General features: G+C 40.4%; 9 protein-coding genes and 7 non-coding genes across 34 annotated transcripts; 7 read left to right on the forward strand and 9 right to left on the reverse strand.

Moving 5' to 3' along the window:
* Positions 1-681: 681 nt before the first annotated feature.
* On the reverse strand, positions 682-138,669 carry LOC126646893 (uncharacterized). 5 transcript variants are annotated; one of them, XR_007630457.1, is made up of 8 exons: positions 131,101-131,813; positions 128,936-129,097; positions 79,351-79,517; positions 65,297-65,392; positions 49,587-49,716; positions 11,166-11,314; positions 1,874-2,029; positions 682-997 (listed from the first exon to the last, which is right to left on the reverse strand). XR_007630457.1 is itself a non-coding variant. In XM_050328586.1 (7 exons), the coding sequence occupies exons 1-5, from the start codon at positions 134,624-134,626 to the stop codon at positions 7,245-7,247; spliced, it is 666 nt and encodes a 221-aa protein (XP_050184543.1). In that variant the 5' UTR covers positions 134,627-138,669; the 3' UTR covers positions 682-997; positions 1,874-2,029; positions 7,134-7,244. The 5 variants fall into 5 exon arrangements, 1 of the variants encoding a protein (XP_050184543.1); XM_050328586.1 differs by lacking the exons at positions 49,587-49,716; positions 65,297-65,392; positions 131,101-131,813 and adding exons at positions 7,134-7,376; positions 134,561-138,669 and having other exon boundaries at positions 79,361-79,517; XR_007630459.1 differs by lacking the exons at positions 682-997; positions 1,874-2,029; positions 11,166-11,314 and adding an exon at positions 47,470-48,473.
* Positions 57,812-57,917, forward strand: LOC126649601 (U6 spliceosomal RNA). The gene has a single exon (XR_007631084.1). It is a non-coding gene; the product is annotated as a U6 spliceosomal RNA (small nuclear RNA).
* A 10,373-nt stretch (positions 138,670-149,042) lies between the features above and the next one.
* UBE2V2 (ubiquitin conjugating enzyme E2 V2) lies at positions 149,043-176,009 on the reverse strand. 2 transcript variants are annotated; one of them, XM_050328626.1, is made up of 4 exons: positions 175,881-176,009; positions 158,916-159,061; positions 155,516-155,641; positions 149,043-149,908 (listed from the first exon to the last, which is right to left on the reverse strand). In XM_050328626.1, the coding sequence occupies exons 1-4, from the start codon at positions 175,894-175,896 to the stop codon at positions 149,762-149,764; spliced, it is 435 nt and encodes a 144-aa protein (XP_050184583.1). In that variant the 5' UTR covers positions 175,897-176,009; the 3' UTR covers positions 149,043-149,761. The 2 variants fall into 2 exon arrangements, with proteins under 2 accessions (XP_050184583.1, XP_050184592.1); XM_050328635.1 differs by having other exon boundaries at positions 149,761-149,908; positions 155,503-155,641.
* Positions 176,010-177,746: 1,737 nt separating this feature from the next.
* On the reverse strand, positions 177,747-177,819 carry TRNAA-AGC (transfer RNA alanine (anticodon AGC)). Its single transcript has one exon. It is a non-coding gene; the product is annotated as a tRNA-Ala (tRNA).
* A 6,544-nt stretch (positions 177,820-184,363) lies between these two features.
* TRNAA-AGC (transfer RNA alanine (anticodon AGC)) lies at positions 184,364-184,436 on the forward strand. The gene has a single exon. It is a non-coding gene; the product is annotated as a tRNA-Ala (tRNA).
* An 850-nt stretch (positions 184,437-185,286) lies between these two features.
* TRNAA-AGC (transfer RNA alanine (anticodon AGC)) lies at positions 185,287-185,359 on the reverse strand. The gene has a single exon. It is a non-coding gene; the product is annotated as a tRNA-Ala (tRNA).
* A 2,109-nt stretch (positions 185,360-187,468) lies between these two features.
* On the forward strand, positions 187,469-187,541 carry TRNAA-AGC (transfer RNA alanine (anticodon AGC)). Its single transcript has one exon. It is a non-coding gene; the product is annotated as a tRNA-Ala (tRNA).
* Positions 187,542-187,936: 395 nt separating this feature from the next.
* TRNAA-AGC (transfer RNA alanine (anticodon AGC)) lies at positions 187,937-188,009 on the forward strand. Its single transcript has one exon. It is a non-coding gene; the product is annotated as a tRNA-Ala (tRNA).
* A 6,687-nt stretch (positions 188,010-194,696) lies between these two features.
* On the reverse strand, positions 194,697-206,247 carry MCM4 (minichromosome maintenance complex component 4). Its single transcript, XM_050328321.1, has 17 exons — positions 206,177-206,247; positions 205,953-206,053; positions 205,652-205,810; positions 204,754-204,917; positions 204,568-204,666; positions 204,327-204,422; positions 204,149-204,244; positions 203,579-203,717; positions 202,920-203,140; positions 202,260-202,380; positions 200,622-200,881; positions 198,506-198,871; positions 198,198-198,325; positions 196,656-196,863; positions 195,883-196,111; positions 195,631-195,764; positions 194,697-195,273 (listed from the first exon to the last, which is right to left on the reverse strand). The coding sequence occupies exons 2-17, from the start codon at positions 206,020-206,022 to the stop codon at positions 195,181-195,183; spliced, it is 2,583 nt and encodes an 860-aa protein (XP_050184278.1). The 5' UTR covers positions 206,023-206,053; positions 206,177-206,247; the 3' UTR covers positions 194,697-195,180.
* Positions 206,248-207,275: 1,028 nt separating this feature from the next.
* On the forward strand, positions 207,276-291,600 carry PRKDC (protein kinase, DNA-activated, catalytic subunit). Its single transcript, XM_050312341.1, is given in 88 exon segments — positions 207,276-207,416; positions 207,954-208,030; positions 208,137-208,229; positions 209,069-209,143; positions 210,067-210,175; positions 212,070-212,182; positions 212,847-212,946; positions 213,453-213,508; positions 213,600-213,630; positions 214,645-214,802; positions 215,026-215,172; positions 217,268-217,432; positions 218,111-218,279; positions 219,321-219,370; positions 220,401-220,538; positions 220,827-220,976; positions 221,413-221,528; positions 222,077-222,236; positions 223,173-223,259; positions 223,639-223,758; positions 224,151-224,310; positions 224,761-224,867; positions 226,689-226,779; positions 227,793-227,956; positions 228,612-228,764; positions 229,939-230,046; positions 230,786-231,012; positions 231,424-231,518; positions 232,473-232,572; positions 233,530-233,663; positions 234,174-234,428; positions 235,468-235,694; positions 236,315-236,523; positions 236,664-236,796; positions 237,624-237,782; positions 238,087-238,290; positions 239,951-240,136; positions 241,049-241,075; positions 241,077-241,154; positions 242,136-242,303; positions 242,591-242,718; positions 243,714-243,921; positions 244,942-245,120; positions 246,158-246,326; positions 246,872-246,937; positions 247,361-247,433; positions 247,659-247,807; positions 249,013-249,150; positions 249,357-249,476; positions 250,377-250,520; positions 250,739-250,890; positions 251,460-251,591; positions 252,009-252,120; positions 253,540-253,664; positions 253,756-253,905; positions 254,318-254,491; positions 255,386-255,484; positions 256,176-256,386; positions 256,954-257,143; positions 257,493-257,657; positions 257,660-257,707; positions 258,971-259,083; positions 261,284-261,415; positions 261,920-262,099; positions 265,543-265,751; positions 266,215-266,353; positions 266,933-267,121; positions 267,597-267,821; positions 268,444-268,552; positions 269,246-269,357; positions 270,903-271,092; positions 271,801-271,975; positions 272,067-272,257; positions 274,684-274,864; positions 275,375-275,535; positions 276,918-277,129; positions 278,246-278,333; positions 279,057-279,200; positions 282,631-282,835; positions 283,381-283,448; positions 283,708-283,928; positions 284,208-284,300; positions 286,156-286,245; positions 286,719-286,790; positions 286,875-287,076; positions 287,515-287,703; positions 288,285-288,424; positions 289,434-291,600. Coding segments are annotated over 88 exon segments (12,396 nt in total). The 5' UTR covers positions 207,276-207,286; the 3' UTR covers positions 289,639-291,600.
* A 6,248-nt stretch (positions 291,601-297,848) lies between these two features.
* On the forward strand, positions 297,849-299,645 carry CEBPD (CCAAT enhancer binding protein delta). Its single transcript, XM_050325296.1, has one exon. It carries the CDS (start codon positions 298,140-298,142, stop codon positions 299,169-299,171), a length of 1,032 nt encoding a protein of 343 aa, XP_050181253.1. The 5' UTR covers positions 297,849-298,139; the 3' UTR covers positions 299,172-299,645.
* A 1,141-nt stretch (positions 299,646-300,786) lies between these two features.
* On the reverse strand, positions 300,787-499,467 carry SPIDR (scaffold protein involved in DNA repair). 4 transcript variants are annotated; one of them, XM_050312514.1, is made up of 20 exons: positions 499,415-499,467; positions 490,260-490,415; positions 489,147-489,225; positions 487,453-487,641; positions 484,699-484,856; positions 445,409-445,665; positions 435,270-435,370; positions 421,615-421,834; positions 370,011-370,221; positions 367,972-368,222; positions 328,586-328,744; positions 318,998-319,085; positions 316,548-316,691; positions 316,394-316,453; positions 312,857-313,055; positions 311,714-311,866; positions 306,205-306,298; positions 304,586-304,700; positions 304,056-304,109; positions 300,788-301,616 (listed from the first exon to the last, which is right to left on the reverse strand). In XM_050312514.1, the coding sequence occupies exons 1-20, from the start codon at positions 499,427-499,429 to the stop codon at positions 301,482-301,484; spliced, it is 2,838 nt and encodes a 945-aa protein (XP_050168471.1). In that variant the 5' UTR covers positions 499,430-499,467; the 3' UTR covers positions 300,788-301,481. The 4 variants fall into 4 exon arrangements, with proteins under 4 accessions (XP_050168482.1, XP_050168471.1, XP_050168479.1 ...); XM_050312522.1 differs by having other exon boundaries at positions 301,474-302,599; XM_050312525.1 differs by lacking the exon at positions 328,586-328,744 and having other exon boundaries at positions 300,787-301,616.
* Positions 458,550-458,622, reverse strand: TRNAN-AUU (transfer RNA asparagine (anticodon AUU)). Its single transcript has one exon. It is a non-coding gene; the product is annotated as a tRNA-Asn (tRNA).
* Positions 499,468-507,501: 8,034 nt separating the features above from the next.
* Positions 507,502-567,854, forward strand: LOC126636298 (ethanolaminephosphotransferase 1-like). Its single transcript, XM_050308324.1, has 10 exons — positions 507,502-507,558; positions 523,264-523,332; positions 529,307-529,415; positions 531,516-531,590; positions 537,850-538,118; positions 545,927-546,035; positions 555,987-556,035; positions 558,162-558,342; positions 562,221-562,403; positions 563,505-567,854. The coding sequence occupies exons 1-10, from the start codon at positions 507,502-507,504 to the stop codon at positions 563,568-563,570; spliced, it is 1,167 nt and encodes a 388-aa protein (XP_050164281.1). The 3' UTR covers positions 563,571-567,854.
* MAPRE2 (microtubule associated protein RP/EB family member 2) lies at positions 567,778-667,676 on the reverse strand. Of its 3 annotated transcripts, XM_050308349.1 has the most exons (8): positions 667,634-667,676; positions 641,064-641,125; positions 605,654-605,781; positions 593,369-593,514; positions 591,222-591,435; positions 579,660-579,799; positions 575,003-575,161; positions 567,778-569,901 (listed from the first exon to the last, which is right to left on the reverse strand). In XM_050308349.1, the coding sequence occupies exons 3-8, from the start codon at positions 605,772-605,774 to the stop codon at positions 569,830-569,832; spliced, it is 852 nt and encodes a 283-aa protein (XP_050164306.1). In that variant the 5' UTR covers positions 605,775-605,781; positions 641,064-641,125; positions 667,634-667,676; the 3' UTR covers positions 567,778-569,829. The 3 variants fall into 3 exon arrangements, with proteins under 3 accessions (XP_050164306.1, XP_050164295.1, XP_050164316.1); XM_050308338.1 differs by lacking the exons at positions 641,064-641,125; positions 667,634-667,676 and adding an exon at positions 625,581-625,792; XM_050308359.1 differs by lacking the exons at positions 605,654-605,781; positions 641,064-641,125; positions 667,634-667,676 and adding an exon at positions 625,581-625,683.
* A 31,370-nt stretch (positions 667,677-699,046) lies between these two features.
* Positions 699,047-933,061, reverse strand: DTNA (dystrobrevin alpha). 9 transcript variants are annotated; one of them, XM_050330818.1, is made up of 22 exons: positions 932,895-933,060; positions 877,318-877,391; positions 799,062-799,129; positions 793,211-793,291; positions 769,638-769,851; positions 762,098-762,183; positions 760,431-760,585; positions 756,144-756,249; positions 753,055-753,221; positions 750,483-750,607; positions 745,034-745,114; positions 743,093-743,182; positions 729,993-730,080; positions 727,408-727,505; positions 725,921-726,034; positions 722,603-722,699; positions 717,123-717,282; positions 714,268-714,357; positions 713,560-713,728; positions 712,702-712,834; positions 709,402-709,446; positions 699,047-702,593 (listed from the first exon to the last, which is right to left on the reverse strand). In XM_050330818.1, the coding sequence occupies exons 3-21, from the start codon at positions 799,126-799,128 to the stop codon at positions 709,429-709,431; spliced, it is 2,139 nt and encodes a 712-aa protein (XP_050186775.1). In that variant the 5' UTR covers position 799,129; positions 877,318-877,391; positions 932,895-933,060; the 3' UTR covers positions 699,047-702,593; positions 709,402-709,428. The 9 variants fall into 9 exon arrangements, with proteins under 9 accessions (XP_050186775.1, XP_050186783.1, XP_050186791.1 ...); XM_050330826.1 differs by lacking the exon at positions 877,318-877,391 and having other exon boundaries at positions 932,895-933,061; XM_050330834.1 differs by lacking the exons at positions 709,402-709,446; positions 877,318-877,391; positions 932,895-933,060 and adding exons at positions 736,902-736,994; positions 737,638-737,715 and having other exon boundaries at positions 799,062-799,146.
* Between the last annotated feature and the right edge of the window lie 43,974 nt (positions 933,062-977,035).

Here is a 977,035-nt window from a genome sequence, read left to right on the forward strand (position 1 = left end):
TCACTGTAAAAGAGCCAGATTTCAACACAAAGTTTATATCCATAGAAGACCAGACTGAATATAGTCCAGTGTTTGTGAAGTGCTTTGAAGTAGAGAGTGTTGCAGCACTGAAAGTATTGGTATTATTAGCATTGCAATTGAGTGCACGACACAGAAGAAAAGTAGAAACCTCAGAATGAACTGGAAGGAAACACTGGATTCTACAGATCTTTCTCAGAGGTCAGTACATGGCATTTTCCTAAACAGTTTCCTTTAAAAGTGTCTAGTAAAATTCTCTTTCAACCTAAGTACCTTGGCATGTTAATCAGAAACAGATCTTCCTACCAAGTACAGCCATCCTGATGGAAAGCATCCTATCTTTTCCTTTGCATAGCTTTCGTAGAGTTTCATTACTGCTTTCTAAAGATTAACTGAAATACGCTACAGAGAGCTTAAATATTTTTCGAAAACACTGCAAAAGCCCAACCTGGAAGGGAGAAACAATGTTGTCCTCTCAGCCTGCCTATTCTTCCTCTGAAATACAGTATGGCCTCTGTACTTCATTGACCCATGCAAAAGAAAGCCTGGGGTCCAGCACTGCTGGTAAAGATAAGCTCTTCCACTACTTGTGGTTGTCGTGTATTTATTACCACCAGACAAGAGAATGGATGACCATCAAGGAAAAAAAGTCCTCTCCCATGATCTCATTAACTAGTTTATTCTGCCACAGACTCATTCAAAATTCTTTTCAAGTTACATGGACAAGACAGCAGTCAGGAAATGTGTTAGCTGCTACTAAAGAAACTAACATTTGGGTTTGGCTGTTGTTTCACCCCAGTATCCTCAGATCACAGTCCCTGCAGTTCCCCCAAACATCTTGCTCATTAGAAAAGAACGCTCCCTGTAGGGTTCTGGACACCCAGGGACTGATCTTCAACTGGTGCAAACTTTCAGGGCTCCGTTAACCTCAGGCAACCCAAGGTTTTAGGCTTCAGAGGATTTATCAGCAACTCGGCAGCTGTGAGAAGAGCACAGTGTTAGGTCAGAGAAGGAACAGGCCAGCAATTGTGAATCAGTCATTGGCACACTCAGTTCAGCTGAGAATTCCCAACCACAGCCTACAGAAGGGAGTTGTTACATCTTGATTAATTTCAAATCACACTGTCTTCTTTCAGTCTCTACCTTTTTTGGTTATCTCAGTGCACAGCAATGGTCCCAGTGGTTGAGATCTGCACAGTTGTGTTCTTGACTCTGATCTTAATCATGTGGCCCATGATGGAAACAGTGACAAATTACTGCTATCAGTCAACTACAACAAAAGGACAAGCTTGTATAGTTTTCTAAATTTAATCCACTGCACTACAATCTGAATAAAGGCAGTGATATAAAATACACTATTAAATACTTCACTAACATTTAGTAGGTTTAATGGCAGCTAGAAAGAAATTTGAAATACCATAACCAAAGAATTTTCTGAAAACAGTTTCTTCTTCTGTTCCTATCCCATCTGTCAGTCACTAGCAAGCTATTGCTGCTGAGACACAGCACATTAGCACTGCATCACTGCACCTATACAGTTTCTGGAATGGAATCTGGAATGCATACGGTTTCTGTATGAGCAACTGTGATCACATCTATCTGCATGCAATCCTGTCAACACTTCACTTGATGCTCATACAATTATTTTTCAAGAAGTGTCTTAGTCTCTCAGTACTTTGGAAAATGAGATCACTTATTTGTAAATTGAAATCTGGATGTAAATGCCCAACTTTATACAGATAGATTTTAAAGTATTGGCAACAGTGAATAAGTGCATTAATAAGAGCAAAACCAAATATAACCCCCTATTTAAGTATTTGCTATAAATATATATGTATTCTCTATTTAAACTTACCAGTAAAAAATGGTATGTTCCGACGTAACACTTCAACCAATAAACACATTCCTACAGGAAGATTTGACATGCTTTTCCACCATTTATCACAGTCAAACACAACAGCTGCATCTGTTCAGGGCACTTCATATCTCACTTAGCGCTACTTTTCATGGCCTGTGACATAAAAAAGAAGGTACCTAGGCTCACTCTCCTTTCTTAGGAAGATCCACAACATTGCATAAATCAGCATTTCCTTCTTGCAGCACTGCTTTTAAGCATCCATGGGTGACTTCAATAACACAAAATGGTTCTTGACTGCAACAGAACAGGCAAGGGGAGAATTTTTAAAAAAGGAGAAAGATGGACAGACAAGTATTCATCCCTTTCTGTGCCCTCAAAAACCACACAAGCAGCTTGGGCTAGAGAGACTTCGAAAAGGGTATGTTAGTATTTTACCATTCTCTTAAATGAGCTATAACATCCTTATGGATTTTAGCAGGGTCAGGATCTCACTTGCTCTGCTTTTCTTCATGACAGAGAAAGTCTAATGTTTTGATAAATTTTAGTGGGGCTACTTCTTCCTTTTCTGATATTTAGGGCAGCAGAAGATCTGGTGTTGCTAAGAGCCCTTTGATGTGTCTACAGCTTCCACATCCGCTCTGCCTTTGGGGGTCACACTTGTTCACAGCCCCATTACTGAATATCACCTCACAACACGTCTTCCTCTCCTTCCCTACTGCTGGTAACACACAGGAATCCTCTAGAAATGCATCTTGCCTTCTCAGCAGCTCTGCAGGCCTGTGGTGGGTTGGCTCTGCTGATCACCTAGAGATTTTGTTTAGAAGGCTTCTTCATGCTGTTTATGTTGCTGTCAACACCAAAAACCTAACACTGCCCCCTCGTTGTTTACACACCTCCACTCCAGGATATTATAAGCCTCCTCTACCAACACTGCCCAATATGTGAGGGTGCAGCTTCTCTTTTTTATTTTTACAAGGTTTGTTAACCACATTACTATAAGATATTCATTCAGATTTCACCCAAATAGACCTCTTGCTGTCAGCATTTAATTATGCCTGCATTCCTACATAAACAGAGCTTTAGCCAAAATAGAGCTTATTATAGAAGATAAGGTCAGGCACATCCTTACAAGAAAAGGAAGCTTTGGTAGCTTCTGTACTTCTGACAAGAATAAATTTCTAAATGCAAGGGAAAAATGCAGATAATTGAGCACGTTCTGCTGGTGATAATTCACACTCTTCAAAGTAGTACTTTTTATATATCTTTCCTAGGAGGTTTAAGAGTAGATATTTAATATGTGTGTATATAGTATGTTCTTGTAACACTACAAAGCCTTTTCAGACTTCCATTGAAAAATACTGTGCACTTAAGATCACTCTTTTAAAAGACTCACAGCTCAGAAAATATTTCAACCAAGGTTTTCTCCCAAGCTGGGTATCAAATTATTTGACAATCTTCTTCTCAGTTTGGCTCATGTATGTAAACATCTGGAGAAACATTATGTACAAAGTTTAACCACAGATTTTATATCATAAGATAAGCATACATTTTAAATACTCATTTAAATCTTAAAATACTGAAATCTCATAAATTCAAATGTGTCCCTAGTCTTCCAAATATAAATGTCCATTACCCTTTCAGGTAGGTTTAGAAAATAACACAATCCTTCAAACAAAAATACCAGACCCTACTGTATTTAGATTGATGGGAACAGCAGCAAGCCTCATATGATTTTTCCTCACCAACGTGAGTCTTAATTGTCAGGTTTGCTGTCACCTCCAATTTAGATTCCAGTGAAAGGTCATGCAGATCTAATGCATTGGCTCAATTTTTATTGTACTGAGACATTGTGGTTAGCTTCAGATTCCCTGATAGCATTCTCAGTAACCACACTGAGAGGCAGAACTGAAATCACACTGAACAGAGCTATTTCCATGATAGCAGCTTTTGAAGTTAAACTTGTGCAAGTTTATGGATGACAAGAAACTGCATCAGCTACTTCAGCACTTGTTTTGGTCACATTCCATTCAGCTGAACAGAAATTAAATATCAGTTAATTTGCTGCTTCCTAAGAAGTCTATAGAGAACACAATTTGGTGTTCTCAAAATGAGACTTGACATGTTATTTTCTTGTGGCACATCTGTCTCGACAATACAATTTCAGTTTATCCAAAGGTTCCTATGTTTCTGGTAGTTTCAGAAGTAAGAATCAGAATAATTTGGGGTGTGGTAGTTTGAATGGATCACCAAAGTTCTTCTTTCTGAGACGCCAGTAGGAAAGTGGAGCAGAATTTGGCTCACCATATTTTCACTTGTAGACCTCTAGGTACCCTAAAAATGCTTCATGATGAAGATAATAATGAAGCATTTTCAATTAACTTCTTTTATTGCTGATTGCTGCAACAGTACTGTGATGTAATTCACCTGTGCTGTTTGACCTAAAGGGGAATTCGGCAGTTGAAGCTGAGATGTGTTCTCACAGATCTGCCCTATTACCTAACATCACCTACTGCTGCATTAGAGAAGTGTAAAATAATTTACATATAAATATAAAATTAATTTTATGCAAAGCATTCAGAACAAATGTCTTCCACTATATTTTTTTTTTTTTTTAAAGACATTTTATTTGGCTGGAAATGCTTTGATAAACAACAGGTCTCATTGACTGCAACATTGAAATGCTCGAATGAATTCTTAATGTCTTTAGTTGTTTAACTGGATCTTATTACAAAGAAGCTGAAGACACAGAAGCATGATGTTTCTTCCACTGGCACATCTAAGAAATCAGTAGAGGCATGCCAAGAAAATGTTCTGCTTTCAAAACAAGACTCCAAAACTGAACTCGGGGGAAAAAATAAAATGCATTTTGTCATGGTTTCTAGAATTAAACTGCTGCTGTTGATTTGAAATGTATATTTTCATTTCCTCAAAATTACTACACTTTGTTCTGTCCTTTACTTCACTATTTGTAGGATATTGCATCTGTGGCTGGCTGGCAGGTGGCAGAAACTAATTACATTTGACAAAAAAATTAAAAGTCAGGGATCTCTGACTGCACAGACAGTAGAAGGGAAATTCTGCTCTTATAATATATGTGCCATTTCCCCATGAAGTTAAAAATGTGACTTCAAAGATGATGATGCTTACTTACAGCTACCATTGCACAGACCTGCCAATTGCAGAAATCCTTCCACTTTGCTTAGTAACCCCATACTGACTAAGAAGATTGAACTGAGAAAGTTCATCCTAAAAGATTTTTTTCGGGTCCTTCATTTACTATCAATGTCCCCATGTCTGCTGCAGGCTTTAAATCTCACGTGCAGTCCCGAGCCATAGGAACCCAGGCCACATTAAGACAGTAAATCATTATAGATTCCTTCTGCTGTTTGTCTGGCGACTGACCTGCTGTGCTTTGAGCAGCCTCCCAGCTTGCCTGGAGGCTTTCTTTGCTGGAAGAACCTATGTATTATCATCACCCGCAAAACAATGGAGTTGGCTCTACCCGTGCAGGCGTAACCCAGTGCACCAGCGCAGAGGAAAGCCCCACACAGAGCTTGCAGAGCAGCCATTGTGAGGAGTGTAACACAGGGAGGCCCACGGAGCGCTAATGCACGTTAGGGTTGCTGTGCCAGTGCTCCACTCAACAGGCTGCATCTCCTGGCAAAGTGACAGGGTAGTATTAGTGCTGGTCAGAAAGCCAAGCTACTTGCTCAGCTTCCTCATGTAAGAAGGAGAGGAGTAATACAGCAGGGATAGGAAGAGCTTCAAAGCCTGAAAAGGACATGAGAACTTTTTCCACAATAAAAAAAAAAGTTAACAAAAAAATAGAGGTGTTTCTTCCAGCAATGACTTTTCTGAGCACAGTGAAGAAGGTCCCAAAGTTCACTCGCCCATAGATTTCCCTGAATTAGAAATAACATGTAGAAAGTGGGTGTCTTCTTCCCAGAACACACTCCAGAGTGTTTGAGTATGTACCTCATCCTCCCCCACATTTGTTTGTTTTATCCATCTGTTATTGCCCCATATTTGATTATGAATTGAAAGCATTCTCCTGAAGCTGCACTTAGCTTTTTAAACTGAAGTGTTTGAATAAGGCTTGTCACTACAGGAAGGATATAGAGGGCATCACATTCCCCAGCTGCCTCCCATCACCCTTTCCCCCCTCCCTGCACCTCAGGGCCAGCAAGCAGTTTGGATGCAAAAGGGGGAAGCTCTAAGCAGCTGCTGCCTCTTCCCTGTTTCTCCTGCTGAGCAGCCTCCATGCAGGAGAGTGGCTCTGTTGCTTGATTTCAAGTAAGCTGAAGGAGCCTGAGGGCAAACAGAATGGTTCATTGGGCTGTTTAAGCCTACAGTGGCACATTGGTAGAGGATGGATTCCGCCCCCATCCTACACAGCCACAAAGGACAGGCAGACAAATACATGAAAGAGGGGTCATGTGGCTCCCCAGTTCCCCCTGCCCCAGCCACAATGCATGATTAAAGAAATTATCCTAAGTTTTCCCAGACAAATATCCCAAGGAAATGCACACAGTCCTAAAAAATATTTCTTCTAGAAGAGTTTGCAGAAGTAGGATGTTTTGGCAGTACTCTAAAGCTGGGAAGTCCCCCCATTTCAAAGGACTTTCCAAGAAGGGGCATTTGAGGGTGATCTTCACTCCCTCTGCACTGGCTGAACTGACATATGAAATAACCTGTTGAAGTCTTGGGCTATAAAGGAGCTTCCTTGTTCCAGCTAAGTGTCCTCCAGAACAAGCTAAAACTCTTCTGCTTGGCCTAGAGCAGATTTCCCTGCCACTGCCAGAGTGTGACAAAAACCATCAGGCTGCACGGCAGCCAGCAGAGCTGGGAACATCCATATTGCTTGTGCACTGTTCTCAAGGGTGAAGAATATAAATCTTTTAAATGTACAGCCTTTTTCTTAAGAAGTTGTTTGGTTTTTTTCCTGAATTACTCCAATAAGCCATTTGCATTTGATAATTAACTGTTACAGGGGCTGTTTCAGGTAGCAAATTTTCTGCTTTGTTCTTCATAACATGAGGAAATTTCTTTTAAAAACAAGTTTTCAACTTCAAAGCTTTATAACCTGACACGAAACACAGCACACACAAACCACCCATGCTTCACATTTTAGCCATTTGCAGAGCCCAAAAGTGGTGTGGAGCCGGATGACAGTAAGGGGATTGAAAGAGATTTTCCGTGTGGGCTCCTGCTGCAGCCAGATTAGATGAGGGAATTAGAGACAGGGTGTGGTTCCCACCTTGAATGCCTCTGCTGCAGTTCACAGACCTTCACACTGCCTTATTAACATGCACTTCCCTCTCTCCTTCCAAATATGCAAACTGCACCCTCTTCCAGGTCCCTCCTTAGCTTAAGGGTGCTGGCATGTTCTCTGCTGACTTTCTGGAACCCAGGGATTTCCAATTATTTCCACATCCTCCTCCTGTTTCTCTTCTGGCTGTGGTGCCTTTAGGCTGCCTGCTTGACTTCCCACTTCACAGGTCTGCAAGGCAAGGGCAGAAATGCCAAAAATTAAGAGAGCAGAGTAATATTTGAACAAGGCAGAAGGGAAGAGGAACAAATATAAATTGCCTGGGGCCAAATCTGCTTATTCTCTCTATCTTGCCCCTTTCTAAAAAGGCAGCCTTCTTGTCTCCTCAGGTTCTTGTTAAGCTTCCCAGCTATCTTTTATTCAACATCCAGCTCTGTCTCTCAGTTCTTAGGAAGCAATCAGGAGTGTCTTTTTTGCCTTCAGGCACAAAAGGCTGCATCAAGGTGAGGTACAGGCAGCATGCTTTATTAGAGCATGTGGCACCACACAGTGCAGCACATCTGAGAAGTTTTGAACACAGTATTGCAACGTTTGAAATTCTTGCATTAGGTGACATCTTGCCAGACCAAAAGTTCTTCCCAGTCTGATAAGCAATTGTTGCAGAGCCTGCACCTAAGGCCTGTCCATCACTCAAGTTTAGCAGTTCCCTCACCCAGACACCAGCTTGGCCCATTAACACAGCCCTAGCTCACTCCCTTGGCTTTCGTCACACCACACCTTCCAGACTAGAAAGCTGGTGGATATAAGCAGTCTCTTCCAAGCCCTTCCCTGGCCAAGGCTACAAAGGACCTCCACCCTCATGTTTGCTGTGGGTACTACTACAAGCAACCTCCTTCACCATTTTCCCAGGCCAAGTGTTGCATGGAGGGAAGCAGAAGGATGGAAAAGGAGATAGCAAATGGACTTATTGTTCACAAGAAGGGTGGGGGAAACAGAGGGAAAAGATGACCTGAGATGCATGGCTCTTTAAGTTTCCTCCTTCTCCTGTAAGGATGATTTTTGGTGTTCTCACTCTTCCCTGCTCCACTTCCCGACACTAATCCAACTCCTATCCCTAAAAGGAGAGGAAGAACTGTGCCTGGCCTTTGCAGAAGTTTGAATGCTTGTCTTTAGCAAGTCAGTCAGTCAAATCAGCCCTCCACTCTGGCAAAGCTAGGCATCTTATGAAGGCCTCAGGCCAAGTTATCGATAGCACTGTAGGTCTTTATATGCCTATCTGTTAGATTGCCAGAGTAAGACAGAAACCAAGCATTTATCTGGTTAATAACTCCTTTCATTTTCTACATTATTACCATTTCAAAATCTGTATGTATACATTTGTGGGCCCTAACAATAGCATGTTTGTGTGACTCCAGCTGACCAAACAACAGAAGTTATTTATAACTACAGATGACCGGACTCTTCTGTATTTTCATTTATGTAATTTTCCTTAGATCATCCATTGGAAAAGGGTCATACTTTCGTGTTTCTCACACACAGAGGCCCTGTAGGTTAGCACACAGGAGATGAACCTTGGCAGCCTGCACTGCTGGACTGCCTGAAGAGGAATTTACACTGCAGCTGTGTGAACCAAGAACCCTCAGGGGCCGAGGGTTAGATAGATGTTCTCAGTGCCACACCAGGCAGCAGGTGGCTGGAATGGCAGAACTGATGATTCTCAGATATAAAGCTTGGTAAAACTAGTACTCGTTTGTGGGATTTTTTCTTTTGTCAAGGCTCACTGGCATTTCAGAGGAACAGACAATGGCTGAGAAATTCCAAAATGAGTGAGTGGAATATTGAGAAGTGGCATTAAGCAAACAGGATAAATGACTGTAAGGGAAAACCTCTTAATCTTAGGCAGTAAACAGAGCCACAGCATGTCAATCCATGTCAACAGAGCATAATTTCCCATCCACATAAATGTACTGAATTCAAAAACATTTTTAATATTTTTAGATGCTTTTTTCTATACAAGCTTGAATGAGAACAGGCATGGATTTACTTGATGACAGTCAGGACATAGAAGACTACCTCTCTGAGGCTCTCCAACCTACAAACTTTTCACATTATATGGAAGGCTTACAGTAGGTAAAGCACTTTCTGTAGTCCCATCACCATCCAATAATACTATCCAAGGCAAATTAATTCAAACAAACATACTATAACTGAAAAAGACAACTTGCAAAATCCCTTGTTTCTGCCTAATAAGAAGAGCAGTTCTCTACAAGGCTGCTACAAGAAGACTGAAGTTCAGAAGAGACAAGAGACACAAAGGGATTAAATGCTATGTCCAAGGTCTCCTTTGAGGGTTGCACATCAAGATTCAGAGCAACCAGATGGAGACAGCAGCATATTTTACAGTATACGCTGCACGAAATAGGCCTCACAGCTAATCCTAGCAGACACATACCCAGCCAGAGCATATCTACAAAATAAAGCCACAAGATCTTTTACTTAAAATATAGAGTATTAAGGAATTTGGTGATTAAAAATACACAATAAAATTCATTGCTGGCAGTAAACAGGGCAGAAATGAAGTCATTGAGGTTTCATTCCTTTGTGTTAAAGCACCATAGGCCTTCTTATTTGGTCCAGCCCAAATACCAGAGAAAAATATATTGAAAAATCCAAAGAAAAAGCAGAGATCTCTTTGGAGTCCTTAAATATTAACCTGCACTCATGAGACCATGTCCATGCAACTGAATAGCAGTGCAGTTCTCTAGTACAGAAGCTTTTCCTACTTACAGGGAGTTATCTTTTCTATTTGATTTTCTCTTTCGTTTTGGGAAATTTAGGCATTTTCTGAAGAGTTCAGAAAGGGGAAACAGGATGGTATTGGGAATTCTGATATCACAACCATGGAATGCCACACACTTATTAGCCAAGTGTTTCCATCCCTCTGTATACATGACTCTTTCCTCAAGCCAATACTTTTCATAACCTTTTGCCCTTTCGATGACATCATAGCTATTTAGTAATATTTACTCTTTTTTCCCATCTTGTAAAATGTAAAAACCACTGCCTTGCTAGTTCGTGACTGATCCCCACGTAGATCAACCAAACTCAACAAATAGTTCACTGAGTTTGTGTTCCCTGAATTACTTTCTTCCAAGGATATGTTAGTCAATACCCCCTATTCATCATCCAAATGATGAATGAGGAAGAGGAGTACCAGAGCTTTTTTAATCTGATGTCTGGTGCCATTAGTCTTAGGCACCAGTCTCACAACTGAATTTACTGGAAGAGCTTTTATCTTTTGGAAACCAATGCCTTCTGGACTAATAACCGAGAATACATACTTGGCACCATATCCAACACAAGGTTGGAATTAGCAGCCACTATAGCCCTTCTGATCAGCAAATAACTATCAGAGTTTATTACTAAGGGCCTATTCCCAATATTACTGTCTACTAAAACTAGACATTATTGTAACTGCTGTATGGTCCAGGCCAGATAAAGTTCCCTTCCTCATGTCCACCTGCAAGAACCATGAACATTAGCTAAAGTGCCAGTTTGTCAACACGTTAAAGACTTTCTTTGGAGAAGAGCAGGAAAGAAACAACTGCTGTATTTAAAACATAAAGAAGACTGAAGGTGCATTTATCCTAATGCCCAATATAGAATGTATTGTGAATTATTTTTTCTGACATATCTATTAAAACGGATGACTGTCCAGAAGAATTTAATCAATAATCAACTTAGGTGGCTACAGTTTCAACATAAGAAAACTGTGATGCCTACTGACTATTGAAAAATTATCTTGTAGAGAATAGTGAAAATTTAAGAATATAGTTGTATTTCTTTGGATCCTGAAAAGTTTGTACTGAAAGAAAAGCTGATTTGAAATACATGCACCTAATTTTTACCGAGTCCAGAACTGTGTCTGTAATAACATGTGCTTTACAATGTTTATTTTGACAGGAAATTCCAGGGATATAGATCTTCCATACTGAAAATCAGAACAGAAGTACCACAAACCTGCCAAAGTTCCACGTGGTGCTGCATGGGTACCTCAGAAGCTTTGTGCTTTGCATCCTCTCTCCTTAGCATGAGGTCATCTGCAATCTCTGCCTCTGAAAAAGGTCCTTTGTGGCTCCTTCTGCCTCTAGCAAACTCATATAAGGCATCTGAAAAACAAAAGCATAGTGTGTGAATAGAGTACACTGGAGTAGAACTCCTATTGCCTCTCTAGTGCATTGAATTTTCAAAAGTGAAAACTTTCTTAGAAATCTTAAAGACTAGAATAATGTATAGAATGAAGTGTAATACCTGCCCTTAGTCCTCCTTTTAACCTTGAGCAGAAAAAGTAAAGAAACAGCTTGGGAAAGCTTTCTTACAGAAAGAAATGGATTTCTAAAATGTTATAAACTGTCTGGACTTTATGGAATTTCTGGAGTCCTTGGTAACCTTCTCTTGGTGATGAGAGTCCTGTTTATCAGTCCTATCATGGAAGAGTGATCATTGGATAGTGACTGATTATGTAGTAAGATCAATGCAAATGCAATCATTTTCATTAAAAAACTAATAGTAAATAAAGAAATGCTATGTCAAGAAGACTTCTGTACATGTGGAAACACTACAGAGAACATCACCAGTAGCCAGACACCAGGAGGGGCACAGATGAATTACACAAAATTTAACACACATACTTCCCCACCTGCATGGGATCTCAGGTGTTAAAAATGTAATTTTCAATCAGGGTACTGGTACTGCTGTTGGGATTTGAGGTTAGCAGTTCAGCTTTTAAAATTCACCCCAGCTTTCACAGATTTCTTTCCTGGGAAGTGGGAAGGGAAAAACAGAGCTGTGGGGAAGGAAGCTGTACAGAGGCAGGACCTGCATTCTCCTCCAGGATGCTCACATTTTATGACACACTCACTGTCCATGGCATTGCTGCTAGAGACATATCTAAGAAACTTGAAAGAATGCAGCAAGTGTCTGGTAAAATATGCAGGGATTTCTGCAATATTCAGGCCAAGCACTGAATGTTTTCTTCCTGAAACATTGCTGCCCTTTTGTTACTCTGCTTGATAAAAATTGCAGTCATTCTTCTCTGGATGGTCAAAGACACACAGAATCATAAAATGATAGAACCATTTAGGTGGGAAACAACCTTTAAGATCATTGAGTCCAACCATTAACCCAGCACTGCCAAGTCTACCACTAAACCAACAAAGACGGTTTAGGCTGCCCATCACATATGGGAAGCCTTGGGTAGGAAATCTGTCATGCAGGTTTGTGTAGCACCTCTGCCCCAGCTCCAGATGTTGGAGGGGAAGCCATATAAGGCAGAATTACAAACCTCAAAAGTATGCTTGGTCTTGTCTATCCCTCATCCGCCACCAGTACTAACACTGCAGGTCTGTCCAGTGTGGAACTACGAGTTCAAAAGCCTTTCCACTCTCTCTGCTGACTTCTATGCAGCTGCTAAGCTTATGCATGATATGTTTATGTTAAGGGTTTGGTGTAAAAGGGGCTTATTTTGCATAGCTGTCTGAAAATGTCCCATCCCCTCCTTCTCAAAAATGGGCAAAAGACCAAATATTTCTGTAAAGCTTTTCAAGTCCTATAGTCTACAGAAAATGTTAAATCTTCTAAAGCAAAATTGAATATCTGCAGATAAAGTGGGCGTTTTTTCTGGGATAACGTTAAATTGTTAAAAAATGCTGAGTTTAAAAGTTTTCAGATAATTCTTATCTTCAAGCTACGCTAAAAAATAGAAAGGACAATTCTGCACAAATTCTGTACCTTCCTTTAAACATTTGCTTCACACAGGCAGCGTAGTGTAAATTCTTAGTAAAAATAAAGACTAGTAACAGCATTGCACATAGTGATGGGTTTGTAATGTACCTCATATTTATTTTGGTTTCAGACCCATCATGAGTAGAGAAAGAGCTTGCAATTTCTTGATGAAGTAATTTAGTGAATGGGGGGTAAAGAAAGTAATTTAATTACTGGCTCAAATAATTTATGTGACAGCCATGCAGTTCTTTTATCTTCTGTTAGACAATGTGTTCATTTTTTTATGTCTCATGCTTTAACACAGTGTGTCACAGTGCTAAACCCAAGATGTGTGGAAAGCCCAAGGTCTCTGTGACAGAGAATCAGACTGCAAATTAATTAATTCCTCTTCGCTGCTTAAAATCCATACTGGTAGGCACAGCTTTTTCCAACTTTTTTTTTTTTTTTTTTTACCTTGAAATTCGTAATTGTACTTAGATATTTTTCAGTAGGCAATACAGTATTGCAGCAAGCCTTGCTCTAGACGGTACTGAGGGACTCCAGAGACAAGGTGAGGAATGGTGTGAGCAGGGCTCAGCACAATGCTCATGTTGGGCCATTGAAAAGTCTGGTCAAGAGGTCCATATACACAGCTCCGTGAGACCACCCAAAAGGATGCTAGATCACCTTAAGAAAATGCCACAGGATAATCTAAGGCCATAGGTAACTGGAATCTCAATTAGAATCTACCTGTTGATGTAACTGGGTATGTTCATCTCCAGCATCAGTGAATCTGACTTTCTTTAGCTCCAAGGCCTAGAGACCCCACTGCAGAAACAATTAATATCATTTAGATATTTCTGGCCCATTATTACTCTTATTCTGAAGCATACATTGCATACAGGAGCTCTTGTTTTTCAGGTGTTGAAAATCACAGAAGTTGAAAATCAAGGATGAGAAATAATCTAGTGTTATTAGCTCTGTTCAAACACCATATTTATCTTCTAGGCAGGAAAAAATGAAGCATGAGACATTAGTGAACTAAGCCCCATTACCTCTCAGAAAAGATTACATGGGAATTCAAATGTCCTGGTATAATTCACAGATTCCTAAGTTCACAGGAACAGCAGCAAAAAAAGCAAAATTGCTCCATATCCTGTAGAGAGGAAATTAAAGGTATCAGGGAGAGAAGAATGTGCTGTGTGGTGCGAAAATGCTGTTTTGATTCCTGATGCTAAACATCTGCCATATTTTTTGTGGAATCACTTGACTTAGTGAGAGAATAGCATCTTCAGGATTGTGCAAAGTCTATTCCAGACTCAAGCTGTCTGAATTGGCAGCTGTGGGAACACCCACAGGAAGCATGGGACCCTGGAAGAAAAAGTGTAGGAGTACATCCTGTGGGGATAGATAAAAGTCAGAGCCGGGCTATGGGAACCTCTTCAGAACAAACATGCAAATACAGTTTCGCAAGTCAGAGTCCCAACTGTTTGTTTAGGGATTTTTTGGTTATTTGTTGCTTTTATTTGGCTTTCACAGAACAGAAACAGAAAAAGGAACTCAGGAAAAAAAAAGAACTAAAAAGAAAGATGAATGAAATCAAAACCCTAGATGTTTTCTTTATTGCTTGGTGTGAGTTCATGTGCTTCATGCACAGCACCATAGCTTGCTTCTTTTGCCTTATGATGAAGATTGCCATGACATACCTATTTCTGGTCCACCAAGTTTGATAGTCTGTCTCCACAAACAGCCAACAAGAGTAGTGGTAGGGCAGAGACGCCTGTAATTTCTCATTGTCACTGTTTCATGGACAAATGCCTCCTCTCATCCATGTGAAATCTTACAGTTCCCAAGGAAGAGTAATAAAGGGAAAGAATTTTATCCGTTTCTTAATTAGTAAGTGCTCTCAGTCACTAGAATTAAATAGCAATCAGTGTCATGCAAACAGACAGCTTCCCATGAACACCAACAGGTGATCGAGAGACTCCTTGCCAGAAGAACACACACACCCTTGTCCTTCCAGCATTGCAGTGATATGCTCATCTTTCTTCTTACCTTTGTATGCCCTGATGAGTAAAGCTAGATAGACTTGGCTTTATCTTACCTAAAAGGACATTTTCATTTACTATTTGTACACAATATTTTTCTCAGTCTTTCAGCCAACTTTCTGCTGTTTGTACAAATTATATCCTGCAAAATTGATGCCCACGGATTGATTGCACATTGTGTCAATTAGTATTTATTTTTGTTTCTGAACGTTCCTAATTCCTGTACCACTGGGAAGGTTGAAAGGGAGGTTTAAATTGTCTTTCAGCATACTATCTATTTTCCTTATGTGACACTTGCTGTATGTTCTCTTATTCTTTTTCTTTTCTTGCATAAATAATCTTAATCTTTTCAATGTCTTCATACAAGGAGTATGTTCTATGTAGTTCTCTGCTATTCTCACTCCCTGCCTGGAGATTGTTTCTAGTTCTGTGTCTTTTTTTGACATGAGGTTACTAAAACCAAATGAAATAATCAAAATGAAGACATGGTATCTGAGATGCAATATGTAATACTCTCCATGTGATTGTCTATTGTCTATCCACTTCTAATGTGCAGTCTAATAAGTATTTTTTTTTCTATCACATGCCCAGAACAGACATTCCCTGTGCTGTCCATGATGACTCCTAGGCCTTCTTGTTTCCCAGGAGGTTACTACTACATTCAGAACCTATTCATATGAAAAAAAAAAATTAAAGTGTATTTTCATGTCCCTCTGTTGTTAGTTTCTTTAACAAACAAACAAAAAAAAAAAAAAAAAAGAAAGAAAAAGGAAAGAAAGAAACAAATGAACCACCAGCTCAGTAGAAGTTTAAAGAAGTAAACATTTTACAAGTTATCATGCAGTGTGGAGAATTGGTGACCATCTCTCAAAGGCCCTTTTGATTCCCCAAATGCTGATGGGAAATATTCTGGAGGCACAAATAGACTGCAGATGTTGGAGAACACATCTTAGAATTCTGCTGAACATATTACCCTACTGGGAGGCTGTTTTGAGTCTCCAGGGACATTCCTCTGAGAGCCCAGCTGATTGTCTCATATTGAAACAACATGTCCAAGATACATTCCAAGTAAAAGAAAATAGAACAGGGGTACTCTGACCAAATATAAATCAAGGGGCTAAAGGGCAGTTTATCTTCCGTCCTTCTAGCATTTCTTTTCTCCCCCTATGAATACTCCCCCCAGGGAAACAGACCACTGGGTAAATGACTGCCAAACATGATGACTCAGACATTAGGCACTGTCCCCAAGTGCTTCACAGATGGTGTCTGGATGGGAAACCCAGAGCTTTCGGCACCATAAGCCTTGCTACTTTTTTTTTTTTCTCCTTTTTTTTAAGTTCACTGCACCATTACTTCTGATCTCATGTCAAGCCCTTATAGCACTGTTGCCCCCCACAATGAATTCTGATCCTGACCTTATAACAACCAATGTCATTCGCACATAAAAAAGATAGGAGAGAAATCCTAGCAGACCTTGGAGAGTGGGAAAAACAAAGCTAAAATAAACACATTACTTAAAAGATTATCTTGTGTCCAATTGAAAAAACCCAAAAAACTAGCAAAGCGTCTGCTGCAAAAGACAGGCATATGGTGCAGTACAGTGCATTAGAACAATTGCATAATCACAGATACTATGAAAGAAAATGTTCTCTGCACAGCTTTCATTGGTCTGCTTCTTTTTGTGGAATCCTGTTTGTTTCAGTAAAATCCTGTTCCTTTCAGTTTGCTTTATGTTCCCCAAAGCTAGCACATCTTGGGATGCACATCTGGACATGGGCAAGCTTGAAAGCAATGGCATATTTCTGTGCTTCTACAGTACTGTATGTTCACACTAGACACTGGAAAACTTCCCTGTGGGGGAAAAAAAAACCAAACAAAAAACAAAACAAAGAAAACCCACACAACGAAAAACAACACACCAGCTAATTTTCCTCCCATGAAGAGAAGCTCAAGAAATGTACTGTAAAGGCTTGTAGATTATGCACAATGAATCCAGCTATCACAACCCCAAACAAAGCATATCACGAGAAATGTGAAATAGCTCTTCCTCTCTCTATCCCTGTCTCTCACATACACGCACACACACACACAAACCCAGCTGCAAAGGATAAAAGAGGAGGAATTGCACATTGAGAAGAACCAGGTCCAGCAAGTTTTTTTTCTTCCTCTTCTTCCTCTCTTTTTTTTTTTTAAGGTTTACCACCAGTATCATCCATAAGAAACAAAAGAAGAGCTTTTCACTCCAACTGGAGAGTATAAATAACTAGGTATTTTTGTGGGTTTCGTTATGTTTCAAAGGCTATGTAGCAATTCACTGAACTTCTCTGATTTACACAAATTCAGCTGAGTAGTAATTCCATTTAAATCAATGGAATTATCTGAGCATGTGTATAGAAGAAATGAAACTCAGACATTTTGTTTCCAAATTCAAATTAAAAGGTCCCAGAACTGAAAGCAGCAACTCTTAGGTCAGTCGATTTCTCTGTGTTTTAAGAAGGAACCTCTGATAAAAGTTGATAGCACTATGCAGAGCCAATGTCCCTGAGCCTGAGGTTTTACAAACAGCATGAACAGGGCCACAGACACTGATCACCACAGGACTCCTCGCTTGGAGACAATCGCTTCAGAGTCATTACACCAGGAAAGATACACTTCTTAACAGACAGCCATTGGTGAGCAGCTAAGGAACCGACAGTGTAAATCAGCATAAAACTAGCCAGGTTTCCAAAATGTGCCTGGCAGGCAGTTTTCAAACCCTGCCTGGTTTTGGAAGCAACTTTGTCAAAATTGGATCCTCTCCACAAAGTGCTTTGATGTTGATGAATCGGTAAATTCCAACAAAAACTTGTTTAGTCAGAATTTTTCTGACCAGCTCTACTTCCTCCTTCTGCCAAGCCTATTTACTAATTTCTGTGGCTTCAGGCGAATGTTTTCTGCCAGGGCCACCACAACTGCAGAGCCCTGTGCTCAGGCACAGCTGAACACAGGCACTTGCCCACCAGGGTCCTCCCCTTCCATGTCCCTGTGGGAGAGAAGCACCATGCAGCAGCACAGTTCCCAGCCTCCCTCTCCATCCATAGCACAGCTTCATCCAGACCTCTGTAGCTCAAGAGGCTTTGTCATGGGGACTAAAGTACCATCCACTCCCATTTTACACCATCATCACCCCAGAGGAAGTGAAGCACGGAGAAATAACCAGTTTGGGAGTGTCACAGCAGTTTTAGAAATATGGTCTGGCCAATAAGATACCTGGCTTCATATTGAGCCCAGCAGTAGGTAACATCTATTTGCATGTTTACAGCCACAGCAACTGTTGTGAACTCCAGTCCAGCATGGGTGTGGATGAACCTGTGCATAAAATGGGGAGGGAGGCTGGGAGAGAATAAGCCAAGATTATATTAAAGCATTTCTGTCCCAGGCTTGCAAAAACAATGCATTGCACTGAGACGAGGTGTTATTGTCTGCTTTTAAGTGTACCCTCCCTTTCAAGTTTTTCTTTCTTAATAAAGTATCTGAGGTCATGCTATTGTCATCAGAGCTTGACGAGTGCTTAGCAGCTGTCACCGTGGCAGCAGGAGCGTGCCTGATGCCAGTCCCCTTTGTCACGACAGCCACAGCAATGTAAGGAGAAGGGCCTTGCAGGATGCAGGACAATACTGGGAAGGAAAAGGAGGGAATCCTCGACCTTGGGCCAGGGCCTGGTGGCAGACTATTGAACCCTGCGCATCTCAGCAAACCACAAGGAGAAAAATTCTTGGAAGCTGCAAAGGTTGCAAGTGAAAACAAAAGATTCTATCATGTAGGAAATAGAACAAACACAGAGAAATTTGTTTTGTTTTCAGAGATAAAATAAGCAAATAGTTCTCTGCAACAGTCAGGAGCGCTGCACCCCGCCGCATGCAGCACTCACGGAAGGGAGGAGGCCAGAAAGGCTGGAGGGAATCTAGAAGCAGGTAGGAAAGTGCTCTCTCTTTGGAGCTTTCCAAATCTTGTGCTGTGAGCAAGGGACGTCCTCATAAAAAAAAAAAAAAAAAAAAAAAAAAAAAAAAGATGATGCTCTCATGCTCTCCACTAGAATTTAAAACATTAAATCATCTATCCAAACAAAATAAACCACCACTACTGAGTTTGCCAGTTGGGCGATAGGAAAAGACCAGTGCAGGATAACTAGCACCCATTTTCTTTTCTTTCTGTTAAAGAAAGGCTAAAGCTTGCACCCATAAGTGGCTGCAGCAACAGACAGTGAGGATGGTGCTATTGTTTAACTTAATAACTGTTTGTTAACTTAAATAAATGTTTCACAGTTGACGTGTTGGAGCATTTGGTCTGCTTTCTTATTTGTTTTTATATATCAGCAGCAGCCCTGACTCGGAGCTGCTTAGCTATTTCTTTCCTGCTCACTTCTGGTCTGAAGATCCACTCGAGAAATACCAGCAATTTCTAACCCTCACCTAGCAATCAGTGCAGCCTCCTTTGCACTGTGTACTCTGTGCACAACTTTCACGACTTTGTGGGTGTTCCTTTAGGACAGGAAGTGAAGAAATAAATCATATCCCAGTGGAATCACTGGTGTAGCTCTGGACTGGTGGGATGCTACCCAAGCTGCAATTTGGCTGGGAAGCCTAGGCCAGCACCCCTGAATTTTGAAAAATACCTTGGCATTTTGAATGACCGCAAGTGGTCAGAACCTCAGCTTTGTTCCTTATCCAAAAGAGAAATACCTTTTGAAGCAGAAAAACCCCACAGTGGGTGAGCAGGACTCACAGTGCCACCTGCTGAAGCATTAGGGCTGCTCAGAGCCACAGCCAATGTCCCTCCAAGAGGCCAAGGAAGACCTGGCTCCATGGCCATTGCAGTTAGCCTGGTATTAGCACCAGCTCATCCTGCCCAATTTATATGCCAATTCTATGCCCTACGTATAGAAATCTCCCCTTAGAAAAAACAATGCACCTCAGCAGATGAAGAGGGGCGGGGGGGGTGGCACACACAGGGTACTGTGGCACTGTGAGGAGGCAGCAAAGGATTGGGTTTTGTGATCTGAGAAAGATGCTTGCCTTTCAACAAAGCTTTGGGTCACAGCAGTCTCTGTGCCAGCAGCCAGGCTGGTTATTACCCTGAGACAATACAAGTTGTTCTTTTTCTTTCTCAGTAATTTCACAGCTTCCAGCCCCTGCTGGGGTCCTTTGCTCCCGTCCTCCCCACACTCTGGTCTGTGGATACATTGAAAGAAGATGATGGTACAGCTCCCTCAGACTTGAAAAGGGGTGGTTAATTGAAGCAGACTAAGGACACTTCTTCTAACCAGCTCCTTTTGCCTTTTTGCCATTCTCTCTCTTGTCAGTATGGGACCGTAAGTAGCTAACACCTGAAAAATAAAAGCACCTGACAGAGTGCTCCTCCTCTCCTGACAGTGTTGTGTAGTCAGTCACCATCTCCTATGAGCTCGCAGCCAGTAGCAGCAGTAGGACTGACCCGCACATCCCCTGACAGCAGGTGCATTATTCCCCTGAGCTATTTACTCGTAACAACCCTCATGCAGACTGTCCCTCTCTAATGCAATACCACTATCTGAAATGATACAAAGCATCTGAAGAAAGGGAGAATGTCCTTGGTACATTCAACAACAGAGAGGAATGACGCCAGGATGTGAATAAACAGGGCTGGTTTTGTCTAGACTCAGGTATTGTCAGCCTCTCAAGAGAGCATGATAAAACCTCAAAAATGAAGCAGGAAGGTAAACATATAGTATCTTCCCTTTGAGAGTAAGCAAATTGTATGGACAATCTACAGAATGAACTGGTGCAGGGAAAGAGGGTGGTCCAGTTGGTTGGTGACAGAGACAATGTGCTGTCTGAAATGACTGGAGGAACATGAGTGTGGCATGTATTTTTCCAGGCATACTTACAAGCAAAGAAGTTCACATGGTAGTCACGAATCAGCCATCCTTTCTCTTGCACCCTGCTTAACCTTTTTATGCTCACCATCTTTTCCACTTTTTTTTTTTCATATTAATAGTAAAAACTAAAAAGAGAAAAAATTCCAGGTTTTTTTTTCTGCTCATAAACTGTTCTACAACCTTTCTGTAGAGAAGAAACAAAAGGGGGAAGGGACAAGCAAATGTGGCATTGGCTCTGTGACTGTGGTTTTTGTTTCCATAAACCTTAGAGCACAAGAATGCATGAGATATTTACACAAATCTTTCCACAATTCCTGTGGCCTTTGGGAGCATTGCATTTGCATGACTTCACCACTGTGGCTGGTTTGTGCTTTCTCAGCAGCATTGCCTGCAACAAGGAGAAATCGTGGCTATTCCCAGTAGTTCTTCTTCTCCCACCCTCAGATACAGTCACACCAGTGCATGTTTAATACAAGCTGTTTTAATGCAGGAGTTCCTGTCTTGCTTGTTGTCCAGTTTCCCAGGGATGGTACAGGAAGTTTCCCAATTCATCTCATAAATACAAAGAGAGGAAAATGTTATACTTGGAGAAAATGTTGGTCATTTAGATCTTGAGGGAATATCAGGGGTTATGAGATGGAGGAGGATGCTTCTGAAAGGTTACTGAAGTGAGGTAGATATAAGGAAAAATGCAAAACAAAGCTTTTGCATCAAGAACTCACCTTACAGGTGCCTGCCCTGCCTCACAGGATGGTGGGAAGCTGAGTGACACAGACACAGCGTCTCAACTGAATAGGCTACTGAGTAAGAACTTGGCTACTGGGGCTCCGTCCTCTGCTGCCGTTGGGGACTTCCAGCAACCGCTTTGGTCTGTACCTCCTTTTCTCAACCTCATAAAGGGATGTTGCAAAATACTTTGAATCAGTGCACAAAAACTGTTGTATGAGGACCAAGGAATTTTTTCACTGAATGGGAGTATCAGGTCACTCAGCAGACAGGCTGCCAGTGGAGGAAACAAAGCCATGATGTCTACAAGGCAAAGTGGTCTTGTCCATTCTCACTATTGCAGCTGTGGTAGCCCTGGCTTTTCCAGTGTTAGTAAGATGTCTTTTAAAGGGAGGTTGCATCCTGGGTGCTTGTTATGGAGGCTTTGAGGAGCGAGACTAGTAAAGGAGAGCATGTGCCAGAACATGTAAGTCTCAGGTCTGTTGCTGTGGCAGGGCAGCTAGGTTGATTGCAAATGCATTCGAAGCTGTGCTGCATCTCTCTTCCCCACTCTGGCTGAGCCTGAGGGAGATCCAGCCAGATTCATTTGCAGGAGTTTAACACTTGATATCAGAACCAATGTGCAATGACATAAGGCAGAAGCACAACCACAGATGGCTTGTAAAAATTGAGCTTTGTCCCTCACAAGTGAATCCATAATTAAAACTGCAACTCTAGTCCATTGTACTTATCCAGCAAAAGGACTCATTCCCGCTACCCCTTGAGTCAGCAAGTTTCTCTATTTACAGTAATCCTTTACTTTGACTTTCCTTCATTATTAATAAAACAATTCTAAACTCTTTAATGTCAGCCAAATGGTATTTCAACTTATATTTTCCACGGGGAAAAAAGAAAAAAAAGATAGTTGAGTGTTCAGGGGGGAGCACTTAGTTATGTTATAGTTCAGCCTGAGACACTCTGGTGACTCTTTAGAAAGTGTTGAAATTACAGGTTCATGACGTACACAGTGTTGAAACACCGTGTTACTGCAACACTTGGTCCAACACGAACTTGCAATTTCAACACTTCCCAGGTCTTTTGTGAAAACCCCATAACTGACCAGAACAAATGTAAATTCCAAAAAAGTCTAAAGCAATGTGCCATACAATAGCACAGCCTGGAAAACCCATTTAATTTCCAGTGCTGCTACCCTTACACAGGATAATCATTCTCAAAGCATGTTTAATTTTTAAAAAGCCTGTCATCCAGGATTAGCTACTCTCACAGCAAAGCAATGGTCTCAAGGCACAACTGGTCTGATCCAAAATGGTAATATCTGTATTCTTCCTACTTTTTAACTTTTCCCTTGGTGTCAAAAAAATCCATGAGGAAAGTACCTGCCTCAGCCTACACAAAGGATATTCACCAGCAACCTCCAAAATGTGCTGTCCTGGAGCTTAGCAGAGACCATAATAACAAAATGTTAAACACAGGGATAAAACCTTTCCAACCAAAGGGAAGCTGCAATTTCAAAACACAGCAAAATTTGATATTTAAAAATACACTATGGCATTATTTCAAAATACCATTTGTTAAACAAGCAGGAGGCAGGAGAGCAGGCAGGATCATGGCTCACACAGTGCTTGTTTTGAAGATGAGGAGTGTACAGGATTTGTGCTCGACCTCTTCACAGGTTACACTTAGCTCATTCCATTTCACTAACAAAGGAAAAGAATTGTCACTCAGAGGAGACACTGAGAAAAAGCTTTATGCCCCAGCTCCTGTAAACAGCTCAGATCAGGAGACTCCTACACCTGAAGCCATCAGAAATGCAGCCACCTGGAGCGCTTGGCAGGATGGGGATGCTCCAGTTCCTGGCCCTGTAAGCAGACAGGGGACCCTCCATTTGTGTCAGCGCTCAAGGATGGGAAAGGTGTCAAGTAAAAGAAACCCTCAGGCTGAAAGTCCACACAAAAGCCAGGTCTTGCATGGAGGCTAAGTGGGACTGGATGGGATGTGTGCCAGCTGCAGGAGTCCCAGAGGTGTCCCAGCACCAGCACATACCCTCTTGAGCGCTTACGCAAAGCACCCTTCAACAACAAAGATGAAATGAGAGTTTTAACAACACATTTCCTTTTTTATCTGGCTGTGTTTTAAATATTTAATGCTAACTTTAGCACTTGGACACTTAGAAAAGCATGAAACAGAATAAACATGTTGTGTGTATTGAACTGTAAATATATAACCCCCTACATACCAGCTCGGGTTTTTCTACATCAAAGCTGGACTAACAGCAGAAACAGCAGTTTTGGTGTTATATACCACTACACTTCTCATTTATTTTTAGAGAACATAATTTCTTAAGATAGCAGAGAGCTTACTTGGAAAATTATGATAAATTATAATAGTCTCTCTTCTCCGCAACTTCTTACAGAAGCTGCTTTTTTTTTGGACCATTGCAGTGTGCTGCATACTAGGAAGAAGGTACTTACGATAGGATTTATTTGTAGCTGTGAGCCAAAATACATATTGCCTTAGACGAGAGTCAGTATTATCACAAAGATTTATGAAATTGGACCTGGGTGTCAGATTTTAGCTTGGTAAGGTTAGCAGCTGGGATGAATTGGACCAGAAATGTGCTGTGTAACAGGATTTCACTGGAATTCTTGTGGAGAAAAAAAAAATAAAAACGTGGAATATGTCATGCAAACAGTTGACAGTGTAGATGCAACACCAAACATTAAATAAATATATTCCATACGTAACACAGGCACAGAAAAACTTTTCAGGAAAGCGCCTCAGAGCTGCATAGCCTCGCGTCTATAAATCTCCATTAAATCAGTTTGAGTGGGGCGAGTGTTAGAGACAGAGCTGCCAGAAATAGCTCTTTTCCTGCAAGATGTAGAAAAGATTACAGCTGAGATTGAGACGGCGGGGTGGGAAGGGAAAGCAGGGGAGGGGTGGGGGAGAAGAGAGGCAAAGGAGTTGAGCTGGAGGAGGCGGGGGAGCTGTGAAAGGCATCTCATAAAAGTCCCATTTGTTGGAAGGCTGCAGGAAGTGGAGGCAGCTTTGGCACACGTGTCCATGGTGCTAAATTAACTGTTAACACAAATAATCAAAGTGCAAGGCCCATCAAGCCGCTGGCGCCAGCGAAATGAGGGAGCGGCCAGGTCAGCGCTGCCTCTGGAGCGAGCCGGCTAGCAGGTGGAGACCAACCAGGGACCCGACAGGATGGAAGTGCTTACAGAACACACTGACCCACTGACAGAGGAAAAGACTGCTGCACTTCTGCTTTCCAGCTATTGTGTGCAGAGCGTCTTTTGTGTGTATTTTTATTTTGCATCTATATATTATATTTTATGTAATTTTTCCCTATTTTATTAAAAAAAAAAACCAAACCAAACAAACAAAAAGCACCACTAACTTTTTTTCACACTAGTTGAGAGCTTGGACACTCGGGGCTGAGTTGTAGTACAGCTCAGCCTGTCTTTGGCAGCATTGATGGAGGAACAGCTGAACAAGACAAAGGAAGAGTTACCAGGCGGAAAAGGACCGATTGCTCTCCAGCACTACCCTTTGGAAGGAAGAACACTGCACTTCAGAAACAGACACTGAAAAGCAATGTAGGCAGGGGTATTCCTACCTGTTTTGCTCTCTCACACTATTAGAGTGTCCACAGCCCTATTCTGTACTGCAATTACGATGCAGATACTTTGGGAGGTGTCATGGTAAAGCAGCCACCCCAGCAGTGAAACACAGAAACCCATTGCAGCCCACTGTGCAGAGTGGAGGGAGACAGGCTTGTGGTATTCGCTCCCTCTGAGTAAGATTAGACAGAAGCAGAACTGCTCTAACAATCAAATTTGGACATGCTGAAGTTCACTGAAAAGTCTTAAAGGATCTCATTGTACTGGGCTGTGGAAAAAGAAATTGCTCCAACTATCACCTGGCTCCATTCTCAGTGAGATGCTCACTGGAAAGGCCCCCTGAGGAGCAGCTTCCACCACACCAAAATAGCAGGAATTCTGTGCTGAATTCATTGGCTACTTCACTCAGTTTCTTGACACAAGACAGCTGTATACCCACTTTAACTGCCCACTAAAGCCAGGTTTACAATTGCTTTGCATGGCCAAAGCAATCACAGTGCAATGGTGAATCAGGAATGGAATTACCAGGAGCTTTCGCCTCCTTGCCCTGGTACAATACACACAGCTACATACTATAATAAATCACACGTATATCATACACATGTGCTAGGTACATACATATTTACATCACACACTTTGGTTTGGTTTGGCTTTTATTGGATATACAGGTATTCGCTACAGACACAGCTGTGGGCACTTACATTTACCAAAAAAACCCCACTTCAGTTATAAGGTGCTACAATAGAAAGTGTGGGTCATTGCTTCGCATAAAATTTTCTCCAGAAAACAAAACCGAGAAATGAGCACTCATGCTGAATTAAATTACTTGTAAATATAATTATTTATGACATATAATGAATAATATGATACAAAAAGGTATCATTTCATAGAATCATAGAATGGTTTGGGTTGGAGGGATCTTAAAGATCTTGTTCCAACACCCCTGCCATGGACAGGGACGCCTTCCACTAGACTGGGTTGCTCAAAGCCCCATCCAGTTTGGCCTTCAACACTCCCAGGAATGAGGCATACACAACTTCTCTGGGCAGCCTGTGTCTCACCCTCACAGTGAAGAATTTTTTCCTACAATCCCATCTAAACCAATCCTCTTTCAGTTTAAAGCCATTCTCTCTTGTCCTATGGCTTGTGAAAAGTCCCTCTCCGTGGTGGTGCCTCCCAACCCCACCCCACCGACCTCACTATGATCTGAGAAATGCTCATCAGGCCTCGGCCTTGACAACACCTGGTCTGAGCTCCTCCAAGCTTATCAGAAATACTGTCTGTTCCTAGACAGTATTGTGCTGTCTAACAAGTTCCTTACTTTTTTAATGAACAACCCTGGAAACTTTTCTTTGCCTGAATAACGTTTTTAGGTCCTTGTATCTTTAAAGTGTAGGAATGAAAAGTGGGGCCAAGGTGAAAAGCTAATATGACTAAAGCCCACTCTCTTGCAACCCTATAACCAGCAACTCAAAACAAGACCCACTTAGCTCTCCTGGGCCACAGCAGGCTGTGACCAGCAACCTCCCTCTGAGCTGGGATGCCTCTCAGAGTTAGCAACTTCCACATTCGCTATTTCTTGGAGGATCATCACCAACTGATGGATCCTGGGCTGACATCTCACTCCTCCAGACTCAATCCTTTGCCCATTGAGATGAATGCAAAAACCTTCAAAGTGAGTATTTCATGGAACCTGAGGGAAATTTTTCACAGCTACCTTGTGAAGACTCTTTATGTCTGTGTGCATCTGCTATATCAAATATGCTAGGGATACAACTTTTTTAAGTTCTTAAGTACTTTAGATTTATAAGTAAGTTACTTACTATATGTTATAATAAATCATATATGGATCCAAGTTAAATTGTTAAGTGAATAAGTGTTAAGTCAAAGCTGTTAAGTTATAAGTTAAGTGCTATTAAGTGTTACCAAGCCTTTGGGCCATATCCCTCTTTGTCCTTATACCTTCTGTCCTTTAGTCTCACCTACCCGTGCCACAACCACAGCCTCCACATACATGGTCTTAGGTTTATTTCAATCTCGACTAATACTGCTTTTAGAATTTTGTGTGTTTTTTCTCAGTATATTTTAACTGTTTAGTAAGTAGCAGAGTGAAACTTGCCACAAACTCTGTTGGGCTATTGCCTTTATATTAAACCTGCATTTGCTGATACTTTTGCTGGTGACTTTTTGAGCAACCTTAAAACACTTGTTTCACGACACTCTCCAGCTCTCTTGCAAAGCCCCCTTTAGGTACTGAAAGGTTGCAAAAAGGTCTCCCAGGAGCTTTCTCTTCTCCAGACTAATCAACCCCAGTTCTTTCAGCCTTTCCTCACAGGAAAGGGGCTCCAGCCCTCTGATCATCTTCATGTCCCTCCTCTGGACTTGCTCCAACAGGTCCATGTCATTTCAGTGAGGATACACATCTTCAGAGCATCTAAACCTTAATTATGTCTTTAATTCATATCTGAAAGCATCAAATTACTGTGTATCTTTAAAAAACCTCATTATTTTATTTCAGCCAAGAGAGAGAAAAATGCCCAATAAAATATGGTGAAAGTGGATGTATAATAATCTTATCATAGGGCATAGTCATTGCTTTTAGTGAAGAAGTTGCTAATGACTAAAATTAAAAACAAAAATCATCATTAAGTGTGTCAGTAATATTCACACATCTTCTAGAAACGATGTGTTAATGAGGTTTATATCTACAGAAATTATATGTAATCTTCCCTATATTCCATAGGGTCACTTTGACATCTGTCAGATATGAAGTCTCTGGCAAATCCAAAGACATATCACAGTTCAAAGACATATCCCAGTTCTAACAGTATTTTAGGCCAGCACCTTTAATATAGGAGATCAGCTTTAGCTAATGTTGTAAACTTTAACTGAACCATGGCCAGCTGCATGATCTGTATGAAGAATATTCAGGAACATTAGCAGCAGACATCTGATGTGATCCAAGGAACAGGGATAAAGATAATTTGCTCTTAAGTCAGTTAGATTTGTGTAGACTTTTAAGGGACAGGAAAATGTATGATCTCTCAGGAAAAAAATTGGTTAGAGACACTGAAAAACAGACACAGAGAAAGAAACAAAGTGGGAGGAAATAATACTGTCATAGGCCAAAATTACTTATTATTACCCTCTGCCCCTTTCTTGAAAAGGGTTAAACCAACTTTCTTGAAACCTTCCACGTTGACACAGACAGAAACATTCTACAGGGGGAATGATCAAAGTTACAAAAACCTGAGAGGTTAGGTGGTCTCTGTTGTAAGTGGTATGTCAGATTTACCTCTGTGGACATGCTATGGCCCCTTTTAAAGACCCCATTTGTATGTGCATGTTGATGAGTGGGTGGGTGAGTGCATGCATGTGTCAGCAGATGGCAAGTGCTATCACAGCTACCAAATTAATGGAAAAGTTATCATTACTCTGAAAAATGGAACCCAAGTACTTCTAAACTAGGCAGGAAAAAGGTAATTAAAAAATTTAAAGAACAGAGAATCTCTGTTAATTGAATAAGAAATTAAAAGAAAAGCCCATTAGATAAAACATGTATGTTTAAGAGCCTCTTTTCTGACCCTAAGCCAAGTTAGAGAAAGAACGTCATTGTTACAGTCTGATAAAAGCTATTGAAGATACAAAGAAACCAAATCAGAAAAAACGATGTCCGAGACATATAAAGATGAGATAGCTCCAAACACTTCAAGACTGAACAAGAGCTAACTTGGCTCCTGTCCTGCAACTCATAAATCCAGTCAAAATTTGTTATTGGAGTTTTCAGAGTATATTATAGATAGTAGTAGCTGCATAATGTTAGGCATAGCTAGTTGAATGTTTATTCCCTTTCCAGTACACCCATTTGTAAAGACACCACAGCCTTGGGTCTGGTTTTCCTGTGGTCAAACTTTGGGGTAGGACTTTCCACAGCATTTGTCTATGTGTCTCCTGCTGCTTGTGAGACCTGCTTCACTTTGGCCTATTTTCTTCCAAAAAATACTGTGCCATGAGAACACCAGTCCAACAAGATTTTGGGACATAACTGAGTCCAACTCCTGTAAGAAAAGATGCATGGGGGCAAGTAGATTTCCCGTTAAGTGATGCAATGTATATTACTTTGACCCTGCTGCTGATTTACACCAATGTGATATACGAATGACACCCCCCAGCTCCTTTAATGTTTATATTTCTGAATTGTTTGTCCTTTCAGCTGTCAGGAAGGAATTTCTCCTCCCCACTGCTCAAAGGAAAGACAACAAGAACAAGACCCTCACTTATGCATGAGAGAAGGGGAACAAAAATTCTTGTTTCTCTTTACAACAACCTTAGACAAAATAACCCAGGAGATTGCTGTAGATCCAGACTGGGAAGAAAACCAATCACTCCTTAACACATAGGAAAGAATGTCTAGTCTGAAAGAATAAAGGTTAGATAAACGGGGAAAGTGAGCCTGGGTCCATCTGAAAAGCCTTATCCTGGAATTCAGAGGCTTTTTTAATTACTACTATCTAAAAATCAGGAACTCTCCACCAACATTTGTACATGAAAATAATAGAAATTATCATTCAACCATTTTTTCTGCAATTAATAAGACTCAAAATATCCAGAATAGGAAATATCAATGCAGTAAGACATCCAAAACTGTAACAAACAAGGAAGAAAGAAGAGTAAAGGTTTCCCAGGCACAAAGAAGTGGGTGGGAAGGCACAAAGTATTCTGTGCAGATGTATGTTCTTCACACTCCCCATTGTTGATTTAAATAATTCCTATGTACATTTTACAAGATCAGTTCTAAATTCTCAAGAACCCAGAGCTGTAACTGGAGAACACACAATGTAATGTGGCCAATTCATTTGGGAACAATCTGTGATTTGGCCCTTATCTTTACACCAGTAATGAATACCTAGTCTGTGCAAGAAGTCCCATATGACACAACACTGTGTAATGTCCATCACTAATGAAAGTTGTTACATATGGTCACTGGCAACCAGGTTCCTGAAGCACAGGGGTGCATGGAGTGCAGAATTAGCACAATACACTTGCTCAAGAACAAACAAAAAGTAGTTGCTTTTTGCTAATTTTTTTTGTGTTTAATTTCCTTTAGTCATTCTCCAGACAGTATCAATTAATTTTCTTCCTCTACAGGGTAATGCAAGACCAGTGGCCTCCCAAAACCCATGTATGTTGAAATCGGAAGTTCTCATACTACATCCTTCACTCAACTCCTCCAAACAAATGTCAGTTCATACAAATGCAAGGAGATTTCCAGATCTAGTTGCAAGCAGATTTTTTGCCAGCCTCATTCTGACACAGCATCCCACACCGTCGCTAGCTCAGACCCTACAAGCAGTAGTCATGTTAGTACTGTATGACACCAAAGCCAACTGGCCCTGAGTCCTATTCCCCACCTCCCACCCCACAGAGCTATGCTATATCTTTCAGACCCCAAGCCATCTCATCTGTTGGTGTTTCAGGGATGTTTACGCTGCCTTACATTGGAGATACGCACTTTCATGTCCCTGCTCTTTCTTACGGCCATGAATGCCCATGGATGTAAAGCTATTTGGGTATAATCAAATTGTCAGATAATAAATCTGAGAACATGGAGAGGTATGACAGCAAGCCTCTCTCCGTGCAACTCACATCTGTGTGATAATAGAATAAGCATGTATTTCACTTCAGCAAGTTAATATAAAGCTCATTTCTCCAATTTAGTTTTTGCACAGCAAATATGAAGGGATGCCTGCACACCTGTACTGCTCCAGAACTGGAGAAACAGAGCAGTTAGAACCTTTAGCTGATACAGAGAGAAACAAAAGCCAAAGTGAGATACTCAAAAGGCAGCTCCTGTCTCAGCACAGACAGAGATGTATACACTCCAGGGTACACTCACTTAAGTTCTTATTTCCCCCAGGTCCTGCCAGTCTATGAAATGCATTTCCCACCAAAGGCTTGAAAACTGTTTGTATCTGACCCACAGGGAAACACAGCAGAATGTATTTGATAAAGAAAGCTGAATAGTGAACTTGATTGAACTTTGGCTTCTTGTATCTTCAGCAGAAGTCCAAATAAAAAGTGATCTGTGAGAATGGTCACTAAGACGCTGTTTTCTGGAGAGTTGGGTAACACGTCTGTTCTTCTGGGATTTCAGAAAGGCTGACTGAAAACCACCATTTATTTAATTTCTTTCTTCAGAACAGGCAATTCTGTAACTACTGACAGGCAAATCCAAGAACTGCCTGTTTCATAACCTAGGTATCCACCTACACTAACCTAATGTGGTTTGCTGTCTTTGGTTTCCAGGCTGCATGTGATCCTACACTCACACAATAGCCAGTGCTTAATATTGCCCAAATGGCCTTAAATAATCCTTTCATTTTCAGTTGCCATTAATCCATGAAAGAAAAGAAGAAGCTGCCTGAACTAGCACTTTCTCAGTTTGTTCTATCATGAACTGGTTTTTCTCAATGGAATCGTACACAAGCGGTAAATAGAGTTTATGCCAGGAGACAAGGAAACAGGCTTTTTTCTCCTGAGGGCTTTTCCTCTTTCCTCATCGTTTTCTGCATGATATAGCTCCTCTTTTTATTGCCCAGCAGGGAATCCCAGAGGCCAGAGGCAATTTTTCCCTTTGGTCTCAGAGCATTCATGATGGATTCTTGTTTTAAGACGAGGTTATTAGTTGTTTGCTCTTGAGTATTATATCATCACCATTACAGCAAAGCTGGTCTCATTCTAAATTTCGTTTATGCTTTGGCACACACAAGATATCTTGGGTTACACAGCCAACATCCCTTTATGTGCCAAAGTCAATGAAATCCTTTCCACTGGCTCCAATGGTGGCAGATGAAAAGTTTCAAAGGTGCTGAAAAAATGATCTCTTTAGGGCTTAATTCTGTTTCCACTGGTAAAATTCCCTCTGATTTTGACAGGAGTTGCTTTAAGTCCACTGATTTAAACAGCTTTTTAGAAATCATGAAACTATTCAGGTATCATATGAGCTTCTGCTTGATAAGGAATGCTCACATACCGTGTAATCTGTTTATGTTGTACCTTGTTAGTAAAATCTATCACTTAAAAATGTCTTGGATACTATTTATATTTTCAGTACTTATACCATAGTTCATGTAAGTTTCTGTAGAATTAACAAAAGATGTGATATTTAGAAGAGGTCTCCAGTTAGGAACAGTATCTAGTTCAATTCTTAAAGTATCATTGTGCTTCCACATTCTTCATAAATAATGAAACATTGCTAATCCAGATCAGAACTCTCACCAATGAGGGCTTGTACCTATGTATCACCTTATACAGACCTCTTCAGCCCTATTTTTATCTGTTTCACAGTTTGGAAAAGCATAACCTAGCCTCCTCTCAGTACTTAACTTTCTAAGGCTCATCCAGCAAGCAGAGTATTCCTTTGATGCTTTTCCAGTTTTGCAATAACACTGATGTGCAGAAAAAGATCCATTATTCAAACAGACACTGTAGTAGCCGTATGCATGGATTAAGCATTATTTTTATAATTTTCCTTTTTTCAGTAAGTCTTTGCTTAATAAATTAAGACATTTAATCACACATACAGAAAATCAATCTTCCCTATACTTAGGGTCTGGATAGGAGGAGCTCTTCTCTTTGGTGTTTTGTTGTTGTTGTGCCTAAAGGATTATTTTTCCCCATCCCAAAATAGTTTGTGTTATCATGTGCTAACTTCAACAAGTTCAAGAAACTACAACCAGAAAACTCTTAATGTTCAAAGAAGAAAAAAGGCACCTTTTATCTTATCTATTCCACACATACTTTTAATTCTGAGTCTGACATCATTGCTGGCTAAACCTTCATAGCTGCCAGAGAACGAACAAGTTCACTACAGTAATGAGCTTCAAAAAGTAAGCTTTCTGAATCTCTGTTTACAGATGTCAGTATCGAAGAGTTTGAAAATTCAGAGTGTTACCTGATATTTCTCAGAATACTGACTTTAACTTTTCCACTCTCCATTTTTTTTTCATCTCTGTTAGCTCTTGAGATGGAGTGTAAGAACTCCTATACAAACTATCAGATTTAATTTGTAAAGAGTTTCAAAACCAGACACAGTTAAAACCAGCCTAGCTGATTTCAAATTGTTTCAGACTTGCTCTGTATGCTTGATAAAATTAACTAACCCTCCCTTCAGTTCTGATCCCGCCACCACCCTCTGGAACTGGAGATTTCCACATTCCAATACTTTAATTCACAGTTCACAACAGAAGAGAAATTAAAAATGTAACTTTACACAAATATTTCAACAGCTATTTTAAGATGTTCTACACATCTCTAGGCTTGCCACTTGCACCACAGATGATCTAGCTATGCCAATTAATTACCTAGATTACTAAATTTATTAACCACCTAATTTTTGTAGGGAATCAAGTATTGATGCCTGATACTTGGGAATAAGTGTTTCCACAGGGAAAGGGCTTGCAGTACCTTTGACTTTTCTTTTCAAGGTTAGGAGGATTAGGTCATTAAGGGAAATCTGTGTTCTGTTATACATAACAGAGCACTTCCATCTGCTTTCTCTGCTTTTGCACAGTATTCCCGTTCTTACACAGGTAATGCATACTGCAGGAGTCAACAGCCAAATATACCTTGTGTGTTTACATCCTAGAGGATATTTGGCCAAAATTTTTAAAATGCAAGTACCTGTCATTACATTAAAAAAAAAAAAAAAAAAAAAAGTAAATCAGCTTTTGAACACCTACTGAAGTGTTGGGATCATCAGAGGTGCCAGCAAGCAATCACAAGGTTATATCTTACACTCTTCCTAGGGATGTGAGACAACCCCATGCTCTCGTACTGTCTTCTACCAAGGGCTAAGACAAAGCAGAAACGCTGGCACAAAGGCCTGCCAAGGCAGAACTAACAGCAACCTCCAGGGCAATTGGGATAACACCACAGCAGAACAGCAGGTGTTCAGCTTTTCTTCTCCTGCCCCACCACAAAAGCTCAGTTTCTGTCTTCTTTTTTTTTTTTTTCCCTGAGTTAGTCATGCTTTGTCTTGACTTTTTGTTTGTTTGTTTTGAGGAAGAACAAGGCAATAGCCTAGTCAGGGCTTCAAATACTGCCATTATGTGCCACAAGTGGGAAGGATCTGGTTAGCTGGTTGGAGAAGGAGCCGCCTGGGGAGGAGGGGAGATGAGAGAGAATGCAGACAGAAGGAAGAAGCAGGATGGTTGCTTCTGGGCCCCTCTAGGCTATTACACAAGGCCTTCTGCTCTCTCTAAGCACCATGACCTTCTCTGGGTATTAAATAGGGTTGTTTTGTTTTCTTCGAGCAAGGATGATTCTTGCCACGTATTAGATATTAGAATTTCTCTCTAGTGGTTTGCAAGTATTTGATCCCCTAGGGCTTGTGATGCTGGATCCACTAATGATTCACACAATGGCATTAATGTCATTCATGGATGAAACCACATTTCCTTACCCTACAGGGTGAGAGCAAGATGGGAAGACTGTGGCTAACATTAGGAAGGGACTGGGTGGGAAAGAAAAATTGAAGTATTCAGGTCAAAAGACAGTGGGTGGCTAAATAAAAATCCATGCTTTCTGATCATTCTGGAGGTGGGGTGAACAATAGAGATTTCACCCTCAAATGCCTGAGGAACCAGCACTAAAAAAAAAAAAAAAGACAATAAATGACCCCCCAAGTGAGCAATTTAAAACCATTCTCTTTGAAAACAGTTCTTGAAAACGAGTTGGCAGAACAGTTAGATCTCCCCACAGCAATGCATCATGAGATCACGTACAAGGAAACAGCAGAAGTATCAAAGCATGCTTTACTTGAGCATGCCCTTAGTTGCTCTGCTCTCTTTAAGCTGGGCAGCCCAGACTAGTGCCTAATGGCAGAGGCTGCATGAGGAGCCTGCTAAACACTGTCAGCTAAACGGTGGCCTAAATCTTTCTTGCCTTTGAGTGGGAAATGGAGCTCTTAATTTTTAATTATTTAAAATAATCACAGCGGACTGAAAGTAGGAATTTATATTTAATTGTGAATGTGCATGCATAGTTTGGAAGGAATATTTCACACATTCATTTCCAGGGGAGCTTCTACCAATAAATGGTATGAGGAAGGTGAGAAATAACACAGGAATGTAGGCAAAAACAACTTCCAGGAGGACAGAGGGACTGAGCCAGTCAGTTGAGGCTGGCATGCAAAAACACCTCTACCCAAAACTCAAAAAGAAAGTTGAAACAAAACAAAAGGAAAGGCAAAAAAAAAAAAAAGCTCCCTGAAGAAGAAGTGCATCAGAATTATCTGCCGGGGAGAGGCGGGTGGATGCTGAGAGCAGCAGAGCAATCAGCTAAGAAAAACAAGGCAGAGAAATTTCCAGCAGAAAGGCCCGTTCCAAGGCTGGGACAGAGCTAGGTGACTCAGAGGGCCTTCCCAGCTCCAGGGTGGAAGAAGGAGGGAAGATTTCCAGTTCCTCACAAGAGGAGAAGCAGTACTTGGATCAGATATGAACCTAAGAACCAAGGTGCACTTTTTGTAATCTCAAAACATCCAGACTAAGAAAATATACATTGTTCACTGGTTAACAAAACACAATAACTGTCAGAAAAGGGGTTTGCATCTTGATTTGTGGACATAATTTATACACAGGAGAGTCTCAGCTCCAGCTTCAGTTTTGTGGGTGCCAATCCTACCATTTAAGGATTTGATCTCAGAGACAGCTACTCCTCCGAGCCACGCCACTGACGTAATTTCCCAGTGAAGTCCCCACAAATCAGGTGCTGAAATCCCTTTGTGGGATAGTAAAAATGCTGGCACAACTAACTGCCAATGTAAAATTATTTCTGAAAATGAGAGGGACAGGTCAAAGCCCCTTTAAAAAAACAAGTCTTGGTGGCTATGCAGAAAAGGATTATATTATGCTTAGCTAGTGTGTGGGTGTGGAGAACACGGGACAGAGACAGTCTTCCTCATATGCCCTCCCCGCAGCCCTTTGCAAGGCAGAATATATAGGCAACATTTCAACCTCAAATCCACAAACAGATCAGGATACGCTGGAGGAGAGAGAGACAGATTTCTTGTTTTTTAATAAAAGGTAGGATTAGGAAAAGACATAAGTGGGGAAGGTGCAAAACAAGCAGGCAGGCAGTCCTTGCTCAACTTCTCTCTTACATTCATTGCTCTGAAAAGTGGACAAGCTTTAGGAAGAAATAAGACACATGGCTGTGGGTAAAGGGGGGGAGGAATTAGAAACTGTAATTCAATCTAATATTTGAGGCTTGGCAAATGCACCTATGGGATTTCATGAAAACCCCCGAATCTTTTTCATTTCGGAGCAATTAACCAGATCCCAGCATCGCTGGCTCCAGTGAGCCGCTTAGCTCTCTGTTTTATTACCCATTTCCTTTCCCCCTCGCCAGCACTAGCTCCCATCCTCACACTTGGGAAAAAAAAAAAAAAAAAAGACGGGGGGAGGGAAAAACCCCACACACTGTTACAATGCCACAAAGGGGCCACCACAAACAAGTGCCAGCCAGTGCATTTCAGAGCAAACACAGAACACACATAAATGAGGCTCAGATTTGGATTAAAACGCTGTTGTGTTCAGGCATTTATGTGTGGCATAATTAAAAACATCCAGCTGTAATTTAATAGTTCCCACCAAGCACAGACATAAAGTCTAGCAATTTTTTCCCTCTGCATATTTAACCCTTAGAGACAGAAGGAAGAGGAGGCAGGGAGCAGGGGGAGGGAGCAGGAAGCTGGGGAGAGACAGAAGTCTTTTGAACACATTTTTTCCCCCTTCCTTTGTGTTACTCTAGTTTGCTTTTTACCTTCTCTGATCTTTTGCTTGTACAAAGAGAAAACAGATATCTTCTGGATGTCATTGAAACAGGAATCATGTTCAGATAGCATTTCTGTACTTCGAGAGCAGTACGTCTGGGTATGGGATCCTCAGTTTCCAGAGGATCTGTAGTTGGATGCACTGATTCACAGTTTGTGAATATGCCAGATTTTTCAGCCTTAAAAATCAACTACTAAAAAGACAAATTTCACCACCATTACTCACCCTGAGTACAGACTTTCTATTCAGAGCGGCCCTTCTAAATCAAAGGCAGCAGTGACAGGACTAAGTACAGTGTTAGGACAGGAAGGATAAGCCAGCATTTGCAGCACTAGCTAAGCATCTGGGACACCAGGGCGGGTTCAAGTCCCTGCTCTGCCACGTCGCTGATTTTCAGACAGCCATCTCTAGGGGCATATTTAAAAATGTTCAGCTACCTGAGTAAGGGCCCACCTGTAGCACTGGAAACCAGAATGGTTTAAAATTTTTCACTTCTCCCCATATCAGTTGCCTACAGGCAGATTTGGAGAGAGAACATTTGCATCCATCCCAAAGTATGCTACAAAGAGAAACATATTAAGATTGGGATGTGCTGAAATACCACAGCAAGGAAGAAAACTAATAAAGTAAAGAAACTCTGCTTGGGTCTCTATTTCTAAATGCTGCAGTCTTCATTCAGGCAACTGTCCATTACCTTGACTCAGCTGCACAGTGGGACTTTGCTTCAGCAAGGAACACAGAATTCCACCCTTATTCTGGAAGACTGAAAACTAAAGGAAATGCTCTGCATAGGTTCGTAATCATGGGCAATTGTGTCCCAGTTTCCCAACAGTTATGTATGTAACAATTAGCCCGGGACCTTAAATCTATTAGTCACCAGAGACAGAAGATTATTACGCATATAACAAACATAGGATTCTATTGCTGGCTGTTCAGCTCTGTTCAGCTCTACCCTTTACACGCGTTCCTGCCCTAGAGAAGATATCTGCAAAAATGCAGAGAGAGGAAATGAAAAGTACTTCCAGAGCAGTAATGTAAAACAGAGGAAACTGGTATAAAGAAGCCTCTTCTGTCCATATAATTTTGAATTTTAAGATCATTCATAGCTCTCTTCAGCCTTTTTCTGTCACATTCAGGTCAGTGCATACTGGCATGAAAACCTGCAGAAAGTATATGTCCTTCTTGCCATCCTGATGAATAAGAGAAAGCATGCAATCTATCCCCACAGGATTATGAAAACCAGCCACACTGAACTTGTCCCAGTTAGATCAGAAACATGGTCTTGAAAGTCCTCATACCTAACTGTGAATAAGTAATCAAGAAGACTGATGATGTTTACAGAATGGTTCATAATCAGCATATAAAGATCTGTGAAAGACAGCTTTTTAAAATATGTAAAATAATGACTGTGAACAAATTATTATTAGCTCATACATATCTTGTTTTTAGTGTATGCATGCCAATAAAAGATAATACATCAACTTTGTTCTGAAGTATTTGCTCAGATGTACTACCAGGTGAGCAGCTCTGCTGTCAAATACCAAATTCTTCTTAGCAGGGTCAGTTAACCTGGTACAATATGGCACTGAGGGAAATGCATTGCTCCTGGATCCAGAATCATTACTGCTGTCTCTGTACTCCATACCTGCAGTGTCCATATACCCTTACCTCTCTGCATTTCCCCTTCCCAACAATGAAGTCTTCCAGACTGATCTAAGAAATAAATTTAATCTTCTGACAGCCTTCAGCCCTCCAAGGAGACAACTCCTGTAGGTGTCTAAGACAGACAGATGTGTGGGAGGGGGTTAGGTAAATAAGTTCCAAATGAGATCCCACAAACTGTGGCTCAGGACTACTGAAGCGTTGTTTTTGACTGCCACTTTATTACCTCCTTTATTGCCTCTCAAATAGATTGCAGAGAGCATGGCATGCCAAGAGAGAAGAATGAGCCTCCCTGTCCTAGTAAAATCATGGGTTTCTTCCAACTAGAAATCCTAACCCTGATCTCTTTTTATATAAATAAAAGTCAGATCAGGTCTTGCACTGTAGCAATTTCTTACAATGTCATTTTAAAAGTGCTCTGCTACAAACCTCTCTGCAAATGAAAACAATCTGTCTTCCCAAGGCATCCTGCAGAGTGTGTAACTTTTCAGGCAAGGTGGGAGAGGGTGATGTTGAAATGAAGATGGAACAGGGTGACACAGTACACCAGGACTTCATGAGACCTGTTTTCTTCATGCTGACCCTCACTAATGAGAAAAAAGCTCTCTTGTGTCTTAAACATCCTGAAATCACAGACAAAAAAAATTAGCTGATGATGGCTGCCAGCAGTGCTTCTTTTCTGTCCCTGTACCTCCACGCTAAGCAGTGAGTGCTGGGCTTCAGTAGCTCATGTAACATGGACTAATGACACAGAGGCACCCAACCAGCTCAGCAGCAAATCTGCCAAACTGCTGCTTTTGGTGTTCTGCTATAATGATAAAATCCCAAGCACACAGTATAGGGCAATAATGTTTTATGTTGCAAGATACTGCTGTCATAAGGTTTCCCAGGTAAAAAATACTTGAAAGGCACTAAAAGGGGGAGAGTCACAGGATGACCAGTTTTCATGCTTGACTAAGCCAAACTTGATACTGAGGTTCTAGACAGTCCTAGAGGAAAAAGAAATATTTTGCCTTAGTTTTAATAATATGGGCAAACTGAAAAGCTGCTACCTTTTCCCCATAGCTATTTTACTTTTCACCCACCTTCACCATGCACCATCATTTTAATGCAATATATTTAGCCAATGTATAGCACCATAAAGGTGCCAAGAATGTTACAAATAAATATAAATAAATAAATAAATAAAAATTTGGGGGGAAAAAAAGGAAGCCAAAACAAACAAAACAAAAAAAACAGCAATCATATGTTTATACACCTTATGTCACCTGGGCATCACTGTGATGAGAAGCATTTCTATCACGCAAGCTAAACCAGTGAGCCCAGCTGCCCTAATGATGTCAGTACCGGGGCTTCACTGTATAACTCACTCACTGCCCCAGAAATCTCCATCACCACCAAAACACAACCACTGCTGGACTGAAAGTCAATGACTGACTCATGTCTTGCTGCACAGTGGTTACTGTGGCACATAATTATAGTCAAGAACTCTGCAACAAACCACTACACTTAGGAGAAAAGCATAGTGGTGTCTTTAATGCGCACACAGAGCAGATGGGCACTGGGAGTTGGGCCCTGCAAGGTTGACTAAGCACATTGGTAAGGCTGTGAGCCACACCATGAAGCTTCCTGGCACAGTGTGGGCAGAAAGTATGATGGTGAGTGGTGAAGAGCTGAATTCACACTTTGAGTATGGCCCCCTGGCACTGAGAGCCTGTAGGTACAATCGTAATCCATACTCACTTTCCCTTCGCCAAACTGCTTAACAGTATAAATAGGACTCGGGATACAGGGCTTGAAAGAATGAACCATTGTTTTTCATAAGGCCATGTTAAAAAAGAAGAAATAATAATCCCCCTATGCTTTTCTCCTGTGCTTTGCATGCTAGTCAGAATGTACTTTCCTGGGAAATGCATTATAATAACAGGCAATGTTTAGCATCACATTTGAAGTGAGCACATCCCAGTGATTAAAATCCAGGCAACAGAAATAAACACATCAGCAGGACATGCTGCACAGTACTGAATTGGGACTTCTTTGTTTTATGACTTTCTTGAACCTTAAATACTGTGTGAGAAAAACATTGTTCAAACCCAACCATCTGTATTTGGTTTCTTTTGAGTGCATTACAATCATCAGTAAACATTTTAAGCCTAAAATCAGAAAACCTGCTTGTACTTGTGGGAGACTAATTGTGACAGTAAAAGGTGGCTTTGTAGCAATAGAATTGTTATATTTCTTTTTTTAAGTGAATTTATTAGAAATTTGTTGTTTTTAAATGGGGCTACTCCATGTTAAAGTGGCACAGTCCATTATGTTAAGCAGAGAGAGAAACAATTCCCTGCGAACATTTTTCTAGATATCAATATCCCACTTCAAAGTGGGAGGAAAGTTTTAAATTATTGCAATTTTCAAAGCTGAAGACCAGAGGCAAAGAAAAAAAGCCCTGGAGTTCAAGGTCAGCATTTTGCTTTGACAATTTCAAAACATATCTTTTCAATGCAACTTCTTAAATATGCTATTAAGTTTAATTTTCAAAACAAAAATTAATTTTGAATGAGAAAGCCATTCAGTTAGAAACTACCAAAACATTCTGACAGTTCCAAAATTTTATTTCCACCATAGTTTTCAAGTCAAGACATTTGTGAAAGCCAAGCCTTTCCCACAAACAGTCTCAATTTCTGTGAATCAGCATGTTCTGTCTCTGAAGACTTTATTACCACCATGACACAAAGGCTCCCACCTCACAAGACCTCTTCTCCAAGAGCCTGTTACTCTCCACCCTCCTGGGATCTGTCACTGCAGCAAGAGCGCTGGGTTTGGCTTCTGCCTCTCACTGAGAGACGACATCCTGTTGCCAGCTGCAGTTCTCAGCAGAAGCCTTATGTCTGCTGAAGTCTGCTGTCTCTCCAGGCAAATGACAGGAAATAACAGGAAGAACACAGGGTAAGAAAAACACCTGCAAACATTGCCTCATACCTACCTCTTCGATAAAGCTTCAGAACCTTAGAAAGATCACTTGGAGAAGATGACCATGAAGAGGACAAAACAAGCCATTCCACCCACAGCTCCTTGAAATCTCACAGCCTGTACTCACATCTGTACTATTGTACAGATGTACAACAATACCCATCAGGACACGTGGTGGTATCAGAATTATATTTTAATCATCCACACTGAAAAGCACTGAAATGGTCTTGCTCATCATTTGTCCCTCCTCACTGAAAAATGCAACTCTGGCTTCCAAGTCACCCTCTGAGCCTCTCTGGACAAGCCCATAGTCATAAATGTCTGTTAGCCCAGACACATCACCTCAAGTCTCCCCAGCCTTACCCTCAGCACAGACCCCTCGGCAGTCCAGCTTACAGCACCCCAGGGATCTTCTCATTCTCCCAGTTCCCTGTTCCCTATACTAGAGTTAGTAGCTGTTCTCATTGCTCTTGAGCTTTACTCGTGGAAATCTCAGTCCAGGCACAGGAGATGGAAAAAACTGACTTTCTGGATAAGACTTTCTGCTCCGCTCATTAGATGTATTTGGGTGCTGAACTAGCTGGTTTGATGTGTCAGCATCATTCTGCAGTCTTAGTAGGTTAACCAATTGGGGCCATACACAGCAAAAAGCATGCAGGAGATACAGACAATTCCATGCCCAAATAGGATAAAATGAAAACTTGGTTTCTAAACTGTATGCAGAAAGACTGCCCACACCATCCCACTCTTCCTTTCTCTAGCACTGTCAGCATCAGGGGCTTTCTGTGCCTCTTGGATGATTAAAGACATCCAACCTTTGGCCTCATGCCTTATAGCTCCACCCAAGGCATGCTGTAATTCCCTAGAAATGCACTGTTTGTCATGTTTTATTATTTAATTACTGCTCTGGCTTTATTTTTTATGATACGTGTCTGTTTCTTGACTTGCTACATGTGAATTTTTATGCCCTTGAAGGCAAGGCTGTGAGCACAGATGCCTTGCAAACCCCATCGATACCAGAACTGCTGTCCTCAGCACCTGTCCTCTTCTGTTTGCCCACAAAGCATGGTCCTACCAATTAGCACAGCACCAACAGCAAACTTCATCATGTCACATTATATATCCACAGACTCCCAATTATCCTTTACAACACCCTGGTAATTCCTTAAATAAACAGAAGTGACCAACAGAAGCAAATGAGCATTTATTGGAAAAAATTATCAAGTAGGGAGGTATTTTCTTCATAGATTTTTATTCAAAGAAGTGATGTCAGCAGACACCAAAAAGAACGAATGAACAGCACACCAAGGGTATTGATCAGAACAAGAAGAGGGGAAAAAAAGAAGAAAGGTGAGTGACTTGGTCAGTCCTTGCCAGGTCTAGGTGTGAATGTTGTGCTTTTTGGAAGTGTACAGTCCCTAGGATAGAAGACAAGCAAATCAGCTTGATGAGCTTCATTTCTCAGGGGCTGGCCTAGCTCAGTACATGCAGAAATCTGCAATAGTACTGATAGTTGACAAGCTACCCAGCTTGTCGAGAGTGAATAATTATTTCCATGTCTCGATTCTCAAGGTCCTTATTCACATGAATTCCCATGGAAACTAGTTGAGCAAAAGTTTGAGGAATTTCCCCAAAACTAGGAAAATATCATAAGGTTATTTACAGTAAATTGTAAACTATGATTAAAGTTGGATGGTATGCTCTAGAATCACTCTCATTCTTACTAGCCACACTGATCTTACTCCTCTCTTTATTTTTCTTCTAGTTTGAAAATCTGCAAGAAATATAAATCTTACCTTGCTGGTAAATCCTTCCAAATAGGAAACTGCATATTTAGAAGTACATACGGAAGGAGGACTCTTACCTCCTTTCATTTTGCCCTTTCAGAGAAGGGAATTTGCCATTTGGAGCCAGCAAAGTTTTTGTTTCTGGGTCCCAGTTGATCAGTATTTCCCAAAACACAGCACTGCTGCTTGAAAGTTACATGTAGAGTTCAACAATAACAGAATTCTTTTTGTTTTGGCAGAGCTTGTCTCAGTTTGGAAACTCTCTGCCTGAGTTTGATGTCACTTACAGCAGTCAATATGGCCATCCAAAAAAGTAACACTGAGTAAATAAAGTTACTGCAACTTTTGCTAAGGCAACAGACATCATTATGTGTTTTCAAAATTTTTTGTAGCCCAGGGTTAACAAACAAGAGATGTTTCATTATGTCTATATGCATACATGGATATATTGTATATATTTATTTAGTTTAACTGTTGGATACTGTTAAGGATTAAATTTGTGTAACAGTCAGATCTGAAGCACAGGGCAGGCCTATTGTCTTCATCATCTCTGCCAGAGCCTATAGAATCTATGCTGATATTACAGATGTAGTAATAATAATCTAGTCCTTTTGGCTAGCTCAAATCCTTCTGAGTCTGAAATTGCCAAACATCAACCAGAATACTTTTGTGAGTCTGCAGAAAGAGATGCAGAAACAATAACTGACAGGGTGTCTCTCCTATGTTAATTGTTAGCTCAAAGGACTGCCCCAGGACATTGAAAATGCCCATGTTGTTAACTATTTATTGCACAGGAAGGAGAGGGAGACATGACCCTCCCTCTTCAAATACCCAAAAGCATGGGAGTGAGAAAAGAAAGCTAAGATAACCATTAATAAAATTCTGGTTGATATGCATGACATTTGCACAAATTTTCCCCTTACAAGAACACATTACCTCTGTTTTTCACCTTGCATCTTCTTTATCTTTCATCCCTAATAAAAATTAACACTGAAATCCTCTGTCTTTAACAATTTGCACATGAGGCATCATTTGCCACAACTTTATTTTTAGAGTTAGCTTGTAACCTGTAACATAAAACATTATTAAACATCACTTCCTACCATTATATGGAATAAAACCTAGGGATGTTTGCCTCTTCAGTGGGTTATGGAGAACTTTACATGCTAAGAGAGATTGGAATGACTCCATAAGGTTTGTGGGCTGCTTACTAGATCATTTTTGCAACAGCCTGAAGTTTCTTGGTAGTTATGATATGGCATATCAATCATGATTCTGTTTAAGTAGGAGTCTGTGAATCCCACAGCTACAAGGCCTTGCAGAAGCAACTTGCATTGTGACTTTAAAAACCTTGAGGGGAAAACTTTCAGTTTAGACACTGATATTTGTGTCACTCTTTGAGCCTTTTAAACTGTTTTTAAATTGGATTGGCTTCCTATGAAATCAGTCAATATTTAACTATGTAGTAATACTTATTGCATCTATTTACTTGGCCTATTACAAAGAACAGGAAGTCTATCCTGTATTTAACAAAGTCAGGGATGTTTTCTGTTTAGTTGTCTGTCCTCTTTCTATTCATTCCTATAATTTACTCATGTTTTTGACTAGCTGTGAGCTAAAGTTTGCATACACCTGCCTGCAACTATTTCAAGGTGCCTTCCCTGAACAGCAAGAGCTAATGTAGAGTCTTAGCACTGAATAACTTTCCTCCTTCCTTACTGGTTTCCTGTGGTACAACCTAGAAATTCAACAGAAATCATCATCTCCATTTGGACCAGTCTCCTGATCACACAGACTGTAATGTCTGGTTGATTTACAGCTGATATCTTTTAGATATATTGTTTTAAAGACTCGGTTATGGATAGTCTACTATATACCTTAGCAAATTTCCAATAATTACTTACCCTTGTATAACTTATTTGTCAATTTATTCCCAGGTTAAACCTGATCAGCTTTAAATGTCCAATACCTAGATTTTGTAAAACCTCTTTCCCAAAGATCCCTGAAGTATCACCTACTTTTGCTCAGATCCATACTTTGAAAATGGAGATCACGACATTTTTAGTCTTTCTTTTTTTTCCTGCCCAAACCAAGTTATTATGCTCTCCTGCTGCTGCATTGATGAAAAGTGAGAAGCTAAAAGAAACCAGAGCAGAATCAGAGTGGGAGTGAAGATGAACAGTGACGATGCCAATGTTGATTTTCTCTTGCTTCCCTGGAGCAACTAATGTCCCAGTGTCCCATGACGCTGTGAGATGTGGAACACAACCAAACCCTCCAGCCACTTCATGAAGTCCTCTAGGTATCAAAGCCAAAAACAACATCATGGGTGTGTCAGCTTCATTAGCGATGATTAAAAACGATCACACAAATGAAGTGTTTTGCATGGATCAGCAAAAGACTACTCGATGACTTAAATCCAAATCCAAAACATTTTGTTTCACTGTTTGGCTATTAATAATTGCTTACGAGATTCCACAAGCGAAGGTTGCATTTCAAAAATACAAACATTGTTCTTTGCAATGAAATGTAATTTTAGCAAAACACCTGCAAAACAGACATGCTTCTGGATTCAAGGAAACTAGTAAGGAACCCGGCAACTTAATAGAGTATATTCTGGATATAAAACCAAACGCAGGACCTCATTTCCCCCAATCCTACAGAACACGCATTATGTGTACATGTGAACAGGATATCTCCACTCCACATTCTATCAATTGAATAAAGAAGGCACCTTTCATCTGCTGGAGCAACACAAAAGAAAACAAATAGTGGACTTTTTTGACTCTGTCCCAAATACCCTCCTATGCCTCCTTCTTTGGGCTCTGAACAGTGGGCACAGACTCTGCAGTCTCCCTTTACTGCTCTTATCACCATGTGAATAGTCCAATGAGACTTCACTAACACAGCAAATTCAAAAAGCAGTTCTGGAGGACCTGGCTGGTGATTTTGGGGTACAATTTCAGATTGTAACTGTCCAACAGACATGCGCTCAATGTGGCAAAACCAAGAGCTGATTCCAGAAGACCACCTGTCAAAAGTCACTAAGGGTTTTCTCCAAAGTAAGGACTAAATAAGAACTGCATGATCAACCTAAGGTGCAAAAAAAAAAAAAAAGATTAAGAAGAAACTGATGACTATACAATCTGTATATTTGGGGAGAGGGGGGAAGTGAAATAAAAGTAGCAGGAAGTGTTTCAAAGAATAAGCAAAATGACAGAAAGGTACTACAGTAAGCAAAATAAGCTTAAGCATGTTCCCAGTAGCAAAAGTGTGTTTCCTCTTCTATCAGTCATGCTACAGCAACCAACAAAACAAAGCAGATACAATGTAATATAAGATCTGCACTGTTTTATTTCTTTGATTTGTTATTTTTTAAAAAATAGTCATCCCCAAATAAACTCAAATCAAGTCTGCTATTGCTCTTCAGCAGCAGGAGGGCAGCCTGTAGGACTGGGAGCTCTTCAGATGTTATTTCCCTGCAATGCCGGTGGTCTTAGGTTCCTGGCCTTTTTAAACTCTTTGTGCAAACCAGACCAGCATAACAGAGACTGGGAAGAATTAACACCATTGCAATAGTAACAGTCCAGAGCATTATTAGCTACACTTAAGAAATGGATGGTAATTCCAAGTTACATTGAAATATAAAAATATTTCAAGGCAATGTGTAGAATCATTTTAAAGAAAAATCATCAGTCACCATTAGGCATACTGGTGTTTTATAAAACTACAAACTTGATTAAAAAAAATAACATATAAGAACATGAAATTTAGCTAAGAAAAAAAAACATAACGAGGGCTTCTGAAAACCCTCTTTAAGAACAATATCTAATTTACAGAGCACAGAGATGCTCCATTTATCTGTTAACTAGCTACTCGTGAAAGCCTAATTCTGCTTGACTCCTGCATAAATAACTCCCACCAACAATAATGAAAAGCTGCGAGTATATATTGAGAGGACAGTATTGCAAATAAAGTATTGATAAAAATGTTCTGTTTTCTAATAACTTGCCTTGTTCCCTCTACATGCACCAACGTCTTTGAATAAAAGATGAATGAATATTGAAATTATATTTCAAATTCCTGGTATCCTAAACTTTCCTTCTCTGCATTGCACAAGTTTCTGTTTTAGGCAGATGGGATTCTGTTTTTTCTGTTTCAATTCACAAAAACTGCGTATTTCACCAGGTCTTCAGGTCTTAGACAAAGATTTGTTAAAATATCAGTGATTTAATTTTAATTATTCACAAGTATTTCAATGAAATTTCATGTAGGTGATTACTGTTAGACTCTAATAATCTGACATTTATCTCATTTAAGCTGTAGTTCAAAATTAAACACCAGCTCACTAATAATAACCATAATTTACCTCATGCTCATGTTTTCAAAGGCTATTTAGAGGGCATTTCATATGGCCCAAACAGATATGGTTTGATTTTCTCACCTGGTTCGGACAGTATCAGAAACTGATCCACATTTGGGGTTAGACCACTCAGAAATGCACCAGCAAGCCTTCTCAGAATTTTTCTGCTATCCTTATCCTACATAAAGATCCTAAGCATGATATATTATGACTAAAAGCTAGACATTACTGAATTATTTTCTGCCCAACATGCAAAAATAGACGACAGGCTAATAGTTCAGGCACCCTTAAGTCCTCTCTAAATCAATGCCTGTTTTAAACACAGATTTCTGTAGTCAAACCGAGGATCATTTTTTATGTCTGTGGAAAGGTTTTGTCCATCCACTGTAGGGAGAGTACAGACAACTAAGATAAAATAGAAAATAGTGAACTCCCCTGTGTGTGGAAGCTGGGAGAATAAAAATTGCATAATGCCATATCAAATTGCTATCAGCCAGAAAACATTGCTGAAGCTGGATCTGTGTATACTACTTTCTCCAAATAAGGTAATTTCCTCAAAAGGAAGGTTAAGCAGCAAATGCAGAAAGTTGATACAGGAATCCTCCAGTCTTCTGTTACATCATCAGTGCCAGAAAAAGGGCTTCACGACTGTCCTGTCAGGAATATGAATGAACAATATCTGTACAGTCACTAGAAGTGAGACAAGTCACAAAAGTGTCAGCATAGTAAGACAGATTCATTGGAAAGCTTTATTTTCATCATTTTGCTCAAAAGATTCAGGCTTTTGGAAAGTTGTTTAGGTTTTGCTTCTTTTAAACACAAAGAGAAACATTCATCTCTTAGAACTGCCTGTTTCTCTGATAATAAGAAACCACTGATTTCAGGCAACTTCAAATACACTATTTTAGTGATCATCTGCATCTAAGCAGGTATTATCATAGAATTATAGAATATCCTGAGTTGGAAGAGATCCACAGGGATCAAGGAAGTCCAATCCCTGTGCTTGCAGAGGACAACCCCGAGAATCACACCAGGTGCCTGAGAGTGTTGTCTGAATACTTCTTGAGTGCTGGCAGGTTTGGGGCTGTGACCACATTCCTGGGGAGCCCGTTCCAGGACCCAACCACCCCCTGAGAGAAAAACCTTTTCCTAATATCCAACCTAAACCTCCTGACACAGTTTCATGCCATTCCCTTAGGTCCTGTCACTGGTCACCACAGAGAAGAGATCAGTGCCTGCCCCTCTGCTTCTCCTTGTGAGGAAGATGTAGACTGCTGTGAGGTCTCCCCTCAGTCTCGTCTCCTCCAGGCTGAACAGACCAAGCAATCTCAGCTGCTCCTCATGTGGCTACCCCTCAGCGAGGACATTCTCCAATCGTTTTGTATCTTTTCTTATATTATGGCTTTCAAAACTGCACACAATATCCCAGGTGAGGTTGCACCAGTGCAGAGCAAAGCCAGGACAATCACCTCTCTCGACTGGCTGGCGATGCTTTGCCTGATGGCCCTAGGACACAGCTGGCCCTCCTGGCTGCCAGGACTCATATTCAACTTGTTGTTGGCCAGGCCCCCTCGGTCCCTATCCATGGCTCTGCTTTCCAGAATCTCATTGCCCAGACTGTACGTACATTCAGGGTTCACTCGACCCAAGTAAAAAATTCAGCCCTTGTCTTTGTTAAACTTCATACAGCTGATGACTGTGCAGGCCTCTGGGCTAAACCTATTAGAAATTATTATTTAGATACATGTAAATAATGTTACTCTTACCTTGTCCTCCCCAGTGACTGCTCTAATCATTTCTTGGTCAGATGGCTAATACCAGGTTCCAGTCCCCGAAGGGATGGGACCACCTTTTTCAGTTTTTCATTCAGTCAATGTTTACACCACAGAAAATGCTCTAGAAATAAGAATAAAAATTTCATTAAAATCATCTTCCATATTCCTAAACTACCTCATGGGGGAAAATACTAAAAATATTGAAATTCAGCATCAGATAAATGTCATACATTCTTGTTCACATGCAAAGGTTCACTAGCACTCTAAAAAAAATGCATCTGACAGAGGTCCAAAGCACCAGCAGAACCACCACAAAAGATGCCAGTCTGCCAAAGTCCTTGCAGAAGACATGAAAGCAAGAAGCTTCCTGTTCTGCTTTCCATTGTCAAACGTTCTCCTCCTCACTCTTCTAGATACCCGGAGCTTGTTTTTTTTTTCTGGATCACAGCTGGTGAGACGTGGCAGATCTCCCTGAGCTGCCCTGCTCGCTGCAGCTGGGGAGCAGCCCTGCGACTCCTCGGTGGGCTGTTTGAGAGCTCACCCGGGGACTGAGGTCTCCTGGGCAGCTCGTCCCTGCCAGTTCTCCAGACAGGCTGCTAAGGCCAGCAGGGCAGACCACACAGGCTGCTGCAAGCTCTGCCACAGCAAACGTCGCCACTCTTGCAACACACCAGATTCCCATGCCTGGGGAGCTGCTGGTGTAAATAGGCAGTTGCTTTTCATCCTTAGACCCTACCTCAGTGAAACATTTATTACACATAAAGAGGTGCATGCTTAAATACACTGCTATGCTGCAAAGCAACACAGTAAAGATTTGCTCAGTCAAAGATTTTCTTAGAAGTAGGTTAAAGTTTCAAGTTTTTGATTTCTTTTTTTTTTTTTCCTGGAAAGATTAAAACTCAGAAAAGAGTGAAAACACCACAGGATCAAAAATACCCATAAAAATGCTCATAACCAGAATCTTGCAGTAATTATTTCAATACAGATTGAAATACTTCACTGGATATTGGGAATTGGTGCGAATAAGCAGTTGGTCCAGTAAGCTTGTCCACCTAAACTAAGCTTTAATTTGTGAAAAATTTAACCTTTAGGATGAATACTCTAAACAGCCCTGGCTATTTTGCAGCCTCAAAATAACTTAGCTCTTCATCTTTCCCAAGCACTCCTTGAACTCCTCCCTGGTTATTTTGCAGCCTCAAAACAACTGAGCTCTTGATCTGCTCCAAGTGCTCCTTGAACAGCTTGGGTGAGCTGAAGGCAAGTCTCTTACTTGTTCTTTACTCCTGTCAATTATAAAAGGAGACAAAAGTCAAAATACTGATGTTACTTAACAATTTATGGTTTTACGCATCATAGACTTGAAAGTATCTTGTATTTGCTATACGAGCCCTTTCATTCTTATGTATTTGTCTTATCATACACCACACATCATTTTATGCCTACAACTGCACATGGAATCCACAAACATCATAAACCATTACTCTTTGTCTGCAAACTGATGTGTGCCAACTACAGTGTATAAGATAATGAAACACTTCACATATTATTGGCAAAGTATATGAGCTGTTAAGCATGGGACCTCACAGTCTTATAGCCAAACACCTGGCAAAGTTGAAATGAATTCCACAGGTTTGGTAAAAGCTCATTTTTCGTCACTTATTCCATGTCTACTCAGAGGAATTTGGTTGTATAAAAGTCAAATATTTACGGTTCAGTGCCTGGGGAGGAGCATCTTTCCCATCAGCCTCTCCAAATAAAAAGCAATCCAGAAAGCATTGTTTAACATTCTGCCAAAATAAGCCTTCCTTGGAGGTTGAAAAGGTTTGGCAAGAATGGCATCCCACAACCAGCATTTTCTCTCCTGCTTTTGCCCAGTCACTGAACTCAACTTGGATCGCAGAATATAATTGAAAAAGGTCTTTCCAGACGCCTTCTGTTCAAGGGAAGACAGGAAGCTCTGTCATAACCTGTTCATTGCTTCCTCTCTTCAGTCTGAGAAGTTCAGACAGCCTGGATGAGTCACAGAGAACTTCAAGATGACTTCTGAGGTATTCAGCCAAATAAATTCCAAATTTCAAGTCCTGAAGCCTAACCATCTGTATGAGCATCTCTTCAATGCGCCTGTTTCTCTAACTTCAGAATGAACATTCCAAGGCTCCTTCATATATATGGACAGCCTAATCTGCATGATCAAGTGTTTTGAAATTCCCATTTGATTTCAGAAAGCCTGATGAGTGCTAACGTATGTGAAAAGCACTCTTTTTCCAAAACAAACATTTCCAAGTCTATGGTATATTTTTTGCACAGGTATTCTCACTCATAGCCTATTGTCACCCTGAAAGCAACACACATGTCCATGCTGGCAGAAGATAATTATCAGAGATCTCATCTCATCTGCCATTACAGTTGCTTGTAGTGTTGTCCTGGAGATGCTCTTTTCGTAGTTTTATGGTTTTATGGTTCTCAGACATATCCTTGGACAGCATAATGCATCCTGTCAAAACTAATATCACAGTCTCTTAGAGATGGGAGGCTAATGGATAGGAGATGCATAGAAGAACTGAGTGGATCCATAGTGATCCAATGAAGCTCAATGCTCCTGCCTAATCTACTTCAGCTCTGTAGGAGGATAACATCCAGCACGCTCTTGTGGGTTATTTAAAGGCCTACTAAGAGACTGAAAACATAGAGCTGAGAAGGATCCAGTCAAAAAAACAGGACAGTCAAGGAAAGATAAAAGTATTCAGGACCTCTTGCATCTAGAACATTGGTTAAGACATGGGATAATCCAAGTTATTCCCATCTGACAGCTGTTTGGTAGCCTACACAAATTGATGCAGTGGTTTCAGTCAGTTGGCAGACAGATGTTTACAGTGTAGTTTGAAGTATGTGGCAAGCTCAGCAGAGAAGCCAAGCAGTTTTGCTAGGTTAACACACCAGTGATAATGGAAGAAAGCATCCAAGTCTGATACTGCTCACCCCGACTTGCCGTTCATGGGGTCAGTCCAGGTCGCAGCCAAGAAGCTGTGCAGGAAGTGCTTATGCTTCTGCTATCTGCTCTGATTGCAAATACAGGAGCCCAGACAATACAGCATTCCACACAGATGCTAAATTAGCAATCGTAAGCAGTTTTTAAGTAATACAAGCCTCTCATAAAAGAAGCCCCAACAACTACACGTGACAGTTGTTTATATTCTTTTAGGCCCTAAACAATTTTGTCTTGCAAACTGACTCTGAAACATGAATAATCCCAAAATCCCAGTGGCATTGGCCTCCTTGAGAGCCAGTCTTGAAGTGTGGACTAACTGCCCTCAACTTTTTCCCCAATGAATACACACAGTCAGCTGGCTGATACAGCACAGGGCTGTGTTCTTCAAACAATTTTTCTCCCCAAAACCATGCATGCAGTCAATGCATCCGCTCTTCTGAGGAGAATGCTCAGTGAGGGAAAACTGAAACACTCAGGGTTCAAAAGGGCAACACAGGCAATTGCTACTGAAATTCAACATTCAAATTAGTGCCCTATGCCGTTCAAAAGCAGCTTGTTGTTGGTTTGTCTTTAAGAAATATCATTTGAGAATGCACGTAACGAACAGAGCACTTGGTTTCAGTCACTGGCACCTATCCTTTTGTCACCACAAGACGACCCCTGTGCTAGTCGCTCTGCATTCCCTGAAGAAGACTGATGAATCCCAGCCAGTGCCAGGGCTCTGAGTGCTTGCATTTAAGTGGCCTCTCCCAGCCTCACCAGAGGCTGACCCTGACCATGGCCCAGGTGGCCCATTTCACCCAAACCCACTCCCCCATCATCACAAAGATGATGAGGGGTCTGGAGCATCTCTGATGAGGAGAGACTGCAAGAACTGGGCCTGTTCTGTGTACAGAAAGGAAGACTAAGAGGGAATCTCATTAATGCATATAAATATCTCAAAGGCCAAGAGGATGGTACCAGACTCTTTTCAGCGGTGCCCAGCGACAGGACGAGGAGCAATGGCCATAAACTAAAACATAAGAAGTTTCACCTCAACACGAGGAAGAACTTCTTTCCATTGAGGGTGGCAGAGCACTGGAACCGCCTGCCCAGGGGTGTCGTGGAGTCTCCCTCGCTGGCGACACTCATAACCCACCTGGACGCGTTGCCGTGTAACCTGCTCGAGGAGATCCTGCCTTGGCGGGGGCGGGGGGTTGCACTGGATGATCTCCAGAGGTTTCCTCCCAGCTAGCGATTCTGTGAGCGGCGCTGGGAGGCGGCGCCGCCGCAGCCGGGGGGCTCAGGCGGCGGGGCGGGCGCTCCGCGGGCGGCCGGGCCAGGGCCGAGCGGCGCCGCCAAGGCGTTGGGCAGGGCGGCATCTGGCGGCCGCTGCCGGCGCTGCCGCTCCCCTCAGGCTCCTCCGCGCCGGAATCCGCCGTAACACGAAGCGCAACCTCGTCGCTCCCGTCCATTTACCAGCGGCGAACTAAGAGGGTGGGAGCGCTCTGCGCGCGTTCCGGCCCGGGTGCCTTTTCCAAGGCTGTGATCTGAGCGGCGGCCTCGGGTCTGCTGCTGCCTGCCCGCCCGCCCAGCCACAGAACCACAGAGCAGGTCTGGCTGAAAGGGGCCACAACCTCCCTGCTCGAGCAGGATCTGTCCCGGAGCACATTGCACAGGATGGAATCCAGGGGGTTCTTGAATATCTCCAGTGAGGGAGACTCCACGGTCTGTTCCAGTGCTTGGTCACTCACACACTAAAGCTCTTCCTCATATTCAGGTGGAATTTTCCTGTGCATCAGTTTCTGCCCATTGCCTCTTGTCCTGTTGCTTGGCACCACGGAGGAAAGGCTGGCTGCATCTTCTTGGAACACCCCCTTTAGATAGTTATATACATTGATGAGGTAAGTCGCCCCACATACCCTCATGGTGAGCACCCCTGCAACCACCAAATACTACCATTGGCCCCCTTACAGACAGCTCTTCTGCTCCTGGTGAGCCGATCAAGCGTTAGACAGAATCATTTGCTTGTGATGGGAAATTACAGCTGTTTAGCAGCCATGCAGGACACCTCTGAGTCACCAGCCATGCAGTGGCTTCAACAAGAAACGAGGCAGGTGCATAACAGGGCTCGCAGGACAGAGAGCCAGGCCAGGAAGGAGGCGTGGAGCATCTGCCACTGCAGAGGGGGACAGCTACAGAGCACCGGCAGCCACCCATGCTAGGGATCAGAGCAGATGCAGGATCTGAAATCCATGCTTTTCAAGGAGAAACAGCACGTAATGCTTAACAACATCAAGCAGTCATGACACAAGTTTGAAATCTCTTCTGAAGGAACAGCATCTCTACTAATCCATTTCCCATTCTGAACACACCAGGGCAGTGGTTCAAGGATGACTCGGAGGGAAGGCTGCCATTTCCTGACTCACCATCCCCGTTTCCTGTAGCCTGGCCTTTCAAGTCTCCATCCCATCACCAGCTCCTGAAGTAAATCCTCTTATCATGTGAAGTGCAATGAAGTCACAGGCCCCCCCAGACTGTGTCTATCCATTCTCTCCCTCCTTCATGTTTTTGTCTGGAAATTTGTTGCTCATACTGTTAACAAGAACATTTTTCTCACTAAGATCCAAGTAAAATTATTCATAAAAGGAATCAGGTTTGCCAGTAACTCCAAGGACTGTGAGAGCTGATAAAATTATTTTGGTACCTATGGATGCTCTAGTGCTGTGGAAAGGCTTCCTGTTAGGCTTTATTCATAAAAAAAAAGTTGAAAAGTCACCTGATAGCACTCCTTCTGTCAAAAATGCAAGTAGAATGAACACAGAGGTATTCAGTAAAGAAACCTCCCATTAACAACAGTAGATTTGAGATAGGGATGATACTCCCAAAAGTATTCCTCACTATCTCAGTGAGGAATATCACTGAGGAATATCATGTTTTATCTGCCTCCTCCAAAAAAGAGTGGAAGAACAGACCTAAACAAGAACATACACTGAGACATTTCACAGTGATAAAGGTCACAATCTCATAGCTATAATCTTAACCAATTAGCTGTGTCTGTTTTGGTCTGTTCAGGCAAACCTAATTAACAACTTCAAACGGCATTTTGCAAAATACCAGCTCTAATCTTAAAATATATAGATCATCAGGGAAAACTGCACTTTGCCCCTGATCTGCTATGTTTATTTCTACAGAGACCTTTTACACTCAACTTCATTCAAGTGTACCAAAAGTCTAATAAAATAGATGAAATTCACTTAGGTACATCTCACCCCCAGGAGGCTGTGAGCTTGCCTTGGGTAGACTTAAGGAGATGTATTCTGGGCCCATTTTGGCTGTACCTGTGTAGTAATTACAAGTAGAATACACAGGAGAGGCAACCACTCTGACCACACACCTGCAATGCCAGGGAATGGAAATTCAGGTCCCTCTGTTCTGAAAGGAAAAACAGAAGCACTCAAAGCTTTGCAGAAGTCTGGAAAAATTACTTTGTAACAAGGAAAAAGATCAAGGAGAGATCAAAATGGTTCATTTTCTATGCTAATATCCTGGCTCTGAGAGTAAAGCAAGCAAAATATCCTGACTTACTGCAAACAAAAGAATTGTCAAGCAAAACAATCAGTAGCAAGGGTGAAGAGGAGGGGAAGGGAGGGGACTGCAATACAACTGCATTGTAACTAATAGGAACTAAAAAGGTGCTGCATGAGAGACAAACGACAAATGCTTACAATGCCAAAGAGAGAGCCACAAGTGGACTACGAATTGATGGGACATTAAGGCGTCTGGCCTACAGTACCCAAGAATAGTTTTGGCAACCTTGTCCATGCACCTTTTTGAGCAATATCCCAACTTCATGAGATGGTATGTGAGCACCAACCCTGCACAGTCATTTGGACTCAGGAAGGAAAGGCAGACACAGAGGCCAAAATGGCCCTGCAGAGCTCTTTGACCTGGTCTCCATCTATGCCAGTATCTTGCTTTTCAGAGAAAGGGCTTTAAGGTATTCACATGGAGCCATAGGTCTGCTTCTTCTTGAGGTGCTCTCTAAACTCCTCTTCTGGCTTGCAAAGCTGTGTTCACCCCACTGGAGATCTCCCTAGGGGTGCTTGCAACCTTATTTTCCATCCCACACACTGGATGGGCACCATTTTCAACATTTACTGTGGATCTCTTCTTTATTTTCTTTGGTCTTCCAACTCTGTTGCCACCAACGTGCAAACAATTTAAGAAGAATTCTTTCTGGCTGAGGGAAGCAACATAACAAAGCAGGGAATAATAGATACAAAATAAGCTTCTGTGGCTGAGAAGGGTTCCATGTTGGGCAGACATAAAAACAGCAGCAAACAAATACAAAATCAATTAACCCATACCAGAGAAACTACCAGGGACTACATGAGAAACAAGATTCAGAGGTACAAAGCTCAGTTTGTCCTAAGAAAGCCAGAGAGGCTGTTGACAAGTGAGTTTATCATTCTGTGTCCCGCCAACCTCCTATTACAGCATCCAGCAACCATCAGCCCACCCAAGTCCTACTGTCAAAAGAGCTGTATGTTCTCACTGACAAATGTAAAGAGTTGTGGAAAAATATGTCCAAACCCCAAAGCCTCACACACAGCACCTTACAGTTTTTAACTGTTATACAACCACCCTGAGTAATTTCCAAAATCACAGCCAGACCCTAATGAATAACTTTTCATAACAATGTTGTGGATGTTTCTGTTAACATGTTGAGTGCATAATTTTTAATTTCTTCGTTTGGAGTTACTCTGTTCTAATAGACTTTATGTTCCTTTCAGGAGACAGTAGACAACAATGCGGCTGCACTCAGTCAGGGGGCATCTTCTGGAAGGAGGAGGAATTTGTGCTTTTCCAAGAGCACTTGAGCAACTTTTCGGGGAAAAAGTTTCTGGAGTGCAGAACAAATCTGAGAGTGGTGAAATGCCCAAGGAGTAGGAGCCTGCAGCACAAGCAGAAAGAAGAGCTCTGAGAGAGGCAGAGGAGACATACACAACCAAGGGCCCAAGCTGATATAAATACTTCTCTCAGGATGTTGAGAGGGGATTGTGAAGACTTCCTTACAGTGCAGGAAGCCACTGAAAATTGTGGGCTGAGAAAAAGACCAGAACATAAGGACACACTGCTTAATAGTGGGGAAGGCAGAAATGGGTTAAAAGCCTTAAATTTCCATTGTCTCCAAATTTCTTCCTTTAAAACAGTTAATTGTTCTGGCTTATCCTCTAATGAAATCATGTTATTATTGGCAGCATATATGCTAAAATTTGAATGATACAGGGAAGATTATCATGACCCTGCAAAAGGTGGTTTGGGGATAGCGAGAAGGCTCCACAGTACAGTAAAAATATTGACATACTGGAGCAAGTCCAGCAGCAAGCCACCAGACTGGTCAGGGGGCTGGAGCATAGGCACATGAGGAGACGCTTAGAGAGAGAAGTCCATTCAGCTTGGAGAAGAGCAGGCTCAGAAGAGACCTGACTGCTGAAACTACCTGTCCTTACGCTACAGATAAGACAGAGCCAGATTATTCTTGTGTGTGCCCAACAATAGGAAATGGACTTATGACGGAGGATGGGAAGTTCTAATTAGGTATAATAAAAGTGTTTTACCATAAAGGTGGTCAAATACTGGAGTAGGGGATGTGGACTTTCCATCTCTGAAGGTGTACAGGGCTTGACTGGGCATGGCCCTGAGGAATCTGATAAGCTAGACCTCCTCTGAGGAGGGGGTTGGACTAGATGACCTCCAGAGGACCCATCTAATGTAAATTCTTCTGCGATTCTGTGAAACTTGGCTTTCTAGGTTCAAAGACCTGATGTTTTCAGTTATTCTTCACCTTAAAGACAAAGTGCAAGAAAGATCACTGTCAGACATACAACCCACCCAGGCTGATTAAAAAATGTCATGTCACTTTTGTGAACAATGTTTATATTTTATACTCTCGTTGATATATCAGACAAATAATACTTCTTATTTGTATGTTCTACAAGACACTGCTATCTTGGGCACTTGATTCTATCTGTTCTACCTCTGTGCCTTGCTCTCAACCCCAAACCTGCATCAACACTAATCCCTATCCTGTTGCTTACCCCCTAAGGATTAAAAAGGTTTCTATAGGTAGTAGTCTGTATGATTATAGGGTAATGAAGCTCAAGATAGACATAGTTTTATTTTCCTAAGAGGAAATGTATGTCCTCATCTAGTGCTTAGCCTGTCTTTTAAATTGCAAGTGATAGTTACAAAAAGATTAGGTTCCTTACCTACATATACAAACATACACATGTCCATGTCTATACCTACACACCCACACCAGAGATAGCAGTCTTGTTTATTTATTTTTTTTACATCTCCTGCTTTCAGAGAGCCATACCTTCTGCATGTGCAGTGCAGTGACTGAGCAGTGATCCCATCCTTTGCTGTGCTGACCAGCTGTAGCCAGCCTATCTCAGGGAGGATTCCAGGTTGCATTCTCATTGAGAGAAAGCACTTACACGGGACTACAGGGGCAGTCTTCATAGTCCTCCCTGTTGCATGGGTGGCTTTACTCTGTATTCCAGGGACAGCCCTATCACCCTAGAAACACTTCTCTCCTGTGTAGCAAAGCTGACAAAATGCAGGGGGACACAGCTTGTCATGCCTTCCCTTACTGCTAGCTTTTGGGTTTACTTTACAAGTAAGAGATAAATATTGAGAAGAAAAGAAGTCAAGAAGAAGTCTGAAGTTCTTTTAGACCAGCCATTTAGATCATTTTAAATCACTTTCCAGTCCTCAGTAGGCCACTTCATATCCACATCTTAGCTCCACCATAGATAAGAAGGGCATTTATAGCAACACCACAGCAGAAGCTGTGGGACTTCACATCTGCAGAGCTCTTTGCAAACACAAACTGCAAAAAAATATAAATTCTTTTCTGCAACCCCTTCAAAAGAAAATATGTAGAAGCTGGTAATTCCGCACAGTTTCTCTGCTGGCATGGAGTAAGGAGTAGCATCAGTGGCAGAATGTTGAGTCTTTACACAGAATCTATGATCTCAGGCAAGCAAAATTCATTAGTTTAATGAGATACTGCAAGTTAGTATCTCAACCATTTCATTGCTTTGGCCCCTCAGAAGTGTGTTAGGCATTGATTACAATCACATAGTGTAAATTATTCTTGTTTTTTCAGTACCTCAAGTAAGCAGCAGTAACTCCTCATGTGTTTGAACTCTGATGCTGGCATTCCCATGCCGTACCTTGTTAGACATTCAGACAACTGTGCTAATCACATATTTCCTCTTACTTTAATAGGCCTTTCAGGAATGAACAAGCAATGCCTTGTATACTACTATGGTTCCCATCACTTGATGGTCACACTTAATTAAGCACTAGTTTAGTAGAGAGCTGGTTACACTTCATTTCATTAAGTGATTTCATGATCACCAGAGGTACACTGACAGCTCTGTTAGCTGAAGCTCTATGAAAAGCGGCAGCAGAGACAACAGTAACATTTTGCAGCACTTCCTCACCAGTGATTTTCCAGGCACTACTCTTGCAGAGCACAGCTAGTTACATTTCCATTAGCTTTTGGCTTTTTGGCTCAAAGCTATCTCAGACTTGAGGTATGATACACCGTATCATATTACTGCTACCTTTAGCAATGTTGGTCACCAAATCCTTAAAGTCATCATTTTTATATAAAGTAGATACTAAGAATTTCTTCATCTGTCTTCCCTCCTTTAGCTATTTCCATTCATGGTCAGCAAATAAATATGATTAAAGGACAACAGCCCATCTAAAAAATGTATGCAAGAATCAATTGTGAAACAAGAAAATGTTGAAACGTTCTCCAGTATGATAAACCAGGCAGTTTAAAAACACTGGGCAATTAACTCTAAAGTATATAAGTATCACATGACAGGAAAAACATGCGCAATGTTACATAATGAATATTGCAGGATACATGTAAAAGCACACATTAAAGCTGCATGCCACAAAAAACTGCTCACAACACTTTGTGTTCATTCATAGGGATATGTAATGTACAAATGCTTTAATGTTTCTAATGTGAAAGCATTTTTCCTAATTGAATGGGGGGGATTTTGCATGACTATACTTCAAACCTAGATCTGAAGTTCAGTCTGCCTGTGTTTTAAGACATATTTCAGTTTAAGAGGGAAAGAAGTATTAGGAAAACACCTTCAAAAAGGAGAACAAGATGAAAGGGTACAGATGCATAGCAAAAACCAAAAATAATGCCAAAGACTTGATATTTGTTGTGAAGCACTTTGTCACAGACATTTGTGTTCAAAAACTGTGAAAATTGACAAAGGATATCTCATATAAAAATAGCATCTTTCCTCTATCTGGCCTTGAGTTCAAATTGTGTGAAGACACAGGAGAACATTTATGATACACTAAAAGCAGAAAAGAAGAAAAACAAAAATATCTTGTGCTGAAGAGCCATATGATATGACTACTTGTCACTGTCATTCCTTAGAGACCTGTTCATATAAGAGTCATGAGACTGACATACTAATGAAAAGCTTCCTACGTATTTCATCTGTTTTCACTTTTCTATACAAATTATGCTATTATCATTTGTGATGAGATGGGTTTGTCACCAGAGTCCAGAATAGAAGGGAGCCATTTCATTCCTATGTGGAATTCTGTTTCGTGTGTATTCACAAACACACATACATCACATAAAAACAAATTAAAAACCAAGCAAAAAATCCCCTCATCCAGCAATGGAACTAGATAATAATGTGTGGAAAAATGCACCATGCCATCCCCCACAGTTCACAACACAGTTATGAGAAGTTTCATGCGAATTGTGTGAACCTTGGCTTAGAAATTACACTTGTACTAACAGGGGGGAAAAACAACCCCAAACCTGAACTGATTTTTACGACTGGACTGCACAAAATATTGTTCTAAATATTCTTATAACATCTTTCACACATGTACTCTTCACAGTAACTACGGTGAATCCATATCCCTGTTCCAAATTTCAAGGCAGAGTAAATGATATGTCAAGCATTTAAGTGACCTGCTTAAAATTGTTAAACAAGTTAGAGTTATCCTCTAACTGCCCCTAACTATCCTGGCTGCCTCAAGCTCTCATACTATCCAAAGTACACCCCTACTACAGTTTGTACTGAGCCATTCAGTCACAGATACTGTAAGCAAAAAGAAATTACATTACTTAGGTCTTAGAAGGGTGATATTTTGTACACTCAATAAATTAAGGAAAAGGAAATCAGCATTGGGCTTTGAACCAAAAATGCAAATTCATGGCAAGGTTACTCAGATTTGGTTATCAAGAGAAGAGATTCTCACTGTCTTAAGAGGAATCTCTAGGGATTTCTAGATTAGATCTCTTGTTCTGCTAGCACACAAAACCTAATTCCTTCAAGAAAAACTTTGCATTTTTCAAGTAGGTGAAGCATAGCTCAGTGAGTAACAATGACCTTACTAATGTACTAATGAACAAAAGATTACTAACTGTAACACAATCTAAATAAACACCCACCTCCATATCTTTTGAATGGAAGACTTGCAGAGCATTTCTCAGCCCTGCATATGACATATTTTAACTGTGCCTGTCTGATGTACCTTCATATGATTCTTGGCTGCCAGTTGACTGGACACCTCAGTTTTAAAGTGCTGTGCATTCTCCGTGGTACTACAAAAGCAACGTTATTGATAACAAAGACAAGTTCCAAAAGGGAAACCAGAGGAACATCCAACTATAAATCTTTGATTTACAGGAGACTCAGAGTTGCATGATTCAAATACCAGAAATTCACTTTCAGGAATTTGGCAGGTTTTTGGAACCAATAAATTGTTACTAGTTTTCCTTGGTATTCATTATAACAGTAATAGTAGTGGATTCCTTCATACATGTTCGATTTTAATATCCAGATCTGTGGGAATCCCTCTGGTATATAACAGAACAAAATTAAACATCAATTACAAAGTCATAGAAGGAAAACTAAAATATTTTCCTTTTTAATAGGCAGATAGTCAGAGGTTGAAGATTTAGTCTTCACTGAAAGGCTTTGCCAGCTTAACTGCTGTTAATGGCTGTGACATTTTCTCTTTGAGTGGCATAGGCAGAGCATGACAAAAGCATTCTTGACACCCCATCTGATCTTTCCCATCTGATTTTATGTATATCTTCCACAAACTTGATAACTTATTTTGTCTCACAAGCATTTAAATTAATGAGTTTTGTAATCACCAAGATAAACAAATCTGGGCTACAATCCCACAAATTTAGATACTACAGCTTTTAAGCATCTCTTCTCCAGAAAGGATCAACTGCAAAAGCTCTGATTATTTTTTCTGGAAGATGAACATGTCCTCAAAAAGAAGTGACAAAGCCTAAGAATGAATGCATGGCCGTGAGTCTGGGGGCAGCTTATTAGCATTGAGGCTCTGTGGCACCATCTGGAGCCTCAGCCTCTCCTCCAGTGGGAAAGACATCAGGTCCTTCCTGGTGATCACCCTGACCACTCAGTTCTGCAGGTCAACAGTGAGCTGGCACAGCCCCAGGGTGAAAGATGATGTAGCTGCACTGCAGCAAGAAATGAGCTTGGACCGACATTGAAGAATTTTTTATGTATGGCTCCTGTAAGGCAAAGAGAGAAGACAAAAGTACAAGTGCTCCCACTGCCACAGGGGAGGGAAGAGAGGCAGAGGAAGGAGGCTGGGGAGACAGGTAGCAGGCTTGAGGGACGGGAGCCAATAAGAACATGGATTCTTCTCTCCCTGCTCTCCATCCCAAATTATACCGAAAACATCAGGAAATACCATAGTAAAAAAGCACTTTCTGCTTTGGTAAACCACCAGGTTCACTCTGAATAAACTGCTACGACTGGAATGTACCCAAATTTCACAGGCTAGAAAACCAAAATTGAGGTCCACTGATACGGTCCAAGTTTTAACTTGGAAATAGTCAGTGACCCCAATGTTTATTAAGTCTTAAGATTTTTTTTTTTTTAATAGCTGCTATCTCATTACACAGTCATTTATGATATCCTATAATATTTTGCAGTAAATGCTTATAAAAAAATCAATTCACATAGAAACAGGCTGCAAGGACAAAGAGAACAATCATATGGCTCTGAGAAGAAGAGGTACTAAACTCCGGTCACTGAAAACCAGGAGGTTTGTAATGGTTTCTTGATAGAAACAAAGCTAAAGACCATTTTATTGTTAACTAAGCTGATCTGTATAGAGTATATAGTTGTTCAGTAAGTTTTCACTTTTCCCATAATTCCACAGTATCCTTCTTATGACTTGGCCAGTTCTATCAAAGAAGGTGTATTATGCTTCCCAAGTGTATGCTTCCCTAGGCAGAGCAAAATTGAAACAAAGACTTGACAAAATAATATAAATAAATGCAGAGTGTGGAAGGACACATCTCTTCTCCCTCTTTTATCTACAGGACAGACAACGACACTCAAAGGCATAAGGAGGAAAACAAAAGTAAAAAGATTTTGTCTTTCTATACTGCATATAATTTTGCTGTGGAACTCTCTGCCACAGGAAATCATTACACCCAAGAACTTCACAATGGATATTTATGTGGATATCAGAAACAGAGCTTTCATGAGTGATAGAAACAAGTTGTTGAAAGGGATACCTAACTTTGTGCTTCAGGGATCACATCAGGCACTAAAAAGTTAGGTATCTATATGAAACCTAATTGGGTTCCATAAGTTTCTCATAATAAAAAAGTTGTGTGGCCCAATGGCGCAAGCACTGGACTGGGCCTCAGCTGAGCTGGCTTCTACTCCCATGTATAACCTCTTCTTGAACTTCAGAAAACCATATGTCCTCTCCCCACCTCAGGTTTCCCATCCACTAAAAGGAAACTCTTAATCCAAACTAGATAATGGATATTAGGAGCATTATTGGGTTTTGTAACTTCTCTCTCCTTCTAGCTATTCTCAAAGCAAGAGATTTAGACCAGATGGATCTTGAACCCAATCCTATCTTATTTACACAAAAGTAAACAGGAGCAGATTTTATATCTTTTTAAATAAAACCCATCTGAATTAGGCTCCCTGGCCTGGGTTTCTCAGTGTCCCCCCCACTTCAGCTTCAATGACTGGAAATTCACTGAGGCAGAAACTACATTTGTTTTGTTTATAACTTATTTATTTTAGGCCTTATTTAGTATACTAAAATATTATTACTTTTGGACCCAGTATTTTAGTAGTGTATTTAGGAAATAAATGTGGTAATGTCATAGCAGGGACTAAAAAAAAAAAAGCAAAAGGAAAGGGGAAAGAAATTTAGTTTTATTTATAATTTGATGTATAGGCACTGTACTGTAATGGAGTCTAAATCTCAAAAGTGTTGCTTTATATTTGCTTTATAGGACTATAAGAGCCAAATAATGACATTTAAATGATCTATTCCATTAACATTGTATCATTTTGTCAATCTGGAATGTATTTTAATCAAAAGCCCCCTTGAAATGGTCTCCTTTGTTGTATTTTCTTTTTGGCTCATTTTATCAACATCTGTTATGTTTATACAATATGAATTAAAACTTTGGAATGCTGTTTGTACTCAGCTACTTTTGCTGAGAATGTAACATCGGAGGATTGGCAGTGTTTATGTAAATCAGTGCGGCTGACACAGCCATCATAAACAAATGAGAAAATATAACAAACACATTGTGCATGGAGGAAATGTTTGTTTTTAGAGTTGGCTTCAGTCTTACCAGATTGATGAAGAGTTGCTGATACTGGGGATCTGTAGTGAAGCGATTCAGCAGCATGGTTAGGCACGACAGATTGGGCAGCTTCTCCACTGTTATCTGGAACAGGCAAGAAATCATTTCTCTTTCCTTCTGTGCAGCTTACTAGAACCCAGCATTCAAAAGCTTCCCAGTTTGACTCCTAACAAAAAGATTTCTAGCAGAGCTACACTGGCAGAGCTTGTACAAATTTCATAAGTTCTTTCGCCAATAAGGCTTAAATTAGCAATTTAAATTAAAACACTCTTTGGTTACAAAAATATTTTTTTCCCTTACTATAACTGTATCTCTATTAAGACATTGTAAGTTGTATTGGCTTAGGGGTGAGGTTTTTCATGCTGTTAAAATTCACACACCAAGTTGTAATTATATGATCAAATAGTATAGGAAAATGCAGCAAAACTGGTATCAGCCATCAGCTGAGCTTCAACTATTTTCCACAGGAATACCTATTTGTGTCCTGGCACCTCATTGTACATAATTGCCATGCTTCTTCCTAACATTATTATGCCAGCCACATTCCCATGAGCAGACCAAGTTTCAGTAATACATAATGGCTTTCCAGTCTGTATAAATTGCTCAAAACTACATTACTAGTCTTGCCTTAGTAACACATGATTTTCTTCCACCACGCTTAATGTTTACTATTCCTAAAAGTCCTTTGGTCATGTATCAAAGAGAAGAATGCTACATGCTTTTCAAGTTTGAAAGCTTTTATAAACACTCATCATTCAGAGAGGTGTTATCCCCCAGTGAATTAAATATTATAACAATTCTGCTATCCATAGAGAAGTTGAGAAAGAGAAGATTGGAACAGCATATCTGAGCAAGGTAATTCTTCGCCAACAGTCTTGAACAACTTCCAGTCACTGAGTGGCATTACAGTTTATGAGAACTGTCCCTGAAAGGTCTATGGTGATCCTTAAATTGAAATTGTACCTGTAAATTTAAATTTAAGTTTAAATTGCAAATTTAAATTGATCACTTCTTTATCTCAACCACATACATTACATAATTTCTTCATTCATGGAGTACTCATCCTAAATTATCCAAACATGCATGCTTATTAGACAAGGAAAGAACTGAAAGAAAAGAGGTTACCTTCTCATTAGAGAGAGGAGGAGAAGAGGAGAAGGACTCTCTCCTCCTACGGTGTGCAGCATGCACAGCTCTAACCTAAGGTTAGAGAAGATGACTATGTTCATTATAATGGGCAAAATTTAAAGAGAAAGCACACAATGCTTTAGCGTCAGAGAAATGATGGCACCACAAATACTGTGTGTAGCTTTGGGCTCCTGATATGAGAAGGATATCAAACTATTAGAGTGTGTCCAGGGGAGTGCAACCAATGTAGTAAGAGGACAAGATGTAGGAGGAGTGGCTGAGACCGCTTGGTTAGTTCAGCTTGGAAAAGAGATGGCTGAGGGGTGACCCCATCACAGTTTACAACTTCCCCAAGGAGTCAGCAGAGAGGGAGGTGCTGATCTCCTCTGATGACCAGCAATAGGACATGAGGAAGAGGAATGAAGCAGCATCAGAAGAAGTTCAGGTTGGACATTAGGAGAAGGTTCTTCACTGAGAAGATGACTGGCCACTGGAACAGGCTTCCAAGGGAAGTCTTGACGGCTCTTAGCCATATGGTTTAGGTTTAGGTAGTCCTGTGAGGTACAGGGAGTTGGACTTGATAATCCTTTTGGGTCCCTTCCAGCTTGACATATTCTCTGATTCTAAAGTATTAGTGGGTTGACCACATATTTGACTTTCCTACACTTCCATCAGCAATAGCAGCCTCACACAGGTGTTTTCTGATTTAGTTTTGGTTAATTAGGTTAAAAGACATCACCTATCCTATGTGTTCTTCTTGACCTTGATCAACCTGCTTGGCAGGACCAGCTCATGCACTGTCTAGTTTGCACCCAACAAGACAATACCAGTAGTAAGCAAATACAATTGCCTGGATAAAGGTAGATAGACTGTTGTTCCTTCCCTCACCCTCCTTCAGCAAAATCTACATTAAAACAAGATTGCAAAAAATTTATGTCCTATTTTAAATTAACAGTGAAATCTTCTCTCACAATACTGCACTTGAGAGTTCACTAAGACATTTAATGTTATTGCCAACTTAGTCATGTGAAAATTGATATCTTTATCAATTATTATATCATTTCTAACCTTTCTTTAAAGTTCTACCCTTCTGCATTACACATAGAAAGACCTGACAAGAATATACTTTAAATTATCATTTATATCTTAGTATTTCCTTGTTACACTCACACACATACACACACACTCCATCCTTACTATCCACTTCCAGACTTTCAGCTTATATTTGGTGCCTTGGGGACTACCACAAATCTTTTTGGTTTGTAACATACTTAACATCGTGTTAGCCCTATTCTGTGATTACAACTAGGAGCTACTAGTAGAACTTCAAAGTAGAACAGAGCTGTGCAAAACACTGAGGAATGATGTGCCTGAGGAACCCAGAGGAGAGCAGATACATAATCTTCTTAGGGCATCAGAAAAATAAAACTGACATAAAAAGTGGGTTTTGTGACTGGAACGCCAAGTATAACCTTGGAATTAATAAAAAAAAAAAAAAATCTGGATCCAAAAATGTTGATTTCTTCAAACCAAAACTTGTTATAAGAATTTACTAGTTTTAACATAAATGTCTCCTAGGAAAGGTTAGTCTGCTTCAAGGTGCTATTAGCACTCCACAGCAGAGAACTTCCACCAAGGTCTTTTCCAACTTTAATGATTCTATATTTCTAAGACAACATGTCTGCCTGATCCAAAAGATCCTGGGGACAGGGTACATAAGAGCTGGGTTCAAGTCCCTTGTTATGAAATGGCATTGAGTTCTCACACAGGAAGAGGTAACATTAAACTAGTTTCCAATTACATTACTACATTATTACCTTAAACTGCAGCTTCACATTTTGTGTCTGTTATACAGGCCAACTTTTCTCCAAATTAAAAACAAGATATGCTCTGAGAATCTTCCTCTGCATTTTAGTACAGATCTGGAACACACATCTGAAGGAAACAACCCTATAACTTCTACCTCCTGTGATTTAGCATTGTAGACAGTACCCTTTCTCCTGAAATAGTCCGCTGTTTCACTATGTGGTCAAGAAATATGCATTTTGTCAATGCAAACATGGCTTTAGCCTGTCATCTAAGGGTTTCATTGGGATTTTTATAAATAAGTATGTCTGTGGCTGGGATATAGGTATCATCATTTTACAAGTGAAGACCTGACCATGAGTATAACTTGTGGAAAAACATCAGTTCTGAAGGAAATTAGTGGCACAGCCAGAAATACTAGGAGTCTATCACCTGCTCCTACCATTAAAGCACATCCCGTTCACAAGACAAAGAAGAAATTTGGTATCTTTCCTTATTACTGAAACTTTATTTGTCTCAATTTAATATCTGCCTGGCTTTGGCTTTCACGAAATCTCTTTCAGATTACTGAGTGCAACACTGTAGCAGAGCTACCTGCTGAGAAAACTCAACTGAGGAAATACTTTGACCTGGGCTCACATCTTCCCTACAGGGAAAGTCACTGACTTGCTCTGAGCATCTTGCCATGTGTATGCCAACATATGGGCATGTAGCACAGACAATTAATGGACTTGAATGATGAGAACACACTGAAAGGAACAGTTATAGGCATGCTACAACAGGCAAGATCTATTCCCTTCAGGATATATTTGGAAGAGGAAAGGGAGGAAAACACAATATACTCATAATATATTCACTACAGCAGAGGATATAGAGAAGAAATTAATCCAGTCATGCCTTATGAATTATCTTTTGTGCATTACACACTTTGTTCTGCAGGACTCTCTAAAGGTTCACATTTTATGGTCTTTCACAAAAAGGTCTGTAATCATTCTAAGTGAGATATAAACATACAGATGTAAATTCTGCCCCGAGATCACCATGCACAGCTCCAAGAAGTCTATTTCAAGAATGATTGCTGGCCAGGAATACTCTCAAGAATGTAATCCTAACGTGAATATATAGATGGCGAGTGTGAAAGTTATGATCCACCCTGACCCTCAGACAGACTCTATTCTCAGGTCCAAAACACTGTTCAGGTCTGTCTGTAGTCCAGACTTCACCATTTTCCACTTGAACATGATATTGGAATTATGAAAACAGTAACAGTCACCATGAGCTGAAAGAGCAGAAACATTTGCTCATCACCAGTGGTTTGTTGGCTGGTTTTGGCAGCTTGAAATTTGCTCAGTACTGCTGTTAACCCAGCAGGGAGTCACTTAACAGAACTTTGGGAAGTGTGAGAGAAATTTGGCTAGTCAAAGAAAATGCACATGCAAACACAATGAAGGAAATCATTGGAACATTTCTGATAAGAATCCAAGCCTATTAAAAACTGCCATATTCAGGAGAAAAATGAACATACATTATTTCACTTGGACTTCCAGAAGTCATGCTTCAGAGCTTTAACAACATCATTCTTTGATGTTACATACAATATCCTTCCTATCACATCATCAAGCCTTAGAAAGCAGACCAAACATGTTTCTTGCACTATTTTGTGAGGTTTTAACAGGAAGTGCTAGGATTCAGACTTGGACTCTGCAATTGTTCGTTTACTCTTTATTTATTTAAGAAGGAAGAAAACTCTTAAGTAGGGAATCTAATTTCAAAGATACCCTGGCAAGGCATTGCAGTAGTTTCATATACTCTATCTGTTATAAAGCATGTATCGTGAAGATACACCTAATTAAGATAACACATTATTATCCCACTATCCACATGTCAGTTTTGGCATGGAAGTCAGGAATGAAAAGTATCTGACAGCTGATTGTGTCACTCTTCTTGTCAAGATGGCCAATTATCTGAGGAAACTATAAATTCTAAATATTGGGTGAGTGACATAAAAGGAACTGCAACTCCAAAGTAGCTGCAAATGAACAGAAGGAAGATTAAAAGGTGATGTGACCGGCAAAAGCATTCAGAGCAGGACTCTCCTAAATTGAATTGACAAAATAACTACACGATAGGATAGGGAATGGAGGGAGAATTAAAGAACCTGAAGCATCATTTTTAGCTTACTTTAGAAAGCTTTAGGCTTATTTCTCCTGTATTAATCCACCAAAGTTACCTGTATTGTTTTCATTTTTGAGCTAATTATGTCTGATATTTTTGGCTAATATCCAGTTCTGTCATTTCTCTGGCCTCAAATAGTATTGTGCCTTTTAATAAGAGTATTCTGCATTTGGTGAGCTAGAGAGTAGATAAGGACTAGATCATCACATATCAGGAACTGTTTTAAAGCAACCAAGTCTTCATCTTACACAATAAAATGTCAGGGTTACAGGGTTGTTTCAGGTTAGGCAGCCTAAATCATTACTGTTTACTTAATATTTTGTTCCTCAGATGAAGAGGGAGCACTACATGAATTTTTGGCATTTTACCTAGAAGACGATATAAAGGTCATTATCAAGTACTAGACTGAGGTTTTCCAGAGCAAAGATCAAACCCTGTCCATGCCACAGTCTTTCAAAGGACGTTGAAAAAACATTTAATCTCTGTGCCTCAGTTTTCAAATCTACAAAACAGGGGTTTCTTTCACCTCACAGCTATGTTTTGAGGTTACTATTCATTACTTAAGTTGCCAGCTCTCTGGTTTTATGGGCAACATCATTAGTGTGAGTGAGCAGACAGTAAGTCCGCAGCCTTAACATGAAAATGCAAAGGCAGCTGTTAATAAATTGCAAATGCAAACTTAGTTTTCAAATCTACAGAAAGGCTAGACTTGAGAAAAGAATTAAGACTTAAAATCAGATTTGTATTTCCCTATAATCTGGCTTGCAACTAGGCAGCCTTTCAATTTCAGAGGAGCCTACCGCACATTTAAACGACAGGACAAGTATGTGATCAGTCTTTCCATTCACACACCAGTTTTCCCCATGACTATATTTGATTTCGACATTTAACAACACTCTGCACTTGCCTAAAAGCCACCCACATGCTGCAGTGTGGTTGCATACGTTTTTAATTTGGCTTTTTGTGCTCAGCACACAGCCTCTGCAACGCTCCAGTTCTCCCTCCAAAGGGCTGCATCACAAGGTCCTACAGCACCTGCACAATTATTTGTAAGGCCAAACAGGTCTACTTCGTTTAAAAGTATCATATAATGTTGTTTTTTGGAAGAAGCTTTTCGCACTTCAGATGTGAAATAAAACCACTGCCACGGACTCTATAAACCTTCCTCCATCTGTGTTATTCATGAACTGCAGTGCCCCAGGACCCTGACAATACATGGGAGGATCATAACGTCAAGGGCTTTTGTTGAAAGTGCTGGATTCCATTTATTTTAATAGGCAAGATTACTGTATAGTGTATCATTGAAATTAACTAGATCAGCTTTTCAAAAGCAGGAGTCCAGACAGTAAAAACAAACAATGTGCTGACAGACTCTACCCTCTAATGTGAAAATCAACTAATCACAAAGGCACTTCGATATTGCCGTCAGCTCCCTAGTCTGCACACCTAAAAATAGTTTTCGAGTCCCCAGCGTGCTTCCCTTCCCCTTTTTTCTCTTTTGCTGGCTGAGTTCAGATGGAGCCATGAAACCACTGCCAAAGGTATTTCTAGCTTTGATCAGATCTGACTGAATCACCATTGCCCAGAACTTACAACAAAGGCATGGGGAGGAGGAAGGGGAAAAGCTCACCGTGATCCTCTAGTAAGAAACAAAAGTTCATTTTTATCTCCATTTATTGCATGAACTTTGCAGACTTCTGCGTTTGATTGAGTAACTTTGCATTCCTGTGATCTAAACTTAGCAATCTCTCCACAACAGTGCCAGAAGGAAAAGGCTCTCCAAGAATCTTTCAAATCCGTATCAGTTATTTTGAGAGAGCCAGCAGTGAGGCTGTCACAATATTAAGGTAGATATCACTAACCTCAGTAATTAATTTATGAATTAAATTTTCAGGTCTCCATTCATCTTTAACTTTCTTTTCCCTGAGCTGTTGCGCCACATCACTATTGAAGGCAAGTACCTCTCCTCTTGCTAAGGAAAATAAAAGTATTACCTTATTAAACCAGTGTGTGAGAAGTCTCTGCACACATGTGCACACTCACGCTTTAAGAGTAGAGTTTCATTAGTCCCAACTGGGAGTGTAGATTAAAGAAAAATGCCAGAAACCATACCTACAGTCTGACATATCTATGATATGTTGCAATGCTTGATATGTGCTGTGGGAAAGGAGATCTAGATGCTATGCTCAGTTTCACTGCAGTGCTTGGCAGAAAGCACTCCTCACTGCACTGACCAGAGGCGAGTCATACCTAATAAACTGCCATAAAATACACATACACACACCACTTTGAATCATTGATTTTGCTGCTAAAGGATGTTACTGTGTATTACAGCTTTAAGTTTTCAAGTTTGTCATATTTTCTAAACTCTGATCTCTTCAATTTACTTTCAGTTATGTGACATTCCCCCTTAGCAGAGTGAAAGCATGCATTAGCTAAACAATGTGGTTTGGATTTAGCGTTCCCATGCATCATTGTGAAAATGTTTGTCTCAGCAATAGTGTCATTATTGTTACTGGGAACAGCTGCTCCACCATGTCTTCTGATTGCAGAACGCGGAGTATCTCCCTTCCCATACCAATTTACAAGTAGGGAAATCAAAGCAGGACCATCGAGTAGAAGGTTCATGAGCACACTCTGTTCTGTACCTGGCTTCCTCCTACTACAAAGGAAACAGAAAGTGCAGCAGCGCAGCAAGAACAGCAGCAAAATAAATATTGCAAACAGAAATGTCGTTTGGCTCCCTCCTCTGGCAGCTCTTCTGGATCCAGACCAGGGACTAACCTGAGGCAGAAATCCTCGTCTCTCAGGTGCAGCTCTCCAGCAGTTCAGCTCCATAAGACATGACATCCTTGGAGCAAGAATTGGATCAGGGAGTTAGCTGCTGATCAAGCGGATGTTTAATATCTCCCTTGAGTTTCTGAAGTGGAAAGATGTAACCCTCAGCGTTCTTGCCAGTGCTCCCAGCCTCACTGAAGTCAGTTTCCACATCCAGCTCTACGTGAGCAATGGGGTCCCGCTGGGGTAGCTGGGAGCATCCCAGCAGCAATGCTGTGCTCTGCAGGCCCGTGCAGCGTGGCTCAGGCCAGCTGGACATTTTTAATGAAAACTGACAAAACACATTTGTGTGATTACACAGAGGAGCAGGCTTTAACTTACCTTTCAGAACAAGATCTTCAGAAGTAATTAGGTTTTATTTTAAGACGGATAAAATCTGTTTTCCAGGGTATTAAACGTTTTGAAATGTCTTTGGATGGGAAGCCATGTTTTCAGTCAGTAGGCGTTTTTGCAAGTCCAACCTTTAGGAACATTTTATCTACATGAAAACCACACCCTTTGGATATATTCTGTTTCTTGAAAGGATCTTATATTCCCAACTATGTTCTGAAAAGGCAAATTAAGCACTGTGAACACTTCATTTGTATCAAACAAAATTAATTTGAGTAAGGCAATTACATAGTCAATACAGTCTCACGCAGCATATCAATAATCTGCAATCATAGAATCATAGAATGGTTTGGGCTAGAAGGGACCTTAAAGATAATCTAGTTCCAACCCTGGAAACCCTGTCCCATAGGCATGGACATCTTGCATAGACCACATTGCTCAAATCCCCATCCAGCCTGGCCTTGAACACTTCCAGGGATGGGGCATCCACAGCTTCTCTGCACAACATATTCCAACTGTAATAAAACTGTTCAAACAAACATGGTTAACTACAAGGATTTTTGACAACTTTACCTACAATATTTTTATTGAAATGTCTTTTTGGCCCCAAAGTAACAATTTTGATCAAACACAAATGCTGAAGTTTCAATAAACTTGATGGGTGGGAAGAGATGGGGTTTCCTAGGTGAAAAAATACACACAAAAATGCAGGCACAATGCCAAAAATGTCACATCCCATACACAACTAGCATAAACCCAAGTTTTACCCATTTCTGCTTAGACAGTTATAGTCTCTACATTCTGCTTACCATCAGAGATAACTGCAGTTTCTGCATAATTACTTTATCCCAATCAAATTAAGTCAAGAAAAAAAATCCTTAAGCTAAAAGATAGACAAACAGAATGCAGAGTAATGGCTAACAGCTGTGTAGGTAAGAGTAGAGAGGAAAACAGAGGGAATCCAGCCCTCAGCCTTACAACAGGAGAGTTACGTAGAGTACGGATCTGAGGACTCCAGGTGTGAACAAAATGGCTTATTTGTTATGGTAAAATTCCCAAACAGGCTACTCAGTTGTATTTGTCAACCTAGCAGTTCTTCCAGGAAAATTGTCTCACAGCTGTGTTCAAGGCAGAAATTAAGATTGCTGTGCAGCACTCCAGCTTCTGACAGCACCATTTTCTCCTCAAAGGACATGGAGGGGACAGATCCTGGTTTAACAAGGCATCAGCATCCACCTGCTTTTCTTCAATGAATACCAGGAGGATTTAACTGCAGTACAGAAAAGCTGCTCCTTAATTTTCCTTGACAAAAGGGAAGTAAAGGCAAAAAAAAGCCACCAACACCAGTAGGGTGCCTGGGAAGGATATGGTATTCATCAGTCACAAATATGCAGGAAACCTACATAAAATAAGGGATAAATAGCATCTCAGAAAGAAAAGCACCTGGGTAGAGAGCACATTGTCATCCATTACACATGCATGTGGAGGAAAGGGATCCTGGATGAGAGGATGCACATCATGGTAGCAAAGGCATTGCTGCTGACCATGGAGTATCATCGCCCTCCACGTTATATCCCAAACATGTCCATAGCCAGGGAAAAGAAATTCATTATCTACAGACTCTCTCCTCAAATCCTCCATGCCTTCTGGTTTTATTGTGGTTTACATTATAAAATAACCTCTGGCAAAGAAGTTGGAGCAGCAAAACACAAGTGATGATATGTCTAATCTCTTCATCATGTCAAAGAATTACTTCATTGCCCCACAATGGCCCTACACCAATACATTTTAACATATGTGGAAATGAAAATAAAAACAGTTCTTTTTTCAGTTTTGGTCTCACAGAAATTAGGCAGAAGCATAACTCTATCTTTTCCCTCTGGAAGAGGATCTGGAGCTGCAGACTAGGGCAGTCAAGACAAAAGAGAGCCAAGGGACCTCCCAACAACTCCTCAATACACATTTACAGCCTCATGCAGTTTCTCTGGCAGAAACATCCTGGGAAGGAAGGCAGCGGTCCTATCCTCAGGTCGCTCTGAAGAATGAATTCCACCTAGCCAGGAGGGCATGCCATTTCGGGCATGACATTTATAGCTCTCAGTGGGCTCCAGGCTAACACATTCATGAAAGCCCCCCTCCCTTCCTGCAGTCACTGGGAGGCAACAGGGGAGGCATTTCAGCTGCAGTGCAAAAGAATGGCCTGTTTTATTCTGATGTGCAAGTATCATCACTACTGTGGAAGAAATGAAGGGGGTCAGCCAGTCCCTCAACCCTCTGCGCTGATTGACAGTAAGTCAATCATCCCCATCAATGCCGAGCATCAAGTTCACCAGCCACACGTTCCTCATTCTGAGCTCTGTGAGGGTTTCCCAGGCATGTACAGAGCTCTGCCTATGGCAAAGTGTCAAATGTATTACTCTAAGGAGATCTTTGTTTTGGAAACTTGCTTCTTAACTGCAGTTTGCTTCCTCTTTAACAGTTTTAAAGCCAAGGAGTTTTCTTTAGTAGTTGCTTTTGTTTTTAGTTTCTACTGCTTGCTCAGCTGAGGAAGATAACAGCTTCAGATTTAGGTCTCCTATGGAAAAACATGTCTGGTGATCTCATCTTGATCCCCAGTGGGTAACCATCCAGATCACAAAGAGTAGGAGAAAAATCTGATCCCCACTAAGTAGATCTGGAAGATTGGGGGCCGGGGGGGCATGGGTGTTTGTGTTTTCTTCAATAAAATTGGAGTATCTGGGTGTTTGCTACAGGCCGACACTCAGGTGCATTTGTAGGCTTGTGCAAGTTCCAGCCAACATTGCTTGGCCACAGTCCTTGCTTTTGTAAGAACTGACACTGACCTTTTCTCTTCAAAGGGTCAGAATCATTCATTCGTATGTGTTACAAAACATAACAGCACTTTGTCCTTGTATAGCAACTCTCATCACTACAGTTTCCAAGTGTGGGCAGGTACTGAATAACTTTTACATTTGGACCAAATTTACAGTGTTACATCCATGCTTATTTCATGACAAAAAAATGGTACAGAAAAACACATAAATGAGAAACAGTATTATAAAATTATGAGCTGCTGCTGCTGCCTTCATGCAAGCTTGCCAGATTGTTTGCTTCTTTCCCTTCGTTAGCTTGTTGCCCCATTCTTTCTAACCCAGTAACAACATTTTTGCATTAGAGGAAAAAGATGGAAAAAAAGAAAGAAAAAAAACAACACACACACACTTGAGAATCAATGATTACATCCAAAGCAACTCTGAAGAAAAAAATCATGGCAATTATTTTTTGCATCTTCCCCAAGATACCTTTTTAAAATACACCAGTCAAGTCACATATCCTTCACTTTAACATTATTGATGTACAAGATGGGAATGTAATTTATCATTTTTCTGCCTGCACTCATGTCACCTCCATGTAGTTATTTCATTGTATCCCATAGGGTAAGACATTGAGCAGCACCCTTCTCCTTTAAGGAGTTCACAGCATTTGTCTTAAGAGTTACATGCTACAAGATCTGCAATTTTATGAGTAAGACAGAAAACCCAAACTCCTAACTGCTTATGGTTATGAATACATTAATTCCATGACACATCACATTTCTGGAGGTTTGTTTCACATGGCTGCAGAACATTCCCTTCCCAGTGTTGGTGAGAACAGCAGAACAGCAAAGTCACCTGTGGTCCCTGCTGAGTAGAAGGTCCCTCAGAACTCATCATGCAAGTACTCAAGCCACTGAGCACACACTGGGGCAAAAAGAGGTGTTGTCAGAGCACCCCAGAGCAAAATGCTTGCTCCCAGACAACCACTCTGTATGGGTTTCACTGGAGTGAGCAACCGACTAGCCAAAAAAAGCCATTTGCTGCTTCTTTGTAAACAATTTAAAATATTATCTTGGTTTTATTCAAAGCAATCTACCAACAGCTCATTTATGCTGAAAGTGTTAGGGAAACAAACTTCTTCCTTCATCCCTTTTAAGAGGCTCTAACAGAATGTGTCATGAAAGAGCTCTGAGAGATTAAGCAAACCACAAGCCTACCAGAATTGTCAGGGAGCATCAGCTTTTCTCTAAAGGCACCTCTCTTTTGGATATCCTAGTGATCAGCCTTCCGTTCCCCCTTTTTGCTTCCTTCCACACCACTTCACTCTGCATTACAAGGCAAACGACATTTTACATGAGCTCAGCACACTCCTCAGCAGCCTGGGACACTCACTGCAAGGGGGTTTGGTGAATTAATAAGGAAATTATGAGACTGTAAATGGAATTTCAAAGGAACTTTGTATCAGTTGTTAGTGTGCTTTCTAGTTTTATTGCCATGGACAGCTGAGAACTAAAAAAGCACACTAGTTTATGTTCTATAATATCTTCAGATTGGTACACACTGCAGACTATCACTCAGAAATTTTGGGTTTGAGCGCCTTAGCACATTTTGTATTAATTATGTTTATGATAGCATCACTGTGTAAGGGAACAAGTATACAATACTGCACCTATTGATGTCATTACCTCGGCAGGCCACTGCAACCCAAAAAATTCCCACTGTACAATTCTCATTTGCCTTCCTAAAAGGTTTATACAAACTGCTTCACTTGTCACTGAAGCAAGTGCACAATTTTTATTAAATATTCACTCTTATTATTATTAACAGGTAAGTTAGTGTCAACCAGCTGTCAGTAGTTCATCCTTGGAAATTTTTATAAAGCAGGCAAGCAGACAAGTCCTAACCAGATTTGCACTGATGATGCACAGATGGCTTTTTACACCCTCCAGATCAATAGAAGAAAATACTTTTATCCTTGTTTGCTTACAGGTAGGTCCCAAATGACATCCAGTTAAGACATTAAAACAGAAATGGATAAAAAACAAATTGAGTACAGGAAAAGGTGTAAAGTACTAGACATTCAGGATAAAGGACACTATGAAAATTATGAAAAATTATTATATTACGAAAGAAAACTGGTCATGTGTTTTTATTACACATGGCCAGTTTTATTGTTGTTGGCAGCATAATTCATTGGGCTTTTGCTGTGTCAACTCCAATGCAGTAGGAGTTCCATATGCATCTTCTCCTTTCCTCCAGGATGCTCAAGGTGGAAATGAAGTCACTGCCTCTCCCACTCATGACCCTCCACTCAAAGAACAGTCTTAATATACCTTCCTGAAAGGATGAATTCACTCTTGCAGTCATATGAAATACAGTACCATAAATACTTCATTTATCAGGAGATTTTATATGCCTTTTGAGAGTGCCCCATATGGCAAGAATTCCTTCAGTCTAATTCTTGTTTACCCTAGCATGTTACTTCCAGTGACTTTGTTGCTTATCTTGTCTGTGATATGATTTATGTTAACTCATTTCCTGTAAAAGCATACACTAATAAAATGAAAAAAATGTGAAGAAAGAGCAGGCCAGCTTTGAATTGGCATGGGAAATGTCATGAGTAACTGCATTCAAATCCTTTTAAATTACTGTTTCAGTGAACCTTTAAGTCTCTAAAGGGCATTTATCCCTTTTTCTACAGTTCCCATAAGATCACTTCATTGGTGCTGTTTCAATAAACCCCTGATGCACTAGGCAACCTTGTACTGGAAAGGACCTTGGTCCTTTCTTTAAAGGACACCTGCTGTTCATGCTAAAGAAAGTAGGAACAAGTTTCACGTACATCCCAAATAATCTTCACAAACAGATGCTTAAAGAAAAAAAATCTGATAAATAGCCAGAAACATGATATGACATCAATTTGATAGCTTTTTTGCCTTTTATTAGTACCCTGGAGCACCTCTGGGTGTTCTGGCCTGGGACTGCAAACCACTGGGGATCCACCATGGCTTGTACTTGCATGAAGTCAAGCCAAGGAGGCAATGTTCTCCTTCAGGTGAAGGACTCTGACGCCAATCTCCATGATGTCCCTGGCAGAGAACAATTCCAGGTTCAACCTGAAAGGTACAAAGCAGACAGCCAGAAGATTATTTAGTAAACAGGAAATGAGGCGTACTGTACCATGTTAGCGTTTGATGAGTTTATAATGTGTTAGTAAATTACTTCAAGATGGAAATCAATCTCCTTTATTTGCAAATGTAAAAAAAAAAAAAAATGTAATTACCCAATAAAACAGCTTATCAAGCATTGCCTTGCTTTGTGTGAGATATGTGATAAACACTTATCCTGTGCGTGCCTTGGTCATCCTAGACAGGATGTCATAAGACTCATTTGTCAATTTACATGACTTTTCACATTAAAAAAAGATTTTTAATCTGAGCTGAAATCCTCTGGAATTTTGGACAATATCAAATAGTTTAAAGTTAAGTACTTTGGAGAAACTCAGGCTTATGCTTATCATTGCAATAGGCGTCTTTTTGCAGCGGTAGCAGCTAGAAAGACAGCCTTTTCAAAGATAGTTCACAAATTGCATATAGATTTTTCCAGTATTCTTTAACATTTTTCAGGTTCTAGGCAAAGTTTCAGAAAATATGAATGTATAAAATTGAAAAACGTGTACCTGTTATTTCTGACACTGGGTGAAATGAAAAATAAAGATACTTTCTGCAAAATTCAAGAGTAATTTCTATGGAATCCTAGTAGGCCAGAATCTCACAACTGAAATCAATGAACTGCTGTAGTTATAAGCTTGGTTTATAGTTTTCTATTTTCAAAAAAAAGAACACCCAAACATTAATTATTCTGACTATGACCTGGATACACCGTAAGCCCGAATCTCCTGGTCAGACACAGGCTTACACAAACCACAGCACAGACAACTGGAGCATACATTTACCCACATCCTGTTTTACCAATGTACCTTTCATCCCTGTGGTAAAAGTAACTCTTTCCATATGTTGTTAATTTTTGTCCTACCTCCTGACATACACAAGATTGTTTTTTCAAGCGAGTTACTCTGCTGGTTTTGTGATGTGACCACCTGACTAAGAGTAACTGAGCTGAGAAGACAATGCACTTCAGACATGGCACCTACACAGCTGTGAGACAAGTGTCTTCTTCTAAACTGGGATGGATTTCAATGAATCGCTAAAAAGAGCAGTCTTATGTGCATCAAAACACGTCATACCCATCCCCAGTTATATGAAACAGACTGCAGGCAATGAAAATTTGGAACACCATCTTGTTGCAGATCCACGTTTCAGCAGACCAGAACACCAGTTTATGGAAAAATTAGCCTCTCTGAACCACACTTTCCTTCTAGGTTGAAATGAGCAGTAATTTATCTTGCAAATCAAAGTGGTTGAGTGCAGACTTTAGTATCAACTAGTGAAAACAAAACCTAAAAATCCCAGAGAGATGGATTTTTTCATTCTTAATCTCACTGAGTGGTACCACTTAATGAAGTACAAGCAATGGAACTCAGAGGGAACCACAGATGCTGCTCAGGACAAGCTGCTGTCAGAAGTGTGCTGCTTGTTGCGTAAAACACTCCACCAGAGGAATTTTATTCTTCCTAAATGAGTAGATAGATTCCTGTTCATCTCAGCCTCTTTTCCATCTTCATATGCCAGATAAAAATCTGTATTTGCTCGCCTTAACCTTTCTGTAGAAATACTATACACTGTATTACTATGAAAAATACTGTACCTAGCACAGTGGACCCAGTGTGAAAACATGAATAATGATAATAGCTACTTCCTGAGTTACATGAAATATGTGCAGACACCAAATGATTTTTTAATAAGCGTAATGTGAATACTGTTACATTCCAGCAGATTCTTGAGTGTGTTTCTTAGCAGTACATAGGTTCTCAGTTTTTACAACTTCACAGTTTTGCTCTGTTGCATGGAAAGCATGCATTCTTCTACATTATTGCAGAAGCCTGTAAAATATCCTTATGTTGTGTCAAGTCAGCCATTTGTAAAAATTCGAGAGATAGCTCATTATATGCTTCTGTGATCTTGGCTTTGTCTGGGATAATTAAGTGTGTGTATTGTCTACATCCACTATATACCTTACATTATCACCAGTGACCTTCTTCAGAAGGTAAGAACACACTAAAGACTGCCCTGATTCACTGCTCATCATCAGTGACATTTCTTTCAATAAGTCTTTTGTCTGTTGCTGTAAAGAATAACCTTGCTTTTGGAGGGTGGAGGAGAGAAGCCAGCAAAAAAGTTGTTTTAAGAAAGATTGTTACAAGGCCAAGGCATCTTTAAATAGAATTGGCTAAAGAAAACCTTTATCAACATGTTGCTTCTCAGGAAAACACCAAGCCAAACTGGAGTTGTATCTATGAGATCATAAGAATCAAGGATTGTTCAACTCAGAAGGGATCTCAGCAGTTCTCTGGACCAGCCCCCTGATGAAGGTGGACTCAGCTGTGAGCTCAAACCACATGCTTGGGCATTTCTCTACTCAGGTCTTAAAAACCTCCAGGGATCAAGGCTGTGCAACCCCTCTGGGCAGCCCTGTGCCACTACCCCACTCTCCTCATGGTGAAAAGGTATTTCCTCATATCCAGTATGAATTCCCTTGTTTCAGCTTATGCCAGTCGTTTCTTGTCCACCATGCACAGTTGTGAAGATCACAACTCCATCTTCTCAATGATCTCCTGGAGTTGTGGGGGTCAGGGAGTAAGGGGCATGCTGTTAGGTGCCTGCAAAGTCCCCTCATCTCCAGGATAAACAAGCCACAGTTGTGGAGCCTCACAGCAGCAGTGGTCAGCCCTGACTATTCCAGTTTGTCAACATCTGCAATTCTGTTGAAAGTACACCTTATTGTGTCCTGTCATTTATGGAAATGTTAAACAGGCCAGTTCTAGGGATAGACCCTGCAGTGCTCTCCTTCTTAGGCCTCCACCCTCTAAGGCCAACCAGCCCAACACTCATTTTACCATCTTGTTGTTCAGCCTCTAAACTGTACCATCTTCTTTTGGAAACAAGAACACAATGCAAGACAGTATCAAAAGCCTTGCTAGAGTAAAGGGAAATAGTATCCACTGCTCCCTCCTTAACCACAAACCCATACATTTCTGCATAGAAGGCAATCAGGTCAGTCAGGCACAGTTTACCTCTGGTCAATCCATGATAATATAACCACCTTTTCCTTCATGTGCCCAGAAATCTGTTCCAAGAGGACTCACTTCATGATTTTCCCAGTAACTGAAGTGAGATTGACTGACCTGTAGTTCTATAAACTGAACTTTTGGGTTATCTTGAACACAGGTAAAATACTTGTCATTCTGACATCATGAGGGCATCATCCCCAAATCTTCACAGCCTTTCAAAAATGAAAGACAGCAGCCTTGCAAAGGCATTGGCCATCTCTCTCAGCATCCTGAGGCGCCACCTATCTGGTCTCATAGACTTCTATGGCTCAAGTTTTCACAAGTAATCCCTTCACTCAGTCCTTAGCTATTGCTGGTAGTTCTCCTTGAATCTTTGCACTAACTTTGGGGACCTAGGAGTCCTTGTTTGTAGACAGTGAAGCAAACAAAGCATTTAATGTCTTACCTATGGCTGCTGTCACTGAATCTTGTGTCCTCCTCCACCTGCCTTCAGACCCCTAAACCTATTCTGCAGTTGCAGACCTGAGAGTGGAGGAGGAGGAACTATTTTCTTACTGCCAGGACTCACAGGTCCCCAGCCTTCTGCATCACGGTCTCCTAGCACCCCTCCTCCTGTGTAGCTGGGGCTCAAGCTGTTGTTAAAGGCATGCTTAACATATCTTTGTCAGGATCAGCCTTCCCAGAAGCAGCCAAGATCCAACGATGGCACAGGAAACTTGCAGAAGAGCCAGAAGGAGAGTACAAATGGCGAACAGGAGCCTATAAACCATCCCAGGCACCTACACGTGCACTAGCCCACCAGTGTCCGTGCCGACTGCCCAAGCAGTGCTCACAGCTCTCCAGGTGCTGCCCTTGGGGCAATTAGACAGCAAATTTACACCATGCCCAGGCACCAGCCCCTGCAGGTAGGTCCCCAGCATCAGTGGGTCCCTACTCCTACACTACCATGAGCCTGCCCAAATGCCTCCCAAAGACACTTTGTTCAGCTGGTGACTGCTACTGCTGCTGAATGTTTATGTTTATGCAACAAAGGCCTCGGTTTCAAAATGCAGTTTCAAGCAAGGACATTTCATTCACCGTCTTGGAAATGTCTTTTAGTATGGAATAACACAGGGTGCTTACATTTAGATTTTATCAAGTAGATCTTTCTTACATTAATAGATTTACCTCAAGGAGAGACACGGAGCTATAGCCACACTACAGAAATAGGTCTAGCGTAAATTTTTATTTTATAGGGCATGTGAGAACATTTTCTCCCAAAAGATAATTCATTATAGTAGCATAATGTGTTAAAGTATTAAGGTTGTTTCACCAAAGTTATGATATCCAAGTCTCAGGTTCCTTTCAAGACCACATCCATGAGACTGGATATAACATGGAACAGTCTGCCTTATGATCTAAATGAGACAGTCATTTGGTAAGATGCCAATATCCCTGAATGGTAATCTGTCCTGAAATGATTCATGGAAATTTAGTTCAGGCCCTGTTGCTATTAAATCTAGTGGCAGTTTTCCCACTGAAATAAATTGTTAAAGAACTAACCATAACAGATCTAATCGTAACATGGAGGTTTCCTTAGACAACACACAGTACGAGAGAACATTTCTTCAAATAGTTTTACTCTATATTTTATGTAAGTTTCAAATGATTAAAAGAACTTAAAGTGGGTGGGAGAGAAGCATGGTCCTAATTCAAACACGCATGAAGGACCAAGATGCGTGAAAACACAGGCAATGTTGCTTGCTTGGATTTATTCACAGATTTGCCCTCTTCTGGTTTAGGCTGTCACTCCCATCTTTCCCTGTGCACTGAGAATGTTTACCCATGGACTCGCCACAGGTCATCCTGCTTGGGACAGCCCTAGGTTTTATTTGGGCTTCTTGTAAACCACTGTTTTACTACCCTTAATGACCACTGCATCTTGTATAAATAGTTCTCAGGAGGATGTTTTGGGGGTTGCTCAATGCTTGTGGTGTGTTTTTGTCTGAGCACAGTCAGGACTGAACAATTGGGAGGACAGGCTGGTTTGTTAGCTGAGGGGAACATCAGAAGATTGGAGGTCATTAAAATTACTTACCTGTATTATAAACAGTGGCAAATATTAGAGCTACTCATTTCTAGTCTCTACTATTCATTCATTTACTGACACTAAGGCATTCTTCTTTTTTTTTTAGTACACTTCATTTTTCCATAAAAGCTGAAAATATTTATTTCATAATATCTATTCTATTACCAAATGAGTCACACTGCTATGAAGAACTGTTGATGCTACTACATTATAAATACAGCAGATTTTTATTAGCTTTCTTACTCTCTATCATCAATAAAGCTACCTCACTGTGACCAAACTCATAACACTACAGGAAATTTCTTACATTTAAATACAAATTCTTTTTTTTTTCTGGTCTTAGAAAGTCAAAAAAGATTTTTGCATATTTGTCACAGGCCCACCAATTTTCTTTTCAACAACATATTTTGTAAAAAAACTATGAAAAAGCTTATCCAAAAGTTACATGCCGATATTGATACCACTATATAACAGAATAATACACATGTACTGCAGAAATGTTAAACGTGTTCAGATGACTCAATTCAGTAGTTTTGCAAGTGAATTTTGCAGGGGAAAAAAAAATGTTTCTTTTAGTATGTTCATAGAATACCACTGAGATCAGTCAAGGGAAACAGAAAGGTCTATAAGACCTCCTTCCACTGGAAAAGGATACCACTTAAATTAAATTTATTTTAAAATTGATTTGTTCCACTCAGTGCTAACTCCTGAAATAGACACATTTAAACTGATTTAAAGTTAAATTAAACTTATGAAATCACTGTGAATTTGATGTAAGTGCATGCATGCAAGTGATGTGCTTTTGTTCAATTACCTCTATTGAAAATCACTCTTCAGTGGAACTTTGCGTGGCAGACCAGGCCTAGGACTCCTTACTGTCTCTGTGTTAGTTGAACACTGAGTAAGAAACCCTCATGGTTTCTTATGGAGCCAAAAGTTTTGCAGGGTTCAGACTCCCTTCAGTATATCTACAAATATTTACATTGACTGTAAGACAACAAGCTTCCCAGCATTCCCTGGTCCTGGCTCCCTCAATATCCTTAAATAAGAGGACATTTAGCTATTCAGTCTAAAGGCCTTTTGATAGTACAGAACTTACTGGGAAATATGTTGTTTGGGTTAGCTGAATGTTAGCTCTGTCACTTATTTCCCAGAGAGGATTTGAAAGTTATACAAGTTTAGCAACTACTGTACACTAAAGAAAAATGGATTTCCACAAGGTCTCATAATCTGCTGGGAAACTGTCTCTAATGCTTGAAAAATTGCAGAACAAAAAAAAGAAACAAAGGAAACAGATAAGAAAACCTTTGTGTTTTGGAAAAGAGATGGATTGGGGCAAGGAGGGCCAGGAGAAACAGGGAACATGTGGAATGTTTGGCGAGTTTCTGCCAAGAGTTCACTTTTCTGTTCCTTCACCTTTCTGTTCCTTCATTCTTATTAAGTTTTTCCCACCAGATCATCAGTATAAAATACTACTAAGTTAAAAAACCAGCAGCTTCTACCCACTTTATATAGATACAGTTGTTTATTCAAGGACATTTAGCTACAAATAAATTAATTAGGTTGTACATGAGACCTTGGGTAAACAGGTAAAGGATTGTGGTAGTGGATCCACACCCTTGAATTACACAAACAGTAACATAAACACCACAGCCTCAACTCACCACGTGCAAAACCTGCTCTCAGCCCTTACACATGTAGCGACAGCACTGCAAGTCCAACCCAAGGTGCTGCAACATGGCCTTGAAGACTGCCATCCAGAGGGCATGACCTCTAAAAGACTACATTTGGTGGAAATATGAGAGATCTGAAATGGGTCCTCACCTCTGTCGTGGGGATTCTGAACCTTCATCTGGGATCTCCGAGACATAGGGAATGGTTTGCTCCTGGCATCCAGGGGGCCAGGAGCAAATGCCCTCCCACCGAGGTTGCTCAGCTGAATGATCAGGAGAGGAGAATCCCTGCAGGCAATGCCTAACCAGCTCTAGAGAAAGCACATATGAATGTGTATAAATGTACACAGAGAGAAAGAGCCAGCAACGTATTAGCTCTCTCGGTATCTAACAGGCTGACCCTGGAACATACTTATTACAGTTATTACTGTATTAAGAATGGCAATGATTCAGCTATCCTTGTATTTTTCAAATTATTATCTAAGCCTGTATTAATCTTCTGCAAAAACAAGAGGGTTACATCTGCCCTGGCATTACAACCAACCAGAGGCAAAGAAGTAATTTCTCAAAACTACAACAGCACAAGCTATCTAAATTCAAGGAAACATTTCAAACAGACTTCCACGGGAATGGTGAAAAGAGAGGAGAGAGAAGGAAGTAAATTGAGCACTAAAATAAATGTCTTGTGATCTTGCTTATAACCAAACAGGAAAAGGCTTCTTCTCTGGATAGAGCATTGCAGAGCAATTTCCAAGGTAAATTCACAAACTCTTGCAGTTTGAATGCAATGACATAATGAGTTTCTCACAAACCTATGCCAAAAAACCTAATCCAAACTGGGGGAAAAAAAAAAAAAAAAAAAAAAAAGAGAGAGGAAATCTCCTATGAGACAGCTTTTATAAAAGCTTCATTCAGGGCTCCACCCTTATGTACTGTACCAGCCACCTTAGCTTTTCCACTCTCCCTGGTCCAAGAAAGCACTGAGTAGTATATTAAAAATGTCTGGGAATGGAGAGTGACAGCAGTATATGTTTTAAAAATCAGGCACAGATTATCAAATGACCTTTTAATCAAAATCGGGTACAGAGATTTAGGTCTAATAGACTGCAAACCAAGTAAAGTAAAGTAATACAGATAAAAATTTAAACAAAAAAAAAAAAAATTCAGATTCCTCAGTCCCTCCAAGAATCAGGCACTTTCTAGTGGAAAAGGATAGTTATGTTATTAAAACATAAAATTAGATTATAACGTGTTTCCAGTCCAGTAAATAGAAGCTTTTGACACTTTTAACCAGGATTTCAAGCAAAAGCACTTCTCCTGCCAGCTGTACAATCAACTTCATTTGGAAAGACATTTAACTCCTCAGATTTCAGAGTTCCTCCTTCTAAAACAAATCTATCCCTCTTCTTACAGGCCCAGGAATATCTTCTCACAGGCACATTTGGAACCATAATTAATTTTTCATAAAAATACTGTAAGCTACAAATTTTCACAAATATTCATACTTTTAAAAAAAATTTCTTTAATTAACCTGCTTGCTTTCTACACACCATTCATGTGCAGCACATGTTTTTTCCTCAGTTATGACTTACGGCAAGGACCCACCACTGCAAGTGCAGCACGTGTTAAAAACTGAGACTATGAATGCTGGTATTACTTTCTGCTCTTCCAGGCAATAAGTTAGTGTCTCTCTGCACCTGACAGTGTACTTGTAGTGAAATGCAGTCAATATATACACACACATCTGGGAGTGGATTTTGGGGCTGTGTGGCTTGCTCTCTCCTTTCTGCTTTCTCCCCAACACCAGGACTCAGCTTCATCAGGCTTCTTCTGTCTGATGTCACTTTCATCTCCCGTTCACCTACTGTCACAACTCCACATACTGAGTGGCAGCAGCTTATAAAATTATGCTCATCGCTTTATGGCTTTTCATAAAACTACTCCACTCTGTGCCTTTTTTTTTGCCTTACTTTCACTGTGGTTCTGCATACACAGTGTACTGAAGAAAAAATGTCCCTTGTGATTGTGTGAAATAACATTTAACAGCTTCACAAAACTGATACTATTTCTAAAAAGGGATTTTCATTTCTCAAACATGCTGAAATTCATTGAAGTATTTGGTGCCATCTGTTGATTCTTTTAAATAAATGTTTCCATCGTGGCAACCACTATGACAAGCTACCAATATTTATGAGTATGTAGCAACACTCACAGGAACAGAAAAAGTGACATATATGTGAACAGCAAAGAGAATCCACTTCAGCTTAAGGTGAACTTGGAAGGAATACCCAGTGCCAGAATGAGGATGACATCCTTACATGTAGCTCAGGAACACTGAGGTATAACTATTACATCAATGGATGTCTGTATTCCCACATCCAGCAAAGACCCTCAGGGGATTTCAGGCTGCTTAGAGTCAGGCCCACCATTTCTTGAATGAGTTCAAACAGTTGTTCAATGACATCTTCATGAGATCAGCCGCACAGCTGGCTTTCTGGTGAGGTTGGCTGGCTTTAAGTGGAAACTGTCAGTATCCGCCAAATGGTGGCCAGACACCAGAACAGACTTTCTAATTAGTGGAATACCCCATCTGATGGCTGGACGTGATTTCTCTGTGTGCGTATGTGCATGCTCCACCTGTGCACTACCACATCCGAAGGCTGTGGTGATACCCGTACAGGCTGCTTGCCATCCCAGGTGAACCAGAAGGGAGCCAGTCAGTCTCCGTCTCACTGGGCCAGCAGAAGCCATTTCAAGTTTCCCACAGCTGAAAATCACTGTGTGCAGGTTTTACGTAAGGGCCTGTTGGAGCCGGAGTGTCTCGCTTGCTGCCCACCAGTGAGCTGTGAAACACAGGTTATTAGTTCCAGATGCTGCTTCAGCTCCTTTCCTTCTGTGGAAAGTGCGCACAAGTCACTTCTTTTGATTTCACGGGGCGCCCCAGAAATGGAAAACACCACCAAAAGTCACTGTGGATTTATTATTCCTCCCTCAACATCAGGCAGAAAGTCTCGTCCGTGAGCTGAAGGGATCTGTGATGCACTCATTATGGACCTTACAGCTGATTCACGATGGACCTCACAGCAAGAACCAGAACCTCATATTAAGTACCAATCCACTGCCACCGCATGTCCAATGCATGTAACAGGTGTGCCAATCCCATGACAGTCCCATTCACACTCTAACTGGGACCTTACACAGGAAAGAGAAGTGCCTTGTGACAGAAACCAGAGGAACACAACAGCTGCTTAAAAACTCACTATATATCTGATCTACCTGTTCATGTCTCCAAACTTTCACCTTAAGGTTTTGACCAAGTGCACCAAACCTTTCCAACTTGTTATAAATTTGTTTCTCTTAAAAACCTCACTACAGGAAAGTAATTTTTCTTGCCACTTCTGAATTACAACAAAAGCAAATCCTGTAGCTGCATCTATCTGACATTTATGGTACAACACTCACTTGTAAATTCAAACCATTTTCTTCTTACCATGCTGCAATCACAATCAGTACATAATCTTGGTAGAACTCACCATTTTCATTTGGCATATTTGGGGGCAGAGGGAATCCAGCTTTAATTATTCATGAAACAAATGGGGCAATAGAGAAGCTGAGCCTGCAGTTTTCAGACATATCAGAAAATATAATTTCCTAGAGCCTGAAAACATTCCAGTGTAAAACATTTTGGGCTCATGGAAAGGTAATTGTGAAAATATACAGGCCCTGTGTAAACATTAACGTATTTACGAGGTCCTTCAAGGATTTCAATCCGACAGATTGTTGGCTTGTCTTCACTATCCTTGTATTCATGCTTCTATTGTATATACTTGGTAATGAGGACTGCAGTAACTACCAATACATTTCCAAGTGCAGTAGGTCAGCAGTGAGCTATTACTCAGCCTCCAGCCTTTTCTATCAAAGGAGAGTGGTGCTGGCCAGGTCTCCGTGATCCCTCACCTTGGCCAGCTCCACACTTGCCCCTCATCCTGCAACTCCAAACCTGGAGGGCACAGCACCAGCTCCAGCTCTCATCCTGGATATTTTAGGAATGGGATTGGCTAAGTTTGGGAAAGGTTTATTTTAGGTTAGAGGAAAGGTTATATCTGGTGCTATTTACTGTAGCATGGGAAAAGTAATTTGGTTTATTTGTTCAGAGTCTAATCTAAAAATAAACAGGAATGCAACCAGAAACTTGGTCTTCTTTGTATGGTTTCACCAATCTAAATAAATAAAGTAATTTTGATTCATGTAGTACCTTTAAGTAGTAGCTTCATTAGATAGGCAAAATAAGAGCAGGTAAAAAATTGTCTTCTAGGCTTCTCATGAAATTTTGCATTTATATAAGGCATTTTGTTTAAGACATTGACAATTCTTGGCAAGAGACACTGAAAGCCACATGAAGTATATAAGCACTTTTTTCCCTCCTGTAACTGAGAAGATTTAAAAGTTAATTGGTTTGGTCAAAGGAACACAAGGAAATGGGGCAGATCTAAAACCAGAACTCCTCCTGCTTCCCTCCATATAGTCTTCCTCTTCCTGTCTCATCTGAATAGTCATAATAATAAAGATTACCCTGTTTGCACATGACTTTTTTTCCTAAGAGACATTATTCAGATTTGGACACCAAAATCACTTCATACTAAATTTGAAATTTTGGGTGAAATTTAACAGTAGAAAAGTATGAGAAAATAAGTGTCTCTGGTCTCTGAGGATTAAGGCTGAAAAGGCCCATTAGTTCATCTTTGTAGATCATTCAGTGTCACTGAGTCTTGCTTTTCCTCAAAATCATATAAAGAGAGAGAATCAGATCTCCTGAAAACTACAAAGTAAGCTGGCATCAGCCTCCTGCCACGTTGAGATCATGAAGGGAGACAGGCTGGACTGTCCCACAGACAACTGTGGGAGATGCTGCAGGGACAGGAGGGAGCTATAAGTCTTTTCACCCATCCCACATGGGCACCACCAATACCATCAACACTTTAAAAACAAGGCAAGGCTGTGCCACTGCTCTTCCATGTACATAAAGTGGCACCTGGCTCTGCCATAGTATTTTTGTCAGGTGGTTGTTTCCACTGTTTATGGTTCACGCAGCTGCTTCTCTGGTAAAACTCACAATCCAGTATGGGAGAATAGGCAAAAAAAGGGACTAAAAATGGTTCTTTGCCATGTTTTCTTAAACCTGACGTAGAGACAACTTAAAGCCCAAATGTGATTTTAATAAATCTAACCCACATCTCAACACCTTCCCTCCATCTTTCCTGTGGCAGCCAGGGTTTTCTCCAGACAAAGCATAGCCTTGTTAGAGCAGCTCCCTTTTTCCTTTGTGCAGGCAGAACAGGATCCAGCTTCCACCACAAGCACTCTGCAAAAGATGGGCTGGGTGCCCTATGATGCAAAAATATTGCCAAGTCCACCCTCTAATGATGTCTCTTGGGATGAAAGTGCCAAGCAGCCATGAAACACATCAGCTTCTCAAAGAGGCAAGACAGGATGTACCACACGGCGAGCTGTCTTTGAATGATCACTTGTGTCAGCAAGATGAGAAGGGAATCTTTTAGCACAGTAGTTGCTATCCTAGGTCCAAACCAAAAGTACCCTCCCCAAAGCCTGGTGATTTTCAAAATCCAAAGCCTCATCTAAAAAAAAAAAAAAAATCACTAATTACCCCCAAATTTTATTGCAGGCCAAACCAGGACCTTGGAACCCAAATAACCCTCAAACTTGGGTTGGCTCAAATTCTGGATCCAATGTCTGCGGTGTGGGCTAAGGCAAAACTAGAAGGGAGAAAGAAAAAAAAAAATCAGCCTTACTCCATGGATCTTTAATACAGGGCCACCTCTGATGCACTTTAGAAAAATATAATGAGACCACTATAATATATATTCCAGCCAAAATTCTTGGCTCCCAAAACCAGCTTTATATGGTACGCAATACAGAAACACCCAGGAGACGCTATAAGAACTTTGACAAGGCTAATATTAAGCTAGAACAAAACAGAACTACTGGCACCAACTCCACTCAGCTCTTAAGTAAACTTGTCCCATTAAAAAGTAGCCTCTAAGATATTTTCTCTCTGAAGTGTATAGTAGCTTATAAAAAGCAGGAAGGGTTGCCAAGTCATAGATGTGTTCAAGTACTCCTTACCCTCATTAAAGAACATTCCCTGGCAGCCAGCAGCTTTGAGTGTTCCAGAGAACCAGATTTTATAAGGGGGGGTGTTTACAGTGGTGTGCAATGTAACTGGAAATCACAGTCCACTGTAGCAGCCCTGTACTAGATACAGCTGTGTTTGGAGCCTTATCACCCAGAGCACAGAATAAAACAGGCAGGGTGATCAATGAGGTTCCAAAAATATAATGAGTATTAAGAAAACAAATCTCAAGCCTTCCTGCTCCATAGGAAGCAGAGCATCCAGAGATGCCAGTGCCTAAATATAAATTAGGCAGTGAAATACCACTGAGGACCCAGGTCTCACTTCCACCCATTTTGTATATAACAGTATTTACAGAGATGGCTTCAGAGGCAGCATGTACATAATGTAGCTTCATAATGTACCCACTGACTTCTACAGCAGTTAGGAGTTAAATTCCTTTGTGGAGCTCGTCCTTAATGCTGCCCCCACTTTGTTCATCTAACATCTATTTTCACTTCTCCATTCAGTGTCTAACACATCTTATACCTGGGGATGTTATCCAGACATGTAAGAGGAATCAACAAAACTATCATATACAGAAGGTCCTTCCATTCTTAGCTTCAGTGAAGAACTGGGAAAGAGAAGATTCACACTTTCTCTCTTAACAGTACAAGTGCTGAGGACATAAAAACATGTGTTCTCTTGGGTCTCTCATTTTTCCTCTCTGCACTGTTTTCCAAAGACTTTTCCATTTCAGTTGAAAAAGGATCCCAATTTATGTGGCATTTCTATGCCATTTAAGCAAGCTGTTAGTTATCTGAATCTTTCATTCTGCATACACAAATGCAATTTATCACCTGTTTATAAATACATGCTAGCTACCAGTTCCCACACAGTTGACCCCTGTCCTGTTATGATTTGGGGAATCCAGCAACTCACAGTTTATACATTTTGTGATCTTTCAGAATAATACTGAACAAAGAGGATGAAAAACCTGGCACAAACATAACTGTCACCTAATACTTTCCCAGAGCAAACCCTCAACCAAGCTGACAGGACCACAGAAAGGGGACAGTCTGTGCAAAACGACGTCTGGGTATAGGCATTTGAAGATAAAAATACTCCCAAAGTGTAGCAAATAAATGTAACATAAAAACAGCAGAGCCTCATATACACTGTGTGGTCACTCTGAGATAAAAGAAAGACTAAAGTAGCAAACAAGCAGGCTCCCATAGCATCTTATTAGCTGCAGAATCAGTCAGAGAGAAAAAAATGAGAAATCTTGGTTTGCAGGAAAACACACGGAAAGAAAAGTCATTTCAAGGCACCTTTCTGTAGAATTTCTGCTGAAGAACTTCTGTTCAAGTTTCAAGGATGCTCAGAAAAGTGATGAGGAAAGAGAAATAAGGAAACATGTAAAGATACTAATTTTTTTTAACTGTCTTGTTTAATCTGTGTATTTCTCATGTGAGGTAAAGCAACAGGATCTTGGTTTTGGAATTCTTAGAAAGACTGCATGTTAGGCTTCATAATTAATTTGAATTATGACAGTTTTTACTTTAAGAGGCAGACTATAAATCCAGAGTTCCCTTGAGTCGATATTCAGGGTTTGGGATGCCCAATCTATAAGAGATCAAGGGATCAGACCAAATCCCAGAGGTCTGAGATGGCTGAATGGTGAAGCCAAATGTGTTTGAGAGGATAACAAGGTAACAGAGTATCCAAGAAGTACGCTGGAGAGACCAGTGACATAGAATTATAGAAGCATTTGGGCTGGAAGCAACCTTAAAGATCATCTAGTTTCAACCCTTCTGCCATGGGCAGGGACATCTTTCACAAGACCAGGTTGCTGAAAGCTCCATCTGACCTTGCTCGCTTATATCCAACTTAACCTCTCCTCTTTTAATTTAAAACTGTTGCCACTTATCATATCATTACAGGTTCTGATGAAAAGTCTTTCTCCATTTTTTCTATAAGCCCCCTTTAAGTGTTGAAAAGCTGTAATAAGGTCTTCCCAGAGTCTTTTTTTCCAGGTTGAACAACAACTTTTTCTGCATTTTTTCACAGGAGAGGTGCTCCAGCCATCTGATAATTTTTGTGGACCTCCTCTGACCCGCTCAAATAGATCCATGTCTTTCTTGTACTGGGGACCCCAGAGCTGGATCCACTGTGCCAGGTGAGGTCTCTTTTAAGAATAAAGGGAGAGGACCACCTTCCTCAACCTGTTGGTCACACTTCTTTTGGTGCAGTCCTGGATACAACTGGCTTTCTGGGCTGCAAATACACATTGCCAGCTCATACCTAATTTTTTGTCTACCAGTATCCCCAGTTCTGGAGGACTGTTCTTAGTCCATTCATTACCTTGTCTGTAGTGATCCCAGTGATTGCCTCAATGCAGAGGCAAGACCTTGCTGAATTTCATGAGGCTCAAAATGGCCCACTCCTCCAGCTGGTCAAGGTCCCTGTGGATGGCCTCCTTTCCCTCAAGCACATGAATGGCACTACTCCGCTTTGCACCATCCACAAACTTGCTGAGGGTACAATCCCACTTTCAATGTCATTAATAAGGACTCTGAACAGTACCAGTCCCAGTATGGACTCCTGAGAGTCACTACTTGTTACTGATCTCCATCTGGACATTGAGCCATTGTCTGCAACTCTTTGGATGCAGCCAAACAGCTAATTCCTTATCCATCAAACATTCCATCCAACAAACCCTTACCTCTCCAAATTAGTTAAAAGTCCCTTCAATACAGCGACTGTATCAAAGACCTTACAGAAGTCAAAGTAAATGATATCCATAGCTCTTCCCTTGTCCACTAATGCAGTCACTCTATCGTAGATAGAATGAATCAGGTATAATTTACCCTTTGTGAAGCCATATTGGTGTCTAAAATCACTTCCCTTTCTTCCAAATGCCTTGACATAGCTTTTAACAGGACCTGTTCCATGATCTTACTGGGCACAAAGGTGAGGTTGGGTGGTTGGTAGCTGCTGGCGTCTGCCATTTTATCCTGTTTTAAAAATGGGTGTGAAGTTTCCCTTTTTCCAATCACTGAAGACTTTATCTGACTGTCATGATGTTTTAAATATGATGAAGAGCAGCTTATCAACTACATCTGCTACTTCAGATATGTATCAGCCTATTCAGACTATGTCTAAGAGGATTTAGACTAAACCTTGGCAGTCTGTAAAGCATCCAGCTATAAAATCTTTACCAAGTTGTGATACTACGTATTTTCCTTTCGAGTATTGGTATAGTCTGACGAAGTTATCAAGAAACTTTCTTTAATGTGCTTGGAGAGAAAGAATAAAGGAGTGGGAGGAAAACAAAATTATATATATTTATATACACATCACACACACACACACACACACATATATGTATGTATATATGTCGTTCAAGTAAATAGGACCTCACTCTGAACCAGGAAAGCAGTTATAATTCTTTCCATGGGCTTGTCATCTAATTGGAATACCATGGGGAACTTTATGGCTTCTTCCCCTCTGTTTTATCTGCCCTGGTACATATAGAAATCATCCATAACGTCACAGACTGTTTTTATTTCCTCCTACCGTGTTGCTGGCAATTTTTCCTCTCATTATAAATACAGTTAGATTATACCCACCATTCAATGTGCCTGTTAAAAGCATTTAGAAGAAAGGGTGGACAGAGTCAGCAATATTTTCTTCTTCTAAAGGGTCATTTGAATCTAAGAGACTGTCCAGTAGACCTCAATACTGGGAGAAAAGACAGCTGAAGTGTCCTGCTTTGGCTGTGGATATATACTACTCAAATATAAACTTGAAGAGAAAGAGAGTCTTTTGTTCTACTTGTACAGCATATCACACCATGAGGAAGTTGTTCAGGATCCTTTTAGTCCTTTTCCCCCTAAGCTCCAGGTTTCAGAAAACCCATACAGCCTCTGTGAAGAACATGACACAGAAAATTTGCAGATCAGCAACACGAGAGACCTCACCATTTGATCCTGTAATGAACAAAAGATACCACATCCAAGTAGGGAATGCATTTCAGCTTCTGGAGAGAACTGTACGGGGATATGTTGAACAAGTCACTAACCACCTTGGCCACCGTGACAGTCAGCACTTTCAGTAGCAAGGACTGGACATCATTTGTGATCTCTACCTAAGGAGAAAACAGAACAAAGGACTCTCCTTTTTTTTTTCATATACCTGGAGATGAAGGCAATGGTTGCACAGGACTGCATTCTTTCACAAGGGAATGGGAAGTGATTCAGTCCACTGAAAGGGGAAGGGTGGTCCCCCCTCCTTCCCAGGGATAGGTAATCAATCAACGCTTCCAGCAGAGAGTCTTGGCTGGTGCAGTAACAGCTCCCCCTCCCATCCCTATCATCTTAAAGTGATCCCTATCATCTTAAAGTGCAACACTTACACTAAAACTCACATCTGATTCTCATATTTCAGGTGACTTATGATAATTTTGATGTATCAGAGAGGGTAAGCAGAGATGGAGTAGCCAGATTGCTTAAAATAGCTTGGCATTGTGACAAATACTGAAAAATGCTAACAAATCCAAACACTTTTTCTCTTTTGCTGAGGTCAGGAGATATAAAATTGTTTTCCCATACTTCTGCTTCCTGACAGAACAAGCTCCTTGTACAAACACTGTCTTGAAGGATGCCAGAAAAGGGATGAAGCAACTTCCAACAGAAGTCCAGCTCAGGAGATCAAGCAGCAGGAACATGAGTTCCCATGCAGAGCAATGTTTGGCAGTACAAGGCATGGTGCAGGCATTCCTGTCCCTATGGTCACAAGTCCATGAAATGGCACTGGAGCACAGGTTGTAGAAAATAATATGCACAAATGATGGTGTCTCACCTAAAACATCTTTCCTAAGCATACTTGTCCTTTCTCCCTGTGTAGTGAGGGTATAGTCAGATGAGTGGAAAAGTATATAGCATGTTTTAGTACTTTATTCTCCTTGAGCTAATTGTTTTACCTTCCTGGTTGGATACAACCACCACAACTAAGCGGAAAGGTAGACCAAGTTCACCTAACCTACTACTGTAAATGTCTAACAGGTGTGGTAGCAGTGGCTTAACAAAGTACACCAGTACAACTGCCTTTGAACAAGGGATTCAGAGTGAATCCTCCTACACAAAACACAGCAATGTGACTGCAGGTAATGTTGTTTATGCCCAACTCACAATAAAGTCAAACATTTTTCATGGTGAAAATGACTGCACAGAAATATTCTCTTTACAACACCTTACTAAGACTTTTTAGAAAAAAACTGCTGTCTCCTTTCACATCCCACTATTTCCTCTATCATTGCATCCTATTAAAAAGCTACATTCTTTAGCAATTACCCTGGGACTAAATGCAAACTTTCCTCATAAGACTAAGAGGCTTTTGAACAGAATTTTTTCTCCAATTGAGACAAAGTGAATCACAGCACATGGCCATTTAATAGACCTCATTAGTTTGAGATTGTTAAGTACTTCAAGTATCTACATTCAAAGAATGCCAATAAACACATTTCTTCACGATAAGCTGCAGCAAATTTATCCAGACTTACATTTTCACCCTCCTTCTGTCTCTGTTCTGGGTTTGGAAAGATAACACTCAGGATGATTTACAGCATATCCCGACAAGGGACTCACATGGCATAGTTAGCCATGTACCACAGGGTCAGGCAACCGTCCTTTCTGCTTGGACACAGCCAGGGATTTCTAATAGCACCACAGCATTCTTTGAATGTCTCTTTAAACCTAGCATTCAACTGTTTTATTTAAAACAGGAACATGTCAGTTAAAGTAAAAACAGCAACAGTGGGATTTTAGGAATTACTTCATCCTATCTGCTGCAACTCATTCACATAGATGGATACTCCTTTGCTGTGGACTCCTTCTAAGGTTTTTTAAAGTATCTTGCTACAGGGAACTCTTCCAGAATAAAACCAATATTAAAAATTAATATAAAAACACTCTCAAAAGCTATAAAAGCACTCTGAAACTCTAAATATAAAAACTTTTGAAACTTAAAAAACATTGTCTAAAACACACTCTATCTAAAAACACTCTCAAGTGATTGTTTTAACCTATACAAAGTATCTTCAGAACAGCAAAAACCAGCAAGAAACACAGTCTGGCTCTCCAGTCACCTCTTCTTGGTTTTCATCCCATTTTATCCCTTCCTCCTACCCTCGTATCCCCTACGAGGAACAGCCAAGCTGACCTGGCCTAGATCGTCATTCTTTATTGTTGGAAACAGTCAGCAGCATCGTACACCTGCAACTGAGAAACCTTCAGGCTCGTGCTGATTTTCCTCAGCCCTGCAGCCTTCCTGGTCTGCCAGGGTCTGGGGGCAGGATGGCTCCTCTTTACAAGAGCTCACTGAACGCTCAGAGCAAGAGCCTCTGGGTTCAGCACTGGACTTCACTTCCTCCAAGAGTTAATGCCTGTTGAGCAGAAGTGCTGTTTATCTTTGGCAGGCTAGTATGGCTGAGGTCATTTTTAAAAAGACACGTTAAAAGCATTTTGAGCAATATCTTTTGTGTGTAAGTAAATTTAAACCTGGGCCAAAATTGAGCTGGTGGAGTTGGGCTGAACTCTCACTACAGATGGAAACTGGAGAGGCAACTTCTGTGATAGGAAATTTTCTTGGAAATAGGCAATAGTGGAGTGAAAGCATAAAGCAAATCTTCAGATGACACAGAAATCAATTATATATTTGAAGCATAGGCAAGAAAAAGAGATTTCATTTATAAAATTTCAAGAAAACTTTCCATGAAAATTTAACCCATTATGTGATCTTAAAGTGAAGTTGTACACTAACTACAGATCAAGTTATTTATGAAGCCAAGCCTAATGAAAAAAGTCTTATTTAACAATTAACTTGATTTCACATCCAGGTACTTAGACAGCTAGAGAAAATCTTATTTCCTTCTTACAAGGGGTTCTCAAGTCCTCAAGGGAACATTTAGTAGGCATAAAAGTATATCCAAAACTAGAATTAACTCGAGAGATCAAATAAGAAATGCTGGGGAAGGGAATTGCAACACAGAAAGATTCACACACAAAAGATGCAGTCACTCATATATTGAAAAGAAAAAGTATGTTGCTCTTAGTGCTGAAGAAGAAGGAAGAATTCATCGAAACCTGCAGCTAAAACCTCAGGCTACTGATGACAAGGATGATGGCAATTCAGCAGCAAAGTTCTCCTTATGGTATCTTGACAAAAATCAAGAAAGAACAAGTTAATCCAAGAGCTGTGATAGATTCAAGTCATCTTATATAAACATATGGACAGGCATGAACCTACACACACAGACATATATGTGCTCTTCAGAAGGCTTTATTAGTATTCCTTGGTTAGAGAAGGGCCATCTGCTCCCTGCTGGGAGAGACAAACTGCAGAGCCTCGGCACTTGGCTGCAGGAGGAAGTTCATGCTCGGTGAGTGTGGGTGTGAATTTACTGCATATTAGCTACTCTGCACTAACTGCCCATTTGGGTACCCTTGGTGCTCAGAAAGTGAAAAACAGCATACCTCACCTTCAAAAAGGAGCCCACCTAACTCACACAAAACTACTCTTAAAGCTAACCTGCACAAAAGCACTCTTGGTAGGTACTAGAATCATCAACCCAGGGAATTAATGCCAAGTAACTAGCAGGCTGTAAATTTACACTGAAGCTCCCTGCATGCTAATTCTCCCAGCAGACAGGTCCTTGGGAGCCCAGAACAGCAGCCAAGCATGCCCAGCCACAGCCCAGGACTGTCAGGAGTCCATGTGGTCCAGGGCTGCAAGCTTATACAGCCTCTCCTCTAAAAATACCTATCAGTTCAAACCAGTTCCTAAAGAATCTCAGAAAGGAACAAGCTATACAGAGCGTTACAGAGGGAGAAATAAAATATGGGTGACATCAGCAGATAAAGAAGGAGGGGAAGTTAGGGGCAGCCATCAAATGCCTACAACTCTTCAGCCATTAAACGTGATGTTTCATTTATCGATACTCATTCCAAGACTGCATTTTAGGGGCTGCTCTTTAGAATGCAGTTTACTCCCTGTGCATATTGCCAGATTTTTTTTCTGTTGTTGTTGCTTTTGATCCTATGGGTGAGGCAGGCTGTGCCAAAAATGTCTTTGCCTAGGGCACCCGTCTATGCAAAGCCAGCAGCGCTAACAGGCACTGGAAGCACTCGGCGCTGACACTTCGTACATCAGCAGCCTAGTAAATTGTACCTATTTTTTTCAATATTCTCTCTATATACAAAATCTAGAAAAATGCCATTTACACACAGAGAGACCACAATTAATTTATCAGCACAGTTATTCAAGCCTCTTTAAATATCTTCTTTGTCACCAGAGGCACTTTTCAACAACCCCCATGGTCCTGAGTTTCTCAGGCCTCCACGTCATTATAATCTATTAGGCACCTTCATGTTAGCTCTGTTTTATTATATAACACATAATTATGCATTTCATTAACAGCATCACCAGGCACAGTACATCAAAGGGAGAAAGGCAGCTGCTCAGGAAATTTAAAAAGATGCAGTTTACTTAAAGCTCACTGTTAAAAAAACCTCCCCCAATTTCAGTTAAATTTCAACATGTTTCAAAGATTTTACTGCAGCTCAGAGAACAGTGTCCAAACAACCTCATTAGATGCAAGGTTGCTGATACAGTGAGTATTCTGTGAACCCTTCATATTTCCAATAATGTAAAAGAAAATAAATCATCAACCAGCTACATAGTGCAAAATAATTTTCTTTCTTCTACTTTCTTCTTTTCTTGCTACTTGCAGCCTACAATGACAAATGTAGAAGTGAGGGCCTATCAAAATTAGAAAAAAATATTTGTTTTGTAGTCTAAGTAATTTTTCAAGATTTGTTCAAATAGAAGAGCTGTCTGAACAAAGGAATAAACAATGTTCTTCCATCACATAGTATAAAAACCATCACCGTTGGAAGAAGCAAACTCCCCAGAAGAAATAATTTTGTCATTCTTCATGAGGTTACACACACTAAACTGAAAGGCCTGGAATTGAGAAAAAAATTGTGAAAAAACCAAGTAGCTGATGGACAAAGGTTCGAGGCAGAATGTCTGAGAGCAAGTTTAAAAAGGAGGTGGATGGGAAGGGACATGAAATCTTGGTACTAACAGTCAGACCAAATTGTTTTGGAGTTGAGGCTGCAGCTGGCACAATACACCAGCTCTGAGCACAGTTTCCCAGTCTCCATGCCACCAGATTTTGTGGAAGAGTACACACAGCCCCAGGAAAGCACCTTTCATTTCTCTCACATGCAATCAAAACTTCTCTCGTTTGAAATTTTTGCTACTATTGATTAAAGACACCAAGAAAAAATTGTTCGTGGTCAACAGAACATTTCTAAAGGGTGGAGGGCTTGCAGCCAGCAGAAAACTTTTGATCATTCTTTTCCTGGAGCAAATGTGCACAAGGTTACAAGCTAATCACTTGATGTAAAGAATGGAAGGAGACAACAATTCCCTATTCACACCAGTAAAAGAGCTGTTCATGCAGCTTTCTTGAGAACAGGAGTTTATGAAAGTAATGTCTCACAGAATTAAGTTACATGTATTGTCACGGCCATTTCATAACCATGCAGATCTGCATTTCAATTTCTTTAATCTCTGGATTATCATCTGCTGGCCCTCAGCAACCTGTGCGCTGGAACATTTGAGGCACTTTAATTGCCACTTAATAATGTTCTGACAAACTATGAATTGAAATGCCTTTATCATGGTCCACTATTTCCATCTGGAATTATGCCAAAAGAGGCACCTTCTTCACATATCGATCCAGCTGAATACTCCCTTCCTGAACTTGCATTAATCTCTCCCCTTAAAACTAAGTGAAAAATACTCTTTTCCTGTGCACTTCACCTTTAAACAAATTCTTTATAGTCCCAGGACTACATTCATTACCTCAACTCACTTTACTGTGTCTTCTTATCACTCACCACCATCGCCGCTGGAAATTTTTGGAAAAGTGGGATGCTGCAATACAGTAAACATAAATCTCCTAAAAAGGCACGACTGTCATGCTATCCCCAAAAAGTTATGCACTCAAGTTCCCTCACCCTGCTGAAAATGATTATTTCTTCCAGCCCGAGGCACACAAAGCTGTGCATCACACTCTACAAAGGGCGGCACACCCAGCGTAGGTTCACTGTGAGGACATGTGTCCTGCCAAACCCCAGTGCCAGGAGGATTGCACAATTAGTGGGATTCTTCCTCTTCCAGAGCTCTACCCTGTTAACCATTCCAAGCCTTTACAAGGAGTAGGCAGCCTCTAGTACCCTAGAGCTTAATTGCTGCCAAGACAGAGCATGAAAAAAATCTTAGCACATGGCACATACTTTTTAAGCAAAGTAGTTCTAATTAATCACACTCGTGCACTACTTCTTAATTTACCTTAATTCCTAATATTAAGTGAACTTTTGTCCCAGTTTTCTCTTATGTGAATTTAAATATTTTTGTGAATTTTTCTGAAGCCAACCTGTGAGTTTTTCTGAAGCATTATGTTGATGATTTCCTTGTTAGAAGAGAGAACATTTTTTTTTTTAAGTTCCAAGATCTACTACAGCAGCAGGACATTGATTGCCATAGAGAACATAGAAATACCCAGCACAGCTAAGTAATCCCTGGAAACATATCAAATTCCTTTGAGCCTCAGTCCTTGGGAACTTGATGGAAAACGCTATGCAAATGCTTGATTTCTTGTTTTAGTCCCCCAAGGCCTATAAATACACCTGTTTTGACAGGTTGTGGCAATGGATGAAAATGATATCGGAAACAGTATTGGTGATACCAGTGACTCTTGCCAAGATCCCCTGGAAAGATATCTATCAGTGATTTCTTCTGTAATCTGGCTCTTCATCCTACGTATACAGCAGATACAAAACCCTGAAAGGAGGTTTCAAAGCTGTCTAAATCTGTGTTGGGAAGGTAACACTGGTGCGTGTTGTGCCAAGTGAACTTTCTATTAACAAAAAAAGGAGCACTGTGTATGTGTGTTGCTGAATATGCCCAAACGTTCAGCAAGCTCACATATTAAATCTTTTCAAAACAAGCACTGTACTGTATAATAACCCAACCAAGCAACCTCGTACTTTTTTAACGCACAGTATTGAAGAATGCTTTTAAATCAAGATTCATGAGCATTTTTTTAAAGTAAGATAGACAACTGCAGTGAATCCCTGTCATATTTAAGTGATGCTAAAACCAACATCTCCAGAATGACACCATTCTTACGGTCCCAGCTCTTGAGGTCTATAAAAGGCTGGAGAAGAAAGAGTCACTTGAATACAGACAGCTGCAGACTGGACAAGGGATGTACCTGAGGCTATCTGATAAACACTCTATGCCACAGGCTGAGAACTTCATTTCAGCTCTAACTTCAGTAGGAGATTATACCTGAAATAAAAGAACAGAGAACTTACAAAATCTTGCTGTTATCAAAACAAACATAGGTATTCATTCACCGAGCCTCCAGTTTCTTAAAGAAGTGCATTACAAAATCTGAGGTTCTGAAACTGTTCCCCATCCCCTTCTCCATGAGAATAGTTTCACTTATTTCATTTTCCAGACAAGCTACTGCCAAAAAACACACAGTGCTCTTCCCCTAGTTGGAGTAAATTCAACAGAAAATAGTAGGATCTAATGTATTTAACAGTTTGCTGATGATGCATTGTTACTCCAATTATTTTGGGATTAATTTGAATAAGACTAGCATCAGTACAACACTACTCTGTGTCTCTCCTTCTTTGTAAAAAGGTTGCAATCAGGTTCTGAAATAATGTTAAACATATAATTTGAACACACCAGCTCCTTCTGACAGGCAGTGTAAGCAGAGCAAACACTTACCCTGCTAAGTTAGCTTGAAGATTTTGAAAAACTGTTTTGACTAGGGTTTAAACTCTTCATTATAAAAAAACTCAGGCAGCTTAGTAACAGAAAGTTAGGCCCTGTCAAAACAACTTCTGTGAACCATCTCAGGTGTAATCAAAAACGGTAAGTGAGCCCTAAAGTATTTAAGCATGATGGGCTGATGCATTAAACAGCCCAGCACTGGGAAGAACCTGCCAAATTAATTTCCAAATAATTATGCACTTCCTCTGCCTGCTTTGAAGAAAACATGATGTGAAAAATCTTGAATACTACACATTTTCCCCAGCTTCTGCAAAAGATTTTCCTTTCCACACCAAAATCAGATGGAAAAGCAGCCATGTGGCATTCTCTCCTGGGGAGTTAAAATGAAGACTGTGGCCATGGGGAGAATCCACAAGCTAAATTCAGTATTGAGCAGTCCTGCTGGAGTAACAGTATTGAAAGCATTTAATCTTGAACTATTTTTAAGCATCTAAGGAGAGAAGGACCCCATAACACATGCCTTATTAACCATCAGAGCAAAAAATGCTCTCTGATCCAGATCATGTACATATGTACTCATTCTAAAGCAAGGGTCAAAATCTTTTCTCATCTACGCCAATGTATCACAAGAGATGCTGACATGACCTGCCATATATTTTCTGTACTGCATTTTCACACAGCAGCGGCTCTCCTGACAGAGAGAATGCTCCTTATCATTTTCTCTCCATGTTTGCCCCAGGAACCCAATGTCCCTTTCACGCCCTTCCATCTTGAGCAAGTCAGAGGAAGGCACGATCAGTAATCTCCCAAGGTCTGTGTTGCCAAAGTGTGCTGTGAGGATGTATTCATTTTTTACAGCCAGTCCTCTCCCTTGTCTTCATCTGTTCCCTCCCAAGTATTGCATACACTCTGCTAAACAAGTGGGAGAAAGAGAAAAGTATGACTCAAGTCTTCCAAATAAATTATCCTGACCAAGGGTCAGGCTGAGGAACAGGGTGAAATGGGAGCAGTATAACCAGAGTAATCTGAGGTCAACCTTCATATGATCTGAAGTGCCAGACAACTACACTCCAACTATTTCCACAGCCTATGCAACTTCATCCTTTCTAAAGTCAGACACTGCTGTTTCACAAGTTGCACCAGCAACTGCAGAAATCACATGCTGCTGCATAACTCACCAATGAACAACAGCCTGGGTGGCCACTGCCAGTTTGGGGTGTTGGTGAGGTGTTCCTCTAGAGATGCAAGAAAGCAGATCAGGTCTGACACTGCAAGCTTGCCTGAGACGCAGCCACCAGGCACTGAAGGGTTTTTCTGTCATCACTCTTTCACATTTCAAAATGTGAAGAGCCATCATTATGACAGGTTCCTCTGGGTACCATTTTTGCTCCACTTTTCTGCAATGCATCTACTTTTCCACATGCTTTCATTCTTCCCCTCAGTGCCTGCCTCCATTCAGTCTTGTTCATGGGAGCAGCACACCTTTCACCAGTGTTCACCATCACCACCATGTGTGCTCTGGACCCAGTCTTATTCCTCTTCCAAAAAAAACCAGAGGACACGTTGAAACTGAAGCAACAAAACATGTCGTTCTGCCCATGTTAAGCAGAGGAGGGGGCCATGGTCTTCATTAGGGATTTACCTCTCTCAGGTGAGAGGTAAACCTACAGTAGGAGCCTCCTTCCCACCAACAGACTGTGTCCGGCCCAGCAGCTGCTGGGCTGTGTAACCACTTGCTCCTGTTTCAGCAGGGTCCAATAATTAAATGGGGATCTCTGGCCCCAAGCCCCCATTCATTAGAACACCTGGTTACATGGGGTTTTAATTCAAAATGATTATAAAACCTTCAGACTTTGGGGGAAGCGATAGGCTTATTGTGGCAGCTTTCGTCCCAGAGATAAATCATTTTCTCAAAATTTGGAAAAAAACACCACTATTGGCAGCATTAGGAAGGTTTTAAAGTTAAAAATATAACAAGAATAAATGGTTTTCATGACAATGTAACTGAAAAATGTCTTTAATTTGGAAACAAATTAAATTTGGCAAAGAATTAGTACATAAGACATCCCTGCTGCATTTTGTACTTTAAAAAAATTGAAAACAGATAAGATACTGTGAATTAAAAATAACTTCTGCACATTAAATTCCCATGAACTTTCACTAAGGTTTGTGTTACATGTCCCAAACGTACAGTTGTATGTTGTAATACACTAGATCCCTTTATTTATAAAATACCTTTAAAGCTACTGAAAGCTAGAGCCAGAAAAATGACTATATAAAAATGCTATCTTCTCGAATTACAACTTAATTTCCAATGTGTGTATTTAAAACAGAGATGCAGTCTCAGTTTCAATATTTCAGAGGCGTAACTGAACTTTCTAAAAGTTCAATGCCAATTGAATCCATGTTGAATTCAGTTGTGTCTGTTTATTTTACCAAAAAAACCTGGTACCAAAGCTGACACAGCTATATTAGAGAGAGAGATGGATTCTCTTCTAATTTAGGAATTACCTACAGGCTAACCAACCATCCCACACTTGCAGTTCCTTTTTACAGATGATGAATACAGGAATCAGAGGGGACTTGTTCTGACTTTCTTGGGTTGGGTTCACAAGGCTACCATCCAGAAAGAAAAATGGGGTTTCTTTGGCCTTTCCCTGCAAGCATACATTTCTTATGGAACGTTCCACTGACCTGACAAATTGCTTATCATCCCTATAGAGCAGTATCTTTCAGGTTCAAATCCAAGAAACATTCATTTGGGATGCTATATTGTCGTCTCTTGCAAATTTTAAATTTGGATTTGCCTTGGCCTCTCAGATTAAACTACACCTCCCACGATGCACCATGTATTTCCCCCTCCTTCCTCGAACATACCAAGAAAGTTTCTTTACTGTTTCATGGGAAACATTTCATTCCTTAAAGGAAAATGTTAACATGAAACAAAAAAGTTTTATAGCAAAACATTTTAAATATTTTTTCTTTATTTCTGTTTTTCAGATGTTCAGCTTTTTGATGAAACGTCCAAGGTTTTTGTAAAAAAAAATCTGAAGGCCTCATTTTCAGAGGAGAAGCAAACTTTTTGAAATCATTTTAGGTAGTGGTGAGAAAACAAACTCTTGCAGACTACCATGTTTATAGTCACTCTAACCACGAAGGTATTTTATTGTATTTGACCATAAAATCATAACAATCTTATTTGACCATGAGATATTTCATAAGAACAAGAAATTCACGTATTTCAAAACAGCCTGTTCGGCCTGTTCTATGCCAAAAGCATACTCAGCACTCAGAGAAATATTCTCCTCACACCACAGCAAACCATAATCCTCACCAAGGAAAAGATGGCACTTCAGATGGCACTATGAGTCTGGAAGGAAACTGCCTTCTCTTCAAGTAGCCAGATCTAACACCATGTTTTATTCCCCAAAAACAAGACTGGTTTCTTTTAAGACCAGAAGGAACAATTAAATAATTTAACTTGACATCTTGCAAAATATCCTGCTTCCTGTAATTACTCATGCCATAAGACCTGCCCTGAAAAGCTGTCATGGACCAAGATCCAATAGTCTCCATATTCTGAAGCTCACAGTACAACTGTGCAGCAGCTCGAGCCCTGGCACTTTGGGGTCAGCTGCTACTCCATTTGGAAAGAACATCAGGTTCTGATGAACCAGCTTTGTGCCAGCACTCACTTTGTCCACTTCATAATTTACCAAAAAAAAGGTATGACAAACTAGGTGGAAATTATGAATTACAGAAAGACACATCCGGTCTAGTTGGTGTTTTAAAGTCAGATATGTAAGAGGTATTTTTACTGCTTCCTTTACGGAATCACAGAATAGTTTGTGTTGGAAGGGACCTTAAAGACCATCTAGTTCCAACCCTCCCACCATGGGCAGGAAGACCTTCCACTAGACAGGACTGCTCAGCTCCCAATCCAATCTGGCCTTGTCCCTTCTCTTACCAGAGCAAGATCTAAGAAGACAGCAAGCACATGAATAAGTGTCACATAAGGCATAGTTTTCACCTTAAAAACACATAGGCATAGTTTGCACCAGTGAAAACCTTTTGCACCTCTGCCAGCTCTGCCAGAGCACCTCCTGGAGTAACACTCTTTGCAGGCTCTCCCCATTGCCCACACAACAGTCACGGGCACTTATATACCAGAGGGGGACAAACCATTTCATGCTGTGAGCTGCTTTAATCCTTAGTTTCCAGCTCAAGGAGAGGGGAGGAGGGAAAAGCAGGACGTTGAAGCAGCAGAAACAGCCCCCACCCAAATGGATGTGGAGGCTGCTCAAGGCAAAAGGGCACTGTGTTTCACACAGCGAGGAATAATGAGGTCTACCTTCTCAGGGAGACCTTCCCCTGCTAGCAGCCAAGTATAACAGAGGGAGGTAATGGGGGCAGCAGGCAGGCTGGAACCAAGAACTGAAGATACGTCATTCCTGTTCTGACAGAAATGCAAAATACCACAGGAAAAGCATTTCACTGGGCAACCCGGCCTTTCTACTAAAACACTCTCTGCTTCTTAAACAACCAAGACCCAAACACAGCAGCTGCCAATCCAGTCCATGGCTCTCCACCACTAAAGAAGAGGAAGCTGAAGCGAAAAAGAACACTACTCCCAGCATGCTGAAAGGTAGCCATCCAGGCTTTTGCTGGCATCCCACTGGTCAAGAAGAAATCATAGAATTTACACCCATTAACATTTACATTTAATCCAAAACTGATACATATCACAATTTTGTTTCCTAATTAATGTACAATTTATCCATCTTCACCTCTAGATTAGAGCTATCATCTATCAGATCAGGCCTCACTCAAAAGAAATTTGATTTAAATCAGCGACAATTCCTGCCCTCCCTGTTCTTTAGAAGCAACAGAGAAAAGCAATGCCATGAGCAGCCAGGATTGTTTTCACTGTTTGGTCTTCAATCACCAAGAAGGAAAATTCAGAATTTATATTCGTGTCAGCATTTTTGAAAACATCCTTTGTGCTTGCATCATCATTTCTGCAAATGGTTTCAAACGCAGCATCTTGCATCCTACAACCACCAAGCAACACAGCTCTCTTGTGAAAAACTTCCACCGGTGCCAGGCAGATTTAACATCTATTTTAGAAGTCTATTTCTCTAACATCTTGTATCACCATTCTGCTTTTCTTCTAACTTCTCTCTGGTTATCCGGATTGGGTGGTACTCTCATATCACATCTGTAAAACAAGGTGTGTCTGTCATATCTACAGCCCCCATCTAAGGGCCCACAGCTACGCTCTACTGAAACTTCCTGTGAATGGACTTAAGCTTCTTGAGAGTCAGTTTCTCAGAGAAAATGAGAAGGGTAACCCCAGGATTTGCAAGAATACATCCTGCCTATAATTTCAGGTAAGTACATTTCACCTAAAATAGAAGTACTGAAGGAATACACATACAGAGGAGAGGTTAGGATTCAGTTGTTAGTATCTGCTGATACAGCTATTTTATTGCACTTATTCAAGATGACCTGTAATGCTGCTGTGAAGCATGTCTGAAATATACATTACAAGTGAAGTATTCAAATTATGAAAAAAAATGTTCATTTTTGTTTCTTAATGGAATGTGTATAATAAATACACTAGATTTCCTAACTATAGGACAGTTGTCACTTAAAACAGTGTAGTTTATTATATATAGTGCTCTGCCAGCATACCTGTCTTGACATAGGCATTGATGAACAGAAAGCACAAACAAACCTCATGTCTGAGCCTTTAATGCCATCTTAAGAACCAGACGATTTTACATACAGCTTGTCATTTCTGCCATATTGCAGACTCAGACAGACACCAACAAGCAACTTTTCATTACATTCTGAAGCCCCATCAGATGGTCATATTAATTCAGGACCGATATGATGCCCATTAGCACAACCTATTCATTCACAGCCGCCACACCTAACATTAGCTAGAGACTCAGGGACAGACAGATTTAATCCCCTAAGGAGATTTCCCTTTGGTTCATATAATGACATTGCATTTCCCTTTCCAAATCCTAAGGAAAACTCTATTTCTGCTTTAGTCTACATCTGTCAAAAGCCTGATATTGCAATATTTCACACTCAGAGGAGTGTTTTGAGTTTAAACCTTTTCAGAATTAATTGCATTCCTCATGTCCATCAGAAGAGATTTCTTGAAGAAATAATTTAGGCCAATAAACTGATATTCTGCTTTAATTCTGTTTGAACAGAACAGGCAAGAAAGGAGGTGAGAGTCAGGGTTATTTTCTGTCATGTATAAGAGAAAGAAAGACAATTCATGGGACAAAGGATCCAAATTGGTGTAAATCAAGCTTCTTTCAGCTTGCACACAGAGGCATCAACAGTACTGTACAAGAACACTAATACTAGGCTAGCCTAGTGTATATATATATTATGTATATATAACATATAGAACACTAATACTGGGCTGGCTTTCCTCTTAAACATTTGTAAGGCGTTCTTATTGAGAAGCAAAAATAAAAGGAATTATAAAAATGCAGAATTAGCCAGAGAGCAAACACAGTGTAGGAATATGCTATTCCTCTTCCACATCTAGAGCACCCCACGGCCTGCAAGCTCAGAACACATGACACCTAAAAGATGTGGGAGACAGAAAGCTGTGGGAAGGCAAGTCATAAGGCTATTCCTTGTACTTGCCAAGGAAAATGTCACCACATCTACCGTTTGCCACAAAGAGCTGAGGATGAGGGTCAAGTGTCAGCATGGGGGGTAGAAACTGGCAGCCAAGAAAGAAGAGGTGGGCAGATGCCTGTGGGGTCTGCCGTGAGAAAAAAAAAAAAAAAAGCATCTTAGAAACCTGTTCACTACAAATCCCACATTCATAACTGTTTCCAAATGGAAGGTTGTGAAAAGCCAAAGCAAACATTCTCAATTCTTTTTGAACCCATCACACAATATAGGAAAAATATGTGCATTTTATGGTTTGAGGGCACAACCTTTTAATTATGTATTTGCATTGTCATGTCCAAGACCTTTTTTCTCCTCAAAAATTAATATTTCCTCAAGCAATGCAGCTATTTATCTTGGATGAACATGAATTGAAACAGAATCTGCCTCTGCAGAGAGAGGCACAGAAGGGTTAGAACATGACACCTAGGGGAATTCAGAACACACTGCAACGCAATCCTCATCATTTTTCCAGTGCCTTTTCAACTCAATTTCCTCCAGTTCTCTTAACAGTTTCCAGCTATTTTTTTGCATGTGCTGTATGTGCATGACCACAGAGGCACTCATAAACAGAGTACAAGTGCAGGTAACGGGGCAGGTAGGGAGAAACTGAAGCAAATAAAATGCAGGAATTTTCTCTGTAGTAGAGCTGAATGAAAAGCAGTTCTGTCATCCAAGACCAGCAAGTGTTCTGGCACATAATCACCTCTCACTTCTCTGTGATAAAGCTCAGCCTCATGAGCTAAGGAAGATGTCAATCAACTGCTTTTGCCACTAACAACTTATAGGTGTAGAAAGACCGCAAAGTAATGGTTCACAAAGGATATTTAAATTAAAATATATTGAGCCATTGCAAGAAAATTCAGGCCTACTTTGGAGGAGACATTACATTTAGCCATAACTGGGGCTCTCAAAAAACTTACATCTAGTGTTCAAGCATCAGCTTTCCCCCCTTCAAGTCTTACACACTTGAAGGCCAACAGTTGGCCAACAATTCATACAGTAACATCTAAAGGATGCATAACACCAAGGACATAAGCAGAAATACCAGAGTCCATGTTTACTTAATGGATAAGTAAGTGCTAAAGCACCAAGAAGATATTGAAGGAGGACTGTTTCCATAATCAATCTAATTATTATTTCACAATAGAAAAGTTTTTATAAACATACAACACCTTTCAAGATAGAATGTAAAAACACAAACCAACAAAAACCAAACCAAAACCAAAAAAGCAAACAAAACTTCCTAAACAATTTACACAACCTACCACTAACATGGACCCAACTTGGTGTGAGTGCCAATAAACAGCTATTTAATCAAACACTGTGTAACAGTGCACTAGGGGGGAAAACCTGGGCTTAGTCACTCCGTGTGAATTCTGACATCTGCAAAGATTTTAATGAGATCCTTCTGGGCAAAGCCAGGTGGGTAGCCAAGTCTGGGTTTAGTCATGGGTGAAATTTCCACACACACTAATACTCACAGGCCTTGAATGTCCTGCCATGGAAGGATGAAAACTTCCCCCTTGTGACCTCAACTTCACTTCTCTGTTGACTAAGCTGAATTGCAGCTGTGCCTTACAACTCACCATCCCCAGGTGTTGCAATCAAGGAGAGCAAAGAACATCCTCTCTAGGAGTATTATGTGTAAATACTTTAGCTTCCAGAAGTTTGCCTGGAAATTATTGTAGTGCACACTCAAGATGCTCTGTTACAACAGGAGGCTACCAGGAAACAGAAATCTGAAATATGTTCCAAATGAATCTCAAAATTTTGAAATCTATGAGACATAACTTGACCAGAGAGACCTGTGAGGCTTACCATTAGATCGCTTGCCTATGCTACTGTAAGTCCTTCACTTACTCCATTCAGAAACCCATATTCAACCCCAGCGTTAAAAGGTACATTGTACAAGGCCCTCATACCTCACTGAAGTAATTCACAAGGCAAGCAGTGTGATCTACTATTGTTTTCTAATCCAGAAGAAACATCCCTTTTCTTGTTGGTAAACCATTGACGGCATTATCATTTCTGTAACCTCAAAAAATTTAAAAATAGGAGACAGATTTCAGTCAAAGTGTTATTTTCAAACTTACACTTCACAGGTAAAAGTTCCAAGAAAAAAAACTAAAACAAACAAAAAACCCTTTTCAGACAATCTAGAAACATCCAGACCAATAATTTATTTCTCTCTGGTTCAATGTGCGTGGGACAGTGTTTTATTTAGCTGCAGCAGCAAAAGCTCAACTCAACCTTGGCCACAAAAATACCTGAAAACTCAACATACTTACCATTATCACAGTGACAGAGATGGTAAGTCCTGACACACCACTGAAAAAGGAGGCAGCTCCAATGGCAGTAAAGAAACCTGGATGAATCCACGCTCCATATTCGTTGGTTTGAACACCAAAAATGGAAACAAGGATCAATCCCATTATCCTGCCATACAAATATCCTGTGCACCTGCACACAAGAAGAGCAATCCTCTTGACAGTGGTGATGTTTCCTAGAAATGCTTCTAATATTCTGCTGATCCCAGATTAATTTTGTCGACTTCTGTAGCGACTCCTTTCCCACAACCATCCTTAGTATGGCCATTTACTTAGTGCCAGTCAGCTAGCACAAAGCTGCCAGATTTACCATACTTGGAAGGAAAGAGGACAAACAGTGTGTCTATCTTAATGTCCTTCAAAGCCAAATGAGAATTGACCTTATAGCAATAGTCAAAACTATAGGTCACAGATACACACACTGGGCTATTTCAGTTTATAAGGCCATACTTCTAGAGCTCCAGCCTGATATAATTTCTTAAAATTAAGTCTATCTGTACTCCATAAACCTGCAAGTAAATTACAGCCATGTAACAAATGGGTAAAAAGGGTAATAGGTATTAATGATCTGCTCAAAACTAACCAGGAATGAAGCTGTGAAGAGAATCCAGGAGTCCTCAAACCAACCTACACTGAAGAGGTAAACCAAAATGTAGCACAGTTGGGCAGGTAACTGCTGATGTGATACACAAAATTTCATTCTATATGCAAGGAATTAAATATACAGATTCGAGTGTCAGACAATGAACCGGCTTTGTACATTCACTTTCCAGAAATGGTGAATTACTATTATTTATACAATAGCCATACATATATGATTTTTTTTTTTCTGATTGTGCATGGGGGGAATTACCTCAAATGGCGGAGTGCTTGCTTAGCATGCAAATTAGGTAGCAGGATCAATGCCCGCATTCTCCAGTGTCATGTTTGATGTATGTACTGGGGGAAGAGAGGCTGGAATGAGAGGCTGGTAAGCAGTGCCATGGAAAGGGACCTAGGGGTCCTGGTCGATGGCAAGTTGAATGTGAGTCAGCAGTGCCCTGGCAGCCAGGAGGACCAGCCGTGTCAGGGCATCAGGCAAAGCATCATCAGCTGGGTAAGGGAGGTGACTGCCCTGCTCTGCTCTGCACTGGGGTGGCCTCACCTGGAATATTGTGTGCAGTTTTGGGCACCCCAAGATAAAAAAGATATTAAGTCATTAGAGAAGGTCTGAAGGAGGGCAACAAAGATGATGAAGAGCCTTGAGGGGCAGCCGTATGGGGAGCAGCTGAGGTCACTTGGTCTGTTCAGCCTGGAGGAGACTGAGGGGAGACCTCATTGCAGTCTACAACTTCCTCGTGAGGGGAAGAGGAGGGGCAGGCACTGATCTCTTCTCTATGGTGATCAGTGACAGGACCTGAGGGAACAGCCTGAAGTTGTGTCAGGGGAGTTTTAGGTTGGATAGTAGAAAAAGGTTTTTCAGCCAGCAGATGGTTGGACCCTGGAAAAGGCTCACTAGGGAAGTGGGCATGGCACCAAACCTGTCAGAGTTCAAAAAGCATTTGGACAATGCTCTCAGGCACATAGTATGATTCTTGAGGCTGTCCTATGCAGGGCCAGGAGGTGGACTTTGATGATCTTAGTGGGTCTCTTCCAATTCAGGATATTCTGACTCTGTGATTTGAGGAGTATCCTCTTGCACCATTACACAACTTTTTCCCATTTATTCATACAATGGATCTTTTTGATTGATGGATGCCACTCTTATATTGTTTTTAAAACTATATATAGTTCTACAATGGTTATAAAAATTAGATTATCAGTTAAGAAACATGGGTGCTGGCTGATAGACTTGACTATCTATTCAGCCAAGAATCCCATGTTTCAACAAACACTACATATTAAAAATTGACTTAAACAATATTTTGGGGAGGGCAGGAGGTGAATACACAGGAATAGGGCAAAGGCAGAAAACTGTGCACACAGCTAATTCTTTTTAGACTTTTTTTCAGTGTTTGAATTACATTATGAACTCTTCAGCCATGACTCTTTGCTTGCTGAACGTTAAGCCTCTCAGCATTACTGTAAGAACCTTGCTCTAGTCTACAACAGCTTTCTAAAAGCTACAACAAAAGACCCAACTCTAGTTTTCTCAAAATTCTAGGGTGTTGATTTTCAAGATTAAGGTTCAGGCTATTATGTGCATAAGAAACAGATGAAGAGTCTGGATCTGAACCTGTATTTCTACAGTTACAGAGATGGAGCCAGAAGCCGAGGCTCCTTCTGAGTCCCCAAAGGATTCAAATGATCTATACTTGGAAAGTCCACAGTTCTGGCTATGGTCCTTGCACAGCTATTCTCAGATTATATTTCTTCATTCTTTTCCACAATTTTAGCATCTCTTTCCAAGCAAACCATCCTGTTCTACCTATACAGTCTCCTCCAAGTACTCATAACTTTGCTATTGCCAAGCTTTCAACTTACAATCCAGACTGTTGCTACTCAACACAGGCCTTTTGTAGAGGAAGTGCAAACCAGGATGGGTGGAGTTTACAGCATAGGAATAATCAGGCCACTGGCAACGGCAGAACCTGCCATTCAACAGCTAAGGATGAAATAAAATGCCAAAGCAGTGCACAGGGATATGTTTCCAAATTGTTCATGAGTCCCATGTTCAAAAAGATATGTGATCCTTTACTTCCCATTTTCAACTGGAAGTGCAGCAGCTGCAACACAGACGAAGACATGTGCAGAGATACAAAACATTAAAAGGTTCCTTTACAAAAACACAGTTTGTAGTAGTTCTCATTTGCCTAAACTTTATTAAAAAAGCAGAGTTTGCATGACAGCTTGAGTATCTGGGGCACTTCCAGGAAAACAAGGAATACATGTTCTCTCCAGTCTGGTTCTGTGTGATGTTAATCCTGATTTAAATAAAGAGAAACTACAGCCACTTAAGCCAAAGAAAAGCAACAGTACTACTTCAGCAGGGCTCTTTCCCCTTTCCTTTCGCAGGCAGCAACTCAGGATCTTTCCAGCATATTTGGCTCAAATATGGAACTCAGTTCTGATATGTCAGAAGGGAGCACTACATTACTTCAAAGAAAATCTGTGTTATGAGCAAATATACCTTGATATTGCCTCAAGTTATTTCACTTTCTTCCCAGGTATCAATCACTTAACTCCCCTTACCTTGACTGAAGGTTTGTTTAGAATTTCTGACCAATCCATGTGTTTGATGAACAGCTATATTCTGGAATTTCCCTCTTGAGCTGATTTATGCTTAAATATTAAAAACAAACAAAAGAATTATTAAATGGATGAATATAACTTACCTTACCGCCTGTCCAGAATGTGTCTACTAGAAATACATTTTACACAAGAAGCCAGCTTTCCCTTATATTGCTCAATTAAGCTGTTTTGTAACTAATAAATCTAGTTTACTAGATCAGCTTACTAATTATTCTACTAATCTATCTGGTTTATTAATGCTTATATTCCTCTACATAAACTTCCATCGTGCCAAAACCCAAAATTCCCCAAACAAGGAATGACTTTACGCTGCCTAAACCCAGAAAATAGGGTACAAAAATTATTGGCCTTGATCTCTTTGTCCACACAACACTGTAAATCTATAAAACAGGGTTATCTGACAAAAAATGAAGCATTCCTGACAGCAAACACTTTGGTGGGTAATCACAGCATTCCGAGCTGACAGATGCGTTTGCAGTTAGAAAGCTTTGCAGTGGAGAGCACCATGGAGAGAGAGCTGGAAGGACTTAGAGGTCTCCTCTTTCACAGCAAAACAGGCTATACTCAAACCACGCCTAAAAGATGTTTGTGCAACATGTTCTTAAAGCTCTCCTTTGGTAAATACTGGCACCAGTTATTTCAACATTTTGCAACATAGACTGCCGATTATCATGCTGACCACAACCAGCCTTTCTGTACAGCACTACTATTCCTGGACGCTTTCTCAATCTCTGTTATCTGGAACAATTGAACTCTCCAAGCAGGTATGACTTCCTTCTTCCAGTTTGGAAAGCCTCCAGCATGTTTCAGACATCACCACAACCTAAACAGTAACAATATAAATTCTGTTTCTGGAAGAAAGAGCAGGAGATCTGTGGTATTTGACCCACCTGATCCCCACTCAGAACTACAAGGAAAACTTTAAATGCAGCCAACATCTAGTGCTAGAAAATTTCTTCCAGACCCCAGATTGGCAACAAGAGGGACACAAGATACTTCCCAATTTTGTATTAGCTTTTTACATTATTCCAACCACTCAAACAAGAATATATTCCAAATTCATAATTGTCAGTAAAAAAATAAAAACCTGATTACTCTGTCCTGCTTTAGAAGTCATATGACTGTGTAACTCACTTATATCAAAGACTCAAGTTCTATACATATGTCTTTGCTACCAGTAAAGGACTGCACACACAAAAAACAGCACAACTGAGAAGCAATTTGAAGCTTGCAGCAATGCCAAAATAACAGAGAGAGAAACAACAGAAGAAAGGTTGTTTTACAATTAAAGTACAAATGGTTGAGCAAGAAGAACAAAGCACAGAGAATGGAGGTGTAGGACTTGTTTACACGCAGGGTTTTGTACAACTAACTCTTTCTGTTTGAAATCAGTATATTTAGTAGAGACAGATTTCTCCCCAGTGACAACAGGAGGACTGCAGGAATACACGTGCAGTACTGAGACTTGCTGAAGCCCTCTGCTTCTTTACCTCCTTCTCTTGCCTTCCCATGACCTCCTAGTCCTCCTTCTCTGAGGAATCCTAGTGCTACAAAACACTATTGAAAGCACTGTTCAGTATAAATGTATGAGGATAAGTTATGATAGAAGGAAGTGCTGCCACACTGGCATAACCACATACAGACCCACCTGGAGCTGCAGGTCTTTTACTATCAAACTACAGTTTAAAAGCAAAACCATACACTTGATTGAGTTGGATCAGTACAAAAGACAAAATTCAGTATCTTACCACTTTTTTTTTTGTTATACAATTCTTATTGGATCTCTTAAAGTAGCAAGGGAGCTTATTACTCATATGTTTGATCTCAAGAGGATAATGATATTTATCTGCTTCTGGAGCAATGACTATCTCATATTATGCTGAGATGAGCCAAATCTAAATGATCCTAACCAAAGCCTTACAACTGCAATCATAATTCCCTTTTTCAATTCCTAAGAACAGGAGAATAGTGAACAAGCTTCTTTTCCACATTTAGTCTTACCACAAACTTATTAGAAATACCATCACTACTTTCAGCATGTGCATGACTTTACAAAATCCAGAACAATTTGGTGTTGAATTCCTTTTCAGATCTATCAATTTTCAACAGGATATACTCTTTATAACTTGTAGTTCCACCAAATAATAAATTGGCACTGAGACCATTCAGCCTCTAGGCTGCATCAGCATGACTATTTTTGATTCAGAAACAGACAAAAAAAAGCCATGAAATTATCGTGGTTTCAGATGTTTTTCCTTCACTGCAAAAATAGTTTTGTTTTGAAAAATAACATTTTGCAAGCATTTAGTCCTTAAAATAAAAAAGGATGTCAGGGTGAGGAAAAAGGCTCTTCCCACAACAATCCAAACAGGCGTAGACACCAAGTCCTGGTACCAAGTGACAAAGTTTGCTTTTATAAAGAATATGTAAATATACAATCTAGCAAACGATACTGAATCAGGTACTGCAAGTCAAATAACAGGCTAGAATTGGTGGCTAGCATGGGAAAGCAGGTCTGCTTTCTGTATACTTAAATAAGCTGTTCAGAGTCCAGTCACCAATGGCAAGTTATTCAGTATTTACAGTTTGTTTTATCCCCTTGGAAGGAGGAGTTAATAAATTTTCCAAACTTATGAATTTGTAAAACTACAAGTTGGTAGTGACAACTGTGAAATCAAGCTGTCATTTAACCTCAATCTGAGCAATTCTTTTTCTACTTCCTCTGGATTCCTCATGTGTATTTTTCAGGAAAGATACTTGTACTGCAAAACCTGTATCAGATTCAAGGATCTCTTCAACCCTATAACCCACAAAATCCTTAGCCATTCAGTCACATATTCCCTACATGTTTATTAACACAATATTTGCCATTTTAAATCCCCAGATTACAGTTTTCGCTGCAGCCCCCGATGGGTTGCCTATTCATGTTCCTATAGAGAGGACTGACCAATCATGTCCCCCAGCCAATAGCAGCCAACAGGAGCTGAGAATAACAAAGGTTTTTCACCAGCTTCCAGTTCCAGATTTCCAGTTCAAGCACAGCCTGTCTCCTATAGGCTAATAGACCTATCTAAAAGGCCCATACACCTTTAAAAGCAAAACCAGGATTCTAAATTGAAAAAGTGCTTGTGTGATACATGCAGTCACATTTCAGGCTCTTTTCATTTCTTAGTTCCCTTTTGTTTCTTTCTTTCTCTTTTTTTTTTTCCCTTTAATTTGACATGATAGCAAATGCCTCTCACTGGAAAAGTTTAAGTGTGATTAAATTTCAACGATTAAAAGATTAAGTGTGACTTTCATCTCTACACGAATTCATTTTAAATACTCAGCTCTGACGCACCTTTGGATATTTCCCATTCCAAATCCTTGTAACAGCTAACTGGAAGAAACAATTAATATCTGTATTCACATAGATATGCTCATAGTGATCCTCTCCACTTACATTTCTGAGTTGTTTCTCATCTGGTAGCTTCCCACATTCATAACAGGATTGCAAGAAAAGAAATATGGTAAATACACTGTAACAGTTGTCATACATACCTGCAGGCTTTAAAATAAGTAAACAAACTATTGTGAGATGTAAAAACAGACCAAAGGAAAAAAATGCAAAGTGTCTAAACCCACTAATGCCAGCAGTTACCACAAGGAATCTGTCCTTTTGTCTTGCCCATGTATCCAAAAAGATCAGCATTTGCTCATAAGCAATGAGTAAGCCTAGATTCATTCAGCCTAACTTCAGGGACTCAGCTGTCGCAATCGGATAATTGGTCTCCGACTACGTGGCCATCAGAGACCACCGCTACCTCCAGAAGGACTTGCAGCATGTGGAATCCTCTACGAATGGCCAGACTCCCCACCATGCACCACGGCAGGCGGTGGAGACACAGCCAGACAGAGCTCCTTGCAGGCTGCTGGCCCCCGACTGCAACTTGAGCACAGCAAGGGCTCAGGGTCTGCGTGCCTTTCATTAAGGACCTGTTTTTCTGGTTGGTACTTAAAATTATGCTGTGTGTCAGAAACGGTCCACTGTTTCAATTTAAATTCCTCCCTACTTGTGCAGATTTGAAGTCCCTGGTCAGCATGAACAGCTAAACAGTTGTTTCTAACTTGCAAACTTACTACTTCCCTTCTCTCATAAGGAAGATGTTATGAAAGGACTAATATTTAATTAATCAATGTAAAGAAGTTCCTAGACATCCTAGCAACGCTAGACAGCTATAAAGTCTAAAGCTGATTAGATGGTACACAATAGACACACAGACATTGCAATCCAAATGGATGAAGGTACTTTATCAGGTCCTTCTAGTTTTCCACATACCCATTTTGAAGGAAGCATGAATGAAGCCAAAAACATTTTAAATAGAGCACAGCAGAAGGTGTTTTCAGTGGCCGCTTTGCAATTCACCAAAAGCAAAGGGAATTTTTTCAGGAGATGACTGCATTTCAGTGATGCTTATTTTTCAGTGTAACATAGTTCAATATAACATAGTTATATTTCATTAAAAACTATTGTTCATTTATCTTAATTGAGATTAATTTACATTTCTGTATAAATGAAGATATGCCAAAAGTTTTGGGAAAAAAAAAATTAGAAAATATTTCAGAAGACATCTGGAGAAAAATTACTGGAACACACAACCATAGTGGTAATATATTTTCCAAGCACAACGTTTCATGCACTCTGTGGATCACTATAAAACAACTCAGATAGCACATTTGTAGAAACCTTTAAGCTGAGATTCAGTTCTGTGCAGTTGTGATGAATTGTCAGACAATCATATCTCAAGCCTTTGTTTCCCAGTATCTCAAAGATTATAAGCTTATGGGCAGAACACATCTAGATCAGATAGATGAAACTGGGAGAATTTCAGCCTTCACAAAGCTCAGGTCAGGTTTTATTTCTGAAAACTTGACTCCTGGACAGTTCAAACCCAGGTCAATTTTTTGCCAAAGCTTCGAAGTCCAAAGGGAGCTAGAAAGACAGCTAGCCTGGAGCCAGTGCCTACATATTCAAAGCAGTAGCCTATCTTCACAGCTAGACAGAAAAGAAAATAATCCTCTCAAGTATCCTTTTAAAGTTTTGACAGCTTATATATTAAGTATATATGCATATATTCTTAAATTGTTCACCCTGCCCATGGAAACACTGAGCTTTTGGAACAGAAGCATTAGTCAAAGTGATTAAAAAAATAGGAAGAAATTTTTTTTTTTGCCAGATTCTTGGCAAAACATTATCTACATTGTGATTTCCTCACAGAGAGAAAGGTGATGAACTGAGGAGAAGCAAATACAGGCCAAGGGGCAGAAGGGCACTTAGGAAGACAGCTTTGTCTAATCTATGGGCTGAAGATTAGATATTCAATTCCAGTCAAAGGAATGGCACTCCGGGTTATGTTGTGGGTGTGGAAGATACCATGATGGGTTCTTTCCAAGTTTAAATGCAAACTGGTTTATACAAGATTATTTTTGGTTAAAGTCACTGTGACATAGTTTCTTTCACTTGCCTGATTATGTGAGTTTATTAAAAAAAAAAAAAAAGTATGGTTCTCTCTCAGATCGAACAGTTTCTTTCCTGCCTTTTTCTGCCAAGTTATAATAAAATAAGGACTGTGACCTGAGCAGGGTCTTCTAGAGCTAAGAAAAAAGGAAAAACAGTCTGAATAAGAGTTCACGCTACAAAGTTAAGGTTAAAAGGCAGTATTAAAAAAAAAGACAGGATTAAGGCAAAAATATATAAACAGAAGAGCTCTTGTAAGCACTACAACCCTACACAACACATGTTGTTCTCCCAGTTTCAGGTATGATCTGGCAAGGTGCTAATGGCCCCATGAACTTTCAGAGTCAGTAAGACACCACTCTTAAACAACATAAAATAACTCTTAGGACCTGCTTTCTTTATGTCTGACAATAAATCTTTGCTAGCTGATCTTACATTTCGTCCTGTAGTGTCTTCTAACATACTGGCTCTTACTGGCTTCTGTTGATGCATGTTTTGGTTTTCATTCCAAAGAGTAATGAGTGTTTTTTACATGCTTAAGCAGTTTATGCAACATCTTTGTAATGTACCATGAGAAAGCCAAAGCTTTCCCAATACCGGGGGAAATGGCTGTCAAACATAGCACTCCAGCTCCAAATTGTTAAAATAAAAATTGTTACAAACCTGACCTCTTGCAAACAGAGGTCCTTTGGAAACCATAGCTTTTCCACAGGACTAATGGGAGTCACACATGGGACTCTGCTCCTCGTCCTGCTGGTTTGAAAACTGGATTTGGGTTAGGATGTCTCTTTGCAGTGTTCAACAGCACAAAGCCACAAACTCATTGCAAGACCTGGGATTAAAGCTACAGCACAATGTGAGAAGGCTGGTCAGGGAAAGGCTCTCCCTGGAGCTGAGAAATCCCATTTTTCCTACAGACCTTACTCACTCCTTCAAACATGGAAACAAAAATCTTAAAGTTAGCTTCCTCAGGGTGTCTCGCCTCAGCAGATGCTGAGCCAACACGGCTGCCAGCATCCTGCCGCTAAGAGGAGCTGAAATTCAGCTGTCATCAACAGCACAGGCATGCTCCAGCACAGTCCTTTCACCAGGATCTCTCCTCCTTCTTTTCTTCCCACTCAAGGTTAGATTTCACCTCTGATGTGCCAGCAGAGAACCCAACAAGCAGGCTGTTACTCTGAACAAGGAGCAGGACTAGGCAGAGGAGGAGGTAGACTGCCAGAGCACATATAGAACTCTTCCTGACCCTATGTGTGGAGAGGCAAACCAATGGGAAACAGTCTGTGGAGAGTTTGCAAAGACTTAGCCATGCACCTTGACCTATGGTTATTTACACTTTTCGCTCCAACAGTTTCCCCTCTCATATTTAAAATACTAATTGTTTTCTTCCCAGTATAATCCACGCTGTTGATGCAAGTCAAGATGGTTGCCTTTCCCTGAAACTTACATCTTTTTGCTGGCTTGGAGTAGAAGCTGCTGAAGGCATGCCTGGGCTGACAGGAGGAGAGCATCTACATGGCCAACTCATTGGTTTATACAGTCGAGCAGCCCGCTCTCCAGGAGGGAGGGAAAAGAAAGTGTACAACAGTATTTATAGAATACATATGTGCACACATAATGCACACTGGCAAGTCTGCCTTAAAGGGGGCAGAAGAAAGGGGATTCAGTGTGCACCAATTTCCCTAAAGATAGGTCATCTCAAGACTTCAAAGGATCAGAAAACTCCTCAGAAGCACTTCATCAAAAATACTGGAAATAAAGGAAACTTACAACAACCAGGTATTCACTGGAAAAACTTGTAGACAAGCTCAAAGTTGCACAGTTTACTAAAAGTGCAGTAGAAAAATTCTGAAGGTTTCCTTCCTCCAAATTTAATCATAGGATGGTTTGCACTGAAAGGGACCTTCAAGATCATCTAATTCCAATACCCCTGCCATAGGCAGGGACACCTTCCACTAAACAACGTTGCTCAAACCCCATCCAACTTGGCCTTGAACACTTCCAGGGATGGGGAGTCCACAATTTCTCTGGGCAACCTGGCCCAGTGCCCTACCACCTTCACAGTAAAGAATTTCTTCTTTAATGTTTCTTTAGAATGTCTTCTAAACCTATTCTGTTTCAGTTTGAAGCCACTCCCACTGCTCCTGTTACTACATCCTCTTGTAAATGTCCCTCTCCAGGCTTCCTGCAGGTCCTCTTTAGGTACTGGAAAGCTACAAGTTCTCCTCAGAGCCTTCTCTTCTCAAGGCTGAACAATCCCAACTCTCTCAGCCTGTCTTTATAGGACTATTAAGTTCATAATGTTCTTCATAACAAAAAAGTGTAAAACTGAAAAGTATGAAAATTATCAAAATATAGGAACTTTCTGTGTAAGGTCAAACATATGCAGGTATTCTTCCCAAGAATGCCAAGGCAGTGGAAGGATTTAGAAAAAGGTTTATTTCAGACGCGAGGACCATTTCTTAACAATGCTATGCAACTGGCCTCCAGGGAAAAAAGGCAATGCCCTGCCTTCTCCAGGGCTTTTTGTATCTTTTCTATCTCCTCTGCCACCCTCTCTGGCCCAAGCAGGCCTTGTACATGTCTGCAAACATGTTATTTCTGTGCCTACCTGGGGGAGAGAGAGCTTGCTCACGGCTTCTCCCTGTGACTTTCTCTGAAAGGCAGAAGGAAGAAAAATAAAAAAATTCCAACCCATTTGAGAATGCATTTTGCAGTCTTCCTAAGTGAAACCAGTTCTAGTTTTGTGTTAGAAATTCTTCCTGAATTGTGCCTATCCCTATATTTTGTCTATGCCCTTTTCCTTCCAATGGCATGACCCTCCCCAAAGCCATACAACACTAAATGGAAACTCCAAAGCTTAGACGTAAAGTGGCCCCATCGTGTCTTATCAGGACATTTGAGCCTTCCACAGATTGCAAATAAATGGAAAAGCACACCAGCATAACTGCTACATATCACCAAGCTGATGTAGTATCATCAGAGTGAAACAGCAGTGGGAGAGCAAATCTACAGATAAAATAATTCAAGCATGAAAACCAAACTAAAACAAACAAAAAATACCTTCTCCATTCTCATATAACTACCAACATTAAATACATATATGTGTTTTGGAAATCTATATGTTTGCTGTACTTTGTTGCACGTTATCAAGTACCAGCAGGTGAGATTCACTTTTCCATCCAGCAATTTATGACCTACCTTTATTAGACACTGTAAATATTGTAGAATCAAGACAACCATATTATTTACTTACTAGGATAAGCACAGTCTCCAACAGCTTGCTTGTTTTTCCAGGGGATAATTCTGGAATTGAATTAAAGAACTGCATACATAATTTATTAACCTTTATATTTAGGGAAATAAAGAAAGCTCCTAGAAGACCTCCAAACACACCAAGGAGGATGGTCAGAATGAAGGCCAAGATGTTGGTTCTTAAGTAAGTTCTTAACCTGAGTCAAAGAAAGCAGAAAAAATGCCCTGAGCATCCTGCCAGTAACATGAACTATTACACCCTCTCTCACAAAACCTGATACCTCAAAGTAATTTCTACACAGGAAATAAATCTCTCCTTGAGGTTTAGGGAATTCAGCTAATTAATTTCAAGCTGATCTCTTCTTGCACACCTCACAGGAGTGGAAGCAAGCAGGTATACACTGGTGCTGGCACAGATAGCAGAAACCTCTGTGATGTACTTCACTTACCACTAGCACTCAGCACTTCAAGTTACATCCAAATAACATGTCATGATGGCCTTAATGAACACTTCAAAAGACTTTGATGAACCCGAGCTTTGCTGAATGTTCACTTATTAAGTGTCAACTTGCATCCATGTGCATTGAGATAACTTGTAAGTAAATTTATTTAAGTAAAACTGTGGAAATTGACAATGAGCTAGAACAACTTGCAGAACAACAAATCACAAGGACAGAACATAATCTGGCAGCTGTAATAGTAATTGAATTTTCTGCTTGACTCCTCAACAAGCAGGAAGGATGAAAGAAGTATCATGTTTTAATTTTGTCTTCCAGTCAACAAAAAGGGGTCAACAGGTTGGCGGTAATCTATTAAAAGCTGTGAGGATATTATTTCCCTAGCCCAGGCTTAGGGTTACAAGACTTTTTGTTATGATTCGGATCTGGACAAAGTAAGAGATCATAAAATGCATAAAAATCTACATGGCAAGAAGCAGGATGAGCACATGCCAAAGATTGACTGCAAAAAGAACCCTAAAGTGGTATAGTCTTGGGGGTAGGGGATAGGAGAAACTGTCTGAGGAGATAGGAGAAGTCTGCCTTAAATTGCTTCACCTTGAGCTCCTCTTACTGTTCAAACTCTTTTTTCTTCTTCCTTTTCTTTTTCTTGAACCTTAATCTTATTTTTGGTCTTGCTACAGCTAGCCTAGAGTTCAACAAATTCACAAAGTGTCTGTACTAAACACAGGTGATATTTCCTGAGAGGGGAAATGCCAGGGTCAAAACTCACCCAGGCTTCAAGGCGTGGTTCACAGGGTGCTGCAGAAAAGGGGTCTGGAAGAGGGAGAATCCCAGTAGCCATTCCTAGGCACCAGAAGATATCAACACCTGCAGGCTACACTCACAGGGACTACAACAGGACTACAACAATCATATATACAGGTACTCTGAGTACTAAGCAAAACATTAATAATGCTATTTTTAACAATAGCTGCAACAATATCCACATTTTTGCAAAGAATTTAAAGGGATCTAATGTTTAAGGTGTTGAAATTCTGAGAGAAGTAGCCTAATTTGAAGTAGAAAAAAAATCTGTTTTATTTACTGCAGGACCCAAATATCTTGCATTATATTCTTCCTAATTCCAATCCTTCACTAAAACTAAAAATAGACACACATGATTTTATTATTTTTTATTCCCTGCCTCCATTTTTCCAAAGGAAAAGATATACTGCGGTATTTGCTTTAAGGTAATATATGCACATTTCACTGCACGTGTGTGGCAATAAAGGTAAAGTCAAGAGAGCCAGCATGTTCCACATGCTGGGAATGAAAGGTGGCACAGTATAGTTTGTTTTTGTTGTAATATCAACCATAAGCTTTGGCCAGTCATCAAGAAAAAACTGGTATCTACAGAGCACATTTCACCTTTAGAATTAATCCAATGGTCTAAGTAAAAATAAAGTGAAGTTTCCTGAAAATCTCATGCTCTGGAGTACAATAAATTCCCCTTGTAACATTATCCTAGGTAGAATGAAACTTAAAAAAAAACCAAATAGTTTTCTTGAGAAACATAACCCACAAGCTTTCAACTCAAGAGTTTACCTACTGTAAACTGTGTTTGGTTAGTGCCACAAAATATACAAGAAGCAAAATTTCCCCTGAGCCCCATGCCCAAATGTTTCTGGTTATCTGTACCACAATGAGAGCCAAAACCTATCAAACCCTGCCAGAAGTTATGTTGTTAATAATTTTTGCTAACTTTTCCCTCTAAGATAGAAGGAGAGAGAATCCACTGCTCTTTTCAGAAAACATCCTGAACTGAGTGTTAAAAGAGCAATGCTTATTGTAAAACAGCAACTGAAGTGAATCCACTTTCCCCTGGGTGTGCAGCTGTTAATTATACAACACTTTGGCTTCAGCAACAAATCTGGCTTCAGAATGCCTGACCTCTTTCCTGCCCACATTGTCTCACCTTTCTGCCACAAACTTTTATCTTCTTGGTGCATAACTGCAGCTGTTTGGGGGCTACACTATGAGTTGTTCCACAAAAACAATTTGGGCTGAAAACCCATGTTTTCTCTATTTTCCCCTGCTAAACTGGTGGTAAAGCAAATATAGCAGAGAGCATGCACACAGAAAATGTTGACCATTTTCCCAACCAATCTATAGCTACAGTGGAAAATGCCATAATCTTTTTAATTTCTGTGTTGCCAGAGATATACAAGCAAGAAGAAATTCAGAGATAAATGAAAGTGATAGGGGAATTACCGTAGGAAAAATCTACATAATAACAAAAATTAGGATTAGGATTCAGAATACCAGAGTTTATTTCTAGCTCTCTAATTGATCTCCAAGTCAAATACAAAGAAGGATATTTAGGCAACAAGAAAGGAAGATTATGATACTTGCACATCACTATTGAATATTGTTATCTTGCAATAAAATTGAGTGAAAGTCATGATAATAAAAGCAACTACTTTCAGGTGGACATAAGGTAAAATCCAAAGATAAGCTTGTGCCATGCTGGAAGGAATAAAGCAAAGGTAGGTGAGGCTGAAGGTCACCTCCATTTTGCAACCAGGAACAAACACTGATTACAGCTTTTCAAATGTTTAATCTGGAAGCACCAAGGAACAGGGGCACAGTACAGCACTGTCTGCAACATCAGCTGAGAGCTTGAGCCAGCCACAGGAGAGGACAGCCTGTTTAAGAGCTTCTCTGCCTTCTCCTTTACTTCAAAGTATCCCTCCTCTATCCAGCATCAACACAGAAAGTTATCTTAATAACTAACATGATTGGTTAATAAGCAAAGAGTAGATGCTTTGTCTACTTGTTCGCTATAATTTAGAACAAACCAACTCTCTGCTGTATTTAAGTGATCAGCCAGATGTAAAGAGTGAAGACATCCTTATCCACTCATCTGATAACTGTACATATCCCAGCCTTTCCCCTTCTCAGTCCCCCTTCCCTGCTTTTCCCCCAACAACAATGCTGAAAAAGACAAGTTTAAACCCCTGCATCTATTTCCTCCCACACCCACACAATATGTACCCAAAATAGAATTCTTTTCTCTGCTTCAAAAAATCCGAAATGGCCCCTGCAAACAAACCCATAGAGAGAAGAGGACATTACACCCGTGGTGAAGGTGGCCATCAAGCAGCAGAATAAGCCTTGCCAGGCCAGCCTCATGTACCAGAACGAAGCCATTCTTCTCAAGCGAACAAGAGCCCACCAATGGGGGCATGAAATACCGACGTGATGCCTTCTCCTGCAGCAGCCATAGTGAAACTGCGCCTGCAACAGGTAGAAGAGTCAAAATTTGGGTAGCAGAGGTAAAAAAAGAGAAACAACAAACACCATAAGCATAATTTCCTCTCAAAGTTGGGTTTGTTAAACACCCGATGGTTTATTACAAGGTCATTAAACACCATTTGAGGACCACTGCGCCATGATAGTGAGCTAGCTGAACTAGCACCAACCAGCCCAAGGCCAGGAAGACATGCCACTTCACATCCTGCAACAGTGCAAGTCATAGCAGTGAAACACTGCAGTGAAAAAAAAGGTAAGAAAGCTTAGGATTCACTGGAGAATAAGAGTACATCCCTGGAGCCTGCAGGCTCAACATGCTGCCTCAATTTATAAATGTCTGATAAATCCACAGGGAACATTATACCTTGTCTCCCTCCCTGTAAAGATATGGAGCCCACATATGCCCCAAAGAGTAACAAACTTCTGTTGCTGTAAGCAGCACAATGAGCTCAACTGCTGGAGGTCTGCACTATGAGCCACTGCCAGTAAAGAAAACAAGGAGGAAAAGAAGAAAGAGAAAGAGGAAATAATTACATTATTGTAAAAAAGGCACTAGTGAACAATCTTCCTTTATACATTTATATATTTTCCCATACACAACATAATTTGCTTTCCAAAACACCTACTTCATTCTATTAAAACAACATCCTGAATCAGACAAATGTTACACTTTTAATGGAGGACACAGTGTACAAAATGGAGGGATTTAGAAAGAGGAAATAAAATTATGCTTGAATTCTGCCTTAGAAACACAGAATCAAGGCCAGCCATTGCAGGAGTTACTGGAGTGATGCTGATACATCTAATGCACTAATCAATAGTGCTCACAAGCTTGTAAAACCTGTATCCTCTGGATACTTGAGACCTCAGGGGTAATTTGTAGACATGCTGAGGGTTCAGTACTAGCTGCAATCAAGTAAACAAAACACTTGAGCCTACTTTAACACCAAAACATTCTAGAGGAGTGGGAGCATGTCATCCTGGTCTTTGTAAAGAGGTCTCAGACTGAAATTTGTCTCTGCTGCTCACCAACAACCCTCTCTCTGTGAAGGGGACATCCATACAACCTGTCTCTCAGGGATGGTTCCTGACTGCAAGCTAATGCTCCTTTCTAATTATACTGTAACTGGATTCTGCAAAGAAAAACAAACATTTTCTATACATACTTCTCTGACTGCAATTGCTGATTTTTTCCATGAGTAACATTTTGTTTAGCCATCACATAGCAGATTTATTTAAATGACTGATCTTAAAAGGCTAAAGGCAACAGAGATCCCATATCATCCCTTTGGTGCTTTTTGATTTACTTTTAAGCTACAGACAGTTCACAAGTGACTGTTCATTTGAATTCTTTCTATTTCTTCAGGAAATTAACACACAGGAGTCTCTTTTTTTATCTTTACTTTAAAAAATTAAACAGCATTGTATAGGGTTTTGTATGTCAACATGACAATAAATACCATCCAGATGACATAAACTGGCTGCAATTTCTTTTACTGGAAACTAATCTCATTAATTTCAGTAGAACTGTTCACAAGAGAGAGTTTACCAGAATTATCTCACAGACACCCATGAGCAGAGAAGAGCCAGACTAAAAAAGTGTCACAAACAATTTACTCTTTCAAAACTTGTAAAATAAAGCAAGGCCCACCCATGCACACTGTGCAATTCCCATAATCTATTTTTTCCTGGGACAGCACCGTTAATTTAAGGATAAAGTCCATGTGTAAAAATCTTTCATTTTTCTCCCTCCTTATACAACCCAGAAGGCAATGGGAAAAAAAGTCTTCTGTATTAATGTATTAAACAACCTATGAACTTTGTTTTAATTAAGGAACTTTAAAGTTGTTTAATTAATCAACTTTCTTTTAATTAGACTGGGTGGCTTTTTCCCTATTCCAAAATGACAAACAGCAGAAAGGTTTAAAGATTGCAAGTACAGCATGTCTGCGCCCCTTCCAGATGCAATGGGCTCACTGATGACTCACCAGACACTCTGGGGCACCGAAGGCAGGTGGCAGAGTGGTCCCTGCAGAGCCCCACAGCTCTGCCTAACACTTATCAGTTGAATTCCAAAATTTGGTGAAGATCGGGAGGTGGATGCCAAGGGTGTCCAACTGCAGCTGGCTCAGGGCCACAAACCAGGAGAGCACTAAAAGTGATGTCGTACAGCTGAGGGCACTCTTTGGTAAATCATTCATAAATCAGACACAGTTAAAGGCAGAGGAGGACAGAGCCTCAGCTGGCGCGCAGTAGCAGAGCTAGATTGGTTTCAACAGACTTCAACACAGAATATGCTGAGCATGTCTTTTAAATATGCAAAGTCCTGTTGACATAAAGGAGAAAGCTACTAAAGGCTTTCAGATTCATGACTCAGAGACTTAAATGTCTCTTTTGCAAGGGGTATTATGATGATAGTCCCTGAAATGCCTTTGAAGAATGTCTGCCCATGTTAATGCCTGCCCAGATGTGGTGACATGTCAGACTTTAGCCTATCACTTCAATCATCTGTTCCCAGGTTAATGACCACGGCAGCCAGAACAGCCCTAATGCTAACAAAAGATGTGTAATGATTTAAATATTACAGTGTGTTCCCAGGCAGCACTTCAAACTGCATTTAAATGGGGGAAAAAAATCCAAACCCTTAGTGAAATGAAAAATCTATTCATTGTATAATCTTGGAAGACTTTTCTGCAAGACTTAAATTTGAAGCCTTAACAAATCTCTCAGAGGCTTTTAGCAACTCATGTGTGTTTATGTTTAATAAAAATGGTGGAGGGTTCCAACTAAATTAAATTAAACTAGCTCTTAATTCCTATGTTTTGAAAAGGCATCACGTTGATACTGTGATGACTTTATTCACGGAAATATGATTCAGCTCTTTGGCTCATGCATCACTGTTACCAACCTAGCACAAAGGAAAAAAAGAAATCACAGCTGCAGTCTCTGAGCTCCTGGAGACAAATGTCTGAAAGCGAAGAAAACAAAACAAACCAAAAGGGAGAGCTAAGGCTTGGTAAGCATTGTCTAGAAGGTTTGTGGCCACCGCTGACTAACCACGGGCTCCTATTTATGAACATCTGAGTCATCCCCTAGGGTGCTACACCTCTGTGCAAATAAATAAATAAATAAATAAATATAAACCCACTGAGCAACACAAAATGTGAATGGATGGTCAGGAGAATAGCTTTGGTGAGGGTGGTGAAGAGGGAGAGAACAAACCTCAAGGATGAATGCTCTCCAAAACCAAAACGGATCAGAAACAAAACAGCAAAACAGCCAACAAACAACCTACATCCTATTAGCAGAGACCAGTTTTACCATCTCTACTCAAGATATGGTTCCAAATAGGTAATAAAGTGCAGCAGGATTCTCCTCTAAATGATGAACAAAGGAAATTAGGTCACTTTCCAAAACAAAAAGCCCAAAATCTGGCTTGCACTTACCTAGTTTGGTTATACTGCAACATAGCAAATTTTAAGATCTGCCTTACCTACAGAGCTGGAATGGGCAACTCTTCTCTGCCCCCTTACAAGGTCCAGACCACAACAGGGTGATGGGATTCTCTTCCTTTGTGCATAAGAAGAAGGCACAGAAACCATTATCCTTCAAAAAGACTATAAACTCTACTCTTCCCCATATAGAAACCTAGTATTACATTACTGCAGGAACAACAAGCAGCTTCAACCCAACTTCCAATCTGCCACCTGCAGAGCAGCGCCTGGTTCCTGCAGTTGCCCTCAGCTGGAGTTGGTGTCTGCTGTGTTTGCAAGCTGGAAATACAGACCCCAGGCTGTCCATCACTATGTGCCTTGCACAGCCACTTACAGCACTTCTGCAGGTGGCTGTAAAATTATTGCCACCATTGTGTGCAGCCACCTGAGACTGGCTGCAGACTTTGCACAGGTAAAAGCAGTCACACGAGATGTAAAGCAACCAGCAGGCCATAGCTGTGGGGCAGGTGGCTTTTCAGAAACAAAACTGATTGCAGTTGTCCAGATAACTGCTTGCTGAGCATCACAGGGAACTGTGCTAGGGAACCAAGGCACTATTTAAAACACACAGTGAACAAATCTTTTCTTTACTGCATGGCATGAGTAGCTGTGCTAATGCAAAGGGTGTGGGGAAAAGCACGGGTGAAAAGAGCTCTCAGTGCAGAGTATTTTTTAAGCCAGTGCTGCCACCAAGACAGATGTTACAAAGCCATACCCTCAGCCTGATAGCTTTAACATTTGTCTGCTATTTCGTACCTCAAATGGATCATGGGACCTTCTGGCCTGCAGAAGAGCCTGGAGGCCACAGCCAGCACATATGAGACAAATGTCCCTAAAAATGTCTTGATGTTAAAAAGATGTTGAATAGAAGTGCCATTCAAACACCCAATAATTTCTGGCAAGCCAGAATTGTGAACATGCTGGTCAAAAGGACTGCAAAGGAATAAAAAATTTAAAAAAGAAGACAGAAGTAGAATCAACAATTATCAGATGTTGATGTGTTAGATGCATCCATGGACACAGTTTTTCAGCCTAGCCCTCACCTTGCTCTGTTCACAAACAAACTTCCCAGAATTAACAGTCAACATAGGTACACACATACAACTTCTGGCTATGCACAAAAATTCAAGTTCCCCACAGTGTTGCTACACACATATTGAGGGTAAAGAGAGAGGAAAACAACTGACAAGGGCCTCTCTCCCAGACCCAGACCCCTGCCAACCCTCCATGATGCCTGAAGCCAACGAGACTCTTATATTGGCACAGACTGTCTAAGGGGCAGGGTGTACATGTGAACCTGTGTGATTTGTTCAGTCAATTTAGACTTTAGAAAGCTTAAACCTGGGTAGTTACTGTGTGTATAACAGCAAACTCTGTTTTCCTGTTGCTGAATTTCAGGGTAAGTCCAGTAAAATATTCACTTTTCCTCTCACCTATGCTGTTAATTGCCTGTCTATAATTAAATTGAACACAGTAGGATAGTAAATGACAGAAAAGCTCAATGTTTTAGCCTTGCTGCCTCATAAAAGTACTAAACTGAGCTACATGCAATACCCACATAGCACAGCTAAATGAACAATCTAAAACCAACAGGAACTTTTATATGGACTGACGGTCTTTGGCTTAGGCCCCTTCCAAACACTGAGTTTTCCTGAGTTACACCAGCTGCCACTTATATTTATTTTATAAACACCACATGCTAAGTGTAAATTGCATCGCCACCACCGCTGATTTCACCCCAGACACTTTTATACAAGTTACGGGTGGTGGAATCCAGCTTTAGGCTGAAGTCCAAGAAAGACCTTTCCAATGGGGTTGTGTAACTGTTGGGGGGGAGGGGAAGGGGAAGGAGGGGGTGTTAAAAAAAGTAGTGAATCAACCAGTATACAGAAGAGTAAAAGATTCAGTTTATCACAGCGTTATTAATTTGTTGCATAGGAGATCTAACACTCACCAGCACTGAGCCTGAACAGAGAACCACCAAGGCCAACCCTGACCAAAGCACAAACAGCCAGGTCATGTGGATGTTGGGTGGACAAACAGATTACTACATCACCACTCACAGACCAGATCCTGCTTTTCAATCACCTTTTGTTCCACAAATTTCTGCAGGCAGAAGGTGTACGATAGGGAAAAAATCAAAACAAGCAGCACAGGCTCTTTAGAACGATGGGAGTGAGTAAGACTAAGGTGAATCACGACTTTCAGAGTCAAGTAATTTATTTTTCCCAGGATTTCTTGCCCATCTCTAAAAACATTATAAAGGATACATTGTTACTCATCAAGACCTTTCTCAGGTCAAGAGCAGAGTTCAAGGACCTTAAGAACACACACAAGAAAACACTACCACAGAAAGAATTTTGCCTGAGCAGAGGCTTCAAAGTCTTACATCAGTAATAATCTTCATGAATTTGCAGCTGTTATTAGTAGACAGAATATACGTGAGCAAGTTCTCCCCTGCTTTATTTTAGCCAAAAGGATCTCTCTCATACTGGGCATTCTAACATTCAAAAAACATGTCTTGGTCATCCTGGGTTTTCAGCTGGTTGGTTTGTTTGTGCTTGGGGTGACCACAGTGGTGCTGTCTCCAGAAATCCTCAACTCCCACGTACTTCACTGTGAGACACTGTGGGTGCAGGTCAAGCACATCCCTGCATTTCTGAGGTCACAGTGTCGTACCCAGACACTGCAGCCTTCTCAGCAGCATCTGCCATCAAGTGTTTTGTAAATGCACTGCGCAGCACAGCCAAACAGCAAAGCAAAGCGCACAAAATAGAGATTTGCTCATCTGCAGCTGAAGGAGGTATTTAGATGGGAAGATGTTCCAGAGCAGGAATTACATGTTTGTACTTATGTCAGAGCTCAGCTCCTGTCCCTCTGTATTAGCCTAATACAACAGGACAAATTTTATAACACAACAGGACCAACAGTGTGTTTAACAGTGGCTGTGATGCCCTGGAGTCAAACTGTGGTTTCTTTCTATATATTCTTTATTTATACTTTAGTGTGTATATATACACACATACAAATATATACATACAAATGTACACATACACATTTGCATGTGTATTTATCCACTGTTTATATATTTTACAAACATGCACATAGTTTGTATAGGAAAAAAATCAGGGAAATAATATTCCAAGAGCATTATATATGCTTTGCCCATGGAAAACCTAAACTTGTTCATTTCTTGAATATTCCTGCTGATATATTCAGCTTCCATCTGCTCCACAGAATAACCCTTCCCTTGCATTTCTGTGAAGTGATTGAGATCTGTCCTTCAGTAGTTGGCAGTAGTGTTCCATTTTCTTGATTCCACAGAATACTGGAGGACACATCCACATATCCATTGCACTGGAGAGCCCAAAACTGGATCCAGTACTTCGGATTTGGCCTCACCAGTGCTGAAGAGACGGGAAGAAATCACTTCCCTCAACCTGCTGCACTTCCCGCAACCACTCCTAATGCAGACTAGGAGGCTGTTGGTACCACACAGCCTTGTGGTCTATCAAGCACTGCTTCCTTCCAGTTTTGCTTTTGCCTGCAAGTTTGCTGAGGGTGCACCACAACACTGTCCCGTCATGCAGGTCATTGGCGAAAACATCCAACAGTATTTGGCCCCAGTACTGACCTATGGGGCACACCCGTGATGACCAGCCTCCAGACGGACTTTGTGCCACTGAACATAACACTTTGATCCCAGGAGTTCTGCCAGCTAAATCCATCTCACTGTCCACTTATCTAACCCTTACACCATCAGTTTGTCTGTGATGATATTATGGGAGACAGTGATGAAAGCCTTGCTAAAGCTGAAATGAAAACATCCACTGTTCCAGTCCTCTCGTTGTAGAAGGTTGCTATCCATTGTAAATCCATGCAGACTACTCCCAAGCACCTTCTTGTCCTTCATACAACTCCTGCTCCTAACTATGGTGTGTCCTTCCTAAAGACCCTCTATCCAGCTCCTGCAGTGCTACAGAAGTGCCAGCTATCCCAGCCCATCTGTGCAGACAAGGAGCTCATCTGCCATGCTCCAGCCTCAGTGAGAGACTCCCAGCACTGCCCAGAGCCACAAATCTGCAGACCTACACCCTCCTTCAGCAGCTTGCTCTGGGCCGTAGCCTCTGCTGAGGCAGGGGCAATTTCTCTGCTGGCTGCTGGGGACCCCCAGCTGCTCCTTGCCACTGCTGCTGAGCACAAAAGCACTGTCAGCCCAGACCCTGGCCTCCTGCTGCACAAATTGCTGGCTGCATGCTGTGATTGATGGTTATACAGCATCCGCCCAGCACCCATTGACAGGATTCCTGATCCTCCCTGGTCAGGATTCAGCTGGAACAAAAGCTCAAAGCCCCTTTCTCACAAGAAGCATTTTGGTATTTATACCATCTACCAGAGATATCACAAGCCAACTGAAAATTTTACCACCTGCTTCTCTCCACAGGTGAGAAAAGCAAGCAGTCAGGGTCAGTGATGCCTTAACATCTACTCTGGTTTTACCCATTCAGTGATTTTTACTATCACCATGCTAATTATCACAGAGACAATGATATCCATCAAGAACAAATTAATAATTCCACAATATTCTATTACTGAAAATATAGCTGCCCCAGACATAGATAGAAGTAACATATCTGATATCAGGTCCACAGTCACCAAGTATCTTTATGAATCTTAATCCCTTCCCTTGGGTATCAACCATACCTAAAGCAGCACGTGCCTCTTGAGTACAAGGAGAAAGAGGAAGGCCGCAGTATTTTAAAGTCTGCTTTCATCAATCTCATAACAAGAACACCCTCAGATATTATACTGTACTGCAGCCTAAGTTGTAGCAAAGGACTGCAGGGTATCTGATCTCCACATCCACCTAGACTGGCAGCACCTCTGCATAGCTACAACTTCACACTGTTGATTTTCTAATAAACAAACACAGAAAATGTCACTCTGACTTTTTCTTGCTCACCTGCAGGTAATTTTCCACCAGGTTCCATTTCCATTTGATGAGAAAGTCAATTACCTCATGAATCAAAACCCCAGCACCCCCACTGCTGTTCCGATTAGCCCTATCAGGAGCCATCGATCCCACTCTGCTCTAGAAACAGGAAAACACAGTTACCTCAGACCATAGCACAGGACTATTTGCAATGCTACCTCTCACAAACATGCAAGCTCCATTTTTAGAGCACTTTGATTACTAACCCTGACTGCCTGATCAAGAGGCTGTTCTTGCCAATATTTCTTTTACAAGTGTACACTCAACAAAGCTCTACCTTTAGGTGAAAGCCATTTTCATTTGGGTAAGGAACATGGTTGGATTTTTTTGTTTTAATATGTACGTGGCAGTGCAATCTCCTCTCAGATACCGTTTGATGTCATACCAAAATCAATTACATGACTCAGTAATTAAGCATTCTGTAGAGCACTCTGAATACATTTCAAAGTAATCTTGTTTTTAACTGCAAGTAATGCATTGACCACCTATCACGTAAATGTGCAAACCTTTACCTCCAGTTTCTATCTTTCCTAAACTTCCACTTCTAATAAAAATTGTGCACCAATCAGAATGACCGATTTATTTTTAGTATTATCTAGGACAAGAGCAGGCCTACCAAGATTCAAACACTATGGTTCCTGCAGATTATACTAAGAGAAATTTTTTCTTTACAAACCCCTCCCATTAAAATTAAAAAATTAATTACTTTTAAATTTCATTTTTAAAATTAATTGTATTTTTAAAATTAATTGAAATTAACTTCAAGAAAAGTCTCAGTAAGAGAACATTCTCTCAAACTCCTGTAAAGTCTCTTCCTCTTAAGCTGTAAACATTGAGAAGTTAATGATTTAAATTTTTTTTTGCAGATTCAATAATCTGTGAAGAGCAAAGACATAACCACTTACAAAAATGCTTTAAATTTCTTGGGCCCCTTCTACATTCAAAATATTCTCCTGTGTACAGAAACAATAAATAACGTTTTCTTAATTCCTTCTGCTATCAGGCATCTCCCTGCAGTGTCCAAATTACACACAGCTTTCGAGGCAACTTAATAGTATATAATAATCTTAACAATATATTAAAGTAAGTTTACCTATATTTTTTTCATTGTAGTCACTTTTTATTAAGTTTACTGTGTGAAGGCAAATAATCCCAACTCCCATGGGCTATCAGGTGTTCTCTCTCCTTCTTCTTACAGTGATAATATGCTAACCTGTTTCTGCTGATGCTGCAAACTCCCAGAATCCTGAGAATCAATCAAATCAGGCCCATGACCTTTGCTATGAACACCTCCTCGTCACCATTTCCCACGTGCGTCCTGTGGGAAAAAAGTGATGATATTACGGTGGCCTCCAAGAATCTTTGGGATGCCAACAAGAGTTATGTGAGCCCAAGATCACTCTCCTTGAGACTGAGAGAGGGAGGAATGGGAAACCACACGAGGATGGAGTAGTTGTGACGCAGTGATTCACTGCTTTGTGTTTGGCATTGCATGTGCTGTGCATGGACACAGCACCGTCAAAGCAATGAAAACCTGCCTGAGCTGGAGCTCTCTGGTGAAGAAGTCATTCTAAGTACAGACCAACCATTGCAGCAAGATTACTGCACCAGCTTCTTGCTGACTGTTCAGAGGACGGGGACATTTAAGCCACAGGGGCTTTGTCTGTTTCAAAGAGATGGTTACTTGCTGTGCTTTGGGCTGTCCATAGCTCTTGATCCACTAATCTAATCACACAATTAAATAAAACAAAATCTAGACTGCAGCGACATTCAGTTAAACCCTGGATTTTCAGTTTGTTGCATAGGCAGTCTAAAAGTTTATTCTCTAGCACAATTACCTTTGAATGTGCATGTCAAATTTCTTTTTAAATAGACAAACCCCATCTGCTAGACTACCAAATGTACTACAGCTTGGATACTTTACCCAAGGTACTTTGCAAGCTGGCAGTTCAATCAGAGCAGAAAAATACTTGATGAATGTCAAGTATATGCTGTAAAGAAAAATCGGAAACATGCTGCGTGTTTGCCACCTCCAAGGCATGGCTTTGGTTACCAAAGACAGAATAAGAAAGGATTTCTGCTGCTCTCCATTAACTGGCATTTGGATCAACTTTGAAAGGTCTCATCTCAAATAATCATAGAATCACAGAATCATAGAATGGTTTGAGTTGGAAGGTACCTTAAAGATCATCTAGTTCCACTCCCTGTGCAGGGACACCTTCCACTAGACCAGGTTGCTCAGAGCTCCATCCAACCTGGCCTTGAACACTGACATGAACAGGGCAACTTCTGGGCACCTTCTCTGGGCAACCTGTTTCAGTGACTCATCACCCTCACAGGGAGGAATTTTTTCCTAGTATCTGATCTAACCCCACTCTCTTTCAGTTCATTTCCCCTTGTCCAGTCACTCCAAGCCCTTCTAAATATTCTCTCTCCATCTTTCTTGCAGGCAACCTTCAGCTACTGGAAAGGCACAATTAGGTCTCCCCGAAGCTTTCTCTTCTCCAGGCAATGAGGGAACATAAATAGTTCCTGGTTGTCATTTTGTGAGTACTAAATGAAAAGAGGAAATTAAAATCTTTACAGAAGCCACGTGCAAATTACCCAAAACCAAGTCTTTTGGACCTACGGTTTTGCAATGCTGAAAATATCCTTGTGGTCCACCACTCACACTTCTCAAATGTAACAAAACATGTCATGAAGGCAACACTGCCCAGGGCAGGGAAGCACGTCCATGTCAGGATACAGCAATGGCCTAAGTCCAATTTCTTATACCACAACTGATGGGTTTTTGCCAGCTCAATCAGGCATTTCATTCTAGAGATTTCAAAAATACTATGCAAACTGCAGACCTGGTAACAATCAGTCTGAGAAAAAAGAGAAAGAGTTAAGAAGGAATTGGTCTAGGTGGAAACCAAAGACTTTAGAAAAAATTGTTGCTGGAAACTGTGTGAATGGCTATGAGCAACAGTAAATACATTAGACAAGTTAGCGTTACTTTCCTTAGATATAGGGAAATAAATGTATCTTTGCCACCCATTCAGCCATAGTGAAGTTATATGACAACAAATACACATTGTGTGATCAATTAAATCCTTCCAGTCAAAGGTGAACTGAAGAGTACTAGCAGGATTCTGACTGATCTTGTACACTTCTTATGTAAAAAGTGATAACTGCTTCACAAACTGCTTCACATACAAGGTCAGACCTTAGTTTTGGGTTTAAGCACAAAAAATGTTTTCAGATTAGACTGCTAATTTCTGCTTGTACAAAAGTTGGGTTTAACTAGTCCTATTCCAAGTTTAAAATGGAGCAAAAAAAAAAAGCAGAGTCCAAACAAGAAAAGCAGGCAACTGAGCAGTGCTCCTGGTTGAGACCCCACCACTGCTTCATTCAGGGATGCCCAGACTGGCTACCCTGAGGTATTCTTTCTTTATTTCTGGAACACGAGATTTGTATGATGTTATTTTCCAGTTGTGTCAGATCAAACTGTTACGTGTGAATAGATGTGGGTATTACAAAGATTGCAGCACAAACAGAAATACAAAATCCACTGAACAATATGGATGGCGGTAAGGGAGAAACCCTGAAACTAAAGCTACGTTTCTAGAGGAAATGGATGTGGCCAAGTCACACTGTCACAGACAACACAGATATACCTCATTCCATGTCATGATCATCTCTTATTTAAGTAGGATGGCTGTTTTTCCTTAAACAGGAATACCATTCCCATCCATAAGAGCATAACTGAGCATTTGCCTTTGCTGCCCCTCATTGTCAGAAAACTAAAGCTGACAACTCCTCTTCCATCAGACAGGAATCCAACTCAATCTCTGCAGTAGCAGCTCAGCTGTACTGCAAATTCTCACAATCACTCACTCATGCATTCAAATTTTAAAAACAAAAATGGAGTAAGAATGTGTTTTCAAACTTTGACCCCTAATTTTTTTCCCCATGGACTCCTCTATAGTTCACTTAAACCCACCAGTACAGTCACTTATCCAAAATATATTTCACAAACCTCTGAGAAGCAGTGCACAAATGGTCAGGGTCCAAAAGCTAGATGGTGAAAAACAAGGAAAGATTTGAGATTGCTGCATCCCAGAAATGCAGTTGAGACAACTCTACAGAGGACAGACAAGGCCTTACAAATTACATATACACACAGGGCTTCATTCATTATTTTACAATGAAACCTGAAGACATTATCAGAATACTTAGATGAAGAAGGCAAATGAAGACTGGGGTTGTAAAAGAATTCTGTACCAGAAATTCTTCTGCTTAATTGCCCTGTCAGAATATAACCCAAAACCTATACATTTTGGCTGTCACTGTTAAATACACTCCTCTAAAGACACCCACTAACACCTCCTAGTGCAGAACATGAGTTTTCATCTTTCTTTTGTAAAGTATTTTCAATGGTGTATTATCAGTTCTGTAAAGTCTGCAAAAGGATTGTCCTACTTTCTGAAATGTTTTTATCTCCAAACATCACACAAAGATCTTTCTGCTTATTCAAGAGCTTCTGCAACTCAAGTTTAGCCATAGATAAAGACAATCAGATGCAATGACGAAAAAAATACCTTCTCAATACTGGAAGATAAAATGTCATGCAAGGACAGCAGAGTCCAGACTGACCAGTTCCCAGGTTTTCCATTAATTTCTGACTTCTGCAAGGCTTACTACCTTAAGTGTTCTTACCTCACTACAGCCTAACTGGGCACAGCTGCTTTGGGGACAAGGAGGGAAAGGAGGAATACACATTAATCACCACAAAAAACTAGTAGTACACGCTTGTTTGTGTAAATGCTTAAAGGAGTCAAGTTATAAATTGAATTTTACTTAGTTGGGAGTTATGAAATACCAACATGGGGAAAAAAATCATGCTTTCAAGCTGCAAGACCCCATCTGGGAAGCCACAGAGCCACCTGCTCACCTCCCAAGCAGCTGCCACGCAGACCACGGGACTCCTCGCAGAAGGGCAAGGGCAGAATAGGGAGGGTGGCCAAACACCAGCACAGCTCTCTCCTCCTGGGTAAGCCTAAGCAGGCTGAGCTAGACTGCCTCCAGTTAGGATCTGGAAAACAGCTCCCTTGAAACTAGGAAGATGAAGGATTGGACTGCTGCTAGTTGCTGACCTGGATTACAGGCGAGGTGTGTTGTATAGCAGAAATGCAGCTACCACACGATTATCAGCAGCTGGCCATTCCAACATAAAGCTTTGGGCCAGCCCAGCTAACTCCTCTCACAAATAACCAGGAAGAAGGAGCAACACAATTTTATTTGCCTAAATGCTTTGTAAGAGTATGTGCATGCATGCACACACATGTTCTTTATCCCTTAGAAGACCAGGAAGGAATAACCCCAACCAATACTACGAAAATACAAAATAAGAGTTGCTAAGTTACAAGTCAGAGCAAATAAGAACTACCCACCAAACAGCAGTAGAGGTACAGCATGAATACAAAAACATTTGCCACTTGTCTTTAAACAGTACAGACATCAGATTCCAACTATTACACGTAAAAGCACCTACAACAGAACTCTACTTCTTACTAAACTCCTCCTACCTGAGCACAAATTACTGGTCACCCCTGTATCTAGCTAGCTATATAATGTAATTTCAGCTGGGTAGTAGCAAGCATGTAAAAACAGGCAAATACTTAGTTGGCATCTTAGTTTTAAGTAGACAGACAACCATATATTTTTTGAATGGTGTCAGGAGTTGTACATATTTAAATTACATGAATTCCTTCTCTCTCCCCTGCCTTCCTGTCTTCAGCTACAGGCTTGTTAGTGCAGCACATGTGATCTGTCCATCTGTCAAGTAAAACAGTGCACCATTTTTGTTGGCTTCTGTTTTAATACTAGAATCAGACAGATATTACAGGATCATACAATCACAAAAATACAGTAAAGCATTAGAGACTGAGAGTTAATGTTGTTCACACCGCATGAATAACACACCGATTCCAAACAAATCTGAAGGTCAAAGTGAAGAGTATTTTAAATGCCAGAAGAAATAGTTTCCACTCTAAGGAACATGAGCAGTTCAGAATATATTTTTCAACAGACTTGACAAAAGGGTGGTAAAATGAAGAGCTTCCAAAGCAGTACTCTATTCATGGCACCCCACTCTGAAGATCAAAACCATTACACTACTAACTGAGGTGACACTCAAAGACTTCAAATAATGAGTGTTTAATGCACAGTCTGAATGACAGTTCAAGGAAGCAAATAATTATCATAGTCATTGAACAGAGATATAAAGATATCACTAACTAGAAACGTCATGGCTATAAACTTCCATATTAGTTCAGTATTTCAAAGTTACAGCATTTAAGCAGTGAAAGCATAGTACTAACTTAGCATGAGAATTTTGCTATAAATGCACTGACTCATACATATGATGCTGACTGTAAGGAAAGAGATGCTGAAATGTTTTCTGTTAAGGCTGTAACAAATCTAACATATTGACAGATTAGTAGCATCATGCAATACAGTAGATGTAATCTGTAAATCTTCAGACAGAAAAAAAATGTACACATAACAGAAAATGGTTTCAGAAACCACAAACCGAGATGACTATGACCATCTCCATGAATCCTCAAACTGTGATGCTGTGGCAAGGAGTTATTTTAGATTTATCAGAATCAGACAGTCCCAGAGCTCAAAATGCAACACATCACCCAGAGACGAGAAATAATGTTCTCTCACAAAACTGCAATCGAGCAACCAACAAACACTGGAGGAATTTGTCAGCCAGAAGAGGCAGGGGTCAGGGTTGCTGGCAATTTGCCTGATACTGTTACAAAAGCAGAGCTTTCACTATAGACTTTTCTCATTAATAGTATTGACTCTATTAACTGCACACACACAAGTCCAAAACTGCTGATCACCAAACACTTACGATTACTGTGGGAACTAAAAAGCCAGTCATGAGCATCACACACGTCCATGCTTTTGGTTTACACAGGTCCTTATGGGGGCAAGTTTTGCTAAAACCTAAGAGAAACAAAGTCATCTCAACCTGCCGTACTTCACAATGTTTAACAATTGTAAATGCAGGAATATTCTACCTTAAAAAGGTGAGAGACAAACAGAATTGGGTTATGCCCTGTCAGGCTGACTTGAAAGAGTTTCAAATGCTACATCATTTCCCATAAGTCATTCTGTGAAGCTCAACCCTCTCTCCCATATTAACCCAATTTTCACAGTGCTGGAAAGATCTGCGAGAAACACTCTCTTCCGTATCTTCATGACAACTTCACAGCTCTGCTGTTTAAGCTGCTCTCATTCTAATGGAAATAGCTTTTATTTCTGTGACAACTGGAAAAATACAGCATTTTTTTCATGATCTATTCTCAAGTTAGTAAGACGTGTTTAGCAAGTTTATTCTCTTGGTATTTTTTTATCAGTAGAAACCACAGAGGGAAATCAAACCCTTTTCCCCTCCCCTTCTCATTCCTGCATACTTAAAAATAATAATAGGCTATAATAACAGCAATTAAAACAGCCTATGTGTTAAATCAGCATACCTACACATCTATAACAATCACCAGGGAGCAGAGTAGGGACAAGCACAAATCAGCTTATAAAAACCTTCTCTGTAGTATGTCTGCACAGCCATTCCTTCAGTACTTCTGATTTAACAAATACAGAGTTTGGGTTTTTTTAAACCCAAACTCTATAATTTATACATTATAAACCCATGTTTACATTTTGTCCATACTGTAGATATTAAAAGCAGAAGGTTGGGATGCTGCTGTTAAGAAATGGTGAAAAGTCATAATTATTATAGAAAACATTAATTATATCAAGAGATTCAAAGCATTCTTCCATTAAGTTATCCATTTATACAGTTTGGTACTAGTATAAATAATAAGAGGGGGTTTTATATTTATCACTATTTTTAAATGGTAAAGACTGAAAAACTTCACGGAAGTGTTTGAATATAGAAATGCTACTTGAGAGTTCGCATATGATGTGTATTTTATAGAACGGAATTCGCTGTACATTCACTTACAACTTTTCACAAATTGAGCTGAAGGTATACATCCATTTACTAAAAAAAAAAAGCCAACAACGAAATTACAAACCACATTAACACCAAGGTAATGTAAAAACCTGGTATTTTAGCCATTGAACCATACCTATGGTAGTTGAGAACAGCTAGTGAAAGTTCTTTTGGTTTTTTTTAAAGCAGCATGTTAGTTTCATAATTCCAGCATTACAGGCAATACACCCTTCATACTTTAACCCACGATCAGTTGGGTCTGCAACAGAAAAGGTACAGCACATTGTTTCAGGGAATAAGGCCATCACCAGAACAGGGAACAGACAATGCCATCTCCCACACTTGTTTCAACAGAGAGAGTTAACACAAATGGATTAACAAGTTTTAAAGCTTTCTTTTAATTTATTATTAAATAAAGACTACAGACATTCATCATGTTCCTCCAATACCTCCCCACTCAGAAAACTTCCAAGGCTTCACAAAAGAGTTCTGAACACATTATTTAAAACATTTACAAAAACGTACTTTGTCTCACTGCTTCAGATCTATCTGGAATTTTATTCATATAAAAGACTAACAGTAGTTTTAAGTCGCCTTTTTCCAGTACAGTAACACATATTCAGACTTGCTTAGTACCAATTTACTCCTCCTCTAGCAGTTGAGACTAGCCAAACCAGGGCTCAGTATAAAAACAACTAGTAGTCAGACATCCTGCCTGTCTACTAAATGAGCCCTCTGCATCAAAAGATAGCATAAGAGAAGTGTAATAAATATTTTTAGGCCTTGAATTATTGTCCCAGAAGTTACTAAATAGGAAATGTGACTCCACAAACTCACCATATAAGTAACCACGTAAAATACAAATACGTGTCCAAATTACACAGTTATTATTATAGTTGATCAACTGCCACAATATGCACTAAAATTTTCCTTTAGGTAATTCCCTATACAATTAAAAAAACGTTTAGGAGGAATGTGCATTATGTATTTATTTCATAATAGTTGAGGGATTCATTCCTGGCTCTGTCTTGCTGGGTGACAAGTATTCTCAGCTTGCTTTCAGGAAGAGGAGTGCAATCAAGGCTGTTGGTACATTCACACCTTGCAACATTTTCTGTACTTTATTATCCATGAGTAAGGCACATTATTTGTAATGTGGCTATTTCCATAAGCTTGTTCATTGTATCTTAAGGTTTAACAAAGCATGAATCATACCATCTTTGGTTTTTTAATTTTCTCCATAGAAAACATATCCCTCCCTCGAACAACCAAAACATAAGAACTTTGGCAATGCTCCAGAGCACAAAGCTAGTTTAAATCCCAGTCAGTGACCACCAACATGAAAAGAATGATATATTTAGAGCTTTTGCATTTTGTCCCTCACACAACTGGCTTCAAATGGTGCTCTGCTCTGCAAGATGTACAATTATGGGCTTGAGAAGACAAAAAACATACACATTTGGTAACAACAGTAAATTCAAATCTTTCCAAAAGAATGTAACACAATTTAAATTCTCATGAGAGGAAAATTAAAACTCTGACATCTAAATAGGTTACCTGAGAGAAACCACAAGAACACGAGAAAGCAAATTACTAAGTAAAAGTTGATCAGACATGGATACCTGTAAAACAATGTAAATCTTCTGGAGGAGAGTAAGCAGCAGTGCTTCAGAATCATCTTCAGGTAGTGTTAAGAGTTTTGAGGATGCTCTCAACTTTACGCAGTAGTCTTCAAGACCTTTTAAAATTTCATCATTAATTACACTTAGACTTGTTCCAAGTGTGAGCAAAATGGAAAACCAACACACCTAAAATCACTGCAGGAATATTTTTATAGTCATCCTTGTATTACATACTCCAGTGTCAGAGATCAGGTCAACTCCATCCACCATTGTTTTTTCCTTCTGCAAAATGTATCTGCTTGCAGCTGGATATGCAGATTTTCACCAATACAAATGGTTAGACTGCTACTGAATCAACTTGCACCACATACAACCAAGCCAGCAACGAGCCCTTTTTGATGTTCTGTGAATAAGTCAGTCTCTTTAATTATGTTACCAACCATATAATAATCTCCGAGTATTTCTCATTCTCTCAGTAGTTTATGTTCCCAAAAATTCACATCTCAGAACTGTACTGTTCCATTATTTTAATTGATTAAATATAGATTAGCAGTGTTAGTGTAAGCAAAAAGATTTAATGGCATCAATATCATTCAAATGAAATCAAGAAAGAAATATGTTGCAATGCACGTCAGCCAAACGGTCACAACTGATATGTTATATAAATACAGACACGAGGTAGCTGGCAGCTCTAAATCCATCAATCCTGGAAATGCCCAATTTGTCTAAAAAGCATAAACTGACAAATGTTAAATAAACCTTTCCAAAAAAAAAAAAAAAGACAACCTAGTTTATTGCTTTTAAAGGTTCACTGTTTACATCAGAAATAGGCAAAGGCTTATCAAAGAAAGTTAGCTGGCAGTTGATGGCTTTTGATTATATCAATTTTTTCAAAAGAACCAAAAAATAAAACTCTGAACGCAAATTGATGACTCACTCCCAATGATACATATTCTCATCAAAATGAACAAAGGCTTGCATTCTCCAAATTCGGGGGGGGAGGAGGGGGGGACAGAGAAAGAAGGCATAATATCCAAAAGAACAGCATTAACTACTTGCTTATGAGAAATCAGTAACAGAACTAAAACCAATGTTCCCAGCAGACAGAATACATTGAAAAAATAACTGCAGGAGAGGCAGAAAGCATTCTAGGTTTGAGAACAGTGGCATCACAGCATATGAATCATGGAATGCACATGAAAACATGATGATCTGTACCACAGGTGTAGTTTTTAGTAAAGCTTCCTGAAGTTTCTTTCTTGTGTGTTTCAGAAAAGGCAAAAGTAGAACAGACAACAAGAAGAAATGGCAAGAAACATAAAAGAGGAAAAGATGCAAGAAAGCAAGATTCAAGGCAGAAACTGCAAAAGCAAGACAAAGGACCGAGAAGCAGAACAGACTTCAGCAATGTGGCCTGAAAATTGCTTAGAGGTTAAGGAAGCAGAGTGAAAGTTATGCTCATTTCTCAAAAGAATGTGGAGGGGAACTAAAGGGGAGGTTTGTAGGCAAGGGGTTTTTCTTTGTTTTTATTTTTGGTTTGGTTTTGGGGGTTTTTTTTGAAATAACATATATACATACACACACAGAGTGCAAGTTTGTCTAAAGAAGTGTTACTACAGATGACAGAACTTACTCCCCTGCAACAAATGGAATTTCTTGACCTCTCAAGTAAACTAAGCATACAAAAGTGATAAGGACAAAAGGTGTATGTAACAACAGCAGCAATATTATGTTTGGCTTTCCACTACTTCTGCAAGTTACTGTACATATATTACATCACTATTATAGAAATGGCACAGCCTCAGACACTTTCCACATTTTATTTACATTTTAAGACTAACTTTAATCTCAATCACATATCCATACATTTCCTTTGTTTCACTAAAACTTAAATGCATGGTTTATTAGAACAAAGACTGTAAACAAATATTTGTCATGTCCGATACATGTAACACGGGAGCTGCTTAACAGAAATTAATCCCCCCATTTTATAAATACAGGTATCAAAACAATCCTGAACATACTTTGTGACACTACTAGTAGTCGGCACCCACACCCTTGCAAAATTAAAACAAGATGAGCAACGGTATTCACTGTACCTGCTACCTTAAAACAAATTTAATTGCAGCTCTTTTACTAAGCAAGATGGATAAAGCATGCCATTTATATTTTGCCTTCTCCAGAGATTATTTTCAGTAACATATATTATTCCACAGCAATCTGACACTTTCTGTCATGCTTTCATCTTGTAAAACCTGAATTCCAATTTTAGGCTATTTCAGGCTTATGCTTAAATGACAGTGCCTCGATAAGAGAAAAAAAATAATTGTGCTGCCTTTTTCTCCCATAGTGCCTGAAAACATATTGGGCATACATATATTATATATTCTTACAAATGTCCAGGTCATGTATACCAGCTGAAATTCATTAATGTGTGGGTGTTTGCATTGTGAGATTTAATCAAGACATTAACATGAGTAGAAGGTTGTTGTTTTAAGACAGAAGTTTGAGAATCAGCTAAAATTAATTATTGTAAGTTTGTCCCTCTGGAGGTTGTGGAAGCTTCATATTTTCTTTGGACATCATTAGACGTCTTAGCTCTTGAAGTACAACTTTAATGCTATATGAATTTTGCCATTTTGCTAACACTGGTATGCTCCGTGCATCCACCTGGAAAAAGAAGAAAGGAATCTAAGTTATGATGGAATGGAAAATCTCTACGTAAATAACTGTTGTTGATCTAATTGCTCTAAGAAACGTTCTAAGCATTCCCTCATACTTTCTCTGTGGCATAAAGTCCCTTGTTCATACAATATTTTAAGGAAAACAATCACGTACTTACACACAGATACAGATTCTGCAATGAAATCCATGCAGGTGGACCCTTCCATCTGTGTTCCTACTAATATTAGTGAGAAGGGAAAGGAGGGAGGGAGGAGGGACATCAGCAACCTGTTCACAGCAAAACTGGAGCTGCTATCTCATAAAAGTTACGGGGTTTTTTTCAAATTACCCCCAAAAAAGAAACAAGTAATTACCTCCACTATGCTGATACAAGCACCTGGGTGTTCCTCAGTTCTTTAAAAGAACCTGCCACACAAGAGTCTGCAGAATGCTTTCCTAAAGGAACATTTCGCTTGGTTTTTCCTCGCTACAAGTATTGTTAGTGGTTTATTTCACATCGCTATTACATGGTGCTTCTGACACATTTAGAGTCACTACATGTACTAAGAAATGTCTTGAAATACTGAAATAACTGATCCATAACGTCTGGACATTTCTTAGTTCTTTGCATCCTTCTTACAGTAAGTCATCTTACGGAGCTGTGAAGATTACTGTACATCACTTACCAATTTGAATATGAACTGAAAGGAAAGGACATGGGACTTCTCCTATGCGTTTATAAAACCTGTGGGACAATTTACACAATTATATTATAACAGGGAGGTTTCCGTAGGAAAGTCAGCAATTGAAAGTCATCCTGGGAATTGTTCTGGCAGCAGGTTAGGTCCCAGCCCCTGCACAGAGGAACTTAACAACACAGAGGGGTCTACAGCTGTGCAACTGCAAAGCAGGCCCATGGACAGGAATAGGGCTACTGAATTCCACTGGCAGAATAGCATGGGCAGCCCACATAGCTATAGAAGTAAGGGAAACCACTGTTTTGTGATTTAGGCAGCATAAAACCTTAAGAAGTTTCTTATTCCATCTTAATAAGGGCAAGCTGAAAGAAAAAAACACCTGTAATCAGAAATAAGAATGTTAACACAGATGTCTTATTTCTAGATTATTCGAAGTGAGGCTGTCTATTTTCAGAACACTGGAAGAGCTAAACCCTTTTGTAGGAGGAAGCTAAGGCCAAGGTTTAACAATGTGCTGGCCTGGGCAACAATACTAACCCAAGAAACTTCTGCTCCCTCTCACTAGTCCCTTGTTTGTTTAACTGTGCTACTGCCTATCAGCTCAGGTGAACCATGCAAAGTATGGGGAGCTACTTTCTGAACTGAACTGACAGAACCCATCCAGTTTAAAAAAAAAACCACCTTGGAAAGAAGTCCCTAAGTAGGATCCCTGATCTTGTTCACAGCTCCAGTACTAAAAAGCATTTATTTTCACACAAATAATGTTTTGCTCGGAGTCTGGAACCCCTTACAGTTGCCTAATACAGAATATCATGAAACTAGAGTATGAAAGGCAGACAAATTACTAACTAATTATCACAAACATTTAATAAATTAGGAAGAAAAACAGCATCAAAAGAAAAGCACTATTATGCAGAAGCATCAAGCCATTTTAAAATACATGGGTGTATGAGCTAATACAGAAAGGTTTTGAAACTTAACACTGGTGAAACCATCACTGTAATTCCTGTACTATTACTACTTTTTGTAAGGAGTATTTGGTTTAATGTGGTAGATGAGAGTCGAAATAGCTGGAAAGGCAGTTGTTCTGGGACTACAGAAATTCATGTCTATCTTCAGTCTGGCCATTCTGCTTTAACACCATCTTCCTTCTCCTTGCTTCTCTTTAACTTTGCCTTTGTAGGCTCCCTCAGGTCTGTATATGTGCCTCAAGTACTGCACATAGCAGTCAGTCACTACTGCTGTTCAATTAATACAATTCTACATAGACTGGAACATGAGAGCTGAGCACTTCAAGTTCCTCCTGCTTTTCTTTCTTGACTGGGAATTTGTAACAACAAACTCACAGACTGTAAACTCTGCTTTAACATTGTTGTGGTTGTTTTCTGACTAAAGACTGCTGCAACATGACATTTTCGTTGCTATTTATCTCAAGTCTCTTTTCTGCAAGTCACTAACTTCTTTTATAACATCTTGCAGCAGTGAAGATTTTGGCTCAGGTTCTGTTTTCTCTGTTGTAGAATTGCTTTCCAAGTTGGTGCACAATAAACCCACTTCATGAAGAACAAGGAGAAGACATTTAAAAGAGTGACACAAACTGTGTTCAAATCGCACAAACGCATTAGGTAATATTCAAACACATGCCCTGGGACACAGAGGGAGACATTTCAAGGTTAAATAAAAGCTGATAAAGCTGCAAACTGCAGTCTGAAGACTACTTTATTCTGGGTGTAGACCACTGTGAAACCTTAAACAATAGCAGGAGAAGCAATATGTATAATGCATCATTCTTTTCTGAACAGTTGGGAAAAAAAAACAAACTATGTTACACAATGATGCAAAGTATTCAGTGTTTATAATCTTCCAAATATCTTAACTTCAAGTAGCAAATGGTAGCAAATGTCTACAATAAACATACTCAAAGCAATAACTGGGCAGCAGCTTACAGAGTTATAGCTGACAGAGTCCCAAGTGATTTTAAAGGAAACAAGTATTTCCAGCTGTAAATGGTATCTAAAGGGACAGAAGTGACTGCAAGTCCTGCAAGACAGACAGCTGAAGAGCGCTCTCAAAGATGGAAAAATCAGGCAACCTCAAAAGACAATGGAAAATAAACAGCCCATCAAAATGCAACCTGTGTTTTATCAGTATGGGATACATAAGTCTCCAAGAGAAAAGACCCCTACAGCATTATGAATGGTAACTTAGTTTTATAACAGTAATGCCATTAGTACATAAAGGCATTTTGTCCAGCTCTACACAAGTTCTTGGATTAGTTTTTCTGACTTTAGCAATATAATTCTGAATACAAATGCAGCAGCTCCATAGGCAAATCAAGAAAACCACAAAAGATAAGAAAGACAATTTAACAGGGTGCCTCAGAACACCCAGGTTGTCTTTTGAGATTAAATACTCCTGAAATAGTCCTCTCCTTTCCTGCACTAAATTTATCAAACAGTGATCACTGAAGATATGATGTTGATAGAAAAGTTACTTACAAGCAAAACTCCTCTCTCAGAGAATAATCAATCAAAAAGTCAATAAAGTTGGACCTGTCAGTATTAATAAATTAATTACCCACACACACTTTTCATGCAAAGTGTAAAAGGGATTTGTAGGTCAAGAAGGTTGAGAACCATGGCCAACAAGGCAGTATGAAACTACTTTCCTTAGAGCCCCAGTGACTAGCACTTATCCACCCTTCCCCTCGGCCATTCTAACGCAAAAGAAATTATCACCCTCTAACCTCACAGAGGGGGCCTTACTTTTCCTCAAGTGTTAGTTGGCACACATCTCCTGTAAAGCCTACCTCAACAACATTACAAACGTTTTTAGCATGATCTGCTAAGACACACAATTTCAGCTGTCCTTTCTCTCCTGTCTCTGTTCTGCAAGTCACCAACTTCTTTGTGACATCTATAAGCAATGTGATCAAAAGCTGGCCACATGTCAAAAACCAGGGTGCATGCAGAAGCACAGATAGTAGAATATGTCTGATGAAAGCCTGCCATTCATTCAAAGAATGCAGCAAACGACTTGTGATCTATTAAATGAAAGATGACCAGAAAGTGGGAGAACAGCTTGAAAGAAACAAGAAAAAGCTATCAAGAAGCAGTAACATTAACTGTTCCAGAATGCTGAACGCTGTTTATCTTGCAGTTTCTCTAATGAGCACAAAGGCAAAAAAAGGTAAAATCCAAGACACTGGGACAATGGGCACATTAAAGATTATGTAACATATGTGTTTTAGATTCATTACTTATGACAACTTTTCATTAAAAAGTCCTATTTAAATCCATTTTTTAAAAAAAGTTATACATTTGCATAGCAAATCCTTCATATGATACACAAGTTTAGAGAACCATCCAGGAAAAAATGAATGAAGGTTCTGTATAAGGTTTGAACTTAATGAAATCAAATTTTCCTGTAGCGATGACTCAATTTTTACTGCGCTTTTAGAATGATCAGGTGGATCTCCTGCCACAGTATTCACCCTGTCTCTCAGCAAGCTGAGGGAGTGCAGACTTCTCCAGAGAAAAGCTCAAGTCAACTGGCTCAGTAAACATGAGCCTTCAGGCTCTACAAGCCTGAGATCCTGCTTCCCAAAACCAACACCTACACTCTGAGGCAGGTACAGACGAAGAAAGAAGAGCACGCTTCTCTAGCAATTCAGAGTAATACATGTAACTAGGAAGAGGTACAAAACCCACATATTATAAACATACCAAAAGCTCTGCTGCATTCCAAACTGGCGGTTTCTGCTAATGACAACTCAACAAATACATAAACTTGGGCAACAAGCCACAGCTGTGATGAAAGGCATCAGGTGGCAGATAGCAATTTTGATAAGATCTTCAGGTAGAGTAACACTGTTGGCTACTAAAGTACTTTTAGATTATTTCTGAAGTGTTAGTGCACTGGCTTTGGATGACCAACCAGAACACTACCATACCTCAAAAGAACCCTCGAGAACATCTCCCTCCACTACAATCACTTAGAAACCTAACTTTCACATTTCAGTACCATTAATTACAGCAATGCAAGTCCACCTTTCTTTCAGATCTTCCACATTATTTAAAATCCGAAGATGGTCTTTGACTCACCTCTAATGTAACCTTAAACACAATTACTTTGCATTCACTAAACACAAATGTACACACAGACAAGTGTGATATATTATTGGATTTCCTGCTGACATATGCATATACCACTCTAAATGCAAGACAGCTCACATCTCCTTTCATTGAGCAATGGGGTACCTCAGGCTTACTCACAGGATTAAAGCACTTAGTGAATAGTTGAGTAACAAAGTTATTTGAGCTGCTGCCATTGTTCATGTACATGAACTCATCCCATCCTAAGTGCAAACTGATCTTTAAAATGAGAGTGATTACCATCTGTATCAAAAGATATTAAGACTGAAGCTCAGAATCTCCTTGGATCTGAATAGTCAGTATAAAGAAAACAAGAATATAAATATACCAGTTCATTAAAGCTGAGTTAATACACCCAGACTAAGTCTCATCATGAACAACTTCCATTTTTAATTAACGGAAATATCTAAAAAAGTTTGTAAGATTCCTGTTATAATATCCCCTTTTGTAAGAGTATTACAAGGGAAACACACACAGCTTAAACACTAATTGTTTTCCCATTCAAAACTAAAACTTTCATCTTCATTTAAAAGGAAAAACTGTCTCAATACCACAAATAATGTTTGCCTCATTGATAAGCCACTAAGAGCCACAAAGATTTGAAGTAGTAGGCCACCAAAATTCAATTTAAAGCAGTACTTACATTATAAAAATTGAATATGAAAGCTCTGTCCAGCATGCATATTCCTCACCTGAGTTTTTCATAGAAATACTTTATAGTATAAATTAAGAACATGGTTGATCTTACCATTTCAACTTACCATTCCATTGGAATTATTTATTCCATTCATATTAATTTTAGTTACAAATCTAACTGTAGGAGGTGCTTCTGGATATTTAGGTCCACACTCTACTTTCAGACTGTATATTCTGTTTTCATAGTTTGTCTAGAAAGCAAAAAGACAGACTAATGCACTTCAATGAAAGCTAAATATTACTGATTTTTTAAAAAGCAGAGTAAAGGCGAGAGGAATAAAGATCAAGAAATATGAAATGAGTATAAATTTGTTAATACTATGTACCAACTGAAGGTCTTGGATTACTGACTCCACTGTTTTGGTTATATTGATTACTTCATGGTTACATGTAAATTACATTACCTATTGACTATTCCATACACAAGTTTTAACACAATACAATTCTTTCTTTAATTCACATTTCCTCTCATCCTTTCTACCCACCTGCATTCTCAAAACAACATTGGAACAGTACAGTGGTGAGATAAATCAATAATCTTTAGGAAAATTACCAGTTTCTCCTGTAATACAATATCTAACACTGCAAAAAAACTGGAAATGGAGAGAGATTATTAACTCAAGGTATAACCAAGAACAAGACAAAAAAGGATCTGCCAAAGAAACATATTCTGCAAGTAATTAACACTATGGAAAATACATAAGATGCTTGGTTTACTGGAGGATTTATGAACTTTGGACAATAAAGTGACTGCTAGCTTGCAGATGTCATTCCCAAGTGACCAGAGCAGCTAATTCTAAATGCAAGTATATTTTGAGAAAGTCACATTAAAATTAGATATGGCTCTATCTTTTTTAATCTTTTCAAGTAGACCATGCCAACAAGGATCAGTGGCTTTGCTGGTCACTGATGCACAAGCCTCTGTGCTCCAAAAGGAAGACAAAGTCACTTTCTACACCTGCTTTTCCATTGGCACAACAGATACAGCCAACATGAACCAAAAGCAATAACGTGCCTCTGAACTTTCCAGAAGCAGCATCTTTAAGCTGTTCTGCATCGTCCAGCCATCACTCCAAGTAGAAATATCATCCACAAAGCGAAGTTACCAAACGACAGTCCACTCTGTGGTCAATTACAAGGCAGAGTGGAAACAGGTCTACTAAAGCACTGTAATTTTGAGAAGGCACAAAAACTGAGCAGCAAGTGGTTCAGAAAGAAACAAGGCAATACAAAAGGTTTTCTATGATTCTTTCCCATTACTGTGAGGGTGGTGAGACACTGGAACAGGTTACCCAGGGAGGCTGTGGATGCCTCAACCCTGGCAATGTTCAAGGCTGGGCTGGATAAGGCATTTGTGGGATGGGGTGGGCTGGGGATGGGGGGAAGGGAGCTGGGACTAGATGATCTTTAAGGTCCCTTCTAACCCTTAACATTCTAATTCTATGATTAAAAGCCAAAGGCCCAATACAAGTCATCTTGTCCTACTACAGGTAATATAGTTGGTACCACAGCAAGAAAATACAATAACAAATATTCTCATCGTTCACTCAGCTAAAACAATTTACTTCCCCAGAGAGGGGTACTTTTCGTTACAGTGGAAACAGGTCAAAATGTACATATACTGCTCACAACTCCGAAAAATTCCAAGAACAGCACTCATTCTCATTCCCTTATTTGTATCCAGGAGGCTTCTCAATTTTGCTGAGTTTATCAAGTCATTGTTTTACTGCGAGCCAAGCATCCCTTGCCAGCTTCCCAAAAAGCCTAAAGCCCCATTTTCTGGGAGTCAGGAAAACATTTCCTTCAATCCAACACAAATCTTACTCTCCTCCACCCATGCTGATCACCTTTCAAATGAAGTTAAGAAAAAAAAACCTGATAAGCAATTTTTGCACAGCTCTAGAGAAGCCACATGTCAGAAGAACTTCATGCTGTGGACAGTATTAGTAACTTCTGTGTTTTGCCTTACTGCACCATCTACATAACTCAGCCAATTCAAAAACCCACCCATCTTTTACAAACACTGAAACTGGATATGCAATCCTTCTCAGAACGCCACCACTGCCTTAGGAACTGGTCATTCTATCAGCAAGACTGCAAGTCCTTGATATGGCACAAGATATTATTTGCATGTACTCTTTCTCATAAAAAAGATAAAATGACAGAAATACAAATAGACCAGAATTAAAAGCGCATACCAGGCTTAGTTGACTTCTTTTATTATTTTTTTTAAACATATGGGATCCTATATACTCATTCCCTTCAAGGATATGGAGTAGTCTACCTTAGGTTGAATAAGAAACCAGTCACAGGCAGTTCTGGAGGCTTTTTGGAGTCAGAGAGACAATACTTCAGCTAGCTCAAATTTGTGAATTCTTATCCAAATCCATAAGACCACAAAGTTCCTTCAAAATGTATTCAAACACTGATTCCACAGAAGTCAGTACCCAAAGCATACAGTCATTATGCTTATATTTTAAATTTGTCCTCTCCTAAATGCACTCAAATCTTAGGAGCTCACAACAATTATTCAAGTGTTCGTAACAGTCTGCTGCAAGTTGCAACTAACTGACTTCCAAAAGGAGCTTGAATTACACTGAATGTAACTCTGGAACTCTGCAAGACACTGTCTTCACTGAGGCCGAGTTCTGATCTCCCTTCTTGTCACGGAAAGTTGTTTCAACAAGCCCTGCAGCACGGAAGGATACACAAGACAGTAATCTTGTGCTAGCAGTGAAAGACACATGCTAACTAAGGGCTACTTAAATATACTCATTTAGAAGTCTCATTTACACACTGAACTTTTGTATCATATTGTAACTCATGAGAAAGTGTCCACATAAGTCAAGTAAAGGTGTCTCCACTTGCATCTGATGACGTAGATACTCAGATACAAGAGATTATTACTTCTCTTGCAGGTTTTATCAATCTAAATTACATTCTACAGAACTTCAAAGGTCAGAAGGATTTGAGCTTTGTGCATATACTTTAACTATCAGAGGTAATTAAAAGCCACTTAGTCTTTAGGCATGATTCAACTGAAATACTGACACTGTTATACTGAAAGACTATTTGATAAAACTTGTAAAAAGTTGAAAATACATTGCCGGTTTACTACAAAATTGAAACTACCAGGCACATATGATAAACTGTGGAAAGGCAGTTACCTGTTTATTGTATTATCACTGTACACTTCTGTGCAGTAATAGTGGAAATGCAGAATGAATATAGCCCTAACAGTAAAATAAGTCTTAAATCACAAGTGGTTTTTACAGCCAGCTGCAGAAATGGGAAGCTAGACTGAAAACACTGACGTGCCTGGAAGTGAAGAATGCTAACAGGAATATACAGCATTTCTACAATTTCATACACTGAATTTCAACTAATTCCTTTATGGTGTAGAAAAGTAACATTTTCTTTTTGCATTTTGTATTGCCTGCAAACTTAGTAATTCATCACACTTACCCTTGGTGGCCCAATAATCATTCCTGTCCATCTGGTGAGTGTCATATCTTCATCATCTTCAAGGCCCCAGCTTACTGTACCATCACCTACTCCCTTCTGCCCTTCTTCAAGTTCTTCCAACAAGCGAAAATTACGAGGTACTTTAACTGGAGAAAAGGGGAAAATGTAATTCTGCTCACATTAAGGAAAAAGGAAACAATTTCATTACTTTTATATGTTATACACTGGCAATCACTGAATATACTTTTAAAGTCAAACAAATACTGCCTGCATGAGTTCATTTAGCACTCAAGACTGCTTTGAAGCAACTAACTGCTTCACTGGAAGGTAGTTACTACCAATTAATACCAATACAAGCCATAAAAGAGAAAATAAGAGAGCTTTCTTTAGTTTGAGATTGCTTAATTCAGATCTTCTTTCCCAAGCACAGCACCATTTAGAAACAGTGTATTTCAAAATCAATTCACTGTCAGTCAAGTGCTAATCAACTAGAATCCACATAAAATTGATATGACAAATCTACTCAAAAAATAATTAACAAATGCAACATTTAACACATCTTCATAAATGTAAACTGTAAGAGAAAGATTGAAACACTTTCACTTGATTCATTTTTAAAAACCCAACAAAACACTTTAATATCTGAAAACAAATTGAAAATCAAGCCTTTTTTAATCTAGTGATTAATACTGCCAGAGGAAAAAAAATAAGCACAGAAACACTGATTAAGTTGTTAAAGAGAGATAATGACATATTCACAAGAGAATATGAAGATGTACTGCCTTACAAGAGAGAAAACTAATATACTCACTTACCAAACTATAATTATAACTGGATTTTTATTATTATACATGAAAACAGGCAGACACTGATAGGTATTAAACAACTGGACGCTTAATTGCTTTACATCACAGAAGCTAAAATGGTACTTCAGCACTGATGTAGGGAAAAAAGCTAATTAGCACTTGTGCATGCAATCATGGAATGCTTTTACTTTCAAATAAAATACGCACAATGATGTAGTAGCCATACTGTAATACCATAAGACTTCTATTATCTCACAGTTGCTTATAGCTATGTAATCTTTCTTATAGCTACTTACAGCTATAGTTCTTTCCATGATTTTTACTAGAGATCCTTTCTAGCACTGGAAGAATCCAGGTACTCTATAAAACTAAAACTTAAGCCTGGGCACACACAATGTTGTTAGCAAGTTTGAAGATGATGGGGATCAAAGAAAACCGGTTTTCATATCCATTATTCAGTCACTGGGATTTCAGATTCTATATTTCATTTTTCCCTAGTCTGTATTCCAAGCAGTCTCTATGAAAAAATAACTAAGACTATACAACATTATTCATTATTTAGTCAATAAGCAGGGACATGAACCAGGACAGATACACATACCTTTACTTCTTTCCTTTTTTTTTTTTTTTTTTAAGTAACACAGACTAGGGAGAGGCTCCTAAAATTTTCAGAAACTACTGTGTCCAAGTTCTCCAAATTCACAAATGCAGAAAGCATTAAGAGTATATTATCAGGACAGTGTAAGGAAATTAAGTCCTTCATGTATGGCCTCACCTTCCTGCTTTAGTATTACTGCTCATTTGAGTCCATAATGAGCTAGTTCTGCTTGGTAACTGAGCAGAAGATTATACATTTTTGGTTAGTCTTCTAACAGCTTAACAAACCAGCCCAGATCAAGAAGAGATCTGTCAAGTACTAGCATTAAAGTGCAGTCATGGCAGCAAAATCTCAGACAACCCCAATGTAAAAACATATGGAACCTTATTTTTACAGATAACAGCTCACATGGTTATTACCTGCAAGCACTAGCACAGTACATCAAGGAGCAGATCACTTCTCAACACTTTGACACAGATCCTTTCAAAAGCTTCATTTAAATTCATTTGCCCATTCCTCTGGTCCCATCCTGACTTGTGATTAACGTTATGTCTGTACACTTACGTATCTAATTCAGACCAGAGATGAGAACCGAGAATTGTGCTTCTATCACACTATAGCGCACAAAGCTTTTACTTCTGCTCCAGATTCATACATTCTCTACAGTTGAGTCTGACAGCATGATAAACTTCTACTAAACTTCTTGTTTTGCATCGCATGACTGAATAGCTCCTGACTGGTACGTGGAGCCTCAAAAAATACCCACGACAACCCCCACCCCCAAACCCTTGTACTTTAGTATCCAATTATTACCTAAACTTCTCCAATGGCTGCTCAGACTGTAGAACTTCTGATTTACAGTTTAGCTCTTTAAAAAGCACATAAAAGATGGTACCAGACAGTTTATTTCTGATCACCTGCTATCACCTTTCAGTACAGCTGAGATGACCCAACTGCTCATTGCCCAGAGGTTCCATGCCTTCTCCCAGAACTCTGTTGTTCTTGCACTAACCAGACTCTAATTTAGACACTAATTTAGCAAAAAGCTGTTTTTCCTTCAGGCAAAAATCAAATCCAACCAGTTAATCAAGGGAATTGACTCAGGAAGAAAGATCAACAAATACCAGAGCTGACTGTTGTGTCTCCTCAGTGCCATCCTTTGCAATACCACGGGTGAGGGGACGAAGGAGCTTTTTGTGACAAAAAGCCACTGGACTGACTCAGTTGTTCCATAAAATTGTACTCAACACACCAAGCTGCAGGAGATGACACTTACAAGAAAATAAGAACTCCTTATGGCTAACTGACCTGTGTTCATCACATTTTTTCCACTACACTACCTGTGCTCAATGGTTCCCCTAATCGCCCAAGAGGAGAAGGGAAGGACTTGGGAAACCTCCAGAGCACCTCCAGAAAATAATTCAGATCTAACTGAAAAGAGACAAACATCTGAGAACCAAGTGCCAGGCTCCTCAAACTAATATTCTTATCAGTGCTTAAACTAGGTAGTAAAACACTATTCTGAAGTTAAAAATAAGAGTAAAATCACCTAGTGTTAAAAAAACACATCAAAAGAAACCCCAACACACACACATACAAAACCCCATCAACAACAAAACGTACCACCCTAATGAGATTTCAACTCACTAAAAAACTCCCAGAAAAAAGAATCTTAGTTCTCAACTTTAACTGGACCAAAGATACATTCAAAAAGGTTCTCTTTCAGAAAGTTACACAGTCCCACGACATTTAGGTCAATGGTGCATACACAGCTTGCAGTTTTGTCTCTAATCCAGCACTGCATCCAGCACAGCTATTTGCAATGACAGACTAAAGCTCTCCATGTGAAAATACAGATGGGCTCATCCAGATGAGGAAAATAAAAGCAACATGCCCCTAACCTCCCTTCCTTTTATCTGCAAAGCTCACCTCACTATGGATTTTACTGACAAATAACCTCCTGATCCACCTGCCCCCAAATTGTCACAGGAACTATCAAACAACTCTTACCAAATATTCACAAACAGCTGAAGTAAACATATTTCACTTACACAAACAAAACAAACAACATTCACTCATGCTTACATATACCAATGGTTTTTAATGTAAACATTTAATCATGAAACTGGACTACAGAAACTGGTACCCATTAGAACTCCACAGAATTATCAGTTAATGTAATATTTTGGACCAGCAAGAAGAGAATAAAAGCAGAATCAGTAAATAAAGACCTTAATTTAAGCATGAGGGTCTACTTTCATACATATGGAACTACTTCAGACACTACATTCTAAAGCACTAAATTAACAGAAGCAGGAAATACACTATCACAAAAGACAAGTTAGAAAAGAAGTTAGGGCCCTGCTTTTATCCAGAATCCATATAACCTGGGGGGGGAGGGGGGGAACAAAAAAACAAAACAAAACAAAACAAACAAACAAAAAAAAAAACAAACACCAAAACCACTACCAAAACACACACACACACAAAAAGGAATCTTTAGTATCCATTAGCAGGGCCAAGAACTTTCCTGGGAGCAATAAAGATGAATTGCCTGAACAACCTGTTCTTGCTAGTACATCAGGCCACAGTTCCACAGTTGTAAATATCACATCACCCATTAGTACAGAGACTTAATCAGCATCAAGACACAACACACAATCACACCTGCGTCAAATGTGACAGAATACACTGGATATACCAATCACCTTTTTAAGTAATTCACATGAACACACGCCTTCAAATACAGCTGATAGTCCAAGCTCCCCACACATCAATTGATTCCTCGCTATGTAACAGGCAGGAGTGGGATAACCTACACTCTTCTCCCAGGAGCTTATAAAAGGGAACAATAACCCTCATTATTCATAGATTGGGTCAGAGCCTGAAGTGTGAGGTTTTCTGTTATAACCAAACCTATTTTTTTAGAATATCTGTCTATTACAATATCCATACCAACATTCAGTTTATCAAAAATCTCTTAGCTCTTGTGTTCAATCACTCTTGGAAGTTACATCAGTACCAGAACCCTTTTACCATAGTTAAATCAGCATACCCCATACTACCAACACTCCACAACACAGCTATAAAAACAAATCCTAACACAGATCCAAGAGCAAGCTGTATCAGGAAATTATATGTTAACACAGCTAGAATACTGTCAGGGATGCTATTCTTCCTGATTGCGATAGCTATGTCAGGAAAAGACTGCAGTATGAACAATTTTGAATATAAGTTAGCTCTTGCCCACTGACTTCCAGCTAACAGAAATTGAAAACATAAATCTAGCTTGGTAACAAAGAGGAAAACTCTCAAACCCCATTTATCAGCTTCGGGTTGGCTGAAAAGTAAGTATTTCTTAAGGGCAGGGAAAGGGAGGAAGGATGTGAGCCTTGCAAATCCTAAGCCATAATACTTTATCTCCTGGGGCAGGGAGAGGAAGAAAAAAATCACAAAGAGAAACACAGAGAGAATAACAGGTTCCTTTCAGCCTCTGAACGATTCATCTTGCTCTGGACAAAATAAAGCAAGAAAATGGAATACTGTACTAACAGCAACACCACACACTCACAAAAAGAACATAAAACCAAAGCCTTAAATAGGCAATACACAGAAAGAGGAAAGAGGGTCTGGGCATGTGACATACTAACATATTCTATTTTGACTGCAAAAGATACTTCTGTGAAAACAAGTTTTTGGAAGACACCCTTCTCTGAAAAAAAAAAAAAAACCTTTATAAAAAACTTGATCTATATTTTTTATTTCATCAGTTACATCCCATACTCTTTTGCTTAAGTGTTCTGCAAATACACTAAAAAACGCTTCTTACTATCAGAAACCTCCTATTAAGAACTAGTACCAGGTGTCAAGTAATGACATTACAATTATCTGAGGCTGATCACAGTAATCAGACTCCAAAACCCTGAAACATTTCTAGTAACTTGCCTATTAACCAAGCTGGACATGGGAGTTTTGTCTCCAAAAGAACTCCATTGCTGGCATTAGTAGCAGAATGCAGCAATTCAATAATGAACTTTGTTGTTGTCGTTGTTTTAAATCAAGTATGTTACTACACACATAGTAAAGCACTGTTTCCAATAACCAAGACAACATGATTCTTGTTCAAGGTAAATAGACATTTCCAATTGAAAGCAATACATTTTTTTCCATTAACTACCAAAAACATCCATTCAAAACATTGCTGCTGCACCTGGAATCAACCGAACCACATGCACTACTGAATATACAGTGAACTTGCACTGAAAAGGCTGTCTTCATTATACGAGTTTGATACATCTTGATATTTCTGTTAAAATTCTGCTTTCTCAGAATTACAGGTACATCCCACTTCCCTGAACTGCCTTCCAAGAAAGTTTCAATATATTTCAGTAAAATTCAAAGTCATAATCCTGTATATCAGTCGTGTTCATAAAGCTGCGCTTACTGTACACTATTTTTCTCTACTTTCCTTCAGCAAGTGTGTCCCAAGGTAATGAAATTCAAGCAACAGAATATTCTGCATTAATAGTTTTGAGTTTAAATGAGGGAAGTCCCATACTATGTTATCTTAAATACCTTCAGTAAAACAGAGGTATTTAGCAGCAACACATGGTCCATGCACATCCATCAGGATCATGAATAAGGTACTAATCAATTCTAGCATGTATGGATGAAATATCCACATAATGCAAGGTTTTTTTTTTCACAAGAACATTCAGATATCATTGATTTTGACACATAAAACCAAATAGATGCCAACAAAAACAGAAGGACTTTATTAAACCCACTCAGTACAGACAGATGATATAAAAAGAAAAGAGATTACAGAGACCCCTTTGTGCTACCAAAACTGATCGTGGGCAATCCTTCAAAACCAACAGTGATCTTGAATACTTTCTTCTCCATTTTGCTAGTGTTTAAAGTATGCATTACATCAGATCAATTGAACAGTGTCATTAGTGTCTGCAACTGGCAAAGCTGTAAGCAACACCAGTTCAGATCTGCAGAATCATGAAGACTAACCTAGCTATGCTTACGTGTGGAAGTCTCCTAGGAATAGAAGTTCAAGAAGAAAAACAAGTCTGACATAATCAGATAAAAATTCATTTCCATGTAAAAAGAAATTATTCATCCTAAGAGGAAGGAACAAACAAGACAGCTAATGTGAAGAATTAATGAGAGATGAGTAGCAGGTAAGTTTTCACAGCTCAAGTAAACAGATGTACATCAATGAATACTATAAAGCACACAGGCATTTATTCAATGAGTTCAATGTTCATTGTAATTCAGGGCCAGTTTTGCTGCAACACTGAACATTAGAAAACTGCCATCTTGCAAGAATTAAAGAAATCACCTGTACTCAACAGAGCTGGTAGGAACTGAATGAGCTATAGCACTTCTTTGCAGGACTAAAACATATACATACATATATAAAAAACATGACCATGTAGCAGCCCTGTAACTAGTTAACTTCTTTTTCCCTTTATAATATTTGAAATTAAATAAACTGAAAGCACCCAGGCTGAAAGTACTTCAAGGAAGACGTGCGAGTCTGGGAACTAACTTGAAGTCCAAGTATGCATTTCTTCAGTTTTTGGGTTTTGTTTCTAAGAAACATTTCCCAGCATGAGCCAAGAAACAATCACAGTAGTGTGAAAGTTGTAGGCCTTCACCTTAAAACCTAATTTTTGGTTAAAGCTAACCAAAGTAATAATCATTTTTAGAATGATTTTAGAACTGGCAATAATTTATATTTATTTCACTTGAGTGAAATCTTACATTTGTTAGTACTTTCTTAACAGACACAGTTCAGAACTAAAGTTAGTCTGCATGAAAATAACTTTCATAGGAATTTCCTTTCTATTTGAGTCTAGTCACAGCCACAAACATTCTTATGCCTTATATTAAGAAGTCAGCTAATGAGAAATTATGTTAATATAGCATAAGTCTCAGTCATTTACTGCAACCCCACATTCACATTTTGGTGGAGGGGAAAAGGGCTGAAGGGGTATAGGGATATTTATTTCTTTAGGGTACGGCAAAAACACTAGCATTAAAAAAAAAAAAAAAAAACAAACAAAAAACAGTAAAGACAGAACACAGATTTACAGAAGAAATCAGATTTTTTTCACCTTGCTTTCCACTTTATATGTACATTCATAATATTGAGACACTATTAATTATCTACTAGCAATAATAGTTGAAAATTATAAATTCCAAACAGAACCCTTTGGGTTGAGCTGCCAAATACAGAACAGCTCTTCAAAGGAAAACAGAACTTACTTTAACTTGAACGTTTAGGGGCAGGAAGAATACCAACTCTGAATGAAAAGTCCACAAACACAGGCATGGTCCACTCCCTGCCAGCTCCCACTTTCATGGCTGAGCTCACCTCAGAAGCAACTGGTGATATCCAGTTATCTCATTTACCTTTCACATATGCCTTACCAGCTGCACTCACAAAATAAAGAACATAGTATAAAATGATGGATGCCTTACAAGAATGAAGAGATGGTAACAGCAATTTGCTTTACAAATTTAATTCTTAATTAAAAATTACATTTTTAATTTAATGCTTACATTTAATTAAAAAATAAAAAGAAGGGGATTTAGGCACCAGAAAATTGTAATAAATCTTTCAATATATGATCAGCATTAAAGTTTATTTAGTCCCTGGGGGTGGGACGGGAAGAAATTAATTTCTACAGATCCAACCATTAGTAGTTGGGTTGTCATGAACACATACCTGATTTACGAACACATGTTAAAATGGCTTAAACCACAAATCCTGATGCTGGAGTAAGAGATCTCAGCATATCAAAACCACAAAAGCAACATCAGTTTATTCAGTGCATTTTGATTGCTGTTGGTTTCACACTAAGACTGACGAGACCTCAAACTACACTTCTCCAGCAGAGTGATCATTCCAAATGTGCTTAGGAAAAATTGTGCAATTAGAAAAAATGTGTAGGTTTAGGTTTTATTAATTACGGTTTTAAGCGTGAGAAAATATTAGCAAAACAAATAGCTCCATTATCAAGGCATCGACATCTAACTCTTTTATCTCACCCAAGTAACTAGAAGCAAGTGAGCTACATTCTCCTAGTAACACTGAGTTCTACCTATTCTGTCCCATAGTTCATCAGATTATTTACTGACAGCAGCCTTGTTAACAGCACTCTTCCTGTGATGGTCAATGTGCCCCAGGAAAGCACACTGTATCTGTTTAGTTGTTATTCACTTGTAACCATCTTCATGGCCACGCCTCTCTCCCCTCCTTCCCTGCTCCCCCACTGTCACCCCTTTTTCCTGACCTTTCTGAGAAAAGCAGCAGATGGAGATGCAGCTGCCATTAACTACCTGATCCATCAGAGCTGCACTACTCTCTGGCCAGCAACCATGGAGAAGCCAATCTCCCAAAAATTCCAGCAAGTTTTTCCCATTCCCATTTTCCCATCTCTCCTTACCAAGGTTCACGCCTCACTGAAAACCCCCAATCCCCACCTTCTGCAGTCCAACTTCCAAATGCCCTCTTCACTCTCCTGATTTTTTATGTAACAATGCCCTACCCATCCTAAAGTTGTACAAGGTACAACAGCAAATAAGCGTGGGAGTCATCCCTTGCACACCAGCGAGCTGATGCACAGAGTACTTAAGACTGGATATGTGCACACACGGAATATAGCCCAGATCTGAGAGAAACCCCAGTTGAACTCAGTTTTGTTAGCAAGGATGCAACAACTGCTGCTGGCATGGAATGACTAATGGAGCTCATAAAACTTACACTAATGAAGAAGCTCACTCCACTACAGATACAAATATTGTTAGACTACAAAACAGAAGCAATGAGCAAACTCTTACTAAAAAAAGAGAGGGGGGAAAAAACACAATACCAAACCACCTTCAAAAGTTCCACACAACGTGTTTTAAGTAATTAAAATCATAGAATCATAGAATCAGATGGGTTGCAAAAGACCTCTGAGATCATCAAGTCCAACCCTTGATCCACTATCACCACAGTTACTAGACCATGGTAAGTGCCACATCCAGTCTCTTCTTAAACACCTCCAGGGACGGAGAATCCACCAGCTCCCTAGGCAGCCCATTCCAATGCCTGATTATATACATCATCCAAAAAAACTCTGGAAAAAAGTTACCACACCAACAGAAAACTACAGTATATAAGCCATTAAACTGGATTGTAGTCCCCAAAGATAATTGGTATAAATTGCTTAAAAGTAACTTTACATATTTGCAGTAATATTAGTGGCATTCATTTTATGTGGCATCAGTCTATATTATATTTATAGCAAAAAACTTGCACTATAGATAAGACCATTGTTAACTCACACACTGCATGGCCAGTGGTGTCTAACTCTAAGAAAACCTGTACAGGTATTAAACAGTTAAGTCACTAAATAACTAATGAACTGACATCAAGGCTGTTTTGGTGAAGGGTGGAAATGCACAGGCTGACTAAGATTTAAAAATTAACTCTTTAGAGGCAACCACTGAATGAAGCACAGATTAGATATTAAATGGTTCAACTATCTTTCCATACGTTTTAGTGTAAGAAATTATATATTATGAAAACTGACACATTGTGATGCTTAGCAATTTAAGAATTACTATTTCAATTCTGTACAAAACAATGTAAGGCAGGAAGCCAGTACACAGGATTTAAAAAAGATATCTGCCACTTCAAAAACCACCAGCAATATTAACTGTGATTGAGTAGTCTAAGGAATCAAGATTTTATCAGACAAAGGAATCTTTTCAATTTCTATCTTCAGAAGCTAAAAACTAAACCCCAAACTTGTTTAGTACAAATAAATCACACTATTAAAAGCACAAAGCTATCCAATGGTAAAAAAGGTTAAAGGAAATGTAAAACAGCAAATAGGTTCAATTTTTGAAAATCTTAAACCTGGCACCGTGTTGGCAGAGAGGAGAAGGGATTTAAAATACTTTAAAATCTTTCAAAAAAGATATTTTTAAGCTATCTTTTAAAGTACAATGTCAAAAAAACTTTTTTTTTTTCCAGATAAAGGGGCAGAAGGAGTGGAGACTAGAGGAACCCAGCAGAGGTCAGTATCTCATGGAACAGGTTTCCCAGTGTCTGCTTTAATAGTTAAGAATATAATGTGTGACCCAGATAACATGAGTAGCATCAGGGATTTAGTTTAGTAAAGCTGTAAAGCTGTCTAAAACAGGTTACAAGTCATTGACTAGCAAATAGTTGTTTTAAGACTTGCATGAAGGTCCTCTCCAGCATGACTCAGCACCTACCCACAGTCCAAAATATATAGATCTTTTATCTACATAAAACTAATAATGTGATCCATTGCTATTCTTTCAGTTATACACGTAAGCATACACTTAATGCATATAATCAGTAAATGTACCAATCACCACATATTTACTACAAAGAACTGCCACTGAATTATTTTGCTACATTATTTTTGTGAGTCATATTTCATCCTGCTATTTTCTATATGCCGTGGTACTCAAAAGTTCAAATTATTTAGTGTTTATGTGATCACATGTTCCACTTCAGTGAGAAGAAAGAAAATTTACAATTCCTTCTTTGGAGAAGTTATTAGTTATATGAATAAAACTGGACATTTTACTAAGACTACACTGGTATCATAAATAAAGGACATTACTTTTACAAGTACTGGGCAAAATGTTATGATTTATTCAAGCAAATTGCAAATTCACTTAACCACCCAGTTTATAAATAGTTACGAATGCAGTGAAAGGAGGCGATTTTTTCTTTGTGCTGTTTAAATGTCTACTACAACAATTTTTAAAAAGGGAATACTGAGTCTATCTAGACATTGGACAATTTTTTAAATCTAGTTGAAGCGTCTCATCTCTTTGAAATAAAGGATTTAAAACTATGAAGTTATAAGTGTTGAAGGTTTCACTCATTCCAAAATGCTAACCAGAAATAAAGTCATACACTTAAATCATCACACATTCTTGAAAAGGCTGTAAAACAGAAGCTCATGTTATTCAGAAGCAGTCTGACAGCTTCACAGTCAGTAATTCAAAATATTGTTTGAATTATATCTCATTAGCGTATTCCAAACGAAAAACACAAAGAGAAACATTCTTTTGGGCAGAATAACATATAGCAAAACACTTCCACGCACAGCTTCAATCAAGACTACTTTGAATGCTTTCTGCACAGCTCCTTCTTGTCTTTCCATGATCTGAGGATCCCCATGGGATAGCTGAAACAGCAAGGCAACAAAACCTAAGTGACAGGAGTAGCTAAAGCTGATGTAGTACTTTACATTAAGTTTCGGTAAGGATGAAATACAAGCTATAGCAAAAAAAGAGATAATAATAAAAAATAATAGATAAAAGATATAACAGTAGAGATAGAAAAGGAGTAGGTGGAGAGAGAGGAGGAAGGGTCTGTCTACAAAATGAGGCTGAACAGTTTCACAGTACATAGTTAACACTGCCTTTGGAAAAATCTTCCATAAGGCAAAACACAAATGCTAGCAAACATTTATGTAATTCAATTCTACCAGCTACTCACAAGACTTGGAAATCTAATTCTTATACGAGAAGCCTTCTCATGTGTGCTCAGATGTATAGTACCAGACCATCTGCCTCTCCATCAGCCGCTGAAAGGCGTTATCTTCCTGAAACTCTGCGTGTTGTACCTTTATCCAGGCTAAAATTTTCCAGGATTGTACAGAAGAGTTTAGATAATGGGCTTCAATACTGTGTCGGATACCATCCTTGAATTTCAAACAAGCTCTTAAACAAATAAAAGATTACAAAGTAGGCCACCTTTTCATCACAAAAGTAAGGTGCTTTGCCTGTTGAGCATACTCTTACATAGCTACTGTGGCAGAAAGACATAAGTGGGTTTGTATTTAAAGGCAGAGTTATGAAACACCAGGAACAAAGACAGGAAAATGATACAGGCAAAGCTCTGAGAAGAAACGGAGCATCTTGCCTATATATGTCCCAAGGTTGGAAAGATCTGATGGTCTATATATAGTTTAAAAGTCATTTGCAACCTAGACTGTTCTCAACCCAGCTGAAGCACATCAAAATTATTTGTGGCTCGCCAAGATGTTTTTAAGCACGCAGAACAATCACAGTTGCAATTCCTTGTGCATAGGACAGGATGGAAAAATGCTCCACACAGAGTGCTTGCTGCCTCTATTTTACTTCTTTTGTTTTGTCTGATTACTTGCAGCTTCAAGAAGTCCGTGCTTACAGAGCTCACACTGTAAATCCACAGAACAAACTTCGAGGACTGTAAAATTCCAAAAAGCTCTTAAACTGACTTCTTGGACAGGTTCTGAGTAAATGAACAATGTGGTGGAGGCATAAAAGACAAAAGGGAAGGGAATAATAGATCTCTGAAGGTAAAACATACTAGAGAGAAAATAGACAACAATTTCCTCCACAAGGAAAAAAAAGGGGGAGAAAATGAACATTGAACAGTTCAGAGGAAAAGAGTAGACCACCTGTGCAGAGTTTAATACACAAGTTTTCTAGATACAAAGGTTAAATTATACCACATCGCCTGCATGGAAAAAATAGTCTTCAAAACATTGCTTCTACATTCCACTTATCTATACATTCCTTTATTACTCCTCTGAATGGCTCTTAATATGTAGGAGTCTCCAAACAGGGTATAGCGTTCCATCAGTCAATTCCACCAAGCACAGAACAGGCAGACATCAGCTTGATTTGGAATGGAAAATTATGGAATATTTTTCAACTCAGGATTTTAGGGAGGAGGGGGAAGAAAACTTTCAAAACAAAACAAAACCAACAACAACCACAAACCCCTTAATCATTAGGAAAGACACACTCAGTCCTTGCTTCACAATTCAGGGAATTAGACTGAATGCACTCAAGACCACTTCAAACCCTTCAGTTTTAATCTTGGTTTTGCTGTAGTCATGCACACTTAGAACTCCTTGCACCACAACTAAATGTTTGCAAACAGAAGTAAAAAACCAAAGAAAATAAGGCACTGACATTGTGCATTGTGCCATTTCTACTCAGAGAATCAGTCATCTATAAATTCAAAAGGAAATATATTTTTGCATGGGCAACATAAGTTACACAAAGAAACTGATTCATCCTTAATGATAAGAATAACTGGAAATGAGAAGTATGGATTTTACAGAAAAAAATACTTCACTGGGATCTAGTTGTGCACCTTCAAACACATTAAGCACACTTTCAAAAACGATTGCTTGTGACTACATACTAGAAGTAAATCAGGAATCTCACAAGTAATTCACACTGTAGACCAGTTGATTTTTTCTTCCCTGAGTACACAGTTTCAGCAAATCAAGGAGAATTTTCATTAACTCATCCCTATTCCCCCTCCCACAAGCTACTAAAGCTCTTGAAGGGAAAGGAGACAAAAGCTCTAGCAGCCCATAGTTACAGCACAGTATTTTGACACTGCTACCTTAATTCATAGCTTTTAGTGAATTACGGAACTCGAACCTAGGTTTATTTACATCTTCTGCATTGTATTTTCAAAGAGATTAATAGAATGTATCTCCAGCTAACTGATACGAAACTGGCTGATTATATCAACAACAGCTGCTCTTTTCTTTTATAAACTGATCTGTTTTACCAGACCTCCAGCAGTACCCACACAAACAACCTAGATCCAGCTTCAAGCAGAAGGCGTTGCTATAACAGAAGATCAAACTACAGCTTACAAATATCCATTTTCTAGCACGTGCAGTATCTACGTGAAAAATTACTCATTATAGGTGATTTTAGAAAGCAGGTAATATACTTATTCGTCAGCAACATAACACTGATATATACAGTTTCTCTACCACACATTTAAGAACAGCTATTTTCAAACTAAATTATCTGCTGTTAAAGGTACATAACTTTTTAATTTTTAATTTTTACTGTTCAAAGAATGGCGAGCCCTGGAAAGGAATTTCTGGGATAAAACTAAGACAATTGACCTCACTAAAAGTTTTGCTGTTGACTTCCTTGGGGCTAGAATTTCATTCCTGGACTTCATGCAATCAGAACTTCCCCCCCCCTCCCCTGAATAAATAAAAATTAAGTGAACTTTATAGCAAGAGCAGAGTAAAGTCACAGAGCACCTAGAGTTAAATCTTAAGTCTACACCAAAGTTAAGTTTATGGCAAATCATTCCCTTCCCTCCTCCACAGCTTCCTCGCAAGAGCAGTTCTGGGTGAAGCCTTGAAAATCTGAATATCTGAATTTTGGCATACTGTGTGGAAAGAACAAAACAAACATCCCTCCTACCTCTCATATATGAGTATACCAATAAAAAGTCACAGTATTTTCTCCACTAGAATAAGTACTTTGTTTTAGAAGCCCTGACTAATTTTCCTAGCAGTTTTGTTGATAATTTGGTCTGCCCACTTCATTTTACCAAAACAAATTAGTTTAATTTAATTTCTTGAACAATGCGTACATGCAGTACTAGCGCTTTATTGTTCGGAGCAGGCACATGTATAAAGAGTTTCCTACATCTCCCACTTTTTATAAACTTTAAGTGTGGCTGAGTCAAAACCAACCCCAGTAAGTGTACGTAGAAGATTTTAAAATAACACTTTTAAGACTGTGAAGAGCATTTAAAGCAGTAAAACTATCAAAGTTCAGTTCAAAAAATATTTATCCTTATAGAGCTGAAGTACGAAGAAAATAGATTTTTTTCACTATACAAATTTTTAGTAATGGATATTTTACACCAGCCAGACTGAATGGACTGTGATGCCAGATACCAATAATCAATACACATCAACTAAACCAATTTTGCTTCCTAGTGTATTAAAGGAAATTTCAGGCCAGAGCCTGCACATCAGCTGAAGTTTCTAAGCGTTGCTCCATAATAAAACTAGTAACAAAACCCTTTTAAACTTAAGACAGCAGGAAAAAAAGTAAAAAAAAAAAAAAAATTAATAAGATGCAGTAATTCACAGATGAGCAGATACTTAAGTTTCTGTAATATATCCATTCTAGCTCAGTTTATCACAGACAATTATCTATGATTGTGGACTGCTCATTCACAGAGTTGCAAAAGCTACTCCATACCCCAAAGTGATGTTACCTTAATAAATTTCACTTTGGAAATGCCATGTTCCCAAAGTCTTATTATCAAGTGGAGAACACACTCCTACCTCTAAAAAAAAAATAATCTGCCCAAGCTCTCTTCACAGAATCAACAGTAAGGTACCAAGACCAGTTGAAACATACAGATGTTTCTTCTATATTTTCTTATAGTCCCAATCCCTCAGCGATCCAGTGGACCAGCAGAAATAAATTAAGGGTCAACATTCAGCCTAGACTAACCACTGAAGTCAGTTCATTCCTGTGTTGTGAGCTCTGTCAATCCTACTTATAAAGTCTCAGGGGTGACAGCAGAGGAAATAAGGCCCTGAAGACTTCAGGTTTTAGCACTGGGGGAAAGGTCTTGTATTTCAAGCCTCTCATGAAATGAAACTGAAACAGTACAACTGTGCTTCTTAAACTTCTACATTTAGTACTTGAAGCAATATTCTTGTCCCTTTCTTTGCCACCACCTCCCACAATATTCCGCTAAGCAAATGATCAGCACATGGTATCCTGGCTACAGGTATGGGCTTCCTGGGATGACTTCCAGCTCTTTGCCCTTACACTTGCCTGCTAGAGGCCCTTTGGCTCCAATTGCCCTCTAAGGCAAGAGAGCAAGATGCTCCACTTCTCCTTCCCACCATGCTGCAGTCACCACCAAAGTGAAGCACCTTTGCCCCAAAACACAAAGACAGGCCTGACCCCTTTTCTCCTGCATCAACAGGGGAAAGAGACAATGCTTTATTTTAGATACTGCTATACCACAGGTTCTATATTCACCCAATGGTACACTGGGGCAAACCTTTCACACAAATCTTTCTTTCCTACAGCACTTTTACCAATCTACCGACTACCAATCCTCCATGAGCACAGGCACCATCCCGTCCATTCCTGCCTCTCTGCAGGTAAAGTCTTCCCTCCCCCGGCACCTCACGACGTTCATTACACAGCCCGGAGCCCTTTCTCCCACCTCTCGTCCCCCAGGCCGGGCTCTCACAAGGATGTCCCTGCCCTAAGGACGGGAGGGACCGGGACACAAGTGAATTAGGAGGAATTTCTTCACAGATTAAACACTGGAATGGTCTGTCCAGGAAGGTGGTGGAGTCACCGTCCCTGAAGGTGTTTAAGGAAAGGCTGGACGTGGCACTGAGTGCCATGGTCTAGCTGACATGGTGGTGTTCGGTCACAGGTTGGACTCGGTGATCCCAGAGGTCTTTTCCAACCTAACTGATCCTGTGATTCTGCGATAACCTGGCCCGGCGCCCCTACAGCTTTCCTTCTCCCCCGTCAGGAGAAAACTGCTCCCCACTCGGGTCTCTCCCGCCGGACGCAGCTCTTCCTCCCCGCCATCCCGGAGAAAGGAGAGCCGCCCCCTCCCGCTCCCCGGCCCTTGCGGGGGTGCCTCCCCATCGCGACCCCATCGCGGCGCTCCGCCGGGCCCGCCGGCCCCCCCTCACAGACCTGTGGATCCGGCCATCTTGTCCGAGCCCCCCCCAGCGCCGCTCCGGGCCCGCACGGCGCGCGCGTCACTTCCTGCCGGAGCGGCGCCGTCACTTCCCGGCAGGAAGGACGAGCCGCATCCCGGGAGCGCGGGGGCGCGCGCAGAGGGCGGGGCCAGCCGCCGGGACACGGTGCGCGCTCCCGGCCCGACCGGGATCCGCTCCCGCCGGGAGGCCGCATGCCGCCACCTCCCCAGGGTTGTTCTCTCGTTTGCATCGCTCTCGCCACACCCTGCCTATACAGGGTCTCTCTCCAGTCGCCCGCTACGCCTCTTCCTATGCAGACTATTCCACCTGTGGAAGCAAATCCCCGTGGCGGCATCTCTACCCAGCCACCCACACTTCTCCCTCTCAGCCCAGATCCCACGCTCCAGGAAAAAAAAGAAAAAAGAAGTTCGGCACGCAGCGGGGAAGCTTCACTCCCAACTCCCGTTCTTTAGCTTGCTCCTAAACAAGGCACTTAGATTAAGGAGGGTCTTTGGAGAAAAAAAAAAAAAAAAAGCCACAGAAATACTCAGAGGAATATATTGAAGAGGTGGCAATTAGATCTAGTTCCTCAGAATGATGTGAATGATGTGACGGTTTCAAAGGCAGAAATACTCAACATTTAGTAGCATAAAAACTAGTGGAAAATGAATACCAAGAATGTCTAGCCATGAAGCCAAATGTTTCTTCACCTACAGAAGTCAACTACAAGAAAAAGTTCCAAGGGCCCCACAGAAGCCAGCGCCGAGCTCCGCTGCCAGTAGCATCCCACCTGGGAACCACAGCCTGGCTCGGTGTTTGGGTCCCGTAGGCAGATGAGAGAAGGCAGCTCCCCTTGCAGAATGCGGGAGGGGCGGCATCCGAGAGGGCCCTGTCGGCGTTCACAAGGACGGGAGGGAAAGGCTCACCAAAGCTACATGCGGGCAAACACACCTGAGACGGGACACATCCCAAAACCTGTGCCGGGGGTCACTGGAGGGAGGGGACACTGGTGAGGAACTCCCAGGAGGGCTCACAGCCCGAGCACAGGGCTGCTGCCAGCAGCGCTTCTCACAAAAAAAGCCTGTCCCTCGCTAACCAGTGACAGCATCCACCTGCTGTTCTTGGAATCCTGTTTTATAAATACTCCTAGTTCTTTCCTTTACAGTTTATAAGGAGTCAAACTCATTTACAGATTCTTCTGGTAGAGATCAAAAAACAAGGATGCAAAACATTTTTTCCTCCAGCTAACCTGAAACCTCTTCACCAATGAGGACTTGCTCCCATGCCTGTACGCTTATTTTTTCAGGGTTAATACTTCTTTTTTAGGCAATCCTATGCTAACAGTGAACAGCATACCTGTTTCTTCTGACTAAAGGACACAATCTTGATACCAGATGCAAAAGAGCTACAGAATAGTCTAGACCACTCTTTCTAACAAGCAGCTCTACACAACCAAAATAGAACTAAAGTAATGAGTCTTACAGACACGAATACAAAATTTTGTTCAGTATGCACTAAACTATAATATCAAATTTAAAGTCAACTAATGAATGAAATCATTAACCAAAGATTTACGCACCAATCAAAAAACTTCTCATTTACTTTTCTCAATAAATCGGTGATGTCGTTTATTATTACATTAAAATGTCAGTAAGTTTTGTTATTTCATGCAAAGATTGTATTTTTTTCTTCCTGTAGGCAAGAGAACAAAGAGAATTTTGAAATGAAAAAATTAAATATTTAAAACAATGTTAACTTTTTTCTGCATTACAGTTCTTTCAGGTTTCTTTACACCAGTATACAAGAAAAACATTTTGAAGTGTTGCTGTCTGGTTTACGATGTAATCAACACTGAAAACACTGGAGAATGCGGGCATCGATCCCGCTACCTCTCGCATGCTAAGCGAGCGCTCTACCATTTGAGCTAATTCCCCTTCTGAAAAAAAATTTCTTGGGACTAGGAGACACACACTCTAAACTTACCAAAAACCACAGCACAACTACATTTGATTATAAATTTGTTGTTTCTTGCTGAGTCATTCTTTCCACTCACCAAAAACTGACTGCAGCTCACAGCTGGAATCATGGGACACATCTTTCAGCAATTACAGTACCAGAATAATCTTATTCATCCTTTTATAACACAAGTCTTTGTTATTTTGCTGTTTTCATACAAGAAGCTCTCCAAAACACTGAATTACTTAAAAGAAACCAAATGTGTCAATGAAAAAAAAGCCCAACTTTTATTGACTAACTGTTCCAAATTCAACAATAAAACCATAGTCTTTCCAATTTTCAGGGCACAAATGTTTAAAGCCAGGTTCAAGAAACGTTTAATGAATGAAAAAAATATACTCTTGATTGAAACAGTTTTACAGTCAAAGTTTCTACTTATGTGTGTGTGCATATACACACACACATCTTTTATGTAAAAGTACATATAAATATGCACACATACATCCTTTTGGAAGGTGTCTGGCGTCTCTGGGGTGGGAGAGTCTAGTGAAAAGAAAACACATCTGTATTTTCCTTATTTATTACCTTATTTTTCTTACTTATTACCTCACCAAATGCACTTCCCTGTTATTAATACATTACTTTTAACAGCCTTAAAACACTGACTCTTTGAAACACGAACACATTCGTGTTCACACGACTTGCCTGCTATATCGTAGGCAGGGAACATGATGATGTAAGGTCCCCCCAAAACTGTACCCACAGACCCCTAGGGCCTGGCCTGCCCCTCCAAGGAGCAACAGTGCCTTGGCCACAGGGGCTGCGCTCCTTGCTGCCAGGTCTTCTGTCGTCACCCTTGCAGCTCAACTCATGAACCACCCCCAGGGCTTCTTCTCATCACATTTGCTTCCCTGGTTCCTCGGAATAGCACTCTCCCCTTCCACAAAGTCTTGCCCTTCTCATTCTACAATCCCCTGTCACCTGGTCTGTTCTTCCCCCAGCATCGTTGCTTCTGCTTAACAGAATCACACAGAATCAATTAGGGAGGAAAAGACCTCTGAGATCATCAAGTCCAACCTATGACTGAACACTACCATGTCAACTAGACCACAGCAGAGTGCCATGTCCAGTCATTTCTTGAACACCTCCAGGGATGGTGGCTCCACCACTTCACTGAGCTGTCCATTCTAATATTTAACAGCCCTTTCCAGGAAGAAATTCCTCCTGATGTCCAACCTGCACCTCCTCTGGCACAGCATGAGGTTATGTTGTCTCATCGTGTCGCTAGTTGCATGGGAGAAGAGACCAGCCCCCACCTGGCTACAAGCTCCTTTTCTCCAAGCTAAATAACTGCAGCTCCCTCAGCTACTCCTCATATGACTTATCCTCTAGACCCTTCACCAGCTCCACTGCCTTTCTCTGGACACACTCCAGCGCCTCAATGTCCTTCTTGTAGTGAGGGGCCCAAAACTGAACACAGGCCTCGAGGTGCAGCCTCACCAGTGCCAAGTAGAGGGGGACAATTACTTTCTTAGTCCTGCTGGCCACAGCTGTTACTGATTTAAAAAAAAAAAAAAAAGAAGAAAGAAAGAAAGAAAGCACCTGTAACCACTTCTACATACATGTAGTTGGTCAACCCAGGTTGTCTTGAGCTCAACCAAACCCAGGCTGAGCTCCACTTTACATCTTCCCCCTACTTATTTTAACAGCAGAAACATTTCAGGTATCTCTTTGAAACATAAAGTGATGTACCAAGCAAGAGAGCTGGTTCTGTCTCTGATTCTCTGAAGGGTGAGAAGAATTTGCAAACTCCACTGGATATGTCATGGCAGTGTGCCTTTCTGCTCTTTTCTATAAGCTCTATGTGTTCTTGCACATACAGCCAAATTATATAGCACATAATCTACCACATGGTGACTTTCTCACTGTTGCTTGAACATCTTCATTTACAGAGTAGATTGTTCCTGCACTGTGCTGGCACACAGACAATGGTTCTGTGCAAAGTTAAGCTGCATTTCTCATTCCACAGCACAATGGAAGAAGTTACTCATCCATGAAGTTAAAGTTACGCTAAGGGGAAAATCAAGCACGAGTGCAGATGAGATCGCCACCTGATTGGTTTCTAACTAGCCTGGCTTGTTTTTTACATCATCTTACTGGCTTCTGGTGATGCTGAATCATATTATGGACATTAGCCCTGACATGTGATGGATGGCTAGAAGCTACTGGACATGCCAATCCAGTTGTTCCTGGAGGTGGATTCTTTGACAGGTGGCAACACAGAATAGGAATAACTGACAGTAACTTACTGTCTCGTCTCTATCTGGCAGTGTTCACTTGGTGCTTGACAAGCGTCAGCACTAATTTGTTAGTGCCAGCCACAAAAAAATACGAAGGGGAAGAAAGAATAATGGTATTCAGAAAAAAATATAGTTTTCAGTTCTAAGTGCTAGTGAGAGTAAAAATCAAATATAAAGCTGCTGTGGACTTACGGCCAGCTGTCAGTTTAAGCTATACTAAATTTTGTTGTTTGGGTTGGGGTTTTTTAATACTAAAGTAAGTCTTGTCTGAGATTTTTTTTTTTTTTTGGCAGCAGGGCTGTGTAATTGATTGTGTATAGTTTTTCAATATTTGTAGCATGTTTTAAAGATTAAACCCAGCATGAAAATGGTATAGTTGTAACACTGGTGTAGTAAGGAGATATCTTTGCCATGTAAATAATTTCCATTTTCTGTGGCAGCTACTTGAACATGCACAGGCACATCAGCAGGTTTTCTGTTGAAAACACTAGGTGGAAAACTGTGATACAAAATCCAGCTGAAGCAAGGCACTTTTTTTCCCCACCTGATCTTATTTATGCAGTATCAACCACCTGATGCTGCTGCTCATCAGGGCCTAAAAGCACCTGCATAGCGGTTACAAGAGATGTGTCATTGCCAAAACTCCAGAGACTCCAAGGAGCTAAGGAAGAAGGGTGTAAGCTAGAGCACCTTAGCCTACACAGCTTTACCAAGCCTGCTGGCTGGGTAAAGCAAAAGTGGGCTTTCCAGTGTACTAATAAAACTGCTTTTTCTTGTTAGCAGTTAACCTGATGTTAAAGGTTCAGAGACCAAGATTTTTTTACAAGACAGAAATAGCTTTTACAGTTGCAAACAACCCTTATGTTTTATAATCTCCTTAAGAAAAAAAGGGAAGTGACAAAAAAAGGTATTACGTATCAAAATTATTTAGAAGCCATGCTCTCAAGTGTTAGAAACTACGAGGACTGTGGTTGGAAGATGAGAATTAAATTCATATTAATATACATTTTTTTCAATTGTGTTTTCCATCCTCCACCCTCAAAGCAATACCTAAGAAAATGCATGAGCATAAACCAAATTATGAATTTCCATTATGAAAAAAAAAAAACATTTAGGTCCATGTAAAGGCATACACACTTGGCTATTATTCCTGCAACTTACCACCAGCACATTGGGAAAAATCAGGATAAAAATCTTCTCTTTCCAACATTACCTTCTCCAACAGAGATGATACAGAAGGCAGCTCAGGAGGGAACACCACAGCTGGCCACCAGGCAGGTTGGTGGCTTTTCTTTTGAAGACTTACCTGCCATCCCCACAACTGCCTCAAGCAGTATTAGGAGACACAGCTTCGGCATTTCCCTATTCACATGATGACAAACCTCCCAGCACAGCCTGCTCACTGCACCACCTATAAAGAAAAAAAAAAAGAGGGCAGCAGCTGCCCAGGGGGAGTGAGTTGTCACTGGAGTGGGTGGAAACATATGCATCGGCAGAAAGCTCTAGAACAGCACAGGGTGTGCTTGGTGCCTGGGAAGGGCGGAGCAGAGGCCAGGTCTTGAGGGGGCGGGAACGTGGGAACATTCTGGCAGGGAGGCTCTGTTGGGGTTCTCGTCACCCCGAGCGAGTGCACGCTGAGACCACCGAAAGCCAAAGCAGGCAGAGGAGGTTTGTGTGCAGCCTTTTTACTCGGGGCCATTCTGGTCGTGATGGTTGTTCTAGTGGGTCTCATGAAGTCCAGTTTTGCAGTCGTGGGAGTGCTTGTTCGGAGGAGGAGGTGCAGTGGGCAGTGCTGCTTCTCAGCAGAAGGGGTGGTTTCATGAGTTCTTGTGGGGCGCTTGCTGCTCCTGCGCTGCGCTGCCGTGACTCAGGCTCCAGCTCTTGTTCAATTGCTCTCAACATCTGCAACCAGCTAGTCCTACACTTGCATTAGTAAGAATTTAATGGTTGTTGTTTTCTTTCCTTTCTCTTCTGCTACTGCTCATCCAGAGTTCCCTCGGAGTGTAACACTGAGCCTAAGTGAGAAGTGGCAGAATCAAATCAGAGGGTAATGTGGATGGAAGAACTTGTGGAAGTGGGTGCTATCTTAAACTTCGTGTGTTCTTTTGTGAGCTTGGTTGTGATATTGTTGTGCTGTACTCGTGTTTTGAGTACACTGTAAGCATGTATCTTTATCAGTGAATGCAGCTCTTCTACTGACAGGTCTGGTTTCCCTGTTGTAGTTCTAAAATGGCTGTATAGTGGTGTATAAGATCTTATAATTGTTTTACAACATAGGTGTTTTTAAGCCTTAGGTGAGTTTTGTTCAGAATTAATACTAAGACTTTTTTTTTTTTAATGACCAAGAACAAATTAAGAACTTGAGGATTATTGTTGTTTGGTTTTGATGTTTTTGTTGGTTTTGTTTGTTTGGAGTGGTTTTTTTTCAACTGCTTTGAAAGTTATAGCAAAGAGGTACATACTCCTGATGGAGAAAAGTAGTAATTTTTGTCTGCGAGTGATTTTAGAGTACCTAGTTTTGTCAGTCATACTGAGAGCAGAAGGTATTATGGCTAAAACAAGGTAAAATATTGAGTGGAATTTTTAGGAATCAAGTCAACTCACTTACAGCTACAGCTGTAGTGTACTGAAATGTATAGTGCCAAACCATGGCATAACTCTGAGTCACTTCTGAAAGTGGGATTTAGCTACGATGAAAACATTCCAGAGCACCATAATCTCTTAAGTGCTGCATTTCTAGGTTAATGTATGACTAAGCAAAGGAAATGCTGGACATTTTGGAGCCCTGGATTCAAAATCCTACAGGTCATGTGAGACATCCTAGAGTAGAAGTAGCAGTGAGCTTCCTTACTTTGCCAGATGTACTGACTTGTGGGAGTTTGGGTCAGCCAGTTCTTTAAATGTCAGTGGTATTTGTAGAATAATGCCAGCTGTAAGAGCTTAACTGTCTCCTGTAAATTAATTTCAGATGCTTCTTTCCACACTGATTAGGTTTTAATAGGAGAGGGAGGAACATTTTTTCCCAAAGCCATCTCTTTCAATCAGGGTGAGGGAGCATATAGCAAGATACTGGAGTTTTGTTAATGGGAGAGTCAGTACAGGACTTTAGGTCCAGGGCTTTAGGGTTAGCCCAAAGTCTGAAATTTGGTTGTTGTGCAGTCTGAAATCACTTAAGTCACTGGAGAGGAAAGACTTGAAAAATTTTCATGTGTCAGTGTGATTGACGTGTCTTAAAGGATCTTGGGCAAACCAAGAGTTGTTTCTGTAGTTATTGAATTCATTTAATTTCAGGTAGTCTTTTTTTCCAGAAAGGCCAATTATTTAATTTTGCAAGTGTAGTAAAATTTCACAACTTTCTCTTTTTTGCTGAAACCAAACCATTGAACAGAGTTTTCACTGCTCTTTCATTATAGTAAGGATGTATTATTTTTACGTTTTAACTGTGTATTCTTGGTTTTTTATATGTATGTGTGCATGTCTTTCTGGTGATAAAGTCACAATGTAAAAATTCCTGAGAGATGCAAATAAATAATGTGAACTATTTCTTTGTTTCCCAGAGTTCCATTTGCCTGGGTGCTTTTTTTTTTTTTTTTAATCCCCTTTTTATAATATGAGCTCAGACGCTATTGCCACAAGAGAAAGAACTGGAAGAACTCTACCTACTCTGTCATATGTATATTTATATTGTAAAATGTGAAGATGGGTAAAATCATTTAGCTGATTGTCTTCCACCTAGGGATTACAAATAGGGAAAATCTCTTTTGAAAAATACACTATCTAAATATATCCAGATTTCTCTTAGCAGCAGTTATTGTTTGGTGTGAAGGTAAGTCTGCAATTGCCTGGAAACATAGGCAGTATGTTATCCAGATGGCAGCTGTTACTTCAAGGAGTCCAGATTTCACGTGAGGCAAAATTCCCTTTAAGGCTGTCAGAAGCAGTGCGCTTTGAGGAAGTCCTGATTGTTTCTGCGTTTCCCTGGAAGGCTGTGTTCTGTTATTGTCTACCTAGTCATTGCCTCCCTACTTACTAATTGTAATTGCCTTCCCTACTTCAGTAGGGGATTAGAAGGGCTCTGACTGCCCAGCTGTGGTGATTTTAGAGGGAAGGTTTTCTTTGTACTCGAGACAGCGGTTCAAATGTCGGTATGTTTTGTGGCACTGGCCCGTCGGTGCGAAAAGTGAAAGTAGGAATTGTCGATAAAGGGTGTTGGGGCTCACCCGGGGAATTAGCTCAAATGGTAGAGCGCTCGCTTAGCATGCGAGAGGTAGCGGGATCGATGCCCGCATTCTCCAAGTGTTTTTTTCGTCTCTTCCTGCTTTAGGAAAGAGAGGCTTGTAAACTTCTATTTCATCGAAAATTAGGGTGTCTTCTTCCACCACAAAAAAGAAATAAGTGCCTGTTAATGGGCTTTAAAGAATGAAACAGAAATACACTGGCGTTTGACTGTTCCTTCTGATTTTTGGTGATAACATTCACCGTTTATACCATCTTATATTGTGAGGCTGTGTTAGATTTAGATGTATCTTCCTTTAGCAGTTTTGTAAGGATTGGAATGAATCAATTTTAACGAACATATGCACAGTATGAATTAAAGTTATTTACGCTGATCAAAGCTAAGCTTTTTTTTTAAAGTGCAAATTATTTTCTTATCATGATTTGGGGAAGAAATTGAGTAAAACTCTGAGAGACTGAATGTCCCTTGAAACTCGAGTTAGGAAACAAGTGTGCCCTGCTCATCCTAGCTTTAGCGAGGGCAAGGTAGCTGGAGAGAGAGTAATTCTAGGGCGAGCTGATGATTGTAGAGATGATTATAGACATTTCATCTTCTCATGGCCAATTCCACTAACTTTTCGTATCATAAAAACTAATTAGTAATAAGTTCGCAGTAAAACTCACTGTAATCATATGGACAGACGTTGTTGTATTACAGAGCAGCTTTAGTATTAGATCCTTCTGTGGAGGAGTTGTTTTTCAGGGAGCATGCAAGTGTACCCTACTTGTTAATTGATGTTTCTTCTCGAGTTTTATTTGCCTCACGAAATGGTCTGTCTTTTATCACCAGCTATAGATTTTTCTTTCAGGAACCTGAAGAGCGTGCAAGAAAATCTTCGTCTCCCCTTGAGCTGCAGTCGGTCAAAACACTGGAGAATGCGGGCATCGATCCCGCTACCTCTCGCATGCTAAGCGAGCGCTCTACCATTTGAGCTAATTCCCCGTTAATTTTGACTTTTAGGTGGGTTTACTTCTGCTGATCCATAGTTTGTCTCAGTCAGAATTACCTTCTTGAGTCAATCTGCTTGTTTAACACCACTGAGTCGCCACTGTGTTTATGTGGAAAGCCTGATAGCTGAAAAGTCAGAATATTCACTTGACATATGAGAAGCGTTTTCTGCTATGTTACTTTGATAAAACAACTTATTTTCCTGAAGAATTCCTCCTTAGTGTTTGTTCAGGAAGGAGAGAACTATTTTTTTTACATCTCTTACTAGTCTTTTTGTATTTGCACTGTAAATCTAGAAAGTCTACAATTAAAAGTCACTGAAGCATAGTGAGATTTTTCTTCTTGTTTTTCTTTAGTTGCTTTTTCAGTTTTATTCTATAATTAGCTGTACAGAAATGATAAATACAATGGTTTAAAAGTTCATGTTTGTCACAGTTTATGGAAAGAAAGAATTAATATATATATTCCTATGTTACATTCTAGGCATTTCTACCTTTATGTATTGACTTTGATTCTAGTAAAATAGTATTGCATCTTAAATGCATGGGGTTACTGAGAACATTTCAGAAATATAAAAATTAATGTCTAGTCATACTAACTGACTTTTCAGTAAGAAGCATGTGGGTAAAGGTCTATTCCCAGGTTATTAAATCAAAGAATGCTGTCTGGATTTAAAGAACAAAAATGTAGTTTACAGTGAGAGTGGACATACTCTCACTGTAAATGCAGAGGAGTGAGTTCTGCTAGTAAACTAAAATCTGTGCAGTAATGCCACAACACATGTGTTTCTGCTTTTCTCTAATGCATTTAATTTACTGGAGGACAGCATCCAGTCAAAAGAAAATAAATTATGAAACTGAGCATCAGCAAGTTACAACTTATCCAAAGTAAGGCAGTAATTCTAATCTATCACAATTTAGATTCAGGCCGAGAGGTGCAACTAAACCCAAACAGTACCATTGCAGACATTCTTCCTAGAAGTTAAATATTCTCCTGCCTTACTTCAGTCTCTGCACAACAAAAAGTAAAAACTTGCTCTTAACATTTCTTGCGGTGTATTGTTACTGGCTTTATCTACCTCACTTGACTAAACTTGAGGGGGCAAGCAAATAATGCACAAGCAGTTTCAGTCCTTCTCACAGGCACATACGTATCTTAGGCTCACTGATGGCCCACTGTACGCCTGTGGCTGGGATCTCTCCCGTATCATGTTTCACAAGGCTAAGCTCTGTGTACAGTTTTCTTTATCTACCCTGTGCAGTTTGAGTCATTATGAACATGGCAGATCACATCTCCCTGTTCTTCACCGCCACATCTCACTCTGCTGCCACTGAAAAGGCCTAAAGCATTCAGCTCAGAGAAACACTTTATTTAATGCCAAAATCAGATCAGGGCAAGGAAAGACCTCTGCAGTAGTACTATTTTCAGTGATTGGGATGTGCATTTCATGTAATTCACAGCCCATTACTTTGTGATCTTGCATTTGTTGTGATTACTCCTAGGTTTTTATGTAAGATGGTGAGTAAAACCTTCTAATTTCTTAACTTGTTTGGGAGAACTTCTTTACGTACATGTCTGAAAATAACCTTTCTTAATTCTATTTTAAAAATTTTCATAGGGTATTTCAGCTGTGAAGGCTTTGTGTCCACATGCTTTCATTTAACACAGATCACTTCAATGCATCTCCTTCTCAATACTAATGTAAACTGATACAAGCTAATTAAATCAGGTTTGAGTTTTGCTTTCTAGATGGTCTTAGGGAGATATCAGGGCAAATGCAAGTTGTGTGTTATCTTCAAGCTGCTCCGCTGCATTGTCCGCGATGTGACTTCTCTCAACGTGGAAGGATAAATCTAGTGGCTGCAGGGCACAAGTTTGTCGTGCGAGCTTAGCATGGAGTGCCTTGTCACATTGCTCTGCCTTATCACGTTGCTTTTTCTGTCATCTTGGGCAAAAACGTAGGCGAGCTCAAGGGAAAGTGGTGGTTAAGTGCTCTGAATGGCCGCCCTGGGGTCACTGCCCACCGCAAAGAAGCAGAAGTGAAGGAAAGGCAGTTTGTAGCCATTAAGCTCTACAGTGACAAGATAAGTGTGGGGCCCGCAGGGGGAATTAGCTCAAATGGTAGAGCGCTCGCTTAGCATGCGAGAGGTAGCGGGATCGATGCCCGCATTCTCCACTGGTGTTTTTATTCGCGATGGGCGTAAAACCACTTCACCTACGAATATTTTAAAAATAACCCCAACCACTTTTGTAGCGAGAAAACCAAATGTCAGAACGTACTATCTTTCAGGAGTGGCAAGCAAACCCCTTTTTTTTTTTTTTAAATATACACGCCTGGAAAAGATGTCTTTCGTGCTTTGCCTTGTTCCTCACTAGTGGATTTGGAAATGCTAAATGAAACGTTGGAAATTCATTATTTGACGCCTGTTTTTGAATCGAGCGCTGAATGTGTTTTCGTTTGTGAACAGAGGGGCCGCAGCTAGAGAGAAAACTGCATCGTACTCGTGGAACCGCAGTTTCGAATTGGCGCTGAAGATCAGAGCCCTGCGGTCCCGGAGTTTCCCGCGGGGCGGGGAATTAGCTCAAATGGTAGAGCGCTCGCTTAGCATGCGAGAGGTAGCGGGATCGATGCCCGCATTCTCCAGTGTTTTTTTGTTTATAACCCGGGATTATTACACCTACACGTAGAGGTTACCAAACAAAATGAGCACCTAGCCCGGTGAAAGGACAGTTTTGTTTCTAAATGGAGTTTAGAAATCCGTGGTTTCCCTTCTTCACTCCCTTCCGCTGCGTGCTTTACTACCAAAATCAGACTTGTAAAACTCTCTGTATCAACTCTGTTGTGACTGCTGGCTCTTCCTGGAGAGTGTAAATCAAATTTAGCGGGAAGAGAATTCTGCAGTGTAACATTTTCACAGGCTTTATGAAAAACAAGGTGTCGCGGTTTAATCCCAGCCAGCCACCGAGCCCCACGCAGCTGCTCGCTCACTCCACCAGGGGGCTCGGGGCGGGGGGGGGGCGAGAATCGGAAGGGTAAAAGCCAGAAAACTCGTGGGTTGAGATAAAGACGGTTTAATAGGGAAATCAAAATCCTTGCACACAAGCAGAGTAAAACAAGGAATTAATTCACTGTTTCCCATGGAAGGCAGTTCAGCCATCTCCAGGTGAGCAGAGCACTATCATGTGTAACGTTTACTGGGGGAGATGGATGCCATCACACAAAGTGTTCCCTCCCCCCTTCCTCCTGCTTCCCACTTTATATACTGAGCATGATGTCAAATGGTGTGGAATATCTGTTTGGTCGGTTTGGGTCACCTGTTACCATCTGTGTCTCCTCCCAGCCTCCCATGCACCCCCAACTTCCTTGCCAGTGGGGCAGTACAAAAAGCAGAAAAGGCCTTGGCTCTGTGTGAGCACCGCTCAGCAATAACAAAAACATCTATATTGTCAACCCTGTGTTTTCTTATCAACTGTTGTAAGAAGTGTGGACAAAGATAATTTAGACATCTGTCTCAGGAATATCTAATGATGAGTCTTTTCTGAGGTAAGAAAAGATTGATCATCCTTTTAGAATAACCACTGAGTATATTCCAAGATGACTTCAAATAAATGGATAGACTAATTACTTTTTGTCCTCTTCATGAAGTGAAGGCAGGGTACAGTTTGGAATACTTTTTTAGTAACATCCACCTTCAAGTTTTGTTGAAACAGTTATGCAAGGATTCTAACCTGCTTGTTGCACTTAAAATAGACCATATAAAGCTGCTTTGTACAGCTGAGGAAGGTCAACATAGCATTGTACTTTTCTATAAAAAAATCACCAATGCCAGGCACTTGGGAATATTATCCCAGGGGAAATAGCTTACCTATTGGGGTTATTCTTATATATGCAGTTAAAACAGTGTAGAGCTTGCTTAGCTTCCTGATCAGCTTAGAGCTTCTCAGTTATTGAGAGGACATCAAGAACAATAAGGAAGTATTTAGGTGGATTTCTACATCTAGCCCCTGTATTGCTGAAAAGCTGGATCATGCCCTTAACAAAGCTTACTTTGTATTCATTTGTTTATATTGATTTCAGTTTGGATGGAGTGTTTATGTGTCATATAGATTTTGTGAGACTCTCCTAAAAAGGGTCGCAGAGGCAAATACTTTTTAAAAATGGCAGAAACTGTGAGATGCTGGTATGTAGTCTTGCACAGTGGTGGAACTTGAGTGGAACTGTCAACCAAGCAGATGTTGACAGGACTGTTTACAAAGATACTGTAAGGAGATGCTCAGAAAAGGAAAAAAAATCTGTCTATATAATGTTCTTAGAACTTTATTGTTACCAAGTATAAGCTTAATGGCTGTTCTTTGCATTCCAAAAGATTAAGAACTAGCTGGATGATGAAGGTGCCTCTCCTTTCTTCATCTTCCCACCCACACATCCACACATACATGCACAGAAAAGCAGAGGTCACATACTATGTGACTAGAACTGAGATCAGGACATAAATACCAATGCAGGTAGCTGGCCTAACCTTACTATATTATTGGAGCTCAGCTCGCTTGATGGACATTTTGTGCATGGATATGTAGGCTCAATCCTCTCTTAATTCTCTCTGGCTTTAAATTATGGATGTAATAATGTGCAGTTATATTCTGGAATGGTATTTGCATTCTCCTGGTTCGAGTCAGGATCTGATGCTGCTGGAAAAGACTGGTGACTGGAAAAAACTGGCTAAGAACTAGAACCAGGAAGAAAATATTCCCTGGCTTCCAATTCAGTAAGCTTGTGCCAACCATGACTTTGTTGGTGAGTGGTCTGTTGTGGTTACTACTTTTGGAGATTGGGGGAGTAAATTACATTTGAGAACTACAGCATTGGGCACTATGAAAGACTGTTAGAAGGAAAAACAGCTTTTTAGTATCTCTAAGAATTAGAGAGCTGAAGTCAGAAAAAAACTTGCACCGGGACTGTAGTAAAGTGAACTACTTAAAATGGAGGAAGGGTAAAAGCTCCTCTACTTCCTAACATTTCTTTTAGGGGCCATTAGAGATACTCTCTCTGATCTGTCTTCCACATAAGAAAGTTTAGTAGCTTTCATGCATCAAGTTATTTGTATTTTTAAGAGTTTAGATATTATTTGACCTAGTTATCTTCAGTAAACAACGCTACCAAAGACTGCATCACTTTTGCTTCAGAGCCAAGAAAGGTTTTAATTATTAGAGGAAACCTCTAATGTCAAGCATTTGATACTTGGTCAACAGTGGCAAAGATGTCTTACCTAGATGCATAGGAAATCTGATACAAATTGGTCAGTAAGTTGGACCAAGTAAAAGCCTGCTTCATACTTGAAAGAAGTTGGTATGATAATGGTTAAGAAATAGTGTGGGGTTTTTAATCGTGTTTATAAAAGAAACAATTTAAACTGAAGATGTAGCAAGACTTCCAAAACACGTTATACAGGCATTACAGTAGTTCCCTGATGTGATTTCCACTCACAAAATATGGTAATTGGAATTCTATGCTTCATTAGAAAGGGGCCTCAAATTCAGGAAAAGTAGTCCAAACCTACTCCTACCCTATCCAGTTGAAAGGTGGGACATGATCAGGAATCACTGAACAAACCAAGTGAATATTTTCTCTGCAATCAGAATATAGGACACAGAATGCTTTAGGGTTCTACAGAATAATTACACAGCAATTACATTAATATAATTAGTAGGTCTTCTGCTCAGATTTCATGAATTACTATTTTTCATTGTAGCAAATACAATGCTCTTGTTTTCCTTATTAATTTGGAGTCCAAAGATGCCAGTCACCAGGGGGTTCTGGCAGTGCTTATTGCATAGACAAACTGCATTCTCAAAGCCTTACAACCCACAGTTAACTAAGTTTTTTTGGTTTTGAGAATTAAATAATTCAAGCTGGTGTCAGGCTGCCTATAAACGTTGTAAGGTGGCCATGCAAACTTGAGAATTAGATCACAGCTTCCATACTGACTGTCAGTTTACCTCACAGATGAATTCCATGCTTTTTAAGTGATCTTGCTGAGCCAGAAAAAATGCAAAATGCTTATTTTCTTCAGTCCATATTGCTGCATCCAGACAAGTTACAAAGCAAATTGCAGAGCAGCTCTGGTTATAAAATTAGATAAATACAGTGCAAAAGTGGGATAGAATCACTTCCCTGACCAGCTATTTGACATGCAGTCTTTAGTACACTTTCTTCTTCTCCTGTGATTCCTAAAGTCCTAGGACCTTCCAGGAAGATAATACTTCAGTTCCAAAGCGACCACCAAAAATAAGACTGAAGTTTGATGAGGCTGAACACAGTCTTATGGATTACACTATCTCAGTTACAATGTGCATGTGATAACCTTGTCAGGTGTTTATCACTTAGATGATAGTGCCTCACAAAAGTGCCTAACAAAACTAGGGATGAATAGCATTGAGTCACTTTCCAATCAAATCTGTGCTTGCAGGGAAATAAAGTACCAGCTTTGAGACCAACAACAGCAGTAGCAAATTACATTCTTCAGTCTTACCGTCTTGTACTGGTCACTTCAGCTGGCTCTTTTGGAGCCAGCCCAGTTTAATATGTTTATCCATGATCTGGATGAGGGGATCGAGTGCACCCTCAGTCAGTTTGCGGACCACACCAATTGGGCAGGATCTCGTGGAGAGCAGGAAGGCTGTGCAGAGGGATATCTTGACAGGCTGGATCAACAGGCCAAGGCCAATGGGATGAGGTTCAACAAGGCCAAGTGGTGGATCCTTGCACTTGAGTCACAACAACCCCAGGCAACACTATGGGCTGGGGGCAGGGTGGCTGAAAAGCTGCCTAGCAGAAAAGGACCTGCAGGTGCTGGTTGACAGAGGCTGAACATGAGCCAGCAGTGTGCCCAGGTGGCCAAGAAGGCCAGTGGCATCCTGGCCTATATCAGCAATAGTGTGGCTAGCAAGACCAGGGCAGTGATTGTCTCCCTTTACTGGGCACTGGTGAGGCTGCACCTCATTTCCAGTTCTGGGCCCCTCACTACAAGAGGGACATTGAGGTGCTGGAGCGTGTCCAGAGAAGGGCAGTGGAGCTGGAGAAGGGTCTGGAGCACAGATCCTATGAGGAGCAGCTGAGGGAGCTGGGGTTGTTCAGGCTGGAGAAAAGAGGGCTGAGGAGAGACCATATTGCCCTCTACCAGCTGCCTGTAAGGAGGCTGTAGTAAGGTGGGGATCAGCCTCTTCTCCTAGGCAACTAGCAACAGGACAAGAGGAAATGGCCTCAACTTGCGACAGAGGAGCTTCAAGTTGGATATTAGGAAAAATTTCTTCACTGAAAGAGTGGTTAAAGCAGTGGAACAGGCTCCAGGGAACTGGTGGGAATTACCATCCGTGGAATTGTTCAGAAAAACTTCACGATGTGATTTAGTGTGCAGGGTGGTATTAGGTCAAAGGTTAGATGTTACGGTCTTTGAGGTCTTTTCTAACCTTTGTGGCTCTATGATTCTCAAAGTGTCTTACCACAAATAACTTCTACCAGAAGGCTTATAACTGTTTTTAATGCCTTTTGTAGAATGTGTAAGACTTTAATGCCTTTCTTATATGTTGTTTCTCATGTTAAGAGTATCAAGTTTCTGGTAGGAGTGTTTTTCCCTGGTTGCATATTCCAGTCTTTAAATGAGTTGAGGTTTTAAAATAAGCTTAATTATAACTACTAACAGCATAGGGTAAATACAGCAGTAAATTATGATACAGAGTTAACTCTATTGCATAGAGTAAGGACACTCAGCTTAAGTAAATTTCATCTTTGCTTTATGTACATTTCAAATTAGGATATGGATGTTTAAGATCTTGTAATTTTTTTTTTTTCAAGAAAAGATTGTTTACAAACATTTCCATTCCATCTACCTAATTGCAAAGTGACATTTGCAGTCCTTTATTTAAAAAACCCAACTAAACAGAAACCCTCTACAGACTGAAAATAAATAACTCTAGCATAACTAACTACTATATACAGGCTTTAAGAGCCATCTAGTGGAATTATTCTGCAAGTAACCCTGTAAACGCTCAACAGAGCAATTCCTAATGAGCCTTTTACTTAAAAACATAAAAGCAACCAAAACCCAATCAAATAATTAGAATATGGTGAATTAAGAGTCATATTAACTCAAAAGGGAGCTGAAATTTGTTTTACAGACAATACCTCTTTCCATTTTCCATAACACTTGACTGTGGCTACACAATTCAATATGAATTAAAAATTTGCAAGTACATGAACAACCCAATTTCTGTTTTACAGTAACAGTTTCCATATTGACAGACAATTTTAATTTGAGGAATGTTGCTGATGTAGTCATATGCATCATATTTATTTCTCTAAAACACCCTATCAACTTTCTTCAGCTCAAAAGCATATTTAAGGTTAGTTGGTGCTCTTTTGTCTGACAAGAGAAGGCACCAAATAGTTCAGGAGAGTGTTACAGCTTATGAGAGTGGAAAAACAGGAGAGAGAAAGGTTTATGAACTTTAGGGACCAGTGTCAACGAGAAAAGTATGCAAGTGATGTTTTCAAAAAGTAAAAACCTTAGAACTGTATCAATGTCACCTAAAAGGCAGATAGTAACTGTGAAGTAAAGATTTGGTACAATGGGGAAGGAAAGAAGACATCATTAGACTGTTGTTTTCTAAGCAAAATACATAAATAATATAGCAGAGAGGAAAGTAAGATCCTAGAAGGCAAGTGCCACTAGAGAATTTATGATCCTGGAATTTAAGAGAGTTTGGAATTTTATTTCACAGACTTCTTTTGAAGAGAAGTGTCAAGCTACTGGGATCTCAGCTTACCTGCATGAAACTTTTAAGACTTGAATCAGGGAACCTAGACTTCCTCTACAGAAAATCACAACTTGAACTACGTCCTTCCAGTCCATAAACCCCAGGAACATGAGGTGGTAGTGACTTGCATACTGATGTGCAATAGTTGAGAGCATCTGCCCAGGATACAGTGTGGGAAAATTTTCCAGTCATGCTACTGGACCTTGTTCTTTCAGGACTGATCATATGCCATTACACCAAAGGTGCATCTTAATTTATCCAGTCATACTTAAAACTGAAGTAAGGAAATGTGGTTTCAGGTAGAATCTGCCTTTTCTACATTGAGGATACTTCCACAGTACACTGAAGTCAAACAAAACAAACAAAAACCCAAACAAAACCACCAACAAAAAAGGAAAAAAGCAAAGCTCCTATTATGCTCTCACAAAGAACTTCTGAAAAATTTCAGAATTCTACACTGAAAAGTGCTCAGCACATGATATGCTAATTTTTACTTGGAATGAATGCTAAAGAGCCCTTTTAAGTCAAATAACTTTATTTCAGATTACAGCAATACTAATAGTCAAATTGCATTTACTAAAAAGTCACTTTAGAGGAGTTTTTACAATTCAGTTGGAAATACATGAAACATTGTTAAGCACGTTCTAAAAAACCTCATAAAAACACATAGCACTTGACACATTAGTAATTACATTTAGCTAAAATGTAAATAGCATTATTCAGACGAGGATTTCTTAGGTCCTCAGTAATATCTTGTAATGACAGAGGTGCCACTTAATCGCCACTACACTTGTCATAGCAAATGATAGCCCTAATCTTGAAACTCTTGCAGACTGGCAATACAGTAAGGCAAAGTGAAGCCATGACAGTTGGCTGGCAAGGAAAGGCTAAGCCTGTCATAGCAAATGATAGTCCCAATCTCAGAGATCTTGCAGACCTGACACTATCTTAAGTAAGGCGAAGTAGAAGTCGTGACAGCGGCCTTCCACAGATAGGTTAACTCACAGCAGTCTAACAGTCTTTCCAGTCACAGTCAAGAAGTCCTCATCAGCCAAGGCACGAAGTGCTTCTTCAAACATTTCCTTCGTGACAGCCTGGAAGAAAAAGCAAATCAAATAAAGATGGAGGAATACTTCAAAGACAGCAAAAATTCCTTACTTTCTACCAATTTTCTTATATTTTCTTTTCTTAAATTTTTATTTGTTCTTTTTGCGATTTGAAACCTGACTTGGAACCCTGAAGCTGAGTTTGCTAATTCACAAGCCAGAACAAACTGAAGATAATGAGTCAGATTTGCTGTATCTGTAGTAGAACTGGCTTTCTAGTCACGCACACAGAAAAAGTTCATGTTTCCCTTCCCTCCATAATGTGATTTGAGGACAAGAATGTTCTTTTGGAAAAACATGCTTTTAAAAATTAATGAAAATGTAAAAACAAAGCAGGGAACTTACTGTATCAGACTGGGCTCGGAGATCATCGAAAAGCTGTTGGTACTTCAAAGATGGTGATTTACCCTTTGACTGGATAAGCTTCCTTAAGGCTTGAGCCAATTCCTCTTTCCGCTTACGAGCTGTTGCGCTCATTCCTTATAAAAGGAAACAAATTACCTTTCAGTAATCAACTAAGGAGGACAGGTTAAGTTACATGCTAAAAATTACAAAAGCCCAGTAGCAGCCCAGCTTTAAAACTGTGAAAACACAAACCTGTGGTGAGAATGGATATATCCACAATTCCCGTCCTTGGATCAGTAGCAGATTGTTTCAGTGCTTCCCGATGGAGGCGTCTTGCTTCTTCTACATCAATTGTTTCGACTTTCTCTGAAAAGCGCACCTTGGCGTGCGCCTCTGCCAGCCGGATCAGGGACTCAAGCTGTCGAGGATATGCAGAAACCATCCCCCTACCACTACCAATCTTCCTCATGTCCACGTATGCCTGAAAAGGAGACAGCTGTTACTTAGATTCAGTAAATCTTGTAATATTCAATCTTTTTCAGAGTCTGCTTAATCCCCCACCTCTTATATCAGAACATGAACAATTCTGGTAAACCATTCCAAGTCCTGCATTTCTTGCTCGTACACCTTCACAATCCTTCTGCAATGACGGATAACCACATCACATTACTTCTTTCCATTATAAAGCAATTAGGCCATGGTAACGAATGAAGTTTTGAATCACTTTAAGAACTTAGGACTAGTCTTACATAGCAGTACTTGTGTCTGCAATAACATATTTATTTTGTTTCAGTAGAATTTAATGCGTTTTATGTGATGGAACTAAACCAACACCTCTGAAAGCTAAACACGAGAGTGCAGAATGACTTCTGATCCCTTTTTCCTTTTAAACTCCATTGGTTTTCAAAAACTTTTCAGAATTTTACAGAAAAGTTGTATGTAGATAAGAGTATACACACTAGGTAATGTCACCACTTCTGACGAGTCAGGAAAGACTCTAAACATTCTATCAGCAACTCCTTTACCTCAATAAGGGCTTGGCTTGCTTCTTCACTTAATCTGGGATTTACATAACTACGAGCATATGCAATGTAATCCCTCAATATTGCCATATCCATGTATTCCTCCTCCATCTTCTCTTCACTTTGGTAGTACAGTGAAACCAAATGGCGAGCAAGACGTCTGTCATAGGCTTCATCACGTGGATCCAGCATCAAAAAGATCAAGTCAAACCTGAATGGGATAAGTAACCAGCATTAGTGTGCAGACCTTCTTGTCATTTAGGTACTTGGTTTTTAGGGGGGTTGACTTAACAAATACAGGTAGGAGTTACCAGACTCCTAATTCCTACTCTTAAGTGAAAGCTGCTCTATTAAACTGAAAAGAAAATTCTCCTTGAATTCTCAAAATACAGAACAGCACAATGCATTTGCTTTCATCTTATGGACTTGAAATTTTTTAAGTGAGGTACATTCTGCAAAATTCAGATTCCATGTTCTAGGCTGATAGTTTTGTTTTCTTAAAAAGAAACCCACACACCAATAAAGTACCCCTGCCACAAGGAAAAATCCCACACACATAACACATGCACAGAACAAACTTCTACTAAAGAAACTGTCCTGAAAGGCAACAGCAAAGATGGCACATATTAATTATTTTATGCATATAAAACTCCCCAAGTAAATAAATCATGTATAAATAAAAAAGCACTTGTAGTTTAATCCTGAAGAAAATTGTTTATAATTTTGCAAACAATATATTCAACCAGTCTCAACTATAAGCAGACATAAATAATGTATTTTTAGCCAGCCCATCATTTATTTTTGTAAGATTAAATCCAGTAAAAGGTGGAATTGAGATGCTGCTCAAGCCTAGTTTCATCCAGTGCACCTGCACTAAGGTACCACTTGTTACTAAGTGGCTAAATTAAGTAGCTCTTAATTAAAATCTAAGCCATGTGTACTCGGGATATCCAGTGTACCATCAGCGTACTTCAACTTTCCAGTTAGTCTGGGAATTCCTTGTAAGAGAAAACTGCAGCACATTGTTTAAAATTTCTGTCAGCAGACACTAAATGTGGCTCCAACAGCTGTGCCCAAATGACAAGCTAGCACTGCCACCCTCCCAACTAAGTTTACAGAGCAAGATGAAGCAGGCACAGATCTTCACATTCTGCCACCTCTGCTGCAACTGCCCCAATCATCAGTGTTTCACTTTAAAAGTTTTATGAAACTAAGCAAAGCATCCTGAATTTTGTTGAAGTTACCAATACCCGAAGGTTCAGAACAGCTCTTTTCTAGGAGATGATTATGAAACAACAACACAGAATTAAACAGAGATCCTACAGATCTTCTCACATCTGCTGTTCAAGGTCAGCATGCAAAGACTAAAAAGCAGTTCCCTGCTCATATAGAAGCCGTAAGAATAGCATTTAAAATAGGTGTTATAAAAGTTTTCCACTACACTGCAAGCAACAGAGTTGTTCTGTTCTACTGTATTTAATCATTTTCACAAGAGGAAGTAAAACATCTCCTAAAAACGAGACATGCAAGGCAGGAGTTCACTACCTTGACAGCAGCGTATGAGGAAGCTGAATGTTTTCAATAGTAGTCTTTTTCGGATTCCACTGTGATTCTATAGGGTTAGCTGCTGCCAGGATAGATGTACGGGCGTTCAGTTGGCAAATAATTCCAGCCTGTCAAAACAAGAAAACTCTTCTGAAACTAGCTGCATCCAAATGCCACCAAACCCTTTTTCCCCCCAACTTCATGAGATCACCAATGTTATTAGATACGAGTCCTGTAGTAAAAAACTACATTGCAAAAGCCTCTAGGAATACTTCAGTCTGCTATGAAAGATTAAAACAGATATTTACCTTTGCAATGGAGAGTGTCTGTTGTTCCATTACTTCATGCAGAACTGATCTTGTGCTTTCGCTCATTTTATCAAACTCATCAATGCAGCAAATGCCATTGTCACTAAGCACTAGAGCACCTGTCTGAAGAACCAGTTGCCGTGTTTCTGGATCCTTCATCACGTATGCAGTAAGACCAACTGCACTTGAGCCTTTGCCAGAAGTATACTGGCCCCGAGGAACCAGGTTGTACACATACTGGAGCAGCTGTGATTTACTAGTACCAGGATCACCACAGAGAAGAATGTTGATCTCTGCACGAAAATTGCCTCTTCCTGTGTGAGTAAAATCCTTTCTTGATCCCCCAAAAAGCTGAAGCAGGATACCCTATAAAAATCAAAACATCACCTCTTGGATTTGCTCTATTAGCTATTCCACTGTTCAACTGAAACATCTAATAAACTGAAATACTACTAAAATTAACACAACTCAGACATGAAACGAAACACTTGAAACTGGTTTAGGTATCTTTTTTAAAACGGTTCATTCTTTATAGACATCCTCAATTCCAGTTCATTGCAAACATATAGTTAAACTGCTAGGTCCTACAAACTCAGCTTCTAATTGAAGTCTGAAATTAGATTTGTTCCAAATCTGTTCCAAAACTTAGGTAATCAAAAAACCTGACAAGAAATTCTTCTGACAACAGAAAAGGCAGAATAGACTATTGTTTTCCCTAAGGCTATGTTTAATCTAGGACCAAAGTATTATTGACTATTTCAAATTATTAGAAAAGTGCCATTTATCATTTTCAGGCAAACTGCTTTACTGCGTTCATAACGTTAAAGTTCTTTTCTTGCTCATAAAGATGAAGTCTCAGGCCTTTTATTTAATTGGACTTTACCAACACTTCCTCCTTTGTATTTCCTAAAGAAAGCCTATACTTGCACTGTTCGTAAAGAAATTAAAGTAACTACCTTCCACTACTTTGAAAGTACTGGAATTAATAGTATAAACACATGCTTGTAATTTTATAAACCAGAATTATCAAGAAGGATTTGTTTTTTTCCTTTTCAGCTTTACTAGATTAAAAATTCACAATTTCCCAGTACTCTGCATTTTTTTCCCTCTAGCAGGATATATATGCTAGAAAGTCAATGAAAAGAAGCGCTAGTCGGTGACAATGATAGCTGGAAACAGCAAGGAAAACTGTACACTACTTCATATAAAGCCTCTGCCCAACTTCTTACAGCAGAGAAACTTTGTGGAGGCATTGAGGGAGCCTTAGTTCTGTTCTCATTCACTTAGAGCAACTTGCAGCAGTCAGTAAAACATGATCAGTAGTTGTACAGAACCTTCAGGTTGGAACCTGAAGAACCTCCCTTGAGGAAGGGTCCTTAGCTTTCCTCAACTCCACCGGTCACTAGACTTGATGTGCCTTTATTAGTGTGTTGAGAAGGTACAAGAAGTGAAATAATCATTACTGTATCTCCATTCCAGCAGGAAATCATCATATGGTTGTGAATTCAGCTTTCAGAAACCTGTGAACTACAATAATGTATAAATATATAAAAAATCCCAAAGAAATATACTTGAAAAGGATTGATGTCTGACAACACCTTGAGACCTGCTACTGATTGCAGTTTTTGCAATGATGTTGTAGTACCTCAGTTGAACACTTAATTAGAACAGTCTGTTCTTGAATACATCTGTGTAGATGTTTTGATACCCCATAATTCAGAGTCAATCAAATGTCATTTTAAAGCTAGTGTTCTCTTGTGAGCAAGCACTTACTATGTTACAGCTACTTATTCTTCTTTGATCATCAGTAATCCTAATATTCAAGAAATGTCCAAGATGCATCCTGCAATTAAGTTTTCCCCATTCTACGGCCTTCCTACCTTTTGAATATCTTTTTCCTAATTAGCACTCCTTAATATCATGGAAAGAATTAAAATACACTTAGAATCAACTTTATCCTGACAAGACCATAACATTTTAAGACTGCTCAAGATACAGTTTTTTGAATTTTTAAGCTTCAGGGTATTTTTAGAAGGAAGAATAATTACAAATATACTCACAAATTACATTACAAATATACTCACATGTCTTACAAGAGAAACATAAATGTTTTTACCTTTTTGATATCTTCGTGCTCATAGATACTTGGGGCCAATGCTAAAGCAAGTCTCTCATATATGTCTGCTTTTTTAGAAAGCTCTTTGAGAATTTTCACACGTTCCTCTGTGAACATTTTTTGCTCCGTTTCCTCATCAACACCATGCAGGCGTTTTGAATCTGTCTTGCGATAGTGTATGACATCAATGTGAGTCTTATACACGGCTTTTACGCTGCTGACGCGTGGATTAACTCGAATTGGGACCGCCCTGTAGATGCCTAAAACAAATTTTTATCACAGCATTAGATATGGAGAAATAATGATAATCCCAAACCCCAAAAAATTTTACAAGTTCCCTTTTGAAGAGTAAAGCTTTTCAGAACAGCCTAAATACTTCGGTCAGTTTATTTCTCAGTGTAAGTCAAGTAGAAGCCAATGGAACATATTTAAGTCATCTAGACTCTATTTTTGTATTTGTAGGTACATATATGTTTAACATTCCTACCAGAAGTGTTCTCAATAATAAAAACACTTAAGCATCTTTTGAAAGAAAATTAAGGTTTGATGCTTGAAGCCTTTCCCCTGTTTTGAAGTTTTTTTAGCAGCTTTCTAATACATCTTGAGCAGCTAGCAGTACAGCAGTTCTTTTAAAGCAAAGTGGTTATAAAATGTGGTTATGGTATCACAAGACCTACCCTACATTATCACTGTCCTGACTGCAGACACTATTTAAGATACTGCCTCTTCTTCACCAGCAGTTTCAGAATGACTGAACAGTCAAGGTCAGACAAGCTGGAGATTGTCTAATACAACCATGGGCTCAAACTGGACACAACTAGAAAAGGCTGCCAAAGGCTGTGTCCAGTCAGGTTTTGGGTATCTCTAAGGATGGAGATTCCACACAGCCTCTCTGGGCAACCTGTGCCAGGGCTTGATCACACAAACAGTAAAAAAGTTCTCATTTTTAAATGGAATTTACTGTGTTTCACATTGTGTCCTTTGCATGCCACTGGGCATCGCTAAGAAGAGTCTGGCTTTGCCTTCTTGACACTACCACTCCCCCCACAAATCAGGTACTTAAAAACACACTACTAAGACCCCCCTGAGCCTTCTACTCTTCGGGCTGAGCAGTCCCAGCTTTCTCAGCCTTTCCATGCATGACAGAGGCACCTGTTACGATCGCAGCCCTTTGCGGAATTCACTCCTGTATGTTCATGCTTCCTTTGCGCTGTGAGACCTCACAACTGGACCCAGTACTCCCCCAACCTGCTGGCAGTACTCCTAATGCATCCCAGGAGGCTCTTGGCACCACAGCCATGTGGTGTGTCAAGCACTGCTTCCTTCCAATTTTGCACCACAACATTATCCCAATTAGAAAAAGTTTCCAAGATTATCAGCTCCATCACCTTCCCCTCAGGGGTCAAGATGAGGCTGACTGACTTGCAGTTCCCCAGGTCTCCTCCTTACTCTAGGGAGTGACATTAGCTTTTTTCTAGGATCTTAGCCAGTCACCATGACTTCTCAAAGACTGAGTGAGTAGCCTTACAAAAAAGTGTCCAGCTCCCTCAGCAGTTGCAGGTGCATCCCATCAGGTCCCTTTACAGACAGTTATGATCAGTGAAAAAGAAGGATACCAATACTCAAACCAAACTTTACCTGTGACATTAACTCTGTCACCTGGCTGAACTTTGTCAACAAGGTCATTGTGAGCAAACAGCACAACTGTATGTGGGGTCTGCCCAGCTGGCATATCTTCAGGAGACTCCTGCAGTTTGATCTAGCAAAAGAAAAATAAAAACCACCTAAGTTTCAGTTTCAAAAATCCAAAGCTTTTGCACAGAGCAGACAAAAGATTTTTGTATTAGCACAGTCTTTAGTATAATTTTGAATGAGGACCATTGCTCAAGAACAACATATCCCCACCCGAACAGCAAAATTGATTACTGATTAAAAGAGATGATGAAAATGAGAATTCTGCTGATTGCTGGTGTGGCTAAAATACTGTTACATACATCTAGTATGTAACATCTAGTTACTAGAGAGAAATGGACATACTATACATAAAGGAGCTTCCATGTACAAACATTAAGAAGTGTACATACTTCATTTCATCCTTTTAATGCATTTTTCCAAACCAGATCTAAATTGTGATAAAAGTGATTCACTAAGTTGTTCACCTATTTTCATGTTCCAAAACACCTTCCCTTTCCAAAACATGCAGTCTTGAGACACATTATTAATGCTACTGATGATTTTAGGAGGGTGGAGGAAAAAAAATAGAAACTGTTTCATTTAGCCACTACTAAGCCGACATACCATCTGTTTGTCAGAGAACATGGATCGATTGTGAATCAGTGCCATACTGTGCGTTGTGTTACAGTTCTTGCAGACTGATGGTTCAGCAATCCTGCCACGATCGATTTCTACTCTGGTGGTGAAAGCGCAAACCTGGCATTTAAAGAATGCTTCCTGCATCTCAGGAATCAACTGGGAGCTTCTGATGACCATACCACTGATGGTGATGAGTTGATCAATGTCTACAAAATTATAGAGACTCACATCATGACTTCATACTCCTAAAGTTTAAATAACTTTCAAAACTTCATGTTAGATTAATTTTTAGGCAGGAGGTAGACATTCAGTTAGATACTAATATTTTGGTTTAGACAAAACAAAAAGAATCATAAATGTTTAGTACAAATATTCTAATTTACAGGAGTATTTATACAAACAAAAGAATTCTTTGCACTCGCAGAACTAAGAACTTGAGTAGCTGATGACAGGAAAGATTTCCTTTATGAACAGATCATTCTGCATATGGGCTCTAAAGTATTTGCTTCTGGAACAGACATGAACAGAAGACATTGGTCTGGATGGACCTCAAGTACTTTTATATGGTAATTCTAGGCTAGCATTCAGTAAGTATATATAAATCTTTTAAGATCCTTTTCTGTCATGGTAAGCAAAAAGTTTACCTTCAGGGTTTAGACTTCTCATGTTCCTAGTCTTCAAGGCATTATACGGCCTTACTTGAATTTGATGTTCTAGTATTGAATCAGGGTAACGATCAAAAAATATCTCATTGGCAGCCATGTCAAATGTTGGGATAACTTCCTGCATAACATTGTTAAAAACAGGTAAGCTTACAAATTAAAAATAAAAATCACAGAGTGAAGTAATTTTGCATAAAGCATCTTATGTGCTGCTGATCAGCCACAAATTACTAAAAAGTTACGCCATCTGAGCATTTTCCTATGTAACAGAAAACTTGCTGTTCAGATCAGATTTTTTCATTTACTTCAGTATTGCAAGGGGTGGGAGGAAAGTACAATACTCTGGATATTGCAGATCAGCGATTAACTTTCATGCATGAGGCACTCGCCATATCCATGATCAGCTACTAGACATTTTATATTAAGTAAAATAAAGGAGCCACCGAGATGGCACCAAACATACAAAGTACACAATGCCTTTAAACGAACATATTAAACCCCAAAAATATGAAAGGGCCACTTGAAAGCCAGAAAACAAGTGCGCTACTTCACCTGAGGGTAGCAGATCAGTTGCCTGTAGAGATTTTCATCAAATGATCTTAGATGGTCACAGTTTACGTTCAGGAATGGTTCCCCAACCATATTAATCTGCAAGGGAGTTTAGAAATCTTCAGCTCAGCAGCATGCAAGACCGAAAAAGAAAGGTTAGATTTCAGTGCGTTACAAGTACCTCTTGAAGTCGCTGCATATAGCGTGGCTCATTAAGATCCAAGCCAATGTCTTCATCCTCTTTATCTAGTGGATCAATAAAGCGCTGGAGAAATCTCTAAATGTTAGAGGTAACAGGGAGACAGACAGGAAAGGTAAGCAGAATTAGTAGGATAAAGGCTTACTTTGTATCAGATTCAACTAATATTTAAGTCAAACTAGCTTTTCATTTAAAAAAAAGGAAAAGCAGGTTGTTACCCTACCTGGAATTTTTCTTTGCATGAGGCTACATTAACATCGGTTCCCCAAATAACAAGCCTTTGTCCCAGAGATTCCTTGGTTGCTACTATATCCTCAGCCAGCTGCATGGAAACAAATTGAGAAAATGCAAATACGCGTATTTGTTTAAAAAGACATTGTCAGATACAAGCTCTGAGACATGTACCTACCCCATCTGAGTGTAAATCAACTTGTCTGGCTTTACGGGCAGACCCAAGATCTGGCCTCTGCCTAACAGGAGTTCCTCGGACACCACTTCGTGGAGTACCCTCTACCCTGGAGCTGGGTGTGCCATAAGTCAGAGGTGAACTGATATCGAAGTCAAGAGGAATAGCTATAAAAGGAAGTGTTTTGTAACGATTATCAAGACATTTTACACTTAGAGGAGACTAAAATTCAGCCTCTGCATTTGTCTCACCATTCTTTTAACTCTACTGTCATAAAATGAGTGGCATCAATTCCAGTATTTTGTCAAAACAAACAATAAAGATGCTGTAAGTCCATGTAAGAACTTTTCTTTGCATTAACATCTCTTCTCAAAGATCCCAACTGCCAGTAAAGCTTCACTAGAAAACTTTTGAGTAGTACTGCAATTTAAACCTATATTGGTGTTCGAGCATAAAAACATACAGCATTTTAGATGAAACACATTTTTCAGTATTTTGGGGAATGTAAAGCAAATGACACTATTAACAGCTACTGCAATTGAAAACGATCCCATATATAAAAGCAAGTAAAGCTTTTTATGGCTAGCAACCTAATTCTTTCTGCTTTAACAGCTTTATCATTTCTAGAAATACATGAAAGAAAAAAACTAAGGCATAATCGCCGATAAATACTCCCATGATAACTGGAACCTACAATAGCGATCTGCACCCCTGACTGAGTACCTGTAGTGTCCACTATGCTAAAATCAAATGAGAAACTTGAGACCACGCTAATTTTCTCCTCGAGTATTTTCCAGCCAGATCCACTCCGTATACCAGCTGGCCGCAGAGCAGCGCAGGCAGCTCCCGGGCTGCATCACGGCGGCCAGCACAGCCCCAGAGCGACCCCAGCCCGGCGTACCGGAGTGGCGGAACTGCGGGGGGCTGGAGAACAGCGCGTCGGCGGCGCCGGGGCTCTGCACGTCGGCGGCCGGCGACGTGGGCATGGGCTGCAGGTCCCCGGTGGAGGTGGAGTCGTCCGCCCGACGCTTCTGGGAAGGAGGAGAGCGAGCATCTTGCGCTGCAAAGACACAAGCGGACCCGCGGCCGGCGTTACAATGGCCGGGCCGCCGCACCGGGCGCACCGAAGCGGAGGCGCCGGGAAAACACTCCCGGGGAGGGCAGCCCGCTCCCCGCGGCCCCCGACCCCCTCAGCCACTTACGAGTCGGGGGGTTGCTACCTCGGCCGCGCTTGCCGCGGCGGCGGCTGGGGGTGGAGGCCGGCGACGACATGGCGCTGCTGCAGCTCCCGCGGCGGTCCTACCTGCGGGGATTCGGCGAGAAGGATGAGCGCGGCGGGCGCCCCGCCACCGGCCGAGCCCCGATCCCAGACCGGTGGGTTTCCCTCCCTGTCCGGCAGCCCCCCCCGCCCGGCGCCCCCTCCCACCTCTGCGGGCACGGAGACACCGGGACCCTCCGCGCCAAAGCCTGCGGCGCGCGCGCTCTCGCGGGCTTTCTGGCCAATGGCGAGGCGCGATCGCAACAGGAGCACCCAACGGAGGCAGAAAGGGGGGATGCGGACGGGAGAAGGAAAGGAGGAAGGAGATAAACCCTCCGGACCCGCGAGGTGAGAGCCGCGCCCTGCTTGACCTGCAGCAGTAGGGAGAGAAGTATAAGGCAGCGTACTATTTGTGCTACGAGATGGATGCTGCCCTCAGGACTGGCACATCGTCCACCCCCCTCAGTCCAGAGTGGAACTGCCCGTACCAGGCCGAATTTCGCGGCAAAACTAGTGCTGCAGAGAGGCGTGGGGAGGTCGGAGCGGCCCATTCTGAGCAGAGGGGGAGCCACGACTGTATCCAGGGTTACTGTGTCCTGTCGTGGGCTCCTCAGTACGAGAGAGACAGGGAGCTCCTGGAGCGGGTCCAGCGGAGGGCGACTGAGATGGTTAAGGGACTGGAGCATCTCCTGTAATGAGGAAAGGCTGAGGGAGCTCGGTCTCTTCAGCCTTGAGAAGAGAGCTGACAAGAGGGTAGAGCCAGGCCATTCTCGGTGGTCCGAGCAGTAGGATAAGAGGCAGCAGGCAGAAATTGATGCACATGAAGTTCCAGCTGAATATGAGGAGGAACTTGTTTACTGTGTGAGGTGCTGTGCACTGGAACAGATTGCCCAGAGAGGTTGTGGAGTCTCCCTCGCTGGAGATCCTGAACAACTGTTTGGACACAATCCTGTGCCATGTGCTCTGGGATAACCCTACTTAAGCAGAGAGGTTGGACCAGATGACCCACTGCTGTGCCTCCCAGCCTCACCCATTCTGTGGCGTTAAATGTGTGTTTCCGGAGTCCATCCTGCGACAAGAGACACAAAGATGCCCCGAAGCGCCCTTCCCTGACGCCACCCCTCATTCCTCCCGCCCGGAATGCTCCAGCCGAGCGTTCTCCAGCCCCCGCGCTCCGCAGTCCGTGTGTCCCCCTCCCTCTTGGCTGCCTTGGGTGCGCCCGGGGGCGGATCCCCCGCGCCCGCTTCCGCGCCGCGCTGCGGGAGCTGCGGGCTCGGCATGGCCGGGGCTCGGCAGTGCCTGCTCCAGCTGCACGGCTGCCTGCAGCCCGGCGATGCCCTGCACGGCTACAGCCTGCTCCGCAGCCTGGCCGAGACTTGCCTCGCCAGCCTGGACAGCGGCGAGCAGGGTGCGCCCGCGGGCCCGGCCCCTCGGGGGGTGGCGGCGAGGGGGTCTGAGCGGGGCTCGGGGCGGCCGCCCCGGCGCTGGAGTCGGGCGGGGAGTGCTCGGCTTGGGAGGGCTCGGTGGTGCCGGGGACACACGCACCGGGGCGGCCTCGGTGCTTCCGTCCACACTTTGTGTCACTGGTGTGGCGTAGAAGCTGTATTCCGAGGGAGGGACGGTCTCTTGCCCCAGATAACTATTTACCCGAGTAAAGCACTTCGTGCGCGTCCGTCTCTGCCTAAGCTGGCCCCAGGTCGGCTTCCCCTCGGTCCCGAGCAGGGGCAGGCTCAGGAGCGAGGGCACCGGCACCAGCCCTGGCCCCGAGGCCATGGGGAGGACAGTGGCACACACACTGTGTTGTGGTTTTTCCCGTGACAAGCATCAGTCGTGCTCGAGGGTTAAGGCACCTGCAGCCCCTCGGGGATGGGCTGGGTGTTGTGCAGCCGTCCCTGTCCCAGCAGAGGAAACCAGCCGCCTGATGCTTCCTTTGCTTCTTCGGCAGCGCTGCACCTGTCTCTGGTGTTCTCCCAAGAGCATGGCTTGCTTGTCTTTATCCACAGATCCCTCAGCATCGAGGAGGTGAGTTGGTAAACTTTAATTGTTAAAGCAGGGTTGAGGTAGTTCTATGCGAACAACGTATTATAAGCTTTAATTTTTTTTGTTTTGTTTTGTTTTAAACATTCAGTTTCGAGATTGCAGGGAAGAAGCGTTGAAGTTTCTTTGCATCTTCATGGAAAAAGTTGGTGACAAGGTTCATCCTTACGCCTGTAATATTAAGGTAGGTAAAGTTGTTTATCATAAAGGCCTTTGCCAGATGGTTGAAACAATTCTGGTGGGGCTCATGCCATAACAGATTCGTAACTGTCTTTTGCCCCTCCCAGTCAGCCTTGCCCATCTCTACTGCTCTTGTTAGACCTGAAATAACTTGGTTGACATGAAGTGTAATTCATACCCCAGAAAAGTGTGGAATTATTTCTTCAATTATAGACTTAATTTTATTATTAAGTTTTCTTTATAGAACTTAATAGGTACTGAGTCTGAAAATTAGTTATTGACATTGAAAGTAATAGTTATAGGTTTTAATTTATACAAATTAAACTTGTAATTTAAGTGTAATATATTAAATGTTTCTAGAGGTGGTGTTTAGTTTTAAATACCAATTGTTTAAAAATTTCTCCTGCAAAGTTGTTATACAGAAGTTAGTGGTAATTAAAATACCTCTAAAAATGAGGTTCATTGAGTCTAGAGTGCTGAATAGCTCTGTGTTGCTTTGCACAAAAATGCTTGACTGCACCACTGAAGTTTCTGATCTCAAATTAAGCTACTTACTGTAAGAAATAAAGTACATTAGAGGGGGAAAATGTGCTATGTTTGCCTTTCACTTCAATTTTGCTTTTTACTGCCATTTTTTTGCTGGAGTTGGGATTTATTATGTCAGACAGTGCTGCAATGTTGTCAGTCAGGCCACTTTGGGGACTAGATACTGTTTTAGTCTTTTTTAAAAAACCTTAAACTTGTGAGGAACAGACACTTTAGAGAGGTAGGTGAATATCTGTTATCTTTGAATTTCCTTCTTTACTTACAAGTCATTTAATCCTCATTTTCTTTCCTATGTAGCAAACTTGTCTTAGTGTCTATACAAAAGAGAGAGCAGCAAAATGTAAAGTCGCAGCACTGGAACTTCTGATTAAGGTAAAATGCATGTCGTAAACCTCTCGTGTTTCTAGAAAGAAGTAGAAAATCTGTTGTATTACTACAGTTATCCTATATCGTGCAGAAAATCTGTAGCCTGCAGGTGCAAGAAATAGAGATAGTGTGATATATAGATGTTAGAAAGAGATACATCTTAACAACAGATTGTCTTCAGTATTCTCCAGTACGGTGCTTAGGATGTAAGCATGTCATTTCTTCATCTACTAGAGCAAGATATAGTTGTTTTGGGGGCAGTTGCAGATCTCTCAGTTTATCACAGTTATTTAAGGAGAAATTTTGCCATTCAATTGTATTCTTGCTTTAAAATATGTATTATATGTAGTATTATAATATATTAGACACAGTATGTGAAAGGTGTGGAGAAGAAGGACTTTTTTTTTAGAATTTAGTTACTGCATGAGACAGTAATTTTACAATGTACTTCCTTAGAATGCATTAGACCCTTGTTTTGCAAATGCTTTTGCTCCTACTTAGTTTTGTTTATGGGAAAAAAAAAATCCCTTCTGAATTATTCTGATTCAGTTCTGTGAATTTGATTGGCTTTATACCAGCAGGGAGAGAAATACAATATGATAAAAGATACTGCAGACTTGCTAAGTCTGTGCTGTTGTGAGGTGTGTGTGTATATATATATATATGTACACATTATTTGTAAAATTAAAAATTTAGTATTTATGCGTATATAGGAAGGTTGTTTGTTGTTAAAGTAGATTTTGTACCGTTAATCTTTCCTGGCTCAATCACCTTAAATCTCTCTCACTGACTAGCATACTTACATACTTGAGCTGAAGGAACATGTATGAACTGTATTTTTGTTTAGACCAAGTAGTACTGTGTTAATGATATTAATGCTTCTCCTGAGTTTTCTTTTTTTTTTTTTTTTTTTTTTTTTTCTGTCTTAGTTGCTCCAAAGTTTACGATGTTCCTGTCTGATGGAAGAAATGAAGGTTGGGGAGATATTTAATAAATTTTATGGGGAGCTTGGTACAAAAAGTAAAATTGCTGATACAGGTGGGCTTTAGTTTTTCTGTCAGTTTTCCGTGTTTTGTTTACATTCAGTTTTTGTTGGATGATACCCCATGGAAATGCATAATTGTTATTCCCATGGCGTGTGTTTAAAATGTTAAAAAGTAGTAGTAAAACGTGTTCAGGTCTTCTGATCGTGACCATGGAGTTATCTGCTTCTTACCAGACCTGTATGCATATATGACCTAACATGTGAAAGAAATCATATAGTTGCATTCAGTAGTGGCAGTTCATGCTGAATTTAAGCATTTAGGATTCCCAATAAAAAAGTATTTTCATGTCTTACCTGTTATTATTAGTTCCTGAATGTCTAAATCCTGAAAGTAATTCCAGCTTTCTTGTCAGTAACCGACTTAACTTTGCTAGATTCTTAGATCTTATTTTTTTCCCAGGTTCAGTGCTAACCTGGTGTAGCTGAACCTTTGAAGTTACTCTTGTGCCTGGCTTATAAATATACACACACACACACACACACATATATACCCCTGTAACTTTGAGCCTTAAGAGTAGTGCTGGTTCCTCCAGTGGGTGCTCTTAGCAAAAGCAGAGGCTGCCTATTCCTGTAGAAGTTCATGTCAACTCCAGCTCAGTTGCTCAGGGTATTGATCAACAGTCGACTGAACGTGATCCAGCAGGGTGCCCGGGGGGCCAAGAAGGCCAATGGCTCCCTGGCCTGTGTCAGAAACTGTGGGACCAGGGCAGTGATTGTTCCCCTGTATTCAGCACTGGGTGAGGCCACACCTTGAATCCTCTGTTCAGTTTTGGGCACCTTACTCCAAGAAAGTGATTGAGGTGCTGGAGCATGTCCAGAGAAGAGCAATGGAGCTGGAGAAGGGTCTGGAGCACAAGCCTTATAAGAAGCAGCTGAGGGAACTGGGTTTGTTTAGACTGAAGAAAAGGAGGCTCAGGGAGGACCTTATCACACTACAACTACCTGAATGAACGTTTTAGGAAGGTAGGGTTCGGTCTCTTCTCCTAGGCAGCTAGTGGGAAGACAAGAGGAAATGGCCTCGAGTTGCACCAGGGGAGATTTAGATTGGATATTAGGAAAAATTTCTTCACAGAAGGGTTGGTCAGTCATTGGAACAGGCTGCCCTGGGAAGTGGTGGAATCACCATCCCTGGACCTGTTTAAAAGATACGGAGATATGGTGTTTAGAGATATGGTTTAGTGGTGGGCTTGACAGTGCTAGGTTAGTGGTTGGACTTCATGATCTTAGAGGCCCATTCCAACCTAAATATTTGTATGACTCTAAAACTCTTTGTAACCATATTCTAACCTTGGCCAGTTTTGTCCTCAAAGCTGCAGTTTTAGCGTGGTAGTTCCTGCATTGGTCATCCCTAATATGAACTCATCATTTCCTACCTTGCGTAATTATGTTATTTATGATCTTAGGCAGACTACTATGAGCTCTAGTTTGATTGTCTTGTTACAGCTGAAATCTTGGCTTGTCAGGTCTAGCCCTCACAAAGCTTGCTGTGCCTATGTAGAATCCTCCAGTCTGCTTTCAAGCCTAAAAACTTCTGCTTGCTGTTGGCCTTAACCCCCACAGTACTTTAAAGTCACAGCAAAACCTCAAGACCTGCAGGAAACTTGGATTAGTAGCAAATGCTTCCTCAGTGGATATGGCATTTATTAATCAGTTTTCTGAGCTATGTTTAAAACCAGTAAATGTGTTTAACTTATTGATGTGAAAGGAGCATCTCACATTGTAGTGTCTGTGTATGTATATATATGTATGTATAACAACCTGTTTTTCCCCCACAAAAATCTCTAAGCCGTCAGGGATGGTTATCTCATAGTTGCAAGTTACATAGAATTTTGATGGAAATGTCAGAGTAATGATTTCAGTAATTAATAATTATAAATTACTTTCTAGTACTGGAGAAGATTTATGAGCTTTTGGGAGTTCTGGGAGAAATCCAGCCTAGTGACATGATTAACAACTCTGATAAACTATTCCGAGCTTATTTGGGAGAGCTTAAAACACAGGTATGACAGGAATTTCTTTTCAGACTTTTGCATTGCTTTGGGGTTTTTTCCTGTACGTTGTCTGTACATTGAAATACTATTGTAACATATGATATATATACTCTAGTACAGTTTGTGGGGATTTAACTGGACAATCGTACATGCTTTCTCAAGGACTGTTAAAGTTTGTATTCTCTGGTTCTGAGGAGCTTTCAAAGTAAAATTTCAAGTCCATCAGTGACAACAAAATAACCAATTTACTGTGAGAAAAGATGACACGTGGTGATCATTCCTCAAGAAAAGTTAAATTGCCGTGCATTGATAGTTTCAGATTTTTGATAGTTCTCTACTATCTGCAAAGTCCTTGCATGTGAGGTAAATTTCACAGTTCTGCTGAACTTTACTTTCTACTATTCTGCAGTTTTAAGTACTTTTGAGACATTTAGTGTGTATTATCTACATTTTGCTATGATTGGTCTTGGTGGAACATATTACATGCTTTTCAAAGGATTTCTTGTGCTTCCCTCCAAATGATATGGAACTTCTGAGTAGGAGATGTTTCTGTGGAGTTGCGTTTGTAGAGTTGGGTGCTGATAAAGTTATTTTATCTACCCTTCATGGAACTGGGAAGCCTTGGTGTAAATTTATATTAGCCTGGGGATATTTTTTTTTATATTTTTTTCAGATGACATCTGCTACAAGGGGACCCAAGCTACCTGTTGTAGCAGGATGTCTGAGGGGACTGGTTGCGCTCATGTGCAACTTCACCAAATCTGTGGACGAAGGTTTGTTCTTTTTCTGTGTAAGAAAGACAGTTACACATTTTGATACAGTTGTACAGACAGTTATACTTTGAATCACCACACAGCCAAAAAATAGCACCGTTTCTCACTGTAAATACTGAGTGAAAATTTCTGTACTGGTAGATGTTTTATGCACAATACATGGTCCCTGTTCTTGTGGAACATAAATGTTTTCAGTGCTATTTTCTGACCAGATATCGGACAGCCTTGAGAGGCACATTGAAGCTGGAATACAGTTTATATAAAGATGCGTTTCTCTTAAAAGAGACACATTTGTTATAATATGGATATTCAAAAAGTCAATTAATATAGATGTACAGGTTTTTTTCAAATTTAAGAGCATTTCAGGAATGTCTCTTAAAAGGAGTTAAAAAAAAAGAGATCTTTCCAGTATTGCTTCTTCATACCAAGTTTTAGATGAAAATATATTTGTCTTCACTCTACTTGTATGTGAGTAGAGAAATACTAACTATTGGATTGTTTCACAGATCCTCAGACTGCAAAGGAGATTTTTGATTTTGCAGTGAAGGCAATCAACCCACAGGTAAATCTGCCATGTGCTAATTGTTCAGCATAAATGAATTAGCCCTGATGAAGAGCAAATCATATATGATAAACCTTTTCTGATATTACAGGTTGATCAGAAGCGATACGCAGTACCTCTAGGTAAGACTGTAAGTCATTTCAGTTTGTGATGAGGTGGATACATGCAGTGGTGTCTTCTGTCTGGAATTGTTTATTCTTTACTGGCTGTGTTCAGGTGGCTCTAGAATTCAATCTCCTAAGCTGGTCATGGAGGAAAGCCAAGGTACTTTAAGTTGAAATTCAAAGAGTTTAACATGTATTTGGTTAAACTAGGCAAGGTCTAATCAGCTTATAAATAGCACCTTTGCACTTGGTGCCATTTGCCTCTCTGGAGTAATACAAAACTGTGATACGAGAAAGAAATCACAGTAGGAGTAGAAATAAGAGGAACGTAGATAATTAGGAGAAAAAAAGAGACAAGGGATTGGGTTAAAAGAAAAAATAGGAAGTGAAATTTCACTGGAAGAAGGAGAAAAAGAGTGGGGGGAAAAAATTTGGAAGAAGATTAGAAATTGGCCTGTGAAAAGTGAGTGGCTTATTGTTTCCAGAAATTGCAAAAATGTAAGGTTTGAGTACTAGGCCCATGGTAACTGTGAATAGTAAACCTCAATTTAAAGATAGTCTGCCCCCAGCTAATTCATTAAGGATCTTGACATTTCATTTATACTGTATTTGGGGTAGTGAAATTGCCTGTAATCTGAATTCCTTATTTGTCTGCATCACAGTTTGGCAGAGAAGGGAACTTGTGCAAGTGTCCTGAGAACAGAAACCGCATCTTTCTGAATTGTGCAGTCAAGCATTATTATTTATAACGAGTAAAATCCCTTTATTTTCACTCTTAATTACTTCAGAACACAGCTGTACTTTTTGCATAATGGTGTACATTTTAAAAGAGGACTTTGGAGGGTTGTTTTTATGCCTAAAATCTTAATGTTTGGATTCTGCTACTGTAATGGCTAGAGGAACACATTTTATATCCTCCAGTCATGTTGGTTGTAGCTACGTGGAGTCCTGTTGTGGACTTCATAGTCTGGGCTGGTTTTGTAAAGGAGAATGTAAGTCTGTTTTTTAATGAGAATTGTTTTTAAATTACAGCTGGTTTACAGCTGTTCAGCTGGCATTCTGCTCAGTTTGGTGCCTTGCTCCTGGACAACTATGTCTCCCTCTATGAAGTGATGTGTAAATGGTGTGGCCACACGCATCAGGAACTGAAGAAAACCAGTCATTCTGCACTGGATTCATTCCTCAATCAGGTGTTGTAACTTCACTGGGATCACTGAGTCTAAAGCAAAGTAAAATTTCTTTAAGAAGTGGGAATATTTGATACTTGAAAGTTCAACAAATCTGTCTAATAAATAATTATTTTGTTTGAAATACTTTGTGCTACAAACTGAATATCTTGTAAGACTTACTGTACATTTTTGTGACTTTTTTAATATTTCTGGAAATGCTGAAATGTTTGTGTCTGCTTTACAGATTTCTTTAATGGTAGCTAAAGATGCAGAGCTACACAAGGACAAGTTGCAGTTCTTCATGGAGCAGTTCTACGGAATCATCAGAAGAATGGATTCAAGCAGCAAAGAATTGTCCATTGCCATTCGTGGATATGGGCTTTTCGCAGCAGTACGTGCAGAAAAGTTATCCTGATAAAGAAGCTGATTGAATGTATTCAAAGTTAGGATTCATATACATTCATTTCACAATATTACACAGCTCATTTAATAGGGAATGCTGCTGGTTCTGGACAAAGTGTTGAGCTTAATTAATGACACTGTAAAATACCTTGTGGTTGAAAGTTGCTGGAACACCTACTGAATTTAGTGGGACCACTTAGCAGTGAGGGTTATAGTTACTCCTTGTGCACAAGTTCTGAAGTGGAAAAACAGGAGCTTCCTATACAGCTGTCACAAAACTTAAGGATGTGCTTATTTGCTGAGACAATACTTCATTACTCTGTTTGCTTTTAAATGGTAGAATCCAGGCCAGCTTTGCTCTGAAGGTAGTTCAGATGTTTCTTACAGAACAAGAATCTCAGTCAAATGGCCAAAATGCACTGCTGGCTGCAGGACACTAGGAGGCAATTTGTGAAACAACCACAAATTTAAAAAAACAAACAAACAAAACACCCAAACAAAAACCAACAAACAAAACCATGCTTACATACATATGTAGAGGGCAGGTATGTTTGTCAGAGAGCACCGTTAGGAACCAACTTCCAATTTTTGCCAGCAGTCAGTTAAAATGGGAATATAACAATAAAGTCAAAATTTGATGAAAGGATGGTGTCATGTACCTGTGACCTCTGTGCTTGATGGTGGTACCCCAACTTTCATATAACATAGTTCTGGACACTTTTTTTTTCTCTCTCAAAGCAAAAATTATGTTAAATAATCTCAACTATTATTTAGAGAAGGTTAGGAAGTGTGATGAAATAGCTGGTTACTGGCTGAATCCTTTCTCTTTTGCTAGATACAGATTTGCAGAATACATTTGTTTTGTAGAATTTTTCATGTGCTTTGTTCAAACCTAGTCTTCCTCTTCTGTGATATGAGGTAGAAAAGAATTGAGTTCAAGGTATTGTTTCCAGAAAAAATGAAGTATTTCAAATGACTGAGTTGAAAGAATCCTGTTAAAAATACCTACTACTGAACTCAAGAATTTATGTAAAAATAGTCATAGGATAATACTGCATTTTTAACAAATTTAATACTCCAATACCTATAAATCTTTAATATGTTAAGACTCACTAATAGTTGTTAGTGTGTTTAGGTTAAGTCTTGGTCGAGCATCAGATACTGATACAGTTACGAGGAAGCAGAGTCTTGGTGCTGCTGCAAGTAGTGACTGTATTACTAAATTTATGTTCAAGCTTGATTCAGTTTCAAGGCAGAATATTTCTTTTATTATCTAATTACTAAAATAGTCTTGAAGTTCTACAAGTGATAAATGGATAGGCTTAATTTTGTCACCATGTTTTTAGACAGGCTAGATTCAACCTTTAAGCTAACTCCCATATTCTGCCGTTACCTAAATCAGTCCATTCTTTTTCCATGGTAAATTCCCTAGCACAGTTCTTGCATGTAACCTGATTCCTGATTCCTTTCTACAAAGGCTGCTTTTTGACCTAGCTCATGCTATGATTTACAAGTTATTCTGTAGGAATGTGTAAGCTTTATTATATACCCTCTAATATTGTTTGGGATGCTTTCCACTTATCCATTAGTTTAGTTGTCTTTAGTCTCTGTAGAAACCCTATAACAGTGAAAGTTCAGAATTTGGACTACTGGGTTAAATGTTAAATAGTAGTAGCCTGTCAATGATAATTGATTAAGCCACATTAAGGTAAGCCACTTAAGACTTCAGTGCAGCTACTTCAAAATATAAGTATTAGCATTAATAATGCTGAATGTAAGGTATTTACAGCCAAGCTTAGGTTTTTCAGGCTGAATTTGAAATTCAAGTCACTGAGGTTCAAATACTTTCACAGTAAATCGCACCGCATTAGCAAACTATTATTTTAGTTCTTTGCAGGTACAGTGTTTCTCATACATGTAGCAAGTACAAAAAAGTTGATCTATTCAGATGTGTTGAGTTCCTGGAAATATTTGAAATATTGTTCTTACTATGGTTCAGGGAAGACTTGACTGGGTTTTTTAGTGCTACTAAGCATATATTTGCTAAATCAGTATTCTGTTTTATTCTGTTTCCTCTCTCTAAGCCCTGTAAAGCTATACATTCTAAGGATGTGGACCACATGTATGTGGAGCTCCTTCAGCGTTGTAAGCAAATGTACCTCACAGAAGCAGAAACAATAGATGACCATCTGTATCAGCTACCAAGTTTCCTCCAATCCATTGCAAGTGTGATATTCCATATAGATACAGTAAGTGGAGTGTTTAAAGTACCAGTTAATTCCTTTATGCAGTTACAGTTGTATAAGGAGATAATAGCTGTGAGCTTACCTGTGGTAAAAGGTGGTTTTTTATCTGAAATGCAGTGACTTTTAGCCTCTAGGATGTGGGAAGAATATCGGGAGAATACTTTATTGGATTTTATTTGAATAAAGAAAATGCACTGAATATACTAAGTAAAATGCGACAGTGCATTGTAATGAAAACCATGATAACCAAATGTTAATACTTTTTATTTTTTATTTTAGGCTATGTATTTCGACATAGCCAGACCATTTATGCGTTTATACCGCTGCTTTGTTTTGGTGCTGATACTTAGCATGTTCTCTGAGGCTGATGCTTTGGTCCTCCAATGATGTTATGCTGTCTGTTCAGATGAGGGCTTTCTGAATCCTACTGGAGCTGGGAAGTAAAGTTGAGGCATACATACATGCTGTATTCAGATGGTTAAGGATGAACAGATTATACTGCTGATGTTGTTTAATTAAATTGGTACTCTTATTATAAGCTTCTTGTTCTAAGAGCAGGCCATGAGGCAAACTCCTGTACCAAAGTATCTTACTGAAATAATTTAGCATAATTCTTCATGTTCATAATGACTAATAGTCATTGTCTTTGCATGATGGGTGTTGTATTCTTATTTATTATAGGTTCCTGAAGTATACACTCCAGTTCTTGAACATCTAGTTGTGCTACAGATCAACAGCTTTCCACAGTACAGTGAAAAAATGCAGCATGTCTGTTGCAGATCTATCATAAAGGTGTTTTTAGCCCTCTCAGGAAAAGGTCCAGTTCTCTGGAGCTTTATTAGCACTGTAGGTGAGTGTGTGATACTAACTTGATTGGAGTTTTTGGGGAGTTATGGGGATTTTGCATTTGGATTTTTTTTTCCTAAATTGATCAACCAATTCTAAGAGAGATATATGGAATAGCCATTTAGGATCAAAGTGAAGCTTTTCCTGTTCTCTAATGATGGAGGTTTAGCATTCTTATGACGTTATTATTCAATATTTGTTGTTAAATCACTTCAGGAATGCATTTAACAACTGTTCTAGATAACAGAGTGGCTATGATTAAGAGCAGGAGAATGTATTTGTGTGATAAGACTTGCATTCCTGCTCTGGGGATTATGAGAATAAAGGAATTTTGTAGAGGAATGTGCAAAAACCTATTTCAGTTAACCCCACAAAATATTACAAAAAGTAGGGTATGTCATCTCCGTTAGAAACACACTCTTTTCATGCTCTGGAACTTCTGTGTAGTAAAAGTAAAATCCCACATGTGCGACTAGTCGCATACAGTACTGTGACTGTAATACTGAATTGTGTCAGCATTGGTAAGTGACAAGTTACCAGTTCTAGTAGCCTCCAACATGCTGACATTTCTTTGTAATTATATGTAGACAATATTTTTAATTTCTTTCAATTATTCATAATGTATTTTCTCTGTTGCTGTGGCATTTCTGTTGTTTCCCATGGTCTTGATTTGGGAAGTGGTGCACCCAAGCACCACCAATGCCTGTAAGAGTCATTGGGAATTGTTGCCTTTTCAAAAAGGGCATTAGGGGCAGTGCCTTGGTCATCACTGCATTCAGAGACAGGAAAAAGTCAAAGCAGTATTAAGAAAAAGTAGTAACAAGTAAGTTCAAAATTGGTTCTCTGTGAAACATCCTGGAGTTAAGGCTTTGGTTTGGGCTATTCCATCCTTAAAGAAAAAATCTGTGTTCTTTTGCCTCTCCCTTATCCTGACAGAATATAGAAAATAGAAGACTGCTTTATTTCACTGTTAATGTAATGAGTGATATGGATGCTGTGCCTTTTTAAGTCAGTTCAGGCAATTTGGTTTTTTTGTTTGTTTCAGTGCATCAGGGATTAATCAGAATTTTCTCCAAGCCGATCACATTTTCAAAGGTACAATAACTGTTTAAACATATTTATTTTGTCTAGATTCCTGGAGTATACATTCCAGTTCTTGACAGTCTAGCCCAATAAACAGGAGAAGGCCCAAAAAAGCAAAAATAGTACTATCCATTTTGTTACTAGTCCATTCTTGTTATTACTTATTGGCTCAGTTTTTACTAATCAGTCATCCCCACATCTGCTCAGCATAATATGGATGTGCCTCTTGTACTGAATGGGAAAAATGACAGGAAATAGACTTTTGGTTGGTTATGTTGTCTTTGTTGAAGTAGATTGTGATTAAAGTCAGCCAGCTTTCTTCCAGGTTAACAAATTTTGGACATTTAAAAAGTTTTATTGATGGCTTCTATTAAGGGGGACTTTTAAAGCTTTTTAATCCTGTGCAGAAGGATAACTGTAGATTCTCTCAAATACAGAACACTAGAGATTTTTTTTGGAAGGAGATTGTTGTTTTGTGTTCATTTCAGATAGATTAGGTGACAAAGCTAATGTTTCTACCTGCAGCAGTAATTTTAAATTGTGTCTTGACGTGGGTCAGGTAGTTACATAAGCAATTGTGTTGGCGTTTGACTGAGACAGAGTTAATTTTTCCCACTCATAGTGCTGTGCTTGTATTTGCAGCTGGAAACATGTTGATAACACACCAGTGTTTTGGCTACTGCTGAGCAGTGTCCTCACAGCATCAGCACTGTCTCCCAGCTTTCCCCCCTCACCAGTCGGCTGGGGGAACGTAGTCAGGATAGCTGACCCAAACTGACCGAAGGGATATTCCATGCCATATGGCATCTGCTCAGCAGTGAAAGCTAGGAGAAAGGAGGAGGTGGGACCCATTCATTATTAAGATGTTTGTCTTTTGGAGCATGTGCTACCTGTACCAAAGGCCTACAAGTTTTTCCCATCTTATTTTCCCCGTCCCCATCCTACTGAGGAGGGGATGGTAGAATGGCTTGGTGGGCACCTGGCATCCAGCTAAGCTTAAACCACCACAGTGGTGTATCTGAAAAATGTTGTGTCCCTTCAGGATTTTTTTGGAAAAGAAACTTCTGGATCAACGGAATCCTTTGAAGCTGGAGAAGTTGGGACAGGGAGGTGGAAAGTACCAACTTATAAGGACTATCTGTGTCTCTTTAGAAGTCTACTGAGCTGTGACACAATGAAGGTAAAAGCATAGTTAACATGGAAATACAAAAGGAAGCACAATCCTGAGTCTTATTGCTGCTTTTCTAACCTTAGACTTTCTCTAAATGTCATAGTGTAAAAGGACTGTTTTCTTGGGTTTAGTTGGATTTTATGGTTGATAGATGAATTAAACAGGGGTTAATTTATGCTTTCATAGATGAGAATCATCTAAAATTGCATTCTCTAGATCATTCAAGTGTTAGTTTATAAGTTAAAGAAACAATTTTCATTTGTGTTTTGAAATGCAAACTTTTTTCCTCCTGCAAAGGAATGTGTTTTTGAAGATGCAAACTTTCTTACTGAAAATTCACCACTGCAATCCCTGAGTCGCTTGCTGTATGATGAACTTATAAAATCTATTTTGAAGATTATTGAGAAATTGGACCTGACTGTTCAGAAATTGGGTGTTAATGAACAGGTGAGAGCTGAGGACTTGTCCATTAATTGCTGCTGTTGTAGGGGAACCAAAATCACATCCCTTGTTCTGTTTTTATTATGCTAAGATAGCACCTTAGAGTATCCTTGAAGTATCACTCGTACTAGACAAGATGTTTTACTTCGTGTTTCTGAATATTGCATTGCAGTGTTAGGGAATGGAAACATCAAATTCAGTGGAAGCTCACAGAATCTGTTATTTTAGACTTCCTGCTTTGGCATCTACTCTTTTGATTTTTCTCCTCAGAAACAAGCATGCCGTATTACTCCTTTGAATTGATGTGTCAATTAAAAGTCCTTTGTGTCAGACTAGCTAATAGCAGCTAGAAAAAGAGGCAGACTGTTTATGTGGCAAAAAATGGTGTAAATGCTTTCTGTGTTGTTAAATCTGGTGTTCTTGCTTCAATATTTGTTTTCAGGATGAAAATGAAAATGACAGTGCCTTGGTTGGACCTACTTCTGACCCTGCTTCAAATCTTCAGCCAACGAAGCCAACAGACTTTATTGCCTTTCTAAATCTAGTGGAATTCTGCAGGTATTGATATGTTTTTATGTAATTTGGAAGTTACATAAGTGATTTGAAGAAGTTTGAGGTGAGATTTATTTAAGATGCATGTTTCTGAGTTAGTTTTATAGATGATATTTCAAAATGCACAAGATGATTAGCAGGGAGACAGTAAGGGGTTTTCAGTTATCTGGGTCATGCATAAAAACATACTAGTTTAGCAACTCAGGTCTTTCTGAAGAGTCCAGGAGACAAGCATTGGTTGCCTGTGGAGGTCTAGTTGATTTTCCCTAACGATGCTACGGTCTCAATAATGAAATGTGATATGTGAGGATATAAATTCAGTAACAAGATATAATAAGGAAGAAGTAACTTTGCACTCTAAAGCAAAATAAAATTTTCCTGTACCTGCCTCAGAAGGCAGCATGCAATTATTCTCTCACTGTCCTTGGAACTGCTCTGTTTTAGCAGTATTTCCATTGTTTTACCCAGATGAAAGTTTAAAAAAATGTATTTTATTGTTTTCTTTTTTTTTGCTTTTCCCCTTCACCCCTATGTTTTCTGTGCCTCTATTTTAGGGAGATACTTCCAGAGAAACATGCAGAATTCTTTAACCCTTGGATGTATTCATTTGGTTATGAACTTATTATGCATTCAACAAGACTACCTCTTATTAGTGGATTCTACAAGCTGCTTGCTGTTACAATGAAAATTGCCAAGAGGATAAAATACTTTGAGGTGAGATCTCTTTTCCCAGCGGAGGTGTAACTTTGCATTAGTGATTGTGCAGTTCTTTATGTACAGTATTTTATGCACTATGGAAAATTGTTCATTCAAACTGTTACTTCGTTGTTTCTAATGTTTATAGCCTCCTATACCTCTAGTTACAAGCACACAGAAGGTCAAAATTTAGACTAGAAACCCTCTTTGTGAAGAGGCACCATTCCTGTGTAACACTCTTTCCAAAATCCTGAGCTGGGTGAACAGAGATAGGAAGTACCCTTGCAACGCAGGCCATACAAAAGACAACTTCAATATTAGAAACAATCTAACCAGAACAGCAGACACATGTATGGGTTAATTTCTCATCCTCTGGGATATTCTTCTATTCCACGCACTGATTTCCACAGGAAATAAGATGTTCTGTTGGTGGATGCACTATTTGTGGTATGGAAGCTATGTTAAAGTGACGGGGTGTGTACCTGATGTGTGTAGCCCACCACAGAGCCGACAGCTGTTCCTGCCACAGCACCAGCTGAAGCAAATTTGGGAACTCGTTGTACATGCTCTTACTGTGGATGCTGTTGTGAATTGCTGTTTTCTTGTTCCATCATCGTTCTTGCCACCTGAACATCCACTGTTAGGGAAGGATGGGGCTTCTGTAGTTTATTAGATGGGCTGACAAGGAGGAAGTTAAACCATGGAAAAGTTACTTTTCAATGATGTGTCTCTTGCTTATTTGCATTAAGTGCGTTCCGGAAAGTCGACCCTCAGTGCACTGTGTTAATGTTAGTTTCTAACCTTTGAAAGATCAAAGGTGCATTTCACGTTTTCACTGATGCCAGTTTTATATTGGACAGTGATGTATGTATTCTGAGTTGAACTTGTGTTTCATATTTGTGCTGTGTACTACGTGTGTTTTAATACTGTTGATTTGTGGTTTCTGTTTGGTAGGGTGTCAGTCCAATGAGTCTCAGAAAATGTCCTGAAGACCCAGAAAAGAGGTCTTGCTTTGCACTGTTTGTAAAGTTCGGAAAAGAGGTAAGTGATTTTGCTCACTGAGTTTCTTAGTGTGAATATAAACATACATGATTCAATTAAAACTGTATCTTCTGAGAAAGATGCAGAATGATAGAAGTATTCCTGCTCTTTGGGCTGTGCAACTTAGAGGGATTTTAAGGTCTTTTTGTGCCTGTTTTTTGCTTAATGTCAGAAGAGATGTATTGATCACCTGCCTGTTCCTATAAAATTGAGAAATAACTGTATACTTGTGTATTAATTACTTCCTGATAACTGTCTGCAGGTGAATGAGATTCCAGTATTTGGTTTTGACTTGTTTATTTTACATGGGTATTGATACAGCTAAGTTAAGACCTTAAAAGGTTTATGATTGTTCTTAACCTATTTATCTGAATTTTAGGTTTCAGCAAAAATGAAACAGTATAAGGATGAGTTGTTGGCATCCTGTCTTATTTTTTTGCTCTCTTTACCACATGACATCATCATGCTTGATATCAAAGCATATATTCCTGCACTGCAGGTGAGTCAAAGTGATATACAGCTAACACATTTTTTTTTTTAACTAAAATACATGCAAACATTTTGGAGGAAACTTGGTATCCTGTTCAGCTATTAAGATAACTACTAAGCTTTGTACCATCTTCAATGAGATATATTATACAAATGACCTGACTTTTTGGATAAACAAATAAATTGTTGGAATTTGCTTTTGTACTAAGCTGACCCTCTTAGTGCCTGTGTTGCAATATAATACGTATCTCCTGTGCTGATCTTGAGATGTTAGGCAGGCAGAAGTTATTACGAAAGGAGATGTATTATATGCTGAATGTTTTCAAACTTGGGGGCTTTTTACCTTTAAATAATAGTAGTCAATAAAAATGAAAGGCTGATAGTTTTACATTTGACACACAGACTGCCTTTAAGCTGGGCCTTAGCTGTATCCCAATGGCCGATCTGGGACTGGATGCTTTGGAAGACTGGTCAGCTCACATCCCCAGACATATGATGCAACCTTACTACAAGGATGTTCTACCTCTTCTTGATGGTTATTTGAAAAGCTCTACATCTATAGGTACATACGTGCAAAAAAATCAGTAGTCTTAAGGGAGTGGAAAATAATTTTTTATAGTTAATGCCTAAAGAAGTGGATCTGACATACCTTTTGTCTATATTTCATACTTCCTCTGAATGGAACAATACAGCTTCCCTTACACCCCAAAATTTACTTCTTTTTTTAAACTAGGATTTACTTGCTTCTGCTGAACAATCGTTGATTATAGCCACTTTATGTATCACTTCTCTGTGATATGTCCTTTGTGTACATAAATCAGCTTTGTTTTCATTAAGCTTATTAAAATATTATGTTTTCCTTAATAAAGGTTTTAAATGAAAGAATAGTTGTCACATCTTAAAAATAAAAATTGGCAAAATCAGACTGTTGTGGTTTTTAATGAAATTATGAGTAGGTGCATGAGTTGCTGATACAATAAACTGATTGATATGCTCTTTTTTTGTTTATCAGTTGAATCCCAGAATAACTGGGAAGTAAGGAAACTTTCTCGAGCAGCCCAGAAGGGATATAACAAAGTTGTGATACAGCGTATAAGGAAAGCAAAGACATCTTCATTGGTAAGAGTCCTGTTTCTTTTTAGAGTTCAATATTAATTGCTTCCCATTGTTTCTCTTCCTTTCTTGCATGTTGGGTTTGGGTTTTTTTGTGAGGGTTATTTTTACCTTAGATGAGTTTAATAAATCCCATTCTATCAAGGGGTTCAAAAGACTGTAACACCAACACATCTGGAAAGATTCTTATTCTAGGGTGAGAATGGGAATGAAGCAAGGAAAGGGAACTGAAGAAATCCTGTAAGTCAGTATCACTGCCAGACTGATATATTATGGCAACAAAAATTTAGCTCCAACACCCCAAATTAGGTCCCAACTTAGCAGTGGTGCAGTATGCAAATACAATTTTGTGAAATGTGTAAGTTTTTGGCTTTTTTTTTTTTTTAATTGTCTTGTGTGGATAGGTTTATTGTCTTTAGAGGCCAACATATGCATCACTTTGACCAGCGACCAGTAGTTCAAAATTAGGGTAGTTTTATTTTTATATTCCAGTGCACAAGCTAACTTGGAATAAACCTCTTCTTAGGCGTGAAACTATTATTTAGTCCTGTATATAGAATTCTTTCCAACCTAGTGGTGTTCAAACATAGAGCTCCTAGAGCGAGTCCGGTGGAGAGCTAGGAAAGATGATTAGGGGACTGGAGCATTTCTTATGAGGAAAGGCTGAGGGAACTGGGCCTGTTTAACCTGGAGAAATGAAGACTGAGAGGGGACCTCATCAGTATCTATAAGTATCTGAAGGGGAGGTGTCAGGAGGATGGAACCCAGCTCTTCTTGGTGGTTCTGAGCAATAGGACAAGAGGCAATGGGCAGAAACTGATGCACAAGAAGTTCCACCTGAAAATGAGGAAGAATTTCTTTACTGTGTGAGTGACCGAACACCAGAAGAGATTGCCCAGAGAGGTTGTGGGGTGGTCTTCTCTGAAGATAGTCAGAAGTCATCTGGACACAGCTCTGTACCACATGCTCTAGGGACCCTGCTTAAGCAGGAAGGTTGGACTAGATGACCTGCCGTGGTCCCTTCCAACTTTAATCATTCTGTGATTCTGTGAAACAAAATGAGTAAATTTTGCATCCTGTACAGGGTGCTTATACAAAACCGGTTGGCTGAGGGAGCTGCCATAGTTTAGCCTGGATAAAAGGAGGCTTAGGGGGCACATTCTTGAAAAGAGGTTGTAGCAAGGTGGGGGTTGGTCTCCCAGGAAACAAGTGACAGGACAAGAGGAAATGGCCTGAAATTGCACCAGGGGAGGTTTCAATCAGATATTTGGAAAAGGTTGTCAAGCATTGCAACAGGCTGCCCTGGGAAGTGGTAGAATCGCCATCCCTGAAAGCATTCAAAAAGCAAAATGTGGATGTGGCTCTTGGGGACATGGTTTAGTGGTGAACATGGCAGTGCTGGGTTAATGGTTGGTCTCTATGACCTTTACTAACCTTAATGAATCTGTGATTCTATATAGATACAGTATCTAAATCTTGTGTTCTGGAATTCAATGAAAAGAGTCATTTTTGCTTCAATTTGTTTCCACTTTTTAGATTGTTATGTTATTCTATAGGTGTATGTTGTCTGTGGTAATAAAATTTTACTAAAATTTTAACCTTTATTTGAGAAGTTGCAATTGAAAGCCCACAAAATGTGATGAAAATGCTTTCCAGTCTTGCCCTCTTTTGCTTATTAAACCAAAACTGTTCTCTTGTTTGATGCAGTTCTTCTTCTAATCTGTATGTTAACAAGAGCCATAAAACCTTCATTTATTCTGTAAAGTTAGTTACTTTTATATAGAAGTAGCTCTTCTTTCAATAATATTAATCTGTTGAATTTTTTAGGAGGAAAGTCCCTCCTTGGAAGCAGTAAGGACTCGAGTGGCACGCCTTCTTGGATCTTTGGGAGGGCAGATTAACCACAACTTAATTACAGGTGAGTACACTGTCAGTATAAACATTAATATTTATAGACCTCTGCTGTCTCTCTTGAAAGTGGATTGCAGTAAGGTGTCAGCATCGCTTTATGGGAATGCATGAGCTTTTCAGGGATACCTGTTTTTTGTTGCTCTTGTTTAAACAAATTGCTTTTATTCAGTTCTGGGGTTTAGTAGAGCAAAGTATTCACCAACTTACTATGGAATGCAGAAAGTGTGTAGAAAACTACAGTTTAAAGGCAAAAATTACATATGCATCTGAGTATATGGTTTTATTTATTCCCCCACCTTCACCCTCTGACTGCAAAGCCATTTTAATACTTTACCCCAGTTTGTAACTCCTTAGTGCCTGTTTCACCTTTTTTACTACAGTTCTTGCTTTAGTCAGTGCAAAATTTAGGTAGTCTAGAAACTAATGTAGTTGAATAAAAGTTTTGTTCCTTTCTTTTTATGTTTACATTTGTTTTTTCTGCCTTTAGAATCAAATTTCTTTCTGCCACATACTTCTCTGTTACTTACTCATAAATACTGTTGAAAAGTAGCCTTATTCCTTGGAAATTAAATATGAAGTGTGGTCAGGTTGTTAACCACATTAACAAATATGAAAAGGTAGGGAGAGAAGGCAGTAAGTATGCCAGTTTTCCTTGGAAGAGATAGCCAGAGATGTAGTCATGTTCTGTGCAATTGCAGAGTCTGATTGACCTTCAAGAATTTTCTGTAACATTAGAAGACAAAGGTTGGATGTCTTACAGCAGTATTTTAAATCAAGTATGATTTAGTGTCTGCTGGATTTATAATTGTCTCCAAACTTAACCTGTATTGAAACTGGAGACTGCTGCAACTCTCTCCTGAAATGTTTGCTACAGTTTTTACAGTAATTTATACAGCATTAACATTGCATGGCAATCAAACTGAAGTTGAAAGTTTATAGATTTTTTTGACTGAGCCATGTAAATACTCATTCTCTGTGTATGATCTAAAGCTTGTTTTGATCTTTTTTCAAATGCATTAGCTACCTCTGCAGAAGAGATGATGAAGAAATGTGTATCCTGGGACACTGAAAAGCGTCTGAGCTTTGCTGTACCATTTGCAGATATGAAGCCTGTCATCTACTTGGATTTATTTTTGCCTCGTGTGACTGAACTGGCTCTTTCTGCAAGTGACAGACAAACAAAAGTATTGATGTTTTCTCTACAGTTTGTTTTGTGCTAGCTGATAAATATTGCATAAAATAATGTCTTCCTTGTGACTAAAACCCTGTTTTATTTATTCACAGGTAAAAATGTACTTATTTGCTCTTTCATGATGATGTTATTCTAAGTTTAAAAACTGAAGAGCAGTTGCACTAAGCTCTGTCAGCATTGTGCTTTAGGAGTTAGACTTAACATAAAAATGAAAATTTAAACTATTGGATCTTCGTTGTTGTTTGGCCTTCTTCTCATGCCTAGCCTATGAGCTTGTGGGCCCAATCCAGCAGAACACTTAAGGAAATATTTTCTTACTGTACTGGATTGGGATGGTGATATCCAAAGAGGGTCAAGAATGGAAGTATCCTTGAAAACACAATTATGGGTGACTTATCTAGTGATTAGTTTTCTCCAACTGAAATGTGACTGCCCATGACAAGAGACTAAAACGTTAGGAAAAAGGCGAGTTAGAATGTGCATAAATTGATTCCATGGTCATAATCTGTTCCTGAAACAATGACTTAGCATAGGTTGGAGTGATTTCTCAAGTGCACTGTTTCTTGTAACTTACTGTCTTCTGCCCACAATTTTGTCTTGTTTGTGAAAGTAATGGATGCATAACCAAAGGGGTTTTTAAATTTCAGGTTGCAGCATGTGAGCTGCTACACAGCATAGTCACGTATATGTTGGGAAAAGCGACTCAGATGCCAGAAGAACATCAGGGTCCCCCACCTATGTATCATTTACATAAGCGAGTATTTCCAGTATTGCTTCGTCTTGCTTGTGACATAGACCAGGTAAATAGATTTATTTATAAGCATTTTAATACCTTTAAATGTGGGAATTAATTAGTAATTTTATTTAGAAGTTTCCCTGTCAGAAGTTTTCCTAACATGTTGCCTTTTTTTTTCTCAAATATAATGTATTTTTTAAGATGAAATTTTTTTTTAGCTTGGGAGTGGGGTGGAAGACTTTTCAAAGACTTCTGTAATGCAGTGTAGTTCAGAGTAACTCAAAGAAGTGCACAAGTGAGATTCAAGTTTCAAGCTTCATTCAGAGTTTGTGGCAATAGCAATTTTTAGCACCAGGTTTAATTTTCAAAGTTGTTTTTCAGTAAGTTAATTTGAGGTGAGGTTGATTGTTTCAATGTTGAATGAGTGCAATACTGCAATCATGGAAAAACCATTTGAGAGAGAATTTGCAGCTGCCTCTTTGACATCCCAGCATGATGTATTTGATTCAGACATCTGAACTTGGTATTTCTCCTTTGTTGCACAAAAAAGAACAGACACATGGGTTCAGCTTTGAAATTACAAGTGGCTTTTGAGATGCTGTTTGAACCCTGGCATCCAGATCTATTTTTAGACAAAAGGGACTTCATGTTCTGTGTTACCAGTTCAAGTGAGACCTCCTCTTCTGCTGGCATGTGGCTCAACATAAGCCATAGGAAAATAACGTCTGGATTGGTCCAAACTGATGCATACACACTGCATTATAAGCATGTATACATGCATATATAAACATATTTAATATTTTTGCCTTCATGTTGCAGTATAACAGTATTCAGTCAGGTTGATTTACAGGTAAAATTGTTGAAGTCCGGGAAGTCAGAATAATCTATGTGGTAAAGACTGATTTTTAAATATAAATACAAATTAAGAAACAAACTTCCCTGTTTACCCAACTGTGTCTTGGCATATCAATCTATGGCATGCAATGCACTTTGTGTCAGAGGATCTTACTGGAAGTAAGTTGGGAGGTCACTGAGACTAATCAAATAGAAAGCAGGTAACCAGTTTTAACTATCTGGGTTTTTTTAATCCCTGATACAGGAACGTAATATGAAGCATTTTTTTAATTTTATAGACCCTTTTTCAAAGTACTGGTTTTTTATTCTTACATACTTTGAATAGCAAAATAGCATAGAAATGTGTTAATCCTAGAAATGCAGTTGACGTTTGCTCTTTTCAGGTAACAAGACAGTTATATGAGCCTTTAGTCATGCAGCTCATTCACTGGTTTACCAACAACAAAAAATTTGAGAGTCAAGATACAGTGGCATTCCTGGAAGCTATCTTGGTAGGTCATAAGTCTTTCCTCACTTTCTTCTGTGCCATTTTTAACTAGCATCATTTTACTACTGAAGGAACCAGGAACACTTGAACAGATATAATGGCCCCTTAATTGTCTGGAAGAAAGACGACATTTTTTAATGACCATTTGGCATTCTCAAAATACAGCTATATGATCTTTAGAATCGTTACAGGATTAATGAAACACTCTTTATCATCAGTTTATATTAGGAACTCCTGAAGTTCATTCACCACTCATCCCCCTGAATGGATGTTGCTTTTGTTGTGTGCTTAATTTTTCTCTAAGTATCTTTGCTTTCACCAGGTACAAAAGGTTTAAATTTCAAACTAGCTTTTACACTGAACTGAAGTGGTTGGAGGCAAAGTAGGTCAGGAGGTTTTGCAGTGCTCTTTTTAAATGAAAGTTAGTGTTGTCACACCACTTCTAAAGCGGAGGAAACTCCCCAATCAGCAGATGAAGTAGCTTAGACAGGACTCCTAAACCAATAGCTGAGACAGGAGTAGAAATCCTGATCTTTGAGGCCTAATTCAGTGCTATGAGGGCTGGAAATGCTGCCCTTCCCTTGGACAGTAGCAATGTTGGATTTTGCTAATTTCTGGGAAACTGTGAGTGCAGGGTTTTATTTACAAATAATACCATGTAAATAAGCTGCTCTAATACTGCTCTGAGACAATGGAGGGTTTTTTTCATTCTTGCAATGAAATAAATCTTGTGTAATTTTCAGAGTGGCATAGTGGATCCAGTTGACAGCACTTTGAGAGATTTCTGTGGTCAGTGCATACGAGAATTTTTGAAATGGTCTATTAAGCAGACGACACCGAGGCAGCAGGAGAAAAGCCCAGCGAACACCAAGTCTCTCTTTAAACGGTTGTATAGTCTTGCTCTTCACCCCAGCGCTTTCAAGAGACTGGGTGCAGCACTCGCTTTTAACAATATCTACAGAGAATTTAGGTGAGCAAACAGAACTTGAAACAGTAACTAGCTTGGACTAAAAGTTCAGTGAGATAAAAAGAATTATTGTAGAACTCAGTCATCCACTGACACTCATTCTATTAATGCATTTGGTAGCTGTAAAATTGAGTTACTTAACCTAATATTTTTAATTATAATTTTGGGCTTTCTGCCAGTGGGGAACATATAAATCTAAGTTTTTATTACAAGTTTATGGGAAGTTAGATATGTCTTTTCAGGACGGTCAGCAGATGTCACTGCTAGTTTTTAAGCTGGTTTAGATGTACTTTTTTGTGCAAACATTTTGTGCAGTTTATCTCTACAGTATTTAATTTGGTGATTTTTAATTAGAATTTCACAATTAATGCTTCTACTCATGTTTCTTGTTAAATTTTTTCCTGACTTTTAAAGGGAAGAAAATTCTCTGGTGGAGCAGTTTGTGTTTGAAGCCCTGGTTGTTTTTCTGGAAAGTCTGGCCTTAGCCCATACAGATGAGAAATCATTAGGTGAGCTATATTTAATGAACTGTGGAATGAAGAAAAAAGTCATCCTGTTGAATCTTGGGTTAAAAAAGAAAAACGTAAGAAAAGTAGATGTGCTTCCTTTTGCAACAAAGAATTATTTTTCATTACTGGCAGAGAGGTCATTTGATATCTAGTTAGAAACTCTTTGAATCAACTCCTTGCAACATATAATGGTGCAATATTTTGAGCCCAGGAGAAAGAACCTTATCGTATTTATGGTGATTTACAATTTTGTAATAACTCTAAAAATGCTACTAGTCCTTCAGATTTGAGTCCCTGGTTTTGCAGTTACACAGTGTAAACTGTAACTTGATGGGAATCTTAGTCTACTCTTTTGTAACAAACAAAATACTCCAGAAATTGATATGTCTATGTATTTTGTGAAAGATTTCCCCCCTTTTGTAATACCCTTTCGTGATTGCTTTCTCATGACTCTCTGCTACAGTATGCAGATGTGTGAAGAATCTATGACCTCTTATACAGTACTAGCAATTCTTCAATAAATCTCTTTTCTCTTTTTTTTTTTTTTAATACTCTAACTTTCATCAGTTAACAGTAATTAGAACATAAACCCAAGACCTGGTGTAACAGAGCTTTATGTCTTTCAGAGGAATAGTTCAGGTTGAGATAGAAGTGGCCCTAAAAGAAATTCTCATATGGGAAATTTTTAGTTCCTCTAAGCACAATCATGGAAAGTAGAATACATATTTATACCAGAGGCCTCAGGGCTGGCTAAGACCGTGCTGGCCTGTCTGCTATTTCATCGTTTTGCTCTGCGCCCTTGAGTAATTTACTGTAGAAGCACAGAGTAGTGGAGCTGACAGACATTATCCTCTGTGTAGGTCTCTTGCACCGTGTCTATAGTGCCAATATCTTGATTCATTTAACCAGATTACTGGAATTTACTTATAGATGTCAATTCTCTCTTTCTAACAGGTACTGCACAACAATGTTGTGATGCTATTAATCACCTGAAGCGCATCATCAAGCATAAAGCGCCTTCTCTGAACAAGGAAGGGAAACGACGAGTACCACGGTCAGCAATTTGCCTTTTTTTTTTTTTTTAATATTACATTTTAATTAATTATGTCAGTAGTTCCATTAAATGCTTGGGATTCTGAATGAGGAATTCATCCTATGACAGTTGCTGATACAGATCTCCTGGTATGTCTGTTGAACCACTGGTGGGAAAATGCTGGACATAATATAAGAGGATCATGATGGTCATTCTTTATTGCAGCGTGGTGAACTTGCTTTAGTTTAGCAAGGACCGGCAGAAAAGAAAAGCATGTTTCCCTCACAGCAGCGTTTATAATAATATTAGCAATGGTGCTACAAAGCACTTGCAGGAAACTCCTCCAAAGCGTTTCTTACTGCTGTTAAGTGTTGACAGAAGCAGAAAAAGCTGCAACAGGATGATCAGCAATTAAAGATGCAGTAACAAAAACGTGTAAGAAGCAAAAAATGGATCTGGTATGAGGCTGGATGAAGCTCTGAGTCACCTGGTCTGATCACATAGCTGATGCTGCTTTGAGCAGGAGGTTGGACTAGAGACCACCTGAGGTCCTTTTTACACAAATTATCATGTGATCTTAAAAAATTGGCAAGTGGAATCTAGATTTGGGTCACTGGTGTGGTGTTTGGTAGGTTAAGAGGCTGGATAATTAGGGGAATGGAGGAAAAACTGTGCAGGCTTATTTAAACTTTAATCTCCATTTTTGCCTCTCTGAGTTAGAAAGAGAAGGGAAGATACCTGATTCTGCATTTTAAATTGTTTCTCCAAGGACTGTGCTCTGGGGATCCAAAGTAGAGTGAGGAGAAGAGAAAGACATGCTTGTAGAAGAGCTCTTCTTTGTAGTGCAGGTGGCTTGTGGTTAGACAGATAAAAGGACATCTGTGATGCTCATGGAACATTTTGATCTTTTTCAACTGGAAGACTGTGGCTTCTTGGTAGAAGTCAAGAGGATTGTTAATCCCTAATATTTCTTTGCAGAGGATTTCCAGCTGCTCAATCAGTGAGTCTTCTGGACATTGTCATGTGGCTCTTAGTGCAGTGTGGACGACCTCAGACGGAGTGCAGACATAAAGCCATGGAGCTCTTCTATGAATTTGTTCCTCTATTACCAGGTATTTTAAGTCACAGTGCCCTGTTATCTTTGCTTTTTAAATACTGTACGTGCCTTTCCTCTGTGTTTTCTATGCAAGGTATTAATTACAGGAAAAATTATTTTTTAAGTAAATATCTGTTCGTTCAGTGTTGTTAAATGGAAAGTGAGTAGCTGCTTATAGTGCAAGGCAGGTACTGGGAACCTCAGGGTTTGTGGGCATAGAAGGGGGTTTTATATCGGACTTCCTTACAGGCAGGGCAGAGAACTTCCAAGCCCAGGACTGCTCTAGTATCCAGCTAAAAAGGCAGAATTTGCTGGTTGGGGACTAGTGGGAATGTCTTACAAATTGGCCTCTTCCTTAGACGTAGTTTTAGCAATATAACCAAGGCTAAACCAGAACTAATATCTTTTCTGCCAGAAGGCCCAGTTTAAAACACAAAAGTTTGAGCGTGTTAGTCCATTTGCCTCTAGTCCTTTGCTAGTTTGAAATGCATTTTTCCTTGAGAATTTATACTTCTGTTTCTACCAGGAAACAAGTCTCCATCTTCTTGGCTGGCTGATATTCTAAAAACCAGGGATGTTTCTTTCCTCATTAACAAATTTGAAGGAGGTGGCACTGATGGCAGAAGTCCATCTGGGATCCTTTCTCAGCCAACTCTCCGTGGTATGCAGGAACCCTTCAGTTTACAGACTGTCATGCAGTGGATGGATATGTTCTTAGCAGCACTGGATTGCTACAATACATTCTTTGACCTGCGAATGATCAAACCTTATGAAATACTGGGTGAGTGATTATCTGTTGCATTAGGTTCGTTCATATGTGTTACACAGAGCCCATCCAAGATGAGTACTTAACTTGGACTTGAAGTTTTTTTCATAAATGTAGGAAGTTTTCAATGACAGTTGTAGTGGTATGTTTTTTTATGAAGTATGTTTTATTTTAAAAATGTTTCTTTTTAGTCCTAGAAATATGTCTTTGCATTTGTATCTCTGAGTCATCCACTTATCATCAACTTCTTTTACTCTATCCCATCTTCAAAAATTATTTTCTGTAGCTAATTTCCCACTGCTGAGAAGAGCAGTAGTTTTTTTTGATTTTGGTTTGTTTTTTTTTTTTCAAATCCTAGCAAAGCTTTTTACCTGCTGCTTAATAATGTCTGGAGGGAGCTATCAGAAAACAATGAAAGCAGTCACTTTTTCACTTCAAGCTCTGTACATGTTACCTTTCTTTACCAGTTCCTGGTGCATCAAGAGCATCAGGTCCAAAAGCCTTGTATTTGAATTTTGATTGGGTACCTAATAATACCTTGTGTAGCCATTGAGTCTCCCAAAAGGTTTTTCTTTTAATTATTCTTGCAGGTCAGTCTAAACAAAATGGTTTTGATCACTGATAGTACAGTTGCATAGTTACTTTATATATGATAAAGTCTTGTACAAGTTTCAGGTTGTCTGTCAGTGTCATCTCTGTCTTGGTTTAAAATAGTACTGTAAGATCATTGTTGGATGCAGTTAGCAGAGAGCTAAGTCATTTAAAACGAGGGATTTAAATTTTTTTCCATGCTTCTACATTTACTTAAATCATCATCATTAATAAGTGATCGTCATGATCAGTGCTTGTAGTGATCATTAGGTAGAACACTGCTCTTTATTGCCCACAATATTAGTATTTAGGACCGGCATAGGACTTTCAGAAAACACTAGTGTGAGATGCGGTGCCTTTCTCTTTGTTGCCTCAGTCTGACTCTTTTTCTTCCAAGCACAAAACAACATACGTAATAGTTTGGAGCTGCTGTATCATTTCACCTTAGTGTGATTCTTCTTAGGTGTAAATGAAAGTTCCTCGTTCTTGGAAGCTGTGCAGTTCTTCCTTGAAACTATTGCTTTGCATGATATCCACGCAGCAGAGCAGTGCTTTGATTGCGGTTTGAAAGGCAGCACGTTCAGTCCACAGGAGAGAGACATGTACAATTACAGCAAGTGTACCATTATAGTCCGAGTCATGGAGTTTGTCACCACGATCCTGGAACTGTGCCAGCAGGATTTCTGGAAGGTAGGCACTGAAATCTGTAGTGAATACAAGACACAAATTTTACATGTACCTAGATATATGTGTTTTATATGGAGTACTTGCAGTGAATGTTTCCTGTGTGATTACTGATGGCATTAAATGTGTGGAGGTGGTAGCTGCTTGAAAGGCAGATTGTGGCAATTCTTTCTTGAATTGCCTAGCTTTGATGCAGTATAAACCATATGTAACTGTATAAAGTATAGCAATTATGATTCTCTTAGGAAATTTAGACTGCAGAGTTTAGTTATGAGACCGTGATTGTTTCTTATTTGCAGTAAATCTCTAATAGTGTGCACAGAGGTGTACATCAGGATTTGCAGGTGTATAATCAAGACTGAAACAGGCCTACATTGAGTTAAAACATTTTACGTGCAGTTCAATGAGATAGCATAAATCCTATGTCTATTTTTATAGATACCTAATGTTTGTGCATTCTCATAATTGATTGAAAGTCAGACATTTCAAAAGAGAAAGTGAGAATAGTTACTGTTTCATGTTTGATTTCATTTTAGATAGAAGGATTAATGATAAGTTATGAAGAATAAAATAGGCAAATCAATTAATTTTAAAAGGTTTTATTTAATGTGGTTTTTTCCTTTTAGCTACTTGAGAAGAAACTGCTTAATGCAACCTTTATAGAGCTTGTGGTGATGACTGTGTGTGATCCATCACACATAGGCTTTAACACAGCTGATGTGCAAGTCATGAAAAATCTCCCAGATGTCTCAGTAAGACTCTTGAAAGCTTTGATGAAAACTCCCTATAAGGAATCTTTGAAACTGTGCATAAAAAAAAGAATCACATCCCAGAGGTAAGCAGGGACTTTCTGGTAAGCATGAATCCAGAACAAATGCCACTCGCCATGAAAAATGGGAAAGTAAACACTGTTGTCTATGGATGCACATGGATCTCCCTACCAATGTCATGTTATTGCTTTTCTTTTCTCTTTAGCCTTGAGGACCTTTGTTCTGTTGATCTCTTTAATTCAGATGCACGTTTTGATGAAGTTAGGTTTAGTGCTGTCCTTTCTGCCTGCAAGCAACTCCAGAAATCTGGCCTGCTTCATTCTGTTCTTCACAGTCAGGTAATTATTTATCCAGAAAATAATATTGAATATTTGTATACAGGGAAGAGCTTTTCCTGTGTAAAAGGCCAGGATAAAAACAGAGAACAGATCAGATGAAGTTGTTTAAAATTATATCAACAGTGAAGAGCTGGTGTTGAATGGAATACAGAAATAAATGTGTTATGGTTATTCCATAAATCTGAGTTGCAGGTTTGAACAATCTTCATAATAGTTATTCTTTTTCTGGTTGGCTCTAGACCCTGGAAATCAGAATGTAGATTCTAAAACTTACTTTTAGTGAGCTTCAGAGGACTGAGAACTCAAAAACTCAGGATTAACTATCCTACAAAGGAGACATTTTTTTCAACAACTTTTAAACAGAGACCTTTCAAAATGGTAAGGGAAATTAGAAAAGGAGTATTTTCTGACAATAATAAAGAAGCAATATAGTGGATCTGAATTGCAGAAAACAGGATAGAGAGCAGCTGAAGGGTTGGAGCTGTAGGCTATATTATTCAAATTCTTTCTACTAAGTTTCTGATTGTAGTAAATCTGTATTTTACTTTTGGTTGAAGGTAATCAGGTTATGCAACAGCCACAATGGTTGAGAATTTGTGAGCAAGGCTGTATTAAACAAGTAACAAAATACTTAATTTCTGTCAGGTGTTGCCATATATTATGCCATGCATGTATTTATTTATTTATCATGCAACATTTGCATTGCTTTATAAGAAAATTATCTGGAGTTCAGGTGTTTTCATCAGCTATACAGAAGGCCTTATGGCTATTTTTTCAGCTTATATTAAGTGTCACTTGTTTGTTTGTTTGTTTGTTTGTTTCCATAGGATGAAAGGCCTCATTTCTCGGTTGGCTCCAAGCTTCTTTCAGTTGTTTATAAAGGCATTGCACGTGGGGGTGAAAGGATGTCTCTTCCATCATTAGACATTAGTAGTAAGCGATTAGCTGATAAACTCCTGCAGCTGGCCTTTGCTATTGATGACCAGGTAGGATATGGCTCTCCAGTTTTAATACTCAGCATAATTTAATACTCATCAATAGTATTATCACCATGTTTTGGGTAGGTGTTTTATTCATACTCCTACAGAGGATCTTTAACAATTCTCCAGCTTAACTGAGGGACAGTTGTGGATAGCAAACATTTCAGCATTCTGTTAGTGCTTTATGTTGTGCTTTCTGGTAAAATAAAGAAGTTTGGAATGGAAGCTTAAAAAATGTGCTTTTCTAAGAAATATCCAAATGAAATGTAATTTCCTTGAGATAATTTTATCTCTATGCCTTGATTTTCAGTGTGAGGAGCTAGTAAGTCTGCTGTTGAACACAGTAGTGTTATCTGTGCCACTGTCAGGAGCATCCCAGAACCACCTGATCAATTTCTCTCACGGGCAGTATTTCTACAGTCTCTTCTCAGAAACCATCAATCAACAACTGCTGAAAAACCTGGATGTGATCATAGTCCAGCTTATGGAATCATGTGTCAGCAATCCCCAAATGGTATTGGACTTCTTTAAAGGGACGAAATCAAAAGGGAATGTTAGAAATAACACTTTTGTTGTTAAGAGGTGGATGTAACTGAGTGTGTAGTGGGGAAAGAAGTGGCTTGGGTTGAATTTCAGACAACAAATGCATTGGTAGATTTTATTTGGGGTTGGGTTTCTTTGGTTGGGGGGGTTGTTTGTTTTATCTTACTGGTTTTTGTTTTATCTTACTTTATCTTATCTTCATGATCTCTGGCAACCTGACATTATTTAGGCACTCTGTCATCTCAAATCAAACTGAGTGGAAAGTGCTTACCTATTACCTCTCCTGAATCTATGGATTTCAAGATGTCATTGTATAGTACTTCAAATCACACATGTCCTTTCAAAGCAAGGACGCATTCACTGTGCTTAGATTTTCATCGCAGAGTGTTCCCAGAGCATGTGGACTGGATTTGTTCTGAATAAAACTAAACTAGAAAACGAACTCTGACCACTAATGGGCATTTAGTCCGCAGGACAGTAGTAGAAATAGATTGGAGTATTCAAAAGAAAGACATACACACACACACAACCCTCATGACCTGAAACAAATACAGGGGAGTTGTCATGTACTCAGTGTCAGCACCACTTGTTCTGCTGAACAGATTTTCTACTGCTGGTTGACAGTACTTAGTGATGTAGAGCTCACTCTCAGGTCCAGGAAGGAAATATGTTATAATTGAGAAGCCCTTCCTTCAGCGCTTCTGAGGAAGTGTCAAAAAGAAAGACCGAAAATCCGCTTTCCTTTTTGCTTAAAAAGATTCTCAGGAGAGTCACCTTTTTAAAAATAATGGGATCTTTTTTAATCCAAAGCATTATGCTTAAAGGTTTTTACTTCCAAATAACAGTTTAAGTGTCTATGATATATGATACGCTGCTAATTTCCACTGGCTACATGTGGCAATAGTGTGAAAAGTACCCATTAGCTTAATTAAGGTAAATATCCACATTGGGTCAAACATTTTATTGTCTCTGCTGGTTTTGACTACTATTTTTAAAAAATATATTATTGGTTACATTTGATACCTCTTCTTTAGTTTCATGCATTTGTGACATAAGGAAGACGAAAATAATTTATTTTACTCTGCCATCCAAATCTGGTGAAATTGCAAGGTTGATAACATTAATCCAGTTTATAAGTGGTTGCCAGTTATTCAAGAGGAGAATGCAGCATTCAGATTTGAAATAGTCACTAACCATTATTTTTGGAAGAAAAGAGATTTCAAATTTATTGAGTTCATACTTGCTATGCCAGGTTTTATTTTTCTTTTCAAAATGAATGCAAATAAGTTAGCATATGTGCTGTTTCTCAATTTCATACTAAAATTTTCGAGTACTTATCTTTAGAGTTATTCTGGATTATCATTTGTTTCTCCCTATTCACACAGAAGTTGTGGGAAGGAATTGCTGCATTGTACTCTGATTGAAACAGGAGTAAATTAGATAGAAACCTCTTTTTTTAAGAAGAATGTTCTTTTAATTTCTTGCAGAGAGCCTTCTCCTGTATCCTTTTGAGATTTAAATCTAGCATTGCTTTTGATGTTTTTTTTTTAATGATTGACCCTACCAATGAAGTGATCCTATCATCCTTTAATTTGGGATGCAAGAATCCACCTGTTGTTTTTTCGTTCCAGGTTGGTAGCATTTTGAATGGCATGTTAGATCAGAGTTTTAAGGAGCGTGCTGTACGCAAGCAGCAAGGAGCAAAACTGGTGTCAGCTGTACTAAGAAACTGGGAGAAACTGGACAGCTGGTGGGCCAGAGGTTCAGCTCCTGAGAGCAAAATGGCAGTCTTGACCCTGCTGGCAAAAGTTCTGCAGGTATGCATTGCTTTATAAAATCCAGGTAACCTTTCTAATTCTGTAGGATTGTGCCTGCCTTCCAAGAAATGCTGTTTCATTCTAATACTTTGTGTTTTGGGGGGAAAAAAATGGTTGGAGAATATCATAATCTGCAGTTTTTTATTAATGTAGTACAAGATATATATTTGGGCAGGCAGAAATTACTAGATTTTGCTCTTCTCCCCCTCTTTTTTGTTTTTTAAATTTTTCTCATGTCTTAGCTGCCTCTTTTGGAGAATTGGTGCAAGTGCAGAGAGTGAACTTTGAAACTGATCAGCCTCTGATAACATTCTTTGTCATGTCAGCATCCAGAAAGTCGCAGTGGAGGACTTCTACCCATGGCAACAGCGTGCAGAAAGATCTTTATTTTAAAGTTAATTTCACATTAGATTGGGGGTTTGGTCTTGGTTTTTTTCTTTCTCCATTCTGAAAACATAATTATCTGCATATCCTATTGGGTTTTTTCAGGAACTTGTAGAAGTAGCTGTACACAAATATATGAGAATTATTTTTCTTTTTGATAATTAGTTACTTTAAACTTGAATTGTTTTAAAGGTATGTGTTAGGATGCAGAATGTGAACTGTGTTGCTGTGTTATCTGGCAGTGAAGTACCAGTAAGAGATTTGGCTTTGACAGGAAGCTTAATTTTTTTTTAACTGAGAAATATCCAACACTGTGATTTTGTTTGTACTGTGTAGGAGTTTTTAGAATTCTTATTGAGAGTCTTTTTAAAACGAAAATCAGTCTTTATGTGCTTTCTCTTAATTCAGTGTACATTTGGAAATAAACAATTCTTTAGCTCATGGGCTTTTTATTTTTCATTAATACAAATCTCTTTGATTAGTTAAAAAACCCAAAACCTAATTTTTTTATTTCTTCTGTCCTTCCAGATAGACTCTTCGGTTTCTTTCAATACTCGATCATGAAGCATTTACAGCTGTTTTTAATACCTATACCAGTCTACTCACTGATCAGAGTTTAGGCTTAAATCTTAAGGTAAATTACTCACTTCAATAACTTCCCTGCCCTCCCCAGATTAGAATGGTAGTTGTTCATGGAATTCTCTGTTCTTTGGCTTAAATTATAACACAGACACCACTTCTATTTTTTATTCTTCTGTTCAACATCCTAAAACTTGTACATCATCCTTTTTGTCTTTCAGACAGTATTACAGTAGGACAGTATCACAGATACCATGTTTTGGTTTAAAGTGGAGGGTTTTTTCCCCTTGCTCAGATGAAAGGCCTGTAATTTTTAGGAAGAAGTTACGAATTGTTTAGAACTCCAAAGTGTTCATCTGAGAAATGACAGTTAATCAGACTTTTAGTAAGGAGTGGCATTTCCTACAGGTCAAATTATGAACATCTGTCGTTATTTAATGTTCACGTCTGCAAGTATGAGACCCGTACTATTGGATTAGCTGCTATATGTGGCTCGGTCGGGAGAGGGAGATAAAGCACTGCTTACTGAAAGCAGAAGTTATAAAAGATGCTGGAACATAAGGGTTGGCATAGAATATTAAAAAATTTTGTACTTTACGAAGCAGTTTTGCATAGTTGCTTTTCAGCCAGCCTACCTTTAATTAGACAGAGTTTTGTACTTTCCCATACATTCGAAATAGATAAAGTTTGGGATCTTGCTTCAGCTGTGAGGTGCTGCCTTAAATTGGCAACTTGTGTGAGAACGAATGCATGCTTAAAAGAACAATGGGATATTATTCCTAACCATGTCAGCTGTGAGATATTAATTAGCTTTTAAGTCCCACTCAGCAGTGACCAAAACTGTTTTCTAAACCAGTAACCGGAAAGATGAGCAGCTACATAACATATTTTTATCAGTACACCAAGTCATTGAATGGGTAAACACAGCCACTGGTGCTGTTTTGTGGTCCTATTCAGCTGGATTCATAGTTAGGGATTAAATATTTTTTTAAGTGTGAAACAGTTGATTATTTTTTGTTTCTTTTTTCCCCTTCAGGGCCAAGCAGTGATAATTCTCCCGTTCTTCACTAATTTGACAGGAGAAAAACTTAATGACCTTAAGAATGCTCTTGATCAACTTGTAGCTTTCAATTTTCCCATGAGGTCTGATGAATTTCCCAAAGGAACCTTGAAGCACAATAACTATGTAGACTGCACTAAGAAGGTCAGTATTTTTAACGAATACGTAATTAGAAACCAAAGTGAACTACGTCTAGAAACAGCGTTTCACAGGATCTGGAATTAAAGAGAGAGATTCTCAGTCCACATAAGGAAATAAGCTTTTCATTTTCTGAGTTATGTCTTTATCCAGAAGATTAATCTACAGATGCATATTAAATAAACACTTCTGTGCATCTGCTTCTGATCAGTATTAAAAAAATAATTACTTCATTAGATTTATTTGCTTTTATCCAGTGTGGCTCTTTAAGTTATATATTATTTCTTTTTCAGTTGTTAGATGCATTAGAATTGTCTCAGAGTCCGATGTTGTTGCAACTGATGACAGAAATCCTCTGTAGGGACCAGAGACATTTCATGGAGGATTTATTCCAAGCCAGCTTCAAAAAAATTTCCAGAAGGTGAGTTTAGTCTATTGGATTTTGCCTTTGTTCTCATTGAATTTTTGCTGAAGCAAATGTGCTTCCTGTATTTTATTGTCCTTGTAATAGTGCTGATTTACACCAAAAAGTTTTACATAACAGTTTTAATTCAGATTTTGCTTTTGTCTTCACATTTTTAAAATACTTCTGAAGTGTGCAAAAGTGACACCAATTTCCAGGTTACACTTCAGTGCCCGAGCAAATTTGGAAAACTTCTGTAAATTAGCTGGTTCATAATTCAATTGACTGTAGTAATTATGTGTTATACATTTGCTATCACAGTATAACCACATGATCACTTAAGTTGATAGCACTTAAACTGACAGTGAATTACTTTGTTCAGCCTCTTTGGTAATACAACAGCACATTTAATTGAATGTTTCCAGTCTGCCAGATCATAGACGCAAGCATACTCTGTCCACAGAAGAGTCTTTGGTCTGTTCTAAAGTAAACATCTCTATTCCTGATGGGCTGTTAAGTAATGACTGTTTTGGAGCATGTATTTTCCTGGACCTTATGCCCAAATCCAATTTTTGAAATTTTAACCCTAGTAAAATTATTCAGAACAAGAGTTCAGGAACACTCAATAGGCCACTGGACAACCTTGTAACAGTGAATTCTCTTCCTTTTTTCCTTCTTGTTTGCCTACATTCCTCATATGTACCAGATAAATTGTTTGTTTAGGTTGTTCGGTGAAAAGGAGCTGAGAATACTGATGTTTGCTTTGGGATTAAATTATTAAAGATGCACAGAGTTTACCATCTGTTGCAGACTAAGAAGTTGAGGGTTGTGGCTTTTTTGGGTTTTCGTGAGATCTCCACAGTACGTGGTGATTCAAGCTGATCTGGCATGTCTTGTAAGATAACCAAGGGGGGTACGAATGCAGCAGTAAAAAATTTAAATGTCACAAGGATTTGAGACATAAATGAAGTCCGGTAAAAGAGTTTTCATCTTGAGATTTCCATCTTGTTTAGGAGCACCACTGCCAAACAAGTGATGCTGTTGGACACTGTTCACAAAATGTTCCGAAGTGAAGAACTTCTTTCTAATACTACTCGTCAAGCATTTATGGATCGCTCCCTCCTCACTCTCTTGTGGCACTGCAGCTTGGATGCACTGAGAGAATTCCTTGGAAAAATTATAGTACAGGCTATGGATACACTTAATTCCAGGTTTACAAAGGTATGAATTACTTTTTTTTTTTTTTAGGATTAGGGAAGATCTAATAAAATGCAGGTGTTGATACGTATGTTTTGCTTAACTTTCAATGAAACACTAACAGAAAGCATTTGCTTTCCAGTTTTCTGTATCTTGAAACAGAAGTTTGTGCTAATTATATAGATTGATTGTTATTGAGAAACTTCTCTTTGTTCCCCAACACACTGTTCCATTGAAATTAGTGCAGGTTTGCATATCTACTGTGTGTAAAAACTGAAGTTAGAATGTTATCTATATATATCTAAAAGGATCTGAAATTCTGTCAACAGCAAAAACACATTCGAACTTTGAAATATAAAAACTGTATAAAATTGTGGCCTGTTATTACATTGTAGGATAGATATATTCAACCTTCATAATGAAAGCTCTGAAATTAGGTACATTACTTCCAGAGAAATAAACACATCTCTAGTCATTGCAAAGATTCTTCAGCAAGGGATTAGGATCACAGATCTTCCTGTCTCTATTTACTGCCTGTCTTCCAATTTACTAGTGTAGTTACATGCAAAGACCTTGTTGCCAGTGAAGTGTTCATGTTAGTTCTTCCCTCACGTGCTTTGCTGGTACATCTGTTAAAAGCAGGACAAGCAAGATGCTGAAATGATGCAAGTTGAGTTACAGTTAAAACCAAGACTTCTGTAGAGTCATCACCACCGTGGTTGTAAATGCTGGCAGCAAAGTGAGGTGCATAAAGAAATTCATGAATGGCACCCAGTATGGAGCTTATTTTCCTCCACTATCCTTATAATAATTTAGGCCAATTGCAGGTAAGACAGCTCACCTGATGAACAGAGGTCAACACAGTTTTAATAACTGTAGTACACAAAAGCTCAGAATTGGTTGGTTTTTTGTTATCATCAGTTCTCTCTTTTGGAAGGTAGAAGTAAGCTAAGGGCTGTCTAATAGAAACTTCAAGTAACTGTGGAGCTACTTAGAAAGGACAGGATCCAGGAAATCTCTGAGGTTTTACTTCTTTGTTTCTAGTCCAATGAATATGCTTTTGATACACAAGTCACCAAGAAAATGGGGTATTACAAGCTGCTAGAAGTGATGTATGTGCGTCTTTCAAAAGAGGATGTTTACTCCAAGGACTCTACAATTAACCAAGCTTACCGTGGCTCCTTGAGTGTAGAAGGAAATGAACTTACCAAGACACTAATCAAGTAAGATTGTTATTTATTTTATTTACTTTTAACTTTCTAACTAGGTTTTGGCCATACACACTTTTTTAAGTAGACCATGTGAAACAAGAGATTCATTTGTTCAAGGGCAAATGTAATCTGTGATGTAGCTCTTGATTTTAAATTAAATACACAATATTGAATTTGCATTGATGGAAAGATGTCTAGCATGTGTCAACTTCTGCCTCCTGCTTTTGTCCTTTCGTTCCTATTTGCTAAAGTTGTGCATTTATATTACCTTTTCAGTACGATTCTTGGCCTTTAATTTATGTTTTCACAATTTTAGTTTCAGTATACTAACAATTCTATGTGGAGTATGGTTTCTGTATTGCAAAATTGGTATTTATGTGATTGATGAGAAGATGGATTTTCATTTACATTTCATAATACAGCAGCACAGCCAGTAGCTGTAATTTGGCTTAATCACCACTGCAGTGGGGGGCAAAAGAGAAATACTGAATATGTATGCTAATTAGTATTATTTAGTTGGTTTACTATTTGGAGAAATCTGTAAGATATCTGAAATGCTGTTTGTTTTGATTTGATTTGATTTGATTTGATTTTACAACACTATGTCCCATGAGGACTTCAAATAATTTCTTGGCTATGATTTGCAGAGCTATAAATGGCTTTGGGCCAAAGACCTATAAAAATCATGTCTAAACTAGTTTTTATCCTGCTAATCTATAGCATAGTTTAGCATGCACATCCACTCACAGTTTTGTGGCAAGGGACCATGAGAGAAATTTATGTAGGCATCAAAACATATCTCCATCTTATGTGAGCATTATCTGTCATCACATTCCGGAGGACTGTTGTGTAAATACATTCATCTTTGTCGTTGATGAATGGTTGCATTTTAGGGCAGTATAGCTGTGGAGAATTTGAACAAGTCTGAGGTGGCTTAATCTGATACTGCTCTTTTGAAATTCTTTTAGATTCACTGGTCTCTGACTGGGACCCTTCCCACGTGTCTTAAGAGACTTTTGATGGTGTTTTTTGCCTGTTTGTATTTTAAGGTCATGCTATGATGCATTTACAGAAAACATGGCAGGAGAGAGTCAGCTGTTGGAGAAGAGGAGACAGTATCACTGTGCAGCATATAACTGTGCTATTGCTGTCATCAGTTGTGTCTTCACTGAAAGTAAATTTTATCAAGGCTTCCTTTTTACAGAAAAACCAGAAAAGGTGAGGAGCAGTTGTTGCTGTTAGAAGGCTTCCAGAGCATAGAACACAAAGTGATGTTCCCCGATGTCAATAAATCAAAGAATGAAACCTGAATGACATGCAATTATATTAACAAACTACCCAGTGAGGCAATAGAAGGAGTGGTCTTACATCCTTCATGCAGTTTGAATTGCTGATGAAAGTTTTACCACCTGTTTGAATGCGTGAAGTAGTGATACTTACCCTGTTTTCCTTCGAGTCTCAATCAATTTTGTAAAATGTGAGGTTAAAAACCCCTGTTGTCCAAGTTTTCCAGTGCTAGGAATATATTGAATAAGAGATACTCTTTTTACAGAGCACATTCTGTGCTGTGAATTCTTGAGTAGTTGAATAGCAAAATTTTCTTTGAAGTATTTATTGATCTAGAAGAGAAAACATGCCATATTTTCTACATTGTACATTGATCTGTGGGGTTTTTTGTAAGAAGAAATAAAATACAGTCAAAGCAATTGTTACTGTGTGCAGCATTATAATTTTGCTATTTCCTAACATGCTTTGGTTTGCAGAACTTGCTGATTTTTGAAAATTTGATAGACTTGAAGCGTCAGTATACGTTTCCTGTAGAAATTGAGGTGAGTGAAATTTTTGGCCTTTAGTGGTCCTAATTGAAAAAGAGTTATGGTTTTAACAGTGAAGGCCAGGTCAATTCTCACATATGGAGAAAAAGGATAAAAGAATGGACTATTCCTCTAATGTTTTAAAATACATTTTTGTGAGAGAAAGCCTTAATTGAAATTTAGAACATAGCCACTGTGCACATAACTTAAACATACTTTTTAGCATAATTACTCTGGTAATGAACAGCTGTAGGAATAAGTAATTTAGCTGTTGGTCTGCAGCATTAATAATAATAATTTACAACATGGGATTTTTGTTCGTGTTAAATGGTTTTGATAATGTTTTGGCAGTTCTATAAATAAATAACCTATAATTTTTTAAAAAAATTAATTTGAAGAATTAATTAAGTAATTTCAATTTTATTTCTTGCTGTTTAGGTGCCTCTGGAAAGGAAGAAGCGGTACATTGCTATAAGAAAGGAGGCCAGGGATGCAGGGAATAGCGGTCAGGGTATGAAAGTCATTTATGACTATGAAAAAAAAATGCTTTCTTAGCTTTCATACAGTGTTTGTTGCTGTGTTACTGATTGTCTTCTACACAAGTAGGAACAAATAAAAGCAATCAATGTATTTTATCTAAAGATCAGTTCACAGCCACCCTCAAGTTTTAGTGGCCAAAAAAGACTTGTTTCATGTAATTATGCTGATTAATGGTCTGTTGTTTTTTCCTGTCTAGATGAACCCAAGTATTTAGCTTCTTCATCATACATGATGGATAGCAGTTTGAGTGAGGAAATGAGTCAGTTTGATTTTTCAACTGGAGTCCAAGGTTTTTCTTACAGCTCCCAAGATGCTGCAGCTAGCAGCACTCATTTCAGGAGAAAGGTAATTTAGTGACTTATGTGCTGTGAGGAAGAAAATTTTTATGCTTTCTTGTAATTGCATGTATTTATTTATTGGGTTTGAGAAAGAGAAATCTCTAGTCTCTTGTATTTGTTCTACCTGACTGAGAATGGGTTCCTCCAGAAGACGAGGGAGGGGACTTGAGCTATTTTCTGTCAGTCACTTTTCTTTTTGCCTCTCTCCAGTGCCTACAGCTGGAGAAAAGCAATGCCTTACCTTGGGTTTCCAAAGCTGAATAGTGTGAGTGAAGGCCAGCCTGAGTTGTAAAAAGGTGACTTGTGACTGCTCTCAGGCATAGCCACTGACAGTTGTGTTTTGCTGTTAGGCACCCACTTTCCTCATTTCCCTCTTCTTTTGGTCTCTGACAAAGCTGGTTGTATCAATTGCATACAATTAATAATCAAACACTTCATTATTTTTGTTGTAGCACCTTGTATTTAACTGTGGCTCTTGTGAGATACACTAAATGCTGTTCTTCCAAGACTTGGTGTTCCTTCTGCATTCAAAAGATGACTCATCAACAGCAATACTGATAGGATAGACATTTGCTATGAAACATAAAGCTTGTAAAAGTATCATAGATACTGAAGATTTAATCTGTCAAAATAGCTGTTAACGTTGGTAAAGATAAACTGTTCCCATGTTTTGGAACAAGGAGGTGTTTTAGCTGCAGGGAAGTTAAGCAGTCAGAAAGTACACTTCTGTTTTGTGTACTAGTGGTGTAATTTCTAACTAAACAATTTTCTTTTGTGATTTGCTCTGTGTGGCAAAAGAAGGCTGCTGTGGATGCTAGGCAGTGTGAAAAAAACACATCCATAAAAATAAGGCTTTCCCTCTTTGGAATGTATTCTTTGAGCTATGAAATTAAATAATTTCTGTGCGGTTCTGCTTAACTCTTCCTCCTTTCAGCATTTGCCACACCTATTCTGGCAGGTCATAAAGTCGGAGTAGCATGAAGTTGACATCTTTTGGCACAAAAAGTCAAAGATGTGCAGATCTGGAACGAATATTTGGGAGGTGTCTGTTTGAGCAACCCATTTGATGTATTATTCCCCGTTGCACCCACTGAGAGTATAGCCAAATCAGTAAACACAGATAAGATCAGAATGACTAATGGCAGGATTGTCATTTAAAAGGAAATACAGTGTTGATATTATTCATAGTAACACTTTTTTTTTTTTTTACAGGAGCCCACAGAATACATGGTTTTAAATGATGAAATGGAATTGGAAATGGACGAATTCAACCAACATGAATGTATGGCTTCTATGACCACTCTGATTAAACATATGCAGAGGAACCAGATCACACCCAAAGTGGAAGAGGCCAGTATTAACCAAAAAGCTGGCATTTTAACTCTAATAATACTGGGAAAAGGGAGTCATGATTGAATCTCTTAACTTATTCATTCTCTTGTCTATATTATAGTGCAACCTGTGTGGTTTGAACTGGGGGCTTTTTGGCTTGATATGCCTGTTTGTTGCAAAAAAAAAAAGTTATTTGATTTTTGCTCATCTCTTTTAAATATCAGGGGACAGTTCCAGTAGATCTTCCTCTTTGGATGAAATTTCTGCATGGCAAATTAGGAAACCCATCAGTACCATTAAATATTCGCCTCTTCATAGCAAAACTTATTGTTAATACTGAGGATGTGAGTAATTTTTTGGTAATTTTTTTCCTGTTAACGTAAGAGGTTGTAACTGTGTAACTTTTGCAGAGTAAAATACTTCATCAACTGAGACCTTTAGGACATTCAAATTAAGCAGTTTGTCCTAATAAAAGGGAGTACCTTTATAGGCCAAAATTCAAGATAGTGCCAGTATTTTGAATGTAATATTAATACTTTTTCTCCCAAACTCTACTTCTTTTAGTAGAGGGTGTCCAAAATGTGTGTCTTCTGTAAACTACAAGTAATTTATTCGTTGATATAGGCAAGAAGTATTGGCTGATTCTACTTGCCATCTTTGCAGGAGCAAATATAATGTTTTATTAATGGTCGCAAATGAGTCTTATGGAAACACTTTGAGCTAAATGATGTTCTTGTTGCAGAAAGATAATAAGATAGCATAATGTGTCTCTGCTTGAAAAGAAACATTTTCTAACTCACATTCTTGGGTAAAACATTCTCAGTCTATTTCATACAGTGATAACCTCTTTCATACAGTGATTTTAAAGAATACTCTTTCTGTCTGAAATATTCCAAATCCAAGAATTTCATAATTAATTCAAGAAACTTTATACCCATTTAATGCTAGTTTCTTAGTAAAGCTGTCTGAAATGGAAGGGTAGATGAATGGCATTCTCTCTCAAGTCCTTTAGAGACAGGGTTTTTGGTGTGAGAGCCATATTGTCTGGGCCCTAGTAAAATAACTAACTCTCTCTGAATAATTGGTTAAAGGTTTCTAAGCAAAAGTGCGAAATGTAGTTATAGATATTTTTTATTTAATAGTTTTTGTGATTGTTGCTGTGTAGGTTAAGTGAAGCACTGAGAGGTTGGTTTAGCAGTCTTACCTGCAGTGTTTACTGAGTAACAGGTTACTGTTATCCACAGGTATTCCGGCCTTACGCGAAGCAGTGGCTTGGTCCGTTGCTGCAGCTTGTTGTTTCTGGAAATAACGGAGGTGAAGGGATTCATTATATGGTAGTGGAAATAGTAGTTACAATCCTTTCCTGGACAAGCGTAGCCACTCCCAAAGTAAGGAAATGTGAAATTAACTTTTATATTTATTGTGACCATTTGGTAATGAATGAGCGAGTTTGTTACTATGCACTTATAATCATTTTATACATCAGTCCGCTGTTTCTTTTACATATTAACTTCAAACATAACTTGTTTACTTGCTTGCTTTCATAAAACAGTATATGTCTTTGTGTTGGAGTTGCTATGTTTAATTTTGGTGCTATTCTTTGTAGGGGAATGTTAAGGATGAGATTTTAGCTAACAGATTGCTTGAGTTCTTGATGAAGAATGCCTTTCACCAGAAAAGAGCTGTGTTCAGACACAATCTGGAAATCATCAAGACAGTTATAGAGTGTTGGAAGAACTGTCTCTCCATACCTTACAGGTAAGCGTTTGGACAATTGCTTTCTTTTGTCTATATTTAAAAAATAAAAATGAACATTATCAGAGGAGATGAAAATGTAAATTCAGCTGCAATAGTAAACTTTTTGTCCCTAGAGTTGACATTAGAACTTCAGAACCAAACTCTCAGAAGACTGTAAATTAATTTGAAAAACAACAAGGAGAGAGACAGGGAAAACATATAAAGGATTACAGAAGCAGCAACAAAAGCAGGAATAATCTCTGCAAAGATGTTTTATTTAACATTTTGGGTATTATCACTGAATATTGGTGCACTCTTAGTAAGATTTTTGCTGTCTCCCATGCTCCTGAACTTGTTGAGCATTTGTGTGGGCTTACAGTCTCTTTTTAGTTGTTGTGGGACAGGGTTTGGGTGTTTTGTTTAGGGGGTTGGGGTTTTTTTTTGCAAAGACTTCTTCACTGAAGCTAAATATTTACTACTTTCTACCGGTTTGTTAGGTTGTATATGTGTACATATACAATGAGTGATTTATGGTGTGTCTATTTTGGTGTTTTCATCTATATAATTGCTTTTATGTTTGTATCCAACAGTTTATTATTTGAAAAGTTCTCTAGTGGAGACCCTGAGACAAAGGACAATTCAGTGGGAATTCAGCTGCTGGGAATTGTTCTTGCTAACAATTTGCCACCCTTTGACCCGAAGTGTGAAATAGATCGTGTCAGGTGAGAAATGCAGGGTTTTTTTGAATTATTTTGAAAAAAGCTTAGCCAAAGACAGCAAGTTTAATTTATCAGCGTGAAGTATGGGAGCTGGATTGCTTATCATCTTTTGCTGTTGTCTGTCAGATGTAATGCTTTTCTAGCTGCAAATTGCAGACTACATTTATTTTGGAAAATATGTAGAAGAGTCTAAGGTTTTTTTATAGTAGGCCCCAGGGTTGCAATTGTACGGGAATTAACAAAGTCAGGAATTGCCAAAGCAGGGATTTGAGATATTGCAAGTGGAAAATCCATATTGTGCTGTATTCATCTCTTCTAAAAGCAGTCACTGTTCCCCTAGGCAGCTTAGGTGAGTTTTTTGTTTCAGTTTAAATTTGCAGTAGCAGTAATGTCTTACAGCAGGTCTACCTTTTGTGTTAGGTATTTTCAAGCTCTGACCAGCAACATGGGCTTACTAAAGTATAAAGAAGTTTATGCAGCTGCAGCAGAAGTGTTGGGACTTACTCTTCAATACATTGCTGAGAGAGAAAATGTAAGTGAAGTGTGCTGTGTGTTTGACCATTCCTGTCTTAATTTTATGTTCATCTTTTATATCACCACTCATTTCAGCTCCAAACATTTGAAACTCAACAGTCTTTGTCCAACAGATTGAGTTAAAGGTTTAAACTGCTAACTCAAGAGTAAAAAGAATATGAGAGCAGACTAAGTGCAAAGTTTTTGCCTTGCTCTTTTGTAACTGACAGTGATTGATCTCTTTCTGAGGCTTTTGCCAACCAGCAGCACTAGCATGGTTCATTTTAAAGTTGGGGTTTCTTTAAGAGAAAAAAAAGGCAAGTTTTGATGTTTGGAATTACCTTTTGAGTATCTATGTCTGAGGATGTTTAATAACTTGCAAGTTTTGATATAAAATGTAAAGGTTAAACTATATTTCATTTTGAATCCAGTTATTTTAAAGGTAGTGGATAAGGTGAATGCAAACTTGTTACTAATCAAATCCTACAGTACTAGAATTTGTGGGTAGTTCTTGATGATCACAAAAATCATTTTGAGACATATACTAGAAATATTTCTTCGCACAACTTCTGGAATTTGTTGCCAGAAAAGGTTCTAGGGGTAAGTAGGATCAGCAGGTTCAAAGAGAAGTAAGGCAAATTGATGCACAAAAAAATGTCATGAATGGGTTCTAAAAACAACAGACAGCAATGTATGCTCCAGGATCCCTGATCTAAGGACAAATGCATGTTGGGTTGTATGAAAGAAAAGGAGGACAAAACTGCAGCCAGGATCATGTGTTTCCCCTAAGTATCTATCTGCAGCTGCTATTGGAGACAAAATTACCAAGATATTGGCTTGGTGGAGTATTAGTTTGTGATTCTTACTTCTTTCCCCACTAGTCTTACTTCTTTCCCTCCCTAATTCCATTCTGGCCATTCTTTCACAGTTTGCAGAGCATATTTCATTAATATTCAGAAGTCTTCTCTTTCATGGTCTTCCAAGTTCCCTTATAAGCAGTATTTTGAATAAATGAGCAAAAATGGTGCAAATTCTATCCTTATCCACAGCTTGTTTCTTTGACATTGATTAAAGGTTGTTTGTTACTTTTCACCTTTTCACTAAAAGTCTTTTTTTTGTGTTCATTAATTGGACATCTTCTGTACTGAATGAGAAACTGCTTAATATTTATATAAGCACACTAAGCAACTTATATTTTGAAATTAAGACATGGGTTCCAAACCAGTTGAAGGAAGTTCACAAACTATTATTTAAGCAGCAGTCACGTTTCAGTCAGGCAGAGCTGTACAGGAACCATGAAGCACAATAAATATTATGATGAGTCAGATGGATCTTGCCTAGCAAAATGCAGTAGAATCAAACAGTACAGCAGTAGAACTGTGTGTCATTAAGGTGGTTATGAGTTTCATAGGTATCCTTGATTTACTGCCTTTCTCAGGTACTTGAAGATCCAGTTTATGATTGTGTCGTAAGACAATTAAAACAACATCAGAACACCCAACACGATAAGTTTATTCAATGCTTGAATAAAGTTGTTAAGAATTTTCCACCTCTTGCTGACAGGTATGTCACGATTTATGTGGTATGTTGATTATAGATCTAGAGGAACAATAGAAAATAACTTGCTCTTCTTTGTGGGCATGTTTGTGTTAAGGTTTATGAATGCAATATTCTTTTTGATACCCAAACTTCATGGTGTGATGAAAACCTATTGTCTGGAAGTAATAATGTGCCGGGCTGAAGAAGTTCCTGATCTCCACTTGCAGTTAAAGAGTAAAGACTTTATCCAGATCATGAATCATAGGTAAGTGATCATGTGATTACAGTGCATATTCCAAACTTCTTGATAATATTTTCTGCTCTGGCTACAGCATTTTTACATTTGGAAGTATTTACAATTCACATTCACTTTTTGGTCACTGCTCTTTCATTTGAGCTAATATAATCTGGGAGTTAAGTATGAGGTTAGCTCACTGTGAAAACCAAAGAAAAGCCCCTAAGTAGCATTGTGGTGAAACACCACTGGGATGTAAATTTTTGTACTATGAATTTGTTTAGTTGTATTCTTACTCTCAGGTTGAACTCAAAAGTATTTACCTAAAACCCTTTATGCAAAACCAAATATCACTGCTAAAATGTAAGCTGATCTTCTGGTTCTGTGTGTAGGATTGAAGAGAAAAGCAATGTACCTGTTCTTTTTTCCCCTCTCCTTTTAGGGATGATGAAAGACAAAGGGTTTGTTTGGACATAGTGTACAAGATGTTGGCTAAACTAAAACCGCTAGAACTTAAAGAGCTTCTTCCTGGAGTGACAGGGTTCATTTCTCACCCTTCTGTAATATGTCGCCAGCGCATGTATGATATTCTGATGTGGATTTATGATAATTACAGGTGTGTATTCACTGCAGATGTTGTCTTTCAGTGATTTGGCACAGGCAGAGTGAAAGTGTTTGTAACAGTCTTCCAACTTCATGTCCCTCAGTGCAGGATTTTTCCAGTTCTCATTAAAATAGAGCCTGGGATTTGCCTGAGTGGATTTGGCCTTTGGTGGCAATTTTAGCACATCCACTAAGGGATAAATACTTGGACCTGGACTTTAGCCGAGGACTAGGATGTTGTATCACTGCAGCTGATGGCATAAGAGATCTTAGCTTTGATGCTCCCACTTTTTTTCTTGTTGCCAGAATTTGTAACTAGTAAAAATTATACACTAAAGAAATTTACTTGTAGGTAGAAAATGTATTGAGGTACTTTGGCATGATCTCAGTCCCTTCAATCTAGCAGTGTAAAAATGTTCTTTCTGTTTGACCCCTTAGAATAGGGAACGGGCATGTTCTCAGTTTGACCAGCAGGTTGCTGTTGAATCATCTGACTTAGTTGGATTTTATTATGTGCTTTTCCCCAAAATAACTATTTGAATGGACAGTTACTGTGAAGGAAAAGTGCAGGCAATTTTTACTCCAGCATCACTTCAGAAAAGCAAATTCTCTGCCTTTTTTTCAGTTTCAACCTTGCAAACTCAGAATTACTTCTGTTTGGCCTTTATAACAAATACCCAACATATTATTTAGCTTTCTGATTATTTCTTTTATAAGTAGTGGAGATACAAGGAATTTAAGGCAATGAAGACCTCATGTTATGAAAAAAATGCAGTGTTGTCATGCCAAGTTGAGATTTTTATGAGAAGGGCATATTCCTCCTTTTTTCTGCACCATCTTCATCCTCTTATCTTGCTATGGATTGTTTGAGAGAAGTCACTAAGAAATATTTTCCTCCTACCATCAGTGATCCAGAAAGTCAAGCAGATGATGATTCTAAGGAAATACTCAAAGTGGCAAAAGAAATGCTGCTTCAAGGACTAATTGATGAGAATGCTGAACTGCAGTAAGTAAAGTGCTGTGTTAACTCTCTGAAATAACAAATACCTACCTTGCTCTTACTTTGTCTATAGCAGGAGTTGATCCTCAGAGGTTTTCTAAGCATTTCAGTATAGAGTAACAGTGTGAGATAACACTATTTCCTTTTCTTCCAATAAGTTAGTTTATAAAATTGTGTCCCATAGTGTTACACCAAATGTAAGTGAAGCACAGAGCATTTGAACAAACTTCTGAGCCGTAGGGAAGTTGTTTCACTATGTCAAACCTAATTCTGCATTAACGTTCTAGAGTTTTTGAACAAGGAGGACCTTGCTATACACAAACACACAACAATAGATTAAATGTTGGAGGATGCTGGATTTTTAAAATTTCTTTTGGTGAAACAAAAGGTTAAAATGGAATATCTGTGTGCTTATCTACCCACTGCAATTCTCAAGAGGAAAACAATTTGACAGAAATAATTTTTTCAGAGTAAACCTTTGATATCAGGCACAGAGCATAGTAGATAAAAGAGGAATTTGGTGTAACTCAGTGAAAGATCCATGGTATGAAAGTGTTAGTTGAAGGCTTTAAAATCTTATTGTGTTGGTGTTTGTGTTTGCTTGGTTGTTGTTGTTATTTTTAACTTGACTTTTTTAGAAGTGTTGTTTTTTTCTATTTGCAGATAACCAAGAATAACTTTATTCCTTGCCTTACAGATTAATTGTTAGGAATTTTTGGAGTGAGGAGACAAGGTTACCGACAAATACTCTTGATCGCATGCTGTCATTGTTAAATTCTTTATATTCCACCAAGATTGAAACACAGTACTTGAGTCTAATCACAAATTTTCTGCTTGAAATGACTAGCAAGAGCCCAGATTATTCCAGAAAAATATTTGAGCATCCACTGTCTGAATGCAAATTTCAGGTGAGTTGTGATGTTTTGTTCTGTGTGCAGCCATGTGACAAATTCTATTCTTTAATGTAGTTACCACTTGGATGAGAATGGCATAATAAAGGAAATTTTTTAAAGTGCTTTGTACTCCCTAGTTAACAGCTGCAACAGTCATTAGTTATGTGCAGTATCAGAAGTCTGATGATTTTGTTGGGGAAATAATTTTCCTTTCAAAAAAGAAATATTTAATTAAAATAATTATATATACGAAGTATAGCTGATGAGTACTGAAATAGCTAAAAAAGAGGGTAGTGGAGAGAAGCAGCATCAGCTGGAGAAATATTGTGAAGAAACAGGAATGCTAGTACAAGAGGTGTAAATCAGTCCTCAGCTGACCAGTCCGACTTGGTCAGCTTTTTTGCTGACCTTGGGAGAACTTCTGTGTGTTTGCGGTTTTCATTTTTATTGTCAAATTCTGCTCCTGTACCTGGGATGATGTTTTAAATTCTACGCTGTAATTTCTGCTATCCTGACTCAGTGAGCGAATGCCAAAAGCCTCCATCCTTACTACTCTACTTAAAAATCTCTCTTTGCTCGTAGGACTTTGTAATTGATTCCAGCTGGCGCTACCGAAGTACCGTGCTCACACCTATGTTTGTGGGGACTCAGGCTTCTCAGAGTATCCACAGGAATTTATCACAAGAAAGATCCCTTTCTGCTTCTGGGTCAGTCGGCGGTCAAGTGAGGGCTACCCAACGGCAGTATGAATTTACACCTACGCAGCATGCCAGTAAGTCCAGACTGGTGTCTTCTGAAATTTTCTTGTTTGCTGTAGGAATGATTTAGTTCATGTCACGTATGAATTTTTAATGTAAAAGTGTAAATACATTTAATACTGTGTTTTCAAGGACTTCTTTTGTGTGTTATGAGAAAAAAATCACATATTTTTAGTCTCATGCATATTTTATGTTCAGCCTAATGTAAAAGAAATTTGTTTCTTACCTAACAGCTTGAAATCTGTTCTGCACAAAAACACTGGGAATTATATTTTGCGGAGAGAAAAATTACCTGCTTCATAAATAGTTTCACTTAATTTATATGTGAGTATGTTACAGCTTTCTTGCAATTTTTTCTTGTAGGTGGTAGAAGTTCTTTTAATTGGCTAACTGGAAGCAGCATTGACACACTGGCAGAGTATGCAGTTCCTTCATCCTCTGAATCCTTATCTTCATCCATGCTGTTGGTTAGCAAACGGAGTGAAAAATTTAAACAAGGAACCTTTAAAGCAGTGGGGCCGGATTTCGGAAAAAAAGGTTGAGTTTGCCTGGAGTTGAGGTGGACGGCAAAACTAAAGGTTTGTAAGCCTTATCTAAGTGCAATTTCTGTAAACCATTTTTGTCAGTCATTTGGCTGGCAGTCTGTTATCTTTGAGACATTCTCATGGAGATTCATCTTGAGAGATTTTGTTTCCAAACATAATCTATGGCAGAAATCTAGGATTGTGCTAGGAATTGTAAAATTGCATGTTGCTAGATGAAAGAACTAAGAGGATATGAAACCAGCCAGTGTGATCTCTGTATTCCTATCTCTCCCTAAGATGATCGTAGCATGAATGTCAGACAATTCTGTCCCTTCTGTTTTATATTTAATTGCGTATCTCTTTGAAGATGAGATCTCTTTAAATGTATTTTTCCAAACCATTTCAGATATGCTCACGTGATCTGCAACATACTGCAATCTGTCATTATAATTACTTGCTTTTTTTCTGAGAATGCTCCTTCATCCACACAGCCAATAACTGAAAATTTTCAGTAGTGTTTTGGAGTGGCTTAGGCTCCTTCTTCCTGTTTAACCTTTCAGTACTTTGTCATCAAAATTTTGACAGAAAGGATGGGATCAGGAGTTCAGGCAAAGATCTGTAAAGATCAACCTTTTCAACACCTGAGAGGTGTTTCCAGGCAGTTTTGAATGGACCGTGCTGAACTACAGAAATAGAGAGAGCAGTCTACCTTCCAGTCAATTTCTGGTCTTCTACCAGGAAAATACTATTTTTGGTGGTATATTTTTGTTTGCTCACTCTGCTTTCCTCGGAAATGGACTGAAGTGAACAGTCTTTTAAGTGGTCTTTCTCCATGACTGTCCTGAGCAGGAGTTGATCCAGTGTCAGTTCTGTAATCATAACTTTAAAAGTATTGTATTATACTATTGTTACCCAATCTTTGAATATATTTAGCACCTCTTATGTAGGGAGGTACATACTTTATGGAATACAGTGCAAATGCCATACTTGCTTTTGAGAACTTAAAATAAATCTATTGTATGGGGCATATTTGTTCATGAGTTTAATTGCCTCTCCCAGTGCAATAGTTTGACTTTTTTATCTCCTCTACGTGCTTGCAGTGTCTATATAAATGCTTATTACCTCTTCTTCTCAGAGCAATTTAATTTGTTTTCATTTGCTGTCTTGTTGAAAGGCCATACACTGAGTTGCTGGATAGGAAACTTAGGAGACTAGTTGGTAAACTAACAAATACAAAGGTGATGTTTGTTATTATATGGTGCTCTTGCCTTAACTGTGAAGTTTGCTTGAGAAAGGACATGGTCGTATGTTCTCTAGGTATAGAAGAACGAGCTGAAATTCTAAGGCTGCGGAGACGTTTCTTGAAGGACCAAGACAAACTCAGTCTGATTTATGCTAGAAAAAGTCTGGCTGAACAGAAAAGAGAAAAGGTTTGTCAATCCAAATAAGTTTAAAACTTTACGTCTCATTGTTGTCTGCAGTGTCTTGCTTCTTCTCTAGTGGTAACTCTGTGAGGAAAGGGTAGATGTAAGGTACTGGTTTCTACTTCATGAGCTTTAAAAGGTTTGGTTTGGAAATCATGCTACATGCATGCTTAAAGCTAAATGATGTTACTTAGCATGAGTGAGAAAAGAGGTGAATGGTGACACTTCCAGTCTACTCCTTAATGTGCATGAAGTGATTCTACGTGATGGAGTCCCTAACAGCTATGGGAAACCTTTACAGTTGTCTGGAAACTGGGGGCCTTGAAGCTGCAATATGCTGCAGAAATAGTTGGAGATATTATAATAGTTGCAGAAATTATCCAGAGTCTGAACACGAACTCAAAAACGTGGTACAGCTGATGGACTGACCAGAACTGTTTTGAACTTTTAACCTGAAGGAATGTCAGTAATAATCATTTGCTGTGTATTTATCAAGGCCAGAAACTTACTACTTTGTGGGTTTCCTGGTTGTGTTATGTACTTACAATAAATCTAAGTATTTTTAAGCTCTGTAACAGTTTTTCAGAGGTTCCTGTTACTAAAAATAGCATACGTTATTGTCCAAAAATGATAGCAGTTAGACGAAAAGCAAAGGAATCCAGGATAAAGACCTACCAGTTTGAGACACTCTTGTGATTCTTTGCAGATGCAGACAACTGTGTAAACAGAACTTATGTCTGGAGGAACCACACAAACACCTATTTTAGCCAATTTGTGTTTACTTGCAGGCTAAAACTACAGTTTCCTCCCACCACGCAATAGAGGACCTGTAAACGCGTTCTGTATGGCAGTCCAAAATACAGCCAACAAAACCACCTGTGATATTCCACAGTAAAAGACCAGAGGAGACTATGAATGCTCTCAGGATCCCTTAAACTTTTCAAGAGCTTTGTTGCACATAAACACACATGGATCTCTATGGTTTACATTAATACTATATAGGACAAGCCAGGAAAAATTAGATCCTGAGCAAGAGAGGATTTGGAAATAGCTTCAGCAAAGTCCTAATTTCCAAATAGCATATTTCTCTTGAAAGGTTTCTGAAAATCATCCCTTTAAAGTTCTGTAGCAGAAAAATTACCTCAAACAGCAAAATTATGAGGAGTTTACAGAAAAGAAAAAAATCTTCCAAGCTTCCTTCTTTGTGTCTTCCCTTTTACCGATGTTTATATCCACCCATTGCCTACTGATTTAATTGGTAATGGTGGTAGTTAAAAATAAAAACCCAGCCTCTAAACTTACTGATTATTTCCTTATAATGTGCTGTGAAGAAGAAGAAAGCAGGAGGAAGAGATAGGTTTTGTTTGTATTTGGTAGTGGCTCTTGTTCAATTTAAAATTATTCCTTTAAGCCCTAGCAAAAGGCAGGAGAGCTGTTTAAGAACTGCAGTTTGCAACAGTTTTATTACAGTTTGGTTTAGGTTTTACTAGAATCATAGAATTGTTAAGGTTGGAAAAGACCTCTAAGATCATCAAGTCCAACCATTAACTCAGCACCACCGTGTTCACCACTAAACCATGTCATCAAGTGCTACATGCACATCTTTTAAGCACTTCCAATGGTGATGTTTCTACCACTTCCCTGGACAGCTTTTTCCAATGCCTGAGCACCCTTTCAGTGAAAAAATTTTTCGTAACATCTAATACCTCTTCTGGGACAGCTTGTCCTGTTGATTGTCTTGGGAAAAGATACTGACCCCCACCTCGCTACAACCTCCCCTCAGGTAGTTGTAGAGAATGATAAGCCTGAGCCTTCTTTTCTCCAGTCTAAACAATCCCAGCTTCCTCAGCTGTTGCTCGTGAAACCTGTGCTCCAGTCTCTTCACCAGCTCTGTTGTTGTTCATTTGGACACACTCCAGCACCTCAATGTCTTTCTTGGAGTGCAGAGCCCAAAACTGAATTAAATATTAAAAGTTAATGGCTGAAGGAAGTCTATGAACAAGTGTCGTGGTTTGGCATTTTTAACTGACTAAGCTAATTTTGAGTTTAACCTTATTACAGCTTTACAGAAGATGTATTTGTCTATTAAGCATGGCAAAAGTTTATAAAACACTTTAGAGATGCTCTTGCTTATTTTGTCTTGTCTTTATACTGCTCTTTCTAAGTAATATGATTATTATTTGTTAACATGAGCATTGCATTTCAGGAGATGAAATCTGAGCTGAAGATGAAGTATGATGCCCACGTTACTTTGTATAGGAGTTACCGAGTAGGAGACCTTCCTGACATCCAGATTGAATACTGCAGTCTCATTGCCCCTCTGCAGGGCCTTGCCCAGGTCTGTCTGCTATTCAAAGGTCATTTGTGAAGTTTTCTGTTCCTATAGGGAAAATGGCATGTACTTGGGCAACTGCTTCTAATACCAGTTTATTGTTTTGTAGTTGAGCAGTAAGATACACATTTCAAAAGTCTGTTTTGAGGGACTGTTTCTCCTCCCCCTGTGCTCCTGCAGTGATGACAGAAGAGGCCTTCTAGCTTGCCGCAGCTGAGTCAAACACTGAGGACCTGATACATCAGCTCTTGTCCATTGCCTCTGGGTTCCTCTACTTGAGAAACCAGTTGGTGGTGGTCTTTACAGGCATTATTGCAAAGGGCATCTCACTGTACAGCAACAAAACAACCATTTCTCTTCTATTATATGGCTGGACTAACTAGTCCACTCACAAAGACTATCCGTATAGGGATTAGGTATGAGGTGGATCATATCTTTTAATTTTATTTATTAGTCTACTTTTTTCACAGCAAAATTCAGTGACCTTACTGCTTTTGTTGTAATTTACAGAAAGATCCAACATTTGCCAAGCAGCTTTTCAGCAGTTTGTTTAGTGGAATTTTTCATGAAGTAGAAACATCTAAAAATCCTTCTGAGAAAAACACCATTGTCCAGAAGCTGCTGAATGACTTCAATAATTTCCTCAGTACAAGCCTGTCATACTTTCCACCATTCATTGCATGCATCCAGGTAAACTCTACTATATGGCATGAAAGTAACTGAATGTAGTGTCTTTTGAGTATGTGATAAACCCAGTGATGGTGAAGGTCAAGTACTGTCATTGAAGTGTAGACAGAGATGGAAAGAGAATTGTTAACCAGATGGATATTTCAAGTGACACTTGTTAAGGTGAACAAGGTAATTAGTGCCTCTGGACTGATTTTTCAAGGTTTCTACGGAATCTGTAGAGTTTGAGTCACCTTTTAATGTTTTAATTGCATCAGTAACAAGAAGAGATTTGATTTTAAATGAAAGCCATTTCAATTGACATGAGAATTGAGAACAATTGAAAGGGCTGTGTGGGTGTCACATGCTTATCTTCCTGTTTCTAGGAAGTGCTTACTGAGGAATTCTTTGATGTCTTGAGGATATCAGTAGCTGCCAGACTGTTTGTTGTTAGCCTCTCTTGCCTATTTTTTCCAATTAGTACCCTGAAGTAGTTGTCTGGGGATTTTCAGTAAAGAGGGAAGGACTCACTCCCACCAAAGGGTGAGTGGGTGCACCACAGTTGTTTCACTGGAAAAGAAACACAAGCCTTTCTGCTATGAGAATATACTGACCTGGAATAGACTGTGAATTTCATCTTTTAATCCAGTTTTCAGGGAGATAAACTTGTCCAAGCACCTGTTACATACTCATTGTCACTGTATTCAGTGGTTCTTGTCAACTGTGTTGATCTTAAGATTGTGTCTGATTCTTAGCTCTCAAAAGAATCTTTTTTTAAGTGGCAGCTAGTGGCTTATTTTTTGTTATGGAAATTTAAATACTCTGTGACAGTAGATGTCATTCCTAATACAGGACAAACTAGTTTGGAGTAGCTTTGTAAACAGTGACAAACTTTGCGTCTTAGTGCTTGCATTTACACATCTGAAAAAATGTAATTTCTTGTTTACTTTTTTTTCCTGTGCAGCTGCATAGAAGGTCAAATACTATGGGGATTTTTCTGGGCTGTCTTGGTATGTTCCGAGCCAGTGTCTCACAATAGCAATCTGTTAATATTCCCTCTTGACGTCGCGTTTGTTGGTTCTCTGTCTCGATGATCTTACTTGTGTTGAATTATGCTGACTGTTAGACCCTATTAATAACACTTTTGAGTTAGGCTACTTTTTTTCTGAAAACTCACAGAATGAAGACTCAAAAAATAGGTAAGTTAAAATTCATCAAAAATATGAGCAATAAGAGCATCTTATTGCTATCCTCATTGATAACAAAAGAACAGCAACATGAAGGCAAGCCTCAGCCTGTGAATTTGAGTATCCTGCATAACAGTGAGAGGAAGTCTTTTCCCCAGTAGGAAATAGAGTTCATATTGATCAAGAGAGTGAGCTGGAAGAGTGTGAACAAGAGCACAAGAGTGTCAAAGCTGCCATTTGGCTCACACAGACTGTCCTAGTGGCTTGGCCATTTGGAAATACAGCTTCTATGTCCTGTATACCAACACTGTAACGAATGCTGGCTGGTTTTGGAAAAGCTTCTAATTCACTGCTGCTTCCTTCTGGCTGTTTGACTTTTAGTCTTCTACAGGTTCACGTTCCATCAGGAGAATAACTTGGTGGTAAAAAGAGCTGGTTTTGTCTACACATATAATCTTAAAATTGATTATGAAGCTCTGGGATTCACTTTCAGGACAGATTAAGAACCAGCTGAAATACTAAAAGTTAACTCCATGACAAATGTTTATGTAGTCTCCATAAAGATACTTGACCTCTGAAGATCATATAATTGCCTTGTAAATATTTTAGCTGTCAGGCCAGCTTCAATGCCATTCACCCTAATCTTTGAACATGTGGTGCAAGGAAAGACAGAGCATGTTGCATATGGAGCAGGGAGCATTCCATCTGCTTTCAGAAGATAAGTGATCAAATAGCCACCAAAATGTACTAAATAGAAAGACACCTCCTTTGATGTGGGACTGTGTTTGTGAATTTTGAGTTTGGGAGGGTATTCATTCTTTGGACATACCATTATATTTGCACAGTTCTTACACTTCCTCCTGTGCTAAGAGAAAGGGAGTTTGGTTTTACCTTAGCAAAGTTGGTTTTGAGTTTTCAGATTGTGCAGTTGACACTGTGTTCCTGACGTAACCCCTAAAATCTGGCTGTCAAGGGATGTGTGCCTCTACACAGGAGTGTCGTGGGCTTGTGTGCAGCTAATTGAAATTGCCTGAATAGTAGGTGAAATGTATATGCTAACTCCTCTTTGGGATCTGCCTGGTCTGTAACTCAGGAAGCCAGAAGAAGCTATGTCTTTTTCCTTTTTTTTTTTTTTATTGAGTACAAATTTGTTAGTGTGAGAGTCTCAGCTATACAAATTGTGTCAAGAATTTGCTTATGCCAGGTGCCTATTCTGTAGTTTTTGTGGTGGTTGTCATTTATCAAAGAAGTGTAGCCTGGTTATTCTCAGTCTCCTGTTGCAATTTCCAAATACTGTTTTCCTTTCACATAGTATTCTTGAACGTGCTGTGTTGCAAGAATCAAACTTTCATTTTTGTTTTCTAAAACTTGGTTTTGTTTCTTTTAATCAAAGTTATACTCCCTCTCTTCTGTGTTGTGGATTTTTTTCTTCCTGTTTGTTTAAGATACTATTGCAACTTTTCTTTACATTCTTAAGTGGGACAAAAAAAAAGAAAAAGAAAAAAAGCCCAACACTGGCTTTAATAACACACTACTTTCTTGATATTTTATGTGTATTTAGAATAGTGATTTAAGTAATTTAGAAAATCTTCAAGTAAACAAAAATGTTTATCCCTGAAAATGAGGTTAGTCTGTAGCTGGACTAATGTTAAATACAATAAAGATGTGCTAGAAATATTGTCATGTCTTTAAATCAGGCAGGAGCAGATGAGCACAGTACTAGATGAGTCTAACAGGAAACTGTGATATGCTAAAACTGGCTAAGTGTGTGGATAGAAAGCCTCCAGCTCAGAGGAGACTGTGTGGTTAATCCTGCCTTTGGCTTACGGCAGGAACACACCACTGAATAGGTTAAGTGAAACACAGCTGCTGTGTAGCAGGCACAGTCCTGCCAACAAACAGAAGGAAAAATTCAGGCTGTCAGTGTGTCCATCTACTTCTGCCCCACTTTCTTTGTGATTGTGTCCAGAGAGTTTCAGAATCACAGAATATTCTGAGTTGGAAGGGACCCAGAGGGATCATCTAGTCCAACTCTAAAGTGAATGGCCTGTGGTTGTCCCATGTCCTGGAGGCAAAGTATATGGGGTTATTCTGTCCTGTTCTCTGTCCAAAGAGCAACAGCACAGAAGGGACAGATTTTCCAGAGTCAGGAAGTTCTAATGGCTTATTTCCAAAACTTGCACTTTAAGGAAAGGGATACCAAATAATTGATCTGTAGGAGGTAACAATCAGTATAGTTTTACAGCAAATAGACACCTGTTGTTTTGTTTTATTTTACAGGAAATGAGTTACCAGCACAGAGCACTACTAGAACTGGATTCAGCTAATGTGAGCACGAGCTGCCTTGCAAGTTTGCAGCAGCCTGTGGGCATCCTCCTTCTGGAGCATGCCCTGATGGCTCTGTCCCCTGCGGAGGAGCCCCCATCCAAACGGATGCGTGGAAGGACAGAGCTTCCCCCAGATATGATCAGATGGATTGAACTTGCCAAGTAAATTCTTGTTTCTGACAAGTTACTCCCATTCAGATTTGCCTTTTGAAGAACTCTGCCTTTATGGCTTATGTGATTTCCTTTTTAGACTCAGTAACCCAACTTTTTTAGAATTGGATATGCTTTTAATTGCTTTTCAGTTAATTACTATTTTTCTGTGAAAGCAGTTACACTTAACAGCTGTGCACTCTGATGATGCTATCAGACTGCTGAAAAACATCTTGTTCATGGCTTTTCAGCTGCAGGAGTTTCCACAATTCAGATATTAAACCTTAAAGGTGAAATTTATGTAGTTAAGTATATATTTCAGATGCTACATAACAAATTATCTTTTTTTAATTTTCTATTACCAACTATAGTAGTATTACTGCTTATTGAATTACTATTTTTTTTAAAAGCTTCTGTTTGCATTATTATATATCTGTTCAAGTAATTAAAAGATTTCTCTCTTCAATTTCTCTAGACTCTACCGATCTCTTGGGGATTATGATGTTCTTCGTGGCATTTTCAGTGGTAAGATTGGGACTAAGGAAATTACACAGAAAGCGTTGTTGGCAGAAGCAAGGAGTGATTATGCTGAAGCAGCTCGATGTTATGATGAGGTAAAATGACAGCAAGATTCTTTTGTTTCATAAATCTCTCATGACTTAAAACTAACAACCCACAATTAAACATTTTGAGAGGCAACATGTATAGTTTAAAATGTCCATGTGTTTTATGTGGTTGATGGTTCAGTCTGTAAAGACATTGGTAACAGATGAGCAGTCACAGCAGAGCATTAAATGTGGTGCTTTTCTTAATGTTTGTTACAAAGCTGCACATGTGCAATTATCTAGGCAGACAAGTAAAACACCATGGGCAAACTACAACCCCAAGAGAGCAAATTGCATGTGTTCGTGGCATGAGTTATAGTGGGTAAAAAGGAAGGAGGATCTCTAACCTTCTTTTAAAGTGTTTAGTCTTTAAGAAATGCAGGTTTACTAAAGGCATCTACCTGATAATCACTTATATATGAATACTGACAATTGAATTTTCTTCATTTAATGCTTCTGTCGCACTCTGGTAAATGAATAGATATTTTTGTGACAGTGAATTTACAGCTAAGTTCCTGGTGATTTAGAATTGAAACAAGTGCCAGAGTCCTGCTAAGAACCCTTTTTCCCTGCAAATTCATTCTCTAGGCACTCTCTAAAGAAGACTGGCAAGACGGAGAGCCAGCAGAAGCGGAGAAAGACTTCTGGGAGCTTGCATCTCTGGAATGCTATGACCACCTCACAAATTGGAAGGCTCTGGAGTATTGTGCTACTGTTAATATTGACAGTGGAAAACCTCCAGACCTAAGCAAAACATGGAATGATCCATTTTTCCAGGTTTTTAGAAGTCACTTCATTGATACTGCACCATTTTTTATCTCTGCAGGAATGTCAGACAGTATTGAGATTGTGGCTGAAAATCAACTGCATTATTTGGGTTACTCTAGTATGGAAGTTAGCAGAGAGTCTGATGCATGAAAATAATTGAATCAAATACTTTTAATTTTATGTTGAGTCTATGGCTGATCATATAGGACCAGCTTTATGATCACCTTTTTCTTTTTGCAGTCTTTTTGTTGCGTTTTTCGCTTTTATTTGTTCCCTCTTTTGAGTTACCAAATGCTGGTTTCGAAACTAGTAGAGTTTGCTGACAACTTCTTGAGCTATCAGAAAAGGCTGCTGTGATTTGGGAAAACATTTAAGAAAACCATTGAAAATACTTTTATATTTATTTGATCTGCCACTGAGAACATAAAAACTGATCATTTAATATTCCATTCCTGGAAATAAGGACTGTATTTTCACCTTGCAGGAGACATATCTGCCCTATATAATCCGCAGTAAGTTGAAGTTACTGCTCAGTGGGGAAAATGACCAGACTTTGCTAACATTTATTGATGATGCAATGAAGACAGAACAGAAGAAAACCATTATAGAAATGCATTACAGCCAAGAGCTTAGTCTCCTTTACATCCTGCAAGATGATTTTGACAGAGCCAAATATTACATTAGCAATGGCATGCAGATCTTCATGCAGGTAAAAATCTCTTCTATCTCTGGTATGATTCTTCTGTAAAACAATTAAACTGTTGTTGCTATTGCTGCCGCTAGATTACACTCGCAAGAGAAACACTTGCTCAAGTAGAATGACATCTAGGTGCCTCCCATATCATATGACAGAACTTCTTTTGAATTCACTGCTTGCAACGATGAGAGATGAGTGAGCCAGTGGAGTGCATCCTCCCATTTATATTTGTTTTGTCCTGCTGATTTCATCTTTTAGACATTTTTCAGAATAATTGCTTGTGCAGACAATAAAAATTTTATTTCATTCATCTTTTCAGAAGCCTCCTGTCCCCAGAACAAACTTGCAAAGAGAGTACTGCATTGAAAAGTTACAAGTTCCATCCATTACCAAAGTTTAATTATACTGTAGGACCTTGATAAAACCTAGGATAGGAATTGTAGCTGGAATATGCCTCTACACTTGTCCAAAGCAGAGTTGCTCTCTGATTACAGGCTACTAAATTACTTTTAAGAGATTGGGTTCTAAAGCATAATATATAGCAGCATCAGATCAGTAGTTTGTAGAGCACTGAATAGAACCCTGTTGTAAAATTCTGTCTATGAAATCTTTCATTCTCTCCCTTTCTTTGCAGAGCTATTCCAGTATTGATTCTTTGTTATATCAAAGTCGAATGACCAAACTGCAGTCTGTACAAGCTCTGACAGAAATACAGGATTTCATCAATTTTATGACCAAGAGAAGTAAAGATTTTTTTTTTTCTCAAATGATTTTCCTTTCATAGCGTTAAATGATCATGGTTTCCTGAACTTTGAATTTCTGAACTCCTGTTTGAAAAAGGATAAGTCTGGAATGACTTCTTACTGTCTTCTTGACAGGAAGAACTATTACAGTTCTGTAAGATAGGCTTGAAGATAATTCTGTGTTCTATTGCAAAGTTTTATTAGCATAGCTCTTGTGATAAGAGTAGAGTATCTCTTTTAGAAGTGTAAGTAGTAGTTTTAAACTAAATTTATTTTTGTTGGAGTAACTTTTGATAATAACTAGTGTTTAGCAGAGATAAAAGATGGGTGGGGTATATAAGTTATAGATACTGAGGTAGGCATGAAGTACAAATTTATGCACATAAACCAAATTATATATTAAATTTAGTTAACAGTTCCACTATATTCCAGCATGTTCCTTTGTGAAAAGGAACCTACCCAGTGGTAATCTCCAGTGACAGTTGACAGTGATGTCCTTATTGCATCTCCTGTGCTCCAGCAATAAACAAAAGCAGTATGATCACGAAGTAATGTATTTAGTGCAAGCCTAGAAATGCAGGTGGATTGCTTAATTGCAGTTTTCTGGTTTGAACGTTAGACTATGTTTTGTTTAGCCCTTTTTCATGCTGTTTGGCTTTAGATGCATCTGAAGTGTTCTTAATTGATTTCTAGGTAACTTAGCTTCAGAGGCTTCCCTTAAGAGACTTCTCCGAATTTGGACAAGCAGATATCCAGATGCTAAAATGGATCCTATGAACATCTGGGATGATATCATTACAAATCGGTAATACTGCATTCTTGGGCTAGCTTAAGTTCTGTCTGTCTGCTGAGTTCCAAGAAATGTGTTTTCTAATGCTGCTTTTTTTCATGTTAGAGCGGGAGGGGGAGGTGGTCCAGTGTATGACCTTTTGTTTTCCCCACCATTTTAATACCTTTATCAATATAACTGGTAGGGTTTTGTGACTGACTTGTGATTAGGAGCAAAAGGAGGTTGAGAAATGGCTGGGAAATAAACCATATTTTGCTGGGAAACACAGACACTAGTTTAGGCATTTTCTTACATCAGAGACTACATGCACTGTGCAGGCTAACCCACTTTAGCAGCCCTTAAACATACCCACTTGTAATTGAGTAGATTAGCGGCATTTAGCTCAGTGAAACACCACCCAAAAGGCCGGCCTGTTATGAATAAAAATACTTGCCTGCTTAGTAGGCAGTTACAAAATGAGGGAGCGTACAAAATAAGCCCTGTCACTGTCAGTACTTCACCTGTGCTCTAATTGGAGACTTCTGCTGTGCAACTGTTGCTAGAAAGAAAAGTGGCTCTCTGGAGACTTCTTTGGATTAGCTCCAAAGAAGCTGGAATACTTTTTCAAATTTGAAAGTTTTCTGTCCTTGCTGTGGTGTCTGTCTTCATCCTAATTCATTCTTCCAGTGCAAATCTAGATTAGTTTTCCTTTCCTGGGCAACAACTTCTTCAGCACCTCTGATACGTACTGTGCTCTGTTATTTATTTTATTATCTCTTGGTGTCAGGAAAGCCTGGCTACACAAAAGCTTATTGCAGATCAGTATTATACAGAAGAGATGGCATAACTTACGTCTTCACAAAGTCTCAAACATTTATGACATGGAGAGTTGTCAAGGTCTTAAACATTTTATATGCTTTTAGAAAACCTTTATCTCATCTTGAATTAGTAACAAAGGATGTGCCGAGTGCCACTTCAGACTGTAGTGCTGTCCTCTGCTTTGAGTAGCAGTCTACATAATGAGATGTGCTATTAAATTAGATAGGACTAGTTGTGGAATGAAGGGGATTCAGCATTCATTCATGGCAACTCACTTTCAAAAGCTGAGAGTATGATTGCTGGTCTTTTCTTCAACACAGATTTCAATGGTGGCATGTGTTGATGTGATATAAATTTAAATAGCAGGTTGACATAAAATACAGCCTGGCCCTTTCACTAAATAATTGAGACTCCTTTTTGTTTGCACTTCTGCCAAGTTGGAATGCGAGTTATGGCTTGGTGAACTTAGGGATTGTGACTGTGATTTTAAAGGAAGTAACTAACAAAAAATCCCACTTTGTTATGGACATTTTCTAATATTAATCTTGTCAGTTCAAGATCTTAGAATGCTCTCAGGGTCAACCTGTCCCCAGTTACAAGTTTCCAGACTCTGAGAACTGTGTTTAGCCCTTGCCAAAGGTGATCACTATAGCTTGCCATTTTTCCTTAGCTTTTTTTACTGCTAGGCAGATCAACATTTTTGAACATTCATTTCCCTGAATGTATACCAGAGTGACTTGTACCCCTGTTGTCGTTGTGCAGGTGTTTCTTTCTGGACAAACTACAGGAGAAACTTCCCTCTTATCAGGCCAATGATAGTATGGAGGTGGATGAAGAACACAGTGCTGGTGACCAAATGGAAGTGGATCAACAGGATGAAGATATTTACTCAATGATTAAAAGCTGCAAATTTAATATGAAAATGAAGATGATAGAAAGCGCCAGGAAACAGGTGACTGTACTGTCTGATAGCTGAATGCTTCAGCAATGCTGAAGTTCTTTTTTTCAGTTTTCATTAATGCTGTTAGTTAACACTTAGATAAAGTAAAGCTAAGTGACCTTGAAATTTTGATTTGGATCTATCTGTTGAAATGACTGAAACATAGCCTCTCTGATGATGGGCCTGTAGTGTTTCAGGCTTGAGACAAGATGAATAATATTTGAGTCAAGGTCTCTCCTCTTCTGAGTTGCTGCAGAAATCTGCAATCATTGACAAGAGTTTATTTTAAGCAATGTGATATGCAAATATAATATAACACTGTTGCATTGACTCTACACTCTTGAAGGAGTAAGTGAAAAATAACATTTCCTTTAATGTTACTTACAGGAAACTTTTCATCAAAACACAAATATAAGTGATCTTCTTAATGGTGTTATAAACCGAGTTACATTTCCCATATGTGTTTGCACTATAGAGCAGCTGATGCCTGTTCAGTCATGCAGCTGGAATTATTTTTTTCAGTTTGTTAAACCTCTGTTCTTCTCTTTTCAAATTTGTCCACAAATATGTTTTTGAATATAAGACTTGGACAAGCAGTGGACATCCCTTTGTCTTACTATAGCTTCACTTAAATCTTGTCACCCTTTAGTTGGGTTGCGGACAGGTTTTAGTTCCTCTTCAGATATATTGTCTGAAAATTCTATCTTATTCTGAATACAGAACAGCTTTGCAGTTGCCATGAAGCTTCTGAAAGACCTACGCAAGGAAGCCAAAACAAAGGAAGACTGGCTGATGAGGTGGAATTATGCTTATTGCCGCTTCGTGCACAGTAGCAGCCGGAACCTGAGCTCTCCGGAACGTGTCCTCTCAGTGTTAAAAACCATCTCTCTGCTTGGTAACAGCCCTCTCTTTGCTTCACACTGTTTATTATACAAAGCTGCTTCGTTGTCCAGTTAGTTACCAACTTTGTTTCTGAATTCCAACAGAAGATACCGAATCTGACTATCTTAGCAAGAACGTAAGGGCCTTAAGAAACCAGAATCTTCTTCTGGGTACTACCTGCCATATCATGGCCAATGCTCTTATTCAGAGTCCAAGATGTCTTGAGCAAATTGAGAAAGAAAAGGCTGAGAAGATATCACTAATATCAGGAGAAAGTCTTGAGAATCCTGCAAAGGTAAATGAGAGGAGAAAATCTTCTAGCTTTTTCAGTATTGTAATTACTGCTTCAAATTGCTACTTCAGTAGGTAGTGATGGGTATGGGTAGATACAGAGCATGCGAAACCTGTCTGCTATTAGCAGAGATTTGTCCACCAACACCAACTAAAGAAAAAAAGAAAAATAAAAAAGCTGTGGTTGCTGGTTTTTCCTGGTTTTTTGCTCTCCAGGAGTTCTGCACCACCGTAGCCTCTTTAACTGGGAGAGCGTTCTTGTGTTTCTATTCCTCTGTTTTGAGTGGAGGGGGAAGACATAGCAGCTGCATGCACAGTGTCAAGACAAGGCTTGGGATCTTCAAAGAATGCCTTGATTTCAGCTGAACATTGCTGAGCTGCTTCATGTCAGACTGTCTTATTTGATAAAGAGATCTTTATAATACTGATACACTACTTTATTTAAACAATTGTAACGATAGAGAGGAGACGGATTTTTAAGGCAGAGCATATGCAAGTCATCTTTGCCTATTCTGGGGAGGTGTGCATTTGAAGAATACAGTGACTACTGCATCTGAAATCATATATGTTGTCAGTTGTCCCAGATGCTGTGGCATTGACTTCTCGTCTGTCAAATTGATTAAGAATTTGAAGTACCACTGCTGGCTTATTTCTGTTAATTCCTAAAGCCACCACAAAGACCTTTATATATAGAATCAGAATGATTTGGGTTGGAAGGGACCTTAAAGATCATCTAATTCCAATCCCCCTGCCGTGTACAGGAACACTTTTCACTAGACCAGGTTGCTCAGAGCTCTTTCCAGCCTGGTCTTGAACCCCTTCAGGGATGAGGCATCCTCAACTTCTCTGGGCAACCTGTTCCAGTGCCTCACTACCCTCACAGCAAAGAACTTCCTCCTAATCTAAACCTGCTTTCTTTTAGTTTGAAACCATTCCCCCTTGTCCTATCACTATATGCTCTTGTAAAAAGTCCCACTTCGTCTTTCATGTAGGCTCCCTTCAGGGAGTATGAGTCCTGTTAGTATAAAACAAACAAAAAAAATTGTTCTTAATTTGCGTTTTTATGGTTGGTAAAGTAAAGCAGATCAGGTTTAAATTTTTTAATTTAAATTTTCAAGTGTGTAGAAACTTAAGCAAAAGCTTGAGCTTCGTTTATTAGCTAATTATTAAGGGCATTCTTAAGGAAATCTAAAAGATTAGCATAAAAGCTCTTCTGTGTCAGATAAGGAAGATTACAATACTAGGTATTTCTATAAGAAGATTAGCCTTATTTGAGCCTAGTATTAAGCAGTACTCTGACCCTGGAAGTCTCTTTTTGACCAAAATTCAAACTATTTAATTTCAGTTACAGCATTTAGTGTGGTCTGCAGGACCAGGACAGTGATTGTCCCCCTGTTCTTGGCACTGGTGCGGCCACACTTCAAATCCTGTGTTCAGTTTTGGGCCCTGCACTCCAAGAAAGGGACTGAGATGCTAGAGTTTGTCCAGAGAAGGGCAACAGAGCTGGGGAAGGGTGTGGAGCACAGGTCTTACAAGGAGTGGCTGAGGGAGCTGGGGTTGTTTAGCCTGGAGAGAAGGAGGCTCGTTACTTTCTAAAACTACCTGAGAGGATGTACACTGAGGTGGGGGTCGGTCTCTTCTGGCAGCTAACAAGTGAGAAGGCGAAAGGAAATGGCCTCAAAGTTGCCCCAGGGGAGGAGGTTCAGGCTGGATATTAGAAAGGTTTGTTTTTTACTGAAAGAGTGATTAGGCCTTGGAATGAGTTGCCCAGGGAGGTAGCAGAGTCACCATCTCTGGAAGTATTCAAGAAGCATCTGAATGCTTCTTATATGGTGTAGGGGTTGATTATGTTGGTGCTGGGTACATGGTTGAACAGATGATCTTGAAGGTCTCTTCCAACCTTGATTCTGTAACGAATCTTGTCAAGTCCCAAGATTGCATAAGCTACATTAGAAATGTATCATCAATATTATTGTGTTTATAATAGGGAAGAAGACTGAGATTCATAATAGTTTGATACGTGCTTTTTTAACACAAATTCCAAGTGTAGCTGTTAGGCAGATGTTGCAGATATGTCTTAATAAGAAAAACCCAAAGTTTTATTTAGTTCTCTGTTAACTGTTTCCAAAAACACTAATAACATTAACTTTTTTTGCAGTTTAGAAATTCCACTTAACATGTCCAAAGACTAATTCAAATTAAAAGTGTGGTTTATTTATTTCCATTGACGATTGTGAACACTAAAGTTCTGTAATTTACTGCTAGAAATAACATCCTTATTTTTTCCCCATTTTATCAGCTGCTCGAAACATCTCAAAACAGTTATTTTCTCTACTCAAGACTTGCAGTGAAGCTCCAGTTTCAGAGAGAGAGTTTTTTCAGTGCTACTTGCTTATGTGTGTTTTTTTTGCTCTTATGATTGAATTTCAGGTATTGGCGGGTCTGAACAAGAAGGCTTTTCAGTGTTTCAGCTATGCTGTGAGGAAGTCTGAAGAGGAGTTGCAGTCCCACTCCATGGAACACGTAGACGTGGTGGGAGTTATCGATGCGTACATGACACTGATCGGTTTCTGTGACCAGTACCTGCGCAGGGAAGAAGAAGGCTCGCTTGGTTAGTCGGGGTTTTTACTAAGCCTTGTGAGGTGTATTTAGCTGTGATATGGGGGCTTTTGTGACACCCAGGAGATCTCCCCGAGCAACACAGCTTGAATTTAAATGGAACAGTTTGTCCTCCAGTTCAGCAGTGTTTATATTCCTTTTTTCACCTCCGCTACTGCTGCTGCCTTTGGTACTAGTGAATCACTTGTAGTCTCCCTCTCACTGGTGAGAAATATATCCAGCAGATGCTTCCCTTGTTCCTTCCCAGACCACAGCAGCCTTGTATTTAAAGCAGGCAAGATACCAGCAGTGATGCATCTTCCTGATAAAGCTAATCCTTTCAGTCCCCAAGTACATGTGTTGCAGATGTGTGCAGTTCAAACAGATGGGAAGGAGAACAAAGTAAAAATACAAAATAGACTTTAACAAAATACCAAATTGCAAAGATGAATGTTTCAGATGATCAAACACATGGAACAAGTGATGGTGTTTCTGATAATTCTTGTTTAATGTCTCTTGGCAGAAAGTAACACTGTGGATCTGCAGCAATTCCCAGCTATTATGGTGGAGAAAATGATAAAAGCTTTAAAACTGAATTCCAGAGAAGCCAGGCTGAGATTTCCTAGACTGCTACAAATAATTGAAAGATATCCAGCAGAGACATTGGGTCTAGTGACACGAGAGGTTAGTTGCTTCCATTTTTCTGGCAGCAAACGTTGCTATAAATCAAATTTAAAAGGTGGGGGTGTAGGTTGGATGGATAGAGAGGTTAAACTGGTAAGTTTTGCTTCAGGTAAATCAGATAAAATTTATCCCGTCATTGTTCAATGTCTTTTCTCTAACTTCCTGAGTCTAGTTCATATGGACAGAAACTTTTTTCTTAAAAGCTTAACTTTTTATCATTATCCCAATTCCAAATGTTAATTTGAGAGTTGCTGGAGAAAAACTATGGTGTGTTTTGCCTTTTTTTTTTTCCTTCAGAAGAATCTAAATGGGCTGACAAAGATGGTTAGAGTTAGGGTGAGGAATGTGTCTTATTCCTGTAGGCTGAGTTTCTTGCATGCAGAAAGCCAGCAGCTTTTCCAGACTCCTTCCATGTCTCCCACATTTCTCTGTCCTTCACTTCAGAGGTTACTACAGCTTTGTCCTCCTTTGTATTTCCCACTTCCTTTGTTCCTTCCTTCCTTCTACAACCTGTCCCTCCCTTGCTGTTCCATGGCAGGATATCATGAGCCTTCCCTTCTGTCATGGGACAGATAAGCTGAGACCTTCTCCCTTCTCTGTGACTCATGCCTGTTCCTGCCTTGGCCTGCCTGCCTTTTCAAGCCTGTGTCATTGTGCTGGTGCTCACAAAGCAACAGGCCCTGTCAGAGGAAGAACAGAGGAGTTAGTTATCCCAAGGAACTGAGAAAGTGTCAGAAGTGGGTGAGGTGTACAAGGTGTGGCCACAGTTCAGACAGCACCTGACAACTGATCCAGCTGAAAAATCTCACCCAGAAAGGGAGTTCACCAGGCATTTATTTATCCCATCACCTGTCTTTCTGTGAAATAAATACTGGCAATCTGATCTTAAATTCTATTAGAGGTTTTTAAAGTTGAATGAAGGACAAAACTTGTGGTAGGAGCTCCAGTGTTCCCCTTCCTGAACAGGAAGTCTTCAAATGAAGACTTCAGTCCAATGGTGTTTGAGCTGAGTTCCTTCAGATTTTTGAGTTGTTTGTATGGGATGATAAAAAATTATTATATTGCATCCAGACAGAAAAGCCACAAGTTTGAGTGTAAAACCTCATACTTATCAAACAAGCTGCAAATCTTTATAATGGAAAACCTATTAAGCAGCTGTGGTGGTGCTAGTAGTAATAATAATAATAATAATAATAATAATAATAATTAAATCTGTACTTCATTGGGAGATGTTTTGAGCAACCTAGTTGACACTCTCTAATTCCTTTTCATGCGTTTCTCTCTGTCAGGCTGCGCCAAGGATCAGTTTTGTTTGTTTGCTATGTTTGGTATTTTCAAGGAGGACCAAAGTTGAAAGCAAAGTTGTGTCTGTGTTTTTGCAGCTTTCTTCAGTTCCCTGTTGGCAATTCATTGGTTGGATTAGCCAGATGATGGCACTACTTGACAAGGATGAAGCAGTAGCCATACAACATACTGTTGAAGAGATTGCAAATACCTATCCCCAGGCAATCGTCTACCCTTTCATGATCAGCAGTGAAAGTTACTGCTTCAAAGATACTGCAACCGGCTGTAAGAACAAGGAGTTTGTAGAAAGGTGAATTTGCAATTGGAGTAGCTCTTTTGTATGTTTTTTCTTCAGGGGTGCACACCTTATCAAACTCTTTTCTTTAGTGAGCACAAGGGTAGTCACACACACACAAAGTTTTCATTTAAAGGCACAGAGAAATGCAGTACATCAGTTCTATCAGTGTTAGACATACTCAGGTTGGGGGACTGAATACTTTATGAAGTGTTGGGTCCCCCCAGGCTGTGGGAAGTTAGAATCTTTCCAAGATAAAACAGAAAGACCACAGAGGAGCAACCCCTTTCTGCTTGTAATTCTATGGTAGTCAAAATTTTTTGTTCCTTCTTCTGCTCTGCTGAGGTAGAAGAGGAATCTGGTGTATGATTACACTCTTACTATAGTAGACTATAGCAGTAAGTTGGTACCCATCAGAAATGAAGTTTGCTTAGACATTTACAATTTTTCTAATACCAAGAGAAAGCAGCTGTGTTTAAATAGAATAGATGCTTGTTCCAGAGTTCACAGGGAGCAACAAAATGGATGCATGTTATCTTGGGGAATGACAACTCTGGGTTGTGTTCTTCCCTGCTTATTCAGTGTGCGACATGCACCTTCTGCAAGCCCTCCCTTGCCCATTTTGCCATTCAGTAACACCCAAGTTAATCCCCAGGCAAAAGTCAGCTTCCATCACACAGTGCTATAGAACCACTATCAAAATTTTGGTTGCTTTTTTTTTTTTTTTTCCCCCAAATCTCTGATATATTTTCTGAATTTGTTTGCTTAAAATAGAAGATAAAGTCTTGTGCTTCACAGACAGTATCACCCTTCACTAACTGTCACAACAGGATGTGTAGTCTGGTCAATGCCTGTTTCTGTTTTAAGCATGCTTTCCGCTTACCCACCAAATTCCTATTTTCTTAGTAGGATGCTTAATTAAAAAATTGGGAGTTGTGTGGCATGTTCAGTCAACATATAAACAGTCATGCAGCCAAAGAGAGAATTCTGAGAGAGTTATTCCTACCTACACATAAATTATTTTACGAGATTCTTATGTATAGCAGACAGTCTAGATCACTGCTTATCTGCAAGCTAGGTGATGATGGTAGTTCCTGTTGTGTTGTAATGTGTTTTTTTCTTTTTTTAAAGGATCAAGAATAAGTTGGATAGGGGAGGAGTCGTTCAAGATTTTGTTCACTCACTTGAGCAGCTCTCTAATCCTGTAATGGTTTTTAAGGTAAAGTGTATTTTTTTTATTTCTCCCCTTCCCCTTCATTCCTCACCCTCTTTAGAAGGGTTTAGAAGAGCAAGTGCTGGGTGGAGCCTGACACAGTTCAGTTGACACCACAGCCACAGGAAGTGGTTCAACCCAGAATCAACTCATCATGATGATGTTGGGGTGCTGTCAGCAGCTTTCACTGGCGATGGTCTCCCTCCCTTGTGCCAACTGGCTGTTATGCACTACCCCTTTTCAGCTTTCTCCTCTGGGGTCTGGTGCCCTGCCACACAGTCAGTCTTCCTTAATCGTTCTGAAACCATTACAGAATTACCATTTGTGGCCATCTCTGTAATTTTGGACTACTTGTGTTTGATCACTTGTGTTCATATGCCCTTTTCCCGCTCCCTGCTGGGCATTCTTGTGTGTGTTCTGACCCATTTATCCAAAGGATTCTTGTCTTGTGTTTGGTACTCCTGGCCCCCTAGAGGCTTTCTTAGTTGTAGTAGAGGCTATGGTGGTAAACACAATTATCATAATAAAATAAAAGCATTTTATCAAGACGTAGAATGCAAGGGAAGTATTTCCATAGTCTTTGGATTGCTCTTTTGGTTCTCAAAAGAAAGACGCATAGTAACGATGGACTTATTAGTACAGTAACCCCAATGCAATCTGAGTGGCTTGCTGAAGAGCAAGGGTCACTAAAACTCTTCTCAGTAATCATCTGTTTCCTTCTGTTTGCAGGATTGGGTTGAGGATGTCAAAAATGAGTTGGCAAAAGCTCAGAGAAACAAAAAGAAGCTTAAGGAAATGTACGAAGGAATGTACAAGAATTTGGGAAATTTGGAGGCTCCTGGCCTTGGATTGTTGAGGAAAAGGTTTATTCAGGTTTGTGTGATTGATGAGTATTGTTGGCATCATGTCCTTTTTTAGAAGACATTAGAAGGTCAAAAGAGGGAACCAGATCACAGATTTTACTAGAGCTGCGAGACTTGATGAGACTTGATCAAGTCAGGAGTACAGGACTGGGATTTCTTTGCTAGAAGCCACTGACTTTAACATAGTTCAGTTTTCACTTCCGACTGCCCTGCAGGGCTAAATGTTCCCTCTTACTCAGCTTGTGCCTCTTCTGTCCTGCATGCTGCCAGGTTCTTAGGACCTGAGCCTCTCTGATCATCGGTGGGAATCTGGCCTTGTTTTTTGTTCCCTGCTGCCATGGATTTATGAGCACCTTAGGGAGTTTTGCTATATTATGCTACTTAAATTTGCTGCTGATACTAAATTATGTAGGGTAAGTAATACAGAAGAGTTACAACTATGAAGAATTAGGGAAAGGACTTCAAAAAATTGACTTGAGTTCTAAAATAGTGAAAATTAGTGTAGAAAATGAAGTGATACATGTAGCAAAAATCATAATTACTCTGGTTTCATATATAAAAAAATTCTTCAGGTTAGAGCTGACTATTGCAATTCAAGAAGAAAATCTTAATTTGTGATAGTTCTTTGAAAACATCATCTGTAAATACTCAAGGGCAGTCAGGAAAGAAAAGTGGCTGTCATTATTAAGAATAGAGCATTAAACATGGATTTATACATTGGCATGGCAATGACTGACTCTTGCTTCTAGAACACTTTAGTCCTCATCTGCAGTTCTCAGCACAGATACAATAAAATTGGATGAGGCTCAGAGTGGCAAAAATAATCAGAGGTACAGAGTAACCTCCATAGTAACCTCCAAGCAACTTTAGCATTCCACCAACTGGAAAAGACACAGTGATGCCAGATGCAATAAATCTCTTAACATCATTCCCAACACCAGTGGTGCTAGGTTGACTGAGGGTTGAATTTGATGAACTGAAACGTCTTTTCCAACTTTAACGATTCTGTGATTCTATCAGGAGTGCCAAGCCTGAGGTAAATATTCTATGGAAGTGGCAGGTTCAAAACAGTGAGAGGTGTTTCCTCATTCATTACACACTTAAGTGCTGAACTCTAGCTTCAGGGTGTTATGGATGCTTTCATGGGTTCAAATAGCAAGTAGGCAATAGCACAGGAGGGGGAAAATGCTTTGAGAGCTTTTACATACAAATGCACACTTCTGGGTCCAGAAATCCCTGAGCTGCGAATTGCTGGAGGCCAGGAGAGTGATACTCCTGCAGAAGGAGCACCCCAACTGTATGCTTGTACTGTATGTGCACAGCCTCTTGGCCAGGGCTGGGTGGATCCAGCTCTCTCCCCTGTGGCCACTCTTATGTCACATTAGCATTAGATAAACTAACCTGGGTGTCTCTAGGGAGGTTCCTTCCCCATGAGCGGGGAAAGGTGGTGGATGAGAGTAAGGTGGAGCTGGGAGGAGGTGAGGTGATACAGCAGCAGAAAGGGCAATTGGGAGGTTAGGGGCACACTAACCCTCTGAATCTGTTGCTGTTGAGATAAGCTAGGTCTTTGATGATAATGACTTTAAACTTAAAGAATAGGGGAAAAGAATGTGCAGGATGTGCTGCTGTCAGGGGTGGGGGTAGAGAGAGGGGAGCAGCTCTGTGTTGAGCTATCTCCACAGGGTGCAAGCACAGCAAGGGGCCTAGCAGGCATGATCACAAAGGCTGACTTAAACCAAAACAGTCCATGGCTCTTTAAAAAGCTGAAATGTGCAGTATTAGAGGATGCTGCAAGTAGTGGTGTGCTGTGGGAGAAAAGCACAACAGAGGTGCTGGAGAGGGGTAGCAGGGTTGTTGCCCTCTTTTAAAGGGAAGAGAGAGCAGTATTCCCACAGAGAGCAGCTGCAGAAGAGGGTCAGGGTGATGGTGCACAGACTCTGAATTCATTGCTCTCATGATGCATTATTATGAAGAAACAAAGTGTACTATGAGAATAACTATATCATTTTTAGCATCCTTGCTGGGGGAAAAAGATGTTTTCTCTTGACTGACACATAAAATTGCTCTACTGTGTGGAGTATTTCAGGCTCATAATCTTTATGTCTATGAGTTATGTACAATTTCAGTTGTAACTTAAACAATAAGAATCTTGATTTTTTTGATATTAAATTCCAGTTGTTCATAAATTAAACACTGATGATGGATTGTATTAATTAAAATACAGTGCTGAGGCCATTGGCTATTTGCTGCCTTGAATTTTAAAAGAAGTCAAAGAACAGAACAGAGAAAACAATCGAGTGTTCATCTGGAAATAGATTTAGTGATAAAGATGTTGTTGACTGTAGTAGTCTCTTCAGAAGGATGATTTTTTTTGTATTTTCATTTACTTCAGTGGAAGAACTGTGTCCTTCATAGTTTGGGAGAAAAATGATCAGACACTGAAAAAAAACCAAGTGAGCTTACATATCTTTCCAAGCTGTTAATACCAGGTCTAAAAGGGAGCATCTGGTTTTTCTAAACCTTCACTGTGAACACAAGAATTCAGTTAACTACTTGTAGATAATATTTTGTTTATTAAATGGGTCAGTGTGAAATGTCTTTGCACTTTTCCTTTATCAAGATACTTAAAATACTTTAAAATATGGTTCTATGCATTTTATGTCCAAAATTTTTGCAAAGCAGATCAGTAATAATAAATCTGATAGTAAATAAAACATTCAAACATTTCATGGAATGGTTTGGTTTGGAAGGGACCTTAAAGATCATCTAATTCCAAGCCTCCTACCTGCCTTCCAATAGACCAGGTTGCTCAGAGCCCCATCCAGCCTGGCCTTGAACACTTCTAGGGATGGGGCATCCACAACTTCTCTGAACAAACCTGTTCCACCATCTCACCACCCTCACAGTGAAGAGTTTCCTCCTAATATCTAATCTAAACCTACCCTCTTCCAGTTTAAAGCCATTGCCCCTTATCCTGTCATGGCATGCCCTTGTAAAAATTCCCCCTCCAGTTTTCTTGTGGGCCCTCTTTAGGTATTTTATAATAATGTTTCAATAGTTGATCCTAAATTTTTGTAAGTGGTTGAGATATATGTATTAAGTTTAATGAGCAGCATTATTGATTTGGTCCATCAGAATCCAACTGCAGCTAGAAGAGGTAAAAAAGAGATAAGCTTCTAATTTTGACATGATATTACTGAGTTGATAAAATATAGATATTTCTGTTGATGATAGTTGGTGGGTCTACCAAACAGGCAGTGAAAAGGTTCTGTCAAACTAGAAATAACAGAGAAAAAAAAGAACTGGAGTGGAAGGACTATTGATATATTTTTTTGAAGCTCAGATGAAGCTGTGTGTTTGATAAGAAGGTAATGTTCTGATGTTCTTGTGTAGTGTCTAGCACTGTGTAAACAGCACTCCTTTCTATAAATGATTCTTAGGCTTTTGGGAAGGACTTTGACCGTCATTTTGGCAGAGGTGGTTCAGAACTGTTGGATATGAAGACTAGTGACTTTAATACAATTGCAACTTCTCTCCTCTCAAAAATGTACAAAACCCATAAAGAACCTGGAAACCTGAAAGAATGTTCACCGTGGATGAGTGACTTCAAAGCTGAGTTCTTGAGGAATGAATTAGAGGTTCCTGGTACGTTCCCCTTCAGTGTTGATGGTGAACCGTCCCTCACAAGAAAGGGACTCTTGAGCTCTACTCCTTATATTGTCTATAAGGCCCTTCATTCCATCCTTATGCCTTACCTGGCCTTATCTGAAATAACTCAGTTCACTCTCTTAAATCTGTTCTTAAGCTGTAGTCCTGATTGTTAAAATTATATCTAAAATTGTATCTCTTACCTAAGAACTTAGTATTTTTCTAAAGGTCTAACTCCAGAAAATGTGATATATGAATCCAATATATGTTTAAATCTAGTTCAGAAAAGGCTGTGTCCTCTAAAACTATTAAGAGCTGCAATTCTCACAGCTAAATGAGGAAAAAGTGTTAGTTATTCACAGATAAAATCACACTATGTATATGTTGGATTTTTATGCATTTTAAAATATTCATAGTTATCATTACATTTGATAAATTTCATAAAATATTGGTGTGTTCTGTTCTTGTACACACTTTAAAATAGAAATAAAAACAGTCTATGTAATTTTACTCTTAACATTTTTTCTCCACTACCACTGCAGGTCAGTACGATGGAAAAGGGAAACCACTCCCGGAGTACCATGCAAAAATCTCTGGATTCGATGAAAGGGTATGTTTTTAAGACTGAGTCAAAATCCTGTGTGGTATAAATCTGTGTTCGTTTGAAGAATGTGACAATAGCAGGGTCCTTACTTGTGAGTGCATCTTGCAGCACATAAAGGAAGGTATATAAGTGGGCAGTGTTTTTCTAGTAGTAGTTGAGTAACTTATGTCATCTAGGGATGACAGATGTGCTTGATTTCAGTGATGATTCTGTAAAACCGATTCTTCTATCACAAATATTTTGCTTTTTCCTGTCTTTTTCCAAGATAAAAGTAATGGAATCCTTGAGGAGGCCAAAACGTATAACAATCCGAGGCAGCGATGAGCAGGAGTATCCTTTTCTTGTCAAAGGTGGTGAAGACCTGCGGCAAGACCAGCGTATTGAGCAGCTGTTTGATGTAATGAACATTATCCTTTCCCAAAATGCTACATGCAGCCAAAGAAACATGCAGTTAAAAACTTACCAGGTCATCCCCATGACAACAAGGTAGGCCTTTATCTTGAAGGGACAGAAATCCTTGTGTTAACATCTATTAGCCTTGGGATGTTGGAAAGTGAGATCTGTGTGTGCCAGGTTCAGGTTCAGAGTGTTTTCTGTCTTGGCTTAGTTTATTTTTTTTCCTTTTCCTTTTAAACAACGTTGAAATTGCTTTGTCTGGAAACTGGTTTTCAGAATATATTTAAATTGGTAGCTTTTAACCTTCTTTTAGCAGGCACTAGAACATGGTGTTCTTTTAAAGTTCTTCTTTGAATTGTTTTGTTCTAGACTGGGACTCATCAAGTGGCTGGAAAATACTTGTACCTTAAAAGAATTCCTGAAAAATAGCATGTCTAAAGAGGAAGATACCAACTATAACAGGTGATGCTTGGTTTAGCTGTCTGTTCTAATAGAGACCACTAGTGGGTTTTTGGATAACTGACAGTCTTGTGGCAAAATTTTTTTTTTTTTTTTTTTTTTTTTATTTCCTTTTTTTTTTAAATAATGAAATAAAAGCACCTATGAGCAAGGAGGCAGTTTGTACTTCCTGACCCAAATTAGTAATTGGCAACTGTTTGTTTAATGAATGCCATTGTACCTGGCATATCCTCCACCCAACTTGTTTAAACAAGAAGCTTATAATTATAATCATGTATGACGTCACTATCATCACCATTTCCTTATCAGCAGATTGATTTTACAAGCCAAGGATTTTGAGCTCTTGATTTGATCAGGCAGGAAATGGACTTAGGTCAGTGGGGGGCAGGGGAAGGGAGCAGAGACAGAGCTTTTCAGAGCCTGGGTTCAGCAGTGAGTCAGTGGTGGGGGTGTGCAAATTGGCAGCAAATGTACAAAGCACAACTGTAAAAGAGCACTCTCTCTGACTTTATGCAAGTGCTGGGTTTGAATAAATTATGTTGCTTTCTCCTGATCGTAATTGGAGGTTGAATATTTGTAAAATTGATTTAATTCTAGCATTTCAGCCTGTTTCTGTTCTGGAATTTAGAAACGTGGTTTAACTTACGAACGTTGTTCTTGGTTACATAATCTCTGAGTTTGTCAAAGTGTTGTTGTCACTGTTTATTTTTACTAGTTAACGTTTATGGGGCAGGTTGGAGGAACTTCCAGCGTGGAGGTTGGACTCCAAAGAGTCTTTATTTCTGCAGTTATTTGATTTGTGAGCAGTTTAGTTCCTTCATTACTGCTGCCGGGTTCACTTTTGTGAACAGCAGTGGTATTATGTTGAGCTCAGTTCACCAACTGGGAAAGTGGAGAGGACTCACATGGGACCATCTCACAAAGGGAGGACATTTCTAATATGCTAAATGTGGAAGATCAGTGTCTCTCTAAAAATAGGTCATAATTTATAGAAAAAAAGCTTTATTTTATTGTTGTATATAGACTTTAAATGTTTTCCCATGTGTTATTCATTCAAGAGAAATAAGACATTTTATACTGAGCTTTGTTGAAATGACAGCACTTGCAAAGGAAAATCCTGATGAATTTACTGGCAGTATTTTGATTAGGGTAGGGAGAAAAACTTTTTGAAGTTTTGAAATCCTTTTCTTTGTCCCCAAGTGATGGGCTATGCAGTCTATAAACGATAAATACTTCTTAAATGGAAAAAAATCTCTCTATCTCAAAACATGCTTTGGAAGGAAGGGAGGAGACAGGTGCTATATATTCTATAAGCAGTGCTACTAATGAATACTGGCTTCATATGGATTAATACCCTAAGTTCAGGCCCCCATTCCTTCCCCTTGTACACAGTGAGGAGATAAAACTGCCTTCCTGCATTCCATACCATTTTGGATGGACATACAGTAGCATGTACTGTGGTGGGCTACATAATGCCTCTCAAGTGGGTAGGAGACTGTGTTAAAAATATCTTTCCCTCCCTGGAGAAATTATTTTGGGTCTTTCTTCTCAAGGCAGCATCTAATTTTCACAGCCCCTATTGACAAATTAGCACCTTTGAGATGTCTGATCTTCCATCAGATATGACTGAAGTGTGTTCAAAGCTGGGGGAAGGAGATGGATGGATCAGCATACGCACTGACTGCTTAAGCTTCATTTCCGGAGCAAGGCTAAAATTAATGTAGTCTGTAGCTTCCTGACTCTTCCTTTGCATAAAAATCTCACGGGTCAGAGCAGCACACAGCCTCCAGATATTCCAGTACAGAGTGGTAAGATCATCAAGGAATCATCAGTGCTTTTTTTCTTTTTTTCTTCCTAGCAAAAAAGGACCTCGCGCTACCTATTCGGAGTGGCTGTCCAAGATGGGTGGGAAAGCACAAGGCATCTCTCGATACCATGCCATGTACAGGTAGGATTTAAAAGAGGACTGCATGTGAAACAATAGAAGCTAGAGTGTGCACACACACAGAGTTGTAGAAATTCCAGGAAAAAAAAACATCATCTGTGTTATAATATGATGGCTAGATTTGATTTTTGCTCATTCTACTGCTCTGTCTTACTGGAGATCTCTGCAGGAGGAGGTTAGAACTGCCAAAAATCCCACCAGAGTACAGGAATGCTTCCAGCAGCTTGCTCACTTCCTTAAGAAAGTGTCCTGAAGCAGATGCTGCTCCTCAACTTTATTTTCTAGGTGTCTTGTTCCTAATTATGCAGTGAAGTAGGCTGCCTCGGAGCCTGAGCATCTGCTCAAGTTGGACAGAGAAAACCCCTGTGATTCACAGAGAACTTTAGAATATTTGATGATTTCGGTCCCGACTTAACATTTCACATGCAGTGGGCTGTTATTTCAATGGCTGACATAATTCCATCGTTACTTTGCAGTAAGGCAAGCCGTAAAGAAGCAGTTACATCTTTCAGAAGCAGGGAAAGCAGTGTTCCAGAAGACCTGCTGCGGTGAGTGCGCTGTCAGTGACTGCACCTTGTAAAACAGGTGTTGGTGTTTATCTGTGTTCAACAAGCGAGTTCTGTTTCGTTCAGGCGAGCCTTTGTGAAAATGAGCACATCTCCTGAAGCCTTCCTGTCCCTGCGGTCCCATTTTGCCAGCTCCCATGCACTGATGTGCATCAGCCACTGGATACTTGGTATTGGAGACAGACATCTGTCCAACTTCATGATTAACAAGGAGACAGGTGGCATGGTGGGAATAGACTTTGGATATGCATTTGGTGCGGCCACACAGGTATTTGTTTTCTAATTAATTTGTTACAGCTCTTGCATTTATTATATGCATTCACACGTGTATTCTCAGTACTAAATTTGACGCTTTTCAGTTGCCATCATTCTGGTGCAAAATGGTGCAATCTTTACAAGTTATTTCTAGTTAATTGAATAAAATCTCTGTGTCAGATATTCTCAGACAAGCCCAGAGCTGTAGAGTTTCACAGCTGATATAGTGGGATTTTGCATAGTTCAGCCATGTTTTCAGCTGCTATCACCAAATATTCATACTAGAGTTTGGTGTCACAGCTTGGTCCAGTTCTACTGTATTGCACCTTATTTTCAGTTAAGTGACAAAGAGGGTTCCAAAGCTTAAAAGAACAAAATGCTCCTTTCTAATCCTTCTGTTCCAAGGCTTCTTATTTCTTGTTTTGTTTTGACTGTCCTTCCCCTTTGCTAGTTTTTGGGTGTGCCAGAGTTGATGCCTTTTCGCCTGACTCGCCAGTTTGTTAATTTGATGATGCCAGTGAAAGAGTGGGGACTCATTTACAGTGTGATGGTGCATGCCCTAAGGGCTTATCGTTCAGATCCAGATCTCCTCATCAGCACAATGGATGTATTTGTAAAGGAGCCTTCTTTGGACTGGAAGGTGGGGTTTTTCCTCTTTCCTCTTTCTTCATGTGAAAATTCTTAAACTGTACTAAGAATAAAACTGATCAAAAAGGAAGTATTTCTAATATGCACTCACAGTGCTCCTTTTATCTTTCTTTGTTTTTTTAAGTTCTCAGAGAAAATGAACTTAAAAGTATTTTAAATGACAGAATTCTATGTTGATGCACAAAGAATAGTAGCATATGTCTGTGTTATCAGTGTACTGTTTGTTATCTGAATGATAATCCTAAAGAAGTGGGTGTCTGTTGATCGTGTTGTGTCAGTTATGGCAGCAGCATAAATATTTCCAACTGTTTGCATTGAGCTTCTTAAATTTATATCAGCACTGTATATATCAAATTAATAATTACAGAGAAAACTGAAGCTAGTTGCACTTCAGTAACTTCAGTTGTAAATTAAATTTAAGTCATAGGCAAGCTAAATATTATCTCACTACTTTGTCCTCCACTGCATATACTGTTAAGAGTTACTGGCTTGACTTGCTATGATGTGGCAGCTTAAAAGTCTTTTTTAAGTGTATGATTTATGACAAATAGGGCAAATTTGTTTTCTCTTTAGAACTTTGAAGAAAGACAGCTGAAAAAAGGAGGCACGTGGATTAAAGAAATAAACACATCTGAAGTAAACTGGTACCCTTTGCAAAAAGTCAGCTATGTCAGAAGAAAGCTTACAGGTGCCAATCCAGCAATAATCACTTGGTAAGATGCTCTCCTTTTGCTTTAACTGCTCCACTAAGAGTTTTGGCAGGCTCCTGTGTCAGATTTTGTTCCCTTTGGATAGAAGAGTGGCTACGAAAAGAGAAGAGACAGGGCAATATTTCAACAAACCTTCTGTCAGGATCATTTTGGTCCATGTACAAGCTCTCTGAATCACCTTGCCAGCCAAAACACCAGATATCTCCCCACAAGTTTTCTTGCTCCAGCTCAGGCCTCTGAGCAGTTTTACTGCTCCTGGCAAGACACATCTCCCCACCCTGTCAGCCTGCTTAATCTCACACTGCTCAGCCCACTGTTCCTTATTTTTGTCTCCATGGCTTTTAGGCTAGGGGTAATATTTAAATCAATATATGCTTCTGCTGAAGGATTACTTGAAATGGAACCTGAACCAGCTGTAGGGGAGGCGTGGAGGTAAGCTGCTTCCCAAAAACATCACATTCAAATCTCACGGCATTTTCAGGTTATTTATGTCAGTCTAGTAAAGTCTGGCTCAAGCCAGAATGTCTTTAAAGTTCAGTTAAAAGTACAATTAATCCCTTCCATCCTCTTTTAAAAAGACATTTTGGATTAATCAAGGGAAAGACAAAAAAGCAAAGAAAGCAAGCCTGTTTTAAAACCATACAAATATTGAAAAGTGCAAGACTTGGGAGGAGTCCCTTTTGCGGTCAAGGCTGAAATGGAAGAGGCAGCAAAATATTTGTTACAGGCACAAAATCAGGAGGGCAGGTAAGGAGATCAACAGCTTGGATGTGAACTTCTGCATCCTTCTTTCACCTGGAGACCTCTGACAAGATTGACATATTCATGGTAAATACCCGCTTGTAAAAGACACTGAAATCACCAGTCTTTGCTGGCCAAGTCTTCTGCAGCTCTTCAACAGTCTCCACGTCTTGATCTCAATTCAGGCAGCTTTATTTTTCGAGTGCTGTTTTGTATTTAAAAATCCGTCTCAGATTTTTGTGTTCTCAAATTTGTGTGTTCTCAATTTCAGTGACGAACTACGCCTGGGCCACGAGAAGTTACCTTGTTACAAAGATTTTGCAGCTGTGGCTCGTGGTAATGCCAGTCACGATATCAGAGCCAAAGAGCCAGAGGACGGACTTTCAGAGGAGACCCAAGTGAGATGCCTCATCGATCAAGCGACAGACCCCAATATTCTTGGCAGAGTCTGGGAAGGATGGGAACCCTGGATGTGAGGAACTCCTCTCTAAAGCCCAGTCTGCCAAGGGACCTGTATCCTAATACACAGCTGCAACCAGATCAGAATTTTAGGGCCAAAAAGGAAAAAGCCTAACTGCTTTTATCATTGGTTAACTTGATTAATAGAGAATATACATTTTTTGTATTGAAGCTGTATTCAAACAGTTACTTTTTCTTAATTATTTTTCTTGTATGTGGTTCTGTAACAAAGCAAGCTTTATTGTCTTTGTGTTAAAATCTATGTAGAAAGAACTGGAGAGGCTATAGAACTGAAGATTTATTGGAGAGGCACGGAGACCCCTCAGCAGAAAGCACAAGTTCATACCCTGCAAACTTGTGGGCACCCCTGTAGTTATGTAGTGAAAGTCTGTGCTTTTCTTTTACAGAGACCTTGACGACAATCAATTGAAACTACTCTGCAGACACATATTATTTATAATTAAAACTAGAAGATTTTTGTATCAGTAGTATCAGTGAAACACATGGTGAAATTAAAGAGAAAATGGCTTTCAACTCTAAATAACACCTGAAGTATCTGAACAGTATTTTATTACTGGATAATGTATAGATGAGACTGTTCCAGCAGATTTTTTTTTTTTTTTAGCAATTAGAGGTTTATACCCTGTTATCTTTGCCCTTTGGAAGTCTGCACTCCTCATGTTGTGTTAATTCCAAATTATTTGTTTGACCAAAGCCAAAAGCAGTCACTACCACCAAGCAGAGTGTTTGTAAGCTTCTTGCCATAACTGCAGCACAGCACAGGCATGGCTACTGCACTTGGAATTTGCTTATGCCAAAGTGTGGAGGTTGTGCCAGATGTGGTTTTTCCTCTTTGGCAGCCAGTTCTCAGGTATGCTGGGTTTGGCTGGGGTTGAGTTAGTTTTCTTCAGAGCAGCTGGACTGGGGCTATGGTTTGGATTTCTGCTGGAAACCATTGATAACACAGGGATGTTTTATTGTTGCTGAGCAGGGCTCACACAGAGACAAGGCCTCTTCTGCCTCTCACACCCTGAGGAGTGCCAGGGTACACATGGAGTCGGGAAGCACACAGCCAGGATAGGTGACTCCAGCTGGCCCAAGGGATATCACATACCATGCGGTGTCTTGCTCAGCATATAGAGCTGGGGGAAGAAGGAGAAAGGGGGAGATGTTCAGAGTGATGGTGCTTGTCTTCCCAAGTCACTTGTTAGCCTGGCTTTCCTGGGGATGGCTGAACACCACCTGCCTGCCCATGGGAAGTGGTGAATGAGTTGCTTTGCTTATGTGCACAGCTTCTGCTTTACCCAGTAATCTGTCTTTATCTCAAACCATGAGTTTTCTCACTTTTCCAATTCTCACTGCAGGAGGAGTGAGCAGCGTCTGTGTGGGGCTGAGTTGCCAGCCAGGGTTAAACCATGGCATCAGGTAATCTTGGGGGCAAGTACAGTACAGATAGCAAGAGGGCAAGAGAGTTCTCTCAAATACTACTGTTGGTTTTTACCCAGAATTCACTGTAGGATATAGATTCCATTGAGGCTTTTAATAATTATCACAAAAGGTGTAATAAAAGTGAGTCTTTGCCCTTTCACTGCCTACAAGCTTTCCCTGCTGCCTCCATGTTGGTGGAGCAGTTCTGGTTTCGCTGAGGGCCGTGTCTGCTGCTGGCACCAGTCTCAAATGAATCTGTCAGCTGGAGAGCACAGCCTCCTGGATACAGTTCCATGAAAAACTCAGGATGGGGAAGATTGCTGAGGCCTAATGGACAGGGAGAGAGTTCTTCCGTTTCAAGTACTTTACAGCAACAACAACTGCTATTTGTCATCTTCCTTCTTAATAAATATACTCAATTGTTTGTGTCAATAGTATTATAAATCAAGAAATTCAGATTTTTATCAGACTTTATTAACAAAAAGTATTGTTCAGCTGTATTTTTGTAGAGGAAATATATTTAGAAATAAAAATAAACTTTCAGCTGTATACCTCATTTCAAAAGTTAATTTAGGGCACTTCAATCGCAGAAAGCTTCCCCATTTATCCATTTGCAGACATAATAATTAGTGGACAGTAATGTGGGGCTTTTTTTCATAGAAGTGTTTGGTATAGCCTATTTTTATATACACTTTAGTAAGATGTCTTGGTGTATTTTATTCTTTTAATCTCTGCGGTCAATTAAGACAGCAGCCTTATGACTAATGCTTGGTCAGGTGAGGTACTCTGGCTTTCATGCTGTCACTCTAAAATAGAAGAAAGTTTAAAGCACAATAAAATAACAACATGAAAAGGCAAGGGGACATTTAGAAATCAAGTGGCTGGTCATAAGAGGTGTTAAATGGCACTTTTGGCACATACCTTAGATATATACTATGTACTTTGACCCATACCGTAGAGGACAAAGTTTAGGTTTATAGTTTAACGAGGTTCTTCTTGTAGGACTTTTGATATCCTCAGCACCAATAGATGATTGTGCACAGCAGGCCTCCTTCCTTGGTCTTGTGGAAGGGGCTGGAGCTGAAATGCAGCCTGGTTCTTCCAGGGAAGGGGGACTGGAGATGACCCCTGGTGAGTGCCTTCTGCTCCTTTCAGTCCATAGCAAAAGGCCCTACCACTGTGAGACAGGCAGAAGTGACCCTGATGGTGCAAATGGGCTTAGAATGTGTCTATGACAATTTAAATAGTTAAAAGCTCCATCTTGGCCCTAAGTGCAATAGTTAAAAGCCTCAGCTACACCAGTCCTTAATGATGTATTTGTCAAGCTCCCATGTCAGCTGAGGAGCAAAGCACGAAGCTGCTGGGTTTTTATGAGCAGAGACCTATCCTATGTGAAGCAAGTGGAGTTTCCCTAACAGAGCTCTCCCCATGCAGCTGTATGAGCCTGGAAATAACATCCAACACATGTTAAGTGGCAGCTGCCATTCCCAATCCTGACTGAAGAGCGCTGCTCTCAATAAAATGCAGCAGCTAAATGGAAAGGCTGGAGCCAGCCCATGAAGCTGCAAGGAAAGTACTGACGCAATGCAAACCTCAAGTCACTGGCCTCAGTGCTTTATGGGGCGGGTTTATTTGGCTTCCAGAAGAGAACAAGATGATGTGAAGCTCAGAGTCAGAGGCTGCATCAGGTCTCATGCAAAACAAAACTATTCACAAGTACAGGAGAATATTTCCTTCTCAGATTAAATAACCAGATGGATGGGCACTATATCTGGAAATCCACTAGTTGCATCTAAAAAGTTACATAAAACATTAGCACATATTCTCACTAGGTTTTTCTAAGTGTATAGAATGATACTCATGTTTAAGCTAATCCTTACTATCCCTGCCAATCTTACAATTCCCCTCTAAGAATAACTACTGCTGAACCTGGAGGAAAGCTCTGCAGCTGCAGCCTGGAGTCTCCCAGCTGATAAAGAGGTTCCTGCATGCTGCTTCTCATGCTCAGGATTTTCCCTTAGTGCCCACCACTGTCCCCCAGTTTAAATGTTATTTTGAGGTGTCAGTGGCTGAGATGTGATACAGCACCAGCACATGTTTGGGCATGGGAAGGAACCTATGAGCTTTCCACAAAAAACAGTGAATTGGGCTTGTATTCAGTCATGGAATAAGAAATTTCCTATGGATCTTCTGCCTCACACTTAAGGGCTTGGCCAGCTGCCTTCCAAAGTATATATCTACATATAGAGACACTTCTCCCCAAACTTCATGGGGTTTTTTCAAAATCAAGGAATTAAAGTAAGGATTTATTACTGCTGCTTTAAAACCCTTTTTTTCCCTCACAAGTACTGAGGATGAGTGTCTGCTGCATCATTTTATTAACACTGTGCCTCATTTGGAAATGATATGGGCTTTAAAAATTTCATTTTTAAGCTATGCTGCCTGTAAGAAATGGCACTTATGCAGAAAGGTTGCACCTTGGCAGCCACCCAGAGCACTGAATGGTGTTAATGGTCTTGTAGCAAAGCTACCACAGAGCTACTCCTGATGTCACACTAGTAAGTGTCCAGAATACGATGTTTAGAGGGTTTTGCTGCAAAAAATGTTCGGGAAGATTTTAGGGCCACAAAGATGGTCAGAGGGCCAGAGCACCTTTCCCATGAAGTCAGGATGAGAGAGCTGGAGTTGTTTAGCCTGAGGAAGAGTGGGCTCCAGGGAGACCCTATTGCAGCCTCTCAGTTCCTAAAAGGGTCTTACAGGAAAGATGGAGAGGCACTTTTCAGCAGGATCTGTAGTGACAGCACAAGGAGGAATGGATTCAAACTTAGAGTAGATAGGTTTAGATTAGATATGAGAAGACATTCTGCCTCCTCAGATGAGGAAGTGAAACATTGGAACAGGTTGCCCAGAGAAGTTGTGGGTGCCCCATCCCCAGAAGTGTTCAGGGAAGGGTTGGATGGAGCTCTGAGCAACCTGGCCTAGTGGAAGGTGTCCATGGCAGCATCTTGGAACTAGGTGATCTTTAAGGTCCCTTCCAACCCAAACCATTTTGATTCTATGAAGGAGTGGCCATAAGGGGCTGGGAAAGATTTGGTTACAGTTTCCACATATTTTCAGGGTGGGTTTTTTTTGCTTTTTTGATGGGATGAAAAAGCTCAGCAGGCACAGGTGCAGCTGAACAAACCCAGCCTAGGCTTGAAGGGCTTAAACACCCGCAGGGAGTTGAAACACAGAGCTCTGGTTAAAAGAATTAAAAAGAAAAATCCTTTCATTTACCATCAGGTTGTTCAGCTCCTAAGAGTAGAGTGGCCACAGGCTGGATCAATGCAATGATGTACAGTGCAAGTGACAAACAAAATACTGGTATACTTCAGGACAAGGAAGAGGCATGAGTCCCAGCAGAGGTGGGACAAGTGGGCAGGGAGGGTCTGTCCAGCAGTTACTGCACTGGCTGAGGAGAGCCAACACCAACCTCAAGCAGGTACTGCCCCTACCTAGGAGTGTGCTAACAGGTTTTTTGACTCACTCCAAACAACTTGCACCTCCTCATTTGCATGTCCCTTTCCCTGGTCAGCCCCCAAGTGCCATTCCTGGCTTCTAGCTGATGAACAAAATGATCCTTGCACTCCTGCTGCTTCTTGGAGGAGGGATAGAAACACAGCAAACCACCTCTTCTCTTTTTCCCCTCGTTCAGCTCACTCTGCCCATGAATCCCTCAGGAGCTGGTGTCCTGCTGATGCTGCCTCATCCCCATAACCTCAAGAGAAGAAAATGGCTCCATAGGTTTCAAAGGACCAGCCTAATCTTGCCATGCTCCCAGCCCAATTGTCCCAAAAAGTCCTGCTTGTCTGGCTGGTTTGCTAGAGGTGATCATGGTGGAAGGAGGACAGGGAGGATTAAAGGTAGGCTGAGGCATTGCACTGTTTCCCTACCTTCCACAAGTGACCCGTCCCCTATTTATGAGGAAAAACTAGTCAGAAATACTGTGTGATTAAATTGCTGTCCCTGAAGGGTTCAGGATCCTGGTGCTTCTCTGAGATATACAGCCAGCACTCCAGAACAAATTAAAGTTTTGTCTTTTCTCTGCTTCTTAGAGGAAGTTTTCTTGTCCTTTCTCACCAGGTTTAAATACTTTGCTTGGTTTGGAGCAGGAAGAACCCCAAGCAAGATTTAAAGAATTTACTCTGAAATTCAGATGCTCAAATGCTTCTTACTGCTGTTTAAAATCACCGTATCCCAGAGACAAGGCATGATTCAAGGGGTCAGGTACTCAGCAAGACAGACGAGGGAATCAAGAGCTTGTCTATTTCACTGCTCATGAAATTACTTATGCAGATGGGAACAGATTCAGCTGCTGAGATGGCAGACAAATCTACGCCAGGAAAGAGTAGAACATGGACATTATCCTGCCTTCAGCCCAGTGCTTTGGTAAATGACAAGTATCACTTGCTCACGTGCTCCTGGATTCTTCACTGGAGGTGCAGCACCCCACCTAGGGCTTCACACCCTGCATGGCACAAGGGAGAACCCCCTCAAATGTGCTCCTGAAATCACACATCTCAGAACTCAGCAACAAACACAACCAACTCATTTGTCGCCACTTGGTTTTGGGGGACAGGCATTATTGACAGGTCTGACCATAAGCTCTGAACACAACTCCAGGTCCTGAGGACCCTGTAGGAAAAGCCCCTCCATGGTGGGGCTTAGGTGTGACACAAGTGGCTTATTTTGAGGTTTACAGAGGGGTTCCACACCCAGATGTCGCCTTTTACTGAGAGATTTTGAGAACCTAATTGCCATGTGGCAAAGATGCCCAGCAGGGACCGGCTGACCTGGCTGGGAATTGCATCTGTTTTTTTGAGTAATACATGATGGCCATTAAATGAGACTGTTCAGGCTGGCACAGTGGCATGCCAACACAGGCTGATAACTAGCTGCCCTTTGGGGTAAGGACTTCAGTGAGCTGAAAGCATAAGACAGTTCCAGATGCAAACAGTTAAATTAGGTGCTTTCCAAGACAAATAATAATTTCAGGACTAAAGTGGGTGATACGTATCCCTTTCCAGCAATCGATGGACCCTGACACAGAGCAAGAGGAGAGACAGCAGATATCAGACTGCCTCACACTTCTGAACTACCTTCCCAAGCCTCATGCACCTAACCCTTTATACTTCATGCAGAGAAAAAGGGTTCAGGAACATCACATGATGGTCCTAGTCCCCTGCTGGACAGCCAGGTCAGGCCAGGGGCAGGTGCTGCAGAGTCATTGCAACATGAATAGACCCCAGTGCTAGAGGGCAGAAAATAACATGTGGAGTTTTGGCATTTTTTTTTCCACAATGTGAAAAAAAAACCCCAAACCCAACCACTTTTTGTGTCACTGTCAAGATCAGTGGTTAGAGCTTAGTGATCAATGCTCTGGTGAGAAAGGAAATCAAGTTTATTTAAACTTAACATCTCTGTGGGGTGAATGGCAGCACTAGAGTTAAAAAGCAAAGCCTCTCAAAGCGAAACATCACCTGCCAGACACAGCACACTTACCCTGATCCCACAAGCCTTCCCACGAGGAGTTTACATCCAAAGGGAGAACATGTACCCGTCCTGTTCCCAACTACTTATGTTAAAATACACACCCCTGTGATAAACAGCTGCGGTCCTGCAACAGCTGCGGTAGCGGCAGATGGAGCTCTGCCCGGAGAGAGGCAGCAGGCCCGGCATGACCGGCACGTACCCACGATCCCCAGAAAGCCACCTTGGGGTGAGTGGCACCGCACTCTGCAGGGCACAGCTTTATGCCAGCAGCATCAGCTGAGTGCTGGGCTGGGGAGTCAGCGCCCTATCATAAATCTAGAGGGGTCTCCTGGGAATATAAATAAATAAATATTTTTAAAATACATTTTTTTCAGGGTGTTTTATTGCGTGTTTCTTTTATAATTCGGTCAATGGAGCACCTGGGGGTGAAGCCAGGCTTTTAGAAACTGTTAGGTAACTAGAAAACTTGTTCATTTCATATCTTTTAAATTAAACTATTTTCATTTCTCTGATACTTGCCAATTTAATAGTAATAGTTTATGGGATGCAAGGGGGAGACGATGACATGCGTAATTACTCAATGTAAGTTTTTAAAAAGAGGCGTAACTTCACACAGACAGCGTGAAGCAGCTGAAGATGCCTCAGACATCTCATTCCCACCGAAGCGTCCTCAAGAAGTCCAAGCGGCCACCCTCTCACAGAAGGGGGTGGGTTTACATCCTTCTCGGGTGAAGCCTCCCGTGCTACAGAGGGGGTAGCGGAGCCTCGGGAGGGCGCTCGGGTGATACACACAGACACGCGTGGGGCAGGCAACATCTTTCCCGTATCGCTTCATCCGAAGCGCCGCTGGGGAACTGCGTGGGGGGATGAAGCGTGGTGGTGGTGGAGTGGCAGAATGAGCTTTCCCAGCCAGCTTTCCCGCTGGCCCGAGTGGAAAAGGGAAAATTAACGCTCAGCCATGGCAATGGGTGTCCGGTACCAACAGCACTCCCCGGGGACGGGACGGTGCAGGGAGGGCTGCAAGAGCCCGAGAGGCGCCCGCACCGTCCCGTCCCCGTGGTGAGGGCCGCCCCCGACGGCGGCCACCCTCGGCCGGGAGGTGGCAGCTCTCCGCGGCGGCGGCAGCCCTGCCTCCGCGGCCGCGCACCCCACCCGCTCCCGCCCCCGGGTCCCCGGGGGTGCCGGGAATAACTCGTTCCCCGTCAGGGGCAGGAGGCGGGGCCCGCGCCGTATAAGAAGGGACCGAGCGAGCGTTTCGCTCCCAGGTCCTGAGACGCCTTGTCCCATCCCCGCCTCCTACCGCTGCTCACGGCGTGACCCGAGCCCGGATCGGCCCCCTCGGGGAGGCGACGGCGGGGCTGCAGTGGGAACACCAGTGGCACCGAGCAGCAGCAGTGCCAGCGGTGCGAGCAGCAGCGGCGGCAGCAGCAGCAGCAGCAGCCCCGCTCCCACCTGCCCGCGGCAGAGGCTGGAGCTGCGACCGTCGCGGAGCGGCGTTTGTTGCCCGCGGTCCGGAGCCCCCGCGCCGCGGCCGTGCGGTGCCGCGTCCCGCTCGCCGATGAGCGCCGCCGCTCTCTACAGCCTGGACTCCCCGGCATGTTATAAGAGCTGGTGCCTGGAGCCCGCCAACTTCTACGACGCCAAGGTGGGCAGCGGCGGCGGGCCGGGTCCCGCCTGCAAGCCGGGGGCCCGCGGCGGCTGCGGGATGAGCGGCGAGGAAGCCGGGGGCAGCCTGGGGGGCAGCGGCACCAACCTGGCGGAGCTGAGCGCCGCCGCCCCGGCCATGTACGAGGACGAGAGCGCCATCGACTTCAGCTCTTACATTGACTCCATGTCGGCCGTGCCCAACCTGGAGCTCTGCAACGACGAGCTCTTCGCCGACCTCTTCAACAGCAACCACAAGCCCGAGCGGGGCGGGGACTATGGCGAGTATTTGCCGCCGGGCGGCGGCGCCGGCCGCGACCCCGCCAAGGACCTCGGCGCTGCCATGACCACCCTGCTGGGCGCCGAGCCCCGCACCGCCTCCTCCTCCTCCTCCTCCTCTTCTTCCTCCTCCTCCTCCCGCGGCGCTCTGAAGCAGGAGCCGGACTGGAGCGACAGCGACCTCTCCTCCTCGCTGCTGCCCTCGCAAATCGCCACCTGCGCCCAGACCATCATGAACCTGAGCGGGCAGCCCACGCCACCCACCTCCCCCGAGCCGCCGGGCAGCAGCTCCCCCTCCAGCTGCAGCACCCGCTCCCCGGGCCCCGCCGCTGCCGCCGCCGCCGTGCCCGGGCCGGCGCAGGGCGTCCCGCCGCCGGCCGCCGCCGGGGGCAAGGAGCGGGGCAGCAAGAAGTGCGTGGACAGGTTTAGCCCCGAGTACCGGCAGCGCCGGGAGCGCAACAACATCGCCGTGCGCAAGAGCCGCGACAAGGCGAAGCGGCGCAACCAGGAGATGCAGCAGAAGCTGCTGGAGCTCTCGGCCGAGAATGAGAAGCTGCACAAGAAGATCGAGCAGCTCACCAGGGACTTGACCAGCCTCCGGCACTTCTTCAAGCAGCTGCCGAGCGCCTCTTTCCTCCAGCCCGGTTCGGGCACCGACTGCCGGTAACCTGGGGGGAGCGGGACGGAGAGACGGACTCCGGGAGACGGTGGATAAATACCTCAAGAGGGCCGAGCCGAGCCGTGCCGGGCCGTGCCGCGGCGTCCCGGGCCGGGCCGCGCACGGGAGGAGGCGCGGAGCCGCGGCGGGACCTGCCAGCCCCGCGGCCGCGCTCGGAATGTGGCGGCGACGTGGGGCGATGCCTGGGTCTTTCACCACGAAACTTGCGAAAAAGGGAAAAAAAGCTAAATATATTTTTTTTCTTTTGTCCCCTTAAATTATTTTTGTAATGATAGTTTTCGTCTTTTCTACATTTTACTCATACCGATGCAGCTATGGTACATCTGTTAAAATGATTCAAAATCCCATGTATTTTAGACAGTAGGATGGATTTAAAAAAAAAAAAAAAAGACTGAGCATGCTCGACCTTTTATATCGATTTTTACAGCATTTCTAAGAATAAAGAAAAGCATTTTAAATCAACCCTATTCTCGTTTGCTCTGTGTGGTGACGGCAACGGGCTGCGCTGCCCGGGAAGGAGCTGAACACGAGGTGGGGGGGACAAGGCGGGACGGGTCCCAGCAGCTGAGACGGGGAGGTGAGGGAAAGCTGGGGGCGAGGGGCGCCGCGTTATGTCCCAAAGCATCCAGAGAGCGATGCAGGGGTGGGAACAACCGTGAGACTCCTCGGCCGTGGGGGTTGCGAAGTCCGCTCCGGGGAAGCGGCAACGCTGGGCCGGAATGCTGAGTCAGGGGTTGCCGTGGCGCTGAGTGGGACTGAGCAGCAGCACAGAAAGAGGGGCTGCTCTGTGGCCAGGACTCTGCCAGAAACACAGTATTTTATGAAAATAAGGTATACGTGACCACAGGAACACCACTGGTTAAAATTCATGCTGAAAAACCTCCAAGGGGTTTCGATTCCAGGTAAGGCAAGGCTGCACCTACACTAAGGTGCTCTGGAGTTTGGGAACCAGATATAGTGAGTCCCAGAGATGATGTTGCACCCACAGGCTTCATCCTGCTGTAGGCTGTAGAACTGGAGGAGCTGGGCACTTTCACTGGTCCCTGCTAGTGAAAGTGAGAGCGGGCAATGCTGCCTGACTGAGTGAATATACCACGAAAGGTCAGGCAACTTGTCTGAATTTTGGTAGTGCATGAACAAAGATGACAGCATTTGTAGGGCACTGGAAGAAAAATGGCTTGACACAGCAAGTACCTCCAGCTGTCCCAGAGACTGAAATCTTACTGGTTTCAAAGGGGAGCCCCTGGTTTCCCATACACACCTCTACATAGGAATGGACTGAATTCCCCTTTTTCCTTACAGGGAGACAGATAACAAACTGATACTTGAAGGAGGAGGGAAAGGGGGGTTTCAAAAGCTGGGTCATTCCTTTAGTAACCGTGGCATACATAAGCCTGTTCACTATCAGCCTGAGCCGCAGAAATGATTAGTGTGGCAAGTTTGTTGTTCTTTTTCTGCTGGTTAATCCCATACGGGACCTGTGCAAAACCACTCATTCCTCCTCCTCTGAACTGTAAGGGGCTTTTAAATACTGTGAAAGGGGAAAAAAATACAGTCTCTAACTCTTAAATAATTCTTACAATTACGCATACCGAGGAAGATTTTTATATTAATTATCTGAACTGTAATCCATGTCTCCACAGTCTGGGTGAGGATAGTTACATGGCCTACACAGCAGTTTGCTCCTTACCCGTAACAGAAACTGTATAACGAAACACCCACCTTGTGGGAAGCTACAGATAACACAGTACTTCTATGCTTAAAGACCAATTAGCTGTAAAATATTAACTTTATATGTGCTTGACACTTCCAAAATATAAGCTTTATTCAAATCTCTGTCTTTACAACAATTATTGCAAGGTGATAACAACGCAGAATTTGGTCTGGAATCCACTGATAAAACTCAGCTTAAACCAACATTCACTGCCTATAGCAAAGTATTTATTTCAAAAATATCAGTAAAATATTTTCCATTGACACATAATATTTACAGTATTATATTCAAAATAATCACAACCATTAAAAATTCCAGAACAAGGTGTTTCACATACATAAACAGCAAACATACCAAAGAACTGTATTCTTAAATTCTGAACTGATCCGAAAAAGAAGAGTTCAGAAAGTTAAACAGGGTTTTTTATATGGATATTTTCAGTGATAGCACAATGTGCTTCATAAATCACAGTTTTAATAAACTATCTTAATGCTTATCACACTTGCATTATACATTATCTGTGGCACTAGTTAACAGATAACCACATTACAAAGTCCACAGATACTATAATAGCTGACTAGAGTTCACCTCTGTCTTGCTGCAGCTTCCAGAAGAACAATTTCCTCCAGTGCAACACAGTTGGGGTGACTGGTTACAGAGTGGACGTAGCAGTTCAGTAACCCCACCTCCTTTCCCAGCACGCTCTGCACCTCGTAAGTCTGTGCGAATAAAAGCACGGTGAGTAAAACAAACAGTCCTGGACATTCTGTTCTAAACAGCATTCAGCTGGGAAGATGCAGCTTGCAAGATCCTCTTCCAACAGGCAATTTTTTTAAAGGACTCAGAAGGATGCATTAGAACTGATAGAATGAATACACTAATTTTCAATAATTGGATCACACTCCTGTCTCAACTGCTGCTTCCCAACCAGGGTTTAAAAACGAGCTGTTTAAAAACCCAAAACGTTACTGTGACGTTGGGCTCAATTTTGCTGAAGCATAACCTGCACGTGGCTCCCTTTATCTCACTTTCTGACACTCACAGCACTTCCCACGTGCTGGCAATGTGTACATACAATCTATACATTGATTACGTTGGCCAACTGACTCACTAAAGGGAAAAACTCTTTGTTACCCTTTTTACTCTACTCACTCTCCCCCATTTTAACTTTGTGTTGTTCATGCATCTTTTACCACCACCAGCACCTACACAGTCCCTCCTGTTTAATGATCTGACCAGCATTTTACCCACGAGTTGTGCCTGAGCAAATTTGTGGAGACTGTATTCTGCATGGAGGAGAGGGATGCAAGGCTGGGATGGTTTCACTAAGAGGAGACAGCACGTTAACAGAAGAGCTGGTAACAACGATAGTTGATGCCTCACTTGAGAGGGTATCTCAGACGGCAGGTTCACATCCATTTCTTTCCCTAATGGGTCTTGTCTGTGATGAGCCCCTGACCATGCCCCTGCTTTCATCTGGGCTGTGCTTCTGTACAGGTATGTGATACCCATGTCTGTTGCCTGTTCAAGGCATAAACAGTCTTTTTCCTTTTTTTTCCCCCTGGATTATTTTTACCCCAGACCGGTTCTGCAGTCCAGTTCACGGTTGCAGCTGCACAAACAGCTCCACTGGTGTAACAGAAGGGCTGCCACAAAGTAAGGAACAAGCGTCCAGGGCCAGCAACAGCTAAAACCAACCTCCCTGCCAAAAAAGTTGATTACAAAGCTACACCCTTAGAAACTTTAGCAGCACTGGCAAAAAAAATGACACCTCAAGTATTATTTCTTATGATTAATCTTTATCCCTGCATTTCAGCTCAGGGAAGAAAAAAATCTAAGTTGCCAGACTTCTAAATACTGGCATTATGTACACTGAAACATGAAAAAGAGGTTGTTTGAATTCTAATAACTTGAAAAAGAACTATGTTTTGCTAGTCTATAACCAAACCAGGCACATCCTGTAAAACTCAGTAAGACTTAATTGCTATTAAAGGAGCAAACACATTTTGGAAATTTCTTGTATCAATTTGCTTAAATGAAATATACACCCTCCCACATAAGAAAAATAATTTATGATTTCAGAGTAACTTTTCACTTTCAATATTACCCATAAATCCCACTAAAACCATGGAGCATGTAATAGCAAAATGCTGGAAAACTTGTAAGACAGGGAAAGCAAACTGACCCCAATACAAGTCACTCAAGATACTTAACTAGGATGATTAAATAAGACAACGAGCCAACCTTTGCTCCCTTCCACGTGCAAGGGAGAGGGGAGAATCTTAGGATCCTAACTGGACTTAATGACTCTCTAAAGGTGCCGCTCCTTCCCTGCTGACCATCTGGCAGCCAATGCCAGTCAGGCACCTATCCGCGTGCCTCTCTCACCTCTGATAAATCTGGGTCACTGTGCCAAATGTCAGGGTTCTTCTGATATCTCAGATTAAAGGAATAACTACTTCACGATTACATAAACTGTACTTTAGCCCATGGATCCCCGTGGCATATGTGCGTTTCATTCATACCATTATAAAGTAGTATCTTGCACACATTTTGCAATTTCCTCTACTACTTCCACCTGCCAGTACTTGGACTGTATGCCCGCTGTCTTTGGATCCTCAGCCAGAGAACGGAGTACAGCCCAGTGTTGCCCATCGCAGCTCTGAGTGCCCAGACATGGTGTGGTTTGCAGGTAGCTCTGCAGGTCTGCAGCTGACCTAAAGCTGTCCACACAGCCCATCTGCAGCATCCCTCTTCCAAAAGGGAGGGTGCCAGTCTGATCAGAGTCATGAGACATCAGCAGGACATCAGCAGCTGGAAGGTGGCATTGCCAAAGGGCCCAGCCCACCCATAACACAGGCTGGACACGAGAAGGTGCCATCTCCTACTGCTCCTACTGCAGTTCTGAAAGAAACTGCCTGGAAAGTCAGAATTTCTATCACTGGAGGTTTTCAAGACCTTGTCAGCAAAAGTCATGGCCAACTTGCCTCCACATTGGCAATAGCTCAGTGTGGATAGGAGGTTGGACAAAAACCTCCAGGAATTCTTTCCACTTCTATGATATGACTATCTTCCCACCTGATTCATGCCTTCTGTACTCTGCCTCTACAGAAAGTTATGTAGTTTACCTTCCTTTGGTCAGCATTCATTATACCTACCCCATCCTCACTAGTGGAGGACGCCAGGAGAGAAGAGATCGTCCTTTGCAACAGCTGGAATGAGAAAATTCACAGGTTTTGTTCATGACAAAAATCTCGTGCGTGCAAAGACATTCTGTTTGCAGGTTAAAACAGTCACATAGAACAAAGCTTTATCATTTTAATATCAAATGTTTTTGTTTCCCTGGCCAAGAAAACAGAGAAGACAAAAATGATGTTCAGAATGGAAGTCTAAAAATACGCATTCCTTTTAGACTATGGAGACTGAGGTTTCCCAAGGTCCAACCTAATAAAGCCCTTCCTCTGGGCCATAGAACAGTTTGCAAACCTCAGTGTGAACTCAATGATTGTATTATTTAAGCAAGATCTGGAAACTGGGTTCTTAGCCCAATTAAACACAAGTTTAGTATCAGATTAAATTATGGCATAGTCTTACATATTTTGTCTTCTGGCAAAGCTGTTTGTAAAATTGTGGCTTAGAGTAGCTATGTGTCTACATACAATACCCAGAACCTTATTTCATGCCATACCTTTACTTTTACTGTACTCTGAGATCGAGATGGACAACTCAAGAAGACTTCCAGCTGCATTTTCAAAACTGGTGTAATGACAACGTCAGAGCATTGTCTGCAATACAGCAATTCTCTGAAACACACAAATAATGGTGGAAAACCATAGAGAAATGGAAAACCTATCAGCTGTAAATCAAAACAAATAAAAACTCAACTAGTTAATTCTCTGAAAACACTTTGCTGGTAGACTTTCAGTAGAAAAGCCTTGGTAGGAATTCAGTTGATAATAGCAAATAAAGCTCTTCTGCTGGCAGTAACTCTCTTGGAGGACCTAAACTCTTCTGGCAGAAGATCTTCCTTTTATAAGTTCTGGCAATATGGAGGGAGGTTGCTACTTATAGTCACCCAAAAAAGCAAATATTAAATCTCATAACTTGCTAAAAGTTATGGCCAGGAAAATCTGTAGTATACACTTGGCCAAAGTGACTTAATGACTTAGGCCCTCATTCAGCAAACGTTCAACATTTTCAATGCACACTTGAACAAAATTAAGCTCAGCTATAAGTGTTTGTTGGAAGCACTTCTTAAACAAACATTGATACTTCATTCATTCTACAAATGAAGCAAAAATGTCCTTCACAGGTGAGATACATTTTAGTTGAACTACACCACTGTGTGAACATATACACATCTTTATTTTTTCATGACAATACAATATAGGACACCTGTTTTTTATTTTCATCTTTTTTTCCCTCAAGGACAATATGCAACAAAGCATAAGCAGTACATCTTCTCATATTTAGGAAAATATCTATTTCAATAGGATCAAACCGTCCCAACTGCTCCTTATAGTTTTTGTAAGCTTTTCCAGCAGAAAGAACCCCTCCTTTCTTTCTTCTTTTTTTTTCTGTTTTTCCTTCCTTCTTTTTACACTTTGACTACTCTTATCCCACTGAGTTTTTATTCCACCAGGTATCTCAGTCTCTACAAGAAGAAGCTGAGTAGGCAGCTGATGGTTAGGCTTTCCAAAAGCATGCCAGTGTGAGCCAGCTTCAGCATTTCAGGTGGTAACAGGTCCTGTAGGGTCAGCCTTCACATTCAGGACAGCCATGCTGCCAGATTTATTCAATGTCCTTTTTAGAAAGGTGATAAATTTAGTAGGTCTGAAACACAACTCTCTCACACTTGGATAAATCGCAGCAAAGATCGTGGTTCAGTATAAAAATGAGGTGAATTGAGGGTACACAGAGTAACAAGGCAGGGCACACAAACACATGCAGCTTTAAAGTTCCTTTTAAAGGAACTTAAAATCAGACCTGTGGTTTATGTGTATGTTTATTAAAACTAACAATATAATGCAGTGGGCTATGAAATCTTTATAAGCAAGGCTTTAAGACTGATTTTTAAAAAAACTAATAACTGCAAAATCAAACCATTTCATATCTACTTGTATCTTTCTTAATAAATTAATGTAACCTTGCAGGCTTTATCAGTTCATCAGCAATAAAAATACTACGTCTTAGTTCTAGGAAGGAGCAAAGTGCAGGCTGTGCCTGCAGGAATCATTGCATCACCTATTGCTATTATGGCTACATCTACAAAACACCTGGAGTGCTTCGGAGCATGCTGACTCTCACCTGTCCTGGGGACACAGTTCCAACTTTCCATTTCCACATCTGTCGCATGTAGGCCAGGAGAAAGCAGTGCTCTCATTAACTCCAACAACAGTACCTGCAGAACATGGAATTCTTACAAATTGCTAACATTAAGACAGCATACACAGTCTCTCTTGGCTTCACAGCAGGTTTGAGCCTTTCTGACCCGCAGCTTAGGACTTGTCAGAGCAAGAACCAGCTCTTCCAACAATCTCACTCCCTTTCTCCTTGGTCCCTCCAACAAGGGATGAAAGTACAGCACAGCATGTTACATTCTAAAAATACCAGAAGGTAGATAATTGACAATTAACTTTCCAAACAGGCTCAGTTCTTTTGGTTTGGATTTTATTGCTTTTCTGATTTGTTTTCACTTGTTTGCTTTCTTTCTGGTCCTCTGCTGTTTCCTTGGCAATAAACAGCTAAAAAAATCATCAGATCAGATAGATTGATATTGATATTTAAGAAACACAAACCAATGAGAAGTCCCAATCCCTTTTGAAAACAACAATGCAGATTAAATTCCACTAACAATGGAGTTATTCTCCATTTATACTGATTTAAGAGAGATTAGATCTGGCTCAGAGACTTAAGTGTGTGCCTAAGAAGGGAATGCCAAAGATACTTTGGACTAATAAAAAGGGCCTCACTAGTTTTGGCAAGAAAAAATATATTCAGGGTTTTATGAGAAGCCAATAAAGAGTGTATTATATTTTATGCTAACAATATGATGAAATTATGAGAGTTATTTATGGAGAAAAATACATCTAAGTATTCACCTGTAAGAATGAAATTACACTAAAATAAAGCCTCACTAATACAACAGAACTACAAACTAAAAAATCCAGCTCCTGTTGAGCAAGAATCTCACATTCTATACCACATTCAAGAAGAAAGCCTTGTAGACTGTGAAGCATTTACATCGTCGGGACTGTAAAGCAGGCTGTTAATCCCTTACTTTTCTGGTTCTCCTGAAGCAAGGAGGGAGCTACACCTACACAACAAAACTGTAAGATTTTCTTTGTGAATTCAGAGGACAAGGAGTCTGAAGATATGGAAAGTTGCCTCTCAAATACAACATTTACGACCCAATTGCTAAGCATACAATGAAGCAACATGCATTACACTGACAGAATAAGCAATTCTATTTAACCCCTTGGACTCCTACAGAAATAATTTTGATTATTCAGTGTTTGTGAGAAGTTTGGAGTTTCCATCAGCACTTGCTACTACAAGATAGGCTTTCTGCCACAGCATGGGCAAATGTTTATCTTTGAATGACATGAATGCTGAATGGCCAGTCACAAGTGGTGTTCCCCAGGGCTCAGCTGGGGCCAGTCCTGTTTAATATCTTTATCAATGACTTAGATGAGGGGATTGAGTGCACCCTCAGTCAGTTCCCAGACAACACCAAGTTGGGTGGGAGTGTTGATCTGCTGGAGGGCAGGAAGGCTCTGCAGAGGGATCTGGACAGGCTGCATCCATGGGCCAAGGCCAGTGGTATGAGGTTCAACATGCCAAAGTGTCAGGCCGTGCACTTGGGTCACAACAGCCCCAGTCAGTGCTACAGGCTGGGAGTAGAGTGGCTGGAAAGCTGCCCAGTGGAAAAGGACTTTGGGGTGCTGGTCAATAGTGGCTGAACATGAGCCAGCAGTGTGCCCAGGCGGCCAAGAAAGCCAATGGCATCCTGGCCTGCATCAGAAACAGTGTGGCCAGCAGGACCAGAGCAGAGATTGTCCCTCTGTACTGGGCAATGATGGGGCTGCACCTTGAGTACCATGTTCAGTTTTGGGCCCCTCACTACAAGAGGGACATTGAGGTGCTGGAGAGTGTCCAGAGAAGGGCAATGAAGCTGGTGAAGGGAAGCTAGGGTTGTTTTAGCCTGGAGAAAAGGAGGCTCAGGGGGACCTTCTTGCTCTTTACAACTGCCTGAAAGGAGGTTCTTGCCAGGCAGGGGGTCAACCTCTTCTTCCAGGTAACAAGTGACAGGATGAGAGGGAATGGCTGTGCCACAGGAGGTTTAGATTGGCTGTTAGGAAGAATTTCTTCACTGAAAGGGTGGTCAAGCAATGGAACAGCTGCCCAGGGAAGTGATGGAGTCACCACCTCTGGAGATATTTAAAAGACGTGCAGATGTGACACTTGGGGGCACGGTTTAAGTGCTTGATTCGGCAGTAATGGGTTAATGGTTGGACTTGATCTTAAATATCCTTTTCAATCTAAGTGGTTCCATGATTCTATGATTCTTGTTCATCAAAAAGAAAAGCTACTAACTGGTTTGCTGAATATGTTACCTTCTTAATTAAAAAATCATTTTAAAAACAAGTCCCCTTTTCTGACAGATGTGTTTCTAAGTCTTTTTGCTTTCCCCCAACTGTGTGCCATACTGCAACTGCAGGATGCCAATGCACAAGTAATGCAAGTACACTTGAAGAAAATAAATCAGGATCATAGTGATACAAACTGTACAGTGGTTTATTTTGATGACAATGTAGAGTTCCCTTGACAAAACCACCAGAGATCACTGAAGACAGACCAACTCAAACCAGCAACACGCATAATAATCTAGTGACAGTCTTGGGTATCCTGTATGCAAAGTGATTTCTCAAGTTTAAGCTACTGAATTGCTGCACATCTTTGTCAAGACTCACAAACCTTTTGTATATTTTCCCAAGATCCTTCTTTTAAATGGAGATGCACACAGCCAAAATGAGATTTTCACCCATTTGCTATTTTTACGGGTTGTGGCTGACATCATTAAGAAGAGACTGAGAACAGGACAATACCTGACAAAACAGGTCTCTCGTGTGGAATGCAAAGTAACACTCTGGTCGAAACATTCAAAAATCAATGTATTTGGTTTTGAGTGTTTTTTTCCCAATCAGTTACCCAGGTCAATGGAACAGGAAGGGGAAAAGTTCCATCAAAAAGAGAAACCTAGGTATATTAAGAGGAAAACTGAAAAAACCACACCCCTGAGTAAAGACTTAAATATGAAAATATCCAACGTCAAAATTCAATCACTGGTGGTGAGTCATATACTAGGTAAATGTCATTAATCAAATAATATTCCCACATATCATATGTGGTATGGACTAACTAGAATTTGCTCATAAGCATGATTAAGAGGAAAAACAATTTTGTGCAGTATGAACTGCCAACATTTAAGTCAGCCTGACTGCTACTATACAGAAAAAAAAGAGGTTGGAAATTACATTCCGATGCACAGTGATAAGAAAATAAATCTATTAACCCTGAGCTCACAGATGAAAACCACAGATTCATCTTGCAAAGAAGAATAAACTTTTTATTAGAAAACAATCACAGGTTTTTACTCATCTGTTGAAGAGCAACACATTCCATCCCAGAGCTGGTATGACTGGACTTCCCCGAAACAAGGATTTCTGACAAACCCATTGGATCTGCAACATTTGATGGGGGAGGAACCTCTTAAGTTTCATCCAGTCCAGAGTTGTACCAAGTTTCTCAGGGCCCAGATTTAAGCAGGAGCTTGAACTGGAGGAACTTCAGAGGTTCCTTTCAAAGGAACAGGAAAGCACACTCCTTCAAGAAGGGGTAGAGTAAAGCCTGTGCAGCTTCTTTAAGTGTTAGGTGGGAGGATGCCTATGTACAGCACATGTAGGTGACCGAAAGTACAGGAAGTAAAAGGACGCACAAAGGAAAACAGTGAATGAAGTAAGACTACTTCGCATTGAAAGCCAGATTAACAACTCTCTGAGTTAACAGACAGGGACAGTGACTGAATTTTAGAGATGATACATTTTCCTCCATGCATTACCCCCTCAAATGCATAATCTCCCACCAGAAAAGTAGGGTGCTAATGCTAATTAGGGAAACTAATGCTATTAGTTTCACTACTTCATCAGGAAAATGTAGGCACTAACTAATTGAAATCCAAAACAGTGACAATATCTCTTAAATGCTATTAAGTTATTCCAGTTACACATAAAAGTGAGGGTTATTGTCTATATATATTGCAGTAGCATAGGTATAAAGAAGATACTTTATATTCTATGTTGGTATCCAGGTGTGGGAACATAGTGATAACTGCAAAAATTCCAGATTAAACAAGACAAAGTTGTAGGATTAGTTTCTCCTTTTGTCATTCTTCCATCTGTAATACAGAACAAGGAAAGCATGACATCTCCCATGTGTGTAAAGTAAGTATTTGTTTACACAACAGCTCACAAAGGTGTATTTTCTTTGCTCTACTGGAAAAAGAAAGGACAGAGAAATGTTTGCTTTATCCTACTATGCACACTGTCAACAAGAAAAGAGAAGATAGGCACTTATATAAAAACAGCAGAATAGTGACAATTCCTAGCATAACTATCGGAGCTGTTAAAAAAAAAAAAAAAGTGAAAAAGCATTTCATACCCAGTGACAGAAATATCTTTCAGGTACCTATATCAATGCAAGATGTAAATAACAATCAAGGGTTTGAGTGAAGTGCCTCTAGTTGTGATTGGTTTTCATTATGCACTGTTAGAGCTCAACATTTGTACTGCAAGGGACTTGTTCATTAATCACAGAGGTGTTGTGAACTTGTGGCTCTACCATAGCAGAAGGTGTGTTTAGTAAAGGCTTTGCATGGTTTCAAACTGTCTTCTTAGTGCTTATCACATTATAGCTGGAAGAATTAATTTGTAAACCATTATTTGCTTCAATTTTAAAGTTCGTTCATCCAGTGAATACTTAAAGGTCTAAATGTCAAACTGTATCAAGAATTTTCTACAAGGGTTACTGGAATCGTAAGAGTTAAATTAAGAAAGGAAATAGTCTTTAAAAGCCAAGAATTGTTGGGCTTTTAAGGACATTTTCCTATAGGCACTCTACAGCTGGGAGGTTTAAGAAGCTGTCTGGACAAAGCATTAGAAAACACACAGTAGGAAATGTTTCTGCATGATTAGGAAATGTTAGAAAATACATTGAAGAAATATTTCTGCATGGTTTGTGGTAGAACTGAGATATTAGACAAAGCTACTATGATCCAAAGTGGCTGGTGAGCAAATATTGGCCAAGTTACGCCAGATTACTATGGCAAAACAATAAATTGTCCCACTGCAGCAAAGCTTCAAGGAAATCAGTCACTAACCCCTACCATTCAGGATCTGGGGTAACATATCCATCTGCCTAAAAAATATTGGTATACCTCACTGTTGCTAACATCAACAAGGCTGATATGAACAGAAGGCTCCTGAAAGAAGACAGTGAAGGAAGGAATATAATGAAACAGATTGTGCACTAAACATTTATTTTGGGGAATGAGTAAGTGGGAACAGAGCTTGGCCAGCAAAAGGTAAACAAAGCCCACAAAGAAGTATAAAACTGTAAATATCCTAATGACCCACAGCGATGCTGTGCTTTTTTTGTCCCTCCATGCTGTTTGTGCAAGAAATCAATATAAAGACATAAAAGATTAAAGTGAGCACAAATAATTAACCACATTCATTTCAGGAAAGACCATACAAACCTCTTAGAGCACAAATGGAGTTGGCCTGTGTTGTAGAATCCAGCTCATCGAGTCTGACAGGGCCAGTCAGCTCACTGAGGTCAGCACCGGCAGCCGAGCACAAAAGAGGCTTTTGTAATAAGAGAACAGTACGTTCAACACAAATAATCCTACCTGCCAACAAAGACATTTCAACTCAGTACAGTAACAAGGAAAAAGGTGACCATGTTAATTGTCATGGCCAATAAAGACAAGAATCTCTGCCAGCTACTGAACCGATGAATACACTCCATCAGGTTTTCTCAATGACAAAATATTTTGCTTTCAGTGATACACGCATCGTGCTCTTGATACACTTCACAACTCCCAGGTTAAAAAAGAAGCTTTAAAAATTTTAACATGGCAGAAGAGAGTCTGATGCCACCCAGAATGCATTGAACCATGCTCCCTGCAAAGAGGTTACCATCTCTTCCCTAGCAATAAGCTTGGGCACCCCTTGAGATGGTCTTACTTTGTTTCAAATATTACAAAGAGTAGGTGCATTAGGTGCATGCAATGCTTTATTCTCCAAAGCAGAGATTTTTGCTTCAGGACACATCCACTTGCATTGTTTTGTATTTTCAGTTCACTTAAATGTTGGAAGTGACTGAAGGTGTGAGATGTGAACTATCCAAGCAGTCACCACACAGAACATAACTTGAATCTCATAAAAAAGTGACTAAAGATGAAAGTAAAGCGAACCACCATGATTTCATGATCTGTGTGGTGGCGAAGGCTAAGATGGTATAGGAGAGCTTGTAAAATCTGTGTATTCAGGGACACACGAGTTTCTTACTATTTTTGAGTCTTCTGTCAGCTAGCAAATTCAATTGACACCGGCCATCAGATTCAACAGTCACCAGGGAAGACTGACAGTAATGTTAATGGTCATACAACAAGATCACTGAATTTCTCATTTACTTTGGAGCTAAAAATATTTAAAAAACGAAACCTTATAGAGGAAAGCTCTAATTACAACCCCTTTCAAATTCCTCATGCCAAACTTGCGAAGTCTCATCTTCATCTGAGAATGGAAGTCTCTGGAGGTCACCTATTGTGGTGTCAGAGACGGGGATGCTATCTCTGTGTGACTCCAACTGCTTCAAAAACATGAGTAAAACTTACCATTTCCCCACAGTGCATCCTTGAAGAAGACAAGTCGCGAGGCAACACTGAGGGCTTCTGTGATTTCCGTACTGAGAACACATGATGCAGTGACTGCCACAGCAACAACTTTTGGAATCACATGAACCGCATCTTGCAATGTGGAGTCAGTCACAAACAACAAAATCTCTCTTTGATTTACAGGAACACTGTGTTTTGTCTATCATTTAAAAAAAAAAAAAGATATAAAATTGGAATGCAATTGTTAATTTTTTTTAATAGAATGAAAGACTAAACATTCTTATATTTAAATAATTCATAAAACTGACAGAAATTATTACATTTAGGGCTTGTACAGGATAATGAGTGAAAGCTTTACTAGAATTTTTCATTATTCCTTACTTCAGATACAAACATCTCTACTTTAAATTAACTTTCCGAGGTTGACTCTCTTGGTTTTATGAACCATTGCACTTTATCATAATTCACTTGGACTCTACCTGGGATTTGAAAATACGTTTTATAAAAAAGTATGTATTATTTATTTAGATAATATATGAGAGATATATATATATAAAGTTAACTGGATGGTTTTATTAAGGCTTACATAATTTTTGCCTCAAAAAAAAGAAGGAAAGACTATTACTTCTACTAATATTACTATTATATTAGGAATATAATTCCCAGGAATTCCAGTCCTTGGTTAATAGCTATTGTCCAGTCCTTGGCTAATGGCTACTGCAAGTTACAAAGTTGGAGCTTTTTCTTTCAGTTGAATGAATATCTTTAAATATTTCAGTGATGCATGAAGTTAAGGAAGTAGATAACTCATAAGTAAGAGATGTAGGAATCTGCAAAGGCAATGTAAGTTTTCTACCCAAGACAGGTATAAAAATATCATGATATGATTAAGATACATCACAACTAATGATGTCATAAACAAAACTCCCTACATTTCAGCTCAGCCTTTGTATCTGAAAATAATCAACACACACAATCAGGAGTGTTTTTTAAATTTTTCACACTGGGATAATGAACAAGACAGACATTACATACACATCAGTGCTTATTCCTGGATCTCTAACAAAATCAGTTGGGTTACAATTTGATGATTCATGTTTTTATTTTGTTGTTTGGTTGGTTTTTTTAACACAGCTTATAATATATATGTGTGTATGTGAATTTTCCCAAGCTTTAGAAAAATTAATTTAATGACAAAGCATATTTTGCATTTACCAATGCAAGCAACTTGTACATTTTCAGATTCTAATATTTTTAAATAATACTATATTTTAAAGTATTTAAGTAAGATTAAATTACTTCCTTAATTTGAAATGTTTTTGTTGCTCTTTTTAATTAGTCTGCTGATCAAAAATTCATACTTAAAACATATATGCCTTAATGAAATATTTGCTGCCTAGTGCATTGATGCTGTTTCTTTGCCTACTAACTACATACATTTGGGTACCTTCTCAGTGTAGATAGCATTAGGACAGCTTCAAAGAAAGGATTTTTACATCTGTCTCTTGAGAATTAATAACACATTAAAAGCTGTGCTTCAGAAGAATCATTCAAAAAGTAAATAATAATAACAGCAAAAATCACAAGTTAGTATAAAATCATCATCTTGCTATGTGTGACAATTTGTTCTGAACAGAGAGGACACAACAGACAAATAGCAGCAGGATTGAGTTATAAGGAAGGACAGCTCCTTAACCACAGATGGAATATATTTCCTCATATTCCTTCTGAACCAAAGTACGGATTCTGAGTAATAATAAAAGCATATTTCCATTCCCACTTCACACAAATTAAGTAGTATTAATTTAAGTAGTTAATACTGTAGCTACAGAGACTAAATACAAGTTTTTTAAAATACATCTGAATTAGTTCACATAGCAGATTATTTATTAATTATAAATGTGCACAATAAACTGCATAGTCCCTTCTAAATCATAATCCCCTCTAAATCATAGTCTCTTCCTCACTTATTACAACTTGGTGATTTTGCATGTCAAAGGTATGTCCTTTTGGCAAAGGCAACTGCAGGAAACGAGCTGATGTTCGTGGTTCCTCTTCTGGGAGGATTAGGCAAGTAATACACTACCTGTACATTCCTAGAGCAGTTATCCAGAAAGTTAAACATAAGAAGAATATCTTCTATTGCTTTTCCACCATTACTTTCAAAACAATAATTTCACTTATGAAAATTTAGTGCTTACAGTTTGGTAAGTGAATAGTCATTAAAAAAACAGTTCTGAGTAGAAAAAAAAAATCATAGACTACTTTTTCTGTTAGTCAATATTCCATTCTTCAAAATCACATCTGTTCCTGCATGCTTCAACTGTAATTCAGTGATGAAGAGTTTTTACAGAAGAATACTGATGACCCACATTAGCATCTCAGATGTAGACATTCCTGAATACAAAAATGTTTGGCTAGGATGCCTCTAGTCTGCAAGTCTGCAATTTTATTTTATTTTGCACTAGAACAGGTTTCTTGGAAAAAGAAGTTAACACATGTATCTGTCTTTCTGTTAGAACCCTAAAGATCCCATCAAGCTAGCACTAATTTCAAGTTTGCAAATGCTCTGTTACATTCTCGCTCAGCATGCAGAAAACATGATACCCCTCGTCTTTGGAGTTAAAAGTACTCCCTGCCTAAAAATTAAATCATAACTCATTGGCTTCTGAAGCAAAAGGGCAAGACCTAAATTAAATTTATGTCTCACACTGGTGGGAAGCATCTCCAGCTATTTTGCTGGCCGTTCTGGAATTTCTTTGTCTTTGGTTCATATGCTTTGATTCACACTTTGTTTCTTGTGGAGCTGATGGACAATTGCAAATTATTCTCCACCAGAATTCAGTGCTGGCTGTACTAAGGATCCAGTCGCCAGGAAAAAATAAATAAATCAGCAACAAGAAATTCCTTTAACTACTAAGGGAGTTAGCAACATTTTGAAAGAAAATTGTAGCATCATTCAGAAACAAATAAAACATAATTGTAAGCTTTCCGGCACAGTATGGATGGCAGATGTATTTACCTAAGACTTCCTCCCTTTTACTACTTACTGGACCATAAAAACCAAATTTGCCTGAGGGGCTTCATTGGAAGTCAATGAAAATCATCCACACACTTGCATGAAAAGAACAAAACTGTATTTTTATATAACTATCATCTGTTCCATTCTATGCCCCAACATTCAACTGACTGGGAGCAATGCATAGCAAGAATTGCTGTGTACTTAAGGACAGCATTTAGCTATAAATGGAGTTTCAGCTGCAAGCTCCCTTTCCAGGGTGCGAGATTATCTCTGGTAAGATAGCAATTTATTCAGGAGTAATTCACTTTCTCAACTGAGCAGCACTGACACTGGAGATGCAATTCATTTCCCATATTCACAAGCATTTTAGAAGTGGTGATAATTCTGCCCATACAACTCTTGAACTTAATTCCAGAAGGCTTTGGGTTTCCTCCTCAACAAGATGAATGATGGCTTCTTCACATAAACAACATGCTGATTTTATGTTGAATTCATTACTTAAGTGAAAAGATTACCTGCAGCCTTAGATAGAGCACTTGCGCCCCAAAGCTACAACGCTTGTTAGAACCATCGATCTGAAAACAGTACAAAAATAGAGAATGAGACAAACATGATACCAGAAATCCAGTGGTAAAAAGTACTTGTTATCTGATTTGTAAAGCAGATTACCCGAAGAATTTCCTTTAGACCATGAACAGCTGGTGGCTGGTACAAATTAGAAATCTGTTCTTCCTCATCCACTTCCACATGTACTTCACCAGACTGAACAGTAAGAATATAACAGAAGCTGGGAGGAGGAAGATTAGTTGTCATCTATTAAAAAGTAAAGAAAAGAAAAGTGACCTTAAAACAGGCACTTTAATTTGGCCAGTTGAGTTTTTCAATAATAGGCAAAACGAACACAACAACTTATATTTTAAGAGAGATGTGGAAACAAAATTATATGGTTAATAACAAGGACTCTGGTGTAGAAGCTGAGTTAACAAACAAACATTCACAAGTTATAAGTGAAATCAGCTTGTGTGCATCATTCTTTCCATAATCTGACGTTGATCCTCATCACAAAAACAACTCATGATTTGGCACACTTGGCAAACACAGTGACCCTTTCAAGGTGTTTTTTGTTGTTTTGCCTTTTTTTATTATGTGGCAGGAGTGCCTTGATTTTTTTTTATTTTTTTTTTTAATGTCCATAACTTTTCTGAGATTTGGGGACTTTTGCATGTGGGTGGGTTTTTGTGATAGTAAACAGCTGCCGAGCTTTTAAAGCCGCCAAATTAAATCCAGGACAGCACAAGGAGATAATGAAGAACAGGAATGCAAGAGCTGCAAGAACTGCTCTCTTTGTGTTATGCCAGATTTTTCTTTCTCCCTTAAAAAGTACCATGACGTAACAACTTTATCAACCACCACTTAAAGAGGTCTCAAACCAGAAAGACTTGTCAGAAAAGACAATGTTAGAAGATCATTTTTATGGCAAAATACTCTTTCAGCAATATTTGTTGTTAATAAAGCATCTAATTTAATAGAAGAAATATGAATCTACTTAAGACAGCTGCCCACCCATTAAAAAGAATCTGTATAATGAAAAAAGCAAAAAAGCTGATACCCAAACTCTGTTTGCCTCTGACAGCACTAAAGAAGGCATTTGAATGTATATATGGCTCAAAAGAAATCAGTTCCATAGATCTCTTCCCAATAACATTATCATCATGCTGGCGATATTATTTATGTACCTGTATATAAAACTGCTTCCATAAAACTGTGCATAAAGCTATAATGTTTGTATCAAGAAAAATGTGTCTCAGGTGAAAGACATCCACTCAGCCAAAAACATGCAGCATCAGAATGCTAGTTATGATTCTTCGTGGAATGAATTACCATTTCAAACCCACGACAGAAGCGTAAATTACATGGTTATGCAAAGTTTCCTCCATTTTTAGATTGCTAATAAAATAAAAAGAATGAGAGTCAACAACCTTAAACAACATTTAAGAGCTTTGCTCCGTCCGTGGGTATTCCCAATTCTGTTGCCCACACTATTTTAATGTAGAAGACCATTTGTTTCTCTGAGACTTTTAAAACATCTAGATGAAAGTGAGAGTTAAGGAGAGTACAGCTATTTCACTCAGTTTCAGTCTTGATTTTATATATATAACTAAGGTCTGAATTTTTTATTCTTCAGTATAACCCTCTGGGCAGTGTAAAGAACACTCTACACTGGAGATAAAAGATTCTCAGACTTTAGAAATAACCAGTAGTATCTATCTTTAATGCTCCCTGGTTTTGAAACTTGTTTATTTCCAGCTTTCTCCTTTATTTATTTTTTTCTAGAATCTGCATCCCACTTGACTCCCCTATGGTCTAAACCAAATTTTTAATACCACAAACTTCTTCCCCAAAGAACAGCCTATTCAAGACGAACACGCGCTTGGCTACCCAGAAGCTTCTCAAATGATCTCATATTACCAAAATGACACTTGATATGACAGAATTCCTTTTCAAAGACAAAAGCTAATTAAAGGAAAATTAGAGATGTTAATTGAGCTTTGCAAATACATAGTAACACACTTTAAATCCATTTTTATACCTCCCCACCCCGTAAAATCAGAGAAACATTGATTATTTTAGCAATTACTTTTGTTTTCATCCTTCTACTGACCTCACATGAAATAAGTATCAGTTAAGTCATCCTAACTAGAACAAGACCTGCTTCCAGCAGTCAGTCTTCACAGAAGTTAATCTTCGGAAAAGTGATTTCAAACCTAAGACTAAAAAGTCCTTGTAAAGCACGAGTTAGCATCCCTGTATTTCTCAGCTGGCTCCATGCTATCTACTATCTCTTTTCTCCTGCAAGGAGAAGAGAGGAAGAACTTGTCTGGACATCTTACCATTCTAGCTGTAGAGGATTAATAAGGGGTTAGTTGCATCATTTTGGAAAGATGCTGCTGATCCAGAGGGCTTCAGGTTGGCCTGTGAGGTTGTCAGAATCAGCAAAACAAAACTTGGGAGGTAAACACAGGGAAAGAATCTTGATTCCCAAAGTAAACATGATTATACCACCAACAAAAATACTAGTTGTGGGTGAAAAAATTCATACCCATAATAACAAAACTTACCATTTCAGCGTCTTGACTTTGTCCGGGAACTTTTACAGGCACTACTGGAGGCCACAGACTGTCTATCAGACTAAAAAGTCCTAATGCCCTTCAAAGAGACCAGTAAAATCAGGTTTAAAATATTTTCCAGTGTTACACATTATATTAAAAAGATTCATTAGGAAATGTAATTTAAACCATTGCACGATTATGAAAACAATTTAAAATCATATTTGTTTTCTGGAAGCTGGTTTTGATTTGGTCTAATTAAATCTCCATCATTTCTGCTGCAGGGTGGAGAGGGAGGGAAGGGATGTATCACATCCACTGACAAAAAAGTCATATTTAATCCTTTGTCACAAACAACTTGCTACATGATAAAATTCAGGGGAACTGGGGTAAATGGTAGCTTGGGAAGGACACAGACACCAGTATAACTTCTTTTAAAAAATACCTTTAACTATTAAAAAAAAAAGGGTTGTTTCAAAATTTTTCATTTCTTGTTATTTGTTGCCAACAGCTGTTTGTAACTCCTGTCAGGAAAGTCAGTAATTATCAGATATATAGAAACAGGCAAGATTTTGTTATCTTCAGTACATGTGCAGAGGATGATCTCCTTCCTACACAGTTGCTCATTTAGTTATGATTTGTACTTGTTTATTTATTTTGCAAGTTTCACACTTCTGATTTAAAAACAAACACTAAATTAACAGCCTAGCATATCAAGGTAAGATGTAGCAGACTCTTTAGCAAACAAAGCTGTACTCTGCAGCAGTTCAGTGGCTGCCTTGTGAGTTGATGGAGCATCCTTGCTGGACAGGGCAGGAACATCCGAGGGAGAGGCCAGGAAAACAACTGAGGGAGGGGAAATAGCTACAGATAACCAACTTGAACAGGCATGCATTTCTGAGTTAAAGCTCTGAGTTATCTTGTCCCAGTCCTCTGTTCTGTGCAGTTAAAGCACTGAGATCTGGATTTTAACCCCACACTGACCCTATGAACAAGTTGTCTGTTCCTCCAATTAAAAAACCCCCAGTATTTCTGCAGCAGCTTTAACAAATCAAGTCCAAAATTTGCTAGAAGTAGTATTATCTTCTAAACCCAACTGTTTAGAAGGAAACCACATACTCTGGTACAGGCCTGAAGCATGTTGCATTATGCTGCTTCTCTTCAAGGGGTCATGGAAACTTTCATTTTAAAGTTCTGCTTTTAGCTCACTTCTGCTTAAGCTTACTTATTTCTGCATTTCCCTAGTCCTTCTCCAGATCCTGAAATGCTTAGATTTTGGGTGTCTACAGACGCTGAACTTCTTACCACATTTTTTTCATGAAGTGCCATGTATTGTCTGTGATTCAGTGTTAATAGTGATGCCTTTGGACCAGCACTGCAAGAAATTTTATGGATGCAACTCTCAAAGTAGATCTTGTGGAATAAAACTTGTGGTTCACAATTCAGTAGCAAACTGGCAGAGTGAAAAGATGATGTTGCTACCTGTAGTTGCATTCTCCCCACTAATGAACAGACCAGAAACACCAAAATATCCCCTTTTAGAGAAATGAACTTCCTGACTTACACAGCATCAACCCCAAGGCTGTAAAAGGAGAATGCTGAGCTCAAAGACTGTGGTGGGGTTTTTTTGGTTTGTGTTTTGATTTTAACAGTGAGACCATTAAAACACACAAAGCAACATTTCTTAGGTATTAAAGAGATTTTACAGCAAACTGACTACTTCTTGAATCCTTGACCTGGGCAAGATTTTCTGGTTTGTATTGTACAGAAGCATGTCCCCTCTGCAGACACAAGAAGGGTCAATGCCCACAGAAACTAACTCATCTTGCTAACTGGGAGATGAAAGAGGGGAGTTACAAAAAGAGAGCACAACCTTCTGTACAGCTCATGTAAGTGGCCTTCCTCACATAACCTGCAGCACAAGGGCAGAGCACAGATATGAACATACCACAAACTCTGTGCGTGTACAGAGCAACTAAGCTATGTTGTTGCTTGTTCATGTCTCCATACAGACCTTACACTAATGTCTCATCTGTATTTTTAAGTGAAGTTTTCCTTTCTTCTTTAGCTCTCTTCCAACTGTTATCCTTTGCCAGAATATCTAAGATATATGATACATTTTCTCCTACTCCTTGTGTCCTTTCGGAGAAGGCCATCTACTGCTTGAACTAGGAGCACTTAATTATTAGTAAATGACAGAATTTGTTTGCAAGCAGGCAGAGGGTCAATGCTGTGTGAGGAATGTCTCCTGAACATCTTGGCCCCGTTATTTCTTTGACACCAGTCAGGCCAAGGGCAGAGACATTTGCCAACCAAAGGATTTGTAAGTTCCAAATCACATCCTGCTGGGATCCTTGTGTACCAGCTGGGATGTTCTCTCCTGGAGCTGTCACTCCATCAGTTGGTGTCCCTGGTGAGGAGCTCCCCTCTTGCTCCACCCACTAATATGCCTCCAAGAAAGGTAACTCTCTCTTTACACTTATGCACTTGGACTTAGCAGAGGGGGAAATTAGTGGGGGCACTGACAGTGAAGAAATAACAAAGGCATTGTGTCCTCTTCTGTAGAAAATCACTATCCTCATAGAAAGAATAAAAATTAATTCTCTTTTATTGCCAAGCAACACTCAAACCCCATTTCAATCTGACTTGAACAATGGGTGTATTTTATCCAATATGTGTATCCTTCTGCAGCTATAGAGTCAGGAAAAGAGATGAACAGCTGGCTCTGTGCTACAGTGAAGGGACATGGTTAGCTCCCATGTGCACAAAGAGCCTCCCTGGCGACAGAAGACAAAAAAAAAATGTTAAAATTTTGCTCTGTGAGTGTAATTACTAGTTACTGTCTTTAAAAAAAAAATCATTTTAATAACAGAAGGACAGACTTCTAAGAAAGGAAAAGCAGAGTGAGAAGTGAGAAGAAACAGGCTCAAAGATCAAAAAGAAAAAAGAACATATAAAGTATTTAGAATAACTTTTTTTTTTTTTACTTCAGAAACTAGAGCTCTGTTGTAGTACTCTATAACTTTTCTTTGAAAAAAACAACAAAAAAAAAGAATCTGTATCAGGAGAAGGAAAAAAATAATCTATCAGATTCTAAATGACTCATCTCTCAACTTTCCATGCCAGATTTGAACCTATGTTTGGTAAAAAAAATTTTGTCTCATCATAATATGTCTATTGTTTAACACCAAGACAATAAGATCACCAGTAACTCCACAACTCCAGTGCAGTGTTACAGCATAGATTTCCAAAGAAATATGGACTTGGGACAGGCAGGTATGCCTCTCTTCTGTAAACCCACATCTTCAAGCTTTGCTTATATATAATGGGACTTTTATATATGCGTGTGCCTATATACATACAATATGCAAAAAAAAATGTGTAGTGTCTTTAATTATTTTTATTATCCAATGTCTTCAAAAAGCATCTCTCTCAACTTAAACTTTCCTTGCTAAACTTCATCACATCTTTTCTCTGTATCCACAAATGCAAACTGACTGCTCTGACAGCAGTAAGACAATTTTAAAGATTTAATACTGTTCAACAGGTTCAAAACATCACTGAGAATATGCAGAATAGATGTGCGATACTTGCAGAAAGTAATCCTGCCCTATTTAACAAATCACATTAAACTACTCCACAGCAAAATCACTACAAGATAGGAGTGATACTAATAAAATAGCATTTACTTTTCCCTCACTGGGATTCTCACCATATGTGATGACTGTGCTGCTCTGCAGAGAAGTTGCTTTAGTTTGCTCACCTAACCACCTTTCTTCTCAGTCTCACAGCTCAATAGGAGACAGAAGTCACCTTCAGCTTGTAACCTTCCTGGCTTGTTTTGCCCTTCACTGCAGTCAAATGGCATAGACTGGTATGTGCATACATTCATACTCCTATTTGCTCAATGATTTTTGGTAAAAACATACAAATAAAGAGCAAAGCCATTGTAACTATATTTAGACATCCAGTAAACTGACAAACGAGTACTTAGGCTATCAGCACCTCTCTGATCCTGTGGAAATTCCATTCATTTATACCGCAAGATGTACTACAAAAATCAAACAAGTCCAAATTTTAATTTTTCAAAACTGTATTTCACTGACTCTGAATTGACAACTTCCTTCATAACTTAATAAGGAGATTTTGTTTATTTCTGTTAAGTACATGAGGTTTCAGTTACAGTTCTGGTCCAAGAACTTTGTGTGTGCCATATCTGAATCAACTTTTAACATACAGCTTATAGGCTGCGGTATTTTTTGACTTCAATAATCATAACACAGTCTCAGGGGAAAATTATAACAGGGAGAAAATATCAGCAATGTCAAAGAGAGTTAAAGGAAAAGAGGGTCCATAAATAGGAAAAGAAGAAACACTATGTAAGGTTTACAGCAAGGAACAGGAAGATGATAGGATTCTCTTCCAACATCTTCCACAGATTTGCTCTGAAGACTCCAGACTTGGCACTTCTCTGCTTCCTCCTCTCCTACTTCTTACAATTTTATTTTAAAACAAAACAGTTTTCTTTGGCAGTGTCAGTCTCAATTATTAAGAACTCAAAAATAAAGCAATTCCTAGCCCTCTGTGGAAAACTAAGAAGAAATTCCTAAATAATCACCTAGACTGCATAAGCTTCAACTCTCAAGGGACAAGCAATCCAAATAAAAAACTCATACTGTAGGCTACCTCTCCCTTTAACTGACCTACTAAGATCTTGCAGTGCACAAACTATGCAACACCACATTTTCTCAGACTTCAGTAATAAAAGAAACAAAGCCATAAAGTAAAAATCTGAGCCTAGTAAATGAGTATCTCAGTCAAAATACAAACAGGGAGGAAGGGCTGCTGATCTCTTCTCCCTAAAGTTTTGTTTAGATATATGAAATTATTTTGTTAAATAATTTACATTAATAACTCAGTTTTCTATAGTGCATTAGACGCTACATGTACTACATTAAACCACTGAAGTTTATAAAATAAAAATACTTTCGGTTCAACATGGATATGCCTGTGTTATTCTCCAATGTTGGTTACTAAACAGATTAATGACAGAAGCACTGAAGATACAAGTAGAAGTCCATGCTTATTAAAGAATAGAAAGCTCAGGAGATAAAAAAGATAATTTCTGATACATCAGCAGTCATAGAAATTGATTAAAAAGTAATGCAAATATTCAAAACTTCAATATGATTACTGAAATTATGCTTTATATGGAACTCAGCTTTCAACCACAGCAATTACTGAAGTGTTTCAGGACCTCAAAACCTCAGAGACGTGGGTGGCTCTTCTAGATGGCAGTCGTTTTGGAGGAGGGAAAACCAAAGGAAGGAAGTTATGACCTCCTTGCTCTGTGGAGAGCCCTTACTATTACATTTCCTGTCTATGTCTAGCAGTTGAAACACTTGTGTATCAGTTAGCAGTGGTCCTCTCTTCTGAGGGCAAAGCAAAACGAAGAGAAAGTACACAGTGAAGAGTAGAGGGAAAAAAAGGAGAGAAACAGAGGCCAGAAAAGCATGAAACTTAATTAAAAAGAAAAGAAGAAGAAAAAAAAAAAGAATGAAAACCCTCAGGCACAATAGTGACCACTATAGACATAGAGGGAGATTTCACATTTCAGTGTCTAACATTTGAAAGTTTAAAATGACAAACAACAGAAACCAACTGTATTTGAAAATGCAGAAATTTGTCAGAAAAACTTAACACTGGTTGTTTAACTCTATTCAGAGTCTACTTACTTTAGAGGAAAATCCAACAGATAGTACAGCCTGTTATGAATTAAATGTTGGCTCAAATGCCAAAGCCTATGAGTTGATGTACCCTTCTAAATGTTTTAACCTATTCAACTTAAGCATGGATTTTAGTACTATCAATGCAATAACTGCCTCTTTTTTTGAAGCTTATTAAGTGTTTTTTGACTTTAGGGACAAAATTTGTACTGCCACCCTGTGTTCTTCCTCCTCCCTCCCTTTATAAATGGATGTCATCTATCCATTCTGCTGAAACTCTTCATATTTTTAACATACAAGAAAGCCTAAAAGGAAGAAGTAGGTATGTGCTATACAACAACTCAATGCTTGGAAAATCAGGTGAAAAGACACAAATGGTCAAAATCTAAATTATAATTCTGTGTGGAACTCCAGTCAGGGATAAAGACATAAAATTAATAGTTTTTGTCAATAAAGACACATATCCCAGCTCATTGAAATTAACTTCTGGTAGGAAGCAGCAACTATGACAATTTACAGGTTATTTACTCCTGAGGCATTTTAGTGAGTGCTCAGTCCCTGCACCTCATTGCATCCATTTAGTTACTGGTTATACCAGACATACCTGAAACATGCCTGGGATCTATTAAGCTCGGGGGGGTTATAATTTATACTGCATATGGATTCATAACCAACATTCCTGCCTCTAGCTGCACACCATCAAAATTTCACTTCCTCTTTCTGAAAGGGCTGAATTTAGGAGTGACACACGAGGTAATGGGAGGACAAGAGCAAGAACACATGCCTCTAAGGAGCCAGCACCACCAATCAATGAACATTTTTCAGTCTTTTCCCCTTCAAACCACTGTAACTTTTTTATTCTTTTTTTTGCTGATACTAAGCATGCAGTTCAGGGAGTAGTTGCAGGAAAGGCTAAGAGACAAGTATGAATGAGAGAGTTAAGAGAAAAGGTGTCAGGAAACAGATACCAAACCACATAAATTAATTCAGCTGCTACAATACGGTTTCCTACCTTTTCCAACAGCCTCAAGAACAGGGTAGAACTGCTGGAAATTGGACACTGAAAAAGCCATGGCAACTCTGCCATGACTCAGGCATGTCCGTCTGTCTTACAGGATTGCCAGAAACTGGGTTGCAAAAGGAAACATCACTTCCTTTACTGGACTGCAAGGGGAAGGATTTCTTGAAGGGATGGTTTGGGGTAGTATGTTTTATGTGTGGTACGGGACTTTTTCTGGAAACCACCTAAATCAGTGAAAGACCTTCAAACAACCTAGTACAAAACTCTTAAACTTGTTTGAATATGAGTATCCAAAACCAATATTCAACATTAACAGTGTTTCTCTCAAAGAAAGATTACTACAATTTTTTCACAGGGCTGACCTTGATCAAGGCAAGACGTGGTTGTGTAAGTTCTTATCCCACTTTTCTTTTGGAACACAAATGTTTTCTTACTGGAGAAGAAATGGGTTTAGTCTTCAGCACATCTCATTATGGGTCCATTCCAAAGATCAAGTAACGCTTAGAGCCAGGTTTTTGCCTGAATGTAAACTACTCTTTATTACAGGTTTATAGGTTTTTAGTCCTTGAAATGCAACTTCAGCTTAACAACAGTGATTTTCAAATTGCATTCACTGGAATGATGTTAAACATTAGATACTTGATGATGAGGATGGATGATGGCCTGGAAAATTTTCTGAACAATAGCAGTGGTCCATTGATGCAAAATGCTTGAGAACTTCTTGTATCTATTAGCAAATCTCCTCTGTCTCATGGAGGGATGGAGGAAGCACTCTGTCTCTGATTACAATCCATGTGACTGTGGGACAACATGCACATATGGGATCTTATTAGCCATTCCTGGCTTTCTCCAGATCATGTGCTTCAAAGGCACAAGGAAAAAAGTCATTACTTTTCCCTCGTATTTCCTACATTTTATTCCCTTTTATCCATTTTAAAAGCCACTGTCAGACTCCAGGAAACAAAAAGTTTAAAAGTCATCTCCTTCCAAAAAGTAATTGGTGTTCTCAAAAAAAAAAAAAAAAAAAAAAGGCACCAGTCTTTCTTGCAGGGCAGACCACATAGTTCTTATTCACTCATATGCTGCAAGCCAAGGTTGGGCACTCACAGGCACATCCCATCATGTGTTCGGATATACCACTGGCTCTGGAAATCCATTTATCCAGTGGCAATGAATTCTACAGCTTAATTATGCTCCCTGTGAATAAGTACTCCCTCATATTCATTTCAGCTATGGCTTTGCTGTGGTTTCCATCACACCTAGAATGTGTCCCAAACACTTAAAAGTAATAAAAAGTTATAAAGCAGAACTTAGGCTAAAACAATTAAGAAAAAAATAAATCCCTGAACAATTCCTCCACCCACCCATCTTGTACAATGAAATCACGTTTTAACCACTGCACTGTCCCCGAAGCTACACTAACCATTTTCTTTTAATGTTCCCTAGCAGGGTTACCACCAGCACAGCTCCAGCTGAGCCACCAGCATTTTCAGCAGTGTGTCTTCTAATCATCCTCAGAATAGCCAGAAGTAAGTTGCTGCTGCTTTGAAATAGAATTTACATTAGAAAAAGTCTGTCTCTTATTAGCTAGGCAGAGTACTGGAAGCACCAGCAGCCAGTTGTAAAACTTCATTTGTATCCAGAATTCCAAAGCCATTATTTAATTTGTTTGGAAAAAATGTAACTCGGAAAAAAAGCCAACAAAATAATTAAATAAGAAGACGTGTTTGTTATTAAAGGTCCATAAAAATGCAAGTAGGCTTGAAATCCAAAGGATCTGAAAATTAACACTGCAAGTACATAAAAAGAAAAGCATACTGAATAGGGCTGGCTGGAAAACAACAATTCCATTTTGCTAAACATTTCAAGGCTTTGAAATTTGTTTTTGTTCCAATATGAAACAAAAATGAGACTTTCTCAAAGTTTTCATGAAATGAGAATGAGAGAGAGAATATTCACTCCCTCTGGACCTGAAAAAATCTTCCCAACAAAGTTGTCTCCAAAATAGATAATGTTTCCATGAAACATTCTGGTTTTGATGAAACAGCATTTTTCAACAGGAAAAAAAGTGTCAGCAGAAATATCACAGCCATTCTTAATAGCAAAGGCTTATCTAGATCGGAGCCTTGTACGAATAAATTATGTTGAGAACTGAACCAATCTAACTATATTTATATAGGTCCCCATGAGAACACTGTATCACTTTCCCTAGAAAGATACTTGATCTATTTAATTTTTTCTCTTGACTAAAGTTATTTTGTTTTACTCAAAGAATGTAAAAGTAATCACAGAACAAGCAAAATCTGAGAGGTACTGTAAGTCAATTTGTAACTTACCTGAGGGGATTTTTCTATAAACCTGATGACATTCTTATTTCAAAATAGGATTTTTTTTTTTTAAGAAACTTAAACTATGGTTCTAAAGCCATATAGACTTAACAGAATTAATAGTCAGAGAAAGCCTATGCTTGAAACTTCAACACATACTGGGCAGCACTGTAGAAAAACTTATTGCAGTAAACGTTCTGCAATTAAACGGAGGTGGACTAATGTTTTCAAGTCTCTGAATCTACTGAAGAGGAAGAAGACACTCATATTTTATGAAATATTGCATACAGCAAGCCCTTTCTCTGTTAAGGGTGTATTTGTGCGTTATTTGTAGCTTATTTATGCTATTTTGGAGTGCAGTGGGCTCAAGTACAACTGGATGCCCCAGAAGTAGCAATGAGGACATTTAATCGAACAGAGGCAGGTTCAGTTGTTTTAAAGAATGTTGGTCACAGAAATAAATAAAAAGGAAGATCATCTCTGCCTGCCACATCAACCAATATGTTCTCCCATCAATTGTTCTCACCTTCCTCTTGTGGTTCTCTGTAAAATTTTCATTCCAGCTAAGCAGCAGAATTTTCCTTCCCACCTCCTGCAGTACTGTTCAATGTCATCTGTGGAACTCAGGGACTGCAGCTGCACTTCACTGAACATGCCATAGGCATCCTGGACAAGGAGGCATAACCTGCAAAACATTCCTCGGTTACTCATTGGCTTGTCTTCATAACAAACCAGTGAGCAAATTTCTGAAAACTGTATTACGAACTTCAGGACAGGGCTTATGCTCTACAATATTCTGCAGAATTCCTATCATATAACATATCAACAAAACCAAGAGATTTTGTTTCATTAAAGGTTTTTCTTATGTACATTTTCAGGAGGTAACAGAGCCATGAAATAGAGAAGCATGGCTGAAACAAAGTGTATGAGGCTTGCACTGGGGATCAGGATGAATTAACTGTTATGCACTATGTAGTTTGTGTACATATAAAGAAAGAAAGTTGAGATTTTGCCTTAGTTAAGGTGAATTCTGCAATGCAGACAGAGCAATGACAGAAACATATATGTGTGTACAAATACAAAAACTCTGCTTAGAAGTAAATAAAGCAACATATTTCACAAGCAATAATCACCAACCTCTGAAACTGGCAAAGCAAGCATTACATTTTCTATAACATTTTTTTTATAGAGTTCTGAGGAGGCAGAAAAGAGTGAAACATCAATTTTTCTTTTTAAAAAAACCCAACACGTAACTGCAGATTGGTTTATTCAGTATTGGGTATGAGGAAGCCCTGAGAAGCTATTTTAAGAAGGTAATTAAAGAACCTGCTAAACAAACAGTTTGATTAATCTATGGAAGATGGGGCTGTGGGGCTGGGAAGTATTGCTTAACCAACTTGCTGGCATTTTGAGAAGATACTACTGTCATAACAGATAAGGCAAAATCAGTGGATGTCATACTTTTAGACAGTCAGAAACGCATTTCACAAGATTCTGCACCTGAGATGAGCAGCCTTGATAGCATGAGTCATGCAGGGCTGGAGGAAGGAGGCTGCTGTCTATGAGATGGGTTTAATTGCCTCAGAAAGAGACAGTTAAGCATGGAAACTCTTCAAAGGAAGGCAAAAATTACCTTTGAGGGTAGCACATGCATCTTTATTTCTATATAAAACTCAGGCGTGCACTAGGGAGCAGAATTCAGTTCATTTCATGCCAAAACTACCTTCCCCAGAGCATCACCACTGTTCACAGCAAACCAACTCCAACTGCTTTTGGAGCACATCGTAATATACACACATCCTGAAACCATTCAACAGTAGTCATTATATCTTTATAAATTGCATTTTAAATTAAACGAGTTCCTACATTGAAGAAATCCATGTATTTTCTTTGCATGGAAAATTAGGCACGTGGAAGACCATTAATCACACTTTCCTTGTTTGTTATAAACTGTCTAGCTTTGGCTTGCACCCTTAAGAAAGCTGTATTCAACATAAGATATGACCACAAAGGCTTTCAGACATCAGCAGTTATGCGAGCACCAGCTAAGAGTCCTCATTTTTCAGACACTGGTGCTGGTTTTAAGGAACAGGAAGGGGTAGGACTGGACACAAACAAAGGCTCTTGTATTTTCCCCGTGGACCTACGAGGGTCCCACACAAACAGAGTCATCACTAGAAAAAAACCTCCAAAACAAACTAAAAAAACCCTGTGTTTGCTTGCTGCTTTCCATGTTAGGACTTTGCAGTCAGTTAAAAACTCCCCTGAGTTTTAACTGATTTGACTGAAACTCCTTGTGATGCTGTTTTGCATGGAAAACCAGAGCTCGTATTCTCTGGACATCTCTGAAAATCAAATTGAGGGGAACCGGAAAAACAAAGCAAACAGTTTTGCCTATGTTAACAAAACACTGACTGTTAATTGTGAAAAATTAGGCCTCCATATCATGGAGCAAAGAAGGGCCAACTGAGTTAGCGTCTCAGATCAGATCAGTTCAGCAGTCTCTTAACTGATCACTGGGATTTCTCATATCTTTAGTGAGACATAACTGAACATAAGTAAGTCCCAGACTAGCTGGCACCAGGGTCATATTAAGTCCTCTGGGACATGTTAATTGCCCAAATAAAATTAGCTTGGTTGGTGCTGAAGGCATCAGTCACTAAAAGTGCATTTTCCAAGTCCTTTTAAGTCAAGCAATGAGATGGTTTCTGTCAGACACAGGAGCCTCAGCTCCCCACATCCCTGGCCACAGATTTCCATCCCTTTGTGGTGGCAGCATAAATGGCTGGGACAGGAAACTGATCTGACCAAAAAAATACTGTAGCCAAATCACCATCATCATCATCATCATCATCTGAGTTCCTTGAAAATTAACTCTGCAGAAGTAAATGCCTGTTTGCATGGAGTACTACTTCTAGACAAGGATGTATTTTCCTCGAAGCTCTCACTCCAGCTGTCCAGATGCAGCACGACATCTCAGGTCATATGATCGGAGAATGGTCATCTTATGACCAAGCTCAATGCACTGAAGAACTGTGTAATTTGAGGCTCCTATCAGTAATGTTCCTATTCACACTAGGAAAACGCTCATGATTATTGGCATCACGGAGGAATACAGGGCAGCAGAACCTATTGCATCAGATCTCAAGTACTTTTGCCCTGCCAGGTTCGTACACATGAGCAGACAGACACTATACTACACTTGTTCTAACAGTATCCAAAAGATAGTCATGATTTCTCTGCAACATGCATTTAAAATTATATGCATATGTTCACTGCCTTGGAAGACAGAATTTCACAAATAATTTTCAGATGCCCAATTTCAGACTTAAAGAGGAATATACCAAACAAATGCCATGAAGAGAACTTCACAAACACATGGTCCCTGCTTCACCCTTCTTTTAAAACAGTATGAAAGAATGATGGTAAACTCTTGAAATGCTACAGGTATTTAATGATGCGTGACAATCGATTTTCCTACTTAATAACTACCATGAAATCAGCTGTATCCCACAACAGACTCAGTGATGCACTTGGAGAACCATGCTCCTGTTCCTTGAAACTCGTTCCGTTCTATGGATTTTGTATATGCTGTCAGCATCACTGACAGTAGTCTGGCTGTTGATTCATGACCTTAACTTCCTCAACAGCACTGGTTCCTTGATTTCACTTTATCCCCAGAAAAGTGCATGTGTATTATTTTCCCATGTTGCAGTGTTGCTCTCATATTACAGTAAATGTGCTTGCAAATTAATTTTTAGTAGGAAGTCTAACTGTGATTTAAGCAACAACTTGTCCCATGATTTTTTCCCCCTTTGAAGCTTACTACCAGGATAAAATCCCACATCTAAATTATGAGACAAGCTGCAAAGTCAAAATTAGGATCTGCCCCTTGGGAATTCAGTATTTATGTTTTGTGCACATCTATCACAAACACTTTTTTTTCATAAAATGTGGGTTCGTACTGAATCAGTTAATCAGTACTCAACTGTTTAAAAAAAAAAAAAAAGACAGGCAACATCTCCAATTTAATCAGTGGTGCTTATGTGGGGAGGAAATAATGGCCATCTTTATTTTTGGGACAACAGGATGCAACCCTGTGTAAGACCTCAGTTTAAGACATGGTTTTGGAAACTGAAATTTCTCATGTAAAATAGCAGAATTCACTCCAGAAGAGTAAGGGGTATCAGGAAAGCCAGTAGGGGAGCAAATGTGGGAGAGCAGACTAAGGAAAAATTGAAGTATGACGCATTGGTAATAACAAAGGGGGCGAAGATAGGAATGATAAGAACTGAGGCAGAGATTAGCTTTTTTTTTTTTTTTTTTTTTTGGAATAATGACACAGTAAGTCTCATGCAAAAGCTTGGGAAGATTTTGTTAATTTGTTAATAGCCGGGAGCAAGGATGGGGGCTGGGGGAAGATGAGACTGATTACTCCGCATTATTTCTATGACTGTGCTGATCTTTAGGACAAAATGTCTGACAGTAGAAATCTGGAGAGGCTTATAGGATTACTGCCATGCCCTTCTCCCACTTAGTCACTCTTCATGGGTGAAGGGTAAACCCTTCTTTTACTATTATTTTTTATGCATGAAAAATCATATCCCTCCACACTGCTGCCTTGTACCAGGCAGCTAAATTTCTGGAGAGATAAGGGCAACAAAAACCTTTTCATTTTTGGTCACCTCCAGCCTCCTCAGCAGCTAGTGGAAAAGACTAAGAAAAGGAAGATCTTCCTGCAGAGGAGATGAGAGTGCATGGAGGCCAGAATGGACTGATTACACAGGCACTGCTTTTACCAAGTCTTGTGAAAACAAGCAGCAGAAATTTGTCACAAACAGATCGTAATCAACAAATAATTGTTTTACCCTTGGGTAGGAGGACAACTGTGTGGGCCACAGCAGCTCATCTCCATGCACAGCTCAGCTGTGCAGTACAGCATGAGGAGGAAGATGGCCATGCAAACACCACCACCTCTGCAGAGCTCTGCAGCGACTTCATTAGTTGCTCTTCCTTTGGAAGGCAGAGAAAGGGGGGAACGGGAAAATGTCCGAAAACTAACTGACTTGTATTAGCTCTGATATTTGTTCATTCTTTATCTTAACCATCCATGAGACAGCTGCTGCTGCTGCTTTGTTTGTCAGAAGGACTTCTTATCTCTGTGAGGTGTGGTCCTTGCAAAGGCATAAAGCACACGTACATAAACACACATAAACAAAAACCCCCTCTCCCTTCATCACCAGAGGCACAACACTACCTACACAACTCCAATTCAGCAACTTGTCTGGTCAAGTCTCAAGGTGGAGCTGATTAACTCCTGCTAATATGGCTCAGATTCAAATTGTAACCTGCAGGACACCACCCTACTGGGATTTAATTTCTCCCTATCCTATGAACTCCTTGCATTCACCATATCCATAACTATAACTGGAAAATCAAAGCTCAGGGCACAGGGACAACCATCCATCTTCCCTACCCGCTTGTACAAGCAGAATTTCTCTATTAAAAGAACTATATACAACAGATCATGCATTGCTTCATGTTCCCTTTCGAAAAGTACGTAGCCTTCTTTAGGGAGACACAAGATTTAGGGTTTTCTGCTTAAAATCCATACCATTTGCTGTCACTAAATAGTGAGTGAAGCTCTACAGAATATAAGTATGGGTTGAGTAATAAAAATACAAATTAATGACGATGATAACTAGCTCCTTCTCTGCATAGGTACAGAGGAAAACACAAGCACAAGCACCACTGTTTCCAATTTACAAGGGGAACGTAAAGCTAGAAGAAGAATTCTAGTCTTAACTCCCTCCAGGTACAGACATTTCTAGCACCCAGGCTGGTGTTCTTGTTTGAACAGTGAGATGACATAAAGAGCAGTTATTTGAAAACTGGAGGTTTAAAATGACTGAAAAGCACAGTGTATGTTTTTTTAAAAACATGTATGTTTTTACTGGGCAACTGTAGAAGGGCCCAGAAGAAAAGAAAGAAGAAGGTAGCTTTGGACCTGGCAGAAGTATAGGTGGAAACTGCACATGTGACAGAGTATCAGCAGGAAAATGATCAAGTCTTATCTCAGCATCTCAAATAGAAAATATGTAGCAGAGGCCTCTCTAGTCTCAGGAAAGGAAACTTTATTTTGCAGGTACTTCCTAACAGAGGATTATTGTAACACACTTGCAAAGAACTCACTACAGTAACTATACCAAGTCCATCATTTTGGATTTTCCTTGCTTTTCACTACAATTTTATACATATGTAAAAAGGAGTGAGAGTGGTTATAAAAAACCTGTTTCTTATTTTTATTCACTTCCTTGAATAATACAAACTGGAAAATCAAATGCAACTTCCACAAGGTCTTTCATGATTCCCCGCCTGCTGATTGCTTTTTCCATTTCTTCATTCAGGTTAATCCTTCCACCTACTATTTTCTGTCTATGGCCTGAAGAAGCAGCACCTCTGTGGGAAAGGGCTTTTGTGCGTAGGAAGAGACCTGTATGAGCCAAATGTGTCAGCAGAGATACCTTTTTAATGTAGAATGTGCACCCAGAGAACAGAGCTCCACAACACTGTAAATGCACCCACTCAGAACACGGAACACCACCTGCCTGGTGGGAACTACACACAGCTTGCCAGGAATTGGTGTAACACGAAAACCAGCTCTTTGTATTCGCCATGACAACCCCAGCTTCAGACGTGACAATTTTTTCAGCATAAACCATTTCTTACAAAAAGTTTCCATGTGGCACCAAATGAACTTTTTAAACTCCCCAGCTGACACTGCCTCTAAGTGCACTTTTGAATTAAACTGCTGATGCGTGTGTTTTATTTGTACACAGAATTTCTCTCAAAAGTAAACAAAACATTTGAAATGATAAAAGGACATTCCTGACATCCACTCAAACACAATATGGAGCCTAAGCTGTAATTTCAAACAGTTACATAGCTGCACTTGAAAAATATTTTCAGTATCCTGGAGAGCTTCACTTATGTCAGATTCAAAAATGAATACTGAAATTCTTCTACATTCATAGTTTAAATCCAAAGTAATTATGCTATGTAAGTCAATTTTTACAGTGATAGTTGGTTTGGAAGACACAGAAAGTTAAGGAAAAAGAACTTCCTAAGTACTGCCTAAAAGTTTGTATAAAGTTTGGCCATCAACAGAGCAGTAATGCCTTCCTCCCTCCTTATCCCCCTGGCATCTCCATGCTACACAGCACAGTAATTCACAGTCCTTCTGCTGAGATCCGTTCCATACAGCTTGTTATGTAAATAAAGCCAATTTTGAGTTGTAACAAAGAAGCAAGTACATCAGATCACCCCATCTTGTTTTAGACTCGCTGCGCTGTTAACTGAGTTGGTAAAAATAATGATGCAAACACTCCTCAGTGTACCATTACTTCAGCATGGAGTCCCTTTAAAAATCCCTTGTTTATTTCAGTATACAATTCAGAGAAATTATTACTTTCCTGTATGCCATGATTTACTAATCAAGATTAAAAATGTATATTTTGGAAACTCACAGGCTCAGCTGAAAACTGCAAGTCTTTCTTATGGATGATGTCCAACAGAAAAATCATGTTCCAAATATAACATGTAATTACCACCCAGTCATTTCAAGTACTTATCTATGAATCTGAGGAGGGGTTCTTTGTTTATTTTTTTAATCTCAACACTTTGTAATTATTGTTTTGGCATCCAAGAATTCCAGCAGTTGGCGAGGTGCTGCCAAAAGATCTTTTCTTGCAAGGTGCTCAGCACCCTCCTTTCCAAGAAAATCAGCATTCGGTTGCTGGTTCTGGCAATGTGTCACATCACCTTTGCCGTGCTACGTTTCCTCCACGCCTCTGTTCCTTATACGTAAAAATCAGAATAAAAGTCCTGTCTTCAAAGGGTGATCTGAAAGCAATAGCTGAATAATATGATTGCATCTAGGAGGGCTGGTCCACAAAGTCTATTATGTGTGCTAGATCCCATCTGAGTTAGTAGTATCAGTAGGAGGCTATATATATTTATGGAGAGAGAGAGAGAGAGAGAGAGAGGGCTTCCTTGCAGTATCAACCCATTTCTTTCACACTACGGGATTTAGAGAGCTCTCAACCCACCCTGCAAAACTCACAGTGAGGGCTTTACAGTTTCTGGAATGAAGCAAGAACACTGTTTGCAGCAGTATTGGGGTCCCTTATCTTTCAAGACTGTTATTATTTGTGGATTCACCAGATTTACTTCTGAACAACAGAGACCGTGAATGGGATCCTAGAAGTTTTTATGTAAGAACTAAAAACCAACATACAGTGAGTATTAAAAAAATAACTGTCCGTTTCAGTGGGCACAGAATGACCTAAAACATATTCTTTGTAGCATAGCATTGCACATGCATTTCCCATGGCATGTGATAGGTAAATGCAATATAGTAACACTGAAGCATTTCTTACACAGCTGCGGATGTATTCAGTAAGACATTCTGCTGTGTCAATACTGAACTAGCAGAAAAGTATAATATTCATCAAAATCAAGGGCAGAGCAAAGAGCAAAGAAGCAGAGCAGAAGTGAAATCTTGCTGGGGCTCCTTCCCCAGCAGAAAGGCAATTTTCCCTTTTCTCGCAGGGCCTGCCGGTTCTGTTTTTCACTCACGCTGTTTTCCTTTACTCCGCGCTAGTGGCTGCCTCTCCTAGGTGTGTTTCTAAATGAGGGAGAGGGAGCGTGTTTGTGTGTGCATGCCGTGTGTTTACAAGAGTTATGGTAGCAGTTCTCAGCAGTCCACTGAGAGTTCTAGGAAACGGCCCCTGTTATTTTATTCTCGGTCAATGTCAGCTCATGTCAGGCAGTAAAGATCACACAGGACAGCTCGCTCCATCTCGCAGTCCTGGCTGGAGGCCTCAATGGGAGAGGGAAAGAGAGCGAGCTGCGAGTGGGCGGAGAGCCTTCCCAGCACTCTACCAACCACTGCAGGAGGAATTATGATAAACACCACTCTGGAAACCAGATACAACAGTACATTGTGTTCTTCTTCAGAAAAACAACCCGACTTCAGCTCACTTAAAGTAAACAGTTAATCCTGTTTATCTTTTTTTTTCTTTCTCGATGAGTTGTTAACAGAACAATCTCTTCTGCAAAGCAAATAAGAGATCTGCCCCTTAAATTCATACTGATTTTTTCTTCCCTCAAGAAAAAAAAAAAAAGCAGTTCGATATGTAAACTTTCTACTATCAGCAAACAGTGTGGAATAACAATCTCTCTTGGCTTAAACTGACTTAACAAAGCGATGCCAAAACTGAATGAAACCTTTCCCTCACTTACATATTTTATTTTGGAAAACTGAAGTCCCAAACAGAGCGTTCTATTCATCGCTTTTAACTATTCGTTTTCTGACAAGAACAAGCAAAACTGGTTAAAACAAGAAAAAAAAAAATCAGGATGTGTGTTGTCCTTGCCACTGGAGCACAGGGTGCCTGGGGAGTAGAGAGTAGCTACTGAGCAGGGGGCGGCTGGTCCCAGCTTTTCTCTGAGAGGTGAAAAGAGAGGAGTCAGACTAATTGACTGCAACTGAGGTAACAAACTGTTATCCTCTTTTTCAAAATATATACTTACTGTGCAAATTCATGATGTCCCTGACTTCAATAATAAGGGTGATTAATTAGAAAAACAGATGGAATTGATTATCTTGTTTTGCTGGAGTCACTACAGTCTACCTATTAACTGCTTCTTACCGGGGACTCCAACCCGGTCCACTGAAATTTACAAGCTTTCCCAAAGGGAATTCTAATTTTTAGCACTCAGGAGTTTAAATAGTTCTGAAAGTCAACAACGAAAGTGTGCTTAACATCCCCAGTCAGTAAAAGTTTGTTGATTTAGCTATTTATAATCATAAAAATACATGATTTGACAAACTGTAAGAGGAGAAGGAAAATATTTCCCTGTTTTATTTTTACTCATTTGCAAGCTCTGAGATTCTGTGTTTTCTGTGCAACCAAAGTCATCAAGTGCAAAATGTAAGTTCAGGTATGTGAGTGAGAATCTGATTTTATTTAAAATATTTTACATTACAAGTTTTTATATCTTTCTTGTTCCCCCTCCTCCCCCCCTACCCCCGCATTGAGATCTTAATTTAGTTTGCATTTATTTTTAAATCTTTTGCAGCAGTTGCTGAATTTACATCACTCTGATGAGCTCTAATGTGACAGGGTCAGAGAAAGCAGAGATACTTCCCATTGCAGAAATGAGCTTGGGAGGCAGCTATCAGTGGACAGGGACAGAACCCCAGAGCAGCAGCTTCAGGCCTATTCCTCCCAGTCCACCACTTAGCCCACCACGGCCTCCAGCCAAGACTGGAAGAGCCAGTATGCCTCCAGGGAAGACTGGAAGAGCCAGTATTGGTAGACAGGACTGCTGCTGAACACTTGATCTTGATCCAAGTGCACCCTGTCATTTAACCCACACCCTCCCAGTGCTGGAGCTGCACAAGAAAAGCATGGTTGCCCCCTCATGACTGTGGGTTTGGTTTACCAAATTCATCCCCAAATTGACAAGAGAGTCTACAGCGCTATCTGTGAAGGCACAGACCGAGGTGCTGCAGCTTTGAGCCGAGTGGTCAGGGAAGAAGCAATAGAGTTTGGTTAAACCTTTCTCTTGGAAGCCAGAGGAGAATGTGGTGGTCCTATCGTCTCTGTTTTTTGGGGAAACTATTTGTAGGAGAAGAAAGCAATAAACCCAAATCCTTTGAAGTGCAGTTACAATCCACGTACCAAAAAGGACTCTCTTTTTTTGACGCCATGGAGGTTGGCTACCATCACACCCTACTTGAGGAGGGAATGTATCAGCCAAGAGGAATGCAGATGAAAGGTGAATCAACTGGAGATCATTAGGAGCTGATGAAGCAACAGCAGCAAGAAAATGTGGAAGGTGAAGGAAACAAAGATGAGGAGGAAATGTTGTCTGATATCACCTCTTTTCCACTTCCTTTCTTACACTTTGCTGTTCCCCCTATCTCTGGTAGTTAAGAGATTAGGGGGGAAATGCTGGTCTGTGGTAACACTACTATAATCCCATGGATGACCTACAAACATTACTGAAGGAACACTTTCCTTAGACACATTTGGATTTTTTATGTAAGAAATTATGGACACAACAAGTGCAGTTGAAAGAGAATTGCAGATGGTAGCAGTTTGCCCAATTTGAAAATGAAAAATAAATCTTTGTTACCTCTTTAAGGTTTTATTTGAACTCTTCAAAATGAGCAATCCAATTTTCAGTCATAAGTCAAGCAATGCTATATAAATTGCTTTTAAATAAGCAGTAGGTTTGGGCCATTATCTAAAGCTCACTGAAATTAATCTCTTTCCGTTGATTTCAAATGAGCTTCATTTCATGCCATATAGCAGGCAGAGAAAACACCTGGGCAGCCTCAGTAGCATTCCTCCATCTTAATTTCATTCAATAATTCATGCAAATTCCATGCTTCTCTTTTAAACAGTCTAAACTGAACCCCAGTCAAGGATCAAACACTGAAGCAATTATATGAACATCACACTTCAATTTTCATACAACTTCAAGGAATCATTTTTAGCAGGATCAGAACCTGGAATACAGGACACAGTACATAAAAAGGATCTTAAATCTGCCTTTTTTTTTTTTTTGCATTTATTTGGGTAATTCTATAACAAGTACAGAGAAGCTCTCACTTCTTTCAGCACACTGGTTATCTTTGGATACATTAGGTTTCAAATATTATGCGTGCTAATGGGAAGCGTCCTAAAAGAAAAAAAATCTCTGCTACAACATCTTAATCTCAACTGCCCTCTACATATGATTGTCTATATTTTATATCTCATGCATGTAGAATACTATTTAATTGTAATGACATAATCAGTCATTACAATGGATTTCATATAATAACCCTGGTCAAATACTTAGAAACTACACGTGTGGTATACTTGATCCTGATTTTCCCTTCCCATTAAAAAGAAAATAGTCCTAAAAGTAAGAACCTGTTCAAATATCAGTACAGGATAGTTTGTTCTCATTATTTATATTCCAAAGAAAAGAAAAAAACAGGACCAAATTTAATGAAAACTACAGAAAGAGTATGGAGAGACAAAAGATAATAATGCAAATTAGAACTGGATTAGGGCCCTTAGTAAACCTATCTACTCATGCCAAAAGAGGTGATTTAATATTCTGTGGTTAAGATTCTGGTTTTGTCTCTTATCCAAAAGAATATCAACAACAGCACATTGTTCTCCTACCACCATGCTGGGGATGTTACAGCCTCTGATGTGATTTAGCACAGACTTGAAGGGACAGACACAGCTAAACGTTTGGATTTTCCTGAGCCATCATCCACTGCAGACCAGCAGGAGATACATCATCACAGCCAAGATAACAAGATGCCTTCTGCCTTTTTGAACATGCAGTTTCCTGTTGATAGTATTCTGTACTGTCACATTTGCTGTCTTGTCCTCTTTTTTGTTCACATGTGTCACAATGTCACACATTCCTTCTCTAATTCAGTCTTCAGGGTACTGCACCGAGGAAACATTAGGACAGGGACTCCTCCATGCCTGCAGAGCATCTGAGATCAGGGTACACGCCCTAATCCTCACTGGAGCATCGGTGTCACAAAAACAGATCAAAGCTTGGTGCAGCCATTTAATCATCAGTTGCTGCTGCTCACCCTTCTTAAGCACAGGCAATGGGGCTAGTATTTGAATTTTCTGAGTACTGTCAGCATCTTAGCAGTTCTATTTTTCCCTTTCAGGCTCTCCACTTGAGTAGGATCTCTTTGTGTAGAAGCACGTCAAATCAGGCTCCTAAGTCTGCTCCTCCAGCCTGGCTTCACCCTCCTCCCCAGAAAAAAGCACTCAGGAACCATCAGAGGGAGGTCTGAAGCTTGCTTTAAGGTGGTTCCTTTCCGCTGGACATGTGATATAGGACGCGGAGAACCACCAGCATATGAAAATGATGACATTTTACACAAACATAGGCCACACTTTCATGCATTGCTTGTTGTCATGGAACACGCTGTCCATGGTGTTATCTCCACTGCCAAGTAATGTCAGAAAACTGTGATTTTTGGATCACTGTGACACTATGTAACTCGGGTACTCCTAAGGTGAAACATGAAAGTACCCCAAATTTAAATATGGAAATATGCTAAAACAAAACCGACAAAGCCTTCAAACAATATTCTCAAGAATAGGAGATGAAATGCCTACATTTTTAATAGATGTGCTTTCTGATCACCCACTTATAAAACATGTTTCCTAAAGTCCCCTGCTGCAAGAAGTGTGAAAATATCAACAAGACAGAAACACAACAAATGAAAACATAGTAAGTGAATCCCACTTGGATTAAAGTATTTTGCTTTACCAATTTAAAAAAAACTAAGTTAAAAAAATCTTACCAAAATGGAATTTCTAAACAAGTGGTTTTGGAGTAGGAAAATGGCATTGTTTCAAAACACAGCATTTCAGCAATTTCACAACTTTGCATTTGCTTGTACCAAGCTTTTCATAAGAAGTTTTCATTACTTTACAAGCTGATCTGACAGAAAATTATTTCTTTGAAAAATTCCCATTTTTCCTAGAAATATTTTTCAAACCTCTGATGCAGTAACTATTCATTAATTTTCAAGGCTTTGTTTTGACAAAACATATTTATTCAGCACACCGAAGAATAATTACCCATGTATGCTTGTGAGTAGAAGCAATACTGAATGGTAAGAAATAGAAATGCAATATATGGATGCCTTCCCCCCTCCTTTTCTCACAACAACTGTAGAAATACATTTGAACACATGTACTGGGTTTGCTGGGGTTGAGTTTGTTTTCTTCAGATTAGTTACTATGGGTCTGTGGTTTGGATTTGTGCTGGAAACAGTGTTGATACCACAGGGATGTTCTAGTTACTGTTGAGCAGGGCTTGCACAGTGTCAAGGCCTTTTCTACTTCTCACTGAGCCCCACCAGTGAGGAGGTTGGGGGTGCACAAGGAGTTGGGACGGAACACAGCTGGAACAGCTGACCCCAAGTGACTCAAGGGATATTCCAGACCATATGGCATCATGCTAAGAAGGAGAAAGAGGGGAGAACATTCAGAATGATGGCATTTGTCTTCCCAAGACACCATCATCCATGATGCAGAGCCTGAATTTCATGGGGATGGCTGAACACAGTGAATGAATTCCTTGTTTTACTTTGCTTGAGTGTGCAGCTTTTGCTTTACCTGTTAAACTGTTTTTTATCTCAAACCACGAGTTTTCTCAGTTTTCCAATTCTCTCCCTCATCCCACTGTGTAGGGATTGATCAAATTTAGAAAGAAAACAAAAAAGTCTAGGTCTTCTACAGAAAAACCAAGAGGTTGAGACTGCTGGGGCCATTCCTGGTGCCAACATGGCTATAGCTGTCCTCCTGGGGTGGTTACCAGGGTGGGGTTCAGGCCCTGATCCTGAACAAGGCAACATGAGAAGAGAACAGTCTGCTGCCTTTGTATGAACCTGAAACAAAGGTACTGGGCTGGGTGTGGGAACAGCAGCCTGCCTGAATGCCACTGGGTATTTGAGGCAAGTCGGTGGAGAAGCCCAGTGATGATCCTGAACCTTGCTAAGAGAAGAGGCTTATTCCAACCTCCTCCATTGCCTTCCCTTACCTGGACTCTGCTAAGTACAAAGCAGTGTTGACTCCCAACAGTAACTGAAGGATCTGATCTGGATTTTACAGTGCAACTGCACCCATGGCTTCCAAAAGTGGTTTACATGCACTTCCAATGAAAAGGGGAAGAAACACTCATGAGAATTTTCTTGGAGAAAAGGTAACTTCAACCTGTAACTAACCCCATTTGGATGTATCATTATCACTAATTTTAATTTCAAAATTGCAACAGAGAGGAACCATATTTCACTTTTTAAGACAGTTATCTAAATAGGTTCTTTTAAAGGCAGTCCCACAAAATATGACAAAAATGTTCCATACACAGAACTAGATTTCAAATTTTTTTCAATTTGTATGGAAGTCTAATTCACCACAAACATTCCTTTCTTGACCAAAAAGTTATTTATCTGCAGCACACACAAAAATTTATGTTCTTGTAGGGTAAACAAACGTGATATCATCTCATTTGGGATGAAACACCAAAAACCCATTTAATTTCATCCTACAATTGTTTAATTTGAATTCATAACTGTCTTCCCCATTCATTTCCCCTCTCTCCCCAGTCTGCTATACTACATATGCTTTTCACTACTGGATATATTGGCTTTTGTATACCTGCTGACCTCAAATTTCAATGAGGTATCAACGGAAGATTCCCAGTACTCCTCATTTTTTCATTTTAAACATTGGTCATCAGTTTTAATCCTACAGCTGGCATGTTAATGCATTAAACCCTTATAAACAGTGTATAGTTTGTATATTTATATTATAACATACATATTTGTATATATAAAAGCATATATATAAAATATATTTGTATATTTTGTATTATAATTTTGAATTATTATTACATTGTTAGTAAGCGGTAGGAGCTGGGACAAATCAACTTTTAAACTCAGCTATGTGAACAACATCCAACCGATGAAGTGGCAAGAATCTTTTGTGGAAGTCAGTTATAGTTCCTTAGTGGGCCATATTTTTTTCTAGCTAATACAGACCAGTTGACAAAAGAATATGGTGAGCAGGATAGGAAAAGAACTTGAGAGTGAACAGAAGGTCTTTCTGTTTTACACGCACGAGTCAGCAACAGAACAGAAATCTTACATCGTCAATGCCCATTTGTCTTGGTAACGCCGGCCATCTCCTGGAGCGTCAGTGCTTATAAACCTTGGTAAGAAAGCAAGCAGCCACCAGGTGCCAGAGAGAAACACTGTCTGCAGTTTTTTCCAAAATGAGGTCATAGGAACAGCTCATCACTTCCAAACAACTACTTCAACACCTAGATGGAGGGTGCTGATGCTGGCCTGGAAGGACACACGCTTGGGAAAAGCCTTTTACCCACCTGTATTTCTTGAGTGCCTAAAGAACAGAGACCATTCTTCTACCTAACAGCAGTTACAAGGTGTTATTTATTCAGGTTTAGAAACACAGAAATGGAAACTGCTGCTATAACTGTTAAATTATGATAATTATGACAATGATCTTCTTCTTCTTCTACTGACTCAGTTTATTAAAGCTGCCAGAAAAGATTGCCTAACCCTGACCACTGCGTTAGGAGTTGAGAAGTGGCTCAAACTTTGGGAATTTGCAGTTGCAGAATGCGTTGCATGACTTCAATATCACAGTGGGTGAAACCGAGTAAGGGGAGAACAGATCCTCTGGACTTTAAATACTTTCTAGTTTTCTTGCCTGCAGTTTGATTTGACTAACATTATATCAGAAAACAAATTACCAGTATTTTCAAAATAATTTATCTGAAGCCCACGCCAGGCAGAAACAAAGTACCAGGTATTTAGACATGACACAAAAATGGCTCAGAATCTTATCACAGCTGCTCACGAAGTGATGCTCCCAGAAAGCATGAATATTACCTTTCAGCACTGCAGCAGCATTTTAATGTACAGTAAGAACTTCCACACAAGTATTGCACTTCAACAGGTTTTAGTCAGAGGTTTTCCTGAAAAATAACCCTTCCAGGAGAAGGCAAGGAATGCTTTTTTTTGTCTTTTCAAGTCCTTTCCAACACCTCTGTATAATCAAATCAAATTACAATGATCTGTGATGAGGGAAGTTTGCAGTATGTGGGTAAAACAAAGAAGAATGCCATGTGAAAAGAAATAACATCTACTATGTCTCATGACATAAGTCTGTATTAATTTAAGTGAAACCACTCGAAGAAAACAGAAATCAGACTTTGCAATGCTGAGGGTCAGAATACTTGGGCTGCCTAGAAACAGACAAAATGGCCTTCCATGATCAAATTGCTTTGTATAAGATTTGTGATATTAAAAGAGGTTCTGGACTGAAATTTAACACAGGCAATCTCAGGACACAGGAAACTTTTTACATTGTTTTCAAATTTCTAGTTGACTAATGAAAGAAATATTAACATCTCCACCTACACTTCCCCACAAACCAAACTTTTTAATGACCAGATTCAGCTAGGAAAATGTCCAGCTTCTCATGGCATGCGTGCTCTGTAGATTTCAAGATCATTTTTTATTTTCTGTGACTTGACATTAGGTCCACTAAAGGATTTTTCTGTAAAATCAAAAAATTCCTTATTTTTCATGCTCTACAAAACCAGCAAAATTTTAAAGTAAACATTTTTCCTCATGCAAAAGTAAATGCATATACACATCCATGCAGAAATATATATATATTCATATTCATATTGAACTTTCAGACTTGAAATTACTATTTGTCAGGTGGTATCGACAAGGGGTTAGCATCCACAAAATAAAAATTCCACAAATTTATCATCCACAAACTAAAAACCAGTTTCATGTCAGGGAGTGGAGGAACCAGATGAAGGTCTATCTGTCATACACCAGTGACTCCCCAGTCTTAAGCTGTCCCCTGTCCTCTCCTACAACTGTGATGCCAAAACAGGTTGAGGCAGTACAAGAAATCAGATTAGGCAGCTGATCTGAATTTAATAAACACATCTCACACACAAAAATAAAGTTACATACTACATTCAGCTCTGGAGTTCTCAGCCCAGGAAAGACATGGACCTATTGGAGCTGGTCCAAAGGAGGGCCACAAAAATGACCAGGGGGTTGGAGCACGTCTCATATGAAGACAGTCAGAGAGAGTTGGGGTTGTTCAGTCTGGAAAAGAGAAGGCTCTGGGAAGACCTTATTGTGTCTTTTCAATATTTAAAGGGGGCTTATAAGAAAGATGACGACAAACTTTTTAAGAGATCTTGTTGTGACAGGACAAGGGGGAATGGTTTTAAATTAAAAGAGGGTAGATTCAGACCAGATGTAGAGAAAAAACTTTTTTATATAATGAGGATAATGAAACACTGGAACAGGTTGCCCACACATGTGGTAAATGCCCTATCCCTGGAAACATTCAAGGTCAAGTTGCACAGGGCCCCAAGACACCTTATGTAGTTGAATATGTCCCTTCCCATGGTCGGGGCATGGACTAGATGGCCTTTAAAAGTCCCCTCAACCCAAACTGTTCTGTGACTCCGTGATTCTATTTTTCTTTTGCATCAGTTTGCTGACTTGGCATCACACACCACTGTTCCAGCTCACATGAATGGGCACGCTGGCATGTTGTGGTGACAAGACAGCTCACTGGGGTGAGGAGATTTGGGGAGATGGATGTGGAGTCAGATTAATTTCAAGCCACCTCAGAGAGAAAGAGAATAGTTTAGCACAGACTTACTTCCCCAATGAAAGATCACAGCTTTGGTCACACCCAAGATGAAGCATAAAAACAAACAGGCTTTCCACCACCAGTTGAAGGTCCATCACTACCCTCCTGCCTCAAGTAGTTGTCCTTTGGATTGGTTTTGATGGAAATATTGGTCTGAATCCCCCCAAGTTGTAAGAATTACACTTGTAAAAATAATTTTTACTCAAAGTGTTTACATAAATTATAGTGTATATAACATTAGAAAGAGTATCATATTTTATTTTTATAACTGCAGAAGAGACAAGCCAATTAAAAAATGTAACCTAAGGAACAGCAGAAAACCTTCAAAATCACTGAAAGCCAGTCTAATGGAAAACATGTTTAAAGCCCCACAAAAAGTTTACTTTTTAGCATATTTTAAAGTCCATTTAGTCTTTTCAGTTTGCCAATGTGCATTTACAGCTATACACTACAAAAACACACAAACACGTAACCTAATTTCCCCAGCAGAATCAGTTTACTAACACCAAATATTTAAAACAGTCTTCAAAAGTGAAGGTCAGGCTTTCAAACTCAAATTTCTATTTGTGTCCAACTACCAGCCACGATACTTCTGACTCATGTCTTCTCATGTATCTTCTGTGTACTTTACTGGATTTATTTAACTTACCTAAAGCTTCAAATGTGGATGCTATTTAATGGTCTGCTATATTATCTTTCTATTTTATTTATAAATTTTATTTTTAAAATTGTTTAAAAATCCTTTAGTGACGTCTGCAACTGTCAAAATATACTAGAGTGAACAGCTATTATGCTCAAATTAATCTATTCACTTTAGTATTTCTTTTTCTCAGGCTGAGCCTGATCTTCTGAATGAGACTGTTGCAAACACTGTTTCCTTTAGTTCATCACTTCGTACTTACAAGAATCACAGACGGTTACCTTTTTTTCATAATGAGTAAAATACTAACTCTTTAAGGATGAAGCGACAAAACCAGTACATTTTTCTTGCTGATTTGGGAAGGGGGGGGGGAGGGGAGAAAAGAAATCATGTTTGCTGTTTTTAAAGAACTAAATGGATATAAATTGTCAGACTCTGGGTCATCTCTAAGCACAGGCCAGAGCATTGGCACGAATGACCGTGTTGTGAAGCCTACAAGCTTTATTTGGTTTTTAGTTCACATTCCTGTAGAGTGAGACATTCTTAATTTGGGAGAGCTACGGGTAAACATTTATGGGAAAAAATTATTAAATATTTCCTTTCACAAAGGTATCAGGCAAAATAAAAACAAAATCAACTCCTGCATAGAATGCTAACGGTGGTCTTTAACCATCAAAAATTCAGCAGGGCAAATGAGGTATCTATGCTTCTTTCTGACAGCCACTCGGGGCTTTTATTATGGAGAGACTTATCCTCCCTCCACCATTCACAAACTCACAGTATGTTTATTTTCAGAGAGGGACAGCATTATCCTACGTGAATATGCACACAAAATAGACCAGTCCATCATATGGAGATAATAGTAATTATGTACACTTGCACCTAGACTTAGCATTACAGAGGAAGTGAAAATACTTACAAGGTAATGATACTTATTACACTACCTGATGTAATACATAACTACTGGTCACTTCCCAAACCTCTCACTGAACTCCAGTAGCCTTTGAGAGCTGTTTGTTGCAATTCAGTTTATGAGACAATGTTTTAAATGTTCTTACTCCAAAGAACTCTTGGAAAGATGAAGCCCATCCGAATATTTTCTTTCTAAATATGAAATATGTTCTGCTTGCAGAAGATTTCAGAATTTAAAATGAGTATGAAACACAGTGTATTCACCCAGGGGAAAGAAGTCATCCTGCAGAAGGATCTGAGACTTGAGTGGACACTATGCACAATTTCTCTGGGCTTTAGCCCTCAGCACTACAACTCATTTGTCTAAGTGAAGTTTGAGAAATCTACAGGAACGCCTAAGAACGTGTGTCATATGAGTTTTGATCAGTGTGTACAGAGAGCAGAACTTAAACTCTACAAGTAGGAACATGCTGGCTGGACTGTATGTGGTTCTGGGATATCAGAGCTCTCTTCCTCCTCTCAACAAGCAAGATACAAACTTTCTCTTAAGAAAATTCAAAGGCATGCACACCACCCGTGCTGCACTTTAAACTTTATGCAATTTTTAACTACTGAAAATACAGAAAATTGTTGCCTCCTCTTCCTTGTATCTACAAAATTATGCATGCCAAGTGGCTCCTCAGCTAAGACAGACTGAATGCTATGTCCTGCTTTCCTGGGCATGCAGATGGATTGCATTATCACTAAACTATGGCTTACACAATATTATTCCAGGGTTAAATACACACCATTTATACCTCCTGACTTCAACAACTGTAGGGTAAGACCCTCATGAAACAGATCTATTCTATACAGGCAGTTAACCCAGGTGTAGTTCCTGAATGTAGGGCATATGGCTACAACAGAGAGTAGGTTGCTTTCCCCAGCAGCAAATAATTTCCAAAGCTGATCTTCTCTGGCTCTTTGAAAAGGGTGGTTCCTCTCCTGATCCCTCACTACTTCCCCAGACTGAAGTCTAAAGAGTTTGCAATAATTGGGCAAATCTCTGAGAGCAACCTGGTAGCTCCTAGCCTGCAAAGATGAGGTGGCTTTTCGAAATTTTATCACGATTGTGGCAAGGCCAGGGTTTTTTTAATACTTCAAATATTTGATGCAATTTCATATAAACTCCCCAGTGTAGCTCAAAAATACTCTAGGGCACCATCAGTATAGAAAAACCTAGGGTGTATGTTTTCCTGAAATGTTCCTGAAATATTAGCTGATATTATTACTTATGTGACTTCAAACAGTAATCATATTTATTAAAAAATATGTCACGCAAACATCCAGAATGTTTCCCTTTGTGGTACCACCATAATGGTGTCACACAGGAAAGGAAAGCTCAGCAACAACAAAGCAAATTTTGCTTCTCAGATGTCCAGTGGAACACAATGCCAAAGATTTAACTTCCCAAAGGAAAAGACAACAAATGCATGGCAGAATTAGTTTCACAGCACCGTGTGTCACCACGGCTATGCAAAAAGATGTCATACATCTTGGCCTTTGAGGAGAGCACAAAATAATTGAAAAACAGGATTGACAGGAGGAAAATAAACTACTTTTTCCTGGGTACCAAGCTATGCTAAATGACTGATGCTTCTCAAAAAGCCTCAAGTATTATACTTATTTGACTGTTCACTAATTTACTGGCTGGCTGTTTTTCAGGAAGACTGGGAGTATTTATTAGCCAGTATTAGTAGTCACATGACTTCAAACAGTAACTATATTTGTTAAAAAAATTTGGTATAGTAATTGCCACTTCTTACTAATTAGGGATAAAATGTTGCATGCCACTTCAGTTTATCGAAGACTTCATGACTAAATTAACTGTTGCCTAATATACCTATCTATAGTCAAAAGAGGTATTTTTTAAAAAATTAAAAGCCTATTTGTACCTGGCTTACTATATTTCTTCTAGGAAACAATAAAAGGGTAAAATGCCCTAACAAAACACCAAGATATTATGACATGGTAAAAGAGATAATCCTACCTGATTGCCACACCTTTTAAAATTATGTATAAGGAGTCTTTTGTTCCCTCGTTTATGGAATGTCAAGCAACTCATAAATGATAATCTGGACCTAAATAAATGTATGCTAGTTAAAAATTCTGTATTTATTTAAGGCATTAAATGAATCACAACTTCAAGTCTTCAAATAGCAACATCTTTCCTCAGTTTCTTACCCAACTTCTCTTTTAAAAAGCCAACATAAGAGTCTAGTAACAAGGTCACGGCAAATTTTTCTCAACCTGTTTAAAACATTTACCAGACAGTTTTAAATACCATCAGAAAAGCCTAATCTTGGGTCAATCCACCACAAAAGACAGCTCAATTAGGGTTTGAAGGATTCCTTGACAAAGGAAAATGGCAATGTCCAGTAGAGCCCTCCCTCTAGTCCCTTTAAGTAACAGATAGTTGCTCTCAACTAAATCCACTTTTATTTAAACACATGGTTTCTCTGACCCTCCCTCATTATCTGGTTAGAATTAATGATTATCTGATTAATAAATTGTTACTCAATTACCACTTAACCTAGTCCCAGGCACACCTTTCAAACCACAATAAATAGGATGAATGTTCATCTCCTCCTCTTCTTTTCCCACATCTCCTTCCTCTCCTCCCTCTCCCGCTCCTCCCAGATTAACACATTCTGGGATTTATTTTTCTGTATCAAATCCAAGAACTAGAGTGTTCTCTCCACTTTTTCCATACAGGGTGAATAGGAAATGCTGGTCCCAAGCCTACCCTCCATTCTCACCTTTGGAGGAGTGTCAGTGACTCCTGCAGTGTTGCAGTTCTAACAGAACTTCTTAAAAAAACATCCCTTGACTCTCTTTCCTCCTCCAATGTTACTTTTTGGTTTTTTTAAAAATTTCTCAGCTTCTTTCAGAGAAACAACTCCCTAGCCCAGCTCATTTCAATTGTTCAGAGAAAACTTTTATTCACCCTGAATGAACAAACTGCTTTAAACACAAAGCAATCAAAAGAAATACAAATTTCTGAATAAAATACTAATCACTGTCCTACCTTATTCCACATGCTCTGTAAGTGGTCTATATTGTATCCCATAGGCCAAAAATGATTTGTATACTATTGACATTTTTCGTGTTCCCTGCAATGTTTGGAATACCACATGATACAGGGTGCAAGAAGATAAGATCATTTATGTAAGCAGAATATGACCTTACAAGTGTGTAAATCCCTTACGTGCGTATGCAAGAGAAATAGATGTGAGTACCAGTACTATTTGTATGTGTAATTATTTGCTTTACATGGCACATCAATTCTGCAAACAAATAGTAACTATTTAGCAATATTCATCTCTTTCTATTGTATAACACTGAACTGGGGAGAGAGAGAAAAGGTAAGACTTTAAAGTCCATTGATAAATAGTATACTGACTGATTAATAGAGATCTCAAGTCTGTGCTGTGGAAACAGAAATTCATGGCTGATAAAACAGCAGAAAATGGAAAGAATAGCCTGATCCAAAAAATCAAAACTGCAATAGGCTGTGCTACTCTGGGAGAAAACACGGGTCTAGAGAGAGTAAACACACAGTTTAAAAGTACCATTCATTCACATAAATATATATATATAAACCCCCACATATTCTAAGTTGTGTTTTTGTGGTGTTGGGGTTTTTTAACTTACAAGGCAAATATAGATAAAACTTACTAAACTTTCCTGTTTAGAATCTGAAGGTGGTACGGTTGAGTACTCCGAAATCAACACATTCAGTTTTTAATGAATATATATATATAATGCAGAAATCTGGTATTACAACTCTTTGTAGTATTTGCACCTATGCTTCTCAATATATGGTTAAACAATGTCTATTTGTATTAGCAGGTCCAAAGCTCAAGCAGATTGTTTGAATCAGAGGGCATTTGAGTCCCACTGCTGGGTAAGAAAGAGGAAAGATGTCTGCCTTGGGTAAGATTACAGGTAAGTGCCACCCAGGCTGCTGCTTCAGGCATATGGAAAGTATCCTGTGATGTCCCCACAAAGGTAGCTGGAACAATGTCGTCTGTCTACGCCCTAATTGGGAAGATGGTTTGGGAACAGCTTTACTTCAGCTCTGTGTCTCTCATCTTGAAATATTTCCTGCCTGGGGTGGCATGAACCTCAGGCTGGAGGAGGAAAGTCTACCTCTTATCTCCCTCCCCTTCTCTCTTACCAACCCCAACTGTTTCCATGGTAGAGCCAGCTGTACCTGCTGCCAAAGAAAACAAGGCATTTTCCCACCTTGAGGGCATTCCCCTCTGAACATCAAACGTCTACAGCAAACAATGGAGTTGAAACAGCTTTGCAAATAAAAGGTCACAAGAATTTTTCATAGTGGAAAATATCAGGCTACCTACAGGTAGAGGTTGCTTCCAGCTCACAAACACTTTCATGCTTTCAAACACACTTCACTGTGAGCTGAACTAGTCTTTGCCGAGACATTGTATGGTCCCAGTGACGTAATCATTCTCCCTCTAGCTATTTTGTAATCACCTTAATTGTCAGGTCTTAAAAAGAATAGATTTTTAGTTCTTTGGGAAGAGAATGCACTTACATAGTGCAAGAAGCCCTGCAAACTGCAGGGTGTTCTGAAATACCAGGTCTCACAGCAAGCAGTGCACAAAGTAGGGGAAAGGAGAAAGGGCATGTACTAGTGGAGAGCTTCAGGCAGAAGAGCAGAGCATGTGATAAGTTGTTGATGGAGCTGTGCTTTGCAAGCTCTAGCCAAAGGACAAATGAGCAATGCAGAGAGCCGGTGGCTGCCAGAAGCTACTGAACCCATACTATAGGCTTCCATGGAGACTTGGCAGGATGGGGTTCAGCAACAGCAGGAGCCACATGTTTTCTGGGCTCCTGCTCTCTGCCTGTGCATATGCTCAGCCTTGCCAGAGCAGCAGTCTCCCATGGGGTCACGTTTCCCCACAGCCATGGCCACCCTGGCCTCCGCTGCCCAAAAAGCCCCCCTCTGTTCCACTCTCCTGCAGCACTGGCATTCCTGCCTTCTCCATAAGCACACCATGGTGGTCTTCCCTCTCTCCTGCCTCTCAGAAGCGGAGGGGTTGTCAAGAACTGTGTCATATCTAGTTTGAGTGCTGCTGCTATGAAGATAAATAGAGAACTCTTAGTCCCTAGACCAAGGGCAGAAGATGGAAGGTGACTCAAGAAGCATTTAGGGGGAAAAACACTAGACAAGCTATCTCTGAACAACCTTCTGGCACTAATCCCTAGCTAGACTAAAATTCCTTCAGATGGGTATAAAATAAAAAAAAATTACTATGGGAAATTACCATTTAAATGTAAACCCAGATATTAGGCATTCATGTCCCTATGAATTCTCCACACAGGTAAGCCTCAGCAAAGAGGGAAACTGTAATTATCTGCATTTTTCTGCATTACTGGGGCAGTGGAGGAAGGGAGTAGGGGGTATGGGTTGAAGGTTCTGAATTTTCAGGGCAACTCATTATGCTGAAAATGAAAACTGTCATAATTCCATAGTAAAAAGGGCTTGCTTTGGATTTCTTTTTTATTTTCCTACTTTCCTACTGGATAGTTTAGCACACATAAGCCAGAAGGGATGGTGACTGGGAGCACAGTTGAGCACTTGCTCAATAAAGAATTAACCCTACACATCTCTCACACATCACCATCCTGCCAACTCCCATGGGAAGCTGCCCAACAAGATCATCACTTTCACTTATTACTTACAGCTTCTCCAAAGATTTCAACACCTTTCTGTACATTCATCCCTGACCTAAAGTGCCCAGTATGGGAACACTCCTCCAATCTTACCTTCTCCTTCCCCATTTGGAAAAGCCTGGTCAGTCAACATTTTCTTCACAACAGGATGAAGTGAGTTTGACTAATTACAAGAACACACTCACATACACCAGAAGTATCACTGAGAACAAAACATCCGAGCTTTTAGATTTTAAATGTGGGTGACCGAGAAAATGGGACTTGACTGGTGGAGGAAACTGGTAGTTAAAGGTCACTGATAACTGGGGGGAAAAAAGGCTGTAATTCAGATATTGTCAGTCACTGCTATATACAGACAGTTTCCACTTGACAGTTTTCAGTGCTCAAACTGAAGTGACAGTTGATTTATAGACACTGCAACTTTAATTTTAACAGAGACCACCAATTCAGATTAATCTGGAATATTAACTCAGCATTTCCAAATAAAAATAGAAATGAAAATCTATTATTAGTAAATGGTACTGTATGAACAATAATATTTTTTTTTTACTCTTCTGCCATAAGGTACATGTACCAATTATCACAAAATGTCTAGAAACCATAAACAGGTTCATACCTCATCAGACTGGGCACATGAGATATGCAGCAGTTTGCTTAGTGCTCATGTGCTTTAGCAATTTTTAACAGATGGATGAAAACAATGTGTGTGGGAAGAACAATAGACCATGTAAATAATCTACAGAAATCAGTGTTAATTTTTTCTGCTGTCTTTTATCTTTATTGCAGTGAGTTGTACTGAGTAGGAATGAATTTCCCAAATATACCAACAATGTCTCCAATTCCAGTATCTCCTTAAAGCTCCCTCTTCTTCAGCATCCTTTCCATTTGTACATCTGAACCTCAAGACAACAGTTTCTTTTTTTCAAATTGGCAAAACAATTATTTCTCAAATCTGAAATATACTACCATAATACAAATATATACAGAGAGAGAGAAGATGTATTAAGCTATTCTGCAAAGGGGCCAAGAGAAGGGAGTTTTCTGGCAATTACTCAGCATATGGAGTGAGGTATATAGTGACTAGATTAGATAAAATTAGTAGTTGTCAACCCAGTACTGCCTGATGACAGAAATTACAGCTTTATCTTTCTCTTATCCCTGCCTCCCACATATCATGTGCCTCATTAGGATCCTATGGACAGAACACACAAGAAAAAGACCATCCTCAAGCAATCAGAAAAAAAAAATCAAAAAATAACTATAAAATCTCCTGCCAGATTTAGTAAAAAATATTTTACTTGGTTGTAGGATATAATTATGTACTATCCTGGACTATCACAGCATTTGAGGAAGGGCAAAATCCAAGGTGTAACCAGGTGCCCTACTGGGTTAAAAATGCCTCTTTCCCTTCAAACATTTGTTCTTTGAATGTTGGGAAAGCTAGCCATAAATTAAAATGAAAAATTAAAGAAAATAAGCAACTGACTCCGAGGAAAGGACTGGGCAGTCAAGATGTGGCTGTGTTAAATTTGGCTGTGTTAAGTTAGATGGCACGGAAGTATGAACTTGGAGAAAACAGTAAAACACCTTTGCCAAATGTTTGGAGAAGTTGTTGCTTTTTAGGCTACAAGGTCCTGTAACACAGTATCTGATGCACTGCTCTATGACCACAGTATCCAAAGCCAAGCAGCATGGTGCTGATTGTCCCAGCCATCTTTGCAGGAAAACTCGGTTGGGCAAAACTGCTTTTCCCAGTTATCCACATTCCTCCAGCTAAGTTCTTGCACAGAGGTTTTTGTTTCAGTCACAAGGGCATGAGGAACAAATGACCAAGGACCCTGAATGGCAGAACAGTCAGTTCAAAACAAGCCCAAGGGCCGGCAAGTGATGACACCGAATAGGTCATTTCCTTGTACATAAGAAAAAAACCCACTTATGAAGCATTTAGTAGAATAGTAAATATGAGCAAAAATGTTTTCCCTCAGATCACAATGAACAAGTTTCCAGCACATTTACCAAATGGTGCAAAACATTCCAGCACAATTTTGCTGGTTTGCATTAAAAGGAAGAATGCAAGCACATCAAAGCTTGACTTTGCCCCTAAGAAATTATTCTTCTGGTCCTCAAAAGAGCAGCTGACTTTGAAATTGGAGTGAACTGAGCCTTGACCACATTTGTAAAGGTAATACAGAACCAAATCACAGAACAGGATCTGTAGGGAAGTCTAGATACTGCAGAGGTAAGTTTTCCCACCTGTATTTGGAGGTTAGGGCTGTAGGCACTGAACACGCATAATTCATGAGCTTCCACAGTCTCACAGAGCTTTCAAGAGCTTGTCACATTCTTTTCAAGTGGATCATTAAGGGTGGTGTACCTAAATGGATGGGTGGAGGAAATTTATCTGAACAGAAGATTAGAAGTGATTCAATTTTGGGAGATAACCCGACTTTTTGTCTTGGTAAGACTATAGTTCAGCCATGTGAGTTGACATTGGCATCTGGGGCTACTCAGCAGTTTCACACACAGATACTGTTGTGCAGATGAAAAAGAATAGCATTATAAAGCTTCTTTTTGTAAGCCATAAAGGTAAAATTCTGACATGATGATGGCTGATGTAATCAACGCTTTCATGAGGAGGTTAGGCTTAAAGAGGCAAACTTAAGCTTTTTACAATGAACTTCTTGAATTCCCCTTGACTTGAAGAGTTCATCACTGACAACCGGTGGGACTGTGACAAAGATAAGAGAATGGAAATTCACACTGAGACCGTTTCACAAAGGCTCAGGAATCTTCTCTAGTCTGTAAAACACACTGCAAGTAAAAGCAAAAGACCTGGGAAGAAGAGGAACAGAGATAATGGTCTTCAGTTCAATCTACCTTCCTCAAGAGAAGACAACTTGAGAGAAGGTCAGCGCTGAAACTTTCCACTTCAAAGCTTTAACTATTAAAATGAGTAAATTAGCTGTGAAAAAGCAACACCTTTCCACACCTTCTATAGAAATCCTGCAAAGCAGAGTATAGACAAAATTTCCTGCTTTTTCTTTAGGCACCTCTGTGGTTGCCTGGATGAATGGAGCTGTCAGAATTGTTTGGGGAATGCTGACTGGCCAGGAAAGGAAATTGTCATATTGACGCAAGTAACAAGAGACCATCGTGCTTGTCACACTGGAGCTCTAAAAACAACACTTCTTGTGCCTTCCTCATTCCCTGTTGCTTTTGTTATTTATTTTTAAATACCCTTCTGACTAACTAGCTTCCAGAAGGAGAGGTGAAAAAAAAACCAAAAAAAGCAAGAACTGGGAGAAACCAGAGAAGGACAGCTGAGCCATCAATTCCTCTAGGCCAAACCCTTAGGTCCAATTCACCCTGTGCTATTGCCAGCCGCTTACATCATTCATAGCAAAAAATGGAACAGTCCAAACTAGTTCGTTTGAGAGTTGAAGGAATATAGCTTATTCCCAATATATCCTAAAATCTAAACAGAAAATACTTTTAGTATCTGCATAGCTGCAGAGGATTATTTAAATACAACAGCTTTTAAACAAGCAATAAGCCATTTAAAGATGGAAATCCCATCATTTGCTACACTAAAAAGTTTTTACACAAAATCCTCTTGAATCCTGGAAAATCTGTCCATTAAAAAAGGTGCATGCTGTTCTAATATATATCCTATGTCAGCACAAACAGCCTTCATGTAAACACACAGCCGTGAGTACCATGAGTAACAACTCTGTTTCCATCAGAAGCCCTTTATCCTGCGTAAGAGGACTGCACGCTAATAGATGTCCTGGGCTAATGCTAACTAGCTACAGCTGGCTCACAGCTATAAAAAGCATTAATGAAAACATAAATACTAACTTCTCCACTTCCCTCAGCCCGTACGTCAGGGCTGCGCAAAGGCATCGCTTTCCAAGAGGTCTGTGTGAATGAACTGGCTGCTCCGAACCAGCTCGCTCTGGTTCTCCAAAGTTTGTTTACTGAACAGCGTGTGCAGAGACACACTGAGCATGGGGGGACGCAGGGGGAGAGGCAAACCACGTGCTGCCACGCTCGGCTCGCCGGGCAAACCCTCCCACAAACCCGAGCCCTGGGCTTCTAGTGATGGCTTGGAGAAAGGGAGGAAATATCTATTAACCAAGTTACTGACCCACGGGCATAAAAGTGTCAGTGTGCACTGATGCTGAATGCAGCCCGATTCTTACAGTACAATCCTGTGTTTTGCTGTAATATTACTTTGCTTTGCTGTTACAGATGAGGTTATAATAAAAAACGAAGGCACTGACACACACGGAGCAGAGAAACGACACTTTATACTTGGGAGTTCTGCACCCTCTCAAAACTTAATACAGTACTTACAATTTTATTATGCCAAACATAAAAACAAAATGCAGAAAAAAAGAGACTTGGATTTATCCAGTACATATAGAGAAAAGGAAAAAAACCCCATCTATTTCTACTCCATGGTAAAAAAGGATGCATGCACCTCAGGGCTGCAATTCAGACCAAAACATCAGGATACTGAAGTGCTACAACAAGCAGCAATTTTTATTCATCCACACTGTGCACGCACAAAATCTTCATTATTCTTTGACTACTGGACTGCTTATCTGCTCTTTTAAAATAGGTCTTTGCAGGGAGGCCAGGCATGCTGGCCACTGTGCTAGGCTAATCACAATTCCCAACTGGTAAGTAAGAATCATACCTAGCCATTTTTTTTAATTTTCATTTTTATAAGGGATTCTTCACCGATAAAGTTTGGAAACCCTCAAAAGTACATTCATTTAAAAAAAAAAAAAAGTATCTTATTTCCAAATATCATGATTCTTCATTCTCATGATTTTGTTCGACGCATGACTTTTTAATTTCCTCTGATTTGCACTATCCAAGCAGCAACTGCAACCAGGCATGCCAAATCCAGCTTCCATGTATTCAACGGGGATCAAACAAATCATAGAATAGAACCTATTCGTCTATGCAGGAGTTTTCCAAATCTAGCATACAGATGTTATCCAACACGGCGCAACCCTTGCAAGCATTTAAAAAGAAATTATCCAATTGCAAGTTGTTGATTTGCTAAGGTTGCAACCTCTAAAACCAGACATGACACCTCTTTTTGCTTTGAGTTCTCCCCCTTCTCAGTACACATAACTGGATTTCCAACTAATTTCTTAAAAATCCACAACCTTAGTAGAGTCCCTTCCCACGTGCACTACTGAAATGTAAACAGCCTGAGAGACACTGATCTTCCTGGCTGTTGATGCATGCACATCAAATACCTCTTCTCTCAGGATGTTATTGCTACAATTCTCCTACAAACCCTGGCAGTCCAAATATGAATGATGACTCAGATACACAGAAGCACCAAGGTATAGATGAGCTCCTATCACAGATATTTTTAATCATGACTAAACAGCCCAGAGTGCAGCAAGAAAGTTTTGGCAGTTTTCAGCTCCCTTGGAAAGGAAATATCCACTTACCATTAAATTAAATAGAAATAAAGACACTAAAAACGCTTTTGCAAAGATTAGGCACTGATTGTCTTTGTTAACATGCTCTCCCACTTGCCATTTACATTATGTTAATACAGTCATTTAACTTATAGCTCCATACTGAAGATGTGACATGTTCAAATCAAATTTCTTTCCTTGCACATTTTTTCTCATTTCAAACAGAATTTACAAATTTTGGCATTTGTTCAGAGGCAGTGGAAAATGCATAATCCCATTGTTATAGGACAAAGACAAGAACATCTGTAGTTGTCATGACTAGACCATATTTGAATTCAATAGTGGGGAAAGCTGCTGCCCTAGAGAGGAAATCCACAGGAACTATGCAGGCTCAAGAGAAAATAATGAGCAGACAGAAAGGTAATTTGCACAAAATGGTATTCTAATACCTTATGACCACTCTAATAGTCCTCATACGAGAATCTCAGTTCCACACATTACTTCCTTCTCCCACAATGTACTGCACACACTCCCCCACCTGGGACTCTACTTCCATGATCCCAACTACACTTCCCACCTCTGTGAAGCTGGGACTCCAGTGCAATCTCTCTTACCTCACTCATATTGCATTCCTTGCAGATCCCCTGTTCCCTCACTCAGAAACAAAAGTAAACACCTCCTTGCCGGTGGAGTTCCCGCACCATGTCCTGAACCAGGACTACAACTTCCTAGTTGTAGCAGGGACCATATCCCACCTGCCAGGCAGGCACGCTTAAGCGTGTGGCTGCCCTTGGTCTAAACAGTTGGGAATTACTGAGAAATAGAGAATAATTTCATACTTTCATAATTGCCATCTTCCTGGGTAAAACCGATGATGCTGTTCAGGAGAAAACAAAACAACATATAACAAAATCCTGGTATCATGTGATATTGAATGAAACAGAGCCCACAACACAAATACAACCAAAAATTACACTCCACAATTTCATGACATCATTCTTGGTCTATTTAATAATAAAACCACAGAGTGGTTAGGGTTGGAAGGGACCTTAAATATCACCTAGTTCTAAACCCCTGCCATGGGCACGAACACCTTCCACTAGACCAGGTTACTCAGAGCCCCATCCAGCCTGGTCTTGAATACTTCTGGGGACAGGGAGTCTACAACCTCTCTGGGCAACCTGCTCCAGTGCCTCACCACTCCTATAGTAAAGAATAGTTTCCTAATACCTAATCAAAACCTACCCTCCTTCAACTTAAGATTGTTCCCCCTTGTCCCATCACTACACGCCCTTGTAAAAAGTCCTTCTCCAGTTCTCTTGGAGGCCCCCTTTAGGTACTGCAAGGCTGCTCTAAGGTCTAGCCTGGAAGGCTCTGGGGAAACAGCCCCAGTTCTCTCAGCCTGTTAAATGTGAAACATCTCTGAAAAATATTTTGGTTTAAGGCCTAGTCTCAGGCATTTGTAAAGCATGTTGTCCACAGCAGTTCACACTGCATTCAAACACACAACTTAAACTGAGTATCTAAATTCAGTGAGCTACAAAACCATTTTGAACATATGTGTGAGGTGAATTATTCCTTTCTTTTCTCACTGCAGGACTAAAATTCTAAAAAACCCCTAAATCTCTCTTAACTGCCAAGCCACTCAAATCCTTACACTGTGAAATGTAATATACAGTAAGTTCATCCCAGGCCTTTGCTCATCACTTTTCTCATTTGAAAAACCTCTGAAGTCCCCTTTAGCCAAAGAGGGGGTTGAAGCATTAACTAAAATGCATTTGAGGGCCTCAGGGCAGCCTGTAGCAATCCCTACCCAGTGTGATGCTGCTGACTGCCTTTGGCTGTGAGAAATGGAACAAAACTAGCAGGCACTGCCACCAGTTAGGACTGACACATGAACATAAGATAACTTGTTATATTTACAAGTTTCATACCAGTTTTAAACCACAATGCTTACTGAAAGAACTGTCTCCTGTGAGCAGCTTTGTTTTATTTGCATTGTTTGCTGTATATTCATCTTCTGCATTTTAAAAAAAGTGTATAAAAGCTTAAAATACAGATGTCCAGGCCTATGTTTCAGCAATACCATGCCTTTCAAAGTTTGTCTTGTCTTAATTGGTCGAGTGTGCCTATAATTTTAAAGCTGCACAGGACTGTGTATTCCTGATTCTTTGGGACATAAGACCTCCTTCTTCCCAAAAGAGTATTTTATATAAAATCTATGCTAATGTTTCTGTGCACATCCACTATCTATGCAGATACTTAAGGCTATGAACACAAAGAATGTTTACCTGTCCAAGTTGCACAGAAATTCGTCCAATATTTGGGTGGTTAAATTTCTCTCCCAACTGTTAATTCACCATGTGTCCAACCAGGCGTTTATGACATTCACCACTGCTCATGGTCCTTGCCTTTGGTGCAATGGTAGAAGGAAAACAAATTCCTGAGACGCAATCTGACTTTTACAAAGGTTTTGGAGAGCTTCAGCATGACTATCTCTAGGTCAGGACTGAAGTCATGTAGTCAGTGAAAGGTAGGAGTGTAAAACACATATGGAAAATTTCTGCTCTCAGTTCTGTCAATCACATAACTCTCAGAGATACAAAAATTCAAGGGGATGAAAGGTCAAAACCAAGGGTAAGATTCCATACCTTTTCCATAGGCCATCTTAGAATAATTCTTGACAAATAATAGGTGCTGGAAAATTGCTATTTCTGGCTTAAACCAGACAACGTACTGGTTCAAACATACCTTGATTGTGGCTCTAGGGTTGGAAAATCATGTTCTCAAATCGTTCGCTTTCTTCTCCCTAGACTGGTCCTACTGGAGGATAACATACAGGGGAACCACATCACTCTTCCCACTCCCCCCATTTACATAGTGCCTTGAAAATGACTAATTGGGTGGATACAGTCCTAAAGCAAACAGTAGTGGGAAATGAGGCGTTCAGCTGCAATAAAGCTTCATTTAAAAAAATAATAAATGCAAAAGATGAAGATACAGCAAACAATGCAAATAAAACAAAACTCCTCGGAGAAGATAATCTTAATTAGTTCTTTCAGTAAGCTTTCTAAAGCCTTGCACGCAATCATCAGATGTGGGAGGTGTGAAACAGCATATTTACAAGGTAAGTGGTGGGGAACACACAAATCTACATAATGATGCTTCTATACCACTTATCTGTCTCTCTGTGCTATTTACAGATCTCTGCAATTTCTCTGTCATGGGGAATACATCAGTTAGTAGAGCTACTCCCCCTTCTTGACCGAAAAAAAAGTCTTTGGGGGTGTGTGTGCGCGACTGTCTTCTGTGAACACGTGGGTGTTTTACAGACCAGTCTAAGCACTTGAGTATGGAGGAAATGTAAGCAACCTGTGTCTCCCTTTTGCTAGATGCATACAGGAGCCTGCACACACAGTGTTGGCCATCTGACAGTTGGTTTCTGTTCCTGTCCATTTGCTTTCCAAAGAGACTGACTCTTTGTCACACTTGTGGTCTACACTGGCTATCGTCTGCTTGAGCCTCTTTTTCTGTATCAGCAGTTTTTATCACTGCCCTGACATATTTTAGGACAACAGCAAATTGTTTAATTGCCAGTTCACAGTGCAGGGCTGAAAAATGGCAGTGAACGCTGAGGGGTCCTTTTTTTTTTATTTGTACAGAATATATCAGATAACAGTGCTTTCACCTTGCCCTTGGACAGAATAAGATTATGTAAATATTTAGCACTGAAAAATAAACGTTAATGTCAAATTAACAAATTGTTGTACTACAGTGGCACTGGAAGAAGCCCAAGTTCTATCTATCCGTCTGCAGCAGCATCAGCAGCACGGAAAACAGACTTTCATAGCTATCCAGGCAACAACATGGGGAAGCTACAGTGTTAACTTTATAATACAGTTTAAAGTCTTAGATGGACAGTGTGATACAAAAGCTGTTTTTCCAACAGTCTTTTGTTCATACTCTCTGTTTTGGTGGCTCCAGTTTGAGAATTACAAATAGAACAGGGTGGAGGCAAAAGGGAATAATCCAAGTGTCAGGGAGTCTTTACTGTGAATAAAAAAGGGGGGAAAAAAAAGAGACTTCAAAGCAGAAATTAGTTACTAGACCTTGAACCACAGCTATTAGGAGAACTATTACAAGTCTGTCAAGTACCAATTAGTCTACTTTGCAAGAATATTAAGAGCACATATCTTCACAGAGAAGGATCTGAAAAGGGGAAATCAGAGAAACCTTTTAGTTTATGGAGTACTGTCTACTGCATTTCAGTTACTTATTTCCTGTTTATTTTCCACTTGAAAAATCGCATCCCAGAAACATAATGTAATTTTTAAAAACTTGCATTTATGACCATTCCATTTCAAATGTTTTGTTGAAAAAAAAAAACACAAAAAACAAATGGAATGCTGTAAACAGATTTAAGTCAGCCACAAAAAACATTCTGACAGATGTTAGCATCTGTGAACATGGATCTTTCATGACAGTCCTTTCCAATCTGGGCTCTTTTCAAATAAGAAGACCTCAAAAATTTTTTGTTGTTGTTATTTCAATATGCTTTACAGAATTTAAAGTAGGTTTTCCATACCAGAAGGACGACTTTTCAATATATTAATCCATCTACTTGGAATGCTAGCTGCAGCACCTGACACTCAACTTTTAGCTGTGCATGCTGCCAGACAGGTTAACCCATTGACTAGATCTGCATTAAGATAAACAGCAAAGATCACTGGATGAAGGAAAAGAGGGGGAAAAAAGGAAATCCAACTTTGAAATGAATTAGTTTCACAGGATTATCACTTGCCAATAAAACTGTTCTACACAGAATTACGTATGAACAGGCTACTCAGAAACTTGCAACAACTTGCTAGACCACAATGAATTACAGCAACTGACTATCATGTTTCTGGGGGCCGGCTCAAAAAGAGAAATATGATTTTCCTCATTTCTATTTCTTCCAGCCACTCAAAACGAATCCTCAGCTTTGTAAATAGCTTGCTCCCCAAGGGTCCTGCTTGCATGGTGGCAGACCTTTCCACTCCTCTATGATCTGGCAAATGGCAAACAAAACAAAGAGCAAAACCAAAAGAACTATCAATGACTAACGCATAGATGCAGATCACACTAACTTTCAAAGTAAATGTACTGTCTTTTATTCTTGGAATAGAAAGTTATAGCAGGCTGAAGTGCTAATATTCAGGTAGCAAATAGGTCAAAACATGCCAAGAGAAGTGAATGGAAAATTTGTCTAGTCACACACGGATTTTAAAATGTGGATTCACAGCTACAGCTAGCATTGTTTTCTACCAGCAGTGGTTAGCTTTTCGTTCTTGACAACACCCTTTTCTGTCCAGCCTCTTCACCCAAATCTTCTGAGTGCTCTGACCAGTTTAACTGCCTAATAGTTCTAAAAATGCAACTATTTTTGTTACACTGACTAGCACACAACCAGCCCTGTCCTTTAAGGCACAAAACTGACCAGCTCTATTTTTTACTAAACTCACGTGGCCCGCTCAAAACAAACAGATACTGGCAGGAGCAAAATCCAAATTATACACTGCTTTATCCCAGGAACACAAAGTACAAGGCCGACGCAGTGAGTCAGACACCTCAGTGCCAGTGAGCTCCTCAGGTTGACAGGAGTCTCTCTGGGATCCTCCTAAGCCAGGACTTTTTAAAAAAGAGTCAAAATAACTGGGTTTAGACAAACATGTGTTGTGTCATTAGCAAAAGTATCTCTCTCATCAGACGGGGAAAAGGCAGCAAAAAGTATGCCAGGAATGCTGGAAATGGGCAGACAGTCACAGCGAGTCATATTTTCTTCTGGTTCATTTTTTTTTTCCCCCCATGAAACTCCTTCAGCATGAAAAGTCCATTTGCAAGAGCAGCTAATACCGGGGGGAAAGGCAGATGATTTGACAATAATACAGGGAACGTGGGGCCAATTTATGTACAGCAGAAACTGGAGAACTTCTCAGTTTCTGTGATGATTTCTCAGCGTCTTTTGAAAATGCTCTGAATAGTTCAGCTAAACAGACTTTAACCCCTCAGACATATCCGTTTGTTTTTCTGTAAAAGGCCGTATTCTATATATGTATATTTATGAGCAAAAGCTAGATTACTACAGGCAGCACCATAATTTCTATGCTTCTAAGGTGTTAGTTTTAACCTATTAAATGAATCCATTTCCTTCCAATCAAAATACAGATTTCTCCCACAATTTGCCAGTCTCTTACTAGAAACTGGATGCCTTGAACCAAATGCATTACTTCCCCTGCTCCACATTTAATTTCATGCTTCTTTTCAGCTTATTGTGCTTTTTATGCTTCCCTGTGACAACACCATCTAGGTTATTATGAAGTGCTACAAGATAAGATATACAATAAAACAGCCTGTCGACAATACTAATCAATTCACTATTAATGTACCTTGATATCTAATTAGAAACTTTTGTTTATGAAACAATGCATAACCTAACTTATCTTGCCTCTTAATATACAAACCTTGCTTTCATGGAAGTTTTGCTTTACAGGAGGAAGTTAAAAAGAAAAAAAGAGGGCTTCTTAATTACAAAAGAATAAGCCATCAGTTGGTTCAAAGGATTGCCAGAGGCCGTTGGACCCTTTGCTCACTATCAGGTGACAGACAGAGACATTTTTGATAGAGGAGAAAAGTCTCATGTGGATGTTTATCAGCCATGGAAATAGCAGCTGATAAAGTAGTCTGAGGTGCTTTCCATTCCTCAGTCTGTAAAAGAAGTGTTAGCTCTCTTCTTTGCAAAAGAGAAAGTGGGCTGACTTTTTTTTTTTCAGGATCTAAAATGGCCTGACAGCTGTGAACAACAACAAACAAGCTGTTTTCTGAGCTTGGACACCTATACAAATTGAGGAACTTCTAAGAGACCAGTTTAGCAACTGCACCTGAGAATACCCAGCTACAGCATATTCTCAGAAGCAATGAGTTCTCTTTTTTTTTCTTTTAATTTCATGTGTGACATAAGAAGTGCAATCTGAGATTTCTGTTTTCTTTCACCCCATTCCTGTGAAGGGTGTGGGCCTTGGGCAGGTTAACCATCTCAAATTGAGCGATTGCAAGTGTACTTTTGGTTAAAAGTTGAAAATAAAATACAGAGACAGTATTATCATTTGAACTGTGGCAGAATTGATGTTAAAAATCAGCTTGAATAACGGTCTGCCAGCTGCCTTGACTTTTGATCAGATGTGGCCCTCTGGAAGAAAATCTAAATGGAGCAACACTGTCCTCAAAACCTCATATTGATGAGGGGCTGGTAAAGTACTTTTCCTCTCACATTTATAGCAAGAACAAATTCAGTACATAGCAATGACTTCACACAACCAGATGTATCTTTTTTAAGAATAATGCAAGTTAAGTTCAATATAACTCTTATATTTAAAGGAGTTTCTTAAAAATATTGGGGACAAGGCTGTTGATAATTACTTTCCAGTGGGTGATGATCAAGCTTGCATTTTAGGAAGGAACAATCTTCCTCAGTTCCTTCTGGAGAAATTTTATCGATCAATGAGTGCTGTAAACTATACATTGGTTTACAAGGTAGAAAGAATTGAAAGAATTCTATTATTTCTAAAGCTCAGGAAGGACCATTGAGCATGCCACTACCCACATGCAGGGTGTCTTAAAGGAACTCAAATTCTCCAAAACTTTGAAGAAACCCTTCAAAGCCTGCTGCAAATTACATTTGGAGAGTTCTCAAGAGGACCTGCTAAACTAATTGCTCATCTCCATTCAGGCCTTAGAGTCTGCAGGAAGAGGCGTTTCCTAATGTCCTGAAAGGCTGAATTTAGAAGCTTAATATAAGCTCTGCCACTGTAACTCAATTAATATTCCTGAGTGAAAATAAAATCTAATGTATCTTACACTTTAAAATTTTAAGCCAGCATTAACCAAAAGTTAGTGCAAAACCAAAGGAAGAAAATGCAGTAGTAGGCATGGCTATCTCGGACCCTGAGAAAGACTTTGAAATCAAGTCTTTGGTCTCAAACCACGAGGATCATAAAAGGAAAAGAAAAGGATTCAAAGGTTCAGTACTGGTCAGAAAGGAAAACTGTGTGCCATATCTTTTGCATTTAAGAAAACAATATCCAGTTCTTGATTCACTACACTGTAAACAGACCAGTATTGAGATGTAAAGACTAAAACAAAAGAGGTTAAAACCACTGGTCAAAAGCTGCATGTTCCATGGGTTCTGCGTGTAGGAGTTCTGCATTAGTGTTAGTGTTTTGACACCACATCACTTTTTACTGCAGAGGAACTTAACTGCACTGACCTCCAGATTTCCAGAAGTCATCAGGATCTTTTTCCAGTGACTTCACAGTGGAAGTGTACACCTATGTTTCTCTAGTGGCATCTGTGCAAAATCCTCATTTTAGAAAAGCCTTTCATTTCTCTGTCTCTCTGTGTATTTCTCATCTGTTTCAAAAGACGATTCTATGAGGATAAGTTACCAGCAGAGCATACCACGGACTCACATAGGCAAATGGGATGTAACAGCTATTCTGTGAAACTCAAGGAACAGTATAAGATGTTCATCAGTGGTTTTAAATTAACTTCTGATTAATTCATTTTCAATCTTCCTGTCATCTGTTGATGACATAAACTATAGACAGATCCTTCCCTTCTCTGGGCAGAACTACTGTGTCACAGTACACCTCCTAAAAAACTACATCGCTTCCATCAACAGCCTTGTGCCTTGCTGAGTGTGCTTATTCCCTGCCAGCTGACAACTAAGAATGACGTTTCCAAACACCCTCCTCTTTGGTTTCTCATATATCACAGTCTCAACAGAAAAATTCCCATGCATCTTATTACTCACCTAACATTTGGTGGATCTGTATTCATGACGGGTGTTGCACAAAGAGGCTTGTTTCCTTGAATGTGGCTTCTGTAACCTTGTCTTGCAGGCAAACAGTACACCCTCTGGATAACAACTTGTACCTCTGCTTCTCTCCATCCCACTGCTCCCTGGCTTTCCACCATTTCAAGTAGAGAATCATTAACAGCACTCCGTGCTAAGGGATGCCGTTTCAAATCACAGTTGTTATGGATTTGTGGAGCACAAGCAACCTGGTGAAGGAAAACCCATTAACAGAAACATTCCAGGGAACCTTGAAACTATGTAGAGCTAGAGAGGGAAACTTCAGCATGAAAAATCAAGTTGCAAGTGCAAAATCAGTTTCAAAACACTTAATGCTCCAAGAGTAACTTAGAGACTAGTGGTCAGTATTTACTGTGGATTTTTAATGAGCACTCAAGAGAGTTGCATACACAATGTGCTCCTGTATTTGACTGGTGCTCTAGAGCTAACTCAGTACATGAGAGTGACACCAGCAGGAAAACAGAACTGATATTAGGCCTTATGATTCTTCCCCTTGAATTGAGTTTCATTTTTAGTTCTTGGATGTTCTGTTCCTTTCTCTTGTAAAATAAAAAGTAAAATCCACCTTGAATGTTTCTGGACTTTCAGATAAAGTTGTAAATGAACGCTTTACAGACTTACACATTTCAATGGAAAATACCTCAATGTAAAAGAATTAGATGATTAATGAAAAGTAAAATAATTTAAACTACAAACTTTAATTTATTGGTTCACTACTTCCAAAACATATTTTATTAATAAAATCTTCCAAACTTTCAAAATAAATTTTATGAATGCTCCACGTTCCCTTAATATAAATGAGAAATCTTATTAATTTTATTTTTAAAATAAATCTCTCTTGGTAAAAATTGTACGCAAGTGTAGACTAACATGGTCAATATATGTAGGTTCCTTCACAGCATGAGCCAAATTTATACTTTCACAATGAACCCTGTTTTTATAAACAGCTGGGTGCCAAGAAAGATTTTCAGAGTATCACAGACTGTGCCATAAGTATTATACACCAGTAAAGAAGGAGAATTTGCAGTATTTAAAAGTAAACTGTGGTACAACACTAACCTTTGTCTAAAAAGAGCTTGCAATAAAACTTGTCTACTGAATTTTAAATGAAGTGGTTTTGTTTGTTCGAAGCCATGAGAGGAACAAGTCAATTGTTCTGGTTTGCAAATACCACAGTTGAAGCTTTTTAAAAGTTAGAGTTGAAGCAAGAAAGGAGATTAGGATTTACGTAATTTTTTAATTCCCAGGCCTATAATGGGAATTTTATATATACGACAAATACAAAATGTTGACATCCATTGTTCTCCAAACTTGTAGGGCCAAACTTCTCAAATATTAAGAATGATTTGGGCAGCCAACATAAAGCCTTTTCAAGAGTCTTACTTTCAGAAAGCCCTGGCACAGGCTATTAAAAAACCAAATCCCTTAAAATACTTCAGCTTGTACAACCACAGCTAGGGAACTGCAGAGTCAGTAGTCATTTTAATACAAATAAAGTCAAAATAGGAAAGAAAAAAAATGAAGAGGTGGAAAAGGGTGATGATGTTATCAATTGATGCTTTAAAGAAAGGGTAGGATTAATTAGGAAATGATTTAAGAAATATGAGTGGAAAAATTGAATGTTTGTTTAAAATACTATCTTGAGTGAGTTAGAAGAAAGCAGATTTTATTTTTTAGCTATTCAGCTATAAAGAATAAGAGAAAAATCAATGAAAAACCAAGCTACAATTACTATTTAGCACAGTAGTGAGACTTCAGCAAAATAACTTCACAGCAGTTCAGCATTTGGATGGACCAAAAGCCTCTGCTAAGAAAATATTATTAAAATAAACACCGCATATTATTCAGCCTTGGCTAAATGAAAGGGGAAACTGAAAAGGTCAGTAATTTAGAATTTTTGTTTTTCTGACAATTTCCAAACATCTGCTCACCAACTTCTTAACAAGTGCTAAAATTGCAAACCAAATGGACCTTACCCGATTATCTGAAGATTCCTGGTGTAACTCATCACCAAGGTCATCTAGTCTGAAGGTCTGTGCCAAAGATATAATATTCTTCCTGATAAGCATCTTTGTAAGACCACATGTCTTCTCTCTGGCTTCTGAATATTCACTGAGTAGCACCTTCTGACTGAAGTAGGTATTCATGATAACAGGAACATCTGCATTTCTGAGAACCAATTTTTGCCTGGAAAACAATAATTTAAGTGGCATCAAAACCATTACAAGGTAAACCAATGACAAGCACTTTTATAAAACGTGTATTGCATTGTATTTCTCTCCTCTTTTTTTTCTATCATTACCACTAAAAAACTTCAAAGATCCGTTATCAAAACTGTAAATAACTCACTCCATAGAAAGAGAAATTGGATCAGCCCTCTTAGCTTAGGCTTAGCCCTAAGCTCCACAGTTCCTGGAGCATCACTGAACCTAGGGACAGCTTACACCTGGAAGCTGTTGAGCCCCATGAACCCCATCTGGCTTCATACAAATGCTGTTTGGTGTCCCTGTGTTGTCAGCACAGAACCAAGAGCACCAGGAACTCCTGCATACAGTTACTGAGGTAAAAGCTGTGAACAGAAGACTTACAGTCCTGCTCTATGTTAATTCAGAGCACTGGCTCTGCTGGACACAGCCTGGCTCTTGCAGGACATCCCTCTCTGGCGAGTGCTTCCCACTGACCCGAATTCATTCTCACTGCGGCCAACAGCAAACTGCTCCTCCCTCCTCTATTTTCCTAAGTGCAAAATATGTTTTTCTTACGATATGCTGTATATTATCTCGCCTGTGTGTTTGCTGCTGTCATAAATGTGCTCTCCAAGATCCAGTTTTGATTTCTAGTGCCAATGTAAATTCCCTAACAGCTCCACATGTAGCAAGTTCTTGCCTAGCAGATTAAGGTAATGGTTGCAGAATTTCTAAACACACAATAATTTCATGCCAAAGCATGTGTCCACGTTGGGATTTTTTTCTTACACTACTGTCACAGTTGTACATTTAGATGTACATTTTTTATACTCATGGGATACAAAATCTAATGAAGTCAGCTAACAAAAACAACCAATAATCTCATTTTCTACAGACCATCAAAACAGATCAAAATCCACTTTACTGCAATCTATGTTTTTTACTATTAGATCTTTATCACCTGGGAGTAAGACAAGGCTTTCTGATGCTCACCATATTATGAAGCAAATTTCCACATCTATGACACTATCCATCAAAATGCAACCATGCAGAGTTAAAAAGTAAAACAAAACACTCAAAAATATTTATTTTTGATCTCAGTCCCTACAAGATCTTGACCATGGTCTGTTTTATAACAGACTCCTTCATTCATCAGAGAGCAGATAGCTAAATGTATGATTGACGTATTCATATTTTCAAAGGCATAAGAAAAGTTGCAGAAAGTTTCTAAATATAATCCCTGTTATTTTATAATTAGGAAAATAAAGCAATAGCAAGATGATCTCTGCCTTTTAGGAAAAAAGTATACATTTAAAAAAAAGCTTGCAATTTAGAACAATGAATCATACACATAAATTATGGAAAAGATGCGTTACTTTTACGGTGAACATTCACAGAAGTTATGATTTGAAACAGAGAATTCATGAAAAGTTACAGCATAAAACTAAGTCTTGAACTTCACCACAAAGAAGCCTTACTGCCATCTGAAAACTCTCCAGATTTTGGAGAGCAGCAGTACGTCCCCCTCAGGGCACCGAGTCCCTTGCCTCCAGATCAATCTCCTAACAAAGGTCCCAGTTAAGAGCACGACAGTAGCTCCCAAGGCTGCCAAATTGACATTGCCTGATAATTTCTACATTACATGATTAAAACTGAAGAATTAACTGGGTCAGCATACTGAGACATCTCAGATCTTATGAAATTTTTAACCTTATTTTTCCAGAGAACAAAAACATATATAAAATTTACTACAGATCTCAGAACAGTTTGGGCTGTCTTTATATGCAGATGTGTAATGAAAATTTTAGCACCTACTTTCTTGAGACGTCTGTGTTCAGACCCAAAGTAAACAGGAAATCGCTCTGAACACGAGACCATTACGTCACTAATGTCAGAAGAATGTTTGCTTGATCTAAATCATCTCATTCTCTAAAAAAAATACTGACGTTAGTAGCAAATCATTTGCAGAAACTTTGAGGTTTATGGTTTTATTTTTATTTTCCTGTCCAGATACGTGATCAGGTTTTTTTCATTCTTTTTAAGGCAGGTAGGTTTTACTGATACCCAAATTACGTGTACCATGGTTTTGCTATGCCTATGTACTCCATACTTTGAGGACTTTCATAACCACCAAGAGCTTTCTTGGTAAAGTACTCATTATTTCATCATATGTTTAAATGGCCAATGCATAAACTAAAGGCTATTTGGCATTTCCACAAAGCAAAAACAGGATGTATATACACTTCCAGGAGAAGCTCCCTATTTCTTATCTGCAAGTAGTTCACTAAAAACACTCTCTGTAAGAAATAATTTGTTTTAGACCTGCATAGGTGTCCGTAGACTTAGCAGTAACTTTTCTGCTAGGATAGAGGAATATTGACGTAATTCTACTTAAATCTTCCCTATTTCTTAGTGGACAGACTCCTCAAACTGAAAAGAACCAGCAATAAATAGATATATTAACTAAATTAAAAGAAAGAAAAAAAGAAAAAAGTTTGTAATAAACTCACTATTTTGTGTACAGGTGGATGGCTAAATGGAAGTATTTCTTTAATATAAAATGTACACACATATATATATATTACAATGTATATTTTACATATAATATATGGAATAGAAGTATTGTTTATTTATATTAGCAATTTTTATACATATATATAAAAATATATTTTATATATAAAATCTCTGCATTGCCACTGTATATTGCTCATATTGTTCTTTTTACAATAAATGTAATCACGTCAGAGACAGTTTTGTACCTGAATTCTTTCTGTCTGCTTGAAAGGTACATACCAGAGCAAAGAAAGCCTATCATGCTGGACCAGTTAGGAAAAAAACCCACTTATCCAAGCAATCCCTGCATGCGTTGTCCCTGAGACATCATAACTGATCCCCCCAAATTTCTGGATCTGTTCCACCTGAATATTCTCTACAGACAGAAGTAACTCTACTATAAGATACAGAATACACTCTGTAGCATTCTCTTAAATACACTCTGTAGCATTCTCTTAACAGATAAAGTGTTAAGTGGACAGTTCAAGTCTTCTTAAATTCTTCAAGACCTCTCTTAAATTGCTTCTTTTCTATCTGTTTCAATATATTTTAAAAGCTTTTTTCAAAGAAAATAGATTTTAAAAAAATGAAGCTCACTACAGATTATAAAACCCCCAGAAAGCTTCTCCTGTACTCTGTGATTTTTCTCTTACTCAGCAAATTACATTTAAAAGTTGGATTAGCAGTTGACTTCCTTAATAACTGCCTTTAGACCTTTGCAATGACCTGAAGTACAGACTGGGAACCCTTTATACTACAGGGCATTTTTTTCCTGGTATGTAGACAATCAGCAATTGCCGTAACTGGTCACATGCTAAAGGAACATGAGGCAATAATGTTATTTTTTTTATTTTCCAGCAGCAGTTTGCTTCTCTGTCCAAGAATGTAGCTTGCTTTTTCTCTTCCTCCCTCCTACAATGAAATGTCTCTCTGGCCAAGTGGAAGCAGGACATTTCCTTGTCTACTTCTACGTTAATCGTGGGATTTGGGATACGAAACGCTACAGAACGTACAGCATGGCATGGGGTGAAGTAGCTGGTGTTTCGACTTGATGCAGGGTCTTAATCCTGCTGCCAAGCAGTTGTCAGGTCTGCACTGTGGTCTGCCCTGCACAGCCCATCCACAGCCAGCGAGGAGTCGTGACTCTATGGCAGCAGCGAGCTCACAAACCACACGCTTCCGCTCAGTTCTGCTGACATCAAACGGCGCTGCTGGTTCATGAACTCGAGAAGACTCGGGATCGCTTTAAATTAGAGAACATATTTTTTTGTTCACTCTCTCTGGGTGTTTTATTAGGCTTTTGTTTTTCTGTTTGTTTTTTTTTTTTTCCCCCTCATGTAAAAGGCCTAGAGCATTTTTTTCGAAGAGTACACTGCATTAACTGAACACTCTTAGCATTTCGGTGACCTACAACATGCACTGTAATTACAAAACAGGCTATTTTCAAGTCTCACAAGTCTCAAGAACCACAGTTTCTGCGTAAAGAAGGTTCAACACCCACCAACTAGCACAGCACTAGTACATGTAGCATAAGAGCATGTGCCAGAGCCTTACACTGCCGCCCAGAAGCATGAGGAATCATACCCCCATATAGGGGGACAGGAATAACATAGAGGGCTCATCTCTGATTTGCTAGGAATTGCTTGTTTTATCCAGTGTGGAGGAAGTTGTTCATGCTGCATCTGGCTTGGGGTTGTGGGACAATTGCAGTGTTCTATCTGTGAAAAACTGTGACATGTGCAAAGAATGCCTGAGTATCAAGCTAATAATCAAAAAAACCCAAACAGATCTCTGCCCACCTATCACCCAAGGGCAGTAACTATCTACTCAGTAGATAGCCCAAATCAAAAAGCCATTTGGAACAGATCTATCTTCTGTCATGCCCAGAGATTGCCCAAACACAGAATCTTTATCCATGAGTGAGTAATCTCACTACTTGTATGTAAGGCTCCATCCGTGTCATTTAGCATCGCTTAAATGGTCTGTATGGACACTGTGATTCTGACCTCACACTTTCATAACACAAATCTTCTTGCTGTGCCACAACCTCAAAGACAGAAAAACAAAAAAATCAGCTGATATCTCTTTCTTTGAAATTATCTTATTCAAAGCAACAGATTATTATGGTACAAAGTCTCAAGCCTGATTTCTCCATGAAGAAATAGTATTACTAACCATCCAGATCAACGTCCAAAATCATATATGTCAAACATACAATTCTCAACTGTGTCAGGTTTTCAAAGAAATGTAGCTTTGGCTCCTCAGAATGGCTGTTCTGCAGAAGATGTAACAATAACAAGCTACTCAAGCTATGTCTAAAATTTCTTCTTTTAAAGTATAACGCATTTTATTTGTGAATAGAACGGCTAGATATTTGCTTTGTTCCCCTACTGCAAAAATACTTTGCCTGAGGACTCATTCCATGAATACAAGGAACTAAGAAAAGAACACATAGCTATTAAATGTATAGATTTGTTATAACTCAATCTGTTACCATTTGTTATTGAATCTTAAGTAAAAAGCAAATTAAGAAAAGTAGCAAAACAACACAAGTAATGAAAAAAAATCTTTTCTATTGCAGTATAGGTTCTTTCTGCAAAATAACATCGTAGCTTTCAAGAAAAATACTTTTAAACCTAAGAAATCACTCCAGCAAGAAATTACAGTATGCAAAGCCAACATTTTTATCACTGTATCATTTTACTAATTTCAAAGTAATCATATAAACTAACCACTGGCTTGCCATAGTGCTGCCTTTTGAAATATGACACCCTGTAGCACGAAAAAAGTTGTATGGAAATTTTCACATTTAAGAAGAGCTCTGCTATAAAAAGCTTGTGGTTAACATTAAGCACTATTATACCACACACCCAGTGCTCTCACCTCTGCAGGGAGCTGTGCCGTGTGCTAATTGAAGGGGACGTGCAGGTCTTCTGATGTAGGAAAGCACAGATGGATATCAAAGCAAATCTCATTCACCTCCAGGAAATTAGTCTAATACCAGGCTTTACCAGAAGTGGAAAGTAGGGAAGTTTCTCAGAGCTATCCAGCCACTTATTTCGGCTGTGAAGAAAGCACCTGAAATTTCTAGCATTCTGGACCCCAATTTATCATGACAAAGCTTAACCTTTGGCACCATCAAACATAAAATTCCACTCACAGACTGTGCTTACGTACAAACTGGCATGGAAACAATCTCTTGAGCTTACTGGGGTAATGCTTTAGAGAGAATTTGCTAAAAATCTACTCCAACTGTGATGCTGAGATTTTTTTAACACCTAACAGATCAGTCAGACATGAAACAATTATTATTAAAGAACTGCACACAATAAAGCACTAAATGAGAAAGTTGCTCCAAGAACAAAACAAAAACACTCCCCCACACACAATATGAGGGTGTTACAAGTAACTAGGGAGATATAAATATCATGGTTATCTTTTCATAATCAAGATGTTATGAAAGAATTCCAGTCTGTGTGTTTACCCCATATATCAACTTGTGACTGACCAGCCACGAGCTCATTATTCAGACAACTTCTTCCCTCTGTTCCCAGTGCTAAACTGCACGTAGGGTTTGAGGTGGCTGACGAGCCACCACAAAGTCCAGGGACATACCAGAGGGATTCTGAAAGGCTAAAAAAAAAAAGAGAAGCAAGCAAACTGCAGTGACATCATATTAAAACTCATGTTGAGTATTAGAGAGAACAAAAATGGCCATAATGCTGTGAGAACAAGAGCCCATCCAGCCCATACTCTAGCTCAAAGCAGCAAACAGCAAGTGTTTGAAGACTATGAAAATAAAAGCAGCCTCTAGAGAAAGTTCTCCAGAACACTCTCTGATAACTTCTAAAAACTTTCAGCTTAGGGACTTCCTAAGGCAGAAGTAATATCCTTGTATTTAAAAGCCTTTGGTAAACTCTTCTTCCAGGAACTTCTGTGCCTTCTTTTTGACCGTTTGTACATTGACAGCATCCACGATACCCTGCAGCATCCACAGTGCTCTACAGTCTAATTATACGCATGTGAGAAACCACTTCCTTTGATTTGTTTTGATCTGTCACCTAGTGGTTACACTGCTGGCCCCCACTTCTCGTTTTTAAGAGGCAGTGAACAGTCATCTTCCCAATGCACTTCCTAATACAGACCTTTATCGTGCCCTCTCCCAGTCGCTGCCTTCTCAAGGTGGAGAGCCCTAGTCATCCTAGTCATGTCTCGTAGGGAAGCAGCTCCACGCCTCTCTTCTTTTGATTCTTGTCTGATATTTTTCCACTTCTGCTACATATTTTTGATTCAGAAGACTGAAATTCCAATCTAGAAACGCACTATTAATCTTTACAGTGATGTCATGATGTTTTTGACTCCATTTCTTCTCAGTCTTACTATTGCATGTATTTTTCTGATCGTTAGATGAAAACTAAGCTGACATATTAATGAAGCTATCAGAACACTAAAAGCACATTCCTGGATATCAGCAATCCAGAGCTCATTATTTTATATGGGCACTTTACACTTACCTACAACTTCCTAGTAAGAGAGCTTAAGTCCTTCCTCCAGCCTTAATTCTAAAGCACAAGGAGGATGAACATATTCCCCCATCCACAGGATTGTGAGGATGACAGTGTGCCTTTGAAGAGGAAGGAAGTTTTCATAGTCCTCCGTTGTACAGAAGCTTATAAATTCTTCATTTCCTTCATTGGCACCATGACACAATGGAGATTTGAGGCAACAGGTTACACCAACAACTCCTCTGCCTGTGCAGGAAAGCTGAGGAGTGTTGCCACTGACACCATTACACAGCATCACTACTCCTGTGGTATCAGGTGAAGCCACTTCTCAGACCAGAAGAACTCCACGATATCCACCCAAGCAGCTGAAGGCCATGTGCTAAAGTGAAGAACTTGAACTCAAGAATTTCTGACCAAGGTATGGAGAGTCAGTGTACTTGGGTGGTTGGTTCAAGTCTGGAGGGTTATTGGAGAAACTTTAACAAATAAATGACATTTTAAAACATATTGTTCAATGGTTTGTAGAGATTATTAAGAACACTAGCCTTTTCTTCCATAGAGATTTGGCTTTTGCTATTGGCAAAGGCTCTTTACAAGTCCATGCTTGCATGGACTCACAAGACTTGCGTGCGCTCACAAGTGTCTTCACATGCACAGTAGTGAGAACAAATAACTATCTCTGAGCAGGTATTCAAAGACAGATGAATATATGCATATGCCTAATTTTATTTATGTATGTTACTATCAAATCTAATATTAAAGAAAACCCAACACAACTACTAAACAGCTGAAAAACTTCCATCAGACTTGTTCTTGTGCCTCTCTCTTGTTCTGGTACTCATTTCTGGGCATTTCCTATTGTTTCTTTGCCAGGACATGAAACAAGATCAAATTCTGGTCTGGTCTGGTGAGGTCACTCATTATACAGACAAATCCAGTGCTATCAGCATAGGGAGAGTAGCTGAAAGTAGCAGTAGCTCTGAGTTCTCTGGTAACACAAAGGGGAATCACAAAAGGCAGTTGAAAGTGCCACAGAGCACAACAGCAAAGCAGAGGATGCTTCTGAGCTGGTCAAACTCTGCTTCAAGCAAGAAGATGGGCAGCAGCCTGGGGGTTCCAATGAACAGCACCAGACAAGGGGAAGTGGCTGGACCTCTGGTACAGAAAACTGTCCTGCAGAGCTCAACAGGTCCTTAAGCAAGTGACAGACCAAGCTTACCTAGACTGCGGCCCACTTCAGCTTTACTGAGCTGAGAAAAATTCTTTTTTTCACTGTAATTGCTGCTACTATTGATAAACATGTAACAAAGGTAAAGGCGGCGTGGGTAAGCCAGGTACCACAGAAATCTGTTTTAGGCAAAGTCCTTTCTACAGCATCCACTCACGACAGTCAGTGAAAAGAGAGCAATGCTAGTGACCAGAGAGGAAGCTTCTTTACTGAAATATCCTGGTGTAGACATAGACCAAGTGAAAAGGTAAGAAGTTCAGAGTCTCAGCCTGCCACAGAAATACTGATCATATGTGATAAACAAAATACCTTTCTGCTTTTCGGGTTAGAAAACAGCCCTCAATAGTGTATGTACTTTGAAGTTATCCCTCACAAGAATTACTTTCAGAGCTTCATTTTGCTTCTATGCATTATTACATATCATCTCCATAAAATCATCACAGGTAGATCCTGAGGCATAGCTCTCTCACAGTCAAAATACTCTGAGAAATAACATTTAAATTCAACATCCTCCTTAACATTGTCTGTTCTGAATCCAGAGCCATCTTAATATTCCTGCATTAAAGACATAATTGTACAGAACAAGCAAAAACTTCTAATATTTAAATCTTACATGGTGTGCAGGTCATTGCTTAACTTGGTTTGTTTTAATTCACTGAACAGTTGCAATGACACTTAGCAACCAGATCACATCTGGGAGAATTTTCATACTGTGTCACACTGTTCTGATATGCCCAAATCTCTTTTTAAGATTCATGTAAGAGATCTCATGACTCAGCAGAGCAGACTCAACAACGCAATGACACAGATGAACCCCTGGATTTGAGTGGAAAGATGAAAGCCCATATTATTAAAAAGTACATACAGCTCTGTCTTTATGTTTCTTTAAAATACTTCAACATCTACCAATCCAATAAGCCAAGTTTACCTACCACAATTCTCTGTTTTGCAGAGTCATATGAATACAGCTCCTTAAAACCAGTCAAGCAAAACTAATTACAAGCCAAGTTGAAAGAAGGGGGAAAATACCAGACACATCATGACATAAACTTAAAAACAACCTTTTCAAAGCAAGAATGAGATCTGTGTGTTCTTAGAGGACCTAAGAAAAGAGAATTGATTGAAGCACTATCATAAACATCATAAAACTTCTACAAGCCTGACACAAATACACCTGCCAAAACAGGGGGGCCATCAATAACCCCTGAAGGAGTTAACCTTGGAAGAGTTCTGGTAGCAAAGAGGCTGTGGCTTACAATCAGACATCAAGGAACAGTTCTTAAGACAACCCACTTCAGTTAAAGAGCTCTCCCACTGGCAAGGGAGAGGAGCATTCCGGAGTTCAGGTATCTCTCACTATTGTACCCATCCCTTCCCTGACAAAAAAGAGCAGAAACAAAGTCTTGGAAGTTGGGGGAAAACACCTGTGAAAACATACGGATTTTGGAGAAAACCAGTGTGAGAGACAGAAGGGAGAAGGTGTACCAGCACAGAAATCTTGGCCCTGGTAAAGCAAAGAACCCTGAAGTTTAAAGAGAGAATGACATTCCAAGAACAACAGCAAAATTTGCCAGTACAGAGAAATGTTTATTCAATAAAGGGTGAAACAACTCCCTTACACACACATTTCCCAAGCAAACAATTTTAAGTTAATCAGGGACTTAAATATATCCTGTATTGTTTAACAAAGCATGGCATCCCTATTCTCAGCCTTGGAAGCTATGTATCAAGTTTTGAAAGCGTGGATTTTGCAGTCAAAGTTGAAGACATGAGAAATGCTAACCTAAAGAAGGACTGATGACTGACTTCTTGTAAAGGAATCATCTATTATTTTTTTTCTTTTCAAAACTTTTCTGTCTATATGTGCTTTCACTAAAATAATAGCAAATACAGTATCACTGTACAATATCCCAGGCTTTACATGAAGTACATGGGATCAAAACAGCCTCTGTTGAGTCCTGGGCTATCACAGGTAAAACCAGGAGAGGGAAAAAAAAAAGACAAAACAATCAAGCTCCAGCAAAACTACCTGCCTTTCCAGGCACTACTACTGAAGTACTACTGGTATGAAACCATCTTCTAAACTCCAAAAGAAACACGTTTGTACTAGCTGATACTCATCCCTACGTAAGCTGAAATTCTTCATTGTTTCTCACTCTGGTGGCAAGATGTTCTCTGATTGCTTATGCCTTTATTTCATTTTTTATTCAAAAGAGTTTCCTCTTCTTGTCCAGCCAGGCCAAGGCCCAGCTTCTCTTAGCCTCCTTTCCCAAGGAGTGTACCTGGTCTACAGCTGTCCTGCTAGGTCCTTCCCACACTGCTCCTCCTGGTGCTGGCACTCTGCAAGGGAGCAGAGTGCTTCACACTCCTATTCATCTACAATTCAAGATGGACCTAAATAAAAATGATTCCCTAGCACAACTGCATCACTAACCAAGACATGGAAAAAAATATATATAAATACAAGAATACTAGATGAGTCTTGCTTTAAATTCTACAAGTATATATATTTAGGATACTGTATTTTGACATGTATTTAAACACCTGTTTTTAAAACAAAGTTACTTGTGCTCTATATTTTCCTCTTCATCAGTTGTTAAAAAAAATGAAGCATACCTGAAACCACTGTAAAACTGTCTAGTACAAACACTGTTCAAAAAGGAGCCTTTGGGCTGATTTCCTGTATGTAAATGTGCTCAGCTGAAAAAATGTCCAAGGCACGATTCCCAGACTATGATACAGGAAAAAAGAGGAGTTCCCTGGCTTAGTGAACATCAGAAGGAAGACACGAGGGACTCATCAAGGGAAGAGAGGCCATTCCGTGACTCTAGTATGTGCGTGCACACACACACACAGAAGTGCATGCACATGCATGTGCGCTCCCTTCCCTTCGCTGCCTTGCCTCTGCCCTGGTGGGGTGGGCGAGCTGGCGCAACATTCCCTCAAGGGAACAAGATCTTGAAAGATCTGATATGACATTTTTACATTCAACTGACTGCATGCAACATTCCTTCTAAAAAAAAAAAAAAAAAAAAAATTATCTGTTTGCTTGCTTGAAGCGTCACAAAGATAATGTTCACGTCTGTGACCCTGACTGTCTCTGGTCAAGAGGCAGAGAGATTGTGCAGACCGTGTTGCCTTCCAGCACCCCTGGGACGCCTGCCAGAGAACAGGGCTGCCGTCTCAGAGGAGAGGGTCAGATCCCTCAGCCCTCAGTTAACGCTGTTAGCAGACCCTCTGGCTGACTCCTGAGAAGGTGAATGGCATGCACAGGGGACTTGGTTTCCACAGTCTTACACCTTTGATACTGACGTACACAGCAAAAACACCAGTGCCCTAAAGCTGGGGAGAAATTATTACTTTTTTTCTTTAGAGAACCTTATCCCCAGATCACTTGCCTTTCCATTTCTTCTTTATCATTGCTGTCCTCCAAATTCCTACAGCACCACTCTGTTTCAGCATCTGCCAAAACATTCATATCTGTTTTCTGCATTGTGGTTACATGTCCATGTGGGCTGAAAATCTTATAAAGCATCTTATTTAAACACAGCTTTATCGTCCAGATATTGTTTGGGCAACAAGCTATGCAGAGTCAAGCAGCATTACAGAATCTCATTTCAAAGCCTGATGCCACTACAGGAGCATTCGTTTTAAAGTGAATCTAAATGACTGTCTTTCCCATAAAAACTTGCCTAGTTTTTAAAAAAACATTTTAAAAGAAATGTTGCCAAGTGCAGAAATGTAACCTCTACCCTTGGAAGCCCTTGAACTAAAGTTTGCTGAAGGCTGGCGGGTTAATCCAGGGCATAACCTGTCTGTTTGTTCAGTCCTTCTGCTCTCCCACCAGCGGGTCCTCCTGGAGATAGAGTACCTAGATAGGCAGAACTACTGTCTCACCTGATAGGGCTGATCTCTCCATCACAGCTTTTGCTCCCATGCCAGTAAAGGCACAGCCTAACAGAAAAGCTGATCACCAAAAGCAGTTGAGCATCACGTGCACTTTTCACGTGCCTCAAGCTCATCCTGTCATGAGTGTTCCGTATAACACCTTCTGCTGCCACAGTCTGTGACCACAACTGATCGTGTAATGACAGCAGTGGACGTGCGCTTGCATGGCTACACACAAGTACACAAATCCCTGACTTCATAAACTCCACGTGGCACGCACGAAAGGCTTGAGATGCAAGCAGATTTCACTTTTTTAAAATTCTAAACTTGTTCCAGGACTGCCATTTTCATTTAAGTCTACTCTGTAAAGGCTACGAGAAAGAAAGTTCTGAAGAAATGCAAAGCCCTACAAAACCCGAAGAGTGTCTGCCCAATAGAGAGCACCAAGATATGTACCACCCACCGTAGCTCTCTGTAAATGTAAACCCTCCTAACTCACATGCTCATCCTTTCACTTCAGAAGGCAGCTGGCCCTTACAGGACACCTTAAATGTCTGGCTATGCCTGATCAGGAGGACACACATTAGTTTAGAAACCCTCTTGAAGTCATCCAGGGAGTTTCTCTTCTGCACTGTCAGAGGGTACGTGACTTAAGGACATACACTAAACACAGCTGTGGCAGCTTAGCAGTCATTTGCACAGACTTTTCCAAGCTACCTTTTCAGGTTCTTAAATCAGCAAAAGCCAGCCCTAAGAGCCATCAAACAATTTTAAAAATGTGGTAAAATCACATATCCATTACAAAATATGTGCTTATATGATTTGTTGGCTTAATTCTGTTTAGATAATACAGTCACATACAAATTGCTGTTACATTTTAATAAGATTGTAATGGTAACAAGGTCCACATGAGGAACAAAAATAGTTGCAACTGTTTGAGTAGGGTCAGACAGGAAAAAAGACCATGGTAGACCAGAAAACATAGCAAAAAAATATTGAAAATTATTAATTCAACCAGCAGAATGAATGGCTGATAAAATTTTAAGCAAACATTTCACCTCTCTGTTCACTTGCATCTCTGAGGCTGGGGCTTTACCATACTTCCCTCACACTTACGCTTCGACTACATCAAGAAAGCTACATTTTCTGAAAGGATAATAATATCTTTTCACTGCCATAACAGACTCAGTCATACAGAGAACACTGCAGGTGAGAAGATTTAAAAAAAAAAAAAATCCATCTAAACACAGACTCAGTATTGAATATGGCCTTCATCTTTTTGTTTTGTTCTCGCCTTTATTTTTTTTCTTTCTTCCCAGAAACATTCTTGCCAGCTGTTTTGCTGTCTCTCAGTATTCCAACAACGAGCAAACATCACCCCATGGTGCCGGAACTCAAAGGCAGAGTTAAGATTAATAGTGTTATGATTAAGTGCCAGCTGAAGAGGCACGGCCACAAAACCAGACTCTGTGGCTGAGAGCTCGTGGTCCCATTCAAGATCCCCCTGAGCACTGCAATCTTCCACACTCTTCCCATGTGAGCCAGGAAAGGGATGGCACTTCCAGAAAGAACAGAGAGCCACCCTTGGATGACAAAAAGGATTTCAACATTGAGACCTATGAGCATTGTCTGGTTCCCCAGTCAAAGGACATAAATTGGCTCTATCCAGATACATACATGGGAAACCTGTACATGGGAAATGCAGGGTAAGGACCACAGCTATGTGTAGCCATGGCATCTCATTCTCAATATGGAAAATATTCCACAGGCCAGTGCATTCTTCAGATAGTTTTTTGAAATAATTATTACCACTTAAAACAAGCAAACAAATAAATTCCCTTGTTCTGTCCATTAACCTCACCTATTTACCTTGAAAAGGAATTCAGTTAGTTTTACTTCCAGTGCTTCTTGCTGCCAGATTAAGGTAGCTATGGGGCACACAGTATTTGATAAAAGCAATTATATCTACTGGCATATACACATATGTTTGTTTTATGCCACGGAAGTATCTCTGTGCTTTTCACAACTTCACAGAAATGGGATATAAAAGTTACACATGGGAAAACCAGTACCTGCAAATGCCCTCCTCCCAAACTGTAAACATAGCAGGAGACTTCTGTTTGTTTGAAAACACTTGCCCTAAGTGATAATCCTGATGGAAAAAAGGAAGTAATTTTGCTTACTCTTTGCCTTCAGGTGGCTCATTAAAACACCTCCCATAAAAAAAAGAGGATATGAGTCTTTCCTGACAACTTTATGCTGAGGCTAACCTTCTTTGGGGAAGGATCCTGGCAGCAAAAGAGTGTAAACTCGATTCTTTGTTTTAATTTAGAATTTAATTTGTCAGCAAAACCAGAGTTCATAAAGAAGGCAAATTTTGACAAATTGCAAAATTGCAACTGCCATGAGCTCTACTAAGAGCAGGATGTAACATGAATATGATTCTTCAAGAGAACAAATTATAATCATTGCATCCAAACAAAAAACGCTTACGTTAAAAAGTTCGTTCTATGGTTTGCCAAGTCTTCAGGCTGGGTACTAAGGAGAATTTGCTAACCTCACATTCACAAGATAAAGTGATCTGCAGCACATCTACTACATGTCAGCAGGACAAGATGACAGTTGTCCTGTTGAGTTTTTTGGATTACAATTAGCCCTTTCTTTCACCATAGCTACAATACCTTAAATCTGAGTGCACCTCTAAACAGAAAGAGGCAATATAAGCACCGTAACAGTCTTTCCAAATCTCGTAAGCCTTGCTCTCCCGAGTCCTTTGCCCCAAGAGAGAAAATGGTTGCTTATAAAAATAGTTATTTGCTTGTTTATCTAAAATAAAATACAGCACATATACTAGGTATAGAGTAAGAATGTTTGCTGCTCACTTCAGCTACATTATACTCATAACAGTAAACATTTAAGATATACTATGTCATGTATAGCATGATAGAGTCTGCAGGGAAATGTGAAGTATTACATTAGACACTAAGGTATCAGCAAATACCTGGAGACATTCAAAGCCTAAAACATTTATCAGACATTTAAGACTGGGATTTGCCTAGCTAACTTTATCAACTGGTCCCCTAGACTATCTTTTCAGCTGATGAGCAAAAACAAACTTCAGAATTATGTTCATTTGATGCCCTTAAGAGTAGAGGAGACACACTCCAGAAATGCCAACTTCCCTCTCCCCATTTCCTACAGAAGGATTACAGGCCCATACTTGCACATCCATACCACAGGTGCCTCAAGTTGTACACTGCCTGCCAGGCTGCTCAAGCAGGACCAGCACAGCACAGAGGCAACCTGTAACCCAACAATCCCCTTGCCAAAGCAGGAGAGATGAGTTCTGAGGTGGTTCTCACAGCACCCACTGCTCTTGGCATTGCAAACTCCATCATCACACCACGGAGGCTTCACTGTAAGTTGTGAAAAATCACAATGAAATCTTACTATTAACTGCTCCCTGCGTCCTGTAAATAAATGTATCTCTTGCCTAAGATTGAGATCATCCCCATCTCTCTCTCCTTGATGCTGCGAAGAGGGAGATCTTCTCATCATCTACTTTTGTAGATAGAGAAACAGTTAAGGGAAGAGTACTCCTATTTCTGATTTCTTTTACTTTTCAACCATGAAAACAATGTTGTAGAATTGCATGAAAAATTGAACTAAATCAGTCACAGAGAAACTACACAAATTTCTCCACATCCCCAAACACCAAATCAGATGCCATGCTTCAAGGAAAACACCCACTGAGGAACTGGAATGCTATCACACCAAAGAATTGCACTACATGTTCTCCCACATATCTTCCGAACTCTAGGAGAAAAACTGACAAACACTTGCACAAATGGGAATAATGCAGGTGTTCAGCACAGCCCCATGCAGAAAGAGCCCAAATGATTCCAAAGAAGCAAAGAGCACAGCAGATGTAGCAAGGGTACAGCCATGGCCATATAGCCAAGAACTGTTAACACATCCAGGAGCACACGGTGCGCAGCTCATTCTGTTCTAGACCCAGCTGCAGTGGCTGAACAAGATAGCTGCCCCTCACAGCTGCTCAGCACTGGGTGCTGCCAGGACCTTACCACCCCTATGGCAGAGCTCTAATTCTTTCGGATGCAAAGGCAGCCAGGTTATCACGACCTGATTTAAATCATCAGCTTCCACTGAGCTCTCAGATTTCACACTAACGTACATGAAGGACTTTCACACATTCATCTCCACTCTCTGCTGGCATGGGGCAATGGTCTCCAGCATGACGGCAGGCACGAGCGGGTGTCTACCACCCGCAGTGCAGGCAGCGGCGAGTGATGATCCACAGCACGGATAGACTCCCTGCAGCCAAAACCTATCGTTCGCTTCCTCTCTGCCTTTTGGCTCTCTGCTACCCTGGGATATACTTGACCCTGCTGAACCAATTCAGTGCAGCAGTATGACAAAAAGTCATACTCTTCTCCCCCATCATCTTCTTTTAAATTTATTTTCTGACTAGTTCTCTACTGGTTTAGTGATATGGATCACTGGCACCCAAGCATTGCAAGATGACACCACGCTGCAAGCACACATAGTGGCCAAACTTTACCCTACATAAATAATTTACATAACTCAATAAAATAAATCATGCTGGAAATTATGAGTAAATTATGCTGTAAAGGGGTAAAAACTCTTCTGCATTTGTTCAGGATCATCAATTCCTTTTTTTCCACTGTCAATCCACATTAGACCGGTAACTCTACATGCTGCTCGCAAAATGCTTTCTGAACACTTCAAGCACTCCTACTGTGCTTTCTGAGCTACAGCTTATTATCTTGTTTTTTTCTGCTTAATGCAGTTATTTTTTTGCGAGGACAGAACAGAGTGAATAAGGATAAACCAGAGAAATAAACAGGAGCCAAAATCTCTCCTTGTCTACAACAAAAACACGTCACTAGCAACCACAAAGGATATTAAAATCAACAGATAAAGGTCAGATAAAACACAAGATAAGGTAGTGCGTACATTAATATCTCAAAGATGCTATTACAAGGTTAATCAGTTATGCTGGCAAGATTTAGGTTTGAGCAATTTGGTGCCTACGAAATAAAACCAAAATAATTTATTTTTACTTTATAAACAAAATATAAATCAGCCATGAAATTACCGCTTCAGAAACCAAAACTAATACAATGCAATAAAATCTAAATCTTAGAGTCACAGCTATCTCCAGGGATTTTTGTATGTGTATATGGCTATACACAATACAGTTGCTCCAATGCAAAAAGAAACACAAACTTTTAACATAGGTAAGCCTTGTGCCAGCTGATGACAAATAGAAGAGTGTTTGGTTTATTAAATTTTTGCCCTCATTTAGTTGCAGGGTCTTCCCTTGGCTGTTTTCAGGAATGCTACTGAATACCATGAACCAGAGGTTTCTTTACGTTTTCATCTGACAAAAATCAGAAGTTCAAAATTTGCATTACGACTGATTCTGTAATTTCTCTTAATTTTTGATCCTACTATATTTGTATCAGTGAAACTTAGAAGCAAATAAAGTTGCCTATTTCACCTTGGGGCTGGCTTCAGATTCTCAGCGACTGTTCAACACAAGGATAGGTGATTCTTGAACTCAGGGGAAATTATTTAACTTCATTGCATTACAACACAACAGAGAAGAAAAGGGGAAGATTTGCAGGCACAAACCAAAACACAGTGCTTTTCCCATGGCCTCCCTGTGCTCTCTGTAGTGTTCACTCTTGAGCCCACTCAACATGGTAAGGAGGTAAGTATCAAGGAAAGGGTTAAGTCTAATTCTTCGGCCAGATACATCAAAGGGAAAGTTATCCTGAGTACCACCTAAGTCATACTTCAGTATTTAAGAGCCCAGTATACAGCTTAAGAAGAACTTGGAACTCCACCTTTATCAAACTATCACCTCTGCTACGTATGACTCACACAGTAAGTCTTAACTGCCCAGATGCTTTGCCAACTCTTTCCTCCCTGTTGAAACCAAATGCAAAATGCCTATTTTCAACAAAAGTCTACCAAAACACACACTAGAGATATTAGTTGCCAAATGTTAAGCATAATGTTTCACGTTTCACTAACTACACATTTACATGGCTCCATGAGCCTGTTAGTATCGGTGTATCTTGGTGATAGCAATCCTTCCTTTCCAGCCTTTGAGAGAAACACCTTCACCAGTTCATTGCTTTGTTGATTTTTTTGTAGACATATGTGGGTGTATTGGCCCCTATCAGACAAAGGAAGTGTATCAGGAAATCGAGGTAAAGCTAAACTGAAAGAAAGACTTTCCCATTTAGTACTGGAAACACTTATTAGTTCCAACACTTTCACTTTACTCGCTGGAAGTAAAAATGCTCCCGTGCTGGTCTGGAACTGCATTTTCAAAGTGCAATAATCTTGTATTGCAACCATTCACTTTGCAACAATGTTTTAAAAAGGCAATGGCTAATTTAACTCCAAAAACTTGTATCTTACTGTGTTAAACATTTTTTTTTGCTCCCTTTTGTTACTGCTCCACTGTAGCTGATATGCCACAGAAAATCAGGGAACGAGGTTGTTTTAAACTACTCCTGAAGACTTCAAGAGGGCAATCATGCTTACTGTAAGTTTGAAACAGAAAGGAGAACGTCAGTGAATTCTCTGAACCTCTCTGCTAAACACAGGTCTGCTGAACCAACAGAATATTTTTCTGGGCACTTAGCTTTAGAGCAAGAATGAGCTAGTGGCATGACAACTGGAAAGCGAGCTGTGGGTAGCATTGTGTCTAAGAGTGTAGGATGTCTCCCCTATGGAACAAGGCATTTCTTGAAATTAAAATTGTTACTGCCTCAAATTCTAAAGATGCAGGTGGAAAGCCACCTGAAAAGCAATACTAGTTCTTTAACAGTACTTTTTCTTGAGATTTTAGAGTACTGTGCAAAAAAGTTTACAAAACAATATTAATTAACGGGTGTCTTACAACTCCTGCTTTAATTAAAGTGGTTTTCCCTTTACCTCATGAAATGAGAACTGAAGGTAGAGAGGATGGTCACTTGTCTAAAGGAACACAGAAAAGGAACTTCTGGCTTCACAATATCCTAGAGCCATGTTCGCCTCCACCCCTCATTCAGGCTGACGTGTCTGTGGGTTGTGCTGCAGACCAGATCAAAGACTCATCCAATTTGGAAAAACAAAGTAAACAAAACCCCGTGCCTTCAAAAAAGAAAGAACCCCCCTCCAACCTATAGCTGGATCACTCCCCTTAGTCAGATCCAGGGCATGGCAGAGCCCCATCAGTGTTAGGCTGGTAGAAATGAGGTGTGCCATAGAGTAGGAGCAGGATCAAGTGGGAACACTTGGAGAAGGCTGCGCTAGCTGAGGCAAGGCTGTATCATGGATCTTGGCCTGAGGTGTCACAGCGCCTGATTCCCAGTGAAATCCTCTAATGTATCATCCTCTACCCCATATTCTTTATTTCCTTAAAACTCTCTACACCAATGGATACATTCAAAAGACAACTTCCAAAGGAAACAGGCTCTTCAAGGCTTATGCTAATTGCAACTTGCTCCTTTGCAGTTGCAACAGACAGCCAGGAACTGCCTGCGCATGCAACAGCTGTTCCCATCATTGTTCTCCTAATGAAATGTAGTTCCCATCAAAACTGAAGCACTAAAGAGTCCCAACTGCAAGCCAGCAAGAGTCAAAGTAAGGTAGCACAAAATAACATTGCAATCTAAATACTTTTCTCAAACTCTTCTGCCACATCTCACATTAGCCTATGTCGTTCACCATTTACGCAGAGTTAATTTCAGTTCTCTTACAGCAAGGATTTACACGTTCTCTTCTTTAAGGAAGTGCTCATTATAAGGAAGTTCAGGGCAGTATGCCGAATCTTTCAGCAACTCATTTCAAGTGCCTTGTGGCCAACAGAGAAGCTGTAGATATTTACCCTCTGGAAAAATGTGAGTGATCATGGTGACATCTTGACAGCTTCTTAGCAGACCATGTTCAGGGTCTTAGGTTTAAAAAAAAACAACAAACAAACAAACAAAAAAGACAACAGAAACCTTTGCCACAGAATTGGCATCATTTCTGATAGCAGTGTTTTGACACCAGCCTGGGTAGAGACATGTAAGCAAAGCCCCGCTGTTTGCTTTTGCACAGACAGCTTCTTGCAGGTAGCCAGCTCAGAACTAGCCAGTTACAGACCTGTGGGGTGTAACACAAATAAACAGTCCTAATCACAATATGCAGTATAGGCAACAAAGCCAGAGGAAGAAAAAAAAAGAAGAAAAATAACGCATGCCAAAACATGAAAGAATAAAGTAGGTGAAACATTCTACTGCTAATGCTTTACAAAAGCGTAAGATGACGTTCCTGTTCAGAGAAATGCTTCTCATCTTTTCTTTCACATGAAAAGCAGGACAAACAGCTCACAAGAAATCTAGAAATTGAGACATTAAGTTTTTTAATTTGTGAAACCAAAAACCCCCAAATGCAAGGAGTCCAAGTAAGACTCCTTGTAGGCAGGTGATACCTTTTTTTTTTTTTTTTATGACTAAGCTTTTAGTATGGGTCTTTATCCAAATGCCACTAGTATAGCTCTACTAGTGGAAGAGATAGAAGAAAAATGGGTGATAAGTGCCTTAATTTTTTGAATAAAAGATGAATCCTCTTCTTACTATATCCCTTACCGCTGCTAATGTAAAGAGAGCTGAACTACAAATTCATGGCAAATCCTAAACTGTCCAAGCAAAGACAAAACCTCTTTTCATTATGGGAATTCAGAAATGGTTAGAAATCAGTGTGGACTGACAAGGGGTAGGAGATCAAAGCACCTGAGATTCTTCATATCAGCTAAAACCTGAGCTTTGTGGGTGATACTCCTCATCTTTGGCATACACACCTTTGAGTCAGTAAATTGCCTTCATTTGATTTTCAAAAAATCTCTCAGGGTTTACCTGCTGAAGAATCCCCTTTTTTATGAAATGTAAGGAATTAAGAAGCAATTACGCTATATTTACACATTTATAAACAATGGGTTGCCTTTTGCTAAGGGTACTGGATCCCTTAATCCTTCCTTAATCTAATCAAACAAATTGGCCATAAATAAAGCACAAAAGGACAGGACAGCCCAAGGGAGAGGTTGCAAGGAAAACGAAGCAAGGCTTCAGACTGCTCCTCAAACCACTGATCTAGGGCAGGCAAAATAAAATCTAACACTCAATTCCAGTGGAAACAGGGGAGTAAAGGGTATCCTTCTAAGATTTCATGCAAAGATGTAAGACAATAATTCATCACAACACAGTGCCTCAATCTCCAGTATTAGGCAGTAAGACAACTACAAAATATTTGAATTTTAAAAAGTGCCTTATTTTTACATTTTATTTTAAAAAGTCTGAGAGCATATAGTTATCATTTGAATTGATCTGCACATCTAGTAGCATTTGATGTTCCTTTGAAGCCAAGTGCTCAATAAGTGCTAAAAAATCTCCAAAACATTTGGGTCATGAAACAAAAGTAAAAAAAAAAAAATCCTCCCTCTGTAGTGTGAGGAAAATAAGAACAGTGAAATCATTCAAGTACCTTCATATTGCAAGTGTTTCAGTTTGGGCTATTGACAGTTTTTCTACTCAAACTCTTCCATCAGCTTCCTAGTAGAAGGACTTACTAAGTGAAAAGATGCTTTAAGCCTTGGAGAATAGACACAAGGACAATTTTTCTCAAGTTGCCTTCAAGGTCAAACCACGGCATTGTAAACCTCAGGAGCAACATAGCATGCCTCTATCCCAGAATTCAAGTTTTCAAGGGAGAAGAGGAAAGTGCTATGTTGCAAGAGGGGTTTCTGTCCTGGAAAAAAAAGAGCCTGGCTTCCCAAAACCATCAGCCAGAAGCATCAGGACTGGGCAAACCCCCACCTCTTTCTGAGCAAGCAGGCTTGACACTGAGGTTGGCTCTTATGAGGCCCTATTAGGATTGCTACAGCTGGTAAGGCTTTCAGTTTCTTTTTTTCCCCCTCAGAAAAGCTTATTTACCTGGGCCAAAATGAGCTTTGACAAGTGCCAGTTCTGAGCTTTTGTATTTAAAACCAAGCTGAGCATATACTTAATATTTTACTTTTTCTTTCAGACATAATTCCTGAGAGAGCAGCCCAAACTAAAATGTAACACTTTGTAAATCAGAAAGGTTTATCTTAACTTGGCATTGGGTCAACTACAATGGTTTAAAGCTATTTCTTCTTCGTTTCACTGTCATCCAGCCACCAGCTTTGAATTTCTTTGTTCAAAACAAAGATATTTAGGGCAGCAGCACCTATCATGGCAACAGTGAAAAATGCAGTAAGAGCAAAAATTGCTAGGCATGTGCTTGGTTGGTAGCAGGCAACAGGAACTTTAATCGTCCAACTGATAAGCATTTGCTTTTAAAAATGTCAATGAAAAATGAATATAAACATGGTCTCAGTGTTATAATCCTTGATCACGCAAGATTCCCAGAAATGTGATGATGATTTGCTTTAATGGTAACCATAAAACAAACAAAAATTCCAAGATTCTGTGATCAGCCTATGCAGACTCCTTTTTAAACTATATTTCACTGTTCTGTGATTAAACCTTTCCCTCTAAATCATGATCTTCGTGATATGTTTTTATTTCTACTTAAACTCAGATACAGTTTCCCAAACAGAAGATAAAAATTCAGCTTTCCAACAACCAGAAACAAAATCCATCTTTTGGACTACAACCTCCTAAAGCACTTATTTAGAAGTATATGGCCACAAAAATACCCCAAGAGGTGACTGAATTCCTTTCTTCTTTACTTAGTTGTTACAAAGTGGAGAAATTTATAATATCTTCACCAAAATCTTAACACTCTGGAAGAAAGAGAGCATTTTTTTGTGTGGAAAAAGAACACATTGCTTCCAAATTAAGAAACAGTGGTGAAAATTATTTACAGTCCCCACTTTACCTAGACTGTAGTAACTAGAGTGCTGAGTCATAAATTAAACTGGTGCTCTGACCTTTAAGGAACAACTGAGATCATAATAAACACGTCTCATATGTGTACTTGAGTCCAAGCAGAGGAAGTCTCACAGCTCCTTGAAAAGCCTCAGGACATGCAGTTTCTTAAAGCATGCATAAAACTGATTACTGTTCAGAGTAACTAAAAACATGTGAAGAAGAGCACAGACTTAATTTACTTTGAATTTTCACTCTTTCCCTTCTCATGTATGCTTTAAGTTAGAAAAGAACTGATACTGAGAATTAACTATGCATGTGAAGAACCACCAAAACCACACAAAACCACCTGAGAATAGACTGGACAGTACAATAGCTACATGCAACCACACAAGACCTGGAATTTAATTTTTGTTCAGGAAATTATAGGGATTTCTTACCTGGAAACAATAATTTTAAGATGTATGTCCCATGAAGGTGTCCTTGAAGACAAAAAATTTTGAGGACAGAAAAGTTAGGAACTACCCTGCTTCACCAAATTTGCATACAGGAACTTCTTCCCATCATGTGTCATATTGCTCATTTTATCCTCTCAGCTACGTCTTTCCTCAACCTAAACAAAACTTGACTCTTTCTCCAGAAGTCCCTCAAACACACTGTGGACCTTCTAAGATCTGTGTGTGACACGTCTACATCAAGGGTCAGTATACTTGTAGAGAAGCCTGTGTTCATGCATGCCTTTCAACTTATTATCTGTCAACGTGAACTTGAACTTTTTTGTCTTTACCAGTTTGGTTACAAACATCATATTTCACTATACAGACATAGTTACATCAGTATAAGTACATGATTTATTCTAATGCAATTTATTCTTCAAAAGGGTGTACTACAAGCTACAGTCTTCATAAATATAAGTCTGTTATACTGCTAACATATTTTATAACAAGGCTTTGTTTTCTGGTTTGGCTGTGTTAAGAGGTTAGTACTCCACTATCCAGTGCAGTATCCAGTTGTAACAGGTTACAGGCAACTTTCAGTCAAATGGATGTAAATAAATTCAGCAAACAAGATACAAATGCTTTCTTAAACCTCCTTCCAGAAAAAAACTTCTTAGACACAAGCAGAAGGTTAGATGATTATTCAGCTAAATGGTCTATCTGTGGTCCCCTAAAAAGAGGAGGGAGGGCCCAGACCTGCTCCCTACTTGTGTGTGAGCTGGTTCAGTTCGCTAATCCAGGGAACTACTAATGCAGAGCTGGTGAACGGAAACTTCTCCCAGAAGGGTGTGATGAGTGCTGGAGATGGCACAGGCGAAATGGCAAGAACACATACCCCACCCTCCAGGCAACAGCCAGGAAGGACTCTTGGCTCAGGAATGGAACTAAAAAGCACCATAAAAGAATCTAGTTTCAATTGAAAAAAAAAAAAAAAAAAGAAGAAGTGTGCAAGCAGATGTCACAGTACAAGATTAACGTCATTGTAGCTCATTTTAGGTGCTTTTCATCGGCCTTTCCACCTAGTTAAATTATCAGCTAGACAGTAGACTCCCAGGAACACACATCATAAAGACACAAATGATAACAAGTATCAAACACTTCAGGCATTAACAGTAATAACAAGAAACAGCAACACAACCATAAACATCAAATACTGTCACAGCTCTCTGTTTAACTAAATGCAAAACATGTTATTTACGTTACGTAATTGAGTTATAAAGCACTTTCACTCTTGCTTGTGAATAAGAAGCTGCAGTCTTGTATCTCTGCAGTTTGAAATGCCTCTCCATTGCTTTAGCAAGCTCATCAAAAAGGTTCACTGTTGTATCGCATGTTGAGTCACGTGCTGGCCCTGGCATGGTATGTAAATGAACTCACTGACCTCTTTGGGTTTTCCCCTTTATTTCCCCTGGTCTTTAATGAGGATATCGAGCTCACAGGGAGTAGCAGGCAGGAGATTGCGCTGTACTTTCACAATGGGAAAGAAGCCAAAATACAGGCACAATGACTGGATTCAGCACTTTCAAGCAAACACGGCAGAACTGCATACATCCTCCTCCAGGAAAAATGTTTTCCACCACCACTTTACCAGGAAACCTAACTCAAAACCAAGGGTGGGCTATCCCCTCATTCACTTTTCACACCTGGCTATTAAAGCTATTCTCCCACAAGAAAGACTTTCCTGTTAGAGAAGCTTCCAAAATTGCTTAAGAACTATTTGCTTTGGTTTGTTATGATGATTTTATGCTGTAATACTCTGCATATTACATGTGGCCTTAAATATTGGGCTTTTACATGGAACATTTTGGTAAAAATATGGTTAACTGTACATACTCAGAAAATATTAGAGAAGGAAAACAAAGGGAACATTAGTCAGTAAAACACATACTTGTATATTAAAATATCTCAAAGTTCACAGTGCATTCGTTCCAATTTTCTTTATGTTCCATCTACCTTTTCCTTAATTTGTATCTCTTTAGCTGCTTATAACACAGACAAATTACTTGGTCTGAGCTGAAGTTCTCCTCTTTCTTCACAAATACAAAGCAAATTTCTCTGAGTAGCTGGTAGGAGAAAAATTTAGATGTGTTCTATGTTCTCACATTCCATATGAACACATACATCCAAAGGACAAGTCTGCACATGCCTCTAGAGAGAGGAAGCAAAAGATTCAGAGCTCATAAAGGAGCAGCCAGAAGCATCTTTAGGTCTTTCTCAGTCTTGCTGGTCCTGGGAATTATAGCAACTTCTGACACAGCTCATACAAACTCCTTAAGAAAAGTGGACTTTCTCCCTACCTTTCTGGCCTTCCCTCAAGCCCAGGCCAGCATTTCACTAACAGTAATTTTATTTACTAATATTCCAGTGAAACCACAAATTTAAATGTTATTTAAATTTTTTATATATGCCAAATTAAGGCTCACAACAGACAGCTTGCTAGAGATTTTATGGGAAGCCTGTGGCATAAGCCAGCTGAGATCAGGAACATAAAGAGTATTTTGAAAACAAAGTCTGTTTTTCCTCATCTAGTAGTCTTTGATTATGATTCTCCCTTATACTACAAGACATTCGAGTGTGTGTCAAGAGTCAGCAGAGAAAAGGGATAAGATTTAGACCACATGACTGGCATACAGCCAGCTGCATGACATGCACTGCTATGACACAGTGGCAGAATTCGAGGTCACAGCATATGATCCTCCTCTGTCCCTGGACAGACTGTGAAACCAGGAGGGCTTTAGCAGAGTTGAGGTTTCGTGCACTTAAATATAGGTTTGCCTAAAGAAAACGTTCAGGCTCTGTGCTGTCACAGTTAGGTATCCAGGCTGGCTGGCATCTTCTTTCTTGACCCCAAAATCAGGTTAACAGTATCTTAAAAATGTTTACAAATATTTGCTAGACCATGGAATTTTCCATTTGCAATGTTATATTGTTGAGAAATTTGAGGTTATTGCCCAAAATCTTTGTTCCAGGCCACTAACTCTTTCTTACCAGTTCAGAGAGTTTACAGAAAAGGTGTATCGATTCAGACAGCAATAATTTCCCGGCAGGTTAAAGCATAACAAAACAAAAGAAGCATGTTTAAGACCAAGGGGATATTCTTCCTCACAGAAACTAGTGAGGAAGTCTTTTCCTTGGCTGGAAAAGAATAAACTTGCATTTTCTTATTCTTTCTCAAAACAGGGAGAGGGGAAAGAGGAGATGGAGGGCAGGGAGAGGATTAATCAAGATAATATTTGTAGATGTTTATATTCTGAAACAAAGGGGAATAAAAATACATGAAGATATATTACATGATCAAGATAGGAAGTAACTTGCTACATGGCAGAATTATTGGAGCCACATCTCAGCTGTAAGAGACAGGGACACAAACACAGATTATTTCAAATGAGGTTACTAGTGTTTCACTGTTAGGGAAATATGGGAAGCTAAGAAGGAAGTAAAAACTAATAACATTGTTTGTTTTGAAGATACTGTATTTTGACAAGTATGAGGAAGGGCTATCAAAAGAGGAAAGTTGTATATCCTGACAATAATGGACTCTATGAATACCTTACAGATGAGGAGATTCTAACCATGTTTGTTTTCATATGAGGCAAAAACTAATTTGCTGCTCATACTGCCCTAGTTTGAAGTTGCTTCTATGAAAACAAATATGACACAATGAAAAACTGCTAAAAGATTCACCGAGCTACGGAATGTCCTTCCTGCTCACCCTGGCTCACTTTTCACTTCGAAACGTAAAAGGAATGTCACGCATTTGTAAACTATGTCTGGGAGCGAAGCCTCAAGTATCATGAATAAAAACACTCAAGTTCTCTACTATACCAATAAAAATGCTACGTGACTTCTATTCAAGCACAAGCTCAGATGTTTCCAAATACAGATGGTATCCATCACATGAAGGAAGAACATCAGTTATTGCATTTGACATCTTTCTTGGGAACTGCACCCCTCCTCACTGAGCAGAACAAAGTCTCTGGCATACTGGAAGTTGCCAAGACTTTCTGTTTCTCTGTCCTCGATGCAACGCATATTCTCTATGGAAATAGGAAAACAAGAAAGGGAAAAATTTGTAAAGCAACCATCCATTCTGCATGCTACACCAATTATTTTCCAGCTCAGTTTTCATTACCTAATCTTACTGCAACCCTGTCTCCAGGCAATTACATATTGAAATACATATTGACAGCTCAGTTTTTCATTTGTATACAACAAATATTTGTAAAAACCCTGTTGTTCACAGGTTGGCCATTTGCAGCTTCTATTCAAAAGAGAAAGCTGTAACAATGTGCTAGAAGATGTCCAAACCTGACTGGGTCTGACTGACCTGCTGCTCTAGCCTGCTTATATTTCCCAGCTCTAACCTGGCCCTGTAAAGCAACAACATAAAACTATACATGACCCTGCTTATTTCTCCTGGAAGAAAACCTCAGCACCTGAGCTGTATGCTGGGGAGATCAACTGTCTGCAATTGCTGTGGTGTGTGCACTCTCTTCTATCTAGGTGATAAGTCTATCCTATCACTTCACCAAAATTAGGCCTGAAGGAACCAGGAATTCCAATTTACAGCAACGAGGTAAAGGATCACCATCTTACATTCCTTAGCTCACATATACGAGTTTTTTGTAGGTGTCCATGTCACGGTCAACTTGGAACCTGTTTCTCTAAATAAATTCACAGTGTTTAAGACTGGTTTCCCCACTTATCATTCCAAGTATCTGTTTGCTGTACCATCAAGTGTATGGTATGGCAAAAGTTGTCAGAGATTTCCAGGGTAGCCATGGCAATGAAAATGTACCTATTTTCAAGTTAATACATACCAGCTACAAGGAAACAATATTAGCATTTAGCACAGCCTTAAAGACTAGCAGAGAAAGGATGCAGTTGGACAAGGTCTAGAACATTGACAGCTGCAACAGCTACGCAGAGCAACACCCAGGTATTTAAAAGCTGATCCACCTTTTTTTTTTTTCTTCTTCTTAGTGTTTAAAAAGCAGTTTATAGTCTGGGTTTTATCTGTTTACAAGTGTGCATCTGTGTATATGTATGACAATAGGAATTCTCAAAGCAAGCCAAACTGAGAAAGATGGATCAGTCTGATGTCTGGTCATTCATGGGTGTGTCCACACCAGCTCTGCAGTTCAGATCAGTGGTGCGCTTTTGTGGCAAATCACTCCATCTTTCCTGAGCTTTGGTTTGGATTGTGGAGCAGCCTGCTGAGCTCACACAATGGATTCTTTTCATATGAAACTAAACCTGAAGATGTGTTCCAGCTACTAAAAGGCATTCGGTCCACCATGAGCAGCCTACAGCCACTCTTGAGTAAAAGCCCACAATGCACACAGCAGGACCAAATCTCCCACACCAGTTTTTACACCAGAAAGTGCTCCTACCACATCACATTACTTGCTAGTATAGACATGCCTGTGTCAAAACCATGTTCCTGTTCCTTGGAGAGTTTGTCTTCTATACGCACAATTCCACCCGCATCCTTTGATAAATTCATTATTTCAGAAAGACATATTACAGTGCAAGACCATGAAGGCAGAAAGACAGACAAATTTTCCCAGCTGTACAGCAGCACAGATAGTGGAATCAATGCTACAAGAAGGAAATCACTAAACTGTGCTGTTCACAGTATGCAGCAGTGCTAGGCAGAGGGATGAACAGATTTTGGTGTGCACTGAAGCTCCATGCCCCACAAGGCTCTGGGTGTGAATATTTAGTAATAATGAAGCCCTCAGCCTACAACCAGCAATGTTGGCACAGGTCTTCTCGACAGCTGGATATATACTCCTTTTTTTGACATATTGATTACCAGGGACATATCACACATCCCAAAGCAGAGTGACATTACATTCAACTCACTGCTACTTTGCAAGAGGCAAACCTTGATTTAGGCTAAGTTTTAAATCACAGCTTCTAATTTTGATCATATCATGGAATTATTACAGTAATAAAAAGAAAATATTGGAAAAAGATTAAAACTCGGAGACAAAACTTAAAAGCAAGAAGAACTGAAAAGATAACTGAAGAGACTTACTAGGAGTTGAGATGAGTCTGAGAGACCTGGAGACCCTCATGAAATAATGGTAAGCTATTTTTTCCTTAACCACTTGTTCCTTCTTTTTATCCTCAGTCTCCCTGGATTATTTACTGGTTTAAACAATATGTGACTTATTTCTATTCACTGCTTCAAACTGCTTATAAATATCAGTCTACATTCCTGAAATTTCATATACTCAGACACAAACATACATTGTGTCTACTCTGCATATACTTTAAAATTTCTCACACAGGCTTCCTCTAGTCTTTACTAAAACAATTGATTGACTTAATGGCACTACTTAGGATACTCAAATTCTGACTACTAATTTTTAAAATGTCTTATTTTTTACCACCATAATCTCAAATTTACATAGAAATCAACACATGATCTACCTGACCCAGCAAACAGTAAAGTAATATGCGGCGCAGTTCTTGAGCTGAGTTGTTCTGAGCTCCAACAGAGACTAATGGATAAACAGAGCAAAAGACAATTAATGATAATAAGTAGCTGACTACTCTAGGTTTACCATTAATCTGGCTTTCTTGCTCTTTTTGGGCACCCACTAAAATCACAAAGAAATAAGTTGTCATGATGACCCTAAGTAAAGTCACAGGAAGGGTGTAAGAAGAAATTGCTCAAGATAAAAAGTAAAAATTATTTAAGACAATGACACAATAACAAAAAGTAGTATTTCAACTGAAGGATAGATGTAAATTGCTGAGAGTTCACACAACTACCAAGACTGCTGTGCAACTAGCAGCAAAACATATCAAATAATGGAGAGATCAGAAGGCTATGCAAGAACAGGTAGAATGGGGAGACTAAGATATCTGAGAAGGCACAAGCTTACACTGCCACAAGCAGAAAGCTCTTTGCAGGGCATGTCTGTATTAAAGACAGGAACCAGAGTGTTTAGTATGATATTACTAGAAAGGACTCCTGGATCCTACTAGGGCAGATTCAATTACAAAGAGATGACTGTAAAATTAGATGTTCTTACTATACTGATACATGTTGTACCAAGATGTTCCCTGGAAAGCTGGACAACATTCATGCATAATTCTTTTTTTTTTTTTTTTATAAGTTTGGGGACAGAACCTTCACAAAAAGGTACATTCTGTGCCTCCTCCAAACTAGAAAAGGGACAAGCAGCTGAGGATTGTAGAATGGGTTATCTGGAGTCAGGCAATCCAGTTGAGGCATGTCTACCCAGGTCGGATGACACATCTATCTAAAAGGGGTCACAAGCAAGGCTGTTAGTTCATGGCTCTTATTCTGAATTTACTGACAGGTGGCTAGAAATAATGTGTGGCCTATATAATTTTCCCAGTATAGTGGTGGGTGCCAGGACACAACTCTTAAAAGAGATTATGCAGCTGCTATAAAATCTTGGAGGGAACTGACAGATATGGGTAGAAGAACAGCTTTCTCTTGAAGGTGGGTAGCTGGTGAGGTTAGAGTCATTACTAAAAGTGTATTCTATTGTGAAATTTTGTGATAGATGTGCAGCCTACTATTATTTCTGCTCGCAAAAATCACCAGCAGCTCATGTGACCTCATTGTATTTACATTAAAATGACTAAGACTGGGACTTTTTCACAGTGGTGAGCTAATAAATGAGTTCACCACACATCATGGAAACAGTCTTGTCCCATGTTCCTGTACTTCCCACACAGAATTACCCTTTTCCTCTTTGTTGTGTTGGATGAGGACCCTGATGGATGTGTAAGGTCATAGGGCAAAAACTGAGGAGAGCAGTTAAACATGATCCACCTACAAGAGGGAAATGTACTTTCTCAGGGAAGTTGTGTACCAGTTCTTCCTCAGTCACACGCTCTGGGGTTGTTGTGAGATGTGGTGGGGGTTTTGTTTGTTTGTTTGTTTGGCTTTTGTTTGTTTGTTTTGTTTTGGGGTTTTTTGTTTGTTTGGTTTTTTTTGTTTGCAAAATGTGCTAATTTATGCTACAGGTTCAAAAATTATTCGTTGTGGTTGGAAGCAGTCTGCAGATCATTCATAGAGTCATAGTTCTCCAGTAAGCTATAAAAATGGTCTCTGCTCTATAGACAGAGATACAGAGCCGTGAATGAAGAACAGCAAATTTTAGAAATTAGAAGCAGGAGTAATAAAGTTTTTACAAACTTGTATCTCATTAATGATACTCTCTGGGAGGTCATCCCAACGTGCTCACTGCTTGTTCAACAGAGAAACAATACATATACCCAAGAAGATGTTAAAAAATGTATCTAATGGGGAGGGGGAGGGAGGGGGAGAGGAAGAACTTTGCCCCTTTGCCCCTACAATCTGATCACCAAAATTGTATTTTAAGAGGTGGTACAGCTTGAAATGACTTCTCCCTCATTCCTATTTCTGACAGACATTAGCAGAAAGCAGGAAAGGGCATTTTCTGTTCAGAAAGAAAAAACCGAAAATGCACAGAGAATTACTTGTGAAGTGACTGCTAAAACAAGAGAGGACAAAACCCAAGCACCATGCTTCTGTAATGATCTCCTAATACCAGCAATCAAATACCTGGCTACATTTCAGCTCCAACAATTGCAGCTGCAGTCCCACCTCAGTAGAAGTGAGAAATACAAGCAAGTAAGTACCAACTGGGTGTCAGTCTCAAATACTTCAGTATCTCCTACCCTGAAGGACATTTTGAACTGCAGTGGTGGTAAAAGCCTTCCTGCATGAACTCCTTAAGTCTCCTTTACAACAACCCACTTACTGAGGAAACAGAGAAGTGTCTGTATTTTAGCAAAACAACCTGTTTTCCAAGTTCTAAAAATAGAAAAGAAAAAAAAATATTAAAACTGTCCGTCATTTTGAAAGCACTCACAAGCATTTCATCCTAAGCAACACAGCCTCCCCCCTTGCTAAAAATAAAACAGTACATTACAGCAACATTTTTTGCTGGCTTCAGCCAAGGACTTGAAACCTCCCCTCAGCCCAGACAGGCCGTAAGCTGTGAGTCAGCACTTCTCAGCACTTCTGGAAATTCCTCAGCAGAGCATCCACCCTGTAGCAGGAAGCTGCCTGTTCACTTTAGCTGGTACCAGGAAATGGACCATCGGTCATGGACCTCACCTGAGGTGGGGACACAGCTCAACAAAGTTTCACTAAAACTATCAAATGTTCCCCATCCCACCAGCTTCTCACACTACCACCCGGGAATAAATTTGGTAACTCCTCAGCTGGCATGCAACTACAACTATGTGCAGTTTTAAAGAACAGGAAACATAAGATTAATTAAAAAAAAAAATTAACATTGGACAAAGGCACTGGCAAGTTTCTCTGGTGCAATTTTAATGGTATGGGCTCTTCCAGCCCACATATAGAGGCAGCTCCACTTCAACAGCCAGGGGCAGGATCTGCCTCCTGCCCAAAGAAGTCTGCCTTTATTCAAAACAGCCATGCCCCTTCAGGTAAAGAGGAAGTTCACAGAGAAAGTGATTTTTTTCCCCTCTCAAGAGGATGAAGAAGTAATGGGTTATGAATTGAAAGGACACATGAACACAGCTCCATCTCTCTCTCCAATAGTCCTTGCTTCACACAGAAAATCTTACAAGCCACATACAACACTGTGTCACAATGGGACACAGATCCCATGCTTGTCCTGGGGACACCCCAAATCTGCCTCTGCCTGTACAGGCTATGAGGGTGTTGGGTATCTCATCCCCACTGAGGCACAAACCAGAAGTCCCCACAGAAGCTCTTGGTGCTCAATACTCTCAAATGTGTGCAGCCACCAAGGTGGAGACGCTGCTCTTGAAATGGAGATATAACATGCTCTCAGGTCCATGTAAGGATATAAAGCAGTTATTTCACAAGTGCTGCCTGTGGTGAATGCAATTCCTACATTACCCGCCTTGGACTGAGTATCCACTCTTGTTTTGCTTTAAACACATGCTTTGACAGGGACATTAAATAGGGAGAGTTAAGGGAATAGGAAGTACTTTGCGAACATCAGTAATTGCATGTTCTGACCTCTCCAGCTTACATCATATGTGTTATCCAACAACCACAAATCAAGAAGGAAACTGAATTTAAGGACATCAATTTTCAGCACAACATGTATGTTAAAACTAACAGAACAAGACAAATGTTGACGTTTTCCTGCTTGTTTCTTGCTTTAATATATGTGGCTATTCTCCCAGAAAAACCTTGTCTTTTTTTTTTTTTGTTTTTAATTAACATTGGTATAAAGGAAGCTGCCTAAAGTTGGGTACAAAAAAAAAAAATGTTTTTCTCAACTGTTTTTAAATACAGAGCAATGAGATTAAAGTGAGGCAGACAGCCAAATAACTCAGCCATCACAGTCATTAATAAACGCGTTTAACATTCGTGCAGCTTTCGAATGCAGAACATCTGGTTCCAATTCCCAATCTGGCTTTTAATAAAAGTGCCTCCCCCACAATACTTTTATTATAAAGTGTTCTTTTCCTCCGCGGGCTCTCCCCTCTCTCTTTTTTTTTTTTTTTTTTTTTCTTTTTGGAAGCGGCTGTTCCTTCTTTCTTGCTGGAAGCCACCTGACCACTGCCAGGAAGAGGAATGCAAAACATTCCCAGGAGCAGCTCCTGACGTCAGGGCGGCAGCATTCCTCCTCCTCCTCCTTCTCCCGCCGCGGCTGGGCCCGGAAAGCCCAGGCCTGGTCCCGCCGCCTGCCCCGTGCCTGCTCCTGGGGTTTTTCTTGCTCCCCACACACACGCTGAGATAGAATAAACCTGGGATGGGCGCTGCGGTGCCCTGGCCAGGTGCCCTGACGTGTGTTCCTGCTGCTCCAGAGCCGCTCCACAAACCCACCCCTTCTCCCTGCCCTCTAACAGGAGTCCCCGCTTTGGGTAAGCTTCAGGCCCGCGGTAGGCTTGAAGCTGCTTGGACGCTGACTTTTACGGTTCTTTCCTTTTACTTCTAATTTTTTCACTCGAAGGCAGGCCGGCAGGAGGGTGCCAAGGAAAACAGGGACACGCTGCTGCAGGACGGTTGTTTTGTCACTCCTGAGACATTCACGAGAGACAGGACACGATAGCCAGGCAGGCAGCCTGCATCCAACACGGCTCTGGAACACCGATCTTCTCAGTTTTTCTCTTCATACAGCATCTATTTTCTAGCACATAACAGAAGAATTTCAACTCCGCAACTCTCTAATGTCATTTATCAGAACACATTAACAAATACTGGCATTATTTTATTCTACTCTTGAACTAACTGTTTGCTAAAATTATACAAGAGATTCTTGGTGGAGTTGCAGTCCTTGAGTTTAGTTTACTCCTTTGAATATATTTGGCCCAGTTAGTCTGATACTTTTGGGACATACATTTTAAAAAATTCTATAATATATTCTGCCTGGAAAAAAAGTATCTCTGTATATTTTCATAAACAACTGTATCAAAGACAGGGAAGAGTAAAAAAAAAATCCCAGTAGCTGTTACCAGATCCATGATAAAACTGAGAGTTTCCTGATGCCACCATGCCAAGGGAGCAGGATGGTCCCTTGGGAATATGGAAAAAAAAAAAAAGAGTATGGAAAAACCTTCATTTCTAGAGGATGTGAATAAAGAGCACTTCAAGAAACACTTTCTCGTTTCACGTGTCTCTAATTATTTAACAAGAAGTTTAAAATACATCATTTCATCACTCCAAAACCAACAAAACCCTAATGTGTGGATATTAGTTTAATCATAATTTTCTAGGGAATACAAAGGAAGCCAAAACTCATCCCGAGTAGCTAAGGCATATGACTGGTGGTAGTAAAGTATTCGCATATATCACTTTCCCCCAAAATATTTACATAATAAATATAAATCTTCCAATGTTGACTGACCACACTGAAAAAATAGAGGTCTGGAAACACTAAGTAAGACAGTTGCATCCCTTTCAATATTAATTGTAATTAATCAGCTGTTAGGGTTACACTGTCTGTCCAGCTGAAGTCCTAAGCATAAAGATTCAAATGAGTACAAAACTCCCAGTTCCTCAGCTTCTCACTCCATTTGTGGCAATTTAAGAAATAAAACAGTTTTGGGTTTTCTCCTAATGTAGGGACTTGTTACCAAGAGGTCAAGCAAGTGTCTGCCCTCTGGCCAACCTCATGTCATCTACAACTTTTTTAAGGAAACCTGCTCTCTGAAGAACCACAGTGTAAGTAAACACACTGCTTTCCTGGTAAGCAGCCTGTAAATGTTGGTTACACCAGCTGGCCACATCTGACCAGCTAAAACCCAAAATCACCTTTTTTTTGCTCTCTTGTTCAGAGGTCACTAATATTCAAGTGATGTATCATATAAACAAAGTGGTATAGCTGAGAAAGTGACAAGACTCACTAATTTTATTTCATAAAATTTGATGGGGCCCTGGAAAAACATTAGTCAGCTTCCTGTAGCCATTGCAGCCAATGGCTACTCAAAAAAACCAGCTGATTCAGCTGATTTGTACTTTTATATATACAGATAAAAATTTAAGACGTCAGACAGCCATCAGTATACATGACTATTAAAAATAATACCTTTTTTCATGTTTTGCAACAAAATGAGAAAAAAGTACAAGACATTTCTATCACTGAAAAAATAGAAGTAGAGAAGAAATGTCATAAAAATACTATATTACCTAAATAAAATATAAGTAGTGGCTCAGTAGAACTGGTCAATTTCCTAAGCTAAATAGCAAAGAAAGTGAAATGTCCTTAGTACCTTCTGCAATTAGGTACAAGCTAAGATGGCCATAGCAATTGAAGAATACTATACACCTTTTGGTTCTAGACATTTTTTTCTCCATTTTCTATTTTATACTACATGCAGAGATAGATATATACAAGTTTTTTTCAGCTATCTATTAGGTATGGAAAAGTTCTCCTTTTTTCCCCCTTCAGATTTTTTATTAATAATTTTATCTTATCAAAATGTAAATGCATGCAAGCCATACTAGGTTACTTCTGAAAAATAGACTTTAGAATTTCTGAAGGACAAACATTTAAAAATGATTGACTACTTAATCCCTACTATTGAAATTTGGAGGGGTATTAGAACAGGCACAGCATAGAGAAGTGATGAGAACTGGGGTGTGTTCTCAGCTTCCCTTCCTCTTGTGTTTTAGCTGCTTATTCATTCTATTATTCTTTTATCACCAGAAATAACAATGGGATGCCAAAAGCATAAATGAAGTCACAGTGAGAACTTCCTTCTATGCATGGTACACAGAATTAATCTTCAGGTGTGTTTCAGGAGGCTGCCTCAAGAACCTGTGACTCATGAGCTTTGTCCCAAGCATGCACTGCCATTCAGTCATGGCCAACTTTCTCCTGGCAAAGTCTGGCAAGTGATTTGACCTCCACAGATGAAGTAGACACTAGATTGGAAATTCAGCCTCAGAAGACTATAAATACTATAATTAAAGGATTCTTTTTCATCAAAAATTTACATAGAGTAACACAGTGATAGATATTTGCTGTGGCAGAACCACAGCAGTTTACGTAAGTTCTAAAGGGAGAAGCATCTTTCTTTCCTTGAACTTACAGAAAAGGGATTAATTCATGAGTAGCAAGGTTGCTAATGATGCACAGCCCTGCCTACAAAGGGCTAAAAGCAGTGCCTCCTGAGAACCAAACTGCCCCTGAGGTTTTGGAAGGCTGTAGTGGGAGAAAGTGTCAGTTCCTTCACAACTCCTCATTTTTGCACACAACCTAGAGAAACTCTGTTTTGAAGCCTGGCCATACTTTTTTGAAGCACGCTCCCTCCTCTTCCCTCTGGTTTTTCTTTTCACATGTCTCTGTTTTCTGCTGCTGGCTGGACCTGGCAGTGGAAGTGCTGAACAACAGGAGTGGATCCAGCCCTGTTGCTGACTCAGGTATGAGAGCCTGTGCTCATCAGATTTTGCTGCTGCATTCCAGATTTCGGTACCCGAAAAAATTCAGATACTTATCTAAACCAAACTTCCTGAGGGTGAACTATCCCCAGCACCAAGGCACTTTGAAGGCCAATATGCACTTGAGCAAGAGCCCATCAGCGTGCAGGAGACAGCATGCCAACTGCACTTAAAGCAATGCCTACCTACAGAACTTGAACTCTGTCTGCTTGGGTAAATTACCCAGTTAATTACCCTTGGTGTTCATGTTTGCATTCAAAAAAAGGATTTACAGAGATGAGGTCAAATCATTACACTGTTCCATTAAAACCTTTATTTTAGGCAAATGCACTCCAGAAAACTTCTTTTGTCATGTAAAATGGAACCATCTGTACATAAATTTGTAGAGCCATTTTGATGTTAAGTTTATTAATATAATTATGTCGTTACTAAGCTGTTTACTGTTTTAGGCTCCTAATAGCTATGAGGGCTTGTTAACAATACTCTGAAATCACAGGGAAGTCTCTTCTTTCTCTCTGGTTTGAAAAGAGAGAACAAAATTCTAAATGTGTTTTATTTCCATGTTTAATATTTGCATGTAGCATTTACTTCTTTTAATGTGAAAATTTTATGATCACAAAGCTGTTGCCTCAGCCAAATTATTATCACAACAGTGTAAGACTGCATTATTTAGCAGTGTTTAAAGAAAATCCCAAGGTGAAGTATTTCACTTTATTCCTAAAGCAGGAAGACAGTTACTGCAATTACTACAAAAAGAAATAATTACAAAATTACAGTGGTAATACTCTACCATATCTTAAATTGTTTCCTCTTTGGAGCTGGAGATGATTGTTTTCCAGTTTCAATTTTGAAATGCAAAATTCTCCCACACAGCACAGCAAAACAGAAAGCTTTTGCTGGCTTGTCATTTGATTTGGAGAGACAGGATGTAGCAGATTCTGCCAAACTGCTCAAAATCCCAACTGGTTTCTGAAAGTCTGTCTTTAATTTTTTTTAGTACCAAGGAGTCGTCATCTATGGTTCACATGGACAACTACTGGAGTATTCGTACAACAGAGTAAAGAGTGGTGGTAGGCAAAGTATCCATATAGAAACAGATTTTGGTACCCAGCAAACAATCTTTGTTTAAAAGAGACCAAAGCAGTATTAGAAACCTTCAGTGTCTATTTAACGCAGAGAGTGGCATAGCCAATACACTAGCCAGGAAGGGGACACACACACACACCCACACACATCTTCACGGACTGATTATTTAAATCTCAAAAGTTGAAAAGTATTGGGTATCTTAGCTCTGCCTTCCTACTTTACGAAAAACAAGTAACCAGACAAGAAGTCCAACAAAATCATCATCTGTGTTGCAAATAAAGTTGGAAGGTGGGGGATTACAAGGTAATGTCATCTGATTTGCTCTCTGCTTACCGTAAAGCACATCAAGAATATTTTTTTTTTTTTTTACCCATTCGACCTTCTAAATGAATAAAATCTGTTACATCTTATCAGAGAGGCTTGGGTCTTGGTAAGGAATAAGAGGTGAACCCAGTAATTAAATATGCTGAAATGTTCCATGATAATTTAAAATCAATGATGGATTTACCAGAGCAGAATCAAGAGAGTCAAGAGGAAAGGAATGGGGTAACATAAACCAAAAACTTCTGTACTTTCCCTCGAGGGTGTAGAATTAGCATTAGACAGAATAAAATGTTAAAAATCACAAGCCGCAAAAGTCTTGGAGAGGATAATTTGAGGAAGTTAAAAGTGGAAATATGTAAAGAAAAGAAAAACATCCCCACCAGACCCAGGAACAGGTCTGTTAGGCTTTCAACAGGTTAAAAGCTCGTCATAGCCAGGAGGTAGCTCTTAACAGAACTGTGGCATGCAGGGAAGTTCTCGGTTTCTCCCCTGGCAAACTCAATTCAAAGCAAAGTTTGTAAATATCCCGGGGGAGGGGGCAGAAAACGACACCGGGTTTCAGAAACATTTACAAGTATTCTGCAGAAATGAAACTTCACTCAAGAGAGGTCCGTTTCGCTCTCCCGGGTGGGGGATGGTTGTCGGCATGCAGGTTCAATGGCAGCCAGCACGGAGAGGTGTGCTGCAGAGAACAGAGCTGTGTGAGCAGTGCAGTGACTCCCGTGTGCGTCCCCACATCCAGCACCGATAACGCGCCGAGTTACTGCGAGCTGCGGGAGAGCGGACGGCGCACAGACCCCGACAAATGCCCCTTGTGCGGACTGTCGGGCGCTGCAGCTGCCTCGGACAGATCGGCCGCCCGAGACCAGCTTTACCTGGGCTCCTGCCGACAACATTGCCACCTTCCGCAGCCGCCGGGAAGGGCACCGACCTGCTCCCGGGGGCTCGGGCAGCCTCCCCCCGCCCCGGGGACTGACTGATGTGCAAACGCTGCTCGGGAAGGTGTTTTCCCCACCACCGCGCGCGAACACGCATCTTAACTTAACAATATTTTATTTACAAAGCATGTGGTCGAATTGATGCAGAGTACAGCACAAGTCCCAAGAACCACCGGTCCGATACAACCGAGGGACGAGGTGCGCGGCACACGGAAGGGAAATGCGACAGAGGGAACGCGTTCTTCACCGCACGTAAAATATAGTGTTGAATGCATCGCTAGCGTGACTGCTGCTCGTGTCACTTTCAAAATAGCTCAGGAAGCTGAGGAAAGCCAAAGCAGAAGTTAAGGGGAGGAGAGTTTCGCTCTCCCTATGCCTAGACCTGAGGGCATCTCTTTCCAGACTCCATCCCCAATGCATTCGATTACCATCGTGCCCAGTTTCACTCAAGAGCGGTAACAAACCACATATACTACCCTGGCTTCCACATGTTCCTAATGGAGGCTTTACACATGCCAATATATGCATTTTATGTAAGTTTTAACATCTGATGAGATTATACATTAAAAGGCTGGATTTTGTCTTGCCAGCTTGCAGGGAGTATTTTCCTCCCGGTCATTCACAGTCCATGTATAGTTAATAAAGCAGTAGCATTATGATAGCAGTTAAACAAACTACAACTTATAATAATAAATTTAACAACTTTATAATAATAAATTCAATATATTAACTAGTACATATAGTCCACATTCTGGATGGAAAATGGCTCTACTTAGACATAGCCAAAGTACACCAAAGTAATCGATCATGTGGGATTGGAAAGCTCTTTCCAAGTAAAACTTAAAAAAAAATCAACACTGCAAACAAGCAATACCTATACTAATTTAGAAAATGGGTGTTTAATCTAAATAGGTATAGAAGAGAAGGCCCTTCTTATATCTTATATGTAAGATTACACACCTTTCCAAATCTCAGATCTGTTCCAGAAAGGCAGTTTTCAATATGTAGGGCTTTGCCTAAGAACAAGATTTGTGATAACAGGTAAAATATCCCAACCCGTGAACAACCGGAACACACGGGAAGGGAATACTTTTATAAGTAGTCTAATCTAAAACATAAATAGACATAAAAGTTGCTCCCTGCCCTCTGCCCCCTCCAGAAAAAAAGAAGTGCCATTTATATTTAGGTTGTGGAAATAACTTCTTGTTTTCTCCTCTAAGCTGAGCTGGTGCTAAGGGCAATTTCAGGGTAACCAGTAAACCTAATAGGATTCCATTCCTTCCTGAGCAGCAGTTCTCCAAAATCAGGAAATTGAAGTGACCTGCAACCAAAGGCAATTCTCAAGACTAAGGTAGACTGTTCTAGAAGTTGATAATGTGGTATGTTGATGTTTGTTTTTAAAATGGGTTTGGTTTTGAGTATAGCTAGCAAACAGCTGCCTGCTATACAGCAAGATTCAAAAGCAAATCCCTAGAGTCAAATATCTCCCATCAAAATTGAACAGTCACCTCTGCAGAACTTCTCAAACTCTAAGCCAAAGGAGACTGCTAAAAGACAAAGGAAATACTGGGCAATTTATTTATTTTTGTGTATGACACAGAAGGTAAGAAGTATTTGGGAATATAATAAAGAACTACCCTATTCTATATAAAAATCTTCAAATAATTAGAATAACAATTATGATATAGATATACTGTAAATCTGGGCTCCTTTAAGCCTACAAACCATGTAAGTTCCAGCAGCAGCCTATATCAATAAAATTTATCTCTTCCTCAATCTGTACATTCACGATGCATAAAACAGTACCAGCCCTATTAAATTAATATTTATGACAAGCTCAGGGAACCAGAAGACAAGCAGTATTTGCTAAGGCACAAATGCAGTGTACAAATCTCACACAGTTGCAGTACCCACTTTCTAAAAAAATGAACGTCAGCTTGGAGGAGCAATTTGTTTTTGGGAAACACAAAAGACAGACATGCTGTGCCATGCTGGGAAGACAAATGAAAACACAAATACAATCAACGTAATTTATGGTTTTATACTGAATCTAAAGTGTTCTTAAGCTCAGTGCTTTCAGTGTGTGCACACAGCACTGTAGATATTCTGCCAGCTTTTTTTCAGAGTAGCTATGATCCTCAGTGTCTGTCCCAACAATACCTGAGATGGTGAAGGGGGTTATTTCTTCACAGCCTCAGTTCAAGTTACAAGGTATTAAAGCTGAAGATGCTGACAGACTTGGTTCTGCCCTAACAGATATGCTGTGAACAGCAGTAGCAGCAGCAGCATCAAGGTGGATTTGCAGCCCCCCTTTTTATGCCAGCCAGCCAAGGACCAGGGACTATGGACAATGTTTCCCAGGAAGACTATGATGGTGGGCTTTGCATAATCTGCTCTACAGCAAATATGTACCACTTACTAAAAAAAAAAAAAAAAAAAAATTCCAAGACTTAAGAAAGGGGAAGATAATCATCAAGACAAAAAACATCCACAGAAATATTCTCTAGGCTTCTTTATCTTTAACTCTTTTATCAAGGAGAGAGACAACTGATAAAATTTCAGAAGTCCAACAAGGTTAAAGAAAGGGAAAACAACAACAAAAACAAAACCAAAGCAAAACCAAAAACCCAAAAACAACAACAACAAAAAAGCCAAACAAAAAACAACCCCCTCAAAGCCAAGCAAACAAGAAAAAAACAAAAACAAAAAAAACCCCAAACCCATACACACAACAAATGTCCTTTCCACATATTGCCAAGTATGATTTTTTTTTTCTGGAGCCACATCAGTGATTTGGCTTTCCAAACACACAGTGAATCTCTCAAAGGTAAAATTAATGGTTGTACACTACTTGGAATGTTATAGACACTGTTCCGATACTTCTGCTGGGAGAAACTCAGTGTTCCAGAAAGCTGTACTGGGACACTAACTAGAGGAGTATTTTTTCAAGACATCTCAGGAAGCTGTCAAAGGAGCCTACCAGTCAGGGAGAAGTGATACATTGCAATCTGCACGGGTAATGTTGACTCAAAGGACTGTAGGAAAAGAAGCTTCATCAAACACACAAAAGGCTACACTGAATGTTTCACAGCTGAACTGTTTCATACACCAAAGTACATTCTTCTGCCAAAAGTACATAAAACCACGGGCATATTTTCCATGAGTTTTTACTGAAAGAAAAGTAATCTGCCTGGTAGAAGTAACAGCAAAATTTGTTCTCCCCCTTCCCTTCCCCAACCCATGCCCCCCCCCAGGATAGCTGAGATGTTTTAAATACTGCATTTTGGGTAGCAACATTCCAAATCTTTCAAATATTTGAAGGCAGCATTCCCCTTTTGAAATACTTGAGGGTTTATTTATTATTTCTGCCAGGAATACAGTAATTAACTGTTGTTTACCTACACTTAATATCACATTCAGGAGAAAGGTATGAGAAAGCATACCTTAATGTTGTAAGGAATCACCAGATAGGACAATCTGGCAAACTCACACTTTATCCATCTCTTTGCCCACACAAAATTGCCTAAGGACATGAGCATCCTCAGCACAAAAACCCGCTGCAGTAAAAAATATCCAGCATATTCAAAGCCCAACCTAACTGCATACAGAACTCCATGTAAAAATCTTACTCTAGCTACACACCTACCATTACAGTAGCAAATCACACCTGATAAATAAAGAGAATGGCACTTGACTTGAAAATTGATTCTCCACTATGAGCTATGGAAATACATTTTATTTCACTAAGTGACAGTGCTGAACAGCAATCCAACAAGCAGAAACCATAATTTTTCAAAATTTAAATTAAAAAAAAAAAGTTAGCTGATTAGTCATAATCTTAAACATTTAAACAAACCCATTCACACAATCAAAACTTGCTCTTTAGTGGTTAAACAACTGCAGGAATTTTGGCACATAGGCTTTCTACAAATTAAGTATTGTTTTACACGTCCCAAATGTGTTAGTCATAAACATTAGCAGAGGAATACAAATCACAACTTTTTAATAACCCTGCAGTAATTCTGAACTTGTTCATCTGAACTTATTTAGCTTGTTTTTCCTTCATGACTGGATAAAGCAGACTGCAGTGCCAGGTCTTGGCTCCATCAGTTGCTCATTAAACAAGATCTGGAATTTAGCACTGGATTGAATACACATGGGAACTCATGTGAAGCTGCTCATATATCATTGATAGCTCCGTTGCTAACACAGAGTTTATCCAAGACCGTACATTTTTCGTTGACTCGAACAAAGCTGTTCACCATCCTCTGTTTTTGACGTCAGTGGACAACTACCCACTAACAGTATCTGTCACTACAAAATGCTTGGAATTTCCTCACTTATAAAAGCTGGAAAGTTTCAAGTACAGACCTTTCATTAAAAAACAAAACAAAACAAAGCAATATTAGATTTTTCAGGATAAGGATATTTTGTGAATATTACGATAAGACGTTTTCATTCTCACTGAAAGTTTTTTTTCCAGTAATTTAAGAATTCAAACAGCATCACTGTTTATATATAGATATATATATAGAGAGAGAGATATATACATCCATAAGGAAGGGATGTTCAAAAACACAATTTCCCTCTTCTGTTCTTAAAAGCCATGGACTCAAATGTATGCTAATTCCTCAACATGCAAGAAGCACAGTGAGGTGATTCAGATTTTTCCCATTAACTGGACACTACAATCATTCCAGTAGGATCCAAGTTGGATGGTATCTATTATTTAACAAAAATGCAGAAAAAAACACCCTGAGTATAAACCAGGCTATTCACATTTTCTACAACTTGTTTATTCTTACAAACAAAACAGCCCATATTGGAGAGAGTCACCCCGGTGGAGTCTCCCTCCAGAGCACAGAATTACCTCCTGAGAACACGCAGTGTTCCTTTTAAGCGAGCTCCGTGCAGGCTGCCGGGGTAGCCTGTGGCGCTCGTGTGAGCCAGGAGCACAAAAACTGACTGCGTGTCCCCAGTTCAGACACACATCTGGGCAGGGAGATGCATAATACCCTGATGGAGGCTTTTGTGTCGACAACAATGCGTTTCAACTGTGATCTAAAAACCAAGCTGCTGCTTTGCAAACACACCACTCGCTTCTGACCCTTCTGATTTGGCCGAAAGCAAACAAGTGTATCAACAAAACCTCGTACTTCATTGATACAATACAGTGGAAATTCCCCTTTTTCATCGTTTAAGATACCATCAGCTATTAGCCCAGAGACAGGCAGTCATGTTTCAAAATCCAGTTTTAATCTTCTACAGAACTCTGTATGTACAATCTTGAGGCTATCTTCCCCAGACGTGTTTCCATTCTTTTCTCCACGGAAAACCCCTTTTAAAGAGAGCAGGTTTTAATCTTTGTTCTTCAGGGTACTAATATTTTGTGTATGGCATTCATATAATACATCTATCCATGTCATAGCTATAAAAATAAACATGTCTCTCACTGTAAAAGTGTGATCATGTTACTGTGTTTATTAGACATAGCCCACATCCGAAATACCAGGTATCTGTTCCTTCAAGTGGTTGTGGCACATCACAGAAATGGCAAAAATTATTTGCTCTCCTCTTGGAATCAAAGCTGTATAATTCTGTAATTTTCCAATTATGTCATCCACCTACGAAGGAACATCACTATTCATTGATTTGATTACTAAGAAATTGTGTTATTTCAATTTTCTACATGCAAAGTAAACAAACACAAATAATATTAATGGCTTAATCTCTTTAGAACTAAAAAGATGTAAAATAGCATATACCTAAGCAGCTCTACAGATACAATTTTCTCCTTTTACATGAGAGGATAGAAAAAAAAACTTTTTAAAAGAGTAAAATGAGCAAAATCCTATGGATTACCTTGTCAAAAAAGACAAAGCAACAGAAGCATTGAAGAAACTATATTAAAAGCTTGCTAGGGATATCTTTCAGTTCATAGAAAGTATATGTATTCCTGTTCTCTAAAGACAACTCATCTCATTTGAAGTGATTGCATCAGGAAAGGTATATCCTAGCAAAATAAAAAATTAAAAAAAACCAAAACCTGCAGCTGTTTCTGCTTTTTCTGAAAGGAGCTTCAGTTTTCACAACTGCATGATCCCTGAGAAGCAATTCCAATCAGATGATATGATCTGATCTTTGGCTCTAAGGCCATTCCCATATGTACTTTAGAAATAGTGCCCACACTGGCTTTACAGCTCTGAAGTTTTGTAGAATTTTATCTTCTGAGTGAGTCTCATCCCTCTTATCAGGGTTCTCCCACTCTGCTATTGTTACATTCTTTCTTTGAAGATGTTAAGGCAGAGCCAACATCTTTCCGATGGGAGGGATCTGACTGGTGATCTTTTCACCCCTCTTTTCCATCCATTTGAATATTTATATGTGTATATAGAAGTGCCTAGATTTCATCAGAGGAAGATGGTGAACACTGATCATTTGGACAAAACTGATCTATCAAACATTCAAAGAAGGAACCTCTCTGTGGGGTAACCAGAGAAACTGAATGTATGCAAAAGATGTTCTATACATGAATTTAATTCTTGCTTGTATTTCACCTTTATGGAACGAGAATATTTTAAAGGATATAGATGCTTTCCTTACAGAGCAGCAGGAGGTCATTTCATTAATATGTGAAGCATAGATCCTGCTTTCACATGATCTTTCTTGTGATAGGTATTCTGTAACAATGCCTCCCTTGTTTGGTGAGACAACAGTGGTAAAAAGTCTCCATCAACTGGAAGTCAAACACTCTTAAACATGAGCCATGCTAGCTCAAAACACCTATTTCATGTTAGTTCCCTGTGTTGGTCCTGTTATTGTTCATCCAGATGATGTAAGACTATGCAATGTAAGACAATGTATTAAGTAAGACAACACAAAAATCCATTTATCATAAATCCTGCTGTGGAGTCAACAAAACAGCCTACAGCACACCCAGGATAATTCTAAAGTAGAATACCTAAATCCACAAAGCCAGATTGCTTCTTGTACATGAATTTGCTCAGAGTTTGCTTGCATATTTCTACAGCAACTTCCATCACTGGCTTGCATTAAAGGACTTGGGATATAAGGTTTCATCCCTGTGTATCAGCTGATCTGCAGCAAGGTTTTGTAGGAGCTCTTTTTGGCAGCAAATAGTTCAAACTCTTCTAAATCTCACCAAGGAGAGACCAAATTTAGTGCTATGCAAATAGAAATGAAAAGTCTCTATTAAACACTTTCTCCAGGCACTGGAACACTTTCAAAGCTGAGTAATTATGACTCCCCGTGGTTTCACAGGTTAAGAGAAACTAAAGAACAACTTTGAAGTTGCTTGTTGATGTCACAGATTTAAGTGTTTTATATACTTGCCATACAGAGTTCTTAAAATAAACTGTCTCAGAGAACTTGCACAGGGAATAGCGGCTATCCAGCCAAGGAGCTTGTCTTCTGCAGTGTTTACAGGCAGTGTAAGAACAGAACACAAAGTGGTTCTGTCCCCTTTATGCTATCTCAGCCTCCAGTTATCAGCACCATGTGAACCTCCTGAACTAAAGGTTTCATACCAGACATTCACGTTCAGTAGGTGTGGATCAATCTCTGAGCCTGTCCAAATCAAACATGATCTGTGGTTTATACTTCTGTGGCCAAGAACTGTATTAATATCACTTACATCTAGTGGTTTAACTTCAGAAATACAGGAAAAACATTTCAAAGTTGTTAAATTTAATGGCAAGGAAGAGGCTTCTAACCAGCACCATTTTCTTCGCGTTAATTTATCTGGAATATTCAACAGTGGGCATATCCATGAGCAGGAGGCAGTAGTATCTAAAGGAAATTGTCGATCCCCAAGCCTTGCTCTCAGCAGTAAAATGAATCCTGAAGTCTCTAAAGATGCCAATTCTTAACACTTTCTGTTAAGTATGGTAAATTATTTCTATAGTTTTTAAAATTAAACAAACGAAAAACCCCAGGTAAGTTGAAGCCATAAAATCACCAGTAAAACAGTGGAAGCCTTTGTTCCTGTTCTCTCATGTCTTTGCACTAACAGTCTTTACTTTTTGCTGGATATGTATTTCTGCAAAGTGAATAAAGACTTAGTAATCAATTTAATTAAACTCAGTAACAGACTTTTTCTTTTCCAACTTTTAAAAACACTTAGTGATTCAGATTCGGTTTGTAAAAAATTATGAGGTGTTCACTTAAAATCCTAATCCAAGGAATTGCTCAGGTACTGCAGAGACAACCCAAGGCAAGCCTACGCAGGCAGGGGCAGGCAGGGCTGAGCTCTTTTGCCTGCTGTGTTCCTGGCTGGCCAGACACAAACCAGCTCCAGCCCAAACCACACAGCCATCTTCATGTGATGTGTCCAAGTTAATAGACCTTATTTAGATACAACACTGCATTGATACTTCCATATAGCCTCAAGATCAGAGCAGGCTCCCATCAGATGTCTCAGTGGCCAGGCAGTTGAGCTCTGTCCTCCACCACACAAGCTGTCTTGAAAGCATTACTCACCCTAATGCAGTTGTTTTCCCTATAGCAAGGGACAATTCTCACATCAAATACCTCTCATTCAAGATTGTAAATAGGTACCTTAAGACACTAGATCTGAAGAAATTCATGTCTAGTTACAAAGAAATCTGGTTTCAGCCCTGCAAACTTGTTCTGACGCAAGGCTTCTCTGAAAGCCAGTGGGAAGTCTCTCATGAGCAATGTCCAGGTTGGTAAGACTCTTATAACCAGCCCCCTGACAATATTTTATTTTTTAAATTAAATTGCTTGTACTGCCCTGCTTGCAGTACTGAAGTTTCATGGGATTCTGTATACAAACAAATACCAGCAAGAATATCAACACATCTCTAAACACTGCTTCCTAAAGTACTTATGTAAGTCTATTGCTAGAGATGTTTCACATACCAAGCTGGGCACCAAGTTCACAGCACATACAAATACAGTTAGAAAAGCAAAGTCTAATTTTACAAAGGCTCCAGAATGATGCATTCAAAGTTTGCTCACAAACAGTCACACACAGAAGCCAGCAGCCTGTCTGTCCACATTTTTACTCACTTGGCTGCTTGGTCAGAGAGCAAAAAGCAAAGTCAGAATGTAATTGTGGGGTTTTGTTTTAAAGATAATGGGAAATTTTACTCTCAGGACACTACTTAACAGCACCAGAAGCTGACCACTTACAAAACACCCCATCTCATCCTGTTCTATCTTACCATACAATTATCTCAAAATACAGGACAATGACGCACAGTGTGCTATGTGTCCCAAAACCATGCAGGTCATTCAAATATTGTCTCCCCTTGCACCAACTTTTTTTTTTTTGTTCCCTTTTGCTTCAGACTGGTGATATCAATGAGACACATAAATATGCTTATTTCAACATGTCAGGGTTGGATTTAGTTAATTTGTTTTTACACTACTCACACATTTGAATTGACAGACAAGTATTTTAACATGAACAGTATTTGTTTTGAATGACAGAAGTACAAATTCAAGGCAGAGCAACAGAAACTACATTTCAGCATTCAGAGCTCTCAAGTAAGAGTTTAAGAGAATAGAAGCTTGGAACCGTGATACAGGAAACTTTCATTAAGTGTACACGTCCAATTTCCAATTAATGTAAACTAAAAGGGCCAAATTATAATCTAAAACAAAAACATCCCTCACCCTCTCCCCTTTCCGCCTCCAGTAGATTTAGTTTAACAGTATCCAGCCCAACTTCTTTTGAATTCAGGTTGAGTAAGCAAAGAGACAACTGACATTAAAATAATTACAAAACGATAGAAAATAGGGCTAAAGAAGAGGTATAATGCGGTTTTTCCACTATTAACTGATGTCTTTATAAAAGTGCCTTCAGAGTCATATAGGTAAGGAAAGCAACTCTCATGTATCCCCTGTCCAAACATTCTGGTTTCATGAAATAACCCTTTGCCTACATGAAAGGTAGACTCCCCCCTAAAATAATAATAATAATTAAAAAAAAAGTAAATAAAAGGTGGTATTTCTGGAAATACAGCTATGAAATTTTCTCAAGATTTCTCAGTTTACGTGTATATATATAGGAATTAATTTTATGTCTAGAACATCTTAAAATTTAAACAATGAGAAGACTACACTAGTACAGTTGCAGATGTTTGTAGTCTGGAAAGAATTTTATCAGTGCAGATTTACATCTTCCCAGAGCAGACGTGAAACAAGCTGGAGCAGTACGAGACTTACACATACTAAGTGTACTACAGTAACTGTTCAGAAAAAGAAAAAAGGAGGAAAACAACTGAATCATACTCTAACTAAAACAATTCTTCTGATAAAAAATCTGTGGCTTAAGGTCTACACAGAAGGACAAAGGAGCATAAATACAATGACTTGAGGTTTAAAAACATCAGAGGAAACCTGAAGAGAAAAACAGAACGAAGAAGCTTGTAAGAGCAAGAAACAAGAAGAAAACAGAGGCAAACAGAAGTAAATGTAAAGCATAAAAAGAAGTTTGTTGAAGGAAAAGGTAAATTAGAACTAAACACCTTAGAGGTGGGAGGAAGGAAAAAAAAAGCAGTGACTTATAATCATATCAGACTAGGAATTAAACTGTATTTCCCTTCACTACTGATCTATTTACATCTAAACTATCAACAAACTCTCAATAATTGTATCTGTAGCCATTATAAACCACAAATTAAGTATCTTCCCTTAATTTTTGAATTGCATCCAAAAAGAGTTAAACAACATTTTAGAAGCAAAAGATTACAAATTGGGGAACTCAAAAAGATTTGCAGCTATCAATGAGGATAAAAGCCAGATACAGGCTTTTGCAAAACAGGAAAAAGTATTTTGCAAAAGGATATGGTCAAACACTAGAGGTAGCTGAACTCAGGTAATGAATGCTGAAATACATAAGAAAAATATTTTCATCATTTGTGTGGAGAGGGGTGAAAAGAGGAGTAATATTCCCACTTCAAAGTTCCCTTGAACTAGCTGCTTTACTAGAAATCTCATCACTTTTTGCTACCCCATGAGATTCAGGTAAGTAAACCAATTCAGAAAAAAATCACAAATGTAGACCAAACACTTTGAAGAATTCCAGAAAGGGTTGCACTGAAGAAGGATTCAGGGAACTGAAAACTGAACCGAATGCTATAGAGTTAATACAGACTTTCCCACTGAAATATTATACTCATACTCACAGCAACAGATGAGCATTCCTGAACTACTTTGCTTCCAGAAAGTATGCACTTTATTGGCCTTATCGTTGATAAGACATTGCTCAGGCCTTCCTAGTGCTCCAAACAGGAAAATATTAGTGAAAACACAACTGAAGCCCTGAGCAACACTAGAGGCATTATGATACACATTTAGTTATCTGACCTATCTTCAAGATATCTGTCAAATCCCTCTAGCTGCCAGAGACAGATGACCACAAGGGAGTCCTGCTTCCCCCTTGCCCCCCAGGGTCTTTCTTGCAACAATGCAGCCAGAATTCTATCAACTTCACTTGGTTCTGGAGTGCTACAGCAAGTGTGGCCCGTTCTTCCTACTCACCATGGGGGATAGATGTGGATGACATCCTGTGGTCCGCTCTTGAGGTGAGCTGCTGTCTCTCTCGTAAAGAGGACTTTGAGTATCGGTTCTTCTGCACTGATGACAGCATCCTCGGGTGAAAGCGTAGCAGGAGACTCTTCCAGCTGCTGGCAGATGGCAACTTGTATTGTACACTCCTCAAATATTTCTAAGATCTTCACAATTAAGACACCAGATTTATCTGGAAAATAAATTAAAACGAAAAATAAAAATGCAAAATCTGGATGAGGAGAAATAAATTCTGGCACCCTAAAGATGTGCATCTCTGCTCTCTGCACATCTGTCCTGATGCAAAAAATCAATCTATGAGTAGAATGCATCACCTTAACAAAAGACCTATGTTTATGTTTTGCAACAATTTTTATTTTCTTTATAGATACTATTAACTGTGGAGAAAAAAAGCCTACCTACTTCTTCCAAACACCAATGCATTCACAAACTCCCTACAAGAAGCCCTTTCCCACCACATTTGAACTTTTAAATTTTGCAATTCATCCACTTTGTTGGGTCTTTTTTTATTAGATGCTGCAAAAAAATACATTTATTTAAAAACAGAATAATCACACTGTTAAAAATGAAGTTGTGTTTGCCTTCCTTGACCTTTCTCAAAGTAGCAGTTGTCAGGGACCAAGTTAAGAGAGTAATAATAATGGCCAGTCTTCGCGAGTGAAGATCCGGGGAAGGTTTTTACACCTTCCAGCCTGCGCATTGGATTTTTTAGGTGAGACACAGTGTGCGTGGAACTGAGCCCACCCTTTAATCCTAAGGTTCATCTGCCGGGGCCAAGCGAGCTTGGACGGTGGCAGTGAGGTCCTTAGGACGTAGGTGGGTTGCCTTTAAGGGCTAACGAGCCCCACCTGCCCGGGAGTGGCCCTGACCGGGAATCGAACCCGGGTCTCCGCGGTGATAGCGCGGCGCCTTTACCACTAGACCACCAGGGGCTGCCAGTTAAGAGAGTACACAGCATCTAAAAGCTGATGATTCACATTTAGAGACAAATGTAGAGAAAGAGGGAGTAAGATAGATGCACGGCCTAAAAATAATTATTGCGAAACTGATCATCCATTTTACCCATAGGCAATCAGCGTACGGAAGACTCTCTTGTTTTAAAGCAACATGAACAGATACCAGCATCCCCACAGTTCGATTCTAAGCGCTTTTGTCTATGCTGAACAAGGAACAACTTTGCACTGAGATGAAATTACCTCTAGGTCCCTTTGCAACAGCCACTTGGACAGACTTTGGTCTGTGCTGTAAGATTTGTTCTCATTCTCACCTAGCCCCCCTACGGATCTGTGCTCCAGTCACTGAGAAGAGAGTAGTTGTTACCTCCCTGCTGAATGCTTTGTCTATTTAGTGGGACAAGACTGGGTCTCAGAGGACAAGGGCAGCAGAGCCCCAGTTCTAGCCTTTTTGATTCACAAGTTGCATTGGAAAAAACACAGCATCCCAGGAAAAACAGCTGATATAAATTATTGTCTTCCCACAGCAAAGAAATAGGGGAGAAACAGTGAACATGATACTGGAACTTAACAGCAGAGCTGTATAGTTATTTGTTTGTTTATTTTAAGGCTCATTTCACAACTGTGAATGTTTTTCCTTTGGAAAATAAATCAAAATATTTTAGTTTGAGTTTATGAGAAACAAAAAAAAAAAATAAAATTACCCAACTCTCAAGAAATCCAAAACAAAGAAACCAGGCCCTAAAACCTTTCAGATTTATTAAATTTAATTCTCCAAAAGAAAAAAAAAAGTTGCCCCTGTCTTTATTAAATTTCATACCAAACCTGAAATAAAGTAATATTGAAATATAAAACTGAAATGTTCTCAAAACTACTTTCACATGAACCAAATTTTCATCACATGCAACATGCTTCTGCAAAGCATTCTGCTTCCCTTGAACCGGTATTTTCCAGCAGGATAAAGGGTTCCACTGACAGTCTGTCATAAGATGTACATAAGCCATTTCTGTCCAAGCCATTACAGCACGACCTCCTTTTCCAGCTCTGAGAAGCAGAAGCAGGAGAACCAGTCCTTTCTTCCAAGTCCTTTGAGGCTCACTGATGAAGAGAGAGGGTTGTCACTGCTATTGCTCCTCACTGCTGTCACCTTCTCAGAGAAAGCTGTCACATTGCAGTGCCACTCCAAATACTCACTGCACTGTGTTAATGTTTGCTTATGTGCAAACTTCTGCCAAGGGTGAGTGCTGACTAGTTTTCTATGCCTAAAGGGGAGGACTTAGAATATTCACACTTGAATTCTGTTTTGCCTGACTAGCTGCAGTTGTGGTCCTCTGTCAACCCCAAGTCATCTGGCATGCATAAACAAATTCTCCCAACCACAAAAATTCTCATCCTTTAAAGTAACTGAGCACTTAACTCCTCCCTCTAGACACACTGCACAATTTGCATTTGCATCCACTTTAAAAACCAAGTCACAAAAGAAATCAGCTTCAATTTTGAAACACACCAACAGTCTATTAAAAAAAAAAAAGTATTAAGACAGCTTGTGAGAGAGACTGTCCATCACTTCTGAACTACACATTTCTTACATGCAGAATTTTATGACAATTCTTACTGGTCATCAGTATACATGTTACTCAGCTGGTACATCAGGTTGAAGAAAATGAATGACAACCTAATAGCATTTTTCTTTTAAATACCTCTGACTGTAAAACAGTTAAAACCACTAGGTAAATCAAGAACTATATCTGTATGAAAGCATCTAAAGGATATTAGACTAAAAAAATCCTACCAAGGTACCAGAGTCTCTTGTAAGCCTCAAGTTGCTGCAAACACTGGGAGCTGATACTAAATGAAGCAGAATGCTTCTACATTAAAAGCATCTCAATTTCAACAACCAGCCAAGTCTCACACTTGGCACACATGCACATTCTACAGAACCACAATCTATTTGTTTATTTAGATGCATAGAGATAGTTTAGTTTAATTACTCTGAAATTATTATTACTGCTGATGATAGTGTTCTCTAGAACAACATGGCAAAGCACTTTGGATTGCTGGCACGTGATGAAACACCAAAGTTCAGAACGTAGCTTCAGTTTTAATTCATTTGGCTCTTGCATTGTTATGTCAATCAAAAATAAATCAAACATATGTGTCTGCACACTGGAGGCAGAATTTGCGGGTGAGGAGACTGGCTGGATCACTGCAAATTCTACAGTTTCCAGAGAAGATCACTTGTTTGTTCATCCATGTGAAAAGCTCACTTTAAGGCTTTGCAATGTTCTCTTTCACCCTTGGATAACTCACAGAAGTTCTTGCTTGCTTGCTGAATTTCTCATTCACTTAATTTCATTTGCAAAGCAGATTTACAGAATTACAGAAATTCAAACACACAGATGTGCAGATTTCATGGCAATACCTAGTAATCTTAAACAAGAAAGAATACCTTACAATAATATGTATTTTAAAAGGTTCAGTCAATAACTGTGTCCATTCCTACATTGCATATTCCTTCATTTCCCATTCTGCTGTCTAGAACACTCATGAATTTCTTTCTTCAGGGTTAGTTTTTAAGAAAATTAGTGAGCTAATCCAGCCAACTGCAAAGCCACCAAAGCACAGAAGCAAATACTAGGGAGGAAAGACCAAATGATGGAAAGTGGGGAGATGGGGCAGGAAGGGACTGTGGAAGGATGGTACTTTGCAGTGACAGTCCAACCAGGCTGGATTAAACCAGTTTCAAACAGTATCCAGTTACTTCTTTTCCGCTGCAGTGTCCAGGCTGGATTGTCCTCAAGAAGTTCCTGCAGCACCCAGCAAGGACAGACATGATGAAGTCACTGAACAGAGATAGCGGCTGTTCAAGGTGTGGTCTGCAGGCACATTTGATATCATAGGCATATATATATATATATTCTACAACTCTTGGCCAGATTCATCTTTTTTAAATCTCAATGTCCACAATGGACAGAAAACACAGGAGGGTAATGAAAACATGGGTCAAGGCACACCTAGTGCTACCTTTCAACCACCAACTCTAGGCATAATGCTATTATACTGGAAGGATCATGAGACAGAGAGAAGAAATAAGAACTGCAGGTACGTATGGAATGTTTGTTTAAAAAAAACCCTTCAGTTTACTTACTTGAAGGTAACCTTTACTCTCCACTGCACATGCACACTCTCAGAGTGAGCATACAGCTGCCTGGATGCATTTAGAAACCTTCCTGAAGCAGCAATTTGAGGACTGCTTAAGAAAGCTCTTACAGAATCAGAGAATATCTCAAGCTGAAAGGGACCCATAAGGATCATCAAGTCCAACTCCCTGCTCCTCGCAGGACCACCTAACACTAAATCACAGAACAAAGAGCCTCCTGCAAACGTTCCTTGAACTGACAGGTTTGGTGCTGTGGAGAGCCTGTTCTAGTGATAAACCATGCTTTCAGTGAAGAAACTTCTCCAAATATTTAATCTGGTTCCAGATGCGTCTGCATCAGTGAAATGCTTGAGGGAGATAAAGATGGAAACCCAGATAGCTGCCTGATCATTTCAGACACAGGTGCATTTCTCAGCAAAGCCCTGAGTGCTCTGAGCTCGGGTAACAGAGGGTTGCTGCAGCTCAGTGGTCCTGGAACAGAGCCTAGCATGGACAGCTGCCCCTTCCAGCATCTTTGCATAGCCTTCACACAGAGTCAGCTGGAAAGTCAGAGAAAATGATCCAGGATCATTTGAAATATCTGGCCCCATGAGTATAAACAGAGGGCTTATTCACCCCAGGGGCATGAAGTATAATTCGATCCCTGATACACAAGGCTCAAGGTACCACAAAGAAAGATAGAAAGGCACTGATAAATCTGGCTGATAGGAATTTTGAAGAGATATTTGGGATGTACAACATGTCTCCTCTAAAAAAACCCCACACGTTTAAAAGGAAGGGAACTCAGCCACCATGGTGTGTAATGCTTCCTCACTTCTACCAGAATCTTCCATAAGAAGAAAAACCATCACAAAGACATGCAGTAATATGCTGGCTATGAGTGAATTGAAATGTTGGTCACAGAAAGTCTGGAGTACAAGAAAAATGTACTTATAATAACCAGCCATGAGCCGGGTTAGTCACATCACTCTTTGCAGAGCACTGCCTTGGTAAGTGCCACCCACTGAAAGGCAACAGACTTCGCAAGTGATCCAGAACAAGTGAAACCAGCAGGACGGACTGACTGGTGGGACAAACAAGCCATTTAAGCATGGAAACATCTCAGGTAAAACCTTTCTATGACTGTCAAGAACCTCCATCACCTCTCAGACAAGAAACAAGAAGCTCTAACAAAGATGAAGAAATCCTGATTCAAACCTAGGCAAATGGAATATCAACCTCTCACTGCTACTGTGAGCAGAGCCTTTGAAATCAAAGGGTTTTTTGGCAATATAGCAATAATGGAACAAACCTTGGGCATGATTTCCAAAAAAAGCCTGATGGTCCATAATTGTGTGATGCAAACAGGTTTACATTGTATGCAAGGGTTCAGAAAAACAACCGGTAACTTTTCAGTAGGAGAAAATCTTTTATTTAGAACTACTAAGAACACAGACAGAATTCTGGCTCAGAAAGCCCCCGAGTCAGAGATGTTTCGGACATCATTGGGAGAATACTGTGGGAAAATATCAAGTGCTAGCCCTGTTATCATTTTTCCCAGGCATTTTGATAGCTCTTGTCACCGCCAGAAACAGGATCCTAAACTAGAGGAACTTTTGGTTTAACCACCTAACAGATCTGCTCTGGCATCTATAGTTAATTATTTAATTCCAGGTGTCCTCTGGGGTGTTGGCCTCTCACGCCAATTTGCAACATGAAGTAGCAAACTGCAGACATGAAGTAGCTCAGTTAAACCACAAAGATAATTCAAGTGCCTGGGAGATGAACAAACAAATTTCACAGTGAATGCATCAATTTCCTTGGGTAATTATTTTCATTTCTGTTTATTACTTCAGTGCATAGGGTGATGCTGCCCTTCATCACACGTCATGTCATATACCATGACATCAAAACACGTTTTGACACAGTCCTTTGCAGATGTTCTGTGTTCCTCTGAATTCCAGGAGACTTGAAACAAAAAGAACGAAAAAAGGGGAGAGGGGGTGAACATTCACTCTTCCTTTGGAGACAATAGACTTTGAGCATTTTGAAGACTTCAGCATGACTCTACAGTCTCTGGCAGACTGAATGCCCTTAATCTTCAGTCCTAACATAGTGGCTTCCCAGCAGACACATATATTTAAGCCACATCAGCACTGAATGTACATGGTCACAAATGATGCACTGGCCACGCCAAGGGCAGCCTAGGAAGGAGGTTAAGAAAAAAGCCAGCCTGCTTTGACTCTTAACAACGAAAAAGCAGTTTGGAGAGAAGGAAAGGAAAAAACATCAAGGAGTGCAATTTAAAAAAACAAATGTTCAGACATTCTGGCTTCAGTGCCTGAAATACAACTCTAAAGTTTGTTTTAATAACTCTGTAACTACCAATAAGGAAGACAAATGAGGAGGAAAATATAGAAATTGTGATCTCTTGGGAACCACATATTTTGTGTTCCTCTTGCGACACAGTGACAGGAAGCTGAACACATTGCAAGGAAAGGATCCATGGCGCTTTAATGTATGGAAATGCATTAGATGCCAGTACCAGTAAGACCAATGCATTTCACCTCACTCAAGTGAATTTTGCTAAAATGCTACTGTTCAAGTGTTCCAAAAGAGCACCCGTAGTCTTAAATGGAAAATCCTCAAAGGGAAACAAATGCTCTTTAGAGCCAGTTGATACAAGCCCAGCAGCAGAGCAATCCCCTACGAGACCTACAAGGTGACAAAAGTGTTTCAGGACAGCAAACTGAATCCTACATTACTTGAATGTGTTAGCTGGGATAGCCATTGTACCGCCACGCAGATCAACTCAGCAGATGTAACAGTAACACCATCACATCAACAAGACCAAAACAAAGCCAAGTTGACTCTTTGACAGTGAGTACTCCTGAATTTTCCATTTTCCATTCTGCCGTGAAAATTTAAAAAATCTTGCAATGTTGAGAAAAGGCATCTCACCTACAAGGCTGCTGTGCCCATCTGAACGTAAATGAATGTAATAATCATACATGACATAAGGGAGAAATAAGTTTCCATAAAGGCCACAACACCAATGGAGAAAACAGTGCACTGCAAGCACTCAGACCAGTTCTTACAAACACAGAAGACAACTGGAGCTTAGTAAAATGCCAAGCAGTGTATGGCTCTGCTCCACTAAGCATTCCAGAAAAAACCCGAAGTAATATGCAAACATGAAGAAAAGCAGAGCAGAAATTATTATTCTTGTGATAATGAAAAGTATATAGTAATGAGCATACACACATCTACAGCAAATAAACATGTGAACTATCATGCAAAGCGAGAATGACAAAACAACAGAGAAACAACTGAGCCACAAGACTTATCTCACAGGTCACATGGATAAAAGAAACCAAGTAAGGAGGGCAAGAGGCAAAAGGAAGAGTACTTCATCCCCTTCCCTTTAAATCAATAAAAAAATTACATTCATGCAAGTAGAGCTTTCTGGAAAAAACAAGACAAATTCGTAAGAAAACCCAAGGGAGAAAGATGAGATTGCTTGAAGCCACACTAGTATTTGAAAAACTGCTAACAAATATTTGATTTATGCAAAAACAGTCAGGACAACCTGTATTTGTTCTTCCCAGCTAAACAGTCTCAATTCTTGATCTTAATGAATGATACAGGAAAGAGGACAGATGCTTTTAACCAAAACAAATTACTGTTACTTTTGCTCAAAGAGCTATCAAACAAATCATATATATGAACTACAGTTTAGAAGCAAACTTGTACTGTACCTGACATATTCAGTTGAAATTTCTAAAAAACATGGTTGAGAAGTTAAATTATACTTTCTCTTAACTGACAAATTCTTTAGAAATATGCACTACAAGAAATAGTACATGAAACACAAGTCAAATTTCTACTAATCCTAGCTACAAGCTTTTATAAAATAACATTTCCCACTGAAAGTACACAGAATTGTGAGCAATTAATGTTGTAAATAGTACTCACTGCACTAAGAGTGAAAGTCATTTTTGGCCTTTGGTTCAGATGAATAGGTCAGATATACATTATGGAATTATTAAGGAAATAAAGAAAACCCCACTTTATGCTTTGTCTAATAAAGCAAACTAGCAACACACTTCCAAATTTCTCTCCCTCAGTTATTTTTTCAAAGGTATTATTTTATCCCAACATAATTTAACTTCTAATTGTTGAATGTGAGTTCCAAGACTGCTAGTTACTGCACATCCCCCTGGGACAGCACATACTATCTGCCCTGAAAGAATAGCCAACCACTTTCTGGTTCAAGCCACAACACTTTACTTTCATTTTCAACTGTAAAAAGTAAAAAATGTCATATTGTTGGCATAAATCAAAATAAAAACATGCTTTTGTTTGTCATCCCATTATGGTTATTCCTCCTTACTTATGTAAAAATCGCAGGTGCAGGTATAACAAACTCAGCAAGCACGTAGATACCAAGCAGACCCTTGTAAATCCAAAGTCAACACTAAAAACCAGATGAAGATTACAACATTTTCACAGCCTGTACAAGATTGCTATTCTGATCCATACGTGTTGTTACTCTTTCTGGGCTGGTAACTTCTGAAGCCATCCGAAAGATTTTTCTCAAAAACACATCAAGTCTCACAGGCATGATGGCTTCTTGCCACATTTATATTAATTTTTAAAAGGTTGCTGAATTTGGCTGTGCTTTAAACACTGTACATGCTTTATAAGAACACATGTAAGCTACTTAAAGTAACTATGCATGTCATTATTGCTTCTCATAAGAAAACAAAAACATACAAGGAATTCTTGTTCGAAAAAGACAAGTTTACATTCGGGTTTTTTCCCTTCCCAATGCTGTAACAAGTTCAGACAGTTGGCTAGGAAAAAAATTGGCCACTTTTTTATCTCTCATTTATAGTATTAACTGTTAAGTAATAAACCATCAAGAGTTAAGAAAATAAGCAACAACTCGCAAAATTCAGACTTTTGTGTTTTTAGAAGAATTTTGCATAGTAAAGGAAACCCTGTTAAGGGTTACCCTTGTTTTCTTCATCCATGTGCAAGTTTCATGGCATTCAAGCTGCTAAAATCCTTTCTTCCCATCATCTTAACTAGTCATTGAAACTGGAAGAGGGAGAGTGATTGTTTATATCCTCTTATGTAAACCTTTCAGCCTTCTTGAAAATGTGGTGTTACATAGGAAACCCTGTCATCTCCAGGGCTTCACCCTCCTCCCTTCATGTGTTGTTCCACTTGCCTCAGCAAAATGAAGATTTGTTGCCCCTTTAAGGTCACTTTCCCCTGAGAAGAAGGAGCTGTTTGGAAGGCAAGATCAATGGTTTTGGTTTATTATCAGTTCACTACTCAAAATTCAATTGTAACACAACCACAAATCTTAATCTCAGGCTAACAAGAAGCAGATATATTGCATTAGACTACAAATAATAGAGAATAATATGTTTCTGCATTTAAGGTAAAGAACTGCTTTGATGATAACTGCCAGGCAAAAAAAAAAAAAAAAAACAAAAACCACCAAAAAAAATAAGGTAAGATGTATAGAAAGTAAAATTTTGGAAGTTACAAAAGGAATCTACATGAGTTTGCTTGAAATATTATTTGTGTCCCCTCCTATAGACAGGAAGGTTGTCTGAATGTAACTCAGAAAAACACTATTTTTTCTTCTGCATCATGCAATCCCTATACAACCAGCAGATGTTGACAGGAAAAGGTTTGGGTTTTTGTTGTGGGTTTGGTTTTGTTTTTCCTCTCTCTCTTTCAGCTGTCCAGATCACCTCTTAGCTCAAACAGGAAACTTCATAGGGAAGTTGCAGCACTGCATACAGAAGAAAAGCTTGCAAACGGTCTACAAGCCCATGCACAGAGTACTCTCAGACCATCAGCTTGGCTGATCAGAGACATGCTGTTATGCAGACTGCACCTCAGCCTCCCTTTCACATCTTGTGAAGAAAAGAAACTTTAGGATTTGTGGCAAAAAGCCTGACATCCGCCCCTGTTAGAACTAAACCACAGCAAGCATCTGACCAACACAGCGCAACACGGGCAGATTTTGGTCTTATCTCCCTTCAGGCCTCTGTCTGGTATGGTTTACAGCTTGATTTACAAGAAGTGCAATTACCAATCACCTTGTAGAAACGAATATTCTTAGTGAGAGCCTATCCCAACACAGGGACAGGCTGCCGAATGCAATTTTGACCCAAAGTTGTCAGAATCAGAGCAAGCGTGAGGATTTCTTCTACCCTGCAGAACAAACCGGCCAAAAGTGAGGCCCCGTACACTGCATGGAAACCAGAAAGTGCGTGCTCAAAGGAGGTGCTCTCTTCTGGGCTATGATTCATCCCACTGACCAAGAGCCAGCCAAACCACAATGGTTACCTACAGAAAGGGGTCAGGGAGCTAACAGACAAGAATTTTTAAAAACTAAAGCCAAAAACTAGGTGGGGGGGTGGATAATATGAAGATTGATATAACCTAAAAGTAAGCAACAGCAAAATAAAGGCATAAAATTCTCTGACATGAAATGTCTAATGGCGTGAGTAGCCCACATATCTGAAACATTTTTCCTTAAAACCCAAATATATGAAGGATTTCAAATTGATCTCATTTGAAGTTGCTCCCCTTTGCTTTAGCAATGAACTTCTGGTCTGCATGTCTATGGGATATCCAAAATGATGTGACAGCACTTCCAGCAACTAAGGTACTTCAACCCTCCACATTAATCTTCAAGCTTCTTTAGTAACTCAAACAAGTTTGCAATTCGAGAAGTTCTTTCCTCTCAGAAACAGTCCTGGAAACAATGGAGTTTAGAAATATTACTGGGCAAAACAGAGGGGAAACAAAATTTGAGAAGAATCTCAACTTGAACCTAAAGTGATGAAAGCTAAAAGTAGTATTCCTTTGCTGTGCTGACACTTCACATTCCAGACTAGAAGCAAGTAGAAGGTTATCTAGTTACACTACTAAAATTTCAACCATTCTAACTGATGTCTTCCAAACCAAACACCAATTTTATTTTGGTGACACAAAACAGTATGGCCATTCTAAGAATAAAACTATCAAAAATAAATTTTGTCCTAGATGGAAAACTATCCTCACAATACTATCAAAGCTGTTTTAGTGGTTATTTTATAATCCTAACATATTGAAGCAAGGACTGAGAATTGGAAGTGAAATTTAAGCTGTGAAGTTGAAATGTATTCCTAAATTGTGGCACGTCCAGCATTTTTCAGAAGTTTTACCAAATGCTTACAGGGTAAATGAAACAGTAGTTAGTCCTAAAGACTTCTAACTGGCCCAAGTTCTCGTACATTTTTAGTATGATGGCAAAAGGCATATCCAGGAAACAGTTCATCTTCTGCCAAAATTAAATCATCTCAAAGACGCTCATCAGAATTTTTTAAATGTACTTAAGAATAGAGCAAGGTATTTTCCCATAGCATTTTTCTCATAAAATGCTAACGAATTCTGACTCATTTTCTGAAAGAAAGAAGAATAATCAAAGAAAGGAATTCAGCCAGAGGCAGATGTTTAGCATGGAATATTTCAGCCTAGAAGTTAGTCTGACAAAATGGTGAGCAGCCAAACACAAGGTTTTGTAATGACACATGTGAAACTAGGACAAAAAGAATATTAGCATATTAGCAGTGTTGCAGGTCTTTTTCATTTTATTAAAAGGACAAACCTATTCAATATCTATTTCTGTTCCATATATCAGAAGCAGTAAGAGGATGTCCTCATACCACATAAGAATGATAAAGAAATCTCCTACCCATTAATAACTCAGGTGGAGGTGCAGAAGGCTTCACTAGTTTCAAGTGAGTATGCCTGTATAGTTTTCAACATATAATTTCTGAAAAGAGTTGGCTAAAGACATTTCTGATTCCCCAATAGCACTTTTTAGTGAGTGTTCAAATACTGATGAAATTACAGAGGATTGAAAGGATGATGATATTGTGCAGCTATTCAGGAAGGGCAAATAAAGTGGCTTACAGTAACTGAAGACCAGCTATCCTGTCATCATATCTAGGCAAAGTGACTGGAAAAATAAGTAAGGAATTAAAGTCAAAAATACAATGTGCTATTCCGCATGGGTGGCATTTTGAACACATAGCACGCAAATGGCCACAGGATGGAAGTTCTCCAAAGCTCCAGGGAGAAACTGTGAGACTAGCCCACAGTTCGGGCATGACTTTAAACCATACAACCTTCTTAAGAAAATCTGACCATTTTCACTGTGACTAATGTACCCTTTAAGTGGAATACAAAAAAAAAAAAAAAATTTTTTTTTCAGAGAACTAATTTTGTGAGTTACAGTTAGTGCCTTTTACCAGTGGAGAATTATAAATGAGTAACAGCAGTTCCAGCAGGATTTGGAAGTAAATGCTCATACTAATAAATGATTTCATCAATGACATAAAAACAAGTTAAAAAACTGTAAGAAACTGTGTGGATACCGCAAATTCAAGCAAATTCATGACTAAAAGAGGACAGGCTTGAGATATACAATGATCTGAACTCTGTGGTTAGCTGGGCATACTCAAAGCCAACCTGGATACAACGCAAATACTTTACCGTGTTCAGGCAGAAGAAATAAAGAGTAGCTGGGGAGTGGGAAACAAGATCTCAGAAAATAACAGTTATAGAAGTTATAAAATCACATTGGACAGCCAATTCAACATGAAGTCCCAGTACCATGCTGTGACCAAAGCCAAACCAGACCCAAACACTTATCACAGGCCTTGAACCTACAGGAGGCTGAGAAGTGAGCTGGATATTAATGAGCCTAAAAACTGGAAGAAAACATACAGAGTAGTTCACCCTGATCTTAAGACCATGCCAAAAGTTTTAGAGGGTGCAGTAAAGAGCCATGCAAATCACTTGAACACTGATAAAAATGTTTTAGGGACTCTTGAAGAGCTCAGTCTATTTAGTTTATGAAAATTGTGAGGCGGTACAGTTTTGCTATGCAAGTGCCAGAAAGGGAAAATGTCACATACTGAAGAGTTCTTTAATCTAATGAAGAAACTTGAAACAAAAGGGAGGAACTAAAGCCAGACAAAATCAGATTTGGAACTTTTAAAAATTTGGGAGTAGAATTAGGAACATACTCTCAAGGCAAATGATAGATTCACTTATCCACGTTTTCGAATTAAGACTAGAGGACTTTCTGAAAAATAAATGTAAGTCAATATGGGCCCAGTTTAATACAGAATAAATGCTTGAAATTTCATAGACTAGTCGCACACACAAAAGTTGATTAAAAAACTTAACCATTTCTTTACAATTAAACTCTATGAATCCATTACCCCTTATATCCAAATATTTTGATGACTGAGACTTTAGAAACCATCATATTTAGCAGAAATGCAATATTAGCTCATAAAACAATCAAGAGAGCATTAAACCCAAGTCAGGCAAAACCCAGAAAGACTATAAACTTCACTGTTACCCCTATATAGGTCACATATACACATATGTAAGTATATATTTTCACAGTAGTATTGTACAACGCTTCTTACCTGAGGGGATTTTTGCATCTGAAATACACTGGTGCCTCCAAAAGCTAATGGCAGATCTTTCTCTGTTCTGCAGCCGACATAACCTCTCAGCTAGCCCACCCCTGCAGAGAATAAAGGAATGCTCAGTTTTGCCAGGAATCAGTATTCAGTTTTGCCAAGTGACAAGCCGTAGGACAGATGTACATGTATATACATATATCTATGCTTTGACCCTTAGAGACAGAATCGCAGTAAAATTATGTTTTGCAGATTAGTTCTCCTAATTTTGATTTTCCAATAGGTACACTCCCAATAAAACATACACTTAGAGTCAAAACACACAATAAAACATTTTCACTCTCTGAGTGTCCAAAATTGTCATGTTTTCAGTCCCATCTCCAAAGTAAGGATTGTAACAAAAGGTTCCCAACTTTTCTTTGCAATAGACACTAGAGACAATTGAGAATTCAAAACAAACCAGTGTAACCACTAGTTATAACAGGTTGGGTTTTCTTTTCCCTCACAGATTTGTTTGTCTGTTGGCAAGGAGTGATCACAAAAATATTCTTTTACCCATACTTGACCCTATGATTCATTTCACAAGCTGGGTCAAGTGTGCAGTTTCAGTGGTCTGAACACTCTCCAAGATGAAATTAATTTAGCATTCCCAAGGTGAGGAGCAGAGGAGTGGCATCTAGCACAAATACACTTAAGGTAACACTAAAGCAACTCCTACTCCTGGTTTCAAAGCCAGAGGACATAATTTCTCACTTTAAGAACAAAAAGATATATGTGTTAGAAGCTGTCTTTGGGCTATTACAAAGAGCTTTGGACTACTGTGGGAGTGTCTGAACACTTTTCTTTGGCTTCAAAGAAGTTATTTGCATAAAAACCTACTTCATTCTTTCCCTGTAGTGTTTTTCCAGAGGTACTACTGAATTTATCAATAAAAGTTTCTACTAAGGTGAAATGTGTCCTTGGGTTAAACTCAGTTAGGAATCAACAGAGATAACACACAACCACCTTACAGCTATTTGTGCACATGAATAGAATTTTTTAGTTCAAAAAAAAAAAAGACAAATAGCTTGGTAAAGCTCACACTGCACATGTGAAACTGGGAAGACACACCTGTGGAAACCAAGAAGCAGCTAAAAAGGCTAAGCAGGACTTCAAGTAAGCTATTAAAAAATCTCTGTTTGGTTACCAGTTCCTAAGTAACTTCACCCACAGACAAATCAACATTATATGAAAAGGACTTAGCAGTCTCAGCTGAATTTTTATTGAACAACTATATCCTTAGCAAAACTGAAACTATCACAAGTATTATGAGATGGCATGGCTAAACATCTTGGTAGTAAAGATCACAGAATGAACACTCTGAAATACAAGACCCACATTTGACCCAGAAGAACCTGTAGAAGTTTTGTAGTTTACATCACTGCATCTCCTCTATGGCTGCTGTAAGGCACAGAGGAGAGAAACTCTGACTCTTTCAGAGGAGGGAAAAAAATCCCCAACCCCCCATAATAAAGAAGTCAGACTTAACAAGCTACAAACCCTGCTATAACAAGGAGGAAAACAAACAAACATATTTAGGAAATCTTGGGCTGAAATGAAGTTCCAGGTGAGCCTAACAACCTTGTTTAATCCTGGTTTCAAGATGGACTTTAAGGCATAAGGGCAACTAATACAGGTAAGTGCAATGAAAACTTTGGTACCAAGAGCAGCACAGCCAAGCACAGAACTTCATACAGGAGAACATACTCTGCTGATAACACTGTGCTCATCTACATTTCCCCAAAACTTGAGCACTGAGGTGTTACCACGCCACAACATTTGTGGCCAAGACAGTTCTACAAATTCCAAGATGCCCACCAAGTTCCTCTTCTCACCATGGAACTATTCTCAGATACAGTTGCAGTTCAGCTTGGCTGCGTGGTTTACACAAGCCATGCTGAAACTCAGCCAGGCTCAGAAATGCAGCAGTAAAACACATTTTGAGATTGCTTGTTTTAAAAGTCTTGCATGCATGATTCTGCAACTGAACTCCATGGCTGGGACCGTAGCAATACACCATATAGCTAGCAGCTCAAAAACTTGTTTTGCTGAAGGAAAACTGTTCAACAGGACTGTCCTAAACCCCTACTCCATTCCCTCCACAGACAACAGTCACAGAAATGTATTTTCTTAGTTCAAATAACGCCAGAAAGCCTTAAGGTACCTTCAGAAGAGAGCAGCTATTACTGGCTTACAGCCTAATTTCCCCCTTTTTCCCCAAACAGGGCTATGGTTGTGTCCAGTCAATAAATTCCTACTCTTCTGCAAGCTGACCACTGTTCCACAGGAATGTCCTGTAGTATGAAGGAAAGCAAGTTTCAGGATTTAGGGCCACTGCACACATCACAATTCCTGTTTCAGGCCTGATATGCCTACTAGGAGGGTCTCATGGACGTTCACAGCTTCATAACTAATTTGCTAACCATGTCTGTATTAGGATAACAGTCATCACAATGGTCCAAGAAAAGTAAACTTGTGACTTTCCTTAGCTGCCCTCTGTGCTAAGAAAATAGACTGTTATTTATTAATCATTCCAAATGCAAACTGAAAATATCGTAAAGCATTTTGCATATTCTTGGTTGTAGAACACAAAGTATAACCACAAATGCATTTATGAGAGGTTCTCAGCTAGTCATTGTAAATGTTTTTATAATGTCTGTTTCAAACCTTGTGAAATTGGAAAACAATTCAAGGACATGCCATGCACAAAAGGAATTTCTATGGCAAGAGCAAGAGTTAGAACTTTACGGTTTGTTTCTTTTAAAGAGGTAGAAACAAAGGAGTTTAAACACCGCCCCAAACCCAGGAGGATTAATTCCCTTTTTAGCTGAAACACATAAAATAAACAAAGAAAAAGGTGCTTTTTGTTACATAACCTGTCAGATTTGATGACAACAGCATTTGAAAACAACTAATTCCTTCTCATACAGTACAGGTGCCCACATTATTAAAAACACTTATGCATGTGCTGTGAGATACTGTGAACTACATAGCCAGAGTCACTTCAGGATGTGTGGATAAGAGGTAAGCCAACATTTGAGGTTGGTATTCATATATATATATATATACATCTCAAAACATTTGCCAAATATATATATATATTTTTTTTTGGCATATGTTTTGATTACTAATGTATGATTTCTGTAATCAAGGGAACCAACAAATGATTGAAATAACAAAAGCCGTAATTTCAGATGCATACATTACTGACCAGCTCTTCAAATTTGCTCCTAAAATGTTTTAATGTGAGCAAATTGAACACATTTGGAGAACTGTTAATGCAAAGGCTGTTCAGCGAAGCCAAACTGCTCAGATACTATCTCCACTGCCCACAACCTTTTTATTTTTAATCACAAAACTTTCAGTACAACTATTTTGTCCCTTTAATTCCCTGAAGGCAGACAGATTTAACAAGCAGCAATTCATGTCCTATTTCCATACTAAATCTGAGCTTGTTGAAATACTGTACTTAAAACAACACATTGCCATTACTATCCATGTCCAACAATATTCACATGAAGGACAGCTTTGATGACCATAGGAAAAAGCTCAGCATCCTGCACAAAAACTCTGTTTCTGGTAGTTGCCCCTTCCCACAAACTGTAACAGCAAGACCAAAGAGTTTTGTGCCACCATGTGACAACCATCACCAAAAGGTAACACTGACCCTGATCTGTGACTCTCAGGCTGCTGGTCCCTATCTCCCAAGTCCGGTGAGGCTAATGGAAAACAAAACAAAATAAAACCCCAAAACAACAACAAAAAGAAAGAGCACTAGTGAGCATGCTGTGTTTTGAAAAGTAATTTTCAGTCTTTCCAAAGTGGTGGAGATGTCTCTGTGCTTATTTTTTAAGGTTTTTATTCAGCAGGGCACTTACCAAAAATAACCCCACATTCATCCAAGTTTACTCCTTTCCTGACTTCACTTGAATGTAAGAACAGTGAACATTCAAGCATGTCATTACTGCGTTGTCTTCTCATATACACTATATGCAGGACTTCATATAATTCAAAAAACTAAAGGTTATGCAAATATCTATCCCCATCTCAGGACTAGGCAGCTTCCCTCCTCTCTTTTCAAAGCCAATACAGATCTTCTCTCCTACTTCCATGTTAACCAGTCAAGTAACTGACTTCTGCCACACTCAGCTGTACCTTTCCACTTCACAGGGCACTTGCTAAAGGATGAAAAACGACCCCTAAGCATGCTGGTATTTAGTTTGTCAACACTGCAACCCCATCAGCCAGTTTACAGCTTGCAAAATAATAAGCAACACTGAATGCTGACAGTCTCTACCAAGTACTACTGTACTGTACATAACAGCACAGGTACATCTGAAAGACGTGATTAAAACATGTTGGCCACACAAGCACAAGTCTCTACAGAGGCCCACCTCCTCTCCAGCACAGAAGAGAAGCTGTTGACTTCATGAGGCAAGAAGGGATCGGAAAGAGTAATTTTAGCTTTACAGATCAGCCTCACTCAAGCTCTGACTCAACAATAGATTCATCAACTTTCACCTTGGATGAACCACCATTTCCATGATCTCTGGCATTATTCTGTACCAGATGCTGGATTTTCTTGCACTGGTTGCTGACATTTCAGTGCTCTCATCTATTGCACCCATTCAGAGAGGTTTTTTTTATACACCAGTCAAATCAACAAGGCAGACATATTGCAAATCTCTTCTAGAGCCTTAAGGATTCAAGGATTTAAGAGTTCAATAAGCCAAAAGTCTTTTTAAGTCTGTGTAGTCTCTCACCACTCTTCTTGCAATCGTTCCACAGAGGAGGTCACCTCCACAAAACATACATGGAACAAAGATACCGTTGTTGTAATTCCCCACAGCACAGTGAGAGACAGAGATATCTTTCAGCAACTGCATTAGACAGAACTGACCATCCAGAGAATTAACAGTGTCTTCAGCTGTAAATTCCATCCAGCATATACCAGAGACATCCTCAACACCACCTTTAACAATTCAACAATTGCCAGAAGTGCCTGGACATTATACCGCAATTATTCTTGCAAATTAAAAATATTTCTTTGTCACAGACACCAAAGCTTCATCATTCTTGTGGTCCTAGTTGTCTCAGTGCAGAGGAAGAGATGTAAAGTGGATTATAGACATAACTGCAGAGAACAGGGTGGGTGAGCATTTTCTACATCCCACATGGCCTCTGGTGAAAGATTTCAATTAAAACTGTATAGGTAGTTGATTTTCCTATGCCTCTTTTGGGGTTTTCTCCTTTCATGGTTTTCAGAACATTGATCTCCCCTTCTTACCAGCCACTGAAAAAAACCAAGCATAACCACAGCTGAAAAGTTTCCCACAACTCTCTGGCTCTTCAGATTCCTTAAAAGAAAAAAAGTCATTTCAGATTGTTCTCTCTTACAGCAGAGGCTCTAATGAGAAGTAACATGATTTAATAAGAGTCTTCCCAGGAATAAGTTATCCCCACAAGATAAGTGAAGAGCCTTCTCTTCAGTTCTGAAGGTTTTGGCTTGCCTGAGCAGAGGTCTTGCATAGAAAAGCAAGCACCGTAGTTATGTAAACCAAAGGCACCCCTGCTAAACCATTCCAATCAACAAGATATATGACACATCAGCTTCCTTAAGGAAAGTGGGTTGGTTGGTTTTTCTACTAAACATGGCACTTTTTTCCCTCTATTAACACCAAACACCTGCCCAGAAACCATCCACACTTTTTAATAAAGAAAACACATTTAAACTTCCACTACGTGCAAAATAATTTTACTGTGTACATTGCCAGTGATTACAAGTGGTACATCCGTTGTGCATCCATGATATTCTTCATTTATATTCTCCTAACCCAACAAGAAATTTACTAGCAAGGAAAACTTAATCCAATAGTTAAAATTAGCATAAAAACATGACCATCTAAAGGACTAGTCTGTTGCTGTTACACCCTCATGCTACTTGTGGATGCATGTAAGAATGAACAGTTCCAATTTTAGAGTAAAAGCCTGCTTCATTTGTGCCAGCTCTCTCTTCCCTTGGCAATTTCCTTTATTTTCAGGACTTCAGTTGGCCTCATGTAACAAATGGTTTTCATTTTACTGCACATAGTATCAGGACATTCTGTAATTTTCTCCTCTTTTGATAACACAAGTTAATTTTAGCAGATCGGATCTGTAAGTGGTCTGCATACAAGCAGATATAAGATAATTAAACAGAATTTCCCAAGATTTTTATCTTACTCTTAAACTAAAAATAGCTACTCAAGTATTAAAAAAAACCAAATAAGCTAAAGCATCTATCCTTCACAACTAAAAGCTCTTGCAACATGACAGATTTAGAAGCAGTTAACATTATATAACTTAAGATACCTATTTCCTACACCAAACCTCAGACTTTTTTTTCTGACGGAAACCAAATCTAACTGGAAAAAGCAAACAATTCATAAAACCTTTAAGAAAGGTTTGCTTGTAGACCAGAAAAGCTGAGTGCATGCATTTTAAGTTTTCTTCTTTATAAATACTGAATTAACCCAGTTATTTGCTTAACCTATGTAACAAATGTTGAGATTTGCAATACTCTTAATTTCCTCGTTCTTTCACAAGGGAACTTTGAAAGACTTGGAACTAAAGCAGTTTAGACATTTCACCCCGTAGCATTAACATGAATTCCAAATCTAAAAAGAGGAGTGTCCTGAAAACTTATTTGCAATATATACTCTTTTCCTTCAGGTTTGCAAATCCCTTGCATAATTTTCCCACAAAGTGCTGACTCAAGCTGAGAAACTGAAACTTTGTATGGAATAAAAGAGCAGAAACATCTAAACCCAACACCCCTTGACCTCATCATCAAGGCAATTCATCTCAGCACCAAGTACCACTAGTAGCACTTAATTACCAACTCAGTAGCTTGCAGGTGCAGTACAAGTAAAATTACACTACTCCCACATCCATGAACAATTCTGTTTAAATAAAGGAAGGCAGCTACACAAGATAGGATATAATACCAGTGTTTAAGGTGAGGATGTCCCAGAGCAGTGGCATTGACGGCTGTGAAGGAGAGATGATATACTTTGCCTCTGGCATGACAAAGTGGCACCTCCTACAGCACCAGCCCAGCACCAACACCCCTGAAGGGCAAACAACACCATACAGACTACCTGCTCTCCCCTATGAACCAGGGGTAGAAAGAAGAATAATCTTTACCCAGAACACTTTTGAAAACAAAAACTGACATTACAGGGGACACATAAAGACATACAAGAATTTGGCAGTAGGAATGGGGGGAGAGGAATTGCTTCTGTCACACCTTTCTTGCCTTCAGACACCAAGTTTCCCAAAACCCCACTGAATTCTAACAGAAGAGGACTGTAATATGCCCCTTTAAGTGTGGCTCATCATAAGCAACACTGGATACTGTGCATGTTCATTTGGGGACATAGACGGGCGTCCCATTTTATTTATACTCAAAGATATTGAATTTACACTCAAATTTCTAACACTAGGATCACCAAAATTTATTTTAATCATCCATAATAAGCTTACTTTGGAAGTTTTCTGTTGATTTGGTTACATCTTAATTTTTGTAGTGTATGACAATTGCATCTGCAATAGGCTCTCTTTCTCTCATTCAGACAATTACCCATTTCCATTTTAGCACCAGGATTCCAGGAGGACGGGACAGTAGAAAGGAACTCATTTGAATTTTTCCACATGCTGTTTTGGCTCTTTTCTTTGTTTTTTTTTGTTTGGTTTTGCTTGCGGTTTGGCGGTGATGTTAGCGGCTTTTCTTTGAGGTTACATAGAAGAACGTAGCCATTGAGGTTACAGAGGCACAGCTGCAATCAGGTAATGCAAATATAAGTGCAGATTGCAGCATGCCTAAAAATTTTGGAAGGGACTGTTACACATGGTGTAAGATTTTTACACAAAATATTAGCTAAAGTTTTTTGAAAATATTATCTCTGCTTTTGAAGGTAGCTTTACTCACGTCAAACAGCAAAGAAATGAAAATTAAAATATTTTCTATTTTCTTTAAAGGGGAAACAAAACAGTAGGAAGCCTATTCTACCTACATCAGGACTCTTCCATGAAATAACCATATTCAGTACTGCTTGGATCTGGAGTGGAACCTATTGCGCAGGAATTTGCATAGGAAGATGACAGCTCTACCACCTGCACCAATCCTTGCTTCCCTAGGCACCAGCCTGGAAAAAGAGAGCTCAGCTAAGCAGAGACTCTCAGCTCTCTTCCACCTACTGCGCAGTTCCAAATGGTCCATCCAAGCAGGAGCCTGTGGTCCAAATCCAGCTTGCAGGATGATTTCCCTGCTCACTGCTTTTTCTGCTGTGGCCTCGATCTGCAGCAGAGGTAGGAAGGAAGGAGAAATGACGAGCCAAAAACTGCTTTGTAGCTTTCAGCTTTTTAACTAGAAAGAAGGAATTGTCACCTCATCAATCAAGAACCTGACAAACCTTTCCCCGAACTGGCCTTCAATCCACAGCACTGAAAACCTGAGCTTTCCTATTGAGGGTGCAAAGTCTTATATCCACTGTTATCACATCAATGAAAATGTTCTCTGTCAACAGTAAAAGGAAGGATGGGAGACACACGTGCAATTAATGCCCTGAACAGGAAGAGTGAAAAGATGACAATTACCTGGATGAGCAAAATAACTAGATAAACAACACTCATAACTGAGGAATTTCCTGCCTGCTTCCCTGTTCCTAAAAGAACCCGAAGTGGAACTACAGGATGGAAGGTAAAAAAGCCTGAAAGCTCTGCTCCTCTGGCCACTCCGGACAGATTACATTCTATATCATTGTGGTTGGTTCAGTTTTGCTGGCTTGTTTGCTTTTAAAGCTATTTATTCTCTTATACACTTGTTTCAGAGTACCTTTGCTGTAAAACGTTTTTAACGCTAAGACTGTTGATAGGAGAGGTCATCAAATGAAGTTGAAACTCAAACCCACTAGAGGTAACAGCTTCTGAACTGCTGAAAGGTGGAAGAGCACCTGGGCAAAATACCACTGTACACTTTTCCTGTTCTTATTACTTTCACACACACTTGCTTTTGGCCACTAAAAGGCATTTTTGGGGGTTACAGCTTTGGTCTGACCTAGTACAGCTGTGTCTGTATGTTTCTAAAGTAACAAGAAAGCTTGATTGCACAAGCAAAGCACTTTAAGTATAGAGATCTTCAGTAATTAGGACTTCCAAACCTGTTTCCTAAGTCAGCATTTTGAAATAGCTAAGAATATTTTAGAGAAAAATAAGGTATGTGTATTAACTAAAGTGAAGATTTACTTTTTAAGTAATTGATGGATTACTGCACATAGAATCATCTGTAAAAGAAAAAACAATCACATAATTAAAATAGGAATTTATAGCAGCAACATTTGTAATTGTAGTCTCCCCAGCTAGAGCATATTTTCATATACCATTTAATTTAACACAACTTTCATTAATTCAATATAGGAACTGACCATTTCTGCACTGTAATTAGCTAGAATATCAGGCTTCCACTGCTTAATCCCATGCTGTTTTCTTTCAGTAGTTAGGTATCTTTTTATTTATTTAATTTAGTCACAGAGATTTAAATTTCAGATTAAGAATACATCCTCCCTTTGCCTAAATACCACTCTGTCCTACACTATTCAGAACTATTGCTTATCCACCCCTTTCCCACAGTATATTGGATAATTTTGCACTGACAAATCCGTAGAGGACAAAAAAAAAACACACCAAACACCAGAGGTACAGCATTTCTGCAGACTATCTGAAGAGGCACAAAGCACTGTAAGGATTAGAAGCTAAAACAGAAGTACGTCCACTCACACATCTGTAAGGTAGTGTAAAGCATTATTAAAAGTGCAAAAACCATATTGATTTGTACACAGGAGTTCAAGATTGAGAGCTTTCACCACAGATTTTAAAACTGGACTTAGCTCTTTCTTGCCTTTTTTGCTTGTTTACAGATGACATTCTTTAACCTTCTTGAATCTGCGTCTCTAAAATGTTTATCCTTGAAACACATTCCTACACTTCTGTAAGTATTATTTTACTTACAATTAAAAAAAAAAAAAAAAAAAAAAGGAATTCCTTAAGGTGGACGGTGCCTTTACCTCAGTAGCTTCCTCTTTTTGGCAGACTCGGACGGGCCTCGGGAAGCCTTGCCCGCCTGCTTCCCGGGGGTGCGGAGAAGGGCCTGCGCAGACCTCAGCCACTCGCTGGCTGGTCGGGCTGTAGCATCCCCCGTGTCCGCTCCCGACCTCGGCTGTAACCTCTTAGTGGATCCCGGAGTAGGGGTCGCCAGGCTCGTTTCTCCTTCTCCCACGCTGTCGTTATCGGATGAATACTCAGATATTTCTGTCGAAGTTGTCTAAAGAGATAAAAATATAAACCTTTTTAAACAGAATGCTAATGAGATATACTACAGCTTTATGTAGGCAGTCTTATGTTCCCTAGTAATCCCTAAACGGAATGCCAATTTATTAACATAACTCGGACAACTCCTCTGTAAATGCACAGTATTCTTTTGCCAGTCAGCACGAGCTCCTAAATGTAAGACTGCCTCTTGAGGGACAACTGGGATGAGTAATGTTTGGGTTTTTTAACAACTAGATCTGGAGAATTAAGCCATTGCTTACCTCTATCGGGAGAAGTTTCCAGAGGGGTGTCAGGATTAAAGCAAGTTTTGAGGAAAGCAGAGAGAGGCTAATGAGTGACAGGGATCATGACTGGCAGGAAAGCTGAGAGGAAGGGAGCTTTCACATTGGGATTCAAGTAAGCAGGAAGGTCAGCTTCCATAGTCCGAATGGAGGGAAGAAACACAAGCACCTCTACTGAGAGCTTGTAGCTGGCAGCCATGTACGTAACCTTTTGTTAAAACATGATTTTGACCACTAAAGCAGGTCTTCACCCATGTCCAGCACGCCTATAGCTTCCCAGGAAGGTTTCAGAAGTTGAGCATAATCTGTCAGGCTGTATCAAGGTAGCTCCAAGGAGGATCAATCACTGGTCAGGAGTAAGGGCTGTGAGCCAGCAGGGCTGGAGTTCAGACCCATAGAACCTTGCTGGAGCTCTTCTCCCAGAGACTCACAGGACACCCTGAACTCATCCCACTGAGAAAGGGATGAGAGGAGAGGAAGAGAAGGCCAAAAAAACAACTGCAAAGAGACATGGAAGGCTGAGGAGAGGGCTGGGTGGGAAAATACACCTGCTTTGGCTGAGCTTGTTTTAGTCTCCTCTAGGACTCCTGTAGAAACAGGGCAAGGCCACTGGGTTGCCACCCTAAGGTGAGCTCTGTGCAGCTGTTATGTACTTTATGCTCTCTTGACCCAGTATTTCTTTGACTATTAAGCAAAAATACTTGAAAAGTGGCATTTTACATAATACAGACAAAATTATCTAAACCATGAAATAGGCAGAAGACAAAGAAACATGAGCTGGGCTCAGTCTTCAGGAGCTAGTTGAAAAAAACCCAAACCACCACTGTCTGCAAGTTCTGGTGGGGTGAGCAATAAAAGTCTCGTCACTGACAACCAGCACTACCCCAGCTCAATGAGGCTTGCCCAAAACTGCTCTGTGGACAAGGTAAGTTAAGCAACCCAGACAGACCCTTGGAAGAACCAAAACCCAATATAAAATATTAAGTTCATCTTATCTATGGGAAACTGGAAAACCCCAAAGATTGACTTTGCTCCAGATCATGCTGCCTCAGTCACAGAGTAGGTCCTGAAAAAACTTCAGCCTGCTCCTCTTGGTCAAACGCAGTAAGCAGTGTCTGCCAGACACAGGCTGCCTGACAACTGGCTCAGATAAAGACTTTATAGCTAAAAGAGGGAAGGGAGGGAAATCACTGCATTCACTAATGCTGTTCTATGTTATTAATTAGTGCAATCATCTGAAAACAGTGTTTTTCGACTGTGCACAAAAATAGGTTCGGCTCTTGCCAGTTCTCTAATATATTCTTCACGTCAATGCTGAGGCACTGTGCTAATGTTCCGAGAGCTTACCTAAGTATTCTGGAAATTGGAAGGACCTTTTAAAGTTATCCAGAGAAGTAGAATAGCTAAAAGAATGTAATTAATATCAGTCTGTTTTAAACACAACACAGTCAACATTTGTCCCTTGGCAACAATATTCCTCTGAAAACAAACTCCTTCCACATTGGAAATGAGCCAGAAATAAAAGGTTTCAAACACTATGAAAGCAGTAAGTAAGTACTTCATTCTTAAAACACCATTCCAATGCACTCTCTTGTTTTAGGAATGCTTTAATTTTGCTCAAATAGTTACGATATCCACTGCACCTAAAAAAAGGATGCAAACTTTAAGTTCTCTGAGCAAGTAAAATGCAAATGGGGAAAGCCCTTGGGATATGCTTCAAGTTAAGCACATGTTTTAATCCCACTGACTGCTGTAAGAGTTAAGAAGCTTTCCTAACTAAAGATTGTCTAATAAATCATTTAATTATTCTGTTAATATTTATTACTGTATACTTGTTTCGACTGGACTTCCCCAAGGAAACTGTACTTTGGGGTTTTGTTTTGTTTGCTTGTTAGAGGTTTTTTTATTGATGTTGTTTTTTTAATTGGTGAGTTGGAATTTTTTCTTAAAAGAGGAAACTATAAAAATGGAGAAGAAAAACAAAGAACAAAAACTCAGCCTTCCAATTTTGTACACTATTTAACTGTAGCCACCATCAGAATTATAGTCTAAAAAGGAAAACATTTTCAAAACATGCAAATATGAAAGTATCCAGTAAATGAGCTGGCAAGACTACCAACATTATGGTGGGGAATAGCTGGCAAAATAATAATTTCATTTCTTCGATTCACTGTAAAACAATCCATAGTTAATAGTGAAGAAAATTGTGGGGTTTTTTTTAAAATATCTTAAAGATCATGAAGACAAGTTTTCAAGAGTTGTTTGCTGTAGTGTTTTTTTTTAAATTAAATAATATTCCCAGTAATATCATTAGTTTCTGAAGGACACCATTGCTAACCATAGAGAATTATCAAATTAAAAGTAGGTGATTTTTCCACTTATTATTTTGAAATATAGTAATTTTTGGTTAAAGTGGCTGAAGATACAATGGTCCCCCCTACACAGAGGCTCGGTTTCCCCTGCCCAATCCCTTCCTCTGACCCTTGATTCCAATGTAATCAACCCCATCCTGGGGTTTTTCATGACTGTCTCCCATATATCCCAATCCCTTGAAACATTTAGTATTAGACTGTTCACTAAGATATACCTATGTTTTCCAGTGATGGCCTTACCCTGACACTCTCTTTTATATCATGCTAACCCATTGTCCATATCCAGGGGCTGACTGAAAAAAAAAAAAAAGCAGGGGTTGGTCTCAATCTCTACCACAAAAACAATAAACACGGTTCATTTTGTTCAGTTTTTAAAATAAATCCATTTTCTCTGGGACTGGTTTCATTTGAAAGCTCTAAACACTCCCATCTTATGGCTCTTTCTTTTAAGGAAAAATGACAAGTATAAATGCAGAGACTACTCCTATCTTTTCTGTTAAGATTTAACTACAGGAAATCAGAGAAGTCAATGATTACTGTATCTGAGCATTCAGGACCCTATACTGTAAGGATAAGCATGTTTAAATCAAAATGCATCAAAGAAGAGCTCACAGGCTAATGTAGAGGATGGTACAAATATAAAAATAGAAACCAGAATGAGAAACAGCAAATATCCTTCCACCCTGCTAAAGAATATATGATTACCCCTGTCAGTTCATTAAGGGGGAAAAAAAAAATCACAAAAAACCCCAGCCACAGAGACAGTAAAATCCTGGCCCAAATTGTTCAGAGACAAAACTCTTGACTTCAGTGAAATGAAGATGGCATTCCAAAAGCACATAGATTTGGTATGCATGCAGCATAGAAGATACCACGATATTACTTCTGTGACCAAGTATTCCCTCCCTCATCCTCAAGAGATTTGCTTCAGCTGCCTCTTCAGTGGTAACTTGGCAATCTGAACAGTGTTTGCCTCTAAAAAGTCTGGAAAAGTTATCTTTTCACTTCAACTGTGATGGAAGCAAGAAATATCTGTATTTGATCAGTTTAACAAGCACTTGATATTTCTTATCAATAAAATAGCACATTAAGCTAATACAAGAAGTGTTCTGTTTCCATTTGAAGTTTCCAGCTTCAGCACAGAAAGCAGAACTGTACAAAACTTTCTGTACAAAAATCAATCCTGTTAAAATACATAATAAATCTGTAATTTTTTTTTTAAAAAGGCTCTCATACAGTGATTGCTAATTAGAGGCAAGGTGATGAGAAGTTACAAGTTTCTCACCCCCCTTGGTTCTCCTTTCAAGATACGTCACTCAGTGAAACTTTTCTGCAGAAAAATGTCACTATATGCACCCTACATTTGTATTAACACTTTCATTAGTTCAGCCACTGTACATTCAGAAAATGTTGTAAATCTTTCCAGTCGATATGAAGACACTTCGTAGATAAGATGCTCGATAAAAGCTCACAGATATTCAGACAAGTTCATCAGCTGAAACAAAGATGCTTCAGCAAAGATGCTTCAGTATGTCTGAATCTCCTCTAAGAGACAAAAAAATGGATATCAAATTCTATATAGGTGATGATACAACTTTTTGCAGATGGAGGTCACTTTGTCATTTCCTTCCCTAAAAATAATAAATTTATTCCCTCCTATTATCTTGCTACAGTGTAGCTCAAATGGTAGAAGAACTAGGAAGGTTTCTTAGAGCACCCTTAGAGCACCAGAAATAGAAATAGTATTTCAGAGTTTCAGACTGTGATCACTGTACATACAAAGACAAACTAATTTTGTGGCATCTCCTTTTCTACTTGTTCGCTCACGTATCTTTGCTTCTGACTGGAATTTCTTTCCATTACCTCCTGGCGGTTTTCTCGTGGACTGCCTTTTTCGTGAGAAAATTCAGAATTAATTTGCATTTCCCTTAACTGCCCTCTCATGACTGGTCTCAAGGTGGGTGAAAGCTGACTGATATTAACACACAGAGAGAGCGAATTCAGACAACTATCCTATTGCCTCTCCTTTTATAAAGCCTTCCCTTACAATAAGCAACGCTGCATTTGCACTCCAGGTACTCTTTGCTGTCTCCTGCATGCGATGGGATTCAAATGCAGCAAACTTCTACCCCAGGGAGCTGGTTACAGCTTGCAAGGAGATTTGGTATCTTGCATGGAAGTCTCCAAAAGACAAAGTGAGCAGAAAAGCCACTGGATTTGCTACAATGAATATTCACGAGCATAAATCACAAGCGCAGTGTGTCAAAGGCCTAGCCTATGCAAATGAATGCTCGAAGCTAACTCCACCAGAAGCTGGCTTGCAGGATTATAGGGAGTAGGGTAAAGGTAAAAGAAATGAAGTTTCCCCTTAATTAATTAACATAAAATTAATTCAAGCATTGTGTGCACAGATAGTACAGGATATTATTCAGCTCTATAAAGATAACTAAAGATATAAAGGATTTAAAGCTTGTAGTTCTCTTCAAAGCTTTGTGTTTTCTGAAGCTTTAACTGGAGCACTGAAGTCTATGCCAAATATTTTCCTAGTATCTTGAGAAATAATTTGGTTCTTGGTAAGCTAGCTACTTTCACTCTAGAGAGATGAAATTCAGATATTCCCTCATACAAGAAACTTCATGTTGAAGTGCAGAGCTAGGCGTGTGCCGCTCTGTGGGTGACACCAAGCTTTCTTCTCACGGAATAACCACAGGAACAGCACGCAAAACGTGCAAGATTAGGTAGCAGTGCGTGGGCAGAGATAATCGTATGACAAAAACGAACAACAATGAAAGACATAAATCACTAGTAAGATATTTTTGGACTTGCAAGCCCAAACTGACACAGCAGATTAACTGAAATTTTGTATCTGGAACAACCACCCAGTGTTATTACAGAGACAGCATATATTTAAAAAGGATCTCAGATAATGCCTGGTTGTTTAGCCAAGTACAGGATTCCTCCTTAGCACACCAGACCATCTGATCTGTCCTAAATATTTATCAGTGGTGTTGATTCAGTGCACTAGGAAATAGTGCTACACACACACATTAACATTTTGTGGTTGCCATTACAGGACACAGAGCCATGTGCTATTCAAGAGCACTGGAACGGCCACCTCAAGCACTTTCCTGGGACTCTTCAAGAGCAACTACCACTGAGCTGACAAAAGGTTTGCTTCTTTCTCCCTGCTTGGCCACCGCTAAACTTCAGCATCATCTCCCTGCACACAGACATGGGAATTAATTCTTTCTGTCTCCCAGCTGCCACCACCCCTGGGCTGGAATGCAGTAGTTATTAGCACACAAAATCATTTATGCCAAGTAGCAAAGAAGAATGCTGGAATATGGAGGAGAAGTGTAGGCAGCAACACTGTAATTATTCAAAGCAGAATTTGGTCACAGACTGCACCCTCATCTCCTCTTAATGGTGTTTTGAGACCTTTAAACAAGTGGTTAGGGTTTCTCTTCTATGACTAATCAAAAAGGATTCATTGCATCCAGCAGCCCAAAGCTTCCTATCGTAAAGGAAATTGATTCATGATTATCTCGGGAGGAAGCAGGCCAGCTACTAAGCCTTAAGCACCACTGCTTACATTGCTGGGCTTCCCTTTGAAGAGCTCCTGGGGAAGCCTTACCCATGCTTGATCCCATTTATTCTGCAAGCTCTGTCAAAAAATACAGCTGCATTAGCTACCGTCTTAAAAGGTTATCCCAGAAGTAGGATTCAATCCAAAGGAAAAATATCAATAGCTGTTATCAAAAGAAAAGCAGATGGGACAGAGATGCTTTCATGGACTGAGGGAGGGAGTTGAAAGGGCTTTCACAGAATTCTGCAGAAAATAATGGAATGATATGGCTGCTGTGAAATCCAACAGCCAGTTATCTGGCACTGGGCTTCCTGCCCCAGTTCTGAAACCAAGAAAAGGTGTGTAGGGTGACAGGGACAGGAAAACTCCCTCTTCCACTTCAAAGAGTGAGGAAGTTGAAGCACAGTACACAAGCCCACAAAATGGTGGTTTATATCACACATGAAATAATGATTAACAAAATAAATAACTTGTATCATCATTTATCAGCTCCAATATCTTGTTTAGATCATACTGCCTTGAAGTGGAAAATGAGGTGACGATTAGGATTACATGCAGTATGTTTGGCTGTGCATTCTTTTTTGTAAAGGTAGAGGTGTATGTTTTTTTGTGGTTTGAGCCCTCACACAAAATCACATATACACTACTGGTAGGCAGTATCCTGCATGCAGCACTAATCGTTGGAGAAAACAAGAACAGAAAAAAATAATATTAAAATAAGATTTTGCACATACACACAAAAATCAACATGAAAATCTGATCTTTGAGAGAAAAAGCTTTGGGAGAAGAGTGACTGAAATTACAACAAAACAGACTTTTTATAGACCTAATGAAAAGATGGTATTTACTGACTTTTTTTTTTTTTTTTGTAAGCCAGGTAAAGAACACACAAGTGGTAAGAAAGATGAAATCAAAGCCGTAACTTCTAATCCCGAGCAGAAACCTCAGCTTTCACAAGACAAACAGGTTAAGCAGGCTATACCTCTGGAGATAGATCCACAAGCTGTTCCAGCCTGCCTCTCCCAGAACAGGTTGTTCTGAGGCATGGATCAGCCGACCGAAACAGGTGAGGCTCTCTTCTCAGCCCAAGCACCTTTTTATAAAAAATAAGTCCATAAAGCAAGGAGCACTGTTTATTTCTAAGCATACTCTGTAGATGCAGAATTTAAATAGTGATTCCGAAGGTAAGACTCAACAAAGCAGCTGTCTGCTGGGCACAAGGGCAGGAAGGAATTATAGGGGACAATGAACTCTTAAGGTGCAAAATAGGCACAAAGGAGGAGTTCACCCAACATCAGTTAAGTGACACTGATTTTACAGTATGGAGTATAAGGAAAACCTTGCGGCAATCTTGACATCTGTAGCATTTGTGCTGCATCTGCACCTCTTTAAAGAAACATTTTAGTAGTTTATTGAGCTTTAGCATTAAGAAATGAGATAATATTAGGAAGTGATAGATTGATCTCATTATCACCATCTCTTCATTAGTGATCAGAGTAACAGTCAACTTCTAATAGACCAAATAATGCTGAAAAATGTTAACACTAAAAGTGCTTTTTCTGCTTTGTCTGATGGTTTTTTTCTATCATACAAGAACATCTTCATTTTCTTTGGGAGTTAAAGACAATTTGGACCAATTTATGCACGCTGTTAGCCAACATTATGTTCAAGTGAATTGCCATAACCCTTGCTCTCCATTCCCTCCTTAAAAAGAAAGAGGGGAAGGGGGAGACGCCACTTCACGTGTTGCATCTTGCAAACTATTCAGGGACAGAACCAGGTCTCCTCTCATGCAACTGCATATTATCCCACGCAGTTGAGCTCTCATCTTGATAAGGATCCTCCAGATGACAGAGACACAGGTTTTCAAATATAAATACCTGTCTCTGATAGGGCATGCAGATAATTACATCATTTTGCACAGAAGCCTCAACATTATACAGTGAAGTTTGGGTACACAAGAAAATTGCAGTCAGGTTATAATACCACTTAAACAGGGTTTCGTTCTTGACACAGAAATAGTTACTTTCATGTTTCCAAGGAACAGATGTTATCGCATGGTTTGATAACCTACTTTCACATTCTTTGTTTATACTTATTCACTTAGTTTCATTTATTAAAGCTAGTGGATCCAGGCCATGAAACCTCAGTTTTATTGTCTCTGGTTTAGGTGATGCTATGGTAATCATCCAGGATAAAGCCTGTATGTAACAAGAGGACTCAACTGAAAGGCACGATTAAAAGCCAAATTATTATTTATGCACTAAATACTAAAGGACCTAGACTTATGAACTAATACTAGAGCACCTGCACGACTCAGTAGGAACTGTTAAAGGAGGAAATACATTTCCATCTTCAAGTAACTCTTTTGTTTTAACTTGCAATGGGAGGCAATATCTTTTAACAGACAAACTTTCAGCACTAAGCCCTTCTATATGTCTTATAAAAGGTTTGGGTTTTTTTTCCAAATAGATCATTTGATCTAAATAAATTAAATCTTTTCTTATAAAATTGCTTATCTCTTTTATATTTAGTCAATACAGTTAAGAATAACAATCCTGCAATTTTTTTAACAAGTTCTTTCTAAAAATGAAAACACCTCTCATGATAATATCACTGTATAGGCAGATCAGGGAAGAGTCAAGAACTTTAAAACATCTTTCATATTATGTATTCTCTTTCAAAAAGTAGATGATAACTGCAAGCATGTTATTTTTGAGATTAAAGGAAGCAATTCCAGAATAATCAACTAAATGAGATTGCACAAAGATATTCACTGAAGCACAAATTATACACACCGACTTCTCATCTTTGGTTGATCTGCTGCAGTTTCCTGTGAAATCCCTTAGAAAAGCACTTATCATAAAAGGAAAAAAGAAAAAAAGAAAGTGAGAGAGAATGGAAACACAAGTGGCATAGTGTTGTATAACACACAAATGCAGTACTGGCATAATTTCTGCAATAATGTTCAGCACTTAGTGGAAATTTTTTTTGTTAATAATTTCCACAGGGGTATAAAGAAACGTCTTGAAATTGAGATTCTGCAATTCCAGCTCCAGCAGTGCCAGCGTTCACAGCCACAGCACAGGCAGCTTAAGGAGACACCAGGCTGCTGGGCAGCCCAGCACATTACATTCATTTTTTTCTACTCCCACTCACTCCACATTCTTCTCACTTGACTGTGCTCCCCTTTGCCCCATTTGTTGCTTCACAGCTCCAGCGGAACTGCCCCCAAAGCCTAAAATAGTCACTTCATTTCTTCCCTCCTCTTTATTTCTCACTTCTTCCAACCCCTTCCATCCTCTCCAGAAGTCCTTCCCCAGCCTACCTTTTCTAGATCATTGTTTCGTGGTTTTGCACTGTTAAAACTATTTTAAACAGCAAACATTTCAGGGCAGGAAATGTCTTATCGTGTCTGAAATACTGTGTTAGTGATGACAGCATGTGCATGCACACAAAAACACCAATTTCACCCAAACTGACTTCTAATATTGATGAGAGCACCTATATGCAGACTAAAGAAACAGAAGACACATTTAGTTGATTTTCCAAGTAAGCCAAAGAACAGCAAGCAAGAAAACTACTTTAAAAAAATACATGAAATTTACTCGGCTAAAGTTAATTCTGTTTGGATAAAGAACAAAGAAAAAGAAGCCCAACATTAAGTTTACAGATTTTCTTACAGATCACATGACTAAACTTTGGAGGAACAGAAGGAAAATAAAGTAACGATCGATTGGGTACAGCACTGTAATTGAAAATTGTAATGTTGCTGCCAACACCCATTTTATGTTTATGTATAACATACGTTACAGGACACATGGAGACAGTCGCAGACATTTAAAACTTTTATCAGTAAATAAGGGTACCACATAAACCTATCAGGAAAACACACTTGAAATGTCCCAGTAAGGCAGTCATCAAATACAATCCTTACACAACTAAACTCAATGGACTTTAAGTTTCTAAGAACTGGCTAGCAACTGACATGGGGAACTTGCAAAGAAAGGAGCCCTGAAATACAAACATCAGTAATTTGTACTAAGCAACTCCTTATAAGGATTATAATGCTCGCATAAAGCAGAAAGATTAAGAAGAATTAAAATAATTCTTCTCAGATACAGATGAGGAGAAAAAGAGAGCCTCAGTGCATGTCTGCATACTTTAACACACTTGAAAAAGCAATAGTTGACTGGTTTCCACAGCAGTCACCAATATCTTTTGGCTTCATGCCTCCACTATCTCAAACCAGATTGAGATATTGTGATGGCTCAATTTCACTTCCATTCTTAAAACAGTGCTTGCTTTACTTCAGGAAGGTGGTGGTGGGGAAATAATGTTAAAGTGTCATTTTTTATTCTGTTAGCACACATCAATGTGAATTTACACATGGAAAATGCAACCTCTGCAAAATTGGTGTATGGGGTGAGCGTCCCCCCCTTTTCTTTTTAAATGTAAGAGAAGCTCAAAGCTGACAAGACAATGCTAAAATCATAGAAGTTAATTCAACTTCTCAGAAGAGCATTTAGATATATTTCCTTCGAGATACAATTAAACATTCTCTGCTTATTTTCCTCTTCCCAAAGTAAAAACGTTTATGTGATATTTGTCCTTCACACTAAACTACTCTGCAGCTAGCAAGATTTTTAAAAGGTCTTGCAAATCTTTTTCTCTTGAACTTGTAAGGGACCTATTAGCATTCTGATCAAAAACTGGCATGTTATGTAAGAAGCAACTAAAAATACCATGCAACTTGCAATTTCCTGAAATGTTTGGGACCACAAATCCGGGCCCAAAGTTTGTTCTATAAGGAAGAAAAATACTTTTTATTAAACAGCAGCTAACTCTCAAACACCAGCAAGCCTAAGGTCTCGTTCTGGGAGCTGTGATCAGCGCTGAGAATTTGGGGTGCGGGGAGAGGAAAAAGCCAAGATGAGAAAGGAGAAGGACAGTAACAGCAGCTTTGAAGGAAGTGCTCAGGGAGTTCTGCACTTTCGGCTGCGCCATTTTTAGGAATTGTCTGGCAGAGGCAGCTTTGTTGTCTAAATGCAGAAGTGCAAATGGTGGCATCCACGCTATCAATTTTGTGCTCATCTCACTGGCAACTATTTTAATCAGACCTTTTTTTTCTTAGTGCTTAGAGAGTAACGTAGCATGCAGTTGCATTACTTCAGGTAGCAACAACCAGTCACCAGGGTCTCTGATAACTACCAAAACCCCTGCATCATATTGTATCCCACTCTGAATCACCAAAGAGAAACTTGAGCATATATTAACCTAAACTGCTGCCTGGATGATCTGCATTCCCCAGCTCACAGCAACGATACTATCATTTTGGTCAGAAAAACAGGCAAGACATTGCAGCAGAGTTGGTTTAAATATAAATGATAAAAAAACCACAAATCAGTCTTTTAAAATCAAAAAAATTTCATATGCTTCTAGGGTCATTTTTCAGGGTACAATAGAGGGTAAAACTGCAGTGGCACAAGATCTTGCTTTCTACTTGCCAAAAGCCCAATAAGTTTATCTATATTGCTGTTTTAATGGTTTAAACTCCAACTCATTTTCCTTTCAGTTCATAGGACAGTAACTACACAGTTATCAACTCTTCTCAAACATGCCAGTTAAAGCAAGTTTTGAGACAACAGCAGAAAGAATGGTACCGTGTTTTGTTCTAGAGTTATCAATTCATTAAAAGCAAACTACACGCTAATTATAAATGTTATTAAAATAAAGCAAAAAGTTCAGTCAGTTAAGAAAATTCAGAATAAGAACAAACACAGCTCTGTCATGTCATGGTGTGAGATGATTTAATCTAGGTATAAGGGGAAATATGTTTTCAGGATTCAGACAAGCATTTGAATATTCTTATAGAAAAGATAATTTTTCAGTTTTAAGCTCTTATGTCAAAATAATGCAAAAACACAATCACAAGTGCATCATTTAAGCCCTGGGTTAAAATCCAAAATGCTGACTTAAAAGTTTTCTATGGCAGCTACTGAAATGCAGAGCATTAATATAACCTTAAAACATACCAAGACTTCAGGATAAAAATCCTTTTGACATGTTTATTGACATCTGCTACAGCCAAATATACACTTGGAAATCTTAGACATGTTAAATGCATTTTCCTCCCAAATTGCCAAAAGCAACTGGATTTTGTTATGTACTAATCACTTAGGAGGGAGGGGGAATTGAGTTTCTAGATCAAAAGTTGACCATTTGTGTCAATTTCCAACAATACCATCAAACAAGTGATTTTACTTTTTTCTCTTCAGTAAAAGTGTACAATTACATTACTACCTAATGAGACAACCACTTCTTAGGGAAAAAGCACTCAAGAAACCGAAAATTAATTTTAACAAGTCACCTACACTCCAGCACCTCAGTGAAAAACCACACTGACACATAATAATAATGGCCAGTCTTCGCGAGCGAAGATCCGGGGAAGGTCTTTCCACCTTCCAGCCTGCGCATTGGATTTTTTAGGTGAGACACAGTGTGCGCGGAACTGAGCCCACCCTTTAATCCTAAGGTTCATCTGCCGGGGCCAAGCGAGCTTGGACGGTGGCAGCGAGGTCCTTAGGACGTAGGTGGGTTGCCTTTAAGGGTTAACGAGCCCCACCTGCCCGGGAGTGGCCCTGACCGGGAATCGAACCCGGGTCTCCGCGGTAATAGCGCGGCGCCCTTACCACTGGACCACCAGGGGCTCCACACTGACACATACACACCCCTCTAAGCACAAGCATTTATATTTATTTGTTTAGATTTAAATAAACCTGTCATTTTTCATTTAGGAAATGTCACATACTTTTCTCCCCAGTTTTAGGATTTTCTTTGTGTACTTCTACACACGTGATGTTAACTTGTTAGCTTGTTCTGCTAAACTATGAGTAGTCTGCCTACAAAGGGATTCCTTAATTCTACTTTTTGCAGAATAGAAACTTCAGTTATGTTCACTAACTTCTTCTATCTAAGACTATAATAATGCAAGATAAATTTTACTAAACAGAAAAGGAACACGACTGTATGTAGAAAGCAGATGTATGCACCTACACACCAACTCCTCCTTGCCCCAAAACCGAACTTCACATCACTCCACAACCCACTACATGCACATACACACTCTAGAAGTTGGTTTCAAATACATAAAAGGATACCAAGGGCTTAAATGCAGGACTTTCACAGCAGTTAACTTTACATCTGAAGGATTACAGAAACATATTGCACAAAAATAGGGAACAAACACAGCAATGCGTTCTTATACTCAAAATCTCAAAACTTAAGGTCAATATCACCATTGGTTCTGTAGTTTCAACAACACTATACTGATAAACTAGACTTTGACAACATTAAAACAACACCTTTTTCACATACGTATGTGAGTATACTGAGCAAGTATAGTGTTCCAGAAAACACAGACACACATCAGAAAAGCCCCTCTATTTCATTTGACAGCCACTTAAAAAGCACCATGTAGGGAGAGGATCCAGAAAGCATGTAAATGAAGTTTGCTATGAAAGCAACACTACTGGATTTATGTTAATGGGTTTTCTAGATATTATACTGCTACCACATATCATGGTCAAGACTGCAAAGAAGGGGTGCAGAAATGTGGCCTCTCTCTGGAGAAAACATGCAAAACCACTTTGGTGGCAAGCAGAGGAATGTTATTTTCTATACCACTACAATAAGATTTTGCTTGTGACTGATAAAATAAAATTAAACCAGAAGATTTCTAGGGAGAGAGTATAAACCAGAACTTACAAAAAAAAAAAAAAAAAAAACAACCAACAAACAAAACAAACAAACAAAAAAAAAACCACACAAAAGAACCCCAAAAAAACCAAAACAAAACAAAACAAAAAAAAACCAAAAAAACAAAGCTCTTGGGAGAAATCTGGGGAATTCCCTATTTCAGATACAGAAGAGGAAATGATAGCTGTAATAAGAATCCAAGGATCTACTTTAAAAAGCAGATGATGTTTGTAAAGTACAGCCTGAATGGGTGAACCTTCACAACAAAATGTCATCATCTAGTGGTGTAAGCGCAGGACTGAGTCAGGAAGCCTGACGTTTAAGACTGGATCTAACATCAGCTCCTGTGGTTTGGGGACACACAACTGACTCTCAGCTCTCAACTGGGTTCTCAAATTTATCTTACACAGGTGCTAGACACCAACTCCCATGTAAGAACAGAGAACCACTAAGTCTTAGCATGCAGGGGTGAGGGAAGCAGAACTGCAAAGCATCTACATTTGAATTTAGTGTAAGCAGATGTTCAAGTTTAAAAGACTTCTGAAAGTCCTCACTTAAATGTTTAACTCTTCAAAACAGCAGACTATTGATCACTCTGATAACTTCAGGGAGATTGCAATAGGAAAAAAAGATGATAAAAGTGTTCTATGCATGCAAATACATAAGGTTATCTTCAGCTATAAAAGCTAAGACTCGGGCTCCAAGAGGCATTGTGACAGCATTTAGACATCAAAGTCGAAGAGGTTGGTCCTTTTGGACATACCCAGATGCAATGCAGCTCTGCAGACTTGTGGTTTATGTCACATTTAAGCCTGTGAGTACAAAGTTGGTACTTCTGTACCTAAGCCTGTTTAGGGGTTTGATTCAGTAGGTGTGGGTTTATGCTCTGCAGAGATTTTCACTCACAGCACGCTCTATTGCTTGAATTGGAGAGCACATCCACAACCGTAAACACGACTCCTCTGTAACACTCCAGACGTTTCAGCCTAAGCAGTGAGAAACCCAAATTCTATCAAGACAATCTCTAGATTAAGAGAATTTAAATTCCTTCCTCTCAGGAAAGCTCTCAACCCACCAAACAAAGCAAGGAGGAGATAATTTCTATCTCTCCCTTGAAGGCTGGGCCACTGCAGAAAAAAACCTCTCAAGATTCAAAGGGTCTTGAAGAGCTTCAGTCCCTGCTCCACATCAAACAGGCATTAGATAAAACACAGGAACACCAGGGAGCTTAAGTGTTCCTTGGTCAGAAAGACAGTAGCTGGGAATCCTGGTATTTAGCACTTAAGCTCATCTGTTCATTGTATACAAAACACAGGCATCTAAATCTAAGTTTAATGGCTATTTTGCAGGCCAGAACTTAGATTCCTGTAGCTCTGGCATGATGATCAGCTGTACCGCAGAAATCAGCCCATTTCTGCATCCGCTTCCAAATATGCTGCAGCTTTTTTTGGAAAGCCACACAACTCCCAAAAGGTAGATCTCCTGAAGCCAATGCCGATCACAGCAAATACGTGACAATTCAGTCCTCTTTAGCTGCCTAACCAGGTTTCAATTTACCACCGTTTGGAATTTTACAATAACACTGCATGAACAAGCACAATCTATTTGAACTTTCATTTGTTAGATGGGTTCCTATCCACTTCTATACTTCCTCAATTCAGGCAGTGCAGAAATTCAAGCTGTGAAAACACTGGATTTTGCAATGCCTTCAGGACTTCAAAAAATATATTTCAAATACATCAAAGTGGTCAGATAAGTTAGTACTCAATAGGAAGTTGTTTCTCGAAAGGAAATTGCAAATTTCAGTCAAAGAGGAAGATGGAGAGTTAGAATTAACTAACTGTTCCAAAAACTTTGGCAAGCAGGAAGGGCTTGTGAAGGTTGCGTGAAGAAACTGCATGCAACCACATAAACAAGCTCAGTTTAGGACTATATAAGTGTCTTCAGAATATGTCTCCAATTTAAAAAACAAACAAACAAATAAAAGACAATGAAGGAACAACAAAATTAATAACAAAAACAAGAAATTCTCTCAAATAGCACATATTTCCAAAAGGACTTAAGAGATATTCTTGCAGTCAGGTATCTGTGATGTCAAATTCAGACCTCTTTATCCACCCATTGGATAGGTTAGATGCAGACACTTAAGACTGGTTAATAATACACAGACATATATACTGCGAACCTCCAATGTGTAACAAATGTATTTAAAACCAGAACACTTGCTATATTTTGTTGAAGTTTTCCCTATCACTCACAACTTTCTAGCATTCAAATATCTAGTCTTCCCTGAAGATTAGGGATTATTTCATATTCAGCCAGCAACAAAGCAACTGGTATTCTTATTTGGCCAGTTAATCCATTTAGCTTAACCAGTGCTCACATCGTGGGCATCTGACCATAGGCATAGAAAGGGCAGTGGGTTAGATGGGTCTTTGGTCTATCCTATATAGCCACTTTACATCATTCCTCTGCAGCTTACAGTGTTCCTCTCAGCTGGGGAAGAGAGGCATGCTTGTAGGGTCATTTAATAAAAGTTAGAAAAAAATGGTACTGAGCAAAGACTACGTTCTCTACCTGGCCAGCAAAAGACACTTGCTTTGCCTTTTCTGCCGCAAAAACATCCACTTCAAGCTTTAACTATATATGGAGAGAGTATTGGCAAAACCTTTCCAGTTACCTTGTTACTGTACCTGAATGTAACCGGGAATGTGCCCAGTTCACAGACACAGTTTTGCTGTAATACCATAGTATGGGCTTGGCATGATTACATCACGCACATTATCTTGGCAGTCAGACAGCAGCAGCTCCACCAACTGAGCTCAAGGCCAGGCCATCAACAGTTGTGCTGAATGCAGTTGTCTGCATATTTTTACAAAGGCTTTTCCATTTCTTACGTTTGCTTTAATTTTCCGCCCTTATCTTAGTGCTTTTCCTTTTCCAACATCCCTATGCAATGTTCGTGTATACCCAGCAACTTGTGAGAAAATACACAGTAACAAGCAACAAACTATAGCCCTGTCATGACCTGTTTTGCAAACATGATGCTCAGAATTTTTCACTCGTGGTAGAGTAAAATAGACCATGTATAATTAATCCTGAGAACTCTGCCAGATGCACGTGTGTGTCTTGGAGCCACAAACTTGCTCATTTCTGAACTCTGGGCCTTTCTGTGTGAGATCAATTGCTACAGCACAAGCCCAAGCTCTTTTCAACCTTCTCAAATAGTATTCTCAGCCATTTTCAAGCCTTTTCCCAACAATATTTAACATTTTAGCCCAAAACTAGTTTATGTTGGTTTCAGAGATGACAACAAAAATAAACCATCCGTGCCACCTTGTGCACCCCATGCATCTGGCTCTATTTGACAGAACTGCCATTCTGGTGTTGTCTCTTCTTCTATGTGGCATCTATCCTTTCCTTTCCTCCTCTATTCTTCCTCTTTACACACACACACAGATAAAATAAATGTACCAGGCAAAATATCAAATAGAAGAAAATAAATACTGGAAGCAACTGTATTTCAATTAGAGTATAAGATTTCTTTTAAAAGTAGTTGCTAGTATAATTAAGGTCTCCAAGAAACAGCCTTCCTAGGCTTTATTAAAGTTGTAGAACTAACACTAGGGGTGGAGGGTGTGAACTAAAACACTGAGATGTTAGTTGTAGCAGTACATTTTTCTTATTTTAAGGGTGAATCCCAATACGCTGGAAGTTAAGAGAGCTGCATTTAGCTTGCATGAAGTGGGATAGCCAGCAGCCAAGCTGTGTCTTTGAAGAGCTGTGAGGACAAGTACACCTAGCTCATTGTTCAGAGGAAGAGAGGCTTTCTGGAGGCCATGCCTCCGAACCGTGCATTGAACAAGTTGCTTTCCACACCCTTCAGTAGCTTCAGTAGCTTCAGTAGACTAAAAACTCCTCCCCACATCTTCAGAGCCACAATCACCTTCAAACACAATACAACAGTACAAGAAATCTATTGAACGTTGGCAAAGTAAGAAGAGACACGCAATAGAGTACTCGCAGAGTTAGAGGCAGAAAAAGGAATTTACAGTAACATGTCTCTCTTTGCTGTCCGCACCACCGCCCCCAAAAGTAAATCACACAGCCATGTACACTCCTGCACAGTGGCTTTAATATGCTGAGTGATTAAAGGTGACGATGATGACTACAGGCCATACTATGCATCTTTAGAGGGTTTTCAGTTCAGCACTGAGGGGCCAAATGGGGCTACTGTGCATCTAAAATAGTTTAGCCTGATTAAAGGTGTAATTATATAGTTAGTCATAATAGCTGCCATACTTTAAAAGAAACCCACCTCTCCTTCAGGGGAAGGGAAGGAAATTATGCTACTTTATCCATTCAAACACACTCTCAGTTAAATTCAAATACAGCATGTGGACTAGATAAATACAGTGACACACAGCCACAAACACTTAGTAATCCAAGATAGAACATGGAGATGAATCTCTTAACCTATAATCTTCGCAAAGGGAAACTAAATCTTATGATTAAGAGTTCTGTCATATCTGTGCAGGTATCAGTGGAGGCTGCGTGTTTTCTTCTCAGCTGTCATAAGAAATTCATGCTGGTTTTAGGCCTAAATATGAGCAAAGACATTGCAAACACAGAGTCTGACACAGAGCTTAAAAGATTTACTTGTTTATATGGTTAGCACGTAACATCTATGGATATCCACATATATGCTGCAGAGAGGGGCAGACTATTCCTAGGAATCTTATTCAGCACAAACAAAACAGAAATATTTTCCTTCTCTTCTCACTGTGTTTTCAACCCTGTAACACATTTGTTCCATTATTACCACCTACAGTAAACCATCACTCCAGGTCTTCAGGAATAACAACTTTTGTCCAGAAGGGGTTTCCTTGGCTTAGGTCACCTTTCACAGAGCAGTAGGTGATCTCAAATAGCTTCTACTATTCAAGTGTAAGAAAAGGTGAGGGAAGGTGATTTCTGTAATTCTTTTAAACTAGTGCTTCTGGTTACACAGGAGAGAAGGTGAAAATGAAATGCACAATAGACAAGCTTTTTTTTTCACCATTTTTTCGCTGACACTCAAAGTTCACATTTGACACCCCTGGAGATATTTAGAGAACCTTCCCCAGAGACCACTGCCTGGAGACCCTCCATGAGATTCAGTTTCTCAAGGAGACAAACTCAGACAAAACCCAGACCTAGTTCACTTGAACCCAAAGGAAGGAAGACAGGGTCTACACAACATCCTGATCCACAGTAGAGCAGGCCCCTAGCCAAACAACAGGATCAGGTTGGATAAAACACATCTCATTTCTGGGGAAAAACCAAAGGCGAAGGGTGGGAGATACAGGAGAAAGTGTAATCCTTGCCAGTAAAGTTTCCAGCTAACTGCATGGATACTTGCATACTCTCTGAAAACTCTCCTTCTGGAATAAAATACTTATATATATATACTTATAAAATACTTAGAGCATTTGGTGTACTCTGAACAAATATATTGAGTTTTACTGTTTAACCTTCCTCCTTCTCCCCTTTTATTTCTTCAGCATTGGTGTTAGAATTTTGAAGTATTCTGTAGTTCAACAACTTAACATACATTCCCCACACTAATCATTTGATGACAGAGAAGGCTGACCAGGACCCAGCTGAGGCACCACATTCCACATAATTCATTAAATAACACAAATATAAATCATCTTTATATGTGCACAGTTTTTAATCACCATCCTTTGCCCAACATAGCTCAGTGGTCAAGTCCCAATAACAATTTTATGAGTCCTGTCATCTCATTTTTTTCCCAAGCATTCTCTCCAGTGATCCTCTAGTTCCATCACTGCATCTCCTTTGAGCTAGATTTCCCTACCTTTTACATGCTATCGGCTATTCTTTAAGTTTTCACACACTTCATAAGAGAGAAGAAAACATAATACTTGAAAATCTTTTGTATCTTGCATCAACAGAACTATACAAGACAAAAAACACAGTAATACACATAAAGCAATAAAATTACAGAACAACACATACAATAGTTCTATGGGAAAGAAGGATGAGAAAATATTCTTTTCCAGATTTCACACCATTTTCTTCCCCAACACACACCCAAACTGGGTGAGGTAGGAAGCAAGAGAGTTTCTTGTTTCTTTTAATTTTGCCCTGAAACTTACTTTAAGTAATTGCAAGTGAGTGACACCTAGTGATGAACACAAATCTGATCATCCTCCACTCTCCCACACAGAGAAGATAAGCCAGCAAGCAGCAACAGGTAACTCAGGAGTGGGTGTTGAATCATGGGAACCTGACACTACTACGTTTCTCTCCCTTAAAAGCCAAATATCAAGAGAGCCAAGACGTAGAAACTTGGTGCACAGCTGTAAAAAATAAAAATAAAATAGTTAATATGTCCAAATGAGAGATGGCGAAAACAGATCTAAATCATGCCCTGCAAGTTCACTTCTCCATTCCCTTGAAAACCAATCAACTCTCTCTGGAAACACCAAGTTTTCCCAGACATGTCATTCTTAATTAAAAATATATATCCAAGAAGCAAACAGGAAGAATGGGTTTCTCATCAAATACTAAAATATCAGCAGCTGTCTTAGAGACCACTTAGTGATGTCTTTGGTGTTACAACTGCTTTCCAGTTGTAAGGATTTTAGAAGCTTGTCAAAGACTTTTATTTTGCCAGTAGTTCCAAAATTATTGCTCACAGAGCAGTTACTGGAAGTGAAGGGGAGGGGATCTAGTGTGATTTCTGGTAGGGTTACAGGAAGGAAAAGTATGCTGCTATGCAAAGTAGCAACAACACAGTCCCCTGAAAGGGAAACTGGAATAAAGAGACCAAGAAAACTGGTTGGATTTTTCAACACCATGACTTGGGATGATCTTTTACAACGAAAGCTCACCCTGAACAAGAGATTTCTTTCCTTAACGCATTTTTAAGAGCGGTCCAAAGTTACAGCGCTAATAGAGCAAAACACGAAATCCTGTAGGAAAGGGAAGTGATTAATCTAGCACAGCCACTGCCGCTTTCACACACTATGTGCCATTTCATTTATTTTTGTCATGAGCAGGATTGTCACTGGAAACTCAGGATTAGCTCCTGCTTCAAAGACACAAAGTCTTTACATCATGACTAAAAGCCATTCAAGGACAGGAGTAAAAAAAAAAAAAAAATCAGTGGGCAGAGAAGAAAAACACTTAAACACATGCTACAACTTGCAGAGTTTTTCTGTTCAGAAAACCCATGGCTATCTCCTTTTCTCTCCTCACTGTTTCATGCAAGGTGGAGCTACTTTTTTTTTTTTTTAATCCTTCTGCAAACATTGAAGAAAATCTAAAAGCCTGTAAAATTTAAAGCCCTGAAATCTCAAGCTCTCCAGAAAACTAATGCAAGAGAGCCACCTACCAAGCAAAGGCAGGACTGATGGGGCTTGGGCAGCAAGGGCCGCCACTGAAACTTATTTGAATGAACTTGACCCAGGTTGGCGGCCAGCCAGCACCCTACGTCACCCCGTGACTTAACAGAACACAGTGTTCTTGGCACCCGCACAAGTATGTGTTGAAATCCATGCTGGAGAGAGAGAGAGGAAAAAAAAAAAGTCAGTGCATGTTTCAAATTAATAAAGGAAAATGGTAATGAAAAGGTAATAAAACACAAAGGCAGCATTAGATGTTTTTAAATGTATCTGCTGCATTTTCCCCCTGCTTTATTAGTTTCTTTATTACTGGTGTTCCCTCATGTACCAAAGGCTCAGTGTTCAGGTAGTTCTCCCCAGGACGAGCCCTTCCCTGTCCAAATCCCGTCCCACGCGCTCTCCCTCTCACCTTTATCTGTGCCCTACCTGGAAAATTCCAGCGCAATGCTCAGCCAGGCGGTAAGGGCAGACACTGACCGTGGTGCCAGGGCTGCCCCTGACTCACCCCCTCGCCCAGCCCTCACAAAGAGGCAACACGGAGGCACCTCATGCTTATAGGGGATGATCGCGATACACTTATGTCACTGACAAAGGGATTATGCTAACACCTTGTCACGAGATGACACTCACACAAGTAGAAGGAGGACAGGCAAAATAAACATAATGAACCATGAACTCAACGTGCTTCCTCCATATACCATATCACTATTATTTCCTTTTTCCACCTTTCCTCCCTCCCAGACTACTGACTACCCCTCTTTCTCTTCAAAGCCGAGCCTCAAATCCTTTTCCTTCTTCTCGTCTGTCACCTCTAATCTCACTGATGCTCTATTCCCTTCTTCCGTGCCTGATCAAGACATTTGACGCCTGTAAGAGCAGGATTAAAACTGGCTCACACACACCTGCAGCAGGGACTCTCCCCAGTCACCTATTCAGAGCCCATACTTGCCACCAGCAAACCCACCAGCATCCCAGTGGCACAAGCCTGCACTAATGCTTTCCAGCCAGGCCATCAGCCACAACAACAGGAATATGGATACACTTTCATCCTCATTACCTTCTGCATACACATACTCAGCCTAGCACCCAGTCTGTGCTGTTAGAGGAATATACGGGAGACAGTAAGATTTGGACAAACCACTGCTGCTTCCACCATTTCATGCAAACCTGAAAAGCTGCATCAGTTAATATCTGATCCGGTGTTCTACCACCCTTCATCCATCAGCTGAAAGATGACAACATTTTTGTCTAGTTACAGATTCTCTAATGAGACACACAACACACGCATCTAAGAGATGATCCACATCTCTGGTCAGGCCTTCCAACATCATGAGCCTGTGTTAAATGTGAAAGTTGCACTGATTATTTTTCACCTTGACTATTACACACTGCAAGCTACTATTACAACTATAGAAATAAACTATCTGCTAACCAAAGAGACACTGAAACTTCCATAGGAAGCTATTAGGCACGTTCAGGAGTCCCTGTTTAGTATTACAGAAAATTCTTTCAAAACTCCTTTTCTTCCAACCAGAACTGTGCTTATGCCTTTCATGTTAAAACAGTATTAGCTTCAATACCACAACAGTATTAAAGCAGAAAATAATTCTGCTTTAATTCCCCAAGGATGAAAAAGAACGAGAAAGAAATAATGTGTTTATTTTTTGTACATTTAATTTCTTGATGCTCTAAATGCCATTTTCTGAGTAACTGCATCCTAAAGTGAAAAAAATATAGGGATATGGAAAAAAATACAATTCTTATACTGTTTTCTTTTGCCTCTCTGTGGGATGTACACCAAGAGCACATTTACATGTGAAAACACCCACAATTGCAGATCAGGATAAAGTAGAGAATGGGACTGCTTGAACTTAAAAGCTCTCTATGAACAATCTATGATCTTCTGGCACAACCATGTGCAAGTGAAAACTTTCATAGAACAAGAGAAAAAACAGCAGAGGCAGTAATTTCTAATCTCATCTTTCTATGGTCAGGCTCCAGATCCAAGAAGGGACCTAAACAAGTAGCAGAGAAAGTGAATTCAGAGTCTGGTAAGTTACAGAAGAAAAAGCAATGAAGTAAGAAATACAAAGATTGCTGACGACAGAGATGACAGGGAATTCATAAGAAGGCATGCAAATTTCCAGTGACATGCCTTGACTTGACAGGTTATCTTTAAGAATCCCTATGGAAGGAACAGTTCATATTTATTTAACAAAGATGTGCTGGCATTCACACCATATTTTTCTAATGTCAAAGCAGTTACCTGCCCATTGCCCTCCAAGCAGAGCCAGAAACACTACTGCTGCAGTGGAGATGGGGGGAAGATTTTCACAGAAAAGGGAAGCTCTTCAGTAGTCTCATGTTTACAAAGGAGTTTACTGGGTTGTCAAGGAGGAAAAAGCCCCGCAGCAATCCTCATACTACATGCTTTGAATACACACAATTAAATTTGTCACAAAATTACAGATGAGTCTTCCGTGAAACTTTGAAAGCCTGGCCCAGTACCCTCACCTCTCCTAATTGGGCTTGGCAAAGAGCACCGAGATACTGTTAAGTCTGAAAGTTTGCTCGAGAACCAGATCCACAGGTTAGAGAAGTTCTCTCGAGCCACTCCCACCTGGCTAGTGGGCAAACCACAGGGAGACTGCCAGAGCCTCCAAGGAGGGCAAAGTTGAGGGCAGGATGTGACACACTTACCACAATCATGCAGGCTACTTGTCTTCCTAACACCCAGCGTGGTTTACAGCCCCTAAGCAAGTGCACAGGACTGTTAGCTCAAACAGGGAGAGATTAATTTTTTACTGTATTATTAAAGTATGTATTCAATAAGATCGTTTGTTCTTACACCCTTCAAGACTGCAAATGGGATGTGGAAAAAAAAATATGGGAACTCTTACAGTTAACATATAATAAGCAACAAGTCCTCATCTTTTGTAGCTGACCACAAAAGCCAGCAAGGTCTGTGCTCCATTGCCCCTCTCTGTCCTAACCACCTCATCTCTCTGGAGCATGAAATATTTAAGTCCTGGAGTATTTTCACTTCCAGTTTAGGGAATCTCAAGTGACTGGATGCAATTAGTTGCACCAGGACCACAACCAGAGTAACACATTCTCTGACTTTAGTATGCACTGTCGGAATTAAAACTGGAATTAAAACTTCCAACTGAAGTATGTTTTTATTTAATATACAAAAGAAATGTCCACCTATCCACAAGTAATTTTAAGGGTAAAATCCCATTTTCAGAGCACGGTTGAATCCTGAGCCATCTCTAACCACGCTCAGTTATATCCATATGAAAGCAACCACAACAGCACCCAACTGCAGCTAGTTACATACCCACCAGGAAGGAAAAAAAAAAATGTAGGTGAAAGGAATACTTTTATTTTCTTAAATACAACACTGTCATTTTAAATGAAGGAAGACTGTATCAGATGGGTCACCCTCCTTCAGAACAAGTGTAAGAAAGACTCAGATACTGAAAAAGCACAAAAATAACTTGTAGTTCCGTTAACACGTCAATTTACTAATTTGAGAGTTGGGTCATTTACTAATGAATGAAGAGCACTTACTGTCAGTAATGTTGCAGAACCTGACAATGTAACATGTTTACCTACTTTCTCTTCCCCCAATTTTAAACATAGTTAAAATATCCGTTTAGAGGGTCAGAGAAAAGAATCTAGGACAGATCCCTGACAGGAGTGAGTCGTTAAGTGCAGAAGCAACACAAAAACATGACTTCAGAGCAGCCGGAAGTGGAACAGCACATGAGAGATACAATCACATCCATAGGTGAGTAACCCCAGGATAATGCCACAATTAGGTTAGTGTTGCATTTGAGCTTCTGAAATATACAACGTTGAAGCATTTTAATTCTATTGCTGTTTTGTAACACCTGATCTGTCAGTCCTCACAACACTTTGGTCTGGAAATGACCTATTACCAGATGAAATGCACAGAAAATAGGTGAAAGGAAAAAACTCTCAAGCTACCTACAGGGCAACATAACAGGATTTCCGTGATCTGTGGTTACAATAAATGCAGACAGAGACAGACAGACTGTGCCTACCTGACTATGCATACAAGATACAAGATGTTTCAATTTATCACATATAAATTATTACTGTTTACAGCAAAGGAGGTGATGTTCATTGCCAGCTATGTATGGAAACGTACTTCTAAATGCTTGTTTTTATTTTTACCCATTACAGCTTAGGGTTGATAATGTGTGTGCATGTTTTCTTTTTCAAAACCTAGAACAAGCTGAGGTATTTTTCTAAAAACAAACATACACACCTGTAGTACTGACCACATTTTAACCACAGTAACAATGTCTTCTGTAACAAAGGCTTCTGGATTCTACAGTTTCACAATGTTGAAACAGATTTGTACTTGCATCTTACTTAAATAAAATGTCAAATTGGTTTCTTCACTCTTAATTTCATCCTTTTTGTTAATTCCTTTATAGCTGTCATTATCACCTTCTTCACTTTAATTTTACGCTTCTGCTTCATTACAGACTAGTTTGCCTTAGTTTGTCCTCTGTGTTTTTTTCAGAGTTTTAGCAAGTATTGATTTTCCACAGCACAGTTTCCTCTCTTTTCAACAGTACACAGTTAAGGTCATAAAACCAAACAAAAGAATTCCTTTCTAACTTTTTCCAACATTGTTTGTTTAGATTTCTAGGCATACAATTAACCTAGTTTCAGCTAGCAAAAATTAAAACATTATTCTTATTAGAAACTGCAGATACTGGAACTATTGCCTGCCAGAGAGATTGAGGCACCAGGTATGAAGTTTCAGTGTCACTGAACAGAAGTAACCAATCAAATTCACTCCACATTTTAGATGTAAACAGCAAACCAGAGCTTCCTTTTGCTTTAATCCCATCAACACTGGCATAATGCCACATAAGATAACACGCTAACCAGACTCTGGAAGCTGACAACTTAAACGCAAAATAAAGCAGCAATTAAAAAATTGTGGAGATCAAGGAAACAAAGTAAGAACAGTAAGAACAAGTCAGGCCAGAGACTTGTTGAACTCAGCATCCTATGTGGGACAGTGGCCCACGTGAGATGCATAGCAAAGAAGCACAAAGCAAGTGAGTACTTCTTCGCTGATACTCCTCCAGAGTGAAGTGACTTGCAACTCCAGAACTTCCTAAGGGAGCATCATTTGACTTTCTAAGTTAATAGATTTTTCTCCAGAAAAAAAAGTCCAATCTCTTTTAAAACAAGAATTCTGGTAATATTGTAGAACATCTTAATATTTTTAATGTCGGCAAAGAAAGTAACTGGAAGGGACCACAGGTGGGTCACTAGCCGTGGGTCTCTGATTCAGTCATTGTGGTTTATTACTGCTGCAACATCCAGAGAAGTCTCAGAAAAGTTAGTAAGTGTCATGCTGACTGTACCCAAAAATACAAAAAGAAGTGGAGACCTCTGTTCAATGACTTAGTGGCAGTTAATGAGCCTAAGCGATGAAGTGCATTTTAAAAAAGTCACAGTGCTGATGGAAAAAAATACATGGAAAGACACTTTTCTTGCAGTTAAATCCTACAATACTACCAACACTTGGGAGATCTCCTCAAGAACATTTCATTCATTCATTCATTCATTCCAGTTTGTTCCAGATTAGGAAAACATATAAGCTACATTATCATCTTCTTTCCTCTTTTTAAAAGCAGAGCCTAGTGCTGCTAACAAGAGAAATTTTATGATCACTGGCTGCAAGTCTCAAAAATTAAATCCATTTGCTGTTCTTGCATTTAAAATGTATGGTAACAAAGCAACAGAAAATAGCATTCAGTGGTCTCTTAAATCACCCCTCCCTCCTCAAAATGTGAAAATAAACTGCCACACATTATATTACCAGCAGGCTTACTTTTTTGGCTCGAGGATAACAACAAGGATCATGATTGTGTCAAAGGCAAATGATTATTGTCTACATTATTACTTCTTTCTTTTCAGAGCTTCTGGAGCATGCAAGGCAGAGAGAAAACTATCACCACTGCTTTACAAAATGCTTACAAATTCATTGGTGGCAAGTAAGTAACAGCTGAGTAATATCTGAAAACCCTGCAATTCATATGCAGAGGATGTAAAAAGTTTTGCTTCTTCACAATCAAATATTTGAAGTTATGATCTACAAGCAACTCCTGCAGTAAATGTGTAGAAATGCTAACATAAGGATGCTCAAAGTAGTGGCAAAGTTATACACTCAATAAAAAATTATGTGGAGTATTTTATAATAATGTAATACAACTCCTCCCCCTTAAATCTTACTGTCATTCTTGCCTTCAAAAAGTGAGTTGTTTTGCAGAAGTGTGGCATAGAAGCTACAATGCCTTCCAATCCTATATAAAATTATGTTCTAGTTTTCCTTTCCATTATATTTTCATTATTTCCTTTCCATTGTTTCCCCAATTATGATTTCTTTCACTTACCTCCAGCACTAAAAACTATGATAACTTAAATATTTATACTCTACATCCCCAAGGAGGAGATAAGTGCAATATTTTTCACTTAGACTCATCTATTAAAGTGATGAATCAACATCTCCCTAATCAACAAAAGTGATAGGTTCAGGTTTTCCTTTATTTTTTTTTTTACAGTGAAGAAACAAAACCAGGTATTTTGCCACACCTACTTTCTCCTCTGAGTTCATTAGATTTGAGAAGCCATCAATATGTATGGGAACCATTTATCTAAAACTGTAAAGCCATGCAAAAAAAAACCCACCCCAAAACCAATTCTCTGCCCTATTCTGATGCCCACTGAACTATTTCTTTCTTCCACAACTGCTGTAGGTTGTACTAAGTTTTTAACAACAAAATGTTTTTGCAGATAAGAGAAGCATCACAGAATCATTACATAAGTAATATAAACCACAAGTCAAAAATAATATAAGAAACAAATCTAGTTCTACTGTTTGCATAGGAAAACTAGACTCAAGTGCATATAAAGGTAACAAAGTAGAGGAAAATAATCACTCTCCTGCACTTTTTTTCAGACTTGTTACATGAACAAACATTGCTTTTGCTGTTGTTTAAACTGACAATCTTATCTATTGTCTGTCTCATTGCTTTTTAGCCATGAGAGTGGCAATTATGTCCTGTTTTATTTCCAAGTCCTGAATACGTACCCTTCAAAAACTCTACGTAACCTGGTATCTTTTAATCCAACATTCCACCATAAACAACTTAAGAGAAAGTATATCTCTTTCTCTTCTTACCTCCTCCTCCAGTTACTACAGGCTGAGGCCGATAGTTTCTTATTCCAAACTGCTGCTTTGGCCCTTCCTTTCTAAACTAGTAACTAAACACCAGACAAAAACTCTTATATCCTCCCAACACACCACAAGTATCTTATAAGGATGATGCTGTTGAGTCCCGTAAAGGAGGAATAAATTAGTCAAAGCACACCATCTGTAAAGTTTCCTGGTATACAGCTATACAGTCTGGTTTTACAAGCAGCTCTGTAAAACTGTTACATTACTGTCCATAATATTGTTAATTCTTTTCTCTGTACATGTCTGCAAAGAACAGGGCAAAAAGGCAATATGATGCTTTATCTGCAATTGCCACAGCTAAAAAGTCTTTTTTCTAATTCTGCCTTTAAACAGATAATGCATTATTAGATATTAGATTGGGGTATCCACCCCCAGCAATTGTCTGGAGCCCATGAACTTAAATTGGTTCAGAAAGGACTGAGTCACCTAACTTCAATGCAACTTCTGGCTCAGAGAGCACTTGAACTGCAACAGAGATCTTCCTTCTTCCACAGCACAATATTTAACAAAGTACTGGGAGAAAATACTATTATAATTAGGACCTGAGCTCGATGAGCTTCCGTATAATAATTCTGTGTCATCAGCTTATGAAGAACATATTATTTATTACTTTTGCACTATACACCTATTTCCAGCTTCAGCCCACACCATTATACACTGATGAATTCATATACATGCTCACCAAGGGAGCTGCAGTTACCATGCTTACCGCAGAAAGAAAGTTCAGTATTGTGGGTATATATTACTTTTTATTTTTTCTGTACTACTAGTTATACTGTTGCCCCATCCCAGAAGATCCTAAGTGCTTCATATCCTAGACAAATTGCTTTATGACTAGAACATACCAGATTCACAACTGGCAACATCAATTTTTTTTTTTAAATTTCATGATGCTTCAATGTCCGTCAACAAATACTTAGGTTTAATAAAAAGAAGACCATAGTGCTTTTTCAATTAGTCATAAAAATTAAAGATTTCAATTAAAAAGGAAAACAAACAAGAAAGCCAGGACTTAGCTTTGCACTTCTCCCTCACCCAACCAAGCAAATTAAAGAAACTTAAGTCTGTGAAGCCTGCCACCAGCTCACTCCAGGGAAGCTAAATGGCTACGGCCATCACCCTCTACAAAATCTATGTTGTCTCAAAATCTCCTTCCCTTTGTCTGTACAGAAAGTTTTATTAAAAACATGAGGTAAGTCATAAAACTAGACTGCGTGAAAAATACTCTGCAAAAAGCGACACAGAGCAGCAGGTGGTAGAGAACTACAGCTACCACAGGTATCCACTGGAGACCCCTTTGCAACATCATCTTTTGCTATGTGACTTCTCAATCACTTTGCTGAGAAAGCACAGAGGGTGGCGATAGTAAAAAGGACAAAATTCACACATGTTGAAAAGCCCACAGCACAGAAACATGAGAACAGGGATCTACCAAGGATCATTCTAGCCCCTTACTTTTGTCTCCAACAATTATTAATGTCAGATGTTTAGGGAAGAGTTTAAAACAGGAAAAACATGCAGAAATGTTGCCACAGAACAGTCTTCCCGATTCCAGTTCATGGCTACAACCAGAGGCAAGGTCTTTGTATTTAACTTTTAACATATTTGTCTTCCATGAGTTTGTCCAGTTAGTCTTGAACCCATGTAATATTTCAGCATTCATATCATCCTGTGGCAAGGGAGCTCTACAGCTCATATGGGGGTATGAATCAACTCCTTTTTAAAGTTGAATCAACCTTCTAGTTTCACTTGACGTTTCCTATACAGTACTTTTCATTTACTTGTCTGTTTATGAGGTATGGGTTTCTTCCATGTCCTCCCCACAGCAATCTCTTTTCAAAGCTGACAGTTCCTATTCTGTGGAATTTTTCACTCATACCAACCTGCTCTGAAGCTCTTCTACTTCCACTGCACCTTTTTGTGAATGGGAAGACCAAAACTACTATCCATAAGTAGAGCTTATTTGCAAACTTAATGGATTTTTAAAGTTGCAGTGTTTCCAGTGTTTTCACAGTATTTAAAACCCAACAAAAACCTCAAGTTTTCTCGTACATAACTACTTATGTCAGGGTGAAGGTGCTCTGCCCGTTGCATTTGCCTTCCTGTTCAAGACTGGTTTTCTCACTTAGCTTCAATGTTCCCTTTCCCACCTACAGGAAGGTGTGAATGTGTCTGCAAAATACCAACAAGTTTGCTACAGTCACTGTTTCTGAAGAGTTGCAACCAGATGAGAGTATTTGGTGGCACAGGATTAAAATCTTGTATTAGGCAAGAGAGAACCAGTGAACTGAGACCAAGCAAGACCAGGTGAAGGTGAATGGGGACAAGTGAGTGAAATAGTGACTGTGCTGGGAAGAGGAGACAGAGTGGGAGGAGAATGACTGGGACAGAGTCAAAAAGAATGCCACTGTGCTGGGACTGAGCAGTGAATCAACAGCCACGTGCAACAGCTTCTTCATGCGCCCAGGAAGCAGGAATAATAAAGTTGGGCTGAAGTTGTGAGTAGTGGGAAAGATATATGAAGTAACAATTTCATAGCATACTTCCAGAGATTGAGGACAAAGATAAAACCATCAAGTTGTCAAGGCTGGTTGTCTGCAGCTGGTCTATACATGAGAGTGTGTTAACATATTCCTGGAGAGTAGGTAAAATTCTCTTTAACATATTACAGTCATGGAGTTAGAGCACATCACTATAGACCATCTCCACAGAAAGGGTTAATCAGCCACCAGGGTTATTAGTCTGGAACATGAGTGTCCTGATAACAAAAGAACTGCAAATCTGAATTGCCATCTACAGATGATTCAGACATTTGTACAGAAACTGTTTATCACAGAACATGACACAGACCCTGCCAAACTGGATATGAGAGGTATTAGGATTTCACCCCACCCCAGTCCCTTCTTATTGTTCTCAAGAAAGTCAATCTCTCCCACAACATTGCATACCTGCAAATTTCTTAAGTTTTATTATAAACATTCTCAGTTTCTTTCCATTTGTTCTGCCCCCATTTATAGCCCCCCTTGTCTATCCACACACTGCAATGGGAGGAAGGAACAAAAGTCATGTTTCCCATACCATATCACCAAATTGCATTCTTTCCAAGATAAAAATACGGTGCCATGACTTAAAAAAACCCTACAAAACAAACTGAACTCCCCACACAACTGCCTTCTTCCATGAGAGATAAAAACAAGCAGAGATATATAAGGGCTTCACCCATTAAAGAGAGAGAAACACACTCAGAAAACCTCAGGGGTTTTTAATAACCCTGAGGTTAGTACAGAATAGTTTCTAAACTTTGATTTTCCTCTGTTTCTGAAGGTATTTTAAATTTATTTCCAGATTTTCACAATTTAGTAGATTCTACAAAGAGCCAGTATACACTAACCCTTATTAAAGAAGGAACAGTTCTGTTTTGGTGAAAAGTGACAAGAAATTCATAAGAAGATGAAGCCTAAATATAGGGATAGTTGGATAATTTTGGTACACCTAATATTTTATTTGTTCTACTATTAGGACCTTGGACATTCAAGTGTCTTATTTTCATTTAATAGCCATTTTATAGGCAGTATTACACAGGCACTTTTTTTGAGATAGTCATGCATAATGTGTCTTTCTTATACTGCTGCCACAAACCCCAACACCAGTTGTGAAAAGATGGAAGCCACAACTGCACTAGGAACCTTAAAAGGACATGAAATGTTTTCTTTGCAACTGATGCAACAAACATGAGTGCTACTAAAAAAAGAATTTTACTTTCCCTGATACATTAGGTTCTTCGCCTGACACAATGAATTGACATGATGGGTGACAGAACCAGCCATTAAAAGGTCATAAATTTATTTTTAAAAAGAAGTGACAACACACAAGAAAGACTGAACCAAAGGCTTTTAGAGAATTCAAGCCATTAGCCAATCTAGTCGGTTCAGGTCTCCTTCTAGAACCACAGTACTTGGAAAGCACATTGATAAGAAAAAGAAATTATTAAGATTGGCATTTCATTAAAACTTCTCTTCCACAATGTCCTTCAAAACAGGATTTCCAACAAATTCAAACTAACCTCTCCTCCCATTTAGTCTGAAGGTTCCTGAGCCAGTTTGGAAGACAAAGTCAGACAAATCAAAACCCATCAGCTTTCTCACTGTGCTCCCAGCTCTGTGCAGAGCACAACACTATTAGCAAATTATCCATAATGCCAAACAAAGGAAAGCCTCAGCAGAGGTAAGGAAACCAGGAAGACAAAAGCCTTTAACTTCCTATTAATGTTGTTAACTCCCCTGGCTTTATCCTTTCTTTCCTTACAGACTGCACTCCCAGCAGTGCACACTCCCCTCTTTCCTGTACCCTCCTCTGCTGTAGCACTAGGCAAAATATCAACAGAAGATCAATGAGCCCCTCTTTCTTTGCTCCACCTCTTTAGGTGGAGGTCAGGGCCCTGACAGGGCCAACATATTCCGCTTTGCTTCTACCTGGTACTCCTGAAGATCCACTGTGATGCTGTGAAGAGCCACTGTGTTGAGAGGTGCCAGGCCTGAGGAAACACAGATGCCTCCCGTGGCATGCAGCTACAGGAAAACTAACACAGGCCCTTTGAATCTTGTTTAAAACACCAGGCAAACATGGGGAGGAAGTGGGGAAGACCACAAAGAGAGGGGCATTCAACAGATGGATGCCAAGATAGCAACGCTGTCAGCTGGGCTTAAAGTTGTTGCTCTCCAGAGCTGTGTAAGAAAGAATATGGGGCTCAGTTGAAGCCTTAATTTAAACAAAACAGAGGGGCTGGATTAAGCACATACAAACAGCCTGGCGCTTCAAACAACACAAAAATATGGTCTGGGAATGGCAGCTCAAGGCAGGAAGGTCTAAAGTCTGTTTATGTCACTGTGATAGCTGTTGTGATCCATCAGACTTCGTACACTCAGAATGTGGTACGCAGAAGTCTCTGTAAAACTTATATTTAATAAGTTATCCAGGAATTTCACAAACTTGGCACAAAGAAGTACAGCTATCTCAGTGATACTCTGGGTCCCCTACAGGAGCACACACACTGTGAGAACTGTGATCAAAGACACTTCCTTCAAAATGGGTATTATGGACATCTGAAATTTTACACCACCAAAAAGACACTTAATGTGTATCAAGACACTCATATGACTGACTCTGTCATTCTTGAGGAACATAATGAGCCAATTCAGCTACACTGAAATTTGAACTCCTGTGTCTTGGAATTATAAAGAAAAATATTCCCAAGATAATTTAAAGCATCAAAGCAAGGAACATCTGAGCCATTTAGCTATTAGTTGAACTAGTGTCTTCAATCCAGTTTTAAAATTAATGGGTCATTGTTTAATTATTATTGTTTAACTATTGTTTTCTTAACTTATGGGGAAAAAAGTTATCATTCAGATAGCACCCGGAAACATCCTGTTTCCTATTCTGATAATCTGAGCAAATCCTGGAAACAGCAAGTTGAGAGGGGAAATACTGTCTTCTGTGACTGAGGAAAAAGGCTTTGACACTTCATTTCTCCATCAGAACATACAGAGACATCCCTCTAGATGGGATGCAGCAGAAAGTAGCTGGTGCCCAAATTTAGCTTTGTCTCATCATTCAGGTATAAATCCTTCCACCGTGCCGACATGAATAAAAAAAGTATCTGTTTCTGCACCACTACTGGCTTGCCACCTCCTGATTTACAGGTCTTGCCTAAAAAGCACACCTGAAGAGATCTGTTAGAAGAGACCAGTTCTACTCAGAAAAGTAAGGTTCCTGCTTTTGGAAAGACAGGGAGAAGAGAGGCGGGGGAGGGAGAAGGGATGCTGCCCAGACCACTTATGCTGTCTCCATCCCTAGAGTTTTCCAGGATCCAACCAGAAAAAGTCCTAAGCAACCTTGTCTGACCTTGCACCTGAGCCTGTTTTGCCCAGGTTGAACTAGAGACATTTTGAAGTTCCTTCCAACCTGAATTATTCCATGAAGTGCACACTTAGAAATAATTGTAAGCTTGTGGGTATTCTGTATATATTCTAATACACTTCCTTTGGTAATGGACTGACAAAAGTGCTTGCAATAACATGGTCATATCATCATCCTTTATCAGTGTTAAGTCATCAGTCTGACAGGATGACACAAATTCCATTTGCCATAATAATGATTCCCTGCCTTGAGATAACCTCTTTTAAATTGTGTTACACAACAAGAGTCCTAGACTCAATTCTAATTACCAAGCCAATGATAGTTATAATTACCACCATAATGGATCAAGAAAGCAAGGACACAAAAGCAGGTCCAAAAATAAAAGCAAAATCTTGGCCTACTCATCATTTAAGTGACCTATTCAGAATTTCATTAAACATGTTGAATCCCCCTCAACGTAATGCCACAGAAAGACAGAGTGTGTTTTTTTTTTAAGAACAAAGTTAGGACAGCAATAAATCCATGAACTAAGCAACTGAACGAACCTTAATTTGAAAGATCAGAGGGCCTCAGGTAAAAGACACAGACCTATACACATCCATGCACAGGAAGAACTTCTCATATAATTTGTTCTTCACTCAGGGAAAACATAAAAATAAATCTTTAGCACAACATTAAAATTATTTTTGCACAATATTCATCAACATCCCATCAGATTGCTCACTGTCAGAGTGAATGCACCAGCAATGCATAAAAACATGTTTTTTTAAAATTTTGAGGTGATTACATGATGTTGTCCTGGAAAACATGCATGCTGAAAAAAATAACATTAATGGTTAATCTTTATTTTAGTAGCATGGTGCCCAAGAAAGAAGTTCCCCTAGGCATCCACCACTGGCAACTGAAAGTCAAGGAACTCTAAGATCAGGCCTTGTCAGATCTTTGTCCTATAACATCTTAAAACAAAAATTCAATCATATATAAGTCCAAGGAAAGCTAACATAAAATAACTCTCCCATCACCCGAAAATATCCAAAAGAAAGTAAAGCATGGCCCTGTCACATCTTGCTCATGCTTTCTTCAAAAATTTTGTACTGAACAGAAACCAAAAATTAGGTAACAGCTTCTCACCACAACACCAGCTTCAACTTGCCTTCCTCAATTACCCTCTATCAAGAAGCTTTACACATCAGAAGTGGATAGTCGATACGAAAGATGCAGGACAGGGACTTGGAACATAAACTGAATCGTGACTGTAGCTTTACACCCTAGAGATAAGTAAGTGTTTTATCTTCCAACCAAAACAACACATGAAGCTTTTCTATGTCGTTAATTATCACCGAATAGAAGTAATTTTAAAATTAGGTATATTGATATATAAGGGGGGGGGGAAGCCACAGTTATTAATCTTCTGAGGTTTCCCAGTAGAAACCTAGTGCACTCCTACCAAGGGTAAATACTACCATAAAGATATTTTGGCAGTAATCTTAAACCTCCAGAACCTCTTGGTATTTGGCACATTTTGAAGTGGGGTAAAATAAATTTCACGGTCTTTTGATTATCCACACACTCCATTAGATTCTAGAGATTTGCTAAATACCACAAAAATTATGCTATATCAACATTTGGCTTTTTTCCCCCCTTCCCTCACTATGAACTAGGCCACAAAATTAACAGGCGTTTTTAAAGAATATTCAAACAGTAAATGACCTCCTATAGTGAATATTACTTTTCTATTCTCTGTTGGAAACCTCTCAAACAGCTTGCCTGTAGGTTTTTTTCCTAGGAAAACAGCCTATCCCAAGTAAAACAAAACAAAGACTGCAACAGGCATAGTTATCACTGGGGATTTACCCTCCTGCATACACTGAATTCCCAGAACAAAGTTTTCTGGTGAGGCTGACCACCCAGGAAAATTCCCATAGTGTGGCACTCCAACTGGGAAGGGAAATCTGTAGAGACATCCACAAATTCCTAATGTACCCATATCTTTTGTACTAGCATAACTGTTGTGGTTAGGGTTAAAAAACTTTTATTAAGTATGGTTGCATCCCAAAAAATCCTCTCATGAGCACCATTTTCTAACATGTGTCTCATAACATGTATCCAGCTTTCCACATACACTGGGGTAAGTCATGCTGGTATAATAAAAGCAGGACAACCACTTCCATAAATCCTAGTTCTGTTTTCACAGCTTTAGGCAGAGTCTCTTCTGACACTGCAGCCTGGGACTTGGGCTATATAAAACCAGTCCTTCATGAACCTGAAAACTCTTGGCTAACCATTGCTGAACTCTGAGCTACAGATGCTAAAGTGGGACTGACACCCACAGGAGTCAAATGAGAGCCATTCCATGTCCACAGAATCATGGAATCAATTAGGTTGGAAACGACCTCTGAGATCATCGAGGTCAACCTATGACCCACTAGCACTATGTCAGCTAGACCACGACACTAAGTGCCATGTCCAGTCTTTCCTTAAACACCTCCAGAGACAGTGACTCCACCACCTCCACGGACAGAACATTCCAATGTCTAATCACCCCTTCTGTGAAGAAATTCCTCCTGATTTCCAACCTAAACCACTCCTGGCACAGCTTAAGACTATGTCCTATCATCCTGTCACTAGCTGCCCAGGAGACTGACCCTCACCTGGCCACAACCTCCTTTCAGGTAGTTGTAGAGTGATAAGGTCACCCCTGAGCCTCCTTTTCTCCAGACTAAAGAACCCCAAGTTCCTAAGCCACTCCTCATACGACTTTTGCTTCAGACCCTTCACCAGCTTGGTTGCCCTTCTCTGGACACGCTCCCAATGTCCTTCTTGTAGTGAGGGGCCACAGCCAGACTCGCTATTTCATCCTCCGGCCCCAGCAAGGCAGCAGGACCCTGGGATGCGGCTGATTCGTGGGGAAACTGGAGGGAGGCTGCTCTCCCTCCTGTGCAAGCAGAACGGGCTCTCACACTCCACCCGCACTCACTCACGAGGGTTCTAATAGAAGAGTCGATACACAAAGTTAAACAGGTTTCAGTATGGCTTTAATCCACTTCGCTGACAGCCTTCCCCGTCGCTTTCCCACCGCCGGCCGAGGTTCCCGGGCCTGCGGTGCCCTCTGCCGGGCTGCTCCAGTAGGGATCCCCGGCTCCTCCCGGCGCTCCGACACCCGCCCTCCTGCTGACATTTCCCCGGCTGCCCCTTTCCCCTGGTTGGGCTCCTCTGAGCGGGGTCACAGCCCAGCCCCAGGGCTCTGTCCGCCCGTGCCAGCCCCGGCCCCTGGGCAGCCCCGGCCGTGGCCTCTCCATCACACCCCAGCGAGCGCTGCCGGGCGGGGGTTCCCGGGGCAGCGCCAGCCCCAGCCCCAGCACCTGAGGGTAAATCACAGAATCACTTGGCCTGGAAAAGGCCTCTGACATCATCGAGTCCAAGCTACAAATGAACAAAAGGATGTCAACTAGACCGCGGCACTAAGTGCGATGTTCACTCTTTCTTAAATACCTCCAGGGACAGTGACTTGCGGTCCATTCCAAATGTTACCTTGGCCTAGGGTGCTGACACGTTTGGAGTATTTTAATGCAAATCCTTCCATTGTAAGATACTAAACAAAGATCTAGAGCTGATACAGCAGAATGCCTTCATTATAAATAAATGTATATTTTCTACAGAAGAGGGGGAAATGGTACCAAACCCTAGTCGATAAGGTTCAATTTTTACTGCTGACCCTTTTCCGAGGTCTGCAATCCTCATGACTAAAAAGAGAGTCCTGTAATTAGTCTCATACTTCATCACTGATCTCAGAACATGCTCCATTCCAAATACCTGAATTTTTAGATAGTCATGGTCTCAAAGAACTAAAGAGAAATAGGAAACTGTCTCACCCACCACACTATAGGAAATTCAGGCAGCCAGGGGCTGTAGAGAACCCAGATCATCACATCTCCATTGAGGAACCCACCCACCTGACCACTTTCTGAACACACATTGAAACTACAAGAAATTAAATTTTAAGATAAGAACAAGCTTCTTTACAGAAAGGGTGATCGAGCACTGGCACTTCTTGCCCAGAGAAGTTGTGGAGTCTCCACTCTTGAAGATAACCAAAATCCAACCAGACACAGCCTCGAACAGACAGCTTCAGATGACCCTGCTATGAGCAGAGGGTAGACAATCTCCAGAGGCGCTTTCCCACCTTGGTCATCCTGTGACCACACTACCAAACTCTATGTGTGGGGCTTGGTTTTGATGTTTGGCAGTCAGAGAAAATGCCTTGAAATTCTTGTGTACAGAATTCCTTTTGGAGAGATAAGGTAAGCAAAATTGTCACATTTCCCCAAATTAAATGCAATCAAATATGGATACCTTTCATAATTATAGCAAAGCTTTTTTTCTCAAACTTGAACATCTCTCACCTTACAAAGCTCATCATTCTCTTCTCTAACAGGCAGGGAATTAATATTTGTGCAAGAGTCCGAGTCTGATATCTCTAGTAAGCTGTCATCTTTTTCTGATCCATCGCACTTATTGGTAGAATCACTATCGTTCTCCCAGTCGATGAACTCCAATTCATCTAAAATAGAATATTGGTAAAAAGAGTTTTTTCTTAATCACCATCTATTATAAGCATGAAGTCAAAGTAATAATACAGTTATCCTGAACTTGAAGCAAAAAATGCTAGGTTTTTTTTTTCCTGTGTTCAACTGATCTTTAACTACTTTGTCTCTCAAAAAATCCTACTAGAAGAAAATCTTCTGTGAAGAAAGATAAACATTATACACACAAAAATTATTTCAAAGCACTGTGTGGCAGCACCTTTAGCTGCGCAGGTACATAGGGTGTTTTTTTTTAGTTTAGTTAGTTAATATCTGCTGTTACTGGTAACCCTCACAGAGGAATGGAAAAGCTAGTTGAAATGGTCACCTCCTAGAACACCATACCTAAACATACAGGTCTGCAATTCAAACCTCTAAGCATACTAGAGAGAGGATTGCTTAGGATAAGTGAATAGAAAAGGCACAAGACAGAGTTTAAAAAACCAAAACAACAAACAAACCCACAACAAAATGGCAATAAACAAAGAGATGCAGATACAAATGCAGAACTTTTCTTCCACCATCCTCGTGACCAGGTGGTATTTAATACAACTCCGAAAGTACACTCACACCTCCTAGGATCTACTGAAGGTTTCATGGAAACCTGAGCTGCAACAGTAGCCTCACTGCTCTTCAGGTCCAAGTGCCACAAGGTACTGAGAGGGATAATCTCAATGCCTTTTGTATAAATGAGCATGTTCAGAGAAGAAGGGATTAACGCTTTTTTGGGTTTTGCTTTTGTAAACGTCATACTTCTAACACCAGAATAGTCATGTATGGGGGAGATGCAGCACCTGCAGAATACTCCAGACAGACATACATACATCTCCCTGGAACTGTGGTAGTATCTTCTGGACTTGGCAGTGCTACAGTGCTATAGTCTAAGTCACTAGTTTCTTTATTGAACTTCCTGAAGTCACCCAGACAAATAAACACACAGATCTGGTGTTCCTTGCTTTGTTACACACACAAATGCACTTCTGTTTCTAACTATGAGAAAGCTTCATCAGCAATTTTAAGCACAGACACTGGTGATCAGGTAGCACAAAGAGGTTTCTCTTGAAGCTGTGTGACAAGCTGTGTGCAACTTGACAGCAGTATAAATCCTTAATAAAATACAAGACAACACATTTTATCTTGTCACACTTCACATAAAAGGGAACATCACTTTAAAAAATAACCTTTTCAGCTACTGTAGCCATTTCTACAACTGTACCCATATATGCACACACACACAGATATACACTAATTACAGCATTGTACATACTGTATGATGGTTACTCCAAAAAGTGTAGAAATCACAGTTCTTTTACTCCCCACTGCTTTCGGTATACTTTCGGGTTTAGAAGAAAAATAGGAAATTACTGGATTTTCTCAAACATATATAATTCATCAGAGTTTCTTCAATTACACAGAGAAACTAAATTTTGCTATCTTAGAAGATTAAAAATACGTCTGTATATTGTCTCTTAAAAAAAAAAAAAAAAGAGAAATAATAAAGCCTGTACTTTCATGGGACAAGTGTGACAGAATGAAATTATGGCAGGTTAGAAAGATTCCTGGTCAGCAACAGGTTACAGTTTAGAAAATGAACAGCCCTCCCATTCCAAAAAGAAGAAAATTACTAGGAATTACAAAAGACAACTATCAGATACAACAATGACACAGTTAAAAGGGTGACAAAAATATGGATGAAAAGAGGAAGATTTTGCATTTTTGTTTTAAATCTAAGGAGCATGTTTATCCAGAGTCACAGACAAAAAGTAAATCAGTCAATGCATTTGTTCAGCTCAAAATGGTCTTTGAACACTTTGCCAGACATCCAGAACGTGAAATCTGGCTGTAATGCTTCAGATCTAGCTGAAGTAACACAAAGTTAACGTGATTTATTTTTCACATTGAAAATACTTCCCAACAAGTTCTAATGCAACTTACATATTACCCTAATTAACACTTGTAATAATACAGCACACAAGATTTTTCTGTCTTCAGACACACTTTTTAATCAGTTTTTCTCCCCTTTGCCATTTCCTGCTCCATGAATTAGAAAGGAAGTCCCTAGGAACCAAACTCATGGCTAGTTCACAGTAGAGCTAACATGGAAAGCAAGGAATGCTGTGTACCAAAATGAAAATGCATGCCAAAGAACACGATGCTATCTGCAGCTGCAAAGTCTGCCACATCTACTCAGTAGATGCAGACAACAATATCACCTGTAGAACAAAGCAGGCAGAGAAGGCTGTTCACAACCTCAGAATCTGTACCACAGCACAGAGAAGAAAATAGTACAAATAAACTACAGTATATTGAAATGAACTGACGTGCTTTACTCAATGTTGTATAATCTCCCCAGCTTTGCTCCTTTACTCCAAGGTTTAAAGTTTTTGTACATAATTTATAGCAAGAACTTATTCTATACCCAGATGAAATTTATGAAGAAAAACCCCTCCAACTGACCCAACCAAAACAGGATTAGATCATGTCATTTTGTCAGAATGACCTCGGAGCATTCTCATTACAGCACTTGAAGTTGACAGAAGGTTTCTTGACAAATCTGCTTGCGTTTGAACTTACCTTCACTGCTTTTGTCCTCCAACAATAAATCATGTCTGCTAGGCGATTCCTCTGTTTTGGAAGCGTGATTTTTTTTGCTGTGCAACCTTGGAATCAATGTTTTATTTTCATTGTCTGAAAAATCACTGCCACTAGAGGTCCATATTATGTCCTCAGCTTCCCTAGAGTTTTCAGCAGCAGCACCAGCCTCTATTAAAAAGAAAAGTGTTAGACTGTTACAGAAGGGAAGTTTTGTTAAATTTAAAATTATTAAAAATTAAACTATACTACTTTTAACACGAAAAATTATCAATTCTGCTACAGGCATCAGAGATTAATACTGAAGCATCAACACACACATTTCTTATACATACATGCATTATTTTCCTTTTGGCTCTCCATAATAAATGGTAATACTTCATTTTATACAATGAGGCTATCACTCTGTCCTTCAGCAGAGTAAGGACAAGTCATGACTATCTGACATTTAGTTCCCTACACACAGTCCTAATGCTCCCCCACATGTGCCCTTGTAAAATGGTAAGAGGTTTAAATAAAGACTGTCCTTAAAATTCTGTGTTTGGGATTTCTCTGATTTCATGCAACGAAAAACAAACAAATAAAAGTATTTCACCAGTAGTATTTCACTCAGTTTTCTCCTGTTGGGGGTAAAAAATAGAAAAGCCCAACTTTTCAGGAGTTGCAAAGAAAAGCTGTTGGGTTTTTGAAGTAATACATTTTCATTCAAAATACCTTTCTCCATCATTTTTAATAACAAAAGCAAGGAAAAGAGGATTCATGCTTAGCATAAAGCATACAAACTAGTAATCATAGGAAGGCAGAACTTTCCACTTCTTACCACTACTAAAACTTCACACATAAATGGGAAGCTAGACAATTACTGGGGATTTGGAATTAGGCAGAAGGGCCTAGAGGAAGCACAACCACATCTCCTCCTGCAACACACAGAGGTTCTTCTCAGAAATCTGGAAAAGCTAGAACCCCAAAAGATAGACAGAAAGTGCCCAGTCGGTCACCTACTTAGGTCCAACAGAAACAGCACAGCTGCTGGAGCAAACAGAAATAGAGACTGAAGAAGTCACTACCCCTTCTTTCTTTCCTTTCCTCCAGACTCAAAAAAGGAAAGAACTGGAAAGAATTGATAAGTCCTCCTCCTCTTTATTTTGCCTAGAGTTTGGTTTTTTTTTTAATCACAATATTAAATGATTCAGGTGCATATAGAAGGCTGCAAAAGCTGGAGGTTGATAAAATTCTGTTTTTCTACCTATTACTCATATTTACAAAATGCACGTTATCTCTCATGCCTGCTTGTCTGTCTCTAGCAGAAAACAGAGTAATTTCACCCTCAGTCTATATAGCTAAGGGTTATTTTTCATTCTCTCCTGTTAAAAATGTGAAGAATTTAAATACCCTGTCCTTGTTATAACCACATGCAGTATTAGTGATGCCTCTCTCCCCTGTTCAAGAGCAATAGCTGAGTGACTGCAGCTCTGCAAAATATATTTGGCACTCTAGATGAAGAGAAGACCCCAACAGCAATAGCAAGAGACTGCGTGTCTTATAAAAATTAGCTTTTGATTACAATAACAGAAGAAGAAAGCAACCAGTATTTTAAGCCAACTTCAACCTTAATAAAGGAAAAAAACAAAGTGACAATCTTCTGACAATGCTAATATGATGTAATTATAACATACTTGCTGCACTTTCAGCAGATGTTAACAGTGGTCCAAGATGCTTCTTAATCCTGGATTTCTTATTAGTAGGTCTCTGGTGCTATATAAAAAGGAGACAAAGGGAGAGATTTAATCACTAAGACATTAAAAATAATTTCAACATATCAATATATTCAAAGCTGTTGTTATTCACCCACCAAAGCTCAGCAGTACAATTTCAAATCATTTTTCTGTCTTCTACTAGACTGTGATATAATGACTGAGGTATCATCAGAGCATGAGAACAGTAACATAAAAGCTGAATTTTCATAGATTTGGAACATACAAACTTACTGTGACTGACAGAAATCACATGTGACCTTGAGAACAAGAGCCAGTATTTTCAGCATTAAAATGTCAGAAGTGGGAAGTAACAGCATGCTTGATAAAGCATGTGCCCTATTCAAAGGTTACAGGAAGAAGTACTTGGTTACCCTGTCACTGGTTTTTACTAAATCCCACAAGCTATGCAACAGTGTGACCGCTCAATACCAGAAAAAAGAAACAGAAAAGTAACTTGGTTGATAATGATTTTCAGCACAATACACTTCTCACTCAGAGCTGGCTGAGAATCTCTGTTCGTGATCAACAAGACCAACACATGCACAAGAAGTTAAGCATAATTTGATATATTATCCAAGAGAGCACCAAGATCCACATCTGCAGGGTCATCCAAAAGCAGGATTTTCTACAGTGAATTCACTATTGCAAATACGCTATTTAGATCTAGCAAAAAACATTCAGATGCAAACTACAGTCTTTTTGTTCCACATTTTTTAGGAAATGTAGTAGTCCATCTCAAATGTTAAATTACTTTTACATTCTTCAGTGTATTATTGAAATTTTCTAAGTGTTAAGTGCTATCTAGAACATAACGTATTAACATATGCTCAGTAAGTTACACTGATAAGTTAAGACAATGTCCTTATATAACTGTACTTTCCATTTTTTTGTCTATTTTGACAGTTGTAACAATATGTTGTTAATTTGGAAACAACAACAACAACAAAAAGGCAACATCTTATTATTCAGTCAAGCATGGAAACTAACTGCCAGTTTGCATTTCTTTCTTACACCATTATGTCAGCATTTTACCTCCAGCATTGAAGTGCTCTGAAAACCATCCCCACACCTAAGCCACGCATTGGAAATCGAAGTAGCGGCCAGTGATGTCCTGACATTTGATTTTTTCGGACATAGGGGCGTCTCATCTGGGAAGGGTGTGCATTCTGCATTCCAAAGTCTCTTACGCTACGAGGAAAAGCAAACCCATTAAAAACACTGTGTACACATTATTCTTTTCAAGTTAAATTTACTGAATTTAGATTGCCTACAGTATTTTCTGAATATTTACAAGCATAAACTCTGATTTTAATGAGGAACACTAAGTAACACCACCACTACCAATGTCATGGGTAAATTTAATTTTTGATTAGTACATTTTCTTTTGATCTAAGCTACATCTAGTAGTACCTGATAGCTGCTCAGTGAAGCTAAAATATTATGTAAAGCAGGAGCAGCTCAGTAAAGTACACTTTAAGGAAATAATTCCTTCAAACTCACATTTAATTTGGTCTAATTCTGTTTATGCAGCAGGTCAAACTAGATATCCCTATACAGTTCTCCATTTAAAAAAAAATAACCAAACAAAAAACATCCAAACTTCTTTAGCTGTAAGAATTAGATTTGTTTTCATAACCATTACGCCTCCCCCAAAAAGTAGATGATCTGTTGCCTTCTCCTTCCATAGGGTGCTGGAAGTCATTTGGATTATTACTGAAGTCATGAAATACGATTCTGTTTAGCATCCAGCGCTAATTTAATGCAACAGATTGTAACATCTGAAATTAGCTGAAGATGAGAGAATTGCCTATTACCACATCCAAATCTATCTCTCAGATTCAACAAAGTTTACACATAAAAATGAACTTGAGCACAATAAACAACTTAGCCTGTTATGCTACCGAAACTTCTCTCACAAAATGTTGACTGTATTATCTGCCTGAATACATCTGTCTTCTTCTGATATACTTTCTCTCAAGCAACAACAGTTCCTACCTATTAAAAAAGTATTACTCCGAAGTTAATTTAATCAGCACACACATTTTCAGCCAGACTGGTCAATCAGGACACACATTTTCAGCCAGACTGGTCAATCAGGATTGTAACACACACATTTGTATTGGGTTTCTGTGGCTGGGTTTTGGTAGTAGAGGGTTGGCTACAGGGGTGGTTTCTGTTAGAATCTACTAGAAGCTTCACCCATGTCTGGTGAGGCCAATGCCAGCTCCAGGACAGACCTGCCGCTGGCCAAGGCCAAGCCAATCAGGAATGACAGTAATTGAGCAGATGGAAATTGCAGCCAGAGAGGAGCGGAGTGAGAACATGTGAACAACAATGTAGACACCAAGGTCAGTGCAGAAGAAGGGTCAGGAGGTGCTCCAGGCACCAGAGCTAAGGTTCCCCTGCAGCCCGTGGTGCAGACCACGGTGGAGCTGCTGTGCCCCTGCAGCCCATGGAGGACCATCAGGGTGCAGAGATCCACCTGCAGCCAATGGAGGAGCCCATGCTGGAGCAGGTGGATGCCCAAAGGAGGCTGTGACCCCATGGGAAGCCCATGATGGAGCAGGGTCCTGGCAGGGACCTGCTGACCTGTGGGGAGAGGAGCCCACGCTGGAGCAGGTTTTCCTGGTAGGAGTTGTGGCCCTGTGGGGCCACACGCTGCTGCTCCACGTTGGAGCAGCCTGTGCCTGAAGGACTGCATCCCATGGAAAAGTGACCCATGGGACAGCAGTTTCATGAAGAACTGTTGCCTGTGGGATGGACTCAAACCAGAAAGGTCCATCAAGGACTGTCTTCCATGGGAGGGACCCCACAGGAAGCAGGGAAAGGACTCCTCTCCCTGAGCAGCAGCAGAAACAACAACTGACTGTAACCCCCATTCCCATCTCCCTGCACCACTGGCGGGGAGCAGGTAGAACTTGGAAGGAGGGAGGGGTGGGGGGAAGGTGTTTTTAAGATTATTTTATTTCTCACTCTTCTGCTCTGATTCTGTAAGTAATAAATTTAGTTAATATCCTCACTTTGAGTCTGTTTTGCCTGTGATGGTCATCAGTAAGTGACCTCTCCCCGCTCTTATCTCAACTCATGAATCCTTCTGTTGTATTTTCTCTCCTCTATCCAGCTGAAGAGGGGAGTGAGAGAGTGGCTTTAGTGGGTACCTGGCATCCAGCCAGGGTCAACCCACTACAATGTCAAACTAACATACGCACACAAAAAAATAACATTAAAAAAAAAAGGTAGAATCATAGAATATCCTGAGTTGGAAGGGACCCTCAAGAATCATTGAAATCCATCTCCTGGTCCTGCACAGTACAGCCCCAAGAAGCACACCAGGTGCCTGAGAGCACTTTCTGTCCATTTTGTAACTGGCAATGTATATTTGTTTTCCACAGAATTATTCACAGAATAAAGCAAGTACAGTGAACAGCATCTTATTTCACCCCTGATGATACAGTCCTTCTGTCTCATGGTAAGAAGACAGAGTAAAACAAATGGGCTCTGCATTTTCATCTGATGGCAACTGACCTTGCTAAAAGCCTTTTCTAAAACTGCTGGGGCATTTACACTGCAAAGCAGATACTACAAGAGGTCATTGTCACCAAAGTCAAATTGTCCCCATAACTACTCCCACAGATATATGAGAAGTACAACATTGAATCTGATGTGGTATTAAATATAGAATCAACAGCATTTTAAGGACATTAAGCAGGCCACAGCACTGACACAAAGAGAATTTAAGCCCTGCCTTCCTCTCAGCGAAGATGCTGGCCCAAGCCTCGATTTCCAGAGTGTTAGACATGAACCTTTACACTGGGCTGTCCTCTTGGTAAACACTTCTGCCTTTGCACTGAAGAAAGCATTGACAGAGCAAATATTAATAACAACAAATGACAAATAACAAATCAAGGCCCAGTTTTTGGTTCTACTGCAAAACATCACAGCAAAGCCTCACTTCAGTTGAAGTCAATTCCTTGACCTCCATGTCCCCAGACCGGATGACATCTGCCAGGCTCAGAGTTAACAGTACAGCCAGGAGGGCAACGAGGCTCAACAACACATTGTGACTCCAGTTTTGAGTTAGTTAGTATTTTGGTTTTTGGGAGTTTCTTTTTGGTTGACTGGTTTTTAACCTTAGCCAGTCCTGGAAGTCTTGCCTATATGCCTGTTTTTGTAGCTCTTAGAAGACTTGGCAAGATATATTTTGCGGATAAAGATTTACAGTATAAAATGCAAGTTTCTTTCTTAAATGGGATGCTCCAGTTTTGATGAATGCAAGGTATGGCCAGTGGTGCACAACTGTCTGGATTTACGAAGGGAATGCCACATAAAAATCAGGATAAAAGCTACATGTTAACTCCCTCTGCCCACATAAGAAGGGTTGGGGTGCGTACAGAAAGGACATGCTTACAGATGACAAGGTTAAAATAAAGCAGACTAATATGAGTACAACAAATAGCTGGGTTTATGCTTAGATGGTTACACATATTTAGATTATTACAGTGCAATGTGAAGTGACACTGGAAGTGACTTGTAAACAGTTGGAATTCAGAAACATGGGACGGTCATGGTTGTGATAGGCAAAAAGAGTTCTTATGGTTAATGACTTAACGACAGAAGAGCATTATTTACTCTTGCACTTCAACAGCCTGAAAAAAGGCAGGGCTGCTCAGGTTTTCAGAGCAGCACTATGGGGCTGTCTCAGGGCAGTTGGTTGCATGGCAAATCAGAAGCAACTGGAGTCCTCTCTTCCCCATCTTCCCAAGCACTTGGCACTTGCCAGACTCTGTGCAGACACAGCAACAATGAACCAAACTGTCAGAAAACTTCTTTGTGAAGAAGTACTAGTTACCTACAGCTGGCACAGCAGCAAAAGAAAAGATACAAGAACTAGTGGGACCACTCCAGCAGATGCCTGGCACCATGTCAGATTAATTAATAAATGGTCAGTCTTCGCGAGCGAAGATCCGGGGAAGGTATTTCCACCTTCCAGCCTGCGCATTGGATTTTTTAGGTGAGACACAGTGTGCGCGGAACTGAGCCCACCCTTTAATCCTAAGGTTCATCTGCCGGGGCCAAGCGAGCTTGGACGGTGGCAGCGAGGTCCTTAGGACGTAGGTGGGTTGCCTTTAAGGGCTAACGAGCCCCACCTGCCCGGGAGTGGCCCTGACCGGAATCGAACCCGGGTCTCCGCGGTGATAGCGCCGCGCCTTTACCACTAGACCACCAGGGGCTGCCTTGTCAGATTAATTACATCCTGAAGAACCATCAGGACTGCTGACAGCTCCGGCCAATTACCTCTCTGTTTCACCATGCATCCTGCTCCCTAGATAAAGTAAAATCTAAGAGCTTCTGCTACCACCACACAGAAATTTATAGCTATGATAGTCACTGAGAAAAACTGAAAACAGTCTCCTCAGGGTCACAAAATAAGAAAGTAAAAAAAATACACCCTCTACATGAGATTTTCTTCAGCTACTGCAAATTTCTGGCACCATTTGGAGGGAAGAGAAAGAGAAGGATTTATGATTGCTGATATTGACAGCAGTGGCTTTGTGCTCTGTGCTTTTAATGCAAATGTCTTTCCACCAATTCCAACATCCTAGACCACCTTAAAAAAACTGAAAAAACAAACCCTAAAGACAACTCTCCCCATTCCAAATGCCTTGTCAGTTTACATCTCTCCATATAAATATCTGACGTGAATTCGGGAAACTGGACCTACAGCTGCAATCCATAGTTATTGAGAAGAGGGTTTGTCATAGTAGCACTGCACGTATGCACATGTATGTATGGGTGCATGTATACACATACAAACACACAACAAGCTTTTTTTCAAAGGAAAAGTATGCCATGTAAAAAGTGCGTCACTTCAACATGCATGAATTAATGTTTACGTGAAGATATAAGTGGAAAGCACACAAACGTATTTTTATTAAAAACCTGCAACATGAAAATTGTTTGTAATAAAAAGGAGGTACAGATGTCCAGAGAAGAGCAACCAGGCTGGTGAAGGGACTTGAACACAAGTCCTATGAGGAGAAGCTGAGGGAGTTGGGGTTGTTTAGTCTGGAGAAGAGGAGGCTCAGGGGAGACCTCATCACTCTCTACAACTACCTGAGAGGAGGTTGTAGCCAGGTCTGGGTCAGTCTCTTCTCCCAGACAATCAGCAGTAGGACAAGAGGGCACAGGCTTAAGCTCTGCCAGGGGAGGTTTAGGTTGGATATTAGAAAGAAGTTCTTTACAGAGAGAGAGATCAGGCATTGGAATGGCCTGCCCAGAGAGGTGGTGGATTCACCGTCCCTGGAGGTTTTTAAGATGAGGTTGGATGTGGCACTGAGTGCCATGATCTAGTAATCACACTGGGGTTGGATCAAGGGCTGGACTTGATGATCTCGGAGGTCTCTTCCAACCCACTTAATTCTATGATTCTATGTAAGTAGCTACGAGGATTCAAGACACGTGATTCAGAAGAAAAATTCCCAGGGACACAGTGACACCAGAGAGTTCTGCCTGGATGAAGCCTACAATGCAAGGAATAGAAGGAAAACGCAGTGACTACACTTTGCAAGAGCCGCAGGTGTCACCATGGTTCAAACCACAAATGCACCATCGTAACAGGGTGGCCAAGGCAGTGCAGTCACGGGCCTGGGAGCAGGTGCAAGGGAGCTGGGAGCAGCCCTGGGGGGCCTCTGTTTGGCTCTTTGCCTTTGGGCAAGGTGGGACAGTGCCCACCTTCAGGAGAGCATCCAAGGACTTTTGCCACAGCAATACATGAGATGGCATGCAGAAACAACAAGTTTTAAAGGCTCTTGGCTTATGCCCCAGCCAGCTTCAAGGCAACAGAGAAACTAGTATTTTAAGAAACTCACTTCTCAGGAGTAAATATTTATAATGAAGCTAATCTGAAGGCTGTGCTGCTCCCAAAGACATGCAATAACAACAGTGAATTATCTTGATCTTGAGTCAAAAGGTTAATCATCTTTTTCCTCCGGAATAAAAATAGGGCAAACAAAAAATAACTTGTGTAATTTATGAAAGGCATGCATGAAGTATCTTGAAACAAGATATTGGTATTAAAAAACATCACTGAATCAGGCTCAAAAGAGCTAAAGCATGTAGACCCAGCATACATCATAAAATTAAGATTTATTACAAAAAAGAGTCAGACAAAGAACCTTGTGAATTGAGTAGGATGTCAGAAGACAAAATATGACCTCTGAAATTTTGAGTTAAAAAAGGAAAGGCTAGGAAGGCTACATCATATAGAAATTGTCTGTTGATATCTGATCACAAAAGCATTGCATTTTGTCTCTGGAACAGTTCCTTCTAAAGGAATAGAAAAAAAGCTTAATTACTCCTGTGGGTGTCAGCAGAATTAGGATCAAGCCCTCCTCAAAAAGAAAGGCATGGCAAGCAAACCTTCCCCCATTACTCCTTCAGTTATTTCCAGTGAGATAAAAGTAAGTCATCCTACATGGGTTCAGGTGTGAGAAGAAGAGAGGCACACTCCGAAAAAAACTATAAATATACATAGTGATCACACAACAGACTACTAAAAGTATGGGACAGGTGGATTGGATTTGATTTTTAAATAGATGTTCCTATCTAGAACATCTCCACTCCACCAATCTGTATGGTTACTTACGCTAAACACTTGTTACCCAGAAATACCCTATATGAAGTCACTGGGACCATATGCTCAAAGGCTGCTTACTACACAACCCTTTACATTGGAGACAATCCCATTTTCTTAGGGCTGCTCCAAAAAACACAAGAAAAACCCCCAGGAACACATGATCCAATATATTATCTCCCTCATACACAAGTGGCATTTCTTGACGCTTCACCTTCTCTAACACAAAAAGCAAGATAAGTTGAAGGACAAAAATAAAATATTCCACTACATGAACTCCAGCTACTGGCATGCAAATCTAAACAGTTAATCATGTCACTTAAGCATCACTCAAGAGTAATTCAAATACAACTATTGTAATCTTCCTGAACAGAGCAGAATGAAAAAGTACTGAAAAAAATTACAGCTCTAGTTTCCAGAGAGTTTTTTGAGTTTTTTTTAAAAAAAATCTTTAAAGGGAACAATTGCATCAAAGTACACAGAAAGAAATATCAAACACTGAGTAACAGCCATCCTCATCTTTTGCCTTTATCCTCATAGACTTCACAAAAAAGTACTCATAAACTAAAAGCAAGGAGTCTTGGCCTTCAAAAGCCCAACTTTAAGAAAGAACAAAACTGAATTTGACAATACGCATCTCGTTTTCAACAAAACTCAGTAGTCATGCAATTGAGCTCCTGAAAGTGTAATTACTGGTTTTAGTGCCCAGATAGAAAATGAAATTTTAATTCAATAAGAAAGCATCCTTGAACTTTAAACCCTCAAGTGAGGATTTAAATAAAGGTTACATACTTAAAGCCATAATCTGTATTTTTTTTCCAGCCAAGATTATTTTTTCATTCCTATGAAAACCAGCATGCATATTTTCCAAAGATGATTTGCAAGAACACATATGATCCCTAGACAGGTCTGCATCAAGTTGTAATCACTCATGAAAAAATCTAGACTGTATGACCACAGTCAATGACAGCAATGATGACCTGCCTCCTTCCCCACTGTCAGCATGAGCACAGGAAAGAAAGAAATATTAAAACCAAATTAAAATCTCACAATACTTTTCCCATTGCTATTGATGCAAGACCAACATTTTTAAAATACTATTTCAAAGCCTTTCTTTGTGTTCATTTTTACTACTCTTAATGAAAGACTTATCACTGACTGACATACATAGGTATATATAAGATCGCCATTTGAATATCGGGACTTTTTAACCTATGCATCCTTTCTTAAGCAAAAATACAAATCATTATAGGCTTACATTGAAAAAACCTCTCATGGAATAAGAATGCTATTGAAGTAGTGCTTTGTATTAATAAATGGTGCCAAGTAGTTAGAGAGAAGTCTGCAGTCCATCAAAATAGTTAGAAGTATTTTAGAAAAGCTTTCACAAAATGTATTGTATCGTAAACATTTTGGATAACTAACGGTAGCTTTTTGTTATGTATCGGGTTGGATTCTTCTTAATCAGTTTAATTAATAGTCAGCACGTGGGCAGGACTGTTCTATTTTCATTTGACCAGTGAAAACAGTTATAAAGTAACGAGGAACATTGTCTGCAAACTACTATTATCAAAAGCTGCTATCACATTGCAACAAGGGTTGGTTAAATATTGGCAGTTGAAGCATGCAGCTTTTCACTAGTCAAGGACTTAAAACCTTTCAGAAAAAAATGTGTATAGTGTCAGTATTACAAGGCAATTTAAATGAAATATAGTAGTTGTTTGTTTTTAAGCTTGCTGTTGACATTTTCTTCCACTATAATTTGCTTTAAATGGGGTTATATTTAAAAATCCGTTGAATATTGGCACTATTTTAAACAAAATGCTTCAGGAACCACATCTGTCATTTGACTTCTAATTGTATTTATATATCGAAAAACGACACTTGTAGTCCGCCTTTCAGCAGCGCCTCAACATTAGCACAAGCATGGAAAATCAGAGACACCACATCCTGATTGCCATCCTGCGGGGATCATCCAGTGCACCGAGCAAACTACCAAAGAAAGGAGACCGAAAACCAGCACGGGGCGCTTCTCCTCCCTCCACTCCCAACTCCCCCTCGGAGAAGCGAAGCTGCTCAAAACAATATTATAATCCTGGCAACTCTGACAAGTCTCTTCGACTGCCACAGTTTTCCTCTCCCCGCACGTCCTTCCTGGCTGCCGTCCGCAAGCAGGCTGAGCCCCGCTCTCCCGCCGGAGCAGCTGTGCGAGGATGGATCGCACCGTCAGCGTTGCGCAACCGCGCACACCAGGGACGCGGGGAAGGACCGCGTTCCCGCCCCCCGCTCCAGCGCGGCGGGCCGCCAGCACCGCTATCGCCTTCGAACCGGACCGGAGGGGGCAGCGGGGCGGACACGGTTCCTCCTCCACCACCACCACCACCACCACCCACTCCCGCGCTCCCTGCCCCGGGGCCGGGAAGGGAGGCCACAAGGACCTGGCACAAGGGCCGCCACTGGCTCAGCTCTGAGCGGCAGCCAAGGCGGTGCTCCCCGGTCCGCCCGTCCCGTCCCGGCAGAGCCCCTTGGACTCCCGTCCCGCTGCCACCGGTACCTTCCCGCCGGGCATCGCCCCGGCCGCCCCGGCCGCGGACCCTGTCACGTGGCGGGGGGAGCCCCGGGGGCGGGGCCGAGGGAACCCCCAGCGCGCGCCCGCCCCTTGCCGCTTTGGCGCCGCCGCAGCCCCGGCTCCTGATTGGGCGGGGCGCGGGTGACGTCAGGGGAGGGCGGGGTTTTGCCGGGGGAGGGGAGGGTCGCGGTGCGCGCGCGCGGGGGGCGGGGCCGGCGGCCGTGAGGGGTGGGGGCTGGGCCGCTGCCGGTGCCGGTGACGGTGCCGGTTGTTGTCGCGGCCGCGTCCCGGGAGCCGGCGTGGTTTTCCCGGCGGGAAACCCCATTGCTGGCACCGCGTCCCTCCTACCTTCCCTCGCCCCGAGGTGTCATGGGGAGCCAGGCATGCGGGGAGCGACGGGATGCTGCAGCCTCCGGGATCGTCTGTGCCTCTGCCCAGGGCGGGGGCTGAGTTGGCCGCGCTGGTTTCTGAGACGATGGTGTGGAAAGCGCGTCTGAGGTGTGCTTGTTGCAGGAGGAGTTCACGAGCCACACACCACACTTTATGAAAAATACTTTCACTGTTAAGCCGTTGCTGTAAGATTTCAACTCCCTAAACAAAAAGTAAGCCAGTGCGTTTAGTGCCAGTGCCAAGGTGTAGAGACCTGGAATCGAAACTGCTTTGTATGGAGGTTCTCTTCTGTAAAATAATAGCTGCAGCTAACTGAAGGAAAAAAGGCTGACCACCTTCACAAATGTTCTTCTGGTGCGAGAGGAAACACTGGCAGAAAGGTTATTTTTTTATTGCTTTTTGTATGTTCTTCAGAAGGTCGCTTAGGCTGCCGTGAAACACAGTTTGTAATAAACAGCCTTTGTGAAATGAGGTAGTTGTATCTCGCAGTTTAATTAGAATTTATAAAGCACACTTTTGGTAGGAAGTGCTGCATGACTTCATTTATATTATTAAACCCTAATTACATATATCTGTCTATAGTTTACAGTTTGTATTTTTTCCAAAGCACCCTGTGGCCAATACCTGTCTTGCATTCCCTTTATAAAACTGCCACTAATTAAAGTGGATTTTGCAAACAGAAGAGCCAGAAACATCATCATCCAAGCCCCATACTGCCTTTGATTATGTTCAAAACAGAGTTAAAAGCACTTGTGTTCTCATCCTTCCAAAAATTTGCAGTATTTCTTCTGAAATTGCCAGACTGACAAATGAATTCTATTATATATCATCAAAGTGGTTTTCTTTGATATTTTTAAAAAGTATGTTACTGCACTATTCATCTAAACAGTCTATGTTAGAACTAAACCACAGAGAAATACAGGGACCACAGAAGTCTGGTCTGCTTAGTGCATCTGTATTTTTTTCTGTACATGAACTCCTTCTGAGGATTCCAAGGTGCTCACACCTGAAAGGAACTTACTTCTATAGAATCCCAAGAAGATGACCCAATCAATAGATTTATTTTATTTATTTTCATGTTCTTCAGAAAGAAGTACTGAAATTACATGGAAATAGAGGAAACGTGTGCAAAAAGAACCCTTTATATTAGGAATTAAAATGTTGAGCTGTGACTTTTTTGAAATAGTGCTGCTGTGAAGACAGAATGTGAAGACAGATGCTGAGCTTCTTGACAAAAGTTTGTTTCATAATACCAGTATATTATTCTTCAAATCTGTTAAAAATTTCTGTGCATAATACTTTCAGAAGTCATAATTAACACAATTGGCTATGTAATTTTTGGAGAACTGTTTTTTCATCTACATATACAAGAAGATCCATGTTCTCACAGGCTTAAATAATAGTTTGAGTCCACTGTTTTATCTGATATACTGATTAACTGTGCCTGTGCTCAAGATCAAATCTACTGCTACTCAGGAAATGTTAAGAAATTTTAGAATTTTTGTTGCATGAAAATTCTATGAAAAATATAAAATTCCTGTTAACAATAAAAATTAATTTCCTTACTAAAGTCCAGGAAAAAAGCATTTGTTTGTCAGTGATGCTGTTGATTGTATTGATGTTTCTTAATCCACATGTAGAAAGAAACAAAATATATTTTATACAAAGGAATCAAACTATAAGAAAGCTTAAATTACTGAAGTTTGGAGCACTTGTTTATATTGATTGAATGTGCCTGTCCTTCAGCATTTATGGATTCATTTCCTCTTGCAGAGCATTAAGTTGGAGCTTTAAAAGCTTCCTAGTGTATATAGCCTGGTAGGGACAATGACAAATTCAAGCAGAGAGAAAGGCTTTTGATGTGTGTCATTTCCTCAGTAAAGTTTTAAGTCACAAGCATCCCAGTCACTGAACTGGGATGAGATAGATGAGGAAAAACTCATCAAGTATTTTAGAGTTTTTCTTTCAGGGTCAGCTGGATTTTTATGAATCTGTCAGGCAGGAGGTCATCCAAGGCCTAGGCTAAATCCCAGATAGATCCCAGTCTAGATCCAAAGTAATATTTTCCTCCGAAGTCTGTGCTGCAGTTTAATCATTCCAAGCTCTCTAAGGTTTTCTAGGAAACAACATGAAACACTTCAGACTTTTTAATCCTCAAGCTGCAGTGTCAATTCAACTATAGATTAAATTGTATCATTTCACAGTACAGTGCATCACTATGCTGAGGCAAGCTGTTAACTGTGGAAGAAATGGAAATAAAAACCAACATAAAAACCCTCAGGGGATGCCAGATTGCAGTGAATCAAACGGAATCAAGTTTTACATTCACGCAAATTAAAAATTAATAGCTAACCATTTAAGAATCAAAAGCAAAAATAGGTTTTAAGTGAATCAACATACTCAGGAAGCACCTTTTTACCAGGCCTTGCCCCTGGGTCATGAAGACATGAGGGGCTCCAGCCTCCCTCTGGGGTGTCCTGGCTGCCAGCTGGCACAGGGGGGCTGCATACTGGGCCTAAGCCGGGTCATCTCAACATCCCAGCACCAAGCACTGCCTATGACACTTTTAGGTCTTCTCTTGCTATTTCCCTGTGTCAGTGCTATAAAAGGAATATGAGTACATAACTTTCTGACAGACGGTAACATTTGTGAAACGTATTTGCCTACTTTTTATAAGATGTCTCTGTAGTATTGAGGTAAGTGCAAATAAAATAAGCTTTTTCCAAGCTGAAACTGAACATCTATCATCAAAGTACTCTCTTTTGGCTCTAACTGGTGAGAAAAAATGCAGGCATATATTCAGAGCTGGAAAAAAGTGCCATATTTTAAACTTCAGTCGTTAGATGAGTTTGCTCCCACCAGAGTTTTCCCTGTTAATTTAATTCAACAAGATTTTAAAATTACTGAGGTACTGATAATACTGCACTTTATATATTTTAGTAACTTAATATACTGAATTTCCTCTTTTAGGTCCAGTATTAACATTACTTTAGCATGATTGGTTTTATAGTGACTATAGTGTACCCTTGCGCTGAAGACTTCACAAGGACTGTTTCTGAAAAACCTAAGCAATGCCTTGCCCAAGGAAGAAGTTAGTTAAAAAATGGATGGGCTCTGCTGAACATCTACAGTCAAGAAGATCTTCTCAGTATGAGAAGTTCATGTTAAACATCACAAAGCACAGGCTATCTATACTGCTGAGGGAAACAAGGCTGATTGGCATGGATTCATGTGCATCCATACAGGGGCTAGCTGGTCCACAGCAGCCTGAAGGGAGCTGATGTAATTGAAAGCAGAGCTGGGAAGAAGGTAAACACGTAAGCGGTGTGGATGGCTGGATCCAGTGCTCAGCAGGCTTTCCCCTTAGCAAACTGGAGGGAGCCAGAGCACAGGCTTGAGTATTTATTCTCCTAGGACTGTCCTTGCTCTCTGATCCAGACTCCCTGTCCTGGATCAGGCCCACATACGGCTGAGGACGTAGCTAAGGAGCAAGTTACTGTGCATCAGTGTAGAAACACTTGGTGCTGTTGAGCAAGGCAACAGCTTTGGCTCAATCTGTTTTGGCACATGTTCTTTTCAGAACAAATGACTTTTCCTTTCCAGGTAGGAAATGGATAGGCATCATGAGAATTCTCATACAGACTGCATCTGCTGGGAACATGGGAGCCTGTACCTGCCCAGAATTACCTGTCCCCTTTGGCACCCAAACACAGCTGGTATCCAACAATACCCAGCAGATCTTGTCCCTCAGCTGTGTGATTCTCCACACCACAGTATCTCATGGTTTGTAACTAACTCCAGCATCACTCTAAATACAGAATTTGGGGACCGGACCTGATGCTATGTCCCGGCCATATGCCACAAATCTGTAGAATGTCTCACTGATAAGTGCCCACTAACGTGGTGGTTGTTTCCTCTGCATGAGCCCCAGCATGCCAGGCATGCTCTGGAACAAAGGCAGAGAGAGGACAGTAGTAAGCAGCAGTGGCTCAGTGCGTTTGTATCGCTTGCAAACCCTGCAATAGCTAATAAGCCATAACCTGGTTACACTACTTGTTTCATTTGTTTTCTATCCATTAGCCAAATTCTGGACATATTCTGAAATTCACTAACTGGTTTTTGAAAACTTTTCTTGGTGTAGCGAATGTAGTTCTCATTCAAAGCAAATTGGAGGTCATCTTTAATGTCCTTTAGTGAGCTGCCAGCAGGAGTCTGCCCTTCGTGGAGCTTATCCACCCATGGGCAAACTGAAACTGCAAATGAGCAACTGGCTTTGGAACTGATACAGCTTAGCATTCAGTATTGTGGTACTAGGTTAAATAGCCATGAGTATTAAACAAGGCTAAGAGACAAAGAAAGCCTGGAAATTAAATTGAGCCTCTAAACTGATTCTAGTCACTGTCTTCTTTCACAGCATAGTCATCCTGAATATTAATAGATTTCTGCTAGCCCATGCAGGGATGGGGTGGGAAGCACTGCCTGAGTCATGTCACACATTCTAAGGGAAACTGCGGTGTCCCACAGTGCTCCCTCTTTACCTCCCACTACATTAGTCCTTTCTTCTACTATTTTGGCAGCTGTCCATTTTGAGTTTGCTCTTCCCATGATTTCTCCCTGTTGTTTTTTTTTTTTTTTACTTCTTGATATAGCCAGTCCTATTAGATGCCTCCTAGATAAAGGGTATTGCATAGCAGGCAGCTTTAAGGTGGGGAATAAACAAGACACAATAAATTATTAAAAGCCAAAGTTGCCATAGTAGGCAGGCTTCCCTATGCAAGAAACTCCATCATTATTAATTTATTAATATAACTTGTAACAGAGAGACAAACTGAAACCCAAGGATTTATTCTAAGTCATCCTGAGCCCTTATCTCTTTGCCTATCATTTTGATGGATACAGAATACAACTCGCCTTAATATTTGGTTTCTTTCCTAAAAAAAGTGCCATTAATATCCGTGGAATAGCTATTCTTTTTAACTTTTTTTTTGCATATACCAATGGTACAATATGCACACTCTTTCAAAATAATAACTCACTTTCCTCTCAGTACTACATGTAATTGGTAAGCAGCACTGAAGACCTGAGAATTCCCTGGCTGATTTCACTGAATTCAAATCCAGTCTTGAGTCATTTCCCCCTGAGCTGCCGAAAGCCATGTTTAGGTCATTTACTTAGTAAAGTCTGACTTGTCACAAATGTCCCAGCCACAGTTGTTAAAAAAAACTTATACTTTTTCTATAGTGAAGGTTAGCTGTGCTCATCTTATCCACTCTCAAATGAAGAGTTTCTCATGAAATGGAAGTTTGTTCAGGTAATAGTACTCATGTACCAGTTACAGCTCCTTCTTACTCAGGCTACAACTCACTAGTTTCCCAGAAAAGATAAAAGGTAATGTACTACAGCACTAAGACTGCTTTCACTGCTCTTCCCACAATCCTGCATATGGGACAAACAGCTTAGATCACAGCTCAAACAATTGTCCAGAAAAGAACCCTTAATCATGTCAGATCAAAAAATGTAACCATAGCATATACATATACATAATACACAGCTCAGATTAAAAAAAATCCATAGAATATACATATAAATAATATACATATACAATATATATAAACATATACATGGGCATACATGGAGACAGTGAGAACATCAGGTGAAGCAGTAAAGCATGTGGCTGTGGGCTTCATTCCCACCCAGGCTTGGCTACCCTGCATGCTTGATCTTAAGGGCCAACCATTCATATGAATCATGGTGCCTAAATCAAGGAAGTTTCTTAAATCAACAGCTATCACATCAGTGTAATTTCCACACTATTCTCATGTGTCAGAGCTGTGATGTTTCATACTCAGTCACTAGTCTCTTTCCTTCTCTTCAGTATAGCTTATCTAATGCTGACTCCTTTGATGTGCTCATTAGCAGATACAGAACATGCTGAGATACGAGTTCATGAAACTGCATTTTTATGTGTAAGCAGTCTTTTACATTCTCTGGTTAGTGGAGGGTTTTTTAGTTTGTTTGGTTTTTTTTAAGTGTTGCATTTATCCCCAAAATAGTTTTCAGAGAATAGGAAATAAAACTTGTATTCTGTATTTGCTGTAACTATGTCTTCTGTATCTGTATATTTTTGACATAAATACAGAGGCCTGCAAAGAGAAAAAATACTTTCCAGCCTTCTACCTTTCAGAAAAACAAGCACGTTTTCTCCTACTGTCCATCACACTCCTAATAGTTGTTCAGACAAATGTCTGCTTTCATGTTTGAGGCTTATAAGGGTTAGAGTTAAGAAATGAAAGCGGTAACTACAAAATGGTTTGGCCAGTTTTACTAACTTACTTGCATAAAAAAATTGCACTGAGTACAGTAGAGGTTGCAAGTCTTTTCTTATATACCTTTGTAGATTAACTCAATACCATAACACAACTTAAAACTATGATAACAATAATGAAGTGGATCCAAAACCAAAATCCAGGGTATGAACACTAATCAAAATTAGAGTCAGTTCATGAAAAATATAAGCTCTAAATACTTCAGATTTCCTAACTGGAATCAAGTTTTGACTCAGTAACTTGAAGCTGAGTGTTAAAGTTCTGGGTTATTTTCAAGAGCAGAAGTTTAACTGCTGCTGCTGGAAGCAGAATGTAGGTGTAAGCACATCTCAAGTGATTAATGTGTAATTAATAATGCAGAACAAGAACCATTGTATACAGTTTGCACTTAACGATTATAACTTATATAATCCCTATCCAACCTGCACAGTTTGTAAAATAACACTGACTCTCACAATGCTTTAGGTGCCTGGAAGACCTTGTGTGGTGCAAGTAATGGATTTTAATTGATTTCCTTTCTGGATAGACTCCAAATGGTCAATACGATCTTGGAACCTGATGTGTATGATTTCAACTCTTCCTCCAGCAGTGTACAGAGAAGGTAACACAAAGTGTCATGCCATATGCTTAAATTCATTTGCAGCTGAAACATCCCTCCTGATGTTTTCCAGTCTTTTTTTGCCTACACCAGTGCTTCACTTTCTTCGAAATCAGGAGGTGTAGAGCACACTGCTGACGGATGTGTTGTGATAGATTCCAATGCAGGTGCAATAAAGAGATACAAGAGGCAGATTATTGCTGGAGAGGAAAGAAATGCCAACAAAAACCTTAATCCCCAGTGTTACGTGTTTCTGAAACACATTACTTAAACAGCATTCTTTCGTGTAGCGTCTTCACAGGCACATCTTCGCTCACGTTATAAATATGGCATCTCTAATAGACCTGTAATCAGAAAAATAGTTTGGAGGTGATACTGCAACGTGGCTTGTGTTGTTGCTTGCGGCGCCCACGGGAGGCTGCTGCGGGCTGTCCCCGGTACCGAGTCCAGTGCGGAAATTACAGGTGTGGAACACACGCTGTTGGCACCGAGGCCGGGGCAGCGCCCTGGGGACCGCGGGGAAAAGCCTGCTCCCATGGGAGCCGCCCAGGCAAAGCCCGCCACCGGCGGGCACACCCGGCACTCCGGTGCCCCCGCTGATGCCCGGAGCGGGGGGCAGGTCCGGCCCGCGGGGCGCGGCCGAGGAGCCGCCCTGCGCCCGCCCCTGGCTCCGGCCCCGCCGCCTCTCTCATCCCTCCTCCCATCCCTCCCTCCCTCCTTCCCTGCCTGCGCGGCGCGGCGCGGAGCGCGGCGGAGCGATGTGGCGGTGGCGGTATGTCAGCGCCCGGCAGCTGGACGGCTTCCGACAGTACAAGGTGAGGAGCAGCCCCGGGGGTCGGGAGGGGCGGACGGCGCTCCCGCTGTGGCGTCTCCGGGCTCCGGAGCGTTCCGCTCTGCCGCGGCCGAACGCGCAGCCCAGCCCCGCTCTGCCCGCGGCCCCGCCGGCCGGGCCGTCCCGTCCCTCCGCCGCGTCCGCAGGGATGTGCCCCATCTCCACCTGTGCACGCTCGCACCTGGCCGGGGTCCGGCTCCGAGCGAGTGCCTTACCTGGGTAGGAACTGGGTGTTCGCGAAGAGACACGTCTCGGTGGAGACAGAGTGAACTGGGCTTTGAGTGAGTATCAGCGTCTTTAAAAGCCCTGCCGTTTTAGAGCAGCGTGGTTTAGGAGGCGTCTGGTGTTTCTGTAAGAATGAGTGCGTTGATGGTGCTTGTCTGGCTCTGTGCAAAGCCATCAGACACAGGAATGCTCTGGCACTGAGAAATAAATAAGGAAGCCAGGAAAAAAAACACCTTACTTTCAATAATTTGAACTAAACCTCGTGTTTGCAAATAACAGGCATGCAGAATTCAAATGAATGGTTGAATCATTAGATATTTAGATTTACCGGTGTTATGTCGCAGACTTAGTATATACCTGGGCTTTGTTCCCAGGACATTGCAGGTGCAGTACAGGGGATCATCCAGATTTGCTCTAGTTGAGGTGCAGGTGTCTGAGATGGGCTATGCCACCCTGCTTGCCCACACTCACAGTGCTCCCTGTGAAAAGCATGTAGGGCACTCCAGCTTCCACCAGCACAGTGTCCAACCTATTATTTTATGTTCCGTTTCCCAAGACAGCCCCTACCCTACACTCCCCATGATTCTTGTCTTCTTGCTTTTACCATGTGCCTTCCCGGGCTGGCACGGGACCAGGGCACTCAGCTCCTCCCAAGCCCTTCCCTGGGCCAGCAGCTCTGCCTGCTCACCTCAGGGTGAATGATGATGGAGGAACAGTGGCTTCGAGAGCTTTCTCCAGGTTGCTTACTAGGAACTTGTTTTGCACAGCAGCTCATTAAAATGTACCAACCTGTTCGTGTGTCTCCGGTATGAGTGGGATAAAACATGCTGCAAGCTGCGTCTGGCCACTGGGTGTAAGTTGCACAGGCCTGTGCTTGAACGGTGGAGCTGCAGTCCTGACTGAGGTCACCAGAAGAAAACAAAAAGCTATTTTTAGCATAAACAGACATTGTTATTTAAGTAACTTTCCTAAAATATTTGAGTTCGTAGTACAAATACAAGGAACACTTGTATTACATTCTTCCTTATCACTTGAATGAAAGTGGCTTCAAACAAGTGCAGATGGGAAAGAATCAAAAGAGCATTTTTAAGAAAAACCAACAAACCTGTAATCATTGTGCCATACTTATGATTTGCAGGGCAAATGATTAACAAATGACAGAATCACATATCAAACCATTTTATTTTAGTATATCGGTTTCTTGAGAGCATTGTAAAGGCCAGAAAATATATTTGGTAATTTTCTTAACTGTAGTACTCAGCCAACACACTTGAGAAGTATCTGTTCAACTGTGTTCTGGAAAAAGTGTGGTAAGTACAGGTTTTAGAAAGATAGAAATTTATTTAGAAAATATTTCAAAATCAAATAGTCGGGTTTTTTTATTACCTGAGGTGGCTCAGGACTGGGACATCCTGGAAATAATTAAATCCAAATGGCACAGGTTACACCCAGAGAAATACAGCTGCATGAGATGAGCTGGTGGGGTATCTGCACCATTTTCCTGGTGCTCTGGGTTGCAGGAGGACCTGCAGATGATGGCAGCTCTGCCCATTCCCTTCCTAAATGCTCTTCACAGTAGATTAAAGTTCTCAAAAAATGCAAAATGGGTGCAGCAAGGAGACACTAATCACTGCCACAATCTCTTCCCCTCACCCTCCCATGCCTAGGGCTGCTGCCACAACCACAACTTTGTTCTCACCACCTCCCAGGCCTGAGACACGCTCTTCAGCCCCCTGTTGCCCTCCGGCTGCCATCTCCTCCCCTCCAACCTATGGCCTTACTGCATCCTGCTCCTCCAGCTTCCCAGCTCCTCTGAGGAGACTGCTGCTGCCTTTGCTGACTACTCAACAGGCACTAAACTCTTGATTCCTGTGCCCAGCACACACAGGTTACCTCTCCTTACAACCAGCTGGCTATTTCTGTAGTGTGTTTCCTGGTGAGCCCGGCCCTGGAGTACTGCGGAAGGATACATGGGCTGGCCTTGTGGAGAAATAGGTAATCTCTCAAAGGATTTGTTAGTGTATGTTTGATATTGAGCTAAACTCATGTATTTTGGACATGAAACATGCCTAAGAAACCTTAGGTAGCAGTACCCACCTCTCTGTTGTGCATCCCACTGCAGCATTATATCTGCAGTAGTATAAGTGGCTTAATATCCTCTGTGCTTTGCACGGCTTATCCACCGAGCTGATCTGGGAGCTGAGCGTAACGCAGCTTAAAAAACTAATTTGTGTATTCGACTCCTTTCGTAAAGGCAAATTTGGCTTGAAAAAAAATGCTGTTTGATTTTCAAAATTTTCACACAGCTGAATTAATTTCTCTGCCATGAATACCACAATTGTATGTCTCAGGCACTGTCTGTCTCCTGTTCACAGTTGGAGGAGGGCCTTGGCAACAAAACCAGCACAGTTCTTTGCAAAGGGAATGGCAGACCTCCAATGAATGCAAAGACTTCAGCATCCTTTAGCATGTCAGGTCCATGTAAATTATGCTTTTGAAGCAAGTTTTCCCCAATTACCAAGCTTTGGTTTACATCACAGAGTGACCTCAGAGAACAAAAATGCTTTCCCTTTGAATGAACCTAAACCAGCTGTACTAAGAAAAAATGCACAAGTACACCAAATACATTCAGTCCATACTATTATACTGTAACCAGCCTAGTGTAAAATTTTCATGGACATTGGATCCTCAGGGCTAGCCGTCTCACTTTACAAATCTATTCCTGTTTATTCTGCATGTTAATGGGGATTTAGAGATTCAGTTTTCTTTTACTACTTAAAACCACACTGAGAACAGGTGGAGATGTGATGATGAGACAGTTCAGATGCAACCCTCACTATTGCTGCTGTGATAATTCTACCATCTTCTTGCCTGTGGGGCAGGTGGACAGGTCCTGATTTCAGGATAGTTGCATGCTTGGTGATGTGCTGCAACTGTAGAGCAGAAGATGCTGACACTTGGATTTTGTGCTATTCCCTGGGATCTGGAGCAACACAGTCTGAAAGCTGCAACCAACTGCTATTGTAGAGCTTAGGTCATATTGTTTCTGCTTTTGTATTTTATCAGCATTCTGCAGTTCTAGAGGAGCACCCGCAGAATTACTCAGCTGCCTTTTTTTCTGCCTGTTTGGGTTTCTGTTGGAAACAAACAGTTCTGAGACAGCCAGGTGATGAGTACAGATAAAACCAGAATTTGGACCAGAATGCAGTAATGTCAGTGGTGAGCTCTCGTTGCTGTTGCGTCTTCTCATCACTTCACTTTTAGGATTTCCCTTGCAAATATGCCTTGAGTCATCTTTTCTGCAGCACCTGTGCACAAAGGTTTCCCAAGCCAGAAAACTTTGATGTTTTATCCTGTTCAGGAGAAAAGAGATCTAAGGACAAACTGTAGAGGCTTGACTCAAAGAGTAGGCCTTGGAAAAGATTATTTAAAAAATCAGATATAACATTAAAAATTAAGGTCTATGGTTCCACATTTTTATCTGAATTTGTCAACACTGTTTTTGTCCTCTAAGCCATTTTTTAGAGGGTAGCTCGCTGAGTGGATAAGGGTTGGGGTGAGAGGTAAGATGAAATCAGTGTAAAATGGAAACATAAAGAGTTATCTTAAGTTCTCTGTCAAAGTAGAAGGTTCTATCAAATGGAATCCTACCTAATGGAGCTGTCTCTCTGTCCCAATTCTGTTTCTGTTCAACACGTTCATCAAATAACTGAAGGGAGGAAATTGTAAAATTTTCACGTGATACTAAAGCATTTTGAAAAATAGGGTTATGATTCAAAATGTTACTGGAAAGAGGATATAATGGCCAGAAATCAGTATGATTTCAGTGTAAACACTCAGGGGAAAGAAAAATCAACATTTTGAACACAAAATAGGAGACAGCAGATTGCAGTAAAGATTCCTGGCGATCAGGAATATACTCTTGTAGCTGATGTACTGATCAGGTGTCAGGTGGAATAATATGTTCTGCTTGCTTTGGCCCACAGTTTAGAGTCCACAGAGTGACATAATGGATACTAAGAGGCTTAGGAAAGATGAACTGTGAGAAACAATCTGAGTACAATGGGAGTAAGAGCCTAGCAACCAGTTCATGAGTGCCCTTTTAAAGAAAGACAAGATGTGAGTTTTGGCTGCACAAAGAGAAATTCAAGGTGTCTGCTATGTCAGTCTTGTGTTGATAAGGCTTGCTGGAACAGGTACTAAGGGGGTTGGGCAATCATCAGTCTTAAGAAATAGTTTGATTTCTCTGAGGGAAGATCAACAATCTAGTGTTGAGTGCTAATAAACAGTTGCTGATGCCTTTTTTTAGCAAAGTTTTGGATAGTGTATTCTCTCTTAGTGTGCCAACATGGTCGTTTATCACAACCAATTGGCTCATTACCTCATGGTAACTTGATCTGCTTCCTCTAATGTATACTGAACATGATCCTGCATTAGATGAACGTGCTGGACTAGAAGACCTCTCAAATTACATCCCAGCCCTCACTTTGGTAGGTCAGAGAAACAAGATCAGATGCATGATGATCATGTTTCAAGCTTGATTGTTTCTCTTATACTGACTTATACCAAAGGAGCAACGTGTGTTGAGTATAATCTAGTGAGTTACTGTCTGGAAGCTCAGGATTCATCCAGATGCAAGACTGGATTTCTGTGAAACCTTTATGCTTTTCCAAGGCTACCTGTGTAACTAATGAGATTTAGAAACATAATGGGTTCTGCTCACATTTGTTGAACAGGAGTTTTGCTTTCGACTCCAGTGGCACAAGAAGTTCACGTGATATTGAAAATTTAGGATAGGAGGCTCTCATTTGCATGTTTATCTGAAACTCTTAAGGACACAGTTAATGGTGTTCATGATTGCATGTGGACAGTTTTATCTATGTTGAGTACATTCATTACCTAATTATTAAATAGTGTTTTTGCAGATAGTATTTTTAGGTTTTTTTCCATAATTTTTAATTCCAAATATTATTTGAAGGCGCTTACCAGTTTTATTTGCTCTAGTAAGATTTTTCAAACCACTGCAGTTTAATAAAGTCCTTGAATACCTGAGGCAGTGAAAACTAGTGTCTTCCAGGTTCTGTAAAACAGTGAGTCAACAGCCCACTGCTCTACATATAAAATAGTCTTTCTTCTTCATGTTACTTTGATGGATTGGAAGACTGGGCTTGAAATTAAACGTTGTTGAATAATATGTGAAATAAAACAAATAATTCATTACTTTTACGTTTTCTGTCACTGTACTGGTGTGTCAGAGTTGTGGGCCAACTGAATACCTGAAAGACCATGTCTGTGCACACATTACCTATTATTCTGTTGTAATGGTAGCTGACATAATGTAGCATTTCAAGAGCTCTGTAGTCATTATCTTCCTTCTACACATCATATCCTAATGAGCCAACAACATAATGAAATCATATCATAGAGATGCTGAGTTTGATATTACTTGCTGCAGGGCTTTTTTCCTAATTGTACACGGTTTTGAGCGCAATACTACTCCCATGACTTTACAAAGGTGCATTAGATCACTTTTAGGACAAATATGCTCAATATAAAGAGTTGTATGCCTTGTTGAATCTCATGAAAGTGCAACTACCAACCACATAGTTTCATTTTCTTGCTTTATCAAGAGATGTTAGTGTTAGTTATTGGATTTTTATGTGTAGGATATGCATGTATACGCATTTATGTATTCACATGGTTTTTTTTTTTTTAATTCATCTGTGTTTTAATAGAATACTAATTGCAAAGATGCATCTGTGATTTGGATGTGGGTTATTTGTTACAAATCTAGGGGAACTCTTCTTGTCAGGGTTGTTTTATAGGGGGAGGAATCTTTCTGTGAAGTATCTCCTCTCTTGTGCCTCAGGATACTGGATAACACAACTGTTTTTTGTATATGATATAGAACCTCCATTTAGCATCCCTCGTGAAAACTACAACCCACTTTTAATCTGCCTGACCTTCTGGGCCTGGAGAGGTTTCTTTGGGTTCCCCAGGGATTTAGGTACATGTTCTGGCAGAGCTCCAGCTGCATGGTAATTTGTTCTAGTGTTTGATCTTTAAAGGGCTGCTGTCACATACATGTTTGTACATGCACAGAATCCTGATGTTGTTTCCATTTACCAACTGTAGAAGACCAGTCTATGAAAAAAACCACAAAGACCCCATAAAAATCAACTTCCTTGCTATGTTAGAGCTTCTTTGGATGACAGTAGTTAACAGTCATTTTGTGCAGTCCCTTGAGAGTATGCAGGTTTTGGTTTTAGTAGGATTTATGCTTTTACCAATCTGGACCAGTCTCTACTTTTGTCTCTTTAGGGCAGCACATGTGCAACTACCTTCTGTTATCTGTCACTTGCTCAATATGTGATCATACTTCTGTATTCTATTTAGTTATTTTGGCTTTGTTGTTAGGTGTTTGAATGTGTCCCACTAAGAAAAACCCTTTCCTGAAGACAAATTAGGCAGTATCCTTAATATAAGTACTGTTGATTGAAAAATGGTTGCTGACTTCTAGTTCCACTGACTCTCCACCTCTCCCTGGTCTGGGTGCTTACAGTCATGTCAGTAAGGAATCCAATCTTTATTTAGTTTCACATAGGGAACAAGAACCTCACTGCTGGGACCAGCACATTATGACTTCTTGCCCCAAAATGTGCTTCTCTTGCAACTGTACTGAGTCTCTAATGTCTCTCCTAGATCTCAGATTTCAAGCATAGCTAGTCAGCAGATCTGTCATCATCAGCCCTTTACTCCTGGCAAATGGGATTGTCGTAGTCAGGAAGCTGAACGTGAACCCCTCAGTGTGCCCCGGCAGCAGAGAAGGTCAACAGCATCCTGGGTCGGTCAACAGCGTCCTGGGTTGTATTAACAGTAGCATGGCCTATTAGTAAAGGGGGAAGTAATTACCCACCTTTACTAGGCTAAATCTAGAATACTGTGTCCGGTTTTGGATCCCCAATGCAAGAAAAAATGGAGGAAGTTCAGTGGAGGCCACCAGAGTAGCTTGGGCTGGAGCATTTGTCCTGTGAGGAGGGGCTGTGAAGTTGGGGCTTATTTTGCCTGGAGAGGAGATACCTCCAGGGGCACTTGGCAGGAGCCCCCTAGTACCTATGGGGTGGTCCTTGGGAGGATGAAGTCAGACTCCTTGTAATTGTGCACAGTGGAGAGACCACAGACAGCAGGCACAAGCTGAACCAAGGTATCTTCATGCGGCCTATAAGGAGAAAATTTTCCTCAAGAACACAGTGAAGTGGTGGCACAAGTTGCCCAGCAGCCACCAACCTTGGAGCTTTCCAAGGCCCAGCTGGATAAAACACTTGGTTTTGAGCTCCTGGCTGAACTTGCTTTTAAAAGGAGGAGACCTTATGAGGTACCTTCTGACCCGAATGATTCCATGATCCAAACCCATGACTCTGTATCTTTAGGGAAGGACACTGCTCTGTAAGCAAGGGGATGTGGCCCACTAGCAGGTATGACTCCTTAAGAGCATCCTGCCCTGACCCACAGCTCTATGTGTGCCATGACCTCATGGACATACAAATGGCTACGGCCTATGGGTCAATACCTGTGTCAGGATTCCTGAAAATGCGGATGTCTGAATGACAAGTACACCTTTGCAACAAAGCATCCCCAGGACAGCTTTTACGTAATAAATTTTATTTTATGTTTTACGTAATATGTATGTTAAGTAATACAGTTTATGTAATAACATCTTCGTGATGACTTAGTAATACCAATCAGAATTGTTGAATTGCCCAAACCATGACACTGGGTTTCGAGTATTTGCTAGGAATAGTACCAGATGGAAGGAAAATTTAACCATATTTCCTAGCTATAGGTATGCATAGGCTAATGGAACTGAAGAGAGCAAAGTCAGGGGAGAGAGAACTGCTCAGGAGCCCAGCTTGGGCAGCCTCTTCCTTCACAGTGCAGCTACATCCAGCCCTAGTACACACTGCACAACCATCAGGTAACAGAGTCCACAACCTCAGAACCCAGGGTTTGCATCTGAGTATGCAATTACATGCCCACCACCACCTACTCTTTGCCAGGATAAATTACAAATCCTGTTCTTTAGTTTCTACTTGTGTGTTATACGCTTCAACCCTAGATGTCTTAGGGGTTTATAACTCCTGGACTTAGGTATTGGTGACCTAATGAAACAAACAAACAAACGTATGGATGGGAGGAAAGGCAGGGTAGTCCAAACTATTTCAGCAGTAGGAGACACAAAATCCAAGCCATTTTTTATGAATCATTAACTAAATGATGACAAAATGTAAAGCAATTTTATTATTAGAAATAACAGGATTGTGTTTTGGAATATATCAGCACATTTAAACTGCTGACCATTTTGAATTCATTTGGCATCCACAGTGTTGTACAGCTCTTTTGTTTATACCATGATTTTCTTCTTTCCCTTTGTGAAGCTTTTTTTAAAACTCAAGACTATGTCTCATAATATCTACAAACCTGTAAAAACATATGTAAAGTAGAATTAAACTCCATGTGTTTAATGTATTCTAGGAATCTGAAAGATGGATGGAAAATTGTTACCAGATGTGCCAGTATTTCAGTATTTTCTTTAATTTTTTGTGGTTCCAGAAGGTACCATAGAAGGCAAGTTCATGTTGCATAAGAAGTTGCCCAGAAGAGTGATTTCCCACCAAGCTCTCTTAAATAGTGACTGGTTCATTCCCTGGATTGGGACGGTCATTTTGCAGCTTTCAAAACCACAAAAAACCCTCATCTTGTGCAAAAGAGAATCCATTGTCGTGCCACCTATTCCATTGTCTGTCATTTAGAAAACTCAGGTGTTGTGAAATTGTGTAATTGGAGAGGAGATGTGATAAAAGAAGCCGCAGGAAGGTGTTGGTAGCTGTCAATGCCATGAGGGCTGGGGGCAGTGGGGGCAGCAGGGCAGGGCCTGGCAGCCTGTCCTGTCCCATAATTGGAGGCAAAAGCTCCCAGAGCTGGGACCCAATCACTGCCTTCAGCACTGGGAGCCTCTGCCCATGGGCACCAAAGGAAGGGGCCATCTGTGCTGTGCTGGCCCTGGAAGGGATAACTGAGCCATGCATGGTAGACAGTAAAACCTCAGCCCTTGCTGAAATACTTTTTGATTTTATTTCAAATATATGCTGCAGAATGTCAGTTTCTCAAACCTTTTCCATCAGCAGGTCCCTCAAAATTTTCCATCAGTGATGTAGGTCTCTACTTATAGGCCAAATGATGACAAGCTCATCACTTATGTGTGTTGGAGAAGTGATCAGTAGATGGATGTCCAGGTGGCGCTGTTGAAATACACCATCGTGCACATATTTTAGAAAACACTCTGAAGAGGAGTTATTTTCAATATATCACTGGTTTCAAGACCACAGTTTTACCTATTTTACTTTTGATGTATTGATTCTCTGCTGGTTTAGGCTGTGTTCAGTTATCTTTGTGAAAAGTGAATTTAGGAGGAAAAGAGATTTTTTTCTCCCCTCCCCTCTTCATTTATTTTGAACAGATGTAAATGACTTCAGGTTCAAAGGTCATTTAAAACTTTGAAAGCACTTTAGAAGTTTGGTAACACTTTGAACTAGGTTTAGAGTGATATTTTATGTGGAACAACATGTGGGGGGAACTTACTGTATTTCAGCTGCTCTCATTTTGGTGCTTTGCCCACAGAAAATAAGAAGTACCTTATTCTGATACATTTAGGCTGATGTTACCTGAATTTATCAAGTACTCACTGTGAGGTAACGATCTGCACAAGTACGTCTCCCATGGTGCATCACGAGGTGAACACTCAGCAATCCTGTAGTAACTTCTTACATATTTTCTCCTTTTTTCCATCATTTGCTCTTTTGCCAGGTACTGCTTACTAATAGAGATTTGTCTTTCTGCATGGGTAATGTAAATACAATGAATGCTTGATATAAGAGGAGATTCCCCACGCCTGCAGGACCACTGAGTTGTTAAGAGCATGAGCCCATGGGTACAGCTGTGTCTCTTCCATACCTGTGCCCATCCCAGCTGAGTTTGCTTGCAGGAAAAGGACAGGTATCCCAATATTTATGTTCTTCATTCAAGTCCATAAGTTGTCATTAGATGGTTGTCAGGTTTTCCATGTGAGAACATGGAACAAGACAGCTAGTGTATTCTTCCATGATAGGCATCTGTCTTCACATGAAATACTCAAGCAATCACAGAACTGTATATTTCAATATACTGCAACCCAAACCATTATTACTACCTGATATATAGCTATTTTAAACATTATTTTGTCTGGGAAAGAAGCTTTTCAGCCTTGGCATTTTTAATAGGCTTCTTTATTTCCTTTTGTAAAAGTCAACACAAATATAAAATTGACTTAATATGAGAAGACTCTGTATGAATAAATTGGTATTGCTTCTACTGAAATTATGTATATAAATATAATACCACTAACACTATTGGGGCTCTATTCTTTGCTCTATTCTTCAGCCTTAGGGTGAATTACAGCCCCCATGTACCTCAGTCTCCCAGCATTTACAACAGAGATAATAAATCATGTGATTCATGAGGTCAATCAAAAATTAAAATTTACTATTTTCTGTGCAGGAATGGGAAGTGTAGCAAATTTGTTGCTACTAATACAAAATTAAGACCTGCAGAGTCATTTTGATGCCAACAGCTCAAATATAAACAATTCACAACAGTTTGACTCTGTATCTCTGAATGTATATGACCGTGTGACACAATATGATGCTACCTGGAAAAAGATAATTTAGTACAGGAAAGGAATAGTCTGTTAGCATAAGAAGTAATTGAGGTTGAAGTAACTATTTCCTAGCAGTTATGGAACTACATTTCTTGGGGCTTACTTTCTCTCCTGACTCTGAAGTTTGTGTAGACATGCTTTATATTTTTCTCTTAATTGTAGTAATTCCAAAATTTTCTTCTTGGGATGCCTCCACAATGTAAGGCTGGAGAGGACTAGGGAGTCCAATGAAGATCCAGCTGTCTGCTCTGATTAATGGTTCTTTTGCTTTGTTTTTTTCTCCAAAGTCTCCCCAAGGCAATAACTAGGCTTTGTTTTGGGAATAATCCATTCTGGAGGCAGTGCACACCATTTTTGGCTTTCACAATCCATCAACACTCTTCCGACATGGGCATTTGGATTTGTGAACATGTGCAACACAGAGTGCTCAATTCCATGCTCTGAACATGCCATATTGCTGGGTTTCAGTGTAGTCTCCAGATTGCTTCAGATACTTTGAAGTAAAGTGTATTCCATCCTAATAATGTGTTAGGTGTGCAGGGCCAGGTGAGGAGGCCGAACACCCCTCCAGCAGATGCTGTGAGGTGTGGATGTGACCAGTTTGAAATAAGGGGAGGTATTTCTAAGCTGTGTGGACGTGAGCCAGAAGGTACCATTTGTCTTATATTCAGCAGTGCAGACCTTGGTCACTGTGAGTGCTTTTGCCCTCAGGTGTTTGGCAGTGCTCTGCCACTTCAGAATGGTTGTCTTTCTTCTGTGTAGCCAAAACCTTTGCTTTGGCTCATTTTTCTTGTTTTCCTCAATTACTTTTCTTTCCTTTCTCTTACTTTTCTTAACCGTTTTTTTCCTTTTTTTCCCTCTTCCTCTTAATCTTCTCATGTTTCCTCTCTCCTCTGACAGAGTTGACCAGTACAAACTTGATGCTGTGTTGGATCCCCTGGATGGAGATTAAGATGCAGGAACACATAGTAAAAGCATATCTCACGTGTGCTGCTCGAACCAACATCTCTGTGTGGCACATGTCTGGTGTCTGTATCCTCATTTCCAGCTCTGCTAAGCTGTTATTAACACTGAGAGGGAAAGCAGATGGCTTTCAAGGAGGTTCTAGCTATTAAAAAAAACCAACTCAAAACCAAAAAAAGAAACAGAAGAATTTTTTAACTTGGGAGTAAGATGGAGTCAATTAATGCTACTGGTGTTCCCTCTCAACTATTACAATTCCTTTCAAAAGTAATTGACAGAAACTTTCTGATTATTCCAAGCCTTTCTTCTTTGTATAAGGACAATCAAGTTCCCTTTTCTAGGGCAGAAAGTGTTTGCAGGGGAATGCTTAGTACTTGTATGGGATTTGCACTTAAAAACCTCTAACAGGCTTATCCTCTTTCACTTCTGACTTTTACTAAAATGCCCCGAAAAGGACAGAATTACACAATAGCAAATGGCAGTACTTTTTTTACATAAGGTTCAGTGCACTCTTGCATTCATGTTCACTGATCATAATGTGAGCATGTTACTCAGTGCTTTGCTTTTCTGAGCAGCCATGAACATTAAACTCCTGAGGATTTCATGGCCTTGAGGTTAGTAGCTTCTTGGGAGCAGAACAAAGCAGGGTATTAAACTGTATAGCAGATTTTCTTTGTCAGGCTTTATGTTTTGCCATGACAGAAAACTAGAAGAATGCTTTTTCCATGGGTGTTCCCTTTTGTTCTGGCTAAAACAGATTACTGGTGAGGGGAGAGCAAATTTCCATTCTTCTTCACATCTGCTGAATGTTCCTTCCCCACCCATAGTTCAGCCACAGACATAGGAAGGAACAGGATGAAGTCTGGTGGGTCTTGAAATGTCTTTAGGTGACAAAAACTGGCTATAATTCTAGTTTACTGGGTTTTTTGTTTTTGTTTTTTTTTTTTATTTGTTTCTTTGGGTTTTGTTTTTGTTTGGTTTTGGGTTTGTTTTATTGGTTTGGTTTGGCTTTTTTTCTAATAAAGACTGGTTCGATTTTTGGTGCTTGACTTTGGAAACCATCAGGCAGACAAAAAGCTGACTGTGTTTTATGTTTGTGTCTGATATGTTGGAAAGCTACATAATCTCATATATTTTCCATTTCAGAAAATGCAAACATTATGTAATACCTATTCGTCTCTTCTTTAAAATTTTCATATATAGAAAATATAAATGAGATTGATTTTCCTTTTCTTTTTTCTCCTTAGAGAAAGCAATAATTCTGCACCTGTAAAAAGTGAATGCTTTAGGCAGAAACTTTCATTTTACTGTTGTTGTTTAACTAACATTTTGTGATTCTGTTCATGACTTTGAAGGCTTGGGGTGGAGGGGAGAAAGAGAAAGCTAAAGCAGGAGCAGGAGTAAAGGTCATGTATTTGACCTTTTCACATTCTTATCCAGGTATGGCTGAATATACTGAGTTTGCTGGTCAGCAAGTTGTCACATACCTTGCATAGTCTTTGAATATCAGCTGGGGTAAGAAAGTGGGCAAGAGCTACTGTGAAACTTTGGGCAGATTTGTAATTACCTGAAACCTCAAAAATGCTAATGAATACTTTGAATTTTCTTCATTTTTAGAGGATTTCCGTAGTTGTCGTATGAGTTAAGTACTAGCTGGCAGGTCTACTGGCATAGGTATTGTATGGCTTGGTATTGTGTTGTTAGTTTTGGCATGAATATAAGCAAAGCCCACAGACTTGGGTGAATTCACATGCAAGCTGGACTATGAAATGATCAATCAGTCGTAATAATGTTTGAAAGGCAGATACAGCATCTGGAGCTGCAAATACACATAGAATAGTGAAAACTTTAGTTTTACCAGAAAATTAATTTTTTTTCGGAGGTAATGTGTTCAAGAATTCTGGTATATATTCTACAGAAAAGCTGTTGATGAAAGAATTGTACCATGGTTTAAGTAACATGGGTCACTGAAGAAGGGAAAAATGATGCACTAAAGTGAACAATTTCAGTATTTTTAGAAAAAAACCTCAGTGATGCCCATTTCATTAAACTACTTTTTTTTCCCTTGGGAAATTTAGGCAGCCTGGTCTGACCAGTTGCTGCTAGGTGATTTCTTGGATATCTACCAATATGTATTCACAACATATAGCTGTGTTATGATAAATTTACAAGAATACTGTATTTATGATTGTGGTTTAAACTTAACCACAAATCACAAAATAATTATCTGAGTACTTTTTTTTGGCTAGAGGGTAATTAAAACGTATCCTTTGTACGCATATAGAAAAAGGAAATGTATGGAAGAGTTCCTAAGTGTTCCATAGGATGATACCTTCAGAAAGATGGGATGCAAAGTCATAGTCTGGGCATGCAAAACCTGAGGCACACTGCGTGAATCTTTTGTCCCACTTGCACTTGGCCACTGGAAGCTCTTAGCTCCCATGTGTGCAAGTTAGGTGTGTATGGAAAAGCTTGGAGATAGGGATACGGAAACTGAAATGAATCTTGCTAGATTTCAGTCACCTAAAAGGTGTCTAATTTTAAGACAAACGTGTAGGCTGCTTTGATAATTAATGGCTTGAAGTAGCTACTTCCAGAGTGCAGTCTTATCCAAAGGGTAGTTGGCTAAGAGAGGTCAATAAATTAACTATATATAGAGAGAACAGTTAACTGTTAGCTGGAGTTATGTGAAATGAAAGACTCTTTGTCATCAGCTCTTCTGCGTGTGAACAGCTTTGTCAACCTGTGGTCTAACACATCCCTATCTTGTTCCCATTATCTGCACACAATGTTTGGTATATATAGATATATCTGAAGATTTATATGAGTCATATGCATCATGCTAACAACATTAAGCAACATATGCATTTTCAAAGTCCTAGAATTTCTGAAATAATTACATGTATCACCCCAGTGATGGATAACTTCTTTGACTGCGGACCTGCCAGGGCTCAAGAACATAATTGCAAGTGGTATTGTCAGTTAAGATCATTCTTCTGCAGATTGTTCTGGTTCTGTGTTCTGCAGTCTCAAGGCAGGATAAAACTTGATACTGCCCTCTGAGGAAAAAGCAGACATCAGCAATATGGGGTGGGGTTGGATTTCTGAAATATTTTGTTTGCAAGAGGTACAGATATATACCTGTTGGGATTTATAAAAGACATAAAATACATTTACAAGTCTGTCCAATGGGAAAATTTTATTGTGGTAATGGACTGCGCTGTTTTAGGCTTATTTTTATAATAACATTGGCTTACATGAATTAGCATAGTGCAAATGCAACTGTGTTACTATGACAAAAGCTTTGTATCTCTGCAAGATAATATTCCACTTATGAACGTATTCCATATGCATTATCTATCCTAATACTAGCAATGAACCACTGCTCAGACTATGTATCAGTGGTAGTGCAAATAAATTAAATCCAAAATATGGTAGAAATGCAGACTCTTAGAGGATAACTTGTAAAATTATTAAGAATCTAAAAGTAAAATGTGACTGCAGAGCTGTTTGCCAATTCACAAGCCTAAACCTTTGTGTTAGTACATGGAGTTACTAGCAGGGTAAGTGTAAACCAGGCCAGTGCTGTTAAATTAAATTAAACCTGTATGAATGGTCATCAGAACAAGATGAATTTACACCAGTCACACTCAGAGTGATTGCTCTTAGATGCTAAAGGATATACAGTGCTAAAAAAAACAGGCATTGTTCAGTGCTTTGTTTAACATGTTTGCTTTTTCCTCACAGTACAGTGCTGTGGATACAAATCCTTTATCTGTGTATATTATGCAGCCCATCTGGAACAAAATTATTAAGGTAAGAATTTTATTTAATAAAAAATTCACATGTTAATATAAGAATTTGTTTTAAATACATCATGTATTTTCATTTAAAAATATTGATTAATAAAGCTGAAATTAAGGCATCTGATAGAAGAAAACAAATATTGCAAGATATCTAACTGTGTTTAAGATGAACATGTTATTTCGAGATGGGGAGTTTTTTTTAGAAAAAAAAAAGATTTACTTTTTTTTTTCCTGATTGCTATAGAAAAGGCATCCATTTCTTTTTTACATCTTTCATTAAACAGCTTTGCAGACATGGAAGGTTTTACTTACTACAAATCATTTTCTTGCAACATATGCTGCCTAACAACAGCATGGCTTTATCTCTGTGCTGTGCATATGATTTTATGCAAGTGCTGTCTCATTTTCTCCCAAGGGTACTTGCTCGAGGGAGCCAGGCATTTCTTTAAGAAGCTGAAAATGAGAGCGGTTACCATGATCACCATAACGATTGGAAGATGCCATCTCTCGAATGCATCACGATCTGCAGTTTTTAAAAATAAACTGCTCACAATTAGTTGTGCTGTTGTTGGCAAAAAAAAAAAAAAAAAGCCGTGTCTCAAATAAATGTGAACTTTATTGATGTCCAAGAAAGCAATATCTTCTGCATCTGCCTTGTTACAGGAAATATTTAGACTGGAACAGACTTGAAAATAAAGCTTTGTACTAACAAAAATGGTTGTAAGTGGTCAGAGTGCTGTTGAATCTGCATCTCTGGGTTCTATAATAAAGGTGTTTCTTATTCTTAATACAGCAGAAAAATCCTAGTCTCTCATTCACAATCTCAAGATAATTTAATGAAAAGTCCTAACTTAAAAACTAAAAAGCAACCCAAACACGTATGAGTAAAAAGCAATTCAAAGATGTGACACTGAATTCAGTAATTCACTTCAGAGACTGTTTTCATTCCCATCATGCTATTGAGGAAAACAACAGAAAAAAGAAAAGCCCCTCCAGCACTCTGCAGTCTGGCACAGGAGATGAGCAGAGGCTTTTCTGTGCACTTGCACTTTGGTTTAGAAAATCCATGGGTATTCATCTGCTCTCAGATTGAAGGGAGTGTATTGCAATGCAACACTTCCTTTGGAGATAAGTTCTTCTTATGGTTGCAGCATTTTACCAGAGGAAAAGCAGCATTCTTGAATGTCCCCATGTAGTATAGGATGATAGAACCCATAAAAAATGTGACCTTTAGATTTTTTTAAACCTCATTGAGTTTTAGGTGAGCATGACTTAGTTCTCTGCTCTCTGAAGGAGAACCCAAACCAGAGCGAAGGATTGTTTCAAAAGCTGGGAGATCTGAGTTATGGAACCAAAGATTGGGGTGGGTGCTCTCTGTACTTTGCCATTTGGTTTGTTTTGAACAGCTGAAGATACAGCACTGAATGTTCTACCTTGCCTTCTGTAGCAAGAGTGTTACAGAATAATTCTCAGTGATGTGTTGCAAGGATTTAAAGGGAAACTATATTGCTCTCAGCTTTTGCAGAAGCAGTCATTCTAACCTTAGAAGATACTGCCATGTAGAATCAGAGTCCTGCAGAGGAGCTGGCAATGCACAGCAGCAGAGGAAAAGAGTATGTAATGGAGATTGCTCTTAGAGGTAAATGTGAGAACTGGGAGCTGGTTTTATTCCTGGAATAAATGATTTTTATTCCTGGAAGGAATGGAAGTAATGGATTAATTCCTGGCTAGATACTGAAACCAGATGTGGCAGTAACTATTATTCCAAACTCAGCTCAAGAAAATTCTGCTCATCTGATCACCAAAATACTATTTTCTCTTGAAGTGCTAGTATACCAGTGATATCTTAACAAATTATATCAAGTCTTAGTTTTAGAAGAAGCTTTGAATACATTTACTCCTTCTTTCTTTTTTTTTTTTCTTTTTTGTAGCTTGTACCTATTGTAATCATTGTAGCTGAGTTATGTAAGCGTGCCCTAGACTATGTTATCCTGTGATGTAGAAAATAAACTCCTGTTCATGGCAGCTTTTCCATGTTGTATGAAACTATAGTAACAACTATATGAACCATAGAACCATAGAATGATTGAAAATGATCTTTAAGATCATCGAGTCCAACCGTTAACCCAGCACTGCCAATTCCACCACTAAACCATGTCCCCAAGTGCCACATCTGCGTGTATTTTAAATATCTTCAGGGATGGTGACTTCACCGACTTCCCTGGGCATCCTGTTCCAATGCTCAACAACCTTTTTGGTGAAGAAATTTTTCCTAATGTCCAGCATAATGTCCCCTCATGTGACTTAAGGCTGTTTCATCATGTCCTATCACTTGTTACCTGGGAGAAGAGACCGACCCCCACGTGGCTACAACCTCCTTTCAGGCAGTTGTAGAGTGTGATAATGTCCTCCTTTGAGCTGCCTTTTCTCCAGACTGAACAACCCTACCCGACTCAGCTGCTCCCCGTAGGACTTATGCACCAGGCTCTTCACCAACTCCATTGCCCTTCTCTGGACATGCTCCAGCACCTCAATGTCTTTTTCGTACTGAGGAGCACAGAACTGAACACAGGATTCGAGGTGCAGCCTCACCAGTGCTGAGTACAGGGGGACAATCACTGCTCTGGTCCTGCTGGCTACACTACTGCTGATACAGGACAGGATATCACACTAGGTTATGACTCTACATGTTATTTAAAACTATGCTGATTATGCAACTATAGGTATTTCATCTTCATTTAATTCAATGCTCCATCCATTTACCTTTAATAGGGATTTGTATTTTATAATGAAGCGCAATCTTGTGCTCTCCGATAAATAATGAGCAGTATTATTTAGCTATTATGCAAACTGAATATTCCTCCTGTATTTGTGTTCATAAGAAATCACATCTGTGCAGGACAATGAGAGGAAAAGGAGGAAATCCCACTGGGATACATAGGTGCATGCCAGCTTCACTGGAATCAATTTAACTCCCTTCTGTTACCTTTATGAACTTTGATTTTATCACTAGAATTGGGCAAGAGTAGAATTTTAGTGGTCTCAAGTGACTTAGTGGAGTTTGAACAGAACTTTATATAAATGTGTACTTTACCATTTATAATCCAAATAGTTGATATATTAAAGCATTTGCTGTTTGTATTAAGGCTTTTCATATGAGTGGCTGTAGACCTGGTGGAACAGAAATCATTTAGTGTTTTGTGGAACTGTTTTAAAAGGTTCAAGCATACAAAAGTTTTGCCAGAGAACAGATGTGATTCTCCCCACGGTACCTTCAGTTGTATTAATCATGTAACACTTGATTAGATATATTAGATTTCTACTGTCTGTTAATTAGATAATGAAGTTTGCAATGTGTCCTTCTGTAAATTCAGACTCTTATTTTTCCAAGGTGTGTAAGAAGTTAATCTTGAACACAATGTGATTTTTTAAATTATGAAATAAGGTGATGGTAGCGGAATGCCAACCAAAAGGATAAGGGGCACTAAATGTAACAAGAGGGATTTTGCAATTGGAATACTTTCCAAATACCTAGACAGATTAGGTTCGGTAAGGATCAAAAGAACATGCTTAGGGGTTTAACTGCTGAGAGTGTTTTCCTGAGGACAGAACTCCTGTAACTGTTTTTCATGGTGTGTCTGTTAGCCAAAGGGATTGCAAGTATAACAACATCCTTTGAAGGTTTTCTTCTTAGAATACCTGCTGTTAGCAAGAAAGTGGGTTAAAATGACTTCTTCATGTTTGCACTGTGTAAGCATAAATTATTTCCTATAATAACTTAATAATGACATTGCGACTGTTTAGAATAATGAGCCTAATTAGAAAGCAGACGATTGTGGTGCCCCACTTGATTTAATAGTCAACAATTCCTACGAATTGTGCAGGCAAAGTCAGTAATTTTAAAACAATGTGTTGGATGGCATCTGTATATCCACGTAAACAGTTCATCCGTGGTCTCTTAACACGCTTTTTTGATCCACGGTCCAGACTAAAAGAGACAAATCTAGAACATTTTTAGTGTTTGTTGTTCATACTTCATATAAGGTCATAAACATCAGACAAAAGAGTAAAACTGGGAGAATGTGCTGCAGTCAATGTAAAAAAAGGGGACGGTGCAGTGAAGGGTTCTACACTAGGTGTTCTCCAAAAGGAACTTCAGGGGACATTTGCTGTCCCTTTTCTTAGAGGTTTAGATTTGGGCTTTTGAACACTCAGAATTATAGATATGTTAAATTTTTTTATTGTAGCTGTATGCATTCCATGATGTATTCTAAATACTGTAAGAGCTGCCATACAGTGTTTTAAAATTAATCATAAAATCCTGGTGATAAAGAAACTTTCAGATATAATAATTACTACTAATGCTATTACAGAAAAAAATCTAAGAAACATAACAGAAAAATATTCATAGAATCATAGAATCATAGAATTAATTGGGTTGGAAGAGACCTCTGAGATCATCAAGTCCAACCCTTGATCCAACCCCTCTGTGATTACGAGATCATGGCACTCAGTACCACATCCCCCCTCCAGGGACAGTAAATCCACCACCTCTCTGGGCAGGCCATTCCAATGCCTGATCACTCTCTCTGTAAAGAACTTCTTTCTAATATCCAGCCTAAACCTCCCCTGGCAGAGCTTAAGCTCGTGCCCTCTTGTCCTGCTACTGATTGCCTGGGAGAAGAGACCGACCCCCACCTGGCTACAGCCTCCTCTCAGGTAGTTGTAGAGAGTATTCAGGAATTTTAATCTGATTTTTTTTTAAGTTTAGACTATACACTATCAGTTGCACAATTCCTCCTGAATATTATAAATTGTTCTATAGTAGGAAAAGAGGATCTAGTCAGAATAATTAATCAGTTCAAGCATTCAAATTTTAAAAGTAAATTTTTCATGCAGTAATAGGATAGAGGAAATGTAAAGATGTGTACAAATTCCCATGTATTCACCTGTCTGTCCATCTAGCTAGTCCATAAAAACTAACAAATCATTTTATTTCAAAACTGTCATTAGTATCTAACTTCCTTTTCTGTAGTATTGTCTTGTAATATTTAATGTTAAAGTACTTTAGATATATTTTCAGTCCTTAGGCACTCCAAATAATTTGATTATAAGACTCCAGTATTTTTGTATTTTAAAATATATTGATAATGTGTTTGAGTGATGCTATTTGACACTAAGTATTTCTGCAAGTATGTTCTGTCTAAAAACCATGTAGAAAGCTGTGTATGCTATTTCAGAAAAAATGTGCTGGAGAAACTGTGTTACTTGGGAAGAGTGTTACCAGAAGGGATCCCTGTTGCAGTGTAAGGAGCACCTTAGAGCTGCAGGGTGTGAATAGCTGAGAGTGGTTACTGGGACAAAGAATTAGAGGTTTAGGTGAAGACAGAGTCCTTCTCAGCACCCTGCAAAGTAAAATGAATTAATGGAGTGTTTATAATTTATAAATAAAGAGGAAGACCCTAGAAGTATGTTACTATCTAGAGAAGTAGGAAGCTGCTTGTAACAGAGATCTTCTGAATCTAAAAGTGTAATGCACTTGGGGTATGATTTTGTTGATGTTGTGAGTTAGAAATTATTGACATATTTTAGAAGAGGAAATTTCCTTTTTATAGCATGGGAATAGAATGCTGAAAAAAACCTACCACGTGGATGCTGAATTACCACACTGGGGTGCTGCAGTCTTCTTTCAGTTCTAATACAGGAAGCTTTCCTTGATGACTGGGTAAATAAAGGATAATGTACGGTGTAGGGAATACAATGTTTTAAAATGTCATTCTTACTGAAGTCACAAAGATCCGGCAAAAGGAATGCATTTGAAAATAAATTTCAGAAATGAAAATGGTATTTTATTTTGAAAATGGTGAAATATGCACAAATCTGAACATTGCTGATGCCTATAAATGCTTCTTTCCTGATATAAAATATTTACTTAAAATAGGATGTACAGTTTTTCTGAAATTTTTTTCTTTCTTTTTTAACAGATAGTGCCTTTGTGGATTGCTCCCAACCTGTTAACATTCTCTGGATTTGTCATGATTTTATTTAATTATTTTCTAATATCTTTCTATGACTGGGACTACACTGCCTCAGGTAAAAATCCTCATGTTGTAATTTTTCAGAATTAGTGAGCTGCTTATATTTCTGAATGTTATAGGGAGGGATCAGACACTTGAATCTTCCACTCATTCCCTTCATGACACTCCATGAGCACAATAGGAGGATCTGACCTCACATATGGCATTAAAAATTAAGAACATTTCATTGAAAAATAGTATTTAATTTTATCCCTAAAATATGTTTCAGCATATGCTGCTTGCAGTCTGTGATATCTCATTTTATCTAAAGTTTATTCCACAATTTAAATGCACAGACACAAAACACCCGAATGTTCTTCATGAAGTTTTCATTGGTTTCACATTTCCTAATACCTAAATTGATGCCTGAACGAGTTAATTTCTCTTTCATTACTATACACACGCCCCCTATTCAAAACTGCTTCTAGACAAAGAAGACATAGTTTCTAAATAAATGTCGCTTCAAATTGTGGCTCTTTAAGTCTGATTCCATATTTGCTCTTCATGGTAGACCAAGTCAGAAGATTTTTGGAACTGATTGCTCTTGAGTGTAGGGCAGGTTTAGTTCTGGGCTTCTCGGAGCAGCTGTTGGAGCCTACAGAAGCATCTTCTGTAAGGTGAATAATATATAAAACATATAAATATAAAAAAATACATAAAAAGCTTTGGTTTTCTTTAAATTAGACAATTTAGTGAAGGCAACACTTTTATTTCCTGAAACAACTACGTTTAGCTGTCTTTAATTTTTTTATTACTGTGTTTAGATTCAGGAGTTACCCTTTGGTGTGGGCTGTTTGTACATTTATGGTAACAATTCTAGAGGCAGGGATACTTGTTTGCAGTTTTGGTTCAAAAGTAATCCTGCATGAATATTACGTTTTCAGGGCCAGCTTGTTATATATTGTATGGCCTCATTCTTAAACACTTGGGTGTTTTTTTTTTATCAATGCAGCTAATATTAAATTCTGTAATAAAAGAGCATCCAGAACAAATCCTTTTAATGGGATGATGTTATCTTGACAAATTCCCGGTAGATACACATGGAACTTGAAGATATTTGAAATGGTGATTAAGTCTGTTGGAGTTGAGGCCTGTAAGTGTAGTTTGCAACCCTCTTCTCGATTTCACGTGAGAACAGTGCCCATCATTTCTCAATTGATTGAAAACATTCATGCAACCTAACAAGCCTTTTGAATATCATATATCAATCCCATACCTAGGATCAGAAATAAAAGACTTAATTTCCTGGACAGCTGGTTTTCATTCTACAGTTTGCAGATTTGCAGCTAGGTGTCAGGAATTGCCATCTTTTCTTTCAGAATGGCAAAGTGAGGCATTGTGAAAGGTAGTCAGGGCATGTTTTATGTGCTAGCAATTCCTGGCATCATTCAAGCAAGGACACACCTCTGTATGCAGGAATTCCCTGTGTTTGGTGCCAAATGCCAGAAATCTGAGAGGCATTTACAGTTGTGTAGTGCTGGTGTAGTGCTTACTGAGTGATGTTTAAGTTAAATAGAACAGTCTCTGGAAAAAGGATTGATTTCTTTGAAAGAGCAACAATAACCTTGGGTTAATGCTATCAATAGAGCATGAACAGAACCCTGGGCTCTGTCCAATTCAACTTTCTTTTCTGTTTTCTCAAGGGAAAAAAATGGATGCTAATATTTTTTCTAGCTTGAGGACAAAAACTTCCTGTTCAGATCTGTACAGTAAAATTACTACACAAACCCCAGGTTGGCACTAATAATCATGCTTGAAAACTACCCTTTTTTTGTTTCCAGATATTACATAAACATTAACTAATTTGTCAATGGATAGTCTTCCTGTGACCTGTGAAAATTTCTACCTAGTTACTGCCATTGTTTTGTGCAATAATAGAGTAATTTCAGGACCAAAAATCCTTATCTTCTGTCCTCTACAGTGTAAACACATTTGAACCTGCTCCAATACATCTTTGATAGAGCTCACTGATACCTGAAGGTCAAAACCAAGTACTTCAATCTGTTTGATGCAGTAGGTTAATCAGTGGCAGGTTGCTTTTATATATATGCGTATGTTGGTGGATTTCTTTGATGTTAACCACTGTTACACTGACTTACTACCCCATTTATTTCAGGTAGCAGTCCTGGACTTGTTCCCACCTGGGTGTGGCTGTTCAGTGCTTTTACCACCTTTTGTGCTTATGCTTTAGGTAAAGTACAGTGAAATAATTTACACATCTTACGTCTTTGTGTAGTTTTATCTTCAGATTCATGAATGTGGATTCTGAGATGAAGAGGCGTTGTGGATAAATTACTGATCTCTTTCCAAAACAGTTCTCTTAGATGAAAAAAACACAACCAAACAACCAAACAAACACAAAATTTATAAGACTGAAGAAAATTCCAAACAGCATGTGAAGTTATATATTAGAGGTTCTGTGATGATGAGGCTGTTATCCCTCTTTAAAGTTCAAATTATTTTAGAGAAACAATGGAAATCATTATATAGCAGCAGTCAAAGGAGTATAGAATGGTTGGGATTGGAAGGGACCTTAAAGACCATCTAGTTCCTTTCCCCCTGCTGTGGGCAGGGACATCTTCCACTAGGTTGCTCAAAGCCCCATCCAACCTGACTATAAACACTTCCAGGCATGGGACATCCACAGCTGCTCTGGGCAATCTGATCCAGTGTCTAATCACCTTCACCGTAAAGAATTTCTTCATAATATTTAGTCTAAACCTACTCTCTTTCTGTTTGAACCCATTTGCCTTTGCCCTGTTGCTCCATTCCCATGTAAAAAATCCCACTCCAGCTCTCTTGTAGGACTCCCTTTAGGTACTGGGAGGCTGCTCTGAGGTCTCCTGGGAGCTTTCTCTTCCCAAGGCTGAACAACCCCAAGTCTCTCAGCCTGTCTTCATAGAAGAGTCATTGCCCTTTGATTTCATAAAAGTCTTTGTTACATGACGTTGACATTCTGAGAAGCTCCTTGACACCAGCATTAGCAGAGGGTGCTTTCAGAGACAAATGAAGATAAAGGGCAAAAGAGAGAAAAAGGAAACTGTTAGGTGCTTCAGTGCTTATGGCGTGTGTCAGGAGAAATGGTGATGACAGATGTGATGACAGGGCTGAGCTTCTTATGGTGATGAAATATGATTTTTGTCTTTCCTCTTCCTGTTTTTCTCCTGTAGCACCTACACCTCAGTTTCATATTCCATTTTTACTATTTTGTACCATGCCATGACTGTATTTTTAGGCATATTGCACCTTGCTGTGCAGTGGTGTGAAGGCATAAACCTGAACTGATGCAGATCTGGGAGTGAGATCCACAATAGCATGACATTTTTTCTTTCTCTTCCAAAGCTATCTCATTGTGAGCTAGTCTCTCCACAATGTGGTGCAACAGAGTTAATTTTTGGGGGACCTCAAGGTAGTATATTTACGTGGACTGCACAGTTAAGAAGGAAATCTTAAAGGTACAGCAGCAAACCATCCCTATGTGCTGAAAGATGAGCTGTTGGGTAAGAAGACTGGCCTGGTTGAAAAGGGAGCTTTTTCTGGAACTCAGAGGAAAAAAATAAAGTTTATGACCTTGGGAAGAAGGGGCAGGCAACTCAGGAAGAGTACAAGGATGTCATTAGGTCATTTAGAGAGATTAGAAAGGCGAAAGCTCAGCTAGAACTCAGTGTGGCCATAGCTGTGAGAGATAATAGAAAATGTTTTTATAAATACATTAATAACAAAAGCAGGGCCAAGGAAAATCTCCATCTTTCATTGGATGTGAAGGGAAATACTATAACCAAGGGTGAGGAAAAGGCTGAGGTACTTAATGCCTTCTTTGCCTCAATCTTTAACAGAAAGACCAGTTATCCTCAGGGCAGCCAGTCCCCTGAGCTGGTAGACAGGGATGAGGAGCAGAGTAGACCCCCTGAAATCCAGGAGGAAGTAGCTAGTGACCTGCTGTGCCATTAGAGACTCAGAAGTCTATGGGGTAGGATGGGATTCACCCGAGGGTACTGAGGGAGCCAGTGGAAGAGCTCACCAAGCCACTCTCCATCATTTATCATGATAAATCAGGAAGGTCCTGGAAAAATGGTGGTGAGCCAGTGTGGTGCCCATCTGCAAGAAGTGTTGGAAGGAGGATCTGGCAAACTGTAGGTCTGCCAGTCTGTCCTCAGAGCCAGGGAAGATCATGGAGCAGATCATCTTAGTGCCATCTCTTAACACTTACAGGACAACCAGGCGCTCAGGCCCAGCCACCATGGATTTAGGAAGGGCAAGTCCTACTTGACCAAGCTGGTCTCCTTTTGTGACCAGATGACCAGCCTAGTGGATTTGGGAAAGGCTGAGGATGTTGTCTACCTGGAATTCAGTAAAGCCTTTGATATTGGCTCCCACAACATTTTCTGGAGAAGCTGGCACCCTGTGGCCTGGACAGGTGCGCTCCTCATTGGGTTAAAAACTGTCCGGATGGCTGAGCCCAGGGAGTGATGGTGAATGGAGTTACATCCAGTTGGGAGCCAGTCACCAGTGGTGTTCCCCAGGGCTCAGTATTGGGGCCAGTCTTGTTTAATGTCTTTATCCAGAATCTGGATGAGGGGATCAAGTTCTCAACCTCAGTCAGTTTGCAGATGACATCAAGTTGGGTAGGAGTGTTGATCTGCTGGAGGGCAGGAAGGCTCTACAGAGGGATCTGGACAGGCTGGATCAATGGGTCGACGGCAGTGGCATGAGGTTCAACAAGGCCAAGTGCTGGGGTCATGCACTTGGGTCACAGCAACCCCACACAGCACTACAGGCCTGGGGAAAAGCGGCTGGAAAGCTGCCTGGCGGAAAAGGACCTTGGGGTGCTGGTCGGCAGCAGCTGAACATGAGCCAGCAGCGTGCCCAGGTGGCCAAGATGACCATGGCATCTGGGCTGTATCAGCAACAGGGTGGCCAGCAGGATCAGGGAGGTGATTTTCTCCCTGTACTCCGCACTGGTGAGGCTGCACCTCTGAGTACTGTGTCCAGCTGTGGGCCCCTCACTAAAAGAAAGACATTAAGATGCTGGAGTCCAGACAAGGGCAACAGAGCTGGAGCACAAGTCCTGTGAGGAGTGGCTGAGGGAGCTGTGGGATTATTTAATGTGGAGAAGAGGAGCCTCAGGCTCTACAACTCCCTGAAGAGCAGGTGGGGGCTCTTCTCCCAGGCAACCAGTGACAGGACAAGAGGAAATTGTCTCAAGCTGCACCAGGAGAGGTTCAGATTGGACATTAGAAGAAATTTTTCCCTGAAAGGATTGTTAAGTGTTGGAATGGATTGCCCAGGGAGGCGGTGGAGTAACCAACCATCCCTGGAAGTGTTCAAGAAATTCCTGGATGCGGCATATAGTGCTGTAGTGGTTTAGTTGACCTCGTAGTGTTTGGTCAGAAGTTGACTTGATGGTCCTGGAGTTCTTTTCCAACGTTAATGATTCTGCTCTATGATTCTAAATGTACACTCTCCTTGGAGCTGTTTCTTGTAAGGCCATTGCAGAGCGTAGCCATACATTTATGTGCCATATTGAGACACTCAGGCTACATACAGATGTGCTATAGATGTACTCTGCAGTGCTGTGCTGACCACTTTTGGAGTCAGACACATGTGTATAGAGCCATTTTGATTGATCTGGGAGTATTCCCTTGTGCAGAAATCTTCCTCTGCATTGTAAATGCCTTGGCATTTCTATTAAATTGGTGAGATCGTACCAACATTATTTTTTCCAGAATTTCTTTCTATTTGTGCCATAAAATGCAATGGGACAGCTGTACCTCGGAGCTGACTACTAGTCAGGATTTCCCTAGCTCTCTATAATAATTATCAGAAGCAGCAGTTTCTTTTGTGAAAACAGTTTTTATGTCATTGTATATAATTTAATGAAGTGGCTACTGTTTCATAAATAGGAATTACGTATTGGAGTTGTTACTGCATGACACCCCAGAAAGCTCACTGGAAGTTCAGCTTCCGAGATTCTTAATGTAGATGGTATTTGCCAGTGAGGCCTGTACTTCCCAATACTTGGAAGGCAAGGAATATGATGTTTGACAGTCAAAGCTATAATGAACTAATGTATATGTAGATTTTTATGTCTGCTGTCCAAGCCACTTCACGAAATATTTAGTCTCAGATTTAATTCTTCATGGCCAAAGTTTTCCCTTTGGAAGACTGCAAAGAGCCATAATAACTAACCAAATATGCAGCTGTAATCTCTCTCAGCTTCTTTTTAATGACACAGTTACTCTCTCCAAATGCTGCTCTTCCCCACTGCCCCCTTTTTTAAGGTGGTTTGGTATCTTTCCCTTTCCATAAAATGGACTACTATTTGCTGTTATTTTAAATTCCACTCTCTGAAAGTTATATAAAATTTAATAAAACTGAATGTTTATGAACCTTTATGAGACAAAATGGTAATATAAGAATTCTAAAGCAATGGAAGTGTGGGACAACGTATGTCTACTATTGAATACACACCATTGTTGGCATGAACGATTTTAAACTGAAACTTAAAACAGAAAGTATTTTAAGTTTCTTAAAAAGGTAATAAAACTACAAGGAAAATGTAGTTGAAGATTTTTGAATATCTGATTTTATGTATGTGTCATATAGTTCCTGTATTTTTATCCATGCCCATTATAATTAGTAACACTGTATTTTATGACACTATTGTAAGTCTCATTTTAATAAAACTAAAGTTCTTGCAAAATGAAAACCACTTTTTCACTGTGATATACATATTTTACTATCTAATGTCACTTTTATGACAACTTAATTTATGAACAGAAAAATCTTGTAATGTTCTCATTTTCAAAAGTATTACCCATGTAACTGAATTCTCTCTTATTTTGGATAGGTATTCTTGAAGTATGAAAGGCCATAAACTGTTTAGGGTTGGTTACATACTTATTTGCTAGTTAAGTTTTGGAAATATTCTTTACTGGATGGAAGAATTTCTACAGTTATAGTAACACCATTCGTTTAACCTCAAGCTTATAAATAGTTTTCTTTCTGCACATTTCAGTAAGATGTTGAAAATTCATTGGTAATGTTAATAGAGGAAGAGTCTCTAGTAAGGGGCAAGCTATATTTGAAATCCTCTATGAGATATTTAATTTTAGAGTTGTGAGAACTGTCTCAAGAGATTTGTATTTGAGTGGAGGATGTCTCACAGCTGTTTAGGTATTACAATAGAGAGACAGTCTGAAATCTGTACAAAATGAAATCCCATGTTTTCCCAGTTTAGGTCCCTGAAGTATATTTACATTAAACAAAACTCAGAGTATTGCCAAATAATCTGGAGAAGTAAGTAGCATATGATCTATAGCAGCTGTGGAGTCTTTGGTCTCACTCTACTGAGTCGTATCTCTAGTCAGTTTTGCATTATTAATGCTATCAATAGCTAATAACTGCTTTACCTTCCAAGTAACATTGAGGAAAAAAAAAAACCTCACCATTTTATTTTGAGATTCAAGACAACGATAAGTAATCTGTAAGGTTTGTTCTGTGTACTTTTTCCTAAGAGATTCATTCTGCATCTTTACACTGAACTTTAGGAGGAAAATATTTTTCAGCAGCACAGCCTCAGAGAAGGGGCTAAGAGTATGGTTTGACAATACAACTAAGAAAAGGTTACAGGCACTAGACCTCTTCCTCCTGTCTGCATTCACCACCCTGGTCTTGTGCTACCTCCCTTGCTTTTTGTACCATTCATAATACCAAATCTGTTAGTGACCCAGAAGAAAACATAATGTTTACTCTCTTTCCACCATCTGAACAGGCTGCAGGTCCCCCTCTTTGATAGCAGTGAATTATCAGATCAACTCAAACCATATTGTCCAACTGCATCTTCAGAGTGAGCTCCAGTAGAGTACTGGACCATCTTCCAAGCACTCAAGTATTAAAAGTGATCTATCAACATGTAGTGCACCTTAACTATAATGTATTTTTAGATTCACATAATAATACGTTTTGCAAAAGGCCTTGAAGATCACTAACTCCAACCATTAACCCAACACTGCCAAGTCCACCACTAAATTATGTCCCCAGTCTATCTCACAAGCAGTTGGAAGGCTCAGAGGGTGCCCAGCACCAATGGATGGGTGAGAAGCCCTATGGACACTTTTCAGCACTTAAAACTGATTGCAGGGACTGATATTAAAAGTGTTTCTTTTGCCCCCAGTGGGGGCAAGTAATAACGGATGTCTTTCTAAAGCTCATAAGAAAGGTGGCATTATAGCTTCAGAGATGAGGTAAGGACAGAAAATTGCTTGATAACTGAAGCAAGCATTTAGTGAGCAGTCCTAATCTGTTGGTATTGAGAAGGCTGTTGTGCTTCAGTCATCAGTGTAATTTTCTTATATGTTATATATGGCAGTAGTGCAGTGTATGTGAAGAAAGTTACTCCTTTTGTTGTGCTCTAGATCTTCATTTCTTTTCCTTTTCCATCCTTCTAGACTCCATAGATGGGAAACATGCTCGAAGGACTCAGTCCAGTACTCCTCTGGGAGAACTATTCGACCATGGACTGGATAGCTGGGCTACCTCCATTTTTGTGCTTTCCTTTTTTTCTGTTTGTTCCCGTGATAATGGGAAGACTGGAGTTTCTGTATATACAATGTATATATATTTAAGCATTGTCTTGTTTAACTTCATGTGTTCACACTGGGAGAAATATAACACAGGAGTTCTTTTTCTTCCTTGGGGATATGATATAAGCCAAGTGGTAAGTATTTATCATTTCTGTTTTGGTTTTATTTTTTTAACTGTATCATTATTTTCATAATATTAAAGAAATAGAAAAATAGAGCTCGAGGCAAATATATTTGGCTGAGATATTGAAATATGTGAAATTGCATAAAACTAAAAGTAATTCAGAAATATTGCCTGCATTTACAATGAAGAGATGCTCTTGAGCAAATTGTCATCATCAGAGATTCACTGCCTTGCAGGAGAAAAAAGACTTGCAGCAAGCCTAGCAGCCAGATAGTGCCTGTGAGAATGTCATTTAACTGCATTTGATTTGTGGTATTTACAAAAGTTATTTTGCTATCTGAAGCCATAAGCAGTTTTCCCCCCAACACTGGGTTCTGAGACATGATGTGAATTAGTCCACGTAGTATCTACTAATAGTAATTACACAGTTATACACTGCTAGACCTTCTCAATCTTACTGTGTTTTACAACAAATGTGGTGATGGAAATAGCGTTGTAACTATACAGAAAGCATTAACTGTGAATTCTACCCTTGAAAAAAATGTCAAAGTCATATAATGGATGTCAAAAACTCGTAGGGAATGACGTTCAGTAACATGAATTACGTATCAGCCCACAGTCAGCCCCAGCTGAGTTCTTGACTGGCTTACAGCCCTACCTTGAGGTGGACCTCTTCAGAAACATGCCCAGGCCACCACAGTGAGTGGTGTCCTCAGTCCTCAAATGAGCAGCAGTAGTAACAAGCTTGGTGCACTTCCAAGGGCCCAGCACTGGATTTCTGGGCTGGCTTATCTGTTTCTTACATAGCCAAGCTCTTGCAGCCTGAAGAGCAGAGTCACAGTCTTCTGAGCTTCCTGTCACAGGCATGAGATGAAAGGTACAGCCAAATATACATAATTGAAAAGAAGTTTGACAAATACTCAAATATGTGTTTTAATGGAAATATTGTATTTGAATTAATGACTGCAGATGTATTGCTGTAAACATAATCAGCATCCAGTGGTTTGAGAACAACTCAGAGATGGTGGTCCAGCTGTGGTGCATCTGTGTCATCCCCTAGAAAATAGGTTCTGGGAGAAGAAGTTGGCTCAGGATGAAGACATTAGGCAGCCAGCTGGTCTGCAAGTTTCAGTCCTGTCTGTATGAGGCTTCTTGCTGAAGTTCTTCCAGCAGGAGAGGAATAGCTGCGTTCAAACCAATTTCACTTATTGGTCAGATGATTGTTGTATATGTGAATGTTTAGAAAGCTCTGCTGGATTTCTCCAGCATCCGAACCCTATTAGTGTTTAAATATGGGAATGGGTATCAGCTACAGGAGAAGTTCTGTTAACTGTGTCAGTGCTGGTAGTGACCTATGCCCCTGGCACTGCTCTCCTGTCTGGGGAATAATGCCAATAACATTTCCCTGCCTGACAGATTTGTGGTGAGGCTGGATATCAGTAAAGTTTGTAAACTGCTTTGATTAACTGGGATGCAAGGTGCTAACAAGTGCTATTTCCTGTTTCCCTCTGATGCTGGATTGCTGTCCTGCACACTTGCTTTCTAGTAACTTCTGTGATGATTTGGCTATGGTCAAAGTGATAAGCCTCTAACTGTCAGATTTTTTTTATGCTATTTAGCACAGTCATCAACAGTGGTGGAAGACTGTACTATTGAAATCTCTGTATGTCAGTTTTCCCATCTGTAAAAAATAGCTTTTGTACTTGTGATTGCCTTGTGAACAAAGACAAAACAGAATTTGGATCAAGGTAGTATTTTTCTATTAGACCAAACTACATTTTTCACATACACCAGAAAGTACATAATGTATTTTTTTCCCAGCTGTCCTAACTAGTCCAGTAAAAGGTCCTAATTTCCCTAAAAAATTGCTCTTGATTTGTAAACGCATTCAGCAAATTTTGTATGGTGTGTGCACTCTTAAAGGGTTCATCTCCAGTTGCTTGGTGGAGAAGATACTGGGGACAATAGCAAATGGCTGGTGATAAGTAAGAAAGGTAATGCTCCCCTTGCTTTTTCTTTTCCCCACTGCTTCTCTGCCAGATATTCCCAGTCATATTTAAAGGCAGAGAGTGTGGAAGCACTCGCAGGCTGCTTTCAAACTGATTCCCAGTGCTTAGTTCACTATTTCCTCCATGGCATTCCTAGCTGGATTGCTGCAGGAATGCACCTCTCTGTTCTGTCTTCATGAATTTCACTGACAATGTGGTGCTATTGCATTGGCATGTCAGACACTCAGGTGGTCTAGTCCCCTGCTTCTGCTTCTAAATTTGATGGTAGCCAGGAACTCCGGGCTTCATTATCACCCCAAAACTCAAGAAATAAAAGTAGTTGTATAAGTGTGCAAATAGATAACTGTTGACCTTAATGAAAACTGAACTGGCATGTGGCTCCCAGGACACTGCTGCTGAGTCAGCTCCACTCTATATAAACACAGACAGCTCGCTCACATGCTCTGCCTTACATGTGGTATAAAAAGAGCTGCTGTTCCTCATGAAAAAGTACCTCATTATGAATAGAGAAATTTGTGGGACTTACGCAGATCACATTTTTCTGTGACTTGATGACTCATCACAACTGGTAACCCAATTACTCTAGCTGGGCTGTAATTGGCACTCCAATTAGCTTTGATTACAGCAGACAGCCATTTACAGGAGGCTGTGGTTTGTAAACTTGAAAACTGGCTGTAGTGTGTCTGAGAGATGCTTGGTCAGAGGACTGTTACATTTTTGGATCCAGAATCAAGGAGGAGGCATCTGCACCAGGGAAAACCCTTACTCTCTCTCCTCTCTCCAGCACAAAGAGCTATCTTGTGCTGACTCCTGAGTGAGCAGAAAAAGATGCAGGGAGAGCAGCCTCTGTACCATAGACTCTAGACAATATCTCATACACTTTTGAGTAAGCACACCTATTGGAAATCCCAAGAATTATGGTCTGAAGAAAAGGCTGAAAAATAAATCTCTGCTATAATCTGTGAGAAATTCTCTTGGATACATCTTGAGAGGACAAAGACTTTTGTTTTTGTCAGAAACCCAACTAAAGAAAGCTAATATCTGCAAATTAACTTCTTGGAGGAAAAAAAGGCAAAACTTTCTTGGGAAATGAAAACTTCAGCCTTCTTGCCATATGCTAATTTTCACAGACATCCTCCTGATTTAAAAAAAAAAAAAAAAAAAAAAAAAAAAAAAACCAAAACCCAAACTATTTTCCTCCTGAAAAATTTAATATTCCCCTAATGAAATACTCCCTTAATCCTGCTGTTGCTTTTCCTAAGCCACTGCAGTTGAGTTCATAGTAGGGGAACAAAATACTCATTTTTTCTTAATATGATGTAATGATAACTTCTTCCATTGGTGCTGCCTTAAGTGTAACAGGAGGCACCCTTTATATTCTTAAATAAAAGTTTAAAAATGAAAAGAAGAGCTGTGTGAGAGCTGGAGTGACCCAGATGATTCCATTCTCCTTCCTCTCCTGCTCCCCAGCCACGAGGCCAAGCTCAAAAGCAGCACAAGCAGCAAAATGTGAAAGGCAGCATGCAGCTCTCTCTGGCCCAGCCCTTGTCCTGTAAGGAGAGGATGACCAGAAATCCTATATATATAAGGTCATGCCTGAAGGGATGGGTACATGGACCATGAGCCCCAGGTTTTTGGTTTAAGATGCTTTAACAGCTGCTTCTGCCAGAGGACTTTGGACAGTACCACCTAGTCTCAGGGAGAACGCTCGGCCTGCCTTGGAACTCTGAATAAATGAAATCCATGATGCAGACAGGAACTGAAACAGTGTAGAACTTCCTTTCCTTCTTCCTTTGGGTCAAAGCAGGGAAAGGTTTTTTTTGTTTGGATGCCATATACCAGGTTTGTGTGGGTTTTTTTTTTACAAGCTTTTTACAAAACTCATGCTGAAATATGTTTCATGTGACCTATTCTTGGGAAGCTGATCTCTGCCAGCTTTTTAGGAACTGACAGAGAAATCTCAAGCAATGCAAGTGCACATCACACCTTGAAAAAATTTTTAGCTTTTCTGAGGGGCAAACAAAGTTGTCTATTAAAAAGCAAAATAAAGATGCAAATGTCTTGTTCTTTGGTCACGTTACTAGGATTCACCATTTAATTATAGTTAAAAAGATATTCACTTCCAGTTTTTCTAATTTGATGTGTCTGTGGAAAGCATAGTCTTTCTTGTGATTAAATATTATTATTATTTAGTTCCAAATGCAGGAGCACACTGGAGTTGTGGAAGTGGCAGAACAGATAGCAGCGTGGAAGCAGTTCTGGCCAGACCATGGTGTCTGCTTCAAGCTGCTTCCAGACATGGCTGGAAACTGATCTCAATCCTCAGTTATCTAAAGGGAAGCCCCATGGTGTAGCCATGTGAAATTTAAACATAAGAGGCTGCTGTGCACAGGCTCTTTCTGCAGCAGATGATTGCTTCATTCTAAACCACTTGATTATGATTCTGTGCAAACCTTTCTTGGTTAATTAATCTCCCATGTGCCTTTAGCTGGTTACCTATCATGTCTAAATGCAAAGTGATCTTTTTAGGAAAAACTTTTTACAGGCTAAATTTGCAACCTTCAACTACTTATTGAAAGAAAAAAGGCTGAGAAAAAATTAAAATGGATAAATTGGACATCATGTTAAAACTAAGTACTATTGAAAACACTTGCAGGAAATAATTCTGGCTCTTTTAGGCAAGTGTCACATTTATTTTCAGAAGAGAAAGTAACTTTGTATGTTAAATGTCTTTGCTTTCAAGATGTTCAGTTTGAGCCCTGTGTTAATGGAAAATATTTCAACACATGAACAATTAATGCTATAGCAATATGCTAGTGAAACTGAATATTACCGTAAAATTAATGTCAAGTTTTTTGTGAAATCATGAAGAATTTAAAAGCATATCCACATTTTTTAAAAAATATGAGAAAATGCTTGATTTTTTTTCCCCACTGTTTAGAATATCACACAGCATACTAAATGTGCCTGTGTGTAAAACAGAAATTGTAAAGCACGTAGGAGAAAAAAAATTGTATGTACACACAGAGTCTAGAATATTGTGGCCACAAAACTTACACCTGCAGTATTGGAAAGACATGCTAGAGATGGTGATTAAAAAAATTAAATATTTTAGAGAACAGTTAAAAGACTAGAAATTAGAAGACTTTGAGGGGTTATAATGCCTTATGATTATATAGAATTTTCCCAATGCAACATCAAAGAACTACTCTGATTTTACAGAGGACCAAAAGTGACTATGTTGCTGTGAATTATAAAATTGTGACAAGATAGGGAGTCTGCTCAGAAGCCACCTGTCCTGCTTTTAGCCATGTCAAAGGGCCTACAAAATAACACCTTGTATTTCCAGAATTTTCTCAGCATAAGTACTCCTTGTCCTCATAGATAAGGCCTTGGCAAGCCAAAAATGGCTGGTCAGACGCTGCAGTGAGTTGAAATCCAAGATTGTATATGTCTGGCACTACTTTGCCATATAGCCCTCACTTGTGTTATTTAATTTGGACTTCTCAATTTACAAAAGACTGCATGACTATATTTATATCTGAAAAGTACTAAAGCTGATCGATGGCTGAGAGATAAGTAAAAAACTTGGTCATCTTTTCTTAAAGTAGAATTATTCAGTTGCGCTTAGGGACATGCTTTACACTGATTTTTATTTATTTATTTTTTTACCAACAGTGCCTTTAAAAGCAGTTTTTATACAGCTGATTAACATACTTAGCTTTAGCCAATCATTTCGACAATCTTAATTTTTTGCTAATATATCTTAGATTAAGGGACACAGCTTTCTAAAGGAGGACTTTGAGACTGCCTCAGTGAAGTCAAAGTGACGAGTCCTGAAAAAGCAACACACCACAAATTTGAAGCCAAAGAGTGTTTTTTTCATACATTACATCTGTTAAATAAGAGGCAAACTCAATCTGAGTGCTGCATCACCAAATCCCAGGGCAGGGCATTCCCTGAGAGAGCTCACTGCATCCGCACTCCTGTTCCTGGATGTGTGCTGACATCTGACAGTGATGCTCATGGCTGCCCTGCCAAAAGTACTGACTGTAATAACGGATAATACTGATGTTCCTCTTTTATCACATGCCAAAAAAGTCTGTTCAGGATTCAACGTGTGAGGGTAAATTCAGTCTCCATCAAAGCCGGTTGGAGTTTTGCCATCAACTCTGATGGGGTCATGATTCCATCCATCATGTCTTATGGATAATATAATACAATTTTTTCAGAAAACCAAATGTTAGCTCTGATGCAGTGGATTGCAAAACGCATTGTACATGTCCTTCATTTAGACCAAAATTTAAGTCACTGTCTTCAGTGGCTCAAGATGTAACACTGCCTAGTGTCTCCTCTTCTCTGTTGCAAATCTGTTGTGCTGCTTGTTCTTGCACAGGCAAATTCAAACATCCAGTTCTGCAGTGTCACACCCAAGCAAAAACTCTTAAAGAGCTACATCCTGATAGAGCAAGAATCTTGAATTTAGTTACAGAGAAGTAAGTGAAGTCAAATATAGTATTATCCACATGTAATAGGGAGTTTAAGTGCCTTCAGTGTTCTGCTATTAATCTGTGATCCTAAGCAGCCTGTTATTTAAAAAAGAGATTTTCAGTGTATCTTACAGTTAAAGCGTTTAATTTAATAAAATTAAATGTGTTGGTTGAAATTAAAATGAAGAAAACACACAACATAGTGAAAAATGAGTGTTTAAAAAACTAAATAATACATACTAAAATCTATAATACAAACAAAGCTGAAAAACATTTGTCATCCCAGAGTAAGAGGCTGTATTGAATGGAAAATATAAAGGTTGCTAAATGTTAGCCAGGAATAAATAGATGAATATGCAGTTTTCTAAATGGCATTATAATTAACATTGTCATTTTAATTTAGAGCTGAAGTGTAGCATGGAACATACAGCCTCTTATGGGCCCTATGGGAAAACGGAACAGCTAAGAACAAAAGAGCCTAGAGAAAGAGCAGGGCAGCAGTCCCGTTAGCTGGGTGCTGGCAGCAGAAGGGGCTGCAGGGGGTGGGTGGCCTGGGACAAACAAGGAAATGGGTTTCAAGGGAAAATGGGGTCCCTTGCGGAGGTGGGATCAAGAGCACAAGGGTTTGGGAACCACTGCATCACACACAGTGCTGTATTAGCATATTATACATCTGAAGTGGTAAAACTTTATCAGTTTGTGCCATGAGCTGTAGGTGGTGCTGCCACAGGTAGTAAGTAGAGTGCATGTGAGAAGTATTGGTGTGGGAGCTATAGGGTTTGGGCTGCATTAAGATTTCTAACCTCATCTGGGTCACAAAATTAACTCTGAAGAGAGAGCAGAAACTGCATTTACATCTCTCCTGAAACTGGTGGCACTTCAGCAAGTGAACTGTGAGTCTCATGTACGCGTCCTTTCACTCCTAATGACATCTGACTGTGATCAGTTCAGGGGGCTGAGCGGCAAAACTAACCCTGTTGCTAATTCTGAATTCTGTATCCAGAACCAAGAAAGTGCATGTGCAGTGGGGAGACGTGGTGTTTAGAAGGGATTTAGAACTTAGTTATTTTGAAAAGGTAAGTCAGTAATACTTGCCACATGCAAACAGATGCAACTACATGCAGAACAAATGCAATCAGCAGGGAAGTTGCTTGCTTACCATATTTCATACATTTAAAATAATTCTGCATAATTTTTTTGCTTTTGCATTTGTATCAAGATGATAATTGAAATCCTGTGCCTTTAGAAGTAGAGGACTGACAATATGTTATCTTTTATTTATTTTTATTTATTTTTATTTATTAATACCTCTTCTATAGGTATTAATAGCAGCATATCTGCTTACCAGTGCTGTTGGTGTGGAAGTCTGGCAGAAGCCTTTGCTGCTCGGTTATTACATTACAGACATATTAGTAATCCTGCTTATAGGTAAGTGTCCAAATCTAAGCAAAAATACACTGCTTTTTAATTATTTTGATTAGATATGTCTTATATTTCCCTCTTTCTTTTTTTTCTTTTGTAAGTTTGGATATTACAAAATAGACAAGAATAGAGCTGATTAAAAGGGCTAATACTGAGAAACTAAAAAAGTAGATAATATTGGAAGATTTTTTTCCTCACTGAATTTCTACCTCTTGCACACAAATAATACAGAAAATACTCCTCATATGCCTGTGCAGTTCAGTGCAGTGTGCTGGCTGGCTGGCTCCCAAAGTCTCAGGAACTCCTCTTGTCACTCAGGTGAAATGTCATTCACATTAACATATGTTCTAAGTTCAGTGTTTTGGCCTGCAGCACACTATGTTCCAAAACATTATGAATAGTGGGAATGAAGACATTATTTAAATAATCTTAGAGGCACAACTGTAAATATGAATAAGAATCAGGTTGTTTCTAGGCTCTTCTTTAGAATTCCTTTCTGAACAGAAGTGATGCATTTTTCATACACAGCAATAGCTATTTGTTCATTATTTGTTACTCTCGGTGTAGTTTGAAATAAGCACCCTGTGTTTTTAAGCTGCTGTAGCTAGATGAGAACAAGTGCAGTTACATTTTAATGACTTAAAAACATGGTAGTCTTAGCTAAAACTGTGTGTATGAAAAATGGCTTTGATGTGTTGCTTGGGAGGTGAAGAAATTAGCATACATATTTTAGAGATTTTCATGAGCATACAAGTGATGAGAAGAGGGCACCAAAGCACCTGTTTGACACAAACACTCTGTACTTACTTCCCAAGAAATGTCTTCTGCTTTTGAGCCAAATGGAGGACTTGGATACAGGTGCTCACCTAGTGTCAACTTGATAGGAGCCATCTGAGCATTTGAGGGGAGGGCTTTTGAGTCCACTGCATTGATATGTTCTCTCACCACCCTCTCCTATGGGAAGGTGTCAGCAGGTACCATCTCCCATCCCAGCAGTGATTCCCAGAATTCCCAGGTTGGAAAGGACTCTGCATTCAGGCTGTGCTTTCCAATGAGCAGCGTGTGCAAGGACATGGTTTTGTGCTTTACCCAGAGTATAAAATTGACTGCGTGTGACCAAGATTATACAGTCTTTTTCTTGTCAGGCCTGATTTAGGCACTCTGAGGAAAAGAAATAAAGGAAGGGGAAAAAACAGTGGTTGCCTTTTCAGTAGTCAGTGAATTATTCAGCTTGACAGAGGCGTAGGAGTAGATAGGGAGTGATTTGTGCTCTCAAAGCAGCACTGCAAGTCCAGGAAAGATGGATGCTGGCTCACCCAGAAGTGGCAGGTTAGGCCAGCGCTGGGGTAAAGTGGTAGCTGGGGCCTGTCCATTGAACATTAACTTGGTCTGTGCTATGTACAGTGCTGCTTTGGTTCCTGCCACTAAAGCACGTGACAGCCCGTTCAGTGAGTACACTGATGGCTTCCCTTGCACTTGGGAAGCCATGGATGAAGGTTTAATTTAAACTGTTCAACACAGTAGGAAGGTTTGTGGTAGGGAAGCATGTCAGTGTCATCAGATCTGCAGCAGTGAGCATCCTTTTTCATAGTCTACCAAAACCAGCTGGAAAGCAAGGTTTGATGGACTGTTCCATTAGCATCAGAAAGAAGTACTGCTTCTGTCTTCTGTGGTATGCTTGAATGAATGGATCTGTGAGCACAGAACGGAGTATTTCTTCCATCATTATCCCAATCAGAGTAGGTATAAGCAGGAGCCAAAAAATTTCTTTAAAAAACATTGTCTTTCACACACTATCCACAATGCCATTAAACATGGCAAAATTTGCAGCTTAATTATAGTTAAAATGTGAGTTTATAGTATGCAAGAAACAGTCTTGGTTGACTCTATATTGCAGAATCATCACAGTGCTTAGTAAATTTCTTAAAAACAGGCACTAAATTTAAATATTAAAAAAGTAAATCCTTCCACTGAGGATCAATGGCTGATCCAGAAAGCACTGCCATTTCACCACACATTTGAATCTCAGGTCAGCAATAGTGATTAAGGTGGTTATCACTGGATAACCTGTGTACAGTGACTATGGATATATAAAGTTTCTAGAAGGTTGTGATAAACTGCAGCACCCCACTGTGACTGCAGAAAATGTACCTGTGTATGTAACCTGCCAAGGGCCAAGCAGCCAAGTGGATGGAATTATTTTCTCCATTAGAGAGACTGCAGCAAGTGTGTCTTGCTCAGCCAGAACCATTTGTATGAGAGAGCCCACTCTCTGGCGTGCTCAGTTAAATGCCTTTGTGGCTAGTTAAAAACAAAGCAATGTAGTGGGCCTCTGACAGCTTTTTACAAGTTACTTTCCCAGGATCCTAAGAGGAGCCATTAAACCACAACTGGCTGTCCTTAACCGTCTGATGGCATTTAGTAGTCAGTAGTGGTCCTTTTAACAATGAACCTGTAGCTGCTCCATCAGTAATACTTGGCATTTGTTTTTGGTGCTTTTACTGTCCTGTGCACAACAGGAGTTCAGCTGCTGAGCCGTCACTTCTCCGAGAACAGCTGGGCTTCAGCTAGTACCTTGTGTAGTGGGAAGAAGTCCAAACGAGATGTACAAGAGTGTTTTTCAGATGTCTTTCCTGGAGTTTTGGTGGGGGGTGGTGGTGAAGAAAAAAGCTCATATATAACCTAAGGATGAACTCTGCAAAAGCACCTCCTCAGAGGAAGCTGAGGTATCACCAGGTGACACTCGCTCATTGAAAATAATGGAGTTTTTATCAGGTGCCAGAACACACAAAGATATACATAAAAGTGCAGCAATACTGGTGTTTAGATTAGACGTTTTAGGAAAGCCTCCCAAGAGAGCTTTATGCGTGCTCCTGGGAACTGTCTGGCACACTGTGAACACCTGTAGGAAAGCCAGGTCTTGGGCTGCTAAGCAGCAACCTCAGAGGACTGCCCTGTAAAACAGCGAAACTTCTGCATGGTATTTCACGGGAATTTTTCAGCTATCCAGCAAACACAAACCCATAATTTTCACAGGCAGTGAGAGGATTCCATCCTTCAGCTCCGAAACACACACATAGCTGGACACCAAACCAATGAAGAAGGTCCTTCTCCTCTTTCCAGAGCATGTTGTCCTGGCTGCTAGGCAGAAATGGCTTTTCTCTCCTAACATAAAAGCAGCCAGACCTTTCTAAGGTTATGTGCCTGTGTGCTCATCTGGAACTAATTACTTCTGCACTCATCAAGGCTCCTGTGGATGACACTCCAAAAACTCTCTTGGGGTTTAACCACAATTGTCCCATAGCATTATCTGGCTAAGTAGGGTCCCTTCAAAGGGTAGCACTAGGGTGAGAGCTGTCATTTATTTTCTCCCCTCCAGGGCATCCTGCATGCCTAGCATTCCCTGTCACTGTGTTATCACGTTGAGAGCAATATAAAATATTTACAATAAGCATTTTAAAACAGTCAATCCCGCACGTAAAATCTAGTACCACAAATGATTATGTATACTTCATAAGAAGATTTTCACTGACAGGTAGGGCATCTGTAGTTCAGGGAGTAGCATTACTAATTGATGATGATTTCTGTCTCACACTGCTGTTAAATGACTTGTGGATTCAAGTTCTAAATGAAGCATTTTCCATGCTTGGGACAGGTTTTGTGGTAAAGGATCACTAAAGCATGGAGTGGATACCTTGTACTTCATCAGTGTGTGTGGCACATGGGGCAGACCATTCTGTAATCCAGACATGCTGTCACATTTGAGTCCACTCTATCTGGTCAACAGTGCCCAGATCTGGGCTACTGAAGTCTGTGGCAAAGTTGGGACAAATTTTCAAAGTGCAGGTTTGAACATGAAATGTGAATTGAATACTAATGCCTGTCAGAGATCTGAAACCTTTTTTTAGAGATGGGGCCAAAGCATTCAGAATTCTTTTCCTTTGATGTGCGTTGGACTGGGTTCTGTGCTGACCTCTGTAGAGTGTGTTCCTTGAGGTTCACTCTTCTCAGAACTACTTAAGTATATAAAAAGAGAAGTAAATTCATAAATTAATACGTAATAGCAGCAAAAAACTAATGATGAGACCAAGCCATAACATTTGAAACATGCCAAGTATTTGAATTCTGTCAGTGGGAAAGCACAGTTATCTATCTAAAGCAAGGCCTTGTCCTTACACTGTGTCACCTCCTGTGTATCAAAGCAGGACACCGAAGTCCTTGCCACAGGTGATCATACAGCAGCCTGCCCTTTTTTCAGTGTCAGAAAATGTTTAGGAGGCCATGGTCAAGTTATAAATTTTTTCTACTCCATACAGATGAGGCATTCTGTAGTGATTTCCTATAGTTTCCCATTGCAAAGTGGCTGATGGTTCTGCCTTAATGATGACTAGTTGAATGGTTAAATGTTAAATGATATGTTTTCAAAATGTTATTGCTCTGACAGGCTTTGACCAGTCCTGTTTGAAAAGTGTGGTTAACATGAATTGGCTTCTACATGTCTGTCACTAATTCAACATTTATTAAGGCATTGTTGTGACAGATTGTCCAAGACTTTGTTAAAGTAAAGAGTGTGAAATATTCACCTGTCACTTGAGATATATATTTAAAAAAGCTGTTGAGTTCATGTTTGGAGTAACTCATCTGAACCAGTCAGAACAATAACCCAGAAAAGCAGAGCACTCGAGGCCGGAGGCAGAGCAGTGTCGCAGGATGCTGGCTACAGGTGGGAGTGAGTTTGGTGGTGTTAGCTGTGAGGAGTCATTTCAGGGGCGGTGGGAGCCCCAGGAGAAGGTCAAACAAGGGAGCTCTCCTGGTGGAATCCCTCTGGAAGCCAGCCTGGGCTTTTCAAAGAAAGGCACCATTTCTCTGCTGCTCAGTTCTTGCTGTGCCCAGAAAGAGAATGATGTGTGAACAGTACTACATCAAAGAAGTAGCTACATCCATAAACTAATTCCTCAGTCTGCACTTAATCCCTCAAAATGCTAATTGTTATCTTACAGCTCAGTTCAAGAGAGATAAATGCAGTGTGTACTTCCTTAGACACTGAAAATAAGGTATAAAATCAACAAACACTATAAACGCATCCCTTGTCAACAAACATGACAAATGCATCCCTTTACAATCTTTATACTGAAGAAATATCTTAGATGCTAAACATCCAAAACCTACATTAACCTTGTGCGTGAAGACAGTGCTCATGTTTACACTGTTCTTTCAATCCTGTAAAATAATTTCATACTATGTAGATCAGTTTCAGTGTATTTTTCATCCTAATGCATTCAGACTTTGCAGGCTCAATTAAGTCTGAAAATTATACACTCATTTTCTAAGCTATTTTACCCCCCTCAATTACGAAGCAGTTTAAAGTTTGCCATTTTATATAATGATGAAATGTAATTTTATAGTTAGTGGACAGTTCAATATGCAATTATCTGTTTTCACAATCAATTAAAAGAGTCATCTTCTCAAAACATGCCTGAGAAGGTCACACTGTTCCATAAAAAGCTGCTGTTCCAGTTACAAGTGCTTTTAAATGCTCACCTTTTGATGAAGCTTTTTTCCAGGCACTGAAAATTGTGCTAAATATTCAGTGTGTTAAGATATTTTCATGTGTCTAGCTGCTCTAAATGTGCAAGAAATCTGGAAAAAAAAAAAGTATTTAAATATTTGTCCAAGCAAATATTGAGGCCTGAATATTTTGAATTTAATTGTTTTGGTCTGGTGTCTAAGAAAGGTAAATGATAACATTCCATATATTTACAGCAAGCACTGACTATGATGAATTATTAATCTAGAGATGGAAAGGCCAAGCAGTACACTGAAGAAGGCCATGTGGAGATGTGGGCAATAGAAGAGTGAGAGGAGGAGGGTGATAGTATTTCATTTGTAGGCTGAAATGCAAGTAACAACTGTCTACTGTTAAAGAGTTGCTCAAATTCTGCAATATGCCCAGGAGAAGGTCTGTACATACGTATTCCCTGCCTCTCAAATGAGATGAATACTCTGGGGAGTCTTTTTTAGGGGAAGTACAGCAGGGATGGTACTTTCCTGAGCAAATTCACAGTTTCCTGTGTGGTGTTCACCTAAGGCTGCATCCTTAAATTGCACTGCCTCATTTTGAACTTCTAACTATCAGGAAATCCAGTTCTTAACAAATAATATTTCAGTGCTTTCCTTAGGACAGCATAAGGATGATTCATTTGTCAGGAACTTACCAACAAAGGGGATTTATGATAGCAAAGGTGTGGAGAAGATAAACAGCAAAGATAAACACTGTCCTTCCTCTGAAGCAGTGTAATTTCTTTTAAAATAGTGGTTTATGTGTCTTAGACTTGCTTCTTTATTTAGCAGTGTTTACAGTCTGTGAGGCTTTGTGTTTTCAGAAACGTGGCTACCTGCATCAGGCTGTCTGCTTTTGTCTGAGCGCCAGTGGGGGGCTGGTTGGTTACTGAAATAGCATTTTCTAGAACTGAGAGTAGTGTCAGCAGTTTGTTTCTGGCCATACCTTCTCTTTCTCTACAACAAAAGCAGGTCTGTATTTCACAGAAATGCCTAAATTAACTCAGGTATGACAGCTGCAGTAAGTAACTGCAGCATGTCATGGAAACAACCTGACTGCCTGCAGGTCTTCAGTAGCCTTTAAATTTAGTTACATGAGCATTTAAAGTGCCCTCATGTAATGAAACTAAAATAGATTACTGTTAGTCTAAATAACATAGGTGACAATGTACTGCGATATTCATCACATGCTACCTTTTTTTTAATTATTATCAATTTAACTCAGCTATATCACAAGACATCTTATTGTTTTGGAATTGAATTTGAAAGCACCAGATGAAATCTAAAATTGATGGGAATTACGTTTTGATCTCTTTTGCACACATGTGGATATGCATGCATGTTGGTGTATGCCTGTATGTATCTCTGTTTATATATATATACACACAAATATATATATATTTGGAAAATAAGATAATGCCTTCATTTCTGACTTGTCTTTAATCCTGAATTTATGAATGTTTTGGGATTTGTTTGGTTTTGGTTTTACTTGGTTTTTTGAATATGAACAAGATAATTCCCAATAAAGAGCTTTTTGAATGCTTATTTCTCTGAAAAGGGAGTCCAGATAGTGCAAGGCAGAAGGACTGACAATAGGATTGTACATAAATCCGAGGATTTGGGCTTCAGCCTTCAGCCTGGTGTGACACAAGAATTTCCTGTGTGTATCTGTGCCACCCATGTGTGCTTTGGTATTTCTGCTGTTAATATAGGCCTATGCTCTTAAAATTGGGTCTTGGATTTTAAATCAGCTGGAAAATGGGAAAATATCAAAGGAGAAATTAAAAAATACTGAGAGAGCAGTAATACTTCTAAGAACACGTGAGGAGTTCTATTTTAATGTTTATCTATTTTAATGTGTTAAAAACGTCTAATGCACTGAACTTGGATTTTAAAAATGATTTTAAAATAAAATATGCACTTTTAAGACATTTAAAAAAAAAAAAAGCTCTGTGATCATCACTCTGGGCAGTGCCTGGGTGGCTGAGTGCCAGAGAGCCAGCAGTGGGTTTGCTTTCCAGGCTGCACCTTTTGTTCCTCAGAGCAGCGGGGAATGGCAGCAATGCGGATGCAGCAGTTTAGCTCCTGGGCACAAAGGGATCCTTAATGCCAATTAAAAAGCAGACTTAATGAGTACCAAAAGCAGCCCCCAAGCCAGGCCTCCTTAGCTAAAAAAAGATGGGAAAGCAACATGTTGTAGGAAATGATGGAATTTTGAAAATCCCCTAAGAAACAGGGGAACACCCTTTGCTTTCCTTGCTGCATCCTCAGCTCTCCCTCTGCTAAAAGCAAAGCTGTGTTAAAATACAGGGGAGTAACTGGTGGAACTGCCCCATTTGGAAAGTGGCTTTTAGCTAGCTGGGGGACTGTTTGTGGTCAGTGTGTTATTTCTAACTAAAATGGCACTTCATAAAAATAACAAATTGTTGGCAACCGTTGCTCTTTGAATTCTATTTCTAGTTCTAGTCTCTATTTCTGTTCCTCTTGGTTGCTTTTCTCCTAACAAATCAAACTTCAGGATTGCAGCAGGAAATTTAGATTTAACCTCAAGAGTCAATGTTTTGTCTCATGTCTGCTCTAATGCGATACAGATGTTGGAACTGCTGTACGTAACTCAAGATTTTTTTGAACTAGCCCTCCCTGCCTAATAGAAAACATAGCTAACTGGAGTGCACATTAAACACAGATCACTCTGAAGGCACTAAACCTGTGAATTTTAGAAATACATCGACAAAATAAATGGGATATTACTTCAGTTGCACATCCTTCAGCTGTTTGATAGGGAGTTTTTACCACAGTAAAGAAGCAGAGCTCTTTATCTTACTTGTTATAAAAAGCAAAAACAAAGAAGTAAGCATGAAAAAAAATGCAATACCTGAAATTATTTACAGGCTGGATATTCTTTTTTTCCTGTTCTTTGTTCCCTTCTCTTTAAAAGATAAGCAGCAAGACTGGACAGACAGATTATCTATTGCATCCCTTTTTACTTCTTCAACAATCCTGATCTCCACTATTCTCGGTTTTTTTTAGTTTTCCTTCTCTTGAGTTACCACTGAGTGGCCAGAGCGTGCTAAACGTTTGGGTATGTCTTTGATGAGGACTGAACAGTAAACACTGACATTTCTCAAGACTCTGCTATGCCACGTTAACCCCAGTATAAAGTCATCTGAAATCAGCTCTTTCCTCTATTTATTAATTCTTTTTTCCCCCCTTACTTCTAATAATTATATTAAAGTTTTCTACTTTTCTGTACAAACAGTACCCTGTGTTTCTTAAATGAGGTGTTTGGTTTTTTTTTTTAGAGTAATACCAGAAGGTTTAGCACATCAGAGTGCTTTTCTTGCTCATAACCAAACAGGAATTATGTATTAATTTAGTGCAGTAAACCTAATCCTCATGCCTTATAATATATGAAATGTGCTACCTAGAGCAATGTCCAAGCAGTAAATAGACCAGGGAAAAGCCCTCAATACACAGAAAGGGGTGGTGGTGGGAAAACAAACCCAAGAGCTCTACAAGGAAATACAGAGATTAAAGAAGTCTTATATATATTTTCACCTAGTTAGGATGACTGATATAGTGGCTTTTTTTGTTCGAATCTCAAACTTCTACTTCTTGCTGGAGTCTTCTTTGACCCTTGGGTGGACTGATGTGTTTTGGATGTGGGTGTTGGTAGAGGGGGTACAACAGGGTCTTCAGGCAGCTCTGGGGCTGCTGGCAGCTGTGTTGATACTACCAGGAGCAGTGCAGACAGACTCAGCACTAGCAAAGATGAACTTGTGCTTTGGGAGTTAAAGCTGAGCTCCAGAAAGATCACACCTCTATTAAAAAAAAAAAAAAAAATAGTAAAAAACCCTCACTCATTCAAATGATGGACATATCATGAAAATTAATTCATTTTAGCTATTGCATCAGCAAAACAGATCATTAGTTTACCCTTAATATAATGAACGATAAACACGTTTTTCCCCAGTAATGTAAACAGCACTGTTTGAGGTTAATTGTCTTTCTGTATTCCACTGGAAGGCTTTTGGTGTCAGACTTGGGGTTTTTTTCTACGTAGACAGCAGCTCATGCAAAATACGGCTGTCCAGCAGAGAAACCTGTATGAAAAATAATTGGTCCTACCTATTAGCTACATCAGAATTTTTAAAATCCTTTCTGTTCTTGTCACTTGTTATACAAGAAAGTCTGTATCAGCAACTATTTCTAGCAGCTAACTTCTGCAAAAATGAGGAAGGCTTTATTATTGCCAAAAGCTTCCAAATTCAGTTTGTATCCTTTGATGAGTACAGGAATGCTGAGTCATTTTTTAAATAGCAGATTAGCTCTGTTATCATATGAGAAAACTCTGAGGTCATCAGTGTAGCATTACATATTAATCTCTTTCTCTTCCAGGCTTCAGTTTATTTCTTTCATTTCCACAAACACTATACAATATTCACAGGTAAGTTAATTAACATTAAGTAAGTTCTATTCCCTCGCATTTAATTATGTATATTTAAGGGTTTCCTCAATTAGAAATAAATTTTGTGCTTAAAGTAGCCTAGCTCCTTTATCCAGATGCTGATAACATAGTAAAAGATTTTTCTGGTCAGTTTTCAGAATCTGACTGGTTTCTTTTCCATGTTTACAGCTCTCCCCTTTTCCTTTCACTTGCCATTCTCCAGGCAGTCTCACAGTGGTCCTGCACAGTAAACTGATAAAAGCTGGTTACAAACATTGTGTTTTATTTGCAATCAAATGTGATTTGTAACTTCTGCCTGCACTAAGTAAAATTCTGTAGCTGATCATCCTACACACAGTGAAGTATTTCACTGTCTTCCAGGTCCTTCTGCAAAACTCTCCTCTGTATGAAGTCTGCAGATAATTGCTATCAGATATAAGCTAGGCAGGTGGCAAGCTGTGATTACATCTAAGAGCTGGCTTGCTCCACCTAGGAGTTTCATCCAGAGTTTATACTCTGATGGCCTATTTTTATTAATGCAGCCTGCCTTCTACTAGTGTTTGATGGCTCATTTCACTCATTTGTCACTTGAGGTCTCTCAGGTCCTAAGTGTCCTGGAGGAGGGACTGTCACTGCCCATCTTCAGGAATTAGTGGAAATTAATACTAACATTTAAATTTTGAAGAGACTATAACACAATATCTCATTGTTCCTACACAGCCCTTTTCGAGTTGCAGTACTCAGTGTAGTTAATAGAAGCATGAACAGCCCCGAGTTTGAGGCAGGAAGAATGGGGAGTCAAGAGATGTGGGGCAGGAAAAGCTGAGGACTTGCAGTAAAGCTGGGCTATGGGGCAGGGGACTGGGAACCAGTGGGGCAAGGGACTCTGGTTTGAGAACAACTCAGTGAAGGAGGGAAGCACCTTGTGCATGTCAGCCCCTGGCAGTAGCAGCATTTGCCCCAATGAATATTTCGCTTTTGTTTTCCTTCCTTTCATGTCATGACTTTTGTTTAGTGTTTTCTTTTTCAAGTCATCATTTGACACGGTTCCTCTCAAGCCTTCCAGTGGGTTTATCATTCCTCTCAACAGAATGGCACAGTCATTTTACAAATCCAGTCAGGTTTGCTTGAAGAATGCACATACAAGCTCTTTGATGATGAGTTTTCCAATCATCTCCTCTCTTTCTTCATCCCGATGCCTGTTCTCAGTTTTATTTTAGGAGAAGAGTATTCCTTTTTGGCATGAGAAAGATATTTCTTGGATTTTTGTCTAGCTGTTTCTATAAATACATATGTTCAGAGATTTTAAGCAGGACATTTCCCAGTACACTTCAAACACAGAATTGCTCTTCTGAACTAGTGGTATGAAGGAATAATTTAATGGTAGTAAACTTAATGGTAGTAAATTTTACTTTAGTAAATTAAACCTCCTACTCCTTTTATAACCTCAGAATGAGGTTTGCCTGAGTGAGAAAGATGCAAGATACAGGTAAAAGCTGTTGACCTTACAGTTACCATTTTCCTAAATTACATAAAATGCAGTCATTTACTGCCTTTAATAGCACCACCTTTAAAAGCCAGCTTAAAGTATCCAAGAAAACACAATGCATCATTAATTTTCCTGTACTCTAATTAGCCAAAAAAGCCTCCCCTTTAGGCTGTACTTTGACAGTGGTACAGTATTGTCTAGCAGACTAGACCTAAACAACAGCAATACCTGCCAGCCGTGTGCTTGACTGTGCTGCCACTGAAAACATGGGGCGTATTGACTGAAACAATTCCATGTCTCATGTTATAAGTTTCATCCTCTTTTGTGAATTCATGGCATGCCTGTACACTTGAGAGTACTGCAGCTCACTTCATGAGAGCTCAGTGGTCCATTGCCAGGCAATGGTGAGCAGGTAAAGCTGACCAGGAGCTATGTGAATAATTTAGAATTTAACCCCAGAAATAAATGTTACTTGGGCATACTACAGTTTCTTGAAAAATGTCTGCACATTTGCACAGGCAGCTGTGTTGCAAGATGAACTCCTGGGCTGAGTTTGAAGTTACTGTGTGGAAATAGAATGCATAAATTTTCTTAATCCAATTTCTTAAATCCATAAAATTATTGTATTTACTTACAGAGCACATTTAAAGAAAACACTGAAGAATGATTCCCTGTATGAAGGACTCCTACCTCTTGTGTCACCTCTGTTGCTGTTCGTTCTTCTTACAGTCTGGGTGGTTTTATCTCCAAGCAACATATTAGCAAAGCAACCAAGACTGTTTTTATGGATGGTTGGGGTTGCTTTCTCCAACGTTATTGTAAGTATACTTGAGGTGAGATATTATTTAGAGATAGTTTATTTAGAGATAGCATTTTATTTTTATGTGAATAAACAGAAGGGGACAGAAAATATAGCGAAAATCAGCAGAGTCACTCAGTTCTTCTGCCTCTGTGTTGTGCTCTGTCATATAAAAATACACCATAACACTTGTCTGGACTAGGGACACTTACAGTACTGAAATACCTACTCTGCCACAGCATAACACTTTTATGAGGGTTCTCGGATTTTTTTGTTTTGTTTTGCTTTGGGTTTTTTTGCGGTTTGGTTTTTTTTTTTTTTTGAGGGTTTATGAAAGCCCCAGGGAGGCTTTACTTCAGAAATACAGTCAAAACAGGTACAGATTTACTAGCAAGAGTAGAGGTGCTGTGGCTTTCCCTTGCTCTTGTGCCCATTAGTGTTGTACATGTATTCCTGTATCCTGCAGTTCAGCTGATCCTACATTTTCCCTTCACTGCTTAGAGTAAGGCCATACCATTGACAGCATGTTTTAGGGAAAGATGTGAAGGGATGTAGTGGCCTCGTTGATGGCTCTCTGCCCACAAATTAGTTTCTCCCATACCACATCATTGTGACCAGTTTCCCCCCTTTAATGCCTGTGAGGCAACATAAACCTCCGTGAAGTACCAGCCCGGGCAGCCAGACAGTGGTGCTGAGCACTGCAGGTAACCCAGAGCTTTCTTCTCTGGAGGAAGCCCTTTGCCTCTCTTCTTGCCAGGAGAGTAGCCAAGCAGAAAGGTGTTCCTCCATTTAAGCTAAAAATACCCTAGAGGATAGTGCCTAGTGTCATCTTAGGAAAATAGTCTCCAACACCATCTAAAACTGTGTCACTGAGCAATGCTACATCTGATTTAAAAAGTGAAAGGCTTGAAGTGCCTTGCATTATGAGAGAGATCTTAAAAAATGTGGGATTTTAAAAGAGAAAGCATAATGCCTCTATAAACTTGTATTCAGGAATGGGAAAGAAATCATAATTGTAATGTTCGTTAGGTGTATCCTATAAATGTATGTTTCTGAGGGTCACAGATCAAACAGTTCCATCTTAAGGACTTAATCTCATGAAAAGGAGGTTATTTTCAGATGTGTTAAGTTTTATTGTATGCATTCTTCATTACCTAATCTACCCCTTTTTCTTAAAAGAATAGCATAGATTCCAAAATAAGAAATAAAATTATTTCATGCCAGTAGGGAAAATGCTTTCAGAGTCTGACAGATGGCAGTTTCTGCACATACATCTTAACCAACCAAGAGTGATTGTGGCAGGATGCTTGCAGAAGAAAAACAGCAAGGCAAACCAAAAGTTTCTTTATAGACTGCAGTTTGTCAGACATCAAGTGCAATATATATTCTTCAGGCCTTGTTTTTTCTGTTCCCAAAACACATACTGCAGTGTCGGAGGCTCACGTGAATTAAAAATGTATGCATGTTAGATGAAATTTTTAACATTTTAAAAGCAAGCATTAAAAATGTATGGGTGTTAGTTGGAAATTATAACATCTTAAAGCTGAAAAACAAGCCTGTATTTCCTTTCACCTCCACTGGTCCCTTATACACACTTTTCTTCCAGCATCAGAGTAAGGCTTGTCATGGCAATACTTTTCTTCTCCTTGATAGCCTGACACACTGGGTTTCCATTATCTGCTCTGTAGACCACAAACTGCAGCCCACGTTTCTCTACCTGCCAGTATCTTGAACTTCTCATGCCTTTGACAACATATTTGGTCACCCAGCAGATTCCCTAAGCTAAAAGCCTGGTCTCAGACTTGGTCTCGCAGCCATGCAGTGTCAGGGCAAGTAGGGAGCAGGCAGAAAGCAGGGCTGTATCCAGCATTTTTGGCTAAACTAAGGAAGTAAGTCCTCCTAGGCCTAAAAAAGGAAAGCTGCTTACCCGTGAGAGAAGCACTTCTTTTCCCAGTCCCCACAGCTGGCAGTGGGACTGCCTGTGGATTGACTACCCCTCTTGCTGGGAAGCTGACCTGGCTTTGGTATTTGTTCATACGGCAAGTGTCACAAGTATCCAGGTGTGAGCAAACCACCCCAGAGCACAGCTGCCACAGCTCCCATGTAGGAAGCCCTCAGAGGCACGTATTTGAGTCCAGGAGGAGTGATGGAGTGGGTAAGTCCCACGCAGGGGAGCTGAGCCATCCCCATGGCAGGAGTGCAGTGGCTGATGTGGTGGCTTGCCATGATGAGCTAGAGCAGCTCAGACTCATGAGGTGCTTCTTGAGGAACCTTCCAGGGAAAATGGTAAGGGAGAAGACATTAAGGCCCTACTCAAACCACAGTTTCCTAGAGGATTAACTTCAGCAGGGCCAGGGAAGCGTTGGAAGGCATAGGTGAGGGGGATGGAAAAGCACAGGGCGCTGTCCCTTACCTCTTCTTTCCCATTTCCCTATCCAGACACCAGTGCCTTCATCTCCTAATGCTGTTTTTGCCTCACTTGTAGTGTCAGTCAGTGCTTCAGGACCAAGGGAAAAAAGGAATTGAGGGAGGATCGGAGAGCGTAGTCCATTTTGCAGTCCTGTGATACACTGAAGGTGAATTGCTCCAAATATTAATAAGCAATCTTTATGAAAAAGCCAGTACTGTACTTAACATGATATAATAATGGTTTAAAACACTGTAAAATTCAACCTCTGGACAGGTGCAATTATTTAGAAGAAAAATTATAGCATATAGATTGCTTTAGCAATTTCTTATACCCTCTGGAATGATTCCCAAAGGACCCATAAAACTAGTGGTATTAAAAAAATTCACAATCAATACTGAGAATGCATTGTAAGTGAAAATATTAGCCTTAGGTACAAATGCTTACTTCTTCTGTTATTGAAAGTTAATTGTTTTTTCATGGTTTATTTTTGCATTCTTCAGCTTCCACAGAACAGGCAGTAAAGCCAGTATTTTTTCCCTATGATCAGACTCCTACTGCTGCTGTCATAAGATTTCAGGCACTGCACAGGGAATGAGTTTTTCATTCTTCTACTGTTTTCAGGATACATAAAATCTATTTTTAGCCACATTTCAATTTTGAGTGAAACTTAAATCAGTAAAATATTTCAGATGTGCCTAAATTCCTTTTTATTTTTGTAAAGGGCATGGTGTATGTGAGACACATTTCTTAAGGAGCCTAAATTAGGCGAAACACTTCGGTGTGCTTAACGGGTTTTAAAATGCTGAACTTCAAGTGAGTTCATCTCATTAGGTTTCAAGAACTCAGTAGAATTAAGCTAATTGCTTTCAGTTAAATCATGCACCATATACTCATTTTTTTCCCTCATTCTGAGCGGGATCCCTTTCTCTGGGCCCCCAACTACATCTCCGGGAAATCCACTGCCATGACTGAGCCAAGAAAATGGTGTTTTAGTACATGAAGGAGTGCTAGAAAAGAAAAACAGGATTTGGAAGTGTCATCTATTGTATTCCCTCCCTTCCATACAATGAACCAGAAGACATTTCTGTCACGCCACGTGATTAAAATACCATTACACTCTCCCAGTGATTAAGTTAAGTGGTGGCACATTTGATTTGGGATCACAACTTCAGGAGCCCCTGTAATAGCGTAAGATGGCAAACAAACTTCCCTTTTGTGAAGATGTGCTTCGCCTTATAAAGCGTGTCAAAATGCTGTCTCCAGAAAAGTATGTATTTTAAATGACTTCTAATAATGTCCTTTAGGACATTTGTGAGGGCACAAAGATGCACCTATAGTAATCTTCTCACCAGAAACAAGCCCCATTTTGAACTCTAGCCTTGTTTTCCCCTCATCCAAAGCAACCCACAGAGAAAATGGATGTGCTTTTACTTGGTCCCCCAGGGGCTGACCCAGCGCTTCTCACCTGGCCCCTTCTGCTCCAACAGTGCAAGGTGATCATCTGCCAGATGAGCGGCACCCGGCCGGAGCTTTTCCACTGGTTCCTGTTCCCGCTGGCGCTGGTGGTGTACGCAGCCATCTCCGGGCTGCTGGGCTGGATGGAAGAAGCTGTTCTTGCCGTGTTCACCGCCCTGGTCACAGCCGCCCACGTGCACTACGGGGTCTGCGTGGTGAGCGGGTGCCTCCGAAGCAGCCATGGAAGAGCTGCCCCGGGGCGGGCAGGAAGATGGGGGCTGGGAACGGTTTCTAGATGGGGCAGGGTCCAGGAGTCTGAAAGGTCAATTAGGGGTTTTTTGTGTTTTGTTTTGTTTTGGTTTTTTTAATTTAGTCTAAAGTTAAAAAAAAAAAAGTCAGTTTATTACAGGCAGTGCCTTTTTGCAACAACTTCAGTGACTTGAATTGTTCCAATGTACCAAAGCAGTTTTCGCTTTAAACCCATCACAATCAGAATATTTATGGACTGGGTTTATGTAGCAGCTGACCAATGTGGCATGAACACTCCCACTCCTTTTTTTGGCCTTTCTTTTTCCTGAGGTTACCTGACTGAAAAACTAGAGAGGTAAAATGCAAAGTGCCATGGATAGAATTAATAAAATAAGGCCAACTTTGCTTTGAATTTGCTGACAAAATAGCTAGTCTTCCAGTTCATTCAGTCTTACCAGTGCATTTTTGTGTCTGCTAGATCTCAGACTCATCCTTTATTGTCATCTGAATTACTGCTTAAATTCATTTTTACTTTGTTGATGCCCTCTTTTCTAAATTGTCAAATAATGCATTAGCAAGTGTTTTCATGGGCATTTGCTTTTAGATAAAACACCTAGCATAGCAAAAATCTCATTTCAGAGGGAGTTGTTCAGCATTCTTCAATTTAAGACACACCATTGGGATGTAAGGATTTTCTTTGAAAGAAGACTTGTCAACAGACATTGGTGTCATAGTAGAGTCTACGCCAGCATCAGTATGGGCCAAATGGTGAGGGTCAAAACAGAAATACCTGATCAACGTTCACTGTTGACTGAGAGGGCCCAGCTTCAGTTTATGCCATCTGTGAATCTGGTCTGTAGCAATTTAACTTCCCATCAGTGTGATGCAAGAGGAATGTAAGAACAGCTCTCTTGCTTGAATACTTGCAGGTCTCTGTGTACTTGTAGGTCCCCAAGTACATGAGGCCTGTGGTTGGGTCCTCCCCCCTCTGCCTGGGAAAGGAGAGGCACTTTGTGTGTGTGAAGCACGTACAAAACAGGCTGCTAATCTCCATAATTTCTCTTTAGGGTAGGCAGCTGAGTGAGCACTTGAACATTTACATCTTTTCCCTGAAGAAACGCGCCCAAGAGTGAACACCTGCACTATGATCAGACTGTAACACTGACGTGGAGATCCGCAACTCTTCTGATGTGACAAACAGTTGGAATTAATCTGATTAAAATAACCAAAGAATAGAACAGTACAGATATCTGAACCACTACGACAATGAGCTATGCAGCAAGATGTTTCATCTCAGAGGAAGATTCCTGTCCAGCAGAGAAGTGTTTACCAAGTTGTTCTGCTGCTAACATTTATTCTCTTCTAATGCAAATGCTGTGTTACTGGCCTCTCTGAAGCTTTGGTCTTCTTCCTCCTTGCCATTTTGTCCAAAGTCCTGGAGAAATTCATGCCAGGTTACATAAGCTTCGTGGTGGTTTATAACCAGCACTGATTTTGAACAGCCTAGTCACCAGTGGGACCCCAGCAGTGCAAACACTCCCCTGTATGTCCTTCTCACTCAGACATCTGTGCCTGCTTCATTTTCCATAATTACTTTCTCACAACTCATTTCTTCCATACAACCTCCTGAAAGGCTTATGCACATTCAGTCTTTTCCTTACCTCAAATGAATGTGTGAAGACAAGAGAATGAGCTGAGAAAGCTATGGGTACAGTAAAGTGTTTTTGAAATGTACGGGTTTTTTTCTCATTCTCAGCATTAAGATGAGTCTCAGCTGACCTGTATCTGTCAGAAATGCAGGCTCTGACCAGCAGCAGCTGACCTTTGGATTTATTTTCTAGGCAGTAACAAGCACATTGTTGATATTTCAGTTAGCAACGAGCAATATACTCTACAAAGGTAACCAGCAGAAAATAAATTTGGCCAGCAGACCTTCAAAGATTCACACATTTCACTGCAAAACTAGTTTAAGTGAAACATCATGTATGAGTGCAAAATGCAAAACAAACCACTATTTGCCTGTGTGCTCGAAGCAAATTCTTGTGAGTTTAGAAAACGACAAAAAAAGAACAAACAAGAAAAGCTTCCCCCCCCCCAAACATTACACATTTGCATGCAGATGTAAACTGCTCACTTCATCTATAATACACGTAGGTTTTGGCATGCCTTGGAGGAAGGAGTAAGAATTGGAGTTTCATCCCTTTTCATATGCTGCCCTAGCCAGAGGGACTTTGTGGTCTTGAAGCACTAATGAAACAATCTGTCCACTTCCCCAAGGTAAGCATGAGATTGCGTTTCTTGCACAGAGGGATGGGGTTGACAGACTGGCACATTCATTAACTATTTCACTTGCCAGAAGCCAGGCAAAAGCACAACTGTTGTACCTGGCAGCCGTTCCTGCAGGTACCAGGGGACAGGCCTGCACATCAGCTTCCTCTCATCACAAAGCAGAAACCCACAGTGACTGGGAAGGTTTCTGGTGGTGTGAAAGTACACACGTTCCTTCCACCTACGAAACGAGCATGTTGAGGGTCCCACCCCACAAATGAACATGAGACTGCAGTCACAGTTCAAGCAGCCTAAGGTTTGAGTTAGGCAGAGGGGTGTGGTCATCCTGTTAATGCTCAGTCAGAGGTTTTTCCAAGAGCCCTCCTGCAGGGAAGGGAGGCTCCCAAGCCCTTTGGTACTACTGTGGTCCAGCTCCAAGAGACATCTCCCAGCCTTCCTTCCCAATGGTGTGGTAGACATGCCCCCATCCTGCATGATGCCCAGGGAATGTGGGGTGTCCACCAAGGCACTCCCTAAGGACTCTCTCAGAATTAAGTCTGAAGGCTGTTTAATTAATGAGGCTTGCTAAAAAAGGCAGTTTGTGTTGAAGGGGAATGACAAGTTTGATGATGTTGCATGATGTTGTTGCAAGCAGTCTCAATGTTTGATGAAGTTAAACACTACGTCCAATACCAGAGACACTGCCACGAAAGTCTCACTTACTTTATACAGGCAGTTTATATTTCAGCCTTCCATCACAAGTGTCTGGAGGAAGTTCTGACGAGAAAAGAATTAGAATACAATAAACAAAGTTACCTCCAAATTGGTTGTACTGGAGAAACTCTGTGGACAGGCTTCCCTTTTCCATCTGTCTTGCACTTAATTAGGAAACAGCTGGAAATAAGGGTCACAGAAGCAGCACAATTTGATGCACTGTAATGGAGTATTTTGAAATATTCATTAAATGAAATTACAAAACTTGAACTACCACAACCTGGCTGCACTTGTACCTTTCTAAAGAGAAATACAGCATCAGTTTTAAAAGACATTAAGCTCTGGCCAGCTTTTCCACCTTCTATATGAAAACATGGCAAATAATTTTATTTTTCCTTTTTAAAGCAGCTTGTCACTACAATCTCTATAAAGACAAGTATAAAAAGAAATCATGTATTGCACAGTGTATATTTTGAGTTTTTAGCCATCCTAGATGGTAACTGATTCAATGAACAGGAATTAAAATGCTTTGCACACAGGGTGGTACGGTCACAGATTTATTTTGCCAAGTCAGATAACTATGTAGATGACCTAATAGTCTTAACAAATATTTTTTTTGTTGTCATTGCAACATTATGGCAGAAAGTTTTCAACTATTTGAACTGGAAAACAGGTACCTTTTTTATGCTTTTGAACATTTGCACTAGCCCCAAGACGTGCCTCCCCACCAAGTCTTACAAAAAGCATCTCAAAAGAGCAGCTCTCCCAGGTTTGAATGCCTGGGTTGGAAATGGGCACCTCCAGTCCCTGCTTCATCCTACCTTCTTTATTAGAAACCTTCCCTGAGTGGGGCTAAGCAAAGGTTTGGCCTCAATTCCAGGGATACCTGATAGCAGCGGGGCCCAGGCTGGTGGCACACAACCATGGCACGAAGGGGCCCTGAGCCAAGGCTCGAAGCCTTGGAGATTGAGCAGCAACTACTGCGGCAACATTGCTCGTGCTACAGAAGATCAGAGCAGTGAGAACTACAATGAAGCTTCCCCCCTTTTATTCCCAAAAGCCTAATACTTTAACCTGAAACGCAGCCAGCTTTTAGGTACTGCACTGAAGATTCATCCCTGAATACTTGGCCACTGCAGGAAGGTCCACTGGGAGTTTCAGTGCCCTTGCTGTAGTACTCTCTTCGCCTCCTGGCTGCTGCCAGTTTTGCTGTTGTATCAAAACTGATACACAAGAGATCTAATACTCCGAAATCCAAAAGCAGTTACCATAAAGAAGAATGTGCTGTTTACATGCACAGGCATACATGCATTTTCTTTTTTTGATTTATAGGAGGCAATACAGTTGCTGAGCGAAACAGATGCTACCCACACACAGAGGATAAGTGAACTTTTGGTTTTTTAAAGCAGCTGCCTTTTTCATCCTGCTCCCATATGCAGTCCCTGATGAATCAAAAATATGTATTTTATCCAGAGAAGTATTATTTTAGAATGTTCTGAATAGTCTCTAGAGCTAGACAGATTTTAACATATATTTTTTTATTAAATATGTAAAAAGATAAACGCAAGTCAAGTTATTCACATATTCAGACAAAAATCTACTCTATCATGCGACAATTTGTGGATAATGTAAAATGACTGATACATCTGAATAAGACTTTTTTTGTATCTATTATGCCATTACTTATCTATTTATAATTAACAATACATATGTTTACATTCCTTTCAGTTTACATTTAATATATAACCAAAGCTTTATGGTGTGCTATTTAGTAAAGGTAATTACAAATGCATATTAAAACCATAACAGAAGAATGGGTTACTCACAGGGGGTGGGGGGAGAAGGACAACTCTTTCCCCTTTCAGAACACTGCTCTCCCCTCAGCACAGCCAAATTTCTAGTGCCCCCAAGGTATTTCACTGCCCCTACATCAGTCACTCCCCCCTTGATACAAGCAGTGAGAGGGCTATGGTCCTCAGATTAGAAACAGGATACGAGGAATTTTCAGGAAATTAAGTGCAGCTTTTTTAATTTTTTTTTTTAATTTTTTTTTTTTTTTTTAAGTATGTGCTTCAAAAGAGAGAAAAGGAGACAGGCACAACAGCCTGGCTATGAATCGTCCAGGGAGCTCAGCAACCCCAACCATTTGCATCTTTACAAAAATGTTTTCCCGTGAAGTGCTCTCCATGCATCTGCTCAAGTATTAGCAGAAGGATGAATGGCAGTAAGCAGAGATTGATGCTGATGAAACTAAGTTTATAGCCTGATCCCAAACTCCTTGCCCCATCAGAGATCCCATATAGGTTAGAGGACATTCTGGAATCTGGAAAAAAAATTAGTAACTGCTCTTCAACAGTATTATGAAGAACTACCATTTATTACAATGACAATTGTAATAAGTACATATGTTCTAATAAACACAAATACAACAAAAATGACAATTCCCCCATTTGTGGTGATTCTTGGAAATACTTATTTTGGAATATGCACATTTTTTAAATAATTAAACCAGACCTTATTTTCATCCAATTGAAATGGGAGGGGAAAGTGCTGGCCTGCAGGTTGCAGTACTTCGACTTCATCACCGAGTAGGGATGTGAGGTCAATACTGGATGCAGGGCTGGCAAAACTTCAGCCTGCAGGGTCCAGAAACTCTTCTGCTGTGCAGGGGGAGGATCAAGGAACTGGAAATACCTGTTCTAGTGCTTAACAGTATTTTATACATTGTCGGTGGTTTGCAACACAACAGCAGGGTTCTCACATTTAACTAACAGCCACTTAGCTGCAAAAGATTGATTAGGAATGGAAAACTGCATGTGTCATGCGTGTGTGTGCCCAGGGGTTGATTAATTGCAAACCTTTCCATGGAAGCATAAGCTGGGAACTTAACACTTTAGGAGCCTATGAATGTCTAAAATGATTTAGCTGTTCAATAGGCTTTGGAGTTTTTCAGTGAATGCTGACTGGGACGGGATTTGCACATACCTGCTAAATCAGCATAACAATCCCCAGTTCAGAGATCAAGTGAGAAACCAAGAATACCAAGCATTACATAATCAGAGAGACTACAACACACAGTTTTATGAGAAGAACAAGGAATGCTTTATATACTTCAAGATACCGCCGTTTATAAAATACCATCGTTTAGAACACGGTCATGGGACCACACTGGAAGGGAACACTCTCACTGCAGACATCTCCAGGGCCTTGATGAAGGAAGGTCAGTCCAGAGCAGAAGCCCCTCTGTCCCCTCAAGTCAGATGGTCCCCCTCTTATGTGTGCCCTGTCTCCAGGACTCCTCACTGCCTCTCCATGCTTTGGGAGCAGCCTCAAACCCATGAGGCGTCCATCACTCACTTACATAAAGTTTGGGGCGGGGTTCAGGGCTAGCGCTGTTGCTGGTTTTTCCCCATACCTTGCACTAGTGAGAAAATTTCTGTCTTCCATGCTTTTATGGATGGGGCAGTGGAGGGGAGAAAGAAAGCAAAAAGAAATGGCTGGCCTATTTTGTCCTTTTCTGAAGGGTGGGAAGCCAAAAACGATGGCAGAAATCATGTCCTGCAGCTACACTTGTGTCAAGGAGATCTCTCCATCAGCACTGAGTTCTGTGGAGGCAGAGCTGCAGCTGGAGGCTGGGACTGGATTCCTCAGGAAGGAAGAAAAGCTGGGAAATGCCTGTTTACTAGTCAGGAAACTGGGAGGGTTTTCAAAAAACTTAAGTGGATGCCTGTTCCTCCAGAAATAAGCCAAAAAACATACCATGCAGCTTTCTACGAAGCTTTCTAACATAGGGGTTTAAATCTCCCACTGAAACAGATGCTCTTGCCTGTGAAGGCAGGGAAGGAATAAACATGAGCAACATGAGCATTTTCTTCCACAACACACCTCATCGTTATGGCTTGAGTATGACATCCACTGTATCCCTTTATTCCAACTGTTTGACCAAATCCATGCCCCAAGGCAGATGTACTAGAAAACGCGAAAGCACCACAAAGTGAGAAACACAGCTAGTGGTACGGAACTCCTCGCCACACAAAATGCCAATATAAATATGTTAGAACAAGTTACAAGTGTATCATACTTAAGACGAAAAAAAGAAAAAAAAATAAATATATATATTTTTAAAGAGCAGAACAAATCTCAAGCAGCCAAGTGGTGAAGTTGCAGTGATGTACAGTAGGTGATGTAGCCCTACAACCTCTTGGGAAGATACACTGAAAGAGGACGTCTGCAAATGCATCTTGGCAAAGTATTGGTACAGAATGCAGTGGTTGGCTGGCACTCACTATGGTACATAAATGTTAATGGCAGACTGGGAGTGAACTGATTTCAAGTTTGAGGCCGCACATGTTCCATTCTCCAGAAGAAAGTTCTAACACAAAATGAAAATTGTCAGAGATGCTGCGTGAGTCAGTACTCATCCTGCTGCTGGGGCTGTTCATGGACTTGCTCTTCACCTTCATGATCATCTGTGTGGCTCTCCTGTGGGGAGAAAAAGACCCCAGAACATTCTTCAGTAGAAAGCACTCCTCATGTAATCCCACCCCACAGTGCTCACTGCAGCATAAATCTTAAATTACAATTTTCATGCAAGTAAGTACAGAAGGGGCTGTTACCTAAGAAAAGCAGTCTCTTGTAGTATTACACTAAAATGTATTTACTTTACTAAATTTTAATCAAGGCATATACAGTACTGATGTTTCCTTAGAAAAAATGTCAGCTTTCAACATCCCTGAGTGTCATCTGTTCCGGTAAGCGAACATTTTGAATAGTTAAGACAGTGATATGCCAACAGTTAGGCGCTGTATCATACAATCCTGATGTCCTCCCATTTTCAGTTTGTCCAAGGTTTTCTGAACCTGTCTGCTGTAGTTTTCACACAATCTTCCCTCTGGGTTTATACCACTACATGGACATGACACTTGTGCTATCACCTGCTTTAAAAATTAAACACAGCCTCCTTTTTGAGGTCAGACATATTACTTTTCCAAAGTGATACACCCATGCTAACTCAGAAAGACTTGCAAACACTTTTTCTTGGGGAGGTAGGGGAGAAGAGTCCAGTATTCACTGATTTATAAAGCTACTGCTAAAATCACTAATCACTAAATAAGCACTTCCCATTTACAAATCGTTCTTACGCACCAAAGCTGTCCCTCTGAATATACGCTTCCACTGGAAGACAAATCCCTGACTCAAGGAGATATGAGTTCCAAACAACTTCCAAGTTAGAGACAACAGACATAGTATCCTGAGTTGACCTGGATGTTATCTGAGTTCAAAAAGTCTGGCTAACTCTTAGAGCATCCCTTCTGGATTCCCATTAAGCACAGCTGCATTTACAGCTTTCCTCTCAAGTGCTTTCCATTTTTCCACAGCATGGTTCACTGAAAAGATCCCTCTCGCATACTCTCTGCCCTGCATTAGTACTGCTCTGCCGTAGGCAGCTCTGGAGGAAAACACTTTTCCAAGACACTGAGCTGCCATTCAATGCATTCCCAGACCGGCATCTGTGCAGAACTCTCCTGGTTCCCAGCAATTTTTGTTAGAAGCAAGTGGCTTGAACAACAAATTTGAACACTTTGATACTGTTAAGTTTTCATATTTGAGGCAAAAATCAAAAGAAAAGGGAGGCCATGGTTTGAGTTTTTCCACAATAGTCCAGAGCAGCTTATGAAATAAGCTAATTCCTTTCTGGCAATAAAATATTTGTATTTCTAAAGGGCAAGAGCAGGAGAATAAGGTTCCTAATAGTTGCTGATACAACGGAAATAGTCAGCTGTTTACCACGTACAGAAACAGGCCAATTCCAATTGAAAGCAAGCTCCCTATCACTCAGGTACCGTTTTCAGGCAGAAGCCACACATCAGTCAGGACAACTGAAGTTTAGCACCTTCTGGCCCCTTGGGGGGAATGATGCCCTTATTACATACAGTAGGTACATCATGTCAAAACAGCTTTGTGCACAGTACCTAAAAATTGCAACTTCTGTGACGGGCTGCAAGGGTGCAGGACTTGCAGAGAACAGTTTCACAGAGAGGAGCTGGCAGCTGTGAGAACGTGACCCTGCCTTGCGGGGTGAGAAAACTGAAGCTTGTTTAGTGAGCAATGTCACCTTAACCCCATCTATCCTGACCTTCCTTATGTGTTGAAGTGATCTGCTCTGGAACGCACATGTTCCACAGACTCTCTGTATGCCCAGTTTATCTGATACACTTATTAGAAAGCCACTCATGTAGACTTTATAGGTCACATATACATGCTCTCTTTTCATTCATACAATAGGAAAAGCCTCTAACCATGGGAATTGGCTTGGGAATCTACTCCACAGCTCTGAAGAGGAGTGGTGGTTCCTCTCTTGCCAGGTCTACCTTTGATGGAAATAGTGAATCTTATGTGACTCCCTCAGAAGTTGTTCTGAGGCCTGGGATACCTGATTCTCAGTATGTATTAGCTTGTATAAATACATGAAATGGGAAAGACAAGAGTCACCATGCCCAGTTACTTTGGGACTGTGGAATCTCACTGAACAGCATCCCCTAATAAGGAAAGTAGTGAAAGATCTATTTAGAGCATTTATTTCTGGCTTGAGCCACATGACCTTGGTCATCTCTATCACCCATGCTGAGAGGTGCTTTCTTTTGACTCTTAGATCCATCTGCCTCAAACTATTCAGGTGTGCCTGTAGACTTAAGAGCTGACTATGAAAACCAGGTGTTGGGGAGAGTGGCCCCTTTTCCAAAAGTAGCAGCAGAAGAGTATCTGCTAGAGCAGAAAGTTACCAAACTGACTGCATTTCAAGCAATTGCTCTGGGAAACTGAGATATCAAACATAAGCAATTCACCCAAATTCTACACGAACTGAACCAGAACAGTTCACGTAGGAAAGCAAAAGCTTTCCCAAGTTTCTTCTGCTTTATGCCAAGACCCCCATGTCTCTGGGTTCCGTAACTACACACCTAGCCTCTTCTTGTCCATCAGTCTGAAGCTCTTCTGCTGTAATACCATATGACCAAATGCTTTACACACTGAGGTCTTGATGCTGTCTATAGCAGTTGTACCATAAGAATTAGGAGCCACATCTCCTCACCAACCAAATGTAGCCATTTTAGCACTGTTCTCTGTCAACTTTGATGTTTCTGATGAAGAAAGTAAGATTACAAATGAGCAATCTGTAATTAAAAATTACAATGGATTAAGGACTGATCAGTCAAATGTTAAATGACAGTAGCAGATACTACATCCCTCTTGTGTAAGCAGAGATAATGATGAGGTTTAAAACAGAACTGTAACAGTGAAAAGAAAGGGAGCCTCTATGGACAAGGAACCCAAATGGATTGATATTTGTGCTGCCTAAACTCACCAAAATCAAGACCAAAAAAAAAAGAAATTGATCAGTCTTAAACAGCTAGCCCTTAGTGAATGAAACAAAACAGAAGCTGACGAAGTGACAAGATTGAAAATACACTACAAATTGGAATTCTGTAAAAAATAATTACCCAACTCCCCATTCCAAGACATGAACCTGGTAAAAATGTCTTCAGTGCAATACTACGACAATCAAACCTCTGGAGAATGCTTTTTATAGGGACTATACTCTGTACTTGCATTCTGAATAATTCTACACACAATTCACATAAACAGCCTCATGCTGGAGACAGGGAAAGCCAAACTGCTGCTACCAAGGGATTAACCTGCAAAATGATGCAAGATGAAGAATTTAACTTGGGTCAAATTCAGTATAGAGAGAAGAGAGAAAAAAACTCAAAACAGATCTGAAAGGCAAAGCAAGGCAGAGGGTAAGGTCACAACCTAAAAAGTAGGCAGAATCTGAATCAGCACCAAACTAGTCTTTGATTTAGTGCTAATGCACTGGGGTCCTTCCACAGCAAATTACAGTCCGTCTGCTAAGTTGAGGAGACCAATCTTCTACCAAATGGTACAAAAAAATTGTGTGAGGAATGGCCTCTCTATTCCTCTCTGGAGGAGAGTTCTCTCCTGCTGAAGTGACATACCTGGCCTCCCAACTACAACCACATTTTTAGATAAAGGCACAGTTTTCTATTTAGTTCATATGCAGGCACAGATGATGACTGCAACAGAGAAAGGCTTGGAGGGAAGAAGCAGATAAAACACTAGGATATGGACTGAAATTTTTGTAGAAAATTTTGTAGAAATTTTGTGATGTGTTCTGCCAGTAAGGAAAACTGCAGGAAGAAAAGCAACAGATGCATTCCTTGTGGAATCACTTTGCTATTTAAGCCAACAGACAGATGTGGCAGGGGTATGGAGAGAAGAGGGACTTTTATGGCTTTGCTTTATAAATAAATCACTGTTCTTGAATCCAGAAGACATTTTCTCTGACCGCTATATATATGTAACACTTTCACCCTGTTATCACGTGCCTGGCAAATTTGTCTTATTGTTTATTCCTGTGAAAATAGTGGTTTCCTCCTCCTTTTCCTCTCTAGCACTCGCCCCGCACCACTGAACAAATCCTCTTTCCCCTGTCACTTCTCATCTGAAGCAGTGGCCCCTGTCAGCAGCAAGCTTGTGGCCCTCTTGCACCTAACTTTCGAACATTAATGCTCTACATTAGTCTTTTTTAGAAAAGCACGTGAGTTAGTAGTTCCTTCTGCAGTACTGATACAAAATTTTAAGTCAGCTGACTATTGCTGCAACAGCTTTCTGGAAACAGATATAAGACAGCCTATGGTGCCACAGCGCTGCCAAGAGATTAAGTTGATGCTTGTACACTCTGGAGCCAAAGCCATCGTCCACTAAAGGATGAAGAGTCAATTGTCAGTACAATCCATACAGGGATTTAGTTAACATGAATGGGAGTAGTTCAGCTAAATCTCCACTGAATCATTATCCCTGAATGTCTCAGAGGAATTTAACCAGCAACCTTTGCTGCTTCTTGCTTTGTTCAGTGTCCACAACACTAAGATGCAATGAGATTCTTGCTTAATCTTGCAGACAATACATTTCTGAAATTTTGTTAATAGAGGATTACTGTGTTTGCACAAGGAAGAATTTTGCCTATAGCAAGAGGATAAAAAATGCTAAAGAGCATTATCTCTGTAGATATGATCATGTACTTGGCAACCTGTACCATACATATTCCAACACTGCCACATGGGCTAGAGAAGTTTTGCAGCTGTAGACACTGAAAGCACCTCTGCCAGAATTTCTGTGATTTTCAACACGTTAAAGAATACAAGTAAAAGAATTTATGCACGCAGGGGGAAGACGAAAAAACAAAACTGAGGCTCAGAACCATATGAAGTCAATTAAAAATTGTGACACAGACCCTCCTCTTTCAGATCAACATCAGAAAGCCCAGAATACAAAACCTACACTGAAAAGCAGGGAAAACCAACCAACCTCCTGCATCCTTTCCCCAAGTTGAAAAGCCTGCTGTTTGCAAATGCAAACTTCCTTTTTGGGGGAGAAGTAATGGAAATCCTAGCTGCTACACTTCTGCTGACCTAAATATAGGACATGACTCAATACTGTATCAATAATTTTTCATGAAGTTAAGCTTTTCTGTTGAAATAAAAAACATTAGGCTTGAACTTACGTGTTCTTCTGAAGCATAAAGGACTTCCATTAGCCGATTGACAAGATCATTATTCTCTCCCCCGTGTTCTTGGCAGAGAAGTTCAATCTCCCTTAATTTGCCAAAGTAGAAATCCCTTTCCTTCTCCACGCCTTCAAGTGCAAGTTTTAACGAATGTACCTGCATATAAACCAAGATGTGATGCATCAGTTTTGAGGTGCACTACAGACAAAACAACTCAGCATAAAATTACTCATGCTAAACAATCTTACATACATATTCAACTGTATAGCTTAAAATGAAGTCCACTTTTTTTTTCTGAAGTGATAGGTTAAACCTTAAACCATAGAGAGAACAGAAACCTGGGCTCCCCCATCACACCTCCTGGATACATCTTAACCTTGATCCTTAAAGTCAATTTTCTCAGTGCCCTTTTACACTGAAGCCCGAAGCAGCAGTTCAGTAATCAGGGCTACTTCAGCCTTGTCTCCTAACAAGGCTGCCAGAAATGCCACATAATGGTGATTAATAAAACTTTCAGCTCAGTACTTGCATTATTTTGCCTGTATTAATGTGTAGTTGTTGGGAAACCTACAATATCTCCTTGCCTAAAAATACACAGATTTAGCAGAAAAGCTCACAAAGGGAATTGGTCTAGTCAGGAAATTAAAACATCCTCTAGTTACAATTGTGAGTACTGCTGTGTTGGTTGGCCACTTCTCCTGTTCTGCCTCCCCACTTACCATACTGTTACAGACCTGCATTTTGGTACTCTGGTGCCACAACTGACTGCACCATGGACTTTCTGCTCTGACTGATGTGCTGTTTCTATCAACAAATTCTCTCAAATGCCAAGTACCTTTCTCTTCACAGCCTTGTTCATCAGAGTCTTCAAGCTATACTGTCAAGTCTCAATTGCACCACTAGGACTGCTGCAAATAATTTATGGGCAATGCAGCTGTTAATGATTAGGCTTCATATAAAACATGACAGATGTTGCAATATATTTTTTTACATATATATACATACACAAAAATATATTTTAAAAAGAACAATTTTGTGGGAGCATAACCTACAAACTTTTGCCTAGCAGGGTATACCCAATCAGGAAAATGTGTAAGTGGCTCACAAATTTGGAGGACAGCAATGTAAGAATCAACAGATACAATCACAGACGAAGCTGTCTATAGTAAACACACTGACCTCAATCACAGCCAATTACAGCCAAATTAGCACTTTAAAGGCTGCAGTTATACAAATGATTTTCTAAATAAAACAAGCTAAATAAATTAAGTCATATCAGACCACATTTCAGTGAACTGATGCAATTTAATACAAAGTTCTTTGCTGCCAGTTCCACTGCAAGCTAATTTATTTCCTTCACTAGTAAAAATACCAGCAGAGTTCAAACAATGCTGTTTGACAGCCTACTAAATCCTATCAGTTTGTTTTTCCATAACTGCTGAGCTAGTGATGCCTTTTTCTGACCTTTGTTTGCACTCTCAAAGGCATCAAGCAGCAGAACTGACCTGTTATCAGAGCAGGATCTCAGAGCATCTCATTTATGTACTAATCCATTTCTGACCAGCTGCCTGAGTGTCACATCCAAGTCTCGCCTTGGCAGTTTGAGTCCATGATGGACATAATGACCAGGCACCTTAAAATTAAGTATTTTTTCACAAAAGTAGGAATAGCAAAATGGAACAAGAGTTTACAATAGTCTGGTCTGTAGATGAAGACCTCACACTTTGGATGTGCCTTCTGGATCTGCCACAGCATATTGCTTGAGAGCAATGCCTGCACCCAGACAGAACAAGAACATAACTGCTTCCAGATCTCTTGCTTCTCTGCTTGTTAGAGCTTAGGAAAACAATGAACTTCAGCTGAAAAATTGGCAGCTAATAGCTCAGACCATCTCCCTTTTCTGACCTATTTACTATGAAGACATTCTCCTGTTTTTATTCTATCGCATTCGCTCTGTTTAAAGAAACAAACCCATTAAACTATGCATACATACACAGTGTTAATTAACTACAGTATAAACGTTGTTATATATATATGTATAACCAAACCAGATATGTTTTTCTTCAGTTACATATCAACTACCTGTCTGTGACACATGAATTCATATTTCTTCAGATATTTAGCACATCATATCCTACTTTTTCCTTCCGTGAACATGCCAAAAGGCTGATACTGTATGAGGAACAGCACACATCAACTCCCACGCTCTGTTTCTGGACCAAAAGTACCCCTCTGCAACCCAGTTAATGGGTGCAAAGGCAGCAGTTCTCGCTAAATGGTCTTTTCTCTGATGGCACTTATTAACACGAATACTCACACGGCTGCAGAACCAGGCTGGAGATGAGGCACAACTGTAGGCACACAGCCAAGATGGTGCTGTTTTCAGAAACTTTGTGTGTATCCACATACAGTTAATGGTTCCTGGGACCATTCGCCATACGTAAAGGTCCCTTCTCTGTATGTGATGGCTGCTGGTTTGTGTTGTCTCCTCAGGGGCAGAGAGACACTCATTGGAAGAGTGATAGTTGGCACAGACCAGAGACACAGCAGGGCCACTTCAGTATTTTAATGCTATGGGTAATCAAGTTCCAGTGCAAAGTGGCATTCCTTGGAAGTATTTAATTTACTAGCACAGATCAAATATAATTTTAAGAGAAAATTTAAGATTGTTGGGAGCCATTAAACTAGCAAACATTAGGAATAGCTTACAATTATTGCAAATAGCTCATTAAGCTACGCTATGGTAAAACTCAGCGTACAGAAATCCCCACTAATTAAAATTTTCTGCTACAAATCGCATGGAAGTTCAGATGCTTCAATCTCCCTTAGCTGCTACCCATGAAAGGTCTGAAAAAAGACTGCTACAGCCACACAGGAAAATGATATCCAAGATACAATTTGACACTTTGTACTCCTAATAAAGACAGAAACTGGGTAAAGGTGGCTGCTGCCCTCATCTCCACAACTGTCGGTGAGTGGTAAAAACCAGGCAATTTGGCTCCTCCATTATGTTCAGATGCGGGGTCAGGAAAACCTGGCTCAGAGCTGCTTTGCAGCATAAGTTTTTTGGCTCATGTTATATGCCGAGGGTGCACAAGTATCCATTAGTGGGAAATGAGATACCCAATGTTGTCAGCATTAAAAAAAAAAGCCTTCCAGACTACTCCAGTAGATGATGTCTCCTAAAAACTAGCTATTAGAGCATCAACTTTTCAAATCCTCAGAATTTCTTCTCCCCTTTGGTGATGGTGGAAATTATCACTTTTCCTTCAGGGTTATTTGTATATAAGGCTTAAGGTTTTCACACGTGGAACATGCTGCGAATATGTTAGCTAGTGGATGTGATAGTGACTGCCTATTTCAGTAAAGATCAAATATTTTTATGGTGCTGAGATCCCAACCAACTCTTCCTCCTGAAGCAAACACATTCTGACTTCTGAGTACAGATGTCACGGTTTAAGTTGCATTAAGCTGACGTTTGAACTCCACTCGACATTGATTAAAAAAAGGATTCCATGAAAAATATAAACATCCATTCCTTGTGCAACATTTAAAAACTTTCCTGTTACAGCAACAATCTAGAGCCCATTGGGAAGGCTGGTGGGCACTGCTGTGCTCCCTGCTGCTCAGAATGATACCCAGAATCTGCAGTATGCTGTGTTTGGGATGTGGCTATCCATCCACCATCTTTAAATGCGTAACAGTAACCAAGAACTTGCAAACAGTGCCCCAACAAACTGAAATCTTTGCTGTTTCAGGTCAGTGGAAGTCTGAAACTGAAATGCCCTTAATTGTGGGAAATTATACTTGATCCAGAATAACAACTACTTCCTGAATGCAGCTGCAAGCACCTCAAACTCTAGAGTTTTTTTCCTTTCTGTTTTCCCTCAACCAGGACAAATACAGGGATCAGGTCCCATTTATACTAGTGGCATTTACACCATTCTGACAGCGCAGTCTTGAGCCAGATGCAGTTATTTATTCATGTTCAGTGCAGACACTCTTGCATGTCCAGGAATGAGAGAGAGGTGTAAAGCTCCAGAGCATAAACAAAAATGAAGCCCTTAACATTGCTAACAATAAAGAAATTCTGAAGCTTTATTAACTAGACTGCAGAACATTATTTATAATACAACTAAGTATTCTCACAAAGGGAAGTCACACGTTTTAATGAAAATGGCATATTACCTTCTTAATGCCTTCCTTCCAGAATGCAGAGTGCAATGAACTAATCTTGATTCATCTGCAAATCTCTTAACATTCTGGTATTACAAACAGGTTTGTCTTCTCCACAATGACACATCAAATGATGTATTTTATTTGTAATACACAAGAGCAAAGACACTATTGGTATTTTTCCTATCCAAGTGAAATAAAAGATATATTTCAACACATAATAAAATTATCGTACTTCAGCAAGACTTACCTGTCACTCCTAAGATATTCTTTTAAAAATACTGGCAAACACCAGTCATCTCTCCCAGATCTTATTTTTAACAATAAATCTTTTTTTTTTTTTGTCTTTCCAGCTAAGCTATTTCCACTTTTGTCCCTTCATAATTCTGGAGAGCATCATTCAACAGAAGACAGTATTAGATTTCATGCCTGTCTGTGACAATGAATGCATCTAATTTTGTGCCCGGAGCAAACCTACCTGTTCGCTGAGCTGTATGACTTGAGTTTCCAAATCTTTATCTGATTTGGATGCTGAGCTGCTCGGTGCAGCTTTTTTTGCTGAAGATGGGCGAGAAGGTGTTGATCCTGGTTTAGAAGCTGGACTGGATTTAGCAGCACCTGAAACCACAATAAATCAATCAATCAATCAATCAATATTGATCTCTATGATAAATGCATTCCTATTAACCTGGTACTTCAACAAAAGAATTCATTTTACACCCAGCCATTCTCTCTCTCACTTCAAGGTGACAGTGGAGGAAGTTCTGGTGTTGCTATACCTTAGGAAAGGAAAAACCACATTTCCTAGCAGTCTAAGTTTGCTACTGAGAGTGAACTAATTCTAAAACCAAAATAAACAAACATCAAACCAAGAACACAGAGCTCCCTCAGCTCTGAGCAGCTTTCAGCTTCAAAAAAATATGCCATTAAGAGACCATTCTCCCAGCTCATTACTTAGTGTTCACAGTCATCCCTCAATTTCCGTGGAGAAAGACAGACCTGAAACAAACTCAGATAAACTGCCTCTGGGCTTTCTTCATTCTCAAATGTAAATCATGCCTGAGACAAGGGCACTGAGATTCAGACAGAGCACACAGAATTAAACCCACTGGTGAACTCACAGTTGGCCACAGTGACCAAAAGATGAGTTTTGATCTGCTTAGGTTTTTCCTATTTCTTTTTAATTACTTGCACTGCAAATCTGCGAGAATATGGATCAACATGTTTACCAGCAAAAACGGCAATTAGCAAGTGCATACAGATACTCTTTTTCCCAATGACTGTGGCACACAAATGCCCAAACAGAGGAACAGTTGAGTGCAAGGGTTTGCAGTGCTTTCACAGAAACCTCACAGTCAGCTCATCCCACCTTTGTCTGCCTCTCCATCTTTCATCTCCTCGACACTGGCTGTTTGATTTAGTTGCTCAGCCCAGGATGTGAGTGCCTGGCCCACAGCCGTCCCCCTTGCCTCAGCTCCCATAAGCACTGTACTCTGACTCAGCCTCTTCCATATTCCCTACAACCAGGAATAAATTTGAAATGCAGTGGACAGACATCTTGTACAAAAATTGGTTTGGTTAAGAGGACAGAACACAAACCCAGTCTCCCTCAGACCTCTTTGATTTATTAAGCAGACGTGAATCAGAAGTCCTGCTCAGCAGCACCTGTGTTTATCACTGTTTCCTACAAATAGCAAAGTACAGCTGTCCAGATGTGCTGACAGGCTCCATCTCATCCTCCACCATCAAATCATGTTGACTCTGAAGCCTGGGCCACACAGTAGACAGCCCTAATCCAGCAAACACCCAGCTGAGCTCTGAGTTTTTTGCAGTTGACCAATTTCAGAGGAATTTGCCCTGGCTTTCTCAGCAGCCACCTTCTACCACACACCTCCTAGCCAGCAGCTCCTCCCATGCAATTACTTGATTTATGGTACACTACAAATTGTTCTAAGCTGTCATTTCCACAATGTATCACCAGTGTCAGACAATGCTTTAATAAAGAAATTAATTGTAAACCAAATGTAGCACAAAAAGGCATTACTAGGAAGAAATTGCCAGGAGAGTGGGAGAGACATCCTGTGGGGCTGTCCATATGACAAGACCGTGGAGCTCACAGTCTCACTGACCTAAAACTGTGACAGTTCACTGGAGGAGCTGAAAAGTGATGGGAAAGGAGAGCAGCAATGGGTTATTTAATCAAGCCTGCTTAAGCTTTCCTGATTTAGTCACAGGCTTCCCTCTGTAACAGGCATCTCCTCCCACCCCGAAGGATAACTCTGTATTAACTGGGTCACATAATGCCAACAGAACACAAACAACTGATAATTCAGTTAACATGTGTAAACATTTCTGTGCAAGATGGCCATCCTCCTGTTCTATGCTCTTTTACATATAAGGCACACAAGAAAAAAAAAAGTGTGTTGGTGATTTTTTTGGTGGTTTTTGTTTGTTTGCTCTTCTTGGATTTTGTTTTGTTTCTTTTAGAAATTGGTGACTCCAATAGCTTCCACATCTAATTGTATACACAAACTCTTCTCTAGCAGATTTCAGATATAGTACACAGACTCAATAAACTTGGGAAAATTCAGTGTTGTACATATGTCCGAAATTAAACTTTTTTCACATCATACTTAGACCAGCAAGGAATAAATTATCTGTGGAAAAACATTAAAAAAGCCAAGATCTTTCGGTGCTATTTCTTTCTTTATGAAATTGCCTAAACTTGAGTACCCTGCCTTCAATGTTTTCTAGGTTCAGCCCATATTTTGACTAACTAAAAGTCAGCTGTTTCAGAGCAGGATTGCTAAGATGTTCTCAGAGCCAGAAAAATAATTTTCATTTGGATTAGCAGATAAACAGAAGAAAACTAGTGCCAAAATATGAATGAAAAACACACATGTGAAATAAAATCACTTTGACTCTAGCATTCTAGTTGGGTCTCAAGTTATTTCATGAGTACTTGTATCACACACAACTGCAACATTTACCTGCACAACACTTAAAAATAAAATTTATGTATACTAAACCAAAGAATTGATTATTTATTTCTTACTGTATTCTACACCTATAAGACACAGTTCAGGATATCAACTGAAAAGTAAATGCTTTAAAACATACTATTGCCCTTCAGATGTGAAACCCTGGCTGGTAAATGCAGCTCCCCCTCTACCAACTGCCCTTGTTCTACCTGCACAGAAGCATTAGATAAGCTGCTCAGCTCTTGTAGGGCAGCATCCCTTGGCCTGTCAGCTCTTCACCATTTCTCCTGGGGAGTCATGGTGCAAGACCTAACTAAGCAACTCGTGTTGTGCAGGACTGGCATATTGCTCCCTTTCATGCTCAATGGCCCTGTCAAGTGAGATAGCTCTTTGTAGACCATATAGTACTGATCACAGAAAGCCCAATCATCAAGTGCACACCTCTTTTTAACCATCAGAGGCAGCTGAGGACAGAGCAGGCACAAACTTTTAATCCCCAGGTGTTCTCTCTAATTTGCAGCTGAGGGGCCCTCCCAGAGCGTGCAGAGCAAACCCACATTCCCCCTGCCTGCGGACAGGGACAGCGAGGGCTGGATAGCACCGATACACTGTATTGTACTCTGCCCTCCTTTGAAAACAACAAAGCCCTTTGAATTTCTGCAGCAAAGTGTTACTGAGCTTTATCAGGTCCAGACAAATCAAAAGAAATCCACTTTTGCTCCACTGCTCAGGATCTTAAATGAACACGATATTCCAATTTAGTCACACAGATAAAAACCAGCTAAGTAGATACTTGATGGTATCGGCGACAGCTGGATAGAACTTAATTGCAACAAGGAATGCTTAGGGATTTCTAATTTAAAATTTCCTGGAGGAAAAAAAAAAAGCTTTACTGCACATTTATTCTGAAACATCAGTTTTAGAATCAGCTAAGAGGCAAACTTCTCCCATTCTAGTTGAAGCCTAATTTCATATAAGAATTAAAGGATGTTAGCTGGTAGAGTAGTGCAAAGTACTTGCCACAGCCAGATACCTAAACAAGAGATGAAAGATTTTGGTAGATCTTTCTTAATGACTTGCTGTTGAGCAATGGTTTGGCAGTCAATTAGTGCAATCGTGGAACAGCTCCTAATGCATTGCTCAGAGGGACTACATAATTCAAGCAGTTTAAATTCTTTCCAACATCATATCTTCTATGACAATATTTATATATAACCCACATAAATATTCTGAGAAAGTACAAAATTTTATACAGATATTTTATTTAAAAAATATCCAGTAACCAGCTGTTTTCACTGACCAGTGAAAGAACTGCATTGTAATCAGCATCATAAATGTTTCCCATTACCAATTCCTTTTCAAGCTTACTGTTGATATTCAAGAAGAAATGCCAAGCCCTGCCCTGGAGAGGAACCGCCCTTTGACCCAGAACATCCTGGCAGCTAACAGATTGGAAAGCAATGTGGCAGAAAAGGATTTGGGCATCCTGGTGGGCACTAAATGGAGCATGAACCAGCAAGGCACCCTTGCAGCAGGGAAGGCCAACAGCCTCCTGGGCTGCATTGGGAAGAGCATTGCCAGCAGGCTAATTCTCCCTCTTCACTCAGCGCTGCTGAGGCACATCAAGAGTGCTGGGTTCAGTTGAGGTCTCCCCACTACAGGACAGATATGGATGAACCAGAGACAGTCCAATAAAGGCCCACAAAGATGACTAAGGGACTGGAGCACCTCACATATGTGGAAAGTCAGAGAGCTGGGACTGTTCAGCCTGGAAAAGAGAAGCTTCGGGGGGGATCCTATCTACACCTGGAGAGAGTGTAAAGAAGATGCAAACGCTTCAGTGTTCCTTTCAGTGGTCCCCAAAGGATGGGAGGCAATGGGATCAAAATGAAATACAAGAAATTCCATTTAAACTAAGAAAAAACTTCTTCAATCTGAGGGCTATCAAATGATGGAACAAGCTATCCAGAGAGGCCAAGGGGTTTCCAACCCTGGAGATACTCAAAATACATCTTGATTTGGTCCTGGGCAACCAGCTCTAGGTGACCCTGCTTTCAGCAGAGGGATTTGACTGGACGATCTGAGAGGTGTCTTCCCACCTTCACCGTTCTGTGAGAACTTCTGTGACAGCACACTCTGATTTTAGGTCAACACAAGGCTCAAACTAGAACTTTTTTTCTAAACAGTATCGCAGTTGCTTCAATTAGCACCTGGATAGCTTATTTGTATCTGCCCATATAACACTAGCAGAGATGAGAAAAGTAAATTCACAGCTGAAAAACAAATTATTCTGTTCTTGTACGCAAATAAGTTAAAACGAAGCAGCTCTGAAATGCATTATGGATTCCTACCTGCGGTACTCCAGAAACAATCATTAGCATGTATCCCCTGCAGTTTCAGCTTCACTATTCTTTCTGCTAAAGACCTACGTTTTACGAACAGATGTAAACTTCTGCAATTTAAAACAGTGGATGTTGGCACTGTGCAGGTTTTGGGTACAACAAAGTTAGGCTGCACATTCCAGGTCTCTTTGAATCACAAGTGCAGTCTCGCAGTCGAGAAACTTACTTGAACGTTTAGGGAGAAATCTTCCTTGAAGCAATGTAATTAATATGCCATTAAATATTTATGTAAAATTTTCAAGAAAGCATGTGCATGAATATAGTATGGACGTGCATGAGGACAGTGTGGAAAGCAGTGGAAGCCCTGAGCAAGCACAAGACTTGGCTGAGACCACACGAGTACTGCTTCAGTGGAATTTAGGAGTCACTCGCAGTCTATTTTAGTCAAATTAAAGGATTTCATAAAGTGAATATTTCTGACTCATGCCACAGGAGAAAAACCAAACCCAACAAGAGGCCACAGAGCTAGTAATTTCTTCACAAGCTAAAGAAAAACTCTCCGCCCCTTCCAAACCAAATGAGTGACAACAGTAGATGAGTTAATATTCATACATGTTTATTGTTGCAGCTACACGAGGATGCAGGAAACTGTTCAATTTAGGGATGCTTACTGCCATAAGTGACGACAAATGATGCTTAATGGGAATTACATGACCTCAGACAAAATCTGACTTGATTTTCAGAATCCCAACACACTGTGGTACAGCTGCCCAATTATTTTGTGGTACTACCTTCCCTTGGGTGGTAGGACCCTTCTGTCCCATCAGCTCTCCTAATCTCTGCTGCTGCTGGCTACAGTACAGCCTCTGTCTACATTGATCCTCACTGCCAGACAGCTGGCAAAGCTAAGTGTGTAAGAGTACTTGAAACTTTTACAATTTCAACAGAACTACCCAAGCAGGAACTTAGAAGGGAGTCTACGTGTTGGATGAAAATGTTTTGTTGATGGCATGACTCCCTCGGTTTGTCTTTAATATAAAGATTTGATAAATGGGAACCAACCAAAGCCTTTCCCCCATCATAAATGAAGACTTTACTCTTCATTGGTTTAAAATAACCAACATTTTAAAGGCAACTACTAATTGTTCTCAACTGGAACCCCTATTTTCTCTAGAAACATCTCCAAGCATGCAAGCATTCATCTTGCAAGCAGTGGATGAAACCATTCCACGTAGCCTAAACAGAGTAATAACAATTTAAAATTTGAAATGCTCTTAAAAACCTTTATTTTCTGAAGTCCCACTGTCTGCTTAGCTACAAGGAAAAAGCAGTCTCAAAATGAAAATCTGAAGCAAAATCTGCAATGAAATGCATATTGAAAAATGAAAGATCATGCAAAAATCTGAGCAACATAAACACTCAAACCATACCCATAGTACACTGAAAATTAAGAGCCTGTTCAGCACTGCTTTTCCAAACACAATCATCTTTCTAGAAAAAAGGCCCTGGCTCCTGCACTGCAAGCAGCATTGCCTTGTAGTCTAAATTCTCAAGCTCATGGGTTTAAAAATTAAATTCTCCTCATGCTGGCAGGGGAGGTGTGTCTGTATTACAGCTGAGACACTTTCCTCTACCTCCCAAACTGGCACTGTCACTGCACATGCTGTTCCCATCAGTTAGTACAATTCCTTGGCCTTGTATGAACTAGGCATGAGAAGGTTTTCAGTCTGCTGCCCTGCAGCTCAGCCTGTTGTCCTGGAGCACCCCACCACTGTGAGCAGAGGTTGCCATCACCAACACCAACTGCCTGACACCTGGGCAAATGGCAGCAAGTCTTGGTGGAAAGTAAAAGGTAAAAAAAAAAATAAAAAAATAAAAAGGCATTAGAAGGAGTTGTCTAGCTTCCCAGGAGTCCTAATGTATCACTAGCTGCTAAAATAGAGACTGGTTTTATTGAGTATTTTTATCCCTCAAAATTAATTTCCAGCCTATCTGCCACAGCAGGATATACTATTTCCCTAAAGAAAATCATTATTTTTCTTGTGCAATTGGCTCTTCGATGGTACATTATATATAAAGCATTCATGCACAAACAGTTCATTCTGCCCTGGTTATTTTCCCTGTCATAGTGTGAGTATTTTTAGCCCTCATGTGATCCTCCAGTATTTTCCAGCTCTGCTTTAGTCATCCTGCTCTCACTGAATATTTCAAACTAAAAAAAAGCTTTTACATCTAAGAACCTCTCACATTTTTACCTTACATGTAAATAATTGATTTTATTAAGCTGTCTTTTACACGTGTATTTTTGACACCCCATACCCCCACACAAAATAGCGCTCCATGGAGATCTGCTCTGACATACAGGAATACTTACATAAGACACTAAGCTAAAATCCTGATAACCTGATCAGTATTTTCAATTTTGATCAGATGAGGCTTTTTCTGTTATTTCCCGCAGGGAGCATTAGAACTGGCACAAACAACAGTGCCCTAATATTTTAATCCTGTACCGTAATTTTGACTGTACATCTGTAGGCTGTTTACCACTGCATTAGGGAAGAGCTGAGGCTGCCAGAGATCGAAAGTCGGCTCAGGGCTGGCAGATGGCATTATATCTCAAAGCAGCTGTGGTGCTGCTGGCAGAGAGCTTACAGCAGTGGTCTGTGCTGCTGGCTCTGCTCCTCGAAGGAGGAAAATACCCTAATTCACCCAGCAGGGAGCTGTGTTTACCTGGTGAATCCTCGCTGCTCCTGCTCGTTCTAGAAGCAGATTTCTACACATTACCAAACCCACCCACCCACCCACGGTACCACCATCAGCTCGGCCACAAATCGGCTCTGCCTGATGGAAGGGACGAGGCAAGGCGAGGGTGGCACAGCAGATTAGTTGTAGGGACCTATTTATGCTTCCATTTCCGAGCTGCATTATCCTTGACCTGCACTGACTCCCCAGTAGGATCACCTTTGGAAGGGGAAGGCTGCTGGCCTGCTCCCTGATTAACACAACCCCCAGTGCATTTTCAGATCTCTCGAGTTTTGCCTTGCTTCAAAAGCATTTTTTTCCGAATTAAATAAAGACCACACTCTGCATTTGTAGAGATACAGGTAAATATCCATGTACAGGTACAGAAAGCAACTACCTGATACCATGGGGTCCTGTCAAGCTTTAGTGTCTACTAAATACCAAAAATAATTTTAACTCATGCCAGTACCTTTTTGAGTAAGTTTTCAGAGTAGTCTTTAGGGATTTGACCACTTACTAACTGAAAGACATATCCTAGTATACCTCTGAAAATACAGTGTTAGAACACAGTGTTACAGAGCAGTTGTGAAGAGTTAACAAGATCACCATCTCTTAAATCACTCAAACTGAAAACTCTGTCAAAGGGCACTAGAAGAGTTATTACGTGAAACAACAGGAACCATCTGAAATGCATATGAAATACTAGTATTACTAGTAGCTAAATAATTATTCCTTTAGAAATGTATACATTTAGTCAATTTACAATATTTTAAAGTCTGCCAAACCCCAAAATACAGTATGAATGAGTATCCATATATCTGCTTGCTCTTGACACCAAACAACAGATGCATACATTTAGGCGTGTCTACTACACACTGCTTAAAAACTTTTGGATTATGTTGAAAGATCTTCTAATTATTTTCTCTCACAATTGCTTCATTTTGTTTTGTTAATGAACTGAAACAAGGCAGTACTAAGACTTCAAAGCTTCAGTGTTAATACAGAGCAAATCACACAAATTAAAAATTACACCAAGCTGTGTGGTGTGGTCAACATGCTGAAGGAAAGGGATGCCATCCAGAAGGACCACGACAGGCTCGAGAAGTGGGCCCATGTGAACCTTATGAAATTCAACAAGGCCAAGTGCAAGGTCCTACACCTGGGCTAGAGCAATGCCAAGCACAAATACACGCTGGCTAGGGAAGGAATTAAGAGCAGTGCTGAGGAGAAGGACTTGGGGGTGTTGGTTGATGAGAAGCTCAACGTGACCCAACAACGTGCGCTTGCAGCCCAGAAAGCCAACTGCATCCTGGGCTGCATATTATGGCTCCTGTAACAACTGTAAGGAATACTCCTTGTGCATGTGTGCAAGACAGAAGCACACCTTTTATGGCCATTTTCCAACTACCCAGAACTTGCTCCCACATTCATTCCAATTTACTCTCAAATGGCAGGAGACGAGGCACACATGAGTTTGCAGATGCATACAAAACTCCTCCCAGAGTGCCCTCTCTGAGGGCACTCTGGGAGGAGTTTTGTATGCATCTGCAAACAACCCTGTCAAACAACCAGGTCACCTGGTGCAGTGAGGTGAGGCACAAAAGCACAATACATCAGTATTGAAATGAAAATGTGCTCAGCCAGAAATCGGTAAACCTGCAAATGTCTGACACCTAACTGAATGAGTCCTGTTCTGAAACACCAGCAGCAAGAAAAGCTGGAACTCTCATTTCACTCAGCGTTATCTAATGTCTATACACCCCATCCTCAGCTCAGAAACTGAACTAGTGTCCTGTCTGTCATACTTCTGGACAAAAGTTAATAATAATAAAGGAATCTTTCCATGAAGAAGCTAACTCTCACAGCATAGGATCTTACCAAAACTCATCACACTATCTCAGTTGTCCTACTCCAATCCAAAGGCTGGGAAGGCACAGGACATGCTCTTCACTACAACCAACAACACAACACAACACTGCATTATCCTCCATATCAGCTGGCTGGTTCCACTCCAGTAGCTATTCAATTTCTGTAGGATTGTCACCTCCACAGCTTTAATTTGGATGACATATTTGTGACTTTGGTAAAAACAGACCATCTGTAAGAATGGTCTTTACAAGCATGGTAAAGTCTGTTTTTAATAAAAGTGTCTTTTCCAATTTCTCCATTGGACAACATCTTGACATGAGCACTTGTTTCTGTTCTGCACTCTGTTTTCAAAGGTGGGGGCAAGACATCACATGGGAAATTAGAGTGTGCCAGGCCCTGAAATGCAGAGTTCAGGCACAAGACGGTGCAAAACAAAGATGTAAACAAGCTTCAGAAGCCCAGAGCAGCACTGGCCTGCTATTAGGTGCTCCATTTCCTGGAAGCACTAATGAGCTGAAGGCAGCCAGCCAAGTATGCCCCACTTTGACGTCAGAAGTGATCAGAGCAGAACGCTGAAATCTGGGTATGATTCCAGAGCATAAGCCAGCCTAAAACTGAGGGTGCCTCACACCCGCCCCTTCCCTTTGCCACTGGCGCATATCCGAGCCCATGAGAAGACAGGTCACGGATTTAAACCCAATTAAATATAAATCCTTATTTGACGAATGGGTTAGCATAAACCCAGGACAAACCAATAAAGGAATTAAGTGCGTGTGCACGTGTTTTTCTGCATGCACAAACCTGTGTGCATATAGGCCATCGACCCCAGTAACACTTGTTTAGAGATCCCTTTTTTTTTTTTAATATTAGCTGCTCTCCTGTTCACTTAGTTCTCAGTTAACAAAAATGGCATGTGCTTAGTGCCTAATCACACCTATATTACATAAACACCAAATATCAGGTTTAGTCCTTTAGCCTGTTCCAGAAGCACTGTTGTGGTTTAACCCCAGTAAGCAGTTGAGCCCCTACAGCTGCTCTATCACTGTCCCCTGTAGTGAGATTGGGAAGAGAATCAGAAGGGCAAAAGGGAGAAAAAATTCATGGGTTGAGATAAAGACAGTTCAACAGGTAAAGCAAAAGCCATGCAAACAATTCATTCACTACTTCCCATGGGCAGGCAGGAATTAAGCCATCTCCAGGAATGCCACTCTCCATCACCCATAATGGTGACTCGACAAGAAAAACGCTCTAACTCCAAACATCCTTCCCCACTTTTCTCCTTCTTCCCCCAGTTTTTCTTGATGAGCGTGAAGCCATGTGGAATGGATTATCCATTTGGTCTGTTGGGATCAGCTGTCCTGGCTGTACCCCTTCCAAATTTCTTTTGTACTGCCTGCCTGCTTGCTAGCAAGGCAGTGTGAGAAACTGGAAAGGCCATGACGCTGTAAATACTGATCAGCAATAATTAAACATCTAAAACTTAGCACATACAATCTCCTATGAAGAGACTCATCTCCATCCTAGCAAAACCCAGTAAAAACACAAAATAAAAAGTTAGAGGACTGAGGCATCTTTGAGAAGGAGCAATAGTTGTACTTTGTTAAAACGACAAGCATACCCAAACAATAAACACATATAAACCCAAAAATAAATAAATGTTTTTCCTTCTGGTCAGCCCTTAAGATTTGGAAGCATTTTGCTCACCATAAAAAATAAAAAAATAAATCAGCCTGTGCTAGCAATTTCCTATAAAAGTGGAGGTGTGAAAGACAAACACACTCCATTTAATGTTGGTGAATACACTTACACATACCACATTCAGCAACAAGATAGTTAAATGCCTTTGTCTCCACCATCAGCCATTACTACAATCCACATCATTTATATCAAGGGTTCAGTGGAGGAGTCAGGCTGGGCCAAACTGGAGTGCTCGAAAAGTTAACTTTCTGACTAACTTTCTGACGTGTCAAGATACTAAGCCAAAGAGAATGCTAGGCAAAAGGAATGGCCTAGCCCACACATTTTTAACTAGTATTTATGTAAAGTGGATCACAGTTTACAGTTGTCTTCAGAGACAGAAATGGAATTCTTTAAAATGCAAAATACCTGCAGTTGGAGAGTTTGCATGGTGAGACTTTTTGGGCAGGTTGAAGATCTGTTCACCAGGATCTGGTGGGGGAAGAGCATCTTGGCCTTGTCGAGCTTCCACAGGATCATACTCCTTCCCATCATAGTTAGCATCAAAGAACTTCTTAAACCATTGAATGAAATCTAAGTTGTCTTGGAAGCGCCCTTTGACCAGTTTTTCCACGGGAATTACCTGAAAGGTAGAATAAAGTTTCCAATAATCTGTCACTGCCCTTTTAAAATATAAACATTACATATATACACTCATTTGAAAAAAATCTACTAACTACATCAGCAAATATTCCTCTGCCATTGTTTCATTCCTAAAAGAAATGGAACTATGGTTAATTTGCAAGTGCTTGTAAAAAACGGAAACAAAATAAAACAGAGACCCAAGCTCTGAAGTAGCTGTACAGTAGGTGTGTGTAAGCCTTCGGAACTGCTGCTCCACTCCCTTCCGATTGCAGTGACAGCCATGATGAATGACACTGTTCTAGGAGTAACACTATATTCAGCCAGCTAGGGATTTCTGGTTTTAATGGACATGCTACAGTTGCATTCTAAAAATGAACAATTCTTCAAAAAGTACAGTCAGGAGTTTCTTGCTCTCTGTCCTACAGTCGGAACTACAAAAAACAGCAGCTCTTCCAAGACATGCTAAAGTTGAAACCAACCTACATTTTGGTAGCACGTGTTCATCAAAGGAACTAACCCTGAGGTTTTAACCTTGTAATTTTTTTCCATTCCACATACAGCTATACATAGAACAGATTGTGGACATGCAGAAATTCACTAAAATGTCTATAAAGTTCTACTAAAACATGGAAAGACTATGAGAATATCTCCATACCTATATCTTGCAAATTTTTCACAGACATGAAACCTCCAAAAGGTGCCTATGGCCAATTATTACAGTGCTCAAGGTTCCCAGACGCCCTGGGCAGACAGGGACTATAACTGCAGGAGAGCTGCCCTGCTTTGCTTAATTCATGCAGCTGAATGAAGAGCCAAGTTACATGGGTATTAATGCCTCTTGAATGCATTCAATTTTCAGCTGGAAAAAGGTACCTAAACCCTTTGCAATTTTCATTTCTTCTTCAAGGTTAAGCTGATTGTACAGCATTTTACAAATCTACAAGAATTAACGCAGCATTTTGCATGTCTTTCCAGGTTGTTCCATTTGTATCTTAATTCCACATTGAGAAGATATAGTTAAGTTTGCTCCCTACAGGAAAATTGACAATGTTCACTACATTAGACTTTCCAATGTTTCACCAGCAAATCACACTGTAAATAGAAGCATCCATAACATTTCGTGAAACAAGGGTTTTCCAGTGCTTTATAAAAGTCTTAAGGGACTTCCTATTAAGACTGTTTAAATTTCAGAATAAGGCAACACTAAAAGTCAGAGCGGAATCTTAAAAGGTTATACAGGTAGTGCATCGGTGTAAAACTGTAAGAATGACAACATAATTTCCATTATTTGTTTTTATCAACACAGTAATTTATACTGGTGAGTCTATCAAACTCTCACATTCAAGTATAAACCAAATACCATATGGCTGAACTAGCCATTTTCTCAGAGACTTCCATTTTTAACTTTACAAGATCACATGTGCTGCCTGACCTACTAAATCATCAGGTAAATTATTCCAGCTTTTGAATAATTTGAATTCCTTAAGCCCTGCTTTGGACAAGAAACATGGAATACTTACAAGAATAGCATTTTTCTAAGTTATCTTGTTGGAAATTCAGGTCACTGGTAATTTTACTGTATCTCAACATTAAGATCTGCTAATGAAAGGAATTTCCAACACCTGGCATTTTAGCAAAAGGGTTTTATTTATATTAAGATACAATGAGTTAGGCTGCACAAAAAGCAGAAACATGGACTCAGTTTTCAATTTATACCTAAATGGAGCATGCCAAACTTATTTGTTCTTGGCTAAACACCCTTTTGAGATGATGAAAGGTCAAGAACATCTTCACATATAACTTGTAACTCCAGTAAAGGTTGAAAAAATGGACTTTCAAGTATTCTGAAGTTTGTTTCCCCTATTAATTTTACCCAATTTATACAACTTTCAAAACGTGTAGTGATTGAAATACAAATACAGAATGCATACCTTATCCACATTCATTCTTTTAAATGATGCCTGCAGAAGTTTGAAGTTGTGAATGTACTCATGCTCCAGCTTTGCTTGAAACTTTACTTTCTTCAAGCTAATGCACCCTGGGAACAACATGTCCATGAACTGGCAGTAAGCTGCTCCTATAACAAGAGAACGCATTGACGTTAATCCAGATGCACCCAGCTAAGACCAAATGGTGTTTAATGTCATTAGCAGAAAGCATGAGCAGAAAGCAACAGTGCTGAAAAGTCCCTGCTGTAATTCAACCTAACACTGTGCACCCAAGATCTCCTTATCTAATGCACATCAAGCAGTGTGACATATTAAAGTGGTTCTTTTCCATTCAACCTGAACACATGATGCCCTGTTGTGTAGCACCTGAGGAATCACCATGACTAATGCGAAGTAAAATGGATGTTTTTGGGAGTCCCTATACACAGCAGGAGTATCCATATGATGAGAAGATCCCAGTGAAAAAGAGAATCTCTTAATAAGCTTCCTCAGTCCTCAGAGTCCCCTGAATTCAAACAAGCCAAGGTCATCTTTCTTCTGGCACTTGTAGCCAAATGCCAACCAAGTCCAAGGCAATCATCTAAGATTATATCAAACTACAATTTAAAAAATATTAATTGCAAAGTTCCACCTTGTTAAAACATACTAGCCAGTTGCCACGCCTCTAAAACGAATACCCCTGATTTTCATCCCCTGAGAAAAGCATTTAAATAAGCCGACTTTAGCAAAGTCCACCCACAGATTTCAAAGCTGGGCTGCCAGTTTTAGCTGCCACTCAGAACTGTAAGGGTTTTAAGTTCAACTCTGAGGATGCTCTGAACTCACATACTAGAGGGTAGGGGTGTGTATGTATAAGTAAACCAGCACACAGCAGCAAGTATATGGAAAAACTTTCAACCAGCATACTGAGTATAGCTAGCAGAGACAGCATTTCTTGCATACAGTAGCATCTTGCTACTGTCATTTGCTACGTAAGTTGACACACTCCAGTGTTTAGAAATCAAGGATGAAAATGTTTGAGGAAATCAGAGGAAAAACAACTTCTGTTCTTCTTCAGAAGAGCTTTCTACAAAATGCTTTATACTCAGCAAACATTCAGGGAGGTCCACTGCTGAAGCAGAGGGCTGTAGAGGATCCAGGCCCTGTGCTTGAGCATACAGGGCAGGGAAGTGATTGCCTGATTACCCCTGACAAGTTCAATTTCACTTCCACAAAAAGGACTGTTGTGCATTTAGTACAGATCAGTTTTGACAAACAAGTGTCCAGATCTCACCTAACAGCTCAGCCCAGTATCAACAATGACTTTTATCAAAAAACAATTCTGGGTGCTCACACAGAAACCAAATTAACAAAGCAGACACCTGGCTTGCCCAGTTTTACAGGAGAACCAAAACCGACTTGAACTTTTAAGTCATTTTTCTCCACTATGCATATGTTTTGACAGGACTAACTTTACACATGAGATAGTTCTCCTCCTCTGTACTCAATCAGCCATCATATGAAGGGTTACAGAGCTCATAACTTCCCAAAGAGAAGCAGACTTTAAGAGTAGGGCCCAAAAACGTTCTCAAAATTACTGACACAAATTTTGCTAAGGGACTTATCAAGATCAAGCTTTAGTGCTGAAAACCACTGCCATTAAAAAAAAAATCCCTTCACATTGCCTAGCTTTTTGGGGAAAATGGTTATTAAAAAATCTGCTTTTCCAAGGACACCTTGTGCTTAGCTATTTGCAGTGGTCTTGATATGATAAGGAATCAAAGCAAAATATTCCCTAAAGGAAAAGGAGCCTTCTGGCAAGTTACAAGCATCAGACAATAAATTTGCATCTTCTTATTGAAAACTACAAAAACACAATCATTTATTCAAAACTCATCCTTAGCAAGAGAACTGCTAAATACATGGCAATGGAAAAATTACATTACAATTAAAAGCATGGACATACAGATAAAGCATGGCTCGACTACACTTATTACTGCTTAATTTAATGCAAAAGGATTATTATGCAATCATTTAATGTTATAAATTGAATTTGTTCCTAACTCTGTCCTTTCATCCTCCCCATACCCCAATTATAAGCTTTACCCTGATATCTAAGTAATTGCCTGGAGGCCTTAAAAATGCACTGCACAACCTTTCATCTAGATCCTTTTAGAAAACTAGAAGCCCAAAGTGTTCACATGAGATTTTTCTCCTTCTGCTGGTAATGCAAATTCCTTCTGCATGCCTTTAGATAGGGTCTCTCCAGTTACGGTACTTCCCTGTGTTTTCTTCCCATCATGCTGGCAGTTGCTTCTGTGCCTCTGCCAGCCAGGAGGTGGTCCTGGGTCTGCACAACACTCGAGGGCAGAAAACACTGGACTGCATCCACATGGCAGCACAGACCTGTTCTCTGACACAACGCTGGAGCTGGCTGCTGGGCTGTTTCCCCCACAGGAGGATTTTATTACACTGGCAAACACAATTAATTAAAACACTCCTTTCCTGAAGAGCAGAGGCAACACACTGACATGGACTGAACTAAACACTAAGCTACAAAGAGAGGAAATTCTTTGTGACTCCAAAGAGGCAGAGACCTGCCTACCACAGCAACAGGAGAAAGTAAAATATCACTACAGTCAGCTGGGACTACCTGATTTTGGGCATGGAGGTTATGTATGTATTTAATATTATATAGGTATTTATTTATAATTAAAATTTTACTCCCTAAAGCTTGTAGCTGTCAGATTGCATTTAAATGGGAAACATCAGCACAGCAGAATGGGGACGCTACTCTCTCTCTACACTGCCCATGGCTGAGATTTCCTTGAGGCAGCAGAAAGAGCAGTCCTACTTAAGTGATGCAAGATTGCAAGACCTTTACCTTACAGACACAGTGTATACGTGTAGCCCTCTGCATATGGGACGGCACTTCAGGCCTATCCAATTTACTATACAACTGATGTTTCAATGCAGGTGCACAAGAAAGGAATATTTGTAATGGAATACAAAGAAAATGACAGTAGAGATAGTGACATTATGGCTTGTGGCATACCTCTTGCATGATTTACACAAACAAAAGGATTATGCTGTTATATTTTATTCAGTATTAAAAAACTTCCCTACATTTTCTGGAAAAAAATAATTAATAAAACCCCAACCCAAACCAAACCCTCCTCTCCCCCCTAAAAAATAAGAAGCCAAAACCCAAAACACCTAAACCATAGTAAATCTGTACAGAGAAGATGAAAACACACTACCTGTCCAGAATGGCTCCCACAATAAATCTATCTCTATGACCAAAAAACTTTTATATGCATGAACATGCACATACATACAAACAGGAATAATTTGACATCTACTCAAATGAAAGATGAAAACTACAGCTGGAGGCACTGCAGAAGAGGGATCAATGGTAAAAACCTATAATCCATTATTAGCTAACAAAGCAATTTAGAATCACTGGCTAAAATTCCTTTTGCGTTTTGATCTAGAATATTGATGCAGCCATTAGTTACAGAAGATATTCACAGGCCAGACCAAAACAAGCCTGCAAACATGGCTGTGCTGAAATTCCCCCCCCCAAGCAGTCACTATTTTTAGCCCCATTAGTGAGTAGAAAGAGCCCAGCAGCATCACCGGCTTTGCAGGTGTTTGCGGGGCATCCCTGGCTCGGGGCAGAGCAGGCAGCTGCCAGAGGAGGTGAAAAGATGCTGGGGGAGAATTCAGATACAAAAGAACAAACTGAGAATTGCAAAGGTGGTTTTTTTAAAGCTATTAAACTTCAAGAATTTTGCCACATGCAGTGGTAAAGCTGAAAATTACTAACAAATCTATAAAAGCAGAATATTTTACAGCATTTTCAGAGTTGTAGGTAATCTTTCACCAGTCCCTTGCAGTAAGCAATGGTGAACTAATTTTAGCTTTTGTCCTATACGTCTTTTTCCCTGCTTCTATGTTACTTTCCCAGACTGTCCACACTGGCTTAATATTCTCTGAAGCATATGCACTCCACATCATTACAGATTTTTGTTTTTTCTCCTCCACCATCTGAAGGTTGATGAAACCATAAATGAAAGAACTATTTTCTTGATAATTAAAAATACTTCTACTTCTGAATATTTAAAGAAAAAAGAAATTAAAGTAGGTAACAATGAAGACAAGAGAATCCTATTTGCAACAAGTTTTTACTGCTCAGTAAACCTCCTGGATTTCAGATTACACACCTGAAAACAGGATTACACCCTTTATTTTCTTTAGCAATGATGTTTATATATTCATAAATGAAAACATTATTTGCAAACTAACTGCTTTTAATATACTATACTTAGAACTTATTATGCTAATAAATATTTAGTAGAAACACTATAATATAAGCTTAGGTATTGCCAATATGTGTGTGCCCTACGCAAGTTAGGCCAATCCTTCACATCAAATGTGAAAAGATTGTGTCCCTCCCTGCTCTTCCCTGCAGTGTGTGGGAGCAAGATCCCAGAAAGTCCTATAAAACCACATGGGCCAACCCAGAACTCAAAGGGCTCATGAAAAGATAGGGCCTGGCTGGGGCAGGCTTTATTTTAATTCTGATACTGCAATCACAGCAAACAGAGCTAAGTTCTACACTAGAAATTTGGTATAAATTATTATTACGAATTTGGTTCTAAAATTACATACAATTTAATTTTAAACCTTTTAACCAGGCCTAAGTTTGATTTTCACATACTCAGTTTTTAAAAAAAACCCATCTGGGAAAAAGGCTGACTGTACCTTTTTTCTGTAATTCATTTTGTTTGTTCATTTGCTTTAATGAAATATTTTTCAGGTACTATAAAACACATATCCAGTCATGTTAGATACAAATGCCTTCAAATTATTCATTCCCTCCAAAGCTGCAACCACCTGACCACGCATTTGGAAAATACGGGATGATTTGTACGTGTATTAGTCATCAGTACTTCAGTTCACTATGGTTGCTAATGCTGATAGGAAACTGCACACACCCCGTATTTCTGCTGCTGAGACAACAACGACAATAACAAAAAAAAGGCCATGACTTGCAAGGGGCACACGTGACCTAAGAGTTTTCATAAGAAAGGGGGGAAAAAAACCCTACAAATGCCAGCAACCACTGGTTCACAGTACAGCAGCACTTTGGTTCATCTTCTACCTCAGGCTTTCTAGAATTGCTTCCTTGGGAGTGATATGAAGGCAAGCACACAGCAGTAGGTTTCTGACTTATCAGATTTTCATTTAGATTCCAAATATGGGTGTTCTGTTATACACAAAGTTTTTTGTTAAAAAATGGGCAAGGAAGGTGGTGAAGGGTTTGGAGCACAAGTCCTATGAAGATACTGAGGCTGAGGGAGATGGGGTTGTTTATCCTGGAGAAAAGGAGGCTCAGAGGGGACCTCATGGCCCTGTACAACTACCTGAAATGAGACTGTAGCAAGGTGGGGGTCAGTGTTTTTTCCCATGTAATAGGATGAAAGGAAACACCCTCAAGTTATGGTAGGGGAAGTTTAGATTGAATATTAGAAAAAATTTCTTCACAGAAAGGGTGATTCCATCATTGGAACAGGCTTCCCAGGGAAGTAGTGGAGTCACCATCCCTGGACATATTAAAAAAATATGCAGATGTGATTTTTTTAAAGAGCCACTATATGGTTTAGTAGTAGACTTGCAGTGCTGGGTTAGCTGTTGGACTCTATGATCTTAAAGGGTTTTTCCAACTTAAATGATTTTATGATCCTGTCTGTGAGCATAAAGTTGTGTTACATACAGCCACATCTTTAAGAGATGGCATAATTTGTGCTGAGCACTCCACTGGAGGCCACGGTCTTCAAAATCCTATTTGCAATTCCAGAAGCACCTATATGACCTAGAATATAGGTCTCTTTGTCCAATTAACTGCTCCTTGCCCGCCCCCGAGCTCCAATTTCAGAAGTTTCAGCCCACATCAATTTACTACCTACTTAGTTGTAGAGAAGCAAGCATTTATGGGTCTATGCATCAGTCAAGACACTCTGACCTAGCTTCACTCTTCCCAGCAACAATCTTGGAAGGGAACTTAAAAAAGCCCTAAAACAGATGCAGATTAGAGGTGCAGCCCTGTACTCCTGCTCACAGTTGCCTGAGCACAGCTGCCCCAATGAGGGCAGAGTGAGCGCCTGCATACAGATGGGAGCTTCCGAAAGCAGAGCTGGCACCACAGAAAACAGCCTACAAGAACCTCGCACCTCCTACCAGCCTCACCAACAGACACTGAGACATGTTCATCTAAATGACATCTGCTTTCAAAAGTCCTTTTCCACACAGGTGGGGTGCGCGTGTAATGCAGAATATCCAGTGATCATCTTAAATAATGGATATTGGAGGGAGGTTTCCCCTGTATTAATTTGTGTTCTCCTTAAATATGTAAATCATTAAGCTGCTCATAAATTATACACAGCAGAATTTTTAATACTTAAATTTTTGGTAATTTATTTTGGAATTCATTAATTTTTAAACAGGAAGATCAGAACAATTTCAGAAAACACAATTTCCATTTAACTTAAAATAGCTGTGTAACTCATCATGCCTTAAAAAAGTAGCACACAAAATCTAACAAGCTCTTTAAATCAGAGGGAAATCAAGCAACTGACTGCAAGTGAGAGCTACGAGTAATTAAGTAATAATTTTTAAAAAGTAAAAACCTTGTTCAAGTTCTATTCCTCCTGAATTCTTAATGAGTGGCATTTAAAAAAATAAACTATTGGCTGAAAATCTCATGATACTGCTTTGTAAGCTTCCTCAGAAATTTTTGGAAATAATTTAAATCCAATCATTAACATCTATTGTATCCCTCTAATCCTAAACATCATATGGAAGACATTAGAAAGTCATTGACGCTGAGTATGCTCTATGTTGCATGACCTCAGGACAACATGCCAGTTCCTTGAAACATGGCTTGGTTACAGAGTGCAAATGGGATCAAGCCATGTTTTAATCATGTTCCCAAGTTTCTGTAGAGACCCAGCCTTTTCAAGGCTGCAAACTGGAAAAAAACCCAACAAACCCACCAACATTGAAACATGCTTTGTCTTCTCAGCCACACCTAGCACACTGGGCTGTAGAGAATCATGCTGGCACTAAATGCTCCAACAAGGTCCTATAATGTAGATTTTAGTAATAGGCATGTAGGAAGTTACAGGCTAATGCAGGCAGTGAGCAAGGACTGCTCCTTCTGAAGTCATTTGTGTATATACACAAATCGTATGCAGCTAACCCATGGGACGCTCCCATGGGTTAGCTGCATACCTTTGTGTATATACACAAATGTCTCAGAAGGAACAGTCCTTGCTCACTGCCTGCATCTAGCCTGTTACCTGTACGTTCTCCAGCCACCTCAGCCCTGCTCAAAAAAATCTTTCTTGTGTGGAGAACAGAAGAGCTGGCTCTCATGGAGCGCTCCTCAGGAGGCAGCATTCCTGGCAATACTACTCCCTGCTGCTGCTGAGGGTCCCCAAGGCTGAGGTGAGGGTGCTGGAGGCACAACAGTCACCTCACAAATGGATGCTGCCCTGCCTAGGGGCTGGTGTGCAGCCCCATGGCTCAGAGCCCCTGTACTCAGTCCCTGGGAGCAGAATACCATGGACACCCTCCACAAGCCAGGAACAACCTCCTCCCTTGCACAGCATCAGTTGCAAAGGACAACAGCCCGCACAGGCTGCAATCAAGTTCTCCCCCAAATCCCGAGCCAGAGAGGCAACACAAATTCAAAGAACGACATCTGTCCTATCATCACACTGCCTGCTTTCCTTCAACACCAGGGTGGTGGAGGAATGTATGTATAAAGGGTTTAAATAGTATGTATAATGTACATAATGTAAATGATGTAAAATCTAAACGTATGTATAAAGGGTCTAAATAGTTCCACAGGAGGAACGCCAAATGAGATACAGGACAAGTGAGAGCAGTCACCACATGAAAAATTCCCTGTGGCAACACCCAGGACATCTGTAGAGAAAGCATCACAGTCTTAGATCTGAAAATGCCAAACCACATGCTTGCTTTATAATACGGTCATTTATTAAAAGCAAGGAAAAAAACAACCCCACATTTAATCCTTGATCCTTGCATACAAATCCTCAAAGACAGAAGGTCTGTATGCACTGAGGGCCAGACAATTTGCAAGTTTACAATTCTACTGAGAATTTTCAAATGCAGCGAGGGAGTAGAGTCTTGTGTCTCCTTAACCTCAAAGGATCACACAAATATAGCTAAGACAAAAATTATACCTCCCTTCAGGCTGCATTTTCCTTTCTACACACATTTACCATTTCTAGCTTCCTTGCTCATTATACAGCTTGTATACATTGTGTTGATTCTTTTTAATTCATATGCAAGCCTTCCACAGTCTCTTGCCTAACTCTTATTTTGAATATACTCTCATGCAGCACTCTCATGAAAAGCCCTGAAACACATTCACTTGGTATCCCCTATAGATGAAAAACAGCCTTAGTAAAGAAAATTCAGTTATAAGTTGTTTAGTCAGAATTCTCTTTAAGAAGCCACTGTGTATTCATTACAGAAACAGCATGACTCCTAAGAAGCAAGTAGCGTCATAATTCATATGAAACTCCTATTCCCCAAGCCTATGGGTTTTGCACACAGAATTCTACATTAAATCCACTCAGCTGTTCACTATAATTTTTCATTGATATACTGAACTAAATGCTCCCAAGTCTACTGCCAATCTAAAGGCACTGCACTATGACATCAATTAAAACCACGCTTTATAAATTTCATGTTCAGGTTAAACAACCTTCCAGGAAGCCAAACTCAGAGACCAAAAACTGACAATATGACACTCACATATAGGAAAGAGAATTGCATTGCTTTGAGATGCTCAGAGAGATTTTCTCTGTTTAGTTGTCAAAACTAAATTACCAGAGGAGCTCCAGACTAAATTTAGACTCTCCAGGGCTGCATCCATCCATAACCTGGCTTTTTTGGCACATCACTACCACAGCAGGCATTCAGAAAGCTCAGGGGACACTGCACTTTGCTTGGCCTACTTAGGAGAGACAAAAACCACATCTAAGACTCCCAGAGAATACATATACTTTATGACTAAGCCAGCCTCTTCCTTTGCTGCTCCTTATCCAAACAGTTCTGTTCTTATAAAGTCTTTAGTAAAGGCAGAATGTCACATTATTCCTTCTTGCTTAAGCTCAGAATGTCAAAAATTATTGATAAATGCAGGCACCCATGAGGTCTCACAGACAGGTGCTGAACACAAGTGTATGCCATATCTAGGTTGCTCATACCTCCTAAAAGTAACAATTCAAATATAGCATGCCCCCGCCTTTCCTCTCCCACGTCTTCTGGCCTTGCATTTAGCTTTTTCTGACATTTTGATTGCTCCTTATTAACAAAAACGAACAAGAATTGAACAGTCATATAGCATGACTAATCTTAATGCTTTTTTCTAAAAGAAGACGAAAATGTCCATACAATTTTACAGTAGGTTATAAAAAATCAGTTACAGCAGCTCTGCAGCCCCCTATTAATGCTGTGAAATGCTTCATAGTTGTAAAGAGTTTCCCACATATTCCTTCCCTTTGAAGTCCTGGAGAAATGCTCATATTTTATGGAAACCAACATTCATCTGCGTGAAAGCTGCCAATGATTCGAGGAACATCAGCCAAAGAATGCCAGAATGAATGAGTTAGATTGGCCGTTCTCAAACTGCAGTGCATACAATGCTTGCTAGTGCTCTGCCTGTTAGTTGGCTGGTCATTTCTGCTACTGTTCCCTTAGTTTCCCTCCTGCAAACTGTACTAGAAATATGCTACATAGAATACATCTACATTAAATAAACTGCTTTGAGTTTACACAGTAAACTACATGAAATGCAGAAAAATTCCTCAAGCCTCAAGCCCATCTGTCTTCAATCCCTACACATGCATGCCTTGCACTTGAGAAATGGACTATGCAGTCTCAAGGGGAAAGGACCTAGTCCTAAGACTACTGTGTTCTAGTGCCTGCAATCATCTATCAGTGTTTAGATTCATCCGTTCAGAGAGTAAAGTCCTCTGGAACACAGGAAGAACTGCCCTGGAATGCTTCTTTAGATGATAAGGCACTACTAAAGCCCCTTCTGGATTGTTAAGAGCATCAACACAAAACCAGGAATGTGTAAGTATCAAGCTCGACTATCAAACCAAAATGGAGGAATGCAAGTTAACAGCTTTCACCTGTTAAGAATATAAAAGCATCAGGTAACAAAAGCAATCAATACAATCTAGGAAATTCTAAAGGATGAAAAGGTTTAATTTTATACAGAATGGAATAAGAGCTGTAATGAGACAACCTTTTTTTTTAGTTTTTCCCTTGTGGTGTGTCCCAAAATCCTCACTGGAGGTCACAGAAAAAGTTGTATAAGAAGCTGTGTAATGAAATGGGACAGTGGATTTGTGACAGTTCCCATGCTTTCCTGCCCCACCCAGCTGAAGTCTCTCAATCTTATCTTCTTACATAACTTTAACTCATTGTATTCTGCTCAGTCAAAATTTTCTTAGTTCACTTCTCCCATATTTTGAGAAACGGTTTTGGTGGGGTTTTTTTGTCTTAGTTGGTTTCTGGTTTTTTGTTTGTTTTGTTGGGGTTTGGGGGGGATTTTTTGGGTTCTTTTCTTTTTTTTTTGGAAGCACAAGGACATTTAACTTGATTGAAAACTCACTTCAAAAGCTTCCTTTCAACTATTTATGAGCATTTAAACAGCTACACAGGAACAAGTCAATAACTTGTCTACTATGCTTCCTGTTTCAAACAATGGCAAACACTGGGTATTTTGGGATGCAAATGTCCATTTTCTTGTATCTATCTCCTTAAGCATGCCCATGCCTATGTTTATATTTATCTATTTATATATAGCTACTCCCATATTTACATGCATTTGCACACACATCCCTGTGTGAATATTGTCTTCACATATAATTCACCAAAATAAAATACTTAGGCTAACTTCCGGACATGTAAATATAGCAACAGCTAAAAATAACACTTCAATTTCAAGTTTAATAATGGTTTAAATGATTATTTGCAATTATGTCTTTTGCTGTTCAGTTATTATCAGTTACTTACATGCACTTTAACCTGCACTTTTTCAACCTTGATTTTATGGCTGTTGTGCAAGGTTGAAAGCATGCAACCCTACTTCTGCAGCTGAAAATTGTTTTTTTTTTTTTTTAAATTTTGAAGAATAGGCTGTGAGACTATCAGCCTCAAAGGATTATCTGTACCTTTCAGGGAACATCTCCGAGACAGAAAATTTACCCAGAACGGTACGTAAATTCAAATATATGAATATAAGATCCCATTTTTGCATTTAATCTAGACCAGGAAATAGTCGAAATGTAGCAATGTGGTTCCTCTTTCACATACTTAGAGCATTCTCTTCATAAATAAGATATTCCCAGCAGATTAGTTGTCTGGAAGTAGCAATCTAAGTTAGATCTGCTCCAACATAAGAATCTTCAAATTTAAAAATCACAGTAGGGAATCAGAAAAAAATAATTCCCCAGGGGCATGTGTATTCTCAGTGAAACACAGCCTTTGTCTGTGTCATTTCTAGCCATCATCTAGTTACAGATCCTGTTGTTTAACATCTATCTTATAGTTGCCACTCTGATTACCCAAAATGTCCAAAGTATTCAAACCATTAGCCCTCTTTTCAGGGCTCATTACTGAGTATACTTACAATAAGAATTCAGTTACATTTAAAGAGAAACAGGCAGATTTTCTTGACAAAGTTCTAAAGCCCTCACAGCAGCTGGAGGCTCATTTCACACCTTTGCTCTTTTCCTGCACATAATAAGCAGGGATTTTAGGAACCTCACCAGGAAGGGAAAGGAGCTGGAGAATTCTGTTCATCTGGGGTGTCGGCTCTCATTTGTCTCCTTCTCGGTTATGTCCACTCTCCATTTGGAAAGATACCACCTCAGTAGCTTTAAAACGCAAAAGCTTATCACTGTATTCTTTTCTTGCTTAGCCAACCTTTTTATGACTTTTATGTATCTTCTGCTACATTTGTCCCATTCACCCCTGCCTTTGTTATGCTTTCCCAAGGCACCTTATCTTTCCACGATTAACACACACGCAAAAACGCTTCCTTCGCACATACATTAGTCTCTTTTCTCAGAGTAACTGGTTTATGTCAAAGTTTAAAGTTATCTATTTTCAACAAATCAGACTTTTAAAGAGGTTTTAAAATAAACACTTGTAGAGCATACTGTGCTTTCTTACCTGAACAGAGTTGTTCAACTTTTGTGTAGTTTAAAGCTAATATATCATTAACCCATGCGATGATGTCATGTCTGCTCATAGTCTCTTGGGTTATAGAGGTAGAGTACACGTTGACCGCCATTCCCCAACTAGGAAAAAAAAAAAAAAACAAACATTTTTGACATTTTCGTAATTGTTTTCTGAATACAATGAATATACATTTCCTGTTCAAATAAGGGATTAAAAAGGTGCAATACTCACAACCCTCTCTTATTTATTGAGAGAGGAGGCTTAATTTTTGGGTTTTGATGATATGTAACCTCTTCGATGTCCTCTTGGAATCTATGACCATATTTCTCCAGCTGTCACTGTGAACTTAAAGAACATACAAACCTACAGTACTCTGCTTCATGCTAGTAAGGCAGAAAAAAACCCAATCAGACATAGCCTAAAGACACACAGACAGGATCAGAGATCTGAGATTTTGTCACAGTGCTGCATGAATGCAGTGATATGACCTCTGTCAGTTTTCTGCCCCTGCAGGACGATCACGCTGCCTAAATCAGTATTTAATTTTCAGATAACTACTAGACAATGCAGCTGTTCTACTTACTGGAACACTGATTTCTTACTGGGACAGGGGCCTTTTGCATAATTAATTCCGTCACAGAGTGAATACCAGGTAATCTTTGTTATCAATTTACGAGCTTCTATCCTGAAAGTAACTGAGACTTGCACCCCCAACTGTCTGGTAGGAAAGCTGCTGTGGAGCTCAACTCCTCTAAACATTAAGAATATTTCCTCTCAGCTTAAACCCATTTGTTCTTCTGCCAACATTATCCTCCAGCTCTAATGGCTTTTTCCTCCCCAAAGTAGATTTCCTAATGCGTTAGGGACAGCACTCAGAGTCTGTCCCAGTGCCCAGGTAGTCTAGATTAAACAAATCAATTTGAGTCTCTTATATCAAGTCAGACATTCACTGACTGGTATTGCCAGCAGTCCTCCTTGAACAGACAGTTTCAAACTGTGTTGAGATAACATTTCACTGAGCCCTTGGAAAACGGCACTCTGTGCTCAAAGTTTGCACAGTTACGTCATCTTACACGGATTCTTCTGGTTAGCTGAGGTCCCTTCCTGCAAGTAGGTAATTCATAGTAGCTTAATCATCAGTCCCCAAGTATACGGACTAGAAATGCATACTACTGAACTTTACTCCTTGTAATCCTATCCCAGTCACATCTTTCTGTTGTGAGACATTGCCAAGATAAAAGATGAGCATATTCAAGTTCATCTCAACAACAGTTTCAAAGAATGGAATCAAGATCATTCATGAAGAGAGTAAATGATGTTCCCATGACTAATGAACTTCAGAAAGTCCACTAGGAACAATCTGAGCATGAGGTGTCTCAGAAACGATCAAATAGTCGAAGTTGAACAATTATTCTTAGAATATTATTCTTGGTTTGGTGGGAACTGCACATCTCCATTTCTAGTGACATCTGTAGTAACACCTAACCATCCAGTTTTGGTGTCAATCCTGCCACCTCAGCCTTGGACCTCAACTTTTGCCCTCAAGAGCAAGAGAGCAAGATCTCCTATGTAGGATTCCAGGTCTGTATGGACTATTTCCATTCAGAATTTGCAGAGATGCAACCCTTTGAAGCTGGAGAAACAATTCTGCAGGGAACACAAAGACTTTACCATCGTTAGGTGTGCTGGGGCAGCCTAGATAAAATGTGGGGAAAAACCCACCAGCATGAAACTTGACTCAGTAACTTGTAAGTGTGTAAGTACATAACACAGAGAATGAATTTAAATACAAGATTACAAAGTTCGTAATACAGGTCACTTTCTAGGAAACAAATCTCTGACGGTTGTTAAATTGTTCCCATCTACTGACTTTAAGATCCAAAACATAAAATCCTCCAACTTGCTTTACAGGGAAGGAGAAAAAAAAAAAGGGGGGGGGGGGGAAGAGAGAAAATAGGGTCAAAAAATTCATGCTCCAATAGTCAGGCTACTACTGCCAGAAATTCATTCATTTGGAACCAGGCTGCCTCTCTACCCACTTGTGTATGGGCACCTCCAAAGCATGGAAGAAATCAGCCTGTGCTCAGTCTGCTCAGTTCTTCCAGCGGGCTCCCAGATAGCACAGCCAATTTCATGAACACAGCCCTGCATTCACTGTAACAGTTAGCAAAGGTCGCCTTCTTGGCACGCACTAAGTGCTTGGACTGAACCAAGCGCTAGGAACAAAGTTTTAGAAACAGGGAGTGCCCTTTTACTCTTAAAAACTACAACATAATGGCTATTCAGCATCAGGATGGAAAGGACTGTGCAGGCAAAGAGCACCTTTGATACTAATCGCATCTGAAGTATGAAACGTCACTGTTAGTATGGTGTTTACTTTATTACTTTTAGCCTTCTTATATAGATAAGAAGCTAACAGAAGGATACAACCACTGCCATTATCAAACTAACACATTAAATGCTGTCTGTAAGATCAGCTGAAATAATAGCTTAATAGTGAATTTAATACTCACTTAAGATTCAGAATAGTGAGCTTAATATTAAACCAACAGATTGATATGGAACAGTTCCGCTCAGTTCTAAAGAAGCTGAAGATATTTAGATGGTAACATCTGAAATAAAGTGACTCTGATCTGTAATTGCCCCTACCTCATGAAAATTTTAATTGGACTCTCGAGGCCAGGCAGAGCTCAGAACAACCATCAGTTGTGAAAGGGAGAAGTTTACTCTGTTAAAAAGATCAAGAAAATCCACACACAAGAAGGAAGCAGAACTTCCCCCATCATCCTTTTCCACACAGAACTGCAAAGAGAGATACCCACCTTCTTGCAACCCACAGGGGACCAAACAACCTCCTCTACTGTAGTGTGTGAGGTGGGGAACTCTACTGCAGGGAACTGTGAGTAAATGAATAACCTTGAGTTTTACAATGATACCTTGAAGGATAACTGTAATACAACTTGCGCTGTGTCTGCAAATGAATTATTACGGTCTATTGGTCAAACAAAAGTTCAGGCTACTTGTTAGAGACAACAGCTTCACATTTGCACACAAAAGTATGCATGAGGGTGCATCAGTACCATTTTAAAGTTAAGCAAAACGAGCCGGAATTTCTGTTAAAAAAATTCAATAACATGCCATTGCCATTCTCAGTGATGTGGTGACATATATCTGAATCTTCCAAAGCCTCTTTTCTTGAAAGAGTTCACCCTGTCTTTGCATCTCTTGTTCTCCACCCTCCTACTGGTTATGTTCTAAATAAACTCAGCTGGGAAAGGCTTCCTGTACAGTAAACGTGTTTTAATTTGGTGTTCAGATACACACATCTCCTGTTTGCCACACAGAGAGACCTTGAACAAAACAAAAATTAGAAGGGAAAAAAAAAAGGCAGCAGCAGGTGTAGGCAGCACAGCCACCATGCTCAGCAACAGCGAAGAAACCCCTATGCTCGACATCTACAGCTGGGCTCAGGTTTTCTGCCTGGCTTATTTCCCTGAGTGCTAAAGTACTTTGAAAAATGTGATTCAGCTTCAAAATGCACTAATAAACATGTGTAAGGCGATGCAAGAGAACAGCTGGACAGGCAGAGACACACAGGCCATATTCTGAACAGTCAAGTAGCTAACAACTTGATTTTATGTCCCAATGTACTACCGCTTTCTAATAACATTATTTACATTTTCAACTTGTTAGGCTTCCCCTTGTTTAGGCTGAAGGCTCTCAAGCACAGGCTTGCAATGAGGCTTATACAAGCCTGAAAACCTGAATCTACCTCAGATCCTCCACCTTCCACAGAGATGCCTGGCGATTCCATAGTAACTAAAAGCAGATGAAGACAGCACATCACATCTCCCACTTCAGAGCGCACAGGTGGAGATTAAAATCCTCTGGCTGTTATAGTACTGCCTAACAGCAGATCCCAACACCTAACCCCAGAGGACTCTATCCCTTGCTTTACTTCAAGCCACAGGAGAGTCATCACATATTAGTCCAGCTATTTCATAAACACACTTCACACATGCACAACTGCACACCACAAACCTGAGTTCAGAGGATTAGCTAGGTGCTGAAAACCATGTATATGCTTAAGCAGTCAGAAATATACTGGCTCAGCATGTCCAATAGTAAACATTACACCCAAAGATCTATTAATTTTTTAAGGCATTGCATGTAGCACTGAACATTCAGCTATTAGGCATTTTCCACTGCTCTTGCTACAGATAACTGCAGCTGTTACAGGGTGCTATCCAGCTGTTTCTAAGATCAGTTTTGCAATAAGCATATTTACTTTACTTTTCCAGGGATAAACTAACAGTTGTTGACAGCAGAAGCTGTATTACAACAAACCAGTAATAACGGCACCAGTAATAACAGCAAGACAGGAAAGACTATAGCAATGAACCTAATTTGTAATTGTAAAAACTCATCACATGTGCCATCACCTCTGAACCTGCAAGGCCTTCATGTTTTCATGGAATAGTCAAGGTTGGAAGAGACCACTGCAGGTCATCTAGTATAACCTCCCTGCTCAAGCAGGGCCACCTAGAGCACGTTACTCAAAATTGTGTCCAGATGGCTTTTGATTATCTCCAGAGTAGGAGACTCCACAGTTTCTCTGGGGAACTTGTTCCAGTCCTCAGTCACCCTCACAGTAAACAATTTCTTCCTCATGTTCAGGTGGAAGCTCCTGTGCTCCAGTTTCTGCCCAGTGCCTTTCATTTAGTAAAAATAGGCATGGTACAATATCAAGCTTTTAAATGCAGTGGAAAGTCTGTGTGACAGTACAAAGAAGAGCCTTCTGGAAGCTGGCACCTGATAGATACTGCCAGTAAAAAAAAAGATCTCACACCAAAAATTACTGAAGCAGAAGATACAGAAGAAAGGCTAAGATGAAGCTGAGACTGCTGCAGCTGCTGTTGAAAAGGCTTTATAGATTAAAGCTACTGCAAAACAAAAAAATCCCTAAAGGAAGAAACCTACCAGACTCAGAGGCTAACTCCCTGAACAAGGAAAATTCATCCTTTTATAAATCATCCTGAAATGGCAACTGATTTGCTGGACCTTGCCCGTTTCTTTAACACTCACTGCACACAGCCTTAGCCACAGTCATTAGAGGCCAGTTATGCTTGAGGTTGTCTTGACTGAAAGGAGTCCCGAGGACAGAAAATCAACACAAAAAGCTCCTGTGCAATGCTGACAACACTGTTCTTACTCTCCCTTTTGACTTATGCTGTACTTCAGCAGCACATACCATGGCATCAGGGTGCTGCAACTGAGGTGATATTTGTAGCAAGAAACAAAAGGATCTATCTAGTCAGAAACTGAACTGGATACAAGATTAATCACAATTGTGACACTGCCACGGGAAAGAAAAGAAAAAAAAAATAAGAAGAAAAGGAGAAAAGAATCCTGTGGTTGTAATACTGGGAGAAAACCACACCTTTAAGATGCTGAATGTCAAATCTCTTATGCATTGTTCCCATGTTACTAAATAGCCTTGAAATGTTAAGAATATTTTTATTATCTGTATATTCCACTCAATTCTGAATGCCATTTTACATTTACCACGTGGATCTGACTTGACCTAAAATGATTTGTGAAGCATGCTACGGAGTCTAGATGAGATTGAGGCAATCCATGTACATTTTGATTGCTTGAATTTTGCAGGATTACCATTTAACACAGCCAACAGCATATTTTCTATTGTTCTCATTGCAGTTCCCTGTTTAAAAGCAAGTGAGAGTAGAGTAATAGAGATTTACTTTGATTGGATTAGGGCATTTTTAATTTTTGTTCCTTTAAATTAGAGGCTGCCTGCCAGTGCTGGGATATTCTGACCTAAATAAACGTCTATGATGGGTCTCAAGGACTGGTTTAGATCATTCTCATAAAGTATGGTGGTAATTCTGGTTTGTGCTACATAATGCTTTGGAAAACTTTATCCCCCAAAAAATCCTTATTATCTGAGAGGCAGAAAAATACTGGTTCTTCTTCTGTTCCCCCAAAACTACAAAATACAGTGAAAAGTATTCAAACAATATACACAACTTGAGCTGAAACCTCTGAGATGGCCTAATAACCAGCAATGCATTACACTGTCCACTGCACAGCTTTTAGAAATAGCTTGAAGTTTATTCACTAACTAGTTATGACATTGGCATATTTCACAAAAATTAAAATAACAGTTAAAAATTCCAAGACAATTATTTTAGTGCTGGAAAGACTTTAGGGCACCTGAGGAGGACAAGCCACATTCACCTGAATCTGCCAGTCATATTTGCATAGCATAGGTAAGACTTTATTTCTCCAACTACTTTCTCAGTCCTACTGCCACCGAAACTGTAGAGCAGTGTAATACATGTCATGTCTCTACAGCAGCACACTTCCTTTTTTGTCAGGGTTCACCTTTGCCTCCAAAAGTACAGTGCAATATTAACACTTAACTACACAATATCTTAATTGTGTCTCAAAGTATTTGCATGCTCCAAAAGGTTCCTTATCAATTTCTACATGTAAACAAACCTTAACTAAACAAAATACATCCTTGACAAAGAATACAGGTTCAAGAAAGGCAGACATTAACAGCTCACACAAAATGGAAGCAATTCAGAGTCTTTGGCCACCACCATTTCCACATAGGTGTAGTAACTCCGGTCAGAAAAGAAACACAGCGGTGCACAAAAAATGAAACACAGCACCCTCAAACTATACACCTTAGAGTAGTTGAACAAAGCAATAGTAATGCTCTGCGCTGAACAGACAGGCACTAGCTAACATGGGATAAGGACACACAAATTTCAGTAAAAAAGAATGTTACTACAAATTAAGAAGGCATTTTATTAACGAAGAACGACAAAAAACCTTTGAAGTAGGCTGAGTGAGAGGAACATAAGCGTGGCAAGGCTGCAATGCTGAAAATCTTCACTGCTTTCACTTACAGTTACTACCCTCCCCCTGCCAAGGCTTTCAACTCTAAGATCTTAAGCTTGAATTGCTGCTTTGATGCCCTGAAGGAAGACATTCAACCTGTAAAATTTTCACAATAGACAGTGGCAACTACTCTACCTTTCACAACAGACAAGTTGATTGTGAAAGAAGAAAAAAAAAAAAAGGTTGATTCAGAGAAAAAATAATTGTCAATAAACTCCAGTCAATGAGAAACACCTACATTTTAGAAAACAGAAGAGGTCTATGACCATTTTGTAACTAGAAAACCTTGAAAAAGCTGCTGAATAAACCAACATTTAATCTTCTGTTAAACAAAGTGTCAATTCACCAAGATGCACATGGGCACTTTAATTCTCTTTTCATTCATTTTTTTTCCTCTTATGGAAAATAACAGATTACTAAGCATACATGCAGACATCGCTAGAGGATTTCTAAGAGGTTAAAAAACATGCCATAAAGCAAGATAGCATCAGTGCTGAATACTGAAGGAAGGATGCTTTGAGAGGCAGCACATATTAGCAAACCTCAGTTCCTAGTCCAACTTCTCCAAATAACAGGGAACCTCCTATATTTTGCTCTCACTAAATGATGGGTGAGTAGTTGTACTTTCAGACAGGAGATCCCCAAGTGCTATAGCATTTCCGGATTTACTGGAAAATGAAGACGGCAGCAGAGGAGAGCTTGTTTCCAAACACACTACCCTGCACGAGCACAGCCCATGAACTCCCAGGCAAAACACTGTGGACACAGCCATGGATCTAAGCAGCCACCTACATCTACATCAAGCAAACATCTGTCTGTGATTAGGATGCGATAAGAACAATCATAAATCCTGATTAAGAAAAAACAACACTGCTGGTCACACAGATCGCTGGGCACTGAGACACTGCGGCAGAGGCAGAACCCACCGGGACAGCAGCCGTGCTGCAGCGCTGCTCCCGACTCCTGCCATTTCCGCCTTTTAAGTCCAGAAAACGCTGTAGGCAGGCTTGGGAGTTTCAGCAGGGACGAGATCCAACTAGAGACAGATGAAGTCACCAAATGAATTTAGTTTTGACCTATCCGGGGTTTTGCTGCCGCCCTCCTCCTCTCTGGCATGTATACAATCGGAGGTGAAAGGCTAAAGTAACACACTGATTTACTCCAAGAATAACGTAATGCCAAACGAGATTTTGTAATACTATACAGCCCTCCTGACAGGGGGTCTGAGCAGCCTCCAAGTGCCTCAGAACCCTGCACAGAGCAAGGCAAGAGAGGCAGTGACTCAGCAGGAAACGGGCACTGAGCATCCATGGGTTTCAGAAGTCTCTGAAGAAGGGAAAACAGGAGGATTCATCAAGAGGAAATGCACTGCCTTTCTCCTAACATATAACTGCCATTTCCTAACATGAGACTGCAGTACACTTAATAAACCTTGGCTCTCCAAGGCAGGTGAAGATGACAAGGAGAGCATTCTCATGGGAAACCTCTTGCACTACCAAAGGAGGGACTGCAATATACCTTTTCTACTCACAAATGATGCAATGTGATACAGAGAACAAGGACTTTGTCATGCATCAACTTTTATCTCTTCTATGTTAAAAACAAATGTAGATACACACAGATTTATGCATTGCAACATTTATTCTAACCTTAATAAACATGTATGTTAGAATCACAGAATACCACGAGTTGTAAGAGACCCACTGAGGATCGTTGAGTCCAACTCCCTGTTACCACATGGAACAAGGCCCTTTCAAAGGGGCCTTCTAAGGCCACCTTCACTTTGAAGGCGCCTGGAGTGACACCAAGTAAGGAACAAGAAACAGGACAACAACCACTCATGCAACCATCCCAGGACTTATGGGCAAGGATTCCAGAGCACAGCCTGCAGGATAGAGCTGCTGAGACACCAGCCAGCCAGCCAGCCCTGCTCAGTCCTCGAATGGCAGGAAGATGATGACACTGGTCAGGGGTACAAGACAACATTTATTTTAAGCCACCTTTACCCCGAAGTTGTAAACAAGCATGTGACGACACATGAAGCAACACACAACCATGCTGGCTGCTTTCACTGGCACATCACTCTAAAACACAGCTGTGTATTTATGTGATTAAGCTCGAGCATGATTGCCCAGGATTTCCACTGCTGCAGCTCTGCTGACATTTGAGGTGGAAAGGACAAGCACCAGGCTTTCTGCTGGGTATGCAGCAAATTCAGTGGGCAGGTTTCTAGGAATAAGCTCCAGGCGACATCTGGGACCTGAACCAGCTGTAATTCCCCTGCCAGCACTGCCTCTGCAGACCACTGCACCAACACTATATAGCTTTTTACTAGGCTCTGCATTCAACCTCTCTTCCGCTTCTCCCTCAACTACTGGTGAAAGCTAGACCAAAAATAATATTGATGATAACACTAAATCTTGGAGTTCTAACATCTCCAATATTGACGACATAGGCTCAAATAAATACCCCTGTCTTTGGCTTATACAAACCATTATAAATATTATACAGATTTCAAGTGTTAAAACTACCAGCCACAACACTTAATTTTGGGTTTGGATAGCAAAGTAACTTGACCTCCTCCCTTGTTCTCATGAGTTCATATTATAATAGACAAGGAAGCACTCAAATTACTGTGGTGCTCAACATATTACCAGTAAATGACTTGCACTTAAGAATTAATCCTACCAAGTACTATCTAGAACAGGGCTGAACTTCTAAGTGCAATTGCTTAACTGTTAAATTAATTTTGGAGCAACTAAAACTAGAATTCACTAATCCTTCAAGAAGTAAATTGCCCTTTAGGAACATGCTAGTTCAACCATCTGTGATTTATGTAACGTATTCTTCTTGCTGTGTGCCAGTAACCACAGACTGATTTTACCATTGTTGCACTACCAACACAATTGCTGAGGCTACCAGCATCAAGTAAAGCTTCCCCAAAACTTTTTTTTTCAACCACGTTGGTCTTTGAAGGTCTGTGAAGTCGGCAGTTTCTATTAGATTTTAACTTTTAACATCTTCTGCCTACCTAAAGGGGGAAATCCCCAGTCCTCCGTTTTTGAAGTAACCTTCCTTAGGTGGTGCCTACTGCTTTGATTGTGATTGTAAAAACAGAATTAGTTACAACAATCTTTATCTACAAGCCCCAGTAAAGCCTTTAACCTTAAGCTAAGAGAAGCATAGATGTACTGTTTAATAGGATTTGGCCTCCTTTCATGGAATATCTTGAGGTCAATTCCTAAAGTGTATTGCTTCCAGCTGGCAAACAGTGACATTACCAAGTTCAACTCCTACAATAAACAAAGGGAGAAAAAAGTTTATTGCTTGAATTGCCTTCAACTACATATAAATGTAGTTAAGAAGGTAATCTGTGCTGCAATGTGAGTATTTAGTTTCTTCAATCCTCTCAGTGTTGCTGCAGGCCATGCAACAAGACAGTTTTGCACCACTCCCTGTAAAAGCACGTCAAACTAAGCAGACATCTGACACAGTTTAAGAACTGTGCTCACAGTTAAAACATTTTTTGCAGATTAAATTTATCAATAAATTCTGCATGAAAAAAAGACACAATTCCTTAAAAGTAGAGGGAGCAGTTTATCAGATATTAACTTCAAAACATAATCTTTACTTGCAATGTACATAATTAATTTTATGACATAGCAAAACTATCCCTTTGCCCTGCTGTGTCTCTACAAACTTTTGGTCATCTCTGGGTACTAAACTGCAGAAGTTGCTCCCAGTGATTTAGAGAATGCAATATGAAGTAATTAATACACTTCTGCAGCAGCAGTATAGCTTTTGCAGGAAGTAAGCTAGAAAACAGTTGAAATCAATGATGTCAAACTGAAACTGAATACACAAATTTTTCTTTTCCATTTGAAACCTTTGATGACAAGGATGATTTCACCTTTGTGAAATTTGCTGTCAGATGATATTCCTTTCACTTCTAAAGCATGTGATTTCATTACTTTTTTTTAAGTAAAGAGCTGTTTATGCCTATTAAGAGTTACAGAATGGGATCATAAAGTGACTCAAGTAAGCAGGGAGCTCCAGACAGATCTGCTCCAACCTCCCATTCACTGCAGAGCCAGCAAGAGAGGGCTGGCAATGACCCCATCTATCTGAGTTTCGAGATCCCTCCAAAGACAGATATTCCACAGCTCCTCTGGGTAATGTTTTCCGGTGTTTGACCGTAATTTCTACTGCTGCAGCTGCTGACTGCCATCGTCTCTCACCCTCTGCCCATGCATCTCAGAGCAGAACTTGGCTCCATCTCCTTTAAACCCAGCCTCCCATTAGACACCTAAAGACTGCAGCGAGCTCTTCCCCTCTCCTGAGCTGTCTCTTCTCCAGGCTGAATAAACACAGTTCACACACTCCAGCCCCCGATCATCCTGGTATCCCTCCATCACACTCACTTCGGTATGTCACTGTCTTTCTCAGACTGGAAAAGCCAAATTCAGACACGGTATGTGAGATGTGGTCTCAGAAGCACCAGAGGGGAAGAACCACTTCCCCGGAGCTGTTGGCTACATGCCTGCCAATGCAGACCAGCATGGGCTTGGCCTTCTTCCCTGTAAGAGCACACTGCTGACTCATGTTCATCTTTTTCACCAGCACCACCGCATCCATACCGTACAGCACTTCAGGAACAACTGCAGGGGGTGAAGGGGAGGGGCATGGGGGGGGGGTGCTTAACGTGGTAGTGGAAAAAAGCACCTCACCATATTAAAAATAGAGCTGCTTGAGAGACAAGGCAGTTCTAGAGCACCCCTGCTGCTGTGGAACTCATTTCACACTTGTGGACCACAGATTAAAAATGCACATTAAAGAGCCAAACTTCTACAGGCAGAAATATATAGAATAATAGCACGGTTTGGGTTGGAAGGGTCCTTAAGGATCATCTAGTTACAAACCCCCTCCCGTGGGCAGTGACACCTTCCACTAGATCAGGTTGCTCAAAGCCGCATCCAACCTTGCTGTGAACACTTCCAGGGATAGGGCATCCACAACTTCTCTGGGCAACCTGTTCCAGTGCCTCACCACCCCCACAGTAAAGAATTTCTTCCTAATGTCTGATCTAAACCTACTCTCAGTTTGAAGCAATTGCCCTTTACCATGTCACTTACATGTCCTTGTAAAAAGTCCCTCTCCAGCTTTCTTGTCAGCCCCCTTTAGGTATTGGAAGGCTTCTCTAAGGGCTCCCTGGAGACTTCTCTTCTCTAGGCTGAATATCCCCAGCTCTCTCAGCCTGTCTTCACAGGAGATAAATAAAATGAAAAAAAAAAAATATTCCTTATGCCTCCTTGAATCTGACAACTGGTACAACTTGAATGTGTTTACTGAAAACAGTGTTTTCAGACCCTGACTCAGAATCTACATCATGTGTAACTTTGAAACATTAATATGGGCAAGGAGTGATATGGACCCCAAACAATAATTCAATAAAATATAACTAACACTATTCTGCATAACAAGTTTTCCAACAAAACGGCTAACTACAAGTGAATTCTGTCCTTTTGGAAAAATGTATCACTTCTATTCAACCAATTGCCACTGCCTCCATGTTCTCAGCACTCCTACACACCATGGTCTTTCTGTACACACAAGCTCCCTCAGGACTTTCATATCACTGTGTTATGTATTCCACTCCCATACAAACAATTACTCATAGATTCTATAGTTATTTTAACAAGCTATGATTTGTGTAACACTGAATCCATAAGTAAAACAAATGAGTATTCTACTGCAAATATTTTAGTGCTTCCTATTCATGATATTACTGGACTAGCTCCACAGAGATTAACCTTAAGAAGTGAGGCATAACAACCATGTAAAATTTGCCTAAAATGAATTTTCATTCCCCCAAAATTGTTTAATGCATACTGCCAGCAAGCCCTTCCAAGCATCAACACCGCATTCCAGAGTGATAGGCAAGAATTTGCATTCATGTGCATCTCTGAATAATTACAGCTGCTTGGGCAGGAAATCTGTGTGGTACTAACTTACTTGAGTTGCTCTTAGAAGGTAAAACTGAAGTCCACAGATCTCTCTAACTAGTTCTCTGGGCTCCAAATTAGCCAAGCAACATAATATTGAAAATTAAAACTTCTGAAACAATACAATGCAAGGTGGTCATACGCAAGGCAACAAGATCAACAGCACAACCTGCATGGCATATTTCTCTCCAGGCAGAATGATTTGGCACAGTTGTAGGATTTCCTAAGGAAGTTACATCCTTAAGTCTCAACTCACTGATGAATGTTTACACTTCCTGTTTGGATAGCATAGCAAAAAAATAGATTTAACACAAAAGCACCCTTCACCAAGCATGAGGCTCTATGGGAAACTACTTCAGAGTGGTTAAACTAAGATATCTAATGGCTGTGCTTTCAGTAAACAGAGCTCTGTCTACAAAATATTTAATAACTTAGCATACCACTAGAAAACGAGATAAATTTCTGTCAAAATATCATAGGAAATATTTTCATTTTGAATGAATTTGATAGCATGAAGACAGTAAAATTGTGTTTAAAAAAAAAAAAACCAGACAAGGCTTTTAAAACCCCAAGAGTTAAATGTATGTTTAGTAAACTTTTATAGTGGATATTCCACTTCCCCTCCCACCTAATTATAATGAAACAATACGAAGAAAATGCTTAATCGGTGAGTCAGGCAGCAGAATCTGAGCAAGATCCAAACAGCTACGCAGTCACAGCTAACACCATCCGCAGAAGAAACACGGATGTTTTCCATTTACGTTCCCTAGCACTGATGTTGGAAGCGAGTAATCAGTGCTGTTAGCTGGAGGCCAGGATTCAGGGAGTGAGGAGGATGCAAGGATGCAAGTATCCAACACTGTCCTGGTGTAGCATGAGTCTTGCTGCCGCTGCCGCCACCACCACGCTTATTCCGCACTACAGCCTTCGTGCCATCCCACTCAGTGGTTTGCATGATTGAGAACAGATGTGGTGAGACCACTCGTTTTCAATTATCAAACAAAGGCTGAAAGTTTCATCTCCAAAATGAAAAGCTGGCACACGATTTATCTTCTTCCTTACCAAGCCTTTGCTATACTTAGCTTTGGGCATGAGGAAGGAGAAGAGACTGTCAAATTAAACTAACCTCCCCACCAAAACGCAAAACCTCTGAAGATATTTTTGAAGAGTCACTCATTCAAGTGCCAAGGCTTGAAAAGCAGACCTACCACACTTTTTTTTTTCTCTTACTGTCTCCCAAAACAAGTTTTATATCTCAAGGTTAGTCCAGGTATGCCCTTTGGAAGAACATTCCTGTGGTCCGGCCTGATTGTCATGAGGCTGCTGCATCTCCCTTGAACAAGCCAAATAAACACCTTTAATTAGGATCTCTTGCCCCACTTCCAAATCACCTTTCTTTCACAATACAGCTTATTTTTCGGTGCCTGTTTTCCAGGAACACTAGATTGAAGACACTAGGCAGAAGCCAAAATGTCTGTTCCTAAAAGTGACAGCATCAGGTTCAGTTCTCACATATCTGAAACTTGCTCCTTTTTTTGTTAAGATGCCAGAAACACATTGCTGTTGCTATGCAGCTCAACAAGGTAGTTTAAAAAAACCACATCACACACCAAAAACCAGAATGCAGCCTCCCACCTACAGGATGTTTCCGAAACCCATGGAGGCTGGGTGCAAATTAGGTGTTCTCAGACCTTTTTGGTGAGAGTGCTTGGGTGCATCTGAGAAGACAGTGCTGTCTGAAAGTCACCTCCATTTCCTTACACAAACTGGGCTGTCTGTGGAGTGTTGTTTACTTCCCCCCTTCCGACATCTCATAAAGTTATCTCCCTCTTAGCCCCTGATTTAAGTAAATGCCCCCAACATACAAAACACTGTGAAGATATTTCCTTCAAGGAAGATCAAATCCACGTCAAGAGAGGTAGCCCAATAATGTAGGCAGGGATTATCTAGGTTTCAAACTACTGATGCAGTATTGAGCAGAGTCATCCTCATAACCCTCAGAGACATTTATATGCACTAGCACGGGACTCCCAGTTATCTTCAGACAGTTTCACCCTGCACCTTTTGAGAGCTGGACCCAGCAGAAGATACTCATGAAAAGAGCTCTCTCTAGGCAGAGTACTCCCTAATCAGAAAACAAGATTAAAGAAGAGCAGCAGCAGCAGCGATAGGAAGACAGCTTTATGAAAAGTGAAAGAAGAGAAAATAGAGGGTACCTAAGCTCACTGGAACCAAGGAAAGATTTCTGCATGGTCCCTTTTAATGCTGTCTAATAGCTGTTGGCTCTAAGTCATCAGGATGGTCTTCCACCCAATAACTAGTAACTATCTTGTCGCAATCCAGGTGCTTGACAGACAAGGGAGTTATCACAAAAATACTACTTTTAGAAAAGCTCAAGCCAAATTTATGGGGTGTGATTTATGCTGGTTTGTTGCTGGGGGTTTTTTTAACGTTTGTTATAGACTTTCTCCTTTCAGTGAAATCTAGTGCAAAATTCTCATAATCTGTAATACAGCTGTTAGGTCAAGAGCGAATGCCTCTGAAAATAATAATTCAGTTACTAATATATTTAGTAGCATTCACTTTGACCAGCATTTACAGTTTCAGAAGCTACACCTATCTGTACTATGAAGCAAGAAGACAGTTCCTTGCTTTTACTGTACTGTCTTCCCAGTTCTCAGCAAGTCTGTGCATTATTTTATTAATTTTTATCAACACAAATAGTCTTTTTTACTTCAGTGGAAATACCTGCTCACCATATTCAGTGGAACCTAATTTTAGAGTAAGAAACTCCTTCTGTCCACAGTAAGGCAAAGCTGCAGGTCTCCCTTTGAACCCTGAGTAAAGCCACACACGTGTGGAAGGCACAGAGCCACCAGAGACAAGGGCAGGTCCTGCGGAGGGAAGGATGCTCTCTGCCGCCCAGGGCCAGCCTGCATCCGGCAATTCACTAGGAGTTGGGAAAGCAAAGACCAAAACAGATTTTGCTATAACGTAAATCTCCACTTTCAGCATGGAAGTTATCAGCTCATACTGCTGTAAAAGGCAGCCAGATACGCCCTGTAACACCCCACAGTTTATTTCAGCAGTGGGTGAGGAAATCGCCACTTCTGTCCTGCTTTCATTATTATGCAGAGCTCCAACGCTCATTGGCAGCTTACACAACGATTTCTAGAAGGAAGACAACACTTAGGAAAACCAGATATTTAAAACATAACTTTAGAGAGGTATATGCTCATAGATAAAAAGTACAAAAAAACACCAACTCTTTCCTTTTAGCTTAGCGATTTCAAGAAAAATAACCAGGAAGTTGGTCCCCCCTCCCCCCACTTCGTGCAAGTTCTGGGTATAAAACTAAATATAGCCAGGAAATGAAGGACCAGAAAACCTTTTTTCTAGCAATACACACAGACAAACCAGAAGTTAAGCATAGTCTCCTACAAATGAGGGTTAACAGTATTCCCCTTTAGAACTAGGGTGGTTTAGACTAGGTGTATCATTCAAACCTGGAAGAATTCAAACTTTTTGTACAGTTAGCTTTTAAAAATATGATGACCTGATCAACCCCACAAAATGTCCAGACTCTGGCAATAAAAGCACTGCAAACATACCCTATTCAAAAAAAAAAAAATAATTCTCCACACAGCTTTTGATTTGGTTTCTCATTAAATTTTTTCAGCCTTCTTTGAACACAGAAGCAAAACTATAATTAAATGTAATGCCATTCTCAGAAATTACCCCAAATCTATTTCGGGCCAACAAAAAGATACCTCAGTACCAAAAAAATTTTAAACTCAGTCTCCTGATCTAGAGGACATGAAACAGCATTTTACTAGAGCAATACAGATTGATTACAGTTATTAACTCTAAAAGGTAACATCACCCTGTGACTAAATTTTATACCTAAGTGCCTGGTTTCCATTTACCATCTAAGTAAAGCTGGATGAGAAACTTAACACCTTAGGCCCGTATGTCCCAGTCTGCAAAATATAATATGTCCTTTGGAAGACTTGGAAAAACTATTTGTGGCTTTGCATACGGAGCACATGGTTAGGACTCGAGGTATAGGTTCAATTCCCTGCTGCATCCTCAACTCAGTGGATAACTTATGGCATCTCCTTCCATGTCAGCCTTCTAGTCTTTAAAAAGTTATAAACTGCAGCTGTTTTTAAATCAGCTTCAGGAGCTGGATATCAAATCTTTGGTAAGACCTGGTATTAGAAATAGCAAAGCTTTTTTCTAAGTCTGAGAATATCCAACCTGATAAACACAAATTTTCTGATCAATAAAGACTACTTTTGTTTTGAAGTATCTATGAAACAGAACACTTTGGAAGCTGTAAAATGAGAAAGCATTTCTGATATTACAGGAGAGAAGGACTGAAAAGCAAATACTGAACCTTTATACACATGGGAGATGCAGGTTGACTTAAGAGCAAAGCTGCAGTATGCACAAGTGTTTTACAAGCAAAGTATGTACTTCTAGCTTTGTACAACTAACTGCTGATCTGATGCCAAGCTCTACGGTGTGTTTAATGACATATTTATTTCATATTCCTAGATGCAGATGGAACAAGCCAGCCCAACAGTCAGAGGCATAACAACTCGATGTGTCATATGATGAGGTCGTACAAGCTGCTCCATAAGGCTGCTTTGGAGTCAGCAATGGCACTGACAGTCCGGCGTGGTTGTAGGTACTATACTGATGGTATTCATCTATTATACTTACTGAGCTCCTGCTGCAGCTCAAACTGAACAAGCACCAAACTCACCTAACTAGTAAAGGTTTCCATGGAAGTTAAAAGCCATTTTTTTCAGTACCAGGGAGAAGTTTCACAGCAGGTTTCACATATTTTCTTTAATGTTTCCCTTCTGTTATGCTTGCCATTTACTTCCTAAAGTACTTAAAGCTAGAAATGAGAGCAAGTTAAGTATCATTCTGTCCCTTGGAGAAAGTGAGAAATCAACAGATATGGATGCCATGACTGTGCAGATCAGGGTAAATTCCCACAAGGAAAAAAAGAACCTAAACAGAATTCCCCAGTGAAAATTTTTATTTGTGCATTAAAGGTTTATTTCTGAAATATACTGGATTGCTTACTTACTGCCCAAAAATAACACGCAACATTAGCATTAATAGTTCTGTATTCCTTTATATTGCACTAGAGAGGAATAAAAATGGATCCAAATCCCTAGAAGACTAAGGAGTACTACTCTAGATTAAAGGCTATTCAGATGCAGAGTAACTTCACAATTTCTGGAAAACTGGGCAACTGATACAGTTATTTCTGTCATCAGGTGCTTAACACAGCAGCCTTACAAAATGTTTTTTCTACACATAGTTCAATGTCTGATATGATAGGCAGAAGAACAAGAAAACTGACTTGTTGATGGCTGCAGAAAAACATATACAAACCTACTGCAAAAGAAAAATGGAGACCCCCACTTAACAGAGGTTTTCCAAAGAACCCTTCTGAAGAAGCGAGACAGCAATCAGTAGCACCTATGACATGTCAGAATAACAAAACACAGACGCATGGTATTTCAAATCTATTTCATATTTCTGCTTAGGTGCACGATGGAAATACAGCTTTCTTCTAGAAAGGAATCTTGTACTACTCAGCTGAAATTTACATATAGAAAGTGAGAGCTCCAGGCTTTCTGCAAGTAGAAATCATGGCTAGGCTTCGCGAGCGAAGATTTGAGAAGGGCTCTACCCACGCTTGCTACAAAGTAGAAATAGGTCCATACAAAAGCAAATTTGCTACTTCGTGCCAAATGTGTGCATTGGGGCTCCACAGCACAAAGCATCAGCAGATTCAGAGTAAGACGGACTAAATTTTGGGCAGTTCAAACAAACCACACACTGGGATCTCCGACACACTTCGAGATCACCCATCAGCGTTGTGATCAACATTGAGATTCATTATTAAGGTTATTAATGGTCAGCTATACCAGTAGCGGCTCTGTTACTCCTCAGCATAAGAAAAATACTGTGATTTTCTTCAGACAAACAAGCCATGTCATCCACGTTTGTTTTCATCTAATCGAGCACACGACTCGCCACTTTAGTCAGATATTTGAGAGCAGCATCATTTCCTGCTGCTCGAAAATCAGCTTTAAGGGGCGTGTTCTCTGCAGAGGCACTGCTTGCTGTCACCCAGGCAGCATTTAAAATAACTGTATATTGACATAAGGGGAGCTACCGGCTGTACTATCACCCCTTGAGTCGGCAACAAGGAGCACATCAAACCGGTTGCGTTCCGGGCTGCGCCACGACCCCTTATCAAACAATGCAAACAATTTTAATGAGCTTATCTGCCGGAACATATTGTCAGAGATGTCAATGCAAAAGCGCTGCCAGCAACGCATGCCAAACGATTCATCAAAAAAATGCCTACAACCGCGACAAAAGACGTGTGTCCCCCCAAAACGAGGAACGATAAATAAACACAAAATGGGGGCTGGCGGGGAGCGGGGGGGCGGGGATGGAGCCGCCCTCCCCCGCGCGGGCACCGGGAGGGCTGTCACCGCCGCCCCGGTGAGCGGGGGAAGGCTGTCAGCCCCACAGCGGCGAGCGGGGGGCAGAGCCCGGTGCCGGTGCGGGTCCCCGGGCCGGGCAGGGGCTGCCCGCGCCCCGCCATCCGCGGCCGCCGCCTCCCGCACGGCGCCGCCTCCCTCCGAGATCCGCAGCGAGGTGCTGCGGCTCTTTTCCAGGGGGAGCTGGCTGCCTGCGCGGAGTGCGTTCTTTCCTTCCTTTTTATTTTACCCCTCCTTATCTCTCCTGTTTTTTTTTTTTTTTTTTCCTTCATTATCATTTTTAACCGCCTTTCTTCCGCCCGGGCGCGGCGAGCCCCCGCAGACATCCCGCCTATGCACCGAACGCTCTCCAGCCGGACAATGCGGGGCCGGGGCGAGAGGAGGGGGCTGCAGCCCGCCCTCCTTATGCAACCGCCCCCCCGCGCCGCCGCAGCCCCTCCGCCGTACCTGTAGGAGCGCTCCCCCCGCACCGTGTGCTTCCTGAAGGGGATGATGGTCCCGTTATCCTGAATGATGTCGTTGTTGTTCTCGCCATTTGGGGACAGGGCTTGGGTCGGTCCGGGCATTGGCGCTCCCGCCGCTCCGCAGAGCCCCGCGCTGCTGCCGCTGCTGCTGCTGCTGGTGTGCGGAAGGTGGCGGCAGCCGCGACTCGCCCGCCGCCCGCCCGGCCCGCTCCGCCCGCCTCAGCCCCGCCCCGCCCGCGTCAGGCTCGCCGCCGCCGCCACACGTGACCGCCCCTCGCCATGGCAACCGGCCGGCGCCGCGCTGCGCCCGGGGACGGCGGCGGGCGGCGAAGGGAGGGAAGGGGCGCCCGCCCCGCCCCGCGCCCCCACACAAAGAGCCGCTCGCCCCGGGCGTGTGGGGGGCTCCGCCGTCCCCCGCCGGGGAAGCAGCCCGAGCTGTTCGGCGGCCCCTCCTCGGGGCAGGCACAGACAAAGCGCCCGGGGTTACCTCCCCCCACCCCGCATTCTCCGTGCCCGCACGGCGATCCCGCCGCCTCCGCACGTGTCCCCGCGCCCGTGGGCGACACGGAAACACGGCCTCTCCCCTGCGGGGACCGCGCCGTCCCCCTGCCCAGTGCCACCCGCAGCCGCGGTTTCGCCCTGGTTCTAGGAGACCAGCCGAGACCTCAAAGCCCGATGCCTCTTCATCACCCTCCTTCCCCCGGTACCTCCGCATCATCCGTCTTTTTCGCCTCACCAAGGAGCTATTTGGGGCTCAAGCTCCTCCTTTTGAAGGAGCCCCCACACCGGGCTGCTCGGTTACACGCCGCCCAGCCGCAGCAGGGAACACCGCCCAGCTTTCCCTAGCATCTTCCCTCGGTGCTGGTGTGCCCGGGGTTACGGACATCCCCGCTGCGCAAAGCTCGCCGACCCTGGCCGCGGCTTAAAGAATCATACAGTGGGGTTTCTGTTTCACATGGTAAACGCTTTATTAACGAAAGAGTACATAAATACTAAGTGACACGAGAATACAAGGATGTCAAAAGTCATGGACTCCTAATAATAAAAAAGCCTAAGTAGGTTCTAAGTTAATCTATGCTATTTTCTGCCTAGTTCCTGTGTCTGCTACTGTGCCTGGATTTCCACCCCAAGCACCAGGATGTCCGAGTTACCAAGCTCTGTATCCCTGCTTCCAACTTCACTGGAGAGCACAGTACACTACCACCTGTCAAGCTACACTGCACATTTCCAGCATTCTCCTGCTCTCTGGTTTATACAGAAAAAACATTTCATGGCACATCCTTCTAAATCTTGCTTGGATCAGAAACAAGAAGGGAAAAAAGATGCCAAGGCAGTAGCACTGAACTTCTGGCACTGCTAGCACCACCATTCACACAACCCTCATCTCTTCCTCCCCTTCATCTAAAACAGTTTTTTATCTACCTCGCTCCATTTCCCTCTGCATTGCGCTATGATTTCTGCGTATCTGTCTTTGCCTAAATAGCAATGCCCTTCAAAGTTTGACATTAACTACAGAGCAGTGCTGGTCATCCTCAGGAACAGATCTGAACTTCACTGTGACCAAACCTACCCTCACATCCCTATAGTGGATCAAAACTCACACATTTACCACATGAGAAAAATTATCCAACTGTTTACTAATTGTTTCCTCTAAACAAAACCCAACAAGAGTCACTATGGGCAGTCTCTTAACAGCTTTGTATGACCTCAAGGCTGTTAGAGACAAAATATTTGCGCCAATCTATCAACATCTTAAAAAATACATGGTCCCAAATCCAACTCTTTTTTTAAAATTAGTTTTAAGGTGGCAGGTCAATCAAAAAGGGCAATGTGAGTATTTTTAATATGTTCTCAGAGACACTTGATGATATTTTAACTCATTATTAAGTTCTGAAGTACGAGTTTGATTATGCTTTTACTTCAGATTTTTTTCCTGCAAAAAGAAGAGGATTTAATGACATTTTAACTAACCTTTAACCTTTCAGACTGATATGACACTTCACAGAAAACTTAGTTTACATGCTAGTGTTCATGATATAGACTCTGCATTCACAAGAGAGCTTGTAAGGTAAATACAATCAATAACTGAACACCAACTGCACAGTACTTGGACTGTTGAGAAAACTAGTTAGATTTAAATCAGGTGTATACATTAGCGAACACACAGAGCAATCTCTAACAAAACTGAAGTTAGCCTGCCAATTTGTCACTTGTCCTCTGAACACCAAGACAGGAGGTCTTATTTATTCTTTCTGCCAGGTTTTCAAATATATTCAGATTTCTCTTTCAGTAAGCAATCTATGGACATTGGCAGTTGGCACACTTTATTGAAAAGCGTTCCATTCATCTGGCAAATGGAGGAAGCTACCTTTGAGTCTTTTTCTAAAGAAGCAACAAAATACATTCTGCTAAAAAGGCCAGTGTCTTAGTAACAACCAAGAACATGGAGAAGCCAGAAATGCTACATGGTGACGGAATATAAAAATAATCTATGGCAGGTCTTTATCTACCAGACATAACCCTACCTGCACTGCTAGGCAGCAAGGAGTAAAACACTATGCAACCCTAACTTGTGAAAATATTTTTACTTCTTCATCAGTGGCAAAGAACAGAAGCTTCTTCATGGAAGTCTCCAAAACATGTTTAAAACATGTACGGACAAAGCTATAGAAGAGAAGTGCAGGTGAGGAGAGCATGGCAACCTCACTTCAGACTCCTTCTTGCCTCTGCATTAGGATTCAAGGTTGGAAAACACACACTGCCTAAACATCTTTGTAGAGGTTGAACCAGGCCTCAACCAAAGCAGTTTGGTGCTGGTTTTCAGAAAGCACATGCTGCTTTGGTTGATCTAGCACAGCCTCAGGGGCAGAAGGCGCAATATGGATTCCATATGCATGGCACTCCCTCTACTTACATATCTGTTTCTGGGCACTCTGTGGCCCACAAGTACCACTCTTATCTTTTCGTGCTGGAAGCCACCAGCATTTTCTTTCCACTTTTGTTATTCTGAGCTAAGAGGTCCTGCAAGAAATAGGAAATCTGTTGCTGTAATTAGGTGTCTGTGCATCTGTGCTGCCTTCATAGATTTTTACATGTAGTAGGCATACAAACAGAGAAGCAATCTGAAGAATAAAAGGTCAGCATGATGTTGATAAAAAAGCCCCACCTATGGTATGTTGAAAGTATCAAAATCTAGTACTCACAAGTGATATGCACACTAAGCAAAGAGCCAGGAAAGCAATTAATGCCAAAAGGTGGAATTACACAGCCTCATGTAATAGATCTTCAGCACTGAGAACCACAGAGCAATGCCTGGAAGGGACCTATGGAGGTCATCCATTCCAATCTCCCACTCAGAGCAGGATCATCATCAACACAAGATCAGGTGACGTTTTGTGACATGATCAATCTATCAAAACCTCAAAAATCTCCAAGGATGGAGATATTGCATCCTCTCAGGGCCACCCGCTCCCATGCCACATTAGCCACACAGCAAGTCCCAGGTGTGGTGCTGATGCAAAAAGCACCACTCTACCTCAGCACTTGCATTCCAGTTCTCCAATTTTTGCTGGGATGAACAATGTAGAGCAAACACTAGCAAGTACTAAAGCAGGCCTAGTCATCATTCTCCAAAATCTGGTTGCTCCTTACTCCTCAGAGCTTTCATTTTCAGTTCTCTCCTTATTTGCTCTAAACTCCACTTACTGCAGTAGAAAGGCCATGCAGTGTAATTTAGAATGCCCAAGAGTGAAATCCTTTAAAAGCCTAAAATACAGCATTAGAAAGACCTCAGACATGCTCAAGCCAGAATTTTATATTAAGCTGATAAGAAACAATTAATGTACAGCCTCGAAAACAGAGGTGATGGCCATGCTAGAGACTTCTGCTGGTATATTTGTGAGAAGATTAAAAAACCCACAGTTTTAGGGAGTATTGTGTGTTACATAGCCAAACTATAAATGCAACTGATTTATGATTGCATAAATTCCCCACTGCTTGGATAACTGTGGTGTGGTGGTAGCAACAGGGAAATAGATTAAGGAAAAAACACATCTAACCCTAGAGTGGCAAGGAGCATCTCTCATCTCTGACATCTCAGTTCATGTTAAAGCTCGTGATATTCTTTACACTGTTCTCAGATTACAGCCCAGCTACAGTGTTAAACTTTAGCAAACACCACATAAATATAATTACTTTTGGCCATATACATCACTTCTCTGAAGAGTTTTATGAACACTCCTGTCACAAGCACAGTTTTTCCACTAGGAAAAAAATAAGAAAACCACATTTCAGAAAACAGAAGATAACAACAGCTTTTGGAAAGCAGTAGTCCTAAGCAATGTAGTATGCTTTTCTAATTTAATTATTCTCATAGTCTTCCTTTATCAGGACTAAGATTAACAGAATTCTGCAAAGCCACAGATTTACACACCGTAGAGTAAAATCAGTTATTTCTAGCACTCAGGTGTGTGTGTTTATCAGAAACCCATGCAGAAACAGCCTCTCCCTCCTGAAGGGGTTGGCCAGCAGTGTTTAGATTTGAAAATAACTGAATAAGGCAAATCAGGAAGAAAGTTTTGGAAGAGCTAAAAGAAGTTACTCTGTTAAGTGTTGGGCACATCTTGGTTGTTCAAGGAAGTCCCAAATAATTAAGGTACATAGACATAATTTATTGGCAGCATGAGAAGATTTCAGTAAGATGTGTATAACCATGAGTATACTTAGTTAGGTTGCATCAGAATCAGCCTAATTTCTTAAGTTGCATCTAGTAGATTAAGAACAGAAGACTAAGGAGATCCAGATTTGCATGTTATCTGTGGGAAGTACAAATGAGGTATCTGCAACTGAATGTCTAATACAGAGCACTGGCTTGCACCAGCCTAAATTAGTGGTAACATATTGCACAGAAACATCTAAAAAGGAATCAGCAACAGCAGTGTTACTAACACAGTGAACATGTATCCAACATGATATGGTGCATGATAAATTTCAAGCTGAGCTGGGTTACACAGAACTCACTGACACACTGTCAACAGCACTGATCAGCCCAAAGGAAAACTCCTACTGTGGTGTAAAATCACTGCAAGTGAAAATTCGAAACTGTAAGTTTAGAGATTTTCTTTGTTTACACAGCACTGAAGGAGTTCTCCCACCTTCATCCCGTTACCTCCTTCTTTGCCTTAAATTTCAGGGTGAGTTGCATTTAAACTCTCCATACCAAACAGCAAATGATAATTTTGTCAGGACAAAGAAACACTGCATGAGTTGTATTAAAACAGCTACTTATCACTCCAGACATCCTGTAGACAAAGAATGAGCTTCCCACCCTTGGGGATTCTAGTGTTGCCACTTTAAGCAAAGTCTTGATTATTTGCCTTCCCTGGAGAGAGACAGATAAAGAGAAGAAAGAAAAAAAAGAGAGGGCTGTCCCAATTACACAATGTGCATGGACCATATCCCTATGAGGTAATTCAAGTCTATTTTTAAATATACAGACATATTTATATTTCAGAGGTCACATTTAACATTTTAAGAAGTGTTCTGTGCTTGTGAGGAAGAGTAAAACAAATCTTAGAGTCTTTGTCAGCTAAGTATTCTTGAAAATTTAGTCTTATAAGCTGCAAATCCAATCTGACCATTAGTGTATGAACTGATCACTAAAGAGAGATATCTTGAAAAGTCAGACTGGGTATTTTCCTTTAAAAAGCCCATAGTTACCTTTAATAGTTACTGTAGAAATTAAACAGAAATCAGAGGATTAATTCAAGAGTCGCTGTCTACAAAACAAGGATTTTTATGTTCACAGGAACAGGATTTCAGAAACCCTTGAATAACAGGTATTTTAAGACTAGTTATATGCTTTTAATATTAATTCTTATAATAAGGGTAATAAATAGGTTTAGTGGACACTTCTTAAATCCAATTAGCTAAATCCAGCTGCTTCAAAGAATAAACTCTCCAAACTCCTATTTAGAAAGAAGCACTCTTCATACACATCAAAGGGTTCCTTATTTAGAATATCAGAAGTTCACACCGAATAGCCGAAATACTTTTATCCAGCATTTTCTACATAACAAAAAGCTCCAGTGAGAGCAGGAAATACTTCAGTGAGGGATGGTTCCAAAGTGAAGAAGTTTTTTTGTTCCATTAACTCCAGACCAACCCAAAATTTGGAATTCTTTAGTGTCCCTTATATTTGTGTTCAGTGAAACCCACTGGGCTATAGCAGAGTTTCAGACACACCTCAGGGAGCGCCTCTCATCTAAAAATTGAGGTTGTGATCAATAAATGCTTGGAATAAGGACTCCTATGTCTCACTCTGCCTTTAATACTGATTGAAAGTAATTAAGACAGGAGACTGACTCATTGCTCATTCATGTGCATTTACATGGAATTCGTTGGCAGGAGCTGTTCTAGATGTACCATCGCTGCTTCCATTTGCACTGAGGAGTTAACTGGTTTTCTAGGCTTGTTTTGTCAGAGTTCAGGTGTAAAGACTACGGAAAGCCAAAATAAAAACACTGAAGATGTTCAGGTAATCTAGATTCCTGGACTTTTTCAGAGAATGACAAAATCTTAATTAAATGAAAGTGAGATTAGTGTTCTAGAAAAGAGAAATTTAGGATTTTCATGCTTTCATACAGTAAAGTTTTTGACTGTTACCATTGGGTAAAGCCAGAGCTTCAGATATTCATATCTTCAACAAAACAAATTATAAACGTCAAAGCTTGGGAGGATTTGGAAATGTGAGAGAGTAAGTCTAGCATTTCTTTCTTTATTTTCAGCTGTTGAGGAATCTTTGGCTTTCCTGGGACTAAAGAGGGTGACTAAAAAGGCAGAAAGGTGACAAAATCAGGTGAGAGTGGACAGTCTACCCTTTCTGATGTTCCTTCTCTCTGTTCTACGTGGAAAATATCAGAAATACACTTTGAAAGCTTTTCAGTCTATTGATATATTTCATAAAAGCAACACTGGGGCATGGAGGAGGACAAAGGAGCAGCTTTGCCATACTTTGTAAAGGGCAGAAGTTTCTAACATGAAAAACTGGTATGGCCATATTCCATACTAAAGTGATACCTTTATTGGTAGACAATGACTTTCAAGATGTTACATTACTCTGCTGAAGCTTGGCATTGTTATTACACACTGAGAACTCAAGAATTGTTAATAATGGCTCTTGGGATCAATGATTCTCTGTTCCTATTATACAACAGGTGTTGTGAAGCTGATAGCCATTTTATTTGCACATTATCCAAGTAAGTTAATGTTCTACATGAGTATCTGATACCTGCATATAACACAAGGAGGAGTTTAAATGTTTGGGGAAAAAAATGCTTTGGAACGATTACTGGCTAAGATCCATCCAACATAGTGTCACACCTTGTCTAATGTCAGCATTACAGATACCAAACACATGAAGCTTGCACAGGGTTTATAACCCATAACAAGGAACGTTACACTTACTAACACTTACCAACCTGTCTGATCTGTCCAAGATGCTCATCACTGCTAAAGAGGAAGGGAGAAGAAGGCTGGCACAAGAAAGTTATGATTCCAGCAGATGGTCAATTAAATTTTTGGATACCTATTACTGGATCAAGAATGTTTCAACCAGCTGACAGAAAGGACTGGATCATCACAAACCAGGATTTGAAGGGGTTACTTAGTCCCAGGAAACTGTTAATTAGCTGTCTGTCCTCCCACATGCAGCAAAAAAAGCCAACATAAACAGTATTACATGCTCTAGCTAATGTGAAAGAAATACAGAGTGCATTCATGCCTGACTGGGATCAAAATCACACTGCCAAGTCATTCAGTAGTGTGAGTATTTCTGTGATTGCAAACCCCAGCCCAAAAACCCTGCCTTGCTGCAAAATACTCCACACATTTTCCTCAGGACCTTACAGGGTGCTACAAATCATCTTCTTTCAGAGCCAATGTGTCTCGTGTGCCCATCAAATTAGTGAATGCCAAGAAGTCACACAGAAAGTGGTGTGCCTTTTTGTTTGTATGCCATCTTCCCCTCTCTTGATAACTGCATTTTTCTGGGACATTCATAGCATTTTACAGAAACTAATTTCTGTCAGCTTTCCTCATTTTACAGGCACAGAAACAGGCCCTGCTGTTATGACCAGCCTCCTCAAAACACTTACTGTCACAAGTCTGTGCAAGCTTCATTCTCAGCACCACTATGGTGAGTTCCCACCCTTTTTTCCATGGGGTGCTTTCTGATTCTTGCAGTACTTCCAGCACTGCAGCTAAGGAAATCCAATTCCTTTTCACCATTGCTACAACTAAATGAATACCTACTCCTTTTTATCTCATGGATTTCTTCCACAGCTGAGGTTTTCCCATTGTTCTTTCTCCTATTCTTTCCCACTCTTCCTTTGTCAGGCATAACCCTTTGTGGGCTTGGGCAACTTCCACCTTCCTTCCTCAGCCACCTGCAGAGAACTTGGGTCAAATTGGTTTCCTTTCCTCAGCCAAGTCCCTGGCACATTTACTGTCCAGCTAACATACTGTCATTAGCTAATTACGCCTCATTTCATCCTGGCTGAGAGGAATGGGCTGCAGTACTTGCCTGCTAAGGTGCATGCACATTTACACGCAGCCATCCCAAGAAGCGACACCTGTATTTAAGGGCTGCATAGCAGCCAGAATTCACACACCTCGTGTGACACATTGCTGCCATTAACACACTAAAGAGCTGAAATCCCTGAGGCACCTCAGCACCTCTGAAAAACTAGGCTGTGAGGATTTGCTTGTGATCGATCTCTAGCTCACAGAGAAATCAGGAAGTGCTTCCTCTTTGGGCTAGAGCAAATGTACATATTACGCACAAGATTTTTACACAGAAATTTGTCTTACCATTCAAATAGTCTTGCTTTTAGATACTTCAGGCTCCTTCCAGGCCAAATGCAAGCATCTGAGGCAGTCTGCTTTTTACTTTCTGAGAATTTCTGAAGCACGTGCTTTTTCACTTGCTGTTAAGGATTTAGACCTGTAACACACTTATAAGTAATACTTTCTATTCGTAAATAGTAGAGCATTTGGGAGCAAGAAACTGTTCAGCGAGTATAATTTAATTGCTACTTAACACAGTACTCTTACTATTCTGAAAGTTTTGGGTTCTTCGCTTGGAAAACAGATTTTTTTCCACTGGCACATCAATGTTCGTTATCATCGTAGTGTTTATCCTAAGCTTTAAGAAGAGGAAAAATAATTTTCACAGACAGCTTTAACCATGTTACACTTATATTAGTAGTCTGAATAAAAAAAAAAGAATACTTGCAAACTGTGCCAAGAAACTTATCTCGCTGACAGGCATTCCCCAAGAGGACTTTTGGAGCTTGACCTATTAGACCAAGTTTCCATTAATACTTTGAGCACTTTATTAACCCAGTGCTGGAGTGCTTTATTTAGATACTAAGACCCTACAGAAGGCTTACATAGCCCTTTCTGAAAGCCTGAAATTTCAAATTAGCCAAAAAACGTCCTTGCCTCATTGTTAAGAGTTAAAGGTAGCTGGGTGAAAGTTACTGCTGGTCTGCTTTAGTGGAAAGTGCATCTGTTAAGAGCAACACATAGAAATACTGGGGGCTTGGCTAGGAAATATAAAGAAGCAAGAAAACTTTCAAGCAGTGTACAACTGTAAATTTTCCTTAGGAAGTCAAATTAACAACTTTTTTTTTTTTTTTTTAAATTCACACCTAGTAACTAAATTAATGGTAACAAAATTGCTGCCACAAGTGTGTGGATCAGGTGGAATACCAGCTGAATTAATACTGTGACTTTATTTTTTTTTAAATGTAGGGAACAGATGAAATATAATATAAAGCTCACGCCTCTCCTCTAAAATAGAGGAAGGGCCATTAAAAATGTACACATCTCCATTCTGAGCAGACAAGAGAGTACAAAAAGTGCATGATCTTACTGAAAAGATAAACAGCTGGATTTACTTGCTTCCATTAACCAATGACCCACTTGTCAAACATAAGCTGTAGATTTAAAAGAGTGATTACGTGAAGCCTCTTACATTACACAAAAAAAGATCCTGGCTATGAAATCAGATCAAGTATGAAAATACTTGAGCGCAGTCAATATTGTTCTTTTATACAGACACAGGATGAGAATTAGTTATTTGTTTAAAAACCTACAGCATGATGTAATGGTGTTTCCTGTAGTGCTGTTCAGAAGGCGTTTATCCCATGCATCCCGCTCAGGTCATTAGCGGTGTGCCAAATCCAGGCCTTTTGTAAGAGGATGAAGCTCTAATGGAAGCCATTGCGTAAGTCTGAATATGGGGGCATGGCCAACTTCCTTCTGTGAGGAACAGGTAGTGATAGAGACTGAAAACTGATGCTTAAAACCATTCTCCCACAGTAAATGGTAACCATGACATGTACCTGGCCTGTCTAATCACTCAGAGAGGAATTTTAACAGGGGTGGCAGCTGTGCACACTTTGATGGTAGATCTCCAGCTGAAGCTTTTAAGGCCCAAGACAGCTGCTGTCAACTTTGCCCACACGTAAGCACCTCCCACCACATGCCTGCTTCTGTGCCTGCTCCAGGCTCAGGTAGGAATAAACATGCAAGATGCTACAGATGATTACAACATTTGGGTTTGAATGCAAACCTTGAATTAACAACAGTGCAGATGTATCAAGGACAACAAATTACTAGGTCTCAAGACCTGAAAACCTCTAATTTTGCCACCTTGTATTGTAATGCAACAGCACTGTCCACAACAGTGGCCTTCCCGCACTTGACCTAAAGCTAAACAAGTCTCTAAGAAGGTCGAGAAGGCCATTATTATAAGGAACATTTCTACTGTAAGGACAACTTACATGTTGCTACCACCTGACCTCATTAGCGTGCTGTGTGTTGCCACTGACTCCCACTTTACAGTGACTCAGTAAATAGGGTGATTTTCTGCAAGCTGCAGATCACGGAGCAACTTAGCAATATAAGAATCCCAGCAGTCAGCCAATGAAAACCAAAGTTTCCAGCCTCAGAGACTGCAGAGAAATATTGGAAAATGCTGATACTTGGAGCCTATCCACCCATGGATTTTACTCTACTGCTGGAGGCCCTGAGAACCACAGCTCAGCATCCCAGTGCCTGATGTGCAGGTACAGGCTTTAGCAGCAGCATGGGAAAAGAGGCCAGGCAAGCTACACAGTGCCTACCATCCCACAGGACAGGGATGTATGCACTTCATAGAAAAGAAGGTACAGTTGGGAATACAGCCATGGCACTCCAAGCTCCACACACCTCCCAGCTCATCTTGCAATAGCATTTTGGTTTCAGCTCAGTTTTTCGTTGTATTACTCGGTAGCACTTGAGTGTCACCACTGTGCCAGGCCAGCTTTCCCTTTCCATCTCCTCTTTACATTTCTTTCTCCATCTCTCCTTGCCTAGATGAAATACAGGGATACTTACCACTTTACTGTTGGCACCTTCTGGACTTTAAAGTGATAACCTGATAACCAAGCAATGAGACTTGCAGACAGCATTGCAAACAGCCTAGCAAGACACACACTACCAGAAAAAGGTCCTCTGTTTTCCTAACAGATTCAGCCTGATGGCAGACTTGGGATGACTGGACAGAATCAGGATAGGTCCTACAAACAAATTTATAAAATCTAGAAACTGCTTTGAAAAATGACAGTTATTTTTACAGCATCTGGATGCACTATAAATACTTGATATATCTGACAAGGATTAATATTCTTCAAGATCCTTAATTTTATTTTTATTTTTTATTTTGCTGCTTGAGCAAAACTCAAATCATTACTGGAATCATTCTTTAATAAACATTCTCCAACTTTTTAATGAAGCACTATTAATAGGCAAGATGCAGAAAGCAAAAAAGATAACTAGGAACAAAGGTATCTTTTTTTATATTATTGTATATTATGTCCTCAACAGTGATGGCATAAAGTAGCACCATTTTGTAACCTCTGAACAGTCCCATTGTGAATAAAATAAAATAAGGCTTCTAACATTGAGCACAAAAGGTACTAGTGGCAAGAAAACAGTGCCTTTTCCTCATTACAGTAGAAAATGAGGTTTCTATTTAATAAAAACCCCAACCACAAGGCTATGCATTTTTGTTACTGTAAATGTATGTCAGTGCTGTTGACAGCTTCTGCGTTGGAAAGGATCTCATTATTAACTCTGAACAAAACCACACGTTATCTTTCTGAAAAGCAAAGTTATGTTCCTGATGAATCATCAGCTGCTTCGCTGAGCTCCTGTGGGATAATTTTTGGTATTGGGCACTGGAAAAATAAATATCACCCCAAAGTTCAGAGTATTTTCAGACAGCACCATAAAAGGCTATTCAAGCTACCCAATTCCTAAGTTAAGAAGGGAATGGGGCTGGTGAGTACACAGCCAGAAACAAACATTCCATTTGGTTAACTTTGCTGTCTCAGGTTCAGGCCTTAGGTCTCCAGTTCTCATGTTGGATCAAAACCAGCTATAAAGCATCTGTGTTCTGTGCAGGACTGACTCCTAAACAGATGTCCTCCACCGCATTTTTGGAGACCTTGTGGTGTTTACACAGAATGAACATGCTTTAGAAACACTCTGCTCAGCCCAGAAGTTCACCTATTTCGTACTTCTTCAGCCCTCTGGCCGAAGTTACAAGGCATCCCTCAGGAAAGTCAGGTCTTCTTTGGCAGACATTGTGGGGACCAGTTTGGGGAAACAAGCAATGGGGAACTGAGCAGCAAACAAACTGCCCTTATCTAGAAATAGTGTTTCATTCTGCACCAGTGCTGGGAGGTAGGGATAATGAAGTCAGAGGAAGTGCTTCTTGAGCCTGCCTGGTTTAGGTAACTACATGCACCTTTATCACGAATGACCAGAGAATATTGTTGTCTGCAGGGAAGAAAAAAGCTTGTACAGGCCTTTTTTGTTCAGACCTCCCCTGAACACTTCATGACTCAGTAGTTCATCATACAAGCATGCGTATATACGTGTATATAAAGTTATACACATACTTTTAATGTATTTTCTTCCTCTTCCCCTATCTCAAAATTACTGAAATATAACAGCTAATTCCTGAGTTAATGTTCTAGCAGAAACCAGACTTGCTTTCTAATGTTAGGGTATATTGTAATTGTTTTGGTGATAATACATCACGCAAGGAATTGCAAGTGCCAAGTCCCCTTATCTGTGTGTTGCACACAAGAGCGCCTAACACAAGAACTGTAAAATTCCTTGGATGTTCCAACATCCATCCCTCATGTTTTTGTCCTTATAACTTAACTCCATGAAAAAATACACCCATTTGTCAGGCTCAAAGGCACTGAAACCTAACCAGAGGGTTTCCTGAGTGAAGGCTAGCATACAGTAGCATGTTACATGGATTTGGCTTTTGCAATTGTAACAGCTCAGCTAATTCTCTAGTAATATAATGAATCTCTGGTATTAGAAGGCTGATAGCTAGATCTTAATTTTGACATATAACAGGCCATAAGGACTAAGGGATTTGGAAAAGAAAGGCTACACAGTGAGCAGCAATCCATGGGGAATACACTGGAAAACTGTCGCTTCACAGAGAGGGTTACACATTGCAGGAAATCTGCACATGTCAGATAAGTTTCTATTAGACAGGTAGGATGTAGTCTGTTTTTATAAATGTCCACTTGGTGGCTGTGCACTATCTCCATGCACACAGTTTTCTTTAGATTTCCTGTTGTTTCCAAGTGCTTGTGACAATGCCATTATAACCACAGTGACGAAGCTTGACTTTAAGCAGCAGCATCTGCTCCGTGCCAGAGCGGAAGAAGACAGATGAAAGCCTCCATGGCTCAGCACAAGGCATTGCCCCACTTCATTTCCATCTGCAACACCTTCCTGGGAAGGGTTGCATCCATGGGGGAGAATATTACATTTCCCTAGATCTTGCTCTCAGATGCCTCCTGTAGTCTAAATCTACTGCTTCACCCTTGAGGCATACAAGCCTGTTTCAACTAAATTATAGGCTGTTCTTCTCCTGAGAATCTCCAAGTACACTTGAGCCCTGCTGTCAAAGTCACTCTTCTCTTGCAACCTGATGGACCTGGACTGTTTGGCTCCTCATTTAACTCTGCCTCTCTTCTACTTATTTCCATCTGTGCCAGTGAACACAGGCAATTCTTGTATTTCTAATAGAACTTACCCTGAATTATTTCTCATGTCTGTCACATGTCTAGAGAAATCATTCTGCAAACATATTTAAGGGTTGGGTTTTTTCAGGGCATTAAATAACTTGGAGCAAATTCCTAGTTTCACAGTGAAGCAAGTCTTTAAAATAGCTCAGACAAACCTTTTTACTTTTAACTGTAAAGTGCAAAGAATGCAAACTGACACGTCTCCTACATCCGAAGTCAGCATTTATTTATACACTGGAACAGCTTTTCAAGCGTTAGCACAAATGCAGTGGTATGTTTTAAAAACAAAAGTTCTTCATTACACAGCCCTAGCATCGTTTCAGAGCAGTGGATGTGTTTATCACCAGCTATGAATAAAGAAACCCCACGCTGTATTACAAACCACTGATCGTGCAGCACATTCCTGCCAAGGGAAAAGGCAGGTATGGTATCCAGCACAGTGTGGCGGGTACTGTACACGGTGAATCTGTTCAAACAGGAGGTTCAGCACCGGGTATCCTACGCTCCATTTTGGCAGCGGTGAAGGTTTCTTGTTTAACAGCTCAGATGCAGCAGCAACGATACAAGGGAAGCAAGTGATGGGAACGGCAGGAAGCACAGATCTGTTCGAGGCGCATCCTTTCTGAAGGCTTTCTAAACATTGCCACCTTGTGGGCCTCCTGTCTCCTGATATCACTGGTCCTTCCACTCTTCCCCAGGTGACTCCCTGAGCAGATTTCACAGATGCCAAGCTGGAGGCTAGACTGTTAACATCCAGCTTGGGTGGAATGCTATTTAAACTCCCATAGTTGGGGATTAAAAAAGGAACAGAATCTTAAAAATTCTAACATTAATTACTGACCCTGTATGTGACACTCTGTGTAATTTGCTCTTTTTCCACATAACGTTATGAAGGCAGCACTAATAATGCGCAGAAGAGCTAACATTTAACAGAAGGACACGATTTCTCAAAGCTCCCAAAGAGAGGGGGAGAGAGAAGTTAAATTCATTGTCCACCTTTAAGGGTTTTTTTATTATTATTCCTTTTTGCCACCATTTCCTTCTTATCCAATTAAAAGAATTTGCCAATTATTTCCAAGAAGTCTGTGGCATCTAGTTTATCTTTCATCAGTTCTGTTTCATGAATGAGAATTTTTGGTGACTTGAATCTATCAATTACACAGTCAAAAGACGATGCAAAGGAATATAATTTGTTATTGATACCAAACTTATTTAGCTACTGCCTTACAGACATCAAACACAAGTTTTTGGGTACATTCTCAGTTGTTAGCACTGTAAAAAAGACATACAAACGTACTTACTTTGAGCATCCAAACACTTTCCCTGGTTGCCGGCTTGAATTATTCCTTGCAGCAATTTGATACTGGAAAGAAAACATGAAAACCTTTAGTTCAACAACCGAATAGAAAAAAAAAAAAAGAAAAAAGAAGACTCACTGGATGGTCTTTGTCTGTATTGATTGAGCAGTGATGCAATAGTCGTATGCTAAAAATGAAACAAGAGGAGAAATCCCTCATTACAATGCCGTAATTCAGCTGCGTTCACAATGGCTCAGTGTCTAACATCTGCACAACAATCAGACGCTCCCCCGATATAGTAGCAGATCTATGAGCTCCCTTATGCAGTGCTACATTCAGAGTTTATTCATAATTGCCGGGCACATTGCTCTTTCTTCATCCAACCAGGCTTCTCCCGAGCACAGGCAATCAGTTATGACTGTTGTGTCATGCAGCTGGAGCCTTGCTGCACTTGCCGGAACAGCTTTTCGAGGAAAAAAAATCTGCCATTGAAAGACACAATAACTGATTTACAGGAAAGCCTGTGTTTTTGCCAATACAGCACAAGGCAGCTGGCAATCCTTTGAAGTGTCTCACTTAGCAATGAAATCATAGTGCTGCCCACTTGTAGCAGCCACGTTAAGGCCCATTCCCTTCTGTGTTCCTAGATGGAATTGTCTACAAATGCTAAATTTGTCCTCACATCCATTCTCTCAAGTGCTACATAACAGACTGCAGAAACAGAAGATGGAGCAACCACATATGGGTTTCAGTTTGTGCCCTGAATTACATACTATGGTTATGTGGCTAAATTTCTCAATTCAACTCCTCAGTCAGCAGGAAATATCATTCCTAGCAGGTAAGTAATGGTTTACAGTCAGACCCAGGCTCTGGTCATTGCTTGTTTTGCATTCCTAGTCAACTAGTTGAGACAGCCCAGCAGGGAGGAGTATTCCAAAGGCATCTATCTCTACCATAACAGCATAAAACTACACCAATCTGGATCCCACGGGTATTCGGACTGCATCAGGACTAAGGGATGTAAGAAGCTCCCGCAGGTGAATTTATATTCATCAAAACCACTGTTTTAGGAGGAGGAATACATAAAGTAATTCTCACTATAATTAATTATCATCTGGAGAAGGTAAACAGACCTTTAAAGATGGCTTGTATAAAGGACTGGATCCCAGCTCCAGAAGCTGTGACTCATCCTGGCAGAGAACTTAGGATGGCTGCTAGCAGACTGGAAGGCTGAAGCTACCTTAAAGCCAAACCAGAATGGGAATTAGCTATTAAACATGTTATTGTTTCATTTCTTTGAATCTCTCCAAGCCTCTTAAGCTGTGCTTTTCAATGTACTCTTTTTCCTCCATTTGTTTAATGTGGAAAGTGATTCCAGCACAGCTGACAAACCTCAGGCATCCTGTTGGCAAAGGAACAGCAAATCCATCATGGTATGTTGGCTTTTGCTCAAATAGACCCCCTCTGAATTTAATCTGGGATCTAACAACACTATTGCAGTAACTCCTAAGGATGGGACACTCCTAAGACGATGGTTAGAAGACATCATCTCCCATCAGAAGGTGTTGACCAGAATTTCTAAGAGGCAACCAGACTGGAGAGACACAGTGATTCCCTTTGAAATACGACAATTTATTCATGGAATGTTTTCCACACTAAACTTTTTGAAGAGTGTGATATTCATGGCATATTGAAGACAGAGATAACTACTTAATTGTCTGCAAATCCTTGCAAGGGATTTGAGTAACATCACCACGTTGAACTTCATTAATACAGTCTTAAATAAAATAAAAGAAGCCCTCATAGTACAGGTTCCTAAAGCTTGGAAACTGATGATGATGATGACTGTACAGGTCAAACCAAAGAGGTACATCTCAGCAAGAGCTCTTGCCTTTCTGCCTGCCTACCTGAGCTGCAGGGAGCAGTGTGATTGCTGTGGCCAGATGAGATAATTGGCACTTGCTGCTGTGTGAAGCAGCACTGCCAGGTCTCCACCTGCTCCCTAAGCCATGCCAACACCTCAACCTGTACGTCCGGCTTGAGATGCCAGGGCAGCACCCAGGCAAGGGAGTGGTAGGAAACATGGGATCATTAAGGTGGAATTTAATTTAAGTGGACAAAGGAATGCAGTAAGGGTGTTAGTGGGTGTGAGGAAGGTAAGGATGGAGAGCTGGAGTCCTCTTCAAAAGGATGGGGGGATAAAGGTATGCAATGAAGACAATGAAGACAAGTAAAAAAGGATGCACCTACATGCCAGGCCATGCACTGCTCTCAGCTTCAGACACTGGCATCATATCGCTGCTCTACATAAGCCAACAAGCAAAATTCAGTTCCTCAAAACTTCCCAACACACATTGGCTGCACTGATTTTCAAACAGGTTCCCATCTCCTAAAAAGTCACCTACAGAAACACCTAAAGCAATTACTTCTTCCAAACATAGGGAAAAGGGGTAAAAACGAGGATAAAGATGTAAAGGATCTGGTAAAATGGAAAAGACCTTAGAATACAGAAAAAAAAATTAAAAACAATTTAAAGAGTAGATTCAGAAAACCCTACATAGTAAAACAGATAAAAAGAGATGCATTGTTTTCAGGACAGAAACTTATGCTTTGTTCAACATTTGTGTAAGGTTTGCAGTTTGCAAATGTTTGCAGCTATGCATAAAGGTACACATAGCTGCAAGTTCCCTATATTATACTATCCATTTCCCTGATGGTCAAATTACACTGGGGGAAACAGACTAACGTTTATTACAAAATGCTTTTGAGTTAAGCTGCTATTAACAGAATTGAGAAGATTTTATTAACAGCCAATGACTATTCATCTAATGCATTCAGTTCTCCCCCTCCCACATCCCCTCGTGTCATCCCGCTTGAAGTCCCTTCCCTTTGCTTCCCCAGATGCATACACAGCCCTGTAGACTACATTTGCTGCTTTCTCAGATACAGCTGGGTTACATACTCTGCTGTTGATGCTCGTGTGTGCTGGTGGAGGCCTTGGGCTGGTCTGGCAGACTCTTGCTGTTCAGACTTTATGGGATCTTGGGCTGTTCAGTGGACTCAGCTGCTCTCCAGGGTTTTACCTGGTCTCAGGAGGCTTTCACCTGCTCTCTCTCACCATATATCTTTCCTCCCTATTGCTACATCCACAAACTTTACCCACTGAACCTATTGCAAAACCAGATGCAGAAGGGGCTCCTACGATAATATCCCTTGAAATGCTGCAAAACAATTTAATTATGAATGAATATTAACTAAAAAAACCCCACAAACCAAACAAAAATCCCAAACAAAACAAGAATTGAGCAAGTGGGATATGAGAAAGCAAGAAGAAAGGAAAGCAACTAAGAGAAAAAAGAAAGTACAGCAGAGACAATCTGCAATAAACAAGGTACAACAGCACCTAGAAGCACATCATACTGCCATAATACAAAAAGTACCCATAGTTGTTCCTTTGAAGGACTAAGGAGGAAAAGTTAGGACAGAATTTAATTAAAGTGATTTAAATCAAATGCCTTCCAGTACATTTGATGATGTATTTTCAAAACTTTGTCTCCAGAAACTGTGTTTCCCCTGTGGGCATAGAGCCCTGTCTTCTGCTACTGTGTCTCTGTGTACTGGATGCTTTCTTCCATACTGTACAGATCTATTTTCTTCCCCCTGCCAAGGACTGGAAGTGTGATGTTGCATGAAAACAACTTGTAATATAGGCTGACAGTTACTGATTATTGCCTCAAATATCCTCAGCAGTTATAGAAAAAAAACTTCAAAACCAACTTATTTTTAGCAAGTGAAAGAATTCAAGCAACCCCATGTGGCTGCTTTCCAGGCATTTACTGAGTGGAGAATAGCTTGACAAATTACAGAAATGGACAAACTCAGACTGTAAATCAGAAAACAGTGTATAACATTATTTACATATGCTTTCCTGTTGAAAAGAGGAATCGAAACATTAATTTTAAAGCTTCCAGTGTCAAAGGAAAGAACGACTGTTTTTATGAGCTGTGCATGAATCACAAAAACCAAAACAAACCCCCCCTACACTCCACAGCTTGGTAGATTTCTCAACTTGCTGGTAACTAACAGCCCAACCCTATTGCTGTCTCACTCTTCCTGGGTAAGTCCTCTGCATCTACTCAGAACTGGGCTCTGCAGCACTACAGGGAAGACACAAAGGCAAAGACCCAAAGCAAAGAAGTCAAGTAACAAAGCTTAGTACTATCTCCAGTTCCAAAACTACAAGAATGCTTCACAAGGAAGGCAGTCCCAGAGGTTGCAAGATGCTGCTACCGAGCGCACAACAGAGCTTCCCACCTCTTTCGCTCTTCCCATTTCAAACACAGCTTTGCCCCAGTAGTTCTGCTTCTCTCCAGTGCTCGGGTTTCAAGTCCTCTACTGGCATGAAAAAGGTCCCAGAGACTACTTTTAAAACTCTGTTTCCTCCCTCTCATTTACAAAACAAACAATCTTTTTTTGATCATTTACATATAAAGTAAATCCAAGCATGTCCTACTTAACAACTTTGTAGGAAAGAACATGCATCCTTTCTCAGTAAGACTTCTACCCTGCCTGAGGTAGAAGCCTCTACACTTTTCTCCCTATAGAGCAGTAAACCAACTTGTGTCATTTCTGCTGTCCTCTCCTGTCCCTCCTCAAATTCTTGTTAACTGGAATTTCCAAGACCCAAGTGCCTTCAAGATAATACTGGGTTCAAAGCTCCAGCCAACTGCTGTGTGACATCTACAGTTTTGCAGCAGCTTACCTGCCTTCCTCCTATTAACAAATACCTTCACAGCCTTCCTGCCCAGTAACTCTGAGTTGCAGTAATTATCTTCCAACTTGAAAAGGGTGTAACAGAGCACAGTTTGTGTGATTTACTTAGCTAGTGTGACAGATTTGGCAAACCTTTTTTTTTTTGGCATGACAAGCAATGCCAAACCAGAATATCAGGCAGTAGGTGGCAGACCTAATAGCACAAACAGATGAGACTGTGTATTTATCATTCCCTGTATTTAGCAGCAGACTGCCACATCACACGTATCTCCATTTCAACCAGAAAAAGTTTCTCTCTGCTCCTTTTTGAGAAAACAATCTTCCTTCAACCTTCTTTAAAGTTTAGATCAGAGTCATTGATGTCTGCCCTTCAATTTCTATCACACAACTAAAAGTCTGTCCTACTTGAGCTATCAGTATCTATGTTTGGTGGCTTCTAAATCCAACACAGTTTTGTTCAGCTGTGGTTTGTGCATTGGACTGAAGTTTGCTACTGATGCACTTCTGTATGTACTCATGTATTGTGTTGGGTTTTTTTCTGGTTGGCATTATATCTTGTAGAAAGCACTTAATTTAAAAATAACTACAGCTGATCAGGTTTCTGCTTAGTTTCACACACTAGAATCACTTAACACATTTCTTTTTAATACTTCCTTATAAACAAAGTTATGCTATGATGATGCATATGTTTTATAGTGAGGCAAGAAAAGCCAGCACTGACTAAGGTTTCCCATTATGAAGAATTTGGCAATAATATTGCCTTAAGGCATTCCAGCCTTAACTGTTTGCTCCTTATTTATGTCTCTGGGTTGTCCCTCAGTTTTGCTAGAACTCTGAATCCAACCCACTCTAAAGCAGATGTGGAAAGGGATCTAATTCTAATTTCAAAGTTACTTTTTTTTTCTTTTTTTTTTTTTTTTAATTTAGAAAAATAAATCTGAGGCAGTTCCCTGTTCCATAGTACAGAGCATGGCCCCAGTTGGGCTGGCACAGCTGAGAGGACAGGATCTCACTGGCTAATGTTGCTGGCCAGAAACAGGTATAGGGAACAATGCCACTGAGTGGGATGGAGCAGAAAGTTTTAAAAAGCAGACACGAATTCCTCTGATATGTTCTAGAAATTAGGGGCTATACAGAGCTAAGGCAGAACATACACCAGCTTTCCCCTGTTCAATACGAAAGCAGTAAGAGACTCATGGAGGACAGCTAGCAGCAACTGCTTTGGACCAGGTCAACCCACCACCAGTCTTCAGTACATTTATCATTTCCTGTACCCAGTTTTAGGCTTCATTTTGTAGCTGAATCTTTATAGACTAATCAGCAACACAGAATTAAAAAGAAGGTACAAAGAAAAAGCATTATGGATTCAAAAATCAAAACCCCAACACCTGTCTCTGTATTCTGACCTGAGACATTTTCTGAAGTTCTTTTAAAACAGCAAAGCCTGAAGTTTAACATGGGGAGTCCTGATGGCATAATAATATGTTGAATTACCCAAGTTGACATTCTTTGAAAACAAGCCTGCTGAACAAGCACAGTAGGACATGCCCAAAGATAACTTCCATAGAAGTGTTATACAGGTAATTGCAGCGTCTGCAGAACTCTCAGAATTGCTTCAGGGATATAAAATATACAAGCTTCCAGACCAGGAAAGCATTTAGAAGAGCAAGTTGTTTTAAAAGACAGATGTTTTAACTCAAAAAGTAACTTACATTTAAATGGCACTCTTCACTGTAACTCTTACACTTCCAGATATGCCTGAGAAAAATGCAGGTAGCTCAGCTAGGGTGCCTGAGATTAGATGGGCTGAATCCCTCTCTGTTGTGGAATTAGTTTTTCAGATCCCTTGTTACAGTGACTGCAGAAAATTAAGCACATCAGAGAACATTCAGCAAGAATCATTTAGATGGCTACGTAAAGGAGGATAAATGCTCTGCCTCTTTTAACCTAGTGCTCTACTATGAGTACTATGCCTGCAAATTATCTAAGCTCACAGACTGGTGGTCTTCTAAGTTACAGAATTCAGTAGCTTTCTTTTAAAAGTAAAAAATAATCTCTAAAACAGAGCAACATCCACTGCCTATGCCTATTTCAGACCAGAAAAGAGGCAAGGACAGCAAGTATGCAAATTCTTGCCTCTGCGGGGGAATGACCTTGCTGGTTGCCAGCTAGCTGGAGACAAACTTCAGAGGAAAAAAAAAACCCACCTGGGGATTTTGGGTGGACTACAAGTTGAAATAGGCTCAGCAGTATGCCCTTGCAGAAAAGGAGGACAGCCTAGGTTTGCCGATCCAGGGCACTAATTACTCTCCTGTACTCAGGGCTTGTGAAAGTGAAGTACCTGTGTACTGGGGAGCCACAAACCAGTGACAGACACACTGGAGCCCAGTCTACTATACCAAGATAGTTAAGGAGATGGAGCATATGATGCAGGAGAGGCTGACAGAGTTGGGTTTGTTGAGCGTGAAAAAGATAAGGCTTAGGGTGCGTGGGGATGTATGACTGCAGCCCACAGCTACTTAAGGGGGAGGGTGTAGAGATGGAGCCAGGATCTTCTCAGAGGCACACATAGACATGGCAAGAGACAACAGGCAAGTTTTGACAGGGGAAATCCTGATTACATGCTAGGAAAAGTGTTTTCATTATGAAGGTGGTTGAACATTGGGTCCAATGAGGCTGGAAAATCTGAATGTTTGAGATATTCAAAACTGAACAAGTTCCTGAGCAACTTGATCTGTTTGGGATGGCTTTGAACAGGAGGGAACAAGATTATCTCTTTCAACCAGTATCATCCAGTGATTCCATGTAGAAGTGTCATCACTGCAGGCTGCTTGTTGCCTGCTTGCCTTACCCAGGAAGGAGAGCCCTACTTAGGTTATAGACTGCCATCTCAGCCCTTTTAACAGTTCTGGCACATCTTTCTCTGCTTAAATTCCTGAACGGGAAAAGGGGACTAACTGAAAGATGTAAAGATCTGTGGCAATAGTAAAAACAGCTCAAGTCTTGTAACTTGATTTTCATTTCAACCCATAGGAATCTAAATATATAATATATTTATAATAAATAATATCTAATATATAGATCTAGACCCCAAAGTTTTGCTTTTGAAAGCACTGGTGAAGCAGATGAGTTCTTGGACATCTGTCTTGTGAGAGCCAAACGGATTACTTGCAGTCAATTATGTATGTACAAACCTATGCAGGCTGTAAGGCTACAGTTTGTGGAAATGACCTGTGAACCTCTGATTAGATAGGGTGCTCACATGACAGCTGAAGGGACATTGAAGGGTGTAGCAACACCTCATTTGTCCTGCACAGATCACCACATGTGCTCTGAGTCATAAACCAAAAGCCAAAGAAGTTTGAGTGGTTTCCTCTCTCATTTTCATCTAATCAATCCCAACCATCCAGTTTTTCCACCTATTTCCAAGGTGGAATGTAAGAGTCACTTTTCCACAGATCCACAATGTGACAATCATCGCTGGGGTCCAATCTCTGCTGTTAATCTTCTTCACTGCTTAATCAGTGGAGAGAGGTGATCAAGGTGGTGACAGTGACATAATCACAGCCCACTGACTATTAAACTCTGGAGGAGCACTTTTTAAGGCTTCTCCGAGCTGCTGAGTGGCAGATCCCCCTCAGTATCCCATGTTCTGAGTCAGTCCTTCAACCTCTGCATCTGCAAATTGGAGGAACAGCCCACCAACACTTCACCCTCTTCCACACATTTTGGCTGAAAGCAGCCAGCAATTCCTGTGTTTGGCACAGGTAACAGGATCTGGGTTATACTGGTAGGATTGGATCCCTTGGGGGAGCAGGCAGAGAAATACTACTTGATATTTATTCACGTTTCAAAATAGTGAAGACTCATTTGCTTACCCTACCCAGGTGGCAGTACCTCTGACCACTAAAAAAAGCAGAACTTCAGTGACAAATATTCTCAGTAAGGATCAGAAACCTGCAGTTGTAAAAGGTCTGTCAGAAACTGTGGGCAAGCTTGCCTCCTGCCTGCAAAATGGGAAAGTTAAAATGCACTGAAGCTTGAGGGCACTTGCACTGTTGTAATGACTCCATACAAGTAATTAGAGCCAAAACTGCAAAACCTGTATGTTTGACAAAGGAAGCAAAGAGACAACTGAGCTTTTTTTTTTTTTTTGGATCTTGAGCATATATGGAGCTGAAAACTAGAAATGGCTCTCTACTTTATATAAAGGCAAACTAAAAGAAGTCACCAAGGGGTTCTTCAGAGCAGAACTGTATTTGAAAGCTGCATAAATACCTTTTACTCCTTCAGTTACAATAACACTGCCACTTGATCCCAGCTTATGAACTTCAAGTTGAAGGAAAAATATTCCAGTCTCTGAGATAAGAGTGACAGCTTGTTATCTCATTTAGGTACTCCATGATACTACACAATAAAACAAGTCATACAGGAGGGCTTAAAAGGTGGGCTACCAAACTTCAATCCCTTCAACCCCAGCTTTATTGTGAAAGAATAGTCTGCATTTGAATCCTACCAAATCTGAAGTTTTTGGGCTGCATTTTTGAGCTGCAGTATTTCCTCCAAGAAGCTGCAGTGCAAAGCTCACCTGAGTTATTCTTTACATTGTTCTGCAGACAAAGCCACACAAAGAACACAAGAGCCACTAACTTGAATGCATGTGCATCGCTTACTGATTTCAAAAAAATAAATAAATAAATTGGGAAGTTTCCAAGTGATTCTACAGTATCAGATTGAATTTAAACTTCCACAACATTCAGCTCTGGAAGGTTTTTCCTTTAGCACACTGCCTGCAAGCTCTGATTTGGAGGAGCACTAAACTAATTTCAGTAGTATATGCAATTTAAGAGTAGATACTTCTCTCACTGCCTTTCCTGGACACTTATGTTTTTCTGTTTGCTTTCCAAAACAATCAAGAAAAGCCACCACTTCAGTGAAGAAACAGCTACTTTGGACTGATTTGCCGTTTACACGCACACTATCTACCTTACAGAGTCACACAAGAGCCAATTTTTCACATTTAGAAGATAAAGCCTTTTAGCTTAGATTGGCAGGTAAAACTCTGGCAGTTTTGGTGTTTGGGGTTTTGTTTGTTTGTTTGTTTTTGTTTTTTTTAATAAACCCTTCAGTAGAGCAGAACTTGTGCAGCATAATAAGTCTTACTGTTTCTTCTCAGGCACGTGCAATCTGCCCTAGAGAACCCTGCCCCTGTTAATGTTGTAGACAGGCTCTCTTCAAGTCTTCAGACTTCTTAAAACTTCTGTTCTGTGGCACCTTCTGTAGCAGCAGCCTACTCGCAGCTGTTTCTTTGAAATGACCAGAGGGCTCCCGAGATAGGAACTACCAGATATTTTCAGGCACGACTACTTAAATAAACAGTTCTAGACATAAAATACATGTACAAAAGGTGAACATGTATTTTGAGGCTCTAAATAAAACTTCTGAAAACACAATCCTTATTTCCCAGGCATGCACTCATTTAACAAAGCCCTTCTCTTTTCAGAAAGATTAGTCAGCTAGTGGAAGTTACCATAACATGATATTACTGAACTGAACATGCCCAAGGTGAATCAAGGTAGTAACTTGTGGAACAAATGAGCAGCCACATAGCATACACAGCTGAAGCATCCAGCATCAGCCAAAAAGCAGGTCTGTCTCTCCCAAGCCAGTGAGCAGTTTATGAATGCTCATGGTATCAGTCCAATTTTTCTCCCTTTTTGGTAGCTAGCTCGCTTGTTAACTCACGTAGCAAAAATCCAAGATTCAACCTACGCTTTCCCATAAGACTGATTTCCCTGTAAGGCCTATCTCAGAGTCTGCTGCACTCTGCTGCAACTCTCTTACGCCCTTCCATTCCTGGTCAAAACATGCCACACCTTCTACATGAGTCAACAGAGCAGGGCAGCATCTCCTGCAGCAAGCGGGGAGGCAGCTGAGAGGAGAGCCTGGCTGTGAAAGCAGTAGTCCTTCCCTTCAGCACTGGGCAGGATGCTCAGAGAAATGCAGACCTGGTTAAAAAATATTATCAGGAGAGTGCAGCAAGCTGCACTTGAGCTTGAATTCACGGGATCAGGCAAGGTCACTTCTGGTGAAATACTCACAGGGATAAATTGCAAATCACTCAGATATTTAGTTAGCATACGCAAGACAGCTGGAAATCTTTGCAACACTCTCAAATGACACTGTTTGGCACCTTATCAAACTAAATGCCTTTTGCCTGTCGAGAGCACAGGCACATCATTTTACTTCAGTGTTACTCTGTTTTCCCTCAGTGAGATGTGCTGGGTTTGAGAAACTGCTGTATGTTAGACAAGACATCAGGGCTGAGCTCTCCTACTCCTTTTTTATGACAAATTGATGTTGAAGTTTAACTTCCAAAATAGGAAAATTATCAGGAGAATATATTTTGACATACAAGATATGTAAAGAAAAATACCACAGAAACTGTCCCAACTTTAACCAGGTGACATGATGCTATTTTGGGAAGTACACTATTTTTAATCCCAGGAATACTTTCCTTAGTCAATAAAGATACTTACAGCCTTTCTTGTTTGAAGTCCTGTACTATTCCATGCAGGAAAACAAGGTGTGCAAGCCAATATAACAGTTCTCTGACACTAAGAACTCAATAAATCCAGGAACACAAGTTACTGCTTCTTTTACAGTCATTTTGTTAGTCTGGAATAAAGCCACACATTTTGTCAGCCCACATGCCAGAAGAGGTGGGCCTGTCTCTGCTTGATACCAACGGAAAGGGATCCAGTAGTATGGCAAGAGAACCCAAGTCAAAGAGTTTTTATGTTTACACACACACACAGAGCTATTTGTTTGACTGCACTCCATGGGGTAAGCTGGGAGTGAATCCCCTCTGTGGTGAATGGGAGATGCCTGAGCAAAGTACTGGGCTGGTGCCAGGGACCAAAAGGCAAACCCAGCAACAAGCAAAAATAAACTATCCTGGGAGCAGTGCAGAATTTCTTCAATTTCAGAAGCAAAAAAATTAGAGAACTAGAAAAAATAGGAGGGAAGGACTCTACTGCACAGAATACATTGGGCATGGAAGGTGTATATATATTACTAAAGAGCTTTAATCTCACCTATCAGATTTCTCTTCTGTTGGTTCTTTTAACATGTATTTTTACGCTCTAATAAAATCAGTTTTGTGGGCTGGAAGCCTCTAATACCTCACTCATGCTCATATAAGAGTGGGTTGTTATGCTCATAAAAGAGTGGGCTGTTTCCCCATAAAGCTCAGGCCCTACTGCAGCACTCCACAAGCACACAGGACAATATCCAGCTCCCATCAGAGAGTGGGCTCTCCAGTGCCTTCCAGGACCAGCCCATATACTTTATGCTATGGGAAAAGCAGAACTGCCTTTAGGTTTTGCCTTAGATGTCACTCTGAGCAAACCTTTAACTGCAATTTCAAGTTTTATAAGCAAGTTATCAAATGTAAACAGGTCCTCATGAAAAAACTATATATAAACACCACACTGTGCAGGAGGACACATACAAGAAATAATTCAGAGGCCCTATACCCTGTACCACCAATCTTAGTGGATTTAAATGGATACAGTTAGGCTACGGCATAACATACACATTTTAATTATGATTTCTTAAGTATCACTGAAACTGGGAATAAGATCTTCATGGTCAAAGATCAGAAGGCAGCACTTGGAATTTCTTGCAGTAGCACACAGTAACAAAGCGGCTTCAACCCCTCTGTGCCACATTGTTTTAATGGACAGAACAGTACCAGTAGCTATGCGTCCCTTTCAAAGGGAGACAAGAGATATCACTGCCATTGGTCAGACAAACGTTTCTTGTTTGTCTCTTTCATAGCTACATAATGAGTTCCCTGTCATTTGACAAGCCCATCACAGGATTTCTCTATCTGGTTTTCCACCATGATCACATGTTGCCTGTAGTCCCTGCATCCCAGTGAAAGATTATTGCTGCAGCAGAGATGATACATCATCCTGAAGGCATACACAGGATTCTGATCATATCCTCATGTGGCCATCAAGCATCTTAGAAACACAGCTCAAAAACACTGTTTCAGGCCAAACGGCATCTAAGTGGCAGTTCTATTTCTTTCTCAGCTTCTTATTTACATCTCAGTTATCTAAGAAGTGCTTTCATTGCATACCACATCCTCTGCAACTCCCCTTACAGCTTGCACAAAGGAGCTGATTTTCAGGCTTCTTCCTTGTGATGGAAATTGTTGCCTATATGCATGACTGTCAGGTGGACAAAAACTGAAAAACTGCAAGTCTACAAGACTCACTGTTTAAACTCAGCAACTTGGTTTGACTGGAACTAAACTAGGCAAAAAAAAAAGCCAGCTGACTGTCCTCTGGCCACACTGTCCTAGGAAAAAAATATATTATTTAAGGAAATCTGGAATAAGGAAATAAGGAATTAAAGAAACTGCAGTGATTTTAGGATCTGAAAGACACTTCTGATTTCAGGATTTCACAACCTAGATAAATGGCAGCTACACCGAGTAATCCTTAGTGGTGTGCTGGTTCATAAAGCGGTAAGGCACCCAGCTAAGCAAGGTCAGTTTGTGTCTTCTCAGTAGCACAGGCAGAATGGGCTTCAGCTGACCCAGGAATGTAGAGAAAAAATGCATTTTTGTCCTCATCCAGGAGTCATAAAACTCACTTTCTTGGTGGTAGTAGAAGAGGTGACAGGAAAAAAAGGAGAGACACTGGAGACTGTGCAGGCTCAGCAAGGTTTAAAGGCTGGGCCAAGACTCAGAAGCTGCTGTTGTGATGAGGTCCCTCCCCTTCCACTCTTCCCACCCCATCCTCCTGGGAACCTACACCACCCTTTGGATCCTCTCAAGCCACCCACACCAGACTCTTCTCCACAACCACCCCTGCACCCATCCCAACCAAACCTGCAAGGCGCTCCAAATTCCTCCTCCAGCTCAGCTCTGAAAACACTGGTGTTGCCATGCATGAATCAAGGAGGGAGAATCCAGAGCCAGACTTAATTTTCCCGTCCACCCAAACATGCTGAATTTTTGCGCGTGAATCTTCTGATAGCAGAAGTATTGAAATGGGAAGGGACTAACAGAATACCATCTCAGGGTAATCCCACTGTCAGTGTCAGTCTTCATACACCGCCCCAAAGAAGGAAGTCACTAAGAGATTGCCATTGGCCAACTAGCTCTTCATTACTCAGCTTGCCACCAAGAAGTCATCTTTATGGACTTTCTACATTTACTACATACATGGCTCCCAAAAAAATCAAATCAGAAGAGGAAGATGGTATCCAAAGGCTTGTAGTTTGGCCACTCAAAAGTAGCCTTTTGAAGATTTATCTAAATTTGTCTAATATAGTAAGTAATCAGCCATAGGACAGTCGGTGTCCCTTGGCTCATTCTTTTTTAATAGCAGGTGAGTGTCAGAATTATGCTAGATAAGCATTCAATAAATATGGCTTTCAAGTCACTTTAATCCCTGCTTAGAGGAGTGACCAAATTTACAAACATACGTTAAGCTATGCAATGATACAGTAAGTAACTCTACATTACATCCTTGAAAAAGCTTCAAATTTCTTCCTGATTCAGAAAACCATCAAAAAATATCCAAGAGCAGAGACATATAAAACTCTCTGCCAGTATTGACACTGTTTTCCTTTTCCTTCATCTCTCCAATTTGCTGTACTAATGTAACAAAAGACAACAGCATACTTTTTTTAACAGTGTGGTACTTAAAATAAATGCAATGCACTTAAAAATACCTATGACCAATCTAACTGCAGCATGTCAACCTCCCGGAAGAATGGCAGTGGATAAACCCAAGGGCCCTCCCTTGTGGGAGGTCACTAAGCTGTCAAACAAGACTCTTCTCACCACAATCCAACACAGCCACAATTTGTTATGTATCAGTAAAAACACATGGTAAAAAGCAGAAATGACCACAATGCTCAAGTTAAGCATCCTACAAGTTTAATAATGACAGCAAAAGCTCCAAAGAAAAACCACAGCATTATCAAGGTGGAAAATGCATCTATTCACTTGTAAGACCCATTTATTTTCTAACGTCTACCAATCACATGAACTCAAAATGGTCTGACAGCCTCTCCAACTTAACATCATAGCATTCTGCCCAAGAGGCCATCAGTCAGCTTTTTGAGAACTACATTAATTCATACTTTACTTACAGCTTGAAAAAGAGAATCCGTCAACACTACCAGTTTTGTGGAAACCACTACTTTGGTTATTTTTGTAGCCTATGGTAGTTATTCTGGAATATTCTGAGATCAACTAGTAGACTAGTGACCCTCAAATACTTCCCATGTTTTGGATACAAAGAGTAACAAAAAATATTACCGACTTTTACTTCTTCTATATTGAAGGTTCATAAGGGAAAACTTATCACTCTTCACTAGTTATGTACAGATAAAGTACTGGAGGAAAGAGTTAAGTTTTAAGACACTTGTCTCTGTTTGCTTATTAAGTTTTCAAAGAAATCTGCACTTTCTTCTATTTTCTTAGAGGCCTGAAACGAGTTCTTAAAAAGTTTAAGGTTTATCCCACTCTCTCCGATTCCTCACAGTTCTGCTTCACCATCACACCAGTAATAAACCCCGAGTTAGGTAACTGGAGTAACAAGATAGGTATTTTTTATGCTGACCAGAGTTCTCGCCACATCCATGCTTATACAACCTGCATTGCTGTGATCACTTTTTGATACAATGCCTTTGACTTCAGTTGATGGTTATGGAAGATCTCACCCAGTCATCTTGTAAACTGATATAGCCTGTCCTCAGAATTAGTGTACCAATATAAACACCTATGTTAAATAGCAAACAAACTTTTATACCACCTGATCTGAGGGATACCCACAGTAACTCACAAAACATCTGCTGAGCAGAACAACTCATAAGTAATCCTGTGCATGTATATATAAGGAAACTGTGGTGCAGTACAAACCAGAAATTATAGCAGGATTCTTGGGTGTATCAAAAAGTCATGACTAAGTCACAGTAATTGTGCAATAAAGCATAGCATATCTTTTATTTGTATGCTTGAGAAACTAATATTGGCATGACTGACAAACATCAACACAACTACAACAGCCACATTAACCTCAGTGTTGTGGGCAAGTGGTGCAAATTAGCCCTCAAAGTCATCAGTCTTGACAGCATAACCACCCTATGACAAAAAAAACCTCTCCAAACTCTACTAAGTTTGGGGATTTTTCTTTTAAGGTTTGTTTTTTTTTTTTCTCCATTTGAGTGAGTGATACAGGAATACAAAGCTGTAGAGAACAAAACTCTAATTGCTCATAGCAGAGAAAACACAGACCTTTGAAATAAAGACACACAAAAGAAGACTCTGTGACTTACCTTGCCTTGCTGTTTCAAAGATTGATTTAGAGGAGTAGGCCCACTACGGGAGCCTTTATGAAGAACTGACATAGTAGAAGTTTTGTTTCTTTTAGGATAAGTAAAACTGCCCGCTGTCATAGGCTGGTAGAAAAGATCTTCTCCTGGGCAACTTCCCTTTATAAACCTCACCATGGGTGTGGCTAAATAACTAGCTCCACCCTTCATCCTCTTTAGAAACCCAGTTAAAAAAACCCTCAAAATTTCTCAGAAGCAAGATAATTTTGTCAAGATGTCATGTACTATGTTTTTTGGTGGGTTTTGCTTTGTTTGTTTTTTTCTTAAGTAGATGACTGGTTGATGGTTTCACAAACCCGTGGGAGAAATGTAGGTAGATAAAATTAAAGTTTTCTCCAATGTTTGCATTTCCTCCAACATGGTCTGCAACCAGTTGGTGGGTGAACTTGTTTGCTTTTTAAAAGCACTGTTGTAACAACCTGAGGGAAGTCAATCAGCTGTTAGTGTTTATTGGTATTAAAGATGCATTATATTGAAAAGCAACACATCTTGAACTTGCAGGACTATCCACTTGTATTACTTCATGACAAGCTTCCATCACCAGTGAAGGCTCTTGTTTTCATCACTTACCTAACGAGATGATGCAAGATCAAAGCCCTTTGCTTGACTCATTAAATCACACACATGCCCTCACTGTGGAAAGAACACCACCAATAAAAGCTAGAATATGTTCTTCTGTCCTCTAAATACTCTGTGTCTTAAAAAAACCTCAACTTTCTCTTCTCTCAAGGCCTAATTCAAGAGGATGGTGAGATAGATTAGGATATTGCCGCTAATGCAATACTGCCTGCAGAGTTATATATTACCTTGGGGTGCAATACAAACACATTAAAAGTGACTCCACTCTTGTTTATGTAGTTTTTGTACTATCCCAACTGATAACTTTTGTATTTAAGGGTACAAGTATGAGAAACACAAGGCTTAAGTTTGGGGTTTTTTCCCCATTGAATAGTTGAGGTTATCCTGGCACTCCTGCAGGAGCCTGGGTGTGAAATCAGAGTTCTTGAGGTGTTTGGCAGGAGCTCAACTATGCTTCTATCATCTGAGTTTGCTTTCAAGGGAGCGATTAGGAAATTATGTTCTTGTTAACAAGATCTGTGCAAGTAATGAATATTATGCCCAACATTTCCTGTACTTAAGCTAAAGTCATTGTTCCATCTTGATATGAAGAGCCAAGGTATTTTCTTGAGAATTTTAGTGACTTGGGCCAAATCTTCACTTTAAAATGTATTACAAGAAGAAGGTTCATCCCTTTGCATGGTACCAGGCCATTTTTGTCTGAAAATGCTAACTGGTCCTTAAAATATGCATATCCATCCATGTGGAAATTTTACTATAATATTAGACATTCACGGAATGTCAGATGGGGGAAAAAGCTGTGTTCATTGCAAGAAATATTGCATAATAGACTACAGCACTCGCATTTCATTGCTTTTGCACCTCTGCAGGCAAGATAAAGCATCTTTGACTTTAAAATCCATATTTAAAGGACAGATACCCCTGTCCCTTGCTGTGTCTGAAGGCCTGTAATCTCATGCTCTGCTGTACATGGATACAAAAATTCTGCAGCGTTCTCCAAAGGTAATAAAACCATTTCACCTTTTAGAGAGAATCTGATGATTCTGGGGAAAGGATAACATCTTGGTGAGTTCACAAATTAAACATGGTATGTAAGAGAAAAGAAAGCAGTTCTATTTAAATGCAGAGGTGGGAGAAATTGAGACAAGCTCATTTTTTTTCCTACCCCTGTGAGGTCCTCTAGCAGAGGTGCTCACTGTGGGCTGGCTTCCTCTCTATCTACTTCAGCAATGACTGACGAAACAGGTCAGATCTGACATTCTTGGTTGAGTTCTCACTTCTTTTGAATTCCCCATTCCAAACAGAATGGGGAAATCCACAGGTGTGGGTGAAAGAAGGAGGAATATCAAAGAAGATGAGCAAAACCAGAAATCAGGATACAAGTAGTGTTGTGCTCAGTGCAGTTTCGTGCTGTACAGATTCACCTCCTGGGCCAGGGATTGGAAGCACACTCTGTTCAGAAATACAGGACTGAGAAGATACCAGAGATGGTGCTCTAACTTTTAAAGGACCTGCTGTTTTATCTGGTGTTATATATATATATATATATATCTCAATGCTGAAACATGAAACGGTGAAATGGAGTATAGTCTCATCTGTAGCACCTAGCAAATAAAATCAATAGATAAAATACTCAGTGCCTGGGATTCAGTCCTAATAAATGCCATGGATGGAAAAACAGAAGTCCTGTTTTCTGAATATCACCAACAGCTCTTACAAAGATGATGGCACACCTGCACTGCTTGCCAGAGCTACTTTATTGCTATCCAAATGGCAAACACAGCATTATGCAGCTGTAACTGTAGGTGTAATCACATTTTTTGCCATTAAAACTGGAGGAAATTGCTAAAACTTAGTTGGCCAGATCATGTTCTAACACCCAAAAGCAGGAGAGGTGGCTACACACCTGCAAGCAAGGGACCAGTAGGTTAGTCCTTACTGAGGAGGCACTTGAGCAGTACCTCTCCCTGATGATGTCATCTTGCTGTTGCCAGCTGCTTCCATGCAAAGGCAAGCCCTAAAACCACATTTGCTTTCTTGGGCAAGGACAGTTGCAAGAGCTCCTCTAAATCTGCCTGTACTTAGCAAGGCATCAATGTTTAAAGCACAGAATTAATCTACCTGCTGACACTTCAGGTTCAGGGGAAAACTTACACTGAGTTTTAGTTCTGTTTTGTTCCGTAGTCCTCTCCCTCTTCACAGCTACCTGAATAAAAAGTTCTTGGTTTGATAAAGTGGTGCATTCAACTCCTGAATGCAGAGACTGCTTCTCGATCCTCTTGGCACAGCATTTTTTGGCTCCTTGGCATGGCCAGGCTAAGGCTAACCTGCAGTACCCCTTTCCTGGTGCCTTGCCTTTCCTACTGAACCCAGGGCCAGGGTGGAAAACAAGGGTTAGATGTCAAACAGCAATGAAGACTCTGCCTGGTGAAAGGTGTGTGAGGTTCAAAGTGCACAACAGCCCCAGTAGGGAGTCTCTGTAGCACAATGGTTCAGCTCTTAATGAACAGCTGGTGGTTTGAGCCCTCCCAAGGACTGGTCCCCTGTCCCTGCCTAGGTCAGGGGGCTTGGAAGTAGGTGACCTTTAAAGGTCCTTTCCAACCCAAACCTTTCTATGATCTCTCCTGTGATCCTACAAAAGGAGGGGGATATTTTTGGGCAAAGGCTAGAGGAAGGAAAACAGCAAAGTGACAGAATTACTGCCAGTTTTGTGAAGTCAGGATGCAGCTAAGGGGAAGCAACACAGATAAGGAATGTGAAAAATCTCGTAAGATCTTTCAAAAGATGGGAAAGAAAGGGGCACTGCACAGGAGCAGCCTAAGGGCAGCTGAATGGATGTGAAGTTCTTTCTGGGCACAAAACCAGCAACCGTAAAGTGGCTGGAAGCCCAGATTTTTTGTTTTCTTAACAGTGTTTTTTGTTATCATCTGGAATTGTGTTCCAAGAGACAACCTACCTAGAGCTGCTGTTCAAAACTTCAGCAAATGCAGTTTTCCTCTGATATTCCCCAGACTGGATTCAGCTGCACCTTGCAATCCCCACTTCCCCTACAGAAAGGTATATTCCTAGAAAATTTCCTGGAGCTTGCTAGTGAGGCATAAAGATACTCAACCAATTGTCAATTTCTAGTCTCTTGTATCTCTAAATATCCTGCTTTTTTGGAAAATATTTCTCATTATTATGACTGACACCAAATCCATGAGGGAGCTAAAGAGTTAAATGGAGTTGAAAGGAGTAGCACTGACTATAGAAAGTTACTGCAATTAATTATGTCTGAGAACTTGTGCAAGAAAAAGGTGCAAAAGTTAGCAGAAAAAAACTAAATAACAGCGTTAAGGGTTAGTCTGCTTGTGTTGCACACTTTATTTATGTCAAGGTTTTTAAATACCTGATTGTTTGGTAATTAAATTATTTAGCTTTATAGCAGACCTGCAGACTAACCTGTTGAAGAGGAACAGAACTCCATGAGTGGGGTGTCCTACCCACTAATCATTTCAGGGAAACCCCAAAGCACACAATACTGTATGGAGCATGGCATCAAATGCCAAGGAAAGTATTTGCACTGTTGGTGCAGTCTGGTAGCTGGAGTGTAAGCAGTGATAAGACAGGAGCTCTCTGCTGCCTTTCTGATTAACTTAATTACAAACAGAAGTTCCCTGTTCTCCTTTTGTGTGTACAGGTCTATTAATACTAATGGTGTGCTCATGCTATCTGCCAATGAGCTATTTTCAATTTTACAATACTCACAGGTGTTTGGAAAGTGTGTATTTGCTCATGAAATGCACAAGACCTAACACTGCCAAACAGTGTTTGCATTTGCAGGTATTCCTGCAAGACAATGTCTTCTGAACGAATATCAGACATGAAGAACTCTGATGAAAATCAAGAGAGGTATTCATCTATCTCTTCCGTTTTGCCTCCTAATTTGGATCTGTCTAGCAAATATTCTTGAATTCAGAACTGTAAGCTTGTCAAAGGTTGCCGCATTCACAGCAGAGATGAGTCATCAGATCCAAGGTTAGTTTCGAGTGCCACATTGCAAGGAAGTTTCAATAATAAGTGTTGCTACTAAGCCTGAATATGGTAAAGCCAAACAAAACACGTTGTTTTCCTTTGATAAAACCTGACATGCTTTGCTTGCAGCATGATTCAAACTCTCTGAAGAGATTGTCACTGCTCTATATTCAACCCACTATTAATCAAGGCATAAAGTGGTTACCAGATCAAAGACTATTTTAGTAAAATTCCTCTGGAAGGAGTAGCCTGAGAAGATATTCAGCCATTTCACATTGCATGTTGCACAAACTAACCATGCGGTGAGATGAGAGATGGATTTTCCCTGCTGACTTTCACAACTCTATAAAGATTTACTAGATTAAAACAACTTGAGTGTCTGTAGCTTATAGCATATAAAACCTGTACGTTATATCCTTCTTACTTGTCAAATCTAAGCAGGATTTGTATTTTCTGGCAACTTGTAAATTTTTATGTGGTTTGGCATTGGTAGTTGGACCAACCTGGAAGTTTTCCAGTTATGTGTATGGTAGATTATCCAGTGTTAGGACCCTACTAGTTTTATCATTTAAGGAAAAGAGTAAACTTGAGTAAATGGCATACTCAATATCTGAAATTGTCCTGCTGAAAAAATACTATTGGCTTCTTCCTAGAAGGTGAAAAAGTAACATGGTGAGCCATTATCAGAAGAGACTAGGTTAAAGATCAACCTCCTGTAAAGGACTAGAGCCATTCCTAAACTTTAAATAGGAAAAATTTGAAATCTGAGGTCTTTTAAGGCTCAGTGGAATGAAGCTGTTGACTGTAAAACTCTTCAGCACAAGGCACAACAGTTTCTGAGACTGAGAAGGCATTCAACCAGGATCACTGAGGCTCTCCCCACAAACCCTGTCATGTTTTCATCTCCTCTACCACACCTCCTCCTCCTCTTCTTCACTACCATCAGGCATCTTTCCCAGACCACTGTGAAGAACTGTCCCCTCTTTAGGGCAGCATCTGCTGATCATAGTTGAGCATACGTGCCCCTCTTGAAGCCCTTCTCTTGCTAGCAGGGTTGCTTTCCATCAGTCCTTTTAAAACACTTTTTGGACATGGCCGTAGCATAAATAGCCCAGGGCAGCCCTGCTGCTGGCTGCTGACACTGGGCACTGCTCCCAGAACAGGTCTGTGCCTTAATCCTGCCTGTCCTGCGACTGCGTGCTGGGGCTACACTTCAGCTCATCGAGGACAAATGCAATGTGAAACTGTTCTGAGATCTAATTAATAATATGATAAAGGCTTTCCCTAACAGCTTTCCTACAGCATTCTTGTTTTTGGGATCCTTTCCCTGCAGTTTGTATCTTGCATTCTCCTCTCCCCTCTCCTGAACCTTGCTGCCAGCACCCTTTCCCCTCACCTGACTTTCCCAAAGGCAGAAGGTGAGTCACTGCTTCTCCCTTACAGTCCATGAAGTGTCTTTCCAAACCCCTTGAAAATACCACCTTGCCTTGAGGCTCTTTACCCACCTACCTTACCTGCAAGCAGATTAAACCTCCCAGTTTCTCTGGTGCCATTAGAGCACCCACAGCTCTGCCAGAGTTCAGTCCTCAAGTTCACTGCTCCTGGAGGCAGGCACTGTGGAGGCTGGGAGTCAGCAGGGAGGACCCACGGCCATCCTGTGGCAAAACCCATACATGTAGTACCCCAAATCCCCTCGCTTTTCCATCAATGACAAACTGAGACCCACTGAAGCCGTAAGGATTTCACATTTGCAGCTGTAGCTATCCTCAGAGGAGCTAAGCCAAAACACTGACTTTTATATACATACACACGTACCTATATTAAAATAAATAAATGATATACATACGGTGTGCTGAAAGGCTCAGGATCTCAAACCTCACCCACCACCACCAGCACCACATGTGCCATCATGCCACAGTTGGTCTTTGGGCCCCCAGTGACTCGGAGCAATGCCATCGACATGGTCCCACTGGGACTCTCTGCACCAGCTGCAGTTCTCCCTCCCATGCCTTGTGCCAACCAGCCCAACTCGGGCTGACACAACCACCTGCAGTTTTTAACATGATAGAGTATCAGTCTCCAGAGTTGCCTGAGGGAAAAATGCATTCCACTCACCTAATTGAATTAGTCTGTTGTTTCTCCCTCCTTTGGAATTAAGCTATTTAAAAAAAAAAAATAAAAAAAAAAAAAATAAAAATTGTCTGTATTAAGGTTTCAGTGCCGCAAGGTGTAAGACAAGAAGGGCTAGGATAAAAGCTAATCTTAAGGTAAATTTGGATTACATGTTTCAGCCAAAGTTTTAGTCATTTTAAAGGCCCGCAAATTTGGTTTTTGTTGATTAAATGCCCCTCTCTGGGTGCGACAGAGTTCATTTTCTTCTTAGTAGCTGGTACAGGGCTCTGTTTTTTCCATTTATGAGAATATTGTTGATAACACACTGATGTTTTGGCTGTTCCTAAGCAGTGCTTACCCTAAGCCAAGGACTTTTCAGTGTCTCTTTCTCTGTAAATGAGGAGCTGCACAAGAAGCTGTGAGGGAGAACAGCCAGGACAGCATATTTAATATTATTAGTAGTATGTTATTATATTTTGGTTCAATCCTTAAATTGTTCTTATCTCAACATGAGGTTTACTTTTTGTTTCTGATCTACTGGAGGGGGGTAGGAGCAGGCAGCTGCGTGGTACTTAGTTCCTTTCTGGGGTTAAACCACAACAATAAATTCTTGTGATTATCCATTTGGAAGGGAGGGGTGGTGTGTTGAAGGGGATATAATTTTTTTAAAACTCCTCCAAATATTTCACTGCCATTTGGAGGAATGGTCAAAAACAATACAGAAAAATACCAAATAAGCAAGAAGAGACAATGATAAATAGTTGAGAACACTTGGATTTATATGAGCTGAAAGAAATCCAGTTTGAGAGTTCTATTGTCAGAGAGGGGCCTTAGATTTAGAATACCAGACTAAACTGATACAAACAAAATCATAAGGCTGAAAACTACTCCAGCAATAGTGATGGCACAAGAGGCCCTGTTGCTTCTCAGAGGAAAGGGCGTGCTACAGAAAGACTTAACCTTGAAGAATCACAGAATGGGTCAAGATGAAAGGGACCACAGTGGGTTCAACCTCCCTGCTCAAGCAGTGTCATCCTAAAGCACATGACACAGGATTGCATCTAGATGGTTCTTGAATATCTCCAGTGAGGGAGACTCCACAACCTCTCTGGGCAATCTGTTCCAGTGCTCAGTCACTCATAAAGTAGTTCTTCCTCATGTTCAGGTGGAACCTCATGTGCATCAGTTTCTGCCCATTGTCTCTTGTCCTATTGCTCGGTACCACCGAGAAGAGCCTGGCTCCATCCTCTTGACAACTTTCCCTTCAGATAATTATAGACATTGACACTGTCCATCTCTTCTCAGGCTTAACAGGCTCGACTCTCTCAGCCTTTCCTCATAAAAGAGATGTTCTAGTCCTTTATCATCTTTGTAGCCCTCCACTGGACCTACTCCAGGAGCTCCAGGTACCTGGTATGTGGCCAAATGCCAAAAGATTTAAATAAGCAGAAGACACCCCAAATGACCAAACCTGACCACCAGGTGCTCTGATACAGCCTGATAGGACAATTGGCCAAGTTATTCCATCCTGCCATGGCACACCCCAGAAAGTGAAGTCATAGAAAAATATCCCCATTTTCCTGTCTTTAAAGCATCTCCAAAAGGCATAGGTATCTCATAGACACCAAGCCTGCAAGACATTAACTGCCCCTGACCCTTTCCCTCTCTTAATACTGTGAACCTTTCCTCCTTAGGAAGCTGAATTCTGTAGGCTGAGTTTGAGGCAGACTGAAGGAAACCACACCTGCCCTCAAGAGAAGTCAAATTCATCAACTGCTAATAATTTCTGAAGCCTTTGGTTGTATTTAAATAGACTATATAGCATCTCAGTCTGCTTCCTCTGCTAGGGACAGTATGAAACTTCACTTTTGCAGCAGCAGTACCATAAATCTTGAGTGTTTTTGGCAAGATGGAGAACTTCCTGTAACTCAAACACTTCACCCACAGGATAAGGCAGTAGGTGAGTCCTCTGTCCTCCACTTTGGGGATGATACTCACTGCAAGGGCTTCACTAACAAGAAGCTATTCAATCTCTGCAGTGGTTGCAGACAACCCCTGCGTGAGACAAAGACAGTTTGTGCTCTTTGTATCTTCTCACTCCACGGGTAAAGGCCCATCCCACACATCCAGTTGTGTGAGGAAAGACATAAACAAGGATTAAAGCAGGAGTGCCTGTATCTCAGAGAAAAGACATAGAGTGAGTATGTGTACACCAAGGATTTGGAGAGCATTCAGCCATGACCTGGGCATCCTGACATGACAGTATGTACAGCTGCTCATACAGCTGGTGAATAATAAATACCTCAACATGCCCTTGAGATGGTACTTCTAAATACTTAGCTCTTCACTGAAGCAATCGGAACCCTGATTAGATTTACCCTACAATACCATTCTTGCAGAAGTTTTTACACAGTTCATTTGACTTTTAAAAGAGATTGTCTTTTGAAGAGCAAGTGCAGCTTACCAAAATAACCTTTAAGCTGCAAGGGGCTTTGTTTGAAATACTGTTCTGCTATTCGACTTGTCAAATGTCATCTCAGTCTCAGAGTTTATCTTCTCTTAAAACATAGAAAAATTGCTACAGCATTTCTTGTAAAAAGTTTTCATCTTCTTTACTGCTTTATATTTCTCACTATGTTAAGTTATGAGCTTATATTATTATCCTCAATTAATTTGCTATACAGTTTGGGACCACAGATGAAAAGCAACTATCCCTTGGGGAACAAGTACAAAAAGGACTGTAACTCACCACAGAAAGCACCAGAGGGTTGTTTGTTTGAATTATCAGAAGAAGCTGTTTAAAGTGAAAAACTGACGGTAGGTTTTTTTTTCACACAACCTCACATGTGCCACTACAGCACGGGAAGCTTGTAGCTTCAGACAGTGTTTATATCTGCCCACAGTGCTGCATCCGTCCTCGCAGGAGCTGTCACCCTTCGTCAGTGAATGCAGCGTGCTGAATCATCAGGCTTTTAAGTGTGTTCCCTGGAATGGGGTTTATTTATCACGAAGCTTCCCTACCATGCAGCACACCGAAGGAAAGTTCCTTTCAAGCCTCTGTTACCAGAAGCTGTTTTGGATGCTTGCAGCTCAGCAGGGATGTGCAAACTGGTTATATATCGAAGGATTTAAAATTCATAAACACAACGCACCACAGGGCCAGCCAACAACTCTTCTGTGTCCCAACTATTCACAGCGATAAAACAAACACACAAACACGCTTCTCGGTCCTTCAACCCGCTAGATACTAATTACTTTCTAGTGATGCAACTCAGTGTAATACTTCTGGGATTTTTCTGGCTTCACTGCCACAGGATAGCAGACTCGGTTCGAGTCGGGAGATTGTGCTAGCACTGTCATAGCGCTGAAATTTCACTTCCTTTTCTTTTTTTTTTTTTTCTTTTCCTTTAAGAGAGGGGAAGTAGTAACCTCTTCGCTCCTTTCCCAGAGTAGTTTCGGCCCCACAGGCAATCGCTGAATTCGACAGCGCCAGCCACCACCCACCTCCGACCCGAGCTGCCCACGGGTGAAGGGATCGCCCCCGTCCCGTCCCCCGCGGGGCGATGCCCTCGCCCGCGGCGCACAAAGCCGCCCACGCCCCGCAAAGGCCACCCACGCGTGGCACGGCCCCCCCCGGGCTGCCAGCGTGGCACAACCCCCGCTGCCGGCCTCACCTGCTCCGCTCCCCGCTGACAGCAGCCGCCTCTTTTCCTTTCTCCCGCCCGCCCCGCTGACAGCCCGGCTTTGTCCGCCCGCCCCGCTCCGCTCCGCCCCGCGCGGGAGGCGCCACGGGAGCCGCGCCGGGAACGGCGCTGGAACCGCGGGACGGTGTCGTGCCCTGCACTGGTGGGAGCATCCTGCCCGGGGGGGTTCCACGCTCTGGGGAGCGAGTGCACCAATCCGCGCCTTAGTGCAATTATTATTATTATTGTTGTTGTTGTTATTACTACCAGTATTATTTTGTTGTTGTTTCTATTTATTTACAGTTTCTAGATTTTAATTTCCTCTTTTTCTTTTTTTTTTTTCCGTTTTCTTTTTCTCTTTTTTTCCTTCTCCTCTGCCTCTTATCCCCCTCTCCTCTCCTTTCCTCCTTTCCTTCCTTCGGTGCGAGGTTAAGCTCCGGCTCCCGGCGGTTCCCAGGTGAGCGCAGCCGGCCCCGGCCCAGGCGATGCCCCCCGCGGCCGTGCAGCCCCCGCGGCTTCCCCCGAGGGCTGTCGGGCGGCTCTGCGGCTGAGAAGCAGCTCCTGCATCGCTCCCCTCGGCCGGCTTCCCCGCTGAATTCCCACGGCTCCGCTCAGCAGCCCGGCTGGATCCGCCTGAGGGGCAGAGCGCAAGAGCCGGCTCTACAGGAGATACGTATTTCCACAGGCTCTCAGAAATCACCCCCTGCAGCAAAACGGTCCCACCTGCTCTCGAAAACTGAGCTAGCCAGGGAAGCTGTCAGGCCCTATCCTTAGTTCTTTGCTCCACAGATGGATTGTTAGTCAAGTCCTGCCCACGTGGAGTCTAGTGGTTTATGCTGCTAAGCTCTGTGTCATGTAACCACAAGTGCTGAGGGCAGGTGATCTCTGTGTAGGATGGTTTTTCCTATTTTTGTAACGGCAACTATCTAAGGCTTTGAAAAAAAAAGAAAAATGGTGCAGAGCCCTCCCTCCCTTGTAATGACACCTGATACTTTGCCCAGGAGTTGTGTTAGGGCACGTCATTTAAATGAAGACAAAATTTAAAATGTGGGGGGAAGCCCCAGAGCTGTGAAATAAATTGCTCAAATTTGCTGTAACCTTGTTATTTTTGGAGATGGAAAAGCATTAGATATCAGGAAGAAATTCTTACTGTGAGGATGGTGAGGCACTGGAACAGGTTGCCCCATCCCTGGAAGCGTTCAAGGCCAGGTTGGATGGGCCTTTGAGCCTGATCTAATCTCTGCCCATGGCAGGAGGGTTAAACTAGATGGTCTTTAAGGTTCCTTCCAACTCAAGGCATTCTAGGATTATGCATGTTAGAGGAAACAGTGCTGTTCTCTTCTAAACAGCTCTGTGGGAAGGAGAAGGGCTGATATCCGGCTTCTTCTCCAGTGTTTATGGGACCTCTCCTGCTGCATATTTTAAGGAACCCCATGTCCCTAGGAATGCACAGACCCTGTACAGACGTGGTACAGCAGCTCTGTTGTCCCAATTAAGTGACAGAAAGGGTGGCCTGGAAATGGTGATGGGGGATAGCCGTGGAATCACCAACCCTTTCCATTGCCAGGAAAAGAGACTGCTTCCTGCTTTGGGAGCAGGTTAGGGCTGAAGCTGAGGTGCAGAAGGTTTCACCACCACTGAGTGGGCTGGGACCATCTGCTCTCAATGGTGCAGAGCAGGGCTCATGGCAGTTGGCTCTTTGATGGCAGAAGAGCAGTGGCAGTGCTGTGACACTGGCACTGCTCTGCACCGGTGATGAGATGATGCTAAAACTGCAAAACTGGGCCTGGAGGTCAGCACTGCTTCCTTTCAGAGGCGACAGGCATCTCTTGTGGGGCAGGGAGGGAATTCCAAATATGGTGCAGAGTAGGAAACCCCTCAAAAACCTACCACTCAAAGCCAAAGGAATTTTCTGGCTTTTGTGGTTCCATTGGAAACACCTGAATTTTGCCCTAATCCCATTGCTTCGTGTCATAGTGACAAGACACCTATTTTTGTGCCCACAGAACAATCAGAGGATTTTAGTGCATCTGCAGGTTGCATTTTAACTGAGTTTGGAGATCAAAAGATATGCTATTTTTGTATGGTCTTCTCTGGGAGTCCGCACAGCAGTGTTTGAGGTCCTGGTGCATGATTTTATCATCAGTGTGTGCCTAAGTGTTTCAGAAATTGTAATCTTCACTGTGCAGAGAGGAGGCTGCAGAGCAGAGAGACAGAGTTCAGCTGAAAAACATCACCTCATGTTTAAGCACGTCCGGTCTAGATGCCCCATGAGGAGACCTGCTGACTTAGGAGCCCTGTGCTCTGGAGGTTTAGCTGCAGGTCACTGCTGACTGGTCCCTCTCTCTTGCTTGAGGCTCCCAGTGTCATAGGTGAGAGGTGTATTTGGTCTCAGCTATGGCCAGGTGCTTCCACGTCCATCATCACTGGACCAGGTGGGCAGCATAGCTCACCCTGCCCCCTGCACATCTGTGATTTCCTAAGCCCAAACTGCCTGATCTAATGAATATCATCTCCCAGAGCCTTCAGGTATCGAGCACCCAGAAACAAGGACTTTTAAAACTAGACAAGCTCATGATGAGGTCCATGTAAGGTCTGGCCTGGGGATTTATCAGTCATCTACAGGAACATGGAAGCTGTCCTCTCTGTAGACATCCTGACACATGCTTCCTTCCCTCAGACGCTTCCCATGTTCTATGCCAATGCCAGCGCGTGCATAAGGACCATTGCTGCAAAAAACAGCCACGTTTTGCTGTAGTCCCTCTGCAGTCAATTTTGTTTCTGGATACATTTGTGGCCAGTTTGGTTTTGTGTCATGTTCCACCAAAGGTGGTGGAGGTATCACCGGGCAGTGGGGTGGGCTGGCAAACTGGTTTTACCTACCAAAATAGTTTTAAAAATGAATATTTATCTCATATCTAAAACTGGATGGTTGCTGGTTATCTCTTAAGAAAACTTGCTCTGCAGCTCATGTATGGATTCCTGTTTAGCAAGTGAAAAAACCAGAAGATGACTCTTAGCTGATAAAGGAAAGGTCAAAGCAACACACATGGGTCTTAGTTTTCCTTCAAAGGCAGTAAGAAAAGCATATACAGATTCAGCTGTGGCCTGGTCAGGGTCAGGGCTGCCCAGGTACAGAAGAAGCTGCTGAATAATCTGCCTGCACAGCCTCAGGGAAGCGCATCCATCTTTAGCCACACTCTCCTCATTGCAGGGAGAAATGATGACTTTCAGTTTTTTAAGAGCTCTTTTTTAAGAGCTCTTTTTTTTCACTCCCGGGCAGGTGGAGCTCGTTAGCCCTTAAAGGCAACCCACCTACGTCCTAAGGACCTCGCTGCCACCGTCCAAGCTCGCTTGGCCCCGGCAGATGAACCTTAGGATTAAAGGGTGGGCTCAGTTCCGCGCACACTGTGTCTCACCTAAAAAATCCAATGCGCAGGCTGGAAGGTGTAAAGACCTTCCCCGGATCTTCGCTCGTGAAGACTGGCCATTATTATTACACTTGATCTCTAATAGCTGATGGAATAGATGCAGCTAGGTTACAGGACATAATCTCAGTATAATTTATTACCAAAGGCTTTTTCCTGAATTCCTTTGACCCTGCAACCTCCTTGATGTCAATCTGGTGCAGGGTCGTGGCTGAGGAGGGAGTATGGCCTTTTCACTTTCCTTCTTCATAGCTGTAATTAATTATCTGCATCATCATCATCAGTGAGTGCAGTTAAGGGTGGAACAAAAGGGACATCAGTCTCTTTAATGCAGAACTGATTTAGATGCTCTTCTGTCAGCATTTGGATCTTTCCCATTACACAAACCCACAGTAAAAGCCAAGTGTGTGATTGAGTCTTCTAGTAAAGACATACACTAAAGCATCCATGTAAATACATCTACCTGAATATAACACCCAGTATTCCAATTTGCAGATGCTTCTCTGTTTCTTCATTTATTACTTCATTATTTCTCAACAGTGGCATATTTTTTTATGCTAGCCCAAAGTGTGCACTGTATTTCCCATTAAAACAAATGGAAAGAGTTGAAATTAACATATCCTCGAATAATACATATCAGCAGCCTTTGTTTACAGAACATATAACCCCCAAATTTGTCTCAGGGTAAGTAACAGCACTTCCTAAAGGTCACCATGAGACGGGTTAAATTGTTGCTTTGTAGAACCTGTTGGAAGAAAATGTGCAACATTTCCACTTTAGCTGAAAAAAACCTTTTCAATCCTTTTGTTTTTCTGCCCCTTCTTCCCCGACCAACTGTCCTCCCAAACCACGTTTCCCACAAAATACTGCATTTGGTCAAACCTTACTGTTCAGTATCCAGAAAGATCTGAGGAAATCCTCAGAAAACCATCATCTCACACTATTGCTCATTTCTCTACTTGCTTCACTGGTGTGTTTATTAATTTTTACCTTGTAACCCAAGTGCCCCCAATATGCCAGGAAGCACTGTGCAGTCAACAGGCAGTGACTGTGCCTGGCACACACAGAAGTTAATCTGAAACTGATTAATAAGATAAATTGCCAAGTTCATCTTAACATACAGTCCACCATCATGCTACAAGTGTGCACCTGTGCACGCCACTGTGTCCCACAGGGCACAGCACATTAAAGACCATGGGGTCTCATATACACAGTGTCTCTGCTACCTCTCTCGTACAGTAACCACAGCGAGCAGAGCAGAGCACAGGGAGGCAAGGGGAAGGAATGAGGCTGAGAAAGCTGTACTTTGTCTTGTGTCGGGAAGGTAACCTGATAGATATGTTGTACGGTATTCTTACAGAAGGTCTTTTCCCTGCCAAAGCCTTAAGAAAACAACCCCCAAGTACATTAGTGGGCTATTAAATTGTTTGGTTGGATACACGCAGCCTATTTTACATGGGGTGTGTGAAATAGAAGTGATATATCAGCTGTCACTCTTTATATTTTATAGAATAGTATATCAATTATTGGGGGTGTAAGTCTGAAAAGTCTTACTCAAGGTCATCACCTTGAGTGTTCTGTTGCTGAAAGGCAGGCTCTAATAGTGCCATTCCAGGCTCGTACAGGATATGATCATTTGCTTCTGTTGCTGCCCTAATGCATTATTTCTAGTAGGACCAAGGCAAGACTTTTGGCACAGTCCTCTCCCTCTCATCTTGCTTGCCTCAGGGAAGGACAGTGTTAAGTGGTAATTGCCTCAGCCCAGCCCCAGCATTAAAAATTAGGTTCTTAGCTGTATCTACATATTTGCCAACTCTACTAGCATCCCTAGAGAGCAATCCCTCCTCCCTAACCTCTCTGTGGCCCTGATATCCCCTATCACTAGGATGAATGAATTACTTTTAAGAGTGCATTTAATTTAAGGGGTTAAGACTCCCCCTTCATGAGGTCAGACCCAAGTGTGGCCTTTTAAAATGCTTCTCTCCAGGGAGACCATTTTTCAAACTCTGAAATAGTCAGATAGTGATGATAAATGTATTCATTTAAAGGAAACTGGCAACATTTGAAAAAAATAGATGCTACACTGAAGTTCTTTATGAGCACTTATGCAATGGTATCTATTAACCAAGGTCCTTTTCAGGGAAGCTCATAGGTATGCACCATGTATCAAGCCCACATCTAAATGCTTTTCTTGCTGGAATCCTTTCTTGAATGTATGCCAAATCCCTAATTTCCAAAGGGATACCCAAGTCCGTCTTGGTCAGTCTCTTTTGATTCGCCTTTGACCTCAAAGTTTCAGGGTTTGAGAGTGTTCTCTTTCATTAGATGGAATAAGTTTTCATCAGTGAGAGCCTGGCTAATCAAGTTGCTGAAATCATGATGTTAATTCTTTCTGGGTTTGTGAAGTGTGAAAGCTCTCTGCAAGGCCAGGGACTGCTTTCCTGACGCCATGAGGATTTCTGGATTGGATTTTCGTTACATAAATTGGGAAAGAAGTAAACCCCTGAAGGTTAATCTAATACTTGTCATCAACAGCAGAGAAATATTAGCAAGCAGTCATAATGGACTGGCAACAGTCTGTTGTTTAGAAGGTGGTTATAGTGTAAAAATGAAGGAGACTGTAGCCCCACTGTGGATGGAGACAGTCCCCAGCTGGTGGGACCTACCAGATGACAGTCAGGGGATATACACTGAGAAAGTGAGGAACAGTGAGGCTGAAGATCTCCTTTCCTTGGAAACTTCTACTCAGAGGTAGGATCATAGTGATATCTGTGGGACAGAAGCAGATGGATGAGCAGACATCTATGTCACTTAGCAGAGGAGACAGATAGTATCTAACCAAGTGTGAAGCTGGTCCCTCTACTCCTACGGCACCGTGGGAAGTGCTGTTCCTGAATAGCCTCAGGGAAAGTGGGAAAGGTCTGACAAATCATTCTATGACTCTATGATTCTATGAAAACCATTGCTAATGGCAATGTGCCATTATACAAGGTCTCCTCATCCTCTACAGGTGGCTCCCAAACAGTGTAGAATTCAGGAAACCTTCTGTTTTGAAGGATCAGACTTACCCTGATTACAACTGGAAGAAATTCTGCTCCCTGAGGGAATAATTAGGAAGCTGAGCTAAATCTCAGTGTTGAACCACACTTTCCCTTTACAGTGGTTTTCCTTTGCAACTTGGAAGGTAATTTTTCTTTGAAAACATTGCGCACATCTCACTGTAACAGATGCTGGAGAGAGCTGTGTTGTTCTTTCCATGACTGCCAGGAGCAGAAGCAATGAAATGAGGGGTAAAGTGAGGAACCCTTTCTTCTGAAAACATGGGTTTTTTTTCGTTCTGTAAAGGTGAGGTCGCTTTGGGTAATCGTAGCAGCAAGATGCACTGCCATAACCAGGTACAAAGTTACGCACTGATTTAGTGGCATGGGTTAAAATTATTTAGTTTATGGCATTTGGAATCAGGGTTTTTTCTAAATAAGGAAGCATGAGTAATCAGAAATCTCCTGTTTTAGTATTACCATAGAAACAAGCCATGTAAGAAGTAAATGAACTGTGTATAGAGCTGCGTCAGGTCTTACTGAAGCTGTAGAAATAAAACTAACAATGGTGGAAGAGTCCAGGGGACTGAATATCCCAGTCAGCAGAGCATTGAAAGCCCCTAACATTGTTCACCCTGCCACCATGTGTTTCTTTGTTCTCGATGAAACTAATTCTGTGCACTATCCATGTACACACATTTGGCTTTGTCTCCTAGTAGTGACTAACAGTAAGAGAACAATAATAAGCACATTTTTTCCATGTCAGGCTGTAGATTTTCTGTGAGTGGTTCAAAATGATTTTGCTGTATTATACAGCAAGGTGAGTTTTTATTAAATATTACTTTTGAAAAAGTATACTCAAACTAGTAACTGTTAATCCATTACAGTGGCTAATAAGGAAACTAATGACTAAACCTTTTCCCAGAGGACTTAACAATTTGCATAAGCAATTTCTACCTCCACAAGCCACTTTCTCTCCCACAAAGACAGTAAAATTTTAAGTTAAGTGTCATATGAGAGCAACACTTATAAAAAAGAAATAAGGAAGAAATAACAGACTCCTGAGGAAATACCATCACTGTTGAACTTAAAAAGCTCCCTGGTTGTCATTTACATAAAAATATAAATATTCATACCATCCTAATAGCACAAGAAAGAAGTGAAATAGAGGCCTGTATCATGACTGCTGATCAGTTACAGCTTCAGAGTTTCCTTGAAAATCCAGGCATGCTGATTATATAGAATGGACACTCACGTAGAACTACTGACAACACACATATCAGTGCAGTTAAAGTGATTTCAGTGTTGTCAGTGACCTTATTTGAAGAGGTAGTAGAAATTTCTGAAGAAAGATGGACTAGTATGAGATGATAAATGCAGTTTGGTGTATATGGGATGTAAAGGAGTTCTTTTGAAATGCTGCCACAAATGCTGAAAAGTGCAAGTCCGGAGAGTTACAAAGGGCAGACTCCCACAGTTCTGGCCCCACTGACGCTAAAAGAGCAGCTTTCCCTCTCAGTCATGATAAGAAAATACATCCTGTATCCTTGCCCTTCTCTGTTGCCTCCTTTCTCTCCTGTGCACCGTGTGAATGTGTCTGTCAGTAAGTGCTCTGGGTAGCACAGCACTTCAGTAACTCTGGCAACAACATATTTCAATTGACAGGGACTGTATTTTGCAATGAGCTGGGTATTTGGCAGCAGTTTAGTAAAGGGCATTTTCCTTGGCATCGCTTTGGCTCTGCTTACAGGAGCAGGCAGTGGCTTTGGAGAGGGTAATGCTGGTGAACATAAGAACCACATTAGAGGTGTGCTAGGGAAGGGATACCCTGGGCAAGCTCTGGGCTAAAGGGCTTTAGCACCTGGAGTTTGTTAAATGCATTTGTATTTGTAAATTCATGGCATCACCTGGTTTCTTAAAAAATGAATCCTTGTTGTGGCTTCCATGCTTGCTGCACAGTGTGAAACAAAGCCCTGTGAGGACAATCAGGTGAGTCCTTTTAAAAAACCATTCCTGGTGTGAGCAAAACCCCTCATGTTAACACATGTTTTACTGACTGAGGTTAGAGTTCCCAACTTCTGTTGACAGCAAAAGGTGAGCAGCGCTTTTCAAGTGAGCCAAAGGAGATTCACTGTGCTCCACAGCTGCAGAGTTTCAACACGAACTGAGTTCCCAGAACTAAGAACTTAATTCCCAAAGTCTTGCTTAAGCTTATTTCAAAAATAATTAGTTGCCTAACATCCTGAAATCAAAGGAGACACCTAAATAGCTCCAGAATTTTGTTAGTATTTTGCACGCATAAATATATTGGCCTGTGTTCTCAAACAGCCTCCAATTTATGATGATGATGATAATAAGGAAAGCTAGATCAGTCTTGTCTCTTAGAATTAATTATTTATCTGCAGACAAAGAAATAGGAGTCCTTCATGGTATTGCATATTAAGCTTGAAGTTTGAAAGTGAGCATTGCTGTAATAGACACAGAATATAGATTGGAGAGCCTAACTAGGCATGAATAAAAGAAAAAACAACAGAAGACCACAACAAAGTTTTTTAAATTATTGGGATGTGTTGATTTTGATTTGTAATAAAGGACATTTTCTGTATTGAAGAGGAGATTTGTCTGGGAGCAAAGCCACGAGGAGCAGTGGTGGGAGGAAGAAAGACGAGAATTACACAGATATTTTTGTTGCGAATTGTCCAGAAAGTGGCTGCTTGTAACAGTTTAATAAACAAATAGTACTCACAATTCTTTGCACTGCAGATGCCCTGATATTAATGAGACTCCGTGAAAAGATACACAATAACAATAGTTATTTCTTTTTACTGCTCCATATGCATTGGGGGAAGTAAATCTGAAAAAAAAATTACAACTAAAGCCCTCTCAAATGCTCCTCCCCTGCCAATATTATTATGTTTTTAAAATTAGCTGTCCACAAAAGTAAGCTTCTCTCAGCTTCATGAGTTGCAGAGTAAATTCTGAAAGATAAGGTAAGATTTGCCATGGCCCGAGTTGCTGTGTTTGGGCTGGAGCAGGCTATCTGTCCTTTGCACACGCACAGCCACGTTCCCGTTGCCCTCCAGCACTCCACATGTTCCACATAGACAGCATCCCAAGGGAGAAGTGCAGCTCCATCACTGGGCTGGTCCATGCACCGCGTGATTAGGAAGGGTTGCTGACACGGCAGCAAGACCCTGAAGGCAAGAGTGGGCTGGTATTTCATTGCAGGCCTGGGATCCTCCCCTCTCCGGCTCACAGGCCCATTGTCCGGAGGACAGCCACTTGCCAGCCCTGACAGCTCCCCATCTTGCTGCCTGGATACATGAACCATAACTCGTGGAGTGTGTGTCCCACATCAGCCATGAGTTACAAAATAGACAGCAGCTCTGGATAAAACCTGCATGCATTTGAGCTGTAGACACCCACTTAAGGATTTCTGCAAGGCTCTCGACTATGCAGCATCACTGAATTCGTCTCAGTGGGGTTAAATTAGCCTTGACTTTGCCCCCCCTCCTGCACAGAACAAACACTCCTGTGCAGTGATAACTCTCTAGTCTGATTTAAATCAGTCACAAAATCAGTTCTACCAAAACACTCAAAGCCCTTTTCAGTAACTGGAGCTATTCCATGATGAATTTCAGGTTTTGACATGGAAGAAATTCAGCTGTACAGATAGGCTGAAAAGTTGTTCAAAACAAACAAAAAAAATCTGTATTTTCCCATTTTTCCTAGTTCTTACATTTGAATTAAAATTGACTACACGAAGGCAGGACCAGAAATATTTCATGTAAAAGCTTGAAAATATTGCCAATGTTTGATGAGTTGAAAGCAAAAACTGAGCATTATACACTAGCTGGGCTATGAGTGCAACTTAGCCTAAAACTGACATGTCAGACTGGAGCTTATAATATTTCCGTCATTTTCATAAGACTTGAAATTTCTAAAACAGATGTAATGATTTGATTAGAAGTACATCTTTTTACTGGAAAAATCCCAAAATTTTGATGGTGGCACCAATCCTTTAGCCACCTCTTGATAAGGTAGGCTTTCCTAGTCTTCTCATTCATCTCCTCACTCATTCCAGCAAGTACAGAAACTGAGGCAAATACTACCTGTGCGCCTGTCCCATGAACTGATTTACCAAGTGCCTTGAAATCCTTTTTGATTGCCCTGGCACTTCTTCTATTAATATCATCACTACCAGCCTGGATTACCAACAGTGGACAGTAATCAGAGGTCCGAATTAGCTCAGGAAGTCTCTTACCAATGTCCCTCACCCTGGCTCCAGGAAGGCAGCAAACCTCCCTGTGGGATGGGTCTGGTCAACATACAGGGTCCTCAGTTCCCCTCAAAAGGGAGTCAGCTACTACAACTACCCTTCTTTTTTCCTTATAGCTGTAGTTGTAACCCGTCTGGTAGAGAGGGTGCAACCTGCAGACAGATCTTCCTCTTGCCTGACCTCTACTTGACTTTCTGAGTCTAGGGCCTCATATCTGTTCTTCAAGGGCACCCAGGGAGGTGATGGGGGGCGAGAGGGTGTTCTTTTATCTCTCTGAACAGGGACCTGTTGCCATTCCCCCCCATCCACTCGGTTTGCTCCATCTGCCTGACGGCAGGAGGGACAGGGCATCACTTTCTCCTGCTGGACTTCCTTGGGGGTTGAAAGGTTGTGACTCCACCAGCCTATTTCCCTTTCATTTTCCCTAATGCTTCTCAGCCTCTCTACCCCTTCCTTGAGCTCTGCTACCAGGCACAGCAAATCACTGACCTGCTCACATTGCACACAGGTGCCTCTCACAGTGTCCTCTGGCACTGCTGCCAGGGTCAAACAGTCTGTGCAGCCAGAGACCTGAATGGCTGCATCCTTCTTGGAGGGTTCTGCCTGTGTCAACACACTCCTAGTGGTAACAGTAGCGACAGCTTTCATTTTTTTTAGAAACCATTACTGGCTGGAGTTGAAATGTGAGGGGAGAAAAAACAAAACAAACCCCAACAAAACAAAACAACCCAAAAAAACCTCACCTGAGGGACCTAAGAGGTAGCTGTGCCATGCCAAGTCCCTGTTTACCCACTCTTGTTCACCTCACTCCCTGGAGACGTTTATATAGCCCTCTGGAGCAGCAGCTGACAAGCCTGTCCCACCCCTCTCTCACCTGAGTTGGTTCCCGAGGAGCGGCCAAGCCCAGGTAGGAATAATTATGGCTTATTATGACATAATATATACAAATTCATAGTGCATCTGGGTCTAGTTTCTCTCCCACCTGCTCTCTGTTAAAAATATATAATAACGGAGGAAGAGCTACACAAAGAGGCAACCAGTGAGACCAAAGGTGTGGCTCCACTACTGTTTGAGGAGTGACAAATAGACTCTCTACAGCCAGGAGAAAGGGTAAGTGAGGGGACATGGTAGAGACTTCTATTAAGTTCTGAGCAGACCTGAAAAAGTAATCTGGGAGTAATTGTTTGCTCTTTCCCAGAATACAGGAATTTGGAGTAAAACCTACAAGTTCTAGGTGGCAGACTGAGAAGAGATGCAAGAACAAAAGTGGTTTTTGCACAGCAGGTTGTGGATCTCAAAGCCACAGGATATTATGGATCTAAAAGGCCTAAAAGGGTCAAAATTGGTTGAATACATTAATGAAAGAAAAATCCACAGGGGCTGTTGAACACCAAGATGCCGTATCTGCAGCTACAGTCACAGAAGGCTAGTAACTATATTGAGAGAATGTCCCTACATTACTGCCTATTTTTATGTTCTTTGCAAAGTAGGCAATATTCATTGCTGCCAGAGACAGGATCCTGGACTAGCTAGACCTTGAATCTGATCCAGTGTATCTGTTCTTGTGATCTTACATTAATTTTTAGCAAGAGAAAAAGGGGGTGTGTGGGGGATTTTAGTACTCAGGAGTTTTGAACTTTGAATCTCTCATGTTCAGTTCCCAGAGCTGAGTAAAAAGAACATAAATCAGTATCAAATCAAATACAATGATTTTTGAGTGACTTGGAATTCATGAATAATAGGGCTATATTGCGTAGTAAACCACAGCTTCAATATGCCAAAAGTCTAAAATAGAGCACAGATAATAAACATATTCACAGCTGTTTTCTGATGATCTTGAAGTACAATGGATAGCACCATTGTTTTGGTGCAATCTCTGATTTTCAGATAAAACTTTGGCAGCATTGTAAAACAGAATTCTTTTCTCCATGCATTTTTTTCTTCAGAAGTACCGAGAACCAACTGAAGATCCTTGGCAGTTTTTTACAAATTGCTCAGGATCTACTTCTGCTAAGTGCCACATTTGTGGCTTTTTATTATCAAGTGTAACTTCACATGACTCAGATTTAAAAAGTCTAATTAAAAGAATAAGAATGTGGTTTGCTCAACTGAAATTTTGAATCCAAGAGAATCACTGGGTGAATTTGTTTAATTTGAGCCATGGTATGGTACTGCATGTAGTTTTATTTTTCCCCTCCCCTTTCATTTGAAGTTCTGATTAATAAGTCATATTCACAGGGGTCAGAAAAGGGAGAGAGATAAAAAAAAAAAAAAAAAAAAAAGAGATGATTGCTCGACATTATCAGACTGTATAGGAAGCAGATTTAACCATCTCTTTGATTATCTCCCCTGGCCAGGATGAGATATGGTCTACAGTTCATGGCTCATTCCTCATAACCAGTGAGGCAGAAATGCAATGTAATGAAAATTGATCTATAGAACATATTCGATTAGCGAAATATGAACAAAGAAATTACTTCTGATGAAAGTGAAAATAAAGAGTGTATAACAGCACAAGCAGACAGACAGACAGACAGGCACACAGGCAGGCATCATTTTTTCCTCCAGAAAAGTGGGTAGGGTAAGTACTGGATGCATTCACCAACAAAATAGTTCATTGGTTCACCTACCTCTAAATCTCACTGTAGAGATTCAACTATAGAAACAGAAAAGCAAAAATGAATATTCCCAATTTATCACTGAGCTCTTTCACTAAATATCAGAAGACAACATTTTGGAAAAATGGAGAGTGGCTTCACTGCTGAAGAAGACCCTGTAGCAAAATGTGTCTTCAGTTCTTTGTTTTTCCTTCTACTTCTCTCTTTGTAAGCCAAGGCACATCACTGATGCCTCTTTCTCCCATGTTTTTTATTTGTAAAATGTGGCTAGTAGTACACTAGAATTCTGTGAGAATTACTTCAATACAGGGAGGACTTTGGCTTCCAACAGCATAAAAACATGTTCTGGAAACAAATGCATTCCCTCTTATCTGAAACGTGTATCTCTTACGTGGTCACTTGTACGTTCTCAGCAAACTAATGACAAATGATCTTCCCATCTGTGCAGGCTCACTCGAATAGTAGGGAAGAAAAATAACTTCTGTTGTTTAGATGAGCAATGAGGGAACATGGAGCAAATCAGGGTAAACAAACATGCCAGACTAAAGCCATATAGTGAAATGTGATCATATAAAACATTTATGGACTATTTTAAGAAGGGAAATCATAAACAATTGAGGCTAGTTGTAGAGAAATCACAGAGAGAAAAGGGGTCAAACGTTTAGAATAAATTTTTCATTGCAAGTAGCGCAAGGCATTTCTATGCATTATTTTATAAGGAAAATATTTGTTCCCCTTGGGGCTGCTAAGCCATCTCCAGGGATTTTCATTTTCCATGCTACCCCTATTTCAGCACCTACATATGCTTGCAGTTTTTTGCTGTGATTTGGTATCTATGACTGTTTCTCTGACAGACTTCAAAGTGAAAGCAGCATGACAAACCGCAGGAAGCCCTTATCTCCACAGACCCGCTATCGCCGCTGCGGGAACTCATCCCTGCCCGCACAGCCTGTTTTTGTGCTGTCCCAGAGCCACCGCTCTGCCCTGCGCAGCACTCCTGAATCCTCCTAAGAAAGGGATGCTGCCGAGGAGCCACCATCGCGGCCGGACCGCTGTGCCCGGGGGCATCGGCATCGCCGCTGCTCCTCTGCGCTCCTGGCACACCCATCGTGGCTCCGACAGCCCTGGCGCTGGAGCTGCTGAGCCCGAGGGACGCTGGCCGGCGGGCAAAGTGGCAACGGGGAAAGCGAAGCGATGCCACCTTCACCCTTTCCCGCGGCTCGCTGGAAGAGCAGGAAAGCAGCGCTCAGAGAAACGTGTTATCGGATACTCCAGGATAAGGAAGCCTCCAGACAATGAGTAGGCGGGTACAGCTCCTGGAGGGAGCTGCTCCCGCTTCGCGCCAGGGTGAATTTGGTCCAAGGATCTCAGCCTTGGGCTGATTCTTCCCTTTGTTTTCATGTTCCTGTACAACGAAAATCAGCTAGAAGCCACAGGACTAAAAGGCAGCCTTCATTTTTCGTGCTGTGTTTCCCCTGCCTCCCCCAAAGAACAGGAGAGCCTGTCAATAAGACACAACAAGGTGGCTTGTCTGTAGCTGTGCCTACGGTGCTGGGATGGTCCCATGTGTTACCTTGCAGCCACTCTGAAGATACAAGGCCAGACAGCCCACGGTTTATGGTTTTGGGCAGTGGGGTGTCAGTTTCTCTCGCTATGCAATTCAGTGGGAGAGAGTAAAGAGCTAAAAACACTGCAATGGAAGAAATTCACTGAAACACAAGTGTAAAATAGTACACATTTTCAGTCCCAGGATGCTTGCTGTAGGAGCATCCAAAAGCATGTTTTTTGAACCAAAGCATTTTAAACCATAGCAACTTGCATTAATGCAACACTTGACTGTACACAGCTAATGCAATCTGGTTGACACTTCTGCCAGCTCCCTGCCTTTGAGGTGACAGATGCTTGCTGCTTTCTGTTTCAGGTGCCCATAGGTCTTGAGCATTTCTGGAAGCCAGTGGAAGACTCTTCCCTGCCTTCAGTCATCCAAGAACCAGGCCCAGAGAGAGAGACCCTGGGGCTGATATCACCTCATGGCATTTGGCCTTTGCAAACACATGGATATCTGGCAGGTTGTAATTGCTTTTTGCTGAAACAGCAATGACTGAAGGTATGCCAGTGTATTAATATACTGTATTATTTACAGACTTGCATGCTGAGCCAAGGTAAACGCTCAGCATCCGAGTCACCTCAGCCTGAACTTTTCTCTCTTGCTTTGAAATTTCACGTCATGTTCTCATGATATCTACTACCAGTGCTGTGTTTATTCAGTTTGCCGTGTGTCAGAGATTAAACTACAGTTCTGAGTTTTCACAGTCAACGCAGCCTCACTGATGAATGGGAGATTCCATGCCCAGCATTACTCATTCACAGAAGAATGACTAGAAGAGCGCTCCAAGACAAAAGGAAGCGATGCCAGGCCTATTTCTCATTTGCTTATATTCAAAGCACTTCCATTGATTTTCTTACACTTGCAGAACTATTGTTGTCTGGGAATTTTGCATGAATTAAAAATAAAAGCAGCATTTTCTGAAGAAAGATGCTCTAGGTTAAATCCTAGCACATGACCATATTTGAAGTGCTGTGACCTGCTCTGTGGAGGGCAGCTGGGCACAGTCTGGCTTTCTCATCAAAATCTGCCAAATTTACACTTGAATTGGGAATTAAAAATTGTGACTTAACCCAAATTTTCCTCCAGTCTTTGTTTAACCTGTATACCTTGCATGTATATGTGTGGGGATCTTTTATATTACCCACCATTTTTGATCTGACTGTCTTCTCTGATTATCCCTGCTAGATCTGTGTAGTTGTATTTATTATTTCAGAATGAAGAATCACTTCTAAAAGTGTGTAAACAGAGGTCACAGTAATGATGTGCAAAAATCATGTCGGTTTTGAATTTGTTTTTAAAACCTAGTTTAAGCACTATGGCATAAGTGTAGAACAGTTGGCAAAAGGAGAAGGAACAAGATTAAAAGAGGGAATGAGGAAAAGACGGATGACAGAGGCCCTTTAGATACTGCATTGCATTAATTATACTTGAATTACATCATAAAAAGAGAAAACAAAGTGAAATGCCACATCCCGACAGCTGATGCACACAGAGATTTGGTGACATACCCAGAGCCACTCAGAAAACCTGCAGCAAACAGGAATAATCCTTGCCTGTGAATACCTAGACTATCCAAGCGCTTTTAATTTTTGCTTGATACAGCTTTTCAATCCTTGGGGGATATGACTGTGGGTCAGGACTGGCCCTGCCAGGGCTGTAGAGTCCACCAATATGGCTGAGATCCTGAAAACTCTTAAGAAGTGTAAATACCTTTGAGGATCTTGGCTGAGTTAGTTGTGGAAGGGAGAGGAATCAAAGAGCACAAGCTATGCTAAGTATTACTATGGTAAATATTTGAGTCTCCATGTGCTTTCAGACATTTGACAAGGCAGAGATAAACACTTACACAGCCCCTGTGTCCTGGGCCATCCCTCCTGAGCAGTTAGGACCTGGGTACTCTGTGACCAGCAGCAGAACCAGTAGTGCAGCTCGGGACAAGCTGGAAAAAGTCTCATCTTACACAACCCATTAGCAAAACTCATTCAGCAGTGCTAAGTTTCCCCCAGGATGTTTCTCAAGGATTTTTTTTTTTTTAATTCTTTGCTTTCACAGATACACTTTTCTTCTGCCTGTAGTCTGGCACACAATTGGGGTAGAAAAGTAAATTTTTAGCTTCAAAGACTTTCCTTTCCTTGGCTATTTTTGTCACCAGTGGCTGCTGTCACCGAGTAGAAGGAATGCTTCTTTGTACTGTATGACCTGGATAGATTTTTCCTTACTGTTTATATTCTAATGTAGCACTTGAAATAAAAAAAGCATTTAACAGTTTTTTTTAAATGTAGAAAAAGAAAATGAGTTTAACAAGATATTTCAGAAGAAGATATATATTTGTCTGTCAGTTTCATGTGCCAAAAATCCCATCTTTTTTACCAAAAACTTTACACCTCCTACAAGCTCTGAATGTTACCAGACCTAGAAATGTGCAATGAAACCATCCTCCCCTCCACAGACAACTTTGTTCTGGGCATCATATGCAACAGTTAGGACTGTGTATTAAAGACTGGTACAGTAATCAGAACAAAAATTAATTTAAGCTGAAATGGGTAAAAAGGAGAAGCTGAGGTTCAGTGACATAATATCTGCTCTGAAAATCAGGGCCACGATTTTCCTTGCACTGAATATCTAGAGTTAGTGGAAGTTTTGCTCCCCTGATTCTTTACCTGTGAACCAGTGTCAGTGCTGCTGGTTCACCTCTGTAGAGCACACCATGAAACAAGTACCAAGGATTAGCTCAGATATAACAATTCCTGAAGACTAATCTATATTCATTCATTTAAAGACATTCTAGCCTCCCCAGAGTATCCTCTGATGTGAGAAGTAATTTATTGGGTAACTAAACTAGTAATGAAAACAACAAGAACAAAACAAAACAAAAAACAACACCCAGAAAAGGGAAACCCTTTATTAGTTTATGAATTACTAGTGTCTTATTGTATCACATGAGCGAAAAGTTGTCAGCACTCAGGGCAATATGACCTCAAAAATAAAATGAGGAAGAAACTTCTTGGTCTTGCCAAACCCACTGCTCACAAAAGGCAGGCAAGGGAGGCTGGAGGGAGCTCTTTTGAAAAATAAAAATAATAATAAAAAAAAATCACTAATTTCCAAACTTTATTCTCAGAGATCTGCCTATTTTTCAACAGGAATAGATGTAGAAAGTTAATGGCTACCCAGCAATAAGTAAAAGCTCTGCTCTGTTTCCCTCTCTCCTTGTTGGAAGTCCCATTTGCACACAGTTCAGATTAGTGTTGGGGGTTTTCTTTGCTAATTTTCCTCCCTAGGGTGGGTAACGATTTCTCAGATCTAATACATCCTGACAGATGCAGTCATACCAATGCTTGCACTCTGCATCTCTGTTGACCATTGGGGCCATGGTTTGGAAAGCTGATCTCTTAATCATTTTATCTGACGGATGTCGCTTACTCTAAATTGACAGTTGTTTGAGGTACTGATATCGACCTCTTCTGTTCTCACTGATGCAGGAGACAGACTTTCTGTGGGGCTCAGTCAGCCAGAGACCAGGGTGTATGTGGCAGAGTAGCTGTTTGTTTGTCTTACACATATAAATCTGCATTTGAATTTTGTTGGTGTGTTGGGAACTCTGCATGGCAGAAGTCCCATGTAGTGTTATACATCATACTCGCTGTAGGACTTCGAACTTTATGAACCACAGATCATAGGCAAGGGTTTGCCATTTGATACTTTCAGCAGACAAGGAGCTGTGACAGATCAGAGCAGCTACCAAGCAGCAGTTAAAAAGCCAACATTTTCCCAGAATTCAAGCGTTCCCTTTGAGTGAAATTATTCCTCATAGTTAAAAACTGTATTAGTCTTTACATTTGTGTACTAATGATACTAACAACAATTTAGAGCATGTGGTAGGTGCAAGTCATCAACAAGAAAAAGGATCTGTGGCCTCCTGCCCTGTTCCATACCATGCTTAGTTTGCAAATTGACTGTTCAAAGCTGAGGACATTTGCTGAGCAAAAGACAGAAAAGAAGAAGAAGGGGAATGACCAGAATGTGAAAGGCACCATCAGAAACCAGCAATGCTGACATGGGGCAGGGCCAAGGGTTAGGTGATAGCTTTGAAGGCAGAGGTGTCCTGGGAGGAGACTTGCAACAGGGATGTGGTTGCTGCCTTCATTACCCCACTGCAGCACAAGCAGTCATTGAAAAAAGATCCGCTGAGAAGGAGGATCTAAAAGGACGTGTGGATATGGTAGGATTTTTATGATATGTTAGCCTGAGTGGCTCCAAGATGTGGAATTTTACCTGGCACAAGTAGGATTTTATACAAAAATTGAAGCATTATTTTGTGCAGAAAGGATAAGAGTTTAGATCTGAGCCGTAGTCTCGAGGTTAATGATGTAGCAGGATCTGACAGGCTAAACCCAGACTGTTTGCTGCACTGTACATTCCTTTTTTAGAGGTGTGAAAAGAGCGGAAACAGCATCTGAGAAGATGATCCAGAAATACATCGTTTACATTACAGAAGCAAATTAATACCAGGAGGTATTTTTCCCTTCCAAACAGGCCTCAAGAGATTGGTCTAATTAATTACTTTTGGTTGTACAAAACTGACCCATCTGCCTCCAAGTCACCCCAGCAGAGAGACGAGAGAGTGATAAAGGTGAAATAGATGGAGCTGCATCAAGAGAGCAAAGTTGGAGTACTCACTGAGCCTGAGATTTGGGCTGAGGGTGTGTCCTAGGACCTGTAATGATGGGGTGCAGGTGGTAACCAGGCTCCCTCGTGAGTGCTTGGGGAAATGAAGCCTCAGAATTGGTGTAACAGCAGCTGATACAGGAGCAAGGTGGGGCACGGTTCTCTCACACGATAAAAATCACTATTCAAAGCATACAAGTGGCTAAGCCATTTCTGCTGTAATTCTAGAAGAAATACCAGAATTGCTATTTTGAATAGTTTAAATTGTAGGCTGGCTGAGAAAATAACTAACCCTTAAAAATGGTCAAAAGCGAATTGCTGCCCTTTTGCTTCAATGGCTTTGCCTGTTGCTCCTTATTCTGGGGAAACAGGAACTGAGACGGTGACAAACGATTAGTAGGCATCACCCTATGCTAAAAACGCACTGGGACTATGTGTCAAGACTGTAGAGAGGACAGAAACATCAGGTTTTGGGACTGTTTGGCTAAATTCAATTTGATGAGAGACCTAAAGGCTTTTCTGCTCACCTTATCCACCAAGAGCACCAGCTCTGTGTGGGCAAAGGGAGAGATCTTGCAGCAGGGCTGGTGAATGCCTGGTATAGGTACCCTAATGCAGAATGGATGAACGAAAAATCTCATAATATGTGTGACAAAGAGTAAGGATGAATTGACTTAATTTTTTTATATTACGAAAGACTACCATGACTAAATCACGAAGGGGCCATGCAAAGTGGGGCACTAATCTGACTTCATGCTGTGGTGCTGGTGCCTATGAATTTTGGTATCCCTGAATACTGCATGCATTTACATCTATTACTTAACAATTTTAATACTTTTCATCATTGGTACAAAGCGTGATCTAAGTACTACTGAAATCAATTTTTTGTAGTAGAGATGTCACCTTCATCTGATTCTTTGGCTAAGCCCCAGTGAGAACAGTATGATCTATGGTTCCTGGAACTCATAACCAACTAATGGACAAGAAATTTCCTTAACACTACCTTCCCAGCCCATTAATCAAGTTTGTTGTTAATAAGCTTCTTTATTGCCTTCTGGAGGTGTGGGGGTCACAGTCCTTAATTCACCAACACATTTTACAGCTATTTCTAAGAAGCATCATGCAAAGGCATTGCACAAGGCAAGGGATGAGGCATGTCTGTGGCAAAGCATTAAGGGAAGAGTAAATGGGATTTAGCTGTTGGAACTTTAGCTGTTGGGGTTATGAAGCATCTTGGCTTCTGATTGTACAGGCAGAGCCAGGAGGCACATGGATAATTCGGGCATGTTCTCAACAGAGAAGAGGACAGATATTGCTGACTGAACCAGTTTCTGGAAACTGTGAATTTGGGCTCAAGGGAGATTTATTTGGGTTTCTTTATGAGCTAAGCAAGGAGAAATGTATCAAGGGCAGATGTATAGAAGCAATTTTGCTGAGTAAGTAAACAACTTGGCATAGCTGGCCAGGGAGTTGCACTGTGATCTTTGGCTGAGTTTTGCAAAGTGTGAGAGCAGCACATTACCTCCTGGGCAGAGGAGCCATGGCAGAAATGAAACCATTTACTTATGCATAACTTACAGGTTTACTCACTTACTCACCTATTGGCACGTTATTCCAAAACAGTGGACAAAGTAACCTTGAAAGTCCCGATGAATGCACCAACAAAATAAGCAGGTTTAGCAAGTGTCCTGTAACAGCTTCACCAGGGCTAGTACAGCTATTAACAGACAGGAATAATGCTGTCAGGATATTACCTTGTGCCTGTTAACATCCTCCAGCACTGCCCAGACTCCTGAAATCCCCCTCTGCAGCAGCAATGTATGAATAGAACAAGAATGATCAGTTAGGTATTTGCTTAACTTGGACAGTCTCATAGGAAAACCTTTAGGACATTGCTCAAGGTGGTGGTGCACAGCACATGCACAGCTCCCACACCCTGCCTTCCAAGCAACTGAAAGCCAGGAAAAGGATGGATGGAAGTGTGGAGGGAGGGGACACCTGCTGTGCCTTCTCACACGTGTTCTTCAGAGGAGCAGACAGAACTGCTAGAATTAATGTATTCTGACTGTTATTCTGCAATTTGTGTTTCAGCTAAATGTCTGTCCTGTGGTAATTATAAATAGAAACCAACAGAAAAGAACATATTTGACAGCAACTTGATTTTGTTAATTAGAGTTTTCTCTTTAAAGCTGAAATAAATCTTCCGGAATGCAGGAGGCTTGTGAGTGTCCCCTGTCTTCTCCCCAGCCATGTGTGCACGTGCACATGCATCCCCTTCTCTGCCTATGTCTGATGTCTGAAGTTTTGGACTGACTGCATGCATTCAAATGCAGTTTATTAAAAAATGTAATATATAATGTAATTGTAAAAGCTCTCACTTTGGAACGAGTTAATGTGGAACGAGTTAATGTACTTCCTTAAACATCACGTGTGTGTTCCTTTTCCCCTTTTACCTATGTCAGTGTCTCTCTGAAAAAGACGTTTTCTCTTACAACTGGTTTTCATCCAAATCAATTTTAAATATATCAAATAAAAATTAATCATTATCATCCTCCTCCATGTTTTTTTCATACTAAAACTGTGTGCAAAATTGGACAGAGTCAGTATGTGTGTCATCAAATATATGTTAAAGGTGACCATCCCTGACAAGTATTTTAAAGAGATGTTGTGGCTCTTTTTAATACTTCCTTCTGGTACATTTTAAAAGCTCAGATACAATTACTTGAAAAAGCAAAAACTGTCTAAAGTTTTTTTTCCCCTGTGACTTCAGAACAGTGGTGAAGCCAGATCTGTTCTTCTATGCTTTTGCAGGTGCCGATCAGCTGGGAACCTAGGCTGTCAAAAGTAATAATAAGAGCTGTGGTCTAAAAGCTTGTGCAGAGGCACCATAAAATGTTAATTTACCACTGCATTAAAGCAGGTGTTTGAGAAAATAAACAAATGAATAGAATGTGGACAAATTTACAGTCTCAGCCACAAGAATTTAAAGGCTGCCTGGAAGCTCTCTCCTTCTTCATTGCTTAGTCTTGAGAATCCTCCAATATTGTAATTTCTCCAACTTTCCAGACACCTGAATTTTCAAGGCTAAACAAGAGGTAACTGTCTCATACAGAAAACAAAGATAATCTTGAGAAAGAAAATCTTCAAAGCCATAGAAGCCAAGGCCTTTGCTGAACCATAGTAAGACCAAAACAAAATGAGAAAAGCAGTTTCTCTTCTCTCTTTCAGAGGTCACAGTCCACATCTTGTGAGTCTCACTGAACTTCAACCTTACATTAAACTGTGGGTTGGAGAAAGTAGCAGACCCTGCTGTGGGAAGGAAAGTTGTGACTTGGGATCAGGTTTCCTAGAGCCAGGATGGAGAGTATCCTCCTGGAGAGTTTGTGGGGGTGTGCTCAAGGCAGACATTTGGCCTCAAGCCAAAGGCAGCAGTTGGACACAAGAACATCAAGTGTCCTGGCTGCTGGAAAGACCAGGGTTTCTGTCCCTGGGGCATGAGGAGGTGGCTCCAACCCAAACATGGCAAACCACTGAGATGAGCCAGGACAAAATGCAGGTCACGTGGATTGACCAGGGCCTGAAGGAGGGCATCGTGGAGCAGGGATGGGCCTGTGTTCAGAGGCACTGGAAAAGAAAAAAGCGTTTTAGGTTAGGAGAATGAAGGAGGAGAGGATATGCAGCAACAGCATCAAAAAATATGCTTTTTGGTCATAAATTGAAAATATAAGCCAATAGTGGGGTTTTAGGTATGACTTTATGCTTAATGACGACGTGCTAAATATTCCTGATGTCTTAATTAACTAGTTACCCATAAAAACTCAGTGAAAAACTTCAGAATCAATCCAAAGTGATTTTTATTCTTTCCTGGTCTCATTCACCACTGCCCATTAGTTCCCTTGTTTCCACCAAAGACCTGGAGGGATGCAGAACAAATCGGGGAAGCAAGATTTCACACACCAAGCTGTACAGTAGCTGGGGCTGCAGGGTGGAAGGAGAGGATTGTTGGATATCATGCTGCATGCCAGTGGCTTGGCTCACATTGCACCAGGATTATTGTCTCTACACGCAGTGAAAAGGGCTGCTGAAAATCTGAAGCGTGATGTCATGCCAAAAATCTGTGCTTGTTGTTTTTTTGTTTGTCATGAAAAATGTAACACAAGTCTTCCATTCCTAAAATTATTTTCCATGGGAAAGTCCTTATCTGCAATAAATAAACCCCAGCTTCTTGAGTTTACTTCGCTGCATATTTAATTTTCTTGAATTCTTCAAGTTTTACAGCTTTGCTACCTAATTTCTGTTTTACTACAACAAAAAGCCAGAATACAGCTGTTAGTGGAAATAGAGCAGACTTTTTTAGAAGATAGATATGTTGATAATTACTGTAAAAAAATTAACATTCTTGTCTTCCTGCATTTTCTATAGTTATTTGAACGGGTTTTGCTCTCTCTGACTTCCATGTCTGCGTGTTTGTACTTTTTAAAAATCAACTATTCTTTTTCCTGTTTCACATCTGTTGAATGTTGTTTTTTAGATTCTCTAGAAACGTAAGAAGACGAAAATTTCTCCATATTCTAGGACCAAACAGACTATCATATTGGCCTTGATTCCATGCTTCCAAAACCAATAGCTTTATGTTTTATGTGACTGGGTAACGGATCAGGACAATATTCTTCTACGAGGACTAGACTTGTATTAATTTATTTTTCCAAGCCTTACTATGTCACATGTAAACAAGTATAAACAATGTCAGTAGAGTGTCAATAGTGTTATTTGCAACTAAAATAGAAACTTAAACCCCTAATGATAGATAAAACAAGTAAAGAAGACTTACACCTTCAATAGGTCCTTTCCCTGGTTTCCAAGACACTTATCTGTGTTCCTATAGTTGGAAGGTATATTGGTTCTAGTAACCATGGAAGACATACAAATGAAGCCTCAACTGTGACAGAGATTGTTTCTTGCACGATTATATTGTATCACCCCTATATAGCAGCAGATCTACATGGATTGTAGGTTTTATGAGATTTCAAACCTATGTCAGGCAGCAAATACAGGAGGAAAGGTATTGAATGGAGGAAGTATGGACTGGGACTGGACAGAGTGGGTATCTTTAATTTTCACAGTGTTAAGTTATTACTTACTGAACACTACCAACTTTCTGCTGAAAACAAGCACTTCCAGAACAAATATTTTGCAGCTTTATGGGAGAAGGAAATCACACTTACAATTGATGCTGAATTTTTAGGAATATTTAAGACCTCTTTTAGGACTGCATTGTATGAGCAAGACTTCAGCTTCAAAAACCTGTCTACTGTACAAAAAATACTTCATATTCCTGCAATTTATTTATGCTAATGTAACCAGAAACTGAATGTGGTTGTAGTAAGGTGGAATCCCTTTAAAAAAAGAAAAGGATTCTGTTCTATGTCATCGTTCTTGATAACAATTTCCAAATTAGATTTACATAACAATCTTTCTTTCCAGACAGCTGGTCCAACAAATCAAGCTGCGACACTTCTGGTTAAGCTTTGTTCTGCAAGCATTCTGGAACAGTAATTTAGTTGTCAGTTTTGGGGCTGCAGGAGCATAATTAGGTTTATACAGCTAAAGACATGTCCACATGTCTCTGTGGGAAATTAAATGAAGAGAAGTCCTGGGTTGGGCTAAACTTGCCACAGGTCAGCTCAGAAATTCTGGAGCAAGCTTGAATAGCTCTGTATAATGAAAACAGCTTTTCTTGTAGTTACAGCTATGATATTACTAAATGGTAATGAAATGTACTCATAGGCCATGAAGAATAAACATTTTCATTACTACTGTGCCCTTCAAGAAAAGTTCTTTCTGGATCTGGGGAGCTGCACTAATGCTGCTTCAATCAGACAAGCCTGATAGGCAAGCACTTCTTGCTGACACTCCGAAGAGCTACTGAGTATTGGCATCTCAGAGGTAAACTTGCCTGAGGCCAACTAGTTATGCCTACTGATACTTCATGTTGGCAGGTAAACATCCTTGTCTTTTTGTAATTCCTTCATATGTTTTTGCTGGAGCATCTCAACTACCTGAAAGGAGGTTGTAAGCCAGATGGGCGTTGGTCTCTTCTCCCAGGAAACCAGCAGTAGGACAAGAGGGCATGGCCTTAAATTGTGCCAAGGGAGGTTTAGGTTGGCTATTAGGAAGAAATTTTTTACAGAGGGAGTAACATTTTTTGCAGAGACACTGGAATGGTCTGCCCAGGGAGGTGGTGGATTCACCGTCCCTGATGGTCTTTAAGATGAGACTGGATGTGGCACTGAGTGCCATGATCTAGTAATGATCAGTAGTGTTGGATCAGGGGTTGGACTTGATGATCTCGGAAGTCTTTTCCAACCCAGTTGATTCTAGGATTCTATGAACTCTGGAGGAGGACAGACACCTGCCCATGTTTGCTGCGGTGGGATCCTGACTTGCACTGCAGCATCTGCACACTCTGAAGTTACAAAACCAAGGCCAGAGGATTTGGTGGCCACTGTGCAGTAAAATTAGAACCCTCACACTAATGGGATCTCACAAAAGCAGAACTGGTGCCTGGGTTGTGAGGCAAAGAAGGCAGCTCATGGGATGTGGATGGGTACCACCTCTGGTAGGGTATGGCAAGCATTGCCTTGGGGTCTGGCATGACAGCACATGCAGTGCAGCTCTCCCCTTTACCTGGTGGGGGACTGTTCATCCTCTTACCAGTGAAAATGAGAGCAGCCTGACCCATGCAAACTGGAGAGGATAGCCTCTTACTACGTTTGACTCACCCTGTGCAATCTGGAGTGTCATTTTTTCCTTAATGTAACAAGAACAAACTGATCAGTGCAGGTGTGTGTGTGTGTGTGTGTCAGTGCCAGGGATTACACAGGGCTGGGCATACAAAGCTGGCTGAGGAGAGCAAGGCAAACACTTCCGCAGGCTATCTGTGTTTCTGGGTCATCATTAGACCATGAATGTCTAAATGAGCACAACAAAGTAAAAATAGCAAACCAAATTCGAGTTCTCTTCTCTTCTGCATCCTTAAAAGAGCTTGTTTATCTCCCTAGCTCATAACTCCTAGAAACAAGTTCCTGAATGTTAAATGTAGCTACCTAGGCAACAGGGCATGACGCAGAGACTCAAAACAACTCAAGCCTTGCCTTTCCCAGGTTTTTTTTTTTAATGTGCTGGCCACAGAGCTTGAGTGTGAAACCTCAGCCCAGCATTAGGCTTGGCTCATGGTTTCTGGACAAGGCCACTGGTTTTTGTGTCTCATCTGTTAGGTGACTAAAGCCACGAACATTATTTCCATCTTGGAAAAGGTTTCAGCTGCCAGGGAAAACACCCCATGGTTATTCATCACGTTTTATTAAAGGGCTGACCAGATGCAGTCCCGCTATCAGCTTGAGAGAGCTATTAGAGCAAATTTCTGTTGCTGTACCTCAGCTGTACCTAATGGCCCAGCCATGGCAGGGCTGAGCCCACTGTGTCCTCACGGCAGGAAAACCACCTGCCACTCGGCAGTGTTAGCCGAGCAATGAGATGTTTCACTCCCAGCAGTGCAAAATGTGAGGGCAATAACGAATTGCTTCCCGAGGAAAGCGGTAGCTGGCCACTGAATAGCGGCTGAACCAGTGATCTGGTTTTCATTTGGTTTTAGTCCTCCGGGTTTTCTCCTGTTGGGTTAAGTGAAGCATCCCCAGATAAACATAAAACAGTTTAATTTTTCTGCTTCCGGGCACCATCAGCCTTGGCAATCCCAACTTGCAGTCAAACCCAGTTAATTTTTCTGTTGATTATCACTTTGCCAGACAAACAATCAATACTAGAACTGTGCAGACTTTGTATAACCCCTACAAACTGAGTTTTTAATTGGTGAACAGGTGGCTGTCTGCATACATTTCTCACAATTGCGACCTTACAAAAGTGTTCTGCGTTCCTCCTTTTTGCATTTATACATGAACTCAATTAATCTGTGAGAGCTTAGATCCAAAACGTGGCAGAAAATGTGTTTCTGGTGAAGTGTCCTCCAGTAACCGTATGACTCAGAGCGAGTGATGAGAGGATTCCCTGGAAGCAGCGCTCCCTCAAGGACTAATTACCATCTGCACTAGCTTAAGTGTCAGCCTTTCAGCCGAAACAAACAGGGCTCAAGCCCCTCAGTCTGCCGGGGGCTGTGGGGGTCTCTGGGCAAACGAGCTGAGAGTTAGGATGCAGTTATAGGGAGCAAATGGAAAACTGGCTCTGGAGAGCACACAGTGCCACTTAAAAGTACTAAACCACAGCTTTTCTACTTTGTGGAGAGGACAACAGGGCTGCTTGTCAGAGCTGAGGTCTCTTGGGGGTGGGGGCAGTTTCTAAGTTTAGTTGTACCTACATAATAAATATGGTGATGAAAGGTGCTTCTTACAGAGCCTGTAATCTCTTGGTTTTTCACATGAAGGCAGATGTTAAAGAAGTGCAGAGTCTTTCTAAGCACCTGATTCCTACTGATCTCAGCAGTGCAGGAGCATAACTTCACTGGGGATTTAAAGTGACTGCCAGAAGCTTTAAGAAACAACAAAGGAAAAGGAAAAAAAAAAAAAGAGTGTAATTGGACTTGGCACTAGTGAGGGAGGGGTGCAAGAGAGAAGGTAACTCTGTGGGGCAGAGGGGTACAAATATGTTCGGTGAAACCAGGGAAGGATTTTGGATTCCAAAAGAAACCTTTTGACTTGAGAAAGGGATCCTACCCAGGAGAAACTCCAGTCTGGGCCCCATGGCAGCTTTTGTGGGAAGAGGGACAGGAGAGCAGAGACGAGAAATGCCCTTCCCAGGCGAGCAGCAGCCCCTGCTCCATGAGGCCATGCTGAACAGCTTTCGGGGAGGTTTCAGGCAAATCTCATTTCACCCTGGTGTGAGACTGAAATGCCCAGAAAAATATAAAGAGAAATGCTCGTGCAGGTGAGGAGCACCTCACATCTTGAAATTGTACTGAGGTGCCTGTGGCGGAGCAAGAAGGAGCAGGGATGCGTGCTCCGTGCTCCAGGCTGGGGTTAGGGGAGGCTTTCAGGGATCTGGCAGCTGCAGAGACCAAAGGCTGAGAAACACAGGTGCACACAGGCATATCCCCATACTGGAAACCAGTCTTTTGGCTTTTTTGGACAGGAATGTACCAAAAGGGGCCAAAACTGAACTGAGCAGTAACAAGAAAACCAGTCAAAACACGCACTTGCAGGGTGCCTCTTCTGACTGAACCTGCTGGCTGCAGGCAATGCTGGCCTCTAACAGCAATGCTGGGCTATAGCAAGCAGGCAAGAAGTGTTAACTGGGCAGCTTTCATGGTTTTACGGCTGACAATTAGCATAACAAGCAGCAAGCCCAACACATCTGCCATCTGGCCACTGCTGAGTGTTATGTAAAAAATGTAAGTCATGAGGAAATTAATTTGCTAGTGGTAAATTATGTTGTATTAAATAGCAAACTACGTTCTGCAGCATCACACACCAATGAAAAAATGCACCAGGGCCTCCTTCATTTCCTTCCAAGACACAGAAAAGCAACTACTATTTAACATCATTTATCTCTTTAATCTTTATTATCTCTAAGCTGCAATAACCATCCTATGTTAGCTTGCATGATGTGGCTGCATGGTTCCCCTGCTGATCTGTGCACAGCCCCCAGCCTTGTTTTAGGAGGTTGCTTCCCCAAAACAGCTTTTTTTAAGAAGCACCAGAATGGTGGGCCCTCAGAAAGGATTATTCCAGTCTGAGACCTGTTTCCAGGGAAATGGGAAATCAGGGAGAGCTGCAGCTTATTCTGCTGCTTTGCCCTTTACAGCCACAGGTGTGTTGGTGCAGTGCTGACAGTGTGGGACAGCCATCATAATCCACAGGCAACTCAACCGGTGGCAATCACTCAGGAGAAATCAAAGAGGAATCCTTAATATGCAGATTATCTGGGGTATTACATGGGATGATACTGAAGGGTGTGAAATTCCTCAGTGCATTTTTCTTCGTGGAACAATAGAGGAGACTTCTCTTTCTACCCCACATAACCTATTTCTGTGATAAACTCAGCTTCATATTCCTGCATTACTCTCTGACAAAGTTTCACTCAGAATTAAGGGCTGCTTGCATGGGAATACGCAGCTGCTGAACAACAGGCCTCCCAGGCGAATTTTGGAAGAGCGATCATAGAATTGTGTGCAGCTGAATGAAATTCCCAGGTGCTTTTAGAAAGTTCCAGATGCTTTTAGTCCCCTAGTTCGGTGCTGATGTAGCCAATGTACCAACTTAGACCACTAAGTGGTTTAAATTTTTTAAGTTTTAAATTTTACTGGTTTTATTTTAGTATTTTTATTTTATTTCCTCTTGCAAATGAAACAATTTATTTCTTCCCATATAAGTCTGTTTTCCTTGGGGGGAGCAGAAAGCAGCTAGAGTAACCAAGAGGGAAAGAGGAAAACAGACTTCGTAAATTAATTTTCACTGGCTCCTTTGTTCCCCAAGGGCCACAGACTTGATTGTGGGTTAGGATAAGAATACAGCAATTTGGGATTATGCATGGATAAAACAGAGCTATCCTCATGAGCTGATGATATGTCATCATACATTACAATCCTGCGGATATGAATTTTGACTGGGATTGTGGAGGCAAAGTTCAGCCGATCTGGCAAACAATTTACAGTGTAAAATGATCCTCTTTATTGAAGAACGTCACCATGTAGACAGGGGAATTAGGGCAAATAAACCCTGGTGATTTATAGGTTACCAGAGCAGTCAACACTGAAGGAGGCAGCGGACGTGGCTCTATCAGCTTCCCAAGACCCTGGGATATCTGGTAAGTAGATAGAGAATATTTTTGGTGTGCTGCTACTGCTTTCCTTCTAACAGATCTCACCCTGGTGTAACTAACTGGCCAGCTAACAATGCTGTGTGCACAGCTGTGGACCCTTTGGCTGCACTGAGCTGCCAGTGGCATCGCTCTGCCATGGCGGTGGCAGAGCTGGGAAGGGCTCCCACCACAGGCCAGCAGCACAGGCGGGCAGTGCCTCCAGACACTGCCGTGTCCTGATGAAGTACCTCCAAACACTGCATCAGGACACAGACTTGTTGCTTTAATCAGTAGCTCTTGCCTTGCAACTCCGTGCTCTTTTAGGTTAGCAACCAGCTGTAATTACCAACAATTGATACAGAAAGATATCTTCAAAGTGGAATTGGAAAAACAAAGACTTTATGTCCTTCTGCAATAAAACACATGACTGTGTGTGGTAAAGCCATTCAAATGTGCCTGTTCCAAGGTTTTGCTCCTTCTAAGGCCAGAGAAACACAGTGGGTAAGAAAAAATTACACCTCTGCAGGTACTACAGGTTCCTGAGGACCAGGGTTCCCCCTCGTAGGTCTGTACCAGGCACCTTGTCAGGCCCTGGCGTCTCTGCTTATGGTCATTTTCATTGAGGTTAAGTGGATACTGGAGCAGGTGTTTTACAAACAGGGGAACTGCATTTTCAGGATGTGAAACTGCTTAAGATACAGAAAATTAAGAAAGGAAGAAAGAAGAAACTGCTTGGGCCACTGAAAGCAGGTACTTCTCCGTATCATGCTCAAAGCACTTCCAAAGGAGGTGGAAGGAGTTATCTTGTGAAGAGGAGACAGTGTGGATGAAGCAAAGACTGCTTGCTGCATCATGGGGATGGAGCTTCCTTCCCTGCTGAAAGAAAACGCTGCTCGGGCTACATGGAATAGGACATCCAAAACCAAAATAAGCCACAAACACAATGCTCTGTAAATTCCTTTTAAAAATCTTTTTAATGAAGAAATAATTCCATTCCAAAATATAGACACACAATTAAATAGTTTAATCACTTCAAAATATAACATGTCCCCAGTAGGTTCCAACACACACACACAAAACAATACTTAACAGCAATACAAAAACCCCATACAATAGCAGTTCTGTTACAATACCAATGAATATCGTGACATCTTTAGTGTCTCTATATCTGTCTCAAGTGGTGTCAAGTACAGTAGCTTTAAAAATGTCTTACAGTTAGTAGCCTCAAGATGTAACTCCTCATACTTTTTTTTTTTTTCTTTTTTTTTGGTTCAAAGGTAAAAATGCCCTTTTGTCTTTAGGACACAGTGGAGTGCTTGTTGTTCACAGCTCCGTCTGCTGAATTGAACCAACGTGATTACAGCAACCCGAGGTTGCAATATTTACAAGGTCTATCTACAGTAATTGCCAAGAACCAATAAGGATGGGAGAAGATGACGACTGAAAGTAAAGGTGGACACACTTATGATAAATTATGATGCAACAATTTGGCTCATGCATATAAGAAAATACATATTATTTCACAACAAAGGCCACACACCTTTTTTATGCAGTTTAGTTAACATTACTACTTACAGACAACCCATTCTCCACCTTCACTTTGGACATTCAAGGACCCTATACATCTTCACATCCCTGTCTCCTGATTCCAAACCACTGGTTTTCCTCCAGTGACAGTAAAACCACCCGGAGTTTTGACTGCTGTGGTGGGCCACTGGTAGTTAAGAAAAGGGCCATGCCAGGGACCTCTTCTGTAACTGTTTTAATGACCGCAAACCACAACCAAAATAATATTCAACAAACAGACAAAAGACCAGCTGGGTGAAAATGCAGCCAGCTTAACAGTTGGAAAATGCTTAAAATAGACATTTGGAGAGCTAAGTAAGAGGTGCTTCATCTCAGAGCTCCAGGGCATAAGGGACCCAGAACTCCAGCTCTAAGGGATCACCTTGTTGACACCAGCCTAAAAGAAAGGTGCTTGATTAGTCAACTTTAGTCGTTACTCCTAGTTTAGAAGCTCTTGCAATGGATTTAGTTTACTGCATCTATTTTAAGCATAGTGATAATGAGCACGCAGACATTAAGATGATGAGAGGGATCTCTTACTCTGGGTACAGTTAAACATGACATGGGTAGAATTAATCAGCCATTGCATGTAGCTGTGTTCTAGCTTGTCTTCTTCCTGTTCAGAAAATGCTTGCCTGGAATCCTGAGCTGACAGCAATGTCTACAGGTTCACTGGAGAAGCTTAAAACATGGAGTGCTAGGCACTAGTGGAGGCTAACCCATTCCTGAGAGGAGGTTGGAGGAGGAGGCAGTGGAGGATATGGTGCCTGCCTTGCCAGGACGGCACATACCCCAGGAGCAAAGACCAGTGATTGCAAAAATGAAAAGCTTACATGAAGATATCTGGAACCCTTAGTATGCATTTGGATGTCTGAGACCAAGCCCAGATATGCAAGGAGATGTGGACAAGAGATCTGCGTACGCAATAAAACGATATGGAAGTGAAAAACGGCAGCAGCTCTTTCATACAGATACTCATTCCCTAACACATAGTGCCCAGGGAAACAGCCATGAGCCTGGAGAGTGCATGCAAACAAGTGGACTCACTGGGTCGAGCTACAATCTCAGGTAAATACGGCAGCGCACATCCACGTCACCATGAAAGCAAGGACAGACAAGCCATGTTCACCTGCTTTAGATGGGTATCTCATCACTTGCTGTAGGCAAACTGTGCTGGTGTGAAATATCTGTATGAAACACCACTGTTTTTAGGGCTGTTAGACAGTGTCACTTCAGATCAGCCAGGTACTGGAAGCCTAACGTTGTATTAGGGCAGTAAAATTACCTTGGCACAGAGGTGGTCCTGAGCTCATACACTGCGCAGCTCAGGAGGGCTGGGCAGCCAGCATGGAACATCTCCTGGTGTCCCTGGCCGCTGCTACTCCAGCTCTTGAGGGCCTGGCTCTGGTTTCTCTGCAGGGCAGTGCTATGTGCCATACGGGTGTCACCTTTATTTCCAAGCAGTGTGCTCTGGGGAGCACGTTACAGCTGATTTGTGTCAATCCCTGCTCAGGGTATCTGTAGGTTTGTAGTCACAGCAGAGCAAACACTTCTTAGCCAGCAGTCTCACTGTCTAACCCACAATGGCCAGGTCAGTCTCCTTTCTCCTGAAATGCCTTGATACTGAAAAAAATCACTAAACCAGACCAATCTCCAATTCTGTAACTGTATGGCTGTCCTTCTGAAAAAATCCACCGCTCTTCTTGTGCTTTTCACTGATCGCTATTTCTCCATCCAGCTCTGAAGGAGTTCTCACCACACATTTCCAAGAGAGCATGCAGAACATCTGGTGGCTGGCTAAGGCAGTACACATTCGGAAATCAAAAGAGAACAGTTGCAAGCGCACTTTAAGCCTGTACATTTAAAGCTGAAGGCCTCGAAAATAACATAATGAAGGGGGGCGGGGAGGAGAGGAGGGGCAGAGAGATGGAAAGAGCCGGTTTGTTGAACACATGCCTACTAAAGCTAAAACATCAATGAAACAATACCATGGAGGATTATACGTAACATCAGTCAGTTCAGGGATCTTATGGCACCTGTGGTTTATAAACAGCTTTAGCAACGAGTATTTCAAAACATAGTTCACAGTTTTAAGAAGATCTGTGCTGATTTAAAAACTAGATTCTATATCATTTGAATGTCACCTTTTGTATATGATATCTATTTGGAAAAAAAATATTTACACTAACTTCTATGGCTGATTTGTTAGATTATTTTGAAAGAAACATTCCTAAGTTACACGTTAGCCCTAAATTAGAGAAGTTTATTATTATTATTATTAATTATATTATTATAATCATTATTTTAGTACATTTTGTATAAGCCTTAATTTAAAGACTTGCAAACAAATTGCAAAAGATAGTCTGGTACTTTGTTTTTTGGGCTACTAGATATATACACTCAGGAGTATTATTATTCAGTGTTAAATGCATAATTGTCGCTTTTTATTTCATCTGTGGAAAAAAATGTACAGTATATAGTAAACCAATCTACTAAAATCTCAAAGTATTCAGAAATCAAATTTCTATCTATAAACAGTATTGTCATTGTAAACTGAACAGGTTCAATATCATGTGCAAAGGGTTCACGTGAGTTATTAATACCGCTGTCCTGTGTAACAGCAGTACGTACGTCAGTCTGTTTGCTTCACCAGTAATGAGCCATGTTACAGAAGATGTAGCTAATATAAGTTAGCTTTAAACAAAAGCCTTGTTGTCAAAAACACACATCTACAAACTACAACTCTTAGAACAAAAGTACTGTGCTACAGTCCTCAGAACTTAGTTATGTGATTTTTTTGTCAACAGACGCTGCACCTCTTGGTTCCATTCTTCTGTGAAGTTTGCAGCTGAGTTTTCTTCATCGTCTGTCCGAAAGCAGCTCTCCTCATCATCAGTTCTTACGTAGCTGTCATTGTCTGTCTGACTGCAGCTTCCCTGTTGAGAAATGTTTAAGGAAGGTTTTTAAAGAGTGCTGGTTTAAGATGCTGCACCCAAACAGGCAGAGCAAGTAAAGCCTCTGAGTGCTGCTTTATTGAGAGAGAAAAGGAGGAGCTGGTCAGTTCCTGTGGTTACCCCTTATGGAGTTAAGAAAGGCAAAAAGCCATCCTACCTAGGTGAGCCTAGGCATTTGAGCTGTAAACAGGAACTTACAGGGTATGTGGGAAGTTGGAAACTTTCCTTGCTGGGGGCAAAGAGACTGTTACCTGCTCTGCTAAGGGACCCTGGGGTAACTCAGTCTGCACTGACATAGACTTGCAGTGTTCCCATTTTCCCTTCCATTATACCCTTCTGGGTTCCCCTATGTATAGCCTGTTGGCAGCAAACTCATGGATTATTCCCCTTGAGCACAGTGTTCAGCCACCCGATTAACAGTCCCTCACCATCACCAGCATGCCCTCACATATTAATGTCTTGCCCTGGGTATGTTTTAACGCTGTCTAAAGAAACCTGTAGTTACTTAAAAGGCTGATTAATGATAGCTCATAAACAGTCCAGTCCACTGGTGCACCAGTTTCTCCTGGTGCTCCTCCATATCCTGAAGCATCAGTGAGTATCTTAAATTCCTATAGAGGAATCATCAAAATGTTAGTTGGTAATGGAAAATTCATGATAGATTACTGCTGCTCTTTCTCAGAACTATGTCAGGATCTACAGTCAGGTAATACTGCAAACTTCTGGTTTTGGTACGTTTATTGTAAGGACACTGTTTACACACTTGACTCTTCCAAAGTTAAGGAGCTCATCCCTTTTTCTCTTGAACTACCTCAGAGAGAAAACCAATCTGAATTGCATGAGATGTGATAATAACAGCGTAATACCACACCCTACTGACATGAATTCTTTTCCACTCATTTCAGGCATAAAGCTGGTCTACAAGATGGGAGATGAAATGCAAATTACTTCAGCAAAAATAGTTAAATCAAATCTGATGAATAAGAAAGGTCAGGTGCTTGCTGCTTTTCCTTCCTGACATCATTTGATTATATTAATTATTCAACCACAAAAAATTCCATCCCATTCCCTAATACCTAAGCATGCCAGATGGTATGATGATCTTAATTTAGTGTCTCCTTGTGTCAAGCAGTTACAAAAGACAGGCATTAACATTTTGTTGATAAAAGTAAAGGAAACCTGCACTGCAAGTCTAATGAGAGTTTCATAAAAAATGTCTAAGGTACATTTTAAATTATATGTTTTAAAAATCAGACATGCATCTGCACTGCTTAAGACTGCAAACTTACTTGGAAATCTTAGTAAAGGAACATTTTGTTCTTCACAATTCGGCCAAAAAATGAAAATGAAAGGCATGGAAGAGGTCAGTTCAAAGCTTCCTGAGACTGATTTTTACTGAATCAATTTCAGGGTTATGTAAATCATAGAACCATTTAAGTTGGAAAAGACCTCTGAGATCATTGAGTCCAACCATTAACCCAGGTGTTCCATGTTCACCACTAAACCCTGTCCCCAAGTGCCACATCCACCTGACTTTCAAATACCTCCAGGGATAGTGACTCAGGAACTACTTCCCTGAGCAACCTGTTTCAGTGTTTGGCAACTCTGTCAATGATAAAATTTTTCCTAATATCCAAAAATATAGGAACATCTCATATTTCTTGACAGTATCCAAGAGTAAAATAAGAGGGGCTTGTAAAACATGGGATGCATTAAGATGCATTGACAGTAATGCAAAGTATTTGGGTTTGCTTCAAATTTTCTGGATAAATTACTTCTCTTTGGTGGAGTGTGGGAAGGGTTATTCTAAATTCTCTCAAGGCTTGTCTCTATTCCACAGCCAGCACTGGGATAGAGAGATTTTCATACAAGCAATAATGAGTACTAATGAACCTCAGAGCTTCAAATTCATTGCAACATTTTAGAAGTGCCAAAATTAATTCCAAGTCGAGACTCACAGGATTTGTCATGATATAAAATTGTTTCTTGACCTTTTCTGTAACTGAATCCACAGGTTCTTTTCTGTTACTTATCATTCAGTGATTTTTCAAAAAACACCCCTATCAGTTGTGTAATTTTAGAACTGAATTCACTGAACTAAAGCTGTTCCTTCCCCGTTAACTTGGTCACAGTTCTTTTACAGCCTTTTTTACACCTACATGCTAAGAAGAGGAGGACTTAAGGAGAAAAATAAAGAGGAAAACCAAAACATAACTGAGTCAATGTAGCAGACATTTTTGAAAATTACTGTGCTGCCAGCCTCCTGTTATTTTCAAATGGAATGGTCTCGATAATTCTGCTTTTTTTGTATTTGTTCAGGAAAAAAACAAAAAAGGATGCTGAATCATTTGGTTGTGCTAGTAGAGTATGACTTCTACATATTTGAGCAGTTCACCTACAGCCTGTATCCTTCTTCTTCACTGCTGCATCACTGGCTTAGGAGGAAGAGGCTGAAGAAACTGGGCTTGGGGCAGAAATGCCGAGGGAGGATCAGTTAGCAGCTATTTGAGGGGTATTTAAAGGGATAACAAAGCAAAAATCTTGTTGGCAGTGGTGAAGTACAGGAAAAATACAGAAAAAAGACAAAGGCATTTTGGGAGGTTCAGTCTTGGACATGAGGACAAAATAAAAGCTAAGAGAAAGGTGACACTGCCCAGGGAGGTGGTGAAATTTCTATCTGTGTAAGTTTTAATCTTTGCTAGAGAAAGCCATGGCTGCCATGGTCTTGTGTTGGAGTTAGACCTGCATCAGGTGGGAGACTGGACCAAATTGCCTTCTGAAGGTCCAGTCAACCATCACACTCAACCATCACTCCTCTGTGATCTCCTGACCTCCTGGCATGAAGTCTGTGAATGTGTGAGCTGCTCTGAGTAGTAGCATTTAGGGCCCTAGAGCTGAAGAGAGGCCAGGGCACAGCTGGGAAATGTGACCTCAGGCTGTGGACACAGCAAATACGGCACCCACATGTCCATCAGCTGAGGGCTAGTAACCTGACTTGGAATCTGGGCTGATCCTGTGTCCCATCTTTCCCAAACAGTAAATGGTGAAGTCTGCACTGCAAAGGACTGAAAATATCAACAGCCAGTGAACTGCATGCTAGATTTAAAATCTTTCCTTCCCAGAAAAAAACATGGATGCAGGGCACTTGTGTCTTCACAGCACTTCACACAATTCTTCTGTGCCCTTTGGCTTAGCCAACACCAAGCCCTTCTCACAGTGGCACACTGGGTGGACTGGACAGACCACACCATCTCTCTACCAGCAGAGATACTCCTCATCTCTGCTGGTAAACATGGAAACAGAGTTTGGGAAAAAAAAAAAAAAAGCAAGAGATGAGAAAAATATGGAAGGGTTACTCAGTAAGATTTCTGTCTTGGAAAAACAGTCAAGTTGAATATATAGTATTTTTTTAAGAATGCATTCATATAAAAAAAAAATTAAGAGGATTTGTGGGTTTTGTGCTTGCAAAAAATTCCACCTGTTTCGATACAAACCATTGAGGCAGTTCTGCAGTGGAAAATGTCACCCACAGCCAACCAAAGCCCCAGATCCCACAAAAGTTTACATTATAAGGTTTGAGTCAGTGAGAGGGTTTGGAGTGGGAATGGATCTGAGTCTTAAACTGAAATTATTACATGTTTTGATCCAGAGAGGGAAAATCACTGTTAAAAAACTGAGAACAAAACCTCTAATAAAGACTTCTCCCTGTATTCCCTCTCAATGGATGCTTTAGGTCTGATTTGTATTAGCTTTTCACACCTTCTCTTCTACTAATGCATATAAATGAATTAGGCATGACCAACTCAAATGTGTGCCAGTATTAAGAAAGAATAGTTTTAGAAAATCTAGGAAATTGTAGGTCTTGTGGGAACATGTCCACTGCACAAGTCGACAGCAATTAATTGAAAATGACAACTTTTTAGCCAGTTTCTGAAATGGAGGTTTTCTGCTCCCATTGGCTATCCTTGGCAATAAAACAACTGCTATCAAGGGGATAGAGGCAAAACAACATCAAAGCTGCAGGTTCACCTGATGTTAAGATCTGACTAGTGCCTGCTGAAAACAAGCTCAAATTCACTTTGTTCCTTTACTAAAAATAAAACAAGTACATTTAACATAAAAAGCAAACTGAAAACACGATTAAATTATGTTTTCTATATTACTGGAATCACTTGCTGTCTTGGGAATTTGTTATACTAGATGTTATTTCAAAATCAATTCCAGAAAACTGTACGTTAGCACTTTTAAAAATGCAAATATAGTGCAAAAAGCGCTAATCAAATGACACCAACCCCAGATGAATGAAATGAGGAAATGAACAAAACTCTGTGGCTGGCCATATCACTCATAGGCAGTTACAATAAACTGATCTCATTTCCCCCATCTTTTTTTTTTTTTTTTTTTAAACACAAATGTAATACTGCTGTGAAATAAGAAAGTCTGTTGGCTTTCTACCTCATATGGCCATCTGGGGTCATATGGACTGTATTTGTAACATTATTGGCTGAATTATAGCTTAGAAGTAAAACTCTTCATGCAGTTTCTAAGCCTCAAGCAGGAACCCCATGTAAACAGTAAAAGCACTTTAGGTACCATGACTGGTATGAACTATTTTGAAATTACTTTTCCAATGCCATGAAATGTAAGTACCAAATAAAACACACAAGATATGACAGACTTCCATATTCACTAGAGAGTGAATCTTGAGAAGATTAAGGCACACTACATGTAGATGTATTTATCATAATGTACCATAACACAGTTTGTTCGTGTGGATGTAGGTGAAGTGCCAAATCCACCAGATTTGGATGTTAATTTCTGTACAGTTGGGCTTTTACAGCTGGTGGGAATACTACAGTCTTTGCTACTTGTTAAAGGGCTTCCCTGGGAGCCCAAAAGAATTTCACTATGAAACTCTTCTTTCTTTTTGACAGGGTTTCAAAATGCTTCAAAAAGCATCCAGGAGATGAGATAGAAGTCTCAGATCTCTGCTAATTTGAGACAGGATACATATTTTCAAGAAAGCCAGGCTGTACAGCAGTATGTGTTTCCTCACATCACTATGTTAACATTGCTTCCTAACCAAAAACAAAACCTTAAATGGAATTGCCTGAGTTTCATAATTCTAATGAAAAGGATTTTTTTCAAGTTATTATTGCAAACTGTAATTAAATTCGGTTATATATAACATTTCCACTATATACCTTTATATGCACACATTGTTGTTGAAAGATCTATTTTCTTTTTCCTGTGACCTCATCTACAACTGACAACTGCAACATAACAGAATAAAAAAACTTACTTTGCTGGCTGTCAGAGTTTAGGAAACTCTACACGGCTCATGTTTTTAACAAGGCTACTGAGAAAATGAATGTAACCTGAGGGGCAAAGTAGGAGAATTTTTATGAGCAGTTATTTGGTGTTTATAGTACTCTGGGTACTTAGCAGTTTATTTGCTTTTCACATCCATTTATTCTAATTTAGCTTCGAGAGACACTGCTTTGGAAGTACCTACTAGAAGCTACTTTTACAAGGATCACACTTTAACAGCCAAATTTTACTGTCAGTAGAAGCTGCAAACCCCTTGAATCAGGGTCAAGTTTTACCATCAAAATTGTCTTATAAATAAGGAGGTCTAGCATAAAACATGGCATACGAAATGTAACAAATATGAGTTCCTGCTAGAGTTGGCACAGGCTAGTTCACTGGTTTTGATTATTGGAGCAGGGGATTATCTGAACATGACCCTGGCTCCCAAGTTGTAGTGTCCATTTGATCACTGACCTCAGTTCGCCATTAGTTCTGGCTTTGAGGAAGAGGCTCAGTTTGCAGACCAGACTCAGACTCCTATTCTGACTTCTCCTCCCTTTCTGGCCCCAATACCCCATGGTTCAGTGTCTCAGTAGGATGGACAGCATTGTCTCACTGCCATCTCCACAGCAGGGCACTCTCCTAGGAAGTCAGCAATGCAGAGCCCACAGCTTCAGATGAGGCAAAAAGGAAATGTGTGGCCTCCCATTTCCTGGGCAAGTGTTCAGAGTAACAGGCTACTTCATAAAAATAGACGTTGTCTGTCTTCCTGAAGAAAAACACAATTGCTGAACTTGGCATTAATCTCAGTGCTGCAACTGCGAGGTTGGCATGTGTAAGGAACATGACCTGAATACAGGACAGCAGGGAATTTATGGATCTTCTTACCATGTCTGAATTGCCAGACTCTAGCTAGTAGCTGAGTGCCTTGCACTTTGGATTGGGGTATTTTAAACTTCCACAACACATCTGAAGACACCTCTGTGGTGTCTAAGCATCTGGTGGATTGTTTTTTTATTAATATTTGCCTAACTTCTGTTTCACACACTAGAGTAGATGTTCTGATCTCACCAGAAATTATTTACTTCAGTTATCCTAGCATTGACTAAAGCATTGAAAGGAATTAAACTCAGGTCTCCTGAAATGTAATCTGATTCCTTATCTTCTGGATAAGGTGTCTCTGTACTGGCTAATATATTTTTTGTCATCCTCAAGGATGAAAAGCCCAGGTTCTCACTCTGATGGTCAACAAAGGAAAAAGATAAGAAGGGTGGTAGCTTAATGGGAATCCTCAGGACTAGGAGCACATTTCAGTAAATTAGAACTGCTTTAGAGAGATTCCTAGGCGTCCCAACACAGATTAAAAGAAGAAAGAAACAGCATCCTCACATACATTCAGACAGCTCAAGGTGCATGGCAACTGAAACACACATTATGAGGATTAATTCCAAACAGTCTTCTAAATTATAACAATACTTACTTGAGAGGAGAGAGAAGGATATTGCACTCAACTTTGCAAACTGACCTGTAGATAACAAAGGATAGAAAACAAGAAGATGACAAATTAAGCCCGTGAGCAGCCAGGTAGTGTATTATTCTGAAGAAAGCCATGCACAAGCCTAGAAATAAAGGGAGCAATTAGGGACCCAGAAAATAAAACCAGTGAAAACTGTCTTACATAACACACCCAGTAAAAGACTGTAACAAGAACACAACTGGAAGCAGATGTGGGAGGATAAGCACTGTTAGCATTTACACTTGTGCATTAATATGTGTTTGTTTTTTGTTTTTTTTTTCTGATATGGACACTTGTTATTTATAACATGCTTCAAAAAAAAAAAAAAAAAAAAGAAAAGAAAGAAGCCTCCTTTGAGGTTCCCTGTCCCTCATTTCCCCGTGTATCTTGGTTTTTTTGCTCATACTTTGATATTAATTTAGAGTTTAGCATGAAAATCTTGCTTGGAAACAAGGTGACATGAAATAACAAGAGTGGGTTTGGACCAAGCATTTTCCATGCTACACGAAATCTACATGTTTCTCTAAATGTTTTTACACAAAGTGAGACATTTAATAACATAAAAAAGGTTACCAGATTGTTACTGAAGTTACCATTCTGTAACCTTAGTATGGGTTCCTCCCGCAGTTTTCAGCTGACAATTGCATTATGATAGCTACAGCTTCCAGTTTTTTTTCACAATCCAGATGAATGCAGTGTACATGTGAGTACCAGACAGTAAAATAGCTTGTAATAAATTCCAGTGGTTTGATGCAAATGAGAATAGTTGACCTGGCCACTGTTCAACAGGATACCCTAAACAGAAATTTCCCAATTTTCCTTTGTTTTTGCAACTAGGAAGTTGTGTCTTTATAGAATACTCAGTGGTATTAGTAGAAAAAGGAATAGAATAGCAAAACACCACAAATAAACAGCAAATTGCAGAAAACAAACCACTGCCAAAGCACATATCCCAGGATCAATACATGACACTGTCAAACCAACTCCTAATCATCTTAGTAGTCCCTACTCACTTATTACCTTTTCTTGCTTCCTTTAGACCCGTTCTGTAATTGAAATGGCATCAGCCATAGTGGGAAGGACTTCTCATGCTTTGGGTCTGTGGTTATCAACTAAAAATAGATTCCACTTACAAGTCACTACTGTCAAATCATTGCCTGATAGGAGCTGACAATCTCACAGACAGTAAAGCAGATGATGAAATTTCTTTTGGAAAAATGCTGCTAAACAGAACTTGTCTAAAATGAGAACTTTCTGTTCCTTCACTAAATATATTTTTGAAATAAATAAAAAAAGCCTTTTTTTTTTTTTTCTCCTCATTGTTCCCCTGTTGGAAACAAATAATGTAACACAGTGGGGAATAAACTTCACCTGGGCGTAGCCTTGGTTGACCTAAATTCAGAAGGAGTTTTATTCTGACATTGATAAGGAGAAGATTTCCTCTCCTTCTTCTGGGAATGTTGGTGGAGGATAGCAGAAAAGCTCTGTTTTGACTGAAGCAAGAGTAACACCCAGTGGCATTGATTGACATATATAACTTCTACTGCCCTTATTTGCAGTGCACATGCATACTGACATTTATGCATGTACAAAATCCCCTTGTAACTTGTGAAACTCATGGAACAGTGTTGCCAACAGTATTGCACTTCCACACTGTAACTGAAATACAGACAAACTGGTCTATTATTCTTCTTGAAGAAAATGGTTTTTTGACCAGCAAGAATAACATTTATTATTTGATGCCTGACAGCTCTGACTATTGAGGCACCCCTTCTTTATAACTGACAATTGCTTTTCTTTTTATCGGCAGTACCTGCTCATCCTGTTCAGAAGTTTAAAGGCTGTGATTTTTGCCACTTCCTATCTTGGATAAAAAATTCTGACAACCCCCCATGTCACCCGCTGTTGCCTTTGTAGATAGTCTGTAACAATTCTGCTCCTTCTCTTGTGTCCTTAAAGACCTTTGCAATGAAATGACTTTTAGCAAGCTATCATGGGCATGTAGCAGGTCTGCATAAACAAGAACAAGAAGAAGATGCTCACATCAACCTCAAGACTACCTGCAATTTTGATAAGACTCAATGAACTTCTACAAGACTAACACATCCTAGCAGCTTTACAGAAATGAAGACCAAGAGAGCAGCCAATCTTCATTCCATCACAAGCCTGTCAGTCCCAGATTATTGTCTCCAAAGTGACTGGCACTGGACACTAGATGAAAAGTACCAGAAAAAAAGGCTAGATTTTGTTAGCCCCCAGAAATCAGCAGCTTAAAGAATTCCTGCCCATAAAGTGATTTTGAATCTCATTTGCATATGTCTGATCTCTCAGAACCTGCCTAATCTGTTTTTTTTAGCCCATTTAATCTTTTGTTCTATGTTCTGTAGGGCTGAGGTCCAAATTCAAACTGATCACCACGTGGGAAAAGAGTTATTTCTGCTCGGTTCAGCTCTGCTCCCAAATAACTGAACTAGGTTTGCCCTCCTACTGACACTACTACCAACTTTATAAAAAGTAATGCATTTTATATTCAGATGATGCAACTCAGAATAACTTAAAGCCTGGCAGTAATCCATTACATCCAGAAGAAGTGGAGATCAAGATGCAGACATGGATATCTACAAAATTCCAGCTCTCCCTGGCATATCTGCTTTACTCAGACTCTTTAACAAATGCCCTTTGAGAACTTCCTCAGGGAGGTGCTTAAAAAGAAATCCCCAGGCTTCTCTGTACCAGATGCTTGTTGAATACTTGGTCCCCTGGGATAAAATTCGTTTCAGACCCTTTTCTGTACTTCCAAATTCTGACAATGACAACAACACACAGACTGCACTTTAGCTTCAGTTCACACTGGAGAAACATTATGAATTGTTTTTGCTACTGGAGAAAAAAATATCTGAAAATAGCAAGACAACTTGACACTAACAGCCAGCATCTGTGGTAGGGGGAATTAAGTCTGAGTGACTTGGTGGGCACGGGCAGAGAACAAGTTCAGAGGCAATTCTGTCCCACCTTGGTACCCTGCTAAGCTTATGGACTACCTTTGTGTGCCTCAGGCAGTGTGGTCTTCCTGGATATGCACAAAAGATAGATGCATGCGTGTCTGTTGAAGAGTGGCAGCAGTTTTTGGGATGTAGCTGCTCTATTAACTGAGAAGAAATCACAATCCAGAGCCCAGGACTGGTTAGATGGCACTGGGCGTCTATGGTGCACTGTTGTCTCTCACTTATGGAGAAATGTGGGCAGTTGGTGTCCTTTTCCCACCTGGTATGCCTCATCCTGCAGCTTCTGCTTCAGGTACTCCTCCATTTTCAGTTCGTTCTCCAGCTGGCGGACAGAGTCATTCTCATAATTTTCATCATCTGCTCTGACATAGGGGTCTCCATCTTCTGTAACCCTAAAGACAATTATTAATAAATAGCCTCCTGAGATGAATAACATTCAGAGTCAATAAAACTTCCCTTTATTGTACACTACGAGGAGTGTGGGATACTTTTAGTCCAACCACATGCTCCATTGGCTAGTATTTTCCTGGCAGTGGAAAACACTTCTGATATTTCCCCTCTCCCGGGGTTTGGCACTGATGAAGTATACCAAAGGGCATATTCTGCTGAAGGCATTTTCCCTAAGGAAATGAGTAACAAAAGTTCTGAATAACTTGATACAAAGAGGTTGAACTAAAAATAACTAGAAAGATGCCTACTGTCTCTGAAAGGAAGATTCAGGTTCTGAAAATAAATCTGTTTGTTGATCAATTGAGTTGGTCAATGAAAAGCATTCTGTCTTTTCCATTTATAAACTTTTTTTCCCCAGTGAGCTCCAATAGGCCCCTCAGTCTGGATAAGGAGGGAATAGGACTGCAGAGAGTATTAGGGAGAACATCTGCCCAACAGCCTCCATGCTGCCTGAGTGTACCAGGCTGGATGTGAAACAGCTCACTCCTGAGGGAATTCCAAATTCCAGCCTTTACAAACCTCACTACTATCTAACCATGAAGCAGTCCTCACTTGGATTTATGCTTTTTCTTTTTTTGTAATCAAATAGTTGAGGGAAAATACTGCATGCTGCACACTGTTTTCAGAAGAAAAATAACGTGATTAAGAAGGTTGAGCAGGTACCCACATGTCACTACGGATGGAGCCAGTGGCAGCAGCGCTGTGGATGTACCCTGGCTTCCGGGCATGGATCTGCGCGAGGAAAGCCTTTTCAGACGTCGGGGATGGAACCAGGTCATCAAAATGAGTCCGTCCAAATTCAGAATCCACGTTGCTTTCTGTCTCGCTGCCCACTTCTGTGAAGCAAAAATTTCCATTTAACTTTCACAAAAGTTTAGTATTCTTGCCTATTTCTGTAAGCATTTTTCTGCCTTTCCAACTGAGAATGCCACCTCCACAGTGAATAACAGCATGTTATTCTACAGCTATTGGCAAAACACCACTCTTCTTGTGGTGGGACCCAATATTGAAGCTTTTGCTTATCTCAGTTATTAAGTAGGATATTTTAATGAGAATACTACAGACGATATTTTACAATAGGTCCTGTATGTTCTATACTGAATGATTTTTATAAAGAGTGAAATCCCACTCCGTATGGAATAACAAACAAACTTAAAGTTTTCACTATATCCTGCTGCACCTCTACATCCATGGTTTTGGGAACTGCTGTTTTCCTGAAGCTGTTACAGAGGAATTTCTTTTCTAAAAGCATAACAAGCTTTAAAGGTACATCACATTGCTTTTTTGTTGCTTTGTCTCTTCCTGCCTCCCATTTTTTTCAGAAATATGTGAAATGTCAGTGTGATGACTATCCACCCTCGCCAACCTCACTCACCAGAATTTAGTTCTTTGACCAAAGAAGACATGGTGTTGGTGATTGAATCTGCTGCTACCAGCAGATCATTTCTTAAGTTTCGTCTTGCACCTGAAGCAAGAGACGGACAAAGCACAGTGTTACGATTATTCACATGACATATGTTTTCCTCTTGAAGGCAGTTTTAACCTCGTTGAAAGCTGTCATTGTGATAATTCAGGGTATCAAAGCCCTTACGAAGGACACGTGCAGCAGAGTTCTCTGCAGAATGGCCTCATTTACTTATGCTGTATGCAAAAGCAGAAGCCTACCCTCACGCTTCATTTAATCACAATGCCAGATAGCTGGAGATTATTCATTGCCATCAAGCTTGCATTTGTGTGGTGACACCAGCAGACCAGGCCTGGAAGATTAAATCCAGTGTGAACTCATTTACAGTGCCTGTGGGGGAGGAGGGAAGAAATGAAGCGTTTTCTGTAAGTTCCCACAGCTCTGTTTAATGACACTATTATTGCCAGGTATTTGCCGGATAATTATGGCAAATGTTGAAGAAACACACTTGACCTCACCAAGACTATGTGGATATGTGGATTCCTCTTCTCCACTCCCTCTCAGTCTCTCCTGTAACTCAAGGACTTTCTTGTATATTCTATAATTTACTGTTTCTCTTTCCACCCCCACCCCTTTTTTTTTTTTTTTTTTTTTTAATAAAGGAAGTGCTATTGCCTCTCTAAACAGCCCCAGGCTGCCTTTAAACTCTTTCTAATAAATGCATCTAGAAGTGCTTCCCTGCTGAACCTGGCAATATTCCCTTAACCATCAACCATGAAAGATTCTTGTGAGCTGCATGAAATACTCCTTCCTTAGGAGGGGTCTGTGGGTAATGCATGCTCAACTCCCCCAAATCCCAGACATAGATACCATTGTAGCTGAATAATCAATATATCCCACAGAACCTCTAGTCTTCCAAACAGAATTATTTACAAGAGTTGGCAGGATTTGGCTGCTGTAAATTTTTTAAAACTGCTTGAATGCAAAACAATACATTTTTAAAAGTTCCTCAAATCCTAAGGAGGTGGGTTTTTTTAATATATCCATTAACAAATGATTACTGGAATGTAAATTATAGTAGTTAGTTTCTCTTTGATAAACACACAGCCAGCCACTTCCTCTCTAAAGTCTTCTCACTTTTGTAACTCTGAACTATTGCAAACACTATGAAAGAAACAGAAACAATGAAGAGAAGATGTCCTTTAACTGTAGTTTGTCTGCATTATGTATATACAGGCAGATCTCTGTTGGTGCAGTAGAGAATGGAGCCATAAAATCTCAGCCCAACCCCCCTCACAAAGTCGTATGTCAAGATGTGACAGAATGGCTGGTTTCAAGTTCTTGGGGTTTGACCTTCCCTTCTAGAGAATACAGTAAATACCGACACAAAGATACATATTTATCAAACGCAGCAGCTTTAAAATGTGATCACATAACTTTTTATATTGCTCGTTAACTTGACCAGAACACATTTATACACTTAAAATGCATTTGCCTGAGGCAGCCTTAGTATTGTTTATGGATATTTTATTGTGTCCACTAAATTATTTCTATTACTCTTAACTCTGGAAGAAACTGTCCCATAACAGCACAGGGGTTAGCAGTTTGTATTTTTGCCTGTCTCGTTTTTTTTCACAGCAGAAAAAAAAAAACCAAACATATCTTGTCTGTTTCTTTTGCCACAGAAAATGAGATCAGCAGCAACCTGTTATTATGGGATTAGGAATTATGCCTCTGTTCTATACATGAATTGACTAGCACTTTAGGAGAAAGTTCTTGATTGCATTACAGATTCAACCTTCTCCTAAGATAATACACAAAGACACAATTCCCATGGAAATCAAGGGGAAGAGTGCATGAGAGGGATGACCTGGGCTCTCAGGAACAAACACACTTCCAACTGTAGCAGAGGAACTTCAGAGCTTACATTTAAACTTAAATTTAATTTGTACTAGGGAAAGAGGGGGAAAAAATCATTCAAATCAGTATTGCAATTATGTAAATATTTTAGGAGAGAGCAGACTCACTTTTTTCAGTATTCAACATAATAATTTGTGGCCTTAGAAATTCAAAACCAGTTTAAAATTTATTGTTACTTGACAAAAGAGTGGGAAGGGGGATGGCAGTTTTCTGGAAATGCAAAGAAAGGGTTCACCTAGACTTCCAGACTCTATTCCTGTCCAGTCTAGCTAGACCCTCCTCAGAAGCTCAAAGCAAAGACAAGCGACAACAGTCACAAGTTGCATCAAGGATGTTCCAATCAGATACAAGGACAAGAAATTTACACAGTAAGCATGATCAAACACTGGAACAGAGACTGTGGAAAATGTGTGCCTGGTCTACTGGTAAAGATCCTGAATGGTCTCATCTCACTTTGAAGCCCTGTTTCTTGGAGCAGAAGAACACACTGACTTACAAAAGCCCTTTCCTCCTGAACTAATTCTATGATTGTATCATCTATTTCTAGCAAAGTTTTTATTCAAACCCAAACATACTGACAATGCCTTGCTGAGGTCAATAGCAATTCTTCTGGTTAACAGAGCACTGATAATCGCTTTGACCATCTTGATCAAACATTCCCTCTTACCATAAAAATCCATTAACGGGCTTCATTGTCCAGTTTTTGCTTACCTGATCACTTTGACAGCAAGATCTGATGGCTGACAAAGTTGATTTTCAATGGCAAAACCCAGTTGCTGCAAATATTTTTTGTTTCATTTTGTTTCACTGCATGCAACTCTCAAGCTCAAGTTCGTTTAGTCAGTAACCACAAGAAATAATGATTCTTCAGTCTCTGGGTACCTCAGACAAGCTATGAGACCTACTTTGTGCAAAGGCTTCCTGCACGTCTCCTCCCACTCCGGTCAGAGAGTCCTGAGGTGCGTGGGTTGGGGTGGAGCAGGCAGAGGCAGACCTGATGGGCATTGGAATAGGTCGACTGATCGTGTGGCTGGGTGAGGAACGTGGGGACCCTGCCCCTTGGGTCTGCAAAACAATCACAAGGGGTTAAACAGGTCTTTGCAAGAGTCTGCCTGCTGTCCTTGTCACCCATCCCTCAGCTTTAAGGCATCATGCTGTTTGTAGATCAGTTGGGTAATGTTAATTACGCTAGAAGAAATATACCACAGTCAGTTGTTAGTGGACAGCAGTGCTTCTGTGTAGAAAAACAGTAAGTAGGAAAATATGAGTCAAGATCTGACTTCCTTTAAGCATGGGAAAATGTCAGGCAGCTAAATTAAAAAAAAAATCCAAGTTAATAAACACCACACTATAGAACTCTCTGCCCTCTTCTCTCTCTCACTCCCCCAGTTCACATGAATGCCTGATAAAACATAACCCGTTCTGGCTGTGAGAAGGGGAAAGATGCTGGCACCAGTATGGCTTTCAGCCTGAGCAAGGGACTGAAACAGCCCCTTTCATCAAATCAGAGCTGATCACAGCCCTGCCTTCTGCCTCCCTGCAGGACAAGTTCATGGTACATGCGACCTCTCAGTCACATAAAGTCTGACATTCGCAATAAACTTTCTGCTTTTTATTTGGAGCTAGAGAACTATTTGAGCTGCTATTAAATCATGCACTATTAAATTATTTTCTCTACAGGACATACTCAGGCAGTCCCAAAAATCTGTGGGGATAGGGCAGTATAAATTCCTTCTATGGGTTCAGCTGCTGGAAGCGAAAACGTTTTAACACCAGTCACATAAATGTCATGCTGTTAGCACCTCACAGTTAGGATCACTTAGCTGAAATTCAAGAAGACTTTACAGAATACTAATTTTTACTAATGCAGCTGGGTGAGTGAGTGATACCAAGAGACATGGTATTCCTCTCGTCCACTGATTCAAACCCCTGGGAATGTTTATCCACGTAAGGAAAAACAAATGCTAGAGCCCACACCAAACTGCACATGGCTTTTGACTGAAAACCTGTGTTTAGTAGATCCCAAAGACGGAAGTGGCTTGAGTGCTGTTAAAGGGGAATTGTAACACAAGCCCTTGGTTGTTTACAATCAAAAGTGACCTGAGGGCTGGTATTTACCCCATTTATTTTGAGAATTCAGGAGGATTTCTTAATTCTTCCCATGGCATTTATTTTGACTCCTGTATTGGTTGCCGCTGCAGTCCTGATATGGTTTGGCAAATATGTTCCAAAAAGAAAAGAGCAGCCCATTGCAGGATGAGTGCAGCACTGCCCTTGAGATTTTTCTAAATTCCTGCCCTGAACCATAAATAATGTATCAGAATACTAGGCTATTTGTTCTTCTCTCCTATCACCCCTTTCTAAAAGACATTATCCCCAGAAAGACATCAAGGGCAAATTAGGTTTATGAGGAATAAGCACATTACTGATGGAAGAATGGAGGATTTAATACTTATAATTTCTTTAATGATCGGTTTTAGAACATTTAAATGATGGATGAAAGGCAAGTCAAATATATAAAGGCCAGATGCTCTCCTGTTTCTGGAATCATCTGTACCAGCTCCAGCACAAATGCAGATCTCTAGTCTTCCAGAGCTAGGGCACAGAGCAACCTGGATATGCTCCAAGGTCCTTGGAAGTCACACCCCCTGCACATCAGGCAGGGCTCTCGGGATCTACAGCTTTCTCCTTTTATGCCCCAATGGAGCATATTTCAGCCTCAGTCAGATTTACGAAAGAATTTTTGGTTCCCAGCTCCCTGAAAGACGAGTGCCCTTTTTCACTTGCCTTTTTTCCTTAGCTCTCCTTTGCCTTTGATCTCAGTTCTAGGGAACACCAAAAACAGTGGGAACTTTCAGAGAAGATGAGGAAAAAAAAAAATGGACAAAATTTGCTTCCTACAGTCAAGCCACATTCAGGAATGAATTTCAGGATAGGCATTTTATTTACTAAAAATAACAGATGCCTACCAGTACTTCTGGGCTGGAATTTTCCCACAAGAGAAATGCAAAAGCTGCTGCATGTCCAGTGCTTGCCCTGTGTCTGCTTTGCAGCTATGACTGAGATCTTGTGTTTATGATAAACAGTGTTCTCTCATCTGTAGGTTTTGGTGCTGGAACAAAGCGTTTGGGAAGCACACGGAGATTAAGCAATTGGGGTCCCTTGTCCAGGAAAAAAACACCTCCTTATTTTTTATACTATTTGGTCAGTATCAGACAGAACTGATGAAGAGCAAGTTGAAACAGGACGGTATTAGGGAATGCCTGATTTCAGAGAGGTGAACACTAAATATATTTTACTCATCTAAATCCACCTCAGCCCAAGTTTGTGCAAATGAAGCACAACTAGGATTGTACTCCTGCTTAGTGGTTATCGGGAGAGATGTGGTTCTCAAAGGTTAGAGATAATGGTCTGAAATCTGCTCTGCCAGTCAGTAGCAACTTCATGGTAAGCTCAAAAGAGAAATCGAGCACTGAATTGATCCCAAAACTTGGCAGCTCCACCAGCTGAGAACTAAGGCATGCTGAAAGGGGAGCTACCACAGCCACCGTGGATATTTGGACGGTTTCAACTTTTGTGTTGCACTTGGTTGCAGCTATCAGCATCCTCATGCCTTTTAGGAAAACTTTCATGTATTTTATTTTATTCACCATCCCTAGTCAAACTGCTATGGCTTTTAAGTTAATTATTGCCACACAGGAAAGGTTTTCCCGCTACCAAGTGTCATGCATGCTTAGGATAAAATGCTTGAAATGAAAACTGGCTTTACAGGAGCTTTAGCCCATTGCTCCCTCTGCCGGGACTGAACTGGGATAACATATGGGGAAAGCCCATCAAATGACAGGGATGTGAAGAACTCATTATCCTTTCTCAAGGAAAGGCAGTAGAGAAAGTAGATAGTTTATAACCATTAGAGGAATTGCCAGGCTGCTCATTCCGATTGAATTCCTCCAGAAATTAATTTAATCCTGTTTCTCTCAACAGATCATGAAATGGCATAGCATAATGAGGATCATTAAATGGAAATGGTGAGAGTAATTCTTTAGCATCATCACCTGGTATTCAGTGAGGCTATTACTCTCAGAAGAAAAAAAAAATCTCATAAAAATATCTCATAACAGCCTGAAAATGTGCTTTCACTTATACTGTCCAGTGAACATTTTATATGATCTGGAAACTCCTGCCGCATTGGAAACTTCTCTTTTGCGAATGGAATATCTCTTAATACTGCAGAATCAAAAAAGACAACCTTTACATGGAAGTGATGTTTGGTCAGCTTTATTTTTTTGTGTGTAGATCGATGCTCTACAAAAATTATCCAGCGTTAGTTTTATGAAGGTGAGCATTACCTACAAACTCTTTACCGTAGACAGAACACATCAGACTTGTGACTGTACTTTTGCTGATGAAAGCGAGAGGAAGTGTGTTTTGTTAAAATGAAACATTTTTATTGAACTCATAAATCAAACTGCCATCTGAAAAGTGCCTTTTTTTAAAAGCCTAATATATTTCCAAGATCCATTACAAAACTAATAAGCTCCAAAACAAATCTTTTAAAATTTACTATTAGTAATATAGATACTTGCTCTTTTCGATTTAGGTTGCAGAAACCACTTATTCTCCTGAAGACTCATGGGAATGTTAGCATTAGTGCCAATTTTTAAAGATGTGCACACGATGCCCTGACTTTTTCTGGGTAAAATGGGATTTCAAACTATTTTCCCTGGTCTGATTTAAGCTCAGTTACATTTTTCTTTAAGTTCCAAATTTCTCATTACATTTTCAAAATGTTATGTATGGTATAAATGTTTTTAAATCCATATTCTAGGTTGATTTCATCACATTTACGACGTAAGGTAAAAACCTCACGTGTTTTCACTTAGGAGTGAGAAAAAGATGAAGATTCCTTGTAGTCATGACTCACTTTCTAGAGGGCTAAGATATTCAGCTGTGAAAACTGCTCCAAGATATTTGAAAATAATGTGGGAAAGAATAGCAAACTATTAATTTTGGTCAAAAGAACACACACACTTCTCAAGCAGACAAAGTAAAATAAATCACAGGAACACAATCCCATTTAGGAGTTAGTGAGGCCTGCAATAAGGAGGTAACTTACTACCTGTTTCAATTCTTCTTCCTAAAGAAAAAGAGGATCAGCACATGAGATTAGCTGGGATTTAAGCAAAGAACAGAAAACAAATCCAAATTTGGAGTACAGGGTTTTAAAGGTACAAAGATAGTTGAAGATACGTGACCAGGTTAAGGTCCCACCTCTGCACACTTTGAAACACCGAAACAGTGCAATGCATGCAGAAAGCTGCTCTCATTTCCTACTCCAAATTGTCTTCGTCCAGGCAGTGCATTGACATCAAGCAGCCCTCATGGCTAGTTGTAGCACTGCAGCATTTCATAGGCAGAGCAAAAATTTTCTGCCTAATCCAGCTCCCAAAAATATACTGGCTATTAGGTGGGCTCTGATGCTCAGGCACCACCAATTCCTGCATTGTGGCTGCAGAAACCTGTGTCTGAGGAGGTGAAAGGGACATAAGGGGTCAAACCCATCCTTTAATGCAAAATACATGTTGTCGAATGGACTTGAGTGAAATTCCTTCTGCTTTTATCAGAGCCATATATGACCCAAGTTGCAGTGAATTTCCATGCACTCATTTGATCTGACAAGGCCAACAACAAAACAGACTCCTACACTATTCAGAACTCTTTCTTCCCATGTAAATTTCTGGCATCATCTGTCCTGAGGCACATCAGGTAAAATAGGGCTGGAGTCTGCAAATAAAGACACATTTTCCATCTTATCCTAGTCTTTAAAAATGCACATGCTTTTTGTTATCTTTGTTTGTAACTGAGATCCTTTGCTGAGGCATGTTTTATCTGTTCAACAAGGGCATGTTTCTGTATTTGTGAAAATGAACAGGGGTTGTAGGGGCAGCATCTCCAAGGTGAGAGAGTTAGACTGGGTTGTCAAATGGCACATCTGACAGAACCAGCAACTGAATGGGCAAACTTAAAGGAACTAGCAAAGCAATTCTATAGAGTCAGCTGGAAAAGGTAATAGTGTACAGTGCTGAGGTTTTTTTCTCATAGCTAATAGTTAACTTATATATTGTTTTTTTTTCTTTGCTTATTCTTACTCTACTTAGCAGTAAGTGACAATGATGATGCAGTGTTGCAACAGGAACAAAATTATCTGAGCATCATTTGAAACCCCTGAATTGAAAGACTGAGTCAAAAAATAAAAAGAAAGAAGAGAAACAAAGTCAAATTTTGTGGGTAGAAACAGTCAAGTTCTGCAGAATTCTGTGATTCCCTCTCCTCTCCTGCTTCATTCTGTCTGTTCTCCTTGTTAGTATCAGGTGGAGCTCCTTACCTTTAGCAGTTTCATGAGGCCTTCCAACTGAACCATAAGCTCCCTCCGGCTTTCCTGGAGAGCAGACATCCTCTGTTCCAGCTCATCCTTCCGCTGTCTGAGAAACAAGCAGATCTGATCAGAGCTCACACCCTCAAAGTATCGGCAGCTTTTAAATGCATCATTTTCCCAGCCCTGCTATGAGATACAGGCCTATAGACTACAGGAAAGCAAACACACTGTACGAATTCAGCATAGTGCTGAGAAACAGGGCTACATGAAGGCTAGCGAGTTCCCTCATATCGAGAATCCTCGTGGGACTGAATACAGTGATTAGGGGAAAGACAGGCACTGACACAGACACTTCTTCAAAGAACAAATGAGGTTCAAACAAATTTGTGTTATATTCCCCTGAGGAAATGCAGACAATTTTTGTCTTTGGAACTCTCTAGTCAATAACCTCACTAGCTGTCAGGAGAAATTAAAGCCATGCCCTAAAGGACAGGAAATTACAGCAGGGGCACTGAACACAGTGAGATATGAAAGAAGTTAAGAGAGTTCAGAAATTCAGACAGAAAACTGCTCTTGTTTCTATTTTTCCTGAAAGCAAGAGTAAGACTATCACATAGTGGAGATATAACTGCTTGAAATCAGCTCTTTGGACTCGGAGTCCAGTGGTGGTCCTGTGACAGTGTGAATACTGAGCTTCTCCAAGTGTGACAGCCACTCTGTGCCTCCATAAATGTGAACAGCTTTGACTCTGCATAGCTCCACTGCACAGGATGGGGGATCAGCACTTGCACATGTTCGATCACTAAATTGTGTGAGAGGTCCCCATCTAAAACCAAAATAAAATTGTTATCTCCTGGAAGCTGTGATGTAATTAACAACATTACTGTTAAAAAAATATACATATTAGGGATATTTCATACACTACTGTATTGCAAATAACATAAAAACAGTATGTTTTTAGCCTTCTGCTACCTACAAAAACATGACAACTCAATCCTAAATGGAAAAGTATCGTAGCCAACAAAACTTAAGTACATTTCCTGTATTTAGGGAAATACAAAACCCTTCTCTCTAAGTGAGCACCTGCTGATATAAGTAAGCAATGCTGATTTCTACAGGACTGCTCATGTGTGCTATCTCTCATCCATATAATGGAATCAGATAGTAACACTGCCAGGTTGCATTTACTCTTCTGAAGGATTCATTTGTTTTCTGCTACAAAATGCCTGTGCTGGCTTTTCTTTTCTGGGCATGTAATAGTTGGAAACTCTGTGAATTGTACAAAGGCAATGGAGTTTAAAAACTGATAATAAAAAAAAGGTCTGTGTAATTCAAAGTGGCAGGTCCCAGCACAGATCTCTGCTGGGTTTTAGGTTCATTCCACGGGGAGAGAGGATCTAGGATCTAAGCAGTGTGCGCTGTACAGACCATTCCTCTGAAGTTTTTCTCCTGCTGTACTCCAGAGCAGGTTCTTGTAAGTAATGGGTTTTCCAAGTACTGGTAATAGGAAGGAATGTTGTGTTCAGAACCTCATTTCAGTAACTCTGCAACTCTATAAGAGCTAGTGAAAGATGCTGGGACAACTTCCCACAACATAATTTACAGATTCCAGCAATTCTTAAAACAATATGAACTAAATTGCCCTGCTGCCCTAAGTGCATCAAGACATAAAAATCTGTGGGGTAACAGACATAAATCAGGGCTACTTTTCTGAGTCCTGCTGTTTTACACATAAGAACAGCCTTGTGCCATCTTAGGTGTCTAAGAATTGGAGTTGGTGTCAAAATTCCCCAGTAAATAAAAAGTCAGACTTTTGCCTTTCAAATGGTGAACATTTAGAAGGCATGCAAAGCAGTTCAGACCCACAGATTAAAAGTTATTTTCTGACTATGACACTTCTATTAAATCAGAGAAGATATAATTGAGGAACTCACCATCACTGCCCTAGGGACATCCCATGTCAGGAAATTAAAATATGTGTATCAAAATTGAAAAGAGGGAAAAATTAGGTAGTCAGCCTGCTAACACTGCACAATCATTTTTTTTTAAAGTATACTGAATTTTATTTATCAACTACATAGGAAGTTAATCTCCTAAACCTGCTGAAAATAGACTTCAGCTTTGATGCACAAGAGCTACATTACTGGTATATTTCATACAGTGTACACATTTTCATCACAGTCAGTTTTATATGTCTCACAGAATGTCACTTGCCTGTAGATATCTAGAAGTAATTACATACTAAAATCACTAATAGAAAAAAAGAAGCTATTTTGTCTTCAGATTGGAGGGCAAATGTAATTATTTGTGAATCAGAAAAGTATTTTAGTGTGGAAAACGCCATAATAACACTATGAAGTATTTCTAAAGAAAAAAACTTAGCACAATTTCTTACAGTAATTTCCTTTGAAATGAATCAGACCACTAAAGAATTAGTTGTGTGAGGAGTGGCTAAGTAGCCAACAGTGTTCTTTAGTCTTCTCGTGAAAGAACTGCTATGGGGGCAGAGCAAACTAGCATTGTTTCATTGGAAAGCAAGTGCTTACACCCTATTCTCTATTCCTATGAAGCATTTTGAATAGCTCTTACTGGATTCTCTGTCTGGCTCTCACAACACGAACTTCAAGACTTTCAGAGAGCCTATGGATCTGGGCCAATGACAACTATATTTCTTCAATTCATGGCAATTAATAAATCCATGTAGAGTATCATAATTAACATGCAGACACATTGATATCAATGTTTTTAGCTTGAGTAGGATAACTGGAGAAATGATCCCCTAAATCTTCAACTGCTGCAGATGATGCTACTCCTCACCTCCCATGTGATAAGGAGCATCATTCTGTATCCTGTTTTTGCAGCATAAAGAGAACTGACCTCTCCTTAGAGTTCAACACTTGGGGGAGAATTTCCAAAAATTAACACCTAATTCTGGCTGCATTTTCATGTAGCTCTGTATTTTCTTCAGCATTAACGAAAGCCTTCTTAAAGGCGTTTGTTCTGACAGAACATTTTTCCCTATATGATTAATGGCATCTGGTCAAGGCTTTGGGGACCTATTGCAAATGAGCTAAGGCCTCTAACTCTACAAACACTAATGCACATTCTTAATCTAATGTAGATGTGTAATATGTGAGATTCCTCATGCATGCAGTTCAAAGCATAAGCTTAATTACTTCCAGGACAACAGGCTGCACTAAAAAATGGAGAAAGAGTACACACAGGTTCTACTTACTTTAAAAAGCCCCCAAAACCATAAGCAAGGTTCGTCTCTTATTGAGGATACCTCTTTGGCCTGTGTCATGGCCAGAGGTTCTGCGGACTTACCTCAGCAGCCGGAGCTCTGCAAGGAGAGTGGGATTTTGTTGTGCCTTCTCTGGTGTGGGCTGAGATGCTTGCTCATGTTCAAGTCGCAGCCTCTGGATCTCCTGTAGGATTTCTCTTGGGGAGGAGAGTAAGCAGAAGACTACAAGTCAGTAATTTTCCACCAAACCAGCTCACTGACCATCGTAAGAGGAGAAAAAGTATGACTGTATGTAGCTTTTCATCAATGTAGATGTAGATAAAATGACTGGGCTGCAACCAACCAAAGAAGCTCTCAGCAATAGAAGAGAGCTCTGGATGTTTTTTAAACAAACTCTTAAGATTTTGCCATAAAGGGAAATATTTCTTCGAGACCCCCAAAAATCAGAGGTAGACACGAAACGGCTCTAAGATTAACTGAATTGCTCCCTTCTAATTCTTCACCATGAACATTTCAAGCACTTCAGGAACTTAACAAAAATTAAAATAACCTTTCTGGCCGTTCTTGAGTATGAGACAAAACATTTGGCACTTAAAAATACTTTTAGTGTAAATAGAGATGTGAGAGCAGTCAACAATTCACAAAGAAGCACTTTAATAGGTCTTGTTACGACTGGCTTGTCAGCTCTGGAGTGCTGTCAAAAGGCTAATACAAAGCTTTACAGCAGAAGGTAGAAACCTTTGTGAATTTTGTCTCTTCTTCACAATGTGCTGGACAGCAGACGGTCAAGAGGCAGCCTTGAACTATGAAAGACAAATCGAGACCGGAGCTGGTGGTGCTCATTACACGGTGACAGAAGGCAGTGAAGAGTTTGGAATAGGAAACCATCTGGTCTGGGCTGGCCTCTGTTTTACAGTCCAGCACTAAAAGCAGAGCTCTGCTGCCATACGTTTCATGGCATCAGGCAGTCTGATACCCAGGGCCCAATTCTCTGTTGTTGACAAATAGGCATCACTCATTTTTGGGGCTGGCTGGCCTATTTCTCCTGGACCCTGTCTCTCAGTCTCCATCGCATCTGTACCTCCTGTCTCATTTGATCAGCAGTCTAACTTGCTGCTAACCTTTCTGTAAGCCTTTCGCAGGCAGACTGTGTTCTGGAGAGCTTTAATCATGTTTTTCCCAAATAAAAGCAGGGGAGCATAACATTACAAGCGTGACTGATCCTTTTATCATTTCATGTTATAGGGCTACAGAGGATCCGACTGAAAGTTAATCCGGTTTTGAAACAGGATAGGCTTTTTTTTTAAACTCTTTACAAACAGCAGCTGCAAACAGTAAAGTATCAATGATTATATCATGTCATTGAACAGTATGCTTATGAAAACATGGGGCAGCTATGGATTTCAAAGCCTTTGTCATATTGTGTGGCTATTTTCGTGCTCCGTGCTTTTTGTAGGGCGAGATGCATGCGCGTGTATAAGCACGTTGTATGCGTGTAGGTGGCAAAAAATGCTAAGAAACAAACAAACATATGGTACTGAACAAAACCAGGTACTTTGGGGATGCTTACCGGTTTTTATTTTCAAGCTCTGCAATCAGCTGCCTTTGTTGCTTGTTTGCATCAATGGTGAAGGAGATATCTGATGCTCCTCTCTGCTGACTCTGCTGCTGTTGTAAAACAGAGAAGGCTGCATTGAAAGAGGAATAGCCAGCATGCACCAATGAGTTCAACACAGATCTGTTCTGTGAAATCTGCTTACAGAAAATGCAGTACCAGGCTTGCCTACACTAAAAAAAGAGCATCCATGTTGTGCTCATGTCGGTATGGCTCCATTGCTAGTAAAAGCAGAGTAAGTGCTAGAGTAAATAAGACTAGTGTTTACGATCCTGTCATTCATTGCTTTTTCAAGGAGCTTCCTCTGAACCAGTCATAAAAGGCAATGGCACTGCTGCAGGCAGTTGCTGCAACATGGCTCTTGATTTTGATGCTACAGACAAGAGGAATGCACTGAAGCAAAAACCAGTGTCTGCCTCCAAAAAGAAGGGGATGTGTTTCCAGTGCAGTGATGTTTTACTCTCTTGAAACTATGGCTTTACACTCAGTTTGAAAGCTGTAGTCAGTTTTCAGCCTGGTTGTGTGACCCATTTGGCCAAATATTCCTATACGCTCTGATGATACTTCAGAAAACCTCTTTCCCCAGTCCTTCAGGTACAGCAAAACCTTTCCTCCCTCCGATAAAAGGAGGTGGGAATTAAACAATTTCTTACCAGACTAGGCAGTGCTCACTAAAGATTCATTGGACTATGCTCTCTTTTTCCATGTTCATTAACAATAACCAGTTACCATTTTCCCTATTCTCACTCCTGTATTTCAGTATTGTATCAATGACAACACAGACATTTAAGTTTCACAGCTACCAAAGATATCCATTTATTTCTAACTCCACCCTGAAAGAATCAGACATTTAAAAATACCCTGCTGAGTTACTGCTGCGATATGAGTGTTCCTCACCGTAGAAAGCCCTGTGAAGTGTAACCCTGGAGCCCTACTTTATGTGATGCCAGGCATTTCCTTCTCTAGGAGGTGGACCCTCAAAAAGGGTGAAGATACATCTCAATAGCCTAATGAATCTGACAAAGGTTAGGACTGTCTGTGAGGAAAGGACAGTATATTTTTCCTGGAACCATATACTATTTTTTCTGTTAACAGAAAAACTATTAACTATTTTCCTATTAACACTTCAGCCACAGGGAAGCAGAACAGTGCATAAAGGTGAAATGATACAAGCTGGTGGATGTCATGACTGATACAGGAGGAATCAGGATCTTTACCCTGAATGCCCACTGTTATTAATAGACTTTGTTCCTTAAAAACCAGAATGGCCATCAGTAAAGCTTTAAAAATTTCCACTGTGCTCCTGTTCTGGTGCCACTCTTGTGCTTGGAAAGATTTCTGTATACAGAAACCTTTCCTTTTCCTTCTGTCTCTTTTGTTCAAAGAGCACAGATGAATGGCAATGAGAAACTCAGTATTTTCCTTCAAACCAGCTCTATTTATATTGTTTCCAAAGTTTTCCCCCATATTGAGGACACATGTTGTACACAACTGATTTCAACCAGTTTTTACCCAGGGATGTTATTAATGAGAAATCTTGTTCCCATAAAGGATTACTGTCCTTCAGAAACAGCACCATCACCTACAGGTTACCTTAAATTTGAAACACCTCTGGAAAGGACTGATTTTGGCTTGGCTGGCAGAGTAGGAGCACCCTTCTCTCCCCACGTAGCTGCAGGTAGTCTGAAATCTTCCATGACAGACAGCTGCATGGGGCAGCATATTTGTCTTCTCATGGCATGAGTGTTAATCACTGTCTTTACATGAACTGTGGTGCCCAATTTCACCCTTTCAATTGACCCTGCAGTGTAAATGTCTGTGTGAAAATGTTTCTGGGCACTCTGTACCAGCTGCTTTTCACTTAACCATCATTTATGGTCCCTTGTTCTACCAAATGGGCTGAGATGGAAAAAAAGTAACTAGGTTGACCTTATGTGTACCATTTAAGATTTTATATACTTTGATTAGGTTCCTGCTTCATTCTCTCTTGTTCCTGAATGCAGTTAGTGAGGTTTTAGCCTGTCATCACCTTCTATCTTGGGATACATAGAGCAGAATAATCATCGCTCTGAAATGAAAATGGGAGCCAGGGCTAATGCAGGGGGTCATTACAGTCATCCTGCTGAAGAACGTTCTTTAAAATCCTTAGTACTTAGGGCCCTAGTGGCTCTGATATTTGAACTAGAGAGTTAAATGGATTCACCACCCATTTTTCCACTGCAGTAAATCATTAACCTTTAACCAAACTAGTCCAGACAGTATTTTCTAGTCTTTCCTGAGTTCAAGATGTCAGATTCTTTTTGATGTAATTATTTAAATACCATTGCATTAGTATATAGATTATATGCATTAGTATGTGGATTCTTTGGTTTAAATGGATGGCATAAAAATGTTATTACTAAAGCATAACAGCCTCTGATGAAAAGGACAGGGAAAAATAATCCATTAATCATTAGACTGTCAGATGCAATTTTCCTGATCTTGCCAAGCCCCTAGAACATGACAGAAGGAAAGTACCTTCCTTTAATTATAACACTTACTGATGAAGAAGTTTCTGCTGCCAGCCTTGCTGCATACCTGGCGATCAGCTTATGTTCTTCATCCAGGCGACTTGCGCTGTCGAGCACGCTGCTCAGGGGTGGGGTGGGGGGGGAAGGAGGGAAGACATGTTTATACACAGTAAAAATGACCACTGCTCTCTCACACCATCATCTCATAGCCCCTCCTTACAGAACTCAGAAGCAAAATGTCACCAAATTAGACAATGGCAGATGTTAACTGAGCAAAAGGGAGAAGGGGGAGGGTAAAGCCTGGGAGGATCAGCTTTAGGGGCCACGCAGCACCTTCCCTTAGGGGGAAACAGCAGCAGTCTGCAAACCCTGGCCAAGGCAGTGCGAGATGCAACTTGCAGACTTACTCTGCCCAAAAAGGGGTGGGAGGTGGTTAGGACCACCAGTCAGCAATAATTTTATATGTCATGTTTGTCATATCGCCTGGAAGAGAGATTACTTTTTGGACAGTGGATTAGTGGGAACCTCAGTGTTTGTTGAGAAAAATTTTAGAAACTTTGTCAGATTTGCAACAGAAAACAGTATTTAGGACAGTTTTGCAGGGCACTTAACAAGGCCTCATGGACCACTGTTTGGGATCACTGATCCAGGAATTTATAATCAGACTTTTTCTCTTATTATTGGTTTCTTGATATTTGGGAGTAAGATTTCAGAGAACTGCATGACTGATGAAAAAGTGTAAAAACTGAAAAGCAAATATCTGAATTGCTTTAAAACATTGCAACTTATATATCACCACTGATCCCAGACTTGGACTCACTCTAACTTGGAGACAACTCCTGCTGGCAGGATTCAGGAGTCTACTAGCACCAAGTATGATGGACTTCAGTCACAGTTGCAGAATCTCCAATGGAGACTAGACATCTCCAATCAAATCTTGAGTTCAGAAAGTGTAAGAAACTAAAGAGCAAATATACTGAATTCCTTTAAAATACTGCACCTTATTATTTTTTTCTCCCCCTAAGAATATAAAATGCAAATACTTCTCTCAGGTAAATATCTTTCCAGCTGTCCTTATTTTAAATGGGAGGCTATTATTTGGTTACATGAGCAGGAAAAAGGTAATATAGTGAGCACCTTTACTATTTCTAAACATTTTTAAGTTTGCAGAGAACCATTAAAACTACTGAACTGACATAATCACAAATTTGAAGAGGACTTAGTTGATCCTGGATAATCCTGGGCTTTAAAATCCTACACTTCAGTAATTCTAGTATACAGAAGACAAAAAAAATGAAGCCCCTAGGAAGAGAAGAATGCTTTTCTGTGCAGAGTACAAGACAGACTGCAGACTGTCCCAGACAGAGGTAAGTCTGACCTTCTTATTCCTTGGCAACTGTATGATGTTTTTTTGGCTGAAGGGAGATGGGCACACACCTCCCTGACCATGGGCTCTTGAGGGTATGCAATTGGTTGCTGGTGAAATGAGCTTCATATTTCAAAAAAGTGTGCAAAACAAGAATTGCTCTGGGCATGGGATTTTATCCTGATTTTGCCCAGAAATTGTATCTTGAACTTGAAAAGCCTTCCAGAGGAAACTTGTGAAAAAAGCCCTGCTTTTGAAGAACTGACATCTTTAAAAGGAAAAGGAAATACTTCTCCAAAATTTCTCGGTGAGTTCATGTCCCTGTGTAACTCAAGGAACTACAATGGGCATCTTTTGGTTAGCTTGATTAAATCTGCTGGGATTTAAATGTTATGTTTGAAAAATGGCTAGTGGTTGATACTCACTGATCATTAAACTAAAGTTGGGTGTCATGTGGATTTGTTACGGTTTATTGATGTAAAAGAAAAGAGACAAACATCATCTTTTTCTCATTCTGACAATAACTTGTGAGACCACAAACATGAAGTTTAGAAAAACAGTAAAGCTCTGAAAAGTGAGACACAGAGAAGTTCTGTGTAAGCAAAGCTTGTGCTGCAGACTGCACACAAGACTTCTGGAGGTAGATGGACACTGACTTTTTGATTTTTGTTCTTTTGTTACATATATAGCTTAATTTTATGCTTACTCAGATTCTTGTGGGATAACCAATCTACTTTCTGAAAAGACCCAAGCTAAAGGAATTTTTCTAAATTTATACAGTTCTGCTTCTTACATACTCATGCTTACTGTACTGACATGTCATGCAGACAAAGAAAGGGGCAAGCAACTCTTGCAGACACATAAAATTATGTAAACCAGGTAATAAGGGTTACTTTCATGACAGTTTATTAAATTTTTAATTTTACCATAATGACTAAAACACTGCATCCTAACAGATGGTTGTAAAGCCAGCAATCGTTCAGCATCAATCCTCCTTTTTACAGCGATGTGCAGCCATATTATCTATCCTGGAAAAATTGAATATTGTTCCACTAGTTGGCATAACACAATCTGCACCATAGTTCTGAGATGTGAGTTAAACCCTGAGACAATGGCTATACTGAATGAACCAAACCACTGCAGCGTTTTGATTCTTACTTGTATTTAATGTATTTGATATGTACTGATGCGTAGGTGGGTGACATAAAATAGATGTAGCAGTGCGTCAAAACAGGTCTATGAATGCAAATAACTAGCACCAAAGCTCTCTAAATTAAATTTCAATGTCTTGAGATAAATTTAGTTCCAGAATAAAACTATTCTGTGTGACCGTTAAGCACAGAGGTATGCACAGCAGCATTATCCTTGACGGACATAACTTTTATGTCTCAGAGTTCTGATTTGCCATAATTCACTTCTGGTTTACTTCAGTAACCTCATGGACAGTCATACAATGAAACAGTATGACAATCATACACATAACCATTAAATATTATGAATATTTGTGCAGAATTTGGGACCCTCAAGAGAATGATTCAGGCAGCCTTTTGAAAGAAACTGAACATTTTGCATACAAATATCCTACTGCTTCTTCTTTCTTAAAAACATTAAACACTGAGAATGCTGCTTCTCCAGTAGTGACCATTTCTTTAAAGACTTTATAATTATTAGCAATAATTGGTCTGGCATCTATCACCACTCAGATGTAGAATGAATATCCAGTATTATCACCTGTACTGTAGGACTTCTATGGTCTAAGGGAGATCCACAAAAAAGGTATCTCAAAGGAGGAAAAATAGGATAGCCTGTGAGCAAAGGAGTGACACTGGAGGATCTTTGCTATTTCTCAGGCTTTAGACATGTCAAACCAGCCTGTTCTGCAGTAGACACCCTGCAATTGTTGATATGGATGTTCCCTGCTGATCTTAAAACTATGCCACTACTGGTTTGGAAAGTCTCTTGTGAAATTTTTGCAGTAGAGATATTAATGTGGTCTTCATAATGTGCTCTTATTCTACAAACCTTAGCTTCATAAATAAACAGATATTACAGACAAAGGGTAGGTTTCCAAGCCCCAGGGCTGTAAAACCAATAAAAACCATATCAAATGTATTCTGAGGAGTGTTTAACCGCGACACTTTCAAATTTGGCCTGGTTTTGAGGCACTTTAAACTGAGACATATCATCTGAGCCCTCTGCTATTGTTAATTTGCCATTTACTTTAGAATCACCAAGACTTTACCACCAAAATGTTAATAACACTCAGCTATGGGGGTATAATCATAAAAACTAACTCAACTCAAGGGGACCAAATGTCTGTGGATTTCCTCTGTAGCAGCTGGTCTCTGAATGTTTTTCCCCTTTTAAGGGAAGATGAGACGAACCTTCTTAGCTACAGTTAGTTGTTGTGAATGCCCCCTTAATGAACATTTTAAAAATTCCATGGAGTAGCATGGCACTTTTATAGTACAGAAATAGGACCCACCACACCCAGAAAAGAGCCTTCTGTGGAACCAAAACAACCTCCTACTTTTAATATATTTGATCTTATTTTCTTCTGCACCTGAAAAGACTGAAATATGTGGAATTAATGTTCAAAACTAGGCAAAGTCCCTAACTCACAAAAGTGAAAACTATTTGCAGTTAAAAGTACTTTTCTAGAATCAGACACTAAAGATGAACTACAGTAAATATTGGATACTGGTTTTACATATTAAACCAGGCTTTACAATTAAACTGTTCAAAACATCTGGCTAAGGCACACATTTCCTACCCATACAGTTACTATAAATAATGAATTAATTATTTTTCTTGTTGCTTAATTTGCTCCGGAGTACTGGCTTCTAAAAAACCCTTAAGTAGCTTATTAGCTTGTGGTGGATGGAAAGGAGAACTTGTACTTTTAATTGCAGTATCAAATAACTGCAGATTAAAAATAAAAATAAGCACTTAAAAATTAATTAAACTACTTTTACCCCCCCTCCCCCCAAAATTCAAAATATAAATACTAGCTGCACTTGAAATAGGAAAAAAGTTATACTGGGCTATATTGGACTGATAATTAGCTACTATAAATTAGCTTGACTCAGTATCTAAAAAATCCAAAACCAGTTTTGTTTTGAAGTGTTACTATGTAGTTCTTAGGGTAATTTTATGTATTATGCTGACAAGGTATTTCTGCAGGTTTTTCTTACAGATAAAGGTCCAGCTACAAGCATTCCTCTTTTTATCTTTGGCTGCCAGAAGAACTTGAAAACATGTAATGGCACGTCTGGATATGTACAAGTGGTATTTTGCAGACAGATTCCACAGCAGAGCTGGCCAGCTGCAGCCTCCCCTACATCATAAGCTACCTGATTATGGTTAAGTACAGGCTTTACTCAGGTTACCAAATCTTCTTAAGATGCAGGGTGAAATAGATTGAACTCAGCACAATCCTAACACAGTTGTGTGGGTTTTGAGCAAACTGCATCTTGCTGCTTCAGGGCATGGACAGGAGGAGTTCAGCTTTGCCTCGAGACTATGAGAGATGCAGCAGCTGAGCCTCCTGCAGAGGCCTCACCTACCTGTCCTGGAAACTGGCTTCACACAGGAACTTCAGGATGGCAAGACTTTGTTCTTGTCTTTACCAAAATGTAACCATTCCATTTCTCTACCAGCAGTCTCTACCAACAAAGCAGTAAATGGCAATGCAGCACGGTCTGACACGTGACTAAGACTGCTGTCCCTCTTCGTTATGTTTCTGTCAATATCTAATTACACAAATAACTGAGACTGTTTCTCATCAGGATGTGGTGACTGCAGTGATTTAATGTTAGTAATCAGATGTTATGTACTATGCTTTGTATCAGTTTTTTTAAATGATTAAGTCCATTATCACTCACTCTCCATTCATTCCTCAAAATCAACACGTTAGGTGTTATGGCAGATGATTTGTATGTACATATTTGGGTACAAATGTACTATGACTTGGTGAGGTTGGCCCAAGACCTTGAGGGAACAGGTCAGAATATATAGAATAAAATTTAGAGGATGAAAATGGGAAATATAAGGCTAGACATCCACAAAGAGATCTGGTGGGGAACTGGTGGACCTCACTGAAGCTAAATAAATCACAGATGTGGCATCCAAGATGCCATGCCTGACAAACCAGCCTACCATAAAGAATTACCCTAAACCATGTCCATTCTTTGCTCGCCTCTTGAACAACCATATCAAAATAAGTCACTTGTGGTTGACAGGGTCAGATTTTCTTCTCCCTGTCAAACTAGACTGACTGGTAGTGCACTCCTGCCCTCGATCACAGATGGGCAAGGACTGCTCTATACCCATGCCCCCAAGAGTTTGCTTTCACAATCACAGTGTAAATACTCCTCCACAAGCCTGCTTTCTGTACGTGTTTCTTCAGGAATGAGATTCCTCTTGAAAGTGCTTTTGTTTTGAGTAAATGGTCTTCATTTTCCTCACTAAAAACTAGTTTGCTTCCCCCCCCTACTGGCACATTCCAGAGGGCTACAGAGTGAAGAAGCAGATCCAGAACAATGGAGGGAGACACTTTGTTCCACTGGGTAGGACAAATTTCTCCCATTTTCAACAGGAACTACACAAATAAGTGAATTTTGTAAGACTGCAGAGAACCATTGCATTCACTCTCCCAAATGAAGTTGCTTGTTGCTTTTTATATACTAGAGTAAATGGAGACTTTCTCCTAACGTGGGAAATATTCTGCAGTAGCAGTACTGGAAACTGAACTGAGCAAAATAATCCTCCTGAGCATAGTTTTGCTAGAAACACTGTACAGTTTTCTGCTTAGCACCACATTTTCTAGGGTCATATACCACCCTGCCCACCACCTTGCTGCTACAGGGCTGCAAAGTCTAGAGTTCTGTTGCACTTTGAGAGGGCAGCCAGCATTTCCCCTTCCTTGTGTGGCCCGCTGCAATGCCACTATTCAAGTGCCAGGATAGCTGGTGTGTTTAGTAGACAATGCTCCATAATCACTCCAGCAGAAACAATGAACTATGTTCAAGACACCCTTGAGTCTGAATGAGATAAGGGAAAAGTGATATGCAAGATTCAAATAATGCAGACATCAGGCGGATTTAAAGACAATGCCTGACATATGTAAAAATAAAAACAAACTTCTTTCACTAGGTTAACAAGCAAATTATCATCTTTATTTATGTACTATTACCATTTTTTACTTTCAAGGAAGGTGAAGCTACAAATTATGTATCACCTCAAAAATTAATACCTTGAAAACACAGACTTGGTAATCATCTCTGTGTGAGGATTTCTGTACCTCCACCGAGCCCTGCGCTGCCTAGAGCACAACTTCCCAAATCATCTAAGCAATTATTTGCAATACTTAGCAATACCTTGCTAACATCACTAGAGAGGAGAACAGGGACTGCCAGAATCCACCAACTTTGGGAGGACATACCCCATATTCATACACATTCCCTTTAGGCTAGTGCTCCCAAAGAGCTTGTAGCCAGGAGGAAAGAGAGAGAGCATTTGGCTGATCCACATCCCTTTCCTGGGCCCCCCAAAGGTGCCAAACCTGCACTAACCGTGCGGGGTTGCTCTGTAGCATGTTGACATACAGCCCGATGAGCACATGTTCATCAGCCAGCCTGTCTGCAACATCGAGGCTGTACTGTAACCTGGAACAGGGTCGGGGCACAGAGGGTGTGATACGGACAGACAGAGGGATAAACAGAGAAAGCAGGAGCAAGTGAGATTGTGAAATGGGAACTTAGGAATGAACACCTAAGTGTTTTTAGAGAAGGAAAGAAAAAAGCCCCAAGAAACAACGCACCACGTGCAGAAATTAACTGCTTTGTTGTTATTGTAATTTATATATTTAGTATTTAGTGACATAGGATGGTAATATCCCACTTGATGACAGAGCCAGCCTCAGAAATCAGTGAGATGCCAGATTGGGCCAGGGACTGGGCTGTACAGTACTATTTATTATAAAATACAGCAAATTGTGAGGTCAGTATTATTTATTTTAATATACTATGTATTGCATATAAACACTAAATATCGATATGTAACACACATGATTGACATACTGAATCCACAAGCTACATTTGCTTGGAAATGTCTGATCAAGACCTCACACATCCAGGTGTACACGAATATATTTAAACATGCTCTACTTAGCTCACTGGATTAATTGGTTATCAAAATTTTTTCAGGAAAGATGTTTACAGAATACAGTAAAAATGAGAGGGATAGGGGAAAAGGTTTTGGTTTAGCTTTGTTAGTGCAAGCTATGAACACATTCTCTCTTTAACTTACCCTTTGCCTTTCAAGAAAGCTGGAGCAGCCCTAGCCAGCAGTTTGCTCTGCTCTACTTCAGTATTCTTGGAAGGAGAGCTAGTTAATAAGACAGGAAAACTAAGAAGAGGGTAAACAGTGATGTCTGAAATTCATTACAGAACAGAGTTTGGAGAAACTCATTCAAGTGCTCTGGACTGAATGAAAAAATCAATAGAAGCTTTAAAGAAATTTTAGAAAACTTTAGGAAATGCAAAATCACGAATTATGAATTTCCCCTCCTGTTCTCCAAAGCAAACTATAAAACCTTCACTACAGAAAAGACAAACAAAATGTGTGTCTCTCACTAATGGAGAGATGAAGACTTGTGCAGTTTCCAGATGGAGTCTGAGAAAAACACCATCTCAAATGCCGCTTTCAAGCTGGAAAAGCTACACCATAACACCTAAATTGCTTTTCTCCACAGTTACCAGAGGATAGTTTCAATAATCTACAGAAATACTTTTATTTAGATGCAGTGATGGGATACAGCAGTTTAATTTTCAGAAGTACTCTTCTTCTGTTGATTTAAAATACTATATTGTTCATCAAACACATATTTTTCCCCCAACTATAACACTTAATGAATTGAAGTAACTGCACCTTTCCCAATGCTTAAATAAGATTTAATAATAATTTAGTAATAATTAATAATGATTAATAAGATAAAACTGGCTAAAAATGGGAGAGATTGAAATGTTAATTTGTCTTTCACGCTGTAGCATTTTTGGTTTAAAAAGCAACAAAGCAAAACAAAATTATATTTTACTTTCTTCTTTTTAAAAATTATTCACCTTTATTTTTTGTTTTGGCACCTCATGGGTGCATGAGCATGCTCGTGCACCTGCACATCCAGGGGTGTATGGAACTGTGTGTGTGTGGAAAGGCACGTGATGTTGCACAAATGTGATGCATGATAAATCTGAGCAGATGTGTCTCTGATGGACTGAAGATCAAAATCTTTAATATTAGGACAAAGAAGGAATTCAGTGAGACAAGATATATGCCATTCCCTTCCTTTTGAGAAGCTAAGGTTGGCAGTAGGGGTTCGAAAAGAATGGGACCAAAGTGTGTCATAAGAACTCAAGCCTATTGATTTATAATAAATCTGGAAGATACCTGAATGAAATGCTGTACTGTACAACAAGGAAAAATGCTTGCTTCACATTTCTCTGCCCATCAGCATGCTACTTATGAGTGTTGTGCTTCCACTGAGGCAATATTCATGCATATAAACATGCTCCATGCCATCTAGAGGGATATGTTTTCCACATTTTCTTCCCAGTTACAGAAGGAAAATGCATTCAAGGGGTGTGCCATTTCAGCCAAAAATGCACCTTTTGGTTGTTAAAATAAAGATAAATATGTTGCCACAATGGGAGACCAAAGACTCTAGAGTAGATTTTGTGTCTTGCTCTCCAACCATCTGGTGTGATGCCCCCTCTAAGTTCTCCTCTCTTATGCTCCAGAAACATAAGTTAGGATGGAGAGACAGGTAAGTAAACATTACTCACTGAGCAAGTGATACCATGTCTATCAATGTCCTTCTCCTTCTCAGTTGATTAAGCAAACTTATATCTTCCAACCTCTTCTCACGAGTTATGTTTTCTATGCTTTTCTGATGTCTGAGTGTCTCCTCCGTCATGCTGGTTAGCATATCTGTCCTGTGCTTTTGCCCTACACTGGGTGCAAACCTCCAGGCAGATGTCTCCATCTCCAGGGAATGAGTTTTAATGGCTTTGCACATGACATTCCAGGGTCAAATGCAATCTAACAATCATACTGCTGACTTCAGTTAGTTTGTGGTTCACTGCAACTGCTAAGTCCTCTGTTAAAATATTTCTGTCCATCCAATTATGCTCCATCTTTTATTTGATTATTTGCTTCCTTCCACAGATCATTTGGAAATCAATTACTACCATTGCAACTGAGCCCTTTTTTTTTCACTTAGAAACTGCTCCCCAAGCACTCCTTCCCAGAACTATATCAACCTTTGTACCATCTACAAATTGTATACAATCACTCTAATACTCCCATTAGGTCATTACATGAAATAGTGCATAGTGTCTAGGATTTAGGATAGCCTTCAAGAATCCCATCTGGCATGTCCTCCTCCTAGAATGACAGTAAACTTCTCAAAATGTGATTACTGATTTTCAGTGTTGGTCTTACACTAATTTCCCCATGTCCATATTTTCTTCAGGTACTTCTATGTCATCTGGGACTATGCCAAAAGTTCTCTTAGAGTCAACCTGTATCATTGCTGCTGCTTCTTTTTTACCCACTGAACCAGTTATCCTGTCAATGAAATACATTAGTTAGGTTTGACATAAATTTGTTCTTGACAGGTCCATGGTGGTTGTTTCTTGTTGGTTTATTATCCTCCAGGTGCTTACCAATACTTTCATAATTTCAGCATCTTTGGATATCAATGTTAGGCTGTCTCTTGTACAATCCCTCCAACTTTGTCCCTGTTTCCACCTTCAACTCTCCTTTACGGGGAAGAGCTGACATTTGTCCCTCTTGTTTTTCCACATCTTCCTACATCCTCCACGTATCCCCCAAAATACAATTAATACTTCAGTGATTGTTTTGGTCACAAAAAAAGTGAGTTTCCAACTGGAACAGATATTTTAAAGATACATTCCTGCTAAAATGGAACCTTTTGTAAGATGCCAAAAAATGCTTCTCCATAAAAATTAGGAGACAAAACTTTCAACAATCAGAACATGTCTATAAAGATGTAGGGCTAATAATACTGGTGTAAATGTTAAAGTCTCATTAATGTCTACCTGTCTACTAAACGATGAAACATAAACCTTTCCTTTAGCCAGGTAAAATATTGTCAATGAAATAAGGATTCTCATCTTGTTCTATAAACAACATGCAAAGGTAACATGCAGTTCATGTCTACCAAACTCCTCAGAGATAGAAACATGGCGAACAGCAGCAACCAGTATGTTTTGCTCCAGAGTCAATTGTTGTCCAAAAATTTAGCCTTAATCTCTTGCTGTGTGCAGGTAGAATATCCAATTCCTTTAGATTTTACATGGAATTCAAAAAAGGCACTAGCCATTCTGATTCAGCATTAAATAAGACTCAATTTCTCCTTGGCTGGGGGTATCTGATATCACAGTGCATTCTTTCTATCTACCACAGAATTGCCAAGTCATTTCAAGTTCAGCAGAATGTGCTGCATCACGCCATTTATTTCAGCTTATTACTCCTTTAGAAGAACTAAATGTATTATCTGTGAGGGGGGAGCTGAGAAAAATGCAAGAAAAATTATTCTGTTTCATCTTATCCCACCCAAGCTCAGTAATTCAATAGCTTAAAGAAAACATTTATTAAGAAAGAGCAGGAGATTGTACCCATTACTATGGCAGCTATACACTTTAGGGCAGCACTGACAGACTGCAGCTGGGGAACAAAAGTATTCAAATAAGGTAGAAAGCATTAATTCAGAGTATAGAGTTATTCCTCTTGACTGGGCAAAAGTTTCTATAATGCTCAGCTTGCTCATTTTTGACATAATATATCCAATTCATTGGGTTTACAAGGGCATTATCTACTCTGCAGTAACATCCCCTTGTTCTGCTGCCCTCTAGGCAATTGGAAATCACAAAAATAAATGACAGAACCCCCCCTGATTATTAGCTACAGTAAAACAATTACAGGCCTTGTGGTTTTAATCACGTTAGCTGTCATCACAGCAAATAACCATGTTTGGTATTTGGGAGAAGATAACAGACTTTTTTGTTTCTTCTTTTCTAATAAAAGTGCTCTAAAGTTGTTCTTGAGCTGTACAGAGCATTCTGTTGATATGAACTTCCACACTGTATATATTTAGAAGAAAGGGCTTGTAATTGTTAAATCAACGTCCTCATTAAAGCTCTTAGAGACTTGGTGGCTCAAACTAAGCAAACAAGCAGAGAAATTTTAAGTGGACTTTGATTCTAAAGTGGCTTGAAGGAACTAAGAACCATCTAATGGAAAGCCTGAATTCAACTTCCTTTAAACTTTGGAATAATTTTTACCCCACGAATCCAGAAATTAGGATGATACTACTGAACTTATGGGATGCTATCCATTTCCAGCAGCAGAATGAGCTGGTGTGCTGAATTTAGCATTTGCTACTGCAGGGAGAAACTGGCTGGGAGAAACTGGCTGGAATGCCTATGTTCTTATACGAACACAACTAGCAGAAATAAATACCATGGGAATGCTATGAACAACCTTGTCTGCCAATTCTCCTTTGAATAAACATTCTAATTACATAAAAACTTTATTTAAAGCTATCTGAAACCTCTGGAATAGATTGCAACACAAATAAAAGTAACCATAAGTTATTTGCAGTGAAAACACAGCCAGCAGAGCTTTTAACGTTGATTACGTCCAGCTAGAAATTTTACCCTGAGTTTGAATGATTTTCATTATAATATGAATCATGGAGTATTTAGTATAAAATTAGCACAATTGCAAACAGAGCTGTCAAAGTCTGTTTCTCTGATGTACAAGAGGATGAGCTTCCACTAATGAGGCCTGATTTTCTCAGGGCAATAATAACAGTAAAACCTAAAAGAATGAATGAAGATACTGTTACTAGTCTAACACAGATTGAAGACCTTGGCATTTAGCAGAAAGGTACCTTGATCTCTATAATTCTTACTGAATTATAGCTAATGCTCATGGATTAATAAAAAAAAAAGAAAGAAAAAAAAGAAAATATATTGCGCTCCACAGTAAAAAAAAATACGGAAACTGTTCTTATCCAACTGCATACTTCTTTTATGCAGAATGAAATAGGATCTTCCTTTAGGTCACTGAGATGCCAGGGAATACTGGAAAAACCACAGACACGGGACCAAATCCAATGCTCACTATGTAAATGGGAAGTTTTCATTTGCTTCAGCAAGACTTAGATCTGCCTTTCCTGTAGTCATTTTGAAAAGCAACACAAAGCGGCCTGGGGAGGGTTATTGGCAAGCAGCAGTAACTGCAGAACAGTAACCACCAGCAGAGAAAGCTGTGGAAGAGGAGGCTGGCTGTGAGACCTGGAGTCATTTTCAGGCTTTTGTGCAAGCCTCTTTTGTTCCTTGATCAAGAACACAACAGGCAAGTCATACATACACTGATGATGAAACCATAAAGGTGTAGTTTTTTCAGTTTTCAAAAGAAATGTTTCCAGCTTCCACTAGACACATTAATATTAATTCTACGTGAAAGGGTAAAATGAAAGACTTGTGCTGCGCAGAAGCAAGAGAAGTTGGCAAAGCCCACAGCCAGCAGGAAGTCTATTCAAAAGACTAATTAGAGCCACAGAAACCCTCTAGCCCATCCTTAAAGAATATCTTGAGTAGTTTAGCAGAATCACTAATGAATTAGTGTGTGAGCTACAGAACTACTGCGATTAGTAGGTTAGTGCTCTCATACTGACCGTGAATTGTTGTGAAGCTGATTTACATACAGCTTTATAAGAGAATGCTCATCAGCCACAGGACTGGCTGCATTTATACCCCCAAGTAACCTGAATGATTCAAACAATGAAACCTTGTTAATAAATCAATAAGTATACACAGAGAGCAGGGTGTTTAGAGTGGGTTTGTAACAATAAATGCCATTTATATAGAAAGAATACTGTCTTGACTATTTGTAGGCTGCTTTTTCTTTCCAATAAAAACATGCAAATTAAATTTATAAGAGGTGAAAATAAAAATGCTGAGCATAAGCTGTCAAACACCTAAAATCCTGTTAGGTCAATAAAACAAAAGTTACAAAACTTTTAATATACAAGCAATGTAATTATTTTACATATCAGGGCACAATTAACTCTAAAAGAGCCAGAATGACTGTTGCACCATGGAAACTTTTAACTGTATAAGGATGTCACACTATCCACCTATAAGGAAGTCTGGGTACTTATGATTGAGGGGGTTGGTTATAATCTCCTGCCTTCAGGGGATTCTCATCAAGAAGTTTTTCCTAGCAGAAAAGGAATTCTAATAGCTCAGGAAGCATGTACATCTAATCCTAATAGTTAAAGACAGTCATTTACTGAAGACAAAAGTAAAATAATCTGACATTTTTTACATGTAGAAAAAAACAAGCAGCACAGTAGACAGTGCTATGATTATGACTGCAGGTAACCGCAGTTTGAACAAGCACAGGGACTTCTTGGGGACAAACAGAAGCAATGACTACACTCTTGAAGATCACTGCTCTTAATGACCTCTCCTGGAGAGGCCACAAATATGTGCCTTGCACATAAAAGCCCATATAAGACAACAACAAAAATGAATTTGCATTGGCAGTCTCACTATATAGGCAGTAGATCCTGGCCTTGGAGGCTGCTTTGGGACTGGCTTTCAAAAAGGATCTCAGTCACACCCAGCAGCTACTTGCATTAAGTTAACACTGAGAGTTTTTACAGCTCCTGGTAACAAAATTTGTAAATTGAAGTAGTAATAAACCATAAATTGAGTAGTGTACACTGCAGATTTATTTTGGTCTTGATGTTAAAATATGCAGCTATGCATACCCAGAGATTGCGTTTAGTCATTTGGGAATGCTGAAGCACTGACACATACAGCAGGAACTGAGCAATAAAATGCACCCAGGGAAGACACATTGCTTATCTTCCCCAGTGCAGCAGGAAGTTATTTTCCTGCCACCTTGTGCACCGGTAGGTTTACATACGGGTCAGACAGCTAGCAGATGCTACATATATATTTTGGCTGTATGAGCCAAAATACTGAGTCAAGATGTACACAGACAGCTGCAATCACCTACTCTCTGGGATTAATGCTTCTGACAATTCTTTCCTGATTTGTTTACTGAAGGGTCGATCTCCATATTCCAAGACTACTCCTTCTCTCTTGTAACCTTTAATGAATATCAGAATGGTTTAACAGGAGTAACGATGTCTTGCTATAGCTTCCAAGTATGAACAGATTTTCTCCTTGTTCATATCCTATCTTGCAGTATGATGCAGGCATTCCCAGTAGGCAAGGGCATGTCCCAGTGCCTATTCCCATAGTGTTGCTACAAAATGGCTTCTTACCAAGAGCCTATTTTCAGTCCTTATAGCAGGATGCTTAGGGTGCATATGAGCACATTTTAGTGCATCATAATAGTTCAAATGAGAGGTAAAATTCAGTGCTCTGCGGTGAGAAGCTCGGGACGCCTTAACTCCAGCCCTCCATCCAGATGTCTGGGTATCAGTCCAAAATAACCAGGGCATTTCTCAGCTCATGTCTCTTAATTTTACTTTGTGAGTGGTTTTTTTGGTTTTGTTTCGTTTTTCCTGTGAGGGAATTGAAAATCGAAACCTCCACCACTATGATATAATTGTTTAACATAAACAAGGACAAGAACTCACCTTCTGTTTGCAAAGGGACTTCCCGAGGGAACAGAGTGGGAGAAGAGTGTGTCGTTCATGCTGGTTACAGGTCGGGGGGGCCTAGAAGGCAAAATATCCAGTTGCATTAATTTTGCACTAAAAACCCCTCCATCAGCAACAATTTTAATGGAGAACAGAATGAGCTTCTTGTTTAAAGTAACATTCTGGCATCTGCTTTATGTAGAAACAGTTCAAAATTATAGATGCTATATTTTTAAGCAGAAGTTAATAAAAACACACTGATACTTAGGCCTGGAGGGAAATAATGCTTTCATGTTTTTGTGTTCTGAGGTGAGTTTTAACCAACTTGCTTGACCTTTTTTCCCCTGCTTTGGCAGAATAACCACTACGCCACTGCTCCTTTCCAAAGACAAGGTGCAGTCACTGGTTTCCACCAGCCAGGATGAGCACTGGTGATCAGTTTGCTGTGGCAGCATGGAGGTCTGCAGGTGGTAAGTGCCAATAAATGACATATCTTTTCATTAGGCTATCCCTGGTGCTAAGCTCCACGCTACCACATCCACCTAGTGGCCACAGTATACCCGCAGCCCTCAGTGTCCCATAAAATAATGGCCAGTCTTCGCGAGCGAAGATCCGGGGAAGGTCTTTCCACCTTCCAGCCTGTGCATTGGATTTTTTAGGTGAGACACAGTGTGCGCGGAACTGAGCCCACCCTTTAATCCTAAGGTTCATCTGCCGGGGCCAAGCGAGCTTGGACGGTGGCAGTGAGGTCCTCAGGACATAGGTGGGTTGCCTATACAGGTAGAACTAAACTGGTCTAACAGCAAAGCTTTTAAACTGGTATAACAAAACCCCCAAGTCAAAATTTAGAATAAGTATCTAGTTTAAGAGGACCTTTTAAAAGGATGGTTTTATTATTACATTCGTTATTTCCTGATTTTATAAAATGAAATGAGAAGGAATATTTCCTCTGCTTTCTTTTATTGTCTACTCTTAAAAAATAATTTGTGCATAATTTTTCCTTCTGTATCCATTAAGGAGAAATTTCCCCCTCATGATAGACTTCTTATGCAACACTGGGCAAAAGACTAGATGCCCTGGAACAACTACAAAATATGTTATTTAAATCACAGGGTTTTCAATCAGATATGAGCAGAACCTGAAGCCACATATAATTCAGATTTCAAATTGCCTAGATTTCAGGTTGCCTAATATCCCCTGTAAGCTCTATGAAAGATCTGTCTTGCTTTCTGAATTCTGCAAATATGCAAATCAAAATACAGAAGCTATCTGCAAAATATTCACTGAGCTGTAATTGTGCAAGACAACCGGTCATCCAAAGCATTTGTAAGAAAGCCAGCAATGCACAGAAGTGAATTATTACTACATATCTTGTTTTGTAACTTGTTAGAAAACAAGCATAAATATGGTATTTGACCAATCCAAATTAATTTCTCAGCATGATATGCCACATCGATTTTAAGAAGTTTAAAACTGTGAACAGAAAGAGTTAGGATTCGCCACATCACTTATTTATACGAAAGCACAGTTTTAGCCTAACACTGCGTCTGCAGAACCACATGAAAACCTCCAGCTCTAGTCAGTCACAAATTTCAGAAGTAGCCCTTTGTCCTGCATGTACTTATGGAGAAGTGTTTAATACTATTTTTCACAGACTCCATCAGAGCTAGGAAGAGCTCGGGTGAGGCCATGGTCAGAGACAATCCACTCAAAAGGTGATTATAGAATGAATCTTGAAATATAGAGCTTTGAAAATATACTTTCAGAGATTATTAAGAAATTAATTTTATTTAATGGGTAAGCAAGTGGTATTTTGTTGCCTGGGAACTGTAAACTGGTAATCGATGAAGGTGAAATAGTTTACACCAACTACATGCAACTACTGCATTTTTCCTCTTCTCAATGCAGTTACCTGACAGCGAACACATTCAAAACCTAACTGGGCATAGGCTGGTGTTTTTAAAAGATGGGTCCAACCCTGCAGAGTGGTTTTGAAGTCCAAAATAGCACAGGAGAAGGGATAAGAGGCTGGTTCTCAACACTGCCCCAGAGAAGGAGGCAGGAGGAGTGTTCCCTTGGCAAAGCCTGGACTCTGCTTTGGCTTGCACCCACTGGACCTCTGCTGACTGAGTAGGAAGAGGGTGTGGGGCACCCATAGACTCCAGCAGATCACCACATACCTGCTTCAGGTTAATGCCTCCTCTAAGTTTTAACTCAAAATAGGGGTGGATCATAAAGTTTCTAACCTCCAAAAGAGCCCTTCCCTTTCAATGTTTCTGTTCAAGGACAACTATTTACTTGACCCTGGACTCTGATAAAAAGTTAAGGACTGGTAATATTGAGATTATTGCATTTTTTTCCAAGCTCTTTCTCCGTAAGTGTACTAAAGAAGAAAAATACTCACCAAGTATCTCTTTTGCAGCCAGAATAAAATGGAAAAGAGATCATTAATTAAATTGCCAGTTTAATACGTTTACGGTCTAAGTAGTACATTGGACATACTCCATTCTTTTGACCCTGATTCTGCAAAAGCATATGAGCCTCTATGCATAAAAGGTCATTAATCTGTTTACATATGCAGAGTTACTCTTGTGTACAAACGTCTAGAAACTCCAAGGCTTTGCTAAGATTTTGTAATTAGCAAAAGGTTGCAAATTCTTATATGAAGAAAAATATATTAAGCTAATCTGGGTTTTCCCAAGGCAAGTTTCTTAAGGGCTGATGCCCACTGTCACATCCCTCAGGTTAGGCTTGAATATTAAATGGATGTTCAAACACATGCAGTTGTGTGATGTGCTAAGGCAAGAACAGCAGACTTTATGGTAAAGGAAAACTCAGTTATTGGACTATAAATTACTATTTCTAAACTTGTGGAAGTGAGTTATTAAGCTTTCTAATAAAACTGAGCTGATGATAATTAACTTTCCTCAAGGAGACAGAAAACACTTAATGTTATTGAAATATGCTATGTAATAAAAGTATGTTATGGCATACACATATCCACAGCAATAAAGTAAATTAAATAAGAGGAATTTTCCGAAGTGCTCCAGGCTCTAGGCTGGTCTAACCTGTTCACACTGATGTCAAAAATAACATTCCCACAGATTTAAGAAGTCAGGCCAGTGCAGAAAAATACCTTCATGATCCACTGGCCATGCCATTTGTCATCTCTGCAGTCTGGAGTTTCTTTTATGTTGCTAATCTCATGGGCAGAAAGGAAAAATGACCCCTTCATCAGTGGAGGGATTTCTACCGTCAGGATTATGGTGCCTTGACAATTACAATTACTTCTCTAGATGAACCCTTAGACGTGTTACTTGCTTAATTGAAAATTCTTGTGGCACCAGCAAAAAAAACACCCATGCAGTCTTTCTTTGTGGTGCCACTCTAAAGTGGAAGAACAATCAAAAGGAAAGTCTGTATGGGAGCACTTGTCTCCTTTTAAGCTAGAAGCTAAGAAAAGGATACTGTTTTGTTGCCAAAATTCTTCCATTTAATGCACATATAAAACCTTTTTTTGCCTGGACTCCTGCCCAGAGCTGTTTCTCTCAACTTCCATTATGTTTAAAAATATAAATCACATCAGCGAAAAGATATTCTCAATGAGGTTCTGTAGCATATCTCTCCCCTCAGTTAATTTGTGTGAATTACGCTGTAGATCATGCTACGTCCACAACCTAGAGGTTTTCCACTCATGCATCATTATAGCCAATATATATTGCCAAGTTATATCACCATCAATCTATGAATAAAGAGAAACTCTGTCATAAAACAAAATAGATGGTGGTTTGTTCTCACATCCAATCACTCTAAACTGTGTCCGTATAGTTAGGAATAAGGTAAGGTGTTAATTTCACAGCAAAGATTTGGATCAGTTCCTACTCAATTATGGTACCTTCCCCTTGCCTTGCCTAAATGCATTTAATCAATTCACAGTAGCCTAGTTTTCACCACCCGCTATCTTCTCCCATAACCCCAGGCCTTCCAGGGCTTCCAGCCAACAGGGAACAGAGGCTTCTCTTTCAAGTTTCAAGCTCCCTGCCTCTTCCCATTTCCCTTAAGGACGGCCAAAATCTGCCCTGTGAAATTATCACAGGGCAGACTTGCCAGCCGAGCCAGGCTTTTACACCACGCACAGCAGTGCAGTAGCTCAGCACATCCAGCTCTAGATCATTTCTTCCAAAGAACAACATCCTCTCATTACTCCTCCATAAAGAGGTGCAAGGATTTTAACTGACAGTTGAGCATAAGAGGGATTTGGCACTATGCATCTGACAGAGGCACCACCTCGTCTCTTAAACCAGAACACTCTCTTACACTTTGAAAAAGTTCTGCTATAACCACATAAGGAGGTCCATCAGCATGATTAATCCTTAAAATGTCAGTCAGGTTAGATGAACTTTCCAGGTGTTGCACAGCCCACAGTGGCTGGTGTGCACTTGCCCTTAAGGATGCCACATACAAATACTCAGTACTGACAAAAGTAGATGGTTGAGAAAAATATTTTCTTAAGAAATATACCATAATAAGAGATATACTTTAAAGACAGTATTTTTAGAACAAGTTTTCTAAGTTAATTTCTTTGTACCTTTCTTCCAACCAATGTCTCGGTTTCCCTGAATTCTATGAAAACCTTAATGGTTATTTGTTTGTTTGTTTGTTTTAAGGACCCAAAAAATAAAGGTAAATCAAATTGATAAATGAGAAAATCTGAGCAACTGCCACTATGGATGGTGGACATGCTTTAGGAAAAAAAAAAAAAATAAATCCAAAGTGGTAATTTTCCCCATGCAGCACAAACACATTTTCTCTCTGCTTTGAGTTTCTTGACTCCTGCAAAAATAAAGTAGTGACACGAACTACTATACAAAAAAATAATTCTGCTTTCTCAAAATATCAAAATGTAAAAGTAACAGACTCTTTTCAAGTGGCTTGGCAGTTCAAGGCTCAGTTTTTATGCAGAGTCATCCAACTCCGCAGAGCTGGGTGAAGCCACAGCTCCACCAAAGTCAAGGAAAACTCTGACCCAGGTTTCAACAAAACTGGTCCAATTTCACTTTTCTCTGGTGTCTCATGTCAAGACATACCTGTGATACACTGAAGTTGAGAGTCTCTAGATGACAAAACTGATGTTCTCAGCATCAATACATCCCAGAGTGCTGAAACTATATGAAATTGCATGGAAATCTCTTGAGGGAATGGGGACATACCAACACTGTGTCCCGGTACTTGATTTTATGTATATATCCCGTTGACTTTTCAAGTGAAGTCACACCAGAAGAACATTTTCACACTAAATACCCTTATCAGCCAATTTGCACTTGTGATGTATTGAGCTGGGCAAGCCACAGCTGCCTCCTGTTTTGTTCAGAGCTACAGTATCTACACTTGGCGTAAGCAACTCCTATAACAAAGTTTACTTTGTCTACAGCACACAGATACTTACACAATATGAGCCAGGTTTAGAGGTTTTTCAGGCTGGTCAGGGAACATTGGGTGCAAAGGTTCACGGCTGGAAGCACAGCTTAAAGACTTGCTAAGTGCATTAGTTAGCTTCTTAGCAGGTGATTTCTGGGAGGAACAAGGAAGGTAGAGGTAATCTGGACAAGTAAGGTGCATACTGTTTCTGCTATAGGAAGCACAAAACAACAGGAAGCTCTAACAGCTTACATACCTATGGACTGACATTCCCCTTGCCCCCCTCCCACCCTGACAGTCTGGTAAGGCAAGGACTGCTCCATTTGGAGGAAAGATGGCTCTTCTCTCCAGCGACCTTTAGAGTAGGCTCAGGGGGTATATCTATAGGGACAGTTGCCATGGCTCTTCTGCAATGCTGCACTCAGGCAATATTGCACGAAGGACAGCACAGTTAATGTCACCTGGACTGGAGCTGGATTGTACCTCACCAGCTTGGGAATGCAAGGAGAACAAATCTGTGTATGCCTGTCCATATAGATATACTGTATGGGACACCATTTCTTTCCTAGCTGTGGGCCAGGCACAAGGCTGCTATATTGTCTCTGATCACTAGTATTTCTCTCTCCTCTGCTCCAGTACCCTGTACTGTTCAGGTGCTATTAAAAGCTCCTCTTTCACCTCCCATGGCCACAGAGGAATGGGAAATTTGAGACATGGGCATGGCAGGAATTGCCCCACTGTGGCAACAGCACGCCAAAAAAGGCTGACATACTGTCACAGTCACCAAAATGTGGGGAGGCTCTGTGTAAGAAGCATGATTTTCACCTTGAAATTCCATCAGCAAGTCTAAAAAAACCCAAAAACCAAACAGTATTTTCTGTTTTATAATTTTGTTTGGAGGCTCTCTGAGGAGCAAACTCAACTTCCCTTCTAAGGAAGGGCTTGGAGGTCTACGGTGTCTTTTAGGCTGTGTGAGAGATTCTCAGGGAATCCAGCCCAGCTCTCTGTGATTCAGCTTCTCTGTTAGTAAAAGAGGGGTAGTGATCCTTACACTATCTCCTTCCCCCAAAACACAGCTCTACCTGCTGACATTTAAGAACCTTTTTGGAACTTGACAGGAATTGCATTGTATTTGTGCATACACATCCTGCATCGATTTATGCCTGTAATCAACTTAATAATGAAATATTTCTATTACAGAAATCCGACATAAATATGTAAAGTTCAGGCTCTTCCATTATAAATGCAATTTCACTCTGAATTGAGAACAGTTGAGTTCCACTGGACCCATAAATACTCTTAATCTGCATATGGAGCTCGACCTGGATGCATTACGGAGAATGCTAACCAGGTTTGAACAAATGCTAATGCATGCTACAGAAAGGCAATTTCAAACTTGAAGCAAAACATTTGTTTCTGACAAGGAAATGTCTGAAACCACTAGGCATGTAGTCACATTTTTGTCTTCTGCTGAGCAGAAATCCTAAGTCTTCCAATTACTTCCTACCTATAACCACAGCTCCCTGGCTATGGCAAAAAATGATTTTATAGCACAAATTGCTGTTAGGAATAGAATCAGAGCTACATAGTGAGCACTCTCCTATTCAGAGACTAAACTCCAGCCATTTGTGTCTATGCAACAAGCAGCAATTAGGACCCACAAAAAACAATTACAGACCCAGGTCTGCTGGGATACAGTGCAGGGCTGTATGACTGGAATACAGAGCAAATCACGTAAAATTTAACCCTTGAATGTCCCATCAACAGAAAACCAGACATTTTACAAGTGTTAAGCTTCAGAATTTTGTTAAAAAAATACATACTAAGTAGTGTAAAAACATGAGCTCCTGCTATATGCATAATTTTATTTTATTTTTTAAACAATATTTTTCTCTTATGTTTGAGATTAGTTAGGATTTGAACCCCGAAGGATTGTGATGCTCTGTGACCAAGGGCTTCTGTTGGGGCTTTGCTCCAGTCCATGGAGAGCTTAGTCCCCAGGTCTGACGCCCTTCAGAGAAAGTTAATGCAGCTGTTGATACTTCTTTTTCAGCTTAGAAAAAACATTGCGTTATTCTGATTAACAACAAAAAGTTTGAAGTGTGTTTTTCTCTAATAGTAAACACTACTGCGGATCCAAGCCTGCGACCATGCTCAAATTTACAGTGCCAGGACCATCCCAAATGCTACGCATATGCTGCAGCCACTCAACTGAAAATACTGATGAATGAGCATTAAGTATTCATCATTTCATTTACACGCAGCCAAATAGAGCAAGCCAATGACGATTTTACCGTGAGTCCTGTGGGAATGGGAGAAGCTGCCATGAGCCTGGTGCCCTGCTGCCAGCCCCTCCTGCGCTGCCCTCACGCGTGGCACACACCGTCACAGACGCCCCAGATCCTCACACAGAAAAGATCATTTACCACCTCCACGCTCTCCCGATGGCTCCCAAGACCAGAGCCTCCCAGACAGAGTCACTAATTCACACTGGCAGCCCAGCTCCCTGGCTCCAGACAGCTGCCCAGAGCTGCGGCCGGGGGCTTCTCCGATGGCTGGAGAGCAAAGCAGTCTGCAGTGAGGCGCGAGCTTTCCCTTACCCATGACGTGTACTCTTTCATTTGGTGCTGGTTGCTGTGGGAACCGCTGGCATGGCCCCTCCAGAAGCAGTCCTGACAGAGCTGGTAATTGTGACACTGCTGGCAGCGGTAGCGAAACCCCATCATGCTCTCGCTGTGGCAGTAGGAACACTCGACGGGGTGGAAGACTGCGCAGGAGAAAGAAATGCCGAGCAATAAACCAAAACAAAGAAACACTCAGCAAAAGTTTATGGACAAAGCCCCAGTCCAAATGGCGTTCCCTTCTTTGTTTAAAGAAATCTGCAGCATCAGATGCTGTTGACAGCTCTGACCCGTGAAAATAGTGCAACCTGTGCTGAGCCAAGGGCAACATTTTCTACACTGGACAACAAACCCATCTTCAATTCTGAGCTGGTGTCTGTACATCCTACTTGGAGCAGCAAAAAATGTGTTCACCATCTAACAGAATGACAGTCCAAAGGACGGTCACAAAGATGATCAGAGCACCTCTCCTAAGAAGACAGGCTGAGAGAGTTGGGGTTATTCAGCCTGGAGAAGAGAAAGCTACAAGGAGATCATAGAGCACCTTCAGTAATTAAAGGGCTAAGGAAAGCCGGAGAGGGACTTTTGACAAGGACATGTAGTGAGAGGGCAAGGGGGAATGGCTTCAAACTGAAAGAGGGTAGGGTTAGATTAGATATTAGGAAGAAATTCTTCTCTCTTAGGGTGGTGAGGCACTGGAATAGGTTTCCCAGAGAAGTTGTGGATGATCTGTTCCTGCAAATGCTTGAGGCCAGGTTGGATGGAGCTTCGAGCAACCTAGTCTAGTGGAAGGTGTTCCTGTGCATGGCAGGGGGGTTGGAACTAGATCTTTAAGGTTCCACCCAACCCAAACTATTCTATGATTCTATGTTAGATGAAATGTTTCTCATATGTGAGAAACCCCTTCAGCTGCATTACTGGGGGTAGCTGAATGTTTTATTGTGTTGGAAGGAGCTAAAGTGATGCACCTTGGAGGAAAAGTCAAACTCAGATGTCTGATTACTGAAAACACAAAACTGTCCTTTGGCATGTAATTGTCTCTTAATTACTGCTGTCTCATTTGTACAACTGGTGTCATTTAGGTACCTACTTATGGAGTTGAACACTTGGCTTTGGATGCCCAGATTTGGAGAGCTGGCCACTGAAGGGGATCTGTGTGGTCCTGTTCTCTGTTCAGAAGCAGATATGACAAGGATGCAAGTCACTGAGCACACTAAGGCACCATCTGAGATATTCTGAAACACCTTCCTGGCAATAGTGTTATTTCTGTTCCTCTCTCCTCACTACAGCATGTACCCAATTTACCACAGGGTACCGAACATCTCCTTGTTCCCAGGCACCTTATGCTTTTCTGTTTTAAGGTTCAGTTTGAGAGAATGTGTATGTGCTGAGTATGTCAGGGTTTTAATTTCTTGCCAGAATTTTGCAGCAGGAGGGGTTAGTGCTCTAGGCTAGGAAACAGTGTGAAGCTGGTGAGGGACAGAGATGGATGACAAGAGCTTGAGGAAGGTGGGGTAGATAGGTTGCTCTGTAGCCAAAAATGGCTTGGGAACATCACCTTACCCACCTCAGTGCCTTTCAGTGTAAGAGGGATTTATTCAGTACAAGAACATATACAACTTCCTCCTTTTCCTTTTATCAACAAAAAACAGATGCACACCTCCCCTTCCACCAGCCTCATAATCTTGTTGGAAGTATGGTATAAATACTTCTATTGCCTAACAGGATGAGTATATATGATCTTTTTTTCCTTCTGTCTCACACTTCTTTTTGCAGTGTTCCAAAGCTTCAGTTATGCTTGAGGTTGCTTCAAGGGAGCAACAACACAGAAATATTTAACAAGCCCCTTACACAACAACCTCTGAGGCAAAATACTGGGTGGGAAAATGGTTTGAAAAATCTATTAATCTTGTTAAATTAATATTTCAAATTTTTTGTATAAACTTTCTCCAATTTAAAACTAGCTCCTTTTTTCTAGATTTAAAGTGCTGGAATAATGACTACCAGAATCATTGCATCCTGATGACTATGAGTAAGAAATGCCACATTATATGCTGATAAATAAGACAGTAAAAAGGCATTTCTTGTCTCATGGGGTTTTTTTTTTCTATTTAATATTGGTAGTTCTGATCATTCTGGACAGCAGAAGCCATCTGCATTGGAGCTGGGGAACTGCTCCAGAACTATATGAGGAACTGTACAGAGTTTGTGGGCTGTGATTTGGCAGTGCACACAGTGAGATGAGATGCACAAGCTTTCCAGCTCTGCCTCTGCACTTTCAGTGGGGCAGCACCTTCTGTAGAAATGGTATTTGAAGGGTTTGGCTGGAGGACTACACCTGTGAGTCTGTGAACTTTTCTCCAGGTGCTCAAGAAGTTGGAAGGCTGAGGAAGATTATACTGTCCAGGGACATGCAACAGGCACTGGGCATGAATCAAATGAGTTCATCTTCATGGTCCCTTTCTATCTTAAAGTCTATGATCTACTCATTTCAGGAAAAGACAACCCTCGAGGAGAAAGAGGCATCTCACAGTTAAATCCTCATTTTCCACACATGCAAAGGATAAGGATGAATCTAAAACTTCCTCTTCAAAGTATACGGTCTGGCAAAGTATACGGTAAGCTTAGAAGGAGATTCTTCATAAGGACCTTTTGGCTGGTATTTCACACTGCACTGGACATCTCCTGTCAAGAATACTGCATGAATGGAAACTACCAAGCTGTTCCTTCTCTGCTGCCTTATGTCATCCCTAATGAAAGTTGTGGTCTTGACAGTTTACCAAATAGAAGTGTGTGAATGGATCAAGTCCTATTGCTCTCTGCTGATCCAGAGCACAGGAAGAAAGGACATGATCAGGTTAATTTCCTGATCATAGTAAAATTCAAGCCACGTTCCCGGCTGAATGACCAACAGACTTCTTCAAATATTTTACTAGTCACAGTAAAAAGTGCTCATGGAGTCAATGAACCCAAACACAGTAGCTTCTACAAAACCATCTACAGAGTGAGAAAATTATCACACAAAAGTTTACTCTTGTAATTCTGTTTTGGCGGCATCTCTTACTTACCATTTTCAACATTTGCCAGTCGATGCAGAAGTGGTAACCACACTAGACACTGTGGCGGGGGATCAGACATGAGAGTATCCAAGAAAGTGTTTAATGTGACTTTTTTCTGCTCAAATAAGCACACAAACATGCACAAAAATCAGTAATTAGGAATCTCAAAATAATTTTATCTCGTCATTTCAAAAACAATTGGGAAGATATTTCAAATACTGTTTGCCTGAAGCCCTGATTCACTAAAAAGAACAAGTGATAGTAGCAAAGCTTTTCTGGACTATTTTTAGTTGGTACAATGATACAACTGATGCCTAACAGTTCTTCTCACAAGGCTGGGTTGGAGATACCTAGCTCCCACTCATTTCCAGACTCTCTTCTAGAGTCACTGACTGAAGATGCTTTGTGATTAAGGGTGGCATTCAACCCTTCATGTTCTCATGTGTTTTGAGTATCATATAAGTACAAGTGCATGTAGGGTATCACTATGTATGATCAATTTTCAAACAAGAAGTCACTGCAGAGAATGGCTCATAGTACTCCAAAACAGAAAATTAGAGAAAATACTGACAAGGGAGTAAAAATTTGAAACAAATAAAGGGTAAGAACAGACCAGCACAGGTAAGTTGTTACTGTAATTTAAGAAACTATGCTTATCTGAGGAGTGATGGCAAGGATTTATGGGTGAGCTCTGATTGTGGGATGTTGTGTTTGCATGTGCTCAGGGACTGCAACTGTTCCTAAACTCCCCACACCTTTAAGCACTCAAAGATCTATGCCCCTTTAAATTTCAAAGAGATTTAAACTCTAAAATATCTCTGTTGATTTTAAAAATTCAATCTAGGGCCTTAAGTTTCTTAGGTGTCTGGAAAAAGTAATCACGAATCTTAGTTCATTTGTTTTTTCAATCGGCAACCGAGTCTTCCTTAAATAAAATTTAAGATGCAAAAATATAGAGTCCTGTTGAGAACATATGCAGATATATTTTATACACATACATATTTAAGTAGTATCCCCATATCCAGAGGAATTGCTAAATCTTCATCTCTGATTGCATAAGCTACTGCTTTAACTTGCTAAAGAACTGTGGTTACCCCATGAGAAAGCAAGGCAGCAGTTATGTAGTGACAGGCATCATCTCCACGTGTTGTGGAATTCTTTTAAGAGCTGAGATTTCCAGATAGAACGTCTGTGCTCCATTTATACACAATTACCACTAGATGTAAATAAAATCATTATTTCTCTTATACACTGAGTGATCAATGGAGGACATCTCATGCTGTAACCGTCCCAGGGCTGAAATATTGCAAGACATTGGGAAAGATATAAAGATATTTGTCCCTAGGAGAAAATACTTCAGGCTACTGTGAAAATGGTCTTGATTCTTTAATGAACAGAAATAGCCAGAATATGAGCTCTAAATCTCACCGGAATACTATCTTTTCCCACAACACCTGCATTATGAAAGTCCAGTCAAACACTACCATCTGCTTGTTGTATGAATTATCTTCCCAGCCACGGTGAATGGATAACCATTTCCCAGATAGGTATCTTATGCTATAGGCATCAGCTCACAGGAAAGGATCTTCCTTTTGGAGACCTGCTGGGGATGTCCGGCATGGCTTTGCTGACCAATGCTGCCAGCACATGTCTGTGGTGTTGGCTGCAGAACTGAGAACACAGGAGGAAAAAAGGGACATCCAGTGCCCCATACTGCAGAGCTGAGTAGCCCTCTGCTCTTGAAGGGATACACCCACTGGGTCTAAACAAGCAAATAGATGGGGAGACAAGAACAGCTCTTCCACAACGCAGTAGGCTTTTGAGTGCAGCTATAACTTAAAACCTGATTTGCACCAAATAAAGCAACTCAGCTTCAATGACAGCTTTATGGCCCAACTGTTCAGGTGATCACTGATTTTACGGATTAGAGAGAGCAGTGTCCCTTAAAAAGACACCATCAGAGCAATTTCCATACATTTTCCTCCTGCAGTTTTCTTTCAGCTGCTGGGAAAGTTGAAACTGAAAGCTGTTTTCTAAATATACACTACATACAGATGGAGTCTAGGTTTGTGGAATAACACTTGTCTAAGTGTTAAAAAAATGAAGCTAGTGTCTATCTTTTCAGTTTGGGATAAGAGAAGAGAATTTTTTAAAAAGTGTTTTTTACAATAGTAACAACACTGTTTAATGCACACTTTATATATAACATCACATCAGTCCTACCTATGGGAGAAAGTGGTGGTGATAAAATTCCTTTTAGAGCCACAGATTTGTTTTCTGAAACATTAAGTCCCTTGCTTCAGCATTTCTGTTCCATAAATTTGCTGATGAGGAAACAGTTGTTTCTACTTTGAATAGCCATTCAAACTAGCAGTGGTTCATCACAGGCAGAGGAAAATACACGGTTTGATGAAGTAAACCAGTATAATGGGGAATAATAAAACATTTCTGCCATAGGAAAAATCCTTTCATATGTAAACTGAAATAGATTTGACACCCTGAGCCAAAAGATCATTCCCAGGATCTTTTTTCACCCTGAAATTGAAGAACCTATATGTATCAGGGGGTTGAAAGGTTTGTAGTTAGAAAAAGTGATCCACAGTTAGAACAAGAGAGAGTGCCAAACTTATTCCAAGGTATCAGTTTTTGATAATGCTAAGTACAATCTGAGAGAGTGAAAGAATGACCTATGGTGTGACTACAACTGTAAATACCATTTATCATAGTATCACAGAGATCTGGGATTTTTTTGACTTTCATTTCAAAACTTTGTTTCATCCCTAGTGAGGATGTAATGAGAATTACATGCAGTCAATTTAAGTGAAATATTAGACTAGATTTACAAGAGTACTTGGCTGCCTCCAGATGCAAAACAGCAGCTTTGTAAATCTGCTGTATACTTACAACAGTCAGACAGACTTAACTCCTTAGCTCCAAATGGAGCTTGTGAACAAAACCATCTAATGTCTGCTTGAAAACTTTGTTTCTTAAGGTACCTTAATGCATCTGCTCCACTCAGTTGGTTGCTCTCAAAGTATCATTTCTGATGGCTACTGAGATAGAAAACGAGGCCTGAATTACAATTTTTTCAGGAAAATAAATTCCTTTTTTCATCTGTAATAATAGCATGTCCAACATGCAAAGCTTGAATGTCCTGTTGCCACACAAGAGCACTTTCATTACTTTAACACAAAACTACAAAAAGTCACTTCAGTATGTAAAACTCTTCAACACAACGTAAGATGAAGTGCTGTATTAAGTCTCCCTCTGTGAAACAAGACTAGTTTCACATACGCATTTTAAATGATTTGGGAGATGATTCAATAAATGAATTTCAACAGCGCCTTTCGGTTGACTGGAGTGCCTATTGATTAGTGATGAAACTGAGGGAATACAAAAAATGAGACTCTATTTTGCATGAAAATGACACTATTCCTGCTCCATTGAACTTACTTGTACAATAGCATTCATTTAGTGAATGGAAGGAAAACAACTTTATTTATAACGTTTTCCCAGTTTCATCATCTTCCCTTACTTTATATTTATGGAATTATACAATGTGATGTGTGGCAAAAAGCCAGAGGAATTCTCTCCTTCTCCACTGAAGAAGTGGACAACCAGCCTTGATTATGGGATCTTTTGAAGTGCTGTGTATTACCTAAAGCCAAAGTACTGTACTTAGTGAGCCTACAGAGTCTTGTGAGCTGTGAAAAAGTCTTGTATTTTCTTCAGGATAAATTCATTGCTTTCCTGAGCTATGTCCCTGATGTTACTGGTAAGAGACCACGGATTTCCTAATACATACTGACTCCCATTTTCAAAAATGTTTTAAGGTGATTTTCTTCTCACTCCTAAACTTCTTGTGTGTGTCTCACTGGGAAAACCTGCAGTCTAATTTTTTTGGGTGGACCTGAGCTTTTTATGGGGAAGTTAAAGTCCTGTGTATGCTTATACCAACAACAACTAAGTGAAGTGTAGGACTGCATGTCTTGGGGTATATATATATCACCTAAATGTAAATATCTAACAGGTGCTTAAATTAGGAAATTAGTCTCCTTAGCCTCCCTAATTTAGGAACACATAAGTCAAAATCCTGCTCTGAATCACTTTCAGAGACCAGCTTCCTGTTGACAGCACCAAATCCACATGCCAAAAATCAGCCAAGTGGACCTTCCCTCCATCCAGCCATGTGTTTCCTGGGTGAATATGCACATATGTGTGAGAAAGGAAGAAAACATTGGCCTGCTCGAAGGAGTGATTGAGATCCTGTGTCTGGGATGCTCACTCTTCATTTACCTGTTGTGAGAAACAGGATTTTGCTGACTGCTCAGTATAACCAAATGAAGGTCCTTCAAAAACAGCTGTGGGCAGCTTGAGAACCTCCCGCAGAAACATGTCGTATCTGCCATAAACCATCACTCCACTGGAGTCGGAAATCATTGAGAAAATATCTGAGGGGGAAAGAAACAAGAAAAGGACACAGCAGTTTCAGTGAGAGCTACAGAGTTGCTCTGAATTCAGTATCATCTGATTTGAACCAGAAGCCCTAAATATGTTTCGCTTATTGAAACCTCCCCTATTACTGCATCTTTAATTCCAACCTCTTCCAATAGAAAACAAAGAGAATTATTTGCATAGAAAAAAGCAGCTGATTTTAATACTAAAATATTCCTGACTTTTTTTTTTTTTTTCTTTTTGTGTGGCCATTTTTTAATAAAGTCTGATGCATGGCATGAAGCAGTAATTTAATGGATAAGAAGGCTCTGATTTGACAAGACACGCAACATCAGCTTTTTGCCTACTGCCAGCTTGCCATATCAAATCAAAATCTTGACAACAAGTTCATTAAATCACTTATTATTGTTTTGGACACACAAAGCACTGAAGGTCTTGCAAATTCATTACTTTTCACTCTTCTACCTTTTTTATGTATAAAAATATCACACTTTTATTATTGCAGGGATGCATGTTTCTAAGGCTCTACTTTTCTGCTTGTTTAAAATTATCCTGTGCTTAGCAGGAGATCACTGACTAAGGAACACTATCTGTTTTTCAGGCTGTCATGTCAGTTGCTTCATTTCCAGGAACCTGGATGGGAAATTCTGACAACAGGACTCTGGGACTGCTGACCCAAAAAATCATCATTGTACCCCAGCCTTCCACTGAAAGGACCCTGCTCCTATTCCTAAAGCAGCTAAAGGAACAAACAGTGTTCACTTTATAGCAGTGCTCAATTTATAATTTATAACTTTAGTTCGGTCTGTATTTGAGATTCTACATAGAAGTAATATATTAAAAAATGGTACCAAATCTGGAAGACTAAATCAGCACCTGGGATTTCTACTTGTCTACTCTAATCAACACCAACTTGCAAACTCTGTTTTCTTGGGCTGAGGTAGAAGGCCCAGGGGAAACTGAAGGTTTTTTTGATCCAGAAGTATGGATCTGAGCTATAGACATCACTAAATAGAAAGTCTTCCACTGCACCTACAAGTAAACTATGCCTTTGCTATTGGAAAACTGGGAATAAACCATGTGGAATGAGAATCACCAAAATAGATGGCATAAGCATGTGCCCTGTGGGAAGAAATATAAACAGTCCATAAATACATCATACTTCAAGATGTGAGCGAGATTGTTATTAAAAAATAATCAGAAGAAATTGCTGAATGATGCCTCATGATGTTGAGGCTCTCAACCTGTACTCTGAATTCAGTAATACCAAAGGAAAAAAACAGAATCCACCACTCAAGCTCAATATATGCAATTTGGCTTTAAAAATATGAAGTTGAAGTTCAGTGAGAAGTTCAACCAAACATTTAGTGGGATTTATATGGAGAAATATATAGTGCAAATCCCAAACCCGACCATGAAACTCTAACTTACCCTAATTCCCTCATACTGTTATTTCACCATAAGTAACAGATTTTTAATAGATAAAAAATGTCACCCAAAAGACTTACATCTTAATTTGTCCATGATTTTTCCTCCACAAAGTGTTGCCAAGGCCATTTTGACAGCAAAAACGGAAATTTTACCATGTCCTTCCCTGTTCAAAAGTAGAAAGTAGTCATAATTTACATGTCCATTGTATAATATGAGCCTCTGTCGATTTAAAATGCGTATCACTGACATCACTTACTGTAATGCACAATATATGTGGATCCACATACAAAGAAATAAGACATTTAAATGGAAAGTTTGTTTTGTGAGAACACACATCAGTACACTGTTTTGTAAAGATCTCAGAGCAGATTTATTATATATATGAAGCTTAGTATTACACTGTTTGTTACCCTCATCCTTTCTCTACATATCCATATACATGTAAGATAGACATGAATTGTGTACTCAGATCTGTACAATAAAGCATGCTACGTGCTTCACTGCTACGTTCATTAAGTCACTCAGACTTTAGGAAGTGAGCCAGTTCCCTAAGCTTGACTAGCTAATAATCTTTAAAGCTCAGTGAATTGGATTTAGTTCTATATCAGTGTAACCCATAATTCTAAATATTAATTCCAGTTATCCTTTACACTCATCTAAAATTCTGCTTTTTGTCAGAAAATCAACTGGAAATACAGGTAAAAAGTAATAAATTCATTACTTCAGTATTTTAAAAAGAAATCTTTACTATGTTCTTTAATGCTGACTTCTGTGTACATTTTCTTTTTCATTACATTGAGTTCCCTTTGACTGGCTTCATAAGATTAAAATCCCAGCAGAGTAACTTCCAGACTTCTTTATTTCCGTCCTTTGTTGACTGGATTCTGGTTTGTGTAAACCAGGACTTAGCACTGCTATGGCTGAACTTGCAGTCATTTAGTATCTTTTGTGTGCATGCTACCCTTTAGACCTCTAGGAATTTTTCTGCACTATTTCATCATGAGGTTTCCACCTGTCTTTAAAGAGTTGTTATATTTAAAAAAAGAAACGGTAAGTGGAAGGAATGGCATTATTAAGAAGCAATGGAAGGTTCAGAGGAAGAAATAAAGCCCGTGTGGAAGTGCTTCAGATTTATTTTTCCCAGGAGGTTTAGTTACATTTACTAATAGGATTATAATCTTGAATGGCAGACACATATCAGCTTGGCTTCAGCTTTCCAGCCCAGAGCCATCGGCTTTTCCCATACTCACACGATTACAGAACAGAGCAACAGAAAAGGAAAAGACTTAATTTATCTCTTCAATCTCTTCGTTCGAGTTGATTAGTTTTGACACTGTATTTTGTATCGGTCATTTGTATTCATAAAAGCATCACTAGAGCCAGCATAAATTCAATTTGCCCTCCAAATATGTCTCTGTGTGCGTGTGTGTGTGTGTGTGCATACATGTACACACATGCATATATAAATACATATGACGGATGAACAGACAGGATAATGGGGCCTAAGACTTGCCAGTGCCATTTGGATCTAGAAGGGCCCTAAGCTACGTCTAAGCACTACAGATGCCCCTGACTGGGGCCTCACAGCATTTGCCATGTAAAAGCAAATGCTGAAGCAGTGGCTCACGGCAGCATGAAGTGCTCTACAGAAGTCAGTGCTCCCTGAAAGAAGCTTTAGGCTGGCTAATGCAAAGAGATACGAATTTTACTAGTGGAAATAGGAGAGGACAGAAAATATCTTGATTTTATATAGCACCTCTCTTGCTGAGGTTACTCTTCAGAATCCTACAGAAAAGCAGTAGGAGCATAAATGATGTCAAAAGCAAACCTTGAAGCTGATGTGCACTTAGCAATAATACAGGATGGAGTACTTAAGAAAGGCAGCGATGGCCAGGGCTTAAGGTTATCTCCTTCTGCTTGGGAAAAAAAGGGCAGAAAATAATACATGCTGTTAGACACCAGAACAGAGCAGAAGGTTTCTTCTAATGCATAGCTGCAGAGAGACAGCCTGTCCCCAGAGCAAGGAAACCCCACAGACTGCCTGACAAAATCCACAGACCATACAAGGCTAAGTCCAGCTCCAGGGCTTGAATTTGCCTTCTGGGTCACCAAGGAGAGCGGTACAAATGGATGACACTGTCATTTGCCAGGATCTCTAGCAGTACTCATACTGAGACAACCATATGTTGGGGAAAGCTATAAAGAAATAACATCACATCTTTAGAAGTAGTAAATAAGTCCCATGAAATGGACATGGAGAAAATACAATTTTTCTCATTAACTAGGCATGAAGTTGTGCTCCAACACTGTAAAGTATCTTATCCAAAAGTAATGTAATTTCTTGGTTACTGGTGGGCCTCCTACTACCTGACCCTAACCAGGGCAGCCAATTCTGAAATGTCAGAGGCTGCAATTACAAATTCTCATGTTTCAGAGAAAAAAAATTATTGACATCAAGCAAAATTTTTTCATGTAGGAGAGCAAAATGCATAATGACCCAATCTCTGAAATGCATTTTTTTTTTTTCTGGACTTCCTTTGTAAAAGCTGGCTGGCCTCTGTGGCTTTCAATGAGTAGCAAAGGCGGAGAAGAGAGGGAATTAAACAATTCAGTGCTCTGAATAGATGGATGAGCAAGAAGTTATATTTCCAAAAGAGACACCAAGCATCTTTGTGTATTGAAATCAGTACTATTCATATGTGCATTTGATTAATAGTCATGGGTATAACTATTTCCTCTTTTCTATGTAGAAGTCAAGCTTCCCCAGACCAGACTGGGTCTGTTTCACAGCCCAGAGCCCACAACTCCATTCACAGGACAGGTATGTTAAGGAATAGAAAAAATTCAGCTATTTTCTTATCAGTAAAAACATTGCAGAGGGAATAGTTGGAGATGATCTAGCACAAAATATTTCCCAGTCTGTTAAAGAGAATCTTTTAGGGAATGACTCAATTGAATAAGGCTGGCATTCCACCTAGCTGCCTAGGCTTTGACACCAGCCTGGGACAAATTTTTCAGAGAGGTTTGAACTTGTCAACTTTTTATAGTACTTGGCGTGCCAGTGAAGGAAATGTGTTATTATTTCATAAATCCACTTAATCACCTTAGGCCTTGAAGCAAAAGCTACTGCCCAGTTTTAACATGCACTTAAAAACAGAGATCAGGCAAGCTTCTGTCCAGAATTTTTAAGTCTGAACACCTCATTCTGCTCATTGGTTTTGGTCTATCAGGGTCATCTGCCACACGATGCTGACTCTCACACACCAATGATAAATTAATTGGAGAAGGATCTCTGTGAATTTTGAAATTTTTTGACTTGCAGTTTTATAAGGTTGCACACTAGTTTACTTTTAGTAGCATGAAGGAACATCACACTCAGTGTCATGTGAAATTTTGTACACTATAATTTTCCCCCACTTTTCCTCCCTTCAGTGTTGAGCAGCAGAGAAATATAATTATTTCTAGGCTTAATGAGTCCCCAACACCATGAAAAGATCTTAAAAAAAACGGGATGTAAGCTCAGCATGGGCAGTGGCCAAGTTGGCACACATGTCATAGCACTGCACTGTGGTTCCTTTTATGTTTTTCTAGCTAAGTTTTAGCTCCTGAGAAGACATCTGTATTGCAGGCCTAGGGAAACAGTCCTTGCCAGAGGGCACAGAAACCTGCCAGGTTTTCAGTGGGCTAGATACAAAGAGAGAAGCTCTGTTTCAAGCTTGGAGGATCTTCAGCTAGCGCAATACCCACAGAGCAGCATATATATTAACTAGAACTAAAAAAATGAGACAGTTGTAGGTTTATTTAAAACGTGAAATAACTTGCCTCTTTTGGTTCTTTCATATATGTTGAATTACAGACACAACACAGCAGGAGCAGCCATAGCCCTGTGTGGCCACGAACACCAAACCTATCCATGATCACTTAGAACAGCCTTCTCATTTACTCTGAAGAGCTATTTGGTTTTGGTCTACTGTTTTGATCTCAGAAAGATGTTCTGGGTATTTTACGGTTTAGGGGTTTTTTCCCATTGTTGTCTGTATTCTTAGCATCAAATGTGATCATATAAACATTCATTAATGACATGAAAAATAAGTCCTCAGTAGTCATCTAGAAATTCGAGTTGCATCTCTGCAGGTCAACTGTTTCCTTAAAACACAAGGCTAAGAAACCAATGAGTGAACCCAGATCAAAGAAAACAGGTTTAAGAATGGCTCTTGTTATTTCAGTATGATTCATGCACCACATTTTTTCATCAGAGAAGACTGCAGATGATTTAATTTAACTTTCCAGTTTCTGTAAATGGGGGGAGAGTGAGAACACTTCATCCTGCCTCACGGCTCCACCTCTGTTCTTTCTATATCATAGAAACATTAAACAGCTTGGGTTGGAACACCTCAGAGAACATCTAGTTCCAACCCTCTTGTCGCAGACAGGAACACCTTACAGTAGGCCAGGCTGCTCAAAGCCACATCCAGTCTGGCCTTGAACACTTCCAGGGACGGGGCATCCACAGCCTCTCTGGACAGCCTGTTCCAGTATCTCACCACCCTCATAGTGTAGAATTTCTTCCTGATATCCTAGTCTCTTAGGCCTAAACCTACTCTCTTCTAGTTTGAAGACATTCCCTTTTGTCCTACCACTACATGCCCTTCTAAAAAACCTCTCCATCTTTCTTGTAGACTCACTGCAGGTAGTGGAAGGCTACAAATAGGTCACCTTGAAGCTTTCTCTTCTCCAGGCTGAACAAATCCAACTTTCTCAGCTTGTCTTCACAGGATAGGTGCTCTATCCCTCTGATCAACTTGGTGGCCCTCCTCTGAATTTGTTCCAACAGGCCTGTGTCTATCCTTCCTGTGCTAGGGACCCCAGAGCTGGATGCAGTACACAAAGAGATGTCTCAGGAGACAGGAGTAGAGGGCCAGAATCACCTTCCTTGACCTGCTGGCCACATTGCTTTTGATGCAGCGTATCTGGGCTGTGAGCACATATTACCAGCTCGTGTCCAGCCTCTCATCCACCAGCACCCCAGGTCCTTCTCCTCTGGGCTGCTCTTGATCTGTTCATCCCCCAGGCTGTATTGACATGGGGGGTTGCCCCAACCCAGGTGCAGCACCTTGAACTTGGTCTTGTTAAACCTCTTGAAATTCCCATGGGCCCATTTCTCCAGCCTGCTGAGTCCCTCTGGATGGCATGCAAAGCACTGTTTGTCTCTGAGCATGACACCACAAGAAAAGACCCTGTTCCTCCTTCCAACAACTTGTAGCCTTCAGCAGAAAATGACCTTTCTGCTGCACTGGAGCGGAGGGACAGGAGTAACATGGGAAGCAGAGACATCAGCTCTGGTTCGATCTCAGCAGCTCTCACACCATCCCTGTAGGATGTAGAGCCACCTCCCTCACAGCAGGAAATCTGGACCACCACTGGTTGCTGTAAAGTTAAGATATGCAAGTACCCCAGAAATTCCAAGGCATCAGAAAGAATTCAAAAAATTTATTTAGAAGGCTGGAACACGAGAAACTTGTGAAATACCTAACAGTGAGGTTTACACACTGGGCCTCAGGGAGAAAAAGGCAAGTTCCCACCCTCTCAGGGCCTCTTCATCCTCTCTGTTTCTCCCCTGCCTTCCCAAGGTCTCTGTACATGTCTGTTAGGGCTATTTCTCTCCGGCATAGGAGAGAGAGAGATAACACAGCTCTTTCTGCAAACCCCCTGGACTGCAGGAGCAGAAAAAAATCTAACCCTCTTGAAAAGGCACTTTGCAGGCTTCCTAAGGGAAAACAAGAATTTTTAGCTTTCCTGTTACAAATTCTTCCAAAAGCAAACTATCCCTACAATTGCTAAAACAACATCCAACACAAAACTTCAATAATATGAACCATACTAAAGGGTAGGGCACATTTTGAGGATCAGATGCTTAACTGGTATGTTTATACTTGTGACAGTACAGACAGATGTTTAAACTCCCATTACAGTACGGGAGACTGAGATGACACATATCTCCATGAAGCCTGAACTTAGGTATCTCAGACTGCACTTGAGCCTGATCCCAGATGTTTGGTATATTTAAAATGGGGTGATAGGCAGCTAGTCCCTATCTCTGACCCCAGAGCTGGAAGCCTCTTCCTAGTGGTTCCTTTGGTGTCTATGCCCTTCTGGGAAGTGTATCCTATGCACTTCGCTCAGAGGCGGTAAGACAGACTGAGTAGCTGCTTGACAAATGGAGGGAGGATCACAGCCTCCTCACCCCTGTGAGGGTCTGACTGGAGCCCATAAACAGGTCATGAACCACAGCACATGGGATGTTTTCAGGGAAAGCAAAGCCTTACCCCTTTAAGAACATTCTCTGATTCCCTGCAGCGGATTAAATTCCTCTCCTCCATTTTGCTGCAAGCAGCCATGCTGTCTAGCTGAGATCTTTACCCCTTTACAGCAAGCTACAAACCAAGTACATTATCCCAGGCCTTGCTTCCACAGTCCTGGGTCTTACCCTGTGTTCACCAGCCAGGAAGCAGTCTGCTTGTGGCATGCAGCAATGAATACATCTGGTCATTTTAAGTATCTCTTAGTATTCTTGTCACAGCCACAATGGTAGGAATTAAAATGCCTGTTCCTTCCTTTATTGCCCTTGAGGGGAAAAAAACATTCCTGAAGGCTGTGGTTTCACAATGTATTGCCTTTTTTCTTCCCCTCAGAAGGGGCAGAGGAGAGGCTGAGAACAGCCTTCTCATGTGGAACATCTATCTACTTTTTCTCCCTGTTGCCATGGTGACTGAGCCACCGGCTGGTCTGGCGCCGAAAGGTGCTCATGACACCCAGTACCCGGGCATCAAGTGAGAGGACTGGAAAGAGGAAGAGGGCCAGCATCCTTACTTTAATGTGTCATGGCCAGTGTTTTCTGCTGGTGAATTTTCAAAATATAAGCCATAAAGCAACAATAGGCCATCTGCATCTGTCAGACTTAACCACTGTTCTCCAATAATTCAGTTTTGAGGACTACAAATATTGCAGTACAGGTTGCCAACTAGTATTCAGAAACTGTAATAGGTATGGGGAGCATACTAGTTAAGAAAAGTGGCTCGCTCTATCTCAAACTTCCTCTTGGTGAAACATGAGTCCCATGCAGCAATAAACAACATGAATTTCATCACCTCCATGTCTTTAGTCCTATTTCTGTCCTGCTCTCAAAATCATGCTGCACTGGCGTGAGCCAGGAAAATAAAATTGCTTACAGCTGCAAGACCTTGCAGGGAAATGAGCTCTTTCAAAATAATGAGCTATTAACCCATGGCACTGCCGCAGAGGCATTGCAGTGGTGTCAGCCACTGGTGTGTCAATAAATAACAAGGCAAATTAGAAGTGCATGTAAATTTGTTTCTGTAGATAATTCTTCTTTGATATAAACTGGAACAAGTCTGAGTAGCTGGATGAAAACACAGTTGTGCTGAATTTGGCTCGACAGAAAGGAAAGCAGAGGTCCTTAATTTAGGTTGTCTCCCTAGTAAGCACTATTCACATGCTTGTTATTTGGGTCAGAATTCAACTGTTTTCCAAAGATATTTCCAGAGCAAGTAAAATCCTTTCACCAGCTGGGAGAGGAGGGAAGAAAGGCAGACTTACGGATCAAAGGCTGCTAGCAAGAAGTTGAGCAGTAAGCTGATGGATTGCTCCACGTTGATCTGGTGAGTCGTTGGCATCCGTTTGTTGAGCTGGTAGAAGATTGTTGAAATCACAGCCTCCAGGCGGGCCACGTTCAGTTCGATGTTGGGGTCTAGGTTGTTCAGTGCATTTTCCCTCAAGGCTTCTATCACATTCCAGATGTCCACCAGGTGCACTAGGGGACAGGACAGAAAGACTCAGCCGGGACGCGTGCTCCCGAAAGCAACCGAGAAAAAACGTGACCTCCTCCCACAGGGTGAGGAGTAACACAACCACGCACAACACGCTTTGTGAATACTTAAACAAATTAATTTATTTCCCATCACTGAAATTTGGTGGAGGAATGAGCAAATAGAATTCAAACGTGTTAATAAGCAAACAATATATTGATATTACTAGTTGTAATGTGTACAACCTCAGCTCAGGAAATCATTCCTCACTGTATAAAGTACTCAAGTAGTAAGTCTATATTATACACAAATCACTGGAAGGTAAACATATGCTAATTGTCTTTTTGAACCATGCCTTTATGAATTCCCATTCAGAAGTTACTCTTAGATATTAATTTGCATAGCAGATGGGCTTTTCAGAAGATCCTACGAATACTAAGTGCTTATCACATAGTGATATTTTGAAAATTCTTTTCAGCAATTTGTATGGAAAGCAAAATATTTTACAGAAACAGAATTGCAATTGAGTCAGGGTAGACTAGCTACATTTAAACAAATAACATGTAATGAAGTGATCCCAAAATCATATCTTGTGTCTTCCAAATATATTTGCCGAATGATTTGTTAAATCTCTCTCTTTAAAGTCTCAATCTAAGCTGACTTTGATGGAAGTTGTTTTTACCTACAAGGACAGCTTAAAGGACAATTTCTGCTCACCCTTTGTATTTTACCCAAAGAGAAATCTTGCTTGCATAGCACTGTTATTGTGGCACTATGATTGGCTTGCTGCAGATTGGCATTTCCAGCAGTGGAGAACCTTGCCAAAAGTAAAAAACCCCCTACATTAATTAAAAAATTGGATTTACTTCAAAGCTGAACTCAAAGATTCATCCCTTTTTTTAATCTTAAGTATTACCTACTGTCCTACTCAAGTGTCAGTAAGAAACAAATCATGAGGTTCAGGGTGAAAATTCTCATTTTTTTTCACCAGAGAAACTACTGCATAGTTCTCATGACCCAGCATGGCAGTACATCTTATGATGTATCAAGAACCATCTGCATGTGGAAGGAGATCCATTTCTTTTCTGGATAGAGAAATGTAATTCTAATCCTCATTACATTTTCACTTGATTGGTTTGCAGGTGCTGTCTCAGACTGCAATGTAAGCTGATAGTAGATAGATAATGAAACCAGATACAGTCATTTCACTTAGTCTAGAATTCTGCCTTATGATTGGGTTTCCCTTCTTTTGCCTTGGGAAAAAAATAACCTCTTAACCCTGCCAGTGCATGTGAAAGCCCAAGGAGGAAGATACACCATACAGATGAGTGGTAACAGCAGCAGCAACTACTTTAGGGACTAGACAAGGTACTTTGTCACTACTTCTTGCTGTTCCCTAGCAAATAACTGGGAAAACCTGAAAGATGCAGTTCCATTGTGACACCTAAATATTTATTTTATCTTTGTATTAAAAGGAAACTTTTATAGGCAGCCTTGTAGGCTGACAGGTTGCCTTCAGTGTGTCATCCAGAATTAAGCTGGGTGGGTGGAGTATACAACCTCTTTGAACTCTTCCTTTTTGTTTTCTAGCTGCTGGAAGAGCAACTTCCCCGTAAAAAATCTGGCATAGGTCTCAGATCATTTTAATGCAGTCATTCAAATTCCCACTTAATCAGTTTCCACTGTCAAGTTGCCACAGATGTCACATAGACATATGGGAGGTGAATGATCTCCAGGAAGAGAGCCTGCACATAAGACCCTTTCTGGGCAGCTTCTCCATATGGTTCAGAGGCCAGACAAGGCAGAGAACGGAGGAAGTCACCAGAAAGCAGGCCATCATCTGGTCCGGATGAGAAGGGTTAATGAGCATCCCACCACTGTAAGGTAGTCAAGGAAACCCCAAGAAATACAGAGCAACATGCCAGAAGATGCAGCAACAGGCTGGACCATGTGTGTGTATTTCATGGCCTTATCAAGAGGCAGGCAGGAAGCAGAAGACAAAGTGTGATGTTTCCCTCGAGGTCTCACTGTCACTGGCCATGAGGGCTGTTCCTGGTAATTCAGACCAAGAAGATGAAGAAGATGCTTCCACCAGCAGTTTCACCACTGTATATGCGTAAACTGTCAAACCCAGGGAGGTCGTGGAGACATCTCCAGTCTCCTCTCTGGAAACATTCCAAACCCACCTGGATGTGTTTGTGTATCACCTGCTCTAGGTGAACCTGCCTTGGCAGGGAATTGTTACTGTATTGCTACATTAACAAGATAACATTGTGAGAAATTACCAGGCATAACAAATAGCAAAAAGAAGAGTAATGCCACATGCTGATGGCTCACCTTGACTTGAGACTACACTATCAAGAGAGCAATCTGAGAAACAGTGCAAACAGGGGTACTAGCACTGCTGACCAAGGCAGAAATTACTAGGGTAACCTTATTATAAATACTATATAAGGATCTAAAATCAGCAACATTAGAGCTGGTGGGAAAGGTATAAACAGGGACAGGCTGTTTATCTGTGAGTGCAAGAGCAGGGTAGCAGAAAAAAGCATGGGAGTGGAAAAGGGGAATTTAAAGGGTAACAAATCATGTCATCAGAGCTGTTGGGGTACCTTTCAGGCAGTCCCTGCACCTGATGCGTGGAGGAACTGTTTTGACCATACATATTTACTTCTGCAGTCATTGGCAACTGCGATGGTTTCCCTAGCATCCCTAAAAGGACGTTCAGGGAGGGTGAACGAGAACATCCAGACTCCCTAACACTGAGAATTTCATGCAGTAATATAACTTTAATTGCTATAGCCTAGAAGTGGAAAACTCTTGAGCAAGAGAACATGGAGTGAAAACGAGGCTGAAATGGGGGTTGGTGTCTTTATTCTTCACATGATCTAGTACTGATACTATGTAGCTGTCAGATTTTAATGTGGGGTTTTTTGCTGACTTTTTTCTCCTACTGATATTATATTTTTCATCATGCAGCCATATCCAGAGTTAGTTTTGATGATGGTCCTGGGAAGGAAAATGTCCAGAGGCCAGCAGACGTGGGACTAATAACATCAGTATACACTAAACATCTGAGAGAAAATTACTGCTTTTAGTGTTAGCTCTAACCTGAAAGCCTCATGAGCCCTCCTGATGTTCATTGGTATGCCAGAAAGGTAGGGCACAAGACTAAGAAAATGAGTTATTGGAAATTACACAGCTGTAACAGTCTCCTACCCACCATAAAATATTAGTTTCAAGGAACTGCTGTGTATTTGTATTATAAATAATTTTACTTGGGCCTTTTTTTTTTTTCCCCCGAAACACTTTGGTTCCACTTGAAGCTGAATAAACAACAATCCTACTGCACTATTTTATTTTTCATTTTATTCATTAATTTTAAATCTCTCTACAGAGGCTGGAAACCAATACTTCCTGGAGGAAGAAATGAGGATGGACATGAGCCAGGCATTTAACAAGAACTACTAATTCTGAAAGTAGCTGATGAAATGTTTAGCTCAAAATCACAAGGAGAGTTTGTTAGACTGCTGTGCAGAGGTCTGAAGTCTTTGACCTTTAGTCAAGTCAGTTGTTACAAACAAGAATTCACACACCTAAATGAAACGTAAAGAATTAGATGTCTACTCTCTGCTGGTGATCAAGACTCCCTCTCATCTAAGAGAAAGAAAAAAGCACCTTAAAGCATCTGTTGGGAGACAGGTGGGATGAACAATGCTTTGAAGCTGCTCATATTTCTTCGCCCACAAAGTCTAAAGCAACAAGTTTACATGAGACATGTAACCTCGGAGCTGGTAAAGTTAACACACCTTCCTCTTTAAACATTAGGAAAAGATGTCTTTTCTAGTCTGACTGCTACATGACATAGAATAATTCAGGTTTTATATAAAATATGAATAATAAATACTTCAATTCATATGAACAGTTACCAGATCCTGTCATAGTCACTACCTTTTACACTACACTGCTTGACCTTGTGCACATTACATCTGGGTGTAGTGCCCTACTACCTTGAATTCTATTATTTTTAAGTTTACTCACACAGTAAGCAAACTCTTACATATTATATCACGCTGCCAGATCATGTAATCAACGCTGGCAAAAGGCAGAGTAAAACACAGGACCCTCCAAGCTCCACTCATTTCTACTAATAGAAATTTATGCCTACAGCTAATGTCATACCTGTATTCTTTTCAATGTAATAACAGAATGTTAACCCTGCAAACTTTGCAAAAGCTTACATTTCTTATCTTCTCTTCTACCCATTTTTCATAATACCTGCTATGCTCATTTATTTATTTATCCATCCCTGAGACTGTTTTAATCTCACTGAAGAAGGAGTATCTCCTTACTTTGCACAACATGTAGTACGATAAAACCCAAATCTGATTTCTACATGCTACTATGATCCTAAGAAGATGAAGAGTTTGCAGTGTAACAAACCAGCATACAGATGTAGGAGAGCCTTCTATCTCCTAGAATCTGCCTTTAATTCCCTCAACAGAATAAAACTCCGCAAATTTGTTTTTAACTTCTTATTGCTGTTGCTGTTTTTGCTTCCTTGCCCACATTTCCCCCCTGAAAAGTGAATTATGCCTCAGCATGAGGAAGATGCCCTTTCTGAAGTGGATCTGTCAGTTGTTCCTCCAGTGCCAGAAGATAGGCAATAGAAGTAAAAGCTGCTTGTATCTAGCACCTGTGTGGTATAAGGCAATCAAAAATCATGCAGCCCAGCCAATCTTCATGGAGCCTTCAGAAAGGCCTTGCACTCTGCACACAGCACAGTTATGCAGGTGTAGATCTCACTAGTTTGCCTGATGCTGGGAAAAATGTGGACAATTTCCACAAGGAATTGCTAAACTACATTTCCTTTTAGATTTTCTGTTAAGTGATTTCTAAAGTCACAGTTAAGCTAAAGATCAGTGTTATTAGATCTTCTACGGTGAACACTGTCTGCTGACTTTGATAACGTTAAGTATTATTTAAACACAGTCATAGAAGGTTTCATATTTGAGCAGGTTCAGCAACAGACTGAAATTAGTGAATGTAAATAAAGTTCAGTGTCTGGACAGAAGTGCGACAACACAGGTAAGGAACATCACAGATGGCTGCCATTCACTCCACAGCAATTGTTGCCAAAAAATGCACACTTTGAGGAGACCCTGGCCAAAATGAAGAGAATTAAGATTAATGCATGAAAATACACGCCAAATAACAACTGTTATTTCCTTCACTGAACTTCTTCAGATGTTAAAACAACATTTGGAGAGTGCATGTTGCCAGCGCATTGAGACTGAACTAATCAGTCTTTCCCTGCAGGATGAAAGGGTGGATGAAGATGTGTGGCTCAGACTGAAAGGAATTTTATATTTTCTTCAAACTAAAAAGTTTTCAGATACCCTTCAAGTTTTACATCCTGCCTTTCTGCCCTTATCTGTGTTCAGAACATCTTTTCCTATTACCTTTTACTATTTCGATGATGAGAACAAGCAATTAGTAGTTACGGTGCAGAATTCTATCACCTAAAATTCTGTCAACAGGTTAATTTGTGGAATAGATGTACCCTGGATACATTTGGAGAAAGCAGAATTTAACACAATTTTACATTGCTTACTATAAACACATACATCAATTTTATTGATCTTGATCCTCCCTCTTTTCTTCAGGCACTTTTTAGAGTCTTCATTAGCAGGAAACCAATGTATTTTTAATTTATTGTAAATAGTAACTTTAATTTATTTGCACTAAGTAATTTTCTTTTTGGTAGATAATAATATCTTAATAGACAAAATGAGAGAGAAGAGATGGACTACACTCTTTTTTTCAACTCATAGCAAAGAAATTAAAATTTATTTATGCAGTGAATGAATTTTTCTCTCTACCATGCAGTCTATTTAAAATTATGGAAAGGCTAAGAGATACAGCTAATCTTGGATATATCACTAATCTCAAAGGAGGCAGATTACTTCAAACATCAGTTGTCAAGAAATGATGTTGCCCTAAGCAAGCATAAAAAAGAAAACTGTACCGGAAGTTTATCTTCTAAGTAGTTAAAAAAAAAAAAAAAGAAAAAAAAGTTAAAAACAGTCTGTGTGCTTAAGTTTTCTTACCATTAAATGCACCTACTTGTACAAAAATCCTCATCTGTTCTACTTCCTTCTTTGTATTCCACCTGAACCATGAACTCTACAACATTATCTCTCCATTTATTACTAAATGAACATGGAAGACGAGATTACATTTAATCAAACACCAGAAGCTATCTAAATTAGGGCTTAAATAATCAATTCAAATTTACTTAACATACAGTAGGTCTAACTACATCTAGGTTAAACAAGCCCAAGTTATAGTTAGGACAGAATTCCTCCTTGATAGATTTTCGTTTTTTGGTGGATATAGGAACAACTTTTAAAGAAGCATTAATTTAAATTATTTCCAAAATTTTGGTATGCATTTCATGAAGATTTTAGCCCAGTAAAGCTCTTAGAGACATGCTTGAATTTAAGCATACTAGTACTGTCATTTGAAATCAATGGCACTTGACTGTATGTCAGATATTTCAGGTGGATTTCATTATAAGGGAAAGATTTATGCTTCCTTGTCTAACAATCCTAAAAATATTATAAAATACGTTAGACAATTCGTTTTTTGATTAGAATCTATGAACCCATCACAAATCAGGGTATTGGAGCCATTTGTCATCGTCATTGGTGAGAAGCCCTGGGAAGTTACTCATGCTTTCTGTTTGGCTCCCTCTGTGCTGCTGCCAGGCAGGTAAGGGAGGACTGCCCGAGGGATGTTTTTCCTCAGCTACACCTGTTTGTGGTAAAGCTTCACATCAAATCAGTCAGTCATGACCACTGAAGGCTCTATCTGCATGTCCCACAACTACGCACGTCAATGTACCAGTTATGATGGCTTGAAATCTTTTACTCTCTCTGGTGCCAAATTACATGAAAATGTACCAGGGTGGTGCTTCTGCTCAGGGCTAAAATGAGAAACTCTTTGGCTGGGTACATCTAGTGACAGCTGTCACTCTAAAGAGTCTGGCACATGCAGGCTACTCACGGCCCAAATATCTGAATCTTTGCTCAGTCTGTACCTGGAAATGTCCTCAATGTTCCTATTCCTGCTCCCATGTCTCTCAGGCTTCTCGTCTATCTCTGTTGCCCACTGCTGCTGCCAGGCACTGTTCATACAGCCCAGTGACTTCTAGCACAGCTGGATACCTGCTAGGCAGCCGATCCAACATGTTGGTGTGTGCTGAGCCACTTCCAAACATTCTGTGGGCCATCAACAGCTCTTGGGCTGGTCACCACTTTTTCCAAAAGCAAGGTTGGTGGACTTCTAGCTTGTTATCATATATTTGAACGTACGAATGTAAAAATGTATTTTATTGTATCTTCTTGCTATTTCACTTGATTTCTAGGTTTTGTAGATGCAGTGATTGCATTTTGTAGATGCAAGCTTAAAGAAGAAATCACCAAAATATTCAGAACATTTACGGACATGCTGTTCTGATCCCAATACGCTTTGTTTTTTAAACATGCGCATACAATGGTATGAAAGGTTGTAAGAGGATGGTATATTGATAACCAAAAGTAACCACAGACAACACTCAGTTCTTCACTAAGAAACCAAAGTCTGTTCAAAGACTGCACATCTGAAATGGAATTTGGCAAGTCTTACTGGTAAGTCTCATTTTCAGGATAAAGGCTCCTGTAATAAACGGGACAGCCTGGAGCAAGGAAGATAGCCTTGGTGAAGGAGGAACCAGTTAAGGGATGCTGGTATGATCAAGTCCATCAGACCTGATGAGGAATGCACCCACAAGTGCTGGAATGCACCCACTTGTGCACCCACAACAAGCTGGTTGATGTCAATGTAAGACTACTCGATTGTCTTTGAAAGGTTGTGGCAATTGGGGAAGGTTCCTGAGGGCTGTGAGAAAGCAGCTGTCACCTCATTTCCAAGAAAAGAAAGAAGAATCCAGTGAAATAAAACCTCACCTCAGTCCCTGGAAAGGGGATGGAGTGAATCCTCCTGGATGCCATTTCCGAGCATATTAAGGTCAAGAAGATGATCAGAAGCTGTCAACATTGGACTTATGACAGAGAAATCATGTGTGAACAAGCTCTTTGCCTTCCCAAATGAAGTGACTAGCTCAAGAGACAAGAAAAAGTAGTGGATGTTCTTTATTCTGGCTTTAGCAAGGCTTAAAACACTGTGTGCCATAACAGCCTCCCTGGCAAACCGCTAAGTGTGGACTCCGTAAGGTGACAGTTGAGGTGGACTGAAAACTGTCTGAACACATTAGCTGAAAATCTTGTGATCAGTGACACCAAATCCTGTTGGGAGGCCAGTCACTAGGTGGTATACCCCCAGGCATGAAACTGAGTACAAAACTGTTTAACGTCTTCATTAATGATCTGAATGATGGGACAGTGTACCCTCAGCAAATCTGCAAGTGATACAAAACTGGGAAGAGTGACTGATACACCAGAGGGTTGGGCTCTCCGAGGGACCTCAACAGGCTAGAGAAATAGGCAAAAAGGAATTTCATGAAGTGCAAGAAATGTAAATATAAAGTCCTGAAAGTGGAAAGGAATAACCCCCTGTACCATTACAGGCTGGGTGCTGGCTGGCAATATGCCTTTACAGCAAAGGCAGCCAACTTTCTCCTGAGCTGCACTGGGCAGTGTGCTGCCAGCAGGAAGAGAGAGGTACCCTTCTCCTCTACTCAGCCCTGGTGACAGCAAAGATGATGAAGGGACTGGAGCAACTGTCATATGAGGAGAGAGCTGGGACTCTTCAGGACAGAAGGCTCAGGGGGACTTTACAAGCGTGTATAAACACCTGGCCACCAAGATGATTAGAAGGATGGAGCATCTCTCCTATGTGGAAAGGCTAAAATAATTGGGATTGTTCAGCCTGGAGAAGACAAGGTTTCGTGGTGAGCTAGCTGCAGTATTCTAGTACCTGAAGAAAGCCTACAAGAGAGGTGGAGAGGGACTTTTTACAAATGTATGTAGTGACAGTGCAAGAGGGAATGGCATGAAACTGAGAGTAGGTTTAGATTAGATATGTGAGGGTGAGTGAGGCACTGGAACAGGTTGCCCAGAGAAGCTGTGGATCCACCATTCCTGGAAGTGTGCAAGGTCAGGTTGGATGGGGATTTGAGAAACCTGGTCTAGTGGAAGGCATCCCTGCCTATAGCAGGGAGGTTGAAACTAGATGATCTTTAAGGTCCCTTCCAACACAAGACATTCTATGATTCTATGATCCAGGGAAAGGAAGTAAAGAACATGGAGACACACTCTTCTCAGGGAAAGAATAGTGAAAGGACAGAAGGAAATGAGCACAAATTAAAATACAGGAAAGCATTTAAACATAAGAAAATTATTTTCCCTGTAAGCATTGTCAAACACTGTGACATGTTGCCTACAAAGGCTGTGGAGTCTCCATTCTTGAAGATAATCAAATCCAAACTGGACACAACCCTGAGCAATCTACTGTAGCTGATCCTGCTCTCTCCAGAAGTCCCTGCTAATCTCAGTGATTCTGTGATGTCCTTGTCCAATCATAAACCTACACTGCAAAAACATACAATAACTGCTTCTGGAGAGGAATTAATGTTACCCCATAATGTTGGCTTTTCTCTAAAATCATTGCTCAAGTAAACTGTGCTCCAAGGCCCTTTTCTAACACATGTAACAAACAAAAAACAAACAAACAAAAGAACCTGTCCTGAGGTCCCTTGAATGCTTGAGAAAGAGTCCTCCACATCCCCCAGTGGTTTTGTGTGAGGTTTACAGAGTGCCTTCACAGCAGTCTGTATACTCGTATATTCCCTCAAGCTTCCCTGTGAAGGCCAAGGGATCTCAAGAGGGAAGTCATGGTTTCATTTAGTTACCTGTCAGCTGCATGGATTCCTTCTCCTCATCTTTTTCCCTGTGCTGTGAGAGTGCACATGTGTGTGGTGTGCACCGGTTCAATGGGAAGCCTGAGTAAGGCTATCGACTTCTACCTGCCCGTCCCAGTGGTGAGGAGGAGTGCCTGGATAAGGAACTAAACATTCACATCAGTCAATGGAAACACCTTTCTTCTCAACTAGTGTGCATATGGAGTAAGTCAGGTGTGTTTGGACTCACTGGATTCAGGCAGATCGCTTGTCCATGTGATGCCACATGGGACAAGAAATGTCCCAGCCATCAGGAACTGGGGTGTCTGTGCATGTGCTGGCCAGCTGCACACTGCATGCACAGAAGACATTCCTGTCTGGGTGTCAGACCTGGCTGTTGGGTGTCTGGAAGTCTGCAGGACACAGTATGCACAACAGAGGCATTGAAAATTTTGGGGAAAAGTTCTAAAGGTTCTCCTGTCTGCTTATTCAGGCCTGCATCCTATTATCCTTTACCCATGTTCTGCTCAGAAGGCAAAAAGAGTTATTCTAAAACCTTCTGAGATTCTGATCACTACAGCACTTTGGTCAAGTACTGCTAATGAGGAATAATCATTAGGCCAACAATACACCCAAATCTGGTCTTTTTACTTTTACTACAGTACCAAGGTGTAAGAGTGTGTAAAGATCCCCAGTAAAAATTTTTTCTTTGACATTAATTTAATTCAGAATAACAGTTCTTTCTCCCTTTCTCCTGCCCATCTTGTCTCACCTATATTTAACCTAAGCCTGAAGGGCTCTCTGTGGGTGGCAGAAGCAGCCATCAGTCTCCACAAGGAGCAGCACTAATGACAGTCAGTTCTGGAAAAGGGAGCAGTGGGCTGGGAAACTGTTATCATATACTTGTCAGCCAGATGCTGGCAAAGTATCTCCTTTTTTTAAACATGCTTTGAAATAATTTATTTTAAATGATGAATGAAGCAGGACATAAATAAAATGAAATAATTTAAAAATCTAACTCTAAGCTTCTTAGTATTTTGATGACAACTGGGAAAGAATTAAAACACTGCACTGTTGCTAAGAAGTCACATGGCTTAAATCCATTGATTACACATAATTTTCTTATTTATGCATTAAAGACCAATGTGCAAATAGCAGACTTGTTGCTGCATGTATGAGAGAGCCAGAAACTTTACAACTACCCCTTCCACAAAAGATAATGGTATTCCTAGCTTAGGTGTCTCTATTATTCTTACTATCCCATTATAAAACTATTCTAATAAGAAAGGTTTTATTTGAGGCATTGTGGGATCAGGTCTTAATCTGACTTAATAGTTCCTTCAAAAGGATTTTGCAAGTGTCAGCTTTCCATTAACCAAAGAGGACATGAGGTAACAAGACTGGGTTATTAAATATGTATGATACACAACAGCTTTCTCATTTCTCTTAAAATTAGGTCAATTTGCCTTACATTTGAGTTCTTCTGTCAATTCTTAAAATTACAGTAATTCAATTTTTTAATAAAATATAACTCTTGGTACTATATTACAGCTAACCAAATACTAGGAAAAAGCTTCTGGACTCCCAAAAGGTGGTAAAAAACATCTCTGAGGGTGGGCGATACTGTATCTGGAGTCGATATTCAAAGTTTTCTCTGCTAGAGATCTGGTTAATCTGAAACTGAATAGAGAAACTGAATTATGAAGACTTCCAAAAACATTTCCAGAGAAAATAAAAAGCCACATTTCAGCCCTCCTACTTAGAAGACTAAACTAGAAGTTCAAAAATGACTGAACACACGAGAAGGAAAAGATAATTGTAGAGGCTGGCGCAACTCAGGTGTTGTGTAAGTACCCAAGACAGATCAGCTTTCAGAGAACAGGTAGGACACAGTGCTCAAGCCTTCTGGCAGCCGCCAGTCCCGACCACAGGATGGCACTACTGGGTATATTTTAGTAAATGCAGACACATTTGCTCCAACATTTTAACTCTACTGGCACAATGTCAAGCGAGCAAACACGAATCAAAGCTGTACATCGCCACTGCTGTCTCCAGAAAACAGCCCTGTCTCTGTACTGAGCTGAATTAAGACTATGTGTGTGGAGATGAGGCTGTGTGGATGTCCTATACAGCTGATCACACGTGACAGGCAAACAATGCCAATCCCGTGAGATGGAAAGGGCAGAATGTCTTCATGTTGAATGGCCTTATTACAGTGATAAAATCTCCTCTAGAAGTATATATCTTCAAATGCCAAGTCTAACTAAAACTACATCTTTAATAACTTCATTTTTTCCCCTCTGATGCAACTGGTGCCAGCTCTATCTCCCCTAAAACGTTTCCCATGTCACAAGAGGACTTCAGCTTGCTTTGACACCATTACCAGCCAAAAGCAAGTGCAGCATGATTGCAAACGTTAACAAATTGGGTTATTTACATTTTTCATTAATTTTGAAGCAGTGTTAGTTACCAGCTTAAGGATACAGAGTATTATCCCCAATCCCATATTAACTGCTGTTTTCTTTAAAAAATAGCTTGTGATGACAAGAGAATATGCGATTTAACAGTTCTTTACAACAGTTTCTTACCTGATGGCTATAGAAAACAAGTTGAGATTACATTATCAACCTTTAAGTCATATCACAAAGGTCAATGAAAAAGAATGAGCACCTATTATACATTTAGAACTGCAAGGAAACAAAAACCCTCCTTGGCACATCTCCTGTTTTTCAGAGTTTGATGCATGGTTATTTGGTCTTCTGTGTTATTACTTTTTAAATCATTTAGGGTTGGCAAAGCTGTAAACAGCAACACAAGGTACAGAATACTAATGAAAGATGAATCATGCACTTTCTTGAACATAAAAGATGCAATATTTTACATATATGCAAATTCTTAACCTGATCCTTATTCTATTAACTTAAAAATGTTCTTATGTAACATGGACTGAATTTGACCCGTAACATTTTCATCTATTAAAAATAATTAGAGGAATACTTAAGTTGAATTTAATGCTTTGGTAAACTGATTTTCAACCCCAAGCACAAGAAACATACTAAAGACAGTTAGCACATGCTTCTCTCTTCTGAAGAGTTTGGTTCAATCCAGAGGGTTTCTGGGCCAAAATCCCAGTATCAACTTTGCCTGTTCACAGTGAGAGCATTGCTATAAAGCAGGACATTCATGTGACACATGGTGAACAAGCACCAGTGAAAAAGCATCTCATGACTGAAGTCATAAGGACAGTTCAGACTGATCTTATTTAACCTTTTGTTGAGATTGGTAATGGAGTTGCTAATTAGTGCCACAGATTCAAGCTTTCATAGGTATTTAATCAGGTGTTACATTTGAAAGCAACACAATTTATTTGCCCCAAACTTTTAGGGATATGAGCTATAATCAGCTTTGAGATAAGGAGAGACGGATCCTAGTGTCTGGAATATCCATTTTTTCGGTATCAATTTCACTTGATGAATTTCGGTATCGATTTCACACAATCTTTCCACATTTGCCCTCCTGACATTTACTCATATTCAAAGCAATGTATTCTGCAAGAGTGGGTCTGTGTCCCACTTCCCAGCTGATTTGCTCAGTAACCAGGACTCTCATATCAGAAGGCAACTGCAGTGTCTCCCCTTACAATATCATGCACTAAAACTTCGCAACTCTTGAGGAAATAAGGAATAGGCCAAGGAAAGGAGAAAAGCTCCAGATGATAATACAAACATAGCTTGACAATCAGCAACAACGAGAAAGGAAACAAGACTGCAAAATGTGAAATGACAGATAAATGAGATTTAGGTGAAGTTTCGCACATTTATCCTTTCTCATGTGTGTGACAAAAGCTCTTTAATGATGTTGTCAGGGCCCCTAGATGGAGTAAGAGTCTCGATGTACACAGCCACTTATCCTTTATTTTACACATGCAATCCTTAAACATATCCTGCAAATTTGAGACAAAATAAGAGTTTCAAGGCCAAATATAGATGAATGAAATGTGGAAAATTAAACCTGGGGAAGATCAGGACCTTTACAAGAGATGCAGTATGATACTAATGCTGACTTCATTTATCAGAAATTGAGTTCAACCTCCTCAAGAAAAACTCTGAGAGACTGATTCATTCTTTCCTTTATGCCATAATGATGGTAATGAGTTCAACAGAATTACTTTCAATTTACTTTCTATAAGGAAAGGAGACATCCACCTATCTATCCACATGGATTGAAGAAATAAGAACTTCTTCTGGAATTAGCCCACACTTTGTTCAGTAAAGGGCCAAAGACAGCTCCCAAATACCCTGCTAGAAATCCTCTGTAGCCAACAACAATATCACAGATACAACTCAGTCTGAATCCAGATGTGGAATGCCTTGATTCAGAACAAGGAAAACAGCCTCTGAAAAGCCACTGTATATCACAAAACTTAATGCCATGAAGTTGAATGTTCATTGTGTATGTAGTGACACAGAACTGTATTAATAACAATACCCACTGAGGACATATTGTGCAGTCTCTTCACATTTATAAAAGCAGAAAATTATTTTTATGGTCCAACATCTTCTGTTTTCACAATTTGTCCTAGCATACCAGGTATTTGCTGCACCAAATCTTCCACTAAGATTTACAGAAAAAAGAAACTAGGTGGAGTAAAAAAATGATGCAACAGCTAAGATAAAGCTTCCATTTAAATATTCCGGGTGTTATGAAATTGATCTATATTGTTGGAGTTACACAAACCGGACTTTTGATGTAACTTAAAACAAATGAGAATGGAAAAAAACACTCTTTGGGAAGTACAGAAGGAGAGCATTATAATAAAAATGTTGTCAGGTCCTACATTCTGACCTCCCTTCTAGGGATTATTTGCTGTCTTCACCCCAAAGAAGTCCATAATTGCTGAGAACATTCACCACAGTGTCCCTGCTGGCTCCACAGTGGGCTTATTTTTAAAAGTTACTAGAGAAGGGAAGGAAGATGAGCCAACTGACAGCATAAAAACCAGGACAGGGTAAAAAAAGATTAGCAAAATTCCCAACTCAGCAGATGCAATGGAGAAAGAGTTCAAAACACCATGAGGAATTCCTTCACTGAAAGGGTTGGTAAGCACTGGAGTGGTCTGCCCAGGGGAGTAACCAACCCTGTATTCAGGAAACGACTGGACATGGCACTTTCTGCCAGAAAGTCCAGAAAAGTCCAGAAAAGAGATGCAGAGCTTCAAGACTAAACCTCTTAGGAACAAAGGACATGATCACCAAACACACTGATATCTGCTCCAAAGATGACTTGTTACTTTTCTCCCCCTTTTCACATAAATACGATGTCATAGGAAAAAAACCCCAACGAGAGAATGACCAACATGTGACTGGCATGAACTCACTCTGCTTAATACACTCTGATATGTTATGGAGGTGCTCCCATGATATCAGGGCAGGTCCTACAAAATACCCAAACAGCAGCCCAAGGAAAGAAGAGAAAGGCTCAAGCGTAGCAGAGGGATGGCTTGAAGAAAAGTTCTTGGAGCCAAGAGGATAACAGGAAAGGAGAGAGAGAGACAAGAGAATGAGGGCTGCAGAGAAATCAGAGGTAAAGCAAATGCCACAGACAATGACATGAAGCTGAAAAAGGGACAGGGAAATGATGAGGGAGACTAAAAAACACAGCTACAGACTGAGGGGAAAAACAAGAGGGTGAAAGAAGTAAAAGCTCTCACTTGAAGAACAATAAAATACAGTGATCCTGTAATTGCTAAGGTATTGGATTGTTTCTGTCAAACTATGTCTCCATATATTTTGCAATTTTTAGACTGTCTAAAAGATTACTAAGCTAACAGAAATTTATTTCCTTTTGTTTGAAGCATCTGTTAGGAGGACCAATGTGAATAGGATACAGAAACTTTATGCTTTGGGGTAACTAAGCCAAAGGCTGCCAGACAAAGGTGACTGATGCCTATTACCAGTAGCAGATGTTCAGAGACATAAGTGGAGAATGGAACAGACTGTCCAACCTTAAACTAGCATCAGGAAAACCATCAGAAATAGCACAGTGAATGGCAGTCTTCACAGAGTTCAGGAAGTCAGTAAGACATTTTCAGCTATGATTCAATCACAAAAGCTGTCTGCATCCAGGCAGGGCTGAGCCACCCATGTAGCAGAGGTCAGCATGTAGGTATACTTGGGATGTGACCTAGTCCAGGTGCCTGTCAACTTCTGACTCAAAGGAAGCCAATTCAGTCATTTTCATCTGTAAAGGACAAAATAATACTAGCTGACAATCCTCTGCAACTCCTCTTTTAACAGGAGCCACTTGGAATCATGAGTATGTTTGAAAAACCAATTTTTAAGCAAATGAAAATGTAAGAGTTTAAGGTAGGTATCTTTGTTTAGTTCACTCTTTTTGACATGAAAATTAATTGCAAGTATCTACTAATAGTTCTTGTCTCAACCATGTATGAGACAGACTTGCAGTGGTTGTCTTTACGAGCAAATACTCAGGGACATCTGAGATACCACAACCTTTTTACGTAACCACAGTACACTTCATGCTAACATTGGGGAAAAGGTTGAACAGCAGTCCCTCAATGAATATACCAAATATGTAGGTTATATGTCAGTTCTCTAACAGCTATTATGATCGTCAAGCATAATAACAAACTTTTACAGTTAAAAGAAAAAGAAAATCTGAACCCATTTTCAGGATATTTTGCTGTGAGGGAACAGTTACAGACTAAGGATTTGTCTGCAGGGAATATGCTAAATCAAGCCCTTTTGAACTTTTGATTAAATAATTGATGCATAATGCAGAATGTATAATATATGCATCCTTTCCCCATAGTTGCCTGGAAACCCATATGGAACAGTACTAGCAGTTCCAGGAGCATTTAGTCTCCGAGTCTCTGGTAAAGACAAAGGAACAAAAAAGTTTTAAAAATCATTAACTCCTCTCTCTTTCCATTCTTCAAGTACTGCAGGATACCAGAATTAGTAACTTACACAATGGTATCATGACTCCTGTAATATAGAGTGCTTTTTCTTTTTTTAAAGCTATATCTCTTGGAGCCATGTGAATAATGTAATTCACTCTAAGGGAACCTGTAAGATTTGGACTCTGTTAAAATAGAAAACAAAGAACACAACTAGTATTTCCAGCCTCTACCTCTATGTAATAATAATAAGCAGCTCATAGAATATCCCAGGTGGTCAACAGAGAAGAATAAAAATAAGAACTCAAAATGGTGATTTTTTTTTCCCCAGATTATAGGATTTTAAGGAAATTTCATACAAGACTGATCGCCGAGGGTTTAGAAGAATATGAGAATGCCACGATCCCAAACTCAAGGGGCAGATTGTTTCAAATTATGGCCAAGCAGACCTTTTGCACTTCTCAAGTAGGCAACACTGCTTGTCATTCAGTTTGATTGCTCTGCGACCCAGTCTAAATCTCTCTTGCACTTTATTGCTTCCAAGATAGAATGAAAAACATGATAAAACCCAGCAGTGAAAACAGAGCACTAACCATGGAAACCTACAGCGACGAAAGATAAAGTTATTTAATCAAAACAATTTTGTCATTATGAAAATTTGGTGTCTCTGTTTCTGATGGTCCTCCTGAGAGTGGGAAAAAAGAGAAGGGTAAGCACAAAATTGCATATACAGTCCTTGAGAAGTAAAAGGCAGGATGGTGACAATGAATGCATCCCTCCATGGTAGGGACCTTCATGGATACTCACACCTTTACACATTTCTTGTGCACTCCATTTCATGTTTGAGAAAATAAATACTCAGTGATTCAAAGGAAGAATGTCTTTATACTACACTGGCAAGAGGTCTCATTTAAGTAAAGAGAAGTAGTTATATGTTCCTAAATCAATCAGTCGTGTAAAGATGAAAGATCTGGTGGTTTAACATCAACAGGACAGACTGGAACACTTGTGTATATCTAGCCTTGTGTTTAGGGAACTCTTTTGGGTATGTAAGATGAGTGCAGATTTTGTCATGCAGAAGAGAAAGATGAACCTGGATCTCCTGTTGACTCCCTCAGTCCTTGGATAACACAAAGGTCACAGCACCATTTCCAGTGTGGAATCAAGACTTTCTTATCCTTTCCTTTTCCTACAACTAGCAGATGTTGTTACTTTTCATTTTTAGGTGAATGGCATGTTGAATGGCATGGGATAAAATGATATTTTAGGTGTCAGCCTAGTATAGAAAAAATAAAATCAAACCCCAAACCCTAGTAATTTCATCTAGGCTTAATCAAAAAAGTTTTCAAAAAGTGCTTGCCATCTTGATGGGGGCCAGTAGCTCATACAGTCTGATCTCATAATTTCATACACAAATCGTCAGTTTCTAGGACAAAAGCATTTTCAGTAGCATCCTGTAGCATTACAGGAGGTATAATAGTACAGAGAATAAAGACCTTTAAGAAAAGCATAATGTATTTACAATAACTGTCATTCATTTTCAGTAGAAAATTAATATATTTCAGAAGGGGAGAAATTAATTCTAACTTAAAATAAATGTAAAAAGGCAGATCAGATCATGGAGGAACCCAAAAGCATGTATGGAAATTAAACTGACGTGCCTACATGCCTCAGCTGTGACTACTTAAGCCCAGAGGAGGTAGGATGAAGATCAGATGGAGGTGGAGGACGCTGCCTTGAACACACAGAAGGTTTTCATCATAGTCATGTCAGCTGCACTCTCTATATAGCTGTACTACAACTTGAATAGGCTGAAAGAATTAAAAAAATTTAAAAATCACACACACTAAGCAACAGTGAAGGGAGAAACAAAGACACCAAAACCCCAAGGTGTTGAGATTAAACTGTCAGGGAAACAAGCTCCCTTCTTGTCTGCCTTAATTAAGGCACATATTACTGTCACCAGCACAGCTTTTGATTCACACTTGCAACTGCCAATGATTTATTCTGATTTAGGGAAAACAACAAAATTTGCTTTTGCAGCCAGAGTCGCAGAATAATCTCACAACACATTCAGGATAGGTTAGATGTTAGGAAGAAATTCTTTACAGAGAGGGTGATCAGGCATTGGAACGGCCTGCCCAGAGAGGTGGTGGATTCACCATCCCTGGAAGTTTTTAAAAAGAGATTGGACATGGCCCTTAGTGCCATGATATAGTAATTAGAGTTGGATCAGGGGTTGGACTTGATGATCTTGGAGGTCTTTTCCAACCCAATCTATTCTATGATTCTATCAAGGACAGCAGTAGTTTTCCAGCCATGCAGTTCTGTGTTAGTGAGAGATGTTTACCGGTATAATGGTTTTGATTATGATACAATGTTATGTCCTACTCCTGCTGTCACCATAGCCCAGAGAGAATTTACATATGAACATGGTATTTCATCTCAGTTTGTTAATAAATTCACTGAAAACCCAATATTAAAATAAATCAACTGCACAATGATCACTGGGGATAACTACAAATTGTACTTTTTGGTGGTTCCCGAATGCTGGTGAATGTCAAGAGATATATCCAACTGCTGTCACTGGTCCTTTGTGCCTTGTTTTAGGAAAGCCTATAGTGCTTCTGTGTCTGGATGTCATGGATAAACAGCTGCAAATGAACCTTGTCAAGATGGCATTTTCCTGGTGGAAACGGGAGCTGAGTGTCAGCAGGTATGGTGAGAATCTACACTGGGTGCTCCAAAACCTGCTCTGATGCACTGGAGGTGAAGTGAAGGACAATATCCTAACATTAGACTTGGTCGGAGCTATATTGGTTCATAGGGTTTTCAAGTTCTCTGACTGTTTCAGACCTCACAGTGCTCACCTCTAGCTCTCCCTCCTTGATTCTTGAAGTGTACACTATTTAGGACCAGCTTTAAAGCACATTTAGAAAATTTGGAAGATAAAGTCAATTATTACCATTTCGTACAATTTGTACAGTACAGACCATGTTTGATCAGGTCTTCTTCCTATCTGCTTTTATTACCCCAAATAATGAAATTTAACCTCAAATTGTTAGGGTGCTACTATTTCCAAGACTATATCCAACACCATCATCCAGTAAAGCTGCCAGTCAGCTCACACACTCCTGGCTTTACAATCAGAGATCTCAAGATGACATAACCAGCAGTGTTTTCTCCAGGGTCCACCTGTCCATGACTATGATTTCTGCATTCAGAATTTTGTGGGTCTCCTGCTCTGGGGATTTTTGTCACATGTTGCATCCCACATTTGGGCACTTATGAGATTCAGAGGTGTGCCAACAATAATTTGTAAATGTTACTGTTATTTATTTGTAGAGTTAATTTAGGCAAATAGGAATGCTTAAATTTGCAGTAATTATTCTTTGAAAGATAACATCATAGCTTTTTCAAATTTATCTACTTATTTTCTGAGTTCTTAAGAAGAATTTCTTGCTTTTCTGAAGAATGAGGTTGACTGGATTAAATTATATCCTGTTTGACAAATAATTGCAGTGACTGGTAATGATTTTTCACACTTTGATGATTGTATTTAAACTGTTTGCTTTAAAATGCTCAGAAAGACTTTTATAAAAGAAATACTTTTCAGAGAGTACTTTCCCTAAAGTTTTATATAATTATCAGAAAGACATGTATTTGCAATTTTGAAGACTGTTGGCTAAATATCTACAAAGCAGTCTTTATCTTATGAAAATGAAATAATTCCAGAGCAATTAATTTGATCAACAGTGTTAGTACTCAAAGTGCAACATTTGTTAGTGTTATTCTGGTAAATAGTGGTAAACTGTCACATTCTTTATAATTTTTATCCAAATAGTTTAACTAGTTTCAGGAGAAACACTCTTAGAATATGAAATCACTTCTACCTATTGCACCCAGCCTGCTGCTGAAGGTTTCAGCAAAAAGAATTTTTGCACTGAGAATAATTCACAAAGGGAGGCCAGGAGTTGAACCTGTGTCTGTGTCTGCACTAAAGACAGCAGAAACAAACAGTGCACTGTGTGTGATAAGTGTAGCTGCCTCTCAAGTGAAATCCCATGACTGTCTATGCTAATGAGCACCTTCGGGTAAAAAAGATGGTGCTAATGAAACCTTTGCTCTGCTTTCCTTGGAACAAACACTTCTGGCACTCAAAGCAGCTCTCTGTTTCCATCCTCTTACACCTTCAGCCTTTAGCCAAGAGCAGCTTTCTGCAATTTGTCAAATTAGCTCTTTGAAAGAACCCCTCAAATACACTCTTTCCAAGCAATTTTTCCCTAGTAAGTCTGGGCCAGTGTGCCAGGGTAGAGTAGAAGAGCACAGCTCAAAGAATGGAGCAGAACCGTCTTTGAGCTTTGTCTTATTATATTCTACTGTAAACGAAGCAGCTCAGATGCAGCAGAAAGGTTATTTTTTCCATGTCCCCTTTTTTTTTTTCCTCATGAACTTGCTATTGGGTGGTTCATGATGATGATTTCTGTAAGGGAAAAAACCCACAACAGTAGCTGACATGAGCCAGAGGTCTAATATTAACCATTTCAAGGGCATTCTCAGTTCAGTGGTTCTATGTTTAAAAGCTCTTTCTTGGACAGCCATTGCTTGAATAGTTGTCAGCTGAATGAATTCCCATGGATAAGATAAAGCCATCCGGAAGAGCAGCAGTGTACCCAAAACAATCAGGGGAAAACTTTACTTGACAGTGAAAAGATGCAATTCAGCCCTTCCACAGTAATTGGCATTATTTCTTAATTGCACAGAATTTAATTATTAGGATTATAAGTTTGTCCTTTTTTTTTTTTTTCCTTCAAAAGAGGTTGATACAGTATAAATCTGGAAACAAGACCAGCAAATAGCTTCTCCTAGGCTATCAGTGGCGACCAGAAGGCAAGTCCTGTCCATGAGTGACTTGGCACAAGCTGGCAAACTGAAGAGCATCTGTACTGACTTTTTATGAAGAGAACCAACAGTTCCACAAAAGCAGATCAGTGTTGATAAATAAGAGGCACAAAGTTAAGATTAACAACCAGTATTTTTAGCCAGCCAGCCACTCCCAACAATGAGACTATTGTTAGCCCTTAGGTTTTTTCACTTGCTTTGCATACAGACTTCGCTATCACTGTCAACTTAATTAGATACTTTTGTCACCTCAGACTATTGTATTATGTTACCATGAAAATAAAGTGAAACTGTCATCCTCCTAAAAAAGATTTATATTTATTTATATAGTTTATATAATTATAAATATATATATTTATATATATTTATAAATATTTATTTTTAAAAAAACAACTGAATGCGACATAATAGTGTCTTTCAACGTGTTTGCTCCTGAATGGGAGAAGTCAGCTGCTGGGCAGGTACTAAAGCCCCCCTGGGTTTTGCATCTGGCAGCCAGCTTACAATGTGATTCTAATCCTTCAATTAATACTTCAGCTAACCACCTATGAAAAATATGAGAAGTGTGCTACAGAAGTGATCAAACAATCAGCTCTGTGGCTAATAACACAGTAAATACTTCCAAAATCTTTTCCATCACAACTTGTCCTCTCCAGCATGTTTGGACGGCATAAGCTAAGCATTTCTGTAACGCAGACACATGTAACCCCAAAACCAGGAACTCTCTCCAGGGGGGTTAATCTCTATCTGCAGTGAGCATTTCTTAACACATTTACCACTGTGCTGAAGCACAAGCATAGCCATGTTGCCATCCTAGTCCAGAAGACTAAAACCCATTTGTTTTCTCTGTGTTAGTCCTCTCTCTACTGCTACTACTGACAAGAGTTCCCCTGGCTAGGATTTCTTCTTTTTTAACTTGGTGTGGAAAGGTCTGGTAAAACACGTAAATCCAAACCTACCCTTCTACGTATTTGCATACTATTTTGAATGGAGAAGAAAGGATACACTCCATTACAGATTTTATATGTGTTTCCTCTTTAAAGTTTACAACGCGTGACTGCTAATAGAAACTGCAGCTGTAAAAGAAGACTGAATCTCAGAAGAAAAGTTTAAAAAGTCACTAATCAACTCAGAAATTTCTCAACAATAAAACTAGAAGGAGGATGACAGACACACAGAGATTACAAGCAGGTTCACCCTCTCAGAAAAGCAGTGTCTAGCTGGCCTTGTGGGGAAAAAAAGGATCTGACTGACACTGCACTTACTTTGCTGCACCCCAAATAGACGATGACTGGAATGACCACTTCTTCTCATGGAGCTGCTATAAAAGCATTTAATTTGCAGGATCTGGCAAGAATACCCAATTTTACAAGAAAAATGAAGAATGTACTTAACATACTTATTAATTAAAGCTGTGTCCTGCATCCTGACCCACCCTTCTATGACTCAATCACTGGCATGTTTAAGGCCAAGTTCCTCATATAAATAGGTTAGTATTTAAAATCTGCCCAGGCCCTCTGCTTAGAGCCTTTCCAACGCCGTATCAAACAGTCCCTGTTTGTCAGTGATGTGAAGGACAGTCTAGGGAGTGCAGGGGAAGGCTTATAACAACAGTAGGTCAAAGAAGTGCTGGCATACTTACAGTTGCATTTCTTCTGAACAAATCTAAGCTTGCATGCTGTTCGGTAGGTGGACAAACGAATGCGATCCAGATCCTGAGCCCCTAGTGGAAGAGAATAACGGTGACATTTGTGTGGAATATGACCTGTGCGTATCTTTGCTAGCAGGGAAGCCAGAGAACAAAGAGGACACATGAGCTGACTCTGTTTAACAATTTTCAAGGCTCTCTCCTTCGCAGAGAGAGTAGAGAGGAGTGAGGAATGAGAAGGGGAATGTCAGGAGCTACAGTGTTAAAAGACTTTTATAAAGGAAGGCAGTGAAATAGTCAGCCCACTGTGTCTGTCACTTTGAAGAACAATCTGGCCAAGCTGCAGGCTAAAAGACACACTGGCCAGGCTCCAACAGCTCCAACAGGGAAAACCTCAGTCTAATTTTAATATTTAACAAAAAAGCTCAAAACAAGTATCTTTAGCTGACATGCCAGATCAGAACAACGTATTGCCAGCAAACCAAATCAGAAGAAATACCATGCCATAACACAAAGGCTCATGGCAATCTGCAGAAGGGGGTAAAATAATGCAAAGGGTGCAAGGACTTCCTCCATTTAGTAGAGGTTTATTCTCTGCAAGGGAAAACTCAAGCTCTCTGCATCACTCATAGTTTGGCCCTGCCTGCTGCAACTTAAATATCTGGTAATATTTCCAAAAGCATCTGTCCAGGAGATGGGTACAAACTTGTTGGTAGCTACCTCACAGACAACCACAACACAGAGGGATCAGGATGGGGGCAGAACCTGGCAGAATGTCCAAAAGACACATCCAAACAAGGTAGAGTCAGGATGTAAAAGAAGTGGAGTGGAATATGCTCCTGCTTTTACACAAGCTTCCTAAATGCTCTCTTTAAGATTCTTCTTGACACAATTCGACTCAGCTGCATTGTTGTACATATGGCCATGTCGGCATCTGTAGCAGGATGCTCTGCCTAAGTGGGGGTAAAACAGCTCGAACTTTCCCCTATTTGCAAAGTTACCAGTGATAGATGGAGAAGGGGGATCACGCTGCTTTTGGTTGTTGAAGAATGCTGAGAGCAGCCTGACTCCACAGTCCCAAAATTAAACATTCTGAGGACATGAAAAACAGTGTCTCCTGACAGAAACTGACACTGTTGGGGATGTGGCAAACAAAGTTCCTGATAAAGGAAGCAACAAGTGATCAGAACTGATAACTTATCTTAAGTTGCTGAGCTGGCACAGGTAGCCTAGAAACATTTGACTGACAGCCAATCACTTCGTAATACAAAAGCTCAGTCTCACTTTTTAATGGCAGGAACTTCTAACATATTCATTTTCAAGATGTGTGTGAAGATTCATCCCTGCAGGGGGGGGATGCATCAAGATTACTCCTTGAGGCCAAGTGAAAGAGATTTGCCCACGGTTGTTGGTATGGCTGAGTAACAATCTCTACTTACTAACTATTAAGCTAGCTTTGAAACTATTTATTTAACAGTGCACTATATTAATAGTTATAACTATCTATACTGTATGGTAAACAATTTTGATTAAAGTATTTTAGTCTAATTATTATCCCTGTAATCAATTTAAATAAATATTTATTTTATTCCCATAAATTTATTTGTTTTGCCATCCTTAATCCTGCAGGACAAAGTTATATAAAGGTTCAATTACACCTATATAATCCTTTAGACATAAGCCATTGCCTAAATCTGGGGCTAGCATTGGATCCAGCTGTACCCAGATGCCTCCCTGAGAAGGAGATTAGAAAGTGAGGGGGTCCTTTCTGCACCTTGTGACTCAGCAAAAGGGCTTCCCTGATAAGCCTTGTCCAAAGCTTCCATTCTGCCTGTTACAGCATTGTTCACCCACACCTTCATAAACAATCTGTCATCCTTTGGACTCAAATTTTTCAACTGTGCTCTGACCTACAAGATGAAAATGAGAATGATACTCTCCCCCTCTCCCCAGATTCTGCTCTTTTCCTGACCAGATTCTCCCATAGCATCTTCCCAGGGCTCCCAGCTGCTCCCTTTTGCCAGTTAGCTGTCTTAACATCATCTGCTCCTGGGAGAAATTACCCTTAACTACTTACCATCAGGTCAGGGAAGTATTTTTGTGCTTTATTGTTAAAGTTATACAGGGTTTTCTCTTCTCCATTAGTATCTCACTGACAGCTTTTGGAAAATTTCTTTACGGGTATAGGGGAAGATGGTGCTTGCAACACTAAGACTTTCCTTTTTAATAGGACAGATGAGTAAAATGCATATAACTTTCTCCCTCTTAACTTTAGTGAAAGCTACTATAAAGTTTCCAAAGCTCCTTTATAAAACTTCAGCCTTTTAACAAGATTTAAAGAGTCAAAGCAAAGTGAGACTCCGGCTCATTGACTTTTTGAAGCTGCAATATTAATCCTAAATAAATTAATTTGTAGGCAGTAACGTAGCGCTTCTTTTTTTTTCTTTTTTTTTTAAACTATTTGCACACACTATGGGTGGTATTATTTTGATACTATTTGGGGAGTAACGCTGCTGATAAATCCCTGGAACTGACAATTAAATTCTATCACGATTCACATTTTGCCACAGTCAGGGATCTATTTGCTAAATAACTTCTGTAGAGAAGTGACATCACTTACATGGAGAGCCCTGAAAAACAAGCGGAAAGACACGTGGGACTGAGCATGGCAAACGAGACACTGAATTTGTCACTTCCCCACAGTATTGTCAGTGGCCTCTCCTTCCTCCTGCCCGCAGGCAGTGCTTCACTCTGTATTCTTTGAATATGATCATGTCATGTAACACTGTTTGCAGTTTGCAAAAAATAACAAAGGGAAACACTGCAAGCTTTGGCTGTTGTTTTCTTGCTGGATAATATGTGATGGCAGCACAACAGTGATGTACATCTTGAACTCTTCCTCAGTGTGGATATACTGGAGCATGTCAGGTAAGACTAAGATTAACTATTGATGCCCCAGTAGGGTAGTTTGAGTTGTAAGACACAATTCAAGCCTTAACCACTGGACTCTACAGAAGATGATAATGATTATGGTGCTAATTCACAAAGGTTTTTAATTCAGAACTAGAAAGGTGCCTCTTCTGAATGAAAGTAAACAAAAAAGTTGAACTGAACCTCTCAAAATACAAGGAACATTGCAGTGGTCCAAATTTAAAGTCAGAAAGTCAGAGTCAAATCCTTCTGTTCCTCGTTCAGGACAAATTACCCACTTAAAAAGGCAGAAAAAGTTGAATTTTTTTCTTTTTTTATTATTTTCCCCCCCTGTCTTGTGTAGTCTGGAACATGACCCACTTTCTAAAAGCATAGTGGGGGTTTAATCACAGTCTTGCAGATATAACTGCAAGAGCCTAAAAAATGGAAAAGGCCTTTACATTATGAGTTTTCTTCCTCTGATATTGGCAGGTTGTGAGTTTTAACTTTTTACCATATGCTTATGTCTGTCACAATGTTAAGAAACTTCACATGGCCCACAGTATGTAGGACATTTGGAGCACACAATTTTTGTTAAACATGTTAAAGTGTGGGCTTGCACACAGATGAGGGCACCTGAATGCAACCCCAGGGTGGACTTCTGTTTCAGTGAAGCACAACCTTTACACATAGAGGAATTCAAGGGACTCTCAAAATGCAAAGTTCAGAGTTTTATGAATATGGACATTTCTTTGCCTAAAATACATTTAGTTTTTCACAAAGACTTAATATTTTTCCCTCTTTTTACCTAGCTGGAACAGTGGAGGGATGGAGGCAGGCAAACAGAAAAGGGAAGCACATGTGAGATAACCCAGACTCAAGTAAATATGTCAAAATACTAAAATGTGTAAGAAAAAGTAGTAGAGTATCACTATTCATGTACAGTATGGGAAAATAGTCCTTCCTCTGCCTCCCACTGCTGATTTTTGCAACACTTCCTTAACTCCTGCAAAACAACCCAACATCAAAGCAGCCTTCAAAACTGTGGGAACAAACCATAAATCCTTACAGCAGTGTCTTAAGCATTTCAAAGTAACTGAAGTTAATGGTAGTTGTGCCATTGATTTCAGCTGATAAAAGTTCAGATCCCCTCTATAATTTTAATTAAAACTATTGTTTGTTCTCATAATGGACAAATCCATTTTTTATTCTGACCAAAGAACATCCCTTTCCTCCACTGGTCCAAGAAGTTGTACACAAGAGACAAGTGAATCAGAATATCCTGAGCTGGAAGGGATGCACAAGAATCATCGAGTCCAACTCCTGGCCCTGCACAGGATAACCCAAAAAATCACACCACATGCCTGAGAGCATTGTCCAAATGCTTCTTGAACTCTGTCAGGCTTGGTGCTGTGACCACTTTCCCGGGGAGCCTGTTCCAATGCCCAGTGCTCTGGTTGAAGAACCTCTTGTTACTATTCAAGCTAGATCTTCCCTGACACAGCTTCATTCCACTCCCTCAGGTCCTGTCACTGGTCACCAGAGAGATCAGAAAGGAATACTCATTTGAGTTACAACAGAAAGCCAGCTCTGTAGGATTTTAAAGTAATTAAAGGGCACAACAGAGCTAGTTGACACAGTGGAATGGGACAAGACAGTTCTCAGTAGGCCATCCCGAGCACATCCAATTCACCAGCACAGACCTGGCCTTTCCGCATGCACAGTAACTCAAGTCCCAGTAATGCTCATCTGAAGTCTCCCACCAAAGATGAGGGAGGTCCCATGTCATTGTTTCTACGCTGAAGGGGACAAACAATAGGAAGCTTAGTAATTACAGACAAAACTCTGGTAAATCTAGTGACAGGGTGACAGTCTCAAGACTTCACATGTAATAGAATTTCCTTGAGAAATGGTGCACGGGTCATAAGAGAAACAAGAGATGACTGTCAGGAGAAGTGCAGGAGCATTGTTGGTATAGTACATCCCTCACACACTATTCTGAAGGGAGCATGGAGTAAAAAATGTGCTGAAGTGGGGTATGAAATACATGAGTCCCTGTACTGTGTCTGGCTGGGATGCAGTTAACTTTCTTTATAGCAGTCTGCTGGTGCTGTGTTTTAGATCTGTGGCTAAAAAAGTGTTGATAACACACTGCTGTTTTAGCTATTGCTGAATAGTTCTTGCACAGCACCCAGGCTCTTTTTTCCCCTACTGTGTCCCCTCCCAGAGTTGCCTGGGGATGGGCAAGAAGTTGGAAGGGGACATAGCAAGAACAGATGGCCCCACCTGGTCAAGAGTACAGTCCATACCAAATAATGTCACGCTCAACCATAAAACTGGGGTAGGGAAAGATGGGGATGGGGAGTTTTGTCTTCCAAGGTAGACACTGCCTGATGACTAGCTGTTGATCAGTGTGCTTTTGGGAGGTGGTGAGTGACCACCTTTGCATCACTTTTTCTGGAGTTTTGTGATTTTTTCCTTCCCTGTCATTTAATCAACTGTCTTTATCTCAGCTCACAAGTTTGCTTGCTTTTGCTCTCCCTATATTCTTTCCCATCCCGCTGGGGGCTGGCTGGGGATTGAGCAACTGTTCATGTGGGTCCTTAGTGGTTGGCAAGGGTCAACCCACTACAGATACCCCCAGTAAAAGATGTAGACTTTTGGAGACCTTTATCCCTCTTCATTGCTACCTGTGTACTGCAGCATCTTTGTCTCAAGAAGCTACTGACTAAAATAATACCATCTAAAAATCTGATGTAGAAAATCCCTGTTTCCTATTTGGCCAAATCAGCCCATTTTCAAGCAGTTTTGGTCTCACAATATTAAATCATTTGTGTAATGGAGATTTGAGGTGGAAAGCTTGCATAGATTTTACTGACACTGCATAGCAACTGGCTTGGTCTATCACAGCAAAACATTTCTAGGAAGTACTTACGCATTTCTGCAAACAGCTGCCTTCTTTCTGCCATGGTATTTCCTCTTTTCCCACAATCTTCAATCATTCTGGAAGACAAAATCATGTGAAAACATTAAGTATTACTCCCAGAATGAACATATGTACATAAGCATCCAAAATCGATCCTGAAGAACCTTTGAGGTTGATCGGTGGTCCACGTGTACCCAATGCCTTCTGCCAGCCTCTCTGGGGCGTGCTTTGTGAAGAACCTGGTCCCCAAATTGTCCTCCATTCCCTAGACTCTGCTTTCCAGCATTTGTTCCACCCCCCGCCCCTCTCTCCCAAAGGCAGTGTTCAGTTTTTCTGCTTGATGTAACTAACTGGCTTACATAACACAAGCTCTGAAATTCATTTTACGTTTTCTTAAATAACGAATCTTCAGTTTAAATTATGTAAGAGAGAAAAAATCATAAAAGATTTGGATATTATTTTGTAGTTTAGAAAATTACTTTCTAGCCAATTCTGGGTGGAGGAGACAAAAAAAAATCCCAAACAACAGCAACTAAATCTGTACTCCACAACAAAATACCCTCCATTTACTCAAGCAAACATGCTCCAAATATTCATTCAAATTCAAGACCAATATCTGCTAATTAAATGACTTTCAGAAAAATGCTCATAAGAAAGAATATATTTTCCTTCAGTTTTCAGATATAAAAATATTCTGAATATTTTGAAGAGCACTACTGCTGGATGAAGCATAGAGAAATGAGACAGCTTTCTTGACAGCCAGCATTCAAACCATAAAAGACTAAAGCCTTCAGAGTAAAGATAAACATCTATAGCAGCACTAGTGTCAGCATCACCACTTCCTATGGGTAATCACTCTGGCGAACCAATATCCCTTCCTCCCTGCCAAGTCTGGTGAGGGCTTCTGACCCACATTTTAATCTACATCCTCATATCAACCGACTGTGTAAAATAACATCAGACTACCTGGATTATAAAGGAGATGCTCTGTAGAAGCCTGCAATCAAAAATATTGCACCACATCCCATAGCAAACCCCCACATGTATTCAACAGGAAGGATAAAAGTACTGGATGCTTAAGTGTACCATCACCAAAGAACTCAAGACAGAAAACCAGCTTCTTTTGATTTCTCAAAGAAAGAAAGGAAATCACATAAGAGGTGTTTTGCTGTGTGCGGGTTTTTTTCCCTTTCAAAATGCACTGTTCAAATGAAGTGGTGGGACATTATAATTGCTTTTTCCAAATAGCCTATTCAGTGCTCAGAGTACTGATAAAGACTCTGCTAAAGTGCTATCTATGGTGGACATTTTGTGATGCGAGCAGCAGTCCCACTAGGAAGGGGACAAAGGGTATGGCTGCAGCCTCTTTTCAGGGATATTCAAGTTCGCCCTTATGCTCTCATTTGTCCAGGAGTGATAGGGACGTGTGTAGCATGGCATTAAGTCTGAACTAACACATCCTGCCTTTCTGCAGAGGCAACAGCTCTCAGTACAGTGCTTTACAGAGGTGGTCCCACAGCCTCTGATCTGGAGGTAGCTGGTGTCTTGCTATCTTGGAGGTGTCAGGGAAGACTCACACCTACCTGCTAAACAAAATAAACATCAAGATATGCCAGACCCAACCAGCATCCTAATTAGACAGTAAGAAGTAATACATTTTTTACATGAATCAGCCTTAAATCTCTGCCCATAAAAAATTAAAAATAATGTAATTTCATTAACCCCAGCTTGAGTTCCCTGCTCCTTTCTGTTTCCAATGGAACTCTTAGTAGGTGTCAAGTTTGCCATGGTAAATGACCAGATCTTGTAAGAAAGTTGGGTTAATAAAGTTCTTTGAAAAGATTGTATCTTTTACCAGGCAGGGCAGTTGAATGAATACTTCAGGGCAAATACAATTTCAGACACTGATTATTTGTAGAGTTGGTCACAGGCCATCATAATTTTCTATACAACAATGTGCAGCTTGTTTTCAGACTGTATACGACTCATATTATTTGACTCAGATTGGGTTAGTTTGATTTTGACACAAAGATTACATCCTCTTCTTTCAGTTTCTTGATACAATTTACACTTAAAACTTACAGATTTTTCTCTATTTAATAATTTGGTGTTTTCATTTCACCACTGTTCTCCATCAGTCATGAAACAATCACTGTCTCACAGCGATTGCCACAAACTTAATTGAAAACTTTATCAAAAGCAACTTTATTTTCACTTCCCTCATACTGCCATCTGGAGAAAAATATTCCTTAGCTATTGCTTTTAGATATCTACAGAGCATCCACCGGAAAGTGGCTCACCTGTGACCTTATTCACCATGCAGAAGAATTTTTCCATTCAAAATTAAGTAAACAATGTATTTTTCAAATCATGTAAATTGTACAGCAACTTCTCCACTTCCTTCAGAGAGCCCATTCCTAAAGTGTCCTTTCAGTGGGGTGAAAAAATCTTTAACTGGTTTTCTCTTTTTTGCACCTCATCTTCCCTTTACTTTCACTGTTTTTATCTTCCTTTATAAAAATGTTCCCTGGACCTGATCATCATTTTTCAGGATGTCCCATTGTCTTCTGAAATTGAATCACCCTTTTCACTGCTGGGGTTTATGAGGATTACCAGGCCTGACAAATAACTTTATATTTATAAACACACAACTCAGGCTTCCTTGGAGGGGGAAGAAACTTGGTATTTATATTTTTAAGACTCTTCTGGCACTAGATATTTTTTCAGATTTTCAAATAGCCTTCATCCCAAATGACAAAACTAAAATCTTCCGCAACACAGTAAATGCCATTAAGCTAATCAGAACATTAGGGTGGCAGTATTTCCAGATAGATACCTTCTATTCCTCCTTCACACCTTTTTCTGATAGAAGAAAAATAAGAGATGATGCTCATCAGCATTGTTACTTTCGAGTCACCATTGACAAGAATTCACTCAACCATGTCTTCCAAGCTTTTCACGCGCATTTTTAACTCCAGAATGTGCTACAGCCCAGGCTCAGCTAACGCTGTTGGTCATGGCACTGAGCATCTCCCTTTCCAGCCTTGTTTCCTGTGACCCAGCTCTTTAACTCATATTACAGAGACTCACACTTTGAGCCTGGGATGCGTTCAGCTCAGTCCCTGGGGCTGGCCCAGAGCATAATTGACTACAGTCATGTTCCAAAATTTTTCATTTTGCTCCTAGCACGTCAAGTCACAGGAAAAAAAGTACAACTTGTTCTACAGGGGAAAAGAGCAAATCACAAAGCAAACTTTAAAGAAACAGAATAATTTACCAGAGATGTAATTTTGAAAAATAGTAATTAATGTATACTTTTCTCATAGTAGGGACTAGATTATATTTGTCTTCTGTGGATCCCTTCCACTATCTTTTTCCCTTTGCTTTTCTCCCCAGGAAATAGCTCCTCCATTTCAGGTAAGGAGAACACCTAGTGTGCATCTAATTAAAATTCTTGTCATGAGCTAATTAGTAAGGTACCAATTAGCATGGTATTAAGGCTTCAATATATTACAGACATTCCAGAGCAGAAATCATTCCAAGCATAAGGTTTCCAGCATCTGAAAAAGATACCATGAGTGTTTCATTTTTACCCATGTTTCAAGCTGAAAACTTAGAATATTAGCTGTTCTAGACAGAAAAGAATAAATAAAGGAAACATGTAGTTTGATTGGAACTATTTTGACTGCAATTTCATCTTCATGCTTATCATGTGTCAGAAGCATAGTTGGTCTATTTTTTAATATACGTTTTTGGTTTATAAAATCTGGGAGGGAATATCATATAATATACATAAGGTGAGAACTAAAAACTTTATTTTTCATTCTTTTGCTGTTCTACTGCTTGGATTATGAGTACTGTTAATAATCTCTCTCACACATAAATATTTTTCATGTTTTAGCATTTATAGGGTAAATAATATATTTTATTAAACCCTGTTTTATGTCATTCTTCTCACGAACAGTATATTTCCAGTATGTTGCCATTTCTTGAGCTATCTCTGAGTAAGATAAAAAGAATGCCTGCTACAATTAAATCACTAGTTCCAAAATAACAATCTCTCCTGGTTTCAGCTGAGATAGAGTTAATTTTCTTCTTAGGAGCTGGTACAGTGCTGTGTTTTGGATTTAGTATGAGAATCATATTCTTAACGCACTGATGATTTAGTTGATGCTAAACAGTGCTTACCCTAAGTCAAGGACTTTTCAGTTTGCCATGCTCTGCCAGTGAGCAGGTGCACAAAGGGCTGGAAGGCAGCATGGTCAGGACCCAAATTGGCCAAAGGGATGTCCCATACTACAGAGCATCATGCTCAGTATATAAACTAAAGGGAATTGGCCAGGAGGTGCCGATCACTTCTTGGGGATAGAACAGGCATTGATCAGCAGGTGGTGAACAACTGTATTGGGCATCACTTATTCACCTCGTGCTGTATTCCTCTCTCTCTCTCTCATTATTATTAGTATTATTATTACTATTATTATTACATTTTGCTTTGTTTCAATTATTAATCTGTTCTTATCTCAACCCACGAGTTTCACTTGTTTTTTCTGATTTTCCCTACCACTAGGGGTGGTGGTGGGGGAATAAGCAAGCAGTTGTGTAGGACTTAGTTACTAGCTGGGATTAAATTTAGTTACCAGCTGGGATGACACCACCAAAAGAAGCAATTGCTTGTATACCTGGAGAAGGTGCTCCCCTGAGGAAAATTCCATACCCTTCCCAGGAGACTGTCAGAAATTGCTGACCTAACATGCGCACACACAATTTGATGGTTCAGAGAAAAGCCACTCCATTAACACTTCCACAAATCCCTATCCCATTTGTCTGTGACAGATGAAGTGCCCCAGGGAGGCAGGATGCATGCCAGTGAGGAAAACTGTCCACTGAAATTGATTAATTCTGGCATGAAAAATTTATCCAGTCCCATGTGATGGTTGTGACGCAGCCGCGTGTTTGACAAAAGAGGCTCCGAATCCTGGCCAGTGACGCTTCTGACAGTCTTTCACACTGGATAAAAGTTGTTTATTCCATCGAAGCAGGCACAGAGGAAAAAGAGGAACACACTTGTCTCTGCCTCAGTCTCGTCCAGTTGAGCTTACTGGGGCTCTGAAGCTCTTGGGAGCGTTTTGGGATGCAACTTCTAGACAGAGATTTTGCACGACAAGACTGGTAAACCCAACAGTGAGTATCTTGACATACCACCATTAGTTAGGAAGTATCAACCAGGATCAAGCATCCTTTATCTGAGCAGTCTGCAGTTCCCTAGTGAGGAAATCTTTAACTCCTGATATAGAGAGCTTTTGGTTTTTTTTCTTACACGAAATGTCAAATGTTAGATATTCACTTTGGTATTCCTGGGAATTAGAAACATTAGGATGCAGAGAAATGGACTGGTTTCTCAGTGGCTATTTTTTATGCTGTTGACAAATCTGATGCTATTTTCTATGCAGCTGGTCAATATTGAAAGCCAACTTCGAGCAGACAGCAGCCCCATTTTTCAGTGGCACAGGATTCTTGTCTGCCATTCCTTGGGAAAGTTTAATCAAAATGCCCTCCATACACAACAAATTGCTATTTCTTTTCAGGATTTACCAGCATCAGAAATTTAGATTTATGAAAATGAAAGAGCGTGCTACGGTCTAGCTTACAGTGACTTTATGAGGAACTCAAAAGCTGTAGTCAGCAGCTAGGATTGGAGTGCTGTTCATGCAGGACTCGTATGAGAGAGAAGATTTTCTGTAGACTTTTTTTTCTCTTCTCCCATTTTCTCCAAATTCAGCCCTCTTAGGTAGATACTGCTCAGCTAGCTAGAAGAGCTATGCCTGCTTATTTCAAAGTGAATTTGGACTGAAGAACAGAGAGTTAAAAGAGACAGTGAGTGCCAGATAAAACCATATTTGTGAAGCTGCCAACCTCAGCAATCCTTGTAGTTAATAATGAGGATCATGAAGGGCCATTTCAGAGCCCTGTTCCTCTTAATGGATTTATTGGTGCCTTATGAATGTCTTGTTCCACATGTTTTAATGAAGCAGATCCCTAATAGGTCTCTCTCAGCCTTACATTCCAGGACTAATCTTTGGCACTGTAATAACATTGGTCAACGCTCTTTCCTGAGGCTGGGTATAATTGCATCACACTTACAGTGTGTGCTTGTGTTTTATCTAGACGAGCTTCTTACAGTGGAGAGGAAAACAAAAGCTGCTGCTAAGTTCATCTCCGACATTTCCAGCAAGACAGACTCTTCTTATTTTTGTCATATTTCAGAAATTTAATATTAGGGGAAAAAATATCTCTGGATTTACTCCTTTAGTGAAATTTGCCTTTTGTTTTTAACATATGTTAAAAAACATATGTTTTCCAACATATTTTTCATCAGCTCCCCTTTTGGGAGCTTCGTATCCTTAGTGGGACACTGTCAAAAATGCCTAATAAGGCACTCACTGCAACTCGTTTTCATTATGCACAGTCTTCAAGGAAGTTTGAACGCTACGCAAATCTTATCTGTGAGGTCTAAAAAACAAGTGTGAAGGGATTCACTAATAAAAATACCCAAAAACCTAAATGGTAATTTGGGGACAGAAAGCATGAGAGTCAAAAGAGACTAATTTCATATTAATACCATATAGGATCAGCATTCTACCAGAGGATGCCATGACAAAGGAATTATCAGTACTTTTCCATATACACTAGACATTATCAAGTTTAGGAATTAAAAATGTTACTAACTAGGCCAAAATATATATCAAAATCCTTATTTTTCTGCTTTTCATGGGTACTTGTACAGTATAATTTTCTGCTTTTCTCTGCAACATGACGAACTTCCCTTAGAGAATCGTACTATTCCAGACATAAAAGACATTTAACAAAATGCAAAAAAACAAGTACTCAAGACTTAAAATATATATGTGAAACTTTAAAAAGCTGTCTTACAGGCATTGCTTAGATAAATTTTTCAGGTCACGCTCTTTTTGAATCAGCCTTCCTTCCTGACACTACAAGAAAGTACTCTATTGGATGAAATATGGAAAGAAAACTAATGTTTCATCCTTTGAGAATATAAAATCATCCAATCAAATAATTTTGGTCATCCCAAAAAACTTTTTTCTAGTTAACTGGTACAGATTCAGACACAGCTTTTCAAAGTTCTATTCAAATGCTATGATAAAATTATATTTTGTCTAAGTTTTATTACATATTTTAAAACAAATACAGAAGATACTGACTTCCTTTACACTCATGCATGACATTTCAGAGCCTTAATTCAGTTGAGGGGTAGTTAGACATAACCTCCACTAATAGTAATTTATTTTTTGTTACACTCAAAACACGTTCCAGAAAAAGAAGAAACCCCCAAAACTCACACAGAGAACCTGATGATATACAACACCAAATCTGCTTGTCTGATGTGTTAACACTTTTATGGAGTTTTGCCATGCCCTCATTTTGGAGCTGGATTTCACCCAAATGGTAGTTTTTCCTCCAAAACAGGTTTCACTAAAATTATTTTTCTAAAACCCAAGATCAATAAAGAACTGATGACCTTTTAACACTCAAATTTGCAACTCTACTTCTTTCAGTTGTTTAGGCAAGGAATAATTCATACAGAAAACTGTAATGAAACGCAAGGGATAAAAACTTATAAGAACTTTCTCACAGGAAGCATTTAATTGATACTCTGATACTTTGGTAGTCTGGTCCTCTCTCTGGTCTTTTTATTTGCCATTGTAGAGGCACAAAGGAGGTCGCAGGATTTCAAATATAATTAAAATCCTACTTAGTCAAAAGGATCTTTCAGTTCTTTTTGTGCTGCCGTAATTAAACCCAAATTCATTTGAGTAAGCTGTCAGTGATACAACTGTGTTAGGAATCATTTCCTGGCTTCTGCCAATTTTTATAATACAAGTTGTCAGTTTTTGTAAATATGAATGTGATGATTATTTGCTGTAGGGCAGTAGGTACTTTCATCTCCTTGGAATTATAAAAACAACTAAATAAATCAAATGGCGGCTGCAGGAGAAGAGACATTCACGGGTAATTGAAATTATTGAGACCCTTTGCATGTATTGTGAAAATCTCACTAATATTGAGTACTGTGAGTAGTCAAACAAATTAGTTAATAGAGAGGTGGTTGGCTTTTGTCATCTTACCTGATGAAAAGTTTTGGCACCCAAACAATTAATGGAAGAGCCATTGATTCAGAGAAGTTGAAAAAAGCCTTATCAGACATGAAGAGTTTTCCATTATTCAACTGACAATCAAGAAAAACTTAAACATTTTCATCCTTATGTCTGAAGTAGACCCCTTTGGGGTTTTTTCACTTTTCAATTTTCTGAAATACTATAACAAATAAATTTATAGAAAAAAGTATTAACTATAGTTAAACACAGCTGAAAAAAAAGAATCTTTAAAAACTATTCCATGGAAATCCAAGCCTCTCCAGATCTAAATGCTGGAAAGGTGGAAAATGAATTACAAATGAAAGATGAGACACTCATGAAATTGTTCATATGTACTCTTTCGTAGTGGTAGCTATTAATTTGTCTGGAAGTTCAGCGAGAGCGGGCACTAGGACAGAAGAATGGCACTAGGATGGGAATTAACACATTTAGGAGCATTTCTGAGTGAAGTATATATCTTCTGAGACAAAGAAAGCTTTGATTACTGAGTCTCTATGAATCTCATGCAGAGAGAAATCAGATCCTCAATGGAAGTAGGAGCAGCCTAAAGGCCAATCTAATTAATATCTCAAGAAGGCACATTTAGCAATTAGGTGCTGTCAGGGAATAAAGAAATGTGAGATTTTTCTCTTTTTTACCTGGCCATATCCCTTCTGTGAGTGGTCTGATGACTTGGGAAAGTGGTACAACTTGATCACTCTGGTAATTGAATTCAGCTGAAGATTCTTTTAAAGCAGATGTCAACTTCTTCCTTTTAATTCTGTTTTCAAGCACCAAATCTCATTAAAGGACACACATCTATGTCTCTAATTTTGTGGTGTAAAAAGAAGTTCCACGTGTATTGTTAAAACGATTTCACTAGGCAGCCTTAGCTATAATAATCCAGTCCTCAGAATATTCAGTTAAGATACTAACTCTTCCAAAGTCAGAATGATTAAAATCAGTTTCTGTACATTTTTGTTCCATAACTGCCTGCCTGCATGAATAACCACACAAGTAGTACAGCAGTACACTTATTATATACAGTAGAAACAGAACAGCTAGGCTAGCAGTACCACGTGATACTAGAAGAAACAGCAAAGAAAACAGCAATGAGATGCCTAAATTTGTAAAACATTAAGTGACAAGAAATTAGAGGTCAATACAACAATTTCTGAGTCTTCTAGTGGTGAATGCACAGGACAGGCAAAGTCAGAAGGGCTCCAGTTCAACAAAAGCGTTCTTTAATCTGTCCTTATCCTGCAAAGCCTATACACACACACACACACACTGAACTCAAAGCACATGCTTGAATTCAGTTGTGCTGACTGAGTACTGAGCTGAAGAAAATGGACTGCTGAACCAGGCTCAAAGGTTTTCTCCTTAGTCCTTAATAAACATCTAACAAAAAAAGCACAGCCTACAAACAGTGTATATAAAGGGAATTTACTTGGAAATAGCACTTCAAGGAGGAGTCAGAATATCTCCCAATACAAGATAAGCTTTAGTCCTGTAACAGAGAACATACCTCCTCTGCACCTGATGTAGAAGTTTACAGAATACTGAGGCCATTTCAAAAGCAAAAAGAACTAAAGAATTAAAGAGAAGCATGTTAAGAAACAGAATGATCTTTCTCCTTTTCATCCTTCCCTTCATTATTTGGATGTATATTGAGATGCTATTCAGGACACTCTTATAAAAGTAAATTACTTAGGGAACTACACTTCATGCAAGTTTATACATTACTGGTTATTCCTAAAGAATCCAACCGCAGTAGGCTAGCATAAGCTTTTCTTCTACAAAACTGTCTTTGATGCAAATGTATTCTGTCTTTGCCCCCCAGTAAATTTACGCCTCCTGGTGCTGGAGTAGTCTCATATAGTATTACCATACCCTTTCACATTAGTCTAGCTAGTTTATTTCAGTGATTAATAAGCTGTAGCTATTTATTAAGGAGCAGAAATTTTTGCAAAGCTATCCATTTAATAAACAGTAAGTTAGGCATCTTATGCCCTCACTACAACATCGTTATGTTAGACTTAAGGCTGTGGAGGGCTGTAATAACTTAAAACAATTAATGAAGAAAACCACCTGTATTTCAACAGGTGAAGGATGACAGGAAATGAAAGTAAATGCAAACAAACAAACAAACAAGGACAGCTTGATATGCACTATCGGCTAGTTTATTTTCTCAAATAAAAAACCTAATATACCGAATTACTCTTAACCTAATTAAAATCTGGCATTATTTTATTAGGTAATGTCATTATTACAATAACATGCAGAAGAAAATGAAATACAATACAATTATGTAGCAAATAGTCTCATATACTAAGCCAGAACAGAAAGCTAATGCTTGAAATACTGAATGCAAAGATAATGGCTGGTGATGCTTGTAAATGGACACAGTAGAAACAGGCTGCTACATCCTATTCAATGATCTGTTTCTCTCCTCTCAGATAGGTACATGACATCTAACATTGTTTGGACCCTGCTAAACTTGAGTTACTGCTGTATATGCTTGAAGAGGAACATTTTTAATAAAACAGTATTAATTATATGGCAAAAGAACATTTATGTTATAAAAAACCCTCCAACGCAGCATAAACATCTCAGCTCCTAGAAATATGTTTGCAAGCAGACTTTCATCTGGAGAAATTTCAGTGTCCTGAATTTACCTTTCCCACGGCAAAAAGGGAATGTGAAGAAAGCCAAGGGAAGCACAGAAAAGCCCAGAAGAAGCAGAGCTAAGCAGGCTGGCACCTATCGCTGCAGAGATTCCTGATGTGCTTTAAAATCCCCAAACGGTTGTTAAAAGATTTTTCTTCACGAAAAATGAAGTACATCTCTTCTTAGAAACACTCAGTTAAGGGTAGTCAAGAGAGAAGACATGCTCCTACACAAGCATTACTCTAGAATGCACAGAATGCATCCATTTTAATGGAAAAATGAGTTTTGTATCACTAACAGGAAACGAGGTGACAAAACAGTCAAGACACAGTCACATAGCACTTTATACACTTTTATACATAGAAGTGTTTATATACACTTCTGTCACATTCCACCAAAGACTAAACATCCTCAAACTAATACCTCTTTCTTTTGAAAAGATCTCATTTTCCTTCTAACACAACAGAGCAGTTCTAGGAGAACCAACCCAGAAACCACTCCAGAGAGCAACTCCGATCTGCAACTCCCAGCTGTGAAGGTGTCAGTCAGTTCCAAGATTCACCACACTTAGAGAGTTATTTCACAAAGACCAGTCACTAAAAATCAACAGCCATCAACCATGAGAGAGCCCCACAGCTGGCAGAAGAAGAGGAAGGGATGGTCAGTGTGAAGATGAAGAGACTCCCTACAGGAAAGCATGGGACATTAAGGCCTCCAGCAGCTTGCAAGACACAATATATTCTGAGAGAGAGAATACCAATGCAAACTGTTACAAGCCAATTTTTATATGAAATGTGTTGGTTCTGAGCAGCTAAAACCCTGAGCACCCACTTCCAGTAGTAAGCACTGACCACACCACAACCACATACCACAGCAGCCCAGCAGCTGCACCTTAGACAGAGTGCCTGGGGTATTTGTGGTCACTTGGGCCACAAAAACAAGAGCATTACAAGAATCGTTGCAGAGATCAGTAGCCTCTCCAAGCTTGGATTTTGACATGAGAAATGTACTTGAGTTCTCCGTCACAGGTGACAGTTTACCTGGGTTACAGACCAACTTTGCTGAGCCAGCAGCCAGCTTGCCACTATGATGCTCCTGCCGCACACCGAACCACTGCTTTCAGAGTCTGCTTTTCAGACCAGGTTACTTCAGAGAACAACAGAAACTGGAACTGAGTTAGAACTGCCACACCACTGCCTGGACAAAACCATGTCCAACTGAACACTGTTGATAAATGGAGACAATCCTTAAACTGGTCCAGAGGCACCTAAATTGAAGTAATTTGAGTTGGTAATAAGCAGATTTGAGCTAAGTTGCTTAATGATATTCGCAAACAAGAGCAAGTACATTTGCACCTCAGGTGTCATTTACTTAATTCTGAGACCACACCTAATATTCTTCTGAGTTTTCTGGTAAGAAAGCAGCAGTGTACTTTTGGTCTGCCTTATCAAATGCATCACATCAGAGTACGAAGCAAGAAACCTTCTCCTTCTGTTTGGCTCTGGTTCAACTACACTCAACCACTACATTCTGGTTTAGGCACCAAGTTGTCTGGAAGCCACTGACTGAGTGGAAAGAGAGAGGTGGAGAGATGGGAAAATGCTCGGAGGGTTAAGAACGGAGGGTCTGATTTCTGGGAAGAGAACAAGACCTATAGCGTTTTGTTAAATGCTGATGAGCTGGCAGTAAAACAGCTATCTGCTGTTCATGTTGAGGAGAGAATGATAAGGTGTGATAACTGGGATTTAATTAGGAATAACAGGAATGATATTTAAACATAGAAAATATTTGATCTCAGCAGGGGAACTCTGAAATGAAAGATGTATGAGGCTTTAGATGGTCTCTCAAGAGATATGGTGAATGTCCTCCAGTCTGTGGCTTTTAAACCTATCCCAATAAATCTTTGGAACATACACTGCAGGCCCAATGCTATTTTCAGTGAGGTGAAATGGAGACTCCAGATGTATTTCAGGGTATAAAATGGCATGTAGTAGAGTTTTATCAGCAGAGGCTCATCTTCTATTCCTCTCTTGTGTATTTGTTTTTTTTCCTCTTACATATTTCATAATTTAGTTTCTTAAACATACCGTGTTCAAAATAGACTATTTCAGCAGCCACATCCTATCCCCCTCTTGTTCTTTCTTCCTTCATTATTACCTTTGTTTTGTCCCTTCTCTCCCAAACCATCCATTTGCACCCAGTGACTTCTGACTGCTCAGACTAACTCCCTGTGTTAGACCACGGAGTTGTGATGCCCAATAGCAGACTGCTCAGTGACAGCTTAACCACTTTGATTCCTGCCTTATCCTCCAGTGTAAACAGAGAGCAAAGGAAGGGAGCAAACCGTGCAGCTGGATTTCGGGCACTGGGCTCAGATCTCTCCCTTGTTTTAAACATATGCCAAAGGCTGAAACATGAAAAATAGGAAACAATTGCCAAACTTCCCTTTTACCTGTGAGGAAGATGACTATAACACAGCACCCTACACACGCCTGAAGTGCATTAAAGGCACAAGATGAGTAGCAGCAGTGCTTGTGTTGTTTTCCATTAGAAAAGGGATCAATAAAAGCCTTTTGGCACAACAGCCTCCTCAGATGTTCTTCACCTTCTACTAGACTGTAGTAGTGCTGGTGGGCAACATTTTTGGACCGGGTTAAATTAACTGGTACTTAATTGATGTAGGAAGGCTGACAACAGGCACTGAAAATACTTCTCAAGCATTATCTGAACAACCATTTTTCAGCTCAAAAGTTTCCATTTCCAAACCCCAGAGAGACAAAAGATCATTTTGTCTTTTCAATCCATTGCTTATTGACACAGGTTATCAGTTTATCTCAACTCATTTCAGCTCTTCTAATATCTGCATTTCACTACAGATACCCAGAGGCAAAGGTACTTAGGAATTAGAGGTGTAAATTCATTTCCAGAGGCACTGAAACAGATTTACCAAAATCCATTCAGTAAATATTTAGCTGCAGGCTTGGTTTTAAGCAAGCCCATGGAAGTGTGGTTTTACAACACAAATGAGTGGAAAAGGGGACTTGAGAGGGTCGGAGATGTTTTTTTAACTCCCAGTTGCTTAAAATTTTATTTTACTTTTTAAAATTCTTATGTAGTGTTTTGCCACTCAATCCTATTTGTAGAGTAGCTAGAGACCACAAACACCTTTGCCTGAAAAGACTTACATGCTGTAGAGTGTTGAAATATTTGGCAAAGGCCTTTTGGTAGCATTTCTTGTATACACCTCATAACTCTGCAGTTGAGGAGAAGCACTGAAAGGATTTCCACTGGCAATGCCCTGCACCAGGAGATTTGATTGTATCAAGTGCCAGTCATTCCTCACTATATCAGCAACAGGCTATTTAAGGTTGTACTCTCTAATGCACAACACCACAGAGATTTGGGTGAGGCAGAAGAACAGTGTAGGGTAACACTTCTGGAGGTAGCATTTGTAGTCAGTCGCACCAGCAGGGCTTCCCAGAGCAAAGGTCACAGAGGGTCCATGAGAAGCCAGGGTGGAGCAGATCCTACTCCACATAGAAGCAACCCTGGAAGTCTTTCAAATATGCAGTTTATCTGATAGAGTCAGTCAGCCTGCAAAGGTTTTAACTCGGTAGTCATGGAGCTATAAATAACCTGCAGCATTAATAAGGTCAAAATAATGAGGGGGAAAAAAACTGTAACAGGATCCCTTCAAACTTTATTTTCATCTAAGAACTTGCATTAGGAAGAAAACCAATATGCACTTTTGATAATCATGTTAGCTATGTAAGAAAAAATACTCAGGGTTGAGGCCCAAATAGCTAAATTTCATCAGATCATTTCAGAATGATCTGCTGACATTGTACTGACTGAAATAGCGTCACTCTCTTGAGGGGGAGATTAAAAACCATTAAAAAGCTTGAGAGTTTTATAAGATTGTGTATGTATAAAACTGTAAAAATACATACACATAAAAATTATAAACTAATGCACTCAAAAGAGTTGCAGAACCATTTTTAAGCCCCTGAAAATTGATGAATCTGTCAGCAACAGTTCACCATACCAGATAAATTCTTGAACACTGCCAAAAACTCAGACACTGGAACAGTTGTAGGTGAGCTACTCTGAAGAGAAAGAATACTGAGTACTAAATCCAGTGCTTCATATGTCAATGCTTTTTGTGCACCTCTGAAATTTCAATAGAAAAAGTAGATACTAACATTTTAAAAAAATCAGCACCTTATCAGACTTGAATAATGTATTTGCTAGGATCAAAATGACAATCACATAATCTTTGTCCTGACTGCTCAGTCCTTGACACGGCAAAGGATTAGAAAAACAAGAAATACAGTACTGTCTCAAATATCTAAAGAAAAGATGTTGTCATTCTCCTCATGCACACCAAAAAAACAGAGATCACAACTGCATACATTTTACTGCACCAGGGTAAAAACATGTTTGTTTTATATTTATTTCCCTAGTATTGCAAACACTGACTGCAAACAGGTAAGACCTGAATGGATACGTGGTAGATAATGGATAGGGGGTAAAAAATCTTTTAAAATTAAACTTCTTAAGTTTCCCACAGGCAACAGCTACTCAGAATAACATTTTCTTCTATATCTCTGCATGAAAAAGATTTCTATATACATTTTCTGTCCTTCCAGGCAAAATACAGCATCTGGACCATCTTTGTCCTGGTACAAAGGTGTTTTACTTGTTCTTGAAGTCATGGATCTATTGGCAACAAAGACAACTTCATGGGGAAGTATATCATGGGGAAAAAAATTCAGGTTTAGAAAGAAAGGAATCTTAGTGTATACCTTTCAGTCTTTTTACAGGGTGACTTTAATAAAATAAAAATGTATTTAATAAAATAAAAATGTTTTTTTTTCCATTTTATTCCCCCCGTAAACGGTTCTCTTGTATTCCAGGCATGTAATGGTGTGGGAAAGCAAATGTTTGTTCTTTAAAGGAAAAGGTTTTGGTTTCTTCAGAAGTTGGGCCCAAGTTTTGCCTGAATGATGAAGAATAGACAGCGAGCTTTACATTTGAGGGCTCCTGGACAGAGTTACCATGAGTCCTGGAGCAAGCTTGTGACAAATTTCTCTTTTCTGGAACAAACACTGTACATTTTATTTTGAAAACATGACATCCTGGTACAACCCCTGCTTCTCCCTTGAGGGTGTCCACTTTAAAGTGCGATAGATCTTGTTCCATTCCTTGCAGGCTCCCAGGTAATCTCCTTCAACATCAGGACCTGGGACAAGACAGAAGTGACACTGCTCCTCTGATTTTTGCCACAGAGAAAGGGCAAAATTAACATCTCTCCACAGAAACAAACACTTCTAAAAGTCAAAAGCCGTTTACTCTGAGTACTTAGCTTACTCTCTTGAGCTGATATCCAGCACAAGTTGCTGTAACAATACACTTTCACAAATGCAGCCTGCAGAACATCTTATGGAAAATGTCTTGTGCTGAACTCAAAAGCCTCAGTAAACATGTCTAAAACCTCTCCTTTTAACAGTGGGCATTGAAGCCTGTTGAAATCTACCTGGAGTTTCTTGCTCCAGCCCTGTCAAGTGAAATACCCTCTTATTTGTGAACAAAAGGCACCGGCTGGCATACCCAGCCATGCTTGGCCTGCACTGATTGATGCTTCTTTGCTGCTGCCAGAGTATCTTTCCTACAGGTTGTGGACTTTTAAGTAGCTCTTGTCCAGCACAGTACATTTAGAGTGAAAAAAGGGAATAGAAAGGGTGCATATATCCTCATGGGAAAAATAATCTTCTCTATAAATACAGAGTTTAATCTCAGTTCCACTTAAATCAATAGAAAGGCTTTCAAATGACTTCAATGACAATGAAGTCAATTTTGCCAAGATTTGACCTGTTTAATTTTAGACAGAACAGCTTGTGTTTTCAAAAGTAACCTGTGATTTAGGATACCTCTATTTCTGGATATATTGTAAGATGTCCATTAGATGTCCACTTTCACAAAATAAGAGTTATCATTCTGTCCCGAAAAATCAAGCTGGGCAATGAAAATAAATATCATCTTTTGAAAACAGAGTCTACTCTGTATGTTTGTCTGTTTTGTAATGTTGCAGTGTTAAAATTAGAATGCTGCAAGGTTAAATTGTAATGTGAACAGATTCACAATCAAGGGGGAGCTAAGACAACAGAATAGCAACATCACAAACAACAACAGATAAGAGATGAATGACAGCAATGTGGGGATCAACAGTCATTTATGCTCTTTAATCACTGTAAAGTTCTCAATGAAGAAGGTGGAATTCGTAACAAACTACACAATCTTGTTCATCCTTAAGTGGCAGATGTGAAAGAGTCACTGATGGGAGATTGTATGCATCATTTTACAAGCTCATTTTTTCCACATCTTTATCCACTTTAGATAATTTTGGATTTAATATTATATGCTGTTTTCACAAAGACAGGAAATTAACCTAATGACCTTGATGTAATAATTTCAGTCACTGACTCCAATGAAAGTAATATATCCCTTAGCTGTCCAGAATTTTGATATGAAAAGTGTAACTAGCAAACAGTGAACACAGAAAAAAGAGGATCAAAAGACACAGAGGTTGCATGGGACACTCTTAGAAGAGAGAATTTTAAAATATGACTATTTTTATTCAATAAATCAAAGGAGGGAGGGGAAGTTATTTTAAAACGCAGGCATAACCTCTTAAAACTCTTCTTCCTGACCTGCAGGTGTTTTCAAATACCAGTTTTTTATTTGATACAAAGGGAATTTAAGGGGACAGAACTCTAATTAGCAGCAACATGGTCCTGCCCTTTGCAAAGAGATGCACTTACAGCCGTGGTATTACTTCCCTCTTAGATCAGTTTCAGAAACTGGAATGGGGCTTCAGATTTTTACTATCCCCTTCCAACAGGTACAATATGAATGCCCTGGCTTGACAGTTAACTCAAGATCAGAAACATCATTATGAAGACATATTCTCTCATGTGGAAGCACTCAATTTAAAATACACCACGTAGAGCATTTTATTTCTGTTAGAAATTACAATTTACCACATAAAACTTTGGATTTATGGACAACGGTAGGCCATTTCAGGTAAATAGAAAATTTAATACTTTTTAAAAAAAAAAATCTGGTGATCAATCATTGCAATGGTGTCCTTATGCTATTTACAACTTTGTATTATCCTGAGTTTTGGTCAGAATTCAAAATACAGTTAAGTGAGCTTCATAAAAGGGACCAAAAGCACTTTCTTTTCCTTGTCTCACTATTTTCAGATCTGTAGCTGTTCTCTACATTGCCAAGTCACACTCCAAAGAAAATTTTCTGAACTAAGACTAATTGCACTGGTGCACTGCTGAATAAACTTCTTATTTCCTAGGCTTTAGAAAGACAAATGGGAACAGAATGGCCTCGCTACATTCTGAACTGGCTTTCTGGAAGGATTTCTTTGAACGTCACCCAAAACTTAAGGGCCTGGGATGTTCTGCTATTCAAAATATATTTCTGAACTGCAAGATCTATTTCTGCACCTACCTGATACATTCTCTGCCTTACAAAAAAAGACTCCTACAATTTCAGCAGTTTTAAATCACATCTCTCTCACCATGTAGCTCAGTTCAATGTGCTGAGATGAGACTCTTGCTTAACTGAGAACAGAGAGAAGGCTGGAAGAAGAGCCCTGCAAAGAACACGCTTCACTGTTAGCCATACGTAGTCCACATGTATTGAGTTACAATCTCTCCTGCATGGAAGATCCCCCTCCTTGAGCTTTTGACTTCGAACTCTTATTTCTTTTGCAAAACATGGTGATTTAGTGTATATTAATCATAAACCCAGGCATTTAAAGAAAATAGAGGCGAATAATCTTTTATTCCCCTGACAGCTGGAACTGTTACACTTATCCAAGCCTGCAACCACCCAGACCCAGTGCAAGTCTAATCTAGTGATGCTCCAGCTCATAGGAATCTGCCTCACTGCTTTTCCCAACCCAGTGTGCTCAATGGTTTGAAGACACAAGGTTTCCTTTTGCAGCCAGCTCTGTTTGCTTTAAAACCATCAGAAGGTCCCTTGTGCCAGAATAATTACACTTAGGCTCTTAAAAATCAAAACTTGACCCAAAATGAATAATTATTTCATTCTGCTTTTAGTTTTTTAGGTTATTTATGTGATTTACAGATTTTTATATTACCAACTTGGAGCAAAAAAACCCTACTAATGCATAGCTTAAAACATACTCCTCCTTTATCTTCTAATCATGGTTTAGGATTACTCCACTTTCCTGCATTTAATATATCATTGTAATAAATTCACTCTGAAAAGAAGGCTCAGCATTGAGGTGCAGCAACAACATAAAGAAGAAGGCATGGCAGGAGCTGGTTTCATAACCTTACACATGGTGCAGCTGCAAGAAGAGGTTTCTTCTTGCAGAAGCAAGTAGTGCCCTGTCTCTGTGCTCACAATCCCCCGTCATCACCTTCTGTCATTCACCCACAGATTTTCCTTTCCAAAGATCACTGCTAAGTGTTCAAGGTGCAGAAACTGCGCTCGCTTCCCTGTTTCAATTACCTCGGCAGTTATTTCCAAGTCTCCAGTACAAAAGCGTTTAAGGGCACTTCAGAAATATATATTATGCATTTTTAGGGTATACCTCACCTCCAGCATCATTTGGTAGAGGTATGTCTTCCCATCTTAGGAAGGCTGCCCTACAGACAAGATCCCAGACCTGTTGCCATAGCCCCTCAGCACCTCCAAAGGTCACCTTCCAGAACAGAATGGAAGGCTGATGATGCCAACAGCTCCAAACTCATTTGGTGCCCTGCGGGGCACCTGGAGCAGCTGTGACCCCCAGGCAGCCCAGCGCACACAAGGTGACCATGTGAACTAGAGGCAGGTGGATCAAGGCATGCTTAGCTCACAGCTTCTTCTGAGAACAGCTTCTCTTCAGGAGGGACAAGGGTTTCACTAAGGGAAAGGTCTACCATAGGGAAAGCTCCTCAGTTTCAGTGCTTTTCACCTAACAGCCACCAAGTAAGTGCTGGGCTCTGGCAATGCCTCATTTCAATCATATATGTAGGATGACAAAGAGGGGTTTTATGGGGCACAAGTCAACAATATGAAATAGTGTTGGTGAAGACCAACTCATATCTCTGAATAACATGAGCAATTGGTCCTATGCAAAGCATAAATGTAATTGCAGCCATAATTCTGGTAACAATCAACATTCACTAGGAGAGAATCAACAAGTAACTGGTTCTTCATGAACACAGGCAAAAGTAATCACCAAAGATGAGACAAACAGAAAACGAACAGAAACAATTAAAGGCAATGAAAGCAGCACAGGTAATTAAGGGATGAGAAAAAGAAGTTCCTTGCATAAATTTTAAAGTATCGATCTGAAGAAAGAGCATCTGGCTGATAGAAAATTCAAGTCTGCTACAAAGAATAGCACAACAGAGGCAAAAAAGTGCACAACACAGGGACAGGGAATAGGACAGATGGGAGAGAAGGGAGTGGGAATGCAGACACGGGAAGGCAGTAAGACTACAAGAGGAAAAGGTAAACACCAGGAACGTATAGCCTGGAAGCTAAGGGTTACCTATTACCTATCAGTGCCCTTCACATTAAGGTGTTGAAAGTATTTTCAAAGCCCACTGAAGACACTGAATGGTACCTTTGCAAAGAGAGTTTTCAGAGGTCGACAGTTACATTTCTAACACGGAACAAACACACACTAAGCTTATGGAATAAAACCCGAACAGCAGGTACTTTTGACCAGCCTACTGATGACAACATGTCAGTTTGAAGCAGTGCACCAGAGAAGCATCTGGGCACCTCGCACCTGCTGTGTGGCTGCTGACGTGGGAACTGTGTGTGCACTGCATGAGGGAAATAACAAACGGCTGACAAGAAATGATCCAAATCAAACAGTAACTCCTTTGCTTAGAGGCCAAAGGACTAGGCTTTATTTCCCAAGCCACAGGAATTAGCACATTTAAGCTGCTCAGAACTGATGCAGTTAGTTACAGGGTAGGATAATAATCTTTGAAAATTGCTACGGCCACACTTTCAGAAAAACTGTAGGCCTATCCTGACCTTTGTATCCACATTCTTGCTCAAGACTACCAACTGTCTCCTCTCCTGCAGCACTGCTAAGATGTATAAACTAATAGAATCATGTATGGAGATAAAAGCGCCTTTCCCACTTATCACAAACTGGTGGTTTTGGTATGATGCTGTCCTGGCATATCCATGTGTATAACTGAGGTAGATGCTATAAGGGGAAAAATCACCCAGCAAAACCTGAAGAGAAGTTTGAATGCCATAAAGCCAATGAGGTCTAACTGGATACCTGCAAAGATTAAGAATTACCATAGTTTCAAGACCTCAGTGTTTAAGTGTATTCCTAAAGCCTGATGATAGAAATCCTCTCAGAAAACTAACCAAGGGGATGAAGTAGAATTTAAAATAGTCCATCTATTAGATACTGGGGTAAAAAAATGCATTTCTGTTGCTATTTAGGGCCATATTTGAGTAGGAAATTGCACTATATCACTTTTATTAAGCTTAGATGTTTCCAAACATAAACTTCTTTTAAAAGAAACCAATTAAAGCACATTTTCCCTTTTTAAACATATTCCAAATAACATGTGTTATTCCTTATTTTGGAACATACTGCAGCACTTGCCCTGTCTGAAAACACATTTGTGTTCCTACAGATGCAGTCTGATTAATTTAATTTTGGTGTTACTACTGCTGTTGAATTTGCCCCCTAGACTGGGAATGCAGTTTGACCGCGCTGTTAAATGAGGCACCCTAGGAAACCTAACTAACTGAAATCCGGTTTCTTCCAGGAAAGCTGGAATGAATCACAGTTTCCCTTTCCTGACACCAGCAGACCGTGACCCCTCTCCAATTAGGGAAAGCAAAAAGCAGACAGATTTATCTAACAACTCTTCCTCATGAGGATCCTGCTCATCAGTTTCAAAAAAGTCCATAAAGAAGACAAGAGAATCATATATGTGGTTATCTTCTGTCAGGCAGAAGACCTTACCAGCATTTCCTGCCCCAAGCATTTGTAAAATATAGGTTCTTTCTCTTAACACCTTTGAAGACTTCAGTGTACTCATAAATCCTGAAGAATTGTAAGAGAAACTGGTAATTGATAGGAAATCAATTGGCCTTTAGCTACAGAATATTCCTTGTTTTGGAAATACGGTCTTACAGGCTACTGGTTTTAAGGGTTATTAGTGGGTATTTACCTTTTGAACACAAATACATTTACTTTTGTGCCTATGAAAATAGATGCACAACTTTTTTTTGTCTTGGTTCTGTAAATATTCAATTAAGCTAATAAACATTTAAACTGAAACAAATTAAGTGCTCCAGTGCAACCTTTCTGTTTCAATTAACCTTTTAATTTAAATGTTCATCTGCATACTTTCAGTGTAATTTAAAGCCAGTAAAAATCCAAGAAATCTTCAATATAAGTGAAAGATAGCCTCACTGGAATGATAATAAATCCTTAGGTGAGATGTCAGCAGTGATTTTCCTAACAAATTGACAATAAAGAAGGGTGATGCATTTATGAAGCCTAGGGGTTATGAAAAGGGGGAAAAAAAAAATCCACGCCCCTTTTTTTTGCTTTGTTCTGCTAACTTCAGCAGAATTAACAGTCAAGATGTTCCTAGTTTTCCAGTATTAGCATTCCTCAGTGCACCCTCAGCTTCACTGCAGTTGTCAAAGGGTGCTTGAAAGTCTAATCTGCCTCTTTTCATTCTAAGAAGCACTCCACACAAAAATACCCCTAACTAAAGACAGCTAGCAGGCTTTTAGTCCTCACCTCGTGACATAAATGTGTGAAAAGTAACATTTTTAATTACAGTTAGTAGGCCGGTGGGTGGCACAGAGGCTCTCAGCCCTGCAAATCCAGCTGCTTTTAGGTCAGTGCTTGGCTGCAGCTCTCAGTGAGGTTGGGATGGTCAGTCCCAGAGGCAGACAGAACTACTTCAGCATTGCAGAAGAACACCACAGTTTGACACATTCACAGACTACCTGTCCAGCAAAAGGAAGAAGAGACTTGCAGTTGGTACTTGTTTTACTCTCCTTGACCAGATGCAAAAGCACCTCTTAGGTCACTTGTCTTTTAATAAAAGAGCTCACGACATTTGATATTTCTTCAGTCGTTTTTCTTTCTGGAAATCATAAAAACCAAAGTAATTCAATAATTTGTGTCTAATGACATACAAGAGTTACTTCAAGTGTATCTGTGTGTGCATTTGTGTGTATGTGCACACACAAAAGCAAAAGTATGAGGGTTAGGCTACATGGGACAGACAGGCAGGTAGAGAGGTGTGTGTAGATTAATTAATTAACACAGCCTGAAGTTGACGGAGGAGGTGGAAGAATCAGAGAGGAGCTTTTCCTTAGCTCGGCATCTGGATAGGAGCTTGAGTCTCTGATGTTTGGATCCAGAGACTATCTCAGCACAGGTTTATTTGGGGACAAATCTGTCAAAAGAAGCTATGCTCCTTTTCCATTCATAGACCTAACATCTCCAAGAGTCACCAGAGGCCCTGCACTTCTGGTTAAAGAAGATGATTTTCTACTTCTTTCACAGGAAGTTAACTTCTCACTGAAAGTAATCATCTGCACATATTTCCAAATGCACCTCTATGTTTTAGGGTCTCTGCACTATATGCCCCCCTTGCCCACTTCAGAGAGCCTTTCTTTTGGCTGTTATCTCTACTGGTCCATCAGGAAAAGAGAATCTCTTCTCAGGGTGTCACAGCATTTGGCATTTTTCTTTAAGAGACTGTACTACTGGAAACAGGAGCCTGAACAGACTCTTTTTCTCTGCAAAAGAACAAAGAAGTTCTCCATGGTTCACAGCTGCAGAAAAGAACATGCAACAAGCCAGAAAGCACGGGAGCTCTAGCATCTCATGACTGCTCTGTAGCACAGACTCATGATCTGTGAGCACTTGGGACTTGACAATATTGAAGGCAAGTTCTTCAGAAGAAGAATTATAGGAAGCATGACCACAGGCCAATGTGGCCAAGTGACAGCTTTATATCTCTCCTCGAGGCATTAATAAACAAGTATTCTTTCCTTGCTCAGTGACCACAGCAGTCCTGGACCAGAGCCTCGTGTTCCACAAGCTGTGCATGTGTTTGATCTGTTTCAGCACACTCTTAAAGCTGAAATGAGTACTGAAGCTCAGCCTATGGACATCCGAGATAAACATCCTGATGCCAGAAGCTCTTGTGCTCTACGAAGGACTGAATCAACTTCTCCTGGGATGATTTCATAGCAAGCTTTCTTCCTAAGAGAAGAGTTTTTCCTTAATTTGCCACACTGAATGCTTTAAGTGGCCGGACATTTTGGAAATAACTGTTCCAGAGAGCACAGTTCCTGTATGTGAAGAAGGCACTCTGGACTGCTGCCAATGCCCACTCTTGATCTGAGATGTGGCCCTGGAGATGTTAGCCTTCCCCTTTGCAAATGCTTGTGCCCATTTTTGACTGAGCCAGATGAATATTTGGACGTGGAGCCCAAGCTCCTAGAGTTAGCATCTGCTACTGTAATCTTCCCTGTACATATTTATCCCTAGAAAAATATCTCAGCCATCTGATGGCTGAGTGAGGGACTGGCCTGCTCCTACTGGTGCACATATTCCTACATCAATTAGTCAGTGCAAGTTGTTCCTTATTGGAATTTTGCCTGCATTATTATTTGCATACAAGGCACATACATATCATACCACATAGCCTTACCATTTTGTGTCTGTTTTGATTCCTACTAATCAAGATTCCAAATTTCATTCTTCTCAGAGGCTGACACACAGTCATCTCAGTTCAAAGGACTAATTTTTTTCTTTCCAGTGAAATCAGTTTGGTATTTCTGCTGTTTTCCACAAATCCAAATCTAGTAAAAAGATTATCATATCAATAAATTGTGTGATTTTAATCTGCAGGAGTGGGCAGATGAGATCTCTCTTGCAAATTTGTTGTCATTATTAATGAGTTACAGTTTTAATGCTGAATAAAATCTGAATTGCAAAATCGTGCAGTGAAATTATTTCTGATGGCACAGTAGTGCATTTTAGCAGTCTTCCATGACTTTTTCAGCTGGGTCATGTACAAGAGGCACCCATATGTTATAAAGAATTATTGTTTGTTTTACTGCACCTTTCAGAGGTTTTAGTTAGCAGCAGATATTATTACACTGTGCAGTCTGTAGACATATAAGACACCATCCCTTGTTTTGAAGGTTTAATAAAAGATTCAATGGGATTAATGAGACAACAGAAAGTAAGTGGAACAAAAATCCATGGGGGAAGGTTCATATCTACTCACAAATCTTACAAATGAATAAAACATGATGCTTGAAAATACACTATTCTTCACCATATCATGATCAGGATTATCATCTTTAAGAACATTTGTAGAGCCTAATATGGCCCTAGAAAAAACATGGAATGGAATGCTATTTGGTGAAGGAAACTACCTTTTACTGACAATGCTCATATTCCTTCTGTTCACCAGGCTTCACTGAGTACATGATTTGTTATACCCATATTTTCATAACCTCTTACCTTTTTGCTAGTCTAGTAAAAATGATTATAGCTGGACACTCTTTTCAACATTGTTTTGCTGGTTTTGCTTAATAATGAAGCCCTTAACTAAGACTCTCACTTCCTTTTCTTCCTTCCTTCCTTCCTTCCAAACTATCAAAGATGTGATTCCAGAGAGAAGGAAGTACTTAGAGGGTGCTCTGTTTTCTTTTATCTAGGTTCCTTAATTTTTTCATTCCCTGGACAAATTCACCCCTAATGCATCTCTGCGACAGCCAGTTAGGTAGTGTGTTAGTGACACTATGCTATGAATCACTTGCATCCCCAGTGCCCTATGCTTTGGGCCACAAAGGATGTGCTGTATTAGTGAAAAAAGCTCGAGTGTTTGACTTAGGTTCTTCATTCACCCAATTGAACAAGGTCCCTAAATCTAGATAGATTAAGCTTCTTTGATTGCTTAAATAATTTGATCTGGACTTCCTTGCTCTGCTTGAAGTGGTGGAATCAGAGCTAAATCACTGTCCTACTTTGCTTGAGTTTTCCCTTGTACAGTTAATCTTCCCCTTCAAAGATTTCCATTCTTTCTGAATGCTCATTTTCAAGAATCCCAACTCAACTTCTTGCAAACCTGTCTCACTCTGTGATCATCAATGGGCTGCACGTTTATGTTTCTTTATTTCACAGACTCTCTCATGTAAGCTGATGGGTAGAGTGGCTGCTTCTTTCTTCAGCTCTGCTGAAGTCACCTCATTACAGCCAGGGGAGCCTCATTTAAATCTGAGCTCTGACCACACAAAAATCCCTACAGTGCCCCATAAAGCACACTTGCTCTGTGCTTGTGGGAAAGTTGCCCACCACTCAGACTTGGTTCAGTTATACCCTAACTCAGGCTGTCACTTCTTGCCACTAAAAGGGGTGAGTGGGGGGAAGGCCTGACCTTCACACCAGCCCTCAACTTCCACAGGAATGCTTCCAACCTGCCTACAGTGGCAATGAGCACTTTGAACACTGGACCACCGGGGATATAAATGTATCTGAAGAAACAGAAAGCTCACTTGAAATCTTTTACTTAGAGCAGTGAAGAAAGACTGCACATTTCAACATCCCTATCATGCCTTATGTTAAAGTAGTGGATCAGGCTGCTTTTTCTTTTCTTTTCTTGTATTTTTCTTATTTTGTATCTGTCTACCATGAAACACAATGGAGCCTTTCCAATGGACTGGCTTTGCACCCACATCCATACCAAGTGTCTTGTGCTTTCTGACAGAACCAGCGAGTGTGTTTAGCTTCACCCCTCTTCCTAAACCAAAATGAAAAGGGTTTGGATTTCTGCTTCTAATTCTTGTTATCTCTACAAGCAGAATTATCTACGGAGCGGAAGTCTGAGGCTCATGACCACCTCTTATACTATCAGGAGAGAAAAGCAACTATTTGGTGAAATAAACAGAGACCAGAGGTAAGAAAGAAAGAAGTTTTAAGCTGCAGATAACAGAAAGCATTCAAAATGTTGGAAACACCTCATGGGAAGCAGGAAAAGTACTGAACCATCTAACTTGAATTTCAAACAGGCTCTCCACCTTCTCCACTACCATTTTGGTCCCTCAATTTTTCCCTTTCTAAAGGACTGTTGTCTTCCTTCACCTAATGGATGCTGCTTAGAAGCCCGTTACATTTAACCTAGTGGTGTGTAAAAGCAAAAAAAAAAAGGTGCATAGAGGACATGGGAGAGAAAATAGTTTTTTGAATTTGATATGAGTCTGAATAAACACATAAGTTCAATGCTTATTTATATTTACATGTAAACAGATAAATAGTTAACAGCATAAAAATCACAATATCCTGTGGCACTGTTTCCACTTTCGTGTCTTTACAGGTGCATTGAAGTTTGGTAAACTACATTAACAACACTGCTAGACTTAAGGAGGCAGCATAAAACCTGAAGGAGTAAATGACATGAAAATTCATTTCCAAGAAGACTCAGGCACCCTGATGCAGCAGATTAGGAGGGAGAGAGGAAGAAATGTTAATAAAGCCTAGAGAGGAGATCATTAAAAAGTACTGATAATACAAATCACTAAGTAGATAATGTCCTGGATTCTGACTGACAACAGAGATGTTCTGAACCACTGTGCAGATAGTAAGAAACCCAAAACTTGTTCAGCATCTTGAAGTGAAGATGAAACAACCGCAAAAACTATATACAGAATTTGCCTTGATTTGAGGGCAATTACCTCCTAGTCTGCAAGACTGGTCTCTCTGCAGTAAGAGTCTCTTCAACAGTTCGAACCTTTGTCAATGTATTCACATTGTTACATTAGTAAAGCAACTGAAAAAAACCCCCAAAATACACTTGGAAAAAGTAAAAGAAAACTCTCTGGGAAGTTGTGCTGCCCCACCGAGGAGGGTGAGGTCTCAGGTTAATTGATGCAGCTGTACCTTACCTGGTTCTGCAGTTTAACACCGCCACACACGCCCCTACTTTCCACTGTGCACAACACGTGCTGGGAACTGAAGCATTTGACCTTCCCCAGCTCTCCAGCAGAAACTCCAGTGCAACCTCTACCTTCAGCAAGGAGCTGTGTTCCTTTTCCCCCTTGTGCTCTGCGCAGAGCAATCTAATACACCTCATCATGTGGTGTGTTGCTATAGCAGCAATGAATCCAGCTGCTGCAACACAAAAGACTGACAAAAAGTTGGGTTTTTTTTCCGTCCACCCACCCGGTAAAAGTCAGGGTTGTTTTCTTGAGCAGCAAATCTAACCCAGATAAGACTCACACCACCTGTCAGAGCTAAGTTATGGCAAAATCTAAAAATAAATACAAATTAAACTATAGGTTTTGCTCTGGGGGACAACTTTATTTAAGAAAAAAGTGAGTCAACCCTTTAAACAGTTGCCATTATCAGCTGCCATTCACTGGTTTCAAAACTTAGGCCCCTATCTGCATAGGAATGGCAATCAAATAATCATGCTCAGCAGTCAGAAATGCAAGGGTACAGCTGCAGAGCCAGTACAGATGACAAACAAACACCAGATTTACACCTTCAAAACCAAAACAGTCATGCAGTTCCACTCTTGTGGTCTGGAAAAAAACTTTTACAAAGTTGTTTGACTGTGGAACAGAATTGCATGTATCTGGAAAATGCAAAATAATTATTATTAACACTGCCCTACTGGATTAAACATGAGGACTAATCATAAGAAAACCTTTTGAGTTAAATATTGATGCTTTAGAGCTTCAAATGAATTCTTGTACTGCTGAGACATCATAGTAATACCAAAGTTTGCCTTGGGAAGTGTACTAGAATGTATGAATTACCACTTCTAAAGTCACAGTCCTGCAACTGCATCTTTAGTTACAAATTCTTGCTGCAAAGCAGGGCCATACTCCACATTCCTCCAGCAGTTTCAGCACAGAAAAGGACAGAACATGTAACATGTAGCCAAGTCTTTACCTGCAGGAACCTTCTTCAAGAGCAGGGACTAAACTGGCAGCAACCTGATACCTGCCATGTGAACTGTGCCAGAATTTCCTGAAGTGGTCCTAATGAGGTTTTCTCAAGAACCTGCCTTCCCCAAAACGTGACACGCATTTGAGCTGGAGTAACTCATTCTCATTTCAAAGTCTGTTCAAGGTGTGAAAGATACTGTTGCTCCAGGAGTGTCTTAAGTAAGAATGTAGTCCTGCAACTACATAATCAAAAAGTCAACTTTTCTATTCAGTTCTCCATTTGTCTGAATGTCATGGAAGATGCAGAAAAACCAGCTACTACTATCACGGGCCTCAACCCACCCTGTTAAGGGAGTCCAAAATAAAAACTAAAACCCTAATTACCAATTCATTCTCTCTTACTGCTTTATAAGAAGAGTCAAACTCTATCCAAGTTAATTCATAATATTTTTACCCTATTTTCATATAGGATCTGCCAAAGCTCTTTGTGGAATCTGCATCTTACTGCATCGGTCAGCAAAAGCTGGCTTTGGAGTTCACAGATCTCCAGTTCTGTAGATGTTCAAAGCTGCAGCTGTTCTAAGAGACCTCTGAAGATGGAAACCAGCAATGCAATCTCCTGCAAGAGTCACCTTACTTTGCCTTGAAATAGATACTTATTTATTTATTCACTTTTAAAATTCTGTCTGGCGTTCTGGATACAGGGACAAAACACAGGGTGCAAGAGTATTCCCCTCAGAACAATTTCTACAATTACTCAATGCCTATTCTGTTAATTGTTAATATACAGTGAATTTTCTTCCCCAAATGCTGACCATCAGGAGAACAGACAGGCCACAGAGCACATCCTCAAGCTGTATAATGTGACTGAGTTTCAGTTGCTACACAGTCATTTGCCAACTCTGTGAGCAGTATTTTAAACACAAACAATTACAAAAAACCCCAAAAGCTGGAAGGCAAGCAAATCTTCCATGCTCGTCTGTTAACATTACTGTCTGTCTTGTTTACTGTCAGTGACTTCACTCTAATTGTGCACAGAGTACACAAGCAAAAAAGAAAACCTATTGAGGAAGTCTAATGAACTATTAAACAACATCACCTGTTGTAAAAGAAACAAACACAGGCTACTGAAGAGCAATAGCCCTCAGCCTGAACCAATAAATGATCCAGGTCAGGCAGCTGAAGCTGCAGGCTGGAGCCCCAGCAGAAGTCTCTCCCACTCTCTGACCAGAGGGCTTTCCCACTCAACAGAACTTGCAGTCATCCAGCACCTGCTCACTGTTTATAGAAGGGCTGACAACACACAGATCAACAGAGCCACAACTTCAATAATTCATGTCTGCTCTGATGTCCCAAGGCCAAAAGCAGCCTCCTGTGTCAGTCATGATTTCACGCTTTCACAGTCTTTATCTCTCCTGCTGTGCTCCCCCAAACCCAGTTCTCCTTCACTCCTATGGATTTGTAGCGAACTTCAGGAGACGTGCAGGAAAATCCAGACAGTTTTAGAAACTGTGCCTGTCAGTAATGAGGGACAGCCCTGAACGCTTCAGTTATTTTTGTTTTTGTTTTTGTTTTTTTTTAATACAGGTAGACATCTGTAATGTGCTGCTAAGGAAGGTGGAAACCAGCTTCCAGGTGGCAGTTACTTTTGTACAGAAAGGGTCGGGCATAGCTTGAAGCATCATCGCGTGCTTACTGTTCTGGAACACAGTCAGTTAATATACTACCTGGGAAACGAAACAGGAGAATAAGCCAATGTCAAATGCACTCAAAGGAAGGTTACTCTGCCTTTCTTTAAACACCTGTTGGCCAGGGGCTGCCTGACACAGATGGCACCAAGCACATTTGCACTTGTAAGACAATGGCCATTTTCCCATCAAAATATTTTCTCATCAGAAATGCTACTGAGACTTCTAGAGGGTTCTCTTCCTACTGCTGCAGGATAACTGATCCTCTCACACAATACTCAAGCCATGCAGAAAAAAGGTATTTTGCTATGAGCACCAACTCCCTCTGGAGGAACTCAGCCTGCAGCAGCTGCCGAGACTTGACTCTCCCTTTAAAGCGCAGTGTGAGCACTGGGATGGAGTAGTGGCACTGCTCAGGCACTTCCAAAGCCAAGCAGGAACTGGCACAGGAAATCACATCTTGCTGCCCCCACTTGTCTGACAGACAGCGTGACTTCCTTCACAGTACCCCTGCCCTGGTGCTGGGCAGCTGCTTGAAGCAACAGTGGAAGAGGCCTCCCTAGTGCTGCCCAAATGGCTGAAGGTTGGGCTGCAAACCCCAGGAGATTGCAAGATATTAAAAGCAAACACTTGTGGTTGGGTCTGTTTGCTGTCAGATTTTTGAGCCACAGATGATCGGAGTTTTAGGTTTTCCTTTATATAGAGGCAGGCACTCACTCTTTTTGCCTCATTTAATTGCTTTCACAAGGAGCCAGGACTATTAAGTCCCATCGATCCAAGCCACATCCTGGCTGAGCCAGCCTCTGTGTCTCAGCAGACTTTCTGGGCACAGCGCAGGGTCACCCAGCTGGCTCCTGAGGGGGGTCAACAAGATGCTGTGCCAGCTCTGGCTCCCAGCCTGCCATGCTGGACCCAGGCAAATCTTCACGCAGCTGCTTGGACTTCACCACTAGGTGTTCCTCAGAGATCTGGGTTCTGCAGTCCCAAGAGCACAGATCCAGCATGGCTTTGTAGAACCTGTGAGCCCCATGCAAGCCAGTGTGAGGGAGGGCAGAGACAGCCAGGGGGCATGGCCATGGCTGCACCAGTGCTAACAAGCCCGTCTGGGCTCAAGCTGACTCGGATACCCTTCTCAAATTAATAACCCTTCAGGCCAGAGCGATGGAAATACAAGGCAGAATTATCTCTGCGGCTGAGCCGCTTCACGACACTGCAAATATTTTGTTCCAGCATTGCCAGGGAGGTGGCGTGCAGAGACAGGAGAGAGCAGCCACGGTTTGGCACAGGGCAGACCTTGCACTGAGGCATGCAGGTAGTTTGTGTTACGAAACCTCACCCTTATGTTGTATAGCCAAAAAACAGTTGTGACAACTGAAGTCATTACAGCTCTTCCTTCTCCTTATTCCCTACTCCCTGAGGATCCAAGTATCTGGTAACTGGCAGTGCATGCCACTGGAAGCCAAAAATCCACTCAAGCCCTATGGTGCAACAACCCACAGTGTCCTGAAAAATTATTTTGACTGTTTTATCAGTGGGACTCCTTGCTCAGTGTGTGTCTCTGGTTGTGATTAAACTCCGAATGGAAAATAAAGCACTTTAACAAAAACAGGTCAGAATGAACAAAAACTCTTTGAAGACCAAGCTCAGCCTTGTTTTTCACCTCCCAGTGATGGATCCACAGGGTGGCTGGGAAGACAGGTGTGCCACCCAAATACGCTCTCATACCAAGCCAGATGAGGAACCACACCTTGGCCTGCTGGCTTCTCAGCTGACTCCTACAGGCTGAACAAGTCAAAATATCCAGATATATAGGGAGGGGAAGAGAAAGAGGAAGAAAGTACTCAAGGGAGGAGGATGTATCTAATTTCCTGGGGTTTTTTTCATTATTTCTCTTTCCCAAGGTGAACACACTGGCTGTGAATAGCCTAGAAACTGGAAGATTTGACTTGTCTTTCCCATGCTGCTACAAGCATTCTTTCCAACACAGGACTGGTCTGTGCAATCCCCTTGTTAACTACTAGTGAGCCACTAAGAATTGTTGCTCACTATTCTGAATTGTTTATTTATTTCTCCTTCCTAAGGAGAACTCACCAGCCACCACAAAGCATTGTCAAATATTTGCCGTCCATGTCAAGACTTTGTCAGGTCTGGCTTTGCATTTTTTTTTTCTCTCTCTCTCGTGTTTGACATGTTCCTTGCCTTGTCCTGCTGCCCTTCCAGAGAATGACTACTACTATGGCACTGAGTACAAGGCCAGTGGCGCCATATGAAGCAGCACTGTAACAGTGGGGAGAACAAATGTTTGAAGACTGGACTACAACTCTACAGCAGAGTGACAGCTCAAGCACTTCTAAAGCAACAGAGACAACATGCAAACACGAGGGGCCAGGGAGCAGTTAGATGAAATGGCCTTTTCCCAATGGTTCTCAAAAGAACATATTTAAAAAAAAAATCCACAAATAAATTAGTAATTAGGTTCCCTACCGCTACGGTCACTTCTACACTCTTGCAGAGACAATTTTATTTGAAACACATTTCTTCATTCATATTTTAACACATTTCTACAAAGGCAAAAGTTCACACTACCTCAAAAACCATCTGGGTTAAATCAGCTCAACTCAGCCTCCTGCCACTCATCCAAAAGCAATGGGGCTGCTGCCAGTCCTGCCCAGCACCCTCCCGCTCTCTCACTCCCCTCCACTGCCCACCTGTCAGTCCCTCAGTCCCACCTCACAAGCAACTTAGGCGTGAAGTGTGTGCCTGTGCTGCAGGTACACATGTTGTAAAGGGCATGCAGTTATGATCTCATATAGATGCCTTTTTTCACATTGGACAGGTAATTTTAAAAGAGTGTAATGCTTCTTTCAGCAGCTCAATGATAAATCACCTTTAAGATATACAGAGACATAAGCAATGGACTGGGTGAAGACAGCAGTCTGTCTGAGTTTGCATATACTCTATTTTAAGCATCTAACATGAATGACCTGAATTTCCTGCGTAGAGACACCTGCCTCTCTACAATGAAATTAGTTGGAATTACTGCTCCTAACGCTGTCCTCTGAATTGCATCCAAGTTGGATGCTTAAAGCAGATGGTATCAGTACATCTCCTAAGGTTCTGCTCTAAGCAGACAAACCCTAACCTCTTTTAAAATGAACAAAATCAGGCCCAGGAGTGCAGACCTAAAATCTAGGTGATCCAGGGGCTGGAGGGACCCTCTGCAGAATCCCCTTATGCCAGAGTGGTTCTAAGAGCTGCTGAGAGAACAGTGATGAGGGCTTCTGCCAAAAGCTCTAGGTCACTTTTTCCATTTATTTGCTTTTACCTCAGCTAAACAGCATAAACTAAAGAAGGTCAACCCAGTGCAGAAAAACAAACCTCATGGGCAAAATGGAGGCCAGCCAAGGAGGAGGGTGGAAGTCAAGAACTGGCACCCTTCCCTCTGAGTCAGTGTTGACGCCAGGGGTGGACGGTGTGTGACAGTGGATATTCTCAGAACCAGGGCTGTTAGACAACAAGCTGAACAATATTTCTAATCGCCTATCATTATGTATCACGCAGTTTTTCTCCATAATATTCTGCCCTGCAGTACTGGCCAGATTACTATATCAATAGATAATTCTGTTTGCTACAGTTTCCTCAGCAGTTTCAGTCAGACACAGCAGTCTTCCTTGCTTTCTGACCCTAGATCAGGTTCCTCTGATAGGAATGGGTATTAAGATTCCTGCAAATATAAAGCTTTATACAATCTCCCAGAATGTTTAATTCCTGCGATTATTAGGGATATATTTACATACCGTCGATTATTAGGGATACATTTATATAGTGTCGTTACAAAATTTCGTGTGGTTTTGTTATCATTTGAGGGGTATTTTTGGCTACATTTGTCACAAAATATAAAAATAAGAGATCTAAGGATTTCCTTTCCTCAGCTTAGCATAAACTATACATGGTGATGTTTGCCTCTACAGATATGTGGTAGGAATCCTGTTAGCATTTATGTATGCCTCCCCAGATACTTATTCCATGCTTTAATTAACCCTAGCATTTGAGTCTTTCATGAGAAAATTATCAAGTAGGGCCACTGTAGTGTGATTTAACCACTCAGCCAGAGGGAGAGAAGGATATTTTATTTTCAAAATTACAAAGGATATGCCAACAACCTTTTAACTATGGTAGTTCACTGGCAGCTACAGCACCATGATAAAACCAAAGTCACTGAAGATAGCACCATGACATTAGTAGTTGAAAAGCTAAAATTGATATGCATGTCTGGTCTGTTTTGTTGCACATAGTTTAACGATATCAAGGGAAGTGTGCCATATATATCTGACAGAGTGCTTTTATAACCAGAACCTGGCATTTTATACTCACAGCTTGGCACATACTACAAGGGAAACTGCTGTGCAGAGCTCATCCATTTTTTGAGATAATCATTAAGCTGCCACAAATTTTAGAACAGCTTAGCATCTCTATTTGAGCAATTCTGTAGTCTGGCAGATAGAGTGGGACCGGGGCAAAGAGGCCACCAGCTAGGTGAGCCCGCAGGACCACCCCATGTCTGTCCCTAATTCTCTTCCCACCAATTACGAGGTGCAGCAGCTCCATCGCCTCTCCCAGGCCCTAGTGACAGAAGCAGCAGCAGTGGGAGCACCCTCCCTGGAGGCTGTCAGGACAAAGATTGGAGGGGCACCCATCTCTGTGGGGCTCCTGCTGCTAACCCGGGGCTGCAAGCCCCAGCAGCCAGCTGGCGGTGTGCTTAGGTGGGGTTTAGGCTACGTGGAACACCACTGTACAGATAACGCACACTTCACCATGGGGAGCTTTCCTACTCAATCACAAATGCCAGAAACCATATTTAAGAGGAAAAAAAAAAATCCATACGTCTCTTGTCCACACACTACTGGGACCTGACTGCCTTTCTGAGGCTGAACCTGGCTACAGGTTTCCAGAAGACAGAGAAAGAACCAGATAGGCGGTTCAGCTGATAGGTGAAGTAAACACTGTCCAAACACCATGGCAACAAGAACAAATTCCTACCTATCTGCTTTTACACATGTCCTCCCAAGCTTGCTGCCGTGTTACCCTGCTGCCAGGCAGCATGTGTATTCTGCTATGGGGCTGTAACAGCATGCCTCCCTGAATGCTATGAAAGTTATTTTGCCCTCCAGCAACAGAAATCCGCACAGGATTTTGTCTGACAAGGCTTCTCACTATAAAGAACCTCAGTATTTACATGAACAGTCCTTAAAAGATACAACGAACTTTTTTTAAAATCACTTCTTCAACTTTCAAATATGGTATTATTATACAATATATAACATGACTTCAAATAAAACAGGTCTATAAATAAATAAATTATTTTCCTTGGTTTGATTTGTGGTTTGAACAACACTTTGTACTTCTGTTTGTGTAGCTTTTTAATATAAAAGCAGAGGAGAGTGAAAGTAGTAATAGAAGAAAAGTTACAGACAAGAAATTAAGGGAAGTGCATTAAGTTAAACTATTTTTAACTCTTACTTTAATATTTGATTACGCTTCATGGCCCATCTACATTTTTGAAGTGAGGAAAAAAAGTAAGATATTGCTGCAATTTTACATACTGCTTTATAATTTTACGCCAAATGCTTTTACTTATAACGCTTTGCCAATAGCCATCTTTTGTCCTTTTTAGCAACTTGCCTAAATGAGTTCGGAAAATCAGCAGGAAGCGGTAACGTGCCTCACTGCTCTTGCTGAGCAAACTGTTTCCCTGTATGTTTTCCCCAACACAGAGAGAATACAAACCCACATTCAATCACGAACTTACACAGACTGAACCTTGCCTTACCTGGTCTGCCACACTGCGGTTCGTGCTGGCTCAAGGCAGTCTCCACCTGCATGAACCAAGCACAGGTAAGGCTATGTGTGCAAGCCCCACTCTTCTGCCATTTTATCCATCATATTTTGCAGAGTACCTCTCCATCATCTGGCTGACTTCAAGCAGGCAAATCAGATGTAAATTCCCTCTTTAAAGGCTGTGCATCACATCTGACAAAGCCAAAATCTCTGAACAAATTCACTGCCGGAGGTCACTGTGCTTCCACACAGGGAGAAGCCAAAGCTGGTGGTGTGAACACAGGTGAGGCTCATAGGATCTGCTAAAACTTAACTGGCTCCTGTGCCCCTGCTCTGCTGCATGGAAGAAACTCTGCTTTTGAATCCAGTGAGTCCAGCTAAGCACATTCCTAAGTCTTGAGAGGACTAGAAACCAATAAGTCTTGCATTGACAGAGATGCAACTACTCTAAATAAAGATAAATTTTGATTTGCATTTATGGGCCTATTTGCATTTTTTTTAATTCATGCACTGGGATGTAGTGGTTTCCCTCTCCCTAAATCTCTTTGAAAGCATGTTAATGTGTCTTCTTTTTAATTTAGCAAAACCAAAAATGGACAGATTTGGGGAACATATTACCACTCAGAAAGAAGTGACGTGAGCTAAATAGGGCACCATCAGCAACAATTACAATAATGTGTAAGTATTTCTGCATTTTTGTGTTATTAGTATGAAAGGTAAATACGAGTAACAGCATAGTGATGCATGTAAAAGCCTTTCTAGAGAAATCTTTAAGGAAAATGTGATTATAAACAGTGGGTAAACCACAATGCTGGTTTTTACACTACTTTAACCAAAGTAAGCCTGCCTTCTCTGTTGGCTGAAGTACATAGTTATATAGTGAACAAAAGGAAAGATGGAAGAAGACAGAATGACACAGGTGATCTGAAATCGTAAACTGCTGTAAATTGACAATCATGTTTCAGTCGACTTTGTCATTGTGCAGTACATGAAACACTGTCCAGTGTCCAGCTGAGGGCACTGCAATGGGATGACTCACTGCCTTCATCTGGCCATACAATTAATTACTACACGCCAATGTCCAAAGAGCTCCAAGTCCAAATTAGGACCTCGTTCATAATATCCACACCTACTTTCACGTAGACTCATTTACGTGTGAAATGTTGTGCAGGAAATGGAAGTGCATACCGGTTAAAATTAGGCAGGTTGGATGACTGTCATCAACTTAGATGGTTGAACAGCTTTGGTTGCAACCAGTGTGTTGCAATCTCCAGTCATGAAGCCTGAAACAGACCTAGAATTACTGTAACAACCTGATTCCCAAATCTAAAATGGGCAAGTGGTTTCTGTCATAGTTCGTATTTTTTTTAGCAAAATTTTTCTTTCCTTTCCCTCCTACCCCATTGTGTTCCTCAACATTGAAGCCATTTAGTTGAACAAAGGAATCGGCTCGAACTGTGATGAGGTGGTTGCCAACAACGAAGGGGGTGGGGCCCAGGGAGGCTCTCTTTCAGCTGCCCAGGGCAGGAAACTCACTGCGGGCTGCAGACACTGCCGGAGCTGCTTTGTTTTTCTGCTGGAGGGGGGTTCTGGCTGCTGCTCTTGGCTCACCTGCAGTGGCTGACTGTAAGCCCCTGCCTAGCGGACCCTAATCAGCTGAAGTTTGTGAGTTTTCTTCCCATTGGGAGAACTTTCTGTTTATTGCTGTTGTTCCCCCTCCCTTTTCCCCGCTAATGGATGTCAACAGCGCCACACAGCAGTGACATTTGGACATTACAAGTTCTCAGCTGATGATCAACAGCGCCACCTGTTTAGTGGACTAGTTTTTACACATAGTGACTAACAGCTTTTTCTGTGAATAATTGGACATTACAAATTTTGTCTCAGTGACCCGACAGCGCCCTGCTGACTGTAGTTGGAACAGCACCCAAAGATGCAGAAGTATTCTTTCTTTTTGCAGTTCATGGTTTTGTTCTTAAAGGATTATTGGTGGGTATGGAGTATTATGATTATTTTTATGGTTTTTTTTAGTGTTCATATTAATACACATAGCATTGTCTAAATTCTTCTTTCACTTTCATGTTTATTTTTCAACTCATCAGACCTCTGTTTTGGATTTATAATTGTTTGGAAGAAAGTTTTGGTCTTTTCCTCTAATTCATCTCAACAAAGACCCATATCTCATTAACTAGGACATCTTTTGGCATGCATGGGGCGAGAGAAAGGACTGGAAAGATAACTGCTTGTGACTTTGCCATGTTTATGAATATAGGCTTTCATGAGTCTAAGATATGCTTTCTGTAGTACTATAGTATGCAGAAATCTATGTCCCACCTATGATGTTTTTTCTAAACAGACACTATGACCCTTATTACTATAATTTGTTTGAAAGGATCTCAACACTGGTTTTTATAAACATAAATAACTCAGTATATTATTTTTCCTTAAGGATATGTTCTATAGTTATATTATATCTAGCCTACACACTATTAATCTCTTAGGTTTGGATAAATAACTATTTCAATAGGAGAAACACAGAGGGTATGTTGCCCAATAACTATATTTTCCCTTTGGTTTCCTACAATAGCCTCACAGAGATTTAAACTCTCTTTAGATATAAGAAGACATTTTATTTTGGGAACTAGTGGGTGCTATCATATCTGCTATACAGGTGTCATAATATCTAATAATCAAGTTAGGCCAGGATTACAAGTTGGCGAAACTAACCCAAGGTGGAAAACTCTCAGATCGCATGGGTATAGGGCGTAAATAAATTCTGAAAAGTGTTTTGGTTCAACTTATGGAGGTTCACTCTAGAACAGCTCTCAGCCACACACAGATAATAACAGCTATGGGGAGAAGTCGTAATAAACAGAGAAGCAGGTGTTGAATGTGTAGGCTTTGTAGGTGCCTACAAAAAGAGAGTGCTCAGTATGGTGTATACAGGGTAAAGGAAAAAGATGAAAGTAGAGTCATTGAGACATGACTCCAAGGTGGTAATTCAAAGACCAAACAGTCAATGGAGGTTTTTCTTCAAGAGAAATATAAGACCAAATCAGTTCGCCCAGTAGATGATGATGGGAGGCGGGATCCCTCCCCCAGGTATGCTTGAATGAAATCATCACTGAGTCCTTATCTTATGACAACCTCCGGAAGTAAGTCGGATCTTCAATAAATGCTCGAATGAACTTATTACTGACCTGGATGATTGATCTCCGGGACCAGGTGATACCGTGACCTTGATGCCGGTGAAACTAGGGTTCATGAGGTCATGCCCAGGATGTAGGCATTGAAGGAAGCATTTGTGAATCAGGGCCCCTGTCTCTCTGAGCCACAGCTGCTGGGCCTTCAGCAGAGAAGTTAATTTGAAGAGAGGCTTTGGGCAGACCATTTGGTGAAAAGCTGGAATACCATGGAGAGGATACCGGCGCCTGAAATAGCACTATTGGAGGTTCTGTTGGAAGAATATGCAAGCAAATGCGTCTGACGAGTTAGGTTTTACACCATACATGGTGGGCTGGCTATCATGTAGGGCCATCACCGCGTCAATTTTTAGCATCATTGGAGGCTGGGGAAAGAGTGAGCCGAGTGGCGTTTATAACAAATAAGCTTCGGATGTGCGCGACAGTATGGTCAGGATCACTAAAGCGCGTTCCTCAAATAAGACCTCCGATCAATAACCCACAGATGCCATAGCTACAAAATTAGTCGGAAAATGAAGATTAGAAAACAGCTCCGGTGGCACCAGTACCAATGAACAGTCCCCAGCAGGGTAGACCAGACTCTTGACTGGGCTATGGTGTTTCCTATCTAGCCATACTGGAGAAGGCATGAGACAGTAGGACGACTTCTCTGTCTTAGCGGCGGTATATGAGTTGGGGATGAAAAGCAAAGTCATGAAGTGGTGGTACCAGTATCAAATGACAGAGGATCATCCACCTCAAAAGGTACCTCCACGCGGTATTTGCAATGGTGACGAAAATTGTGGCAACAGGATAGACCCAGTATTGGAGATTTCACCTCTAGCCAGTAGAGCACGGGACAGTGTCTATTGGTAGTGTGGATCCGACAACCTGGTACATCTGGACCCACGAAAGAATATAGCTGGTTGACCTTCGCATATCAATGTGATTAATATATCAGGTTATGGACAGAAAATGTTTCAACTCTCAGCGGGTGTGGAGAGTGCAGCAGTTGGCCGTGCACTGGAAGCTGAAGTGAGCTTGACCGGGAAGGAGTGGCAAACACCGTGGCTGATCGGAATACTTTATGTCCTAGGCATTGGCTACGCAGGGTGGTGTTCCAGGAACCCAAGGGACATAAGATGGGCTTTTGGAATAGCTGCTGTGGAGACAAGGGTGCTAAACTGATTGAATTCACTACCTGGCCTGCAGGCCCACTTCCTGTGTGGGACCATTGAAGGATTGAAGGCTTGGCGGGTGCCAGTGCCACTACAATGGGTGCACCGTGGCCAGTACGAACAGGCGGGACTTCTGTGGTTCCCATCATGGGTGATCGTGAGCTGGAGAGCCAAAGGTAGTCAGCAGGATCCACTCCCTTCAGCCCCACATCAAGCGCATGTGAGTCCCGGCTGGAGAGTGCAGAGACCGGCTGGCGGTTACCATGACGGCACAGATGAAGCCACCGCGCTGGTGCCTGGTTCAGGAACATATTACCGGAATGGTGAGGCTGGAATCTGAGCGGCGGGGGCGTTCGCCACTATTGACATCATAGATACATTCTTATCATTCCCTTGTAAACAAATTAGCCGCAGTTTGCTTTCAGTGAGAAGTGTGCGATACCACGTGGAACGACTGCCCCAGAAGGTGGAAACACAGATCCCTACCTGGTTGAGTCCAATTTTACTAGAAGGTGAAGCTGACTTTGTGCGTACAGTAGTAGCATCATTGCAGGACAACCAGAAGTCTCTGAGAGAAAAGATCACACAGATATAGGCTGGTTTATAATAAAAAGTAAAGTCAAAGGACCTGCCGAAGTCCAGTTCACCCAGGGTAAAATGTAGATGGGCGTAGTAAATCCGACTGAAGTCTGTCGATAAAATCACCAGCAATATTCCCATGCCCAACTAGCAAGAGAACTGGCTTTCTGGTTGCCGTTTTGGAGAAGTATATCCACAGTGGCCAGATAGTGACCCTCTCTATCTATAACCATAGAAAGATGATTTCAGTGGGGTCCTGAACAACAGCAAGCATTTTTGAACAGATTAAACAGGAGGTGTATCTTCTGTAGCCTTGGGCCAGTCAGGACAGGACCAGATGTGAAGAATGTGCTCTACTCTGCATCTGGGGATAAAGGGCATCTCCTGGAGCCTCTGACAGAAGGTACCTCAGCAGGACCAGGGCAGCCATGGATTCTGGGCCAGACTACAGGGATCGGAGACCAATTACACTCCAACAGAAAAGTCAGCGACTTGTGAAATTTTCGTACCTCAGGTGGTGGCACAGAAGAACATAACTCCTCTGGCTGAAACATGGTGTTGAGTTGGATGTTCAAAGGGAGAAGGCAGCCCTCTACTCTCCATGCCTGATGCCACCTGCAGACAAATGGACTGCTAATCCATGGCGCATCGCAGTAAACCCAAATCGCCTAGGATCTAGAAATCATGCGAACTGGCCGGTGATTTTAGTCTAGAAAAGAAGAAGAAGAGAGCAGGTGAGTACGGACAGAGGAAGCCCAGCAACCAACTACCAGGAAGAAGACACTCACTCGCCTCTTTACAATGGACACCGTGTTGCAGGGATGAAACAATAATGGAGAAACTGACTATTATGGAGTCCACGACAAGTTGCCAGACTATGAAGGAGAATTGAATCAAATAGTCTTGAGCTCAGCATCCAGTTATTTTGGTTGTTGCTGGCTCAAAGTGGCAAAACTTTGCCTCTACACGGACTCATGTGGATGGTGGCCAATGCCCTGTGGGGTGGTTGGACAGATGGAAGACCAATTAGAGCTTGTGGGGAAGGCTACATCTGAGCCATGATATATGCGGACATCTAGCTAGGTGAGAAGCTGGTGTGAGGTCCATGCGTGGTGCCATTACCACAAAATCAGACAATGAAGGCATCTGTAACAATGAGCAGACAGACAGGCTATTCACTGGGTTGGTGCTCACTAGTGGACTAATTTGGCAGCGCAAAGGTGAACTGTTCTTATGCGATAGACTCATGGTACGCGGCCATCAAGGCAGAGTGCCACCTACAAATGAGCACGGGCCGAGAGGGTGGATCTAACCATGGATACTATCTCAGTTATCCACGGCTGGGATATCACGCTTTGCCGGTAGCAGGCTGGGGGCTGAAGCCCCTATGGTATGGTGGGCGGTGGAATAAATACAGGTATGGGGAGGGCTTGGCGGGTTGATGTCTACGCGCCACGGGCCCGTCAGGTATTTCTGCTCGCCGGCGTGGCTGCCACCACTGGATAGCTGGGAGACATCGTGCCTCGCCTGCCAGAAGTATCTGAGCCTCTCGAAAAACAGGTGTGTGGCGTGCATGGCGCCGAAGCGATTGAGTCAGATATTGGACCCCCTTAAAATAGTTTGATTACACTGTGAAAGGCATGGCATGAAGATGAGTCTATCCCACAGAAATACCATACCACATGCCAGCAGCGCAGGAAAGGTTGAGCGGTGCGGTTGTTGAAGATTCACCTAAAGCATTGGTGGAAGGACTTTGGCTTTTTGGATCAACTTTTCAGCAAAGGCTGTGGATTTAGTCAACACTAGAGCTCAATCCCTGATGATGACTCTGTCAGGGAATCCCTTCACCTGTGAGAACAGGGGACAAGGTCCCAGTGGTTCACATAGAGTATGTTAGGTAAAACGGTTTGGAGTTAACCATGCCTCGAGCAAAAGCAAATCCATTGCATTGAGTGTCTTTACTTAGAGACCTAGTTGCACATGGTGATGATAAGAAGATGGAGAAAACCAGTGCATACCCCAGGAATGTGTGAACAAAACTGAGTCATAACTCTACCCATAACATATATGTTTGTTAATGTATGATCGAATGATGTATGTATGTAGGTTAAAGGTTCCATTTGATAGATCTTATGGTGGCATGAGAAAGGAAAAAATTGAAATTGGATAATGTCATGGTTATTTTTGCAAGGAGTTTTCTTTCTTTCTCCGTGTGTGTTTCTGTGATGAAACAATTCAGTTGAACGAAAGGTGGCTGAGGCCTTAATGGGCGAGATTAGTTGCCTTGACAACGAAGAAGGGAGTGGGGGGCTAGGGGGAGAGACTCTCACCTCGCTCTGCCGAAGGGTAGAGAGCAACAGGGCTGCAGACACTGCCGGAGCTCCTTTGGTTTTTCCTGGCCGGAGGGGTTTCTGGCTGCTCTTGGCTCTCTGACAGCTGTCAGCCCTACTTATGGACCATTCAATCAGCTGAAGTTTTTGTGGGTTTTCTTTGTAGGAGGAACTTTCCTGTTTGTGCTCTTTGTTCCTTTCCTTCCGGTGTGAAAATGGGGATCCAACAAGTCACCTGGTGGCAGACCTGGACATTACAGGTTCCTCTCCTTCAGTGATCTAAGCAGCCACTGGGAAACCTGTCCAGACCTACAAGTTTCACATGGTGACCCAGCAGCTCACCTGGTGAATAGTACAGAACATTACAATTTTACATCTCCAGTGACAGCAGCGCCCCCTGCTGACTGTGGTTGGAACCTTTCCAAAGGTGCAAAAATTGAACCTTCTTTTGCCGGTTCCATCAGTTTTATTTCTTAAGAGATTATTGGTGGGTATAGATGTGCAATTATTTTGCTGGTTTTTCGTCAGTTCTGTTAATACACACATACCTTTTAATAAAGACTATTATTACTCCTTCATAATTTGTTTTCCTTCAAGTAGGAACCTCTTTAATTTTGGTTTATAATTATTTGGAAAAAGTTTAGGTCTTTTCTCTGTTCATCTCAATAAAGATATATCTCATTCAAAGCTGGGACAGTTTCATATGTCTCTTATTACAGGTTGCAGGCTCACCTGGAAGACCCTTTCCTATGTCCATCCTCTTTTTCTCTGTGCATGGCTCTGTAGGAAAGGGGAGTCTCCAGAAAGCTGAGAACAGCAGCACCCAGTGTTTGGCAATTTATGAAATGTCACGTAATGTAGTTATACCCAGGCCTATACTTTTCCCTGAAAAAATTATTTTCTGGCTTAAGTTATGGAGAAAAGGTTCAAAACATAACTGGCTAATCCTCCTTGCCCTTTCCTCTGATCCCTTGACCAAGCTAGAACTCAGCATTCAAATGGAAGAATGATCCCTAAGCCTTAAAATTTGGGGCTGAGAAGCACATACAGGACTGCCATTCAAGCACAAAAGATGAAACAGGACAAAAATTATAAAATAGGGAGGGGGTTTATTTGATTGCATATCAAAGATCAGCAGAGACATCTGAGAAGGCAGATCTCCCGGTGCCATAGCATGTTTCACCCACAGCTGTCCTAAAGCTTATCACTTTATGCTACTATCTTTTTTCACTGACTGTCAATTCGTCTGGTCAATGAGCTGTATCTAATCATGTCTCACTTCATCTGCATCCTCCAATTTCCCACTCCAGTTCTAAGTAAAAGATGCAAGCCAGTGTGAATGCACTACCAAACCACATTAAATTTCTCCCCTTTTGCCTCTGCTCTGAGAAATCATCTTTTGTTTCATGTGTACCTTGCATGTGCCAAGATAGGCCAGGACCCCACTACTCACTTCCTCACATGTGAGAGACACTTAAAGTCCCTGACTCTGGAAGGGAGCTTAGGACAAGCTGACCTATGCCCTTCCAGATCCTGCCCTTTCTGAAAATAGAGCAGCTTCTAGTCCCCAGACTAGTGCCATGGAAGCCAGCACCTTGACTCCTGTTTTCCCAGTAGAGAGATGGACAAGGCATAGATAGTGGCATTTCTGCATTGCTGCACTGCATCCTCCCCATGCTCATGCAAGAACCCCCAGTCTTGCCTTTCTTCCAGATGTAAATCAACAAAACACATAGTATGACAGGAAGGGTTTCTCTCTGCTACTATTTACCTGCAATGGAAGCTCTAAAATGCCCCTAAAAAACCCTCTAAATTCTGTATTTATCCTGAGCTTTGTGGGATCCCTTTTTCCTTAGACAGCTTTGAACAACTTAAAAGCAGCTTCTGTCCTCATCCCACTGTGGAACTGCAGCTCATTCTTCTTCCTAAAGCACCTCTTCAGCAATTTTGAACAAAAAACCTGGATGTTTCTATAAGGAAGAGAGGACTTTCATGATACTCAAGAATCCTGTTGCATTTTGACCTGCAAACAGAACGGATGGAGCCTTTCAGGTGACTAACTGCTGCCCATTTTCAGGGATGATTCTCCACATCAAGCACTGCAGTAGAAAACCCTCTATGACCTGAAAAGTTAAGTGCACTCTGACCCAGGAAATGGCAGTGACTACCCTTTTGGGATTCAAGCACATAGAAATGACTGATGAATTACACTGTGGACCTCCAAATGAAGCACTTGTGTAAATACAGATAATCTTGATATATCCTTATCTCTCTTTACAGATATTATTAACTATCTACAGATAAATGCTGGGGGAAGATAGCTAGGAATTTGTATGTGAAGCAATCAAGTTGAATACAGCTGCAGCTGATTAAACCAGTTGTAATTTAACTAGTACTGAGCCAGTCAGCACCTGGGGGCAAGAATGCAAATAAAGTGTTTGCATGTCCTGTAAAACTGAGTCCTGGGTCTCCTGGAAATCTGGCCAGGGCAGCCAGGGCAGCAGCCACTACAGAAAGTGCAGCCCTGCCGAAATGCCTGCAGATCATAGAGCAACCACAACTAAAGTAAGCGTGACAGCTATGATAAAAAGACACACAGTGAAATGCATCTAGACTCCTGCATTTTAAAATGAAAGCTTTTGGGGGGGGGGAGGGGAGGCAAACAATGTCCAAAATGCAAACCACAAAGAGCAATATATTTATCTCATTATACTGTAGGAGAAGGGACAACTACAAAGGGCACTAGGTTGCTTTTACCCCACAGCTTAAACAATGTGAATCTACATCCATCCTGACTGTCCTCTGGTGGTAGCATTAGTCCATCAGCCCTGTTTGCTTTGCCTGTGATGGGTCCTTACTATGACAAACTTATCAGAGAAACTATAATCTAAAATCAGTTTTCAAAGGATTTGTCTGTGAGCAGGGTCCACATTTACTTTGAAAATAGCATAGTCAATCAATTAGTTAAAAATCAAAGTTACTGATGTTCAGGGGAAACTGTGGATTTCTCTATTTTTACTTTCTCCTTTGAACATTCTGCTCCCAAACTTGTCCCACCTGACACCAAAAGTGTTGATTCTCTCCAGTTCAGTAGCAATGAGGTTCCTCTCCACATGGAAATTATTTTATTAGTAAAACACACCAGACACTTTGCATAAATACTGCAAAATGAAATGTGGCTTTGAAATTAAAGCCAATTATAATTTATATTTTTGTAACACTGAAAACATTTTATTTTAAAAATTGTTCTGGCTAGGGATGAGAGGCAAGCTGTAAAGTCTTAAGAAATACAGTAAAAGCAACATCATTCATAACTGGGTATATTACTTCTGGTTTACAGCAGGAAATTGGTTTTAGAAAAAAAAAATTGCAAAAGGACACATCAGAAGTCACTTGCAATACATACTTAAAACTAGTAGCTGAGTGTGGAGGGAACTTTCCAGTTTGGTGCCATTCTTTATCTGTGCACGCCTAACAGAGGGATCCTGGGCTCAAACTCTCTTGAGCTGGAGGAAGGAGTGGGGAGGTGTACCTGGGACTTGCCAGCATCCTGATTCTCACCACACAGATGCAAAGCAATGACTAGTTTCTGAAAATATGCTAGGCACCTGGGTACCCTACCTTGTCTGCAGAGAGTAAATGCCTCAAAGACAGTGCATCAGAAACCTCATGTAGCTCTGATTTTCCAAATGTGAAGCTTGCCTAAGAGTTCTTCAGTTTGGTCCATTTTTCTCACTTAGCACAGTTGGCAAAAAGGAGAATGAATCAACTGAGAGAAGGGCAATCAGGACTACTCTCTCCTGTGTGCAGCCAGCCCACTCCTGGCACTATTTGGAGCTCAGTACTGCAACCTCTGTTCCCTTGAGGGCATTTCAAAATCTTTGTTCAGTTCCTGATTTATTCTCCTGTGAGGTCAGTTTAGACCTCCATTCTCCCCAGCAGTGATTAACTTCACTTAACTTTTGCTACAGCTAAAGCCAGTACTAGTACCTTAAATAAATGGTGGTGGGGGGTTCTTTCCTTCATTTTTTTTTTTTTTTTTTTAATGACACTGCTGAAAACAAATAGAAAGCAATCAAATGAAAGATAATTGAAATCAGCTTATCTGCTCAGACACTGCAGCAAGCATTGGTCACAAAGTTCAGAACTTGCACATGAAATATAAGAACACTTCTTACAATATAGTGTGAAAAGCCAAGTTGTCTGGGACTTTTTCCAATCTAGAATCATGGGTTGGAAGGGACCTTAAAGATCATCCAGTTCCAAACCCCCTTCCCATGGGCAGGGACACATTTCACTACACAAGATTGTTTAAATCCCCATGCAACCTGGCCTTGAACACTTCCAGGGATGGGGCATTCATAGATTCTCTGGGCAACCTGTTCCAGTGCCTCAACACCCTCACAGTAAAATTTTTCTTCCTTTTATCCAACCTAATTTCAATTTAAAGCCATCGTCCCTTGTCCTTTCACTACCAGCTCTTGTAAAAAGTCTCTCTCCAGATTCCTTGTAGACTTCCTTCAGATATGGAAAGGCTGAAATAGGGACTCCCTGGAGCCTTCTCAAGGCTGAAGAGCACCAACTATCTTGGCCTGTGTTCACAGGAGACGTGCTCCAGCCCTCTAATCACCTTCGGGACTCTCCTCTGCATTTGCTCCCACTGTTGGGCAGTGTTGGTGCTGTGTTGGGCACCCCAGAACTGAATGCAATATTCCAGGTGGGGTCTCACAAGAGCAGAGTAGGGAGGTAGAATCATCTCACTCGACCTGCTGGCCACGCTGCTTTTGAGGCAGTCCAGGATATAACTGGATTTCTGGGCCAAAAGTGCACATAACCAGCTCATGCCCAGTCTCTCATCTACCAGCAGCCCCAACTCCTCTATGCTGCTCTCATTCTCTCTGCCATTCTCTGCCCAGCCTACATTTGTGCTTGGGATTGCCCTGACCCAGGTGCAGAACCTTGCATTTAGACTTGTTGAACTTCATTAGGTTTACACAGGCTCACCTCTGAAGCCTGGTAAGGTTCCTCTGGATGGCATCCCTTCCCTCTAATGAGTCGACTGCCCCACACAGTTTGGTGTCATCAGCAAACTTGCTGAGGATACACTCAATCCCACAGTCCATTATGCCAACAGAGATGTTAAGCAGTGCCAGTCCCAATAGTGACCCCCGAATGCCACAAGTCACTGCTCTCCACTTGGACATCCTTATCCACTGAGTGGTCCATCCATCAAATGCATCCTTTTTTCCTTTTTTTAAAAATGGGGGTTATGCTGGGAACTTCAGCAGACTTTCACGATCTCTCAAATATGATGGATGATGGCTTAGCCATGTCATCTGCCAGCTCGCTCAGGACTCACAGATGGATCTCATCAGGTCACATGGAATTCTGCACCTTCAGGTTCCTTTGATAGTCTCAAACCTGATCTTCTACAGCGGGTGGTTCTTCCTTCTCCCAGTCCCTGCTTTTACCTTCTGTGACTTGGGCAGTGTGGCTGGAGCATGTTCTGGTAAAAATTGAGCCAAAAAAAGTAGCTGAGTACCTCAGACTTCTCCATGTCCCAGATAACCAGGTTCTGTTTCCTTCTGGAGAGGGCTGCATTTTTCCTAGTCTTCCTTTTAGCACAGAAATAACTATAAAAGCATTTCTTGTTGTCCTCGATGTTCCTGGTGAGATCTAATTCTATCAGGTCTTTCCTAATCCTGTCTGCTCAGACAATTTATCTGCATTCCTCCCAGGCTACCTATCCTCTGTAGGCTTCCTTTTTGCATTTGAGTTTGTCTGGAAACTCCTTGTTCATCCACAAAGGTCTCCCGGCATTTTTGCCCAACTTCCTCTTTTTTGGGATGCATTGCTCCTGAGCTGCAATTCAAGGAGATGATCCTTGAATATCAACCAGCTTTCTTGGGCTTCTCTTCCCTCCAGGGCGTCATCCCATGGAATTCTACCAAGCAGAACCCTGAAGAGGCCAAAATCTTCTCTCCTAAAGTCCAGGGTAGTGAGCTTGCTGTGCGTCCTCCTTGCTTCCCTAAGGATCTTGAACTCCACCATTCCATGGTCACTGCAACCAGGACCGCCCTTGCACTTCACTTTGCCTACCAGACCCTCTTTGTTGCTGAGAACAAGGTCCACCACAGCACCTGCCCTTGCTGGCTCCTCTGTCACTTGGAGAAGGAATTTATTGGAATTTATTGGAGAAGGAATGCATTCCAGTAACCTCCTGGAGCACTTACGCCCTCCTGTGTTATCCCTCCCACAGATATCCTGGTGGTTGAAGTGTCCCACGAGGACCAGGGCTTATGAAAATGAGGCTGCTCCTGTCTGTCTGTAGAGGGTCTCATACCTCTTTCTGGTTGAGCAGCCTGTAGCAGACCCCCACTATAAAGTCACCTGTCCCTTCCCCCCCTTTAATCCTGATCCATAAACTCTCAGTCAGCCCCTCATCCACCCCCAGAGCTCCACACACTCCAGTTGGTCATTGACACAAAGGGTGACACTGTCTCCTTCTCTCCCCGCCTGTCCTTCCTAAAGAGACTGTATCCTTCCATAACACTCCAGTCATAGGAGCCATCCCACCATGTCTCCATCATGCCAATAAAATCCTGCCCCTGCGGGTGTGTGCACATCTCTCTATTTATTCCCCATGGTACATGTGTTTGCATAGAGGCATTTCAGTTGGGCCCTGATGCAGATGACTTACTGGCTGGAGTGGCTGGAATTCCTTTGTGCTGCTCTTCAAGTGCTCTCCTGCTGACCTGTGATCCCTCTCCAGGCTCTGGGCATCTATTGCTGGGCCTGGCATCAAATTGGTAAGAATGGGATGGACTGAGGTTCCCCTCCCCCAGCAGCAGGTAAGAAGAAAATGCTGATTTATCGGATGCAACACCCATCATCTGCATACCTTGTTTTTGATAACACTTGTTGTGAGGGTTTCTCAGGTCTGAGGTAGAATTTTTTTCAAAGCTAGAAAGAGGCTTACGTGCACTCCAGACCTGTCCCTCTGAGGCCTGGGTCAGTGTTTGTTACACCAGAGAGGAGAGTAAGCAAGCCAGACCACACAGTGGCAGCTGGGAGAAAAAGGAGCTCCTGGGAAGGAGGGTGGCATGGGACACCAGAAGACACTGGGGAGGAGGAAGGAAGAAGAGGGCTGAGGAACAGATAAAGACATGATGAAAGATGGGATCAGAGTAGGACAGAAGGGACATAGCAGAGACAAATGATGGTGAAAACAGAGAGGAGAAGGTATAAGCAGCTATAAAGGAAACTTTCTTGAAAAGCACATGTGTCTCACCTATGAATCATAACTGTTATTACCCATCATTAATTCATGTTCTTATAAACCTAATAGTAGTTTCTGGAACTGCTCAGGAAATCCAGCCTGCAGTCAGTTCAGGTTTCAATGGAGATTTTCTCAGAATTTTAATTTCATATTTTCCTTGTGTCATGCGACAACACTGACAGTGTCAGCTCCAAGCAGCCTGAGTACTTTACATTTCTCACTCCATGCAAACACTCAGAAGGACAACTGAATTATCTCACGTAACACACACATACACTACATCTCTTTGCAGTGTAGATGCACAGTGTAAAACACCTTTTCTTCTTAACCAAAGACATCACTCCCTCCACCAGGACCAACATAAAGATTAGCTGTGAAGAGCACATGAAGGAAACATTGATCAGTTGATTTTCACTCATCACTCACGTGATACTCCAGATGTCCTGAACACTCAGCCCTTAATATTTCATCACTTATATACCTGTTAACCTCTCTTTAAACTGACACATAAATAAGAAGATAAGAAAATAGCAATGCAACATGCCTTGGATTTCACTCCTCTTTGTGAAGACGTAAATGACTGCACACAAAGGCTGAGTTGGAGACGAGGGCTCCCTCTTTCTCTCCCTAACTCACTTGGACAGTACAAAAGCTTTCAAACATTTCTTCCTTGAACAAGAAAAAGAAAAAGCAGCTATTAGTACAGGCTGTTATTCGGGAGGCTGTTAATAGAAATCAGGCAGAAACTTATAGCACTCCCTGCCTCTCACATATCAGAGTCAGGGCACAGTCTAATAACTGAGCAATAAATCAAGTGAGCCAAAAGTCTGAACATCCCACCACTTCCCTAAAGCAACTGCACCAGTTTTCATCCTTCTGCCTAATAGTGCTTAACCCTCACCCAAGTGACATGAAAGGCATCATCTTTTGTGGAAGCATGGATTTCCTAAGGAATTCACCCAGGTATGTGCTACGACCACTAGTTACAGATACAACGTGTGTGTGTATGTGTGTGCATGAGAAACCTCTCTCTTGTTTATTTTGACAGCTCGAAAAATTTATTTACTAGAACAATAAATACAGCTCTGACATTGTTATATAGCCCTTCTAAACAGTACAGGATTTTGTAGTAATTTCCAGCATCTTATCACAGTTTCCAATGCAATCACCTAAAGAATGAAATGGTAAGACACGAATCGAAAGCCCATTCCACAAAGCAGAGACCTTCAGATTAAATTTCTAAACTGAGCAGCTGCAAATGCCCTTGGGAAAATCTCTGCTTACTGTCAATTGCTTTATTTGTTTCCTTGTGGATGCTGTATTTTTCACTAGCTACTGAACATCTCAGTACTTCAAATGTAGAGCAAAATAGCACTCAACAATGCTTTTACAGACCATGGTTTCCCTTGCCCCAAGCCCCAGAATTCAAAATGCTGTTCAGAGACATGTTCTTGTTATTTGCACTAAGGCCTTAAAATTACGCTAATCTCTGGCCACAGAGTGAAAGCAAAACTGTGATTTTTCTCCAAAACTCAAAGGGCACTTGGCTGCAGGACCTACTGTGCCAATGCACACCCAGCGACAAGTGGACCTGGCTACTTATTCACAGCAGTATAAACTTGGTGATTTTACCAAGGTTGCTGCTGGATGTTTCTGGACCAGCATAACTGAGCCAACCGGTGGCTCACTTCCAAAGTGAGTATTTTCTAAAGATGAAGTAAGTCAGAATAAAAACGTCTATGCTTAATAGACTGGACAATTAACTTTTAAAAGAAAACCCCTCATAAATGTGGGATGGAGAGTGAGAAACAAACCACTGACACTGTAAAATTGTGTACCATCAGGATGGCAACACTGAGACATGCTGAATTATGCATAATGCTGAGGATTAGGATTCTTACACCACAGGAGAAAAATTCTTTAAATGAAGGTCACACATTTCTGTGCTGGTTGTTAAGACCAAGGACAAAATGAAGGGAAAGCCTTCCACTTGTATTTTTTTTTGTCCCTGAAGCCCATTTGATCCTCCTGCTGTGTGTACACACACAGCTCAAACCACTCCCTCCACTCCTGAGCTGATTCTGGGATGCCATGACCACTGAAGCAGCTTGTGACTGACAGGTCACTCAGCAGCACAAGCCTGACCTGCAGCCGAGACTGTCACACAAGCACATTGATGTCACATCTGCCTCAGCGTACAACACACTGCTTATGTTGGCTTGACACCGTGCTCAGGAGGTCAGCCTGTCAGTGCTTTTTGAGCAGCTCTGAGCAGCTCTTTGCCACCTTCTCCCCTGGTGCTAGGTGTTAGGTACCCTGAAACTGGCTCTGGGAGCAAAAGCCTGATGTGCTGTACTGTCAAACAGCAGCCAGGGAGAAGGTGGCCAACACCTGCACAAGGATGCCATCGATGTCGCTTGCCTTCCGTGGCACACTACAGATGTGGCTTTTTTGCTTTTTACTCTTGATCTCATACAAGTTTCTAGGTGACAGAAATTGTCTGAGTCTTCTCTGTTAATTGTTTCCTGATCACCAGAAATGGCAGAGGACAATTCTCCATGATGCAGTGTATTGTGTGTGCGTGTGTGTGTCTGGGTGGGTGGGTCCATAGGTGGGTGTGTGCGGACAGGTTTTGGTAGAGGGTGGGCTACAGGGAAGGTTTCTGTGAGAATCTGCTGGAAGATCTTCCCCCATGTCTCATGGAGTCAATGCCAGCTGGCTCCAAGGCAGAGCCCACCAGCACCGGTGGTAGCACCAACAACAACTGCAGAGGGAGAAAGGAATGAGAATATGTGAGAGAAACAGCTCTGCAGACACGGAGCGGGAAGAGGTGCTCCAGGCATTGGAGCTCCCTCCTATGTCCATGTTTGCATGACAGCCACCTGCTCTGGTACCATCCGGCTGTAGGCTGGGAAACATTATGAATACAGATATATCCACAGTGAATTTTAAGGTCCAACTTTGCTCAATCAGGCCTAGGTAGTCCTGGGTGCAGCATATCAAACCCCATCAGTTCTTTTGTATTTTGCTGTGGAGAAAAGATGGAGAGGAAAAGCACCACTTAGAACAGAGACTGTCAAGCCTGGCTCAGGGCATGAAGGCTGGAGACATTAACACCATCCTGTGACCACACTCTTAATGCTGTTAAATGTGGAGACCTCAACTCTGGCTCAGAAAGTCATCAAGCCACATTCATCTCTGTGCTGGGAAAATATTTTGGATGACCATCAGTGCATCTTCCCTACCTCTGGTACCCTGATGGATCCAGGGCTGTTTGCAAGTTCTAACATCACAATATGCACAGGGGTACATCACTGTACTCCTGGTGTGGAAGCTTCCTGCGAGCCAAACGGATAAAGGAGCTGACACAGCTGTGAAGATGGTGGCACAAGGAGCAGGGCTGAGGAGTTTGTGTGGGAGAAGGATCTCCCACCAATGGTGCAGTAACATGAGCCCCCGGCCCTCAAAAGCTGTGCTGCCAGTGCAAGGCAGCTTTTCTCCCTGCTTATCAGCTGGAGGATATGACACCTGTTTCGGGACGCTCCCTTGACTGTTAGCGACTGCCATACACCCCAAGCTGACGTTTCAGGCTGTGCTGCCTGACAAATTTCCCCACGGATAGAAAAACAAATCCTTTCTTTCCCCTCTGCCAAGTGACTTCTTGTCTTCTGCGTTTTAAAGGAAAAAAAGGAATTCTCGTTTCTCTGCTGAATAAGATACCTGGTATTCAGCAGCAACTTGTTTGTTCTGGGGAAGAAGAAAGAGCTTGGGTTAAGCTTCCTGCGTTTTAGCACAGCTCAAAATACAAAGGATGCCTCTTCAAAAGCGGTGTACAACCTCTCTCACAGAGTGGATCCGATGTTTTCACATACTACTGCGTGTTTTCCAGGGATGCTGCACCTATTGTGGCTGCTAGGAGGTCCCTCAGCTAAGGTATGAAATCAGGACTATTTTTAGAAAAATACAGGCTGGTGAAGGAGGCAGCATGCGATCAGAGATGCAAAAGCCTTTCTTGGCAATGCATCTTGACTCCACAGGGCTTAAAGGCTATGGCTGTAACAAGACATTTTTATGCACAAAAAAAGGAAAAAATCTGGCTCAGCCTGCAGCCTTATTTTCCATGGTATTTTCCTTTTCTCCTTCTATGGTCCAGTTTGATACTCTGCTAAGAGAGCAGCTAATGCATGGCTCCCTTGGTTTCAGAAACAAACACTCAAGCAATATTCATCTTTAAAAGCAATTTGCATTTTCTAGGCACTAGGTGGTGGAAATCTTACCAGGTCTGTCTGCCTTGGATAGCCTGAAATTACCTTTCTCACAAGGTAATTTCTCATTTGTCCTTTGATAGAAAAATCTTCCTTACCTGTTATTAAGGGCTGCATGCTGGGTGGGTCTGCTGTGTGATCCCACTCACACAAACAGGAAAAAAATAGCATAAGCTAATAAATCCATTAGCTAAAATCATGCACTGCCAGTAAAAGCTCAGAGTCCCCTGGAAAGTAATTCTGAAAGCCCTTCTTGCCATCCATCCAGAACAAGCCAAGCCTGTAAGAAGCAGGCTTCTGCTGTACAGAGGATTGACATTTAGCTTGAAAATAATGCACCAAAACCTAGTCTGTGCTTTTAATATAAGGTTGAATGAATTATAAACTGTGTGGCTTGCAAGCTAATTTCAGGCACTAAAAGACTGAATTTTCTCACTGTCAGAAAAAAATGCATGTTTTCATTGCACGGACAATTGGGCTTTTAGGAGTATCTCAGGAGGTTAATTTGCACCAAATTTCTGTTACAATCTTGGTTTGGGCAAACATTTTAGACATGGCCCATCCAACAAGCCCCTAAGCCTTCCCAAATCTGAACATGTACGGTGGCCACACTTAAAAAGGTTTAGTCACTGCCTGTCCACTGTAGCATGGAGACCATTCAGACTTCCATTCCTAGCTATGCCACTGGTTGAGGCAACAAAACCTCTTGTTTTCAGGCACAAATGCTCCTTTCAAAGCTAAAGTTGCACATCCCATCTAAATGACATACAACAGGCCCAGCAACTTCCACTATTGGCTCTTTGCAATTTCAGATGCTGTATCATTCTGATGTCCTGAAGAATAACTTTCTACTTTACAAAGGGCCAACAGGTTTGAAAATAGGTCCCATGGTAAATTATTTCCATATCGAAAATCCTGCTGTCAGTCTTTTTTTGTTTGATTGTTTGGCTCAATGATTCAAGTGCTAGGAACACAGGGAGAGACGTGAAAAGAACATACAGCCCTAAGAGAAACCTGAAGCTTAAAATCCAGCACTGAATCAAAAACAAAAACATAAACAAGCTGGAAAACAATCCAAAGTCAAATCTAATTTGCTTGCTGTTTCTCCCAAACACATTTTTCTGCAGTTTTGCTGGCCAGATAGATAGATAGATAGATAGAAAGACAGAGTAATACATTGATGCATGCTAGCCAAACCCCATTTAATCCCAAAGCTCCTCTAAGTGTCAGAAGAAGCTGAAGTCAGAGTGCTTTACGCTGGAGGCTTTTTAAGTACATAAGTTAGAAAGTTAACACACTATACAACTTTTATCCTCTAATATGGAAAATCAAGAGTAACTTATACTTCTACATGCAGAAGTGAAACTTCAGCTGTATAAAATATTATAAAATATTCACCTGACTTCAACAAATCCTAAGGACTGCACTTTAAGAAGGTTCCAGGGGAAACATAAATTACAGTGTTCTTCTTTCTGGCAACACCTGAAAATAGATCTCTGAGGGGGAGTGAAAACTGGGGTGTCTCATGAAGATGTTGCCTTCAAACTTTTGTTAGCTACATCTTTCATTCTGGTCTTAACCTACAGAGTACTAGGTTTAATCTAATTGCATTTTCCAATCCCACATCTAAAATTAAAACTGTTACCTAACCGTATGTATGGAGTTTGTGCACTGCATGGTAGGTTTTAAAGGAGGCCTGTCATGCATCCACCATACAGCCACTGACATTACCAAATATTTCCATGAAATGCCATTTAGGACACCAGTGACTGCTATATTAATTTAGTTTAATAAGCATAGCAAGAAGAAAAAAATCAGTCACAGTATTTCGCTACCACTGGTCTCCACAATCAAAGCAGTAGTGAGTATGAGGCGGGTACTGTGTCTGATTTGTTCTGCTTCCTTTGCAAGCTGTGCCCTGGTAAACACACTGGACACACAGAGAGAATGTGAAGTTTGGTACACATACACGGACAGTGGGAACATAAACCGCTCAGATAATCCCCCACTACTGGGGAATGCCTGAACTTGTCAGGTCACTCAGGAGAGTAGCCTAAACCTAGGGCCGAGAAGATTGTTATTTTCAGGTGCTGACCTGCTGAGCCAAGCCTCTATCATTTCTCCATATCAAATGGCTAGATAGAAAGTCTCAATCAGTATTTTAGATGGTGATTTTTTTCCTGCCTGCATGAAGAAAGACACACAACTGTACACAGCAAGAATTAAATCCAGAGGTTTCATTGCTTTTGGTCCTTGTATATTCTTTGTGTCATTTGTAGAGCTCTGCTGTAGAGCTCTGCTCACTCGTCCTTGCTTTAAGAAACAAAAGTTTACAATGGAATAGTGCAAGGTAAGTCCTCACTTTGCCATTAACTTCTGGTTTTGTGAAGGTTAGTTTTGATTCCCATTGTTCCTGTATATGGAAAGCCTCTCACTTCATCTGAAGAGTTCCATCCTCCCTGTCTCTTTTCCTTGCTTTGCCCTTTGGCAGGCAAGACACCTTAAAATAATCTGACTGAGGGAAACACAATTGCTTTTACAAGCACAACACCTCATTATATATTTGTTTTGAAAACAGTTTCCAGAGCCTAGAGTATGTCAGCAAAAGCCAAAGAAAGAGTGTTGATGTTGTTACAAGGTCAGCTCTTCAGAGACAGTAGGCAGCAGTGCTGGCACTCTGACAAATTATCACCATGGCAAAGATGGCAGCTCACAGGCAGTGATTCAGCTGCCTTGACAATACCAAGGCTCCAGCAAAATGGGAAGATAAGTTACTCATACTCCCTCACACACACACTTGCACGCACTCTACCCTGGGAGTTTCTCAATGTCTTCTTTTTTATTTTTTTATTTTAATGAAGTCACAGGATTTAAAGGAAAATAGAAGCAACGTGCTTAAGGCTGACAGACCACAGTGAAAGCTCTTTCTCCTTATACAGATATGTTGCATGCATATATACACACACCTACACAGACACCTCCTATTGACAGTGCACTATTATAAATAAGCTTTTCCTTACGCAGTTCAAAACAGGGAAACCTGATCCTCAAAAGACTTCCTTCCTCAGTAGATAATTTCCAGCTTTCCCTCCCATCAGTGTAAGGACTTTTGCACCTTCATTGGTGGGGAGACAGGCTGCAACAGCCTTCCCAGGCAAGAGCCAGCAGGCACAGAGGCTTGTCCGGGGCTACACACATGCGGATGGTTCGGCTTCCACAGCCAACAACGTGTAACTGCTCAGTCCTGCTCCCCTTCTGCTCTCTGGGAACATATTTTGGCCTCTCCCTTGCACTCAGCTGCCAACATTTTTATGACAGTAATAGGAGTTGTGTAATTCTGGAAATCTCTTTTATACATACCTTGTCCTCTTGCTTGTACACAACGAACACTTGCATCTGTAATGTTAACAACACCACCTCCCTGTACTCCACATGCCATCAGAAAACTCTTACCAATGAAGGGAGAAGCTTAGAGGCTGTGCATAAACTGCAAGTCCTCTTAAAACTACAATTATTGGCAAGCTTTTGGGAGCTGCTCCGCAAAGATGTATGAATTTCACTTGAGCTTTTTTATTGGGATATTTTGTTTTAAAGTTATTGCTTTTGTTTAATTTTGTGGGTCTGGGAGGACAATTTAACATCTGAAGGAACGAAAAAGCAGCTCGAGATACTACCTCCAGTAAAGCCTGCAGACTAGTTAGGAGACAATGCCAGCACTATCTGCTCTGAAAGGCCTTTTTCCAAGCTGGAACAAGCTAATAACTTCTCTTTGCTATACAAGGTACTTTGTTCTTAGTTTTGATACTGAAAAAAAGCTTTTGAATCTGTGTGCCCTGCAGCCTTGTCCTCGCTCCATGTTAGGGCAAGAACGGGGTGTGCATCAGCTGCCTCCTCTGTCTCTGCCTTGGCCTGTACCCAGCAGCTTGTAGCTGTTCCAGAGGAAAGGAAAAGAAACCCAGTGCAGGGAGATCCCACGCACCCTCACCAGGCCCCAGCTGGGACCAGGTGGGGAGGATTCAAGAATCCATTTACAATCCAAGTTGTGCTCCTACGGGGAAAATATTTCAGCATTTCTGTGTGAGCATATTTTTCCCAGCAAAGGTACAGAGATGGCTGCTCAACTGTATGGGAGTGCATGTGCATGTGCAAGGGCCAGGACCAGGACAGCCCTGCAGCTGGCAGAGTGATGGGCAAGTTCATACCAGCCAAGCACACAAGGCACAGTGGAGGCTCTGCTGCTTCCTTGCCCAGACGAGTTAACCCAAGGAAGGATTCTGTCTTTGAAACAGAATCATGACCCAACTGATCCACCCCAAGGGGAATGTGGGTCACCCCCCTGCTCTTTACCCACTGTGGCTCTTAGACTGTGTAGTGGGTATACAGTGTGAAGCAGGAGGATGCAGACATCTGTCTGCTTATGAAACAGCAGCATTAATAGGGCTTTCCTAGCAGTCACTAATTCCAGGAAGTCTGCTCATTTTCCTAAGAAGAGCTGTTAAGAAGAGAACATTAAAAAATACTCAAAAGTCTTTTGAAGTATAAGGATTTCTTTCTGGAAGTACTGGGGTCTTGGAATGCTTCAGAGCTCTCAGGAACAAATCACTGTCTAATGACGATAAGCATCCCTGTGATCTTATCCAACTGACTCGAAGAGCTGAAATTTTGCATGAAGTCCTGTCGCATCAACAGCTTTGTGAGGCTCACTGCATGTCTGCATTGTTCCCAATCGAAGGTCATGCAGCCATGTGCTCGCTGCCTTATTGCTTCTTTATCCTTTGATGGTTTTGGTGCTTGTGAACAGAATAGGTTGCAGACAAGCACATCACAGCTCAGTGCTGTGCCAGTCTGCCTACCTTCTCCCCTTCCTCCTTGGGATGCCTTTCCACCAAGACCTGGACCTCTCTGGATCAGCCAGCTTGGGTTGCAGGAAGGTCTTGGTTTGCTCAGGCAGAAGCAGAACAGGAGGACAGGCAAAAAGCCAAGTCTGCTTCATAACTTGGCTCTTTTTCCAAAGGAGATATTATCACTTTTTTTTTTTTCCTTTCAAAAAGATACTTTTCAAGGGAATATTAGTGGAAAATGGAAAGACAGAGCTGTGTTCCTGTGCCTGTGATCATGTAGGATTACAGAGAGAAAAGAAAGATGTACTTTCAGCGAGTGCAAGGGCCACTGTCAGAGCCACAGGAAAGGTGGAAGCATTCGCCCACTACAGGACTACATAAAAGGCAGGAGAAAAAAGTAAGCCAGGCAGTGTTTTCAAAATGAGAACGTACATATGGATGCAGGAGTCTAATTTTAATCACCCACGTATGAAATGTTTGGCCAAGCTCCCAATCTCCTCTAAGCAGGAGCAGTTGTTTAGGATTCCCTTTCCTGGCAGGTGTGCAGGCTGTTCCCTCTCCTCTGCAGCAGGGTCCAAATGAACACTCCCGATTCTTTTCCAGGGGAAAAGAGATGCAAAAAGGAGAAGCTGGAAGTGCAGCACAGTGTTGGTTCCCCTCTGGCAGTGAAAACAGACATCAATCAAGACTCTCGGCTCGCTGGCGGGTGGATTTCCCTCCCACCGCCATTGCTTCTCCTCAAGCAGGTGGCCAGGTCTGGAGGAAGCCTTATTTCCCGTCACCCACACACACGCCGCTCGGCGCAGGGATGCCAGTAATGTTCTTTTATGAGCGTGGGAAGCAATCACTAACTCCTTAAGCTGGGGAAGAGCCTCTGAGAGACGTGACTTCTTCCTTGCTAGCGTTGCCATATGCTGCCTTTTACCGCAGAAAACTGTAAATGCACAAAAAAAGGACGCTCCTTCTTTATTTTTTTAACCCGATACCTATTTATCCCAGCCATGCTGTTCAACACGTGCTGTTCACAAGCAACAACATTAGGCCTCTGTTATTATTCTTACAGGTCTTAGGCCTTAAAATAAAAACAGTCCATGCCTTAATGAGAGGAAAAGATACTTCAAATAACTAGAAATTACATTGCCCAGATGCAGAGCTTCTCCTTTTGTTACCGTTAGGCATCAGCTTGAAGATCAGCAGAAATGTGTTTGCTAAAAATTGATAATCACTGACTTCCCGTTTTATTTTTAATACATGCTTTGCAGATAGTCTTACCCATTCAGGGAAATGAGAGCTCTCATTTTATTGCTGTTGACACTGTTCTGCTGCCTCACAGGAAAGAAAAGCAAGGAAAGTAAGAGCAGTCTCACAAGGAGTTTAAGATGCGTGTTTGTTGACCCAAGAGTACTGGACAAGAGATGAGAGTATTGACAAGCAACATCTTGCAATCCCATTCACTACTCGTCTACTGGAAACCAAAGTATCATAAATATCTCATTGATTTTCAAGAACCTAAAGCATAAGTCACAGTACTGACATTCAGAGACCTGGGAGAAGGGGAGAGGGAAACGCGAGAAAGGTTTTTTCAGCACTGACAGAAATACTACTGCAATCGTGGATGAAAATACTCCTTTAGAAAAATTAGAACTGCATATAATTTAATGGGAGCCAAAATCAAAGCAAATGGCAACAAAAGCAACTCTGCAATAGAAATCTGAAAAAGCTCATAAGTTCCTGAAAGCAAAACACACCCAGTTATATACTGTGAATCACAAATCACTGCCAGCAGTAGAAAGTATTTTAACACTCTACTGATTCTGGAGTTTGGACTCACTTCTACTTAAAATTTTGTAAGGGAAAAACAATTTCAGTAATTCCCCTTTGTAAAGATAAATTTTCACAGGCAGGCAAGTCTTGGGTTAACCAGCTCCAGGACTTCAGATCCTGCCTCAGTGAGAACATTTTCAGAGATGAGATACAAAGGAACATTAAATAACTCTTCCCTTGCAAGCTAAAAATAAAACACGTGAATTCCTGCTTCCTTTCAAGATGCTAAAACAAGCCTTCAAACAGTTACTTGAAACAGTGTTTCACTGTTTTGTGCTACAACTCATCCTTCCCTCCAATTTATTTTCTGTCAGTCCTTGGCAATTTGTACAGAAAGTTCAAAAAATTACTAGTGTAGGTATCGGTCCCCTATGGAAAACACAATCTCTCTCAACTTGAGAAATAACTCTTGCTATGCTTGTTACATGACTGGACACAGAAAGGACATCCAGCTCCCCATCTCAGGAACACACTTTGCCAGTGCCCTAACATGTAACCCAGGTAAGGCTTTCCTCCCTCCACACCATGTCTACCCTGCTCTCCCCACACATCCAGGACATAAGTTGCTGTCTGAGGGATCTGACACATCCCAAAAAGGCAAGCAGCAGGTCCCCCCAATATATTTTACAGTGTCCAGAGGTGGATACTGTCCTGTGCAACTACCCCCTTAGCCTACACCAAGTATGTCTTTCCCCAGCAGCAAAATCTTATTTGTATGCAAAATGGTGGTCTAAAGCCTTTTCCAGCATGGTAATGTAGCTGAGCGTGGATTCTTTGTGCTGAAATACTGCAGGAGAGTCTCCTGATTGCTTGCATCGATTTATGGAGCATCTGCCTGCCTGACTGCAGAGCCTGGGGCAGTGAGGGGAGCTGGAGACAGCTGTGGGTCTGCCCTGGCTTATTGCTGCCAAGCAAGCAGGATCCAGCCAGGACCAAAGCTTTTTGAAATCTCATCTAGGAGATCTCTTCCATTCACGGCAGGAGGGGAGGATGGGGTCAAGGAAAGGTAAGTGCTGTGGCATATCAACCCCAGAGTGTGATGGAGGAAGAGCCAGCCCTGCTAGCTCCACAGCCCTGCCCACCAGGATAGATCCAGCTCCCAGGGAGCTGACCTACCAAGCAGTAAATTTATGAGGAGGCGGAGGTGCATGTGCATGCTCTGAGGAGATAAACCGTGGTACCCTCCTGATTCATAGGCAAGGTGGTAAGAAGCTTTCCAAGGCTGAACATCAGTCAGAAATTATTTTCCTTAATCACCTATTTATTTTGTTCTTTAAAAGTATGCTGTCAAGAGGAAAGGTTGAATTACAAAAACACCTTATCTGTGTTTTTCAAAAATGTCATGTTACTTAAGGGACTGGTAAATTTAGCTTTGTACATTGAATATGCAACTAACTGCTGCATTTAACCCCTAAGATCACTTAAGTGCATACAAGGCTGTGCTAGAGCCTTGTCCTCAGCATTTCACTATATATGAAATGCTGAGGACACCAACAGGGTTTGGTGGTCACTAATTCCATGACAAGGGACAACACTGGAAAGCAACTACAACAGTTAAACACATGATTAACAGTGGTCAGAGATCAGCCACGTGAAATTATGGAAGAGTTTCTTTTACTATCTGGGAAGGTCTGGAAATTCCCTGGAGGTAATTCAGCCCTCCAAAAAAAAGCAGCTTGTGTAATTCTTCAATGACTCTCAGGTTCAATGTGCTGGAGCACAAGAGGGGAGACCTGGTGAGTTAATTACTAGCTCTGCTTGTCAGAGACAAAACTCAGCAAGAGGATCCTTCCTATTGAAGGGTATTGGGTGAAATAGAGAAAGCAGACTCTTCCCTCTAGACCTTCCATTTAACACAAACAAACAAGGGCCAGAAATAACATGCCAGAGGGAATGCCTTTTTTCTTCTTTTTGAACTATATTTTGATAGAAATTGAAACATGCTGCTTCATATCCTAGCACTCACAGGACTTTTTCTACAGATAATATTACTTGTTAAAGCCACTGAAATGGGTTGCTGTGTAATGTCCAGATCTCCCAGCTGACCCATGTGGCCACACACCATGGTCAGAGAATGCAGACCTAAGGCTTCCAAGGGAGACAATGACACCATGTATATATCTGGAGTGGCACCAAAGAAAGATTTTTGAGTTTGAATCAACATTCTTGACAACTATAAACAATGGAAAAATGAAGTAGGTGGTTAACACCTGTGCTCAGGTGGCTGCTCTCACAGGAACAGGATCAGCCTCACAGAGACAACAGCTGAAGTCTGTCACAGACTTGCAGAGCGGTTGGGGTTGGAAGGGATCTCTGGAGATCATCTGTTCCAGCCCCCTGGCTCAGACAGGGCCCCTCAGAGCCACTTGCCCAGGACTATGAATGTCCTACTCAGGAACTGCTCAGCTCTTTCTAGCATGATAGTAGTACACATACAAAATCATTCTCAGGGTAAATTTTAAAGGTAGGGAATTTGCAATAGCAACATTAAAAAAGACTCAAAATGATCTTGAAAGTTTAGTTTTAAAGTAAAACAGTTGTTTCATGGTGCCACACCTCTGCTATATGTCCCTGCACGGATGCAATAAAAAAGCTGAAACACTAATTTTCTGATTCAAAAAAAAATCGTGTTAATGAAGTTAAATAACAGCTGAACCACAGAGAACCCAGGAAATGGGGAAGCCTATTTAGAGCATTAACGACATTTTGTTTACTGCTTAGGATGAATTCATCATGCAAACAGTCCAAAGTGAGATCCTGGCAGGCTCTGAGGAGAGGCTGCTCAGAGAGGCTGAGGCCAGAGACATTCTACATCCATATTAGGCTGTGGATCAAGTCCTGAGCTTGATTCTACATTTCTGCTTTGCCTGAGACTTTGAAAACCCAATGATGGCAATTTACATGCAGAACTGCTACTATTAGAACATACAAAAATTCATTTGATCACACTATGATCAAATGTTAGCCAGAGAAGCATGAAACTACAACAACTGAACTGGAAACCAAAGCTCCCATATTACAAGACTGGAGGAGGATGAGCAGGACTCTTGTACCCAAGGGAAATGAAAACATTTGCAAATTAAACTAGAAACTTTAGCCCAAAGCATGAATCTAATATATATGTCAAATCAAATTTCTGATTTGTACTAAGGAAACTACAGGAACTAGTTTGCTTACTCAGCACAGAATTTATTTATAAGAAAATATATAAATCTACCTCCCTAAAAATGTCACTATGTTTGTTGTTATTATTGTTATTATTAAACTGCAGAGTGCTCAGCAGTTTCAGCTGGCCTGCACAGCTGTGATTTTTTTTTTCCTTATGCCTTTGGATATTGTGGATAACATAGAATCATAGAATGGTTTGTGTTGGAGGGGCCCCCTGGCAATGGGCAGGGATACCTTCCAAAAAATCAAGTTGCTCACAGCCCCATCCAGCCTGGCCTTTAACACTACCAGCAATGGGACATCCACAACTTCTCTGTTCCAGTGCCTCACTACTGTCACAGTAAAGAATTCCTTCCTGGCACCTAATTTAAGCCTACTCTCAGTTTAAAGCCATTCCCTCTGGTCCTATCACTACATGTTCTTGTATGAAGTCCCTCTCCAGCTTTCTTGCAGGTCCCCTTTAAGTACTGGAAGGCTGTTCTTATGTGTCCCTGGAGCCTTCTCTTCTCCAGGCTGAACAACCCCAACTCTCGAAGTCTGTCTTCACAGGTGAGGTGCTCCAATCCTCTCATCAGTGACATAGGTGGAAACAGGATGACAGGCAGTTCTACTACATTTAAGCCTTCCCACAATGCCCATTATTATGGTATTTGGATACCAGCTACTCTAACAATTTGGGCAACCAACACAAAGATCTTCATGTAACAGTTAGAAATGGACACAAACTTTGAGCACTTAATTTTAACAGCCTGTGTAGAATGAACTGTCTGCTCAGTATTGTGCATATAAACAAATACTTCCTTTATAGCCATGACTCACGAAAAATTTTCCTCTGAAGAAGAATCAGTGCAGTCCTTTAGTTCACCTCCTGACTGATTCTTCTCACACCTACACAAGCGTATCCTGACACAATCTGGATCTATTTGAACCAATGCTGACAAGCCCTGGAAGCTTAGTATAGTCCTGAAGTCAAATTTTCCCATCCAGATTGTTTAGCTGTTTGCACACATATCTGGCAACTCAGGGACAACAGAGCTACATGTTTTTACTTACACACAGCAACATCAACTCTGTTATGTGCATTGAGGTTCCAGTAAAAGGTACCAATACAAATACTTCTTTGTAAACAGAGAAAACAGAATGCCAGATAGAGAGGAATTTGGGAAAAAAAAAATAACTCCAGAAATTAGGGCATCAATGATTTACTGCAGCACACTGAGTACAGTGCTGGGCCCAGGAGACAAACTTTTTCGTATCCAATGGCAAGATTTCCACACAAATATTTTCATGGCTTTTGAAAGCAAATGTGTAATATCTCTTGAAAAGCCCTGCTGACAGCAAGATCCTGCCCAGCAGAAGACAAGCAGTCAAGCTGGGCTCTGGCGTTTCCCAGGGCAGATTTGTTCCAGCTTAACTCGGGAGCTGTTAGGGAGGCAGCTTGCCCAGAGTTACTGAATAACCTATTACAGCATTTAACGAGGTTCATAACCCGTGTCTTGCAACATGACGGCGAGCGACGGCAACCAAACCACCACTTCTTTACGTGGTCCCACCTCCCTGATCAGACTATGTCCATATTAGCAAGTGAAACTTGGGCAAGGACATGCTCCTGGGAGCTGTTGCCTACACTGCTACAGCATTACAGTGGTCCCAGTACAGTTTTGTTCCCACACAGCCCTCCTTCCTCCAAATGGCTCCTGGGCACAGTTTGGGAGTTTGCAGGGTGTTTGCCTGTGGTCACACCCTCTCTGTAGGATGAGTTCAGTGGTATGGACACGTGCTGTGCCATCCAAGTTTGTCCTGGTGCCAGAGGCATCTCCGTGGTGTGTGTACTAGAATAGTGTCTTAGTCAGTGAGTTATTTAATATATTGAGGTCTCCACCTCTTCAGCAAGATATTTGAACCTGGATGCCAGAGCTCCTGCCAAAATGATGTAAAAATGACACATTGCTTAAAAAACTTTGTTTCAAAATCAGCCTTTTCCTTCTAAAATATTAATAATAATGGTAATCAGAGCAGCTGATTTATCTGAAAGAATTGCAGCTTTCCTTACAGCCCTCCATAGCCATAAGTGAGAATCCTGACAGACTACTCAGACCTAAAACTACCTTGATAAAGATCATATCCTTTATACTTACTGTTTCTGTCCTATTTTTTTTTATGAGCTGCACACTAAGGTGCTCTCAGAAGCCAGAATCTGACCCAATTAGGGCAAACTCTGGCCTTCTTCTCTAGCACTGACCATATGCTTAGAGCAAGAAATAAAGACAGAAACCACCTCTATCCAAGAAATTGCTATGCTCTGGGATATACACAAACAAAACTCTTTGGCAAGCCCAGGTAATGCACAAATAGAATTCATAAAAAGTGCTTTGCCTCTTAAAGGGTACTTCAGTTTTAATAGCTTCTCTAAGAATGATCATTTTACAATCAAGTATCCTTAATTCAAAATACATGTTATTAAATGAGGTGGTACTAAGGTAGGACACATCCCAGAAGAGTATGAAAACGATAATGCTCTAAAAAATACTAAAAAAATTACTTCTCTTCCTGAGTGTAGAAGGACTGATGGCACAATATTCTTTAAGCAAGAAAGAAAATCCTCAAACAACAAAGTACTTCTCAAAGTAGTTTTGGTATATGCTGGGCTGCCTATTAACTGATGGCATAAGCAATGACATTTTTTGTGAATGAGCCATATCTTATTTCTTTGTGCAGTGCCTATATTGTTTTTTCTGATCTGCTGCATAAGGTGCAAATTCCCAGGGTTAGGAGTACATGGTATCACGTATCCTGAGAACCACATATTTTATCTGAGAGCGGGAGTCTTTATCATGCAGCCAGAGGCAAAGTTTCATTTCCAAAGTTATATTTAATGTCAGTAGAGTGAGTCTACTTGAGCTGACATCCTAAATCCACTTCCCAGCTGATCATCTGAATGGTTTTGTTGTTTAAAGGCCATTTGATTTATATGATTAGAAAGTAACTGTCACAGATTCTTACTTGCAATTACACAGCCAAGGTTTTAAATCTTTTTGGAATCTATGCTTTTTTTCCTTTATTTTAAGCCTTTATTTCTGAATCCATTTGTACACAGAAACCTAAATTCGGTATGCAAACAAAATCATTGAATCGTAGAATGATTTGGGTTGGAAGGGACCTTAAAGATCATCTAATTCTGAATCTGTCATGCCATGGGCAGTGACGCCTTCCACTAGAACAGGTTGCTCAGAACCCCATCCAATCTGGCCTTGAACACTTCCAGAGACGGGGCATCACAAGCTTTCTGGGCAACCTTTTCTAGTGCTTCATCACTTTCAGAGTAAAGAATTTCTTCCATATATCTAACCTAAATTTCCCCTCTTCCAGTTTGAACTCATTACTCCTGGTCCTATCACTGCAGATTCTGATGAAGAGTCCCTTTCCAGCTTCCCTGTAGGCCCTCTTCAGATACTAGAAGGTTGCTATGACTTCTCCACACGACCTGCTCTTCTCGAAGCTGAACAGCCCCAACATTCTCAGCCTGTCTTCAGAGCAGAGGTGCTCTAGTCCCCTTCTCAATTTTGTGGCCCTCCTCTGGGCTTCCTCCAACATAATGCTGTGGCAGGGCTCTGGTCAGAGCACCCGGGAAGTGGCAGGACATCAACAGCAAAATCCCGCTTGTGCTCTGCCCTCCCATTCCCCTCTCCTGCCTCCAGCAAACACCCATCTGTTACTTCTCATCACAGACACAAAATTCGTATCTCTGCTGCTCCCTTCGTAAAGCAGTCGCCTATACACTGCGTTATATTTCAGGCATCAAAGTGATCACTCCTAGTGTAGGCTTATGCCAACAGCTACGTCAGTTTTGGGGTAAGTGCTGGCAACCTCAGCACCATACAAGCAGAGAAGATGACTCTGGCACCCTGCCTGGCCTGCACAGCAGTTATTTCTGCACACACGAAACTACTTGCAATAGCAATATAAACTCACAGTTGCTCGTATCTGCACATCAGTTTGTTCAGTTCAGCATCTCCCCTTTCTGTAACATAAGGCTAACAATTTTCCTGCATTATCTAAAACCTGGCAAATATGTTTGTCCATGGAGTTTACCAGTTACTCTCCTGTCTTAACTGAAATATTTTTGTGTGAGCAGCTAGTAATCCATTTATTCAGGTAGGATTTAAATTGAAATAATGACTGAGTTCAGGATAGCTTTCTAAACCCCTTATTACATCACTATACCAATGCCTGTGGGTTATCACACAAATTAATGTATGTGAAATTGACTGTTTGCCTGACAAAGTCAGGAAGGCAACCTTTGTCTGGAGTACATTGCTGGCAGGTGGAATGTCTTCTCTTGTTTCCAAACATGTATTCCCATGTAGTGGGAAAATCTGCCTCACATTAATAAAAGATCATGTCTTTAGTAAACCACTTAATTATGGTGCTCATTCCTATTTTTAGTTGTCCAGTTGATTAATGATTTTATAAGTTTGGAAACTTTTTGTTTGCAGAGTGGAGTCACTGAGTTGTACTCATACCTTCTTCATGTTCTTTATGCCTTGGTCAGAATGTTTCTCATCGAGCAGTCAAGAAACATGAGGTCCAGTAAAGTGAAACGCAGGAGAAGCAAGCACAGAAAATCTTGTGAAGGAGATCATAAACAAATCCCAAAGGCTTTTTATTACATATAAGTGGGAGAAGGACCTGTTAATTTGTGCATCTCTTTAAGATGCCACCACTCCCATCTGCCTGAATTTTGTTCAGACACCAGTGTGTCTGAAACAAGAAAGGACTATATATAATAGATCTTCTGAGGGGAAAGTGATCTCACAGTGTTATAAACTGCAAAGTTATTTTCCATGATAAAGAACTTATTTAGGCAGATATAAGAGGATTGGGGGATCAATAGAGAAATGTATCCAAAAGTATTATGCAGCTCAGTAAAAAACATTAACTCTTTGCTCCCTTCATCATGCGACATTCGCATTGCTCTCAAGTAAATCTACTCATGGATAAAACATAGTAAGCATGTGGCATTTACCAACTAGGAAGTAACATTCATCTGACAACACTGAACAAAACAGAAATTGAACCAAAAGGCTCTTTCTGAAGAAAAGGATGATTGCTAATAGAGAACAGCAAAAATGCAGAGGTGTAATCCTAACATCAAAACCACTGATGACAGCAGGATTATTTTCTACTCAGTACTGGCCAATGTGCCATGACGAAGGTTTCAAAAGGTTCACATATTTATTTTCCTTCTGCTTGTTTTTTCCCCTCTGAGATCTGTTTAGCTAAGGGCTGGATGTAGGGCAGAAACCTAGAAGTTTTGAAAAGCATTGCTTCATAAACTAAAATAGAAATGAACTTTGAATGTAAGCCACTTTCCTTCCCTTGAGACAGTGCTGCCCGAGAACAAGAAAAGTCCCTCTCCTGCTCCCTGCCTGTCCTGCTGGAATACTGCCAAAAGCGTAGATGCTATGTATACCTCATGTGAGTCAGATGAGAAAGCCCAGAGTACTTTGGGATCCTCCATCAAGGTTGTTTGGAATGCTAAGCAGTATTAACTGCTAGAAAGAAACTGCACCCTTATTGAACAAAACAAGGACAGTGCCACACTACTCGAAGAATTATTCCAGAGGAATTTGGTAACAAGAGTGCTATGTGTTTGTTTGCTTTAGCAGCCTCAGTGTTTAAGAGACAGGAGGTGCCAAAGTTCAGGCTGACCATGAAACTGCAGCGTGTCCCTTGGTGTGTGTAAGACTTATGAGGACAGTATTTGACTCCTTGGTACACATTTGTGTGCCAGAAGCCACTCGAAGATGAATACAGCAGAAACCTTGGCAGTGCTTAAGGACTAAGGAACAACTTAGGTGCCATGAGGAGACACAGAGGCTCTCCAGCACCTGTAGAATGACTGGTTCCATCAAAGATCTTCATCTACAGCCGGTTCTTAACATGGATAATCTGCTCTGGATTTACTTTCCCGAGGGCTACTGTATAGGCCAAAGACAGGTAGATTTTCACAGGACAAGTAAGAGTAGTAGTCCTCACACAAAGGTCATGTGCTCTGCTGAAGTTTACATCCTTGCTTCAATGTACAAGGATACTAAAGCATACCAAAGAAAATAACTCAAGATTTTCTTTAAACATGAGAAAAATCAACTTATTTTTATCCCTACCTTGTTCTCAGTCTTACTGAATCACCTGAGCTGCAATATTCAAAACTACATGGGCTAAGGAAAACAGCTAGCTTGAAAAATTTTGGTTCAAATATTAAAAGTTTCATAAATACCTGGAAAACCAGGGTACTATAATGGGAACTGCTGGGTAACTTTCCTAATTGGCGGTGCTACCAATCTATTACATAGTCAGGAATTTACATGTTTTGCTAATCGCACATTATACTATCAACTGCCTTCCACTAAGCTGAAAATAGGCAGTAAGATAAAAACAGGATGGAAGCAGAGGAAGCAGAGCTGCCAGCTGAACCCAGACAAGCCCAGAAAAACTGTTCTGTGGCCAGACTGGGCAGTGAGAGACACCAAAGGACAGTTTCTTGTGTCTGCCACAGCCTTACAAAGCTATACCAGACACAAGCACATGCACCATCACCCTGACAGAGAAGGTTTTCACAAATGAATAGTCTCTACCTCTCCCAAGGTCATGTGCCTGAAACCCACAGCCAGTCAGACGGACTGTTAAATGCGAGTGGAGCCATACAGGCTGTCGAGATAAAATTATCACAGTCATATTTCAGCAGATTGAAAAGAAACCTGAGATGCATGTTCAGATTAGCTGCAAGAAACAGGATACCTGGACAAGCAACAGGCAATCCTATCAGCATGCTGTAAGGAAAACTGGAGCAGGTTTTACACAAACCAACCTCTGGAGGAAGAGGCAAAGCACCTCCTTCTTCTGAGGCAGTACATGACTGTTTCTAGAGCCATGTGATGACAGTGTGGTCAGGACTGTACCTCAGATCTATCTGTGAGACTACAAAGAGCACCCAGCGCTGAAGTCTCTTTTCCTAATTCACTGGACAAATTTAAAATGTTTCTGCAGTTACACAAAAGATTCCACCTAGGCACCAATCACTGAACATTTGCAGTTCTCTGAACAACTCCATTTAAGTGAAAACTGGTGGAGGTTAAAGAGCTTTTTATTTTCTGCTAATTCCAAAATAAAAACCAACAAACAAGTAGCTTGCAATATGTTCTCAGACACTTCAATGTGATTGAGTGTGTGAGATACAAAAGGCAAAGTTTTAGAATTTTTAAGTTTCCATTGTGTAGTAAATAGTGGGTATTACAAAAGTTTTAGTATCTTCAGGGAAAGGATAGATTTAGGACTGCAATGATGGATTTGATTTCCTGAGGTTATAAAGTTAAGCTATAAAGTTCTTGTGTCAGGTCAAGAGAACCCCTGACACACCAGAAACTCTTCACTTCATGATGAATTAAATCAGATAAAGCTGTCACTTGAAAGATTATAATACCAATGTCCTACTCAATAATGATACTTGTACAGGTTGTTGCTTTTACGTTTGTAAGTGGGTTTTGCACCTCTTACGTTTAGGAATGTGTGATCCTATCTTTGAAGTGCCTGTTACACTAATATGAAGTGACACTTCCTTAGCAATGGTTCAAATTTTAGTTGACCTTCCATTCTGCCCTGGACAGATGAATGAATCAGATTGTCAATTCTGTAATAACTAGTTGAATTTCACTTTTAATAAGATTTCCAGTGCAGATTATTTTTCAAGCAGTTCTACCCATCAATTTTCTATAGGGTCAGAAGAACTTTTGTTCTGGATCATGAATTGCATACGATGACATAAACCAAGGATAAATCACAAGTACAAGATTTGATAAATAGGAGACAAAAGATAAGGCGCTCACCTTCAATAAATGGTTGAATTGTGACTACTAAGGTCTGGTGCTGAAAGCAAAATAGGGGATACTTGGTAAAGAGAGTGACACTTCACTGTCATGTGACTGCCATGAAGGCTTTCCATGGCCTTCAGCTACAGCTGAAGCATCAGCTATAGCTGCTTAGCATCTCTGAAAATCAGACACAAAGGATAACATTGCATTTAAAGCCATGTAAAGTTTATGCATGCAATGCACTGTCTTTTGCCACCAATAATCCTAGAGGATAAACAAGGTTATTTCATGAATGAAAAATGAATGCATTTATGAATGAATGGATGTGCTTTCCAAACAGTCATTAGGGCAGAGGGCAATAGGGTGTCAGAGGAGAGGGGATTTTTTTTTCTAACACTCAGACAGTCTGATCTCTTTCAGGGTTTGACCCCATGAGGAAAGGTAAAGCACAAAGCCATTCTGGAATACCTTCATTTTGGTCTCTGTCCAAGACCATATTCCCTCCCTGCTCCACAACCACACACATCCAGTTTACTCAAGATTGCTGCTGGCCAGATAAAAACAAGAGGGAAAGCCATTCATGTCATCACTCCTCAACCAGAGAGTCTGAGAAGGGGACATGAAGCACCTTGGTCTACAGAGGGGCCATGAAAAAGGGAGAAACAGAAGAATTACTACAGATTGATCTGAAAGCACACAACATGAGCCACCTGGGATGGCTCACCATAATGAGGTTGAGAATGGCATCAGAGCCAAACGGGATTTGGTTTAAATTGTAAAGTTCGCATGGTATTATTGTGCTGGTGTGATAGATTTAGCCAAGTTTCACTAGCAAACTCAGATTTAAATATGCTTGTCATTTTAAATACCACTACAGGAATCATAGCTGCTATATCTTCCGGTATGACAAGTGGAAGGGACTGAGGTGGGAACCAACTTAGTCATTACACGGACTCTTCTTCCTAGAAAAACAGCAATTTCTTTAGCCCAAACTTCAGCACTTTAAAAAGAAGATACTTTACAAGTGTTACCCCTGTTCTCTCCTGCTGCTTTTGCCACTTCCTACAGTATTTGGGAAGTCCTGTTCTCTATTTAAAAGCTAAGTTATCAGATGTGGCTAATTATCCTCTGATTCGTTGCCTACGTCAACAAGGGAAATTAAATGACCCAGACTGTACCTTTATTCCACTAATGCAGTGCAAAGTTGCTTCAAAACAATTGCAGTTCTGCATTTGGTCCGTTTCCTCGCCCTGTTTCCCCGTCCAAAGCAAAGGAGCTGAGGTAAAGTTGCCCAGGGAAGCCGAACAGTGCTCTGCATCACTGCCCAGTGGTGACAGAATTCGTAATGATAATAACATTTCTGCTCCAAAAGCAGGAGTCAGACCAAGACCCTGTACCAGAAAGGTCTCCTGCTCCATCACCTTCTCCAAAAATGTGCACCATCCAGGGAATGCCTTCATGAGCCATAACTGTCAGACCCCGGCTTCCTCCCTGAGCTGTCCAGGTACAAGGCAGCTCTAAGTTGTTTTCAGCATCAGCAGTTGATAAAATGCTGTGCATCATCACTGGGCACAGTGTGGTGCTAAGTGAGCTCTGCAACTCGTGACTGGCACTGGAGAACATCCCACCAGCCTGGAGAAGAGACGGAGGGGAGCTCATGTTGCCATCTGCAGACACGTCCTACATCTGAATGGGGAGTGGGGACACCACACCTTCACGCAGGAAATTCAAAACAACTTTCCTTGAAGCTTTCTTCATTCCTTTCTTTCTTTTTCTCACATTGGTGACATTTACAAACATGTATGTCTGAAGCCAACCCAGGGATAAAGCCTTGCAAGGAAATGACAGCTCAGCTAGATTTATCAGACTTCGGTTCACTGGAGAAACTTGCTTACAGTGACAACAGATCCTGACTGTGAAAGTGTCTCAGCACTTTTTCATGAGAAGTTCTGTAGAAATGAAGAGGGACCAAGCACACTGTTGAGTTCCCTTAAGGACAAAAGTTTGTAGAATGTATCTGTACACATGTATCTACATATGTGTATATAGACATGCATACATATATACTCACACTCTAAATGTACTACTGTATTTGAGCTTTTCCTTTTCAAATCTGTGACAAGAGTGTGCGGATGGAAACTTAAGAGAGTTTCAAAAGCCCACAAACATATTCAGTGAAAAAGCTTTACACGTCATCCTTGTACTCAATGTACAGTATTAAAAAAACCCCAACATTTTAATGGCCAACTACTACTTATAAATTATTAATGTATTGTATTGGACGTAAAGTGCTCTCCTGTTTCTAGGAATATCTTGTTGGGTAATATTCTCATTTGTGATTCATACACATGTTCTTTTATAATCGCAGTGAACTAACAGTTTCTGGGGGAATGGTTTTTAAAAGTTTGTTGGGTGCTGCAGGAGATCAAAATATAACAAAACTTACATAGAAGTAAAAATCCTGCATGAACAACACCACCAGCTTTAACAATGGACTGGATAAACACACATCATTATAAACAGGATGGACTGAATTTTTCATCCTGCCAATTAATCGCGGAAGGCTACGTTCAAATGAACAGGCTGAGCAGATAAGCTCGCACGTATCACTATAACCATTTGCTTCCGAAACGTACGCATGCGTGCCTGGGTTCCCACCGGCAGAGAAATTCTCACTGCAAGGTGCCAACATAGATTTTTACACACAGTGTTTGGGATACTATATACGAAGTTAAGCGCACATGTAAAAGCAGGGTCAGCAAATAGTAATGATTAAACCAGGCAGCCTTTATTTCAGTGAGCAGAGAGGTGGCCAGAGCAGCTGGGATGATCTCAAGTTCATATCCCAGCATTACCAAGAAGCAGAAAACAACTGCCAAACATGCCAGATATGACACTTCAAGATCTAGTCACCTGTTGTTTTATTTTAGTGAGGGAAGACATTGAGGCAGTGGCTGGGAATGACGTTTTGCTTGGCTTTTTGAAATAAAAGGAAATACTTTCTGTAAGCATGGAGTAAGCAGAGCACTGAATAACTCTAACAGCAGATCACTCCCAAGCTGAAACAAAATTCCTCACAGTGACTGCAGAACTTCTCCTACTGCCCATGCAACCCTGGTGGGGACTCTTGAATCTCACCTATAAGTGCCAAAAACTAGAAAATAAATGCATTTCCAGCTTAGCCATCTGCATTCAGAATCAAATTGTTCAGCTGTGGGGCTTTGGCTTTGTTCATAAAAGTAAATTGAAAGTGCAGTGATCAGCCAGTGAACAGCAGTCTTTGTGGAATTACTTAGTCATCCAGACTGAACACAGAACACATATGTTAGCTTACCGCTTCCCAAATATAAAATAAAAATAAAATATGAAAACACAGCCTAAGTCTGATTTAAACAATGGAGGAAAAGAGCATAGAACAAAATGTTACAGAAGTAAAGGATTTTTTTTCCAGAAAATTATATGGCTAGAATAAAATTAAAGAATTGTTCAGAATAAAAGGAATGCAGCAAATAATATATTTTACCTATATAAAGACTGGTCTTGAGCAATTATATTGAAATGGAAGTGTTTTGAATGCAATATCCAAATATCACAATACTCCCTTAATACAGAGCTATATGGATCTTATTTTGCCAAAATAAACTACAGAACAGAGACATCTTAGAGGCTTAAATTGCTCTGGGGTTTCTGTATAGCCTCTTTGCAGAAATACTAACCCAAAATGTAGCGTAAGAAAGGCAGCAGCTAAGGAGGTTCAGACTGAATGCCTTTCTTCACTCCCAGGTGAAAAGACAGCTCCATGACTTGTGTCCAAATATTTCAAAAGCATCAGTATAAGGAAGTGACAGGTCTTAAAGACAACCCCTACCTTCCACAATTACATGAACTGTATCAGTTTGAAGAAACACAACTTTTCCTCCCCCCACTACGGTATTTATTTTCATTCCCCTCAACAGTAATCTAGTCTTCTACGGAATGTAGTGGCATTTTAAAACCTGAAATGTGAAGGTCATGAACTGAATTAACACAAAGGATGAAAAATAATTTTTTAAATGTAGTACCAATATTTACACAGCAGTTTAAAAGGCTTCATAATCATTACAAAGTCTGTGTAATTGTTTGTTTATTATGAAGGGCTTCAGGGGGGATGAAAAATGTGAAAGATTTTCTCTGGTGCCAACTGCAGTAAAATTTGATGTGCCTTGTAATCCCTGGATGAACTTCAAGGGCCCTTGTCCGCAGGACCAGCTCCCGCAATAGGAAATGCTGATTCTGTCACTGGGAGAGACCCACAGGTGAGACAGTCCAGCCATGTCTCTGGTCTGCCTGGCCACTGTAGATGCCAGGAGCCCTGCCAGGTCTCTCTGTGTGTGCCAAGCTGCCACCCAACGGCCAGGGGCAGAATCAGGTGGGACCACACCCATGCTCTGCCCTTGGGCTGCACTGGGGGAAATCCAGAAACACCAGCAAAGAGAGAAGTGATGCATTCAACAGGCTCCTTGGTCTGGACAGTGGAGGGACCAGGACTGCCAGCAGCACTGCAAAAACTATCTGCTGTGCTGCTTTCAGCTAGGCTGGGAGATGTGAGGCCTGTTCTCACCACTGCTGTGGGAGCGCAAGTTAAGGGTGGCATGTTTCTGTGTTTCTGTCTGCCCTCTCAGATATCGGCTCTCACCCGCCCTGAGTGCAGTCAGCAGGGTCACTCTCTCGCTGTGTCTGCACGCAGTGTGACTCCACTGCTGCCTGTGCTTTCCTGCTGTACTGTTACACAGTAAAAACAGGGAAGGTTTTCTGCTGAGGCAACAGTCAGCACGAAGCACTACCAGAAAGACCCCAAACAAAAGCCACCCACAGCAACAAAAGAGAATTCAGGATGCACAAAACAAGTCTACACTGTTATCAGCATTGTGTGAATAACTTACCAGGCCTTTTCTACCTCTACCATCTGCGCTTTAGCACCAGAAGGTATTAGAAAGCACTCCAAACACCTGAGTCTGACTCTAAGAGGCTAAAAATCTTAACAGAAATTGCATATGGAATTCCCTTTCTTTCATAAGCTTCAGAAACACATGCTTTGAAATCCCCAGTGCTCTTCCATCAAACAATGTAGAGGTGAACAAATGTAGCAAAGGTATTACAGGGAAGATTCTTCTCTGCAGTGCATTTTACAGCTGCTCACATTTGTACCCTATGTTCAAAGCCTGAACACAAACCGTCACTGTCTGACAAAAACTTTGCGCTCTGTATCAAGAAGCACCCAGCCACATTTTCAACTGCATTTTTTAATCTCCAAGAAGAATATTTTAAGACATAAATCGTACTTCTCAAAGCCACTGCCAGTACCCAAGAGCTCCCCATGAAGACAGTTAACTGCACCCTACCCGTAGAAATGATGCTCCTCCGACCGCTTGCTCTGTTCCCTGCTTCTTCTGCCTCAGAGTGCTCACATCAGATCCTGCCCCGGAGAAAAAGCAGAGTCAAAGGCTTGCGATACTCAGACCTGAGTCCTGGAGTCAGGCTGCAGGAGGATCAAGGAGTACTGGGCTGAAGCAGCACGGAAGGGAGACATATCAAGGTATACTATCGCTCAGCCATCACACTCAGGTAACCTCAGAGCATCTCAATTTGAAACTGTTGGTCACCATCTGGTGATAAAATAAGGAGATGCCAAGTGAGTAAAGGCAAGCTCGTGCATACTGGCATATTTTACTTACACTACATAATGAAACTCCTTGTCACTTTCATTTATACTGTTGTGTCTTTCCCACTTAAACAGTTTTATACAATTTGTGGGGGTTTTTTCTCTCCTTCACTTCAATTACAAGCTGATTTCATCTTTTCATCACACATGCACATGCACATAACCTTCCAATTCAAGATGCTTCTAATATGAAAGGAAGTGCAAAAGAGACCTACAAAGTCATGCCACTCCTAAAAACAGGCACAGAAGTCAGCCATTGGAATAAATTTCCTAAAAAAGGCAGAATTAAAGGGTTAAAAAAACAAAGACAGGACTCTGGCTCTTTCTCTACTTCACAACTCTTTGGTGTGTATGGGTGAATCCTGGACAGCAGCAACATTAGGCCCCGTTGACCTTTAAAAGAATGAATACTTTCCTAACATGTTGAGATGTTTTAAATATACATAACAGCTTTAAACACCCTAACTGCTCTACTTCTAATTATTTTTGCTACATGCGAAATATTTGAGGAAAATGTAGATGATATCTCTAATTTGTTAATTACCAGCTGGCTCCTACCGTGCATTATTAAGCTACTATGGCAGTGACTAATGCCTCTGACAATACTAAATTACCAACAACACCTTGTGGAGGAATGTGACCCGAGCAGCCTAGAAAGTACTAGCCGCAGGTGTTTATTTTCAGATAAAGACGGTTTATTAACTCAGGCGTAGGACAACAAACCTTAAATACCACATGCACAGGTCTGGAGGAGGAAAAGGGTAGCACCTCAAGCTCCATGTGCTGCCTACCCAATGGGCACCACCGTGCCCCGTGGCTGGAGTAGCCCAGACACCTGCATCTCACTGTCTTTGCTCATGAGACAGATGTGGAAGAGGAAGAGCACCCAGGATTTCTCTCTGGAGGTGTTTCAGATGCGGTGGGCTTTGCAGCCACGGCCCCCTGCTTGGTGACTTCGGTAGGGACGCTGGACATGCAGAGGTGGTGCTGTACCTCGCACTGATGTTCAGGACTCCACTGCTTCCAGCCCGGCAGCCCCAAAGGCTGTGTGCCCACACTCGCACATCACAGAGGCTCGATGTCAATGTGAGTTTGCACACCCAAAAAGGGTTAGGCCCTGTGCCATCCCTTCATACAGTTCAGTAATTCCCTGATGTGAAGCTCACGAGGGAACTCCTGCTGAAGCGAAAGCAGGCTGCAGGGCTGCTCAGCTGCAAGGCACATCACGCAGGAGGTCTGAGGGTCTCAGGGATGGCAGGGACTTTGAACCAGAGAAGACGAAGGAAACTTAATTGCCCCAGAAGCTCCCTCTGCACAGCTGCAGACCAAGCGCAGCCCTTTTCCTGTCACCTTTGAATGTAAGGGTTTTTTCCCCTTCTTTTTGCCACTCAACGCACGTTCTGCCAAATTGATTAAATTAATAACATTATTGCTTGGACAGGAACTTACACGTCTTAGCTCTAAGTGTGTGAAATAACATTACTCTCCTTTCCAATCCTCCTGGAGTGGTCAGGAAAGCCAGTCTTCTCTTATGTGGTTGTGTTATAAAATTGCTGAACAAACCTATTCTGCTGTAATGGGAAGGGACACATTTTCTTCCCTACTGTAAGTAGGTCAATGAAAACATGATGTTGTGAGGATGAAACTGTTTTCCTCCGCCTTCTTCCCCCTAATGGCAGTTTCAAATCATTCCGATTTAATTATGTCTGTAGTGTTAGCTATAATAACACTGTAAGGTTATTAACAACTGATGTATTGGTGGTCCTAAAGTCTGGGATTTGTGCTTCCTTTGTGGGCTTATTTTAGCCTCAGGTATACATATGCAATTCCTACATATAGCACATCACTGCACAGTTAAGAGAAGCCTGCAAAGAAGTCTGGATGTGAAATGCAACAACACATTATGAAGCACAAAAATTTAACTCTCAGCTCTGAGATTCACCCTGAGTTTCTGCATCAATGTGATCTCTTTGAAAGGATGAAATTTTATCATCTACTTTAAATCTGTGAAGAGCAAACTTGCTCTGAATTAATACTGGTATAAGCAAAGCCGGAGTATTTTCAGTGGAACTACTACAATTCATTGCAACTGGAGACTTATCTGCATGCATATCAGGAGGGATTAACCAGTAGCTGGCGAAACATTCAACTTGCAGCTATAACCATCAGAATGCTAAATGCAAATTTAAAGGCCACTGGCAATAAAAAAATACACTGGGGGGAGAACACCCCTCTCCCCAGTGAGAAAAAGGAAAGAAATTACATTACTAAAGAGAATACAGAATGCCTAAAATATTACCAGAAGAAATGTTAAAAAACAAAATGGGTGTTGCTTTTCTACTGGCTGCCTCTCTCTATTTTAGAACAGATGGTGTAAATTAGTTTTGTTGACATTATCTGAAAAAAGGAAAAAGTAATTAATTCACCTCACGTAATGCCTGATGTAAGCTCTCACTCACCCACACAAGCAATCCAAAGGCCCCCCTCTGCAACCAAATGTTTGCCATAGCAAAGGTTACTCACTCTTACAACCCACTCCTTGTATCCTTGTCCTGAAAACAACAGGCCTGACTAGGACAGTAAAGCTAAGCACGTACAAGCGGGCACCACTGTATCCTCAGTGTGAAATTTTTACCCTATAAAACCCCCTGACTTCAAAGGAAACTCGGATTTCAACTAAAGAATCCAATTACATGTTTCAAATTTAGGATGGACTGTCAAGTGCCAGCTGACAAAGTGATGTCCCCAAGTATTTCAGGACAATGATATTTGAGCTGAAATGCAAAGCCAGCTGTTTATGCCGTAACCACTTACCTAAAGAACATTTCAAAATGAGGAAATTATATGATGATTAAGTGCCTCCTGCACCTCAGCTAAACACATTTCACTCTGCAGAGATATCTTTGAAACCAGAATGCAGAAAGCATGTCTATCATTAAAGCAATTCTATATGCAGTACTATCACCCATATTACCAAATCATAGGGATGATAGAAAAGATACGTAATCCACCTCCCACTGTGAGATAAAGTCGGATACACTTCAGTCATGTTTATTAAAGCCATTCCTAACACTCACAGTGATGGAGATTCCACATGAACCACTGGCAGTGTATTTCAGGGATAACACTTTTGTTCAGTTTACCTCCTTTTTCTTGCTTCACTTGAGATCCATTTCTCTTTGTCTGTGGCACAGAAAAGAGATTAGTGGCCTACTCTTTCAACAGCCTGTTCTATCTATGCTTGAAAAACTGCCTGCCTCCTACTCACTCCTCAGCAGACTCCTCTTCTTTAGGCACAGAAAACATAAACCTTGCAGGTATTTCCCCTGGGACATGCCCTATGGATCTCCGGTCATTTTTACTGCCCTATTCTCCACATCAAAAGTGGTCATCAGTTTCCTTAAGTGCAGTGCTCCAAGCTGAACACAGGACTCCAGCTGAGCATTCACCACTGTGGGGATTACTTCCTGCAGGCTGCTACCTATGCATCCCAATATCATGCTTTCCTTTTTTTCCTTTCTATCATGCAACAGCTCAACATTGCCAACTCACGTTCAACTGGACATCCACAGTAACCCTTATCCTTTCCTGAAGAAAAGGAAAGAATAAGGGTGTCCCACTGGCTGTTCCCAGCTGGTACTGGTATCAAGAGCTATGAGCACATAGAATGTTCTGGAACTACATACCCCCACTGCAGCCTCTGTGTGCCTGGGGAGCCAAGCATGCCCTTGCAATGCTTCCTCATGAAAGGCATCGACTTGTGGGTAGTTTTTAATTAGCACACACATTTGCAAAAGACTGCAAATCCATCAGGCACCTGGCCAGTATTTGCATAAACTTCCCCTCTTTTTATTTGCTCTATCCACCAGGAACAGTGGATAGGAAGGGGTGGAAGAACAAGTAGGATTATTTCTTCCAAGGCTCAAATACCCTGTTTTGTGTCTTCGCTCTGTATTGAGTCTGTCAGTGTAGATAGTCATGCCTACTACAAGCCCAAGCAGTCATCTACAATGGTGTACAACAGAAAAAGGATAGGACTAATGACCTGTGAAATAGGTATGGACAGACCTGGCTGGGACTGCTTTCTGGCACAGCTTGGTTTCTCTTGGACGTAACCTAATGGATGACTTATTTAGTACTTTACACACAGAGTAACCAAAGTGGATGCATGGTACACAAGGAATTTATTTTTGCTTTCAGAAAAGGAGAGTGGTTTGAAACATTATCAGTCTATCTTCTTACTTTATGACTTTTTCATAGAGATTACACTGTTTCAATGAAAATGGATATTAAAAAGTGTAACAACAAAGATTAGGTCCATTCAGCCTAAGGTGGTACCACTGAGGTATGACTAACTGCATGTGACTCTCCACAAACACCTATTCTCCCTTCCATGAAAATGTACTGTCCTGAGAAGAGTTTATCTAAGCCTGGAAACTACTTTTCTTTCTTCAAAAAGTCTTTAAAGTCTTTACACTTTTAATTCTATTTAGGAATCCATTACCAGACTTAATGTAGATGAAGAACTTGTATTTGCTTGGATTCTTTTCAACCATCCACTACCTCATTTATTTATTTAGCTGGATGATTAATGAAATTGTATTTACTATCACCTAGAGTCACATAATTGCTTTTTGCTGTCATCATTTTAACAAGTTTCCTCTGCTTACCCCCCACTTACCACTATAACTTTTTTTAGTTGCTCTGCTAAATTTTATGGTTGACCTGAAACTTGATATATCACATATTAGAGTCAAGCAGAATATGTTATTTATACATTTTCAGCAATTTTAAAAGCTAAAGTTATTGAAAAGAAATAGTTTTACCTCTGCTTAAAGAAATATTTTACCATTCTTTTGCTGATCAGCATTCATTCCTCCATGCTTTCACATAAGAATTTCAAATCTGGCAAGCAGGTACAACTGTTATCTTTCTGCCACTATCAGCGAACAGCCACTGAACTTATTAACAAAAGTCGTATTTCAGCCCCCCAACGATGGTTCTGAGGGACCCTTACAGCTTACTAATGGAAAGGACTGCTCTACCAGCTGAAGGTCTGCACCTCTGCTCATGACTTTTGTTTTGAACTGACATGGGTCTCTGGAAGACACGCTCAGGGGCTCCTTGCAAGCCACACAAAACCTCTTGTATTTGAAAATGTGTCTCCTCCAGAAATTTCCTCCCCGAGACTCTGTAGGCAAGCAGAGAAGATGGAGCCAAGGATTTTTGCTGAATTACCACTTCTGGATGTGCTGCTGGCCTGCCCTGATTGCTGTGACTATGTGTACAATGGGCCTACCAACTGTATGTCTGGAATCAGAGGGAAGACAACCTAGAGGTTCGGATGAAAGAGGCCTGGAAGGTGGCAGAGAGAGATGGGAAGCCAAGATGCAAAACAGGTTGTAAGGGAAGTAATGTGATACATGGTATTATCAAAAGTGGGTTTTTTAAGAAGTAAAAAAGTGGCTTGTTTACAGAATAGCCTGGCAGAGAACACAACTTGACTCTCACCTCCATTAAGCTCTTCTTGCACTCCTGTACCAACCAGCATAATACAATTTGTACCTGCATGAAACTGATGTGATTTATTTTCCCTACTGAGACATGCAAATTGATCAAACTTTTAAGAACAAACACAAAACCATAAAACTCTTTGCTTTTTGTTTGATTTGTTCGGAAACTTGTTTGATCTGTTTGGAAAGTTGTTCTCTTGGTGTATATACACAGAAAAGTGAAATATTTGTTATTGTAATAGCAATTAAAAATATACATGAAATAGCAAGTGCTTTCATACTTGGATCTATGATGTGCCTTTTTTCCTGGGTTCTAGTCTGCAAAGGACTGGCCAGCTCACCCAGACTAAATTTCATTTCTCAAGTAGGTGAGAAAAGGTTTCAGTCATACAAGACAGTTAGGAGTCCATATTAAAAAAGTGACAAGATTTCAGAATAATCAACTCAGAAGTTAAAAAATGTTTAAATCAATGTGTTGCCTTTGTAATTTAACACATTTTTTAGATGTAAAGTTAGTCATTCTCATGTCAATTTATAGAAAAAAAGAATGATCTAAAACTAGGGAATGGACTGTATTTCCATACCACACAAATGATACAGTAGGCCTCTTAATCCAATATAAATGAGTTGTGTATTAAAAAAAAAAGGTAGGGGGACAGAAACACATGATAGCTAAACTGGAAAGGATCAAAGCGTTCCCTGATCTTATTCCAAGGACAATGTCACATTAGGAATGAACACACACTGAGAAGGTAGTAATTACTAGAAAGCATATACTTCCATTAAACAAGATATTTTTAAAATGCAGTAGAGGAAAAACACAAGATTACTAATTCCATGTGCAGCTGTTACTTGGTAATGAGTACTCAAGGACAACTTCACTCCAAGCATGTTCCTCTGTGCTTACTTCCACTGTGTTTAAAAGAACTAGTCACAAGTTGTCATTAAATTGCTTTTAAAGTCTACTTGCTCACAGACTTTTCTGTCTCTGCTTCATTTTTCTCCTTCCTTTTTTAGGTTCCACTGACTGCAAATGTTCTTACAAATTTTCAAGGAGGTATTTCATACCAGACTAGTCTAAGCCTTACGATAGATATAAAAGAAAATAAGAATGCAGCACTTAGGTACTATGTTTTGTTCCTTGATCCTGAAGCACTTCACAGAAGTGGGCCACTATCACTGTCACCAAATCTCAGAAAAGGATATGCCAAGCCCCTTACATGGCTTGTCAAAGATCACAGGCACAGAAGCCGACTTGTTCCCTCCATGGCCCCAGGGAAGGTTATGTTCAGCAAACAACTACCACCATGCCAAGAAATAAATTATTAAATAAAGATTCATTATTTCCACTGCTTTCCTATCTCTTTATTACTCAGAGTATAATCCCTAATTCAAGTTTTATAGCAAGAGACCATGTAATTGGTTCAGACACAGGAAACAGACGGTAAAACTCAGTTTCCTGTAATACCCCCTGCCAGGGAGGATGGTTTTTTCAAGACTGTTAGGTATTAGCCATTCTCTCAACTACCACAGCTGCAATTAGATGCATTTTTAAGCATCCTATTAGTGGAAAGGATTGCTGTGTTTCCAGGTAAAGTCACTGTATACCGTAATAATTAGCCAGGAAGTACTTTATTCCCTGATATGCCAGGAGCCAGAATGAATAATAAGTGCAGGAGGTCCGACAACAGTTGGACTGGCAACTTCCCTGGGTTTCCGCTCATGGACTCAGAGGTGATAACATGGCTGCATAGGACATCATAATTGCATTAGTTTTGGGTTTGGGTGGTTTTGAGTCTTTTTTACAGAATTACAAAATTACAGAACTGATGTTTTCTACAGTGAGCCACACTGTGTAAAGCATTGACTGTCATACTCTGCCAAAACAAATTAGCTGCTGTCACTGGGAGCAGATAATTCATTAAGACCCAAAGGAAACTGTATCACTATAAGCTGCTTCTATGCACTTTTGAGCTCAGGAAAATACCATTACATTGTCAGGGAACCCTGGGGAAACAGTCCTTAAACTCCTTACCAACTGGTTCCTGATGACACCCCTATTTTCTTGTTTATGGCAAAATGATCACTGCAAAAAGCCTGAAGATGAGGCTAGAAGAAAAGTTTTACAAAGGGAAAAAAAGATCATGACAGAAAGAAAATGGGAACCATGTACAGTAATTGTAAAGTCTAGCAAGGAGGGATTTTTAACACCCGTAAGAGTATCCCTGGCACTGGTTTTAGCAGTTTGCAAAGAAAGAAGTGTAAGATTTATTAAAGAAAAAACTGCTGCAAACCCATTTTCACCTCAGAGAGGTGAAACTCTCATGACAAAGTCACTTACGACTTAATGGTAACCAAAAAGGGAGGGACCGTGACCGGCCTCCTCCACAAGCAGACACACTACCGACTGTGTCAAAGTAGAGCTTGTCCTGAGAAGACACCAGTCAGCTCCTTGGAGCAGGAAAGCATGACATATGCTAATGACGAACACTGTAACAGCATCAGAGCAGCACCTCAACCACTCACACAACACCCAAAACCAAGAGGCACCAGCTTCTGCTCTAGTCCTGTGCTCCCCTCATCAATGTTCTGCCCCTTGCTTATCTCCTGCAGATCAGCACCCTCATGATCTCTCCTCTCCCTGCAGCTGCAAGAGGCTGGGGGCCAGGGGCAGGCTCCCTCTCATCCTCCCATCCCCTCTGTCTCAGCAGCACTCCTCCATTTTCCCCTGTGTGGGATTACTGGGGATCCTGGGAAATGCGAGGGAGGAAGGGAAGGCTGCAGGGGGGAAAGAAGTCCAGAAGATCACAGAGAACAGGGTGTCACCATCCTAGCAACACCTTGTTACAAAAGCCTGAAGTGTTGTCTCCTTCTCTCCTTTCACCCTCCCCGCTTCCCAACAAATCCTAGTCACCTTAGGAGCACGGGGCTAGGTTGGGAGAAGAGGACAGGGAGAGAAGGAGGGAGAGTAGAGAGGTCCTAGTCCCCACGTCATGCTCTGACAAAGCTACCCCACCCTCACCAAGAGCCTCAGCAGTATCATGCTGCCGTGTAGTACCATTAACCACTGAACACATGCAGTACCACACTCTCCCTAACTGCGAAAAACTCACCCTAACAGCTGGCCAAGGATTTTCTCTTTCAGCAAATATGTCAACATTACAATAATTTAGAAATTGTATCAAATACAGCAATATTTTCTATGGGAAAATATCAGTCTACTGAAGATTTTCCATTTATTGCCAGGATAACTGGAACATGTTGTGGATTAGATAGGCCAGAATATACTTTTTAGAGGCAATCCAATACCACATTGCAGTTACCCTGGGAACTCCCTGTTCCCGGGTGAGATGCTTATTCCCTTCCAGCAGCGATGTTTTTCAGGCAGCGTCACTTCCCAGAATACAAAGCATGCTTCCTTGTGACAAAGCTCTCCAGTGCCTCTTGGACATTTAATTATGGGAGAAGGGTCTCAGATAATGAAATGGGAACATCACGCTCCTGAACTATAACTTCTGAAAAGCAATACACTGTGGTAGGGAAATGCAATTTAATTTTGAACTGACTCAGGAATTTCCCATGGAACATTAATTCTATTTTCTGCTCACCTCTGAATGTCAGTCTATTTTTCTCTTTCAATTTAGGAAGCTTCTAAAAGGTGCAGTAAGCCCCTGCTTCCAAATATGTGAATTCTTCTTCCCTCCTTGGGGAGGGTACATCTGAAAACAGAAGCCCATTGTGTCAAGCCTTATCAGAGGTGATGCCTAGCTGGAGGAACTGCTACCTAGATACCCAACACAGAGAAGTTAACAGAGGTATTTCCACCCCCTTCTGATTTGCAGGGGCTCCTAGAGCTCACACAACTTGCCTGAAGCTGCACAGGATCCTGTGCAAGAGCCAGAAGCTAACTACATCTTTACCAAGCCCCGCTGCAAGTTTTACTCATCTTGACAGCTTTTGTTTCAAAGGTCTTCAACTTCAATACCAAAACGAATGTTACAGTAATTCCTTAGTGTAAGCAACTGTTGGCCTGGAATTTAGCGTGGGACTGAAGTGCTGAGCTAGTCTGAGCTAGTTAAAAGAACATCCAACTAGTATAAATTATAAAAGAACTGACTTGAACGTCATTTCTCACACCTGCACCTGGTTTTTTCCAGATTTAACTTAAATGTTATCTACTTCCTTCTTCTCCATCCCTTACACTTAACTAAGCAGAAAACACTTCACAGCAAATTTGCTCAACCAAATATACCCAAATATTTTTCAAAATTCGGTCAAGTTAATCAATTAGGATGAACTTGATCAAATTCAAGAAAGATACCAAAACATACCAGACACATCATCTTTCCTTGAAACAAAGGAACTGTTTTTATTTTAATTCACCCAGTTCCACATATTTTGCAAGACAAAGAGTGCCATTATGTGAGTCTTTTCAGCAGTGATATCTCTAACCAAAAATGTTAGGCGCTCCAGTTATCCAAAGACAGCACCTATTTCCTATGGTTATTATGGGCAGTACTAACACGCCAGGAATTCTGAGTATGTTTGGGTGAACTGCCACCAACTCCAAAGTTAGGAGCTCCTCTACTATGAGCGTAAAACATACCTACCCAGAATAAATGGCAAAAATGAAGTTGGCATTTAGGTGACACTTACTCAAAGCACAGATTCAGATGAAACTCTCAGACTACAAGTTCTTGCTATATAACAAACATTACATTTAACTTCCCACAGAGTTTCTGTATTATAAAATTCTTATGGGTATAGGAACACCACAACTTCACCAGAAATTTCTGAGAAACTGCCTGAAAAAAACATTGATCAATGAAGCGATGTATCTGCTAGATATTGAAATTATTTCTGCTAAGTTCTAGAAAAAATATGATACCCTTCATCTTCTTTTTTTACTCACAAATTCACTATCTAAGTGATGACTACCAGGGAAATGCACACATTTTTAAATCACTGATAGATGAACTTTGTTCAGAGAAAATGAGAGCCAAAATTTTTAAAAAAAAAAGAAAACCAAACCAAAAGAACCCTTAAACTCCAAGTAAAAGCACTATTTAGGAACAAACAAACAAGAAGGTTAAATTTAATTAACTCTGTGTTGTGTTCAAATTTACCCATGAGGAAATAGTTCCTAAGTGAAACCATGGCCCAACAAGTAAGCAAACACTAGATTACATCCTCTCTAACATAGAAAACAACTCACTTTTCAACTTTGTAACCATAAGCAGCATTTCAAACCTCCCACTAAAGAAGAGCAAAGGTATGTAACAAAACTCATCTGATAGGAAAACGGCACTCCAAACTGTAATGGCAAAATTCTTAAAGACCAAGACTCCCTAGGAATGCCAAGAAAAGGAATCTTGTGAGTAAATTTCACAGAGGAATAAAGTTCCGGTAATCCATATGGAGAAATGGTGGACTAAATCGCCTGGGGAAAGCATTACTTAAGTATCCACCTCATCCTAGAGGAACTGTCAGAGTGCTCTGAAAGCAGCAGGAAAACCCAGAGAATCCACTCCAGCAAATGCATGCGAAGTCAAGCTTCTTACTTACCCTACTGTATGCACCATGATCTCTTTTGCCACCTTAGTAATTCCAAAGTATCCAGAATGATATTATTTTTAAGAGAATATTAGAGTTGTTAGAGGAGACACAGGCAAGCTGACAAGCAGAGCTTTGTGAGAAGCCAGGCGGAGAGGGATGAATTTAAACCCTGGCTCAAGATGCTGTGTATTCTGCGTCTATCTTTAACTTCTAAATGATTTGGTTTCACATTCCTCTAAAGTCCTGCTGGCAGATGCCTTCGTGGAGCTTTACCAATCGCAGGCATCCAGCCCCCTCCCCTCCTCTATCCCTCCACCTCCCTCCCTCCCTCTTTTTCTCCCTCCCAAGCCTACTACTCCACCCCCATCTCCCCATCTCCACCTCTCCTCACACACACACACACACACACACACACACACACACACACACACAGAGTTGGTTGGCAGGATTTCAGGGACTTCCAGCCTCAGCTGCCCGCTGCTGGAAGCCAGCACCCTGGCAAGCAGCTCAACATGGTGCCTTTGGAAATCTGGAGTGGCTCGGCCTGCCTCAGCTCAGTACAGAGGTACCTGAAATTACTGCTTGTGCCCACTCAGGCAAAGTCCCTGAGCCAGAGCATCACCAAACAACTTGCAGTCCAAAGTGGGACACCTAGGAAGCATCTTCTGCAGGGGACCCCAGGCACAACCGGGAGGGGAGCAAGGGCTGGGGTAAGGCAGCAATTGACCCCGAGTTGGATAGCGCTTCTGCAGACACACATATCTGGATGCCTTCAGCACTTCTGCCTGCACAGGGAGCTTTACTAAGCGTGTATAAACAAACAAAAAAATACAAACCCCAAACAACCTCCCCCCCAAATTTTACCAGATCTTGAACACACAGCTTCTGAAGTTCCACTCTTAGTTCAGTCTGTGGCTCCTTACAGTAACAATGCATTGCAATGTTGTCCTGACTCCGAAGTAACCAGACTACGGATTAGTGGCAGCATTTAAGGTGACTGAAGTGGGGAAAAAAGTCCTTCCATGTAACCCAAAAAGACAGCATTGTTATCAGAGACTGACAGAGTCCATAGTGTTGACACAAGCCCCTGACTCTTAAGATCAGCCTTTTGAAGCAGCAGTTTTTAATGCACAAATGCACATTCAATTGAACACTGCTTGCCATCAAGTCTGCCTTATCTCAGACATGGGTGGGAAAAGAACAAGTCACAAGACTTTATGTAAAATGTATGAATTATTGAACACTTTCAGTTGCAACAGGAAAATACCAATTGACAGTCACACCAATTCAAACAGAATAACATAGTAAATGTCTCTGGTTTCTTAGAGTCTTCAGCCTTTGTCTGAGCTGCTGCCAAGAGAGGTTTGCACCCAGGGATGCAGCCAAGCAAGCAGTGAACACAGGTTTGGGTAGAGGAGGCAAGGTCAAACTGTGCCCAGAATCACTTAGCTAAAAACACATTTTGAAAATGCCTTGCCAATGTTCTATCTGATGAGGCATTAACAGTTTTCAGAGCTCCAGTGTTGAGAGGTTGGACTGATTTAGTAGTAAAATTGATCATGCAATTACTTTACGCTAACGAAGGGAAAGGCTCAAACTTGGAAAGGAGGGTAAAAAAATTAGTCAAAGGGCTGTATCAGAGTGCACATTTAGTAACCTCGCACATTTGCCTGCTTGATAACATATATATAAATATTTACATTTGATAACATATATATAATATATATAGTTTGATGAAAAATAGTAACTTCAGTCAGTCCCACAGACGAGAAGGCAAGAGTCCTCTTAACCTGGATAGAACACAGGTTTGTGCATGTGGAAAAGTTGCTAGCAACACACAAATATTAAATAACAAACTGACTGACAACTCCTGAAAAGTCAAAAGATTTATTTTGAATCACTAACCTTTGTTACTATTAGCAAAGCCAGACCTCAGTATGTTCAGTGCCTGCCTTCCAGAGCTCGTTAAAAACTCCAGCTAGAGAAAAACATGCCGTGGACTTCCTGCCAGAGAGGGAAGAAGTCACTTCACTGCTTTGCCTCAGGACTGCTGATACAACAGTTCAGGACAGGTGCCTATTATTCAAGTTGAGGAGCTGCAGTGAACGGGCAGAAAGGCTGCCTTGCCTGGCACTGCTTTCAGATAGTGCCACCTCTAACACTGCTGGCTCACAAATCTTTCAGAGCAGAGAAAATCAGAGTCAGAGTCTCCCATTCAAAGGGTGCAACTTCAGATAATGTAGTATGTACCTCAAGTAATTTTTTTTCCCCGATTGTTTGTAGGGATGTCAGACTTGAAGGGCAGATAATCACTAGAAGCAGAGACCAACTGTTAACATTAGGACTTAAAAAGCACAGTGCTTTAGATGCTCAGAGAGACAAAAGAACAAAGAGAAATCTTTGCGCCTTTGTGGCTGAGGGCTCCTTTCTAATTAGGGCAACAAGGAAGGAAGAAAGAAGCTCCCCACGGCAGAAGGTGCGATGGACAAATGTGGTGATTCAGAAGTGAAGTCATGAACAGGAAGGATTAAGGCTGAGCTGTTTATAGGACTCCAACCTACCTCCCTACCTCTAGAGAGTGCTTAAGTGTTAGGAAAAACAATGGCAGGGAAATCCACAGAAGCACATTCAGGCTTTTATCTAAATCTGTGTATTTCCCTTAGTAGATATGCGGGGGAAAAAGATTGGGTTTTGAATCCTCTGAAAGAACACTTAAACTGTTTGCTTCCCATGTCTCTTAAGAGGTTATTTAAAAACCCAGGAGTATGGGGGCGGGGGGGGAGCTTTGGAAAACGATGCTGGAAGATACGGGAAACCTTGAATGTCAACATGGACAGCATGATCCTAATCCCATGAATGGGACAGTCAGAGGTCATATGTCCAAAAACTGTATCACATTAGCCAAAGGAGAAGACAGGTGTCCAGTTTTCTCAGATGAAGAGCTGTGCAATAATACCAATAATACCAGTGTCTAATGTGCAACATAAAGGGTACAGCTGGGAGAGATTTACCACTGCTGTGAGAGGGAACACTATTTCTCTCTCAGCAGTCTGTTGCTTATAACCATCATCAAATGCAACAGATCAGGGCATCAGATTTGAGATACATGAAAACATATTAATAGGAAGTTCTTGTGGAGGAGTGGGAGGTAGCTGGCGTGGGAGCAGAGGAGGGAGCGGCACAGAGGGGAGAGTAATTTGGTACCAGTGACAAGTGTAAATAGGTAACATGTTTGGAGCCATGTGACTTCCTACCCATTCCCAATTTAGCCCAGTGCCTAAGAGGCATGATGTGTCCCCTCATGTTCAGCTATTTTTAATGTGCACAGAATTTGCTCTTTGTCCCCTCTTGTCTGTCAGTGTCTCGAATTCATTAATCTTGGCAGTCTTAAGATTGGGCTTCCTGGGACAAGCAACAACTTCTACCCTACGGGCTCAATCTTTCTAGGTCTGACTCAAGAGTATTTCTTGCTCTTTGGAATGATCTTGTTAACCTCTGCAGATGATTTCAGCATAGGTTTGTTCGAGAGTAAGAGCTTTGGAGTAGGGACTGTAATTACATTGACAGGAATGCAGTTCCTGCCCATCACAATGGATCCAGCACTGTTTATTCAGTACTACTCAATCTGCACAGCCCTCACTGCCCCAGCCTACCTCCAGCTATTCCTACTCAACTATGTGGCTACACCAAGAGCCCTCTCCAACAGGAGCATGGTCCAACAGGCAGGGTTTGGCCAAGTGTTGACCCATGTGTTGCTTCTCTCCTGACCCATGTGTTGCTTCTCTCCTGCCTACGACTTTTTTTTTTTTACTGGAAGAGATAAGGAACAGCTGTTGAAGCAGGTGAGGGCAGGGGGCTCAGAGGCAGTCCCCCAGCACCCACTCCCTTGCTGCCCCACCACCACACAGCCTCCAACACAGCGGGGTACATTTGCCCTGGAAGGCCACTCAGGGGATGGACATGGGCTCACACAGGGCAAAACACTGCCCTGGTCTGCCAGTGTGGAGTCTGACTACTCTGAGCACAACACTTCTACCATTTCTGTGAGGCTCACTGGATAACAGGAGGAAGCTCAGCCACTGAGAACGTTCAGATAGGTCAGTTCCACTATTTATAAACATATCCAAATTGCTTGGATTCTAGGTAAGCATTAATAAAGTAAATGGGGAGTGTACTCCATACACACTCTGTGCGCAGTTTGGCAGCAACAGAGGATTTTCTGTGCTGGCTTTTCTCTTGATTTCTATGTTTCTGTGATTCAAGTTATAGGGAAAGAAGGGAGATTGTCCATGGTCTTTTCACAACTTCCGCCTGAAAATAATGTCCTTATTCCTGAAATTATGAATTGAATATTTTTGTAATGGAAATGGCTCTGTGTCACTCCAGCACCTTGGGTTTCATTGCAGCACTATATTCTGCACTGAAAATGTTTTCCAGTTAGTTATGTCATAAAAATGCCACAAACATTATGTCTTTATACTTGCATGGACAGACAACCACAAGGTTTTTGTGGAAATTCAGCCAATGCCTGAAGTGTGCATGCAGGCAGACATGACTGTGGCTGGAGTGACACATGCACTTTTTTCAGAACTGGAAGAGAACAAGTTTTGATGCTGTGATCTTTAACAAACATTTCAGTTCTCCTTTTCAGGCTGCAATGAGCTCTCTTAATTAGCAATATTTGCTACCTTTTGTATACTGGTTAGAGCAGACATGAGGCCTTCAAAGCAGTAGACGGTTCTTATGATCAAGAAGACTAAGAGCATCTCCTGCTGGAGCAAAGACTGTCATGAATTATTGTAGCAGGCATGTGGGCTGTTTCTTTATTTTATTTTCCTTCAGAGTTTGGCTGTCTGAGGGAATGCAGTCATGCTATGTTTGTTTGTCTCACACTTCTGGCCACAGCCAGCAGTTTTGAACTCATTAGACACCTTCTGCTAAATTATACACAGAGGAAGAAATCTCAGTTATACTGAGTCTCCTTGACTCTCATGAACTGGAATCCAAGACATCAACCCAATAAGGACAGGGCATGCAACATTCCCCTCTTGAAGCAGCTCCCATGTGTTCTGGCTTGTCAGTCTGAGCCAACAAAGCTCTGAACCACCTGCATAACCTGCTTCCTGCTTTTTCCCCAGGTAAGGAGAAAGTACAAAAGGGGATGTGGAAGGGACCAGGAGTACTGATTAGGGAAGTATCTAGAAGAACTATGGAGGCCTGGGGAAATTAAAAGGATAATTGTGAAGACGGCAACACAGGTTGACTGCACAAAGCTGAAAACGCAGATGTGCAACACTCTTATACTGAGGGGCAGGAGTGGTCATCAGAGTTTAGAGGAAACAGGGATTACTGTCACTGGGAGCAATAAATAAAGGATCATAAATCCTTAGGAAGACAGTCTTCATTAGGTACACTGCTCACCGAGCAATTTTAATGAACTATAGCTGTCACTTGAAACCTTTAAAGTGCAGTGTTTTCAGGCAGAGGACCAATAATAGATGATATTAGAAAGGCTGAAAACAGCCTTTTTATTTATCAGTGAGCCTTTCATTCATCCTGCGTACCACTGAAAAATCCTCCTGCTCTAAAATAAAACTCACTTTATTTCACCCTCCAGATGAAAAACTTGGGGAAAAAAATTAAATTCCATTTATTTATTTATTTTTTTTGTGTGTGTGCATGCATGTGTGTGTGTGTTAATAAAGAAAAAAATATGCAGCAAGAGCACAGGAGACCTGGAAGTCTTAAGAAACCGCTAATGAGAGCTGGAACAGTAATATATAGGCCAACAACATGAATCCCATCAGATCAGTTATGTAAAAGCCAGCAGCGCCTGACTTGCTCTCTGAAATGCATCAGTGCCCTGCAGGGCTGGGGGAGGTGTCCCTGCCACAGAACCCTCTCCTTCCCTCTCCGTCCTGGCCCCAGGGCAGCACAGACCCCTCAGGCTTGGGGGGTCCCGGTGCTGCGGGGGGTGCACAGGCAGAAGGGGAGGTCTGATCAGCTGGAGCGTCTGAGCTGGGGCGAGAGCATGCAGGGTAAGACAGCCTGGGAGAAGCTTGTCCTACTGCTCCCTCTGCTGTACCCATCCTGTGGAGAAATCCCAAATGTCTGAGAGAAAAGCTGGGCTAAGGGGTGGCAGCAAACTGCAGGCAGCACAGACAGAGACAGGCTTGGGAAAGAGATAAAGTCGCTGATGCTGAGGCAGAAACCATCACCACACTCAGGAGATGGCATGACACGGACCTTTGTGCATCCAACATAGCAAATCTCTTGCTCTGTACTTGCCAGGGTTTCACTATCGCTTCCAGAACAGTGCAGGGAAATAACACTTCTCCTTGGCACGATCATCTCTAGCTTTCTGACACATATTTAGATCATGATCTCATCTTATGAGATTGATGGGTGTCCAGATGAGCTGCAGAGAAAAGCCCAGGAAGCTCCCTTGGCAAGACAACTGGCAGCAGCCGAGCCCTGCGTTAGGGAATGCCATCAGAAAATGCTCCCAGAAAAGGGGGAAACACCCCACCCCAAGTCATGTCAGTGCCATGCTACATATAAACAACAGCAAGCACAGGGAGAAAAAAGCAAGCAGAAAGGAAAGGGGGAAAGTGGCTTATGGTAATGAAGTCAATTAATCATGTAGTAATTAACAATTCGATTGTGTTGCGGAATGTTTTTTCTAACCAAAAACCACCTGAACATAACTCCAGTCAATAATCCCACCCTGTACACTTGTTTCTGAGGGATGAGAAATTGGCAGCACTGGATAGCACCTATAAAAGACATTAGTAGCTGCCATGAAAGCATTTATTTGAACACAGGGAAAAACTACCCCAAGGAAAATACATATTTTCAAATGCTCAAACATTACAATGTGCTTTATGCAATCTTCAGAGCACTATTTCAGTTACTTCACACTTTCCTTTTAGCACTAATTTCTAGAAATTCAAACTACAGCAGAAACCATTTCAAAGGAAGAAATGTCCCTCAAGCACTTCTTCCCTGAGAAGGTGCACACTCATCAGAATTGGGAGGAATGATGAGAAGAATCAGCACCTTCAGGAAAAGTGGACACTTTCCATAATAAAAAAGGTGACGAAAGTCTGAAAGGCTGGAATGCAAGGTTAGGTCTTTGAAAGATCAGCCATACACTCAACCTAATCCTTCTTGAGAATTTCAGGAACTCTACACAACTTCTACCACTAATAATACAAAACCCCCTTCCCAATACCAATATGAGACTCAAAAAAATTAATTGGTGAATTCCAGAAAGGCAGTGTTAACAGATGACCCACATTAACTTTTTTTCTCCATATCATGTATTATTTCCTTTTACACTATAGAACATCTACCAGTTAATGAAAATACTGGAAACTGGACTTTATGACATAACATGGTGATAAAGAGAATTACATTTAAATGTCAATAGGATCTATGGAACAGAGCAAATTTGGAAGAAATCCACTCAGTGATTTTAAAGTTGTGAATAATTAGCATGGCATTTTCAAATACACTTGGTCATGACCTAATTCTGCTCCAAATTCTTTAATTTTAGATTTTGCAAAGCTATACAAGCCATGCAACACTACAGTAGTATTAAGGGTGCTGCAGCAGTACTGAGTCCTGCTGAAAAATTCCACCCCCAAGTGAGTGGCTCCAGTAAAGGAATGGGACATGGCAATTTGGGGCAGAATGCAGCCCATTGTTTTCAAAGGCAGTACTTTAGATCTACATAAGTGCAAACAAATGCAGTTTGACCTCAGGGCTGACACAATGTACCTAATTCACACTTGCCCAGCTTACAAGGAAGAAGCTGGAATGGAGCTGAAAATATTAACTGAAGAACTTCCACAAGAAAACTGAGATCTTGAAAAACATTTTATCTGTAGTAATCCAGTAATAATTGCAGATTATTTTGACATCGTTCTGTGAAGCTTCATTACAAACAGCCAAAAATATACAATGTGTGTGCCACAGAGACCAAGCACAGGTCTGGACATAATCTACCTTCTGTCAGATGCTACAAAGCTTCTCCTTATTATAGCACCTCCTTCTATCTCTCTGAATTCATCATGTTTACCTCCAAATAAAAGAAATTAGAGGTTTTTTGCTTTGTTCAGAGAAGCATATGCGGTATCCAAGAGCCTAAGACATTACAGTGTAAATTATTTGTGCCTCTTGCTATGAAAAGTCTTGCTCCAGGACTTTGTGACAACATTACCTGAGGGAAATCAAATTAACAGCAGCTGAGACAGAACTATTAAAGGCATGTTTTCCCCTATGTACAGTAGTCTGTTAACATATCCACAGGCACTGAGAGAGTGAGGATAAAGCAAGGACATTTCTCTGAACCATAACTATCTTTCACATTACTGTCTATTCTTGTGAAGGAGCTGTGGATGCAGTGATATTGATAGGCACTGGGGTTCCTCAAGCCTCAATTCAAGCATGTAGATTTTACAGCCATGCGCACTATGGAGACACTACCTTCCAAAATAAATCAAGCAAGCTTTTTGCTTAAGACTACAGAGGTAACTGCAAGGTTGTTTCTGCTTCTAAGGGTAAAGATGAAAGGAAGTGGCACACCAAAAGCCTGGCTCCTCTGCCCTCTCTCCTCCTGCCCTCGTGCCTTTGGGAGGCACCATCCAGATTCCAGAGGAGATGGGTTTGGGATGGCAGCCAGCCTCCTTCTGGCACAACCTGCCAGGGCAAGATGCTCACAAAGGAGCTGTACTCACTCCCCACTGGCTCAGTGAGGGACATGGCATCTCTCCTATTTCCAGAGGACAGCAATGACACATCCTCAAGCTGCACAGGGTGACAGGGGCCACTCTGGTGACTGGGAATACCACTCAGAAATGCTGGCAGTCACGGGGTGCTTGTGGCACGGAGACCACCACACCATGCCCATGCTGCTCAGGCATTACCTGAGGGGTGAATGCAGCAGAGGCAGTGTAGGCTTGTACCACGGCAGCAGCAGTATGAGACCTGACCAGGCCTCACCTCTGCCACAGGTTTGTTTTGTGAAATCAGGATTTTACCCATTTACTGCCTCCATCCACTTATTATCTACTTTGCCTGTGTAGCCTTTGGTGGTTGTCATGTTTCTAGGTGCCTAGGGCAACTAAAACCTTGAGGACCTTTAACCTCCTAGTGCTACTGCAACTAAAAATTGGAAATTGTTCAGGCAACAATTTTATTTCACTTAGTGAATGGGAAAATTAACCGAGTCGAGATAAAAGTGCACCTTCCTTCAAAAGCCTCTTTAGTCAGCCCCAGAATCTGAATCAATGCTGAGCACAAAGATTTAAATTTCACTTAATGAAAATTGAATAGACCAAAAAACAACAAAAGAAGTCTCTTTACAAAAGGTATGGATTCGACCCAGCCAGTAAATAATTAAAGCTCCTCTCTGTTCCCTTCCACTTTCTATTTTAAGGCTTTTCATTATATGGGATCAAAGTCAGCTCGAGTTGGAGAGAGTTAGACAAATCCATCACGGAGACAGAATGAATGTATGATCTCATCCCCTGTGACAGCAGCCCGACGGTACCACCTGTTTGAACTCAGATCATACCACTTCTGATGACACTGCCAATGTCAAGCACATCACTGGCAATTCAAGGGGGTGTGTGGGAACTTTCTCCACCTAAGCAAACAAACAAAAAGAACTGTAAATCTGGCACTAGGAACGCTATAGGCAGCCAGGGCTACAAAAAGAGCAGTTCTGACCCCAAGAACATAAACCACTTGGAGCCTAAAATCAGTTGTATGAGGAAAGACTGATACCTGTTTGGAGAGGAGGCAAACAGGGAGAGAGGAATGTAGGACACCTGTATAAAAATTATAAATAGTAAAAATAAGAGAAATTATAGAATCACAGAATATGAATATTCTTATTTATTTTCTCCTAATAAGAGAAAAAGAATATATTGCAACCAGAAGACAAAATAATTAAGAGATACAAAAAACAAATGGAGTTTGACAGGCAAATTTATAAGAGTTTAAGGAAAACTCTGTTCTAGCTTTTCAAACTTAAAGTGTAAGTTCACCCTGTGGAGCTGTCTGCAGCATAATATAATTGGGACCAAAAAGGACTATAAAAAAATATTCATTAGATTGTTAATGAATTCCTGCATGTTCCCATTAGAAACTCATTTGTTTTAAAAAGAAAGAACATAATCCTTAATGAACCCTACTTTTTTTTTAAGCAATAGAAGACAAACATTTATACTTCCTGACACAAGCAATGATTAAGTGTCAGGGGATTAAGACATTCCCCTTAAGGGGAATCCCCAAGGATTAAGAAAATCCCCCTCTTGTCACATTATTCCATAACTGTCAACGGGCCAGTTCCTGAGCATTGTCAGGAACAAGGCACTGGATCAGATCCAACACACCAATGTTTGGTTAACACTAAAGTTCAGTCAAGACATTTCTGTCTAAAACTCTTCTTTAAGAAAAAAGATGACAGCCTTGCGAGTGCACCATAAACTTCGTGTTCTAAACCATTTTTCTCTCTGACTGCCAGTAGGTAGCAGCACTTGAAGATGAAGGTGGCAAGCACACATCAACTCCCTTTGCTTCAGTGTATAAAACCACTTTGGTCTAGATCTGGGTCAAGATACACTGTTTCACTTCTTTGAGCTGCTTGACGTGTTCAGTGCAAACTTGACTTCGCGTCTGCCACTGCACCATGAACATGTGCAGTTCTGGGAGCTGCAGGGTCTTCTGGCTGATGAAACGTGACACTGCACTGATATAAGAGTCAAACTGTAAAGTTATTAGAGGTATAAAAAACCTTCACTGTTGTGAAATTTACACAACTCATTTCTCAGAGTCTATTGTGATGAGAACAATGAAGTTTGTTTAACACCTCACTATCTGAAAGAGCCATTTCCAAGCATGTTCTAGATTAGGACTGCATGGTAGGACTTTTTCCCAGTGAAAAAATGCACTCTGGGGATGAGTAGAGGCCCCAAACCACAGTGTTCTCTTGCGTGACCTCATTAGCATCTGATGTGTAGGAACATCTTCTTTAGAAGTGTGATTCTCCTATTTATTTGAAATGGTTCTTTAATCAAATCCATAAAATTACTTTCATTTGGTACCAGACAGATAAATAAACTGACGTTATTCAGGCCCAACAGCTCTTCAAATCAAGTGACTAAAAAAAAAAAGCCCACAATAAAAAATTAGATTGGAACGGTTTTGATGCTTTATGTGGGAGTTAGCTGTATGCAGAATTGAACTGTATTTTCTTGGTTTAGCTGAACTAAGCTGTACTGACAAGAGCATGCTGAATTAGATCCGGTTGTAACCCGAGGTGAACCTGCAGGATAAACCTTACGTCACTATATTGCTGCAGTTCTTTCTTTCTTCCACGAGCAAATGTGGCTCACTTCCCTCAGTCTCTGAAATGCCATATCGGATGTGCTGGCTATGGGGTAGAACTCTAAATAGAGCATGTTTGGATTTATTCATTTCAGGCCTCTGGGAATGGAACTGAGCTACTAGGAGAGACTTTGAAATAAGACTACAAAGGCATGAGGGAGGCAAATGTGAACTTAACAAGGGGTATTAAAATGTACCCTGTATTGAAAGACATTTACCTACATTTCTGATTTGTCCTTTTGGACATTAGTCTATCCAGGGCAAAAGCATGTTCCCCTCTCAAAGCCATGTAGGGACATCCTGTCTTGCCAAGCCCTTTGTGGCTACAGTGTGTTAAAAATACTTCAGTTCTATAGCACCACCCACAAAACTTTGTAGGGTAAGATATAACTCTCTCCCAAGAGCCTGACAATTCCTTAGCATGAAGGACAATGAGAAAATACGGTACTTGGCACGCCAGTCCCCTCTGCCAATTTTCCATGACCACATCATTGCCTCAGAGACATAACTGAGCAGGTAATATTGCTTCTTACATTCTACCTTACAGCCAGACCGACAAAACGTGCTCCAGTGTTCTGCATTCAGACGTATTCCTAAGTGCAAAACTACTCTCTCTTTGCTAGAGCCAGCTGGAAGCCTCGGTGGCTTAAGGTGAACAGGTACATAACCCTCTATTACCTCACCACCTGATGACTCCTTCCTTTGTCAGCATTATCCCTGCCTTTCTGTGGCACACAGGGGCCCTCCCAGGATTAATCTGTACACTTACAGGAAAAGCAACTATATTTGCAGTTGCATTGCCTGAGTAATACACACACCACTGGCCACTGCACTTGCTTTTTGCCCACAGAGCCCTGGAAGGAGTCCTCTGCCTGCTCCGTTGGAATGGTAGGACACTATAAAATTGAAAACAAGTCGTTCCATGTACACCACTTGCTGACTGCAAAATCTGGATCATAATCCATGGGCTGATACACCTTCTGCCTTCAGAATCATAAAACAAGTTGGCTGGTGAACAGGGGTGGTGCAGCAAGGACAGAGGATTGCAGCCGGTCTGGGCCCAGCCTGCAGCCACTAAGCACGTTTTACAAATAACGACCACCCCACAGACCTAGAAATTCTCTTGCTCCAAATTGTTAAGGATTACACGCAAGGCATTTTATTTACTTGAAAAACATTTGTCTTTTTCCTCTACACTGGCAGTGGACTACATGGAGTCTACTCTGAGGATCTTCCACATTGTCAGGAATTACCTTGCTATTATAGATTTCTCCTTCCTAAGAGCTATGGAGCTAAATGTTATTTTCCAACCATGTATAATAATTGTTTCTAAGAAATTCAGGTACATAACCTTGGTAATGATTTTTCTCCAGCTCATATGCAATGGAGATATTCTGGAGAAGCCACGATTTTGCTTAATAAAAATATAAATCTCTATATAAATTTATCTCTTCAGGCCTTGAATAACTAGAAATCCTCCTCCTACATAATTTGTCATGATTTCCTCTGTACGAGTTCAGTGGAAGAAGCGCACAGCTAAATTATGCAGGACTATAAACTTATATAACTGTTTGTAAGATAGAAGTACATAAAAAATAAAGCAGCTTTAATGGTTAGGAATATAGAGATGTCCAAAACAGAGCTGAGGAAAAAATTATTTATCATTTGTTCTTTAGGTGGACAGGTTTACTAGTATTTAATTAGTATAAATGGAAGTAAGTCTGAGAATATACTGTCATTCCTTTAGACCTCTGGAAGCCAAGAGCTGGCAGAACTAATTATGAAGCAGTTATATGAACAAACACAAATCTAAGATGTACAGAGGTGTATTTACATTAAGAGATCACCTATCTCTTGCCTTAGTTTCCCCTTCCAAAGAGCAGTGGATGCACCCACGTGGCTCACTGACAGCATTTGCACACAATCAGGAGTATCAGGCATTCACAGCAAACATACATAATTTGTTTCGTTGCCTGCCTATCAGGAAGTTCATCAATAGTTCACATTTTGTGCCTTTTGGTGGCTTGCATTCTCCTTTTCTTGGAGCAGAGTCTCACATTACTCATGCTGCCTTCTACTCTCAATGCTAAAATCTGGAGGGAAATAAAATCCTTCAATCCTCTACTTGGTTTATTAAATCTCTCTCACACTGTTCATCATTCCCTGTGGCCCTGCAACTCAAGCTCTTTGGCTCTCTCCTTGTGGGACTCTTTAATCCTTTAGCTTTCTATCTGGATGGCTATGGGCACAATTTGCCCAATCCCTGTCTCTTTTTCTAGTCCCTGATAAGAATCTTTGCTCTCACTTGTGGTGTCTCCTACCTCTGCAGAAACAGCAAAAAGCCTTTTACAAGGTCACGTATATATCCTTGTAGTCAGGTGTTCTTTGACTTACAATGAAAACCACAGGACAGCACAAATGAACCCAGGGTTCACAATGCAAAACACTGTTGTTAAAAATTATACTTGGATACAACCAGAAATGGGGATGAAAGTGAGTTCATTAGCAAATGTCAGCTTTTCAGCATATTCCAAGCATGCACATTTGGAAATTCTTGCTGCTGTTCCTCTTGAAGATTACAGTTTGCAGCTCCCTTGAACTGTTCTCCCATTAGGTGTGTGAATGAAGCATAGAAACAATTTGTTTTAGTGCCTCCACTCTCAAAAAGAATGAAATTAAAAATAGCAGTAAGGCACCGCATTTAAGAGGGCAGTAAAACAGAACTATAATGGCCAGAGGCTTGCTTCTTCCCTCCTATAGCAAATCCTGTGATTGGAGGGAGGCTGCAGCTCTGCTTGAGATCCTTCTACCAGACCTTGCCCTGAGAAAAGGTTTATTGAGAGGGAAGTCACAGTGGGATAAGTGCCAAAACCCTGCAAGTACTCTCAGTCCTCAGGCCATTTGGTTGGAGGAGCTGATAATCCGCTTTTTTATGTTCCATCTTGCTGGAGACCTTTTTTTAACTGTGATGCTCTTCTAGCAACATTTGCCACCCTAGCAACATGAGGGTCCGTTTTGTTGACAAGGCTCCTCAATTTACAGGAGCTGTACTGTAAACCTGTAAAACAGTTTGCTATTTTTTAATTTCTACTCTCCCAGGGACAGGCAGTGGTACCAATGTCCACAGTTTGCCCACTCCTTTCCTACCACACGAGGCGTTGCAGGTCTGCACCTCAGGATAGGAAAGGACTAACAAAATAGCAGGACATGGCTTGTACTGCTGACATCCATTCAATACAACCAAATTGTTTTAAAACCAGTGGGCATGAACCAGGTGTGTGCAAAACTGCAAACATTAATCTGAGTTTTAAAAATGAAAGGGGTTAAAGATGTCTGTGGTATGAAAGTAATACTCAGCTAACAAGACTTTAGTTGGTACCTAAGAGACATGACACTGTGCTCACTGTTGGATATCCACAGTGCACAAGATTATTTATCTGCACATCTTAAACTGCTGTGAGATCTAAGGTACAAGTAACTAGGGATAAAAATATAGGATAGAGACAACCTGGATAAGAATTTGGTGGGTTTAGTTTATTTAATTTGAAAATCCTACCCTTAAGAATATATTTGGTCCCTGGCATTTATGGGGTTTCTCTATAGAACACTCATATAACAATGGCAGTAAATCCTACAAGAAACGTATGTGTGCCATTTCCATCAACATTACTGGATTCATAGGTGAAGTGAGATTCACCCCTTGTTCACAACTCCAGCATAAAGGCCTCTGGTTTCACAGAAGACAACAAAAGTGTGAAGGAGTATCAAGGACAGAGGGGCTACCCAGAGGTACTTCTCTGCAGCCTTTCGCACAGCACTCGGAGGAGATGTCTGCTATCTGCAAAGAGGCAGTCACATAGGAAGATTTAGGAGCAGGGCAGAGGTTGGATCATGGGACCCAGCAGTCCACAGGTCTGGAGCATGCAGCATTCGCAGTGGCTGACTCCGACCATGGAAACAGTGGTGGGAAAGCCAACTTGAAGTAGTACATTTCTTCTAGCCCTTGGTCAGTGTCTTCCCATGCACACATTTGCCATGCAGGAGTGGTGGCCCTCTCTGAAAATTTCATGCTAAGGGTATAAAAAATGGTTAACGTATGTCATACAGTTTTATGCACAGATACCTAGAGCTTTTCCATCTAATACATACATAAATTAAACTTCAGTAACCGTGAATTTTGCTACTGCAGAAAACCCCATGAAACAATACAAGTTTTCCTAATGCTTCTGCCATATGCAGAGTAAGCACTGTTGTGAAAGCTGTGTGCTCAGGATGTTTTAATTGCCAGGTCCCAGGAGCATTCCCTTTAGCCCACTCCACATCTTCCTATATGACAGCTGTGATGAGAGTCACTGACCCATATTTTGAAAGTGCATTATGGCAGTTTAAGTTTATAATATAATCATTAAGTGTAAAGTTACTTCCTAATAAAATTCTGCTGTGGCTCACTACAATTCTACACCAGTAATAAATATTTACTCACCTTTAAATTATTCTGAAAATACTTTTCATATGTCTGAACCAGGTCCTTCTCATTAGAACACAGTTATTTTTCACTCAAAAGATAATGAAGATGGCAACTAGAGATTTATCTGAACCCAGTATCCCAAAACCTTCTCAGATGCCATTTATTCAAAAAGTATTTTGAAAAAGCCATAGAACACTGCAAATTCAACCCCTTAGTGCTCTGTTTTACGTCTCTGTTGGGCAAACAACATCAGGGCACAACAGTCATTAACCTCTTTCATTGAGGGTTACTGCATCTATGACATGACAGAAGTACTACATACACTTAATTGTATAGCCTGTTTGCACATAAAATAATGAAATGATCAAACTAAAATAGCTTCCCAAACTCTCTATCTGTAGTCTATACACTGCCACATAGATCACAAGAATTTGCATGTGAACTTCCTACTAAGAATTCAGAACAGTTTTCAAATTCGCAAAAGTTTAGCAAAAGCAGGTGAGTAGGTAATGAAATTGTTTTTTCTACCTGAAAACATGAGACTTTATTAGTATGTGACAGAGCAAATGTCTCCCTTTGTAAAAAAGGCTTATTTTTCTGTACACACCCAGGTTGGCAGCTGCTTTTATTGTTCTACTGAGCTGTTCTACAATATCTTAAGAAGAAATTTTCCAGGGACAAAGTAAGACAGCCAAAAAAATTGTAAGCAATTTTTTCTGGAACCATTTTGTGTTTTAGGTTGTAGATAAACATGTCTTTACAATTGCTGTTCTCAACTTGACCTTTTCCCTCACACCTCCAGTGATGTCATTGCCCTGTATCTTAATTTCTTATTGCTGTGAGGTCACAAATTTTTATTACCTGACTTCACCAAAGGATCCATCTGAGGACCAAGACATGATATCATAACACAACAGTTATATTTCCTGGTTAGAATTATCAGCTCTGTACAGTCTTGAAGACATTGCTGCTGCCTTTGTTGACTTCTTGCTGTTTTCTCTGAGCTATTAAATTATTCATCTGCCAACATAAATGTAGAGTTCACCATATAAATATGCAAAGTCACCATTTTCAGAGCAGACATCCAAAGACAAATTCATATAAAGGCTTTTTATAGATCATTAAACCTGCATAGCAAAAGACACAATATACCACAAGCATGGTAGTATATAGTAGGGTCTAAGCTGAATGTAAACTCTGAGTAAAGCAGTATTCTGGCCTACTCTCTGCTACATTACTTTTTACATTAAGACCTCCATTTTGATGTGCAAAGCCAATTCCTGCTTCATGCTTCAGTTGATACAACCCCAAAAGTGACTTTCATCTCAACAAACCTATCCTATGATACTGCCTTAGAAAACTTACATTCTCTGCATTAATATTTGCTTTCCATGCAGAGTAGCTACTTCATACTATGCTATTTTCAGCCATACCTGCTACTTTCAACTTTTGGCAAGAAGTCTACAGGTCTTAAGACAACATTAAGGTAGAACTAAATACTCACAAAACACCCAATGACTATTTTTACTTTTCAGCATTGATCCTGTTAAGACTGCTAAATATATGGAATTTCCATATGTTCTGCTTACCTAGACTTCAATGTGATTAAAGGGGAAAAAGGACTAATTTGTCAGGGCTTAATTTACTACATGAATTTTATGCATGGTCAGTTATACTACATAAAATAAACCTAATGCTTTTTCATGCATTTTGCACAGTCAGCTTTATCAGATAAAGTCTGAAGATTCAATTAAAATTTAAAAAGAACAATTAACTTTTTTAAAAAGTTTGAGTTAATAAAAAGAACAGATTGATCATTCAGTGACAATAAGATCATATTCTAGGTAAAAAAAGCCTGAGCCTGAGCAGCTAAGCAATGAAAAGCCTATTCAAACACTCAACATTTGACTGCAGTTCTTGTAATATATTCCCAGTAACCTCAGCAATGTCAATTACAACAAAAGACTGATTCGGTTTTGATTTTAATTTTATTCCATTTTACAGAATAATATGGCACACTGGCTCTTGAAAAGCAGCTAAGAAAGTACACTAGGATTTGCTATCTCAGAAGACAGTGTCTCTCTTCTATTACGCAGCTTTTGCAAGTAACCTGACAAAGGCAGAAGAAGTTAGGATGCCCAGTTTATCTTAACTGTATCATCTGTATGATCCGCTTTTGTCTTGTTGCTCCCATATGTCTTCCTTGGATATTTAGACAGGAGATGCAATTTGCAGTCTTCTCATTGACTTCAAAGGACTGGTAAGCTGGGTATTTAAGATGCAAATATTTCAAGGAGTGAGACAGACCATTAAGCAAGGGGCAGAGCCATGTTGGCCATCTGTAGAGCAGACACCATGACTACAGAAGATATTCTGTAAAACTGAGTTCTATTTATGCTCTTGCCCTATTTTAGTCTCAGTTAGAAACATTTCCTTTTCAAAATCCTTGAGTTCTACCATAAGCATTTCCTAGGGGAATACTATCATATAAAACATTGTCACTTCTTGGAAAAGAATGACAGATACCTAATAAAACCAACAAACTCTAAAAATTTTAGAACAAGGTCTCTATACCTGCTATACCAGTTTGCATCCAGGGCAAGGCATCATGGCTGAAACTTTATCCCAAGCAGGAGATAGAGTGTTGTGAACTGGAATTATGTAAGAAATTCAGCAGGAAGACAGTGGCAGTTAGGACAAGGTCAGTACAACACGATCCAAGTCCACGACAGAGAGAAAAAAGATGGATGCTGGAAGCATGCAAGCCACCTAAAGTTGTTCAGGTGATTTAAAGTTAGCAAGGAAATTCAAGATGACAAATGTCAAAGCAGAAGGAGGGATACAAGACTTGCTCAGCATTCTGTTGAGTAGAGCTACTTAAGTACATGCATACCTAAAGCAAGGTATTGTAAAGCTGCATGTTTAAGTCAGATTTTATTCCTGTATGCATAATCCAGCTACAAAAACCTGATGTGAGTTACTTCCACTTAAAAATTATTTTTCCCTTCAACTGATAGCCACTGAAAATAGGTTTAAAAGTGTAGTCAGGTGAGCTTTGACAGTACTTGTACTACGCTACTGTCCCTTATCTGAGATAATAATGATCATCTCAGTGCAAACCAGAAAGGTATATCTTAAACCACCATCTTGTACCACACATTTGTGATGAGTTGTGATGCTCTTCATCCATTTCAAGGCAAAATTAACAGGTAGCACAAGCCAACACTGTCTTTAGTTTAAAGTTTCTGCTGAAACAGCCTAGGGAAGCTCACGTGGGAGTGTAAGTTCCATTGGGAAACTGTAAATTCTTCAGCTGTCTGAAGTATCCTACCAATCTCCTAGATGAACTCGAAAACTCAAATCAAAATCAATGTCTAGACAAGGTTTTACTTAAATTCTGTTCTACTTACATTCAGGTAAGTGCAACCATCCTTTTTACAAAATAGCCTAGGAAATTAACTTTCAGCTGACATGAAGCTTTTAGCTGTTATTTGTAATTACTTCTGCAGCTCTTGCAAAGAAGTCATGCTCTAAACTGAACCAATTTTAGCAGTTTTATTGCTTTTTTTCTAATAAACACAAGCCTGTAGAGGTTAATTTTTACCTCTTCACATACATGTATAGTAGCTGAAAATAAACAAGACACCTTTGCAGGGTGCAATGTTTAAGTTTCAAAGTGAGAACACTGGAAAATGCACAGAAAACAGTCACTGGAGCAACAAAATGAAGTTTATAAAGGAAAAATTAATATTAGGAAATTAGTGTATTTCTTAGCAGCAGATCTGTTATGCTCTGCAACGTTTTCCTGAGGGAAGCAGTGGGAGCTCCGTTACTTCGATAATTTAAAATTAGACTGACAAAAAAGTAGTAAATGTACAGCACAATACAGAATAATTCTGTATAGGAAGGGCAATAAAGTAGATGACTAACAAGTCTTCCTTTCTAACGGCTATGAATCATAGAAGTGCAGTGGTGGCTTCGTGCAGTGGAGTTTCTATACATGGATGGTAATGCAGACTGACAGGCTCTCACAAGGTACTTGGTAATGGTTGGAGGAACCAATTCCTCATATGCAATAAACCATAAATACACATTATTAGAGTGTCTACCTAAACTCTACAGAGACTTTATATAGCATGCTTTACTTACAGCCCCCTCTCTCCCAAATAATAAAAGCAATACCAGTTTCGTTATTGCATGTGCACTCATTTTGCCGGGACAGAACTTCCTTAGCTGAGAGGATATATTGGAGCTTATTTATGAACTCAGTGTTTTACATGTAACCAGGGGTAAGAATTTTTGGTCACAGGTCACACCATGTTTTAGTTGAGTTTAATTAATTTTCTGTTTAAAGGCGTATTTAAGACAAACATGTGATCTGTTGAGTACGAGTTCAGTATTTCCTCAGAGAAGATGAGGGAAAGAATGAAACACAGACTTCTCATTTGATTCTTTTGTTTTCCAGTATTTTCTCTAGTAATGCAGACAGACAGGTGTTATTTGATCTAATCTGTTCAGGCCAAGCTTTTTGACCCAAGCACTTTGTTGCCACTACATGACATTGAATCATTACAAGAGTTGTGCTGTAATAGTGACATGCTACTCAGAGTACAGACCAGGGGTTAAACACTGACCACTCCAAAGGTAGTTTGCAAACCAAAAGAGGGGGAAAGTAAGAGTTTAAACTCTTATATACTCTTTATACAGGATGGTATCTTGGATAAATCTGTACATGATGTGCCTCCATTTTGGTGAAAAGCAAGACTGCCAAAAAAAAAAAAAAAGTACTGTAAAGAACTTTTTGTCAAGGATCACAAGGATCACAGAAAGTGAAATTTACTGTGATGCCTATTTTGCTTTTTCAATAATCACTTCCAACCACAAATTTGCAAACAACATATCAAAGAACACAGGCAGCAATTTTCCTGGAAATGTCTAGGAATCAGGTAGAGAAGGTCAATATGTTCAAATATTTTTGAGTCTTGAATTTCACCATTTTTGGAAAAAGAATGCTCATGGACAATAAATAAATTGCATGTTTCTTCAAAGATACTGTCATCGGAGCAGGCTGAGGATGACCCATCACACCTGGTATCTTGATAGAAAGTAGCTTAACAGGAGAAGAGGAGCAACAGGGGCCAACTACTGCACTTTGGAAACAATCTGTTTCCTTTGCAGGCAGGTTACTTCGCCTTTTGAGTCTCTTCCCAGAGAGTCTAAGCTCTCTACGGGTTATTATTTTCCAATCACCTTGAGTGGTTATGCCTGGGTGTCACTGTTCAATTTCCTAATCAGAAAATGATGCATTCAAGTCAGGTACTGAATTCACCTTAGATAGTGATGCACAGATAACGCTGTGGATGGAATACAGCATAAACTACAAAATTCTGGTTTTCTTTCTGACAGGAAAACCCATACCAGCATATAGCAATTAAATAATAGTCTTTTCCTTCCTATGTTCTCACAGTAGCACAAGAAATGTGAAATAACACAAAAATCAGTACTATGCCAAGGATACTTACCCATTTTTTTATTTAAGGCTTTGGTGGAAATCCACTGCAATACAAACGCCAACCCAGATTCATAACGCAAACACTTCCAGTCCCAGAAGACAATGACTTCTCATTTAAGGTGTTGGGCAAAGTTGATCAGGTTCTTTCATTTAATTACAACAAAAGCCACGGAGTAGAGAATTTAGGTTTGATGCAACTACCTGTCTCAGGAGATAGTCAGTTGAAGGACCATTTTCAACATGTGTGCACAGCATAGTGAGTGAAACTGTAAACATTACTGTCTGAAAATACTTTATTTTCAGTGAAAGATGTATGAATTGTTCCTTTTTTTCCCAGTTTTCAAAATATTTGCCTTCAAAATATACTTTGTGTTTTTTCTCTTTTTAACTACTGTGACTGAAGAAGGGGTAAAGTTAAAGTAAAGGAAGACAGAAGGCAAAACAGAAAGGGAAATCTGGAAAGGGACAAACCCCAAAAAAACCCAAACATATTTCTTCATGTCCTACTGCCCTAAGCGCTGCTAAACTCTCAGTGTAACCTGCATCACAGAAGAAAAGTTATGGCTGACTGACAGTAACTGTTGAAGAGAGTATTTTATTTTCATACAGCAAAGGGAACTTGGGGCCTGAGATGCTGAGCTGGTGACCAAATTGATAGGGTGGTCCTGAAGTGGAAATGAGGAGAAAGGCAGGGTGAGGTAGGATGGGTGAAAAGGAGGGTGAGGATGAGGAGGTGTGATCACTGGAGGCTCTCACACCAGCTGCTGGAGGCCTTAAAGGCACACCTTCACCTGAACTGTAGAATTCTGCTGTACACACAAGCACACCAGGATAACTTTATCCAGGCCAGATAGTGAGTACCTCTACAAGACCTAAATACCCCTTTAACTTTTTTGCCATAGCAGGACCTGGAGATCCTTAGGATTTCCTAGTACTGTCAGATGTCATTAACATGCTAAAGACAAGGAAATGTCACATGTATCAACAATACTGCTCAAAAAAGTAGAGAGAAAAGAAGCAACACAGAATGGGTGAAAATGAGTGAAATCTCAGTCTGACTTCAGTGGTAAAATCCACTGACTTCAGAGAGTCTTCAGACATAAGCTGTCACAAAAGGGAAAAAAACAGGTTCTAGTGATTAACACCACAAAGAGTATTACTTCTACGTTATTAACCTCGCATATTTTGCTATTGTGAGCTGGAATGCACAGGGAAACCTTTAGTGTCAGAAGCACTGGTACCTTTCTCGTACTTACATTTCTAACTTTGATTATCTGATCATAGCTTTTTCCTACATGAACAGCTTCCAAGGTACTGATTCCAGGATCACTCAAACTCGCATTGTTTTATCGACGTGAGTAATCCCATGATGTTCAGTGCAGTTACTCTACATTAATAAAGACACACAACTCTCAAGTGGTTGTAGGATCAGAGCCTTTGGGGTGTGAATAATCATTGGCTTTTCTGCCATTAACAGGTCACTGATGGACTGCAGTTTCCTTCACATCTGACAGAGGGATCTTAAAGTACACATCTATCACTGTCATTTTTCTCTTCCAACTTTTCAAAATGCAGAATTACATTTAAATAGCAATCAATAGCAATCCAGTTGCAAGCACTTCTAATGAAGCGCAGCAGAAACAATTTGGTATTAGATTGTCATATAAAAGGTCTCAGAAAAAAACACTTCTCAGTTGCACTTTATCTGCCCAAAAGGATGATGAAGGTGTTTATCCCTGGCTCTGAGCCAGCAAGGATACACACATGCACTGAACTTCATACAGCAAGAGACTGGATTGGATAGCACGGCTCTTCGCATAAAGTTATTGCTGCCACAGATTGTTTGTCCAACTTATATCTATTCTTGAGTATATACGTCTACAACTCTAGTTATTATAAGTAATTATAGCTGAAAATACAATGATAACTATCAATTCTTAAAAATATTTCCAAAAGGAGTTAAAAAAAAATTCTTGAAAATTGAAAGCCTCTGCTAGGATAGCCTGTCTATATATCTGTTATATTTTGAATTCAGGTTTGTGAGTATGGATAGATTGGTAATAATATGGGTCAAGTTTAGTGCAAACTTTTTCAGACTACTCTGACCATGCATGGCAGCTGTTCTTGTTCCTTGACTCCTAATCCATCCTCAGCAAAGTCTGGAAGTCACAGCAGATTTATAGTTGGTCAAATATTGAACAATGTGATCAATTAAAAATACTTCCTCCTGCTGTGGAAGCAAAATATAAAGGCAGAATGAAATCCAGCACATCAGTCAACTAAACTTGTTTTCAACTTGCCTTTCATTAATAAATTTTTCAAACACACATTATAATTCTCTGCAGTGCAAACCATCCTATTCACAACACAACTCAAAAGGAAGAGTTAGCAGTGATTTTTCACTCGCCTTCTAAAATATGATTATTACTTTCTGATTTTGGATGCCCAGTGAAAAACCAATGATGCTTGAAAACCAATGTGATTCCCATTTTTAGATACACAACCTGGAAGAGGAAGGAATAAAATCATACAATAATTTTCAACAAAAGTATGAAAACCACCAATAAGCATATGCTGATGTAAATTGGCTCATAGCTCCTGCACCGCATCTGAAAATCCATTATCTTTATTCATAAAGTAAATTTATGCATCTGACTTGCACTTTTTAGAATCAATTCTAAGACTAAGGGATAGTACTGCATATGCAGCTGTAATCCAAACTACTAGTCCTAAGTGTTAAAAATTATTTTATTAAGCCCTAGATATCAAAAAGGTCTGTGGTGTAGCAGTACTGAAATGTTTTGGATGACCTTGTTTGGTGCCTGATCTAATTCCAGATTCTAAAAAGTTTTTGATACTAAATTTATTTTGAAACGAAAATGGAGGATATCAACACAAATCACCCCGAAATCACAGTACTGGTTCAAAAATCGTGTTCTTCAATTTTTATGGGGTTTTAATATACTTTATTTCCATCGTTTTCTGTATTACGATAAAGGGTAACATTATTTTAGTTGACTATCATTTATCATCTAAACCGCTTGTTAAAAACAAAAAAAAGTTTTTTGAGGGTTGGTAGTGTTGCAATAGGGCTTCAGAACTCCATCTCCCCTGTGGAGAAGCCAGCAAGGGACTGAAGTCTGAAGTTTCTGAATTCATACCCACAAATTCACCACTAAAACTTTCAAAGAAACTATTTATTTACATGGTAGCAATGTAATGAAGGATCATTTTATCTGAACTGGTTTTCTGAGGTCTCAGTTACCGGCACTGCCATGGAGCCTTGATTTTAAGCTTAAAGACTTTTGGATCTGGCCACTTAGAACAGAGTCTTCGTCAGCAACTCATACACCTCTGGCCCCAGGAACATCAAGTGAAGTGCGTGGTTGCTCCCTCATTCTGAACATTCCTCTGAGGTGACAGTCGAGGACCAAGAGCTAGGTAATGTCCTTCAAAGAGAACAAACTGGCCTCATTCCTTACAGCTGATGCTAAGAATGAAAAGGGAACAGCACCAGACATAAAAGCAGCGTGTCTTCTGGCAGTGCTCGTGTTGGAACCAGTATTGTCATTCTTCTCTCAACATAGGACCGGCAACAGCACTTGGGATCAAAGAAATCACAAAGTTGGTAGGAATGACTAAGTATGAAAGGTTCGCTAAAGTTTACAAACAAAACAATTGAGTTTTGTCAAAAAAACCCCTCCACTTTTCCAAATATGCAGTAGCAGATTGAACAACTCTGAGAAGCATCTGTCAGGTCAAGTATCTAAAGAACCACGCAGAGGTAACTCCTCCCAGAAAGGTTCAGGAAGTACCTCCCATTCAGAGAGATAAGAAGAATCATAGAATATGCTGAGTTGGAGGGACCCATCAGGACCATTGTGTCCAACTCCTGGTTCTATGCAGGACACCCCAAGAATCATACCACATGCCTGAGAATGTTGTCCAAACACTTCTTGAACTCAGGCTTTGTGAAGTGCTGTGACCACTTCCCTGGGAAGCATGTTCCAGTCCACAACTACCCTCTGGACAAAAAAACTTTTCCTGATATCCAACCTAAACCTCCCCTGGCTCAGCTTCATACCTTTTCCTTCAGTCCTGTCACTGGTCACAAGAGCAAAGAGATGGGTGCCTGCCCTCTCCTTCTCACAAGGAAGTTGTAGACTGCAGTGAGGTCTCACTTCAGTCTCCTCTGCTCCAGGCTGGAAAGACCAAGTGACCTCAGCCACTCCTCACACGGCTTCCCCTCCAGACCCTTCACCGTCCTTGTGGCCCTCCTCTGGATGCTCTCTAACAGCTTAGTATCTTTCTTATATTGCAGTGCCCAAAACTGCACACAATATTCAAGGTGAGGCTGCACCAGTGCAGAGCAGAGTGTGACAATCACCTCCCTCAACCAGCTGGTAGTGCTTTGCCTGTTCCCCCCCAGGTTGCCATTAATCAGGACCCCCAGGTCCCTTTCCACAGGGCTGCTCTCCAGATTCTCATTCCCTAGTAGGTCGTAGCAGTGGGAGAGCAGGAGCAATCCAACAGCAAGCTCTCACCCTAGTACTACCAAAAGAAAAGTACGGAACTTAAAAGACAGTAGCACTCACATAAAGGTTTCCAAATGGGAAGTGGCAGGATTCTTATGAAAATGGCTTGGGTTTGGCCTAAAAAAGGAGACAGAACAGTAGCAAAACAGAAATGCAAAATACAAACAAGAAAAAAGGATGACAGATCTCAATTTAAAAAAAAAAAATCCATTAAATCTAGATTTAATGAAAACACTGAAAGAACTCCCATTCATATGGCAAACCTTTCAAATTTATTTTGCGGATCACAGTTGGGAGTAGAAGAAACACCGTTCCCCAAAATGTTGTCTAGAAGGAAGACAAAACCTTCAGTTGTAGTGAGCTGATGGTTAAAAGCAAAAGCCAAAATTAAATGAGCTGCCCTTCTATACACTTTGCAGCCATCAAAAGCTTTCAATATATTTATCGGTCTTTTCTTCTTCACCAGAAATTCTGCTTTTCAGCCTTCTTTAATTCTAGCTTTATATACACCCATTCTTGGATCTTAATTGCTCTCATCCTACTTTCAACTCACATTTTGTGTTGCCCTGGAAGAAACATTGCTTGCTTAACGAGAAAAGCCACGAAAGCATTTTAGCCTGTTCTAAAACAACCTTGCACTATTTCTACCTTTATTTCATGAATTTCCTTTACAAAGGTCATTAAAAAAAGCATGTCAAAGGAAATCTAGTCCATCAAAGAAAATGCTAATAGACGCATAGCCAGAATATTATGACTGCAGAAATTACTACCTTCTCTCTTGTTTACATGTATTTGAATGCATTCACTTATTGAGTGTGATTCTCTGTTGCAGCTTCATGACTTAAAGGTAAATTCAGTGCTACAAGGATTACTGGGGACTGGGAGATTTCATAACCCAGGACGAGAGGCCAGGGAAAGGATGTGGGTGGGTCACATCACAAATGGGGCAAGGAACAGATTTTCTTTCAGGGACTCTGCATCGGCTCCTTACCTAGAAGGTGGGGGCCAGGTTTGAAAGCCTGTCAGAGACCATCACATCCAGGGAGTACTGATGAGATGTTCTTGGCATCTGGGGGAGGTCTGTAGCTCATTCTGCCTTTCGGAAAGGTTCAGCAGCTGTGGTGTGGGTAGGGTCATTAGTAATGCTGCATTCATGACTCATCTGTGGGTTATTCCTTAAATACATGCAAAGAGGAATTTTTGTTTCACTGGGTTCCAAGTCGGTCAGGACCTTCAGCGTAAATGTGTGTATCAGTCTGCAAGAAAATTTATCATCTGACCTTGACATGTTTCTTCCACTTTGATATAGAGTACTGGGTTCCACAGTTCCCTACTTGTAAGAACATGGAATGCATCTTCGGAGAAGTTTTCACAACAAGGGTATTTCCCGGTTACAATCCATGCAAACAAAGACTAAGAGAATCTCGGAAGAGAGTTGGTCAGCAGAACAAAACTGAACAGCAGGAGTTTCAGCAGGGAAGTACTTTAACTTGAGCTGAAAACTGAAATTTTCCATCAGCAAAATCAAATGAAGTGCTTCACTAAAAGCCAAGTTTAATTCATGCAGAAAAAAATGTATCACTTTCAAAGCAGGCTGAGTGTTTTTGTTTTGGGATAAGCTGTGTCTCTCTGGGCTGCTGGAGGACTTCACTGGATTTCTAATTTTGGTGGCTTGTAGACTGGACTATGGGGCTGCTTTTGGACAGTAAAATACAACTTCCCCACTTCGCACAGAAGCTGCATAGGGGTGACACACCAAGAAAGATGTACCTTCCGGCTGGAAAACCTGACATAGTAGAAACACGGGAGAAAGGTGAAGTGCTGCAGTAGCTCAGAAGCAAAAAAAATTAAGTTCAGATTTGAGGTGAAAGAAACCAGCTAATCTGGAGATGTTAAAATCCTTCCTTTCAATCACGAATTTTTAAATGAAATGTTATGGAACTTCTTAATGGGAGGTTTCGGTTACAGTTTTTTGTTGATCAGCTGTTTCCACAGGAAGTAAATGGTTTTTGCAAAATTACACAGCACTGAAGATTAACTTTTTTTTTTTGTCACAACAATTTTCTACTTTTTTAATCGAATTCTATATAAGCTCTGCAAGAATAAAGAGAAGCACAATGAAATCTATCATTGTATTCAATGATACGAGAGAATACAATTTGGACTGGTCCATGCTGATGCTTCTTACACTCGAAAAACAGTGTGTTTATTTCAGGGTCAATATCACATGCCTAAAATTCACAAGCATGGAATATAGAAGCACGTCCTTTTACAACAGGGAAAAACTCCATGGTTTATTTTCTAAGAAAACCCATAAAAGTAAGAAATACAAGTCAGGACTGAATTCAAATCCGTATGTTGTTAAGACTCACCAGTGTATCACTGCTGATTGCCTAAAATATGAAAGAGTACCTAAAACATTTAAGCCTATTTCTCATCTTTTTCACAAATAAGACATGGCAAATTGTGGGCTTCTTCCCCCCATCCTAACAATGTGAGTTTGGTTCTTCAAAGCTTTGTGGTTTTGTATGTGTGAGTTTTTCTTCCTCTCTTTTCATAACAGCTGCTTTTTTCTTTGCCTTGCTTTTGAGAACAGGCTATGCAATTTTTAGAAAATAAGCACTGCAAATGAATCACCAAATGATAGTAGTTAAGCTCCAGCCATTGTGGATGCTCCTACTGAGGGGGAGCACAAGGGTTTACTTAGGCGCGCAAAGCGCATGGGTGGGTGACCTTTGGCAGGGGCTGCACAGGCTCAGGAGGTGCCTCTCCTGCAGGCCCTGCACACTGAGATCATTGTCTGGAGGAGCGCAAAGCGCAGGTGAGAGTTGCTTATCGAGTTGTTCATACAGTTCTGGGCAACAGTTAAGTTTCAGCAACACCAGAATACCCGCAGGGAGAGGACACTGCCATCTGGGAGGAGCCCAGTGAAGTTACCCCCCTGGCTCCTCAGCAACCTTGCAGGGGTGTGAAAAGCAAGGTCACCATTAATTCAGATAAGATTGCATGGAGGCACCGCGCAATGGATTCCTTTCAACCCCCTAATATCCTCTCATGGAAAGGGGATTGGAGAGACTTTTTGCAGACACAAACCTCTCCTTGTACATTTTACAACCAAATCCCGTATCTGGATTTAGCTCAGCATAAGCTAACATAATCTTAAAGTCCTGGTGTATGCAGCAAAGCAAAAAAAAAAAAAATCTTATTATGGCAGTAAAATCATGACTGAGATAAATATATTCAGCGTCTCTACTTTCAGACATTTGTAACCTTCTGAAAAATACTGTCCTTTGGTCTAAGGATTTCATGTCTTGTCAGTTCAAGACTACTTAAAAAAAAACCAAGCAAAAATGTTTGTCAGTTATTTTTTATCATCTGTAGTGCTCAAATAGGAAAATAAAAGAGGAAGTGTACAAAACGTGGAAGGTCATAATTTCTTATCATTCAGCCTTGAAAAGCCTTCCCTCCGCAACCAGGGCTAACTTGGCACTCGGTCTTGCTAAACCACCTGGGATTGCACACAGAGATTCCCATAAAAATTCAGCTCTAACATCAGCTCCCAAAGTTTTCACAACATCATTTTTTCCTACTTACGTTGAAAAAGTTAAAAAGGAGGTGTATTGACAGAAATAGAAGCATTTGTTATCTGACAATGCGTTTAAATGTATTTAAATCTGACAAAACCAAATAATCACTTTTAGCAGTGGCCAGTGTTATCTGGGAATGCAATAGTTTAATACTAAAGGAGACAAACACATGTGGCTGGTAAATAAAAAATGAATGAACTCCCACCTGTTTGGGACTTGAAGCCACACTGTAGGAAATGGGCTTACTTAATGTATTCCAGTTACAAATGGGAAACATGTTCATGCTGTAAGGTGACTGAGAAGAACCGAACAATCCTTGGTCTTCAAAATATTCCCCCTTACTGAAACAAGTCTCTTTAGGATTAATGCAGGCATGGATTCCACATCAGTTGAAAGGGACTCTGACCATTGCAATACATGTTCTTAGGACTTTCTGCTGTTGTATTTTTGTGGCGTATTCTACAAATAATTCAAAAAAAGCCTCCTGGATGTTCATTCCTTACCCTTTTTTTTTTTTTTTGCATTATCATTGTCTCCTTCCTCCCCCTCCCCACAGTATGCTAAGAAATCCAGTCATTCCACCTTTGCAGATATATATGTCTGTATATATTCAGGCATTTATTTCCCTTCTCTGATGCACGTGTAGTTTAATCCTGCCCTTGTGTATGTGCTGGGTACTTCACCATTAATAGATTCACAGGGTACGGTCACAGCAGATTCCCACAAAAGGGACTTCAGTGGAGCTGTATGAATTTTTGAGCTAAGGATCTGCTGCCTAGATGGTGTGTTACACTCTCCTTTTGTACAGGAAGGCACAGATTTGTGGTTCTGCTTTGTATTTTGCTGAAAAGCCTTTAGACCTAGGGTAGAATTTTTGCTACATTTCTTGATAACTGTTCCAACTGTATTTTCTTTTTAAAAGGGAGATTTAAAAATAGAATATTAAACAATGGTAACAGTACAGTTACCTTTACAAATGCTGAAGTTTTAGAAGCAACTGCTGGGGGAGTTTCTGCTGGGAATACTTTCCAAATAGAAAAACACAACAGTTAAGAAGCAAATTAATACAGATGCACAAACAACATGGAATAGGACCTTGATTTCAAAATCCAGCTAAACACCTTAATATCTAATGGCATTGATGATTCACAAATAGTATGCAAGTAGGTGTTACCACTTCCCAAAACAAAGTCACATCAAACACTCAGCTATTTCAAGTTAGGGGAGGATCATCTTCTTTAAAAACAAACATAAAAGAAAAGGAAATGCAAGAAATAAATGGTGAAATATAAGCTGTGAAAAAAAATAGTAAAAGTCTTCTCAAGATCTGAGCTTCCAGCTGAACTGCTCACATAACAAGCACTAACAAACGTTTTGATAACTCAAGGACTGTGTATGAGTGTGTGCTGGAGCTTCAATTTAAATGCATTAACAACATTTAATAACTTTTCATAAATTATGTTGCTGATGGGTTCCTTCCAAATATAACTATAAATTTGAGGTAAATCATAAACCCCAAATATATTCTTAATGAATTTTTAGTCCCTTGTTAACAAGAGATTCATTGGACTTAGCCAACGAGACAGCAAGAGGCCCATGAAGTTGCACTGTTGTGAAGCCGCCAAAGACAAGGAAGTGATAAAAGAAAGACTTTGCCTTTTGGTTTGGGGCTTTGCAAACAAAACAATATCTTGTTCTTAATTACGGTGTTTGAAGACCCCTAGAAAAACGTATCTTGGCCCAGTATCTTGCAGTCCTTAAATGCAAACAGATGCATGAGGAGCTAATTACAACAACATGCAAGCTTTGCTGATATTTAGTGGAAAGAATTTGATACAAGAAAAGCAAGCAAGAAAAAGTATCACCATGAAAAAAAACCCACCCTTTTCCTCCTTCCCAAAGCCCCACAAGAGTCATCCAGCTAGATGCGGATAATATTGGATAACTGGACCTGATGAAACAAGTTTCTTTGTAGTTTAGCAAAGATAAGCATGTCGGCATCAACAAATTAGGATGTCAATTGTAATACCAATAGGACAAATGTTCCTTTTTCTCTCTGCTAGGCAGAAGCCACAGAGATACTCCCAGAAAAAGCAGCAGCTAATTAAGTGTCCTGGCAGGTTTCGGAATAGCTAACCCAGGAGTACTGAAGTCAGGTCCTACATCTCCACTCTCCTCCTCTGCATCCTGAGCTAGGCAGCCACAGGACCCACCGTGCCAGCCGGTACTTTCCTCTTTCAAAGATCTCTGCTTGAGCAAATGTGAAGCATTTTGGGTACAAAAAAAAGAGAGGAAAGCGACAGCCTGCCTACTGGATGTCCAAGGAACGATAACATCCACATCCTGCCCTCAAGTGGTACACCTGCATTTCCCATCCCGGCCAGAGGGGCAGCCACCTGGGCGGTGCCAATACCTGCCTGCACACCGCAGCGCCACGGTTTCAATCTGCAGTGACCGTAGTGCAGGAAATTAAAGCTTCTGGTCAGCTCCGGATAACTGTGACCATTTGCAGATTTGGCAGCAGCTTTCAGCTCTCCTTCCATTGCGTAATTTCAAGGTCTTGCAAAGCACATGTCAGTATATGTAAGGGAAATCTGGGTTTCAAGGACAAATCTTCTCAACACCTGAGTAGTAGGATGAGATTGACTCATAAATTCTGCTCTGACAGACAACTTCGGTTTTAAATATTTTTCCTTGGTTTTGAGCAGCAAATGGCAGAGATATGAGACTACAAAGGTTTCTGTTAGTGTTATTTTATTTGTTTCTTTTTCTTCTAAATTCCCACATTTTCCTAAGCCATGCCCTTACCTGATTGTTCACATTAAGGCGAGAGATGTATTAAAAATACATAAACAGTAGAATCATCAGAGTATATGCAAAATGGTAGACTGTAGAAATATTCCCTGCTAAAATTTCAACTGTTAAATGTGTTTTGGTAGGCAAAGAAGACTGCAGATTTCTTAAACATGAGGAAATCCAAAGGTTTACATCAAACCATGTTACAGACACTGACAGATACAGGCTTTCAAGCAAAACAGCTGTCATTAAAGCTCCTGTGACTGCTTAGAATACACTGCTGCAGTCTCCCAAAAAAAATCCCCAAACATGGGAAATAAAGAATACCTTTAGCTTCAGAACAGAGATGCAGTTCCATCTTTCTTCCTTTTTCTACAAATAAACAAAAGTAATATGAACTCCTTCTACACCTGTGGTCATCAGCAAAGGCCAAAAAGCCACAATATGGCCTTCAACAAGCATGATCATTTCATAGCAGTGACCTCAACCTCACACTTTTCTTAGGACTGCACTTAGTGCTACGTGTCGATTTAATTTGACGTTAAGGTCTTCCAGATACAACATCACTTCCTACCTTCCAAAGGTTCCCACTACTTGAAACGAAGACTGTGAGCACTGGGTAAAAAGCCTGAAGCAGCATCGAGTACCAGCACAGCTGCTAAAATGCTGTTGTGTCATTCCTTTCCTCGGACACTCATACAAACTGTCCCTGCACATCTACGGCAACACCAACCTGCCAAAGACACCAGGTTTTGTGTCATTTGGTGTGACAACTAGTGCAACTATTTACTGAGATAATTTGCACATTCACTTGCCATCCCCAAGCAATGAGCAGCAGTGGCTGAGGTAAAACAGAGAAGTTCAAATCCAAGCACCACTGGCAGAATGGCAAAGAAGATGCTCGGGTTTGTAGATGACAAGAGCATACAAGAGCAGCTCCGTGCTGCAGAGGGAAGGAGGGAGGCCAGCATGAGGCATGGCTGAGCTGACTGTTCTGTGGGATGTTTCTGTGTGGAGCTGGCAAGGTAGGAAAACAATTGCTTGCAGGACATGTACAGAGATGATTGAAGGTCACAGAGAACTACTTGGAAGGAAGTGTGACCTCTAAACCAGCCTTTTTACTGCATTTTTGATGGCCTGAAGGGGATCAACTTTGATCCAATGTTCCTGTCATTATATGGCACAGGAAGGAGGACATAGCTAATGAGTTTTTTTAAGTCTTAGCACTCAAAAGCATTGTTCAGGCCTGATGGAATCTATCCCTGTGTTAGAATTACAGGGTTTCCAAATTCCACAGTTCCCAATTTTATTTAGGGCATAGTACTTGCACAGAAATACAAACACATACTAATGCTCATAGGAAATGCAACACATGTCTAGCTGTGCATGTCATAAACCTTTCCTGTTCATATCCTGCCCAGGGAATAAGAGTCATTTATTGGGAAGCACATGCCTTTTCTTTCTGCTCCCCTCCCCAGGTCAGTATCCTCAGTGCCTTTCTTCTGGTCTTTGCACCTGGCTACGTGGTGAACTCCAGAAGCATCTGCATTGATGGCGCGGGACTGAGCACTAGATCTGTCATATATGGTTAAGCTGCTGCTGGGCTAAGCTCCCTTTTTTATCCTGAGTGGTATTTTCTCTTTGAACTTTAGGAATTTATACAGTGCTTTATCCTTTCAAGTATCTCTACAAATTCTTCATAGGATCTACTGCACAGGCAGGGCCTTTTTATGACAGAAAGACACAGTAGGTTTCCATGCTTTGCAGGCATTGTAATATAGCCCACTGCTTCACTAAGCCCACTAACATTACATTTATTATTTGGAACAGAGCTTACAGTAAAGAAGTCATTTGTTCTGATAGTCAAGCGCACCATCAAAAGTCTGATTGCCTACAACAAATCAAGAGAGTTTTATAAGCCCTACAATGTGCTTTCATGTGTTGAAAGAAAAAAACAAAAGCCTCAAATTGTGCAGGAATAATTATCTTTCTGCTAGCTTTTTTTAAAAAGTAAAATAGGTAACATTTATGTGTAAATACAAGTAGCAGTGGTAATATGAGGCTCCTAGGGTACCAGAAATGTAGTGTCCCCTGTGCAAATACAGAAGAGCACTACAATGGGACAAATGAAATGTACCCTTCACCATAACATTCTGCCTATTCTTCTGCTTAAAAAGGATGACTGGCTAATCCTTAGTGCAGAGAAATGTACTAAGTAGCTGCACTTTAAGTTACTAATCTTTTACAATAACTATTGTTTACCTTTCCTGTGAAAAAAAACTTCCATGCAGTTGTCCATAATAATTTCGGTCTTAATATGACTCGATAAACAGGGGTTATGAAAGAAAAATTACCAAAGTACCTTTTAGGGTACACTGATGCAGCATTCACAAGCACTGACTGCTTTTAAATCTTCTGTATCTGTCTGGAGAAACAGGGACTACAGAAGCAGTCCCTCTAATATTACAGTATTTGACAGTATGTATCACCTTTCTCTGCAGAAGGTTATACAGAACACGGCGTGATGCACTTCCAGTGTGCCTGTCTGAGGGCTTGAAACGTACAGCGACTTACTTTCCTCTCTTCAGTGCCAGCACTTAACTGAGGACAAGTATATTCCCTTTTCAGTAGATTCAGTAATAAAAAGGAAATCAGTGTCCTGTCCGTCGGCAGAAATGGATACAGCTTGACCCTGCTCCTGCAAACACTGGTCTTCAACCCATAAAGATATTCCCAAGACAGTTCCTCATGTAAGTAGTTCAGTAAGGTCAAAAGAAACTCTTTTTCCAAAGAAGCCTTTGCAAAACGAGTAGTGCTCTGTCATGTTAAGAGAAAAGGAACTTAGCTGGAGCATGTGCTATTTTTAATTAACAAAGTACAGTCCTTCTCATCTGATGATTTGGGTGTTTTTTTCCCTTTTCCTCTCCCTCTTTCCTTTCTACTGGTTTCAGGCTTTTTTCTTTCTTTCTACCCTTCTCTTTTGCATTTTTTTTCTCTCCTTTCACATACTATTTTTCTGCATACCACTTTCCCTTTTTAACAATCTTCCTCTTCCTTCCCATCCTGTTTTTCTTTCCCTTTGCCCTTTCCCAATCTTTTGGAGGACTACACCTGTGTTTTTCTAACACTCCCGCCAGAAGCAACTGAATGCAGGTGATAAGAAAACTGATAAAACCCCCTTGAGACTTAAAGGCTATATTCCTCCTAGCCTGAACAAAGGAAAATTGTAGATGTGGGCTAAGGAGACAGGACTTAATGAGTCAAAACTTGCAGAATTCCCACACAGGCGCTTTACATTTCTGTAGTTCCCCTTAACTACTGCACACCACCATTAAACCGCTTGCTCGGTTTATTTATATTTAAGAAGGGAAAAAAAAGAGTCGAGTCACATGGTAAACACATCTGAAAGACTGGAAGAAGAAGAATAAGTTAATAAAAGTTTGTACACATCAGACATTATACTCAGACCAGAACACATCCTTCCATTCAATATTTAGAACGCACCATTTCCATTACAGAAGCAAATACTTGCCTCTGAAACCTACTGGAGTGCTATTCGCCTTTTGAAATCCAGGCCCTAATAAATTACCTCATTATTCCCCCTCTTCAAAATAGTGCTTTCATCGTACTCATTTTGGACGCCTTGCCAGGTAGGTCAGTCCCCACGAAAAGCCTGGTCCCATTCTTTATGCCAAAACACATTCCCTAGGTCTGCTGGTACATTTAACTTGCTGGCTTGCAGAATGTCCCTGTGGACTGTGGGCACTTAGAAATCAGCATCCACACAACTTGATTCAGGAGTTACATAGACAGCTGCCATGTCTTCAAGTTAAGCATAAAGGGATTACATTAGATCAGGTAAATATAATTTATTTCCGGGATTTGAGAAAAGATTTTTCTTATCCCAATAATTCCAGCTAATCTAACCTGAGGATCCTAGAAAGATTTAGTTGAATCTGTACTTTTATACTGAGCATATCCAGAGCCCATTACAGATTTTGCCGAAAATCACAGATCTTTGGTTTGCCTTATCAGCTCAAAGAAAACTGTGTCCACAGACCTTCCAGAATTTTAAGAGGAGCCCATGGCAATTTCCAGCTGAGTATGTGATGCTATTTATCCTGCAATCCACAAGTGCTCTCTCCTAATAAGGAGAGTTGGACCTTCAAGGAAGATGTGCCCTAAGACAGCAATGCCAGGCAATTCTCCAGCATCACACAGATAAAATTAGGGAAATGAGCTTCTGCAACCAAATCCATCTGCAGACAAGTTCATGCCACCTAGCTTTCCTATGTCCTTTCTGTAGAGATGCAACTAATGTTTAGGTCTTCAAAAGACTAATAAATGTTTAACTATCAATTATTACATGGTCTGCACACATCACACACCTGTTAGCTGACTGCCACCAGTGGAAGGAGCATAGCTGGGGAGTCTAGCTAACTACACATGAAGATTTTGGAAGCTATGACCTATAAAGAAAATTTATTACATTCTGTACTGACAACTGATTTCCACACAACTCTTGCTTATTGCAGTATTTCATACTTTACAACGCAATCCAAAACAAAAAGCCTGGCATGCACAAATTCCCACTGATCTCAAGCTGTACTAGTAGCTGTGTGGTAGAATCTGAGCTGGTAGCAAGCTTCAAGTGGTTTGTAAGGGGATTCACTGCAGCAAAGTGTCATTTTCCACATTCCCAGTTGTAGTAACAAGAGTGCCTGGATTCAAAAGACTAAATAGCCTCCTTTGTTTATTATATAATCTGCAAAACTGCAGGCAGAGAGCAGCAAGGAAAGCACAGATCCTTCCCCTGAGCTCTCTGATGTGCCCCTTCCTCAAAAGAAGTCTCTCTTCGGGCCCATCACTCTGGTACTCAGCCTTTCGCTTTAGCAACTTTTTTCAAATTGCCAAGATCCCTATTTATTATGGCCGTACATACAATTATCGGCATCTACACATACGTATGTGCTTTGCTGGCTGCCCACATTCAGGCCCATCTGTTAGGCTGGCGCTCTGCCCACCGAGAAGTTGGTCGGTCCGTTCCACTAAAGCGTAACTGTCAAGCCGTGATGGGCTTTGGTGGGCAGCCAAGAGCCCTTCTTTCTCCAGGGAGGCAAAAGCCTCCCAGCGCAGCTCGAGTTTGTGTGGCGCACCACACGAGCACGCTCATTGACACGCACACCAAAGCAAAGAGGATTTCAAAGAGGAAAGAAAAGAGGAGAGCTGACTGGTACTTCAGACTGCGATCCAGACCTACTTTGCGGAGGTGATTATAGTGGACAATGCTGCTGCGGCTGAGCACAGGCCAACCATCATTTAACTCTGACTTTGGCACCAATCAAGTACAACAGGGCAATTGTGAGACAACTCAATAGATGTAAACAGCCACTAGGCAGGGCAATTCTGCAAGGCATAAGGGCACATACAAATGGTCTAAGAAAGGCAGCTCCTTCCACGCGTACGTAGACTTGGTGAGCAACTGTGGTTGCCCAGGAACCAGGAGTCAAGATCAGAATAACATGTGTCAGATCTTCAATTCAGCCTAGATCTTTCCAGGAAGATCATCCTAACATCTTGTGCACAACTGCTCCCTCTCACATTTCTGATTAAAACTGACCTTTACTTTTCTACTTGCACTATGTGAAGGGAGAGGTGGGTCACGATTTGCTTAGGGAGTTTAATCTTCCAATGGCAATAATTACATTCCAGAAAATGCTGCTTTATCTTCTGCTTTTCCTTTCCTCCAGTCACCTGTGGACTGGGCCACTAGGAGGCTAGCACTTGATGTGGCTCTTCCTCACGGATGGAATCAGCTCCCCCATTATCCCTGGTGTCAAGCATGATGCAAACACAGTTCCGCCTTCCTGCACAAGCCAGGATGAACTGTTCAGTGTGGTCTCACTGTTCAATGGGTCTATTCGCCCATTAGTATGACACGCAAATTCTGGCACTAAACCAGCAGCTCCTCAGGAAGGCCCAAGGGCAAAATTCTATCACGCTTTTACTTAAACCAACATGGTCAAACATCACAATGGAGGAGTATTTTACCAGTTAAACAAACTTACACTCACACCTGCGAGGAGTTGGTGATCAGGAGCAAGTTCCGGCTGAACTTTTTAAAAAAAGCTGCAGACAATGCGGAAAGATTTCCTTTCCCTTCCTAATTTTAATCATATCATAAAAACCTTACATTATGATTCTTACATCACAAACCAGTTTATAGACATTACTGTCACGTGACATTTTAATTGCTGTTACCTCTTTAGACAACTAAGCCAAGGTAGAGCTTGTCAGCACCAAGAAAAAAGAAAATCGAGTGTGCTTCTGAAGTTTGAATTTCATTTTAAGCAAAATAAGCAGAGACATCCAGACCACCACATGAGGAAATTCCATGTGTCTCTTCTACTTCAATTTGGTATGGCTCTTCTAACATCTCTTCCAGCTAACAAAATTTAAAAAGGCCAAACCATTTGAGATATTGCATTCCTTCTTGACATCAATCTGGTTGAAGATTTAACTGAAAAGAGCCTTTATTTTTGTACTTTGTACATTATAGGATGAAATTCTGTTCAATTGTAATCTCTTTTGAACAATTATAGAAATCTCTGTACTTCCCTTTACAGGCTGTTCTGTTTATACAGAGAGAGCATCCCTATACAAATGCAGTCTCCGTACAATAAAAGGTACTGCTCAGGATTTCCCTCTGGGTGCTTGTGACATATGCACAGGCATGTGAGCTGACAGCGGTACTTCTCACATAATCAGTATAAATATAGTGGTTCCAGGAAGAGATGATGTCACACATTTTATAGTAGAAGAACTATATAAACCGACTATATTCCCTAACAGCAGTTGAGGATATGCCGTACGTAAGTAGTACAGTTGTGATCTCCTTCTCTCTTCAGCAGGAGGAAGAAAATACACTAAGACTGTATTTATGTCATGATAAATGAGGGAAAGATTTAGCCCTATAATTTCAGTCATGGATGTTTTAAGTAGCAGGGCAAAACCCTGGCTCTACCAAAGTCATCAACAGCACCTGTGCAACTACTCTCAGGTTTGTTGATCTCTACGCCAGGACACAAAAACCACTGAAATTTCCAAGTTCTTACAAGCAACTTGGCATTTTATCTCAGTCACTGAGATTGCTAAACCGTCCCTGTACTGATTTCTCCACAAGAGACACTAGAGCTATCTACACATCTAGAGAATACAACAGGTACATCTCACTTAGATGAAGCATTTATGCTTTAATTGGAATTTGTATGATTTAGACCTAAATTGGCACAGCTTTCCTGCATGGTTTTGAATGTCTTCATTGTAACAGTTTCACAATTTAAGGCAACGTGAGAAAGCAGAAGCATTTTTTGCAAGACCATGAACACACACCCCCTCTACTCCGAAACCAGTTGCTGACATCTGTGGCGATCACAAATGGTGACTGGTTACATACAAGAGATTAAAAACATACAGATCAATAATGTTCTGCTACAATTTTCAAATAAAAAGGTCATGTAATTTTTTCCAAACACAGTCCCTCTAGCAGCTTTTGTAATCACGTAGGAGAGGGAGACATTGCATCACGCTCTTCCAGGCCATTCCAACTGTCCCACACATAATTTCCCTGCTGCTTTCTCCCCTCCCCCATTTTCAGTAAAAGTGTCATTCTTGTGCTGTTCCTGCAAGTGGACAGAATTTCGAGCATCTGCTCCCAAATGATTATAAATCAAGGAACCTTCACGCTCCATTAGCTTGCGAAGATGGTGTTATTAATGATTGCTATTCAAGAAAGTCCACAGTAAGTGTCTAAGTAAAGACACCTCTGATATAAGGCTTTGTTTTGTTTCTGAAAACAGCTGAGTGAGCAGTCTTCACTCTCACTGTTTAACATATTTCTGAGGTTAACACTTCTAAGACATTTCAATTATTTTCATTAGCTTAGCAATAACATCAGCTTCCTCTGGAAACAGAAACAATACTGTCATTCTACGGCAGTGCTCATGAAACTCATTTAGCATAAACAAATACCAGGACCTATGAAGATGTGGCACTGGTCTCAGTTCTCTACTCTGTATCCAGTTTCAGAAGTCTGAAAAAGCATGTTCAAATTGAGAAGGCAAAAAGTGAAAATTTAAGTATTAGGCCATGTTACCACCGGACTTGAAACAATGTAAGAAATGAATGGGTACGTCCTGGCAGACCCGATTTTCTCGACAAGTTAATAAACCGTTATTTCCTACATGATCCTAACCAGCAGCCTTTCATTTCAACAGAAGCAGGACCAACTCTGCAAAGGAAAGGCGAGTTGGAGGACTGACTGAGATTTTTGCCCATTAGTTACTTGCCTAGGTGCACAACTAATGCAGTGCATTCCATGCATGAATACCACATAATACCAACTTCAAAGATAAGACATCTGACTCATCACTCCACTGCACCAGTTTTGTGCCTACGGGGCTCCATGTTCTTCCATGGTGACTCAGACCCAAGACTCCCCTCTCTCCAGGAAAAAACATGGCAAGTCATGCAGTACATGTCAGACTTACCCATCAACTGTAATCCCCATTTGCACCGCAAAACTAATTGGAATGTAACATTCCATACTACTTATAGTTTGCTGTTATGCCTAGAGATAGGAATATATATAATTAATGTAAAGAGCAGAAGTTTAAAACACAGTCAATTGAATTAAACCTCTTACACCTGGCAACACACTTAAGGAGCCCTGTTTAAGAAAGCGGTCCCTTGCCAAATGTTAGTAATCTCGATATGTGCACGCTAAGATTAACGGTGGAATTAAAGAGAAGCAGATTAGTCACTGGAACAAAAAGTTTCTCTGGAACAGTTCTCGTTCCAAGACTGCTGCCTTCACTTTTCTAACCCAAAGCTGCTGAAACAGAAGAAATTTTCTGGACAACTGTAAGATAGGCATTGACTGTTTCTTCCAAAAGGACACGCTGTGTTTATGACAGCTATTTTTGGCTTTCGGCTATACAAATATAAAACACCATGAGGCCGATTTTCTTCTCACAGCTTCATGTCAGTATATATTCATTGATTTCAGTGCAATTATATCTGATTATTTGCCTGGCATGGAAGTTAGACAGATCAATGCTGACCCTTACAGACAATTCTGAATGGACTTACACTGAGCAAAATGGACAGGAGGAGACAATCTATTCTACAGTCTCTGACAGCATACAACTGTAGAAATCAAGGGAATCATTAATAAAGGACTAAACCTTCAAAAGCCAAACAAACCAAAACAATTCATCCTTCACCTTGCTCTAAATCTTAATGGATTGCTATCCAGCAACTTACCATAATGTACCTCGTGCTTTTTTCCTGTTAGTTTGTTGTTTTTTGGTTTTTGTTTGTTTGTTTGTTTTTGGTGGGGTTTTTTTAGGACTGGTGAGTTACCCTGGCACACAGAGATCAAAGCCACATGTTTGTTTTCAGGATTGGGTCCTGAGGTACTCCCCAGAGAGAGCTGAATCTACTATAGTTTAGCATGTACAGTTTAGCCATCCTGGGGCACTGGCGCACATAATCAGTAACGGACCAAAAACTGCTCATGGAAATGATTCCACACCATTGGGGAGCCACATATACTCAGCATTACATGCATAAAATATCTATTTTCTTGTGATCACAATGTGCAAACATATGTAATTTCCTGTTTAGTACCACCTCTGTTTACAGAGCTGTTGTACTGTCTACTCTTTTGTATGGGTCCGAATCATGGGTCATTTACCGGCACCACTTGCGTCTCTTAGAACGCTTCCATCAGCGCTGCCTCCGTACAATCCTAAACATCCACTGGACTGACTATGTGACCAACACGTCTGTCCTTGAACAGGCAGCAATCACAAGCATTGAGGCCATGCTGCTGAGAACACAGCTGCGCTGGGCAGGGCACGTCTCCAGGATGCAGGACTACCACCTCCCTAAGATCGTACTCTATGGGGAACTTGCCACTGGCTGCCGCAAGAGAGGAGCCCCGAAGAGGAGGTTCAAGGACTCCCTGAAACAATCCCTCAGCCTTGGCCATATTGATCATCACCATTGGTCTACCCTGGCCTCCAATCGGGAGGCCTGGAGACACACCATCTCTAACGCTGCTGCTGCTTTCGAGGACACACGCAGGATCACTCTCGAGGAGAAAAGACAACGCAGAAAGAATCGCGTCTTGTCGATATCACCAGGGGAGTCTTTCTGCTGTGCCTTCTGCAACCGGACTTGTCTATCTCGCATTGGCCTTTTTAGCCATCAGCGCGCTTGTAGCAAGCGTGGGTAGAGCCCTTTCAAAAATTCGTTCGCGAAGACTAGCCATGATGATGACCACCACTGCAAGACTACAGTACCTCATTCTGACTACAGTGATATTCTATTGAGAGGTCGCACCAGGAGCTGGAATTTTATGTGTGACTTGCTATAAGAAGGAAAGATTTATTCTTAGGCATTCTGTTCTTTGAATTTTAAATTTGCCTTGTGAAAAAAGGCAAATTGTGAAAATTCACATAAAACCACAAAATTCAAATTTATGTGAAAATTCACATAAAACCACAAAAACATCTACTGCAATGACTATGGACTTTGAATAAATACAGGACTTTGACTGGTGACTGCAACAGGATGGTAAAACCCAAAAATGTGTCAGTAGGATCATTCTCTTTTGAAGAGCAATATAAAGACATGCACTTAAAATAGACAGGAAATTGGCTTTTATCTCATGTTCACTTACCCTTTGACACCCAGAAACCAGGATGACTTAAAAATCTAGCACTCACTACTCTCTAGTTGCCATCATTTTATTAGTCCAGTTGTGTGCAAATTCACAGTTGTGAGAGACCACCTAGTATCCAGGTAAAAGCTACAAAACCAGCTCCATAGCTAATGATAGTGTTAAAGCACAGAACCCATGCCTTTACCCCCATTATTAAATTACTTCCACATCCCAAAAACAAGGGGAGGAGCAGAGGTACAGCATTCAGAACTGAACAGTAAGTTACAAAACTTTGAGCACAACACAATATATCGAACGCCTAAGAGCACCAAATTTGTGATGCTGCTTCTTACTCGGTGAATGTCTCCTTTTAACATCTCCTGTATCACCAGTATCCATCGAGGATATCCAGGCAATATCCAGGCAACGCTGTTTCCCACCAATGTTTAAAATACTACCTAAAGTATCACCTATGCTGGGGAGCGGATCCAGTGAGTAATACCAGATTTAGCGGCCGCCAGCAGTATTTCATTTTAGGTGGTAGCTGGTCTTCAGCATGGGAGAGTAGTACAAGCCAGTTTGGCTGCAATGACCGAGATTTTCACCGCCCAACACCAAAGTTTGCCAGCGAGCCGCCGAACGCACAGGTGAAAGGCAGCGGCTGCTGCGTTGCGGGGAGCCGTCCTTTCGTCACTTTTACCTCAGCCGGCTGCAAGGGGCGACAGCAGCCGGGCAGGGACAGCCTGCCGGCTCCCCGGGGGGGTCTCCAGGGACCCCGGGACCTGCTGCACGGAGCTGCTGGGAGGCAGCCCGGCCGTGCCGCATGCCTGTGCACACTCACACACCGGGAGCGCCCCAGCAGCGCCCGAGGGCAGGCGGGAGCGCCGTGCGGCCCCACGGGGGGCGGCCCCGGCAGGGTGGGAGCAGCGGAGGGGCAGCCCCCACACACACCTCCCCCACCCTCCCGAGGCCGGCCCCCACCTCGGGGCGGCAGCGCTGCCGGGGAACCCCCGGGCCCCCCGCCCCGCTCAGGTGCACGGCAACAGGCGGCTGCGCCCCCCGCCCGGCACCGCAAACCCGCTGCCCCGGCCGGCATCGCTACCTCGGGAAGGCTCCGTGCGCTCCCGCCGCCGCCGCCGGCGGGGCGGATCAGCTGATATTTACCTGTGAGGTAATGCACGCTCCGTAAGGTCACCGTGCACCCGCCGCCGGCACGCGGTGCCAGGCAGGAGGAGGAGGAGGAGGAGGAGGGACGCGCCGGGAGCAGCGGGAGTCGCTCCTGCTCCTGCTCCGGCGGCGCCGCGCACGGCGCCGGAGCGGGGCGGCCGCGCCGCGCAGAGGCAGAGGCGGAGGCGGCCGCTGCCGCTGCAGCTCCTGGCACATGCTGCAGGTGTCAGCGCAGGGGCTGCCCCGCCGCCCGCCCGCCCCAACGCGCCCGCCCCAACGCGCTGCGCAGCCGCGCCCGCCGCACCGCGCCGGCGCCAGCGCCCCGCGCCGGCGCCCTGAGCGGGCTGAAGCCGCCGCGAAGCCGCTGCCCGGCCCCGGCGCGCCCCTCGGGGGACGCTGCCCCGCCAGCACCGGCGGGGAGGGCGGCGGGAGCGATGACGTAGCGGGGCGGGGGACAGGGGCGCGGCCGGGCGGCGCGGCCGGGAGCCCCCTACGAGCCCCCCGAGGGCGCGGCTCCGCCGTGGGGGTGCGGGTGCGACCTCCATCCCCGCCGGGGTGGCGGGCGGGCCGGAGGAGCGGCGGGGCGGGTGGCTGGAGAGGGATGATGTCATCCTCTTTTCCCGGGGAGGGTGGGGCTTGCCATGGGGAGGAGGTGGGCGCGACGCCGCGGCTCCCTCGGGAGCCGAGAGAGGAAGGTGGACCGTGCGGTGCGAGCCTCGCACGGTGCCTGGACAGGCGCTGCCCCGGGCGGGGCGGGCGCCGTGCCTGCTGCGGGGTACATCGCTCCGTGCCTGCTGCGGGGTACATCGCTCCGTGCCTGCTGCGGGGTACATCGCTCCGTGCCGCAGCAGCGGGGCGAGGGTCGGGCACTGGGGGGAAGGCACCCCCGGCGGGGGTTCCCGGAGTCCCCTCACTGGTCCCAACCCCGGGTGGGGCGGTCCCTCGGCGCCCCCCGTGTGTGTGCCCACCATCCCTGGCGGTGCTCCAGCTGCAGGGTGCAGAGCGGGGAGCGGTGACGTATTGGGGAAGGAGCGCTCCATCCGAGCCGCGGTGGCAGCCCTTCCCCGGCGTTCGGGTCCTGCAGGTGCAGGACCTGCGGTGCACTCGCTCAGCCCCAGCGCGGCTCACTGCTGAGAGCAGAGGCTGCTGGCCTGTAGGTGGGCGTGTAGGAGCCTTCCGAGCACATCGGGTAGCCCGGCTGTCGGGAATGATGAACAACAAAAGCTTCTGATCATCCTCCGGCTCTCAAAATTAGTACATTTGCGTCTGGTGAAGGAATCGAATTCTCTCCAGTGCTCAAGTTCTGTGACCCACTTTTTTCGCCCCCCCTAACTGGTCAAATAAGCCACAGGGATTAACCATGTAGGCTTAACACACACAGGTACCTGAGAAGAAAATTCAGCAGCTTTCAGAGGAGCAGCCACATGTTTTCCTTTCATCTTCATCCATAATTTCCTGAAAATAAGACACAGCTATCTGCATTAGAAATGCAATGCAGTCTTTAAAACAACGAAATTTGGAGGTTGGGTGGGGCTTTTTCTCTGCAGTTTCCACAGATTTTTCCTATCCACTTACAAAATCAATTAACAGTATGTATATAAGTCTTTAACTGCAGTACTTAAAGCTTGAGTTCAGATAATGCTGGAGGGTCTAGATCCTCCTAATCACATGGTGTCAGGAGGGCTAAAGGCTTTTGGGATGCAACTGACTCGGTCCTGCGTTGGGACTGATACGTCGACTAATCTGAAAGCAACATGAAGAGACAACAGCTCTGGAAAAAAAAAAAAAAAGAAGAAAAATGAAAAGGGAGAGATTTGATCATGCAGGAAGCTCAAGTGTGCCTGGTTAGATAGCTAGGGCATTACGCTACTCTATTGCATGCAAATATTAAGAATCTAGTCATCCTTTTCAAAGCCTGAGGAGCTGAGCACAGGAGAAAGGCACAGGCAGTGCTGGATTCTTCCAGTGATGACACTTGGCAGTCACTGGCCTCCTCACACTGCTTCAGCAGTGAGAAGGAGAGCTGACAAAAGGAGGAAAATGTTATTCAGGCACAGTAGATACCAAGTAGATACCGACAGGATTGTACTCTGTAGCTTGGTAAGACACACTGGGAATGTAGGAGGGATGAAATGCATAAGAGGTGACACAACAGCTGAAGTAAGGTATGAGGTCACGGAGGTTGAAATGGGAGCTTGAAGTGAGGTGTGGTGGGTGATGGAAAACCAGCAGGCAAGTCTGTGTGTGTATCAGTTATGGAAGTTTATTATTATTACCACAGTACAGCAGAAAAAAACAGGGAAAAGGTAGTGCCACAGAGGATGAAGGAGTGAGCCTGTACAAGAGATTTTGTCACTGTAGTGATGAGGTAAGGGAAGATTTGTGTTTCAGCAGAGACGTTTAAGTGTCAGTAACCTTACTGAAAAGGAAGAGTGGCACATTAAGAAGATCAGGTCATGGGAGAAACTGTCCTTAAAATCTCTTGTTTCCAGCTCACAGGAGAATATACCAGGAGACCTTGATGCTCGTAGGGAGTCCTGTTAAGATATTAACAGGACCGAGGATGTTCATAGCTCTATAGTCTGCTAACTAGGAGAGCTGCTGTAAATTATATAGCTTCTCAAGCTATGTCAGGGAGTGTTGCTTCATTTCTTGAAATTATGAGCTAAATTAATCACTGTTTTAACATGGCACTAAATTATTTGCACTTATAGGCAGTTTCACCACAATAAATCATAATCTTTCATTCTCTGGAACATGCCCTTCCAAGTCTGAGTGGGCAATGGACTCTCCAATCTATGGGTCACAGACCTGGCTGCGATGGTCGTTGTATGGCAAGAGAGGAAATGTTTTCAAGGGGAAGTGAGAATTGAGTTGGCAAGCTGCTTTTCAACAAACTATCATCACATACAAGGTGGAATTCCCATAGAAAAATGCTTTGATTCCTGTCAAAGCACCACAGGAACAGGACTTCAGGACTTCATGTTTCTTTAGGTGTTGTTAGCAGTCCTGGGACAGACCAGTGTGCCTGCCTGACAGAATTACTGCCAAATCAGAAAGGTTATTTTGTTTAAAGTACACCGTAAATCAGCGTATTCTAAGATAAGCTTTCCTCAAATGTCCAGTTTGCAGGAGAAAAAATGCGTTTGTTTGGTTTACGTGAAGTTTGTGAAAACTAAATGAAAACCTGCTTTTTGGCCAGTCTCAAAGAGATGCTGATGGCACAAATTCTGCAGAGTTCTTACAGGACACTCTGAGTGTTTCCTGCAACTGTGAGATGTATTTCTGACATTGTTCCTTGCAGGAGAGACATTAGTTTGTGTCTACCAGAACAGGCTGCTTTCTGCAGTCCAACAGCTGAAAACTTTTGTGGCCCCCCTCCATTAATTCTCATACCTGCAAAGCACTACATTTCATTTGCTGAACCTTTATAAATATCTCAGAAGCTCCCTCTTCATGCCCCTTTATATGGATGTATTTGGGTTATCTCACAAACTACTCTGATGTTTATTAGCTTCACCTGAATTTGTCATCAACACTAGTCAAGTGCAAACATTGATCAAATTAGAGGTTCATTCCAACCAGGCTTAAGGTCAAGCTCCTAATTACAAGGCTGGAAAATAAGAATGACTGGGAGTAATTTACACTTAAAATGTAATTCTAGGGCAAATTTAACAACAGGTTCTTTTTTAGTTGCCCTATTATCTTTCACCTTGAATTTTTAAGGTGTCTCATCCATAAAAAAACCAGGAATTTAATTTGCACCTATACTGTGTGTCTTGTCTTATTTCCTTCTAGCACAAGGGAAGTGTCTCAGGTGTGGTTCTATTTGAAGTTCAAAATAGTCCCTGCATTCCTGACCCTTTTTTCTGTCACACCTTCTAAGCAAGCTGTTCTATCCCATGTTGACCAGCTCTTCTTTCCAGACAGCAATTCATGAAGGAGTTTCCAAACCGTTTACTGTCTTTCCTACAATTTACATTTAATAACATTAAAAACCATGAGGTCTGTAACAATCCTCTCAGGTTTTCCATACACAGCCTATTTCCTCTCGAGTAACATAAACAGCTCTAACAATGAAGATGACAGACATGATAACGACACATTTTGGCCCAGCTGCCCTCCCACCATGCAGTGTCAGCTTCTGGGGTTCCTAATTTGACATCTCCTCCCACCCCGGTGCTGAAGAATGAGAGAAGATCACACCTCCTACATCTAAAAGAGTGTGAGGAGTGCAGGAATCACACTAGACAGTGCTGATCCTAATGTCAGCATTAACAAATCTAATCTTTCCCTAGTTCATCTATCACTGTGCCAACCAGGCATCGTTTTGTATGATTAAGTGCCTGTGAAATCAAATAATAAACTGAATTTGTTCCATTTGGGTACATTATCCGAACTGGACTTTTGGATACATCATCATTACTATGATCTTTAACTAGTCGGAAATGCCAGAATACAGATAATAACAGTAAAAATACTGACACTGTACATTAGTGGTTTCCTTGACTCATTACAGCCAGAGAGTAAAGTCCATACTTCACTCTGGAAAAATACAGTGCTTAACACTGAGACTGTCAGAGGGAAGGAATAGGATTTCTGCTATATAGAAATAAAAGATTTTAGTGAACAGAGAACTACAGAACTATTTTAAATTTTTAATTAATATTTTATTTATTCACACCTTGGAAGAAGGAAACTGTGTTGACTGTTTAGCATCAGATTACGTGTATAACTCTAGGCTTTCTTAATGACCTGGAAGTTAGAACTGTGATTAAGTCTGTTACTAAACTAGTAGCTTTGTGGTAACTACGTGAGTTTTGTTCAGAATGTGATGACAGTTCCAGAGAGGTTATGCTAAACAAGAAATATATTACCACAGACCTTTATTTGCTGGGAAACTGAGGGGACTGATCACATGTAACATCTCTAAAGCACCTTCTGAAAGTATCATTTATTCTACACCAAGAGGAGTTTAAAACCTTTTTAGTGGTGAGTTGCTGGCCGTTCCTCTGGTGACTGGTGACACCAGGAGGCATCTGCTGTCCCTGGTTTTGATGCTGCTGTTGTGTGACAGGTTCTTAGCTGAGCTCCGACGGGCTCCCTCCTCCTTGCCGTACGAATCCAGCCTGTCTACCAGAGAAAATAATGGGTTTGAAGGGAATCTGAGAGGAGCACAACTGTTTTAGAGAGAAAGACAGACAAATGTATACCATGGGAGGCTGTGAGGAAGCAGAGTGATTTTTCACCAAACATCATTCTTTCAAACCAATTGAATTTCAGGTTGTCTGAGAGGATAAAACTGCAAGGGTTGCCAGTTACAATAGTAAAATATTTAATTTCCTTTTAGAAATTAATATTCAATAAATTGTACACTCCAGAACTGGCAGTCATCTTTTGAGAGAGTGAAAACGTTGTACTACACAATTACTGTCAGCCAATATAAGCAAGTTGATGACTGTTATTTGCACTAATGTAGTATATGATGTATCACTGTGCTGTTCTGTTCTTTATCTTGAAAATGCAAAAGCTATAACTTTAAAGAGTTTGGAAGCTGGCTATTGTAATGATACTTTGGACCAATGTAGGGCTTTACAGAGACTTTAATTTCGTTAGCACATTGCTGCCGTCTGTGCCAAACAGCTAAATAATATGCAGCGTTTTATGATGGAAGTGAAGTTAAATGTGTATCATCTAGACCTCTGCATATACTGAGGGAATTCAGTGGTTCATATGTGATGCTACTCCATGCAAGAATATGGGATGGGGATTTGTCAAGTGGTTTCACTTCCTAACCCAGTCTGAGGTGAGTGCTGTCCTTGGCACAGCTCCTTCCTTTCTGTTCCTCCACCTGCAGAAGGAAAGGGGAAGAGTCACTTATAAGTTCTTTAAGATCTACAAAGGAAAAATAGGAGCTATCCTTGTGGTAAGTAGGTGTATCCATACCCACCATCTAAAATAGTTATGAGATAGATATTTATGGGAGCAGGCACTTGAAACAATGGTAGCCCATGCTTCAAACACAGGACATGAATAAGAAGCTGTATGATCTTGAGAGGATAACACATCCATGAATTAATCTACTGTTGGCTCTAAGGAAGACAAAGCTGCTTTGTCAGGTGTGTACACACTATGTTACGTGACAAGGAGATGCTGTGTGACTGAACATCCTCCCTTCTGTCCTTGTGTCTGCACCAAGCCCTGGCACCATAGAAATACCTTTCTGCACTGCCAGGTTCACCTTGCAGACTAAATAACACTGGAACACACAAAAGCAACAGTACAGGAAGGAATACAGGGACAAAGGGTGCCTGAATAGGAAGGATGCAGAAAGGCACAAAATCAGTCAGAAGGGACAAATTGTAATGCCAAGTCTGAAAGGAAAGGGGGGAAGGCTTAAGGAAGGTCTACTGCTCAGAGGGAAACAAGGCAAAAAGCAGGTGACACTAAGGTTGACATATTCAGTGGTTTTCAGTCATAATCAAGGTGTTGGTACCCAGAAACTCAGCATGCTTTATTTTAGCAGGTGTGTAGAAAAGTCCAAAATCAAGGACAGAATATCTCCTAAACATTTAAGCAATGTAGATACATTGAAGTCAGCCAGGCCCATTGAGCTCTACACTGGCAAATGTAAAGTACTGTAGCAGTCTTAGAAGTGCTAACAATAATCTTTGACAGCTGCTAGAAGAAAAATCCCAGTGGATAAATGTAGTACCTGTCATTAAAAAGGAGAAAATTAAGAAAATAGGGACTTTCAGGGGAGTCAATCTAGGACTGTTGCTCAGAAACATTTTAAAACAAATACAGTTTGTTCCTAAGCATATAGAATACAGTCAGGCAACAAAGACTTCTGATGAATAAATCCTGTTAAATGGATCTAAGCTCTTCTTTAGGACAAACAGCCTAGTGCCATAGGCACCTACCCCTATTGCTGCTCGTGTCAAGGTGTCTCTGGGAGTTATGCAGGAGGTGCCAGGCTTTCCCTTTCTGTTATAAGAAGTTTGTATCCACAACACACTTAATGCCTGCACAAGTTCTTCCTTTTCTATGGGTGCTGGATTTGCTGGGCAAGTGCTACAAAGATCCTGCATACCAGCAAATCCCTCCCTATCCTCTGACCATGTCTGAGGGAAGGTGGTCACCTGAAAACCTTCTGTGTGTTGTTAGAAGGCAATTTGCTGCCTGCATAGGGAAGGCAGATGCCTGGCAATTGGATATAGGCCACAGAAGCTGACTGGGAGGATACAGTCTGCAAGCTGTGTGCATTGGTCATCCCATACCTAGCTGGTATATGGTAAGCATTAAATGTCAGTAAGGCTTTTTAAAAGCTTTTGATGTAGCCCTGCATGACATTGTTATGTGCTGAACTAAAAAAAAAAAAAAGAACAGGCTAAAATCACTCTGCAGTCTGGTAGGTGCACAAGCGGTTGAAATACCACTTGTCCAGAGTAATTATTAATGATTCACTGTCAAACCAGGGGAACGTTGTAAGTGAGGTCCACAAAGGTCTGTGTGGGGGTCAGTTTTACTCAGTGCTTTCATTAATGACTTGGATGAGAGTAATGATTTGTATAGAGAGTAAAATTTGTGGATGACATCGAGATGGAAGGCTTTGTGAGCACTTTGGCAAACAGGATTAGAATTTAAAATTGTCTTGCTACAATGGTGAAATGCTCTGAAATCAATAAGGTCAAATTCAATAAAGAATGCAAAGGACTCCTCTTGGAGGGGAGAAGTCAAATGCAGAGGTGTGAAATGGAGAATAGCTGGCTCGACAGCAGTGCTGGAGGCAAGGCTCTGGGTCCTGCAGTCAATCATAAACCAAGGATGAGTCAACGGTATAATGCAGCTGAAAAAACATTCGCCCCCACAATGACTTCTCTATCCCATGAGCTGAACAAGTGTAATTCTGGTGAATATAAGGATAATTACTCTGCACTACTCAGCACTAATTACTCAGGTTGTGTGCACATTTTGGAATACTATTAAAAAAAAAAAAATTACTAGAGGAGAGGAAGACAAGTAAAGAAATTTATTTAATCTAGAAAAAAAGGAAAATAAGTGATGACCTGGTAGCATTCTTTGCTTGTGCAAAAGACTCACAGAGAAAATCAAGTCATCTCCATGCCAACAAAAAAGATGAGAATTGATTTGCAGCAAGAGAGATATACGTTAGATCATCATTTTCTCGGTATATCTGCGCATTTGAAGAGATTTTTTAAAGAATTGCCATTGTCAAAGTTTTAGAAGAACAAGACAGGCAAACTTCATTCATGAATGTGCTACAGAGTTGATTCATCCTCAAAGGAGGTAGAACCTTCATGTTTCTTCCAACCTTATGTATCCATGATTTTCATCTAACAGCTTAAATCATAAGCGATAACATAATTCCTAAGAAAATAATTCTGCAATTCAGTATTAAAGTGTATAGTCGGTAAGAGTCAATTAAATTCTGAGCTCTTGCAAGATAGTGGTGTACAGAACCAAAAAGCTTACATGCCACAATATTTTGCTATAGCACAATTTCTTCTGCTAAAGAACTCAGTCCTAAGTGCCAACTCTTTGTACAGTTATGTTACCTTTACCCTGGGAAAAAAAAAAGCTGCTACTCAGGTCTACATAAAATTGAGGGATTGGGCTTCCTTCTATGTTGCAGATGTGCACAGCACAGAAACATCAACTTGGTGATACGTGTCACTGGCTTTTTTTCACTTCACTTTGTGGGCTGAGTCCATCTAAAACTAAAACTTCATCCAATTTCATGTGTGAAAAGAAATGCTGTGAACGCTTGCTTTTTCACTTGTGTTGTGTGTGCCGCTGCTGCTGTGCAGGATGGCTCCGCGTTGACTGTGTGTGAGCAGGGCAGGCAGGGTGGGCAGCTCACCCCAGTCTGCACTGCTCTGATGGGCACAGGCCTCTCTCAGGCTGCAGCAGCTGAGGAACTGGCCCACAGCATCTCTAGAGTACTGTTTTGCAGCTCTCATAATAGCATCATGAAAGGAACTAATTTATTTTTGCCATGTACACTCTGTTCTAGCATTTTGTCTGCTCTTCTGTTCCCTGGATCCTTGATTTGACAGTAGAGGAAATGCTGTAAAATCAAGCGAGCTGCCATGAGATGGTGCTTATTCATTCACTGGTTGGTTTCTCCTTTTTCTATTACCAGTCATTTGGGTTTTGGAGCCCCAGTAAGTGTACCAAGAGACATTTGAGGTCTCTGGAGACCTCTGCAGAGATCTGAGATTCCCAGTCAGTTATGCAGACTATTGGGCTAGGGACAAGTCTGTCAGGTCAGTAGGAAGCCTTCTTCTTACCTTAAGTTTGATGTTTACCCTTTATTCTCTCCTGAGGAAGTTTCAGATGGGAAAGAGCTGGGAAGCTTCCCTTAGGGTGAGTATAGGGAATGAGAAAGGCTTTAATTTAGGAGCATTAACTGAGAGCTGCAAAATCAATTTTCCTTTGAGGTAGCCTGGGCCATGGCTAGGTTCCTGGCTGAAGGATCACTCTAGGGTTAGGATTAGGGGTTTAGGTTCCAGATTCAGACAGAGAAAAGCACAGAGCTACCTCCCACTATGGGGGGAGGAAGCAGGGGCTGTGCCAGGAGAGGTAGAGTTCAGGTTAGGGCAAGAGAAGAGGAGGAGCAGACTGATGGTTGATGTGGGCCTGGGAGGCAGCTACCAAAGGAAGCTGAGTGCTGCAAAATGAATTCTCCACTGAGGAATTTATTGCCTGGGCCACAGCTAATCCTGACCCTAAGGTGCTCTGGGAGGGCTGTGGCTGGCCTTTGGGACAGGATGTGTAGCAGAACCCAGCTTTTTTGGACAAAGCTGATTGGGAAGAACTCATAATGTGAGGGTGGCTTTAAAAAGCCCAGAGCTCAGGCTTGAGTTCCTCCTGACCTCATGGAGCAGGGGTTGGAATGGGATAAAGTGGCCACAGGGGCTTTCTGAAGGAGGAACAACCAGTCCCTTCTGAGAAGAATCCTGTGGTTACCTTCACAGGTTACTCTGCAGAAACCTGGGCTCTGCCCCAGACACTTTCTCTGCAGAGTGAGCTGTGAGGACATGAGTGAGAAGAACAAACAAGGTGCCTACTCTTTTGAAGCCCAGATCTCATATTGGCTTCCTCTCCTCATACTCCCACATAAACCTTCTCCCCAGTCCATTCTGCAGCCTGAGGGTGGTACTTTGGGGCTGCTTTCAACCCTGCCTCTGCCTCTTAGTCTTCTGCTTCCCTTCCTTCATCCTGACCTTGTTTCTTACTGTAGTCTCTAAAGTCAAGTCTGGATAAGTGCAGGTGGTAAGTGCTGTTGTAGATGTGCTTATCCAGTCTTCTGACCAATTTTTATGTCCATTACAATCATACAGTACTTAAGGGGAAAGTCATCTGAACTTCGACTCTGAAACTGTAAAAGAAAGAGAACAGCAGTAAGATGTTGGAGTCCAATATCAACAACTATTTGGCTTTGGAGAGTAGCTGGCTCAGTGACTGAACAAAGTGGATTTAATTTTATGAAAAGATTGCTTTTGATGGAGACACAAAACTGTTCACTGGGGGAAAGACTGGATACAGTTACATCTGCTCTGAGAAGTGGTTAGTGAATTCCCTATCCAATGCTAGTGCCAGGTGTGTGGTATTGGTAGGTAGTGGAAAGAAGGCTTTATTTTCTCTAACAAATTGCATTAAGATTACAACAGAATGGGGTGAACATTCAGTATCTCACAAAGCTAAGGTCAGCTGAAGTGCACAGCATTTTATATTTCCTCTTGTGAAAACAGACAGAAAGAGAAAAATGGAGCTTCAGGGGCTGGGTATTGTTAATGTCTGGCAGCAGAAGGAACAAGGTGGTTAACAAGCAGGCTAACATCTAATCACACGGGAGCTGGTTAGTGTGATTACCCTGGTGAATAATTCCCCCTGGCCTCTACAGCTTTGGCTGAGAGCAGCACTTATAGCCTCTCCTCTTTTAAGCCGTGTGATGCTGAGTCCACACCTCTTTGGCTACAGAAGAGGACTGGTCTTTGGGTGAGTCTCAAAAAGCAACTTTTCGTGGATAATACTGTTGGCTTTAGTCATAATACAGACAAGTAGAGACCCTGTCCTCTGGCTATACATGGAAGAAAAGTAATAGGATTTCTGCACTTCCCTGATTTATGGAGGAAATGGGAAAGCCCTGATTTATTAAAACCAAATAAGTATTTCTCCAAAATAAAGAACTGTGGAACTTCACTCAGCCAAGCATTTCTCAGACTACAAGAAGACAAAGAAGTAGGAAAAGACTATAAATCAAATAAATTATTTTTAATATGTCTTTTGTAGCTGTATCTGTGCCTTCCATCTGCAAGACTCCCTTTCCTGTTCAGCTATTCAGTTTGCAGAACAAATACATTTGAAAGGCTGACTAAATTGAAGAATGTTAGACTTCTATTTGAAAAAATTCCTGTAATGCCACTATTGTTTGAATTACCCAGCAACTAGTTCAAATATTTAGTATAAAGTGCATTTATTTTGTTGAACTCTATACCACTCCAGTGGAAAAAATATGGTCAATATAATTCTTTTTCTTTCATTTAGTGGGGAAGATTTTTCCCCAAAGGGAGATTTTGCTTAAATTGTAATTTGGGCCAGAAATTTCTGTAACATTCAATTGTCAGTCCTAGACTACTTTTCTGAGAAATGAACAGAAATTACAAAATAAATAATAACAAATAATGATAACAGCTCATAGAATTAACAACAACAAATTAAATAGAATATTTGAAAACAGGGGAGCAGGATGAGAAGAAAATACACAAAAAGCTTCTTCCTTGATACCATCACTTTAATCTTTCTAAATCTTCTGTCAGGCAGAAAGAAGATCTAAGATTGGTAGGAGAAGAGAAGCCCCTGTGTACTTTTCTCACACTCTCCCCTTTGTATTTTTTGCAGGGGGACATATTTACTTCCATTCCCTTTTTTTCTTTTCTTTTCAAATGACATTTTTCTCTTCAGTGTAATCACATCTGAAATTCTGGACTTTTACCCAATAAATCCCCCTTGAAATGTTGCACCTTGAAGCTCTTTATCTACTGCCAACTCTCAACTCTCCTTTGGTAAATTACCCAGTTTTTCAAGTCCTATATTTGAAGACCCCTCTGTTCTTTCTTTGCTGTTCTTGTAGATTACATTAGTGGAAAAGTAGGGGAAGATATGCCCATGACCCAACTGCATCCAGAGCCAGCTTCTTTCTAGAATGACAACAGCCATGTTTATGCAGTGCTGGGGCCAAGTGAACAAACTGCTGGAATGTAGCTGCATCTTTGCCAGCCACTCAAGTGTTCGTGCCTTGTACTACCAGCTGCTAGCAGGCTCAGTGGCTCTGCTGGAGATCCATGCAAGAATGGTTATCCTTGTTCTGGAGCTGAGCTGGCTTCTTTCATTTGCCCTGCTATGGAAGCTAATACGTTATTCTGGAAAAAGGAGAAATGGGGGAGATGTTGCCTAGACAGGTGAGCTGGACCTGTTCTCGTGAAGGTTAGACTTGGAAGCAGCAGTATTACCTCTGTTGCTATCAGCCAAAGACATAGGGGTTGGATCCTTCCATTCGCTGAAGTTTCCTAACCCCACAGTACCTGCCACCAGCTGTGGCATTATGTTATTTACAAAGCCCTGCTTATCTGCAAACTCCTGTATTATTCACAGATCCATGACAGTCCGGGTCAGGTCCAGTGGCAGTGAGTCAGGAGGACACACATCTTGTATTTCATAGTGAAAGAGTGGACATCCTGCTGCTGGGCAGCCTCCATGGTGCGTCAGCTGAACTGGTCTGAAGGAGAGAGATTATACACCACAGGGTAAGGCTTCGGAGTTTATCAGTTTAATAGTAAAGCAGATGGATTTTAAAAAACTGGGGACTAATTGTCTTAAGTTGTGGTTCCCAGAGTAATCATGCTAGGCTCTAGGTACCTAGCAACTGGGAATTGAAGTGCCACAGCTGGGGGATGAAAGGCACTAAAGTAGGACAACTTACCTGACTGCTTCAGATCTGTTCTAGAAATTCTGATGGGGTAACTTTGTTTGCACAGACTGAATGCCAGATCAGGCATTTACTGTCCTCTTAGCACTGATTCTGGATGAGGAATAACTTAGAGAAGCACTATAAAGCATCATCAGTGTGAATCATGTTTTGGGTCTCCAGCTAACTGGGCAGAAATGTAATTTCCTCCCTGATACCAATCAGCTTTCTTTTCCCATGTGCTGCAGTGGTCCAATATTAATAACACAGAACCAGAGCCTTACAAGACAGCAAACAGATTGAGTAACCTTAACAAATGATTACACAACCCACCAGAAATCACAATAGAGTTTGGGCACTATAGTTTCAATACTCGGATGTGATGAAATAAGGCTGAGACTCTTTGTGTTAGCTGATCAATTGACATAAATTATATAAATTATTTCAGCTTTCATTTTCACCATTACCACTTCTAGAACCACAGGAATAATTGTATTTCAAGAAAACAAGTAAACTTTTCCAATGTTGACAAAGTGAGATCTCTTTTGAAATGACAGTCCTTTTCAAATCAATCACATCTTTAAATACAAGGGGGTGGCTGATAACATGCTTACAAAAAGCCTTTCAAAATTGACTGGCAGATCTAGCCCTACCTCATTTGACTGTAAGAAAGCAAATGGGCTGCAAAGAAAACCCACTCAAAAAAATCTCCCAGCAGGAACTTTGGTTACTACCCAGTGTGAGTTACAAATTAGGTAATAGGAAAAGCAAAGAAATACCAGGCTTTAATAGTGTTAGGCGTATGCTAGTATTAGTCCATTTTTTATTATAATCATATTAATACGAAGAAAAAAACCTTAGCCTAGCTTTCTTGAATAAGTTGAGGTATGTGGGAACATAGACTTCAGAATATTGTTTAAGTCATGTCATTCTGGGGTCTTTCTCTAAAAATTATAACTATCAGAATCTTCAGCAGGCTGAGAAAAGTAAGGTGTTTCTTAAAGGACCAGAACTCAAAGAGACTAAAAAAATCTGATTTAAAGACATACCTGCTTAAATATGAATAATTCTCGAGTATAGCTAGATGTTCATGCAAAGCATGAACCACCTCCAGAGCCTTTATAATTAAATAAACACTGCAGACTTATATAATGAATATCCAAGAGCAATAGACTTGGCAGGAAAGTCAGACCTCACAGAAAGCTGTGAGAATCTTCTTGTGCACACATAGTTTTTCAGGGATTTGTCCAGCTTATGCATTAATGCACTGCATCATTTTGGTTATGCCTGCTCCTGAACACCTCCTCCCCTCAATGAAGATAGTGTGCTACTGCTGCATCTTTTGGAGACCACCGGCTTTGCAGACAGGGCTCAGCTGCAATCTCTTTGCAGATGGCTCTTCACCAAGACCCCACTCCTGTGTTGGAGGTTCCCACCCGAGAGCAGAGCTAGCAAAGGGACTCCAATCTGGTCTGTTCTAACCTTCGTGATTTTACACCAAAACAGATCGAGAAGCAGTCACTTACTGGACTGCAGCTGGTGCTGAGCTGGATGGGACCCTCACACTGGTGGATGGTTACACGTAGGGAGCCACAATAACATCTTCAGATGACCATGCTGGGGCCAGAAGAGTGCTACCCTGTGTCTATGCACCCATCTACTGTGTAAAGGTACATGCTTTATTTCTGTTTCACTGGAATAGGAAGCATATTTTGGTTTTGGTCACTGTAGATCTACACCCAAGTGTAAAAGTACCATGATTTGTCTTTTGCCACAAGAGTTCATTTATGTCTGGCTGTGGATTTGTTGCTCAGGACAAAATATTGATGAATAACAGGACAGGCTTCTCCCAGGTACCCTGTTCCTGAGCAATCAGAATATGGCAGCAGCATCTTCTAGCTTATCTGTAGTGGAGCTTGGCAAATCAAAGGTATGCAAGGGATCTTAAAGTTCATCTGAGCTGTTCCCCTACCCCAAGGTTCAACTGTCCTATTTCAGTCTTGGCTCAAGCCTTCTGGAGACCTGCACTGGGGAAAACTCCACAACAGCAAAGTAAGAAAGCAAAGAGTAAGAAGTGTCACTTATCTCTGAAAAACTTCACATTGAGTATGATTCTTCCCAGGATGAGGGAATGCAAGAATAGAAGCACTTCTGTGGTAGATCAGGTCAAAGGCCTGACTAGCTCAATACTGTGTATCTAAAATGTTGAAATGGGGCACATATGTTGAAAAAGGCCTTATAAGGAATTTCTCCTCCAATGGAGTCTGTATTTGAACTATCTGTTTTAATAATATCAAGAGGTCTATTTTACATTAACTTTGTAATTCCTTTTAAAAACTGTTCATGCGTTTCACCTGCACTATATCATTTGCCATTAAGGTTCATCATTCACTTCTGAATGGGAAAAAGCCCTTCATTTTCTTTATCAGAAATTAGAGCTCTGAATTTTGAAAAATAGTGAAAGACTCTTCCCTGCTCACCTTTTGCAAACCATTTGGAAGCTGAAGGTTCCCATAGTATTTAGTCTCCCATCATAGGGAAGCCACTCTATCCATTTATTGTTCTGGAAATCTTTCCTTCCTGTGCTCTTTGTGAAAGTGGGTGATCAAAAACATGTGCTGTAGTTAAGATGGGAACGATGATAGATTTTTACAACTGTATGATTTTTTTACTGTTATTTTCCTCTTTTCTGTTCCTTTTCTAACAATGCCTGTGCAATTTGCTCTTTCTGAACGCAAAAAATTACTCCAAATCCATTTTACCGATTGGTAATAAATCTAGCGTCCCATCACTATGAATCTATAGTACAAGTGTTACATTGTATAAGTTGTATAAATGTTACAACATATCAGTGTTACAATGTACTGGTGTTACGTTGTACGCATTCACACTGTGTCATGTGCTATTTTGTCACCAAGTGAAATACAACAAGAATCCTTGTTGCACATTTTCACAGTCAGCTTTACTCCAAAGGCATTGTAACCTCACTCTCTACTATTTTTCTACCTGACTTTTGAACAGCTGGTACAGCACAAGCCCTAGCACAGATGTCCACGGTAGTATCTGCTGCTGCAAAACCTGGCCATTTTTTCCTGTGTTTTATTCCCACCTTTTAACTGTGAGGCAGTTCATTAGGACACCTTCTCTCTTTTCAAGAGGCTTAGGTTCTTTGAGAAGCTTGTTGAAACTTGGGCAATCGAAGCATACTATATCAAATAAATCACTTTTCTTTACATGCTCATTGACTTTTATAAAGACCCTAATAAACTGGTAACTCAAAAATTCCATTTATAATAAGCTCCTCAACCTTTCCCCAGTGTGTCATACTCTGGCTTTATGTCTGTTAAATGTATCCATTATCTTAGTTTCTACTGATTTACCTTGTACAGGCAGAAGTGAAGATTGATTGGAGGGGATTTTGCAGCAGAATTGGGATGACCAGTGACGGCTGAATGACTTCAGACTGCCAAAGGCTATTTTACTGGAAAAAAGGTCATGGGAAACTCACAGTGTGTAGTTGCTTCTAATAAATTACAAGGAGATTGACACTGTGGGTGGACTGCTGTGGATGTGCTGCCTGCTGCCATGAAGAGGTATCTTCTCTGCCCATCATGAGGTTTGTTCAGCCATGGGAAGGTAGAGATAGCTCTGCAAAAATGCTGTTCCCTGGTTTTAGTACATGCTGTTTGTCTCCATACCAACCCACTGAGTGCAGAAACAAAGGAAATATTTCTCTGCTAGCTCTTGTGTCTGATAGCAACAGCAGTGTGAATCTGTTTGGTAAAAACTGAGAGGGAATATTCATAAACTGTTATCTATTTTTCCTAATGAAAACCAGAAAAAAAAAATCTCATAAGTTTCAGAAGTTTTCCAACATGAATGAAAACTTTCCTTGGACATAAACCCCCCCAACCCTATGTCACTATTGTTGAAACATCTACAGCATGACAGCATACTACTGAGACCAAAGACCAGAGCTTGAGATTGCTCAATAGAGCCTGGAAGACTTTCAGGGCAGGTTGAACAGCCCATAAGATGCTCTCCTGAACAAAAGCTGCCAGCAGCCCACAATCTTAAATGCCTGGCACAGCTGCCACTAAGAGGGAACACATTGTTTTCTTAAATACTGTTTGGAAATTGTAAGTTGGCAAGCATTCCTTCTGTTGCTCTGTGTATCCATATGAGTGTTAAAAAGGGACAGTGCACTAGCCCACCAGGTGCAAGGGTCTCTGGATGATGGATTAGATGGACCATTTTGCAGCCTGCATGTGCTTTCTTGAATGTTAATCATTGTTTACCTGTAGCACAGAGTGGATGATCTATGTGAGAGCCTTCACTGACAGGCCCAGAAAGGTTTTCTGTGCATTGTCCTGATTTTTTCCTTCCATAAGATTTTACTCTTTTATTTCAAACTGCATGCTCAGTGTGAATGCTTTGCCTTTCAGAATTGCAGTTCATTATTTATAACGATTTGTTGTGAATTTTAGAAACAGCTGATGAGAAAAAAAGTAGAAGATACTTAATCAGTAAACAAGATGTAGCTTCACTAAGTAGATAAAATAAGACTGTTGTCCTTGGTGTGCATCAAAACAAATATCACCAAAGGTGCATACACATAGGAAGGGGATTAGGCTTAGTCTTGTTGAACAGTCTTTCTTATTGAGGGTCTCCCTCTATTGAAGGTCTGTATCAGATTCATTATACCTTTGGGAGCAGTTTGGTCTCTGGCAGACTGAGATATGCAGTGGCTGGGGTAGCTGAGTGCTGAATGCCTTGTCCTGGTAGGATAAGTACTAGGAACTGGTAGGATCTGGGCTTGTGATAGTTCTCTGTTTTGAGATGCCAGAGGTAAAGAGGCAGAGGGGTGGCACTGCTTCTTAACACGAGTTAATAATGACGTATTGATAATGCTCCTGTGCTGTCACACTATCTCCATAGCCACTGATTGCCCCCCCCCCCCCCCCCAGTTATGGCCAGACTCTGCTCTGTTGTCTTGAAGCTATTTTCTGGCACCTGCCAGGTCAGATTGAAACCCTCTTTCTTTCTCTAAGCTGCTCTATACATTCCTCTCTTTGCTCTTTTACTTTACTGCTTTTACTTCCACTTGTCCTTCACTTTCTCTTGTCTGAGAAACACTCCATGTATCAGAGAGCTGTAGACCCTTCTTGAACTTTGTTTCACCTTTTACTTTTCAGTTCATATAAAGCTGTGAAATGGTTAAGCCTGATGCCTCTAACGGATGTTACAGGTGCTGAATTGTCAAGACTAAAAAGGCTGCTTCATTGGTTTCAGGTTTGTTTTATTTGTTGTTTTTATTTTTTCTTTCATCCCCATCAATGACCTATGGCACTGCTCAAAATCTGGGAAATTTTGGGGATATGTCTTTCTCCAGATTCTCTCTCTGAGGTTTCTTAACACAGATAGTTTTCTCTGACCCATGAAACTATTGAGGTTCATGCTGGATCACTGACATGGGAACAGAGAAAGGGTGACCCTACCTAACTGTGAGAAACTTCACTTCAGGCACTCAGTCTTTGGTGTGGCGCTTTGTCTGTTTTGCACTTGGGAATGATCCTGGGAGGTCTGTGTTTTGCACATGTGCAACATGTTGTTGGCTTCTGTGTTGGTTGTAACCACCACACAAAGCTTTAAAATGCACTGGTGAAGGCAGAAACAGCCATTAGCCACTTAAGGCTCCTGCTCATCTAGGAAGTGAAAAGGTCTCAGCTGGGCTGTTGGTGACCTGAATGCTCAGGCAGCAGAGATGCTGGGCTGAGCGGCCAGGTTGGTGTGAGAGGAAAGCATGTTATTGGAGACAGAGAATTCATGTTTGTGCTCTTGGAAGGCATCGGAGTCTCCTTGATGTCCTAAACTCTTGCCATATCACTGCCAGAGTAGATTGTCAGGAAACTCTCTCTGTAGCCTGGGCAGGTGCTGAGAACTGCTGATCTTGTTTGTGTTGTTTTCAGAGAATTCAAATCACCCTGTAAATCATCCTTCTCATGCAATATTCAGCTTCAAAACTATTTTCTGTCTTCCACTCCATCATTTCTGATAAGTCAAGGGGTTCAAGTCTGGAAGATGTGTCCTGTCACAAACACGGTCTAGAGGCAGGGTAGGCAAAACACTCTGGGCTAGCAAGGCAAGGATTCAAGGACTTAAGAATGCACAAAGGGAGAAGAGATGGGCATAAATAGACAAACCACCTAAATGCCAATGCATTAGAGCAGGATAAACAGAACAGCCAGAAAGCAGGGAGCATCCAAACACTCTGGTCTTTTCTCTCTTTGTGTGTGCCTCATTGCTCACTGGGTATCAAACTGTCTAAAATAAGTGCTACGTGAGCCCATTCAAATAACTAGAAATGCAAATACAACCTGGTTAACTATGTTGTAAACTCAGTGCAGAGGGAATTCATCCTTATTCATTCCTTACTGAAACGAAAGACATTGCAGTATTAAGCAGCCAACCAAGGGAAGACAGTGACACTCCTGAGATGGTGTCTCAGAGCCAGTAACAGTGGCTGAACAGCCAAGAGCCCATCCCTCTGCTGCTGTGGACTGTCATAGTTCCACTGCAGCTAATGCTGTTAGCTAAGCATCAGTTTTTGCAAGACAAAAGAAAAAAGGTAGTTAAAGACTCAGAATAAATTAAGAGGTTTGGTTTCTTCATGCTGGTAGCCTCACTGCTTACACAGTTGATACATGTTTGCTTAGTGCAGTAGGATGCCCATATTACCTTTAGGTATATGCGTAATATGCAAAATAACAATACCTGCGATATTTGTAGGCAGCAATAACAGTTCATTGGAATAAGAGGCTGAATTTTCCAGCCAACACACAAGAGCAATTCTCATGTTCTAGGAATTTTGCAACATTTAACTCCCTTTTCCACTGGATCAGGTATCACTGGGAATTAACAGACAAGTAAGGGTGTAGTAGCAGTGGGACACTATGTTAACCCACAGATTCTGAGTTATCATCACTTAAGTGATGTAGGACACTGGAACTTGCAGTGCTGATGACAAAAGGTTGAGGCATCCAGTGCCAATAAAAACCACCCTGGCTTTTACTGACAGCTGCTTTTCTTCATTTCTAGAGAAGCATTTCGAAGACACAAGATTTGTATCTTGCTGCTACATGCTTTCTACACACAGTGCTTAAGAGATAATCCCCAATGCACTGTAGTATATGAAGCAATAAATGGCTGCTGAGATTAATAGACTGAGCAAAGCTGAAGCATTTAATCAATCTGCAAAAAGTACTCATTGCCAGAATATTGCAGGCAAGAGAATTTGTTCCTCATGTACAACAAACCTTAACAGGGAGCAGCAAAATTTCTATTCACCAGTGAGGACTTGAACTGCTGACTGCCCTCTTTCTTAACAAGACACCTCAGTGTGGGGTGGAGATGAGGGGACTGACTGCAGTCATAACCAAGCAGGAAACATGTACAGGGTTAGCCCTGACTGGGGAAACATGCTGTGGCTAAGGGTTTCCATGCTTTCTGTGGAAGGTATATTGTCCTATTTCTCTGTGCCATGATACCTTTATTTAGGACAGAATAAGAACAAGTATTAGAGCCTCTTGCTGGTTTAAGAAAGGGCAGAATATGAGGAGATTTTGGATCTTCTTGATTCAGCCCAACTTAGATACAATTTACAGCAGCTGCAAGACTGCTGCAATTTACAGCAGTGCTTTAAAGTTTTTAGCTGTGTGTCATCAGGGATTACTGAAATTACATTTCCCCTGAAAGACCTTGATGGACACCTTACAGCATTTAGGTGATAGAGTGCTAACAAGAGTAAGGAGCCCCTGTCCAACAGCAGTTGGTTAAAAAGGAACCTACATATGCCTTACCAGCAAAGAAGTCAATGATCAGGCTTTCTGACTTCAAAAGTTGTCTGTAGGCTCCCAGTTTCCCATAGAAACACATTCAGCTGCCTCAGATGCACATTCACTTGCTTCAGAGGATATCACCCTCCTCCTCCTGATCTGAGATACCAAAACAATCCATAGAGTTCAGCAAGTCTCTCTGAAAAGAAACTCAAATTTCATGGTAATAATCAATGTAAAGATCTGGTGGGGCAGAAAGAAGGTGGAAATATCTTTCCCTCCAGCTGCTCTCTTCACTCACACATTCTTCTGTATCCTTACATATGTTTATTTGTACTTTGCAATATTTGATCAAATGGAGAGTTAGAATGAAACCACTTCCATGCTACTACATGCCATCTCATACTGAACTCCTCACTCATTTCTGCTTGCATCTTTTCTTAGATGACATTTTAGGTTGGATATTAGGAAAAATCTATTCACTGAAAGGATGGTCAAGCATTGGAACAGGCTTCTCAGAGGAGCGGTGGAGTCACAATCCATGGAGGTGTTCAAAAAACGTGTGGATGTGGAGCTTAGAGGTGTGCTTTAGTGTCAGACTTGGCAGTGCTGGGTTAACAGGTGGATTCCATGATCTTAAAGGCCTTTTCCAATTGTAAGGATTTGATGATTCCACGGTTGTCCCACTTGTATGTGTCCCCTGCTACAGTGTCCTCCAGGCCTTCTTCATAATTTTCAGTTCAGTGCTAAAACACCTACACAAAAATCATACACATTAAAGGGAATATATAATCAGTGGTCACTTGAAAATCTTATCCTATGTGACCAGTTGATGCTTGCTAAGGCTGTGTGTGAAAACAAAGGGAGAAACGTCCCTGCTTCGAGCTCAGGTGTTTCAAACAGCAGATCAATAGATTCGATCAGATCTGAATCGGGTTTCTAATATTAATTTTTCCAACTTCAAGGAGAGGGGAAAGCTACAAGAGCACAATAAAGAATGTAATGGCTGTTCATTTGTAAGGCTTTTGAAAACAAACAAACAGACAATAAGCAAAACCGGATTTACCTTGCCATAAATCCAAAGCAATCTGCTTTTCTCTAGTATCTTTGTAATGAATTCTCATTAGTTTACAGATGGGGTCATGGCATTTAAGTGGATAATGGTACATGCCTGCATTTATCTTTCTTCACTCATCTGATGAATGCCCACAGTGTCCTTAGGATGTTCCTTAATTTTGAACTCCACATGAGTGAAATATGCATTAACTTTCAGTCTTTCATATAATGTTGTAAAGTCATTAGGATTTTTAATGAGTGCAATTAAGGAATTATTTATTAGAAGAATACAATGACTAATCTGAACTGAGCATTAATAGAAGATTGGCCCAGTGACTTAAATGGGAGGAGGGACTTTCTTAGGGCCATATTTGAGTTTCATTTAGACAGGCTTTATTCTGAGGAGATTCTCCAGATTTTATTTATGTAACGTAAACATGGTGTGAGCTCAGTCAGGTACTTCATGTATCTGTAGAATATGCCCTCCGGAAACATTTCCAGAGCAGAAAGAACTCTAGATACACTTATCTTTCATAAATGTTGAAAAATAGGAATGGTTGTGAGTTTCACCTCTTTTGCATAAGAAACACGTGAAAGTCCTTGGGAGTTTTCCAGAGCCAATTAAGTTAATCAACCATTATCGGTCCCAGTCTCAGCCTTTCAAGGGATAGGTTTGAGCAACTGGCACTGCTAACTTGCAATGGCCTAACGTTATATCATTATATTTTCTAGTTCTGAAAAACAGTTTAGGACTACATCCATATCCACATCTCAGACTATTTTGCAGGCTTTCTGTCATCAGGGTTGATGTGTGTTCCTGTGAGAACTAAAGGGTTGGAAAATGTCATGCTAATGTAAGGAAACACATTTTGACTGTGACAATCCATAACTAATTTGAAAGAATCTTACCAATTAGTTTGATCTCAAAGATTGACCTGCCTTAAAATTATATTGCTATGACAAGAAATGTGGTTTTCATCTTAAAAAAATCACATTTTAACCTTGTTTCTTTTTTGGAAAAGAACATCGACTACTTTTTCTCTGAAAAACAGAAAAAGCTCTAACACAGTAACCATTTAAATGCATTATATGTGAAGTGTTTTTACAAGAAGAGCTGTCCATGTGGAGAAAACCAATTAACAAATATGAATCCATTCCAATTCTTTCTTCTATTGTCGAATAAAGTTATATGCACTATTTCTGGAGTACTGTTGACTTTACTGATTACACTGCAAATATTAATGAACAAAAACCCAACAAAGTAAACCACATCATATGCTTTTGGCATGTGACCCATAAAAAGTGTACAAGGGGGAAACCATTATTCCTACTGACTTCACTGGGAAGAGGAATTATGTATGTAAAAGAATAGATACCAGTGCCAAAACTGAGACCACTCAGTCCTTTCCCACATATTTAAAGAACATTCTGGCCTTCTGACATTTTCTGTTTTCTTTAAACTGTACTTAAAGACCTACAGCAAGAGAAGTGGATTTGATACTGCCATATGCAGATATCAACAACACAGTAAAATAAGTGTGAAGCTCACTGCAGCCAGAGTAATGGCATTTTATTCTGACTGCGTATTAGCATTTTTATGCCTACTTTGCAAAAGATGTAAAATAGCAGGTACAGGGTGACTCAGGCACCAGAGCTCTTTCCCAGTTAGCTTCCTTTTTTAATTCAGTGAGCCAAGAGCAAGTTCCATTCTATGCTAGGGGTTTGCTCTGATACAGTTACTCTAATGGCAACTTTTAAAAAATGCAAATGCATATTTTCTGATTCTTTTTAGGTACATACATATGACTATCTAATTGCTCCATGAAGAGCTTTTCATAATCTAAACCGTACTTTTCATAATCTAAACCGTACTGCTCTTAGCTTGAGGGCCTTTCTTCTTGACCTGCTATTTTCTGAGACTAAATAATTCCCTTCTTTCATTTGTGCTGTTGGTTTGATAGTATTTATGAAGCCTGCTTGTTCCTTCCTTGAGTTTTCACTATGCTAGACAGAACAAATTTTGCCTTATACATTCTCCATGTAGTACAACTTTATTTTACAGGTTGTCTTGGTTTAAACCCAGCTGGAAATTAAGCCCTACACAGCTGCTCACTCAGTCCCCCACCAGCCAGATGGGATGGAGAATCAGAAGGGTAAAAGTGAGAAAAGTCCTTAGTTGAGATAAAGATAGTTTAATAGATAAAGCAGAAGCTGCATCCACAAGCAAAACAGAACAAGGAATTAATTCACCACTTCCCTTGGGCAGGCAGGTGTTCAGCCATGCCCAGGAAAGCTGAGCTTCATGGCCTGTAACAGTGACTGGGAAGACAAATGCCTTAACCCTAAATGTCTCCACCTTCCTTCTTTCCTCAGTTCTATATGCTGAGCATGGTGCCAGATGGTGTGGGTTATCCCTCTGGTCAGCTGGGGTCAGCTGTCCTGGCTGTGTCCCCTCCAAACTGCGTGTTCACCCCCAGCCTGCTCACTGGCGGGGTAAGGAACAGAAAAGGCCTTGACGCTGTGCAAGCCCTGCTCAGCAACAGCTAAAATATCCCTGTGTTATCAGTGCCCTTTCCAGCACAAATCCAAAATACAGCACATTACTATGTAAATTGCAGTTACAAGTATTATGTGTATATATATATATATATGTATTATTATGTATATAGCAGTTACTATGAAGAAAATAAAGTCTATCCCAGTCCAAACTAGCACAGAGGTCTAAAATAATTTTTGTGGCCCTGGACCATAATTTTTGGTTCTTTTTTATGGGTGCACAGATATTTTACACTGTGTGAAACAGAAGTGCCCATAATTCCAGGTGTGGCTGCTACCTGAGCTATGCATAATCATCTAAACTCAAGATTTGCATATAATCCTCCTCTTTGATATATAACCATGAATACCTTTGAACTTTATGGTAATGGAGCTGCACTGCGAATTTTATTTGGTTTCTTACTGTTCAGGAAAATTCTAATCCAGCCCCAAAGAAGACTTGATATTAAAGCTACTTGCTGATTAGGAGGAAAAAGGAGAACTGAACTAAGCCAAAATAGCATAGAAGAGACAAAAAACCCCCAAACTTGCTACTAGAAAACTATGACCTAGATACTATTAGATAGTATTACTGAAACTTGGTGGGACAAATCTCATGACTGGAGTGTGGCTATTGATGGCTACAGGCTGTTCAGAAGGGACAAGCAAGGAAGGGATTGCCCTCTACATTGAATTGGATTGTGAAGAGTTACCTCTGAAGAACAGCCACAAGCAGGTTGGAAGCCTGTGGGTAAGAATAAGAGACTGAGGCAACAAAGGGAACCTCGTGGTTGGTGTCTACTACAGGCCTATGTCAATAGGGGAGCCTATTGACAAAGCCTTCTTGCTCCAGCTACTGGAGGCATTGTGCTCAGAGGCTCTCTTCTTGCTGGGGGACTTCAACCACCCCATCACCTGCTGGGAAAGTAGCATGGTGGCTGTAGGCAATCCAGGAAACTCCTGGAATGCAGAAAGGATAATGTCCTGAGCCAGGTAACAGACAGCCCTACCAGAGGGGACAGAATACTGGGCCTGATGGTCACTGACACAAGTGAGCTGATCAGGGATGTCAAGACTGGAGGCAGTGATCATGCACTGGTGGAGTTTGCAGTCCTGAAAGATATGGGTTGGGCAAAGAGTGAAAGAAAAAGAAAAACAGGTAAAGGACCCTTTCAACCCAAACTATTCTATGGTTCTCTGAAAAAAAAAAAATCACAATGTATAGAAGATCATCTGTAGCCTGCATATGTGCAATGTATACACATTTTCTAACTACTCCATCTCTGGTATTTCCTGCAAACCTTGTACTGAGATCCAGGCCTCACCCAAACCAAAGAGCAGCAGCTACTTCTCCATTTACCCCATCTGCAGCAGAACAGCAGACCTGCAGAGGATAAAACTGGCATTCCTCAATAAAGTATTTCTAATGAGCATGACTGGAAGTTACGTCCTAACATTGGCACACCACATTGAAAAGGATATAATTCATCCAACAATTAAAAAATATTTTATCAGGCTTTTTAAAAGAGGGCCATGTTTTACACACTGCAGGGAGATTTCTTCCTGTGAAAAAAAAACAGGAGGAAAAAATGCTCTGGGCACAGATACAGGAAAATTCTCATGAACATCTTTCCTACACTATAACCATTAAGGGTGTTACTCTGGGTAATTGTTTTTTGTTGTAAGATGTTACAGCTACTTGCATATTTTCAAGCCACGGAAACATAAAGCAACATAAGACCTTTCACTGCTTGCTCATCAGGAGATCCATCCATTCCCCTCGGCCCCTGAGCAAGGTTTCTGTAAGAGCCCTAACCCCTTCTGGAAGCCCATTTAGAAACGACTGCTTGTAGGACAAGTAGAAGTATGCTTACCTATCTCGACAGACTTCCAGCACTTCTGGATCTCCTGGACTTGTTTAATCTTCAGGACCTGAGGAGATAGGAATGGAGCCATTTCAGAAAGGATTCCCCAAAATGCCTCTCTTAATTGTGTGATAAGGTTCAAGGATCTTTTACAGCCCAGTCCAGAGATTTCTGCAGTATGCAGAAGCTCAGTTCAGTGCCCTCTGTAAAGCAGAGTTATACGGAACAGAAACAGACAACAAATTATTGATATTTGTCACTGGTATTGTGTTTATAAGCCTGCTGCCTGTCCCTTTACAGCCTGCTAGGTACAAACCAAGCCTGCCCCTATTACCCTTATCAGTCCAGAGAAGGTGCAACACGACCAGTTTTTCTAACCCACTGGGGCAAAAGGATGGGTATTAAATCTGCCTCTGCCCAGGGAGGGATTTCAGTACTTCACAGTCTGTCACAGCCAACATTGTGGCCCTGTAGGTGGTGATGTTAAAGATCTCCCCCCTGCACTGAGTAGAAGCAGAGCTGCAGTTACAAATAGCAGCTCAGGCACACAGTTCCAATTAAAGAGTAATTCAGCAAGGAATAAAACTCCAGGACTTACTGAGTTCCCCTTTTGGTAAAACAAAAAAAGAAATACAACTTCTAAATATATCAGATCAACTTAAGTTATTTCATTATTATTAATTAGGATACTCTGGCAAAGCAGACCAAGCTTTTATTAGCTGAAGCAGCAGTTTGGCAGCGGCTGGAGTTTTATTGCTCATTGATTAAGCAATAGATACGAGCTGAACCAGTAGCCTCATAGGAAGGGTATTAGAGCTGAATGCCTAGGAGATTTGTGTGAAGACTTACAGCCATAAGACAGAAAGATCTATACATATTGCCCAAGGTAAAACTGTGTGAATGACTCTGAAAGGAGAAGGCTGCTGCATCATGGCAAATAATTGTTAATTTATTTTAACGTGAAATCTTTTTACACCCTACATAAAATAAGCCACTTTTGTGGGAGGGTTGCTGCTAGGATATTCCTATTCAAGTGCACTGATGGGGTTAAGTACTGCCTTTTGTGTGGAAAAATGGACAGTCTTGAGAGACTTCAGAGAAGTGGGCTTCAGAGAAAAACCTTTCTTTTCTTTGCTAATCGCTGCTCTGACAGAAATATCGACCAGGTACCTGGAGAAACATCTTGCCATGTATGATGACACTCAGTCCTGCACCCACTGGCTGCATAGCACCTAGAGAGAAGCTCTTTCAAATCCAGTCTTGTTGTTCCCAGATGTCATCCTTGCCCCACTACCTCAGAATAACAGTTCTGGAAGAAGAAAACATTTGTTCCTGATCTGGTGTGGGAATACTGGTTTAAACCTTTGATGAAGATGAATTTATGGTGATACATCTGCTCTGGCATTGCTGTGGCTGAGGTGCAAACATTTTGTTGCTGGCACTGCTGTGAAAGAATTAATCTGCAAAACAGAGCATTCTAAGCCACAGCAGCTCTTTGCCTCAGGGAACATGAGTCAGGGTGCTTAGATAGGTTTCTATTAATTGCCTTCTTAACTCCAAAGAGCCAGATATGGCTATTTCATTTAAAGTTACATTTTTACCAATTTAAAATAGAGTAATATATCGTTTATAACAAGAGTTGCCTAAAAACTCATTAGACTTCATTTCCCCATGTTGTACTGTGATGTGAGAATGCAATGATGGCAGATACAGAGCCACATGCATAAAAGAACCTTTCTTGAACTTTCCCCTTGCCCAACACTCAATCCTTACATTGTACATGAATGTCATGGTCTTCACAGAACAAATATTGCCCCAAAAGTTCAAGTTCTGTCTTGCACAAACATAAAAATTAATTATAACTAGCACTTCATAAACTAGCAAGCTTCCACTGTGTCCTTCTTTTTCCTAAAAAGCCAGGAAAGCAAATACCCATCTAGATGTAAAGAGTTTTGAGATGGCTACAGGAGAGATTTTGTGGGCAGAGGCATCCTCTTTATTTGTGGTCAGTGAATTTTTCTTTCAACCTTAGTTGGGGCCAGCTATAGCAGAAAACAGTTATTAAAATCTGCTTTGTATTTCAGAGAATGTGTGATATTGGTCAGTAACAATCAGGACTTTCTTTTGTGGTGTGCTGCAAAAGCAGCCTGGGATGCAAGCTGACTGTTGAGGGAGAAAGCAGATGTTTTCTCCATACCCAATTTGTTGGTTTTTGTGTGGCAATCAGTAGATCCCATTTTGCCTTTTGATTTCCAAATGGAATTTTCCTCGGGTGGAGCCTAATCTGTGCTTGAGCGACCTGTGCAAACACAGGCAGAAGAACTTCTCACTGCAAGAAAGAGCCTCCCATGAGCTGTTAAGAGATGCAGTTGTTGAAATCAAGCATTGGAAACAACTTTTAAATGCCCAAAGATGCGTTATTCAAACTTTTAAATTCTGGGACTGTAGCGTGACATAGTCACTGAGTGTTGCAGTGTGGTGCAGAAACGCAGAACATTTCACTGCAAAAATCTCATCTTCTGGGCTGAACAGAGGCTTTCCAGTGTTTTACAGCAATTTAGGGAATGAGCCTGAGAGCAGCACAGGGTCTGTTTAACTTACTTTTCCTGAAGGCACAGACTGGAGCAGACTGCACTGGCCGGCAGAAAACTCACGGTGCTGGCTTTTTTTTCCACTGCTTGCCAAAGCCTCTGACATCAACTTTACCCCAACAGGGAGCCAGAGGAAGGAGAGGGAGATGTAATGGCAGATGGCAACCCACAAGGAGGCGAGAACTGCATACTGCACTTTGGCACTCCATGACAAGGACAACTTTACAGTAACCTAGTTTGCTTATAAATTGGATGAGGATTACTTGCCATTTTTTTTTCTCCGCCATCTTCAGTCAGACCATTGCAAGGCAGGCTAAAAAATATCTAATTAATTAATTGACTTAACTCTATGAAGCTGTATTTCTAATGCTGGGGAGACACAAGAGAACTGATTTTAATATAGTTAAGCCCGACGTCATGTAATTTCAGGCTTTGATAGGGTTTCAATGTTTAGATGAGCTGGGGGACAAATTTCCTTACCCAGTAAAGCAGCAATGAGTTGCTCTGTTACCTGGCCTGAATGTCACAGAAATCTGCAGAAGTTCAGCAGAGGTTTTCCTGTGCTTTCTGCATGTCTTTGCCTTCAAACAAAAGCATGTTCAGTGGAGATAGACAACAGGTAAGGGGAAAGGAAATTTGACTTTCTCAATGTTTTCTGCAAAATGGTTCTCCTGTCTACTTCTAGACATTAAAATTAACTTGCTATCTAAATGGATCTTGTCTAAATTAATTGTGTTGTCTCTGTGCAGTGTTTCCCCAAGGAATGCACTGAAATAGTATTACGTCTTTGACTGTTCTTGGCTGATTGAGATATTAATTAATTATATGAATAAACTTAGGAAAATAAAAGTAGGTTTCTGTCTTAATTCATGTGAGTAATAAGCCTAATGCCTCATATGTGGAGCTTGGCAGTAGCTACTTTGCTGTGTGACCTGGTTCACAACTCCATAGTGCCCTTGTTGGCTGAGGCAGATGCAAAGAAGAAACTGAAGTCGTGCAGGGAGGGGAGACCCATGTGTGGTGTTGGGCACCACAGCTGGCTCCCAGTAACTGCTGTACAGGAGTGGTGCTTTGACGGACACAGGGACCCTCTCAGGTCCCAGCCACAGGGTTGTTGTCTTCATGCAGTGCTGTTCTGAGGTTTATTCAGCTTAGTTTTGCACAAGTCAGTCAGACTGGGCTTAGTGCACTAACACTGCTATCTCACTTTCTGCTCAGAGCTTGCTCATTAGAATCATAGAATCACAGAATCATTTAGGTTGGAAAAGACCTCTAAGATCATCGAGTCAAACCAGCACCAGCACTAACCCAGCACCACCATGTCCACCACTGAACCATGTCCTGAATCCACACTTTTTTTGGAACAACTACAGGGATGGCGACTCCACTGCTTCACCTGGCAGCCTATTCCAATACTTGACAACCCCTTTCAGTGAAGAATTTTTTCTACTGTCCAATCTAAACCTCCTCTGGCACAACTAGAGGCCATTTTCTCTTGTGCTGACTGCTTGTTACTTGGGAGAGTTAGGTGGTCATTTGGGACATCTTCCCTGCATTGCCTAACATAGCTCTGTCCTGCACATGTCAGAGTCTGGCACAAAGCCTTTGGACAAGCAGGGAGCCTCAAAGTATGAGATGTTGCTTTTTTTGGAACTCCTGAACAAACAGGGACACTTATAAGATCTAGAAAACAGAAAACTGAATGCTCTGCAGGGTTAACATATTCTTTATGATTGAGGTGGACATGACAGCTTTGTTTTCTCCTTGGTTGGTTGTTGTTTGCTCATTTTATGAGGCTTCTCTAGGATTTTTTGCTAAAGGAAGAACTTCCTTATTTGCACTCCTATTCTTCCCGTGGTGTGGAAAGCAAACACTTGAATCACATAAGCTTAACTTGTCTCAAAGCTGAGGGAAAGGTAAATGCATATTTTCTGTGCCACTACCTTATTTAGAACATTACATGTCTGCATATAAACCCATAAATATTTAGTTGGAACAAGAGTACTTAGTATTGTTTAAGAATGCTAAAATTGCGGACTTAATAGTTGCAATGGCTGTTTTACGCTGCTCACCAGTAAATGCTTCACGCTCCTGCAATGTGCCTGTCTCCAGTTTGTCTATTAAAAAAAAAAAAAGAAAAAAAAAAAAGTATTTAAACATTTGGAAAACAGAACTTCGTAATTTAGCTTTGACCTGCAACATTTACATTTCAAAACTCAGAGTTGATTTTGAAAATAACTGTAATCCAGGAAAGTAGGTGTTAAAATTGCTTCTATGTTCAGTCCAAAACTTTCTCTCTCTGTATGCTCTGCAAGCTTGTGTAATTCATATTTGGAGAAATACACTGAGAAGGGTTCAAGTGTTTGCTTCCCAGAACACGAGAAATTCTTTCAGACATGGTTGTGATTTACCAAGTCCCTCGATTTCCTGTCACAGGGCTGGTGGAGCCCAGAGCCTGAGGGAGAGAAGTGGAACTGTCTGTGACACCTGAATGACTCAGAAACGCTCAGGCTTTGCTGTTGGCTCCTCTGAATTAAATGCAAAGCAGCTCATTGACTTCAATTCTGTGTAACTATCACCTTGCTGATTTTGCACAATTGTTTTGCTTGAAACAATGAATAATGCCTGGGTAATGTAAATTCCCTGGGGGCCATAGCAGATGCTATAAACTTTGCCAGTGGTATTGTGGCATCTGGGAAATTCTTTTATTTCCATACTTTACACTACAGAAACTTCAACACTTGATTGCAAAGGAGTTTGTCTTAAGAGACAGAAAATTCCAGAAGACACACAGATAGAACTGAAGTTTTCTTAGACAATTAATAATAAAGATTGAAGAGATTAATGAACAGGAAGGACATTCTCCTGTCTGTAGTCTACACAAGATAAAAAGAGATTCAAATCAGCATTAGCATTCAATATCTATTTTTCATATGCAGTCTATTGACTGTGGAAGGGAGATCCTTCTTCTGAACCAGACACCCCACATTCCATAAGGAGCACTTATTTTTGTGGAGAGCAAAAACATATCCAAGCCCTGATGACCCTGAAACTTTGTTTAGGAGTGCTGTAATTAGAGCTTGTGCCTCTCTCTTCAAATCTGCTTAACAAACCTGGAGGCTTGGCTCTAAAACCAGCATTCGCATTAAGATGCTGTACTAGTTACACTCAAGATTTGTCAAAACAATCTAACCAACTCTCACAGGAAACCAGAAACAAGAAGGAAAAATTTGGCCACATTCCTATATCCAAATATTTTTACAGCATGAGAAATTGAACTAATAATGCTTCTGTCTGGTTAACAGCTGTCAAAGGATGAAAAATAAGCTACTGGGAATGTAGTCAATCACTCACTCCTTTTAATGTGGTGTGAAATCCATAAAGGCATTTATACTGAATCTTAATGTGTTTTACAGAAAAATCACTGGTAGCTGTGTTGAAGAAATGCCAATTTTTAACAAGCAGCGTCTGGTGCTTTCCGGGCCACTCCACGCATGTGTGTTCTGTAGGGAATGATGAGTTTGCACTCTGTTTGCTTCTGGGAACACATATTTAGTAACATTCCCTCTCTTCCCCCTCTGCTTGAGGTGGGTCTCCAGGACATAAGCTTCATTCACAAAAAGACATCTGAGCTTCATCCAGGTCCTCTCTGTCAGTGACTGCAGTTTTCATCCACATGTATCACGGTGGCTCCTCCCCTGCAAAGCCCACAGGCTGCACCCCGGCAGATGTGGTGGCACCTGGGGACATAACGGATTTCATGAGACACAGTGATTTCCTGAGGCTGTTTTCCCAAGGCAGTGGAGCAGGTGAATTGCCATTCACGGGGCTGTGGCCTTCCCTTGTGTGCCATGTTCTTTAACCAGCAGGTAATGCTAAAACTTCCCCGCATGACACAATGAGATATTAATGTGTGTGAAGAGCTCAGTGTTGAACCACACACAGAACAGCCTATATATAGCCAGAGGTAGCAGCTTTTTAAATCAGGATGGCTATTTTTATTACGGATAGCACTGGGGAATGAAGAGCTCAGAGGCTGTGCGTGGAGAATGCGCGTCTCAGGTTGTTGAAGGATTTGTGTATCCCTGTGGCCCTGCTCTTCACTGGGTTTTGTTGGATGGATACAGCTGGATACAGCTGGATACAGCTGGGATGGTCAGGGTTTGAGGCATCTTCCTCATCTTGCCCCGGAGGAGATATACTGTATCAGGTGGTGTTAATGTAAGGGCTAAAGCCCCCCCTTGGTCACCCTCCCCCTCCGGCTCAGCAGACCCATGGCAGGCTTTTGAGTGCTAGGTGGCTGCAGAGGTGCTCATCCTGCCCACAGCACTCATACATGAAAGGAGAGCCAGTCCCAAGGCTTTCTGCCGTTGTTTAAGGTGAAAGCACAGTGTGAAACATAACTCATAACATTCCCTTCTTTATATCTCCACCAGTTCATCTGACTATCAAAATCAGGCTAGCTAATAAAGACCAAAATACAGGATAGAATCTTGCTGTTTTCTGTTGGTTACCTTTACCTTGTGATCTGTAGAGTTGAGCAGTTACTATTCCTCAAATCCATCACTTAGTCAGTTTCATAATGCATCTTTCACATGTGAGTTAGGGCTCTTGTCCCTACCTTCTCATAGCTCCACAGTACAAATTATACGAATCAAGGCAATAGAAATGCTTAGTGGTGGGATCACACACTCAGAATGCCTTCCTGGTGTCCTGTCACACTGAACTCTCCAGAGGAGGTGCCCAGGCGTAACAGGTCAGTCCAAAATAGAAAGTGGGATGGCTGTGGGGCAAACATTCCTGTCATGGTTCCTGCCCAGCCTGATGTCATCAGTATAATAAAAACTGTGGTTTCAGCTCAGTTCCTTCCAGACATTAGTTCAGAGTGCAAAAACTATCCAGCAGAACCAGGATCTTTGGAGGAAACAACCAGGGCTGAATAAGCATGGTGGTTATCCCCTTTCAAAATAAAAATAAAAATGTTACCTGTAAGGCAAATACAGATGCCTGCAGCCTGTAAGCCATGGAAAAAATAGGAGCACTGGACTTTCACTCCCTTAGCTCTTAGAAATGTAACATTTCCTGAATGATTTCTGAATTTATGTGCTTCGTAGCATGCAACTACTACTATTAAATACATTATACCAAACCCACATTCATGCTTTTTTTGCTCTTCATTTTCCTCTTTTAACTTACATCAGCTCCCAGCCTCCAGAAATTGCATCTTATGGTAACACCACGTATTAGTGATATACAAAATTTGGAGGCTTTCCTAATATGCCCCTGCATTCCAGTGTGCTGCTCATTTATTCAAATATGTGTATTATGACCACTCATGTTGGAAAAGAGACATAATTTTTTCATTAAGATTATACCTTGTAAAATATTATTTTTCCTACTGGATGACAAGTTCCTTGAGCTTCCACTGAATTCAGTAGTGATGGGGGATGCTTATGAGACTAAGCCTGAATTCTCAACTAAGTGAAGCATTTGGGATTTATTTCAGTCCCACTGAAATCAGTGGGACATAAATATAATTTTAAACAAACATTTAAGTGCTTTGCCAAATGCAGCTAGGCTGCTGAACATAGGTCTCAACAAGAAACTATTTTCTATTTCTTACCATGATAACATATTTTGACACACTGCTATGGTACCAAGTCAGTCATAGCATCTTAAACACATTACAACTAAGAGAGAAGTCAGCCTGCCATACTGAAATTCATGAATGAGAATCATCTTTGAGTCATATTTCTGAAATCAGCAACACCCATTTTTATATTGAAAGTGCAATGTCCCTATTTCCCAATAGGTCTTTCATTTGTATGTCTCCAAGGAAGCTCAGACTAGGAGTTAGGCAGCCAGTGAAGAGGCCAGGGGCACAGATGTCAGAGGGATGTTTTCCCCCTGCGTGGAGCAGACAATATTACATGTAAGGGACATTAGGTGCCCAAGTGCACGAGCATGCCTAAGGAGCACAGGAGCTCACTGATACACCACAAAATCTGCTGAAGACTGTTGTGGCTTTGACCAGAAGTTTTACATAGCCACATCTATCTTCCCCCAGATGGATCCTTTTAATGTCTCCTTTTTATTTTTTTTTTTTCTTTTTAGTGTAGAGTTTCACTTTCTCACAATTTGGATCTCAGTGTGAATTGCAGCATTACAGCTACAATACTGAACATTTCCTTGTTGTTCTTGCAGTTACTTTTGACTTCCCAGCTCTGATGAGTTTTGGAATTTGTCTATATTATGTCCTTAGAGTGTTTGTGGTAATAAATCATTGTCTAGTTGCTAGTTACTTCCCTCAAATTCAGATACTAAAGCAGTAACTGTTCTAGAAATGACTGAATGTATTATTGTGATGGTTACATCTGTATGGAATTTGCAGAACCATAGAATGGTTTGGGTTGGAAGTGACATTGAAGATCATCCAGTTATAAACCCCACACCACGGACAGGGACACCTTCTGCTAGACCAGGCTGCTTAAAGCCTGACCTTGTATACTTTCAGGGATGGGGCACCCACAACTTCTCTGGGCAAGATTTTCCAGTGTCTCACCACCCTCACAGGAAAGAATTTCATCCTAATGTCTAATCTAAACCTACACACTGTCAATTTAAAGCCATTCCTCTTTGTCCTATCCCTGCATGCCCTTGTAAAAAGTCCTTCTCCATCTCTCTTGCTGTGCCCCTTTAGCTACTGGAAGGCTTCTATAAGGTCTCCCCACAGCCTTCTCCTCTCCAGGCTGAACAACCCCAGCTCTTGAAGTCTGACTTCACAGGGGAGACCACAGGCAAGGAATGGCTTTCCAAGTGATCAGCAGCATGAGCTAATGGCTTGTAATGACAAATAAATTAATTCAGTCATATCCTGAGACACCTGAGAGCCTGTATGCAGACACTCAGACTGCCAAGGGTTTCCAAACTAACAAGCAAACCTCCTGTAAGGAGAAAGTTTTATAAAGAGAGATAAAACCAGCAGCAAACCCATCTGTGCACATTAAGCGTGAAATATTATTCCTCCACAAACTCTGATTAATCTCCTTTATCAGACCACTAAACATTAATTCTTGCTTCCCACTACTCAGTGCAAATTGACAACAGTGATACAAAACCCTTTCTCCTGCCATGCTGTCTTCCCTCCATTCCTCAGGAGCTCCTGCTGCCTAGCACAGCTCTTGTCCCACTGCTGTTACTTGGGAGATGAGACCAACTCCCACCTCACTACAATCTTCTTTCATGTAGTTGTAGAGAAGTAGGTCCCCCTCTGAACCTCATTCTCTCCAGGCTAAACAACCCTGCTCCCTCAGCTGCTCCTCATAAGAGCTGTGCTCCAGACCCTTCACCAGCTTCCTTGCCCTTCTCTGGACACACTCCAGCACCTCAGTCCTTTCGTCTCTGCTTTTGTCACCTCCGTCTCTCCCCACGCAGTCTCCTAGGAGGATGCAGGAGCGCAGCGGCCCCGGGGATCAGGGATGGGCGAGCAGGGACAGAGGAAGAGGCAAGGACAGGGACAGGGAACGGGTTCGCTCCGCCGACGCTTTGCCCTTGTTGCCAGGAGAGGGAGCAGGTCCGTGCGCATCCCCCGAAGCTTTTGTTCCACCTCTCCACAGAATCGCAAAGCTCCGCCGTGCTCGTAATTGCGGAGTCGGAGGAGTGTTGAGCTCCAGACTTTCTCACACAGGCACACAAGCGGCTTTTAAGCAGTTTTCCATGGCTGCACAGCTTTGCACCTGTGAGTCATTAGACACAGTCCTGACACCCTTACTCATAATCCCGAGTTTCACAAAGAATTTCCCTAGAACCTGTGTGTTTCCTTCTAAAAAAAATTAAAAGAATTCTTGGAATTGAACAGGACAGGAGTAGGCTGTCCAGGGCATGCGAAGGAGAAGCGTTACCCATCTTTAGTTTCAGCAAGCGGAAGGTAATGCACTCAATTCAGGAATGAAATCCATAAAGAGAAATAGGAATGCATTTGTAAGATCATGGTAAAACAGCACCTTGTAAGAGGGAATAAATAAGATTTTTCAACAAAAATGTGAGGACAGCTGGGTTCAAATAGCAATGCAGCAAAAAATACCTGTGCTGCTGTCTGCAGCAGCAAATGCCATGTTTTACGACTCTAATTGAACACAGCCTGACACAATGCATGTTGTATTATTTTCCTTTTGGATGTGAGAGGTATAAAGCTTTTCTTTTTCAAACTCTAGCTAAAATAAAATTGCACAGAAGGCGCTGTTTCTCAAAAGGAAGCTGTTATGGCTGGCAATGCTCCCACACGTGCAGGCAGACCTGTGGTCACTCTGCTTGAATGTTCACATGCCTTCATCATACGCTGCAAACTGATGATATCATGAAAGACACTGAAGACCATTTGAACTTAGACAATTTCATGATCCCACATTTCAGGTGTTCATTCTTATCTGCCCTGGGGAGTAAGTTGTCTCTCTATTGTCTGTGTGCCATGTAAGAGCCTTTGTTTACATGGTTACCATTTCTTTTAGATTCATAATCAGTTAAATAAGCTGGAAGATGCTACTGTTATCATGCATCTTTTATATCTTGTGACAGAGGCAATTTCATCTGCAAGTGCAGACTACAGCTAGGAGTCCAAAGAGCAGGCAGCTCCACTCCCACCTTTTGTGCTCTTGGCAAACTCATGCCAACACCGAGAAACCGCAGGGCAGCTCTAGCACTGTTACATGGCCACCCTTGCTCAGGGGTGTTGCATTCTCTAAAAAAAAAGCTGATTTCCACAGCAAGCCATGAAGTGGGACCACCTGATGCCCCAGGCCACCCCAGACAAGTTAGATAGCACTGCAAGGGTAGGGAACAAGAGAGGCATCTGCCTCTCTGCTGTGATTTTCTATCAATATATTACCAGTTTTTTCGCAGCTCTTTGGTTACGCTTCTGTAAATGGACTTGCATCTTCAGAAACCTTGGCTGTGCAAGGTCTGCCAGACCTAGGGACTGTGAGGATGTCTGCTCAGCTTTTTGCTGGATGATGTGCTCTGAGCTGAATGGAGATAATACTGTAGGTGCAGTGCCTGGAGAAATAAAAGGAACCTCAAGACATGCCGTGAGTCAATCCCAGTGCATAGAAACCAGAGGCAAACAGAAAGAAAAGTAATTGCTACTGAAATACACGATGTAATGGTTGTTTGAGGAAGGGCTTTGGATTTTCCTCTTCACAGAGTTAAAACTGGAACAGAGTTTAAGTAGTGATCCTCAGCCTGCCATTTCTGCCTGCATCTGTGTCCTGTGTCCACCTGTTTGACTTCCCAGTTTTGCAGCAATTTATGCCTACGGATGAAAGAAGATCCATCTTGAGTGCCGTCCGCACTTTCCAAACAAACTAGAGACAAAGTTCCCCATGCCAGTGCCCACCTGCTCAGTGCAGTGCCCTTCTCCTCTGTGGAAGACAAGGGCAGTGGCTGCAAACATCTTTCCTAAACCTAGTAGTTGGCTTAATTTCTCAGTTTAATGCTACTGTTAAAAAGGAAAATCAAAGTTGGGTATTAAAGTGTCAGCAAGCAAATGGGTTAAATGGTGCCCTAAGTCTGTGAATGCAGTGGGTGAGAGCAGAACCTGTTTATAAACTGCAGTGACTGTGCTGCCTGGAGATGACTTCATGCCTGAAGAACTCTTGTAACCTTTTTCAATCGATGCCTTTCTTTTTCTCTCACATAAATGTCACTTAAGGACATACACTACATTACATGAATGTCAGAGATAACTGCCCAGCAAGTGTGCTTTCCTTTTATTTCCCTTTTCCATCAAAAGTGAGACCTTCCTTTTTTTTTTTTTTTTGGTCATGTAAACAAAAATGGGATTTGATGAAAAAAATCTAATCATCAATCAAGTCTTTCCTTACCAGTAAGATTTTTGGAAGAGATGATGATAAGCAGACTTACAAGTGAAGCTCTTTGCAGTGATGATCACAGAGGAGTTTAATGAAGATTAATCATCACTTTATCAAACTGAATCCATTTTTTAAAGCATCTCAATTAAACACCAGCTTAAATTCTGTAGAAGTGGCTGAGCCAAAGATGTGCCATGGTGATGTGCTGGCATCTTCTCTTCCCTAGAAGGCCCTGCCTTCTCCTTGCTCACCCACGACTGCGACTGCCTGGCTCTGGTGCATCACATTACAGGTGCACCAGGGCCCTGTGCCCCTCCAGACTCTCTAATGTCTTTATTCCACACCCTGGGCATCTTCCCAGAACAAGGCAGTCTCCTGCTGCACTCCCACATCTCAGCAGAGCCTTGCTGCAGCTCCAGCACCCAGCATCTAACCCTCCTTAAAGAGTCTCACAAAACCAAGCATATATTGGGACTATGAGCTAAAAAACTCTCTTGGTTTAAGAAGATGGATTGATTCCAAAGCACAACATTCCCAGGCCATAAAATCTTTCTGCACCAGTAAGACCAAATGACATTCACATATAGGCTGAGCTCAAACGCCCTTTTTCTTGAGGCCTCCATTTTCCCATCACTAAGGGAGCAGAGAGGCTGTCACTTGCTTGCCCCTTGCTGGTATCCCTCCCCATCTGCTGTGACCCCTGTCAGGGCAGGGACCAGAGGGGAGCCTGAGTGGCTCTTCCTGTGCTCTTACCACCAAAGCCCATGGGATACCTTCCTGAAATAAATATCTTTCTATTCTTTGTGGGATACTTTGGTCTGCTTGCTCCTGCTTTGCTCTAAAATAATGTCTCCAGCAAGAGCTTACCCTAGAAGTATTTGGAAATTTGGCTGAGAACTGACTAAAAAAATGCAGATTTTGGCCCTCAGTTTTTTACATCTAATACATTATTTTACTAATTAATATTTCTCTGTCTGATCACATATTACAATTGGACATTTGAAAACAAAAAAGCATAAGGTGCTCTGAGGGATTTCTAGGCATCCTGACATGGCCATTTTCAAGATAATATTAGGAGACAATAGGAAGCATAATCATTAACTATCTGGTAGTGATGCCAGACCTTCTGTTCTCTTGGGTTAATGTATGATTTAATCACCACAAATGGAGATCTTCAATATGCCTTTTTACTGGGATTCAACTCTGGCTACATTTTGACATCTGGAAAGACTTCAAGCAAATACAGTGATCTATATGCATACTATGGTAATTGCAAGAGGATGAAATTGAAAAAGATATTGATAATTACATGTGGTGAAAATGGCTAATGCTGACCACCTGATAGCATTTTGCATTTCAGTGATTAACAGTAATAAACTAATAAAATAACTACTAATAAATAATAACAAAAGCCCTCCTGACTTATATCTTACCTATGCCTTATCTTAAGATACACAAAGAAAGGAGAAATGATATATATAATGTCTTACATTGCAAATGTAACACAGCTGGCTGGCATTTTTGGCATGATATATATGTGGCTACAGCACAAATCAGCCAAAATCAGCACAAAGCCCAGGGCTGCATACATTACAGACAAACAGTGAAACATCACTTTATGTTGTGACTCCAAGGCCCCTGAAAATTATTGTATTTTATCCTACAGTTTCTTTTCTTTAGCCCACCCTTTCTCAAAATACTCTCTCTTAAATGGGCACTGATTTCTATTAGGAGCTCCCCAGAAAGCAACAGGAAAGCTAAACCCTGTGCAAATTCACTTTGTTTTACTGCTATTTTTATTTATATCAAAATATGGTTCATGCCTGAGCACCAAAATATGGTGCTGGAGCTCTGCAGCCGGGGAGCCTGCCCAGGCAGTGATCCCACAAGCTGCCCTGCCGCTGACCTGCCAGACCCCTACAGAGAGGGACCACTCACTCCAGTCTGTCTTAGCTCCTCTGGCTAATTGCAGTATAGATAGTTGTCAGGAGGACTTAAAGAAAGAGCATCGACTGATTTTCCTAGGTTAGTGATTTAAAGACAGATAACAAGTTATGGCCATTTTTGACAAGGATCAGAGGTGAAGCAGTGACCCAGAGTCTAAAGGTAATACACCCTATTACCAATCCACTTCTGACCGCTGCCTTGCGAGCCTCCTCTGGCACTCACTAGGGGAAAGCAGATGTCTTATTAGCTGCCATCCTTAAGTGGCTTTTGTCATCATGTCAACTTTGAAATAACACATGCTGGGCAGTGACACACACACAAAATCAGCCAAATGAGTTGCTTGGCAAAGGAAAGACACCAGTGTTTAGAAAAAGCAAAATGCAAAAATGCATAGAAATATTTTTTTTCTAGCTTTGTGGACAATGAAGGGATATGACTCGCACCCAGTTATTGCAAATTACAGTGATATTTAACAATGGCGGGGTCTAAATACTTGATTAAGGGTGGACTAAAGCAAGCAAGCTGCAGAAAAATTTGGGGTAATGCTCAGCAGCCACAAATTTATAAAGTGTATGGTTAGTGTAAAGTCTGACAGGTAACCTATCCTCTCTTCCAAAATCTAATTTTAATTAATACTTTAGAAATGTTGCTGTCCACGCGGGTGTCCCACTAGACTGCTTAAAAGATATTCTTCATATCACTGGGAATCACTCTTTTAAAGCCAGGGATTAATGTACTGGGGCTGACATAAAGCCTTTGATCTCTTTCCTCTGTCAACAGGAAGGAAGGCAGGTGAAGCAGGAGCTGGCACCAAGCTGGTCTCAGGCTTTCCTGGTGCCACGTCTGTTCCAAAACTGAGGAGGACCACACTCAGCTCATGGCAAAGCAGCCAGGGCACAGTGAGGGCTGGTGTCTCCATGATGAGGTGGGACAAGCTGGAAGATGAGGGCAGCCACAGCATGAGCCATGCCCTCAGCAACAGGGTGCAGGCCCACAGGGTCTGGACACGGCACGCAGAGCAGGTCCATTGACAGCACCAGGCAGGGCAAACAGAGAGACTGGCCTGGAATCCAGCAACTGGTCTGGCCTTTGCCAAATTTTTTCACCCACAGAAGATGTGTTGTGTTCATGCTCTTGTGTATGAGTCTCATGGTTGTTGGGCCAGTTGTTCCTCTGGCTCCAGAGGGGGAGATGGCCCTGTGGGCTCTTGCAGCAAAAACTATCAGCAAAGAAGGAAATTAATGATAGAGTTGCTCTGTGATCAGACTTAATGCTGCCCTGCCTTGTTAGATGTAGGAGGTAGAGCAGCCCAGTGTTGACACCAGACTGGGAAGACACTGCCAGCAGGGTGAGGGCTGGAATATTAGGTGAAGGCGTGGTGCATGAACATGAGGACCAGTGGGGCAGAAATGGAAATTTATCTAACAGCAAAGGGATAGTCTTTCTGGTTTGGGATTAATCATGGAAATGTCTTTGAGGTCATCTGCTGTGAGTGACATAGGAGGTGTAAGTCTTGGTTTTATTAGTCACGAGGTGACAATGAGGCACTAAGATGTGTTGGCTGCGAAGATAAAAAAGGTGACCAGAAAATCTATTAGGCAAGGTGCTTCCTACAGAGAGCAGGGCTTATTAATACTGTCAGAGAAATCTCTGGAGAGATGTCATCCCTGCTGCCTTATACCAGTCACTCTCAGCCAGGAAAGACATGGCCAGCCTGGAGCAGAGTCAAAGGTGATGGCTGAGGGCAGTCACTCTTCTGTGAGGGAATATGCTTAAGAGTAATTAGCTCAGCAAAAGACTGTAGAGCTTATATTATTGCTCTTCTTAAGTAATTCAGAAGAGTTAGTAGCAGGAAGGGAAAAGGGCCATTTAAGTTAAGCTAAAGAGCCGTTTTGGCACAAGAACAAGTGGTGTGAGAGGCGATGAGGATCCCTCCATGCCAAGGAGCTGAAAGAAGTGAGATAAACCATTAACCTTCCTGGATGTCCTCGGCTGTGAGCTGAGTAAACCAGCTCAGCAGCAGGGGACCTGGTGGGTTTTAAAAGGGGACTAAGAGGTTAATGACAAGTTCATGGGAAGAGAGAGCTCACTTCTGTGTTGCTAGGGGTTTTGAGTTGGGGTAATTAGTGGGTAAGACAAGCTGATGTTTGCTTTTTTAATAAGGTATAGCTATGTTGAACTGATGAGAAGTTTGGGGGTATTGCAAAGGGTGAAACTCATCTTGACCTGTGCTGAAGAACGAGGTTATAAAGCTGAAATGGGAGTTGGCAGCAAGCACAAGACTTCCTTGTTTGGATCTTGGGTCTTCTGCACCTATGCCCAGTGAATAAATACTGAAGGAGGGGGGGAATACAAATGACAAAATGAGTATATATGTTGAGAACAAGGAAGAAAAGTTCTTCAACCACACTTTCAAGTTTAAACCTCAGGGATATACAGACTTGAATTCTTTCATCTTCTTCATCAGAAACTACCTGGCCAGATACTTCGCTACAAGAGCTAAAGCTCTGTTGTACAGTAGCACAGGGGAAAACATACACTCTGCAAATCTGTGTGCTATCTACAGCTGTGCATACTTCCAGCCTCCAGAAGAGCCATTCCCTTCCCTTCTTGTGCTGGCAAAATCAATGAAAAAGTCTTCCTTAGCACCAAGTTCAGGTGTGTTTGTGGTGGGGAACCTGGTACCTCTCCAAGCTGTGGTGATCTGAAACTGTGAAATTGTCAAAAGGTGAGCCCAGGAGACCCTGTGCTCTTTTTGAGTGCTACTGTAATACCCTTTGAACATCTTCTTAACTGCTTTTGGAGGTGTCCAAGGCAATACCTGTATTTACAGAAGGGCCCTCCAGGAATGTGCTGCAGAGCAGACACCAAATATATTAGCTTTTACAAGCTCTCCACCATTGCACACACAATACCCTTGGGAATTATGAGGGATGCTTATCCAAAACCCCACACAGCTTCCTTGAGCTGCCAAAAGCCTCTGTGGCAGAAGGAAAGCTGTTCTCTGTACCAGACCTGCATTATAGTTTGTATGAGTCCATGTGGGAAGTAGAGATCCCAAGTAGCAAATTCTGTCTCATGAAAAACCAAACAAATCAGACACATCCTGGTAACGGCCCACCACCTGCCTTGTCACACATTCATTTTTACAGCAGAAAATCAAAAGTCAAAGAGCAAGACTCAGAGTAAAACTTTGTGGTATTAAATCAAGAGAAGGCAGTAACCATCCTGGCATCTCTGGCTGCCATATGAAAGCAAACACTTGCCCTTGCTTAACACTACTATCCTGAATATAGGATGTCAGTATTGGAGATTAGGTTGGTATGTCAGCATAGAGGATGTTCTAACACAGGAAGGCAGGGTGGGAGAGTGACAGCAGGTGATCAGGGACAATCTGCCCTAGTGAATGAGCATTAAGGGCTGAGGGAGAAGCATGAACTTGGTAGGGG

Source organism: Myiozetetes cayanensis, unplaced genomic scaffold, assembly GCF_022539395.1.
Source record: "Myiozetetes cayanensis isolate MyiCay16 unplaced genomic scaffold, myiCay2020 scf1, whole genome shotgun sequence".
NCBI lineage: Eukaryota > Metazoa > Chordata > Aves > Passeriformes > Tyrannidae > Myiozetetes > Myiozetetes cayanensis.

Excerpts from the sequence above, each read along its gene's own strand:
- MAPRE2 (XM_050308338.1), bottom strand. The coding sequence starts at position 625,699 with ATGCCCGGACCGACCCAAGCCCTGTCCCCAAATGGCGAGAACAACAAC. Across the intron at positions 605,782-625,580 it reads CGGGGGGAGCGCTCCTACAG|TTGGGGAATGGCGGTCAACG; the intron begins GTACGGCGGAGG and ends TTTTTTTCCTAG. Across the intron at positions 591,436-593,368 it reads AAAGAATGAATGTGGATAAG|GTAATTCCCGTGGAAAAACT; the intron begins GTATGCATTCTG and ends TCTACCTTTCAG.
- LOC126646893 (XM_050328586.1), bottom strand. The coding sequence starts at position 134,626 with ATGACCTGGCTGTTTGTGCTTTGGTCAGGGTTGGCCTTGGTGGTTCTC. Across the intron at positions 129,098-134,560 it reads TCTGTTCAGGCTCAGTGCTG|GCGCAGTTTCACTATGGCTG; the intron begins GTGAGTGTTAGA and ends TACCTGTTGCAG. Across the intron at positions 79,518-128,935 it reads TGGCCACCTTCACCACGGGT|GTTGAACCTGGAATTGTTCT; the intron begins GTAATGTCCTCT and ends TGTACCTTTCAG.
- SPIDR (XM_050312514.1), bottom strand. Across the intron at positions 370,222-421,614 it reads ATCCACATCTATCCCCCATG|GCAAAAATTGGTTCTCAGAA; the intron begins GTGAGTAGGAAG and ends ATTGTTTTCCAG. Across the intron at positions 319,086-328,585 it reads CAGAGAACCACAAGAGGAAG|GGCATTAGGACTTTTTAGTC; the intron begins GTGAGAACAATT and ends GTCTCTTTGAAG.
- UBE2V2 (XM_050328626.1), bottom strand. Across the intron at positions 155,642-158,915 it reads TGATTATTGGGCCACCAAGG|ACAAACTATGAAAACAGAAT; the intron begins GTAAGTGTGATG and ends TTTGCTTTCTAG. Across the intron at positions 149,909-155,515 it reads TAAATAATTCCAATGGAATG|GTGGATGCACGGAGCATACC; the intron begins GTAAGTTGAAAT and ends TTCTTTTTCCAG.
- MCM4 (XM_050328321.1), bottom strand. The coding sequence starts at position 206,022 with ATGTCGTCGCCGGCCTCCACCCCCAGCCGCCGCCGCGGCAAGCGCGGC. Across the intron at positions 195,765-195,882 it reads TATATCCATTCTCACCACAG|GAATGAGCGCAACAGCTCGT; the intron begins GTTTGTGTTTTC and ends TCCTTTTATAAG. Across the intron at positions 195,274-195,630 it reads TCCGAGCCCAGTCTGATACA|GCTGTCACGAAGGAAATGTT; the intron begins GTAAGTTCCCTG and ends TTTTTCTTCCAG.
- DTNA (XM_050330834.1), bottom strand. The coding sequence starts at position 799,146 with ATGATTTTGTCTTCCAGAATGATTGAAGATTGTGGGAAAAGAGGAAAT. Across the intron at positions 753,222-756,143 it reads ACTGGCAAATGTTGAAAATG|TCTTCCACCCCGTCGAGTGT; the intron begins GTAAGTAAGAGA and ends TCTCCTGCGCAG. Across the intron at positions 737,716-743,092 it reads CAGCTTCACAACAATTCACG|CTCTCCTTCCAAGAATACTG; the intron begins GTCAGTATGAGA and ends CTTATTAACTAG.
- LOC126636298 (XM_050308324.1), top strand. The coding sequence starts at position 507,502 with ATGTGGCGGTGGCGGTATGTCAGCGCCCGGCAGCTGGACGGCTTCCGA. Across the intron at positions 507,559-523,263 it reads ACGGCTTCCGACAGTACAAG|TACAGTGCTGTGGATACAAA; the intron begins GTGAGGAGCAGC and ends TTTTCCTCACAG. Across the intron at positions 531,591-537,849 it reads CTTTTGTGCTTATGCTTTAG|ACTCCATAGATGGGAAACAT; the intron begins GTAAAGTACAGT and ends CCATCCTTCTAG.
- CEBPD (XM_050325296.1), top strand. The coding sequence starts at position 298,140 with ATGAGCGCCGCCGCTCTCTACAGCCTGGACTCCCCGGCATGTTATAAG.